This window comes from Hyla sarda, chromosome 4 (assembly GCF_029499605.1).
Source record: "Hyla sarda isolate aHylSar1 chromosome 4, aHylSar1.hap1, whole genome shotgun sequence".
Lineage (NCBI taxonomy): Eukaryota > Metazoa > Chordata > Amphibia > Anura > Hylidae > Hyla > Hyla sarda.
In genome coordinates, this window is record NC_079192.1 from 10,437,569 (window position 1) to 11,357,568 (window position 920,000).

Here is a 920,000-nt window from a genome sequence, read left to right on the forward strand (position 1 = left end):
GGTGACAGGAGGAGGGGAATGTGACAGGAGGGGGGGGGATGTTACAGGAGGGGGGGGATGTGACAGGAGGAGGGGAATGTGACAGGAGGGGGGGATGTGACAGGAGGGGGAATGTGACAGGAGGGGGGGGATGTGACAGGAGGGGGGGGATGTGACAGGAGGGGGGGATGTGACAGGAGGGGGGGGGTGACAGGAGGAGGGGAATGTGACAGGAGGGGGGGGGGGAATGTGACAGAAGGGGGGGGATGTGACAGGAGGGGGGATGTGACAGGAGGGGGGGGTGTGACAGGAGGGGGGGATGTGACAGGAGGGGGGGAATGTGACAGGAGGGGGGGGAATGTGACAAGGGGGGAATGTGACAGGAGGGGGGGGATGTGCTTTCTGTTTGCTGCAGCCATAATCTCTTTCTTTTCTCCCTCTCCCGCTCTTCTGAATGGAATGAATTCTGACAGGAATCTTGTCAGAATCTGAGAGGGATTCTGCTGCGACACTATAACTCGTACGCGACACATTCGTAAATATGTGTGAAAAGCCCAAGATATCAGTGGGAAAAAAGAGAAAATACAACCCGGAAAACTTAGTAAATGAGGGCCAAAATGCGTAAATCTTCCTTCACTCACTTTTATCGTAGCTACAAGATCGGACCCATTCACATTGAGAATCTGTAGAAAAAATTATGAATAATCATTTATTATTCCAATTATTTCTTTTACATCAAGCTGTTTTAACCCCTAAATGACAAGGGCCCTACCTGCATGCCCTTTTGCATTAGGTGTCTGTAAGATGAAGTGAGGGCTGGAGCTGCGCTCACGTCCTAGGCGGTGAGTGATGCTATTAATAGCGGATACTCCCCCTGCCCATCATTAACCCATTAAACGCGTTGATCAATGCCCAAAGGAATAAATGACAAGTGTCTGTGGTTGGTTTAATAGTTCTCATTTGACCCCCACATCGCTCATTGCTGTCCAATATTAAACTGGGACACCACTAGAGAATAATTTCTTTAAATTCCCTTCTCCCTTTTTCCGACTGTCCTTTCCTGCTTGTTTCCAGTGTTTTTTCTTTTGTTACTCTCTATTAGCATCGTCCTCTCCGCAGATCACAGATACAGGAATCCCAGGAGGTGCATTCCTTCTCCAGCTTGCACCTCCCATGTTCACTTCGGTACTTTAATTACTACACAGGTCTGCTCACTATATTGACACCTCCTCATTTGGAGGTATTGATGTTCTCCTGTGTAAAGGATTGGTTGCCTCTCATTTCTCACAGTATGAACGGCTTATAATGTTAAAGGTTTAAGTACGGATTTGAAACGTAGACTCTTCATGATAATTCCAATTCCTTTAAATTTGCACTAAGACACTATCTTATTATATATTCTGCCACCCAGGATAGGGAAAGGGGTGGGGTTGCGATAATGTTTTCGAATAAATGCCCTTTTCAGGTAGAGTCCTCATACTCAGACCCCTCTGGGAGATTTATTATTGTGTCAGGTCGCCTGGCTGCTAATCCTATGACACTGTGCAATGCTTATGCACCTAATAATAATCAGATACCGTTCCTAACTAGATTATTTAGTAAACAGTAAAAAATGAACCCCGCTACTCTGTTGGTAGGGGGAGATTTTAATCTCCTGTTCTCCACAACGATGGACAGAACATCAGTTAACCACCCTACCCCCTCCCACACCGCAATACGTACATCTCAGTTCTTCAGTAAAATAATTAGAAAATATCACCTTTTTGATCTGTGGAGAATTAACTCTCCTAATGCCGAACGATACACATTTTATTCATACCCTCATACTACTCATACAAGAATTGATATGTTCTTTGGAAATATATTGGCCCTTAGACTCTCTAAATCCTCTAGTATTCTCCCTATCACATGGTCAGACCATGCCCCGGTCATTCTTAACCTAGCAGAGCCCTCATTGCCCCGAAGAAGATGTCATTGGAGACTGAATGAATCTTTGTTGAAGAAAGACATTAATAGAAGCCAACTGGAAGCCTGTATTAAAGACTACTTTGAGAGAAATATGGGCTCAGTTTCCTCTTACTCCACATTATGGGAAGCTCATAAAGCGGTAATAAGGGGTCAATGCATAGCGATGGCATCCCAGATTAAAAAAGGTTTATTAAGTGAGTCTAGAGACTTGGAATCCAGACTAAAACTTCTGGAGGCAAGACTACAGATTTGTCCCACAGTCTCATTTTTACGTAGCATCACTAAAATTCGCAATAAATTGAAGAATATAGCTGTCACAGGGGCGTATTACATATTGTTACGCCGAGCGCTCCGGGTCCCCGCTCCTCCCCGGAGCGCTCGCAGCATCCTCTCATTCTCAGCGCCCCGGTCAGACCTGCTGACCGGGTGCGCTGCAATATCACTCCCAGCCGGGATGCGATTCGCGATGCGGGAGGCGCCCGCTCGCGATGCACATCCCGGCTCCCGTACCTGACCCGTTCCCCGTCTGTCTTGCCCCGGCGCGCGCGGCCCCGCTCCTTAGGGCGCCGGGTCTCTGCAATTTAAAGGGCCACTGCGCCACTGATTGGCGCAGCAGGCTTAATCAGTATGTTCACCTGTGCACTCCCTACTTATACCTCACTTCCCCTGCACTCCCTCGCCGGATCTTGTTGCCATTGTGCCAGTGAAAGCGTTTCCTTGTGTGTTCCTAGCCTGTGTTCCAGACCTCCTGCCGTTGCCCCTGACTACGATCCTTGCTGCCTGCCCTGACCTTCTGCTACGTCCGACCTTGCTCTTGTCTACTCCCTTGTACCACGCTTATCTTCAGCAGTCAGAGAGGTTGAGCCGTTGCTGGTGGATACGACCTGGTTGCTACCGCCGCTGCAAGACCATCCCGCTTTGCCGCGGGCTCTGGTGAATACCAGTAGCAACTTAGAACCGGTCCACCAACACGGTCCACGCCAATCCCTCTCTGGCACAGAGGATCCACCTCCAGCCAGCCGAATCGTGACAGTAGATCCGGCCATGGATCCCGCTGAAGTCCCACTGCCAGTTGTCGCCGACCTCACCACGGTGGTCGCCCAGCAGTCGCAACAGATAGCGCAACAAGGCCACCAGCTGTCTCAACTGACCGTGATGCTACAGCAGCTATTACCACAGCTTCAGCAACAATCTCCTCCGCCAGCTCCTGCACCTCCTCCGCAGCGAGTGGCCGCTTCCGGCCTACGATTATCCTTGCCGGATAAATTTGATGGGGACTCTAAGTTTTGCCGTGGCTTTCTTTCGCAATGTTCCCTGCACTTGGAGATGATGTCGGACCAGTTTCCTACTGAAAGGTCTAAGGTGGCTTTCGTAGTCAGCCTTCTGTCTGGGAAAGCTCTGTCATGGGCCACACCGCTCTGGGACCGCAATGACCCCGTCACTGCCTCTGTACACTCCTTCTTCATGGAGATTCGAAGTGTCTTTGAGGAACCTGCCCGAGCCTCTTCTGCTGAGACTGCCCTGCTGAACCTGGTCCAGGGTAATTCTTCTGTTGGCGAGTACGCCATCCAATTCCGTACTCTTGCCTCCGAATTATCCTGGAATAATGAGGCCCTCTGCGCGACCTTTAAAAAAGGCCTATCCAGCAACATTAAAGATGTGCTGGCCGCACGAGAAATTCCTGCTAACCTGCATGAACTTATTCATCTTGCCACCCGCATTGACATGCGTTTTTCCGAAAGGCGTCAGGAGCTCCGCCAGGATATGGACTATGTTCGCACGAGGCGGTTTCTCTCCCCGGCTCCTCTCTCCTCTGGTCCTCTGCAATCCGTTCCTGTGCCTCCCGCCGTGGAGGCTAAGCAAGTTGACCGGTCTCGCTTGACACCTCAAAAGAGGACACGACGCCGCATGGAGAATCTATGCCTGTACTGTGCCGGTACCGAACACTTCTTGAAGGATTGTCCTATCCGTCCTCCCCGCCTGGAAAGACGTACGCTGACTCCGCACAAAGGTGAGACAGTTCTTGATGTGAACTCTGCTTCTCCACGCCTTACTGTGCCTGTGCGGATATCTTCTTCTACCTTCTCCTTCTCTGCTATGGCCTTCTTGGATTCCGGATCTGCAGGAAATTTTATTTTGGCCTCTCTCATCAACAGGTTCAACATCCCGGTGACCAGTCTCGCCAGACCCCTCTACATCAATTCTGTTAACAATGAAAGATTGGACTGTACCGTGCGTTACCGCACGCAACCTCTCCTAATGTGCATCGGACCCCATCACGAAAAAATTGAATTTTTGGTCCTCTCCAACTGCACTTCAGAAATTCTTCTTGGATTACCGTGGCTTCAACGCCATTCCCCAACCCTTGATTGGTCCACAGGAGAAATCAAGAACTGGGGTACTTCTTGTCACAGGGACTGTCTTAAACCGGTTCCCAGTACTCTCTGTCGTGACCCTGTGGTTCCCCCGGTATCCGGTCTTCCTAAGGCTTATATGGACTATGCTGATGTTTTTTGCAAAAAGCAAGCAGAGACTTTACCTCCTCACAGGCCTTATGACTGTCCTATTGACCTCCTCCCGGGTACTACTCCACTCCGGGGCAGAATCTATCCTCTGTCTGCTCCAGAGACTCTAGCCATGTCGGAGTACATCCAGGAGAATTTAAAAAAGGGGTTTATGCGCAAGTCCTCCTCTCCTGCCGGAGCTGGATTTTTTTTTGTGTCCAAAAAAGATGGCTCCCTACGCCCTTGCATTGATTACCGCGGACTTAATAAAATCACGGTAAAAAAACGCTACCCCTTACCTCTTATCTCGGAACTCTTTGATCGCCTACAAGGCGCCCACATCTTTACCAAACTGGACTTAAGAGGTGCTTATAATCTCATCCGCATCAGGGAGGGGGACGAATGGAAGACTGCATTTAACACCAGAGATGGACACTTTGAGTACCTGGTCATGCCCTTTGGCCTGTGCAACGCCCCTGCCGTCTTCCAAGACTTTGTTAATGAAATTTTTCGTGATCTCTTATATTCCTGTGTTGTGGTTTATCTGGACGATATTCTGATTTTTTCTGCCAACTTAGAAGAACACCGCCAGCATGTCCGCATGGTTCTTCAGAGACTTCGGGACAATCAACTTTATGCCAAAATGGAGAAATGTCTCTTTGAATGTCAATCTCTTCCTTTCCTAGGATACTTGGTCTCTGGCCAGGGACTACAAATGGACCCAGATAAACTTTCTGCCGTCTTAGATTGGCCACGCCCCTCCGGACTCCGTGCTATCCAACGTTTTTTGGGGTTCGCCAATTATTACAGACAATTCATTCCACACTTCTCCACTATTGTGGCCCCTATCGTGGCTTTAACCAAGAAAAATGCCAATCCTAAGTCCTGGTCTCCCCAAGCGGAAGACGCATTTAAACATCTCAAGTCTGCCTTTTCTTCTGCTCCCGTGCTCTCCAGACCTGACCCATCTAAACCCTTTCTATTGGAGGTAGCTGCCTCCTCTGTGGGAGCTGGAGTTGTCCGTCTACAAAAAAATTCTTCCGGGCATGCTGTTACTTGTGGTTTTTTTTCTAGGACCTTCTCTCCGGCGGAGAGAAACTACTCCATTGGTGATCGAGAACTACTGGCCATTAAATTGGCGCTTGAGGAATGGAGGCACCTGCTGGAAGGATCAAATTTCCAGTTATCATATACACTGATCACAAGAATCTCTCCTATCTCCAGTCTGCCCAACGACTGAACCCTCGCCAGGCTAGGTGGTCGTTGTTCTTTGCCCGTTTTAACTTTTAAGTCCATTTTCGCCCTGCTGACAAGAACATCAGGGCTGATGCCCTCTCTCGTTCTTCTGATGCCTCTGAAGTAGAGGTCTCTCCGCAACACATCATTCCTCCGGACTGTCTGATCTCCACTTCTCCAGCTTCCATCAGGCAAACTCCTCCAGGGAAGACCTTCGTTTCTCCAGCGTCTCGGGATTCTCAAATGGGGACACTCCTCCCACCTCGCAGGCCATGCGGGCATCAAAAAATCCTTGCAACTCATCTCTCGATTTTATTGGTGGCCGACTCTGGAGACTGATGTTGTTGATTTCGTGCGGGCCTGTACTGTCTGTGCCCGGGATAAGACTCCTCGCCAGAAGCCTGCTGGTCTCCTTCATCCTCTGCCTGTTCCTGAACAGCCTTGGTCACAGATTGGTATGGACTTTATTACGGACTTGCCCTCATCCCGTGGCAACACAGTTGTTTGGGTGGTCGTTGATCGATTTTCCAAGATGGCACATTTTATTCCTCTTCCTGGACTTCCTTCAGCGCCTCAGTTGGCAAAGCAATTTTTTGTACACATTTTTCGCCTTCACGGTTTGCCCACGCATATCGTCTCGGATAGAGGCGTCCAATTCGTGTCTAAATTCTGGAGGGCCCTCTGTAAACAGCTCAAGATCAAATTAAACTTCTCTTCTTCTTACCATCCCCAATCCAATGGGCAAGTAGAAAGAATTAATCAGGTCCTGGGTGACTATTTACGGCATTTTGTTTCCTCCCGCCAGGATGACTGGGCAGATCTTCTACCATGGGCCGAATTCTCATACAACTTCAGAGTCTCCGAATCTTCTGCTAAATCCCCATTTTTCGTGGTGTACGGCCGTCACCCTCTTCCTCCCCTCCCTACTCCCTTGCCCTCTGGTTTGCCCGCTGTGGATGAAGTGACTCGTGATCTTTCCACCATATGGAAAGAAACCCAAAATTCTCTTTTACAGGCTTCATCCCGGATGAAAAGATTTGCTGATAAAAAAAGAAGAACTCCCCCCATTTTTGCTCCCGGAGACAAGGTATGGCTCTCCGCTAAATATGTCCGCTTTCGTGTCCCCAGTTACAAACTGGGACCACGCTATCTTGGTCCTTTCAAAGTCTTGTGCCAGATTAACCCTGTCTCTTACAAACTCCTTCTTCCTCCTTCTCTTCGTATTCCCAATGCCTTCCATGTCTCTCTCCTTAAACCACTCATCATTAACCGCTTCTCTCCCAAAGTTGTTTCTCCCACTCCTGTTTCCGGTTCATCTGACGTCTTCTCTGTAAAGGAGATTCTGGCCTCCAAGACTGTCAGAGGGAAAAGATTTTTTTTGTTGGATTGGGAAAACTGTGGCCCAGAGGAGAGGTCCTGGGAACCTGAGGACAACATCCTAGACAAAAGTCTTATCCTCAGGTTCTCAGGCTCCAAGAAGAGGGGGAGACCCAAGGGGGTGGGGGGTACTGTTACTCCGAGCGCTCCGGGTCCCCGCTCCTCCCCGGAGCGCTCGCAGCATCCTCTCATTCGCAGCGCCCCGGTCAGACCTGCTGACCGGGTGCGCTGCAATATCACTCCCAGCTGGGATGCGATTCGCGATGCGGGAGGCGCCCGCTCGCGATGCGCATCCCGGCTCCCGTACCTGACCCGTTCCCCGTCTGTCTTGTCCCGGCGCGCGGCCCCGCTCCTTAGGGCGCGCGCGCGCCGGGTCTCTGCAATTTAAAGGGCCACTGCGCCACTGATTGGCGCAGCAGGCTTAATCAGTATGTTCACCTGTGCACTCCCTACTTATACCTCACTTCCCCTGCACTCCCTCGCCGGATCTTGTTGCCATTGTGCCAGTGAAAGCGTTTCCTTGTATGTTCCTAGCCTGTGTTCCAGACCTCCTGCCGTTGCCCCTGCTACCGCCGCTGCAAGACCATCCCGCTTTGCGGCGGGCTCTGGTGAATACCCGTAGCAACTTAGAACCGGTCCACCAACACGGTCCACGCCAATCCCTCTCTGGCACAGAGGATCCACCTCCAGCCAGCCGAATCGTGACACATATACTAGACAAAAATATTATGCAAAAGCAAACAAACCACATACTTTGTTGGTTTCCCAGTTAAACTCCCAAACCTCACAGACCAATCCCTTTGCCATTAAAAACAATACAGGAGGACTGGTGTACAACCCTGAGGACATAGCTAATCTATTTAAAGAATTCTACACTAAACTTTATAACCTACCTTCCTCCTTACCTTCTCATATTGAAGAGAGGAACACACTGCTTCAGAATTATCTAGATAATGTTACGCCGAGCGCTCCGGGTCCCCGCTCCTCCCCGGAGCGCTCGCTTCACTCTCCCCGCGGCAGCGCTCCGGTCACGTCTTCTGACCCGGGGCGCTGCGATTCCGCTGCCAGCCGGGATGCGATTCGCGATGCGGGTAGCGCCCACTCGCGATGCGCACCCCGGCTCCCCTACCTGACTCGCTCTCCGTCTGTTCTGTCCCGGCGCGCGCGGCCCCGCTCCCTAGGGCGCGCGCGCGCCGGGTCTCTGCGATTTAAAGGGCCACTGCGCCGCTGATTGGCGCAGTGGTTCCAATTAGTGTTTACACCTGTGCACTTCCCTATATCACCTCACTTCCCCTTCACTCCCTCGCCGGATCTTGTTGCCTTAGTGCCAGTGAAAGCGTTCCTTGTGTGTTCCTCGCCTGTGTTTCCAGACCTTCTGCCGTTGCCCCTGACTACGATCCTTGCTGCCTGCCCCGACCTTCTGCTACGTCCGACCTTGCTTTTGCCTACTCCCTTGTACCGCGCCTATCTTCAGCAGCCAGAGAGGTGAGCCGTTGCTAGTGGATACGACCTGGTCACTACCGCCGCAGCAAGACCATCCCGCTTTGCGGCGGGCTCTGGTGAAAACCAGTAGTGGCTTAGAACCGGTCCACTAGCACGGTCCACGCCAATCCCTCTCTGGCACAGAGGATCCACTACCTGCCAGCCGGCATCGTGACAGTAGATCCGGCCATGGATCCCGCTGAAGTTCCTCTGCCAGTTGTCGCTGACCTCACCACGGTGGTCGCCCAGCAGTCACAACAGATAGCGCAACAAGGCCAACAGCTGTCTCAACTGACCGTTATGCTACAACAGTTACTACCACAGCTTCAGCAGTCATCTCCTCCGCCAGCTCCTGCACCTCCTCCGCAGCGAGTGGCCGCTCCTGGGATACGCTTATCCTTGCCGGATAAATTTGATGGGGACTCTAAGTTTTGCCGTGGCTTTCTTTCCCTATGTTCCCTGCATCTGGAGATGATGTCGGACCTGTTTCCCACTGAAAGGTCTAAGGTGGCTTTCGTAGTCAGCCTTCTGTCCGGAAAAGCCCTGTCATGGGCCACACCGCTCTGGGACCGCAATGACCCCGTCACTGCCTCTGTACACTCCTTCTTCTCGGAAATCCGAAGTGTCTTTGAGGAACCTGCCCGAGCCTCTTCTGCTGAGACTGCCCTGTTGAACCTGGTCCAGGGTAATTCTTCCGTTGGCGAGTATGCCGTACAATTCCGTACTCTTGCTTCAGAATTGTCCTGGAATAATGAGGCCCTCTGCGCGACCTTCAAAAAAGGCCTATCCAGCAACATTAAAGATGTTCTGGCCGCACGAGAAATTCCTGCTAATCTACATGAACTTATTCACCTAGCCACTCGCATTGACATGCGTTTTTCCGAAAGGCGTCAGGAACTCCGCCAAGATATGGACTCTGTTCGCACGAGGCGTTTCTTCTCCTCGGCTCCTCTCTCCTCTGGTCCCCTGCAATCTGTTCCTGTGCCTCCCGCCGTGGAGGCTATGCAGGTCGACCGGTCTCGCCTGACACCTCAAGAGAGGACACGACGCCGTATGGAGAACCTCTGCCTGTACTGTGCTAGTACCGAACACTTCCTGAGAGATTGTCCTATCCGTCCTCCCCGCCTGGAAAGACGTACGCTGACTCCGCACAAAGGTGAGACAGTCCTTGATGTCTACTCAGCTTCTCCACGTCTTACTGTGCCTGTGCGGATGTCTGCCTCTGCCTTCTCCTTCTCTACAGTGGCCTTCTTGGACTCTGGATCTGCAGGAAATTTTATTTTGGCCTCTCTCGTCAACAGGTTCAACATCCCGGTGACCAGTCTCGCCAGACCCCTCTACATCAATTGTGTAAATAATGAAAGATTGGACTGTACCATACGTTTCCGCACGGAGCCCCTTCTTATGAGCATCGGATCTCATCATGAGAGGATTGAACTTTTGGTCCTCCCCAATTGCACCTCGGAAATTCTCCTTGGACTTCCCTGGCTTCAACTTCATTCCCCTACCCTGGATTGGTCCACTGGGGAGATCAAGAGTTGGGGGTCCTCTTGTTCCAAGAACTGTCTAAAACCGGTTCCCAGTAACCCTTGCCGTAACTCTGTGGTTCCTCCAGTAACCGGTCTCCCTAAGGCCTATATGGACTTCGCGGATGTTTTCTGCAAAAAACAAGCTGAGACTCTACCTCCTCACAGGCCTTATGATTGCCCTATCGACCTCCTCCCGGGCACTACTCCACCCCGGGGCAGAATTTATCCTCTCTCTGCCCCAGAGACTCTTGCCATGTCCGAATACGTCCAGGAGAATCTAAAAAAGGGCTTTATCCGTAAATCCTCCTCTCCTGCCGGAGCCGGATTTTTCTTTGTGTCCAAAAAGGATGGCTCCCTACGTCCTTGCATTGACTACCGCGGTCTTAATAAAATCACGGTTAAGAACCGCTACCCCTTACCCCTCATCTCTGAACTCTTTGATCGCCTCCAAGGTGCCCACATCTTCACTAAATTGGACTTAAGAGGCGCCTATAACCTCATCCGCATCAGAGAGGGGGACGAGTGGAAAACGGCATTTAACACCAGAGATGGACACTTTGAGTATCTGGTCATGCCCTTTGGACTGTGCAACGCCCCTGCCGTCTTCCAAGACTTTGTCAATGAAATTTTTCGTGATCTGTTATACTCCTGTGTTGTTGTATATCTGGACGATATCCTAATTTTTTCTGCCAATCTAGAAGAACACCGCCAGCATGTCCGTATGGTTCTTCAGAGACTTCGTGACAACCAACTCTATGCCAAAATTGAGAAATGTCTGTTTGAATGCCAATCTCTTCCTTTTCTAGGATATTTGGTCTCTGGCCAGGGACTACAGATGGATCCAGACAAACTCTCTGCCGTCTTAGATTGGCCACGCCCCTCCGGACTCCGTGCTATCCAACGCTTTTTGGGGTTCGCCAATTATTACAGGCAATTTATTCCACATTTTTCTACCATTGTGGCTCCTATCGTGGCTTTAACCAAAAAAAATGCTGATCCCAAGTCCTGGCCTCCTCAAGCAGAAGACGCCTTTAAACGACTCAAGTCTGCCTTTTCTTCGGCTCCCGTCCTCTCCAGACCTGACCCTTCCAAACCCTTCCTATTGGAGGTTGATGCCTCCTCAGTGGGAGCTGGAGCTGTTCTTCTACAAAAAAATTCTTCCGGGCATGCTGTCACTTGTGGTTTTTTCTCTAGGACCTTCTCTCCAGCGGAGAGGAACTACTCCATCGGGGATCGAGAGCTTCTAGCCATTAAATTAGCACTTGAGGAATGGAGGCATCTGCTGGAGGGATCAAGTTCTCCTGTTATTATCTACACCGACCACAAGAACCTCTCCTACCTCCAGTCTGCCCAACGGCTGAATCCTCGCCAGGCCCGGTGGTCTCTGTTCTTTGCCCGATTTAATTTTGAGATTCACTTTCGTCCTGCCGATAAGAACATTAGGGCCGATGCTCTCTCTCGTTCCTCGGATGCCTCAGAAGTTGAACTCTCTCCGCAACACATCATTCCACCTGACTGCCTGATCTCCACTTCTCCTGCCTCCATCAGGCAGACTCCTCCAGGAAAGACCTTTGTTTCTCCTCGCCAACGCCTCGGAATCCTCAAATGGGGTCACTCCTCCCATCTCGCAGGTCATGCGGGTATCAAGAAATCTGTGCAACTCATCTCCCGCTTCTATTGGTGGCCGACTCTGGAGACGGATGTTGTGGACTTTGTGCGAGCCTGCACTATCTGTGCCCGGGATAAGACTCCTCGCCAGAAGCCCGCTGGTTTTCTTCATCCTCTGCCTGTCCCCGAACAGCCTTGGTCTCTGATTGGTATGGATTTTATTACTGATTTACCCCCTTCCCGTGGCAACACTGTTATTTGGGTGGTCGTTGATCGATTCTCCAAAATGGCACATTTCATCCCTCTTCCTGGTCTTCCTTCTGCGCCTCAGTTGGCTAAACAATTTTTTGTACACATTTTTCGTCTTCACGGATTGCCTACGCAGATTGTCTCGGATAGAGGCGTCCAATTCGTGTCTAAATTCTGGAGGGCTCTCTGTAAACAACTCAAGATTAAATTAAATTTTTCTTCTGCATATCATCCCCAGTCCAATGGACAAGTAGAAAGGATTAACCAGATCTTGGGTGATTATTTGCGACATTTTGTTTCCTCCCGCCAGGATGACTGGGCAGATCTCCTCCCATGGGCCGAATTCTCGTATAACTTCAGGGTCTCTGACTCTTCCTCCAAATCCCCATTTTTCGTGGTGTACGGCCGTCACCCTCTTCCCCCCCTCCCTACTCCCTTGCCCTCTGGTCTGCCCGCTGTGGATGAAATTTCTCGTGACCTTTCCATCATATGGAGAGAGACCCAAAATTCTCTCTTACAGGCTTCATCACGCATGAAGAAGTTCGCGGATAAGAAAAGAAGAGCTCCCCCCGTTTTTTCCCCTGGAGACAAGGTATGGCTCTCCGCTAAATATGTCCGCTTCCGTGTCCCTAGCTACAAGTTGGGACCACGCTATCTTGGTCCTTTCAAAATTTTGTGTCAAATTAATCCTGTCTCTTATAAACTTCTTCTTCCTCCCTCTCTTCGTATCCCTAATGCCTTTCACGTCTCTCTTCTCAAACCACTCATCCTCAACCGTTTTTCTCCCAAGTCTGTTCCTCCCACTCCTGTTTCCGGCTCCTCGGACATCTTCTCGGTCAAAGAAATTTTAGCTGCCAAAAAGGTCAGAGGGAAAAATTTTTTTTTAGTGGACTGGGAGGGTTGTGGTCCTGAAGAGAGATCCTGGGAACCTGAGGACAACATCCTAGACAAAAGTCTGCTCCTCAGGTTCTCAGGCTCTAAGAAGAGGGGGAGACCCAAGGGGGGGGGTACTGTTACGCCGAGCGCTCCGGGTCCCCGCTCCTCCCCGGAGCGCTCGCTTCACTCTCCCCGCGGCAGCGCTCCGGTCACGTCTTCTGACCCGGGGCGCTGCGATTCCGCTGCCAGCCGGGATGCGATTCGCGATGCGGGTAGCGCCCGCTCGCGATGCGCACCCCGGCTCCCCTACCTTACTCGCTCTCCGTCTGTTCTGTCCCGGCGCGCGCGGCCCCGCTCCCTAGGGCGCGCGCGCGCCGGGTCTCTGCGATTTAAAGGGCCACTGCGCCGCTGATTGGCGCAGTGGTTCCAATTAGTGTTTACACCTGTGCACTTCCCTATATCACCTCACTTCCCCTTCACTCCCTCGCCGGATCTTGTTGCCTTAGTGCCAGTGAAAGCGTTCCTTGTGTGTTCCTTGCCTGTGTTTCCAGACCTTCTGCCGTTGCCCCTGACTACGATCCTTGCTGCCTGCCCCGACCTTCTGCTACGTCCGACCTTGCTTTTGCCTACTCCCTTGTACCGCGCCTATCTTCAGCAGCCAGAGAGGTGAGCCGTTGCTAGTGGATACGACCTGGTCACTACCGCCGCAGCAAGACCATCCCGCTTTGCGGCGGGCTCTGGTGAAAACCAGTAGTGGCTTAGAACCGGTCCACTAGCACGGTCCACGCCAATCCCTCTCTGGCACAGAGGATCCACTACCTGCCAGCCGGCATCGTGACAGATAACTGTAGACTACCCAAAATTAAGGATACTGATTTGCAAATGCTGAATGCCCCAATTTCTTTGGAAGAGCTACAAGATACTATTAGAATACTACCTAATGGGAAATCCCCGGGACCTGATGGGTTGACTTACCCCTATTATAAAACCTTTACAAACACCCTTACACCCCATATGCTAAACTTATTCAACTCATTTATGATGGACTCACCGATCCCACAATCAATGTTGAGCTCTTTTATCACTGTCATTCCTAAACCTGACAAAGATCCCACAGAATGCTCCAGTTATATACCAATATCCACTGTTAAACTCTGATTTGAAAGTTTTTACTAAATTCTAGCCAACAGATTAAGTAGCATTCTTCCGTCATTAATTCATAAGGACCAGATGGGGTTCGTAAGATGTAGACAGGCAGGAGATGGTACGAGAAGAAATATAAATATTATAGACATTTTATACAAGACTGGAAAACCTGGTGTTGTTGTCAGTCTTGATGCCGAAAAGGCGTTTGACAGACTAAAATGGCCCTTTCTGCTATCCTCACTTCAGTCCTACGGGATCAGAGGGTTGTTACTGTCGGCTATCTCCGGCCTCTATACAGCCCCATCTGCCCAGGTCCACTTAAAAAATGCCACCTCAACTCATATATCGATTAGTGTTGCTCGTGAATATTCGCAATGCAAATTTTATTTGCGAATCTCGCATATTCACGAATTCACGAATATTATTATTTTTTTTTTTTCACAGTACACATCACAGTGATCAGCCCTCTCTGCTTCCAGCTTGTGTGGTGTAAAGAAGGCTCTAATACTACTGTGTGAGACTGGCGTACGAATTTTCACATATGCTAATTTTTGCATATGCTAATTTTAGCATATGCAGATTTTCACATATCTTATTTTTCGCATATGTGAAAATAAAATGCGAATAATACGAATATGCAAATTTACAGAATATATGACGAATATTCATCCATATATTCGCGAAATATCCCGAATTCGAATATGGCCTATGCCGCTCAACACTAATATCGATCTCTAACGGAACAAGACAGGGGTGTCCTCTCTCCCCCTTATTGTTCGTTCTTAGTATAGAACCTCTGGCATCATATATATGAGATAATACTAACATCTCTGGGGTTAAGGAGGGATCTAAGGAATATAAAGTCTCCTTATTTGCGGACGATGTCCTTTTAACCTTAACCAATCCCCATATCTCAATACCCAACTTATTAGCGGTAATTAAATCATACTCTAAAGTCTCAGGCTATAAGATAAACTACAATAAAACGGAGATATTACCGATATGTATACCCCCTAATGAAGTGGAAACTCTTAAATCAAACTTTAAGTACAGATGGCAAGACTCCGCTCTCAAATATCTAGGCATTAAGCTCACCCCAAATATTACCTCTCTATATAAACATAACTTCCTTCCCCAGTATAAGAAATAAAGAGCCTATTGACTAAATGGAATTCGCTCCCATTGTTTCTCTTGGGAAGAATTTCAGCTATCAAAATGTCAACTTTGCCCAAAATACTATATCTCCTAGAGACACTTCCTATTCATATTACTAAACGAGCCTTAACAAATCTCCAATCCCTTTTACTTAAATTTGTGTGGAAAAATAACAGACACAGGATATCCCAGACAGTTATGACTAGGCCCTTAACTTGGGGGTCTGTCGTTCCCTGTGGCAACACAACTTAGGATTCCTTCTTTGACAGTTCTCCGGCCCGATCATAAATGGACGGAGATTGAGACTAACTGGACGTCACCTACACATCCTAATTCTTTGATTTGGGGATGGCAGACAACCTGGAAACCTGATAAAATATTAAAGACCACAGCATTAACGATAAAGATATGGGAAGCTGAAAATCAGACACAGGGATTGAAATCACCTAAGTCACCTCTGATATCGCTGGTCTCTAGTACTTCCTTTCCTTCTAGCTTTGAGGAGGAAGTGGTGGAGGACTGGAGGCGGGCCAATTTGCTATATCTGATAGACATCATAGATCCACTTAGGAGAACTATACTTCCTTTTTCAGCTCTCCAAACTAAATGTAATCTTCCAGATTCCTCCTTACCATTATACCAAGAAATACAAACCCTGATATCGACCACATCCACGATTCCAACTCTGTTCCCCTTGACACCCTTTGAGAATTTATGTAGGCACTCCTCTTCGACCAAAGGACCGATGTCCGACATTTATTTGATATTGCTAACACCTACTGAGACTTCTGGGATCCGACATCATTACATGAACAAATGGGAGACTTACCTGGGAAAGAGACTTACCTTTGACCAATGGCAATTAGCCTGGTTGAATGCAAAGAGGTCCTCCTCATGTGTAAGTTATAAAGAAAACCAGTATAAGATACTCACCTTCACGGGCCGGCCACGTGGAGGAGTAGCGGCGGGACCGGCAGGTAAGTACATGGTCCTCAGAGGCAGCAGTGAAGATCTTCACTGCTGCTTCTAGGAGTCTTAAAACTACAACTCCCAGCATGCCCAGACAGTCTTTGGCTGTTTGGGCATGCTGGGAGTTGTAGTTTTGCAACATCTGGAGGGCCCCAGTTTGGAGACCATTGTATAATGGTCTCCAATCTGTGCTCTTCCAGCTGTTGCAAAACTACAACTCCCAGCATGCACTGACTGTCCAGGCATGCTGGGAGTTGTAGTTCAGCAACATCTGGCCCTTCAGATGTTGCCGAACTACAACTCCCAGCATGCCTGGACAGTCAGTGCATGTTGAGAGTTGTAGTTTTGCAACAGCTGGAAGAGCACAGATTGGAGACCATTATACAATGGTCTCCAAACTGGGGCCCTCCAGATGTTGCAAAACTACAACTCCCAGCATGCCCTTCAGCTGTGAGTTGTAGTTTTGCAACAACTGGAGACACACTGGTTGGAAAACATTGTCTGTTTCTAACTCAGTGTTTCCTAACCTGTGTGCCTCCAGCTGTTGCAAAACTATAACTCCCAGCATGCACTAACAGACCATGCATGCTGGGAGTTGTGGTTCTGAAACAGCTGGTGCCCCCCCCCCCCCCCCCCTGTGAATGTACAGGGTACATTCACAGGGGTGAGGGTTTTACAGTGGGATGCAGCAAATTTTGTGCTGGGAAACTCGCTGTAATCCCCCGCCCTTGTGACTGTACCCTAAAAACACTACACTACACTACCACAAAATAAAATAAAAAGTTAAAAACACTACATATACACATACCCCTACGCAGTACCCCCCCTAATAAGAACGTCCGGTATGCCACTGTTTCCAAAACGGAGCCTCCAGCTGTTGCAAAACAGCAACTCCCAGTATTGATGGACAGCCATTGACTGTCCACGCATGCTGGGAGTTTAGCAACAGCTGGAGGCACCATGTTTGGGAATCACTGGCGTTGAATACCCCTATGTCCACCCCTATGCAAATCCCTAATATAGGCCTCAAATGTGCATGGCACTCTCTCACTTTAGAGCCCTGTCGTATTTCAAGTCAACAGTTTAGGGCCACATCGCCGTATCGCCGTACTCGGGAGAAATTGCGTTACAAGGTTTGGGGGCTATTTCTCCTTTAACCCTTTATGAAAAGGAAATGTTGGGGTCTACACCAGAATGTTAGTGTAAAAAAATTAAATTTTTTACACTAACATGCTGGTGTTGCCCTATACTTTACATTTTTAAAGAGTTAAAAGGGAAAAAAGCCCCCCAAAAATTTGTAACGCAATTGGGCACAAAGAGCTCTCGGGGCACACAAAAAGGCCCAGAAGGGAGAGTGCGCCATGTACATTTGAGGTGATTTGCACAGGGGTGGCTGATTATTACAGCGGTTTTGACAAACGCAAAAATTTACACCCCACTGGTGTCTGACAGATCTTTGGAACAGTAGTCTGTGAAAATGAAAATTTTTTATCAGCCCACTGTTCCAAAGATCTGTCAGACACCAGTGGGGGGTAAATACTCACTGTACCCCTTTTTACGTTCCTCAAGGGGTCTAGTTTCCAAAATGGTATGCCATGTATTTTTATTTTTTTTTGCTGTCCTGGCACCATAGGGGCTTCCTAAATGCGACATGCCCCCCGAGCAAAATTTGCTCTCAAAAAGCCAAATATGACTCCTTCTCTTCTGAGCATTGTAGTTCGCCCATAGTGCACTTCAGGTCAACTTATGGGGTACCTCCATACTCTTTTGGTGGTATTTTCTGCTATTAACCCTTGTAAAAATATGAAATTTGGGGGGAAACACACATTTTTGTGAAACACCTGTGGGGTGTTAAGGCTCACTTAATTCCTTGTTACGTTCCTCAAGGGGTCTTGTTTCCAAAATGGTATGGCATGTGTTTTTTTTTTTTTCTGTTCTGGCACCATTGGGGCTTCCTAAATGCAACATGCCCCCCAAAAACCATTTCAGAAAAACGTACTCTCTAAAATCCCCTTGTCGCTCCTTCGCTTCTGAGTCCTCTACTGCGTCCGCCGAACAATTTACATAGACATATGAGGTATGTCCTTACTCAAGAGAAATTGGGCTACAAATATAAGTATAATTATTTTCCTTTTAGCCCTTGTAAAAATTCAAAAATTGGGTCTACAAGAACATGCGAGTGTAAAAAATGAAGATTGTGAATTTTCTCCTTCAATTTGCTGCTATTCCTGTGAAACACCTAAAGGGTTAAAATGCTGACTGAATGTCATTTTGAATACTTTGGGGGCTGCATTTTTTATAATGGGGTCATTTGTGGGGTATTTCTAATATGAAGACCCTTCAAATCCACTTCAAACCTGAACTGGTCCCTGAAAAATTGTGTTTGAAAATGTTGTGAAAAATTGGAAAATTTCTGCTGAACTTTGAAGCCCTCTGGTGTCTTCCAAAAGTAAAAACACGTCAATTTTATGATGCAAACTTAAAGTAGACATATTGTTTATGTGAATTAAAAAAAATGTATTTGTAATATAACCAAAGGATAAATTGGCCAGCACTATTGATCCAAACTATTGTAAAAACCTGGCTTGCAGGTGCAGGCTGCTGGGCTAAATATACAGCAACAGGAGAATACAGCAGCACACCGCTAGCACAAAGATATAGATGAAACATGAGTATATAGATAAAACATGAGTATATAGATAGAACATGAAAAGCTATACAGCTGTAATGCAATAAATGAAGATATGAAACTATGAAAATATGAGGTACTTAGCTTGCAAATTTGGCGCCAAGCTAAGTACCTCATATTTTCATAGTTTCATATCTTCATTTATTGCATTACAGCTGTATAGCTTTTCATGTTCTATCTATATACTCATGTTTTATCTATATACTCATGTTTCATCTATATCTTTGTGCTAGCAGTGTGCTGCTGTATTTGGAATATCCATTTTCCTTACAAGCAGAGAGCTTCAAAGTTAGAAAAATGCTAAATTTTCAAATGTTTCATAACATTTTGGGATTTTTCACCAAGAAAGGATGCAAGTTACCACAAAAATTTACCACTATGTTAAAGTAGAATATGTCACGAAAAAACAATCTCGGAATCAGAATGATAACTAAAAGCATTCCAGAGTTATTAATGTTTAAAGTGACAGTGGTCAGATGTGCAAAAAACACTCTGGTCCTTAAGGCCAAAATGGGCTTGGTCCTTAAGGGGTTAACAGCTACTAAGTGCCTGATTGCATCTTGGCGGATGAAAACTGGTCCTCCTCCATTTAGTGCACTAATGGACGGAATTCGAGAAATCCGCAGGATGGAACATCTCTCAGCAGTTCTTGATAATAACCTAACCAGTTTCAATACAATATGGCTAGACTGGGAGGTATACGATGCCTGATAGTTACAATGGTTGAATTGTGGGGGAGGACCGTGCAGTGATATAGCATTGCAATTTCACTTTGTCTGCCTTTTCACGTTTTCCTTTTCTCTTTTTTGTTTTACTTTTCTTACTCTCAATCCCCTAGTTATTACATTCAATATTTTATAATTATTAATATGGCCCTCTTTAACTCTCTGAGAGCCGTATGTCCTTTTCCCTACAGGTGATCCATATGGAGTCTATACCATAACGTATATTTCCTGACTTAGTGCTACAATTTAGGCTACGAAATAATTCCGATAATAGATTGTGGTAATAGAGATATATGGTGATACATAAATGTAATTAGAATCGTTATGATCTTATAAGATATCATACATACTAACAATTGAAGAGGAAATATGGAAATGAGACTCATATAACTGCTTGTACTCTTTCTATTTGTTATTATGTGTATGTTTATTTTCTTTATGAAAATGTTAAACGGTAAAATCATAAATAAACAGTTATACAAAAAAATAATAATAGTAATAATAATGATAATAATAATGTGAAAAGTAATAATAATAAATGATAATAGTAATAATAGTAGTAGTGATAATGAAAATAATAATAGTAATAATAACAATAATAATAATAGTAACAATAATGATAATAATAATAATAATAGTAATAATAACAATAATAGCAATAATAATAATAGTGACAATAATGATAATAATAGTAATAATAATGATGATAATGATGAAAATAATAATAATACATGATAATAATAGTAATAATAATAATAATAATGATAATAATAGTAATAATAATAATAATAATAAAAATGAAAGTGTACCAGGGTCACAAATCACTTTAGCCGTCTTTAGTACATGGAGCTCCCAGCACAGGAAGCCATCTTCAGCAGGAGCCAAGCCAGACTCACTGCTAAATTTATAATAAAGACTTTTTTTTTTGTACCATTCAACTATAGAGCAATAATAAAAAAAAGCATTTAAATGGGTACTCCGGCCCTAGACATCTTATTCCCCCATGATCTCCATGCAGTACCCAGCGTTCTAAACAGTATGTTTAGAACGCTGGGTTCAGGGTACAGGGGGTGGTAACGTGATGCCACACCCCCTCCATTCATGTCTGTGGGAGGGGGCGTGGCATGACAGCATGACCACCGCCACCCAAACTCAGCGTTCTAAGCATACTGTTTAGAATGCTGGGTGCTTCACGGAGATCGTGGTGCTCCCGCCTCCAGGACCTTCACGATCAGACATCTTATCCCCTATCCTTTTAATAAGGGATAAGATGTCTAGGGGTGGAGAACCCCTTTAAAGGTGTCCATAGCCTTTTACATCTCAACAACCCCTACAGTTTATAGCCTTCCTGATCTTGTAAGACAAGGAATGGATCGGTCTGGTAGCACAGTTCTTTAATGTGGGCAATAGACAGGGCCACACGAGATCTTTTAGCTTCCAGCTGCTGAATGAGATCCTGGACTCCTTCTTCTTCTATCGATAGACCTCCCTGGACGGATCTTAGAATTTCCCTCATCTCTTCATTCCCAACCCCATCAGTTCCTGGTTCTGATATATTCTGCTCTTTCTCTATGAACTTTCGCTTACAAAGCTTTATGCATTTTTCTATCTCTGATTTCTTGAGTTGAAGTTTTTCTATGGTATCCCTTAGTTTATCTTTCTTTATTTCCATTGCTTCTCTGAAGGGTCTCACCGGGTGTCCTTTATGGTCTCCAATTATACAGCAGTGGGCACAGACACAGGTCGAGTCCTGACTACAATAATACTCCAGGATCCTCCCATGGATGGAGCACTGTCTGGTCTTTGTAGATTCACTGGGCTCTAATACCACGTGTTCTGCTTGTTTGCTGTGGACTTTTAGATGATCTTCACAGAGAAGAGCTTCACATAGCAGGCATTGTTTATATGCAGGCTTAGGAGTTATGGTACAATATGTACAGAGCTCATGTGTCTTCTTCTCTGACTTGGTTGGTTGACAAAATTCTGCTATTTGACAGAGAACCAGGTTCTTGTTCAGTTCAGGCCGAGTCTTAAACCTCCTCCGGCAGATGGGACAAGATGTATCATTTTCATCCTGCTTGTCCCATGTTCCCTCAATACAATCCAGGCAGTAGTTATGGCCACAGATCAAGGTCACAGGATCTTTATATATGTCCATGCAAATAGAACAGGTTATGGTAAATTGTATAGATCCAGGAGCCACCCTGAAAAGGTCAACAAAAATGTTAATCGGATGATATTATGTTCTTATGGGAAGAATGATTTCATTGAGATCTTAAAGAGAAACTAAATTATCACAGCTGCTAAACGGAAATTATTTGCCACATATACGCAAAGTAGTTCAAATCCATAAGAAGAACTTAGAAACCTAGAATACAAACATAGACTGTGTGGGCAGATAAGAACCATTCAGCCCATCTAGTCTGCCCAATATTCTGAATACTATCAATAGTCACTATCCCTATCTTATATGAAGGATAGCCTTATACTTATCCCTATCTTATATGAATGATATCTTTATGCCTATCCCATGCATGCTTACACTCCTTCACTGTATTTGCAGCTACCATCACTGCAAGAAGGCTATTTCATGCAATATCTATTTCAGCCTTCGAAAATCTAGGTATTTCCGGGATTGTGCAGGGAGCTGAGAGCTAAAGAAAATTACACAGACCATGAGCCCCTGCGCTTTTTTCCTGTATGAGCTGCCTTAAGAGAGCTGAGCAGCTCACATGGTTAGAGAAGCAGTGAATATAGATGAGGAAGGTGGGTTTCCCTCAGCCAATCAGGGATAATCACACACCGAAGTGCTCTTGGCTCTCTCATTCTGAGTGTGACACTGAAAAGTAATGTGTGGTCTACTGTAGTCATCAAGTGTGATAAGATCTACTGGACTTCCTGCCTGGAGGAAAAGCTGAGAGACACAGGGTATGTGCTCAGCAAGGATGACACTTGTTTATTACAAAGATATATAACTTTAACATGTGCAGCTATATAAAGGTAATTTTTATTTCACTGGGGTTCTTCTTTAATATTTTTCTTGGGGTAAAATCTTACTTGACTACGACGCAACTATAGATGAGCAAGAAAAACTCTTGAAGGCAAAATCACAACTGAACTGACTAAAAAAAAAAAGGAGGTTTGTATATTGTCTATACTCTGCTGCATTTTCTCACCTACCTAGTATATCGAGATCTCTGCAAGTGTGGTCTGAATCTACCAGTCCTCTCACCTCCTGTATCACTTCATCAATGATCTGAATGAGATTCATCATCAAACACACAGATGTGAATGACTGACACATACATGATCTTCTTTACCCACCTTCCATCTCTTCTCTGAGCTTCCAGAGGTAGAACATAGCCCGTCATCTTCATCATCATCAGCAGCAGTGGAGTGCAAAAAAAGAAAGAGGGCCCCAGAGCATATATCTAAATGGGCCTATAATGACGCCTGATGTTTTCCATGACCCAATGGTCTATACCCCCCTCCATTGATTTGCTGACAATGTAGTTCCCTGGACAGATGAGTTCTGCACAGTTTCTTAGGAAGGAATGGGACCAACCAAGAAAGGGGTCCTCATAGCGTTGGCATGGTCTGCCACTATGGTACCTACACCCTTGATCACCAGGCTCTGATCCCACATAGATATGATCTCTGGGATCCTACAGGCCGTGGCTTTAAGGTTCAGTGTATTCTGTTTCATTCCTATCCACGTGCATGGTGTCATCACTGATGTCGGCAGAGATGCACAGTGTTAAATATTTTCTATGAAAAATCTTGACAATAGACTGGAGTACTGCCTCCTATAATGGGGTGTGTCCAGAAGAGAGGTGTATTTTTCTATTTCAATTTAATATTTTCACTGGCTAATACTGTACATCTGCTGCTACTACTACTACTACTACTACTACTACTACTATTACTACAACTACTACTGCCACTGCTACAACTACTACTACTACTATTACTACTACTACTACCACTACAACTACTACTACTACTACTACTACTACACATTCACACATCTCCTGCCTTGACCCTCATTTTCCATACTGTACAATTCTGCCGCTGGTACTATGAGCTTTGCACAGCCACACGCTTCCTTCCATAATGTTCCTGAGATTGTTTGAAGGGAATCAGGAAAAGAAGCAGCAGACCTGTTGTTAAGGTCATCTTACACTAAGAATTTATGCTATTGAGGAACCATCCTACCCCACTGATGACTTGCATTCGGGGACACTGACAAGGCATGTCAAACCAAGCCATTGGGGTCAAACAGAGCAAGAGGGGGTCACACCGAGCCTGTCCAGTGGGGGTCATACCGAGCCAGTGGGGGTCAAACCGAGCCAGTGTGAGGTACTAGCATAGCCTGTACAAGAGATGCTGGACTGTAAATCATCATTCCTCCAATTGCAAACTAGAAACCAAGGTTACCTTAAATAGTTTTGTAGGTTGGTTTCACATGGCAGCATTTGGCTTAATATTTATCATCAGAATTTGTAAGCGTAAATCGAAGAGGGTCTAAAACACGGAAAAATAACAAATCTTTTCATTACATGTTTTTCTTTGTAGGGTCCACTTCTTATTTTAGCTTACAAACACTGGTGCCAAATACTGACCCATATACTGCCAGATGAAGCCAGCCTTTCTATATAACCATTCTATATTTTAGTACCGTATTTATCGGGGTATACCACGCACCGGCCTATAACACACAACCTCATTTTACCAAGGATATTTGGGTAAAAAAAGTTTTTTACCCAAATATACTTGGTAAAATGAGGGTGCATGTGTGTGCATGCGTATACCCCGATACACCCCCAGGAAAGGCAGGGGGAGAGAGGCCGTCGCTGCCCGCTTCTCTCCCCCTGCCTTTCCTGGGGTCTAGAGCCCTGCTGCAGCCGCTTCTCTCCCGCTGGCTATCTGCGCCGCTGCCCGTTCTCTCCCCCTGACTATCGGTTGTCGGCGCCCCATTGCCGGCGCTGATAGCCAGGGGGAGAGAAGCAGCGCCGGCAATGGGTCATTGCGCCGCACCGTGCAGCGCATAGCAACGACGCAGGGGACGCACACCGGAGGCCGGATGCAGCACAGACCTGAACCCGGCAACAGGTAATCACACAACCGGGGATGGGGGAGACAACGGGGCAGCGGCGCCGGCAATGTGTGCCGCTGCCCCTTCTCTCCCCCTGTCTGTCTGTGCCGCTGCCCCATTGCCGGCGCCGCTTCTCTCTCCCTGGCTATCGGCGTCGGCAATGGGGCGCCGACAACCGATAGTCAGGCAGAGAGAACGGGCAGCGGCACCGATAGCCAGGGGGAGAGAAGAGTCAACAGCAGGGCTCTAGACCCCAGGACAGGCAGGGGCAGAGAAGCCGGCAGCGCTGGCGGTCTCTGCACCTGCAAAACCGCAGCAGTTCATTGATTTAAAGCGCCCGCTTTAAATCATTGAACTGCAGCGGCTTATCGGCGTATAACACGCAGGTAGACTTTAGGCTACAAATTTTTGCCTAAAAAGTGCGTGTTATACGCCGATAAATACGGTATGTACTGGGCATAGATTTCACCTCTGAAATGACTTGGCTGTTTTAGGAAGAAAGCAAATTTTAAGACGCTCCTATCCTTACCATGCAATCTGATCGTCTTCCTGATCATACATTGGCTCTCTGCATTCTGTTACATCACCTGAAATGATGAAGGTAGACCCATTATACTCATCTCCCATCAATCTTTGCCTGAGCAATAAGGTTCCAAACCTCTTGTCCTATGCAAAAATGTTCTGTCTAACCAGTTTCTTGCCTTGTCTGTCTGTCTACCACAGTGATCCTACTGTCTACCTTTGTGAGAGAACCTGCCCTGACCTTGGCCAGTCTGACTATTCTTCATGCTTTTTGCTTTGGAACTATGCTTCAGAAGCTTCTACTGCCAGCTGCTGCTACTGGAGATTAGAGGGTAGCAACCTGGAGATTACCAGCAACAAAGTAGAGGTTAAAGGAAAAAACAAAATATGAATCCTTTAGACTCTACATCTCAGATTAAACTCAATCCGAATCCACTGTAATCCAAGGAACCCCCATCTGAATTCTAGGAGACAGGGTTAAAATGCATACAATTTATACATTAGATTGAAATATTAAACAGAATAAAGTATGCTCCTATGCTCCCCCTACTGGTGGCTGTAGTCAGTCAGAATTTTGTTATATAGCAACAACAAGCCACCAACATACCCGAGTGCTCAGGAACAGAAAGTGAGGGCTTGCTAATTCTCTCCAATATCCGAATGTGTTCGTGGTTGTGAGTTCTGACAGATAAATAAACTTTGTCCTTGTTTTTATTATCAAAGCTATCGCTGATCTCATAAATCTCTGCCATCTTCTCTCTGGGTGTTTCTTTCAGTAGAATATTGTGATATTGCTCTTCTGTCAGCAGGCCTTCTTTTCTGAGGTCCTTCACAACTGGATCCACTGCACCTATTACATTTATTAGTCCTGATTTATTCTTGTCCAAAAAATGTTTTCCAGCTGTGGAGAAATTATAATAAAAATTCTAAAAACGACAGCAATGACAGTGTTTCCAAAAAAATTATAATAATATGGTAAAATAACAATAATAATAATTAATAAATAAATAAAAATACAATACTTACCTAGCCCCGGTCCCTCTACTGGTCCCCTTCAGTTCATGTTCAGCTCTGTCTAGTTCACCGATCTTCTCTCTTTATCCTACTTATAAGACCAGCTCTCTGTGAAGAACCTGCCGGCTCAGCCAATCACTGTCCGCAGTGGTGTCCCATGTTAACCAGTGATTAGCTGAGCAGAAAGGTCCTGCAACAAGTGCTTGTCTCAGACACAAAGAAGAGAGAAGATCAGGGAACCAGACACAGCTGACCAGGAGCAGCGGGAGACCAGTGGAGGACCAGGACTAGGTCAGTACAGTTTTTATTCTATTTTCCCCTTATTTCAGTACCATATAATTTTTTAGAAAACACTGATTACCCATTTTAAAATGTCTATGCAGGAAAAAATTAGTCATATTTGTATGCCAATCTCTGCCTCTCTAGGATTAAAGGGGTTCTCCACCATAAGGTTATTTTAGTACATACCTGGCAGACAGTAATGGACAAGCTAAGGAAGGATCAGCGCTTGTTTAGGGACTAAATGGCTATGTTGTGAGATTACCATAACACTGTGGCTAGCTGTTTGTGAACTTGTATTTCCTGTTTAACTTTTCTTTTTTTGACTACAAATCCCACAATTCCATTTTCCTCCCTCCCACACATCAGCCACCCCACCCATTGAAACATAAATGAGCTGCATCCATTCAAAAGACCTGTGGTTTTCAATCAGGGTGCCTACAGCTGTTGCATTAGTTGCAGATTGATCTCTCTCCCACCAAGCGATTACTCCACCCATTGAAGCAGACAGGCTCCCTGTCATGAGCTGACTAGTGAATCAGGTCTCGGCCGCATTGCAAGCTGGAAAAAATCTGAGACAACAGTCATTTTGTATGCTGTTAAAAATAAATGTTGGGGTGAAAATCACATAAGAATTGTGAGAAAACCATCACACACAGGTACAGACACTATATTATGAACTACACTAACTTTACAGCCCCTGTAGCATAGTCAAATAAAAAAAAATCCTGGAATACCCCTTTAATATTTAACATTTTGCGCTATATCATCCTTTCTAATGGGACTGGCATGGAAAACAGAATGAGTAGATGGTGTCTATGAGTAGAAGAAATAAAGACCTTACCAGAAAAACCTGTCTCCAAGTCCAAGGTAAATTTCTGAAATTGTGTCCCCTTATCTGCGGAGATAAATGCTCAGTAATACATTCCACCTGAAGATATAATAGTATAACATGAGGTAGAGTTCTATAAACTTACTGGAGCTGTTCCATTTTAACATTTGGTTCTGTTTCTCTAGGACTCGGATAAATGGGGGATTGTGTTGTCTCAAAGACAAGTACAGCTGGTCCTTACTGGGATAAGTCCAGGGCCGGACAATGCTGTACAGTTCTACCATTTTCTTCTGGGGAGTTTTTAAATCGACCAAGGCAGTGTACTGTTTCTGGGGTAAAAGTTTTTGTTCCAGGAGATCTTCTAATACTGGATCCACCATAATTATCCTTCTAATCAGATCCCAGCAGTGCTCATCCACAAAGTGCTTCCTGCCTGAAGAATTAAGAAAGTTTTTAAATGAAAAATTTTTGGGGGGGAAATTGGATTTTATAACTTTTTATGAAAACTCTATTACAGCCTTACTGTCATTAAAGACTAATAATAAAACGGAGCACTCACCTCAAATATTTTAGCAATCAGAATTCTTTATTAGACCATAGAGAAACTGACACATCGGGGTAGGCAAGACATGTGGTGCAGGGGGGGGTACACAAACAGAGTGCGATGGTCCGTATTGCGCTTTGCGTGCTTCGTCAGGCCCCTGATCCGTGGTGACGTCAGACAGGTGTGTTTATAGTCCCAACATGTATGTTACTTAGGTAACACTATAGGTATATATATATATATATATATATATCACTATACAAACTTCATATTAACACCTTCAGTGCTGAACATAAAATGTGAACTAAAAACGACACATCCTACGCACTGAGCAGCAAAAGAAAACAGGTAAGAAACAGAACTATCATATGAAAGCTGAAAATTCCTCTTTATCATTTAGGCCTAAGGGGCTTTTAATCATAGTATCCAATGGACTTATTTCCCAGCGAGGATTTTTTTGTCTGTCCTTCCTGTTAGATGCATGTTCAACTCTCTCCAGGTTGCCCCATAGTGGCAGGGATTCAATCCCCCACTGAATAACTCTCTAGTTATATAGAATGGCTTATCTCCCCCCCCCCCCCCGAAGGTAATACCCACATACTTACATGACACAGGCAACTTAATCACTGCTCTTGAAGATTTAGTTTGGTGCCCAAATTTCAAGCTGGTATCTATTGACGTTGAGAGCCTGTACACCTGCATCCCTCATGATGCGGGTGTACAGGCTGTCAGTGAATTTTTAAGTTGCGCAAATAAGTCAGCAGATTTCATTCATTTGGTTACAGATTTTCTCTCTTTCATTCTTACAAATAACTGTTTTAAACATGGGGACCAATGATATAGGCAAATCAAGGGTACCTCGTTGGGTACCCCGATATCAGGTTCATACACAAACATATTTCTTGCTATATTTGAGCACAATTATATTTTTACATCTTTGAACCCATTTGTTCAACACATAAAATTGCTGCTGCGGTTTTTGGATGATGTCTTCGTGGTATGGGATGGCTCACAGGAATCCTTCCATAAGTTAGTTTCAAACCTGAGTGACATCAGCACCGTTAACATGAAATTTACAGCAGAGTTAGAATTTTTGGATGTGAAAATAGAAGTAAATGAGGGTAGACTGAGAACTTCTAGCTATAGGAAACCCACCTCTAAAAATTCAAGAAGAGATTCAAGAATCAAGAAGAGTATACCATACAGCCAGCTAATTCGTATTAAACGCATTAATAATGATCCTGAACAATACAAAAAGAAAGCTGAAGAATTAGAAAAAAGATTCTTGGAAATGGAGTACCCAACTGAAGTGGTAAGGAGTGCCAGGCATAAAATTGACACAATCCCTAACAACGCTCTGTTTAAAATTTAAATTAAACATGTCTGATACGAGACCAGTGGGGAATTTCCAGTGTGGATTGCGCTCATTTTGTACAACTCTAAAGCAAAGTCCATCAAGTTGGGAAGTTATACAGTGTTTATTAAGCAGTGCATAACATGTAGATCAGATTTTGTTATCTACAGCTTAACATGCAGTTGTGGCTTATTTTATATGGGTCAGACAAAACGCCCGCTTTTCCTTAGAGTTAGGGAACATCTTCGCTCTCTCAGGACAGGAATCGGCGCTACACGGTTCATATGACTTATGATTAATGTACATAACAGTAGCCCCGATTCTTTGACCTTCACTGCCCTGGAGAGAGTTGCACATGCATCTAACGGGAAGGACAGACAACAAATCCTTGTTAGGAAATAAGCCTGATGGAAACTACGATTCGAAGCCCCTTAGGTCTAAATGATAAAGAGGAATTTGCAGCTTTGGTATAATAGTTCTGTCCCTTACCTGTTTTCTTTTGCTGCTCAGTACGTAGGCTGTGTTGTGTTTAGTTCACGTTTTATGTTCAGCACTGAAGGTGTTAATATGAAGTTTGTATAGTGTTACCTAGGTAACATATGTGTTGGGACTATAAACTCACCTGTCTGAAATCACCAAGTATCAGGGGCCTGACAAATCATCAAAACGCGATACGGACCGTCATCCGCTGTTTGTGAATCCCCCCTGCACCACATGTCTTGCCTCCCCCGATGTGTTTGTTTCTCCATGGTCTAATAAAGAATTCTGCCTGCTACAATATTTGAGGTGAGTGCTCTGTTTCTTCGTTTCTCTACGAGATTGTTGTTATATGAAGATTCTCCACACGAGTGGCACCACCTGCAGTAGCCTTCATTAAAGACCAAGCATAGGAGACACACATCACATACCTGACCGTCGTGACACTCCAAGCTGGCTTCGGGTTGATAAAAATTAACTAAATAAGTAAAAAAAAATGCAAATTGTAAGTACCGTATCCAATGGTTTACCTCTTACTGGTGCGGGGATCTGAGTAGCGAACCGAACATCTGGAGAAGAGCACATGAGAAAATATTTGTTACCACGAGAACACTCAAGTATGAACCCCACAATCTACTGAGATACTTGTGTCATTGAGAAATTAGCATTCTTTGGATAATGGCAATAATAATAGTAATGATAGTAATAATAATAATAATTATTATTATTATTATAATGAGAACAACAGCCTGATGGCTTCTTGAACACTTTGTTAAAGGGGTACTCCAGAGAGAAAAAATCTTTTAGAGATCAACTGGTGCCAGAAAGTTATACACATTTGTAAATTACTTTTATATAAAAATCTTAACCCTAATAGTACTTATCAGCTGCTACATGCTTCTCTCCAGTCTGACTACAGTGCTCTCTGCTGCTACCTCTGTCCATGTCAGGAACTGTCTGGAGCATGCAATGTATATACACTTATATATAGCCGAATCTCTTCCTCTGGTGTATTATATGGGCATATCACACATTTTAGACATTGCGTCAGAATCTCAGTATTTTACAAAACTAACGCTTTTTAAATTCAGAGATGGCAAACACATTAGATTCATTAAAGGGGTACTCTGGTGGAAAACATTTTTTTAAATCAACTAGGGCCAGAAAGTTAAACATATTTGTAAATTACTTCTTTTAAAAAGTCTTAATCCTTAATCCTTCCTGTGGAGCATACAGCAGCTGATAAGTTCTGGAAGGGTTAAGATTTTTTAAAAGAAGTATTATAAAATCTGTTTAACTTTCTGGCACCAGTTGATTTAAAAAAATCGGGGTACCCCTTTAATACTCAACTGAAATTTTCTAGAGAAAAAAATTGCAATTATTATTGCTGAATAATTACATTTACTCATAAATACAGCTAAATATGTGACATGCTTCTGGTTAAAGATAGTCAATTTCAAACAATGAATAACACGTTAAATACATTTTCTATAATACAAAACAAAACTACAAATCAGATGTATAAATCAGATCTAATGGGATCTCCTGTAAATTCTGGTTCACCTCTTTCTGATGCTGGTTGATGACTTGCAAAGTGAGGATCTGAAAACAAGAGGACAAAATATTTCTTACATGCAGTTCTTGCTTACTATGGATGGTATGTGGATGAAAATAGGTTTATACATACAATGGCAATGACATCACAACATCTACAGGTATGTAAAGGATACTGAGAAACCTTACAGTGCTCCTGCCTATATGGGTTCATGCCAAGCTGACATGATGAATGATTCTCTGCCTATGGTTACTTAGTCTTAGAAAATGCAACAGGAATACTGTACTATGGCCCCATCTTATTACATAACGTCACAACTAGAGATGAGCAAATTTTTGAAAATTTAGATTCGGCCGATTTGCCGAATTTTCCCAAAAAATTTGTTTCGGTCTGAATTTATTTGCAGTGAATCGCTATTAACAACCTCTATTTCTGGCCTACAGAGAGCCTAAAAAGGGGTGTAGAACACTTTGCCTTGATGTAATACGCATAGTATGTGTGCTGAGTTAGTGAAATAATACTGTTATTCAGTATGACATGCAGATCAGAGGCGTCGCTATTAGAATCACTGTCGCAGAACGGCACAATGACAGAGCCTGGAGGTGGCATCAGTATGAGTAGACCATATAGTAGCTGAATGACCAAGCGTGGAGGTGACGGCAGCATGAGGAGACCATATAGTGCCTGAATGACACAGCATGGAGGTGGCGGCAGCATGAGGAGACCATATAGTGGCTGAATGACACAGGGTGGAGGTGGCGGCAGCATGAGGAGACCATATAGTGGCTGAATGACATAGCGTGGAAGTGGCAGCAGCATGAGGAGACCATATAGTGGCTGAATGATGCAGGGTGGAGGTGGCGGCAGCATGAGGAGACCATATAGTGGCTGAATGACACAGCGTGGAAGTGGCAGCAGCGTGAGGAGACCATATAGTGGCTGAATGACACAGCACGGAGGTGGCAGCAGCATGAGTGTTACGCCGAGCGCTCCGGGTCCCCGCTCCTCCCCGGAGCGCTCGCTACACTCTCCTCACTGCAGCGCTCCCGTCAGATCCACTGACCCGGGGCGCTGCGATACCGCCTCCAGCCGGGATGCGATTCGCGATGCGGGTAGCGCCCGCTCGCGATGCGCACCCCGGCTCCCGTACCTGACTCGCTCTCCGTCGGTCCTGTCCCGGCGCGCGCGGCCCCGCTCCCTAGGGCGCGCGCGCGCCGGGTCTTTGCGATTTAAAGGGCCACTGCGCCGCTGATTGGCGCAGTGGTTCCAATTAGTGTGATCACCTGTGCACTTCCCTATATCACCTCACTTCCCCTGCACTTCCTTGCCGGATCTTGTTGCCATCGTGCCAGTGAAAGCGTTTCCTTGTGTGTTCCTAGCCTGTGTTCCAGACCTCCTGCCGTTGCCCCTGACTACGATCCTTGCTGCCTGCCCCGACCTTCTGCTACGTCCGACCTTGCTTCTGTCTACTCCCTTGTACCGCGCCTATCTTCAGCAGTCAGAGAGGTTGAGCCGTTGCTAGTGGATACGACCTGGTCACTACCGCCGCAGCAAGACCATCCCGCTTTGCGGCGGGCTCTGGTGAAAACCAGTAGTGACTTAGAACCGATCCACTAGCACGGTCCACGCCAATCCCTCTCTGGCACAGAGGATCCACTACCTGCCAGCCGGCATCGTGACAGTAGATCCGGCCATGGATCCCGCTGAAGTTCCTCTGCCAGTTGTCGCTGACCTCACCACGGTGGTCGCCCAGCAGTCACAACAGATAGCGCAACAAGGCCAACAGCTGTCTCAACTGACCGTTATGCTACAGCAGTTACTACCACAGCTTCAGCAATCATCTCCTCCGCCAGCTCCTGCACCTCCTCCGCAGCGAGTGGCCGCTTCTGGTCTACGACTATCCTTGCCGGATAAATTTGATGGGGACTCTAAGTTTTGCCGTGGCTTTCTTTCCCAATGTTCCCTGCACTTGGAGATGATGTCGGACCAGTTTCCCACTGAAAGGTCTAAGGTGGCTTTCGTAGTCAGCCTTCTGTCTGGAAAAGCCCTGTCTTGGGCCACACCGCTCTGGGACCGCAATGACCCCGTCACTGCCTCTGTACACTCCTTCTTCTCGGAAATTCGAAGTGTCTTTGAGGAACCTGCCCGAGCCTCTTCTGCTGAGACTGCCCTGTTGAACCTGGTCCAGGGTAATTCTTCCGTTGGCGAGTATGCCGTACAATTCCGTACTCTTGCTTCAGAATTATCCTGGAATAATGAGGCCCTCTGCGCGACCTTTAAAAAAGGCCTATCCAGCAACATTAAAGATGTTCTGGCCGCACGAGAAATCCCTGCTAATCTACATGAACTCATTCACCTAGCCACTCGCATTGACATGCGTTTTTCCGAAAGGCGTCAGGAGCTCCGCCAGGATATGGACTCTGTTCGCACGAGGCGTTTCTTCTCCCCGGCTCCTCTCTCCTCTGGTCCCCTGCAATCTGTTCCTGTGCCTCCCGCCGTGGAGGCTATGCAGGTCGACCGGTCTCGCCTGACACCTCAAGAGAGGACACGACGCCGCATGGAGAATCTCTGCCTGTACTGTGCTAGTACCGAACACTTCCTGAAGGATTGTCCTATCCGTCCTCCCCGCCTGGAAAGACGTACGCTGACTCCGCACAAAGGTGAGACAGTCCTTGATGTCTACTCTGCTTCTCCACGTCTTACTGTGCCTGTGCGGATATCTGCCTCTGCCTTCTCCTTCTCTACTATGGCCTTCTTGGACTCCGGATCTGCAGGAAATTTTATTTTGGCCTCTCTCGTCAACAGGTTCAACATCCCGGTGACCAGTCTCGCCAGACCCCTCTACATCAATTGTGTAAACAATGAAAGATTGGACTGTACCATACGTTTCCGCACGGAGCCCCTTCTAATGTGCATCGGATCTCATCACGAGAAGATTGAACTTTTGGTCCTCCCCAATTGCACTTCTGAAATTCTCCTTGGACTTCCCTGGCTTCAACTTCATTCCCCAACCCTGGATTGGTCCACTGGGGAGATCAAGAGTTGGGGGCCCTCTTGTTCCAAGGACTGCCTAAAACCGGTTCCCAGTAACCCTTGCCGTGACTCTGTGGTTCCTCCTGTAACCGGTCTCCCTAAGGCCTATATGGACTTTGCGGATGTTTTTTGCAAAAAACAAGCTGAGACTCTACCTCCTCACAGGCCTTATGATTGTCCTATCGACCTCCTCCCGGGCACTACTCCACCCCGGGGCAGAATTTATCCTCTGTCCGCCCCAGAGACTCTTGCCATGTCTGAATACGTCCAGGAAAATTTAAAAAAGGGCTTTATCCGTAAATCCTCCTCTCCTGCCGGAGCCGGATTTTTCTTTGTGTCCAAAAAAGATGGCTCTCTACGTCCTTGCATTGACTACCGCGGTCTTAATAAAATCACGGTTAAGAACCGCTACCCCCTACCCCTCATCTCTGAACTCTTTGATCGCCTCCAAGGTGCCCACATCTTTACCAAACTGGACTTAAGAGGTGCTTATAATCTCATCCGCATCAGAGAGGGGGATGAATGGAAAACGGCATTTAACACCAGAGATGGACACTTTGAGTATCTGGTCATGCCCTTTGGCCTGTGCAACGCCCCTGCCGTCTTCCAAGACTTTGTTAATGAAATTTTTTGTGATCTCTTATACTCCTGTGTTGTTGTATATCTGGACGATATCCTGATTTTTTCTGCCAATCTAGAAGAACACCGCCAGCATGTCCGTATGGTTCTTCAGAGACTTCGTGACAATCAACTCTATGCCAAAATAGAGAAATGTCTGTTTGAATGCCAATCTCTTCCTTTCCTAGGATACTTGGTCTCTGGCCAGGGACTACAAATGGATCCAGACAAACTCTCTGCCGTCTTAGATTGGCCACGCCCCTCCGGACTCCGTGCTATCCAACGTTTTTTGGGGTTCGCCAATTATTACAGGCAATTTATTCCACATTTTTCTACCGTTGTGGCTCCTATCGTGGCTTTAACCAAAAAAAATGCCGATCCCAAGTCTTGGCCTCCTCAAGCGGAAGACGCCTTTAAACGGCTCAAGTCTGCCTTTTCTTCGGCTCCCGTGCTCTCCAGGCCTGACCCATCTAAACCCTTCCTATTGGAGGTTGATGCCTCCTCAGTGGGAGCTGGAGCTGTCCTTCTACAAAAAAATTCTTCCGGGCATGCTGTTACTTGTGGTTTTTTTTCTAGGACCTTCTCTCCGGCGGAGAGGAACTACTCCATCGGGGATCGAGAGCTTCTAGCCATTAAATTAGCACTTGAGGAATGGAGGCATCTGCTGGAGGGATCAAGATTTCCAGTTATTATTTACACCGATCACAAGAACCTCTCCTACCTCCAGTCTGCCCAACGGCTGAATCCTCGCCAGGCCAGGTGGTCTCTGTTCTTTGCCCGATTTAATTTTGAAATTCACTTTCGGCCTGCCGATAAGAACATTAGGGCCGATGCTCTCTCTCGTTCCTCGGATGCTTCTGAAGTTGAACTCTCTCCGCAACACATCATTCCTCCTGACTGCCTGATTTCCACTTCTCCAGCCTCCATCAGGCAAACTCCTCCAGGAAAGACCTTTGTTTCTCCACGCCAACGCCTCGGAATCCTCAAATGGGGTCACTCCTCCCATCTCGCAGGTCATGCGGGCATCAAGAAATCTGTGCAACTCATCTCTCGCTTCTATTGGTGGCCGACTCTAGAGACGGATGTTGTGGACTTTGTGCGAGCCTGCACTATCTGTGCCCGGGATAAGACTCCTCGCCAGAAGCCCGCTGGTTTTCTTCATCCTCTGCCTGTCCCCGAACAGCCTTGGTCTCTGATTGGTATGGATTTTATTACTGACTTACCCCCTTCCCGTGGCAACACTGTTATTTGGGTGGTCGTTGATCGATTCTCCAAAATGGCACATTTCATCCCTCTTCCTGGTCTTCCTTCAGCGCCTCAGTTGGCTAAACAATTTTTTGTACACATTTTTCGTCTTCACGGGTTGCCTACGCAGATCGTCTCGGATAGAGGCGTCCAATTCGTGTCTAAATTCTGGAGGGCTCTCTGTAAACAACTCAAGATTAAATAAAATTTTTCTTCTGCATATCATCCTCAATCCAATGGACAAGTAGAAAGAATTAACCAGGTCTTGGGTGATTATTTACGACATTTTGTTTCCTCCCGCCAGGATGACTGGGCAGATCTTCTACCATGGGCCGAATTCTCGTATAACTTCAGAGTCTCTGAATCTTCCTCCAAATCCCCATTTTTCGTGGTGTACGGCCGTCACCCTCTTCCCCCCCTCCCTACCCCCTTGCCCTCTGGTCTGCCCGCTGTGGATGAAATTTCTCGTGATCTTTCCATCATATGGAGAGAGACCCAAAATTCTCTCTTACAGGCTTCATCACGCATGAAGAGGTTCGCGGATAAGAAAAGAAGAGCTCCTCCCATTTTTTCCCCTGGAGACAAGGTATGGCTCTCCGCTAAATATGTCCGCTTCCGTGTCCCTAGCTACAAGTTGGGACCACGCTATCTTGGTCCTTTCAAAATTTTGTGCCAGATTAATCCTGTCTCTTACAAACTTCTTCTTCCTCCTTCTCTTCGTATTCCTAATGCCTTTCACGTTTCTCTTCTTAAACCACTTATCATCAACCGTTTCTCTCCCAAATCTGTTCCTCCCACTCCTGTTTCCGGCTCCTCGGACGTCTTCTCCGTCAAAGAGATTCTGGCATCCAAAAAGGTCAGAGGGAAAACCTTTTTTTTAGTGGATTGGGAGGGTTGTGGTCCAGAAGAGAGATCCTGGGAACCTGAGGACAATATCCTAGACAAAAGTCTGCTCCTCAGGTTCTCAGGCTCTAAGAAGAGGGGGAGACCCAAGGGGGGGGGGGGTACTGTTACGCCGAGCGCTCCAGGTCCCCGCTCCTCCCCGGAGCGCTCGCTACACTCTCCTCACTGCAGCGCTCCGGTCAGATCCACTGACCCGGGGCGCTGCGATACCGCCTCCAGCCGGGATGCGATTCGCGATGCGGGTAGCGCCCGCTCGCGATGCGCACCCCGGCTCCCGTACCTGACTCGCTCTCCGTCGGTCCTGTCCCGGCGCGCGCGGCCCCGCTCCCTAGGGCGCGCGCGCGCCGGGTCTTTGCGATTTAAAGGGCCACTGCGCCGCTGATTGGCGCAGTGGTTCCAATTAGTGTGATCACCTGTGCACTTCCCTATATCACCTCACTTCCCCTGCACTTCCTTGCCGGATCTTGTTGCCATCGTGCCAGTGAAAGCGTTTCCTTGTGTGTTCCTAGCCTGTGTTCCAGACCTCCTGCCGTTGCCCCTGACTACGATCCTTGCTGCCTGCCCCGACCTTCTGCTACGTCCGACCTTGCTTCTGTCTACTCCCTTGTACCGCGCCTATCTTCAGCAGTCAGAGAGGTTGAGCCGTTGCTAGTGGATACGACCTGGTCACTACCGCCGCAGCAAGACCATCCCGCTTTGCGGCGGGCTCTGGTGAAAACCAGTAGTGACTTAGAACCGATCCACTAGCACGGTCCACGCCAATCCCTCTCTGGCACAGAGGATCCACTACCTGCCAGCCGGCATCGTGACAATGAGGAGATCATGTAGTGGCTGAATGACACAGCCTGGAGTTGGCAGCAGCATAAGGAGATGACATGGTGGCTGAATGACAAAGCCTGGAGTTGGCGCAGCATATAGTGGCTGAATGACAAAACCTGGAGTTTGCGGCAGCATGAGGAGAACATATAGTGGCTAAATGACACAACCTTGAGGTGGCAGAAGCATGAGGAGACCATAAAGTGGCTGAATGACACAGCCTGGAGTTGGTGGCAGCATGAGGAGACCACATAGTGGATGAATGACATAGCCTGGAGTTGGCGGCAGCATGAGGAGAACATATAGTGCCTGAATGACATAGCCTGGAGGTGGCGGAAGCATGAGGAGACCATATAGTGGCTGAATGACACAGCCTGGAGGTGGCAGCAGCATGAGGAGAACATATGGTGGCAGTATGAGACAGCTTGGAGCTGGCACAAGAATGAGAACATATGGTGGCAGAATGAGACATCCTGGAGGTGGCATCAGCATGAGGAGAACATATGATGGCAGAATCAGACAGCCTGGAGGTGGCATCAGCATGAGGAGAACATATGGTGGCAGAATGAGACAGTCTGGAGGTGGCAGCAGCAGCGGAGGGTGTGCGGTGGGTGGCAATACCAGTACCCGGTGACGAAGGTGGGTGAAAAAAGGAGAATTTGCCATCAGATGTGTGGCACCAGGCGGGTGGCAGGACCAGAATAGTAGCTGAGGCAGGTAGGCAGAAGAAAACGGTCTCTTTTGTAAAAGTGTTAGTGTGCACAAGTAAGAATTGAGGATATGCATTACGTAAAACGCAATTTTTAATAATATGCTTAGGATAAAATATATGGACCCAACTTTTTTTTTTTAAATCAAACAAAAGGAAAGGTGTGCAAAAAACACCATGTGCTTTGATGTGTATTGATGTGATGCAAAGATCTCTAAAAGGTGAGAGAGAACAACGTATGGTCCATTGTATCCGGGGGGGGGTAAAAACTTCCCCTGTAAGGCCCTACTCTCGCATTATTAATTCCCTTCTTGGCAAGTGTTACTTGCCCTAAAAGGAGCAGCCCCACCCAGGAAACTCTCACTATTTCCACCAACAAACACTACCATTTCCCATGGCTTTTAAGTGGAAATAGGGAGAGGTTCCTGTGTGGGGTCACCCTTTTTAAGACGAGTAACACTTTCCTCGAAAAGGTGGAAGGGAACAACGTATTGTCCATTGTAGCAGGTGGGGGGCGGGGGGACTTCCCCTGTAAGGCCTTACTCTAGCCCTATTAATTCCCTTTTTGGCAAGTGTTACTTACCCTAAAAAGGGCGGCACCACACAGAAACCTCTCTCTATTTCCACCTAAAAACCCTGGGAAATGGCAGTGTTTGCAGGGGAAATAGGGAGAGGTTCCTGTGTGGGGCCGCCCTTTTTAGTAAAACTTACCAAGAAGGGAATTAACAATGCGAGCGTAGGGCCTTACAGGGGAACTTTTAACCCCAACCGATTACAATTGACCATACGTTGTTCCCTTCCACCTTTTAGAGGTCTTTGCATCACATCAATACTTGGTGGTGTAGGGGGCACATGGTGTTTTTGCACACCTTTCCTTTTCTTTGATTTCCAAAAAATTTTGAGTCCATATATTTTATCCTAAGAATATTATTAAAAGTTACATTTTACGTAATGCATATCCTCAATACTTACTTGTGGTCTGATACGGAGGAATGTCTGTAACTGGGGAGCAGCACACTATCCAAATTTGTGAAGAATTGGTGTGGCACCATGGTCAATCTGCTCTCATGCATCAGGCATTGGTGGGTGGAAATCCTGGCTGATCCATCCCTGATTCATCTTCACAAAGGTCAGTCTCTCCGCATTTTTCGTGGACAGACGAGTTCTCCTTGGGGTTACTATGGCCCCCACTGCACTAAACACCCGCTCTGATTGCACACTACTGGCCGGGCAGGACAGCTTTTCCAGGACAAACTCTTCTAGTTGCAGTCACAAATCAAGTTTGGCTGCCCAGAAGTCCAGCGGAACTTCAAGGTGTGTTGGCATGGTCATGTCAAGGTATGCCACCACCTTCTGGTTCAGGTCCTGCTCCAGGTCTACCTGCTTATGATTAGTTGCCTCACTATGCGGGTGAAGAAAGCTACTCATCAGCTACTGTAGACTCAGGCTGCTGCTGATGGAGCTGGTACTGCTCCTGACACCCCACCCCTCCCCAGCAGCCATGGCAGTGGAAGGTGAGTGCAGAGGGCCCCCCGAGTCAGACCTGCAAGAGGATGGCGCAGATAGGCATCGGCCAACTGACTACGTAGGATGTCTCTTTAGTAGGTCAGTTTGTCCTCCCTCTCAGTGGGTGTAAAAAGGCCCCCATTTTGTGCCGGTAGCGAGGGTCCAATAAGATGGAGAGCCAGAAGTCATCCCGCTGCCGAATGGTGACAATTCGTCTGTCACTATGCAAGCAAGTGAGAATGCATCGTGCCATTTGTGCAAGTGACTCGGAGGGACTCCCTGAAGTGACTGGCCGCAAGATGGCTGCCGATTATATAGGGCTGTGACATCACAGGGGTGGCTGTCTGCTGATAAGCTGCATGCTGCATGTGATTCACGGTCATTTCGCCGACCCTTGTCCCCGCCTCCCCAGGATTCCTTGCCCCATGTCCTCACATGTGGATCCGCCATTTTAAATGCCCTGGAGCCTGGACTGCACTAAATGGAGTTTAATTAAGCAATTTGTGCAATCGAATCGCAGTGATATTCACATTCGTTGCAAATCAAATTTTTCCTGAAATTCGTAAAAAATTCTGATTCGTCAGATTAGATTCGCTCATCCCTACTCTCAACTAAAGTAAAATACATATCACTAAACAGATCAGTGAAAAGTGAGAAGTTACAGGTCCGGGCCAATCAGCAGCTAAGGAGGGGTCAGCCTTCTGGTTCTTCCTCTTGATCTCAGGTTTGTTCTGTTCTGTTTAGTTTCAGTCCTGTCTGTGTCTATTCTGACTTGTTATTTTGTTTTAGCCATGGCTTTGTAGTTCTAACCAATTTGACTAGTTTGTTAGTCTTGTCCTGTTTGTTATATGTCTGTACTATGGTCGGTTTTATCCTGTGTAGTTTTTATCTGTTATCTAAACCATTACCTTCACATGTATTCAGACTTTTTTGTGTTCTTTGCTACACTACAGTATAGGCCTGTATAGGCCCTGATCCATTGTTTCTCTTGGTTTGCCCCCAGCCTGGTGTTTTTTGTTTGAACCTTAACCTGTGTCTTCACTTGTATTTAGACTTGTTTTTGTTTTGTACTCTGTCAGGGCATGGGTCCTGATCGTTTGATTTTTTTTCCTTTGCTTTTATGCCTAGTGTGTTTCATGTGTGTCAGGATCCGGGTACTGAGAGGATACTGGTGGTGGATCCTCTGTGTCAGTGGGGTGATGACGTGGGCCGTACCAGGGGAACGGAGTCTAAGGGGTTACTGGTATTCACCAGAGCCCGCCGCAAAGCGGGATGGACTTGCTGCGGCAGGTAACCCCCAGGTCGTTCCACCCGATAGCAACTCAACCCTGACTGACTGCTGAGATAGGCGCGGTACAAGGAATTAGGCAAGAGCAAGGTCGGACGTAGCAGAAGGTCAGGGCAGGCAGCAAGGATCGTAGTCAGGGGCAACGGCAGGAGGTCTGGAACACTGGCTTGGGACATACAAGGAAAGCCTTCACTGGCACAATGGCAACAAGATCCGACAATACAGGGAAGGGGAAGTGAGGTAATATAGACCAGTGCACAGGTGAATTCACTAATTTGGGCCAGGCGCCAATCAGCGGCGCACTGGCCCTTTAAATCGCAGAGAGCCGGCGCGCACGCGCCCTAGGGAGCGGGGCCGCACGCCGGGACTGAACAGACGGAGGACGGTTCTTTTAAGCGGGCTGGGATGCGAACCGCGAGCGGGCGCGTCCCGCATCACGGATCGCATCCCTGCTAGGGACACTATCGCAGCGCTCCCGGTCAGCGGGTCTGACCGGGGCGCTGCGAGCAGGTAAATGCTGCGAGCGCTCCAGGGAGGAGCGGGACCCGGAGCGCTCGGCGTAACAATGTGTTTAGTCTTTTATGATCCAGAATCTGTGTGGTGGTACAGTTGCCGACACAACCATACTACACCCTGGAAGTTCCGGGCACTGGCCCTTTTTCTGATAATGGGACTCATGCACGGAATTTGTTGGGCATTGTATAGTTGCTTCACACTTTAGGCAAGAGCCTTAGTGTGGTATTTATGTTGCATTCATTGTTGGTACCTGACACTGGCCTACAGGAAGCAATAGCCTTCTTAATTTAGATTTACAGTTTGTAATTAACCTATCATCATAATTTATCATGATGGGGATAATGTGTGATATGTCACAGCAGTAAACATTGGGGGGGGGGGGGACACAAAAAGGGGAGTGTTGGACAGAACACTGCCTTTCATTAGTACAATAACTTATACATACCCCAAGAGTATGAATCTGGATCTGTGATATTCTTGTCAGCTCTCTGGAAAGCCTTAGCTATAGAGGGGTTGTGTGCACACAGAGAGTTAAAGAATGTATTCTTGCAATAATCCCCCCAGTTGTTGACAATGTCGAGGAGCTCGGTTATCTTCTTCCTGATGGACGGCTGATGATACAAGAGATCGTACTGCTTCTGTTTTAGTAATGTTTGATCCCGGAGATCATCTAGAACCGGATCCACCATGATCACCCTACTGATCATATCCAAGCGGTGCGTCTCTAGAAATACAACTATAGGAAAATGAAGAGTTATGTTAGATTATATTGTGCTATAATATTATACATCAGAAGTGATTTTCCATTTAAGAAAAATGAAAATATTTGACTTGAAATTTCCCTTGTGTCCTATCAGCAGCACGATAGTGGGATTTCTCTGCCCTGTTGACTAATATGACTTTATGAGTTTGTGAAGCAATAAAGTACTATAGGTTGGCTCCCACACCCCAAACCTGTAGATGCATGGGGTGTTAGAGTTCGGTTGGCCTTGCTAGGCATGTATCCTTCTTCTGTGGCACCAAGTTGGAATTTTGGAGGGTCTTTTTGGAGTTGTGCTCAATAAAGTAAAAAAAATACTTAAAGGGGTACTCTGCCCCTAGACATCTTATCCCCTATCCAAAGGATAGGGGATAAGATGTCAGATCGCGTGGGTCCCGCTGCTGGGGACCCACGGGATCTCGGCTGCAGCACCCACCTCAACGCCCCGCCCCTCAATGCAAGTCTATGGGAGGGGGCGTGACGGCTGCCACGCCCCCTCCCATAGACTTGCTTTGAGGGGCGGGGCGTGACGTCAAACGGGGGCGGAGTCGTGACATCACGCTTTTCCGCTCGCGTGGTCAGGATCCAAAGCCTCCAGCGTTGCCGGAAGCCGTTGAGGTGGGTGCTGCAGCCGAGATCCCGGGGGTCCCCAGCAGTGGGACCCCCGTGATCAGACATCTTATTGTCTAGGGGCGGAGTGCCCCTTTAATAGGTGTTGGGAAGGTTTATCCATTTTGTCCATATGATGGGCCTAGGACTCTGTACTTCCTCCTCATGGATGGTGATTTGTCTTTTTAATCCTGTTCCTTCCCTGTCTTCTTAGGCTAGGTTCAGACTACGGAATCTCCAGGCAGAAAATTTCCGCCCGAAGATTCCGAGTGCGGCCAACGCCGACTGAATCAGTCGGCGCTAGGACCGCGCGGACACTGCAGTCTCCGATAGACTGCAATGTGTTCCGCGCGGATTTCCGCCTGAAGAAAGAGCACCGCCTTTCTTCAGGCGGAAATTTCCAAACGGATTGTCCGTTCACAAATTCCGCTTCACTTCACAAATTCCGCTTGAGCTCTTCTGTTGTGTAGTGCTCTCTCCACTTGTGCTCAGGTGCCATCTTGTTGACTAATCCTTTTACTGCAATTTTTTGTCAGGTTTATACTTTCTATGGATGTAGAATTTTTGTCTCTACACATTTTTTGTCTTTTTTTTATAATATTTTATATGTCTCACTCAGACAACATGCCTGGTAAAAGAAGTCACCTGACATGTAGTGAATATGAAGCTCCCTTGCCTGATGGCTATGAGCACCATTTCTATAACAGCACCACGATCACGGAATAAGAACGCTGCTTTATTATTTCATCGACAGGAACACAGAACACAGCATGCACCAACCAAGGAGTGACGCGTTTCGGCAAGAATCCATCCCCTCTATATAGGGGGAAGGGCTCCACCCACCGACAGGTGAAACACCTGGACAGATTAGGGTGACGCACTCCCACCACACAGACGGGGACTTACATGTAATCTTCACCGCAGATGTGTTACAAAGCAAATAAAACAAAATACAGTTAGTATAACCCCCACATATTCATTGCTAACTGTTATGTACTCTAAAGTGAAAAAATGAGATGAAAAAAAGACATTTTCTAACATTTAGTATCGAAACCATGTACAGTGGTCCCTCAACATACGATGGTAATCCGTTCCAAATGGACCATTGTTTGTTGAAACCATCGTATGTTGAGGGATCCGTGCAATGTAAAGTATAGGATAGTGGTCTCCAACCTGCAGACCTCCAGATGTTGCAAAACTACAACACCCAGCATGCCCGGACAGCCTCCGGCTGTCCGGGCATGCTGGGAGTTGTAGTTTTGCAACATCTGGAGGTCCGCAGGTTGAAGACCACTGGTATTGGAGGTTATACTCATGTGTCCCCGCCGCTCCGGACCGTCACCGTTCGTCACCGCTGCCCTGGATGTCGCCTTCCATCGCTGCCCGGGGTGTCCCCGACGCTCCGGCAAGGCCTCTGCTTCCCCGGCATCCTCGCTCTCCGTCGCCGCCATCCCGTCGCTACGCACGCGGCTCCTATTGGATGACGGGACGGCGTGCGCAACGACGTGATGACGACGATGGAGAGCGCCGACGATGCAGGGGATCCCGAAGAGGAAGCGCCGGAGCCTCGAGGACAGGTAAGTGATCGTCAGCGGACCACACGGGGCACCGTAAACGGCTATCCGGTGGCAGCTGAAGCAATCTGCGCTGCCGGATAGCCATTTATGCGATGGCCCCGACATACAAAAGCATCGTACGTTGATGCTGCCTTCAACATGCGATGGACTCTGAGAGGCCATTGTATGTTGAAATCATCGTATGTCGGGGCCATCGTAAGTCGGGGGGGGGTCACTGTATTAGTAGTGAAAAACTATTTATACTAAATATGGCCGAACAATAATACCACATCAGTCGCTGATAGTGTTTTGCTCCATCGTCCTTACCTATATATAACATATTCTGCTCTGCCGGTTTGTACCCCATATACTCTGGGTCTACCGGATAAGAGCATAATATGTTTTAAATACATGGTACCGGTTTTTAACATTTGTATCTGTTTTATTGTTCGGGCCATTTTTAGTATACATTTTTCACTACTAATATATGGTTTGGATACTTAAAGGGGTATTCCAAGAAAAAACTTTTTTATATATATCAACTGGCTCCAGAAAGTTAAACAGATTTGTAAATTACTTCTATTAAAATTTTTTAATCCTTTCAGTACTTATGAGCTTCTGAAGTTAAGGTTGTTCTTTTCTGTCTAAGTGCTCTCTGATGACACCTGTCTCGGGAAACGCCCAGTTTAGAAGAGGTTTGCTATGGGGATTTGCTGCTAAACTGGACAGTTCCCGAGACAGGTGTCATCAGAGAGCACTTAGACAGAAAAGAACAACCTTAACTTCAGAAGCTCATAAGTACTGAAAGGATTAAGATTTTTTAATAGAAGTAATTTACAAATCTGTTTACCTTTCTGGAGCCAGTTGATATATATATATATATATATATATATATAAAAATTTCCTGGATAACCCCTTTAATGTTAGAAAATGTCTTCACAGTTATTTATCTTATTTTTTCCCTTTTGAGTACATAACAGTTAGCAATGAATATGTGGGGGTTATACTACCTGCCACGTACCCTGACATTTGCTTTGTAACACATCTGCGGTGAAGATTACATGTAAGTCCCCGTCTGCTTGGTGGGAGTGCGTCACCCTAATCTGTCCAGGTGTTTCACCTGGTGGTGGGTGGAGCCCTTCCCATATATAGAGGGGATGGATTCTTGCCGAAACGCGTCACTCCTTGGTTGGTGCATGCTGTGTTCTGTGTTCCTGGCGATGAAATAATAAAGCAGCGTTCTTGGTGGTGCCGGAATTTCCTCTTTTTTCTGGCTTCTCTACGCGTGCTGTCCTCACGCTTCCGTGTACCTGTGACTTGGTGATGAGCTGGACCTCACACAGTGTTTATCTCCTAACCAAATATCTACAATTAGAAAGACAGTTCGTTCTGGAGTCGTCAGTTATCTAACTGATAGAGGACAATGTCCTAGTGGATATTCTCCCCCTCCCCAAAAGAGAGGCTTAGGAGAGTACTCAAAAGTTTTTCTAGTACCCAAAACTTTAGGGGAGTGGTGCACGATTGTAGACCTACTGTAAGATATTTAACCCCTTAACCCCTTAAGGACTCAGCCCATTTTGGCCTTAAGGACTCAGACAATTTAATTTTTACGTTTTAATTTTTTCCTCCTCGCCTTCTAAAAATCATAACTCTTTTATATTTTCATCCACAGACTAGTATGAGGGCTTGTTTTTTGCGCGACCAGTTGTCCTTTGTAATGACATCACTCATTATATCATAAAATGTATGGCGCAACCAAAAAACACTATTTTTGTGGGGAAATTAAAACGAAAAACGCAATTTTGCTAATTTTGGAAGGTTTTGTTTTCACGCCGTACAATTTATGGAAAAAATGACGTGTGTTCTTTATTCTGAGGGTCAATACGATTAAAATGATACCCATTATTATATACTTTTATATTATTGTTGCGCTTAAAAAAAATCACAAACTTTTTAACCAAATTAGTACGTTTATAATCCCTTTATTTTGATGACCTCTAACTTTTTTATTTTTCCGTATAAGTGGCGGTATGGGGGCTCAGTTTTTGCGCCATGATCTGTACTTTTTTTTGATACCACATTTGCATATAAAAAACTTTTAATACATTTTTTATAATTTTTTTTTTAATAAAATGTATTAAAAAAGTAGGAATTTTGGACTTTTTAATTTTTTATTCGTTCACGCCGTTCACCGTACGGGATCATTAACATTTTATTTTAATAGTTCGGACATTTACGCACGCGGCGATACCAAATATGTCTATAAAAAATGTTTTTTACGCTTTTTGGGGGAAAAATAGGAAAAAACGGACGTTTTACTTTTTTATTGGGGGAGGGGATTTTTCACTTTTTTTTTACTTTTACTTTAACATTTTTTTACATTTTTTTTTACACTTGAATAGTCCCCATAGGGGACAATTCATAGCAATACCATGATTGCTAATACTGATCTGTTCTATGTATAGGATATAGAACAGATCAGTATTATCGGTCATCTTCTGCTCTGGTCTGCTCGATCACAGACCAGAGCAGGAGACGCCGGGAGCCGGACGGAGGAAGGAGAGGGGACCTCCGTGCGGCGTTATGAATGATCGGATCCCCGCAGCAGCGCTGCGGGCGATCCGATAGTTCATGTAAATCGCGAACTGCCGCAGATGCCGGGATCTGTATTGATCCCGGCACCTGAGGGGTTAATGGCGGACGCCCGTGATCTCGCGGGCGTCGGCCATTGCCGGCGGGTCCCTGGCTGCGATCAGCAGCCGGGATCAGCCGCGCATGACACGGGCATCGCTCCGATGCCCGCGGTTATGCTTAGGACGTAAATGTACGTCCTGGTGCATTAAGTACCACCTCACCAGGACGTACATTTACGTCCTGCATCCTTAAGGGGTTAAGGACCATGGGTTTTTCCGTTTTTGCACTTTCGTTTTTTCCTCCTCACCTTTTAAAAATCATAACCCTTTCAATTTAAAAATCCATATGATTGCTTATTGTTTGCGCCACCAATTCTACTTTACAGTGACATTAGTCATTTTACCCAAAAATCTACGGCGAAACGGAAAAAAATCATTGTGCAGCGAAATTGAAGACAAAACGCCATTTTGTAATTTTTGGAGGCTTCCGTTTCTACGCAGTACAATTTTCGGTAAAAATGACACATTCTCTTTATTCTGTAGGTCCATACGGTTAAAATGATTCCCTACTTATATAGGTTTGATTTTGTCGCACTTCTGTAAAAAATCATAACTACATGCAGAAAAATGTATACGTTTAAAATTGTCATCTTCTGACCCCTATAACTTTTTTATTTTCCACATATGGGGCGGTATGAGGGCTCATTTTTTGCGCCGTGATCGGAAGTTTTTAGCGGTACCATTTTTGTATTGATCTGACTTTTTGATTGCTTTTTATTCATTTTTTTCATGATGTAAAAAGCGACCAAAAATACGTTATTTTGGACTTTTGAATTTTTTTGCGCGCACACCATTGACCGTGCGGTTTACTTAATGATATATTTTAATAGTTCGGACATTTACACACGCGGCGATACCACATATGTTTATATTTATTTTTATTTACATGTTTTTTTTTTTTATGGGAAAAGGGGGGTGATTTGAACTTTTATTAAGGAAAGGGTTAAATCACATTTATTAACTATTTTTTTACACTTTTTTTTGCAGTGTTATAGGTCCCATAGGGACTTATAACACTGCACACACTGATCTTTTACCCTGATCCCTGCAAGGCCATAGCTTTGCAGTGATCAGGGTTATCGGCGGTCGATTGCTCAAGCCTGAATCTCAGGCTTGGAGCAATCAATCGCCGAGGGGACACGCCGGAGGCAGGTAAGAGGACCTCCGCTCATGTACCAGCTGATCGGGACACCGCATTTTCACTGCGGTGGTCCCGATCAGAACCGCTGAGCAGCCGGGATGGTTTTACTTTCGGTTTAGACGCTGCGTTCAACTCAAGCTGATGGCTTGAAGGTTGACAGGAACTTCCAAAGATCTCTGACAGCCTCATTGATAGCTTGAGTCAATCTAGAGGGTCTACCACCAATAGAATCTATTCTAGGATTAGATCTATTTTCTAAGACTGGAGAAGGATCTGGAATGTTTCTACAGACTCCCCTTTTCTGGCAGTGGCTTTAAAGTTTTTCTAGCAGAGCTTTGAGAAAGTTGTAAGCCTCCAGATTTTTAGGTTATTTACATATTTTTGGGTCTGATGTGCTCATGTGCTCACCCCATCATGTACAGAGATTTGTGAAGGAGATCTCTAAGATCAGACCTAGAATATTCCAGCCAGTATCCTACTGGGACCTATTCTTACTCCTTTAAAGGGGTAGTCCAGTGGTGAAAAACGTATCCCCTAACCTAAGGATAGGGGATAAGTTTGAGATTGCAGGAGGTCCGACCGCTGGGGCCCCCTGCAATCTCTCTGTAAGGGGGCCATGCTCTCCGGCCAGATTACGGGTGTCGACCTCCGCACGAAGCGGCGGCCGACACGCCCCCTCAATACATCTCTATGGCAGAGCCGGAGATTGCCGAAGGCAGCGCTTCGGCTCTGTCATAGAGTTGTATTGAGGGGGCGTGTCGGCCGCCGCTTCATGCGGAGGTCGACACGCCCCCTTCCCGCGGGCTGTCGGGGCTCCGTACAGGAGATCGCAGGGGGCCCCAGCGGTCGGACCCCCGCAATCTCAAACGTATCCCCTATCCTTAGGATAGGGGATAAATTGTTCACCACTGGTTTCACCACTGGACTACTCCTTTAAAGACTTGGGTCTACATCTATACAAGGCTCTAAAAGAAAGTTGGCTAATTTACCTGTATTGGAAGTAGAATAATAAGTTGAGGTTCCAGCAAATAGGCTCTGAGAAGCTTAGGGATCCTATAGGGTCCTCCCTTTGGTGATATACTCGACCCACTGTGTATCTTCGTGTATATGTGAACTATACCTATTTTTAGGCAGCTGCAGCACATATTGGGGTTGGGATGGGTTTTGGGGTTAAAATGAGAAAATATAGACATATTACTAAATTATGCTGACAGGATAACTATGTTTGACTGTATCTTATGAGTAGTTGTACTTGATCCTATTTGTGGATTTCTGTTAATATTGCGAAATAAAAAAATAAATGTAAGAAAAATAAAAAAACACCATTCTTTCCCCACAGAAACAGACACATTGCTTTCCTTATCTTGTATAACTTGAGTTACAGCCTATATTATGTCTCAATGATATTCTGGGGAAAAGTCTGGACCGCATTACAAAGGACATCGAGTGTCTTCCTAGAAGATGATTGGCCTATAAGCCTCCACATACTGTTTAGTACGATCATCAAGAAGGAAGCGCAATGTGGAGAAGTGGACATGGATCACATTATCACTTACTGTGTTGCTGTAAATTTGGGGAATCTTCTAGCATTTTCAGATCATCAATGACCCTGGGATTGTACTTGTAGAAGATGGTGTAAACCTTCTGTTTGTCATAGACATTTCTATATCTGACAATATCATACAGACGTCTCATCCTGTCCTCAGAATCTGGTATTTCCATTATATTATCCCGCTCTTCTGCTGTCAGTAGATATTCTTTGTGCAGATCTTCTAAAACTAGACTGCTATTTTTTATGAGTTTAATCAGATCCTGTTTGTGTCGGTCTAGAAAGTGATCTCCAGCTGTAGAGACAAGAAATACAAGAATCACACAGAGGGATGAAGATTAAAGGGGTACTCCGGTGCTTACACATCTTATCCCCTATCCAAAGGATAGGGGATATGATGCCTGATCGCGGGAGTCCAAAGGATAGGGGATATGATGCCTGATCGCGGGAGTCCAAAGGATAGGGGATATGATGCCTGATCGCGGGAGTCCAAAGGATAGGGGATATGATGCCTGATCGCGGGAGTCCAAAGGATAGGGGATATGATGCCTGATCGTGGGAGTCCAAAGGATAGGGGATATGATGCCTGATCGTGGGAGTCCAAAGGATAGGGGATATGATGCCTGATCGCGGGAGTCCAAAGGATAGGGGATATGATGCCTGATCGCGGGAGTCCAAAGGATAGGGGATATGATGCCTGATCGCGGGAGTCCAAAGGATAGGGGATATGATGCCTGATCGCGGGAGTCCCGCAGCTGGGGACGCCTGTGATCATGCACGCGGCACCCCGTTTGTAATCAGTCCCCGGATAGCTATCATGCCCCCTCCCGTAGGCTTGCATTGAGGGGCGGAGCGTCACGTCACACGGGGGCGGAGGCGTGACGTCACACGCCGCCGGCCCTGCGGTCGACCGTAATCAGACCCGGAGCGAACACGCTCCAGGGATGGATTACAAACAGGGGGCCGCGTGCATGATCACAGCCGTCCCCAGCTGCGGGACTCCCGCGATCAGTCATCTTATCCCCTATCCTTTGGATAGGGGATAAGATGTGTAAGCACCGGAGTACCCCTTTAACTATAAAACATTTTACTTGATGTTATTGCGGTGCAGATAGATGAGGGACCTTCTCACAGACATAGATCTCTATGGGATGCCAAGCGTCTTTACGGTATATACACCAGCTCTTAGCAGACATAGATTTCGAGATGAGCCCCAGATACGCCAGATTTATTAAAAGGCATCTAGGGAATTTAAAGGGGTGTTCCAGGCAAAACCTTTTATATATATATATATATATATATATATATATATATATATATATATATATATATATATATATATATCAACTGGCTCCAGAAAGTTAAACAGATTTGTAAATTACTTCTATTACAAAATCTTACTCCTTTCAGTACTTATGAGCTTCTGAAGTTAAGGTTGTTCTTTTCTGTCTAAGTAATCTCTGATGACACGTGTCTCGGGAAACGCCCAGTTTAGAAGATGTTTGCTATGGGGATTTGCTTCTAAACTGGGCAGTTCCCGAGACACGTGTCATCAGAGAGCACTAAGACAGAAAAGAACAACCTTAACTTCAGAAGCTCATAAGTACTGAAAGGATTAAGATTTTTTAAAAGAAGTAATTTACAAATCTGTTTGACTTTCTGGAGCCAGTCGATATATAAAAAAAAAAAATTTCCTGGATAACCCCTTTAACCCCTTCATGACCCAGCCCATTTTCACCTTCAGGACCTGGGCATTTTTTGAAAATCTGACCACTGTCACTTTAAACATTAATAACTCTGGAATGCTTTTAGTTATCATTCTGATTCTGAGATTGTTTTTTTCGTGACATATTCTACTTTATGTTATTGGTAAAATGTCACTGATATTTGTATCCTTTCTTGGTGAAAAATCTAAAAATGTCATGAAAATTTTGAAAATTTAGCATTTTTCTAACTTTGAAAGTCTCTGCTTGAAAGGAAAATGGATATTTCAAATAAATTACATATTGATTCACCTATACAATATGTCTTCTTTGTGTTTGCATAAAAAAATTGACAAGTTTTTACTTTTGGAAGACACCAGAGGGCTTCAAAGTTCCGCAGCAATTTTCCAATTTTTCTCAATGTTTTCAAAATCGTAATTTATCAGGGCCCAGTTCAGGTTGGAAGTGGATTTTAAGGGTCTTCATATTAGAAATACCCCATAAATGACCCCATTATAAAAACTGCACCCCCAAAAGTATTCAAAATGTTATTCAGTAAGTGTTTTAACCCTTTAGGTGTTTCACAGGAATAGCAGCAAAGTGAAGGAGAAAATTCTAAATCTTCATTTTTTACACTCGCATTTTCTTTTAGACCCAATTTTTGAATTTTTACAAGGGGTAAAAGGAGAGAAATCACCCTAAAATTTGTAACCCAATTTCTCTCGAGTAAGGAAATACCTCATATGTGGATGTAAAGTGTTCGGCGGGCGCAGTAGAAGGCTCAGAAGGGAAGGAGCGACAATGGGATTTTGGAGAGTCAGTTTTTCTGAAAGGGTTTTTGGGGGGCATGTCCCATTTAGGAAGCCCCTATGGTGCCAGAACAGTGGACCCCCCCACATGTGACCCCATTTTGGAAACTATACCCCTCATGGAATTTAATAAGGGGTACAGTGAGAATTTACACCCCACTGGCGTTTGACAGATATTTGAAACTGTGGACTGTGCAAATCAAAAATTTTATTTTTCATTTTCACAGACCACTGTTCCAAAAATCTGTCATACACCAGTGGGGTGTAAATGCTCACTGCACCCCTTATTACATTCCGTGAGGGGTGTAGTTTACAAAATGGGGTCACATATGGATATTTATTGTTTTGCGTTTGTCAGAACCACTGTAACAATCAGCCACCCCTGTGCAAATCGCCTCAAATGTACATGGTACACTCTCCCTTCTGGGCCTTGTTGTGCGCCCCCAGAGCACTTTGCACCCACATATGGGGTATCTCCGTACTCGGGAGAAATTGCGTTACAAATTTAGAGGGTCTTTTTTCCCTTTTACCTCTTGTGAAAATGAAAAGTAAAGGGCAACACCAGCATGTCAGTGTAAAAAAATTATTTTTTTACACTAACCTGCTGGTGTAGACCCCAACTTCACCTTTTCATAAGGGGTTAAAGAAGAAAAAGCCCCCCAAAATTTGTAAGGCAATTTCTCCCGAGTACGGCGATACCCCATATGTGACCCTAAACTGTTGCCCTGAAATACGACAGGGCTCCGAAGTGAGAGAGCGCCATACGCATTTGAGGCCTGAATTAGGGATTTGCATAGGGGTGGACATAGGGGTATTCTATGCCAATGATTCCCAAACAGGGTGCCTCCAGCTGTTGCTAAACTCCCAGCATGCCTGGACAGTCAATGGCTGTCCGGCAATACTGGGAGTTATTATTTTGCAACAGCTGGAGGCTCCGTTTTGGAAACAGTAGCGTACCAGACGTTTTTCATTTTTTGGGGGGAGGGGGGCTGTGTAGGGGGTATGTGTATATGTAGTGTTTTTTACTTTTTATTTTAGGTTAGTGTTAGTGTAGTGTAGTGTTTTTAGGGTACAGTCACATGGGCAGAGGTTCACAGCAAGTTTGCCGCTGGAAGTTTGAGCTGCAGCGCAAAATTTGCGCCATCTCAAACTTGCAGCACTCACTGTAAACCTCCGCCCATGTGAATGTACCCTGTACATTCACATTGGGGGGAGGGGGCAAACATCCAGCTGTTGCAAACTCCGAGCATGCCCTTTGGCTATCCGTGCATGCTGGGAGTTGTAGTTTTGCAACAGCTGGAGGCACACTGGTTTGGAAACACTAAGTTAAGTAATAAACTTTCAAGTGTTTTGCAACCAAACTTAGTGTTTCCAAACCAGTGTGCCTCCAGCTGTTGCAAAACTACAACTCCCAGCATGCATGGTCTGTCAGTGCATGCTGGGAGTTATAGTTTTGCAACAATTGCAACAGCTGGAGGCACTGAGGTAGGAAACGGACAATGTTTCCCAACTAGTGTGCCTCCAGTTGTTGCAAAACTACAACTCCCAGCATGCCCAGACTGCCCAGGCATGCTGGAAGTTGTAGTTCGGCAATATCTGAAGGATCAGATGTTGCCGAACTACAACTTCCAGCATGCTTGGGCAGTCTGGGCATGCTGGGAGTTGTAGTTTTGCAACATCTGGAGGTCCACAGTTTGGAGACCACTGTATAATGGTCTCCAATCTGTGCTCTTCCAGATGTTAGAGAACTACAACTCCCAGCATGCCTGGACAGACTGAGCATGCTGAGATTTGTAGTTTTGCAACATCTGGAAGAGCACAGATTGGAGACCATTATACAGTGGTCTTCAAACTGAAGACCTCCAGATGTTGCAAAACTACAACTCCCAGCATGCCCAGAAAGCCAAAGGCTGTCTGGGCATGCTGGGAGTTGCAGTTTTGAAACTCCCAGAGGCAGCGGTGAGATCGCTTTACGGCGATCTCACTGCTGCCAATGAAGATGCCGCCCTGCTGCTGCAAACTCACCGCCGGGACGCAGTGCAGCCGGGACCGCACGGAGGACGCTGCTCGTGCCGGGACCGCTCGGGACACCGCATGGCCGGGTAAGTGACGCCGGGGGACGGGTAAGGGACACTTAGCAGAGCGGTGTGTGTCCCGATCCCCGTGATCCGGACTCACACACCGCGCTGCTAAGTATTCTCATAGCGAAACGCTGCTATCAGCTAGTCAGATTTGACCAGCTGATAGCAGCGATCGCTGGGGGGGGGGGGGTGGATGAAACCCCCCCGTGGTCACATGGTAAGATGGCTGGTTATCAGTGATAGCCACCATCTCTCCGGGCGCTGCGGGATGCCGCGAGTAGCGGCAAAAATGTTCATGACGTACAGGTATGTCATAGGTCGGGAAGGGGTTAATACTAGAGAAGTTTTCATGCAGCATTGTAAAGATCCTATTTTTGCCAAAAGTTTTCAAAAATTAAAACAAAATGTGATTTAACCATCAACATGTTTGTTAGGTTCATACCTGCATTTAAAGGGGTACTCCAGTGTAAAACTTTTTTTTTTTTAAATCAACTGGTGCCAGAAAGTTAAACAGATTTGTAAATCACTTCTATTAACCCCTTAACGACAAAGGACGTATATTTACGTCCTCCGCCGGGTCACGCGTCATATCGGTTCGTTCCCGGCGGCCATCAACAGCCGGGACCCGCGGCTAATACAGGACATCACCGATCGCGGTGATGTCCTGTATTAACCCTTCAGACGCGGTGATCAAAGCTGACTGCCGTGCCTGAAGCGAAAGTGAAAGTATCCCGGCTGCTCAGTCATGCTGTTTGGGACAGCCGGGGTGAAATCGCGGCGTCCCGAACATCTTACAGGACACCGGGAGAGGGACCTTACCTGCCTCCTCGGTGTCTGATCGGCGAATGACTGAGATCCAGGCAGGAGCAGTCAAGCGCCGATAACACTGATCACAGGCGTATTAATACACGCCAGTGATCAGCATGAGAGATCAGTGTGTGCAGTGTTATAGGTCCCTATGGGACCTATAACACTGCAAAAAAAAAAAAAAAGTAAAAAAAAAAGTGTTAATAAAGGTCATTTAACCCCTTCCCTAATAAAAGTTTGAATCACCCCCACTTTTCCCATAAAAAAATAAAAGAGTGTAAAGAAAAATAAACATTTGTGGTATCGCCGCGTGTGTAAATGTCCGAACTATAAAAATATATCATTAATGAAACTGCACGGTCAATGGCGTACGCGCAAAGGTTTTCTGATAAATGGTCTTATACATAAAAAAAAGTCCAATGGGGTCAATAACCCTTGCATCCCTGCTCTATATGAATGTGTACGTATGGAAGAGTGCCTGACAAGACCAAATGGAATTCATAATTATATATGATCCTGAAGACACGTGACTGGTAGTTTGTCATAGCAGATACATCGTATATATCCAGCATACATTATAGTAAGGCGTGAGCCATACGCTATGATCCTATTACCTGTAAACATTTTTGTTCCAAGTCCATGTCCTGAAATATCCACTGTGAATATAAAATCACAAAAATCACGTGTTAATCTCGTACACTCTGTATTTAGGGATCAGATTATATAACCTAAAGGTGCACGCACATGACAAACGCTGAGCCTAGGACTGAGCCATATAGCCTTCATGTGCTGCATACAGACTCAATTGGGCACCATATGTACTAACAAGTAATCAGAGGATCTGATAGTCTAAACTTAAAAGGGTACCCCAGCCCTAAGGATCCAAAGGATAGGGGATAAGATGTCTGACCACAGGGGTCCCACTGCTGGGGACCCCCCCCCCCCCGCAATCTTGCATTTGGCACCCTCCTCTTTGAGCCATTACGCCCCCTCCCATAGACTTGTGTGGTAGCCCTTGGGGGTTATAGTGTAGTTGGGGTGTTGCTGTGTTGGAATATGAGGGGTTAATTTAACCCTTGTCACTCGTGACGCCAGGGTGAGGGTTAATACGCTGAGGTAGTTACTAGGCCTATCGCCACCCTTCCCAGAAACGATAGGTGCGTGTAGAAATAAACGATTGTCCACGGCAGTGCTGAACTTGAACTTGCAGGAACTTTACTGATGAATTGCGGTACATTCAGTAACGGTAACAGTCTTAGTAACAGAGTCTATTATCAGCACGGCAGTGACTGACAGTTGCTTAGGACTGATAGGTTATCCTGAGATTAGTAGAATTAGGTTTTGCAGAGATCCGCTGGATTTAGGGGTCTGTTTAGGTCCAGTGATCTTGCGGAGTAATAGGGAATTGAAGTAACTCACAGTTTTGGAATGATGGCCGATACCGCAAGGCTTTGGCCTAGTGGTTTCCGATGACAGCTGCGCAGATCCGTCCTCATCAGCAGCCCACGAGGAGGACAGAGCAAGATTAATGGCGGCGGCTCCCTCATATGGGCAGGGGCAGGACCGTTTTGGATTGGTCCATGTCAGCTGTCACTCACTGTTACAAAGAATGGCGGGTGATCACCTGACTACCTCCAAAGGTCCTTGAGTAAAAACCACAGAGTTCTGGAAAGCATCACGTGACCCGCAGGTCCTGCGACACTACAACAAGGTAAGTACACTTTATATACATATAGACAATTAGAATTTGAATAATTTTAATTATTAAAGGGGTGACTAGGGGCTAACTGTAGATGAGGATCCCACTGGTACCTAGAGAATCTGACTTTGGGGACCTCACCACAAGGTAACGGATGCAATCCGGTACCGGGACACCACACTTGCATAGCGGGGGCGGGGTGGGGCTGTCACACGGGGGCGGAGTTGGACGTCACGATACTCCGGCCCCGTGGTCGGCACCCGGCAGTTTGTGAGCTGGAAGCGCGGTGTGCAGCTTAAAGAGGTGGGTGCCGAATGCAAGTTTGCGGGGTCCCCAGCGGCGGGACCCCCGAGGTCAGACATCTTATCCCTATCCTTTGGATAAGGCATAAGATGTCTTAGGGCTGGAGTACCCCTTTAAGGTCCCATTAGATGAGTCAATGTGTGCTGTAAATACTGTGTCATGTAGAGCAGGGAATAGTGCATCCCTGAGCTTAGCCAGAACCCCTTTTCTGACTACTTGCATATCCGACCACAATCGCGGTTTCAAAACTGGTCAACCGTCCCTGCGCTAATAGAAGTGCAGGAGTGTCACAAGTCAAAACAATAAACAGAACTGTACAAAGGTATAGGAAACCAGGCCGGGATACAAAGGGTTACAGACAAAAAAATGTCAAAAGATAGACATGGCATGCACAAACATACTTAAAGTCAGAGTCAACAGGCTGGGTCTTTACCAGAGAGAGAGTGCTGATACGGAAGACAAGAGAATGGTCAGGAGACAATAGCCAAGGGTCAAATCAGTATATCAAACAGGAGCAGGACAAGAGCAAGTGCTGATAGAGACAAACAAATACGAGGAATGAATGGCAGGTGGGCTGGAGATTTATGTGCACGAGGAGGGTGAGGCAGAGAGCTGATGTGATAGGCTTCAGGTCCAAGCCCCCCTGATAGGACGGGCATTGCCGCAGCTATGCATGATGTGTACCAAACAGCAGAAAATTTAACCCTAAAGGCAAAACTAGGTCCAACTCATTACACATCTTGTAGATCGGCACTATTTATTCATCTATACTATGACAACTATTATCTATAATATACCTGTCAGATAAAGATTATCACTTCTTACCTACTCTGAGGTCATGCTGGAGTTCCTTCCAGATTTTCTTCTCATTTATGTCCCATAGGACGCTCAAGGTCACCTCACACCCATAGACATTTTTGTAGTATTTGATGAGCAGACCAGCGATGTGTTCCGGATCTTTTTCAGTCAGTTCACCCTTCAGAATATTTTTATATTGCTCTCCGACATTCCAGATCGTCAGTTTCTCTATGAATCTCTGGAAACTTGACTGTTCCAGCTTCTTCAAAGCCCTTGTCAGGACCTCCTGTACTGTCAGCCCCATCCTTATATCATAGTTGAGACATTTCTAATGTTTTGAAGTTAGATTTCTTCTTTATCTGAGAAAATAAATGTTTTTAAAAATTACTTTCTATTTTTCAGCTTTTCCAAAAGATTTATATAAAACAAGGATTTGATATTAAAGGGGTACTCCCCTAGAAAACATTGTTTTCAAATAAACCGGTACCAGAAAGTTAAACAGATTTGTAAATTACTTCTATTTAAAAGTCTTAATCCTTACAGTACTTATCAGTTGCTGTATGTTCCAGAGGAAATTATTTTCTTTTTAAATGAACTTTCTGTCTGACCACAGTGCTCTCTGTTGCCACCTCTGTACATTTTAGGAACTGTACTGCTACACCCTTAGATGGGTATTCCCTTTTTAGCATGTTATCCCCTACTTACAGCACAGAGGATAACATGTTGATAATTAGGGATAAGGCTGCAGTGATTCATAGAACAGAGGTGAAATGTGCTGAAGCAATCAACAGGGACCTAGTCAGCCACCAATTGTGCAAGTTCTCTCACTTAAAAACATGATAGGCTGTAATTGTCATCATAGTTATAACCTCAACTATGAGAGACATAATGAGAAAAAAAAATCCATAACATCACATTGTCTGATTTTTAAAGAATTTACTTGCAAATTATGGTGGAAAATAAGTATTTGGTCAATAACAAAAGTTCATCCCAATACTTTGTTATATCCCCTTTGTTGGCAATGACAGAGGTCCAACATTTTCTGTAAGTCTTCACAAGGTTTTCACACACTATTGCTGGTATTTTGGCCCATTCCTCCATGCAGATCTCCTCTAGAGCAGTGATGTTTTGGGGTTGTCGCTGGGCAACACGGACTTTCAACTCCCTCCAAAGGTTTTCTGTGGGGTTGAGATCTGGAGACTGGCTAGGCATCTCCAGGACCTTAAAATTCTTCTTACAAAGCCACTCCTTCATTGCCCGGGTGGTGTGTTTGGGATCATTGTCATGCTGAAAGACCAGGCTACATTTCATCTTCAATGCCCTTGCTGGTGGAAGGAGGTTTTCACTCAAAATCCTACGATACATGGCCCCATTCATTCTTTCCTTTACACGGATCAGTGGTCCTGGTCACTTTGCTGAAAAATGAACCCAAAGTATGATGTTCCCACCCCCATGCTTCTTTCTCAAACACGACAAGTTGAGATTTTACCAAAAAGTTCTATTTTGGTTTTATCTGACCATATGACATTCTCCCAATTCTCTTCTGGATCATCCAAATGCTCTCTAGCAAACTTTAGACAGGCCCGGACATATACTGGCTTAAGCAGGGGGATATGTCTGGCACTGCATGATTTGAGTCCCTAAAGGCGTAGTGTGTTACTGATGGTAGCCTTTGTTACTTTGGTCTCAGCTCTCTGCAGGTCATTCACTAGGTCCCCGTGTGTGCTTCTGGGATTTTTGCTCATCGTTCTTGTGATCATTTTGACACTACGGGGTGAGATCTTGCATGGAGCCCCAGATGGAGGGAGATTATCAGTGGTCTTGTATGTCTTCAATTTTCTAATAATTGCTCCCACAGTTGATTTCTTCACACAAAGCTGCTTGCCTATTGTAGCTTCAGTCTTCCCAGCCTGGTGCAGGTCTACAATTTTGTTTCTGGTGTCCTTCGACAGCTCTTTGGTCTTGGCCATAGTGGAGTTTGGAGTATGACTGTTTTGGACAGATGTCTTTTATACTGATAACAAGTTCAAACAGGAGCCATTAATACAGGTAACGAGTGGAGGACAGGAGACTTTTAAGAAGTTACAGGTCTGTGAGAGGCAGAAATCTTGCTTGTTTGTTGGTGACCAAATACTTCTTTTACCAAGGAATTTACCAATCAATTCATTATAAATCAGACAATGTGATTTTCTCATTCTGTCTCTCATAGTTGAGGTTATAACCTATGATTAAAATTACAGGACTTTCTCATCTTTTTAAGTGGGAGAACTTGCACAATTGGTGGCTGACTAAATACTTTTTTCCACACTGTATATCTGTATATCTGTATATGTTAGAGCTGAGTTCTGGTCTTGATTGCACATCACAATTCCATGCATCCTCTTTTGGAGCTGCTGTAGATAGCCAAGTACAATGTTAAGTTCGATGATATTCGGAAGCCCCATAGAGAATGAATAGCGCAATGGCCATGTATGCGTGCTGCCAATCCCTTAAACTGGGAGAGGATTTGTCCTAGTGGTTGGACCTCCACTAATGCACTATTTATCCCCTTTGCTGTCTACAGGGGTATTTTTACAAGCATACTATGAGATTACGAGAATATTCCTTAAACATTTTATGTGTGACAACATATGAAACATATGCTGCTCTGGCATTCAATAAGATCTTGGTCATCCTCCTGGTTCTCTGGCCCAGGACAGCACAGCAGAGCTCAGCTCAGGGTAAAAATAAAAAACAAACCATACTCACCTGCCCTGAGTCCCTGCTGCTGCTGGGCAGTTTGTTTACAGCATCCTGAGCCAAAGGTTATCAATCTTATCCCACCAGAATCCCCCTTTACACTGGCACTAAGAGGTGATGGTCGTCCGGGCTGAAGTTATCTAAACTAGATTAGAATCTCTTCAGCGTTGGAGTTTGTGACTTTTATTGCTATTGACACGTAAAGTCTCCAGGACGACTGCTACCAGGAAATGAGACGAGCAGAAGTGCAGAGAGTGCTGTCACGCCCGGTTACTGTCTATAGACACATTGATTTATTAGACATACTGGCTGCACTCCCTACAAAATTTCTCATTAAAAGGAAATGTGCAAATAGTACGTTTCCCAAGAATACAAAAGAACAAGTAACAAAGAATGTATCAATACTATGGAAAAGTATGCTAAAGGAATTCATGTAACTGAAGGCACAGATTTTAGGTTGTGTTTACATCAGTGTTGGGCAAATGTCTTTCAATATAATGGACACTTGACTTCTGTTTACATCAGGATTACATCTGATTAGACATGTGACATTAACCTCATAAGGACGCAGGGTTTTTCCGTTTTTGCATTTTCATTTTTTCCTCATCACCTTCTAAAAATCACAACGCTTTCAATTTTGCACATAAAATTCCTTATGATGGCTTATTTTTTGCGCCACCAATTCTACTTTGCAGTGACATTAGTCATTTTACCCAAAAATCCGCGGTGAAATGGAAAAATAATTCATTGTGCGACAAAATTGAAGAAAAAAATGCCATTTTGTAACTTTGGGGGCTTTCGTTTCTACGCAGTGCATTTTTCAGTAAAAATGACACATTCTCTTTATTCTGTAGGTCCATACAATTAAAATGATACCCTACTTATATAGGTTTGATTTTGTCGTACTTCTGAAAGAAATCATAACTACATGCAGGAAAATGTATGTGTTATGATTCGGCTAGCTGGATGTGGATCCTCTGTGTCAGCGAGGGATTGGCGTGGATCGTGTCGGTGGACCGGTTCTAGGTTGCTACTGGTTTTCACCAGAGCCCGCCGCAAAGCGGGATGGTCTTGCTGCGGCGGTAGCAACCAGGTCGTATCCACCGGCAACGGCTCAACCTCGCTGACTGCTGAGAAGGCGTGGGACAGAAGGACTAGGCAGAGGCAGGGTCAGACGTAGCAGAAGGTCGGGGCAAGGTTCGTAGTCAATGGTGATAGCAAGAGGTCAGGAACACAGTAATGGCAAACACAATAAACGCTTTCTCCAGGCACAAAGGCAACAAGATCCGGCAGGGAAGTGAAGGGGAAGTGAGGTTATATGGACAGGGAGCAGGTGGAAGCTAATTGGACTGATTGGGCCAGGCACCAATCATTGGTGCACTGGCCCTTTAAATCTTAGAGAGCTGGCGTGCGCGCGCACTAAGAAGTGGAGCCGCGCGCGCCAGGACGTGACAGCCGGGGATCGGGACAGGTGAGTGACTTGGGATGTGATTCGCGAGCGGGCGCGTCCCGCTATGCGAATCGCATCCCCACCGGCAATGTCAGTGCAGCGCTCCTGGTCAGCGGGTCTGACCAGGGCGCTGCAGAGAGAGAAACGCCGCGAGCGCTCCGGGGAGGAGCAGGGACCCGGAGCGCTCGGCGTAACAGTACCCCCCCCCCTTAGGTCTCCCCCTCTTTTTGTCGGGATGTCGCTCCACATGGGACGAGGACATTGGGAGCAATTGTAGAGTCTCCTTCTGGGGGACAGTGAAGTCCTGGGTATGATCATGAATGGCAGACAGTTCAGAAGGAGTGGGAATGGGGAGGGGGGGCAGAGGGTGAGGCTTGGCACGGGGCAGAGTGTTACCAGGACGGGGGCTATGAGGAGGCACGGCATAGTCCTGAGAGGCCTTGGGGAGACCAGGTATAGGAGGAGACATAGGGGTTTGACTGGCAGGACTGAGAGCAGATGTGAGGCATTTTTTGTGGCAAGAAGCACCCCAGCACTTGATTTCCCCGGTGGTCCAGTCAAGGGTAGGTGAGTGGCGTTGGAGCCATGGCAGACCGAGGAGGACTTCAGAGGTGCAGTTGGGCAAAACAAAAAGTTCAATTTTTTTCGTGATGCAATCCAATGCTCATGAGCAGGGGTTCTGTGCGGTAACGCACGGTGCAGTCCAATTTCACTCCGTTGACCGAGGAAATGTAGAGCGGCTTGGCGAGACGGGTCACAGGGATGTTGAACTTATTAACAAAAGAGGCCAAAATGAAATTTCCCGCAGAACCTGAGTCCAAGAAGGCCACAGCTGAGAAGGAGGAGTTGGCAGAAGGAGAAATCCGTACGGGCACAGTGAGATGTGGAGAAGCAGACTTCAGACCAAGAGACGCCACTCCCACGTGAGCTGGGTGCGTGCGTGTGTTTCCCAGACGTGGAGGACGAATAGGGCAATCCACCAAGAAATGTTCGGTACTAGCGCAGTACAAACATAGATTTTTATCTCTGCGGCGAGTCCTCTCTTCATGGGTCAGGCGAGACCGATCCACTTGCATAGCCTCCTCGGCGGGAGGCACAGGGGTAGATTGCAAAGGATACTGTGGGAGAGGTGCCCAGAGATCAAGGTCTTTTTCCTGGCGGAGCTCCTGGTGTCTTTCAGAAAAACGCATGTCAATGCGGGTGGCCAAATGGATGAGTTCATGCAGGTTGGCAGGAATTTCTCGTGCGGCCAGCACATCTTTGATGTTACTGGATAGGCCTTTTTTAAAGGTCGCGCAGAGGGCCTCGTTATTCCAAGATAATTCGGAGGCGAGAGTACGAAGTTGGATGGCGTACTCGCCTACTGAAGAATTACCCTGGACCAGGTTCAGCAGGGCAGTCTCGGCAGAGGAAGCTCGGGCTGGTTCCTCGAAGACACTTCGAATCTCAGCGAAAAAGGACTGTACGGAGGCAGTGACAGGATCATTGCGGTCCCAGAGCGGTGTGGCCCATGAGAGGGCCTTCCCAGATAGGAGACTGACCACGAAAGCCACCTTCGACCGCTCTGTAGGAAAATGGTCCGACAACATCTCCAAGTGTAGGGAACATGGTGACAGGAAACCACGGCAAAGTCTAGAGTCCCCATCAAATTTGTCCGGCAGGGACAAGCGGAGGCCAGGAGCGGGCACTCGCTGCGGAGGAGGTGCAGGAGCTGGCGGAGGAGATGGTTGCTGCTGTAGCTGTGGCAGAAGTTGCTGTAGCAACTGCGACAGCTGCTGTCCTTGTTGGGCGAACTGTTGTCCAAGTTGCTCAATCTGTTGCGACTGCTGGGCGACCACCGTGGTAAGGTCAGCGACAACTGGCAGCGGGACCTCAGCGGGATCCATGGCCGGATCTACTGTTATGATTCGGCTAGCTGGATGTGGATCCTCTGTGTCAGCGAGGGATTGGCGTGGACCGTGTCGGTGGACCGGTTCTTGGTTGCTACTGGTTTTCACCAGAGCCTGCCACAAAGCGGGATGGTCTTGCTGCGGCGGTAGCAACCAGGTGGTATCCACCGGCAACGGCTCAACCTCTCTGACTGCTGAGATAGGCGCGGTACAAGGGAGTAGACAAGAGTAAGGTCGGACTGCTGACTGCTGAGAAGGCGTGGGACAGAAGGACTAGGCAGAGGCAGGGTCAGACGTAGCAGAAGGTCGGGGCAAGGTTCGTAGTCAATGGTGATAGCAAGAGGTTAGGAACACAGTAATGGCAAACACAATAAACGCTTTCTCCAGGCACAAAGGCAACAAGATCCGGCAGGGAAGTGAAGGGGAAGTGAGGTTATATGGACAGGGAGCAGGTGGAAGCTAATTGGACTGATTGGGTCAGGCACCAATCATTGGTGCACTGGCCCTTTAAATCTTAGAGAGCTGGCGCGCGCGCGCCCTAAGGAGCGGAGCCGCGCGCGCCAGACGTGACAGCCGGGGACCGGGACAGGTGAGTGACTTGGGATGTGATTCGCGAGCGGGCGCGTCCCGCTATGCGAATCGCATCCCCGCCGGCAATGTCAGTGCAGCGCTCCCGGTCAGCGGGTCTGACCGGGGCGCTGCAGAGAGAGAAACGCCGCAAGCGCTTCGGGGAGGAGCGAGGACCCGGAGCGCTCGGCGTAACCGTATGGGTTAAAAATTCTCATCTTCTGACCCCTATAACTTTTTTATTTTTCCGCATATGGGGCGGTATGAGGGCTCATTTTTTGCGCCGTGTTCTGAAATTTTTAGCGATACCATTTTTGTATTGATCAGAGTTTTTGATCACTTTTTATTCACTTTTTCATAATATAAAAAGTGACCACAAATACGCTATTTTGGACTTTGGAATTTTTTTGCTCGTACGCCATTGACCGTGCTGTTTAATTAACGATATATTTTTATAATTCGGACATTTCCACATGCAGCGATACCACATATGTTTATTTTTATTTACACAGTTTTTTTATGGGAAAAGGGGGTGATTCAAACTTTTATTAGGGAAGGGGTTAAATGACCTTTATTAACTTTTTTTCCCCTTTTTTTCTTTTGCAGTGTTATAGCTCCCATAGGGACCTATAACACTGCACACACTGATCTTTTACACTGATCACTGCAAAGCCATAGCTTCGCATGGATCAGCGTAATAGGGGGTTGATTGCTCAAGCCTGTATGTCAGGTTTGGAGCAATCAATCCCCGATCGGACGCGACGGAGAAAGGTAAGGGGACCTCCGCTCGCGGAGGTATGGGGACATCTCAATTTTATCGTGATGGTCCCGATCAGCCCTACTGAGCTGCCAGGAAGCTTTCACTTTCATTTTAGACGCGGCGATCAACTTTGATCGCCGCATCTAAAGGGTTAATAGTGCTGGGCACAACAATCGGTGCCGCGCGCTATTAGTCCAAGGTCCCAGCTATCATTAGCCTCGGGGACCGACCCCGTATGACGCAGGGTGCATGGCGTGACCCCGTTTTATTTACCAGGACCAGGCGCAGGGCGTACAGGTACGCCCTGCGTCCTTAAGGAGTTAATAGACATTTCATAATGGATCAGATTTAATCCTGATGTGAACGGAAGTCAACGGTCCATTATATTAAAAGATTTTTGTTGGAAGTAAATAAAATAATGGACCATTAACATCCGTTGTTATCTGTTAACACATCTGTTTATCAATAATGTCAGTTATTTTTTAACCATTTCCATTTTGGTTTTTATTTCAGCATGCTCAGTAATCAATAATGTAAAAATAACTGAGGCTAACGAAGATTCCTTTATTTCAGCATGCTCAGTAATCAATAATGTAAAAATAACTGAGGCTAACGAAGATTACTTTCATCACCATAGACTTTAATTTTAAGTTACTAAGGTCCGTTAGAATATCCGAAGTACATATATGGCGTTTTTCTGCATTAGAAATTGCAAATGAAATTACTAGAGATGAGCGAATCGAAGCTGATGAACCCGAATTCGTTATGAATTTCATGAAATATTCTATTTGCAACGAATGCGAATATTGCCTCGATTCGATCGTGCAAATCGCTTCATTAAACTTCATTTTACAGCGTTCTTGGCTATCGGAGACCTAAAATGGCGGATCCACATGTGAGTACATGGGGCAGGGGATTATGGGAGGGCAGGAAACAGCAGCGGGAATGAAGGTAGGCGGGCTGACCCTGAATCACATGTGAGATGCAGCCTATCAGTGTTCACTGACCCCTGTGATGTCACAGCCCCTAAATAATCGGCGGCCATCTTGCCTCTGTTCATTTCATCTATGCAGTCAGATGGAGAGGACGGGACTGTGTGTGTGTGAATACCTCATACCACAGCGTTACACTGCAACTGCTAGTCACATCAGCCTTAGGGAAAGGCAGGAGTGCAGAGTGCTGTGCTGTTACTCTGAGAAGGATCATTGATTGCTAAACCTCCTATTCACGTTATTGAGCATTGCAGCAGAGAGGGGCAGATAGCTGTCAGCTGCCTCATACACATCTCCAAGCTGCCTGAACTTTATCAACCATCTTATCTCCTCATTTCTCAGCGCAATTCAGTGCTTTTTTTGCTCCACAAATCATCTGCTGCTCAGAATTGTGTGACAGGGTGCAATTTAGGGTTTAATCCCTTTATTTTTTTTATTGTGGTGCTGCACTGTTGGGTCCTGCTGCTGTTCAGAAATAAATTATTTTTCAGAGGACTGTAGTGCATTTGTCTGCCCTCATACGTGCATAACACATGCCTACATCAAAGCAGTCTACTATTCTGTATCTGTATACAGGGAAAGTCCTGACTCCTGGCAAAAGTAATCATCTGCTGGTGTTTTTAAAAAATACTTATTTTTTCTGCGTATTGTTGGGCATATTATTTCCCTCATCAGTGCATACCGCATACGTACATCCAAGTAGTGTACCATTTTGTACCTGTTAATCTGTCATGGGCCTACATACTGTGAAAGGACAGCCGTAAGTAATCACCTGCGGCAGTTCTAGACAAATACTGTTTAAAGAGTAGTGTAGCGTATTGTAATACCCTCATATACGCACTAAGTTTGTCAGGCAGAGAAGTGCCAGGACGTGCACAGAGGAGTGGCAGAGGCCTATATACTTTAGGCACAGTTGACAGCAGACTAGGGGCGAGTGGCAGCAGGAGTCCCAGCGAGAGGCCTGAGCTCCCGTTATCAGCCAGCGGTCGTGTCTCGACCAACAACCCATCTGCCTTCGTCAATTGGTTAACATTCTCATTCACATCATCACAAGTGACATCTGACACCCCCAGTCCTCAGTCGGTAGGTTCCTCCGACACAACCCTCAGTTGGCATGGCCCGGGAGCAGTCCCTGTCCTCCCATTGCCTCTGTCCTATGCTGTTCCCTCTCCTAGAGAAGTATCTTATGCTGTGAGTTCAGCTCCACTATTAACTGAGGACGATCTAATAGAGGACAGTCAGAAGCTTCTGGACAGCCAAGAAGGGGAGGAGACATGCGCCGCTTGCTCCGCTAGGCGGCCAAGTAGTGATGCGGAGAGTGACTTGAGAGGCGGTGTTGCAAGTGTTCAGGGTCCTGAAGCAGACACTGTTGGGGAACCTGAGGAGGACATCAGTGACGTGCACACACCTATTGATGATGATGAAGCTGATCGCAATTGGGAGCCGGGTGCAGAAGGGGCTTCATCATCATCAGGAGAAGAGAGTTGCAGGTTGCCCTTGAGGCAGCAAGGCGGTAGCATGGTTGGCAGTCAGCGTGGTGGCAGAAATGGAAATTCAGGAGCCAAATGTACCCGGGGGAGACCACCTGATTCACGGCAGCCTACCTTTCCGGGAGGTAGTGGAACATGGGTTCCTGGAGAAGTCGCCAGTAGCAGTTAATTAGTGCAGACTGTAGGTGGGAAAAATCAGCTACTTGGCGGTGGGGAAGTTTTTCATCAGGCATCCGGAGGAGGTTCACGCAGCAACATGCAAGATGTAGGCAGAAGGTGAAGCGTGGCCAGGGTCCCAATGTTGGCACCACGGCCCTGCGTCAACACATGCTTCGCCACCATAAAGCGGCCTGGGAGAACCGTGGCTCCGATGTAGTGGTCCAGCCTGCTGCATCACCCAGTGGCCATCCGCTCCCTCCTTCATCCAGCCAAGGCTCCAGCACCTCAGCCGAAGGGAGCTGTGTGTCAAACCCTCCTTCTGTCTCTCCAGATTCTCCTGCTTCTCCCGCTTTTAGTCAGCCATTCCTCCAACAATCCATCGGGGAAGCCATGTCCAAGAGACAACAGTGTGCGCCCACTCATCCCTCGGCGCAGAAGTTGAATGTGCTCCTGTCCAAGCTGCTGGTGTTGCAGTCCCTCCCTTTCCAACTGGTGGACTCTGCACCTTTCAGAGAATTGATGGTTTGTGCCGAGCCGAGGTGGAGAGTCCCAAGCCGTCATTTTTTTGCGAAGAAGGCAGTACCAGCCCTGCATAAGTTTGTACAAGAGAAGGTGGGCCAGTCCTTGAGCCTGTCGGTGTGTGAATCTGCAGTATAATTTTATTTTGGAAATGTTTGCATGTTTGTTTTGCGTAAATTTATATGCGTATTTCTTAGTCTTCATGCGTGTTTTTTACGCACTGCGTATTTTCCTCTGCGTGTTTAACTTTAGTGAGTTGTGCGTTTCTTCCTTTATTTTTCTATGGTTGTCTATGGGTGTTCTTGAATTCCGCATGTGTTTATTTTCTGTTGCAGCGGAAAATACGCAAAAACAAATAGCGTGTGAACGCACCCTCAAGGAGTATATGCTGCTGTTTATACATTGTTTTAAAAATCTTCTATTTGAAATTGTGTGTGAAAAAACTGAATGAGACAAACGATTTCTGACCACATTGACATAACCAACTTATCTGGTGAGGCAGTCATTTCTCTATTCTTTATCTAATATGGGCAATAGTCACCAATACTTCAGGCCTGCAGTCATGAGATTAGAGGTATATGGCGGTAAAACAGAGCTCAGCACCTTATACGTTAGCTCTGTAATGCCTTCATAGAAAACGTAGCTATATAAGGCCGAAACAGGTTATCTAGGACAAATTAATCATAATACCAAGGGGGGGGGGGGGTGAAGAATTTGGCGCACATTTTGTGCTTCCAGAGTAAGCTAAATAAAAAAAGCTCTAAATGCAATGATAAATCTCTCCCTATGTGTTTTGACCATTTGGGGTCATTGAGAAATAAATGTGACCAAAATCCTGTCTGTATATTAAATCTGCAGTTGTAATGAGTGAATCTTTACGAATTGATTCTTTTCCTTTTTCCTTATAAGTGGTGAAGATTAGAGATTCATTGTATTTCTTCTATATCTAATTTGCCAATCTGATTCTAACACTTTCTTTATTTTCTCGGTATTATGTCGGTTGTCAAGGCAACTGTGAACTGTATTATTTATCAGCGATTGTGTCATATTTTTTGTTTCTTTCTTGGAAGATAAATAATGTAATAATAATAATATAAATAATAATAATAATAAATATAATAATTATCTATGTATACAAAACTCAATGTATGTGCGTATGGGGGACATGTATCATTATTTGTGTATGGTAGAAGCAGTTTACCCCTTTTCCCGAATTCTAAATTATGCGCAGAAGCGCTAAATTTATCAATCAAGCGCAATGAGCTTCATAAATTGCGGGTAAATATAGTAATCTCCTCAATCCACTCTTTGGAAAATAGAATAGGTGATTTATAGAATCTTGCTACGTTAAGTCCAAGAGGGCTTATATTTGCGCAAAAAAAAAACAGCTCTTGGTGTAAAGGAAAAGTGCGCAGTTAATAAATCCATGCGTACTATAGATGTCACTCCAAGGTACCCCGATTCGGCCACAGGATCTACCTGCTGTCTCCACATCGTCAGCCACGCCATCCCGTGCCAGCCGCAGACTGCCGAACCATCCAAAGGCTCCATCGGGCAGACGAGCACAATTTTTTGTGTCGGACGCCTCCATGCCAGCCCGGATTGCATGCCTCCCCAGTATCCGTATGGTCGGTGAGTGGTGCCGTGCACCAAATCCTGTGTCATTTATGTGCCACTATACCACCAAAGATTATAAAGCACTAACGGAAATTGCTCTTATTATATTATATTGCTGAACTTTGCACTGTGCTACCAATGAGCTTTCCTGGCAAATAGCGCATCATTTAATCGCAAATCTACCCAGCTGCTACTACATTATTTTAGTTGGTATACACACCGGAACTTTATATTATTGTTATACCATTTTATTTACTTATTTTTTTTATTTTATTTTTTTATTTGTGTATATCTTGACATTTTTATACATCTGCTAAGCCCCTTCACCCAATGCAAAGGCCCGGCTAGGGCGACAGGAGGCTTTGAGTATATATATAATTTATTTTTACCAGAATCAATTGTAATTTACTTTATCACTCGATCCATCCTCTTTTCCTTTCATATGTACCTTTGAGGACTGGTGTATATAATTAATTGCACAATTAATTATACATCCATATATTATATATATATAGGAATGTGGCATAAAATCCCACATCTGTAGTTAGGATAAAGTTGTAAAGGATATTAAATGAAGGGTGTGTCTGGGCATACTGAGAAACAGAAAACCCATATGCTTCCAGACTTCCCAAAATGCCCAGTTTTCCATGGGTTTCCTAAAACCCAGTAAAATGTGTTCCCTCCTCCACTACGCCCCAGAGTGGCGGGCATAGAATCGCTACAGGAACATCTCGGCAAGTGGTTGAATCACCTGCTTCAACCACTTGTGTCCCGAGCAACGGGATATATCAGGGACAACAAAACTCTACTCCATGACTGTCTTTTCCATGGAGTCTACAAGATAAATGTCATGTGATGTCACGTCATCCTACACGTGTATACCACACAAATCAATCTCACCTATTTCATCTTAACAAGTATGCCAACTACAGTCGGGACATAAAACAATTCATACTGGACGTACTACTTTTTGTTCTAAAACATAATTTCTTTTCCTTCAATGGGAATTATTAATTTCAGGTGACAGGATGCCCGATGGAGGAGGGGGTCAGAGGAGGAAGCTATTTCATTTGTACAATACCTTAAAGGGGTACTCCGCTGCTCAGCGTTTGTAACAAACTGTTCCAAGCACTGGAGGTGGCAACGGGAGCTTGTGACGTCATAGCCCTGCCCCCATGATGTCACGACCCGCCCCCTCAATGCAGGTCTATGGGACGGGGCGTGACAGCCGTCACGCCCCCTCCCATAGACTTGCATTGAGGGGGTGGGGCGTGACATCATGAGGAGGTGGGGCTTTTACATCACAAGCTCCCGGCTCCAGCCTTTGGAACACTTTGTTCCAAACTCTGAGCAGCAGTGTACCCCTTTAACACAAATTCCCATAATCTGAAATTTACTTTTCAATTGGACAAGATCACCACCAATTTCCTTGATGTCACTCTGCCAGCCAAAAAATACGCAACTTTTCCATAAACCAACTGCCGGAAACAATATTTTACATGCAAAAAGCAATCATCCACGTCACACAATCCGAAATCTCCCTATGGGAGAATTTATACGTGCCAAGAGGGCATCATCTACACCAGCTGCAAGAGACATGAAGGGTCATAGACAATCGTTTGAGAAAACGTGACTATACCACTTCTGTGTTAAATGGGTACCGCGGTGGAAAATTTTTCTTTTTTAAATCAACTGGGGCCAGAAAGTTAAACAGATTTGTAAATTACTTCTATTAAAAAATATTTACCCTTCCAGTACTTTTTAGCAGCTGTATGCAACAGCTATGGATACTGGAAGCCTGTGCTAGCATTTCTCCTGCGGTGTATATAGTAGTATATAGCAGTGTATACGGATACTGGAAGCCTGTGCTAGCATTTCTCCTGCTGTGTTGCTATCAGTGTGTGAAGAGTGGGAGAAGAGGGTTGCATTGACAATCCAACACAATGGGCAGCACATTGAACACATTTTATAAGGGGTCAGAAACTTGTAAATAACTCATGAAAAAATAAAGTTACGTTAAAACCAAGCACATAATTGTTTTTCTTGTGAAATTCCCAATACGTTTGATGTGTCACATGACCCTCTTCCTATTGAAAAAACAAAAGTTGGATTCAAAATGGCCGACTTCAAAATGGCCACCATGGTAACCACCCATCTTGAAAAGTTTCCCCCTCACATATACTAATGTGCCACAAACAGGAAGTTAATATCACCAACCATTCCCATTTTATTATGGTGTATCCATATAAATGGCCCACCCTGTATATAAAATTTCTTCCATGTTTATATCCTTATGGATTTGCTCATTCATGGAGTCATGTGATTTGTAGTCGGTTAGAACGGGGCGGGGAGTGTATTTAGCATTCCATATTGATATCTATGATTAGATATTGCCCATCTTGATATCATGAGGTTCCTCTGGACGCAGTGATAAATAACCTTTTTATTATATGATATTCCTAACCTAGGAGCTTTTGTTTCATTGTAACAAGTTACTTACTACTCACATGTATTGTTCCACTATATGTAGTCAATTAACAAGCTTGTAATGATTACTAATATATCTAATTGATATTCATTTGCATATATCATTGTGTTTATTACTCATTTATGTTCATTACCTTATAATCAATAAATCTGCATACTTTTATAATACCTGTGTATTATTGTATATTGCAAAACTACATCCTTAAGCGTTAATGTCATCCCGTCATAAAACAAACTTGATATCTGAGGAAATAGTTGGACTCAGATGTGATTTGTATTGATTGGCTTTGTCTACAATTCACCAGGTCATAATATAGATATTTTTGATAATTGTCATAATTTAACATTTTTCATTATTAATATTTTTATGACCATAATTCATAATTGAGTTATTACCGCACGACAAAGTAGTTGTCACGATGCCGGCTGGCAGGTAGTGGATCCTCTGTGCCAGAGAGGGATTGGCGTGGACCGTGCTAGTGGATCGGTTCTAAGTCACTACTGGTTTTCACCAGAGCCCGCCGCAAAGCGGGATGGTCTTGCTGCGGCGGTAGTGACCAGGTCGTATCCACTAGCAACGGCTCAACCTCTCTGGCTGCTGAAGATAGGCGCGGTACAAGGGAGTAGACAGAAGCAAGGTCGGACGTAGCAGAAGGTCGGGGCAGGCAGCAAGGATCGTAGTCAGGGGCAACGGCAGGAGGTCTGGAACACAGGCTAGGAACATACAAGGAAACGCTTTCACTGGCACGATGGCAACAAGATCCGGCAAGGGAGTGCAGGGGAAGTGAGGTGATATAGGGAAGTGCACAGGTGAACATACTAATTGGAACCACTGCGCCAATCAGCGGCGCAGTGGCCCTTTAAATCGCAAAGACCCGGCGCGCGCGCGCCCTAGGGAGCGGGGCCGCGCGCGCCGGGACAGGACCGACGGAGAGCGAGTCAGGTACGGGAGCCGGGGTGCGCATCGCGAGCGGGCGCTACCCGCATCGCGAATCGCATCCCGGCTGGAGGCGGTATCGCAGCGCCCCGGGTCAGTGGATCTGACCGGAGCGCTGCAGTGAGGAGAGTGTAGCGAGCGCTCCGGGGAGGAGCGGGGACCCGGAGCGCTCGGAGTAACAGTACCCCCCCCCTTGGGTCTCCCCCTCTTCTTAGAGCCTGAGAACCTGAGGAGCAGACTTTTGTCTAGGATATTGTCCTCAGGTTCCCAGGATCTCTCTTCTGGACCACAACCCTCCCAATCAACTAAAAAAAAAGTTTTCCCTCTGACCTTTTTTGATGCCAGAATCTCTTTGACGGAGAAGATGTCCGAGGAGCCGGAAACAGGAGTGGGGGGAACAGATTTGGGAGAGAAACGGTTGATGATAAGTGGTTTAAGAAGAGAAACGTGAAAGGCATTAGGAATACGAAGAGAAGGAGGAAGAAGAAGTTTGTAAGAGACAGGATTAATCTGGCACAAAATTTTGAAAGGACCAAGATAGCGTGGTCCCAACTTGTAGCTAGGGACACGGAAGCGGACATATTTAGCGGAGAGCCATACCTTGTCTCCAGGGGAAAAAATGGGAGGAGCTCTTCTTTTCTTATCCGCGAACTTCTTCATGCGTGATGAAGCCTGTAAGAGAGAATTTTGGGTCTCTCTCCATATGATGGAAAGATCACGAGAAATTTCATCCACAGCGGGCAGACCAGAGGGCAAGGGGGTAGGGAGGGGGGGAAGAGGGTGACGGCCGTACACCACGAAAAATGGGGATTTGGAGGAAGAGACTCTGAAGTTATACGAGAATTCGGCCCAGTCATCCTGGCGGGAGGAAACAAAATGTCGTAAATAATCACCCAAGACCTGGTTAATTCTTTCTACTTGTCCATTGGATTGAGGATGATATGCAGAAGAAAAATTTAATTTAATCTTGAGTTGTTTACAGAGAGCCCTCCAGAATTTAGACACGAATTGGACGCCTCTATCCGAGACGATCTGCGTAGGCAACCCGTGAAGACGAAAAATGTGTACAAAAAATTGTTTAGCCAACTGAGGCGCTGAAGGAAGGCCAGGAAGAGGGATGAAATGTGCCATTTTGGAGAATCGATCAACGACCACCCAAATAACAGTGTTGCCACGGGATGGGGGTAAGTCAGTAATAAAATCCATACCAATCAGAGACCAAGGCTGTTCGGGGACAGGCAGAGGATGAAGAAAACCAGCGGGCTTCTGGCGAGGAGTCTTATCCCGGGCACAGATAGTGCAGGCTCGCACAAAGTCCACAACATCCGTCTCCAGAGTCGGCCACCAATAGAAGCGAGAGATGAGTTGCACAGATTTCTTGATGCCCGCATGACCTGCGAGATGGGAGGAGTGACCCCATTTGAGGATTCCGAGGCGTTGGCGTGGAGAAACGAAGGTCTTTCCTGGAGGAGTTTGCCTGATGGAGGCTGGAGAAGTGGAAATCAGGCAGTCAGGAGGAATGATGTGTTGCGGAGAGAGTTCAACTTCAGAAGCATCCGAGGAACGAGAGAGAGCATCGGCCCTAATGTTCTTATCGGCAGGACGAAAGTGAATTTCAAAATTAAATCGGGCAAAGAACAGGGACCACCTGGCCTGGCGAGGATTCAGCCGTTGGGCAGACTGGAGGTAGGAGAGGTTCTTGTGGTCGGTGTAAATAATAACTGGAAATCTTGATCCCTCCAGCAGATGCCTCCATTCCTCAAGTGCTAATTTAATGGCTAGAAGCTCTCGATCCCCGATGGAGTAGTTCCTCTCCGCCGGAGAGAAGGTCCTAGAAAAAAAACCACAAGTAACAGCATGCCCGGAAGAATTTTTTTGTAGAAGGACAGCTCCAGCTCCCACTGAGGAGGCATCAACCTCCAATAGGAAGGGTTTAGATGGGTCAGGTCTGGAGAGCACAGGAGCCGAAGAAAAGGCAGACTTGAGCCGTTTAAAGGCGTCTTCCGCTTGAGGAGGCCAAGACTTGGGATCGGCATTTTTTTTGGTTAAAGCCACGATAGGAGCCACAACGGTAGAAAAATGTGGAATAAATTGCCTGTAATAATTGGCGAACCCCAAAAAACGTTGGATAGCACGGAGTCCGGAGGGGCGTGGCCAATCTAAAACGGCAGAGAGTTTGTCTGGATCCATTTGTAGTCCCTGGCCAGAGACCAAGTATCCTAGGAAAGGAAGAGATTGGCATTCAAACAGACATTTCTCTATTTTGGCATAGAGTTGATTATCACGAAGTCTCTGAAGAACCATACGGACATGCTGGCGGTGTTCTTCTAAATTGGCAGAAAAAATCAGGATATCGTCCAGATATACAACAACACAGGAGTATAAGAGATCACGAAAAATTTCATTAACAAAGTCTTGGAAGACGGCAGGGGCGTTGCACAGGCCAAAGGGCATGACCAGATACTCAAAGTGTCCATCTCTAGTGTTAAATGCCGTTTTCCATTCATCCCCCTCTCTGATGCGGATGAGATTATAAGCACCTCTTAAGTCCAGTTTGGTAAAGATGTGGGCACCTTGGAGGCGATCAAAGAGTTCAGAGATGAGGGGTAGGGGGTAGCGGTTCTTAACCGTGATTTTATTAAGACCGCGGTAGTCAATGCAAGGACGTAGAGAGCCATCTTTTTTGGACACAAAGAAAAATCCGGCTCCGGCAGGAGAGGAGGATTTACGGATAAAGCCCTTTTTTAAATTTTCCTGGACGTATTCAGATATGGCAAGAGTCTCTGGGGCGGACAGAGGATAAATTCTGCCCCGGGGTGGAGTAGTGCCCGGGAGGAGGTCGATAGGACAATCATAAGGCCTGTGAGGAGGTAGAGTCTCAGCTTGTTTTTTGCAAAAAACATCCGCAAAGTCCATATAGGCCTTAGGGAGGCCGGTTACAGGAGGAACCACAGAGTCACGGCAAGGGTTACTGGGAACCGGTCTTAGGCAGTCCTTGGAACAAGAGGGACCCCAACTCTTGATCTCCCCAGTGGACCAATCCAGGGTTGGGGAATGAAGTTGAAGCCAGGGAAGTCCAAGGAGAATTTCGGAAGTGCAATTGGGGAGGACCAAAAGTTCAATCCTCTCGTGATGAGATCCGATGCACATTAGAAGGGGCTCCGTGCGGAAACGTATGGAACAGTCCAATCTTTCATTGTTTACACAATTGATGTAGAGGGGTCTGGCGAGACTGGTCACCGGGATGTTGAACCTGTTGACGAGGGAGGCCAAAATAAAATTTCCTGCAGATCCGGAGTCCAGGAAGGCCATAGTAGAGAAGGAGAAGGCAGAGGCAGATATCCGCACAGGCACAGTAAGACGTGGAGAAGCAGAGTAGACATCAAGGACTGTCTCACCTTTGTGCGGAGTCAGCGTACGTCTTTCCAGGCGGGGAGGACGGATAGGACAATCCTTCAGGAAGTGTTCGGTACTGGCACAGTACAGGCAGAGATTCTCCATGCGGCGTCGTGTCCTCTCTTGAGGTGTCAGGCGAGACCGGTCGACCTGCATAGCCTCCACGGCGGGAGGCACAGGAACAGATTGCAGGGGACCAGAGGAGAGAGGAGCCGGGGAGAAGAAACGCCTCGTGCGAAGAGAGTCCATATCCTGGCGGAGCTCCTGACGACTTTCGGAAAAACGCATGTCTATGCGAGTGGCTAGGTGAATGAGTTCATGTAGGTTAGCAGGGATTTCTCGTGCGGCCAGAACATCTTTAATGTTGCTGGATAGGCCTTTTTTAAAGGTCGCGCAGAGGGCCTCATTATTCCAGGATAATTCTGAAGCAAGAGTACGGAATTGTACGGCATACTCGCCAACGGAAGAATTACCCTGGACCAGGTTCAACAGGGCAGTCTCAGCAGAAGAGGCTCGGGCAGGTTCCTCAAAGACACTTCGAATTTCCGAGAAGAAGGAGTGTACAGAGGCAGTGACGGGGTCATTGCGGTCCCAGAGCGGTGTGGCCCAAGACAGGGCTTTTCCAGACAGAAGGCTGACTACGAAAGCCACCTTAGACCTTTCCGTGGGAAACTGGTCCGACATCATCTCCAAGTGCAGGGAACATTGGGAAAGAAAGCCACGGCAAAACTTAGAGTCCCCATCAAATTTATCCGGCAAGGATAGTCTTAGACCAGAAGCGGCCACTCGCTGCGGAGGAGGTGCAGGAGCTGGCGGAGGAGATGATTGCTGAAGCTGTGGTAGTAGCTGCTGTAGCATCACGGTCAGTTGAGACAGCTGTTGGCCTTGTTGCGCTATCTGTTGTGACTGCTGGGCGACCACCGTGGTGAGGTCACCGACAACTGGCAGAGGAACTTCAGCGGGATCCATGGCCGGATCTACTGTCACGATGCCGGCTGGCAGGTAGTGGATCCTCTGTGCCAGAGAGGGATTGGCGTGGACCGTGCTAGTGGATCGGTTCTAAGTCACTACTGGTTTTCACCAGAGCCCGCCGCAAAGCAGGATGGTCTTGCTGCGGCGGTAGTGACCAGGTCGTATCCACTAGCAACGGCTCAACCTCTCTGGCTGCTGAAGATAGGCGCGGTACAAGGGAGTAGACAGAAGCAAGGTCGGACGTAGCAGAAGGTCGGGGCAGGCAGCAAGGATCGTAGTCAGGGGCAACGGCAGGAGGTCTGGAACACAGGCTAGGAACATACAAGGAAACGCTTTCACTGGCACGATGGCAACAAGATCCGGCAAGGGAGTGCAGGGGAAGTGAGGTGATATAGGGAAGTGCACAGGTGAACATACTAATTGGAACCACTGCGCCAATCAGCGGCGCAGTGGCCCTTTAAATCGCAAAGACCCGGCGCGCGCGCCCTAGGGAGCGGGGCCGCGCGCGCCGGGACAGGACCGACGGAGAGCGAGTCAGGTACGGGAGCCGGGGTGCGCATCGCGAGCGGGCGCTACCCGCATCGCGAATCGCATCCCGGCTGGAGGCGGTATCGCAGCGCCCCGGGTCAGTGGATCTGACCGGAGCGCTGCAGTGAGGAGAGTGTAGCGAGCGCTCCGGGGAGGAGCGGGGACCCGGAGCGCTCGGCGTAACAGTAGTGTTGTCATCTCTAAGCAAAAAATATCTCCAAGCAGCGTGAAAAACTCACCTTTGTTAAAATGAATAAGGCATGGATCAGTGTAGCATTTAAACATCATATGCCAGATGCCACTAATTAGACAGTACTATCCCCAACCCCTGCTGTCCGCTGGCTACTACATGTCCCACTAGTCCACCATCTTCAGCTGTACGCTGGCAACAAGCCCGCTACCTCCTGCTCTACGCTGGCTACAAGTCCACCACCTCCCGCTGTATACTGGTTACTACTAGCCGCCACCCCCTGCTGTACGCTGGCTACTACAGACACCATCTCCTCCTGTATGATGGTTACTACTAATCCCACCAGTCTGCCATCCCCCTTGCTGCTGCCACTTCCAGCCAGGCCTCCTCATACACAACCCATGATCCCTAAAAAAGAGAATTTTTGGAACGCTTGGAAAACGCAATTGCATCCTCCGATATCTCTGTGTGCATTTTGTACACCCTGGGCAGGCATCTGCAAACAACCAGGGATATTTATGCAGCTTTATTTGAGCTTTAAAAAGTATTAAAAAATCCGCTATTGCATGTCATCATAACTGAGCCTTAAAACCCCTTTAAATCTATTTGAATAAATTCCTAGAATTTAGAAATTCCTAAAAGTTCGCTCATCTCTATTCCTCATCCTAAGCTTAAATGCAAAACACCATCCCTTCTTGAATAATAGCGCAGTTGCTAGCCTCACAGAAGCCAAGCCTGGTAAAGTTCTAATTTTATGCGAGCCTCATTTAAGCCAAAGTTTTCAGCGAGACCGGGTTCTACGGGCTTGGCTCGCTCATCTTTGCTAAGGTCTTTTTTACTTTGTTATTTAGTAAGGGGACAATATAATACATGTCTGGACTTTGTTTTAAAGGGGTAGTCCACTGGCCAGTGTTTTGAACATTAAAATTGTTGACCACGCCAGGCCACGCCCCCTCACTGCAAGTCTATGGGAGGGGATGTGGTGGTTGGCGACACGAGGGGGTGTGGCCGACCCCCGCAGCGCGCACACAGCATTTAGTTCCAAACGCTGGCCAGTGGAGTACTCCTTTAAGTCCATCCAAAATGTTTGAGAGTTAAAAAATGTGGAAAAAAGAAAGTCAATGACAAAAAGAAACTATAGGAGATAGAGTTGATGCCAAAATTATGCACGTACGCCTCCTTGCCCACACACAACACCATGTCCTGCACAGTTGGTCACATTGTACGATAAGAGTTAAATCTATGTTAAACTGCCCTGAAGCTTGGGATCAAGTGTGTGACAATGTTCAAGACATGTTCTTTTTAAATTTACAAACATTCTTCTAAGGTGACATTCTCCCCCCCAAAACATTCCTAAACTTGAAAAAAGGCACATTAGCTTGTAAGTTAGGCACAAACAGCATTAGGGATATCCCTGTGATGGCCCCAAATGTTGCATGTTCACATCTTTGAATAACGTGAATAAGTCACAAAGAGAAAAATAAAACCTTTTTTTTCAGGTGCTTCTCCCAAACATTTCCAGAATATTGTTGGAAGAAGCATTGGAAAAAGGGTTTATTCTTCTCTTTGTGACTTGTTATCCATTCTTTGCATCTCTAACCGGACCGCTCCCTGCGGATGTCCGGACAAACCTTGTGGTTGCGGATCCTCATCCTTTCCTATATGAATCTAGTAGTGTTGTGCCCAGTGCACAACCACATCTGTAAGTGTTCACTCTATTATTTTGTTTTCAAGCACTGTGGGCTTTACTAGGTGTGCTTCACCTTTTGTTGTTTTTTTCTTTCTAAATGTTCACATCTTTCATCTCTAGGGGTCAAAGTGTAATACTATATGTTTTATACTATATGTTCTACTGTATTCCTTCACATTCCAATATATGTCATAGGCACCATAGTTTAACCCCTTCAGGACAAAGCCCATTTTGGCCTTAAGGACCAGAGCGTTTTTTGCACATCTGACCACTGTCACTTTAAACATTAATAACTCTGGAATGCTTTTACTGATCATTCTGATTCCGAGATTGTTTTTTCGTGACATATTCTACTTTAACATAGTGGTAAAATTTTATGGTAACTTGCATCCTTTCTTGGTGAAAAATCCATAAATGTCATGACAAATTAGAAAATTTAGCATTTTCTAACTTTGAAGCTTTCTGCTTGTAAGGAAAATGTACATTACGAATAAATTCTTTTTTGATTCACATATACAATATGTCTACTTTATGTTTGCATCATAAAATTGACAAGTTATTACTTTTGGAAGACACCAGAGGGCTTAAAAGTTCAGCAGCAATTTTGCAATTTTTCACAAAATTTTCAAACTCGATATTTTTCATGGACAAGTTCAGGTTTGAAGTGGATTTGAAGGGTCTTCATATTAGAAATACCCCATAAATGATCCCATTATAAAAACTACCCCCCCCCCCCCAAAGTATTCAAAATGACATTCAGTAAGTGTTTTAACCCTTTAGGTGTTTCACAGGAATAGCAGCAAAGTGAAGGAGAAAATCTTCATTTTTTACACTCACATGTTTTTGTAGACCCAATTTTTGCAAGTGGTAAAAGGAGTATTTGAATTTGTAGCCCAATTTCTCTCGAGTAAGCACATACCTCAGGCGCAGTAGAGGGTTCAGAAGGGAAGGAGCGACAAGGGGATTTTGGAGAGTACGTTTTTCGGAAATGGTTTTTGGGGGGCATGTTGCATTTAGGAAGCCCCTATGGTGTCAGAACAGCAAAAAACCCACATGGCATACTATTTTTGAAAATAGACCCCTCGGGGAACGTAACATGGGATAAAGTGAACCTTAATACCCCACAGGTGTTTCATGACTTTTGCAAATGTAAAAAAAAAATAATAATTTTTACCTTAAATGCTTGTTTTCCCAAATATTTTACATTTTTAAAAAAGGTAATAGCAGAAAATACCCCTCAAAATTTGAAGCCCAATTTCTCCCGATTCAGAAAACACCCAATATGGGGATGAAAAGTGCTCTGCTGGCGCACTACAGGCCTCAGAAATGTAGTAGTCACATTTGGCTTTTTGGAAGCAAATTTTGCTCTGGGGCATGCCGCATTTAGGAAGCCCCTATGGTGCCAGGACAGCAAAAAAAAAACCCACATGGCATACCATTTTGGAAACTAGACCCCTCGGGGAACGTAACAAGGGGTTAAGTGAACCTTTATACCCCACAGGTGTTTCATGACTTTCGCGATTTTTTTTTTACCCAAAATGCTTGTTTTCCCAAAAATGTAACATTTTTAAAAAGGGTAAAAGCAGAAAATACCCCCCAAAATTTGTAACACAATTTCTCCCGGGTACGGCGATACCCCATATGTGACCCTAAACTGTTGCCTTGAAATACGACAGGGCTCCAAAGTGAGAGCGCCATGTGCATTTGAGGCCTAAATTAGGGACTTGCATAGGGGTGGACATAGGGGAATTCTACACCAGTGATTCCCAAACAGGGTGCCTCCAGCTGTTGCAAAACTCCCAGCATGCTTGGACAGTCAACGGCAGTCCGACAATACTGGGAGTTGTTGTTTTGCAACAGCTGGAGGCTCCGTTTTGGAAACAGTGGCGTACCAGACGTCTGTCCTTTTTATTGGGGAGGGGGGCTGTGTAGGGGTATGTGTATATGTAGTGTTTTTTACTTTTTATTTTATTGTGTGTTAGTGTAGTGTAGTGTTTTTAGGGTACAGTCGCACAGGCGGGGGTTCACAGTAGTTTCTCGCTGGCAGTTTGAGCTGCGGCAGAAAATTAGCCGCAGCTCAAACTTGCAGCCGGATACTTACTGTAAACCTCCGCCCATGTGAGTGTACCCTGTACGTTCACATTGGGGGGGGGGGGAGGGGGAACGTCCAGCTGTTGCAAAACTACAACTCTTAGCATGCGCTGACAGACTGTACATGCTGAGAGTTTTAGTTTTGCAACAGCTGTAGGCACACTGGTTAAGTATCACTGAGTTTGTGACCTAACTTAGTGTTTCACAACCAGTGTGCCTCCAGCTGTTGCAAAACTACAACTCCCAGCATGTACGGTGCATGGTGTATGGTGACTGCTGAGAGTTGTAGTTTGCAACAGCTGGAGGCACACCAGTCGTGAAACAGAGTTAGGTAAAAAAAAAACTCTGAGTTTCACAACCATTGTGCCTTCAGCTGTTGCAAAACTACAACTCTCAGCAGTAAACGACAGCCAACGGGCATGCTGGGAGTTGTAGTTATGCAACCAGCAGATGCACCACTACAACTCCCAGCATGCACTTTAGCTGTTTGTGCAAGCTGGGAGTTGTAGTTATACAACAGCTGAAGGTACACTTTTCCATAGAAAAAATGTGCCTCCAGCTGTTGCAAAACTATAAGTCCCAGCATGCCCATAAGGGAATGCTGGGAGTTGTGGTTGTCTGCCTCCTGCTGTTGCATAACTACAGCTCCCAGCATGCCCTACTTGCATGCTGGGAGCTGTTGCTAAGCAACAGCAGGAGGCTGTCACTCACCCAACTCGTGATACACGCTGCAGGTCAGTCCCTCGCCGCTGCAGCTCCTGGGGCCCCGATCCCAACATTGACACCGGGGATCTGGGTCCCCAGCTCCCGGGGTCCACGTTCCGCACCTGCTCACGTCCTCCGGAAGAGGGGCGGAGCGGGTTGCGGGAGTGACACCTGCAGCAGGAGCCCTGATTGGTCGGCCGGTAAACCGGCCGACGAATCAGGCGATCGTGAGGTGGCACCAGTGCCACCTCACCCCTGCTGGCTATGGCTGTTCGGGGCCGTCAGCCAGTAATTCCAGGTCACTGGAGACCCGATTGACCCGGAATCGCCGCAGATCGCTGGGCTGAATTGTCATCATGACCCCCCTGGGCGATATGCCGGGATGCCTGCTGAACGATTTCAGCAGGCATCGGGCACCGACTCCGCTCCAGATGGCTGCGGGGGTCGGGAAAGCACATGACGTTCTCATACGTCATGTTTCCTTAAGGACTCGGAAATGGAGACGTATGAGAACGTCATGTGTCCGTAAGGGGTTAAAGGGGTTGTGCGCTGCCCTGCCTTTTGGAGCTCCGCTCGCAGCGTCCGGAAGTTTATTACTCTGAACGCTGTGTGCGGGCTTCCGTGTTTGCGGCCGCCCCCTCGTGACGTCACGCCCGGCCCCTCAACGAAAGTCTATGGGAAGGGGGCACGACCACAGCAGGGCTCATGGCCACAGCATCAGAATGGGGTTCTCCAGATGAAACAGATCACAGATCAAGTTTCTGAGGGCCTGAGGACAGAACACGTTTATTTAAAAGTTGACGAAAATATTCTGTAACTTGATAGAACCTGATTAACATAAATTAACATACTAAAGATAAAAAGCCAGTAGGCTTAATGAATTATGATGTTTGTTCTCTTGTGTTTGAATTAAACAATTATTGCACAGTTAACCACCAGACCTAAAATTCCTTCAAGAATCAAGCAAATAAGCCAAGAAAGGTTAAGCCAAACAAGAAAGCCAACAGTTCATTTATCTGCTCACTATGGATTTGCCATAGGAGGGTATGAAGGGTGCACTGTACTGCTTGTGCTTCCTTCACGCCACATTAATATGGCAATTTCACAAAAGGACATATACCCTAATATGCACAAGTCAGTCACTCCATGGAAGTGGTGATGAAGACTGAAGCAGCTGTGAGCAGTGGAAGCAGCTATTAAATGTTCAGTAAATAAATCCGAAGCAACAGCGCTGTATGTATATGAAAGTACAATATTCTACAGAGGAGTTTCTACAATCTGAGGGTAAATAAGTGCTTAATTTTATCTCAAGAAAGAAAAACCAGTATGTTACCGTATTTTTCGCCGTATAAGACGCACTTTTTCTTGTCGGTGCGTCTTATACGGCGAATACACCCACCTATCACGGCGGTCCCTGCGGCCATCAACGGCCGGGACCCGCGGCTAATACAGGACACCACCGATCGCGGTGATGCCCTGTATTAACCCTTCAGACACGGCGATCAAAGCTGACCGCCGCATCTGAAGCGAAAGTGACACTAACCCGGCTGCTCAGTCGGGCTGTTCTGGACCGCCGCGGTAAAATCGCGGCGTCCTGAACAGCTTACAGGACACCGGGAGGGACCTTACCTGCCTCCTCGGTGTCTGCTCCGTGCCGGGATCCCCTGCACGGCCGGCGCTCTCCTTCGACGTCATCACGTCGTCCCGTCATCCAATAGGAGCGGCGTGCGTTGCGACGTGATGACGGCGATGGAGAGCGCGGATCCTGGGGAAGAAGACGTCCGGAGCGTTGGGGACACCACGGGGACGCGGCGACAGCGATGGAGGGCGACATCCAGGGCAGCGGTGACAGGAGCGGAGCGGCGGGGACACGTGAGTATTACCTCCTATCCAGTGGTCTTCAACCTGCGGACCTCCAGATGTTGCAAAACTACAACTCCCAGCATGCCCGGACAGCCGACGGCTGTCCGGGCATGCTGGGAGTTGTAGTTCTGCAACATCTGGAGGTCCGCAGGTTGAAGATCACTGTTGGGTTCAGAATATTTTCTTTCTAGATTTTGCACCTTTAAAATTGGGTGCGTTTTATATGCCGGTGCATCCTATAGGGCGAAAAATACGGTATTTTATGTATTCCAACTTTTTATCAGTACCATTTTTTATGGGACTTCTTGATTGTTTTTTATACATTTTTAAAATAGTCCCTGGCCCTATCTCATATGAAGGATAGCCTTATTCCTATCCCTTTTTTTCAACGGAGCCAAATCTCACCAAAACCACGATTGAAATTTATTTTGAGAGCCACATTCTTAAAACCGAAAATACATAGGATGGTACCCTGTTTTTAATAAGTTTTTATTGAGGGGCACATAACAGGGGGCATTATAAGTGAGGGGCACATGTCAGGGGGGCATTATATATAAGGGGCACATGACAGGGGGGCATTATATGGGCACATGACAGGGGGGGGGTCCTGTCATTTGCCCCCACACATAATGTCCCCCTGCCATGTGCCCCTCATATATAATGCCCCCCTGACATGTGCCCCTCACTTATAATGCCCCCTGTCATGTGCCCCTTATATATAATACCCCATGTCCTGTGCCCCTCACAATATAATGCCCCCCTGACATGTGCCCCTCACTTATAATGCCCCCACATATAATGCCCCCCTGACATGTGCCCCTTATATATAATACCACATGTCCTGTGCCCCTCACAATATAATGCCCCCCTGACATGTGCCCCTCACTTATAATGCCCCGTCATGTGCCCCCACATATAATGCCTCCTGACATGTGCTCCTCACAATATAATGCCCCCCTGACATGTGCCCCTCACTTATAATGCCCCCTGTCATGTACCCCCACATATAATGCCCCCTGACATGTGCCCCTCACATATACTGTATATGCCGGCGTATAAGACGACTGGGCGTATAAGACGACTCCCAACTTTCACAGTTAAAATATAGAGTTTGGGATATACTCGCAGTATAAGACTACCCCTCCTACCGTGATGTACGGTACCTTGTATTCCCCCCCCCCCCCATTAGGTAGGCAGTATAGTTCCTCCCACATTAGGTAGGCAGCATGTTCCCCCACAATAGTAGGCAGTTCCCCCACAATAGTAGGCAGTTCCCCCACATTAGGTCAGCAGTTCCCCCACATTAGGTCAGCAGTTCCCTTACAATAGTAGGCAGCTCCCTCACAATAGTTGGCAGCTCCGCCACACAATAGTAGGCAGCTCCCCCACACAATAGTAGGCAGCTTCCCCACAATATTAGGAAGTTCCCCCACAATAGTTGGCAGTATAGTTCCCCCACAATAGTTGGCAGTATAGTTCCCCCACAATGGTAGGCAGCTCCCCCCCCCACAATAGTTGGCAGTATAGTTCCCCCACAATGGTAGGTAGCTCCCCCCCACAATAGTTTGCAGTATAGTTCCCCCACAATAGTTGGCAGTATAGTTCCCCCACAATGGTAGGCAGCTCCCCCCCCACAATAGTTGGCAGTATAGTTCCCCCACAATGGTAGGTAGCTCCCCCCCACAATAGTTGGCAGTATAGTTCCCCCACAATAGTTGGCAGTATAGTCCCCCCACAATGGTAGGCAGCTCCCCCCCACAGACATACAGCTTCCAGCCATATACAGTGTATGGCTGGAGGCTGTATGTCTGTACTGCTGCCCCCACAGTGTTCCGGTCACCGCTCCTCCGGCCCGGGTCACCATCTACTGCTATGGCCTATGGACCATAGCAGTAGGTGCTGGGACCGGAGGAGCGGTGACCGGAACACTGAAGATGACGTGCCGCCGGTCACTTACCAGGCTCCGGCCGGTGCGCGTCTTCCTCCGGTCCTCCTGCGCCTCTATGGTTGTACGCACGGGACGTCACTGACGTCCCGTGCGTACAACCATAGAGAGGCGGAGGATCGCAGGAAGACCGCAGGAGGACCGGAGGAGGACGTGCGGCTGCCGGGGTATGGTAAGTGACCGGCGGACATCCTTATGTCCTGAAAAGATTTTTCGGGATACAGGGATATCCGGCATAGGAAAACCTATGATTATCTGCCCGGGCCGGCTCCCGTGTGCGGCTGCAGGCGGGGGCCGGCCAGAGCAGGTAAAAACTAATACTGTATACTAAAAACCAGGGGGCCTCCAGTTGTTGTGAAACTACAACTACCAGCATGCTGGGAGTTGTAGTTTCACAACAGCTGGAGGCACCCTGGTTTTTAGTATACAGCAGTGATCGGCACTATCCGGCTGCTGCTGCTCTGCATACAAGGGCCTGATACTAGTATCGGGCCCTTGTATGCTACCAGCGTGCATGGGCGGCTGCCGCGGCCCGACCGCACTACAAGAGCCGCATTAAAGTGTGTGAAGAGCTGCAGCTTGCCGACCACTGTCCTATCCCATTCATGCTTAAACTCCTTCACTGTATTTGCAGCGAACACTTCTGCAGGAAGGCTATTCCATGCATCCACTACTCTCTCAGTAAAGTAATACTTCCTGATATTACTGCAGAAGCCTTTGCCCCTCTAATTTAAAACTATGTCCTCTCGTGGTAGTTTTTCTTCTTTTTAATATGCTCTTCTCCTTTACTGTGTTGATTCCCTTTATGTATTTAAAAGTTTCTATAGAAACATTACAGGTAAGGGCACTCCCGCTGTCTTCTCAGCCGTTCGGGAAATCACGGCAGTCCCAAACAGCCCGCTGAAATAGCCGGAATGACTTTTCTTCTATTTTGAATGCCGCAATCAACTTTGATCCCGTCGTCTGGACAATGGGCATAAATATACATTAAATAAATGTCCCCTATCATCCTGTATATCACATTACACCAAAATGTCATTGAGTCAGGTTCTTCTGCAGAGTCTCCTATCTCCAGACTCTTAATGATGGGTTATGTCTTCTTAGAGATTTCATGGCTTTGTCTTTATCAACACCTCTCCAGGAACTAATATAGTCATAGAGCTCCCTCATCTTCTCCTGGTTGGTAGATTTGCTGCGCACAGTGTTATAGTGTTCACGAGTTAATAATTTCCGAGAGCGAAGATCATCTAGGACCGGGTCCACCATAGTAGTCATGCTGATCAGATCTCCTCGATGGATGTCCAAGAAGTGATCGTCTGAGTCTTGGAGAGGTCTGCTGTCTTCTGTAATGAGAAAGATTACATCTCTTTCAAGAAAATAAGAAAAACATATGACAATCGCTGATAAATAATACAATTCACATTTGCCTAGACAAGTACTCAAATGAAGACAGCCGACATATCGAGAAAATAAGGAAAGTGTTAGGATCCGATTGGCAAATGAGATATAGAAAAAATATAATGAATCTCTAACCTTTACCACTTGTTTTCTTACGGTTTCTCAGTGATATACTTATTTTTTATATAGAAAAACTTCCCCATCACTCAAGGCTGGTGCATCAAAGTGTATTTTATTCTGAAGAATCCACTCTTAAAGGGGTACTCCGGTGAAAAACTTTTTTTTTTTAAATCAACTGGTGCCAGAAAAGTTAAACAGATTTGTAAATTACTTCTATTAAAAAAATCTTAATCCTTCCTGTACTTATTAGCTGCTGAATACTACAGCGGAAATTCTTTTCTTTTTTGAAACACAGAACTGCTGACATCTCTGTCCATTTTAGGAACTGTCCAGAACAGCATATGTTTGCTATGGGGATTTCCTTTTACTCTGGACAGTTCCTAAAATGGAAAGAGATGTCAGCAGAGAGCACTGTGCTCATCATGTCAGCAGAGAGCTCTGTGTTTCCAACGGAAAATAATTTCCACTGTAGTATTCAGCAGCTAATAAGTACAGGGAGGATTAAGATTTTTTAATAGAAGTAATTTACAAATCTGTTTAACTTTCTGGCACCAGTTGATAAAAAAAAAAAGTTTTTCACCGGAGTACCCCTTTAAGAGTTCACTTATTTCTACAGCAGATTTAGAGGGGTACTCTGGTGGAAAACTTTTTTTTTTTAATGAACTGGTGCCAGAAAGTTATTTGTAAATTACTTCTATTTAAAAAATCTTAATCATTTCAGTACTTATTAGTAGCTGTATGCTACAGAGGAAATTCTTTTCTTTTTTAATTTCTTTTTTTTTTTCTTGTCCACAGTGCTCTCTGTTGACAACTCTGTCCGTGTCAGGAACTGTCCAGAGCAGTATAGGTTTGTTATGGGGATTTTCTCCTGCTCTGGACAGTTCCTGATACGGGCATCAGGTGTCGGCAGAGAGCACTGTGGACAAGACAAAAAAGAAATTTAAAAAGAAAATAATTTCCTCTGTCGCATACAGCTGCTAATAAGTACTGGAAGGATAAAGATTTTTTTTTTTACAGAAGTAATTTACAAATCTGTTTAACTTTCTGGCACCAGTAAATTTAAAAAAAATGTTTTCCATTGGAGTACCCCTTTAATGTACAGACAGTATTTTGATCACATTTGTTTCACTGATGAATTAACATTGAAAAAACGCATTTCATTTTATTTACAATCAGTGTGTAGTGATCATGTGATGATAAGCCAGATAGCATCAGAACTGGAAATGATCATTTCCACATGTATTTTGTAATATGTTTACTATTAGGCTACGTTCAGACTACAGAATCTCCAGTTGGAGATTCTGAGAGTGACCGACGCGTCAAGCATAAGCAAGGGGGGCGTAACCCCGAAACATCGCGTAAGATCCTGATGGACTTGATTCCCTGTAGAGTGTAAGGCCTCTGCTAACCTGTCTGCTTTTTATCTAACACTTTGGAAAAGATGCTTCAAAACTACATAAAAGAAAAATTAAGAAACAGAACGAAAGCATCTAATTGTTAGTGTCCATTTGATAAAATGTTTCTAAAAGGACTAATATTTAACTATGTACCATGGGAGTTGGTGAAGCTCCGTACTAGGGCGTGAGATCTGCACACATATCTCTGTGTATTACCCTCTACTATACCGCCATTATTGGGGACTATTGCCCATAGAAGAATAGAGAAATGTCTGACTACACCCAATAAATCAGTAATGTTAACCCCTTAAGGGCGCAGCTCATTTGGGTCTTAAGGACGCAGACAATTTTATTTTTAAGTTTTCGTTTTTTCCTCCTCGCCTTCAAAAAATCGTTACCCTTTTATATTTTCATCCACAGACTAGTATGAGGGCTTGTTTTTCGCGCCACCAGTTGTCCGTTGTAATGACATCACTCATTTTACCACAAAATGTATGGCGCAACCAAAAAAATACTATTTGTGTGGGGAAATTAAAAAGAAAACCGCAATTTTGCTAGTTTTGGAAGGTTTAGTTTTCACGCCGTACAATTTATGGTAAAAATGACGTGTGTTCTTTATTCTCTGGGTCAATACGATTAAAATGATACCCATGATAACGTACTTTTCTATTACAGTTGCGCTTAAAAAAAATCACAAACTTTTTAACCAAATTAGTACGTTTAAAATCCCCCTACTTTGAAGACCTATAACTTTTCCATTTTTCTGTATAAGCGGCGGTATGAGGGCTCACTTTTTGCGCCGTGATCTGTACTTTTTATTGATACCATATTTGCTTTTATAAAACTTAATACATTTTTTATTAATTTTTTTTGGAATAAAATGTTATAAAAAAGCAGCTATTTTGGACTTTTTTTTTTTTTTTTTTTTAACGTTCACGCCGTTCACCGTATGTGTATCAACTGGCTCCGGAAAGGTAAACAGATTTGTAAATTACTTCTATTTAAAAATCTTAATCCTTCCAATAGTTATAAGCTTCTGAAGTTGAGTTGCTGTTTTCTGTCTAACTGCTTTCTGATGACTCACGTCGCGGGAGCTGTCCAGCTCCTATGGGGATATTCTCCCATCATGCACAGCTCCCGGGACGTGACATCATCATTGAGCAGTTAGACAGAAAACTTCAGAAGCTAATAACTATTGGAAGGATTAAGATTTTTTAATAGAGGTAATTTACAAATCTGTTTAACTTTCCGGAGCCAGTTGATATATATATAAAAAGTTTTTGCCTGGAATACCCCTTTAACATTTTATTTTAATAGTTCAGATATTTACGCACGCGGCGATACCAAATATGTATATAAAATATTTTTTAACACTTTTTGGTGGTGAAATAGGGCAAATGGGACAATTTAAGTTTTTATTGGGGGAGGGGGTTTTTCCCTTTTTTTTTTACTTAATTTTTTTACTTTTATTTTTACACTCTAATAGTCCCCATAGGGGACTATTTATAGCAATCATTCGATTGCTAATACTGTTCAGTGCTATGTATAGGACATAGCACTGAACAGTATTATTGGTCAACTTCTGCTCTGGTCTGCGGGAAGGCAGATCAGAGCAGAAGACGCCGGGAAGGCAGCGGAGGCAGGTGAGGGGACCTCTGTCTGCAATGCTGGATGATCGGATCGCCGCGGATCATCCATGCTGCAGATGCCGTGATCTGTATAGATCACGACATCTGGGGGGTTAATGGCGGACATCCGTGGGATCGCGCATGTCCGCCTTTACCGGTGGGTCCCTGGCTGCTATCAACAGCCGGGACCTGCCGCGCATGATCCGGGCACCGCTCTGATGCTCGCAGTTATGCTTAGGATGTAAATGTACGTCCTGGTGCATTAATTACCAGCTCATCAGGACGTACATTTACATCCTGCGTCGTTAAGGGGTTAATGTGGTCAGAAATCGATTCTCACATTCTTGTTTCCAAGCTACAGATGGTACAGCCCAGTAATTTTAGGTGGTCGTTTAAAAGAAGTTTCACTGCCTTTTTTCAATATGCACACTCATAGATGAAGACTGGCAATCAGTTGGACCACTCCTAATCTTAGAATGAGTCATTACTCATCAATCTATATATCAATTTGCTCCGCTTTTCTTTCTGTAGAACATGCTATACGGTAGGGCTCACACACAGTATTTTGGTTAGTATTTTTTGGCAAAACTAGGATTGGAACGGACACAGAGAATGGAAAGATTTGCATCCTTTTTTCTTGTTTTGAATCCATTCCTGGTTTTACCTAAAAATACTGATCAAAATATGTTGTGTGAACCCAGCCTTAACATCAAGTTGAATGTGACAGAATCACTTTAAGGATAAACGCACACTTAGTAAAATTACACATGTTATTTTATGTGTATATTTACGTCCGTAATTGGGTATATTCCAGTTGGAAGTATATACACTATATAGAAAGACGCAACATACCTTGCGTAATCGTGAGCCCTGATATTGCAGATGATAAATCTAACATTTCATCTGAAAAAGAAACAAAAATACCCCACAATGTTAGAAGTACAGCCTATGAAGAAAAAGTAGTACATGAACCATAAAATAGTAATAAAACATGAATGGGCTGATTTAAGTGACTACTTATGCAGCTTAAATGGGCACTTTGACTTTAAAAAAAAAACTTAAAATGTCCTAGACACATCAACCTTATTGATCGATCGGAGGACTAGCGAGGAGAAGTGTGCAATAGCATGATTCACTCCCTAGCTAGTAGCGATCAAAATTTGCTGTGTTTTAGGGGCAAAATGGGCTGTGACCTTAAGGGGTTATAATCCCCAGGGTCACATCTATTGCTAGAAAAAATATATTTACAGAGGACTGATAAAATTATCAATGTTATTGTTGAGTTTCATGGTACACTATACAGCCTCTTGAAACATGGACTTGAGAACTGTTGTTTATGCTTAAATCCTTAGTAGCCTCAACAAGGATCCAAAATGAGAGTTGAGCTTAGGAGGGCCTCCTCCTTGGAGGAAATGTTGGCTCCCAGTAGAGGTGTAAGGTTGTGCTTGGATATGTCTTGTGGTATAGGTTGGCTAGTCAGTTAACAATGGTGAGCTCTAGTAAGTTTGGGCCTGTCCACCCGCAAAACCTTTGGCAAAACCAAAGATGGTGGGAACTCGCACAGTTTTCAGGAACTCCTTTACCGGTTCAAACCACCTGTATGTGTGCAATGGTGTTCCTTAAAGGGGTTCTCCGGAGCTTATACATCTTATAACCTTTCCAAAGGGTAGGGGATAAGATGCTTGATCGCTGGAGTCCCACCGCTGGGGACCCCCGTGATCTTGCACGCGGCATCCAGTTTGTAATCAGTCCCTGGAGCGTGTTCGCTCCGGGTCTGATTAGCGGGACAACAGGGCCGACGGCGTGTGACGTCACGCTCCGCCCCTCAATGCAAGTCTACGGGAGGGGGCGTGATAGCTGTCACGCCCCCTTCCCATAGACTTGCATTGAGGGACAGAGCGTGAGGTCACACGGGGGCGGAGGCGGGATGTCACATGCCGCCGGCCCCGTGATCGTCAGTAATCACAACAACAAAACATCCCCAGGGATTCCAGGGCAAATTATAAATAACAACAACCTTTTTAGGGGTCACCCCCCCAAGGGGTTAGTCCTAAACTAGAACTCCCCCTTAAAACTGAATTTTATTAAGTCACTTAAAATATGTAAGCTCTGGTATAGTGGTTAAAAACACAGATAATAGTTCCCTATATAATATGCGTGCATCCGGTAACTCTTTGACAGTGATACTGTGCTTTAGACAGCACTATTGTGCGGATGCCGCTGCACTAACTGATGGACACTGAAAGCTGCTGGTTAAAACATGAATAGCCCCCCGCTGCCTGACGTTTCGTTGGCTAAGCCAACTTAATCAAGGTACAGAGGTTAAGGAACACGCTCCGGGGACTGATTTCAAACGGGGTTCCGCATGCAAGATCACGGGGGTCCCCAGCAGCGGGACTCCCGCAATCAGGCATCTTATCCCCTATCCTTTGGAACGTTAAACAGATTTGTAAATTACTTCTGTTTAACCCCTTAAGGACCGGGCCATTTTACATTGTTGCGCTTTCGTTTTTTTCCTCCTCACCTTCTAAAAATCATAACACTTTCAATTTTTCACCTACAGACCCATATAAGGGGTTGTTTTTTGTACCATCAATTTTACTTTGTAATGACATCAATCATTTCACCACAAAATCTACTGTGAAACTATAAAAAAAATATTTGTGGGGCATAATTGAAAAAAAAAAAAAAACACGCCATTTTGTTACTTTTTTGGGCTTCCGATTCTACGCAGTTCACTTTTCGGTAAAAAATTCACCTTATCTTTATTATGTAGGTCCATACGGTCTAACTTATATAGGTTTTATTTTATTTTTGATGGGACTTTTTGATTGCTTTTTATAAAAAAATTTTAGGGTATACAAAATGACCAAAAATATGCAATTTTGGACTTTTGAAATTTTTTATGTATACGCCATTGACCGTGCCGTTTAATTAACGTTATATTTTTAACGTGCTACGCCATTTTATGCTAGGGACGTTAGGGACCCACTCTAAATAGGTGGCCTTGACGTGGCGAGTGGGCTTGTACTTTTTGATCAAAAATGTATAATAACAACCTGTTAGTTTTTGATATTGTGCTGAGAAGCAATCAGATCATTATACAAGATTGTAGATGTGCGACCATGTCTGTTTTTTCTACCTGAATTCATATATATATATATATATATATATATATATATATATATATATATAACATGCGCTGCGGGGAGGTATATGATAGCACTGTGCGGGGGGTATATATATATATATATATATATATATATATATATATAACATGTGCTGCGGGGGGTATATGATAGCGCTGTGCGGGGGGTATATATATATGTATGTACACATGCGCTGCGGCGGGGGACAAGACATTGGCGAAGCAGGGGGCAAGATATATAGAAGCTGTGGGGACATATACAAAACCCCCAGCGATTCTATATATGTTTCCCCACCGCAGCACGCAGGGATCCCTGAATGGCTCTTCGGTACTGGCCATTCAAGGATCCCGGCGGGGAATTTGAAAATTAAAGTAAAATACATCACTGGGGAGCGGGCATGGTCCGCTCCCCACTTAATAACTTTTGATCGGATCGGGTCTCAGAAGTGAGACCTGATGCGATCAACCCCTTAGCCCCTGTACTACTACCCCCAACATGGAACAGACCCTGTTCCATGATGGGGGTAGGATTTACTCGGTTTTCAGTAATTTCCCGACAGCTCAGAGCTGTCAGGTTTTAGTGAAGAAAAATTCACAGGTTTTCCTGTGAGTTTTTCATCATACTCCGAGTGGTTTTTCTGTTTTGTCGGGAACACGCCCCTTTTTGTGATAACCACGCCCATTTTGACGGGTTTAAAAAACACTCGGAGTGATGATATATTTTGACGGGTTGTGCAACCAAATTTGTGTCGCATGGGCTACACAACACAAATTTGGTCGCACAACCCGACAAAAAAAGTGGGGTTGACATTAGTAAATGAGGGCTATAGTATCAGTCCAGTTCTCTGAGCGATATGTAGGCACTGTAGCATTGCAGTTCTCAGAGAGATATGCCTAGTACAATTTAAAATTTTCCTGGTGTCAATTAAGGAGTCTATGGGAGGGGGCGTGGCGGTCGTCACGCACCCTGCCATAGACATGTATTAAGGGGACGGGCCGTGATGTCACGAGGGGCGGAGCCGTGACGTCACGCTGCTTCGTCCCCTGTATCGCCCGTCATTACGCACAGAGTGAACTCGCTCTGTGCAGTAATGACAGCGGGGTGCCGCAGCGGCGATAGGGGATAAGATGTCTAGGGGCGGAGTACCCCTTTAAGGATTGTTAACTGCAGATGTCATAGACACAGATCTTGATAAAATGAATGTCAATTTCCCTGTCCCAGTAATTATCCTGTCAGTGAACAATCAGTAGGTTGGTCAACATTACTAAAACACATTATTAGAACACAAGTGTTCATTCATTGCTTTCTATTACCTGCGGAGACCTCAGTTTCCCAGACTGTAACATCTCCATCTTCTGGATGTATAGACACCTTCACAGCTGTATCTGTCTCTCCTTCGATGCTGATTTCAGTGAAGGGATATATCTCTGAGGGGCAGTGACTCTCAAACAGCAGCGTCTACAATGAAGACAATAAATATCTTTCATTTATAGACACTGCAATACACAAGGCATGTAACACACATTTCTCATGAATGTCTGGAATAATGTGCAAAGAAAAAGCGAAAAACCTCCTCCCAGCTAAGACTTTCTCTATTCTTGACACTTTTAAAAACAAAAGAATTAGGTGTAAAAAAGTATAAAAACATAAATTAGAAGCAAACAATATGCTGCATTTTTTTTTTCCAAAAACATTTGTGCATTTTGCTTAGTAAATTTGGTGCATTTTGCTCACATGGACATTAACCCTTTGGTTTCTGACATAAAAACTATACCCATTTCCACGTGACAAACCATGTGGTTTCAATAAAAAAAATTTGACTGTCACTGATTTCAACATGTCACTTATGCACTGTCCCACTCTGAAGCTCCACTGACTTTTATGGGAGCATTCAAGACAGGATTCACCCACTCTGCTGACTACACACACAAACTAGTGTGACGCTGTGGCAAGGGAAGGGTGTATTTCCCTAGCTAACCCAGAAGAAACCTTCACCTGTGGCCTAATTAATGAGGTAGCAGAAAGGGGAAGTGTGTTTAAAAGGAAGTCAGACAGAATTGTCTGGGCTCTCCCCAGAAGACAGAAAGCTGGCTGTAGGGGGAAACAGGGGTCCTGGTGAGGTACACACAGCCCGAGCTGTGAGTGGCCCCAAGTGTGGACGAGACACACAGCAAGACGTTGCAAAAGCTAAGTGTGAACAGTGAGTAGAAGGTTGCAGAAGGTATAAGTTTAACTGGCCGGGAAAAGCCCACCAGTTGATAGACAGGGCATGCTGGATTGATTACTTAGTGACTGGACGGTCTAGGATTTTGCTTTGTTCCTGTGTTTATGTTTTTGTTTATCGTGCAACCTGTCTAATAAAGCTGGCGAGGGGCTGAACTTGCATTAAGTACTGTTTGCCTGCTGACTGAAGTGGAAATGTGTCCTGTGACTGTGTCAAGGACGATCCCAGAGCTATCCCAGGGAGAAATCCTTACCCTAGGTTTTTGCCCAAGTGCACATGCCCTAAAAATCCTAAAATATCTGAAATTTAGACTATGGTTCTAAAGAGAAAACACTTTTATATATTTTAGGTTTAATAACAATCTAAAGATTTGTAAACAGCATTAAGACTGGAGACATTCAAAAAAGAAGAGGACATTTACCACCTCACAAGAAGACAAAAAACACAAAATCCAAATGCGAATATATAGCTAGGTTGTAAGCCTTAAAGTGCAACTGTCATGAAATTTGTGCACAATAACCTGCACACAGCCTTTGTACTGTGGGTAGGTGGTGTGTATAACAATGTTTTTACCTAATATTTGCAGGCTTTTATGACCCCAAAAAATGTGTTTTATCCAAGCCACTGACAGTTGGGTAAGCGTGGCCCGAGATGCCACGCCCACCCACTATATGTCAGCGCTGGGACCGCTGTGTGATTGACACACAGGTCCCAGCGCATGCGCCCTTCAGCTTATCTAACGTGCTCGCCGCCGCTGCCTGTCATCCTGGCAAGTGCTCGCTTCCCCAGCGCACCGTCTTCATCCTCAGGGTGCCTACGCAGTGCTAGGTGCAGAGAGCACGCTTCCTCTCTGCCCCTAGTATTGGGAACAGTACAGCTTTGCTGGGGAAGCGAGCGCTTGCCAGGATAACAGGCAGCGGCGGCACGCACATTAGATAAGCTGAAGGGCGCATGCGCTGGGACCTGTGTGTCAATAACACAGCGGTCCCAGCGCTGACATACAGTGGGTGGGCGTGGCGGTGGCGGGGCATCAAGTACCTCGGGCCATGCCTACCCGACTGTCAGTGGCTTTGATAAAACACTTTTTTTGTGGTCATAAAAGCCTGCAAATATTAGGTAAAAACATTGTTATACACAGCACCTGCACACAGTATGAAGGCTGTGTGCAGGTTATTGTACACAGATTTCATGACAGTTGCGCTTTTTTGCCATAAATTTTGAGAATTTACAGAACAATCTAATTTAGAGACATTAGCCAAAAACTGTTAGCAAAAAAAGTTTTCTTTTTATTTTGGTTTTTATATGAGCCCCTTTATTACCTGAATAGATATTCCACAATATAATACTGGACCAGATGGGTTTAATCTCCTTGGTTTAAACTTTTAAGGATGCCGCCGCTAGCCGGTTGGGGACCGGACCGGAATGCCTGCTGAAATCATTCAGCAAGCATCCTGGCACATCGCCGAGGGGGGTCCTGAGACCCCCCCCCATGTCGGCGATCGCAGAAAATCGCATGTCAATTCAGACATGCGATTTTCTGCTATTCCGGGCTGATCGGGTCTCTGGTGACCCGATCACCCGGAACACAGGGATGATCGGAGCTGTCAGGGACAGCCCTGATCATCCTGAGGGATAGGAACGAGGTTGCAGTGCTGCGATCTCCTCCTATCCCCTGCCATTGGTCAGAACTGATTCTGACCAATGGCAGGGCAGGACAGTGGGTTGCCATGGCAACCCCCATTCTGCCCACCCCTGGATGTCGAGGTGATCGTGGGAAGAAGATGGAGGCCGGTACCTGGAGGAGAAGAAGCCTGGGGACCCCGGATCGTCGCTGGAGACTGCTGGATCCTGGCTCAGGTAGGGAAACCACGTTGGGGGGAATGAAAGTGAAAGTAAAGTGATCTTTACTGTGGCAACCACTAGGAAGGCCCAACTGCAACTCCCAGCATGCCTAGACTGCCCAGGCATGCTGGGAGTTGTAGTTCTGTAACATCTGTCCCTTCAGATTTTGCAATTTTCATGAAATTTTTGAAAATTGCTGCTCTACTTTGAAGCCCTCTAATTTTTTCAAAAAGAAAAAATATGTCCATTTTATGATGCCAACATAAAGTGGACATATTGTATTTGCGAATAAAAATAAAATGTATTTGGAATATCCATTTTCCTTGCACGTAGAGAGCTTCAAAGTTAGAAAAATGCAAAATTTTCTAAATTTTCATGAATTTTTTGGATTTTTCACCAAAAAAGGATGCAAGTAACGCCGAAAAGTTAGCACCAAAATAAAGTAGAATATGTCACGAAAAAAACACTCTCAGAATCAGAATATTTGGTGAATGCGTTTTCGAGTTATTAATTTGTAAAGAGACGGTGGTCAGAATTGCGAAAAAGGGCTCAGTCCTTAAGGTGAAAAAGGGCTGCGTCGTTAAGGGGTTAATTGGTTGAAGTTATCCAGATAAAAAACAACATAATTTACAATTTTTACTTTACAATTTTATCTCTTAACCTTTATTTTGTAACCTAAATATTTAGAAATGTTCTAAAAGATGCTAAAATAACTTGAAAACTCACTATATTTGTAAGAAAACTGTTTACCTTGGGAATCACACGCGCATCCCGAAGAACATGAATTCTGTATTTCTTCTTATGATACACAGATTCTGCCAAAGAAGGTTTATGAATTCTCTGGAATGAATGACTGGACTCGGTATTCACAACAACCTAAAGGAGACCAAATCAGATGAAAAGTTAAATGTTTTACATATAACCAGTGTACACTGGTATAAAGTATGACTAATTTAATAATTCTTTTGAATGTTTAAAAATGAAGGCTATTATCGTAATATTTTATCTTAACCCTTTCTCAACCCATGATGTTCCAGTATGTCATGGGTCGAGTGAGGGGAAAATGGCTCAGGCCTGTGTCATAACCGGTATATGCCAGCTGCGATCAGCAAACGACATCTGCCGGTAATGGCGGACATCAAATTGTGCTTTGATGTCAGTAATTTAACCCGGAAAATAATGTGATTAAAAGTGATAATGGAATTTAAACCTTTAATTCCGGTAATCCCTGGTGTCTAAGGAACCCATGGCCTCCAATACCTGAACGATCTGATTGGTTGCTATGGGCAACTCAGCAACTTTTTCTCTGGACAGGTTTTGCTAAATCTCCCCTTCACCTAGTGGATCATCAGTGGCGATATTTAATTGGGCACCAAACATTAAGGATAATGGGAATGGCTATTTCTTTAGATGTGAATTTGTCTGATTTAGTCAGCTTAAAAGAAGTCTGTCATTAGTTTCACCTGCACTAACCTGTTGGTACAGACAGGTAGTGCAGGTGACACTGATGACAATGACACTTACCTGATCTTGCTCTGTGCTCCCGTTCTCCGGCTATCCTTTTCGGTACCTTCAGCTTCAGGCCCGACTTGGAGCATGTGCGGAGCTTAGTGACGTCATCGCTGCTGTTCTCTGCTGGGTCCAACTGCTAGCAAACAGCAGCGGTGACGTAACGAAGCTCCGCCCATGCTCAAAGTCAGGCCCGGAGCAGAAAATACCAAAGAGGATAGCCGAAAAACAGGAGCACGGAGCGGGACCAAGTTAATTATCGTTGTCATCAGTGTCCCCTGCACTACCAGTCTGTACCGACAGGTTGGTGCAGGTGAAACTGATGACAGATTTCCTTTAAAGGTCTGGTTGTCATATCTGTATTTCTATGTAGCTCTGTCATAGCTGCATGATGTTAAAATACTTCCCTGAAGAGAGATGTCTGATGGAAGAGGTTTGCACACTTCTGTAAATTCTCTTTTCTGAACTCATGAACATTTGTCCCCCAAACAAGCTTTTAATTTAGATTAATTTACTGAGCTTTGAGACAGCTTGGTTTTCCAGTATATGAGCAGAAACTACTCAAGTGGGGTCTCCTGGACAAGCAAGTTAAGTGGTTAGGTTGTTGGGACTCTCTGTGTTTTGTACATTACAATGATCTGCACTTATTAATAAATTAATTTGTTTACGCTCTTCGCCTAAAGTATGCTTCAAGAGCAATTCCTGCATTTTCTGGATGGAAAGTGAACCCCAGAGGTACTTTTTGATTGATTGTTTTAATCCAGTATTTTTTGGTGAGGGTTAACGTGCTGTGTTAGAGGTTGGAAGGTGGCCTTCGGGACCTTCGTTCTTAGTAGTTCACACAAAAGAGGATAACCTTTGTGGTCTAATATGCCTATGGTGTTAAGGCATGGCACCAGGGATAGTGGGGCTGTAGAATGGGCCAGAACTCTGCATAAAGGAGTTTTGTCTTGAGGCAAATTTGGCAAAATCAGATGTGCATGTTCATATATGCAAAGGAGGACAAATGTGCTATTGTTGTGTCAAGTAACTTATATCCCTGTAGAGTCCTTCTCCCCCATGGATCTCATCACTTTCCGGTTTCCTCTCTGAACTGTATCCCTGCTATTGCCAGGCAACAGGGCACACACTTTTCCACAATCCCCTTTGCTTGCATACACAGCTCAGACTATCTACTAATACTTCTGAGGCAGACAAGGAGATTTCAGTTGAACTGAGCATGTGTGACTGAGCATGTGTGACTGAGCATGTGTGACTGAGCATGTGTGACTGGCATGAGTGACTTAAGTTGATGACTTAAGATTGTGTAAACCATGACATGCAACAAGACACATGGGGGATTACTAAGTTAAAATTATTGTATATTTGAAATATGTCTATTATTACATATGGTGTTTGTTTAGACCCATTTATCTTTGTGGGACCACCCCCTTTAACTCCAGGGTCTCCTGTTTTATATGATCCAGCTTAGACAGATTGAGAGTGTCAACTGGCGCTGCCACTCCCCGAGAGTCCATTTTGCTTACATCTAGTTCAATATCTTCCTGTTTAGGCTGCAGAAGGTCTGAAGTTTTGCTCAAGTGGAAGAAGCTTTGAATAAGCATGCTTCTATCTAATGGAATAAGCCTTGGCATAAGCCCTGCATGGGTGTTCCATGGCAGGGGTGGCGGATTTTTTGCTTTCTACTGATAGCTGGACACATGCTGTAATGGCCAGAATAGGAGAAATCTTTAATCCAAACGGTTTAACCCCTTAAATGTTGTGGACAATGATGGTCATGGCTTGTAAGTAGTCTGAGTAATGGTTGTTCCTCTTTAAGCCCATTCGGTCCCTGTGACCAAACCCAATGGATTTCCATGACAGCAGTGAGCATAATGGAAACCCCTGGAATATCATTTCTACACACCTACTAGGCCCTGCCAGAGTTTAATAGGATGCGTATCAGTATTATATTGACACTATATACGGTAAGTAGTGCAATATATTATGTAAGAGCTGAGCAGGCTATTGAACATGTTGAACCCTAATCATGAAACTACTTTGCAGCGGGATAGGGGTTCAGTAATACCGTAATACAGGCTGCAGCCTGGTAGTGAGAAAGGTGTTTTTTTTTTTGTTGTTGTTGTCTATTTAGCACCTACCCGGGGATAGTTATAAAAAAAATAGTCCCTAGAATAAACTTTTAAAGCAAACCTAATCCTCACTCCAACTACCATGTGTTTATTTTACAGTGAAGTAGGTTTATAAAGGTAATAGCTCTGGTACCTTTACTGGCATGGCCAATCAAGGTAGCTAAACATGTCAGGAGTTGATAAGAGTCTAGTTCACATTAGCATTGAGCTCCGTTTGGGGAGGTCTGTCGCAGTCCGTCCTAGGAACAAACAACAGACCTGGACAGTACGTTGCACAACAGACACCAATGGGACCTATGAGTGTCATTGACTTTGAATGGGGTCAATCGGGTTTCTGTAAAGTGTCAGTTGTTTTGCATGAGTTTAGGCTGCATTTACACCTCGTTTTTTACATACAGGTGCCGTATCCGGCTGGGGAAAACCGGGCGCTCCCGTACCCCAGCCGGATCAGCCCGTGACTCCATTTACTTTATTGAGCCAACCAGAGTCAAACGGTGACTCCCGTTGGCTCAGTTTTGACCCGTACGCGGCTTCCTGACCGGATCTAAAACCGTAGTATACTACGGTTTTAGGCCCGGTCCAAAACCGGATACGGGTCAAAACTGAGCCGAGGGGAGTCACCGTTTGACTCTGGTAGGCTCATAAAAATAAATGGAGTCACGGGCTGATCGGGCTGGGGTACGGGAGCGCTCGATTTTCCCCTCCCCCAGCTGGATCCGGCACCCGTATGTAAAAAACGAGGCGTGAATGCAGCCTTAGCAGTATTTTTTTCTCAGCTCAAGTTCCATCATTTGGAAGGAACCAGCAAATGGAGCTCCTATGAACTGAGTTCAATGCTAATATCAACACGGTCTTAGTTGTTTACCATGAAAAAGGAAGGCAAGTGAAGCTTATCTGTTAGATACAGAAACATTGATGAAGGAGATACCTTTTCCACAATTTGGATCCTTGGCAGAAGATATAGATGGAGTCTATAATTGTATTTTCGATCTCTCCTGATAATAGTATTACAGAATAATAGAGCCATTCCCTCACAAGGGATGAGTTTCATTATTTTATCGTTCAAAAGGTTGAAGGGATATAAAAGAATCCCAAAAGGGGAGAAGGTGGGATTTTCTAGCACCGCATACATTGGTTCCATTCTGGATGGCGTTTCCAAAATCATGTTATCATCCTTGTAGTGGAAACATCTTATCAATGATTTGTCTCCTTCAAAACCTACAAAATTATATAAAATAAAATTACTATAATAAAGAAATAGTCTGTATTAGTAAAACTAAAATAAAAAAAATGTTTGTATCCTTATTTTAGTTGGTTTATTTTATGGGTCTCCTTCAGCCACCAAAAAATTCACACACCCCTCGACTTTATAATTGCAAGACCAAGATACACAAGCCATAAGGTCATGCAAATCGGGGAAGTAGCAAGTGTGGCAAAATCTGCAAATTATCACATTTTCAAGCACCTGGCACCAATCTGTGGCATGTGGGAGGGTCTTCAATTATATTAAAGCCAGACTGAAAGCAAATGTTTTCAGGCACATGGCACCTCAGAAATCTGATAGGGTCAGTACTATATGGCTGTGTGATGCCTCCTATTTGTTGATATGCCAGTTATTGTCACTTGTCAAAAATGGAGAGGGACAGAATCCTCGAACTGTGTGAACTACACGATATCAGCACTGTTCAACGTTACATGTCCCAGTAGTTGACAGACCAAAGCCAAACTGGAATGACATGAAGGGGTGTACAGAGGCAAACTTCTGCATGGACGAATTTTAAGATTAGAAGACTGGCATGTAGTGACCCACCAGAGGTGTTTTGCACAACATTGGGCTTCAAGCCAGATGTCTATCTACAGGTGTTTCATTGACCTCATGCCACCACGGTGCAGAGCAAGATGGCAATGTAGGCTGTGATGGAGGTCTATTCTCTTTAGCAGTGAGTCCTGATTTTGCTTAGGAGGCAATGATAGCCATAGATTGGTCTGGAAACCACAGGGAAAAGGCCATGTAGAGGCCTTCACAAGAAAACAGTGTGAGGTGACATGGTGCATGGTAGCTGAACCATGTTGTCTTCATTCCAGGTACTTCACCAGCTCAGCATTTCCATGTGTTTGTTTGTGAAACCAGTGGTATGGCCATTTCTCCCAAGTGTCCCAAGAGCCATATTTTAACATGACAATGCAAGGCTACATATCGATCATACTACTGTGAGCAGCATGCTTGGCCTAAATGTGCTACAATGACCTGCAGTATCTCCAGACTTGTCTTCCATCGAGCACATCTGGGACATCATTGTTGGGCAATTACAAAGGGAGCTGCCAGATGCTTTGATGATTTGCGTGCCCAAGTGAATTCAGCATGTCAGAACGTTCCTCAAACAACCACTAATAACATTAATGATGGCATGTAAAGGCGTGTATTTCTGCATATGGCGGTCATACTCAATACTGAATGGATGAGATGTTTTAAGTAATTGTTTGACTTTTCCTTCTTGGTATTGCAATTGTAATGTTGAGGAGTCTATCTTTATGTATGGCTTCATCATATATTTTATCTACTTAGTCTGTGAGGTCATTTAAAACATATCACACATAAATAATAACTATCTCAGATCTACAGCTAATGAAATGTAACATTCTTCATTACCTTTTAAATATAAACAATGAGGGAGGAAGACAGTGGACACCACATTGGGTTCTACACCAGATTTTATGTTGAAGAGAGGACCAATAATCTGATATCCACCTCGCAGATTCTGTAGGATCTCAGTGTAGTTACTCCATGAATCCACCTCATATTCTATGGTCACAGGCTGTGAAACCTGAAATTGAATACCAGATTCTGAGCAGCGGAAGAGTCCAGGAGAATCCATTGACAGACTGAAAAATAAGAAAATGATCAGACATGTGCCAGTGAACTCCAAAGAGGAACACAAAATATGTTCTGAAAAGTAATACATGGGGGGTAAAATTTGTATGCCGATGTTTCTATTATGATTAGTTATTGGTTTCTTTAAATTGACTGATTAGTTATCTTAGAGACTGTTTATGTTGTAATCAGGCAAAATTCTGTCAGGGGTGTATATGTGATAAGCTGGGGGGTTGCAATAGTATAGCAGGGTCTGGTGGTATTAACCCTGTGGGGTAAGGTGTTAATAACCCCTGATTATTCGTGACGCCAGGATGTGGTTGTTTCGGTATCAGGCCCTGCCGACAACCAACCCAGAAACGGCAGGCAATAAAGGAATTGTGAAAATAACTGGAACTTTTACTTGGAATTCTTATTAAACAGTCTATATGCAGAAATATGCAGTTTCTCTAGAGGCAACCGGGATGCAGGATACCTCGCAGGCTTGCTGGGACTTGTAGTATTGAGATGATGTATGCAGGCCACTGTGCTCCTAATATTATTCTTGAGTTGAGCATTAGTCACTAGAATTGTAGACAGAGCTTGATAACTCACGTTTTTAGGTGGCTGCAGGTTCTTTAGGCTTTGGCCTAGCGGAGATGAATTTAGATAGTACAGGTATTGTGCGGTCTTTGAAGGCAGGAACTAAGAGAGTGAATCTAGAGACTACAGCCCCTTTTATACTAAGGAGGATAGACTAAAGCCCATTGGTTGCAAAGCCTGGAGTTCCTGTCCCCAGGGAGTTCCGGGTAATGTCACATGATAGTGTGTCACATGACTAGCCTCTATACATTTGTACAACTTTATATACAAAGAACAATATGTACACATATTAACAGCAGGTGAGCAAGGGGTGAGCCCTACAGGAGAGTCCTATGGACTGCAGGGACTCTTCCTGAGGGGAATTAGGGATGGTAAAGGACCATGACTGCCCTACAGGAGAGTCCTATGGACTGCAGGGACTCTTCCTGAGGGGAATTAGGGATGGTAAAGGACCATGACTGCTTGCTTTAACAACAGAATATGGAGTTGCTGGGAGTTTGAAACTGTATCCTGCTGCCACAACAAAATTATAGTTACCCTTTAAGTAAACTTAGTTCACTAAAAGTTTGATAAGTTCTCCTTTGGGCCAATTTTATTAAAGGTATAGTGAAAAGGTTGGAGTGGACCTACCACTCCCTTTCCCTCAGGTGTAACTGCTAAGCTGAATACTGAGGCTCAAAAAGTCATGGGGGGGGGGGGGGGGGGGGATGGGGAGTGGGGGTTGTTGGCTGCCAAGGAGTATAGGCACATGAAAGAACAGCTCCTGAAGGATAAAATCATTTACCATAATTTTATCCTGCCAACGACTGGTTCTCTGCCTCTGCAGGTACCAGCTACCTTTATGTCTAACTCAAGCTAAAAAAAAGGGCATGAGAAACGAGTCTCACAAGCCTCTACAACACGTTTCTCCCCCCAGGGAGGATCCATCCAGAGGCCTGCTAAGGATGACGGCAGAGCCGCTTACAGCTCCACTGCACACACTCCAGCGGACTCATTCAACAGAGCTCCTGAGTCTCTCCGTGTGCACGGGACCAGCTCTCCCCGGCAGAGCTCCACTAAAGCATGTACCTCATTGTCTTTTGAGGTGCCATCTCATTGGAGCACCCCGGTCACAGCAGGGACAGACAGCGATCAGGCAGATAAAATGGCGGACTCACCTACCGCTCATTGCCGACCGTTCTCCCGATGAAACTGCAAACATGCTGCATACTACCCCTGGATCTCCATGAGACTCAGCTTCCTCCTCTCCTTAGGTCAGTTTAGTTACACAAAAACCTTGTCTGCAGAACTATCTGACTGTTTTCACTTTTGTGGAAGCTGACTCTGCTCTTCTAGCTTGTGACGCAGACACATTTGAAGCAAGGTGAAAATATATAAAAGTAAAGTGGTCCTCTTGGCAACCCTGGTGCTGGAACGGTCATCACTGTGTCCATTACTGGGCAGGATCCCACCATCAAAAGAGACCTCTTCCTCCCCCGTGCAGGCAGTTGCTGCTCATGGCAGGTTGAGACTGCAGCAGGTATTAGAGAGAGCGCCGCAGAACATCACAGGACGGTGAGCAATGCACTTCATCATTCCAGCTTATTTAATTTTGTCATTTTTCCTCCTCACAAGTACGGGACAGAGATTTAGGAGGTGCATAGCTCCATATGCGTTCATCCTTATACCACTGAACAAATCACCGCTATATGCGCTTGGAGAACTGTACTGCTTAATTAACTGTACTACATAGTCAGCGTTGGAATATTCTATTTACAGGAATGGAAATTTAAACTATTGACTGCTGTTTATTCTATAGCTGAAATATCAGCTGATATTTTATGAGATATTTTTAGGATCGCTTACTTACATGGTTTTATTTTTTTGAATTTAGGATAATGCCAAGGGCCCTGCAATTTATTCCCTGCTTTATATATGCAGATTATCAATCATTAAAACTCACTTTTAGTTTATTTAGCTACAATCTTGCTTTTTTCTTCCTGCCATATGTTGGGACAACTGCACATATTTACTAGTATTTCCTATTTATTTGTCTTTAAGCTATTACAGATACTTCCCATGCATCTATAAATTACTATCCTTCCTAGGGTTGATTAGAGGACCACTTTCCATTTATTTAGACACATAGGGGGAGATTTATCAAAACCTGTGCAAAGGAGAAGTTGCCCATAGCAACCAATCAGATCGCTTCTTTCATTTTTAACAAGGCCTCAGAAAAATGAAAGAAGCAACCTGATTGGTTGCTATGGGCAAGTGGGGAACTTTTCTCTGCACAGGTCTTGATAAATCTCCCCCAGAGGGTATTTATGTTACTTTTGGTTAACCTCCGTTCCCCTGAGTTAGGTATACTTGTGAGCTGCACTAAAGTTCCTTGCACAGGGAAATGTATCAGCTAATGCAACCTCTCAAGAGATTAGTCCATACTCTGGAAAATAAGATGTCTCATGCGGCATCCATTGCAACAGCCCACAATGAGTTAGTAGACGCACATAACTCTTTAGACGACAAAATGGAATCGCTACAAGCCGAGCCTGTTGATTCAGAGGTTAGGATTTGACAAAACAATATTAAAGGGGTACTCCGCAGCTAGACATCTTCTCTGATCATGGGGGTCCCACTGCTGGGACCCCCGTGATCTCTGTGCAGCACCCAGCTTTCGTTTAGAACTCTGGGTGCAGATCCGGGGGCTTGTGACATCACAGCCACGCCCCCTCATGATGTCATGTCACGCCCCCTCAATGCAAGTCAATGGGAGGGGGGTGTAGCGGACATAATGCCCCCTCCCATAGATTTTCATTGAGGGAGGTGGTGTGACATCACAAGAGGGGTGTGGCCGGGCCGTTATAAGCCCCTGCTTCTCGCCCTAAGCTTTTGGAACAAAATGTTCCAAATGCTGGGGCAGCAGAGTATCCCTTTAAGTTCCGTGGCATACCCTAAACGGTAGCAAGATCACAGCTGGCCAGATATGTCAAGCAACTTTCCCGGCATCTCCTACCTGACCTAGAAGAATAAGAGTACAACATCGACAGAGCTCACGCAGTCCCAAAGCAGCCTTCCCAGGGATGACCTGGCATGATTCACATTCTTCTGTGCAGAAAAATAGAATCCTGTAACTTTCTAGGAAGAACCAGGCCCCCCCCCCCCCCCCCCCCCAGCAGAAATAAGTGCTCCACAGATTAGAGATCACATATTGATTGGGTTTCTCAGCCAAAATACTTGTACTCCGACAGGGCAAGATCAACATAATAGCTTAGGTGACAGGGGGCCTTGACCTCTTAAGGCGTACCTGTACGTCCTGCACCCGGTCAATAACGCGTGATCACACCATAGCGAGTCGTTCCCGACGGCTAATGACCGATCATTGTGGTGCGCAATATTAACCCTTTAGACGGACGATCAAAGTTGATCTTTGTGTCTAAAGTTGAAAAAATTGAATCGCGGCAGCTCAGTCGGGCTGATCGGAAACACCCCTAGAGGGGGCTATAACATAGCAAAAAAGTGGGAAAAAACTACATGGGAAATATCAAAAGAGCAGTGGCTCCAGGAGATAGTCAGAGCAGGATCCTGCTCTGCCTATCTCCTGGAGCCACTGTTCTTTTGATATTTCCCATGTGCTCTTTGTTGTACTAATATTAGTTTACACTATTCTTACTGTATCATGTGTGACTAATTATTTAGAGCCTGTATTTACCTGATCGTGCAATTTTTTGTGCCCGATGCAAGTATATTTTTTTGTGTGTCTATTTAGGACCTTGACAGTCTATTTATGTCAGTGCAATATATTTTATCTTTGTGTGTTTAAGTTTTTAAAGGTAATATAATAAAAGTTATATTTTAATAATTCTATACCCCAGTTTCTGTAAACTGATTAGAGATCACATATCGATGGGGTTTCCCTGCCAAAATACTTGTACTCCGACAGGGCAAGATCAACACAATAGCTTAGGTGACAAGTGGCCTTAAACTTCTCCAGTACTGGGGCCTGAACTACCTCCATCCAGTTCCCTCACGCAAATATATATCTTCTTCGCCGCAAAGCTGATGTATTATAATGCTAATATTAGGGTGCTTTCACACTATGAAAAGTACCCGTTATATAATGCCCATTATAAAATCGTGGGGTAAAATGGCCATTAGAAAATCCCTAATGTATGTTAGTAAATCCCATTATAGTTTATGGGATTTTTCTAATACATGGTTTAACTAGTTATCGCCAGTTATTCCTAACGGACGTTATTTTGTGACGGGAGATAGTAACGGGAGAAATAGTGCATGCACTATTTCTTCCGTTCAATCGAAAGCCACAAAATAACATCCATTATGAATAACGGTCGATAACGGGTTAAAACGTGTATTAGAAAAATCCCATAGACTATAATGGGATTTACTAACATACGTTAGGGATTTTCTAATGGCCATTTTACCCCGCAATTTTATAACGGGCGTTATATATCGGGTACTTTTCATAGTGTGAAAGCACCCTTACTGAGAAAGGATCCTATAAAGGATTTGAAACAGGTGTAAAACAGCAATATTTTAAAGACCTATAAGGAATTTTGGCATCCAGTACCGTCTTTTGGGATAACTACAGCCTTCCGTTTTTAAAACACAATTTTGGCGTGTTCCTCTGCTACGAGGATGTCACAGTATGACACAGATCCCACTCCACTCATCTGTCATACTTGTTGTAGGCCCCAAAAATGAATCACTATGTTTAATAGTATAATTATAATTATGGCTATAATTAAAGTGTGGAATGTGGGTTTAAGACCAGTTATTGACAGTTAACCCTTAATGGTAATGATGCTAATTGCTTATGCAATAGCACCCCCTAGTGTATGGGTAGTTGACATTACACCGACAGGAAAGGCATTATGGGTGATATGCTCAATGCATTCTGGGTATTATAGTGATGTCATAGTCATTACCATATGAACACGCCCAACCTACATTTATTGGGGAACTCCAATTAAGGGAGGTGTGTCTAACTAATTAAAAAGTCTGGTAAACCAGATGTTAGGAACTCTCTCCCACACATAGGAAAGAGGTCCAGCAAGGTGGAAAAGCCATGTGAGATCCCAGCAAGCCGGACTGATCACACGGTACCAGACCAATGGCTATCCATGACGATGAGATGGACCTTTCAGTTTTCCTAGGACCAGAAACAAGAAACATAGACTTGGTAAGAGACACAAAAATGGTATTCCATTAAATTAAGACTAATTGGGATAATGTGGATGAATTATATCATTTAGATTGGCGAATAAATTAATTAATTAAAATAATTGATTATCTCCACATTGAGATTATAGTGTTGGATATTGTGATGACTTCATTCTACCTGCAGAAGAATCAAGACTCATAATCTATCAAAGCATTAAATAATTGCTTATACACATTGATAGAATTCCTACTGGCCAAACTAAGTGTTATAAGTATATTTCCCACACAGGAAACTTGTTTCAAGTTCTTCCTCCTAAAATATAGTCTAGCGAGATCATAAAACTCTGCTGTTTGTCTTAATGTCTTACCAAGATCATGTATAGAAAAGTAATCCAGAATGGGGTGGAAGTATATCATAGTTCTTGCAAGTTTATATTCTTAGATGGATTTGCCCATTCATGGAGCCATGTGATATGTAGTCGGTTAGACCGGAGTGGGGAGTGTATTTAGCATTCCATATTGATAGGTCTATGATTAGATATTGCCCATCTTTATATCATAAGGTTTCTCTGGACACAGTGATATGTAACCTTTTTCTTGTATGATATTCTAACCTAGTAGCTCATGTTATATTGTAACAAGTTACTTACTACTCACATGTATTGTTCTACTATATGAAGTCAATTAACAAGCTTGTAATGTTTACTAATATCTAATTGATATTCATTTGAATATATCATTGTGTTTATTACTCATTTATGTTTATAATCTTATATCCAATAAATCTGCATACTTTTATAATACCTGTGTATTATTGTATATTGCAAAACTACATTCTTTAGCATTAATGTCATCCCGTCATAAAAAGAACTTGTTGATATCTAAGGAAACAATCGGACTCAGATGTGAATTGTATTGATTTGCTTTGTCTACAATTCACCAGGTCATAATTTTAATATTTTTAATAATTTTCATATTTTTTAATTTTTCATAATTTTTTATGACCATAATTCATAATAGAGTTATTACCGCACAACAAGATGGAGGCACTGCTGAGAAATGACTGTGAGATGACAGATTAATGATTTAACACTATTTTTTGTTTGGAAGTCATTTTGCAATTAGTAATTGTGGCTGTGTTAAACTAACTCTGTGTTATTCCATGCTAAGCATTGAAATCCATTGTGTAGCAGTGGCAGAGTGTGGTTATGCCATGTGTAGTTTGGTTATTGTAAACTGTTTTAATGAGTACGCCATCTAGTGGTTGTTAAGTTAACAATGAGTCCACAGTAAAGGATTGCAATACAGTAATACATGTTTTGCTATACACAAGTTTATTCCCTTTGTGTGTATTGGAACTAAACCAAAAAAATGGAGGAAAAAAGCAAATTGGACATAATGTCACACCAAACTCCAAAAATGGGATGGACAAAATTATTGGCACCCTTAACCTAATATTTGGTTGCACACCCTTTGGAAAAAAATAAGTGAAATCAGTGACTTCCTATAACCATCAATAAGCTTCTTACACCTCTCAGCCGGAATGTTGGACCGCTCTTCCTTTGCAAACTGCTCCAGGTCTCTCTTATTGGAAGGTGCCTTTTCACAACAACAATTTAAAGATCTCTCCACAGGTGTTCAATGGGATTTAGATCAGGACTCATTGCTGCCACTTCAGAACTCTCCAGCGCTTTTTTGCCATCCATTTCTGGTGGCTTTTTGACATATGTTTGGGGTCATTGTCCTGTTGGAAGACCCAAGATCTCGGATGCAAACCCAGCTTTCTGACACTGGGCTGTACAGTGCGACCCAAAATCAGTTGGTAATCCTCAGATTTCATGATGCCTTATACACATTCCATGCACCCAGTGCCAATGGCAGCAAAACAACCCCAAAACATCATTGAACCTCAACCATATTTCACTGTAGGTTCTGTGTTCTTTTCTTTGTAGGCCTCATTCTGTTTTTCAGTAAACAGTAGAATGATTTGCTTTACCAAAAAGCTCTATCTTGGTCTCATCTGCCACAAGACGTTTTCCCAGAAGGATTTTGGCTAACTCAAGTTCATTTTGGCAAAATGTAGTCTTGCTTTTTTCTGTCTCTCTGTCAGCAGTGGGGGTCCTCCTGGGTCTCCTGCCATAGCATTTAATTTCATTTAAATGTTGACGGATAGTTCTCACTGGCACTGATGCTCCCTGAGCCTGCAGGAGAGCTTGAATATCTTTGAAACTTCTTTGGGGCTGCTTATCCACCATCCGGACTATCCTGCGTTGACACCTTTCATCAATTTTTCTCTCCCGTCCACACCCAGGGAGATTATCTACAGTGCCATGGGTTGCAAACTTCTTGATAATGTTGCGCACTGTGGACAAAGGCAAATCTAGATCTCTGGAGATGGACTTTGAGATGGTAACCTTGAGATTGTTGATATTGTTCAACAATTTTGGTTCTCAAGCCCTCAGACAGTTCTCTTCTCCTCTTTCTGTTGTCCATGCTTAGTGTGTCACACACAGACACACAATGAAAAGACTAAGTGAACTTCCCTCCTTTTTATCTGCTTTCTGGAGTGATTTTTATATTACCTACACCTGTTACTTGCCCCAGGTGAGTTTAAAGGAGTATTACATGCCTGAAACAATCTTATTTATCCACAATTTTAAAAGGGTGCCAATAATTTTGTACAGACCATTTTAGGAGTTTGGTGTGACATTATGTCCAATTAGCTTTTTTTCCTCCTTTTTTGGTTTGGTTCTAAAACAGGAAAAGATGCAGTCCTACTAGGTATAGGGGAAACAGGAACAAATAGAAGGAATAAGAAGAAATGTCTAAAACATAAATCAATAAATTGTATGTATTGAATAATAGTCTCAATGATGTTCTTAAGTCTGGGCAGAGCCCTTGCCACAGACTGAACAAAATATATTAAAAGAATATTAAGACATATATTGTACATAAAATATACATAAAATATGCACTGTTGCAGGAAATAGATTGTTAAAAAGTCTTGAGAATAAAATCTATTCGGGCTAGTGGGTTAACAAGGTCAAATAGCAGTTTTGGGAGCGCTGGAGGCTCCTAAGTAAATGCCCACTACAGTTTGTGCGCGTATTAGCGCCGATGCAAGAAGAACAATAATCCTCTATCTCCGACAGCACAGAGACCGGGTAAATGAGGAACAAAGTTAGAAGATCAGGCACTTAGTGCCTCTTACCGGCTCCTGGTGGAGGATGATTGTCGGCATACGGCAGCGTTTGCAGATGTATTTGTGGTACTTCCCCTTTGACCTGACGGCAAGGGAAGACATAAGAAAGACGCAAAGAGTCCGGTGGTGGTGATGTCCTGGATGCCTCTCAGTCCCGGTAGCACGGGAGCAGATGAGAGAGGGGTCCGGTGCTGAAGATGAGTTTAATAGCGTGTGGCAGCGCTGTGAAGTGCCTCTCTGTCTCGCCGGCACGGGGGTCAGATGTAGAAGTGAGGATAGCCCAATAGGTGTCCCGATCAAAGTGCAGATTATATCAGTCTAAACCAGACGCGTTTCGGGGAGCTGGGTCCCCTTTTTCAATGGTAACAATGCAAAAGACTGAACCTTATTCTGTGAGAAATACTTCATTTTCTTGAAAAATTTAAGGGGTGCCAACATTTACGGCCATGACTGTACATAATCAATATCACTGTCTGGTATTGAAGGGGTTAAACCCATACCAGAACCACAGATGAGTATGTTGCTATAAGGTGTTATTACACAAATGCAACTAGTGCATGACAAGTAAATCAACTGCAGGAGTTGCTTTGTCCATGCTAAACACAATTGATTTTTATCGCCTGAAATTAATTGTAAAATTTTCCAAGATGTTCAAGATGACATAGGGAACATATTTAGGTCTCATTAGCCTAGGCGGTGGGGTCTGGTTCTAGTCCTTTGACTGTGAAACCTTCCTATTAATTCCTAGCCCACCATCTTCACTAGTTGGAGATTTACCCCCATAAGTTTAATGGACTTAGATCACAGTAGTTGATTTTTATTGAGGTCCCAGATTACAGGGAGGTTGAGTTTAGTAGCTCAGGGCGTAGCAGGAGGATAATAGAGAACTTTATGATAAAGTTTGACCCGATATATGCAAGTTGCAGTAAACATGTTTCTTGCTAAAAATGTATTGCAGGATTTTAACTGTACAATCTGCAATTGTCGCAGATATATAAATCCCCAAGGGGCATTGTATTGTTTACCTGTATCTGATTAATCGTTTCAAATTTTTAAATGTCTGTTCACATATTTGTGAGTATCTTCCAAAAACGTACCTTGACTGAAAACTGGTTTGGGGCTGGACAGCAGAACGCTGTTTACAAATACTTTTGCAAGCTAAGTCTGCTTGTATAGTAAGTGCTAAAGTGATGTTTTTAACACTTACCAGCCCTTTGTAATCTAAAGGGGGGACAAAAAGTCCCTCTGAAAGGTTGTGACGCTGTTGACCCCGTGCTGATAGAGCAGAAGGTAGAGGTTCTCTAAAAAGAGTAACTGCATTTAAATAATTAGATTTTGTCTCTGCTGATAGATATTTCTTTTGGGTATAGCTAAATTCTTTTGTTTTGGACCATGATATACTTTGATAATGTGTAAGATTATTTATAATTCTTAATCCAGTTGTTAGTAGGAATTATTTAGTGAAATACTGGTCTAGCTTTCACTTAAATACCCGCCTAGTCGTGGATGTCAATTATAGTTTTTGTCACTGTAAAATGTCTTAACCCCTTAAGGACCAAGCCCATTTTAACCTTAAGGACCAGGCCAATTTTATTTTTGCGTTTTCGTTTTTTTCCTCCTCGCCTTCTAAAATCCATAACTCTTTTATATTTCCATCTACAGACCCATATAAGGGCTTATTTTTTGCGTGACCAATTGTACTTTGGAATGAAACCTCTAATTTTACCATAAAATGTACAGCAAACCCAACATTTTGTTTTAGGGAGGAAATTTAAATGAAAACCAAAATTTTGCACATTTTGGAGGCTTTCATTTTCACACTGTACAATTTACGGTAAAAATGACATGTGTTCTTTATTCTGTGAGTAAATACGATTAAAATGATACCCATGACTAGATACTTTTATATTTTTGTACCGCTTAAAAAAAAAATCGAAAACTTTTTGTACAAAATCAGTAATCTAAAATCGCCCTATTTTGACCACCTATAACTTTTTCCTTTTTCCGTATATAGGGCGGTATGAGGGCTAATTTTTTGTGCCGTCATCTGTACTTTTTATCGATACCACATTTGCAACCATAAAACTTTTATATCCTTTTTTATAAAAATTTTTATAAAATGTGACAAAAAAAAGCAGCATTTTTGGACTTTTATTTTAATTTTTTATGTTTACGCCATTCACCGTACGGGATCATTAACATTATATTTTGATAGTTCGGACATTTACGCACCCGGCAATACCAAAATATGTTTATAAAAATTTTTTTTTACCCTTTTTGGGGGTAAAATGGGAAAAACTGACAATTTTCATTTTTATTGGGGGAGGGGATTTTTCACTTTTTTTTTACATTTTATTTTTACATTTTTTAACTTTTCTTTTACACTTTTTATGTCCCCATAGGGGACTATCTATAGCAATCATTTGATTGATAATACTGTTCAGTGCTTTGTATAGGACACAGCACTGATCAGTATTATCGGTGATCTTCTGCTCTGGTCTGCTCGATCTCAGACCAGAGCAGAAGACCCCGGGAGACGGCCGGAGCCAAGTGAGGGGACCTCTGGCCGCCATGCTGGATGATCGGATCGCTGTGGCAGCACTGCGGGCAATTCGATCATCCATTCAAAGTACCCCAATGCCGCAGATGCCGTGATCTGAAATGATCACGGCATCTGAGGGGTTAATGGCGGACATCCGCGCGACCGCGGATGTCGGCCATTACCGGCGGGTCCCCGGCTGATGCTAGCAGCCGGAACCTGCCGCGTATGACCCGAGCACCGTTCTGATGCTCGCGGTCATACACAGGATGTAAATAAACGTCCTGGTGCGCGAAGTCCCGCCAAACCGTGGTTGTTAAGGGGTTAATAGACAAACTTTGCAGATTTATTAAGGGATTCAGGATGACATTTGATGAAGTGCCCATCATTTTGAGAGTGGATGCACTATAGCCAAATTGTAAGGCTGATAACTTGTTGCATAATTCCATATTGGGTTTATATTACTAAAGTAAAGTAATGGTAGATTGGTCATGGTCTTCAATAAGGGAATCTCGCAAGGGGCCACAAAAACAATGAACTTTAGGAAGGCAAAGTTTGATCAACTCAGAGAAGCTCTTAACAATATAAAATGGAATAATGTCCTCAAAAACAAGAAAACTGACACTAAATGGGAGACTTTTAAAAATATCTTAAATTCTCACTGTAAGATGTATATACCAATAAAAGAAAACCAATATGGATGAATAAAAACATTAAAGGGGCAATAAATTACAAAAATAAAGCATTTAAACTACTAAAACAGGATGGCAGTAAAGAAGCATTAAAAAGCTATAGAGAAAAATGTAAAATATGTAAAAAACAGATAAAAGCCACAAAAATAGAGACAGACTCATTGCCCAAGAGAGTAAAACTAACCCCAAAATGTTCTTTAACTATATAAATAGCAAAAAGGTCAAAACTGAAAGTGTAGGCCCCTTAACCTCTTAAGGACCCATGATGTACCGGTACATCTTGAGTCTGCTCCCGTTCTATAATATGGGGCCACTGTAAAGGCATGATCTTTGCATGTACCGCACCGTGATCGAAAATAAAACTGGAAAAGGGTGAGTGCCGTGCTATCATTCCTATACACAGTATTTTTTATTTCTGGCTAAGCGCTGAGCACCACACACAGCAACAGTACAGGATTCCTGATTATATGCTATCAGCCTGCAATACCCAGTGCCGAACACTATCTTCTTTGCAGTCCATCAATGCAAAAATGGAACCGCTAAAAAATTCAGATCATGACGTATAAAATGAGCCCTCATACCGCCCCATACGCGGAAAAATAAAAAACTTATAGGAGTCAGAAGATGACAATTTTAAACGCATTAATTTTCGTGGATGTAGTTATGATTTTTTCCAGAAGTACAACAAAATCAAACCTACATAAGTAGGGGATCATTTTAATCGTATGGACCTACAGAATAATGATAAGGTGTTATGTTTACCAAAAAATCTACTGTGTAGAAACGGGAGCCCCCAAAAGTTACAAAATTGTGTTTTTTTTTTCTATTTTGTCTCACAATTATTTTTTTTTTCCGTTTTGACATTTTTGGGTAAAATTACTGATGTCATTACATAGTAGAATTGGTGGTGCAAACAATAAGACATCATATGGAATTTTAGGTGCAAAATTGAAAGAGTTTTGATTTTTTAAAAGGTAAGGAGGAAAAAACAAAAATGCAAAAGCTGAAAAAAACCCGGGTCCTTAAGGGGTTAAAAAATGATGAGGAAGAAATGATAAACAGGGATTAGGAAGAAGCAAATATATGAAACAAATTCTTCTCCACTGTATTCACTGAGGAAAATGAAATGCCAGGTGAAATACAGTGTGATAAGGTAAACTCCCCAGTACAGGTCACCTGTCTAACCCAGGAAGAAGTACAGTGCCGCCTACAAAACATCAAAATAGACAAATCACCAGGTCCAGATGGCATTCACCCCCGTGTTCTAAAAGAATTAAGTAATGTAATAGACAGACCCCTATTTTTAATATTCAGGGACTCCATAGTAACTGGGACTGTTCCTCAGGACTGGCACATGGCAAATGTGGTGCCAATATTTAAAAAGGAGACAAAATGTGACCCCGGGAATTATAGGCCTGTTAGTTTAACCTCTGTTGTATGTAAATTGTTTGAGGGCTTTCTAAGAGATGCTATTTTGGAATATCTTAAATAATGTATGACTCCATATCAGCATGGCTTTATGAGGGATCGGTCCTGTCAAACTAACCTGATATGTTTTTATGAGGAGGTGAGTTCCAAACTGGACCAGGGGGAATCGCTGGATGTCGTAGATCTGGATTTTTCCAAAGCATTTGATACGGTGCCACATAAAAGGTTGGTGCATAAAATGAGAAGGATGGGGCTGGGGGAGAATGTGTGTAAGTGGGTAAGTAACTGGCTCAGTGATCGGAAACAGAGGGTGGTTATTAATGGTACTTATTCTGATTGGGTGACTGTTATTAGTGGGGACCACAGGGGACAGTCTTGGGTCCTGTCCAATTTAATATATTTATTAATGACCTTGTAGAGGGGTTGAATAGTAAAGTAGCAATCTTTGCAGATGATACTAAACTCTGTAAAGCGGTAAACACTATAGAGGACAATGCACTGTATATAGTAGATAACTCTATAGAACAGTGTTTCCCAACCCAGTCCTCAAGGCCCACCAACATTTCGGGTTTTTTCAGTTACTCCATTGGAATAGAACAGGGAAAAATTAAAATCCTGGACTGTTGGTGTGCCTTGAGGACTGGGTTGGGAAACACTGCTATAGAAGAAAGTGCACTGTGTATAGTATATAACACAATAGAGGACAGTGCACTGTGTATAGTATATAACACTATAGAGCAGTGTTTCCCAACCCAGTCCTCAAGGCAAACCAATAGTCCAGGATTTTAATTTTTCCCTGTTCTATTCCAATGGAGTAACTGAAAAAACCCGGAATGTTGGTGTGCCTTGAGGACTGGGTTGGGAAACACTGCTATAGAGGACAGTGCACTGTTACAAATGGATATGGATAGGTAGGAGGTTTGGGCTGAGAGGTGGCAGATGAGGTTCAACACTGATAAATGTAAGGTAATGCACATGGGGAAGAAAAATCCGGGCTGGGATAATGCATTAAATGGGAGAACACTTGGGACGACTGACGTGGAAAAAGACTAGGGAGTCTTAGTTAACAGTAAACTTAGCTGTGGTGACCAGTGTCGGGCAGCTGCCACCAAGGCAAATAAAATCATGGGGGGCATCAATAAGGGCAAAGATGCCCACGACAAGGAAATAATTCTACTGCTGTACAAATCACTAGTCAGACCTCACATAGAATACTGTGTACAGTACTGGGCACCAGTGAACAAGAAAGATATAGTGGAGTGGGAGAGGGTTCAAAGACGGGCAACCAGAGTAATACGGGGAATGGGAGGACTACAGTACCAAGAAAGATTAGGGTTATTTAGTTTAGAAAAAAGAAGGCTTAGGGTCGACCAAATAACTATGTATAAATATATCAGGGGGCAGTACAGAGATCTCTCCATGATATATTTATACCCAGGACTGTATATAAATAACAAGGAGGTGACCTAATAATATATATAATATATCAGGGGACAGTACAGAGATCTCTCCATGATATATTTATACCCAGGACTGTATCTATAACAAGGGGGCATCCTCTACGTTTAGTTTCTACACCAGCACAGACGGGGATTCTTTACTGTAAGAGCAGTGAGACTGTGGATCTCTCTGCCTGAGGAGGTGGTTATGGTGAACTCTGTAAAAGAGTTCAAACGTGGTCTGGATGCATTTTTGGAGAATAACAACATCACCGGTTATGTATACTACAGGGTGTGCCATTTATATGGATATACCTTAATAAAAATGGAATGGTTGGTGATATTCATTTCCTGTTTGTGGCACATTAGTATATGTGAGGGGGAAAACTTTTCAAGATGGGTGGTGACCATGGCGGCCATTTTGAAGTCGGCCATTTTGTTTTCTCAATAGGAAGAGGGTCATGTGACACATCAAACTTATTGGGAATTTCACAACAAAAACAATGATGTGCTTGGTTTTAACATAACTTTATTCTTCCATGAGTTATTTACAAGTTTCTGACCACTTACAAAATGTGTTCAATGTGCTGCCCATTGTGTTGAATTGTCAATGCAACCCTCTTCTCCCACTCTTCACACACTGATAGCAACACCGCAGGAGAAATGCTAGCACAGGCTTCCAGTATCCAGAGTTTCAGGTGCTGCACATCTCATATCTTCACAGCATAGACAATTGCCTTCAGATGACCCCAAAGATAAAAGTCTAATGGGGTCAGATTGGGAGACCTTGGAAACCTCAAGGCCACTGGATATGTGAAATTGCTACATGATGATGTGTTTCCCATTTTATGCACTGAAGCTGGCCCGTTTCCTGAGTTTTTCCAGCAAGATGGTGACCACCACATTATGGGTGTCAGGTCCGAGCATTCCTAGATAAACAGTTTCCTTGAAAGTGGATTGGTCATCGTGGGCCAGTTGAATGGCCCCCAAGGTCTCCCGATCTGACCCCCTTGAATTTTATCATTGGGGTCATCTGAAGGCAATTGTCTATGCTGTGAAGATACGAGATGTGCAGCACCTGAAACTACGGATACTGTGCTAGCATTTCTCCTGCAGTGTATATAGTAGTATATAGCAGTGTATACGGATACTGGAAGCCTGTGCTAGCATTTCTCCTGCGGTGTTGCTATCAGTGTGTGAAGAGTGGGAGAAGAGGGTTGCATTGACAATCCAACACAATGGGCAGCACATTGAACACATTTTATAAGTGGTCGGAAACTTGTAAATAACTCATGAAAGAATAAAGTTGTGATAAAACCAAGCACATCATTGTTTTTCTTGTGAAATTCCCAATAAGTTTGATGTGTCACATGACCCTCTTCCTATTGAACAAACAAAAGTTGGATTCAAAATGGCCGACTTCAAAATGGTCATGGTCACCACCCATCTTGAAAAGTTTCCCCTCACATATACTAATGTGCCACAAACAGGAAGTTAATATCACCAACCATTCCCATTTTATTAAGGTGTATCCATATAAGTGGCCCACCCTGTATATATATATATATATATATATATATATAGTAAATTTGAGTAGCCGTATTAGTCCAGTGATGCAGATGCAAATCATAAAATGTTGCAGTATCTTGTAATACCTTTTTTATTGGACTCACAAAATTCTGTTAGTCCAATAATAAAGGTATTACAAGATACTGCAACATTATATGATTTGCATCTATCTATCTATCTATATATATATATATATATATATATATATATATATATACACATACAGACATACAAATGCGTGCTGGCGGGGGTCATATCTTTATTGATGCGCTGCAGGGGGTATATATAAATGCGCTGGCGGGGGTCAAATCTTTATTAATGCGCTGCGGGGGGGGCATATTATAAATGCGCTGGGGGTCTAGACATATAGGCCAAAAGTTACAAAATGAATTTTTTTCTTCAATTTTGTCGCACAATTAATTTTTTTTCTGTTTCGCCGTGGATATTTAGGTAAAATGACTAATGTTACTGCAAAGTAGAATTGGTGGCACAAAAAATAAGCCATAATATGGAATTTTATGTGCAGAATTGAAAGGGTTATGATTTTTAGAAGGTGATGAGGAAAAAATGAAAATGCAAAAACAGAAAAACCCTGCGTCCTTAAGGGGTTAACGGAGCAACTTATGGTGTGAAAGGGGCCTAATAGTGATGCCTGTAATCTGCATGTCATACTGAATAACAGTATTATTTCACTAACACAGCACACACCATATGTGTTTTACGACAAGACAAAGTGTTCTACACTCCTATTGAGGCTCTCTGTAGCCTAGAAATAGATGTTTTTAATAGAGATTCGCCACAAATAAATTCGGATCAAACCAATTTTTTTCGGAAAATTCAGCAAATCGGCCGAATCGAACCTTTTGAAAATTCGCTCATCTCCAGTCTAGAGGAAAGAAGGTTTCACCATCATCACAGACAGAGATTATTTACTGTAACTCTCTCCACATGATGTTGTGATGTCCGGCGACCATAGCCATCACGCCCGCTTAAGCACTTTAGTTTTTTCTTCCCTGCCATATCAATTTTCCACTTACAGACCCATAAGAGGGCTTGTTTTATGGGCAACCAATTGAACTTTGTAATGACATAACTCATTTTACCACAAAATCTACAGTGATCTGTAAATTCTATAAGTACCATTATTGTTTTGATGGGATCTTTTGATCGCTTTTTATTTATTTTCTGGTATATGAAGTCATCAAAAGTACGTAATTCTGGACTTATTATTATTTTATTTAAAAATAGGAAACTTTTATTAAGAAAGGGGCTTATTCACATTTATTAACTTTTCTTTTATTCATTATTTTCAGTCCCTGTAGGGGGACAATTACATGTAATCTTTAAATTGCAAACATTGAACAATGCTGCCCCATAGCACCGCATTGATCAGTGTTATCGCTGCTCCATTAGTGCTGCCTGCCATGGCTTCCTGCAGCAACGGAGCGCCGATTGGATGGCAAGGAGGCAGGTAAGGTTCCTCCCGTCTTCCTCAGCTGATTGGGAACCCATGCAATTTCACCTCAAGCATCCCGCTGAGCTACTGGGACCAGAAGTTTTTGATGTTTTTAACAAAGTTACATGAAAGTGGCTTGGTTTTTACAATTTCCCAAATGTTGGTCTTTCCAGTTATGGTGGTGTGATGAATAAATGTGCATGTAGACACGGGTCTATGTGATAAGTATGAACTGTTCACTAGTTAATTTTTATTCTTATAAAGTTGTGGTGCATAAAAAGTTTCAGCTTGGCTCAAACTCTTAGATGAGAGCTGAAATAAAAGACCCACCTCAGCAGAGTAGCTAACAAAGGGGGTGGGGGGCAGAGAGGCCTGCAGTGTTAAAGGAGAAGGATGGACGATGAACAGTACTACTCATATTCCAGGCAGTACATCCTCCAGTCTCCTTTAGCCTCTCTCAGCTGTCGGGTCAGAGAGGAAGGGGAGGAATCACCAGGTGAAATAAACCTATTGTTCCTTTTATATTCTCACTCATTTCATTGCATGAATAATGACACAACACCATGGAGGCAGTTCATTAAAACTTTCATTCAATTTATGTGATTATGATTTTTGTTTTATTATTGTTCCTGTTACAAATCTTTTTCTCCAAAAAGTTATTATGAAAGTATTATAATTTACCTACAGTATGTGAAGCAACATATTGCCAATAACTACGAAACACGGACATTAACATTTCTGGAATTATTACTGCATATGTAAAATTGTTACATTTAAACGTAAAAATGTTGATGCATAATATTCTTACTTTCATTTTTATTATATAATATATGTAATTATATGAAACTTTTAATTAAAAAAACGAATGTTAAACAGACAGCAACCTGCAGAGTCATGACCAGGAAGCTGTGTCTGCAGAGCTCCAAAACAACGATTCAGCAAAAAGATTCATTAACCCCTACAGGACCCATGACGTACCACTACGTCACGACACCCTGGGTCTTAACCCCTTAAGGACTCAGCGTTTTTCCGTTTTTGCACTTTCCTTTTTTCCTCATCACCTTCTAAAAATCATAACGCTTTCAATTTTGCACATAAAATTCCATATTATGGCTTACTTTTTGCACCACCAATTCTACTTTGCAGTGACATTAGTCATTTCACCCAAAAATCCACAGCGAAATGGAAAAGAAATGTATTGTGCGACAAAATTGAAGAAAAAATGTCATTTTGTAAATTTTGGGGGCTTCCGTTTCTACACAGTGCATTTTTCGGTAAAAATGACACCTTCTCTTTATTCTGTAGGTCCATACGGTTATAATGATCCCCTACTTATATAGGTTTGATTTTGTCGGACTTCTGAAAAAAATCATAACTACATGCAGGAACATTTATACGTTTAAAATTGTCATGTTTTGACCCCTATAACTTTTGAATTTTTCTGCGTACCGGCCGGTATGAGGGCTAATTTTTTGCACCGTGTTCTGAAGTTTTTATCGGTACTATTTTTGCATTAATCAAACAATTTGATCGCTTTTTATTCATTGTTTTATGATATAAAAAGTGACCAAAAATACGCTATTTAGATTTTTTTTTTTGCGCGTACGCCATTGACCGTGCGATTTAATTAATTATATATTTTTATAGTTCGGACATTTACGAACGTGGCGATACCACATATGTTTATTATTCACACACTTTTATTAGGGAAGGGGTTAACCCCTTAAGGACCGGGGTTTTTCCGTTTTTGCATTTTCGTTTTTTGCTCCTTGCCTTTAAAAAATTATAACTCTTTCAATTTTGCACCTAAAAATCCATATGATGGCTTATTTTTTGCGCCACCAATTCTACTTTGTAATGACGTCAGTCATTTTGCCCAAAAATCTACGGTGAAACGGAAAAAAAATCATTGTGCGACAAAATTGAAAAAAAAACCCGCCGTTTTGTAACTTTTGGGGGCTTCTGTTTCTACGTAGTACATTTTTCGGTAAAAATGACACCTTATCTTTATTCTGTAGGTCCATATGATTAAAATGATACCCTACTTACCGTATATAGGTTTGATTTTGTCGCACTTCTGGAAAAAAATCATAACTACATGCAGGAAAATGAATACGTTTAAAATTGTCATCTTCTGACCCCTATAACTTTTAATTTTTCCGTGTATGGGGCGGTATGAGGGCTCATTTTTTGCGCCGTGATCTGAAGTTTTTAACGGTACCATTTTTGCATTGATAGGACTTATTGATCGCTTTTTATTCATTTTTAAATGATATAAAAAGTGACCAAAAATGCACTATTTTGGACTTTGGAATTTTTTTGCGCGCACGCCATTGACCAAGCGGTTTAATTAATGATATATTTTTATAATTCGGACATTTCCGCACGTGGTGATACCATATATGTTTATTTTTATTTACACTGTGTTTTTTTTTTTATTGGAAAAAGGGGGGTAATTCAAACTTTTAATAGGGGAGGAGTTAAATGATCTTTATTCACTTTTTTTTTTCACTTTTTTTTTGCAGTGTTATAGCTCCCATAGGGACCTATAACACTGCACACACTGATCTCTTATACTGATCAATATTATCCCATAGGGACCTATAACACTGCACACACTGATCTCTTATACTGATCATTATTATCCCATAGGGACCTATAACACTGCACACACTGATCTTCATCATTGATCAGTGGTTTCTTATAGGAAACCAGTGATCGACGATTCTGCCGCATGACTGCTCATGCCTGGATCTCAGGCACTGAGCAGTCATTCGGCGATCGGACAGCGAGGAGGCAGGTCCTGTAAGCTGTCCTGTAAGCTGTTTGGGATGCCGCGAACAGCCCACTGAGCTAGCCGGCATACTTTCGCTTTTAGCCGCTAAAGGGTTAATAGGGCGAGGCGCCGCAATCGGCGCTGCGCGCTATTAGAGGCGGGTCCTGGCTTCACTATGACACCGGGCCTGCAGTGACACAGTAACCCCGAGTTATATCAGGAGAGCAGGACCAAGGACGTACCGGTACGTCCTTGGTCCTTAAGGGGTTAAATGACCTATGTTAATTTTTTTTTTTTCACTTTTTTTTTGCAGTGCTATAGCTCCCATAGGGACATATAGCACTGCACACATTGATCTTTTACCCTGATCCCTGCAATGCCATAGCTTTGCATGGATCAGCGAGATAGGGGCTCAAGTGCTCAAGCCTGTAGCTCAGGCTTGGAGCAATCAAACGCTGATCAGACGCGACGGAGCAAGGTAAGGAGACCTCCGCTTGCGTCCTAGCTGATCGGGACATCGCGATTTTATCGTGATGTCCCGATCAGCCCAACTGAGCTGCCAGGAAGCGTTTACTTTCACTTTCAGACACGGCGGTCAACTTTGATAGCCGCGTCTGAAGGGTTAATAGCACGCGACACAATGATTGGTGCCACGCGCTATTAGCCCAGGGTCCCGGCTATGACTAGCAGCCGGGACCGACCCGCTGTGATGCAGAGTTACGGCGTGACCCCGTTTTAAACACCGGGAACGGGCTCAGGGCGTACAGGTACGCCTTGAGTCCTTAAGAGGTTAAGGACCCATGGTGTACCGGTACGTCATAGGGAATTCCAGTCCCCGATCAGCAGGCACCCCGCGCAAATGCCCAGTGGGGTCATGCCCATGTCGGTGATCGCGGCAAATCGCCAGTGAATTCACACCGACCATTTGCGCAATTCCGGGTCATACGGGTCTACGGTGACCCAGTGACCCGGAAAATAGGGGGGATTGGGGTTGTCCAAGACACCCACGATCTCCCTGAAGGGATAGGAGTGAGGTGGCAGGGGTGCCACCCCTCCTATCCCTGCTATTATTCGTCTACTCCCCCCTCCCCCAATACCAAACTTTCGGGTTTCCCCGTTCTGCCCACCCACAATAGGCGGGGCAGAATGGGGAAACCGAAGGGGACCAGCACCGAAGTCAACTTACCCATAGGCAGAGGTTGCGGGAGGCGATCGGCTAAGGTGATAGGCGGGCGGCGATGTCATGGAAACAGTTTAGGGCCACATATGGGGTATTTCCGTACTTGAGAGAAATTGCACTACACATTTTGGGGGGCTTTTTCTCCATTTACCCCTTATGAAAAGGAAAAGTTGGGGGCTACATCAGCCTGTTAGTGTAAAAATTTTTTAAATGTTACACTAACATGCTGGTGTTGCCCCATACTTTTTATTTTCACAAGCGGTAAAAGGAAAAAAGACCCCACAATTTGTAATGCAATTTCTCCTGAGTACGGAAATACCCAATATGTGGGCGTGAAATGCTCTGCAGGCCCACAACAAGGCTCAGGGGTGAGGGTGCACTATGTACATTTGAGGCCTAAATTGGTGATTTGCACAGGGGTGGCTGATTTTACAGCGGTTCTGGCATAAACACAAAAAAATAAATACCCACATGTGGCACCATTATGGAAACTACACCCCTCACGGAATGTAACAAGGGGTATAGTGAGCCTCAACACCCCACAGGTGTTTGACAAATTTTCGTTAAAGTTGGATGGGAAAATGAAAAAAAAATTTTTTTTCACTAAAATGCTGGTGTTACCCTAAATTTTTCATTTTCACAAGGGAAAATAGGAAAAAAGCCCCCCAAAATTTGTAACCCCATTTCTTCTGAGTAAGAACGTACCCCATATGTGAATGTAAAGTGCTCTGCGGGTGCACTACAATGCTCAGAAGAGAAGGAGCGCCATTGGGATTTTCAAGAGAAAATTTGTGCGGAATTGAAGGCCATGTGTGTTTACAAAGCCCCCAAAGTGCCAGAACAATGGACCCCCCCCACATGTGACCCCATTTTGGAAACTAAACCCCTCACGTATTGTAATAAGGGGTACATTGAGCATTTACGTCCCACAGGTGTCTGAGAGATTTTTGGAACAGTGGTCCGTGAAAATGAAAAATGTAATTTTTCATTTGCACAGCCCACTGTTCCAACGATCTGTCAAACGACAGTGGGGTGTAAATACTCACTGCACCCCTTATTAACCTGTTGGGGACGAAGGGCGTATGCATACGCCCTTGCGTCCTGGTACTTAAGGACGAAGGGCGTATCCATACGCCCGTGGGAATTTCGGCCCCGCCGCGCGCCGGGCGGGGACCGGGCCGGGGTGACTGCTGATATCTATCAGCAGGCATCCCGTGCAAATGCCCAGGGGGGTCATTAGACCCCCCCATGTCGGCGATCGGCGCAAATCGCAAGTGAATTCACACTTGCGATTTGCGCCGATTCCGGGTCATTACAGGTCTATGGTGACCCGGTGACCCGGAATAGAAGGGGGATCGCGGGTGTCCTAGACACCCACGATCCCCCTGTAGCGATAGGAGTGAGGTAGCAGAGTTGCCACCCCTCCTATTTCTGCTATTGGTGGTCTAGACGCGACCACCAATAGCAGATCTGGGGCGGAGGGGTTTACTTTCGTTTTCCCCGTCCTGCCCTCCCACAATAGGCGGGGCAGAAAGGGGAAAACGAAGAGGAGCGGCGCCGGAGTCCACTTACCCCTCCGGAGGCAGCGGAGCGGCGGGGATCGGCGGCGGCGACGGAGATCTGCGGCGGCGTGCAGCAGAAGAGGACGACTCATGGATGCGACGGAAGCCGGTGAGTAGTTGCCTAGCAACATCTAGAGGGCTACAGTCTGAGACCACTATAGTGGTCTCTAGACTGTAGCCCTCCAGATGTTGCAAAACTACAACTCCCAGCATGCCCAGACAGCTGTTTGCTGTGTGGGCATGCTGGAATTTGTAGTTTTGCAACAGCTGGAGGTCTGCAGTTTGGAGACCACTGCACAGTGATCTCTATACTGCCCTCTAGATCTTGCAAAACTACAACTCCCAGCATGCCCACACAGCTGTTTGCTGTCTGGGCATGCTGGGAGTTGTAGTTTTGCAACATCTGGAGGTCCACAGTTTTGAGATCACTGTTCAGTGGTCTCTAAATTGTAGCACTCCAGATGTTGCAAAACTACAAATTCCAGCATGCCCACACAGCAAACAGCTGTCTCGGCATGCTGGGAGTTGTAGTTGCGTACCTCCAGCTGTTGCATAACTACATCTCCCAGCATGCCCTTCTGTGATCAGACATGCTGGGAATTGTAGTTTTGCAACAGCTGGAGGCACACTGGTTGGAAAATACTGAGTTAGGTAACAGAACCCAACTCAGTATTTTCCAACCAGTGTGCCTCCAGCTGTTTCAAAACTACAACTCCCAGCATGTACTGACAGACCGTGCAACTCCCAGCGAGTTGTAGTTTTGCAACAGCTGGAGGCTCACTGGTTGGAAAATACTGTTAGGTAACAGAACCTAACTGAAGGTTTTCCAACCAGTGTGCCTCCAGCTGTTGCAAAACTACAACTCCCAGCATGTACTGACAGACCATGCATGCTGGGAGTTGTAGTTTTGCAACAGCTGGAGGCTCACTGGTTGGAAAATACTGAGTTAGGTAACAGAACCTAACTGAAGGTTTTCCAACCAGTGTGCCTCCAGCTGTTGCAAAACTACAACTCCCAGCATGTACTGACAGACCGTGCATGCTGGGAGTTGTAGTTTTGAAACAGCTGGAGGTTTGCCCCCCCCCCCCCCATGTGAACGTACAGGGTACATTCACACGGGCGGGTTTACAGCAAGTTTCCTGCTTCAAGTATGAGCTGCGGCAAATTTTTCGTCGCAGCGCAAATTCCTAGCGGGAAACTCACCGTAACCCGCCAGTGTGAATGTACCCTAAAAACACTACACTACACTAACACCTAATAAACAGTAAAACACTACATATACACCCCCTTACACTGTCCCCCCCAATAAAAATAAAAAACGTATTGTACAGCAGTGTTTCCAAAAAGGAGCCTCCTGCTGTTGCAAAACAACAACTCCCAGCATTTGCGGACAGCCACTGATTGTCCAGGCATGCTGGGAGTTTAGCAACAGCTTGAGGCACCCTGTTTGGGAATCACTGGCGTAGAATACCCCTATGTCCACCCCTGTGCAATCCCTAATTTAGTCCTCAAATGCGCATGGCGCTCTCTCACTTTGGAGCCCTGTCGTATTTCAAGGAAACAGTTTAGGGCCACATATGGGGTATCTCCGTACTCGGGAGAAATTGCACTACACATTTTGGGGGGCTTTTTCTCCTTTTACCCCTTATGAAAAGGAAAAGTTGGGGTCTACACCAGCCTGTTAGTGTAAAAAAAAAATATTTTTACACTAACATGCTGGTGTTGCCCTTTACTTTTTATTTTCACAAGAGGTAAAAGGAAAAAAAGACCCCCAAAATTTGTAACGTAATTTCTGCTGAGTACGGAAATACCCCATATGTGGGCGTAAAATGCTCTGCGGGCGCACAACAAGGCTCAGGAGTGAGAGCACACCATGTACATTTGAGGCCGAAATTGGTGATTTGCACAGGGGTGGCTGATTTTACAGCGGTTCTGACATAAATGCAAAATAATAAATACCCACATGTGACCCCATTTTGGAAACTACACCCCTCACGGAATGTAATAAGGGGTACAGTGAGCATTTACGCCCCACAGGGGTCTGACAGATTTTTGGAACAGTGGTCTGTGAAAATGAAAAATGTAATTTTTTTGTTTGCACAGCCCACTGTTCCAAAGATCTGTCAAACGCCAGTGGGGTGTAAATGCTCACTGCACCCCTTATTACATTCCGTGAGGGGTGTAGTTTCCAAAATGGGGTCACATGTGGGGGGGTCCACTGTTCTGGCACCACGGGGGGCTTTGTAAATGCACATGGCCCCCGACTTCCATTCCAAACAAATTATCTTTCTAAAAGCTCAATGGCGCTCCTTCTCTTCTGAGCATTGTAGTTCGCTCGCAGTGCACTTGACGTCCACATATGGGGTATTTCCATACTCAGAAGAAATGGGGTTACAAATTTTGGGGGGCATTTTCTCCTATTACCCTTTGTAAAAAAGTAAAATTTGGGGAAAAACCAGCATTTTAGTGGAAAAATATTTTTTTTTCATTTACACATCCGACTTTAACAAAAAGTTGTCAAACACCTGTGGGGTGTTAAGGCTCACCGTACCCCTTGTTACGTTCCTTGAGGGGTGTCGTTTCCATAATAGTGTGCGATGTGTTTTTTTTTTGCTGTCCTGGCACCATAGGGGCTTCCTAAATGGGACATGCCCCCCAAAAACCATTTCAGAAAAACTCACTCTCCTAAATCCCATTGTTGCTCCTTCGCTTCTGAGCCCTCTAGTGCACCCGCCGAACACTTGACATACAAATATGAGGTATTTTCTTACTCGAGAGAAATTGGGTTACAAATTTTGAGAGGATTTTTTTCCTTTTACCCCTTGTAAAAATTCAAAAACTGGGCCTACAAGAACATGCCAGTGTAAAAAATGAAGATTTTGAATTTTCTCCTTCACTTTGCTGCTATTCCTGTGAAACACCTAAAGGGTTAACACACTTACTGATTGTCATTTTGAATACTTTGAGGGGTGCAGTTTTTATAATGGGGTCATTTATCGGGTATTTCTAATCAGAAGACCCTTCAAATCCACTGCAAACCTGAACTGGTCCCTGAAAAATTCCGATTTTGAAAATTTTGCGAAAAATTTGAAAATTGCTGCTGAACTTTGAAGCCCCCTGATGTCTTCCAAAAGTAAAAACTCGTCAATTTTATGATGCAAACATAAAGTAGACATATTGTATATGTGAATCAATACATAATTTATTTGGAATATCCATATTCCTTATAAGTAGAGAGCTTCACAGTTAGAAAAATGCAAAATTTTCAAATTTTTCATGAAATTTTTGCATTTTTCACCTAGAAAGGATGCAAGTATCGCCGAAAATTTACCACTAACATAAAGTAGAATATGTCACGAAAAAACAATCTCGGAATCAAATTTATAAGTAAAAGCATTCCAGAGTTATTAATGCTTAAAGTGACAGTGGTCAGATTTGCAAAAAATGCTCCCGTCCTTAGGGTCATAATGGGCTCCGTCCCCAAGGGGTTAAATTCTGTGTACTTTTTTCATCAAATTTTTGAATTTTTCACCAAGAAATGATGCAAGTATCGACGAAAATTTACCACTAACATAAAGTAGAATACCGTATTTATCGGCGTATAACACGCACTTTTATAACTTAAATTTAAGGCGAAAAGCCTGCCTGTGTGTTATACGCCGATAAATCTTCTGGTCACTAATTTAAAGCGGCTGCTTGTTAAGTATTAGCAGCACGGCCGCTGCCACTTTAAATCAGTGACCAGCGGCGTCTCCTCCCCGCTCTGCTTTAAAGTAAAACTGTCACTTGTTTTCTCCCGCACTGTACACAGGTACTGGTGGATAGTGCGGGAGACGCTGATTAAAATGAGTCCTATCTTGTCCGGATCTGCGCCGCTGTTCACCCGCAATTGTAGTTTATTATGTGTTGAAAGCTTCCTGTAACTGGCACGGGCGGGGATTCGGCGCTTAACTGGCACTGACGTCAGCGCCGCTTATGAATATTCATCCCCCCTAGTTAGGAGCGGCAAAGAGAGGGAGAACTGGAGGGAGGGGGGATGAATCACGTCAGTGCCAGTTAAGCTGCAGAAGCCCCGCCCGTGCCAGTTACAGGAAGATTTCAACACAATAAAACTAAAATTGCGGGAGAACGGCGACGCAGATCCGGACTAGGTAAGGCTCATTTTAATCAGCTTCTCCCGCACTATCCACCAGTAGTGTTGAGCGGCATAGGCCATATTCGAATTCGCGAATATTCGCGAATATATGGACGAATATTCGTCATATATTCGCGAATATTCGCATATTCGTTATATTCTTTTATTTTCGCATATGCGACAATTCGCATATGCGAAAATTAACATGTGAATATTAGTGTATACAAAATTTTACGCACGTGAAAATTCGCATATGCGAAAATTAGCATATGCTAATTTTCGCATATGCGAATTGTCGCGCGCCAGTCTCACACAGTAGTATTACAGCCTTCTTTACACCACACAAGCTGGAAGCAGAGAGGGATGATCACTGTGATGTGTACTGTGAAGAAAAAAAAACAACAAAAAAAGAATATTCGTAATTACGAATATATAGCGCTATATTCGCGAAATTCGCGAATTCGCGAATATGCGATATTCGCAAATAATATTCGAATTGCGAATATTCGCGAGCAACACTATCCACCAGTACCTGTGGATAGTGCGGGAGAAAACAAGTGACAGTTTTACTTAAAATTTTTCTTACCTCCCCCCTCATCATTCCCCCTTTTCCCTGCTTTTTATATATTTTTTTCTTTTCCTTACCTGGCTGTGCAAAAAATGTCCGGGTCCTACACTGAAAATTGGCTGGGTCCTTAAGGGGTTAAAATCCATAACATGGGGGGCGTGGCTGGCCATGTGAGCAGAAGGGCGCTGGGTTACTGAGCTTCGTCCCCACGGCCGACTAAAGAGGATCCCTCACCTGTTTCCATGGGCGCACGGAGATCGGGCAAGAAGCGCCACACTCAGGAATCGGTCCGGCTTCAGGGGACCCCAATCTCCAATTTCTTCAGCCCTCTGCTGGGGCTAACAGAGCGAGAAGACGCAATGCCGGGGCAATCCAAGATGATGAGGGAGCCGACGACTGCCTCAGGCTCCGCCCCCTCCCCGCCGGCCCCTCTTCAGGTGCTCCTGTACCTCCCTGTCGGGGCTCCCGGAGGACACCCACGCCAGACCTGCCTGAAAGCGGCCGCCCTGCTGGCCCCGAAGTCCATTCCCCGCCTCAGCAGAGTGGTGCTCATGCCGTGCTGCTTGCCCCAAGTAAGTCGAGCAGGGCCTACACGCTTGCTGCAGCAGGCCCCCCCATCTCCCTCCCGTACTCCAGGACTGTAGCAGGCGCCCTTCTCAGCCTCCCTCCGGGCGGCCTGGTGTGGCTGAGGTGGGACCCCATCGGTGCCAGACCCTGTCCAGGTTGGAGGACTTCGGGCCTTCTGCCTCCCTCGCCGGGACGAGGCCCGCCCTCTCTCTCCCCTGCCAAGCACCCCCTCTATCTTCAGGGAGCGGATGAGCTCCCGGTCCCCCGATCCCAGGGGATTATCCTCAGATAATGAGGCAGGCAGAGGTTCCGAGCCTGACGACATGGAGACCTCCCAGGCCGGCCCCTCCTGGGATGAAGGAGCCCAGAACCACGGTCTTCATCCACATTCTGCCCCTCTGATACATCCACCTGCTGGCTACCACCTGGATAAAGGGATGCAACCCCTCACTTCCATACAACTCCTGCCCCAGCACTCTCAAGAGCTGCATCATGTTGTCCCCTGCGACTCCAACCTGGCCGTGGTCGGGGACCCCCTGGCCTCTGCCCTACCGCCACCTGCACAAGCCGTTGCACTGTTGAAAGGTCACCCTGAATTGCAGGCACTGTGAGAACTCCTTCCCACAAAATCGGATATGTCTGTTATGGCTTCAGACCTAAAATATGCCTGGCACCAGGAACTTCAGCCAGTTAAGCAAGACGTGGCTGAGCTGCAGGGCAGGGTGCGGGCCTTAGAGGACTTCCAGGGCACTGTTCTTGACTCTATGCGGGATATGAAACATGCTTTGAACTCCCAAACTTCCACTCAACATGCCCTTGCTGACCACCTGGATGATGTGGAAAACAGGAGTCGCAGGAACAATGTCCACATTAGGGGCCTCCCTGAGGCGACACGCTCTCAGGACTTACTCCATACTGTGGTGGGGATCTTCAGTAAGCTCCTGGAACGACCTCCTGAAACCTCTATTGAGATCTACAGAGTACATCTACGGACCCCCAGCACCCACCCTACTCGACCAAGCGATGTAATTTGCCGCATTCACCGCTACACCCTCAAAGAGCAAATTATGCAGAAAGTGAGACAGCGGGGTAACTTTGACTTTGATGGGGCAACCTTACAACTGTACCCGGACCTCTCCAGACGCACTCTCCGACAACGGGCTCTTTTGAGGCCCCTTCTAGCCTCCTTCAAGAACGTCACATTCCTTACAGATGGGGGTTCCCTTTCGCTCTCCGTGCTACTATGGGGGATGTGACGGCCTTCCTCCGCAACCCTGGAGATTTGTCCCACTTCTTATCTGCTCTTGACCTCCCTCTTGTAACCCTTCCGGAATGGACTGCCTACCTGAGAGACCCTTATGCTGCGCCCCCTGTGCCGAGGGCTTCGCAAAGAGGTGCGGTGAGGCTTTCTGCGCCCGGAGAACCCCTGTCCCAGCCACCTAGTAGACAACACCTCAGACTGTTGAACTCTGCTACGGAGGACTGAGTATCCTTGCTACCCATGTTTTTGATATCCCATGTGACCTTGCTGACTGCATTAACACTCCGGATGGGACGACCCCATCAAAGCTATTGCTATGTGAGCCCCCCCCCCCCCCCCGGGGAATCTCCTGTGCCCCGTCTTCCAGATGTGTTGACCCTTATCCACTCCTCTACAACCTGTTATGTATGGCGGCCCCCTAGGGGGATCCGCAATCTAGTTTTCTCTAGGCTGTGGGTGACGATGCTCACACCCCTTTGTAGTCCGTAATATTTAGTTACTTGTGTTTTGATTGTCTATTGAGTACTGGTTCTCAGCACCCTTCACGCCCACTTAGGGCTGGCGTAGGTTTCTATATGCCTGTTTGGCAGATGTCCCATTCTGCCCCTAGAATACCCTTGCAAGGTCTCTTGCTTCTTTATTTGGTTTTTGATTGTTGTTTTTATTTCCCTTTGATTTATCGGTTTGTCTTTTGTTTTTTCTGCAGGTTCCGCTGCGCCCAACTCTTCCTCCGGCCGCCCGCTCCACGTCTTCGGTCTGTGCTATACACACTGGATGGCCGAGGTTAAGGTAACCTCCCTGAATGTTCAGGGTTTTAATTTACTGGAAAAGAGATCCCAGGTCCTATACCATCTACACAAACAAAAGTCTACAATCCTAGGCTTACAGGAAACCCATTTTAAGACTGGCCATGTTCCGGAGTGGATAAGTCGCTACTATCCCACCTGGTTCCATAGCACTAATGATGAGTCCCGCTCCAAGGGGGTGGCTCGGTGGGTTTTCATCGTACACTGCCTTTCCGCCTATTAGACACACGTGCCTACCCTGCAGCTCGGTACCTGTTTGTCAAGGGTACAATCTTGGACCAAGTGGCGACAGTGGCGACGATCTATGCCCCCAATAGCTCCAAGGTGCCTGTTTTGATGCGCATCTTAGAGGATCTTTCCTTGTTCACTCAGGGTATGCTCCTCCTGTGTGGTGACTTTAATCTGACTCTTCAGCCTTTGCTGGATGCGTCCACACAGCACACTGCCATCTCCTACCACCAGCTCAGTAGACTTCGGAAACTACTGCATGCCCTCCAACTGTTTGACGTGTGGCGCCTCCAGCATCCGCATGATAGAGACTATACCTATTATTCTAGCCCCCACGCCTTCTATAGTTGCCTAGATTACATATTCTTGCCCCATTTCTGTCTCTCCCATCTATCCTCCACCCAGATAGGCAACATGTTCCTTTCAGACCATGCTCTAGTCTCTTGCACACTTTGGATCCCCTCACTCAGCAAGCCGCAATTTACCTGGCGTCTTAACAAATCTCTCTTATTAGACTCTCTATGTTTGGCCGACCTTAAGTCGGCTATAGTTCATTTCCAATCTGATCATGCTGGGGACCAGACGCCCCAGCTAGTGCAGTGGGAAGCTTTGAAATGCGTTTTGAGGGGGGTACTTATAGCCCATGGTTCTCGCCTTAAGAAGGCCAAGACGGAAAAGTTGAGACGTCTCTTTGAGACTCTTGCCTCCCTAGAAGCGCAACTTAAGAGATCGCAACTTGAGTCGTCTTTGAGAGATCTGCTTAAGATCAGGCACGATATTTGTGCCTTGCTGAATGATAGTTCTGAACGACACAGGCAACACTGTAACAGGGCGTTCTACGAGTGGGGTAACAAACCTGGGAAGTACCTGGCTCGGGCACTCCGTGACAAGAGGGCGGCCCTCTACGTCCCATCCATCCGTAGGCCCCAAGGGGGGCGGTCGTACCTCACAGGTGACATACTTAAGGCTTTCGAACACTATTACACGGACCTGTACAATCTCCCCCCTCCTTCCTCCCCTGATCCGGGAGGAGTGCCCTCCCTTTCCCTGGCTGATTACATTGATCTCACTGCCCTCCCCCGACTTGTTGATGACACTATTGAGCTCTTGGAGGCCCCATTTGCAGAGGAGGAAATAGCGGCGGCTATTTCTCAATTACCCTCAGGGAAGAGTCCGGGACCGGACGGTTATACCGCTAAATTCTTTAAAACTTTGAAAGGTGACATCTTCCCCCTCCTCTGCAAAGCTTTCAATAGTATATCCCCAGGGACAGGCTTTCCTCCGGACTCGAGTGCTCATATCACCGTCATTCCTAAAGATGGTAGGGACCCCAACTTATGCGCTAGCTATCGCCCCATATCCTTACTCAACACTGACACCATACTGTTCGCGAAGCTCTTGGCGAACCGCCTGGCGGGTGTCCTGGGTCCTCTGGTCCATCCCGATCAATAAAGTTTTATTAGATCTAGGGAGGCGCGCGATAACACTGTGCGGGCGTTCTCCACAATGCAAAGAGTCATGGCTACTCGGCAACCCCTGATGTTGCTCTCGTTAGACGCCGAAAAGGCATTCGATCAGGTGGACTGCAGGTTCCTGGAGGCCTCCCTGGTGCAGGTGGGTTTGGGGCCCTCTATGTTGGGGTGCATTATGGCTTTGTATGGTGACCCACGAGCGAGGGTGCGAGTGAACTGTTCCCTCTCCTCTCCTATTCCCATCCATAATGGTACGAGGGAGGGCTGTCTGCTCTCCCTCCTTCTTTACCTTCTTTGTATGGAGCACCTACTGAATGCCCTCCGCCAGGACCCTACCATCACTAGCTTTCTTCATGAGGAAAATGAACATCTCTGCTCTGCCTTTGCGGATGACTTACTCCTTTATGTCTCTTCCCGTCACACCTCCCTACCCGCTATATCCCGAGCGATAGACTTGTACTCCTCCTTTAGCAACCACAAGCTGAACATGTCTAAGAGTGTTGCCCTTAATATTACTCTCCCGGCTGCTGTAGTGGCACAATTAGCCTGCTCATACCCATTTTGTTGGAATTCCACATCTATTAAATATTTAGGGATGACCGTACCGATGAATCCACTGGACGCTTTTGAGACTAACTTCCGGACCCTGGTAGCGACGATTGAGGGTGATTTACGGAAATGGGCGACTGGTGCCTTTTCCTGGCTGGGTAGGGCTAATATTCTAAAAATGAATGTCCTGCCCCGTCTCCTATACCTCTTCCAAGCGGTCCCTGTTACCATTCCTACCCCATTTTTTAAAACGTTTGGATCGGCTGTTTCGGACATTTATATGGGCAGGGAAGCCAGCGAGAATAGCCAGACAGACCCTTACTAGGCGTAAGCAGGCTGGTGGACTTGCGGTCCCGGATTGCAGGTCATACTACATCGCAGCTACGCTAGCCAGGTTCCTAGACTTCTTCCAGGGTCGGGCTGTTAAGAGATGGGTGGGAATTGAGGCGGGGGCGACCAGTTTTCAGGTTACGTCCTTCCCGTGGCTGCCCCCTAGATCGCTTATGCCTGGGCTCCTTAAGACTCTCTCGTGGGTCACTAGGGAATTCATTCTGACTTAACAGAGATACATGTCCAGGACTTGACTCGTCGAGCCAGATGGTCCGCTGACTCCTGTCCTGGGTAACCCCTTATTCCCCCGGGCGCTCATGCCTCTTCTTTCCTGTGTTACTCGGATCCCCCGCGCTACCCCTCAGCATTTTTCTGGACGGTACCCGACTCCGCCCGTACCCTGCCCTGGTCCCAGTTCACCTCCGCACACCGCTGATGCACCTGCAATATATCCAGTTAGAGCACTTCACTAGGCATATATCTCAGACCTCGAATCTAGCTAGGCCACTCTCACCCTTTGAGCGCATGTGTTCTTCCGCCTCTCCGACAACCAGGTCTGTCTCGCAGATCTATGGCCTCCTCATTGATGTAGCTGCTCAAGCTCTCCCCTCGTACGTGGTGGCCTGGGAGTCGGAGTTGCGGACCACTTTTGCTCGGACAGACTGGCAGGCAGCATTCACCGTGTGTCACAAAATGTCTATATAATGAAGGGCGCAAGAAACGAATTATAAACTTTTGACCAGGTGGTATCGGGTCCCCTCGATGTTGCATAAAATGTACCCAGCGATACCAGACCAGTGCTGGAGATGTGGGAGGTCTGGTGGAACTATGTCCCACGTGTGGTGGTCCTGTCCTTCCCTCCGTAGCTTCTGGGCCGTAGTCCTCTCTGGTATAGCGACTATCTCAGGTGTGTCCTACCCTGACGACCCCAAGGGACTTCTGTCTATACTCCCTGTGTCTAGGAGGTCTCCGTCAAAGATACTGGCTCACTTCCTCCTCATGGCAGCAAGGACGGTTTTCCCAGACGCTGGAGGGATTCGTCGCCTCCAACAGTTTCGGAGTGGTACAAGGAAGTCCATTTTCTCTGCCGTATGGAGGAACTGACGACTGACTCGACGGGTCACCTGGAGAGATACTTGCAGATATGGCAACCCTGGTTAGCCTTTGTAGAGTCCCCGCAATACAGAACTGACTAAAATATGTCGAGATGTGGGCCTTCTGTTCTCCAGCCTAGTGGGTATCTGGATCTCCGGTAGTGGTGTGCACGGGCTGGACATGGTGGCCGTGGCTCAATCGGAGGGGGACTGACTGAGAGCGGGATCAGAACGGTTAGTGTTTCTTTGTTCTTTTTATTTTTTCCTCCCCTTGTTGCTCTATCTTCTTTCCCCCTACTTTACCTTCTTTGCCCAGAATGCCCTTGTGGGGTGTTTTTTCTCTTCCCTTCCGCTTCCTGAGTTTCCCTCTTCCTTGCCTTCCTTGCTCTACCCCTTGGTTTTCTCTCAATTTTCTCCCTTTCTTCTAGTTTTTGACCCACCTATCTCCTTTCCCTTTGTTTTATTTTTACTGGAATGGAAAATGGTAGAGATGTACAACTTATGCTATGCCCTTCGGTTCTATGTGTTTGCTGCTCATGTTTGGCCATTTGAGACCCAGATTCCTGCAGGGTATGTTCTGATAACCTTTGCCACTTTGATGTTATGTGATGTCACTACCAGTCCAGTAATGTTTATTTTCTGTTTGTCTTGCAATGACGAATAAAAAAGTTCTTTGATAAAAAAAAAAAAAATCCATAACCTTTATTCCAAAATCATTAAAAAGTTCAAAACAGCATATAAAATATAAACATACAAACTAATTGGACCTACATGTTTTAAGTCCATCCACACTCTTAGCCCACTGAGCTAGCCAGGATGAGGTTTTACCCATTTTAGATGCAGCAATCAACGCGCCATTTGACAGTGGCGTCTAAAGGGTTAATGTCGGCCATTGGCCTGCTCAGCGATGTCTGGCATTAGCCGTAGGTCCTGGCTGCTCATAGCAACTGGACCCCTTCGGGTATGAAGCGCGCTCAGCTCCGAGGCACGCTTCATACAACGGAAGCGGAACTAGGGTATACAGGTATGCCTGATGTCCTAAAGGGGTTAATGTGAATTTATCAGAGTGGTTAACTTTTTTTTCAAAGTCACGCCCAGGCTGCTCGCATTAAAAAAAAAAAAAAATTCTCTACTAACCTTCCTTTGCTCCCCACATCCCTGGTATCTCTGCCCCAGCCTCCGCTGTGATCCTCTTTATTAGTGCTGGGGCCCATTACGTCTCACTGCCAATGAGCCAAATCACTGCCGGAGGCGGGACACTATTGCAGCAAACGAATAGCTGAGCTGCAGTCTGATGAGGTAACTCCCGGCACCAGGAAGAGGATCCCAGCAGAGGCTGGGGCAACAATACCAGAGGCACTGGGGGAGCAGGGGAAGGTAAGTAAAGTTTTTTTTTTTTCCAATTCCAGTAGCCTGGGCATGATTTTGAAAAAGGTGTTTACAGATGTAGTATTGGCCTTTTTTTTCACTATAACTGAAATTTAATGAATTTCCTTTATGTCTATATATATATATATATTGAAGTCTAGGTATTTATCATTACCTACACCAGCTCAGACTGGCAAAATTGGCAAATTTTTGTGCACTAATCCCATCTTTGCCCAAAATATGTTGCTCAAACGTTCACATTTCGCAAAAGAAATTGTGCAGAAATTTTGTGCAATAGGTGCCAGTAAGTACATTTTGTGTGTGTGGTGGTAGAACTTATTACCTAAATAAATGGATGATAAGTCCCAATTGTACACAAATACACTAATATAAGGACAGACTATGTGGTCTTTTTCTGCCATCAATTTTTAATCAATAAAACTGGAACAGAAACTATGTGTAAAAAAGTCACAGAGGGTGACTTACCTGTATGTGTCTCCAGCCATGGTGGGGGTAATGACTTCCACTAAATCCTGCAACTGACAGAAGAAACAAATGTTAATATTCCAGCCTGGGATCCCTGCAGGGCCTGTTGTCGAGGGTAATTGGTCTGATAACTTCTTGTACATGTGTATGACTGTGTTGTTAATTGTTTTAAGATGTTTGTATTGTTTTTCATTCTGAAGTTATATTTATATCTGGTATGGCTGGGAACTACAGGGTATTATGAACACAGGGCCTCCACCCCAGCGAAGGTGCACAATTGCACTTGGGGTTGAGTTTCCTGCTTTAGCCATGTCCATGCAAATATAAGCCGGCAAGCGTCTTTTAAGGCTTATACCAATGCGCCCTTTTATCTTATTGGGTAGCGTTGGGGGTTTCACCTGTGAGGCCTGCTATATATAGACCAGCAAGGGTGGGGCTTGTAACCTGTCTCCCCCCTCCCATTGTATGTGTGCCTAGTTCACACTGGAGGTGACTGGGGAGCAGTCTGCAAGTTGGACCTTAGGCTGCTGTATATATGGTTCCTGGTTCTATGTATCTGGCCAGGTAAAAAAGGTTAGTGGTTAGGTCCCGCATCACATGAGAAACCTTGGCGTGGTGTGCGGACTCAGGTATGTCCTTCATATAAGGATATACTGGCTAATGTCTCATTTATACATCAGTTTTGAGGATTAGCTAATGTCATTGCATATATTTGCCACAGGATTGAAACCCCACTCTTGTCGATGGGTGCGGGTCCTCTGCCCCATTGTGTGTGTGCACGATTGCACTTGGGGTTGGGCGACTGTTGTCGCCTTGAGACTACGTTGTTTTGCTTTTTTATTATGAACACAGCCGTACACATGCCCAAATACCCATATACACACACTTAGTCAGGGAACCTTCCAGAAAATGGGGAGGAGCTTTCTCTATGTCTAAATCTCTACTGAGAGGAATAGGACGTGGCTAATCAGTCTAGTGTAGCGTAAGGAAGAGAGAGGAGCCCACTAACCTTTCTCCTAAGAGATGGTGAAGACTCAGGACTGCTTTGGGCAATGTCTACTCAAGTTGAGAAACAAAGAGTCCTGGGTCATCTTCTCAAATGTGTTCCTTCTGTGAACAGTGTCATTCCAAGAGAGACAGACATACACTGACAGAGACAGACAGAGGGAGAGAGAGAGATTGAAAGAGAGAGAGAGACTGAGAGACTGAGTCTAGGAAGCAGCCTTTGAGCAGAAGCTGTACAGGAGCCAGAGAACACTGTCTTAAACCCTCAGAAGGCCTTTGGTCAGACTAGAACTTTCTAGGTGCCAGGCTACAGATTATAATAACTTGTAATCCACAGTGGGGACCTGTAGCTTCATCAGGGAAAGTGAGGACTATTATGACAGCTGGAAAGCAATTAGCTAGAGACATTTCCTGGGAGAGAGTCAAGTGGGACTAGTGGTAGAACACTGCTAGAGCAAAATACTACAAGCTCCAAGTGCCCTGAGATACTACTTATCTCTACAGTTCCTATTTAAGACACCATGACTCCAATTTCTTCCTAGATTTCAACTGTACCTTATTCAATTACTATTACAGAAAAAAAGAGAAAGCTAGCAACTATACGATGCTGCACACCAATAAATTATTTAATCAGTCTCATGTGCCATACAAAAAACATCTTTATTTCAATATACAAAAAAGAAGAGAGTATACAGACATTTAAAAACAATAAAAAAAACATACATTCTGGGTAAATGACCCACTCTTCAGGGAGAGGACAATCCTGCCTCAAAAATTGCTGAATAGAGAGTAACACCAGTTTCAAATATATAATGCAGTTAGTACAAAACATTCACAAAGTTAATAACATCAAGATTAAATCAATTCCACACTATCCAAATATGAGCATACCAACTGACATGTCTCTATTTGAAACTGGTGTTACTCTCTATTCAGCACCCTTAAGGGTGGGTCATTTACCCAGCATGGGGTGGATGTGGTAGGGTTACATTAATCCATCCAGAATGTATGTTTTTTAATTGTTTTTCAATGTCTGTATACTCTCTTCTTTTTTGTATATTGAAATAAAGATGTTTTTTGTATGGCACATGAGACTGATTAAATAATTTATTGGTGTGCAGCATCGTATAGTTGCTAGCTTTCTCTTTTTTCTGTAATAGTATGTGTATTTTAGCAACTTGCTTGCACCCAGGGATGTGTATTTAGGCGCTGCCCGTTCTCTCCTTTTTTATGCCTTATTCAATGACTGCACCTCACCATCATGGGCACCCGAAAATACCACAAAGCCATAAACACAGGGTGTTTTGGGAACTATAACTACCAATGCCTGCTGTGCAGCCCCTTGGTCACTGTGCCAGCCCACAAAGTGGGAGGACCCTGTGGAAGCCCTCAAGCCCTTATGATACAGATAGTCTTACAATGGACAGCCAAAATTGATCATATTTACACACTAAAACGATTTAATAAAAAAATTTTAAAAATTACTCCAAATGTTTAAAAACTTGGGTCAAGAGCAAGCATTTTAGTTTTTAGCAATATAGTTGCTAAAGGGGTATTCTGGGCAAAAACATCTTATCCCCTATCTAAAGGATAGGGGATAAGATGTCTGATCGCGGGGGGCCCGCCGCTGGGACCCCCCGCGATCTCCCTGCAGCAGCCCGCATTCTATGGGTAGCTGCGTCTGAAGTTTGGGTAACCTCCGGGCTTCCGAGACGGGGATGTGACATCACGCCACGCCCCCTCCATTCATTTCTATGGGAGAGGGCATAACGTCCGAAACACCCCCTCCCATAGACATGAATGGAGGGGGCGTGGCGTGACGTGACGTCACGTCCCCGTCTCGGAAGCCTGGAGGTTTCTGAAACTTCAGACGCAGCTATATAAAGTACAAAAAGAATGAACAAAGTAGATGACTAACTGGTACAGAAAGATAGAAAGAGAGATATGATCTGGCTCAAGGGCATACAATATACAAAGTAAGGGGAGGAAGTCAGGGTTATTTACGGTTGTAGGCTTTCCTTGTAGGCTTCCCTGAAGAGATGGGCTGTCGGGTTGCTTTTGAAGGTTTTCATAGTGGGTGATAGTCTGATGTGTTGTGGTATTGAGTTCCCAAGTATGGATGAAGCATGGAAAATATCTAAATGATGGTTATGTGAGGAGCAGCTAATTGCATAGAGGTCATGTGAGGTTCAGAGATTTTGTGAGGGAAGATAAAAAAATTTACTGAGGGGTCAGGTTGTGCACAGCCTTGTGTGCCATTACTGGAGATGAACAAAAAACCTACTTGGGGAATGAATCCCCCCAGGGAAAAACCTTGACCCCTATAAAGATTAAAATTTAACTTTTATTTACTCAATTTAAAATGTCAAATGTATTTTTTGCATATTAACCACTAGATGGCAGTGCTGCTTTAAAATTCTCAGCGCTGTTCACATCTATATTCTTTGTACTGAAGATATTAGTGTCTGCGTCGAGACTACTATAATGTATAGCTATGTGTAATTTCCTCCGGTGCCTTACTGCAGTTCGGCAACAGGAGTGCAACTGACTAATAGAACTGTGGCACAGCGTGATGTTAAAACATAACACCTCTCCTCCTTAACCTTTCGCCATTATTCAGTGGCTTTCTCAAAAGTATGAGGCATGTCAGTGCCGCAGGGTTCCAGATATGTATAGACTCTCTCATTCCATTAGTTAATTGCCTGGTGTGCTAGGCAACCAATAGGCCTTCGTGGTTAGTATGAGGTTATTTCCTTCACATGATGCCTCCTCTGCCTATCATCTCATCAGTGCAGCGCATGTCTTTGGACTTAATGTAATGTATTCAGGCGTGTTGTACCACTAATGCGCATGTTCCAGATACGCGCACAGGTCAGTGAACTTAGAGCTATACCGGTATTTTGGTTTTCTTTGCACATGTCCGAAAATATTTGCGCATGTCTTAGGACTTAGTTTTATTTTCATGTTTGCCATTGTTTGCGAATGTTTTCGGACTTTGTTATTCCGCAATGTCTCCACTATACATACTTTGTGCGCATGATTTCAGACTCAGTTTTTGATGCGATGAAGCTCAGTTCTTCACTTGAGGTACCCCTCAAAATCTCTGGCTGGTATCTCAGTAAGCACCATTGGCCATTTATTTTTAAATAGATTTTATAGTATATATTGTAATTATGCCTGATGTCAAATAATGCATTATTTACAACATTTCCTTGGTTTTTCCAGCAGAAAACACCCATACTCTTGTTCATAGGCATAACTATTTATGTGATCCAGCTTAGTACAGCTTGTTTATAAGGGGCTTAATAGATATGAGAAGCATGATGGATATGAAAATTCATCTTTAGATGTAATACATTATCTCTTAGAGGTTTTATTTTTTTTTATATATTTTGTTAATATTTAAACTTATGTATTTCACCATTTTATATGCAGATTATGTTGCTTGCTACTCTAAGTCAATGGATCCATCATCAATTACGCCGCCTGGTAAGCATATTTTATTTTTTTAGTGTATTCATTACTCTCCACTAGTTAGTATAGATTAATTTATTGTTAGATATTTATTAGCAGATTCACCTGTCTATTTTTTATGTGTATATAGTATTTTATAGAGATTAGTTGCCTAGAACTGGTATTATATAAAATGTAAAATTTTTTGCTGCCTGCTTATATTCTGACATTAAATCTACTGCCTATTTATTCATGATTATCCAGGAATAGATATGTATATAGTCATTCCAAGAATGCTGAAGAGGAGAAATCTTCATTTCATCCTTTTGGGCTTCGGCTATTTAGCCTGTAAATCCAACGTGTTTCTTCTTTCAGTAAAATTTTGTCAATGTCTCCTTTGCTCTCACTAATTTTCATCTTTCTAAGTCCCCAGAATTTTATGGCAAATGGGTCTTCAGTGTGTGTAGTCTGCATATGGTTTGCCAATGGTGTATCGGTTCCTGTGCGAATAGTACTTACCTTATATGTTTGCTCACCCTTTTCCGAAGTTCTTGAATCGTTTTCCCTACATATAATTTAGAGCAGGGACACTGAGCAACATATATGAATTTTTTTGTCCCAGAGTTCACCAAATCCCAAATCAAATTTTTTTTGGTCAATGAGGTTCATGAAATCTTTAGTTTTTGGTAGAAATTTACAGTTTGTACACCGCCCACAGGGATATGATCCCTGTGGTTGGGAGGGGAGCCATGATGTGGGGCTCCACAAATCATTTTTCTGGTGATTGTGTACGAGTAAATCACGCAGGTTTTTCCCTCTAGGATATGTTAGGCTCAGTCTTGGGCCTACCTTATCTTTAATTTCATGGTCCAACATTAGGACATGCCAGCGTCTTTAATATCTCATACATTTTTCCTGAGTATGCATCATATGTCCCTATGCATCTGATTTTGTTATCCCTCTCTATCTGTACATCTTGTCTGCTGTCCAGTAATTCCACACGATTAGTGCTCTTTGCTCTGTTATATGCCTGCCGCATATATTTAGGGGGGTACCCTCTCTGTTTAAATTTTGTCATCAGATTGTTACTTTCTGCAGTGAACTTGGACTCCTAAGAGCAGTTTCGACGTGCTCTGAGGTATTGTCCAACTGGAATGTTTCTTCTAAGGGAAGCTGGGTGCCAGCTTTCCCAGTGCAAAAAATTGTTTGTCGCCTTTAGCTTCCAGTAGATATTCGTCTGAATTTTGTTATTAATATATATATATATATATATATATATATATATATATATGTTTATGTCTAGAAAATTCAATGTTCTGCCTCCAATTTCAGATGTAAATTTCATGCCTACTGTGTTGTCATTTAGCTTGTTAACAAATTCAGAAAACAAGGAGTGTGACCCATCCCAAAAAAATCAAAATATCATCTATATACCTTCCCCAAAATAAAATGTGCTTTGTGAATGAACTAAAATCATCACCAAAAACAATAGTGCTCTCCCACCACCCCAAAAAAAGATTAGCATAAGTGGGTGCGCAAATTTTGCCCATGGTGGTTCCTTTTACCTGGTGATAAAAAGTGCCACGAAACAAAAAATAATTGTGTGTAAGTACAAATAATAGTAATTGAGTGACAAAGCAATTTTGCCTATTAAAGTGTCTACTTCTAGGGTTTAGGTAAGTGCTGATAGCTAAGTTACCAAAATCGTGCTTAATATTGCTAAATAAATTCTCCACATCCAAACTCATCAATTGTGTAGTGTTCGTGACTTCTAAATTATAAATTTTTGATACAGTGTCTTTTGTGTCTTTGAGGTAAGACGAAAGGGAAGGTACAAAGGGGGCCAAAATTTTGTCAATGTAATTGCTTGCTCCTTGTTTAAGGTTGTTGTTCCCTGAAATGATGGGTCTCCCCTTCAGGGGGTTTTTCCCCTTGTGCATTTTTGGTAATGCGTAAATTGTAGCTATAGTTGGCTTTAGATTTAATATGTGTTTCATTTCATTTTCAGACAGTAAGCCTTCAGACTGAGCGGAGGCCAAGAGCGATTTAAGTTCCTGCAGGTAAATATTTGTGGGATCACTGGACAGCGGTTGATACATTTCTCTATCGTCTAGAATATTATAAACCATTTCACAGTACTTTGATGTACCTAGTATCACTATTTTCCCGCCTTTATCTGACGGCTTTATAGTGATTGCCTCATTTTTTCTCAACGTATCTAAGGCTGTTCTTTCGTCCTTCGTTAAGTTGCTGTTAATTTTATGGCGTTGAGGATGTATTGTTGTATGTCTTTGGTTACTAAGTTCATAAAAGTATGGATCTGTGGGTACTGTGATAGGGAGGGATACATTTTAGATCGTGGCTTTAAATCAGTGAGAGGGGCCACTCCCGTGGCTCCCTCTCCTTCAGCTTCGTCTAATAGGGATTGAAGGATGTTAATAGTGGCTGTATCCTGCTGTAGTTGTCTCTCCTCGTCTCTATGGGGACTATTATGCCATTTGAAAAGTGCCATTTTGTATGTAAATTCGTACATGGTGGGAAATGTCTAGCTTGGACACATACGCTCAACAAAAATTGGTATACAGAGGTCTGAGGTCCCCTCTAATACCTAGTACACATAGAGAGGACGAAAATTTTCTGAGAGGGTGGGAAAATTTGCAAACTGAGAACTCACTCAGACTAATCAACTATTTGCTGGAATACGAAAAAAAACTATCTACAAAAAATATCCAGCCAACTCGACACTGATATAAAATAAATACAAAGTTTTGCGACCAATCCAGACTACATTCCCTTAGAACAAAAATTACAAAAACATATTGAAGTATTCAAAATTGAAATAAAAGAAAGAAAATACCAATAGTATCAGGGATTACACTGATTTTGCCACTGGAAGGGTTTATACCTACAAAGAAAAGCACTATAATCCCAAAATACCTAATAGACCAACATACACCAATTCTAGATCTGAGTCAGACACATCTGGCACTGAATATCTCTCAGATTCTAGCAACCAGTCAAGCGTGAAAAGGAAGTACAAAAGACCAAACAATAATAAGGATACTAACCACAAACAACCATATTATAAAAGACAGGTGAAGTAAAAAGTAACCCTCAGAATACTTCAACATGTGGCCAGTATGGTGTTTTTGGGGCCTCTGGATCATTGGTTCCTTCTCTATATACAGTGGCAAAATCAGCACCCCCTCTACAAATGAGTCAAGGTTCTGGGCCAAATTTGGCTCAAATGAGGATGCCAAGGTCCCATGAGGATGCCAAGGTCCCATGAATACAACCGTCTCTGACACAACCACACATGCCTTTTTTAGGGGGAATGCAGACTGGATTGGTGAATCTGATGACAGGGTTACCACCTCGACCCACCAGAGACCAATCTTGAAGCCAATGATGGTAGTGACACCACCACACACGATGATAGTATGCAAATTTTCAACTTGTCTAGTTACACATTGACCCAAATGGCATAATAGTCCCCATAGAGACTAGGAGAGACAACTACAGCAGGATACAGCCACTATTAACATCATTCAATTCCTATTAGATGAAGCAGAAGCCACAATCTAAAATTAATCCCTCCCTATCACAGTACCCACAGATCCATACTTTTGTGAACTTAGTAACCAAAGGCATACAATCAATACATCCTAAATGCCATAAAATTAACAACTTAACGAAGGACGAAAGAACAGCCTAAGAGACATTGAGAAAAAATGAGGCAATCACTATAAAGCAGTCAGATAAAGGCAGGAATATGGGGATACTAGATACATCAAAGTACTGTGAAATGGTTTATAATATTCTAGACGATAGAGAAATGTATCAACCGCTGTCCAGTGATCCCACAAATATTTACCTGCAGGAACTTAAATCGCTCTTGGCCTCCGCTCAGTCTGAAGGCTTACTGTCTGAAAATGAAATGAAATACATATTAAATCGCTACAATTTACGCATTACCAAAAATGCACAAGGGGACTAACCCCCTGAAGGGGAGACCCATCATTTCAGGGAACAACAACCTTAAACAAGGAGCAAGCAATTACATTGACAACATTTTGGCCCCCTTTGTACCTTCCCTTTCGTCTTACCTCAAAGACACAAAAGACACTGTATCAAAAATTAATAATTTAGAAGTCACGAACACTACACAATTGATGAGTTTGGATGTGGTGAATTTATTTAGCAACATTAAGCACGATTTAGGCACCTTAGCTATCAGCACTTACCTAAACACTAGAAGTAAACACTTTAATAGGCAAAATTGCTTTGTCACTCAATTACTATTATTTGTACTTAAACACAATTATTTTTTGTTTCGTGGCACTTTTTATCACCAGGTGAAAGGAACTGCCATGGGCACAATTTGCACACCCACTTATGCTAATCTTTTATGGGGTGGTGGGTGAGCACTATTGTTTTTGGTGATGATTTTAGTTTGTTCACAAAGCACATTTTATTTTGTGGAAGGTATATAGATGATATTTAGATTTTTTGGGATGGGTCACACTCCTTGTTTTCTCAATTTGTTAACAAGCTAAATGACAACACAGTAGGCATGACATTTACATCTGAAATAGGAGGCAGAACATTTAATTTTCTAGACTTAACCATATATATAGATATATAACCATATATATAGATATATAACCATATATATATAGATTAATAACAAAATTCAGACGAATATCTACCAGAAGCCAACGGCGACAAACTATTTTTTGCAATGGGAAAGCTGGCACCCAGCTTCCCTTAGAAGAAACATTCCAGTTGGACAATACCTCAGAGCACGTCGAAACTGCTCTGAGGAGTCCAAGTTCACTGCAGAAAGTAACAATCTGATGACAAAATTGATGACTAAATATATGCGGCAGGCATATAACAGAGCAAAGAGCACTAATCGTGTGGAATTACTGGACAGCAGACAAGATGTACAGACAGAGAGGGATAACAAAATCAGATGTATAGTGACATATGATGCATACTCAGGAAAAATGTATGAGATATTAAAGACACGCTGGCATGTCCTAATGTTGGACCATGAAATTAAAGATAAGGTAGGCCCAAGACTGAGCCTAACATATCCTAGAGGGAAAAACCTGCGTGATTTACTTGTACACAATCACCAGAAAAATGATTTGTGGAGCCCCACATCATGGCTCCCCTCCCAACCACAGGGATCATATCCCTGTGGGCGTTGTACAAACTGTAAATTTCTACCAAAAACTAAAGATTTCATCAACCCCATTGACCAAAAAAAAAAATGTGATTTGGGATTTTGTGAACTGTGGGACAAAAAATTTCATATATGTTGCTCTGTGTCCCTGCTCTAAATTATATGTAGGGAAAACGCTTCAAGAACTTCAGAAAAGGGTGAGCAAACATATAAGTACTATTCGCACAGGAACTGATACACCATTGGCAAACCATATGCAGACTACACATACTGAAGACCCATTTGCCATAAAATTCTGGGGACTTAGAAAGATGAATATTAGTGAGAGCAAAGGAGACATTGGCAAAATTTTACTGAAAGAAGAAATACGTTGGATTTACAGGCTAGATAGCCGAAGCCCAAAAGGAGGAAATGAAGATTTCTCCTCTTCAGCATTCTTGGAATGACTATATACATATCTATTACTAGATAATCATGAATAAATAGGCAGTAGATTTAATGTCAGAATATAAGCAGGCAGCAAAAAATGTATAATTTTTTATAATACCAGTTCTAGGCAACTAATATCTATAAAATACTATAGACAAATAAAAAATAGACAGGTGAATCTGCTAATAAATAACTAACAATAAATTAATCTATACTTACTAGCAGAGAGTAATGAATACAGTAAAAAAAATATATATATATACTTACCAGGCGGCGTAATTGATGATGGATCCATTGACGTAGAGTAGCAAGGGACATAACCTGCATATGAAATGGTGAAAAGTATAAATATTAACAAATATATAAAAAATTAAAAACATCTAAGAGATGATGTATTACATCTAAAGATGAATTTTCATATCCATCATGCTTCTCATATCTATTAAGCCCCTTATAAACAAGCTGTACTAAGCTGGATCACATAAATAGTTATGCCTATGAACAAGAGTATGGGTATTTTGTGCTGGAAAAACCAAGGAAATGTTGTAAATAATGCATTATTTGACATCAGGCATAATTACAATATATACTATGAAATCAATTTAACAATAAATGGCCAATGGTGCTTACTGAGATACCAGCCAGGGATTTTGAGGGGTACCTCAAGTGAAGAACGGAGCTTCATCGCATCAAAAACTGTCTGAAATCATGCGCACAAAGTATGTATAGTGGAGACATCGCGGGATAAAAACAAAGTCCTAATACATGCGCACCAGGCATGCAGGACATGAAAAATAACAAAGTCCGAAAACATGAGCAAACAATGGAAAACATGAAAATAAAACTAAGTTGTTAGGATTCGGCAGGCTGGATGTGGATCCTCTGTGTCAGCGAGGGATTGGCGTGGACCATACCGGTGGACCGGTTCTAAGCTGCTACTGGTATTCACCAGAGCCCGCCGCAAAGCGGGATGGTCTTGCTGCGGCGGTAGCAACCAGGTCGTATCCACCGGTAACGGCTCAACCTCGCTGACTGCTGAGAAGGCGTGGGACAGAAGGACAAGACAGAGGCGAGGTCAGACGTAGCAGAAGGTCAGGGCAGGCGGCAAGGTTCGTAGTCAATGGTAATAGCAGAAGGTCTGGAAACACTGGTATGGCAATCACAGGAAACGCTTTCTCTAGGCACAAGGGCAACAAGATCCGGCAATGCAGGGAAGGCAAAGTGAGTTAATAAAGGCGTGGAGCAGGTAGGAGCTAATGACACTGATTGGGCCAGGCACCAATCATTGGTGCACTGGCCCTTTAAATCTTAGAGAGCTGGCGCACGTGCGCCCTAGAGAGCGGAGCCGGGTGCGCCAGGATGTGACAGCTGGGGACCGGGACAGGTAAGTGGATTGGGATGAGATCCGCGAGCGGGCGCGTCCCGCTATGCGAATCGCATCCCCGTCGGTGTCAGTGCAGCGCTCCCGGTCAGCGGGTCTGACCGGGGCGCTGCAGAGAGGAGAACGCCGCGAGCGCTCCGGGGAGGAGCAGGGACCCGGAGCGCTCGGCGTAACATAAGTCCTAAGACATGCGCAAATATTTTCAGACATGCGCAAAGAAAACCAAAATACCGGTGTAGCTCTAAGTTCACTGACCTGTGCGCGTATCTGGAACATGCACATTAGCGGTACAACATGCCTGAAAACATTAAGTCCAAAGACATGCGCCGCACTGATAAGATGATAGGCGGAGGAGGCATCATGTGAAGGAAATGACCTCATACTAACCACGACGGCCTATTGGTTGTCTAGCACACCAGGCAATTAACTAATGGAATGAGATAGTCCAGTGGTCGGCAAGCCGCGGCTCGCGAAACACATGCGGCTCTTTACACACTTTAATGCGGCTCTTCCAGGGCCGGACTGGCTTGGTGGGATACCGGGAAAATTCCCAGTGGGCCGCTCACCCTGGGGCCGGCAATATATAAAAACGGGTCAGTCTGATGGTGCCTGAGCAATTCAGGCACCATCAGACTGACCAGTTTTTATATATTCAGCGCGGCTGCGGCGCAGTGCGGCACACTGCACTACACTAACATACAAGGGCCTGATACTAGTATCAGGCCCTTGTATGCAGAGCAGCAGCGGCCGCATAGTGAAGGAGCTATAAGCCGCAGGACAGCCGCAGGGATGCCATCGACGGCAGGCCGGCGCGATGACATCACATTATCGCGCCGGTGCCCGGAAATCACGTCCCCGCGGCTGTTACTGACACTTCAAGAATGGAGCAGTCGCAGCGTGTGAGAAAGGTGACGGGTGTGAGAAGGGGGGAAGCAAATGATAAGTGAGGGGCACATGTCAGGGGGGGCATTATATATGAGGGGCACATGGCAGGGGGGCATTATATGCTTGGGCAAATGACAGGACCCCCCCCTGTCATGTGCCCATATAATGCCCCCTGTCATGTGCCCCTTATATATAATGCCCTCTGTCCTGTGCCCCTCGCATATAATGCACCCTGAGGGGCACATGATAGGGGGGCATTATATGTGAGGGGCACATGTCAGGGGGCATTATATGTGGGGGCACATGACAGGGGGCATTATAAGTGAGGGGCACATGTCAGGGGGCATTATATTGTGAGGGGCACAGGACATGGGGTATTATATATAAGGGGCACATGTCAGGGGGGCATTATTTATGAGGGGCACATGGCAGGGGGGCATTATATGTGGGGGCAAATGACAGGACCCCCCCTGTCATGTGCCCATATAATGCCCCCCTGTCATGTGCCCCTTATATATAATGCCCCCCTGACATGTGCCCCTCACTTATAATACCCCCTGTCATGTGCCCCCACATATAATGACATGTGCCCCTCAGGGTACCATCCTATGTATTTTCGGTTTTAAAAATGTGGCTCTCAAAATACATTTCAATCGTGGTTTTGGCGAGATTTGGCTCAGTTGAAAAAAAAGGTTGCCCACCACTGAGATATAAAAGAAGCCTGCGGCATTGACATGCCACATACTTTTGAGAAAGCCACTGAATAATGGCGAAACGTTAAGGAGGAGAGGTGTTATGTTTTAACATCACGCCGTGCCACAGTTCTATTTAGTCAGTTCCACTCCTGTTGCCGAACTGCAGTAAGGCAACGGAGGAAATTACACATAGCTATACATTATAGTAGTCTGGACGCAGACACTAATATCTTCAGTACAAAGAATATAGATGTGAACAGCGCTGAGAATTTTAAAGTACCACTGCTGTCTAGTGGTTAATATGCAAAAAATACATTTGACAGTTTAAATTGAGTAAATAAAAGTTAAATTTTAATCTTTATAGGGGTTATTTAGTCAGGGTTTGCTGACTAAAGGCTTGCTGACCATCTTAATTATTTTCTGCAGCGCCCACCTGGCGCTCATATTGAACTAGATAAGAACAAATAGATATGTGGACTCAAGAGGTCATCTGTCAGGTGTACTTTTACGCTATATAAAAAACATATAGTACGACAGGCTTGCGCCTGCTGCCAGATTTTCAATTAGGAGGTTCCTAACTAGCTGTTTCTGGACTTGTCCAGGCACACCATAGCCCAAAGAGCTGCGCATAAGGCATTCCTGGAGGCTCTGAGAGAATGGGGCATACCTTATCGATGAGGCTTCCCATTGCCTTTACGGTGCACAAAGAAGATGTTAACAAAGTCTTTTGCTCTCCTGATCTTCTTGAATTTTTTACAGTACCTGGATATGCCTAATATAACTATGCTAGGCTGCCCCACCCAGGCAGCCTCTAGAACAGTCTCTGCTGAAGTTATTGAAATCTGTTTGCACAGGACTCCCTCCCAAAATTTCCCAGCCAGAGGACCGGCACTCTGCTGGAAACTGTCCTGCCTGCTTCCACGGCCTTCAATGGCTCTGCTCCCACTACTTGGCTGCCCGCTTCCCCTTATGCTCCTCGATCGTTGCCTTCCCCTATAGGCATATTGTCATAGCATTCATTCTTCCCTCCTGTGTTTGTTACCCTCCATCTATATCGCATTCTTACGGTACTTGGTACTTTTATTCTTATTGATTACATTTTTTTCTTTTTGCATATGTTGTGAGAGATACTGCTTGAGAGCTCCCACCTCTGTAGATGAACGTGCTGTTCATCTAGACTTATTCTCCATGTGTTGTTTCCCAATATACTGTGACCTGTTTAGTTCCTTCTGCTGCTTGCTTGTTTTGTCTTTTTATAGTCTTGCCTAGTCTTTTCCAGCATCACTCTTCTTTTTTCCTTCCTTTGACCATGGGATCTGGGTCTACTGTGAGTGCAGCAGACTTAAACGACCCTGGGTATTCCTTAGCTTCCTTTCCTCATGGCGGAGCTTAATATTGCATCCTTTAATGCCAATGGGCTAAATATTCTAGCAACCCAGCGCACTTTTTTTCATTACCTGCACCATCGAAAGGTACATATTTCTTGTTTTCAGGAGACCCTTTTCAAGGAGAGCAATTACAGTCGTATGCAAGTTTCGGAACACCTGACAATTTCCATGATTTTCATTTATAAATAAATGGGTGTTTGGATCAGGAATTTAATTCTAAGCTATCAAATATAGGAATGAACCAGTAATATTTCAGTAGTGAAATGCGGTTTATTGTATGAACAGAAAATGTGCAATATGCATAAAAACAAAAGTATACAGGTGCATAACCTTATTTATGTTGAGTCTCCTTTAGCAGAAATAACGACCTCTAGATGCTTCCTATAGCCAATAATGAGTGTCTGGATTCTGGATGAAGGTATTTTGGACCATTCCTCTTTGCAAAACATCTCCAGTTCAGTTAGGTTTGATGGTTGCGGAGCATTGACAACCTGCTTCATATCACTCCACAGATAGACGGTGTGGATGTGTAACACCAAACAGTCTATCTGGTGTAGGATTCTATTGTGGCACTTGTCGTCTGCTGCAGGCATCCCCCATTGTATGCATTTTTATGCTGGGGATCGCCCCTAGCAACAGACTACAAGGGGAGGATCTGCTCCCCCAGTATAAATGCACAACTGCATTTGGGGTTGAGCACCTCCTGCCATTTGAGATCACGTCTTTGTTGTTGTTCTCATGCCCTTCTGCTTGCCATTTGGCCTTCCTCTCGTCACGCTGCTTTTGAATACCTTCAGCTACATTTTTACTCCTTCAAGGCTGGACAGTCCGATCTCCATTGCCCTCTGGGAACCTTTGTTTGGCCTTGTCATACCCTGGCACTTCACTCATTTTAACAATCTATATATGGTTTGCTATTCTCATCTAGTTCTCAGTCCCTTTCCTCTTTTTGCGAGGCTGGAGCCCATTGTAGGTTAAATTCAATAAAACTTATAATGTTATGTCCAGGCCATTAGCAGCTACCCAGCGGAGTTGATTGCTAGAGCCACCACTGGACTGTTAAATGTGCCCTTTCCTGCCACCGCTTACATGCACAGGTACATGGGTGTGTGTGTTAGGCAAGGGCAGGCGTAGTGACAGCTTCCAGGCTGATTGCGGGAATGATATTCTCAGCTCACCTCTTTTGCAGTCATCTAAGCCTCCAGCTTGCAGGCTCCGCGGCTGCCTGTCTCTAGGGTCCGGGGATAGGCAGTAAGAGGATGCCATACCAGGTCTTGCAGAAGCACAGAGTAGCGACCCTCTCCCAGCCGTAACAAGTTCTGCTCGGCCTGCAGTTGGGAGAGGTTGAGAAGGAAGAAACATCCCTGCACTTCAGCGGGAACAGGCTGCTGGCTGCCAGTATACAAACCCGTCGCCCAATGCTCCTCCAGCCACCAGTCTGGTAGCTTCACCGGACAGCTGAGGGTCAAACGCCCATGTAACGGGCAAGTGTTTAACTTCCCGGGGCATGTTGGAGGAATTGATAGCACCTGATCAGCTATGAAAGGGAGGCACTGACCCCCTAATGATAGAGGCTGAGGAACGTGCTGGTAAGAGGTCAAGAAAAACCTGAGTGCTGGGGTCACCTGGAGTTCTGACCCTCCTGGTATAATGATGATAGTTTTTTTTTGTTTTTGTTTTTTTGTAGAAAGATGGAGATAATTGCGTTTTGTTTTTATAAAAAAAAAAAAAAAAAAAAAAGTTAAAAAGTTGTAAGTGTTTTATTGGTTATCATTGGGATGGCCATGGTGCAGGGTTGGGTGTGGGTAGGGTCTGGACATTTCTATGACTACGATACTTTGGACTATTATTGCTAATCATGTTTCATGTTTTTTTACTTTAAGTGGACATTTCTGCTGCTTCAGAACCAATTACCTAATTTCCATATTGTTATGAACTCAACATGCAATGGTTTCACCATACAATGTTTATCCCGGTAATATTGTAAGTTGAGGGACCACTGCACTGACCCAAACTGTACTGTATAAAAATGGCCTAAGCGTTTGTCACATCAGTTCACTATAAATGTTACCTTGTCACACAGTTTAGAGCTCCTATTGTCTTTTTTCATCGCAGGATCACTCACCGATGGTTTCTCAGATTCTTGACCCGATTCTGCAAATTGTAAAAAGTTCAAACAATTAAATAGAATCAGTGTTATATATCAATATATTCCCTAATGAGGATTCAATGGAATTACATTTTTATGTATTGATGCCTCAGGGAGTAGTTTTTAAGAAAACCAACTGTAAAGGGTTTACACTACTTTGTGGAGTTTTTCTACGATTATTTATAAGTGATGACAAATTTCTTACATTTTTAATTCAGTTTTTTTTTTGTTAACAAATAATGTTGATGCATTTTCTACTTTGTTTAGTTTTCATTATAATTGGGTCAACTAAGGGAGACCCGGTAGCTGCCTTCCGTGAAAACTGACTTCTGTGCTAACATAGGTAGAGATGGTTGGAGTCTGATCAGTCTTTCATATACTTTCACTGACAAAAAAATCTGCACCCACATCCTTGGAGCGAGAAAAGCAGGATGGTCATTTCGACTAATCGCCTGCTATCTAGGCTGCTTTAACCAAGCCCTTAGAGGGTGTTGGGAGCAGTGGTTATGTGAGGCCATGCACACACAAGGTGAACAGGCTCTGGACAGCCCAGTCCGTCCACCAGTAGAAAGGACCATTTGATCTGCCAGCATGCACAATCAACTCCTACAGTTTCCTTGTCCACTGTCCAGACACAAGTGGCCCCTTTATTATACACCCCTGTCTCTATCCAAAGACTGTATTGTCTTTAGCAACCTATCCAGGTTCCGTTTGAGATGCAAAGGTGGTTGCTTTCAAGTATGGAGACCTTGTGGTGAGCGCTTCAATCCTGTCTTTGCTGTGGAGTGACACACTGCCCCCTGCTGGTGCGATGATCTGTGGCGCCATACCATAAGACAGTCGGTCACCCCTCGGCCGAGCTGCACACTCAGTCCTTCCTCCCAGCTGCAGACTACGGACATCATCCTCAGTACTGTCGCAGGCGGCAATAGTTTTTGGCGCACCCACTGGGATCATTTGTGTGCACAGGCTCTCTCTTTAAACACTGCACATTCCTGACCTCCTTCAATCCTGTCAGGCACCAGGTATATAAAAATGTATACTTATATTTGTAGCCCAATTTCTCTCGAGTAAGCACATACCTCATGTCTATGTGAAGTGTTCGGCGGGCGCAGTAGAGGGCTCAGAAGCGACAAGGGGATTTTGGAGAGTACGTTTTTCTGAAATGGTTTTTGGGGGGCATGTTGCATTTAGGAAGCCCCTATGGTGCCAGAATAGGAAAAAAAAACACATGGCATACCATTTTGGAAACTAGACCCCTTAAGGAACGTAACAAGAAATAAAGTGAGCCTTAATACCCCACAGGGGTTTCACGACTTTTGCATATGTAAAAAAAATTTCACTAAAATGTGTGTTTCCCCCCAAATTTCACATTTATGCAAGGGTTAATAGCAGAAAATACCCCCCAAATTTGTAAACCCATCTCTTCTGGGTATGGAGGTACCCCATAAGTTGACCTGAAGTGCACTACGGGCGAACTACAATGCTCAGAAAAGAAGGAGTCATATTTGGCTTTTTGAGAGCAAATTTTGCTCGGGGGCATGTCACATTTAGGAAGCCCCTATGGTGCCAGAAAAGCAAAAAATACCCACATGGCATACCATTTTGGAAACTAGACCACTTGAGGAACGTAACAAGGAATAAAGTGAGCCTTAATACCCCACAGGGGTTTCACGACTTTTGCATACGTTAAAAAAAAAAAAAATGTTTTCACTAAAATGTGTTTCCCCCCCAAATTTCACATTTTTGCAAGGGTTAATAGCAGAAAATACCCCTCAAAAGTTGTAACCCAATCTCTTCTGGGTATGGAGGTACCCCATAAGTTGACCTGAAGCGCACTACGGGCGAACTACAATGCTCAGAAGAGAAGGAGTCATATTTGGCTTTTTGAGAGCAAATTTTGCTCGGGGCATGTCGCATTTAGGAAGCCCCTATGGTGCCATAACAGCAAAATAACCCCCACATGGCATACCATTTTGGAAACTAGACCCCTTGAGGAACGTAACAAGGGGTACAGTGAGCATTTACCCCCCCCCCCCCCCCACTGGTGTCTGTCAGATCTTTGGAACAGTGGGCTGTACAAAATTTTTAATTTGCACAGCCCACTGTTCCAAAGATCTGTCAGACACCAGTGGGGTGTTAATTCTCACTGCACCCTCATTACATTCCGTGAGGGGTGTAGTTTCCGAAATGGGGTCACATGTTGGGTTTAGTTTTTTTTGCGTTTGTCAAAACCGCTGTAACAATCAGCCACCCCTTTGCAAATCACCTCAAATGTACATGGTGCACTCTCCCTTCTGGGCCTTGTTGTGCGCCCCCAGAGCAGTTTGCGGCCACATATGGGGTATCTCCGTAGTCGGGAGAAATTGCATTACAAATTTTGGGGGGCGTCTAAATGAAAAGTAAAGGGCAACACCAGCATGTTAGTGTAAAAAAATTATTTTTTTACACTAACATGCTGGTGTAGACCCCAACTTCAACTTTTCATAAGGGGTGAAAGGAGAAAAAGTCCCCCAAAATTTGTAGGGCAATTTCTCCCGAGTACGGCGATACCCCATATGTGACCCTAAACTGTTGCCTTGAAATACGACAGGGCTCCGAAGTGAGAGCGCCATGTGCATTTGAGGCCTGAATTAGGGATTTGCATAGGGGTATTCTACGCCAGTGATTCCCAAACAGGGTGCCTCCAGCTCTTGCAAAACTCCCAGCATGCCTGAACAGTCAACGGCTGTCCGGCAATACTGGGAGTTGTTGTTTTGCAACAGCTGGAGGCTCCATTTTGAAAACAGTGGCGTACCAGATGTTTTTCATTTTTATTTAGGGGGGGGGGGCTGTGTAGGGGTATGTGTATATGTAGTGTTTTTTACTTTTTATTTTATTTTGTGGTAGTGTAGTGTTTTTAGGGTACAGTCACACGGGCGGGGGATTACAGCGAGTTTCCCGCTGCGAGTTTGAGCTGCCGCGCAAAATTTGCTGCATTGCAAACTTGCAGCCTGATACTCACTGTAAGCCCCCTGCCCATGTGAATGTACCCTGGGGGGGGGGGGAACCTCCAGCTGTTGCAAAACTATAACTCCCAGCATGCACAGTCTATCACTGCATGCTGGTAGTTATAGTTTTGCAACAGCTGGAGGCACACGGGTTGGGAAACACTGAGTTAGGAAACAGACAATGTTTCCCAACCAGTGTGCCTCCAGTTGTTGCAAAACCACAACACCCAAACATTTGCAGACCACTAATACAGTGGTTCCCAATCTGTGCCCTTCCAGATGTTGCAAAACTACAACTCCCAGTATGCCAAAACTGTCCAGGCATGCTGGGAGTTGTAGTTCTGCAACATCTGAAGGGCCAGATGTTACAGAACTACAACTCCCAGCATGCCTGGACAGTAAGGGCATGCTGAGAATGTGTAGTTTTGCAACATCTGGAAGGGCACAGTGGTCCCAAAACTGTAGACCTCCAGATGTTGCAAAACTACAACTCCCAGCATGCCCAGATGCCAAGGGCTGTCTGGGCATGCTGGGAGTTGTAGTATACAGGGTCCCAATACAGCAATGCATGTCGCTTTACGGCTGAAGAGGAACTCACCTGTCGCTGCCGCCGCCGTCTTCATCACCGGGATCCGGGTCTTCAGGGACGAGGTAAGTACCGGGGCCGGGCCCCAGCACTCCCCCGTTCCCCGCTGCGTCCTCCGGTCTTCCTCCCGTCCTCTCCGGACTTCCAGGGGCCGGGCAGGGCGGGAGGAAGTAACCCCCCCTGCGATTGGTCGGCTAACTAACCGACGGATCGCAGGCGATAGGAGGAGGTGGCAGGCTTGCCACCTCGCTACTAGCCTCCAGCATGGTCCCGGATGTCTGTGACAACCGGGATCATGCAAAATTACCGGGCGGTCGGGTCCCAGAGACCCGATCAGCCCGGTATCGCCGCAGATCGCAAGGGCGATTTCCCCCCTCGGCATTTGCCTTGGATGCCTGCTGAAGCATTTCAGCAGGCATCCGCTTCCGATCTCTGCCCGGCGAGAGGCAGGGACCGGAAAATGCCATGATGTCCTGGGACGTCATTGGTCTTTAAGTGGTTAAGATTTTTAAATGGAAATAATTTACAAAATGTGTTTACCTTTCTGCCACCGGTTGAAAAAAAATGTTTTCCACCAAAGTACCCCTTTAAAAATGACACAATGGCCCTCATTAACTAAGAGTGTTGGGTTTTTACTAGTGTGAATTGTTGCTTCAGACTTCCAGGGTTCCACTCTATTTACTATGGGAACTTACATATTTACGAGTCAGCAACATTTTCTGACCAGCTTTTTCTAGGTGGAAATTTCCAGCCATTTATTCACGGGATTTTCTGTGAATTCAATAGTAAATATATTGGGTTGTGACACCACGCCCATTTTGGGCAGACCATGCTCCTTTTCAGCTTTTCACAATGCAATGTTGGGTTTGCCATATTTTCCTGGCGCACATTGTCGCAGACACTATGTGCAAAATAACTTGGAATAACGCGACAAAAACTAGTTGGTTTTAGCTTAGTAAATGAGGGCCATTATCTAAATTCTGTAGGCCCATATGATTACAATAATACCCAATGTATATAGGTCTTGTTTTACTACTTTTAAAAAATTATAGCTTTTTTGTATGAATATAAGTATGGTTCAAATTGTCCTCTTCTGACCCATATAACTCTTATTTCTCCGTATACAGGGATGTATTAGGGTTCATCTTTTCTACTGTGATATGTAGTATTCATCTGCACCATTTTTGTTTTGATGGAAATTTTTTATTACTTTTGATACATTTTTTATGGTATATGAAGTGATCACAAATACGCAATTCTGGACTTTATGTTTACAACATAAACTAACATTATATTTTAATAATTCGGACATTTACGCATGCAACACCACATATTTTTATTTTTGTTTACATTATTTTATTTAAAAAATGGGAAAGGGGGGTGATACAAACTTTTATTTACTAATTTTCAGTGGGACTGTTACATGTAATCTTTTAATTACAAACATTAAACTATACTAGACACAGTGTAGCAGCCAGACAACCTCCCCTTGGAAATTGCACAGATCTGCCTGGACCAGGTGCGTGCAAACTGTACTTCATTTGCATTGCCTTCAGGATGTGCAGTCCCGCATGATGTGGACCTTGTTCACAACAGCATTACCTTACTTGCCTTAAAAAATGGGAGGTAACATGTTTTAATGTTTGTATTAATAGCACCTGTGTTTGCATTTTATCCATTTGAGCCCAGTTGTCTATAAATACAGACACTGGGCAGTTGAGGGCTATCTGTGACAAAGGACAGATTACCGTCCGAAACGCGTCCAGAGATTCTCCCTATCCATCCACTTTTGATGTACTGCTTTTATATTCAATAAAGACTGGATTTATATGAACTCTGCTGGATCATTTTCTCCTTTGTTTCCAGTTTGCATGTACCAGGTCCGGGCGGATCTGTGCAGAGTTTCCAAGGGGAGGTGGGCTGGCTGCTACACTGTGTTTGCTTTGATTCAAGGAACGAGCTCGTGCCCCCTCCTGTCCAGCATTATCCTTGAGATTTAGATGTCGTATTAGCAGTTACAGACTGGATGGCAATTGGATTTTAACCCACAAGGCAAGTTTAAGACGACAATATGTCCCAAGATCAAAGAAATCACATGCAGAAAGCTGCACTCCTATTATCATTGACACAGCCACAAGCCTGCAATGATGTGAACTTAAAGGTCCTACTGCACAACCTGGAATCATTATTAAGCCAAGAGACTCGCTTATGGTGGGACCAAACTACGCTCACAAATTACCTACAAAGGGGAATTATACCCCGTGGATTGCACATCACGAAAGGTACCTACTACTGTGTTCTGTGAAAATTTTGTGAATGAATGGAACAAAATATTGAGTGATTGTTTTCTAAAGATCATGGGACTAATAATCAAATATGAGAATGACAAATTGGACATTATGTAAGTTGAGATAGAAAAACTCAAGGAGGAAATTACACAATATAATGCATTAACGGAATTTGATCTTTCTATGCAACAAATTAATGACAATATTGAATGTTTGGAGAGTTATATCATGCAAACCAATAAGATCAAATGCTTGTGTGACACTAATGATTACAAACTGAAACAGGTTTATGAGTGGGGCAGGTGGGAACGGGGAGACAATCTCCATTCTATTCTAAAAAAAGCAACAAAAGGAGCCAATATGTCCAAACCTAAACATAAGGTCACGTTTATCTCTTCGGAGCTGGAGTCGGAAAGTGGTGAGAACTCGGAACCTGAACTGACCACTGCCGGAGCTGCTATGGCTGCCACGTCATAAAACCCTCCGTCTTATTATCGCAAACCTCGCAGGAAGAAGCCGCAAGGGCCATAAGAAATATCGAAGGGGTGGCAGGAAACATCCCAGAAAACTGTGGAAAGAGTCGTCAACTCAGAAATCAAGAACCATGCAAGGGGTCATGAATTTATTGTCTAGAACTTTGACCATGGATGAAATCAAGGTGTTCTCTAAGGTTCTTAATTTTGCCTCTACTAACATGTACAATGTTTTAAATTTTTATGTGTCAAGTTAATAAGTTTGTGAGAAATCTTACTATTAAAAAGCACTTTTACAATGTTGAAAGTAATATTTATGAATGTATGCAACAACCTATGATAAATGTATTCAAAAGTATGAGCTTCCACGAACTTGAATCCTCCAGCGCTGACATTGTTCGTGATGTTCACACTAATAGGGCACATCATAATTCTAATCCATTTTTTTACCCAGTACAATCTAAATCGGATCATATGTCATGCAGGATTTTGTTGATTTGGGTAACCAAATTTACTCAGAGCAACATAAACAATGCAATCTAACGAGTGAACTTTTGGCAATATGTTCTTTAAATGATGATAAGAATCTCACCATTAAAATGTCTGACAAGGGTGGGGTTGTTACTGTCATTGACACCACTTGCTACATCAATCAAATGTCCAAAATGTTAGAGGAAAGCTCCACATATAGAAAACTTGTTGGTGATCCTACCCCTGAGTTTTCAATATCTCTCTACAAATTATTATTGGAAGGTGTAGCATTAGGAGCTATCACTGAAAATCAGAAGGGATTTTTACTGGTTATACATCCCATCACACCAATCCTATATGGTCTAACCAAGACACATAAAGGTATTTCACCTCCACCTATGCGTCCTATAGTATCCTCAAGGGGATCATTACTTGAAAGAATTTAGTCTTGGCTAGACCAAATGTTGCAACCCTTGGTTCAATGGGTCCCTGGTTTTCTGAGAAACACCAAGGATGTACTAATGCAGTTGGATGACAGGATATGGAATGCTGGGTACAGCTAGGTGGCATGCAATGTCACCTCGCTGTATACCAGCATCCCATGGGATGTAGAACTAGTTGCTCTTGAGTATCATTTATCCAAACATAGTCAGTATTCCCTGGATTTATGTGAATTTATCTTGCAGGCGACCCAGTTTCTGATGTACCATAATTATTTTGTATTTTTGTATAATTATTTTGCATTCGTAGGGTGTCTTGCATTGAAATCTGCTGCAATGACCTGGTTACTGCGTTCACCAGACATCAACACAATTTCTATCCGCTCCTCACTTGTTAACCTCGACGACATGTCAATGGCTGTAAACAAAGAGAAACTTGTAAATAACTCCACGTTAAAACCACATCAGTTTTTCTTGTGAAATTCCCAATAAGTTTGGTGTCACATGACCCTCTTCCTATTGAAAAAACAAAGGTTTAATTCAAAATGGGCGACTTCAAAATGGCCGCCATGGTCACCACCCATCTTGAAAAGTTTCCCCCCTCACATATACTAATGTACCACAAACAGGAAGTTAATATCACCAACCATTCCCATTTTATTAAGGTGTATCCATATAAATGGCCCACCATGTATATAGGTAGTGTGCATAAATATATATTTACAAAGCTAACACTAAGCAAGAATTTCATATACAAATTCAAATATTTTGCTTTTAGTGCGAGGCTGTAGAGGAAAGGTAGGATGGCACTATTCAGTACAGGTAGTAGGTAGCAGGTAGCAATGGTCACAGAAGGGGAAGGCAACTTCCAGAGGACAGGGGTGCCAGATGTGTGAAGAGCAGACAGGTATCCAAATAGAATCCAGGGTAAGAAAATCACATCTGCACTCACCTGTGATAATATTTCTTTATTTCATCATCAAGGTTAAAGGGTACAAGCCGACCTTAGTGGGATCGGGAAAAGAAAACGAAACAGCCGAGGCTGTGCGGGTGTGCGGCAACGAGCTGGTTTTGCGGGTATTCCACTTTTCTCTGGCCTCACCTGCCGTCACGTCCAGGTGTGGTTACAACGGTTGTGTAAATCGTGACATCATAGTGGGGGAGGAGCGCATAGCGCTTCCACTAAAAGGAAATGCAAATCCCCGGGGTGGCTGAAAAAAAACATGTCATGTCATGTCACACATGGAAGTGAATGAAGCGGGAGATGGCAACACTGGCCATCTAGCCGAAGCCTTAAGCGTGGGTCGGGAAAATGTGGAGGAATTCTTTGAGGAATGCAACCTCAAAAGGCGATATTCAAGTAATGAGTACACGGAATCTTGAATATCGCATCACGAATCTGGCTGAAAAAGAAATCAGACTATTTTGGACAATCAAATCACTGAAATCATACGTCAGTTGTAACAGAATACCAAGAGGACTCAGACAATTCAGGGAGGCATCCCAATTTCAACAGGATCCCGTTTTTCAAGCCAAATGGAAGGACATCCAGATAGAAAGTGCCACAAAAATGCTACATCTGGTTCTCTCAAGGAACGAAGAGGAATACAACACCACCACAACGGATTTATTGAAATGTAAAATCTAACTTAGAAAAAGGCTACTGGAAGGACAATCACAGCAATTCTTTTAAAAACTAGAGAAGAAACTGGTACCAGTACAAGCAGAGATTAAGGAGCGAAAAAAGGACAAATTTCACAGAGACAAGGCAGACTATGACAATGACCATATATTTTCCTGGCATCAGGAAAAAGAAAAAAAGAAAAAAGCATTCGACAGAAGAAATGCCAGACCTAAAAACAGAAACAAAAATAAAGACCATTGGACCTCTGATACTGACTCAAGTTCTGCAGAAGATGCCAGACCGACGGACGAACATAAGGACAAACAAAACGAGGAGCCAAAAAACGCAGGAGCCCCGTCGGCAAGCGCATCCGGCGGGGCAGAGGCTACAGTTCAAAAACAAAGACCAAAACGCCAAGTCACTTGGAACAAGAGGACATAACACCTGCCACTGTCATAAATTTATCTGAAGTTGAACTGGATGAAGACTGTATTAATCTACTTTCCAAAGGTCTGAACTATTGCATACCGACTAAATTCGATCTAGTTGCATTTGAAATCTATTTAAAGGCATCCGTAGGATGAACCTAGGGCTGGGCGGTATACCGGTTCATACCGAATACCGCAATTTTTGGGCTACACGATATGAATTTTAGCCCATACCGCAATACCGGTTGGGCCCCTCCCCCTTGGGAATGTATTATCGCTGCGCTGGAACTCTATACTGCACGCCAGTGGTCTCCAACCTACGGACCTCCAGATGTTGCAAAACTACAATTCCCAGCATGCCCGGACAGCCAACTGGCTGTCCGGGCATGCTGGGAGTTGTAGTTTTACAACAGCTGGAGGTCCACAGGTTGGAGACCACTGCTGTACGCTGTATCCCTATGCCGGCTGCAAAAGATAAAGAAAATAAACTTTTAACTTACCTACGTCAGCCCTGGAATGCTGGACAGCTGTCAGCCTATCACCGGCTGGAGCGATGTCCCGCCCCTGCCAGTGATAGGCTGAGCCCACTGTCATGTAAGAAGCCGGCTTCTTACATGACAGTGGGCTCAGCCTATCACTGGCGGGGGTGGAACATCGCTACGGCCGGTGATAGGCTGACGGCTGTCCACGTTCCAGTCCCCTGCATGCTGCCGACGTAGGTAAGTTAAACGTTTATTTTCTGTATCTTTTGCAGCCCAGGCATAGGTATACAGCATACAGCAGTGGTCTCAAACCTGTGGACCTCCAGCTGTTGCAAAACTACAACTCCCAGCATGCCCGATCAGCTGTTGGCTGTCCGGGCATGTTGGGAGTTGTAGTTTTGCAACAACTGGAGGTCCGCAGGTTGGAGACCACTGGCGTACAGTGAGTTCCATCGCCGGCGGTACCCCGCTGGTCTGATCATTAATTGGGGGGGGGGGGGAGCAGAACAGTGCTGGCGGGTCAGATGATTTGGGGGGGGGGAGCCGAACACCGCACGCGGGTCACATGATTGTGGGGGGGTCGGGGGGACAGATCAGCGTTGGCGGGTCAGATGATTTGGGGGGGGAGCCGAACACTGTGTGCGGGTCACATGGTTGGGGGGACAGAACAGCGCTGGCGGGTCACATGATTTGGGGGGGGGGTGTGTGTGAGAAAATACCGTTATATACCGTGGAACCGCCGTAAGTTAAAAAAATACCGTGATACACATATTTGGTCATACCGCCCAGCCCTAGATGAACCTTCACAAATTTTTCAGTATTCACAAAAATACCACTACTGACAATCAGATCAGAAAAGAAGGAGAAATACCAACCACCATAGGTCCTTTGGGATTTTTTGCCCCTTCCACCTTACCCCAGACTGACTTAAAATGCCTTTTAGACTTATTGGATGAAGACGATAATATCACTCCATCCACTGAAGACACTACCAACATACGGGAATTTACTGGCGGTAATCCCTCCAGTTTCACGCCACAAATACAACCTGGAAGCAGCATCTAAATCTTCTTTTCTCAAGTCATTAAAGAAGTTAAATCTCTACTCTACCCCACGGCGCCCAGCAACCTCACATCCAAAGAAACAAGAGCCTTAAAATGGTTGCGATCCCGGCCAGACCTTGTAATTAAAAAGGCTGACAAAGGAGGAAGCGTTGTCGTCATGTCGAAGGAATATTATGTCAAGGAAGCACACAGACAGCTCAAAAATGAGGATACATACCTCCCCCTAAAGACTGATCCCACCACGAAAATCCTGTCCAAACTGAGGAGTTTCCTACACAGCAATGTAGAAGCAGGCATCTTATCAGAGAAAAAGGCAGAAAAATTTATACCAAATTGTGCCAATAAACCACAATGGTATTTCCTGCCCAAAATTCATAAAAGCCTGGATTCTCCCCCCGGCAGGCCCATAGTGGCATGGATAGGGGCTCCACTTGAACATCTGTCAAGCTACCTTAACTGGCTACTTCGGCCAATCCTCCATGACATACCTTCCTATCTTAAAGATATGGACAGCTTCCTCCTACTATTGGAAGATTTCCACTGGGAAAGCACCTTTAAAATGGCAACCATCGATGTAGAGAGCCTTTACACTCGGATACCACAAAATCTTGGGGTCCAAGTCATCAGGGAATTTTTACTCACCGCTGACAAAAGCAAAGATTACATAGATTTCGTTGCCACGGGTTTAGAAATGGTTTTGGGCCACAATTGCTTCATGTTTGACGGCAATTGGTACACACAGAAGACAGGCACGGCGATGGGGACACCAGTCGCATGCACTTTTGCGAATCTGTACCTCGCCGCCCTGGAACAGAAAATTATATACAGGCCCAGTAACCCATTCATCGGAAACCTCAAACTCTACACCCGCTATGCTGACGATGTCTTTATCGTCTGGGATGGTGAAGAAAAAGTATTCACAGAATTTCTCCTATACCTTAATACTAAAAATCACATGAATATGTTCTTTACCAGCAAATTTGCCACTGACATCATCGATTTCCTGGTTGTCGAAATTCACGTAACAAACAATTCTATCACTACCACTGGTTACAGGAAACAGGCACTACCAATTCATATCTTCATTTCAACAGCTACCACCCGGCACATACCAAAAACTCTACCTTACAGTCAACTACTCCGACTGTAACTTCAAGATTCAAGCCGAAGAACTTATGACAAGGTTCACTCAGAGGGGTTACCCCAAAGACCTGCTCACGTCCTCCCTTGAAAAAGTCTCTCAGATCCCACGCACTGAATTGATTCATAAAACACACAAGAAAAAGAAATTAAAAGAAAGAACAGAAAAAGGTACATGTAAAGAAAGAAGAATTGTCTTTTCATTTCAGCACAACCCTCTGTCCGACACCATTAAAAAATCATTACATAAAAATTGGCACCTTCTCGAGCGCGATCCCATCCTTCATGACATTGCTGTCAACAAACCTCTGATTACTTTCAGAAGAAGTACCACCTTGAAAAATCTTCAAATCTGCAATCTAAAAGTGACCTGAAAGGTAACTACAAATGCGGCTCATGTATTCACTGCCCCCAATTGCAGAAAGGAGCCTTCCTAAGACTTGGGGGCACCGAAATCCAGATTAAGGAATTCATCAGTTGCCGCTCAGAATGGGTCATTTATGACTTTCTATGCCCTTGTAACCATTTTTACATCGGCTCTACTAAACGCTGCCTCTTCTCTCGCTTCCGCGAGCATAAGAGATCCGCCGCCCACCCGCACAGCCTCGGCTGTTGCGTTTTCTTTTCCCAATCCCACCAAGGCCAGCTTGTACACTTTTACCTTGATGATGAAATAAAGAAATATTATCACAGGTGAGTGCAGATGTGATTTTCTTACCCTGGATTCTATTTTGCTTTAGCCAATGTTGTTGTATATTTAAAGTTTAGAAAAAGAGGAAAACAAAGTGTACTTTTGTTAAGGATGCGTTCATTTGGGTCCTTAATCTGTGAGAGACTACCGCTGTACTATTTTTCCGAGTGTCGACGTAAGAAAATTCACACCAGGCCAGGTTGGTATGAGTTCCCTCCTCGGTATACCAGGGAGTTCTGCTTTATTACAGAAAGTAAATTTGGTTTTTACAAACTGACAAAAAGGGGAGAGTAAAAGGTAAAATTATGCATCGTTCTATATGCTGATTGGTCATTTGAGCGTGGCGTAGCATGTCATTAATGTTGCAAGACTTCTAGCTTGAGATTTCTCCATTTTTCCACAAAATCAAATGTTTAGACGTCTTGTATCCATAGTCTCCCTCTCAAGGTTCTAGTCTTAATTACAGGCAAAGAGAAGATGAAATGTTTTGAATTAGGGAAAGCAAAGTTCTTCTGCAATATTCAGCAATAGCATATAGCATTCTGATGTATATGGGTTAAAGGGTAGGAGAACAGATATATTTTTCCAGCAGCAATGGCATATTAATATTAGTATATTGATCAGTCATTAGAAACATAAGGGTCATCCCTATCAATTCCCCCCTAAAAGATATCTGTTACCGTACACGATATCTCTCCCTATGGTGCGTTCTGCCTAATAGTCCCAGGTTAAGGCGGAGAAAAAAATAAAACGGGTATGGAATGCTTCACTGAATTGAGACGAGCGGCTCCTTGTGAACCGCCCCCCTTTGTAGTCAGACAAGTCCTTTACCTGGGACTTCTATGTTCACCCTACTCTGCTGGGTTTGCATTTGCACCATTGGCATACAGGATAGTTGTTCTCATGGGGGGAATTCTCTCAATCATGCTTGGGTCTGATGTATCAATTAGGTTCGGATAAGCTGAAATAGTAGGTTCAATATCCACATACATTATTCTCTGTTTCAAATGCGGCCTCTACAGTGAAGTTGATCATTTTCTTAACACAAAGGACTATGCAACATCCGATTGTCATTCTCTGTAGTAGAGATTTGTCAGTATTGTCTTTTCGTCTATTGGCACTCTGTGGTCTATAGTCCCAGTCTGCTCCCCAATGGTCACAGTTGTTCCCCCAGTAGTCATCCGTCACACATGTGTATATTGTGTTTATTGAATTGTCATCCCCATACATAAGACATTGTTTTGGCACCTTGGGACAGTTCCCTATGTCACAGTAGTCAAATTTAAAGGTATGTGCAATACAGACAAAGAATGCCGGCAGAGACAAATTTGCGAGCTAAGTGCCTCACTATTTCATAGTTTCACATTTGCATCTATTACACCATAGCTGTATAGCGCTCCATGTTTTAACTGCATATTCATGTTTCATCTATATCTTTGTGCTGGCAGTGTGCTGCTGCATTCTTCTGTTGCTGTATATCTAGCCTAGTAGCGTGCACCTGTAGACCAGGTCCATATAATAGTTTGGTATCAACTAAAGTGCTGGCTGACTTATTCTTTGTCTGTATTGCACATACGGGGGAGTGGCTACCTCCATGTTAGCCTTGCACCCCACCCACCTCTATCAGGTGTGTATATAAGGTGTCTTGGATGTTCCAGACCCTGCCATGCTTACTGAACTGTTCACACAGAGGCATATTCACAGTGTAGGGTCCGTCCCAATGAGGCCACTTTATCGCGGTGGGACGGTCCAAGCTATTTGACCGCCGGGGGAGACAAATTTGCGAGCTAAGTGCCTCACTATTTTATAGTTTCACATTTGCATCTATTACACCATAGCTGTATAGCTCTCCATGTTTTAACTGCATATTCATGTTTCATCTATATATTTGGGCTGGCAGTGTGCAGCTGCATTCTTCTGTTGCTGCAAATTTAAAGGTAGTCACTTGGGCACTGGAAGAGTTATGAAAACGTGGGATACAACTCTTGGGTCATTGTTAAGTCAACCCAGTAATGTGGTGGAGTCGGATTGAGTTGCTGGGTCTGTACTTCACTTATACGGAAAAGGATATGTATTAGGAGCACAGTGTAGGAACCCTTTTGCAGTGTGAGGCGTATCCATGTTGATTCTCCTTCCAGTTTCACCGAAGTCAGAGTTGTCAATAGAACCTGATAAGGGCCTTCAAATCTAGGCTCCAGCGGCCCCCTCATGTGTCTTTCACGAGGACAAACTCTCTGGGCTGCGGATTGTGACTTCTTTGCTCAGTGTCTGGATCTGGAGTGGAAGAATAAACTGCAACATGTGTTACTTTCAGCTCATTACACAGGGTAATAACAAATTTAACTAAACTATAATTTCCTGCACTAAGCTGCTGAGGGTAATAACATCCTAGCTTAGGGACCCCCCCTCCCCCAAGAAGTGTCTCATATGGGGTTAGGCCTGTTGGCTGTCGGGGTGTTTCTAACAGAGTACAGGGCTATGGGCAGCACTTCTGGCCATGGAAGGGACAGTTCTTTACTGGCCTTTAGGATTTTGTTCTTTAGGGTGCCATTCAGTCTTTCAACTTTCCCGCTGCTCTGAGGATGATATGGAGTATGGAGTCCAAGGTCTGCTCCCACCATTCTCTAAAGTTCTCTTGTAATATCCGCAATGAAAGCCGGTCCTTGGTTGCTTTCAATTACTTCAAGGACTCCAAATTTGCATACCAGTTCCGTAAGTAGTTTCTTTACAGTAGTCTTTGCTGTAATATTAGTGACTGGGTAGGCTTCTGGCCATCCTGAGAACATGTCCACGGCTACTAGCACGTACTCAAACTTTACACTTTTGGGCAATCTGGATCCTCTGAAATAAGTAGCAAGGTTTGGCCAAGTGTTTCTTTGGAGTAACTTCTGTTCTTCCAGGGTTGCAGGTGTTGCAAATGTCACATCCCTTGACATATTGTTCAACTGGTGTTGTTATTCCTGGTGCAAGGTAGATTTTGTTGATAGAAGTGATCATTTGGTTTTTTCCTCTGTGGGTGACTTCATGAGCCCATTGAGTCATCCCCGGATAAAGGGCTTGAGGAAGACAAATATTGTTTGCTTTTCTCCATAGGCCGATTCATTTAGTTCAGTTCCCATTTTCTCCCATATTCTCTTTCCCTTATCAAAGGCTTGAGTCTGGAACTGTTTCAGTGTCTTGAGTCCAGGGTTCTCCTTTTCCTCTTCTGGTTATTTTGATCCTTTCTTCTGTCTTCTTGTCACCACATATACCCGATTCCTCTCGAGCAAGGGGCAGTATTGCAGTTTCTTTAGCTGCCTGGTCTGCCAAGAAACTTCCTTTGGCTTCTTCAGAGTCCAATCATTCGTGTGCTTTGACTTTGATGATTGCAACTTGTTGAGGCAGTTTTAAGGCTTCAATCAGGGTCCTGACGGCTTCAAAGTTCTTTATAGGGGTTCCATTTGAAGTCATGTACCCCCTTAGGGCCCATTTTAATCCAAAGTGTAGCGTCACTCCATGCCCATAGGCAAAGTCCGTATAGATGTTGGCGGTTTGTCCTTCCAAAATGTGGCAGGCTTCAGCTAAGGCAATAAGTTCCACCTCTTGTGCTGAAACATGGGAAAGGAGTAGTCTTACTCGCAGAACTTCTAATGGACTAACCACTAAGGATCCTTTGTGGAAGTTGCCACTTTCATCAGCATATCTGGACCCGTCTGTGTGGAGAGTAAAGATTGCATTGTTCAATGGTGTTTCTTGGACCGTTGGTAGATGTGATGTCTCCATTTCCATAACCTCTAAACAACTGTGCTTGGGGTCACCGAGGTCTCCATCATTTTGTTCAATTTGTTTTTCTTCATCATTCCCCCTCGAGAGAGGAAGCAGGGGATGGATTCAGGATTGCGCATCTTTGAAGAGTGACTTTATCTGGAAGTAGGAGAGAGAGCATTGAAGCCTCACTTGTCTTTGTAGAGAAAGTGGATTTTTTTGGCATTGAGTCAAAATAACTTTCAGATCATATGAAGCGAGGATAATGATAGAATGTCCAAGAATGATGTCCAAAGTGCTGTCCAAAAGGTCTTTAGCAGCTATCACAGTTCAAAGTCAGGTGGGTGCAGTTGGTGCAACAGGATCTAGTCTGCATGAGTAGTATCCCAAAGGTCTCAATTTGTCTCCATGTTTTTGTACAAGGACTCCAGAGGCATGGCCCATTGTTTCAGAGGCAAACAGATAAAACGGTACTTCATAGTTCAGGATGTCAAGTGCAGGAGCGGACATGATAATGTATTTTAGGCAGTTCAAACACTGTATGGCTTCCCATGAAAGTGGTTGCTTCTGAGTCATAACTGGAATGGCATCATACAGAGGTTGCATCAGTGCTGAGGCATCCGGAATCCATTGTCGGCAGTAAGTGATCATACCAAGAAAGGCCTGTAGTTGCTTGACAGTTGCAGGTACAGGTAATCTCTTGTATGGCTTGCTTCCTGTCTTCCGTGAGGTGTTTAGCACCTTGAGAGATACAATTTCCTAGGAAGACAACTTTTTGTTGTGCCCACTGAACTTTTTCAAGGGACACCTTGCAGTTGATTGAAGAAAGAAAACATAGCAAATCAACCGAAGTGGTGGCACACTCATCTTGCGATGTGGCACAGAGTAGAAGGTCATCCACATATTGAAGTAAAGTCACATTAGGATGGGCACATAACCATGGATGCAGACAGGTGGATAAGGCTTGAGGAAAGTGATTGGGGGAGTTTTGAGCTCCCTGTGGCAAGCGTGTCCAGGTGTATTGTCCTCCTTGGTGAGTAAAGGCAAAAAGGTATTGGCAGTCTGGATGCAAAGGAATGCTGAAGAAAGAATTGGCTAAGTCCAGAACAGTAAAAACCTTGGCATTTGGTGGTTTCGAGCTGAGCAGAGTATGTGGGTTGAGAACAATGGGAGTATCCAGAACTGTGGCAGTATTAATGGCACGAAGGTCATGTACCATGCAGAACTTCTCAGGTTGTCCTTTTGGTGTCTTCTTTACTGGAAAAAAAAGGAGTGTTTGCTGGGAAACACATTTGATTAAAGCTCCATTCTTGAGAAAAGTTGTGATCTGTTCAGAAAGAGAAGTTTCTTGGTTTGCCTTGAGGGGATACTGGGGTACTCTAAGTATCTTGGCTCCAGGTTTTAAGAAGACCTTAACAGGTGGAACAGGCAAGAGTTCAATATCATCTGGGCCTTTGGACCAGACACAGTCAGGAATTTGTTGTAGATAGACATCGGGTATAGTCTTTATTGGGATGTTCATGACCATCAGTGAAGAGGCTTGCAGGACACAAAGTTCTTCAGGTGTGAGTGGTTAGGATAATTCAAGGTGCATCCCATCATCCTTATATTTATTGGTTGCTTTGAGTTTCAGGAGTAAATCTCAGATCCGGATTTTTGATCATTTCTATACGGGACATAATTAGCTGGATTTTCTTGAGTTATTCTATTGTCGGGTCTTCATTGTTGATTCATCCTGGAGTGGTTTGGGTGTCCAGAAAGAGGTCCAGATTGTTGCTGGTCCATATTATGATGGTTTTGTGACATCATTGGCCTTGCAGCGGCTGAATCCATTTGGTAGTTAGAAGGAGGAAGTCTGGATCTGCAGTGTCGCTGGACATGTCCAATTTTACCCCATCTGTAGTAGATGATCGTTCTGATGGGTGATCTTCGAGGGGGATAATTCGGAACACGGTACCGAGCAGAAGCGGTTTGGAACTGAGGGACATAATTTTGCACCAGGTATTGTGCTGTAGCATTAAGCATCATCGGTGAATCTTGACAAATTGACACAACCGAGCTCCTCTTAGTAGGTGTCACTTCAGTTTGTTTTTCAATAGCTTCGACAATGAGTGAAAGCTGTTTTGGTTCAAGTGTCACAAATTCAGGCCTAGTGTCCGTAAGCCTTTCTTCAGCATCGTGGAGGCCAGTAACAAAGGTGCTAATAAAAAGTTTCTTTTGGAATTCGCTTCCTAGGTCATAACCTTGATCTGGAACAGATTAAGTAGTCTGGAGAAAAACTTTTCAGCTGATTCCGTAGGTTCCTGAGAGGCATCAGAGAAATTGGTGGAGCTTGAAACTAGTCTGTCTTTGGCCCAGGCTTGTAGTTGTCGGCAGAATTCTATTCCAGAAGAGTATGTCTCCTTGTCCACAATAGCAGAGCTATCAAGGCTGGCAGAAATGATAGGCCAGAAGGCGTCTCCAGTCCTGATAGAGACTAGGTTATATAAATCCTTCCATACTGATGAATAGGTTTGTTGAATTTGCTTGATTCTTCTGTAGAAAGGCATTGGCTGTTTCTCTGGGTCAGGGAGTTGGGTTAGGAGATTACTTACTTGCACCGAGGTAAACGGAACATATTTATAAAGAGTTTCTGAAAGAGGTTTTTCAGACCCTTTAATACCCCCATAGGTAAGTGGTACTGTTATAGTTTGCGGTGGACTGGATTCACCAAAACTATGCAGGAGATCTCTGGAATTATCAGGCTGTATGGGCACAAGTTTAGTTGGCGTGGATCTGGGTAATCCATGTTGTAGGTTATCTAAATCTTCATGTGGCATTGTGCGTTTACTCAAAAGGTTAGGTTTCTTGAGCAAGTTGACAGCATCCACCGGAGCTTGGACTGTTTCATATGTTTTAGAGATAAGCCTGATTTCTTGCAATGTTGGTATTGGAATGTATAGAACTAGTAGAGATAAACAGTGTCTACCAACACAAATTGAAGAAATTCTCCCAATAAATTATAAACCGTGTAGTAAGGGGGGAGTGACTAAAACTTAACTTTTAATATTAATGCAGCTAAGACACATATAGAGTTAGGTGCACAAAAATTGATATTTGGCTAAGGATATTGGTGATAATCCTGATGCCAAAATATAGATGCAAAATTACACACAGTTAAGATATATGTAGAACTGTCTATTATTCGACACTGCAAGGACCCTTATTATACCATCCTTATGCAGCTTGGGTCCGTATGGTCAATTATGTACAATGCCCTGCCCAACGCGCTTCAGTCAATTAGCGGTGACCTCATCAGGGGCTATATATGGTTGTGCACTTGTACATTTACACCCAATTTTCATTAATAGATAACATGAAAAAAGGCACTTCAAAGTGCGAGACCGCCGATACAGTAGCAGTCTCACAGACAGTCATATGACTCAATTGAGTCAGAGATAGGTATTATCCACAGAATTCAGACACGTCCGCTGGTTCCTGCAAATGAAAAAAAACATACAGTCCACTATCAACCCGAGGTTATTGCTGGGAGTAATGCCTGTTGAAAGAAAGGACGGCTCACTTACATGTCAGACGTCCTGGCTGTGTCTCCATGTGCACGCCCGCAATGACGGGGAGCCGTGCAGTACTTGCTGCTGCTGGCGCACATGTGAGAGCAGAATGGCATCTGTCGTCATATCCGCTTACGGACACAGTGGGCGGCGCCGCGCGGACACTCTCTCTACCAACCCGGACGCACGGGTGGGGAGGTGGGTGTGCTCGCAGGGAATAATTCCTCCTGCAACACCAGCGCGGTCTATTAACTCCCACTGTGCCAGAGCGTATGCTCTGTAATTGCATAATAGCATACAAAGAAGCTTGGCTTAAATTGGCTAAAATCCATTTCACTTCGTGATGTAGGCTACGGAGAATCAGTACCTGAGTGCGTTTAAACAATACATGTCAGATACCGTATGGAACAAATCAAGGCATATTAGATACTGGATCCAGCATATACATGAAACTACACATGTAGTACTCTGTAAAATATACCTCTGCTTATGTATACTTCACTGGCCCACACTTCATAAGGTTATTAATGGGTAGATTATGTATATGATCAGTGAGGACATATACTTATCCCACATCGATCAATTAGAGGGAGGTACACCAGGTCTATGATTCAGGACATATCAGGGAGAGGGACAGAGGGGACTAAGAATTGCATATAAGGGGTAAAGAGAGCTGGCCTTGCAATGTGATTACAACAGGGGGGGATTTGGGGTGGCCCTATGGGAAGATGGAGGTGATAACAGGGGCCTAATGAGCCTAACACCCTGGAACACCCTGGATAAACCCTATACCTAGGTGGGGTGGCCGCCCTAAGAAGGGCGGTCCCGCACGGGAACCTAACCTAGAATTCCCTAGCTAGAGGGTGAACTATCTATAGGGCTGACTACAGCCCCCCTGACTACCTGGCCGACACCCTCAAAAAAATCCCCTTCAGGTATCACAAAAAAACTAGCAAAGCACAGCTGCTCATTCATACACCTCGGCGTTACTGTATCCAGATGGTATATCCATCTGGCTTCATGTTGTATAATGATGGTATAAGAAAGGTCCTTACAGTGTCGAATAATAATAGACAGTTCTACATATACCTTAACTGTGTGTAATTTTGCATCTATACTTTGGCATCAGGATTATCACCAATATCCTTGGCCAAATATCAACTTTTCTGCACCTAACTCTATATGTGTCTTAGCTGCATTAATATTAAAAGCTAAGTTTTAGTCACTCCCCCCTTACTATACAATGTTGGTATTGGCTTTTGATTCTCAATACTGGACACTATTGCATTGGCACAGATATTAGGAGGAAATCCAAAGAATTCAGAACTGATGGGTGGAATGGCCAGAGAGGAAATTTTCTCTTCTCCAGCTAGATCAAGAATGTGGTGTATTGTGGCCTGAAGCTGCCTTATGCAGGCATCATGCTAGGCAGAGGAATATCTGGGACCAACAACATGTATTATCATGTTGCAAGGCAGTGTCCCAGCGCGTGTAATGGCCAATTGGGAGGTTGAAATGGGCCCTTGTTGTAGTACCAATATGTACCAATTCCCCCCTGCATGCACTAAGGCAGCTGCAGGGCCATAATTATGCTGAAGATATGGATTTGCAGGGTTAACTATAGCTTGCACTTGCTGTGTTTCCATGGAACCCATGCCAATCCGGAGTAGGGTGTTATTCCAGATCTTTGTTCCAAGGGCCGGTTGAAAAGATTCAGACACCATATCTGCTATAATGGTTTCGTACATGTTACTGTTGGAGGTATTGGGAGGCTCATGAAACTGCACCACAGTAGGTGTGATTGTATTAACAGGTGAAAGTGATATCTTTCGTGGGGAATGATGATGATGATCAGTGATAGGATACTGAGCATGGGGTTCATCTTGGGCTGGAGCACTGTCTTCACTGGGTACAGAGATCTGACTTCTTGGTGAGGCACAGCAATTACTAGCAGAATGAAAAACAGAGCTTTCCGGTGAAGGCTGATCCCGGAGTATGTGAGTTTGACTTGGGTAAAGGCCAGCTATCTGGTCATTAAGTACAAAATGACTCCCATCCTGAGTCATACATAGAAAGAGATCAAGTGCTTCAGCACTAGAGGAAGTTCTATTGGGAAACCTTCCAGCAACTGCCAAGTTATTTTTGGGTGTACTGCATGAGGGCTCGTCACACGGAGTAAGCAGATTGGGTGAACCAAGATGGCTGACAGCACAAGAAAGGGATTTTGCCACACTTCCTGGGCCTTCAAAATGGCTGCTAGTACAGGAAGTGGGGAAAGCTACACCTCCGAGCACTCCAAGATGGCTGACAGCACAGGAAGTTACTGTAGTTACATGGCCACCACTATACGGAGGTTGAATAGAATACAGACGGAGGTGCTGTGGTAGTACTTGGTGGAGCATTTACAGGCCAGTCGTGTTCACAGGAAATACAGTCTTTTACTGAGGGCAGGTTTTGCTGACCACAACGGGAACACAGCCGACAGCTGTGATCATCATTTTCGGGCGGTAAAACGTCTCTATCTTTGTAATACAAGTATACAGTTATAGTCTCTTCCTTTTCTCTAGATTCCATCTCTATATATTTTCCTTTTCTTATGGAACATGAGGTACAATACCAAGCTAGGACAGCAGCCAACAAATCATTAGCTTCTAGAATTGTTTTACATTTTTTCCCTTCACGGTGCATAACTATGTCACGTGACTCTAGATATCCAGGGACAGAAGCAGTCTGACTTTTAAACAAGTACGGCAAGTGTTCATTTCTATCTCCAAAGGTCAATAAATGCAAAAACTGAACAATTTTAAAGCTTTTTTCTAGTCTCAGGTAGAGAGAGGGCTGCAAAATACTCTATTAACAAAAACTCACAGTGGATTGGCCAAACAATTGATACTAAACACCAAACAAAAAGGGGGTGTCAGAGTGACAAACACAGTGTGCATGATGCTACTATAATCTGCTACTCTTATGCATTACTAGTCCAATACAAAAGACACCAGAGCCACTCCTTGCTCTCGTACAACAGAAGTTACTTAGTAATGCCGTCCTCTAAACCAGGAAAAGTTACTGGCCAATACTAACTTCTAAAGTTATCAGCTTGTCTGACATCCAGAAAAGTTATTGTGCCTGCGTACAAAAAAGTTATTAGAGAACCTAGAAATCAAAAATCTACGTCACTTGCTTCCGTGACCCAAATCCACTAGATTAAAAAATCAAAAATTAAATTAAATCCTAATAATCCGGAGAAAAAAGCGGGATTTTTAAAGACTCAAAAAACCCACCGAGTCTTACACAGATAATTCCTCCTTGCCATGATTTTTAATGTTGGCATTAGGAGCCAAATTTGACCTTCTTTAGGTACACTGTCTTCAGCATCAGCTAATAAGAGATTCACAGCTCAGTGTGAGAAAAAAAAATTGTTTTTATAAGCCTGCAAACTCGTGACAGGCAAAAGGGAGGAAAAAAAAAACTCTGCTTTTGCCTTCCGAACCTATTTAAAGCAGCAGTCAATCACAAGCGACTAAAAACCTGAGTACAAGAGAACAACACAGCGGGAACATCTCTGTCGCTAAGAGTTAAATCCTAGAGGGTCAACTTAGGCTGTCCAGACTCCCACAAAAACTACCCAAAAACACAAGTAAGACTACAGATTCATAAAAATCAGCAGACTTATCGTGTTTTCGTGGGGTTGATCAGGCCCATTGTTTGGGTAATAATGGGTTGTCTCAGGCGGCTCAAAGTGTCGCTCCACTGGATTCGTATATTCCCTTGAGTGTGGTTCCGGTTGTCCCACCGCTGCCACCAACTGTTAAGGATGCATTAATGTGCGGCCTTAATCTGTGAGTGACTACCGCTGTACTATTTTTCCGAGCGTTGACGTAAAAAAAAATTCACACCAGGCCAGGTTGGTATGAGTTCCCTCCTCGGTATCCCAGGGAGTACTGCTTTATTACAGGAAGCAAATTCAGTTTTTACAAACTGACAAAAAGGGGAGGGTGAAAGGTAAAATTATGCATCGCTCTATATGTTGATTGGTCATTTGAGTGTGGCGTAGCATAAGTCATTTATGTTGCAAGACTTCTAGCTTGAGATTTCTCCATCTTTCCACAAAGTCCACTGTTTAGACATCTTGTATCCATAGTCTACATCTCAAGGTTATAGTCTTAGTTACAGGCAAAGCGATAAGATGAAATGTTTTGAATTAGGGAAAGCAAAGTTCTGCAATATTCAGCAATAGCATTCTGATGTATATGGGTTAAAGGGTAGGGGAAGCGATATATTTTTCCAGCAGCAATGGCATATTAATAATAGTATATTGATCAGTCATTAGAAACATAAGGGTCATCCTTATCGCTTTCAGCTCACCACTTGCCCAGTTATATAAGGAGAAGGTGTCCATTCGCAGGGAGCACAGGAAACAAAAGCCATATTCTTGGTCGATGCAATCCAACAAGCGAAGAAAGGTTTCCAGCTCCACCGGAAAAGAATATTCAAAAAAATGTAACTTTAACCCCTTAACGACGAAGGACGTATATTTACGTCCTCCGCCGGCTCCCGCGATATGCCGCGGGGTCGCGCGGTGTCCCCACGTCATATCGGGTCGGTCCCGGCGGCTATCAACGGACGGGAACCGCGGCTAATACAGGACATCACCGACCGCGGTGATGCCCTGTATTAACCCTTCAGACGCGGTGATCAAAGCTGACCGCCGCGTCTGAAGTGAAAGTGAAAATAACCCGGCTGCTCAGTCAGGCTGTTCGGGATAGCCGCGGTGAAATCACAGCGTCCCGAACCGCTTACAGGACAATGGGAGGGCCCTTACCTGCCTCCTTGGTGTCCGATCGACGAATGACTGCTCTGTGCCTGAGATCCAGGCAGGAGCAGTCAAGCGCCGATAACACTGATCACAGGCGTGTTAATACACGCCAGTGATCAGCATGAGAGATCAGTGTGTGCAGTGTTATAGGTCCCTATGGGAGCTATAACACTGCAAAAAAAAGTTTTAAAAAAAGTGTTAATAAAGATCATTTAACCCCTTCCCTAATAAAAGTTTGAATCACCCCCCTTTTCCCTTAAAAAAAATAAAACAGTGTACATAAAAATAAACATATGTGGTACCGCCAATTGGTCCAAAGTCCAAAAAAGCGTATTTTTGGTCACTTTTTATACCATTAAAAAATGAATAAAAAGTGATCAAAAAGTCTGATGAAAACAAAAAAATGGTACCGATAAAAACTTCAGATCACGTGGAAAAATAAAAAAGTTATAGTGGTCAAAAGAAGACATTTTTAAACGTATACATTTTTCTGCATGTAGTTATGATTTTTTTCCGAAGAACGACAATATCCAACCTATATGTAGGGTACCATTTTAACCGTATGGACCTACAGAATAATGATAAGGTGTCATTTTTACAGAAATATGCACTGCGTAGAAACGGAAGCCCCCAAAAGTTACAAAATGGCGTTTTTTCTTCGATTTTGTCGCACAATGATTTTTTTTCCCGTTTCGCTGTGAATTTTTGGGTAAAATGACTAAAGTCACTGCAAAGTAGAATTGGTGATGCAAAAAATAAGCCGTAATATGCATTTTCAGGTGGAAAATTGAAAGGGTTATGATTTTTAAAAAGTAAGGAGGAAAAAAAGGAAAGTGCAAAAACTGAAAAACCCTGCGTACTTAAGGGGCTAATTCATGTCATCTTAAAAACCAAAAAGTTTTTTTTTTTTTAAGATGACATGAATTAAAGTTACATTTTTTTAGATATTATTTTTGGGAGGAGCTGGAACCCTTTCTTCTCCTGTTGGATTGTATATTTAAAGAGTCACTGTCCTTTAGAAACCCTTTGACATACATGTCACAGGGACATGTCAAAAGTTTTGATTGATTAGGGTCTCAGAGTAGAGACACCCACTGATGAGAACAGTTTTGTAGTGATCTTTGACTTTCTGCTCCATTATAAGTCTTTGGAGCAGGGAGATAATGATTAACGCAAGACTGGGAGTGAACATATATAGGGGGTGCCTTTCTATAGTTTGCCTCCGGTAGCAGGGAGAGTAGATTCCCCCTGCCAGTACGCCAGTAAGAGACTCAGGCCTAGCATCAACCAACCTTAGCAATGTTAGCTGTTTAGCATAGTCTTGTGTCTGTACAGCAGCTAATACATACAGGGGAGCTGGTAATATAAAGGGAGGCTGCTAATTTATACAGGGGAATCCAACTGAAAAGACAGAAAAATATATATAGGAGCGCGATCCTAGTGCATTATCCAAGATGACAATAATAGTAGAAAGGTGAGATAAGTTATGTTCACCGAGGCCGATTATGCTGAGAGCATAACATCTAACACAGCATGTCATATATGAGCGGGTCAGCAGCCCTGGAGTACCTGATTTCCACAGGATGATGGCAAGCAGAAATGGTCTTTAGAACAGAAATTTTTTTTCCAGTCCTGGCACTTCTCCCAATAAAATGGTATTCTTTATTTCTTCATCATTCATACATACAGTGGTAGCAACATTCAACGCATTTTAAGCTCGGACCGAGCTCTTTATCAAGACGTGAATGGTATAAAACATAGAATTAACTCACTATATACACGTATACAGGTAAAACTTCCGGGCCGTGTACAAGACTGGGAAACAGGTGCACCCATCTGATAACTTCAGTAATAGGTGTAGTAATATGGCGGCTTCAATCCACCTTAACTCTATGAAAAACGTGACCCGGCCCTGATGGATAAAAATTCATAAAATGCAATACATAAGACTTGCGACCTGTTACCTGTTGCTTCTGGCGTGATGTGAAATAAAGCTACAATTATTTGATCTGCACCTGAACTGGAGTTCTTTCTATTTTCTTCAATACATAAGACTGAGTTACATTTCTATATTTCTATAAAAACACTGAGTATTAGGTTCAGCTAAAAACACAAAGGGGGAGACATATAAAAACCTGTGCATAGGAAAAGTTGCCCATAGCAACCAATCAGCACACTTTCATTTTTAGGAAGGCCTTTGAAAAATGAAAGAAGTGATCTGATTGGTTGCTAGGGGCAACTGGACAACTTTTCCTCAGCACAGGTCTTGATAAATCTTCCCCAAAGTGCCCAGTTTCAAGCTTTATAGCTGTCGGGGTGTTAGGTCCATGTGTTGTAACATCGTATCTTCATAGTGTAGCATAGCGTGAACCTGCTACTGAACCTGGATTCACAGCGATGTGCAGACAGATCTCGCAGCATGTCCGGAGTCTGAGATACGTATCTTGAGGATTGTTTGCAGCGGGCAGGGCATGGGTTAGTGATGTTATAATGTGTATAAAAACTTCACTGAGCTGGAACGAGAGCCGGGGTAAGGTATGTTTTTTTGCTTACAAAAGTCGCACAAAAAGTTGCACGTGCACGCAAGCAACTTTTTGTGTGACTTATGTGGGTAAGCAAAAATACCAGTCAGCCCTACCTAAGCAATTTTCAGTTTTCACTTTGCAATGGTTCGGGAATTTATCATTGCAAAAGTCGCAAGTAAGCAAAAACGCAAACCCCATTCAAAAAGTTGCAAGTCTAAGCCAGGTCAACATGGCTTACAAACTTTCTTTTGACAGCAGTTCAGCTCCCCGACACCCGCTCACATCTACCACCCGTACACAAGCTGATGGGCACTGTAAGGGCATGCTGGGAGTTGTAGTAATGCAGTAGCTAGCAGGTGGGTGGTAGATGTGGGCGGGTGGCAGGGGAGCGGAGGTTTACAAAAAGTTGTTCGAAAAGTGCGACTTTTTGTTAAAGGGGTACTAGGGTGGAAAACATTTTTTTCAAATTGACTGGTGCCAGAAAGTTAAACACATTTGTAAATTATATCGTAAACAGATACGTGTAGCTCAACCACAATAAAATGAGCGAGGTTAACTAAAAGCTCTCCCCCACAGAGAGATATAGAAAAGTGGCAAAAATAGATTATTAGTCCTCAGCTCAATATCAAAAAGATTAAATGGTGGATGTCTGGTGACAATAATAGAGAAAAAGAAGGATATAATAAATAATAAGTAGTTTAATATAAGATATTAAATAATGCGTTCCCGCAGGGCCCTACGGTAGTGCAAAATTGGTTAAAAGATACAATAAAATATAAAGAAGCAATTGAGTATTACACTACAGAGCGAACATGGATTATAATAATGATACTCTCAATTTCAAATATATCTAATATGGCTACCAGCTATATAGTGATACACTATAACTTTAGCATAGAGTGCCACACTTATCAGAATGATAGTGTATCTGGTATACACAATAAAACATAGGAACGTTCCTCCTGGAAAGAAAATCTGCTTGATATGCTTATTGATCAAAACCTTCTATACTATACTAAATAATAATATAAATGGCAGTCCTATAGATGATAGGGTTGTATCCTGTAAAATAAATAAGATCCTAGAATTGTCCTGAAAAAGTGTCCTGTAATATAATAATGTCCTGTAATAAATATAACATGCAGATCAATTTGTATAATGGATATTGCAGCTGGATCACTGTTACCGGTTTTTCACTCCACATTCAAGTTGCCTGCAAAAGAAATATAATGGCTGGCACAGTTGTGCCACTCACCGCACCGCTGGTAAGCAGATGGAACATGGTCAGATGCGCTCTAGCCGGGGCGGCGTGATGGACGCAAGATGTGCAGCCGCTCTCACCGGCGAGCTGTCCCTTGGCGTCTGACCTTGTGCAGGAGGCTGGTAAGCACTGGATAACGTTGAGTATAGATAGTTGGTACGTGCAGATAGAAGTATTATTCCAATGGTGGAGGGTTCTATACCGGTTTAGCGAATGGATTTCAATGCAGATCCATGGAGTAGGTGAATAATGGATGATGAATGGACAAAGTCTCTCCAGAGAGGAACTCTCCAATAAACGCTGTATAATCGCAGCTGTGGTGTGAACTGGATATAACTTGTAAAGGCTCAATCACAGTTACCAAACGCGTTTCGGGGTTCAAAGCACATTGGTAGTACCCCTTCTTCAGTGGTGTATGACCATATGCAGTCCCTGCTCATTTTTATAAGCCTCCAAACAATTGAGATAACACCTAAGACCAGGTATGGAATAGTAACATGAACTCTGACTATAAAGTAAGTGAGAAAATCAGACATGGATGATAAGTCTAGGTAAAAGATTATACCAACACGGGTTCCTATAATATATCAATGTATAATACAAAATCGATTACATATAAAAAAAGATATGGAATAAGTGTGAATATATCACATTAATAATAATTTGTATGAAATACATATAAAGAATGAAATGAGGATATAAATGAGAAATAAAAGAAAAAGAAAAAAAAATTATATATATCAAATGAAAAGTTATTGTGAGAATGAAAATAAATGTAAAAGTAAATGTGAAAAAATATAATAAATATGGGTTTAAAAATAAAAATAAATAAAAATATAGATATAGATATAAATATAAATAAAAATGAAAATAAAAATAAATAAAGATAAAAATAAAATAAAAATAAATATAAAATAAAAATAAAAGATAAATAAAAATAAAATAAAATAAAAATGAAATAAAATAAAATAGAAATAAAAATACAAACAAACATATAAATAAAAATAAAAAAAAATAAAAATAGAAATAAAAATAAATGAAAATAAAAATAAATGTAATAAAAATAATCCAGGAAAATAAAATAAATGTGAACAATAAAAATGAGAAATATCATTGATGTGTATACGAAGAATCAGGGTACAACACAGGAGACCAGGGGATGACATATGAAAATATATAGGACCACAGACACCAGATGGGATAATAACTAAAGAAAACCAAAGCGTTCTAAATTGGAATTGATGCCCTTGGGTTCAAGACTTTCAAACGCAAAGATTCTTTGAGCTTCAGCTCTGGACATACGAGTTAGATAACTCCCTCCCCTCCAGTCCTTGGATATGGCTCGAATCCCAACAAAGATCCAGCAGGATCTCTGTTATGTACTTGGGCAAAATGGCACGATAGAGGATGTTTCATACAGCCCTTTCTAATATTGTATGCATGTTCAGAGATCCTGACTCTAAGAGGTCTCTTTGTTCTGCCAATGAATTGTTTGTTACAATTAGAGATGAACGAATCGAACTTGACGAACCCAAATTCGTTACGAATTTCATGAAAAATTTGATTTGCAACGAATATCGCTGCGATTCTATCGCACGAATCGCTTCATTAAACTCCATTTTACAGTGTTCCAGGCTATTGTAGAGCTAAGATGGCGGATCCACGTGTGAGTACATGGGGCAGGGGATTATGGGAGGGCGGGAAACAGCGGCGGGAATGAAGGTAGGCGGGCTGACCCAGAACCCCATGTGAGATGCAGCCTGTCAGTGTTCACTGACCCCTGTGATGTCACAGCCCCTATATAATCGGCGGCCATCTTGCCTCACTTCATTTCATCTATGCAGTCAGATGGAGAGGACGGGACTGTGTGTGTGTAAATAGCTCATACCACAGCGTTACACTGCAACTGCTAGTCACATCAGCATTAGGGAAAGGCAGGAGTGCAGAGTGCTGTGCTGTTACTCTGAGAAGGATCATTGATTGCTAAACCTCCTATTTACGTTATTGAGCATTGCAGCAGAGAGGGGCAGATAGCTGTCAGCTGCCTCATACAGATCTCCAAGCTGCCTGAACTTTATAAACCATCTTATCTCCTCATTTTTCAGCCCAATTGTATTTTTATTTGCTCCACAAATCATCTGCTGCTCAGAATTGTGTGACAGAGTGCAATTTAGGGTTTAATCCCTGGATTTTTTTTTTGGTGGCGCTGCACTATTGGGTCCTGCTGCTGTTCAGAAATAAGTCATATTAGTGTGGACTTTAGTGCCTTTTTACCATTTTTCACCTGTTACTCTGTCTTTGTGCTAAATTCAGTGTTATACCACACGTTATACACCTGCCGGTGTATTAAAGAAAAAAAAACTTTTTCCTGAGTAAAAATATGTTTAACAGTGGCCTTGTTACGCAGAGCGCTCCGGGTCCCTGCTCCTCCCCGGAGCGCTCACGGCGTCTCTCTCTCTGCAGCGCCCCGGTCAGACCCGCTGACCGGGAGCGCTGCACTGACATTGCCGGCGGGGATGCGATTCGCATAGCGGGACGCGCCCGCTCGCGAATCGCATCCCAAGTCACTTACCCGTCCCGGTCCCCGGCTGTCATGTGCTGGCGCGCGCGGCTCTGCTCTCTAGGGCGCGCGCGCGCCAGCTCTCTAAGATTTAAAGGGCCAGTGCACCAATGATTGGTGCCTGGCCCAATCAGCCTAATTAGCTTCCACCTGCTCCCTGGCTATAATACCTCACTTCCCCTGCACTCCCTTGCCGGATCTTGTTGCCTTGTGCCAGTGAAAGCGTTTAGTGTTGTCCAAAGCCTGTGTTTCCAGATCTTCTGCTATCCATACTGACTACGTACCTTGCCGCCTGCCCCGACCTTCTGCTACGTCTGACCTTGCCTCTGCCTAGTCCTTCTGTCCCACGCCTTCTCAGCAGTCAGCGAGGTTGAGCCTTTGCCGGTGGATACGACCTGGTTGCTACCACCGCAGCAAGACCATCCCGCTTTGCGGCGGGCTCTGGTGAATACCAGTAGCATCTTAGAACCGGTCCACCGACACGGTCCATGCCAATCCCTCGCTGACACAGAGGATCCACATCCAGCTAGCCGAATCGTGACAGTAGATCCGGCCATGGATCCCGCTGAGGTGCCGCTGCCAAGTCTCGCTGACCTATCCACGGTGGTCGCTCAGCAATCGCAGCAAATCGCCCAACAAGGACAGCAGCTGTCGCAGTTGACCGCCACGTTACAGCAACTTCTGCCACTGCTACAGCAGCAACCATCTCCTCCGCCAGCTCCTGCACCTCCTCCGCAGCGAGTGGCCGCTCCTAGCCTCCGCTTGTCCCTGCCGGACAAATTTGATGGGGACTCTAGACTCTGCCGCGGATTCTTATCTCAATGTTCCCTACATATGGAGATGTTGTCGGACCAATTTCCTACAGAACGGTCTAAGGTGGCGTTCGTAGTGAGCCTTCTTTCTGGAAAGGCCTTGTCTTGGGCCACACCGCTCTGGGACCGCAATGATCCTGCCACAGCCACAGTCCAGTCCTTCTTCGCTGAAGTCCGTAGTGTCTTCGAGGAACCAGCCCGAGCTTCTTCTGCCGAGACTGCCCTGCTGAACCTGGTCCAGGGTAATTCTTCAGTAGGCGAGTACGCCATCCGATTTCGTACTCTCGCTTCCGAATTATCTTGGAATAACGAGGCTCTCTGCGTGACCTTTAAAAAAGGCCTATCCAGTAACATCAAGGATGTGCTGGCCGCACGAGAGATTCCTGCCAACCTGCAAGAACTTATTCATTTGGCCACCCGCATTGACATGTGTTTTTCTGAGAGACACCAGGAGCTCCGCCAGGAAAAAGACCTAGATCTCCGGGCACCTTTCTCACAGTATCCTCTGCAATCTACCCCTGTGCCTCCCGCCGAGGAGGCTATGCAAGTGGATCGGTCTTGCCTGACCCACGAAGAGAGGACTCGCCGTAGGGATAACAATTTATGTCTGTACTGCGCCAGTACCGAACACTTCTTGGTGGATTGCCCTATTCGCCCTCCACGTCTGGGAAACGCACGCACCCAGCTCACGTGGGTGTGGCGTCTCTTGGTACAAAATCTGCTTCTCCACGTCTCACGGTGCCCGTGCGGATTTCTCCTGATGCCAACTCCTCCCTCTCAGCCGTGGCCTGCTTGGACTCTGGTGCCTCTGGAAATGTTATTCTGGACTCTTTGGTGAATATGTTCTGCATCCCTGTGACCCGTCTCGCCAAGCCGCTCTACATTTCCTCGGTCAACGGAGTTAAATTGGACTGAACCGTGCGTTACCGCACAGAACCCCTCTTAATGTGCATTGGACCCCATCACGAAAAGATTGAATTGTTCGTCCTTCCCAATTGCAACTCTGAAGTCTTCCTCGGTCTTCCATGGCTCCAGCATCATTCTCCCACCCTTGACTGGACCACCGGGGAGATCAAGAATTGGGGCCCTGCTTGCCGTAAGAGATGCCTCACATCGGCTCCCAGTCCCGTCTGTCGGGCCCCAGTGTCTCCTCCTGTGCCTAGCCTCCCCAAGGACTATCTGGACTGTGCCGTGCCTCCTCATAGCCCCCGTCCTGGTGACACTCTGTCCCGTGACAAGCTTCACCCTCTGCCCCCCCTCCCCATTCCCACTTCTTCTGAACTACCTGCCGCTGGTATAGCTACCCAGAATTTCTTTTTTCAGAAGGAGACTCAAGAGACGTCCCCTATGTTGTTGTCTCTTTTGAGGGGACAAGGAGACAAAAAGAGGGGGAGACCTAAGGGGGGGGGGGGTACTGTTACCCGAGCGCTCTGGGTCCCTGCTCCTCCCCGGAGCGCTCACGGCGTCTCTCTCTCTGCAGCGCCCCGGTCAGACCCGCTGACCGGGAGCGCTGCACTGACATTGCCGGCGGGGATGCGATTCGCATAGCGGGACGCACCCGCTCGCGAATCGCATCCCAAGTCACTTACCCGTCCCGGTCCACGGCTGTCATGTGCTGGCACGCGCGGCTCCGCTTTCTAGGGCGCGCGCGCGCCAGCTCTCTAAGATTTAAGGGGCCAGTGCACCAATGATTGTTGCCTGGCCCAATCAGCCTAATTAGCTTCCACCTGCTCCCTTGCTATAATACCTCACTTCCCCTGCACTCCCTTGCCGGATCTTGTTGCCTTGTGCCAGTGAAAGCGTTAAGTGTTGTCCAAAGCCTGTGTTTCCAGATCTTCTGCTATCCATATTGACTACGTACCTTGCCGCCTGCCCCGACCTTCTGCTACGTCTGACCTTGCCTCTGCCTAGTCCTTCTGTCCCACGCCTTCTCAGCAGTCAGCGAGGTTGAGCCATTGCCGGTGGATACGACCTGGTTGCTACCGCCGCAGCAAGACCATCCCGCTTTGCGGCCGGCTCTGGTGAATACCAGTAGCATCTTAGAACCGGTCCACCGACACGGTCCACGCCAATCCCTCGCTGACACAGAGGATCCACATCCAGCTAGCCGAATCGTGACAGGCCTTATCATTGCAAAGGGCCAAAATACAAGCAAATAGCGTACCTTATACTAACTTTTTTTCTGTCTCTGTGCTAAATTCAGTGTTATACCACACGTTATACACCTGCCGGTGTATGAAAGAAAAAAAAAGGTTTTCCTGCGTAAAAATACGCTTAACAGTGGCCTTATAATTGCAAAGGGCCTAAATACAAGCAAATAGCGTACCATATACCACCTTTTTTTCTGTCTTCGTGCTAAATTCAGTGTTATACTACACGTTATACACCTGCCGGTGTATTAAAGAAAAATTTTTTTTTCCTGAGTACAAATACGCTTTTTCAGTGGCATTATCATTGCAAAGGGCCGAAATACAAGCAAATAGCATACCATATACCACCTTTTTTTTCTGTCTCTGTGCAAAATTCAGTGTTATACCACACGTTATACACCTGCCAGTGTATTAAAGAAATTTATTTTTTCCTGAGTACAAATACGCTTAAAGGAAATCTGTCATCAGAATCACAGGCTTGTAGTGCGGGTGATCCTGATTAAAACGCTATTACCTGGTTAAAAATGGTTCAGCGCTTCTTCAGATATCTTTATTTTTAGTTTTCTGTTATTCCCTGGCTTGGGACTCAGTGGGAGGTGTTATCATCTGGGACTCGGCCACACGTCATTCTAGCTGGGCGGAGCTGCCGCCCGGCTCATGAATATTCATGACCTTATCCTCATGCGCGGCCCTCCCCACCAGACCTAGAAAAAGGAGTTAGACTGCGAGGATAAGTTCATGAATATTCACGAGCCGGGCGGCCGCTCCGCCCAGCTAGAATGACGTGTGGCAGGGTCCCAGATGATAACACCTCCCACTGAGTCCCAAGCCAGGGAATAACAGAAAACTAAAAATAAAGATATCTTAAGAAGCGCTGAACCATTTTTAACCAGGTAAGGAGCGTTTTAATCAGGATCACCCGCACTACAAGCCTGTGTAACATAGGGATGTGGAATTTCTATCGCCCGACGCCCGGGACTAGCAGTTTTGGGCGCCGGGCAGGTGAATTTGTCCGGCCCTTAGCCCGGCTTCGGGCAAGCAGGACCGGACCTGACAAGTGCGGTGGCGATCTGCAGTTTGTATGGAGCGGGATCCTGACTCCTGCCCGCTCCATACTCTGCAGCGTGTGTCCTCGGAAGCAGAGCAGGGGAGATGAGAAGCTGTGTATGTGTCTTCTCTCCCCTGCTCTGCAGACGTGCGGGGGGAGATGAGGGGGCGTGGCTTATTTCTCCCCGTGCAGACCTGCGTCCTCTGTCTTCACTCCCCGCACGTCTGCACGGGGAGACTGCATGCGGCGCTCTGCAGTATGTATGGAGCGGGCTCGGGACTCCTGCCCACTCCATACTCTGCAGCCCCCGGCTGTTCTCAGGGGCCGCCGCTAATAGCCAGCATGCGGCGATCGCCGCGGCTGGCTATTAACCCTTTAGATCGCAGCTGTCAAAGCTGACAGCGGCTTCTAAAGGGAGATGTGAATGCTCCCTGGTGGGCTAGTGGTGTGGATCGCCCCCCCCCGCAGTGCGATCGCAGGGGGGAGATCCACTATGGAGGTAGCCGGAGGACTTACCTCTGCTTCCTCCTGTCCCGGCTCTGTCATTGATAGATCCTGGCTGGACCAGGCTCTATCAATGGATCACAGAGCACACCTCTGGCGCCTAAGGTATAAAACGAATCCAACACCACTGGTCCCATTGGGTTATGGGTTCAATAGTAAATTTTCCAATCCCCTTCTGGGAGGAGATCCTCCCTTCCGGGGAGCAATACCCTGTCTGTAACCCAATTAAAATATAACTTTTATTCTTGTTACTTAAAAGGTCTAACTGTGATTGTGAAACTTATATATATTTAAAATTGTCGGGAGAGACAGTGTGTCTTCTTGTATATGCCCACTTGGTGGTGCTATAATACTGGTGTAGGAGTTATCTTGTTTCTCGCTGTGTGTAGTGAGTGTATCACTCTGCTGACACACAGTAACTCTGCACCCTCTAGAGCAAAGCATTAAGATTTTAGACAGGAAGACAGTGCGTATTAAGGGTGCAGAGTTACTGTGTGTCAGCAGAGTGATACACTCACTACACACAGCGAGAAACAAGATAACTCCTACACCAGTATTATAGCACCACCAAGTGGGCATATACAAGAAGACACACTGTCTCTCCTGACAATTTTAAATATATATAAGTTTCACAATCACAGTTAGACCTTTTAAGTAACAAGAATAAAAGTTATATTTTAATTGGGTTACAGACAGGGTATTGCTCCCCGGAAGGGGGGATCTCCTCCCAGAAGGGGATTGGAAAATTTATTATAAGGTATAAAACGAACATGTTACCTCAACCACAAGGTGAATGGCGCAGAAAAGAAAACCCACCAAATCTGCAAAATTATCTTACTATTACTATTATATTACTATTTCAATTTCACTTCCCTTAATATATATTTATTTTTGGTTAGGAGAATATGTTATTGAAAAATTAAAAGGTGTCATTATAGTAGGTAGTTATGGCTATTATAGGGCGAGGAGGAAAAAATTTGAGCGTAAAAGCGAAAATTGGCCGGACAAGTGGATCGTCATGAGGGACAAGTAGATTTTGCTCCATTTTAGTCCCGTGGACAAGTAGTTTTTTTATAAAATTTACACACCCCTGGTAACAGGTTTAGTGCGGGTGATTCTGATGACAGATTTCCTTTAACAGTGGCCTTATCATTGCAAGGGGCCTAAATACAAGCAAATAGCGTACCATATACCACCTTTTTTTCTGTCTCTGTGCTAAATTCAGTGTTATACCACACGTTATACACCTGCCGGTATATTAAAGAAATTATTTTTTTCCTGAGTACAAATACGCTTTTTCAGTGGCATTATCATTGCAAAGGGCCTACATACAAGCAAATAGCGTACCATATACTACCTTTTTTTTTTGTCTCTGTGCTAAATTAAGTATTATACCACACGTTATATATACCTACCGGTGTATTAAAGAAAAAAAAGGTTTTCCTGCGTAAAAATACGCAAAACAGTGGCCTTATCATTGCAAAGGGCCTAAATACAACAAATAGCGTACTATATACCACTTTTTTTTCTGTCTCTGTGCTAAATTCAGTGTTATACCACATGTTATACACCTGCCAGTGTATTAAAGACATTTTTTTTCCTGAGTAAAAATACGCTTAACAGTTGCCTTATCATTGCAAAGGGCCTACATACAAGCAAATAGCGTACTATTTAGTACCAGTATTTCTGTTTTATACCACACGTTATACACCTGCCGGTGTATGAAAGAAAAAAAAGATTTTCCTGCGTAAAAATAAAATTTTTCAGTGGCCTTATCATTGCAAAGGGCCTAAATTCAAGCAAATAGTGTACCATATACCACCTTTTTTTCTGTCTCTGTGCTAAATTAAGTGTTATACCACACGTTATACACCTGCCGGTGTATTAAAGAAAAAAAAGTTTTTCCTGCGTACAAATACGCTTTTTCAGTGGCCTTATCATTGCAAAGGGCCTAAATACAAGCAAATAGCGTACCATATACCACCTTTTTTTCTGCCTCTGTGCTAAATTCAGTGTTATACCACATGTTATACACCTGCCGGTGTATTAAAGAAAAAAAAAGTTTTTCCTGCTTACAAATACACTTAACAGTGCGCTCATCATTGCATAGGGCATACATATAACCAAGTAGTGTACTATTTACTCCCTGTTATTCTGTCTCTGTGCTAAATTCAGTGCTATTCCACACATTAGTATACACCTGCTGGTGTATTTAAAAAAAGAAAGTGTTTTTTCTGCGTAGAAATACGCATACCAGTGCGCTCATCATTGCAAAGGGCATACATGCAACAAAGGAGTGTACTATTTAGTAACTGTTATTCTGTCTAGGGCCTATATACTTTGAAAGGACAGCCGTAAGTAATCGCCTGCTGCTGTTCTATACCCTCATAAACGCACTAAGTATGTCAGGCAGGGAAGTGCCAGGACGTGCACAGAGAAGGGGCAGAGGCCTACCTACGTCAGGCAGAGTTGGCTGCAGACTTGGGGCGAGTGGCAGCAGGAGTCGTAGCAATAGGCCTGAGCTCCCGTTAACACCCAGCGGTCGTGTCGTCGACACATCTCTCCTCGTCAATTGGTTTGCACACTCATCCCCATCATCACAAGCGACATCTGACAACCCCAGTCAAGAGTCGGTGGGTTCCTCAGACACAACCCTCAGTTGGCATGGCCCGGGAGCAGTCCCCGTAATCCCATTGCCTTTGTCCTATGCTGTTCCCTATCCCAAAGAAGTGTCTCATGCTTTGGGTTCAGCTCCACTATTTACTGAGGACGATCCAATAGAGGACAGTCAGCAGCTAATGGGCAGCCAAGAATGTGAGGAGACATGCGTTGCTTGCTCCGCAAGGCGGGCAAGTAGTGATGCGGAGAGTGATGTGGGAGGCGGTGTTTCAATTGTTCAGGGTCCTGAGGCAGACACTGTTGTGGAACAGAGGAGGACATCAGTGTCGTGCACACATCTTTTGATGATGATGAAGCCGATCACAATTGGGAGCCGGGTGCAGAAGCCGGGGCTTCATCATCATCAGGAGAAGAGATTTGCTCTTTGTCTATGAGGCAGCAAGGTAGCACGGTTGGCAATCAGCGTGGTGGTGGCAGTAGTGGAAATTCAGGAGCCAAACGTTCCCGGGGGAGACCACCTGCTTCGCGGCAAGCTACCATTCAGGCAGGTAGTGGAACAGGGGTTATATAGCAGTGAAATAGCAGTGAAATAGTGCGGACTGCGGGTGGGAAAATCAGCTACTCTGCGGTGTGGTTGTTCTTCATAAAGAATCCGGAGGACCTTAGCGTAGTCACATGCAAAATCTGTCGGCAGAAAGTGAAGCGTGGCCAGGGTCCCAATCTCTGCACCACGGCCCTGCGTCAACACATGATTCGCCACCATAAAGTGGCCTGGGATAACCGTGGCTCCGATGTAGTGGTCCAGCCTGCCGCATCACCCAGTGGCCCTCCGCTCCCTCCGTCATCCAGCCAAGGCTCCACCACCTCAGCCGAAGGGAGCATTGTGTCAAACCCTCCTTCTTGTGCTCCTGCTTTTTCTGCTCGTAGTCAGCCATTCCGCCAACAATCGATAGGCGAAGCCATGTCCAAGAGACAACCGTATGCGCCCACTCATTCAACGGCGCAGAAGTTGAATGTGCTCCTGTCCAAGTTGCTGGTGTTGCAGTTCCTCCCTTTCCAACTGGTGGACTCTTCAGCTTTCAGGGAATTGATGGCTTGTGCCGAGCCGAGGTGGAGAGTCCCAAGCCGTCATTTCTTTGCGAAGAAGGCAGTACCAGCTCTACATAAGTTTGTACAAGAGAAGGTGAGCCAGTCCTTGAGCCTGTCGGTGTGTTCAAAAGTGCACGGCAGTGCCGACGTGTGGAGCTGTAACTACGGGCAGGGACAATACACGTCTTTTACGGCCCACTGGGTAAATGTTGTTCCTGCACAGCCACAGCAGCAACTTGTACAGGTCACACCGTTTCCTCCTGCACGCTCTCGCTCCCAGGCAGTTGGTCCTTTTACAGTGTGCGCCTCCTCCTCCCCCGTATCCTCGGCCTCCACTGCACATCCAAATCTCGGTGGCCCTTCATCGTACCACGTGTGTAGGGCACAGCGGTGTCAAGCCGTCCTTCACATGGTTTGCCTTGGCGAACGGAGTCACACAGGGGAGGAACTGCTGAAGTTCATTAGGGAAGAAATCCGAGTATGGCTTACTCCATAAAATCTGGAAATGGGAACCATGGTGACCGACAATGGGAAGAACATTGTGGCAGCGCTGCGACAAGGAAGTGTGAACTATTTGCCCTGCATGGCACACGTGTTGAATCTGGTTGTCAAGAAGTTCATCAAGTCTTCACCCCATTTGCAAGACGTCCTGACAATGGCAAGGAAACTGTGCATGCACTTCAGCCACTCTTACACCGCCAAACACACTTTGGTTGAGCTGCAGTGTCAGAACGGTATCCCACAACATAGTCTCATTTGTGACGTTGCCACACGTTGGAATTCCACCTTCCATATGTTGGACAGACTATACAAACAAAGAAAAGCAATCACAGATTTTTGGATGATACAAGCAGATAGGAGTACTCCCCTGTGTAACTTCAATGTGAACGAGTGGCAGCTCATACGTGACACCTGCCGTTTGCTGAGGCCCTTTGAGGAAGCCACATTTTTTGTTAGTCGCTTGAATAACACCATGAATGACGTAATTCCACTCCTACATTTACTCCAAAAAATGATTGAAAACATGGCTGGTCACGGCAATGGAGATGTTGCGCCTACATCAGAAGGCTACACGAGTCCTGTGGGGGATGAACTGGAGGAGGATGATGAGGGGCAGAGCGGAGCACAGTTTACGGTTAATGAGATGGCCGGTGTTTCTGTTCATTGGACAGGAGAGGAGGAGCAGGAGCAGGCAGAGGAGCTGGAGGGTTATTACGAGGGAGGCGAGACAGAAGACCCAGACACACCGTGGCAGGATGCAGTGTATATGGAGGCAGGTAGTCCCAGTGAGTCACTGTCACAAATGGCACGATGCATGCTGAGTTGCTTGAGTAGTAACCGCCGAATTGTCAAAATTCGTCAGCGCAATGACTTCTGGATCTCCACCTTATTAGACCCTCACTACCGGCCCAGAATGGGGGCCTTTTTTACACCCACTGAGAGTGAGGACAAACTGACCTACTTCAGGGAGCTTCTACATAGTCGGTTGGCTGATGCCTATCCGCCACATGGTCCATCCACTCGCAGGTCTGACTCAGGGCGCCCTCTGCGCTCACCTTCCACTGCCACGGATGCTGGGGAGGGGTGGCAGGAGCAGTACCGGCTCAATCAGCAGCAGCCTGAGTCTACAGTCGCTGATGAGTAGCTTCCTTCAGCCGCATAGTGAAGCTACTCATGAGCAGCAGGTGGACATGGAGCAGGACCTGAACCAGCAGGTGATGGCTTACCTCGACATGACCCTGCCAACAACCGTTGAAGATCCGCTGGACTTCTGGGCAGCCAAACTAGATTTATGGCCGCAACTAGCGGAGTTTGCCCTGGAAAAGCTGTCCTGCCTGGCCAGTAGTGTGCCATCAGAGCGGGTGTTTAGTGCGGCTGGGGCCATAGTCACCCCAAGGCGAACTCGTCTGTCCACTAAAAATGTGGAGAGACTGATGTTTGTCAAGATGAATCAGGGATGGATCAGCCAGGATTTCCAGCCACCAATGACAGATGGGTCTGAGTAGATTGACCATGCTCCTACAACAAAATTTTCTCTATTGTGGTTGGTTATGAAACCCTCTGGGGCAGACCTGGGGATTGTACGGCCCGCTTGACACATACGGCCCTTAGATTGGCTCTGACCGGCCCGAACTGATTGGGGGACAACTATACTGCCTAATCTGGGGGACATCTATGCTGCCTAATCTTGGGGGCAACTATGCTTCTAATCTGGGGGACATCTATGCTGCCTAATCTGGGTGACATCTATGCTGCCTACTCTGGGGGACAACTATTCTCCTAATCTGGGTGACATCTATGCTGCCTAATCTGGGGGACAAGTATGCTCCTAATCTGGGGGACATCTATGCTGCCTACTCTGGGGGACATCTATGCTGCCTAATCTGGGGGACATCTATGCTGCCTAATCTGGGGGACATCTATGCTGCCTAATCTGGGGGACAACTATGGTCCTAATCTGGGGGACATCTATGCTCCTAATATGGGGAAAACTGAAGCTTTTGGCCTTGGGCCTATAAGTTTTTGAAGTTTAGCAGTAGCTAAATACATGCTTAATGCAAATGTCAACATTGATCTTTAAATGTAAGGGGTTGTGAAACCCTCATGGGTACTGTGAATGACTGCTCCAGACTCATTCTGTGTATTTCACAAATTACTTGCATCCCTGGTGCCTCTGGCCTTGGGTCTTAAATTTTTGGATGTTTAGCAGTAGCTAAATACATGCTTAATTCAAATTTCAACAATGATCGTTAAATTCTTGGCGCTCTGCCAGGGCCTTCTCCTACCCCGCCTTGGCCGATCTGAGGACCTCACTAACCAACTCACTAACTAATCCAATCGCTTATAGCGACGGGCGGTGTGTACAAAGGGCAGGGACTTAATAAACGCCAGCTCATGACCCTCACTTACTGGTAATTCCTCGTTTTAAGATTAAATAATTGCAATCACAGATCCCTATCACGAACTGGTTTCAGCGTGCAACACGCACCTGTCCTTGAAAGATAGAGAGACGCTAATCCGTTCAGTGGAGGTAAGGTAAGGGGTTATTAAAGCCTCTTGGGTACTGCTGAGGCCTACTCCTGACTGCTCCTGGTGCCATGTATGGGGTAATTAAACACTCTTGGGTAGTGTTATCGTTAAATTTACTGGTAATTTTATCAGTAATAAAATAGAATTTTGCAGAATGCTAACCGTTACACAACGGAACGCTTGTTGTGTGTGATCTTTTTAATGAAAAAAAAAATAGATGGAGAGGGATTAACTCTGCTTAATCATTTTTGGCAAATAGAATCCTTTTGCAATCTGATTTTTTGGAGACAGATGCGCTTACACACATGTAATCATTTTTTTAACCAAATTTCAAACATTGTGTGGTTTATTACTTTTGAGAAGAATGTCTTTGGGTGGTCCACCATCCTGCATTATAGAGTCTTCTGAACTGCTGCATATGCTATTGTTTTTTTAAAAAAAAAGGTATTTTGTCCGACAATTTCGATAAAATTTTGCGTTTTTTGGGGGTTGATTGTGAAGCCCGGGTGACGGGTGTGTACTCGTGCATCAGTCAACTCCAGTCTGTGTCCGTTAGGCAATATATGGGTTACTGATGCAGCAGAGGTGGGGCCTTGGTCATGGAATTTCAATTATTTAAAAAAAATTTGAACATATTGTGTGGTTTATTATATTATAGAAGAATGTCTTTGGGTGGTCCACCGTCCTGCATTATAGAGTCTTCTGAACTGCTGTATATGCACTTGTTTTAACAAAAAGGTATTTTGTCAGACAATTTCGAAAACATTTTGCGTTTTTTTTTTGGGTGGATTGTGAAGCCCGGGTGACGGGTGTGTAGTGTGTACTCGTGCATCAGTCAACTCCAGTCTGTGTCCGTTAGGCAATATATGGGTTACTGATGCAGCAGAGGTGGGGCCTTGGTCTTGGAATTTCAATTATTTAAAAAATTTGAACATATTGTGTGGTTTATTATATTATAGAAGAATGTTTTTGGGTGGTCCACTGTCCTGCATTATAGAGTCTTCTGAACTGCTGTATATGCGCTTGCTTTAACAAAAGTGTATTTTGTCAGACAATTTTAAAAAAAATTGCGTTTTTTGGGGGTGGATTGTGAAGCCCGGGTGTGTACTCGTGCATCAGCCGTCTTCAGGCTGTGTGTTTCAGGCAATCTATGGGTTACTGATGCAGCTGAGGTGGGGCCTGGGTCTAGGAATTTCTATTTTTTTTTTTTTTTATTCAACAATTGTGTGGTTCATTATTTTTGAAAAGAAAGTCTTTGGGTGGGCCACCGTCCTGCCTTATTGAGTCTTGTGAAATGTTGGATATGCGCTTGTGCTTATACAAAGTTGTAAATTAAAAAAAAATGTATACAATTTTGTTGATTTTGGGGCGGATTGTGAAGCCCTGTGTGTACTGGTGCATCAGCCAACTCCAGGCTGTGTCCTTCAGGCAATACATGGGTTCCTGATGCCGCAGAGGTGGGGCCTGGGTCTGGGAATTTTAAATTTTTGGATTGCGGGTGCTACAAAAAAAGATGGACACGCCCTAATCCTTTCAGTGGAGCGCGCCTGCGGCCCAGGACATCTGAAGGCATAACACACCTGTTATTGCTCGATCTCAGGAGAAGGGGGTTCATCATCGGGAGAAGAGAGTTGCAGGTTGCCCTCGAGTCAGCAAGGCAGTAGCACGGTTGTCAGTCAGTGTGGTGTGGCAGTAGTGGAAATTCTGGAGCCAAACGTGCCCGGGGGAGACCACCTGCTTCGCGGCATCTTACCTTTCCAGGGAGTTAGCGGGTTACCAGCACCGGTCGATGAAAGATAGAGACACGCTAATCCGTTCAGTGGAGCGCGCCTGCGGCCCCGGAAATCAGAGGGCAAAACACACCTGGTATTGCTCGATCTCGCAATTGATCGTGCAAAGGTAGGGGGTTATTAAAGCCTCTTGGGTACTGCTGAGGCCTACACTTGACTGCTCCTGGTGCAATGTATGGGGTAATTAAACACTCTTGGGTAGTGTTTTTTTTTTTTTATTTACTGATAATTTTATCAGTAATAAAATTGAATTTTCCAGAATGCTAATCGTTACACAACGGAACGCTTGTTGCTTGTGATTTTTTAATGGAAAAAAAAAAAAAAAAACGGACAGGGATTAACTCTGCTTCATCATTTTGGGCGAAAAAAGTCCTTTGGTGATCTGATCTTTTGGAGACAGATGCGCTTACACACATATTGAATTAGTTTTTGTAAAAAAAAATCAAACATTGTGTGGTTTATTATTTTTGAGAAGAATCTCTTTGGGTGGTCCACCGTCCTGCATTATAGAGTCTTGTAAACTGTTGGATATGCGCTTGTTCTTACAAAAAGGTATTTCTTTAAAAAATTTCTAAAATGTTGTTGTTTTTTGGAGGGGATTGTGAAGCCCGGGTGTGTACTGGTGCATCAGCCAACTCCAGGCTGTGTCCTTCAGGCAATATATGGGTTCCTGATGCCGCAGACGTGGGGCCTGGGTCTGGAAATTTCAAATTTTTGGATAGCGGGTGCTACCAATGAGAAATCTTTACAAAAATTTCATATATTGTGTTGTTTTTTTTTTTGGGGGGGGGGGGGGGGGGGGGATTGTGAAGCCCTGGTGTGTACTCTTGCATCAGCCAACTCCAGGCTGTGTCATGCAGGCAATATATGGGTTACTGATGCCGCAGGGGTGGGGCCTGGTTCTGGAAATTTCATATTTTTGGATAGCGGGTGCTACCAATGAGAAATCTTTGACAAAAATTTCATATATTGTGTTGGTTTTTGGGGGGGATTGTGAAGCCCTGGTGTGTACTCTTGCATCAGCCAACTCCAGGCTGTGTCATGCAGGCAATATATGGGTTACTGATGCCACAGGGGTGGGGCCTGGTTCTGGAAATTTCAAATTTTTGGATAGCGGGTGCTACCAATGAGAAATCTTTGTCAAAAATTTCATATATTGTGTTGTTTTTTTTTTTTTTGGGGGGGGGGGGGGGGGATTGTGAAGCCCTGGTGTGTAGTGTACTAGTGCATCAGCCAACTCCACGCTGTGCCATTCAGCCACTATATGGTCTCCTCATGCTGCCAACACCTCCACGCTATGTCATTCAGTCACTATATGGTCTCCTGACACTGATGCCACCACCAGGCTCTGTCATCGTGCTGCTGTGCGGCAGTGATTCCAAGAGCGATGCCAGTAATCTGCATGCTATTCTGAATAACAGTATTATTTCACTACCCCAGCACACTCCATATGCGTTTTAGGACACAGCAAAGTGTTCTATACCCCTATAGAGGCTGTATGTAGGCTAGAAACAGCCTTTTTTAACATCGATTCACCGCGAATAAATTCGGATCGAAACAAACTTTTGGGGAAAATTCGGCGAATCGGCCAAATCGAATTTTTGAAAAGTTCGCTCATCTCTAGTTACAATTACATTGTAACATATAGAGAACACCCTTAGTTGTACAAGTGATCAAACTCGGTATTTGCCATTTGAAACCATTGGTGGTAGAAATTACCTCCAATGTTTTTTTTGGCCCTCCTAGTTGGAGGCAAATTGGGCATGTGCCACAACGAAAGAAACCTTTGGTGTCAGCCACGTAGATGATTTTTGGGAAACCGTTTTTTTTGACAGATGCCATCAGCTGACCTCTGACGCCAGACGCCAAGGGACAGCTCGCCGGTGAGAGCGGCTGCACATCTTGCGACCATCACCATGTAATCGATTTTGTATTATACATTGATATATTATAGGAACCCGTGTTGGTATAATCTTTTACCTAGACTTATCATCCATGTCTGATTTTCTCACTTACTTTATAGTCAGAGTTCATGTTACTATTCCATACCTGGTCTTAGGTGTTATCTCAATTGTTTGGAGGCTTATAAAAATGAGCAGGGACCGCATATGGTCATACACCACTGAAGAAGGGGTACTACCAATGTGCTTTGAACCCCGAAACGCGTTTGGTGACTGAGCCTTTACAAGTTATATCCAGTTCACACTATAGCTGCTATTATACAGCGTTTTTTTGGAGAGTTCCTCTCTGGAGAGACTTTGTCCATTCATCATCCATTATTCACCTACTCCATGGATCTGCATTGAAATCCACTTTTTCAGGACAATTCTTATTTATTTTACAGGATACAACCCTATCATCTATAGGACTGCCATTTATATTATTATTTACAAGATTTTTGAACATTTATTGTATAGAAGGTTTTGATCAATAAGCATATCAAGCAGATTTTCTTTCCAGGAGGAACGTTCCTATGTTTTATTGTGTATACCAGATACACTATCATTCTGATAAGTGTGGCACTCTATGCTAAAGTTATGGTGTATCACTATATAGCTGGTAGCCATATTAGATATATTTGAAATTGAGAGTATCATTATTATAATCCATGTTCGCTCTGTAGTGTAATACTCAATTGCTTCTTTATATTTTATTGTATCTTTTAACCAATTTTGCGCTACCGTAGGGCCCTGTGGGAATGCATTATTTAATATCTTATATTAAACTACTTATTATTTATTATATCCTTCTTTTTCTCTATTATTGTCACCAGACATCCACCATTTAATCTTTTTGATATTGAGCTGAGGACTAATAATCTATTTTTGCCACATTTGTAAATTACTTCTATTAAAAAATCTTTACCCTTCCAGTACTTTTTAGCAGCCGTATGCTACAGAGGAAATTCTTTTCTTTTTGAATTATTTTTTTGTCTTGTCCACATTGCTCTATGCTGACACCTCTGTCCGTATCAGGAACTGTCCAGAGCAGCATAGATTTGCAATGGGGATTTTTTCCTGCTCTGAACAGTTCCTGATACGGGCATCAGATGTCAGCAGAGAGCACTGTGGACAAGACAATAAATTCAAAAAGAAAAGAATTTCCGCTGTACAAAAGTACTGGAAGTGTAAAGATTTTTTTAATAGAAGGTATTTACAAATCTGTTTAACTTTCTGGCACCAGTTGATTTAAAAAAAAAAATAATGTTTTCCACCGGAGTACCCCTTTAACCCCTTAAGGACCAAGGGCGTACAGGTACGCCTTTGCTCCCTGGTACTTAAGGACCAAGGGCGTACCTGTACGCCCGTGAGAATTTCGGTCCCTGCCGTGCGCCGGGAAGGGACCGGACAGGGGTGACTGCTGATATCGATCAGCAGGCTCCCCGCGAAAATGCCCAGGGGGGTCATCAGACCCCCCCCACGTAGGCGATCGCCGAAAATCGCAAGTGAATTTACACTTGCAATTTTCGGCTATTCCGGTGATGCGGGTCACGTGTGACCCGCTGACCCGGAGATACAAGGTGATCGGGGTGTAGGATACACCCCCTATCACCCTCTGTATCTATGGGGAGGTGGCGATTTCGTCACCCCCCCCCCCAGGATCGCAGGAGTTCATTCTGCAGCCAGAGCTGCGAGAAGAAGCCAGGGACCCCCCTCTGTGAAGATCGGAGCCCCTCACAGAGGAAGACCCCCTTAGAGCAGGGAGAGAGTACAGCCCCAGGGACAGGTAGGGTTAACCAGTAAAGTAAAGTAAAAAAAAGTGTAAAAATTCCCCCCCCCCCTGACCCCCTAATAGGACCTAAAGGGTCTGCCACAATTTTTTTTAGTGTGACCCGGGCCCTTTTAGGGATTCAGGGCGCTGCATTTGGACCCCCCCCATTTTTTTCATTTTTGTCCGCAGTGCTTTTTTCCCCCCCATACAGTTGCAGTTACACCAATCACACACACTACATACTCACCCCCCCCCCCCCCACACACACAACAACCCCCCACCACCACCGTAGAAAAAAGGCAATGGCTCGCCAGGCATTTTCGGATGCGGAGGCATACATTTTCTTGCCTCCGACTCCGAATCTGTCAGTGAGGATGATGAAGATCCAACATTCCTGTGTTCTTCATCGTCCTCCTCATTATCTAGTACTGATGATGATGATGAGCCACCTATACGGCGGCAGAGACGCCGCCAGGCGAGGCCACGCACCCCCCATGATAGTGGCCCAGTGGCCGGCACTAGTGTGAGTGGTGATGCTGCTCGTACTAGGAGTCCGACCCCCCAGACAAGTTTACAGGAGCCCCCTTCCGGTGAACCTGTCTGGAAACCCCCAGAGGCTTATCAGCCACGGGTTCCGGAGTTTGTTGGCGACTCCGGAATCCGGATTGACAATTCTGGATTCACTGAAATTGACTATTTCAGTTATTTTTTCAGTGACAGTTTTGTCAATCACATGGTGGAGCAGACGAATCTGTACGCCAGGCAGTTCATCGCCCACCACCCTGATTCTGTTTTGGTCAGACCCAATGAATGGTACGCCATTGATGCAGCAGAGATGAGGACATTTTGGGGCCTCTTGCTGCATATGGGCCTGGTCAAAAAAACAAGTGTCAGTCAGTACTGGAGCGGGGACATCTTCTATCAGACCCTACTTTACAGTATGGTCATGGCAAGGAGGGGGTTCGAGGCCATTCGGAAATGCCTCTATTATGCAGATAATGAGGCATGTCCACCCCGAGGTGATCCCACCTATGACCGGCTTTACAAAGTGAGGCCGGTCATCGATCACTTTGGGGCCAAATTTTTGGAGGCCTACATACCCCTCAGGGAGCTCTCGGTTGATGAGTCTCTTATCAGTTTTAAGGGGAGACTCCTCTTTCGCCGGTATATTCCCTCAAAGCGGGCGCGGTATGGTGTGAAGCTCTATAAACTTTGTGAGAGTACCTCCGGGTACACTCTAAAGTTTAGAGTGTATGAGGGATGAGATTCCCGTATTGAACCCCCAGATTGTTCCCCCACTCTGGGTGTTAGCGGGAAAATCGTTTGGGAGCTTGTGCACCCTTTGCTGGATAAGGGTTACCACGTGTATGTGGAAACTTTTATACCAGCATCCCTTTGTTCACATCCCTTGCCGCCAGATCCACGTCCGCTTGTGGAACCGTGCGGAAAAACCAGAGAGGCCTCCCTCTAAATTTTCTGCAGACACCTATGCCCAAGGGTGAGTCCCGTGCCCTTACCCATGAAAACCTGTTGCTGGTCAGGTTATAAGGATAAGAGGGATGTCCTTATGCTGACAACTATTCATGGTAACGACAGCTCACCTGTCCCTGTGCGAGGTACCACAACACTGGTCATCAAGCCCGCTTGTATTCTGGACTACAATCGGTATATGGGGGGAGTTGATCTTTCTGATCAAGTCCTCAAGCCATACATGGCCATGCGGAAAACACGGGTATGGTACAAAAAAGTTGCGGTCTACTTGGTACAGGTTGCCATGTACAACGCTTTTGTACTGTCCCAGTACGCTGGCAACACAGGGACATTCCTCCAGTTCCAAGAAGAAATCCTAATGGTCCTGATCTTTGGCGACCGGGAAAGAGCAGGCCGGACTTCCCAAGGAACTGGAGTTATAGGTGCCAGGATCGTCCCAGGCCAACGCTTTCCAGGTGAAGTCACCCACACTGGAAAGAAGGGACGATCCCAGAAAAAATGCCGAGTGTGTAACAGGAGGGGGATTCGGAAGGACACCACCACTCAATGTGACACTTGCCCCGATCATCCGGGCCTCTGCATTAAAAACTGCTTCAGGGAGTATCACACTTCCATGCAGTACTAAATTTTCCCTTTTCATTTTAATTTTCCATAATTTGACCCCAATGTACCAAGTCCAGAGTACATTCCAAATTTTAACACCATAAAACCACTTATTTGCCCAAAAAGAGCTCATCTAAAAAAAAAAAAAAACTGATAAGACCTCTGGGGGTATTTTTTCCTCTGGGTTATGGGTCACCGAGTCACTATCATCGGGGACTTTTTTTGTTGCCTCAAATGCGCAGCGCTCTCTCTGAGCGGGGTGCGCATTTGAGGCAACAGGTTAGGGACGGCCACACACGTCACATTCCCAGAATGATGATTCAGAGCATAGGGTTTGGGGCGGGCATATTTTTTAGTTTTGGCTATGCTTTGGGTCATAATTCTGGGAACATAACCTGTTTTATAATTTTATGCCCCACTGTACCCCATTTTAGTTATTTAGTGTACCCCAGTTGTTTACCCCATGTAATGCCCCTTGAGGGGGGGTCCCACTGTTCTGGCTCTATAGGCCGCAACGCAGAAGCTCAAGGCCCCTGAATGCGACCTGCTCCTCTCAGACCAGTGTGCAAGCTGTTTACGCCCAGACTTGAGGTATGTCCTTACTCCAGAGAAATGCATTTACAAACTTACGTTGACATTTTCTCCTTTCACCACTTGTGAAAATGAAAAATTTGGGGTAACCCCAGCATTTTAGTGTAAAAAAATCAAATTTTTCATTTTCAAATCCCACTTCATGAATATTTATCAAACACCTGTGAGGGGGGGGGGGTTAAGACTCACTGTACCCCTTGTTATCTTCCTTGAGGGATATAGTTTCCGAAATAGTATGCCGTGTTTTTAATTTTTTGCTGTCCTGGCACCATAGGGGCTTCCTAAATGCGACATGCCCCCCAAGCAAAATTTGCTCTCAAAAAGCCAAATATGACTCCTTCTCTTCTGAGCATTGTAGTTCGCCCCTAGTGCACTTCAGGTAAACTAATGGGGTACCTCCATACTCAGAAGAGATGGGGTTACAAATTTCGGGGGGTATTTTCTGCTATTAACCCTTGCAAAAATGTGAAATTTGGGGGGAAAAACACATTTTTGTGAAAAAAAAATTCCTTTTACATATGCAAAAGTCGTGAAACCCCTGTGGGGTATTAAGGCTCACTTTATTCCTTGTTACATTCCTCAAGGGGTCTAGTTTCCAAAATAGTATGCCATGTGTTTGTTTTTTTTTTTTTGCTGTTCTGGCACCATAGGGGCTTCCTAAATGAAACATGCCCCCCAAAAACCATTTCAGAAAAACGTACTCTCCAAAATCCCCTTGTCGCTCCTTCACTTCTGAGCCCTCTACTGCGCCCGCCGAACAATTTACATAGACATATGAGGTATGTGCTTACTTGAGAGAAATTGGGTTACACATACAAGTATACATTTTCTCCTTTTACCCCTTGTAAAAATTCAAAAATTGGGTCTACAAGAACATGCAAGTGTAAAAAATGAAGATTGTGAATTTTCTCCTTCACTTTGCTATTGCTGTGAAACACCTAAAGGGTTAACACGCTGACTGAATGTCATTTTGAATACTTTGGGGGGTGCAGTTTTTATAATGGGGTCTTTTATGGGGTATTTCTAATATGAAGACCCTTCAAATCCACTTCAAACCTGAACTGGTCCCTGAAAAATAGTGAGTTTGAAAATTTTGAGAAAAATTGGAAAATTGCTGCTGAACTTTGAAGCCCTCTGGTGTCTTCCAAAAGTAAAAACTTGTCAATTTTATGATGCAAACATAAAGTAGACATATTGGAAATGTGAATAAAAAAAAATATTTTGAATATCCATTTTCCTTACAAGCAGAGAGCTTCAAAGTTAGAAAAATGCTAAATTTTCAATTTTTTCATCAAATTTGGGGATTTTTCACCAAGAAAGGATGCAAGTTACCACAAAAATTTACAACCATGTTAAAGTAGAATATGTCACAGAAAAACAATCTCGGAATCAGAATGATAAGTAAAAGCATTCCAGAGTTATTAATGTTTAAAGTGACAGTGGTCAGATGTTCAAAAAATGCTCTGGTCCTAAGGTGTAAAATGGCCGGCCCTTAAGGGGTTAAAGCTTTGCTCCCTGGCCGACAGGAATATGAAATTACAGCACTGTCATTTCATATTTCTTGGGCAGACTTTTGATTGGTCCAGACCTCCTGGCCAATCACAGCTGCCAGAGGGAAACATGAAATTACAGTGCCGTAACTTTATTTTCCCCGCTGGGAAGCCAGGGAGCAGAGCACAAGCAGCCTGCTTTCCTGGCTTCCTTGACACCCGCCTGCACCGCACCACTACAACTCCCAACATGTCCTTATTGTAAGGGCATGTTAAGAGCTGTAGTCCTGCGGAGCTGGCAGGCAGAAGATGTGCATGCAGGTGACAAGCTAGTCACAAGCCCACACATAACCGCCCACGCCGCACGACTACAACACCTAGCATGTCCTTACTGCAAGGGCATGCTGGAAGTTGCAGTTGTGCGAGCAGGTGACAAGCTTCCCTGACTTGCTTCTCACCAGCCCGCCGTTCCATGACTACAACTCCCATAATATATAAATAATAAATAAATTATGCCCAATGCCCAATAAATTATTTATATGGATATGTTGATTGTACCTGTGCATCCTTTTAGGTCGGCGGGGATGTTTACTTAGTTCTAGAATATATTTTGATTTATTTTGGCAAGAGTCCCTCAATAGTGTTGTCTGGATGAGATTCACTACGGGTCATGCATTGTCTATATACATTGCAGGGCTGTACCTTGAATGACTGTGGGTTCACTTACATGTGGCGGACAGGTGGGGGGTAACAGAAACACTGTACCTCTGTCACCTTGACTGACCATGTTGCGTTTCCCCAATATCCTAGGCACAGGCTGGAGAGTGTTATGTACACCTTCCTGATGTCCATAACTATAGTGGTTACGGGCCGTGGTGTATTATATATAGCTCACGGACGGAACCATAAAATTAAAAATGAATAGCATGCAAGTATGTATGTATGTTAACCTACTGTAGGGGGACTCATCTTTATATATATATATATATATATATATATATATATATCAAAATACCTATTTTATATATTAATATACACATATCTAATATAGACTTATACATCTTATATTTTATCCCCGCGGACATAGGTTGCTAGTGACAACCACACCTTCATTTGCAGGGTTTGGGCAGCTATTGATTGTTTCCAACAGTCAAGATGGCCTTGCGGAAACAAGAGAACACACAACGCATGCGCTCTATGATGGAAGCTAGTTCTCGTGACATCCGCAAATCCATTTTGAGTCATCGGACACAATTACAGGTACGCATGCGCGAGGATATGCGCATACGCAAATGTTTTTTCACGTTTGCGCGCATATGCGCTTATACCTGAATGCGCCTGCGCATACTGGTGTACGTACGATTGGCCGCCTGTAACCCTGAGCAAACATCGCGAGAGCGCGAGGACTGTGAACAGTGGTTCCGGTCCTGGGCTCTCTGTTTGTTTACAAACGGAGATAGCGTGTTGAATGGAAGATGGGGGCGTACAAATGTCACTGAAGGTGTATGGGTGAGTCACAGCTCACTTTATAGAAAATATTATGTTTTATGATTGATATTACACAAGCACTGACGATCGGAATATGAAGATTGATGACACATGAGATGTTGCATAACACTGTATGCCTTTTTGCTGTATATATTGTGATACACTGTATAGATTTATGTATTGTGATTTTTGTTTATATGCATATATTATGCAAATCAGAAGTACTGATGTCACTGATTAGCACCATTGAAAAGGAAGTGATCTATGTTGTACCACTGGCTTGAAAAAGGTCTCATTGAGAAGACCGAAATGTAGCACTATTCACATGATGGGTGAATAAACCACCACTTTTTTCTACCTACTCTGGAGTGCCGCTTCCCTCTTTTGTTCACTATAAATATATATATATATATATATATATACACACACACACATACAGTGATCCCTCAAAATACGAAGGTAAGTCGTTCCAAATGAAGCATCGTTACTTGAATCCATCATATGTTGAGGGATCCGTGCAATAGTAATATAGAAAGTTTTAATCCAGTGTCCCCGCGCTCCGGACCGTCACCGATGACCTGGATCGTCACTGTCATCACGTCCCAGGTGTGTCCTCGCTGCTCCAGACTGTCACCGCTGGCCAGGATTGTCGCTCTCCATCGCCATCATCATGTTGATACGCATGCCGCTCCTATTGGATGACCGGTCAGCGTGCGCGGGGACGTGATGACGACGAAGGAGAGCGATGTCCATGCAGTGAAGCCCGAAGAGGACGGTCAGGAACGTCGGGGACAGGTGAGTGACACTCACAGGACCACACGGGACACCTTTAACAGCTATCCGCCAGCAGCTGAAGCAGTCAGCGCTGCCAGATAGCCGTTTATGCGATGGCCTCGACATAAAAAAGCATTGTTTGTTGATGCTGCCTTCAACATGCGATGGTCTCTGAGAGGCCAACATATGTGGAAATGATCGTATGTCGGGGGATCACTGTCTATATATATCTATATATAATATACTGCACATTTTTTTTTACAGCGGTGGCTTGAGGAGGGCTAACAAAGTGGTGTTCTGAAGTCATTTATTGGTTTTTGCTTATGTATGCTAAAAAATGGTATTCAAAAGTGATTTATTGTTTTTTGCTTATGTGAGTCAAATTTATCAACATCCTGTGATAGTATAATAAATAAGCAGGGATGATAGTTAATGATGGTTTCAGTTATTTCATTCAAACCCTCAAGGGTTCCCATTTTATATAACCCCAATACTTCTCGCTTTTGTAGCTCTTCAAACCTATTGGAGCCGGTATTTTGTACGTGATCAATTGGGGTCACTTTGAAGGGTCTTTTGCTGCTTGGATGCTTAAAGGGGTACCCCGGTCCTATCCAAATGATAGGGGATAAGATGTCTGCTCGCAGGGTTCCCGCCAATAGGAACCCCTGCTATCTTGCATGCAGCATCCACCTCTGGATGCTGCACACAGCCTCGAAGTCTGCCGGGTCACGACTACTGGGCCGGGGTATTGTGGTGTCAGGCCCCGCCCCCGCAATGTAAGTCCATGGGAAGGGGCGTGATGGCACTCACGCCCCCTCTCATAGACTTGCATTGTGGGGGCGGGGAGTGACGTCACGATACTCCGGCCCCGTAGTCATGACCCTGCAGACTCAGAGGCTGCAGTGCTGCCTTAAGAAGCCGTGTAGGAGAAAACAGTTTCTAATGTTTTGTCTGTTTGTTGATCCTACACGGCAGTGTTTGCACAGTCCTTCTGCTATACTGTTGGCCACAGCAACAATCCAATAAATAGATCACATATGAAGTGGCACAAGATAACCAGTATTTTATAGGAAATGGATTGCCATTGGTGAAGGAGGAGATTGCTGTAATTCCATGCTGGATCTCATCACAGCAGTAACAGCGGCATTTCCCACACTTGAAGCTGCCTCTAATGAATCCCAGAGGGGTGTTCTACGTATGTTGTTTAAGTTGGCTGGGTGGCAACATATTTTTAGGAAATGGTGCTCTTCTAGACGTGACAATTGGGGCAGATGAGATTATTTCCTTCAGATATGGATCTCTTTGTAGAATATCCCAGTAGTTGTTCAGGATTCCTTTGATTTCTTTAGCTGATTTGTTGTAAACTGTGATATAATTACACTGCCCTTCAAATTGTTTTTTTTGAGATTTCTTTTTTGCAGCAGACACTCTGATTGTGTATTTTTTATTTTTTTTTTGCTCTATTGTAGGTATGGGACAATAGTGCTTGTAGATATCCCTCTGCATAAAAAAGTTTTTTTTTTTTTGGATGCTTGTTGTTTAAATGTAGATTCTTCTGGGAAGTCGTTTCGGATCTGCTTTAGTTGACTGTAAAGTATATTTTTTATCATTCATTATTCATTTCCTGTATCCCATATTTTGACATTGTTATTATCACATATATTACCCCGCCTCTCGTTCCAGCAGACTGCTAAGCGGCTAGATGATGCACACGTATTCATCACCAGCTCAGTGAAGTTTTTATACACATTATAACATCACTAACCCATGCCCTGCCCGCTGCAAACAATCCTCAAGATACGTATCTCAGACTCCGGACATGCTGCGAGATCTGTCTGCACATCGCTGTGAATCCAGGTTCAGTAGCAGGTTCACGCTATGCTACACTATGAAGATACGATGTTACAACACATGGACCTAACACCCCGACAGCTATAAAGCTTGAAACTGGGCACTTTGTGTTTTTATCTGAACGTAACTCTCAGTATTTTTTATAGAAATGTAACTCAGTCTTATGTATTGCATTTTATGAATTTTTATCTATCAGTGCCGGTCACATTAAGGTGGATTGAAGCCGCCATATTACTACACCTATTACTGAAGTTATCAGACGGGTGCACCTGTTTCCTGGTCTTATACACAGCCCTGAAGTTTTACCTGTATACGTGTATATAGTGAGTTAATTCTATGTTTTATACCAGCACATCTTGATAAAGAGCTCAGTCCGAGCTTGAAACGCGTTGAATGTTGCTACCACTGTATGTATGAATGATGAAAAATAAATGTGTTCGCTCATCTCTAGTCCCAATAGAAGAAGCTTCAGAAGTCCTGATCTGAGAGGACAAGTTCCTTTCATTTTTATCTTTCCCTTCTAGTTTAATACATACAGTTTGGGATGTTATTGACATTTCTTATGGGTAAAGTATTCGTCATATATCTATGAATAGAGATATATGTGGAGAAATAGATACAGATCACAGTAACACTTACTTTTTACAAATCTTGATGTATCCTTCTTCTTTTTCAGATATTCCATGACCCTGGGATTGTACTTATACAAAGTGTCATAAACCTTCTCTTTGTCAGAGTCATCACAGTATCTGATAATATCATACAGACGTCTCATTGTGTACTCAGGGTCTGATATTCTCATTATATAATCCCGCTCTTCTTCTGTCAGCAGATTATTCCAGTACAGATCATATATAACTGGATCTACATTTTTTATTCCACCAATCAGATCCTGTTCATGTCGGTCTATAAAGTGATTTCCAGCTGTAGAGACAAGAAATACAAGAATCACACAGAGGGATGAGGATGAACCATCTAATGTTTTACCTGATGTCATTTATTGTAGATAATGTAAGTGATGTCAGAGGAGAAGGACCATCAGTCTATATATGAGGAGGGGATAATATAGTCCCTGTTCACACCAGGATTGTCCCATCAGTCTATATATGAGGAGAGGATAATATAGTCCCTGTTCACACCAGGATTGTCCATCAGTCTATATATGAGGAGGGGATAATATAGTCCCTGTTCACACCAGGATTGTCCATCAGTCTATATATGAGGAGGGGATAATATAGTCTCTGTTCACACCAGGATTGTCCATCAGTCTATATATGAGGAGGGATAATATAGTCCCTGTTCACACCAGGATTGTCCATCAGTCTATATATATGAGGAGGGGATAATATAGTCCCTGTTCACACCAGGATTGTCCATCAGTCTATATATGAGGAGGGGATAATATAGTCTCTGTTCACACCAGGATTGTCCATCAGTCTATATATGAAGAGGGGATAATAAGGGTATGTTCACACTGAGGAATTGAAAAGGAATTTCCACGAGTAATCTGCTCGCTTTTTCCTCTCCAAATCATTCAGCAGTGAAAACCCCATAGAGTTGTACAGAATTTCTGCCCCTCAGTTCACACTGAGGAATTTCCTCAAGCAAAATTCTGACGAGGAAGTCTGTTCCGCTTGAAGAAAGAACATGTTCTTTCTTTCAGGCGGAATCAGCATCGTTCTCCATAGAGATTCGTGCGAAATTTCCGCATTAAAAAAAAAAAAAAATACTTGATACTTCTCCTCCTCCGCATGAAACCTTGATTTTACGTGCGGAATTCCGCGCAATTTCCGTGTAAATTCTGCACGAATTCCGCGCAAAATCGCTGGTAATTCTAAGCGGAAAAAAGCCAGTATTATGGGGCAGAAATCTTCAGCGTGATTTCCGCCCCAATTACTCAGTGTGAACATACCCTAAAGTCCCTGTTCACACCAGGATTGTCCATCAGTCTATATATGAGATTTCGAGTTTACTCCTCCATTTTGCTGCTATCTCTGTGAAACACTTAAAGCGTTAACAAACTTTGAATGTCATTTTGAATACTTTGAGGGGGGGCAGTTTTTATAATGGAGTTATTTATATGGGATTTCTTACAGAAAGGCCTCAAATCCAATTCAAACTGAACTGGTCCCTGAAAATTTTAGATTTCGAAATTTTTGAGAAACATTGGTGCTAAACTTTGAAGCCCTCTAATGTCTTCAACAGGTAACTTGTCTATTTTACTATGCAAACATAAAGTAGACATATTGTATATGTGTATTAATAGGTCATATATTTGGCATGACTGTTTTCCTTACAAGAACAGAATTTGAAATTTAAAAATGCTAATTTTTCAATTTTTTTCAAGAAATTTTGGAATTTTTCACAAAAGAAATGATGCAAGTATTGATGAAGTTTTACTACTATCTTTACCCCTTAACGACGAAGGACATATATTTACGTCCTCCACCTGCTCCCGCGATGTCATATCGGGTCGTCCAGGCGGCCATCAACGGCTAGGTAACAGGCTGGCGTTATTTAGGCTGGGGAGGGCCAGTAACAATGGTCCTCGCCCACCCTGGTAACGTCAGGCTGTTGCTGTTTGGTTGGTATTGTGCTGAGAATGAAAATACAAGGAACCCTATACGTTTTTTTTATTTAAATAAATAAATAAAAAACCGCATAGGATTCCCCATATTTTCATTCTCGGCACAATACCAACCAAACAGCCTGACGTTACCAGGGTGGGCGAGAACCATTGTTACTGGCCCTCCCCAGCCTAAATAACATCAGCCTGTTACCACCTAGGCCCAGGAGCGCCATTTTTGACACTCCGGGCCTGATGGTACCGGCTCTTCCCGGCACCCCTGTGGCAGTGAGTACCGGGGTAATAATTGGGGGTTAGCGCTAGCTGTTTTTGGGGCTAGCGCTAAGCCCTGGCTTAGTAATGGATTCAGTCAATAAGACAGCTTCCACTACTAACCCTGAAAATTCAATAAAAAAAAAAAACACAACACATTGGAAAAATTATTTTATTTAAAAAAAACTCTCCCCCACAGCCCTCGTTAACCATTTTATTAAAAGAAAAAAAATAATAATTTGCCGTAATCCATCGAATCCGCAGTAATCCTCTGCATACACAGATCTGAAACGAGAAGAAAAAAAAAACACAAAAAAATGGTTATGACATTTTTGGCGCTGTCCGCTGGGGAGAGCACCCATGGTGCAATGTCTACCCAAACAGGGAGCCACCAATTGGTGCAAAACTACAACTCCCAGCATGCCCAGACAGCCTTTAGCTGTCTGGGCATGCTGGGAGTTGTAGTTTAGCAACAGCTGGAGTCTCCCTGTCTGGGTAGACACTGCCTGAAGGGTCTGTTCACAATATACAAAACGGACAATGTGAACAGAGCTTCAGATTAACTAGCCTTGTTCCCTTCTGTAGCTCCACCCCCTAATGACATCATCGCTAGGGGGTGGAGCTACACGGACCTGCCCGGTACTCGAGGGAAGTAAGCGGACTTCGTCTTCTGTATACACTATATACAGCTATCTATAGATAGCTGTATATAGTGTATACCGCCCATAGGGTTAACCTACACTGTCCAGCAGTGTAAGTTAACGCTTTCTTTGCTGGGCTTGCGCATAGCGCCCAGCTCAGCAAGGGGTTAAGTGAGCCAGCAATGTGTATACTGTATACACATTGCAGGCTCACTGTAAGTTCTTGCTGGGAAGTAGATATACGATGTATACTGTATATACACATTACAGGCTCACTGTAAGTTCTTGCTGGGCAGTAGATATACGATGTATACTGTATACACATTGCAGGCTCACTGTAAGTTCTTGCTGAGCATTAGATATACGATGTATACCTACGGCTCAGCGTCAGCTGTTCTCCCGGCTCTGTAGCCCTGAGAACAGCTGATCCCGACATTCACATAAGGAGGATCGCAGCTGGTGTCAGGAGAAGTGACATCCGCTGGGATCTGTCCCGTACTGCAGGTACTAATACTCCCAACATGGAGCACACTCTGCTCCATGCTGGGAGCTGTAGTACCTGCATTAATAGACATATCGCAGCGAGTGTAACTTCTGACACCCGCTGCGATCTGTCTATTAATGCAGGTACTACAGCTCCCAGCATGGAGCAGAGTGTACTCCATTTTGGGAGTAGTAGTACTTGTAGTAAAGGAAAGATCACTGCGGGCATCACTCCTGACACCCGCTGTGATGCTCCTGTATAATGTATGGATGTTGCGGCCGCTCTCCTATGGTCCCCTGCACGGCCGTATATATACACATATCCGTATATATACACATATTCCTATTTCTCACAGAGAGCTGTGATTGGCTGGAACCATCTAGCCAATCATAGCTCTGCGGGAAATATGAATATGTGTATATATACGCAAGTGCAGGGGACCATAGAAGAGCGGCTGCCGCATGTATACATTATACAAGAGGATTGCAAGGGACCCCGGCGATCTGTCAATTAGTACAGGTAACTACTACTCCCATCATAGAAGAGTGTGTTCCATGCTGGGAGTAGTAGTACTACCTAAAAAATGTTTTAAAAAAGTGAAAAACACGCACACACTACATTTTTATTATTGTCGGCTACATTTTTAGAGCTTTACCCGCTCACATAAATTGATCCCTGTTTAAAAATTAATAAACATTTCATAATAAAAAAAGATACATTTCGTTAAATACAATTTTTTCCATCACAACTGTATCTTTTTTATTATTATTTTTTTATGGTACCCTACGAAATTTTTATAAAAAAGGTATCTCCATAATTTTTTAGGATCACTAAAGTCCAAAAAAGAATAAAAAGATTTACCGAATGTACCCGAATACCGAATGTATCCGAAAAATCTAACTATATCTGTATCCTTTTTACTATCTTTGTTATTAGAATTAATTTTTTACCTTTGTTTAAGGATAACAAATGCATTCGTTATTTTGCTATTCGTATTATCGTTGCTATTCGGGAATGATCAAAATATGTTTTCGTGTATTCGGATCGGTCCGAATGCCCGAAAACGGTAATATTCAGTAAATTAGACATTTGTGCTGAACCGAATTGCACATGTCTAGGGGAAATACTCACCTCATGCTGAAGAACTTGCCTCATTGTCACCTGCAGCAAGCCAAGCTCATAGCGAGGCGAACAGGGAGGTAGGGGGACCCGGACCCATGAGGTACAACCCCAAGCGCTGACCGTTGGCGAGAGGGGGTTAACAGTACATCCCAGATGCCTGCCACCTCTCGCAAAGGGGAAACAGTGAACTGCATTTCCTGAGTCGCCACCTGAAAACGGAAAAAAAAGGAATAATAGAGCTAACACATTCCCTAAGTAGGAAAATAAAAAATAAAAGACCTGGTCTGAGGAGAACCCCAGACCAGTGTCTATCCTCCTTAGACACTAAGCTGAAACTGATTACCTCAGGGCCTGGAGGCGGGTATATCCTGCTGGGAGGAGCCGACTTTTCTGGTTGCCATAGTGTGAAGCCTCCTAGTGACAGCAGCATACACCCATGGTCTGTGTCCCCCAATGGAGCCGATAGAGAAATGGCGTTTTTCCTTCGATTTTGTCACACAATTATATTTTTCCCGTTTCGCCGTGGATTTTTGGGTAAAGTGACTAATGTCACTGCAAAGTAGAATTGGTGACGCTAAAAAAAGCCATAATATGGATTTTTAGATGGAAAATTGAAAGGGTTATGATTTTTAAAAGGTAAGGAGGAAAAAACGAAAATGCAAAAAATAAAAAACCCTGCATCCTTAAGGGGTTAAAGAAGATATCAGAATGATAAGTAAAATTATCTCAGAGTTATTAATGCATAAAGGTACACAGATCAGATTTGAAAAATGTAGCTGTGTCCTTAAAGGCCTACTCTGCCCCTAGACATCTTATCCCCTATCCAAAGTATAGGGGATAAGATGTCTGATAGTGGGGGTCCCACCTATGGGAACCTGCCATTCATTCTATTCCATACACTTCCAGGTGCCCATTCATTTCAGCTCCATGACTTAGATCAGTGTTACCCCAACCTGTGGCGGTCACAGCATGCTGGGAATTGTAGTCCTACAACAATTGGAGTTGCACAGGTTAGGAGCATAGTGACCTATGGGAATGAACTACTGCAGTTTATTTCCAAACAGCTAAAAGCTGTCCTGACATTCTGGGAATTGTAGAATTGCAACTGCTGGAGGCGCCTTGGTTGGGAAACACTGAACTACAATATTGACCTTGTCATCCTCATTAGCCCGCAACTGGCACTATAACACCCGGTGTGCTCACCCAGGAGGCTCCCCCTCTGCAGCTGGCACTATAAACACCCGGTGTACGCACCCAGGAGGCTCCCCCCGCAGCTGGCACTACGACTGCTGCTGTACTCACCCATAAGACTCCCCCTGCAGCTGGCACTATGAACCCAGGTGTACTCACCCAGGAGGCTCCCCCCTCAGCTGGCTCTGTGACCCCGTGTACTCACCCAAGGGGCAACACATCCCAACACCCATCCCCCAGCAGTTGGCACTGTGACCCTCCTTCTTCACCTCAAACAGGTAAGTGCAGAACGGAAATGTAGTAAGGTGGGAAACAGATGCAGTGTTACATCTAAACCCCTCCCCTGTCCCCTAGGGCCATGTAAAAGTTCCACACAGCAGTTATAGAACAGATATTGCTTGGTAAGGCTTTCTGTCACATTCAGCCACCACCTAGTCTGTACAGGATGAACAGGGAATCTCTGACCCCATTGAAGCTGTATGTGATGCACAGATTCTGCGACGCCTCCCCTCAGCTCTCTGAACACTGCAGTGTAATCATCCCTGACTGGATTACATCGCACACACCTCCTCACCTATATTCACTGCTTCCCTAACCATGTGACCTGCTCAGGTCTCTGAGGGCTGCTCTTCCCCCACAGCTCCAAGAGGGAAAAGAAAGCATGAATGTACAGTGTCCTCCCTCCAGTGAGCATGAACCTATACTGTCTGCACCTCCTCCCTGCACCGAGCATGACTCTATATTGTCTGCACCACCTCCCTGCAGCGAGCATGAATCTATACTGTTTGCACCACCTCCCTGCACAGAGCATGAATCTATACTGTCTGCACCACCTCCCTGCAGAAAGCATGAATCTATACTGTCTGCACCTCCTCCCTGCACCGAGCATGACTATATTGTCTGCACCACCTCCCTGCAACGAGCATGAACCTATACACTGTCTGCACCACCTCCCTGCAACGAGCATGAACCTATACACTGTCTGCACCACCTCCCTGCAACGAGCATGAACCTATACACTGTCTGCAACACCTCCCTGCAGAGAGCATGAATCTATACTGTCTGCACCACCTCCCTGCAGCAAGCATTAATTTATACTGTCTGCACCTCCACAGTATAGGTGATAAACTGACCGCTGGGACCCCCCACAATCTTCTGTCTGGTGAACCAGCTCTCCACTTGCAATGAGCGGGCACTATGATCAGACATTTATCCCCTTAAGGATATAGGAATTTATTTTTGCACTTTTGTTTTTTTCCTTCTTGCCTTTTAATAGCCATAAAGCTTAAATTTCCACCTTAACACCCATGTGAGGACTTGTTTTTTGCGCCCCTAATTATATTTTGTAATGACATCTTACATCTTTCATCTTACCAAAAAGATGTTGAAACCAAAAACAATTTATTTGTGGGGCAAAACTGAAAAACAAACAAAAAAAAAACTTTTTTTTGTAACTTTTGAGAGCTTCCATTTCCACATAGTTCACTTTTCGGGAAAAATAACAGAATTGCATTTATTCTGTAGATCCATACAATTACAAGAAAACAACAATTATATAGGTTTTATTTTACTACTTAAAAAAAATTATAACTTTTTTGTACGAAAGGAAGTATCCATGAAATTGTCCTCTTCTGACCCCTATAAAACCTTGATTTTTTCGTATAAGGTGATGTATAAGGTTAATTCTTGCGCCGCAAACTGTAGATTTTATTGGTGCAATTTTTGTTTTGATGGGACTTATTTATTGTTTAGTTTTTTTTCTGTTAAATGAAGTGACCAAAAATCTGCAATTCTGGACTTTAGAATTTTTTTTCGTGTGCTCCATTAACCATGCGGTTTAATTAAAGGATAACTTCAGGATGTAAAAACTTATCCCCTATCCTAAGGAAAGGATATAAGTATTAGATCGCAGGGGTCCGACCGCTGGGGCAGTGCCCCGGCTCCCTGCATGAATGGGGAGTGTCGACCACCGCACGAAGCAGCGGCCGACACGCCCACTCCATGTAGCCAGCAATCTCCGGCTCTGCCATAGAACTGAATGGAGGGGGCGTCTCGGCCGCAGCTTCAGGCCGTGGTCTAAAATGCTCGTTTCATACAGGTAGCCGGGGAACCGTTCGGGAGATTGCAAAGGGGCCACAGCGTTTGGACCCCTCGCGATCTAACACTTATCCCTATCCTTAGGATAGGGGATACGTCGTTACAAAAATAAAAAATTTATGGGAGCTCTACATTAAACTGCAAAATGGGCAGAGAAAAGGAGGGAATTGGGTGGAGCGCTACTGCTTGTAAAGGACGGGACTCAACAGCCATGGTTGCAAAGGACAAGAATTTATTAGAATAGAAAGTATTGGACAACGCGTTTCAGCACCAACAGGTCCACAAAGATCACTGAAACAATGGCAAATATAGGTATAGATGAAGAAAAAGCGATCAATAAACAGGCATATATAAATAAACATATGAATAAGAATGGGGGAGAACAATAATTATAATAAAATGCGTCATTGTTATGGATCTGGAGGTTCACAACCTGATAAAAATGGCACATCACATGATAAGGTTGCACAGTAAAACAGGGGAGGGGATGCCGGTATCCCATAAGGTCTATCACATGTATTAGGATGCCAGCGCAGGGTGTGTAGGTATATAGTTTTATATTGACCAGCATCCTCATTAAAAAGATAAAAAGGTATTAACCATAGGCATTTGGTATATAATATAAAAGAGGGGTTAATAAAAAAAATACAAGGGTGCATGTGCAAAACTTTCCTGGATGGGTAAAAATTTCCTGGGTGGGCATATCAATATAAAAAAAAAAAACATAGAAAAAAAAATTCTAAGTCATCATTAGAGTCCTCTTTTCATTATTAGTCCTTGATTATAGCAGTCAAATGGGGAGGGTTCAAATAAATAACATAGGGATATATGCAAAGGAGGTATCTGTGAGGCCTTGAAAGGAGAATTGCAGGGGTACTTACAATAGGTGCGTCCTGGAGGTGTTTGCTGTGCAGTGGTGGCATTTCTGGATCGGGCGCAGCTGGTGTATTTATGTGCGGGAGCCGCGGGGAACTCCCGGACATGCGCATTGGGCAACTTCCGGTCGGGCGTGCGGTCGCAGCGGGAGCTGTGCAATCAAGCCAGGCGGTAAGCGCGTGGTTCGCCGTGGTATGGGGGAGGTGGACGGAAGGGTAGAGATGAGGGGAGGGGTTGAGCACAAAGTGGACGGGAGGGAATGAGAACAGTGATGAAAAATGGTCTGGAAGTAGAAAAAGAATGGAGAGATGTAGGAGAGAATGGAACAGAAAACAAAGGGGAACATGGAGAGGTGGGTGAGAGATAAGGGGCAAGGATGGGGAACTGAATGGGAAATGGGGGGAGAGGGCAAAACCGAAAAAAATTTAAGAAAAAAGAGGAGAGAAAGAGAAAACCAGAGGGAGAAAAGGACAGGTGGGGGACAGCTAGGAGAGAGGGCAAAAAGAATTGTGAAATGAAAGGAGAGAGGGAGAGAGACGAGGGAAGGGGTAGTGTGATGGGATGAGAAGGGGTGGGATGGGGAGGGGAAAAAAAGGGGGGTTGTGGGGTGGTGAGTGCATGAGGGGGAGGAGCATCGGGGGAGGGTGATCTTGCCGGGGAAGGGTGTGGGGAGGAAAGGGGGCGGGAGGGGATGGCTGTGGATGGATGGTTGTGTATATGGGGGAGATGGGTGGGAAGTGTGAGAGATGGGTAAGTATTCGAATATTAAAGTTCAATACATTTATGGAGGCCAACTGTGAGATGGGTTGGTATTCAGGTATTTAGAGTTCAATGCATTCATTGAGGCCATCTGGGGCCAGGCATTTTAATTTGAAAATCCAATAGGCTTTGCGGTTCAATGCGGTCTGTCTGTTGTCCAAGTCTTCTGGGATATGTTCTATGGGGGTGATTTTGATACAAGAAAAGTCCTTATCATGTTTTTCTGTTAGATGTCTTGAGACACTCTGTTTGAGGTACCCGATATTGCAGTTATGTCTGTGTCAATTGAGACGTTTTCGGAGTGTTTGTGAGGTCCTTCCCACATAGTGGAGACCGCAGGAACAGTCTATAGATATATCACATAGGACGAACTGCAGCCAAGATGTGTTTTTATAGCAAAAGAATTGGACACGTTTGTAGTCGTAAATGATTGTCTTCCATGTGTGATGTTCAGGCAACATAAACAACCCTTGCTCTTACATTTGAAAACACCCAGGGTGGAGATGTTGGTTTTTTCGCTTTTCTTAAGCGACTAGGTGCTAAGATATTCTTGATGGTCCTGCCCCTCCGGAAAGTGAGTTGTGGTTTTTCTGGAATTACTTTTCGCAGAATGGGGTCCAGGAGTAGTGCTCCAATTTTTCTCTAGAATTTTTCTGATTTTCTTATGCTCTGCATTGTAGGTGGTGATGAAATTGCAACTGTGAGCATTGGGTTGCTCCTGTGTGTTTTTCCTTGGTGTGGCTGAGGGTAGAAGGTCTTTTTGTTTCGTCTTTAGATTGGCTGTGAATGCTTCTTTGAGAATGGAAGCCGGGTAGTTCTTCTGCTTAAATCTGTTCTGTAGGGTTTTGGCTTGAGTTTTGTAGTCTGTGGTGTTGGTACAATTACGACAGATCCCCCTATATTGACTGTGAGGGATGTTGGTGAGCTATTTTTTTTTTATGTGCACTGCGGAAATCTAAAAAAACTGTTCATGTCAACTTTTTTGAAATGGGTTTTAGTAATGATCTTGTCTTGATGATGGCTGACACTGAGGTCTAGGAAGACAACTGAAAGGGGGTTCATAGTAGGGGTGAACTCTATTTTCCCTCCCCATCCCACCCCTTCTCATCCCATCACACTGCCCCTTCCCTCGTCTCTCTCCCTCTCTCCTTTCATTTCACAATTCTTTTTGCCCTATCTCCTAGCTGTTCCCCACCTGTCCTTTTCTCCCCCTGGTTTTCTCTTTCTCTCCTCTTTTTTCTTAAATTTTTTCGGTTTTGCCGTCTCCCCCCATTTCCCATTCAGTTCCCCATCCTTGCCCCTTGTCTCTCACCCACCTCTCCATGCTCCCCTTTGTTTTCTGTTCCGTGCTCTCCTACATCTCTCCATTCTTTTTCTACTTCCAGACCATTTTTCATCACTGTTCTCATTCGCTCCTGTCCACTTTCTGCTCCATCCCTCCCCTCATCTCTACCCTTCCCTCCACCTCCCCCATCCCCCGGCGAACCACGCACTTACCGCCCGGCTTGATTGCACAGCTCCCGTTGTGACCGCCCGCTGGACAGGAAGTTGCCTCGCGCCCGACCGGAAGTTGCACAATGCGCATGTCCGGGAGTTCCCCGCGGCTCCCGCACATAAATAGACCAGCTGCGCCTGATCCAGACATGCCACCACTGCACAGCAAACACCTCCAGGACGCACCTATTGTAAGTACCCCTGCAATTCTCCTTTCAAGGCCTCACAGATACCTCCTTTGCATATATCCCTATGTTATATATTTGAACCTTCCCTCCCCATTTGACTGCTACAATCAAGGACTAATAATGAAAAGAGGACTCTAATGATGACTTATGAAATTCCCCTTTTGACTGCTATAATCAAGAACTAATAATGAAAAGAGGACTCTAATGATGACTTAGAAAAAAAAAAAAATTTCTTTGTTTTTGTTTTGATATGGATATGCCCACCCAGGAAATTTTTACCCATCCAGGAAAGTTTTGCACATGCATCCTTGTATTTTTAATTAACCCCTCTTTTCTATTATATACCAAATGCCTATGGTTAATACCTTTTTATCTTTTTAATGAGGATGCTGGTCAGTATAAAACTATATGCCTACCCACCCTGCGCTGGCATCCTAATACATGGGATAGACCTTATGTGATACCGGCATCCCCTCCCCCTCCCCTGTTTTACTGTGCAACCTTTTCATGTGATGTGCCATTTTTATCAGGTTGTGAACCTCCAGATCCATAACAATGACGCATTTTATTATTATTATTGTTCTCCCCCCATTTTTATTCATATGTTTATTTATATATGCCTGTTTATTGATCGCTTTTTCTTCATCTATACCTATATTTGCCATTGTTTCAGTGATCTTTGTGGACCTGAGGAAGGCGCATGTTGGCGCTGAAACGCGTTGTCCAATACTTTCTATTCTAATAAATTCTTGTCCTGTGGAACCGTGGCTGTTGAGTCCCGTCCTTTACTAGCAGTAGCGCTCCACCCAATTCCCTCCTTTTCTCTGCCCATTTTGCATCTACATTTCCCTAACCTTGGAGATACGGAAAGGGGAAAGTGAGCTGCACGCTGCACACATCTCACCCACCCAATACCCCTCATAGGTTCTTGCTAGATTTGCTGGAACACTCCAGCAGACCTTGGCCACACCCAAAACGAGGTGGTGTGTTGGGTCCGTCTCTTCCTTATACCACCATCATAGAGAGCGCCCCTCTTTTTTTCCTTTCTGCCTCTACATTAAACTGGAATCCTAAGCCGAGCATACTGCACAACACATTACTCAATGTGCAAAATACATTGCAAGAAAAACAAAATACCTAAACAGTCCTACTAGGCTAAGGATGATAGAGATAAAGGGATATGTCCAATAAATACATTTATTATACGATGTTAATAGACAATATAGTATCTATCTATATATATATATATATATATATATATATATATATATAATTAAAACTCAACGTGTGTATGTGTGTATGTTCCAGCATCACGTCCAAACGGCTAAAGATATTAACATGAAACTTGGCACACATGTTACTTATATGTCAACAACAAACATAGGATAGGTAATTTAATCCTTACTCACCCCCATTTGCCAGGGGCAGGGTTTATGTTTAAAGTCCCATACAAGTCAATGGGAAATACATGTTACAGCATAACTTCCAAACGGCTGGAGATATTTCGATAATACTTGGTCACATGTTATTATATCTCCACTTAAAATATAGGATAGTTAATTTAACCCTTAACTACCCCCATTTGTGAGGGTTGGGGTTTTTGCTTAAAGTCCCATGCAAATAAATGGGAAATGTATGTTCCCACATAACTTCCATACGGCTGGAGATATTTCAATACCTGGTACACATGTTACGGGTCGGGATAGGAGGACGGGATACCAGGATGGGATACGAGGACGGGATAGGAGGACCGGATAGAAGGTCAGGATAGGAGGTCAGGATAGGAGGTAGAGATAGGAGGACGGGATAGGAGGTCAGGATAGGAGGTCGGGATAGATGGACTGGATAGGTGAATGGTATAGGAGGTCGAGATAGTAGGTCGAGATAGTAGGTCGGGATAGGAGGTCGGGATAGGAGGTAGGGATAAGAGGTCGGGATAGATGGACTGGATAGTTGGACAGGATAGGAGGTCGGGATAGGAGGTCAGGATAGGAGAACGGGATAGAGGTCGAGATAGGAGGCTGAGATAGGAGGACAAGATAGGAGGTCATGATAGGAGGTCGGCATAGGAGAACTGGCTATGAGGATGGGATAGGAGGTCGGGATATGAGGACAAGATGTGAGGATGGCATATGAGGTCTAGATATGATGACGGGATAGGAGGTCGGGATATGGGGTTGGGATATGACAACAATATATGAGGACGGGATGTGAAGTCAAAATCTTCCTCCTTTGTTTATTTTCCTCCCCAACAAGGATTAGGAAGGAAAAACCAGGCAATGCCGGGTATTCAGCTAGTTATATACTAAAGTGTCTTCTGCAGGGCCCTTGCATCAAACAGATAGCCTGTTTAAAAGTAATTAAAAAAAAAACAATTAAAAATTAAAAACACAAAACATTGATATGCACCATTGGTAAATACTGTTCCCCTATTTGGCAAGTATTTGCAATAGCTTTATAGTCTCTTCAATGAGGCAGCAAGATGATGTCCTTTCCGCAAAGTTATTCACAATACAGTTAGTAAGTTGTTCCTTATGGTGATGGCTCGGGCAGTGCCGTGGTGTGGACCGTGAATGTGGCTGGTAAGTATTCAGTATGAGCGCTCGGCAGTGATGTAGTGCCCCTATTTGCTGCCCACTCTACCCTGATGGTATAGGGCTAGTGCATGAATGTCCTTGAGTGGGGGTTAAGGTCAGATGCCGGACATATGCGCTATGCAGCGCTGGAGTCCCTCTCCTTTCTATCCACTTTACCCTGACGACACAGGGATAATAATAAAAAAGTCCCAAGTGGGATAAGGGGGTGCCAACCGAGCGCTCATACTGAATACTTACCAGCCACATTCACGGTCCACATCACAGCATGGCCCCGCCCGAAACATCACCATAAGGAACAACTTATTAACTGTATTGTGAATAACTTTGCCCGCATTGCAGAAATGACAATCTTGTTGCCTCATTGTCATAGTACACCAGTAATGGCGAAGAGACTATAAAGCTATTGCAAATACTTGCCAAATAGGGGAACAGTATTTTTTTTTTTATTATTATTTCTTTTAAACATCTATCTGTCTGATGAAAGGTCCCTGCAGAAGACACTTTAGTATATAAAACAATATTGTCTATTAACATTGTATAATACATTTATTTATTGGACATGTCCCTATATCTCTTTCTTTTTTCTTTCTATCATCCTTAGCCTAGTAGGACTGTTTTGGTATTTTGTTTTTCATGCATAAGTTGTTACACCCTGGAGTTATCCTTTAACACAGTACGGACATTTATGCATGCGGCCATATCAGATATATGTTTATGTTTATTTTACATAATTTTATTTTAAAAAATGGGAAAAGGGGGGTGCAATTAAAACTTTTATTAGAGAAGGGGCATATTCACATTATTTCTTTTATTTTTTTTCTCTTATACTTTATTTTTTTTTTAGTCCCCATTGGAGACTATTACATGAAATCTTTAGATTGCTTACACTGATCAATGCTGTCCAAGAACAGCATTGATCAGTTATCTGCGCTGCATTACTACAGGCTGCCATGGCTTCCTGCAGGACTGGAGAGCTTATTGGACAGACAGAGGCAGGTAACAGTTCTCCATCCGTCATCTCGGCAGATCAGGACCCTATGACTTTACTGTAGGTGTTCTGATCAGCTCAGCTTAGCTGCCGGGATCAGATTTTTTGCATTTTAGACACTATGATCAACTTTGATTGCAGTGCCTGAAAAGTTAATGCTGGACATAACCCCGATCGGTGATATCCGGCATTAGACACGAGTCCCGGCTGCTGATAGCAACTTGGACAATCCCCATATGATATGCACATGTACGTCCTGTGTTCTTAAGGCGTTAAACATTTTGCTGTACTATTTACAGTAAACAGATTTTTACTGGCTTTACTCAATAAGTTTTATGTGGTAAGGGGTTTAAGGCTGCTAATATATACAGTGGGGCACTACTACCTACAGGGGGAAATTAATGAAACTACATGAAGGGACCGATCTACCTCCTGTCACCCTAGAACCTATCTAGCAAGTCTGGTGGGGGGGAGGGGGGGGTGAACCTACCTGCTCTTATCCACCCACTTTAATGTGTGGGACATAAAGGGGCATTATTACTATATGGGGCACTATAGGTTCTAGAAAAGTGCGGAGCCTAAAATGTTTGTCTGGCAAGTTCTGTGGAGATCAGTTGTGGCTGGAAGAAATCATCATAATGCTGAATAAAGAAAAAAAAAGGAAAGTAAACGACTCCGACCAGAGAAGACGTCAGCTAGGAGTCACCGGATGTAATGTAACCACTTATATGCAACTGCATGTAAGAGTAAATTCAGCACTGCTGGTGACTTGCTCCGCCCCTATCCCGACAGCTCACCTTCAAGGTGGTGCTCAATGTGCTAACAGTAGGGTAATCATAGATGAACAATGTAGAAAAGAACTGCAGGGCACTCACCATTGGTGTATAAAATGTCGTCTTTATGCCATGAAAAAGAACGGGTGCATAGAGAAACAGGAACGGTCGTACAAAGGTGTGAGGGTGACTCTACGGGCAACTGTGCCATTTCGTGCAGCAAGCGCTTCGACTGGCCCACAACAATGGTAGTGTAGTTAAGTGTTAGTGTAGGGTCTTACTCAAAAGAGTCTACCATTTCATCACTATAGAATATTTGGATTTGGAGCTTCAGGTGATCCTTCCCATGTGTGGGTGAGAAAAGAAGAAAGGCGCTCTCTGTGGAGTATAGCCAGCACGAGGGTGGGGAAAAAGAAAAGGAAAAATTTCCGTGCTCACCCTGCTAAGTTGTGTAGTGGCATACACAACAATGCTGATTGCATGTGATTTTAGGATCACAATCCTGTAGTCTGCAGCCTTCCTGAGAAATATGGAATAAACACAGGCTGATGAAGCCACGCATGCAGTGAAACGCGTTGCTATTAAACCTCCATGCCTTTACCTGGGCTTTGTTCATTTCTCCGTGGTCAGCACCGAAAATCCTGGTCTTTTGAAGTCCTGTGTTTATTCCATGTGTGGGTGAGGGAGATCAGCTGTACAGGCCTTAATCTCTGCTTTAGTAATGTCATTTTTTCTATTTTGGGTGTATTTTAATGCTTCTCTGGGTTTAGGCTAGGTTTCCACACAGGTTATTTTCTGGCATTTTTTGGAAAACTACCACTGCAATTTTTGAGCCAAAGCCAGAGGTGTATTCAGAAGGAATGGGAAATATAAAGGAAGGACTTATATGTCTCCTTCCTACTGGATCCACTTCTGGCTTTGGCTCAAAAACTGCAGTGGCAGTTTTCCAAAAAACACCAGAGAAAAACCTGTGTGGAAACCTAGCCTTAGGAGGAAAAAAAAAAAAAAGTGGGAAACTTATAAATCCTTTTAATTGTGCCATAGACTTTTGGCAGTTCTGAGGTCCAAGTATCATCACCTTCCTCCTGGTGAGGTCCCAATAGAAGAAGCTTCACAAGCCCTGATCTGAGAGGACAAGTTCCCTCATTTTTATCTTTCCTTTCTAGTTAAATGGAATACATACAGTTTTGGAATGTAGTTGACAATTTTTATGGGTTAAGTATTAGTTATATATATCTATGAATAGAGATATGTGTGGAGAAATAGATACAGATCACAGTAACACTTACTTTTTACTAATTTTGATGGATCCTCCAACTTTCTCTGATGTTTAATGACCCTGGGATTGTATTTATACAAAGTCTCATAAACCTTCTCTTTGTCAGAGTCATCACAGTATCTGACAATATAATACAGACGTCTCATCCTGTCCTCAGGTTCTGATATTTCCATTATATAATCCCGCTCTTCTTCTGTCAGCAGATTATTCCTGTACAGATCATATATAACTGGACGTATATTTTTTATCCCATCAATCAGATCCTGGTCATGTCGGTCTATAAAGTGATCTCCAGCTGTAGAGACAAGAAATACAAGAATCACACAGAGGGATGAGGATGAACAATCTAATGTTTTACCTGATGTCATTTATTGTATATAATGTAAGTGATGTCAGAGGAGAAGGACCATCAGTCTATATATGAGGAGGGGATAATGAAGTCCCTGTTCACACCAGGATTGTCCATCAGTCTATGTATGAGGAGGGGATAATGAAGTCCCTGTTCACACCAGGATTGTCCATTAGTCTATATATGAGGAGGGGATAATATAGTCTCTGTTCACACCAGGATTGTCCATCAGTCTATATATGAGGAGGGGATAATATAGTCCCTGTTCACACCAGGATTGTCCATCAGTCTATGTATGAGGAGGGGATAATATAGTCCCTGTTCACACCAGGATTGTCCATCAGTCTATATATGAGGAGGGGATAATATTGTCCCTGTTCACACCAGGATTGTCCATCAGTCTATATATGAGGAGGGATAATATAGTCCCTGTTCACACCAGGATTGTCCATCAGTCTATATATGAGGAGGGGATAATATAGTCCCTGTTCACACCAGGATTGTCCATCAGTCTATATATGAGGAGGGGATAATATAGATTAAATTTAAAAAATTCTTCACTTTATAAAAAAATAAATGTAAAATACGTTCCTTATGATTAAAATATTTTCTATGTATGTACACAGAGGAGGAGAGTGATATATGTGGAGAAATAGATAGAGATCACAGTAACACTTACTTTGTACTAACTTTAAAGGATCCTTTGGCTTTTTCAGATATTCCATGACCCTGGGATTGTATTCATACAAAGTGTCATAAACCTTCTCTTTGTCAGAGTCATCACAGTATCTGATAATATCATACAGACATCTCATCTTTTCCTCAGGTCCTGATATTTCCATTATATAATGCCGCTCTTCTTCTGTCAGCAGATGATACCAGTACAGTTCATGTATAACTGGATCTACATTTTTTATTTTCTCAATCAGATCCTGTTCATGTCGGTCTATAAAGTGATCTCCAGCTGTAGAGACAAGAAATACAAGAATCACACAGAGGATGAACAATCTAATGTTTTACCTGATGTCATTTATTGTAGATAATGTAAGTGATGTCAGAGGAGAAGGACCATCAGTCTATATATGAGGAGGGGATAATATAGTCCCTGTTCACACCAGGATTGTCCATCAGTATATATATGAGGAGGGGATAATATAGTCCCTGTTCACACCAGGATTGTCCATCAGTCTATATATGAGGAGGGGATAATATAGTCTCTGTTCACACCAGGATTGTCCATCAGTCTATATATGAGGAGGGATAATATAGTCCCTGTTCACACTAGGATTGTCCATCAGTCTATATATGAGGAGGGGATAATATAGTCCCTGTTCACACCAGGATTGTCCATCAGTCTGTATATGAGGAGGGATAATATAGTCTCTGTTCACACCAGGATTGTCCATCAGTCTATATATGAGGAGGGGATAATATAGTCTCTGTTCCCACAAGGATTGTCCATCAGTCTATATATGAGGAAGGAATAATATAGTCCCTGTTCACACCCAGGTCCATATTTATGGCTCATGCTGCCCTAGGCACTTGTAATGAATTTTTCCCATTAGGGTGATTCTGAATATATTTCATACAGATCTGCAGTGATGTCCAACAATTTGTTGAAACCGACCCGACCCAAGTGTAGTAACAACATAGGGGCCGGTCCGGTACAGGCGTTCGTTCGCTAAAGTGACCTAAGACACTTGGTCTTCATCCCCAGGCGTGTAAGTGCTTACCTACATTCATGGGTGTAAATGTTGGCACCCCTGAAATCTTTCAAGAAAATTAAGCATTTCTCACAGAAAAGGATTGCAGTAACACATGTTTTGCTATACATATGTTTATTCCCTTTGTGTGTATTGGAACTAAACCAAAAAAGGAGGAAAAAAAGCAAATTGGACATAATGTCACCAAACTCCAAAAATGGGCTGGACAAAATTATTGGCACCCTTTCAAAATTGTGGAAAAATAAGATTGTTTCAAGCATGTGATGCTCCTTTAAACTCACCTGGGGCAAGTAACAGGTGTGGGCAATATAAAAATCACACCTGAAAGCAGATAAAAAGGAGAGAAGTTCACTTAGTCTTTGCATTGTGTGTCTGTGTGCCACACTAAGCATGGACAACATAAAGAGGAGAAGAGAACTGTCTGATGAGTTGAGAACCAAAATTGTTGAAACATATCTACAATCACTAGGTTACAAATACCTCTCCAGAGATATAAATTTGCCGTTGTCCACAGTACGCAACATTATCAAGAAGTTTGCAACCCATGGCATCGTAGCTAGTCTCCCTGGGTGTGGACGGATGAGGAAAATTGATGAAATGCAGGATAGTTCAAATGGTGGATAAGCAGCCCCAAACAAGTTTCAAAGATATTCAAGCTGTCCTGCAGGCTCCGGGAGCATCAGTGTCAGCGCGAACTATCCATCAACATTTAAATGAAATGAAATGCTTGTTTTTTCGTGTCATATTCTACTTTATGTTGGTAATTTCCGTCAATACTTGCATCTTTTCTTGGTGAAAAATTCCAAAATGTGATGAAAAAATTTAAAATTTTGCATTTTTCTAGCTTTGAAGCTCTCTGCTTGTAAGGAAAATAGACAGACATTCCAAATTATATACTGATTCACATATACAATGGGGAAGATTTATCAAACCTGTCCAAAGGAAAAGTTGCTGAGTTGCCCATAGCAACCAATCAGCTCGATTCTTTCATTTATTTTAAATGCCTGGGAAAAATGAAAGAAGCGATCTGATTGGTTGCTATGGGCAACTGGACAACATTTTCTCTGCACAGGTTTTGATAAATCTCCCCAATATATCTACTTTATGTTTCCATCATAATGTTATGTATATAGTTCACCTATAGGGGTGTGGGTGTGTGTCCGGGGGCAGCTAGCCTGGGTGCTCAGACACACACGCGCACCCATCTACACATCACATATTTCCATACACTAGCAGGTACATTACATCACTGGTTTGATTATTATGGGGGACACATAATACTACATTTATTGGACACAATAGAAGTTTACACACATTGGGGTTCACACATCACTGTAGTTTACACATATTGGGGTTCACATATTAGTTATGCACTAGTGTTCACATTGGAGTTGGGTGGATACAGACCATCTCTCACACACACTCCGGATTGGCATGGAACATTCACGTTTATGGGTAGGGGCCCATGGTTAATATGGAGGGAGCTATTCAGGTAAGAAGGATGGACACTGCTATGGAATGATTTCTTATGCATATTAAATATGTTTTCCCTACTATATTCAGGTCCGAGTGATGTCCAGATGACAGTGGCTTACTCTATGAGCGAGAGGAATGGATGTGAGAGATAGGAGGAATTTATCTGGATTGTGGGATGCTTCAGTTCTGGTGCGAAATATTGGGCTCTGGAGGCCTCGTGGAGTTTGGGACCTATTTTTCTGCTTAAAGGAGTCAAGTTGGGATTGAGTTGCTGACTATAAATTTCCTTTTTCTTCGTCTCTCATCATGGAAAATTGAACATGGAGAACTATTGAGGCATGATTGATTGGATCTGGACTTTGTATGTTCCTCACGGTTTTTCTCCCACAATGGGAGACTTTGATATATATATCCTCCCATAATGGGGGACTTTGATCAGTATATCCTCTAAAACTACTTCTCTGGACTAAATCCCCCTTTGGATAGGGGTCTGGGGAGATTTCCCCATGGATATGGAAAGATGTCTAATGTAGTAATATGATGGCTAAATAGATGTATTAAATTAAAATTATTCTAATAAAATGTAACAATTATAGATTTGGTTGAAGGAGTTACCTGGAGTCGAATAGTTAGGGGTACAGGGAGATTATATACAAAAAAATGTTTTCGGTGCGTGCATGAAAAGTGAAGGATGCAGAGATTAGTATGAAGTGTGGTGTAGATATGTGAGAGACTGGGGTAAGATTTTGAGAACATGTGTCACGATTCGGCAGGCTGGAGGTGGATCCTCTGTGCCAGAGAGGGATTGGCGTGGACTGTGTCGGTGGACCGGTTCTAAGTTGCTACTGGTTTTCACCAGAGCCCGCCGCAAAGCGAGATGGTCTTGCAGCGGCGGTAGCAACCAGGTCGTATCCACCGGCAACGGCTCAACCTCTCTGACTGCTGAGATAGGCGCGGTACAAGGGAGTAGACAAGAGCAGGGTCGGACGTAGCAGTAGGTCAGGGCAGGCAGCAAGGATCGTAGTCAGGGGCAACGGCAGGAGGTCTGGAACACAGGCTAGGAACACACAAGGAAACGCTTTCACTGGCACAATGGCAACAAGATCCGGCAAGGAAGTGCAGGGGAAGTGAGGTATTAATAGGGAAGTGCACAGGTGAAGATACTGATTAAAACCCATGCGCCACCGGCGCACCGGCCCTTTAAATCGCAAAGACCCGGCGCCCGCGCGCCCTAGGGAGCGGGGCTGCGCGGGCCGGGACAGCACAGACGGGGAACGAGTCTGATAAGCAGGTCGGGATGCGCATCGCGAGCGGGCGCGTCCCGCGGCGCGAATCGCATCCCGGCTGGGGACATTATCGCATCACACCCGGTCAGCAGGTCTGACCGGGGCGCTGCGAACAGGAGAACACTGTGAGCGCTCCGGGGAGGAGCGGGGACCCGGAGCGCTCGGCGTAACAGTACCCCCCCCCTTGGGTCTCCCCCTCTTTTTAGAACCTGAGAATTTGTGGATAAGGTTCTTATCAAGGATGTTGTCCTCGGGTTCCCATGACCTCTCCTCTGGGCCGCAATTCTCCCAATCTACAAGAATTTTTTTTTTACCTCTGACCGTCTTGGATGCCAGAATTTCTTTAACCGAGAAAATGTCAGAGGACCCGGAAACAGGAGTAGGAGCAACAACCTTGGGAGAGAAGCGGTTAAGGATGAGTGGTTTAAGGAGAGAGACATGAAAAGCATTAGGAATACGGAGAGAAGGAGGAAGAAGGAGTTTGTAGGAGACAGGGTTGATTTGGCATTTGATTTTAAAAGGACCAAGATAACGTGGTCCCAGTTTATAACTGGGGACACGAAAGCGGACATACTTGGCGGAGAGCCATACTTTGTCTCCGGGAGAAAAAACAGGGGGAGTTCTTCTTTTTTTGTCGGCATGTTTCTTCATCCGGGATGAGCCCTGTAGGAGAGATTTTTGAGTCTCTTTCCAGATGGTGGAGAAGTCGCGAGTCACCTCATCAACAGCGGGCAAACCAGAAGGCAGGGGAGTGGGAAGGGGCGGGGGGAAGAGGGTGACGGCCGTACACCACAAAAAATGGGGATTTAGCGGAAGACTCAGAGACTCTGAAATTGTACGAGAATTCGGCCCATGGTAGAAGATCGGCCCAGTCAGCCTGGCGGGAGGAAACAAAATGTCGCAAATAGTCACCAAGAACCTGATTAATTCTTTCCACTTGCCCATTGGATTGGGGATGATAAGAAGACGAGAAGTTTAATTTGATTTTAAGCTGATTACAGAGGGCCCTCCAGAATTTCGACACAAATTGAACGCCTCTATCCGAGACGATATGCGTAGGAAGCCCGTGAAGGCGAAAAATGTGCACAAAAAAATAGTTTCGCCAACTGAGGCGCAGAAGGAAGACCTGGAAGAGGGATAAAATGTGCCATCTTGGAGAACCGATCAACGACCACCCAAATAACTGTGTTGCCATGGGATAAAGGTAAATCAGTAATAAAGTCCATACCAATCTGAGACCATGGTCGCTCAGGAACAGGCAGAGGATGGAGGAGACCGGCAGGCTTCTGGCGAGGGTCTTGTCCCGGGCACAGACTGTACAAGCCCGAACAAAATCAGCAACATCAGCTTCCAGGGTAGGCCACCAATAAAAACGAGAGATGAGCTGGACGGATTTTTTGATGCCAGCATGGCCTGCGAGGTGTGAGGAGTGTCCCCACCTGAGAATCCTGAGGCGCTGGCGTGGAGAGACGAAAGTCTTCCCTGGAGGAGTTTGTCTGATGGAAGCTGGAGAAGTGGAGATCAGACAGTCCGGAGGAGTAATGTGTTGCGGGGAAGCTTCCATTTCAGAGGCATCCGATGAACGAGAGAGAGCGTCAGCCCTAATGTTCTTGTCAGCGGGGCGAAAATGAATTTCAAAGTTAAAACGGGCAAAGAACAACGACCACCTAGCCTGGCTAGGGTTCAGCCGTTGGTTAGACTGAAGACAAGAAAGATTCTTGTGATCAGTGAATATAATAACTGGGTATTTGGATCCGTCCAGCAGGTGCCTCCATTCCTTAAGCGCCAATTTTATGGCCAGTAGTTTTCGATCACCAATGGAGTAGTTTTTCTCCGCCTGAGAGAAGGTCCTAGAAAAGAAACCACAAGTAACAGCATGTCCGGAAGAATTTTTCTGTAGGAGTACCGCTCCAGCTCCCACCGAGGAGGCGTATACCTCCAGTGAGAAGGGTTTAGATGGATCAGGTCTGGAGAGTACGGGAGCAGAAGAAAAAGCAGTTTTGAGATGGTTGAACGCCTCTTCCGCTTGAGGAGGCCAGGACTTAGGGTTGGCGTTTTTCTTGGTTAGGGCCACAATTGGGGCCACAATAGTGGAAAAATGTGGAATAAATTGTCTGTAATAATTGGCAAACCCCAAGAAACGTTGGATAGCACGGAGTCCGGAGGGGCGTGGCCAATCCAATACGGCTGATAGTTTGTCCGGGTCCATTTGGAGTTCCTGGCCAGAGACTAAGTATCCTAGGAAGGGAAGAGATTGACATTCAAAGAGACATTTTTCCATTTGGCATATAATTGATTGTCCCGAAGTCTCTGAAGAACCATGCGGACATGCCGGCGGTGTTCTTCTAGGTTAGAAGAAAAAATCTAAATATCGTCCAGGTAGACCACAACACAGGTATATAGAAGATCACGAAAAATTTCATTTACAAAGTCTTGGAAGACGGCAGGGGCGTTGCAAAGCCCAAAAGGCATAACCAGATATTCAAAGTGTCCATCTCTGGTGTTAAACGCGGTCTTCCACTCGTCCCCTTCCCTGATGCGGATGAGATTATATGCACCTCTTAAATCCAATTTGGTAAAGATGTTGGCGCCACGTAGGCGGTTAAAGAGTTCTGAGATAAGAGGTAGGGGATAGCGTTTTTTTATAGTGATTTTATTAAGACCGCGGTAATCAATGCAAGGTCGTAAGGAGCCGTCTTTTTTGGAGACAAAGAAAAATCCAGCTCTGGCAGGGGAGGAAGACTTGCGGATAAATCCCCTTTTTAAATTCTCTTGGATGTACTCCGACATGGCTTGTGTTTCTGGAGCGGACAGAGGATAGATTCTGCCCCGGGGTGGAGTAGTACCAGGGAGGAGGTCAATAGGGCAGTCATAAGGCCTGTGAGGAGGCAAAGTCTCTGCTTGTTTTTTGCAAAAAACATCAGCATAGTCCAGATAGGCCTTGGGGAGACCTGGTATCGGAGGAGCCATAGGGTTTTGACTGACAGTACTGGGAGCAGACATAAGACAGTTCTTGTGGCAAGTAGTACCCCAGTTCTTGATCTCCCCGGTGGTCCAATCGAGGGTTGGGGAATGGCGTTGAAGCCAAGGTAGCCCAAGAAGAATTTCCGAAGTGCAGTTAGGGAGGACCAGAAATCCAATCTTTTCGTGATGGGGTACAATGCACATTAAGAGGGGTTCCGTGCGGTAACGCACAGTACAGTCCAATCTTTCATTATTAACAGAGGCGATGTAGAGGGGTCTGGCGAGACTGGTCACCGGGATGTTGAACCTGTTGACGAAAGAGGCCAAAATAAAATTTCCTGCAGATCCTGAATCCAAGAAGGCCACAGAAGGAGAAGGTAGAAGAAGAAATCCGCACAGGCACAGTAAGACGTGGAGAAGCAGAGTTCACACCTAGAGCTGTCTCACCTTTGTGCGGAGTCGGAGTGCGTCTTTCCTGACGTGGAGGTCGGATAGGACAATCCTTCAAGAAGTGTTCTGTACTGGCACAGTACAGGCAAAGGTTCTCAATGCGGCGGCGTGTCCTCTCTTGAGGTGTCAAGCGAGACCGGTCAACTTGCATAGCCTCCACGGCGGAAGGCACAGGAACGGATTGCAGCGGACCAGAGGAGAGAGGAGCCGGGGAGAGAAACCGCCTCGTGCGAACAAAGTCCATATCCTGGCGGAGCTCCTGACGCCTTTCGGAAAAACGCATGTCAATGCGGGTGGCCATATGAATAAGTTCATGCAGGTTAGCAGGGATTTCTCGTGCGGCCAGCACATCTTTGATGTTACTGGATAGGCCTTTGTTGAAGGTCGCGCAGAGGGCCTTGTTATTCCAGGACAATTCGGAGGCGAGAGTACGGAATTGGATGGCGTACTCGCCAACAGAAGAATTACCCTGGACCAGGTTCAGCAGGGCAGTTTCGGCAGAAGAGGCTCGGGCTGGTTCCTCGAAGACACTTCTAATCTCTGTGAAGAAAGAGTGTACAGAGGCAGTGACAGGATCATTGCGGTCCCAGAGCGGTGTGGCCCATGACAGGGCTTTCCCAGACAGAAGGCTGACCACGAAAGCCACCTTTGACCTTTCAGTTGGAAATTGGTCCGACATCATCTCCAAATGCAGGGAACATTGTGATAGAAAACCACAGCAAAATTTAGAGTCCCCATCAAATTTGTCCGGCAATGATAAACAGAAGTTGGATGCGGCCACTCGCTGCGGAGGAGATGGTTGCTGAAGCTGTGGTAGAAGCTGCTGTAGCATCACGGTCAGTTGAGACAGCTGGTGGCCTTGTTGCGCTATCTGTTGCGACTGCTGGGCGACCACCGTGGTGAGGTCAGCGACAACTGTCAGCGGGACCTCAGCGGGATCCATGGCCGGATCTACTGTCACGATTCGGCAGGCTAGAGGTGGATCCTCTGTGCCAGAGAGGGATTGGCGTGGACCGTGTCGGTGGACCGGTTCTAAGTTGCTACTGGTTTTCACCAGAGCCCGCCGCAAAGCGGGATGGTCTTGCAGCGGCGGTAGCAACCAGGTCGTATCCACCGGCAACGGCTCAACCTCTCTGACTGCTGAGATAGGCGCGGTACAAGGGAGTAGACAAGAGCAGGGTCGGACGTAGCAGAAGGTCAGGGCAGGCAGCAAGGATCGTAGTCAGGGGCAACGGCAGGAGGTCTGGAACACAGGCTAGGAACACACAAGGAAACGCTTTCACTGGCACAATGGCAACAAGATCCGGCAAGGAAGTGCAGGGGAAGTGAGGTATTAATAGGGAAGTGCACAGGTGAAGATACTGATTAAAACCCATGCGCCAATCAGAGGCGCACCGGCCCTTTAAATCGCAAAGACCTGGCGCGCGCGCGCCCTGGGGAGCGGGGCCGCGCGCGCCGGGACAGCACAGACGGGGAACGAGTCTGGTAAGCGGGTCGGGATGCGCATCGCGAGCGGGCGCGTCCCGCGAATCGCATCCCGGCTGCGGACATTATCGCATCGCACCCGGTCAGCAGGTCTGGCCGGGGCGCTGCGAACAGGAGAACGCTGTGAGCGCTCCGGGGAGGAGCGGGGACCCGGAGCGCTCGGCGTAACAACATGGATATAGATCATCTGAGAGTGATGATCTGAAAAATGTATAGGCTTATGCTAAAAGAAGTGAGTGACCATATCTTGGATTTAAGTGTGTTTATTTATATATTTTTTTTACAGCACATTTTTTTACAGCACATTTAGTGTGGATTATTTTGGGGGCCTTATGGGTCATAATGAGGTGTTCTAGGATGAGCTATTAAATAAGCTCTAATAGGGTTTGCCTATTTAAATTATTGTGTCAATATGTGTAGGTTTTGTACTATGAGATTGGTATATATATATAAAATGTGTGGGCCATGTATTAGGTAAATAATGGACATGTTAGTTTAATTGATATGACAATATAGGGTTAAGAATGCATATAGAGTGCCGTGCTCTACATACTAAGTGATATAGGCTCCACTGTTTTAGTAATAATATGGAATATATGGTGATGTACCAATAGGTGATATAGTACGTATACTTTGGGACTAATGGTATAAGATGTGTAATACATGTGGTCTCTAGATGGGTTAAGGGGGATATAAAAGGTATATATGAGCCCAGTATACATATAAGTCTTTATGATAAGATGCATGCGAGTGGTGTAAGGTTCATGATAAAGGGTAACAGGTCTATGACCCAAGAGTGTAACATGTGTTATTAGTTCTATGATAAGTACGTTATAATTCCACTTATGATATGTTATAAATATCACCCTAAGGGGTATGAGTTATTTGATGAGCGCACTTTTTATAATACGACATGTTATAAACACTGTCTTGAGATGTATGAGTTATGATAAATATGGTATTAATGTACTAAAGGGTTAAATTAGGTATTGGAGTATTAAGATGACTGTTATGGTTTGATACCCATCTGGGCCTTTGTATATAAGGTATCATATGAATATAGGAGGATACGGTCATGAGTAGATGCAGGGATCCTTTGAGTATGCTACTACATGTATTTTGCTGTATGGAGTTAAAACAATGTTTGAAGTATGCAAAACTACATCCCCATATAAGCATAAAATGGCAATAAGTTGCAATCCCTAAAAAGGATGCCCTGTGCAGAGATTAATATATTTGTGTGAACCATGGGGATGTCAACTGAGATGCGCATGCGTGGTGAAAGGGAACTCCGTTATGTGGTAGATTGGTTTGAATAGACTGTGGGGATATGAGTGGTGGTACGCATGCGTATGAATGTGATATGAGGTTTGTGTTGTGTGATTGATGTGCTGCGGTGAGTGTGTATGAGTAGAGATGCGCAGGCGCAGTGATTGCAAGTGAGAGGCTCTTAGCCGTGGATATGGAATATACTCTGCGCAAGCGCGGGTGATCTGTGTGTGGGACGCAGCTGCGAGAGAGTGACAGAGCGGCTGTGGATCATGGAGCGGATGTAACCTTCTCTGTACCCGGAAGTACAAGCGGGTTAATGCCCGGAGACAGGACATAATGGACAAACAGGTAACTCCTTCACCACAATTAGGTTAATTATGTTTGGTATATATGGCAGAAACTGAATGAAGGAGGCACAACACCCCTGAGGAAGTTCCTGACGAGCAACAGAACGCGTGGGGTCTCTAGGGGGGCACCTGCCATACTACTCCTCCACCTATTGTTCTCCACTGCTAGTCCCCTGTGCTATTTATGAAGGATATTCAGGTTGTATACATATTATCAGTGTTGTGGGGATAGGACTGTATGGATTTAACATTCTTGTTACATGATAGGCTACCAACCTATTTATTTGTGAAGGCAGGTGCCCTGGGTGGGGTTTCCCCTTTTTTTTAGGGGGCCCCCCCTTGTTTGTGCATTTTAATTGTATTGTCTGCGTTTTGTAATACTTATGTGCAATAAAGATAACATTTTTTGGATTATAGCAACTGTGGGTGTGCATTATATTGCGTATTTCTTTTTCTTCTCTGGTGTATCCATCATAATGTTGACATGTTTGTACTTTTGGAAGACATCAGAGAGCTTCAAAGTTCAGCAGCAATTTTCCAATTGTTCACAAAATTTTCAAAATCGGAATATTTCAGGGACCAGTTCAGTTTTGAAGTGGATTTGAAGGGCCAAAAACTGCACCCCTCAAAGTATTCAAAATGACATTCAGAAAGTGTGTTAACCCTTTAGGTACTACAGGAATAGCAGCAAAGTGAAGGAGAAAATTCTAAATCTTCATTTTGTACACTCGCATGTTCTTGTAGACCCAGTTATTGAATTTTTACAAGGGGTAAAAGGAGAGAAATCTTCTTAAAACTTGTAACCCAATTTCTCTTGAGTAAGGAAATACCTCATATGTGTATGTCAAGTGCTCTGTAGGAGCACTACAAGGCTCAGGAGGGAAGGAGCAACAGTGGAATTTTGGAGAGTGAGTTTTTCTGAAATGGTTTTTGGGGGGGCATGTCCCATTTAGGAAGCCCATATGGTGCCAGGACAGCAAAGAAAAAAAAAAAAACCCACATGGAAAACTATTTTGGAAACTACACCCTTCAAGGTACCTAACAAGGGGTATAGTGAGCCTTAACACCCCACAGGTGTTGACAACTTTTCGTTGAAGTTGGATGTGTAAATGATTATTTTTTTTCACTAAAATGCTAGTTTCGAGGGCGCATGCGCGGGGCTCGAGGGTGAGGACGCTTCACCCGTGAGCTCCGCGCCACCGCAGGAAATATAGCTATATAAGCGCCGTCTTACCGGCTCCACGGAGGCGAAATCTCCCACACTGCTAGCCCACATGGCCAACCAAGATCCCCAGCGATCTGGGATCTCTCAGCTGTCGATGTCCCAGACCATACCCGAAATATTCCGGACGGGTCCGAAATCTAAAATGGCGCCGACCCCAACACAGGCTCCCTGCCAGGAGGCGCCTGAGGAGGAGAGCATAGCTGATACTCCCCAGATAGCAGACCCTACGCCGGATCCCCTCACACCTGCTGACATGTACCGTACCATACAAGGTATGTTCAAAACTGAACTTTCGAGGGCGGTGGCTGACTTTACCAAGCAAATTGGGGACCTGGGCCAAAGAATAGTGGACTTGGAGATTAAGACAGATGATATAGTTGACGCTCTGACCTCAGAGCGCCAAACCAGTGCGGACCATGCCGAACGCCTGGATCTCTTGGAGCTAAAAATTGAGGATCTGGAGAATAGGTCTCGTAGGGCCAACATAAGAATACGGGGCTTACCGGAGTCCCACACTGACCTCCAGCAAGTGGCTACTAACCTTTTCAAAGCACTTTTACCTCAGGCGGACCCCGCTTTGTTTCGCATGGACCGCATACATAGGGCCCTGGCTCGCCCTAAAACGCCAGACACCCCCCGAGATATTGTTCTTCGTCTACATTATCCAGAGGCCCGTGACCGCTTACTCCAGGCTGCACGTAATATTGAGCCCCTGCTGGGGTTACCCTCCTCGGTTCATATGTATGCTGACCTAGCTCCATCAACGCTGGAGAGGAGGAGGCATATGCGCCCCATCACGCTTGCTCTACAAAAAGCACAAGTGCGCTATAGGTGGGGGTTCCCCTTTAATCTACAGTTCCAGCTCCGCTCTACCTTTTACACAGTGCGTACACTGCAGGAAGCTATGGAGATTCTAAAAAACTTACTCGCCTACATAATTTTCTCCTTCGTACCCACCTTATGACCAAGGAGATGTTTATAGCTAGATATACTCCTCCACCTTCTGAATTGCATAGACTTAATCAGATCTTTTCCTTCCTTCTATCTCTTCCCTTCTCCTCTTCGGGGATTTCCCCTACCTCTTTTGAGACACTTGCCATCTATTCACCCTCTCGACCTGGCTCCCTATCTCACATTTACGCTTTGCTTAACAAGTCTCCTCCAGACACTAAGCTGCCTTTCATGACTCAATGGGAAGAGGATCTGGGGGTCTCTATGCCCTTATCTACGTGGCACGATTGTTGTATTCAAATCAGTAAAGGGAGTTGGCAGGTTTCCCTTGATGAAACCTCCCTGAAGGTCCTACACAGGGCTTATTATGTGCCAGCTCGCTTGCACATCATACACCCTGAGGTGTCCTCAGAATGCTTTAGGGGCTGCCAGGAGACGGGTTCCATGCTCCATATATGGTGGACCTGCCCTCAGGTGGCGAGATTTTGGTCGGACATAGCAAGCCTAATTTCCTCGGTCTTGCACATTAGACTGTCCCCCTCTCCTGATGTTTGCTTATTGGGACGTAGGACGCAGGGCATGTCTTCTGCTTCATTTAAGTTAACTCAATTTATTCTGCTGGCGGCCAGGATCCATGTGGCGTCTAAATGGCGCTCCAATGTACTACCAAGCTCTATGGTAGTCTCTAGAGTAAATCAAATATTGCTATCTGAAAAACTTAATGCAATTAGAGCTGACACCAGAGATAACTTTGATAAGGTTTGGGAACCATGGCTGTCTTCTCCCCATGCCCCGGACTTGACGTATTACCTATCTTTGTGATGCACCGTATTAATAGGTCTAAAACATTTCACGACACGGATTACTTATCCCCACTGATACTTCCCTTACCCTTCTTCTCCATCACCCACCCTCCTTGCCCTCCCCATCCCTCCCCGGGTCCACTGATCCTGGCCCCAGTTGGTTGGCATTATTGCCGATTGTTGTCTACGATGAGACTACATTAGGTTCAAAACTAGTTGTATGTACTTTTATACTGTTTAACTGTGATTGCAATGTACTTCTCTGTACCGTTTCCTTGCTTTCAATAAATATATCTTTTGACACTAAAATGCTAGTTTCCACCAAATTTTAAATTTTTTCAAGGAGTAATAGGAGAAAATGCCCCCCAAAATTGGCAACCCCATTTCTTATGAGTAGGAGTCACATTTGGCTTTTGGAAAGCAAATGTAGCTGAAATGGTTTTTGGGGGGCATGTCGCATTTAGGAAGTCCCTATGGTGCCAGAACAGCAAAAAATAAAAATAAAAAAACAAATAAAAAAAAAACACATGGCATACTATTTTGGAAACTACACCCGTCAAGGAACGTAACAAGGGGTACAGTGAGCCTTAACACCCCACAAGTGTTTGACAACTTTTTGTTAAATGTTGGATGTGTAAATGAATTTTTTTTCACTAAAATGCTGATTTTACATTTTTACAATGGGTAATAGTAGAAAATGCCCCCCAAAATGTGTAACCCCATCTCTTCTGAGTATGGAAATACCCCATGTGTGGACATCAAGTGCACTGTGGGCGCACTACAATGCTCAGAAGAGTCACATTTGCAAATTTTGCTGAAATGGGGGGGGGGGGGGGCATGTTGCATTTAGGAAGCCCCTATGTTGCCAGAACAGAAAAAAAAAAAACATGGCATACTAATTTGGAAACTAGACCCTTCAAGGAACGTAACAAGTGGTACAGTGAGACTTAACACCCCCCCCCCCTCAAGGAGCGTTACATGGGGTAAATTACAAAAATGGGGTAGAGTGGGATGTAAATTCATAAAATAGGTTATGTTCCCAGAATGATGACCCAGAGCATAGCCAAAACTAAAAAATATGCCCACCCCAAACCCTATGCTCTGAATTATCATTCTGAGAAGGTGATGTGTGTGGCTGTCCCTAACCTACTGCCTCAAATGCGCACCCCGCTCAGGTGGAGAGAGAGGATAGTGACCCAGATGATAGTGACCCAGAGGATAGTGACCCATGACCCATTTTTGGAAAAATACCCCAGAGGTCTTATCAGGTTTTTGTTTTTTTTTTGTTGAAAGTTTTTTAGTAATTTAGTGGTTTTATGGGGTTAAAATTTTGAATGTACTCTGGACTTGGTACATTGGGGTCAAATTATGGGAAATTAAAATGAAAAGGGAAAATTTAGTACTCCATGGAAGTGTGATACTCCCTGAAGCAATCCTTAATGCAGAGGCCCGGATGATCGGGGTAAGTGTCACATTGAGTGGTGGTATCCTTCCGTATCGCCCTCTTGCGACACTCTGCATTTTTTTTCTGGGATCGTCCCTTCTTTCCAGTGTGGGGGACCTCACCTGGAAAGTGTTGGCCTGGGACGATCCTGGCACCTATATTTCCAGTTTCTTTCCCGGTCACCAAAGATCAGGGTCCTTAGGACTTGTTCTTGAAACTGGAGGAACGTCCCTGTGTTGCCAGCGTACTAGGACAGTACAAAAGAGTTGTACATGCCAACCTGTACCAAGTAGACCGCAACTTTTTTGTACCATATCCGTGTTTTCCGCATGGCCATGTATGGCTTGAGGACTTGATCAGAGAGATCAACTCCCCCCATATACTGATTGTAGTCGAGAATACAATCAGGCTTGAAGACCGGTGTTGTGGTACCTCGCACAGGGACGGGTGAGCTGCCGTTACAATGAATTGTGGTCAGCATAAGGACATCACTCTTATCCTTATACCTGAACAGCAACAGGTTTTCATGGGTAAGGGCACGGGACTCACCCTTGGGCATAGGTGTCTAAACAAAATTTAGAGGGAGGCCTCTCTGGTTCTTCCGCACGGTCCCACAAGCGGACGTGGATCTGGCGGCAACTGATGTGAACAGAGGGATGCTGGTATAAAAGTTGTCCACATACACGTGGTAACCCTTATCCATCAATGGGTGCACAAGGTCCCAAACAAGTTTCCTGCTAAAACCCAGAGTGGGGGGGACATTCTGGGGGTTCAATACGGGAATCTTGCCCCTCATATACTCTAAACTTGTAAGTGTACCTGGAGGTACTCTCACAAAGTTTGTAGAGTTTCATGCCACACCGCGCCTGCTTTGAGGGAATATACTGGCGGAAGATGAGTCTCCTCTTAAAAGTGATAAGAGACTAATCTACTGAGAGCTCCCTGAGGGGTACAAAGGCCTCCCAAAATTTGGCCCCAAAGGGATCTATGACCGGTAATGTGTGTGCTTGGTGTTAACTTTATATATAACGGGGGGGGAGGGGTCAAATACAGCGACCAGAACCCCTAATAGGGCCCGGGTCGAGTTGAAAAATCTGTGGCAGACCCTTGAGGACCTATTAGGATTCAAGGGGAGGGAAAAACTTATTTTTTATTTTTGTTTTTAACCTCCTACCTGTCCCTTCACTGTAAACTCACCCTGACTAATAGACACTTCTTCATCCCTGAGGGTCTCAGATCTCGGCAGAGAGAGTGTCCCTGACTCTCTCTCACAGCTCTGCCCGCTGACTTAACACGGTGGGAAAGCAGAGCTGGGAGAAACGGACATTAACCCCTCCCCTGCTGGCTGCTATTGGTCCGTGATTGGGATATTCTACACCCCCGAACACTATGAATCTCCAGGTCATTGTGAATTCACAAATATGGGGGGTCTTAGGACCCCCCTGGAAATTTGCACGGGATTCCTGCTGAATGATTTCAGCAGGCATCCCGGTCGCCGCCCGGCAAGGACCGGAGATCCCAAGGGCGTACAGGTACTCCCTTGGTCCTTAAGTACCAGCGACCAAGAGCGTACCCATACGCCCGTGGTCCATATGGGGTTAACCCCTTCCCGCTGTGGCATGTATGCATACGTCAAAGCACCCGACACGTTCGCTCACTGGGACGTATGCATACATCCCTGCGATCTCCTGCGCTGCGGGTAGCTTGGGAGATCGCCAACAGGACCTGGCTGTCAATCACAGCCGGGGGCCGACAGCATTAACCCCATAGATGCAGTGATCAATCCGATCACTGCATCTATGGTGTTGACGGGTGCTCCCCTGTTTCACCCACGGTGGTGCCGCGATACAATCGCGGGTCGCCGTTGGTTGCTATGGCAGCAGGAGGTCACATAATAACCTCCTGTCTGCCTGCTACGGAAGCCAGTGAGATCCAGCCTTAGGCTGGATCGCACAGGCTGCAGCATGTGCAGCCGATCAGGTCATACTGTGCTGCAGTACAAATGTATTGTAGCATAGTATAACCTGTAAAAGGTGAAATAAAATAAAAAAGTTCTTCAATAAAAGTATTAAGTAAAAAAAAAAGCCCCTTTCCCAATTAAAGTCATGTATTGTAATTAGAGATGAGCGAATCGAAGCTGACGAACCCGCATTCCTTCCGAATTTCATGGAAAATTCGATTTGCAACGAATGCGAATATCGCCGCAATTCTATCACGCGAATCGCTTCATTATACTTCATTTTACAGCTTTCCAGGCTATTAGAGACCTAAAATGGCAGATCCACATGTGAGTACATGGGGCAGGGGATTATGGGAGGGCGGGAAACAACGGCAGGAATGAAGGTAGGTGGAATGACCCTGAATCACATGTGAGATGCAGCCTATCAGCATTCATTGACCCCTGTGATGTCACAGCCCTATATAATCAGCAGCCATCTTGCCTATCTTCATTTCATCCATGCACTCAGAGATAGAGAGGACGGGACTGCGTGTGTGAATAGCTTATACCACAGCGTTACACTGTAACTGCATTAGGGAAAGACAGGAGTGCAGAGTGCTGTGCTGTTACACTGAGAAGGATCACTGATAGCTAAACCTCCTATTCACGTTATTGAGCATTGCAGCAGAGAGGGGCAGATAGCTGTCAGCTGCCTCATACAGATCAACAAGCTGCCTGAACTTTATGAACCATCTTATCTCATCATTTTTCGGCACAATTCAGTGCTTTTTTTGCTCCACAAATCATCTGCTGCTCAGAATTGTGTGACCGAGTGCAATTTAGGGTTTAACCCCTGTATTATTTTTTTTTATTTTTTTTTTTTTTTGTGGTGCTGCACTGTTGGGTCCTGCTGCTGTTCACAAATAAGTTATTTTTCAGCGGACTGTAGTGCATTTGTCAGCCCTCATACGTGCATACCACATGCCTACATCAAAGCAGTCTACTATTCTGTATCTGTAACAAGTCTAGATACAGGGACAAGTTCTGACTCGTGGCAAAAGTAATCACCTGCTGGTGTTTTTAAAAAATACCAATTTTTTTCTACGTATAGTTGCGCATATTACTGCCCTCATCAGTGCATACCGCATACGTACATCCAAGTATTGTACCATTTTGTACCTGTTAATCTGTCAAGGGCCTACATACTGTGAAAGGACAGCCATAAGTAATGACCTGCTGCTGTTCTAGACAAATACTGTTTAAAGAGTAGTGTAGCGTATTGTAAAACCCTCATATACGCACTAAGTATGTCAGGCAGAGAAGTGCCAGGACGTGCAAAGAGGAGTGGCAGAGGCCTAAATACTTCAGGCAGAGTTGGCAGCAGACTAGGGGCGTATGGCAGCAGGAGTCGCAGCGAGAGACCTGAGCTCCCGTTATCAGCCAGTGGTTGTGTCTCGACCAGCAACCCATCTGCCGTCGTCGATTGGTTAATACGCTCAACAGTCAACAGTCGGTGGGTTCCTCAGACACCACCCTCAGTTGGCATGGCCCGGGAGCATACCCTGTCCTCCCATTGCCTTTGTCCTATGCTGTTCCCTCTCCTAGAGAAGTATCTCATGCTGTGAGTTCAGCTCCACTATTCACTGAGGACGATCTAATAGAGGACAGTCAGCAGCTGTTGCCCAGCCAGAAGGGGAGGAGACATGCGCCGCTTGCTCCGCTAGGCGGCCAAGTAGTGAAGCGGAGAGTGACGTGGGAGGCGGTGTTGTAAGGGTTCAGGGTCCTGAAGGAGACACTGTTGGGGAACCTGAGGAGGACATCAGTGACGTGCACACACCTATTGATGATGATGATGAAGCCGAATGCAATTGGGAGCTGGGTGCAGAAGGGGTTTCATCATCATCAGGAGAAGAGAGTTGCAGGTTGCCCTTGAGGCCTACCTTTCCGGGAGGTAATGGAACAGGGTTTCCTGGAGACAGCGCCAGTAGCAGTCAATTAGTGCTGACTGTAGGTGGGAAAATCAGCTACTCTGAGGTGTGGCAGTTTTTCATCAGGCATCCGGAGGAGGTTCACGTAGCCACATGCAAGATATGTTGGCAGAAGGTGAAGCGTGGCCAGGGTCCCAATGTCTGCACCATGGCCCTGCGTCAACACATGCTTCGCCACCATAAAGCGGCCTGGGAGAACCATGGCTCCGATGTAGTGGTCCAGCTTGCTGCATCACCCATTGGCCATCCGCTCCCTCCTTCATCCAGCCAAGGCTGCACCACCTCACCCGAAGGGAGCTGTGTGTCAAACCCTCCTTCTGTCGCTCCTGCTTCTCACGCTTTTAGTCAGCCATTCCGCCAACAATCCATCGACGAAGCCATGTCCAAGAGACAACAGTATGCACCCACTCATCCAACGGCACAGAAGTTGAATGTGCTCTTGTCCAAGTTGCTAGTTCTGCAGTCCATCCCTTATCAAGTGGTGGACTCTGCACCTTTCAGAGAATAGATGGCTTGTGCCGAGCCGAGGTGAAGAGTCCCAAGCCGTCATTTCTTTGCGAAGAAGGCAGTACCAGCCCTGCATAAGTTTGTACAAGAGAAGGTGGGCCAGTCCTTGAGCCAGTCTGTGTGTTCAAAAGTGCACGGTAACGCCGATGTGTGGAGCTGTAACTACGGGCAGGGACAATACTTGTCTTTTATGGCCCACTGGGTAAATGTGGTTCCTGTACAGCCACAACAGTAACTTGGACAGGTCACACCGCTTCCTCCTCCACGCTCTCGCTCTCAGGCAGATGGTTCTGTTACAGTGTGCAACGCAGCCTCCTCATCCTCCACAGTGTTCTCGGCCTCCACTGCATGTCCAAATCTCGGTGGCCCTTCATCATACCATGTGTGAAGGGCACGGTGGTGTCAAGCTGTTCTTCACATGGTGTGCCATGGCGAACGGAGTCACACAGGGGAGGAACTGCTAAAGTTTATTCGTAAAGAAATCAGAGTATGGCTTACTCCACGAAATCTTGAAATGGGAACCATGGTGACCAACAACGGGAAGAACATAGTGTCCACGCTGCGACAAGGAAGTGTGAAACATGCGCCCTGCATGGCACACATGTTGAATCTGGTTGTCAAGCACTTCCCCGTTTGCAAAACATCCTGAAAATGACAAAGAAACTGTGCATGCACTTCAGCCACTCGTACATTGCCAAGCACACCTTCCTTGAGCTGCAGCGTCAGAACGATATCCCACAACATAGTCTTATTTGTGACGTTGCCACACGTTGGAATTCCACCCTCCATATGTTGGACAGACTGTACAAACAAAGAAAAGCCATCATCGATTTCTCGATGATCCAAGCAGATAGGAGTACTCCCCTGTGTAACTTCAATGTGAACCAGTGGCAGCTCATACGTGACACCTGCCGTTTGCTGAGGCCCTTTGAGGAAGCCACGTTATTTGAAAGTCGCCTGGATTAAGCCATGAACGACGTAATTCCACTCCTACATTTCCTACAACAAATGATTGAAACTATGGCGGGTCACAGCAATGGAGACGTTGCGCCTACATCTCAAGGCTACATGAGCCCTGTGGGGGCTGAACTGGACGAGGAGGAGGAGGAGGGGCAGAGTGGAGCACAGTTTAGGTTGGATGAGATGGCCGGTGTTTCTGGTCATCTGACAGGAGAGGAGGAGCAGGAGCAGCCAGAGGAGCTGGAGGGTTATGAGGAAGGCGAGACAGAGGACCCAGACACACCGTGGAAGTATGCAGTGGAGATGGAGGTCGGTAGTCCCTCCGAGTCCACTGCGCAAATGGCACGATGCATGCTCAGTTGCTTGCCTAGTGAACCAAGAATTGTCAAAATTCATCAGCAGGAGGACTTCTGGATCTCCACCTTATTGGACCCTCGCTACCGTCCGAGAATGGGGGCCTTTTTTACACCCACTGAGAGGGAGGACAAACTGACCTACTACAGAGAGATCCTACGTAGTCAGTTGGCCGATGCCAATCGGCGACATGGTCCATCCACTCGCAGGTCTGACTCAGGGGGCCCTCTGCGCTCACCTTCCACTGCCATGGCTGCTAGGGAGGGGAGGGGTACCAGCTCAATCAGCAGCAGCCTGAGTCCACAGTCGTTGATGAGTAGGTTTCTTCACCCGCATAGTGAAGCAACTCATAAGCAGCAGGTAGACATGGAGCGGGACCTGAACCAGCAGGTGGTGGCATACCTTGACATAGCCATGCCAACAAACATGGAAAATCTGCTGGACTTCTGGGCAGCCAAACTTGATTTATGGCTGCAACTAGCAGAGTTTGCCCTGGAAAAGCTGTCCTGCCCGGCCAGTAGTGTGCCATCAGAGCAGGTGTTTAGTGCGGCCAGGGCCACAGTCACCCCAAGGCGAACTCGTCTGTCCACTAAAAATGTGGAGAGACTGACGTTTGTCAAGATGAATCCGGGATGGATCAGCCAGGATTTCCAGCCACCAATGCTAGATGCCTCAGAGTAGATTGACCATGCTGCTACACCAACACTTCTCAATTATGGTTATGAAACCCTCTTGGGTTATCAATTAGGGTTATGAAACCCTCTTTGGTACTGCGAATGCCTGCTCCTGACTCATCCTGTGTCTTTCAGGAACTTCTTGCCTCACTGATGCTTCTGGCCTTGGGCCTTTAATTTTTTGAAAGTTTAGCAGTAGCTAATACAGGCTTAATGCTAATTTCAACAATGATCTATAAATTCTCAGCGCTCTGCAAGGGCCGTCGCTTACCCCGCCGGGGCCGATCAGAGCACCTCAATAAACCATCCAATCGGTAGTAGAGACAGGCGGTGTGTACAAAGGCCAGGGACTTAATGAACCCGAACTTATGACCCGAACTAAGTTGGAATTCTTCTTTCATGGCAAATAATTGCAATCCCCGATCCCTATCACAAATGGGGTTGAGCGGGTTACCCGCACTTGTCGGCGAAGGATAGACACACGCTGGTCTGTTCAGTGTAGCGTGCGTGCAGCCCCGGACATCTGAGGGCATCACACACCTGTTATTGCTCGATCTCGCAATTGATTGTGCATTGTAAGGGGTTATGAAAGCCTCTTGGGTACTGCTAATGCCTACTCCTGACTGCTCCTGTGTCTTTCAGGAACTACTTGCCATCATGATGCTTCTGGGCTTGGGCCTTTAATTTTATGATTTGTGAAATAGATACATACATACTTAATTAAAATTTCAACATTTATGGTGCAATGTATGGGGTTATTAACCCCTTAAGGACCCAGCCATTTTACACCTTAGGACCCGGCCATTTTTTGCACATCTGACCACTGTCACTTTAAACATTAATAACTCTGGAATGCTTTTAGTTATCATTCTGATTCCGAGATTGTTTTTTCGTGACATATTCTACTTTAACATAGTGGTAAAATTTTGTGGTATCTTGCATCCTTTCTTGGTGAAAAATCCCAAAATTTGATGAAAATTTTGCATTTTTCTAACTTTGAAGCTCTCTGCTTGTAAGGGAAATGGATATTCCAAATAATTTTTATTTTTATTCACATATACAATATGTCTACTTTATGTTTGCATCATAAAATTGACGTGTTTTTACTTTTGGAAGACACCAGAGGGCTTCAAAGTTCAGCAGCAATTTTCCAATTTTTCACAAAATTTCCAAACTCACAATTTTTCAGGGACCAGTTCAGGTTTGAAGTGGATTTGAAGGGTCTTCATATTAGAAATACCCCACAAATGACCCCATTATAAAAACTGCACCCCCCAAAGTATTCAAAATGACATTCAGTCAGCGTTTTAACCCTTTAGGTGTTTCACAGGAATAACAGCAAAGTGAAGGAGAAAATTCACAATCTCCATTTTTTACACTCGTATGTTCTTGTAGACCAAATTTTTGAATTTTTACAAGGGGTAAAAGGAGAAAATGTATACTTATATTTGTGGCCCAATTTCTCTCGAGTAAGGACATACCTCATATGTGTATGTACAGTGTTTGGCGGGCGCAGTAGAGGGCTCAGAAGCAAAGGAGCGACAAGGGAATTTTGGAGAGTACGTTTTTTTGAAATTGTTTTGGGGGGGCATGTTGCATTTAGGAAGACCCTATGGTGTCAGAACAGCAAAAATCCCCCACATGGCATACCATTTTGGAAATTAGACCCCTTGAGGTACATAACAAGGAATAAAGTGAGCCTTAATACCCCACAGGGGTTTCACCACTTTTGCATATGTAAAAAAACAAAAATAAAATTTCACTAAAATGTGTGTTTCCCCCCAAATTTCACATTTTTGCAAGGGCTAATAGCAGAAAATACCCCCCCAAACATTGTAAACCCATCTCTTCTGAGTATGAAGGTACCCCATAAGTTGACCTGAAGTGTACTATGGGTGAACTACAATGCTCAGAAGAGAAGGAGTCATATTTGGCTTTTTGAGAGCAAATTTTGCTCGGGGGCATGTCTCATTTAGGAAGCCACTATGGTGCCAGGACAGAAAAAAAATAAAAAACATGGCATACCATTTTGGAAAGTAGACCCTTTGTGGAACGTAACAAGAAATAAATTGAGCCTTAATACCCCACAGGGGTTTCACGACTTTTGCATACGTAAAAAAAAAAAAAAATTCCCTAAAAGGTGTGTTTCCACCCCAAATTTCACATAATTGCAAGGGTTAATAGCAGAAAATACGCCCCAAAATTTGTAACCACATCTCTTTTGAGTATGGAGGTACCCCATAAGTGGACCTGAAGTGCACTATGGGCGAACTACAATGCTCAGAAGAGAAGGAGTCATATTTGGCTTTTTGAGAGCAAGTTTTGCTCGGGGGGCATGTCGCATTTAGGAAGCCCCTATGGTGCCAGGACAGCAAAATAACCCCCACATGGTATACCATTTTGGAAACTAGACCCCTTAAGGAACGTAACAAGGCATAAAGTGAGCATTTACCCGACACTGGTGTCTGTCATATCTTTGGAACAGTGGGCTGTACAACATTTTTTATTTGCACAGCCCATTGTTCCAAAGATCTGTCAGACACCTGTGGGGTGTAAATTCTCACTGCACCCCTCATTACATTCCGTGAGGGGTGTAGTTTCCGAAATGGGGTCACATGTGGGGTTTTGTTTTTTTCGCGTTTGTCAAAACCGCTGTAACAATCAGCCACCCCTGTGCAAATCACCTCAAATGTACATGGTGCACTCTCCCTTCTGGGCCTTGTTGTGCGCCCCCAGAGCACTTTGCGCCCACATATGGGGTATCTCCGTACTCGGGAGAAATTGTGTTACAAATTTTGGGGGGCTTTTTTCCCCTTTACCTCTTGTCAAAATGAAAAGTATAGGGCAACACTAGCATGTTAGTGTAAAAAGTTTATTTTTTTACACTAACATGCTGGTGTAGACCCCAACTTCCCCTTTTATAAGGCGTGAAAGGAGAAAAAGACCCCCAAGATTTGTTAGGCAATTTCTCCCGAGTACGGCGATACCCCATATGTGACCCTAAACTGTTGCCTTGAAATACGACAGGGCTCCAAAGTGAGAGCGCCATGTCCATTTGAGGCCTGAATTAGGGATTTGCATAGGGGTGGACATAGGGGTATTCTACGCCAGTGATTCCCAAACAGGGTGCCTCCAGCTGTTGCAAAACTCCCAGCATGCCTGGACAGTCAACGGCTGTCCGGCAATACTGGGAGTTGTTGTTTTGCAACAGCTGGAGGCTCCATTTTGGAAAGAGTGGCGTACCAGACGTTTTTCATTTTTATTGGGGAGGGAGGGGGGCTGTGTAGGGATATGTGTTTATGTAGTGTTTTTTACTTTTTATTTTATTTTGTGTTAGTGTAGTGTTTTTAGGGTACAGTCACACGGGCGGGGGATTACAGCGAGTTTCCCGCTGCGAGTTTGAGCTGCCGCGCAAAATTTGCTGCATTGCAAACTTGCAGCCTGATACTCACTGTAAGCCCCCTGCCCATGTGAATGTACCCTGTACATTCACCTGGGGGGGACCTCCAGCTGTTGCAAAACTACAACTCCCAGCATGCACAGTCTCAGTGCATGCTGGTAGTTATAGTTTTGCAACAGCTGGAGGCACACGGGTTGGGAAACACAGTTAGGAAACAGACAATGTTTCCCAACCAGTGTGCCTCCAGCTGTTGCAAAACCACAACTCCCAAACATTCTCAGGCATGCTGGGAGAGCCAGATGTTGCCGAACTACAACTCCCAGCATGCTTGGAGTTGTAGTTTTGCAACATCTGGAGGACTACAGTTTGCAGACCACTAATACAGTGGTTCCCAATCTGTGCCCTTCCAGATATTGCAAAACTACAACTCCCAGTATGCCAAAACTGTCCAGGCATGCTGGGAGTTGTAGTTCTGCAACATCTGAAGGGCCAGATGTTACAGAACCACAACTCCCAGCATGCCTGGACAGTAAGGGCATGCTGAGGATGTGTAGTTTTGCAACATCTGGAAGGGCACAGTGGTCTACAAACTGTGGACCTCCAGAAGTTGCAAAACTGCAACTCCCAGCATGTCCAGACGCCAAGGGCTGTCTGGGCATGCTGGGAGTTGTGGTTTACAGGGTCCCATTACAGCAATGCATGTCGCTTTACGGCGACGTGCATTGCTGTAAAGGGCCCGACCGCGGCTGAAGATCTACTCACCTATCGCCACCGCCTTCACGCCGGGATCCGGGTCTTCAGGGACAAGGTAAGTGCCCCAGCACTCCCCCGTCCCCTGCCGCGTCCTCCGGTCTTCCTCCCGTCCTCTCCGGACATCAAGGGGCCGGGCAGGACGGGAGGAAGTAACCGCCCCCCCCCCCCCCCCCCCTGCGATTGGTCGGTTAACTAACCGACAGATCGCAGGGAATAGGAGGAGGTGGCCGGCTTGCCACCTCGCTCCTATTCTTTAGCATGGTCCTGGCTGTCTGTGACAGCCAGGATCATGCAAAATTACCGGGCGGTCGGGTCCCAGAGACCCGATCAGCCCGGTATCACCGCAGATCGCAAGGGCGATTTCCCTTGCGATTTGCGGAGATCGCCGACATGAGGGGCCTACATGGCCCCCCTCGGCGTTTGCCCTGGATGCCTGCTGAAGGATTTCAGCAGGCATCCAGTTCCGAGCGCGGCAGGGGACCGGAAAACGCCAGGACGTACGGGGACGTCCTGGGTCCTTAAAGCCCAGGGTGCGGGGACGTCCCCGTACGTCCTGGGTCCTTAAGAGGTTAAACCCTCTTGGGTACAGTTTTTTTCAAATTTTATGATAATTTTCTCAGTAATAAACTTGAATTTTCCAGAATAATAACCATTACACCATTGAACACTTGTTGTGTGTGATTTTTTAATTAAAATTGTCAAAAATAATACGGAGATGGATGAACTCTTCTTTATTTCAGAAAACATTACTTTAGAGAAGAATGTCTTTTTGTGGTCCACCGTCCTGCATTATAGAGTCTTCTGGACTCTTAGATATCCAATTGTTCTTAAACAAAGGTACAAAAAAAAAAAAAAAAAAAAGGGCCGGTCAGGGCATGGGAGATGTTCCGCCTACATCTCACGGCCACATGAGCCCTGTGGGGGCTTGTTGGATTTGGTCCTTCGTACCCACGCGCTGGGGTCCGGGACACTCAAAGTTTGATTTAGTTTTCAAAAAAAAAAATCAGACATTTCAATGGTCTCCTCATGCATCAGCCAACTCCAGGCTGTGTCATTCAGGCAATATATGGTTTACTGATGCTGCTGTGGGGCCTGGGTCTGGGAATTTCTAATTTTCTCATAGGTAGAACCCGCTATCCAAAAGTCTTCTTCATAAATTTCTACAATTGTTGTGTTTTTTTGGGGGGGATTGTTAAGCCCTGGTGTGTACTCGTGCATCAGCCAACTCCAGGCTGTGTCATTGAGACAATATATGGTTTACTGATGCCGCTCGCTGTGGGGGCTTGTGAGATTTGGTCCTTCGTACCCACACGCTTGGGTCCGGGACACTCAAAGTTTGATTTAAATTTAAAATCAAACAATCAGACATTTCAATGGTCTCCTCATGCATCAGCCAACTTCAGGTTGTGTCATTCAGGCAATAAATGGTTTACTGATGCCGCTGCTGGGCCTGGGTCTGGGAATTTCACATTTTCTCACAGGTAGCACCCGCTATCCAAAATATTTTTCAAAAATGTCTAAGATTGTTGTGTTTTTTTTTTGGGGGGGGGATTGTGAAGCCCTCGTGTATACTCATGCATCAGCCAACTCCAGGTTCTGTCATTCAGGCAATAAATGGTTTACTGATGCTGCTGCTGGGCCTGGGTCTGGGAAATTCAAATGTTATCATAGGTAGCACCTGCTATCCAAAATATTTGGTTTAAATTTCTAAATTAATCTTTTAATCTTAGGGATTGTGAAGGCCTAGTGCCTACTCATGCTGCCAACACCTTCACGCTATGTCATTCAGCCACTATATGGTCTCCTCATGCTGCGCCAACAACTCCACGCTGTGTCATTCAGCCACTATATGGTGTCCTCATGCTTCAGCCTCATCCAAGCTGTGTCATTCAGCCACTATATTGTGTCCTCATGCTGCCAACACCTCCACGCTGTGCCATTCAGCCACTATATGGTGTCCTCATGCTGCCAACACCTCCACACTGTGTCATTCAGTCACTATATGGTCTGCTGACACTGATGCCACCACCAGGCTCTGTCATTGTGCTGCTGTGCGGCAGTGATTCTAAAAGCGATGCCGGTAATCTGCATGCTATTCTGAATAACAGTATTATTTCACTACCCCAGCACACTCCATATGCGTTTTAGGACACAGCAAAGTGTTCTATACCCCTATTGAGGCTGTATGTAGGCTAGAAATAGCCTTTTTTTAATATAGATTTGCCGTGAAAAAATTCGGATCGAAAGTAACTTTTGTAGAAAATTCGGCGAATAGGCCGAATCAAATTTTTCAAAAGTTCGCTCATCTCTAATTGTCATAATTTTTTTTTTTAAACACAAAATCATACATATATTAGGTATTGCCACATCCGTAATGACGTGGGCTATAAAGCTATAATGTAAATTATCCCGCACGGTGAATGCCATAAAACAAAAAAGCGCTAAATTCCTCAATTTTGGTTCAAATAGCAGAATAAAAGAGATCGAAAGGTAGCTGTATCGCAATAATGATACCAATAAAAAAAGTACAGCATGTCCTGCAAAAAAAAAATCAGCCCTCACTCAATGGCGTCGGATGAAAAAACGTTACGGCTGTCAGAACATGATAACACAAAAAAGGGAAAAAAGAATTTTGCTCAGAAAGAGCAATATTTTCACAATATTTTGGATTTTTTTTTTCTTAATGCTTCACACGGCTACAAAAATGTGCCACTTATATAAAGTACAATATGTCAACAATCTCAGAATAGCTCCGCTAAGAAAAAGTGTTCTAAAGTTATTACCAATTTAACACCTTGGAGATGGAGAGTTTTTCCGTTTTTGCACTTACCTATTAAAAATCATAACTCTTTCAATTTTGCACCTAAAAATCCATATGATGGCTTATTTTTTGCACCACCAATTCTAGTTTGTAATGACATCAGTCATTTTACCCAAAAATCTATGGCGAAACGGAAAAAAAAAATAATTGTCCAACAAAATTGAAGAAAAAATGCCATTTTGTAAATTTTGGGGGCTTCCGTTTCTATGCAGTACATTTTTCGGTAAAAATGACACCTTCTCTTTATTCTGTAGGTCGATACGATTAAAATGATACCCTACTTATATAGGTTTGATTTTGTCATAATTCTGGAAAAATCATAACTACATGCTGGAAAATTTATACGTTTAAAATTGTCATCTTCTGACCCCTATAACTTTATTTTTCCGTGTACGGGGTGGTGTGAGGGCTCATTTTTTGCGCCATGATCTGAAGTTTTTAGCGGTAGCGTTTTTGTATTGATCGGACTTTTTGATTGCTTTTTATTCATTTTTTTCTTGATCTAAAAAGTGACCAAAAATACGCTATTTTGGACTTTGGAATTTTTTTGCGCGTACGCCATTGACCGTGCGGTTTAATTAACTATATATTTTTAGAATTCGGAAAATTTCCGCATGCGGCGATACCACATATGTTTATTTTTATTTACACTTTTTTTTTATGGGAAAAGGGGGGTGATTCAAACTTTTATTAGGGAAGGGGTTAAATGATCTTCATTCACTTTTTTTTTTTTACTTTTTTTTTGCAATGTTTAGCTTCCATAGGGGGCTTTAACACTGCATACACTGATCTTTTACATTGAACAATGGTTTCTCATAGGAAACCATTGATCAATGATTCTGCCGCTTGACTGCTCATGCCTGGATCTCAGGCACTGATCAGTCATTCGGCGATCAGACAAGGAGGAAGGTAGGGACCCTCCTGCAGTCCTACAGCTGTTCAGGATGCTGAACAGCACCACTGAGCTAACCGGCATTAATTTACTTTCACTTAAGACACGGACATTCAACTTTGAACGCCGCGTCTAAAGTGTTAATAGTGTGTGGCACCACGATCAATGCCGCGCGCTATTAGCCACGGGACAACGGCCGGGCTTGATCCACTATGTCGCGGGGCCACAACAGGTTAAAGAGACACGTCAAATAAAAATAAAAAAGTAAGCCTGGTTGTTAAAAGGGGTATTCCAAGAATAAAAAAAAAACAGGCCTTTTTTCTTTCAAAGTCAGCGCCTTCCTAGTCTCCAGTTTGGATGTGGTTCTGCATTTCAGTTGCATTGAAGTGAATGGAGCCAAGTTGTAATATCACACCCAAAGTCGAGACAGTTTTTTTTATTCCTGGATAACATCTTTAAAGGTAAAAAAAATTGGCTCTGTCCTTAAGGGATTTTTTATTTTTGCACTTTCATTTTTCCCTCCTTGCCATCTAATAGTCATAACAATTATAATTTTTCCCTACAGACCCATATGAGGGCTTGTTTTTTTTTCCCCAAAACAATTGTACTTTGTAATCACATCACTTATTTCAACACAAAATTTACAAAGAAAGCAAACAAAGAATTATTGATTTGCAGGACAAAATCTAAAATAAAAAATACAAAAATGCAATTTAGCCAATTTTGGGAGTTTGTTTCTACGCAGTGCACTTTCGGTAAGATTCACACATTATACCAATTCTGTAATTACATAAGATAACAATGATACCCAATTCATACAGGTTTTGTTTAATACTTTTAAAAGATGATAACATTTTTATGAAAATGAATATCCTTAAAACTGTTTTCTTCTGACCCCTATAACTTTTATTTTTCTGTATACAAGGCTGTATGAGGGCTCATTATTTGCGCCATGATCTGTGGTTTTTATTAGTACCATTTTTTTTATAGTTACTTTTGATCACTTTTTGAAGGTTTTCCACTCCTCGGTGATAACACTCTTTTATAGGCAAAAACCTGGATGTATGTTTTCAAAAACCTAAAAAACACATCTGGCCCTCCAAGAACCTGCTCCAAGTGGAACAAAAGGTGAATCCTTTCTCATATGGTACAGATGACAATGCTGCATCCACATCAACTTCATGTAGATTGGGGACCAGATTTGTAAGAAGATTAGTGGCATTGAACATGTCAACTGAATTCTAAACTTTTTTCCATTCCGCCAAAGCCTAAAATTTTCAGAACTGCTCTCCATAAAGGAGTCTATCAATTCTCACTAAATATAATGTGTGACCTTCGTTTAACCAGAAGTTTTCCCAGTTTCTGTTTGTAACCAAGTTTCCTGTCCAGCTGTGTGAAAATTCATGTGCAATGACACTCACTAGAGAGTGGTCACCAGCCAGCACAGTAGGGTTTACAAAGGTAAGACAAGGGTTCTCGATTCCACCTTATGGGAATGATGGAGGTAAAATGAGCAGGTCATATTTCTCCCAGACATAAGGACTCACCAGAGACTCCACATATTTCAGCTTTTTTTTTTGTCTCAGCAAATTCATAGACGGAAGCTTTCAGTAGTTCTATCTCAGTTCATAATGTGGTTCTAGGACCAATCTTCTTCCCTCCAAAGTGCTAACCACTAGAGCTATTAAATAACTTGGCATGGGCATCTTTTGCATAAAACAATAGATCTTTCTACTGCAGTTGTGTGGGTCAATAAAATCGCATTCACCAACTCCTTGGAAATGAACACTTGACAGTAATAGGTAAATTTCACCGATTGAGTATTTTGACAAGGAATGATAGTCCTGCAATGTGTGGCCTGGCACTGGCTAAAGAGATAAGGAGGATACCTTCCTGCAGTCTGTACAGGCTTAACCCATTAAGGATGCAGGGCGTATGGGTACACACTTGCATTCTGGTAGTTAAGGACACAGGGCGTACCTGTATGCCCTACATTTTTTTGATCACTGCCGCTAGCTGCATGGTGATTGGGCTGGGATGACTGCTGTAATAGCTTAGCAGTAATTACGCTGTAGTGAAGAAAACTGTGTCTTGCAGCCGAATGTGACCACACAGCTGGGAAAACTGCTGAGTCACCTAAGACTTAGTTATTGGCTGTGTGTCACTAACCCACTGGGCTCTGTTGGAGACACAGTTTTTTCACCTTGGTACGCTCTCACAGCGGGAGGAAGCACACTGTCTCCCCGCTGTGAGAGCAATTTGCTAGGACACACAAGTTGCTGGCTTGCGCTTCTGTGGAACACATTTCTCCGCTTCTGTTCCCTGATCTTCACTCTCGGGATCGGGGAACAGACAGATTGCGGGGGGATGCTTGACAGATTCAGAGCTGCGGGGGAGAGGTTCACAGACAGTGTGCTGCTCGGGGCACATTTCTTCATTCCTGTTCCCCAATCTCCACTCCCGGGGAACAGAAGCATTGGCTGCGTAGCGGGGGACACATGACATGAATCCTCAGCGGAAATACATTGCGCTGCGGGGTGATACATTTCTTTGCGCAGCTGGGGACAACTGACATAAATCGCTGTTACTCAGCGAGGAAATGTTCCCAAAGTGGAGGCCGCGGGGTCCAGGAAATATGTCCAGAGCGAAGGCAGCTACTCAGCGGAGATCTGTACCAAGGTCACCGCTACAGATCCCTGCTGCTTTGACTACAATCTCTGCTCTGGGCAAAGGGATCTCGGGCACTGCTTTCAGAACAATCTCCGCTCCACATTTTACAGTGCTGCTCGCTGCTGACAGGCTGCTTTCATTTTAGTCTCCGCTCTGGGCACATTTCTTCACCAATGACTCTGGGGATCTTGGGGCACATTTCAAATCGCTGCCTCGGGAAACATTTCACAACGCGGCTCCACTCCACATTTCTTGTAAGGTATAAGACTGTAAGGTATATTATTTTATTCATTATTCATTTCCTGTATCCCATATTTTGACATTGTTATTATCACATACCTTACCCCGGCTCTAATTCCAGCAGACTGCTAAGCGGCTAGGTGATGCACACGTATTCATCACCAGCTCAGTGAAGTTTTTATACACATTACAACATCACTAACCCTTCTAGATCTCTGCTCTGGACTTTAACTACTTGCTCACTTTAGGGGCTCCCAGGGAGTTGGCCCGAGTTAGTTAGTTGGGGGGGGAGGGTGTGGGATTGTTTAGGTCACTAGGGCTCTTGCTACCGCCTTGAGTTTAGTGTTTCAGGTCTAGGTCTGCACAAGTATAGTGTTAGACAGGGTTTGTTGGGGATGCATTTGTTATGTACTGCATTTGTTTCTGTGTTCGTGTCTGTTTAACTGTTTGTCTAGTCCTGTGCTTTGTATGCGGCATGCTTGCTGTTCTGCTTGCTGTTCATTCCAGAGTTTCCCAGGAAGTGGTTTGGCCTAGGTTTGATGGTCTATGCACTCTGTTCCTTTAGTACGGTGGGTGGGCGCTTCGACTTGCCGTACATTCTGCCGATTGTCTTTCCAAATATCAAGAATGGGGTCTCGTAGAATATTGAATTGGAACGTTAGGGGTCTCAATTCTAAATTTAAAAGGGCTCTGTCTGGACTTTGTCAAGAAACAGTCCCCTCACCTGATTTGTTTGCAGCAAACCCATTTAACCAGTCAGAAAATTCTTGCCTTGAAAAGGGCATGAATAGCGAGGGGTTACCATTCCACTTATTCTTCATCTGTGAAGGGTTTCTCTATTTTGGTAACTAAATCCCTTCCCTTGGTCATTGACCAAGTGGCTTGTGATCATTTTGGAAGATTTGTGAGTATCCAGTGCTCCCTGCATGCATTTAGTTTACTATTGGTGTCTGTATATGTACCCCCTCCATTCCATGTTGAGATCTTGATATGTATTACGTCTAAATTGTTAACGTTTCCCTCTTTGCCTGTTCTTCTTATAGGTGACTTCAATGCTGTCCCGGATCCAAGTGTTGATCGCACTGGTGCAGCAGATTCTGGCCCTCCTGGTCTTAGAAACTTGAGTACAGCACTGTCTCTTATTGAGGTTTGGTGCTGGAAGCATCAGTCCGATCCACTGTTCTATTACTCAGCAGTACACAAATCTTTCTCTAGAATTGATTTGGCATTTGCCTCATCTCATCTGCTCCCTCTGGTAAGCGACGCCTTGTACGCCACTAGGGGGATCTCTGACCACTTAGCACTCCTAAATTCACTAGGGCTAGGCCCTCGCCCCTCCTCCTTAGCGGATGCACCCCGGCTGGCTGCAGGAGGACTTGGGGACGGCTTCCCTGCTTGAAGCTCATAACTGTTTCTGTGAACATAATACGTCTCACCCTGATAAATTGGTGCAATGGGATGCTTATAAGGCATATGTTCAGGGAGCATTTAGGGTAGGGGTGGCTGGTCATAGGCGGGATTATTCAGCTAGAGAGAGGGCGTTGCAGGTTGAGATTGGGGCTTTGGAAGCGGAGGTGGTAAGGGACCCGACCCCGGAGGTCAAGCGTAAAAGTTGATTGCCAGAAGGAAAGGGTTCAGAAGATAATGGTGGATAGAGAGGCAGCATTATTTAAATTTGGGGATAAGAATGATGGGTTGCTGGCGTATCTGGCTAGAGAGAGTAGGCATGTGACCGCCATCCCCTGTATTAGAGGGGCCAATGGGGCACTAGAGACTGATCCTATAGCTATTAATAATGTGTTTAGGGATTTCTATAGTGACCTTTATTCCTCTAATTTATCAACTGTTCCTGCCGGCTTGGTACCTTTCTTGAGGAGTCTGCCCCTTACCCCCTTGACTGCGGCTCAAGCGGCCGCTTTAGATGCCCCCTTTTCAGATGAGGAAGTCTCTGTAGCTATTGCTTCCTTTAAGCCGGGAAAGACTCCAGGGTTAGATGGTATGATTGGGGACTGGTACAGGATGAATGAGGAGCGGCTGATTCCTATTTTTCAAATTCTTTTTAACCGGTTAACAACCATGGACGTCCATGTGCCGTTAACCGGGTATGACCCGGGATTCTGACTCGAGCCCCCGTCATACTGGCAAGCCTCCAGCTGATTCCTGTAGCTGGGGGCCGGCGTTAATAGCCGACATGAGGCGATCGCTGCGGCCGGCTATTAAACCTTTAGATCGCCGCTGTCAAAGCTGACAACGGCGTCTAAAGGTGCCTTTATCCCGTCCCTGGTGGTCCAGTGGGATGGATCGCCCCCCCCGCAGCACGAACATGGGGAGGCGATCCACTGTGGAGGTAGCCTGAGGGCTTACTTCTGCTTCCACGGCGGCTGCTGCTCTGTGAATGATAAAGCCTGGCAGGAGCAGGCTTTATCAATCGAGCGCAGAGCACACAGATCAATGGGGTTCTATGGAACCCCATTGTTCTGTATTAGGAATCAAATGATTCCTCCTAAAAGTCCCCTAAGGGGACAAAAAGTGTAAAAAAATTATAATAATAATAATAATAAGTTTAAAAACCCACACACATTAACCCCTTCCTTATTAAAAGTTTAAATCACCTCCCAAATTCCATATAAAAAATATATAAACATAATAAAAATAAACATGTGGTATCGCCACGTGTGTAAATGTCCGAACTATAAACATTTATTGTTAATTAAACTGCACGGTCAATGGCGTACGCACAAAAAAAATTAAAAATTAAAAAATAGTGTATTTTGGTCCCTTTTTATACCATAAAAAATGTATAAAATGCGATCAAAAAGTCTGATCAAAACAAAAATGGTACCGATAAAAGCCCCAATAACCCGTAAGCGAAAAAATTAAAAAGTTATAGGGGTCAGAAGAGGACAATTTTAAATGTATACATTTTCCTGCATGTAGTTATGATTTTTTCCAGAAGTACGACAAAATCAAACCTATATAAGTAGGGTATCATTTTTATCGTATGGACCTACAGAATAAAGATAAGGTGTCATTTTTACCGAAAAATGTACTGCTTAGAAACGGAAGCCCCCAAAATTTACAAAAGTTTTTTCTTCAATTTTGTCGTACAATAATATTTTTTTTCCTTTTCATTGTAGATTTTTGGGTAAAATGACTGATGTCATTACAAAGTAGAATTTGTGGCGCAACAAAAAAGCCATCATCTGGATTTTTAGGTGCAAAATTTCAAGGGTTATGATTTTTAAAAGGTAAGGATGAAAAAACTAAAGTGCAAAAACAGAAAAATGCTTGGTCCTTAAGGGGTTAATGTAGTTTTGGAAACTGGTACACTCCCTGACTCCATGAGGGAAGCCCTGACTGTGGTTCTCCCCAAACCAGGCAAAGATCCGACTTTGCCAGATTCTTCTAGGCCTATTTCCCTCCTTAACCCCTTAACGACACAGGACGTAAATGTACGTCCTGGTGAGGTGGTGCTTAACGCACTAGGACGTACAGTTATGTCCTATACATAACCGTGGGCATCGGAGCGATGCCCAGATCATGCGCGGCAGGTCTCGGCTGCTGATCGCAGTCAGGGACCCGCCGGTAATTGCGAACATCCGCGATCGCGCGGATGTCCACCATTAACCCCTCAGATGCCGTGATCAATACAGATCACGGCATCTGCAGCATTTCGGACACAAAACAGGATGATCGGATCGCCCGCAGCGCTGCCGTGGTGATCCGATCATCCAGCACGGCAGACGGAGGTCCCCTCACCCGTCTCCGCTGCCTTACCGATGTCTTCTGCTCTGATCTGCCTTCCCATAGACCAGAGCAGAAGATGACCGATAATACTGATCAGTGCTATATCCTATACATAGCATTGAACAGTATTAGCAATCGAATGATTACTATAAATAGTCCCCTATGTAAAGTTAAAAAAAAATAGTAAAAAAATTTGAAAAAAAACCTCCCCCAATAAAAACGTAAATTGTCCCATTTTCCCTATTTCACCCCCAAAAAGTGTAAAAAAAAAAATGTTATATACATATTTGGTATCGCCGTGTGTGTAAATATTCCAACTATTAAAATAAAATGTTAAAGATACCGTACGGTGAACGGCGTGAACCTAAAAAAAAAAAAAAAAAAAGTCCAAAATAGCTGCTTTTAGATGACATTTTATAAAAAAAATTTTTTTATAAAAAATGTAATAACAGTTTTATATAAGCAAATATAGGATTAATAAAAAGTACAGATCACGGCGCAAAAAAATAGCCCTCATACCGCCGCTTATACGGAAAAATTAAAAAGTCATAGGTCTTCAAAATAGGGGGATTTTAAACGTACTAATTTGGTTAAAAAGTTTGTGATTTTTTTTAAGCACAACAGTAATAGAAAAGTACGTTATCATGGGTATCATTTTAATCGTATTGACACAAAGAATAAAGAACACATGTAATTTTTACCGTAAATTGTACGGCGTGAAAACGAAACCTTCAAAAATTTGCAAAATTGAGGTTTTCTTTTTAATTTCCCCACACAAATAGTAATTTTTTGGGTGCGCCATACATTTTATGATAAAGTGAGTGATGGCATTACAACTGGTCAAGCAAAAAACAAGCCCTCATACTAGTCTGTGGATGAAAATATAAAAGAGTTATGATTTATTGAAGGTGAGGAGGAAAAAATGAAAACATAAAAATAAAATTGTCCTTAAGGTCCTTAAGGGGTTAATGTAGATATCAAACTGCTGGCGAAAGTGTTGGCTAATCGGTTACTCAAAGTTATAGCCGCTGTCATCCATCCTGACCAGATGGGCTTTAATGCCGGGGAGGGCTACTGACATTAATGTCCAACGATTACACCTTAAAGGGGTACTCCGGTGAAAAACTTTTTTTTTTTAATCAACTGGTGCCAGAAAGTTAAACAGATTTGTAAATTACTTCTATTAAAAAATCTTAATCCTTCCTGTACTTATTAGCTGCTGAATACTACAGTGGAAATTCTTTTCTTTTTGAAACACAGAACTGTCTGCTGACATCACGAGCACAGTGCTCTCTGCTGACATCTCTGTCCATTTTATGAACTGTCCAGAACAGCATATGTTTGCTATGTGGATTTCCATTTATCCTGGACAGTTTCTAAAATGGACAGAGATGTCAGCATTGAGCACTGTGCTCATGATGTCAGCAGAGAGCTCTGCGTTTCAAAGGGAAAAGAATTTCCACTGTTGTATTCAGCAGCTAATAAGTACAGGAAGGATTAAGATTTTTTAATAGAAGTAATTTACAAATTTGTTTAACTTTCTGGCACCAGTTGATTTTAAAAAAAAATAAAAAAAATATATAAAAATAAAAAAAGTTGTTCACCGGAGTACCCCTTTAACATAGCTGCAGCGGACGGGGAGGCTTCTGGGGGGTATGTGGTTAGTTTAGACATCTAAGGCCTTTGATTCCATGGAATGGCTGTATTTGAGGGGTTGGGAGTCCTTGGGTTTGGCCCTCGATACCGGGCATGGGTGCGGTTGTTGTATGACAGCCCTAGGGCCCGGGTGTAAGCTAATTTAGATGTCTCTGAGTCCTTTTGGTTGGGTAGGGAACCAAGGCAGAGCTGTCCTCTGTCTCTCTTTTTATTTGCTCTGGCAGTGGAGACCCTAGCTGCGGCCATCCGAGCATCTACTAGTATTCATGGGGTCCGTAGGGGTCCCTTGAGGAAAAGGTGTCCATGTATGCGGATGACACACTGGTCTATTTGGCGGATGTTCGGGGCTCCCTAGGGGCTTTGTTCTCCCTCTTAGCTGAGTTTAGTTCCTTTTCTGGCCTCAGGGTTAATTGGGGAAAATATTCCTTGATGGCTCTATCTATGACGATGGACCCTGTACCGTCTCTTCCCCACGGGCTGCGACCTGTTACTCAATTCAGATACTTGGGAGTGGAGGTTTCTCCTTGTGTGAAGGAGTAGGTGCGTTTGAATTTTGGCACCGGTACTACTATCTGTGACTGATAAATTGCAGACCTGGTCTTCCTTACCCCTTTCTCTAGCTGGCAGGAGTAATATTTTTAAAATTATTTATTTATCTAAGTTCCTGTATCTCTTTCATCTTTCTACGGTGATTTCCCTTGAAAATTTTTTATTTTTGCTTTAAGTATTTATTTAGGTTTTGCAATTTTCAATAACAAACATTGCCAACATGGCGTAATAGAAACAATACAGAGAGTAGCACCCCTGCGAGGTCCAGGGACCAGCACTATAACAATAGTAAGGAGGGAGATTACAGCAAATGAAGCACCCAAGTAACAAAAGGGCAACACTGAGACCCCACTAAGGGAGGCTTAGCACAGACAGACAACCAAACATACAACCAGACATACTTCCCGGCACCTCTTAACCCCCCCCCCCCCCCCAAGCCCCTATCCAGTGGGTCAGCCGTACTTACAACAGCAACCAAGGAGTCCATACCCTGTCAAATTTCCTAGGGTACTTACAACTAAGATATAAGGCCTGATACAACGGAACATATTTATTCACCAGAGCTATCCACCTCCTAGACAACGGGGGAGTGACGGTATTCTTCCATGCCATGACCACCACTTTACGGGCACAGAACAGGAGAAAACATATCAGCAAATGTCCATGTGTACCAGAGATCAGGTCATTAAGAACCCCCAACAGACACACCACTGGGTCAAGTATAAAAGGAAATTCCAAATGCTCAGCCAAAAACCCCATGACCTCTCTCCAAAAGACAGCAATGACAGGACACTCCCACACTGCATGCAAGAAAGTACCAACCTCCGAGGAACATCTAAAGCAGAAATCCGAGAGGGAAACTCCAATACGCTTGAGCCTAGAGGAGGTATAATACAACCGTAAAACATATCTAGATTGGATCAGCATATCCCTACTACTAACCACAGTGGCATAATAAGAGCCCTCAACTTCCTTCCATTGAACCTCAGAGAGACCTGGAATATCCGCTACCCATTTAGCAAAGGCCAGTGAGAAAGGGCTAAGCCCCAATGACTGGAGAAGGGCATAGGATTGAGTAAGAGGTTTGGAGAGATCCGTGGTGCCCAGGAGAAGCTCCACCTCCGAGAACACTGTGGTAAATGTCAGGGAGCCAAACTGCACCCGAACCGCATGTCGGAGCTGAAAATACCTGAATAGGGCACTTCCAGTGATGTCATAACATTCTTTAATGTCCAAAAATGATAGGAAAGCCTGATCCTCCCGGAATAAGTGGAACACAAATTTGACTCCATGGGATCCTCAAAAACTGGCCTCCTGTAACCCATGCAGGTGAGGTAGATGTACGTTCCCCCACAAGGGTGCCCTAGGAGATACCAAGGGCTGTGGAACCATACTCGACACCACAGACCAAACATTAGCGATAGTCAACAGAGGGATAGGGAAGGTAGAACCAGAGTGATACCTGTAAAGTGTATTCGTCAGAGCCTCATAAGACCCCATAATCGCTCCAGCCAGGGCAGTTGCCGAGTTTGAGAGATCCAGTTCGATCCACCACGCTGCATAGACCAGCTGAGAGGCAAGAAAATAGTTATAGACATCAGGGGCAAGCAAGCCGCCATGCTGCTTAGGAGCCTGAAGAAGGGCTCGACAGAGCCTGGGAGGCTTCCCCATCCAATAGAAGGATCCGAGAGCACCACAACGCACACCAAAATATTTCTTGGGGGGGAATGACCGGGGACAGGAGAAAAAGGTACAGAAATTTGGGAAGGTAAATAATTTTAAAAATATTAATCCTGCCTGCCAGAGGGAAAAAAGAGAGCAGTTTAGTAGTAATAAGTTCTAGAAACTCTACCAGAAAGGGGGGGGGGTACATACACAGAACCAAGAACAAAAGAAAAGGACCCCAGAGAACAATGCAAAATAACAAACCTCCCAAAATGGTCGCATGCAGCCTAAGAGACAGCTAAAGGCAGAGTTTTGGTAATTAACACAGAAACCCCCTGGTCCTGTGTGGAATATGAAGCATGGTAACCTCTCGCTATCCAAGCCCTTTTATGGGCAAGTACTTTCTGACCTGTAACATGAGTCTCCTGGAGACAGATAATATGGGGAGACTGACGCTAAGTCCAGACATATGGCCCACTTAAACTTAGAATTGAGCCCCTAATGTTCCAACTAACCACCTTCAACGTCCCCATCCTAATAAGTTATAGCGCAGAAGAGCCGGGGAAACCAACCTGGGACCACACACAGCCACACACACAACAAAAAGACGAGTACACCACAAACAACACACAGGACCAGACAAACAGGTAAGCATGGAGACAAACACAAAAACAAAACAAAAAACTGCAGTGCAGAACAAATGCATCCCAACTAAACCCTGTCTAACACTATACTGGTGTAGACCTATACCCTATAACACTAAACTCACAGAGGGAGCAAGTACTAGCGATCCAATCCCTCCCCCCACCCAACCCCAACTAATGGACCGGACCCACCCCTGGGAATCCCAGTAGAGGGTAAATATTGGAAGTCCAGATCAAAAGTCCATATTAGAAACCCAGTGGCAGGACCTAGGGAAGAACTATTCCTAGCCCAAACCCCTACCACTCACTAACTAAACATTACTGTAAGAGAAGTCCAGCAACAGCAGACAATCAGGAACTCAATCAGGAGGAGACGCATCCGGAGCCACAGGAGCCGGATCCACCCACTGCAGAGCTTCAGATGGAGAGGTGAAGAATCTGGCCGTAGTCCCATCCACTAACCAAAGGCGAGCTAAAAACAGCATAGTGTAGCGGTAGCCTTTGGTACGTAGGCGAAGACTAACTTCGGTAAACTTGGTCCTCTGTTTGCGCAGCTCCACAGAGAAGTCCGGATAGGAGGCAACCTGGCTGTCATTAACGCGAACTTCCCCCTAAAGACGGCCAGCTCAAAAGGATAGCGTCTATCTCTATAGTGAAGAAGTTTGGCCAGGAATGCTCTAGAAGGAGCCCCTGGGGGGGGGGGGGGGCGCGGGGCGGCCGAGCAAGAACCCGATGCACCCTCTCCACTGTAAAATAAAGTGAGAAGGTATCCGATGGAAGTACTTCTTTCAGCCATTTCTCGAGGAAGGGTACACTATCTGCCCCTTCCACTTTTTCAGGGAAGCCCACCAGGTGGACATTATTGCGCCTGAGCCTAAATTCAAGATCATCAGCTCTGTCCACTACGTTTTAATTTGCCTCTGCATGGAGGACAGCTGCGCAGGAATCGGTTGCAAAGTATCTTCCAGAGTGGAGACCCGGCGCTCTACCTACCCCTTACGCTGCCCAGGTTTGGCAAGAGGTGAACGCTGCCAGCAATTGTGTAAACTTCTGGTCCACAGAGTCCACGGGGCAGGGGGAATAATGAGGAGAATCACAACCCGCAGAGCCAGGAGAGCCAGAGAACATAGGTGGGGAAGGAACAGGAGACATTCCAAGCTCTGCCTGCGCAGAGGGGGCAAACTGGCTGAGGGCCCGAGCAGAGACCTTAGCGGCCATCAGGGTAGGAGCTCCATTTTCACGGCCAGAGCATACCGGATCAGGCGGAGGGCCTTCGTCAGAGGAGGCTTCATCCTCAGTGGACTGTCTCACAGCTTTAGCCGCAGGCTTAATCTTCTTGTTACGTCCTTTTGGACCCCCATGGTCTGTCACACCGTAAGCACCACAAAATCCAGCAAGCCAACCAAGCCAACCACGCAGCACCACCAGCAGGGAGCAGACCTAGGTGGCTTCCAGGGGGAGGAGGAGGAGGATCATTTGTAGCTGCAGGTCAAGGATATCACAGCCGATTCTCCCAGTGTTAACAGCCACAGCACCTCAGGACTGTTTGAGGAGCAGGGGGGGTGTGGGTGGGGTTGAAGCAGAGTCTCTCAGAGTAAGTCAGAAAAACAGGGGAACCAGTTTCACATCAGCCAGGCAGGGTATTACAGTAGTGTATGCTTCAGTCCCCTTTCAGCCAGCTCCAGTCCCACCTTCGGAGCCCCAGAGAGCCCAGGGTTTATGTCAGGCACCAGTAGCTCTATCCCCAGTCTCTGCAGACGCCACATGACATCCCTGGTGCGGGAGTCCCCCAGGCAACCAGAGGCCCCACCCACGAACGTCCCAGCAATGGTGGCCTCTCCTCAGCCTCTTTGACCCCCAGGGAGGACCTGCAGCAGCTTCCACGGGCACCCCCGATGCAGCTTCCAGTCCTCCACACCTTCACCTCCAGAATCCACAGCCCGACAGCGTCTCCCCTTCATCTCCGGCCCTCCGATCCAGCCGGCCCAGTCCACCTGCTGCGCTGTCCCGGCAGAGAACTTCTGTCCAGGATGCCTCCGGCATTTGCACACAGCACCGGAAGGCTAAGCAGGGACTCCTCTATAGCACCAGGGCGCCCAGGTGAGTCGGGACCGGATCAGGGTTAATCAGGATGAGAAGAGCTGGGTCGGCGGGAGCACAGGAAAGTGCGACTGCTCAGCTCGCCATGCAGGCCACGCCCCCCCTAAAAAAAAAATTAAGAAGCTGAGTGGAGTTCTGAGGTCCTTCTATTGGCAAGACAAGCCTCCGTGCTTGGGTCATGCGCTGTTCCAGGCGTCCAAACAGTGGGGAGGTCTGGCTGCCCCTAATATGCACAATTACTTCCTAGCATCTCAATTGGTAGATGTTGCCTGGTGGACCTGGCGAATGTTTCTACTGCTTTAGCGGGAGCTCTCATGGGTTCATATGAAACGTTGACTAATGTCCTCTATAGATACATGCCTTCTCCAAATTGTTTATTCCTATTAGAACAGCGGCTGAGGTGTGGTCGGTGGTTTCCAGGCACTTGCCGCAGCCAGCAATGTCCCCAAGGGCACCTCTGTGGGGGAATCCTCATTTTGAGCACCTACAGTGGTTGGAGGCTGCCGTTTTCTGGAGCGATCATGGAGTCAGGTTCGCCATGTATTTGTTTGGGGAGTTTACCTCCTCCCCCTCATTCAAAGAGCTGTGTGACCGCTTTATTCTCCCTCAGAGTGCCTAGTTTCGGTACTTCCAGTTGAGACATGCGGTAATGGCACAATTTGGCTCTCTTGATGTAACCCCGGCTTTTCTGATGTGGAGCTGCATCTGGGTACCACCAACCTCACTAAGCCACCTCACTAAGCCACTGACTGCATATGCTTTGCTACAATCGGTGGGGCCTGATCGGTTTGAGTTAGCTTTTGTGAAGTGAGTGGTTGATGTCCCAGAATTGACGGAAGATCAATGGCGGGAAGTTACTAAGACTTATTATTCTACAGTGGTTAGTGCGAGGGATTTACTCATTCAGGTAAGACTCCTCATCTGTTTATACTAAACTCCGGTTAAGTATTTTCGTATTGGGGTATCCTCTTCGGATTCATGTTTCCGATGCAGTATGGATGTGGGCTCTCTTCTGCACTCAATGTGGAGTTGTCCTTGTGTGGAACCCTTTTGGAGAGAGGTGGTACAGTTCATGGCAGATCACTTACTTTCCTTATGTGTTCTCCCCTGTGTCTATTCGGTGTTCTTAGGGATTTGGTCAAAGGCTCCCATAGCCGCCTTCTTATTAGGTTCTTATTGTTTTATGCTCGAGGTTTTGATAATGACCTGGAAAGATACATCCCCTCCCCCTATAACAAGGTGGTTTAATCTGGTTAATAAATATGTTCCGTTGTATAGGACACTGTATATTAGTTGTAAATACCCCAAGAAATGTGATAGGGTCTGGATGCCCTGGCTACTATTGGGTGAATCGGTGGTCCTCTCAGAGAGGGTCAGTTCCCCAGGATAGAGTGGTTGTCGTTAACTGCGCGTTGGTGAAGGGGAGATCTCCGGGAGTGTGTTTGTGTTTGAGTATATGTTGTCTGTCTCAGCGTCTGTTTGTGGTTATCCGGGTATGCTCTCCCTAGCTAGTATTGCTCTGTTACTCCTTTTTTGTACAGTGTTGATAGGCTTGGAGGCCAGGCACTCGGCAGTTGTTCTTGTATTTCCTTATTGGTTTATTACAAAATATTATAAATACTTAAAAAAAAAAAAAAAAGATACAGAAAACAGTAACACTTACTTTTTACTAATTTTGATGGATCCTTCGGCTTTTTCATATGTTCAAGGACCCTGGGATTGTACTTATACAAAGTGTCATAAATCTTCTCTTTGTCAGAGTCATCACAGTATCTGATAATATCATACAGACGTCTCATCCTGTCCTCAGGTCCTGATATTCTCATTATATAATCCCGCTCTTCTTCTGTCAGCAGATCATTCCCGTACAGATCAGATATAACTGGATCTAAATTTTTTATTACATCAATCAGATCCTGTTTGTGTCGGTCTATAAAGTGATCTCCAGCTGTAGAGACAAGAAATACAAGAATCACACAGAGGGATGAGAATGAACAATCTAATGTTTTACCTTATGTCATTTATTGTATATAATGTAAGTGATGTCAGAGGAGAAGGACCATCAGTCTATATATGAGGAGGGGATAATATAGTCCCTGTTCACACCGGGATTGTCCATCAGTCTATATATGAGGAGGGGATAATATAGTCTCTGTTCAACCAGGATTGTCCATCAGTCTATATATGAGATTTTGAGTTTACTCCTCCATTTAGCTGCTATTCCTGCTATACTTAAAGGGTTAACAAACTTTGAATGTCATTTTGAACACTTTGAGGGGTGCAGTTTTTATGATGGAGTCATTTATAGGGACTTTCTTACAGAAAGGCCTCTCAAATCCACTTCAAATTGAACTGGTCCTTGAAAAATTCAGATGTCAAAATTTTTGTGAAAAATTGGTGCTAAACTTTGAAGGCCTCTATTGTCTTCAAAAAGTAAAAACATGTCAATTTTATGATGTAAACATAAAGTAGACATATTGTATATGTGCAATAAAAAGAATAACCACACACACTGTATTACTGAAATTAATCTTCTTTGTTTATGTATATTCTTCAATATCACAAAAAATCCAACAGTAAAAAATCACCCAAAGTGTATAAAAAACTTGTCCGCAAGATGTTACCAGGAGATATAGCCGGCTTCTCAAGCTTCAATGTGCAACTGCACCACCATTCTTTTTCTGCCGTCACCGTTCACTGCTGGTCAGGTAGGAACGTCTGCAACGTTTCAGAGGCAATACATAGCTCAAAAACTCTTGCGAGATTTAAATTCTAAAAACGTACATAAGTATTACAATAATTAAAATCAATTCGATGTATATGGATCTAGACAGAAGAAGCAACTATATTCAAAGGAATACATTAAAATTACAAATCTCATTAATCCCATGGGGCTGTAAAGTGCACAATTTTTTAATCCAGCGTACCTCACTTAGTAATTTTATTTTAATCTGTTCTTTATTTTCTCCTTCTATACTCTCCAACACCTGCCATCTCAGTTCATTGACATTATGGCCCTTCTCAAAAAAATGTCTAGCTACACTCCTTTCATATTTCTCTTTCTGTTTCTGACCACCTTCCTCGGGTCCCTTTTTATATGTACGGATTGCACTTTTATGTTCATTAATTCTCCGTTTAATAGTTCTCATAGTTTGCCCCACGTAGCACTTTCCACAGGGGCACTTCAACAAATAGACCACATGAGTACTATTGCAAGAGTGCCAACCCTTGATGGGAATCTTGGTCCCGAGATGGCTGGTTTTGGAGAGTGTAGAAGGAGAAAATAAAGAACAGATTAAAATAAAAATACTAAGAAGTGAGGTACGCTGAATTCAAAAACTGTGCACTTTACAGCTCCATGGGATTAATGAGATTTGTAATTTTAATGTATTTCTTTGAACATAGTTGCTGCTTCTGTCTAGATCCATATACATCAAATTGATTTTAATTATTGTAATACTTATGTACGTTTTTAGAATTGAAATCTCGAGTTTTTGAGCTATGTATTGTGGTGATGGGAATTTGCACCATGCTTGACAAAGGAGACGTTGCCTCTGAAACGTTGCAGACGTTCCTACCTGACCAGCAGTAAACGGTGACGGCAGAAAAAGAATGGTGGTGCAGTTGCACATTGAAGCTTGAGAAGCCGGCTATATCTCCTGGTAACATCTTGCGGACAATATTTGATACACTTATATATATACATATTGGAGAATACACATAAACAAAGAAGATTGATTGCAGTAATACAGTGTGTGGTTATTTTTTTTATTAAGACTATACTGGGTTTATAGAGAATCCGGTCACCACACTTTCCCCCAAATACCACATATCCTATTTTCTAAAAGAAAACTGTATATGTGCCACAATAGGTCATTTATTTGGCATAACCGTTTTCCTTACAATTTTTTAAAATGCTAATATTTTATTTTTTCAAGACATTTTTGCAAATGAAATGATGCAAGTATTGATGAAAATTTACTACAATCTTAACTCCTTAACGACAATGGACGTAAATGTACGTCATGGTGACGTGGTACTTAGCGCACCATGACGTACATTTACGCGCCGACATGATCGCGAGGATGTCCACCATTAACCCCTCCGATGCCGTGATCAATACAGATCACGGCATCTGCGGCAGTGCGGTACTTTGCACAGATGATCAGATCGCCCGCAGCGCTGCCGCGGGGATCCGATCATCCAGCATGGCGGCCGGAGGTCCCCTCACCTGGCTCCGGCCATCTCCTGGGGTCTTCTGCTCTGGTCTGAGATTGAGCAGACCAGAGCAGAAGATGACCGATAATACTGAGCAGTGCTGTGTCCTATACATAGCACTGAACAGTATTAGCAATTAACTGATTGCAATGAATAGTCCCCTATGGGGACATAGGAAGTGTAATAAAAAAAATAATTTGAAAAATCCCCTCCCCCAATAAAAAAGTAAAACGTCCGTTTTTCCAATTTTACCCCCAAAAAAGCGTAAAAAAATGAATACACATATTTGGTATTGCCGCGTGCGTAAAAGTCTGAACTAGGGGGCGTGGCTTGACGCGCTGATGGAAAGCAGCTCAGTGTGAGAGCTCCGGCCGGGGTCACGCTTCTATGGCAGCAAACTAGATTATGGGAGGCAGACATCGGGGCAAAAAGAAGGGAAGAGCAGCACCAAAGCCCACAGACCGACAGGGATCAATCACAGCTTTCTTTAAGCCGGGAGCAGAGCTGCAAGGAGACCCGCGGCCTCCGTCCCCTGACTCCCGCCCGCCATTATCCTTAGCACAGGAGAGTGTGCTTCCGGCTAACACCGCTGAGACGGCGCGAACGCCACTGCAGAAGTCGCATTCCCGGCGGGGACTTAACCATACACGAGAGATGGATCAAGCGGAGACAAGTGCTGGTCTCACCCCGCAGACTCGAGGAGACAAGCACCGACCCCAGACGCCGGAGACTGTGTGTGCCGCAGACATGCCCGAGACGAGGTACAGTAAAGCCAACCAGCCTGTGGCCTCCTCCCAGCCTGCTCCATCTACACATGGGAGTGGAGGCCTCACTGGTCAATTGGACATAGCTAGCCCACTGCCACCACTGACCAAGGGGTCACCCACAGCGGTGATGCATATTAGTCCTGCACCACTGGACACTCAGGACGGTCCCCTGCCCTTTTCACAGCAAGCTGGTTGCTATGACGACTCACCTGCAACTTCTCACCATCAGCCTGCAGCAGCTAAAAGCGGGCAGCTAACACAGGCTTCCCCAGCATCGGCTGCTACAACGCTCGCCACTTCTGGCAGTGGACCCACACCAACAGAAAAACGCCCTAGAGAAAACTCTACCCGCTATCCTGCCATTTCCAACAGTCACTCACCCTCAGCTACCTCCTCCGACAAAACTCAACAGGTTGTTCTCCCAGTGGTCCCTGGGCCACCACCGCAAGATGTGACAGATTGGACACAAGAAATGGACTCTGATTCCGATGGGGACTCGCAGGACTCAGCTGCAGATAGTGACAATCTTGATTACTGGAGTGCAAGCCCCCCGGCTAAAAAGACCCTATTTAAGACTCCCCGCAAGTTGCCACCGCGTGCCGCTCCTAACTCGGGTCACTCCTCGTCTGATGACACTATAAAGGAACAGAGGCGCCCTGCTCGCCGTTACCTTACACCGGAACGTTCTCAGGATGCAGCCCATTCACACATGATATCTTCGCTGCCCTCGCCTGAAGCTGCAACCAACACGCTGAAACATTTCCCGGAACTGCAAGCGTTGTTGGCACTACTGCCCACCAAAGCAGACATGCAGTCCCTAGCAGCAGATCTGAAGACAGCCTGGAGAAAAGATCTTAAACCAGTGAAAGAAGAAGTCTCCAAGTTGTCAAATAGGGTACGCGACTTGGAGGAATTTCGCTCCTCAATTTCTGCTCAACTACATGCCATCAATGACACTGCTAAAGCTACTACAATGCAACAATCGAGCATGATAGATCACCTCGATGACATGGACAACCGTAACAGGAGAAACAACGTTAGAATAAAAGGACTACCTGAATCGGTTGCCCCCAGGGAGCTTACTGGTACTCTACAAAAAATCTTCAATGAAATCCTGCGCAAGCCGCCTGACACACCTATGGAATTTGATAGGGCACATCGAGCCTTGAAAGCGAAGAACCCAGATCCCTCCAAACCTAGAGACGTGATCTGCAGAATTCATCACTACGTACTGAAGGAGGAGATTATGCGCAAGGCGAGAGACGTAAAACAGCTCACTTATAATGGTGCTCCTATCCATATATTTCCAGATCTGTCTTTGAGGACACTCAAACTACGGGCCTCTCTTAAACCGCTTCTCAGCAAACTACAAAACGCCCAAATTGTATACCGCTGGGGTTTCCCTTTCTCCCTGACGGCCAAACATGGACACACTACCGCAACGATTCGCAGACCCGAGGACCTGCCAGCATTCTGGGCAACGTTCAAACTCCCACCGGTACCCCTCCCTGAATGGGAAGGATTGTTTCTATCTGCGACCTGGCCAAGGGCCAAACCACCAGACCAGCGACAACAACAACGGGAAAGAGAGAACTTACTGACCCTCACCCAGCGTTTCTCCCACCATGTGCCCAACGCTTGATGACTTGGAGAGACAGTTATAGTGTTGCTGATCTTTTCTTCCTTTAGTTGAGAAACATTACTCTCCTACCTGAAACTGTGAATCCTGTTGACTGCTCTTCTTAATGACCTCTTGTATTTTGTGTTGTTCCATACCCATCCAGCTTATAATACTCCATATAGCTCCATTACTATATCCAGTTCAAGGTGGATATCGTATAGGTGCCCCATGTCCCACCTCCCGAAGCCCTTTCATAGAAAAGAGTGATGAAAACCTCTTTGCCGATTTGTATGCCTCTACTCCTTCTTCTTCCTTTCCTACCATCTTCACAGATTCTACTATCTCATATTGGAAAGGGAATAATAATATACTACAAAGCCCTGATTCCACCACCCCTAGGTTCTTTATAGTAACTTGAGATTGCACCCCCTAATAGTGCGCCTTCCACGATGACCTCCACTAGGTTTTTGATTGGGCAGGTCCCAATCCAGTTTTGGGTCCTTATGACCACTCTTTGTAGTCCCCTTGCCCCCATTCCCTTATGGGGTCTTCTTCTTCTCTTGTTCCTTATTTTCTTCCTACTCATACCCTCTCTGTTTTACCTCAGTTACAGATTGCAAGCACCGGCTATCCCTGCAGCCTCCGGACCGGACCCTCCGGCATCTCCTAACACTGGTGAGTTGATGTCATCCCCTCTTACACGACATGGCAGCTGACATTAAATTAATCACATTGAATACACAGGGGCTTAACACTCCAGAAAAACGCAATAAACTTTTATACTCCCTCCACAAACAAAGAGCTCATATAATCTCACTACAAGAGACACACTTTAAAAACAGGACACGTCCCGAACATTCCCTCAAAATACTATACATCTTGGCTCCATAGCACGAACCCGGATGCTAGGTCGAAGGGAGTGTCATTAGCCTTCCATAAGTCCATCCCTGTCAAACTGATATCCTCTCAAATTGACCCTAATGCCAGATTTATCTTTACCAATTGTGAGATTGCCAACCGCCCCTTGACAATAGCGTCTATTTATGCACCAAACAGAGACCAGACACCGTTTCTCCTCAAAACTCTTACATCCCTCTCTGCTTTCGCTACGGGCCCCATAATAATGAGTGGAGATTTCAACATATCCTTATTCCCGAGGATGGATACGTCTACAGGCGCCTCTACAATTTCGCATAGTAAACTGAGAGCATTACGCACAAAACTCCACTCCATGCAGTTGAGTGACGCCTGGCGAGTATTCCATCCAGATGATAGGGATTATACGTTCTTTTCCCACTCTAGGCAAACATATAGTCGAATAGATTACATTTTTTGCCCACACTCCTTGCTTCCTTCTATCACACACACCTCTATAGGGCTCCGTATCCTCTCAGACCACGCCCCAGTGACTTGCTCGCTGACGCTTCCCTCTCTCGGGAGACCCCAATCCTCATGGAAGCTGAACGAATCCCTACTTAAGGACTTAGTGTGCTTACACGACTTGCGAGACACGATACAAAACTTTATTGCAGACCATGCCTCTGATGACTCCTCTCCCATGATGAAATGGGAGGCTCTAAAATGTGTACTTAGGGGAGTGTTAATTAAACATGGTGCCAGGCTGAAGAGGGAGGCGTCAGCAAAGCTGTCACAACTACACCAAACATTACACCGACTGGAAACACAACATAAACTCACTCAACAAGATAATACAATGAGAGAACTTATTAAAGCCCGAGGTGAACTCCTTGCCTTGTTATCATCACAACATAAATACTACAAGCAGATTACGGGCCGCCTTTTTTATGAATGGGGCAACAAAGCTGGTAGACTTCTTGCAGCGGCCCTCAGGGAGAAAAGGTCATCCCTATTTATTCCCTCAATTAAGGACCCCAAAGGCTCCCCATGTGTCCTAACGCCTGATATTCTTGAGGCGTTCCGTCAATATTATTTATCGTTATACAATCTCCCAGCCCAGCTCACATCCCCATCCACAGGGACACAAAAGGAAACGTTATCTCACTATATCTCACGGACGGCCCTCCCACGCCTAGACCCGACAGTGATACAAAACCTAGAAGCTCCATTTACAGCACTAGAACTGGACAGGGTCATCTCCTCATTGCCCGAAGGTAAAAGTCCGGGCCCTGACGGCTATACCTCAAAACTCTATAAAACACTTCAATCTGATCTATCTCCCCTACTCCTAACGGCATTCAATGACATTTCCAGCTCATGCCCCCCCCACCTTCCTTTTTACGGGCATACATCACAGTTATTCCAAAAGAGGGTAAAGACCCACTGATGTGCTCCAGTTACCGCCCCATCTAACTAATAAACACTGATGCAAAACTTTTTGCTAAACTTATAGCCAACAGACTGTCTGACCACATGACATCTCTAGTCCACCCGGACCAAGTGGGCTTTGTTAAGGGGAGGGAAGCCAGAGACAATACCTTACGTACGTTCTCGACTGTTCATCATGCTCGTACGTCAGGAACCCCCCTTTTCCTCCTTTCTCTGGATGCCGAGAAGGCCTTTGACCGGGTGGACTGGAGATTCATGTCGGCCACTCTGGCACAAATTGGTCTAGGCGTAAAAATGATGTCACGGATAATGGCCCTATACACCCAACCCCAAGCACAAATTAGAATAAATGGTCGACTCTCCCAACCTTTCAACATTTGCAATGGCACGCGACAAGGCTGCCCTCTCTCACCCTTACTGTACGTCTTGTGTATGGAACATCTACTGGTGGACATTAGGCAGAACCCCAACATCAGAGGTCTGGACATTGGAGCGAGCCATGGCAAATGTGCTGCTTTTGCAGACGACCTTTTATTATATCTTTCCCAACCTCTCACTTCCCTCCCTTCACTACTTTCTACCATAAACTGCTTCTCAAAATTTAGTAACTATAAACTCAATCCAACCAAATGTGAGGCTTTAAATTTGACTCTCCCGACCCCCATGGTCCAACACCTCGGTGACACTTATCCCTTCAAATGGCAGTCTTCATCTCTTAAATATCTTGGAATACAGGTTCCGTCCAATCTAGCTGACACTTTCAAGCTCAACTTTCCACCCCTCCTCACCTCCCTGAAGGGGGATCTCTCGAGATGGGAGAGAAAAGATTTCTCTTGGCTGGGAAGAGTGAACATACTAAAAATGAATGTCCTACCCAGGTTTCTCTACTTATTCTCTTGCATACCCCTCCATCTCCCTAGATCCTTCTTTGGAGACTTAGCGACACTCCAGGGGGAATTTGTATGGGCCAAACAACGGTCGAGGTTAGCGAGACGTGTCCTCGTCCGAAGGAAAAGGGATGGTGGCCTGGCTTTGCCAGACCTCCTCTCTTACTACCTAGCGGCTGTCTTGAATAGAGTGTTGGACTGCTGCTCTAAAGATGAAACAAAACAATGGATGACACTGGAGAGCCACATAGTGGACACTGACTTGAAGGCATTTCTTTGGACTCCAGAATCCACTGTGCGCCACAATAGGCTTGGTGCTCTGCCTCCAATACTCCTTTCGATACACCGTGCACGTAGACTATACCTGTCTAAGTCTGGTCTCTTCCCGATAGATGGCCCCCTCACCCCATTGTTTCACAACCCCGACTTTCCCCCAACGAAATCTAGAAGCACCTTCCTGGATTTTCAGCAAAGCGCTGGTATAACTTTCCACTTTCCATAACTTGAAACCCTTATCGGCGCTAGTGACTAGAGGCCCCCCGACATCTCTACAATGCTATCAGTACATGCAATTGCAACACTATTATCGGACAAGGAGGGACAGCAGGCACCTGAACCGGCCCCTGACCAAACTTGAACAATTGTGTGTGTCTCCTTCTCGGGTAGCTCACTCTATTAGCTATTTGTACGCTATTCTCCTAGATGACATGTCCTCTCAGCCTCTCCCGTACATGAGAAAATGGGAGGAGGAGATAGGACATCTCATACCCGAAGCAGACAGCTTGAAAGCGATTCAGCTCTGTCATAAATCCTCCCTGTCCTGTAAAGCACAGGAAACTAATTATAAAATACTGACGCATTGGTATAGAGTTCCTTCGCTATTAGCATCCTTCTACCCGGGAGTCTCAGACAGATGTTGGCGCTGCAAAACAGAAAAAGGCACGATGCTTCATGTGTGGCTCACCTGTCCCTCGTTGTCCGATTTTTGGGCAAACGTACTCAACACCATCCATCACATAACTTCATTACAACTCCGACCGACTCCTGAGATTGTCTATTCTCACCTTATTGTCTATTCTTCCCCCCTCCTTGCCCAAACACACCTCTAGACTGGTTGTACACCTTCTGTTGGCTGCCAGGACAGTAATACCAAGACTTGGAAAACAACAGTTTGCCCTACTGTTACTTCCTGGCTCCAGGAGGTGTCCCACATACACAGAATGGAGGAACTGACTGCTGACACGAGAGACACAATGTCTAGTTACATACTTACCTGGAGCCCTTGGCTCGCCTTCCTGAACTCCCCAGAGTTCGCATCCTTACACCTTATACCGTAACACCACCTATATTGCGACTTAAGACGCAGGCCCACCTCCCCTGTACACTACTCTGCCATGCATCTGCTACCTACCATGAAGACCTCGCCAGCCCCCATTCAAACAGCTTGCCAGGAGATGCTGGAGACGGTCCGCTCTGTGAGGTAATCGCTCCTACACGCCCCCATTACTCTTGCTTCCTACCCCTCTCTTTCTCTCCATCCTCTCCTTCCCTTCCTCCCCTTCTCTCTCCTTTCTCTCCTCCACCCCCTCTCTCCCCCCCCATCCTCCTGACTATCTTTTCTCTTTATTTTCCCTATTTGCCGCTTAAAGTTATGTATTACGTTTTACTGGGTTGTGTAAAAACTTATGTGTACGAGTTCACTGTTTATTTCTTGATGATTAAGGCACTCCTCTCACTACGAGATCCCAGGACTTTCTCCCAGACTAGCCATGGAGCTAGACTTTTCCTAAGAGGAGTGGAGTTGTGATACTCTGGACTACAGTTGCTCACCTTCAACCTCAAGTGCTTGTATTAAGTGTTCCCTTAAAGTGAATTTCTTTTTGTTCTGATGTGCTTTTCTGACGAAAACAATAAAAAAAATTTGAATTGAAAAAAAAAAAGTCTGAACTATTAAAATATATTGTTAATTATCCCATATGGAGAACGGCGTAAACATAAAAAAATAAAAAAAAGTCAAAAATTGCTGCTTTTTTGTCACATTTTATTCCAAAAAAAAATAATTAAAAATTAATAAAAAGTAAAATCTAAGCAAAAGTGATACTGATAAAATCTACAGATCATTGCGCAAAAAATGAGCCCTCATATCGCCCCATATACAGAAAAATGAGAAAGCTATAGGTGGTAAAAATAGGGCAATTTCAAACATAGTAATTTTGTTAAAATGGTTTGAGATTTTTTTTTAAGCGGTACAATTATAGAAAAGAATATAATCATAGGTATCATTTTAATCGTTTTGACCCACAGAATAAAGAAAACATGTCATTTTTAACGGAAAGTGTACAGCGTGAAAACAAAACCTTCCAAAATTTGCTAAATTGCGGTTTTCTTTTCAATTTTCCCACATAAATTATATTTGTTTGCTTGCGCCGTACATTTTATGGTAAAAAAAAGTTCTCTAATTACAAAGTAAAATTGGGGACGCAAAAAACAAGCCCTCATATGGGTCTGTGGAAGGAAATATAAGAGAGTTATTATTTTTAGAAGGCGAGGAGGGAAAAACGAAAATGCAAAAATAAAATTGGTCTGGTCCTTAAGTCCGAAATGGGCCTGGTCCTTAAGGGGTTAAAAAATATATCAAAATCATAATTAAAATTATCTCAGAGATATTAATGCATAAAAGGTACACAGGTCATATTTTAAAAATTTAGCTGTGTCCTTAAAGGCCTACTCTGCCCCTTGACATCTTATCCCCTATCCAAAGGATAAGGGATAAGATGTCCTATGGGAACCTCCCATTCATTCTATTCCATACACTTCCAGGTGCCCATTCATTTCAGCTCCATGACTTACATCAGTGTTACCCCAACCCGTGGCTGTCAGAGCATGCTGGAAATTGTAGTTCTACAACAACTGGAGTTGCACAGGTTAGGAGCATAGTGACCTATGGGAATGAACTACTGCAGTTTATTTCCAAACAGCTAAAGGCTGTCCTGGCATTCTGGGAATTGTGACTGCCGGTGTGCTCACCCAGGAGGCTCCCCCCGTAGCTGGCACTGTGACCCCCCCCCCCTGTACTCACCCAGCAGGCTCCCCCCGCAGCTGGCACTATGACAGCCGGTGTGCTCACCAAGGAGGCTCTCCCCGCAGATGGCACAGCGACCCCCCGTGTACTTACCCAGGAGGCTTCACCCGCAGCTTGCACTATGAACCCCGTTGTACTCACCCAGGAGGCTCCCCCCAGAGCTGGCACTGTGACCCCCGTGTACTCACCCAGGAGGCTCTCCTCGCGGCTGGCACAATGACCGCCGGTGTGCTCAAACAGGAGGTTCCCCCCGCAGCTGGCATTGTGACCCCCGGTGCACTCCCCCAGGGAGCAACACCAACCAACACCCATTCCTCCCCCCCCCCCCCCCCGTAGTTGGCACTGTGACCCTCCTTCTTCACCTCAAACAGGTAAGTGCAGAACGAAAATGTAGTAAGGTGGGAAACAGATGCAACGTTACATCTAAACCCCTCCCCTGTCCCCTAGGGCCATGTAAAAGTTCCACACAGCAGTTATAGAACAGATATTGCTTGGTAAGGCTTTCTGTCACCTTCAGCCACCACCTAGTCTGTACAGGATGAACAGGGAATCTCTGACCCCATTGAAGCTGTATGTGATGCACAGATTCTGCGACGCCTCCCCTCAGCTCTCTGAACACTGCAGAGTGTAATCATTCCCTGACTGGATTACATCGCACACACCTCCTCACCTATATTCACTGCTTCCCTAACCATGTGACCTGCTCAGGTCTCTGAGGGCTGCTCTTCCCCCACAGCTCCAAGAGGGAAAAGAAAGCATGAATGTACAGTGTCCTCCCTCCAGTGAGCATGAACCTATACTGCCTGCACCTCCTCCCTGCACCGAGCATGAATCTATACTGTCTGCACCACCTCCCTGCAACGAGCATGAACCTATACACTGTCTGCAACACCTCCCAGCAGCGAGCATGAATCTATACTGTTTGCACCACCTCCCTGCACAGAGCATGAATCTATACTGTCTGCACCTCCACAGTATAGCTGATAAGTGTCTGACCCTCCCCCCCCCCCCCCCCCCCCAATCTTCTGCCTGGTGAACCAGCTCTCCTAATGCAATGAGCAGGCACTATGTTCAGACATTTCTCCCTCTTAGGACGTAGGAATTTTTTTTTTGCACTTTTATTTTTTCCTTCTCGCCTTTTAATAGCCATAACGCTTTCAATTTTCCACCTTAATACCCATATGGGGACTTGCTTTTGGCGCCCCTCATTATATTTTGTAATGAAATCTTTCATCTTACCACAAAGTTGTTGAAACCAAAAACAATTTTTTTGTGGGGTAAAACTGAAAAAAAAATCTTTTGAGGGCTTCCATTTCCACACAGTTCACTTTTCGGAAAAAATTACACATTGTATTTTATTCTGTAGGTACATACGATTACAACATAACCAAATTTATATAGGTTTTGTTTTATTTTACTACTTATAAAAAATTATAACTTTTTTTTGTACGAAAGTTAGTATCCATGAAATTTTCCTCTTCTGACCCTATGAAACATTTATGCATAAGGTGATGTATAAGGTTAAAGGGGTACTCCAGGGAAGTAAATAAAAATAAAAATGCCCCAAAGCCACCACAATACCTGTTCTGTGTCCCCTGTAGTTATTAATGTGATTTTGGCAGCTCCTTTGGCCCCTGATGTCTCCTAAATACTTTTTCCTTGTTTGCTGTACAGAGACTACAACTCCCAGAATTCAGTGCAGGTCTGTGTAATGGCTGCCTTCCCTGAGGAAGGAGGAGCCCCTCCGCAACGCGTCGGAACTCGTGTTTTATTGTTTTATATGTTTTATGTAATAAATGTGGTCTCTTGTATGAAAACTTTTGAGAGACCACAATCTGTTATTTAAATATAACAAAGTAATAGTAGTAAATGAATCTGGGAACGAAGGAAACAAAGATGAACTTACCTGCTTGAAACCTCTGGAGCTCCGGAGTGGGACGTCTAGCTTGCCGGCAAGAGGGGAATTTAAAACAGCTGATAGACTCCCCTCGGTAAAGTAAGTGAAAGCCTTTGTGATGTAAAATAATTTTTGTGGTGGAGTGTACAAGAAAGGAGGCGTGTCCGCTGTTTAGTTTTCCTTTTATTTTAGTTTCATTCCTATCTGGAGGATCCTTATGGACTCACCGGGAGAAAAATAGCGGATACAAGAGAGCCTCCATTTAGATACGCCTTTTCTTTGTAGTGAGTGGTCAGCGGTTCATGGCCACTCGAAAAGTGTAAGTGCTTTTTTCAAAAAAGGACGTAAAAGAATATTTTCTATCTGTGAACTGGAGACCGCTCCCAAAGTATTTTTTCTTTTTGTCCATATATCCTTAGGATAGGGGATAAGTTGTTACAAAAATAAAAAATTAATGGGAGCTCTACATAAAACTGGAATCCTAAGCCAAGGATACTGCACTCCACATTACCCAATGTGCAAAATACACCAGTCCTACTAGGCTAAGGATGATAGAAAGAAAGAGATATAGGGATATGTCCAATAAATAAATGTATTATACAATATTAAGAGAATATAATATTATTTACTAAAGTGTATTCTGCAGGGCCCTTGCATCAGACAGATAGTTTTTTTTTTTATTTCTTTTAAACATGCTATTAAAAACAAAACATTGATATGCAACATTGGTAAATACTGTTCCCCTATTTGGCAAGTATTTGCAATAGCTTTATAGTCTCTTCGCCATTACTGGTGTACTATGACAATGAGGCAACAAGATGATGTCCTTTCACCATATGTTATTCAAAATACAGTTAGTAAGTTGTTCCTTATGGTGATGGCTCGGGCAGTGCCGTGGTGTGGACCGTGAATGTGGCTGGTAAGTATTCAGTATGAGCGCTCGGCAGTGATGTAGTGCCCCTATTTGCTGCCCACTCTACCCTGATGGTATAGGGCTAGTGCATGAATGTCCTTGAGTGGGGGTTAAGGTCAGATGCCGGACATATGCGCTATGCAGCGCTGGAGTCCCTCTCCTTTCTATCCACTTTACCCTGACGACACAGGGATAATAATAAAAAAGTCCCAAGTGGGATAAGGGGGTGCCAACCGAGCGCTCATACTGAATACTTACCAGCCACATTCACGGTCCACATCACGGCACGGCCCTGCCCGAAACATCACCATAAGGAACAACTTATTAACTTTATTGTGAATAACTTTGCCCGCATTGCGGAAATGACAATCTTGTTGCCTCATTGTCATAGTACACCAGTAATGGCGAAGAGACTATAAAGCTATTGCAAATACTTGCCAAATAGGGGAACAGTAATTACCAATGTTGCATATCAATGTTTTGTATTTTTAATTATTATTATTTTTTTATTTCTTTTAAACATGCTATCTGTCTGATGCAAAGTCCCTGCAGAAGACCCTTTAGTATATAAAACAATATTGTCCATTAACATTGTATAACAAATGTATTAATTGGACATATCCCTATATCTCTTTCTTCTTTTTTTCTATCATCCTTAGCCTAGTAGGACTGTTTCTGTATCTTGTTTTTCTTGCTAAGTTGTTACATCCCGGAGTTCTCCTTTAAAACAGTTCGGACATTTATGCATGCTGCCATATCAGATATGTTTATTTTATTTTACATAATTTTATTATTTTTTTAAATGGGAAAAGTGGGTGCAATTCAAACTTTTTTTTTTTAGGTAAGGGGCTTATTCGCATACATTTTTTTTTTTTTTAACAGTTTTTTTATTTTATTTTAGTCCCCATTGGAGACTATTACATGAAATCTTTAGATTGCATACACTGATCAATGCTGTCCAAGAACAGATTTGATCAGTTATTGCTTCCTGCAGGACTGGAGAGCTTATCGGACAGACAGAGGCAGGTAACAGTTCTCAATCCGTCATCTCGGCTGATCGGGACCCTGTGACTTTACTGTAGGTGTTCTGATCAGCTCAGCTTCCCTGCAAGGATCAGATTTTTTGCATTTTAGACACTATGATCAACTTTGATTGCAGTGTCTAAAGAGCTAATGCTGGACATCACCCTGAAAAGTGATATCCGGCATTAGACACGAGTCCCGGCTGCTGATAGAAACTGGGACCATCCCACTATGATACATGTACATGTAAGCCCTGTGTTCTTAAGGCGTTAAACATTTTGCTCTACTATTTACAGTAAATAGATTTTTACTGGCTTGACTCAATAAGTTTTATGAGGTAAGTGGTTTAAGGCTGCTAATATATACAGTGGGGCACTACTACCTACAGGGGGAAATTAGTGAAACTACATGAAGGGACCGCTCTACCTCCTGTCACCCTAGGAACCTATATAGCTAGTCGTGAGGGGGGGGGGGGGGGGTGAACCTACCTGCTCTTATCCACCCACTTTAATGTGTGGGACACAAAGGGGCATTATTACTATATGGGGCACTATAGGTTCTAGAAAAGTGCAGAGCCTAAAATGTTTGTCTGGCAAGTTCTGTGGAGATGAGTTGTTGCTGGAAGAAATCGTCATAATGCTGAATAAAGAAAAAAAAGGAAAGTAAACGACTCCGACCAGAGAAGACGTCAGCTAGGAGTCACCGGATGTAATGTAACCACTTATATGCAACTGTATGTAAGAGTAAACTCAGCACTGCTGGTGACTTGCTCCGCCCCTAGGAGTGATTGCTAGACAAATCCCGACAGCTCACCTTCAAGGTGGTGCTCACTGCGCTAACAGTAGGGTTATCATAGATGAACAATGTAGAAAATAACTGCAGGGCACTCACCATTGGTGTATAAAACAGTCTTTATTCCAAGAAAAAGAACGGGTGCATAGAGAAACAGGAACGGACGGACAAAGGTGTGAGGGTGACTCTACGGGCAACGGTGCCATTTCGCGCAGCAAGCGCTTTCGACTGGCCCACAACAATGGTAGTGTAATTAAGTGTTAGTGTAGGCTATTGCTCAAAAGAGTCTACCACGTCATCGGGGCAAAAATAAAACATTAAAAATTTTTATAAAATTGGAGGGCAGACTCGGGTGGGGGTTCAGGCATTGAGCTGTGCAAAGAGCCCCAAAATTTCTGATGGCAGCCCTGCATGTGGTGATAAAAATCACTATAGAATACTTGGATTTGTAGCTTCAGGTGATCTTTCCCATGTGTGGGTGAGGGAGATCAGCTGTACAGGCCTTAATCTTTGCTTTAGTAATGTCATTTTTTCTATTTTGGGTGTATTTTAATGCTTATCTGGGTTTAGGCTAGGTTTCCACACAAGTTATTTTCTGGCATTTTTTTAGAAAACTACCACTGCAGTTTTTGAGCCAAAGCCAGAGGTGTATTCAGAAGGAATGGGAAATATAAAGGAAGGACTTATATGTCTCCTTCCTACTGGATCCACTTCTGGCTTTGGCTCAAAAACTGCAGTGGCAGTTTCCCAAAAAAAAACACCAGAGAAAAACCTGTGTGGAAACCTAGCCTTAGGAGGAAAAAAAAAAAACTGAGAAACTTCTAAATCCTTTTAATTTTTCCATAGACTTTAGGCAATTCTGAGGTCCAGGTATCATCAACTTCCTCCTGGTGAGGTCCCAATAGAAGAAGCTTCAGAAGCCCTGATCTAAGAGGACAAGTTCCCTCATTTTTATCTTTCCTTTCTAGTTAAATGAAATACATACAGTTTGGAATGTTATTGACATTTCTTATGGTTAAAATATTCATTATATATATCTATGAATAGCAATATTTGTGGAGAAATAGATACAGATCACAGTAACACTTACTTTTTACTAATTTTGATGGATCCTCCAACTTTCTCTGATGTTTAATGAAACTGGGATTGTATTTATACAAAGTCTCATAAACCTTCTCTTTGTCAAAGTTATCACAGTATCTGACAATATAATACAGACGTCTCATCATGTCCGCAGGTTGTGATATTTCCATTATATAATGCCGCTCTTCTTCTGTCAGCAGATTATTCCCACACAGATCATATATAACTGGATATATAATTTTTATTCCATTAATCAGATCCTGTTTGTGTCGGTCTATAATGTGATCTAGAGCTGTAGAGACAAGAAATACAAGAATCACACAGAGGGATGAGGATGAACAATCTAATGTTTTACCTGATGTCATTTATTGTAGATAATGTAAGTGATGTCAGAGGAGAAGGACCATAAGTCTATATATGAGGAGGGGATAATATAGTCCCTGTTCACACCAGGATTGTCCATCAGTCTATATATGAGGAGGGATAATATAGTCCTTGTTCACACCAGGATTGTCCATCAGTCTATATATGAGGAGGGATAATATAGTCTCTGTTCACACCAGGATTGTCCATCAGTCTATATATGAGGAGGGGATAATATAGTCCCTGTTCACACCAGGATTGTCCATCAGTCTATATATGAGGAGGGGATAATCTAGTCTCTGTTCACACCAGGATTGTCCATCAGTCTATACATGAGGAGGGGATAATATAGTCTCTGTTCACACCAGGATTGTCCATCAGTCTATATATGAGGAGGGGATAATATGGTCTCTGTTCACACCAGGATTGTCCATCAGTCTATATATGAGGAGGGGATAATATAGTCTCTGTTCACACCAGGATTGTCCATCAGTCTATATATGAGGAGGGGATAATATAGTCCCTGTTCACACCAGGATTGTCCATCAGTCTATATATGAGGAGGGGATAATATAGTCCCTGTTCACACCAGGATTGTCCATCAGTCTATACATGAGGAGGGGATAATATAGTCCCTGTTCACACCAGGATTGTCCATCAGTATATATATGAGGAGGGGATAATATAGTCTCTGTTCACACCAGGATTGTCCATCAGTCTATATATGAGGAGGGGATAATATAGTCCCTGTTCACACCAGGATTGTCCATACAGCTGTCAGTATTCGACAACAAGTATCATCACACACATACTGTACAGTACCTATAGGTCTGAAAACTTATTAAAGATTTCAATCTATTCCTCTATGACAGGGACCACTCCCACCCCGATCCTCTATAGAGAAGATCTTATTGTGTCCTGACACCTAAAGAATTAGCAGCAGCCTGGACACTGACTATGGTTACACAGAGTCATTTTATTATAGGTTGCCCTATTAATAAACATTATTTGTTTGAACAAAAAAATGAACAGGTTTTAATTAAAATAATTTAAAAAATTCTTCAACTTATAAAAACATAAATGTAAAATACGTTCCTTATGATTAAAATATTTACTATATATCTACACAGAGGAGGAGAGTGATATATGTGGAGAAATAGATGCAGATCACAGTAACACTTACTTTTTACAAATCTTGATAGATCCTTCGGCTTTTTCAGATATTCCATGACCCTGGGATTGTACTTATACAAAGTGTCATAAACCTTCTCTTTGTCAGAGTCATCACAGTATCTGATAATATCATACAGACGTCTCATCCTGTCCTCAGGTTCTGATATTTCCATTATATAATCCCGCTCTTCTTCTGTCAGCAGATTATTCTTGTACAGATCATATATAACTGGATATATAATTTTTATTTCCTCAATCAGGTTCTGTTTGTGTCGGTCTATAAAGTGATCTCCAGCTGTAGAGACAAGAAATACAAGAATCACACAGAGGGATGAGGATGAACAATCTAATGTTTTACCTGATGTCATTTATTGTAGATAATGTAAGTGATGTCAGAGGAGAAGGACCATCAGTCTATATATGAGGAGGGGATAATATAGTCCCTGTTCACACCAGGATTGTCCATCAGTCTATATATGAGGAGGGGATAATATAGTCCCTGTTCACACCAGGATTGTCCATCAGTCTATATATGAGGAGGGGATAATATAGTCCCTGTTCACACCAGGATTGTCCATCAGTCTATATATGAGGAGGGATAATATAGTCCCTGTTCACACCAGGATTGTCCATCAGTCTATATATGAGGAGAGGATAATATAGTCTCTGTTCACACCAGGATTGTCCATCAGTCTATATATGAGGAGGGGATAATATAGTCCCTGTTCACACCAGGATTGTCCATCAGTCTATATATAAGAGGAGGGGATAATATAGTCTCTGTTCACACAAGGATTGTCCATCAGTCTATATATGAGGAGGGGATAATATAGTCTCTGTTCACACCAGGATTGTCCATCAGTCTATATATGAGGAGGGGATAATATAGTCTCTGTTCCCACCAGGATTGTCCATCAGTCTATATATGAGGAGGGGATAATATAGTCTCTGTTCCCACAAGGATTGTCCATCAGTCTATATATGGAGGAAGGAATAATATAGTCCCTGTTTACACCCAGGTCCATATTTATGGCTCATGCTGCCCTAGGCACTTGCAATGAATTTCCCCCATTAGGGTGATTCTGAATTTATTTCATACAGATCTGCTGTGTTGTCCAACACTTTGTCGAAACTGACCCCGACCCAAATGTAGTAACAACATAGGGGCCGGTCCGGTACAGGCATTCGTTCGCTAGAGTGATCTAAGACACTTGGTCTTGATCCCCGGGCGTGTAAGTGCTTACCTTCCTACTTAGCAACCTACCTGGCTACCAACCTACCTACCTACTCATTTATCTACCTATTAAGGATATACCTACTTAATTGGGGACCTACTATTCTACCCACTTTTACTGTGCAGGGCACCAAGGGGGCATAACAGTTTAGGGGCCTATAGATGGGGGGATTGTGTAGAGGAGGGGAGGGCAATGAATAAATGCAGAGTCTAAGATGTTTTACCCAATTGGTTATTGAAAAAAATATCAACTTCAGCATAGAGAGATTCTGCCTTATTTTGGGGCCTGAGTTTAATTGAAGTTATGTCTCATCCCTCTGGATGTTGACATTAGGTACCATGGGAGGACTTCAGATAATAAAAACAACTATTTTGACTTTGCTACCTTATTGTAGCCCCAATTCATTTGCATTACAAGAGGTTTTAATATCTTGATAACATTTTAAACAAATTAGTTTGGGGAAGGAAGTGTGTAACAGAAAAAGCTTGCATTTTCGATGCTGGCCCAGAGCTCTAGGGTGGAGAACTTTTTGAATAATGAGCAATTGATGAGCTTTAATAAGGAGATTTTTATGCTTACTGTAAAATCTCTTTCTCGAAGGATCCATTGGGGGACACAGATGGTGGTATATGCTGCGGTCACTAGGAGGCTTGACACTATGGCAACAAGAAAAGTCGGCTCCTCCCAGCAGGGTATACCCGCCCACAGGCACCTGAGGTAATCAGTTTTAGTCCCAGAGCAATAGGAGAAGACCGACAGGTCAAGAGAAAAACCACAAACTGTCCGAGCAACCAGAAGAAAAGGTAACTGAACACACCCTCGGACAGATAATTGAAATAGGAACACCAGAAAAAGGGTGGGAGCTGTGTCCCCCAATGGATCCTTCGAGAAAGAGATTTTACGGTAAGCATAAAAATCTCCTTTTCTCTATCGGCTCAATTGGGGGACACAGACCGTAGGACGTACCAAAGCCATCACTTGGGTGGGTAAGGAAATCAGTCAGGTGGACAGCTGGACCACCGCCGCCTGCAACGAATTACGGCCCAGAGGAGCAACAGCTGATGCAAAGGTATGAATCTGGTAGGACCTTGTGAAAGTGTGCAAAGACGACCACGTGGACGCTTTACAGAACTGCGAGGCCGAAGCCCCGTAGCGGAGTGCCCAGGATGCCCTGAAAAACGGGTGGAATGAGCCAAAACCCTGCAGGGTGGGATCTTCCCCTTGCAGCGGTAAGCTTCCGAAATAGCAGACCGGATCCACCGAAAAATGGTGGCCGTAGAAGCAGGTTGTCCTGTACGACGACCTTCTGGAAAAACAAAAAAAGGAGTCACACTGCCGAAAGGAAAAGGTGACTGAGAGATAAGTCCGAACAGCCCTCACCACAACAAGTTTGTGGGGTAAACGCTCCCTGGTATGAGAAAGGGCAGGACAAAAGGACGGCAGGACGATGTCCTCATTGAGATGAAAAAAATCGAAACCATCTCAAGTAAGAAGGACGGCCCTGGATGGAAAACAACTTTTCCTGGTAAACAACCAGGAAGGGAGAACGGCAGGAGAGAGCTGCCAGCTCTGACCCCCTCCTAACAGAGGAAGAGCAATAAGGAACGCCACTCTCCAGGGAAGGAGGCGAAGAGGAATATCCCTGAGAGGTCCCAAAAGGAGCGCCTAAGACCAAGTGTAAGTCCCAAGGGGAAGAAGGGGACCGATAAGGAGGGGCAGCGTGTGCCACTCCCTGAAGTGGCGAACGTTGAAAAAAAATGGAAAGGGCTGAACTTTGGCCCTTAAGGGAGCAGAGAGCCAACCCTTGGGCCAGCCCGACTGCAAAAGGGTCGGGAAAGGAAAACCACGACCTGAGAAAAAAAGGCTGAGGCTCACACCAACGAAAATAAGACCGCCAGGTATGGTGGCAAATCTTTGCAGAGGAAGGCTTGAGAGCCCTCAGCATGGTGCGAACCACTTGGGAAGAGAAGCCACGGGTCCTCAGAACCGCGGTCTCAACCGCCACGCCGTCAAAAGCAGATACGGTAAATTGGGGTGGCACAGGGGACCTGAGATAGGGGGTCTGGACGAGAGGGAAGGCGCAGCGGTAAGTCGTTCAGGGGCCTGACTGCGACGACGTACCACGCCCGCCGGAGCCAGTCTGGACCATGAGAATGAGAGCAAGGGGAGGAAACATATAAGGTAGGGCAAAGCCCGACCAAGAGAGAGGAACGCTTTGGTTGTGGCGGGACGCGCAGAGGTCCATGCCTGGAGCGCCCCAGAGGTTGCAGGTCACTGCAGACTCATCCAAATGTAGGGACCACTTGCCTTGGTCAGCTGAGGACCGGTTGAGAAAGACCACTTCCCAGTTGAGTACACCTGGGATGAAAATCGCTGAGATGGCCGGAAACCTGAGTTTCGCCCAAAAGGGAATTTCCCAAAGAAGCAAGCAAAGATAGAAATGCCTAAGTCCCAACATGTTGATGGGGAAAAGGGCTTCACGGGGGACCAAGGCCCTAGACCGGCCGGTCCTAGAAAACACCTCCCCAGCCCGACAGACTGGCAGGAAGGAGCGCCCCTGAAGAAGCAGGGAAAACGAAACCACCATAGAAGGGACCGGCAAGACTGTCGAGATAGAACGATATTGCGGTTGAGAGACAATGGAGACCTGCCCCACCGGAAGAGAATCACCAGTTGAAGAGGTAGGTGATGAAAATGGGCGAATGGCACGGCCTCCACGGCTGCCAGCAACCGACCCAGGACATCCATGCAAAAGCAAATGGAAACTGGAGCAGGGTGCCAAAGTCATCGGACTCCTGAAAAGAGAGTGAGCCGATTGACCGGCAGAGTCAAAAGCGGGCAGAGGCCGCGTCAAACTGGAGCCCCAGGAGAGAGGTTGGACTTGTCCTGATTTACCATCCAACCGAAGAGAGACAAGGTCAGGAGGTCGAGACTAAGACTCTCCAGATTCTGGGCCCTGGTTGGAGCTCTGATCAGGAGGTCGTCCAAGTAAGGAATCCCTGGAACAACAAGGGGTATCACAGGCGCCAGGACCTTGGTAAGCCCCGCGGGGAAGTGGCCAGACAAAAGTGGAGAGCCACAATAGATAAGACCGTCCGGAACTACAAGGCGGAGGTACCGTTGACGACCGGGAAATATTGGGATGTGGAGGCAGGGATCCTTGATTTCCACCAAGGAAGAAAAACTCCCCTTGACCCATGGACGCCAGCGCCGAACGGAGAGACTCCATTCAGAATGGGAAAGCAGAAGATGCTGGGTGAGATGATTTAGAACTTAGATTGGGCGAACAGAAACGCCTTATTTGGGGACCACAAAGAGGTTGGAATAAAAACTTTGAAAAACGTTCCCCTGAAGGAACAAGGACAATAACTCCCTGGATGAAAGGGAACTGGAGCGTGCCCCGAACTGCCTTCATTAGAGAGGGGGACGGGGGACCGGGAAGGGAAAAGCAATCCCATTGGGAGGGAGGCAAATTCGACCCTGTATCCGTTGACTACCACATCCCTGACCCAGGAACCCTGAACGTGCGTGGTCCAGACATCCCGGAAGGGTAAGAGGCGACCCACCAGCAGAGAAAAGTCGCCGGGTGGGGGCGACCCTTCAGGCCGAGGTAGGCCTACGGGTGCCTGATGGGGCCGCAAAACGGCCGGAACGGTTAGCAGACCTCCGGGAGAGACGGGTCAGGAAAGAAGGAGCACTCTTCCCGTAAAGGCGTCTGGCCGGACCCTTGTTGGAACCAAGGGTACGCAAGACCGGAAGGAGGAGGACTTCCGATAGAAAGTGGTTCTGCGAGCCTTATCCAGAGGCAATAAGGAGCTCCTTCCGCCCGTTGCCTCACTTCTTGAAGACGGTGACTGCTTTCCAGGCTTTAAGCACATGGATCGACGGAGGGCTACCAGGTAACCTGTGACAAAGGCAGCACAGTGGCCGCGCATGAAAGCAGAACACAGAAAATCTCCAGCTAAGGAGAATTGGAGAGCTAATGAGGAACCTGCAGTCCCAAAAACAAATTTAGCCAAAGTCTCCACTGTCTTGTCTGGATCCTTGAAGGCAGACGCATCAGCCAACGGCAGGGTAGTCGCCTTAGAAAGGCGGGAGACCGGTGGATCCACATTTGGAGAGGAGGACCACCGAGCAATGAGGTGTTTGGTGAAGGGATACCACGCTTGAACCTTCTTGTCAGGGTGCCACCAGGCGGATTCCAGCAGGGCGTCAAATACAGCGTGAGAGCTGAAAGTCTTGGGTGCCGGACGGGCACAAAAAAAGGAGACTTCTGGAGCCACGTCCTAAGTTCCTGGTCCTTTAGATGGGAGGTGTCTCTTATGGCCGAAACCAATGAGTACACCACATCAGGCATATCCGTGCGGTCCTCGGAGTCGGAGGCCAAATCAGAAACCTCATCCACAAGTTCTCCAGGAGAATGGGAATGAGGTGAAGCAGCCCTGGAAGGGGTCGGGCAGGATGAAAGGGAACTGTTGGAGCCACGTCCGAAGTTCCTGGTTCCTCTAGATGGAAGGTGTCTCTTATGGCCGAAACCAATGAGTGCACCATGAACGACATATCCGTGCAGTCCTCTGAGTCAGAGGCCGATCGGAAACTTCATCCACAAGTTCTCCAGGTGAATGTGAACATGTGATGCGGCCCTTGCTACAAGTGGGAGAAACGGGGCGATGCCTGAGAGGGGCGTGCCCGTGCCTGACCAAAGACTCGGGGGATAAGTGAGATGAAACACCCCTATAACACTGCGAGAACGTCAGTATAGGGGAAAAATGAAACCCTCCGGAGGGCCGGTGTAGAGAGGGCCTCTCCAATTAAGTCACCACATACTGGGAGACCTGAGCCAAGTCGGATATAGACCGGGAGAGGGAGGGAACCCAGGCTGGAGGGGCAGCCGAACCCACGGAATCTGGAAGAGCAACCGGGGTAGAAATAGCAGGGGGGTCTGGGGGAGCAGTGGTGTAGGCCGAACAAGTGGTTCAGCAGAACCGGACATTTTTTAAGTTACAACCTTTGTTCCCTAAGGCAGCTGTGAGTAGCATTTTGCAATGTCCATGAGAACGGTGGCTGAGATGAGAAAACCTCTGAACCAATAGCCAGAGGGGGCCATGCTAAACCCAAGGGCTCTGTGATTGGCCCTGCAACAAAAACCCCAATGCACGCGCACAGCGCTGATTGGGGCTTAGTTCGCACCCTTATGCAGGCTTCAGCGGCTCTGGGTGGGCAGAGTCAACACGCACCGGGCCGAAGTAAAATACAGCCCGGACCTTAATGGCGCCCACTCCCGGCCCCGGGTGCATATGCAAAGGATATGCGCCGTGGGAAAAGGGAGGGAGCGGGCGGGATTTACTGTCGTTAGCCGCGCTGCCGAAATGAAAGTAAAGTACAGCCCGGTTCTTAAAAGGCACCCGCTCCCGGCTCCGAGCGGGACTTACTGCAGGTCTATATGATTACAATGATAATTTATATAGATTTTATTTTACTACAGGGTGGGCCATTGATATGGATACACCTTAATAAAATGGGAATGGTTGGTGATATTAACTTCCTGTTTGTGGCACATTAGTATATGTGAGGGGGGAAACTTTTCAAGATGGGTGGTGACCATGGCAGCCATTTTGAAGTCAGCCATTTTGAATCCAACTTTTGTTTTTTCAATAGGAAGAGGGTCATGGGACAAATCAAACTTATTGGGAATTTCACAAGAAAAATGATGATGTGCTTGGTTTTAACGTAACTTTATTCTTTCATGAGTTATTTACAAGTTTCTGACCACTTATAAAATGTGTTCAATGTGATGCTCATTGTGTTGGATTGTCAATGCAACCCTCTTCTCCCACTCTTCACACACTGATAGCAACACCGCAGGAGAAATGCTAGCACAGGCTTCCAGTATCCGTAGTTTCAGGTGCTGCACATCTCATATCTTCACAGCATAGACAATTGCCTTCAGATGACCCCAAAGATAAAAGTCTAAGGGGGTCAGATCGGGAGACCTAGGGGGCCATTCAACTGGCCCACGACGACCAATCCACTTTCCAGGAAACTGTTCATCTAGGAATGCTTGGACCTGAGATGGTGCACCACCACATTATGAACAGTTTCCTGGAAAGTGGATTGGTCGTCGTGGGCCAGTTGAATGGCCCCCAAGGCCTCCTGATCTGACCCCCTTAGGCTTTTATCTTTGGGGTCATCTGAAGGCAATTGTCTATGCTGTGAAGATACGAGATGTGCAGCACCTGAAACTCCGGATACTGGAAGCCTGTGCTAGCATTTCTCCTGCGGTGTTGCTATCAGTGTGTGAAGAGTGGGAGAAGAGGGTTGCATTGACAATCCAACACAATGAGCATCACATTGAACACATTTTATAAGTGGTCAGAAACTTGTAAATAACTCATGAAAGAATAAAGTTACGTTAAAACCAAGCACATCATAATTTTTCTTGTGAAATTCCCAATAAGTTTGATGTGTCACATGACCCTCTTCCTATTGAAAAAACTAAAGTTGGATTCAAAATGGACGACTTCAAAATGGCCGCCATGGTCACCACCCATCTTGAAAAGTTTCCCCCCTCACATATACTAATGTGCCACAAACAGGAAGTTAATATCACCAACCATTCCCATTTTATTAAGGTGTATTCATATAAATGGCCCACCCTGTACTTTTAAAATACTTTTGTACTAAAATCAGTATGCTTAAAAATGGCTTCTTCTGATCCTTATAACTTTCATTTTTCTGTACACAGGGATATATAAGGATATTTTTTTATGCTGTGATGGGTATTTTCCATCAGTATCATTTCTGTTTTGATCACGGGACCTAATGCCAGTTGCTAAGTGTGGGCGCACAGTTGGTGTTGCTGATCGGGACCAAGGTAATGGCGGGGTCCCGATTAGCTTACAAACCCGCCGGAGGGTCCCTACCTATCTCATCGCGGAGAGCAGATAACACTGATCAATGCATTTAACAGTGCTCGTAATCTAAAAATTCCATGTAATAGTTCTTTTATGTGAACTAGAAAAAAAAAAAGTGTCAAAATTATATAAAATAAATTAATGTAAATATATCCCCCAAATAAGTTTGAATCACCCTCTCTTACTATTTTTTCAAATCAAATAATATAAATAAACATAAATATGTAATATCGCCGTGTGAGGAAAAGTGCAAACTACTAACATTTAGGCTTCATTCACACTACCGTCATGTTCCTGCATTTTGACAGCCGTTTTTCTGCTGAAAGAGGCCATGAAAAAATAAGCGAAATAGCTAAACATAACGGATGCTAAAGCATGACCAATGTTTGTTATTTTAACGGGCATTCTGTCAAAATAAAGGACATGTTCCATCCGTAATCACCCATTATTTCATCCGTCATGCACCCTTATAGTCCATTTTTTTATGTCCGTTTTAACTCCTTCTGGTTGTGATGCTGTACTGAGTATGCTCAGCAATAACGGATTATAACGGAAGGTGAAAACAACGGGCACTATTTGCACCGTCAAAAATAATGGCCATTAGTCATAACGACATAACTGATGCTAAAGGATGGTCAAAAAATCCCATTGACATGAATGGGATTTTTTGACGGCCGTTTTAGGGACTTTCTGACGGGAGTTTTTACAGGAGCATAAGGTAACTTATGTTAATTAAAACATAGACAATATGCTTTAACAATAAGTTACCTTTCACACTACCTTTAAGCGTAAAAAAATACCAAAGTCAAGAATTGTGGATTTTCAGTCATTTAATATACCAGAATAAAAACAAAAAACAAATAAAAAGTGCTCAAAAAGTCCCATCAAAACAAAAAGGGTACTACAGATCACGGTGCAAAAAAATAAGCCCTGATAGAGACGAGTGCAGACTCCCTGACACTTCTACTGATACAGCCAAAGGCAGTCCAGGCATACTGGGAGTTGTAATTTTGCAACAGCTGGAAGTACACTGGTTGGGAAACACAAGTACAGGACCACCTGTGGAGCCTCATAAGCCCGCAGCTGACACTGACGACCGATGTACTCACCCCGGAAGCCCCCCCCCCCCCCCCCCTACTGCACCATCTGTGCTTAGCGGTACCCATGGCAATAATGGTTCCTCCATTTACATGCACTTTACACAGAAAACTACAAAAAAGTTAGTTACACTGGAAATAGATGCAGTTTGCATCTAAACCGTTCCCTTCCCTTGGAGCAGTGCAAAGGTTCCGCACAGCAGTTAGGGAGCAGATATTGCTCGGTAAGGCTTCCTGCCATCTTCAGTCACAACCAGTGTGTCCGAACAACAGCAGTAATTAAAAGGCTCTACCCCCATTACAACTTAATGTGGTACACATTCTGCCAGTGATCTAAAGATCCATCCACTCCTCCCCTCAGCTCTTCAAACATCTCTAAGAGCTGACAGCTCTGCCAAGTGTGATTGTCCCTAATTGGCTGAGGCCACACACCACTCCATCTATATTCACTGCTTCTCTAACCATGTGACCTGCTTAGCTCTCTGAAAGTGACCCCTCCCCACAGCTCTGATAAGGGAAAGAAAGCATGAATCTATAGTGTCCACACCTATCTGCAGCGAGTACAAATCTAGTGTCCGCACCTCCTCCCCACAGTGAGCATGAACGTACAGCGTCCACACCTCCTCCCTGCAGCAAGCATGAATCTATAGTGTCTGCAGCTCCTCCTCACAGCGAGCATAAATCTCTTCCCCACTGTCTGCTCTCACCTGTGTAGCTAAGCATACTATGTGTGATACTGTAGAACAGTATATCCATTATATGTGATACTGCAAGCTTTTAGCTGTATATCTTTTTTTTTCAACTGTAATTTTTATTAAGGTTTTACAATATAAAGTCAGAACATGGTGAGATACATTGTAGCATAAAGTGCAAGTCAATACAAAAACAACAACAAAAAAACAGGAGAAAGGCAAGATAGAGCTCATCATAAAAGTCTCAACCGGAAGGCAATGTAAAAACTAGGAATTCTATTAGAAAAATTCCAAGAGGCTCAATACCGGGCTCAAACAGAGCGGTAAAGAACCAATCACAACCAGACAAGACAAACAAAAACTAACAAAAAACAACAACAGGACGACACAAAAAGGACGAAAGAGAAGGGAGAGATGGGGGGGGGGATGTAGAAGAAAAGGGAAGATAGCATCAGAGGTGACTAAGGAGGCTCCCTATCCAGAAACCTGTCCCAATGTTCTTAGACAGAAAGAAATAGAGGGAAAGAGTTATTAAGAGAGGCAGTAAGGTATTCAAGAGAGCAGAGTTCCCTGATCCTCTTTACCAGATCAGTCTCCGATGGTGGAAGGGAAAGTTTCCAGCATTTTGCAATCAGGGTTTTAGCCGCCAGAACCATATGCATAAACAGTTTAAATGGTCTCTTGGGTAAGAGTTTGGTGGAGAGGAATAACGGAACAATGATAGGGCAGGACCAGAATATATGAAAGACCGTACCCAGACCCACCCCACAACACCAGCACTGAGGGGGGATGGCAGGGTTCAGTTTGTTAAGCAGTGCAGGGATGTTATACCAGCCCATTAGCAACTTATATTGCGTTTCCTTGTATGTCGTGCAAATAGAGGCCTTAGAGGCCCTCTGCCAAATTATCTGCCATTGGGGTAGGGCAATAGTGGCATTCAAGTCCTCATCCCAACGGCTCATGTACCGTTGTGACGGGGGAGACCCATCAGGGGGGGGCATTAAGAATAGAGTAGATATCAGAGAAGCTCTTTCATCTGCGGTCCCGAATGGCATAACCACTCAAAGGGCGCAGGCAAGGAAACCTCATAAGAGCCTAGATCGGACAACATGAAGTGCCTGAGTTGGAGGTAATGGAGCCGTTCGGAGGAGGGAAGACCATATCGGGAAACCAAATCCTCAAAAGGCAGCAATGCTCGGGAAAGAGGTTGGACTAAGTCAGCCCAGCAGAAGAGCCCCCTACCTCCCCATTCCCTAACCATAAAGGAGGAGAGGCCCGGGGGGGAAAGCTGGATAGTAGAGAAAAGAGCTTAAAGGGGAGACACGAGAGAACAATCAGAATTTCCTGGAACAATATCCCCAGACGTATTTGGAGAAGGAGACAGGGCCTAGGTGGGGGCCAACGGGGAACGTAGGAGGGGAGGTACTCCAGAGGAAAGTATTGGGGTGGACCGGAGCTAGCCATAGTTTCTCAAGCTCCATCTAACGGCTATAAGCATGATAGGTGGACCAGGAAGCCAAATGGCGCACGTGGGCAGCCTAGTAATATTTAGTTACATCAAGTACTGACAGACCCCCTGTGTGTCTACTCGCCAACATGACCGTCATCGGGAGGCGATGCCTATTGCCATTCCAAATAAAACGAAAGATAGCTGATTGGAACGATCGCAACGCAGATAACGGAACACGCACCGGCAGCGTTTCAAAAAAGTAGAGCAATTTAGGGAGTATGGTCACTTTTACTGCCGCTATGCGCCCGAAAAAGGAAATGTATTGGGACCGCCACTTTTCCAGGAGAGAACGGAGGTGTTGAAACAGAGGAGTGTAATTAGCATAGTATAGAGTGGAGTAGCTAGAGGTGAGGCGAACCCCAAGGTAAGTAAATAGCAGCAGGAGACCAACGGAAAGAATAGGCAACCCGCAGTTGGGCCGAGAGAGAGGACGGGAGATTCAGAGGTAGCACCTCAGTTTTAGAGAGATTAATTTTGTAGCCAGAAAAAGGACCAAAGGAATGGAGAACCTTATAGAGATTAGGGAGGGAAGTCAGAGGTCTTGAGAGGGTGAGAAGGACATTGTCCGCAAAGAGGCAGATTTTATAGTCTCTGTCATGGAGGGCAATACCAGAAATGTCCGCGTTCCCCCGAATCATGGCGGCTAAGGGTTCAATACATAGGGCAAAAATCAAGGGGGACAGCGGGCATCCCTGCCTGGTTCCATTGAAGAGGGGAAAAGGAGAAGAAGAGATAAGAGGGAGTTTGAGAGAAGCCGTAGGGGAAAAGTAGAGGCCCTGCAGTGCAGTGAGGAAATTGCCGGTGATCCCAAACTTTTGAAGGGCCAGCCCAGCCTATCAAAGGCCTTCTCGGCGTCCAGACTAAGGACCACAGCCTACTCAGACCTTCGATTAATCAGGTCAATCAAAATAAACAACCCTCCAGAATTTTAGAAAACAGCTTCAGGTCAGTATTGAGCAGGGCAATGGGCCTATAACTGGCGCAATCGTGAGGATCCTTACCCAGTTTGGGAATAAGGGTAAGCAATGAGTGCAAAAAGGACTGCGGGATCCCCTCGCCCCCCAGAAAGGAGTTGAACAGAGAGACTAGGTGGGGAAGAAGAGTAGCGGAGAAAGTCTTATAATATAAGTAGGAAAAGCCGTCTGGGCCAGGGGAGCAACCGGATGGCACGGACTTCAGTAACCTCCTCAAGCGTGATCCAGGCATTCAAGGCAACCCGGTCAGGCTCCGTGAGCGTGGGCAGGCGACACTCCGAAAGAGAGGAATTGAGGAGAGTCTCACGTTCCCTAGGGTCACAAGGCAGTTGGGAAGGAAGGGAGTAAAGCATAGAGTAGTAGTCGCAAAAGAGGCGAGAGATAGCATCAGGATGGTAATGGAGAGTGCCAGAGGGGTCCTTCAGGGCTAAAGGCATCTAGGGCGCGGCACGGTCTCACAAACGTCTAGCCAACATCGAGTGGGCCTTATTACCCTTCGCATAAAATCTCTGTTTAGCATAAAAAGCTGCCGTTCCACCTTACGCTGTGAGAGCTCGCCCCAATTGGGCACGCTCATACAGTGCCCTCTAATTACTGACTTATGCGCTTCCCAGAGAACAGCCTGAGAGAAGACTGATCCCAGGTTGAGGGCAAAATACTATGGAGGCCTGGATCGAATCCTGGGAGGGCAAAGATTTAAGTAGAAAATTATTAAGACGCCAATGGCAGCGTCGGGGGGAGAAGGAGAAAGGAGAGAAAGACAGAAGGACCGGGCAGTGGTAGGACCAGGAAATAGAGTCAAGAGAGGCAGAAGAGAGCATGCGGACAATAGGTAGATTGCCAAAAAAGTAGTCTATACGGGTATGCAATTTATGTGGGTGGGAGTAGAAAGTGAATGACTTGTCAGTGGGGTAGTTAATCCTCCAGAGATCATATAGGGAAGATGATCGAATCAGGCGACGGAACAAAGAAGCAAGCCGCAATTGGGCAGGAGGGGCAGGACTACCGAGGACCGAGGGGCGGGAATACAGAGGACCAAGTGGCAGTCCATAGAGGGAGAAAAAATAAGATTAAAATCTCCGCCAAGAAGTTGAGCCGACGGGGGGGGGGGGGGGGGATTTACTTAACCGAGCGAGGACCCAGCGCAAAACGTGAATCAGACGCATTGGGCGCGTAGACATTGCATAGAAGCAAAGGTTTACCACCGAGGGAACCCTCCACTATCACGCATCGGCCCTGAGGGTCAGCATAGGAGGAGGAAACCTGGACAGGGCAGGTCCGGGAAATCAGGATTGCCACCCCAGCTGTCTTCCTACCAGAAGAGGCCGAAATGGCAAGCGGGTAGAGATGGTGTAGAAACTGGAAGGAGCCAGAGTGGTCAAAGTGTGTTTCCTGAAGAAAAACTATATCAGCCTTCTGCGATACCAACTCCCGCTGCAAGAGGCGCCACTTAGGGGGCGGGGAGTTGAGGCACTTAACGTTCAAGGAAACACACTTAGCCATGGCCGGGGATAAAGAGGGAGAAGAAAGCTGAAATAGAAAATGCATTCACCCAGGTACCAGAGAAGGGTCTCCGCAGCCAGAGGTCCCAACGAGGGACGGGAAAATCAAGGGGAAACATAGTCTCCTCCGAAGGCCTGGAGGAAAAGAGGGAAGAAATGGGGAGGGGAGAAGAATGGGAAGGGAAGGGAGGGCACACAAGGAAAGGGAGAGCCAAGAAACACCAGAAGAGACAGGACAAGAGACCAAGACACAAGAACAAAAACGAAAAAACAACAAAATCAATGAAATAACCATCGACCACAGGGTCAATGAGGAGGCACTCAACAGGAACAAAAGTGAGGTGCAAGAACACCTCCACAGTATCAATACGTTTGAGAAGGCCTCAATGGGGATTTGAGAGAACATCGTCGGGAAAAGACGAAACCAGCTCAGGAAGGCTCACCTCACGAGGTCATGCCAAAAGTAGCAGGAAAAAAATGACCGCCATAAAGAACACAGGATACAGTAAGAATAGCAAGTCAATAAATGCAAAACAGTAACATTAACAAGGGGAAGTCGAGAGTAGAGTCCACAGGTATTAGAAGGGGTATCGCACAATACCCAGACCCCTTCACAAGGTGGAGCGGGAGGGGGACCATGGCACCCTATGGGGTTCAGCTTCTTGGACCCTCCAGACCGCCGATTATGGACCGGTTGCCACACTGGAGGAGGAGACGGGGATGGTGGAGAGAGGCACCAGTCCTGGACTTGTGTCCAGAGCGGAGCAGAAGGCTGGGATGTCAGAGTGGGAATGCAAAACAGCAGAGCATCCGTCTTTATGGGCGTGCAGGGCAAAGGGGAAGCACCAGCGGTAGGGAATGTGATGATCCCGAAGAACTGCCAGAAGAGGTTGATGCAGATGTCTCTTTGTGAGGATAATCAGGGAGAGGTCCTGGTAGAGCTGAAGAGGAGCACCGTCAAAATCAAAGTTCCGCCGGGATCGGGCTTTGGCCATGATAGCCTCCTTAAGCTGTAAGTCATGCAAACAACAGATGATGTCTCTGGGGGGGCCGTTGGAAGGCTTGGAGCGAAGGGCCCTATGAGCCCTATCCAATTTAATCCTATGAGATGGGGGTTCATCCAAGAGAAGGTTGAAGATAGCTTCCAGGGTGGCATGCAGGTCTTCATCCTGGGTAGCTTCAGGAAGGCCCTGCACCCGGATATTATTCTGGCACCCCCGTTATCCAAATCCTCAACATGGTTGTGCATATCGGTGAGGAACTCTGATTGTGAGGTTACTGTAGAATGGAGTTGGGCGATGTATGCCCTGGTAGAATCGTGGGCCTCTTCCAAGTTCTCAACCCTGTCAGAAACATGCTGCAAGACTTGGCGGATGGAGGCAATTTCAGTATGGCAGGCATCCTTAACCTCAGCAATTAAGGAGCGAAAGTCCTCTTTGGAAGGAATTTGGGATAAAAGCTGGCTGAAGTCGAAGGGCGGTGGGAGCCCAGAGCATTCCAGGGCACCGCTGGGAGAGGTGCCCCAGGCGGGTGACCCCCCACCCGCCGGGGGGACCTGGAGCCAGGCACTGACATCGAAGGTGCCTTTAAGGGTACAGGGCCAGAGGAGGACACTCCTGGGAGGTTTGGGTCCAGGAACAGGGAGCGCACAGACAGGTGGAGAGGCCCAGGATAGTCCAGGGACAGGGGAGGAAGGGGCGGAGAGTGAAGAGGACCAGGCTTGTGGGGCAGACAGCAGGCTCTGAGGGGAGATGAGGGAGTCCAGGGCCACAGGGGATGCCGGCAGTCCCTGTGCGGAGGGGGGTAAGGAGAGAGTCCCCTGTACAGCGGCGGCCCAGGAGCAGTGCAGAGTGGCCACAGGTCCTCTATGAGGGAGGCAGAAAGGAGCTAGAGGTATGAAGGGAGGGCCAGAGGAAGCTCAAGGGAGGACCGCAGTAGTGGTAGTGGAGGGCTGTGGCGGCTGCGGGACTCCGACCCATACCTGGCAGAGAGTGCGATGCTGTGCGGCCTTCTAGGGCCCACGCCAGGCCCTCCTGGGACACCGTCTGCGGCTTCTGCTTTACTTCCGGACCCAGCGGCGGCCCGGAAGTCACCAGAGCACCGGGGATGGAGGGACTACGGAGGACACAGGAGGAGGCGGCAGTGAGGGCGTCCCGGAGATCTTCATGGGGGCCCAACACGGGAGCGGAGGCCAGCAGCAGGACCCAAGATGGCGGGCAGGCCAGCGGGTCCGGGTGCAGGAGGAGAATGCAGGTACCTCTTAATGCCGCCCGACGTCGGCAACAGGTCTGAGGAAGCAGGGGGTCTCCTTAGGGACTTGCGGGAGGGTTTCCCCATAGCGCAGGCGGCGGTCAATAGCTTAAAAAGGGTGGTAGAGGGCCTCGTGGTGCCGGAGCTCTAGCAGAGAGTGGCCATCATCCACGGCGCCTCGCCACACCCCCTTCTAACTGTGTTTCTAACCCCTTAAAAGGGGTACTCCGTTGGAAAACCATTTTTTTTTAAATCAACTAGTGCCAGAAAGTTAAACAGATTTGTAAATTGCTTCTATTTCAAAATCTTAATCCTTCTAGTACATATCAGCTGCGGTATGCTCCACAGGAAGTTGTATAGTTCTTTTCAGTCTGACCACAGTGCTCTCTGCTGACACCCTTGTCCGTATCAGTAACTGTCCAGTGCAGGAGAGGTTTGCTATGGGGATTTGCTTCTACTGTGGACAGCACTGTGGTCAAACTGAAAAGAACTCTAGAAAGAAATACAACTTCCTCTGTAGTATACATCAGCTGATAAGTACTAGAAGGATTAAGATTTGTAAATAGAAGTGATATACAAATCTGTTTAACTTTCAGGCACCATTTGATTTAAAAAAAAAAAAAAAAAAAAAAACTTGTTTTCACCTGAGTACCCCTTTAACCCCTTCACACTGTGGGATGTATGCATACGTCAAAGCACCCGACACATTAACATGATGCAAGGGCAGCTTAGTAGGTCACCAGCGGGACCTGGCTGTCAATCACAGCTGTGGACCCGCTGCAGCTGCTGGGGTTCGGGCAGCATTAACCCCTTAGATTTAGTGATCAATCCTGATCTATGGTGTTGACAGGGGGAGGGCGCTCCCGATTCACCAATGTCGGTGCCGCGCTACAATCGCGGGTCGCCTTTTGTTCCTATGGCAGTAGGAGGTCACATGATGACCTCCTGTCTGCCTGCTACGGAAGCCTGTGAGATCCAGCCATAGGCAGCATGGGCAGCCGATCAAGTCATACTGTGCTGCAGTACAAATGTATTGTAGCATAGTATAAACTGTAAAAAGTGGAAAAAAAAATTTTTAAGTTCTTCAATAAAAGTATGAAGCGTAAAAAAACAATGCCCCTTTATCAATAAAAGCCCAGTATTGTCATAAATTTTTATTTTTTTTTTTAAATACACAAATCATACATATATTAGGTATTGCCACGTCCGTAATGGCGTGGGCTATAAAGCTATAATGTAAATAATCCCGCACGGTGAACACCATAAACAATAAACACAAAAGCCCAAAATTTGCCAATTTTGGTGCAAATAGCGGAATAAAAGATCACAAACGTAGCATGTACCGCAAAAATGATACCAATAAAAAGTATAGCATGTCCTGCAAAAAAAATCAGGCCTCACTCAATGGCGTCGGATGAGAATTTTAAAAAGTTATGGCTGTCAAAGATAACACAAAAAAGGGAAAAAAAGAATTTTGCTCAGAAAAAAAACTGAAAAAAAACCCAGAAATGTTTACAATTTTTCACAATATTTTGGAGTTTTTCAGAAAAAATGCTTCACGTGGCTACAAAAATGCACCACTTATATAAAGTACAATATGTCAACAAACTCAGAATCACTCCGCTAAGAAAAAGTGTTCTAAAATTATTACCATCTAAAGAGATATGTCAAAAAAATAAATAAATAAAAAAAAAAGAGCGTGGTCGTTAACCCCTTCCCACTAAATGACGTATGCATACTTCATGAGCGGGCTCCCGCAATTGAACGCGGGGTCATGCCCTGACCCCGCGTCATATTGCATCGGTCCCGGCGGCTATCAACGGCCGGGACCCGCGGCTAATACTAGACATACCGTTCGCAGTGATGCCTGGTATTAACCCTTCAGACGCGGCGATCAAAGTTGATCGCCGCGTCTAAAGTGAAAGTATACTTTGGCGGTTAAATCAGTGGAGCTGTTCAGGACCGCCGCGATGACAGCTGTAGGGTCCCTAACTGCCTCCTCACTGTCCGATCACCGAATGACTGCTCCGTGCCTGAGATCTAGGCAGGAGCAGTCGAGCGGCGATTACACTGATCAATGCCCGGCTATTGCCAGGCAGTAATCAGTGTAGAAGATCAGTGTGTGCAATGTTATAGCCCCCTATGGGAGCTATAACACTGCAAAAAAAAAAAAGTGAGAATAAAGTGTTAATAAAGATCATTTAACCCCTTCCATAATAAAAGTCAGAATCACCCCCCTTTTCCCAATAAAAAAAAAGTGTAAATAAAAATAAACATGTGGTATCGCCGCGTGCATAAATGTCCGAACTATAAAAATTTATCGTTAATTAAACCGCACGGTCAATGACGTACACACGTAAAAAAAAATACCAAAGTCCAAAATAGCGTATTTTTGGTCACTTTTTATACCATAAAAAAGTGAATAGAAAACGATCAAAAAGTCCAATAAAACAAAAATGATACTGATAAAAACGTACGATCACGGCGCAAAAAATGAGCCCTCATACATCCCCATATGCAGAAAAATAAAAAAGTTATAGGGGTGAGAAGATTACATTGTTCAACGTATACATTTTCCTGCATGTAGTTTAGATTTTTTCCAGAAGTATGACAAAATCAAACCTATATAAGTAGGGTATCATTTTAATTGTATGGACCTACAGAATAAAAATAAAAATGCAAAAACGGAAAATACCCTGTGGCATTAAGGGGTTAAAGGTAAAAAATGGGTCTGTCCTTAAGGGGTTAAGAACGCAGTGATTTTTTATTTTTGCACTTTCATTTTTCCCTCCTTGCCTTTTAATAGTCATAACGCTTTAAATTTTTCCCTACAGACCCATACGAGGGCTTGTTTTTTTTTTGCACAACCAATTATACTTTGTAACTTTGTTTATTTTTTTATTTTTACTACTTTTAAAAGGTTATAACTTTTTTTGAAAATTAATATCCTTAAAATTGTTTTCTTCTGACACCTATAACTTTTATTTTTCTGTATACAAGGCTGTTTGAGGGCTCATTATTTGCGCCATGATCTGTGGTTTTTATTAGTACCATTTTTTTTTATAGTTACTTTTGATCACTTTTTGAAGGTTTTCCACTCCTCGGTGATAACACTCTTTTATAGGCAAAAACCTGGATGTAGGTTTTCAAAAACCTAAGAAACACATCTGGCCCTCCAAGAAGCTGCTCCAAGTGGAACAAAAGGTGAATCCTTTCTCATATGGTACAGATAACAATGCTGCATCCACATCAACTTCATGTAGATTGGGGACCAGATTTGTAAGAAGATTAGTGGCATTGAACATGTCAACTGAATTCTAACGTTTTTTCCATTCCCCAAGCCTTAAATTTTCAGAACTGCTCTCCATAAAGGAGTCCATCATTTCTCTCTAAATATAATGTGTGACCTTCGTTTAACCAGAAGTTTTCCCAGTTTCTGTTTGTAACCAAGTTTCCTGTCCAGCTGTGTGAAATTTCATGTGCAATGACACTCACTAGAGAGTGGTCACCAGCCAGCACAGTAGGGGATACAAAGGTAAGACAAGGGTTCTCGATTACACCGTATGGGAATGATGGAGGTAAAATGAGCAGGTCATATTTCTCCCAGACATAAGGACTCACCAGAGACTCCACATATTTCAGCTTTTTTTTTGTCTCAGCAAATTCATAGACGGAAGCTTTCAGTAGTTCTATCTCAGTCCATAATGTGGTCCTAGGACCAATCTTCTTCCCTCCAAAGTGCTAACCACTAGAGCTATTAAATAACTTGGTATGGGCACTTTTCGCATAAAACAATAGATCTTACTACTGCAGTTGTGTGGGTCAATAAAATCTCATTCACCAACTCCTTAAATGGACACCTGACAGTAATAGGTACATTTCACCGATTGAGTATTTTGACAAGGAATGATAGTCCTGCAATGTATGGCCTAGCACTGGATAAAGAGATAAGGAGGATACCTTCCTGCAGTCTGTTCAGGCTTAATCCATTAAGGATGCAGGGTGTATGGGTACACCCTTGCATCCTGGTAGTTAAGGACACAGGGCGAACCTGTTTGCCCTGCATATTTCCGATCACTGATGCTAGCCGCTCGGTGATCGGCTGGGATTACTGTTGTAATCGCTTAGCAGTAATCCCGGTGTAGTAAAGAAAACTGTGTCTTGCAGCCGAATGTGACTGCACAGCTGGGAAAACTACTGAGTCACTTAAGACTTAGTTACTGGCAGTGTCACTAACCCACCGGGCTGTGTTGGAGAGACAGTTTTTTTTTACACCTTGGTACGCTCTCACAGCGGGAGGAAGCACACTGTCTCCCCGCTGTGAGAGCACCTTGCTAGGACACACAAGTTGCTGGCTTGCGCTTCTGTGGAACACATTTCTCCGCTTCTGTTCCCTAATCTTCACTCTCTGGGATCGGGGAACAGAAGGGCTGCGCTGCGGGGGGACAACTGACAGATTCAGCGCTGCAGGGGACAGGCTTACAGACAGCGCTCTGCTTGGGGCACATTTCTTCGTTTCTGTTCCCCGATCTCCACTCCCGGGGAACAGAAGCGCTGGCTGCACAGCGGGGGACACCTGGCAAGAACCCCCAGCGGGGATACATCGCGCTGAGGAGGGATAAATTTCTTTGCGCAGCTGGGGACAACTGACCTAAATAGCTGTTACTCAGCAGGGAAATGTGCCCAAAGTGGAGGCCGCGGGGTCCAGGAAATATGTCCACAGCAAAGGCAGCTACTCAGCAGAGATCTGTACTGAGATCCCCACTATAGATCTGCCTTGACTACAATCTCCGCTCTGGGCACAGGAATCTCGGGCACTGCTTTCACAACAATCTCCGCTCTATATTTTACAGTGCTGCTCGCTGCTGACAGGCTGCTTTCATTTCAGTCTCAGCTCTGGGCACATTTCTTCACCACTGACTCGGGGGGATCTCAAGGCACATTTCACATCGCTGTCTCAGGAAACATTGCACAGTGCTGCTCCGCTGCACATTTCTTGTAGGAGAGGGCCACTACGTTTGAGTCCACAGATGGCTGTCAAAGTTTTGATATTAGACAATATATCACGTGTTCCAGCACCCATGTGGTATATTATGCCACATGTGGGTGCAAAAAAGTATACATTGGTCTCACATCGAGAGAACTTAAGATCCGTACTAGGGAACATGTGAGGGATATTGTGGCAGCTAAAAACGTTGATGAGATGATTACATTAAAAACTTTACCCCGCCATTTCAAACAGGTCCACGGTTGTGATCCAAAGTCATTGCGGATTAAGGGGATAGAAAAAATACAAAGCGGCATCAGAGGGGGCAATGCAAAGCAAATTTTGGCAAGAAAAAAGTGCCGTTGGATTGTCACTCTAGGTACGATGGCCCCCAGAGGGCCTCAATGAGCAATTGAGTTTTGTCCCATTTTTGTGATATATATCCATCCTGATTTTTTACTTGTTATTTCTTTTGTCTTTATATGTGTTTTAGATTGTAGTAGCTGTTCCCGTATATACCTCAATAGGATCCAGTCTTGCTATAGTACCAGAAGAAATGCTGTTGATAATGTAAAAATATTGGGATGCAATTAAGATTCGAGAAGATACCAGTATTAAAAAAAATAAAAAAATATAAAAAAATGAAATTGTTTCCTCACTATATGGGTATTGGGTAAACCTTTCACTTCTATTATCACGGGTGTTTATCACAATTCACAATTTTCTGAGTTTTATTTTTATTTGCACTTTCACAACCTCTTCTCTTTTTTCTATGACGGGGCATATAACTTATGTAAATGAATATAAACCGATATAAGGACCTCAAAATGTTATATGACATGTAAAGGGTGTCCCATAAAAACTAAGAAATGAGCCTATTCGATATGTAAATGAAAGTATGCACTTTATGACATCATGAAAAAATTTATATTTGTGTCAGTTAATAATATTATTGTCACGATGGTAAATGATGGATATATTTCCATGTCTTAAGTGGATAATGCAATATATTGTTTATTTTTTATTCAAGATTTATTAGAAGTTTTCTTACATATAAGAAAAAAGTAAAGATAAACAAAACAAAACAGTACCAAGTAACATCATCCAGTATATCTAGAATATAAGAAGTACAGTTGCGGGGTCCGGAAACACAACAAGGCGGTGGGAGGTAATTCTATCAGATCTCTGCTGTCTGGAGGAGTTAAGTAAAGTAAAGTCCTAAATCTCCGGGGCATTGCATATATTCAGGACAGTCCACCATTAAAGAGTTAGCAACTGAAGTAATGCAAAAGCACAACAATATAGAACTGGCAAAACAACAAGAATATATTGATCAGATGAAGAGAAGAAAAAAGAAAAAAAAAGAAAGAAAAAGAAGCATGAGACAGAAAGCAGTGGGAGGTGGTGTGAGGAGGCAAGGGGAGAGGCAGGGAAGGAGGTTAGGGAGGAAGACGAGCAGAGGGGGTCAAGGAGAGTGGAAGGTAGGAGAAGAAGAGAGAAGATGGGGAGCGGATCCAATTTAAGCGGTGCTTGATTACCTCGCAAACGTGGGTGACGTCCAACCTCCACGGCATTTAAACCCCCTGGCAGTGATATAGCAAAGGAGGTGGGATATGTATTGAGATGAGGGTGGCAGCGAAGCATGAATGACAAGGGGAGAGAGCTGTAGTGCATAGGATGCTGTGGTCCTATTCCACAAGGTGGAGGGAAGGAAAGGATGGGGAGGTTTGGAAGTAGGTCCATGGGTACTAAGTCGCGTGGAAGAGCTCATGAGTGTCGTGTACTGCGGCCGTGAGTTCCTCCATTCTGTGGATATGGGATATTTCACTGAGCCAAGATGTCACTGTTGGGGGTTAAGTGAATTTCCACAAACGCGGGATTATAATCCGTGCTGCTATAAGTAGAAAGGCAATTAATCTGGAGGTATGGGTAGGTATCGATGAGGGGAGTATTGTAAGAAGGACTATTTCCGGTATGGGGTCTGGGTGTATTGGAGTAATACGCTCAATCGTATCTAGCACTTTGTTCCAGAAGTCGAGTAGGGGGGGACAGAATAGCCAAATATGTAGCACGCTACCTTTATCCGAGGCACAGCGCCAACAGACGTCTGAGACACCAGGATAAAATGTCACCAGTAGTGTGGGGACTCTATACCATCTGGTCAGTATTTTATAATTTGTTTCTTGTGCTTTGCAAGATAGGGACGATTTATGACAGTTTTTTACGGCTTTGAGCCAGTCCTCATCTTCGATGGGAGTCCCCAAATCCTTCTCCCATCCTGATCTGAAGGGAAGACGTAGACGATTCAACGAAGAGGAGGCTATACAGAAGACTGGTGGAGTGTGGTATAGGGTGGGTAGAGAGGCATAGGCGTTCGAATTTGGACATGGGGCAATGGAGACATAGTTTTTCCTTCATGGTCTGGTAGTAATGTTTCAGTTGGGCATATTGGAAGATTTGAGTCGGGGATGGAGTTGTATCAACAAGGAGTTCGTCAATAGACTTAAGTGAAGATGGTGTCAATAGGTTGGCGAAGGTAATACCGTGACCTTTGTGGAAAGTTCGGAAGTGGTAGTTCCAAAGGGTCAGCGGAAAGGTGGGGTTGTTAAAAAGTGGAGTAAGGAGTCCATCAGGTGGGAAAAGTGCCATTTTGGACAGATACACCTTAAGTGTACGATGTATCGAGCAGAGTCCCGGAGGGAGTGTTGCAGCATGTACAGGGGCATTGCGTGGGTATCACAGAAATGCCATCAAGTTGCTGTCAATCGTCTGCCCATCAAGGATCACCCATTGTTTGTGACAGCAATCCAGTACTCTGCTCAATATAGTTGCCAAGTAGTAAGATAGGTAATCTGGTAGGGCTAGACCCCCTTCAGATTTCTTTCGGATGAGAGAATGTATGGCCAATTTGCTTTTTTTCCCGGCCCAGACGAATTCCGATTGAAGTAGTGACAATTCTCTGAAGAAGGTGCGAGGTAAGTGAGTAGGGAAACCGGAGGTAAAGAAGTCTGGGTAGGGCATTCATCTTCATGATGTTCACCCTGCCCAGCCAGGAGAAATCTTTCCTCTCCCATTTTGTCAGGTCTTTCCTCAATGTGGATAATAAAGGAGGGAAGTTGAGTTTATGTGTGTCTGATAAATTGTGCGGAACCTGAATTCCTAGGTACTTGAGTGAAGTGGTGCACCACCTAAAGGGGTACACATCCTGAAGGTGTTTCAGCAGGGGTGTGGGCAGGGTCAGATTTAGGGCTTCGCACTTGTCATGATTCAGTTTGTAGTTGCTGAATCGTGAGAAGAGACGAATCATGGATAAGAGGGATGGTAAAGAGGTGATAGGGGAGGATAGGTATAGCAAAAGGTCATCTGCAAAGGCCGAGCATTTGAAATGGCACGATCCAACGGTGAGCCCCCTAATAGAAGGGTTCTGACGAATGTCCACCAGGAGATGCTCCATACAGATCACATATAGGAGAGGAGATAGGGGGCAACCCTGTCTTGTGCCACTGCATATGGTGAAGGGCTGTGAGAGACAACCATTCACTCTGATCTGGGCCTGAGGGTGGGTGTAGAGGGCTAATATGCGAGAAAGCATTGCGTCACCGATACCTATTTGAGTGAGAGCGGCAGCCATGAAGCCCCAATCCACCCGGTCTAAGGCTTTTTCGGCATCAAGGGAAAGGAGGAAGAGCGGGGAGGCATGTTTCTTGGCGTAATGCACCGTGGAGAATGTGCAAAGCGTATTATCCCTCGCCTCTCTGCCTCTAATGAAGCCAACTTGGTCTGGGTGGATCAGGGCTGGCATGTGTGCCGCTAGTCTGTTGGCTATCAGTTTGGCGAATAATTTGGTGTCGGAGTTCAAGAGGGAGATTGGACGATAGCTGGAACATAACATTGGATCTTTGCCTTCCTTGGGAGTGACCGTGATGTAGGCCTTCAGGAAGGAGGGGGGGGGGGGGGCGAAGTCACAGATATGGAATTGAACGCCTCTAATAAAACAGGAGTAAGGGTTTGGCGTAATAATTTATAGAACTTAGCTGTATAGCCGTCAGGGCCAGGACACTTCCCCAGAGGCAATGACGAGATAACGGCGTCCAATTCCATAGGAGTGAACGGGGTCTCTAGATCTTGTATTATCGAAGGGGTAAGTCTAGGGAGGGCAGTGCATTCCATGCATTGGGGCAGAGAAGGGGATGTGGACTCCAATTTGGAGGGGGTTGACATGGGTGGGAGATTATACAGGGACATGTAATACCAACGGAAAGTCTCCAAGATATCGGGTGTTAAGTGGCAGGGGGTACCGGAGCAAGATTGTATTTTAGGAATGTACAGGGAGGATTTTTTGTCTTTGAGGGCGGCAGCAAGTAGTTTCCCCGATTAATTTCCCCACTCATAAAAAAGTCGACCAGTGATCTGTGTATAGTATTTGTGTTGGGAGGATATAAGAGTTAAGAGTTCACTACGCGTTTGGACAAGTTCTCTCATAATGGTATCTTGTTGCGATTGTTTATGTTGTGTTTCTAAGATTTGTAGAGTCTGGTACAACTTGTGGAGTTTCGCTGACACCTCCCTCTTCAAACGAGACCCGTGTTTAATCAGCAGACCCCTGAGGACACATTTTAAAGCCTCCCATTTTATCATGGGGGAGGATTCATCTGAGGTATGATCATGGAGGAAGTTCGCAATGGTGTCCGAAAGATCCTTAAAGCACACTGTATCTTTATGCAGGGACTCATTTAGTCTCCAGGAGGGGTCTCGCAAGGGAGGGGAGTGTCAGCGAACAATAGACCGGTGAATGGTCAGAGAGGACCCGTGCACCAATGGAGGTGAGGGTAACAGAGGGGAGGAGGAAGTGAGGGCAGAAGATATAATCTATGCGGCTGTAGGATTGCCTCGGAGAGGAGTAGAATGTAAAGTCCTTGTCTTGAGGGAGGAAAGCTCTCCACACATCGCACAGCTGCATGGAATGGAATCTCTTTCGCAATGCCCTCAATTTACTATGTGAGACAGTCGAAGAGTCTGAGGATGTGTCTATCTGCGGGAACAACGGTAAATTGAAGTCCCCACTTAAGAGGATAGGGCCTATTGCAAAGCCTGAGAGAGCCGTCAACGTTGTAAGGAGGAATGGTCTCTGGGCTCTGTTAGGAGCATAGATAGATGCTACAGTGAAGGGTTGGCCAGATATCTCACAGGTCGTAAAGACATATCTAGTATTGGGGTCAGGTAGGGTCGAGATTATTTTAATCGGGAGGGACTTCTGGAACGCTACTGATACCCCTTTCCATCTGGAGTTGGGGTTAGTGCTGTGAACCCAAGTCGGGTAATATTTAGAGGGTATATTGGGTATGTCCAGTTTTAAAGTGAGTTTCTTGCAATGTAATAATGTGGGCTCTCTGTCTATGAAAGGAATAAAGTAATTGGGCACGCTTCTCAGCGGTATTAAATCCCTGGACGTTCAGGGAGAGTAATTTTATGTCAGCTGCCATGAGGTGAGGTGGGTGTTGACGTCAACTTACTGGAGTCGCCGTGGAGGTCCGACGTTCCCCATCTACAAAGTTGATGGATGAACAATTGTAGGATCCTGGGAAAGAAAGGAAAAAAGGAGAGGATTAGTAGGGAGGGAGAGGGACAGAACAGAGAAAAGAGTGGCCATAAGAGAATGGTCACAAGGGGACTAAGGGGAGCGACCTCAGAGGTCAGTGTCAGGATCAAGACCAGCTTGATCATAGCTCTAATGGGGGTCAGCATGGAAGGCGCACCAGGGACGAGAAGTGACACAGTGGTCTGGAATCTAAAGTGGATAGTGGGGTGTAATATAACCATTACCTGGTTAATGGGCTAATGTGTGAATCAGAGTGTGGGGTTCCAATTGGTATCAGGTAGGAGAAGTCGTAAGATGAGGATGGAACCCCAAAAGTGTAGGACAAATTGTTTAATCGAGTGCAAGGGTGCCTCGTAAGTCTAGTTAAGTGTGGGAGGCAAGATTATCAGTTTGTATCTAGAGCCGCGAGGGCGAGGCAGAAACAATAGTCAAGAGGCGAGCGGGGGTAGCAAAACAAGTGTGGAGGACAAAACTTTGAAATCTGCAATAGGCATAGCTGATTATTACAATAAGACAATATGAAGGTGCATAAGTCAGGTTTTGCGCTCTTGACACGTGAAGCGGTGTGTCAGTTGCAGCGAGTCGGATCTTTCATTGTGATGCTGTGGAGACTCCGTGGGGCATGCTTTGGGCCATGTAGTAGGTAGAAACAGTCCGTTCCAATCAGGCAAAGGGACCGAGGGGAGCTTTCCTGGCAAGTCCTCAGGTCTGCGCAGTGTCGCAGTCGTGCAACCATTGCGAGCTGTCAGGGAGAAGGGGAAGCCCCATCTGTAGGTAATTTGAGCATTCTGCAGCAGTAGGAGAAGCGGTTTAAGAGATGCTCTCAGCTTGAGGGTGCGCAGAGATAAATCAGGATAGATGGAGATCGGAGAACCATTGTATGTTAAGTGTCTCAAGTCTTTCTCTTTGCGCATAATGCTTTACTTGACATTGTAGTGGTGAACTCTACAGATCACATCTCTAGGCTTTGAAGGATCCGGGTTCTTCGCCTTTAGTGCTCTGTGAGCTCTGTCTAACTCAAGCGGTGTATCGGGCAGTTGTTGTATAATTTCATTGGAGATTTTCTGTAGTATCCCAGTAAGGTCTTGGGGTAGGACCGATTTGGGTAGGCCTTTCAATCTGATATTGTTGCGTCTGTTCCTGTTGTCCAGGTCATCCATCTGATCAATCATGGAGGCTTGTTGGATAGAAGTAGATTTTGCATGTTCGTTCAGGGCATGGATTTGAGAGGATATAGACTTAAGGAATTCCTCTAGGTCACGTACTTTATCAGTTAGTTTCGAGACCTCCTCTTTAACTGGCTTGAGGTCTCTCCACCAGGCAATTTTAAGGTCTGAGGCGAGGTTCTGCATATCTGCCTTTGTGGGTAGGATTGCCAGTAGGGCCTGTAGCTCAGGGAAGCACTTCAGGGTGTTGGTGGCAGCCTCTGGAGTAGGTAAGTCAGTGCCTCTATGTGGGTGAGAGTGGTCCAGAGGTCAGTCAGAAGTGAAATGGCATCTAGGCGGGCGTCTCCGGTCAACAATAGTATCATCAGATGAAGAGTGTCCAGGCTGAGAAGAACCAGCAGGAGGTTGCTTCATGGGAGTTTTAAAGAGAGTTTTTTTGGCCGGTGGGCTGGCGCCCCAATAATCTGGTGTATCACTATCAGCAGCAGAACTGTGTGACCCGCCATCTGAGTCGGATTCCATAACTGCTGACCAATCTGTCACGTCTTGGGCTGGGGGACCAGGGGCCCGGGTAAGAGAGATGTCAGACTGGTCTCTCGGTCTCTTTTCTGCCATAGGTGTAACAGCAGTAGGTGACAGCTGTGGGTGCTGTGCAGAAGAGAGGTGCAAGGATGCCTGGGTCATCAATTCAGGGGACATCATGAAGGCCTTTATCTGAGCACTCAGGGGTGTCAGTGTAGGTGCAGCTGATGGATCGAGGAAGGAGCGTTCATGTAAGGGCATGTGAGCTGGGTGTTGCTGGGGGGTCACCAGAGCAGGGGCAACTTGCGGGGACTGTGCACCCAGTAGTAGCACATTTGAGGAGCCTCCCCTCCTTGCAGGTGATGGTGGGGGTTGGGAGGAGGCCTCACTCGCCACCATCTTGTCGCACCTGGCATCCGGTGCAAGAGGGTCACCTACTTTCAGTACCACTGCACCTCTCGGGGCTCTCTGTGGGAGTCCTGCGGTGTCCGGGCTCGTGGAGAGATCCCTGGCTGGCGTGGAGGCCGATTGAGCTGCGGCCATGTCTGTGCGCCGGGGAGATGCGTCCGCAGGCTCCGGGAGCACAGGCGCCTGCGCAGTCAGTGATGTCGGCTGCGTGTGTATAAGCGGAGCAGGCCGCGTCTCTTCAACGGGTCCCAATGGCGGGTGGAAATAAGCTTTGATGCCTGCAGGTTGGTCACTGGGTGCTGGTATATCAAAAGAACAAAAAATGTAAGAGTGTTCAGGGTAGTGCCTAAAAAATAACTTTTATTTGGATCATTAAAAATCACCCAAAAATGTGTTTAATTCCAACACCATTAAAATGAATATATATAGACCACCGGGAGCAGAATCTTCTTGAAACAAAAGATTTTATATGTACAAGATCAGTGTATCAGATCAATACAAGAGATATTAAATAGGTCCTTGGCATAGGTAACAGGTCATCCATCTGCAAAAAGAAGATTCTCCTATCCCTATGTATCCTGTAGGGAAAAGCAGCAGATATACATAAATGGTAAAACACTGTCCTTATAATGTATGCCAGGACTCTGTCCGTTGGTCCACGGATCCCTGGTTAGCGGGGCGGGCGCGACAACCTGCTGTAGACAGACGCCGACAGTTCACACACCGGAGTGAATAGAGCTGGACGGAGCCAGCTCCCTGCGCCACAGCAGGTTTTTGGGTGATTTTTAATGATCCAAATAAAAGTTATTTTTTAGGCACTACCCTGAACACTCTTACATTTTTTGTTCTTTTGATATATCTGAATGCTGGGTCCTTACATATCTACGTTCAAGTGATTATCACTGGGTGCTGGGGCAGAGGATCTCTTGTCTCTGCCTCCGTTGCGGCCTCCCATAACCCTTAAGTATGCCTCAGAAGCTGTAGCCCAGCGGGAGCTCTCACACTGTGCTTCTCATCAGCAGTGCGCCAAGCCACGCCCCCCCCCCCCCCTCCCAATATATTGTTTTTTATGTGGTGGTCAAATCATATTCATGTGAGGATTTTTGGAAAAACTTCCTTAAGTAACCTATATTTTAAACATAGGATATTAAAATAACTTCTTGTAGATAAAAACAAAAAACTTCAGTGGTAAAATATAAATGCCGCTAGGTATAAGGTATATAATATATTGATACTTTAATAATTTTAAGCATGGTATTTGCTATAACAATCCCTCCTACTTACCGGCATTTATTGATAAGCATTGCGCATGCACAGGTTACTAGAGATGTATTTACTATGCAAACACAAACTCATCACATCAGAGGGCGCGTCATTACACCGCGCCCTCTGCGTGCTGATGTAATGAAAGGGCAACATAGCCCTCAGAGCACACAATGTGGGCAATGCAAGACCAGATATCCGAATATGCAAGAGGCGTCCCGGAACTTGAGGCAAAGAACAGGTATAAAAGGGAACAGAGAGCAAAAGTTAGACAAGCCCCCTGAGGAAGGAGCGAAACAGTGACTGTAGGGGTCCAGTGGTGTGCAGACGTACATACATCATGGGTGAGTGCATATGATTTCACAATAGTTTACTACCTGGCAGTGTGTGCACGATACATGCACACAGAGCAAAACTTTGGGCTCCGGATAGGTCACTATAGACTGGAGGTATAGCCCCCGCTAGAGATATTTATTAGTCCGCGGTCCATAACGAGAATTCTACATGGTTCATGTGCAATATCAAAATGTTAGCACTTGCATTTTATATGGTCTGTACCCCACTGAAAGTTTTTATTGGTGTGCCTTTTGTGAGTTACACCTCATGTTTTAACTTTATTCTATGATGTACAATAAAGTTTGGTATTTTTTTGGAGAATGTTGTAGCTCTCTTTTTTCTCTTTGGTAAAAGATTTAGATATATAGGGGGAGATTTATCAAAACCTGTGCAGAGGAAGAGTTGACCAGTTACCCATAGCAACCAATCAGCTCGCTTCTTTCATTTTTAAATAGGCCTGTGAAAAATGAAAGAAGCAATCTTATTGGCTGCTATGGGCAACTGGTTAACTTTTCCTCTGCACAGGTTTTGATAAATCTCCCCCATAGAGCCCTCCCAGTGATAGGAGGTAACTATTATGCCTAGACCCGCTATGAGGCGAATATATAGCATTAAGTGCACTAAAGGTCTAGTTGGACTTTTGTTTATAAACATTTCTTGTAAGGTATAAGGCTGTAAAGTATATTATTTTATTCATTATTCATTTCCTGTATCCCATATTTTGACATTGTTATTATCACATACATTACCCCGCCTCTCGTTCCAGCAGACTGCTAAGCGGCTAGATGATACACACGGATTCATCACCAGCTCAGTGAAGTTTTTATACACATTATAACATCACTAACCCATGCCCTGCCCGCTGCAAACAATCCTCAAGATACGTATCTCAGACTCCGGACATGCTGCGAGATCTGTCTGCACATCACTGTGAATCCAGGTTCAGTAGCAGGTTCACGCTATGCTACACTATGAAGTTACGATGTTACAACGCACGGACCTAACACCCCGACAGATATAAAGCTTGAAACTGGGCACTTTGTGTTTTCATCTGAACAAATTACTCAGTGTGGGACATGTATCAAAGATTTTACCCCTGTTTTGTGTTAAAATTTGTGTGCAAAATTTTGTGCAAGCTGTTTTTTTTTGCGTCTTTTCTATGCGTACATTCTGGTGGAACATTTCCTCCAGATGTGTAGGTTTGGGTGTACCTTGGAGTGATATATTCGGTACCCACGAATTTATTAACTGCGTACATTTCATTTACCCACAGAAAACTTACACAATGACCATATTTTTAACGCAAACATAAGCTATCTTGGACTGCAAGTAGCAAGATGCTCTAAATCATCGATTTCATTTTTCAAAGAGTGGAGGTATGAGGAGATTACTATATTTGCCTGCAATTTATAAAACTCATTGCGCAAGATTGATAAATTTAGTGCATCTGCGCAAAATGTAGAAGTCGGCAAAAGGGTTAAACGGTTTCTACCATACACAAATAATGATACATGTCCCCCAGTGTTTTATATAGAAATATCAGCCTTATGTATTGCATTTTATGAATTCCTATCTATCAGTGCAGGGTCACATTTTTTCATAGAGTTAAAGTGGATTGAAGCCGCCATATTACTACACCTATTACTGAAGTTATCAGACGGGTGCACCTGTTTCCCGGTCTTATTCACGGCCCGGAAGTTTTACCTGTATACGTGTATATAGTGAGTTTAGCCTATGTTTTATACCATGCACGTCATGATAAAGAGCTCAGACCGAGCTTGAAACGCCATGAATGTTGCTACCACTGTATGTATGAATGATGAAGAAATAAAGAATACCATTTTATTGGGAGAAGCGCCAGGACTGGAGAATTTTTTCTGTTCTAAAAAGATAATTCATACAGGGGGGATGCTAATACTTAAAAGGGTATGCTACTACTTTCAGAAGAGCTGCTAATTTATACAGCGGGGCGCTACTACAATGCAAAGGGACTTGTCTACCTACTGGAGCAACCTAACTAGCTAGTCTGGTAGGGGGGAGAGGAACTAACCTAAAACTGCGGGAGGACTCGGGTGGGGGCCCCGAAATTTCTGATGGCAGGCCTGCATGTGGTCATAAAATTACAAGTTCCCTTCATTCTTATCTTTCCGTTACAGTTTAATGAAATACATACAGTTTGGGATGTTATTGACATTTCTTATGGGTAAAGTATTCATTATATATCTATGAACAGAGATATATGTGGAGAAATAGATACAGATCACAGAAACACTTACTTTTTACTAATTTTGATGGATCCTTCGGCTTTTTCAGAAAATCAACGACCCTGGGATTGTACTTATACAAAGTGTCATAAACCTTCTCTTTGTCAGAGTCATCACAGTATCTGATAATATCATACAGACGTCTCATCCTGTCCTCAGGTTCTGATATTCTCATTATATAATCCCGCTCTTCTCCTGTCAGCAGATTATTCCTGTACAGATCATATATAACTGGACGTATAATTTTTATTCCATAAATCAGATCCTGTTTGTGTCGGTTTATAAAGTGATTTCCAGCTGTAGAGACAAGAAATACAAGAATCACACAGAGGGATGAGGATAAACCATCTAATGTTTTACCTGATGTCATTTATTGTAGATAATGTAAGTGATGTCAGAGGAGAAGGACCATCAGTCTATATATGAGGAGGGGATAATATAGTCCCTGTTCACACCAGGATTGTCCATCAGTCTATATATGAGGAGGGGATAATATAGTCTCTGTTCACACCAGGATTGTCCATCAGTCTATATATGAGGAGGGATAATATAGTCTCTGTTCACACCAGGATTGTCCATCAGTCTATATATGAGGAGGGGATAATATAGTCCCTGTTCACACCAGGATTGTCCATCAGTATATATATGAGGAGGGATAATATAGTCTCTGTTCACACCAGGATTGTCCATCAGTATATATATGAGGAGGGATAATATAGTCCCTGTTCACACCAGGATTGTCCATCAGTCTATATATGAGGAGGGGATAATATAGTCTCTGTTCACACCAGGATTGTCCATCAGTCTATATATGAGGAGGGGATAATATAGTCTCTGTTCACACCAGGATTGTCCATCAGTCTATATATGAGGAGGGGATAATATAGTCCCTGTTCACAACGGGATTGTCCATCAGTCTATATATGAGGAGGGGATAATATAGTCTCTGTTCACACCAGGATTGTCCATCAGTCTATATATGAGGAGGGATAATATAGTCTCTGTTCACACCAGGATTGTCCATCAGTCTATATATGAGGAGGGGATAATATAGTCCCTGTTCACACCAGGATTGTCCATCAGTCTGTATATGAGGAGGGGATAATATAGTCTCTGTTCACACCAGGATTGTCCATCAGTCTATATATGAGATTTTTAGTTTACTCCTCCATTTAGCTGCTATTCCTGTGAAACACTTAAAGGGTTAACAAACTTTGAATGTCATTTTGATTACTTTGAGGGGTGCAGTTTCTATAATGGGGTCATTTTTGGGGGATTTCTTACAGAAAGGCCTCTCAAATCCACTTCAAATTGAACTGGTCCCTGAAAAATTCAGATTTCGAAATTTTTGTGAAAAATTGGTGCAAAACTTTGAAGGCCTCTATTGTCTTCAAAAAGTAAAAACATGTCAATTTTATGATGCAAACATAAAGTAGACATATTGTATATGTGCAATAAAAAGAATAACCACACACACTGTATTACTGTAATTAATCTTCTTTGTTTATGTATATTCTTCAATATTACAAAAATTCCAATGGTAAATAATCACCCAAAGTGTGTAAAAAAAATTGTCCGCAAGATGTTACCAGGAGATATAGCCGGCTTCTCAGGCTTCCATGTGCAACTGCACCACCATTCTTTTTCTGCCGTCACCGTTCACTGCTGGTCAGGTAGGAACGTTTGCAACGTTTCAGAGGCAACGTCTCCTTTGTCAAGCATGGTGCAAATTCCCATCACCACAATACATAGCTCAAAAACTCTTGCGAGATTTCAATTCTGAAAACGTACATAAGTATTACAATAATTAAAATCTATTTGATGTATATGGATCTAGACAGAAGCAGCAACTATATTCAAAGGAATACATTAAAATTACAAATCTCATTAATCCCATGGGGCTGTAAAGTGCACAATTTTTGAATTCAGCGTACCTCACTTCTTAGTAATTTTATTTTAATCTGTTCTTTATTTTCTCCTTCTATACTCTCCAATACCTGCCATCTCAGTTCATTGACATTATGGCCCTTCTCAAAAAAAATGTCTAGCTACACTCCTTTCATATTTCTCTTTCTGTTTCTGACCACCTTCCTCGGGTGCCTTTTTATATGTACGGATTGCACTTTTATGTCATTAATTCTCTGTTTAATAGTTCTCATAGTTTTCCCCACGTAGCCCTTTCCACAGGGGCACTTCAACAAATAGACCACAAGAGTACAGTGATCCCTCAACTTACAATGGCCTCAACATACAATAATTTCAACATACAATGGTCTTTTCTGGACCATTGTAACTTGAAACCAGACTCAAAATACAATGCTACGGACAGTCCAGATCTGAAAAACGTGTCAATGGCCGGAAGAATGGGCATTCACTGTTAAATCACCTGTATTACTGAAGGGCATGCACTGACTGGCTGTTTGGTAGCACCCCCTACAGTACAGGGAGGTATTACATGTTCTTTACTACACTTTACCTGTGCCAGGGATAGCTGCTCCAGGTGGGGACAGCTCCATTTTACTTTTTTTGGGACAATATCTATGTAGAGGACAGGAGCTTCTTCGGGGTCCTGTACAGTACACACAGTGATTACAGCTCCCAGAAGATCTTTCTTACTTTTATATGTAAGGATTTGCTTTATCTATATTACCGTAGTTATCTACCTATTTTTCTTTTAGCCTCACTTTTTCCTATTTTTGGATGACATTTTGGGGCTTCAGAACCAATTACCAGGTTTCCATAGAGTTATGGTCTCAACATACAATGGTCTTCCTGGAACCAATTAATATTGTAACTTGAGGGACCACTGTATTATTGCAAGAGTGCCAACCCTTGATGGGAATCTTGGTCCCGAGATGGCTGGTATTGGAGAGTATAGGTAGAATAGAAAAAATATATTATTAAGCTCACCACTGTAGAATGCAGCAACTGAAGATCCAGTGAGAATAGGAGAGCAGGGCAGACAAACAACGGGCCGTGTCCCGGATACAAATGAAGGAGAAATTGGAGATTGGAGAGTATAGAAGGAGAAAATAAAGAACAGATTAAATTAAAAATACTAAGAAGTGAGGTACGCTGAATTCAAAAATTGTGCACTTTACAACCCCATGGGATTAATGAGATTTGTAATTTTAATGTATTCCTTTGAATATAGTTGCTGCTTCTGTCTAGATCCATATACATCAAAAAGAATGACGGCAGAAAAAGAATGGTGGTGCAGTTGCACATGGAAGCTTGAGAAGCCGGCTATATCTCCTGGTAACATCTTGCGGACAATTTTTTATACACTTTGGGTGATTATTTACCGTTTGAGTTTTTGTAATATTGAAGAATATACATAAACAAAGAAAGATTGATTGCAGTAATACAGTGTGTGCAGTTATTCTTTTTATTGAGATACTGGGTTTATAGGGCACCCGGTCACCACACTTTCCCCCAAATACCACATATCCTATTTTCTAAAAGAAAACTGTATATGTGCCACAATAGGTCATCTATTTGGCATGACTGCTTTCCTTACAAGCAGATAATTTGATTTTTTTTTTAAATGCTAATTTTTCAATTTCTTTCAAGAAATTTCAGAATTTTGAAATGTTTTTAAAGAATATATCAGAATGATAAGTAAAATTATCTCAGCGATATTAACCCCTTAAGGACTGAGCCCTTTTTCACCTTAAGGAATGCTTTTAGTTATCATTCTGATTCCGAGATAGTTTTTTCGTGACATATTCTACTTTAACATAGTGGTAAAATTTTGTGGTAACTTGCATCCTTTCTTGGTGAAAAATCCCAAAATTTGATGAAAAATTTTAAAATGTAGCATTTTTCTAACTTTGAAGCTCTCTGCTTGTAAGGAAAATGGATATTCCAAATATTTTTATTTTTTTATTCACATATACAATATGTCTACTATATATTTGCATCATAAAATTGATGAGTTTTTACTTTTGGAAGACACCAGAGGGCTTCAAAGTTCAGCAGCAATTTTCCAATTTTTCACAAAAGTTTGAAACTCACTATTTTTCAGGGACCAGTTCAGGTTTGAAGTGGATTTGAAATACCCCATAAAAGACCCCATTATAAAAACTTCACCCCCCAAAGTATTCAAAATGACATTCAGTCAGCGTTTTAACCCTTTAGGTGTTTCACAGGAATAGCAGCAAAGTGAAGAAGAAAAATCACAATCTTCATTTTTTACACTCGAATGTTCTTGTAGACCCAATTTTTGAATTTTTTTAAGGGGTAAAAAGGAGAAAATTTTTACTTGTATTTGAAACCCAATTTTTCTCGAGTAAGGACATACCTCATATGTCTATGTTAATTGTTCGGCGGGTGCAGTAGAGGGCTCAGAAGGGAAGGAGCGACAAATGGTTTTTGGGGGGCATGTCACCTTTAGGAAGCCCCTATAGTGCCAGAACAGCAAAAAAAAACCACATGGCATACCATTTTGGAAACTAGACCCCTCAGGGAACATAACAAGGGGTAAAGTAAACCTTAATACCCCACAGGTGATTCACGACATTTGCATACGTAAAAAAAAAAATATTTCCCTTAAATGCTTTGTTTCCCAAAAGTTTTACATTTTTAAAAAGGGTAATAGCAGAAAATACCCCCCAAAATTTGAAGCCCAATTTCTCCCGATTCAGAAAACACCCCATATGGGGGTGAAAAGTGCTCTGCTGGCGCACTACAGGTCTCAGAAGAGAAGGAGTCACATTTGGCTTTTTTGAAGGAAATAGGAAGCCCCTGTGGTGCCAGGACAGCAAAAAAAAACCACATGGCATACCATTTTGGAAACTAGACCCCTTGGGGAAAGTAACAAGGTGTTAAGTGAACCTTAACACCACACAGGTGTTTCACGACTTTTGCATATGTGACCCTAAACTGTTGCCTTGAAATACGACAGGGCTCCAAAGTGAGAGTGCCATGCGCATTTGAGGCCTACATTAGGGACTTGCATAGGGGTGGACATAGGGGTATTCTACGCCAGTGATTCCCAAACAGGGTGCCTCCAGCTGTTGTAAAACTCCGGGAAACCGGCCGACGAATCAGGGCGATCATGAGGTGGCACCAGTGCCACCTCAAACCTGCTGGCTGTGGCTGTTCGGGGCCGTCGGAGCCTGTAATTCCGGGTCACCGGGTCACTGGAGACCCGATTGACCCGGAATCTGCCACAGATAGCTGGACTGAATTGTCCAGCAATCTGCGGCCATCGCCGACATGGGGGGGCATAATGACCCCCCTGGGCGATATGCCGCGATGCCTGCTGAACGATTTCAGCAGGCATCGGGCACCGGCTCCCCTCCAGCTAGCGGCGGGGGGCCGAGATTTGACAGGACGTACTCAAAAGTCCTGAGTCCTTAAAGACTCGGAAAAGGGGCGGTTTGAGTACGTCCTGCGTCCTTAAGGGGTTAATGTATAAAAAGTACACAGGTCAGATTTTAAAAATTTTGCTGTGTCCTTAAAGGGGTACTCCGATCATAGATATCTTGTCTGATGGTGGGGGTCCCGCTGATGGGAACCTCCCATTCATTCTATTCCATACACTTCCAGGTGCCCATTCATTTCAGCTCCATGACTTAGATCAGTGTTACCCCAACCTGTGGCTGTCACAGCATGCTGGGAATTGTAATTCTACAGCAACCGGAGTTGCACAGGTTAGGGGCATAGTGACCTATGGGAATGAACGACTGCAGTTTATTTCCAAACAGCTAAAGGCTGTCCAGGCATTCTGGGATTTGTAGTTTTGTAACTGCTGGAGGCGGCCTCGTTGGCAAACACTGAACTACAATTGTAGCACAAGTAGAAAGTAGGAACGTCACTCACCAGGATACTGTGCCGATAATTCTTTATTCACATGGTGCAGTTACAGACATGGTGCACGGACGATCTTCTAAGGACTCAGCTAGTACCTACTTTCTACTTGTGCTACATTTGAAGTTGTTTGTTCTTAAGGGACTTGGAACCCAAAGGTATGCAGTGCCTGCCAGCACTGTGAAGGGAACTGCGTTGCCTAGCTTGGGCTATTTTGCTATCGCTATATCGGCTGAGTGTGAACTGAGAAAACACAGGGGTAGAAGTGCCGGCTGCTTGTTTCTTTGCACTGACTGAACTACAATATTGACCTGAGCCTCCTAATTAGCCCGCAACCGGCACTATAACACCCGGTGTGCTCACCCAGGAGGCTCCCCCCACAGCTGGTACTGTGACCCCAGGTGAACTCACCCAGCAGGCTCCCCCCGCAGCTGGAACTATGACCGCCGTGTACTCACCCAGGAGGCTCTCCCCGCAGCTGGCACTATGAACCCCGGTATGTGCACCCAGGAGGCAACACCACCCAACACCCATCCCCCCCGCAGTTGGCACTGTGACCCCCCCTTCTTCACTTCAAACAGGTAAGTGCAGAAGGAAAATGTAGTAAGGTGGGAAACAGATGCAGTGTTACATCTAAACCCCTCCCCTGTCCCCTAGGGCCATGAAAAAGTTCCACACAGCAGTTATAGAACAGATATTGCTTGGTAAGGCTTCCTGTCACCTCCAGCCACCACCTAGTCTGTACAGGATGAACAGGGAATCTCTGACCCCATTGAAGCTGTATGTGATGCACAGATTCTGCGACGCCTCCCCTCAGCTCTCTGAACACTGCAGAGTGTAATCATTCCCTGACTGGATTACATCGCACACACCTCCTCACCTATATTCACTGCTTCCCTAACCATGTGACCTGCTCAGGTCTCTGAGGGCTGCTCTTCCCCCACAGCTCCAAGAGGGAAAAGAAAGCATGAATGTACAGTGTCCTCCCTCCAGTGAGCATGAACCTATAGAGTCCGCACCACCACAGTATAGGTGAAGTGTCTGACCACTGGGACCCCCCACAATCTTCTGCCTGGCGAACCAGCTCTCCTCATGCAATCAGTGGGCACTATGATCAGACAGGCTAAATTTCCACTTGGGTTTCTTTCTGGCAGTTTTTGGAAAACTGCCACTCCAGTTTTTGTGCCAAAGTCAGAAGTGGATCCATAAGGGAGGAGAAGTATAAGTCCTTCCATTATATGTCCTATTCCTTTTGAATACATTCCTGGCTTTGGCTCAAAAACTGCAGTGGCAGTTTTCCAAAAACTGCCAGAAAAAAAAAAAAAACAAGTGGGAAGTTAGCCTAACACCCATATGAGGACTTGTTTTTCGTGCCCCTAATTATATTTTGTAATGACATCTTTCATCTTACCACAAAGATGTTGAAACGAAAAACTATATATTTGTGGGCAAAACTGAAAAAAAAAACTAAATTTTGTAACTTTTGAGAGCTTCCATTTCCACATAGTTCACTTTTCGGGAAAAATAACAGAATTGCATTTATTCTGTAGGTCCATACGATTACAACAATACAAAATTTATATAGGTTTTATTTTACTACTTATAGTAAAATTATAACTTTTTTGTACGAAAGGAAGTATCCATGAAATTGTCCTCTTCTGACCCCTATAAAACCTTTATTTTTTCGTATAAGGTGATGTACAAGGCTAATTCTTGCGCCGCGAACTGTAGATTTTATTGGTGCAATTTTTGTTTTGATGGGACTTATTCATTGTTTTTTTTTTTTCTGGTATATGAAGTGACCAAAAATCTGCAATTCTGGAACTCAGAATTTTTTCACGTGTGCCTCATTAACCATGCGGATAGGGGATAAGTGTTAGATCGCAGGATAGGGGATAAGTGTTAGATCGCAGGGCGTCCGACCGCTGGGGCCCCCTACGGCCTCCCGAACAGCGCCCGGTTCTCAGGATGAATGGGGCGTGTCGACCACCATACAAAGCGGCGGCCGACACGCCGCCTCCATGTAGCTCTATGGGAGAGCCAGAGCGCTGCTTTCGGCAATCTCCGGCTCTGCCATCAAACTGAATGGAGGGGGCGTCTCAGCCGCAGCTTCAGGCTGTGGTCGAAAATGCTTGTTTCATGCAGGGAGCCGGGGTGCTGTTCAGGAGATCACGGGGGGGGCCCCAGTAGTCGGACCCCTCGAGATCTAGCACATATCCCTATCCTTAGGATAGGGGATAAGTTGTTCCAAAAATAAAAAAAAGAATGGGAGCTCTACATAAAACTGGAATCCTAAGACGAGGATACTGCACTACACATTACTCAATGTGCAAAATACACTGCAAGAAAAACAAAATACCAAAACAGTCCTACTAGGCTAAGGATGATAGAAAGAAAGAATAAAGAGATATAGGGATATGTCCAATAAAAACATTTATTATACAATGTTAACAGACAATATACTATTATATACTAAAGTGTCTTCTGCAGGGCCCTTGCATCAGACCGATAGCATGTTTAAAAGAAGAAAAAAAATTATTATATATATTGTATATACAAAAAAAAAAAAAAAGGATTGCAGCAGCACACATTGGTCAAAAAATTGAGACTCTTTGCGCACTGTTTGATCAAAACGTGTCCCCCATCCACCACGGGGAGGTGGCCTCATTTAAGATGGGACCCTAGCACAAATTCTGAGCCTAACGCTCTAACATCACCTCACCTCTGCTGGGCATATAGCCTCTGACTGGATGACATGCTGGATCCATAAACAATTTAATACACCACCTGTGAAAAAGGGGGAGGGGTGCACAGCTAAAAGAGGGTGCCATTTCCCCTGAGTTATACAAACAGCAAAAAGAGAAATAGCAAGCACAACAACCTAATTTGAGCGTTAGGCTTAGAATTTGTGCTAGGTTCCCATCCTAAATGAGGCCACCTCCCCATTTTTTGATCAAAAAGTGCGCTAAGAGCCTCAATTTTTTGACCAATGTGTGCTGCTGCAATCCTCTTTTTTTGTATACTCTGTATTTGCCATAGCAGTTTGCACCCGTGTATTAGGTTGTTGTGCTGGCAATTATATTTTTGCTTATATATACACATATATATAAAATAAAAAATACAAAACATTGACATGCAATGTTCCTTTAGGCTGTTCCTTTAGGCTAGGTTCAGAAAATTTCCACCTGGAGATTCCGAGTGCGGCCAGCGCTGACTGAATCAGTCGGAGGTAGGACTGCGCAGACACTGCAGTCTCCAACAGACTGCAATGTATTCCGCGGGTATTTCCACCTGAAGAAAGAGCAACGCCATTCTTCAGGCGGAAATTTCCAAGCGGATTTTCCGTTCACAAATTCCGCTTCACAAATTCCGAAGTGTGAATTTGTGAACGGAAACCCATTCACTACACAGAATGTTTTAGCAAGCGGAATATCCGCCTGCAATTTCAAAGCGGAATTGCAGGCGTAAATTCTGAACCTAGCCTTATAGTCTCTTTGCCGTAACTGGTGTACTATGACAATGAGGTAACAAGATGATGTCCTTTCTGCAAAGCGGATAAAGTTATTCACAATACAGTTAGTAAGTTGTTCCTTATGGTGATGGCTCGGGCGGCGCCGTGATGTGGACTGTGAATGTGGCAGGTAAGTATTCAGTATGAGCGCTCGGCAGCGCTGTAGTGCCCCTATTTGCTGCCCACTCTACCCTGATGGCACGGGGCTAGTGCGGTAATGTCCATGAGTGGGGTGGGGGTTAAGGTTAGATGTCAAACATATGCGCTATGCAGCGCTGGAGTCCCTCTCCTTTCTATCCACTTTACCCTGACGACACAGGGATAATAATAAAAAAGTCCCAAGTGGGATAAGGGGGTGCCAACCGAGCGCCAACCATTCACGGTCCACATCACGGCACAGCGCCGCCCAAACCATCACCGTAAGGAACAACTTACTAACTGTATTGTGAATAAAATTACCCGCATTGCGGAAAGGACATAATCTTGTTTCCTCACTGTCATAGTACGCCAGTTATGGCGAAGAGACTATAAAGCTATTGCAAATACTTGCCAAATAGGGGAACAGTAATTACCAATGGTGCATATCAATGTTTTGTGTTTTTAATTATAATTTTTTTTAATTTCTTTTAAACATGCTATCTGTCTGATGCAAGGGCCCTGCAGAAGACACTTTAGTATATAATATTATATTGTCTTCTAACCCCTTAAAGGGGTACTCCGGCCCTAATACATCTTATCCCCTATCCAAAGGATAGGGGATAAGATGTCTGACAGTCGGGGTCCCGCCGCTGGGGTTTCCCCCGCAATCTAGCATTCAGCACCCACCTGCCAGCTCAGAGTCTGCCGTGAGACGACCACGGGGGCGGAGTATCGTGATGTCAAGACTCCGCTCCCATGTGACGTCACGTCCCGCCCCCGCTATGCAAGTCTAGGATAGGGGATAGGGGATAAGATGTCTTAGGGCTAGAGTACCCCTTTAAGGACACAGCCCATTTTGACCTTAAAGGGGTACTACCGTGCTGACAACTTATCCCTTATATAAAGGATAGGGGATTAGTTGCCTGATCGCGCGAGGTCCCGCCGCTGGGGACCCCCGCGATCTCGCACGCAGCACCCTGCTCTCATCAGGGCCCGGAGCGAACATCCGCTCCAGGTCTGATGACGGGGCCGGAGTATTGTGATGTCACGCTCCGCCCCCTCAATGCAAGTCTATGGCAGGGGCGAGACAGCTGTGACGTCACATGGGGCGGAGCCATGACGTCACGATACTCCGGCCCGTGATCGGCAGTCATCAGACCCGGAGTGATGTTCGCTCCGGGGCCTGATGAGAGCAGGGTGCTGCGTGCGAGATCGCGGGGGTTCCCAGCGGCGGGACCCCGCACGATCAGGCAACTTAGGGGATAAGTTGTCAGCACAGAAGTACCCCTTTAAGGATGCAGCCGGTTTTTGCAAATCTGACCTCTGTCACTTTAAGCATTAATAACTCTGGGATGCTTTAACTTATGAATTTGATTCCAAGATATTTTTTTTCGTGACATATTATACTTTATGTTAGTGGTACATTTTCGGCGATGCGTGCATCATTTCTTGGTCATAAATTACAAAATTTCATGAAAAATTTGAAAATTTAGCATTTTTTTTTTTACTTTGAAGCTCTCTGCTTGTAAGGAAAATGGATATTCCAAATACATTATATATTGATTCACATACACAATTAGGGACATTCATCAATGTTTGCTCATGTATTCCTTTTTTTGGTAATTTTTTCTTTACTTTCTTTTTGCTTATGTGTGACTTATTTATCAACTGTTTTCAGCCTGTTGATAATTTTCTTTCACGTAAGCAATTTTTCCTTTTTTACTTTGGTAGTAGATTTTTCTGCTCCATGTTTGAGTTGGAGTAAATTTAGTCAATTTTTAACCTTGTTGCAACTTTTTTTTGCGCAGTTGCGACTGTCGCAGTTAATGAATACCTGACTACCCGGAGTCCATTTTAAAATTATTACTTCGTAGTTAAGTTTTTGAAAACTTGCTTTTCTCGCTTTCCAGTCAAAATGTCGCACGAAAAATCACGTAGTCGCAGGTGCGACATTTTTGCGTCATTTTTAGTAAAGAAAAATTAACTAAATCGCTTGATAAATGCCTGTCATGATGTCTACTTTATGTTGGCATCATAAAGTAGACATTTTTTAACTTTTTGAAAACAATAAAGGGCTTCAAAGTTTAGCAGCAATTTCCCAGTTTTTCACGAAAATTTCAAAATCAGAATTTTTCAGCGACCAGTTCAGTTTGAAATGGATTTGAGAGATCTTTCTTTGAGAATTACCCCAATAAATGACCCCATTATATAAACTACACCCCTCAAAGTATTCAAAATGATATTCAGAAAGTTTGTTAACCCTTTAGGTGTTTCACAGGAATAGCAGCAAAGTGAAGGAGAAAATTCTAAATCTTTAAATTTTACACTAATATGCTTTTGTAGTCCCATTTTTTGAATTTTTACGAGGGGAAAAAGGAGAAAAAGACCCCCGATATTTGTAACCCAATTTCTCTCAAGTAAGGAAATGCCTCATACGTGAATGTAAAGTGCTCTGTGGGTGCAATAGAGGGCTCAGAAAGGAAGGAGTGACCATGGGATTATGGAGAGCAAATTTTGCTGAAATGTCTTTTGGGGGTATGTTGCATTTACGAAGCCCCCATGGTGCCAGAACAGCAAAAGAAAAAAAAAAAAAAAACACATGGCATGCTATTTTGGAAACTACGCCCCTCAAGGAATGTAACAAGGGGTACAGTGAGCCTTAACACCCCACAGGTGTTAGACGACTTTTCATTAAAGTGGGAGGAGTAAATGAAAAAAAAAATTCACAAAAAAATTCACTATAATTTTGAAAGGTTTTGTTTTCATGCCGTACAATTTACGGTAAAAATGACATGTGTTCTTTATTCTTTGGTTCAATGCGATAAAAATGATACCATGATAACGTACTTTTCTATTACTGTTGCGCTTAAAAAAAATGGCAAACTTTTTAACCAAATTAGTACGTTTAAGATCCGCCTATTTTGAAGACCTATAACTTTTTCATTTTTCCGTATAAGCGGTGGTATGAGGGCTAATTTTTTGCGCCGTGATCTGTACTTTTTATTGATACCACATTTGCTGATACAGAACTTGTAATCAATTTTTTATAAAAAATTTTGGGAATAAAATGTTATAAAAAAGCAGCTATTTTGGATTTTTATTTTTACGTTCACGCCGTTCACCGTACGGTATCATTAACATTTTATTTTAATAGTTCAGATATTTACGCACGCGGCGATACCAAATATGTACATAAAATATTTTTTTAACACTTTTTGGGGGTGAAATAGGGAAAATGGGACAATTTAAGTTGTTATTGAGGGAGGGGGTTTTTCTAATTTTTTTACTCTATTTTTTTTACTTTTTATTTTTACACTTTAATAGTCCCCATAGGGGACTATTTATAGCAATCACTCGATTGCTAATACTGTTCAGTGCTATGTATAGGACACAGCACTGATCAGCATTATCGGTCATCTTCTGCTCTGGTCTGCGGGAAGGCAGATCAGAGCAGAAGACGCCGGGAAGGCAGCGAAGGAAGGTGAGGAAACCTCCGTCTGCACTGCGGGCGATCCGATCATCCATTTTAGTGACCGCGATGCTGCAGATGCCATGATCTGTATTGATCACAGCATCTGAGGGGTTAATGACGGACATCTGCAGGATCGCGGATGTCCGCCATTACGGGCAGGTCCCTGGCTGCAATCAGCAGTCGGGACCTGCCGCACATGATCCGAGCATCACTCTGATGCTCGCGGTTATGCTTAGGACGTAAATGTACATCCTGGTGCGTTAAGTACCACCTCACCAGGACGTACATTTACATCCTGCGACGTTAAGGGGTTAAGGCAATAAGCCTTAACACTCCACAGGTGTTTGACAAATTTTCACAAAATTTGGACGTGAAAACAAAAAATTTATTTTTTTCACTAAAATGCTGGTGTTACCCCAAAGTTTTCATTTTTATAAGGTGTAATAGGAGAAAAAGCCCCCCGAATTTGTAACACTATTTCTTCTGAGTATGGAAATACCCCATATATGGCTGTAAACTGCTCTACGGGCGAACTACAATGCTCCGAAGAGAAGGAGCGCCATTGGGCTTTTGGAGAGAGAATTTGGTTGGAATAGAAGTTTGGAGCCATGTGCGTTTACAAAGCCCCCATGGTGCCAGAACAGTGGACACCCCCACATGTGACCCCATTTTAGAAACTACACCCCTCACGGAATGTAATAAGGGGTGCAGTGAGTATTTACACCCCACTGGTGTTTAACAGATTGTTGGAACAGTGGGCTGTACAAATGAAAATAAAAAGGTTTCACATTTTCACGGACCACTGTTCCAAAAATCTGTCAGACACCTGTGGGGTTTAAATGCTCACTGCACCCCTTATTACATTCTGTGAGGGGTGTAGTTTCCAAAATGGGGTCACATGTGGGGGGGTCCATTGTTTTGGCAGCATGGGGGCTTTGTAAATGAACATTGCCTTCAATTCCAGCCAAATTCTCTCTCCAAAAGCCCACTTGGGCTCCTTCTCTTCTGAGCCCTGTAAGGCTCACTGTACCCCTTTTGTAGCATGTAGTTTCCAAAATGGGGTCACATGTGGGGATTTTTTTTGTGTTTATGTCAGAACCGCTGTAAAATCAGCCACCTCTGAAAATCCCCAATTTAGGCCTCAAATTTACGTAGTGGGCTCTCACTCCTGAGCCTTGTGCGTCCGCAGAGCATTTTACGCCCACAAATGGGGTATTTCCGTACTCAGGAGAAATTGTGTTACAAATTTTGGGGGTCTTGTTTTCCTTTTTTCTCTTGTGAAAATGAAAAATATGGGGCAACACCAGCATGTTAGTGTAAAAATAAAATTTTTTTTACACTAACATGCTGGTGTAGACCCCAATTTTTCATTTTCATTTCGGGTAAAAGGAGGAAAAGCCCTACAAAATTTGTAACACAATTTCTCCCGAGTACGGAAATACCCCATATGTGACCCTAAACTGTTGCCGGGAAATATGACAGGGCTCCATGCGCATTTGAGGCCTAAATTAGGGATTTGCAAAACTCCCAGCATGCTTGGAGTTGTAGTTTGCAACATCTGGAGGACTACAGTTTGCAGACCACTAATACAGTGGCTCCCAATCTGTGCCCTTCCAGATGTTGCAAAACTACAACTCCCAGTATGCCAAAACTGTCCAGGCATGCTGGGAGTTTTAGTTCTGCAACATCTGAAGGGCCAGATGTTACAGAACTACAACTCCCAGCATGCCTGGACAGTAAGGGCATGCTGAGGATGTGTAGTTTTGCAACATCTGGAAGGGCACAGTGGTCCCAAAACTGCGGACCTCCAGATGTTGCAAAACTGCAACTCCCAGCATGCCCAGATGCCAAGGGCTGTCTGGGCATGCTGGGAGTTGTAGTTTACAGGGTCCCAATACAGCAATGCATGTCGCTTTACGGCGACGTGCATTGCTGTAAAGGGCCCGACCGCGGCTGAAGAGGAACTCACCTGTCGCCACCACCGCCGTCTTCATCGCCGGGATCCGGGTCTTCAGGGACAAGGTATGTATCGGGGCCGGGCCCCAGCACTCCCCCGTCCCCCGCCGCGTCCTCCGGTCTTCCTCCCGTCAAGGGGCAGGGCGGGAGGAAGTAACCCCCCCCCCCCTGCGATTGGTCGGTTAACTAACCGAAGAATCGGAGGGGATCGGAGGAGGTGGCAGGCTTGCCACCTCGCTCCTATACTTTAGCATGGTCCTGGTTCTGTGACAGCCGGGATCATGCAAAATTACTGGGCGGTCGGGTCCCAGAGACCCGATCAGCCCGGTATCGCCGCAGATCGCAAGGGCGATTTCCGGCGATCGCCGATATGGGGGCCTGCATGGCCCCCCTCGGAGTTTGCCCTGGATCCCTGCTGAAGGATTTCAGCAGGGATCCGCTTCCGATCTCCGCCAGGTGAGCGGCGGAGACCAGGAAAAGACCATGACGTATGCATACGTCATGGGTCCTTAAGACCCAGGGTGTGATGATGTATGCATACGTCATGGGTCCTTAAGGGGTTAAAATAGTTCGGACATTTATGTATGCGGCCATATCAGATATATGTTTATGTTTATTTTATAAAATGGGAAAATGGGGGTGCAATTCAGTGCAATTTTTTTTTCTCACTTAAGATTTTTTTTTTTTTGTCCCCATTGGAGACTATTACATGAAATCTTTAGATTGCATACACTGATCAATGCTGTCCAAGAACAGCATAGATCAGTGTTATCTGAGCTGCATTACTACAGGCTGCCATGGCTTCCTATAGGTATGGAGAGCTTATCAGACAGACAGAGGCAGGTAAGAGTTCTCCATCCGTCATCTCTGCTGATCGGGACCCTGTGACTTTACTGTAGGTGTTCTGATCAGCTCAGCTTAGCTGCCGGGATCTGATTTTTTGCATTTTAGACACTGACCAACTTTGATTGCAGTATATAAAGAGTTAATGCTAAAATGAAAGAAACAAAAAAACAGGAGTTAGCGCACCTCGTGAGGACCGCTAGGGTATAATGAGGCAGTAAATAAATTAGGCTCCTTACACTTAGGTGTTGCGCTCAGAGCACAACACCTATAGGAGCATTGGGAAAGTCAAGGTATGGGGCAGCTGCCACAGGGAAGTGCCAGGGATGACACAGTCAGTCGGGTATACTGATGAAAACCGGAATGGTATGAAAGCTTGCTTCCCTAGATGAAGGCACTTGCTCCAGGAGAGGTACTAAACAATTTTTATATAATGTTGGAAACGCGTTTCGATCCTGAACTGGGATCTTCGTCAGGCATACATAACTTACAAACCACAATAAAATTTATAAAATATTTTAGTAAACACTTACGGGTGACAGGTAAAAACATGTGAAAAAAAAAGTCAGATGAATGGGAAAGTGCCGTGTGCAGAACCACATGTAAACACATTGCACTCAAATCAAAGGTAACTAATAAAATAATAAGAAGATAAGTATACAAAGCACATTTAATTAGTGTTGAAAATGCTGTATCTATATCTCTGAAATTATGCAAAAGTTCGGCATCCAGAAATGACAGCTATTATAAGAATGGTCAGTAGGTGGCAGTAGAGATCCATATTACAAAGAAGCTTAGGAAACTGCATTTCTCTAACTGTGAACCTAATTATTACTTACTATGGTTTCTCTGCCTGTCCGATTCTCATTCTGTTCACAGCCTGAGGGTAGATAGCATGTGTCATATTGCATCACTCTTCAACTACGTCCGTTTGTTACCATCCATCCTTTTTAGTAATTGTAGCCATCTACTGGCCCCCTCGTAAAGCTTCTTTGCAATATGTAATCTGGATCTCTACTGCCACCTACTGACCATTCTTATAATAGCTGTAATTTCTGGATGCCGAACTTTTGCATAATTTCCGAGATACAGCATTTTAACACTATTTTTATGTACTTTGTATAGTGATACTTATCTTCTTATTTTAACTACCTTGGATTTGAGTGCAATATGTTTATATGTGGTTTTGCACACGGCACTCTCAGACTCATTCATCAAACTTTTTGCACGCGTTTTTGTTATGTATACAACGTGGCAAAGAAGAAGTAAATGAGAGGCCACTCACCAGGTCCGTGCTCCCAAAAAAATGTTATTGTCAGTTCATTAAAAACCAGCAAGACAAGGTCAGACGCCTGGATGGCGCTGCAGTTACAGCGGCTGTTTCACACGGAGTCGTGCTTCATTAGATTTCATGTTTGCACCTGTGTGAGGGGGAGGTGTAAGCCTTCCAACCCACGTGACACAGATGCGTCAGAGTATAAAAACATAAGGGTGAATATACAAAATTAGAAAACTTTAAAAACATAACGCCATCTAATATTCTTCTTTCATATGAACATACTTAAGTCGGAGCGATCGTTTAGACCGAGATTACCTAAAGCTCCAGTAATGATTATCCATCTCGCTTCTCTTTGTAGTAACATTTTCCATCTCTCTACACCTTCAGTAGGGAACACTCTTTCGATGCCGCACATTTTTAAACATGAGGGATTATTATCATGTACTTCTTGTAAGTGCAAGATAAACCGGGGTGATCCCTTCTTTGTTTTAAGTGAATAAATGTACTCTCTAAAGCGGGTGTTGAGAGACCTTATACTGCACCCAATGTAGAAACATTTACACGTACACACTATAGCATACACAAGACTTAGTTTTGCAACAAACAGGTCTGTTTAATTTCACTTGAACGCCTCCAATGCAAATATTTTTATCAGTGTTCATATACATGCACTATGTGCAGGCACCACATTTATAGTTCCCTGCAGGGAGCGATTTATTTAACCAATTTGCATTTGGATTCGTTGCATTGAACTTGCTGCGTACTATAGTGCTGCCAATACTTTTGGATTTTCTGAAGGAGATGACTGGTTTTTGACTGCTGATGTTTTTCAAGTCGGCGTCATTTTGAATAATATGCCAATGTTTGTATATTATCTGCTTAATTTTGTCTGCCATGGGGCTAAATTTAAAAGTGAAAGCAAAACGTTTAGTCTGAACTCCGGTGTTAGAATCTGTACATTTGCGTCTTCTGCGAAGCAACGAGGAACGACTCTACAACTTAGCTTTTGTGTATGCCATATCTAAAATCTTTGAGGGATAACCTCTATCTAAAAATCTGTGATAAAGTTCTTTAGCTTGCATACAAAAATCGTGTTCGTCCTCGTTGATTCTCCGAAGATGCAAGAACTGACTGTATGGGATGGAAGACTTCATATGTGCCGGGTGGTAACTATCAAAATGTAAGAAATAAAGAATTACCAGCTGTTTCTTTTCGGAAGTCTAGCACCTTACTACCCTCCCCTTCTTTTCGTATTTGAACATCCAGAAATTCTAAACTGATGTTACTGTACACTGATGTGAATTTCAGATTCATGTCATTTGAGGAGTTCAGATGTTTGACAAAATCTGTAAAAGTTGTTTCGATGTCTACCCATACTAGATACACATCATCCACAAATCTGTGGTATCTGTAGATGTGCATCAGGTATGGGTTACTATCATTAAAAATATATTTTCTTTCAAACCATGCCACGTAAAGATTGGTGAGGGTGCATGCTACAGGAGTGCCCATGGCTACTCCATTCACTTGGGCATACCACTCCTCTTCAAACTGAAACGTGTTACTGGTAAGTACGAATTGCAATGCCTCGCTGACAAAATCGATAAAAGCCATGCTCTTGCCTGTCTTGGCGAGGATCTCCCGCACACAAGCAACCCCCAGATCTTGGGGGATGCTCGTGTAAAAGGGACTCCACGACGAAAGAGGAAAGAGCATACTGCTTGGGCCATTCTGTGTTTTCTAGCGCACAAAGAAATTCTCCTGTATTAGTGTTGTTTAACCATTGAGTAGTCTCGGTTATGTAATATTGTTTCGTCACCAACACCACATTACCCCCATTATCTGCTTTTTTTATAACAATATTGCTATTTTTCAAAGTTTTAAGGGAGGTCTGCTCCTCTATACTGAGATTAGGGGGGTCGGTGGGGTAGATGAGAGCCTGCATGTCCTCTAGGACTTATTTCTCAAAGAGATCTATATTAGATCCTGGTGGGGTGAGTGGGCAAAAGGTGGATTTTATGCCCCCCTGAAATCCTCGAAATTTAAAGGCTCAAAATTGGTAAAAGGGACCGAAGCTCCATGTTGCAAATCTGTCAACAAATTAATACAATCAATATCTTTAGGTGTCACATTCTCGCCTGCTATGAAGCCAAGAGGACTAATTGTAGCTGGCCATTCGCCCTCTAAAATACATTACAGAAGACACTTTATTGCTAAACATTTTTTTTAAATTAAGATTACGAATCCCCTTAAAAAAATCAACATGAAAATCAGTCTTATCAAATTTTTCTGTAATGCAAAAGTTCAGCCCTTTTGTCAGCACTGATGTCATTGCTGAATCTAAGACAAAATCCGTGAGGTTAATGATAGTGGGTTGATTCTCAGGTGTGAACATAGTTAAGTCTTGATCTACTCCCTCCAGGAGACTTTTTTGCGCTTTTGCTTGTTGTTCTCGTCGGATCTTCCTAGTTTGTCCTCCTCTTGTATTTTTGTTGTTATTGGTTGTATTTCCCCCGGGAGGTTTCCAAGTGGTTTGGCTCTGCATGTTTTTTTTGAGCCTGCAAATTTTTTAGATGCTCTATTCGAATCCTCCGATCCACTAGATTCTGTGTCAGTTGTCCAGAAGTCGGTAGCTTTCTTTTTCCCCTTTTCTAAAACGCGGGCGTCTATTGTAAGTGTGGTACGTAAACACATTGTTGGTTTCATAGTCCAGTTTGTCCAGGACAAACTTGTCCCTCTTTTGATCTTTAATAACAGATTGTAATGCTGTCAACTTCTTTTCTAATTTCTTCAAGAAAAGGTGGTAGTCAGTGTCTATAAAGGCGTGTACGTAATTCCGTTTTAGCCCCGGCAATTCTTCCATACTCCTCCTCATTTCTTTCTAACACTAGTTTGAGCATGTTTAAAAACTTGCATCTTCCATGTATTGGGACGGCATTTTGAAAATGCGTAGACCTTTTGGAACTCGGTTGCTTTCCTCATAGGACTTGAGGGATTTCAAGGTCCAGAACATCCGAGTTTCCTTCTCGGCTAAAGCTGTGACTTTGAACTCCAGACTTTTCGTACTCATAATCTGTAGGGCATCTTTCAGATTGCATACAGAAAAAAAATGAACTGGCGTCTGACCTGCCTGCGGTTAAAGCACTCTCATCCTCAATTGCACTTAGCCTAGAGTTATCCGACTCCATGATGCCAAAAACACCTTCGGAAGTACTCCGGTGTGCTCAGACTCTATAAACAGTTCATGCAAGGAATACTTTTATAGAGACAGCGGTCGGCACAACCTACTCCTGCTGAGGTGTATATAGGCGGTCAGGTTGCTCTGAAGGATGGGACCGATGAGCCAGTGACGGTGGTGCTCAATCTCAATAAGGTACAGTACAGACCAAAAGTTTGGAAACACCTTCTCATTCAGAGTTTTCTTTATTTACATGACTATGAAAATTGTAGATTCACACTGAAGGCATCAAAACTATGAATTAACACATGTGGAATTATATATATAACAAAAAAGTGTGAAACAACTGAAAATATGTCATATTCTAGTTTCTTCAAAGTAGCCACCTTTTGCTTTGATTACTGCTTTGCACACTCTTGGCATTCTCTTGATGAGCTTCAAGAGGTAGTCACCTGAAATGGTCTTCCAACAGTCTTGAAGGAGTTCCCAGAGATGTTTAGCACTTGTTGGCCCTTTTGCTTTAACTCTGCGGTCCAGCTCACCCCAAACCATCTCGATTGGGTTCAGGTCCGGTGACTGTGGAGGCCAGGTCATCTGGCGCCGCACCCCATCACTCTCCTTCTTGGTCAAATAGCCCTTACACAGCCTGGAGGTGTGTTTGGGGTCATTGTCCTGTTGAAAAATAAATGATGGTCCAACTAAACGCAACCCAGATGGAATAGCAGCCGCTGCAAGATGCTGTGGTAGCCATGCTGATTCAGTATGCCTTCAATTTTAAATAAATCCCCAACAGTGTCACCAGCAAAGCCCCCCTACATCATCACACCTCCTCCTCCACACCAGCACACCTGTGAAGTGAAAACCATTTCAGGTGACTACCTCTTGAAGCTCATCAAGAGAATGCCAAGAGTGGCTACTTTGAAGAACCTAGAATATGACATATTTTCAGTTGTTTCACACTTTTTTGTTATATATATAATACCAAGTGTTAATTCATAGTTTTGATGCCTTCAGTGTGAATCTACAATTTTCATAGTCATGAAAATAAAGAAAACTCTGAATGAGAAGGTGTTTCCAAACTTTTGGTCTGTACTGTAAGTGTAGGTAAACAACATGGCAAAGAAGAAGTAAATGAGAGGCCACTCACCAGGTCTGTGCTCCCAAATTTCTTTCTTTATTGTCAGTGCATTAAAAACCAGCAAGACTAGGTCAGACGGCTGGATGGCGCTGCAATTACAGCGGCTGTTTCACACGGAGTCGTGCTTCATCAGATTGCATGTTTGCACCTGTGTGAGGGGGAGGTGTAAGCCTTCCAACCCACGTGACACAGGTGCGTCAGAGTATAAAAACATAAGGATGAATATACAAAATTAGAAAACTTTAAAAACATAAGGCCATCTAATATTCTTCTTTTATATGAACATACTTAAGTCGGAGAGATCGTTTAGACCTAGATTACCTAAAGCTCCAGTAATGATTATCCATCTCGCTTCTCTTTGTAGTACCATTTTCCATCTCTACACCATCAGTAGGGAACACTCTTTCGATGCCGCACATTTTTAAACACGAGGGATTATTATCATTCACTTCTTGTAAGTGCGAGATAAACCGGGGTGAACCCTTCTTTGTTTTAAGCGAATTTCACCCACCCAACCAGGATCTAATATAGATCTCTTTGAGAAAAAAGTCCTAGAGGACATGCAGGTTCTCATCTACCCCACCGACCCCCCTAATCTCAGAATAGAGGAGCAGACCGCCCTTAAAACGTTGAAAAATAATAGCAATATTGTTATATAAAAAAAAAGCCGATAAGGGGGTAATGTGGTGTTGATGAGGAAACAATATTACATAACAGAGGCCACCCGACAGTTAAACACCACTAATATCTATCGTAAACACCCAAGTAACCCTACGCAAAAATCATTATCTAAACTCAGATCTCTGTTACGCAAGCACACAGAAAGGAATACTCAGAAAAAACTGCCCTTAAAGGGGTACTCCGCCTCGGGACATTTTATCCCCTGTCCAAAGGATAGGGGATAAGATGTCAGACCGCGGGGGCCCCGCAGCTGGCGACCACTGGGATCTCGGCTGCAGCACCCCGCTTTCATTACTGCACAGAGCAAACTCGCTCTGTGCGTAATGACGGGTGATACAGGGGCCGGAGCATCGTGACGTCACGGCTCCGCCGGTCGTGTCATCACGGCCCGCCCCCTTAATGCAAGTCTATAGGAGGGGGCGTGATGGCCGTCACGCCCCCTCCCATAGACTTGTATTGAGGGGGCGGAGCCGTGACGTCAAGATGCTTCGGCCCCTGTATTGCCTGTCATTACGCACAGAGCAAGTTTGCTCTGTGCAGTAATGAAAGCGGGGTACTGTAGCAGAGATCCCTGGGGTCCCCAACGGCGGGACCCCCGCGATCTGACATCTTATCCCCTATCCTTTGGATAGGGGATAAGATGTCCTGGGGCGGAGTACCCCTTTAAACTCCTTCCCAGTAACCCCAGGACAAAAAAAAAACCCGGACGCCCGATCGTGTCTGGGGTTGAATCGGTAACTGAAGCATTATCCAAATTCCTTGATTGGCTCCTTCATCCGCTGTCCAGAGAAATTCCCTCTCTCGTCAGGGACACAGGAGAATTTCTTTGTGCGCTAGAAAACACAGAATGGCCTGAGCAGTATGCTCTTGCCTCTCTCGACATGGAGTCCCTTTACACGAGCATCCTCCAAGATCTGGGGGTTGCTTCTGTGAGGGAGATCCTTGCCAAGACAGGCAAGAGCACTGCTTTTATCGATTTTGTCAGCGAGGCATTGCAATTCGTATGTACCAGTAACACGTTTCAGTTTGAAGAGGAGTGGTATACCATGGGCACTCCAGTAGCATGCACCCTCACCAATCTTTACGTGGCATGGTTTGAAAGAAAATATATTTTTAATGATAGTAACCTATACTTGAGGCACATCTACAGATACCACAGATTTGAGTACAGTAACATCAGTTTAGAATTTCTGGATGTTCAAATAAGAAAAGAAGAGGAGGGTAGTAAGGTGCTAGACTTCCGAAAAGAGACAGCTGGTAATTCTTTATTACATTTTGATAGTTACCACCCGGCACATATGAAGTCTTCCATCCAATACAATCAGTTCTTGCGCCTTCGGAGAATCAACGAGGACGAACGCGATTTTTGTATGCAAGCTAAATAACTTTATCACAGATTTTTAGATGGTTATCCCTCAAAAATTTTAGATATAGCATACACAAAAGCTACGCCGCAGAGTCACTCCTCGTTGCAAATGTACAGATTCTAACACCGGAGTTCAGACTGAGTGTTTTGCTTTCACTTTTAAATTTAGCCCCATGGCAGACAAAATTAAGCAGATAATATACAAACATTGGCATATTATTCAAAATGACGCCGACTTGAAAAATATCAACAGTCAAAAACCAGTCATCTCCTTCAGAAAATCCAAAAGTATTGGCAGCACTATAGTACGCAGCAAGTTCACTGCAAAGAATCCAAATGCAAATTGGTTAAATAAATCGCTCCCTGCAGGGAACTATAAATGTGGTGCCTGCACATAGTGCATGCATATGAACACTGATAAAAAATATTTGCATTGGAGGCGTTCAAGTAAAATTAAACAGACCTGTTTGTTGCAAAACTAAAAGTCTTGTGTATGCTATATATAGTGTGCACGTGTAAATGTTTTTACATTGGGTGCAGTATAAGGTCTCTCAACACCCGCTTTAGAGAGTACATTTATTCACTTAAAACAAAGAAGGGATCACCCCGGTTTATCTTGCACTTACAAGAAATACATGATAATAATCCCTCATGTTTAAAAATGTGCGGCATCGAAAGAGTGTTCCCTACTGAAGGTGTAGAGAGATGGAAAATGTTACTACAAAGAGAAGCGAGATGGATAATCATTACTGGAGCTTTAGGTAATCTCGGTCTAAACGATCGCTCCGACTTAAGTATGTTCATATGAAAGAAGAATATTAGATGGCGTTATGTTTTTAAAGTTTTCTAATTTTGTATATTCACCCTTATGTTTTTATACTCTGACGCATCTGTGTCACGTGGGTTGGAAGGCTTACACCTCCCCCTCACACAGGTGCAAACATGAAATCTAATGAAGCACGACTCCGTGTGAAACAGCCGCTGTAACTGCAGCGCCATCCAGGCGTCTGACCTTGTCTTGCTGGTTTTTAATGCACTGACAAAATAAATTTGGGAGCACGGACCTGGTGAGTGGCCTCTCATTTACTTCTTTGCCACGTTGTTTACCTGCACTTCCCTTATTGAGATTGAGTACCACCGTCACCTGCTCACCGGTCCCATCCTTCAGAGCAACCTGACCGCCTATATACTCCTCAGCAGGAGTAGGTTTCGCCGACTGCTGTCTCTTTAAAAGTATTGCTTGTAAGTTATGTATGCCTGAGAAAGATCCTAGTTCAGGATCGAAACGAGTGTCCAACAAAAACTAAAAATTGTTCAGTACCTCTCTAGGAGCAAGCGCCTTCATCTAGAGAAGCAAGTTTTCATACCCTTCCAATTTTCATAAAGAGTTAATGCTGGACATCACCCCGATCGGTGATATCCGGCATTGGCCACATGTCCCGGCTGCTGATAGCAACTGGGACCATCCCACTATGACTCGCACATATATACGCCCTGTGTTCTTAAGGCATTAAACATTTTGCTCTACTATTCACTGTAAATAGATTTTTACTGGCTTGACTCAAGTTTTATGAGGTAAGGGGTTTAAGGCTGCTAATTTATTTATTTATATAGCGCCTACAGATTCCGCAGCGCTTACAATTATGGGGTACAAAGACAAGTATCAGACATAAAATTACACAATAACTATTCAAACAAGAGGTGTGGGGATATGTTGGGGATATGCTAATATATACAGTGGGGCACTACTACCTACAGGAGGAAATTAGTGAAACTACATGAAGGGACCGCTCTACCTCCTGTCACCCTAGAACCTATCTAGCCAGTCTGGTGGGGAGGAGAGGGGGTTGTTAAACCTACCTGCTCTTATCCACCCACTTTACTGTGTGGGACACAAAGGGGCATTATTACTATATTGGGCACTATAGGTTCTATAAAAGTGCAGAGCCTAAAATGTTTGTCTGGCAAGTTCTGTGGAGAGGAGTTGTGGCTGGAAAAAATCGTCATAATGCTGAATAAAGAAAAAAAAGGAAAGTAAAAGACTCCGACCAGAGAAGACGTCACCTAGGAGTCACCGGATGTAATGTTACCACTTATATGCAACTGCATGTAAGAGTAAACTCGGCACTGCTGGTGACTTTCTCCGCCCCTAGGAGTGATTGCTTGACAAATTCAGACAGCTCAACTTTCAGGTGGTGCTCACTGCGCTAACAGTAGGGTAATCATAGATGAACAATGTAGAAAAGAACTGCAGGGCACTCACCATTGGCGTATAAAATGCAGTCTTTATTCCAACAAAAAGAACGGTGCATAGAGAAACAGGAACGGACGGACAAAGGTGTGAGGATGACTCTACGGGCAACTGTGCCATTTTGTGCAGCAAGCGCTTCGACTGGCCCACAACAATGGTAGTGTAATTAAGTGTTAGTGTAGGTTCTTGCTCAAAAGAGTCTACTATGTCGTGGTGGCAAACAAAAATAAAACATAAAAAAAAAAAAAAAATGTAATTGGAGGGCAGACTTGGGTGGGGTCAGGCAAAGTAAAAGTCAGCCCCTCCTGGCAGGATATACCCCGCCTTCTGACCCTGAGCTAATCAGTTTAGTTCCAAAGCAATAGGAGGCATCCGACAGAGGAAGAAATCAGCAGGAGTCCGAGGGAACCAGACACAAAAAGGAAGCGAACCCCCCTCGGACAAAAAAAACAAACAAACCCTGTGCACAAACTATGGGTGGCCGCTGTGTCCCCCCAATGGATCCTCCGAGAAAGAGAATTTACAGTAAGCATAAAAAATCTACTTTTCTTGGTTGTAACAATTGGGGGACACAGAACCGTGGGACGTACCAAAGTACTCCCCGAGGTGGGGAAAAAAAAAAAGTACACAACACAGAGTCAGGCAGAGGACTGAGCCACTGCCGCCTGCAACACCGTGTGGCCTAAACTGGTGTCAGCAGACGCGAAAGTGTGTACTTGATATAATTTAGTGAAAGTGTGCAAGGACGACCAGGTGGCCACCTTCCAGACTTGCAGGATTGAAGCCCCATTGCGGAGAGACCAAGAAGTTCCAACGGAACACGTGGAATTCGCAGTTACCAGAAAAGGTGGAACATTTCCTTTACAAATGGAAGAGCGGATCCACCGCAAAATGGTCGCCTTGGAAGTTGGAAAACCCTTGCAACTACTCTCAGGAATCACAAAAAAGGAGTCACCGTGTCGAAAAGAGGAGGTAACCGAAAGATAGATCCACTCCGAACAACGTCCAGGCTGTGTAGGGAACGCTCCTTAGCATTGGAAGGGGACGTTCACATGTCCTCATTCACATGAAAGGAGGAAACCACTTTGGGCAAAAAAGAGGGAGGTGGCCGAAAAACACCTTGTCCTGATGAAGGACCAAAAGAGGGGAGCGACAGGAAAGAGACGCCAGCTCAGAGACCCTCCTGATGGAAGTGATAGCAATGAGAAAGGTGACCTTCCACAAAAGGATGCAAAGAGAGGTTCGAACAGAGCCTCCCTCAAGGCTCCAAGTACCAGATTGAGGTCCCAAGGAGAGGGGGATCTGAAAAGTGGTGCCTTATGGGCCACACCCTGCAGAAAGATGAGTGAACATGAGAATTAGAAGCCAATTGGAACAGAATAGAAAGAGCCGACACTTGACCCTTAAGAGAGCTGAGGGTCAAATGCTGATCCAACCTGGATTGGAGAAAGGCAAGAAGGCGCGGAAAGGAAAACGCGCCTGGGGAAAAGGACTGCGCCTCGCACCACCTGAAATAAGCCTTCCAAGTGCGGTGATAAATCCTGGCGGAGGAGAGCTTTCGTTCCTGAAGCATGGTGCGAATCACCACGGAGGAAAACCCCTGCGCTCTCAAAACTGCGGATTCAACTGCCACGTCATCAAATGCAGCAACAGTGGCATAGAGGACCCTGAGAGAGCAGATAAGGGCGAGGTGGAAAACGCAGCAGTAAGCTGTCGACCAGCTGAACTACGTTGACGTACCACGAGCGTCTGGGCCAATCTGGAGCCACCAGAATGGCAGGAACGCCCTCCGCCCTAAGTTTCCGCAGAAACCTGGGCAGGAGAGGGAGAGGCGGAAAGAGGTAAGGAAGACAGAAAGACGACCACGGAATGACCAGAGCGTCCACTGCCAGAGCCAGAGGGTCTCGCAACTTCGCAACAAAGCGGGGAACTCTCCTGTTGTGGCGAGACGCGAAGAGATCCACAGATCGTAGATCTGTGCAAACGCCTTCGGATGGAGAGCCCACTCCCCCGGATCCACCGAAGAGCAGCTGAGAAAGTCAGCTTCTCAATTTTCCACACCTGGAATGTGGACCACAGAGAGAGCAGGAACTCGAGCCTCGGCCCAGATCAGAATCCTGGAGACCTCCTCCATCGCAGAGCGACTTCGCGTGCCTCCTTGGCGATTGATGTATGCGACAGCCGTCGCGTTGTCCGACTGAACACAGACCGGTCGTTCCTGAAGGAGGCTCCAGAAGATTCATGGAAAGGCAGGTTTCATGAGGGGACCAGCGACCCAAGACAGTCAGGTCCCAAAACACACCTCCCCAGCCCTGGAGACTCACATTGGTCGTGACGATCTGCCACTGAAGGGGGACGAAAGACCTCACCAGGAGAAGGGGAGAATGGAGCTACCAAAGAAGGGACCGCCAAACAGCCGGGGGCAAAAGGATCCACCGATCCAGGGATAACGGAGACTTGTCCCACCTGGCCAGTATGGCCAGCTGGAAGGGCAAAAATGAAACTGGGCGAAGGGGAGCCCTCCTTCTTGGGAACAACGAAGAGGTTCGAGTAGAACCCTGAAAAACACTCCCCTGGCGGAACTGGTACTATCACCCCTGAGATAGGAGTGTACGCAAAGCGTCCTCAAAAGGCTGCTGCCAAAGAAGGGGAACGAGGAGGGCGAGATCGGAAGAAGCGATTCCTGGGGATGGAAGCAAATTCTTTTTAAAGCAGCATCAGCGTTCCACATCTTCAGCCACACGAAGCGGCAAATGACAACAAAGTTACCTGAAGCAAAAGCCACGAAACGAGCGGACTCCAAGACCGCTGAGCAGAGAAAGTCCCCGGCCTGAGAGAGCTAGCGAGCAACATCCGCCAAGTCCTCCCTGGGAGCACCCGAAAAGATGCCCTGGCGAAGCTGGAAAGCCCAAACCGAAACCGCCTTGACCACCCAAGCGGAAGCAAAGGTGGGAAGCAAGGACGAACCTGCCGCTTCAAAGACAGATTTAGCTAAGTTATCCATCTTCTTGTCCGCCGGATTCTTAAGTGATGCTGCGTCCGGAAGAGGCAGAGTAGTGGATTTGGACAGGCCACTTGGAAACTAGGTCCCGAGGAAAGGGAAACTGAGCTTGAATCTTCGAGGTACCCTGAAATAGTCTACCCGGGTGTTTCCAAGCCACGTCCAACAAAGCGTCAAATTCTGCATGAGAACTGAAAGCCTTGGGAGTACGCCGAGAGCAGCTAAAATAAACTTCCGGATCAGGATCCGAAGTCTTAGGGTCCTCCAGCTGAAAAGTGTCCCTGATGGCTGACACTAAGCCGTCCACCATTTCAGACCTTGCAGAGTGGTCCTCATGATCCGAGGTGGAATCCGACCCGTCATCCGCTACTTCCCTTGGCGCTGCCGGTGAACTGGGGAAGAGGAGTCTATGCAGAGTGTGCTCTAGAGAAGAGCCAGAGGTAAGTATCTTAGAGCGCTTGTGAGCGAAGTGGAAAAGGGGGACAGGGGATATAGAAAGTGATTCCCTGGGAGAATCCCGCAGAGAAGACCGCTCTAATCCAGAAGCCACTGATTTGGAGACCCTAGCCAATTCTGAAATCGACTGGGTAAGGAAAGATACCCACTCTGGTGGACGGACGGGCATTCCGGGGGAACATCAGGAGATACCAAAACAGATGGCACAGTTAGCTTGGAGGAGCAGGTGGATTCAGTGGAACCACCAAGTATTTTGGACTTACACAAGCATTGTAGGTGGCCAGGGCCACGGTCGCTTGTGTGGTGGTGGGGGGGGGGGGCTTTCTGGGGTGGTCAGACACAGCTGTTAGCAAAATGGTCAGCAAAAATAACAAAATTGGAGCAATCTCACCAGGTCTGTGTCCCGCTGCTGAAGCAGAAGAAGGCTGTAGTGCAGAGCTGAGGAGACCAGGAGCAGCTGCGCATATGGTGCACGGAGCACCAGAACGGCCCTCATTGGTGGAAATTGACCCCCCAAGCGCAGGCAAAGAGCTGATAGGTGAATCAGTGACCCCCAGGTGCGCCTGCCGGGAGACTATTGGCCGGCCGCAGGAGTGGGCGGAGCTCTGCAGCACGTGGAGAGAAGCCGCTATGATAAAGATAAGACATACCCCCGGTTGTAAGTGCCAGAGAAATAAAAGGAGCCGGCAAGAAAAAGATGTCGGGTGCGCGAGCACGAGCATGCCGAAAATGAAAGTAAAAGACGCCGGCCAAGATGTCGGCCGCTCAAGCAAGGCTGCGGCCGGCATCCCTAAATGAAAGTAAAAACGCTGGCCGCGTGATCGCAGCGTAGCTGCCAGAGCTATGGCCGGCATCCAGGTACGCAACTAGAAAGCAGTGTCGGGGAGGGAGAAGGGGAGGGGCAGGAAATGCCCCACAATCCCCGGAGCTCCGGCACTGAAACCCACTCCCGAGACTAAATAAAAAAGGAGAGAAGTCCCCTTCCCCAAAGGAGACCCCAGAGATAAGGGGCTCCACAGGGATAGCAGTGATGGGAAAGTGGAGAGGAGTGGGTGGGGGGATATACTTACCCTATACCCGCGATACTCCCCTAAAGACGTCTTCAGCCAGTCTTTTAGTCACCTACATCACGTTATGCTGAGACAGACAGGACGAGTAGGGAAGATAGGGGGACCTGGACCCAAAAAGAAACCCCAGGCGCTGGCCGTTGGCGGGAAGGGGTTATCGGTGGATTCTATGCCCCGTGCCCCTTAGCCTATGGGAGAACAGGTAGCGCCATGCTCCTGAACCCCCACCTGAAAACAAGAAAAATAAAAAAGGATAATAAAACAAAAAAGACCAGGTGTGGAGAGCTCCAGACCGGTGTCTGCCTCCTATGAAACTAAACTAAAACTGATCAGCTCATGGTCAGTAGGCGGGGTATATCCTGCCAGGAGGGGCCGATTTTTTCTTTGTATGCCTAGTGTCAGCACCTCCTAGTGGCAAGAGCATATACCCACGGTTCTGTGTCCCACAATACAGTAACCCCCCGACCTACGAAGGCCCCGACATATGATGAAATCGACATACGATGGCCTCTCAGAGGCCATCGCATGTCGATGTCAGCATCGACATACGATGCTTTTTTATGTCGGGGCCATCGCATTAAGTGCTATCCGGCAGCGCCAAATGCTTAAGCTGCTGCCGGATAGCAGCTTAATGTTCCCCATGTGGTGCGGTAAGTATTACTTACCCCTCCACGATGCTCCGGGGTGCCCTCCGGGTCCAGCGCTGGTCTGCCGGTGTCTTCTCGGCCCTCTCCGATGACGTCAATACGCTGCTGCGCACGTCATCCAATAGGAATGGCGTACGCAGCGGCGTAATGACGTCGCTACGCAGGCCCAGTAAGGCCTTGCGGAAGAAAGCAGAGGACCGGAGAAGACAGCAGAGGACCGGAGAAGACAGCGGAGGCCTGAGGACACCATCTCGAACGTCGGGGACAAGTGAGTACAGCTTCCTATACTTTACATTGCACGAATCCCTCAACATACGATGGATTCGACAAACAATGGCTCGTTTGGAACGAATTACCATCGTATGTTGAGGGACCACTGTAGTTCCGACCGAGAAACTTATAAATCCTTTTAATTGTGCCATAGACTTTTGGCAGTTCTGAGGTCCAAGTATCATCACCTTCCTCCTGGTGAGGTCCCAATAGAAGAAGCTTCACAAGCCCTGATCTGAGAGGACAAGTTCCCTCATTTTTATTTTTCCTTTCTAGTTAAATGAAATACATACAGTTTTGGAATGTAGTTGACAATTTTTATGGGTTAAGTATTAGTTATATATATCTCTGAATAGAGATTTATGTGGAGACATAGATACAGATAACAGTAACACTTACTTTTTACAAATTTTGATGGATCCTCCAACTTTCTCTGATGTTCAATGACCCTGGGATTGTATTTATACAAAGTCTCATAAACCTTCTCTTTGTCAGAGTCATCACAGTATCTGATAATATCATACAGACGTCTCATCCTGTCCTCAGGTTCTGATATTTCCATTATATAATCCAGCTCTTCTCTTGTCAGCAGATTATTCCCACACAGATCATATATAACTGGATGTATAATTTTTATTCCATTAATCAGATCCTGTTTGTGTCGGTCTATAAAGTGATCTCCAGCTGTAGAGACAAGAAATACAAGAATCACACAGAGGGATGAGGATGAACAATCTAATGTTTTACCTGATGTCATTTATTGTAGATAATGTAAGTGATGTCAGAGGAGAAGGACCATCAGTCTATATATGAGGAGGGATAATATAGTCTCTGTTCACACCAGGACTGTCCATCAGTCTATATATGAGGAGGGGATAATATAGTCCCTGTTCACACCAGGATTGTCCATCAGTCTATATATGAGGAGGGGATAATATAGTCCCTGTTCACACCAGGATTGTCCATCAGTCTATATATGAGGAGGGGATAATATAGTCCCTGTTCACACCAGGATTGTCCATCAGTCTATATATGAGGAGATAATATAGTCCCTGTTCACACCATGATTGTCCATACAGCTGTCAGTATTCAACAACAAGTATCATCACACACATACTGTACAATATCTATACGTCTGATAACTTATTAAAGATTTCAGTCTATTATTCTATGACAGGGACCATTGCCACCCCGATCCTCTATAGAGAAGATCTTATTGTGTCCTGACACCTAAAGAATTAGCAGCAGCCTGGACACTGACTATGGTTACACAGAGTAATTTTATTTTAGGTTGCCCTATTAATAAACATTATTTGTTTGAACGAAAAAACGAACAGGTTTTAATTTAAATACTTAAAAAAAAACTCTTCAATTTATAAAAAATTTAATGTAAAATAAATTTCTTCTGATTAAAATATTTACCATGTACCGTATATACTCGAGTATAAGCCGAGTTTTTCAGCATGATTTTTCGTGTTGAAAACGCCCCCCTCGGCTTATTCTCGAGTGAACCAAAAAAAAAAAAAAGCATTGCTTTCGGCATACTGGAGGTGGTGGGGGGGGGGTCGTCCATCTTCACTGCAGGGACGGTGAGCATTGGGTGAGTCGGTCCATATGACCCCCTGTCAATATAACCCCCGTCAATATCCCCCCTGTCATCATCCAGACCCCCCTTTCGTTGTCTTCTCACCTCCCCAGTTGTTGCTCTAGTAGCTGCAGGGACCATTCAGGGAGGGTGAGCCGGGCCGTCCATCTTCACTGCCGGGACCGTCCACATTCCGGTGGGGAGGGTGAGCCAGTCCGGGCAGTCCATCTTCACCGGGAGGCCCTCATCTCCGGTTCAGGCTGTCCCCGGACTAGTGACGCTGCATTGACGCTGCCGCGCAGGGACGTTCCAGCGCAGCAGTGTCAATGCAGCATCAGTTCAGGATGGCCCGAAGCGGAGAGGCGGGCCTCCCGGTGAAGATGGACGGCCCGGACTGGCTCACCCTCCCCACCGGAATGCAGACAGTTCCTGCAGTGAAGATGGACAGGCTCAACCTCCCTGAATGGTCCCTGCAGCTACTAGAGCAACAACTGGGGAGGTGAGAAGACAACGAAAGGGGGGTCTGGATGATGACAGGGGGGATATTGACAGGGGGTGATATTGACAGGGGGTCACATGGACAGGGGGGTCTGGATGATGACAGGGGAGGGGGGGGATGATGACGACAGGCGACAGGGGGAATGATGACAGGGGGGGATGATGACAGGGGGGGATGATGTATTTCCCACCCTAGGCTTATACTTGAGTCAATACGTTTTCCTAGGTTTTTGAGGTGAAATTAGGGGCCTCGGCTTATATTAGGGTCGGGTGATACTTGAGTATATACAATATCTACACAGAGGAGGAGAGCGATATATGTGGAGAAATAGATGCAGATCACAGTAACACTTACTTTTTACAAATTTTAATAGATCCTTCGGCTTTTTCAGATATTCCATGACCCTGGGATTGTACTTATACAAAGTGTCATAAATCTTCTCTTTGTCAGAGTCATCACAGTATCTGATAATATCATACAGACGTCTCATCCTGTCCTCAGGTCCTGATATTTCCATTATATAATCCCGCTCTTCTTCTGTCAGCAGATTATTTCTGTACAGATCAGATATAACTGGACGTATAATTTTTACTAAATCAATTAGATCCTGTTTGTGTCTGTCTATAAAGTGATCTCCAGCTGTAGAGACAAGAAATACAAGAATCACACAGAGGGATGAGGATGAACAATCTAATGTTTTACCTGATGTCATTTATTGTAGATAATGTAAGTGATGTCAGAGGAGAAGGACCATCAGTCCATATATGAGGAGGGGATAATTTAGTCTCTGTTCACACCAGGATTGTCCATACAGCTGTCAGTATTCAACAAGTATCATCACACACATACTGTACAATATCTATACGTCTGATAACTTCTTAAAGATTTCAGTCTATTCCTTTATGACAGGGACCATTCCCGCCGTGATCCTCTATAGAAAAGATCTTATTGTGCCCCGACACCTAAAGAATTATCAGCAGCCTGGACACTGACCATGGTTCTACAGAGTCATTTTATTATAGGTTGCCCTATTAATAAACATTATTTGTTGGAACGAAAAAACTAACAGGTTTCAATTGAAACAATTGAATTTTCTTTTCAATTTATAAAAAAAATGTATGTAAAATACGTTTCTTATGATTAAAATATTTACTATTCATCTACTGTGAGGACTCGCTGTTGCAGACAGGTGCGGTTGCAGTATAGAGGCATGGAAACAGGACTTTTCAACTCAAAGTTCAGTGTTTTATTCACACTTTGCAAATAGTCCATGCCATGCAGAATCATGCAAGTCTTTTTCAAGCCTCCAGGCACTCTGCTCACCAGCTTCCAACCTCTCAGGGAAGAACTCAACACTCAGCTCTCTCTGGCAGTGTAAGCTGCAATTAGCAAAATCCCCCTCAGCTGGTGAAGCAGGCTGCCTTTAAGGCCAACAAAAGGCGGCCTGGATTGTGGGGAATGGCCCCTACCCAACACTTGCCCATTCCCAGTAAGAGCCGTCCCGGATTGGCCTTCCAGCCATACTATAGCAACAGTGTCAGTCTGCATCGCAGCACAGGCACTGGATAATTATTGGCTCGTACCTCACCAAGGCCAGGAGCCTTGGTGACACATAACCCCCATCAACCACAATGACCTTCACCTTCTCACATACCCCCCCCCCCCCTTTGTTCAACCCTGAGGGGGTGAATACTTGTGCAACAGTGGACTCGTGATAGGGCATCAGTGTTGCCTTGCAACCGACCCACCCTGTGTTCAACCCTAAACTTAAAATTCTGTAAGGACAAAAACCACCTGGTGACCCTGGCATTTTTGTCCTTGGCTTGCCACATCCACTTAAAGGGGGGAATGATCCATCACTCGAGAGATTTGAGTGCCCACTTAATGGCCAGGCGCTCTCTCCACTATACTATACCTGATCTCAGCCGGGCTCAATTTGCGGCTGAGAAAAACAACGGGATGCTCTTTCCCGTTGACTTCCTGGGAGAGTACAGCACCGAGACCTACCTCAGAGGCATTGGTCTGTACCACAAATTCCTTTTTCAATTCGGTGTCACCAAAACCAGGGACCCACATAGGGCTGACTTCAAAGTGGAAAATGCCTGCTCTGCCTGTTCATTCCAACGTATCATTACAGACCTGCGTCCCTTCAGGAGGTCTGTTAAGGGCGCAGCCACTGTAGCAAAATGGGGGATGAACCTTATATAGTAACCCACTATTCCTAGGAACGACTTCACCTGTCGGGTAGTGACAGGTCAGGGCCAATTCCGGATGGCCTCTATTTTGTTTACCTGGGGTTTGACAACTCCACACCCAATGACCCCAGGTATTTGGTCTATTCCAACCCTATAGCACATTTTTGGGGGTTAGCAGTTAACCCAGCCTCCCTTAGGGAGTCTACCACTGCCTGTACTTTTCGAAGGTGACTTTCCCAGTCTCTACTGTGAATAAGGATATCGTCCAGATAGGCTGAAGCATACCTACAATGTAGCCGGAGTACAATATCCATTGGCCTTTGAAACGTAGCGGGAGCACCATGTAAAAAAAAAAAGGGTAACACCTTGTAATGGAATAAACCTTCTGGTGTGACAAAGGCTGTTTTCTCTTTGACAGCCTCCGTCAAGAGTACCTACCAGTACCCTTTTGTGAGGTCCAAAAGAGAAAAATACCAATCTTGTCCTAGCCTCTCAATAAGCTCATCAACTCGGGGCATGGGATGTGCATCAAACTTGGAAACCTCATTAAGTTTGCGGAAATCGATACAGAACCACAACGTACCATCTGGCTTGGGTATTAAGACTATCGGACTGGCCCATTCACTTTTAAACTCCTCAATGACATCCAATTTTAACATCTGCTGTACTTCTTTCGAGACAGCTTGTCGCAGCGACTCAGGAACCCTGTATGGTTTCAACTGTATTTTAACCTGGGGTTCAGTGACAATATCATGGCGGATGACAGAAGTACATCCAGTAAGGTCTGAGAAAACATTGGTGTTCCTACTGACGAACTCCCTGGCCTCCTGTCAGCAATTTTTCATGTGGCAACTGCTTCCTTCGTACCAGACTGAAGGACGAGAAACTCCACCCCTAACCAACCTGGCCGAGGGCTGTCATCCACACTAGTCTCCCTATCTGCAGAACAGAGGAAAAAGTAAAAGTCCACCTGTATTCCTAAGGTGTTAGTTCACACCTGAGTCCATACCATGCTGCATCAAGCAAGTCTTTTCCAAGCCTCCAGGCAGCCTGCTGACCAGCTTCGAACCTCTCAGGGAAGAACTCAACACTCAGCTCTCTCTGGCAGTGTGAGCTGCAACTAGCAAATCCCCCTCAGCTGGTGAAGTAGGCTGCATTTAAGGCCAACAGAAGGCAGCCTGGATTGTGGGGAATGGCCCCCACCCAACACTTGACCATTTCCAGTAAGAGAAGTCCCGGATTGGCCTTCCAGCCATACTATAGCAATAGTGTCAGTCTGCATCGCAGCACAGACACTGGATAATTATCGGCTCTTACTTCACCAAGGCCAGGAGCCTTGGTGACACATACCGCCCATCAACCACAATGCCCTTCACCTTCTCACACTACACAGAGGAGGAGAGAGATAGGTGGAGAAATAGATACAGATCACAGTAACACTTACTTTTTACTAACTTTGATGGATCCTTCGGCTTTTTCAGATATTTCATGACTCTGGGATTGTACTTATACAAAGTGTCATAAACCTTCTCTTTGTCAGAGTCATCACAGTATCTGATAATATCATACAGACGCCTCATCCTGTCCTCAGGTCCTGATATTCTCATCATATAATTCATCTCTTCTTCTGTCAGCAGATTATTCCTGTACAGATCATATATAACTGGACGTATAATTTTTATTCCATTAATCAGATCCTGTTTGTGTCGGTCTATAAAGTGATCTCCAGCTGTAGAGACAAGAAATACAAGAATCACTCAGAGGGATGAGGATGAACAATCTAGAAGAAGATTTATCAAACTCCATAGTAGATTTTTGCGTAATAAAGTCACACGTACTTGCGCGTGTGACTTTTTTTCCTACGACTTTTAGATTTTTACTTATTCAAAAGCACATTTCTGAAATCTGCTCACGTAGTAATTTTTTTATTTTGGTTATGTATTTATCAAATTCGATAGTCGCTATTTATTTACAAAAAAAGTTGCATCTCCATTTAAAAGTCGCATATGCATTTCAGGTCCACCCTGGCATACAGAAAGCGTATACGTCTGCAGAAAAGGACATTAACACTCACTTTAACAACTGTTCTTGTTCTGCATCATGAAACAAAACTACTACATTAATGTTAATTATAGCGAAAATAAATTATATAACTAGTAACTCTTCATTTTAAAGGTTGAAAATACACACTGCACACCTTGTTAATTTTAGGACATGTACATGCTGGCGTACCCACAAAATTTTAAAATGAATGTTAGAATAAGGCACAAAATAATTGTGTAAGAATTTTAACAGACTATGTAAATAACCCATATGTGGCACAAATTCTTTTCCTTAAAAAAAAAAAAAAAAAAGAAAGAAAAAAAAAGAAGCATTCATAGTTTATTTATTTTTTTTTGTGTGTGGCTTCACTATTGTTTATGTGCCTGTTGGTGCTGCGCTGTCTTCCTTCATGACGTAGACTCCGCCCACCAATGTCACAAATTTTTAACTCGCATTTTAACAAAAAAGCCTCCAATGTACGGATATTTATGGTTCAGCATAGTATGTTTTTAATATTTTTTAATTTCTGACGAGGGGGATGTGGGTTGTTGTGGGATAGTCAGAGTGCAGCTATTTAGTGCCAGGCAGGCCAGTCAGGGTGTCACCCGATGCGGTACGCCCCCAACCCCCCAAACCCTCCCCCCGTCAATCTCTAGCAACGCTAATGGTAATAAAGAATAGATAAAGAACTTCAGATACAGATCACAGTAACACTTACCTTGTACTAACTTTGATGGATCCTTCGGCTTTTTCAGATATTCGATGACCCTGGGATTGTACTTATACAAAGTGTCATAAACCTTCTCTTTGTCAGAGTCATCACAGTATCTGATAATATCATACAGACGTCTCATCCTGTCCTCAGGTTCTGATATTCTCATAATATAATCCAGCTCTCTTCCTGTCAGCAGATTATTCCTGTACAGATCATATATAACTGGATCTACATTTTTTATTTCATCAATCAGATCCTGTTTGTGTCGGTCTATAAAGTGATTTCCAGCTGTAGAGACAAGAAATACAAGAATCACACAGAGGGATGAGGATGAACAATCTAATGTTTTACCTGATGTCATTTATTGTAGATAATGTAAGTGATGTCAGAGGAGAAGGACCATCAGTCTATATTAAAAATATATAATGTAGAGAATAATAAGTCCAGTCCTCAAGGATAGCAGAATACAGAAAAAGTGAAGAGGGAGAGAGCAAAAAGGAAAAATGCAAAAAGATGGAGATATAAGATATGGAAAAATAGACGGATAGTGAGCAACAAATGGAAGTATGAGAAAAATGGAAATGAAACTAATAATAAATAGAATAATAATAATAATATTAATAAAAATACCTACAAAATATAGCTAAAACAATAGTGTGCATTTATTAAGTAAAAATTGTATTACAACACCTGGGCAGGGGCCCTTGCCCAGGTATTAGGAAAATTGTGCTTATTAAAAACAAATGAAAAATATAGATTGCCAACCTTCTTATAAAATAAATATGTAAATGTTCATAAAATATTTTGTATCAGATAGCAGCCAATGCCCAAAGTCAATGTAATGATTCTAATATGGTTTAGCAGCCACAGTGGTTGGAATTGATCATCACATAAAGCCAATACACTTTATTGGGAGCAAAGTAGATACAAAGTGTCTGTTAAATGTAACAGATGAGATGAGCAGTACAGTTATAACTTCCACTTCACTTCAAAGAGCCGGTTAGTAAGAGTATGAATGACAACAGTATTTGGACATTCAAAGCAGTACCTTATTTGCAGTCTTCACCGTATGTCACGGAAGCTGACCGTCTCCGGAGCGGCAGACTCCTGGAGACTAATGAATCAGCGCCCGTACGGACTAGAACGCGGGCAACCACCAACCTGGCATGGGTGTAAGGGTTCCTCCGAGAAGACGTTTGTGAAGGTACGCTGGTCCCAAATGATGTCCTCTGTGGTGCAGAAAGCCGGCATCCAATATGAAGCTCCGGAGACGGTCAGCTGCCATGACATACGGTGAAGACTGCAAATAAGGTACTGCTTTGAATGTCCAAATACTGTTGTCATTCATACTCTTACTAACCGGCTCTTTGAAGTGAAGTGGAAGTTATAACTGTACTGCTCATCTCATCTGTTACATTTAACAGACACTTTGTATCTACTTTGCTCCCAATAAAGTGTATTGGCTTTATGTGATGATCAATTCCAACCACTGTGGCTGCTAAACCATATTAGAATCATTACATTGACTTTGGACATTGGCTGCCATCTGATACAAAATATTTTATGAACATTTACATATTTATTTTATAAGAAGGTTGGCAATCTATATTTTTCATTTATTTTTAATAAGCACAATTTTCCTAATACCTGGGCAAGGGCCCCTGCCCAGGTGTTGTAATACAATTTTTACTTAATAAATGCACACTATTGTTTTAGCTATATTTTGTAGGTATTTTTATTAATATTATTATTATTATTCTATTTATTATTAGTTTCATTTCCATTTTTCTCATACTTCCATTTGTTACTCACTATCCGTCTATTTTTCCATATCTTATATGTCCATCTTTTTGCATTTTTCCTTTTTGCTCTCTCCCTCTTCACTTTTTCTGTATTCTGCTACCCTTGAGGACTGGACTTATAATTCTCTACATTATATATTTTTTCTATAGATTTTTGGTCTTGGGGTAATTAGACCATACCAATTAACCTCAGGCTAGTTCTTGATTGAGCTGCACTGCCCTTTATTTTATTTCATCAGTCTATATTGCCAGAGTTCTGACCATTCTTCTAGTTTGGAAAAGGATTTAGGCAAACTAAAAGAATGGTCAGAACTCTGGCAACTGAAATTTAATGTGGATAAGTGCAAGATAATGGACCTGGGGCGTAAAAACCCTCAGGCAAAATATAGATTATTTGACTCAGTCCTGACCTCAGTATCTGAGGAAACGGATTTAGGAGAAATTATTTCAGAAGACTTAAAGGTAGGAAGACAATGTGATAGAGCAGCAGGAAACGCTAGCAGAATGATCTGATGTATAGGGAGAGGTATAAGCAGTAGAAAGAGAGAAGTGCTCATGCCGCTGTACAGAACACTGGTGAGGCCTTACTTGGAGTATTGTGCACAGTACTGGAGGCCGTATCTCCAGAAGGATATAGATACTCTAGAGAGAGTTCAGAGAAGATACTAAACCAGTACATGGATTGCAGAATAAAACTTACCAGGAAAGATTAAAGGACCTTAACATTTATAGCTTGGAAGACAGAAGAGACAGAAGGGATATGATAGAGACTTCTAAATACATAAAGGAAATCAACACAGTAAAAGGAGGAGATGAGATAAAAGAAGAAAAACTACCAAAGGAGGACATAGTTTTAAATTAGAGGGGCAAAGGTTTAAAAGTAATATCAGGAAGTATTTCTTTACTGAGAGAGTAGTGGATGCATGGAATAGCCTTCCTGCAGAAGTGGTCACTGCAAACACAGTGAATGAGTTTAACCCCTTAAGGACCAGGCCATTTTACACCTTAAGGACCAGAGCGTTTTTTGCAAATCTGACCACTGTCACTTTAAACATTAATAACTCTTTTTTTTTAATTCAAAGTTTTTTATTGGGTTTTCACATGTTATCAAACGTCACAAAATTAGACAGGAATTCAATCATAATATAAAGAATGAGTAGCATAACAGTACATCATAAGATTTCCACTTCTGAGGAAACCATGCTAACGTCTGTGAGAATATAGCAAATTGTGGTTAGAACAGAAAATAAAACAATAATAATAATAATAATAATAATTATAAAGGTGTGAGCTACTCTACCAGATCATGTAGCACATCACCTACGGTTCAAAATAGCTCAAGAACTAAGTTATAGAACATAATGAGAGTACAGAAGTTCAAACATAAATTGTCATCTGCATAGTTGAGAGCACTACGTATAGTGGGGAGTGGACATCCAAGACTTCCAGCGAGTTAGAAATTTGTCATGCGTGTATGTAGCTAAGGAGAAAGCCTTTTCATAGTTACAGATGAGGTTCAAGAGGTTGACTACTTCACTGAGGGAGGGAATTTTTTCCGATTTCCAGTTTCTGACTATGTGCAATTTGGCAGCCATATATAAGTGGGCAAGAGGATACCGCACCTCACAAGGGACCGTATCAAAGTTCATGAGGAGAAGGACCACCTCCGGGGCCAGGATGTTCGGAGACTGCAGCATTTTGGTGGATAACATTTCAATCCCCTTCCATAAATCCTTGAGGCGAGGGCATTCCCATAAAGTGTGGAGAAGTGATCCAACCCCGCCACAACCACGCCTACACAAGTTGGAAATAGTATTGTCAATGAGATGAAGTCTGGAGGGTGTGTAATACCATCTATAAATCGTTTTTGATACAGCTTCCTGGTGGTTCGTAGATCTGAACAGTGTACGTGAGTAGTTCAGCGCAGTGGACCACTGCTCTAGCGTAAAATCTTTCCCCAGATCTGATTCCCACTTTGTCATGTAATGATGTTTGGATAAGGCACATTTATCATGGAGAACATTATAAAAGAAGGTAATACCCTTTTTCGAGTCACTATTTAGATAAGTGAGTATGTCCCTCGGGATCTGGTGTTGGGAAGAGAAATCTCTAGTCAGCAGACTACGCAATTGTAAGCTTTTATAGAATTCCCTATGGGGAACGTGAAAAGTAGCGTGTAAGGTGGGAAAATGAACATCTCCCTCTGGGGACAGTAGATCCTGGGCGTTGTAAATGCCATATGTTTCCCAATGGCGAATCTGCAAGTCCGGGATCAGGCATTCTAGGTAGTCAAGTGAGAAGGTCTTAAGAGGGCAGGGGATACAAAATAAGTTTTGACGCAGAGCATACGTCCACACTGCATCAGAAGAAGATACAGACAGGAGGTGCGACTTGGGGGGCCGTCGACCCCTCAATTGTAATAACATGCGGGATCTCAGAGAGATAGGAAGGGAGGAGTAGGACTCCACCTCCACCCATAATTTTTCAGTATTGTTAGACCACCAATGGGTAATGTGATCCAAATGGCATGCCATTAGGTAGTCCTCCAAGTGCGGTAAGCCGAGACCCCCCCTCTCCTATGTAAGGTCATTATGCGTCTAGCAATGCGAGGTCTTCTGTTTTGCCAGATAAATCGTGAGAGATGTTTGTCAAGGGCAGAGAGATACTTTTTAGGAAGAATAATCGGGATAGTTCTAAATAAAGTACAACAATTTCGGAAGCAGCATCATTTTAAACGTTGCCAGTCGCCCAAACCACGAAGATATAGATTTGGCATAGTCTTGCATGGAGCTATGCAGGGATTGGGCAAGTGGCAAGAAATTGTTGTGGAACAGTTTAGTTGTAGGGTAGGTAAGGCGGATACCTAAGTAGGATAGTGCGGAAGGTTGCCAGTCTAACGGAAACTTTTTACGTAGGGAGGAGATAAGGCGGGGATTTAAGGCTACTGGCATAATCTGGGATTTGGATGTATTCAGTTTATAGTAGGAGAGTGCGCTAAATATCTCTATGGTCGAGAATAGGTGAGGTAAGGAGACCTCCGCGTCCGTCAAGGTCAGCATCACATCATCGGCGAAGAGCGCCAGTTTATGTTCAGTCGGTCCTATCCGTATACCTTTGACATTGGGATTCTCTCTAATGGCCTGGGCTAGGGGCTCAATGGATAGAGTGAACAGCAAGGGGGAAAATGGACAACCTTGTCTGGTCCCATTCGACAGGGTGAACTGGTTAGATAGGGCCCCATTGGTGAAAACTTGCGCCGCCGGATTAGAGTACAATGCTGCAATCGCTGTCACAATGGAGCCCGAAAATCCGTATGAACGGAGCGCTGAGAAAGCATATCGCCAGTTCACCCTGTCGAATGCCTTTTCGGCATCCAATGTCAGGAAAACAGACGGGACTTTGTAATGTTCGCAATGTTGGAGAAGAGAGATCACCTTTCTCGTATTATCCGGGGCCTGTCTGCCATTAGTAAACCCCACTTGATCCCTATGCAGCAGACGGGGAATAATTGGTTTTAGACGTTCCGCTAGTATTTTCGCATAAATTTTCACATCACTGTTAAGCAGCGAAATAGGGCGGAAATTCGACGTCTGTTCAGTACTCTTACCCGGCTTGGGGATGGTTGTGATAAGGGCCGACAACATCTCTTTGGGTAAAGTGCCCGACTCCATCGCCCCACCGAACACCCTCAGCAGGTAAGGGACTAAAATTCCACTAAATTTACGGTAGTATTCGTTAGGCAATCCATCAGGTCCTGGCGCCTTATTCACTGGGAGCGAGTTGATTGCTTTTAGAATTTCTGCAGGAGTAATCGGCGAATTGAGGGAGTCGAGCACAGGTTTGTCAACCCGAGGGAGCCGTAAGGTGGACAAGAAGCCATCAATGGCCTCTTGGGTCGGCTGCGGGGTGTTCAAGTCCGTGTGTAAGTTGAAAAGCTTCTCATAATAATCTCTAAAGGCATTAGCTATACCTCTAGGAGAGGCCACAGGTGTACCCGATAGCGGGTGTTTGATACAAGCTATTCGTTGCTTGAGGTGAGCCGGTTTAATCCTCTTTGCTAAAAAAGAACCCGGTTTGTTATCGTGAGAATAATACTTTAATCCAGTCTTTTTAAAGCTCCTTTCACATTGATACAACAGAAGCCTACGGAGATGCATACGCTCGTTCATCAAATCCGTCAAGGTTTGTGGTGAGGGAACTCCTTTATGAATAGCTTCCAGTGTAGCAATGCGATCAATAGCTGTCGTAATTTGAATAGTCCGCTGACGCTTGAGGATAGAACCTAACTGCATGAAGGTGCCTCTGATAACTGGCTTATGGGCCAGCCATATCGTGTTTTTGTCAGTAGTCGGAGTATCATTTAGGGAGAAATAGTCTAATAGGGCAGACTCAATTTTCTTGGAGTGTTCTGAATGTGAGATAATGTGTGTGTTCGCCCTCCAAACGAAGTCACTATGTTTTGGAGACTGCTCTAAGAATGATACGTTTACAGGGGCATGGTCGCTCCAAGTAATTTGTCCTATGGATGTGTCTAGTGTTTTATCAAGGAGAGACCTGCTCACTAGTATCATATCAATACGTGAGTAAGAGCGAAACCTGGGGGAGAAGTATGTATAATCCCTCTCTGTGGCATGCTGCAGCCTCCAAACATCAAACAAGTCCTGGTCGCCCAGTAGGGAATTAAGGGAGAAAGATCTATGGGAGGATTGGTCCGACAGGTCCACACTGGGATTAGAGACCGAATTGAAGTCCCCACATACTACGACCTCACCTCTTTTGTGAAGATCAAGGAGTCTAAACACCTTCCTCAGGAACCGGCTTTGTCTAGAATTTGGAGCATACAGATTAACAATTGTGTACTCGACATTGTCAATATAGCATACCAATAGGACATATCTACTATGCGGGTCAATAATACACTTTGTAATCTGGAAGGCAACACTATCTCTAACTGCAATCAGTACACCCCTCTTTTTGGAAGAGTAAGTGGAGTGGATAACATGCGGGTACTTTCTGTGTCGAAGCTGGGGAGTGTTGGTGGAGGACAAGTGCGTTTCTTGGATGCAAGCAATGGTCGCATTACACCTCTCCAGCTCCTTCCACAGAAACTGCCTCTTGTATGGACTGTTAAGTCCATTCACATTCAGTGAAATTACATCAATTCCCATTTCGAGGCTACAGTGTCAACAGTAGTCAACCTCGGAGACGGAAAAAGGAACTCCCTTCCCGCAAGATTAAAAACCCGACTGGTGCCTATAGACACCAGACGGGGATGTCACAACTAACAGCAATGCAATCAGAAATAATATCAATATGGACTTAGCAATCTGAGTTGAGCAAAACAATAAGAAAGGGAAAAAGGAAGAACCAAATAAGAAAGGTAGTGGACAACTTGGCGGCAAGTATCACAACAAACGATGCCAGCTCTGGGGTAAACGTGGAACAAAAAGGACAATCAGTCATATACAGAAGTCATACTGCACAGCATCACTTGCTTATCAGGAACTCAACCAACAGGATCTTTATCATCAGCAGGAGGAGGAGGGCCGGCTCTCAGTGGTTGATTTTCGGAACGTAGGTCGCCTGTAGTTGCATCGTCCAGAAGGCCCCATGACTTAAGTATATCCATGCCCTCATCCACAGAGGAAATGGCATAAGTCTTCCCTTGGCGTACAATCAACAATTTAGTAGGAAACCCCCACCTGTAGGGGACAGTCAGGTCTCGGAGCAGTCCTGTAAGAGTGCTAAGATCCCTCCGGGCCTGTAAAGTTGGGAGCGAGGGGTGTTTCCTTGAATACTGGAGCAATTTATCCTTGGTTTGAAAGAATGTAAATCTCGCCAGTACATCTCTTGGCAGGTCATCAGGCAGCGAGCGCGGCTTAGGCACCCTGTGTGCACGGTCAATGCTGTACTCATAAACTTCCATATCTGGTAATAAATTTCTAGTCAGTTCCTTGACAAATGGCAGGATCTGGGGGCCCGTCACGGACTCTGGAATGCCGCGAAATTTAACATTATTGCGGCGATTCCGGTCCTCAGAGTCTATGAGTTTAGCTTGTAATGCAGATACTTTATCCTCCAGGGTATCATGAGCCTCCGCCAGAACGTTATGCGTTTCTGCAAATGTCACCATATTGTTTTCTGTGAAGGTCATTTTTTGCTCCAGGACCTGCACAGATGTTCTCAAAGGGTGCACAATCTGGGTTAGGTCTCTGTGCAGAGAAGTGCGAAACATCAGGAGCATCTCCTTGAGCGTTGTATCAGAGACCACTGTGTTAGAGGTAGGGTACGCCTTAAAGAGGTCAGGGTCAGGCAAAGCATTCAGATCCGCACTAGGCAGTGGGTCAGATTGGGTCCCAGGAGACTGCAGTCTAGGGCGCTGTTTCAGCGGGCTGACTTGGGGAGATTCAGGAGAATTCAGCCCTGTTTCAACATCCCGAACTCCCTCCACTTCCTTCGCCCAGGGTTCGCTAGAATGGCCGCCTCCCTTTCCCACAGAGAACTCACCAGCCTGCAATGGTACCTGGGCGTCCGGTGAGCTCCAGTGCTCCGGGATCTCGAAGGACAGCCGGTGGTTCAGCCTTTGGCGTCTCGGGCCGTCTGGGCTCGTCTGCGGCGTGTTCCCAGCGCTGCAGTCTCTCGCTCTCCCTGCCTGGCTCTGCAGCTGCGACTGTAGGTGAGCGCGGGCCACGGCGCCATCTTCTCCAGGCCTCTGCCGTTGCGTGCCGGCCGGGAAAAAGTGTTGTAGGGGCTTAAATCTTCCCGTTTTAGAGTTCCGCTTTCTGCCCAATGTTGCCATACTGTTCGCCCACACTTTAGGGTAGCTTGTAGTCGGTGGCAGATTTAAATGCTAATAAAGGATGCTTGTGCAGGAGCGCTCTGTTCAGGCAGCCATCTCAGTCAGCGTCCAGACCACGCCCCCAACATTAATAACTCTTGAATGCTTTTAGTTATCATTCTGATTCCGAGATTGTTTTTTCGTGACATATTCTACTTTAACTTAGTGGTAAAATTTTATGGTAACTTGCATCCTTTCTTGGTGAAAAAAAATAAAATTTTGCATTTTTCTAACTTTGAAGCTCTCTGCTTGTAAGGAAAATGGATATGCAAAATAATTTTTTTTTTGGTTCACATATACAATATGTCTACTTTATGTTTGAATCATAAAATTGACGTGTTTTTACTTTTGTAAGACACCAGAGGGCTTCAAAGTTCAGCATCAATTTTGAAATTTTTCACAAAATTTTCAAACTCGCTATTTTTCATGGACCAGTTCAGGTTTGAAGTGGATTTGAAGGGTCTTCATATTAGAAATACCCCATAAAAGACCCCATTATAAAAACTACAACCCCCAAAGTATTCAAAATGACATTCATTAAGTGTATTAACCCTTTAGGTGTTTCACAGGAATAGCAGCAAAGTGAAGGAGAAAATTCAAAATCTTCATTTTTTACACTCGCATGTTCTTGTAGACCCAATTTTTGAATTTTTGCAAGGGGTAAAAAGGAGAAAATTTTTACTTGTATTTGAAACCCAATTTCTCTCGAGTAAGCACATACCTCATATGTCTATGTAAAGTGTTCGGCGGGCGCAGTAGAGGGCTCAGAAGGGAAGGAGCGACAAATGGTTTTTGGGGGGCATGTCACCTTTAGGAAGCCCCTATGGTGCAAGGACAGCAAAAAAAAAAAAAAAACACAACCATTTTGGAAACTAGACCCCTCGGGGAACGTAACAAGGGGTAAAGTGAACCTTAATACCCCACAGGTGATTCACGACTTTTGCATAGGTAAAAAAAAATAATAATAATTTTTACCTAAAATGCTTGGTTTCCCAAAAATGTTACATTTTTAAAAAGGCTAATAGCAGAAAATACCCCCCCAAGATTTGAAGCCCAATTTCTCCCGATTCAGAAAACACCCCATATGGGGGTGAAAAGTGCTCTGCTGGCGCACTACAGGTCTCAGAAGAGAAGGAGTCACATTTGGCTTTTTGAAAGCAAATTTTGCTCTGGGGGCATGCCGCATTTAGGAAGCCCCTATGGTGCCAGAACAGCAAAAAAAAAAAAACACATGGCATACTATTTTGGAAACTAGACCCCTCGGGGAACGTAACAAGGGGTAATGTGAACCTTAATACCCCACAGGTGATTCACGACTTTTGCATATGTAGAAAAAAAAAATTTTTTTTTTTACCTAAAATGCTTGGTTTCCCCAAAATTTTACATTTTTAAAAAGGGTAATAGCAGAAAATCCCCCTAAAATTTGTAACAAAATTTCTCCCGAGTACGGCGATACCCCAGATGTGTCCCTAAACTGTTGCCTTGAAAGACGACAGGGCTCCAAAGTGAGAGCGCCATGCGCATTTGAGGCCTAAATTAGGGACTTGCATAGGGGTGGACATAGGGGTATTCTACGCGATTCCCAAACAGGGTGCCTCCAGCTGTTGTAAAACTCCCAGAATGCCTAGACAGTCAGTGGCTATCTGGCAATACTGGGAGTAGTTGTTTTGCAACAGCTGGAGGCTCCGTTTTGGAAACAGTGGCGTACCAGACATTTTTCATTTTTATTGGGGAGGGGAGAGGGGCTGTGTAGGGATATGTGTATATGTAGTGTTTTTTACTTTTTATTTTATTTTTTGGTAGTGTAGTGTTTTTAGGGTACAGTCGCACGGGCGGGGGTTCACAGTAGTTTCTCGCTGGCAGTTTGAGCTGCGGCAGAAAATTTGCTCAATTCAGCTCAAACTTGCTGCCGGATACTTACTGTAAACCTCCGCCCATGTGAGTGTACCCTGTACATTCACATTGGGGAGGGGGGAACATCCAGCTGTTGCAAAACTACAACTCCCAGCATGTACGGTCTATCAGTGCATGCTGGGAGTTGTAGTTTTGCAACAGCTGGAGGCACACTGGTTGTGAAACACCGAGTTTGGTAACAAACTCAGTGTTTTGCAACCAGTGTGCCTTCAGCTGTTGCAAAAGCTACAACCCCCAGCATGTACGGACAGCGGAAGTGCATGCTGGGTCTTGTAGTTATGCAACAGCTGGAGGCATACTACTTTGGCTGGGGATGCTGGGGATTGTAGTTATGCAACAGCTGGAGACACACTGGTTCGCTACTTAACTCAGTGTGCCTTCAGCTGTTGCAAAACTACAACTCTCAGCAGTCACCGACAGCCAACAGGCAGATGCAGCCAACCAGTCACCGACAGCCAACCAGCAGATGCACCACTACAACTCCCAGCATGCACTTTAGCTGTTTGTGCAAGCTGGGAGTTGTAGTTATACAACAGCTGAAGGTACACTTTTCCATAGAAAAAATTTGCCTCCAGCTGTTGCAAAACTACAAGTCCCAGCATGCCCTTAAGGGGATGCTGGGAGTTGTGGTGGTCTGCCTCCTGCTGTTGCATAACTACAGCTCCCAGCATGCCCTTTTTGCATGCTGGGAGCTGTTGCTAAGTAAACCGGCCGACGATTCAGGGCGATCGTGAGGTGGCACCAGTGCCACCTCACCCCTGCTGGCTATGGGTCAGTAATTTCGGGTCACCGGGTCACTTGAGACCAGATTCACCAGGAATCGCCGCAGATCGCTGGACTGAATTGTCCAGCGATCTGCGGCCATCGCTGACATGGGGGGGCATAATGACCCCCCTGGGCGATATGCCGCGATGCCTGCTGAACGATTTCAGCAGGCCTCGGGCACCGGCTCCCCTCCGGCTAGCGGCGGGGGGCCGGGAATGGACAGGACGTACTCCTACGTCCTCGGTCCTTAAGGACTCGGAAACGGGGGCGAAGGAGTACATCCATTGTCCTTAAGGGGTTAAACATACATGGGATAAGCATAAGGCTATCCTTCATATAAGATAGGGCCAGGGACTATTGATAGGATTTATTATTGGGCAGACTAGATGAGCCAAATGCTTCTTATCTGCCGACACATTCTTCTATATATAAAGGGGGGATAATTTAGCCTCTATTCACACCCAGGTCCATATTTAGGCTGCCCTAGGCACTTGCAATGAATTTCCCCCATTAGGGTGATTCTGAATTTATTTCATACAGATCTGCAGTGTTGTCCAACACTTTGTCGAAACCGACCCCAACCAGATGTAGTAACAACATAGGGGCCGGTCCGGCACAGGCGTTCATTTGCTAAGGTGATATAAGACACTTGGTCCTGATCCCCAGGCATGTAAGTGCTTACCTACCTACTTAGCAACCTACCTGGCTACCAACCTACCTACCTACTTATTTACCAACCTATTAAGAGAACTAACTTCTGTGGGACATAGCTACCTGCCTGCCTACTAGGGGGATATACCTACTTAATTGGGGACCTACTATTCTACCCACTTTTACTGTGTAGGGCACCAAGGGGGCATAACAACAGTTTAGGGGCCTATAGATGGGGAGATTGTGTAGAGGAGGGGAGGGCACTGAATAATTGCAGAGTCTAAGATGTTTTACCCAATATGTTGTTGCAAAATATCATCTGGAGCATAGAGATTTGGCCTTATTTCGGGGGTCGAGTTTAATTAAATAAGTTACGTCTCTTCCTTCTGGATGTTGATATTAAGTACCAGATCGGAGAAATTAAGATAATAAAAACAACTATTTTGACTATTTGAGGGATAAAACACTTTCCAATCTAGTGAATACACTAGTCTTAATTTGGTACCAGCTTTAGTGAACATACAGAGGAAAAGTGAGATATGGCTTAGGCTCCCAATATCGATAGAAGACTGCACTGCTCTATTTAAAATGATAATACTAACTCAAATACTTTACTACCTTATTGCAGCCATGATTCATTTGCATTACAAGAGGTTTAATGTCTTGAAAACATTTAAACAAATTAATATGGGGATGAAAGTGTGTTAGAAAAAAAAGCTTGAATTTCTATGCTGGCCCAGAGCTCTAGGGTGGAGAACTTTTTGAATCATGAGCGATTTATGAGCTTTAGTAAAACAATTATGATTTTAGACCTACACATAGATTTTGGTATTGGCAGGTCTATGAAGCTTTTATAAGGATATAAGATAAACAGTACTATTCTTGAAGAAATGTTTCTGGGAGGCCGGCATAGTCTATCCTTTTTTTCATAAAACATTATTAAAAGAAAGGACAAAATATATTAAGTGTGGTAGTAAATTTATTTGGGAGAGGAGTGTAGGTCCTGTTTCCGAAGAGGACTGGAAGAAATTTTGTCACCAGCCCTATACTAACCTCTATATTAAGAACCATAGATTGGTAAAATTCTGGAAAATTCATCAATTATATTACTCCCCTCCAGGTTTGTCCAAAATGGGAATTAGATGATCTGTGTCCTAGATCTGATCGATCAGAGGCAGAATTTTTTACATATGTTCTGGGGCTGTAACCGAAAGAAACTTTCCTCAAGGGCTCAAAATTAGAAATATTGTGTAGATAAGGTAGGGGATTTATTATTCACTGAAAAGAGCAACTAAAACAACAACCTACAGGTGTGGAAGACCACACAATAAATAGTGAATATACCCCAGTTAAAAATAATTTATGACAAGTATAATCATGTATAAAAGTAATTTTATTGAAATGTATAGTTTAAAAAATACATATATGTATATCTAAAATCACAGAATCAATTCATAAACGGTAATAAAAAATATATATATAGAATATATAAAAAAAATTAAATATGAAAGTATAAGGTGGATGCTGGGGTGAGAGAGCCTGTATGCCAATATAATAAAAAAGGAAAAAATGGTTCTTTGCGAAGTCACAATGCTAGTAGTGAGCTGCAATTAATAGTTTATAAATCAATATCTGCAGGGGTTGCATGCACAAGGTGAGGGGAAGGAGGGGGGAAGGACGTAGTGCAAAATGTGCAAAAAAGATGTGCAATACTTGTGGAAATGAATTACCACGCAATGGCCGGTGAGGGCAACCAATTATATGTGATAAAATTGTGAATTAATAACCAAAACAAAAGGTAAATGAATAAAACATGACACTCAAGTGAGTTGCAACAAGTGAAAAGATTTAAAAATTAAAATTTAATTAATTAACGGTGCAACTAAAGTGGACAAGGACTTGAACATGCAGCCTAAAGAAGGGAAAATAATAATACCTGGGTAACACGGTATAGTGCTAATAGTAAGCAATAACAACCAACAGGCAGTAGGCAGCAATAGTGCAGATAGCAGCAGATAGATAGCAGCAAGTTTAGGTGGTGACTAGCAACAAGGAATAATATGTAGGGAAGAAACGGTCTAGTATAAAACTGGCACAGGACTCACCCCAATCCACCTCCACAACTCCGACGCGTTTCGCCGGAAGCGGCTTTGTCAAGGAGTGAGGTGGACTAGGATAGTCTCGCTATAAGTAGGATATGTATGCCAATGAGGAGTGAGGAACGCACCTGTTGCGGGACACTGGGTGATGTGAACGGGAAATGGCGTCAGGTCACGTGAGCGGATCGGCTCATGTGAATGAGACCGAGATCTCGCGAGAGGAGGGCCGTGTAAGCCGTCCACGCCTGGGGTACACTACTGCGCATGTATGCTGGCTCAACTCCCATATAGGGAGCCAGAGACGCGCAGGGATGGAACTAATGGCGCAGGCCACACAAACATGGCCGTGTGCTATAGTGTGGCGCATGTGCGCCGGGCCCGGTCCCTAGAGGCAGAGGATGCCTGTGGCCTCACTAAAATGGCTGACTGCCGATAATAAATTGAAGGGAATGAAAAAGATGTATAAAGGGTAGTAGTTAATGAGGGGAAACAATAGGATCTAAATTAAATCAACCATGTAGGATATATGTGATGCATGAATTGTGTAAGGATCTGTGTGTGCACGTGAAAATAAACATATTGGTGCAAATATAGTGAAAGGGCAGGAAAAAATAAATAAATATATATATATATGTATATAGGGGGAAAAAGGAGAGGGAGGGGAGGGGAGGGAGGGGGAAATGAAGAGGGGTGTGAATGGGGATGAAGTGATGAGATAGACCTGAGTGTACAAAAATGCCATGGGATGTGACGCTGGGAAGGTGAATGAATGGAAGTGATGAATTACATAAATAATTGTGGTAAGTATGGAAAAAAAATAATAATAAATGCATTAGTATTGCCAAGTGATAAGATATAAGGACAATTAGAGGAGGGCATGATAAATAAAATGTATGTAATATATGAATTGTACATCAATAAAAGAGGATGGTAATATAATAGCCAAAAATAATGGCTATAAAAAACACATGAATAAACATACATGATAAAGTGGGGGGCCCCCCATATAGCTTTAAACATAATTTAAGAAAGACAAATCAATATTGTATGAAAATACATACATGAACCATCCACAGATAGTTAATTGGACAACACTACTGGTAATAGCAACAAAAATACATTAAAGATATATCAAATAGTACATAAGGATGGGGAACATGGGAAAGGAGGAGAGAAAAGGAAGGAAAAGGGGAGTCTCCCGCCATATTGATAGAATGATGAGCAAGATGTATTGTAGACCCTACATAAATAAACAATAATTGGATAAAAAAAGAGAGAGAAAAAAATTACAACAATGAAAAAAGGAGAATATCATAATTACAAACAGCGAGAACAACATAGATAAGAGTATTTGAGTGAAATGAATACACATAACATAGAAAAAAACCACATAAGAGATGGAGAAAACAATAATGGGAATAGATGGACAAGTGCAGGAGGTATGTATATGTGCGAACCATGAGGGAAAAAGGGGGGGAGGGGGGTATGGGGGAAAGGGGGGAAAAGGGGAAAAGAAGGGGGGAAAAGGGGGGAGGGGGGAAGGGGGAGGGAAAAGGGGAGAGAAGGGGAAGGGGGGGGGGGGAGGGAAAGAGGGGAAGGAATGGGGAAGGGGGGAAGAAGGATACGAGAGGACTAAAAATTGTGAAGGGAAGGGGCCAAAAATAAATGACCATAATGTGGGAGAAGAAAGAATGAACACAAAAAGAGAGATAATGACATATGGAGAAAATCGTGACATATAGTGATGTTGGAGGAAGAGTGATAATGATGTAGTGATAGCAATGTAGGAGATAATGAAAATAACCACAGAGAAATAGATTATACTTACAAATAAGAGGCAAAACTGTTGATCTCGTTCAATCCAGCCGGAGTTTTTGTTCCCAAAATTTCGATCCATTTACATTCTTTTTGAGCGAGAAGAGTTTTCCAATTGCCGCCACGAGGGCCAGCATAGACCCGATCAATGCCCCGAACCTGTAAAAGAGATGAATCACTGCCATGGTACTTCTTAAAATGTCTTGCCAAAGACTTCTGATAGAATGGATCTGGTCCATCCTTCCCTGCTTTTATGTCCAAAACATGTTCCCTCACGCGTCTGCGGAGTTCGCGTGTTGTCATACCGATATAAATTTTGTTGCATGGGCACTTAGCATAGTATACTACACCCTTGGTTGCACAGTTAATATGATGAGTAATTTTGTAAGACTTCATTCCACTGGCATTTTCAAAGGTAGTATTCTTTTCTATGTTTGCGCATGCAACACACTGCCCGCAATTGAAACTGCCCCATTTGGGGCCTTTTGATCCAAAAAGATGAGATTTATTAGGTCCCTGATGGTAACTACGAACCAAAGAATCTTTAATATTTTTCGACCTTCTAAAAGTAACAGAAGGATTTTTGGGAAGGCATCCCAGAAGTACCTGGTCTGTCGTAAGTAAGGGCCAGTATTTTGCAATTGCTGTGTTCATATCTTGGGTCCGTGAGTGGTATGTTGTGATGAATCTAACGGTATCGGAATCCTGTTTGGTGGTACGTCTTTTAACCTGTAAAAGAGTATTGCGATCACTCTTTTTGGCTCTATGGTATGCTTTAGTCAAACAATTGTCATTATAGCCTCTCTCTTTAAAACGTACCTGAAGATCTTCAGCTTGTTTCTCGAAGTCCAAGGTATTGGAACAAATACGTCGTGCCCGAAGATATTGTCCAGTTGGAATGTTATTCACTAGGTGTCGTGGGTGTCCGGATTTTGCATGAAGTATAGTGTTGGCAGAAGTACTTTTTCTAAAAAGGTCAGTGGAAAGGAAACCGTTGTCATCTCTTATGATCTTAACATCAAGGAATTCAGTAGATGTAGTACCTATATTGGTGGTTAATTTAATATTTAAGTCATTTTGATTAAGCCTAGTAATTAGGTCTTGTAGTTCAATGGCCGGTCCCTGCCACACTAACAGGATATCATCAATATATCGCCACCAATATTGTATGTTCTCTATACCTGGAATGGGATCTGAGATAAAAATGTCTCTCTCCCACAGCCCCAGGAACAGGTTGGCATAGGAGGGCGCACAAGATGCCCCCATTGCCGTGCCCTGGAGCTGCAGGAAGAGAGACTCCTTAAACATAAAAAAAATATGAGTCAAAATGTACTCAAGGGCCACTATTAAAAAATTACATAAATCAGAGTCGAGGGCACTGGAAGACAAAAAGAATCTTACCGCTCGTATTCCGTCACTATGTCGGATAGAAGTGTAAAGTGCCTCCACATCACAGGTAGCTATAACCATATCGGATTCGAGTTGCAAGTTGTCTAATTTTCTTAGTACATCATTGGTGTCTTTTAAAAAAGATGGCAGGGTCTCTACAATAGAGGTTAGATGGTAATCAATGAAGCGGCATAACGGTTCACATAAATTTCCACAGCCAGACACAATCGGTCTACCCGGCGGACAGGTGGCACTTTTGTGTATTTTAGGGAGTAAATAGATGGAGGATACCGTGGGATTTTTTGGTAAGAGGGCCTCCATTTGTTTGGCTGAAAAAATGCCTTGGTCAACTGCTTGATTTAAAATAATATTTAATTCAGATAAAAACCTTAAAGTAGGATTAAAAGTAAGTTTTTTATAACAGTCGCCTTGTCGTAGTTGGCGTAACATCTCCCTCTCATACATTTCTAGGGGCCATAACACTACATTACCGCCTTTATCGGACGGTTTAATAATGACATTTTTTAAGGATTGGATCTCACGTAATGCTTGACGTTGGTGATATGTCAAATTGTCATTTTGTATTGTCTCTGGGATCTGATTGAACTCCTGAGAGACTAATTTGACAAAAAGGTCAATCTCTGGGAACTGTGTCAGCTGCGGGAAATTTTTGGATTTTGGTAAAAGGAAACTTACCTGTAGGTTGTGGTTCTTGTTCATCCATGAGTTCAATCAAAGTGCGTACCGCTTCTTGGTCAGTCCTGGTGGAAAGATCAGAGTTGGAAGCTTCAATGTTATGATTAAACATCTTTTTAAATGCTAGCTTACGTGCAAACAACTGCAAGTCTTTGATGGCAGTAAAGCGATCAAATTTTGCCGTTGGACAGAATGTAAGCCCTAAACTCAAAACTTCATTTTGGGCTTTAGTAAGTACATGATCTGTAAGATTAATGACTTTGGTACTTACCTGATTTTGATCACGAGAATTGTAATTGCGTTTCCTAAAGGTATTCCTTCCACCGTAGCTATGTTCTATTTTTCTCTTCCTTCCAGAGAATTGCTGTCTGTAGGAAGATGATGTTGTTGATTCTGCTCCCACAGATGCCAATGAGGACACCGAAAGTGATCTAGCAAGGGGTTTGTTTGGTTCTGTCTCCATTTATAGACCCTGTTGGATTGGGCGTCCACCGAGTCTCGTTGGTATTTTTTGGTTTTCATAGTCTGAATGTCTTTTTCCCATATATTAAGGTTCTCATCAAGCTCTTTATTAAAAGCTTCCAACTCCATTTTTGAACACTCCTTTATAAGGGATGCCTGAGTGTCTTCAAGTTCACGTTCCATAGTATCAAGAGTATGATTATTATGCGAAATTAAAAGTTCCAGAAAGGTCTTGGGAGCATTTGTTACATGCTTCTTCCCATTCATTTTTCAATTCATTGTCCTCCACAGGGTAAGAGGGAAAGACCTGAATTCTTAGTCCTCTTGGTAGGAGTCCTCCAGATAAATATTTCTGGAGGAAAACGCGGTTCCACCAAAGACGGGTGCGTTTTTGGAGTAAATTTCTCATGGTTCGTTTTAAAGTGGTTTTCTGTACTGATTCTGTGCCTGGCGAAGATCCTATATCAAACATATTTTGGGCTTTCTCCAGCCACATAATATGGAGAAAGCCCAAAATATGTTTGATATAGGATCTTCGCCAGGCACAGAATCAGTACAGAAAACCACTTTAAAACGAACCATGAGAAATTTACTCCAAAAACGCACCCGTCTTTGGTGGAACCGCGTTTTCCTCCAGAAATATTTATCTGGAGGACTCCTACCAAGAGGACTAAGAATTCAGGTCTTTCCCTCTTACCCTGTGGAGGACAATGAATTGAAAAATAAATGGGAAGAAGCATGTAACAAATGCTCCCAGACCTTTCTGGAACTTTTAATTTCGCATAATAATCATACTCTTGATACTATGGAACGTGAACTTGAAGACACTCAGGCATCCCTTATAAAGGAGTGTTCAAAAATGGAGTTGGAAGCTTTTAATAAAGAGCTTGATGAGAACCTTAATATATGGGAAAAAGACATTCAGACTATGAAAACCAAAAAATACCAACGAGACTCGGTGGACGCCCAATCCAACAGGGTCTATAAATGGAGACAGAACCAAACAAAACCCCTTGCTAGATCACTTTCGGTGTCCTCATTGGCATCTGTGGGGGCAGAATCAACAACATCATCTTCCTACAGACAGCAATTCTCTGGAAGGAAGAGAAAAATAGAACATAGCTACGGTGGAAGGAATACCTTTAGGAAACGCAATTACAATTCTCGTGATCAAAATCAGGTAAGTACCAAAGTCATTAATCTTACAGATCATGTACTTACTAAAGCCCAAAATGAAGTTTTGAGTTTAGGGCTTACATTCTGTCCAACGGCAAAATTTGATCGCTTTACTGCCATCAAAGACTTGCAGTTGTTTGCACGTAAGCTAGCATTTAAAAAGATGTTTAATCATAACATTGAAGCTTCCAACTCTGATCTTTCCACCAGGACTGACCAAGAAGCGGTACGCACTTTGATTGAACTCATGGATGAACAAGAACCACAACCTACAGGTAAGTTTCCTACACACCTTTTACCAAAATCCAAAAATTTCCCGCAGCTGACACAGTTCCCAGAGATTGACCTTTTTGTCAAATTAGTCTCTCAGGAGTTCAATCAGATCCCAGAGACAATACAAAATGACAATTTGACATATCACCAACGTCAAGCATTACGTGAGATCCAATCCTTAAAAAATGTCATTATTAAACCGTCCGATAAAGGCGGTAATGTAGTGTTATGGCCCCTAGAAATGTATGAGAGGGAGATGTTACGCCAACTACGACAAGGCGACTGTTATAAAAAACTTACTTTTAATCCTACTTTAAGGTTTTTATCTGAATTAAATATTATTTTAAATCAAGCAGTTGACCAAGGCATTTTTTCAGCCAAACAAATGGAGGCCCTCTTACCAAAAAATCCCACGGTATCCTCCATCTATTTACTCCCTAAAATACACAAAAGTGCCACCTGTCCGCCGGGTAGACCGATTGTGTCTGGCTGTGGAAATTTATGTGAACCGTTATGCCGCTTCATTGATTACCATCTAACCTCTATTGTAGAGACCCTGCCATCTTTTTTAAAAGACACCAATGATGTACTAAGAAAATTAGACAACTTGCAACTCGAATCCGATATGGTTATAGCTACCTGTGATGTGGAGGCACTTTACACTTCTATCCGACATAGTGACGGAATACGAGCGGTAAGATTCTTTTTGTCTTCCAGTGCCCTCGACTCTGATTTATGTAATTTTTTAATAGTGGCCCTTGAGTACATTTTGACTCATATTTTTTTTATGTTTAAGGAGTCTCTCTTCCTGCAGCTCCAGGGCACGGCAATGGGGGCATCTTGTGCGCCCTCCTATGCCAACCTGTTCCTGGGGCTGTGGGAGAGAGACATTTTTTATCTCAGATCCCATTCCAGGTATAGAGAACATACAATATTGGTGGCGATATATTGATGATATCCTGTTAGTGTGGCAGGGACCGGCCATTGAACTACAAGACCTAATTACTAGGCTTAATCAAAATGACTTAAATATTAAATTAACCACCAATATAGGTACTACATCTACTGAATTCCTTGATGTTAAGATCATAAGAGATGACAACGGTTTCCTTTCCACTGACCTTTTTAGAAAAAGTACTTCTGCCAACACTATACTTCATGCAAAATCCGGACACCCACGACACCTAGTGAATAACATTCCAACTGGACAATATCTTCGGGCACGACGTATTTGTTCCAATACCTTGGACTTCGAGAAACAAGCTGAAGATCTTCAGGTACGTTTTAAAGAGAGAGGCTATAATGACAATTGTTTGACTAAAGCATACCATAGAGCCAAAAAGAGTGATCGCAATACTCTTTTACAGGTTAAAAGACGTACCACCAAACAGGATTCCGATACCGTTAGATTCATCACAACATACCACTCACGGACCCAAGATATGAACACAGCAATTGCAAAATACTGGCCCTTACTTACGACAGACCAGGTACTTCTGGGATGCCTTCCCAAAAATCCTTCTGTTACTTTTAGAAGGTCGAAAAATATTAAAGATTCTTTGGTTCGTAGTTACCATCAGGGACCTAATAAATCTCATCTTTTTGGATCAAAAGGCCCCAAATGGGGCAGTTTCAATTGCGGGCAGTGTGTTGCATGCGCAAACATAGAAAAGAATACTACCTTTGAAAATGCCAGTGGAATGAAGTCTTACAAAATTACTCATCATATTAACTGTGCAACCAAGGGTGTAGTATACTATGCTAAGTGCCCATGCAACAAAATTTATATCGGTATGACAACACGCGAACTCCGCAGACGCGTGAGGGAACATGTTTTGGACATAAAAGCAGGGAAGGATGGACCAGATCCATTCTATCAGAAGTCTTTGGCAAGACATTTTAAGAAGTACCATGGCAGTGATTCATCTCTTTTACAGGTTCGGGGCATTGATCGGGTCTATGCTGGCCCTCGTGGCGGCAATTGGAAAACTCTTCTCGCTCAAAAAGAATGTAAATGGATCGAAATTTTGGGAACAAAAACTCCGGCTGGATTGAACGAGATCAACAGTTTTGCCTCTTATTTGTAAGTATAATCTATTTCTCTGTGGTTATTTTCATTATCTCCTACATTGCTATCACTACATCATTATCACTCTTCCTCCAACATCACTATATGTCACGATTTTCTCCATATGTCATTATCTCTCTTTTTGTGTTCATTCTTTCTTCTCCCACATTATGGTCATTTATTTTTGGCCCCTTCCCTTCACAATTTTTAGTCCTCTCGTATCCTTCTTCCCCCCTCCCCCTTCCCCTTCCCCATTCCTTCCCCTCTTTCCCTCCCCCCCCCCCCCTTCCCCTTCTCTCCCCTTTTCCCTCCCCCTTCCCCCCTCGCCCCTTTTCCCCCCTTCTTTTCCCCTTTTCCCCCCTTTCCCCCATACCCCCCTCCCCCCTTTTTCCCTCATGGTTCGCACATATACATACCTCCTGCACTTGTCCATCTATTCCCATTATTGTTTTCTCCATCTCTTATGTGGTTTTTTTCTATGTTATGTGTATTCATTTCACTCAAATACTCTTATCTATGTTGTTCTCGCTGTTTGTAATTATGATATTCTCCTTTTTTCATTGTTGTAATTTTTTTCTCTCTCTTTTTTTATCCAATTATTGTTTATTTATGTAGGGTCTACAATACATCTTGCTCATCATTCTATCAATATGGCGGGAGACTCCCCTTTTCCTTCCTTTTCTCTCCTCCTTTCCCATGTTCCCCATCCTTATGTACTATTTGATATATCTTTAATGTATTTTTGTTGCTATTACCAGTAGTGTTGTCCAATTAACTATCTGTGGATGGTTCATGTATGTATTTTCATACAATATTGATTTGTCTTTCTTAAATTATGTTTAAAGCTATATGGGGGGCCCCCCACTTTATCATGTATGTTTATTCATGTGTTTTTTATAGCCATTATTTTTGGCTATTATATTACCATCCTCTTTTATTGATGTACAATTCATATATTACATACATTTTATTTATCATGCCCTCCTCTAATTGTCCTTATATCTTATCACTTGGCAATACTAATGCATTTATTATTATTTTTTTTCCATACTTACCACAATTATTTATGTAATTCATCACTTCCATTCATTCACCTTCCCAGCGTCACATCCCATGGCATTTTTGTACACTCAGGTCTATCTCATCACTTCATCCCCATTCACACCCCTCTTCATTTCCCCCTCCCTCCCCTCCCCTCCCTCTCCTTTTTCCCCCTATATACATATATATATATATTTATTTATTTTTTCCTGCCCTTTCACTATATTTGCACCAATATGTTTATTTTCACGTGCACACACAGATCCTTACACAATTCATGCATCACATATATCCTACATGGTTGATTTAATTTAGATCCTATTGTTTCCCCTCATTAACTACTACCCTTTATACATCTTTTTCATTCCCTTCAATTTATTATCGGCAGTCAGCCATTTTAGTGAGGCCACAGGCATCCTCTGCCTCTAGGGACCGGGCCCGGCGCACATGCGCCACACTATAGCACACGGCCATGTTTGTGTGGCCTGCGCCATTAGTTCCATCCCTGCGCGTCTCTGGCTCCCTATATGGGAGTTGAGCCAGCATACATGCGCAGTAGTGTACCCCAGGCGTGGACGGCTTACACGGCCCTCCTCTCGCGAGATCTCGGTCTCATTCACATGAGCCGATCCGCTCACGTGACCTGACGCCATTTCCCGTTCACATCACCCAGTGTCCCGCAACAGGTGCGTTCCTCACTCCTCATTGGCATACATATCCTACTTATAGCGAGACTATCCTAGTCCACCTCACTCCTTGACAAAGCCGCTTCCGGCGAAACGCGTCGGAGTTGTGGAGGTGGATTGGGGTGAGTCCTGTGCCAGTTTTATACTAGACCGTTTCTTCCCTACATATTATTCCTTGTTGCTAGTCACCACCTAAACTTGCTGCTATCTATCTGCTGCTATCTGCACTATTGCTGCCTACTGCCTGTTGGTTGTTATTGCTTACTATTAGCACTATACCGTGTTACCCAGGTATTATTATTTTCCCTTCTTTAGGCTGCATGTTCAAGTCCTTGTCCACTTTAGTTGCACCGTTAATTAATTAAATTTTAATTTTTAAATCTTTTCACTTGTTGCAACTCACTTGAGTGTCATGTTTTATTCATTTACCTTTTGTTTTGGTTATTAATTCACAATTTTATCACATATAATTGGTTGCCCTCACCGGCCATTGCGTGGTAATTCATTTCCACAAGTATTGCACATCTTTTTTGCACATTTTGCACTACGTCCTTCCCCCCTCCTTCCCCTCACCTTGTGCATGCAACCCCTGCAGATATTGATTTATAAACTATTAATTGCAGCTCACTACTAGCATTGTGACTTCGCAAAGAACCATTTTTTTTCCTTTTTTTATTATATTGGCATACAGGCTCTCTCACCCCAGCATCCACCTTATACTTTCATATTTAATTTTTTTTATATATTCTATATATATATTTTTTATTACCGTTTATGAATTGATTCTGTGATTTTAGATATACATATATGTATTTTTTAAACTATACATTTCAATAAAATTACTTTTATACATGATTATACTTGTCATAAATTATTTTTAACTGGGGTATATTCACTATTTATTGTGTGGTCTTCCACACCTGTAGGTTGTTGATATGTTCTGGGGCTGCCCAAAGGCAAAAAAAATTCTGGGGCAGAGCAGTAGTAGAGATTCATCAAAAACTGAATTTTATGACAAGACAGGAGACATTCGCATTATGCATTAATCTCTCTTTACTGCAACAGATAGCAGCCATTTTAAACAATATAACAGGTATAAGAAAGAACTTTGAACACACAGGTATCCAGGTGATATGATACACAACCTAACATGTCAGGATAGGTATTGTCCAAAGAAAGGTGGAGCCAGGTGATATAAGGCCCTGCAGTCCATAACTGTCCCTCTTTCTTTGCTGCTCCGCAGATAAGTATACACCTATATACTGAGGGACAGGACGTGATGCGAGGAGGTTGAGAGGCTCCTACCCCCCGCTTCCTGCCCCCTCCATGGACCAAACACATGCTGCTGGTTTGGGACACCGCTCAGCTGCGCTGAAAGCTGGGATATGAGTGTGCTGGATGGCGGTGGAGCAGAGGGACCTGACACAGCAGTAGCGAGCGGGGAGCAGTGGACTGTGAGCGCAGCAGCCCCCACACGAACAACAGCACACACAGGTGCCAGCAACACTGCGATCTGGAGTGGAGGCCCAGAAGAGGCAGTGAGTGGAAGGAACCCGGGTCTGTGTTGTGCTGAGAATGCAGGAAGAGTGAGAGTGTGACCCTGGAGCTACTGGAGGAAGACACACTGAGGAGGCTGATCCATGGCTGCTCCAGGGACCCAGCTGAGATTCGGGTGAGATCCTCCCATATCTGTGTTGTTATAAGGATGAAACTGCTGCCACAGTGAACAAACTGTACTAAAAGAATAGGTGTGGGGGCAAGTTTTGCTCGCTCAATAATAAATCCCCCACGTGGCGATTATAGCTGTGGAGGTGAGCGTTGCCACGTTCACCTTGTATGTTTAAAGCCGATAAAGTAGGCCCTTCTGCATAAGAAATAAGAATTTATCTACAAGAACTGGATTTGGGTGGAAAACCCTAATTGGGACAGTGTATTTTATTTTATTTTTTCTCCTGAGTATAAACGACACCTGGTGAAACACCTGTAGCACTGCAGGAGCAGGTCTATAGTCTGCAGATAACTGAGCTTCTCCTGTGATACAACAAGCTGAAAGTGTCCATTGGAAATATTTAATTGGTAATCTTTTCTGAAACTCCCGGCGCAGCATATGAAATACACGTGACTGTTTTGGGTGGGACAATATATTGACAACTGGAGGATAAGATGGCACCCAAGCTGAATAAAACATATCACCCAACAAAGGACACTAAAGTAGCTGGGAAAGTGGATAAATATTTTGTCTCGCCTAGAAATCATGGACAAAATAAAACCAATGCAGGAGATCTGGGATTAGATGGCTCTATAATGGAGAAGGAAGGTGATGTTCCCCAACCTGCCCAAGATAAAATACCGTATTTATCGGCGTATAACACGCACTTTTTAGGCAAAATTTTTTTGCCTAAAGTCTATGTGCGTGTTATACGCCGATACACCCCCAGGAAAGGCAGGGGGAGAGAGGCCGTCACTGCCTGCTTCTCTCCCCCTGCCTTTCCTGGGGTCTAGAGCCCTGCTTCCGGCCCTTCTCTCCCCCTGGCTATCGGCGCCGCTGCCCGTTCTGTCCCCCTGACTATCGGTGCCGGCGCCGATAGCCAGGGGGAGAGAAGCGGCGCCGACAGCCAGGGGGAGAGAAGGGGCAGCGGCACCCATTGCCGGCGCCGCTGCCCCGTTGCCTCCCCCAATCCCCAGTTGCATAATTACCTGTTGCCGGGGTCGGGTCCGCGCTGCTTCAGGCCTCCGGTGTGCGTCCCCTGCGTCGTTGCTATGCGCTGCATGGCGCGGCGCATGACGTCAGTGCGCCGCGCCGTGCATAGCAACGACGCAGGGGGGGGACACACCGGAGACCTGAAGCAGCGCAGACCCGACCCCGGCAACAGGTAATTATGCAACAGAGGATGGGGGGTGGCAATGGGTCAGCGGCGCCGGCAATGGGTGCCGCTGCCCCTTCTCTCCCCCTGGCTGTCGACGCCGCTTCTCTCCCCCTGGCTATCGGCGCCGGCAATGGGGCGCCGGCACCAATAGTTAGGGGGACAGAACGGGCAGGGGCGCCGATAGCCAGGGGGAGAGAAGGGCCGGCAACAGGGCTCTAGACCCCAGGAAAGGCAGGGGGAGAGAAGCCGGCAACGACGGCCTCTATCCCCCTGCCTTTCCTGGGGGTGTATCGGGGTATACACGTGCACACACGCACCCTCATTTTACCATGGATATTTGGGTAAAAAACTTTTTTTACCCAAATATCCTTGGTAAAATGAGGGTGCGTGTTATAGGCCGGTGCGTGGTATACCCCGATAAATACGGTATTAGCGGCAGTTGCAAAATGTAATACTTCCATAGATGTTCGGTCCAATCAAGTGGGGGTTATCGGTGTGGAAATCAATTTGATCAGGGAAGATCTAAAGAAAGTCAGGGAGAGGTGTACAGAGGTGGAGACGAGAGTGTTGGGTGTGGAAGATGAGGTCCATAAGTTAAAATCTGAAGAACAGAGGATGTCAGGGGAGAACAAGTTATTAAATCAAAAAGTGACAGAATTTGAAGACCGCTCCAGACGGGGAAACCTTAGAATCTTGGGTTTCCCAGAGGAAGCGGAAAGTAAAGATGTGATAACTTTTATCCAAACATGGTTGATTGCGCAGTGTGGGGAGGAAAACCTCTCTAAATACTTTAGTGTGATACGTGCGCATAGAATTCCGTTCCAACCCCCGCCAGTAGGGGGCAGACCACATACCATAATACTTAAACTCCTGAATGGTAATGAGCGTGACAACATCTTGAGAATAATGAGGGGAAAAAAAGGAGATAGAATACAATGGAAATAGAATTATGCTTTTCCCAGATTATGCAACTGAAACACAGAAGAAGAGAGATACTTTTAGGGAAGTTAAAAAGAGACTTGCATATAATGGAATCAAGTTTGCTTTAATGTTCCCAGCCAGGCTGAAGGTTTTTCACAACAATGAGACTTTCTTTTTTTCTAGCGCAGTAGAAGCGGTGGACTGGATGGACACACGGGGATTGAAAAATGGTGGTTAAGGTCCGGGGGGGATGGGGAGGGGGGGGGGGGACAATCACGTAAGGCTAGAGATTTGCCAGAGATGGCAGGTCACCGGGAAGGGGGGGGTGGAGGTTTGGGAACCCTGAGGAAGTTTTTTTTTTTCTCAAAAAGAAGGGAAGAGAGGGAAAAAAGGAAAAAAAATTAAATACATAATATATGTATATATATTTTTTTCTACTTTTCTCTTCCTTCTTACTACGGTGTTTATTGTGTTCAACTGGACTGTAAGAGAATGACCGCGGATGACTGTTAAGGCAGTGGTATGGAATGTACGAGGACTTGGGGATAAAATTAAAAGATCAGCAGTAATGGGAGTTATTATGAAGCACGCACCAGGTATAGTCGGGTTAGTTGAGACACATTAAACGAGAGAAACAGTAATGGTTTTGAAACATAATGTTTGGGGACATTATTACCATTCTTTTCATACAGCATATTCTCGGGGGGTTTCGGTGTTAATCCGTAGAAACTTAAATTGGGAATTAATTAGAAAAAGGGTAGATGATGAGGGGAGGTTTGTTTTTTTTATATGGGAGATTAGAAAATGTAAGATGTATATTAGCATTTGTATATATACCCCCGCCTTTCTCATCCGCGGTCCTTCTTAAATTATTAGATTTTTGCGTGAGTTGCAGAGAATGCCCTGTGTTTGTCATGGGGGATATGAACTGCGTCCTAGATGAGAGGCTAGATAGATGGAGGGCAAGTGGGAGTAAAGGAGAGGTGGGCTGCACCCCCCTGGCGAAAGTATGTAATGAACTGGGACTCAGCGATATTTGGAGGATTTACAACTCTCAAAAGAAAGAATATTCATGTTGGAACAAGACCTGTCAGACTATGTCCAGAATAGATATATGTCTGGGAAATGACTAGTTTAAATAAGGTGATAAAAATACATTATTGGGTTAGATGTCTGTCGGACCATGCGGCTCTAGAAGTACTGATAAAAACAGAGGAAGAGGTAAGAGATGGGTTCCAGAAAATTAACCCTCACTGGTTAAATTTGATAGAGAATGCCACAATAAAAAAAAACTTGAGGGAGTTTTTTGCAAACAACTGGGGCACAGCAAGTGACCCGGTTGTCTGGGAGACCTGTAAAGCTTACCTAAGAGGGGAAATAATAAGAGCAATAAAGTGGAAAAAAAAAAAGAAGTTAAATCAAAAGAGGAGGGCTTAATAAGTAATCTTAGGGATACAGAGAAGGAATATACACAAAATTCATCAGAAGAGAGTTAGGAAAAATTAAATAAGCTACAAAATGAATTTAATGAATATATGTTGGAAAAGAGTAAAAATAAATAGATTTTTCAAGGCCAGCAAAGATTTGTACAGGCAGGGAAGCCTAACAAGTATTTGATGGCAATTGTCTCAAATCAACACACTAAGCAAAGAATTTCTGGGATAAGGAATAAAGAAGGAGATTTGTGTATAGAAAAAAAGGAAATAATAAGGGAATTTAGAAAATATTATGAGTTATTATATAGATCTGAATATAATAAGGAAAGAAAGGAAACGCTAAATTATTTGGACCAAATGGAACTCCCTAGACTCCCCGAAAAGGAAAACCAAACCTTAGATGCTCCATTAACTAGAATAGAACTGAATAAAGCTCTAGATCAGATTAGGGGTAATACAACACCTGGAAGCGATGGACTACCCTTTGAGGTATATAGAAGGTTTGGTGGAATTTTGATCCCTGCATTACATAGAGTGATTGAGACCAGCATGGTGACCGGGAAATTACCGGACTCAATGCGGGAAGCGGTTATAATATTGATCCTGAAAGAGGGAAAAGATAAAGAGGATATGGGGTCGTATAGACCCATATCGTTAATAAATACGGATATCAAGATTTTCGCCAAAGCATTAGCCATTAGATTACAGAGTAATATCACAGAGTTAATTCAGGAAGGTCAGTGCGGGTTTATCCCGGGAAGAATGGCCTGACACAATAAATATATATATATAGTCCTTACAAACATAGATATGGGAAAATTACAGGGTGGGGGATCCCACTCCATCCTGTCTTTAGATGCCACTAAGGCTTTTGACAGGGTGGAGTGGGAGTTTTTGTGGGCAGTATTAGAAAAATGCGGCTTTGGGAAAACATATATAGACATGATCCGACTGTTATACTCCGAACCTAAAGCAAGAGTGTCGATCAATGGGAAATTATCGGAGCAATAATATATTCATAGGAAACAAAATAAAAATATTGATAAAAGATGAGCACTTTAAATACTTAGGTATACAAATCTCAGGAAAATTAGAAGATCATTATAAATTAAACCTAGAACCATTAATAAAGAACATGGAAAAGAAAATTTAAATATGGAGCGACTTCAAAATTTCTAAAGCAGACAGAATGATATTAATTAAAACGATTATGTTGCCGAAAATATTATACGTATTTAGTGCTTCACCCATTTGGTGTGATGACATTTTTTTTAAAAGAATGCTGTCAGTCTTCAATGCCTTGATATGGGGCAGAAGAAGGGTGAGGATTAAGATAGAATATTTATGTTTACCCAGAAGAGAAGGGGGAATGGCGTTTCCGGACGTGAAAAAGTATTTTTTTAGCCACCCACTTATATTTTATTAGGGACTGGAGGAGATCTCATATGATTGAGTATTTGATGGAACGATGTAGAGGATTATATGATGATATTTACCAGTTACTGGAGTCAGGGCAATTAGAAGAGAAAGGATGGAAAAACTGTATAACAATAGCTGCCTTGAAAAGAACGTGGAAAATGGTAAAAAGGGAGTGTCAGGATCCGGGTACTGAGAGGATACTGGTGGTGGATCCTCTGTGTCAGTGGGGTGATGACGTGGGCCGTACCAGGGGAACGGAGTCTAAGGGGTTACTGGTATTCACCAGAGCCTGCCGCAAAGCGGGAAGGACTTGCTGCGGCAGGTAACCCCCAGGTCGTTCCCCCCGATAGCGACTCAACCCCGACTGACTGCTGAGATAGGCGCGGTACAAGGGATTAGGCAAGAGCAAGGTCGGACGTAGCAGAAGGTCAGGGCAGGCAGCAAGCATCGTAGTCAGGGGCAACGGCAGGAGGTCTGGAACACTGGCTTGGGACATACAAGGAACGCTTTCACTGGCACAATGGCAACAAGATCCGGCCATGCTGGGAAGGGGAAGTGAGGTTATAAAGGAGTGGAGCAGGTGGGAGTTAATTACAGTGATTGGGCCAGGCACCAATCAGTGGTGCACTGGCCCTTTAAATCTTAGAGAGCTGGCGCGCGCGCGCCCTAGAGAGCGGAGCCGCGCGCGCCAGAACGTGACAGCCGGGGACCGGGACAGGTAAGTAGCTTGGGATGCGATTAGCGAGCGGGCGCGTCCCGCTATGCGAATCGCATCCCCGCCGGCAGTGTCAGTGCAGGGCTCCCGGTCAGTGGGTCTGACCGGGGCGCTGCAGAGAGGAGAACGCCGCGAGCGCTCCGGGGAGGAGCAGGGACCCGGAGCGCTCGGTGTAACAGGGAGGTGGGAATAACTGGGATATTGGATATAGCCCTCATTTGGAATAATAAAAACACGGTAGAGGAAATAAATAGATTAGAATTTCGAACACTAGCACAATGGGGGGGTGAATAAAATAGGGGATATATATAAGGAAGGGAAGATTAAAACATGGGAAGAGTTAAAAAAAGGGGTAGAGAAGTTGGGGTTGGGACATGGTTTGAATAAATGAGATTAAGAGGTATAGTAAAAGACACGGTAGATAAGGGGAAGAAAGTAGAAATAGTAAAAGTTTTTTTTTTTTTTTTTTTGATTATACAGAATACAGAGAAGGGAAAAAAAGTTGTCAAAGGTATATAGAGCACTTAATACATTTTCTATATTAAAGAGAAATCATCACAGTAGAAAAATATGGCAAAAAGAATTGGGTGAGATAGAAGAAGCACAGTGGGGAAAAATACACAAAAGAATTTATGTTATTCCATTAAATGCGAATCATAGGGTGATACAGTTTAATATAGTTTATAGGCTGTACTATACACCTTTCTTTTTGTATAAAATAGGTAAAAAGAACTTGAGTGCCTGCTCAAAATGTGGGCAGGAAGAGGCAGGATTGTTGCATATGCTTTGGATATGTCCAGAAATAAAGACATTTTGGGGAGAAGTTATACAATTAGTTGAGAAAAGTTGGAAGATTAGAATAAAATTAACACCAATAAATGCAATCCTGGGAGGTGATATTGGGACAGAAATAAAAAGGGATTGGGGGAAAAAAAAAAATTCAAAGGTCACTTTTTTATACCAGATTAATTATAGTAAAACAGTGGATATCTGTAACAGGCCCGAGTGTGCATCAATGGAGAGAGGGGCTGAGGAGGGAATATAGAATTGAGATATAGAGAATTAAAAAGCTGAGTCCGATAAGACATTTTTGACCTTTTTTTTTTTTTTTTTTTCTCCTCTTCTTCTTCTTCCTCTAGGGGGGATGGGTGGGAAGAGGGTATTAAAATTTGTATAAAATATTGTATTCGTTTTTTTCTTTTTGTAATATGTGGTGGTAATAAAAAAAAAAAAGCTACGAAAAAAAAAAAAAAAAAAAAAGTATACACCTATATACTAGTTACTTATTCCCTCATAATAAAATATATTCATTTGTGCTTTTAACCTTTTCTCTTATCTTTTATATCCTTTTATGTTGCATATATATTGCTATATACAGGGTTCTGCATATTCTTACTTCTTCCCATACCTGTTATTACCGCTCCGTTCGGTTTCCTCATCTTTTACACCTTCCCTGTGTTTTCCCCCCTTTTCCTCTTTCCGGTTCTTCCCTTGTTACCTTTGGCTTTCCGATGCTTCTCCGGTCAGCGGCATCTCTGTTTTACCCGTGCGCGCGCTCTCCTGGTCTGCGACGGCATTATTAACCAGCGCATGCGCTCTGCTTTCCTCCCCTCGTGCGTCTCAGTTTAGTTGGTAATCAGCTGTTCTGATTTCCCGCCTCTAGCTCGTCCCCTCAGAAGCGCTCCGGACCGCCTCAGAGAAGGACGTACTATCCCTCGCTCCTCCATTAGTCTGACTAGTGCCTTGCTGGTTCTTAAATTACCCTTCATTACATTTATTGTACACTGCTGTCCCCTACTGTCCTTTTCAGGACAGTACAGCTATATATATTTTTTGTATATCTTTTTTTCTACATACTTATCGATTCAATTCCTATATATTGTTAGCAGCCTGATTCTAGATTAACTATACTAATATATTATTTACGAATTATTTACAAAATTACAGATAATTCATTACAAAAATCTTAAATATGTCTTCTGACCAATCTAAGTCTGCTGAATATGTATCCAAAAATGACATTCAAGACATTGTGGACCATTCTGTGTCTATTTCAGTTCAGAAGGCTATGGGCTCTGCTATGGCCAATATCCATCAGTCCATGGCCAATTCGGTTGCTATGGCAATTTCACAGTCATTTGCTCAGCAGTCAGCCCAAAATAAACAGGGCAAATTACCTAAAAAGAGGCGATCTGATTCTGACGGCCACAATTCTCAAACAACCTGTGCCAGGATACTGACACAGGCATGCGTCCCTGTTGTAGCTACTCTGATGCTCATATAACGCATCTTTCACCCTCCACCCGTGAGGAAGGCACTAAGAAACGGGTTAAGAAAGCCTCTGTCTGATCTAAACCGGATTAATTTAAAGAAAATTCAGAAGACTCTTCCTCAGAGAACGAAGTTGCCTCAAATTCTGATGATCCCACGTATTTATCAGAGGAGTCAGATAATGATCCTGATTTGGACAATTATGAGTCTAGTAATGTCACTATTTTATTGGACAAAATGGGTATTCCATTTTTTGATCCATCACAGATCAGTCATCCCAGATCAGGAGAATGGTCTCCTGAGACTCAAATTGACCAGTTCATAAGCCTCTGGATAAAAAAGGCTTTGGACAAAAAGTCCAGAAATAAACTTAAGGCTGAATGTCCCCGCCCTTCTTTATTAAATGGAGATACATCTACTCCAGAACTTGACCCAATTTTTGTCAAGTATTTACTCAAATCAGGTAAAAACCCCAAGAAGGGTGTTGACCGGGCCTTCAAAACCTGTCAGGACAGGATTCTAGATGTCCTAGGCCCTGCCGCAAAATTTTTAGAGATTACAGAAGCAGCTTCTGTCCCAGGCTCTTCTATCGATATTAATACCATTAAAGGCTGGGCTTAAAGGCTTGTATGCCTTCTGGGCAATGCAAGTGAATCGGTAGCCATAGAACGCAGACATTCAATTCTCATGAAACTGGATCCCCAGTTAGCCCATTTGGCCACTACAGAGTCACCTCCCAAATCAGAAGGTCTACTGTTTGGTGACAACTTTATAAAAGAGATCTCAAAATACGTGGGTCTCTTCTTGTCCCTTGATAAGGCTCAGGCCTCCATTAAGAAAGTTCTTTCCAATAAAATTTTTGGAAGGGCTTTGAAAAGTAGGGGCCGTTTTCCCAGCCGTACCACCATGCCTAGATCTCAATATTGAGGCCCCCCCCCCCAACAAGAAAGAAAGACCTTCAGCCTTCCCGCCCTACAACCTCAACCCTTCTTCCCCTACCGTGGACGGCCCTGGAGGACCAGAGGCCAAAGAGGTGCAACCCATTCCAGACCCTCTGCAGGTAAGTCTCCCCAAGTCTTCTTCCCTCCTTTCAATAGGCGGAAGAATCATGCATTTTTTCCTTTACTGATCAAAAATAACAAATAATCAATGGATCTTAAACACAGTTTTAGGTTATCAGATCGAGTTCCTCTCAACTCCAGACCAACCCACGCTTCCGCATCCCATACATTTTTCCAAAACAGATCAAACTCTGGTACTTTCAGAGATCAAAGATCTTCTTTCCAAGAAGGCCATTGTCGAAGTTCCTATGGACTCTGCAGGTTTTGTAAGCAATCTTTTTCTGGTAAAAAGAAAGACGGCGGTCACAGACCTGTCATAAACCTAAGACTCCTAAACAATTATGTTTTCTATCGCAATTTCAAGATGGAGGGTATTCATCTCTTGAGCGACCTCCTCTTACAAGAGGATTGGTTGGTGAAAATCGACCTCAAGAATGCTTACCTCACGGTTCCCATCCATCCTTCTTCCCAATCCTTCCTTCAATTCATCTGGGACCATCAGAAATGGCAGTTTACCTGTCTACCTTTCTTCAGCTCCTTGGTGTTTCACCAAACTGATGAAACCGGTAGTAGCCTCTCTACGTTCCAGGGGTGTTCGTCTAATCATTTATTTAGACGACATCTTGATCATAGCAGAATCACATAATTTGGTGTCTCTCCACAGAGATTGGACATTATCCCTTCTAACCAATCTCGGATTCATTGTCAACTTCGAGAAATCCAATTTGACTCCTTACAAGGAGGTGGAGTTCTTGGGGTTTTCAGTGAATACTCAGACTACCCTTCTGAGTCTTCCTTCGAAGAAATTGAAGGTTATTCGGAAGGAAATTCGTTCCATATTGAACAAAGATAAGATCTCCCTCCGTTCCATAGCCCGTATAGTGGGCCTCCTTTCAGCTTCCATACAAGCGATATTCCCAGCTCCTCTCCACTACAGAGCTCTTCAGAGGTTAAAGATTCATCATCTACAAGAAGGTTTGGGAAACTCGGACGAGATCTCTTTATATAAGAAGAGCTTCTTTGGTGGCTCCAGTATGTTCAGGATTGGAATGGCAAAGCCATATTCAATCCCAATCCAGATCTCACACTCGAATCCGATGAGAGCCTCCTTGGTTGGGGTGCTCGGATGGGTTCCCTATCAACTGGAGGCAATGGTCTCCTTCAGAGAATTCACTCCACATCAATTGTTTGGAGATGCTTGCAGGATTTTTCGCCTTGAAGAGTTTTGCAAGAGATCTTTCCAACATTTGTATCCTGATCCTTATGGACAACATCTCAGCGGTTCAATATATCAACCGTCTGGGAGGAACGAAATCAGAATCTCTAACCAATATTGCAAAAGATATCTGGCAATTTTGTTTCAACAGAAATATAACCCTGCAAGCAGAATATCTACCTGGTCTATCCAACGTGATAGCGGACTAGATTTCCCGTTATCTTATAAATTCCAGCGATTGGAAACTTCTCCATTTTGTCTTTCACCAGGTCAATCTTCTTGGGGGTCCGCTTCATTTGGACCTTTTCGCATCCCGTCTCAACCGTCAACTTCACCTATTCTTCAGTTGGCGACCAGACCCAGAGGCTCTGGGAGTGGATGCACTATCTCAAACTTGGCCTGTTCAGACTCTGTATGCTTTTCCACCATTCACCCTAATTAACAGGGTTCTCCTCCAAGTGCTCATTCAAAAATCCACTATTGTCCTGATCACTCCTTGGTGGCCAACACAATCTTGGTTCCCACTGATCCTGGGAATGCTTATAGATTACCCAAGAATTCTACCGGATCATCCAGATTTACTCTCAGATCCCGCAGGGAATCATCATCCCCTGATCATATCCCATCAACTTCCTCTGGTGGCTTGGTTGATTTCGGGTCAAACACATTTGACACGGAATTTTCTCAGTCTACTAGAGACATTTTTTCAGAAGCATGGGCTCCAGGAACCAGGATTGCTTACCGATCAGCCTGGAAACTTTGGGCTGATTGGTGCTTGCAACGGGGTATGGATCCCGTTCAAGCACCTATCTCCTTTATTTTGAATTATCTTTCAACATCCTTTGATTCTGGGAAAGCTTACCGTACCATAAATTTATATAGATCACCTATATCTTTTTACCATGATCCTATTAACTCTATTCCTGTCTGTAAACATCCCCTTATATGTAAACTCCTTAAAGGAATAAGTTTTAAACGTCCTCCTACCCCTAAGTATCAGTCCACTTGGGATGTTAATTCTATCCTTTTTTCCTCTTGGGAAGATAATGATCTTCTTTCCTTAAAACTTCTATAAAACTTACCACTCTGTTATGCCTGATATCTATCAAACGAGTCTCTGACATCAGAGCTCTAGATTAATCTTCCAGACAATATACTCCTCACGGAGTCATATTTCAAATCCACAGACGCACTAAAACTAATCTTCATCAAATATTTTATCCTTCTTTCTCACATAATGACAAATTATGTGTAGTTTGTTGTCTTAAATCTTATGAGTCTAAAACAAATCTTTTACGTAACCCTTCTCACACTCAACTACTGATTTCCTTCTGTAAGCCTCACTTACCAGTTTCTTCTGCTACTCTGGCCAGATGGGTCAAACAAGTTATGTCTTTAGCAAAACACTGACATCTCAGTGTTTGGGGCTCATTCAGCCAGAGGAGCAGTTTCTACTAAACTGTTCCAAGCCGGTGTTTCTCTTTCAGACTTATTAAAAGCGACCAACTGGTCCACTGACTCCACATTTAAGATGTTTTATTTCAGACCCGAATCACATGTTTCTATGTCTTTATTATCTTAATTGTTATCTTATATTTCTCTGCATTAGCTTTGAACTTGCATAATGAGCATGTCTCCTGTCTTGTCATAAAATTGGAGATTTTCCTAGCTAGTGTGACGGAAAATATGGATTTTATAAAAGACAGGAGACGAGCATTATCCCTCCCTTTTACCCATACCTAACATTACTTATTTTATCTTTTCAGCTTACTAATGCTTCAAAGGCTTGGTTATGTGTTTATTACTTCGTGCGATGTTGGATCCTTTTCATGTTCTTCACTCAAGCATTTCTACAGTTTCGCCGCTGAGTCTTCGTCACCGACTTCTAGGTTCTACAGTCAAGTTTATTAAAGCTTCAAGTGTTGTCATATACCAATGGACTTATTCTCTTCTAGGACTTATACAAAGAAAGAGGGACAGTTATGGACTGCAGGGCCTTATATCACCTGGCTCTACCTTTCATTGGACAATACCTATCCTGACATGTTAGGTTGTGTATCATATCACCTGGATACCTGTGTGTTCAAAGTTTTTCCTTATACCTGTTATATTGTTTAAAATGGCTGCTATCTGTTGCAGTAAAGAGAGATTAATGCATAATGCTCGTCTCCTGTCTTTTATAAAATCCATATATTCCGTCACACTAGCTAGGAAAATCTCCAATTATAAAATACAAGAAGATGCCCGATTATTTATCCTTGGGGATATATCAATGGTGCCCCTAGACACATAAACTAATTGTTTAACTGATTTTTGGGGGGATATTAACTATTCCTCAGATCTTTGTTTGCCAGAAGCTTCCCTTCAATTTCATCTTGGTTGTTGCTAATAGAATTTAAAAAAAGAACTTTTATTAACCCCTTTTACACCTTAAGGACTCGGCCATTTTTTTGAACATCTGACCACTGTCACTTCAAGCATTAATAACTCTGGGATGCTTTTACCTTTCATTCTGATTCCGAGATTGTTTTTTCGTGACATATTCTACTTTATGTTAGTGGTAAAATTTTGTCGATACTTGCAGCTCTCTGCATACAAGGAAAATGGACATCCTGAATAAACTATATATTGATTCACATATACAGTATGTCTACTTTATGTTTGCATCATAAAGTTGACATGTTTTTACTTTTGGAAGACATCAGAGGGCTTCAAAGATCAGCAACAATTCGCCAATTTTTCACAAAATTTTCTAAATCGAAATTTTTCAGAGACCAGTTCAGGTTTGAAGTGGATTTGAAGGGCCTTCATATAAGAAATACTCCACAAATGACCCCATTTTAAAAACTGCACCCCACAAAGTATCCAAAATGACATTCAGTAAGTGTGTTAACCCTTTAGGTGTTTCAAAGGAATAGCAGCAAAGTGAAGGAGAAAATGCAAAATCGCCATTTTTTACACTCGCATGTTCTTGTAGACAAGTGGTAATAGGAGAAAAATCCCCCCAAAATTTGTAACCCAATTTCTCTTGAGTAAGGAAATACCTCATGTGTGTATGTCAAGTGTTCGGTGGGCGCAGTAGAGGGCTCAGAAGGGATGGAGCGACAATGGGATTTTGGAGAGTAAGTTTTTCTGAAATGGTTTTTGGGGGGCATGTATCATTTAGGAAGCCCCTACGGTGCTAGAACAGCAGAAAACCCCACATGGCATACCATTTTGGAAACTACACCCCCAAGGCACGTAACATGGGGTCCAGTGAGCCTTAACACCACGCAGGTGTTTGACAACTTTTCGTTAAAATCGGATGTGTAAATGAAAAAAAAAAAATATTTTCACTGAAGTGCAGTTTTTTCCCCAAATTTACAATTTTTACAAAGGGTAATGGGAGAAAATGCCCCCCAAAATTTGTAGCCCCATCTCTTCTGAGTATGGAAATACCCCATGTTAGGACGTAAAATGCTCTGCTGGCAAACTACAATGCTCAGAAGAGAAGGAGTCACATTTGGCTTTTTGAAAGCAAATTTTGCTGAAATTTTTTTTGGGGGGCATGTTGCATTTAGGAAGCCCCTGTGGTGCCACATGGCATACTATTTTGGAAACTACACCCCTTAAGGAATGTAACAAGGGGTAAAGTGAGCCTTAACTACCCACAGGTGTTTGATGACTTTTTGTTAAAGTTGGATGTGTAAATGAAAAAAAAAAATTTTTTTTACTAAAATGCTGTTTTTTCCCTAAATTTTTACAATGGGTAATAAGAGAAAATGACCCCCAAAATTTGTAACCCCATTTCTTTGAAAATACCCCATGTGTGGACGTCAAGTGCTCTGCTGGCGAACTACAATGCTCAGAAGAGGAGAAGCGCCATTGAGCTTTTGGAAAGAGAATTCGTTTAGAATGGTAGTCAGGGGCCATGTGCATTTATAAAGCCCCCTGTGGTGCCAGAACAGTGGACCCCCCCCCCCCCACATGTGACCCTATTTTGGAAACACACCCCTCACAGAATTTAATAAGTGGTGCAGTGAGTATTTACTCCCCACTGGCGTTTGACAGATCTTTGGAACAGTGGGCTGTGCAAATGAAAAATTTTATTTTTCATTTTCACGGACCACTGTTCCAAAAACCTGTCAGACACCTGTGAGGCGTAAATGCTCACTGTACCCCTTATTACATTACATGAGGGGTGTAGGTTCCAAAATGGGGTCACATGTGGGAGGGGTCCATTTTTCTGGCACTATGGGGGCTTTGTAAACACAAGTGGCCTTCAATTCCGGACAAATTTTCTCTTCAAAATCCCAACGGCGCTCCTTCTCTTCTGAGCATTGTAGTGCGCCCCCATAGAGCACTTTACATCCACATATGGGGTATGTTCTTACTCAGAAGAAATGGGGCTACAAATTTTGGGGGGCTTTTTTCCCATCTTCCCTTGTTAAAATGAAAAATTTAGCTTAACACCAGCATTTTAGTGAAAAAATTTTTTTTTTCTCATTTTCACATCAAACTTTAATGATAATTTGGCAAACACCTGTGAGAAGTTAAAGGCTCACTATACCCCTTGTTATGTTCCGTGAGGGGTGTCGTTTCCGAAATGGGGTCACATGTGGGTATTTATTTTTTTTGCGTTTATGTCAGAACCGCTGTAAAATCAGCCACCCCTGTGCAAATCACCAATTTAGGCCTCAAATGTACATAGTGCGCTCTCACTCCTGAGCCTTGTTGTGCGTCCGCAGAGCATTTTACGCCCACATTTGGGGTATTTCCGTACTTAGGAGAAATTGTGTTACAAATTTGGAGGTCTTTTTTTGCTTTTACCGCTTGTGAAAATAAAAAATATGGGGCAACACCAGCATGTTAGTGTAAAAAATTAAATAAAAATTATACCAACAGGCTGGTATAGACCCAAACTTTTCCTTTTCAGAAGGGGGTAAAAGGATAAAAAGCCCCCCATATTTGTAGTGTAATTTATCCCGAGTACGGAAATACCTCATATGTGACCCTAAACTGTTTCCTTGAAATACGACAGGGCTCCGAAGTGAGAGAGCACCATGCGCATTTGAGGACTTCATAGGGATTGCATAGGGGTGGACATTGGGAATCACTGGCGTAGAATACCCCTAACAGGGTGCCTCCAGCTGTTGCTAAACTCCCAGCATGCCTGGACAGTCAGTGGCTGTCCGGAAATGCTGGGAGTTGTTGTTTTGCAGCAGCTGGAGGCTCCGTTTTGGAAACACTGCCGTACGATAAGTTTTTCATTTTTATTGGGGGGGGGGGGGGGGAGGACAGTGTAAGGGGTGTATATGTAGTGTTTTACCCTTTATTATGTGTTAGTGTTGTGTAGTGCAGTGTTTTTAGGGTAAATTCACACTGGCGGGCGTTTACAGTGTACAGTTTACAGCCCAAACTTGAAGCAGAAAACTAAATGTAAAACTTCCTGTGTGAATGTACCCTGTACAACATGGGGGGGACCTCCAGCTGTTTCTAAACTACAACTCCCAGCATGTACTGACAGACCATGCATGCTGGAAGTTGTACTTTTGCAACAGCTGGAGGCACACTGGTTGGAAAACCTTCAGTTACCTAACTCAGTATTTTCCAACCAGTGTGCCTCCAGCTGTTGCATAACTTAAACTCCCAGCATGTACTGATCGCCGAAAGGCATGCTGGGAGATGTAGTTATGCAACAGCTGGAGGTACGCAACTACAACTCCCAGCATGCAGAGACAGCTGTTTGCTGTTTGGGCATGCTGGGATTTGCAGTTTTGCAACATCTGGAGAGCTATAGTTTAGAGACCACTGCACAATGATCTCCAAACTGTGGACCTCCAGATGTTGCAAAACTACAAATTCCAGCATGCCCAGACAGCAAACTGCTATGTGGGCATGCTGGGAGTTGTAGTTTTGCAACAACTGGAGGGCTACAGTTTAGAGACCACTTTAGTGGTCTCAGACTGTTGCCCTCCAGATGTTGCTAAGCAACTCACCGGCTTCCGTAGGATCCAGGGAGCTGCGTCGCCGTCCTCTTCTTCCGCCGATCGTTGTCCACTCACCCATCGGCGCCGGCAGCGGGCTTCGGCGCCCGGTCACTGTCGGTTTCCCCGTCCTGCCCCGCCTATTGTGGGTGGGCAGAACGGGGAAACCGAAAGTTAACCCCCCCCCCCCCCCGCCCACGATCTGCTATTGGTGGTCGCGTTTAGACCACCAATAGCAGGGATAGGAGGGGTGGCACCCCTGGCACCTCACTCCTATCTCTACTGAGACCGGAATGACTCAGGATGTATGCATACGTCCTGGGTCCTTAACAGGTTAATGAATTGTAGAGGAAGGAGAGAAGTGGGTAAGAGAATATGGGATAGATGGCAATTATGAACCAGAATAGAGAATAGTGTGTTAGGGTATTTGGTGTAATGGGATACTTTGGTGTTCGTTGTCCTCTCCCACATTCACCTCCGTCACATAAGTAGATAGATGCACGTAGATCAAGGAGAAGGTGAGGCAGGGACGTGAAACGGACGTTGCCTTGTCCCCGTACCTGATCCACTTCCCCCTACCCCGTGATAGAGAGTAAAACCTGATGTGATATTTGCTCCAATGCTGAAATAAAATCACAGTTACACAGTCATCTACTTGGTGAGTTGCCGTGTCTTTTTTGTTTCTTTTGACGGTTTTTACTACATCTGTTTGTGATAGACACTGAGCACCCCTTTGACCTGTACTTATGACCGCTACTGCTACCAGTGGCTACCACAGCTGAATTCATGAAGTTGCCTTAACCCTTGCAGTGCCTGGTTTCCATTTCTCTATTGGTAATGGGATATAGTGTAGGGGAAATCATACTTTGACGTATTATGAGTTTGACTCTGTATATCTTTTTTCTTTTGATAATGAATTTAAAAATGAATAAATAAAAATAAAAAGGAGGTTTGTCCTGCAGATGAGTTTTGGCTGGAAGGAGTCAGAGGCTGTCTGAGCCAGATACCGAAGTAAAAGAGGACGCCAACGATCAAAATAGACGTTAAATGTGAGTGATTTGTACAGCGTTGATACGGCACCTCGTCAGTGGCAAAAGGTAAACCTCTGGATAGGAGTTTCAAATTTAATTTTCTTTGGGCAAATTTTATTGAAAGTTTATTCTTTTTTAAATGTGCCGTAAAATTAGTCCACGGGGGATATTTAAAACTGAATTTGCTTGTTTATTGGTAAAACTTGCACTAGATCGGTTGCAAAAGTATTTCACCTTGTTTACACCATGTACACTTCGTTTCTTTTTAAAAAGGGGTGTGGCCTTGGGAAAATGGTCAGGCAAGGGTTAAATCACGCCCAAAAAATTGATAGTCTGCACTGCAAAAAATACCTGCCATTAATTATACAACCTAAAAGCTAGAGCAGACTAAGCAGAGTAAGTTGCACAAGGCTTTCAAAAAATTTTTTTTTTTTTAAAGGGTAGCTCCCACCATCCTATTTTTTTTTTTTGCTAGCCCGTGCAAATCCCCCCCCCCCCCCCCCCCCCGCTATGGCACTAGCCCGTTCACTCCTCCCCCCCAAACCCCCCCCGCATACCCCGTTCCCTCATTACACTTGCAGTTACTGCAGAGTCCAGCAGCGGGCGTGCAGGGACAGCGGCGGCAACGAGGCGGCGGCGATGTGCCTGAGGAGTGGCCTCCCAGCCAGTGGCCGGGGAGCCAATGCGCTCGCTTCCGCCTGTCTGATTGACAGGCAGGGAGTGAGTGCAGCCTAACTGAAAAAGAACTGATTGCCACTCCAAAATCAGTCCTTTTTCTGTAGCCGGTTTTTAAATGTAAATTAAACCTTTTTAATGAAAAAAAAAATAATAAAAGTATATTAGAGATATGTTGTAAAGTACTACAATATATCAAAAAATAAAGTTGGTGACAGTGCCCATTTAATCAACTGATGCCAGAAAGTTAAAAAGATTAGTAAATTACTTCTATTAAAAAAATCTTAATTCTTCCAGTACATATTAGCGGCTGTATACTACAGAGGAAATTTTTTTCTTTTTGGATTTCTTGTCTTTCTGACTACAGTGCTCTCTGCTGATACCTCTCTCCATTTTAGGAACATGGACAAGAAAATGATTTCCGGCTATTAAGTCCTATGATGCTGTTGGTTGGGCTTTAACCCCATCTTAACCCATGACATAACAGTAGCAGGAAGGTCATTAACCCCTTGGGGACGGAGCCCATTATGACCCTAAGGACGGGAGCATTTTTTGCAAATCTGACCACTGTCACTTTAAGCATTAATAACTCTGGAATGCTTTGACTTATAAATTTGATTCAGAGATTGTTTTTTCGTGACATTTTCTTCTTTATGGTAGTCGTAAATTTTCATCGATACTTGCATCATTTCTTGGTGAAAAATTCAAAAATTCAAAAAATTTATGAAAAATTTGAAAATTTTGCATTTTTCTAACTTTGAAGCTCTCTGCTTGTAAGGAAAATAGACATTCCAAATAAATTATACATTGATTCACAAATACAACAGGGGTGTGGAAATTTTATTAAAAAAACTACTTGTTAACGGGACTAAAATGTAGCAAAATCTACTTTTCCCTCAAGACGATCCACTTGTCCGGACCAATTTTCGCTTTTACGCTCTAATTTTTTCTTCCTCGCCCTATAATAGCCATAACTACCTACTATAATGATACCTTTTAATTTTTCAATAACATTCTCTGAAAATATAAATATAAATATATATATATATATATATATATATATATATATATATATATATACACACACACACACACACACACACACACACACACACAAAGGGAAGTGAAATTGAAATAGTAAAAGATAATTTTGCAGATTTGGTGTTTTTTCTTTTCTGCGCCATTTACCTTGTGGTTGAGGTAACATGTCAGTTTTATACTTTAGGCGCCTGATTACAGCGATACCAGATTTGTATAGTTTACGTAATGTTTTACTAATTCTGAACTTTTTCAAATTTTTTTAATTGTCATTTTTTAACCCTGTTGCTTTATTTTTTTCCGCATACCAGGCTGTATGAGGGCTAATTTTTGGCACCATAATCTGTTTTTTGTATCGGTACCATTTTGGTATTGATGTGAATTTTTAATCGCTTTTTAACTTTTTTTTCTGGGATATTATAAAAATTGCAAATCTGTGGTTTGGTATTTTTTTTTACATTTACCGTACGGGATACATAATGTTATATTTTAATAGGTTGTTAATAACAAATATGTTTATTTTTATTATGTTTACATGTTTTTATACAGGAAAAGGGGGTGATTTGAACTTTTAATATGGAAGGGGTTAATGCAGCGGTCTTCAAACTGTGGCCCTCCAGATGTTGCAAAACTAAAACTCCCAGCATGCCCGGACAGCTAACGGCTGTCCTGGCATGCTGGGAATTGTAGTTTTGTAACATCTGGAGGGGCACAGTTTGAAGACCACTAGGTTAATGTGTGTCTTTAAAACTTTCTTATTTATTTATTTTTTTACACTTTATTACATTTATAGGAGGAATCATTTGATTCCTCAGACAGATGAATAGATTCTATTGAACTCTATTAATCTGTGTGCTCTGCGATCTATTGATAGAGCCTAGTCCAGCCAAGATCTATCAATGACTGAGCCGGGACAGCAGGGAACAGAGGTAAGCCCTCTGGCTACCTCCATAGTGGATCTCCCCCCGCGATCGCGCTGCGGGGGGGGCGATCCACCCCACTAGCCCACCAGGGAGCATTCACATCTCCCTTTAGACGCCGCTGTCAGCTTTGACAGCGGCGATCTAAAGGGTTAACAGCCAGCCGCGGCGATCGCTGCATGCTGGCTATTAGCGGCGGCCCCGGCTACTGAGAACAGCCGGGGGCTGCAGAGTATGGAGCGAGCAGGAACCCTGAGCCCGCTCCATACTCCCCTGTGAGCGCCGCAAGCATCTCCCCGTGCAGACATGCCTCCTCCCCTCAGCTCTCCGAAGCTACAGTTGGGGGGAGTGAAGGCAGAGGACGCAGGCCTGCACGGGGAGCAAGAAGCCACGCCCCCTCATCTCCCCCCGCACGTCTGCAGAGCAGGGGAGAGAAGACAAATACTGTACACAGCTTCTCATCTCCCCTGCTCTGCTTCGGAGGACACAGGCTGCAGAGTATGGAGCGGGCAGGAGTCGGGAGCCCGCTCCATACAGACTGCAGGTCGCCACCGCACTTGTCAGGTCCGGCCCTGCTTTCCCGAAGCCGGGCTAAGGGCCTGACAAATTCACCTGCCCGGCGCCCATAACTGATAGTCCCGGGCGTCGGGTGATAGGAATTCCACATCCCTGTACAATATGTCTACTTTATGTTTGCATCATTTACTTTTGGAAGACATCAGAGGGCTTCAAAGTTCAGCAACAATTTTCCAATTTTTCACAAAATTTGCAAAATCTGAATTTTTCAGGGACCAGTTCAGTTTTGAAATGGATTTGAAGGGCCTTCAAATTAGAAATACCCAACAAATGACCCCATTTTAAAAACTGCACCCCTCAAAGTATCCAAAATGACATTCAGTAAGTGGGTTAACCCTTTAGGTGTTTCACAGGAATAGCAGCAAAGTGAAGGAGAAAATGCAAAATCGTCATTTTTTACACTTGCATGTTCTTGTAGACCCAGTTTTTTTTATTTTTACAAGTGGTAATAGGAGAAAAAGCCCCCCAAAATTTGTAACCCAATTTCTCTCGAGTAAGGAAATACCTCATATGTGTAAGTCAAGTGTTCGGCGGGCGCAGTAGAGGGCTCAGAAGGGAAGGAGCTACAATGGGATTTTGGAGAGTGAATTTTGCAGAAATGGTTTTTGGGGGGCATGTCACATTAAGAAAGCCCCTACGGTGCCAGAACAGCAGAAAACCCCACATGGCATACCATTTTGGAAACTACACCCCTCAAGGCACGTAACAAGGTGTCCAGTGAGCCTTAACAACTCACAGGTGTTTGACTACTTTTCGTTAAAATCGGATGTGTAAATGAAAAAAAAAATGTTTCACTAAAGTGCAATTTTTTCCCCAAATTTACAATTTTTACAAAAAGTAATGGGAGAAAATGCCCCCCAAAATTTGTAACCCCATCTCTTCTGAGTATGGAAATACCCCATGTTAGGACATAAAATGCTCTGCTGGCGCACTACAATGCTCAGAAGAGGAGCGCCATTGGGCTTTTGGAAAGCGAATTCATTTGGAATGGTAGTCAGGGGCCATGTGCGTTTACAAAGCCCCCCGTGGTGCCAGAACAGTGGACCCCCCCACATGTGACCCCATTTTGGAAACTACACCCCTCACAGAATTTAATAAGTGGTGCAGTGAGTATTTACTCCCTACTGGCGTTTGACAGATCTTTGGAACAGGGGGCTGTGCAAATGAAAAATTACATTTTTCATTTTCACGGACCACTATTCCAAAAATCTGTCAGACACCTGTGGAGCGTAAATGCTCACTGCACCCCTTAATACATTACATGAGGGGTGTAGTTTCCAAAATGGGGTCACATGTGGGGGGGGGGGGGTCCATTGTTCTGGCACTATGGGGGCTTTGTAAACACACGTGGCCTTCAATTCCAGACAAATTTTCTCTTCAAAATCCCATTGGCGCTTCTTCTCTGCTGAGCATTGTAGTTCGCCCGTCGAGCACTTTACATCCACATATGGGGTATGTTCTTACTCAGAAGAAATGGGGTTACAAATTTTGGGGGGCTTTTTTCCTATTTTCCCTTGTGAAAATGAAAAATTTAGGGTAACACCAGCATTTTAGTGAAAACTTTTTTTTTTTTTCATTTTCCCATCCAAATTTAATGAAAATTCGTCAAACACCTGTGGGGTGTTAAGGCTCACTATACCCCTTGTCACGTTCCGTGAGGGGTGTAGTTTCCAAAATGGGGTCACATGTGGGTATTTATGTTTTTGTGTTTATGTCAGAACCGCTGTAAAATCAGCCACCCCTGTGCAAATCACCAATTTTAGGCCTCAAATGTACATGGTGCGCTCTCACGCCTGAACCTTGTTGTGCGCCCGCAGAGCATTTTACGCCCACATATGGGGTATTTCCGTACTCAGGGGAAATTGCATTACAAATTTTGGGGGTCTTTTTTTCCTTTTACTGCTTGTAAAAGTATGGAGCACCACCAGTTTTTTTATTTTTTTACACTAACTGGCTGGTGTAGCCCCCAACTTTTCCTTTTCATAAGGAGTAAAAAGGACAAAAAGCCCCCCCAAAATTTGTAGTGCAATTTCTCCCGAGTACGGAAACACCCCATATGTGGCCCTAAACTGTTTCCTTGAAATACGACAGGGCTCCAAAATGAGAGAGCGCCATGCGCATTTGAGGACTAAATTAGGGATTGCATAGGGGTGGACATAGGGGTATTCTATGCAACGATTCCCAAACAGGGTGCCTCTAGCTGTTGCTAATTTCCCAGCACGCCTGGACAGTCAGTGGCTGTCCAGAAATGCTGGGAGTTGTTGTTTTGCAACAGCTGGAGGCTCCGTTTTGGAAACACTGCCGCACGATATGTTTTTCACTTTTATTGGGGGGGGGGGACCGTGTAAGGGGGTGTATATGTAGTGTTTTACCCTTTATTATGTGTTAGTGTAGTATAGTGTTTTTAAGGTACATTCGCACTGGTGGGTTACGGTGAGTTTCCCGCTAGGAGTTTGCGATGCGGCGAAAAATTTACTGCAGCCCAAACTTGAAGCAGGAAACTTACTGTAAACCTGCCCGTGTGAATGTACCCTGTACGTTCACATGTGGGGGGGGCAAACCTCCAGCTGTGTAAAAACTACAACTCACAGCATGTACTCATCACCGAAGGGCATGCTGGTAGATGTAGATCTGCAACAGCTGGAAGTACGCAACTACAACTCCCAGCATCCGGAGACAACTGTTTGCTGTTTGGGCATGCTGGGATTTGCAGTTTTGCAACATCTGGAGGGCTACAGTTTACAGACCACTGCCCAGTGATCTCCAAACTGTGACCCTCCAGCTGTTGCAAAACTACATATTCCAGCATGCCCAAACAGCAAACAGCTGTCTGGGCATGCTGGGAGTTGTAGTTTTGAAACATCTGGAGGGCTACAGGTTAGAGACCACTGTATAATGGTCTCAGACTGTAGCCTCCCAGATGTTGCTAGGCAACTTACCGGCTTCCGTCGGATCCAGGGAGCCGACCTCTTCTGCCGCACGCCAATCACCTTCACTCCGCTGCCTCCGGACGGGTAAGTGGACGTCGGCGCCCGGTTCTCTTCGTTTACCCCGTTCTGCCCCGCCTATTGTGGGTGGGAAGGACGGGGAAAATGAAAGTAAACCCCCCCCGCCCACCGATCTGCTATTGGTGGTCGCGTCTAGACCACCAATAGCAGGGATAGGAGGGGTGGCACCCTTGCCACCTCACTCCTATCCCTACAGGGGGATCGTGGGTGTCTTAGACAACCGCGATCCCCCTTATATTCCGGGTCACCATAGACCCGTAATGACCCGGAATCGGCGCAAATTGCAAGTGTGAATTCACTTGCAATTTGCAACGATCGCCGACATGGGGGGGCTCTGATGACCCCCCTAGGCATTTGCGCGGGGTGCCTGCTGATTGATATCAGCAGTCACCCCGGTCCGGTCCCCACCCGGCGCGCCGCGGGGACCAAAATTCCCACGGGTGTATGGATACGCCCTTCGTCCCCAACAGGTTAAAAGGGGTATTTTGGGATTTTTATATTTTTTCTTTTATATTTGACTGTGCTACAAAGGCTGCGTTTGTGTGGTTCAGAATATAGTGTCTGTATCTGTGTTTGATGGCTGGTCTCGCAGTTCTTTGCTCTTTGCCTTAATATTAATTTTTAGCAGCATACAAAAGGTCTCAGGCCTTTCCCGGGTTGCAGTGCGGCCCAAGACATTGCATTACTAGTCAGGTGTTGAAAGGTAGCATGGCAGTGCTTCAATGGGTGCTGCAACCGCTGGGTGGGAGGGAGATCATTCTCCACAGGGCTGCAGGGAATTGTAGTTTAAAGCACAGGACACATGGTAGAGAGCCTAGCTGGTGGATAATGTGTGGAAGTCACCTCCCCCACTAGAAACAAGGGATCCTGGGGATTGTAGTTGGAGAGAGGGAACAGAAAATATCTAGCTCACACAAAGTAGCAGCATTATGGGAGACTCAGGACACAGCCATTAACCACCAACTCAAGCATGGATCCTTGGAAAGCATGTCCATTACTGTCTGGCAGGTAAGTACTAAAGTTGCCTTATGTTGAATAACCCCTTTAACTCCCCATGATCAAGTTGTACTTTGTAATGACATCACTCATTTTATCACAAAATGAACAGTAAAACGAAAACATTTTTGTGGGGCAAAATTGAAAAAAAAACAAAAAAAAAAAAAACACACCACTTCATTTTGTAACTTTTGGAGGCTTCAGTTTCCAAGCAGTGTACTTTTTAGTAAAGTTATCTTCATTCTGTAGGACTGTACATTTACAATGATATCCAATTTCTATAGGTTTTATTTTAACCCCTTAAGGACCAAGCCCATTTTCACCTTAAAGACCAGGCCAATTTTATTTTTGCATTTTCGTTTTTTCCTCCTCGCCTTCTAAAATCCATAACTCCTTTATATTTCCATCTACAGACCCATATAAGGGCTTGTTTTTTGCGTGACCAATTGTACTTTGTAATGAAACCTCTCATTTTACCATAAAATGTACGGGGAAATTTTAATGAAAACCACAATTTTGCGCATTTTGGATAGTTTTGTTTTCACACTGTACACTTTACAGTAAAAATTACATGTGTTCTGTAGGTCAATACAATTAAAATGATACCCATGGCTAGATACTTTTATATTTTTGTACCGCTTAAAAACAATCAAACTTTTTGTACAAAATCAGTAATCTAAAATCGCCCTATTTTGACCACCTATAATTTTTTCATTTTTCCATATATAGGGCGGTATGAGGGCTCATTTTTTGCGCCGTCATCTGTACTTTTTATCGATACCACATTTGCATATATAAAACTTTTAGATAATATTTTATACATTTATTTTTAATAAAATGTGACAAAAAAGCAACACTTTTGGACTTTTAAAAATTTTTACGTTTACGCCATTCACCGTACGGGATAATTAACATTATATTTTGATAGTACAGACATTTATGCACGCGGCGATACCAAATATGTTTATAAAAAATAAAATTACGCTTTTTGGGGGTAAAATGGGAAAAACGGACAATTTTCATTTTTATTGGGGGAGGGGATTTTTCAATTTTTTTTTTTTTTTACATTTTTAACCCCTTAAGGACCGGGGGTTTTTCAGTTATTGCATTTTCGTTTTTTGCTCCTTGCCTTTAAAAAATCATAACTCTTTCAATTTTGCACCTAAAAATCCATATGATGGCTTATTTTTTGCGCCACCAATTCTAATTTGTAATGACGTCAGTCATTTTGCCCAAAAATCTACGGTGAAACGGAAAAAAAAATCATTGTGCGACAAAATTGGAAAAAAAAACGCAGTTTTGTAACTTTTGGGGGCTTCCGTTTCTACGTAGTACATTTTTCGGTAAAAATGACACCTTATCTTTATTCTGTAGGTCCATACGATTAAAATGATATCCTACTTATATAGATTTGATTTTTTCGGACTTCTGGAAAAAATCATAACTACATGCAGGAAAATTAATACGTTTAAAATGGTCATCTTCTGACCCCTATAACTTTTTTATTTTTCCGTGTATGGGGCGGTATGAGGGCTCATTTTTTGCGCCGTGATCTGAAGTTTTTAACGGTACCATTTTTGCATTGATAGGACTTATTGATCACTTTTTATTCATTTTTAAATGATATAAAAAGTGACCAAAAATGCACTATTTTGGACTTTGGAATTTTTTTGCACGCACGCCATTGACCGAGCGGTTTAATTAATGATATATTTTTATAATTCGGACATTTCCGCACGCGGTGATACCATATATGTTCATTTTTCTTTTTATTTACACTGTGTTTTTTTTTTTATTGGAAAAGGGGAATGATTCAAACTTTTAATAGGGGAGGAGTTAAATGATCTTTATTCACTTTTTTTTTTCACTTTTTTTTTTGCAGTGTTATAGGTCCCATAGGGACCTATAACACTGCACACACTGATCTCTTATACTGATCATTGTTATCCCATAGGGACCTATAACACTGCACACACTGATCTTCATTATTGATCACTGGTTTCTCATAAGAAACCAGTGATCAACGATTCTGCCGCATGACTGCTCATGCCTGGATCTCAGGCACTGAGCAGTCATTCGGCGATCGGACAGCGAGGAGGCAGGTAGGGGCCCTCCCGCTGTCCTGTCAGCTGTTCGGGATGCCGCGATTAGCCGTGGCTATCCCGAACAGCCCGACTGAGCTAGCCGGCCACTTTCGGTTTCACTTTTAGCCGTGCGGCTCAGCGCGGCTAAAGGGTTAATAGCGCGCGGTGCCGCGATCGGCACTGCGCGCTATTAGAGGCGGGTCCCGGCTTCACTATGACGCCGGGCCCGCCGTGATATGACGCGGGGTTACTGTTTAACCCCGCGTTATATCAGGAGAGCAGGTCCAAGGGCGTACCTGTACGCCCTTGGTCCTTAAGGGGTTAAACTTTTATTTTACACTTTTTATGTCCTCATAGGGGACTATCTATAGCAATCCTTTGATTGCTAATACTGTTCAGTGCTATGTATAGGACACAGCACTGATCAGTAGTAACGGTGATCTTCTGCTCTGGTCTGCTCGATCTCAGACCTGAGCAGAAGACCCCGGGAGACTGCCGGAGCCAGGTGAGGGGACCTCCGGCCGCAATGCTGGAGGACCGGATCGCCGCGGCAGCGCTGCGGGCGATCCGATCATCCATTCAAAGTACCGCACTGCCGCAGATGCCGTTATCTGTATTGATCACGGCATCTGAGGGGTTAATGGCGGACATCCGCGCGATCGCAGATGTCTGCCATTACCGGCGGGACCTCGGCTGCTAGTAGCAGCCGGAACCTGCCGCGTATGACGCGAGCACCGTTCCGATGCTCGCGGCCATACACAGGGCGTAAATGTACGTCCTGGTGCGGGAAGTCGTTAAGGGGTTGATTTCACTCTATGTAAAAAAAAAAATTCCTTTTTTTTTTTTTTTGCCTTCTAACACTCCAATTGTACTTTGTAATGACAACACTCATTTTACCACCAAATCTACAGCGAAACAAAAAAGAAATTATTTTTGGGGCAAAGTTGAAAAACAAACAAAACAAAAGAAAACAAAAAAATGCAAGTTTGCGGTTTGGTGCCTGTTTTTCCAGTGCACTTTTCGGTAAAATGACACATTATCCTTATTCTGTAGGTCTTTATGATTACAATGAAAACAAATAGATTTTATTTTATTTTGCTACTTTAAAAAAAACTTTTGTACTAAAATTGGTATGCTTAAAAATGGCTTCTTCTGATCCTTACAACTTTTTCATTTTTCTGTATACAGGGATGTATAAGGATCATTTTTTATGCTGTGATGGGTATTTTCTATCAGTATCATTTCTGTTTTGATCACGGGACCTAAAGACCTAAAGCTAGTTGCTAAGTGTGGGCGCAGTTGGTGTTGCTGATCGGGACAAAGGTAATGGCGGGGTCCCAATCAGCTTACAAGACCGCCGGAAGGTCCTTACCTGTCTCCATGCTCTCTGATATCAGCTAAAGTGGCGGAGAGCAGATAACACTGATCAATGCATTGAACAGTGTTCGTAATCTAAAAATTCCATGTAATAGTTCTCTTATGTAAAAATTATATTAAAAAAATCTATAAATGTGAATAAATCCCTCCTCCCCCAATAATAGTTTGAATGACCCTCTTATTATTTTTCTAATAAAATAATATAAATAAAAACATAAATATGTGATATCGCCCTGTGAGGAAACGTCCAAACTACTAACATTTAGGCTTCATTCACACTACCGTCATGTTCCTGCATTTTGACAGCCGTTTTTCTGCTGAAAGAGGCCATGAAAAAATAAGCAAAATAGCTAAACATAACGGATGCTAAAGCATGACCAATGTTTGTTATTTTAACGGGTATTCTGTCAAAATAAAGGACATGTTCCATCCGTAATTACCCATTATTTCATCTGTCATGGACACTTCTAGTCCGTTATTTTAGGTCCGTTTTAACTCCTTCTGGTTGTGATGCTGTACTGAGTATGCTCAGCAATGACTGATTATAAGGTGAAAACAACGGGCACTATTTGCACCGTCAAAAATAATGGACATTAGTCATAACAGGACATGACTGATGCTAAAGGATGGTCAAAAAATCCCATTGACATGAATGAGATTTTTTGACGACCGTTTTAGGGACTTTCTGACGGGAGTTTTTACAGGAGCATAAAGGTAGTGTGAATGGGGCCTCATTGTTAATTAAAGCATACGGTCAACGACTTAAGCGTAAAAAAATACCAAAGTCAAGAATTGTGGATTTTTAGTCATTTCATATACCAGAATAAAAACAAAATAAAAAGCGTTCAAAAAGTCCCATCAAAACAAAAAAAGGTACTACAGATCACGGCGCAAAAAAATAAGACCCGATACAGCCAAAGGCTGTCCGGGCATGCTGGGAGTTGTAGTTTTGCAAAAGCTAGAAGTACACTGGTTGGGAAACAAGTACAGGACCACCTGTGGAGCCTCATAAGCCCACAGCTGACACTGACGACTGATGTACTCACCCCGGAGGCCCACCCCCCACTGCACCATCTGTGCTTCGCGATGGTTCCTTCCTTCACATGCACTTCACACAGGATACTACGAAAAAGTTAGTTACACAGGAAACAGATGTAGTGTTGCATCTAAACTGTTCCTGTCCCCTGGCGCCATGCAAAGGTACCGAACAGCAGTTAGGGAGCAGATATTGCTCGGTAAGGCTTCCTGTCATCTTCAGTCACACCCGGTCTGTCCAGACCACAGCAGTAATTAAAAGACTCTACCCCCAGCCCCATTACAGAAGATTCTGCAAGTGATCTAAAGATCCATCCACTCCTCCCCTCAGCTCTTCAAACATCTCTAAGAGCTGACAGCTCTGCCAAGTGCAATTGTCCCTGATTGGCTGAGGCCACACACCACTCCATCATCTATATTCACTGCTTCTCTAACCATGTGACCTGCTTAGCTCTCTGAAAGTTGAACCGCTCCCCCCCCCCGCCCCCACACACACACACAGCTCTGAGAAGGGAAAGAAAGCATGAATCTATAGTGTCCACACCTAACTGCAGCGAGTATGAATCTAGTGTCCACACCTCCTCCCTGCAGTGAGCATGAACGTACAGCGTCCACACCTCCTCCCTGCAGCAAGCATGAATCTATAGTGTCTGCACCTCCTCCTCACAGCGAGCATAAATCTCTTCCCCACTGTCTGTTCTCACCTGTGTATCTAAGCATACTATGTGTGATACTGTAGAACAGTGTATCCGTTATGTGTGATACTGCAAGCTTTTAGCAGTGTATCTAGCCCCTTAAAAAGGGGTACTCTGGTGGAAAACCATTTTTTTTTCAAATCAACTAGTGCCAGAAAGTTAAAAACAGATTTATAAATTCCTTCTATTTAAAAATCTTAATATTTCCAATATTTATCAGCTGCTCCATGCTCCACAGGAAGTTGTATAGTTATTTTCAGTCTGACCACAGTGCTCTCTGCTGACAGCTCTGTCCGTATCAGTAACTGTCCAGTGCAGGAGAGGTTTGCTATAGGGATTTGCTTCTACTCTGGACAGCACGGTGGTCAAACTGAAAAGAACTCCAGAAAGAAATACAACTTCCTCTGTAGTATACATCAGCTGATAAGTACTAGAAGTGGGTTAAGGATTAAGATTTGAAAATAGAAGTGATTTACAAATCTGTTTAACTTTCAGGCACCTTTTGATATGAAAAATATATTTGTTTCCACCGGAGTACCCCTTTGACCCCTTCCCGCTGTGGGATGTATGCATACGTCAAAGCACCTGACACGTTCGCACGCTGGGACACATGCATACGTCCCCGCGATCTCCGGTGCTGCCGTGGGCAGCTTAGTAGATCACCAGCGGGACCCGGTTGTATATCAAAGCTGGGGTCCCAGCAGCATTACACTGATCAATCCTGATCACGGCATGTATGGTGTTGACAGGGGGAGGGTGCTTTCCTGATTCACCAACGGCGGTGCCGCGATACAATCGTGGGTCGCCGTTGGTTGCTATGGCAGAAGGAGGTCCCATGATGACCTCCTGTCTGCCTGCTAAGGAAGCCTGTGAGATCCAGCCACATGAAGCATGTGCAGCCGATCAGGTCATACTGATCAGTACAAATGTATTGTAGCATAGTATAAACTGTAAAAAGTGAAAAAATAAAAAAGTTCTTCAATAAAAGTATGAAGTGTAAAAAAACAAAATGTCCCTTTCCCAATAAAAGCCATGTATTGTCATAAAAAAAAAAAAAAAATCATATAACTTATCATATACACATATTAGGTATTGACACGTCCATAATGACGTGGACGGTAAAGCTAAAATGTTAATTATCCCACACGGTGAATGCCATAAAAAAAAAACTAAAAAGCGCAAAATTTGCCAATTTTGGTGCAAATAGCGGAATAAAAGATCAAAAGTTAGCATGTATCGCAAAAATGATACCAATAAAAAGTACAGCTTGTCCCGCAAACAATAAGCCCTCAATGGCGTTGGCCGAAAAATTAAAAAGTTACAGCTGTCGGAACATGATAACACAAAAGGGAAAAAAAGAATTTTGCTCAGAAAAAGAGAAAAAAAAAAAAAAAAACACCAGAAATGTTCCAGTTTTTCCCAAAACATGCTGAACATGGCTACAAAAATGCACCACTTATTTAAAGTACAATATGTCAACAATCTCAATCGCTCCGCTGAGAAAAAGCGTTCTAAAGTGATCACCATTTTCAGACACGTCAAATAAAAATAATAAAAGATCCTAATCGTTAAAAGGGGTATTCCAGAGGGAAAAAAAAAAAGGCCTTTTTCTTTCAAAGACAGCGCCTTCCTTGTCTCTAGTTTGGATGTGGTTCTGTATCTCAATTGTATTGAAGTGAATGGAGCAAAGTTGTAATACCACACCCAAAGTCGGGACAAGGAGGGTGCCGTCTTTGAAAGAAAGAAGGCCTGTTTTTTGTTTCCGGGATAATCCCTTTAAGGTAAAAAATGGGTCTGTCCTTAAGGGGTTAAGAACGCAGTGATTTTTTTAATTTTGCACTTTAATTTTTCCCTCCTTGCCTTCTAATAGTTTTAACGCTGAGTCAGAGCTTCTCATGGGGCAGTATATTAAGCAAAATGTGGTAACATGCATGAAATTACGGTGAGTGAAAAGGTGCTTACCTTTTGTAGTTGTGTATATGGACACAACTACCTCAACAGCGTTCGCTGCGTTAATGCGGTGCAGCCGACCGGTACTTGGATCCAGGAGCCTCCAGGCCAAGGGGTGCAGTATCCAGACGAGTGTTCCACGGATGTGGAGCAGAAAAAAATCACTGCTTAAGTTCGGCGCCAAACCACTCAGACACAAGGAAAGTGGTGTAGGTTAGGAATAAGTCCTTTATTCCAATGAGCCTTAAAACAAACGCGTTTCGGGTCTGTGACCCTTTCTCAATGTACAACAGACATAATAAAACAGCATGATACAAACGTGTCTTATATAGTCCCAATATGTGGTCATTAGTACTGGCTGGCGCCCAGGGATGACATCATATGATTGCATTTTAAAACATCCAGCTGATAGTAACACTTACATATAAATACTTTAAAAAACATCAATACCATAGGGAATCCATATAGGTCATATGTTTAAGATGTGGAACTGAAAGGAACTTTGTAAAAAATCACACCGGTCCCACAGTTCAGCAGTGAGAGGTTCATAGCCGTATCTGTCAGCCTGTACTAACAGCTGAGGCATGTACTGATCTCGCCGATGCCATCCCCTACAGAGGTGCTGGTGAGGATCGGAAAAGGGAGACTGCTGATATCTACAGTTGAGGGTGTATACGTATTGTGGGGATCCCTGTATTGTCACTTTCTGATTGCGGGGGAATTCAAATTACTGCGTGGACAGCGCTTCCAACGTTTGCGCATGCGCATTTTCATAATAAAATAAACTTTCTTTTCTTATACATTGTATAGGGAGGGTGCCGGTCATGCAATAAACCATTTGAAATGATCTGGCAGGATTGTTGAATGAATGGTGCTTTGAATATTCGGCATAGCTCTGCTTATGAAAAAGAAAGGCTGATAGTTCGGAATTCCATTAGTCCGGAAAAGGAATAAAAGAGAAAAATGTGGTGAATGTGTTAGGTGTATGAGTATGTCTGGTGCAGATGACACACATATGAAGCTCAAATAGGGTCCATCTGCACATCTGGGGGCAAATAGATCCCCCACATGCTATAATTACGCAGTATACGGGGGACCCCACATTACATGTGAGTGGTTGGACCTCCAGGTTGACTAAGAGTCTGCTGTAATAGTCTGCTGTAATAGTCTGCTGTGATTGCTGGAAAGGTATGTACTAAAATAGGTGAATTATTGTATAGATGTGGTGTATATAAGTATCTTGGGGATTAGTGTGAAGGTTTGTGATCACGGATGTTGGGGCCTTGGGTGGGTTGTGGGAGTGATGGATGTGGTTATGGAAAATGGGGGGGGGGGGAGGTTTTGGGGGAAAGGAAGGGCTCGGTGATTGTGTTGGGGGTTTGGACCAGAGGTGGGGGGGGGGGGGGGGGTTATGGGGAAACGGGGGGGGGGGGGGGGAGCCATGGATTGCTTGGGCCTCTTTTACAGTCAACCGACTAATAGATATTTTCGAGTCCTTCATTAAGGCCATGTGGCACTAAACTATTCATTTTAAAAATCCATTGGGACTCTCTAAGTTTTAGTTTTTCAAATCGGTCTCCATCCTCACCGGAGATCTGTTCAATATCTGTAATCTAAAAATCTGTAAATCGGTTATTATGGTAAAGTCTGGACACGCTACGTTTTTCAAAATTGTGCGTAACGTTATATCTTTGTCCGTTCATTCCATTTCGCAGGGATTGTGTAGTTCTTCCAATATATTGTAGTCTGCAGCTGCACTCCATGAGATATATCACGTGAGTGGAGCTGCAATCAATAAGGTCTCTTATATTGAAAGTCTCCCGTGTCTGATTACTTTGAAAGGTAGTGCTACCATTTCAATATTTCCACGTCTTCAAATTGCATCTGTAGCAACCCGGTGTAATCTTCTGGAATTTTTTCTTTGTTCCCTGGTTCTGTTCAGTCTTTTTTAGACGGGTGGGAGCTATGAAATGTTTGAGTGTTCTTGCTCTCCTGTAGGTAAAGCCTGGATTGATGGATAGGATCTTCTTGATTACTGGATCCTGTAATAAAATGTACCAGTGTTTTCTGAAAATGTTTTGAATCTTATTGTGACCAGTCGTGTAGTTGGTTATAAAATTGAATTTGTGACTGTAAAAGGATATAATACTGATACAGGATGTGTATAAATATCGATATAAATATTGTATACTATTCCTCCTTCCTTCTCTCCTTTTCCAAGTGTTAGCAACTTACCGTATATACTCGAGTATAAGCCGAGTTTTTCAGCACGATTTTTCGTGCTGAAAACACCCCCCTCGGCTTATACTCGAGTGAACTCCCCCACCCGCAGTGGTCTTCAACCTGCGGACTTCCAGAGGTTTCAAAACTACAACTCCCAGCAAGCCCGGGCAGCCATCGGCTGTCCGGGCTTGCTGGGAGTTGTAGTTTTGAAACCTCCGGAGGTCCGCAGGTTGAAGACCACTGCGGCCTTCAACATCATCCAGCCCCCTCTCACCCCCTTTAGTTCTGTACAGTACTCACCTCCGCTCGGCGCTGGTCCGGTCCTGCAGGGCTGTCCGGAGAGGAGGTGGTCCGGTGGGATAGTGGTTCCGGGCTGCTATCTTCACCGGGGGCGCCTCTTCTAAGCGCTTCGGGCCCGACCTCAGAATAGTCACGTTGCCGTGACAACGACGCAGAGGTGCGTTCATTGCCAACGTACTTCTGCGTCATTGTCAAGGCAACGCCTCTATTCCGGGCCGGAAGCGCGGAGAAGAGGCGCCCCCGGTGAAGATAGCAGCCCGGACCACCTCCTCACCGGACCACCTCCTCACCGGACAGCCCTGCAGGACCGGACCAGCGCCGAGCGGAGGTGAGTACTCAGAACTAGGGGGTGAGAGGGGGCTGGATGATGTTGAAGGCCGCAGTGGTCTTCAACCTGCGGACCTCCGGAGGTTTCAAAACTACAACTCCCAGCAAGCCTGGACAGCCGATGGCTGCCCGGGCTTGCTGGGAGTTGTAGTTTTGAAACCTCTGGAGGTCCGCAGGTTGAAGACCACTGAGGGCGAATGATGAGAAGAGGATGATGAAGGGGGGGGGGGTGTGGGGATGATGAAGGGGGGGGGGTGTGGGATGATTACAAGGGGATGATGAAGGGGGGATGTGTGGGATGATAAGGGGATGATGAAGGGGGGATGTGCGGGATGATAAGGGGATGATGAAGGGGGGATGTGCGGGATGATAAGGGGATGATGAAGGGGGGATGTGCGGGATGATAAGGGGATGATGAAGGGGGGATGTGTGGGATGATAAGGGGATGATGAAGGGGGGATGTGTGGGATGATAAGGGGATGATGAAGGGGGGATGTGTGGGATGATGACAAGGGGATGATGATGAGGATGTTAATGACGGGTCTGGATGATGACAGGGGGGGGATGAGGTATTTCCCACCCTAGGCTTATACTCGAGTCAATAACTTTTCCTGGGATTTTGGGTTGAAATTAGGGGTCTCGGCTTATACTCGGGTCGGCTTATACTCGAGTATATACGGTACTCTTGTTTCCCTATGTAAATTGTACGGTTTAAGTAATTCCCAACACAGGGTTAATATTACAAAGGTTTAGTCACTTATACACTATATAACTTTACCTAACATATACATATCAGTAGAATATCAATGTATCTCAGTGTATACAACAATGGCTAAGACAACTTCAATACATTAACATTATACTAGTTACATTACAATTTAACCCAATACAATATCTTCCCCGCCCACCTAATTACACACCAATACACTCATACAAGCACTCAGTCAAGAACAGCTTTCTGTCCCTAAGGCTATAGGAGTTTGTGATAGCAAAGAGAGGGTCAATGCTTGATACAGTTAACAGGGATAGAAGGGGTTAATGCAGGGTCTTGGTAAAGAGGAGTGAGTCTTGGGATATGAGGGTAAAGGATAGGGTTAGACTGTGGAAGCCAGGAGAGAGTGGAGGTTACTAAGAGAGAGAAGTTGGGGCAAAAGTAGAGGTTGCAGGAAGGAAAGAGGGTGCCCAGGATTATATTTAGCAGATTATCAGAGTGTTTGGATCCTTGGTGTAGGAGATGAGGCAGAACAGCAGTTTGATGATGGTCTATCTTTCTTGGGCCTGGATCCTCACTGCCTCATGGAGATGTGTTGGTGACTGCCTCCCAGGATCACTCCATCCTTAGGTTATATAGGTAACTTCATAGAATGTCCTCACACCCTCCTCCCTGGCCAGATATCCCAAGGCACCAACACAGGTTTGGTGGGCACATACCAGAGAATGTTTGTGGACAATGCCACCTGTGCTTTGGCCTCTATATGACCTGGCCAGTTATACCAAGGCTACCATGATATGTGCATGAGACAGGATAGGTGGGCCCATTCCAGGATGTTTTACAACACATCCCAAAGTATGCCCCTGGTCTAATGACCATTATATTGCATTTTATGACATGCCCCAAGTCATGTAAGAAATATTCCTGTTTGTGAGACATTCCTATAAAGGTCTTTTTTATTGCATAGGTTGATGTGAGATAGATCGATATAAATATGATTATATGACGCTTCCCTTCACAGTGACTCTCTGATGGTTCTCTCCAATTACGTGGTGGGTTATGATCTTGTCTCGTTTGATGGTTTAATAACTCCCTCCTATATGCCGCTTGTACCATTTGTTTGGGGTATCCTTTCTCTTGAAGTCGTTTCTTGATAATCCTACTTTCACTGATGAAATCTGTGGTCTTGGAACAGTTCCTGCCTATCCTGTGGAAGTGACCATATGGGATATTCTCCTTCCATTTTCAGAGGTGACAGCTTTAACCCCTTAACGACGCAGGACATATATTTACGTCCTGCGCCGGCTCCCGCGATATGAAGCGGGATCGCGTCGCGATCCCGCATCATGTTGCGTCGGTCCCGGCGCTCATCAACTGCCGGGACCCGCGGGTAATACCACACATCGCCAATTGTGGCGATGTGCGGTATTAACCCTTTAGAAGCGGCGGTCAAAGCTGACCGCCGCTTCTAAAGTGAAAGTGACCCGGCTGCTCAGTCGGGCTGTTCGGGACCGCCGCGGTGAAATCGCGGCGTCCCGAACAGCTTACAGGACACCGGGAGGGCCCTTACCTGCCTCCTCGGTGTCCGATCGGCGAATGACTGCTCCGTGCCTGAGATCCAGGCAGGAGCAGTCAAGCACCGATAACCCTGATCACAGGCGTGTTAATACACGCCTGTGATCTGTGTAAAAGATCAGTGTGTGCAGTGTTCCAAATTCCAAAGTCAAAAAAAGCGCATTTTGGTCACTTTTTATACCATTAAAACATGAATAAAAAGTGATCAAAAAGTCCGATCAAAACAAAAAAACAAAAAAGGAGTCCTCATACCGCCCCGTACGTGGAAAAATAAAGTTATAGGGGTCAGAAGATGACATTTTTAAACGTATACATTTTCCTGCATGTAGTTATGATTTTTCCAGAAGTGCGACAAAATCAAACCTATATGAGTAGGGTATCATTTTAACCGTATGGACCTACAGAATAATGATAAGGTGTAATTTTTACCGAAATATGCACTGCATAGAAACGGAAGCCCCCAAAAGTTACAAAATGGCGTTTTTTCTTCGATTTTGTCGCACAATGATTTTTTTTCCCGTTTCGCCGTGCATTTTTGGGCAAAATGACTAATGTCACTGCAAAGTAGAATTGGCGACGCAAAAAATAAGCCATAATATGGATTTTTAGGTGGAAAATTGAAAGGGTTATGATTTTTAAAAGGTAAAGAGGAAAAAACGAAAGTGCAAAAACTGAAAAACCCTGAGTCCTTAAGGGGTTAAAATCTAACAGACTGTTACAATCTACAGGTTTAAAATATGTTTCGGTTATAATCGTAGTATTTTCAGAGGTTGGTTCCAAATTCAGATATTCTATGCTCTCCTTGTTGCACTTTCCGGATAGGGTCATGTTCCAAGAATTATTATTCAAATAATTTGTGAATTCAGTAAATGACTCTTCTGACCCATCCCAAAAGAAGATCAGATCGTCTATGTATCTCCTATACATGATGATCTGTTCCTTCCATGGGTGATTACTGTATACGAGTTCCTCCTCATATGCACCCATATATAAAGTAGCAATTGATCGGGCAAATCTTGTGCCCATAGCCGTGACGGTAGTTTGTAGGTACATCTGATCCTCAAAATTAAAATAATTATGGACTTATAATAAAAGAAATGCCATTGATAATGAATGCTTTTTGTTCCTCCGGCAAACTGTTGTCTGTAATGAGAACCTTTCCAATGACTTCAATCCCTTTTGTATGTGGAATATTAGAATAAAGTACTGATACGTCCAGAGTAGCCCATCTGTAATTCTCTTTCCAGTCCTGATTTTTGAGGATATGAATGAGGGATGGTGTATCTTTCAGGTATGATTTTAGTTGTATGACATATCTTTGCAATAAAATATCTATATACAGTGAAAGATTGCTAGTAATAGAATTTATCTCGGAGATGATGGGACAGCCTGGCGTATTCAAAGGGTCCTTTGAATCCGGGGTTCTTTTATTATTAAAAAGTCTCTTTCTTTCATGTTTAGGATGCCTTGATCGTACACTTCATCAACTAGTTCTTTGCATGAAGTCGAAAAAAATTGTGGTGGGATCAGTTGAAAGTGTTGTATAATAGTGTTGATCCGATATAATTCTCAAGGCTTCAACGATTTATGTGGGTCTGTCTTGCACCCACTCCACCTCCCTAACCTCCAATTCGAATTACTATGTTCTTATTGTCAGAAAGTTTTTATTGCTTTTTTCTGTTGAGAAGATACATTGTGACTATATGTGTAGTTATTATTGATATTGCGAAATTCTTCAGTAATTAGTGCGCAAAAAGTTTCTAAGAATTGTCCTCTATGGTGTGTTGGATAAAAGTTTGACTTGGGGCGAAGATCTGTGGTCAGTGGTGGTGGGTCAAGGAGGGGGATGTCATCTAATTTCACTGGGACCTGAGGTCGATTTTCCTTGGCCATAGTGAAGTGTCGATTCAGGGTAAGTTTTCTAATGTACATATTTAAATCGACAAAAAGATTGAACGCATTAGTTTTCTCTGCAGAGCAAAAAGAAAGTCCTTTGCTTAGGATAGCCCGTTCGTGTTCAGATAGCAAATGAGTGGATAAATTAAATATTTTCAGTGAAGTTTTTGGTTCTTTTTTGGTTTCGGATGATTGTTCTCAATTTTTTTCCCCCCGTTTTCCCCTTTTGGTCTTTCTTCTTCCGTTGTCTTTCTCTTCGTGCGTCACTTGAGTGAAGAGGGTGTTGAGAGGAGGTAGCTGGATATTCTGTGACGTTTCTAATTATGGAGCTATAGGAAGTTCTAATAAAGCTGGTGAACGTATATTCCCACTTTCTGTTGTGGGAGGCCTCTATTCCTCATTACCTGGTAGGGCCGTCTGAGGTGTTATTGGATCCAGCTCGTCTCTAGTAGTATTGTATACTGTGATGGTGGAAACATTAAAAGGGGTGCCCACAGAGGTGTCCAAATTATCGATTGGAGCGATAGTGTGTACAGAGAGTTCCATTATGGGAGGAGTAGTAACAGGGTCGATTGTCCTGAAGGAGCTTGAGTGAAGATAATCTGTCTTATCGTAGTAGATATTCCAGGTCACTATCCTCATTAGATAGGTTGACGTGCTCCATTTTTCACTGTAGTCTTTCTTATCTCTTTCTAATTTAAGGTTTTTCTTTTCCAGGGTATCTCTTTCCGTGTTCATGATCCGCATGGTGAGAAGCTGATCCATTCTAGTGAATTCTTGTGTTTATTTAGAACCTCAGTAATGGTTTTAATTTCCTCAGCAAGGGAGTTAACCAAATCTTCTCTTTTCTTGCATAATGCTTGCATCATTTGTATTGAGAAGTTATGGATCAATTCCTCCCATTCGGTAACAAAATTGGCATCATTTTTGAATGCTGGTTCCGGTCTGAGTCATAACCCTCTAGAAATTATGTTTTCACCTATATAAATTTTCATAAACTTCAAATCCATTCATTCAACAATCCTGCCAGATCATTTCAAATGGTTTATTGCATGACCCTACGATGTATAAGAAAAAAAAAAAAGTTTATTTTATTATGAAGATGCGCAAGCGCTGGCAGCGCTGTCCCGCAGTAATTTGAATTCCCCCGCAATCAGAAAGTGACAATACAGGGATCCCCACAATACATATACACCCTCAAATGTAGATATCGACAGTCTCCCTTTGCCGATCCTCACCAGCACCTCTGTAGGGGATGGCATCGGCAAGATCAGTACATGCCTCAGCTGTCAGCACAGGCTGACAGATACGGCTATGAACCTCTCACTGCTGAACCGCTGTGATTTTTTACAAAGTTCCTTTCATTCCCACATCTTAAACATATGACCTATATGGATTTCCTATGGTATTGATGTGTTTTAAAGTATTTATATCTTTTAAGTAAGTGTTACTATCAGCTGGATGTTTTAAAATGCAATCATATGATGTCATCCCTGGGTGCCAGCCAGTACTAATGACCACACGTTGGGACTATATAAGACATGTTTTTATCATGCTGTTTTATTATGCCTGTTTTAAATTAAGAAAGCGTCAGACCCGAAACGCGTTTGTTTTAATGCTCATTGGAATAAAGGACTAATTCGTAACCTACACCACTTTCCTTGAGTCTGAGCGGTTTGGTGCCAAACCTCACCGGTGATTATTTCTGCTCCACATCCGTCTCTACAGACCCATATGAGGGCTTGTTATTTTTGCCCAACCAATTGTACTTTGTAATGACATCACTCATTTCACCCAAAAATTTACAGAGAAAGCAAAAAATAAATAAATTAATTAAAAAATAATAATTTACCTAATTTTGGGAGTTTCTGTTTCTACGCAGAGCACTTTTCGGTAAGATTGACACATTATACCAATTCTGTAATTACAGAACAATGATACCTAATTCATGTAGGTTTTGTTTATTTTTACTACTTTTAAAAGATTATAACATTTTTATTAAAATTAATATCCTCAACCCCTTAAAGGGGTATTCCAGGAAAAAACTTTTTTATATATATCAACTGGCTCCAGAAAGTTAAACAGATTTGCAAATTACTTCTATTAAAAAATCTTAATCCTTTCAGTACTTATGAGCTTCTGAAGTTAAGGTTGTTCTTTTCTGTCCAAGTCCTCTCTGATGACACGTGTCTCGGGAAACGTCCAGTTTAGAAGAGGTTTGCTATGGAGATTTGCTTCTAAACTGGGCGTTTCCCGAGACACGTGTCATCAGAGAGGGCTTAGACAGAAAAGATCAACCTTAACTTCAGAAGCCCATAAGTACTGAAAGGATTAAGATTTTTTAATAGAAGTAATTTACAAATCTGTTTAACTTTCTGGAGCCAGTTGATATATAAAAAAAAGTTTTTTCCTGGATAACTCCTTTAAGGACCTAGGGCTTATGGATACGCCCTGGCACTTAACCCCTTAAGGACGCAGGACATAAATGTACGTCCTGGTGAGGTGGTACTTAACGCACCAGGACGTACATTTACGTCCTATGCATAACCGCGGGCATCGGAGCGATGCCCGTGTCATGCGCGGCTGATCCCGGCTGCTGATCCCAGCCAGGGACCCGCCGGCAATGGCCGACGCCAGCGATCTCGCGGGCGTCCGCCATTAACCCCTCAGGTGCCGGGATCAATACAGATCCCGGCATCTGCGGCAGTGCGCGATTTGAATGAATGATCGGATCGCCCACAGCGCTGCTGCGGGGATCCGTTCATAACGCCGCACGGAGGTCCCCTCTCCGTCCGGCTCCCGGCGTCTCCTGCTCTGGTCTGTGATCGAGCAGACCAGAGCAGAAGATCACCGATAATACTGATCTGTTCTATGTCCTATACATAGAACAGATCAGTATTAGCAATCATGGTATTGCTATGAATAGTCCCCTATGGGGACTATTCAAGTGTAAAAAAAAAAATGTAAAAAAATGTAAAAGTAAAAAAAAAGTGAAAAATCCCCTCCCCCAATAAAAAAGTAAAACGTCAGTTTTTTCCTATTTTACCCGCAAAAAGCGTAAAAAATTTTTTTAGAGACATATTTGGTATCGACGCGTGCGTAAATGTCCGAACTATTAAAATAAAATGTTAATGATCCCATACGGTGAACGGCGTGAACGAAAAAAAAAAAGTCCAAAATTCCTATTTTAATACATTTTATTAAAAAAAAATTATAAAAAATGTATTAAAAGTTTTTTATATGCAAATGTGGCATCAAAAAAAAGTACAGATCATGGCACAAAAAGTGAGCCCCCATACCGCCCCTTATACGGAAAAATAAAAAAGTTAGAGGTCATCAAAATAAAGGGATTATAAACGTACTAATTTGGTTAAAAAGTTTGTGATTTTTTTTAAGCGCAACAATAATATAAAAGTATATAATAATGGGTATCATTTTAATCGTATTGACCCTCAGAATAAAGAACACACGTTATTTTTACCGTAAATTGTACGGCGTGAAAACAAAACCTTCCAAAATTACCAAAATTGCGTTTTTCGTTTTAATTTCCCCACAAAAATAGTGTTTTTTGGTTGTGCCATACATTTTATGATATAATGAGTGATGTCATTACAAAGGACAACTGGTCGTGCAAAAAACAAGCCCTCATACTAGTCTGTGGATGAAAATATAAAAGAGTTATGATTTTTAGAAGGAGAGGAGGAAAAAATGAAAACGTAAAAATTAAATTGTCTGAGTCCTTAAGGCCAAAATGGGCTGAGTCTTTAAGGGGTTAAGGACCCAGGACGTGCGGGCAGGACCGGGGTGACTGCTGATATTGATCAGCAGGTACCCTGCGCAAATGCCCAGGGAGGGTCATCGGACCCCCCCATGTCGGCGATCGGCGCAAATCGCTGGTGAATTCACACCTGCTATTTGCGCCGATACCCATCCGAAGGCAGCGGGCAACGTGATCGGTGGTCATGCGGCTGGCTCCCTGGTGCGGACTACGGAAGCCAGTGAGTTGCCTAGCAACATCTGGAGGGCTACAGTCTGAGACTACTATACAGTGGTCTCTAGACTGTAGCCCTCCAGATGTTGCAAAACTGCAAATCCCAGCATGCCCAAACAGCTGTCTCGGCATGCTGGGAGTTGTAGTTGTGTACCTCCAGTTGTTGCATAACTACATCTCCCAGCATGCCCTTCGGCAATCAGTACATGCTGGGAGTTGTAGTTTTACAACAGCTGGAGGCACACTGGTTGGAAAATACTGAGTTAGGCAAAAGAACCTAACTGAAGGTTTTTCAACCAGTGTGCCTCCAGCTGTTGCAGCTGTTGCAAAAGTACAGTAATGTCATTGTCAGTAAGTCAGTAATGCTGGATGTTTTCTCCTACCATGTGAATGTACAGGGTATTTTCACACGGGCAGGTTTACAGTAAGTTTCCTGCTTCAAGTTTGGGATGCAGCAAATTTTTCGCAGCAGCGCAAACTCCTAGCGGGAAACTCACCGTAACCCGCCAGTGCGAATGTACCCTAAAAACACTACACTACACTAACACATAATAAAGGGTAGAACACTACATATACACCCCCTTACACTGCCCCCCCCCCCCCCACCCAATAAAAATGATAAACATATTGTACGGCAGTGTTTCCAAAACAGAGCCTCCAGCTGTTGCAAAACAACAACTCCCAGCATTTCCAGACAGCCAATGACTGTCCAGCCATGCTGGGAGTTTAGCAACAGCTGAAGGCAGCCTGTTTTGGGAATCACTGGTGTAGAATATCCCTATGTCCACCCCTATGCAATCCCTAATTTAGTCCTCAAATGTGCATGGCGCTCTCTACCCCTTATGAAAAGGAAAAGTTGGGGTCTACACGAGCCTGTTAGTGTAAAAAAAAATTAAAAAAAATGTACACTAACATGCTGGTGTGGCCCCATACTTTTAATTTTCACAAGCGGTAAAAGGAAAAAAAAGACCCCCAAAATTTGTAACGCAATTTCTCCTCAGTACGAAAATACTCCATATGTGGGCGTAAAATGCTCTGCAGTCGCACCACAAGGCTCAGGAGAGCTCACCATGTACATTTGAGGCCTAAATTGGTGATTTGCACAGGGGTGGCTGATTTTACAGAGATTCAGACATTTTGGAAACTACACCCCTTAACGGAACGTGACAAGGGGTATAGTCAGCATCAACACCCCACTGGTGTTTGACGAATTTTCATTAAAGTTGGATGGGAAAATGAAAAACAAAATTTTTTCACTATAATGCTGGTGTTACCCTAAATTTTTCATTTTCACAAGGGAAAATAGGAAAAAAGCCCCCCAAAATTTGTAACCCCATTTCTTCTGAGTAAGAAAATACCCCATATGTGGATGTAAAGTGCTCTGCGGTCTAACTACAATGCTCAGAAGAGAAGGAGCGCCATTGGGATTTTGAAGAGAAAATTTGTCCGGACTTGAAGGCCACGTGTGATTACAAACCCCCCATAGTGCCAGAACAATGGACTCCCCCCCCCCCCCCCCCACGTGACCCCATTTTGGAAACTACACCCCTCATATAATGTAATAAGGGATACATTGAGCATTTATGTCCCACAGGTGTCTGACAGATTTTTGGAACAGTGGTCCGCGAAAATGCAAAATTTAATTTTTCATTTGCACAGCCCACTGTTCCAAAGATATGTCAAACGTCAGTGGGGTGTAAATTCTCACTGCACCCTTTAATAAATTCTGTGAGGGGTGTAGTTTCCAAAATGGGGTCACATGTGGGTGGGTCCACTGTTCTGGCACCACTGGGGGGATTGTAAACACACATGGCCCCTGACTTCCATTCCAAACTAATTCTCTTTCCAAAAGTTCAATGGCGCTCCTCCTCTTCTGAGCATTGTAGTTCGCCAGCAGAGCACTTTACATCCACATATGGGGTATTTCCATACTCAGAAGAAATGGGGTTACACATTTTGGGGGACATTTTCTCCTATTACGCCTTGTAAAAATTTAAAATTTAGGGGGGAAAAAGCATTTTTGTGAAAAAAAAAATTTCTTCATTTACATATCCAACTTTAACAAAGAGTCGTGAAACACCTGTGAGGTGTTAAGGCTCACTGTACCCCTTGTTACGTTCCTTAAAGGGTGTAGTTTCCAAAATAGTAGGCCATGTGGGTATTTTTTGCTGTTCTGGGACCACAGGGGCTTTCTAAATGCGACATGCCCCCCAAAAACCATTTCACCAAAATTTGCTTTCAAAAAGCCTTCTCTTCTGAGCATTGTAGTTCGCCCGCAGAGCATTTTACGTCCTAACATGGGGTATTTCCATACTCAAGAGATGGGGTTACAAATTTTGGGGGGCATTTTCTCCTATTACCCTTTGTAAAAATGGTAAATTTGGGGAAAAAACTGCACTTAAATGAAAAAAAAATGTTTTTCATTTACACATCCGATTAGAACGAAAATTCGTCAAACACCTGTGGGGTGTTAAGGTTCAGTGGACCCCTTTTTACGTGCCTTGAGGGGTGTAGCTTCCAAAATGGTATGCCATGTGGGGTTTTCTGCTGTTCTGGCACCATAGGGGCTTCCTAAATGTGACATGCCGCCCAAACACCATTTCAGCAAAATTCACTCTCCAAAATCCCATTGTTGCTCCTTCCCTTCTGAGCCCTCTACTGCGCCCTCCCAACATTTGACATACACATGAGGTATTGTCTTACTCGAGAGAAATTGGGTTACAAATTTAGGGGGAGCTTTGTCTCCTATTACCACTTGTAAAAACTCAAAAACTGGGTCTAAAAGAACATGCGGGTGTAAAAAATGAAGATTTTGAATTTTTACCTTTACTTTGCTGCTATTCCTGTGAAACACCTAAAGGGTTAACACACTCTGAATGTCATTTTGAATACTTTGAGGGGTGCAGTTTTTATAATAGGGTCATTTGTGGGGTATTTCTAATATGAAGGCCCTTCGAATCCACTTCAAAACTGAACTGGTACCTGAAAAATTCCAACAAAAATTTTGTGAAAAATTGGAAAATTGCTGCTTAACTTTGAAGCCCTCTGATGTCTTCCAAAAGTAAAAACATGTCAACTTTATGAGGCAAACATATTGTATATGTGAATCAATATATAATTTATTTGGAATATCCATTTTCCTTATAAGCAGAGAGCTTCAAAGTAAAAAAAAAAAATGCTAGGGGTCAGACATATATCTTTATTTCTGGCCCCCACAACTCTTCTATATTCAAATGCCTTTGCAGCAATATGAATGAAAAGTATTCTACAGCAGCGCATCTGGCGGCCACATGCGCTGCTGTAGAACACTTTTCATACATATTGCTGCGGAGGCATTTGATTATAGAAGCGCTGTGGGGGCCAGACATATGAATATATGTCTACTCCCTGCAGCGCATCTATATACAGATGCCGCTGCAGTACTGTAAATGACAAGTATTCTTTCAGCAGCGCATGTGGCCGGACAGATGCGCTGCTGTAGAATAATTTTCATTCATAGCGCTGCCGGGGACTTATAGCGCAGTGAGGGGAACATATATATGCGCTGCGGAGGAGAACATATTTGCGTTGCGGGGGGGGGGGGGGAAACATATTTGAAAACCCTGCGGAGAGCCCTGAATGGCTCCTCACTACCGGCCATTCAGGGCTCCCCGCGGGGAATAAAAAAAAAAAAAAAAAAGTAAATGCATCATACATCACAGGGGAGCGCAGCATGCCGCCTGCTCCCGTTTAATAACTTCTAATCACATCGTGTCTCAGAAGTGAGACCCGATGCGATCAATCCCTCAGCCCCTGTACTACAACCCCCATCATGGAACAGAGTCTGTTCCATTTTGGGGGTAGTAGTACAAACACTAATGTAGCCTCCCCAGCCACCGACAGACTCCCACAGCCGGGGAACTACTACTCCAATCATGGATAGAAGTCTGTTCCACTATGGGAGTAGTAGTAGTCCTGGCTGTGGGAGTCTGTATGCAGAGGTGTTACGGCCATACATGACGGATGTTATAAGGGGTCTCAACGAATGAATATTTATTCAGCCGTTAGCACCCGTTATTTCATCCGTTATTATACATCCGTTTTTACACAGAAAACGGATGTTTAATAAGAGATGAATGCTCATAGTGTGAACGGAGCCTAAGGCTTTGGGGGAATGGAAAAAACTTTAGAATTCAGTCGACATGTTCGATGCCACTAATCAGTCCATCAATTCTCACTAAATATACTGTGTGACCTTCATTTAACCAGAAGTTTTCCCAGTTTCTGTTTGTAACCAAGTTTCCTGTCCAGCTGTGTGAAATTTCATGTGCAATGACACTCACTAGAGAGTGGTCACCAGCCAGCACAGTAGGGGATACAAAGGTAAGACAAGGGTTCTCGATTACACCGTATGGGAATGATGGAGGTAAAATGAGCAGGTCATATTTCTCCCAGACATAAGGACTCACCAGAGACTCCACATATTTCAGCTCTTTTTTGTTTTAGCAAATTCATAGACGGAAGCTTTCAGTAGTTCTATCTCAGTCCATAATGTGGTCCTAGGACCAATCTTCTTCCCTCCAAAGTGCTAACCACTAGAGTTATTAAATAACTTGATATGGGCACTTTTTGCATAAAGCAATAGATCTTACTACTGCAGTTGTGTGGGTCAATAAAATCGCATTCACCAACTCCTTGGAAATTAACACTTGACAGTAAAAGGTAAATTTCACAGATTGAGTATTTTGACAAGGAATGATAGTTCTGCAATGTGTGGCCTGGCACTGGCTAAAGAGATAAGGAGGATACCTTCCTGCAGTCTGTACAGGCTTAACCTATAAAGGACGCAGGGCGTATGGGTACACACTTGCATTCTGGTAGTTAAGAACACAGGGCGTACCTGTACTAGCCGCGCGGTGATCGGGCTGGGATGACTGCTGTAATCGCTTAGAAGTAATCCCAGTGCAGTGAAGAAAACTTTGTCTTGCAGCCGAATGTGACCGCACAGCTGGGAAAACTGCTGAGTCACCTAAGACTTAGTGATTGGCTGTGTGTCACTGACCAAACGCGCTGTGGTACGCTCTCACAGCACAAGGAAGCACACTGTCTCTCCGCTGTGAGAGCACCTTGCTAGGACACACAAGTTGCTGGCTTGCGTTTCTGTGGAAAAAACTTCTCTCTGCTTCTGTTCCCTAATCTCCACTCTCTGGGATCAGGGAACAGAAGCGCTGCGCTGCAGGGGGACAATTGACAGATTGAACCTGTTCCCTGCAGTGCTAACAGAGAGCGCGCTGCTAGGGGCACATTTCTTTGCTTCTGTTCCCCGATCTCCATTCCCGGAGAACAGAAGTGCTGGCTGCGCAGCGGGGGACACCTGACTTGCACCGCGCTGCAGGGGGACACATTTTTTGGGGCAGCTGGGGACAACTGACATAAATCGCTGTTACTCAGCGGGGAAATGTGCCCAAAAGCGGAGGCCGTGGGGTCCAGGAAGTATGTCCAGAGCGAAGGCAGCTACTATGCGGAGATCTATACTGAGATCCCCGCTACAGATCCCTAATTGTTACGCCGAGCGCTCCGGGTCCCCGCTCCTCCCCGGAGCGCTCGCAACATCCTCGCAATCGCAGCGCCCCGGTCAGACCTGCTGACCGGGTGCGCTGCGATACCTCTCCCAGCCGGGATGCGATTCGCGATGCGGGTGGCGCCCGCTCGCGATGCGCACCCCGGCTCCCGTACCTGACTCGCTCTCCCTCGGTCCTGTCCCGGCGCGCGCGGCCCCGCTCCTTAGGGCGCGCGCGCGCCGGGTCTCTACGATTTAAAGGGCCACTGCGCCGCTGATTGGCGCAGTTGGCTTAATTAGTTCATTCACCTGTGCACTTCCCTATTTAACCTCACTTCCCCTTCCCTTCCTTGCCGGATCTTGTTGCCATTGTGCCTAGTGAAAGCGTTCCCTTGTGTGTTCCTAGCCTGTGTTCCAGACCTCCTGCCGTTGCCCCTGACTACGATCCTTGCTGCCTGCCCCGACCTTCTGCTACGTCCGACCTTGCTCTTGTCTACTCCCTTGTACCGCGCCTATCTTCAGCAGTCAGAGAGGTTGAGCGGTTGCTAGTGGATACGACCTGGTTACTACCGCCGCAGCAAGACCATCCCGCTTTGCGGCGGACTCTGGTGAACACCAGTAGTAACTTAGAACCGGTCCACTAGCACGGTCCACGCCAATCCCTCTCTGGCACAGAGGATCCACCTCCTGCCAGCCGGCATCGTGACACTAATGCTTTAACTACTATCTCCACTCTGGGCACAGGGCTCTCGGGCGCTGCTTTCACAACAATCTCAGCTCCACATTTTACAGTGCTGCTCGCTGCTGACAGGCTGCTTTAATTTCAGTCTCCGGACTGGGCACATTTCTTCACCACTGACTTGAGGGATCTCGAGGCACATTTTACATCGCTGCCTCAGGAAACATTTCACAGCACTGCTCCGCTGCACATTTCTTGCGGAGGAGCAGCGGGGATTGTGAAGATGTGGCCAGAGCAGCAATGTGAAATGTGCCCAGCAGCGCTGCTACCTGGCCCCAAGATCCCCGCTACTCAGCGTGAAAGAAATGTGCCCAGAACAGAGATTGTAATGAAAGTAACCTGTCGGCAGCAGAGCAGTGCTGTAAAATGTGCCTGAGATCCTCGTGGCAGTGCTGGTAAATGTGCTCAAGATCCCCACGGCAGCAATGTGAAATGTGCCCCGAGATCCCTCGAGTCAGAAGAAATGTGCCCAGAGCAGAGACTGAAATGAAAGCAACCTGTCAGCAGCGAGCAGCACTGTGAAATGTGAAGCGGAGATTGTAGTGAAAGGAGCGCCCGAGATCCCTGTGTCCAGAGGGGAGATTGTAGTCAAAGCAGCAGGGATCTGTTGCGTGGATCTCGGTACCGATCTCAGCTGAGTAGCTGCCTGTGTTCTGGACATATTTCCTGTACCCCGTGGCCTCCACTCTGGGCACATTTCCCTGCAGAGTAGCAGGGATTTATGTCAGTTGTCCCTCGCTGCGCAAAGAAATGTGTCTCTCCGCAGCGCGATGTTCATGCTGTCATGCTTACTCAGCAGCTCGGCTGTGCCACACATAGGGGGCTGCACTGACCTGGGCACCCCCAGGTCCCTGAGAGTCGGAACTGAGCTAAAGAGCCCGGTGGTGTCCATGCTGCTTCTAAGTGTTACCGGGTGCTGCTTGGTGTGTGGATTCAGGTGCCACGACGGAGCCGCAGCACGTACAAAATCATCTGGGACATAGGAAGCCTGAACGAGCTGCTACCATCGCCAGAGGAGTCATACCAGTCTCAGCAGGTAATCACATAATTTTCCCAAAGCCAAAATCGACATATCGCAAACCGCAATTATTGCGATGTTATTTAATTTACGATATTTTGTACAGGCCTAATATATATGGACAAATAGATACAGATCACAGTAACACTTACTTTTTACTAACTTTAGTGGATCCTTCGGCTTTTTCAGGAAATTAATGACCCTGGGATTGTACTTATACAAAGTTTGAAAAACCATAATTTTGCAAGTGTCATCCCGGTATCTGAGAATATCATACAGACGTCTCATCCTGTCCTCAGGTTCTGATATTTCCATTATATAATGCCGCTCTTCTTCTGTCAGCAGATTATTACCGAACAGATCAGATATAAATGGACGTATAATTTTTATTCCATCAATCAGATCCTGTTTGTGTCGGTCTATAAAGTGATCTCCAGCTGTAGAGACAAGAAATACAAGAATCACACAGAGGGATGAGGATGAACAATCTAATGTTTTACCTGATGTCATTTATTGTAGATAATGTAAGTGATGTCAGAGGAGAAGGACCATCAGTCTATATATGAGGAGGGGATAATATAGTCCCTGTTCACACCAGGATTGTCCATCAGTATATATATGAGGAGGGATAATATAGTCCCTGTTCACACCAGGATTGTCCATCAGTCTATATATGAGGAGGGATAATATAGTCCCTGTTCACACCAGGATTGTCCATCAGTCTATATATGAGGAGGGGATAATATAGTCTCTGTTCACACCAGGATTGTCCATCAGTATATATATGAGGAGGGGATAATATAGTCCCTGTTCACACCAGGATTGTCCATCAGTATATATATGAGGAGGGATAATATAGTCCCTGTTCACACCAGGATTGTCCATCAGTCTATATATGAGGAGGGGATAATATAGTCCCTGTTCACACCAGGATTGTCCATCAGTCTATATATGAGGAGGGGATAATATAGTCCCTGTTCACACCAGGATTGTCCATCAGTCTATATATGAGGAAGGGATAATATAGTCCCTGTTCACACCAGGATTGTCCATCAGTATATATATGAGGAGGGGATAATATAGTCCCTGTTCACACCAGGACTGTCCATCAGTCTATATATGAGGAGGGGATAATATAGTCTCTGTTCACACCAGGATTGTCCATCAGTCTATATATGTGGAGGAGATAATATAGTCCCTGTTCACACCAGGATTGTCCATCAGTCTATATATGAGGAGGGGATAATATAGTCCCTGTTCACACCAGGATTGTCCATCAGTCTATATATGAGGAGGGATAATATAGTCCCTGTTCACACCAGGACTGTCTATTAATCTATATATGAGGAGGGGATAATATAGTCCCTGTTCACACCAGGATTGTCCATCAGTCTATATATGAGGAGGGGATAATATAGTCCCTGTTCACCCCAGGATTGTCCATCAGTCTATATATGAGGAGGGATAATATAGTCCCTGTTCACACCAGGATTGTCCATCAGTCTATATATGAGGGGATAACATAGTCTCTGTTCACACCAGGATTGTCCATCAGTATATATATGAGGAGGGGATAATATAGTCCCTGTTCACACCAGGATTGTCCATCAGTCTATATATGAGGAGGGATAATATAGTCCCTGTTCACACCAGGATTGTCCATCAGTCTATATATGAGGAGGGGATAATATAGTCCCTGTTCACACCAGGATTGTCCATCAGTCTATATATGAGGAGGGGATAATATAGTCCCTGTTCACACCGGGATTGTCCATCAGTCTATATATGAGGAGGGATAATATAGTCCCTGTTCACACCAGGATTGTCCATCAGTCTATATATGAGGAGGGATAATATAGTCTCTGTTCACACCAGGATTGTCCATCAGTCTATATATGAGGAGGGGATAATATAGTCTCTGTTCACACCAGGATTGTCCATCAGTCTATATATGAGGAGGGATAATATAGTCCCTGTTCACACCAGGATTGTCCATCAGTCTATATATGAGGAGGGATAATATAGTCCCTGTTCACACCAGGATTGTCCATCAGTCTATATATGAGGAGGGGATAATATAGTCCCTGTTCACACCAGGATTGTCCATCAGTCTATATATGAGGAGGGGATAATATAGTTCCTGTTCACACCAGGATTGTCCATCAGTCTATATATGAGGAGGGGATAATATAGTCCCTGTTCACACCAGGACTGTCCATCACTCTATATATGAGGAGGGGATAATATAGTCCCTGTTCACACCAGGATTGTCCATCAGTCTATATATGAGGAGGAGATAATATAGTCCCTGTTCACCCCAGGATTGTCCATCAGTCTATATATGAGGGGATAATATAGTCTCTGTTCACACCAGGATTGTCCATCAGTATATATATGAGGAGGGGATAATATAGTCCCTGTTCACACCAGGATTGTCCATCAGTCTATATATGAGGAGGGATAATATAGTCCCTGTTCACACCAGGATTGTCCATCAGTCTATATATGAGGAGGGGATAATATAGTCCCTGTTCACACCAGGATTGTCCATCAGTCTATATATGAGGAGGGATAATATAGTCCCTGTTCACACCAGGATTGTCCATCAGTCTATATATGAGGAGGGGATAATATAGTCCCTGTTCACACCAGGATTGTCCATCAGTCTATATATGAGGAGGGATAATATAGTCCCTGTTCACACCAGGATTGTCCATCAGTCTATATATGAGGAGGGGATAATATTGTCCCTGTTCACACCAGGATTGTCCATCAGTCTATATATATGAGGAGGAGATAATATAATCTCTGTTCACACCAGGATTGTCCATCAGTCTATATATGAGGAGGGGATAATATAGTCCCTGTTCACACCAGGATTGTCCATCAGTCTATATATGAGGAGGGATAATATAGTCCCTGTTCACACCAGGATTGTCCATCAGTCTATATATGAGGAGGGGATAATATAGTCCCTGTTCACACCAGGATTGTCCATCAGTCTATATATGAGGAGGGGATAATATAATCTCTGTTCACACCAGGATTGTCCATCAGTCTATATATGAGGAGGGGATAATATAGTCCCTGTTCACACCAGGATTGTCCATCAGTCTATATATGAGGAGGGATAATATAGTCCCTGTTCACACCAGGATTGTCCATCAGTCTATATATGAGGAGGGGATAATATAGTCCCTGTTCACACCAGGATTGTCCATCAGTCTATATATGAGGAGGGGATAATATAGTCCCTGTTCACACCAGGATTGTCCATCAGTCTATATATGAGGAGGGGATAATATAGTCCCTGTTCACACCAGGATTGTCCATCAGTCTATATATGAGGAGGGGATAATATAGTCCCTGTTCACACCAGGATTGTCCATCAGTCTATATATGAGGAGGGGATAATATAGTCCCTGTTCACACCAGGATTGTCCCATCAGTCTATATATGAGGAGGGGATAATATAGTCCCTGTTCACACCCAGGATTGTCCCATCAGTCTATATATGAGGGGATAATATAGTCCCTGTTCACACCAGGATTGTCCATCAGTCTATATATGAGGAGGGGATAATATAGTCCCTGTTCACACCAGGACTGTCCATCAGTCTATATATGAGGAGGGGATAATATGGTCTCTGTTCACACCAGGATTGTCCATCAGTCTATATATGAGGAGGGGATAATATAGTCCCTGTTCACACCAGGACTGTCCATCAGTCTATATATGAGGAGGGGATAATATAGTCCCTGTTCACACCAGGACTGTCCATCAGTCTATATATGAGGAGGGGATAATATAGTCCCTGTTCACACCAGGACTGTCCATCAGTCTATATATGAGGAGGGGATAATATAGTCCCTGTTCACACCAGGATTGTCCATCAGTCTATATATGAGGAGGGGATAATTTAGTCTCTGTTCACACCAGGATTGTCCATCAGTCTATATATGAGGAGGGATAATATAGTCTCTGTTCACACCAGGACTGTCCATCAGTCTATATATGAGGAGGGGATAATATAGTCCCTGTTCACACCAGGATTGTCCATCAGTCTATATATGAGGAGGGGATAATATAGTCTCTGTTCACACCAGGATTGTCCATCAGTCTATATATGAGGAGGGATAATATAGTCTCTGTTCACACCCAGGACTGTCCATCAGTCTATATATGAGGAGGGGATAATATAGTCCCTGTTCACACCCAGGACTGTCCATCAGTCTATATATGAGGAGGGGATAATATAGTCCCTGTTCACACCAGGATTGTCCCATCAGTCTATATATGAGGAGGAGATAATATAGTCTCTGTTCACACCAGGATTGTCCATCAGTCTATATATGAGGAGGAGATAATATAGTCCCTGTTCACACCAGGATTGTCCATCAGTCTATACATGAGGAGGGGATAATATAGTCTCTGTTCACACCAGGATTGTCCCATCAGTCTATATATGAGGAGGAGATAATATAGTCTCTGTTCACACCAGGATTGTCCATCAGTCTATATATGAGGAGGAGATAATATAGTCCCTGTTCACACCAGGATTGTCCATCAGTCTATACATGAGGAGGGGATAATATAGTCTCTGTTCACACCAGGATTGTCCATCAGTCTATATATGAGGAGGAGATAATATAGTCTCTGTTCACACCAGGATTGTCCATCAGTCTATATATGAGGAGGGGATAATATAGTCTCTGTTCACACCAGGACTGTCCATCAGTCTATATATGAGGAGGGGATAATATAGTCTCTGTTCACACCAGGATTGTCCATCAGTCTATATATGAGGAGGGATAATATAGTCCCTGTTCACACCAGGATTGTCCCATCAGTCTATATATGAGGAGGGGATAATATAGTCTCTGTTCACACCAGGATTGTCCATCAGTCTATATATGAGGAGGGGATAATATAGTCCCTGTTCACACCAGGATTGTCCATCAGTCTATATATGAGGGGATAATATAGTCCCTGTTCACACCAGGATTGTCCATCAGTCTATATATGAGGAGGGGATAATATAGTCCCTGTTCACACCAGGACTGTCCATCAGTCTATATATGAGGAGGGGATAATATGGTCTCTGTTCACACCAGGATTGTCCATCAGTCTATATATGAGGAGGGGATAATATAGTCCCTGTTCACACCAGGACTGTCCATCAGTCTATATATGAGGAGGGGATAATATAGTCCCTGTTCACACCAGGACTGTCCATCAGTCTATATATGAGGAGGGGATAATAAAGTCCCTGTTCACACCAGGACTGTCCATCAGTCTATATATGAGGAGGGGATAATATAGTCTCTGTTCACACCAGGATTGTCCATCAGTCTATATATGAGGAGGGGATAATATAGTCCCTGTTCACACCAGGATTGTCCATCAGTCTATATATGAGGAGGGATAATATAGTCTCTGTTCACACCCAGGACTGTCCATCAGTCTATATATGAGGAGGGGATAATATAGTCCCTGTTCACACCCAGGACTGTCCATCAGTCTATATATGAGGAGGGGATAATATAGTCCCTGTTCACACCAGGATTGTCCCATCAGTCTATATATGAGGAGGAGATAATATAGTCTCTGTTCACACCAGGATTGTCCATCAGTCTATATATGAGGAGAGGATAATATAGTCCCTGTTCACACCAGGATTGTCCATCAGTCTATACATGAGGAGGGGATAATATAGTCTCTGTTCACACCAGGATTGTCCATCAGTCTATATATGAGGAGGGGATAATATAGTCTCTGTTCACACCAGGATTGTCCATCAGTCTATATATGAGGAGGAGATAATATAGTCTCTGTTCACACCAGGATTGTCCATCAGTCTATACATGAGGAGGGGATAATATAGTCTCTGTTCACACCAGGATTGTCCATCAGTCTATATATGAGGAGGGGATAATATAGTCCCTGTTCACACCGGGATTGTCCATCAGTCTATATATGAGGAGGGGATAATATAGTCTCTGTTCACACCAGGATTGTCCATCAGTCTATACATGAGGAGGGGATAATATAGTCTCTGTTCACACCAGGATTGTCCATCAGTCTATATATGAGGAGGGGATAATATAGTCTCTGTTCACACCAGGATTGTCCATCAGTCTATATATGAGGAGGGGATAATATAGTCCCTGTTCACACCAGGATTGTCCATCAGTCTATATATGAGGAGGGGATAATATAGTCCCTGTTCACACCAGGATTGTCCATCAGTCTATATATGAGGAGGGGATAATATAGTCCCTGTTCACACCAGGATTGTCCATCAGTCTATATATGAGGAGGGGATAATATAGTCCCTGTTCACACCAGGATTGTCCATCAGTCTATATATGAGGAGGGGAGAATATAGTCCCTGTTCACACCAGGATTGTCCATCAGTCTATATATGAGGAGGGGAGAATATAGTCCCTGTTCACACCAGGATTGTCCATCAGTCTATATATGAGGAGGGGATAATATAGTCCCTGTTCACACCAGGATTGTCCATCAGTCTATATATGAGGAGGGGATAATATAGTCTCTGTTCACACCAGGACTGTCCATCAGTATATATATGAGGAGGGGATAATATAGTCTCTGTTCACACCAGGATTGTCCATCAGTCTATATATGAGGAGGGGATAATATAGTCCCTGTTCACACCAGGATTGTCCATCAGTCTATATATGAGGAGGGGATAATATAGTCTCTGTTCACACCAGGATTGTCCATCAGTCTATATATGAGGAGGGGATAATATAGTCTCTGTTCACACCAGGATTGTCCATCAGTCTATATATGAGGAGGGGATAATATAGTCCCTGTTCACACCAGGATTGTCCATCAGTCTATATATGAGGAGGGGATAATATAGTCCCTGTTCACACCAGGATTGTCCATCAGTCTATATATGAGGAGAGATAATATAGTCCCTGTTCACACCAGGATTGTCCATCAGTCTATATATGAGGAGGGGATAATATAGTCCCTGTTCACACCAGGATTGTCCATCAGTCTATATATGAGGAGGGGATAATATAGTCCCTGTTCACACCAGGACTGTCCATCAGTCTATATATGAGGAGGGGATAATATAGTCCCTGTTAACACCAGGACTGTCCATCAGTCTATATATGAGGAGGGGATAATATAGTCTCTGTTCACACCAGGATTGTCCATCAGTCTATATATGAGGAGGGGATAATATAGTCTCTGTTCACACCAGGACTGTCCATCAGTCTATATATGAGGAGGGGATAATATAGTCCCTGTTCACACCAGGATTGTCCATCAGTCTATATATGAGGAGAGATAATATAGTCCCTGTTCACACCAGGATTGTCCATCAGTCTATATATGAGGAGGGGATAATATAGTCCCTGTTCACACCAGGATTGTCCATCAGTCTATATATGAGGAGGGGATAATATAGTCCCTGTTCACACCAGGATTGTCCATCAGTCTATATATGAGGAGGGGATAATATAGTCCCTGTTCACACCAGGACTGTCCATCAGTCTATATATGAGGAGGGGATAATATAGTCTCTGTTCACACCAGGATTGTCCATCAGTCTATATATGAGGAGGGGATAATATAGTCTCTGTTCACACCAGGATTGTCCATCAGTCTATATATGAGGAGGGGATAATATAGTCCCTGTTCACACCAGGATTGTCCATCAGTCTATATATGAGGAGGGGATAATATAGTCTCTGTTCACACCAGGATTGTCCATCAGTCTATATATGAGGAGGGGATAATATAGTCCCTGTTCACACCAGGATTGTCCATCAGTCTATATATGAGGAGGGGATAATATAGTCCCTGTTCACACCAGGATTGTCCATCAGTCTATATATGAGGAGGGGATAATATAGTCCCTGTTCACACCAGGATTGACCATCAGTCTATATATGAGGAGGGATAATATAGTCTCTGTTCACACCAGGATTGTCCATCAGTCTATATATGAGGAGGGGATAATATAGTCCCTGTTCACACCAGGATTGTCCCATCAGTCTATATATGAGGAGGGGATAATATAGTCTCTGTTCACACCAGGATTGTCCATCAGTCTATATATGAGGAGGGGATAATATAGTCCCTGTTCACACCAGGATTGTCCATCAGTCTATATATGAGGAGGGGATAATATAGTCCCTGTTCACACCAGGATTGTCCCATCAGTCTATATATGAGGAGGGGATAATATAGTCTCTGTTCACACCAGGATTGTCCATCAGTATATATATGAGGAGGGGATAATATAGTCTCTGTTCACACCAGGATTGTCCATCAGTCTATATATGAGGAGGGGATAATATAGTCCCTGTTCACACCAGGATTGTCCATCAGTCTATATATGAGGAGGGGAGAATATAGTCCCTGTTCACACCAGGATTGTCCATCAGTCTATATATGAGGAGGGGATAATATAGTCCCTGTTCACACCAGGATTGTCCATCAGTCTATATATATGAGGAGGGGATAATATAGTCCCTGTTCACACCAGGATTGTCCATCAGTCTATATATATGAGGAGGGATAATATAGTCCCTGTTCACACCAGGATTGTCCATCAGTCTATGTATGAGGAGGAGATAATATAGTCTCTGTTCACACCAGGATTGTCCATCAGTCTATATATGAGGAGGGGATAATATAGTCCCTGTTCACACCGGGATTGTCCATCAGTCTATATATATGAGGAGGGGATAATATAGTCCCTGTTCACACCAGGATTGTCCATCAGTCTATATATATGAGGAGGGGATAATATAGTCCCTGTTCACACCAGGATTGTCCATCAGTATATACATGAGGAGGGGATAATATAGTCTCTGTTCACACCAGGATTGTCCATCAGTCTATATATGAGGAGGGGATGATATAGTCCCTGTTCCCACAAGGATTGTCCATCAGTCTATATATGAGGAGGGGATAATATAGTCCCTGTTCACACCCAGGACCACATTTACGGCTCGTGTGGCCTTAAAGGAGATATTCAGTGGTGAACAACTTATCCCCTATTTTAAGGATAGGGGATAAGTTGCAGATCGCGGGGGGGTCCGACCGCTGGGCCCCCCCCCCCCCCCCCCGCGATCTCCTGTACGGAGCCCCGACAGCCTGCGGGAAGGGGGCGTGTCAACCTCCGCACGAAGCGGCGGCCAACACGCCCCCTCAATACAACTCTATGGCAGAGCCGGAGCGCTGCCTTCGGCAATCTCCGGCTCTGCCATAGAGATGTATTGAGGGGACGTGTCGGCCGTCGCTTCATGTGGAGGTCAACACCCGCTATCTGGCCGGCCCAGCGGTCGGACCCCCGCGATCTCAAACTTATCCCCTATCCTTAGGATAGGGGATACGTTTTTCACCACTGGACTACCCCTTTAAGGGGTTAAGTTGTCCGAGCATGCTGGGAGTTGTAGTTTTTGGGTACACAGGACAGTCAGGTGTCATATTTCTCCATCACGTCTGTAGATTCCCACAACTTCCCATTCATTCTATTTCATACACTTCCTATTCATTCAGCTGCAGGACCAGCATGCTGGGAGTTGTAGTCCTACAACAGCTGGAGTTGCACAGGTTAGGGGAATACAGTAGATACCTATAGGAAGGAACTGCAACAGGTGTTTCCCAACCAGGGTGCCTCCAGCTGTTGTTAAACTACAACTCCCAGCATGCCCGGACAGCCGAAGGCTGTCCGGGCATGCTGGGAGTTGTAGTTTAGCAACAGCTGGAGGCACCCTGGTTGGGAAACACTGAAGTACAGGACGAGCTGTACCTCCTCATGTACTCACCCAGGATGCTCCCCCCCACAGCCCCTTCGCTCGGCGGTCTCCATGACAACTCTGGTTCCGTCTTCTTCGCCATCACATTCACCTCACACAGGGAAGTACAAAACGAAAGTGAATTAACGCGGGAAACATATGTGGTGTTACATCTAATCCGCTCCCGTGGAGCCGCACGAAGGTTCCGCACAGCCGTTATGGAGCAGAGACATTACAGTGACTGTCGGGCGCGCTGTCATCTCTCTCCTCCGCCATTCACTCATAGACTGTAGACACCTCAGCAGCCTATTGTACGGGGTCCCCCTGCAGTGGTATGACGTCATCACGCCGGCCGGGGAATCCCTGCACTGCGCCTCATAGGCTGAAGAGGAGAGAGGAGATCCGAGCATCGTGGGAACCGGAGCAGGTAAGTATTATTGGTTTTATATTTCAGGTTTGGCCTCAGGGTCATTTATGTATACCAGACAATAAACAAGGATGCATAGTTATAAATAAACGGGCACAAAGGGGGCATATATGTGTACATAAAGGGGGCTTAGAAGGGAATATTCGTACATAATGGGGCACAGAGGGACATTTTTTTTATATGAGGATGTACATAGAGGAATATATTTATACATAAGGGGGCAATGAGGGGCATTTTTTATACACAAAGGCACAGAAGGACATATTTACATATGAGGGGGGACATTATTTATTCATAAGGGGCATATTTATTTATAAATGGGGCACAGAGGGGCATATTTATACATCGGGCATTATTATATGAGGGGGCACAAAGGGGCATATATTTATACATGAGGGGGCACAAAGGGACATATGAGGGGGGTACAGGGAGCATTTTTATGAGTGGGCACAGAGGGGCATATATTTATACATGAGGGGGCACAAAGGGACATATGAGGGGGTACAGGGAGCATTTTTATGAGTGGGCACAGAGGGGCATATATTTATACATAGAGGGGCATATCTAAATATGAGGATTCGGGATCTATGCTTTAGACTGTATCTAAACCTGCTCCAGCATGGTCTGACATTTCAGGGTACTTTCAGCCGATGCAACTTGTCGCCGAAAACTTGTGACGCCTGGTCCAATAGTGTTCAGTCCCGGTGTCCTCACCTCTCTAGGCTGGCTAACTATACACCACTCACTCCAGTGTTCCTTGCCTGGAAGATTGGATTCTTTCTTGCTACTGGCTTTGTGATTGTATCTCCTGGTTTATCGGCATTTATTCTTGGCTTGTTCTCTGTTTATTCTTTTTGCTTACTGTTTCTGTACTGCACTATTACCTATCTAGCTAGTTGATAAACATCAGAGATGTGGAAATCCTGGGCCCATGATTTTTTAGGCCTCTAGACCTGCTTCTGATAGCCCCAGACAATCACAGCAGCTTAGGGTGTATGGAGCTGGCTCCTGACTCGAGACCACTCCGTACCTGGTGGCCCTCAGCTGATTTCAGTAGCTGGGGGCCACCGCTAATATCCGGCATGCGGCTATTAGCCGGTTTGCCCAGGGTGGCTATTAACCCTTTAGATCACCGCTGTCAAAGCAGGCAGCGGCATCTAAAAGGACATGTAAATGCTCCCTGGTGGGCAAATGGGATCGTGGGCGGGGGATCCACTGTAGAGGTAGCCGGAGGGCTTACCTGTTGTTCCCTGCTGTTCGTGGCTCTGTCATTGATACAGTCTGGCTGGACCAGGCTTTATCAATGAAGCGCAGAGCACACAGATCAATGGAGTTCAATAGAACTGCATTGATCTGTATGAGAAATCTAATGATTCCTCCTAAAAGTCCCCTAATAATAGTTTAAAAGACACACATTAAAAGTTCAAATTACCCCCTTTTTCTATGTAAAAAAAAAACACCACCAAAAGAAAAAAAAATTGAGTTTTGAACAGGGCTGTGGAGTCGGAGTCGAGGAGTCAGAGTCGGCCGAAATTGTGGGTACCTGGAGTCGGAGTCGGCAAACAATGCACCGACTCCAACTCCTACTAAATTTAGATTGGAATAAAAAAAAAAGCAAGTTTAAATGTCCCAATTCACAAAAAGTTATAATTAATGACTTCTCTACTGTAAGAATAAAGACCAATGCATGCAGTGCCTCACGTAACCGCAAAACCAACACGTTAAGTGACCGTGAAGAAGCTTTTAATGTGCTGCACTATATGGCACACAACGCACAATTAGGAGCGGCAATACTTATACTTTCCATAGTGTTGTGTTCTGCTGTTACAGGGAACCCATGGGTAACCTAACCTCTCACTGATAAGGGGTTAAGGAAATATGTTTTTTGCAGGACTAGAGACACTTGTATAAGTGAAGGGAATAGTTCAAGTTAATAGTTCAAGACTGAAGCTGTAAACCATTGGAAAAACTGCTGCCATTCAGCTAAGGCTATAAAAACGTGTAAACTCTGATTGTTAGCTTAAAGGGGTACTCCGGTGGAAAACTTTTTTTTTAATCAACTGGTGCCAGAATTTAAACAGATTTGTAAATTACTTCTATTAAAAAATCTTAATCCTTCCAGTACTTATTAGCTGCTTAATACTACAGAGGAAATTATTTTCTTTTTGGAACACAGAGCTCTCTGCTGACATCACGAGCTCAGTGCTCTCTGCTGACACCTCTGTCCATTTTAGAAACTGTCCAGAGCAGCATATGTTTGCTATGGGGATTTTCTCCTACTCTGGACAGTTCTTAAAATGGACAGAGATGTCAGCAGAGAGCACTGTGCTTGTGATTCAGAAGAGAGCTCTGTGTTGCAAAAGGCAAAGTATTTCCTCTGTAGTATTCAGCAGCTGATAAGCACTGGAAGGATTAAGATTTTTTAATAGAAGTAATTTACAAATCTGTTTAAATTCTTTAAACTTTATGTTTTATAATAAATGCCCCTTCCTGGATCCCCCCACTGCCCTATCTTCAGCAGCAGATCAGCACACAAAAAGGAGAAGACAGCAGCTTCTGCCCAACTACCTCTCTCTGCTAGAAGAGCTTAGAAGAACTTGGTGGAACAGCTTCTTGGATTCAACTGTAAGTGTTTATAAATACATTCGCATATTAATACAGAGGAGTCGGAAGTACAAAAAACTGTGGAGTCGGAGTCGGAACATTTATCTACCGACTCCACAGCCCTGGTTTTGAATACCACTTCATTTAATAACAAAAGCTTTATTAAGACAAATATATTAGATGTTAAAAACAGCTCAACATGTGGAAGACATGAACACAAGCACAGTGCCTGGACTGCTGCAGAGGTACAATATTGACCATATACAGTCATGGCTGTAAATGTTGGCACCCCTGAAATTTTTCTAGAAAATGAAGTATTTCTCACAGAAAAGGATTGCAGTAACATGTTTTTCTATACACATGTTTATTCCCTTTGTGTGTATTGGAACTAAACCAAAAAATGGAAGAAAAAAGCAAATTGGACATAATGTCCCTCATTTATCAAAAAAGTTGGGTTGTTTTTTTTGGGGGGGCTTTTAACCCGACCATCTTTTTCCCTATCAATTTATTAATTTGTCGCAAGTGTTGTCGCCGTCGGATTTTTTTGGGCGCAGTCGGATTTTTTTGTCGCAGCTGTACGATTTTTAAAATGTCGTTTTTTTTTTTTTGGGCTTCAAGCCGACCATATTTTTTCCGTATCAATTTATTATTGTGTCGCACATTTTGTCGCAATCGGGTTTATTTGTCGCAGGCGGGTTTTTGTGTCGCAACTAGTAAATTCTCGTGATATTTGTCCATTTCCTCTCCGATGAGAAGTGTGAGGAGAAGAACGTTGCCCGCCATTTTCTCTGCATGTCTAGTCAGAGAGAAGCAATTTCCCAAGCGTTTCTTGCCTTCCTGAATTTGCAATTTCCTCAGGAGGAAGATGATAGGAGTGTGAGTGCAAACCTCCCTTCCTGTTCTAAAGACAAGGCCTCCAAAGATGTCCCCCCCCTGCTGCTTTGGAGCTGTCCCAACCTCATCTCGAAGGTACAGAGGAAGGTGTTCCAGAGGAGGCGGAATATGCTGAGGATGAAGGTGTGGAAGAGACTGCAGACATCCGTAAAAAACGCTTCACAGCTGCCGAAAAACATTTGCATGTCGTTGAGGTATGTCCTATTTTTTTTTTAATTATTTTTTATTTTGTTGTTGGGGGGGGTGTTGTTACTTGTCATTGTTCCACCTCCTTTTTATTTTTGTTTAAAAAACTTGGGTCACTAGCTGTTGTGTGTATCTAATTTAAAACTCAGATACGTTTTAAATATGTCCTAAGTGTCACTGCCAATAACATGTGATTCGTGTCAAGTATTTCCTGTTTTATATACGACGATGCTATAGCCAGGGGTTTCAAACTGGTGGCCCGCGGAACAAAGTTTTATGGCCCGCTGGCACTGCCCCCCGCCCCTGCATTTTAGCATGGTGGAGCGGAAGTTACAGCTTCCGCTCCTCCATTCACTAACCCAGTGATGGCGAACCCAGAATTTACTTACCTACCCTGGTGCCATCGGTGCGGAGTCTCTTCTTCCGTGCGCCGCGCGGATCCTCACTGTCATGTGACAATGTAACGTCACATGACAGTGACGTCGCCGGCCTGCGCCTCAGTCGAGGAGCGCCGCCGGGAGAGGAAGACGCCACGCGAGGAGCTGGTGAGTATGTATTCTTCATTAATGCTGCCGCGGGGTGAGGGGTTAACGCTCACGCTGCCATGGGGTGAGGGGTTAACTTAACCCCTCACCCCATGGCAGCGGCAGCGTTATCGCTGCCACGGGGTGAGAGGTTAACGCTACTGCTGCCATGGGTTGAGGGGTTCAGTTAACCCCTCACCCCATGGCAGCGGTTTCGTTAACTCCTCACCCCGCGGCAGCATTAACCCCCCTCTCCCCAGTGTAGCACATGACCCCAGGCCTGGGCCAAAGGCCACCCCCAGCCTGTGCTCAAAAGCCCAACCCACCTAATGTGGGGAATCTGCTCCTAATGTGTTGAATCTATTCTACGTATTGTGGGGATACTGCTAGTGGCGCACGATGGGGGCATCCAATGTGAGTGACGCTTGCGGCCCAGTCTCACCCAGCCGCTACCTCCAGTGGCCCACAGCTAATTTTAGTTTGAGACCCCTGCTATAGACCTTGTCCCTGTCTGGCTTTTTTTTCTCACACACTAATCCTTTTCCAATTTATCTTTGTTTTTGGCCACTTTTGCTTCTTATGGACCTTAAAGGGTTACTCCGCTGAAAACCTTTTAAAATTTCCTTAAATTTTTCGAAGCAAGTAAAACCTAATTCGAAATTGCTTCACATAATAATTCTTAATTCTTCCAGGAATTCTTAGCTGCTGAATACTCATGATAAAAATCTTTTTTTTTTCTGACACAGTGCTCTCTGATGACATGTGCACACTGCTCTGTGCTGAGAGCTCTGTACATTATATATGTATCTGCTAAGGGCAGCACGGTGGCTCAGTGGTTAGTACTGTTGACCTGCATCACTGGGGTCTTGGGTTCAAATCACTCTATGGACAACATCTCCCAATCGGTTGGAGCGCTAGATAACAAACTTGGTCTTCTTCTTATAATAATGTCAGCAGAGAGCACTGTGCTCATCATGTCAGCAGAGAGCATTCTACAAAGAGAAGAATTACATATGTACTATTCTGCATCTACTAACTTCATGAATGATGTTCATTTTTTACTATAAGTAAGATCAAAATCTGCTTAACTTTCTTGGCCTCATTCCTTTATTTTTGAAATTAGTTTTCACCATTAATGATCAATTATCCCATATTCTAAGGATAGGGGATAAGTATTAGATTGCCGGGTTTCCGACCACTGAGGCCCCCCGCGCTCTACAGAACGGAGCCTTGTTTTACCCATGCTCCCTGCATGATAGTATCGTTTTCAAACCCAGCCAAAGATGAGGACAACAGGCCTCCACCATTCGGTTATATGGCAGAGCTGGAGATTGATAAAAGCAGCGCTCCTGCCCTGCAATAGAACTGTATCTAGGGGGCGTGTTTGACGCACCTTATGATGTATTTGTCAATTATTTCTGGCTTGCCTGTATCCGAGACCCTGTCCCGGAGATAGTGTTTGCCTCCAGCTGTCGGACCCCCTGCGATCTCTTACTGATCCCCTACCTTAGGCTATGTGTGAAATGTGTGCCTACTGTTTTTTTTATTTTTTTGGGCAAATAGTGATTTTACATTTTATTGGTAACATTACCAGTTGCTCTTATTGTTCCATTTTTTTATTTTTTATTTTTTTTGGGTCTCATCTTTTTGCTAATGTTCTAGGTCAAAGCAAATTATGATCAGCTGTATGGTAGGATTAGTGACAAACTACCAAAGGCTAACAAGACTAGAATTTGGCGAGAAATCTGTTCAAAAGTTAATGCCTTGGGAGTTGCGAAAAGGAGTGTTGCAAATATCATCCACAAGTGGTATGATTGCAAGAGGCAAGTGAAGGAAAAACTGAAGAAAATAGATCAACATTCAAAGCAGACGGGTGGTGGTCCTGCCATTAAACTTAAACTTTGCCAAACTGAGGAGATAGTTGCGGACACCTTTCGAAGAGAACAGATAAGTGGGATTGGCAGCTTTGATGTGATGGCGGGCATTGAAGGTATGTTTTATTGTTAAAGTGGTTTTACGAATTTTGCCTTTAAGTTTTACCAAAATTTAACAGCATATTTTTTGTTTCCCCCAAAAATAGACTCCAGTGATGGAGATGAGCTTATCACAGAATCCCCAGGTCCATCTTCAATTGTCTCCCAGCAAGATTCTTCAACTTTACTACCTTCCGGGCAACATATTTCCGAAGAGGACACCATACATAACCTTTCTCAAAAATTGACACAGTACATTTCTAAAAATGTTAAACAAGGAGAAATGGTGCAGGTACTTGGCCAATCTTCTAGCATTATTTGCCAATAATTATGTACAATGACAAATGTGCTTAGAGAAGTGAGACATTTGTTGCAAAAAGTAGTCGACCGAAATGATGTTAGCTCGCCAGCAATAACGCCAACCCAAGTCTGTACTCCATCCCCGGCCGCTTTGCAAACACTATCACATATTTCACCAATACTTGTTCCCTCTGATGTAGATTCTAGTGACATATCTCAACAGTCTACCATCTATTTTAAAATGTCACCAATAGACCTAACTAGTCAAGACTGTGAAACAGTGGGATTAGTTAAAACTATATCTCAAGACACATCACAGGTTGTCACTAATCCTGGTGGTAGTGGTGATCAATCTTTTTTGGGAACAGAAATTAGTCAAACACCCTCAGCTGGTTTTTTGCTCTTTGTCAAAAATGAAATTTCCATACCTAACACTCCCAAGCCAAGACAAACTAGTGTGGCTAGTTCTCACTCATCTCCCTGAACTTTAAGAAGTAGGAGGTCTTTGAAAAGTATTCCATCTAAGAACTTGTGCCCCCCACCAAAAAAAAAGGTGCAAAATAAAAAAAAATAAGACGTTCAAGTATACTATTGACCTGCAAACTATTACATATTTTCCCTGCAGTTAAAATTTATAAGGTCAGTTAATGCTGTCGAACTATTTCACCAAACATGCTGAAAGGTGTACTCCCCTGGCAAACATTTTGTTAATAAGTGCCGGAAAGATATCCAGATTTGTAAGTTATTTCACAGAGAAAAAAAATCAATCCTTGCATTACTTCTTAGCGTTTGAATACCACTGAGTAAATGCTTTCCTTTTTTCCTTTACGATTTGTGTTGGTACCATCTTGTCCATATTGCTCTCTGCTGACATCTGGTGCCCGTATCATGAATTGTCAGGAGCAGCATATATTTCCTCGCCTTTTTGCTTGACAACTTTGGACATTTCCTGATACGGACACCAGGTGTCTTCAGAGCGAATTGTTGACCACACCAATCTGAATTTCCTACCAAATTTTATTTACTCTGTAGTATCCAAATGTTAATAATTACTGTAAGTAATCTGGAATATAAGTAATTTACAAATCTGTTAACCTTTATTGCCCCCTTATTTGGAAACTAACAACCAATCCAGTGTAGTGGCCCTTTAAAGGGGTTCTCCGGCGCTAATACAACTTATCCCCTATCTTAAGGAAGCCCTCCCATAGACTTGTATTACGGGGGCGGGGCGTGATGTCACAGGGGGCGGAGCTATGACGTCATCGGCCGCCGGCACTGTGATCGGACATCACTGCCATGGAGCTAGTAACAGCTCTGTGCAGCAGGTAAGAAGGGGTTCCTCGGCAGAGATCGCGGGGGTCCCCAACAGCGGGACCCCCGCGATCATACATCTTATCCCCTATCCTTAAGATAGGGGATTAGTTGTATTAGCGCTGGAGAACCCCTTTAACTGTCATCACTCTATGTTCCCTGCATCCTACTCTCTTCAAATCTCTTTGCTCTACCCCCAGCTAACTATCCCAGGCTGAGCTAAGTGACATAATGCAGCAGGGCCTGTGTATTATGCCACGTCATGTCTCTAAGCTACAATGGTGAGATTTATCTGTTAGCAGATCAAAGCATGAAAATAAGATCGTAGAATGTTGTGAACACAGAGAGGGGACAGATCAGCATGGTTCGGGCAATTTTCCCATGCACTTACAGATAGTAACAGTGTATTGTTTGTGTTAAAGGGGCACTCCTGCGCTAAGCAACATTTTCACCTATCTTAAGGATAGTGTATGATCGCGGGGGGTCCTTTACATGACAGTTCGCTCAGCCTATCACCGGCCAAGGCGGGACATCGCTGCAGCCGGTGATAGGCTGAGGTTCCAAGCCCATAGGGAACCATTGCCGGAGGAACAGGAGCCATACCGGAGCGACGGGGCGCGCAGGCATGTAAGTGAAAGTTTGTCTTCTATTTTTTGGCAGGCCGGGCCCGGGGGCGAGGAATAAATTAGTGCCGGATATATCCTTTAAGCATTAGTAATCTCTAAATATTGGTCAAAGTCTGTCTGCTTGGGTATGGTCCTTAGCTAAATAATTTCACTAAGCTTTTCACGCAGACGTAGCTAATACATTTGTGAGAGTGAAGTTGGCCCGTGGCCGTTGCGTAGTAATGTCATGATTTGAATACAAAAAAAAAAAGTTCCGCAGTTACACTATTTTAATTAGATGAGTAATGCTGACCCCTTGGCCAATTAGTGTACTAAGGGAAGATGCTGAGGTTTCACTATAACACCTTGTAAATTCCAAACAGACTTGATTGAATCTTAAATCTACCCACATATACAGTACAACAATTATGTAGGCAAGAGAAATTTTCTTGAAAGGTAAAAAAAAAAAAAGGAAAAAAAAGGGTCAAGTATTACCACTGCCAGCGTTGGGGACTGTGGAAAAGGGTAGAGGTGAAGACCTGATATTGATTTCATACAACGGGCCCTTCAGAATATAGTCTGGATGGGTTCATGGAAATTTTTTACAAAAAGGGGCAACACTACTGTCTTGCCACTGTCTGTTTTGCTTTCCCTTAATCCATACACACTCTATTATGAAGGGCCTATTGTATTTAGTCAAGATTAGTTATTCTACTCTTCCCTTTTCCACAGTCACCAACACTGGCGTTGCAAATCCGGGAAACACGAATCTGAGGTTTTTTTTTTTGTGTTTGTGGTTTTAACTTTAAAGTTCTGTTTTCTCTACATAATTGGTGTACTCGATATGTGTATATCTAACCCTTGTACAGACATGGCCAAGGTAAGTACCATTTTTTTCCTCGTCCCCTGCACTACCTGTAGGTACCTGCAGGTTAGCTAAGTGTACCCTGATCACAGCTTAACTGTAACATTATTCAACAATGTAAATAGACATTCCAAAAAGTGCTTCTGTCATCTGTTAGAAAAGCAACTTTGATTTTTAGCTATTCTTCACTATTCTCCACTGCATTGCGTAGAAGGATATCTACCTTGCGGGAAACATCTAACATTAATGCTTTCAGAACTTGGAATTCTTCCATAAGTTCTTCAACATTTGAATCTTCAGTTTGACAAAATGCATCTTTTTTGGAATGTGGGGTGTTCACACCATCCTCCGATGTGACAACTGTCAAGGTAAGGGTGCTTTTATCATGGTCAAATGTTAAGCCCTTTGAAGAAATATAGAGATAGGTGTTAACTTAATTGCTTAGAATGTCATGTACCTGGCATACTATTTCCTGCTGAAGCTAGGTTCACCATCATCCCAAGCTTACATTCCCCATAGCATGTTGTCTCAAAATTCAATTTCCAACAAACTAACAACCAAAAGAACTTACTACCTCAGGCTGTGTTCCAGGAGTGTTTGCATCACTTTCCGGGTGAGTATCCTCATCATTAGTGTTGATGGTATTAGCGTTATTGCAACCTGATTGATTGAAAAATTGACTTTGTTTAAAAAAAGTACAAAATAAACTTCCGCATATAAGATATTTTTTAGTGATTAAGCTTTGGCCAAGCTAATTTTTATGCAAATAGATTTAACTTGCTTGAGCCAGAGCCTAGTTTGACCAAATTTCTTTGCCCTGGAATAACCCTTTAAAATGAGGAATCCATTGTAATAGTTTAAAGGACATGTCTCCTAAACTCCAAATTATCCACTATCAGCAGGATAGGGGATAAGTTGTAGATTGTGGCTGGGCCGAGTGCTGTGGCCCCCCGCGCTCAGCTGTATGGTGCGCCTGCTATCATACAGACCAGCGCGTCAAGACCCCCGCCCACAGCAGAGGACGCACGTCTCTCCCATAGAGAATAATGGAGGCTGCGTGGTGGCCCCTGCTCCTGGCGGGGGTCCTGACGCACCGCTCTGTATTAGAGCCAACGCTCCATACAGCTGATCGCGTGGGAGCACAGCGCTTGGGCCACCTGCAATCTACAACTTATCCCCTATCCTACTGAGAGGGGCTAACTTGTATTTCCTTATACTTAGCCTTTAAGTTTACAATGTGCTTCCACATTAGCAGATCTATTTTAGGTATGAGTTGGGGAACTCCCCCACCCTTGCCCTGGCTGCCTAAAAATACTTATTAAACTACAAAACAAAAAATGCTCTAGCTTTAAGATCTGGTAGTGTGTCCCGTTCCTCAGACAATGGTGTTCTATGGGCTAGGAACCTCATTTATGGGCTATGTCCCGCGTGGGCCGATCCTAGGCTGAGCAAACTGTCAGGGAAATGATTGTGGTGGTGATCATTTACATGCCAGTTTTCGCAGCCTAACAGCCGCCAAGGCAGGACATTGCTGCAACTGGTAATATGATGACTTTCCCTGACGTTACAAGACCCTCTCAAATTATTTCAAGAGGAATGGGACCTATACCTGAGCAACGTGGGAGCGCAGGCAGGTGAAGAATTTTCCCTTGCAAAATTTATATCCATGGCCGGAGGGGGCCTACCTACCTAATAATGCAGATCTCCTTTAATATTCGAAAATGTATACTCACATGCCTACGCTAACCCTTATCTCCAATCTATCTGGAACATTCTCCATTACCTGTACTCTCTTGCATCCAGCGGGTTTGCAAGTCAAGATCCTGGAAGAGTATATATGTATGCCCAAATTTGCAACAGTTGCCCCTGCTAACATGAGCAAAGCGTGACTCCATAACCAACAAAAAACATAAGAGCACTCAAAAATTTTTATGGAGCCCCAAGTTTTTAACAACTGATGATCTTTGCCTTTTTTTTCCCACACAAAATTTTGTAATACTAGATTTATACTTGTCCTTGATTCATAAATTTGGGGGATATCTGACTTAGCAGTTTTTTAAGACAAAGCCAGAAGTGGATTCCTAAAGAAGGACAAGTCTAAGTCAATCATTTATATGTGCCATTCCTTCTGGCTTAGCCTCAAAACATGCAGTGTCAGAGATCCTTAAAAAAATAAAAATAAAATAAAAAGGGGAAACGTTACATTAAAGGGGTATATAAAACTTTTTTTTTATATATATCAACTGGCTCCAGAAAGTTAAACAGATTTGTAAATTACTTCTATTAAAAAATCTTAATCCTTCCAATAGTTATTAGCTTCTGAAATTTTCTGTCTAACTGCTCTATGATGATGTCCCGTCCCGGGAGCTGTGCATGATGGGAAAACTTCAGAAGCTAATAACTATTGGAAGGATTAAGATTTTCTAATAGAAGTAATTTACAAATCTGTTTAACTTTCCGGAGCCAGTTGATATATAAAAAAAGTTTTTGCCTGGACTACCCCTTTAATATTTCCCTTTAGCTTTTTAATTTCACTAAATAGTACTTACCAGTTCCCGCCAGGATCTCCTCATAAATCTGTTACAGCAAGGTAGCCTGTCTGACTTTGAGGTCTGAATATCTTTTTTGAAGCTGACGTGGGCTTCTCTTTGTTCGATACTTTCTCTCTAATTTTCATGCCAATTTTTTAAGGATCGTTGTTTTTCTCCGGTATGCTGGCTCTGCCTCTGGGTCGGAATATCTTCGACGCTCTAAATATCTCACCAGGTAAACAAGTTCACAGTGCATGAAAGGCTTTGCACGGCCACTAGCCTCGTCTTCCTCCTTATTTGAATCTTTTTAGACAAATGATGCACTTCACTAAGTTGCAGTTGTCATCATTTGTGATTAAAAATGTGCACATTCTTTATGTTTCGGTTGTGTTAACTGTTTGGTAACTAAAAAGTAACAAAAGTTTGCTTATTTTGACTTTTGTGTGTGGGGTTTGGGGGGCTGGTGATTTTCAATATGAACCCTTTAATGGGTTATTCCAGGAAACACCTTTTTTTATGATATCAACTGGCTCAATAAAGTTTACCAGCTTGGTAAATTACTTGGATTCCGATTTCTTAATCCTTCAAAAATTGTTTAGCTTAGGAAGTAGAGTAGGTGTTTTATGTGTAACTGCTCTATGATGATGTCACGTCTTGGGAGCAGTGCATGATGGCAACTAATCCCCATCGGAAATGAAAGGGAATTTGCTAACATCATGGCCAGCTCCCGAGACATGGCATCATCAGAGAGCATTTAGCCCGAAACCCAAAAATCTACTTCATAAGAAAATATATATTTGAAGGATTACTATTTATTAAGTTAAGGAATTGCAAAATCTGGTTCACTTTCCAGAGCCAGTTGATATGTCAACACAAGCATTTTCCAGGATAAAACCTATAATAGACTTACCTGGAGCACTGTTGAAGGAATCTTGATGAGACATTTTTAGGCTCAACGGTTGGTTTAGTGTTGCCAGATACTTTTCTTCTGTTTAAAAAATATAAATTGGAAATGTTATTTTGGGCTAAAAAGTATGCTAAGCAATGTCAAGACTTTAAAGCAAACATTCTTAAGGCTGACATTTGAAATGCAGACAACAAAACAAATTCATAAATGAATTTCACAACCTCCAAAAGCCAAGGTTAGAATTAAAAGGGTACTCCAATTCCACATTTTTGGCTACATTTTTGTGGGTAAGCCAGTTGAGTTTATCAATGCCCCCTCAAGGCATTTATAGAGGAGGGTGGTGTACGCACCATCACATCGACTTGCATTGATGTGGCGTGTTTGTGACATCACAACCACGTCACAAGCTTGTTTTAAAAAAATGTACTAAAGGTGGGGCAAAAACGTGAAAATAAGGAGTAGTCCTAACTTGATTTGTTCTCACCCACTGTGGTCAGTCATCTTAATTTTCATAAACATTATTATACTCTGCTGACTACGCTACCACGTTGGTTCTCTAATGCCTCCAGTTCTCCCGGCCTTGGTAGTTTACGGTGGTTTGGTGACTCATGCTGGTCTAAGCATCTCATTGGGCGCAGCAGCACATTAATGTGTCCCGTGATAGGCGGAGCGCAGTGTGAGGCTACAACACACAGGAAGAGGAAGCTGACATTGACCAGAGAAAGGGGCGCAATATCATAGCAAGGGGGTAGTTTTGTCAGGTGAGTTCTCTGTGAAATTTGGGGATTTGTCAGCCATGGCCCATTGTGTAATATATTTTTCTAAATGTTTTAATTGTGGTTTTTAAATTTTAAAGAAAAATGTAAATTTTTTTGCCAAAAAAAAAGGGTAAACAGTTTTGAAATTTCACTTTAAACTAAAAAAAACATGATGATCAAAATGTAAAAATGCAAGAACATGATTCCAAAATTCACAGCATTTTAAGACAATAAAAAGTGACAAAACGCTAAAGAGTGTGTCAAATCATTGCCTTTGACAAACCAAACTAAAAGGAAAAAAAAATTGCAAAACGTGTGCAATTTTGGACATCAAAACCCCACGCCCAAATTTCACAAAGGTAATCCATCTTAAATTTGACTGAAAATACGAAATGAAAGGAAGAGTTAATAAATCTGAAATTTTAGTTTCCAAAAATTATAACCCCACCAAAAAAATACAGACATACCAAAAAATTCTGTGTATGCCAAAGGTTTGACTAACGCTACAGCGTCAGTTACATGGTGGTAGAACTGTGACGATTCTGAAAATAGTTAATCACGCTACTAAATTCACATTTAGTCCTTTATCCCTTTTCACATGTAGCTCGGCGCAATGAGTTTAAGTACATGTCTCATGCAACACAACTTATCCCCTATCCTAAGTCTAGGGGTTAAGTTGGAGATCGCGGTGGGCCGAGCGCTGTGGCCCCACGCAATCGCCTGAATGGAGCGCCGGCTCTCGGACAGAGCGGCGCGTCACGACCCCCGCCAGGAGCAGGGGCCGCCACGCTTCCTCCATTAATCTCGATAGGAGAGGTGTGCGGCCTCCGCTCCGGCCGAGGGTCGTGGCGCCGCTCTGTATGAGAGCCGACACTACATACAGCTGTTCGCGGGGGGGGCCACATCGCTCGGGCCCCCCACAATCTCAAAATTAGCCACTATACTACTGATAGGATATAATTTTTTGGCCATGGGACATGTTGGTTAAGTCATATTTCACGCAGCGCAGGACATTAGGGTCACGGATTCCATTGCGGCATAGGCGTGACCGAATATCTCCACTAGCTCTTCAGACAAGACTGTTCGCCCCCATCCCCTGCCATTAGGCAAAAAAAAAAAAAAATTTCCTTTCCCAAATCTGAACTATTAGCTAACCTAAAATGGATACCTCAGGCCTTTAGGCCTGCGTAACATAATCCTGGCTAAAGGCCTAATTAATACCCCTTAACCTCCGCGCATCACAATGCAGACTTTTCTTGCGTCACACTGTCAAGCTAATATAAACTTGCTAATTATTCTTACCTAAACAAAAAGTTGACTTACCTGTTCTTCTGTAGAAATGTGCATTCGAACATGTCAAACGACCTGAGTGTGCCACCCTATCTCCCCTGCGTGAGCGGCGGGAAACTAGAGTTGCGCGCTATGTCACACAGGAACCCAGATTACACTGCGCATGTGCAAGACAAGTGCGAGTTTAATTAGTTGGTAATCGTAGAAACTTGCCCTGCGCATGAGTGAGGCTACGCTATTAGCGTACACATAACGTAGCCTACGCTAATGGCGTAGTTTGGCCCATGCGCAGTATTTCGAGCGTAGGGTCGCGCATGCGAAGGGTGAAATTCCACTGATGTAAAGTATTTTCCAATCTGTGAAAAGTGCCATACGCATGCGCGAGTCTACGCTATTGGCGTAGACCTAGCATAGACTACGTTAGTAGCGTAGCGCTAGCATAAACCTGCGCATGCGCAGTAGTAAATTTAGCTTATTGGAAAATGCTTTAGATCATAGGCTTATGTTAATAGCTTATCTCTCAGCATAGCCGTGGAAAACCTAGCGCGCATGCGTAGGGTTTTTAGCGTAAGTTACGAAATTAGGTAAGAGATAAGGTAAAGTAAGCCTATGATCTAAAGTATTTTCCAATAAGCTAAATTTACTACTGCGAATGAGCAGGTTTACGCTAGCGCTACGGTACTAACGTAGTCTACGCTAGGTCTACACTAATAGCGTAGACTCGCGCATGCGTATGGCACTTTTCACAGATTCGAAAATACTTTACAAAGGCGCAGTTGGCGTGGTATGTGCAGGCGCATTACATTTAACACAACCTTAGTTTAAAATTTTCACCTAAGGACGTGGGTAATCTAATGCGCAGGCGTACACTATGCAAACTGCGAAGAACTAACGTAGTCTACGATAGGTCTGCGCATTTTGCGTAGTATGCACATTAGATTAACCACGACCTTTGGAGAAAATTTACAGCAACGACATACACAGGCATACAGACATAACTCTGTATTGATGTTTGATTCTGGAAATGAAAATTTAAAAATAATAGTAAAAGTGTAATTACAAAATATTAAATTTTAGGGTAATATCGAACCAAAGAAAAAAAAATAAAAGAAAAAAAAAAAACATCACGTCATGTCGAAATAAAATATCAAGGTCATTGTTTCCAAAACAGGGTGCCTACAGCTGGCACAAATAGCTTTCGTCTGTGTGGGCATGATGGGAGTTCCGTATTGAAAACAGCTGGAGGCACACTGTTTGGAAAATGCTCTTCTATGTATAGGGCATGAGGTTATTCGTGGGCCTGTACAGTACACAGTGTCCTTTTTTTTTTTTTTTTTTTATATATATATTTTATTCCAAAAGTATGCAATACAAAATATACAGATCTGAATGTCCGGATCCAACATCAGGCAAATACAACTGTCATGGTAATACACATTTGTTACAAAAACAACTGACATTAGATAAAGGCATGCATATCTTCTGGTATTTTACAAATAGCATATGATATACATAAAAGACAACGTTTTAAGAGTTTACATTAACCAACAAAAAACTAAGAAAAAAAAAAACTAGATCCCATTGTTGTGTATTCAGAATAAAAGAAAAATTGTGATACTATGCAAAATCTCTGAGTGACTCATTATTTTCATATAACTTGAAGCATTCTATCAAAAGCTGATGCCTAACTCATCTTCTGTCTCAGCACCCCTTAGCGGTATATGACAATAGGAAAAAATTACTACTAAAGCTCTAAGAGCTCACAGAAAGAGGGCCACTGGTTCATATTAGTCTGGTAATTTAAGGTTTCCTAAGGAGTCCCTCAAACTTTCCAGGTTATACCAAGAGGTAGATTTAAAGTGACCCACTATTCTATGACGTTCCCTATCATCAGAGATATAGTGAAGGTAAGCCCTCCACTTTTGAAAAAAAAGATTTAGCAGTAATTCCGAATTACGTATGGCTAATAGCATTTCCTTATGTAAAACTGAATGGAACTCAGATTTAACGTCCTCCAGGTTTGGTACTGATGGCAACAGCCAGTGCCATAGTAGACATTGTTTTACAACCAGAAATAGCAAATGAATACCCTTGGACAGCTTCCCACGACCAGGGGGATCTGATTCTCGTACAGGTACATAATGAAACAAATACGGTTCTGGAGAGAGTGGTACAGAGCAGCCCCAGATTGACAATAATAAATCCCTAACTTCACCCCACAAAACCATTACCTGTGGGCAGTCTGTCAGGATCCGGACTGGTATGCAGCGAAGACACTGGTGGTGGATCCTCTGTGTCAGTGGGGTGATGGCGTGGGCCGTACCAGGGGAACGGAGTCTAAGGGGTTACTGGTTTTCACCAGAGCCCGCCGCAAAGCAGGATGGACTTGCAGCTACAGGTAACCCCCAGGTCGTTCCACCCGATAGCGACTCAATCCCAACTGACAGCTGAGACTGGCGCGGTACACAGGGACAAGGCAAGAGCAAGGTTGGACGTATCAGAAGGTCAGGGCAGGCAGCAAGAGTCGTAGTCAGGGGCAACAGCAGAAGGTCTGGGTACACAGGCTTGGGAACACACTAAACACTTTCACAGGGCACTAAGGTAACAAGATGCGGCAAGGACAGGAAGGGGAAGTGGGTTTTTATAAGCAAGGAGCAGGTAGGAGCTAATTAACACTGATTGGGCCAGACACCAATTAGTGGTGAACTGGCCCTTTAAATCTCAGAGCCGGCGCGCGCGCGCCCTAGAGAGAACAGCAGGAGGACGGGGCAGGTGAGAGGGACGGAGTGCGATCCGCGAGCGGGCACGTCCCGCTAGGCGGATCGCATCCCCACCGAGCACAGCTGAGCAGCGTCTCCGGTCAGCACTGCCGACCGGAGCGCTGCAGGGCAGGAAACGCCGCAAGCGCTCCGGAGGAGGAGGGGGAGCTGGAGCGTAACACAGTCCCACAGACAATGCCATAGATCTGCTCTGAAAAGTTGACATTTCGGACAATGTGTAAGATAAGGGGGAGGGGGGGTCCCACCATGCCACTTAAACACATGTAGCTTTGTGTACTATCCTCCAATATATTTCTTTCAACTGCGCACTGGGGGTAGCGTTGTCTACCGCAGTTAAGCCTTCCCTCATATGTATCTGCATGTCTGTGTCTTCTATATGTGTTGACCACATGATGAGTGCCTTGGCTGCCGCTCCTTTTAAGGCTACATCCCTGATGGTTGCATAGATGAACGAAAGGTTGTAGTGCGTCGCCCCGGCACCCATCAGCCTGTCAAAATCATTTCGTTTTTCCACCACTGTATATCCTCGCACTAAGGCACCAAAATAAGAGCAGAGTTGATTATATAACCACTGGTGAGAGGACGGTAAGTCATGTTTAGCCCTGAAATCTTCCCATCGTAAAAACACTCCACTGACATTGTCTAGAAAATCTTTAAAGGAAACAATGTTTTTGGACTTCCACAATCTGATAATTGGGTTTCGGGCACAGTGTTGTAAAGCCGGTGTGCCATAACTGATAGAACTTTGATAGACACCATGATAGTCCGCATAGTTTACGAACTGCTTTCCAAGTGGCCAGCGTGTCACTAAACAGCACATTTTTATGGATAGTTTGGGGTATATCTTTATATGAAAAGTGAAAAAGTGTCTGTAATGACCCTAATGTACAGAGTTGTAGCTCCAATGTTGTGTTAGAAAAATATGCAGTATTATGAGCCCAATCCCTCACATGTCGAAAAAGTGCTGAAAGGTTGTATAGTCGCACATTGGGCACCTGCAACCCTCCATCACTTCTACTCAAACACAGAGTTTCATATGCCACTCTAGTTTCATATGCCACTCTTTAGTGAAACTGCTGTGTATGCGTTTGACATCTACATGACGTAAAAGTAAAGGTATCGTTTGTAAAGGATATAATATTTTTGGGAAAGTCATAATTTTAATAATATGGACTCTACCCAATAAGGACAGAGGGAGAGACATCCAACGGTCGAGTTCTTTTTCCATTTTTGCTATTAAGGGTGGATAATTTAAATTATATAGTGACAAAGGTGTACGCCCTATCTGTATGCCTAAGTAGGTAAGATACTGTTTAGCTATTTGGACTGAAGGGACCGACAACGGTTCTAATGGGGGGGTGACCCAGAAATAACAGCTGGCATTTGTCAATGTTAATCTTATACCCTGAGCAAGAGCTAAATAAATGAAGCACGTCAAAAACGTCCCTAAGCTGTGTATTTGGATATTGTAAGTATAATAAAGTGTCATCGGCAAAGCAGTTTTTTTTTTATTTCAGATGTGCCCACCTTTATACCCTGATAAATAGGCATATGAAGGAAGTACTGGGCCAGGGGTTTCAAAGCTAGATTAAATAACAGGGGTGACATAGAACATCCCTGCCTAGTCCCCTGATCAAGAGGGAAGGGTGCTGAAAGATATCCCGGAATATGGACCCGGGACAATGGGGCGTTATACAGAGCTGACAAAAACATTCGGAAAGGTCCCAATATACCCGCCCTTGAAAGGACCATATCCAGCCAGGCCCAGTCCACGTTATCAAAAGCCTTTTCGTCATCTAAGGCCAATAGAGCCGGGACCTGGTTGGAATATGATCTAGAATTTACAGCTCCCTGTACTGCTAAGACCGTTCGGATGTTAGATACAGCTGCTCTACCCTTTATGAAGCCCACCTGATGAGGGCCTACCAGGCGAGGCATCAAGTTGGCAAGTCTATCTGCCAATAACTTAGACAATATTTTAACATCAACATTCATCAAGGAGATGGGGCAGTAGCCTCCTGGAGTAGCTGCGTCCTTACCCTGTTTATGTAATACTTTAATGTGAGCCATATTACCTGACTGGGGGAGAGATCCTGTTTCTAGAATATTAGTGTACACTTTCTGTAAGGTAGGGCTAAGTTTATCTTTTAGCATTTTGAAAAATTCCCCTGCATTGCCATCCGGGCCTGGCGCCTTATTATTTTTTAGTGAGTTAATAATTCCCAAAATCTCTTCAGATGTGACCGGGGCATTAAGGATAGCTCTATCTTCATCAGATAAAGATGGCATCTAGAAATTTCATTCCCACATCTCCATCTAAGTGTCTTTTAGCATAAAGATCCTGGTAGAATTGTTTAAAAATATCAACTATTTTCCTGGGATGTTTGTGCAGTACCCCCTGCCCGTCTCTCAATGGCCTAATCGGTTCTATCAGTCTCTGCCCCCTCGCCAAATTTGCCAAGAGTCGCCCCGGATTTGTTCCCGTGCCTATAGAACTCAGCCAGGAACCTGTCTATATGGTAAGTGTCCATCGCCGCCTGAGCTGTCTCAAAGGCACGTTGAGCCTCTACCCAAGCCATTTTAGTTTCGTCAGATGGATAAGTCAGAAATGTAGTATACGCCTTTTTTAAGTCAGATGTTAGGGTGTCATACCTTTCTTTGGCTTTCTTTTTATGGTATGAGACATGGGCTATTATGTCCCCCCCCCCCCCCCCCCCCCGAAGCACCGCTTCCCAGAAGAGGAAGGGATCAGAGATATGTGCTATGTTATTAGATGCATATTCCTCCAACAAATGTCCCAACAATTGTGTGAAAGATTAGTCTTTTAAAAGATAAGTAGGAAATCTCCACACTATATCTGAACCTGGAGGTAATGTCGGTGCTAGTTCCACTCCCACCGGAGCATGGTCAGAGATGACCAAGTCATATATGTGGTCTCGTGTCACCTTCGTAAGTAGAGTTTGTGATAATAAGAGATAATCTAACCTGGATCACGACCGATGAGAATGGGAGTAGTGTGTGTATTCTCGTTCCGTCGGATTATGGTGTCTCCAAGAGTCATACATCCTCGTTACGTCAAGAAAAGATTGTAGATAAATCTCGTCCTGTGTAGAGGTAATAAGGTTAGTACGTTTTCTATCCTCCTGTGTATGTAGAACAGTAGAGATGAGCGAATCGAATTTGACGAACCCGAATTCGTAACGAATTTCAGGAAAAATTTGATTTGCAACGAATGCGAATATCGCCGCGATTATATCGGGCGAATCGCTTCATTAAACTCAATTTTACAGTATTCCAGGCTATTGGAGACCTAAGATGGCGGATCCACATGTGAGCACATGGGGCAGGGGATTATGGGAGGGCGGGAAACAGCGGCGGGAATGAAGGTAGGCGGGCTGACCCTGAATCACATGTGAGATGCAGCCTATCAGTGTTCACTGACCCCTGTGATGTAACAGCCCCTATATAATCGGCGGCCATCTTGCCTCTCTTCATTTCTCCTATGCACGAGATAGGGAAAGGAAGTGACTGCACATCTGTGTGCTGATCGCATACAACGACGTTATACAGCATATATGCAGCGGTGACATCAGCATTAGGAAATAGTGTTGAGCGGCATAAGCCATATTCGAATTCGCGAATATTCACGAATATATGAACAAATATTCGTCATATATTCGCGAATATTCGCATATTCGTAATATTCTAGTTTTATTTTCGCATATGCGAAACTTCGCATATGCGAAAATCAGCATATACAAAATTAGCATAAGCAAATATTCGCATATGCGAAAATTAACATATGCAAATTTTCGTATATGCGAAAATTCGCACACCAGTCTCACACAGTAGTATTAAAGCCTTCTTTACACCACACAAGCTGGAAGCAGAGAGGGATGATCACTGTGATGTGTACTGTGAAAAAATAAAATAAAACGAATATTCGTAATTACGAATATATAGCGTTATATTCGCGAATTCGCGAATATGCGATATTCGCGAATAAAATTCGCATTGCGAATATTCGCGAGCAACACTATTAGGGAAAGACACAGGGCACAGTGTTGCTGCAGTTCTAGCAAAACCTCGTATTCTCCTTACTCCATATAGAAGGCATAGAGGTGCTGCATAGCAGTCACCTGCGTCATAGATCTCACAGCTGTTTTACCTGTATGGAGCTAATCTCTTTTTTCAGCCCAATTGAGTTTTTTCTGTTGCTCCACAAATCTGATTCTCACAATTGTGTGACAGAGAGCAATTTAGGGTTTAATCCCTGTAAAAAAAAAAAAAAATTCTGTGGTGCTGCCCAGTTGGGTCCTGCTGCTGTTCAGAAATAAGTCATATTAGTGTGGACTTTAGTGCCTTTTTACTATTTTTCACCTGTTACTCTGTCTCTGTGCTAAATTCAGTGTTATACCACACGTTATACACCTGCCGGTGTATGAAAGAAAATGTATTAAAGAAAAAAAAAAAAGTTTTTCCTGCGTACAAATACGCTTTTTCAGTGGCCTTATCATTGCAATGGGCCTACATGCAAGCAAATAGCGAGCTATATACAGTGGTCCCTCAACATACGATGGTAATTCGTTCTAAACGACCCATCGTTTGTCGAATCCATCGTATGTTGAGGGATCCGTGCAATGTAAAGTATAGGAAGCTGTACTCACCTGTCCCCGTCGCTCCGGACCAGGTCCTTACCGCTCCCGATGCTGTCCCAGGGGCTCCCGATGCTGTCCCGCTGCTCCGGTGTCTTCTTTGCGATCCTCTGGATTCTTCCGCATCTTCTGCAGGGTCCGGGCCTCGCTTTCTGGCGACGTTATTACGCTGCTGCGCCAGCGCGGCGTACGTAGTGACGTAATAACGACGCCGGAAACCAAGGCCCGGACCCTGGAGAAGATGCGCAAGACACTTTTGAAGAAATATAAAATCCCATCCCTTCCCCAATATCGCGCCACACCCCTACCCCTTAATTCCCTGGTTGAACTTGATGGACATATGTCTTTTTTCGACCGTACTAACTATGTAACTATGTAACACCGGAGGATCGCGAAGTGGACCCGGAGAAGGTATAGGTAAGCAAACCTGCCAGGGATGCTTAACTCCTTAAGGACTCAGGACGTAAATGTACGTCCTGGTGAGGTGGTACTTAACGCATCAGGACGTACATTTACGTCCTGTGCATAACCGCGGGCATCGGAGCGATGCCCGTGTCATGCGCGGCTGATCCCGGCTGCTGATCGCAGTCAGGGACCCGCCGGCAATGGCCGACGCCCGCGATCTCGCGGGCGTCCACCATTAACCCCTCAGGTGCCGGGATCAATACAGATCCCGGCATCTGCGGCAGTGCGCGATTTGAATGAGTGATCGTTCAGAACGCCGCACGGAGGTCCCCTCTCCTTCCTCCGTCCGGCTCCCGGCGTCTCCTGCTCTGGTCTGTGATCGAGCAGACCAGAGCAGAAGATGACCGATAATACTGATCTGTTCTATGCCCTATACATAGAACAGATCAGTATTAGCAATCATGGTATTGCTGTGAATAGTCCCCTATGGGGAAAAAAAAATCCCCTCCCCCAATAAAAAAGTAAAACGTCCTTTTTTTCCTATTTTACCCCCAAAAAGCGTAAAAAACATTTTTTATAGACATATTTGGTATCGCCGCGTGCGTAAATGTCTGAACTATTAAAATAAAATGTTAATGATCCCGTACGGTGAACGGCGTGAACGGAAAAAAAAATGTACAAAATTCCTACTTTTTTAATACATTTTATTAAAAAAAAATTATAAAAAATGTATTAAAAGTTTTTTATATGCAAATGTGGTATAAAAAAAAGTAAAGATCATGGCGCAAAAAATTAGCCCCCATACCGCCGTTTATACATAAAAATAAAAAAGTTAGAGGTCATCAAAATAAAGGGATTATAAACGTACTAATTTGGTTAAAAAGTTTGTGATTTTTTTTAAGCGCAACAATAATATAAAAGTATGTAATAATGGGTATCATTTTAATCGTATTGACCCTCAGAATAAAGAACACATGTCATTTCTACCATAAATTGTACGGTGTAAAAACGAAACCTTCCAAAATTAGCAAAATAGCGTTTTTCGTTTTAATTTCCCCACAAAAATAGTGTTTTTTGGTTGCGCCATACATTTTAAGATATAATGAGTTATGTCATTACAAAGGACAACTGGTCGCGCAAAAAACAAGCCTTCATACTAGTCTGTGGATGAAAATATAAAAGAGTTATGATTTTTAGAAGGCGAGGAGTAAAAAATGAAAACGTAAAAATTAAATTGTCTGAGTCCTTAAGGCCAAAATGGGCTGAGTCCTTAAGGGGTTAAACTGCTATCCGACAGCAGCTTAAGCATTTTGCGCTGTCGGATAGCAGTTAATGCGATGGTCCCGACATATAAAAGCATTGTATGTTGATGCTGACATCGACATGCGATGGCCTCTGAGAGGCCATCGTATGTCGATTTTATCATATGTCGGGGCCATCGTAGGTCGGGGGGTTACTGTACTACCTTTTTTTCTGTCTCTGTGCTAAATTCAGTGTTATACCACACGTTATACACCTGCGGGTGTATGAAAGAAAAAAAAAAGTTTTTCATGCGTACAAATACGCTTAACAGTGGCCTTATCATTGCACAGAGCCTAAATACAAGCAAGTAGCGTACCATATACCACCTTTTTTTCTGTCTCTGTGCTAAATTCAGTGTTATACCACACGTTATACACCTGCCGGTGTATGAAAGAAAAAAAAAAGGTTTTCCTGCGTACAAATACGCTTAACAGTGCGCTCATCATTGCAAAGGGCATACATACAACCAAGTAGTGTACTATTTACTACCTGTTATTCTGTCTCTGTGCTAAATTCAGTGCTATTCCACACATTAGTATACACCTGCTGCTGTATTTTTTTTTAAAAAGTGTTTTTTCTGCGTAGAAATACGCATACCAGTGCACTCATCATTGCAAAGGGCATACATACAACAATGGAGTGTACTATTTAGTAACTGTTATTCTGTCTAGGGCCTATATACTTTGAAAGGACAGCCGTAAGTAATCGCCTGCTGCTGTTCTATACCCTCACAAACGCACTAAGTATGTCAGGCAGGGAAGTGCCAGGACGTGCACAGAGAAGGGGCAGAGGCCTACATACGTCAGGCAGAGTTGGCAGCAGACTTGGGGAGAGTGGCAGCAGGAGTCGCAGCAATAGGCCTGAGCTCCCGTTAACACCCAGCGGTCGTGTCATCGACCCATCTCTCCTCGTCAATTGGTTTGCACACTCATCCCCATCATCACAAGCGACATCTGACAAGCCCAGTCAAGAGTCGGTGGGTTCCTCAGACACAACCCTCAGTTGGCATGGCCCGGGAGCAGTCCCCGTAATCCCATTGCCTTTGTCCTATGCTGTTCCCTTTCCCAAAGAAGTATCTCATGCTTTGGGTTCAGCTCCACTATTTAGTGAGGACGATGTAATAGAGGACAGTCAGCATCTAATGGGCAGCCAAGAATGTGAGGAGACATGTGTCCGCAAGGCGGCCAAGTAGTAATGCGGAGAGTGACGTGGGAGGCGGTGTTTCAATTGTTCAGGGTCCTGAGGCAGACACTGTTGTGGAACACGATGAGGACATCAGTGACGTGCACACATCTTTTGATGATGATGAAGCCGATCGCAATTGGGAGCCGGGTGCAGAAGCCGGGGCTTCATCATCATCAGGAGAAGAGATTTGCTCTTTGTCTATGAGGCAGCAAGGCGGTAGCACGGTTGGCAATCAGCGTGGTGGTGTAAATTCAGGAGGCAAACGTGCCAGGGGGAGACCACCTGCTTCGCGGCAAGCTACCATTCAGGGAGGTAGTGGAACAGGGGTTCCTGGAGACGGCGTCAATAGCAGTGAAATAGTGCGGACTGCGGGTGGGAAAATCAGCTACTCTGCGGTGTGATTGTTCTTCATAAAGAATCCGGAGGACCTTAGCGTAGTCACATGCAAAATCTGTGGGCAGAAAGTGAAGCGTGGCCAGGATCTCAATCTCAGCACCACGGCCCTGCGTCAACACATGATTCGCCACCATAAAGCGGCCTGGGATAACCGTGGCTCCGATGTAGTGGTCCAGCCTGCCCCATCACCCAGTGGCCATCCGCTCCGTCCGTCATCCAGCCAAGGCTCCACCACCTCAGCCGAAGGGAGCATTGTGTCAAACCCTCCTTCTTGCACTCCTGCTCCTTCCGCTCGTAGTCAGCCATTCCGCCAACAATCGATCGGCATGTCCAAGAGACAACAGTATGCGCCCACTCATCCAAGGGTACAGAAGTTGAATGTGCTCCTGTCCAAGTTGCTGGTGTTGCAGTCCATCCCTTTCCAACTGGTGGACTCTGCAGCTTTCAGGGAATTGATGGCTTGTGCCGAGCCGAGGTGGAGAGTCCCAAGCCGTCATTTCTTTGCGAAGAAGGCAGTACCAGCCCTGTAAGTTTGTACAAGAGAAGGTGGGCCAGTCCTTGAGCCTGTCGGTGTGTTCAAAAGTGCACAGCAGCGCCGACGTGTGGAGCTGTAACTACGGGCAGGGACAATACATGTCTTTTACGGCCCACTGGGTAAATGTTGTTCCTGCACAGCCACAACAGCAACTTGGACAGGTCACACCGCTTCCTCCTCCACGCTCTGGCTCCCAGGCAGTTGGTCCTTTTACAGTGTGCGCCTCCTCCTCCTCCCCCGTGTCCTCGGCCTCCACTGCACTTCCAAATCTCGGTGGCCCTTTATCGTACCATGTGTGTAGGGCACAGCGGTGTCAAGCCGTCCTTCGCATGGTTTGCCTTGGCGAACGGAGTCACACAGGGGAGGAACTGCTAAAGTTCATTAGGGAAGAAATCCGAGTATGGCTTACTCCACAAAATCTGGAAATGGGAACCATGGTGACCGACAATGGGAAGAACCTTGTGGCAGCGCTGCGACAAGGAAGAGTGAACCATTCGCCCTGCATGGCACACGTGTTGAATCTGGTTGTCAAGAAGTTCATCAAGTCTTCACCCCATTTGCAAGACGTCCTGACAATGGCAAGGAAACTGTGCATGCCCTTCAGCCACTCGTACACCGCCAAGCACACTTTGCTTGAGCTGCAGCGTCAGAACGGTATCCCACAACATAGTCTCATTTGTGATGTTGCTACATGTTGGAATTCCACCTTCCATATGTTGGACAGACTATACGAACAAAGAAAAGCCATCACAGATTTTTTGATGATACAAGCAGATAGGAGTACTCCCCTGTGTAACTTCAATGTGAACGAGTGGTAACTCATACGTGACACCTGCCGTTTCCTGAGGCCCTTTGAGGAAGCCACATTTTTTGTTAGTCGCTCGAATTACGCCATGAACGACGTAATTCCACTCCTACATTTACTCCAAAAAATTATTGAAAACATGGCTGGTCACGGCAATGGAGACGTTGCGCCTACATCAGAAGGCTACATGAGTACTGTGGGGGATGAACTGGAAGAGGATGATGAGGGGCAGCGCGGAGCACAGTTTACGGTGGATTAGATGGCCGGTGTTTCTGGTCATTGGACAGGAGAGGAGGAGCAGGAGCAGCCAGAGGAGCTGGAGGGTTATTACGAGGGAGGTGAGACAGAGGACCCAGACACACCGTGGCAGTATGCAGTGGAGATGGAGGCAGGTAGTCCCAGCGAGTCACTGTCACAAATGGCACGATGCATGCTGAGTTGCTTGCGTAGTGACCCCCGAATTGTCAAAATTCGGCAGCGCGATGACTTCTGGATCTCCACCTTATTAGACCCTCACTACCGGCCCAGAATGGGGGCCTTTTTTACACCCACTGAGAGGGAGAACAAACTGACCTACTTCAAGGAGCTTCTACGTAGTCGGTTGGCCGATGCCTATCGGCCACATGGTCCATCCACTCGCAGGTCTGACTCGGGGGGCCCTCTGCGCTCACCTTCCACTGCCACGGCTGCTGAGGAGGGGTGGCAGGAGCAGTACCGGCTCAATCAGCAGCAGCCTGAGTCTACAGTCACTGATGAGTAGCTTCCTTCAGCCGCATAGTGAAGCTACTCATCAGCAGCAGGTGGACATGGAGCAGGACCTGAACCAGCAGGTGGTGGCTTACCTCGACATGACCCTGCCAACAACCGTTGAAGATCTGCTGGACTTCTTGGCAGCCAAACTCGATTTATGGCCGCAACTTGCGGAGTTTGCCCTGGAAAATGTTACGATTCGGCAGGCTGGATGTGGATCCTCTGTGTCAGCGAGGGATTGGCGTGGACCGTGTCGGTGGACCGGTTCTAGGGTTACTACTGGTTTTCACCAGAGCCCGCCGCAAAGCGGGATGGCCTTGCTGCGGCGGTTGCAACCAGGTCGTATCCACCGGCAACGGCTCAACCTCGCTGACTGCTGAGAAGGCGTGGGACAGAAGGACTAGACAGAGGCAAGGTCAGACTTAGCAGAAGGTCGGGGCAGGCGGCAAGGTTCGTATCAATGAGGATAGCAGGAGATCTGGAACACAGGCTTTGGACAACACTAAACGCTTTCACTGGCACAAGGCAATAAGATCCGGCAAAGAAGTGCAGGGGAAGTGAGGTAATATAGACAGGGAGCAGGTGGAAGCTAATTAGGCAGATTGGGCCAGGCACCAATCATTGGTGCACTGGCCCTTTAAATCTTAGAGAGCTGGCGCGCGCGCGCCCTAGAGAGCGGAGCCGTGCGCGCCAGAACATGACAGCCAGGGACCGGGACGGGTAAGTGAATTGGGATGCGATTCGCGAGCGGGCGCGTCCCGCTATGCGAATCGCATCCCCGTCGGCAATGTCAGTGCAGCGCTCCCGGTTAGCGGGTCTGACCGGGGCGCTGCAGAGAGAGAGACGCCGCGAGCGCTCCAGGGAGGAGCAGGGACCCGGAGCGCTCGGCGTAACAGAAAAGCTGTCCTGCCCGGCCAGTAGTGTGCCATCAGAGCGGGTGTTTAGTGCGGCCGGGGCCATAGTCACCCCAAGGCGAACTAGTCTGTCCACTAAAAATGTGGAGAGACTGACGTTTGTCAAGATGAAACAGGGATGGATCAGCCAGGATTTCCAGCCACCAATGACAAATGGGTCTGAGTAGATTGACCATGCTCCTACAACCAAATTTTCTCTGTTGTGGTTGGTTATGAAACCCTCTGGAGCAGAACTGGGCATTGTACGGCCCGCTTGCCACATACGGCCCTTTGATTAGCTCTGACCGGCTGATTGGGGGACAACTATGCTGCCTAATCTGGGGGACATCTATGCTGCCTAATCTGGGGGACAAGTATGCTCCTAATCTGGGGGACATCTATGCTGCCTAATCTGGGTGACATCTATGCTGCCTATTCTGTGGGACAACTATGCTCCTAATCTGGGTGACATCTATGTTGCCTAATCTGGGGGACAAGTATGCTCCTAATCTGGGGGACATCTATGCTGCCTACTCTGGGGGACATCTATGCTGCCTAATCTGGGTGACATCTATGCTGCCTAATCTGGGGGACAACTATGGTCCTAATCTGGGGGACATCTATGCTGCCTAATCTGGGGGACAACTATGCTCCTAATATGGGGAAAACTGAAGCTTCTGGCCTTGGGCCTATAACTTTTTTAAGTTAAGCAGTAGCTAAATACATGCTTAATGCAAATGTCAACATTGATCTTTAAATGTAAGGGGTTATGAAACCCTCTTGGGTACTGTGAATTACTGCTTCAGACTCATTCTGTGTCTTTCACAAACTACTTGCCTCCCTTGTGCCTCAGGCCTTGGGCCTATAATTTTTTGAAGTTTAGCAGTAGCTATATACATGCTTAATGCAAATGTAAACATTCATCTTTAAATGTAAGGGGTTATGAAAACCTCTTGGGTACTGCAAATGCATGCTCCAGACTCATTCTGTGTCTTTCAGGAACTACTTGCCTCCCTGGTGCCTCTGGCCTTGGGCCTTACATTTTTGGATGTTTAGCAGTAGCTAAATACATGCTTAATGCAAATTTCAACAATGATCGTTAAATTCTCGGCGCTCTGCCAGGGCCTTCTCCTACCCCGCCTGGGCCGATCCGAGGACCTCACTAACCAACTCACTAACTAATCCAAACACTTATAGCGACGGGCGGTGTGTACAAAGGGAAGGGACTTAATAAACGCCAGCTTATGACCCTCACTTACTGGTAATTCCTCGTTTTAACATTAAATAATTGCAATCACAGATCCCTATCACGAACTGGTTTCAGCGTGCAACACGCACCTGTCCTTGAAAGATAGAGACACGCTAATCCGTTCAGTGGAGCGCTAGTGCGGCCCAGGACATGTGAGGCCATAACACACCTGTTATTGCTCGATCTCGCAATTGATTGGGCAAGGTAAGGCATTATTAAAGCCTCTTGGGTACTGCTGAGGCCTACTCCTGACTGCTCCTGGTGCAATGTATGGGGTAATTAAACCCTCTTGGGTAGTGTTATTGTTAAATTTACTGGCAATTTTATCAGTAATAAAATAGAATTTTGCAGAATGCTAACCGTTACACAATGGAACGCTTGTTGCGTGTGATTTTTTTAATGAAAAAAAATAAAAAAATTGATGGAGAGGGATTAACTCTGCTTAATCATTTTTGGTGAATAGAATCCTGTTGCCATCTGATTTTTTGGAGACAGATGCACTTACACACATGTAATCATTTTTTTAACCAAATTTAAAACATTGTGTGGTTTATTACTTTTGAGAAGAATGTCTTTGTCTTTGGGTGGTCCACCATCCTGCATTATAGAGTCTTCTGAACTGCTGTATATGCGCTTGTTTTAAAAAAAAAAAAAAAAAAAAGGTATTTTGTCCGAGAATTTCGATAAAATGTTGCTGTTTTTTGGGGTGGATTGTGAAGCCCGGGTGACGGGTGTGTAGTGTGTACTCGTGCATCAGTCAACTCCAGTCTGTGTCTGTTAGGCAATATATGGGTTACTGATGCAGCAGAGGTGGGGCCTTGGTCTTGGAATTTCAATTATTAAAAAAATGTGAACATATTGTGTGGTTTATTATATTATAGAAGAATGTCTTTGGGTGGTCCACCATCCTGCATTATAGAGTCTTTTGAACTGCTGTATATGCGCTTGTTTTTTTAAAAAAAAAAAAGGTATTTTGTCAGACAATTTTGAAAAAATGTTGCGGTTTTTTGGGGTGGATTGTGAAGCCCGGGTGATGGGTGTGTAGTGTGTACTCGTGCATCAGTCAACTTCAGTCTGTGTCCGTTAGGCAATATATGGGTTACTGATGCAGCAGAGGTGGGGCCTTGGTCTTGGAATTTCAATTATTTGAAATTTTTTTACATATTGTGTGGTTTATTATATTATAGAAGAATGTCTTTGGGTGGTCCACCGTCCTGCATTATAGAGTCTTCTGAACTGCTGTATATGCACTTGTTTTAACGAAAAGGTATTTTGTCAGACAATTTTTAAAAAAAATTGCGTTTTTTGGGGGTGGATTGTGAAGCCCGGGTGTGTACTCGTGCATCAGCCAACTCCAGGCTGTGTCTTTCAGGCAATCTATGGGTTACTGATGCAGCTGAGGTGGGGCCTGGGTCTAGGAATTTCAATTTAAAAAAAAAAAATTCAACAATTGTGAGGTTCATTATTTTTGAGAAGAAAGTCTTTGGGTGTTCCACCGTCCTGCCTTATAAAGTCTTCTGAAATGTTGGATATGCGCTTGTGCTTACACAAAGTTGTAAATAAAATAAAAAAAATTATACAATTGTGTTGATTTTGGGGCGGATTGTGAAGCCCTGTGTGTACTGGTGTATCAGCCAACTCCAGGCTTTGTCCTTCAGGCAATAAATGGGTTCCTGATGCCGCAGAGGTGGGGACTGGGTCTGGGAATTAAACATTTTTGGATTGCGGGTGCTACAAAAAAAGATGGACACACCCTTATCCGTTCAGTGGAGCGCGCCTGCGGCCCCGGACATCTGAGGGCATAACACACCTGTTATTGCTCGATCTCAGGAGAAGGGGGTTCATCATCGGGAGAAGAGAGTTGCAGGTTGCCCTTGAGTCAGCAAGGCTGTAGCACGGTTGGCAGTCAGCGTGGTGTGGCAGTAGTGAAAATTCTGGAGCCAAACGTGCCCGGGGGAGACCACCTGCTTCGAGGCAGTTTACCTTTCCGGGATTTAGCAGGTTACCAGCACCGGTCAAAGAAAGATAGAGACGCGCTAATCCGTTCAGTGGAGCGCGCCTGTGGCCCCGGAAATCAGAGGGCATAACACACCTGGTATTGCTCGATCTCGCAATTGATCGTGCAAAGGTAGGGGGTTATTAGAGCCTCTTGGGTACTGCTGAGGCCTACTCTTGACTGCTCCTGGTGCAATGTATGGGGTAATTAAACACTCTTGGGTAGTGTTTTTTTTTTTTATTTACTGATAATTTTATCAGTAATAAAATTGAATTTTCCAGAATGCTAATCGTTACACAACGCAACGCTTGTTGCGTGTGATTTTTTAATGAAAAAAAAAAATACGGACAGGGATTAACTCTGCTTCATCATTTTGGGCGAAAAAAGTCCTTTGGTGATCTGATCTTTTGGAGACAGATGCGCTTACACATATTGAATTAGTTTTTGTAAAAAAAATTCAAACATTGTGTGGTTTATTATTTTTGAGAAGAATGTCTTTGGGTGGTCCACCGTCCTGCATTATAGAGTCTTGTGAACTGTTGGATATGTGCTTGTTCTTACACAAAGGTATTTCTTAAAAAATTTTCTAAAATGTTGTTGTTTTTTGGAGGGGATTGTGAAGCCCGGGTGTGTACTGGTGCATCAGCCAACTCCAGGCTGTGTCCTTCAGGCAATATATGGGTTCCTGATGCCGCAGAGGTGGGGCCTGGGTCTTGAAATTTCAAATTTTTGGATAGCGGGTGCTACCAATAAGAAATCTTTGACAAAAATTTCATATGTGGGAAGCCTATCAGGCTGAATTTGTGGGAGGGGCTTTGGCTATTTAACATCCATCGGCCCCTCCCTCTGGGCGTATGCTGGGTTGGCGAAATTGCGGGGGTTCTTTCGTTGCGTACGCTGGGTCAGGTGTGTGGTGGTGCAGGTAAGTGCCGGGTGACCGGCAGGTTTCTTTTACTGGGGCCCTGGTCTGTTGCTATTGCTCCCCTCGTTTGGCGGGCAGGCTCCGGCACCCAGCGTGTTATGTAGGCGGAGGTCCGTCGGTGCAGCGCGTGCCCGGGCTGGCCGCAGTGAACACGGCCTCTGGATCCAGCGGCAGCTGGCGGCATGGCAGGCGCGGGGAGACGCGACCCACATGGGTTTCCCTGTGCTGGCGTCTCACGTGTAACACGGGGCTCTGAACGGGCGGAGTCACAGCATGCCAGTGAGCCGGCGGTATAGCTCCACGGATGGCCAGCAGGTGGCGCTGGAAAAAAAAAAATGTGTGTGAGGAAATGTGTTAGGCTTACAGAGTGTATTGGTACCATGCAGTAATAAGGGGCTGGCTCATGGTGCACCGGTGTCAGGCCACAGTTCCTGACACATGCACTGTCGCAGACAAGGGGCAGCTTGTAAGTTAATAATACTATAATCCATATTACTGTGGCTTCGGTTTAGGGGGGGGGGGTGGTCATGCATATCGGGGTACCGGGTCAGAGGCTTGGGGTAGTCAAGTAATTAGTGGGGTTGGGGTAGTTTCAGGCATAGGGGGGGGGGGGGGGGGGCTAGGGGGTGCCAGCATGTATGGGTCAGAGGTGGTAGGTGGCGCGTAAACCATATGGTTAGAACACTGTTAGTTTCTCTTGCAGATTAGGTGGGCTGTATCCGGTTAGGTGGTCGTTACGTTCCTGGTCATTGCAAACTTGGCTACGGTCAGTACCAACCGTACGGCGCTTGTTTATGTTATTTATTCACGTTTCACGGTGGTCATCACTTTCGCTAGCAGACGCTAGTTCACGTCATTTCAGTCAAATGCTTAATACTCCTGTTACATTAGTTAATGTTACGCACTGCTGCTGTTACACATAGGCCCTGAATCACTGTATATCTGACTCGACATGTCAGATAGGGTTCAAGGCGTCATTGCTACTGTCACGCATACAGAGCATTTCGTTTACACGGGTAGTGGTCACTGCGATATTGACTCTTCTTCAAGGGTGACCACTTGCCTGCGGTGGTTGCTGACACGTCTTCAGAGCCATCGCTAGTTAGTTAGAAATGGTGCACACTGTAATCTTGACTCGCAGTCAGGAGGTGTTCACGGTTTAATTATTCATGACTATACGCGTCATGCACACGTTCTCGGTCAGACACACGGTCAGGCCTCGTTTCAAACTATTCAGGTGGTACTCTGGGTCGCACTGGCACTACGGTCAGCACTCTTGGGTTCGGCCACATTGCACGGGCAGTCATCTGCAGCTGTAAGCTAACATTAAGTATGTATTCGGTTGTTTGCAGGGTTACAGTCGATTTGCTGTTCGTTTCAGGCGTTTTACTGTTGTGTTACAGTGGTGGTAAGGTCAGTCAGTACTCAGCAAGGGGGTACACGTTTCTCATATCTGGTGACTCACGATTACCGTTTTTTTTCCCCGGCACCCGTTACGGCCCGGACAGGTCATGTCTCACGTGTCAGACATAGAGGACCCGATGTCCATCCCTGATACACCAGCTAGAAGCTCCGTGCGAGGGACGCCCTCCTCTGCAGCTTACAGGGCTTGGACGATCCCCAAGTTGATGGAGGAGTTGCGCAAGAGGGCAATTCCATTTCCAGCAACCGCCCGAAAAGCAGAGTTGTACAAACTCCTCATGGCGGATCAGGGGGCTGGCGACAGTCAGGAGGGGACCTCGGGCCAGTCCACCCTCTCTGAACTGCATGCAATGATGACTTCCATGTTGGGCAGGCTGGATTCTCTGGAGAGAAGGGGCATTCAGGGGCCCCCAGCTCCAGCAGCATTGCAGGCGCCAACGCCTACACAGATGTCTGCCCCTGTTCCGGTAGGCAACCCAGGTAGGCGCGCTGGGCCACCAAGGGTGTCACCAGTCCATTTTGTCCCAGCGGCCCTGAGAAAGGACATACTGGAAGGGAAGGACATCAATTTGGCGGCCCTGTCGCTATCTGCCTTCGACGTTGAGGACACTAGAACGGTAGCGTGCGCTGACTTATCTGTTGTCCTTAAGAGTAAGGACACCAGGCTGAAACGGAAGCTAAATATCCACGAGTTTGTGATTGCCTTCAGCAAATACAGGGAGGTGATATGCTCAACCAGGCCGGAGCGCAGAGAGGAGCTCGACCTGTATTTGCTGAGGGTTACTGAATACGCATACAAATATGGTGGTACCCATTTCTACGATTATCATAGAAGTTTCTCAGCCATGGCAGCGGCGGCCTTCAGCCAAGATGGGTACCTCACGGACTGGAGCATCGAAGATTCACAGATGTTCTGCAGCCACTTCGCAAATCTCAAATTCCCCGCATGTGCCGCCTGTCAATCAATCACGCATACTACGGCGTGGTGTGTAGGGCTGGCTCAACAGGGCGAACAGGGCGCCACCAGACCGTCCACTTCCACGGACAGTTTCAGCAGGTCCGCACCTTCCGTGGATAAGTTGGGCCGTCCAGTACACTATCTCGGAGGCTCACAAATTTGTAACAACTATAACATGTCTTCGTGCAACTTCAGCAATTGCAGGTTATTACACGTCTGCTTCTACTGCTTCAGGGCACATCCGGGCTCTGCATGTAGGCAGAAAGGGCCAGCATGACTAGGCGGGGTACGTACCCCAGTCCTGGCCGCTCTGCTCGCGGATCACCCGGACCCAGATTGGGTCCAGTGGTTGATCAATAGTTTTGATAGAGGCTTCCACGCCGGCATGGTCACACTGCCGCAGGCCACATTTGAATGCGACAATCTGCTGTCTGCCGTAAACGATCCCGCTGTTGTCACTGAATTAATAAATTCTGAGCTAATGAAAGGTTATATGATTGGCCCCTTGTTAGTTTCTCCATTCAGGTCTTGGAGGGTCAGTCCGGTAGGGGTGGTAACAGGCAAGTTCAATGGGAAAAAGAGACTGATATTTGACTTGTCGGCTCCTCATGGGTCACTTGTCCCCAGTATCAACTCTCTCATTCCATCCGAGGAGTTTAGCATGCATTATTCTTCCATAGACCAGGCTATTCAGGTCATCTTGGCGCTCGGCCCAGGGACTTGAATGGCGAAGGCGGATATCACTGATGCCTTCAAGTTGCTGCCATTGCACAGGGACCAGTGGCAATGGTTTGGGCTCAAATGGCAGGGGGCATATTATTTTGCTTTCAAGTTGACTTTCGGATGCAAGAGCAGCCCGTGGCTGTTTGACCAACTGGCCCAGGCATTGCACTGGCTGCTGGTTAATGTCTCTGGATGCAGCCAGGTCATCCATTATTTGGATGACTTTCTTCTGCTCAGTCGCCCGAGGGAAGAGCTGGCCCAGTTGGTCAGATTGCTGAAACTGTTCACTGATATTGGGGTGCCAGTGTCTCCCAAGAAAACGGTCGGTCCAACTAAGTGTCTCACCTTTCTGGGAGTAATCCTAGATTCAGTCGCAATGCAAGTCAGCTTGCCCACTGACAAACTCAACTGTATCAGAGACACTATCCACAAGTACACGGTCTCCCAGGTCACGACCAAGGGCGAGTTGCAGAGCTTGCTGGGAATGCTGGCATTTGCTATGCGAGCAATTCCGCAGGGCAGAGCGTTCGTATCCAGAATATTGTCTTTGCTGCATGGTGTCCCTCATCAACACAGTAGGGTTTGGTTAGATTGCCAAGCCCTGGCTGACCTGAACATGTGGGATAGGTTCATGGCACAATGGAATGAGATGGCTATGTTTGTCCCGCCAGCCTCCGAGTTGTCCCCCAAGATCTGCACCGATGCGTCATCTTCCACCGGTTATGGTGCAGTGTGGGGCGGCAGGTGGATGGCGGGCCAATGGTCCAAGCAGGTATTGGCTCTGGCAGGCTTCAGCAGCACTTCGGCAATTTTTGAGGTTTTCCCCATTGTAGCAGCTGCAGTGACATGGGGCGACAAGTGGTCAGGGCAGACGGTGGAGTTTCAGTGTGACAATCAGGCGACAGTTGCCATAGTCAACAAGGGCAGTTCCAGGCATGCTACTGTCATGTCATTCATGCGCAGGCTAGTCTGGGTGTCCTTGCAACACAACTTCAATTTTGTAGCCAGACACATACCGGGGGTAGACAACACGGCCGCAGATGCTCTGTCTAGGGCTAATTTCCATCTCTTTTCACAGGTGGCTCCGCAAGCAGACGCAGTAGGAACACAACCCCCTTGCCTGGCACAATTAATCTTGGACTGAATTATTACACACAGGTGGCCCGGGAGTTAATGTCTGACGCCTTAGCCCCCAATACCAGAAAGGCCTATCATGCAGCACACGACACCTTTAGGTCATATCTGTCGCAACATAGCATCCCCTTTTCTTACGACACCACTATCATTCTATCTTTCATCGGTTTCTGCTACTCTTCTCTGCACCTGTCTCATAGCACTATTAAATCTTACCTTTCGGGCATTCAGCATTTCATTTCTTTATCCCACCCAGACAGGCTATCTATCCTATCATCTCAGGCTGTCAAGGCTGCGCTCAGAGGGGTGGTGGCTCGTAGCGCCACAGCGCCACCTCTCAGGAAACCGATCAGCGGCGAGCTGTTCCGAGCCATGTCTGACGCATTAGCCAATAACCCGTTTGGCTTTGAGCGCAGTCTGATAATCAAATCTGCCATTTATCTAGCCTTCTATGGCTTCCTCCGGCCGGGTGAATTTTCATGTGTCAGGCGGGGAGCGACACATCCACAGAAGGCTCATTTAAGGTGGCAGGGTTCTTGGTTCGAAGTTTCACTGTCCGTCACAAAAACTTGCAGGTGGGGGGCGGTGGTTAAGTATTTTCCTTCAGGCAACAACTGGTGCCCGGTGGCGGTGTTGGCACACCTGGTTGAGTTCCTCCATGATAAGCCTCCGGAGTCGCCACTGTTGCCTTTCGGTGGGGGTGCTCTTACCACTTCTCTTTTCACATCGCATGTCCGCCCGCTGCTTGGCAATTTAGGACACAACCCCAGAGAGTTCTCAGGTCACTCATTCTGCATAGGAGCAGTATCGGCGGCCTCCAGGCACAAGGTGCCTGTACATGTCATCCAGAAGTTGGGGAGGTGGCGTTCTGATGCATATACCACTTATGTCCCAGATCCCTCAAGGGAAATGGCAGAGGCATTTCAATTTTTGGCATTATAAATAAATGATACTTAATTACCCTAACTGGTGGTGTATTTTTGCCCTCTATAGGCGGACCCTCGACGCGGTTTTCAGGCACACCTCAATCGCTGTTCTGTGTTATAAGTAGAGTTTTGTGTTAGGTCTTGGTAAATCTAGTTTCTTGCAGGTGGCCTTGGCAGGAGATAACAGGTAAGCCCATGCACGGTTCAAAGTCCTGACCACAAGTGGGAAGCCTATCAGGCTGAATTTGTGGGAGGGGCTTTGGCTATTTAACATCCATCGGCCCCTCCCTCTGGGCGTATGCTGGGTTGGCGAAACCCACCCTCCTCACCCTTTTCTTCATCACCATACATAAGGGAATGCCCTCTATAGGCGGACCCTCGACGCGGTTTTCAGGCACACCTCAACCGCTGTTCTATGTTATAAGTAGAGTTTTGTGTTAGGTCTTGGTAAATCTAGTTTCTTGCAGGTGGCCTTGGCAGGAGATAACAGGTAAGCCCATGCACGGTTCAAAGTCCTGACCACAAATTGTGTTGGTTTTTGAGGGGGGATTGTGAAGCCCTGGTGTGTACTCTTGCATCAGCCAACTCCAGGCTGTGTCATGCAGGCAATATATGGGTTACTGATGCCGCAGGGGTGGGGCCTGGTTCTAGAAATTTCAAATTTTTCGATAGCGGGTGCTACCAATGAGAAATCTTTGACAAAAATTTCTCATTGTGTTGATTTTGGAGGGGGAATTGTGAAGCCCTGGTGTGTACTGGTGCATCAGCCAACTCCAGGCTGTGTCCTAGAGGCAATATATGGGTTACTGATACCGCAGAGGTGGGGAATGGGTCTGGAAATTTCAAATTTTTGGATAGCGGGTGCTACCAATGAGAAATCTTTGACAAAAATGTCATATATTGTGTTGGTTTTTTGGGGGGGGGGGGGGGGGGTTGTGAAGCCCTGGTGTGTACTCTTGCATCAGCCAACTCCAGGCTGTGTCATGCAGGCAATATATGGGTTACTGATGCCACAGGGGTAGGGCCTGGTTCTGGAAATTTCTATTTTTTGGATAGCGGGTGCTACCAATGAGAAATCTTTGACAAAAATTTCTCATTGTGTTGATTTTGGAGGGGGGATTGTGAAGCCCTGGTGTGTACTGGTGCATCAGCCAACTCCACGCTGTGCCATTCAGCCACTAAATGGTCTCCTCTTGCTGCCAACATTACCACGCTATGTCATTCAGTCACTATATGGTCTCCTGACACTGATGCCACGACCAGGCTCTGTCATTGTGCTGCTGTACGGCAGTGATTCTAAGAGCGATGCCGGTAATCTGCATGCTTTTCTGAATAACAGTATTATTTCACTACCCCAGCACACTCCATATGCGTTTTAAGACACAGCAAAGTGTTCTGTACCCCTATAGAGGCTGTATGTAGGCTAGAAATAGCCTTTTTTTAACATCGATTTGCCACGAATAAATTTGAATCGAAACAAACTTTTCGGGAAAAGTTGTCGAATCAGCCAAATCGAATTTTTGAAAAGTTCGCTCATCTCTAGTGTCTATCTTTGTGATAGTATTGGAAGTAGGGTTTCTGCTCGTCATCTCAAAATGACATGCTAAAGTAAGTTTCTTCAAGTAGTTGTGTAGATCCACGTAGAGTTCAAATTCGTTTATTTTGTCTGATGAAAATGATAGTCTGACAAAATGATAGTCCTTGTGTGAGGACTTCCCTCTCTGATTGTGAGAGTGTGTGGGAGGATAAGTAAAAAATGTTCAATGGAGTTTTTTGTTCTTTTTCGGTTTTTGTAAGTTGGCTCTTTCCGCCCCTCTTTCCTCTTTGTCCTTTTTGTCCGTCTTCCTCCGTTTATTTTCTTTTCAGCCTCGACGGGCTGTAGTACTCAGTTATGAGGGTGGTTAATGACTCCTTCTGTGAGTGATACGTGGGGCCTGGTGTGAGTACCCGAGGGAGATCTAAAAAAGCCGGTGATTACCACTCCTTGGTGGGCTTTTGTCGTTATCTTCAATGGGGTGGTGGGGATCTCCTCCTGTCTCATTAGTTGTACCGTCAGGTGTTTCTATTTGATCCCCATTGGATACAGTGGGGATCACTGGATGGTTCCCCAGTTCATTGTTCCTCGTGTTTATGTTGGTGAATGATGTAGGGGGGAGGGCTAAGAATGTGGTCTCCTTAGCCAGTTGGAGTAAGAGATCCAGGGACTCAGAGAGGGAAATGTTAATGTCATCCGGGTCCTCATGTTTTTTTTTGGGTGTCATTCTCTCATCTCTTTTTGCTGTATTCCCATTTTCCATTAACCTGTTGGAGAGGAAAGGGTATTCTTTCATGTTTTTGTGGTCAGGGTGCTCCATGTGTTTGTTCTTATCCTCTTTTTTTCCCACTGGTCCTCACAGGGGGTTGTCTATCTTCCGTGGGCGATTGAACTCCCTGGCGTTTCTTAGCCGGCGTATTCCTGTTTTGTTTCGGTGTGGGATGATTGTGTTCTTTGTGGAATCTACTGTTTGTGAATGCTCTATTATTTTCTCTATAGGATCTGAAACGATCCCTCTTCCTGTTTGGGGGTCCACTCTTGTGTGTCGGCTCTCGATGTTCCTGTTTTTCAGTTTGTGGAACGGATGCCTCCCCTCCATGTGACTCCTCCTGTTGTTAGGGTTCAGCATTTTTCTTCCAATATTTAATGTTGTTTGTGTTGTAATCTGTTTTGTCTCTACCATATTTCAGGGATTTTTTCTCCAGGGTGTCTTTTTCTGCATTGAGGATCCTGATTGTCAACAGTCTGTCCATCCTGGTGAAATTACGGTCATATTTATGAGCCTCCAACGTTGTCGTAATTGTGCGGATCTTCTCATCCAGGGTGCGGCAGATTTCTTCCCTCTTTTCTACTAGGCATTGCATCATTATGATCGAGAATTTGTGGATCATACTTTCCATTCCAGGGAGAATTGACTATCTTCTTTGAAAGCTGGTTCAGGTCTCAAATGCAGGCCTCTAGTGATAATATTCTCTTTTATATAGATGCACATGAATTTGAGATCTAGGTGGTGTTGGATCTCATTCCTTAAAAGTCTTTCTAGTTCCAAAAAAAGTTGTGGTAAATCTACCTTCAGATTCGACGGGTTTCCTTCAGGGGATCCAAGAAACACCTCATCGGTTACTCTGCTAGCAGATTTGATTGAGAGTTCTACAAGGCGTTCTCTCTCGCTGATACGATTCTGACAGTAATCCATATTTTTGCTGGAGGGGGTTCACCTGCACATATATGGATTTGTGTCTGTGTAGGTGTCTGGATATGTGGTGTGCTGGAAATGTACCGTGGTTGTTGGGTAAAAATAATATTTGTTATTTGTAATCGGTTGGAACGTGTGCAGTAAAACTACCTACTTAGAGGTGTTAATATAAAATGATGATCTTAAGCAGTTATAACAAGTAACAATACATAAAAAAACTTGCAATAGGTATACATATACACATGCAAGTCCTACGGGATGTGTCTCGTTATAAAACAGAGGTAGGGGTGGCTGAAGTAAGTTCGCAGTAGGTTATAAAGTCACAATGGTATGATGTTATACCATGTCCTGTTCTTGTGGTAGGGGTGTTGAAGAGCCACCACTAAATGCACGCACATATGTGGCTGGAGAATAGAGTTTATAGGTGCATACAATCCATAAAAGGAATCTCAAATGCTGTTGGGATACAATCCCTCTCGGATCTGCACTCCGGGGCTATAAAAAGAGATCAGAGAATTGCTGCGTTCCGATGGTATAATGGGTAGATAAATCTGAAAAAGACAGCAGAGCTTCTCATTGGACAGTATCTCGTGGTGGGAGCAGATGATGCTTATAGAATAACAGCAAAAATGCTCACCTTGTGGGGTTGTGTATCAGGCACAACCACCTATTAGCGCTTCAGATAGGATCATGGTGCAGCCGAACTCTCAATAAAATCTGCTAGCAGAGTAACCGATGAGGTGTTTCTTGGATCCCCTGAAGGAAACCCATCGAATCCGAAGGTAGATTTACCACAACTGTTTTTGGAACTAGAAATACTTTTAAGGAATGAGATCCAACACCACCTAGATCTCAAATTCATGCGCATCTATATAAAAGAGAATATTATCCCTAGAGGTCTGCGTTTGGGACCTGAACCAGCTTTCAAAGAAGATAGTCAATTCTCCCTGGAATGGGAAAGTATGATCCACGAATTCTCGATCATATTGATGCAACGCCTAGTAGAAAAGAGGGAAGAAATCTGCCGCACCCTGGATGAGAAGATCCGCACAATTACGACAACGCTGGAGGCTCATAAATATGACCGTTATTTCACCAGGATGGACAGACTGTTGACAATCAGGATCCTCAATGCAGAAAAAGACACCCTTGAGAAAAAATCCCTGAAATATGGCAGAGACAAAACAGATTACAACACAAACAACATTAACACCTTAAGGACCATGGGCGTGAATACACGTCCAGGCTGAAACCACGTTCAGCCATTAGGATGTGTATACTCATATATGGCTCTCGTAAGTGCTAAATTTTAAATTTTTCCACTGACTTTGTACTAACTGACTTAGTGCTAATTTCAAGTTAAATTATTAGGCTTCTAATTAATTTAAAATGTTAAAAACAAAAAAATGCTGTCAAAATAAAGTAGACATCTGAAAGTATAAGTTTCATAAACTATTTGGTCAGTAAGTATAAATATATGCAACCTATTAGTGTTAAAATAGCAAAAAATCTAAATTTTTTTTAAATTTCATGATTTTTTGCATTGTAAAAAAAAAACTACAAATGATATCGGCTTACTTTTACTATGTACATGAAGGACAACTGGTGACAAAAAAAAACAATGTCAGAATTATCATGATTGGCAAAACGTTACCAGAGTTATTCTCTAATAAAGACAGACATCCCCGATTTGAAAAAACAGGCCTGGTCTTTCAGGGGCGTACAGGTTTACTTGTGCTGCTCCTTAGGGGGTTAAATATTGGAAGAAAAATGCTGAACCACAACAACAGGAGGAGTCACATGGAGGGGAGACATCCGTTCCAAAAACTGAAAAACAGGCACATCGAGAGCCGACACACAAGAGTGGACCCCCAAATAGGAAGAGGGATCGTTTCAGATCCTATAGAGAAAATAATAGAGCCTTCACAAACAGTAGATTCCACAAAGAACACAATCATCCCACACCGAAACAAAACAGGAATATGCTGGCTAAGTAACGCCAGGGAGTTCAATTGCCCATGGAAGATAGACAACCCCCTATGACGACCAGTGGGAAAAAAGAGGATAAGGACAAACACATGGAGCACCCTGACCACAACAACATGAAAGAATACCCTTTCCTCTCCAACAGGTTAATGGAAAACGGGAATACAACAAAAAGAGATGAGAGTAGGACACCGAAAAAAAAACATGAGGACCCGGATCACATTAACATATCCCTCTCTGCCGAAAAGTCCCTGGATCTCTTACTCCAACTGGCTAAGGAGACCACATCCTTAGCCTTCCCCCTACATCATTCACCAATATAAACAGGAGGAACAATGAACCGGGGAACCATCCAGTGATCTCCACTGTATCCAATGGGGATCAAATAGAAACACCTGACGGTACAACTAATGAAACAGGAGGAGATCCCCACCACCCCATTGAAGATAACGACAAAAGCCCACCAAGGAGTGGTAATCACTACTCACCGGCTTTTTTAGATCTCCCTCGGGTACTCACACCAGGCTCCACGTATCACTCACGGACGGAGTCATTAACCACCCTCATAACCGAGTACTACAGCCTGTCGAGGCTGAAAAACACCGGAGGAAGACGGACAAATAGAGGACAAAGAGGAAAGAGGGGCAGAAAGAGCCAACTTACAAAAAACGAAAAAGAAGAACAAAAAACTCCATTGAACATTTTTTAATTATCCTCCCACACACTCTCACAATCAGAGAGGGAAGTCCTGACACGAGGACTATCATTTTGTCCATCAGACAAAATAAACTAATTTGAACTCTACGTGGATCTACACAACCAAGTGAGGAAACTGACTTTAGCACGTCATTTTGAGATGACGAGCAGAAACCCTACTTCCAATACTATCACAGAGATAGACACCACTACTCTCAACCCCCCTCCCACACAAACTGGTCTAAAACCAATATCAAACTTTAACCCTATATATCATAGGGGACACCACTTGGAAACCTTCTTCTCAATGGTCACAAAAGATTTCAGGACCATCAACAAGGATAATCACTACAAACAGAATCTCACTAGGAAGCAAAAAGAAGCCTTTAAATCTTTGGCCGATAATACAGGTATTGTTGTCCGCAATGCCGACAAGGGCGGAGGGATACTAATCCAAGATAGAGACATATACGTTGAAGAAGCTCTACGGATCATAGCTGATCCAAATTATTACATGCCTCTGACCACGGACCCCACCAGAGCTTTCACAGAGGAGTGCCATCACATGATAGAGGAAGCCTTCACAATAGGGGTCCTCACAAAAAAGGAAAAGGAATATCTTAAGGTGAGGAACCCAAGTACACCAGTCTTCTATCACCTCCCAAAAGTGCATAAGGACATCGAAAACTTTCCTGGATGCCCCATAATTTCGGGGATCAATTCTATTTCCAGCAACTTGTCACACTACGTGGACATATTGCTACAGAAATATGTTGTCTGTCTGCCATCTTACCTTAAGGGCACCCCCACGCTGATTAAACCCCTCCAACAACAAGAATGGGACAGAGTACCGCCCTGTACTCTAATATTCCACACAAAAAAGGCATTGACACCGTGGCAAGAATATTGGACTTGGACCAGTCCATGGCAGTGGAACAAAAGACCTTTATACTAGACAGTATCGGTTTTATACTCAAGCACAACTATTTCAGCTTACGGGAACAACTCTGCCTTCAGACTAGGGGAACAGTGATGGGGACTAAATTTGCCCCATCTTTTCCAAACTTGTATATGGGTGGGTAGGAGGAGCTATATATCCTCGCCGAACACCCATGGAGGAAATACATAAGACTCTATAGGTGTTATATAGATGACCTATTGTTTATATGGAGCAGGACCGAAAAGGATATCATGGACTTCACTGCACACATGAATAACAACAACTGGAATTTGTCCTTCACAGGAAAATGGGATGCAAATAAAATGGAGTATCTAGACCTTGAACTGTCCTCTGACAATATGAATATAATCACGAGGACACACTTCAAAAAAGTCGACTGTAATAGTCTTTTGGATTATGGGAGTTGTCACTACCACAAATGGAAACACAATATCCCTTATGGTCAGTTCAATCGCATAAGGAGGAACTGTACGAAAACAGTAGACTATATACACCAAAGCAGAAACATCAAGAAAAGACTAACAGAAAAAGGCTATGCAAAAACGATAGTGGAAGCAGCATACAAGAGGGCTTTGGAACAAACTACGAACATCGAACAAAGAAAGATGACCAAGAAGATGGGAACGGAGCAAAAACAGGAGGATCACAAAAAAGGGGACAGTATGACTTTTGATCATAAATATAACTTCATCACAAACTTTTCAGCAGGACATTCCAAGATTAAGAAGATAGTGGAGACCCATTGGGATATTCTACACATGGACCCAATTTTAAGCAAATTTATCCCCGCCAAGCCCAGATTCACCTATAGGAGGGCCAGGACTATCAAAAACATCATAGCCCCTAGCTGTCTCAAAGATGACGCCCAGGCCGGAGAAGATAATAATTCGAAACCCAACAAGAAGAATAAACATCCCACATGTGGATGTTTCAGATGCTGTCTAAAAACCTGTAAATTGTGCAGAAATATTAACCATGGAGCAACAACTTATACTAGCCACAATACAGGTGAAACGTTCAGTATAAACACCACACTAGACTGCTTATCTGCCTATGTGATTTATCTAATAGAATGTGAGTGGAAACTCCAATACATAGGCAGAAAATTGCAGCAACTTCGAACACGGATGAATAATCACTGTCACAATGTAGCTCACAATTTCACCAAACATAGCATATCACGTCATGCCATTGAAGCCCACAACAGAGACTTCAAAGCTTATACAGTAACAGCTATAGAACAAATTCCTATTAAAGCACAAGACCGGTTTGCGAGCCTAAAGAGACGAGAGTCTTATTGGATCATCATGTCTAAACCATCCTTATACACCAACTGATGGTTCCGCAAGCCCGACATACACTTTCGGTTGCTCGCTCTATCTTCTCATCTGCCCCAACATTTTGAGTCAGCCCATCTTTCTGATCTGAAATAATGCACCTCTCTTTATGATAAATAAATCAACGACTGGAAAATGTAAAATCTAACTAATGTTTGAATAGGACACCTACCTGCTTTACAAAACTGTTTATTCTGTTTTTGTGCATGCGCGAACTCTGATGACCTCGGGTTCATTCATAAAAAGTTAAACTCAGAGACTGTACGAGCACGACAAATAAAAGTAGCTTATGCTATGTAAAACCACTCTATCTATCCGTGCGCGGATAGAGACGGTGTCAACCTTGGTTTTACTCAACCCCACCAGTGCTTAGATCCCCTGCGGGCGCCGTCCCAAGTTACACACGTTGGAGCGGCATGACACTTACTGACAGCACGGATTCTGCCGTGCGCACATTTAACCAGACACCAATGTTTCTTGCTATTGATTGTCTCCCTACTATATAGTGAACTGCGATGCACACTCTAAGCAATATTTGTTTATTATGATGCAAACAGCACATCCTACATTGTTATCTGAAAGAATAGATGTCACCTGACACTGTTTACACCAGACGTCATCAACATGCGTTTCTCCCGAGGGGAGTGATGATGTCAGACCACTCCAATTAAAGTTATTTGGCGCCTGTCTGGTGCCCTATATATACCCTGCATGTTCTATTAAATTAACACAAGCCAATTTTAACATTGAAAAAGGAGCCATTCAAGCTCCGAAACGCGTCTCTTTTATACTGGCATTGGAATAAATGACTATTTGATTTTAACATTCTGCTTCATGCAAGTTCATTCGCACGGATTGCGCCAAGGAACCCCGGCTTGTTTTCTACCTCTGTGACGGACTGGAGATATAAAAGATTCTCGTGATCCGTATAGATGCTGACTGGATGAGACAAACCTTCCAATAGATGTCACCACTCTTCCAAAGCAAGCTTAATTGCGAGGCGTTCCCGATCTCCAATAGAGTAGTTCCTCTCTGCAGGAGAAAAGGTCTTGGAAAAGAAGCCGCAAGTCACTGTTTTACCTTTGGAGATTTCTTGAGTCAGAACGGCCCCAGCTCCTACAGATGAGATGTCGACCTCCAGGAAGAAAGGTTTCTCAGGATCAGGTCTTGACAAGACTGGTGCCAAGGCAAATGCCGATTTTAATCGGGAGAAGGCTTCTTCAGCCTCAGGAGTCCAGGATTTGGGATTACAGTTCTTTTTAGTAAAAGCCACAATAGGTGCTACCAGAGAGGAAAAGTGAGGAATGAACTGACGATAATAATTGGCAAACCCCAGAAAGCGTTGTATTGCCCATAGGCCAGTAGGCCGAGGCCAGTCCAAAACAGCCAACAGCTAGCTTCTCAGGGTCCATCTGGAGACCTTGGTTGGAAAAAATATAACCAAGAAATGGAAGACTTGACTTCTCGAAAAGGCATTTCTCTAGTTTGGCATATAAATGGTTGTCCTGGAGGCGTTGTAGGACCTGACGCACGTGTGAATGATGCACCTCTAAATTGGGCGAGAAGATCAGGATGTCATCAAGGTACACAACAACACACGTGTAGAGTAGATCACGAAAGGTGTCGTTGACAAACTCTTGGAAGACAGCCGGAGCGTTACAGAGGCCAAAAGGCATCACAAGATACTCAAAGTGCCCGTCATGGGTATTAAAGGCCGTCTTCCATTCATCTCCTTCTCGAATTTGAATGAGGTTGTATGCTCCCCTCAGATTCAGCTTGGAGAAGACCTTGGCACCCCGTAGACGATCAAAGAGTACAGAAATAAAAGGTTGAAGGTTGTGATTCTTGATCGTGATTTTATTTAGTCCCTGATAATCAATACAGGGGCAGAGTGTCCCGTACTTCTTACCTACAAAGAAGAATCCAGCTCCGGCAGGAGAGGTGGACTTCCAGATGAAGCCCTTTTGTAGGTTTTCTTTGTATAGCTTGCGACTCAGAAACAGACAAAGGGTAAATTCTTCCCCGGGGAAGCGTAGTCCCAGGCTGAAGGTCGATTGGACAATCATGGGGACCATGAGGTGGAAGACTTTCTGCCTGCTTCTTGCAGAACAAAATCACGACAAGGAAGAGGCAGACCCGCCAGGGAAGGAGATGAAGAGACAGTCTTGGGCTGAGTAGTCGTCAGACAGGGATTCTGACAGTAAGGTCCCCAACGGTGACCTCACCAGTTAGCCAGTCGAGATGCGGAGCGTGACGTTGTAGCCAGGTAAGACAGAAAAGAAGCTCTGAAGTACAATGAGGAAGCACGTAAAACTCAATCTTCTCCGTTTGTAACACACCCACTTGGAAGATAAGAGGTTCAGTGCGGAATTGCAGCGAACAATTCAGGGATTCTCCGTTGATAGAAGAAATGTACATAGGCTTAACAAGCCGAGTCACAGGTAGACTGTGTTTGTGGGCCAGGGAGGCGTTAATAAAGTTTACAGCGGAACCAGAGTCCAAAAAGGCTACAGCGGAGAACGATGCCCTGGAAGGAGTATATACTTGGACCGGCATGGTTAAACAAGGAGAGGTAGAATTCACACCTAGGGAAGCCTCTCCCACATGCCCTATGTGCGAGCGTTTTCCAGACGAGTTGGTCGTATAGAGTAGTCTTTGAGGAAATGCTCCGAACTGGCACAATAGAGACACAGGTATACTTTGCGCCGGCGGGACCTCTCCTGCTGGGCTAATCGAGCATGATCTGCCTGAATAACATCTCAAGGAGAGGGTAAAGAGGATGGTTGAGGTGGATGCTGGAACATGGGTGCCAAACGAGGAAAACGTTGTGTCCTAGTAGGTTCACGCTCTAGACGAAGCTCCTCCTGCCTCTCGGCAAAGAACACATCGATTCGAGTGGTCAACTGAATAAGGTCACTCAGGGAAGACGGAGGATCCCGTGCAGCGAGAACATCCTTAACTCTAGTAGAAAGTCCCTTTTTAAACGGTTAAGGACCCAGCCAATTTTCAGTGTAGGACCCGGCCATTTTTTGCACATCTGACCACTGTCACTTTAAGCATTAATAACTCTGGGATGCTTTTACCTTTCATTCTGATTCCGAGATTGTTTTTTCAATACTTGCATAATTTCTTGGTGAAAAATTCCCAAATTTTATGAAAAAATTTAAAATTTAGCATTTTTCTAACTTTGAAGCTCTCTGCTTGTAAGGAAAATAGGCATTCCAAATAAATTATATATTGATTCACATATACAATGTCTACTTTATGTTAGCATCGTAAAGTTGACATGTTTTTACTTTTCTAAAACATCAGAGGGCTTCAAAGTTAAGCAGCAATTTTTCAATTTTACACAAAACTTTCAAAATCGGAATTTTTCAGGAATCAGTTCAGTTTTGAAGTGGATTTGAAGGGCCTTCATATATTAGAAATACCCCATAAATTACCCCATTATAAAACTGCACCCCTCAAAATATTAAAAATGACATTCAGTAAGTGTGTTAACCCTTTAGGTGTTTCACAGGAATAGCAGCAAAGTAAAGGAGAAAATTCTAAATCTTCATTTTCGCATGTTCTTTTAGACCCAGTTTTTGAATTTTTTCAAGGGGTAATAGGAGAAAAAGTCCCCCAAAATTTGTAATCCAATTTCTCTTGAGTAAGGAAATACCTCATATGTGTATGTCAAGTGTTCGGCAGGAGCAGTAGAGAGCTCAGAAGGGAAGGAGCAACAATGGGATTTTGGAGAGTGAATTTTGCTGAAATGGTTTTTGGAGGGCATGTCGCATTTAGGAAGCCCCTATAGTGCCAGAACAGCAGAAAACCCCCCCACATGGCATACCATTTTGGAAATTACACTCCTCAAGGCATGTAACAAGGGGTCCAGTGAGCCTTAACACCCCACAGGTGTTTGACAAATTTTCGTTAAAGTCAGATGTGTAAATGAAAAAGAAAATTATTTCACTAAAGTGCAGTTTTTCCCCAAATTTACCATGTTTACAAAAGGTAATGGGAGAAAATGCCCCCCAAAATTTGTAACCCCATCTCTTCTGAGTATGGAAATACCCCATGTTAGGATGTCAAGTGCTCTGCTGGCGCACTACCCCGTTTCTTCTGAGTATGGAAATACCCCATGTGTGGACGTCAAGTGCTCTGCTGGTGCACTACAATGCTCAGAAGAGGAGCGCCATTGACCTTTTGGAATGGAAGTCAGGGGCCATATGCGTTTACAAAGCAACCGCCCCCCCCCCCCATGGTGCCAGAACAGTGGACCCCCCACATGTGACCCCATTTTGGAAAATGCACCCCTCACAGGATTTAATAAGGGTTGCAGTGAGTATTTACACCCGACTGGCATTTGATAGCTCTTTGGAGCATTGGGCTGTGCAAATGAAAAATTACATTTTTCATTTTCACGGAAAAATGTTCCAAAAATCTATCAGACACCTGTGGGGCAGAAATGCTCACTGAACCCCTTATTAAATTCTGTGAGATGTGTAGTTTCCAAAATGGGGTCACATGTGGTGGGGTCTGTTACGCCGAGCGCTCCGGGTCCCCGCTCCTCCCCGGAGCGCTCGCTTCTCTCTCGCTACCGCAGCGCTCCGGGCAGCTCCACTGACCCGGTGCGCTGCGATACCGTCTCCAGCCGGGATGCGATTCGCGATGCGGGTAGCGCCCGCTCGCGATGCGCATCCCGGCTCCCGTACCTGACTCGCTCTCCGTCTGTCCTGTCCCGGCGCGCGCGGCCCCGCTCCCTAGGGCGCGCGCGCGCCGGGTCTCTGCGATTTAAAGGGCCACTGCGCCGCTGATTGGCGCAGTGGTTCCAATTAGTGTGTTCACCTGTGCACTCCCTATTTATACCTCACTTCCCCTTCACTCCCTCGCCGGATCTTGTTGCCATTGTGCCAGTGAAAGCGTTTCCTTGTGTGTTCCTAGCCTGTGTTCCAGACCTCCTGCCGTTGCCCCCGACTACGATCCTTGCTGCCTGCCCCGACCTTCTGCTACGTCCGACCTTGCTTCTGTCTACTCCCTTGTACCGCGCCTATCTTCAGCAGTCAGAGAGGTTGAGCCGTTGCTAGTGGATACGACCTGGTCACTACCGCCGCAGCAAGACCATCCCGCTTTGCGGCGGGCTCTGGTGAAAACCAGTAGTGACTTAGAACCGATCCACTAGCACGGTCCACGCCAATCCCTCTCTGGCACAGAGGATCCACTACCTGCCAGCCGGCATCGTGACAGTAGATCCGGCCATGGATCCCGCTGAAGTTCCTCTGCCAGTTGTCGCCGACCTCACCACGGTGGTCGCCCAGCAGTCACAACAGATAGCGCAACAAGGCCAACAGCTGTCTCAACTGACCGTGATGCTACAGCAGCTACTATCACAGCTTCAGCAATCATCTCCTCCGCCAGCTCCTGCACCTCCTCCGCAGCGAGTGGCCGCTTCTGGTCTACGACTATCCTTGCCGGATAAATTTGATGGGGACTCTAAATTCTGCCGTGGCTTTCTTTCCCAATGTTCCCTGCACTTGGAGATGATGTCGGACCAGTTTCCTACTGAAAGGTCTAAGGTGGCTTTCGTAGTCAGCCTTCTGTCTGGAAAAGCTCTGTCATGGGCCACACCGCTCTGGGACCGCAATGACCCCGTCACTGCCTCTATACACTCCTTCTTCTCGGAAATTCGAAGTGTCTTTGAGGAACCTGCCCGAGCCTCTTCTGCTGAGACTGCCCTGTTGAACCTGGTCCAGGGTAATTCTTCCGTTGGCGAGTACGCCGTACAATTCCGTACTCTTGCTTCAGAATTATCCTGGAATAATGAGGCCCTCTGCGCGACCTTTAAAAAAGGCCTATCCAGCAACATTAAAGATGTTCTGGCCGCACGAGAAATCCCTGCTAACCTACATGAACTCATCCATCTTGCCACTCGCATTGACATGCGTTTTTCCGAAAGGCGTCAGGAGCTCCGCCAGGATATGGACTTTGTTCGCACAAGGCGTTTTTTCTCCCCGGCTCCTCTCTCCTCTGGTCCCCTGCAATCCGTTCCTGTGCCTCCCGCCGTGGAGGATATGCAGGTTGACCGGTCTCGCCTGACACCTCAAGAGAGGACACGACGCCGCATGGAGAATCTCTGCCTGTACTGTGCCAGTACCGAACACTTCCTGAAGGATTGTCCTATCCGTCCTCCCCGCCTGGAAAGACGTACGCTGACTCCGCACAAAGGTGAGACAGTCCTTGATGTCTACTCTGCTTCTCCACGTCTTACTGTGCCTGTGCGGATATCTGCCTCTGCCTTCTCCTTCTCTACTATGGCCTTCTTGGATTCCGGATCTGCAGGAAATTTTATTTTGGCCTCTCTCGTCAACAGGTTCAACATCCCAGTGACCAGTCTCGCCAGACCCCTTTACATCAATTGTGTAAACAATGAAAGATTGGACTGTACCATACGTTTCCGCACGGAGCCCCTTCTAATGTGCATCGGACCTCATCACGAGAAGATTGAATTTTTGGTCCTCCCCAATTGCACTTCCGAAATCCTCCTTGGACTACCCTGGCTTCAACTCCATTCCCCAACCCTGGATTGGTCCACTGGGGAGATCAAGAGTTGGGGGCCCTCTTGTTTCAAGGACTGCCTAAAACCGGTTCCCAGTACCCCTTGCCGTGACTCTGTGGTTCCCCCTGTAACCGGTCTCCCTAAGGCCTATATGGACTTTGCGGATGTTTTTTGCAAAAAACAAGCTGAGACTCTACCTCCTCACAGGCCTTATGATTGTCCTATTGACCTCCTCCCGGGCACTACTCCACCCCGGGGCAGAATCTATCCTCTGTCCGCCCCAGAGACTCTTGCTATGTCGGAGTACATCCAGGAAAATTTAAAAAAAGGCTTTATCCGTAAATCCTCCTCTCCTGCCGGAGCCGGATTTTTCTTTGTGTCCAAAAAAGATGGCTCTCTACGTCCTTGCATTGACTACCGCGGTCTTAATAAAATCACGGTAAAGAACCGCTACCCCCTACCCCTCATCTCTGAACTCTTTGATCGCCTCCAAGGTGCCCACATCTTTACCAAACTGGACTTAAGAGGTGCTTATAATCTCATCCGCATCAGAGAGGGGGATGAATGGAAAACGGCATTTAACACTAGAGATGGACACTTTGAGTATCTGGTCATGCCCTTTGGCCTGTGCAACGCCCCTGCCGTCTTCCAAGACTTTGTGAATGAAATTTTTCGTGATCTCTTATACTCCTGTGTTGTTGTATATCTGGACGATATCCTGATTTTTTCTGCCAATCTAGAAGAACACCGCCAGCATGTCCGTATGGTTCTTCAGAGACTTCGTGACAATCAACTTTATGCCAAGATAGAGAAATGTCTGTTTGAATGCCAATCTCTTCCTTTCCTAGGATACTTGGTCTCTGGCCAGGGACTACAAATGGATCCAGACAAACTCTCTGCCGTCTTAGATTGGCCACGCCCCTCCGGACTCCGTGCTATCCAACGTTTTTTGGGGTTCGCCAATTATTACAGGCAATTTATTCCACATTTTTCTACCGTTGTGGCCCCTATCGTGGCTTTAACCAAAAAAAATGCCAATCCCAAGTCTTGGCCTCCTCAAGCGGAAGACGCCTTTAAACGGCTCAAGTCTGCCTTTTCTTCGGCTCCCGTGCTCTCCAGACCTGACCCATCTAAACCCTTCCTATTGGAGGTTGATGCCTCCTCTGTAGGAGCTGGAGCGGTCCTTCTACAAAAAAATTCTTCTGGGCATGCTGTTACTTGTGGTTTTTTTTCTAGGACCTTCTCTCCGGCGGAGAGGAACTACTCCATCGGGGATCGAGAGCTTCTAGCCATTAAATTAGCACTTGAGGAATGGAGGCATCTGCTGGAGGGATCAAGATTTCCAGTTATTATTTACACCGATCACAAGAACCTCTCCTATCTCCAGTCTGCCCAACGGCTGAATCCTCGCCAGGCCCGGTGGTCTCTGTTCTTTGCCCGATTTAATTTTGAAATTCACTTTCGGCCTGCCGATAAGAACATTAGGGCCGATGCTCTCTCTCATTCCTCGGATGCCTCGGAAGTTGAACTCTCTCCGCAACACATCATTCCTCCTGACTGCCTGATTTCCACTTCTCCAGCCTCCATCAGGCAAACTCCTCCAGGAAAGACCTTCGTCTCTCCACGCCAACGCCTCGGAATCCTCAAATGGGGTCACTCCTCCCATCTCGCAGGTCATGCAGGCATCAAGAAATCTGTGCAACTCATCTCTCGCTTCTATTGGTGGCCGACTCTGGAGACGGATGTCGTGGACTTTGTGCGAGCCTGCACTGTCTGTGCCCGGGATAAGACTCCTCGCCAGAAGCCCGCTGGTTTTCTTCATCCTCTGCCTGTCCCCGAACAGCCTTGGTCTCTGATTGGTATGGATTTTATTACAGACCTACCCCCATCCCGTGGCAACACTGTTGTTTGGGTGGTCGTTGATCGATTCTCCAAGATGGCACATTTCATCCCTCTTCCTGGTCTTCCTTCAGCGCCTCAGTTGGCTAAACAATTTTTTGTACACATTTTTCGTCTTCACGGGTTGCCCACACAGATAGTCTCGGATAGAGGCGTCCAATTCGTGTCAAAATTCTGGAGGGCTCTCTGTAAACAACTCAAGATTAAATTAAACTTTTCTTCTGCATATCATCCTCAATCCAATGGACAAGTAGAAAGAATTAACCAGGTCTTGGGTGATTATTTACGACATTTTGTTTCCTCCCGCCAGGATGATTGGGCAGATCTTCTACCATGGGCCGAATTCTCGTATAACTTTAGAGTCTCTGAATCTTCCTCCAAATCCCCATTTTTCGTGGTCTACGGCCGTCACCCTCTTCCCCCTCTCCCTACTCCCTTGCCCTCTGGTTTGCCCGCTGTAGATGAAGTGACTCGTGATCTTTCCACCATATGGAAAGAGACCCAAGATTCTCTTTTACAGGCTTCATCTCGCATGAAAAAGTTTGCCGATAAGAAAAGAAGAGCTCCCCCCATTTTTGCTCCCGGAGACAAGGTATGGCTCTCCGCTAAATATGTCCGCTTTCGTGTCCCCAGTTACAAACTGGGTCCACGCTATCTTGGTCCTTTCAAAGTCTTGTGCCAAATTAATCCTGTCTCTTACAAACTTCTTCTTCCTCCTTCTCTCCGTATTCCTAATGCCTTTCATGTCTCTCTTCTTAAACCACTCATCATCAACCGTTTCTCTCCCAAATTAGTTTCTCCCACTCCTGTCTCCGGTTCTTCTGACGTCTTCTCAGTGAAAGAGATACTGGCCTCCAAGACGGTCAGAGGAAAAAGGTTCTTTTTGGTGGATTGGGAGGGCTGTGGACCTGAAGAGAGATCCTGGGAACCTGAGGACAACATCCTAGACAAAAGTCTGCTCCTCAGGTTCTCAGGCTCTAAGAAGAGGGGGAGACCCAAGGGGGGGGGGTACTGTTACGCCGAGCGCTCCGGGTCCCCGCTCCTCCCCGGAGCGCTCGCTTCTCTCTCGCTACCGCAGCGCTCCGGGCAGCTCCACTGACCCGGTGCGCTGCGATACCGTCTCCAGCCGGGATGCGATTCGCGATGCGGGTAGCGCCCGCTCGCGATGCGCATCCCGGCTCCCGTACCTGACTCGCTCTCCGTCTGTCCTGTCCCGGCGCGCGCGGCCCCGCTCCCTAGGGCGCGCGCGCGCCGGGTCTCTGCGATTTAAAGGGCCACTGCGCCGCTGATTGGCGCAGTGGTTCCAATTAGTGTGTTCACCTGTGCACTCCCTATTTATACCTCACTTCCCCTTCACTCCCTCGCCGGATCTTGTTGCCATTGTGCCAGTGAAAGCGTTTCCTTGTGTGTTCCTAGCCTGTGTTCCAGACCTCCTGCCGTTGCCCCCGACTACGATCCTTGCTGCCTGCCCCGACCTTCTGCTACGTCCGACCTTGCTTCTGTCTACTCCCTTGTACCGCGCCTATCTTCAGCAGTCAGAGAGGTTGAGCCGTTGCTAGTGGATACGACCTGGTCACTACCGCCGCAGCAAGACCATCCCGCTTTGCGGTGGGCTCTGGTGAAAACCAGTAGTGACTTAGAACCGATCCACTAGCACGGTCCACGCCAATCCCTCTCTGGCACAGAGGATCCACTACCTGCCAGCCGGCATCGTGACAGGGTCCATTGTTCTGGCACTATGGGGGCTTTGTAAACACATGTGGCCTTCAATTCCGGACAAATTTTCTCTTCAAAAGCCCAATGGTGCTCCTTCTCTTCTGAGCATTGTAGTTTGCCAGCAGATCACTTTACATCCACATATTGGGTATGCTCTTACTCAGAAGAAATGGGGTTACAAAATTTGTGGGGGCTTTTTCCTATTTTCCCTTGTGAAAATGAAACATTTTCATTTTCCCATCACACTTTAAGGAAAATTCGTCAAACACCTGTGGGGTGTTAAGGCTCACTATACCCCTTGTTACATTCCATGTGTAGTTTCCAAAATGGGGTCACATTTGGGTATTCATTTTTTTGCGTTTATGTCAGAACCGCTGTAAAATCAGCCACCCCTGTGCAAATCACCAATTTAGGCCTCAAATGTACATAGTGCGCTCTAACTCCTGAGCCTTGTTGTGCGTCCGCAGAGAATTTTACGTCCACATATGGGGTATTTCCGTACTCAGGAGAAATTGCGTTACAAATTTTGGTGGTGTTTTTTTCCTTTTATCGCTTGTGAAAATAAAAAGCACGGGCAACACCGCCATGTTAGTGTAAAAATGTTTAGATTTAGGTTTCCTTGAAATACGACAGGGCTCCGAAGTGAGAGAACACCATGCGCATTTGAGGACTAAATTAGGGATTGCATAGGGGTGTACATGTAGTACTCTATGCCAGTGATTCCCAAACAGGGTGCCTTCAGCTGTTGCTAAACTCCCTGCATGCCTGGACAGTTAGTGGCTGTTCGGAAATGCTGGGAGTTGTTGTTTTGCAACAGCTGGAGGCTCCGTTTTGGAAACACTGCCGTACGATACGTTTTTCATCTTTATTGGGGGGGGGGCAGTGTAAAGGGGTGTATATGTAGTGTTTTACCCTTTATTTTGTGTTAGTGTAGTGTAGTGTTTAAAGGGTACATTCGCACTGGCGGGTTACGGTGAGTTTCCCGCTAGGAGTTAACGCTGTGGCGAAAAATTTGCAGCAGCTCAAACTTGAAGCAGTAAACTCACTGTAAACTCGCCCGTGTAAATGTACTCTGTACAGTCACATGGGGGGGGGGGGGGCAAACCTCCAGCTGTTTCAAAACTACAACTCCCCGCATGTACTGACAGACTGTGCATGCTGGGAGTTGTACTTTTGCAACATCTGGAGGCACACTGGGTGGAAAACCTTCAGTTAGGTTCTGTTACCTGACTCAGTATTTTCCAACCAGTGTGCCTCCAGCTGTTGCAAAACTGCAACTCCCAGAATGTACTGATTGCCGAAGGGCATGCTGGGAGATGTAGTTATGCAACAGCTGGAGGTACGCAACTACAACTCCCAGCATGCCGAGACAGCTGTTTGCTGTTTGGGCATTCTGGGATTTGCAGTTTTGCAACATCTCGAGGGCTACAGTTTAGAGACCACTACACAGTGATCTCCAAACTGTGGCCCTCCAGATGTTGCAAAACTACAAATCCCAGCATGTCCAGACAGCAAACTGCAAATGCATAGAACACTGGGTCACAAAGCCTGTACATAATTTAAGGTCGCCTTCATATTTTGTTGGCAGAGGCAGACGTAACTTGGATCCAATGGAAGCTGCAGAAACTGGTGGAACCACAGGAGCTGGTTGAGACTGTAGAGGCTGTTGTGTGGTAAGGAACTGCTGTAACATTGCGGAAAGCTGATTCAGCTGTTGTGCTTGCGGTGCAAGCTGCTGTTATTGTTGAGCCACAATGGTGGTAAGGTCAGCAAGATTTGGCAGAGGTACCTCAGCGGGATCCATGGCCGGATCTTACTGTTAGCAGCACTGAAGAAGTGGATCCGCTGAACCTGTGTGGATGATGGCGTGGGCCGTACCAGGGAGCAGAGTCTAAGGTGCCGCTGGTTTTCGCCAGAGCCCGCCGCAAAGCGGGATGGACTTGCTGCGGCAGGCAGCACCCAGGTCGCTACCCCTGATACGAATCATCCACACAGGCAGCCGAGGTGCAACGTGGCACAGAAGGGATTAAACGGAGACATAGTGAGGGACTGGCAGGAGGTCAGGACTGGTGGCAGCACTGAAGCAAAGTCAGGTCACGTAGCAAAAGGTTAGAAGGCAGGTGGCACAGGAGCAAGGTCAGGATACGTAGCAAAGGGTCAGATTCATGGCAAGGCAAGACACAAAGGTATGCTTTCTCTAAGGCAGACAAGGCACAAAGATCCAGCAAGGGGAAACAGGAAGTGCTGACACTTATAGTGTCAGCGAGCAGATGTAACCAATTAAGGGCATGCTGGCCCTTTAAATCTCAGAGAGCCAACGTGTGTGAGTCCTAGAGGGCGGTTACACACACTCCGGCAAGCTGGGTCAGTGGAGGAAGCAGGAGGCAAGTAACGGCCCGGCATTCACATACGGGTGCATCCCACAATGCAAACCGCCGGCAGAGGGGAACAAGGCAGGAGGGTGCTCGAGGCCATCGTGTTTGGCTGGAGTGCTAGTTGTAATAAATCCATATAGGAGATGCTCTTAGAACATGCAAGAGGATTGGTAGAATAACATTTTTAATAAGGGCTATACTCAATTGGAGCTTATTCCAAATAGACATCTTTGCCCCGATTTTTTTCTACTGTTGGTGACAAATTTTATTTGATATAGTCTTACAAAAATTTTTAAATATTAATGCACAAGTATTTCATGGATTCCGTTGACTTCAGTATTGCTATATTTTCTACTGGTGAATTGATTTCCCCATCTAGAGGCAGTAGCCCAGATTTTGCCCAATTAATTTTATACCCCGAGAATTTACCAAATTCTTCCAAAATTGCGACAATGCCTGGAATTTTCTCTACTGGGTTTTTCACAAAAAGGAGCACATCATCGGCACATATTAAAAACTTTTCCCATTCCTCATTAACTACAAATACTTCAAATGCCTTTGTTGATCTGATAATATGGGCAAGGGGTTCAATTGCTTATTGGAAAAAGGGTAAGGGATAGTGGACACCCCTGCCTCGTACCTCTATTTAACTCAAAACTTTCGGATACCTCACCATTAATTTTGATTCTGGCTCTGGGGGAGTTATAAATAGTTCTTATCGGTCTCTTAATCAGTTCGCCCATATTCATTTCTTCCATTACCCTGTCCAGGAAACCCCACTCCACCCTGTCAAATGCCTTATTGGCATCTAGTGACAGGATGGAGCGGGGACCCCCTTCTTCTACCTGGATGTTGAGAAAGATTATCTGCAAGTTACTATAAATGTTTCTACCCGCAAGCCCTTTTGTTCTTCACCTACAACACTGCCTATCACTTTCTGTAAGCGTATGGCCCTGATCTTAGTGAGTATCTTGCAGTCCATATTTAGTAACGAAATAAGGCGGTAGGATTCTACTTCTACCCCATCCTTACCCTTCTTCGGAATTAGAATGATGCAGGCTTCCGCCATTGATGGCAATAGTCTGCCAGTCACTAAGGATTTATTTAATATTTCTAACAGAAGGGGGGGGGGAGGGTTTCCCCGAATATCCTATCTATCTTGTGCAGTTACTTTTCCCAATCTTTATATTTCATTAGTTTGTGCAAATTTATTCTGTGTCTAAATTTATTTCTGTTTCTCTACATTTCTTTTTAAATATTGCTATTTTTTTAATCAAAATACCCTATGAGTACATTTTCAGCATATCCCAAACAATGTGTAAACTAGTGGAGCCCTTATTTATCTCCCAAAAACTAGAAATTTCTTTCTGCACCCCCTGTGTAACTTCCTTTACATGTAACCAATGTGGATTGATATACATCTTATATCCATTACCTTTTTTATGGAATTAATATATCCCACCACCATGGCGTGGTCAGAAATGGTTCTTGGTTCATAGGTAATCTTTTTCACTGATGGGATGGAGGCATTGTTTGCCAACAACAGATCAATTCTTGAAGTAGTTTTGTGTGACATATTAAAACAGGAAAAGATCTGTTTAGTTGGATATAAATATCGCTCCACCCAGTTTCCTGAAACCATTTATTCAATAGAGTTGCCCCCCTCCCTAACTCCCTACCCCTCCAGTATTTTTCCTTATCTACCACACAGTTGAAATCACCCAACACATAGAATTTGTTATATTTTTTCCCTTCCATAAATTTAATACGTTTCTGTAACACTTCAGTTATAAATGGTGGGGGATTACAAATGAATGCAAGCATTGTATCAACTCCTTCCCAGTTACAGAACAAAAACACATACCTCCCTCGTGTCTGTTTCCACTACATGTGTTTGAAAATCTATTGTATGATGAACTAGTACAGAAACCCCTGCTGAATAATTTGACACAGTGGAATGATAGGATACCTTCACCCCATTTTTTTCCCAAGCAGCTGTATTGTTTCTGCCACCAGATGAGTCTCCACAAACCCCACAATAGCCGGTAGATGTTTAGCAATCCTGTCAAATATGGCAATTCTTTTTCCTTTTTCTTTAATCCCTCTTATATTCCATGTGATAATCCTCTTTTCCATAAAAAAAATTACCAACTCCCCCCTATACCTCCCTTTAACAAGCAACAGGCTGGCTGAACCCTTCACCCCTATGCCCCCCCTCCCCCCCCCCACAATGCTTTGCATACATACGATGCAAAACTTTATCCTACACTAACCCCGTATCGGGCACCCACCGAGTAACAATATTAATACATATTTACTCCAATCTAATTTTTCTCCTGTATACCCTTACTTTCAACCATTTGTTAAAGGGGTATTCCAGGCAAAAACTTTTTTTTATATATCAACTGGCTCCGGAAAGTTAAACAGATTTGTAAATTAAGATGCAAGGAGAAGGTGAAAAAAGTTGGCAGACTCACCAAGGCTTCTTTTTTCAGGGTAGCTTCTTTATTAAATACTCACATATAAAACATCGTGCAGAGGGGGAGAGAGGATCACAGTGTGGGGTATTCACTGCCTGACTTTTTTCACCTTCTCCTTGCATCTTATACTTGACTCGTCTTACAAGTCAGAGCACTACCTTAGCTTCGGGGACTACTCATATTCATCCCTAGATCCAGGTTCTATTGGTGGTCAGCAGCTGTGCCGAACATTGAACTCTCTGTTTTTTTACTAGATTTGTAAATTACTTCTATTAAAAAATCGTAATCCTTCCAATAGTTATTAGCTTCTGAAGTTTTCTGTCTAACTGCTCAATTATGATGTCACGTCCCGGGAGCTGTGCATGATGGGAGAATATCCACATAGGAGCTGGACAGCTCCCGGGACGTGAGTCATCAGAAAGCAGTTAGACAGAAAACAACAACTCAACTTCAGAAGCTAATAACTATTGGAAGGATTAAGATTTTTTTAATAGAAGTAAATTACAAATCTGTTTAACTTTCCGGAGCCAGTTAGTATATAAAAAAAAGTTTTGGCCTGGAATACCCCTTTAATATCTTCCCCTTAGTTAAAGAAGAGTAACTGATCTTTATGTTTAATCGGCATCCTAGCAGGAAATAACAATGAAAAGAGAATGCCCGCATCCCTTAGTCTCCTTTTTAAATAAAAACAATTACATCCTCTTTTTCTGTGTGTCCTGTGAAAAGTCTGGATACATAAAAATCTTTGCGTTGCCTCTCTCAATCGCTCCTTCCTCTCTCTAGATATTTTGAGTATAATGTCCCTTTTCCTAGAGCATAACAATTTTATCAAAATAGTTCTAGGTGAAGAGCCCAGAACAGGTTTCTTCATTGGAAACCTATGGGCTCTTTCTACACAAAACATGGATGACAGAGCCTGAGCACCAATCACTTCTAACAGCCAATTGCTAATAAATGTAACTGGATTATCTCCTTCTGGCATGCTGACAATCAGCACATTGTTGCGCCTAGATCTGTCCTTCAGCTCTACAATTTTATTCTTCATTATGTTATTATCCTGCTTCAGTACCTCCCAATCCTGCTTCATTAGTCTCAGATTTTCCTCCATTTGCAAAAAAGATTGTACTATTTGTTTTACTCTCTCCTTAATTTTGTTGACATCATCTCTGATAAGGGATATATCTGTACTGAGTCCCCTGACTTGAACATTAAGAGTTCCCCGACTTGAACATTAAGATCCCCTAAAGATTTATTGCATTTTTGCACCTCCATTAATATCTTGGATAACACTTATGAATTAACTTCTTCTCTCACACCTTCCTCATTTTCTTCCTCAACCTGAAGCACATTAAATCTTGAACCTGTTGCCTGCTGGGCTCCCAGTGTATTTAAATGTTGTGTCTGTGTCTTAATGGTGTCGTGGGGAGATTTCAAATATTTATCTATTTTCAGTGATTGGGTGCCCTCCACAGTGCCTCCTCCCGACCTTCTGGCATTTGCTTTAGGTGGCATTACAAACACTGTTGCTGGTTTCAGTCCAGTCCAACTGTTACCCAAGGAAATCAGTTGTATATATAGATATTATCTTGCTTAATCGCTTATTGCAGCCTTTTTTTTTTATAGCCTTCCAGGATGATTAGTTGTCCAGAGGATCTTGTCTTCCCTTTTTTTTCTGTTTTCCTCCAGTCGTCCAGGGTTACTGCTCCTCGTTGCAAGTCCGTTCAGGTTGGTGGCGAGCTCACGTGTGCGGTCAGGGTTCAGGGACAGGTCCGTAGAGGGTGCTCTCCATGTCGGCGTCACGCGCCTTAAATCATACCCGGCATCCTGTTCGGGGCTGCGTCACCTCCTCTCCACTCTCGGGAGATCCAGGCCACCTGCAGCGGGAACTCCTTTGGCTTCCGACACTGGCCGGCAAAATCCTTCACAGAGCCGGAGCAGTCCTATAACACAGCGGGCGTCCGCCTCCCCACAGCACTTCATCCCGGCGGACCTCCGGGCCCGCCGGAGAGCACGACAGGTTGCCCGGGGTCCATTGATCGGGGCCCTCTCAAGCGCAGCAGGCACAGGTGGGCAGTCGACAGCTCATGTCATCCCGTCATGTGTCCTCCTCCACATATAATTAAATTGATTAAATTGATGTCCCAGTTAGAGAGAAATTGAGTAGCTCATGGTGTGGCAGGACAATAATAGAGAACTTTTGTAATAAAATGTTATCCAATAAATTCCTGACCCCTTGACAAAGGTTTGATCCCGAAAAGCTGTGTTGTCCTGAAGCATTTTTCAGACTAAGTATGTGGGTACTACTTATATTGTGAAGTTTGTAGACTTTCTATTGGGGCACTTCGTAGTATTTTTTGTACATGTTTTTGGATTAATTGCAATGTTTTTACATTCTCTTGTCATGTTTGCTGCTTTATGGACCTGAGGGGTCACCCTGTTTTTTGCTGTTGTTTCCCCCATTTGGGTGGAGGTCCTCTTTTTATCCTACGTGTTTTTTAGGTGTTCATCAATAAAGATTTGTGTATTGGGAGCTCACATTGGTAGCACTTTAGCATTAATAATATATGGGACTATTTTTCAGAGGGATTTAATTTATCCCAGGTGATGCTAGATTAGCATTTTTTATGCTTTTAGTTGTAATTGTCTGTTATTTTCAATTTTCAATTCCTGATTAGTAGAATCCACAATGGCATGATAATTAAACATGGTAATTACTATATCTGCTAGTATAATCCTGTTTTCTTGCAGGTTCCTGATTCTAGTGCATGACCTGCAGTTATTGCAGACATGTTAACTCCACAAGGGGGTAGAGGATTGTTTTGTTAACTGTTAAATGTTTTTAAATCAATTGGTGCCAGAAAGTTAAACAGATTTGTAAATTACTTTCATTTAGAAAACTTAATCCTTCCAGTACCAGGGGAGTACCAGCTTTTGTATGTTCCAGAGGAAGTTCTTTTCTTTTTGAATTTGCTTTCTGTCTGACCACAGTGCTCTCTGCTGACACCTCTGTCCATTTTATGAACTGTTCAGAGTAGGAGCAAATCCCCATAGCAAATCCTCTCCTGCTTCAGACAGTTCCTAAAATGGACAGAGATGTCAGCAGAGAGCACTGTGGTCAGACAGAAAGGAAATTCAAAAAGAAAAGAACTTCCTTTGAAGCACACAGCAGCTGATAAGAACTGGAAGGATTAAGATTTTTAAATAGAAGTCATTTACAAATCTACCGAGATATATACAATATACATTCTTTGGACGTGATTTACTTTCTACTACAAGTGTGGAAGCACCATTATTGGCATCTCCAGCTGTTGCAAGGGGACAGTACTTTAATCCGGTAGTTCTCCACCATACAGCGTTAATATAGTAGTGCCGAGTATACTCTCTTTGTCTTATGTAATTTACAAATCTAATTAACTTTCTTGCACCAGTTGATTTAAAAAATATATATATTTTCCAGGGTAGTACCCCTTTAACTATGTCTATATATATATATATATATATATATATATATATATATATATCTTATTTTAGATTTCAAATGTCTATTCATCTGTCTGTGAGTTTCTTCCAAGTGGGTACATGAAGCCTTTTTAGTAATGACAGTAAGCAGTTGTTGTCCTAAACTCCTCTGTAAGCTAAGGCTGCTTTCACACTATAAAAAATCATCCGTTACAAACGTCCGTTAGAAAAGCCCTGGTAAACGGCCGTTAAACAATCCCATTAAAGTCTATGGGATTTTTTGATTATCCTTTATGACCCGTTATAGTCCGTCATGAATAACGGCCGTTAGTTGTGACGGAAGAAATAACGGCACATGCACTCATTTTTCTTCTGTCACAAGAAACGGGTAAATTAACGGCCGTTATTTTTAACATTGAAGTCTATGGCTGACGGATGAGCCTTTATGTCATCCGTTTGCACACAGTTTATTATATCCGTTATTACTTCTGAGCATGGTCAGAAGAGGTGACATCAGCAGACTCCTGCAGTGCTGAGGGAGGACTACTACTCCCATCATGGAACAGACTTGTTTCCATGATGGGAGTAGTAATTCCCCAGCTGCGGGAGTCTGCAGACAGCTGGGGAGGCTACATTAGTGTTTGTACTACTACCCCCATCATGGAACAGAGTCTGTTCCATGATGGGAGTTGTAGTACAGGGACTGAGGGATTGATCGCACCGGGTTTCACTTCTGAGACCTGATACGATCAAAAGTTATTAAGCAGGGGAGCGGGCGGCTTGCTCCGCAACCCTGCAATGTATCAGTGTGTTTTAACTTTCATTTTTGAATCCCCCGCGAGGAGCCCTGAATGGCCGATCAGGGCTCTCAGCGAGAGATTGAAAAATGAACTTTGAGAGTAGCAGGGGCCAAAGAGCACTGTGGGGGGGGGCAAGATATATATAGCTGCAGAGGGGGGGGGGGGCAGACATATAGCCTACATATCTAGCCCCCCAGCAGCGCATTAGATATGACCCCCGCCTGCGCATTAAATATATACCCGCTGGCGCATTAAATATATACCCCCCGCCGGCGCATTAAATATATACCTCCGCAGCGCATGTATATGTGCCCTCGCAGCTCTTCTATATACACATGCCCCTACCGCCGTATGAATGATAAGTATTTCTCTTAGCAGCGTATAGTGCCAGGAGCCGACTCAATGCGCTGCTAATAGAAATACTTTTCATTCATACGGCGGCAGGGGCATGTGTATATAGAAGAGCTGTGGGGGGGCAGACATATAGCGTTATCTGCCCCCCCCCCCCCAGTGCTTCTACATACATATACCTTTGCTGCCATATGAATGAAAGGTATTTCGATTAGCAGCGCATAGTGCCGGGAGCCGTCTCTATACGCTGCTAATAGAAATACTTTTCATTCATATGGCAGTAGGGGCATACGTATATAGAAGAGCTGCGAGGGCACATATACATGCGCTGCGGGGGTATATATTTAATGTGCCAGCGGGTATATATCTAATGCGCAGGTGGGGGTCATATCTAATGCGCTGCTGGGGGGGCTAGATATGTAGGCTATATGTCTGCCCCCCCCCCCCCCCCCCCCCTCTGCAGCGCTATATATCTTTCCCCCCACAGTGCTCTTTGGCCCCTGCTACTCTCAAAGTTCATTTTTCAACCTCTCGCTGAGAGCCCTGATCGGCCATTCAGGGCTCCCCGCGGGGGATTCAAAAATGAAAGTTAAAACACACTGATGCATCGCAGGGTTGCGGAGCAAGCCGCCCGCTCCCCTGCTTTATAACTTTTGATCACATCGGGTCTCAGAAGTGAAACCCTGTGCGATCAATCCCTCAGCCACTGCACTACAACCCCCATCATGGAACAGAGTCTGTTCCATGATGGGGTAGTAGTACAAGCACTAATGTAGCCTCCCCAGCTGTCTGCAGACTCCCGCAGCTGGGGAATTACTACTCCCATCATGGAAACAAGTCTGTTCCATGATGAGAGCAGTAGTAGTCCCGGCTGTGGGAGTCTGTAGGCAGAGGTGTTTGGCCATACATGAGGGATAACGGTAACGGATGAATATTTATTCAGCCGTTAGCACCCTTTATTTCATCCGTTATTAAACCTCCGTTTTTAAAACGGACATTTAATAACGGATGAATGCTCATAGTGTGAAAAAAAAATATATATATATATATTTTCCAGGGGAGTACCCCTTTAACTATGTCTCATATATATCTTATTTTAGATTTCAAATGTCTATTCATCTGTCTGTGAGTTTCTTCCAAGTGGGTACATGAAGCCTTTTTAGTAATGACAGTAAGCAGTTGTTGTCCTAAACTCCTCTGTAAGCTAAGCTTTGTTTGCAATAAGAGTCTTGAAAGGAGGGGACTATGGTTTGAGTAGTTTGCAGAAACTACATATCATTTCTCTCCTAAGAGGTCACGTAGCTGCTATAGAGAGGTCATTATAAGGCTGTTTCCACTTGGGTTTTTTTTTCTGGTAGTTTTTGGAAAACTGCCACTGCAATTTTTGAGCCAAAGTCAGAAGTGGATCCATAAGGGAGGATAAGTGCACATCCTTCCTTTATATGTCCTATTCCTTTTGAATACATTTCTGGCCTTGGCTCAAAAACTGCCAGAAAGAAAAAAAAGTGGAAACTTAGCCTAGGAGGGTAGGAGGGAGCACATTCTATTATCTCTTAGTTACATGTTGTCTTAAACCAAAGGTCGCAGAGCTGGAAAAGGTCAACCTGTTGGGGGAGGGGGGGGGGGAGTAGATTATCTCAACTCACACTGAATTAAATTCCTCAGCTCATAAAGTGAATTACTACTACCGTCCCACCACCCATCCTGTAGATTTGCTACTACTATCCTCAGTCTACATCCCCTGCTACACATGCTACTACTAGCACCCACCTACCTTACTACCAGGCTTATGTAAGCATAGATCCCTTCTCCTGTATTTGGTTTTACACTGTACTTTTGCCGCTGCTACTACCAGGCCTAGACAACCAGATCACAAAAATTGAATAATTTTTGTTGGCTTTTCATTTTTAAAAAGCAATTTCTTGCAAAAATCCATTGCTTCTTCTGATACTTCCATATGTGTATTGAAACCAGCAGATAACTGCCAACAAAAAGGGGGAAAAAAAAAGTTTTTCAATCTAAAAAATCTGTAACTGCTGTGTGTTTTTAAAGGAGCTGTTTGTTACCACGTCACCATAATTTTTACATTAAAGGAGTAGTCCAGTGCTGAAAATCGTATCCCCTAACCTAAGGATAACCTAAGGATAACTTTTTCAGCACTGGACTACTCCTTTAACTTAGCCCTAAAATTATATCAAAGGGGTACTCCACTGCCCCAGCATCCGAAACATTTTGTCACATTTTCATCACGCTGGGTGTTGGGGTCGTGACGTCATGGCCAAGCCCCTCGTGATGTCACACTACACACACTATAGACTTGCATTGAGGTGGAGAGGTGTGGCCTTGACATCACGACCCCCACACCCAGCGTTGCGAACAAAATGTTCTGAATGCTGGGGCAGTGGAGTACCCCTTTAAAAGTACTTAGATACATTCCTAGGTGACCCTAGTAGTGTTATACAGGGCTTTAGGGCTCTTAGACAGTGTTATAGACATGTTTTAGGGTTATTGCCAAGTTCTAGATTAGCCTTAAAGGGGTACTCCGCCCCTGGCATCTTACCCCCTATCCAAAGGATAGGGGATAAGATGTCAGATCGCCGGGGTCCCGCTGCTGGGGACCCCGGGGATCGCTGCTGCAGCACCCCGCTATCATTACTGCGCAGAGAGTTCGCTCTGTGCGTAATGACGGGCGATACAGGGGCCGGAGCAGCGTGACGTCATGGCTCCGCCCCTAATGACATCACGGCCTGTCCCGTTAATGCAATTCTATGGCAGGGGGCGTGATGACCGCCACGCCCCCTCCCATAGACTTGTATTGACGGGGGCGGGCCGCGGCGTCAAGAGGGGCGGAGCCGTGACGTAACGATACTCCGGCCCCTGTATTGCCCGTCATTACGTGCAGAGCAATCTCGCTCTGCGCAGTAATGATAGCGGGGTGCCGCAGCGGCGATCCCCGGGGTCCCCAGCAGCGGGACCCCGGCGATCTGACATCTTATCCCCTATCCTTTGGATAGGGGATAAGATGTCTAGGGGCGGAGTACCCCTTTAAGCTTGTTTATTCTGAAGCAAACTTTTTGCCAAAATTTGTCAAAGTTGAAAAGTTCGCTCATCTCTAGTCTTCATGTATAATTCTTACCATTTGATGTTTTATGGGCCAAAGGTTTCCCGAATTTCTCTATTCTTTCTAAGTTATTGATGGCTGTGTAGTTGTGTGGAAAATGTAGAATTGATCCTTTTCTGTGTCAGACTGAAACCGGAATATATAAGTAAGACGTCTCATCTTTTCCTCCGCTGTGGTCATTGATTGTAAACGTTTATAGTATTCCTCGATCAGTAGATGACTGAATCGGAGATTATCTAGAACTGAATTCACTTCCTTTATATTATCAATTAGATGTGATCTGTATATGTCCACAAAGTGATCTCCTGCAGAGAGAAATGTGACCATTGTAATGATACTGACAAACCCTATCATAATATGGCTGGTAAAGTAATGATAACCTATGAGTAAAATGGCTTAAAATGACAACTGAAACAAAAGACAAAAAAGCTGTTAAGAATAACTCACTTTTAGGCAGTGTCATAAAGTGTTCTTCTGCAGCATACAACATAAAATGAATGGAAAACACAGTTGACATTACCAGCATTTTATTGCATTTTTGTGTTTTTTTCGTGTGTCATTTTATATTTATCACAAAATGTCCCAAACTTAAATGCATGGTATGTAGTATACTTTATATTTCACTATAGATGCAAAAAGCCCCCCAAAAAAATAAAGACATAAAACATAACATTTTACAAAAACACACATATGCCTAATGCATAATGATGGAAATTTTTATTTTACTCTTCCGCCATTATAATCATATAAATCATATTAATAGGAACATAGAGATGATGTCAGGGTAGCCCAGCATACCTTGCAGCTATCAGCAAGTTCACATGACTCCAGGTTATTCAATCATTGCTTTGCATTATGTGTCATACAGCTCCCAGGCCAATAGGACACAGAACATTGGTGGGTTTAAGAGGCTACTAAAGCCCTATACACTGCATTGCGGCTGCCATTTTGGAGAGAGAAAGCTCGGAGAAAGAGAGACAGGACTACTGATCTCAGAAAGCCTTCCCAAATCCCATAAAATTCCAAAACAAGTTAAGCAAAGAATTGATTAGTGTGTTGACTTCTGCCAGTGACCTCCTGTCAACTGCAGTACTTTGTACAGTTGGTCCACTACAAATTCCAGCCAGCAGTGAACAAGCCCATGAAAGCTACCACATTACAAGCAGAGCAAAGCATTGTTCAGTGGGCTGACCTCAGACAGTGACCCCTTGTCCCTTGCAGTTCTGTGTCCTGTTGGTTCACTACAAATCCCAACCAGCACTTAAAAAGCCCTAAAACGCTTTCACATTACAATACCTAGCAAACTGATCAAGGCAGTGGGCTGAGCTGTATTTTAAAATCTATCTATCTATCTACAGTCATAACCGTTAGGGATGTCCCGATACCATTTTTTTTAAGACCGAGTACGAGTACCGATACTTTAATTCTAGTACTCGCCGATACCAAGTACGAGTAATTTTATTTAAATGGGAATCTGACAGCAGGGTGACCCGGTTTCCGGCGCTGGTTACCGTATGATATGTGGGTGTTACGCCAAGCGCTCCGGGTCCCTGCTCCTCGCCGGAGCGCTCGCGGCGTTCTCCTCTATGCAGCACCCCGGTCAGACCCGCTGACTGGGAGCGCTGCACAGTCACTGCCGGCGGGGATGCGATTCGCATAGCGGGACGCGCCCGCTCGCGGGTCGCATCCCAATCTACTTACCTGTCCCGTTCCCCTGGCTGTCGCGTCCTGGCATTGTGTTGCCTCAGTGCCAGTGAAAGCGTTTTCTGTGTTTGCCTTACCAGTGTTACCAGACCTTCTGCCATTGCCCTTGACTACGTACCTTGCCGCCTGCCCTGACCTTCTGCTACGTCTGACCTCACCTCTGTCTAGTCCTCCTGTCCCACGCCACTCTCAGCAGTCAGTGAGGTTGAGCCGTTACCGGTGGACACGACCTGGTTGCTACCGCCGCAGCAAGACCATCCCGCTTTGCGGCGGGCTCTGGTGAATACCAGTAGCAACTTAGAACCGGTCCACCGGTACGGTCCACGCCAATCCCTCGCTGACACAGAGGATCCACCTCCAGCCTGCCGAATCCTTACAGTGGGTTCCTTGTTGTGTACAATGGAGGTGGCTGCTTTAGTATGAGCCAAGATTTCTCTCTTATCCATTGTGCAGAACAGGGAATTTCCATTGGTGGCGAGAACGATGTACACATGGTGAGCAGCGGTAGAAACTGGGTCACCTGCACTATCTACCTATAAATTCAAGTTAGTGCAGGTGACTCTGCTGTAAAATTGTCTTTAATAGTAGGTAGTATCCCCTTGCAGACATTAGCAGCAGCCCCCCTATAGACAGCAGCCCCCCTGTAGACAGCAGCCCCCCTTGTAGACTGCAGACCCCCCCCCCTTGTAGACTGCAGGCCCCCTCTTGTAGACTGCAGGCCCCCTCTTGTAGACAGTGGGCCCCCATTTAAACAGCAGCAGGCCCCACCTTTAGACAGCAGCAGGGCCCCCCTTTAGACAGAACCAGCAGCCCACCCCTGTAGACAGCAGTAGCAGCCCCCCCTGTAGACAGCAGGTCCCCCTCTTTAGACGACAGCAGGCCCCCCTGTAGACATTAGTAGCAGCCCACCTCCTTGTAGACAGCTCACCTGTGGCTGTCTTCTGTCGGGTGCTGCCGCTCCACTGCCCCGTTCTCCCATCCGCATCATGGCGTCCTTTGGAGGAGCAGTGACATATACATCACTCTGCTTCTTCCGTAGCATTACAATGGGCGCAGAGGAGGAGTGACGTGTGTGTCACATGCTTCACCATGGAACACTCTGATGCGGACGGGAGGATGGGAAAATGGGGCAGCAGAGCGGCAGCAGGTATCGGACATGGTATCGATGACATTAAACGAGTCCCCGATACCATGCAAATGGTTGGTATCGGCCCTGATACCGATACTAGTATCGGTATCAGGACATCCCAAATAACTGTAAATGTTGACACCCCTGAAATTTTTCTAGAAAATTAAGTTTTTCTTACAGAAATGGATTGCAGTAACACTTTTTATTGCAGTAAGACAATGTTTATTCCCTTTCTGTGTATTGGAACTAAACCAAAAAAGGGAGGAAAAAAAAGCTCTCCATTTGTATAGCAAAAAAGGATCTTTCCGCAGCACACAAAGTAAGGTGAAAAAAGGTGGTGTTTTTTTCCTTATTAAAAAGTGTTTTCACAGCAAGCGACATTTCGATTAGGCTCACGCAGTCTTTTTCAAGCAGTGCACATTCAAAGGGTATACACACATATAAATAAGGGTACCAATCAACCAAAGTGCAACAACTACATAATTACATGAATCATATCAAAATTTTACAATATTTCATGTGTATAAAAAGTGCATATAGTGCATAAAGAATGTTACAATACATATGGTAAAGTGCTAGTGAATAATAAAAACATATTAAAAGCAGATACTACCATAAATAGTTAATAGGTCGTCATATGTACACATCTGAGAAAACGATCATTTGATTAAGGGGTGGAGATGTCATAACACTCACCAGATGCTATCAAAAACTGCTATGGCCGCCATTACCGGTATAACCGGAATCATAACATCACAGCTGTGCATGTGCGCGCCGCGAACAGGCTCTCTATGACACAATCCAGGACATGTGTGTTTCTCAGCCAATCGCCGTGTACGTAACGTGCAAGATGTGCGCACGCAACCCAGACATATTCGCGCCTGTGCACTCTGCAGTAAAGGCTCACAGGCACCATCTTTGAAGTGGGAAAAGTAGCCAGACTATATTACATTGTAATACAGAAGACCATACACCTGAAGTAGCGATTATATAATATGTATAGAACTTTAAAGGGGTACTCCGGTGCTTAAACATCTTATCCCCTATCCAAAGGATAGGGAATAAGATGCCTGATCGCGGGAGTCCCGCAGCTGGGAACCCCCGGGATCATGCACGCGGCACCCCGTTTGTAATCGGTCCCCGGAGCGTGTTCACTCCGGGAATTATTACCGGCGACAGCAGGGCCAGCGTGTGACATCACGCCTCCGCCCCCGTGTGACGTCACGCTCCGCCCCTCATTGCAAGCCGACTGGAGGGGGCGTGATAGCTATCACGTCCCCTCCCGTAGGCTTGCATTGAGGGGCGGAGCGTGACATCACATGGGGGCGGAGGCGTGATGTCACACGCCACTCACCCTGCGGTCGACCATAATCAGACCCGGAGCGAACACGCACCGGGGACTGCTTACAAATGGGGTGCCCCGTGCATGATCCCAGGGGTCCCCAGCGGCTGGACTCCCGCGATCAGGCATCTTATCCCTTATCCTTTGGATAGGGGATAAGATGTTTAAGCACCGGAGAACAAATTTAACCCCTTAAGGACCCAGCCATTATACACCTTAGGACCCGGCCATTTTTTGAACATCTGACCACTGTCACTTTAAACATTAATAACTATGGAATGCTTTTAGTTATCATTCTGATTCCGAGATTGTTTTTTCGTGACATATTCTACTTTAACATAGTGGTAAAACTTTATGGTAACTTGCATCCTTTCTTGGTGAAAAATCCCAAAATTTGATGAAAAATTAGAAAATTTAGCATTTTTCTAACTTTGAAGCTCTCTGCTTGTAAGGAAAATGGATATTCCAAAAAATGTTTCTTTTAATTCACATTTCCAATATGTCTACTTTATGTTTGCATCATAAAATTGACGTGTTTTTACTTTTGGAAGACACCAGAGGGCTTCAAAGTTCAGCAGCAATTTTCCAATTTTTCACAAAATTTTCAAACTCACTATTTTTCAGGGACCAGTTCAGGTTTGAAGTGGATTTGAAGGGTCTTCATATTAGAAATACCCCACAAATGACCCCATTATAAAAACTGCACCCCCCCCCCCCAAAGTATTCAAAATGACATTCAGTCAGCATTTTAACCCTTTAGGTGTTTCACAGGAATAGCAGCAAAGTGAAGGAGAAAATTCACAATCTTCATTTTTTACACTCGCATGTTCTTGTAGACCCAATTTTTGAATTTTTACAAAGGGTAAAAGGAGAAAATGTATACTTATATTTGTAGCCCAATTTCTCTCGAGTAAGCACATACCTTATATGTCGATGTAATGTGTTCGGCGGGCGCAGTAGAGGGCTCAGAAGCGAAGGAGCGACAAGGGGATTTTGGAGAGTACGTTTTTCTGAAATGGTTTTTGGGGGGCATGTTGCATTTAGGAAGCCCCTATGGTGTCAGAACAGCAAAAAAAAAAAACACATGGCATACCATTTTGGAAACTAGACCCCTTGGGGAATGTAACAAGGAATTAAGTGAGCCTTAATACTCCACAGGGGTTTCACGACATTTGCATATGTAAAAAAAAAAATGTTTTTTTACATTAAAATGTGTGTTTCCCCCCCAAATTTCACATTTTTACAAGGGTTAATAGCAGAAAATACCCCCCAAAATTTGTAACCCCATCTCTTCTGAGTATGGAGGTACCCCATAAGTTGACCTGAAGTGCACTACGGGCGAACTACAATGCTCAGAAGAGAAGGAGTCATATTTGGCTTTTTGAGAGCAAATTTTGCTTGGGGGGCATGTCGCATTTAGGAAGCCCCTATGGTGCCAGGACAGCAAAAAAAAAATAAAAACACATGGCATACCATTTTGGAAACTAGATCCCTTGGGGAACGTAACAAGGAATAAAGTGAGCCTTAATACCCCACAGGGGTTTCACTACTTTCGCATATGTAAAAAATATATATATATTTTTCACTAAAATGTGTGTTTCCCCCCAAATGTCCCATTTTTGCAAGGGTTAATAGCAGAAAATACCCCCCAAAATTTGTAACCCCATCTCTTCTGAGTATGGAGGTACCCATTAAGTTGACCTGAATTGCACTACGGGCGAACTACAATGCTCAGAAGAGAAGGAGTCATATTTGGCTTTTTGAGAGCAAATTTTGCTTGGGGGGCATGTCGCATTTAGGAAGCCCCTATGGTGCCAGGACAGCAAAAAAAAAAAAAAAAACACATGGCATACCAGTTTGGAAACTAGATCCCTTGGGGAACGTAACAAGGAATTAAGTGAGCCTTAATACCCCATAGGGGTTTCACGGCTTTTGTGTATGTAAAAAAAAGAAATTATTTTTCACTAAAATGTGTGTTTCCCCCCAAATTTAACATTTTTGCAAGGGTTAATAGCAGAAAATACCCCCCAAAATTTGTAACTCCATCCCTTCTGAGTATGGAAGTACCCCATAAGTGGACCTGAAGTGTACTGCAGGGGTGTACAATGCTCAGAAGAGAAGGAGTCACATTTGCAATCTTTGCTGAAATGGGGGGGGGGACATGTCGCATTTAGGAAGCCCCTATGGTGCCAGGACAGCAAAAAAAAAAAAACACATGGCATACCATTTTGGAAACTAGACCCCTTGAGGAACGTAACAAGGGGGAAAGTAAGCCTTAATACCCCACAGGGATTTCACGACTTTTGCATATGTTAAAAATAATAATAATAATTTCACTAAAATGTGAGTTTTCCCCAAAATTTTACATTTTTACAAGGAGATGAGTCTCCCCTTAAAACTGATGAGAGACTCGTCTACAGAGAGGTCCCTGAGCGGTACGTAGGCCTCCAAAAATTTGGCCTCACTTTGTAAAGCCGGTCATGAGCGGGATCACCTCGGGGCGGACATGCCACATTATCTGCATAATGCAGGCATTTCCGAATCGCCTCGAACCGCTTCCGTGTCATCGCCATACTGTAAAGCGGGGTCTGATAGAGGACGTCCCCGCTCCAGTACTGACGAGCACTTGGTTTTTTGACCAGGCCCATATGCAGCATGAGGCCCCAAAATGTCCTCATTTCCGCTGCATCAATGGCGCGCCATTCATTGGACCTGGCCAAAAACGAATCGGGGTGGTGGGCAATGAACTGCTGGGCATACAAGTTCGTTTGCTCCACCATGTGATTGACCAGGCTGTCACTGAAAAAAAACTTAAAAAAGTCCAGATCAGTGAAGCCAGCATGGTCAATCCGGATTCCGGAGTTGCCAACAAACTCCTTATCCCGTGGCTCATAACCCTCTGGGGGGCTCCAGACAGGGTCATCGGAAGGGGGCTCTGGTGCACTTGTCTGGGTGTGGAGTGTGTGGTGCTTGGTGTAAACTTACAGGGAAAAAAAAATGGGTGGCACTCGCAGCACCCTGAACCCCTAATAGGGCCCGGGGTCACACGGATCAGGTGACAGCGGACCCTTGGGGACCTATTAGGGGGTCTACTTTTTTTTCTTTTCTGTTTTTTCAGTTTTTTCGCTTTTTACTGTTTTTTACTTTCTTTTGATTCCCTACCTGTCCCTGGAAAAAAGCTCACCCTGATCTAATGGGGTCCTCTTCTTCCTGGGGTCTCCGATGCTCTGAGGGGGGATCCCGGTCCTTATCTTCCTGCACTGCCCGCTGACTGAACTCAGTAAGCGTGCAGAGCGGGAAGAAGGAGCCGTTAACCCCTCCTCTACCGCACTGCTATTGGCTGGACGATCGCCAGCCAATAGCATCATTGCTGGGGAGGTGACAGTATTGTCACCTCTCCCAAGCAACGACAGGTGATTGGCGGTGTATCGTACACCGCCGATCACCATTTATTACCGGGTCATCGGGTCACAATTGACCCGAATGACCGGAATCGGCGCAGATCGCTGGCGTGAATTCGCTTGCGATCTGCGCCGATCGCCGACATGTGGGGGTCCCGGGACCCCCCTCGGCATTTGCACGGCATGCCTGCTGAACGATTTCAGCAGGCATGCAGTTCCGATCTCCGCCCGGAATTAATAGGAATGAACCCCATGTTGTTATTCACATCCATAGGTCACTCACTATGTTCAACACCGGTCAAAGGCAGCTGGTTCCGTCCAAATGAAGTGACAGGTCCAGTGTGCCAGCCTTGGTATTACCACATCCTCACATGGCAGAAGCACCCAGTCTAGTCACAATGAAGTGACCAGACCGGTACATCTGCCACATAGGAACCAGTACACACACATATACTCTTGCTGCTCGCAGAATTAGCTGATAGAATATTATTCTCTACTGGTCTCCAGAAAAATCCAAGTCTCTATTCCCACTTTAGATGTGCCAGATGCCACACGCATATTGAACACAGAAAAAATATTTTTATTGGAAGCCATATAAAATACATAAAAAATGTATTAAATAAAAAAACTGAAAATTAATATATCGCATCAGATGAGTGTTGCAAGGCATCTCCTCACATGGATATCTATAATATAGAGAGAAGAAAATATTTTTTTAATAACTAAATAATCCAACTGAATGTGCAAAAATATACCAACAAAGATACAGCAATCGTCCTGCTGGTGTACTCATCAGAGTTGTCAGGATTCAGCAGGCTGGAGGTGGATCCTCTGTGCCAGAGAGGGATTGGCGTGGACCGTGTCGGTGGACCGGTTCTAAGTTGCTACTGGTTTTGAACAGAGCCCGCCGCAAAGCGGGATGGTCTTGCAGCGGCGGTAGCAACCAGGTCGTATCTACCGTCAACGGCTCAACCTCTCTGACTGCTGAGATTGGCGCGGTACAAGGGAGTAGACAAGAGCAGGGTCGGACGTATCAGAAGGTCAGGGCAGGCAGCAAGGATCGTAGTCAGGGGCAACGGCAGGAGGTCTGGAACACAGGCTAGGAACACACAAGGAAACGCTTTCACTGGCACAATGGCAACAAGATCAGGCAAGGAAGTGCAGGGGAAGTGAGGTATTAATAGGGAAGTGCACAGGTGAAGATACTGATTAAAACCCATGCGCCAATCAATGGCGCACCGGCCCTTTAAATCGCAAAGACCCGGCGCGCGCGCCCTAGGGAGCGGGGCCGCGTGCGCCGGGACAGCACAGACAGGGAACGAGTCTGGTAAGCGGGTCGGGATGCGCATCGCGAGCGGGCGCATCCCGCATGGCGAATCGCATCCCGGCTGGGGACATTTTAGCAGCGCACCCGGTCAGCCGGTCTGACCGGGGCGCTGCGAACAAGAGAACGCTGTGAGCGCTCCGGGGAGGAGCGGGGACCCGGAGCGCTCGGCGTAACAAGAGTCTACCTGTTCAGGATCCTAGTAGATGTCTTAAACTCAACATTTAATATGTGAGGTTTCAGAGTATTGAAGTATTGAGTGTGCATATCCATTTAAGTTCACACTTTTTTTTAGGGCAGCCTGCCTATCACCTCCTCTTTTTAATACTGGAATGTGATCTAGAACCATAAAGCGTAGTTCCCGTTCACCATGTCCTCTTTCAGTAAAATGGCTTGACACAGGAAGATCAAGTTTTTTCTTTCTGATTGAAACCTGTGTTGATTAAGACGTGTTTTCAGGTCCCATGTGGTCTCCCCCACATAGAGAAGACCACATGGGCACCAAAGGACATAAACGACATACGATGTGTCACAAGTCAAGTAGAATTTTATTGTATATGTCTTCCCAGTAGTGGGATGCGTAAACATGTCGCCCTTATTCATCAGGCCACAGTTCACGCAGCCCCTACAGGGAAAATAACCCTTCTTTGCCAATGTCAAATAGCGCTGAGTGCACCCTGAATTGGTAGAAATATCAGCCCTGACCAACCTATCCTTAAGGTTGGTATTTCTTCTATATGACATAAGTGGATACTCCTCAAAGTCACTGATATTAAATCCCTCTCTGGTTAGATGCCAATGTCAGTGTATAATTCTTGCTACATCACCCGACAAATCATTGTAGGTGGTAACAAATGGAACTCGTGGATTAGGGGAAATAGCTCTTTTTTGTCTACTATCACCCCTCAAGACTTTCTCTTTTTGTTTCTGCACCAAATCATTGGGATATCCCCTCTCTTGAAAGTTATTTACCAGTTTGTCAACCGCTATAGAAAGTCTGCACTCATCATGAACAATCCTCTTAGCCCTCAGCATCTGGCTATATGGTAAACTGTTGACCATAGCCCGGGGGTGGCAGCTGCTGAAGGTCAAGAGGGTGTTACAGTCAGTTTCTTTTGTAAACAAATCTGGTGTTAGACGATTGTTATGGACCATAACCTTCACATCCAAGAAGCTAATCTCTTTAGTAGAGTGTGTCAAAGTAAATTTAATACCGTCATCCACAGTGTTCAAAAACAAATGGAATTTTTCTAACTCCGGCTCTGTCTCAGCGCAAATGAGGAAGATGTCGTCTATATATCTCCACCACCCCAGGACATGCCTGAATGGTGGGATACGTACATCTCCTCTAGATGAGCCATGTAGATATTTGTGTAAGTGGGGGCCATGTTGCTCCCCATGGCGGTCCCTTGCTTCTGAATGTAATATTTGTCTTAGAACATAAAGTAATTGTTCTCCAGGACCACCCTGAGGAGCAACGTGACAAAATACACCGCAAATCTTCTCAATACTCTGTTCAGAAAGATTGAGATCCAGGAGGTGACCAAATTTCGGCCTGGGGTAAAAGATAGAGGAGAGGAGTTACAGGGAAAAGTACTGTTAGATATTGTTTCGTATCATCAACAATTAAATCTGCTGTAAATCCATATTCTACAACCCTGCAAACTTTCTCCTCAATCCCGGGCCTCGGGTCCCTAGAGACACACTGGTACACATTGACATTTCAAAATTGTCTATCAGCCTCATTGATATACTGAGATCGATCCATAACTATTGTGGCTCTGCCCTTATCGGCCGGTTTTATTACCAACTCTCGGTCATGGACGAGCTCAGATAGCAATTTCATATCCTGCTGTGTAATGTTAGCATGTTTCAACTTGATAGATTTTTCTTTAAGTTTACGAAAATCTCGTCTCACACAATCACTAAAAGTCTCTATAGTATGGGAGACAACATTTGGATGAAACTCACTGGTGTTCCTCAAGCCAAAGTCACACATTTTAAGGCTAGTCTGCCTATTGCCCTCTCGCATCTGGGGCAGCAGCCTCCTTGTTGGAAAACCATACCTTGAGTTTCAATCTCCTGAGAAATTGTGCAAAATCCAATTCAAGTTCGAACCAATCCATCACTGTGCTTGGACAGAAGCTTAATCCCTGGTTTAAAAGTCCCACATGATCTACACTCAATTCTCTAGAAGATATATTGATAACAGTACTTATCGCTTCTTGATTCCTGGCTTGATCTGCGGATTCCTGCGGATTTTTGTTTTTCCGGGTCCACTGGTGCTTCCTTCCTCCCCTCCTGTGTTGTCCAATTGAGGTTTGCTTCGTCCTAAAAAAGCTGGAGTAAATTATCATCATCAACATTATTCGGTGCATTGGTATCCCTAGGTTTATCAGGGACTGATTTAGAACGCTTCTTCCTTTTGGGATAAGTAAACAAGAGGCCCCAGTTGTAAACTCTCCCAGTGGAGTAATCCTGTACATCACGATGCCATTTCCTCTTTTTCACCTCCTCCCGCTCCCCCAATGTTTAATTAAACAGTAATTTTGTTTAGCAAACATATGCTCAGATTCATTGACAGGCATAGAATTTTTGATAAGGGTCTCCACTTCAAACACAGACTTCTTTCCATTAGCAATATCCTGTTGCAAAAACTCAATCTGTAGTAATATTATATCCAAAGCATATCTGTTAGAGCCTGGATCGCTCACTCGGTAGAGCATTAGACTTTTAATCCGAGGGTACAGGATTCAAGTCCCTGTTCAGTCGAAATGTTCACTATATGGCTTTTGTGGTGATTAATATGCTATGATGTTTTTACTACAGATTGAGTTTTTGCAACAGGATATTGCTAACGTAAATTAGTCAGTGTTTGAAGTGGAGACTCTTATAAAAAAGGATATGCCTGTCAATGAATCCGAGAATATGAATTCAGGTAGAAGAAACAGACATGGTCGCACATCTACAATCTTGTATAATGATCTAATTGCTTCTCAGCATAATTTCAAAAACTAACAGGTTGTTAGTATACATTTTTGATCTAAAAGTACAAGCCCACTCGCCACGTCAAGGCCACCTATTTAGAGTGGGTGCCTAACATCCCTAGCATAAAATTGCGTAGCACTGGGCGTCGACCACCACCGCTGCGGCACCAGTGCCCACGGGGGGGAACGACCCCCGTGGCGAGTGGGCTTTGTACTTTTTGATCAAAACGTATATACTAACAACCTGTTAGTTTTTTTAAATTATGCTGAGAAGCAATTAGATCATTGTGCAAGATTGTACATGTGCGACCATGTCTGTCTTCTACCTGAATTCACATTGTGTTTTCTATCCCCTCTTTTTTTTTTTTTTTAACATGTGTCTGCACTCTTCCCCACCCCCTCAGCCCAACCCTATATAAGTAGTAGTTAGCTACACATGGGGCCATTTCTTTCCTAGCAGCCTCCCAGTCTGACTGGGAGAGCATGGTAAGTGAGCTGTAGCACCCTGTTCACACTGGTGTGGTGCTGTGCGGCGTCTGTTGCTGCTGTGGCGCCGTTTCTGCGGGGAGGTGCGACCCATGGACTGGTTTGAGTGGCATTGGGGCCGCTCTGCCAGTGGGTCATTCCCCCTGTGGGTACTGGGGTCGCGGCGGTGGTGGACGCCACCCAGTGCTACACCATTTTATGCTAGGGACGTTAGGGACCCACTCTAAATAGGTGGCCTTGACGTGGCGAGTGGGCTTTGTACTTTTTGATCAAAATGTATATACTAACAACCTGTTAGTTTTTGAAATTATGCTGAGAAGCAATTAGATCATTGTGCAAGATTGTAGATGTGCGACCATGTCTGTCTTCTACCTGAATCCGAGAACATGTTTGCTAAACAAAATTATTTTTGTTAAATATTTATATGGTCATAGTTTATGACACGGTCACCATTGGAGGAATAAGTGAGCAGCTTGCTTTGCATTTAAAAAAAATGCATTTATTGTAAGCTTCTTGACATCATGGCAGACAGTATAAAACAAGAAATCTCATGTAAATGCAGTCCATGCATAGGTATTACAGTAGGAAGGGTAGGTATGTCCTTAGAATTGTCTCACCAACTGAGGTTTGTGTGAACTGGATCCATCTTGTCCTAAGTCCTAAGGTGGACACCTCTGTTAGCATCCTTCATGAGGCTGGTATGGTCTGGTCTGGCCTGGTCAGGCTTGGCCCCGCCTTCCTTCCTCCTTGGCTAGCTTGGCTTGGCTTCCTTCATTAGTCTTGCGGCGCTTGTAGTGGTAGTAATGGTGGTGCCCCCTTGTGTTGCAGACTCCTATATACCATAAATATGGGTGTGTTTACTATGATTGAAGTGTGTCCTTTACATATGTGGGTGTGTTTATTCTAAGTAAACCTGTGTCTGCTATCCATAAATATACCTATATAGTATATATCTCCTCCTACTGGGTTGGCTTGAATATATCTTTAACTTATGGGTGTATACATTATGTAATAGTTACCTTGTTATCTGATTGGATACTGCTACCCTAACATACATGGTACTTCTGCAGTTTCAACATGACTACGTGACTATTCCCCTGTTACAAATAGTATATACTGAAAGTGTGCCATGCATACCTCCAGCTCAGCAATTCTATCTAAAGGTTTCAGCTGGCTTTCCTAAATGTCAAGTCAGCCATCTTGTCTTGTATATCCTAATACAATTACCCTGCTTGAGTTACAATTGTATATTAAAAATACATAATATTTTACACTTTTTAATTAAACATCGGGGGTGCTTGAGGAGGTGAAAAAGAGGAAATGGTATCATGATGTAAAGGATTACTCTACTGGGAGAGTTTACAACTGGGGCCTCGTGTTTACTTATCCCAAAAGGAAAAAGCGTTCTAAATCAGTCCCTGATACACCTAGGGATACCAATGCACCGAATAATGTTGTTGATGATAATTTGCTCACTCCAGCTTTTTTAGGAAGAAGCAAACCTCAAGTGGACAACACAGGAGGGGAGGAAGGACGCACCATTGGACCCGGAAAAACAGGAATCCGCAGGAATCCGCAGATCAAGCCTGGAATCAAGAAGCGATAAGTACTGTTATCAATATATTATCTAGAGAATTGAGTGTAGATCATGTGAGACTTTTAAACAAGGGATTAAGCTTCTGTCCAAGCACAGTGATAGATTGGTTCGAACTTGAATTGGATTTTGCACAATTTCTCAGGAGATTGAAACTCAAGGTATGGTTTTCCAACAAGGAGGCTGCTGCCCCAGATGCGAGATCGGAGGGTGATAGGCAGACTAGCCTTAAAATTTGTGACTTTGGCTTAAGGAACACCAGTGAGTCTCATCCGAATGTTGTCTCCCATACTATAGAAACTTTTAGTGATTGTGTGAGACAAGATTTTTGTAAACTTAAAGAAATATCTATCAAGCTGAAACATGCTAACATTACACAGCAGGATATGAAATTGCTATCTGAGCTCGTCCATGACCGAGAGTTGGTCATAAAACCGGCCGATAAGGGCAGAGCCACAATAGTTATGGATGGAGCTCAGTATATCAATGAGGCTGAAAGGCAATTATGTGATGTCAATGTGTACCAGTGTGTCTCTAGGGACCCGAGGCCTGAGATTGAGGAGAAAGTTTGCAGGGTTGTAGAATATGGATTTACAGCAGGTTTAATTGATGATGATACGAAACAATATCTAACTACTTTTGCCTGTAACTCCTCTCCTCTATCTTTTACCCAAGGTCCACAAAGATCAGAGAAACCCACCAGGGAGGCCTATAGTTTCATGCCGAAATTCAGTCACCTCCTGGATCTCTATCTTTCTTGACAGCGTATTGAGAAGATTTGTGGTGGGTACAAAGTCATACATAAGAGATACTGGAGAATTTCTCGAAAAAATTTCTGCCATTACTGTTCCTGATGGGGTGCTTATAGAATCTTTTGATGTGGTGAGCCTCTACACTTCCATCCAGCATGATGGGGGGTGTAGAGGCGGTAAAAAGTGTACTTACCAATTCTGTTTTTTCCTTGAAAAAAGTGGATTTTGTCCCATTTCTTCTCAGGGTGGTCCTGGAGAACAATTACTTTATGTTCAATGACAAATATTACATTTAGAAGCAAGGGACTGCCATGGGGAGCAACATGGCGCCCACTTACGCAAATATCTACATGGCTCATCTAGAGGAGATGTCGATCTACGTATCCCACCATTCAGGCATATCCTGGGGTAGTGGACAAATATGGACGACATCTTCCTCATTTGGGCTGGGACAGAGCTGGAGTTAGAACAATTCCATTTGTTTTTGAAAACTGTGGATGACAGTATTAAATTTACTTTGACACACTCTACTAAAGAGATTAGCTTCTTGGATGTGAAGGTTATGGTCCATAACAATCGTCTAACACCTAATTTGTTTACAAAAGAAATTGACTGTAACACCCTCTTGACCTTCAGCAGCTGCCACCCCCGGGCTATGGTCAACAGTTTACCATATAGCAGATGCTGAAGGCCAAGAGGATTGTTCATGATGAGTGAAGACTTTCTATAGCGATTGACAAAATGGTAAATAACTTTCAAAAGAGGCGATATCTCAATGATTTGGTGCAGAAACAAAAAGAGAAAGTCTTGAGGGGTGATAGTAGACAAAAAAGAGCTACTTCCCTTAATCCACGAGTTCCATTTGTTACCACCTACAATGATTTGTCGGGTGATGTTGCCAGAATTATACACTGACATTGGCATCTAATCAGAGAGGGATTTAATATCAGTGACTTTGAGGAGTATCCACTTATGTCATATAGAAGAAATACCAACCTTAAGGATAGGTTGGTCAGGGCTGATATTTCTACCAATTCAGGGTGCACTCAGCGCTATTTGACATTGGCAAAGAAGGGTTATTTTCCCTGTAGGGGCTGCGTGAACTGTGGCCTGATGAATAAGGGCGACATGTTTACTCATCCCACTACTGGGAAGACATATACAATAAAATTCTACTTGACTTGTGACACATCGTATGTTGTTTATGTCCTTTGGTGCCCATGTGGTCTTCTCTATGTGGGGGAGACCACATGGGACCTGAAAACACGTGTCAGGATTCGGCAGACTGGAGGTGGATCCTCTGTGTCAGAGAGGGATTGGCGTGGACCGTGTCGGTGGACCGGTTCTAAGTTGCTACTGGTTTTCACCAGAGCCCGCCGCAAAGCGGGATGGTCTTGCAGCAGCGGTAGCAACCAGGTCGTATCCACCGGCAACGGCTCAACCTCTCTGACTGCTGAGATAGGCGCGGTACAAGGAATTAGACAAGAGCAGGGTTGGACGTAGCAGAAGGTCAGGGCAGGCAGCAAGGATCGTAGTCAGGGGCAATGGCAAGAGGTCTGGAACACAGGCTAGGAACACACAAGGAACGCTTTCACTGGCACAATGGCAACAAGATCCGGCAAGGAAGTGCAGGGGAAGTGAGGTATTATAGGGAAGTGCACAGGTGAAGACACTAATTAAAACCCATGCGCCAATCAGTGGCGCACCGGCCATTTAAATCGCAAAGACCCGGCGCGCGCACGCCCTAGGGAGCGGGGCCGCGCGCGCCGGGACAGCACAGACGGGAACGAGTCTGGTAAGCGGGTAAGCGGGTCCCGCATCGCGAATCGCATCCCGGCTGGGGACATTATCGCAGCGCACCCGGTCAGCGGGTCTGACCGGGGCGCTGCGAACAGGAGAACGCCGTGAGCGCTCCGGGGAGGAGCGGGGACCCGGAATGCTCGGCGTAACAACACGTATTAATCAACACTGGTATTCGATCAGAAAGAAAAAACTTGATCTTCCTGTGTCAAGCCATTATACTGAAAGAGGACATGGTGAACAGGAACTATGCTTTATGGTTTTAGACCACATTCCAGTATTAAAAAGAGGAGGTGATAGGCAGGCTGCCCTAAAAAAGTGTGAACTTAAGTGGATATACACACTCAATACTCTGAAACCTCACGGATTAAATGTTGAGTTTAAGACATCTACTAGGATCCTGAACAGGTAGACTCTGATGAGTACACCGGCAGGACGATTGCTGTATCTTTTTGGTATATTTTTGCACATTTAGTTGGATTATGTAGTTATTATTATAGATTATGTAGTTTTTATTATAGAAATCCATGTGAGGAGACGTCTTGCAACACTCATCTGATACGAAATATATAATTTTTTTCCCTTTTTTATGTTTTTTTTTTTTTTGTATTTCATATGGCTTCCAATAAAAATATTTTTTTACTGTGGCACCTATGCACTAACAGAGGGTTTCTGTGTTCAATATGCGTGTGGCATCTGGCATATCTACAGTGGGAATAGAGACTTGGATTTTTCTGGAGACCAGTAGAGAATAATATTCTATCAGCTAATTCTGCGAGCAGCAAGAGTATATGTGTGTGTACTGGTTCCTATGTGGCAGATGTACCGGTCTGGTCACTTCATTGTGACTAGACTGGGTGCTTCTGCCATGTGAGGATGTGGTAATACCAAGGCTGGCACACTGGACCTGTCACTTCATTGGGACGGAACCAGCTGCCTTTGAACGGTGTTAAACATAGTGAGTGACCTATGGATGTAAATAACAACATGGGGTTCATTCCTATTTATTCCTAAGTATGTATGTTGGTGCTGCTTAAAGTTCTATACATATTAGATAATCGCTACTTCAGGTGTATGGTCTTCTGTATTACAATGTAATATAGTCTGGCTACTTTTCCCACTTCAAAGATGGTGCCTGTGAGCCTTTACTGCAGAGTGCGCAGGCGCTTGTACACGGCGATTGTCTGAGAAACACACATGTCCTGGATTGTGTCATAGTGAGCCTGTTTGCGGCGCGCGCATGTGCAGCTGCGACGTTATGATGCCGGTTATACCGGTAATGGCGGCCATAGCAGTTTTTGATAGCATCTGGTGAGTGTTATGACATCTCCACCCCTTAATCAAATGATCGTTTTCTCAGATGTGTACATATGACGACCTATTAACTATTTATGGTAGTATCTGCTTTTAATATGTTTTTATTATTCACTAGCACTTTACCATATGTATTGTAACATTCTTTATGCACTATATGCACTTTTTATACACATGAAATATTGTAAAATTTTGATATTATTCATGTAATTGTTGCACTTCGGTACCAGTTGATTGGTACCCTTATTATATGTGTGTATACCCTTTGAATGGGCACTGCTTGAAAAAGACTGGGTGAGCCTAGTCGAAACGTCGCTTGCTGTGAAAACACTTTTTAATATGGAATAAACCACCAACTCTTTTCACCTTACTTTGTGTTCTGCGGAAAGATCCTTTTTTTGCTATATATGAGTTTACAAAACAGTGTTCAGATAGATTTAGCAATGTTACAATTTCCAGCATGCCCGGACACGATATGGATGTCTGGGCATGCTGGGAGTTGTAGTTTTGAAACAGCTGGCACACACTCCTGAGAGAGTGAGAGAGAGAGATTAGTGTTTACATACAAGTGTTTTAGAGAGTGTCTCTAGTTGTTGCAGAACTACAACTTCCAGCATAGCCGGACAGCAAAGGCCTGTGGGGAGTTGTAGTTTTACAAAAGCTTCCAATATAATGTTTGGAAAACACTGATATATGTGTGTGTACACATATAAATGCATATAGCGATGTAGAAATATTTATTAGATTATTATTACATCAACATCATTATACTCATGTATCTCCAAATAAATAAAGATCTGTGTGTGTATAAGTATGACATATAAAGATATACTCTTGGATATAAATCCGCTGGGGGAGCCCTGGGGAAATAGCAGGAGAAAAGTTGCTGCTTATTCTGTCTTTTTCTCTCGCTAATTCCATCTAAAAATAATAGCACCCGGCAGCCCCCAGAATAGTAAATCGGAGCCGCCGGGACCAGTTATTGCCCATTGCTCCCCGTTACAAGAATGACCATTAAATTCATCAGGAAAGAAAAACCTTTAATGGCTGTTCTCGATGGGTAGCAACAGCAGTGTGTAAGGGCCTTAGTGTGAGGATGGTGGGAGTGAGAAAACTGGCAGGATGATGGAAGTCAGGCAGGTAGGAGGATCAGAGGCCGCAGCAGCCAGTAATACAGAGCGGGGAGACGGAGGCAAGTACAAGTGGTCCCTCAACATATGATATTAATTGCTTCCAGGAGAACCATCATATGTCGAGTACATATGTCTATGTAAAGATGGTAATTGGTTCTGGGGCCTCGGAACCATTGTATGTTGAATACATATCTCTATGGGAAACAGCTAATTGGTTCTGGGATGACCATTGTATGTGGAGTGTATGGGGAGTGTTTAACAAACCAGGGTGCCTCCAGCTGTTGCACAACTACAACTCCCAGCATGCATGTACAGCCATTGACTGTCTGGGCATGCTGGGAGTTATAGTTTTGCAACAGCTGGAGGCACACTGATAGGGAAACATTGATGTATGGGGTGTATAGTGTGTCTATGTATTGTATGTGATGTGTGACATTGCATACAGTACTGTACAGTTCTTTAAATACCTTCAGGGGGGACAGAATGTCCTCCATTACCATCCTGCCGACTACAGCTCTATAGGAAAGGAAGGGGAGGGCAGCCAGCAGCTCATTGGATGCCTGCAGCAAGATGCTGCAGGCTATTGGCTATGGTTGCACTGGGGGGCGGGGCTTACACGGAGCTCACAGTGGAAGCCTGTGGACAGCATGTGAGTAACAGGAGGCAGAACGGGGCACACGGGGCACATTAAACAACTATCTGTCAGTTGCTTAAGTTGTCAGCGCTGTCAGATAGCTGTTTGTACGATGGCCCCGACACACAGCAGCATCATATGTCGATGCTGCCTTCAACATACGATGGGCTCTGAGAGGCCATCATATGTTGAAATGATCATATGTCGGGGCCATCATAAGTCGGGGGGTCACTGTAATATATATTGAAGAGTCGGTTTGGAAATGTCCGGAGACCTGAGGGGAGGAACGGAAGCAAATTTGCCTGGGGCACATTGAACTCCATCACACCACCCTCACCACCTTAGGATCGGGCGCGATGGTGGTGTTTTCCTCTGCCACAAAGAGCAGTGGCTGCTTTTAGTGGTGATGGGTAGCAGACATGCTGTGTCATACCACGCACTGGTTCAGAACCTCAATATTACAGCGCCATTTTGTAAAAGTTGGGGGCATCTGTTTCTACACCATGCACCTTTCGGTAAAATGACACACTATCTCTATTTTGTAGGTCCATAAAGGTTAAAATAATTCCCAATTTATATAGGTTATTTTTTGCTCTGTGATTTGTAATTTTTATAGGTACCATTTTTGTTTTGATGGGACTTTTCATTTGCTTTTTAGATATTTTTTATGGTATTTGAAGTGACCAAAAATGTGCAAATCTGGTTAGTGCACTATTACCACTTTTAATTTTGCCTAGGGCCACCCTAAGCGTAAAACCAGCCCTGGATAAGATGTTTAGCGGCAGAGTACCCCTTTAATCTGAAGCCATACTGCTGGAGTCTACTACCTGCCCAGTAACTGAACAACCATCAGAATATTGTCACCCAACCATTGTTTCACTGGGAGATCTGTTGTTCTCAGGTACTATGGGAATGTACCACCAGACATTAAAGGAGTAGTGCAGTGAAATATAACTTATCCCTTATCCAAAGTATGATCTGACCGCTGGGACTGCAGTCTGCCGGAAGCGGCCATTCCCACTCCCGCAGAAAGTCGCAGCCTACACTCCGTGAGGGGGTCAGCATGCCCCCTTTCAGCAGACTGCCAGGGCCCCATTCAGGAAATTGCAGGGGGTCCCAGCAGTTGGACCCCCCGCGATCTATAACTTATCCCCTTGAATATTTGGATAGGGGGAAAGTTATATTTCACTACAGAACTCCTTTAATTAAAAATAAATGATAGTTACAATGTTGGGAAATCTATCATTCTGGAGGATTAATGGAAATAAACCATCCAGTGATGGAAAATAAAAACAAAAATTACATTGTTGCAGCTGTTTACAGAAAGATATCAATAGATTCTGCAATACAAGTACAATCACTGGAAATAAATATAATTACCGTATTTATCGGGGTATACCACGCCCCCTCATTTTACCAAGGATATTTGGGTAAAAAAAGTTTTTTATCCAAATATCCATGGTAAAATGAGGGTGCGTGTGTGCGCGTGTATACCCCGATACACCCCCAGGAAAGGCAGCGGGAGAGAGGCCGTCGCTGCCCGCTTCTCTCCCCCTGCCTTTCCTGGGGTCTAGAGCCCTGCTACCGGCCCTTCTCTCCCCCTGGCTATCGGCGCCGCTGCCCGTTCTCTCCCCCTGACTATCGGTGCCGGCGCCCCATTGCCGGCGCCGATAGCCAGGGGGAGAGAAGCGGCGCCGACAGCCAGGGGGAGAGAAGGGGCAGCGGCACCCATTGCCGATGCCGCTGCCCCGTTGCCTCCCCCCATCCCCGGTTGCATAATTACCTGTTGCCGGGGTCGGGTCCGCGCTGGTTCAGGCCTCTGGTGTGCGTCCCCTGCGTCGTTACTATGCACGGCGCGGCGCACTGACGTCATGCGCCGCGCCGTGCAGCGCATAGCAACGACGCAGGGGACGCACACCGGAGGCCTGAAGCAGCACGGACCCGACCCCGGCAACAGGTAATTATGCAACCGTGGATGGGGGGAGGCAACGGGGCAGCGGCATCGGCAATGGGTGCCACTGCCCCTTCTCTCCCCCTGGCTATCGGCGCCGCTACCCCATTGCCGGCGCCGCTTCTCTCCCCCTGGCTATCGGTGCCGGCAATGGGGAGCCGGCACCGATAGTCAGGGGGAGAGAACGGGCAGCGGCGCCGATAGCCAGGGGGAGAGAAGGGCCAGCAGCAGCGCTCTAGACCCCAGGAAAGGCAGGGGGAGAGAAGGGCTGGCAGCAGGGCTCTAGACCCCAGGGCAGGCAGGGGCAGAGAAGCCGGCAGCGCAGGATGTCTCTGCACCTGCAAAGCCGCTGCAGTTCATTGATTTAAAGCGCCCGCTTTAAATCATTGAACTGCAGCGGCTTATCGGTGTATAACACGCACATAGACTTTAGGCTTAACATTTTAGCCTAAAAAGTGCGTGTTATACGCCGATAAATACGGTAGCTACCTTCTTAAGAACATAACTGATTATGGAGTTTAACCCCTTGGGGATGGAGCCCTTTATAATCCTAAGGACGGGAGCATTTTTTGCAAATTTGCTCTATCACTTTATGCATTAATAACCCTGGGATGCTTTTACTTATAAATTTGGTTCCGGGAATGTTTTTTCGTGACATATTCTACTTTATGTTAGTGGTAAATTTACATCGATACTTGCATCATTTCTTGAAAAATTCCAAAATTTCAGGAAAAATTTGAAAATGTAGCATTTTTCTAACTTTGAAGCTCTCTGCTTGTAAGGAAAAGGGACATGTCAAATATATTACATATTGATTTACATATACAATATGTCTAAGTTATGTTGACATTGTAAAGTTGACATGTTTTTACTTTTTGAAGACATCGGTGGGCTTCAAAGTATAGCAGCAATTTTACAATTTTTCCCAAAAATTTCAAAATCAGACTTTCAGGGACTAGTTAAGTTTAGAAGTGAATTTGAGGGTCTTTATGTTGGAAATCCCCTATAATGGACCCCATTATGAAAACTGCACCCCTCAAAGTATTCAAAATGACATTCAAAAAGTTTATTAACCCTTTAGGCGTTTCACAGGAATAGCAGCAAAATGGAGGAGAAAAATCCAAATTTTGTAATTAATTTTCTCTGGAGTAAGGAAATACCTCATATGTGGATGTAAAGTGCTCTGTGGGTGCACTAGAGGGCTCAGAAGGGAAGGAGCGACAATGGCATTTTGGAGAGCAAATTTTGCTGAAATGGTTTTTGGGGGCATGTCCCATATAGGAAGCCCCCATGATGCCACAACAGTAAAAAAAAAAAAAAAAACCCACATGACATACAATTTTGGAAACTACACCCCTCAAGGAACATAACAAGGGGTACAGTGAGCCCTAACACCCCACAGGTGATTGACGAACTTTGGTTAAAGTGGACCGTGACAATGAAAAATTTGATTTTTAACACTAAAGTGTTGGTGTTACCCCAAACTTTTCATTTTCACGAGGAGTAATAGGAGAAAATGCCCCTCAAAATTTGTAACCCCATTTTTCTCGAGTAAGGAAACACCTTATATGTGGATGTAAAGTGCTCTGTGGGTGCACTAGAGGGCTCAGAAGGGAAGGAGCGACATTGGGCTTTTGGAAAGCAAATTTTGCTGAAATGGTTTTTGGGGGGCATGTTGCATTTAGGAAGCCCCTATGGTGCTAGAACAGCGAAAAATACCCCACATAGCATATTATTTTGGAAACTACACCCTTCAAGGAATGTAACCAGGGGTACAGTGAGCCTTAACACCCCACAGGTGATTGACAAACTTTTGTTAAATTGGGACGTAAAAATAAAAAAATATTTTTTTCAATAAAATGCTGATGTTACCCCAAATTTTTCATTTTCACAAGGGGTAATAGGAAAAAAAAGTCCCCCAAATTTTGTATCACCATTTCTTATGTATGGAAATACCCCATATGTGGATGTAAAGTGCTCTGCGGGCGAACTACAATGCTCAGAAGAGGAGCGCCATTGGGCTTTTGTAGAGAGAATTTGGTTGGAATGGAAGTCGAGGGCCATGTGCGTTTGCAATGCCCACCCATGGTGCCAGAACAGTGGACCCCCCACAAGTGACCGCATTTTGGAAACTACACCCCTCACAGAATTTAATAAGGGGTGCAGTAAGTATTTATACCCCACTGGCAACAGTGGGCTGTGCAAATGAAATAGTAAATTTTTCATTTTTACGGGCCACGACTGTTCAAAAAATCTGTCAGACACCTGACTGTACACCTTATTAAATTCTGCGAGGGGTGTAGTTTCCAAAATGGGGTCACATGTGGGGGGGTCCACTGTTCTGGCACCATTGAGGCTTTTGTAAACGCACATGGCCTTCAATTCCAGCCTAATCCTCAGCCCAATGGCGCTCCTTCTCTTCTGAGCATTGTAGTAAGCCCGCAGAGCACTTTACATCCACATATGGGGTATTTCCACACTCAGGATAGGGGATAAGATGCCTGATCACGGGGGTCTCACCACTGGGGACCACCATTATCTTGCACGCCGCAGCCTGTTAAAATCAGTCCCCGGAGCGTGTTAGCTCCCGATCTGATTACTGCCGATCACGGGGCCGTTGTGGAGCGTTGTGACGTCAAGGCTCCGCCCCATGTGACATCACGCTCCGCCCCCTCAATGCAACTCTCGATTCTCGTACATGTGACTGGTATGAGGTAAGGATTAGGCATGGAGGAGCGGTCACCTGACAGGATTAGATGTATGAGGTAATGATTAGACATGGAGGAGCGATCACTTGACAGGATTAGATGTATGAGGTAATGATTAGACATGGTGGAGCGGTCACCTGACAGGATTAGATGTATGAGGTAATGATTAGACATGGCGGAGCGGTCACCTGACAGGATTAGATGTATGAGGTAATGATTAGACATGGAGGAGCGGTCACCTGACAGGATTAGATGTATGAGGTAATGATTAGACATGGAGGAGCGGTCACCTGACAGGATTATATGTATGAGGTAATGATGAGACATGGAGGAGCGGTCACCTGACAGGATTAGATGTATGAGGTAATGATTAGATATGGCGGAGCGGTCACCTGACAGGTTTAGATGTATGAGGTAATGATTAGACATGGCGGAGCGGTCACCTGACAGGATATGAGGTAATGATTAGACATGGAGGAGCGGTCACCTGACAGGATTAGATGTATGAGGTAATGATTAGACATGGTGGAGCGGTCACCTGACAGGATTAGATGTATGAGGTGATGATTAGATATGGCGGAGCGGTCACCTGACAGGTTTAGATGTATGAGGTAATGATTAGACATGGCGGAGCGGTCACCTGACAGGATATGAGGTAATGATTAGACATGGCGGAGCGGTCACCTGACAGGATTAGATGTATGAGGTAATGATTAGACATGGTGGAGCGGTCACCTGACAGGATTAGATGTATGAGGTAATGATTAGATATGGCGGAGCGGTCACCTGACAGGTTTAGATGTATGAGGTAATGATTAGACATGGCGGAGCGGTCACCTGACAGGATATGAGGTAATGATTAGACATGGAGGAGCGGTCACCTGACAGGATTAGATGTATGAGGTAATGATTAGACATGGTGGAGCGGTCACCTGACAGGATTAGATGTATGAGGTAAGGATTAGACATGGCGGAGGGTCACCTGACAGGATTAGATGTATGAGGTAATGATTAGACATGGCGGAGCGGTCACCTGACAGGATATGAGGTAATGATTAGATATGGAGGAGCGGTCACCTGACAGGATTAGATGTATGAGGTAATGATTAGACATGGAGGAGCGGTCACCTGACAGGATTAGATGTATGAGGTGATGATTAGACATGGCGGAGCGGTCACCTGACAGGATTAGATACACCTGTTCAGCAGACAGTATCACAAGAGAAGATTAGATACACCTGTTCAGCCCACAATATCACATATGACAGGATTAGATACACCTATTCAGCCCCCAGTATCACATATGACAGGATTAGATACACCTGTTCAGCAGACAGTATCACACATGACAGGATTGGAGACACCTGTTCAGCAGACAGTATCACACATGACATGCTTAGATACACCTGTTCAGCAGACAGTATCACACATGACAGGATTGGATACACCTGTTCAGCAGACAGTATCACACATGACAGGATTAGATACACCTGTTCAGCAGACAGTATCACACAGGACAGGCTTAGATACACCTGTTCAGCAGACAGTATCACACATGACAGGATTGGATACACCTGTTCAGCAGACAGTATCACACATGACAGGATTAGATACACCTGTTCAGCCCACAGTATCACCCATGACAGGATTAGATACACCTGTTCAGCAGACAGTATCACACATGACAGGATTGGATACACCTGTTCAGCAGACAGTATCACACATGACAGGATTGGATACACCTGTTCAGCCCACAGTATCACCCATGACAGGATTAGATACACCTGTTCAGCAGACAGTATCACACATGCCATGCTTAGATACACCTGTTCAGCAGACAGTATCACACATGACAGGATTGGATACACCTGTTCAGCAGACAGTATCACACAGGACAGGATTAGATACACCTGTTCAGCAGACAGTATCACACATGACAGGATTAGATACACCTGTTCAGCAGACAGTATCACACATGACAGGATTAGATACACCTGTTCAGCCCACAGTATCACCCATGACAGGATTAGATACACCTGTTCAGCCCACAGTATCACCCATGACAGGAGCAGATACACCTGTTCAGCAGACAGTATCGCACATGACAGGATTAGATACACCTGTTCAGCAGACAGTATCACACATGACAGGATTAGATACACCTGTTCAGCCCACAGTATCACCCATGACAGGAGCAGATACACCTGTTCAGCAGACAGTATCGCACATGACAGGATTAGATACACCTGTTCAGCAGACAGTATCACACATGGCAGGATCAGATACACCTGTTCAGCAGACAGTATCGCACATGACAGGATTAGATACACCTGTTCAGCAGACAGTATCACACATGACAGGATTAGATACACCTGTTCAGCAGAGAGTATCACACATGACAGGATTAGATACACCTGTTCAGCAGACAGTATCACACATGACAGGATTAGATACACCTGTTCAGCAGACAGTATCACACATGACAGGATTGCATAAACATGTTCAGCAGACAGTATCACACATGACAGGATTGGATACACCTGTTCAGCAGACAGTATCACACATGACAGGATTAGATACACCTGTTCAGCAGACAGTATCACACATGACAGGATTAGATACACCTGCTCAGCAGACAGTATCACACATGACAGGATTAGATACACCTGTTCAGCAGACAGTATCACACATGACAGGCTTAGATACAGTGGAGATAATGTACAGTCTATAATACTGACCTCACTGCTGATAAGAGGCTGCGGTGCACACAAGCTTGGAATCCTTCACCATACACACCTGCTATCAATCTGGGGGCGTGTCCTATGTGTACAGCTGAAGATCCCAAGATGGCCGCCCACCTCAGCCGTTTCCATGGTAATTCCCTCATAACATAATGACAGTATTTACAGCCCTAAGCCTTCTACAGGGGATTTACCTCATGTCCGCTTCTATTCTCCTCCTGATATGACAGAGACCATGTAGATGGAGGAATGTATAAGGGATTGATTAGACATGGCAGAGAGGTCACTTTACAGGATATGATGTAACAATTAGACGTGGCGGAGCGGTCACCTGACAGGATATGAGGTAATGATTAGACATGGTGGAGCAGTCACCTGACAGGATTAGATGTATGAGGTAATGATTAGACATGGCGGAGGGTCACCTGACAGGATTAGATGTATGAGGTAATGATTAGACATGGCGGAGCGGTCACCTGACAGGATTAGATGTATGAGGTAATGATTAGACATGGCGGAGCGGTCACCTGACAGGATTAGATGTATGAGGTAATGATTAGACATGGCGGAGCGGTCACCTGACAGGATTAGATGTATGAGGTAATGATTAGACATGGCGGAGCGGTCACCTGACAGGATTAGATGTATGAGGTAATGATTAGACATGGAGGAGCGGTCACCTGACAGGATTAGATGTATGAGGTAATGATTAGACATGGAGGAGCGGTCACCTGACAGGATTATATGTATGAGGTAATGATGAGACATGGAGGAGCGGTCACCTGACAGGATTAGATGTATGAGGTAATGATTAGATATGGCGGAGCGGTCACCTGACAGGTTTAGATGTATGAGGTAATGATTAGACATGGCGGAGCAGTCACCTGACAGGATATGAGGTAATGATTAGACATGGAGGAGCGGTCACCTGACAGGATTAGATGTATGAGGTAATGATTAGACATGGTGGAGCGGTCACCTGACAGGATTAGATGTATGAGGTAATGATTAGACATGGAGGAGCGGTCACCTGACAGGATTAGATGTATGAGGTAATGATTAGACATGGAGGAGCGGTCACCTGACAGGATTATATGTATGAGGTAATGATGAGACATGGAGGAGCGGTCACCTGACAGGATTAGATGTATGAGGTAATGATTAGATATGGCGGAGCGGTCACCTGACAGGTTTAGATGTATGAGGTAATGATTAGACATGGCGGAGCGGTCACCTGACAGGATATGAGGTAATGATTAGACATGGAGGAGCGGTCACCTGACAGGATTAGATGTATGAGGTAATGATTAGACATGGTGGAGCGGTCACCTGACAGGATTAGATGTATGAGGTAATGATTAGACATGAAGGAGCAGTCACCTGACAGGATTAGATGTATGAGGTAATGATTAGACATGGCGGAGCAGTCACCTGACAGGATTGGATGTATGAGGTAGCCTGATATTACTGTAAGCCCCCTGCCCATGTGAATGTACCCTTTACATTCACAGGGGGGGGGGGAATCTCCAGCTGTTGCAAAACTACAACTCCCAGCATGCACAGTCTATCAGTGCATGCTGGTAGTTGTAGTTTTGCAACAGCTGGAGGCACACGGGTTGGGAAACGCTGAGTTGGGAAACAGACAATGTTTCCCAACCAGTGTGCCTCCAGTTGTTGCAAAACCACAACTCCCAAACATTCTCAGGCATGCTGGAAGTAGTAGTTCGGCAACATCTTTAGAGCCAGATGTTGCCAAACTACAACTCCCAGCATGCTTGGAGTTGTAGTTTTGCAACATCTGGAGGACTACAGTTTGCAGACCCCTAATACAGTGGTTCCCAATCTGTGCCCTTCCTGATGTTGCAAAACTACAACTCCCAGTATGCCAAAACTGTCCAGGCATGCTGGGAGTTGTAGTTTTGCAACATCTGAAGGGCCAGATGTTACAGAACTACAACTCCCAGCATGCCTGGACAGTAAGGGCATGCTGAGGATGTGTAGTTTTGCAACATCTGGAAGGGCACAGTGTTCCCAAAACTGCGGACCTCCAGATGTTGCAAAACTGCAACTCCCAGCATGCCCAGTTGCCATGGGCTGTCTGGGCATGCTGGGAGTTGTAGTATACAGGGTCCCAATACAGCAATGCATGTCGCTTTACGGCGATGTGCATTGCTGTAAAGGGCCCAACCGCGGCTGAAGATCTACTCACCTGTCGCCGCCACCGCCTTCATCGCCTGGATCCGGGTCTTCAGGGACGAGGTAAGTACCGGGGCCGGTCCCCAGCACTCCCCCGTCCTCAGGTCTGCCTCCTGTCCTCTCCGGACTTCCAGGGGCCGGGCAGGGCGGGAGGAAGTAACCCCCCCCCCTGCGATTGGTCGGTTAACTAACCGACGGATCGCAGGGGATCGGAGGAGGTGGCCGGCTTGCCACCTCGCTCCTAGTCTTCAGCATGGTCCTGGCTGTCTGTGACAACCGGGATCATGCAAAATTACCGGGCGGTCGGGTCCCAGAGACCCGATCAGCCCGGTATCGCCGCAGATCGCAGGGGTGATTTCCCTAGCGATTTGTGGCGATCGCCGACATGGGGGGCCTACATGGCTCCCCTCAGCGTCTGCCCTGGATGCCTGCTGAAGGATTTCAGCAGCGATCCGCTTGCGATCTCCGCCGGATGAGCGGCGGAGACCAGGAAAAGACCATGACGTATGCATACGTCATGGGTCCTTAAGGGGTTAAAGGGGTATTCCAGGCAAAACCTTTTTTTTATATATCAACTGGCTCCGGAAAGTTAAACAGATTTGTAAATTACTTCTATTAAAAAATCTTAATCCTTCCAATAGTCATTAGCTTCTGAAGTTTTCTGTCTAACTGCTCAATGATGATGTCACGGGACGTGAGTCATCAGAGAGCAGTTAGACAGAAAACAACAACTCAATTTCAGAAGCTAATAACTATTGGAAGGATTAAGATTTTTTAATAGAAGTAATTTACAAATCTGTTTAACTTTCTGGAGCCAGTTGATATAAAAAAAATAAGTTTTTTCCTGGAATACCCCTTTAACCCCTTCAGGACGGAGCCCATTTTGGCCTTAAGGACCGGAGCGTTTTTTGCACATCTGACCACTGTCACTTTAAACATTAATAACTCTGGAATGCTTTTAGTTATCATTCTGATTCCGAGATAGTTTTTTCGTGACATATTCTACTTTAACATAGTGGTAAATTTTTGTCGATACTTGCATCCTTTCTTGGTGAAAAATCCGTAAATTTGATGAAAAATTTGAAAATTTTGCATTTTTCTAATTTTGAAGCTTTCTGCTTGTAAGGAAAATAGATATTACGAATACATTTTTTTTTTTGGTTCACATATACAATATGTCTACTTTATGTTTGCATCATAAAATTGACGTGTTTTTACTTTTGGAAGACACCAGAGGCTTCAACGGTCAGCAGCAATTTTCCGATTTTTCACAAAATTTTCAAACTCAGTATTTTTCAGGGACCAGTTCAGGTTTGAAGTGGATTTGAAGGGTCTTCATATTAGAAATACCCCATAAATGACCCCATTATATAAACTACACCCCCCAAAGTATTCAAAATGACATTCAGTCAGTGTTTTAACCCTTTAGGTGTTTCACACGAATAGCAGCAAAGTGAAGGAGAAAATTCACAATCTTCATTTTTTACACTCACATGTTCTTGTAGACCGCATTTTTGAATGTTTACAAGGGGTAAAAGGACAAAATTTTTACTTGTATTTGTAGCCCAATTTCTCTCGAGTAAGGACATTCCTCATATGTCTATGTAAAGTGTTCGGCGGGCGCAGTAGAGGGCTCAGAAGGGAAGGAGCGACAAGTGGATTTTGGAGAGTACGTTTTTCTGAAATGGTTTTTGGGGGGCATGTTACCTTTAGGAAGCCCTTATGGTGCCAGAACAGCAAAAAAAAACCACATGGCATACCATTTTGGAAACTAGACCCCTCGGGGAATGTAACATGGGATAAAGTGAGCCTTAATACCCCACAGGTGTTTCACGACTTTTGCAAATGTAAAAAATAAATAAAAATGTTACCTAAAATGCTTGTTTTCCCAAAAAAATGTTATTTTTAAAAAGGGTAATAGCAGAAAATGCCCCTAAAAATTTGAAGCCCAATTTCTCCCGATTCAGAAAACACCCCATATGGGGGTGAAAAGTGCTCTGCTGGCGCACTACGGGTCTCGGAAGAGAAGGAGTCACATTTGGCTTTTTGAACGCAAATTTTTCTCTGGGGGCATGCCGCATTTAGGAAGCCCCTATGGTGCCAGAACAGCAAAAAAAAAACCACATGGCATACCATTTTGGAAACTAGACCCCTTGGGGAACGTAACAAGGGGTTAAGTGAACCTTTATACCCCACAGGTGTTTCACGACTTTTGCATATGTAAAAAAAAAATTTTTTTTTTACCTAAAATGCTTGTTTTCCCAAAAATTTTACATTTTTAAAAAGGGTAAAAGCAGAAAATACCCCCCAAAATTTGTAACACAATTTCTCCCGAGTACGGCGATACCCCATATGTGACCCTAAACTGTTGCCTTGAAATACGACAGGGCTCCAAAGTGAGAGCGCCATGCGCATTTGAGGCCTAAATTAGGGATTGCATAGGGGTGGACATAGGGGTATTCTACGCCAGTGATTCCCAAACAGGGTGCCTCCAGCTGTTGCAAAACTCCCAGCATGACTGGACAGTCAACGGCTGTCCGACAATACTGGGAGTTGTTTTGCAACAGCTGGAGGCTCCGTTCTGGAAACAGTGGCGTACCAGACGTTTTTCATTTTTATTGGGGAGGGGAGGGGGGCTGTGTAGGGGTATGTGTATATGTAGTGTTTTTTACTTTTTATTTTATTTTTTGTGTTAGTGTAGTGTAGTGTTTTTAGGGTACAGTCGCACAGGCGGGGGTTCACAGTAGTTTCTCGCTGGCAATTTGAGCTGCAGCAGAAAGTTTGCGGCAGCTCAAACTTGCAGCCAGATACTTACTGTAATCCTCCGCCCATGTGAGTGTACCCTGTACGTTCACATTGGGGGGGACATCCAGCTGTTGCATAACTACAACTCCCAGCATGCCCGTTGGCTGTCGGTGACTGCTGAGAGTTGCAGTTTTGCAACAGCTGTAGGCACACTGGTTATGTATCACTGAGTTTGTGACCTAACTCAGTGTTTCACAACCAGTGTGCCTCCAGCTGTTGCAAAACTACAACTCCCAGCATGTACGGTGCATGGTGTACGGTGACTGCTGAGAGTTGTAGTTTGCAACAGCTGGAGGCACACCGGTCGTGAAACACTGAGTTAGGTAAAAAAAAAAAAACTCTGAGTTTCACAACCAGTGTGCCTTCAGCTGTTGCAAAACTACAACTCTCAGCAGTCACCGACAGCCAACGGGCATGCTGGGAGTTGTAGTTATGCAACCAGCAGATGCACCACTACAACTCCCAGCATGCACTTTAGCTGTTTGTGCAAGCTGGGAGTTGTAGTTATACAACAGCTGAAGGTACACTTTTCCATAGAAAGAATGTGCCTCCAGCTGTTGCAAAACCATAAGTCCCAGCATGCCCATAAGGGAATGCTGGGAGTTGTGGTGGTCTGCCTCCTGCTGTTGCATAACTACAGCTCCCAGCATGCCCTTTTTGCATGCTGGGAGCTGTTGCTAAGCAACAGCAGGAGGCTGTCACTCACCTCCAACGATCCAGACGCTGCAGGTCAGTCCCGCCGCCGCAGCTGCTCCTGGGGCCCCGATCCCAACAGGGGCGCCGGGGATCGGGGTCCCCAGCACCCGGGGTGCACGTTCCGCACCCGCTCACGTCCTCCAGAAGAGGGGCGGAGCGGGTGCGGGAGTGACACCCGCAGCAGGCGCCCTGATTGGTCGGCCGGTAATCCGGCCGACGAATCAGGGCGATCATGAGGTGGCACCAGTGCCACCTCACCCCTGCAGGCTCTGGCTGTTCGGGGCCGTCAGAGACGGCCCCGAACAGCCAGTAATTCCGGGTCACCGGGTCACTGGAGACCCGATTGACCCGGAATCGCCGAAGATCGCTGGACTGAATTGTCCAGCGATCTGCGGCGATCGCCGACATGGGGGGGCATAATGACCCCCCTGGGCGATATGCCGGGATGCCTGCTGAACGATTTCAGCAGGCATCCGGCTCCGGTCCCCAACCGGCTAGCGGTGGGGGCCGGAATTCCCACGGGCGTTTGGATACGCCCTCGGTCCTTAAGGACTTGGGATGCAGGGCGTATCCATACGCCCTATGTCCTGAAGAGGTTAATGTACATAAAGAAGCCAAGGAAAGATGGAACAATCTCCAAAAGGCATCAAATTACAGATTAGAGATTCTTATAATATGTCAACAAAAGTTAGATTTTATTTCCATCATTTACACTTTCAATATAACAGAAAACAAAAAAAATGTAATCTGCAAAAGTTTGGGCACCCTACAGAGTTAATATCTTGTACTGCCCCCTTTGGCAAGTATCACAGCTTGTAAACGCTTTTGTAGCCAGCCAAGAGTCTTTCAATTCTTGTTTGAGGTATCTTTGCCCATTCTTCCTTACAAAAGTCTTTCAGTTCTTTGAGATTTCTGGGCTGAATGTCACGCACTGCTCTTCCAAGGTCTATCCATAGATTTTCAATTATGCTGAGGTCAGGAGATTGTGAAGGCCATGGCAAAATATTCAGTTTACGCCTCTTGATGTAATCCCCCGTGGATTTCGAGGTGTGTTTAGGATTATGATCCATTTGTAGAAGCCATCCTCTCTTTAACTTCAGATTTTTCACAGATGGTATCAAGTTAGCATCCAAAATTTGCAAAAATTTTATTGAATCTATTGTTTCTTCTACTCGTGAGATGTTCCCTGTGCCACTGGCTGCAATACAACCCCAAAGCATGATTGATCCACCCCCATGCTTAACAGTTGGACAGAGGTTCTTTTCATTAAATTATGTTCCCCTTCTTCTCCAAACGTACCTTTGCTCATTCTGGCCAAAAAGTTAAATTTTAGCCTCATCGGTCCACAGAACTTGTTTCCAAAATGCATCAGGCTTGTCTATATGTTCATTTGCAAAGCTCAAACGCTGATTTTTGTGGTGAGGAAGTAGAAGAGGTTTTCTTCTGATGACTCTTCCATGAAGACCATATTTGTACAAGTATCTCTTTATAGTGGAATAGTGTACCACAACTCCAGTGTCTGCCAGATCTTTCTGGAGTGATTGTGCAGTCAAACGTGGGTTTTGAATTGTTTTTCTCACATTCCTGCGAGTTGTTCTGTCTGATATTTTTCTTGGTCTTCCAGATCTTGCTTTAACTTCCACTGTTCCTGATTACTGCCATTTCTTAATTACATTCTGAACAGAGGATATTGACATCTGAAAACGTTTTGCTATCTTCTTATAGCCTTCTCCAGCTTTGTGAGCGTCAACTATTTTCAGTTTCAGATTTCTAGACAACTGCTTAGAAGAACCCATGGTGCTGATTGTTGGGGCAAGGTCAGATGAGTCTGGGCGTTTAAAACCTTTGAGATTGACATCACCTGGTCTTCCCAGATGATGATTGAGAACAATCCATGACACTGGCAGGTCTCAGCTTTGCAAAGGGGGCAGTGCATGCTATAAATTCTGCAGGGTGCACAAACTTTTCAGACACCATTTTTTTGTTTTCTGTTATTTTGAAAGTGTAAATGATGGAAATAAAATTTAACTTTTGTTGACATATTATAAGAATGTCTAATCTGTAATTTGATGCCTTTTGGAGATTTTTCCATCTTTCCTTGGCTTCTTTATGCACATTAATACAAATGTTTACCTGGGGTGCCCAAACTTTTGATCCCCACTGTATATTCGAGGATCCCATCAGGTTTTTGTTCGATGGAGGTCTCCTCATCTCATCAGATTGTTTTTTCCCCCTCAACTTCCAAAAATCATAACGCTTTCAATTTTCCACCTACACAGTGGCATTGCTAGGGTTGGTGTCACCCGGTGCGGTAGAAAATGGTGTCACCCCATACCTCCCCCCCCCAGTAAGTTTTTAGCCTGTTGTGACAGACACCACTGTTGTAGCACATTGTGAGGAATTCCAGTATAATAATCAGATATACCAGTTGCCACAGAATGGGAAAGTGTTAAAGAAGTTTTCACCATTTAAATATACAGCTCCCAGAATTACTTAAAGAGGTACTCCACTGGAAAACATTTTCTTTTATATCAACTGGTGCCAGAAAGTTAAACAGATTTTTTAACTTACTTTAAATTACTTCTATTTAAAATCTTAATCCTTACAGTCCTTATAAGCTGTTGTATTCTCCACAGGAAGTTGTGTAGTTCTTTCCAGTCTGTCCACAGTGCTCTGTCTGTCCATGTTAGGAACTGTCCAGAGCAGGAGAGGTTTGCAATGGGGATTTGCTCCTACTATGGACAGTTCTTGACATGGACAGAGGTGTCAGTACAGAGCACTGTGGTCAGACAGAAAATAAATGAAAAAAGAAAAGAACTTCCTGTGAATCACTTATACAGCAGCTAATAAGTACTGGAAGGATTAAGATTTTTTAAGTAGAAGTAATTTATAAATCTGTTTAACTTTGTAGCACCAGTTGATTAAACATTTTTTTCCCAGTAGAGTACCCCTTTATGCAGTGGTGAGGTTATGCTGGGAGTTGTAGTTTCACTTATCATAACTGTAGAACTGACAAGCGACTACAGCTCTGATAGGACATAGAGAGGAGAATGTGCAATGATATCAGTGACTACTGGTGACGTCTTCTCTATAGGGAGGAGAATACACAATGATATCAGTGATTACAGGTGACGTCTTCTCTATAGTGAGGAGAATACACAATGATATCAGTGACTACAGGTGACGTCTTCTCTATAGTCAGGAGAATACACAATGATATCAGTGACTACAGGTGACGTCTTCTCTATAGAGAGGAGAATACACAATGATATCAGTGACTACAGGTGACGTCTTCTCTATAGTGAGGAGAATACAATGATATCAGTGACTACAGGTGACGTCTTCTCTATAGAGAGGAGAATACACAATGATATCAGTGACTACAGGTGACGTCTTCTCTATAGTGAGGAGAATACACAATGATATCAGTGACTACAGGTGACGTCTTCTCTATAGTCAGGAGAATACACAATGATATCAGTGATTACAGGTGACATCTTCTCTATAGTGAGGAGAATACACAATGATATCAGTGACTACAGGTGACGTCTTCTCTATAGAGCGGAGAATACACAATATCAGTGACTACAGGTGACGTCTTCTCTATAGAGAGGAGAATACACAATGATATCAGTGACTACAGGTGACGTCTTCTCTATAGTGAGGAGAATACACAATGATATCAGTGACTACAGGTGACATCTTCTCTATAGTGAGGAGAATACACAATGATATCAGTGATTACAGGTGACGTCTTCTCTATAGAGAGGAGAATACACAATGATATCAGTGACTACAGGTGACGTCTTCTCTATAGTGAGGAGAATACACAATGATATCAGTGACTACAGGTGACGTCTTCTCTATAGTGAGGAGAATACACAATGATATCAGTGACTACAGGTGACGTCTTCTCTATAGTGAGGAGAATACACAATGATATCAGTGACTACAGGTGACGTCTTCTCTATAGTGAGGAGAATACACAATGATATCAGTGACTACAGGTGACGTCTTCTCTATAGTGAGGAGAATACACAATGATATCAGTGACTACAGGTGACGTCTTCTCTATAGTGAGGAGAATACACAATGATATCAGTGTCTACAGGTGACGTCTTCTCTATAGTCTTTCCTTATCTAATTCAGATGGTACATACCGCCTGGTCCAGCTAAAACTTCTCTCTGCAGAATGTGACGCCCAGACCTCTCCTCACTATGTCAGCGCATTCTCATCCTCTATATGAAAACAAGTATTATTATAAACCTGCCAGACACTGTATCCTCTAAATATAATACTACTATACACTATACTCTTTGATTATAAACCTTCCATACACCATACCCACTGAATATAATACTACCACACACTGTACATTCTGAATATAATACCAACACATACTGTACACTCTGAATATAAATCTGCCACATACGGTACCCTCTGAATATACTGCCACATACTGTACCCTCTGAATATAAATCTGCCACATACTGTACCCTCTGAATATAATACCGCCACACACTGTACATTTTGAATATAATACCAACACATACTGTACACTCTGAATATAAATCTGCCACATATGCTACCCTCTGAATATACTTCCACATACTGTACCCCTGAATATAAATCTGCCACACACTGTACCTTCTGAATATAAATCTGCCACATACTGTACCCTCTGAATATAAATCTGCCACATACTGTACCCTCTGAATATACCGCCACACACTGTACCCTCTGAATATAAATCTGCCACATACTGTACCCTCTGAAAATAAATCTGGCGGTGTTGCTAGTGGATGATGGGGGTGCTAGTACTGGGGAGGTGTTGCTGGAGGATGATGAGGGTGCTACTGGCCATCCCCCCTGGCAGTATCACCCCCATCATCCATCGTCAGGATCGTCCTCCTGGCAGGAGCACCCCCATCATCCACCATCAGGATCTGCTGAAGAAGGTGCTGCTGCTGGGGGGGTTTGCTGGTGGATGATGAGGGTGCTACTGCCAGGGGGGGGGGAGCATTAGGTAGGCCGCAGTTCCCCCACTTAAGGTAGGTAGCAGTTCCCCCACATTAGGTAGGTAGCAGTTTCCCCACATTAGGTAGCATAGATTCCCCACATTTGGTACCAGTTACCCCACATTAGGTAGTAATTTCCCCACATTAGGTAGCACAGATTCCACACATTAGGTAGCATAGATTCCACACATTAGGTAGCATAGATTCCACACATTAGGTAGCACAGATTCCCCACATTAGGTAGCAGTTTTCCCACATTATGTAGCAGCCTTCGCACATTAGGTATCAGTTTTCCAACATTAGGTAGCATAGATTCCCCTCATTTGGTAGTAGTTTCCCCTCCATTAGGCTGCAGGTTCCCTTGCCTGTTCCCCACAATAGGTCAAAGTCTCCCCACATTAGATCACTGGTTCAAACAAACCCCCCTCCCCCCACACAAAAAAAAACCACACACACACACACAACACAGAGACACACACAGATAGAGAGAGAGAGAGAGAGAGAGACACACACACAGTCAGAGAGACACACACTCACAGAGATACACACACACACACAGAGTCACACACAGAGAGCCACACACAGACAGAGATAGCGACAGACACACACACAAACACACACAGAGAGACACACACTCACAGACACACACAAACAGTCACACACAGACAGAGACACACAAACAGAGAGAGTGAGCCAGACACACACTCACTCACCCATCCAGCGCAGCGCTCCTACTCTCCGGGCGCTCAGCGAGTGACGTCACGTCCTCCTGCGCCAGCCCTGCGGAGGGACGTCGGACTGGCGCAACAGAAGACGTGGGGGCGCAGGCCGGTTCACTGTGCAGGTGACGGGGGGAGGGTGGGGGTGCTAGTACGGAGGCGCAACAAGTGAGGACCGGGGGGGGGGGGGCAGGTGATGCTATTACAGAGACAGCGCAAGTGGGGGCCGGGGGGGGGGGGGCTGCTAGTACGGAGACAGGCAGAGCAACTGAGGACCGGCAGCCTACCTGGTGTCACCCCATCAGGATGGTGTCACCCGGTGCGGGCCGCACCCCCCGCACCCCGGTCGCAACGCCACTGCACCTACAGACTCATATGAGGGCTTGTTCTTTCATTTTTCAGAGGCCTTTTTTAAAAATGAAAGAAGCGATCTGATTGGTTGTTATGGGCAACTGGTCAACCTTTCCTCTGCACAGATTTTGATAAATCTCCCCCATAGTGCTCATATCGGTGGATCGCTGATAACACTAAGTAATGCTATATGCAACAAGCATAGCATCATTCGTTAGCAATCTAATGATTGAATATGAAGGTCCCCATGTCCTCTTTATACAAGTGTGAAGGGGAGGAAAGAAGTATAATAAAAAAAGAAAACTATAACCACCTATGTATATAAAGCAAATACTGATAATGAAAAGTTAGAATCAATAACCTCAGTCATAGAACACGTACGTGTGACTTACAGACAGGAGCTCATATTGTTCCACTCATTTAGTCTCATCAGACCTAACGCATTAAAGGGGTACTCCCATGCCCCAGCATTCTGAACATTCTGTTCAGAACCATTGGAGCTGTGACATCATGGCAACGCCCCTGTGACATGACATCACGCGCCCTCCATTCATGTCTATGGGAGGGGGCGTGGAAAGTGGTTGTCACGCCCCCTCCCATAGACATGAATGGATGGGGCATGGTGTGACGGTGAGAGGATGTGATCGTGACCCTGCGTTATATCACAGGAGCCAGCACAGGATGTAAATATATGTCCTGCATCATTAAAGGGGTATTCCAGGATTTTTTTCTATTTGACTATGCTACAGGGGCTGTAAAGTTAGTGTAGTACATAATATAGTGTCTGTACCTGTGTGTGACGGTTTTCTCACAATTCTTCTGTGATTTTCACCCCAATATTTATTTTTAACAGCATACAAAATTACTGTTGTCTCAGATTTTTCCCAGGTTGCAATGCAGCTGAGACCTGACTCACTAGTCAGCTGATGACAGGGAGCCTGTCTGCTTCAATGGGTGGAGGGATCGCTTGGTGGGAGAGAGAGATCAATCTGCAACTAATACAACAGCTGTAGGCACCCTGATTGGAAACCACAGGTATTTTGAATGGATGCAGCTCATTTATGTTTCAATGGGTGGGGTGGCTGATGTGAGGGAGGGAGGATAATGGAATTATGGGATTTGTAGTCAAAAAAAGAAAAATCAAACAGGAAATGCCAACTCACAAAAATCTAGCCACAGTGTTAAAGTAATCTCACAACATAGCCATTTAGTCCCAAGACAAGTGCAGATCCTTCCTAAGCATGTCCATAACTGTCTGCCAGGTACGTACTAAAATCACCTTATAGTGGATAACCCCTTTAACCCCTTAACGACGCAGGACGTATATTTACGTCCTGCGCCGGCTCCCGCGATATGAAGCGGGATCGCGCCGCGATCCCGCATCATATCGCGTGGGTCCCGGCGCTAATCAACGGCCGGGACCCGCGGCTAATACCACACATCGCCGATCGCGGCGATGTGCGGTATTAACCCTTTAGAAGCGGCGGTCAAAGCTGACCGCCGCTTCTAAAGTGAAACTGAAAGTATCCCGGCTGCTCAGTCGGTGAAATCGCGGCGTCCCGAACAGCTGATCGGACACCGGGAGGGCTCTTACCTGCCTCCTCGGTGTCCGATCGACGAATGACTGCTCCGTGCCTGAGATCCAGGCAGGAGCAGTCAAGCGCCGATAATGCTGATCACAGGCGTGTTAATACACGCCTGTGATCAGGATGAGAGAGCAGTGTGTGCAGTGTTATAGGTCCCTATGGGACCTATAACACTGCAAAAAAAAAGTAAAAAAAAAGTGTTAATAAAGGTCATTTAACCCCTTCCCTAATAAAAGTTTGAATCACCCCCCTTTTCCCATAAAAAAATAAAACAGTGTAAAAAAAAAAAAAATAAACATATGTGGTATCGCCGCGTGCGTAAATGTCCGAACTATAAAAATATATCATTAACTAAGCCGTATGGTCAATGGCGTACACGCAAAAAAATTCCAAAGTCCAAAAAAGCGTATTTTGGTAACTTTTTATAACATTAAAAAATGAATAAAAAGTGATCAAAAATTCAGATCAAAACAAAAATCATACCGATAAAAACTTCAGATCACGGCGCAAAAAATGAGTCCTCATACCGCCCTGTACATGGAAAAATAAAAAAGTTATAGGGGTCAGAAGATTACATTTTTAAACGTATAAATTTTCCTGCATGTAGTTATGATTTTTTCCAGAAGTGCCACAAAATCAAACCTATATAAGTAGGGTATCCTTTTAACCGTATGGACCTACAGAATAATGATAAGGTGTAATTTTTACCGAAATATGCACTGCGTAGAAACGGAAGCCCCCAAAAGTTACAAAATGGCGTTTTTTTTTCGATTTTGTCGCACAATGATTTTTTTTCCGTTTCGCCGTGCATTTTTGGGTAAAATGACTAATGTCACTGCAAAGTTGAATTGGTGACGCAAAAAATAAGCCATAATATGGATTTTTAGGTGGAAAATTGAAAGGGTTATGATTTTTAAAAGGTAAGGAGGAAAAAACGAAAGTGCAAAAACGGAAAAACCCTGAGTCCTTAAGGGGTTAAGGGGTTAAACTCTATTCATTTAAGCTTTGCAAATTTTAACCCCCTCAGGGCTACTATTATGTAATTCATTTTATGGACTATGAACCGAGCTTCTCCTATGCCGGTTTTCAACGTAATATAGTCCACATGGACATATGGACATATTAAGCTATATACAATATGATTGCTCTTACAAGTGATGAACTACCTGACTTGTGTTTCTGCGCCTCCTAGCTTACAGAAACATTTTACTAAAGAACTAAATAATTTTTGCCGGTGTAATGACCGAGGTGAGCAGCTCAATTTAACCACGACTGATTTCATTTCTTTTTTTCTTCTTTTCTTTATAAAATCATTTCATGTATTAGTTCTCCTCAAAGTCATTCTAGGTTTATTTTGAACTATTTTCTCAAGCTCCACATTTTATTCTAAAATGAACCAATTTTTATGGATCACATTATTTTTCTATTGTGTGTTTTGAAATGAAAATACAATTTTATTCACTTTTTTAATGTTGATATTTTGTTTTTTAGGGTGAAGTCAATGGGATCTCTATCTTTTTACAGCTCTACTAAATGCTCCCTAAAACATCTAAAAGGTAATTCCTCTGTAGAAGACTCGTCTTCATCTCATTGACTTGCTGTACCTAAGTGTTATAGTCACTATTAACACATTTAGATTAAAGGGGTATTCCAGGATTTTTTTTATTTGACTGTGCTACAGGGGCTGTAAAGTTAGTGTAGTTCAGTGAAGTCTGTACCTGTGTGTGATTTTTGTCCCAATATTGATTTTTAAAGGGGTACTCCACTGTCTCAGCGTTTGGAACATTTTGTTCTGTACTCTGTGTGGGCGCCGGGCTCGTGACGTCAAAATGTTACGAATGCTGAGGCAGTCGAGTACCCCTTTAACAGCATACAAAATTACTCGAGTCTCAGGTTTTCCCAGGTTGCAGTGTGGGCGAGATATGACATCACTAGTCAGGTGTGCAAAGGGAGCAGGTCCTGCTTCTTTGGGTGGAGCGACTGCTGGGTGAGAGAAATCATTCTGCAACTAATTGTAGGCACCCTGTTTAGAAAACACTTGTCTTTTGAATGGAAGGCAGCTCCATTTTGTTTCAATGAGTGGGGTGGCTGGTGTGGGAGGGAGAAAAGTGACCTCACACTTACAAACAAGGAACTATGGGATTTGTTGTTTGAGAGATCAAACTCCAACAGGAGATACCCAGTTCACTGAAAGATAGTTACAGCGTTAAGGTAATTTTGCAACATAGCCATTTAGCACCAAGACAAGCACAGATTGTCAGGGATAAAGTGCAGCCCTGAACTTGCCCACTCCCTCTGTTCCTGCCTACTTGTGTACCAGCCCTAAGCAGTGGGTCCACAACCATAGTGCCGGTCCCTTCCTCAGATAAGTGATGGACAGTCACAGGTCAAAACAATAAACTACAAAAACTGACAAAGGTCGGGAACAGCTGGAGGCACACAAAACTAACTGGAAAAAACCTAAACACACACACACACTGAACTTAAAGTCAACAAGCCGAGTCCAAGTCAGGAGGGAACGGAGTACAATAACAGAGAGCCAAAGAGTAGTCAAAAACCAAGCCAAAGAGTAATAGAACCAGATAGACAATAATATACAGAGGTTGCTAGTTTCAGTTGCAAGAACTTTCACAGGAGAAGCATGAATGGGAAAGGCTTCCTTATATATCCCTGTTCAGCTAGCAGGAGGAATCTAATAGGCTGCAAACTGAACCACACGCAGAAACACAGGGGCGTAGTCCCAGCAACCAAGATAAACAAAGTCTCAGGGCAGATTAACCCTATGGCTTCTGACAGTACCCCCCCCCCCTTTTTTACGAGGGGCCACTGTACCCTTAACAACCTGGGAGTACCCATGTACCGTCTTGGATACAGATGGACTATCAATATCCTCATCTGTATCCTCGTCCTCTATATCACACCACTCATTGGTGTCCTCACAATCATCCTCCAAATCCTCACTACTCTTTTCTGACTCCAAGTCCACATGAGCACTCAACACTTATTGCCCATGCTTTCTGTTTCAATATTTTTATAGATTTTTTAATTTTTTAAGTTAGGGTGCATTCACACCACGTTTTGTACATACCGGTGCCTGACCGGACCGGACCTAAAACCATAGTTTACTATGGTTTTAGGTCCGGTCCAAAACTGCATATGAGTCAAAACTGAGCCGACCAGAGTCACTGTTTGACTCCGGTCGGGTCATTAAAGTAAATGGAGTCACGGGCTGATCCGGCCGGGGTACGGGAGCGCCCGGTTTTCCCCCTCTTCCCGCCGGATCCAGCACCCGTATGTACAAAACGTGGTGTGAATGCACCTTTACAACATAAAAATCAGGAAAACAAGCTATATATTCCACACAGTGCTACATATAACTATAGACTTAGTTATATCTAATATCATATATACTGCCAGTGTTCTTTAATGTAACATTAAATTTGCTGCTTATGAGATATGCAAATCATTTATAGATCAATTGATTAATTAACAAATGATGCATCCTATCTTATATCTAATCCCTAAGAACACTATTTTTAAAAAAAACTAAAAAAAACAAAAGACAGAAAAGGGGGGGGGGGGGGAAGAAGAAAGAAGAAAATATTTCCTGCACTTAAAGAAAAAATATCCTAATCATTATTTGTTAAGTTATTTATCCATGGATGCCATAACTCACTCAGAGAAATAGTAGACATAATTCCCCCGTGTTATATGCGACAGTTTTTTCACATTGGTACGATTGACGTATAAGAATTAAAGGCTCTCTATAGGTCGGGATGACCGTAGATTTCCAATGTTTTGTGATGATCAACTTCGCCATGGTGATGATCTTACATACCAATATTCTCATTGGTTTTGGATAATTCTGAATCCCGATCAATAAAAACAGCATCTGAGGGGTCAGCTGTATGTTAGTATTAGTCAATTGCACTAAAAGCCTTTCAACTTGGGTCCAATAAGCCTTCAGATTTGGACATTGCCATATGAGTGTGAGTGACCCTCTATTGCCACAATGTCTCCAACACACTGGTGCAGAGTTTGAATACATGGCATGAAGCTCAGTTGGTGTGAGATACCAAAAAAAAAAAAAAGGCGTGTATCACTAGCGCTGGAGGAATTTAATTCTGGCAGCCACTTTATCACTGTAGGGGTCCTGGCAAGTCCCCCCAAGGTACAAGTTGAATTTTTTTTTTTATATAGAAATAAATAAATAGATAAAAAAGAAGGTATTCAACACTTACTGAGCAAGTAGTGATCAATTGTTCCTGAGTATTAAGGTTGATAGGGAGAAATTCAATGTTGATATACAATTCCACTGTAGATAGTAGATATATGGGATATTAGTATTGGTTATTAGTGGATAAACATGTACTGAAAAATCCTCTGTTAAAAATGATGATAGATCAGAAATTCATTATCTGGATGTCAGACACACTTACTGGAAAATATTTGAGCAAAGGTCCTGTAGTGGTGTTCAGTTTTGCATTTAGCAAGAGTTTGTAAGTTCACAGCAAGTAATAGACGCATACACATAAATACACCGTATCTAATTTCTGTTATACAAGTCTGCTCTCTTAATACTTTAGTATCTGACTGCTCCTTCCTCCATACGTGTGATGGATACAGATATTTTTGCAATATAGATGTTGTGAGTGAAGTATACACTTGTGGTACAATACCTCCGTGTTCCTCGTGGTGATGTTCCGGTCCCCGGCTTTCTGGCAGGTCGCGTGACGGCTGATGTTTCTCCACACTCGGTGTCAGGCCGGTATCCGCGCGATGCAGGGGACTGGCAGCGGAGGTTGTGATAACCGCTAAGGTGTCCGGAGGTTGCGGTGACGGTAGTGATGTCCGGGATGACAGCGGCTGCACGCGTCGGGAGGATCGCTGCGGCTGGAAAGCGTCTCACCGGCGTGGCGCACATTGAGCTGTAGGATAAGTTGCGGTAATGCCTGGGCACTGTTTTGTGACGTCAGTGTCATAGGCCATGGGGATTAGATCCTATGCATTTCGGATAGTACGCTATCCTTCCTCAGGGATCCCATCACACGATGGAGGAAGGAGCAGTCAGATACTAAAGTATTAAGAGAGCAGACTTGTATAACAGAAATTAGATACGGTGTATTTATGTGTATGCCTCTATTACTTCAAGTGCTCGGCATATGCTGTGAACTTCCAAACTTTTGCTAAAGGCAAAACTGAACACCACTACAGGACCTTTGCTCAAATATTTTCCAGTAAGTGTGTCTGACATCCAGATAATGAATTTCTGATCTATCATCATTTTTAACAGAGGATTTTTCAGTACATGTTTATCCACTAATAACCAATCCTAATATCCCATATATCTACTATCTACAGTGGAATTGTATATCAACATTGAATTTCTCCCTATCAATCTTAATACTCAGGAACAATTGATCACTACTTGTTGTGAGATACCATTTTAGTCTCATTTTGATCTCCAGATGTGTCACACACAGCAATGCCCTGCGTGTCCATTGGAAGTTTTTTTTCCATTCTTCCTCTGAGATATTGCAAGCCAATTCCTTCTCCCATGCCCTGTATGGCGCATAGTATGACAAAGGTAGAGATGCGCCATAGGGTTATGATTTTTAAAAGGTAAGGAGGAAAAAACGAAAGTGCAAAAACGGAAAAACCCTGAGTCCTTAAGGGGTTAAGGGGTTAAACTCTATTCATTTAAGCTTTGCAAATTTTAACCCCCTCAGGGCTACTATTATGTAATTCATTTTATGGACTATGAACCCAGCTTCTCCTATGCCGGTTTTCAACGTAATATAGTCCACATGGACATATGGACATATTAAGCTATATACAATATGATTGCTCTTACAAGTGATGAACTACCTGACTTGTGTTTCTGCGCCTCCTAGCTTACAGAAACATTTTACTAAAGAACTAAATAATTTTTGCCGGTGTAATGACCGAGGTGAGCAGCTCAATTTAACCACGACTGATTTCATTTCTTTTTTTCTTCTTTTCTTTATAAAATCATTTCATGTATTAGTTCTCCTCAAAGTCATTCTAGGTTTATTTTGAACTATTTTCTCAAGCTCCACATTTTATTCTAAAATGAACCAATTTTTATGGATCACATTATTTTTCTATTGTGTGTTTTGAAATGAAAATACAATTTTATTCACTTTTTTAATGTTGATATTTTGTTTTTTAGGGTGAAGTCAATGGGATCTCTATCTTTTTACAGCTCTACTAAATGCTCCCTAAAACATCTAAAAGGTAATTCCTCTGTAGAAGACTCGTCTTCATCTCATTGACTTGCTGTACGTAAGTGTTATAGTCACTATTAACACATTTAGATTAAAGGGGTATTCCAGGATTTTTTTTATTTGACTGTGCTACAGGGGCTGTAAAGTTAGTGTAGTTCAGTGAAGTCTGTACCTGTGTGTGATTTTTGTCCCAATATTGATTTTTAAAGGGGTACTCCACTGTCTCAGCGTTTGGAACATTTTGTTCTGTACTCTGTGTGGGCGCCGGGCTCGTGACGTCAAAATGTTACGAATGCTGAGGCAGTCGAGTACCCCTTTAACAGCATACAAAATTACTCGAGTCTCAGGTTTTCCCAGGTTGCAGTGTGGGCGAGATATGACATCACTAGTCAGGTGTGCAAAGGGAGCAGGTCCTGCTTCTTTGGGTGGAGCGACTGCTGGGTGAGAGAAATCATTCTGCAACTAATTGTAGGCACCCTGTTTAGAAAACACTTGTCTTTTGAATGGAAGGCAGCTCCATTTTGTTTCAATGAGTGGGGTGGCTGGTGTGGGAGGGAGAAAAGTGACCTCACACTTACAAACAAGGAACTATGGGATTTGTTGTTTGAGAGATCAAACTCCAACAGGAGATACCCAGTTCACTGAAAGATAGTTACAGCGTTAAGGTAATTTTGCAACATAGCCATTTAGCACCAAGACAAGCACAGATTGTCAGGGATAAAGTGCAGCCCTGAACTTGCCCACTCCCTCTGTTCCTGCCTACTTGTGTACCAGCCCTAAGCAGTGGGTCCACAACCATAGTGCCGGTCCCTTCCTCAGATAAGTGATGGACAGTCACAGGTCAAAACAATAAACTACAAAAACTGACAAAGGTCGGGAACAGCTGGAGGCACACAAAACTAACTGGAAAAAACCTAAACACACACACACACTGAACTTAAAGTCAACAAGCCGAGTCCAAGTCAGGAGGGAACGGAGTACAATAACAGAGAGCCAAAGAGTAGTCAAAAACCAAGCCAAAGAGTAATAGAACCAGATAGACAATAATATACAGAGGTTGCTAGTTTCAGTTGCAAGAACTTTCACAGGAGAAGCATGAATGGGAAAGGCTTCCTTATATATCCCTGTTCAGCTAGCAGGAGGAATCTAATAGGCTGCAAACTGAACCACACGCAGAAACACAGGGGCGTAGTCCCAGCAACCAAGATAAACAAAGTCTCAGGGCAGATTAACCCTATGGCTTCTGACAGTACCCCCCCCCCCCTTTTTTACGAGGGGCCACTGTACCCTTAACAACCTGGGAGTACCCATGTACCGTCTTGGATACAGATGGACTATCAATATCCTCATCTGTATCCTCGTCCTCTATATCACACCACTCATTGGTGTCCTCACAATCATCCTCCAAATCCTCACTACTCTTTTCTGACTCCAAGTCCACATGAGCACTCAACACTTATTGCCCATGCTTTCTGTTTCAATATTTTTATAGATTTTTTAATTTTTTAAGTTAGGGTGCATTCACACCACGTTTTGTACATACCGGTGCCTGACCGGACCGGACCTAAAACCATAGTTTACTATGGTTTTAGGTCCGGTCCAAAACTGCATATGAGTCAAAACTGAGCCGACCAGAGTCACTGTTTGACTCCGGTCGGGTCATTAAAGTAAATGGAGTCACGGGCTGATCCGGCCGGGGTACGGGAGCGCCCGGTTTTCCCCCTCTTCCCGCCGGATCCAGCACCCGTATGTACAAAACGTGGTGTGAATGCACCTTTACAACATAAAAATCAGGAAAACAAGCTATATATTCCACACAGTGCTACATATAACTATAGACTTAGTTATATCTAATATCATATATACTGCCAGTGTTCTTTAATGTAACATTAAATTTGCTGCTTATGAGATATGCAAATCATTTATAGATCAATTGATTAATTAACAAATGATGCATCCTATCTTATATCTAATCCCTAAGAACACTATTTTTAAAAAAAACTAAAAAAAACAAAAGACAGAAAAGGGGGGGGGGGGGGGGGAAGAAGAAAGAAGAAAATATTTCCTGCACTTAAAGAAAAAATATCCTAATCATTATTTGTTAAGTTATTTATCCATGGATGCCATAACTCACTCAGAGAAATAGTAGACATAATTCCCCCGTGTTATATGCGACAGTTTTTTCACATTGGTACGATTGACGTATAAGAATTAAAGGCTCTCTATAGGTCGGGATGACCGTAGATTTCCAATGTTTTGTGATGATCAACTTCGCCATGGTGATGATCTTACATACCAATATTCTCATTGGTTTTGGATAATTCTGAATCCCGATCAATAAAAACAGCATCTGAGGGGTCAGCTGTATGTTAGTATTAGTCAATTGCACTAAAAGCCTTTCAACTTGGGTCCAATAAGCCTTCAGATTTGGACATTGCCATATGAGTGTGAGTGACCCTCTATTGCCACAATGTCTCCAACACACTGGTGCAGAGTTTGAATACATGGCATGAAGCTCAGTTGGTGTGAGATACCAAAAAAAAAAAAAAAGGCGTGTATCACTAGCGCTGGAGGAATTTAATTCTGGCAGCCACTTTATCACTGTAGGGGTCCTGGCAAGTCCCCCCAAGGTACAAGTTGAATTTTTTTTTTTATATAGAAATAAATAAATAGATAAAAAAGAAGGTATTCAACACTTACTGAGCAAGTAGTGATCAATTGTTCCTGAGTATTAAGGTTGATAGGGAGAAATTCAATGTTGATATACAATTCCACTGTAGATAGTAGATATATGGGATATTAGTATTGGTTATTAGTGGATAAACATGTACTGAAAAATCCTCTGTTAAAAATGATGATAGATCATAAATTCATTATCTGGATGTCAGACACACTTACTGGAAAATATTTGAGCAAAGGTCCTGTAGTGGTGTTCAGTTTTGCATTTAGCAAGAGTTTGTAAGTTCACAGCAAGTAATAGACGCATACACATAAATACACCGTATCTAATTTCTGTTATACAAGTCTGCTCTCTTAATACTTTAGTATCTGACTGCTCCTTCCTCCATACGTGTGATGGATACAGATATTTTTGCAATATAGATGTTGTGAGTGAAGTATACACTTGTGGTACAATACCTCCGTGTTCCTCGTGGTGATGTTCCGGTCCCCGGCTTTCTGGCAGGTCGCGTGACGGCTGATGTTTCTCCACACTCGGTGTCAGGCCGGTATCCGCGCGATGCAGGGGACTGGCAGCGGAGGTTGTGATAACCGCTAAGGTGTCCGGAGGTTGCGGTGACGGTAGTGATGTCCGGGATGACAGCGGCTGCACGCGTCGGGAGGATCGCTGCGGCTGGAAAGCGTCTCACCGGCGTGGCGCACATTGAGCTGTAGGATAAGTTGCGGTAATGCCTGGGCACTGTTTTGTGACGTCAGTGTCATAGGCCATGGGGATTAGATCCTATGCATTTCGGATAGTACGCTATCCTTCCTCAGGGATCCCATCACACGATGGAGGAAGGAGCAGTCAGATACTAAAGTATTAAGAGAGCAGACTTGTATAACAGAAATTAGATACGGTGTATTTATGTGTATGCCTCTATTACTTCAAGTGCTCGGCATATGCTGTGAACTTCCAAACTTTTGCTAAAGGCAAAACTGAACACCACTACAGGACCTTTGCTCAAATATTTTCCAGTAAGTGTGTCTGACATCCAGATAATGAATTTCTGATCTATCATCATTTTTAACAGAGGATTTTTCAGTACATGTTTATCCACTAATAACCAATCCTAATATCCCATATATCTACTATCTACAGTGGAATTGTATATCAACATTGAATTTCTCCCTATCAATCTTAATACTCAGGAACAATTGATCACTACTTGTTGTGAGATACCATTTTAGTCTCATTTTGATCTCCAGATGTGTCACACACAGCAATGCCCTGCGTGTCCATTGGAAGTTTTTTTTCCATTCTTCCTCTGAGATATTGCAAGCCAATTCCTTCTCCCATGCCCTGTATGGCGCATAGTATGACAAAGGTAGAGATGCGCCATAGGGTTATGATTTTTAAAAGGTGTCGCCATTGGACCTACCACATGTGATTTCCCAGTTAAATCATGTAAGGTCGACCATCCCGATATTCCAGAAACTGTTATCGAAGAAATCAAACTCGGGGGTTTCAGCTTCCATGTAGACATATAGGGCACAAGGATAGGAGGGGTTGGCAAGCACCAATATGCTTCTATTTGGGCCCATAATGGTAGAGTCGTGTCTTGGGCAAAAATAAGCATCTGAGAGACTATAGTTGCTAAATAATGATTTTGAAGATTAGGTACCCCTAGACCTCCCCTATCTCTATGACTTGTCAAAAGTGACATAAAAACTCTTTTCCATTCACCTTTCCATATATATGTAGACATCATTTGAGTCAGATGCTTAAAAAAGGGAACTGGGTAGGGAAATGGGGAGAGTCCTATAGAGATATAACAATTTCGGTAAAGCCATCATTTTAAATGAGGCTATTCTTCCCAGTCATGATGTCTCTACTTTCCCTAACGTCTCCAGTTCGCTTCTAAACATCTGTATAAATGGTATATAGTTAACAGCATGAATTGCAGAAAAAGTATATGGGATTTTTACCCCTAGGTATGTCAGATAATTTGTTCTCCAATCTAAGGGGAATTTCGACTTCAGAGTTACTACTGCCTCTGAAGGCATGTGAAAAGATAAAGCTTGTGACTTTGAAGAGTTTAATTTATTATTAGATATCTGTTCAAAAGTTTCCAGAAGTTGCATAGACTCTGCCAGGGCCTGTTCCGGTCTCTCCATAGTTAGAATTACATCGTCCACATATAATGAAATTAAATGTGAAGTAAGGCCAATGGAGAAACCCTTAATTGTATTATTCGATCGAAATGCTATAGCCAATCGCTCCATACACAAAACAAAAATTAAAGGAGATAGGGGACAGCCCTGGCGGGTCCCATTTGAAATTGGAAAACTCTCGGACACTAAGCCATTAGAGAAGATCCTGGCAATAGGTGTTGAGAATAAAGCCTGAATTGCTTGTAAGATAGTCCTCCCAAATCCCATAGCCCGTAGTACCGAGAAGGCAAATGACCAATGAATACGGTCAAATGCCTTCTCAGCTTCCAGGGACAAGAAGACAGACGGGAGCTTTTTACTATCTATATGACAAAATACAGTGGTCCCTCATCTGTTCCAAATGAACCATCGTTTGTTGAAACCATTGTATGTTGAGGGATCCGTGCAATGGAAAGAATAGGACAGTGGTCTTCAACCTGCGGACCTCCAGATGTTGCAAAACTACAACTCCCAGCATGCCGTTGGCTGTCCGGGCATGCTGAGAGTTGTAGTTTTACAACATCTGGAGGTCCGCAGGTTGAAGACCACTGGAAAAGGAAGTTATACTCACCTGTCCCTGCCGCTCCGGACAATTACCGCTGCCATGGATGTCACCCTCCATTGCTGTCACCGCATCCCCGACGCTCCGGACGAGTCTGTTTCCCCAGGATCCTCGCTCTCCGTCGCCGCCATCACGTCCCTTCGCACGCCGCTCCTATTGGATGACGGGACAGCGTGAGCGGCGACATGATGACGACGAAGGAGAGCACCGGCGATGCAGGGGATCCCGAAGAGGATGCGCCGGAGCCCCGAGGACAGGTGAGTGATCATCACCGCAGCACACAGGGCACCGTAAACGGCTATCCAGTGGCAGCTGAAGCAGTCTGCGCTGCCGGGTAGCCGTTTATGTGATGGCCCCGACATACAAAAGCAACGTATGTTGATGCTGCCTTCAACATGTGATGGCCTCTAAGAGGCCATCGCATGTTGAAATTATCGTATGTCGGGGCCATCGTAGGTCGGGGGGATCACTGTATATTAATTATCCTACTTGTGTTTTCAAAGGCCTGACGACCTCTAATGAAGCCGACATGGTCCCTTGCTACCAAACATGGGAGAACTGATGTCAAACGGTTAGCTAATAAGGGAGCATACATTTTCACATCCAAATTCAATAAAGAAATCGGATGGAAATTGTTAGGTCTATCGGGCGATTTTTCTGATTTCTGAAGAGTCCCTATGAATGTTTCTAGGTTTTTTTGTGGGCGATTACCCTGTGACATCATCTCAGTAAAAAAAAAAAGCCATCGCATATGGTGCCAAGATAGAAGAAAATGCTTTGTAGTAAATAGATATAAGCCCATCAGGGCCAGGAGCTTTGTCTGGGGGGGGGGGGAGATTTGATAACCCGTGTTACTTCATCTAAAGAAATAGGAGAGTTAAAAAAAGGAGATTTGTGATTGTGAAAGACCCAGGAGGGATAGCTTCTGCAAAAAGACTTGTATATCTGAGTCTGTAGGCTGTGGAATATTAGTGTCACTTGAGAGATTATAAAGTCAGTAATAATTCTTAAATGAGTGGGTTATATACGCCGGGTGATATAGTTTATAGGTAGATGTAGAATCCCAAAGATAGGGGATCCTTAATTTCGTATGTTTGGCCTTTAGTCGAGAAGGTAATAATTTCCCCACTTTATTATCATATGCATAGTATTGGGATTTCAACTGTATCTGTTTTCCATAATCGTCATAGAAATATGTGTGTATCTTGTGTCTAATTTCTCATAATCTAAGTGCTAGTTCTGGGGTGGGCATTTGTTTATTCAGATCATCTATTTTCTGCTAATCCAATAAATTGGTTAGCTGTTTCATACGCTCCTTCTTGTGAACGAGGCCCCATTTGATAAACAATCCTCTTATAACCGCTTTGTGCGCTTTCCAAATAATAGTAGATTTAACGTCTGGGGTCACATTCATCAAGAAATATGAAGAGAGATCAGCCAACAAATCAGCTTGGTATCTGGGGTGTCTAAAATTCATTAGCTCGCCACATATATGCAGATGACACAGCCTCAATCTCCAGAACAGTTCCTCAATCTCCAGAACGACAGGCGCATGGTCAGACCATTTCATTGAAGCAATAGCAGATGACTTGAGCAAATCAATAAGCGATTTGTCCACCACTATTAAATCGATTCTAGAGTAGCTATTATGTGTTAAAGAATGATATGTAAAATCTTTTTTGCTAGCGTGTAGAAGACGCCATGTATCATAAACCTCTTCACCATTAAACAGGGATTGTAATGAACAAGGGCGAGCTCGGGTGGGGGGAGACAAATCCATCTCAATATCTGGGACTGCATTAAAGGGGTTATCCAGGAAAGAACTTTACTTTATATATCAACTGGTTCCAGAATGTTAAACAGATTTGTAAAGTACTTCTATTTAAAAAAATCTTAATCCTTTCAGTACTTATGAGCTGCTGAAGTTGAGTTGTTCTTTTCTGTCTAAGTGCTCTCTGATGACTCCTGTCTCGGGAACTGTCCAGAGTAGAAGCAATAAATTGATGTAACTGTATAAATTACATTATTAATTGAACATACTATTAATACATAGTGACCATTAGGGTCTGTAATCTCCTCTATCAGCTGAAACGTCACCGTGTCTCTGAATACAATCATCACCCCCTCTAGATTTATTAATATGATGGGCTTGGAATGTGTGAGGAAAAGCATGATGCAACACTCGATGAGCATCTGCTTTTAATAAGTGCGTTTCTTGCACACATAACACATCACAGGCCTGTAACATGGCATCATTCCATCTATAAGCCCTCTTTTGAGGAGCAATTAATCCATTTACATTTAATGATACAAAAAAATAAAATAAAAATATATATATATATCCTAATTAAATAGACAATGGCGAATAGGATTAAACTTTCATATAACAAATTTCTATTTATGAAGGCAAGCGTAGAAAACAATAGAGTTAAAAAGAAAGAAGAAAAGAAAAGAGAAAAAAGAACGTAAGAAACAGTTAAGGGCAACGACTAGTTCCCCTACTAGAGAAAAAAGACCAAAAAGGTCATATCTATATTGGTGACACTTGTTCGCCAACATGGTTTTGTGGTGGCGAACAAAAGGGAAAAAAAAGTTTAGCCTCAAAACGGTCGGGCTAGTGGGAGAGTTCAGGGTTTTTAGTCTTCTCACTTTGTCTAGTGGCACTTAATGTTGGCTCCTCTGATTTCTGCTAATTTCTTCCCATTCTGGCTGTATGCGAGTTGGAGTGTTATGCACAACTGGTATGTCTATTGGAATACCCCAGGACTCTAATATTTTTTTTCCTTAATCCAAGGAGTAAATAGTGTGCAATTTTTCACCCCTTTGAATTATCAAACGTGTCGGAAAACCCCATTTATACTTGATTTGATGATTCCTCAGTGCCGTAGTTATAGGCGCCAGTTGTCTCCGAGATTGTAAAGTGGTTGCTGATAAATCCGTATATACTGATATATTACGGAATTGCTCTGGAAAAAAAATAGCGATCTCGAGATTTGTTCATAACCGCTTCCTTTATATGAAAGAAATGGATCCTGGTTGAAACATCTCTGGGGATATCATCAGCCAAATGTTTTGGTCGTGGGATTCTATGTGTTCTATCCAACAGCAAGTCTCTAGGGGGAGTCTCGGGTAATAAAGCTTTTAGGAATTCTCCCACATATTGAGAGAGGTCTTTTGCCAGAACAGATTCTGGTACACCCCGTAATTTAATATTATTACGTTGAGACCTGTCCTCCAAGTCAGCGACTTTTCCTCCTTAAAGCATGTACCTCACTTTCTAAGTCATAATGAGCATCAAGCAAGGTATTATAGGATGTGACTAATTCAGTCAGTTTGTGCTCGGCCTGACCTACTCTAGATTCCACCTCCATTATAGCAGCGCTGACAGGTTTTGTTATTTATAAAAAGGAGAATAGATCATTTAGACCTGCTGGTCCCAGTGCATGGGTACGAATGACCCACTTCGCTCCTGCCTGTAACAACATAGTATGGTGATATGTATTCGAGCGGGACTTCTCTGCAGACCACAAAACTTTAAACATCTTATCCCCTATCCAAAGGATTGGGGATAAGATGTCTGATCGCAGGGGTCCTGCTGCTGGGGGACCCCCGCAATCTCCCTGCTAGACCCGTTTGTTTAGAGCATCGGGTGCAGTGTGGGTGCTCGTGATGTCACAGCCACGCCCCCCTCAATGCAAGTCTATGGGAGGGGGTGTGACGGCCGTCACGCCCCATCACATAGACTTGCATAGAGGGGGTGTGGCTGTAATGTCACGAGCGGGGCGTTGCCGTGACGTCACGAGCCTCTGGACCGGCATCGCCAGCCATCCGGCACGGAGCGAAGTTTGTTCCATGCACCCTATGACTGGGGTGCCGCAGCCAAGATCGCAAGGGTCCCCAGTGGCGGGACCCACGTGATCAGACATCTTATCCCCTATGGATAGGGGATAAGATGTCTAGGGGTGGAGTATCTCTTTAAGGGTAGGGCACAGGGAACGGATCCCCACCGTATTTACACCTTAAGAATGTCTGACATATAATGATAGATTTTCCATAAGAGGGAAATCTATCAATATATGCCAGACATTCAAATAGGGGGGACCATGTAATACGTGTATGGGCAAGGAAGAAAGTCTATGTCAGGAACTGTCCAGAGCAGGAGAAAATCCCCATAGCAAACCTCTCCTGCTCTGGACAGTTCCTGCCATGGACAGAGGTGTCAGCAGAGAGCACTGTGGTCAGACTGGAAAGAACTACACAACTTCCTGTGGAGCATACAGCAGATGATAAGTACTGGAAGGATTGAGATTTTTATATAGAAGTAATTTACAAATCTGTTTAACTTTCTGGAGCCAATTGATTTGAAAAAATTGGGAAGCGGTTTGGTTTTAAAATGACAACTTTATGAAGCTGCAGGGCCATTAGAATTTACAGTACAAGATCTGAGATGCTCGTAGGAGCTAGTGTCAATGTGAATTATTATCAGTCTCCTATTCCTATGGATACTTTGTTACTATGGGTTCTCCACCTTGAGCAACCATAATAAACAATAAGGTTATCATAAATTGTCCCTCAGCTGGGAACCCCAGTGATCAGCTGTAACCTCAGAGAGAACATGGCAGTAAGTGTTCAATTTCTCTTCAGTGCCACCACAGGTAAAATAAGGTACTGCTGAGTGTCTATTCATATCAGCAGGCAATCATTGTGTTGCAGGATGGTACAGGTTCTACAGCACAAGGGACTCTTGTCTCCTCTCTTCTCTCTGAGGACCTTCTTCTATTACCTCAGAACTCCACAATAGGGTATATAATTTAGTTTTCTAATCTAGACAACCCTTTTAAGGCTGAATTCACACAGAAATGTTTTAAAACTCCTGTCAATGGGATTCCGCTGCACAATGCAGACAACTGAATTTCAGCTCCTGAGTTTTACATTGCTGAAATGTATATGCTGAAAGAGCATTCTTTCGGGTTTAATACTTTGTCATCTATGTGAACAGCACTGTCCGTGTGGTCCTAGCGCTGACTGATCAGGTGGCGCCGGCCGCCTTCCTATTCTCCAGCCAGAGATCCCGTATTGTAAACACAGAATTACAATGGAGTAAACATCCAAATGGGCACTGTCACTTTAAAAACTTTTAACATGTCATAGAGACAAGTCAACAGTTTTTTTTATCGGTCAAAAGACAAATCCCCAATATAAAGTCTATGGAACTGTCTTGGTCACATGCACAGAAAGCTGATTCTAGCAATTGGTCCGGGCCTGAACACTCAGACCCCGACCGATCAAAAGTTTTGACATGTCTCTACAACATGTCAAAAGTTTTTTTAAAGTGACAGATACACTGTATTTATTTTGTTAAAAGTAGAGGAAAACCAATCAGCTAAAAGCTGTGGGGAAACCTGGCAGTAAATATTCAGTTTTCCAGCAGCGCCACCACAGGGCAGACCAAGCAGTGCAGAGCACCCATTTTAATCAGTAGGCTGCAAGACAGGACAGGTCATCCAGAGAAGGAGAGAGATGCTCTATGATACCACTCTCCACTCTGGCCAAGTCATGAAGATCTTGACCAGAAGACAACCCCCCTTCCCACCTTTTAACTCAGAATTCCATAATATGGTACGTGCCAATGGGATTTCTAAAATGTACATTCCCTTCAAAGTGTTTGGTGTATATGGGGCAGTAAGGAGCTTACATTACTTTCTACGCCACAGCAATCTCCTGAGTCTGCGCACAGTGAGATCTCATCTCTGGTCTTAGGATTCCGGAAGCTCAAATTGAAGGATGCTCCGCAGCACTCGTGTTACGCTGAGCGCTCAGGGTCCCCGCTCCTCCCCGGAGCGCTCACAGCGTTCTCCTATTCGCAGCGCCCCGGTCAGACCTGCCGACCGGGTGCGCTGCGATAATGTTCCCAGCCGGGATGCGATTCACGATGCGGGACGTGCCCGCTCGCGATGCGCATTCCGACTCGCTTACCAGACCCGTTCCCCGTCTGTGCTGTCCCGGCGCGCGCGGCCCCGCTCCTTAGGGCACGCGCGCGCCGGGTCTTTGCGATTTAAAGGGCCGGTGCGCCACTGATTGGCGCATGAGGTTTTAATCAGTACCTTCACCTGTGCACTTCCCTACTTATACCTCACTTTCCCTGCACTCCCTTGCCAGATCTTGTTGCCATTGTGCCAGTGAAAGCATTTCCTTGTGTGTTCCTAGCCTGTGTTCCAGACCTCCTGCCGTTGCCCCTGACTACGATCCTTGCTGCCTGCCCTGACCTTCTGCTACGTCCGACCTTGCTCTTGTCTACTCCCTTGTACCGCGCTTATCTCAGCAGTCAGAGAGGTTGAGCCGTTGCCGGTGGATACGACCTGGTTGCTACCGCCGCTGCAAGACCATCCCGCTTTGCGGCGGGCTCTGGTGAATACCAGTAGCAACTTAGAACCACTCCACCGACACGGTCCATGCCAATCCCTCTCTGGCACAGTGTCACGATTCGGCTTCCAGGTAGTGGATCCTCTGTGTCAGCGAGGGATTGGCGTGGACCGTGCTAGTGGACCGGTTCTAAGAGGCTACTGGTGTTCACCAGAGCCCGCCGCAAAGCGGGATGGTCTTGCTGCGGCAGTAGCAACCAGGTCGTATCCACTAGCAACGGCTCTACCTCGCTGACTGCTGAGAAGGCGTGGGACAGAAGGACTAGGCAGAGGCAAGGTCAGACGTAGCAGAAGGTCGGGGGCAGGCGGCAAGATTCGTAGTCAGGATGGATAGCAGAAGTTCAGGTACACAGGCTTTGGACACACTAAACGCTTTCACTGGCACAAGGCAACAAGATCCGGCCAGGGAGTGCAAGGGAGGAGATCAGATATAGCCAGGGAGCAGGTGGAAGCCAATTAAGCTAATTGGGCCAGGCACCAATCATTGGTGCACTGGCCCTTTAAGTCTCAGGGAGCTGGCACGCGCGCGCCCTAGAGAGCGGAGCCGCGCGCGCCAGCACATGACAGCAGGGGACCGGGACGGGTAAGTGACCTGGGATGCGATTCGCGAGCGGGCGCGTCCCGCTGTGCGAATCGCATCCCCGACGGCCATGACAGTGCAGCGCTCCCGGTCAGCGGGACTGACCGGGGCGCTGCGAGGAGAGAGACGCCGTGAGCGCTCCGGGGAGGAGAGGGGACCCGGAGCGCTAGGCGTAACAGTACCCCCCCCCTTAGGTCTCCCCTTTTCTTTGACCGGTAACTGCCTCCCCTGGGATGAGGAAACCGGGAAAGAATGGAGGGTTTCCTCAACGGCAGGCAGTACAGCAGGAGTGGGAATGGGGAGGGAGGGCAGAGGGCGAAGCCTGGCACGGGGCAGTGTGACACCAGGACGGGGGCCATGAGGAGGCACAGAGGCTTGCCTGACGGGACTGGGAGGGGGGGAGAGGCACTTCCTAAGGCAGGCAGAGTCCCAGTTCTTGATCTCACCGGTGGTCCAATCAAGGGTGGGAGAATGAAGCCGGAGCCACGGCAGACCGAGGAGGACCTCAGAGGTACAATTGGGGAGAACGAAGAGCTCAATCCTCTCGTGGTGGGGTCCAATACACATCAGGAGGCGTTCTGTGCGTTAACGCACGGTGCAATCCAGTCTGACTCCATTGACCGCGGAAATGTAGAGCGGCTTGACAAGACGGGTCACCGGGATGCGGAATTTATTAACAAACGACTCCAAAATAAAATTTCCAGAGGCACCGGAGTCCAAGCAGGCCACGGCTAAGAGGGAGGAGTTGGCTGAAGGAGAAATCCGCACGGGCACCGTGAGACGTGGAGGAGCAGACTTGGAACCAAGAGACGCCACACCGACGTGAGCTGGGTGCGTGCGTGGAGGACGGATAGGGCAATCCACCAAGAAATGCTCGGTACTGGCACAGTAAAGACAGAGATTTTCTTCCCTACGGCGATTCCTCTCTTCCTGGGTCAGGCGAGACCTATCCACTTGCATGGCCTCCTCGGCGGGAGGCCCAGGCGTAGATTGCAACGGATACTGTGGGAGAGGTGCCCAGAGATCTAAGTCTTTTTCCTGGCGGAGCTCTTGGTGTCGCTCAGAAAAACGCATGTCAATGCGGGTAGCTAAATGGATGAGTTCTTGCAGGTTGGCAGGAATCTCTCGTGCGGCCAGCACATCCTTGATGCGACTGGATAGGCCTTTTTTAAAGGTCGCGCAGAGAGCCTCGTTATTCCATGATAACTCGGAAGCAAGAGTACGAAATTGGATGGCGTACTCGCCCACTGAAGAATTACCCTGGACCAGGTTCAACAGGGCAGTCTCGGCAGAAGAAGCTCGGGCTGGCTCCTCGAAGACACTCCGGAGTTCAGCGAAGAAGGCCTGGACTGTGGCTGTGGCAGGATCATTGCGGTCCCAGAGCGGTGTGGCCCAAGACAAGGCCTTTCCTGAAAGAAGGCTTACTACGAACGCCACCTTAGACCGTTCTAAAGGAAACAAGTCCGACAACATCTCCATAAGCAGGGAACACTGAGACAAAAATCCACGGCAGAGTTTAGAGTCCCCATCAAATTTGTCCGGCAGGGACAAGCGGAGGCTAGGAGCGGCCACTCGCTGCGGAGGAGGTGCAGGAGCTGGCGGAGGAGATGGTTGCTGCTGTAGCAGAGGCAGAAGTTGCTGTAACGTGGCGGTCAACTGCGACAGCTGCTGTCCTTGTTGGGCAATTTGCTGCGATTGCTGAGCGACCACCGTGGTAAGGTCAGCGAGACTTGGCAGCGGCACCTCAGCGGGATCCATGGCCGGATCTACTGTCACAATTCGGCTTCCAGGTAGTGGATCCTCTGTGTCAGCGAGGGATTGGCGTGGACCGTGCTAGTGGACCGGTTCTAAGAGGCTACTGGTGTTCACCAGAGCCTGCCGCAAAGCGGGATGGTCTTGCTGCGGCAGTAGCAACCAGGTCGTATCCACTAGCAACGGCTCTACCTCGCTGACTGCTGAGAAGGCGTGGGACAGAAGGACTAGGCAGAGGCAAGGTCAGACGTAGCAGAAGGTCGGGGGCAGGCGGCAAGATTCGTAGTCAGGATGGATAGCAGAAGTTCAGGTACACAGGCTTTGGACACACTAAACGCTTTCACTGGCACAAGGCAACAAGATCCGGCCAGGGAGTGCAAGGGAGGAGATCAGATATAGCCAGGGAGCAGGTGGAAGCCAATTAAGCTAATTGGGCCAGGCACCAATCATTGGTGCACTGGCCCTTTAAGTCTCAGGGAGCTGGCGCGCGCGCGCCCTAGAGAGCGGAGCCGCGCGCGCCAGCACATGACAGCAGGGGACCGGGACGGGTAAGTGACCTGGGATGCGATTCGCGAGCGGGCGCGTCCCGCTGTGCGAATCGCATCCCCGACGGCCATGACAGTGCAGCGCTCCCGGTCAGCGGGACTGACCGGGGCGCTGCGAGGAGAGAGACGCCGTGAGCGCTCCGGGGAGGAGAGGGGACCCGGAGCGCTAGGCGTAACACACAGAGGATCCACCCCAAGCCAGCCGAATCGTGACAGTAGATCCGGCCATGGATCCCGCTGAGGTCCCGCTGCCAGTTGTCGCTGACCTCACCACGGTGGTCGCCCAGCAGTCGCAGCAGCGCAACAAGGCCACCAGCTGTCTCAACTGACCGTGATGCTACAGCAGCTACTACCACAGCTTCAACAATCATCTCCTCCGCCAGCTCCTGCACCTCCTCCGCAACGAGTGGCCGCATCCAGCCTCCGTTTATCTTTGCCGGACAAATTTGATGGGGACTCTAAATTTTGCCGTGGTTTTCTTTCACAATGTTCCCTGCATTTGGAGATGATGTCGGACCAGTTTCCAACTGAAAGGTCAAAGGTGGCTTTCGTAGTCAGCCTTCTGTCTGGGAAAGCCCTGTCATGGGCCACACCGTTCTGGGACCGCAATGATCCTGTCACTGCCTCTGTACACTCTTTCTTCACGGAGATTCGAAGTGTTTTCAAGGAACCTACCCGAACCTCTTCGGCCAAGACTGCCCTGCTTAACCTGGTCCAGGGTAATTCTTCTGTTGACGAGTACGCCATCCAATTCCGTACTCTCGCCTCTGAATTGTCCTGGAATAACGAGGCCCTCTGCGCAACCTTTAAAAAAGGCCTATCCAGTAACATCAAAGATGTGCTGGCCGCACGAGAAATCCCTGCTAACCTGCATGAACTTATTCATCTTGCCACCCGCATTGACATGCGTTTTTCCGAAAGGCGTCAGGAGCTCCGCCAGGATATGGACTTTGTTTGCACGAGGCGGTTTCTCTCCCCGGCTCCTCTCTCCTCTGGTCCACTGCAATACGTTCCTGTGCCTTCTGCCGTGGAGGCTATGCAAGTTGACCGGTCTCGCTTGACATCTCAAGAGAGGACACAACGCCGCATGGAGAACCTTTGCCTGTACTGTGCCAGTACCGAACATTTCTTGAAGGATTGTCCTATCCGACCTCCACGTCAGGAAAGACGCACGCTGACTCCGCACAAAGGTGAGACAGCTCTTGATGTGAACTCTGCTTCTCCATGTCTTACTGTGCCTGTGCGGATTTCTTCTTCTACCTTCTCCTTCTCAGCTATGGCCTTCTTGGATTCCGGATCTGCAGGAAATTTTATTTTGGCCTCTTTCATCAACAGGTTCAACATCCCGGTGACCAGTCTCGCCAGACCCCTCTACATCGCCTCTGTTAATAATGAAAGATTGGACTGTACTGTGCGTTACCGCACGGAACCCCTCTTAATGTGCATCGGACCCCATCACGAAAAAATAGAATTTCTGGTCCTCTCTAACTGCACTTCGGGAATTCTTCTTGGACTACCGTGGCTTCAACGCCATTCCCCAACCCTCGATTGGACCACCGGGGAAATCAAGAACTGGGGTACTTCTTGCCACAAGGACTGTCTTAAGCCTGCTTCGTGTACTGTCAGTCAAGACCCTGTGGTTCCTCCGATATCTGGTCTCCCCAAGGCCTATCTGGATTATGCTGATGTTTTTTGCAAAAAACAAGCAGAGACTTTGCCTCCTCACAGGCCTTATGACTGTCCTATTGACCACCTCCCTGGTACTACTCCACCCCGGGGCAGAATCTATCCTCTGTCTGTTCCGGAAACACAAGCCATGTCGGAGTACATCCAATAGAATTTAAAAAAGGGGTTTATCTGCAAGTCTTCCTCCCCTGCCGGAGCTGGATTTTTTTTCATTTCCAAAAAAGACGGCTCCTTACGCCCTTGCATTGATTACCGCGGACTTAATAAAATCACTGTAAAAAAACGCTATCCCCTACCTCTTATCTCGGAACTCTTTGATCGCCTACGAGGCGCCCACATCTTTACCAAGCTGGACTTAAGAGGTGCATATAATCTCATCCGCATCAGGGAGGGGGACGAGTGGAAGACCGCATTTAACACCAGAGATGGACACTTTGAATATCTGGTTATGCCCTTTGGGCTTTGCAACGCCCCTGCCGTCTTCCAAGACTTTGTAAATGAAATTTTTCGTGATCTTCTATATACCTGTGTTGTGGTTTACCTAGACGATATTTTGATTTTTTCTGCTAACCTAGAAGAACACCGCCAGCATGTCCGCATGGTTCTTCAGAGACTTCGGAACAATCAATTATATGCCAAAATGGAAAAATGTCTCTTTGAATGTCAATCTCTTCCCTTCCTAGGATACTTAGTCTCTGGCCAGGGACTACAAATGGACCCAGATAAACTATCAGCCATATTGGATTGGCCACGCCCCTCCGGACTCCGTGCTATCCAACATTTTTTGGGGTTTGCCAATTACTACAGACAATTTATTCCGCACTTTTCCACTATTGTGGCTCCTATCGTGGCCCTAACCAAGAAAAACGCCAACCCTAAATCCTGGCCTCCTCAAGCGGAAGACGCATTCAATCATCTCAAGACTGCCTTTTCTTCTGCTCCCGTACTCTCCAGACCTGATCCATCTAAGCCCTTCTCGCTGGAGGTAGACGCCTCCTCGGTGGGAGCTGGAGCAGTACTCCTACCAAAAAATTCTTCCAGACATGCTGTTACTTGTGGTTTCTTTTCTAGGACCTTCTCTCCGGCGGAGAAAAACTACTCCATTGGTGATCGAGAACTACTGGCCATAAAATTGTCGCTTGAGGAATGGAGGCACCTGCTGGAGGGATCCACATATCCAGTTATTATATACACTGATCACAAGAATCTCTCTTATCTTCAGTCTGCCCAACGGCTGAACCCTCGCCAGGCTAGGTGGTCGTTGTTCTTTGCCCGTTTTAACTTTGAAATTCATTTTCGCCCTGCTGACAAAAACATTAGGGCTGATGCCCTCTCTCGTTCATCGGATGCCTCTGAAGTGGAAGCTTCCCCGCAACACATTATTCCTTCGGACTGTCTGATCTCCACTTCTCCAGCTTCCATCAGACAAACTCCTCCAGGGAAGACCTTCGTCTCTCCACGCCAGCGCCTCAGGATTCTCAAGTGGGGACACTCCTCACACCTCGCAGGCCATGCTGGCATCAAAAAATCCATCCAGCTCATCTCTCGATTTTATTGGTGGCCTACCCTGGAAGCTGATGTTGTTGATTTTGTGCGGGCTTGTACAGTCTGTGCCCGGGACAAGACCCCTCGCCAGAAGCCTGCTGGTCTCCTCCATCCTCTGCCTGTTCCTGAACGACCATGGTCTCAGATTGGTATGGACTTTATTACTGACTTACCTTTATCCCATGGCAACACAGTTATTTGGGTGGTCGTTGATCGATTCTCCAAGATGGCACATTTTATCCCTCTTCTAGGTCTTCCTTCTGCGCCTCAGTTGGCGAAACAATTTTTTATACACATTTTTCGCCTTCACGGGCTGCCTACGCATATCGTCTCGGATAGAGGCGTTCAATTTGTGTCTAAATTCTGGAGGGCCCTCTGTAATCAACTCAAAATCAAATTAAACTTCTCGTCTTCTTATCATCCCCAATCCAATGGGCAAGTAGAAAGAATTAATCAGGTTCTTGGTGACTATTTGCGACATTTTGTTTCCTCCCGCCAGGATGACTGGGCAGATCTTCTACCATGGGCCGAATTCTCGTACAATTTCAGAGTCTCTGAATCTTCCGCTAAATCCCCATTCTTCGTGGTGTACGGGCGTCACCCTCTTCCCCCCTTCCCACTCCCATGCCCTCTGGTTTGCTTGCTGTTGATGAGGTGACTCGGGACTTCTCCACCATATGGAAAGAGACTCAAAATTCTCTCTTACAGGCCTCATCCCGGATGAAAAAACATGCCGATAGGAAAAGAAGAATTCCCCCCATTTTTTCTACCGGAGACAAAGTATGGCTCTCCGCCAAGTATGTCCGCTTTCGTGTCCCCAGTTATAAACTGGGACCACGTTATCTTGGTCCTTTCAAAATCAAGTGCCAAATCAACCCTGTCTCTTAGAAAATTCCTTCTTCCTCCTTCTCTCCGTATTCCCAATGCTTTCCATGTCTCTCTCCTTAAACCACTCATCCTTAACCGCTTCTCTCCCAAAGTTGTTTCTCCCACACCAGTTTCCGGGTCCTCTGACGTTTTTTCGGTGAAAGAAATTATGACATTCAAGACGGTCAGAGGTAAAAAAAATTTTTGGGTTGATTGGGAGAATTGCGGCTCAGAGGAGAGGTCATGGGAACCTGAGGACAACATCCTGGACAAGAATCTTATCCTCAAATTCTCAGGTTCCAAAAAGAGGGGGAGACCCAAGGGGGGGGTACTGTTACGCCGAGCGCTCCGGGTCCCCGCTCCTCCCCGGAGCGCTCACAGCGTTCTCCTATTCGCAGCGCCCCGGTCAGACCTGCCGACGGGGTGCGCAGCGATAATGTTCCCAGCCGGGATGCGATTCGCGATGCGGGACGTGCCCACTCGCAATGCGCATTCCGACACGCTTACCAGACCCGTTCCCCGTCTGTGCTGTCCCGGCGCGCGCGGCCCCGCTTCTTAGGGCGCGCGCGCGCCGGGTCTTTGCGATTTAAAGGGCCGGTGCGCCACCGATTGGCGCATGAGGTTTTAATCAGTACCTTCACCTGTGCACTTCCCTACTTATACCTCACTTCCCCTGCACTCCCTTGCCGGATCTTGTTGCCATTGTGCCAGTGAAAGCGTTTCCTTGTGTGTTCCTAGCCTGTGTTCCAGACCTCCTGCCATTGCTCCTGACTACGATCCTTGCTGCCTGCCCTGACCTTCTGCTACGTCCGACCTTGCTCTTGTCTACTCCCTTGTACCGCGCTTATCTCAGCAGTCAGAGAGGTTGAGCCATTGCCGGTGGATACAACCTGGTTGCTACCGCCGCTGCAAGACCATCCTGCTTTGTGGCGGGCTCTGGTGAATACCAGTAGCAACTAAGAACCGGTCCACCGACACGGTCCACGCCAATCCCTCTCTGGCACAGACGATCCACCTCCAGCCAGCCGAATCGTGACAACTTGTACTCCGGGTGTAGGGTGAAGAGAGTCTGACGAGACCTGGTGGAGAAAGCTGAACAATAATATCTGTTAGTGATCGGGATGGCGAGAGTCTCAAGAGAGTCAAGGAGGTCACACATAGCTAAAGGGAATATTGGTGGGTTTGGTTGGTACAGTCAGAAGTTGTCTCCTTTTTGGTGACAGAAAACACCCACCTGTGCCGAAAAACATTGACTTTGACATTGCTGTGTCTTTACCTATAGTTACTAGTAGTAGTTCAGTAAAATCCATGTTGGTTCAGGTTTTTAGCTTAGATTCTTCAGATGTTATTGTCCTCAACATCTTAAAAATGAAAACACCTAAGAAGTGAGTTATCTCCTATCCCAGTTGATAAATCTCTTGCATTATATTTAAAGGGGTTCTCCGGTGGAAAACATCTTAACCTCTATCCAAAGGATAGGGGTAAGAAGTCTAATTGTGTTTGTCCCGCCGCTGGGGACCCCCACAATCTTTGCTGTGGCACCCCAGACATCTAGTGCACGGAGCGAACTTCGCTCCGTGTCCGATGACTGGTGACTACAGCCGCTACGCCCCCTCCATTCATGTCTATGGGACATGAATGGAGGGGGCATGGCGGGACGTCACCATCACGGAAGCTCCAAGCTTCCATGTTCTGGATGCTGCAGCTGCCACCCTGGAAATCGCGGAGGTCCCGCCGATGCTTAAAGAAGGAAATACCATAAAGGGTCTGCACAAAACACAAAGAAGCCAAACGTGGCTAAAGGTCAATGTGGGAAAAGCTTGCCAAAATGGATCCAATAATTTTATGGTGTTATAAGATGAAGTTTCCCTTTAAGCTGTAGTGTTATTACTGGTTCATACCACTTTTCTGTAGTATCACCTCTTCTACCTCTAGATAAAGGAGAAAACACTGTCAGAACTGAATAGCATCAATAACTCCTCCCATCACTATCTACATGGAGGTAAAAACATTTCTAACCCTAAAAATACTCATTATGTTATACCCCTGTCAGACATAGGGTTATATCCTTATAATTCCTAGGAGACATTGCGATGTACCTAACCGATGTTGTTCCCATAGTGAAAAGTGCAGGATTGAGAATTCTAGACATGGGGATTTCGTGAAACAACTACACAATTTCTTGTGCAATTAAAATATGATGCAGTCGCTTTAGTACAGCTTGGAATGTAACAACTTTTTCAGCCAGGTGAATTGACATTTGGTCTCTGTCCCTTTAACATGATGTTTCTAAGCAACTTTACTGAATTTAGGTGCTTTTAGAAAATGTACGTGTAATGAATGTAGTTACAGATGCAGATGTGAATATTCAAAGCTGAATATGTTCTCAGTCTATCTGACACTACCGATGAGGATCCTCACAGAGTGGCTTACTGTGATGCAATATGAAGACTTTTCCTAACTGACGACACAATACTGAGAGAGATGTGGAAGGAAAACTTATCATGACGTGACAGCCTAAACATCACTAACTATGACAAAGAAAGCCTGACAAAGAGATTAGTGTATTTCAGAGAGACCCTTGTTTAGCCTTATTCTCTCTGATGATGAAAAACTCCTTCTGGGGAGATGAAGAACTTAGGGACTGTATCCTCACAGCAGGAGTTCACCTCGATGAGACCCCTATGACTAAGTGTGTGTATGATGTCCTGCAACAGCAGAGCGAAGAGATGTGTACACTATGCTGGCCTGGGCAAGACTGACTTACAGGCCTGAGTTCACCCCTTATCCTGGGAGAGGGAGATAGGACTAGGGACTTCTCCTGCAACCACTGGTTGGGAAGATCATGTGACCAGGGACCATCATTCATCTGTTCTACAGTAATATAGATTTGAAGCTAAGTGTACTTACATAAGTAGTATCTGTTACGCCTAGCGCTCCGGGTCCCCGCTCCTCCCCGGAGCGCTCACGGCGTCTCTCTCTCCGCAGCGCCCCGGTCAGTCCCGCTGACCGGGAGCGCTGCACTGTCATGGCCGTCGGGGATGCGATTCGCACAGCGGGACGCGCCCGCTCGCGAGTCGCATCCCAGGTCACTTACCCGTCCCGGTCCCCTGCTGTCATGTGCTGGCGCGCGCGGCTCCGCTCTCTAGGGCGCGCGCGCGCCAGCTCTCTGAGACTTAAAGGGCCAGTGCACCAATGATTGGTGCCTGGCCCAATTAGCTTAATTGGCTTCCACCTGCTCCCAGACTATATCTGATCACTGCCCCTGCACTCCCCTGCCGGATCTTGTTGCCTTTGTGCCTTGAGAAAGCGTTTACTGTGTTTGTCCATACTGTGTACTTGACCTCCTGCTATTGCCATATTGACTACGAACCTTGCTGCCTGCCCCGACCTTCTGCTACGTCCGACCTTGCTCCTGTCTACTCCCTTGTACCGCGCCTGTCTTCAGCAGTCAGAGAGGTGAGCCGTTGCTAGTGGATACGACCTGGTTGCTACCGCCGCTGCAAGACCATCCCGCTTTGCGGCGGGCTCTGGTGAAAACCAGTAGTAGCTTAGAACCGGTCCACTAGCACGGTCCACGCCAATCCCTCTCTGGCACAGAGGATCCACCTCCTGCCAGCCGAATCGTGACAGTAGATCCGGCCATGGATCCCGCTGAGGTTCCCCTGCCAGCTATCTCTGACCTCACCACGGTGGTCGCCCAGCAATCCCGACAGATCGCCCATCTAACTCACCAGCTGTCAGAAGTGTCCACCATGGTGCAGCAACTTCAGTCGCAACTTCTGCCTCTGCTACAGCAGCAACCATCTCCTCCGCCAGCTCCTGCACCTCTTCCGCAGCGAGTGGCCACTCCTAGCCTCCGCTTGTCCCTGCCGGACAAATTTGATGGGGACTCTAAGTTTTGCCGTGGCTTTCTTTCACAATGTTCCCTGCACTTGGAGATGATGTCGGACCAGTTTCCTACTGAAAGGTCTAAGGTGGCTTTCGTAGTCAGCCTTCTGTCTGGGAAAGCTCTGTCATGGGCCACACCGCTCTGGGACCGCAATGACCCCGTCACTGCCTCTGTACACTCCTTCTTCTCGGAAATTCGAAGTGTCTTTGAGGAACCTGCCCGAGCCTCTTCTGCTGAGACTGCCCTGCTGAACCTGGTCCAGGGTAATTCTTCCGTTGGCGAGTACGCCATACAATTCCGTACTCTTGCTTCTGAACTATCCTGGAATAATGAGGCCCTCTGCGCGACCTTTAAAAAAGGCCTATCCAGCAACATTAAAGATGTTCTGGCCGCACGAGAAATTCCTGCTAACCTGCATGAACTCATTCATCTAGCCACTCGCATTGACATGCGTTTTTCTGAGAGACATCAAGAGCTCCGCCAGGAAAAAGACTTATATCTCTGGGCACCTCTCCCACAGTCTCCGTTGCAATCTACGCCTAGGCCTCCCCCCGAGGAGGCCATGCAAGTGGATCGGTCTCGCCTGACCCAGGAAGAGAGGAATCGCCGTAGGGAAGAAAATCTTTGTCTGTACTGTGCCAGTACTGAACATTTCTTGGTGGATTGCCCTATTCGTCCTCCACGTCTGGGAAACGCACGCTCGCACCCAGCTCTCGTGGGTGTGGCGTCTCTTGATTCAAAGTCGGCTTCTCCACGTCTCACGGTGCCCGTACGGATTTCTCCTTCAGCCAACTCCTCCCTCTCAGCCGTGGCCTGCTTGGACTCTGGTGCCTCTGGGAATTTTATTCTGGATTCCTTGGTGAATAAATTCCGCATCCCGGTGACCCGTCTCGTCAAGCCACTCTACATTTCCGCGGTCAACGGAGTCAGGTTGGATTGCACCGTGCGTTACCGCACAGAACCCCTCCTGATGTGTATAGGACCCCATCATGAAGTCATTGAGTTCTTCGTCCTTCCCAACTGTACCTCTGAGGTCCTCCTCGGTCTGCCATGGCTCCGGCTTCATTCTCCCACCCTTGATTGGACCACCGGGGAGATCAAGAACTGGGACTCTGCCTGCCATAGGAAGTGCCTCTCCCCCCCTCCCAGTCCAGTCAGGCAAGCCTCAGTGCCTCCTCATGGCCCCCGTCCTGGTGTCACACTGCCCCGTGCCAGGCTTCGCCCTCTGCCCTCCCTCCCCATTCCCACTCCTGCTGTACTGCCTGCCGTTGAGGAAACCCTCCATTCTTTCCCGGTGTCCTCATCCCAGGGGAGGCAGTTACCGGACAAAGAGAAGGGGAGACCTAAGGGGGGGGGGTACTGTTACGCCTAGCGCTCCGGGTCCCCGCTCCTCCCCGGAGCGCTCACGGCGTCTCTCTCTTCGCAGCGCCCCGGTCAGTCCCGCTGACCGGGAGCGCTGCACTGTCATGGCCGTCGGGGATGCGATTCGCACAGCGGGACGCGCCCGCTCGCGAGTCGCATCCCAGGTCACTTACCCGTCCCGGTCCCCTGCTGTCATGTGCTGGCGCGCGCGGCTCCGCTCTCTAGGGCGCGCGCGCGCCAGCTCTCTGAGACTTAAAGAGCCAGTGCACCAATGATTGGTGCCTGGCCCAATTAGCTTAATTGGCTTCCACCTGCTCCCAGACTATATCTGATCACTGCCCCTGCACTCCCCTGCCGGATCTTGTTGCCTTTGTGCCTTGAGAAAGCGTTTACTGTGTTTGTCCATACTGTGTACTTGACCTCCTGCTATTGCCATATTGACTACGAACCTTGCTGCCTGCCCCGACCTTCTGCTACGTCCGACCTTGCTCCTGTCTACTCCCTTGTACCGCGCCTGTCTTCAGCAGTCAGAGAGGTGAGCCGTTGCTAGTGGATACGACCTGGTTGCTACCGCCGCTGCAAGACCATCCCGCTTTGCGGCGGGCTCTGGTGAAAACCAGTAGTAGCTTAGAACCGGTCCACTAGCACGGTCCACGCCAATCCCTCTCTGGCACAGAGGATCCACCTCCTGCCAGCCGAATCGTGACAGTATCTTACCTCAACAAGACCCTCAAGCCCTGGGGGCACCACCGCCCTATGGTTATAGGATTGGTTTTGATGGGTTGCGGGAATGGTTTGCCATTGGGGTTGGGTTTGGACAGGGTCATAATGTTTGTTCCAGGTATGTCCTGTATAAAGCAATACATACATAAATACCCCTTATATAGTTATATCTCCATTCATGTATACGCAATATCAAGGCTCGGGTGTATGGCAAAATACAAAACAGCATTGGGGCCCATAGCAAAGAAACATAATGAAGATTCTGAGCTTGTCATGTAGGAGAGAGGCTGTGACATTCACCCTTATTTTGGAAAAGGGGATGGTAACTTTGGGCGGAGACCGGTATATGCCTGGGGGAGGGGGGGTCACCAATAAATGACCTTGTTTTACTGGCAGGTGATAATGGGTGAGAGTTGCAATATCCTTGAATTCTATCAAATCAATGTTTGTAACATGGACTAATAAAAGACTATCCCTGAGCTGAGTCCGATTACAATAACATGAGGTCACAGTGCTGTTGTACCACGGTTTAAGGTCCGGTCAGAAAACGAGATATTGGGCAAAAATGAGCCGACCGGAGTCACTATCTGACTCTGGTCGGCTCATTCAAATTAATGAGATAAGGGCCGGGAGTGCCTGGTTTTCACTCCCCCAACCAGATTCGGGGGCCATATGCTTAAAACGTAGTGTAAACCCAAAACAGTATAGAAAAAGAGACCTAAATATAGCTACATCAAAAGAGTTTGTTCCTTGGAATCTCTCAGTGATGGTGCTTTGCTGAGATGTTACAAAAGACCCCCCTCATTGTCCATCATACACTTTTTATCTTTCTTCAAGACCGCCCATCTAATGTTATCTGGGTTGGGGCTGGACTTGGGGGATGATCCGATTCTGTCACCTGAAGGCTCGGTCAGCACTGAGGCTAAGATCTAAAAATGTGAGACAACATGCACACTGCGCATGGCACAACCATTGTACTCAGTTTTCTCTGTTCCATCCGGAGTGTCCGGGGCAAGCCAAATACCAAAACTTTGTATCTCTTCCTTCCCCCATCTGAGGCTCCTCATATTTGGTTTCTTTAAGACCCCTGAAACCCATCTATTCTGAATAGAATTTTTCCTTGACCCTCCCTACAATAGGTATCTAGGTTCTAAAACCTTAATTCAAGCAGATGGAACCTTTTAGTGAGAGATTTCTGTTTTTCAGAGAGCGGGTCTGGCTTTTCCCACTTGAGCCATCACTGGGAGGGATGGTTTGTACCATAAAAGGTGTGAATTAGTCCTGTACTTCACATGGGTATGTATACACAGGGCATGAAAGGGAAATAAGGCTTCAAAGAGGGGAGCACAATTTCAATATTACTTCTATAGCATACTCAAACACAACAGAGTATAGGCCTCATAATCTGAGACAATAAAGTATAGGCCTCATAATCTGAGACAATAAAGTATAGGCCTCATAATCTGAGACAATAAAGTATAGGCCTCATAATCCAACACAACAGAGTATAGGCCTCATAATCAAACACAATAGAATATAGGCCTCATAATCCAACACAACAGAGTATAGGCCTCATAATCTGAGACAATAAAGTATAGGCCTCATAATCAAACACAATAGAGTATAGGCCTCAAAATCCAACACAATAGAGTATAGGCCTCATAATCCAACACAATAGAGTATAGGCCTCATAATCCAACACAATAGAGTACAGGCCTCATAATCAGACACAATAGCGTATAGGCCTCATAATCCAACACAATAGAGTATAGGCCTCATATTCCAACACAATAGAGTATAGGCCTCATAATCCAACACAATAGAGTATAGGCCTCATAATCAGACACAATAGGGTATAGGCCTCATAATCCAACACAATAGAGTATAGGCCTCATAATCCGACACAATAGAGTATAGGCCTCATAATCAGACACAATAGGGTATAGGCCTCATAATCCAACACAATAGAGTATAGGCCTCATAATCAAACACAATAGAGTATAGGCCTCATAATCCAACACAATAGAGAATAGGCCTCATAATCAAACACAATAGAGTATAGGCCTCATAATCAGACACAATAGAGTATAGGCCTCATAATCAGACACAATAGAGTATAGGCCTCATAATCAGACACAATAGCGTATAGGCCTCATAATCCAACACAATAGAGTATAGGTCTCATAATCCAACACAATAGAGTATAGGTCTCATAATCAAACACAACAGAGTATAGGCCTCATAATCAGACACAATAGAGTATAGGCCCCATAATCAAACACAATAGAGTATAGGCCTCATAATCAAACACAACAGAGTATAGGCCTCATAATCAGACACAATAGAGTATAGGCCTCATAATCAGACACAATAGAGTATAGGCCTCATAATCAGACACAATAGAGTATAGGCCTCATAATCAGACACAATAGAGTATAGGCCTCATAATCAAACACAATAGAGTATTGGCCTACTTAGGCCCAAATCAGACTTTAGAATGAGTCTACTGAATATTTAAAATGACAGCCGATGCCGCTGTCACTTTTAGTCAGTAAGCAGTGGCTGTTGGTACTTATGACAAGTGAGAACCCCGAGGAGACGCCCCAGGGGAGGTCAGGAGGGTGCGAGTCTGGACCCTGTGGTGGACCCTGGATAGGGCACTGAGATGGTAATTAAACTAACACCCACATAAGATTTTGTGCTCCACTGCTTCTCTGGTATGGGGCCCATAGCAGTAGGTTTGGACCATGGACTGGAAGAACAGTTTTGCACAGTGGAGTGAAGAAGTATGGCTTGACTGATGTGGGGGGTGCCTTCCTACTACTATCAATAGGAGCATTGTAAAGAGAGGGCTCTCAACTGAATGGGGCACATAGGGGGCCTATATCTATATGGGGAAGTATAGAAGCCTACAACTATTAATATCACTGTCCCATCTTTGGATTGTAGTCTAGGGTAGCATGGAATCCATCTCTTACCTCATCAATGATTCAGGCTGCCATAATCCTCTCTATGATATACGCTGCAGCTCTGCTCCATTAGGGCCACAACTATGATCGGACAGAAAGGTGAATTCTAGAAGAGCGGTCATCGTGTTGGTACACTTAGTTGGACCTTTACTGGAGGTGATCCTCATAAGGTGATCTGTTAATTGTCTTATGACAGCCTGATAATCACAGTGCAATGTCCATAGAGCTTACAACTTAACTGAGATAGTGATAGTGACCAGACCCCCCCCCCCCCCCTCCCCTTGAACATGTCCTTATTACTAGCCCTTTAATGACTCGGGTAGTTTTGTACAGGACTAGAAAAACATGGCTGCCACCTTTCAGGGTCAATGCTGATCCTGCACACTTACCCACATTTGAATTGACGATAAGTGCCTCCTTTGACGTAACCTACTTTTGATTAGTGTTGAGCGGCATAGGCCATATTCGAATTCGCGAATATTCGCATATTCGTAATATTCTCATTTTAATTTCGCATATGCGAATATTCGCGTGTGCGAAAATTACCATATGCGAAAATTTGCATATAGAAAAATTAACATAAGCGGAAATTCGCATATACGAAAATTACCATATGTAAAGTTTCGCATATGCGAAAATTCGCACACCAGTCTCACACAGTTGTATTAGAGCCTTCTTACACCACATAAGCTGGAAGCAGAGAGGGATGATCACTGTGATGTGTACTGTGAAAAAAAAACCAAAAAAAAAAACGAATATTCGTAATTACGAATATATAGCGCTATATTCGCGAATATTCGCGAATTCGCAAATATGCGATATTCGCGAATAAAATTCGAATTGCGAATATTCGCGAGCAACACTACTTATGATATATACTAAGGGACTCGGGGCAAGCACTTTTACGCCCTCTTGCAGCAAGACCCTGTGTCTTATCACTTATCTGCCTGAGGACAAAAAGAAGGGTATCTCTCCATATGGGCTGGTTTAGCCGTTAGAATTTTACCATGAGCAATATTTAAAATAAAAAAATTATATTGTGCTTTATTCAGACGATGCGAAACACGTCGTCTGAATAAAACGCAATTGTTACGCTGAGCGTTCCGGGTCCCCGCTCCTCCCCGGAGCGCTCGCAGCGTCCTCTCATTCGCAGCGCCCCGGTCAGACCTGCTGACCGGGCGCGCTGCGATATTACTCCCATCCGGGATGCGATTCTCGACGCGGGATGCGCCCGCTCGCGATGCGCATCCCGGCTCCCGTACCTGACCCGTTCCCCGTCTGTGTTGTCCCGGCGCGCGCGGCCCCGCTCCTTAAGGCGCGCGCGTGCCGGGTCTCTGCGATTTAAAGGACCACTGCGCCACTGATTGGCGCAGCAGGCCTAATCAGTATCCTCACCTGTGCACTCCCTACTTATACCTCACTTCCCCTGCACTCCCTCGCCGGATCTTGTTGCCATTGTGCCAGTGAAAGCGTTTCCTTGTATGTTCCTAGCCTGTGTTCCAGACCTCCTGCCGTTGCCCCTGACTATGATCCTTGCTGCCTGCCCTGACCTTCTGCTACGTCCGACCTTGCTCTTGTCTACTCCCTTGTACCGCGCTTATCTCAGCAGTCAGAGAGGTTGAGCCGTTGCCGGTGGATACGACCTGGTTGCTACCGCCGCTGCAAGACCATCCCGCTTTGCGGCGGGCTCTGGTGAATACCAGTAGCAACTTAGAACCGGTCCACCGACACGGTCCACGCCAATCCCTCTCTGGCACAGAGAATCCACCTCCAGCCAACCGAATCGTGACAACAATATAGTTGTTACAGCGAGTGCTCCAGTCCCCGCCTCCGGATCGGAGCGCCCGCTGCCTGCTTTGGTTGCCCCCGGTCCCCGGCGTCTCCCGTTCAGAGACACTGACCGGGAGTGTGGGTCCTATTGTCCCAGGGACGCGGCTCGCGTGGGGGCTGGCCACCGCTCACGCGCCGCGTCCCCCTCCCTCTTACCTGCGCTCCGCGCGCTGCTGCTCCGTCCTCGGTATCCCGGTTCGCGCGGCCCCGCTCCCCAGGGCACGCGCACGTGCCATCTATGGTAAATTTAAAGGGCCAGCGCACCAATAATTGATGCGCTGGTTCCTGATTCCCCCACTGTGTCCCTGCCTATTTAAGAGTTCTTCCCCTTCCTGCCCTTGCCGGATCTTTGTGCCTAGTGCCATTTTGAAAGCGTTCCTTACTGTTGTGTATTGCCTTGCCCATTGCCGAACCCGTTGCTATTGTCCTCTCGCCTGTAAACCCTTGCTGCCTGCCCTGACCTCTGCTACATCCGACCACGCTCCTGCCTTCTCCTTTGTACTTTGCCTGTCTCAGCAGTCAGTGAGGTTGAGCCGCTACCGGAGGACATGACCTGGTTGCTACCGCCGCTCTGGTGAAAACCAGTAGCAACTTAGAACCGATCCTCCGGTACGGTCCACGCCAATCCCTCACAGACAGAGGATCCACCACCAGCCTGCTGAATCCTGACAGTAAGATCCGGCCATGGATCCCGCTGACGTTCCATTACCTAGCCTGGCGGACCTCACCACCATTGTCGCCCAGCAAGGTCAACAGCTGGCTCACCTAACCACTATGATTCAGCAGCTCCTGCCATCTCAGCAACAGCCAGCAACTCCGTCTGCATCTGCCGCTTCTTCTCCTCCTGCAGTTGCTTCCGGATCCAGAATCCATTTGTCCTTGCCGGACAAATACGACGGAGACCCCAAGCAGTGCCGAGGGTTCCTGTCTCAGTGCTCCCTTCATCTCGAGTTACACTCAGATCAGTTTCCAACTGAGCGAGCCAAGGTTGCCTTCATCCTTAGTCTACTTACCGGGAGGGCCCTGGCCTGGGCTACACCACTTTGGGACCGCGCTGATCCTGCCACCACCTCTGTACAGAACTTCTGCCTGGAATTCCGTAACATTTTTGAGGAACCCGCCCGGGTTACCTCCGCAGAAACTGCCATACTGAACTTGACCCAAGGAGGTTCCTCGGTGGGGGACTATGCTATACAGTTCCGCACACTCGCCGCAGAACTAAATTGGAACAACGAAACCCTCTGTGCTACTTTAAAGAAAGGACTTAATTGTCATATTAAGGATGTCCTTGCAGCTCGAGAGCTGCCCTCTACCCTCTGTGACCTCATCTTGCTGGCCACCAGGATTGATAAACGTTTTTCCGAAAGACAAGAGGAACTCCTCCAGGAGAAAGAAAGGACTCGTCCAAGACATTTTCCTCATCTTGCTCCCGTTTTCTTAAGTCCACCTCAACCTGTTCCTGGGCCTCCCACCGTGGAAGCCATGCAGGTGGACCGGTCTCGCCTGACCCCACAAGAACGAAGCCGTTGTAGAGACGAGAATCTATGTCTGTACTGCGCCAGTACCGAGCACTTCCTGAGAGACTGTCCTCTTCGTCCTCCATGTTCGGGAAACGCCCGCACCTAGTAAACGTGGGAGAGGCGTTGCTGGGTGTGGATTCTTCCTCTCCACGACTCATCTTATCTGTGCAGTTGTTCCTACCGTCCAAGTCCTCCTTCACGGCTGCCGCCTTCTTGGACTCCGGTTCTGCTGGCAATTTTATCTACGCCTCCTTGGTCAAGAAGTACCTAATTCCCATAGTCCGTCTGCCTAAACCCTTCCTCATCTCTACAGTAAATGGTGAGAGACTTTCTGCCACGGTTCAATACCGTACCCAGCCTCTTCGGATGGACATTGGGATATTTCATACAGAGGCTTTGGAGTTTTTTGTCCTTCCTTTTTGTTCCTCAGAGCTTCTGCTGGGTCTTCCGTGGTTGCAATGCCATTGTCCAGTCCTTAATTGGACCACCGGGGAGATTCTACATTGGGGTCCCTCCTGCTCTGACCAATGTCTCAAGCCTGCTCCTATTAAACGGGTCCCGTCTGTACTTCCGCCACCAGGTCTTCCCAAGTCTTACCACGGTTTTGCGGATGTCTTCTGTAAGAAGCAAGCAGAGACTCTTCCACCTCACAGGCCTTATGATTGTCCTATTGACCTGTTACCTGGTTCTTCTCCACCTCGGGGCAGAATTTACCCTCTCTCTCCTCCGGAGACTCAAGCCATGTCTGACTATGTACGAGAAAACCTTCAAAGAGGGTTTATTAGGAAGTCTTCCTCCCCTGCCGGAGACGGTTTTTTATTTGCCTCTAAAAAGACGGTTCTCTCCGCCCTTGCATAGACTACAGAGGACTTAACAAGATCACCATTAAGAACCGCTATCCTCTGCCCCTGATCTCAGAACTGTTTGATCGTCTCAGAGGGGCTAAGATCTTTACCAAATTAGATCTTCATGGGGCTTATAACTTGATCCGCATCCGAGAAGGAGACGAATGGAAGACCGCCTTTAACACTAGAGATGGTCACTTCGAGTATCTGGTTATGCCCTTCGGCCTCTGTAATGCCCCTGCTGTCTTCCAGGAATTTGTTAATGATATCTTCCGGGACTTGCTTTATACCTGTGTGGTAGTATATTTGGATGATATCCTTATATTCTCCTCAAACCTGGACCAGCACCGGGCTCGTGTTCGTCAAGTCCTCACTTGTCTTAGAAGAAACCGCCTGTATGCCAAGATCGAAAAATGTCTCTTTAATCGTTCCTCCTTGCCATTTCTCGGGTACATCATATCTGCTCAGGGACTGCAAATGGATCCTGCCAAGCTTTCCTCAGTTCTGGATTGGCCACGCCCCACTGGACTCCGGGCCATACAAAGATTCTTAGGTTTTGCCAACTACTACAGGCAATTTATTCCATATTATTCTACCCTGGTGGCTCCCATAGTGGCATTAATTAGAAAAGGAGCTAATCCCAAGACCTGGCCTCCTGAGGCTGAAGAGGCCTTCCAGTCCCTGAAATCCGCCTTTGCTTCTGCTCCGGTACTGTCTAGGCCTGATCCCTCCAAACCATTCTTTCTTGAGGTGGACGCATCCTCGGTGGGAGCCGGAGCTGTGCTGACCCAGAAGTCGTCCAGGGGTAAGACCATAACCTGTGGCTTCTTTTCTAAAACTTTTTCCTCTGAAAGGAACTACTCCATAGGGGACAGAGAACTGTTGGCTATTAAATTGGCCCTTGAGGAATGGAGACATCTTCTTGAGGGTGCCCCTCACCCAGTAAACATTTTCACGGACCATAAGAACTTAGCCTACCTTCAATCTGCCCAGAGACTGAACCCCCGTCAAGCCCGTTGGTCCCTGTTCTTTGCCCGCTTCAACTTTGAGATTCATTTCCCTCCTGCTGCCAAGAACATTAGGGCTGATGCCCTTTCTCGCTCTTCTGACGTTGTGGGCGACTTACCTTCTCCCCAACACATTACCCCACCTGAACGTTTCATCTCTGTGGCTCCCACGGACTTGCGCCTACTACCTCCTGGCAAAATCTACATACCTCCTCGTAAACAGTTACAGATTCTCAAGTGGGGCCACACTTCCCTTTTTGCCGGTCATCCTGGGGTCAAGAAGACTCTTCATCTAATTTCTCGAAGGTACCGGTGGCCCTCTCTGGAGAGAGACGTCACCGAATTCGTTCAATCCTGCGTGGTCTGTGCTCGAGACAAGGTTCCTCGTCAGAGACCAGCGGGCCTTCTTCTGCCCTTTCCTGTGCCTGAGACCCCCTGGTCTCACATAGCCATGGACTTTATTACTGATCTTCCCTCCTCACGTGGTATGACGTGTCATTTGGGTTGTGGTGGACCGGTTCTCGAAGATGGCTCACTTTGTGCCCCTGCCTGGTCTTCCGTCCGCACCTGAACTAGCCAAACAGTTTTTTCTTCACATCTTCCGCCTCCACGGTCTTCCCAGACACATCGTCTTGGACCGTGGAGTGCAGTTTGTTTCCAAATTCTGGAGGGCTCTCTGTGGTCAACTCGGAGTCAAATTGTACTTTTCCTCCTCGTACCATCCACAGTCCAATGGTCAAGTGGAGCGAATCAACCAAATCCTGGGAGACTATCTCCGTCATTTTGTGTCTTCCCGTCATGACGATTGGTCGAATCTACTCCCGTGGGCAGAGTTCTCTTTTCAAGCCATCCTCCGCCTCCAACAAATCTCCGTTTTTTGTGGTGTATGGTCGTCATCCCCTGCCACCTCTGCCTCTAACCACCGCATCCTCTTCTGTACCTGCTGTCGAGGATCTTCTTCAAGACTTCTCTTCCATTTGGCAAGAGACCCACTCAGCTCTCCTCAAGGCTTCGACCCGTATGAAGATCCAGGCCGATAAGAGTTGCAGATCTCCTCCAGAATTCCGTCCTGGGGACAAGGTGTGGCTTTCTTCAAAGTACGTCAGATTCAAGGTACCAAGTTACAAGCTGGGTCCTCGTTTCTTGGGTCCCTTCAAGGTCAAAAGCCGCATTAATCAGGTTTCCTACCAGCTCCATCTTCCTCCCTCCCTTCGAATCCATAACTCTTTCCATGTCTCCCTCCTTAAACCCGCTGTCTTTAACCGCTTCTCTCCCAAACTTCTTCCTCCCACCCCTGTCGCTGGTACCTCTGACATCTTCACAGTCAAAGAAATTCTAGCTTCTAAGATCTCCCGGGGGAAAAGATTTTTTTTGGGTGATTGGGAGGGCTGCGGCCCTGAGGAGGTGATGGGAGCCTGAGAGTAACATCTTGGACCGCAGCCTCGTTTTCAACTTTCTTGGTACCAAGAAGAGGGGAGACCTAAGGGGGGGGGGGTACTGTTACAGCGAGCGCTCCGGTCCCCGCCTCCGGATCAGAGCGCCCGCTGCCTGCTTCGGTTGCCCCCGGTCCCCAGCGTCTCCCGGTCAGAGACACTGACCGGGAGCGTGGGTCCTATTGTCCCAGGGACGCGGCTCGTGTGGCGGCTGGCCACCGCTCGCACATCGCGTCCCCCTCCCTCTTACCTGCGCTCCGGCGCGTTGCTGCTCCGTCCTCAGCATCCCGGCTCACGCGGCCCCACTCCCCAGGGCGCACGTGCCGTCTATGGTAAATTTAAAGGGCCAGCGCACCAATAATTGATGCGCTGGTTTCTGATTCCCCCACTGTGTCCCTGCCTATTTAAGAGTTCTTCCCCTTCCTGCCCTTGCCGAATCTTTGTGCCTAGTGCCATTTTGAAAGCGTTCCTTACTGTTGTGTATTGCCTGGCCCGTTGCCGAACCCTTTGCTATTGTCCTCTCGCCTATGAACCCTTGCCGCCTGCCCTGACCTCTGCTACGTCCGACCACGCTCCTGCCTTCTCCTTTGTACTTTGCCTGTCTCAGCAGTCAGTGAGGTTGAGCCGCTACTGGAGGACACGACCTGGTTGCTACCGCCGCAGTAAGACCATCCCGCTTTGTGGCGGGCTCTGGTGAGAACCAGTAGCAACTTAGAACCGATCCTCCGGTACGGTCCATGCCAATCCCTCACTGACACAGAGGATCCACCACCAGCCTGCCGAATCCTGACAATAGTTTTTTATTTTATATGTTGTCCGTGGTAAAATCCTTACAGCAATACCAGCGAGTGCCCATATGGAGAGAAACCCCTCTTTTCTTTCTATGCAAGAGTGGGTATCATCCTTTCCTTGACGTGACCATCCTTACCCACCAATCGGGGTATCGGCAGATCTTCTCGTTTTCTTTCCACATGCTCTTATAGGTGTTGAGCTCTTAGCCCAACACCCCCAAGGTAAACATATCCTCTGTTTTTCCCATTGAGTATCCACTTGGGTAAAGGCACCAGGTAGGGCCATTTGTCATTTTTTGTCTTTTGCACAAATACACATAAGTTTTGCAGCCATTTTTATCAGGGTACCTTATTATTTTTGGCAATGAGTGTATTACAGCTCTGTGGTGTAACAAGATAAGTTGGCAGAGGGCTGACCAGGAATGGTGCAATGATTTTTGCCACCCTAGGCAAAAGATAATTCTGCCGCCCCCTTGACTCAGTCCATTGTCTCCGCCCTTTTAAACACCCCACCTTACTACAGGGGTAGCAAACTACCCTCCTACTCATGTAATCACATTACTACTGGGGTGAGCGGTTGCTATCAGGACAGTGTGCAAAACTTTCTTGCAGTGGACAGAGGGGCGCCCCAATCAAGAAGTCATTCTAGGCGCCCACCTATTTTGCCTATAGGTGGAGCCGGCCCTGGGGCTGACCTAGTCCTGCTCATGGGTATGGGAGCTTTCTATAGTATGGAGGCTTGTACAGTACCTGTGCTAGTGATACCGACTTCAAACCTACGGATGTGAATGGGAAACACTTATAAAATAGCAAGAAATCAAATCAATGATTTGGAGAATATTATTTTTTTTTTTACGTTTTATTAACAAACTTTTTGAAAATCAAAATCTTACAACCAATATTTCGAGAGAAAAAATACACACAATGTGGTACAATCTTTAAATATAAATCACAGATTTCAAGATATTCATACAGAAAGTGACTCAGTGTCACCAACTTCAGGTAGTGATGGGGCCACATCTTTATACTGGTAGGATATCTCAGTGTCATCCATTACATCTTATTATCCCAAGCTTTGGTCAACACTTGGACACTATAGAGTTTCCACTGAGAGGGGGCGATTGACATAAGACTGAGACAACTGGAGTCATCTATATTAGTGGTGTTGTGTGCAGTATTGGTCTATATGGCCGCAGTATGGAATGACCGTGCATTATGAGAGGCTCATAGAGAAGGGAGGTAAACTTCTCTTAGTCCTCCAATTCTGATGCCCGGTTAAGCCACCAAGGATCGAAGGGCCAGTTTTTTCTTTTCATGTCTATACCTTATCCCATGATCTTTCAACATATCCCCCCACACCCAACACAGTTTTATGCAACCATATTGGGGCCAACCAAGGCTGTCCTCCATCTTTAAGGGTCCCATAGGAGCTGCATGGACTATTTCTAGAGGACAACAGTCTTCTATATTGCATGGATCACAAGTGTGGTGCCCAAAGCTTAGAAACAAGGATCATGGCTTCACAATGGGCCATCTTATAGGATGTATCATTCCAAGCACGTCCCATATACACAGAATTATTTTTATTAATTTCATGAGTTTGTTTTTTTTCTTCTTTGTCAGTGCAAGATACAAGGTTGTTCTACGTTTTTTCTAGGTGATATATTACTATGGCATTGTACGTATTGAAAATTTAAAATAAATTTGTAACGTCAAGGATTTGCCAAAACCATTCTCAAGGCTTTGGTACGTCTGTACCCCTTACAACTGTATGAAATGTGGATTATGAACCTGTCCATGACTTAAATTCTAGTTGGGGCCCAGAAGTCCCCGCCATGCAGAAGGAAAGAGAATAATGGCCCAGATTCACTAACAGGGGGAGATTTATCAAAACCAGTGCAGAGGAAAAATTGCTGAGTTGCACATAGAAACCAATCAGATAGCTTCTTTCATTTTACAGAGGCCATGTTAAAAATGAAAGACGCGATCTGAATGGCTGCTATGGGCAACTGGGGAACTTTTCCTCTGGACAGGTTTTGATTAATCTCCCCCATAGTGTCTAATTCTTAAATTAGACAGTCTAAAAAATGCTCCAGATTTATCACTGTAAATCAGGCTGTTTGATAAATGTGGCACGCCGTAATACTATCTAGTCTAAGTCTAGACCAACTATTAATTGTCTTACTTTACTCCAAGATGTTATGCCAAGGGCACGCCAAGCTAAGTCCATTTCCCATTAAGCTGTGTCCCCTTGTCAAGTGAGGAACAGAAGTGTCTAAAACGCATCATAAATGTGGTGCAAGTCATGTAATTCATTTTTGGCCCAGAATTCTGGTGCATTTGCAATGGAAAATCTGCCCCACTGTCTAAGCTGGAATAAGCTGATAGGATTCAGAGCTCAGAAGAACTTCTTTTAGCTGTACTGAAGGCAACATAGAGTAAAAATGACATAACAGAGTAAGTAATAGAAATAACTTAAATCAATCACAACCACGTCAGTCCCCTCCCCCTCCTCCACAGTCCCCTCCCCCTCCTCCACAGTCCCCTCCTCCTCCTCCACAGTCTCCTCCTCCTCCACAGTCCCCTCCTCCACCAAAATCTCCACCACCACAGTCTCCACCGAAGCCTCCGTCATCTGAAAATCCACCAGAGCTGTCAATGCCAGGGATGAAAACTCCACCTGCAGTGATCCACTCGCTGTCATAAGTGGAGGAGCTGCTGTTGTGCTGTTTAGTCAGGTGGTATCTCTGAACAGGTAACAAAAAGGGAGAAAAAAAACAAAATAATGGCTTAATAATAAGAAAAGAATATAAAGTATTCAGTGTCACATGTGCTTATCCCCATCTACACTGAAATTGTTAATGTGCATAATGTGCACCACAAGTGTCATTATCCTGTATCCCAAGTGTTATTATCCTGTACCCCAAGTGTCATTATCCTCTATCCCAAGTGTTATTATCATGTACCCCAAATGTCATTATCCTGTACCCCAAGTGTCATTATCCGGTACCCCAAGTGTTATCATCCTGTACCCCAAGTGTTATCATCCTGTACCCCAATTGTTATTATCCTGTACCCCAAGTGTCATCCTGTTCACCAAGTGTTATCATCCTGTACCCCAAGTGTTATCATTCTGTACCCCAAGTGTTATCATCCTGTACCCCAAGCGTTATTATCCTGTACCCCAAGCGTTATCATCCTGTTCCCCAAGTGTTATTATCCTGTACCCCAAGTTTTATCATCCTGTACCCCAAGTGTTATCATCCTGTACCCCAAGTGTTATCATCCTGTACCCCAAGCGTTATCATCCTGTACCCCAAGTGTCATTATCCTGTACCCCCAATGTTATCATCCTGTACCCCAAGTGTCATTATCCTGTACCCCAAGTGTTATTATCCTGTACCCCAAGTATTATTATCCTGTACCACAAGTGTCATTATCCTGTACCCCGAGTATTATTATCCTGTACCACAAGTGTCATTATCCTGTACCCCAAGTGTTATTACCGTATTTATCGGCGTATAACACGCACTTTTTAGGCTAAAATTTTTAGCCTAAAGTCAATGTGCGTGTTATACGCCGATAAGCAGCTGCAGTTCAATGACTTAAAGCGGGCGCTTTAAATCAATGAACTGCAGCGGCTTTGCAGGTGCAGAGACAGCCAACGCTGCCGGCTTCTCTGCCCCTGCCTGCCCTGGGGTCTAGAGCCCTGCTGCCGGCCCTTCTCTCCCCCTGGCTATCGGCGCTGCTGCCCGTTCTCTCCCCATAAATATCGGTGCCGGCGCCCCATTGCCGATGCCGATAGCCAGGGGGAGAGAAGCGGCTCCGGCAATGGGGCAGCGGCGCCGACAGACAGGGGGAGAGAAGGGGCAGCGGCACCCATTGCCAGCGCCGCTGCCCCGTTGCCTCCCCCCATCCCCGGTTGCATAATTACCTGTTGCCGCTGTCGGGTCCGCGCTGCTTCAGGCCTCCGATGTGCTTCCCCTGCGTCATTGTTCTGCGCTGCACGGTGCGGCGCATGGCGTCAGTGTACCGTGCCGTGCAGTGCATAGCAACGACGCAGGGGACGCACACCGGAGGCCTGAAGCAGCGCGGACCCGACCCCGGCAACAGGTAATTATGCAACCGTGGATGGGGGAGGCAACGGGGTGCCGCTGCCTCTTCTCTCCCCCTGGCTATCGGCGCCGGCACGGATAGTCAGGGGGAGAGAACGGGCAGCGGCGCAGATAGCCAGCAGGAGAGAAGCGGCGGCAGCAGTGCTCTAGACCCCAGGAAAGGCAGGGGGAGAGAAGCGGGCAGCAACGCCCTCTCTCCCCCTGCCTTTCCTGGGGGTGTATCGGGGTATACACGTGCACACACACGCACCCTCATTTTACCATGGATATTTGGGTAAAGAACTTTTTTTACCCAAATATCCTTGGTAAAATGAGGGTGCTTGTTATAGGCCGGTGCGTGGTATACCCCGATAAATACGGTATCCTGTACCCCAATTGTCATTATCCTGTACCCCAAGTGTTATCTTCCTGTACCCCAAGTGTCATTATCCTGTACACCAAGTGTCATTATGCTATACCCCAAGTGTCATTATCCTGTACCCCAAGTGTCATTATCCTGTACCCCAAGCATCATTATCCTGTACCCCAAGTGTTATTATCCTGTAACCCAAGTTTCATTATCCTGCACCCCAAGTATCATTATCATGTACCCCAAGTTTAAAAAAAATATTGGTCCCCCTCGTGTTATAACCCATCTAGGCCTGGTGTTCTGTAGTATCTGACTACAGATTATGTGAAGGAGTTATATGTAATTCCTCATTGTCCTTTTCTAGAATTATTCCTGGTAACTCACCATGTAAAGGTATGCAGCCAAGATTAGAGTTTTCAATGTAACCTCCATGTCCATCGGAAACTGGAAAACAACTTCAGATGATTCCTTTTCTCCCTCCTTGGTTATATTGGCCACAGGACACGACCCATTTACACTAAGAATCTGGGGAATAGTCTGGAATCAATGGCTGGACCTGGATATTCATGTGAAGTAAACCACATACACAATCACATAAATATCAACACATTTCTGCCTTGTGGATGTATAGTTTTTTTTTTGTCTTTTCTGGTGTTGAAGAACCACACAACCAACCTGGAGATGATGGCATGATTCTTGGATGGACATCAACAAATATAATATAACAAATATAGGCAAACAAGATCTTGGTGCTCTGCTCAAGGAGAAACCTTACCCAATCTGGTCTGTACTGACAAGGAGCAAGAAACACAAAACAACTGTCTACAGATGGGTAACACTTTCTTTTGGAAGACATTCTGGCCTAAAATCCTCAATTGTGTTTTAAGTGTTTTAGACAGGCCAAACATTGACACGACTGAACATTGAGAGGGACATTACCTCCAATTGTTGGCACTAGAGGGCAAGCTCTCTTGTTTAGGCCGGAGGACTATTTAGCATGTTTTCCCATTGGAGCATCACGTCTTTTATAAGACTACGCACACCTTTTGGCACATTCCTCAAGGAGAAACTCGACCCTATCACATTCCAAGTTTTTAACATGAGCATGAAAACCACAACCATTTGTTGGCATTGCAAATGACTGAATAAAGTTTAAGGCCCCCCTAAGGTCCTTGATGCCTTCAGAGTTTAGACCTCACCTCAATGTGGTTCTGTGAGCCCGATAAGGGCAGCCCGGCAGTGAACGCAGCCTCTCCGTACACCATCTGGATTGAGATAATCATTTTACGAGAAGTGTTTAGCGAAATTGTGATGAAACCGATTGTGTGCGAAGGAGGAACGATGACCTTCAGCTGGACGACAAGAAGAAAATTTGTTCAGATTTAGGTATATCACTATCAATTGTACCTATTGATAATTTTTATGGATATGCACCAAAAAATCTGTTGAACATCATGAATCTGACTCATGAAACTTTTGGTGATCAATTGTTATTGCCATAGTATGCTCCAGCCTCTGCAGGGCAAATCTATCATTATGTGCCATAGGGGTGACCACATAATATGTGGATGGGCAGAGTCTGCCAGAGTCCCTCACCCTTTTCACGATATTGTGTCTCACATAGGACAGGAACAAGTGAGCCCTAAGCTGACCCTGAACTTCTTTCCCTGCTTACTTGCATAGCGATCCTAAAAGAACTGTACAAGGTCGGGAACACACAAGTCAGGATACCAGAATACTGTACTGTATAATGGAAGGAATGCAAAGTAGTTCAAACAGATGTCAGGGAAACATGGCAGCAGCTATATAGCATACAGATAACAGCCTAGAAACAGCCTAGAAACCAGAGCAAGATAAACAGTATATGAAAATAAACAGCATATGAAGATATGAAAATATAAACAAGACAGGATAACTAGGAATATAACGGTGAGACAAAACCAGGAATGCAGGGGATGAACAGGTAAATCGCAATTCGGAACACTGTATAGATCAGAGATCATGAACAGAGGACACTATAGATCAGTGATCATTTACAGATACTGGATAACAAGAAAAAATGCCTAATCGCACAAAGCATGAGCACAAAGACTAAATGGTCTGAATACGGGTCAAGATAGTAAACAGATCAGGATTTACTAGAACTTAACACTAGATACAAAAACCAAACCTATGTTAGGGAAATAGCTGAGCTCAGGAATTGGACCAAACCAATAGGAGGAACCGAATAAACTACAAAACCAAACTCCAATAGTGGAGGGACACAAAATACAAAATACTAATAAACTCTAAGTTAGGGGCACACAACTATGCGGGACATACTTACTTTGGAGGAATACACAAAATACAAACATATCTAAACAGGGGTAAAGACGCAGGATTCACAGAAACAGGTGTGAACACTAACCAAGTCACAGGACTGGTTACAGGACAAGCATATCTTAGCTGTGAACAGAACAACCTCAAAACCAAACAGGAAAGAAAGCCATGGCAATACAATGATACATGTCTGTACAGACACAGACAAAGAGTTCAAAGTGAATTAAAATCCGCAGCAAGGCTGAAGGTCTGAGAAGGGATATAAATATCCTGCCCACTGCTGCTGAATAGCTAGGATCTGTAACTCATACCTGACCAGGGAGTAAAATGTACAGACTGGTCAGGTGTGAACATTACACACTTCTTGTACAATGAGCAAGAGATTAAAGGAGAACTCCGGTATGGGAAAAAAAAAACGTATCCCCTATCCTAAGCATAGGGGATAAGTGTTAGATCGCGGCGGGTCAGACAGCTGGGGCCCCCTGTGATCTCCTGTACGGGGACCCGGCTCGCTCCTGCTTAATGCAGGAGCCGAGCGTTTTCGACCACAGCTGAAGCTGCGGCCGACACGCCCCCTCCATACACTTCTATGGCAGGGCCGGAGATTGCCGAAGGCAGCACTCCGGCCCTGCCGTAGAAGTGTATGGAGGGGGCGTGTCGGCCGCAGCTTCGGCTGTGGTCGAAAACGCTCGGCTCCTGCATTGAGCAGTAGCGAGCCGGGTCCCTGTACAGGAGATCGCAGGGGGCCCCAGCTGTCGGACCCCCCGCGATCTAACACTTATCCCCTATGCTTAGGATAGGGGATAATTTTTTTTTTCTTCCCATACTGGAGTTCTCCTTTAAGATCCTGAACAGAAGACACCACCACCACCTATAAACTCAAAATTCCATAATATGGTACGTGACAATGTTTTTTTTTTTTTTTTTTTTTTTTTTTTAAATGGACATTTAAAAAGAGTTTTTTAAGAGTTTGGTGTATTTGGGGGCAGTAAGGAGCCTACATCAGTGTGTACACCACAGCAATCTCCTGAGTCTGCGCACAGAGAGACCACATCTCTTCTCTTAGTATCCCGGAACCTCAGATTCAAGGATGGTCCACAGCACTCTGACTCCCGGTGTATGGTGAACAGAGTCTGCCCGGATCTGGTGGAGAAAGCTGAACAATGATATACATTAGTGATGGAGATGGCAAGAGTCAGGTAGGTCACACAAAGCTTGATGGAATATTGATGGGTTTGGTTGGATCAGAAAGGGAACACCCACCCATGCCATAAACCATTGACTTTAAAGGGGTACTCCGCCCCTAGACATCTTATCCCCTATCCAAAGCATAGGGGATAAGATGTCTGATCGCGGGGGTCCCACCTCTGGGGACCCCCATGATCTCGGCTGCGTCACCCCAGACATCCAGTGCACGGAGCGAACTTCGCTCTGCGACGAATAACTGGCGATGGGGGGCGGAGGCTTGTGATGTCACGGTCATGCCCCGCTCGTGACGTCACAGCCATGCCCCCTCAATGCAAGTCTATGCCGTCAAGCCCCCTCCCATAGACTTGCATTGAGGGAGCGTAGCCGAGACGTCACAAGCTGGATGCGGCCGTGACATCACGAGCCTCCGGCGCTGCACTCGATGCTCCAAATGAACGCCGGGTGCAGCAGGGAGATCGCGGGGGTACCAAGCAGCGGGACCCCTGCGATCAGACATCTTATCCCCTATCCTTTGGATAGGGGGTAAGATGTCAAGGGGCGGAGTACCCCTTTAACATTGCTCTGCATTTACCTATAGTTACTATTAGTTGAGAAGATTTCACATTAGTTTAAGGTTTTTAGCCCTGCGCCCACAAGTCAGTGAGAAATAGCTGCAATCAGCAGCCCAGGACTCACATCAAATGGTGGACAACGGCAATGGTGATGTCCGGCATTAACCCTTTAGATCTCCCCATTAAAGTCCAATAAAATAGAGTTGCCGATCGGTTAGGGGGAACTGATTGAGACTTCTACAGTGAAATCGCGAGGTGTGGATCACTTATGGCTGGAGAGGCCTTACCGGCCTCTGCGCTGTTGAATTGGGAGGGAGCTTCGTCAGACTGTATAAGCAGAGCGCTGATAACACTGATCAATATTGCTCCATGGGACAGCATTGAACAGTGTTTGCAATCTAAAGATTTCATGTAATCTCCTATGGGGACTAAAAGATAGTGAATAAAATAAAAAAAATATGAATTAACCCCTTCCCTAATAAAATGTTTGATCATCTTTTTTCCATATTTCAAATAAAATTATGGAAACAAAAATAAACAAACATATGTGGTGTTGCGTGTGCGTAAATGTCCGAACTATTAAAATATAACAATAATGAAACCGCACGGTGAATGGTGTAAACGTAAAAAAATACCAAAATCCAGAATTGCTGGTTTTTGGTCACTTTATATACCAGAAAAAACTAATAAAAAACTAAAATCTAAAAGTCCAAATTAAACAAAAATAGTCCCGATAAAAACTAAAGCTCACAGCGTAAAAAAATTACCCTCATACAGCCCGGTATATGGAACAATAAGGGTCAGAAGAGGACAATTTTAAGCATACTAATTTTTTTACCAAAAGTTAGAAATGTTTTTAAAGTAGTAAATTAACCCCTTCAGGACGGAGCCCATTTTGGCCTTAAGGACCGGAGCGTTTTTTGCACATCTGACCACTGTCACTTTAAACATTAATAACTCTGGAATGCTTTTAGTTATAATTCTGATTCCGAGATTGTTTTTTCGTGACATATTCTACTTTAACATAGTGGTAAATTTTTGTCGATACTTGCATCCTTTCTTGGTGAAAAATCCGTAAATTTGATGAAAAATTTGAAAATTTAGCATTTTTCTAACTTTGAAGCTCTCTGCTTGTAAGGAAAATGGATATTACGAATACATTTTTTTTGGTTCACATATACAATATGTCTACTTTATGTTTGCATCATAAAATTGACATGTTTTTACTTTTGGAAGACACCAGAGGGCTTCAACGGTCAGCAGCAATTTTCCGATTTTTCACAAAATTTTCAAACTCAGTATTTTTCAGGGACCAGTTCAGGTTTGAAGTGGATTTGAAGGGTCTTCATATTAGAAATACCCCATAAATGACCCCATTATAAAAACTACACCCCCCAAAGTATTCAAAATGACATTTAGTCAGCGTTTTAACCCTTTAGGTGTTTCACACGAATAGCAGAAAAGTGAAGGAGAAAATTCACAATCTTCATTTTTTACACTCACATGTTCTTGTAGACCCAATTTTTGAATTTTTACAAGGGGTAAAAGGACAAAATTTTTACTTGTATTTGTAGCCCAATTTCTCTCGAGTAAGCACATACCTCATATGTCTATGTAAAGTGTTCGGCGGGCGCAGTAGAGGGCTCAGAAGGGAAGGATCGACAAGGGGATTTTGGAGAGTACGTTTTTCTGAAATGGTTTTTGGGGGGCATGTTACCTTTAGGAAGCCCTTATGGTGCCAGAACAGCAAAAAAAAACCCACATGGCATACCATTTTGGAAACTAGACCCCTCGGGGAATGTAACATGGGATAAAGTGAACCTTAATACCCCACAGGTGTTTCACGACTTTTGCAAATGTAAAAAAAAAAAAAAAAAATTTTACCTAAAATGCTTGTTTTCCCAAAAATTTTTTATTTTTAAAAAGGGTAATAGCAGAAAATACCCCTAAAAATGTGAAGCCCAATTTCTCCCGATTCAGAAAACACCCCATATGGGGGTGAAAAGTGCTCTGCTGGCGCACTACAGGTCTCGGAAGAGAAGGAGTCACATTTGGCTTTTTGAACGCAAATTTTTCTCTGGGGGCATGCCGCATTTAGGAAGCCCCTATGGTGCCAGGATAGCAAAAAAAAAACCACATGGCATACCATTTTGGAAACTAGACCCCTCGGGGAACGTAACAAGGGGTTAAGTGAACCTTTATACCCCACAGGTGTTTCACGACTTTTGCATATGTAAAAAAATAATTTTTTTTTTACCTAAAATGCTTGTTTTCCCAAAAAATTTACATTTTTAAAAAGGGTAAAAGCAGAAAATACCCCCCAAAATTTGTAACACAATTTCTCCCGAGTACGGCGATACCCCATATGTGACCCTAAACTGTTGCCTTGAAATACGACAGGGCTCCAAAGTGAGAGCACCATGCGCATTTGAGGCCTAAATTAGGGATTGCATAGGGGTGGACATAGGGGTATTCTACGCCAGTGATTCCCAAACAGGGTGCCTCCAGCTGTTGCAAAACTCCCAGCATGCCTGGACAGTCAACGGCTGTCCGACAATACTGGGAGTTGTTTTGCAACAGCTGGAGGCTCCGTTCTGGAAACAGTGGCGTACCAGACGTTTTTCATTTTTATTGGGGAGGGGAGGGGGGCTGTGTAGGGGTATGTGTATATGTAGTGTTTTTTACTTTTTATTTTATTTTTTGTGGTAGTGTAGTGTAGTGTTTTTAGGGTACAGTCGCACGGGCGGGGGTTCACAGTAGTTTCTCGCTGGCAATTTGAGCTGCAGCAGAAAGTTTGCGGCAGCTCAAACTTGAAGCCAGATACTTACTGTAATCCTCCGCCCATGTGAGTGTACCCTGTACGTTCACATTGGGGGGGGGGGGGGGGGGGACATCCAGCTGTTGCATAACTACAACTCCCAGCATGCCGTTGGCTGTCGGTGACTGCTGAGAGTTGCAGTTTTGTAACAACTGTAGGCACACTGGTTATGTATCACTGAGTTTGTGACCTAACTCAGTGTTTCACAACCAGTGTGCCTCCAGCTGTTGCAAAACTACAACTCCCAGCATGTACGGTGCATGGTGTACGGTGACTGCTGAGAGTTGTAGTTTGCAACAGCTGGAGGCACACCGGTCGTGAAACACTGAGTTAGGTAAAAAAAAACTCTGAGTTTCACAACCAGTGTGCCTTCAGATGTTGCAAAACTACAACTCTCAGCAGTCACCGACAGCCAACGGGCATGCTGGGAGTTGTAGTTATGCAACCACCAGATGCACCACTACAACTCCCAGCATGCACTTTAGCTGATTGTGCAAGCTGGGAGTTGTAGTTACACAACAGCTGAAGGTACACTTTTCCATAGAAAGAATGTGCCTCCAGCTGTTGCAAAACTACAAGTCCCAGCATGCCCATAAGGGCATGCTGGGAGTTGTGGTGGTCTGCCTCCTGCTGTTGCATAACTACAGCTCCCAGCATGCCCTTTTTTGCATGCTGGGAGCTGTTGCTAAGCAACAGCAGGAGGCTGTCACTCACCTCCAACGATCCAGACGCTGCAGGTCGCCGCAGCTGCTCCTGGGGCCCCGATCCCAACAGGGGCGCCGGGGATCGGGGTCCCCAGCACCCGGGGTGCACGTCCCGCACCCGCTCACGTCCTCCAGAAGAGGGGCGGAGCGGATGCGGGAGTGACACCCGCAGCAGGCGCCCTGATTGGTCGGCCGGTAATCCGGCCGACGAATCAGGGCGATCGTGAGGTGGCACCAGTGCCACTTCACCCCTGCAGGCTCTGGCTGTTCGGGGCCGTCAGAGACGGCCCCGAACAGCCAGTAATTCCGGGTCACTGGAGACCCGATTGACCCGGAATCGCCGCAGATCGCTGGACTGAATTGTCCAGCGATCTGCGGCGATCACCGACATGGGGGGACATAATGACCCCCCTGGGCGATATGCCGGGATGCCTGCTGAACGATTTCAGCAGGCATCCGGCTCCGGTCCCCAACCGGCTAGCGGTGGGGACCGGAATTCCCACGGGCGTATGGATACGCCCTCGGTCCTTAAGGACTCGGGATGCAGGGCTTATCCATACGCCCTTTGTCCTGAAGAGGTTAAATCAAAATTGGGTACTCCCAAAGTAGCAAAATTGTGTTTATTTTTCAATTTCTTTCCACAAATATATATATTATAAGAAAAAATAGCTGTATCCTTAAAGGGGTACTCTGCCCTTAGACATCTTATCCCCTATCCAAAGGATAGGGGATAAGATGTCTGATCTTGGGGGTCCCGCCGCTGTGGACCCCCGTGATCTGCTGCATTCGTTTAGAGTGCCGGGTGCAGCGCCGGAGGCTCGTGACGTCACAGCCACGCCCCTTCAATGCAAATCTATGGGAGGGGGAGTGATGTCCATCACGCCCCCTCCCTTAGACTTGCATTGAGGGGGCATGGCCGTGACACCACGAGCGTGGCGTGGCCGTGACATCACAAGACTCCGCCCTGCATCGCCAGTCATCCGGCATGGAGCAAAACTTCGCTCTGTGCACCCGATGTCTGGGCTGCTGCAGCCAAGATCGTGAGGGTCCCCAGCAGTAGGACCCCCGCGATCAAACATCTTATCCCCTATCCTTTGAATAGAGGATAAAATGTATAGGGGCGGAGTACCCCTTTAAGGGGTTATACCAACCTGTATTTCGGCCTCATTTCAATTATGTTCTTTGTTGGTTGTATTTATTACAACAAATACATATGGGGAGGCGCACTATCCAAATATATATCCAAAGACCGAGCTGTCTAGACTGACTCCTATAGCCCAAAATGGGCGCGCTAGATCAGTTGGATATGAGGACACCTCGGCAATAATACAAAATAATATAATTTAATACCCCAATTTTCTGGCATGTCACAGGGCCCTTGTGAACCTACCCAGACAATACAAAGACAATAAAGAACAATCCACAAAATACCTCCACCAGCTACAATATAAACATAAACCTGTAATAAAATGCACAGTATCATAAAGTATATTTGCTTTCATCCATATACTGTGTATAAAGAATGTTAAAAGTTCCTTTGTAAAGGCAATTATAGCAAGATTACTGCATTCCCTGTATATACTTTGTATCCGTGCTGCTCAGTTCACTGTAAAATATGTAACAACCGCAATAAGGATATATCACAATTTATATCCAATCGACTTCTATGGTGTTAGAAATGAGCGCCCCTGTCAGGTTGGAGCAATGCCTTCCTATCAACCCTGTCCTTGACACCATGTAACACCCTGACGTACGGAGCCGCACAGTCCTTTAAAGGTCTTGTGCCACAATTAGCTGCTTGTTGATTGGTCATTTAGCTTACTTTTCTTTATTTTTTTTCTTTATATATTTTTCCTTTATATTTCATATTTTACTCCTCCTTATAAGTATTGTTTATTTTACTTTTTATTATTTTAATTATTTTTATTTTATGTCTTAAATTTGATATGCTATTTGTAAGTTCAAGCAGTGTTTTTTTCCCTCCCACACATCAGCCACCCCAACCATTGAAGTACAGCTGCATCCCTGTGGAGAGTCAACTAACCCCCCCCCTTCCCCCCAGAGGTCCCTCCACCCATTGAAGCACAGGCAGGCTCCCTCTGAACACCTGACTAGTGATGTAATGTCTCGGCCGTACTGCAACCTGGGAAAATCAGAGACGATGCTCATTTTGTATGCGGATAAAAATCACATAAGAATTGGGAGACCACCAGGAAACCCAGGTACAGACACTATGAAATTAACTACACTAACTTTACAGACCCTGTAGCACAGCCAAATAAAAAAAATCCTTCAATACCCCTTTAAACAGCTTCTTTTACAGCTAATTGGGACAAGAGACATTTAAAGGAGTGTGCAGCTCCGTTCGTGAGGGTGTTACCTGGTGTCAAGGACATATTTTCCTTTACAGGATTGATAGGAACGTATTGCTCCAACCCGTCAGGGGCGCTCCGAGCGGATATAAATTGTGATATATCCTTATTGCGGTTGTTACATTTTTTTTACAGTGAACTGAGCACCACGGATACAAAGTATATACAGGGAATGCAGTAATCTTGCTATAATTGCCTTTACAAAGAAACTTTTAACATTCTTTATACACAGTATATGGATGAAAGCAAATATACTTTATGATACTGTGCATTTTATTACAGGTTTATATGTTGATTAGTACATTGTAACATGTGTTATATTGTGGATTGTATTAATTGCCTTTATTGTCTTTATTGTCGTTGTATTGTCTGAGTAGGTTCACGTGACCTGCCAGAAAATTGGGGTCATTTAATTAAACTATTTTATATTATTCCTGGTAGGTGTCCTCATATCCAATTTCACATAGAGCACTCCCTTTAACAAGATGGAAAAGACAGTGAGCAGCTGTAATACGGTATTTTAAAGTGAAATATGGGTGATAGAGACATAAAAATGGTATGTACATGTACAGGATCAGGATGAGGTACTGAGTAACATATAACAGTTTTTTTTTTGTGGGATCTGACAGGTACGCTTTAAGCTATAGGTACTCACCTCTTCCCTGTAGTGTCACCTCTTCTACCTACAGGTAAAAGAGGAAACATTGTCACAAAAGGAATAACGTTAATAACCCTTCCAATCCCTGTAGATCAGTGTTTCCCAACCAGGGTGCCTCCAGCTGTTGACAAACTACAACTCCCAGCATGCTTGGAGTTGTAGTTTGGCAATAGCTTGAGGCACCCTGGTTGGGAAACACAGCAGTAGATCAGGTTATATCCTTAGGCCCTATTCACAACAAGCCGGCACTAGGACCGCTCGGAAATGCGCCGTCTCCATAGACAGCAATGCATTACGGATCGGATTGAGAAGTCAATTCTTTCTGCGGAGTGCAAAATCTAATTTCCGCTCGAAAATTTCTCTGTGTGAATGGGGCCTTAAAGGGGTACTCCACTGGAAAGTTTTTTGTTTTTTTAAATCAACTGGTGCCAGAAAGTTAAACAGATTTGTAAATTACTTCTATTAAAAATATCTTAATCCTTCCAGTACTTATCAGCTGCTGTTATAATCAACAGGAAGTTCTTTTCTTTTTGATTTACCTTTCTGTCTGACCACAGTGCTCTCTGCTGACACCTCTGTCCATTTTAGGAACTGTCCAGAGCAGGATATATTTGCTATGGGGATTTTCTCCTGCTATGGACAGTGCCTAAAATGGACAGAGGTGTCAGCAGAGAACACTGTGGTCAGATAGAAAGGAAATTCAAAAAGAAAAGAACTTTCTGTGGATCATAACAGCAGCTGATAAGTACTGGAAGGATTAGGATTTTTTAATATAAATGATTTATACAGCTGTTTAACTTTCTGGCACCAGTTGATTAAAAAAAAAAAAAAAAAATGTTTTCCAGTGGAGTACCCCTTAGGGGTACTCCGTCCCAAAGATATCTTATCCCCTACCCAAGCATAGGGGATAAGATGTCTGATCGCAGGGGTTCCGCCGTTGGGGACCCCCACAATCTTACAAGCAGCACGTACCTGTGGGAGCTGCACGCAGCGCTGCCGCCTCCGAGTATGCCAGGTCACGACTACGGGCCAGAGTATCGCAACATCATGACTCCGCCCCTGTGTGACATCACAGCCCGCCCCCGCAAAGCAAGTCTATGGGATTGTCTCGGTCAGCCACGCTTTTCTCCTGGCTTGTTCTAACAATTGGTCGGGGTCTGAACACTCAGACATGTCTCTAGGTCAAAAGTATTTTTAAAGAGACAGATATACTTTAAAGGGAACCTATCACACGGAATGTTCTTGAGTAGGAGGAGCTGAGAAGAATGATATATATATATATATATATATCTGCAGGAAAAGATTTATAAAACTTGCAGTTTATATGGCTAAATTTCTATGGTGGGGAGTCCAGTGGGTGGTCTCAACTGGTGATTGACAGCTTTCTATGTAGGCAGGGGCATAACGTTTCGCTTCTGTGCCTCAATGCAAACTGTAGTACTATATATACAGAGAGGGAGCTTAACCACTGTTTAACCAATAAAATATTACCCTTATTTAAATTCCATAAAACATATATTATGCATGATCAGGTCCTTTTATTGCAACAATCCAGTACTATAAAGTGCATGAAGGAAGAAGAATACCAGTTGTCAAACCATATAAAGATATTAAAGGGGTACTCCACTCCTAGACATCTTATCCCCTATCCAAAGGATAGGGGATAAGATGTCTGATCGCTGGGGTCCTGCCGCTGGGGACCCCCACAATATAGCAGGCGGCACCCACCTGTTTCTGCTCCGGAAGTGCTGGAGGGTCTTGGTCCTGACGACCGGAACGGAAATCTGTGACGTTACGACTCCGCTCCCGTGTTATATCACGCCCTGTTCCCTCAATGCAAGTCTATGGGAGGGGACTTGACGGCAGTCACGCCCCCTCCCATAGACTTGCATTGAGGGGATGGGGCGTGACGTCACACGGTGGTGGAGTCGTGACGTCACGGATTTCCGTTCTGGTGGTCGGGACCCAGACCCTCCAGCGCTTCCGGAGCAGAAACAGGTGGGTGCCGCATGCTATATTGCGGGGGTCCCCAGCGGCGGGACCCCCACGATCAGACATCTTATCTCCTATACTTTGGATAGGGGATAAGATGTCTAGGGGTGGAGTACCCCTTTAAGTCTATCACTGTATTAGACATCAATTTTACATGGGATCATTTATGCAGCATAATCACCAATACTCCATATAACAGCATGTATTGGGGTGGGAAATTAATCTCTCGCCTGTGGAGACCCAACCCCTGTACTACAATTATATCTATCACATACACATATCACCAAATGCAGTGTTCCGCTTACCCATATCTTTTAATGGTTTAGCTCCGGCACCTCCCCCGACCTCAACGCACATTTCACAATCTTTTTCAAGAGGTCATGCTAGCTACATCTCCCTCTATGGTTTTTATATGGAAACTAATGATCCTTACCAGGTGTGTCTGGCGTGTGTGCCGAAGATTTCCGGATGCAACTTTACGTCATCCCTTGGCGCCGCATCGCCAATGCGCATGTCCGGGCCGGCACATTCTGGACCTGCGCATTGGCATATACGTACAGAAATAACTGTCACAGAGTAGGACCGCCCACTGGACTCCTTTACTACAAAGGTATACAATGCTTAGCTCCTCCTGCTGAAGGACATGCTGCCAACAGATCAAACACTTGCAGAAGACGTATCTTACCTCTACAAGACCCTCGAGCCCCGAGGGCACCACCGCCCTGGGGTTATAGGATTGGTTATGGTGAGTTTTGGTTGCGTTCTGCCATTGGGGTTGGGTTTGGACAGCGCCAGAATGTTTGTCCCAGGTATGTCCTGTATAAAGCAATACATACATAAATTCCCCATATATACATATGCATATCCAATATAAAGGTCTCGACTCTTGGGAGGCTTGGGCATACACAGAGCATAGGGGCCAAAGCAAGGAAAGATAATGATAATACTGAGCTCAGGGGTCAAGTCCTGGGATAAAAGTGTGGGAACTCACCAAAGACTTCCACTTAAGGGCTGGTCCTGCAGGACTCCTGCTAATGGGAACAGTGTTCCTGCTGTGGATGAAGTGCAGTAACTCCGTTCCCATGCATTCCTGCAGGACTTGAACCCTGGCTGAGCTGTAGGAGCGAGACTGGTGGGATCCATTGCGAGATGGTTTCTCCTCCCTTCATTGTAGTAATTTTGGGCAAGGGGGACAGTAATATGCCTTGTGCTTTGAGCTTTGGGTGGCACCAATAAGTAACTTAATTTGCAAAGTTATTTAGATTCTTGACTAGGGAAAGAAAGCAGAATCTTTGCCTCAAAGCCGACCTATGACCTTGGCCCATGGCAAAAGTGGATGATCTTGGCCTCCACCTCTGGTTGGTTTATCTGAAGACGAGGGTCCCACTGGATAATATGTCCTATTGAACATTAGGAAAGATTAGTCACAATGAAGATAGACTCTCTCCACCTTGGACTGGTTGATAACAGAGGACAATATTAAATAATTTCCACCCTGAAATGAACAATAACTGAGAGCAATAGATTCTACTTACACGTCCTACGTTCAGTCGGCTTCTGACCACCCTATAAATGAGCGATGACCAAAAGCAATAGACTGTATACACCAGCACAGCACATACAACAATACAATTGCATTCTATCTACAGCGGGTATTGAACACGTCACCACTAAATGTATTTCCAAAGTTGCTGTTGATATGAAATTTTCACCAGATTTTGTTAACAACCCAAATAATCCATAAATACAAAGAAACCAAAACAAATAAGATCAGAAATTAATTTATGTGTAATAATGTGAAATGACACAGATAAAAAGTATTAAAGGGGTACTCCGCTGCTCAGCGTTTGGAACAAACTGCTCCGAACGATGGAGCCGGCGCCCAGAGCTCGTGATGTCACAGCCCGCCCCCTCGTGACGTTGTACCCTGCCCCCTTCAATGCAAGTCTATGGGAGGGGGCTTGATGGCTGTCTCACCCCCTCCCATAGACTTGCATTGAGGGGGCAGGGCATGTGGTCATGGGGGGGCGGGGTTATGACATCACGAGCTCCCGGCGCCAGCTCCAATGTTCGAAACAGTTTGTTCCAATCGTTGAGCAGCGGAGTACCCCTTTAAACACATGAAGAAAGGGAGGTGCAAAAAGGCCTGGAAAGCCAAGACAACAGCTGAAATCTGTCAGTAATTAAAAAACAATCCCGCCCCTTGTCAGCTCAAACAAATATTAGCTGGTTCAGTCCCATTACTGATGATTACAAAAAAGGTCTCATTGCCGAGTAGTCACACAGGACACATCTCATGATGGGGAAAAGCAAAGAGCAGTCTCCAGACCTTCACAACCTGATTATTGTAAAACATAACAATGATTACAGGCGCATTTCTAAGCTTTCTGAATGTTCCAGTGAGCTCTGTAGAGGCCATAATATGGAAGTGGAAAGAAAATAATTTCACCATCCCTTCTTTTGATGTGCTCCTCACAAGATACACAGGAGTGAGAATAATAATCAGAAGAGTTGTCCAAGTGTCTCCGAGGACACCTGTGGATAACTTCAGAAAGAACAGGTACAGTTGTCTCAAAGAAAACAATATTTAGGGTGCATTCACACCACATTTTTGCAATACAGTATCAGGTTTTTAATGAAAAACTGATTCTTCAAAACCTGACTAAACTGTATCAAAACGTGTGTACAAATTTCAACCCGTATACGGTTAAAAAGAAAAATGATGTCCAGTTGCATCTGTTTTTTTTAAGAAAAAAAGTGTACATTTTAAATTTTTCACTCCATTTTTTAAAAAGTTTAACTTTTTTGATTGAAATTCCAAGAAAAAAATTGTGCAAAGTCAAAAACTGTATGGTGCAAACCTGATGGAACTGTGCGCACATACGGTTCTGTACAGTTCCCATTGACTCCCACATTTAAAAAAAAAAACGTATATGGTTTAATACGGTTTTTCACCCAGACCAAAAAACAAGGTAGTCTACGGTTTTGGGTATGGGTAAAAACGTACAAAGCCTTATAAGACACAAAACAGACTAAACCGGATGATGCGTTTGACATACGTTTACAATGTTGTCAATTTAAGCGGTTTGCTGTAGGGTTCGGTGCGGTTTTTAACTTGAAAAAGTATACGGGAACTGTATAGCAAAAACGTGGTGTGCATGCACCCTTAGTGAGAAAAATTGTGACATGTTCAATACCCACTGAGTATGTGAGGCCGGGAGCTCTGGGATTTTCCATGTCATTATAACATTTTATTAGATTGCATAAATAGAACCAACGGTGAGGCAACTTGTACTTTACACAGGGACAAGATGCCAATAAAAGGTCCCATAAACTACTGAGAACTGAAGAAAAGTCCTCCAAGACATGAGATGAACGTAGGTCCTATACTCCCAACCATGGTGGATGCTTTATTTTTTTTGCTACTGGGTGGCAAGAACATGTGCAGGTCTCTACTTTTCAGCAGACATGGGGTGTGGACCTGGAGGGCATCTGTAAAGAACAGTAATTCGGGGCCCATTTTGATCTTTGCAATTGGTCTCCATCCCATAGACTTCCTCTATATATAAGCTAATGTACGGCTAAGAGCAGTGGCTTCATCTTCGATCAGAGTGAAGCGCAGTATAAAATCCATCTCTTGTCTCATCTCTGGTTCAGGCTGCCATAATGCTCTCCATGAATATGTAAAAACTAAAATCAGACAACCAAAGGCGCTGCCCTGTGCCGTTACCAAAAGTAAGGCGGGTACATGCAGTTAGGCAAAATGCTCACGTACATGAAGATGTTGGGCTCAGAGCTCAACATCTATAGAAGCATAAAGTAGCGATTCCTTAGTGTGGCAGCCTCCGGACCTGGATCCACCTGCAGGCGGTGGCTGGAAATGCTTACGGTACCGCCGAACGAGTCCAGACGGAAGGAAAATCCCAGGTTGTATGTGGGGCGCACAACGCTGATAGCAGAAAACCACGGCCACCGTGGATTATAGATAAGGGTTATTTTATTTTACAAGGACGACGCGTTTCGAGAGCTACACGCTCTCTTTTTTAAGTCTATTACAGAAGGGATATGGAAGCAGCGTTTTATACATAAAATGTTTGAAAAAGCCCGGGAGTTGCCGGACTGAGTGAGGTAACGCAGGTGGGACATAACATCCTGTTCACACAGGTAAAAGTGTACCACCAATTGGAACATAGTACATGTGAATAAGATAGTACCAGCTTAAGTAAAAACTGTATAAAAGGCACTTAAACATACATACATATATATATATATATATATAAGGTATAATACATTATTATGGAAAAAAAACTACGCTGAAATATTAGTCATAAACTACATAAAAAGAAAAGGAGATTCTTGAAAAGAAGAGGAGGGGAGGGAGAAGGTATTCTCCACTATTGATATTGTAAGGTGCGTTCTATCCAAACCTCATAGGTTAAAACTTTTATTTTTTTATTTTGTTATATAAAAGTAGGTATAAATATAAGTTCTGGAAAATCTGTCATCAAAGATGGACCTGAGGTTCTGCTGGTAGGAGATCGAGTTAGATGTTGCGAACCCCCAGGAGGTCCCGAGTTTGAATCCTTGATTGGGTCGTGAACATTTTTATTTTTTACATTTTCAGACAAGATTAGATATACCGTATATACTCGAGTATAAGCCGAGTTTTTCAGCACGATTTTTCGTGCTGAAAACACCCCCCTCGGCTTATACTCGAGTGAACTCTCCACCCGCAGTGGTCTTCAACCTGTGGACCTCCAGAGGTTTCAAAACTACAACTCCCAGCAAGCCCGGGCAGCCATCGGCTGTCCGGGCTTGCTGGAAGTTGTAGTTTTGAAACCACCGGAGGTCCGCAGGTTGAAGACCACTGCGGCCTTTAACATCATCCAGCCCCCTCTCACCCCCTTTAGTTCTGTACAGTACTCGCCTCCGCTCGGTGCTGGTCCGGTGCTGCAGGACTGTCCGGAGAGGAGGTCGTCCGGTGGGATAGTGGTTCCGGGCTGCTATCTTCACCGGGGAGGCCTCTTCTAAGCGATTCGGGCCCGGCCCCAGAATAGTCACGTTGCCTTGACGATGACGCAGAGGTACGTTCATTACCAACGTACTTCTGCGTCATCGTCCAGGCAATGCCTCTATTCCGGGCCCGCAGCGCGGAGAAGAGGCGCCCCCAGTGAAGATGGCAGCCCGGAACCACTATCCCACCGGACGACCTCCTCTCCGGACAGTCCTGCAGCACCGGACCAGCGCCGAGCGGAGGCGAGTACTGTACAGAACTAAAGGGGGTGAGAGGGGGCTGGATGATGTCGAAGGCCGCAGTGGTCTTCAACCTGCGGACCTCCGGAGGTTTCAAAACTACAACTCCCAGCAAGCCCGGACAGCCGATGGCTGCCCGCGCTTGCTGGGAGTTGTAGTTTTGAAACCTCTGGAGGTCCGCAGGTTGAAAACCACTGAGGGCGGATGATGACAAGAGGATGATGAAGGGGGGGTGTGGGATGATGAAGGGGGGTGGGGATGATGACAAGGGGATGATGAAGGGGGGGGGTGTGGGATGATTACAAGGGGATGATGAAGGGGGGGTGTGGGATGATTACAAGGGGATGATGACAAGGGGATGATGAAGGGGGTGTGTGGGATGATTACAAGGGGATGATGAAGGGGGGTGGGGATGATGACAAGGGGATGATGAAGGGGGGTGTGGGATGATGACAAGGGGATGATGACAGGTGATGATGATGAGGGTCTGGATGATGACAGGCGGTGATGAGGATGTTAATGACGGGGGTCTGGATGATGACAGGGGGGGATGATGTATTTCCCACCCTAGGCTTATACTCGAGTCCATAACTTTTCCTGGGATTTTGGGTTGAAATTAGGGGCCTCGGCTTATACTCGGGTCGGCTTATACTCGAGTATATACAGTAAGTAAAAGTTCCAATAAGCTTGCTAAAAATATAAAACTTATGGTGCTGTTGATAAAGAATGTTATTTTGGTGTTGTATGTTCACAGGGGGTCCGGAGTTCAAGCCCTCTAGTAAACTGAAGAGAAAACTTTTTATTTTAACAATTATTATTGTTAGTAGATTCAATGCAATTGTTTCTATAGTACATCTGGTCTGGTATCCATTTGAACATTATTATTTGGGATGCATAAATCCAGGTATAAGTATCTAAGGGACTTTAAAGGGGTACTCCGGTGCTTACACATCTTATCCCCTATCCAAAGAATAGTGGATAAGATGCCTGATCGCGGGAGTCCCGCCGCTGGGGACCCCCAGGATCTTGCACGCAACACCCCGTTTGTAATCAGTCCCCGGAGCGTGTTTGCTCCGGGTCTGATTACTGACGACCACAAGGCCGGCGGCGTGTGATGTCCCGCCTCCGCCCCTCAATGCAAGCCTACAGGAGGGGGCATGATAGCTGTCATGCCCCCTCCCTTAGGCTTGCATTGAGGGGCGGAGGCGTGACGTCACATGCCACCGACCTTGTGGTCGTCAGTAATCAGACCCGGAGCGAACACGCTCCAGGGACTGATTACAAACGGGGTGCCGCGTGCAAGATCCCGGGGGTCCCCAGCGGCGGGACTCCCGCGATCAGGCATCTTATCCCCTATCCTTTGGATAGGGGATAAGATGTGTAAGCAGCGGAGAACCCCTTTAATGAAAGCTTCCAGTTTGAGAACGGTGGAGGTGAACGGGAGATGGAAAAATTGATTAAACTATTTGTTATTAAAGGGGTACTCCACTGGCCAGGGTTCGGAACTAAATGTTTTGAATGCTGTTTTCACGCTGCCGGGGTTGGCCTTGCACCCTCATGACATCATGACCACACCCCCTCAATGCAAGTCTATTGGAGGGGGCGTGGTGGCTGTCACGCCCTCTCCCATAGACTTGCATTGAGGGGGTGTGGTCATGATGTCAGGAGGGACAAGGCCGACCCTAGCAGCGTGAAAACCACATTCAAAACATTTAGTTCCGAACCCTGGCAAGTTGAGTACCCCTTTAAGACCACTAGATGGCACTTGTAGCATGAATTTCAGTTATATTGCTGCAAATATACCCCTTTGGTGAATGCAAATACAAGACAAATGGAGGTGAATGATGTATTGGAAGAAACTGATTAAGGAACTGGACAATGGAGATGGAGGGAGAGATGTAGGTGGAAAGCCAATGTGTCGGTTAGGGAATGGGGAGTGGGATTAGAGATGAAAGCAAATGTGATAATTTTAGGGGTGTGTTAAGGGGGGTAGGGGGTGTTGGGAGGGGTCAGAGGGAAAGGTAGGGGGGGTATTCATTCACCTCCATATGGCCTGTATTTGCATTCACCCAATGGGTATATTTACTATTTACAGCAATATAACTGTAAATCAAATAATGTTGCAGAATCTTGTAATACCTTTTTTTATTGGACTAACAGAATTTTGTAGAGACAAGATTTCGGGATGTGAATGCAGCCTAAGTCCAATAAAAAAGGTATTACAAGATACTGCAACATTTTTTGATTTGCATCTGCATCACTGGACTAATATGGCTATTCATATTTACTACAGCAATATAACTGAAATTCATCCTACAAGTGCCATCTAGTGGCCTTAAAGGGGTACTCCACTGGCCAGCATTCGAAAGTAAATGTTTGGAATGCTGTTTTCACGCTGCAGGGGTAGGTCTTGTCCCTCCTGACATCACTTTCATTGAGGGGGCATGGCCGTGATGTCATAAGGGGCAAGGCCGACCCCGGTAGCTTGAAAACAGCATTCGAAACATTTACTTCCGAACGCTGGCCAGTGGAGTACCCCTTTAATAACAAATAGGTTAATCAATTTCTCCAACATCTCCACCTCCACCGTTCCCTTAGATTCTTGTACCTGTATTTATGCATCCCAAATAATAATGTTCAAATGGATACCAGAACAGATGTACCATAGAAACAATTACATTGAATCTACTAACAATAATAATAATTGTTAAAAACTAAAAATAAAAAGGTTTTCTCTTCAGTTTACTAGAGGGTTTGAACTCTTGACCCCCTGTGAACATACAACACCAATATTCAATCATTTACCAACAGCACCATAAGTTTTATATTTAGAGCAAAATTTCGGGAACTTTTACTTATATCTAATCTTGGCTGAAAATTTTAAAAATAAGAAAGTTCACGATCCAATCAAGGGTTCAAACTCAGGACCTCCTTGGGGTTCGTAACATCAAAATCAATCTCCTACCAGCAGCACCACAGACCGGTCTTTGATGACAGGTTTTCCAGAACTTATATTTATACCTATTTTTATATAACAAAATAAAAAAATAAAAGTTTTAACCTATGAGGTTTCAATAGAACGCACCTCACAATATCAATGTAACACTCACATTTCTGAAGACAGGAACTCCGGTGTATGTGGATCCGCAGGACCTGTGTGGCAGATGACTCGGACAGTACTAGAGAGCGGAGTCTAAGGTGCCGCTGGTTTTCACCAGAGCCCGCCGCAAAGCGGAATGGTTTTGCTGCGGCAGGCGACACCCAGGTCGCTATCCCTGGCACGGCTCGACCACACAGGCAGCAGCTCGTAGTCTGGATAGCAGAATGTCAGGGCAGGCGGCACAGTAGCGTAGTCAGGTCGTAGGTCGTGGATTGCAACTATATATAGGGGGGGGCTACTTTCTACAATGGAACCTACCTACAGGGAGAAAGCCCTATTTATATGAGGCTGCTACTTCCTACAGAAGACTATCTACACTAGAACCTACAAGTGGCACCTATCCACTTGGGGCACCTCCACAATGTGGGAAACCACTTGAAGGGACCTTTTTATCTACCTAATGGGGGTGACTAACCTACTTTTCCCCAACCCACTTTTTTACCCACTCTACTGTGTGAGATACCAAGGAGTTATTATTACTGTATGGAGCGCTATAGGTGCTGAAAAAGTGTGGAGTCTAAAATGTTTGTCTGGCAGGTTCTGTGGAGACGAGTTGTGGCTAAAAGCAATCATCATGATGGTCTGGGCCGGATGGAGAAGAAAAGGGAAAGGGAACGACTGCAATTAGAGAAGATGTCACCGGATGTAACTGTATGTAATCACTTATATGGTCTGCAGAGCCTGCGTAGAGCTGATATCTGTCACTATATGGTCAGTGTAATGGGGGGGGGATTTGGTCAGCAACAGTATTATGGGAATATGTATGGTAATAATATACCACTTTTATGCTAATATTATTGGTTTTATTGGTGTCAGTATACAGGATTTGGTCAGTAACAGTGTAATGGTAATATGTATGATAATAATATACCTCTTTGTATGCTGGAATTATTGGTAATATTGGTCTCAGTATACAGGATTAGGTCAGTAACAGTATGATGGTAATATGTATGGTAATAATTTCCTCCTTATATACTGGTATTTTGTTATTATTGGAAATGTTGGTCTCAGTATACAGAATTTGGTCAGTAACACTATAATGGTAATGTGTAGTGATAATATTGCTCCATATTTAGCAGTCTTATTTGGTTACTATATAATTTATTTAGATGTACATAGGACATTTCCTGTGTTAATGTTTCACAGGGAACTGCACAGAAACTATGTAATGTCACTTCTTTTCCATGCTGCAAGTCTGCAGCTCCGAGATGTTACGCCTGGAGTGTATAAAAGTACCATTGGAATAACTGCCCTCCCCCTACTTTTGACCTGCCCCCCCCCCCCCCCCCCCAAAGAAAAAAATATGTGAAAGCAGAAGACGCCACCTGTACATACCTGCAGACCGTGGATCCATATGGAGATGTTCCTTCAGGATCTGGATCTACATGAGGAATAGCAGAGACACTGAGAAGGTGTCGCATTATATTGTCCTCTCACCGCTCCCCGAGGAGTAATTTCCTTTTGTGATTATTTCCTGTTCAACCAGATCTTGTCTGACAATAACAGTGCAAGGTGCATAGGGCGAACAGCATGTCTGAGACTTCAGTGATAGTCACCTGACCCCCTCCAGGACATGTCCTTATCACTAACCCTTTAATGCCTGGGGTAGAGATGTATGGAACTACAAATACATGGCTGCCAGCTTCCAGGGTCAATGCTACTCCTGCACACTTACCCACATTTGAATTGTGAGACAGTTTTAGCCCAAAACGCAGCCAAAATTATCTCCTTTTTATGTAGACTACATTTCACATACTGTATGTTTTTTTGTGAGCATGTTTTAGCTGCTGTATTTTTCCACAGGCGACAATGAAATATGTCCCAGTGGCCGATCATACAATAGCACACTTTTTCAACTATATGCTATTTCCTGCACATGCACACTTGGCTTGATGTCAAAAAGTCTTTGGGTGAGTCATAGATGTCATGTCTAACAGTCACTGACCTATGAAACAAAGGGTACAGTATTTTTTATACCACTTTCACGCCTTCTTGTGGTAAGAACCAGTGTATGATCAGACCATACCTGTAAGCATTTACAGTACATATCTGCCTGAGACATAAATGCATGACCTGAGAGAATTATGTTGTTTGTTAATGAGTGTATGATGGCTCTGTCGGGTAATAGGAACCTGATCCAGCTCATATAGATGTAGAGGACAGTTCTTTCTTGTACCTGTATTAGTGATACCAGCATAGAGCCTCTGGATGTGAACAAGAATGATTCTATTTACTGACGGCAATCAGTTATAAAATATATATGTAAGAACCCAAAGGGTTAAACATCCCTGTGAGTGCTTGTTTATCTGGTTGCTGTGGCAACACCTAGCTCTGGGCTGGTCAGCTGACCTTGTTAGTTCACCTGTGTGTTGTCTATTTAATCCTGCAATGTGCTTTAAGACCTTGCCTGCAAAAGAGCTTCACCTCCTAGCTAGCGTGTATTGTATCCTGTATTTTCGGCATATCTGACCCATTGGCTCCGTACTCTGACCATTCTCCTGTTTCTGCGACTTGACACTTCTGTGATTTCTTGGTACTGACTCGGCTTGTGGACTGACTAACAGAAATAATATCTAAACATACACACACAATAAATCTGTGTGCTCCCTTAGAGTATCCTGAATTTGACTGTATAATAATTTGTTTTGTTGACCCTTACTCCCTTCACTTATTTAGGATAGGGTCCATCAACGTGGTTGTTAATCCGCTGCCTAGGGTGGATAGGCAAGTAGGCAGGAAAAGGGGGAGTGGACAAGAATAGTGTTGTACTCCTTCCCTACCCATACGTGACAATATAATATATATACATATATATATATATATATATATATATATATATATATATATACAGTCATGGCAGTAAATGTTGGCACCCCTGAAATTTTTCAAGAAAATGAAGTATTTATCACAGAAAAGGATTGCAGTAACACATGTTTTGCAATACACATGTTTATTCCCTTTTTGTGTATTGGAACTAAACCAATAAAAGGGAGGGGAAAACGCAAATTGGACATAATGTCACCAAACTCCAAAAATGGGCTGGACAAAATTATTCTCACCCTTTCAAAATTGTGGAATAATAAGATTGTTTCAAGCGTGTGATGCTCCTTTAATCCCTTAAGGATACAGGGTTTTTCAGTTTTTGCACTTTCGTCTTTCCTCCTTACCTTTTAAAAATCATAACCCTTTCAATTTTGCACCTAAAAATCCATTTGATGGCTTATTTTTTGTGCCACCAATTCTACTTTGTAATGACATCAGTCATTTTACCGAAAAATTTACGACGTAACCCAAAAAAAAATAATTGTGCAACAAAATTGAAGAAAAAAACAAAATTTTGTAAGTTTGGGTGTCTTCCATTTCTACGTAGTACCTTTTTCGGTAAAAATGACACCTTATCTTTATTCTGTAGGTCCATATGTTAAAAATGATACCCTACGTGTATAGATTTGATATTGTCGTACTTCTGGAAAAAATCATAACTACGGTACATGCACAAAAATTAATACGTTTAAAATTGTCATCTTCTGACCCCTATAACTTTTTTAATTTTACATGCACGGGGCGGTATGGGGGCACATTTTTTGCATGGTTATCTGTTTTTAGCGGTACCATTTTTATATTGATCGGACTTTTTAATTGCTTTTTATTCATTTTTTCATGATATAAAAAGTGACCAAAAATACGCTATTTTGGACTTTTTTCTTTTTTACACTTTAAGGTGACTTTTAGGAGGAATCATTTGATTCCTCATACAGATCATTATGGTTCCATAGAACCACATTGATCTGTGTGCTCTGCGCTCGATTGATAAAGCCTGGTTTTGCCAGGCTTTATCATTCACAGCGCAGCAGCAGACCCGGAAGGAGAGGTAAGCCCTCCGGCAATGGGGGGGGGGGGGGGGGTGACGATCCACCCCACTGGACCACCAGGGAGCATTTAAATGTCCCTTTAGACGCCATTGTCAACTTTGACATCAGCGATCTAAAGGGTTAATAGCCGCCCGCGGCAATTGCTGCATGTCGGCTATTAATGCCCGCCCCCAGCTACAGGAATCAGCTCCCGACTCGAGCCCGCGTCATACAACGGTTGCCGACTCAGGACGAGCCGGCTCGTCCTTCGTCGGCAACCGGTTAAACTCACCTGGGGCAAGTAACAGGTGTGGGCAATATAAAAATCACACCTGAAAGCAGGTAAAAAGGAGAGAAGTTCACTTAGTCTTAGGATTGTGTGTCTGTGTGTGCACACCAGGCCTGGACAACAGAAGGAGGAGAAGAGAACTGTCTGAGGACTTGAGAACCAAAATTGTGGAAAAATATTAGGGATCAACCAATAATGATTTTTTAACCTGTGAATTTTAAGGACGATAGCCGATAACTTATACTGATATTCTGTGCATTTTAATTCCCCCCCCCCCCCCAAATATCCTTGGTAAAATGAGGGTGCGTGCGTGTGTGCGGGTATACCCTGATAAACTGTTTCTGGCCCCGCAGAAGCCGCTGCAGATCAATTATTTAAAGCGGGTGCTGGGGTCCTGAGTCCAACCACCGCCGCTGCCCGATTGCCTCCCCCTGCCTATGCTCTGGCCAGAGACCGCCGCCACCACTGCCCCATTGCCTCACTCATCAACGGTTTTATAATTACCTGTTCCCGGGGTCCGTGCTACTTCTGGCTCCGGCGGCATCCTGACCTGTCACTGTGTGCCGGGCCACTGACGGTGACGTTGCGTTGAGGACGTCACTCGTCATTTCGCAGCGCACAGCAACAGCGCAGGACACCGCAGGAGCCAGAAGTAGCGTGGACCCCGGGAACAGGTCATTATAAAACCGGGGTTGGGGGAGGTAATGGAGCAGTGGCGGCGGTGGTCTTCGGACAGAGCATAGGCAGGGGAGGCAATCGGGCAGCGGCAGAGGTTGGACTCAGGACCCCAGGAAAGGCAGGGGGAGAGAAGCAAGTTGCGGAGGCGGTCTCTGGCCCCGCAAAAGTCGCTGCAGTTCATTGATTTAAATCGCCCGCATTATCGGCAGGTTAGATGCCGATACCAATAACTTACAAAATCGTGAATATCGGCCGATAATATTGGCCAATCCGATAATCGGTCAATCCCTAAAAAATATCAACAATCTCAAGGTTACAAGTCCATATCCAGAGATCTAGATTTGCCTTTGTCCACAGTGTGCAACATTATCAAGAAGTTTGCAACCCATGGCACTGTAGCTAGAGAAAAATTGATGAAAGGTGTCAACGCAGGATAGTCCGGATGGTGAATAAGCAGCCCCAAACAAGTTCCAAAGATATTCAAGCTGTCCTGCAGACTCAGGGAGCATCAGTGTTACAGAGAACTATCCATCGAGGGGCGTGGCCTGACGTGCTGGCGACCGGCAGTATCTAGCGTGAGCTCCCGCCAGGGCCGCCAAAAAAAGGGCTATAACACTGCCGATGGGAGGCAGACAAAGACACAAAAAAAAGAGGACACCTCACCCGCAAGTTCCGATCCCCGCTCAGCTGATTTCCTCCTTCTTTAAGCCGCGGTCGGCAGCGGGGATGCCGGAGACCCGAAAGAGGCCTACGTCTCCTCACACAGCCTCCCGCCTGACAGTCCCACGGGTGCCTCTGCCTGAGAGAGAGCGCTGCGCCACAGGAGCGGGATCCCCACTGCTCCCCAGAGATTCACCGGAGGCTCCGTTGCCCGACCCGATACAGGAGAGGAGCGAAGTAAGTGCTCGGCCCCCTGACCTAGGTCCCGGTCTCCACACAGTGCCTGCGCACGCATCGGAGCTCTCCCTACTAAAGATGGCGGCATCCTCTCCCTCTCAGGGACCTGTTCCCTCCCTGCATGGGGCACCTGCGCCAACCGCTGCCACCAATGTCCCAGCTCTCCTGCAGTTAACCCCTACTCTGCCTGCAGTACTCCCACACCCAACTGTCAACCCCTCGGCTGCTGCTGGAGCACTCCCTCCTCCTCACTGCCCTCACCCTGCTGCTCACCCCTCTGTGCTGCCTGAGATACTAGACCAGTCTCTGGCTCCCTCAGCTGCCTGTGACTCTCCACTCCTTGTGTCTGCATCTCCTGCGACTGTCTCCTCTCACCATATGGACTCTGACTCACCCCATTCTGATAATGAGTCCCTGCACGCTAATAGCGGATTACTGGGGGGACAGCCCCCCAGCGAAGAAGAAGTTGTTTAAAACCCCATCTAAACAGCGCTCTCAGCACAAACTCCACGCTGGCAACTCCTCCTCTGATGACTCTAGACGGTCCCCTAGGGATAGGGGCCCGCAATCTCAACCACCCAAAACTGATAAGAGACTCTCTGATGGACCAACTGCGGCGCCTACACCGCGCCTCTTGCCTGCACCAGTGCTTCCAAGCCCAGAGGCTGCTGCTGATATCCTCAAAAATCACCCTGAGCTGCAAGCCTTACTGACCCTGCTGCCCACCAAAATGGACATGCTATCCTTAGCAGCTGACATGAAAAAGACATGGCGCCAGGACTTGGCTCCAGTCAAACAGGAGGTGACCCAACTGTCCACCCGTGTGTCGGAGCTCGAGACTTTCCGCGCCTCCATCTCTGCAGAAGTCCACACTCTGAGAACCGCTACAACATCCCTCTTGCGCCACCAATCCCAAATTGTGGACCAAGTCGATGATATGGACAATCGCAACAGGCGCAATAATATTCGCCTTAAAGGCTTACCAGAGACTGTGGGTCCGCAAGACCTGGCGCACTAGTGTTGCTCGCGAATATTCGCAATTCGAATATTATTCGCGAATATCGCATATTCGCGAATTCGCGAATTTCGCGAATATAGCGCTATATATTCGTAATTACGAATATTCGTTTTTTGTTTTTTTTTTGTTTTTTTTTTTCTTCACAGTACACATCACAGTGATCACCCCTCTCTGCTTCCAGCTTGTGTGGTGTAAAGAAGGCTCTAATACTACTGTGTGAGACTGGCGTGCGAAAATTCGCATGTGCGAAAATTCGCATATGCGAAATTTCGTATATGCGAATTTTACCTTATACTAATTTTGTATATGCTAATTTTCACATCTGTAAATTTTCGCGTACGCGAATGTTCGCATATGCGAAAATAAAACGAGGATATAACGAATATGCGAATATTCGCGAATATATGACGAATATTCGTCCATATATTCGCGAATATTCGCGAATTCGAATATGGCCTATGCCGCTCAACACTAGCGTGCACCCTGCAGACCATCTTTAACGACATTCTGCAAAGACTCGCTGATACTCCGCTGGAGTTGGATAGGGCGCATAGGGCCCTAAAAGCTAAGAGCCCTGACCCCTCTAAACCTAGGGACGTAATTTGCAGGGTTCATCATTATCTTTTGAAGGAAGACATCATGCGTAAAGCACGTGCCCTAAAGACCTTAACCTTCCAGGGGACTGAACTGCATATTTTCCCGGATCTTTCTCTACGTACCCTCCGCCTTAGAGCGACACTAAAACCCCTCCTAACAATACTCCAGAAAGCCAAGATTCTGTACAGGTGGGGGTATCCTTTCTCCCTTACGGCTAGACATGGCACCACAGTGGGCTCTCTGCGGAGACCCGAAGACCTTCTGGAATTCTTGGCTACCTTCAAGTTGCCTCCAGTGGACTTGCCTGATTGTGAACAGCTCTACTCCCCGACTACTCTGTCAGCGAGATGCCCGGTTGACATCCGCCACTCTGCAAGGAGACCCAGAGATGATGCCCCTGGCAACATGCCATGGAGGCACGGACACAAGACCTGATCTGTTCCACCCAAGACCGCTGTTGTGATGTCTGGCTGATTTTGTTTCTATTTGTTGCCCTGATGCTCACCATGCTAGGCGTTCTCCCTGTAGACAGCCTCTGTCTGCCTTATTGTTCCTGGTCGGGGCTCTCGCTGAACCCTAGGACTGGAATTTGACCTCCCCATAGAGTTCCCCCCTCAGTTTTCCTTCCCTTTCCCTCTCCTCTCCTACACTGCCTATACCCTGGGGACCCCATGCCCCGCTGCCTCTGTCCTCATCTATTTGATTTGTTGATATTAGTTTTTTGCCTCCCACACTGTATTGACCCATATGGTCTCTGACCTATTTTGTCCATTCCTGCCCTTATTGGTTTTCCGCTTCTCCCCCGCCCTATGGTGGGGGGAATCCCTTCCTGCACCAACTGGCCCTAGGCCCTAACGCTACGAATTTTCTGACCTAGTTGATTGCTGGCGCTTCTACCTCGCTACCCCATTAGTCAAGCACTCAGACTGGCTCTGTTAGTGCTTTCAACGGCCCTTATGGCCCCTCTTCTTAGTCCCTTTGCACTTGTTCCCTTACGGGTGCTGTTTCCTTTACGTTTTCTACTTCTAATCTTCCCCTCTCTACTTCTCTTGTTTCTTTGTAGGTGGTGCACTTGTAGCCTTCAATGCTGTGTTTGGTGGTGTGCGCGGATCGGACCCCGGACCGTTGGTGAGTTCGTTATGTTTTTCTACTCTACCCATGGCAGCTGACATTACCGTAGTTTCACTCAATGTAAAAGGGTTTAACACACCTGAGAAGAGATTCCAAGTACTATACTCCTTTCACAAGTCCCACACTCACATTCTGGCGATCCAGGAAACCCATTTTAAAGACGGCCATATACCTGCCTTGCCCACAAGATACTACTCGTCCTGGGTACACAGCACCAACCCCGAGGCCAGGACAAAGGGAGTCTCCCTAGCTTTTCATAGGTCTCTCCCTGTCCAGATATTGAGCTCCATCTCTGACCCTGCAGCTAGATATGTGTTTGTCAATTATGAAATTTCGGGCCAGGCCTTTACTGTAGCGTCCATATATGCACCTAACCACGCCCAAGTATCCTTTCTCATTAGTGTTCTGAATAGGCTCACCGCCTTTGCGTCTGGACAAATTATACTTTGTGGAGATTTTAATCTCCCCATATCTCCGCTGCTCGATACGTCCACCGGCCATTCCACTCTTTCCTTTTGAAAACTGCGAGCCCTCCGTGCCAAGCTCCACGAGTTGCAGCTAAGTGATACATGGCGTGCCTTGCATCCTGGCGGGCGTGATTATACCTTCTACTCCCACCCCTGCAAATCCTACAGCAGGATAGATTACATTTTCTGCCCTCACCATCTCTTACACTCCCTCTCCCACTCCTCCATCGGCACCACCACCCTGTCAGATCATGCCCCGGTCTCTATGGCCTTCACTCTTCCCTCCTTCCCCAAACTCCATGCCACCTGGAAGCTGAATGAAACCCTCCTGCTAGATCCACTGTGCATTACGGATCTCCAGGTTGCAGTTGCAAACTTCCAATCTGACCATTGCTTAGATGACTCCTCCCCCCTGATTAAATGGGAGGCTCTGAAGTGTGTCCTCCGAGGCATTCTAATCCGGCATGGGGCGCGGTTGAGGAAGGAAAAATCGGCGAAACTGACCTCCCTTCACGCTGATCTCCGCACCCTAGAATTGCAGCACAAAAGATCCCAACATGAGCATACACTGCGTGATATTCTACGCATTCGACAGGAGCTGCTGTCCCTGTTGAATGAGAAATATTGCTTCTATAAACAGCTCACTGGCAGAACCTTCTATGAGTGGGGGAACAAATCGGGCAGACTTCTGGCCAGAGCACTACAAGAGAAGAGGTCATCCCTGTTTTTTCCTGTTATTCGTAAGCCTGACAACTCTCTTTCACATCTCACGCCAGAAATTCTCGATGCGTTCCGACAATACTACTCTGCACTATACCACTTACCGGCTCCATGCTCGACACGCTCACCCTCATCTGCCTTGCCATCCTTAGCCTCTTACCTCAGCGCTACAGCCCTCCCGACCCTTTCCCCTGATAGTATCTCTATGCTTGAGCAGCAATTCTCTTTGGAGGAGCTTAGCGTAGCTGTGAAATCTCTGCCTGCAGGTAAGAGCCCAGGCCCAGATTGCTTTTCGGCCAAGTTCTACAGGCTCCTCCTTACAGAATTGTCCCAGCCACTTCTCTCAGCCTTTAATGCTATCTCTGAGACCTCACCCCCCCCCCCACTCCTTTTTACGGGCTTTTATAACGGTGATCCCCAAAGAGGGGAAAGATCCATTGCTGTGCCAGAGTTACAGGCCGATCTCCCTCCTCAACACAGACACGAAACTTTTTGCCAAGTTGATTTCAAACAGACTGGCTCCTCTTATGCCCGGTCTGATACATGTCGACCAAGTTGGCTTTATCCGCGGCCGCGAGGCCAGGGACAACACCCTGAGGACTTTCTCTGTCATCCACCATGCTCAAAGGACTAAGACTCCTCTTTTCTTGCTGTCGTTAGATGCGGAGAAGGCCTTCGACCGTGTTTGGTCTGATACATGTCGACCAAGTCGGCTTTATCCGCGGCCGCGAGGCCAGGGACAACACCCTGAGGACTTTCTCTGTCATCCACCATGCTCAAAGGACTAAGACTCCTCTTTTCTTGCTGTCGTTGGATGCGGAGAAGTCCTTCGACCGTGTTGATTGGGGTTTTCTAAGGGCAACTCTGTCACAAATTGGATTAGGTCCACTAATGGCGACCCGCATCATGTCACTCTACTCGGACCCGCAAGCCCAGGTTAGGATAAATGGCCAGCTATCCCTTCCCTTTGGCATCTGCAATGGCATGAGGCAAGGCTGCCCTCTCTCCCCTTTGCTTTTCGTGCTATGCATGGAACACCTTCTTAATGTGATCCGTAGCAATCCGGATATCCAGGGCCTGAGAGTTGCCTCGTATCATCACAAATGCTCGGCTTTTGCAGACGACCTGTTGCTTTTCTTGACCTCCCCCCTTACTTCCCTCCCATCCTTACTCTCTACCATTAACACCTTCGCCAAGTACTCCAACTATAAACTTAATGCCGCCAAAAGCGAGGCACTTAATGTTTCCCTTCCCGTGCCCCTATTTAGGCAATTGAAAGACAACTTCCCCTTTAAATGGTGTAGAGACTCCCTTAAATACTTAGGTGTCCAAGTACCTAGTAAGTTAACTGACGCCTTCCGCGTTAACTACCCTCCCCTACTCCACTCCATCAAAGTAGACCTGACTAAATGGGAGAGGAAGGACTTCTCCTGGCTGGATCGTATCAATGTAATCAAAATGAATATCTTGCCCCGACTCCTTTACCTCTTCTCCAGCCTCCCCGCTACCCCTCCCAAATTATTTTTGAAAGACCTGTCGACCCTGCTATCGAAATTCATCTGGGCCGGTGGGCGCCCTCGAGTGGCGAAAACTGTTCTCTCCAGACGCAAACTGGACGGTGGACTGGGTTCCCCGGACTGCCTCTTTTACTTCCTGGCGGCCGTGTTGACCAGAGTGCTGGACTGTTATCACGACCCGGTTACTAAGCAATGGGCACTTCTGGAGGCCCATACGGCACGCTTACATCCTAAGACACTGTTATGGCTACCCAGGTCACAATTGACAAATGCTGTCCTATCTGAGTTACCGCCTGTCACGATTCGGTTGGCAGGAGGTGGATCCTCTGTGCCAGAGAGGGATTGGCGTGGACCGTGCTAGTGGACCGGTTCTAAGTTACTACTGGTATTCACCAGAGCCCGCCGCAAAGCGGGATGGTCTTGCAGCGGCGGTAGTAACCAGGTCGTATCCACTAGCAACGGCTCAACCTCTCTGACTGCTGAAGATAGGCGCGGTACAAGGGAGTAGACAAGAGCAAGGTCGGACGAAGCAGAAGGTCGGGGCAGGCAGCAAGGATCGTAGTCAGGGGCAACGGCAGGAGGTCTGGAACACAGGCTAGGAACACACAAGGAAACGCTTTCACTGGCACAATGGCAACAAGATCCGGCGAGGGAGTGCAGGGGAAGTGAGGTATAAATAGGGAGTGCACAGGTGAAAACACTAATTGAACCAACTGCGCCAATCAGCGGCGCAGTGGCCCTTTAAATCGCAGAGACCCGGCGCGCGCGCGCCCTAGGGAGCGGGGCCGCGCGTGCCGGGACAGGACCGACGGAGAGCGAGTCAGGTACGGGAGCCGGGGTGCGCATCGCGAGCGGGCGCCAACCGCATCGCGAATCGCATCCCGGCTGGGAGAGGAATCGCAGCGCACCCGGTCAGCAGATCTGACCGGGGCGCTGCAGTTGCGAGGATGTTGCGAGCGCTCCGGGGAGGAGTGGGGACCCGGAGCGCTCGGCGTAACAGTACCCCCCCCCTTGGGTCTCCCCCTCTTCTTGGAGCCTTGGAGCCTCTTCTTGGATGTTGTCCTCAGGTTCCCAGGATCTCTCTTCTGGACGACAGCCCTCCCAATCAACCAAAAAATTTTTTTTCCCTCTGACCGTCTTGGAGGCCAGTATCTCCTTCACGGAGAAAATGTCAGAAGAGCCGGAAACAGGAGTGGGAGAAACAAGTTTGGGAGAGAAACGGTTGATGATGAGAGGTTTAAGGAGAGAGACATGGAAGGCATTGGGAATACGAAGAGAAGGAGGAAGAAGGAGTTTGTAAGAGACAGGATTAATCTGGCACAAGACTTTGAAAGGACCAAGATAGCGTGGGCCCAGTTTGTAACTGGGGACACGAAAGCGGACATATTTAGCGGAGAGCCATACCTTGTCTCCGGGAGCAAAAATGGGGGGAGTTCTTCTTTTCTTATCAGCAAACCTTTTCATGCGAGATGAAGCCTGTAGAAGAGAATTTTGGGTCTCTTTCCATATGGTGGAAAGATCACGAGTCACTTCATCCACAGCGGGCAAACCAGAGGGCAAGGGAGTAGGGAGGGGGGGAAGAGGGTGACGGCCGTACACCACGAAAAATGGGGATGTCACGATGCCGGCTGGCAGGTAGTGGACCCTCTGTGCCAGAGAGGGATTGGCGTGGACCGTGCTAGTGGACCGGTTCTAAGCCACTACTGGTATTCACCAGAGCCCGCCGCAAAGCGGGATGGTCTTGCTGCGGCGGTAGTGACCAGGTCGTATCCACTAGCAACGGCTCACCTCTCTGGCTGCTGAAGATAGGCGCGGTACAAGGGAGTAGGCAGAAGCAAGGTCGGACGTAGCAGAAGGTCGGGGCAGGCAGCAAGGATCGTAGTCAGGGGCAACGGCAGAAGGTCTGGAAACACTGGCAAGGGACACACAAGGAACGCTTTCACTGGCACTAAGGCAACAAGATCCGGCAAGGGAGTGCAAGGGAAGTGAGGTAATATAGGGAAGTGCACAGGTGATAACCCTAATTGGAACCACTGCGCCAATCAGCGGCGCAGTGGCCCTTTAAATCGCAGAGACCCGGCGCGCGCGCGCCCTAGGGAGCGGGGCCGCGCGCGCCGGGACAGAACAGACGGGGAGCGAGTCAGGTAGGGGAGCCGGGGTGCGCATCGCGAGCGGGCGCTACCCGCATCGCGAATCGCATCCCGGCTGGCAGCAGGATCGCAGCGCCCCGGGTCAGAGGACGTGACCGGAGCGCTGCAGCGGAGGGGGAGAAGCGAGCGCTCCGGGGAGGAGCGGGAACCCGGAGCGCTCGGCGTAACAGTACCCCCCCCCTTGGGTCTCCCCCTCTTCTTGGAGCCTGAGAACCTGAGGAGCAGACTTTTGTCAAGGATGTTGTCCTCAGGTTCCCAGGATCTCTCTTCAGGACCACAACCCTCCCAGTCTACTAAAAAAAAATTTTTTCCTCTGACCTTTTTGGCAGCCAAAATCTCCTTGACCGAGAAGACGTCCGAGGAGCCGGAAACAGGAGTGGGAGGAACAGATTTGGGAGAAAAACGGTTGAGGATGAGTGGTTTGAGAAGAGAGACGTGAAAGGCATTAGGGATACGAAGAGAAGGAGGAAGAAGAAGTTTATAAGAGACAGGATTAATTTGACACAAAATTTTGAAAGGACCAAGATAGCGTGGTCCCAACTTGTAGCTAGGGACACGGAAGCGGACATATTTAGCGGAGAGCCATACCTTGTCTCCAGGGGAAAAAACGGGGGGAGCTCTTCTTTTCTTATCCGCGAATCTCTTCATGCGTGAAGAAGTCTGTAAGAGAGAATTTTGGGTCTCTCTCCATATAATGGAAAGATCACGAGAAATTTCATCCACAGCGGGCAGACCAGAGGGCAAGGGGGTAGGGAGGGGGGGAAGAGGGTGACGGCCGTACACCACGAAAAATGGGGATTTGGAGGAAGATTCAGAGACCCTGAAGTTATACGAGAATTCGGCCCATGGAAGGAGATCTGCCCAGTCATCCTGGCGGGAGGAAACAAAATGTCGCAAATAATCACCCAGGATCTGGTTAATTCTTTCTACTTGTCCATTGGACTGGGGATGATATGCAGAGGAAAAATTTAATTTAATCTTGAGTTGTTTACAGAGAGCTCTCCAGAATTTAGACACGAATTGGACCCCTCTATCCGAGACAATCTGCGTAGGCAACCCGTGAAGACGAAAAATGTGTACAAAAAATTGTTTAGCCAACTGAGGCGCAGAAGGAAGACCAGGAAGAGGGATGAAATGTGCCATTTTGGAGAATCGATCAACGACCACCCAAATAACGGTGTTACCACGGGAAGGGGGTAAATCAGTAATAAAATCCATACCAATCAGAGACCAAGGCTGTTCGGGGACAGGCAGAGGATGAAGAAAACCAGCGGGCTTCTGGCGAGGAGTCTTATCCCGGGCACAGATAGTGCAGGCTCGCACAAAGTCCCCAACATCCGTCTCCAGAGTCGGCCACCAATAGAAGCGGGAGATGAGTTGCACAGATTTCTTGATGCCCGCATGACCTGCGAGATGGGAGGAGTGACCCCATTTGAGGATTCCGAGGCGTTGGCGTGGAGAAACAAAGGTCTTTCCTGGAGGAGTCTGCCTGATGGAGGCAGGAGAAGTGGAGATCAGGCAGTCAGGTGGAATGATGTGTTGCGGAGGGAGATCAACTTCTGAGGCATCCGAGGAACGAGAGAGAGCATCGGCCCTAATGTTCTTATCGGCAGGACGAAAGTGAATCTCAAAATTAAATCGGGCAAAGAACAGAGACCACCGGGCCTGGCGAGGATTCAGCCGTTGGGCCGACTGGAGGTAGGAGAGGTTCTTGTGGTCGGTGTAGATAATGACAGGAAATCTTGATCCCTCCAGCAGATGCCTCCATTCCTCAAGTGCTAATTTAATGGCTAGAAGCTCTCGATCCCCGATGGAGTAGTTCCTCTCCGCTGGAGAGAAGGTCCTAGAGAAAAAACCACAAGTGACAGCATGCCCGGAAGAATTTTTTTGTAGAAGAACAGCTCCAGCTCCTACTGAGGAGGCATCAACCTCCAATAGGAAGGGTTTGGAAGGGTCAGGTCTGGAGAGCACGGGAGCCGAAGAAAAGGCAGACTTGAGTCGTTTAAAGGAGTCCTCTGCTTGAGGAGGCCAAGACTTGGGATCAGCATTTTTCTTGGTTAAAGCCACGATAGGAGCCACAATGGTAGAAAAATGTGGAATAAATTGCCTGTAATAATTGGCGAACCCCAAAAAGCGTTGGATAGCACGGAGTCCGGAGGGGCGTGGCCAATTTAAGACGGCAGAGAGTTTGTCTGGATCCATCTGTAGTCCCTGGCCAGAGACCAAATATCCTAGAAAAGGAAGAGATTGGCATTCAAACAGACATTTCTCAATTTTGGCATAGAGTTGGTTGTCACGAAGTCTCTGAAGAACCATACGGACATGCTGGCGGTGTTCTTCTAGATTGGCAGAAAAAATTAGGATATCGTCCAGATATACCACAACACAGGAGTATAACAGATCACGAAAAATTTCATTGACAAAGTCTTGGAAGACGGCAGGGGCATTGCACAGTCCAAAGGGCATGACCAGATACTCAAAGTGTCCATCTCTGGTGTTAAATGCCGTTTTCCACTCGTCCCCCTCTCTGATGCGGATGAGGTTATAGGCGCCTCTTAAGTCCAATTTAGTGAAGATGTGGGCACCTTGGAGGCGATCAAAGAGTTCAGAGATGAGGGGTAAGGGGTAGCGGTTCTTAACCGTGATTTTATTAAGACCGCGGTAGTCAATGCAAGGACGTAGGGAGCCATCTTTTTTGGACACAAAGAAAAATCCGGCTCCGGCAGGAGAGGAGGATTTACGGATAAAGCCCTTTTTTAGATTCTCCTGGACGTATTCGGACATGGCAAGAGTCTCTGGGGCAGAGAGAGGATAAATTCTGCCCCGGGGTGGAGTAGTACCCGGGAGTAGGTCGATAGGGCAATCATAAGGCCTGTGAGGAGGTAGAGTCTCAGCTTGTTTTTTGCAGAAAACATCCGCGAAGTCCATATAGGCCTTAGGGAGACCGGTTACTGGAGGAACCACAGAGTTACGGCAAGGGTTATTGGGAACCGGTTTTAGACAGTTCTTGGAACAAGAGGACCCCCAACTCTTGATCTCCCCAGTGGACCAATCCAGGGTTGGGGAATGAAGTTGAAGCCAGGGAAGTCCAAGGAGAATCTCCGAGGTGCAATTGGGGAGGACCAAAAGTTCAATCCTCTCATGATGAGATCCGATGCTCATAAGAAGGGGCTCCGTGCGGAAACGTATGGCACAGTCCAATCTTTCATTATTTACACAATTGATGTAGAGGGGTCTGGCGAGACTGGTCACTGGGATGTTGAACCTGTTGACGAGAGAGGCCAAAATAAAATTTCCTGCAGATCCAGAGTCCAGGAAGGCCACTGTAGAGAAGGAGAAGGCAGAGGCAGACATCCGCACAGGCACAGTAAGACGTGGAGAAGCAGAGTAGACATCAAGGACTGTCTCACCTTTGTGCGGAGTCAGCGTACGTCTTTCCAGGCGGGGAGGACGGATAGGACAATCCCTCAGGAAGTGTTCGGTACTAGCACAGTACAGGCAGAGGTTCTCCATACGGCGTCGTGTCCTCTCTTGAGGTGTCAGGCGAGACCGGTCGACCTGCATAGCCTCCACGGCGGGAGGCACAGGAACAGATTGCAGGGTACCAGAGGAGAGAGGAGCCGAGGAGACGAAACGCCTCGTGCGAACAGAGTCCATATCTTGACGGAGTTCCTGACGCCTTTCAGAAAAACGCATGTCAATGCGAGTGGCTAGGTGAATAAGTTCATGTAGATTAGCAGGAATTTCTCGTGCGGCCAGAACATCTTTAATGTTGCTGGATAGGCCTTTTTTGAAGGTCGCGCAGAGGGCCTCATTATTCCAGGACAATTCTGAAGCAAGTGTACGGAATTGTACGGCATACTCGCCAACGGAAGAATTACCCTGGACCAGGTTCAACAGGGCAGTCTCAGCAGAAGAGGCTCGGGCAGGTTCCTCAAAGACACTTCGGATTTCCGAGAAGAAGGAGTGTACAGAGGCAGTGACGGGGTCATTGCGGTCCCAGAGCGGTGTGGCCCATGACAGGGCTTTTCCGGACAGAAGACTGACTACGAAAGCCACCTTAGACCTTTCAGTGGGAAACAGGTCCGACATCATCTCCAGATGCAGGGAACATTGGGAAAGGAAGCCACGGCAAAACTTAGAGTCCCCATCAAATTTATCCGGCAAGGATAAGCGTATCCCAGGAGCGGCCACTCGCTGCGGAGGAGGTGCAGGAGCTGGCGGAGGAGATGACTGCTGAAGCTGTGGTAGCAACTGTTGTAGCATAACGGTCAGTTGAGACAGCTGTTGGCCTTGTTGCGCAATCTGTTGTGACTGCTGGGCGACCACCGTGGTGAGGTCAGCGACAACTGGCAGAGGAACTTCAGCGGGATCCATGGCCGGATCTACTGTCACGATGCCGGCTGGCAGGTAGTGGACCCTCTGTGCCAGAGAGGGATTGGCGTGGACCGTGCTAGTGGACCGGTTCTAAGCCACTACTGGTATTCACCAGAGCCCGCCGCAAAGCGGGATGGTCTTGCTGCGGCGGTAGTGACCAGGTCGTATCCACTAGCAACGGCTCACCTCTCTGGCTGCTGAAGATAGGCGCGGTACAAGGGAGTAGGCAGAAGCAAGGTCGGACGTAGCAGAAGGTCGGGGCAGGCAGCAAGGATCGTAGTCAGGGGCAACGGCAGAAGGTCTGGAAACACTGGCAAGGGACACACAAGGAACGCTTTCACTGGCACTAAGGCAACAAGATCCGGCAAGGGAGTGCAAGGGAAGTGAGGTAATATAGGGAAGTGCACAGGTGATAACCCTAATTGGAACCACTGCGCCAATCAGCGGCGCAGTGGCCCTTTAAATCGCAGAGACCCGGCGCGCGCGCGCCCTAGGGAGCGGGGCCGCGCGCGCCGGGACAGAACAGACGGGGAGCGAGTCAGGTAGGGGAGCCGGGGTGCGCATCGCGAGCGGGCGCTACCCGCATCGCGAATCGCATCCCGGCTGGCAGCAGGATCGCAGCGCCCCGGGTCAGAGGACGTGACCGGAGCGCTGCAGCGGAGGGGGAGAAGCGAGCGCTCCGGGGAGGAGCGGGAACCCGGAGCGCTCGGCGTAACAGGGGATTTAGCAGAAGATTCAGAGACTCTGAAGTTGTATGAGAATTCGGCCCATGGTAGAAGATCTGCCCAGTCATCCTGGCGGGAGGAAACAAAATGCCGTAAATAGTCACCCAGAACCTTATTAATTCTTTCAACTTGCCCATTGGATTGAGGATGATAAGCAGAAGAGAAGTTTAATTTAATCTTGAGTTGTTTACAGAGGGCCCTCCAGAATTTTGACACGAATTGGACGCCTCTATCCGAGACGATCTGCGTGGGCAAACCGTGAAGACGAAAAATGTGTACAAAAAATTGTTTTGCCAACTGAGGCGCTGAAGGAAGACCAGGAAGAGGAATAAAATGTGCCATCTTGGAAAATCGATCAACGACCACCCAAACAACAGTGTTGCCACGGGATGGGGGTAGGTCTGTAATAAAGTCCATACCAATCAGAGACCAAGGCTGTTCGGGGACAGGCAGAGGATGAAGGAGACCAGCAGGCTTCTGGCGAGGAGTCTTATCCCGGGCACAGACAGTACAGGCCCGCACAAAATCAACAACATCCGTCTCCAGAGTCGGCCACCAATAGAAACGAGAGATGAGTTGCAAGGACTTTTTGATGCCCGCATGGCCTGCGAGGTGGGAGGAGTGACCCCATTTGAGAATCCCGAAACGTTGGCGTGGAGAAACGAAGGTCTTCCCTGGAGGAGTTTGCCTGATGGAGGCTGGAGAAGTGGAAATCAGACAGTCAGGAGGAATGATGTGTTGCGGAGAGACCTCTACTTCCGAGGCATCCGAGGAACGAGAGAGAGCATCGGCCCTAATGTTCTTTTCGGCAGGGCGAAAATGAATTTCAAAGTTAAAACGGGCAAAGAACAACGACCACCTGGCCTGGCGAGGATTCAGCCGTTGGGCAGACTGGAGATAGGAGAGATTCTTGTGATCGGTGTAAATGATAACTGGAAATTTTGATCCCTCCAGAAGATGCCTCCATTCCTCAAGTGCCAATTTAATGGCCAGTAGTTCTCGATCCCCGATGGAGTAGTTCCTCTCCGCCGGAGAGAAGGTCCTAGAAAAAAAACCACAAGTAACAGCATGCCCGGAAGAATTTTTTTGTAGAAGGACCGCTCCAGCTCCCACTGAGGAGGCATCAACCTCCAATAGGAAGGGTTTAGATGGGTCAGGTCTGGAGAGCACGGGAGCAGAAGAAAAGGCAGACTTGAGCCGTTTAAATGCGTCTTCCGCTTGGGGAGACCAGGACTTAGGATTGGCATTCTTCTTTGTTAAAGCCACGATAGGAGCCACAATAGTGGAAAAATGTGGAATGAATTGTCTGTAATAATTGGCGAACCCCAAAAAACGTTGGATAGCACGGAGTCCGGAGGGGCGTGGCCAATCTAAGACGGCAGAGAGTTTATCTGGGTCCATTTGTAGTCCCTGGCCAGAGACCAAGTATCCTAGGAAAGGAAGAGATTGACATTCAAACAGACATTTCTCCATTTTGGCATAAAGTTGATTGTCTCGAAGTCTCTGAAGAACCATGCGGACATGCTGGCGGTGTTCTTCTAAGTTGGCAGAAAAAATCAGAATATCGTCCAGATACACAACAACACAGGAATATAAAAGATCACGGAAAATTTCATTAACAAAGTCTTGGAAGACATCTCTGGTGTTAAATGCGGTTTTCCATTCGTCCCCCTCCCTGATTTGGATGAGATTATAAGCACCTCTTAAGTCCAGTTTGGTAAAGATGTGGGCACCTTGAAGGCGATCAAAGAGTTCTGAGATAAGAGGTAGGGGGTAGCGGTTCTTTACCGTGATTTTATTAAGTCCGCGGTAGTCAATGCAAGGACGTAGGGAGCCATCTTTTTTGGACACAAAGAAAAATCCAGCTCCGGCAGGAGAGGAGGATTTGCGGATAAACCCCTTTTTTAAATTTTCCTGGATGTATTCAGACATAGCAAGAGTCTCTGGGGCGGACAGAGGATAAATTCTGCCCCGGGGTGGAGTAGTGCCCGGGAGGAGGTCAAAAGGACAGTCATAAGGCCTGTGAGGAGGTAAAGTCTCAGCTTGCTTTTTGCAAAATACGTCAGCATAGTCCATATAAGCCTTAGGGAGACCGGTTACAGGAGGAACCACAGGGTCACGGCAGGGAGTACTGGGAACCGGTTTAAGACAGTCCTTGAGACAAGAAGTACCCCAGCTCTTGATCTCTCCTGTGGACCAATCAAGGGTTGGGGAATGGCGTTGAAGCCACGGTAGTCCAAGGAGAATTTCGGAAGTGCAATTGGAGAGGACCAAAAACTCAATTTTTTCGTGATGAGGTCCGATGCACATTAGGAGGGGTTCCGTGCGGTAACGCACGGTACAGTCCAATCTTTCATTGTTAACACAATTGATGTAGAGGGGTCTGGCGAGACTGGTCACCGGGATGTTGAACTTGTTGATGAGAGAGGCCAAAATAAAATTTCCTGCAGATCCGGAATCCAAGAAGGCCATAGTAGAGAAGGAGAAGGTAGAGGCAGATATCCGCACAGGCACAGTAAGGCGTGGAGAAGCAGAGTTGACATCAAGAACTGTCTCACCTTTGTGCGGAGTCAGCGTACGTCTTTCCAGGCGGGGAGGACGGATAGGACAATCCTTCAGGAAGTGTTCGGTACCGGCACAGTACAGGCAAAGATTCTCCATGCGGAGTCGTGTCCTCTCTTGAGGTGTCAAGCGAGACCGGTCAACTTGCATAGCCTCCACGGCGGGAGGCACAGGAACGGATTGCAGAGGACCAGAGGAGAGAGGAGCCGGGGAGAAAAAACGCCTCGTGCGAACAAAGTCTATATCCTGGCGGAGCTCCTGACGCCTTTCGGAAAAACGCATGTCAATGCGAGTGGCTAGATGAATGAGTTCATGCAGGTTAGCAGGAATTTCTCGTGCGGCCAGAACATCTTTAATGTTGCTGGATAGGCCTTTTTTAAAGGTCGCGCAGAGGGCCTCATTATTCCAGGATAATTCGGAGGCAAGAGTACGGAATTGGATGGCGTACTCGCCAACGGAAGAATTACCCTGGATCAGGTTCAGCAGGGCAGTCTCAGCAGAAGAGGCTCGGGCAGGTTCCTCAAAGACACTTCGAATTTCCGAGAAGAAGGAGTGTACAGAGGCAGTGACGGGGTCATTGCGGTCCCAGAGCGGTGTGGCCCATGACAGAGCTTTCCCAGACAGAAGGCTGACTACGAAAGCCACCTTAGACCTTTCAGTAGGAAACTGGTCCGACATCATCTCCAAGTGCAGGGAACATTGTGAAAGAAAGCCACGGTAAAACTTAGAGTCCCCATCAAATTTATCCGGCAAGGATAGTCGTAGGCCGGAAGCGGCTACTCGCTGCGGAGGAGGTGCAGGAGCTGGCGGAGGAGATGATTGCTGAAGCTGTGGTAGTAGTTGCTGTAGCATCACGGTCAGTTGAGACAGCTGGTGGCCTTGTTGCGCTATCTGTTGCGACTGCTGGGCAACCACCGTGGTGAGGTCGGCGACATCTGGCAGTGGAACTTCAGCGGGATCCATGGCCGGATCTACTGTCACGATTCGGTTGGCAGGAGGTGGATCCTCTGTGCCAGAGAGGGATTGGCGTGGACCGTGCTAGTGGACCGGTTCTAAGTTACTACTGGTATTCACCAGAGCCCGCCGCAAAGCGGGATGGTCTTGCAGTGGCGGTAGTAACCAGGTTGTATCCACTAGCAACGGCTCAACCTCTCTGACTGCTGAAGATAGGCGCGGTACAAGGGAGTAGACAAGAGCAAGGTCGGACGTAGCAGAAGGTCGGGGCAGGCAGCAAGGATCGTAGTCAGGGGCAACGGCAGGAGGTCTGGAACACAGGCTAGGAACACACAAGGAAACGCTTTCACTGGCACAATGGCAACAAGATCCGGCGAGGGAGTGCAGGGGAAGTGAGGTATAAATAGGGAGTGCACAGGTGAACACACTAATTGAACCAACTGCGCCAATCAGCGGCGCAGTGGCCCTTTAAATCGCAGAGACCCGGCGCGCGCGCGCCCTAGGGAGCGGGGCCGCGCGCGCCGAGACAGGACCGACGGAGAGCGAGTCAGGTACAACAGCCGGGGTGCGCATCGCGAGCGGGCGCCACCCGCATCGCGAATCGCATCCCGGCTGGGAGAGGAATCGCAGCGCACCCGGTCAGCAGATCTGACCGGGGCGCTGCAGTTGCGAGGATGTTGCGAGCGCTCCGGGGAGGAGCGGGGACCCGGAGCGCTCGGCGTAACACCGCCAGTCACGTCCTCTATTGCTAGAACACACCGCACCCTCCTGCCGGACTCCCTCCTACATAGGTCAGAAGGCCCCTTGTCTCTTGTGTTCGGAAACCAGATATTTCCACCTGCGTTTGACTCACCTAAGTTCCTGTGTTACTCTAGAGCGGTAGGTGCCTCCTTCTCGCACTTCTTAACCCCCTCGGGCTTGAAGTCGCTATCTGACATACTCCCTGATTGCCTGCCCTCGCCCCTTGTTAGCTTTCAATATACACAGTTGAGTCATTTTTGTGCTGCTGGAGGGGCGCGTCTTAACCTCTACCGTCCTCTGTCCTCGTTTGAGAGATTATGCACCTCTGGCTCTGCTTTGGCTCGGCCGATTAGCACCTTATACGCTCTCCTCATAGATGCGCTTCGAGATGACCCTCTCCCCTTCCGAGTGGGTTGGGAGAGAGAGTTGGACCGTGCGCTCTCGGACGAGGAGTGGGGACAGGCGATCTCCTCTTGCCATAAGACTTCTATCTCCAGTAAAGCACAGGTGACCTGTTACAAGGTGTTGACAAGGTGGTATAGAGTGCCTACCCTCCTGTCCCGTATCTACCCCAGGGTGCCTGATCACTGCTGGAGGTGCGGTGTGCAGGGTGGTAACATGTCCCATGTCTGGTTCCTCTGCCCATTGCTTCTTCCCTTTTGGGACCAAGTGACAAACCTGATCTACCGGCTGACTGAAGTTTGCCTTCCCCCTGACCCTGTTCCCCTTCTCCTGTCCATCCTCCCTCCTTCGGTGCCGAGAAGTACCTCTCGATTGATAAGATTCATGTTGCTGGCTGCTAAATCGGTAATACCTAGGAAGTGGAAGTCCACCTCCCCCCCCCCCCCCCCCACCTTCTCAGACTGGCTGCAGGAGTTGTCTACTATCCACAGAATGGAGGAACTTTTGGCCGACTCCTCCAGGCAGCTGACCAAATACCACCGGATATGGCATCCTTGGACCTCCTTTGTGTCCTCCCCCAAATATAGATCACTCCACACATAGACTGGCCCCCGCTTGATGTCCATATCTCTTCTCGGGTGTGTGACCCGCCTAGTTATGTCAGGCTGCTAGACGGTCGGGGCCTGGTCCGTGCGCACGATCACCTGAGGTATGCACCCCCTTGTATCTACACCCTTGCTTCAGCATTCTTCTCTGTTCTCTTTCCCTCTTCCTTCCTTTTTCCATCTCCCTTTCTCCCTTGTATGTCGATTTGTTTTACCAAGTGTGCCTACGTTACATGTCGACTTATCTCATTGTCGGTTGCGACATGAAACGGGACTGTCTCGTGACTCTCATAGACGACAACTGACGACCGTGCGTTTCCACATGTATTCTTTCACATGCATTGATGTTATATTTCACATTTGTGGAAGTGTTGCAACTTGCCTATTCTGTTTGCATATTTGTAGGCTGTTCTGCAATTTTCTTTTTGTTATAATGTTACTATTATTGATAATACCAATAAAAACCTTTATTACGAGAAAAAAAAAAAAAAGAGAACTATCCATCGACATTTAAATGAAATGAAACGCTATGGCAGGAGACCCAGGAGGACCCCACTACTGACACAGAGACATAAAAAGCAAGACTACATTTTGCCAAAATCCTTCTGGGAAAACTTCTTGTGGGCAGATGAGACCAAGATAAAGCTTTTTGGTAAAGCACATCATTCTACTGTTTACCGAAAACGGAATGAGGCCTACAAAGATATATATTTATTTATATATAAAATAGTAAAAAAGCGCAGCACTCCTCCAATAGTGTATGAAAAAAAGGTGAATTTATGTCCTCACATAGCAGTTGCTATGTGAGCGAATAAATTCACCTTTTTTTCATACACTATTTTGTATCTCATGGACTGTAATCGATTCTGGGGCACCTGCATCTCATGGGGACTTGGCTAAGTAGTGCTGCAAGAAATTAGTGTGTATATCTCAGTTAGGGCTGGGCGGTATGACCAAATATGTGTATCACAGTATTTTTGTAACTTATGGCGGTTCAACGGTATATAACGGTATCCCCCCCCCCCCCAAAAAAAAAAAAAAAAAATTATCATCAGCCCAGCGCTGTGCTGTCCCCATCGGGGTACTACTCACATATCATCCGCAAGCACTGCCCTCCTTGTCCTCTTGGTTGTTGTGGGCCGCCGGCACTGACACTCTATACTGTATGCTGTATCCCTATGCCTGGGCTGCAAAAGGTAAAAAAAAGAAACTTTAACGCACGTTCCTACGTCGTCCTTACACTCTTCCTGGGGACGGGAACGTCGGAGAACCGCCAGCCTATCACCGGCCGCAGCGATGTTCCGCCTCGGACGGTGATAGGCTGAGCCCACTGCCATGTAAGAAGCCAGCCGGCTTCTTACATGATAGTGCGTTCAACCTATCACCGGCCGAGGCGGAACATCGCTGCGGCCGGTGATAGGCTGACGGCTCTCCATTGTTCCCATCCCCAGGAAGCTGGTCCGGACCGATGGGGAAGGTGAGTTAAAGTTTATTTTGTTTATCTTTTTGGGCAAAGGGATACAGTGTACAGTATAGAGTGTCAGCGCCGGCGACCCGCAACAAACGGGAGGACGAGGAGGGCAGCGCTTGCGGGTGATATGTGAGTATTTACCCCGATGGGGACAGCGAAACGCTGGGCTGATAATTAATTGGGGGGGGGGGGGCAGAACAGCGCTCGTAGGTCACATATGATTAGTTTCACGATGTGGGGACAGCGCAGCACTGGGCTGATAATTCATTCATTCCCGAGGGGCCAAACCGGTATTGCGGTATGGGGAAAAATTCATATCGTGAAGGACAAAAATTTCGGTATTCGGTATGAACCGGTATACCGCCCAGCCCTAATCTCAGTACAGCCATACACCAGCAAGATACAGAAGCCCCCACGGCGAAAGACAGAAAATAATAAATGTTGTTCCTAAAGAACAGAGGTGCCATATAAAACTTAACTTTTAACAAATATATTGGATAATCATTTTATTCAATATATTTATTAGTGCTGGGCGGTATGACCAAAAATGCATATCATGGTATTTTTGTAAGTTATGGCGGTTCCACGGTATTTAACAGCATTTCCCCCGCACCCTGGGGAACTAATCATATGTGACCCCTGGGCGCTTCTCCCTCTCCCGTCCTCCTGTGAGCCGCCGGCACTTTAAATGAATGAGTTGGGGGCCATGGCGCTGGAAATGATTAAAGTATATCTGTACTGATGAATTTTACATATTCCTATGCCCGGGCTGCAAAAATAAACAAAATAAACATTGACTCAACTTCCTACATTCCCCCCGTTGCTCCGGTATTGGCTCACGGTCCTCCGCTGCGATCCTCATGCTGCTTCCTGGGGACGGGAATGTCACAGAGCCATCAGCGTATCACCGGCCGCAGCGATGTTCCCCCTCGGCTGGTGATAGGCTGAGCGCACTATCATGTAAGGAGCCGGCCTCTTGGGGGCGGAAGCAGCATGAGAAATGCAGCGGAGGACCGTGAGACCGATACCGAAGCAACGGGGGAACGTAGGAAGGTGAGACAAAGTTTATTTTGTTTATTTTTACAGCCCAGGCACAGGAATATGTAAAATTCATCAGTACAGATTTCCTATAATAATTTCCAGCGCCGCGGCCCACAACTCATTCATTTAAAGTGGAGGACAGGAGGACGGGGGAGCAGCGCCCGTGGGTCACATATGATTAGCTCCCCAGTGTGGGGACAGCCGTTGATAATTCATTCATTCAAAGTGGGGGAGGGGCCCGACCAGTATTGCGGTATAGAAAAAATTCATATCGTACAGAAAAAACATACCGGTATCCGGTATGAACCGGTATACCGCCCAGCACTAATATTTATTAAAAGTTACATTTTATATGGCACCTCTGTTCTTTAGGAACAACATTTATTCTAAGTAGTGAAGCATTACTTTTGTATATATATATATATATATATATATATATATATATACACTCATGAACAGTGGTGGCCATGGGGAATGTGAGGGCTACGTTTTTATGTTTTATACATGTAAATTGTTTACTATTATGCCGCTGATGTAAAGTTTTCTCCAATCTGTGGAAAACGCCATGCGCATGCGCGAGTTCACGCTATCAGCGTACACTACGCTAGTTGCGTAATGTCTGCTTAATGTCACGCATGCGCAGTAGTTCTATCGTAGACTCGCGCATGCGTATGGTGTTTTTCACAGATTGGAAAATACCTGCGCCTATGACTCTCAGAAAACTAAGAGCGCATGTACAGCTTTCCTCCGCTACGCAGTTAGCGTAGCGAGGCTAGCGGAGGTTAGCTAGAGTAGGTAGCGTAGTGTAGAAGACGGGGAGAGGGAAACAAGCGTTGGGTCAGCGTAGTGTAACATTAGTGTAGCATAGCTAGCTCAGATTGTAACGTAGTTAGCGTAGTTTAGGTTTTATAGTGAAAGGAGGTAGGCTATAGGTTTTAAAGTAAAGAGACTACAACTCCCAGCATGCCCAGGCATGCTGAAAGCTGTAGTTTTGCATGTTTTACAGTGAAGGGACCACAACTCCCAGCATGCCCAGCTAAAGGTATGTCCAGGCAGGATGGGAGTTGTAGTTTTACACAAGTATAGAGTAGATAGCGTAGTGTTAGCGCAATTTAGTGTAGTTAGTGTAGCGTTAGCGCAATTTGAATGTATTTAGTGTAGCTTAGTGTTAGCGCAATTTTAGCGTATTTAGTGTAGTGTTAGCGCAGTTTTAGCGTATTTAGTGTAGTGTTAGTGCAGTTTTAGCGTATTTAGTGTAGCTTAGTGTTAGCAAAGTTTTTTAGCGTATTTAGCATAGCATACTGTTAGTGCAGTCTTAGAGTAATAGGGGCAGTGTAGTATTAGCGTAGTGTTAGTGCAGTTTTAGCATAGATAGCGTAGTTGTACGCAGGTGTAGTCAGCTAACTTAGTTTTACAGGCAGATAAAGCGTAGTTTAGAGAGTGTAGCTTAGTTCTAAAGTGAAGGGGCTACAACTCACAGCATGCCTAGAGAGCCCAAGGAGGTCCGGGCAGGATGGAAGTTGTAGTTTTGCAAAAGTAGCAGAGGCGAGTACGTCCTTGTATGTTAAAGTAGCAGAGGCAGTTGTGCTCTGCTACGTTAATGCAGTATCCAGCCCTCTGTATAGATGGCTGGATACAGTGATCAGAAGGCCACTTACCCACCTCCGTTCCTGCTCCGTCACTGGACGTGTAGCATCACAGGAAGATGACGGAGCTGGAACGGGGGTGGTAAGTTAGGCTCTCCAGGGGAAGATCCCCCAAAAATGTACTAACCCATTTTTTTGTGTTTTTCTTCTCGTTTCAGATACGTGAATGCGGAGGACTACGTCGGATTTGGTGGACTACGACCCTGACCTGCATTTTTTCTTTTGTTTTAATAAAATGGTTAACGAGGGTTGTGGGGGAGCGTTTTTCCTAATAAAAATGTTTTAACTTGTGTGTGCTTTTTTTCTTTGTTATTACTTTACAGGCTTAGTACTGGAAGCCGTCTTGTAGATGGAGTCCATTACTAAGTCTGGGCTTAGCGTTAGCCCCAAAAACAGCTAGTGCTAACCCCCAATTATTACCCCGGTACCCACTGCCACAGGGGTACCGGGAAGAGCCGATACCAACAGGCCCAGAGCACCAAATATGGGGCTCTTGGGCCTAGGCTGTAACAGGCTGGCATTATGTAGGCTGGAGAGAGCCCGTAACGATGGTCCTCCCCCACCCTGGTAACGTCAGGCTGTTGCTGTTTGGTTGGTATTTGGCTAAAAATGAAAAGACGGGGAACCACACGTTTTTCTTTTTTGTTAAAAAAAAAAATGTGTGTGGTTCCCCGTCTTTACATTTTCAGCCAAATACCAACCAAACAGCAACAGCCTGACGTTACCAGGGTGGGCGAGGACCATCGCTACTGGCCCTCCCTAGCCTAAATAACGCCAGTCTGTTACCACCTAGGCCCAAGAGCGCCATATTTGGTGCTCTGGGCCTGTTGGTATCGGCTCTTCCCGGTACCCCTGTGGCGGTGGGTCCTGGGGTAATTATTGGGGGTTAGCGCTAGCTGTTTTTGGAGCTAAAACTAAGCCCAGACTTAGTAATGGACATGGAGTACATGACTGCTTCCACTACTAAGCCTGTAAAGTAAAAACAAAGAAAAAAAGCACACACAAGTTAAAACATTTTTATTAGGAAAAACACTCCCCCACAACCCTCGTTAACCATTTTATTAAAACAAAAGAAAAAATGCAGGTCATGGTCGTAGTCCACCAAATCCGACGTAGTCCTCTGCATTCACGTATCTGAAACGAGAAGAGAAACATAAAAAAATGGGTTAGTACATTTTTGGGGGATCTTCCCCTGGAGAGCCTAACTTACCACCCCCGTTCCAGCTCCGTCATCTTCCTGTGATGCTACACGTCCAGTGACGGAGCAGGAACGGAGGTGGGTAAGTGGCCTTCTGATCACTGTATCCAGCCATCTATACAAAGGGCTGGATACTGCATTAACGTAGCAGAGCGCAACTGCCTCTGCTACTTTAACATACAAGGACGTACTCGCCTCTGCTACTTTTGTAAAACTACAACTTCCATCCTGCTAAAACTGCGCTAACACAACACTACACTAAAAACGCAAAAACTGCGCTAACACTACACTACACTAAATACGCTATACCTGCCCTAACACTAAGCTACACTAAATACGCTAAAACTGCGCTAACACTAAGCTACACTAAATACGCAAAAACTGCGCTAACACTAAGCTAGAGTAAATGGGCTAAAACTGCGCTAACACTAAGCTAGAGTAAATGGGCTAAAACTGCGCTAACACAACACTACACTAAAAACGCTAAAACTGCGCTAACACTACACTACACTACACTAAAAACGCAAAAACTGCGCTAACACAACACTACACTAAATACGCTAAACCTGCGCTAGCACTAAGCTACACTAAATACGCTAAAACTGCGCTAACACAACACTACACTAAAAACGCAAAAACTGCGTTAACACTACACTAAATACGCTAAAATTGCGCTAACACTACACTACACAAAATACGCTAAACCTGCGCTAACACTAAGCTACACTAAATACGCTAAAACTGCGCTAACACAACACTACACTAAAAACGCAAAAACTGCGCTAACACTACACTACACTAAATACGCTAAAACTGCGCTAACACTACACTACACTAAATACGCTAAAACTGCGCTAACACAACACTACACTAAATACGTTAAAACTGCGCTAACACTACACTACACTAAATACGTTAAACCTGCGCTAACACAACACTACACTAAATACGCTAAACCTGCGCTAACACTAAGCTACACTAAATACGCTAAACCTGCGCTAACACAACACTACACTAAATACGCTAAACCTGCGCTAGCACTAAGCTACACTAATTACGCTAAAACTGCGCTAACACAACACTACACTAAAAACGCAAAAACTGCGCTAACAATACACTAAATACGCTAAAATTGCGCTAACACTACACTACACAAAATACGCTAAACCTGTGCTAACACTAAGCTACACTAAATACGCTAAAACTGCGCTAACACAACACTACACTAAAAATGCAAAAACTGCGCTAACACTACACTACACTAAATACGCTAAACCTGCGCTAACACTAAGCTACACTAAATACGCTAAACCTGCGCTAACACTACACTACACTAAATACGCTAAAACTGCGCTAACACTAAGCTACACTAAATACGCTAAAACTGCGCTAACACAACACTACACTAAATACGCTAAAACTGCGCTAACACTACACTAAATACGTTAAAACTGCGCTAGCACTAAGGTACACTAAATACGCTAAAACTGCGCTAACACAACACTACACTAAATACGCTAAACCTGCGCTAACACTAAGCTACACTAAATACGCTAAAACTGCGCTAACACTACACTACACTAAATACGCTAAAACTGCGCTAACACTACACTAAATACGTTAAAACTGCGCTAACACTAAGCTACACTAAATACGCTAAAACTGCGCTAACACTAAGCTACACTAAATACGCTAAAACTGCGCTAACACAACACTACACTAAATACGCTAAACCTGCACTAACACTAAGCTACACTAAATACGCTAAAACTGCGCTAACACTAAGCTACACTAAATACGCAAAAACTGCGCTAACACTAAATACGCTAAAACTGCGCTAACACTACACTAAATACGCTAAAACTGCGCTAACACAACACTACACTAGATACGCTAAAACTGCGCTAACGCTAAGCTACACTAAATACTCTAAAACTGAGCTAACACTACACTACACTAAATACGTTAAAACTGTGCTAACACTAAGCTACACTAAATACGCTAAAACTGCGCTAACACAACACTTACACTAAATACGCTAAACCTGCGCTAACACTAAGCTACACTAAATACGCTAAAACTGCGCTAACACAACACTACACTAAATACGCTAAAACTGCGCTAACACTACACTAAATACGCTAAAACTGCGCTAAAACTAAGCTACACTAAATACGCTAAAACTGCGCTAACACAACACTACACTAAATAAGCTATACCTGCCCTAACACTAAGCTACACTAAATACGCTAAAACTGCGCTAACACTAAGCTACACTAAATACGCAAAAACTGCGCTAACACTAAGCTACACTAAATACGCTAAAACTGCGCTAACACTAAGCTAGAGTAAATCGGCTAAAACTGCGCTAACACAACACTACACTAAAAACGCAAAAACTGCGCTAACACTACACTACACTACACTAAAAACGCAAAAACTGCGCTAACACAACACTACACTAAATACGCTAAACTTGCGCTAGTACTAAGCTACACTAAATACGCTAAAACTGCGCTAACACAACACTACACTAAAAACGCAAAAACTGCGCTAACACTACACTAAATACGCTAAAATTGCGCTAACACTACACTACACAAAATACGCTAAACCTGTGCTAACACTAAGCTACACTAAATACGCTAAAACTGCGCTAACACAACACTACACTAAAAACGCAAAAACTGCGCTAACACTACACTACACTAAATACGCTAAACCTGCGCTAACACTAAGCTACACTAAATACGCTAAAACTGCGCTAACACAAAGCTACACTAAATACGCTAAACCTGCGCTAACACTACACTACACTAAATACGCTAAAACTGCGCTAACACTAAGCTACACTAAATACGCTAAAACTGCGCTAACACTACACTACACTAAATACGTTAAAACTGCGCTAACACTAAGCTACACTAAATACGTTAAAACTGGGCTAACACTAAGCTACACTAAATACGCTAAAACTGCGCTAACACTACAATACACTAAATACGTTAAAACTGGGCTAACACTAAGCTACACTAAATACGCTAAAACTGCGCTAACACAACACTACACTAAATACGCTAAACCTGCGCTAACACTAAGCTACACTAAATACGCTAAAACTGCGCTAACACTACACTAAATACGCTAAAACTGCGCTAACACTAAGCTACACTAAATACGCTAAAACTGCGCTAACACAACACTACACTAAATACGTTAAAACTGCGCTAACACTAAGCTACACTAAATACGCTAAAACTGTGCTAACACTACACTACACTAAATACGTTAAAACTGCGCTAACACTAAGCTACACTAAATACGCTAAAACTGCGCTAACACTAAGCTACACTAAATACGCTAAAACTGCGCTAACACAACACTACACTAAATACGTTAAAACTGCGCTAACACTACACTACACTAAATACGTTAAACCTGCGCTAACACAACACTACACTAAATACGCTAAACCTGCGCTAACACTAAGCTACACTAAATACGCTAAACCTGCGCTAACACAACACTACTCTAAATACGCTAAACCTGCGCTAGCACTAAGCTACACTAAATACGCTAAAACTGCGCTAACACAACACTACACTAAAAACGCAAAAACTGCGCTAACACTACACTAAATACGCTAAAATTGCGCTAACACTACACTACACAAAATACGCTAAACCTGTGCTAACACTAAGCTACACTAAATACGCTAAAACTGCGCTAACACAACACTACACTAAAAACGCAAAAACTGCGCTAACACTACACTAAATACGCTAAAATTGCGCTAACACTACACTACACAAAATACGCTAAACCTGTGCTAACACTAAGCTACACTAAATACGCTAAAACTGCGCTAACACAACACTACACTAAAAACGCAAAAACTGCGCTAACACTACACTACACTAAATACGCTAAACCTGCGCTAACACTAAGCTACACTAAATACGCTAAACCTGCGCTAACACTACACTACACTAAATACGCTAAAACTGCGCTAACACTAAGCTACACTAAATACGCTAAAACTGCGCTAACACAACACTACACTAAAAACGCTAAAACTGCGCTAACACTACACTAAATACGTTAAAACTGCGCTAGCACTAAGCTACACTAAATACGCTAAAACTGCGCTAACACAACACTACACTAAATACGCTAAACCTGCGCTAACACTAAGCTACACTAAATACGCTAAAACTGCGCTAACACTACACTAAATACGCTAAAAGTGCGCTAATACAACACTACAATAAATACGCTAAAACTGCGCTAACACAACACTACACTAAATACGTTAAAACTGCGCTAACACTAAGCTACACTAAATACGCTAATACTGCGCTAACACTACACTAAATACGCTAAAACTGCGCTAACACAACACTACAATAAATACGTTAAAACTGCGCTAACATTAAGCTACACTAAATACGCTAAAACTGCGCTAACACTACACTACACTAAATACGTTAAAACTGCGCTAACACTAAGCTACACTAAATACGCTAAAACTGCGCTAACACTAAGCTACACTAAATACGCTAAAACTGCGCTAACACAACACTACACTAAATACGTTAAAACTGCGCTTACACTACACTACACTAAATACGTTAAAACTGCGCTTACACTACACTACACTAAATACGTTAAACCTGCGCTAACACAACACTACACTAAATACGCTAAACCTGCGCTAACACAACACTACACTAAATACGCTAAACCTGCGCTAGCACTAAGCTACACTAAATACGCTAAAACTGCGCTAACACAACACTACACTAAAAATGCAAAAACTGCGCTAACACTACACTAAATACGCTAAAATTGCGCTAACACTACACTACACAAAATACGCTAAACCTGTGCTAACACTAAGCTACACTAAATACGCTAAAACTGCGCTAACACAACACTACACTAAAAGCGCAAAAACTGCGCTAACACTACACTACACTAAATACGCTAAACCTGCGCTAACACTAAGCTACACTAAATACGCTAAAACTGCGCTAACACTAAGCTACACTAAATACGCTAAAACTGCGCTAACACTACACTACACTAAATACGTTAAAACTGCGCTAACACTAAGCTACACTAAATACGCTAAAACTGCGCTAACACTAAGCTACACTAAATACGCTAAACCTGCGCTAACACTACACTACACTAAATACGCTAAAACTGCGCTAACACTAAGCTACACTAAATACGCTAAAACTGCGCTAACACTACAATACACTAAATACGTTAAAACTGCGCTAACACTAAGCTACACTAAATACGCTAAAACTGCGCTAACACTAAGCTACACTAAATACGCTAAAACTGCGCTAACACAACACTACACTAAATACGCTAAAACTGCGCTAACACTACACTACACTAAATACGTTAAAACTGCGCTAACACTAAGCTACACTAAATACGCTAAAACTGCGCTAACACTACACTAAATACGCTAAAACTGCGCTAACACAACACTACACTAAATACGTTAAAACTGCGCTAACACTAAGCTACACTAAATACGTTAAAACTGCGCTAACACTACACTACACTAAATACGTTAAAACTGCGCTAACACAACTGTTACGCCGAGCGCTCCGGGTCCCCGCTCCTCCCCGGAGCGCTCGCTACACTCTCTCCGCTGCAGCGCTCCGGTCAGATCCACTGACCCGGGGCGCTGCGATTCTGCTTCCAGCCGGGATGCGATTCGCGATGCGGGTAGCGCCCGCTCGCGATGCGCACCCCGGCTCCCGTACCTGACTCGCTCTCCCTCGGTCCTGTCCCGGCGCGCGCGGCCCCGCTCCATAGGGCGCGCGCGCGCCGGGTCTTTGCGATTTAAAGGGCCACTGCGCCGCTGATTGGCGCAGTGATTCCAATTAGTGTCTTCACCTGTGCACTTCCCTATATCACCTCACTTCCCCTGCACTTCCCTGCCGGATCTTGTTGCCATTGTGCCAGTGAAAGCGTTCCTTGTATGTTCCTAGCCTGTGTTCCAGACCTCCTGCCGTTGCCCCTGACTACGATCCTTGCTGCCTGCCCCGACCTTCTGCTACGTCCGACCTTGCTTCTGTCTACTCCCTTGTACCGCGCCTATCTTCAGCAGCCAGAGAGGTTGAGCCGTTGCTAGTGGATACGACCTGGTCACTACCGCCGCAGCAAGACCATCCCGCTTTGCGGCGGGCTCTGGTGAAAACCAGTAGTGACTTAGAACCGATCCACTAGCACGGTCCACGCCAATCCCTCTCTGGCACAGAGGATCCACTACCCGCCAGCCGGCATCGTGACAGTAGATCCGGCCATGGATCCCGCTGAAGTTCCTCTGCCAGTTGTCGCTGACCTCACCACGGTGGTCGCCCAGCAGTCACAACAGATAGCGCAACAAGGCCAACAGCTGTCTCAACTGACCGTTATGCTACAACAGTTACTACCACAGCTTCAGCAGTCATCTCCTCCGCCAGCTCCTGCACCTCCTCCGCAGCGAGTGGCCGCTCCTGGGCTACGCCTATCCTTGCCGGATAAATTTGATGGGGACTCTAAGTTTTGCCGTGGCTTTCTTTCCCAATGTTCCCTGCATCTGGAGGTGATGTCGGACCTGTTTCCCACTGAAAGGTCTAAGGTGGCTTTCGTAGTCAGCCTTCTGTCCGGAAAAGCCCTGTCATGGGCCACACCGCTCTGGGACCGCAATGACCCCGTCACTGCCTCTGTACACTCCTTCTTCTCGGAAATCCGAAGTGTCTTTGAGGAACCTGCCCGAGCCTCTTCTGCTGAGACTGCCCTGTTGAACCTGGTCCAGGGTAATTCTTCCGTTGGCGAGTATGCCGTACAATTCCGTACTCTTGCTTCAGAATTGTCCTGGAATAATGAGGCCCTCTGCGCGACCTTTAAAAAAGGCCTATCCAGCAACATTAAAGATGTTCTGGCCGCACGAGAAATTCCTGCTAATCTACATGAACTTATTCACCTAGCCACTCGCATTGACATGCGTTTTTCCGAAAGGCGTCAGGAGCTCCGCCAAGATATGGACTCTGTTCGCACGAGGCGTTTCTTCTCCTCGGCTCCTCTCTCCTCTGGTCCCCTGCAATCTGTTCCTGTGCCTCCCGCCGTGGAGGCTATGCAGGTCGACCGGTCTCGCCTGACACCTCAAGAGAGGACACGACGCCGCATGGAGAACCTCTGCCTGTACTGTGCTAGTACCGAACACTTCATGAGGGATTGTCCTATCCGTCCTCCCCGCCTGGAAAGACGTACGCTGACTCCGCACAAAGGTGAGACAGTCCTTGATGTCTACTCTGCTTCTCCACGTCTTACTGTGCCTGTGCGGATGTCTGCCTCTGCCTTCTCCTTCTCTACCGTGGCCTTCTTGGACTCTGGATCTGCAGGAAATTTTATTTTGGCCTCTCTCGTCAACAGGTTCAACATCCCAGTGACCAGTCTCGCCAGACCCCTTTACATCAATTGTGTAAACAATGAAAGATTGGACTGTACCATACGCTTCCGCACGGAGCCCCTTCTAATGAGCATCGGATCTCATCACGAGAGGATTGAACTTTTGGTCCTCCCCAATTGCACCTCGGAAATTCTCCTTGGACTTCCCTGGCTTCAACTTCATTCCCCAACCCTGGATTGGTCCACTGGGGAGATCAAGAGTTGGGGGCCCTCTTGTTCCAAGGACTGTCTAAGACCGGTTCCCAGTAACCCTTGCCGTGACTCTGTGGTTCCCTCAGTAACCGGTCTCCCTAAGGCCTATATGGACTTCGCGGATGTTTTCTGCAAAAAACAAGCTGAGACTCTACCTCCTCACAGGCCTTATGATTGCCCTATCGACCTCCTCCCGGGTACTACTCCACCCCGGGGCAGAATTTATCCTCTCTCTGCCCCAGAGACTCTTGCCATGTCTGAGTATGTCCAGGAAAATTTAAAAAAGGGCTTTATCCGTAAATCCTCCTCTCCTGCCGGAGCTGGATTTTTCTTTGTGTCCAAAAAAGATGGCTCCCTACGTCCTTGCATTGACTACCGCGGTCTTAATAAAATCACGGTTAAGAACCGCTACCCCCTACCCCTCATCTCTGAACTCTTTGATCGCCTCCAAGGTGCCCACATCTTTACTAAATTGGACTTAAGAGGCGCCTATAACCTCATCCGCATCAGAGAGGGGGATGAGTGGAAAACGGCGTTTAACACCAGAGATGGACACTTTGAGTATCTGGTCATGCCCTTTGGCCTGTGCAACGCCCCTGCTGTCTTCCAAGACTTTGTCAATGAAATTTTTCGTGATCTGCTATACTCCTGTGTTGTTGTATATCTGGACGATATCCTAATTTTTTCTGCCAATCTAGAAGAACACCGCCAGCATGTCCGTATGGTTCTTCAGAGACTTCGTGACAACCAACTCTATGCCAAAATTGAGAAATGTCTGTTTGAATGCCAATCTCTTCCTTTTCTAGGATATTTGGTCTCTGGCCAGGGACTACAGATGGATCCAGACAAACTCTCTGCCGTCTTAGATTGGCCACGCCCCTCCGGACTCCGTGCTATCCAACGCTTTTTGGGGTTCGCCAATTATTACAGGCAATTTATTCCACATTTTTCTACCATTGTGGCTCCTATCGTGGCTTTAACCAAAAAAAATGCTGATCCCAAGTCCTGGCCTCCTCAAGCAGAAGACGCCTTTAAACGACTCAAGTCTGCCTTTTCTTCGGCTCCCGTGCTCTCCAGACCTGACCCTTCCAAACCCTTCCTATTGGAGGTTGATGCCTCCTCAGTGGGAGCTGGAGCTGTTCTTCTACAAAAAAATTCTTCCGGGCATGCTGTCACTTGTGGTTTTTTCTCTAGGACCTTCTCTCCAGCGGAGAGGAACTACTCCATCGGGGATCGAGAGCTTTTAGCCATTAAATTAGCACTTGAGGAATGGAGGCATCTGCTGGAGGGATCAAGATTTCCTGTTATTATCTACACCGACCACAAGAACCTCTCCTACCTCCAGTCTGCCCAACGGCTGAATCCTCGCCAGGCCCGGTGGTCTCTGTTCTTTGCCCGATTTAATTTTGAGATTCACTTTCGTCCTGCCGATAAGAACATTAGGGCCGATGCTCTCTCTCGTTCCTCGGATGCCTCAGAAGTTGATCTCCCTCCGCAACACATCATTCCACCTGACTGCCTGATCTCCACTTCTCCTGCCTCCATCAGGCAGACTCCTCCAGGAAAGACCTTTGTTTCTCCACGCCAACGCCTCGGAATCCTCAAATGGGGTCACTCCTCCCATCTCGCAGGTCATGCGGGCATCAAGAAATCTGTGCAACTCATCTCCCGCTTCTATTGGTGGCCGACTCTGGAGACGGATGTTGGGGACTTTGTGCGAGCCTGCACTATCTGTGCCCGGGATAAGACTCCTCGCCAGAAGCCCGCTGGTTTTCTTCATCCTCTGCCTGTCCCCGAACAGCCTTGGTCTCTGATTGGTATGGATTTTATTACTGATTTACCCCCTTCCCGTGGCAACACTGTTATTTGGGTGGTCGTTGATCGATTCTCCAAAATGGCACATTTCATCCCTCTTCCTGGTCTTCCTTCTGCGCCTCAGTTGGCTAAACAATTTTTTGTACACATTTTTCGTCTTCACGGGTTGCCTACGCAGATTGTCTCGGATAGAGGTGTCCAATTCGTGTCTAAATTCTGGAGGGCTCTCTGTAAACAACTCAAGATTAAATTAAATTTTTCCTCTGCATATCATCCTCAATCCAATGGACAAGTAGAAAGAATTAACCAGATCTTGGGTGATTATTTGCGACATTTTGTTTCCTCCCGCCAGGATGACTGGGCAGATCTCCTTCCATGGGCCGAATTCTCGTATAACTTCAGGGTCTCTGAATCTTCCTCCAAATCCCCATTTTTCGTGGTGTACGGCCGTCACCCTCTTCCCCCCCTCCCTACCCCCTTGCCCTCTGGTCTGCCCGCTGTGGATGAAATTTCTCGTGACCTTTCCATTATATGGAGAGAGACCCAAAATTCTCTCTTACAGGCTTCTTCACGCATGAAGAGGTTCGCGGATAAGAAAAGAAGAGCTTCCCCCGTTTTTTCCCCTGGAGACAAGGTATGGCTCTCCGCTAAATATGTCCGCTTCCGTGTCCCTAGCTACAAGTTGGGACCACGCTATCTTGGTCCTTTCAAAATTTTGTGTCAAATTAATCCTGTCTCTTATAAACTTCTTCTTCCTCCTTCTCTTCGTATCCCTAATGCCTTTCACGTCTCTCTTCTCAAACCACTCATCCTCAACCGTTTTTCTCCCAAATCTGTTCCTCCCACTCCTGTTTCCGGCTCCTCGGACGTCTTCTCGGTCAAGGAAATTTTGGCTGCCAAAAAGGTCAGAGGGAAAAATTTTTTTTTAGTAGACTGGGAGGGTTGTGGTCCTGAAGAGAGATCCTGGGAACCTGAGGACAACATCCTTGACAAAAGTCTGCTCCTCAGGTTCTCAGGCTCCAAGAAGAGGGGGAGACCCAAGGGGGGGGGTACTGTTACGCCGAGCGCTCCGGGTCCCCGCTCCTCCCCGGAGCGCTCGCTTCACTCCCTCCGCTGCAGCGCTCCGGTCACGTCCTCTGACCCGGGGCGCTGCGATCCCGCTGCCAGCCGGGATGCGATTCGCGATGCGGGTAGCGCCCGCTCGCGATGCGCACCCCGGCTCCCCTACCTGACTCGCTCCCCGTCTGTTCTGTCCCGGCGCGCGCGGCCCCGCTCCCTAGGGCGCGCGCGCGCCGGGTCTCTGCGATTTAAAGGGCCACTGCGCCGCTGATTGGCGCAGTGGTTCCAATTAGGGTAATCACCTGTGCACTTCCCTATATTACCTCACTTCCCTTGCACTCCCTTGCCGGATCTTGTTGCCTTAGTGCCAGTGAAAGCGTTCCTTGTGTGTTCCTTGCCTGTGTTTCCAGACCTTCTGCCGTTGCCCCTGACTACGATCCTTGCTGCCTGCCCCGACCTTCTGCTACGTCCGACCTTGCTTCTGCCTACTCCCTTGTACCGCGCCTATCTTCAGCAGCCAGAGAGGTGAGCCGTTGCTAGTGGATACGACCTGGTCACTACCGCCGCAGCAAGACCATCCCGCTTTGCGGCGGGCTCTGGTGAAAACCAGTAGTGGCTTAGAACCGGTCCACTAGCACGGTCCACGCCAATCCCTCTCTGGCACAGAGGGTCCACTACCTGCCAGCCGGCATCGTGACAATTACAGGCAATTTATTCCACATTTTTCTACCGTTGTGGCTCCTATCGTGGCTTTAACCAAAAAAAATGCCGATCCCAAGTCGTGGCCTCCTCAAGCGGAAGACGCCTTTAAACGACTCAAGTCTGCCTTTTCTTCGGCTCCCGTGCTCTCCAGACCTGACCCTTCCAAACCCTTCCTATTGGAGGTTGATGCCTCCTCAGTGGGAGCTGGAGCTGTTCTTTTACAAAAAAATTCTTCCGGGCATGCTGTCACTTGTGGTTTTTTTTCTAGGACCTTCTCTCCGGCGGAGAGGAACTACTCCATCGGGGATCGAGAGCTTCTAGCCATTAAATTAGCACTTGAGGAATGGAGGCATCTGCTGGAGGGATCAAGATTTCCAGTTATTATTTACACCGACCACAAGAACCTCTCCTACCTCCAGTCTGCCCAACGGCTGAATCCTCGCCAGGCCCGGTGGTCTCTGTTCTTTGCCCGATTTAATTTTGAGATTCACTTTCGTCCTGCCGATAAGAACATTAGGGCCGATGCTCTCTCTCGTTCCTCGGATGCCTCAGAAGTTGAACTCTCTCCGCAACACATCATTCCACCTGACTGCCTGATCTCCACTTCTCCAGCCTCCATCAGGCAAACTCCTCCAGGAAAGACCTTTGTTTCTCCACGCCAACGCCTCGGAATCCTCAAATGGGGTCACTCCTCCCATCTCGCTGGTCATGTGGGCATCAAGAAATCTGTGCAACTCATCTCCCGCTTCTATTGGTGGCCGACTCTGGAGACGGATGTTGTGGACTTTGTGCGAGCCTGCACTATCTGTGCCCGGGATAAGACTCCTCGCCAGAAGCCCGCTGGTTTTCTTCATCCCCTGCCTGTCCCCGAACAGCCTTGGTCTCTGATTGGTATGGATTTTATTACTGATTTACCCCCTTCCCGTGGCAACACTGTTATTTGGGTGGTCGTTGATCGATTCTCCAAAATGGCACATTTCATCCCTCTTCCTGGTCTTCCTTCAGCGCCTCAGTTGGCTAAACAATTTTTTGTACACATTTTTCGTCTTCACGGATTGCCTACGCAGATCGTCTCGGATAGAGGCGTCCAATTCGTGTCTAAATTCTGGAGGGCTCTCTGTAAACAACTCAAGATTAAATTAAATTTTTCTTCTGCATATCATCCCCAGTCCAATGGACAAGTAGAAAGAATTAACCAAGTCTTGGGTGATTATTTGCGACATTTTGTTTCCTCCCGCCAGGATGACTGGGCAGATCTCCTTCCATGGGCCGAATTCTCGTATAACTTCAGAGTCTCTGAATCTTCCTCCAAATCCCCATTTTTCATGGTGTACGGCCGTCACCCTCTTCCCCCCCTCCCTACCCCCTTGCCCTCTGGTCTGCCCGCTGTGGATGAAATTTCTCGTGACCTTTCCATTATATGGAGAGAGACCCAAAATTCTCTCCTACAGGCTTCATCACGCATGAAGAGGTTCGCGGATAAGAAAAGAAGAGCTCCTCCCGTTTTTTCCCCTGGAGACAAGGTATGGCTCTCCGCTAAATATGTCCGCTTCCGTGTCCCTAGCTACAAGTTGGGACCACGCTATCTTGGTCCTTTCAAAATTTTGTGTCAAATTAATCCTCTCTCTTACAAACTTCTTCTTCCTCCTTCTCTTCGTATCCCTAATGCCTTTCACGTCTCTCTTCTTAAACCACTCATCCTCAACCGTTTTTCTCCCAAATCTGTTCCTCCCACTCCTGTTTCCGGCTCCTCGGACATCTTCTCTGTCAAAGAGATCTTAGCCTCTAAAAAGGTCAGAGGGAAAACTTTTTTTCTAGTGGACTGGGAGGGTTGTGGTCCTGAAGAGAGATCCTGGGAACCTGAGGACAACATCCTAGATAAAAGTCTGCTCCTCAGGTTCTCAGGCCCTAAAAAGAGGGGGAGACCCAAGGGGGGGGGTACTGTTACGCCGAGCGCTCCGGGTCCCCGCTCCTCCCCGGAGCGCTCGCTACACTCTCTCCGCTGCAGCGCTCCGGTCAGATCCACTGACCCGGGGCGCTGCGATTCTGCTTCCAGCCGGGATGCGATTCGCGATGCGGGTAGCGCCCGCTCGCGATGCGCACCCCGGCTCCCGTACCTGACTCGCTCTCCCTCGGTCCTGTCCCGGCGCGCGCGGCCCCGCTCCATAGGGCGCGCGCGCGCCGGGTCTTTGCGATTTAAAGGGCCACTGCGCCGCTGATTGGCGCAGTGATTCCAATTAGTGTCTTCACCTGTGCACTTCCCTATATCACCTCACTTCCCCTGCACTTCCCTGCCGGATCTTGTTGCCATTGTGCCAGTGAAAGCGTTCCTTGTATGTTCCTAGCCTGTGTTCCAGACCTCCTGCCGTTGCCCCTGACTACGATCCTTGCTGCCTGCCCCGACCTTCTGCTACGTCCGACCTTGCTTCTGTCTACTCCCTTGTACCGCGCCTATCTTCAGCAGCCAGAGAGGTTGAGCCGTTGCTAGTGGATACGACCTGGTCACTACCGCCGCAGCAAGACCATCCCGCTTTGAGGCGGGCTCTGGTGAAAACCAGTAGTGACTTAGAACCGATCCACTAGCACGGTCCACGCCAATCCCTCTCTGGCACAGAGGATCCACTACCCGCCAGCCGGCATCGTGACAACAACACTACACTAAATACGCTAAAACTGCTCTAACACTAAGCTACACTAAATACGCTAAAACTGCGCTAAAACTACACTACACTAAATACGTTAAAACTGCGCTAGCACTAAGCTACACTAAATACGCTAAAACTGCGCTAACACAACACTACACTAAATACGCTAAACCTGCGCTAACACTAAGCTACACTAAATACAATAAAACTGCGCTAACACTACACTAAATACGCTAAAACTGCGCTAATACAACACTACAATAAATACGCTAAAACTGCGCTAACACAACACTACACTAAATACGTTAAAACTGCGCTAACACTAAGCTACACTAAATACGCTAAAACTGCGCTAACACTACACTACACTAAATACGTTAAAACTGCGCTAACACTAAGCTACACTAAATACGCTAAAACTGCGCTAACACTAAGCTACACTAAATACGCTAAAACTGCGCCAACACAACACTACACTAAATACGTTAAAACTGCGCTTACACTACACTACACTAAATACGTTAAACCTGCGCTAACACAACACTACACTAAATACGCTAAACCTGCGCTAACACTAAGCTACACTAAATACGCTAAACCTGCCCTAACACAACACTACACTAAATACGCTAAACCTGCGCTAGCACTAAGCTACACTAAATACGCTAAAACTGCGCTAACACAACACTACACTAAAAATGCAAAAACTGCGCTAACACTACACTAAATACGCAAAAATTGCGCTAACACTACACTACACAAAATACGCTAAACCTGTGCTAACACTAAGCTACACTAAATAGGCTAAAACTGCGCTAACACAACACTACACTAAAAGCGCAAAAACTGCGCTAACACTACACTACACTAAATACGCTAAACCTGCGCTAACACTAAGCTACACTAAATACGCTAAAACTGCGCTAACACTAAGCTACACTAAATACGCTAAAACTGCGCTAACACTACACTACACTAAATACGTTAAAACTGCGCTAACACTAAGCTACACTAAATACGCTAAAACTGCGCTAACACTAATCTACACTAAATACGCTAAACCTGCGCTAACACTACACTACACTAAATACGCTAAAACTGCGCTAACACTAAGCTACACTAAATACGCTAAAACTGCGCTAACACTACACTACACTAAATACGTTAAAACTGCGCTAACACTAAGCTACACTAAATACGCTAAAACTGCGCTAACACTAAGCTACACTAAATACGCTAAAACTGCGCTAACACAACACTACACTAAATACGCTAAAACTGCGCTAACACTACACTACACTAAATACGTTAAAACTGCGCTAACACTAAGCTACACTAAATACGCTAAACCTGCGCTAACACTACACTAAATACGCTAAAACTGCGCTAACACAACACTACACTAAATATGTTAAAACTGCGCTAACACTAAGCTACACTAAATACGTTAAAACTGCGCTAACACTACACTACACTAAATACGTTAAAACTGCGCTAACACTAAGCTACACTAAATACGTTAAAACTGCGCTAACACTACACTACACTAAATACGTTAAAACTGCGCTAACACAACACTACACTAAATACGCTAAAACTGCGCTAACACTAAGCTACACTAAATACGCTAAAACTGCGCTAACACTACACTACACTAAATACGTTAAAACTGCGCTAGCACTAAGCTACACTAAATACGCTAAAACTGCGCTAACACAACACTACACTAAATACGCTAAACCTGCGCTAACACTAAGCTACACTAAATACGCTAAAACTGCGCTAACACTACACTAAATACGCTAAAACTGCGCTAATACAACACTACAATAAATACGCTAAAACTGCGCTAACACAACACTAAACTAAATACGTTAAAACTGCGCTAACACTAAGCTACACTAAATACGCTAAAACTGCGCTAACACTACACTACACTAAATACGTTAAAACTGCGCTAACACTAAGCTACACTAAATACGCTAAAACTGCGCTAACACTAAGCTACACTAAATACGCTAAAACTGCGCCAACACAACACTACACTAAATACGTTAAAACTGCGCTTACACTACACTACACTAAATACGTTAAACCTGCGCTAACACAACACTACACTAAATACGCTAAACCTGCGCTAACACTAAGCTACACTAAATACGCTAAACCTGCCCTAACACAACACTACACTAAATACGCTAAACCTGCGCTAGCACTAAGCTACACTAAATACGCTAAAACTGCGCTAACACAACACTACACTAAAAATGCAAAAACTGCGCTAACACTACACTAAATACGCAAAAATTGCGCTAACACTACACTACACAAAATACGCTAAACCTGTGCTAACACTAAGCTACACTAAATAGGCTAAAACTGCGCTAACACAACACTACACTAAAAGCGCAAAAACTGCGCTAACACTACACTACACTAAATACGCTAAACCTGCGCTAACACTAAGCTACACTAAATACGCTAAAACTGCGCTAACACTAAGCTACACTAAATACGCTAAAACTGCGCTAACACTACACTACACTAAATACGTTAAAACTGCGCTAACACTAAGCTACACTAAATACGCTAAAACTGCGCTAACACTAAGCTACACTAAATACGCTAAACCTGCGCTAACATTACACTACACTAAATACGCTAAAACTGCGCTAACCCTAAGCTACACTAAATACGCTAAAACTGCGCTAACACTACACTACACTAAATACGTTAAAACTGCGCTAACACTAAGCTACACTAAATACGCTAAAACTGCGCTAACACTAAGCTACACTAAATACGCTAAAACTGCGCTAACACAACACTACACTAAATACGCTAAAACTGCGCTAACACTACACTACACTAAATACGTTAAAACTGCGCTAACACTAAGCTACACTAAATACGCTAAAACTGCGCTAACACTACACTAAATACGCTAAAACTGCGCTAACACAACACTACACTAAATACGTTAAAACTGCGCTAACACTAAGCTACACTAAATACGTTAAAACTGCGCTAACACTACACTACACTAAATACGTTAAAACTGCGCTAACACAACACTACACTAAATACGCTAAAACTGCGCTAACACTAAGCTACACTAAATACGTTAAAACTGCGCTAACACAACACTACACTAAATACGCTAAAACTGCGCTTACACTAAGCTACACTAAATACGCTAAAACTGCGCTAACACTACACTACACTAAATACGTTAAAACTGCGCTAACACTACACTACACTAAATACGTTAAAACTGCGCTAACACTAAGCTACACTAAATACGCTAAAACTGCGCTAACACAACACTACACTAAAAACGCCAAAACTGCGCTAACACTACACTACCCTAAATACGCTAAACCTGCGCTAACACTAAGCTACACTAAATACACTAAAACTGCGCTAACACTAAGCTACACTAACTACGCTAAAACTGCGCTAACACTACACTACACTAAATACGTTAAAACTGCGCTAACACTAAGCTACACTAAATACGTTAAAACTGCGCTAACACTACACTACACCAAATACGTTAAAACTGCGCTAACACAACACTACACTAAATACGCTAAAACTGCGCTAACACTAAGCTACACTAAATACGCTAAAACTGCGCTAACACTACACTACACTAAATACGTTAAAACTGCGCTAACACTAAGCTACACTAAATACGTTAAAACTGCGCTAACACTAAGCTACACTAACTACGCTAAAACTGCGTTAACACTACACTACACTAAATACGTTAAAACTGCGCTAACACTAAGCTACACTAAATACGTTAAAACTGCGCTAACACTACACTACACCAAATACGTTAAAACTGCGCTAACACAACACTACACTAAATACGCTAAAACTGCGCTAACACTAAGCTACACTAAATACGCTAAAACTGCGCTAACACTACACTACACTAAATACGTTAAAACTGCGCTAACACTAAGCTACACTAAATACGCTAAAACTGCGCTAACACTACACTACACTAAATACGTTAAAACTGCGCTAACACTAAGCTACACTAAATACGCTAAAACTGCGCTAACACAACACTACACTAAAAACGTCAAAACTGCGCTAACACTACACTACACTAAATACGCTAAACCTGCGCTAACACTAAGCTACACTAAATACGCTAAAACTGCGCTAACACTAAGCTACACTAAATACGCTAAAACTGCGCTTACACTACACTAAATACGTTAAAACTGCGCTAACACTAAGCTACACTAAATACGCTAAAACTGCGCTAACACTACACTACACTAAATACGTTAAAACTGCGCTAACACTAAGCTACACTAAATACGCTAAAACTGCGCTAACACTAAGCTACACTAAATACGCTAAAACTGCGCTAACACAACACTACACTAAATACGCTAAAACTGCGCTAACACTACACTACACTAAATACGTTAAAACTGCGCTAACACTACACTAAATACGCTAAAACTGCGCTAACACTAAGCTACACTAAATACGCTAAAACTGCGCTAACACAACACTACACTAAATACGTTAAAACTGCGCTAACACTAAGCTACACTAAATACGCTAAAACTGCGCTAACACTACACTACACTAAATACGTTAAAACTGCGCTAACACTAAGCTACACTAAATACGCTAAAACTGCGCTAACACTAAGCTACACTAAATACGCTAAAACTGCGCTAACACAACACTACACTAAATACGTTAAAACTGCGCTAACACTACACTACACTAAATACGTTAAACCTGCGCTAACACAACACTACACTAAATACGCTAAACCTGCGCTTACACTAAGCTACACTAAATACGCTAAACCTGCGCTAACACAACACTACACTAAATACGCTAAACCTGCGCTAGCACTAAGCTACACTAATTACGCTAAAACTGCGCTAACACAACACTACACTAAAAACGCAAAAACTGCGCTAACAATACACTAAATAGGCTAAAATTGCGCTAACACTACACTACACAAAATACGCTAAACCTGTGCTAACACTAAGCTACACTAAATACGCTAAAACTGCGCTAACACAACACTACACTAAAAATGCAAAAACTGCGCTAACACTACACTACACTAAATACGCTAAACCTGCGCTAACACTAAGCTACACTAAATACGCTAAACCTGCGCTAACACTACACTACACTAAATACGCTAAAACTGCGCTAACACTAAGCTACACTAAATACGCTAAAACTGCGCTAACACAACACTACACTAAATACGCTAAAACTGCGCTAACACTACACTAAATACGTTAAAACTGCGCTAGCACTAAGGTACACTAAATACGCTAAAACTGCGCTAACACAACACTACACTAAATACGCTAAACCTGCGCTAACACTAAGCTACACTAAATACGCTAAAACTGCGCTAACACTACACTAAATACGCTAAAAGTGCGCTAATACAACACTACAATAAATACGCTAAAACTGCGCTAACACAACACTACACTAAATACGTTAAAACTGCGCTAACACTAAGCTACACTAAATACGCTAATACTGCGCTAACACTACACTAAATACGCTAAAACTGCGCTAATACAACACTACAATAAATACGCTAAAACTGCGCTAACACAAAACTACACTAAATACGTTAAAACTGCGCTAACACTAAGCTACACTAAATACGCTAAAACTGCGCTAACACTACACTACACTAAATACGTTAAAACTGCGCTAACACTAAGCTACACTAAATACGCTAAAACTGCGCTAACACTAAGCTACACTAAATACGCTAAAACTGCGCTAACACAACACTACACTAAATACGTTAAAACTGCGCTTACACTACACTACACTAAATACGTTAAACCTGCGCTAACACAACACTACACTAAATACGCTAAACCTGCGCTAACACAACACTACACTAAATACGCTAAACCTGCGCTAGCACTAAGCTACACTAAATACGCTAAAACTGCGCTAACACAACACTACACTAAAAATGCAAAAACTGCGCTAACACTACACTAAATACGCTAAAACTGCGCTAACACTACACTACACAAAATACGCTAAACCTGTGCTAACACTAAGCTACACTAAATACGCTAAAACTGCGCTAACACAACACTTTACTAAAAGCGCAAAAACTGCGCTAACACTACACTACACTAAATACGCTAAACCTGCGCTAACACTAAGCTACACTAAATACGCTAAAACTGCGCTAACACTAAGCTACACTAAATACGCTAAAACTGCGCTAACACTACACTACACTAAATACGTTAAAACTGCGCTAACACTAAGCTACACTAAATACGCTAAAACTGCGCTAACACTAAGCTACACTAAATACGCTAAACCTGCGCTAACACTACACTACACTAAATACGCTAAAACTGCGCTAACACTAAGCTACACTAAATACGCTAAAACTGCGCTAACACTACACTACACTAAATACGTTAAAACTGCGCTAACACTAAGCTACACTAAATACGCTAAAACTGCGCTAACACTAAGCTAAACTAAATACGCTAAAACTGCGCTAACACAACACTACACTAAATACGCTAAAACTGCGCTAACACTACACTACACTAAATACGTTAAAACTGCGCTAACACTAAGCTACACTAAATACGCTAAAACTGCGCTAACACTACACTAAATACGCTAAAACTGCGCTAACACAACACTACACTAAATACGTTAAAACTGCGCTAACACTAAGCTACACTAAATACGTTAAAACTGCGCTAACACTACACTACACTAAATACGTTAAAACTGCGCTAACACAACACTACACAAAATACGCTAAACCTGTGCTAACACTAAGCTACACTAAATACGCTAAAACTGCGCTAACACAACACTACACTAAAAGCGCAAAAACTGCGCTAACACTACACTACACTAAATACGCTAAACCTGCGCTAACACTAAGCTACACTAAATACGCTAAAACTGCGCTAACACTAAGCTACACTAAATACGCTAAAACTGCGCTAACACTACACTACACTAAATACGTTAAAACTGCGCTAACACTAAGCTACACTAAATACGCTAAAACTGCGCTAACACTAAGCTACACTAAATACGCTAAACCTGCGCTAACACTACACTACACTAAATACGCTAAAACTGAGCTAACACTAAGCTACACTAAATACGCTAAAACTGCGCTAACACTACACTACACTAAATACGTTAAAACTGCGCTAACACTAAGCTACACTAAATACGCTAAAACTGCGCTAACACTAAGCTACACTAAATACGCTAAAACTGCGCTAACACAACACTACACTAAATACGCTAAAACTGCGCTAACACTACACTACACTAAATACGTTAAAACTGCGCTAACACTAAGCTACACTAAATACGCTAAAACTGCGCTAACACTACACTAAATACGCTAAAACTGCGCTAACACAACACTACACTAAATACGTTAAAACTGCGCTAACACTAAGCTACACTAAATACGTTAAAACTGCGCTAACACTACACTACACTAAATACGTTAAAACTGCGCTAACACAACACTACACTAAATACGCTAAAACTGCGCTAACACTAAGCTACACTAAATACGTAAAAACTGCGCTAACACTACACTACACTAAATACGTTAAAACTGCGCTAACACAACACTACACTAAATACGCTAAAACTGCGCTAACACTAAGCTACACTAAATACGCTAAAACTGCGCTAACACTACACTACACTAAATACGTTAAAACTGCGCTAACACTAAGCTACACTAAATACGCTAAAACTGCGCTAACACAACACTACACTAAAAACGCCAAAACTGCGCTAACACTACACTACACTAAATACGCTAAACCTGCGCTAACACTAAGCTACACTAAATACGCTAAAACTGCGCTAACACTAAGCTACACTAAATACGCTAAAACTGCGCTTACACTACACTAAATACGTTAAAACTGCGCTAACACTAAGCTACACTAAATACGCTAAAACTGCGCTAACACTACACTACACTAAATACGTTAAAACTGCGCTAACACTAAGCTACACTAAATACGTTAAAACTGCGCTAACACTACACTACACTAAATACGTTAAAACTGTGCTAACACAACACTACACTAAATACGCTAAAACTGCGCTAACACTAAGCTACACTAAATACGCTAAAACTGCGCTAACACTACACTACACTAAATACGTTAAAACTGCGCTAACACAACACTACACTAAATACGCTAAAACTGCGCTAACACTAAGCTACACTAAATACGCTAAAACTGCGCTAACACTACACTACACTAAATACGTTAAAACTGCGCTAACACTAAGCTACACTAAATACGCTAAAACTGCGCTAACACAACACTACACTAAAAACGCCAAAACTGCGCTAACACTACACTACACTAAATACGCTAAACCTGCGCTAACACTAAGCTACACTAAATACGCTAAAACTGCGCTAACACTAAGCTACACTAAATACGCTAAAACTGCGCTTACACTACACTAAATACGTCAAAACTGCGCTAACACTAAGCTACACTAAATACGCTAAAACTGCGCTAACACTACACTACACTAAATACGTAAAAACTGCGCTAACACTAAGCTACACTAAATACGCTAAAACTGCGCTAACACTAAGCTACACTAAATACGCTAAAACTGCGCTAACACAACACTACACTAAATACGCTAAAACTGCGCTAACACTACACTACACTAAATACGTTAAAACTGCGCTAACACTAAGCTACACTAAATACGCTAAAACTGCGCTAACACTAAGCTACACTAAATACGCTAAACCTGCGCTAATACTATACTACACTAAATACGCTAAAACTGCGCTAACACTAAGCTACACTAAATACGCTAAAACTGCGCTAACACTACACTACACTAAATACTTTAAAACTGCGCTAACACTAAGCTACACTAAATACGCTAAAACTGCGCTAACACTAAGCTACACTAAATACGCTAAAACTGCGCTAACACAACACTACACTAAATACGCTAAAACTGCGCTAACACTACACTACAACACTAAATACGTTAAAACTGCGCTAACACTAAGCTACATTAAATACGCTAAAACTGCGCTAACACTACACTAAATACGCTAAAACTGCGCTAACACAACACTACACTAAATACGTTAAAACTGCGCTAACACTAAGCTACACTAAATACGTTAAAACTGCGCTAACACTACACTACACTAAATACGTTAAAACTGCGCTAACACAACACTACACTAAATACGTTAAAACTGCGCTTACACTACACTACACTAAATACGTTAAACCTGCGCTAACACAACACTACACTAAATACGCTAAACCTGCGCTAACACTAAGCTACACTAAATACGCTAAACCTGCGCTAACACAACACTACACTAAATACGCTAAACCTGCGCTAGCACTAAGCTACACTAAATACGCTAAAACTGCGCTAACACAACACTACACTAAAAATGCAAAAACTGCGCTAACACTACACTAAATACGCTAAAATTGCGCTAACACTACACTACACAAAATACGCTAAACCTGTGCTAACACTAAGCTACACTAAATACGCTAAAACTGCGCTTACACTACACTAAATACGTTAAAACTGCGCTAACACTAAGCTACACTAAATACGCTAAAACTGCGCTAACACTACACTACACTAAATACGTTAAAACTGCTCTAACACTAAGCTACACTAAATACGTTAAAACTGCGCTAACACTACACTACACTAAATACGTTTAAACTGTGCTAACACAACACTACACTAAATACGCTAAAACTGCGCTAACACTAAGCTACACTAAATACGCTAAAACTGCGCTAACACTACACTACACTAAATACGTTAAAACTGCGCTAACACAACACTACACTAAATACGCTAAAACTGCGCTAACACTAAGCTACACTAAATACGCTAAAACTGCGCTAACACTACACTAAATATGTTAAAACTGCGCTAACACTAAGCTAAACTAAATACGCTAAAACTGCGCTAACACAACACTACACTAAAAACGCCAAAACTGCGCTAACACTACACTACACTAAATACGCTAAACCTGCGCTAACACTAAGCTACACTAAATACGCTAAAACTGCGCTAACACAACACTACACTAAATACGCTAAAACTGCGCTTACACTACACTAAATACGTTAAAACTGCGCTAACACTAAGCTACACTAAATACGCTAAAACTGCGCTAACACTACACTACACTAAATACGTTAAAACTGCGCTAACACTAAGCTACACTAAATACGCTAAAACTGCGCTAATACTAAGCTACACTAAATACGCTAAAACTGCGCTAACACAACACTACACTAAATACGCTAAAACTGCGCTAACACTACACTACACTAAATACGTTAAAACTGCGCTAACACTAAGCTACACTAAATACGCTAAAACTGCACTAACACTAAGCTACACTAAATACGCTAAACCTGCGCTAACACTAAGCTACACTAAATACGCTAAAACTGCGCTAACACAACACTACACTAAATACGCTAAAACTGCGCTAACACTACACTACAACACTAAATACGTTAAAACTGCGCTAACACTAAGCTACATTAAATACGCTAAAACTGCGCTAACACTACACTAAATACGCTAAAACTGCGCTAACACAACACTACACTAAATACGTTAAAACTGCGCTAACACTAAGCTACACTAAATACGTTAAAACTGCGCTAACACTACACTACACTAAATACGTTAAAACTGCGCTAACACAACACTACACTAAATACGTTAAAACTGCGCTTACACTACACTACACTAAATACGTTAAACCTGCGCTTACACAACACTACACTAAATACGCTAAACCTGCGCTAACACTAAGCTACACTAAATACGCTAAACCTGCGCTAACACAACACTACACTAAATACGCTAAACCTGCGCTAGCACTAAGCTACACTAAATACGCTAAAACTGCGCTAACACAACACTACACTAAAAATGCAAAAACTGCGCTAACACTACACTAAATACGCTAAAATTGCGCTAACACTACACTACACAAAATACGCTAAACCTGTGCTAACACTAAGCTACACTAAATACGCTAAAACTGCGCTTACACTACACTAAATACGTTAAAACTGCGCTAACACTAAGCTACACTAAATACGCTAAAACTGCGCTAACACTACACTACACTAAATACGTTAAAACTGCGCTAACACTAAGCTACACTAAATACGTTAAAACTGCGCTAACACTACACTACACTAAATACGTTAAAACTGTGCTAACACAACACTACACTAAATACGCTAAAACTGCGCTAACACTAAGCTACACTAAATACGCTAAAACTGCGCTAACACTACACTACACTAAATACGTTAAAACTGCGCTAACACAACACTACACTAAATACGCTAAAACTGCGCTAACACTAAGCTACACTAAATACGCTAAAACTGCGCTAACACTACACTACACTAAATACGTTAAAACTGCGCTAACACTAAGCTACACTAAATACGCTAAAACTGCGCTAACACAACACTACACTAAAAACGCCAAAACTGCACTAACACTACACTACACTAAATACGCTAAACCTGCGCTAACACTAAGCTACACTAAATACGCTAAAACTGCGCTAACACAACACTACACTAAATACGCTAAAACTGCGCTTACACTACACTAAATACGTTAAAACTGCGCTAACACTAAGCTACACTAAATACGCTAAAACTGCGCTAACACTACACTACACTAAATACGTTATAACTGCGCTAACACTAAGCTACACTAAATACGCTAAAACTGCGCTAACACTAAGCTACACTAAATACGCTAAAACTGCGCTAACACAACACTACACTAAATACGCTAAAACTGCGCTAACACTACACTACACTAAATACGTTAAAACTGCGCTAACACTAAGCTACACTAAATACGCTAAAACTGCGCTAACACTAAGCTACACTAAATACGCTAAACCTGCGCTAACACTACACTACACTAAATACGCTAAAACTGCGCTAACACTAAGCTACACTAAATACGCTAAAACTGCGCTAACACTACACTACACTAAATACGTTAAAACTGCGCTAACACTAAGCTACACTAAATACGCTAAAACTGCGCTAACACTAAGCTACACTAAATACGCTAAAACTGCGCTAACACAACACTACACTAAATACGCTAAAACTGCGCTAACACTACACTACAACACTAAATACGTTAAAACTGCGCTAACACTAAGCTACACTAAATACGCTAAAACTGCGCTAACACTACACTAAATACGCTAAAACTGCGCTAACACAACACTACACTAAATACGTTAAAACTGCGCTAACACTAAGCTACACTAAATACGTTAAAACTGCGCTAACACTACACTACACTAAATACGTTAAAACTGCGCTAACACAACACTACACTAAATACGTTAAAACTGCGCTTACACTACACTACACTAAATACGTTAAACCTGCGCTAACACAACACTACACTAAATACGCTAAACCTGCGCTAACACTAAGCTACACTAAATACGCTAAACCTGCGCTAACACAACACTACACTAAATACGCTAAACCTGCGCTAGCACTAAGCTACACTAAATACGCTAAAACTGCGCTAACACAACACTACACTAAAAATGCAAAAACTGCGCTAACACTACACTAAATATGCTAAAATTGCGCTAACACTACACTACACAAAATACGCTAAACCTGTGCTAACACTAAGCTACACTAAATACGCTAAAACTGCGCTAACACAACACTACACTAAAAGCGCAAAAACTGCGCTAACACTACACTACACTAAATAGGCTAAACCTGCGCTAACACTAAGCTACACTAAATACGCTAAAACTGCGCTAACACTAAGCTACACTAAATACGCTAAAACTGCGCTAACACTACACTACACTAAATACGTTAAAACTGCGCTAACACTAAGCTACACTAAATACGCTAAAACTGCGCTAACACTAAGCTACACTAAATACGCTAAACCTGCGCTAACACTACACTACACTAAATACGCTAAAATTGCGCTAACACTAAGCTACACTAAATACGCTAAAACTGCGCTAACACTACACTACACTAAATACGTTAAAACTGCGCTAACACTAAGCTACACTAAATACGCTAAAACTGCGCTAACACTAAGCTACACTAAATACGCTAAAACTGCGCTAACACAACACTACACTAAATACGCTAAAACTGCGCTAACACTACACTACAACACTAAATACGTTAAAACTGCGCTAACACTAAGCTACATTAAATACGCTAAAACTGCGCTAACACTACACTAAATACGCTAAAACTGCGCTAACACAACACTACACTAAATACGTTAAAACTGCGCTAACACTAAGCTACACTAAATACGTTAAAACTGCGCTAACACTACACTACACTAAATACGTTAAAACTGCGCTAACACAACACTACACTAAATACGTTAAAACTGCGCTTACACTACACTACACTAAATACGTTAAACCTGCGCTAACACAACACTACACTAAATACGCTAAACCTGCGCTAACACTAAGCTAAACTAAATACGCTAAACCTGCGCTAACACAACACTACACTAAATACGCTAAACCTGCGCTAGCACTAAGCTACACTAAATACGCTAAAACTGCGCTAACACAACACTACACTAAAAATGCAAAAACTGCGCTAACACTACACTAAATACGCTAAAATTGCGCTAACACTACACTACACAAAATACGCTAAACCTGTGCTAACACTAAGCTACACTAAATACGCTAAAACTGCGCTTACACTACACTAAATACGTTAAAACTGCGCTAACACTAAGCTACACTAAATACGCTAAAACTGCGCTAACACTACACTACACTAAATACGTTAAAACTGCGCTAACACTAAGCTACACTAAATACGTTAAAACTGCGCTAACACTACACTACACTAAATACGTTAAAACTGTGCTAACACAACACTACACTAAATACGCTAAAACTGCGCTAACACTACACTACACTAAATACGTTAAAACTGCGCTAACACAACACTACACTAAATACGCTAAAACTGCGCTAACACTAAGCTACACTAAATACGCTAAAACTGCGCTAACACTACACTACACTAAATACGTTAAAACTGCGCTAACACTAAGCTACACTAAATACGCTAAAACTGCGCTAACACAACACTACACTAAAAACGCCAAAACTGCGCTAACACTACACTACACTAAATACGCTAAACCTGCGCTAACACTAAGCTACACTAAATACGCTAAAACTGCGCTAACACAACACTACACTAAATACGCTAAAACTGCGCTTACACTACACTAAATACGTTAAAACTGCGCTAACACTAAGCTACACTAAATACGCTAAAACTGCGCTAACACTACACTACACTAAATACGTTAAAACTGCGCTAACACTAAGCTACACTAAATACGCTAAAACTGCGCTAACACTAAGCTACACTAAATACGCTAAAACTGCGCTAACACAACACTACACTAAATACGCTAAAACTGCGCTAACACTACACTACACTAAATACGTTAAAACTGCGCTAACACTAAGCTACACTAAATACGCTAAAACTGCGCTAACACTAAGCTACACTAAATACGCTAAACCTGCGCTAACACTACACTACACTAAATACGCTAAAACTGCGCTAACACTAAGCTACACTAAATACGCTAAAACTGCGCTAACACTACACTACACTAAATACGTTAAAACTGCGCTAACACTAAGCTACACTAAATACGCTAAAACTGCGCTAACACAACACTACACTAAATACGCTAAAACTGCGCTAACACTACACTACAACACTAAATACGTTAAAACTGCGCTAACACTAAGCTACACTAAATACGCTAAAACTGCGCTAACACTACACTAAATACGCTAAAACTGCGCTAACACAACACTACACTAAATACGTTAAAACTGCGCTAACACTAAGCTACACTAAATACGTTAAAACTGCGCTAACACTACACTACACTAAATACGTTAAAACTGCGCTAACACAACACTACACTAAATACGTTAAAACTGCGCTTACACTACACTACACTAAATACGTTAAACCTGCGCTAACACAACACTACACTAAATACGCTAAACCTGCGCTAACACTAAGCTACACTAAATACGCTAAACCTGCGCTAACACAACACTACACTAAATACGCTAAACCTGCGCTAGCACTAAGCTACACTAAATACGCTAAAACTGCGCTAACACAACACTACACTAAAAATGCAAAAACTGCGCTAACACTACACTAAATACGCTAAAATTGCGCTAACACTACACTACACAAAATACGCTAAACCTGTGCTAACACTAAGCTACACTAAATACGCTAAAACTGCGCTAACACAACACTACACTAAAAGCGCAAAAACTGCGCTAACACTACACTACACTAAATAGGCTAAACCTGCGCTAACACTAAGCTACACTAAATACGCTAAAACTGCGCTAACACTAAGCTACACTAAATACGCTAAAAATGCGCTAACACTACACTACACTAAATACGTTAAAACTGCGCTAACACTAAGCTACACTAAATACGCTAAAACTGCGCTAACACTAAGCTACACTAAATACGCTAAACCTGCGCTAACACTACACTACACTAAATACGCTAAAACTGCGCTAACACTAAGCTACACTAAATACGCTAAAACTGCGCTAACACTACACTACACTAAATACGTTAAAACTGCGCTAACACTAAGCTACACTAAATACGCTAAAACTGCGCTAACACTAAGCTACACTAAATACGCTAAAACTGCGCTAACACAACACTACACTAAATACGCTAAAACTGCGCTAACACTACACTACACTAAATATGTTAAAACTGCGCTAACACTAAGCTACACTAAATACGCTAAAACTGCGCTAACACTACACTAAATACGCTAAAACTGCGCTAACACAACACTACACTAAATACGTTAAAACTGCGCTAACACTAAGCTACACTAAATACGTTAAAACTGCGCTAACACTACACTACACTAAATACGTTAAAACTGCGCTAACACAACACTACACTAAATACGCTAAAACTGCGCTAACACTAAGCTACACTAAATACGCTAAAACTGCGCTAACACTACACTACACTAAATACGTTAAAACTGCGCTAACACAACACTACACTAAATACGCTAAAACTGCGCTAACACTAAGCCACACTAAATACACTAAAACTGCGCTAACACTACACTACACTAAATACGTTAAAACTGCGCTAACACTAAGCTACACTAAATACGCTTAAACTGCGCTAACACAACACTACACTAAAAACGCCAAAACTGCGCTAACACTACACTACACTAAATACGCTAAACCTGCGCTAACACTAAGCTACACTAAATACGCTAAAACTGCGCTAACACTAAGCTACACTAAATACGCTAAAACTGCGCTTACACTACACTAAATACGTTAAAACTGCGATAACACTAAGCTACACTAAACACGCTAAACCTGCGCTAACACTACACTACACTAAATACGCTAAAACTGCGCTAACACTAAGCTACACTAAATACGCTAAAACTGCGCTAACACTAAGCTACACTAAATACGCTAAAACTGCGCTAACACAACACTACACTAAATACGCTAAAACTGCGCTAACACAACACTACACTAAATACGCTAAACCTGCGCTAACACTAAGCTACACTAAATACGCTAAAACTGCGCTAACACTACACTAAATACGCTAAAACTGCGCTAATACAACACTACAATAAATACGCTAAAACTGCGCTAACACAACACTACACTAAATACGTTAAAACTGCGCTAACACTAAGCTACACTAAATACGCTAAAACTGCGCTAACACTACACTACACTAAATACGTTAAAACTGCGCTAACACTAAGCTACACTAAATACGCTAAAACTGCGCTAACACTAAGCTACACTAAATACGCTAAAACTGCGCTAACACAACACTACACTAAATACGTTAAAACTGTGCTAACACGACACTACACTAAATACGTTAAACCTGCGCTAACACAACACTACACTAAATACGCTAAAGCTGCGCTAACACTAAGCTACACTAAATACGTTAAAACTGCGCTAACACTAAGCTACACTAAATACGTTAAAACTGCGCTAACACAACACTACACTAAATACGTTAAAACTGCGCTAACACTACACTACACTAAATACGCTAAACCTGCGCTAACACAACACTACACTAAATACGCTAAACCTGCGCTAGCACTAAGCTACACTAAATACGCTAAAACTGCGCAAACACAACACTACACTAAAAACGCAAAAACTGCGCTAACACTACACTAAATACGCTAAAATTGCGCTAACACTACACTACACAAAATACGCTAAACCTGTGCTAACACTAAGCTACACTAAATACGCTAAAACTGCGCTAACACAACACTACACTAAAAACGCAAAAACTGCGCTAACACTACACTACACTAAATACGCTAAACCTGCGCTAACACTAAGCTACACTAAATACGCTAAACCTGCGCTAACACTACACTACACTAAATACGCTAAAACTGCGCTAACACTAAGCTACACTAAATACGCTAAAACTGCGCTAACACAACACTACACTAAATACGCTAAAACTGCGCTAACACTACACTACACTAAATACGTTAAAACTGCGCTAACACTAAGCTACACTAAATACGCTAAAACTGCGCTAACACAACACTACACTAAATACGCTAAACCTGCGCTAACACTAAGCTACACTAAATACGCTAAAACTGCGCTAACACTACACTAAATACGCTAAAACTGCGCTAATACAACACTACAATAAATACGCTAAAACTGCGCTAACACAACACTACACTAAATACGTTAAAACTGCGCTAGCACTAAGCTACACTAAATACGCTAAAACTGCGCTAACACTACACTAAATATGTTAAAACTGCGCTAACACTAAGCTACACTAAGTACGCTAAAACTGCGCTAACACTACACTACACTAAATACGCTAAACCTGCGCTAACACTAAGCTACACTAAATACGCTAAAACTGCGCTAACACAACACTACACTAAATACGTTAAACCTGCGCTAACACAACACTACACTAAATACGCTAAACCTGCGCTAACACTAAGCTACACTAAATACGTTAAAACTGCGCTAACACTACACTACACTAAATACGCTAAAACTGCGCTAACACTACTGTTACGCCGAGCGCTCCGGGTCCCCGCTCCTCCCCGGAGCGCTCGCTACACTCTCCCCGCTGCAGCGCTCCGGTCAGATCCACTGACCCGGGGCGCTGCGATTCCGCTTCCAGCCGGGATGCGATTCGCGATGCGGGTAGCGCCCGCTCGCGATGCGCACCCCGGCTCCCGTACCTGACTCGCTCTCCCTCGGTCCTGTCCCGGCGCGCGCGGCCCCGCTCCCTAGGGCGCGCGCGCGCCGGGTCTTTGCGATTTAAAGGGCCACTGCGCCGCTGATTGGCGCAGTGATTCCAATTAGTGTCTTCACCTGTGCACTTCCCTATATCACCTCACTTCCCCTGCACTTCCTTGCCGGATCTTGTTGCCATCGTGCCAGTGAAAGCGTTTCCTTGTGTGTTCCTAGCCTGTGTTCCAGACCTCCTGCCGTTGCCCCTGACTACGATCCTTGCTGCCTGCCCCGACCTTCTGCTACGTCCGACCTTGCTTCTGTCTACTCCCTTGTACCGCGCCTATCTTCAGCAGCCAGAGAGGTGAGCCGTTGCTAGTGGATACGACCTGGTCACTACCGCCGCAGCAAGACCATCCCGCTTTGCGGCGGGCTCTGGTGAAAACCAGTAGTGACTTAGAACCGATCCACTAGCACGGTCCACGCCAATCCCTCTCTGGCACAGAGGATCCACTACCTGCCAGCCGGCATCGTGACAGTAGATCCGGCCATGGATCCCGCTGAAGTTCCTCTGCCAGTTGTCGCTGACCTTACCACGGTGGTCGCCCAGCAGTCACAACAGATAGCGCAACAAGGCCAACAGCTGTCTCAACTGACCGTTATGCTACAGCAGTTACTACCACAGCTTCAGCAGTCATCTCCTCCGCCAGCTCCTGCACCTCCTCCGCAGCGAGTGGCCGCTCCTGGTCTACGCCTATCCTTGCCGGATAAATTTGATGGGGACTCTAAGTTTTGCCGTGGCTTTCTTTCCCAATGTTCCCTGCATCTGGAGATGATGTCGGACCTGTTTCCCACTGAAAGGTCTAAGGTGGCTTTCGTAGTCAGCCTTCTGTCTGGAAAAGCCCTGTCTTGGGCCACACCGCTCTGGGACCGCAATGACCCCGTCACTGCCTCTGTACACTCCTTCTTCTCGGAAATCCGAAGTGTCTTTGAGGAACCTGCCCGAGCCTCTTCTGCTGAGACTGCCCTGTTGAACCTGGTCCAGGGTAATTCTTCCGTTGGCGAGTATGCCGTACAATTCCGTACTCTTGCTTCAGAATTATCCTGGAATAATGAGGCCCTCTGCGCGACCTTTAAAAAAGGCCTATCCAGCAACATTAAAGATGTTCTGGCCGCACGAGAAATTCCTGCTAATCTACATGAACTCATTTACCTAGCCACTCGCATTGACATGCGTTTTTCCGAAAGGCGTCAGGAGCTCCGCCAAGATATGGACTCTGTTCGCACGAGGCGTTTCTTCTCCTCGGCTCCTCTCTCCTCTGGTCCCCTGCAATCCGTTCCTGTGCCTCCCGCCGTGGAGGCTATGCAGGTCGACCGGTCTCGCCTGACACCTCAAGAGAGGACACGACGCCGCATGGAGAACCTCTGCCTGTACTGTGCTAGTACCGAACACTTCCTGAGGGATTGTCCTATCCGTCCTCCCCGCCTGGAAAGACGTACGCTGACTCCGCACAAAGGTGAGACAGTCCTTGATGTCTACTCTGCTTCTCCACGTCTTACTGTGCCTGTGCGGATGTCTGCCTCTGCCTTCTCCTTCTCTACTGTGGCCTTCTTGGACTCTGGATCTGCAGGAAATTTTATTTTGGCCTCTCTCGTCAACAGGTTCAACATCCCAGTAACCAGTCTCGCCAGACCCCTTTACATCAATTGTGTAAACAATGAAAGATTGGACTGTACCATACGTTTCCGCACGGAGCCCCTTCTAATGAGCATCGGATCTCATCACGAGAGGATTGAACTTTTGGTCCTCCCCAATTGCACCTCGGAAATTCTCCTTGGACTTCCCTGGCTTCAACTTCATTCCCCAACCCTGGATTGGTCCACTGGGGAGATCAAGAGTTGGGGGCCCTCTTGTTCCAAGGACTGTCTAAAACCGGTTCCCAGTAACCCTTGCCGTGACTCTGTGGTTCCTCCAGTAACCGGTCTCCCTAAGGCCTATATGGACTTCGCGGATGTTTTCTGCAAAAAACAAGCTGAGACTCTACCTCCTCACAGGCCTTATGATTGTCCTATCGACCTCCTCCCGGGTACTACTCCACCCCGGGGCAGAATTTATCCTCTCTCTGTCCCAGAGACTCTTGCCATGTCTGAATACGTCCAGGAAAATTTAAAAAAGGGCTTTATCCGTAAATCCTCCTCTCCTGCCGGAGCCGGATTTTTCTTTGTGTCCAAAAAAGATGGCTCCCTACGTCCTTGCATTGACTACCGCGGTCTTAATAAAATCACGGTTAAGAACCGCTACCCCCTACCCCTCATCTCTGAACTCTTTGATCGCCTCCAAGGTGCCCACATCTTTACTAAACTGGACTTAAGAGGTGCCTATAACCTCATCCGCATCAGAGAGGGGGATGAGTGGAAAACGGCATTTAACACCAGAGATGGACACTTTGAGTATCTGGTCATGCCCTTTGGCCTGTGCAACGCCCCTGCTGTCTTCCAAGACTTTGTTAATGACATTTTTCGTGATCTGTTATACTCCTGTGTTGTTGTATATCTGGACGATATCCTAATTTTTTCTGCCAATCTAGAAGAACACCGCCAGCATGTCCGTATGGTTCTTCAGAGACTTCGTGACAATCAACTCTATGCCAAAATTGAGAAATGTCTGTTTGAATGCCAATCTCTTCCTTTTCTAGGATATTTGGTCTCTGGCCAGGGACTACAAATGGATCCAGACAAACTCTCTGCCGTCTTAGATTGGCCACGCCCCTCCGGACTCCGTGCTATCCAACGCTTTTTGGGGTTCGCCAATTATTACAGGCAATTTATTCCGCATTTTTCTACCGTTGTGGCTCCTATCGTGGCTTTAACCAAAAAAAATGCCGATCCCAAGTCTTGGCCTCCTCAAGCGGAAGACGCCTTTAAACGACTCAAGTCTGCCTTTTCTTCGGCTCCCGTGCTCTCCAGACCTGACCCTTCCAAACCCTTCCTATTGGAGGTTGATGCCTCCTCAGTGGGAGCTGGAGCTGTTCTTCTACAAAAAAATTCTTCCGGGCATGCTGTCACTTGTGGTTTTTTTTCTAGGACCTTCTCTCCGGCGGAGAGGAACTACTCCATCGGGGATCGAGAGCTTCTAGCCATTAAATTAGCACTTGAGGAATGGAGGCATCTGCTGGAGGGATCAAGATTTCCAGTTATTATTTACACCGACCACAAGAACCTCTCCTACCTCCAGTCTGCCCAACGGCTGAATCCTCGCCAGGCCCGGTGGTCTCTGTTCTTTGCCCGATTTAATTTTGAGATTCACTTTCGTCCTGCCGATAAGAACATTAGGGCCGATGCTCTCTCTCGTTCCTCGGATGCCTCAGAAGTTGAACTCTCTCCGCAACACATCATTCCACCTGACTGCCTGATCTCCACTTCTCCAGCCTCCATCAGGCAAACTCCTCCAGGAAAGACCTTTGTTTCTCCACGCCAACGCCTCGGAATCCTCAAATGGGGTCACTCCTCCCATCTCGCAGGTCATGTGGGCATCAAGAAATCTGTGCAACTCATCTCCCGCTTCTATTGGTGGCCGACTCTGGAGACGGATGTTGTGGACTTTGTGCGAGCCTGCACTATCTGTGCCCGGGATAAGACTCCTCGCCAGAAGCCCGCTGGTTTTCTTCATCCCCTGCCTGTCCCCGAACAGCCTTGGTCTCTGATTGGTATGGATTTTATTACTGATTTACCCCCTTCCTGTGGCAACACTGTTATTTGGGTGGTCGTTGATCGATTCTCCAAAATGGCACATTTCATCCCTCTTCCTGGTCTTCCTTCAGCGCCTCAGTTGGCTAAACAATTTTTTGTACACATTTTTCGTCTTCACGGGTTGCCTACGCAGATCGTCTCGGATAGAGGCGTCCAATTCGTGTCTAAATTCTGGAGGGCTCTCTGTAAACAACTCAAGATTAAATTAAATTTTTCTTCTGCATATCATCCCCAGTCCAATGGACAAGTAGAAAGAATTAACCAGGTCTTGGGTGATTATTTGCGACATTTTGTTTCCTCCCGCCAGGATGACTGGGCAGATCTCCTTCCATGGGCCGAATTCTCGTATAACTTCAGAGTCTCTGAATCTTCCTCCAAATCCCCATTTTTCGTGGTGTACGGCCGTCACCCTCTTCCCCCCCTCCCTACCCCCTTGCCCTCTGGTCTGCCCGCTGTGGATGAAATTTCTCGTGACCTTTCCATCATATGGAGAGAGACCCAAAATTCTCTCTTACAGGCTTCATCACGCATGAAGAAGTTCGCGGATAAGAAAAGAAGAGCTCCTCCCGTTTTTTCCCCTGGAGACAAGGTATGGCTCTCCGCTAAATATGTCCGCTTCCGTGTCCCTAGCTACAAGTTGGGACCACGCTATCTTGGTCCTTTCAAAATTTTGTGTCAAATTAATCCTGTCTCTTACAAACTTCTTCTTCCTCCTTCTCTTCGTATCCCTAATGCCTTTCACGTTTCTCTTCTTAAACCACTCATCCTCAACCGTTTTTCTCCCAAATCTGTTCCTCCCACTCCTGTTTCCGGCTCCTCGGACATCTTCTCTGTCAAAGAGATCTTAGCTTCTAAAAAGGTCAGAGGGAAAACTTTTTTTTTAGTGGACTGGGAGGGTTGTGGTCCTGAAGAGAGATCCTGGGAACCTGAGGACAACATCCTAGACAAAAGTCTGCTCCTCAGGTTCTCAGGCTCTAAGAAGAGGGGGAGACCCAAGGGGGGGGGGGGGTACTGTTACGCTGAGCGCTTCGGGTCCCCGCTCCTCCCCGGAGCGCTCGCTACACTCTCCCCGCTGCAGCGCTCCGGTCAGATCCACTGACCCGGGGCGCTGCGATTCCGCTTCCAGCCGGGATGCGATTCGCGATGCGGGTAGCGCCCGCTCGCGATGCGCACCCCGGCTCCCGTACCTGACTCGCTCTCCCTCGGTCCTGTCCCGGCGCGCGCGGCCCCGCTCCCTAGGGCGCGCGCGCGCCGGGTCTTTGCGATTTAAAGGGCCACTGCGCCGCTGATTGGCGCAGTGATTCCAATTAGTGTCTTCACCTGTGCACTTCCCTATATCACCTCACTTCCCCTGCACTTCCTTGCCGGATCTTGTTGCCATCGTGCCAGTGAAAGCGTTTCCTTGTGTGTTCCTAGCCTGTGTTCCAGACCTCCTGCCGTTGCCCCTGACTACGATCCTTGCTGCCTGCCCCGACCTTCTGCTACGTCCGACCTTGCTTCTGTCTACTCCCTTGTACCGCGCCTATCTTCAGCAGCCAGAGAGGTGAGCCGTTGCTAGTGGATACGACCTGGTCACTACCGCCGCAGCAAGACCATCCCGCTTTGCGGCGGGCTCTGGTGAAAACCAGTAGTGACTTAGAACCGATCCACTAGCACGGTAAACGCCAATCCCTCTCTGGCACAGAGGATCCACTACCTGCCAGCCGGCATCGTGACAACTACACTACACTAAATACGTTAAACCTGCGCTAACACAACACTACACTAAATACGCTAAACCTGCGCTAACACTAAGCTACACTAAATACGCTAAACCTGCGCTAACACAACACTACACTAAATACGCTAAACCTGCGCTAGCACTAAGCTACAATAAATACGCTAAAACTGCGCTAACACAACACTACACTAAAAATGCAAAAACTGCGCTAACACTACACTAAATACACTAAAATTGCGCTAACACTACACTACACAAAATACGCTAAACCTGTGCTAACACTAAGCTACACTAAATACGCTAAAACTGCGCTAACACAACACTACACTAAAAACGCAAAAACTGCGCTAACACTACACTACACTAAATACGCTAAACCTGCGCTAACACTAAGCTACACTAAATACGCTAAAACTGCGCTAACACTAAGCTACACTAAATACGCTAAAACTGCGCTAACACTACACTACACTAAATACGTTAAAACTGCGCTAACACAACACTACACTAAATACGCTAAAACTGCGCTAACACTAAGCTACACTAAATACGCTAAAACTGCGCTAACACTACACTACACTAAATACGTTAAAACTGCCCTAACACTAAGCTACACTAAATACGCTAAAACTGCGCTAACACAACACTACACTAAAAACGCCAAAACTGCGCTAACACTACACTACACTAAATACGCTAAACCTGCGCTAACACTAAGCTACACTAAATACGCTAAAACTGCGCTAACAGTAAGCTACACTAAATACGCTAAAACTGCGCTTACACTACACTAAATACGTTAAAACTGCGCTAACACTAAGCTACACTAAATACGCTAAACCTACGCTAACACTACACTACACTAAATACGCTAAAACTGCGCTAACACTAAGCTACACTAAATACGCTAAAACTGCGCTAACACTACACTACACTAAATACGTTAAAACTGCGCTAACACTAAGCTACACTAAATACGCTAAAACTGCGCTAACACTAAGCTACACTAAATAGGCTAAAACTGCGCTAACACAACACTACACTAAATACGCTAAAACTGCGCTAACACTACACTACACTAAATACGTTAAAACTGCGCTAACACTAAGCTACACTAAATACGCTAAAACTGCGCTAACACAACACTACACTAAATACGCTAAACATGCGCTAACACTAAGCTACACTAAATACGCTAAAACTGCGCTAACACTACACTAAATACGCTAAAACTGCGCTAATACAACACTACAATAAATACGCTAAAACTGCGCTAACACAACACTACACTAAATACGTTAAAACTGCGCTAACACTAAGCTACACTAAATACGCTAAAATTGCGCTAACACTACACTACACTAAATACGTTAAAACTGCGCTAACACTAAGCTGCACTAAATACGCTAAAACTGCGCTAACACTAAGCTACACTAAATACGCTAAAACTGCGCTAACACAACACTACACTAAATACGTTAAAACTGCGCTAACACTACACTACACTAAATACGTTAAACCTGCGCTAACACAACACTACACTAAATACGCTAAACCTGCGCTAACACTAAGCTACACTAAATACGTTAAAACTGCGCTAACACTAAGCTACACTAAATACGTTAAAACTGCGCTAACACAACACTACACTAAATACGTTAAAACTGCGCTAACACTACACTACACTAAATACGCTAAACCTGCGCTAACACAACACTACACTAAATACGCTAAACCTGCGCTAGCACTAAGCTACACTAAATACGCTAAAACTGCGCTAACACAACACTACACTAAAAACGCAAAAACTGCGCTAACACTACACTAAATACGCTAAAACTGCGCTAACACTACACTACACAAAATACGCTAAACCTGTGCTAACACTAAGCTACACTAAATACGCTAAAACTGCGCTAACACAACACTACACTAAAAACGCAAAAACTGCGCTAACACTACACTACACTAAATACGCTAAACCTGTGCTAACACTAAGCTACACTAAATACGCTAAACCTGCGCTAACACTACACTACACTAAATACGCTAAAACTGCGCTAACACTAAGCTACACTAAATACGCTAAAACTGCGCTAACACAACACTACACTAAATACGCTAAAACTGCGCTAACACTACACTACACTAAATACGTTAAAACTGCGCTAACACTAAGCTACACTAAATACGCTAAAACTGCGCTAACACAACACTACACTAAATACGCTAAACCTGCGCTAACACTAAGCTACACTAAATACGCTAAAACTGCGCTAACACTACACTAAATACGCTAAAACTGCGCTAATACAACACTACAATAAAAACGCTAAAACTGCGCTAACACAACACTACACTAAATACGTTAAAACTGCGCTAACACTAAGCTACACTAAATACGCTAAAACTGCGCTAACACTACACTAAATACGTTAAAACTGCGCTAACACTAAGCTACACTAAGTACGCTAAAACTGCGCTAACACTAAGCTACACTAAATACGCTAAAACTGCGCTAACACAACACTACACTAAATACGTTAAACCTGCGCTAACACAACACTACACTAAATACGCTAAACCTGCGCTAACACTAAGTTACACTAAATACGTTAAAACTGCGCTAACACTACACTACACTAAATACGCTAAAACTGCGCTAACACTACACTACACTAAATACGTTAAACCTGCGCTAACACAACACTACACTAAATACGCTAAACCTGCGCTAACACTAAGCTACACTAAATACGCTAAACCTGCGCTAACACAACACTACACTAAATACGCTAAACCTGCGCTAGCACTAAGCTACACTAAATACGCTAAAACTGCGCTAACACAACACTACACTAAAAATGCAAAAACTGCGCTAACACTACACTAAATACGCTAAAATTGCGCTAACACTACACTACACAAAATACGCTAAACCTGTGCTAACACTAAGCTACACTAAATACGCTAAAACTGCGCTAACACAACACTACACTAAAAACGCAAAAACTGCGCTAACACTACACTACACTAAATACGCTAAACCTGCGCTAACACTAAGCTACACTAAATACGCTAAAACTGCGCTAACACTAAGCTACACTAAATACGCTAAAACTGCGCTAACACTAAGCTACACTAAATACGCTAAAACTGCGCTAACACTACACTACACTAAATACGTTAAAACTGCGCTAACACTAAGCTACACTAAATACGCTAAAACTGCGCTAACACAACACTACACTAAATACGTTAAAACTGCGCTAACACAACACTACACTAAATACGCTAAAACTGCGCTAACACTAAGCTACACTAAATACGCTAAAGCTGCGCTAACACTACACTACACTAAATACGCTAAAACTGCGCTAACACTAAGCTACACTAAATACGCTAAAACTGCGCTAACACTACACTACACTAAATATGTTAAAACTGCGCTAACACAACACTACACTAAATACGCTAAAACTGCGCTAACACTAAGCTACACTAAATACGCTAAAACTGCGCTAACACTAAGCTACACTAAATACGCTAAAACTGCGCTAACACTAAGCTACACTAAATACGTTAAAACTGCGCTAACACAACACTACACTAAATACGTTAAAACTGCGCTAACACAACACTACACTAAATACGCTAAAACTGCGCTAACACTATGCTACACTAAATACGCTAAAACTGCGCTAACGCTAAGCTACACTAAATACGCTAAAACTGCGCTAACACAACACTACACTAAATACGCTAAAACTGCGCTAACACTAAGCTACACTAAATACGCTAAAACTGCGCTAACACTATGCTACACTAAATACGCTAAAACTGCGCTAACACTAAGCTACACTAAATACGCTAAAACTGCGCTAACACTACACTAAATACGCTAAAACTGCGCTAACACAACACTACACTAAATACGCTAAAACTGCGCTAACACAACACTACACTAAATACGTTAAAACTGCGCTAACACAACACTACACTAAATACGCTAAACCTGCGCTAACACAACACTACACTAAATACACTAAAACTGCGCTAACACTAAGCTACACTAAATACGCTAAAACTGCGCTAACACTACACTACACTAAATACGCTAAAACTGCGCTAACACTAAGCTACACTAAATACGCTAAAACTGCGCTAACACTATGCTACACTAAATACGCTAAAACTGCGCTAACACTAAGCTACACTAAATACGCTAAAACTGTGCTAACACTACACTAAATACGCTAAAACTGCGCTAACACAACACTACACTAAATACGCTAAACCTGCGCTAACACAACACTACACTAAATACGTTTAAACTGCGCTAACACAACACTACACTAAATACGCTAAACCTGCGCTAACACAACACTACACTAAATACGCTAAACCTGCGCTAACACAACACTACACTAAATACGTTTAAACTGCGCTAACACAACACTACACTAAATACGCTAAACCTGCGCTAACACAACACTACACTAAATACGCTAAAACTGCGCTAACACTAAGCTACACTAAATACGCTAAAACTGCGCTAACACTAAGCTACACTAAATACGCTAAAACTGCGCTAACACTACACTAAATACGCTAAAACTGCGCTAACACAACACTACACTAAATACGCTAAAACTGCGCTAACACAACACTACACTAAATACGTTAAAAATGCGCTAACACAACACTACACTAAATACGCTAAACCTGCGCTAACACAACACTACACTAAATACGCTAAAACTGCGCTAACACTAAGCTACACTAAATACGCTAAAACTGCGCTAACACTAAGCTACACTAAATACGCTAAAACTGCGCTAACACTAAGCTACACTAAATATGTTAAAACTGCGCTAACACAACACTACACTAAATACGTTAAAACTGCGCTAACACAACACTACACTAAATACGCTAAAACTGCGCTAACACTATGCTACACTAAATACGCTAAAACTGCGCTAACACTAAGCTACACTAAATACGCTAAAACTGCGCTAACACAACACTACACTAAATATGCTAAAACTGCGCTAACACTAAGCTACACTAAATACGCTAAAACTGCGCTAATACTATGCTACACTAAATACGCTAAAACTGCGCTAACACTAAGCTACACTAAATACGCTAAAACTGTGCTAACACTACACTAAATACGCTAAAACTGCGCTAACACAACACTACACTAAATACGCTAAAACTGCGCTAACACAACACTACACTAAATACGTTAAAACTGCGCTAACACAACACTACACTAAATACGCTAAACCTGCGCTAACACAACACTACACTAAATACGCTAAAACTGCGCTAACACTAAGCTACACTAAATACGCTAAAACTGCGCTAACACTAAGCTACACTAAATACGCTAAAACTGCGCTAACACTAAGCTACACTAAATACGCTAAAACTGCGCTAACACTACACTAAATACGCTAAAACTGCGCTAACACAACACTACACTAAATACGCTAAAACTGCGCTAACACAACACTACACTAAATACGCTAAACCTGCGCTAACACAACACTACACTAAATACGCTAAAACTGCGCTAACACTAAGCTACACTAAATACGCTAAAACTGCGCTAACACTACACTACACTAAATACGCTAAAACTGCGCTAACACTATGCTACACTAAATACGCTAAAACTGCGCTAACACTAAGCTACACTAAATACGCTAAAACTGCGCTAACACTACACTAAATACGCTAAAACTGCGCTAACACAACACTACACTAAATACGCTAAAACTGCGCTAACACAACACTACACTAAATACGTTTAAACTGCGCTAACACAACACTACACTAAATACGCTAAACCTGCGCTAACACAACACTACACTAAATACGCTAAAACTGCGCTAACACTAAGCTACACTAAATACGCTAAAACTGCGCTAACACTAAGCTACACTAAATACGCTAAAACTGCGCTAACACTACACTAAATACGCTAAAACTGCGCTAACACAACACTACACTAAATACGCTAAAACTGCGCTAACACAACACTACACTAAATACGTTAAAACTGCGCTAACACAACACTACACTAAATACGCTAAACCTGCGCTAACACAACACTACACTATATACGCTAAAACTGCGCTAACACAACACTACACTAAATACGCTAAACCTGCGCTAACACAACACTACACTAAATACGCTAAAACTGCGCTAACACTAAGCTACACTAAATACGCTAAAACTGCGCTAACACTTCACTACACTAAATACGCTAAAACTGCGCTAACACTATGCTACACTAAATACGCTAAAACTGCGCTAACACTAAGCTACACTAAATACGCTAAAACTGCGCTAACACTACACTAAATACGCTAAAACTGCGCTAACACAACACTACACTAAATACGCTAAAACTGCGCTAACGCAACACTACACTAAATACGTTTAAACTGCGCTAACACAACACTACACTAAATACGCTAAACCTGCGCTAACACAACACTACACTAAATACGCTAAAACTGCGCTAACACTAAGCTACACTAAATACGCTAAAACTGCGCTAACACTAAGCTACACTAAATACGCTAAAACTGCGCTAACACTACACTAAATACGCTAAAACTGCGCTAACACAACACTACACTAAATACGTTAAAACTGCACTAACACAACACTACACTAAATACGCTAAACCTGCGCTAACACTAAGCTACACTAAATACGCTAAAACTGCGCTAACACTACACTACACTAAATACGCTAAACCTGCGCTAACACTAAGCTACACTAAATACGCAAAACTGCGCTAACACTACACTACACTAAATACGTTAAAACTGCGCTAAAACTAAGCTACACTAAATACGCTAAACCTGCGCTAACACTAAGCTACACTAAATACGCTAAAACTGCGCTAACACTACACTAAATACGCTAAAACTGCGCTAACACAACACTACACTAAATACGTTAAAACTGCGCTAACACAACACTACACTAAATACGCAAAACCTGCGCTAACACAACACTACACTAAATACGTTAAAACTGCGCTAACACTACACTACACTAAATACGTTAAAACTGCGCTAACACTAAGCTACACTAAATACGCTAAAACTGCGCTAACACTAAGCTACACTAAATACGTTAAAACTGCGCTAACACTAAGCTACACTAAATACGCTAAAACTGCGCTAACACTAAGCTACACTAAATACGCTAAAACTGCGCTAACACAACACTACACTAAATACGCTAAAACTGCGCTAACACTAAGCTACACTAAATACGCTAAAACTGCGCTAACACTATGCTACACTAAATACGCTAAAACTGCGCTAACACTAAGCTACACTAAATACGCTAAAACTGCGCTAACACTACACTAAATACGCTAAAACTGCGCTAACACAACACTACACTAAATACGCTAAAACTGCGCTAACACAACACTACACTAAATACGTTAAAACTGCGCTAACACAACACTACACTAAATACGCTAAACCTGCGCTAACACAACACTACACTAAATACACTAAAACTGCGCTAACACTAAGCTACACTAAATACGCTAAAACTGCGCTAACACTACACTACACTAAATACGCTAAAACTGCGCTAACACTAAGCTACACTAAATACGCTAAAACTGCGCTAACACTACACTAAATACGCTAAAACTGCGCTAACACAACACTACACTAAATACGCTAAACCTGCGCTAACACAACACTACACTAAATACGTTTAAACTGCGCTAACACAACACTACACTAAATACGCTAAAACCTGCGCTAACACAACACTACACTAAATACGCTAAACCTGCGCTAACACAACACTACACTAAATACGTTTAAACTGCGCTAACACAACACTACACTAAATACGCTAAACCTGCGCTAACACAACACTACACTAAATACGCTAAAACTGCGCTAACACTAAGCTACACTAAATACGCTAAAACTGCGCTAACACTAAGCTACACTAAATACGCTAAAACTGCGCTAACACTAAGCTACACTAAATACGCTAAAACTGCGCTTACACTACACTAAATACGCTAAAACTGCGCTAACACAACACTACACTAAATACGCTAAAACTGCGCTAACACAACACTACACTAAATACGTTAAAACTGCGCTAACACAACACTACACTAAATACGCTAAACCTGCGCTAACACAACACTACACTAAATACGCTAAAACTGCGCTAACACTAAGCTACACTAAATACGCTAAAACTGCGCTAACACTAAGCTACACTAAATACGCTAAAACTGCGCTAACACTAAGCTACACTAAATATGTTAAAACTGCGCTAACACAACACTACACTAAATACGTTAAAACTGCGCTAACACAACACTACACTAAATACGCTAAAACTGCGCTAACACTATGCTACACTAGATACGCTAAAACTGCGCTAACACTAAGCTACACTAAATACGCTAAAACTGCGCTAACACAACACTACACTAAATACGCTAAAACTGCGCTAACACTAAGCTACACTAAATACGCTAAAACTGCGCTAATACTATGCTACACTAAATACGCTAAAACTGCGCTAACACTAAGCTACACTAAATACGCTAAAACTGCGCTAACACTACACTAAATACGCTAAAACTGCGCTAACACAACACTACACTAAATACGCTAAAACTGCGCTAACACAACACTACACTAAATACGTTAAAACTGCGCTAACACAACACTACACTAAATACGCTAAACCTGCGCTAACACAACACTACACTAAATACGCTAAAACTGCGCTAACACTAAGCTACACTAAATACGCTAAAACTGCGCTAACACTAAGCTACACTAAATACGCTAAAACTGCGCTAACACTAAGCTACACTAAATACGCTAAAACTGCGCTAACACTACACTAAATACGCTAAAACTGCGCTAACACAACACTACACTAAATACGCTAAAACTGCGCTAACACAACACTACACTAAATACGCTAAACCTGCGCTAACACAACACTACACTAAATACGCTAAAACTGCGCTAACACTAAGCTACACTAAATACGCTAAAACTGCGCTAACACTACACTACACTAAATACGCTAAAACTGCGCTAACACTATGCTACACTAAATACGCTAAAACTGCGCTAACACTAAGCTACACTAAATACGCTAAAACTGCGCTAACACTAAACTAAATACGCTAAAACTGCGCTAACACAACACTACACTAAATACGCTAAAACTGCGCTAACACAACACTACACTAAATACGTTTAAACTGCGCTAACACAACACTACACTAAATACGCTAAACCTGCGCTAACACAACACTACACTAAATACGCTAAAACTGCGCTAACACTAAGCTACACTAAATACGCTAAAACTGCGCTAACACTAAGCTACACTAAATACGCTAAAACTGCGCTAACACTACACTAAATACGCTAAAACTGCGCTAACACAACACTACACTAAATACGCTAAAACTGCGCTAACACAACACTACACTAAATACGTTAAAACTGCGCTAACACAACACTACACTAAATACGCTAAACCTGCGCTAACACAACACTACACTAAATACGCTAAAACTGCGCTAACACAACACTACACTAAATACGCTAAACCTGCGCTAACACAACACTACACTAAATACGCTAAAACTGCGCTAACACTAAGCTACACTAAATACGCTAAAACTGCGCTAATACTATGCTACACTAAATACGCTAAAACTGCGCTAACACTAAGCTACACTAAATACGCTAAAACTGCGCTAACACTACACTAAATACGCTAAAACTGCGCTAACACAACACTACACTAAATACGCTAAAACTGCGCTAACACAACACTACACTAAATACGTTAAAACTGCGCTAACACAACACTACACTAAATACGCTAAACCTGCGCTAACACAACACTACACTAAATACGCTAAAACTGCGCTAACACTAAGCTACACTAAATACGCTAAAACTGCGCTAACACTAAGCTACACTAAATACGCTAAAACTGCGCTAACACTAAGCTACACTAAATACGCTAAAACTGCGCTAACACTACACTAAATACGCTAAAACTGCGCTAACACAACACTACACCAAATACGCTAAAACTGCGCTAACACAACACTACACTAAATACGCTAAACCTGCGCTAACACAACACTACACTAAATACGCTAAAACTGCGCTAACACTAAGCTACACTAAATACGCTAAAACTGCGCTAACACTACACTACACTAAATACGCTAAAACTGCGCTAACACTATGCTACACTAAATACGCTAAAACTGCGCTAACACTAAGCTACACTAAATACGCTAAAACTGCGCTAACACTACACTAAATACGCTAAAACTGCGCTAACACAACACTACACTAAATACGCTAAAACTGCGCTAACACAACACTACACTAAATACGTTTAAACTGCGCTAACACAACACTACACTAAATACGCTAAACCTGCGCTAACACAACACTACACTAAATACGCTAAAACTGCGCTAACACTAAGCTACACTAAATACGCTAAAACTGCGCTAACACTAAGCTACACTAAATACGCTAAAACTGCGCTAACACTACACTAAATACGCTAAAACTGCGCTAACACAACACTACACTAAATACGTTAAAACTGCACTAACACAACACTACACTAAATACGCTAAACCTGCGCTAACACTAAGCTACACTAAATACGCTAAAACTGCGCTAACACTACACTACACTAAATACGCTAAACCTGCGCTAACACTAAGCTACACTAAATACGCAAAACTGCGCTAACACTACACTACACTAAATACGTTAAAACTGCGCTAAAACTAAGCTACACTAAATACGCTAAACCTGCGCTAACACTAAGCTACACTAAATACGCTAAAACTGCGCTAACACTACACTAAATACGCTAAAACTGCGCTAACACAACACTACACTAAATACGTTAAAACTGCGCTAACACAACACTACACTAAATACGCAAAACCTGCGCTAACACAACACTACACTAAATACGTTAAAACTGCGCTAACACTACACTACACTAAATACGTTAAAACTGCGCTAACACTAAGCTACACTAAATACGCTAAAACTGCGCTAACACTAAGCTACACTAAATACGTTAAAACTGCGCTAACACTAAGCTACACTAAATACGCTAAAACTGCGCTAACACTAAGCTACACTAAATACGCTAAAACTGCGCTAACACAACACTACACTAAATACGCTAAAACTGCGCTAACACTAAGCTACACTAAATACGCTAAAACTGCGCTAACACTATGCTACACTAAATACGCTAAAACTGCGCTAACACTAAGCTACACTAAATACGCTAAAACTGCGCTAACACTACACTAAATACGCTAAAACTGCGCTAACACAACACTACACTAAATACGCTAAAACTGCGCTAACACAACACTACACTAAATACGTTAAAACTGCGCTAACACAACACTACACTAAATACGCTAAACCTGCGCTAACACAACACTACACTAAATACACTAAAACTGCGCTAACACTAAGCTACACTAAATACGCTAAAACTGCGCTAACACTACACTACACTAAATACGCTAAAACTGCGCTAACACTAAGCTACACTAAATACGCTAAAACTGCGCTAACACTACACTAAATACGCTAAAACTGCGCTAACACAACACTACACTAAATACGCTAAACCTGCGCTAACACAACACTACACTAAATACGTTTAAACTGCGCTAACACAACACTACACTAAATACGCTAAAACCTGCGCTAACACAACACTACACTAAATACGCTAAACCTGCGCTAACACAACACTACACTAAATACGTTTAAACTGCGCTAACACAACACTACACTAAATACGCTAAACCTGCGCTAACACAACACTACACTAAATACGCTAAAACTGCGCTAACACTAAGCTACACTAAATACGCTAAAACTGCGCTAACACTAAGCTACACTAAATACGCTAAAACTGCGCTAACACTAAGCTACACTAAATACGCTAAAACTGCGCTTACACTACACTAAATACGCTAAAACTGCGCTAACACAACACTACACTAAATACGCTAAAACTGCGCTAACACAACACTACACTAAATACGTTAAAACTGCGCTAACACAACACTACACTAAATACGCTAAACCTGCGCTAACACAACACTACACTAAATACGCTAAAACTGCGCTAACACTAAGCTACACTAAATACGCTAAAACTGCGCTAACACTAAGCTACACTAAATACGCTAAAACTGCGCTAACACTAAGCTACACTAAATATGTTAAAACTGCGCTAACACAACACTACACTAAATACGTTAAAACTGCGCTAACACAACACTACACTAAATACGCTAAAACTGCGCTAACACTATGCTACACTAGATACGCTAAAACTGCGCTAACACTAAGCTACACTAAATACGCTAAAACTGCGCTAACACAACACTACACTAAATACGCTAAAACTGCGCTAACACTAAGCTACACTAAATACGCTAAAACTGCGCTAATACTATGCTACACTAAATACGCTAAAACTGCGCTAACACTAAGCTACACTAAATACGCTAAAACTGCGCTAACACTACACTAAATACGCTAAAACTGCGCTAACACAACACTACACTAAATACGCTAAAACTGCGCTAACACAACACTACACTAAATACGTTAAAACTGCGCTAACACAACACTACACTAAATACGCTAAACCTGCGCTAACACAACACTACACTAAATACGCTAAAACTGCGCTAACACTAAGCTACACTAAATACGCTAAAACTGCGCTAACACTAAGCTACACTAAATACGCTAAAACTGCGCTAACACTAAGCTACACTAAATACGCTAAAACTGCGCTAACACTACACTAAATACGCTAAAACTGCGCTAACACAACACTACACTAAATACGCTAAAACTGCGCTAACACAACACTACACTAAATACGCTAAACCTGCGCTAACACAACACTACACTAAATACGCTAAAACTGCGCTAACACTAAGCTACACTAAATACGCTAAAACTGCGCTAACACTACACTACACTAAATACGCTAAAACTGCGCTAACACTATGCTACACTAAATACGCTAAAACTGCGCTAACACTAAGCTACACTAAATACGCTAAAACTGCGCTAACACTAAACTAAATACGCTAAAACTGCGCTAACACAACACTACACTAAATACGCTAAAACTGCGCTAACACAACACTACACTAAATACGTTTAAACTGCGCTAACACAACACTACACTAAATACGCTAAACCTGCGCTAACACAACACTACACTAAATACGCTAAAACTGCGCTAACACTAAGCTACACTAAATACGCTAAAACTGCGCTAACACTAAGCTACACTAAATACGCTAAAACTGCGCTAACACTACACTAAATACGCTAAAACTGCGCTAACACAACACTACACTAAATACGCTAAAACTGCGCTAACACAACACTACACTAAATACGTTAAAACTGCGCTAACACAACACTACACTAAATACGCTAAACCTGCGCTAACACAACACTACACTAAATACGCTAAAACTGCGCTAACACAACACTACACTAAATACGCTAAACCTGCGCTAACACAACACTACACTAAATACGCTAAAACTGCGCTAACACTAAGCTACACTAAATACGCTAAAACTGCGCTAATACTATGCTACACTAAATACGCTAAAACTGCGCTAACACTAAGCTACACTAAATACGCTAAAACTGCGCTAACACTACACTAAATACGCTAAAACTGCGCTAACACAACACTACACTAAATACGCTAAAACTGCGCTAACACAACACTACACTAAATACGTTAAAACTGCGCTAACACAACACTACACTAAATACGCTAAACCTGCGCTAACACAACACTACACTAAATACGCTAAAACTGCGCTAACACTAAGCTACACTAAATACGCTAAAACTGCGCTAACACTAAGCTACACTAAATACGCTAAAACTGCGCTAACACTAAGCTACACTAAATACGCTAAAACTGCGCTAACACTACACTAAATACGCTAAAACTGCGCTAACACAACACTACACCAAATACGCTAAAACTGCGCTAACACAACACTACACTAAATACGCTAAACCTGCGCTAACACAACACTACACTAAATACGCTAAAACTGCGCTAACACTAAGCTACACTAAATACGCTAAAACTGCGCTAACACTACACTACACTAAATACGCTAAAACTGCGCTAACACTATGCTACACTAAATACGCTAAAACTGCGCTAACACTAAGCTACACTAAATACGCTAAAACTGCGCTAACACTACACTAAATACGCTAAAACTGCGCTAACACAACACTACACTAAATACGCTAAAACTGCGCTAACACAACACTACACTAAATACGTTTAAACTGCGCTAACACAACACTACACTAAATACGCTAAACCTGCGCTAACACAACACTACACTAAATACGCTAAAACTGCGCTAACACTAAGCTACACTAAATACGCTAAAACTGCGCTAACACTAAGCTACACTAAATACGCTAAAACTGCGCTAACACTACACTAAATACGCTAAAACTGCGCTAACACAACACTACACTAAATACGCTAAAACTGCGCTAACACAACACTACACTAAATACGTTAAAACTGCGCTAACACAACACTACACTAAATACGCTAAACCTGCGCTAACACAACACTACACTAAATACGCTAAAACTGCGCTAACACAACACTACACTAAATACGCTAAACCTGCGCTAACACAACACTACACTAAATACGCTAAAACTGCGCTAACACTAAGCTACACTAAATACGCTAAAACTGCGCTAACACTACACTACACTAAATACGCTAAAACTGCGCTAACACTATGCTACACTAAATGCGCTAAAACTGCGCTAACACTAAGCTACACTAAATACGCTAAAACTGCGCTAACACTACACTAAATACGCTAAAACTGCGCTAACACAACACTACACTAAATACGCTAAAACTGCGCTAACACAACACTACACTAAATACGTTTAAACTTCGCTAACACAACACTACACTAAATACGCTAAACCTGCGCTAACACAACACTACACTAAATACGCTAAAACTGCGCTAACACTAAGCTACACTAAATACGCTAAAACTGCGCTAACACTAAGCTACACTAAATACGCTAAAACTGCGCTAACACTACACTAAATACGCTAAAACTGCGCTAACACAACACTACACTAAATACGTTAAAACTGCACTAACACAACACTACACTAAATACGCTAAACCTGCGCTAACACTAAGCTACACTAAATACGCTAAAACTGCGCTAACACTACACTACACTAAATACGCTAAACCTGCGCTAACACTAAGCTACACTAAATACGCAAAACTGCGCTAACACTACACTACACTAAATACGTTAAAACTGCGCTAACACTAAGCTACACTAAATACGCTAAACCTGCGCTAACACTAAGCTACACTAAATACGCTAAAACTGCGCTAACACTACACTAAATACGCTAAAACTGCGCTAACACAACACTACACTAAATACGTTAAAACTGCGCTAACACAACACTACACTAAATACGCTAAACCTGCGCTAACACAACACTACACTAAATACGTTAAAACTGCGCTAACACTACACTACACTAAATACGTTAAAACTGCGCTAACACTAAGCTACACTAAGTACGCTAAAACTGCGCTAACACTAAGCTACACTAAATACGTTAAAACTGCGCTAACACTAAGCTACACTAAATACGCTAAAACTGCGCTAACACTAAGCTACACTAAATACGCTAAAACTGCGCTAACACAACACTACACTAAATACGCTAAAACTGCGCTAACACTAAGCTACACTAAATACGCTAAAACTGCGCTAACACTATGCTACACTAAATACGCTAAAACTGCGCTAACACTAAGCTACACTAAATACGCTAAAACTGCGCTAACACTACACTAAATACGCTAAAACTGCGCTAACACAACACTACACTAAATACGCTAAAACTGCGCTAACACAACACTACACTAAATACGTTAAAACTGCGCTAACACAACACTACACTAAATACGCTAAACCTGCGCTAACACAACACTACACTAAATACACTAAAACTGCGCTAACACTAAGCTACACTAAATACGCTAAAACTGCGCTAACACTACACTACACTAAATACGCTAAAACTGCGCTAACACTAAGCTACACTAAATACGCTAAAACTGCGCTAACACTATGCTACACTAAATACGCTAAAACTGCGCTAACACTAAGCTACACTAAATACGCTAAAACTGCGCTAACACTACACTAAATACGCTAAAACTGCGCTAACACAACACTACACTAAATACGCTAAACCTGCGCTAACACAACACTACACTAAATACGTTTAAACTGCGCTAACACAACACTACACTAAATACGCTAAAACCTGCGCTAACACAACACTACACTAAATACGCTAAACCTGCGCTAACACAACACTACACTAAATACGTTTAAACTGCGCTAACACAACACTACACTAAATACGCTAAACCTGCGCTAACACAACACTACACTAAATACGCTAAAACTGCGCTAACACTAAGCTACACTAAATACGCTAAAACTGCGCTAACACTAAGCTACACTAAATACGCTAAAACTGCGCTAACACTAAGCTACACTAAATACGCTAAAACTGCGCTAACACTACACTAAATACGCTAAAACTGCGCTAACACAACACTACACTAAATACGCTAAAACTGCGCTAACACAACACTACACTAAATACGTTAAAACTGCGCTAACACAACACTACACTAAATACGCTAAACCTGCGCTAACACAACACTACACTAAATACGCTAAAACTGCGCTAACACTAAGCTACACTAAATACGCTAAAACTGCGCTAACACTAAGCTACACTAAATACGCTAAAACTGCGCTAACACTACACTAAATACGCTAAAACTGCGCTAACACAACACTACACTAAATACGTTAAAACTGCACTAACACAACACTACACTAAATACGCTAAACCTGCGCTAACACTAAGCTACACTAAATACGCTAAAACTGCGCTAACACTACACTACACTAAATACGCTAAACCTGCGCTAACACTAAGCTACACTAAATACGCAAAACTGCGCTAACACTACACTACACTAAATACGTTAAAACTGCGCTAACACTAAGCTACACTAAATACGCTAAACCTGCGCTAACACTAAGCTACACTAAATACGCTAAAACTGCGCTAACACTACACTAAATACGCTAAAACTGCGCTAACACAACACTACACTAAATACGTTAAAACTGCGCTAACACAACACTACACTAAATACGCTAAACCTGCGCTAACACAACACTACACTAAATACGTTAAAACTGCGCTAACACTACACTACACTAAATACGTTAAAACTGCGCTAACACTAAGCTACACTAAGTACGCTAAAACTGCGCTAACACTAAGCTACACTAAATACGTTAAAACTGCGCTAACACTAAGCTACACTAAATACGCTAAAACTGCGCTAACACTAAGCTACACTAAATACGCTAAAACTGCGCTAACACAACACTACACTAAATACGCTAAAACTGCGCTAACACTAAGCTACACTAAATACGCTAAAACTGCGCTAACACTATGCTACACTAAATACGCTAAAACTGCGCTAACACTAAGCTACACTAAATACGCTAAAACTGCGCTAACACTACACTAAATACGCTAAAACTGCGCTAACACAACACTACACTAAATACGCTAAAACTGCGCTAACACAACACTACACTAAATACGTTAAAACTGCGCTAACACAACACTACACTAAATACGCTAAACCTGCGCTAACACAACACTACACTAAATACACTAAAACTGCGCTAACACTAAGCTACACTAAATACGCTAAAACTGCGCTAACACTACACTACACTAAATACGCTAAAACTGCGCTAACACTAAGCTACACTAAATACGCTAAAACTGCGCTAACACTATGCTACACTAAATACGCTAAAACTGCGCTAACACTAAGCTACACTAAATACGCTAAAACTGCGCTAACACTACACTAAATACGCTAAAACTGCGCTAACACAACACTACACTAAATACGCTAAACCTGCGCTAACACAACACTACACTAAATACGTTTAAACTGCGCTAACACAACACTACACTAAATACGCTAAAACCTGCGCTAACACAACACTACACTAAATACGCTAAACCTGCGCTAACACAACACTACACTAAATACGTTTAAACTGCGCTAACACAACACTACACTAAATACGCTAAACCTGCGCTAACACAACACTACACTAAATACGCTAAAACTGCGCTAACACTAAGCTACACTAAATACGCTAAAACTGCGCTAACACTAAGCTACACTAAATACGCTAAAACTGCGCTAACACTAAGCTACACTAAATACGCTAAAACTGCGCTAACACTACACTAAATACGCTAAAACTGCGCTAACACAACACTACACTAAATACGCTAAAACTGCGCTAACACAACACTACACTAAATACGTTAAAACTGCGCTAACACAACACTACACTAAATACGCTAAACCTGCGCTAACACAACACTACACTAAATACGCTAAAACTGCGCTAACACTAAGCTACACTAAATACGCTAAAACTGCGCTAACACTAAGCTACACTAAATACGCTAAAACTGCGCTAACACTAAGCTACACTAAATATGTTAAAACTGCGCTAACACAACACTACACTAAATACGTTAAAACTGCGCTAACACAACACTACACTAAATACGCTAAAACTGCGCTAACACTATGCTACACTAAATACGCTAAAACTGCGCTAACACTAAGCTACACTAAATACGCTAAAACTGCGCTAACACAACACTACACTAAATACGCTAAAACTGCGCTAACACTAAGCTACACTAAATACGCTAAAACTGCGCTAATACTATGCTACACTAAATACGCTAAAACTGCGCTAACACTAAGCTACACTAAATACGCTAAAACTGCGCTAACACTACACTAAATACGCTAAAACTGCGCTAACACAACACTACACTAAATACGCTAAAACTGCGCTAACACAACACTACACTAAATACGTTAAAACTGCGCTAACACAACACTACACTAAATACGCTAAACCTGCGCTAACACAACACTACACTAAATACGCTAAAACTGCGCTAACACTAAGCTACACTAAATACGCTAAAACTGCGCTAACACTAAGCTACACTAAATACGCTAAAACTGCGCTAACACTAAGCTACACTAAATACGCTAAAACTGCGCTAACACTACACTAAATACGCTAAAACTGCGCTAACACAACACTACACTAAATACGCTAAAACTGCGCTAACACAACACTACACTAAATACGCTAAACCTGCGCTAACACAACACTACACTAAATACGCTAAAACTGCGCTAACACTAAGCTACACTAAATACGCTAAAACTGCGCTAACACTACACTACACTAAATACGCTAAAACTGCGCTAACACTATGCTACACTAAATACGCTAAAACTGCGCTAACACTAAGCTACACTAAATACGCTAAAACTGCGCTAACACTACACTAAATACGCTAAAACTGCGCTAACACAACACTACACTAAATACGCTAAAACTGCGCTAACACAACACTACACTAAATACGTTAAAACTGCGCTAACACAACACTACACTAAATACGCTAAACCTGCGCTAACACAACACTACACTAAATACGCTAAAACTGCGCTAACACAACACTACACTAAATACGCTAAACCTGCGCTAACACAACACTACACTAAATACGCTAAAACTGCGCTAACACTAAGCTACACTAAATACGCTAAAACTGCGCTAACACTACACTACACTAAATACGCTAAAACTGCGCTAACACTATGCTACACTAAATACGCTAAAACTGCGCTAACACTAAGCTACACTAAATACGCTAAAACTGCGCTAACACTACACTAAATACGCTAAAACTGCGCTAACACAACACTACACTAAATACGCTAAAACTGCGCTAACACAACACTACACTAAATACGTTTAAACTTCGCTAACACAACACTACACTAAATACGCTAAACCTGCGCTAACACAACACTACACTAAATACGCTAAAACTGCGCTAACACTAAGCTACACTAAATACGCTAAAACTGCGCTAACACTAAGCTACACTAAATACGCTAAAACTGCGCTAACACTACACTAAATACGCTAAAACTGCGCTAACACAACACTACACTAAATACGTTAAAACTGCACTAACACAACACTACACTAAATACGCTAAACCTGCGCTAACACTAAGCTACACTAAATACGCTAAAACTGCGCTAACACTACACTACACTAAATACGCTAAACCTGCGCTAACACTAAGCTACACTAAATACGCAAAACTGCGCTAACACTACACTACACTAAATACGTTAAAACTGCGCTAACACTAAGCTACACTAAATACGCTAAACCTGCGCTAACACTAAGCTACACTAAATACGCTAAAACTGCGCTAACACTACACTAAATACGCTAAAACTGCGCTAACACAACACTACACTAAATACGTTAAAACTGCGCTAACACAACACTACACTAAATATGCTAAACCTGCGCTAACACAACACTACACTAAATACGTTAAAACTGCGCTAACACTACACTACACTAAATACGTTAAAACTGCGCTAACACTAAGCTACACTAAGTACGCTAAAACTGCGCTAACACTAAGCTACACTAAATACGTTAAAACTGCGCTAACACTAAGCTACACTAAATACGCTAAAACTGCGCTAACACTAAGCTACACTAAATACGCTAAAACTGCGCTAACACAACACTACACTAAATACGCTAAAACTGCGCTAACACTAAGCTACACTAAATACGCTAAAACTGCGCTAACACTATGCTACACTAAATACGCTAAAACTGCGCTAACACTAAGCTACACTAAATACGCTAAAACTGCGCTAACACTACACTAAATACGCTAAAACTGCGCTAACACAACACTACACTAAATACGCTAAAACTGCGCTAACACAACACTACACTAAATACGTTAAAACTGCGCTAACACAACACTACACTAAATACGCTAAACCTGCGCTAACACAACACTACACTAAATACACTAAAACTGCGCTAACACTAAGCTACACTAAATACGCTAAAACTGCGCTAACACTACACTACACTAAATACGCTAAAACTGCGCTAACACTAAGCTACACTAAATACGCTAAAACTGCGCTAACACTATGCTACACTAAATACGCTAAAACTGCGCTAACACTAAGCTACACTAAATACGCTAAAACTGCGCTAACACTACACTAAATACGCTAAAACTGCGCTAACACAACACTACACTAAATACGCTAAACCTGCGCTAACACAACACTACACTAAATACGTTTAAACTGCGCTAACACAACACTACACTAAATACGCTAAAACCTGCGCTAACACAACACTACACTAAATACGCTAAACCTGCGCTAACACAACACTACACTAAATACGTTTAAACTGCGCTAACACAACACTACACTAAATACGCTAAACCTGCGCTAACACAACACTACACTAAATACGCTAAAACTGCGCTAACACTAAGCTACACTAAATACGCTAAAACTGCGCTAACACTAAGCTACACTAAATACGCTAAAACTGCGCTAACACTAAGCTACACTAAATACGCTAAAACTGCGCTAACACTACACTAAATACGCTAAAACTGCGCTAACACAACACTACACTAAATACGCTAAAACTGCGCTAACACAACACTACACTAAATACGTTAAAACTGCGCTAACACAACACTACACTAAATACGCTAAACCTGCGCTAACACAACACTACACTAAATACGCTAAAACTGCGCTAACACTAAGCTACACTAAATACGCTAAAACTGCGCTAACACTAAGCTACACTAAATACGCTAAAACTGCGCTAACACTAAGCTACACTAAATATGTTAAAACTGCGCTAACACAACACTACACTAAATACGTTAAAACTGCGCTAACACAACACTACACTAAATACGCTAAAACTGCGCTAACACTATGCTACACTAAATACGCTAAAACTGCGCTAACACTAAGCTACACTAAATACGCTAAAACTGCGCTAACACAACACTACACTAAATACGCTAAAACTGCGCTAACACTAAGCTACACTAAATACGCTAAAACTGCGCTAATACTATGCTACACTAAATACGCTAAAACTGCGCTAACACTAAGCTACACTAAATACGCTAAAACTGCGCTAACACTACACTAAATACGCTAAAACTGCGCTAACACAACACTACACTAAATACGCTAAAACTGCGCTAACACAACACTACACTAAATACGTTAAAACTGCGCTAACACAACACTACACTAAATACGCTAAACCTGCGCTAACACAACACTACACTAAATACGCTAAAACTGCGCTAACACTAAGCTACACTAAATACGCTAAAACTGCGCTAACACTAAGCTACACTAAATACGCTAAAACTGCGCTAACACTAAGCTACACTAAATACGCTAAAACTGCGCTAACACTACACTAAATACGCTAAAACTGCGCTAACACAACACTACACTAAATACGCTAAAACTGCGCTAACACAACACTACACTAAATACGCTAAACCTGCGCTAACACAACACTACACTAAATACGCTAAAACTGCGCTAACACTAAGCTACACTAAATACGCTAAAACTGCGCTAACACTACACTACACTAAATACGCTAAAACTGCGCTAACACTATGCTACACTAAATACGCTAAAACTGCGCTAACACTAAGCTACACTAAATACGCTAAAACTGCGCTAACACTACACTAAATACGCTAAAACTGCGCTAACACAACACTACACTAAATACGCTAAAACTGCGCTAACACAACACTACACTAAATACGTTTAAACTGCGCTAACACAACACTACACTAAATACGCTAAACCTGCGCTAACACAACACTACACTAAATACGCTAAAACTGCGCTAACACTAAGCTACACTAAATACGCTAAAACTGCGCTAACACTAAGCTACACTAAATACGCTAAAACTGCGCTAACACTACACTAAATACGCTAAAACTGCGCTAACACAACACTACACTAAATACGCTAAAACTGCGCTAACACAACACTACACTAAATACGTTAAAACTGCGCTAACACAACACTACACTAAATACGCTAAACCTGCGCTAACACAACACTACACTAAATACGCTAAAACTGCGCTAACACAACACTACACTAAATACGCTAAACCTGCGCTAACACAACACTACACTAAATACGCTAAAACTGCGCTAACACTAAGCTACACTAAATACGCTAAAACTGCGCTAACACTACACTACACTAAATACGCTAAAACTGCGCTAACACTATGCTACACTAAATACGCTAAAACTGCGCTAACACTAAGCTACACTAAATACGCTAAAACTGCGCTAACACTACACTAAATACGCTAAAACTGCGCTAACACAACACTACACTAAATACGCTAAAACTGCGCTAACACAACACTACACTAAATACGTTTAAACTGCGCTAACACAACACTACACTAAATACGCTAAACCTGCGCTAACACAACACTACACTAAATACGCTAAAACTGCGCTAACACTAAGCTACACTAAATACGCTAAAACTGCGCTAACACTAAGCTACACTAAATACGCTAAAACTGCGCTAACACTACACTAAATACGCTAAAACTGCGCTAACACAACACTACACTAAATACGTTAAAACTGCACTAACACAACACTACACTAAATACGCTAAACCTGCGCTAACACTAAGCTACACTAAATACGCTAAAACTGCGCTAACACTACACTACACTAAATACGCTAAACCTGCGCTAACACTAAGCTACACTAAATACGCAAAACTGCGCTAACACTACACTACACTAAATACGTTAAAACTGCGCTAACACTAAGCTACACTAAATACGCTAAAACTGCGCTAACACTAAGCTACACTAAATACGTTAAAACTGCGCTAACACTAAGCTACACTAAATACGCTAAACCTGCGCTAACACTAAGCTACACTAAATACGCTAAAACTGCGCTAACACTAAGCTACACTAAATACGCTAAACCTGCGCTAACACTAAGCTACACTAAATACGCTAAAACTGCGCTAACACTAAGCTACACTAAAAACGCCAAAACTGCGCTAACACAACACTACACTAAATACGCTAAAACTGCGCTAACACTAAGCTACACTAAATACGCTAAACCTGCGCTAACACTAAGCTACACTAAATACGCTAAAACTGCGCTAACACTACACTAAATACGCTAAAACTGCGCTAACCTGTGTAGCTACTCTATACCTGTGTAAAACTACAACTCCCAGCATGCCTGGAAAGCCTTTAGCTGTCTGGGCATGCTGAGAGTTGTGGTCCCTTCAATGTAATATAAGCTAAACTACAACTCCCAGCATGCCTTGGCACAAGAGGGTTCACTTGCTTTATTTATGGCCTTCTATCCTTTAATTGTGTCCTTTCCCTTAATGATTCAGATACTTTTTAGGGGGGGTTCAATGATTAATACCTTGATTGGGGGTTTACTTGCTTATTACTTTGAGTTTTCTGCTTCTTTCCTCAGAGACACAGTAACTGCGCAGTTAGCGCTAAGTGCTACTGATTGGACTTTTCCACAATAGATCTAAAGTTTTTTCCAATCTGTGAAAAACGCCATGCGCGATTAGCGTATTAGCGTAGTGTACGTTAGGTCTACGCGGATGGCGTAGACTCGCGCATGCGCATGGCGTTTTCCAAAGATTGGAGAAAACTTTACATCAACATCACAGGTATTTTACTACTACTACGCATGCGCGACATTAAGCAGACATAACGCAATTAGCGTAGCGTACGCTAATAGCGTGAACTCGCGCATGCGCATGGCGTTTTCCACAGATTGGAAAAAAAACTTTACATCAGGTAGCCATTACGCAGTTATGCAGAGACGAAATAGCTGCAGGGATTGATCTTGGGGCGGAGAGCCGCGGGCCAATAAGAAGAGTTCGTCTGTCAGCGCTCAGCCGCGCTGACTGCCGGGAGTTGTAGTTTTACAAGCAAGCATAGGGAAGCGAAAGAAGGAAAGTCCCAGAGGACACCGCGGGCCTCAGGAGCGGGCGGAATCGAAAGTAAACCGCACAGGGGACGCAGACAGGGTACTAAGGAGGCTTTGGGGCGTTTCTTTTTCTCTTTAGTTCCCTGGAGTTCCCCTTTAACATACTTATAAAAACACTGATATAGAATAATAATTTCTGTTAATCTTACATTTGCTTAAAGGACAATATGAAGAGATCTCACTAGAGAATTCACCTCAGACAGGGCCCAACTCTCTGCTATAAGGATGGGGCTGACATTACAGGAGGTCCTGGGGAGGACTCTGAAGAAGCTGGAGGAGTCGAGTTTCCAGAGATTCATAGAGAAACTGAGTGACTGGGAAGTAAGAAAAGAAGAATATACAAAGATTCCAGAGGATGAACTGACTGGGAAAGATCCAGAACACGTGGCCGGTCTGATCAATCAATACTATAAATCCGCCTATGGGGCTGAGGTGACCCTGACTGTTCTACAGGATATAGATGAGAAGAAAGTGCGGGAGGAACTCCAGTGTTACCTGAGGGAAGGTGAGAAGTGATATCTATTTCTATATTATATTATAAAGACCAGTTATCACCCACATAGTAATCAGAATGCACATAGAAAATATTTTATTATGACAGAATATTTATATTGGAATCATGTGACTTCCCTGGTTTTATATTCACAGTGGACACTTCAGGACATGGACTGGGAACAGCAATGTATACAGGTAAGTGGATTATAGTGAAAATGTATAGGTTATTTACTTTATAAACTTATAGACCGGTGCAACTGGTCCATTTTTGTTGTATCGGCTATGACAATCTGCCAGTCACATGTCTATGTTAAAGGACATCTGCAGCGTAATTAACACTTATCCCCTATCCACAGGATAGGGGATAAGTGTTTGATCGTGGGGGGTCCGACCACTGGGACCCCCTGTGATCTCCTGTACGGGACCGCGGCTCTCCCCTGCAGGGGGCGTGCCAGCTGCAGCATGACGTTGCGGCCGGCATGCCCCTTCATACATCTCTATGGGACAGGCAGGGAGGCAGTGTTCCTGCCTCCCCATCTCCCCCATAGAACTGTATTGGGACAGGGAGGAGACGGGGCATCACCGTCGACCTCTAGGTCGATGCTACGTGCCTTAGCGCTCATTATGGGCGCTAATGGCGGCGCCCCGTTAGGGAGATCGAGGGGGGGTCCCAGAGGTCGGACCCCCCGTGATCAAACACTTATCCCCTATCTTGTAGATGGGGGATAAGTGTATATTGCGCTGCAGTTGTCCTTTAAGTCTTCCAGTCGCATTTCATCTAGATGATTTATTACCCCCGGGTAATCTTCTATTTGCAGCTTTCGACATGACCTGCCCATAACTCTCGGCTACATACCTGGCAATGTTTCCTCCAAGCCCTTGTAGCCATTGATCAGGGCTGCTAGGTTGTCTCTAAGACTGGCAATACAGAACAGCATCAAGTAGATATTAAAGGAAATCTGTCACCAGTCTCACCGGCACTAACCTGTCGGTACCAATAGGTAGTGCAGGTGACACTGATGACAATGGTACTTACCAATAAGAAACGAATGACACTGCACATACGGAAACTTCATGCAACCTGCAGCTTTATTGCTCGGAGCGGGGTACACAAGGATGCACACACCTAATAGTCTGCGCTGTCTGTTTGGTTTGTGCATCCTTGTGTACCCCGCTCCGAGCAATAAAGCTGCAGGTGGCATGAAGTTTCCGTATGTGCATTGTCATTCGTTTCTTATTGGATATTACACAGACTTTTCTGTTACTCACGAGCACCGAATAGTCTGCCATATACCCGCTGACTGCCGGACAGGATCCAGCCTCTGAACCTTGTAACCCCACAGGTGGAGTGGTGCTGACTACTTTCTTTGTTCTTGATGATAACGATACTTACCTTGTCCTGTTCCGTGGCGGGGATCTCCTGTAATCTTCTCCGTTAGCTTTGCTTTGCACCCGGCTTGGGGCATGGGCGGAGCTTACTAACATCACCGCTGCTATTTTTTCACAGCGGGACCCAGCAGGGAGCAGCAGCAGTGGCGACGTCACCAAGCTCCGCCCAGGCCCCAAACCGCTGCTGGGTCATGCTGTGAGAGAACAGCAGCGGTGACATCAGTAAGCTCCGCCCATGCCCCAAGCCGGGTGCCCAGAGCAAAGATACCAGAGAAGATTACAGGAGATCCCCACAACGGAACGGGACAAGGTAAGTATCGTTGTCATCAGTGTCACCTGCACTATCTGTTGGTACCGACTGGTTAGTGCAGGTGACACTGGTGACAGATTTCCTTTTAAAGCACAACTCTCATCATTTATGAACCCCCCCAGACTACTACAGTGTTGTTACTGATGACCCTATAGTGAGTCTAGACATTTATCGCCGCTCTTCATTCTTATCTAACTTATAAAATACTTTTATCCAGCGGTCAGACACTGTAGGATTGGCAATTAGAAACAAGAAAATACAGCACTCGAAGTATATACTCCTATGTCCAAACCACACCATAATTATGTACAGTGCTGAGGGTCTCAATATAGCTCCATAGGCAACATTTTATACAAAAATGAGGCACACACCGGCCTGCTACAAAGTAAACACCCAACACACTCAGAAACAGTCTAACAAATAACCACCTCTCTTACCCATAATAGTTAGGTGGTTATTTGTTAGACTGTTTATGAGTGTGTTGGGTGTTTACTTTGTAGCATTCCGCTGTGTACGGCTAAATACTGAGTGGAGGGTTTATCCCCGTTTCCCCTGGAGTCAGATTACTCCTAACATTAGCCTCTAACAGTTTTTTGTGTATTTTGTATGTCTTGTTAAATTACATGACTATTTTACCTGTCCCACCATCTTATTGGATTTAATAGTTTGAATATCCTATTTTTGTTCTATATACTATTATTACATTATACCTCACATGTATGTGAATTTGAATTGATATATTAATAAAGCATAACATTTTATCAGTAGCAATTGCTCCAGTTTCTCTCCTTGTATAAAACAGTAGGATAGACGTGGCTTGGGGTTCTAGTATATAAATAATTCTCAGTCCGTAGTGCACAATTTCAATCATTCCCTGCTGTGAAGTTCCATTGGGTCCTCCCTTTAGAACATGCTGTATACAATCCTAGGGCACACAGTAATTCAACTTTAGCAGGGGTAATTCTTTTAGCAAACACGTTTTTCTGAGATTCCAGTCTTCTTCTTTTAATTTAAGTAAAAAAATACAAAGAATGCAGAGGGTACCAATGATATAAACATTTTCAAAGTCCGGGCACCTCGTGCATCAGAAAGACTCAGGATCTGATGCAATGTTTCGGGGTCCACCCCCTTACTCATGCGTACTGAATCCCTCACACCGATCCTCCTTTGTGCATCCTGAAACACCTTCATTGAATGAACTTATGAAGACACTTTTTCACATACAGGTTTTACAATTTTACAAACATTTAAATATTCATGAATATCACTCGTATTACAGAAATGCTCTAAAGTTACGTAATTCATTTAATCCTGATGGTTGTAAAGTCTCAAGTTCAGTAATCCAAAATTTTTCCCTCTGTAAAAGTAATTTTTTGTTACTCCCCCTGTTCACACCTTGCGTTATTTGTTCGATCACTTGCCATCTAAGCTCATTTACACAATGATCTTTTTCTAAAAAATGTCTGGCAACTGATGTTTCCCCAAACTTACTCTTTTGCACTGGGCAACATTTTGTTTCTAAGGCTTTTCGTATGGCACTTTTATGTTCAGAAATTCTGATCTTCACCATTCTGCTAGTCTGTCCTACATACCCCATTCCACATGGACATTTTAGTAGGTATATCTGAAATAGCTTTTCTCGGTCGGAACCATTGGGGGACACAGGTACCGTGGGTATATGCTCTTGCCACTAGGAGGCACTGACACTAGGCCTACAAAGAAATGTCGGCCCCTCCTGGCAGGCTATACCCTGTCTACTGACCCTGAGCTAATCAGTTTCAGCTTAGTGTCATTAGGAGGCAGACGCAGGTCTGGAGTTCTCCAGACCCAGTCTTCTTTTTTTATTTTTTATAGCCTGTTTTAGGTTCTTTTCTCCTTTTTTATTTCTTGTTTTCAGGTGGGATTCAGGAGCATGGCGCTAACTGTTCCCCCATATGCGGCTAAGGGGCACGGGACATGGATTAATGCACCGTTAACCCCTTCCCACTAACGGCCAGCGCCTGGGGTTGCACCTTGGGTCCGGATTCCCCTATTTTTCCGGCTCATCCCGCTGTCTCAGCCTGACGTGCAGTCATGGCCGTAAATGTTGGCACCCCTGAAATTTTTCAAGAAAATGAAGTATTTCTCATAGAAAAGGATTGCAGTAACACATGTTTTGCTATACACATGTTTATTCCCTTTGTTTGTATTGGAACTAAACCAAAAAAGGGAGGAAAAAAGCAAATTGGACATAACGTCACCAAACTCCAAATATGTGGGCTGGACAAAATTATTGGCACCCTTAACTTAATATTTGGTTGCACACCCTTTGGAGAAAATAACTGAAATCAGTGGCTTCCTATAACCATCAATAAGCTTCTTACACCTCTCAGCCGGAATGTTGGACCACTCTTCCTATGCAAACTGCTCCAGGTCTCTCTTATTGGAAGGCGCCTTTTCCCAACAGCAATTTTAAGATCTCTCCACAGGTGTTCAATGGGATTTAGATCTGGACTCATTGCTGCCACTTCAGAACTCTCCAGCGCTTTGTTGCCATCCATTTCTGGGGGCTTTTTGACGTATGTTTTGGGTCATTGTCCTGCTGGAGGACCCAATATCTCGGACGCAAACCCAGCTTTCTGACACTGGGCTGTACAGTGCGACCCAAGTTCCGTTAGTAATCCTCAGATTTCATGTCTTGCACACATTCAAGGCCCCCAGTGCCAGAGGCAGAAAAACAATCCCAAAACATCATTGACCCTCCACCATATTTCAATGTAGGTACTGTGTTCTTTTCTTTGTAGGCCTCATTCCATTTCCGGTAAACAGTAGAATGATGTTGTGATGGATCCTAGAGTCACCCTACCTACTTGGATGGACTTTAGGACATCGCTATTTGTACCCCTCAGTTGATGTTGTCCAGTGACATAAAGCTCAGAGTTAAAACACTTTTATTTGTTGTTTTCATACACTTTCTGCACACGGTCCACTTTCTGTGCACAATACACCTTTCTGCACATGGTCTACCTTTTGCACACTGTCGACCTTTTGCACACGGTCCACCTCCTTTACACAATACATCTTTTGCACACGGTCCACTTGTTGCACACGGTTCACCTTTTGTACAATGCACTAATTCTACACATGCTTCTCTCTTTTGCACACAGTCCGACTTCTGCACACCTCCACCTTTTGCACTCAAGGCACTGTATAGGGAGAGCTATTTTTATTGGATTATCTCCCAGAATCGCTGTAACCTGTATTGTCTTTACCGACCCTTCCCCCTGTGTTGTCCTTCCTATAAAAGAAGACACTTGTTCCACAATAAAGAGTTCTGATTTTATACCTGAAGACTGGTGTTGCCTGGTTCTTTGGGTACAAGGATGCAATAATCTCTAGTTCTGCCTGGGGATATTGCCTGTGATCTGCTGGGGCTTGTCATCAGGAAGGAGAAGTCACTTTTGGCAGAGTCAATTGTGACGGACTGACTCCGCCAAAAGTTACTTCTCCTACTGAATCCACTTGTTCCACCTGCTTCTCCAAGCTCACCATGCCGTCTGTCCCGGTATCTACCGATGTGCCCATGGAATGCGGGGAATCCGCCTCTCCCCCTGAGTGGGTTTCTTCCGTTACCAAGTCCATTTCTGAACTGGCTAGGGTCTCCAAATCAGTGGCTTCTGCTTTGGAGAGGTCATCCTTGTGTACTTCCCCCAGGAAGTCTCATTCAGTATCTTCCGACCCTCTATTTCTACGCACTCGCAAGCATTCTAAGGTAATTGCCTCTGGCTCTTCTCTAGAGTCGCGCACTCAGGATAGACTCTCTTCCCGTAGGTCTTGCTGCTCTTCCCCAGTTCCTTGGCAGTGTCCCCTCTCCAGGGGCCGTTCTCTGGATACTCATCCCAGGCCTCTGTCTCCTCGCTGCTGATCACACACGCCTCAGTCTAAGGCTACCTCCGCAGGTTCCCACTCTCCAGGGGAAGTAGTGGATGACCGGTCTGATTCCACCTCGGATCATGACGACCATTCTGCAGTGTCTGAAATGGTGGACGGATTGATGTCAGCCATCAGTGACACTTGTCATCTGGAGGACCCAAGAACTTCGAATCCTGATCCAGAAGTTTCTGTTCACTGCTGTAAACGGCTTTCAGTCCTTATGCAGAATTTGACGCCTTGTTGGACGCGGCTTGGAAACATCAAGATAAACGATTTCAGGGAACCAAGAAGATTCAGACTCAGTTTCCCTTTCCCCCGTATTTGGTTTCCTAGTGGACAGTGCCACCTACAGTGGATCCTCCAAGTCTACTACTCTGCCTCTAGTAGACGCAGCATCACTTTAAAGGGGTAGTCCAGTGGTGAAAAACGAATCCCCTATCCGACCGCTGGGGCCCCCCTAAATCTCTCTGTACGGTGGCCAGGCACACTGGCCAGATAGCGGGTGTCGACCGCCGCACGAAGCGCCATACACTTGTATGAGGGGCCTGTCGGCCGCTGCTTCGTGCAGGTGATCAACACGCCCCCTTCCCGGGAGCTGTCGGGGCCCCGTACAGGAGATCTCGGGGGGGCCCCAGCTGTCGGACCCCCCCGCAATCTTAAACTTTTCCACTGAAACTTCCAGTTTTTCACCACTGGACTACCCCTTTTAAGGATCCTGCGGACATAAGGATCCATGCATCCGCCTGGGTGGCTAAGGCCGTTTCGGTTTGGGCTTCCCAACTTCGCCAAGGCATCCTGTCGGGAGCGCTCCAGGAGGACTTGGCGGATATTGCTCGCCAGCTCTCAGGCCGGTCATTTTCTCTGCTCGGCGGTCTTGGAGTCCGCTCGTTGCACGGCCTTTGCTTCGGGTAATTTGGTTGCCATTCGCCACTCTGTGGCTGAAGGCGTGGAATACTGACGCTTCTTCGAAGAAATCCCTTACGAAGTTGCCCTTATCCGGTTCCCGACTCTTTGGGAAACGGCTGGATGAAATTATTTCTGAAGCAACTGGGGGTACCCGTAAACCTTCCTCTTCCTGAAGGGACGCCCCCACCAGCGTCATCTTCTTCTTGGGTGGGAGGTCGTCTTTCTCTTTTCTGGGATGTTTGGCTGGCTCAGGTTCAGAACTCCTGGGTTCGGGACATCATTTCGGAGGGTTACCGCATAGAATTCGCTTCCATCCCCAGGGATCGTTTTTTCCGATCCCGCCCTCCTCGATCCCCTTCTTTAGCGGTGGCCTTTCAGGTCGCTTTAAGTACACTCCTCTCTCAGGGGGTGATGTTCTATTCTGCCGGGGCAGCGTTTTTCAGGGTTCTACTCAAACCTATTCGTCGTTCCCAAGAAGGAGGGCTCTGTCCATCCCATTCTGGTTCTCAAATTTGCGACTCCCTCGAATGGAGTCCCTCCGCTCCGTAGTGGCTTCCATGGATCGGGGGGAGTTTCTTTCATCGGTGGACATGCAGGACGCCTATCTCCACATTCCTATTTTCCAAGCCCATCAGCGTTTCGTTTGCTTTGCTTTCCCTGCGCATCACTTTCAGTTGTGGCCCTTCCCTTTGGCTTAGCTACAGCTCCCAGGGTTTTCACCAAGGTCATGGCGGCAGTGATTGCCATTCTTCGGAGCCGAGGGATTTCGGTTCTCTACCTGGCCGACCTTTTGATCAAAGCCCCGTCCAGGTCACAAAACCTGGATAGCCTGCATCTCACGTTACAGACTCTTTCCTCCTTCGGTTGGGTTATCAACTGAGAGAAGTCTCACCTGTCCCCCTCCCAGTCTCTGATTTTTCTTGGTCTCCTTTTCGATATGGCAGAAGCCTGTGTTAGGGTATGTTCACACTGTGGAATTCCCGTGGAATTCCGCGAGTGGAATGCCGCACAGTGAACGTTAGCATCAGTGTGAATGGGTCTTCCGCTAGACCCGTTCACACTGCGGAATTTCAGCGGCGGACAATTCCGCCGCTGAAATTGTTCAGCGCAAAGAAAGAACATGTTCATTCTTTGCGCGGAAGTCCGCGAGTACTGCATAGCCGTCAATGTAGACGGCCTGGATTGGCGGATTCTTTTGCCCCCTGCAGTTCGGCAGTCCCTTCTGTGGTGGCTCCATTCTCCCCTCCTCTTCCAGGGGAGGTCCTTTTTTTCCCCTCCACTGGCAAGTCATCACGACCGATGCGAAATGCGAGTCTCCAGGGCTGGTGGTGGGGGGGTTGGGGGTGTTGTATTTCGGGTTCTGATGGTCCAGGGTTGCTGTTTCCCTCCGGAATCTTGCCTTTTCTCAGTCGCTCTTCGGCGGACCCGGGGGAGTGTTCCCTCCTTCAGGAGGTGTTTGCGCAGATCTGTGCTCTCTGGGGGACCCCAGACGTGGATCTCTTCGCGTCTCGCCACAACAGACGGGTTCCCCACTTTGTTGCGAAGTTGCGGGACCCTCTGGCTCTGATGGTGGACGCACTGGTCATTCCGTGGTCGTCCTTCCATCTTCCTTACCTCTTTTAGCCCCTCCCTCTCCTGCCCAGGGTTCTGCGGAAACTCAAGGCGGAGGGCGTTCCCGCCGTTCTGGTGGCTCCAGACTGGCCCCGGTGCGCGTGGCACACCTACTTGACTTGGCTGGTCGCCGACGTACCGCTGTGTCTTCCTCTTTGCCCCGATCATCTCTCCCAGGGTCCTCTCTGCCACCCCAATTTACTGTCGCTGCATTTAACGGCGTGGAGGTTGAAACAGCGGCTTTGAGAGCTCGGGGGTTTTCTTCTGGGGTGATTCGCACCATGCTTCGAGCACGGAAGCCTTCCTCCGCACAGATTTACCACCGCACCTTGGAAGGCTTATTTCCGGTAGTGCAGTCTGTTTCCCCAGTAGTGTTTTTCCTTTCCGCGCCTTCTTGATTTTCTACAATCTGGTTTAGATCAACACCTGACCCTCAGCTCTCTTAGCGACGCAGGACGTAAATGTACGTCCTGGTGAGGTGGTACTTAACGCACCAGGACGTACATTTACGTCCTGAGCATAACCGCGAGCATTGGAGCGATGCCCGGATCATGCGCGGCAGGTCCCGGAGGGACCCGCCCGTAATGGCGGACACCCGCGATCCCGCGGATGTCCGCCATTAACCCCTCAGATGCCGTGATGAACACAGATCACTGCATCTGCAGCATCGCGGTCATTAAAATTGGAGCGCTGCCGTGGCGTCCCGATCATCCAGCAGGGCAGCCGGAGGTCCCCTCACCTGCCTCTGCTGCCTTCTGCTCTGATCTAAAAAAAAGTTTTAAAAAAAAGTAAAAAAAAAAAAAGTAAAAAAATTTGACATAAACATAAATTGGCCAATTTTCCCTATTTCACCCCCAAAAAGTGTTAAAAAAAATATTTTATGTACATATTTGGTATCGCCGCGTGCGTAAATATCTGAACTATTAAAATAAAATGTTAATGATACCGTACGGTTAACGGCGTGAACGGAAAAAAAGTCCAAAATAGCTGCTTTTTTTTATAACCTTTTATTCCAAATAAAATTAATAAAAATGGATTAAAAGTTTTATATAAGCAAATATGGTATCAATAAAAAGTACAGATCACGGCACAAAAAATGAGCCCTCATACCGCTGCTTATATGGAAAAATGAAAAAGTTATAGGTCTTCAAAATAGGGGGATTTTAAACATACTAATTTGGTTGAAAAGTTTGCAATTTTTTTTAAGCGAGCGCAACAGTAATAGAAAAGTATCTAGCCATGGGTATCATTTTAATCTTATTGACTCAAAGAATAAAGAATACATGTCATTTTTACCGTAAATTGTACGGCGTGAAAACAAAACCTTCCAAAATTAGCAAAATTGCGGTTTTCTTTTTAATTTTCCCACACAAATAGTATTTTGGTTGCACCATACATTTTATGGTAAAGTGAGTCATGGCATTACAACGGACAACTGGTCGTTCAAAAAACAAGCCCTCATACTAGTCTGTGGATGAAAATATAAGAGTTATGATTTTTTGAAGGCGAGGAGGAAAAAAAGAAAACGTAAAAATAAAATTGTCTGCTGCCTTAAGGCCCAAGGGGTTAAGGGTCAAGTGTCGGCTCTTTCTATTGTTTATTTACAATTGATCGCTATGCGATCACTAGTACCCTAAATTTCCCATCCACTATTAAAATATAACTTTTATTGAGCCATGATTGAAATCCAATTCACAAGTGCTCAAGAAATTATGGTTGCATGCTAGTGATCTGTGTGGGAGAACTGTGGCTGCAGTCCACAATTCTCTAAGTAAATAAAATTAAAATCAATCACACATTGCCTGCCCGACGTTTCGCCACAAGCTGTGGCTTTCTCAAGGGCTTAGAGGCCATTTGCCTCTAAGCCCTTGAGAAAGCCACAGCTTGTGGCGAAACGTCCGTACTCTATATTCTCTTGGCTGAATTAACAGGCTTTTTGGGAGCCCCCGAAAAACATGGAGGGAATGAAAACTATGAAAACTTTTGCTATGTGGATGACGTGTTCATACTCTGGAGGGGAGAGGAGGCTGATTTGCTGTCTTTTCTGGAAAGGCTAAATTCTGTACACCCCATGATTAAATTTACTCTCACCTATGATAAAACTAGGATAAAATTTTAGGATGTTGAGGTGATTAAACAGGGAGACACATTTCAAACTGTGATGTATACTAAGAAAATGGACAAAAACAATTGTAGTTTAGGTGGGTAGTTTTCATTCCCCCCCCACTCCCTACCCAACCCCCCACCATGTTTTTCGGGGGCTACCGAAAAGCCAGTTAATTCGGGCAAAGAGAATATCGAGTATGGACAGTAAAAAATATGTGAAATCGGAAGAACAGATAATAGAAAATTTTTTAGACAGAGGTTATGACAAGAGACAGTGGAAGCAGAAAGGGAAGTAAGATCGATGGATAGAAAGTAATTGATGAGAACTAAATTTAAAGAAAAGACAGGTGATCGGGTCAAGTATACAGGTATATATGACAGACGTACCGTCATGATCCGGCAAACAGTACAGAAATATTGGGGTTTACTAAGGTCGGACCCTAAATATGGCACTTTATTTCGGGAACCTCCGCTGACTATTGGAGATAGACTTGTTAAAGGTGACGTAGCGATAAAAAAGAAAAGTAAGCAGAAGTTTAATACAATGTAACTTAATGTAATGGAATAATAAATGTAATGGAATAATAAAAAGGGGAAAATATACATCACCCCAGGAAGGGTCACACAATACCAGTAAAAGGTATTGTCACGCCGATACGCCGATACGCCGACACGCATGCAGCGATACGGTCAGCACGTGCCTCGGGTCGCGTCCCATGTCACTCATCGGCCCCGTCCTCCTGCTCAGTCCCGGTGCGCGCGCGGCCCCGCTCTCTAGGGCGCGCGCGCCGGGTCTCTCAGATTTAAAGGGCCAGCGCACCATTAATTGGTGCCTGGCCCAATTAGTTTAAAGCACTTCCTACAATATATATACCCACTTGCCCTTCCTGTCCCTGCCGGATCTTGTTGCCTTGTGCCAGTGAAAGCGTTCCCGTGTGTCCTTTGCCAGTGTATCCAGACCCTTGCCCTCTATTACGAACCGTTGCTGCCTGCCCTGACCTTCTGCTACGTCTGACCTTGCCTTTTGCCTAGTCCTTCTGTACCGTGCCTGACTCAGCAGTCAATGAGGTTGAGTCGCTATCGGGTGGAACGACCTGGGGGTTACCTGCCGCAGTAAGTCCATCCCGCTTTGCTGCGGGCGCTGTTGAAAACCAGTAACCCCTTAGATTCCGTTCCCCTGGTACGGCCCACGTCATCACCTCACTGACACAGAGGATCCACTACCTGTATCTACCCTGCATACCACTCCGGATCCTGACAGGTATATTTGCTATACCTACTAAAATGTCCATGTGGAATGGGGTATGTAGGACACACTAGCAGAATGGTGAAGATCAGAATTTCTGAACATAAAAGTGCCATACGAAAAGCCTTAGAAACAAAATGTTGCCCAGTGCAAAAGAGTAAGTTTGGGGAAACATCAGTTGCCAGAAATTTTTTAGAAAAAGATCATTGTGTAAATGAGCTTAGATGGCAAGTGATCGAACAAATAACGCAAGGTGTGAACAGGGGGAGTAACACAAAATTACTTTTACAGAGGGAAAAATTCTGGATTACTGAACTTGAGACTTTACAACCATCAGGATTAAATGAATTATGTAACTTTAGAGCATTTCTGTAATACGAGTGATATTCATGAATATTTAAATGTTTGTAAAATTGTAAAACTTGTATGTGAAATGTGTCTAATTAAGTTGATTCAATGAAGGTGTTTCAGGATGCACAAAGGAAGATCGGTGTGAGGGATCCAGTACGCATGAGTAAGGGGGTGGACCCCGAAAGTTGCGTCAGATCCTGAGTCTTTCTGATGCACGAGGTGCCCGGACTTTGAAAATGTTTTTATCATTGTACCCTCTGCATACTTTGTATTTTTGTACTTAAATTAAAAGAATTACCCCTGCTACAGTTAAATTACTGTGTGCCCTAGGACTGTATATAGCAGATGGCTTGGGGTTCGCAAAGCCCCGTCGTTGCCACGCCTATACTTTCTTTCAGCGCTGGGATCGCTATGTAGTAAGACACAGCTCATGCGTCCCTCCCTGAGTGGACCACAGTTGTGGTCCCAGGGCTGAAAGAAAGGATAGGCGTGGTGGCAATGGGGCTTTGCGAAACCCAAGCCACGCCTATCTTACAGTGCCTGACTGCTGGATAAAAGTATTTTATAAGTTAGATAAGAATGAAGAGCAATGATTAAAGTTATGTCTAGACTCACTATAGTGTCATCACTAACAACACTGTAGTAGTCTGGGGGGGGTTCATAAATGATGACGGTTGTGCTTTAACGTTCAGTGTCCTAAGAATAAGTTATAGAGCGGCCCATTAAAGGGACGCACAAAAAAGGTGGAGATATAAAAGGTTAGTATAGAATATTTAAGTAATTTAATTGTGCCACTGTGCTCCCTTAAATAAAGGATGCCACTACCCTTATATTAAAATGTGCCACCATACCGTAATAAACTGCCTTTATCCTCTAATGATCTGTGCCACCATGCCATAATGAACTGTGCCACTATGCCTTAAAGGACAAGTATCATTTCAAAAACATATCCTCTATCTGAAGGATAGGGGATAAGTTTTAGATCACGGGGGTTCTGAGCGCTGGGTCCCCCTGCAATCTCCTGTTTAGAGCCCCAACTCTCCTTTCCTGGGGTGCCTTATGACCCCCGCCCGAAGCAGGAGCGGGCACGGACCCTCCATATAGCTCTATTGAAGAAACGAAGATTGCCTAATGGCTCTCCCATAGAACTATATGGAGAGGCCATGGTGGCTCCCGCTTCGGGCGGGGGTCATGACTCATCCCTGTAAAGGAGAGCCTGGGCTCTAAACAGGAGATTGTGGGGGGCCCCAACGCCCAGACCTCCCCCCCCCCCCCCCCCCATGATGTAAAACTTATCCTCTAACTTTTTTGAACATGATACTTGTCCTTTTAATGAATTGTTCCACATTTGTCCATAGCAACCAATCACAGCTCAGATTTCATATCTTCATGAGCACTGGTAAAATGTAACCTGAGCTCTGATTGGTTGCTTTGGACAAATGTGGGCCATTGTATTATGAGGTAAAAAACTGAAAAAATTCTTTAGTGAAATAGTAAAGAAAAATGGTAGAAACATCTGCAGATAAGATCTTGCAAAGAGACGTATCCAGCAAGCTTTAATGAAGTCTTAAAGGGGTATTCCGAGGTTTTACATCTTATCTATCCAAAGGAGAGGGGATAAGATGTATGATTGCAGGGGTCCTGCTGCTGGGGCCCCCTCGCGTTCTCTATGCAGCCCCAGGCATTGTGTGTTGGGCACTGCTTCCGAGACGGGGCATGATCTCAAGGTTAGGCTACCTAGTGACATTGTGTCACTAGGGAGTGTGACCGTGATGTCACGCCTCATCTCCGAAGCAGTGCCTGGCACACAATGTCGGGGGCTGCACAGAGATCGCGGGGTCTCCAGTGGCAGGACCCCTGCAATCATACATGTTATCCCCTATCCTTTGGATAGGGGATAACATGTAAAACTCCGGAATACCTCTTTAATAAAATCACACAGGTTCTCTTAAAGACAGCTTCTCCCAACATGTTTCTGGCATCACAGAACACAATCATCATTAATGGGGGTTATGGCATTCTATGACGCCAAAACATGTTGGGGGAAGCTTTCTTTGAAAGAACCTGTGTGGTTTTATTAAAGGCCATCTGCGGCCGAAAACAACTTATCCCCTATCCGCAGGGGGATAAGTGTTTGATCGCAGGGGGTCTGACCGTTGGGACCCCCCCCCCCTCGATCTTCTGCATGGGGCCGTGGCTCTGCTATGGCTCTCCCATGCATCCATAGAGCTGTATGGGGAGGGGGTGGCAAGGGGGCGTAGCCGTCGACCTCTCCAGGTGAGCGCTAATGCGGGGACCCCCCCCCCACAATCAAACACTTATCCCCTATCCATCAGTTGTTTTTCGCTGCAGTTGTCCTTCAACCCCATTCCCAACCCAGGACGTACCAATACCTCCTGGGTCCCCCCCTACTTTCTATAACGTGGGGCCACGGCGTAGCTGTGCCATGCGCTATTAGCACTTTAGATGCGGCGTTCAAAGTTGATCGCCACGTCTAAAGTGAAAAGTTAATAAATGCCGGTTAGGGAAATTGCGGCGTCCCGAACAGCTGGAGAACATGAGGAAGGTCCTTACCTTCCCCCTCGCTGTCCAATTGCAGAATGACTGCTCAGTGCCTGAGATCCAGATATGAGCAGTCAAGTGGCAGAATCATTGATCAATGGTTTCCTATGAGATAACAATGATCAATGTAAAAGATCAGTGTGGGCAGTGTTATAGCCCCCTATGGGAGAAAAATTCCAAAGTCCAAAATAGCATAATTTTTGGTCACTTTTTATATCATGAAAAAATGAATAAAATGCAATCAAAAAGTCCAATCAATACAAAAAATGGTACCGCTAAAAACTTCAGATCACAGTGCAAAAAATGATCCCTCATACCGCCCCATTTGCGGAAAAATAAAAAAGTTATAGGGGTCAGAAAATTACAATTTTAAACGTATACATGCATGTAATTAGGATTTTTTCCAGAAGTCCGACAAAATCAAACCGATGTAAGTAGGGTATCATTTTAATCATATGCACCTACAGAATAAAGAGAAGGTCTCATTTTTACCGAAAAATTTACTGCGTAGAAACGGAAGCCCCTAAAATTACATAATGCCATTTTTTTCTTCAATTTTGATGATTTTTTTTTTTCTGTTTCGCCGTGGATTTTTGGGTAAAATGACTGTTGTGATTAAAAAGTAGAATTTGTGGCACAAAAAATAAGCCATCATATGGATTTTTAGGTGCAAAATTGAGAGTTATGATTTATTTAAAGTTAAGTAGGATAAATCGAAAGGGCAAAAACGGAAAAACCCTGGGTCATGAAGGGGTTAAGACTGCAATAAAGCTACAATATTATTCTACACATTGCTGGATACGTCTCTTTCCAAGTGTACTAGTGGTGATCCAGGGCCAGGCTCTGTCCGTGTGGTAGTGGGAAGTTGCAGCTTAGGGTGAGCTGGACCTTTTGCTTCATTTGTTATCTGCAATGATCTTCTGTCTTTCTCCCATAATTCTCCTTTCTTTCTACAGATAACGTAAACTTCATAGAGAATCACAGATCAGATCTTATTATAAGTATAACAGATGTAGATCCAGTCCTATGTGATCTCCGGGACCAGCAGCTGCTGACTCAGGAACAATACAGTAATGTGATGGAAAAGAGAAGATCCCAGGAGAAGATGAGAGAACTGTGCGATATTATCAGACACTGGGAGGATACTGGGAAGTATACGGCTTATACAGTGCTCCGAAAATACAATGAAGAAATCATCAGTGACTTGGAAATGGAAGAGACGATGAGGAGAAAGCTTTACTCAGTGCATTGTAAGTCTCACTATCTGATATTCCATATCTGATTATCTTTGGGATAAGAATGGATGATTTAACCTCTTGGAGACCAAGGGCGTACGGGTACACCCTTGCTCCCTGGTTCTTAGGGACAAAGGGAGTAACTGTATGCCCGTGGGAATTTCTGTCCCAGAGACAGCCCCGATCATCCTGAGGGATAGGAGCGAAGTGGCAGGGGTGCCATCCCTCCTATCCCCTGCCATTGGTCGGTTAGGACTAACTGACCAATGGCAGTTGGGGGCAGGGGGGTTACAGTTCAAAGCCCCGTTCTGCCCGCCCCCAGGATGACGGGGCAGAGCGGGGGGAAGATGGCGGCGGGTACCTGGGGCGGCGGGACTGGCAACAGGCAGCGGCGGGATCGGTGGCGGTAAGCAGGCGGCAGAGACAGCAGTGGAGGCAGCAGTGAAGATCGCCGTAAACTGATCTTCACTGCTGCCTTCTAGGAGTTGCCAAACTAAACAACTCCCAGCATGCCCAGACAGCCAAAGATTGTAGTTTTGCAACATCTGGAGGGCCACAGTTTGGAGACCACTATGCAGTGGTGCCCAAGCTGTAGCCCTCCAGATGTTGCAAAACTACAACTCCAAGCATGCTCAGACTGCCCAGGCATGCTGGGAGTTGTAGTTCTGTAATATCTGGCCCTTCAGATGTTGAAGAACTAAAACTACCAGCATGCCTGGACAGTCTCAGCATGCTGGGAGTTGTAGTTTTGCAACATCTGGAAGAGCACAGTTTGTGCACCACTGTATAGCGGTCTTCAAACTGTAGCGCTCCAGATGTTGCAAAACTACAACTCCAAGCATGCCCTTCGGCTGTCTGGGCATGCTGGGAGCTGTAGTTTTGCAACAACTGGAGGTGCACAGGTTGGGAAACACTGAGTTAAGTAACAAACTCTGTTTTGCATAACTACAACCCCCAGCATGCACATGCCAAAGGGTATGCTGGGTTTGCAGTAGTGTGCCTCCAGCATAACTACAAGTCCCAGCATGCCCTTCAGCTGTCACTGCATGCTGAGAGTTGTAGTTTTTGCTACAGCTGAAGACACACTGGTTCTGAAACAGAGTTTGTTACCTAACTCAGTGTTTCGCAGCCAGTGTGCCTCCAGCGGTTGCAAAGTAAAACTCCAAGCATGCCCTTTGGCTGTCCATACATGCTGGGAGTTGTACTTTTGCAACAGCTGGAGACACTCTGGTTGCAAAACACAGAGTTTGTTACTTACCTCAGCATTTTGCAACTAGTGTGCCTCCAGCTGTTGCATAACTACAACCCCCAGCATCCACGGACAGCCAAAGGGCATGCTGGGAGTTGTAGTTTTGCAACAGCTGGAGGTTTGCCCCCGCCCCCCCAATGTGAATGTACAGGGTACATTCACACGGGCGGGGGTTTACAGTGAGTTTATCGCAAGTTTGAGATGCAGAAAATTGTCCGCTGCAGCTCAAACTCCTAGCGGGAAACTCGCTGTAAACCCCGCCTGTGAGAATGTACCCTAAAAACACTACACTACACAAATTAAAAAGTAAAAAACTACATATACATATACCCCTACACAGTTATATTTACACTAACATGCTGGTGTTGACCCATACTGTTCATTTTCAAAAGAAGTAAAATGAAAATAAGACCCCCAAAATTTGTAACGCATTTCTTCTGAGCACGGAAATACCCCATATGTGGGCATAAAATGCTCTGCTTGCGCACAACAAGGCTCAGGACTCAGAGCGCCATGTACATTTTAATGATTTGCACAGGGGTTGCTGATCGTTACAGCGGTTCTGACAAAAACTTAAAAAAATAAAAAATAAATAAAAAACACGTGACCCCATTTTGGAAACTATACCCCTCACAGAACATAACAAGGGGAATAGTGAGCCTTAACACCCCACAGGTGTTTGAAGAATTTTCATTAAAGTTGGACGTGAAAATGAGATGTATTTCTCTATCTGCTCCATTGGGGGATACAGACCATGGGTGTATGCTGCTGTGTCTATGAGGCTTGACACTATAGCAATAGAAAAGTCGGCTCCTCCCAGCAGGATATACTCGCCTCCAGGCCACTAAGCTAATCAGTTTTAGCTTAGTGTCTTAAGGAGGTGGACATGGTCTGGGTCTCCCAGACCAGGTCTCATATTTTTTGTTTTCCTAGGTTAGGGACGTATTAGATTTTTTATTCCCTTTTCTTTCCTATTTTCAGGTGGGGACTCAGGAACATAGCGTTCACTGTTTCCCCATTTGCGATTGAGGGGGCACAGGCATCGTGGATGTACTGTCAACCCCCTCTCGCCAACGGTTAGCGCCTGGGATTGTACCTCATGGGTCCGGGTCCCCCACTTTTCCCTGCTCGTCTCGCTGTTGCAGCACGGCATGATGCAGGTGACTAAAGCTGACTGAAGACTTCATGAGGTAAGTTCTGCAGACTAAGGTGAGTATATTTTCCCCCTTTCTCTTAGGTACTGGATTCTCAACAGCTGGAGATCCCTAGTTAGTGGCCCACCCTTTTTTCCATGACGGTTTATGGGACTGGCCAGGAGGGTTTCTTGCATCCTTTTCTACTTCTATGAGTTTTTCTCTCCTTCTCTCTGCCGGAGTTCTCCTCACAGCAGCAGCCTGAGGGACACAGACCCGGGTGAGACTGTGTTCCTTTTTTATTACTATGTCTGTGCCCAGAACTGTTCCCCCCTCTAAACAGATAGCTTGGTCCTTAGTTACTTATTACACCTGTAATAACTGTAACACAGAAATGTCTGGTTCTGCTGAACCCACTTGTTCTGCCTGCACCACTGCTCCCCCAGACCCCCCTGCTATTTCTACCCCGGATGTTCTACCAGACCCGGTGGGTTCGGCCATCCCTCCATCCTAGGTTTCTTGCCTCTCACAGTCTATATCCGACATGGCTCAGGTCTCCCGTTCTGTGGTGACTGCCTTGGAGAGGTCCTCCCTCCATCAATCCGCTCCCCTTCCCCCTACTCTGCCGGCTCTCGCAAGCGTAATAGGGGTGTTTCTTCTAACTCATCCCCTTGGTCTTCGGGTAGGTACGGGCGTTCCCATCATATTTCTTCCCCGCTACCTCATCTTATGACAAGCGTCCCTCCTCCAGAGGACACTCCCGCAGTCGCCGCTCTGGCTCTCCAGAGCCGTGTGCTGGGTCAGTCTCTCCCTCATCTAGGGCTACCTCAACGCGTTCCTATTCACCTGGAGAACTTGTGGATGAGGTCTTATTTTCGTTGGTGCGAAGCTCAGGTTCTTTTCTCCTGTTACGTTTTCCCTTCCCCGTCTTCTCTCCTTTTTGCAGTCTGGGTTGGAACAAGGGTTGGTTCTCAGCTCCCTTAAGGGTCAGATCTCTGCCCTTTCTATTCTTTTTCAGCGTCCTCTGGCATCCAATTCTCATGTCAGGACCTTCATTCAAGGAGTGGCACATGCTGTCCCTACTTATCGGTCCCCTTCTCCCACTTGGGACTTGAATCTGGTTCTGGGTGTCCTACAAGGTTCTCCTTTTGAACCTCTCAGGGATGTTCCTCTTAGCCTACTTTCCTGGAAGGTGGCTTTCCTTATTGCTATTACCTCCATCAGTAGGGTTTCTGAACTGGCAGTTCTTTGCTGCCGTTCTCCTTTTCTAGTGGTTCATCAGGACAAGGTTGTTTTCTGGCCAGATCCATCCTTTTTACCCAAGGTTGTTTTGGCTTTTTATCTCAATGAGGACATTGTCCTCCCGTCCTTTTGTCCTGTTCCTTCTCATCCCCGGGAGCGTTCTCTCTACAAACTGGATGTGGTGCGGGCTGTTATTACCTATCTCTCTGTCACTTCTTCCTTTCGTCAGTGCGACTCCTTTTTCGTTCTTACGGAAGGTCGTCGTAAGGGACAGCCTGCTTCCAAGGCCACCATTTCCCGGTGGATCCGTTCTGCTATTTGAGAAGCTTACCGCTGCAAGGAGAAGATCCCACCCTTCAGGGTTTTGGCTCATTCCACCCATTCTGTTAGGGCATCCTGGGCTCTCTGCAATAAGGCCTTGGCTTCGTAGGTCTGTAAAGCGGCCACCTGGTCGTCTCTGCACACTTTCTCAAAGTTCTGCCAGGTTCATACCTTCGCATCGGCTGATGCTAGTCTAGACCTTAAGGTGCTTCAGGCGGCAGTGGTACAGCCGACTGCCTGACTGTTTCACTGCCCACCCAAGGGACGGCTTTGGTACGTCCCATGGTCTGTGTCCCCCAATGGAGCCGATAGAGAAAAGGAGATTTTTATGCTTACCGTAAAATCTTTCTCGAAGGATCCATTGGGGGACACAGCTCCCACCCCTTTCTGGTGTTTCTATCCGGTTATCTGTCCGAGGGGTGTTCAGTAAATTTTTTCTTCTGGTTCTCGGACAGTTTGTGGTTTTTCCTTTGACCTGTCGGTCCTCTCCTATTGAAGGTGGGTATATCCTGCTGGGAGGAGCTGACTTTTCTGTTGCCATAGTGTCAAGCCTCCTAGAGACAGCAGCATACACCCATGGTCTGTGTCCCCCAATGGATCCTTCGAGAAAGAGAGATTTTACGGTAAGCTTAAAATCTCCCTTTTTTTTCACTAAAATGCTGGTGTTATCCCAAATTTTTCATTTTCACAACGGGTAATAGGAAAAAAGCCCCCCAAAAGGCTCTCTCTGGAGAGAGAATGTGGAAGTGAAGGCCATGTGCATTTATAAAGCCCCCATGGTGCCAGAACAGTGGACCCCCCCCCCACATGTGACCCCATTTTGGAAACCACACCCCTCACGGAATGTAATAAGGGGTACAGTGACAGATTTTTTTAATTTTTCATTTGCACAGCCCACTGTTCCAAAGATCTGTCAAACGCCAGTGAGGTGTAATTGCTCACTGCACCCCTTATTACATTCCGTGGGGGGTGTAGTTTCAAAAATGGGGTCACATGTGGGGGGGTCCACTGTTCTGCTAGCATGGGATGGGAGCTTTGTAAATGCAAAGCAGTAAGCAAAAGAGACAGTAGCCGGCACGTACGGAACTAAGCAACACTGTAAGCGGACATAACACATAGGACGGGATCCATTTAAAGCCTGCAGCAGAGGTGCGTAGCCAAAACAGGAAGCATAATGCCAAGACAAAGAAAAACAGAGGCCGCACACACACCATTCTGGTCTGTTTATTCGTATCCAGCCAGCATAGCAGAAGGACAGGTGGGGGAGCGGGGTGGGAGGCGGGGAAACTCCGGAACAAGTTGTTTCGTGCGGCTTAGCGCACTTCCTCTAGCCGGAAAAATGTCCACCGGTGCCGCCTTCCTATTCATAGGGGCGGCACCGAGCAGTCGCCTAGTGACCTGGCTGACAACTTTGTCACGTGTCTGTGAGTGCAGTCACGTGACTATCATGTGATGTAAACACAAGAAAAAACTACAGGGCAACAGGGACAGGTTAATAAGGGTATACAAATGAATCAAACATAAAACAAAACTACTGACTATAAGAATGCATTAAACTCGTTTCCGGTAATTCAGGCCGGCATTTCCAGTGGCATGGAGACATATTATCCAACGGGCTTCACGTTGGAGGAGGAGTCTCCCTCTGTCCCCTCTGAGGAGTCTTTCTTTCTAGGCCCACAAACTTCAGGTTGCTGTGGTTGCTGTTGTGGGTTTGGGTCATGTGGGCAATAAATCTAGGAGCCCCAAGTCCGGTCCGGATGGAACGCACGTGTTCCCTGAACCGCACCTGGAGCTGCCTGATGGTCTTGCCAACATAAAGCCTCCCACATGGACAGACCAAAGCATATACTACGAAAGTGGATCTGCATGTTATTAATTCTTTAAATTGGTGATGGTAGCCTCCTAATGATATGGTCTTGCCAGTGTACATGTTTGTACAGTGTGGGCATGTCCGGCAAGGATAATTGCCTTTAGGGGTCTCTCTAGTTAACCAATTTTTGTCTGAAGGGTTATGATCAGTGGTGTCTTAAAAATTTTTTTTATTTCTCACCTATTGTGATATTCTTTCTGAATGTAACCAGCTGAGGATGCTGGGCCACCTCGTAGAGGTCGGGATCAGCTTCCAACATGAACAAACTGCGGCGTATAGCACTAGCCACCTGCTGGCCCATGTTGGAATTGGCAAGGGAGAAACAAAATCTTTTGGAGGTCATATCTCGTTTTTTCTTATAATCAAGAAGGGATGATCTATCTAGACCCCTAACTTCACGTAGACTCTTCTCGATAATGTTCACTGGGTATTGTCTCGCCAATATGCGCTCTTTAAAATGGATAGAAACGGCTGATCAAACGGGTATCCGTTTTGAAGCGTTTGTAACCGTTTTTAATCTTTTTTTTTTTTTGAATGAAAAAATCAGCCACCTACAGACTCCTGTACCCAGGACTAGTACTACTCCCATCATGGAACAGACTAGTACAGGGGCTGAGGGATTGATCACACCGGGTCTCACTTCTGAGACCCGATCCGATCAGAAGTTATTAAGCAGGGGAGCGGGCGGCATGGTCCGCAACCCTGCGATGTACACGATGTATTTTACTTTCATTTTTAAATTCCCCGCGGAGAGCTCGGAATGGCCAGTACCGAGGAGCCAATCAGGGCTCCCTGCAGGGATTTTTAAAATGGACAATGTATAGTAAAAGCGCTGTGGGGGACAAGATATATAGCGCTATATATCTAGCCCCCCAGCGCATTTATAAAGATATAACCTCCACCAGCGCAAAAATTATATACCCCCGCAGTATATATATATATATATATATGTGTGACCCCCCCAGCGCATTTATAATGTAACCCCGCCTGCGCCTTTATAATTATATACCCCCCGCCAGCGCAATTATCAATATATACCCCCGCCAGCGCATTTGTGACCCCCCCGCTGGCGCATATGTCATTACTGCAGCGCGATGTATGAATAGTATTTTACTAGCAGAGCATTGCACCAGCCGCTGCCAGCGCGATGCTGCTGATAGAATACTATACATACATCGCGCTGCAACCTGCAGGGGCATATTATATAGAAGTGCTGTGGGGGCAGATAATACTATATATCTGGCCCCCACAGCACTTCTATATAATATGCCCCTGCCGGCTGCAGCGCGATGTATGAATAGTATTTTACTGGCAGAGCATCGCACCAGCCACTGCCAGCGCGATGCTGCTGATAGAATACTATACATACATCGCGCTGCAGGGGCATATTATATAGAAGTGCTGTGGGGGCCAGATATATAGTATTATCTGCCCCCACAGCACTTCTATATAATATGCCCCTGCAGGCTGCAGCGCGATGTGTGTATAGTATTCTATCAGCAGCATCGCACTGGCAGCGGCTGGTGCGATGCTCTGCCAGTAAAATACTATTCATACATCGCGCTGCAGTAATGACATATGCGCCAGCTGGGGTCACATAAATGCTCTGGCGGGGGGTATATATGGATAATTGCGCTGGTGGGGGGTATATAATTATAAAGGCGCAGGTGGGAGGTATATATTAATAATTGCGCTAGCGGGGGGTATTTAATTATAAAGGTGCAGGCAGGGGGTCACATAAATGCGCTGGCGGGGGGTATATATTGATGCGAGACATATCGACTCGCATCAGTGGATGTTGAGAGCCTGTACACCTGCATCCCCCACGATGCGGGTGTACAGGCTATCCGTGAAGTGACAGAGACAGATAAAACAGATGATTTTACATCCTTTGTCTGTGAGGCATTGCATTTCATCCTTGCCCACAACGAGTTCAAAGACAGCGAGGACTGTTATATTCAGGAGACTGGCACTGCCATGGGCACACCGGTCTCCTGTACTTATGCCAACCTGTTCCTCGCTGTCTTTGAACGCAAGTATGTCTTTTCTCCCACCAACCCCTTCTGCAGACATATCAAGATGTTTCTTCGATATGTCGATGACATACTGGTTGTGTGGGATTCTTCTGAGACTGAGTTCTTTGAATTCGTTGATTACTTGAACCAGACCAATACAGAAAACATGCTCTTCACCGCAGTGTTTGAGGGTCCTGAGCTCGATTTCCTAGATGTCAAACTGAAAGCAATAGGGGACACCCTATTGGGTAAATGAGTAAACCCATTGCCAGAAATTCATTACTACATTTTAAGAGCTATCACCCCTTGCACGTGAAGAAGAGCATCCCTTACTCCCAGTTCCTGGGAGTAATCCCTTACTCCCAGTTCCTGGGAAACTTTTGAGAGTCAGGCTCAGGATCTTAAAGAGCGCCTATTGACGAGACAATACCCAGTGAACATTATCGAGAAGAGTCTACGTGAAGTTAGGGGTCTAGATAGATCATCCCTTCTTGATTATAAGAAAAAACGAGATATGACCCCCAAAAGATTTTGTTTCTCCCTTGCCAATTCCAACATGGGCCAGCAGGTGGCTAGTGCTATATGCCGCAGTTGGTTCTTGTTGGAAGCTGATCCCGACCTCTACGAGGTGGCCCAGCATCCTCCGCTGGTTACATTCAGAAAGAATAGGACAATAGGTGAGAAATTTAAAAAAATTAAAAGACACCACCGATCATAACCCTTCAGACAAAAATTGGTTAACTAGAGAGACCCCTAAAGGCAATTATCCTTGCCGGACATGCCCACACTGTACACACATGTACACTGGCAAGGCCAGTAGGAGGCTACCATCGCCAATTTAAAGAATTAATAACATGCAGATCCACTTTCGTAGTATATGCTTTGGTCTGTCCATGTGGAAGGTTTTATGTTGGCAAGACCATCAGGCAGCTCCAGGTGCGGTTCAAGGAACACGTGCGTTCCATCCGGACTGGACTTGGGGCTCCTAGATTTATTGCCCACATGACCCAAACCCACAACCGCAACCACAGCAACCTGAAGTTTGTGGGCCTAGAAAGAATCCCACCTTTGAGAAACAGAGGGGACAGAGGGAGACTCCTCCTCCAATGTGAAGCCCGTTGGATAATACGTCTCCATGCCGCTGGAAATGCCGGCCTGAATGACCGGAATGAGTTTAGTGCATTCTTATAGTCAGTAGTTTTGTTGTATGTTTGATTCATATACCCTTATTAACCTGTCCCTGTTGCCTTGTAGTTTTTTCTTGTGTTTACATCACATGCACTCACAGACACGTGACTAAGTCGTCAGCCAGGTCACTAGACGACCGCTCGGTGCCGCCCCTATGAATAGGAAGGCGGCACCGGTGGACGTCATTCCGGCTAGAGGAAGTGCGCTAAGCCGCACGAAACAACTTGTTCCGGAGTTCCCCCGCCTGTCCTTCTGCTATGCTGGCTGGATACGAATAAACAGACCTGAATGGTGAGTGCGCCCCCTGTTTTTCTTTGTCTTGGCTTTGTAAATGCACATGGCCCCCGACGTCCATTCCAAACTAATTCTGTTAGAAATACTTCATTTTATTGAAAAATTTCAGGGGTGCCAACATTTATGCCCATGACTGTAGGTGTGGCTTACACATAGGGGGTGTGAGAAGGTGAAAGGGATGATAGTGGATGGACGCTGTGTGTCTCCAAGGCTCCTGACCTTGGTGAAGTAAGGCCGAGTTTTTCTCTAGTCTGCTGTAATGCAGCTAGACACTAGGTCTGTAGTGTGGCTGGAAGGCCAATATGGGACGGCTTTACTGGGAATGACCAGTCTACCTCACCAGGTGAGGGGGATTGTCTTTTGGCAGCTGACACTGCATGGAGAAAGCTGTGTGTGGAGCTCTGCTCTGGAGACCCGGAAAAGACTTTGCTGTGTGCAACGCGGCACAAACCCCGGGTGTGAATAAACACCAAAGGAAGTTAAGGTGGACTTTGTTATGCTGTTTTCCTTTATCTTACGTTAAATACTGTGTTTGCTGTTTAAGTGTGAATAAAACACTGGACTTTGATTTAAAACGCTGTCTCCTTACCTCAATACTGCAACCACACCTATTTGCAAGAGCGAGTCTTCACAGGGGGCACATAAACATCTATTGCCCGGGGGCCTATGAGTTGTCAGTCCACCCCTGATTTGCGTATTGTATGTGCTCCTTTAGATATAACACATAATATAAGGGATGTGCCTAAGTAAGTATTTTAGTCAGACAATTTAATTTCCTTACAATTTTATTGTATAATAACTGATGCAAAGTTGATAGAAAGTCTTGAATGTATAAACTATTAAATGATATCTGTAGCACTGGTACCTCCCTCCCCCCCGATCTTCCAAACTTGGCTCCCGCATTGCCGCTGTGTGCGAGCGGCTAATGCGCACAGCGTCGAGCTCAGGGAGGTTGACGGCATGCCCTCTCCCCATACAGCTCTATGGGAGAGGCGGGGAGGCACGAACGCTGCCTCCCCGTCTCTCCCATGGAACTACATGGAGGAGGCGTGTTGGCCGCAACATCAATTTGCAGATTATACATAACTGACTAAACCTAGTAAACAGAAAAAGGGGGCAATACACTATTTCACATGGGGGTGGATGGGTTGAAGGCTTGGGCTGACACGTGTCAGATGTGGTGTAAGGCTAGGTTTCCACTTTTTTTGGGGGGGGGGAAACGTACTAAAAACGCCCATTCTGCCACATGGCGTTTTTTTTTTTTTTATTGTGAAAAAACGCTGCAGCCAGATGTTAACTGCAAGTCAATAGGGAACTGCAAAATGCCATATCCACTTGGCGTTTTTCAGTTTGGCGTTTTTATTTTTTATTCTTTTGGCGTTTTTCAGCTATTTTTGGCTCCTTGGCAGTTTTTCAAAAACGACCTCTTGATAAGACTTTGGGGGGGGGTTTAAAGGAAAATCTTGGCTTTCTCCCCCCATAGAAGTCTATGGGGGTGAAAAAACGCCATGTGGGTTTTAACTTTGGCATTTTCGCAGGAGGTTTTAATTCTTTTTTGGACTTTAGCAATCCAAGAAAGTGATGGAGATACCTTTTTTAATAAAATTTCGTATGGGACCTTTAAAAAAATTATAATAAAAAAGCTACAGTAGTGATGGAAAAAATTGTATTTAACGAAATTTATATTTTTTATAACCAAATTTTCATTAATTTTTAAACAAGGATCAATTTATGTGGGCGGGCAGGGAACTAAAAATGTAGCCGACAATAATAAAAATGTAGAAATGGGCCATTTAAATGTAAAAATAATCTATTTGTTAAAATTTTGTTTAAAATACATTCCTAATAAAAAGTTTAATGTGTTTAATAAAGTGTGAGTGTGTGTGTGAGTGTGTGTGAGTGTGTGTGTGTGTGTTTTTAACCTCTTTTTCCCTTTTTTTTTCTTTTCTTTTTTTAATTTTTTTTAGGTAGTACAATTACTCCCAGCATGGAACAGACTGCTCCATGATGGGAGTAGTAGTACCTGTATGAATAGACAGATCGCTCAGGTGTCACTTCTGATCCTCCTATATAATGTATAGATGCGGGCAGCACAGTGGCTTCTCCGCGATCCTGCACTTTGTTCTGCGATGTAAAGTTCTTCACATCAAAGATTCATATTTCCTGCAGAGAGCTGTGATTGGTCAAATGGTTCCAGCCAATCACAGCTCTCTGGGAAATATGAATAGGTGTTTATTCGGCATATACTATAGTGCAGGGGACCAGAGAAGAGCATCTATACATTATACAGGACAATCGCAGGGGGTGTCAGGAGTGACACTTGCTGTGATCTTTCCTTACCTGCAGGTACTACTGCTCCCAACATGGAGCAAACTCGGCTCCATTCTGGGAGTTGTAGTACCTGCATTAAAAGACAGATCGCAACGGGTCTCAGAAATGACACCCGATCGTATGACACCCGATGTCTATTAGTACAGGTACTAAGAGTGTGAGAAGAGTGTGCTCCATGTTGGGAGAAGTAATACCTGCAGTAAGGGACAGATGACAGCAAGGGTCACTCCTGACACCTGTTGCGATCCTCCTGATTTGAATTTCGGGACTCAGCTGTGCTCACTGCTACGGAACTGGCAGAACAGCTGATGCTGAGCAGTAGCTGTACGTCATATATCTACTGCCCAGCAAGAAATTATAGTGAGCCTGCAATGTGTATACAGTATACACATTGCTGGCTCACTTAACCCCTTGCTGAACTGTGCACTATGTGCCAGTCCAGCAAGGAAAGAGTTAACTTACACTGCTTGATAGTGTAGGTTAACCCTTTGGGTGCTATGCAGAATATACAGCTATCTATAGATAGCTGTATATATTGTATACAGAAGAAGAGATCCCTTTTACCTTCCTTGCTCCCTGTCCCTTCCGGGTCCGTGTAGCTTCGCCCCCCTAGTGATGACATCATTAGAGGCGGAGCTACAGACGGGAGGCAGAGTGGTAAGAATGAGGCTCTGTTCATATTTTACGTTTTGTATAATGTGAACAGATCCTTCTGGCAGTGTCTTCACAGACAGGGAGACTCCAGCTGTTGCTAAACTACAACTCCCAGCATGTCCAGACATCCAAAGGCTGTCTGGACATGCTGGAAGTTCTAGTTTTGCAACAATTGGAGGCTTTCTGTTTGTCCTAACCCATGTTTTGTGGATTTTTTTCTTCTCATTTCAGATCTGTGTATGCAGAGGATTGCGGCGGATTCAGGGGATTATGGCGATGAACTAGATTCATTTTCTTTTAATAAAATGGCTAACGAGGGTTGTGGGGGAGTGTTTTTTTAAATAATTTTTTTTTACAATGAGTAGTGTTTTGTGTTTTATTTTTTTATATTATTGAATTTTCAGGCTTAGTTAGTCGTGGAAGCTGTCTTATTGACAGAATCCATTACTAAGCCGGGGCTTAGCGTTAGCCCCAAAAACAGCTAGAGCTACCCCCGCCCCCCTAAATTATTACCCCGGTACCAACCGCCATAGGATTGTCGGGAAGAGTCGGTACCAACAGGCCCGAAGACTCAAAAAAATGATGCTTCTGGGCCTAGGTGGTAACAAGCTGGCTTTATTTAGGCGGGGGAGGGCCAGTAACAATGGTCCTCACCCACCCTGGTAACATCAGGCTGTTGCTGCACAACCCTCGTTAGCCATTTTATAAAAAAAAAAAAATAGTTCATCCGCAGTAATCCACCGAATCCGCCACAATCCTCTGCATACATGGTTCTGAAACGAGAAGAAAAAAGAAACACAAAAGATGGGTTAGGACATTTTTTTGGTGCCCTCCCCCGGCGCTCTACCCCTGGCCTCTAATTCAATGTCTCCCCAAACATAAAGCCTTCAACTGTTGCAAAACTACAACTTCCAGCATGCCCAGACAGCCTTTGGCTGTCTGGGCATGCTGGAAGTTGTAGTTTAGCAACAGCTGGAGCCTCCCTGTCTGGGAAGACACTGCCAGAAGGGTCAGTTCACATTATACAAAATGTACAATGTGAACAGAGCATCATACTTAACGCTCTGCCTCCAGTTTGTAACTCCGCCCCTAAGGATGTCATCACTAGGGGCGGAGCTCCCCAAAATCGGCAGGAAGTGAGGGAGGTAAGGGGATCTCCTCTTCTGTATACACCATATACAGCTATATATAGATAGCTGTATATTCTGTATACCACCCAAAGGGTTAACCTACACTTTCAAGCAGTGTAAGTTAACTCTTTCCTTTCTCTGCTGGCGTATAGCGCACAGCTCATCAAGGGGTTAAGTGAGTCAGCAATGTATATACTGTATACACATTGCAGGCTCACTGTAAGTTCTTGCTGGGCAGTAGATATATGACGTATATCTACTGCTCAGCATCAGCTGTTCTCCCGGTTCTGTAGCCGTGAGCACAGCTGAGTCCCAAAATTCACGTCAGGAGGATCGCAACAGGTGTCTGGAGTGACACTTACTGCGATCTGTCCCTTACTGCAGGTACTACTGCTCCTAACATGGAGCGCACTCTGCTCCATGCTGGGAGTTGTAGTACTTGTACTAATAGACAGATCGCAGCGGGTGTCAGAATTGCGATCTGTCTATTAATGCAGGTACTACAGCTCCCAGCATGGATCAGAGTGTACTCCATGTTGGAAGTAGTAGTAGCTGCAGGTAAGGAAAGATCACAGCGGGTGTCACTCCTGACACCAGCTGTGATCCCCCTGTATAATGTATAGATGCGGCCGGGTAGCTCTTCTCTGGTCCCCTGCACTGACGTGTGTGTGTGTGTGTGTGTGTATATATATATATGTATGTATATGTATGTGTATATATATATATATATATATATAAATATATACATATATACCTATTATTCATATTTCCTGCAGAGCCGCTTGGCTGGAACCATCCGGCTAATCACAGCTCTCTGTGGGAAATATGAATCGTCATGAATTCACATAGCAGAATACAGTGCAGGATAGCGGAGAAGCTGCCACCCGCTCGCTTCTATACATTATATAGGAGGATCGCAATGGGTCTCATAAGTGACACCTGGGGGGATCTGTCTATTAGTACAGGTACTACTACCCCCATCATGGAACAGTCTGTTCCATGCTGGGAGTAGTAGTACTACCTAAAAAATGTAAAAATAAAGAAATAAAGTAAGAAAAGTTAAACACACACACTTTATTGAACACATTATTAAAATATATAACTAATAAAAAGTTTAACAAAATTAATTTTACATTTAATACATTACTTTTTTACACCTCTACATCTTTTTTTTATTTTTGTTGGCTACATTTTAGTTCCCTGCCCACCCACATAAATTGATCCCTTTTTAAAAATGAATATAAATTTTGTTAAATACAAATTTTTTCCATCACTACTATATCTTTTTTATTTTTTATTTATTTATAGTGATACCCTGCGAAATTTTTATGAAAAAAGGTATCTCCAGACCTTTTTGATCGCTAATGTCCAAAAAATGAATAAAAAACGCCGGCAAAAACGACAAAGTTAAAACCCACATGGCATTTTTCTTGGCGTTTTTTCACTCCCATAAACCTCTCTGGGAGGAAAACCATTTTCCAGAAAAAAATGAAAAAATGCCAAAGTCTCAACAAGAGGTTGTTTTTGAAAAACTGCCAAGGAGCAAAAAATTGCTGAAAAACACCAAAAGGATAAAAAAAAAAATTTAAAAAAAAATTAGAAACGCCAAAAGGATATGGCATTTTGCAGTTCCCTATTGACTTTCAGCTAACATCTGGCTGCAGCGTTTTTTCACAAAAAAGCCATGCTGCAGAATGAGCGTTATTATTGGCGTTTTTGCTCAAAAAAAAAAAAAAAAAGTGGAAACCTATCCTCACCCTGGCACCTGGCTGCTGCTAGCAGTCGGGACACACTGGGTTTAACACACGCTCAGCCCGTTAACGTGTCACGCCGAAAACGGAACCAGGGAGTACATGAACACCCTGCAGGTTAAGAAAAGTGTATTCAAAACAAAATCAAAGCATCTAAGGACAGACACAGCTAATAATAATAATAAAAATTTTATTTATATAGCACCAACAGATTCCGCAGTGCTTAATGGGGTACAAATAAAGACAAGTATCAGACATAACAATATTACACACTAACTATTCAAACAGGAGGAGTGAGGGAATGGGGTTGAGCAGGGGCAGACATATCGCCTGTGTGAGGGGGCCTGCCGTCCTTTCATACTAGTGAACGCTTCTGGAAGCGCTCACTAGTATGCAAGAGAGGCAGGGGCGAACTGACTGGCCGGTCTGTTCGGACATGGTCCGAGGGCCCGGCCGGGTAAAGGGCCCATCGCCCCTGTTATTGAGGATCCGGGACTCGTCCCGGATCCCCAGGTAGACAGCGCTGCCTTCTGCTGTATGTGCGGTACACTCACATACAGCAGAAGGCAAACCAGCTGTGTGTGCAGAATCTGCAGCCTACACAGAGGAGACATGATCTCCGCCCCCACGCAGTGTAGGTGCCGATGACGTCACTCATCGGCGCCTGCACTATGGAGGACTGAAGACATGGGCCCCTGCTGCTGAGGAGATCGCTGCATGGGACATCGGGTAAGCATCATTTTTATTAAGTTTCACCATCCTAGGGGGGGTTAACTCCGAGGGGTTAACTCTGCTGCCTAAAACTATGGGGAATGGGGGGGGGGGGGTGGAGTGGGGGGGTTAACTCTGCTGCCTAAAACTATGGGGAATGGGGGGGGTGGAGTGGGGGGGTTAACTCTGCTGCCTAAAACTATGGGGAACAGGGGGGGGGTTAACTCTGCTGCCTATACCTATGAGGAATGGGGGGGTGGGCCAGAACCATTCTTTGCACATGGGTCCTCTGCTGTCTATGTCAGCCCCTGGGGTTGAGACAAGAGGCAAAAAGGGCTGTGTTAATGAAATGGTCCAGCCATACTGTAAATAATAAGTGTTACATAAAGGTAAGTGAACCAGTCACCAGCCAATCACTAGGTCTAACTGCATAGTGAATAGGAGAAGACTGTCAAGCTTGGAGAGTCAGGCTGTTTTAATTTTAAATTAAAGTGTTCCAGATTTTATTGGTAATACACTATGGGGCAAATTTATCAAAACTTGTCCAGAGGAAAAGTTGCCCAGTTCTCCATAGCAAACAATGAGATCGCTTTTTTCATTTTGCAGAGGCCTTGTTAAAAATGAAAGAAGCGATCTGATTGGTTGCTATGGGCAACTGGGCAACTTTTCCTCTGGACAGGTTGTGATAAATCTCCCCCTATATGTTTTGCAAAAGTATTGCATGGAGGGTTTTGTGTCAGGTTTGGTGTACAGTCTATTTAATAGCAACTTCAAGGGGGTTATACTAATTGAGAAAAAGCAATACATTGAGGGTTTTGTGTCACTTTATTCACACAGTCTGTGGGTACAGGTTCCCCTTCATCATTTATAGACTGATGGTCCTTCTCCTCTGACATCACTTACATTATCTACAATAAATGACATCAGGTAAAACATTAGATGGTTCATCCTCATCCCTCTGTGTGATTCTTGTATTTCTTGTCTCTACAGCTGGAAATCACTTTATAGACCGACATGAACAGGATCTGATTGATGGAATAAAAAATGTAGATCCAGTTATATCTGATCTGTACAGGAATAATCTGCTGACAAGAAAAGAGCGGGATAATATAAGAAAGTATAAACCTGAGGACAGGATGAGACGTCTGTATGATATTATCAAATACTGTGATGACTCTGACAAAGAGAAGGTTTATGATACTTTGTATAAACACAATCCCAGGGTCATGAAATATCTGAAAATGTTGGAGGATCCATCAAAGTTAGTAAAAAGTAAGTGTTACTGTGATCTGTATCTATTTCTCCATTTATATCTTCTCATCTGTGAAGATACGTAAATAATATTTTATTTAATTTCTTACAAAACTAAAAAAAAGAATTAAACATAAAATGGTTTCTGAATAAAAATTTAAATAAAAAATATTAACAAAAGAAAAAATAAACATACTTGGTATTGCAACATAAGGGAATGTCTGACCTATTAAAATATAAAATTTTTAACTGTTACAGCTTGCGCTCCGGCCACTTCCCCTGGCCGTCAGCGCACTGTCCCCCTCTCACCTCCTGCCGTTGGGGCTGGGGTTTTGCATTGCGGGATGCGCCCTCTTGCGAATCCCAGCCCGTTCCTTACCACCCTCCTCTGCTGCTTCTTCCTCCGCCTCTCAGCTCCGGCGTGCGTGTCCCCGTCTCCTAGGGCACGCCAGAGCTCTGAAATTTAAAGGGCCAGTATGCCCACAATTATGTGAAACACCTGACACTACATTATAAATTCCCTGCACCTCCCACACTTCCCTGCCGGATCTTCAGTATCATTTGCCTGAGATTAAACGTTCCATACTGTCCGTTTGCCTTGCCTGTGTTCTGACCCTATGCCTCATCCTTCTGTACTGCGCCTCGCCTAGTTACCTGTATGGTCGAGTCGTATCGGGGGTAGCTACCTGGGTGTCGCCTGCCGCAGCAAATCCATCCTGCCTTGCGGCGGGCTCTGGTGAAGACCAGCGGCACCTTAGACTCCCCTCCCCGATACGGCCCGTGTCATCAGCCACTCAGGTCAGTGGATCCACATCCAGCACCCGTTACAGCAAGATCTGGCCATGGATCCCGTTGGGGTACCTCTGCCGAAAATCCGGATCTCGCCACCATAGTGGTTCTTCAGTCGCAGCAGTTGGCCCAGCAGGCACAGCAGTTGTCCGCCATGATGCAGCAGCTCCTTACTACTCAACAACAACCGCAGCAGCCACAGCTTCCTCCTGCTCCGATTATGCCTCCCGCTTCTGCAGTCACCTCGGGATCCAAGCACTAGATGTGAACGCCACCTCTCCATGCTTGAATTTGTCCGTCCAGCTTTCTCTACCCTCCAAAGAGACTATTTCCGTTCTTGCCTTCCTGGATTCTGGTTCCGCAGGAAATTTTATTGATGCCTCCATAGTACATAGGTATCATCTGCCGGTGTCCCGCCATTTGAAGCCCTTGTACATCTCTACGGTTAATGGAGAAAATCTGGACTGTACCGTGCTTTACCGCACAGAACCAATATCAATGCAGGTCGGAGTCTCGCATAAGGAGAACTTCATCACTGTAACTCTCCTCTCCTGCTTGGCCTTCCTTGGTTGCAACTCCATGCCCTGCAGCTGGATTGGAAAATGGGAGAAGTTCTCCATTGGGGACCTTATTGCAACAATCACTGCATTAATACTCGTCCGTTTAAGCGGGTGCCTCCTTCTACTACTCTGCCCGGTTTGCCTTTGTTTCTTCAGGACTATGTTGATGTCTTCAGTGAGAAACAAGCTGAAATTTCTCTATCGGCTCCATTGGGGGACACAGACCGTGGGTGTATGCTCCTGTCTCTAGGAGGTGTGACACTAAGGCAATAAAAAATAGTCGGCTCCTCCCAGCAGGATATACCCGCCTTTAGGCTCTGAGCTAGTCAGTTTAAGCTTAGTGTCTGAAGGAGGTGGACGTGGTCTGGACTTCTCCAGACCAAGTCTTCTGATTTTTTTTTTCCCCTAGTATAGGGACGTGTTAGTTTTTTTATTCCTTTTATTTTCTGTTTTCAGGTGGGGACTCAGGGACTCCGGTTCCCAGTTTCCCCATTGCGAGTAAGGGTGCGCAGACATTGCGTATATGTGCTGTTAACCCCCCCTCGCCAACGGTCAGCGCTTGGTTTGGTACCTCATGGGTCCAGGTCCCCTATTTCCCTGCTCGCCTCTCTCGTGCATAGCAGCCAGGCATGATGCAGGTAACTAAAGCTGACTGAAGACTTCACTGAAGACTCCATTAGGTAAGTTCTTTTGACTGAGGTAAGTACTTTCCCCCCTTTTCTCCATAGATATGGACTCGCAACCTCTGGAGACCCCCTGTTTTGGCCCACCTTCAGTTTATGGACAGGTGCTGCACTTTATGCTGGGGGAGCAGTGGCACATGAGGGGGCATTTATTATAAGGCACCTTACTTTATGGGGCATGTAGTATGGGGCACTTTACTATGTTGTGTGTGTGTGTTGGTGCAACTACTCCAGTGCCTCATATGCGGCTGTCAGCTGCGGCGCTGTGTTGGGCCGGACGCTCTCAGCGCCGGCTTACTTTCCTTATGCCTGCAGCACCTTATACGCAGCTGACAGCCGTGGCGCTGCTTCGAGCCGGGCGCTTTAGCGCCGGCTTACTTCCACTTTCGCCGGCAGCCTCTGCCGGCGTTTTGGCCGCCCGCTCTATTCCCCCGAGCGCATATGCGCCTAGGCAGGTGCGCTCGGGACAAGGAGCGGGTATCATGACAGTTCTTCTTCGGCTGGTCTGTAGCTCCGCCCACTGGGCTGGGAGCTCTCAGGGGCGCGAATCAGTGTCCAATGAGCGCCGTGGGCGCGATTTTCTATGTGAAGGGGTCCGTTACTGTGTGCCTTTCTTCAGACACGCCCCTCCCTCCCTATTGGCTGGCCTGTTCAGTCTCTCTGGCTGCACGGAGCGAGTTCTCCTCTCTGCAGCTGACGGGACACAGGCTAGGGTGAGAAAGTTCCAGTCTTCTCTTTTCCCACATTATGTCCGTACCCAGGGCTGTTCCTCCCTCCAAACAGAAACCTGGAAATTCAGTGACTTATTATATCTGTAAGCACTGTAATACCAAGATGTCTGGCTCTGCTGAACCCTCTTGCCCTGCCTGCTCCACTGCTGTCCCAGTGGGTTCTGCTGCTCCTCCAGCCTGGTTTTCTTCCCTGACCCAGTATATGGCTGATTTGACCCAAGTCTCCCGTTCGGTGGCTGAGGCCTCCCGAAAAATGGTGTCCGCCTGGAAGGGGTCTTCCCTGCTCAGGACCTCTGAGAGGGCCCTCTCCTCATTTCCCCGTACTTCACGCTCTCACAAGCGTGCTAGGGGTGCCTCGTCTGACTCTTCCATTGAGTCTTCTGATAGACGTGAGCGTTCCCCTCGTGGGTCCCGCCCCCCCCCTGTCATCTGGGCACAAACGTTGCTCCTCCAGAGGACGTTCTCGGAGTCGCTGCTCTGCCACGCCAGAGCCGCGTACCCGGTCAGGGTCGCCCCCCTCCAGGACTACCTCTACTCGTTCACTTTCTCCTGGTGAACTGGCGGACGAGGCTTCCGAGCCGGCAACTGACTCAGAGGACCGCTCTGAACTCATTGGTTGTGGCCATAAGAGACACCTTTCACTTAAAGGACCCAGGATCTTCGGATGTCACTCCAGGAGTATCCTTTCATTGTGCTAAGCCAGCACCTCAAAGGTTCAGCTCTCACGCTGACCTTGACAACATTCTGGAATCTGCATGGAAACATCCAGAAAAGAGGTTCCCGGGAATAAAGACAATTCAAGAACATTATACATTTGACAAGGACTTTGTCACTAAGGTGGTTTCCCCTCCCTCAGTGGATCCACCAATCTCCCGGATCTCTAAGGCGACTACACTGCCTCTGGCAGATGCCCCTGCCTTCAAGGATCCCACGGACAAGAAGGTAGAATCCTTAGCGAAGTTTGCTTCTGAAGCAGCTGGCTCTTCTCTTCTTCCCATCTTCGCTTCGACATGGGTGTCCAAGGCCCTGTCGGAGTGGTGCCAAAAGCTCCATCAGGTTGCTTTCGCGGGATACCCCCCCAGAGGATCTATCTGCTCTGGCTCTCCAATGCTCTAAAGCTGCGGACTTTCTGTGCACAGCTTCCATGCAGTCAGCCCATTGTCTGCCTTTGCTGTGGGTCACCTAGCGGCTCTCCGCCCCTCTAAAGCTTGGAATGCGGATGCCGCTTCCAAAAGGTCTGTCACTGAGCTTCCCTTTACGGGTGGCCTCTTTTTTTGGCAAACTCCTTGATGAGATTATCTCTGAGGCAACGGGAGGTAAGAGTTCCTTGTTACCTCAAAATAAGGCTCGCCCTACTTCCCAAAGAAAGTCCTTTTTCTTTCTGCCCTTTCGGACCTCTGGCTCCAGCAAAGGGTCCGGGCAGGCGCCCTGGCGGGACAATTACAAAAAATAAAATAGCAACATAGTACCAGGGTAAAAATGTATCAATAAGACATGTACTATGTCTAAAAAACTATATTTTTATCCCCAGTACAAAGGGCTTCATATATGACTTCCACAAATTAGTAAACAAAACACCAAGGAAAACGGAGTCATTTAGATAGAATTAAAGCATGATCACTTTTATTAGTTACATTAAAAACATGAGAACAAGGGAAAGGCAGACCAACTGGGGGAGACTAGACAAAAAGGGGCGACACTACCTGCTCATGTGCATAGGAAATATAATTCAATAAAGGTGCATGGTGCATTTGATAAAGTGCATACATCTAATGGTCAAGGAAGGACCTCTATAAAGTGCACATAACTTAAAAATACAAACATGCATACCACTCGTAGAGAGCACAATGGATGATGCCAGCAACAGAGCAGGAGTGACGCCACCCCTACGATCGTTTCGGCGAACCTTCGTCCTGGGGGTACAAGAAGGCTCCCTCGTTCCGGGCACGCCCGTCTTGGAAGTCGGACATGGAAGTCGGACCGTTTTGCGCCCAAATCAGGCAATTGCAAACCCACTTCTGCATGAAGTGAGGCCCCCACCCGCGTTTTTTTCTCGGGTGGGAGGACGTCTCTTGCTTTTTCGAGACATCTGGTCTTCACACATTCAGGACTCCTGGGTCAGGGACGTGGTGTCCAGCGGTTACCGAATCAAATTCGCCTCCCTTCCGAGGGATCGCTTTTTTCACTTCCGGGCCCCCCGGACTCCTCCTCTGGCGAAGCAAATTTCGAAGCTCTCCAGTCTCTGCTTCCCCAGGGGGTTATCGCTCCCGTTCCTCCAGGGGAACGGTTTCGGGGTTTCTATTCAAATCTTTTTGTGGTCCCCAAGAAGGACTGTTCTGTGCGACCAATCTTAGATCTCAAGCGTCTCACCCGTCACCTTCTCACCGCCACTTCCGAATGGAATATCTCCTTTTGGTGGTGGCGTCCCTGGAACAAGGGGAGTTACTTTCATCGGTGGACATCAAGGACGCCTACCTCCATGTGCCGATATTCCCAGGCCATCATCGGTACCTCCGCTTTGCGGTTTCGGAGGGGCACTTTCAATTCGTAGCCTTCCCCTTCGGTCTAGCCACGGCTCCTCGGGTCTTTACAAAGATCCTTGCGCCAGTGATGGGCCTGTTTCGATCGAGGGGAATCTCAGTGATACCCTATCTGGACGACCTTCTCATCAAGGCTCCAACCAGAGCCCAAACTCTGGAGAATCTGGACGTCACTCTCCACACTCTGACTAGCTTCGGGTGGATGGTCAACCAGGACAAGTCAGTCCTCCGTCCTACCCTCTCTAACCTTCCTGGGACTTCTATTCGACACGGTCGAATGGTGGCAACTATAGAGGCCGTACCCTTTGCCCAGTTTCATTACCACCCCCTTCAACTGGCGATTCTCTCCCGATGGAACAGGTCCCCTCTGTCCCTCGATCGTCAGATTGTTCTCCCTCGCAGGGTCCGTCAGTTTCTGCTTCTGGTGGCTCCGCTCCCCCCTTCTTCTCTAAGGGCGGTCGTTTCTTCCCCTTCACTGGCAGTTTGTTACAACGGATGCCAGCCTGTTCAGGGATTGGACGGTTCAGGGACTCTGGTCCCCCCAGGAGGCCCTTCTTCCGATAAACATATTGGAATTACGGGCGATTCTTCTTTGTCTTCATTGGGAGTCCCATCTTCAGTCCGCGTTCAGTCGGACAACGCCACGGCCGTGGCGTACATAAATCGGCAGGGTGGCACTCGCAGCTCGGCAGCCATGGCCGAGGTGACCAGGATTCTCGCCTGGGCGAAGAGCAAGGTTCCGGCCATTTCGGCGATTCGCTTTCCGGGGGTGCTCAACTGGGAAGCGGACTTCCTCAGTCGATCCTCCCCCGACGCGGCGAGTGGTCTCTTCATCCGGAGATCTTCTCGCTGCTCTGCGACCTCTGGGGCATTCCGGACATGGACCTCTTCGCGTCCCGGCACAATCGGAAGATCCTTCCTTTTGTGTCCAAGTCCCGGGACCCTCAGGTCCTGGCCGTGGACGCCCTAGTGATTCCTTGGGCGGGGTTTGCCCTACCCTGTCTGTTCCCTCCTCTTCCGCTCCTTCCCAGGGTGCTGAGGTAGCTCAAGGCAGAGGACGTTCCCACCATTCTGGTAGCTGCAGATTGGTCCAGAAGGTCGTGGTATGCCGACGTAGTCAGGCTCCTGGTCGGCGCTCCACTGCGCCTTCCGCTCCACCCGGACCTGCTCTCTCAGGGTCCTCTTTGCCAACCCAATTTACAGTCGCTGCATTTGACGGCGTGGCGGTTGAGACCACGGGTTTGAGGGCCCACGGGTTCTCTTCCCAAGTCATTCACACCATGCTAAGGGCTCGTAAGCCCTCCTCCGCAAGAATTTACCACCGTACTTGGCGGTCTTATTTTCGTTGGTGTGAAGCTCAGGACTTCTCCCCGGTAACCTTCTTGGTTCCCCGTCTTCTCTCCTTTTTGCAGTCGGGGTTGGAACTGGGGTTGTCTCTCAGTTCACTTAAAGGTCAGGTTTCAGCCCTTGCTGTTCTTTTCCAGCGGCCCCTGGCTTCTAATTCTCATGTCCGGACCTTCCTTCAAGGATTGGCGCACGCTGTTCCTCCTTATCGGTCACCCTCTTCCCCTTGGGACTTAAATTTGGTTCTGAGTGCCCTCCAGGGTGCACCCTTTGAACCACTTAGAGTGGTGTCTCTCTGCCTTCTTTCTTGGAAAGTGGCATTTCTTGTTGCTATCACCTCCATCCGGAGGGTGTCGGAATTGGCAGCTCTTTCCTGCCATTCTCAGTTTCTGGTGATCCACCAGGACAAGGTTGTTTTCTGGCCGGATCCTTCCTTTTTGCCTATGGTGGTCTCGGCTTTTCATCTCAATGTGGACATTGTCCTCCCGTCCTTTTTTCCTGCTCCTTCTCATCCTAAGGAGCGCTTACTACACAAGCTGGATGTAGTTCGGGCTGTTCGGTCTTATCTCTCCATCACTTCTTCGTTTCGTCAGTGTGATTCCTTTTTCGTCATTACGGAAGGTCGTCGCAATGGACAACCTGCTTCCAAGGCCACCAATTCTCGGTGGATTCGGTCCGCCATTTCGGAAGCCTATCGCTGTAAGGGGAAGATTCCTCCTTTCAGGGTTGTGGCTCATTCTACCCGTTCTGTTGGGGCATCCTAGGCTCTCCAGAATAGAGCCTCGACCTCGCAGATTTGCATGGCGGCTACCTGGTCGTCTTTGCACACGTTCTCGAGGTTCTACCGTGTTCATACCTTCGCATCGGTTAATGCTAGTCTGGGCTGTACAGTGTTGCAGGCGGCAGTGGAACGGCCGTCTGCCTGGCTGCTTATCTGCCCACCCAAGGGATGGCTTTGGTACGTCCCACGGTCTTTGTCCCCCAATGGAGCCGATAGAGAAAAGGAGATTTTTGTACACTTACCGTAAAATCTCTTTCTCGAAGGATCCATTGGGGGACACAGCTCTCGCCCTTTTTGGGGTTTCCCTTGGCTCTCTGTCCGAGGGTGTGTTCAGTTATGTTTTTTCTTCTGGTTCTCGGACAGTTTTGGGTTTTTCTTTGACCTGATGGTCTCCTCCTATTGCTCTTGACCTTAAACTGACTAGCTCAGAACCTGAAGGCGGGTATATCCTGCTGGGAGGAGCCGACTTTTTTTATTGCCATAGTGTCACACCTAGAGACAGCAGCATAAACCCACGGTCTGTGTCCCCCAATGAATCCTTTGAAAAAGAGATTTTACGATAAGTGTACAAAAATCTCCTTATTGCCACCTCATCGTCCCTATGATTGTGCTATAGACTTATTGCCCGGGACAAGAATTTACCCTCTGTCTATTCCTAAAACTCAGGCCATGTCTAATTATATTCAAGAAAATCTTCAGAAAGGTTTTATCAGGAAGTCATCTTCCCCTGCAGGAGCCGGATTCTTCTTCGTAGAGAAAAAAGACGGTTCTTTGCGACCCTGCATTGACTACCGGGGACTGAATAAAATCACCGTCAAGAACCGCTACCCTCTTTCCTTGATCTCGGAGTTATTCGTCTCCATGGGACAAGGATCTTCTCCAAACTAGACCTTCGAGGTGCCTATAACCTGATTCGCATAAGAGAAGGTGACGAGTGGAAGACTGCATTTAATACTCAGGATGGACATTTTGAGTATGTGGTGATGCCGTTCAGACTATGTAATGCTCCAGCAGTCTTCCAGGAGTTTGTTAATGATAGCTTTTGTGACCTCGAATACACCTGTGTCATGGTCTATTTCGACGATTTACTCATCTACTCACCCAATATTCAGACTCACCGTTTCCACATCCGCCAGGTATTACAACGTCTTCGTGACAACCATCTTTACAAGCTAAACTTGAGAAGTGTGTTTTCGAAAAATCCAGTCTTCCTTTTCTGGTTTACATTGTCACTAGTCAAGGTCTCCAGGTGGATCCTAACAAGTTGTCAGCTGTACTGGACTGGTCCCGACCTAAAGGCTTAAAAGCTATTCAGCATTTTCTTGGTTTTGCCAATTACTATAGGCAGTTTATTCCACATTACTACACCTTGGTTGCGCCCATTGTCTCTCTCACCAAGAAGACTTCTAATCCCAAGGTCTGGACTCCAGAGGGGGAAGATACTTTTAAACAGTTAAAGTCTTCCTTTGCTTCGGCCCGGTCCTGTCTAGACCCAACTCTGGCAAGCCTTTTCTTTTGGAGGTGGATGCATCTTCGGTTGGAGCAGGAGCTGTCTTAACACAAAAGTCCCCTAAGGGAAGAACTGTAACCGGTGTTTTTTTCTAAAACCTTCTCTCCCGCAGAGAAAAACTATTCTATTCTAAAAGAGACCGTGAACTTTTGGCTATAAAGCTGGCCCTGGAAGAATGGCATCATCTCTTGGAAGGTTCAGTACATCATGTTACTATATATTCTGATCACAAAAACTTGCTATACCTTCAGACAGCCCAACGTCTCAACCCCCGACAGGCCAGTTGGTCTCTGTTCTTCTCTAGATTTGACTTTTACATCCTCTTCCGTCCTGCAGAGAAGAATCTTCGAGCCGACTCTTTTTCCAGGTCTTATGATGTACAAGACCGAGAATCCACTCCTCAGCATATTATTCCTTCTGAGCATCTCATCTCTGCAGCCCCAACTAATCCTTAGCACCTGCCTCCTGAAAAGACTTACGTGTCACCCCGTTTAAGACTCCTAGTCTTGAAATGGGGTCATTCCTCTCTTCTAGCTGGTCATTTTGGAACTTGTAAGTCCTTACAGCATATCTCCAGACATTATTGTGGCCTACTCTAAGACAGGATGCCGTTATTTTGTCCGTTCCAGTTTGGTCTGTGCCCGGGATAAGACCCCTCGTTTTAAACCTGCAGGTCTTCTACAGCCTTTGCCTGTTCCAGAGCTTCCCTGGACTTATATTGCTATGGACTTCATTGCTGGCCTTCCGTTTTCCGGAGGCAATAATGTTGTGTGGGTGGTAGTGGACCAGTTTTCTAAAATGGCTCATTTTGTGCTGCTGCCTGGACTTCCATCTGCACCGCAGCTTGCTAAACTGTTCCCCTGCCACATCTTCCGTTTGCATGGTTTGCCCTCACATATTGTATCTGACCGTGAAGTCCAGTTCGTATCTAAGCTCTGGCGGGCCCTCTGCTCACGTCTCCAAATTAAGCTGGATTTTTCCTCTGCCTATCACCCTCAATCTAATGGACAGGTTGAGAGGGTGAATCAGGTCTTCACTATGTGAAACACTTGACACTACATTATACAGTCCCTGCACCTCCCACACTTCCCTGCCAGATCTTCAGTGCCATTTGCCTGAGATTAAGCGTTCCATACTGTCCGTTTGCCTTGCCCGTGTTCCGACCCTTCCGCTACGTTATTTGCCTCTGCACCTTTACCGCCTGCCTTGACCTTCTGCTGAGTCCGACTACGCCTCTGTCTCATCCTTCTGTATTTTGCCTCGCCCAGCTACCTGTGGGGTTGAGTCGTATCGTGGGTAGCGACCTGGGTGTCGACTGCCACAGCAAATCCATCCTGCCTTGCGGCGGGCTCTGGTGAAGACCAGCGGCACCTTAGACTCCTAAACTTGCTGATTTTTGGTCACATCATATGTCAGCAAAAATTAAATACAAGTCCAATGTACTCCGAAATGTTACTGAAAAAAATAGAAATCATGGTGCAAAAAATTAGCCCCACAGTCCTGTAGACAGAAAAATAAAAAAGTTTATAGAGGGACATTTATTATTGTTTGCTGTGGTAAGCGAGTTCTGTAGTCATTTTATTATTTTTTTTTGCTTTGGTTTTGTTTAAGTGGGACATATTTATCATACTATCACAGGGGGTTGATAAATTTGGCTCACATAAGCAAAAAACAATAAATGACTTCAGAACACCACTTTGTAACCCCACCTCAAGTGCAAAAATGTGCAAAATGTGTGTGTGTATTTATTAAATTTTTTCCACTTTCCCCCTAACTGTACTAGCCCATTTTTTTTTTCTTCTCATTTCAGACCCATGTATGCAAAGGACTACTTCGGGTTCATTGTACTACGACTAGACTATGTCAATGACCAGCGTTTTTTTTTTTTTTTGTTTAACCCCTTTAATTACCAGGGTTTTTCCGTTTTTGCACTTTCATTTTTTCCTGCTTACCTTTAAAAAATCCAATTGATGGCTTATTTATTGCGCCACCAAATCTACTTTGTAATGACATTAGTCATTTTACCCAAAAGTCTACGACGAAATGAAAAAAAAAAACATTGTGCGACAAAATTGAAGAAAAAACAAAATTTTTTAGCTTTTGTGGGCTTCCGTTTCTACGCAGTAAATTTTTTGGTAAAAATTACACCTTCTATTTATTCTGTAGGTCCATAAGATTAAAATGATACCCTACTTAAGTAGGTTTGATTTTGTCATACTTTTGGATAAAATCATAACTACATGCAGGAAAATTTATATGTTTAAAATTGTCATCTTCTGACCCCTATAACTTTTTTTTAATTTTTCCGCGTATGGGGTGGTATGAGAGCTCATTTATTGCTACGTGATCTGAAGTTTTTAGAGGTACCATTTTTGTATTGATCGGACTTTTTGATCGCTTTTTATTCATGTTTTCATGATATAAAAAGTGACCAAAAATACAATATTTTAGACTTTGGAATTTTTTTTTGCGTGTACGCCATTGACCATGCGGTTTAATTAACTATATATTTTTATAATTCGGACATTTCCACACGCAGCGATACCACATATGTTTATTTTTATTTACACAGTTTTGTTTTTTTTTATGGGGAAAGGGGGGTGATTCAACTTTTATTAGGGAAGGGGTTAAATGATTTTTATTACCTTTTTTTTTTTGCAATGTTATAGCTCCCATAGGGGGCTATAACACTGCACACACTGATCTTTTACATTGATCAATGGTTTCTCATAGGAAACCATTGATCAATTATTCTGCCGCTTGACAGCTCATGCCTGGATCTCAGGCACTGAGCAGTCATTCGGCGATAGGACTGCGAGGAGGAAGGCAGGGACCCTCCTGCTGTCCTACAGCTGTTCGTGATGCCACAATTATATTGCGGCGATCCCGAACAGCTCCCTGAGCTAACTGGCTTTAGTTTACTTTCACTTTAGACGCGGTGTTCAACTTGGCCGACCCGCTATAATACGGGGCCACGGCGTGGCCCTGCGTTGTAGAATGGGAGCGGACTCAGGACGTACAAGTATGCCCTTTGTCCCCAACAGGTTAATATTAATAAAATGGTTAACAAGGGCTTGTGGGGAGTGTTTTTTTTTTTCAAATAAAAGTTTTTTAAACATTGTGGTGTTGTTTTTTATTTATTTTTTATTTACTTTGCAGGCTTAGTGGTAGAAACTGTCTAATAGATGGAGATTTTTACTAAGCTTGGGCTTAACGTTAGCCACAGAAACAGCTAGTGCTAACCACCAATTAGTAATAGACTACATCTATAAGACAGCTTCCACTTCTAAGCCTGTAAAGTGAATAAAAAAAAATAAAAAAAAAACACGTTTATTCTAAAGAACACTCCTCCACAAGCACTCTATAACCATTTATTAACATTAAAGGGGTTCTCTGCCCTTAGACATCTTATCCCTATCCAAGGTATAGAGGATAAGATGTCTGATCCTGGGGGTTCCGCCGCTGGGAACCCCCACGACCTCCCTTGCAGCACCCCCTATTTTAGGTGCGGTGGGAAAACCGCATACGGGGCAAAAATGAGCCGACCGGAGTCAGCGTTTCACTCCGGTCAGCTCATTGAAATGAATTACATACGGGACCGCATATGAAGGCATACGGGAGCGCAAGTTTTCAGCTCCCCCTGCCGTATGCAGTCCCGTATGGGACAAAACGTAGTGTGAACCCAGCCTAACTTTATATTTCCCTCTGGCAGCTGTGATTGGACAGGCGATCCTGACCAATCATGGGTTCCAGGGCTGTGGAGTCGGTAGATAAATACTCCGTCTCCGGAGTTTTCTGTACTTCCGACTCCGACTCTCTGTATTAATATGCGAATGTATTTTATACATTCCTTGAAGGAAAGAAAGGTAACATACCTGTCATTACCACAGGACTACTGGCTGGGAAGCCAACAGTCTACTGTATTGAACAGTTTGTGTGCTGATCTGCTGCTGAAGATAGGGCAGTGGGAGGATCAAGGAAGGGGCTTTTATTATAAAACACGATTTCCCTAGTGGAATCCCATAGTCATGTTTAAAGTTTAAAGGGGTACTCCGCCCCTAGACATCTTATCCCTGGGGTCCCGCTGCTGGCGACCCCCGGGATCGCCGCTGCGGCACCGCGCTTTCATTACTACACAGAGCGAGTTCGGGGGACGGATACAGAGCGATATAGTGGACGGAGCAGCGTAATTTCATAGCTCCGCCCCTCGTGACATCACGGCCCGCCCCCTTAATGCAAGTCTATGGCAGGGGGCGTGAATACCGTCACGCCCCCTCGCATAGACTTGTATTGAGGGGGCTGGCCGTGACATCACGAGGGGCAGAGCCATGACGTAACGGTGCTCCAACCCCTGTATCGCTCTGTGCACTAATGATAGCGCGGTGCCGCAGCAGCAATCCCGGGGGTCCCCAGCAGCGGGACCCCGGTGATCTGACATCTTATCCCCTATCCTTTGGATAGGGCATAAGATGTCTAGGTGCGGAGTACCCCTTTAAGCTAACAATCGAATTTACAAGTTTTTATAGCCTTAGCTGAATGGCAGCAGTTTTTTCAATGGTTTACAGCTTCAGTCTTGAACTATTGACCCTCCATTCCCTTCACTTATACAAGTGTCTCTAGTCCTGCAAAAAACATACTTCCTTAACCCCTTATCAGTGAGAGGTTAGGTTACCCATGGGTTCCCTGTAACAGCAGGACACAACACTATGGAAAGTATAAGTATTGCCGCTCCTAATTGTGCGTTGCGTGCCATATAGTAAAGCACATGAAAAGCTTCTTCACGGTCACTTAACGTGTTCATTTTGCGGTTACGTGAGGCACTGCATGCATTGGTCTTTATTCTTAAAGTAGAGAAGTCATTAATTATAACTTTTTGTGAATTGGGACATTTAAACATGCTTTTTTTTTTATTCCAATCTAAATTTAGTACGAGTCGGAGTCGGTGTGACTTACAGTGCAGTGATTTCTTATTCCTGTCAGTCGGCTTCACTCCCCAGCCACCTGCCCGCAAGCCGTTGGAACTATAACTCCCAGCATGTCCTCACTGTAAGGGCATGCTGGGAGTTTTAGTGCAATAGCTAGTGGGCCGGTGGTAGATGTGGGCGGAGCTGTGCAAAAAGTTGCAGTTGGGACTTTTTGTGTGACTTTTTAAAAATTATGTCAAAGGCAAGTTTGTAAGACACTTGAGACTTAGGCTCCTTTCACATTGAGTATTCATCCTTTATTAAACATCAGTTTACTGTGTAAAAACGGATGTATAATAAAGGATGAAATAACGGGTGCTAATGGCTGAATAACATCCATCAAAATAACAGGTATATTCATCCGTTAAGACCCGTTATAACATCTGTCATGTACAGCCATTTTAACACCTCTGTCTACAGACTCCCACAGCCGGGACTCCTACTACTCCCATCATGGAACAGACTTTTTTCCATGATGGGAGTAGTAGTTTCCCAGCTGTGGGAGTCTGCCACTGGCTGCGGAGGCTACATTAGTGTTTGTACTGCTACCCCCGTCATGGAACAGACTGTTCCATGATGGGGGTTGTAGTATAGGGGCTGAGGGATTGATCGCACAGGGTCTCACTTCTGACACCCGATTTGATTTGAAGTTATTAAACAGGGGAGCGGGTGGTGTATTCTACTTTAATTTTTAAATTACCCGCCGGGAGCCCTGAATGGCCGGTACGGAGGAGCCATTCAGGGTTCCCGGCGGGGTTTTTAAACTTCAGTGCGTCCCCTTATTCCCCCCATGTGTATATGTGTGATTCCTCCCCTGTATATAGATGCGCTGCGGGGGTCAGACATATATCCATATGTCTGGCCCCCACAATGCTTCTATAATCATATGCCTTCACAGCACTATGAATGACAAGTATTCTATCAGCAGCGCATCGGTCTGGCTGGTTTCCCAGCGCTGCAGTTATAGAATACGTTTTATTCATAGAGCTGCGAAGGCATATGATTATAGAACCGCTGTGGGGGCCAGACATATGGATGTATGTCTGACCCCCGCAGCGCATCTATATACAGATGCCACCGCAGCGCTATGAATGACAAGTATTCTTTCAGCAGCGCATCGGGCCATGCTGCTTCCCGGCCAGATGCGCTGCTGTTAGAATACTTTTCATTCATAGCGCTGCAGAGGCATATGATTATAGAAGCGCTGTGGGGGCCAGACATATAGCGTTATCTGGCCCCCACAGTGCTTCTATGTTCATATGCCGCCGCCGAATCGCTATGAAAGACAAGTATTCTGTCAGCAGCGCAGCGGGCCGGCCGGCTTCCTGGCCCGATGCGCTGCTAATAGAATACTTTTCATTCATAGCGCTGCCGGGGGCTTATGATAACGCTGCGGGGGGAAAATATATATACACATGCGCAGTGGGGAACAATACCTATATAAATGCGCTGCGGGGGGCAAGACTTATATAGCGCAGCAGGGGGAAGACTCTATATATAGCGACTCTATATATCTTTTCCCAAAGCAGCGCTTATATTTGAAAACCCCGCCAGGAGTCCTGAATGGCTCCTCAGTACCAGCCATTCAGGGCTCCCTGGTGGGGAATTTAAAATTGAAAGTAAAATACATCTTACATCGCTGGGGAGTGGAGAATACCGCCTGCTCCCATTTTACTAACTTCTGATCGCATGGGGTCTCGGAAGTGAGACCCAGTGCAATCAATCCCTCAGCCCATGTACTACAAGCTCCATCAGGGAACATACTCTGTTCCATGATGGGGGTTGTAGTACAAACACTAATGTAGCCTCCCTAGCCACTTGCAGACTCCCGCAGCCGGGGAATTACTACTCCCATGATGGAAACAAGTCTGTTCAATCATGGGGGGTAGTAGTAGTCCCTCAGCACTGCAGGAGTCTGCTGATGTCACCACTTCTGAGCATGCTCAGAAGTAATAACAGATATTATAGCCCAGATGCAAACGGATGCCATAAAGGCTCATCCGTTTGCCATAGACTTCAATGTCAAAAATTGAAGAAAAATTAGTGCATGTGCCGTTTTTTCTTCCGTTACAAATAACGTCTGTTATTCATGACGTGCTATAACAGGTCATAACGGACAATCAAAAAATCCCATAGACTTTTTTTTTTTTTTTTGAATAATTGTTTATTTTAAAGAAGTTTTTTCCAATTTATAACAAGTATAAAATACAGAAAAGGAAAAGATAAAACACATTAAACTGTGATACATATCACTTTGGTGATGTAAGACACATTTCAACTTTGTAACAGCCGTTTAACATCCGTTATTAAGGCTCATAACAGGTCTTTTAACGGAGCAACTTTAAAGTGTGAAAGGGGCCTTACACTTGTGACTTTTTCAGTTTTGCACTTGGTAAATTTCGACCACTGCAAAGTGAAAACTGAAAATTGCTTAGGTACGGCTGATTGGTATTTTATGATTACCCACAAAAGTCGCACAAAAATTGCTTAGGTGCACGTGTCACTTTTTGTGACTTTTATAATAAAAAACCCTCTAAATCCCTTAATAAATCTCCCTTACAGTGGTCAGAATTGGGTGATTTTAAATATATTTATTTATTTTTAAAAAGTTTTATATTTGTCAACGGAATAAAAAAATAAATAAATACAAATCCATGGGATAAAGAAAATCGTGGTGTGAACAGGGGCTATATTATCCCCTCCTCATTTATAGACTGATGGTCCTTCTCCTCTGACATCACTTACATTATCTACAATAAATGACATCAGGTAAAACATTAGATTGTTCATCCTCATCCCTCTGTGTGATTCTTGTATTTCTTGTCTCTACAGCTGGAGATCACTTTATAGACCGACATGAACAGGATCTGATTAATGGAATAAAAAATGTACGTCCAGTTATATATGATCTGTACTGGAATAATTTGCTGACAGGAGGAGAGCGGGATTATATAATGGAAATATCAGAACCTGAGGACATAATGAGAAGTCTGTATGATATTATCAGATACTGTGATGACTCTGACAAAGAAAAGGTTTATGACACTTTGTATAAGTACAATCCCAGTATCATGGAATATCTGAAAAAGCCGAAGGATCCATCAAAATTAGTAAAAAGTAAGTGTTACTGTGATCTGTATCTATTTCTCCACATATATCGCTCTCCTCCTCTGTGTAGATATATACAGTGACCCCCCGACCTACGATGGCCCCGACATATGATCAAATCGACATACGATGGTCTCTCAGAGGCCATCGCATGTCGATGTCAGCATCGACATACGATGCTTTTTTATGTCGGGGCCATCGCATTAAGTGCTATCCGGCAGAGCAAAATGCTTAAGCTGCTGCCGGATAGCAGCTTAATGTTCCCTGTGTGGTGCGGTGAGTATTACTTACCCCTCCACGATGCTCCAGGGTGCCCTTCGGGTCCAGCGCTGGTCCTCCGGTGTCTTCTCGGCCCTCTCCGGTGACGTCAATACGAAGCTGCACACGCCGTCCCGTCATCCAATAGGAATGGCGTATGCAGCGGCGTAAGGCCTTGTGGAAGAAAGCAGAGGACCGGAGAAGACCAGGAGAGCCCAGCGTAGGCCTGGGGACACCATCGGGAGCGGCGGGGACACCATCGGGAGCGGCGGGGACAGGTGAGTACAGCTTCCTATACTTTACGTTGCACGAATCCCTCAACATACGATGGATTTGACAAACGATGGCTGGTTTGGAACGAATTACCATCGTATGTTGAGGGACCACTGTAGTAAATATTTTAATCATGAGGAACGTATTTTACATTTATTTATTTTTTTTATAAATTGAAGATTTTTTAAATTATTTCAATTAAAACCTGTTAGTTTTTCTTTTCAATAAACAACCTATAATAAAATGGCTGTAGAACCATAGTCAGTGTCCAGGCTGCTGATAATTCTTTAGGTGTCAGGTGAAGGAGTTAATTCATTATGGTCATTCAGACCTAGGATCCCTAACGCTACTGTGCACCAGATCCATAACACTCCTCTTTGTTTTAGTACTTTCTCCTTATCACTACTGTGTGCAGTGATTCTCTGCTGGAGATTTGCCTAGTTTTAATGGACTAATAAAGTTTTTCATTTTTAGAGGTGAGTGCCAGTGATGCTATTTTATATTATATATTTTTTCTATTATAGAATGACTCTTCCTGTAGAACCATAGAGGGTGTCCAGGCACAATAAGATCTTCTCTATAGAGGATCGGGGCGGGAATGGTCCCTGTCATAAAGGAATAGACTGAAATCTTTAATAAGTTCAGACCTATAGATATTGTACAGTATGTGTGTGATGATACTTGTTGTTCAATACTGACAGCTGTATGGACTATCCTGGTGTGAACAGGGACTATATTATCCCCTCCTCATATATAGACTGATGGTCCTTCTCCTCTGACATCACTTACATTATCTACATTATCTGTGTGATTCTTGTATTTCTTGTCTCTACAGCTGGAGATCACGTTATAGACCGACACAAACAGGATCTGATTAATGGAATAAAAAATGTAGAACCAGTTATATCTGATCTGCACAGGAATAATCTGCTGACAGGAGAAGAGCGGGATTATATAATGGAAATATCAGAACCTGAGGACATGATGAGACGTCTGTATGATATTATCAGATACCGGGATTTCTCTGACAAAGAGAAGGTTTATGACACTTTGTATAAGTACAATCCCAGGGTCATTAATTTCTTGAAAAAGCCGAAGGATCCATCAAAGTTAGTAACAAGTAAGTGTTACTGTGATCTGCATCTATTTCTCCACATATTTTGCTCTCCTCCTCTGTGTAGATACATGAAGAATATTTTATTCATAATTAAATGTTATTAATTGAAGCATTTTTTACTTTTTTCTATTGAGACTGTTATTTTTTCACCCAATAAATAATGTTTAATCTTGGGGCAACCTATAGAAAATGGCCCCTGCCTGTAGAACCATAGTCCTTGTCCAGGCTGCTGATAACGCTGTAGGTGTCAGGAGACAATTACATCTTCTCTATAGAGGATCGGGAAGGGAATGGGCCTGATTATATTGTAAAGTGTTACACACTGAGCTCCGGCCGCAAGCATCGGCCGTGAGCGCAGTGTCCCTCTGTCCCCGACCGCCTGCGGGACCGGGATTCGCATCGCGAGACGCGCCCGCATGCGAATCACGGCCCGTCACTCCCCTCGTTCTGCTCCTGCAGCTCTCTCTCATTCTCAGCTCAGGCACGTGTGTCCCCGTCCCTTAGGGCGTGCGCGCGCCGGAGCTCTGAGATTTAAGGGGCCAGTACGCCCATAATCAGTGAATACACCTGACACCACATTATCAGTTGTTGTTTGCACCTCCCACACTTCCCTGCTGGATCTTCAGTGCCTATTGCCTGAGAGAAAGCGTTCCATATTGCCTGTTTTGCCATACCCGTGTATCCAGACCTTCCTGCTACGTTTTTTGACTGCGAACCTTTGCCGCCTGCCTTGACCTTCTGCTTCGTTGACTACGCTACAGCTTCCTCCTTCGGTACCTCGCCTTGCCCAGTTACCTGTGTGGTCAAGCCGTTTCGGGGTAGCGATCTGGGTATCGCCTGCCACAGCAAGCCCATCCTGCCTTGCGGCGGGCTCTGTTGAAGACCAGCTGAACCTTAGACTCCGCTCCCCGATACGGTCCGAGTCATCAGCCACACAGGTAGAGGATCCAATCCAGCTTCGTTACATAAAGTATGGTATACTTTTCTATGTACAGATGTATACTCACAGCTTTATGGACAATCCTGGTGTGAACAGGGACTATATTATCCCCTCCTCATATATAGACTGATGGTCCTTCTCCTCTGACATCACTTACATTATCTACAATAAATTAAATCAGGTAAAACATTAGATTGTTCATCCTCATCCCTCTGTGTGATTCTTGTATTTCTTGTCTCTACAGCTGGAGATCACGTTATAGACCGACACAAACAGTATCTGATTGGTGGAATAAAAAATGTAGATCCAGTTATATCCGATCTGTACTGGTATGATCTGCTGACAAGAGAAGAGCGGGATTATATAATGGAAATATCAGAACCTGAGGACAGGATGAGACGTCTGTATTATATTATCAGATACTGCGATGACTCTGATAAAGAGAAAGTTTATGCCGCTTTGTATAAGTGCAATCCCAGGGTCATGGAATATCTGAAAAAGCCGAAGGATCCATCAAAATTAGTAACAGGTAAGTGTTACTGTGATCTTGTCAAGATACGGATAGGTATGCAGCGAGGACACTGGTGGTGGATCCTCTGTGTCAGTGGGGTGATGACGTGGGCCGTTCCAGGGGAACGGAGTCTAAGGGGTTACTGGTTTTCACCAGAGCCCGCCGCAAAGCGGGATGGACTTGTTGCGGCAGGTAACCCCCAGGTTGTTCCACCCGATAGCGACTCAACCCCAGCTGACAGCGGAGACAGGCACGGTACAGAAGGACAAGGCAAGAGCAAGGTCGGACGTAGCAGATGGTCAGGGCAGGCAGCAAGGGTCATAGTCAGGAGCAACAGCAGAAGGTCTGGAACACAGGCTTGGGAACACAGAAAACGCTTTCACTGGGCACTAGGCAACAAGATCTGATGATGACAGGAAGGGGAAGTGGGTTTTTATAAGGAGGGCACAGGTGCAGGTACTGATTGGGCCAGGCGCCAATCAATGGCGCACTGGCCCTTTAAATCTCAGAGATTGGGAGTGGGGCTGCGCGCGCCGGGACTGAGCAGACTGAGGACGGGGCAAGTGAGGAGATTGGGATCCCCGCCGGTGACACTAGTGCAGCGCTCCCGGTCAGCGGGTCTGACCGGGGCGCTGCACGGAGGTGAATGCCGCGAGCGCTCCGGGGAGGAGCAGGGACCTGGAGCGCTCGGCGTAACAGTACCCCCCCCCCCTTTAGTCTCCCCCTCTTTTTGGAGCCTAGGAACTTGTGGATGAGCTCCTTGTCGAGGATATTATCCTCGGGTTCCCAAGACCTCTCTTCGGGGCCACAATTCTCCCAGTCTACGATAATTTCCTTTACAGTGAAGACATCAGAGGAGTCAGAGACAGGAGCAGGAGCCGTGACCTTGGGGGAAAAGCGGTTAAGAACGAGAGGTTTGAGAAGGGAAACATGAAAGGAGTTAGTAATACGAAGAGAAGGAGGAAGATGAAGTTTGTAGGAGACAGGATTGATTTGACTCTTGATTTTAAATGGTCCACGGTAACGTGGGCCCAGCTTGTAGCTGGGAACACGAAAGCGGATATACTTGGCAGAGAGCCACAGTTTGTCCCCAGGAGCAAAGACAGGAGGAGTTCTTCTCTTCTTGTCAGCATGTCTCTTCATACGAGACGAGGCCAGTAGGAGCGACTTTTGAGTCTCCTTCCATATAACAGAGAAGTCCCGGGTAACTTCATCTACAGCAGGCAGTCCAGAAGAAGTGGGAATGGGGAGGGGAGGCAAAGGGTGACGGCCGTACACCACAAAGAATGGGGATTTGGCAGAGGATTCCGAATTTTTGAAATTGTACGAGGATTCAGCCCAGGGTAGAAGGTCGACCCAATCGTCTTTGCGGGAGGAGACAAAATGTCGCAAATAGTCACCAAGAATCTGGTTTACGCTCTCTACTTGTCCATTGGATTGGGGGTGATAGGAGGACGAGAAATTTAATTTGATTTTTAATTGGTTACAGGGAGCTCTCCAAAATTTCGACATAAATTGAACGCCTCTATCCGAGACGATATGCGTGGGAAGCCCGTGAAGGCGAAAAATATGCATAAAAAATTGCTTCGCCAATTGTGGCGCAGAAGGAAGACCTGGAAGTGGAATGAAGTGTGCCATTTTGGAGAAACGATCAACCACCACCCAGATGAGGGTGTTGCCATGGGATACAGGCAGATCCGTAATAAAATCCATGGCAATTTGGGACCATGGCTGCTCGGGGACGGGTAAAGGAAGGAGGAGTCCAGCAGGCTTCTGGCGAGGGGTCTTATCCCAGGCGCAAACTGTACAGGCCCGAATGAAATCAGTGACGTCACCAATACAAACGAGAAATAAGCTGGATGGACTTTTTAATGCTAGCATGGCCAGCAAGGTGAGAGGAATGTCCCCATTTGAGGATCTTGAGGCGCTGGCGTGGAGGAACAAAAGTCTTTCCAGGAGGAGTTTGTCCCAAAGAAGCTGGACCAGAGGAGACCAGGCACTCAGGCGGTACGATATGCTGCAGAGGGGCTTCAGATTCGGTGGCATCAGAGGAACGTGAGAGGGCGTCAGCCCTGACGTTTTTGTCTGCAGGATGAAAGTGAATCTCGAAGTTAAAGCGGGCAAAAAACAATGACCATCTAGCCTGGCGAGGATTCAGACGCTGAGCAGACTGGAGGTACGAGAGATTTTTGTGGTCAGTGTAAATGACAATGGGGTATTTGGAACCCTCCAATAGATGCCTCCATTCTTCGAGTGCTAACTTAATGGCTAGAAGTTCACGATCTCCAATGGAGTAATTTTTTTCTGCCGGAGAGAAAGTTTTAGAGAAGAAACCACAAGTAATGTTACGTCCGGTAGAGTTTTTTTTGGAGAAGTACGGCTCCGGCTCCGACTGAAGAGGCGTCCACTTCCAGAAAGAAAGGTTTCGATGGATCAGGTCTGGACAGCACTGGAGCAGAAGTGAAGGCAGTTTTGAGACGATTGAAGGCCTCATCAGCTTGAGGAGGCCATGACTTGGGGTTGGCATTCTTCCTGGTCAGGGCTACAATAGGGGCCACAATGGTGGAGAAATGGGGAATAAACTGTCGGTAATAGTTGGCAAATCCCAGAAAGTGTTGGATCGCGCGGCCAATCTAAAACCGCTGAGAGTTTATCTGGGTCCATTTGAAGCCCTTACCCAGACACTAGGTAACCTAGGAAAGGAAGAGAATTGCATTCAAAGAGACATTTTTCCATTTTGGCATACAGGTGATTTTCACAAAGTCTCTGGAGCACTAGACAGACATGACGACGGTGTTCCTGCAGGTTTGAGGAGAAAATCAAGATGTCGTCCAGGTAAACCACAAACCAGGTATATAATAAGTCCCGAAATATCTCATTAACGAAGTCCTGGAAGACTGCAGGGGCGTTGCAGAGCCCAAAGGGCATAACTAGATATTCGAAATGTCCGTCTCTGGTATTGAATGCGGTCTTCCACTCATCACCTTTCCTGATGCGAATAAGATTATATGCGCCTCTTAAGTCCAATTTAGTGAAAATATTGGCACCACGAAGGCGGTCAAAGAGTTCAGAGATCAAAGGCAGGGGATAGCGGTTTTTGATGGTGATTTTATTTAGACCGCGGTAGTCAATGCATGGTCGTAAAGATCCATCTTTTTTAGAGACAAAGAAGAACCCCGCTCCAGCAGGGGATGAGGACTTCGGAATAAAACCTCTCTTTAGGTTCTCCTGGATATAGTCGGATATGGCTTGAGTCTCTGGGGCAGATAGAGGGTAGATCCTGCCCCGGGGTGGAGTGGTACCAGGAAGGAGGTCAATGGGGCAGTCATAAGGCCTATGAGGTGATAAGATCTCTGCTTGTTTTTTGCAGAAAACATCAGCAAAGTCCTGGTAGGCCTTGGGAAGATATAGATGGAGCCACAGGGGTTTGACAAGTGTAAGCAGACGTTAGGCATCGTTTGAGGCAATATGGACCCCAACTTTTGATCTCCCCGGTGGTCCAGTCAAGGGTGGGAGAATGACGTTGGAGCCATGGCAGACCGAGGAGGATTTCAGAGGTGCAGTTGGGCAGGACAAGAAATTCTATTTTTTCGCGATGCAGTCCAATGCTCATAAGCAGGGGTTCTGTGCGGTAACGCACAGTGCAGTCCAATTTTTATCCGTTGACAGAAGAAATGTAGAGCGGCTTGACGAGACAGGTCACTGGGATGCTGAACCTATTAACAAAAGAGGCCAAAATTAAATTTCCTGCTGAACCGGAGTCCAAGAAGGCCACAGCAGAGAAGGAGGAGTTGGCAGAAGGAGAAATCCGCACAGGCACAGTGAGACGTGGAGAAGCAGAATTCACACCTAGAGTCGTCTCACCTTTGTGAGGTAACGGAGTGCGTCTCTCCAGACGTGGAGGGAAGATAGGACAGTCTTTTAGGAAGTGTTCGGTACTAGCACAGTACCGGCATAGATTCTCGTTACGGCGGCGAGTCCTCTCTTGTAGGGTCAAGCGGGACCGATCCACTTGCATAGCCTCCTCGGCAGAAGGCGCAGGAACAGATTGCAGTGGACTTTGGAAGAGAGGAGCCGGGGAGAGAAATCGCCTTGTGTGAACAAGATCCTTTTCCTGTCGGAGCTCCTGGCATCTTTCAGAGAAACGCATGTCAATGCGGGTGGCCAAATGGATAAGTTCAGACAGGTTGGCAGGAATTTCTCGTGTGGCCAGTACATATTTGATGTTGCTGGATAAGCCTTTCTTGAAGGTCGCGCAGAGGGCCTCATTGTTCCAGGATAGCTGTGAGGCGAGGGTACGAAACTGGATGGCGTATTCGCCTACGGAAGAACTCCCTTGGACTAGGAAGGACTGGATAGTAGCAGTGGCAGGATCATTGCGGTCCCAGAGCGGTGTGGCCCATGACAAGGCCTTTCCAGACAGGAGACTGACCACGAAAGCCACCTTAGACCGTTCAGTGGGGAATTGGTCCGACATCATTTCTAAGTGTAGGGAACACTGGGACAGGAATCCACGGCAATGTTTAGAATCACCATCAAACTTGTCCGGTAGAGACAGGCGGAGGCTGGGAGCGGCCACTCGCTGCGGAGGAGATCCAGGAGCTGGCGGAGGAGATGATTGCTGAAGCTGTGGCAAAAGTTGTTACAGTATGACGGTCAGTTGAGTCAGCTGCTGTCCTTGTTGAGTGATCTGTTGGGATTGCTGGGCGACCACCGTGGTTAGGTCAGCGACACTAGGCAGCGGGACCTCAGCGGGATCCATGGCCAGATCTACTGTCAGGATCCGGACTGGTATGCAGCGAGGACACTGGTGGTGGATCCTCTGTGTCAGTGGGGTGATGACATGGGCCGTACCAGGGGAACGGAGTCTAAGGGGTTACTGGTTTTCACCAGAGCCCGCCGCAAAGCGGGATGGACTTGCAGCGGCAGGTAACCCCCAGGTCGTTCCATCTGATAGCGACTCAACCCCAGCTGACAGCTGAGACAGGCGCGGTACAGAAGGACAAGGCAAGAGCAAGGTCGGACGTAGCAGAAGGTCAGGGCAGGCAGCAAGGGTCGTAGTCAGGGGCAACAGCAGAAGGTCTGGAACACAGGCTTGGGAACACAGAAAACGCTTTCACATGGCACTAGGCAACAAGATCCGGCGATGATATGAAGGGTAAGTGGGTTTTTATAAGGAGGGCACAGGTGCACGTACTGATTGGGCCAGGCGCCAATCAATGGCGCACTGGCCCTTTAAATCTCAGAGAGCCGGCGCGCGCGTGCCCTAGGGAGCGGGGCTGCGCGCGCCGGGACTGAGCAGACGGAGGATGGGGCAGGTGAGGAGATTGGGATGCGAGACGCAGGCGGGCGCGTCACGCTACGCGGGTCGCATCCCGGCCGGTGACACTAGTGTAGCGCTCCCGGTCAGCGGGTCTGACCGGGGCGCTGCACGGAGGTGAACGCCACGAGCACTCCTGGGAGGAGCAGGGACCCGGAGCGCTCGGCGTAACAGATCTGTATATTTCTCCACCTATATTGCTCTCCTCCTCCTCTGTGTAGATACATGAAGAATATTTTATTCATAATTAAATTTTGTTATAAATTGAAGCATTTTTAACTTTTTTCTATTAAAACTTTATTTTTTCACCCAACATATAATGTTTATTCTTGGGGCAACCTATAGAAAATGGCCCCTGCCTGTAGAACCATAGTCAGTGTCCAGGCTGCTGATAACGCTGTAGGTGTCAGGGACAATTACATCTTCTCTATAGAGGATCAGGGAGGGAATGGGCCTGATTATATATAAAGTATCATATACTTTTCTATGTACAGATGTATACTGACAGCTGTATGGACAATCCTGGTGTGAACAGGGACTATATTATCCCCTCCTCATATATAGACTGATGGACAATCCTGGTGTGAACAGGGACTATATTATCCCCTCCTCATATATAGACTGATGGACAATCCAGGTGTGAACAGGGACTATATTATCCCCTCCTCATATATAGACTGATGGACAATCCTGGTGTGAACAGGGACTATATTATCCCCTCCTCATATATAGACTGATGGACAATCCTGGTGTGAACAGGGACTATATTATCCCCTCCTCATATATAGACTGATGGTCCTTCTCCTCTGACATCACTTACATTATCTACAATAAATGACATCAGGTAAAACGTTAGATTGTTCATCCTCATCCCTCTGTGTGATTCTTGTATTTCTTGTCTCTACAGCTGGAAATCACTTTATAGACCGACATGAACAGGATCTGATTGATGGAATAAAAATTATATATCCAGTTATATCTGATCTGTACAGGAATAATCTGCTGACAAGAGAAGAGCTGGATTATATAATGGAAATATCAGGACCTGAGGACATAATGAGAAGTCTGTATGATATTATCAGATACTGTGATGACTCTGACAAAGAGAAGGTTTATGACACTTTGTATGAATACAATCCCAGGGTCATGGAATATCTGAAAAAGCCGAAGGATCTATTAAAATTAGTACAAAGTAAGTGTTACTGTGATCTGCATTTATTTCTCCACATATATCACTCTCCTCTGTGTAGATATATAGTAAATATTTTAATCATAAGGAACGTATTTTACATTTATTTTTTTTATAAATTGAAGATTTTTTTTTTAATTATTTCAATTAAAACCTGTCAGTTTTTTCGTTCCAACAAACAATGTTTATTATTAGGTCAACCTATAATAAAATGACTTTGTAGAACCATAGTCCGTGTCCAGGCTGCTGATAATTCTTTAGGTGTCAGGACACAATGAGATCTTTTCTATAGAGGATCGGGGCGGGAATGGTCCCTGTCATAAAGGAATAGACTGAAATCTTTAATAAGTTATCAGACCTATAGATATTGTACAGTATGTGTGTGATGATACTTGTTGAATACTGACAGCTGTATGGACAGTCCTGGTGTGAACAGAGACTAAATTATCCCCTCCTCATATATAGACTGATGGACAATCCTGGTGTGAACAGAGACTAAATTATCCCCTCCTCATATATAGACTGATGGACAATCCTGGTGTGAACAGAGACTATATTATCCCTCCTCATATATAGACTGATGGACAATCCTGGTGTGAACAGGGACTATATTATCCCCTCCTCATATATAGACTGATGGACAATCCTGGTGTGAACAGAGACTATATTATCCCCTCCTCATATATAGACTGATGGACAATCCTGGTGTGAACAGGGACTATATTATCTCCTCCTCATATATGGACTGATGGACAATCCTGGTGTGAACAGAGACTATATTATCCCCTCCTCATATATAGACTGATGGACAATCCTGGTGTGAACAGGGACTATATTATCTCCTCCTCATATATGGACTGATGGACAATCCTAGTGTGAACAGGGACTATATTATCCCCTCCTCATATATAGACTGATGGACAATCCTGGTGTGAACAGGGACTACATTATCCCTCCTCATATATAGACTGATGGACAATCCTGGTGTGAATAGGGACTATATTATCCCTCCTCATATATAGACTGATGGACAATCCTGGTGTGAACAGAGACTATATTATCCCCTCCTCATATATGGACTGATGGACAATCCTGGTGTGAACAGGGACTATATTATCCCCTCCTCATATATAGACTGATGGACAGTCCTGGTGTGAACAGAGACTATATTCTCCCCTCCTCATATATGGACTGATGGACAATCCTGGTGTGAACAGGGACTATATTATCCCCTCCTCATATATAGACTGATGGACAATCCTGGTGTGAACAGGGACTATATTATCCCCTCCTCATATATAGACTGATGGACAATCCTGGTGTGAACAGGGACTATATTAACCCCTCCTCATATATAGACTGATGGACAGTCCTGGTGTGAACAGAGACTATATTATCTCTCCTCATATATAGACTGATGGACAATCCTGGTGTGAACAGGGACTATATTATCCCCTCCTCATATATAGACTGATGGACAATCCTTGTGGGAACAGAGACTATATTATCCCCTCCTCATATATAGACTGATGGACAATCCTGGTGTGAACAGGGACTATATTATCCCCTCCTCATATATAGACTGATGGACAATCCTGGTGTGAACAGAGACTATATTATCCCTCCTCATATATAGACTGATGGACAATCCTGGTGTGAACAGGGACTATATTATCACCTCCTCATATATAGACTGATGGACAATCCTGGTGTGAACAGAGACTATATTATCCCCTCCTCATATATAGACTGATGGACAATCCTGGTGTGAACAGGGACTATATTATCCCCTCCTCATATATAGACTGATGGACAATCCTGGTGTGAACAGGGACTATATTATCCCCTCCTCATATATAGACTGATGGACAATCCTGGTGTGAACAGGGACTATATTATCCCCTCCTCATATATAGACTGATGGACAATCCTGGTGTGAACAGGGGCTATATTATCCCCTCCTCATATATAGACTGATGGACAATCCCGGTGTGAACAGGGACTATATTATCCCCTCCTCATATATAGACTGATGGTCCTTCTCCTCTGACATGACTTACATTATATACAATAAATGACATCAGGTAAAACATTAGATTGTTCATCCTCATCCCTCTGTGTGATTCTTGTATTTCTTGTCTCTACAGCTGGAAATCACTTTATAGACCGACACAAACAGGATCTGATTGATGGAATAAAAATTATATATCCAGTTATATATGATCTGTGTGGGAATAATCTGCTGACAAGAAAAGAGCTGGATTATATAATGAGAATATCAGAACCTGAGGACATGATGAGACGTCTGTATGATATTATCAGATACTGTGATGACTCTGACAAAGAGAAGGTTTATAAAACTTTGTATAAGTACAATCCCAGGGTCATTGATGTCCTAAAAAAGGCAGAAAAAAGTAAGTGTTACTGTGATCTGTATCTATTTCCTGACATATATTGATTGCTCTCCTCCTCCTCCTCTGTGTAGAATATTTTATTCATAAGAAATGTATTTTATATATTTTTTTTTTTAAATAAATTGAAGCATTTTTTAAACTTATTTAAATTGATATGTGTTATTTTTTTTTACCCAACAAATAATGTTTATTCTTGGGACAACTTATTATAGAATGAAAAGGCACAATAAAGGAAAGATCAGGGTTGGCATCTCTGACAGGACGCATCCAACCAGCAGATAATATATAGTCCAACCAGGAAAGGAGATGAAATAATTTGCCGTACAATATACAACTGAGGGTCCATAATGCCCAGGAAATCCAGCATGAGACAATTAATAAAACTTAATAGAAAATAGCATCACTGGCCCTCACCTCTAAAAATGCTAACTTTATTTCAGTACATTAAAACCAGGCAATTCTCTGGTAGGATAGAAAGAAAAAAGAATGCCAAGGCCGGGCCGAACGTGCACAAGGCAACGGAGACGTTTTGCTGCCTCTCAGAAGTTATCTATAGGAGACACTAAAGTGGGAATGTCTTCGTGACATATCATAAAAGCAATAAATATGATTAAAACAGGAATTGAATAGTTAGTAGTAATGTCATAAGTATGGAACTATTATAGGAAGACATTTAAAGGGGTTCTCCACCATAAGGTGATTTTAGTATGTACCTGGCAGACAGTAATGGACATGCTTAGGAAGGATCTGCTCTTGTCTTGGGGCTAAATGGCTATGTTGTGAGATTACCATAAGACTGTGGCTAGCTGTTTGTGAAATAGTATTTCCTGTTTGACTTTCCTTTTTTTTACTACAAATCCCACAATTCCATCTTCCTCCCTCCCCACACATCAGCCACCCCACCCATTGAAACATAAATGAGCTGCATCCATTCAAATCAGTGTGGTTTTATATCAGGGTGCCTACAGTTGTTGCATTAGTTGCAGATTGATCCCTTCACCCATTGAAGCAGACAGGCTCCTTGTCATCAGCTGACTAGTGAGTCAGGTCTCGGCTGCATTGCAACCTGGGAAAAATCTGAGACAACAGTAATTTTGTATGCTGGTAAAAATAAATAGTGGAGTGAAAACCGTCACACACAGGTACAGACACTATATTAAGAACTACACTAACTTCACAGCCCCTGTAGCACAGTCAAATAAAAAAAAATTCCTGGAATGCCCCTTTAACCCCTTAAAGGGCTACTCCGGTGCTTAGACATCTTATCCCCTATCCAAAGGATAGGGAATAAGAGGCCTGATCGCGGGAGTCCTACCGCTGGGGACCCCCTTGATCTTGCACGCGGCTCCCCGTTTGTAATCAGTCCCCGGAGCATGTTCGCGCCGGGTCTGATTACCGGCGACTACAGGGCGGGCGGCGTGTGATGTCACGCCTCCGCCCCAGTGTGATGTCACGCTCCGCCCCTCAATGCAAGTCTATGGGAGGGGGCGTGGCAGCTATCATGCCCCCTTCCGAAGGCTTGCATTGAGGGGCAGAGAGTGACTTCACACGGGGGCGGAGGCGTGGCTTCACACGCCGCCCGCCCTTTAGTCGCCGGTAATCAGACCCGGAGCGAACACGCTCCGGGGACTGATTACAAACGGGGAGCCACATGCAAGATCACGGGGGTCCCCAGCGGCAGGACTCCCACGATCAGGCATCTTATCCCCTATCGTTTGGATAGGGGATAAGATGTGTAAGCACCGGAGTACCCCTTTAAGGATGCAGGGTTTTTCCGTTTTTGCATTTTAATTTTTTCCTCATCACCTTCTAAAAATCATAACGCTTTCAATTTTGCACATAAAATTCCATGTGATGGCTTATTTTTTGTGCCACCAATTCTATTTTGCAGTGACATCAGTCATTTTACCCAAAAATCCTCGGCGAAACGGAAAAATATTCATTCTGCGACAAAATTGAAGAAGAAAAAATGTAATTTTGTAAGTTTTGGGGGCTTCCGTTTCTACGCAGTGCATTTGTCGGTAAAAATAACACCTTATCTTTATTCTGTAGGTCCATACGGTTAAAATGATCCCCTACTTATATAGGTTGGATTTTGTTGTACTTCGGAAAAAAATCATAACTACATGCAGGAAAATGTATAAGTTAAAAATTCTCATCCTCTAACCCCTATAACTTTTTTATTTTTCCATGTACAGGCCGGTATGAGGGCTAATTTTTTGCACCGTGTTCTGAAGTTTTTCTCGGTACCATTTTTGTATTGTGAAAATATACAATGACAAAATGGTAGAGAGGCTCGTATTAACCAAGTGACCAATGTCTCTAGCTGCCCAAATAGCACCTATACCCACGGTGCCAAAAAGGGGAGATACAAAATATAGAAATTGGGGCTCAGAGTCTTGAAAATAGCATTTCAATTAAAACATTAATTTATATCATGTACAATTTTATATCATATATTTAATAAACGTTTTAATTTAAATCCTATATTCAAGACTCTGAGCCCCAATTTCTATATTTTGTATCTCCCATTTCTGTATTGATCGGACTTTTTGATCGCTTTTTATTCATTTTTTCATGATTATAAAAAGTGACCAAAAATACGCTATTTTGGACTTTGGAATTAGTTTTGCGCGTACGTCATTGACCGTGCGGTTTAATTAACTATATATATATTTTTTTTTTTTTTATTCAGAAGAGTTTTATTAATTGAGCAGTATACAAACAGTAGCAAAGAGCATTGTTAGAGTACTCAATAAGAATCTCCATCAGTGGAGTCAATAGGGAAAACAGCATGAAAAAGATAAGGCAATGAACATTTGGTACAAAGTATCAATAGGAAAGGAATGTCATCTGGAGACAATATAAAGTGCCATGGATACTAACAAGTTGTACCAGGACAAATAAGTAGTCAAGCTGTCGATAGACATGTCTCTATATCCTTATGTGTTTAGGAAGAGATAAAAAATCATTGATATAATAAAATAAAATTGAAATAAAATAAAGTAAAGGGGGTAAAGGGAAAGAGCTGGGGAAGACGACAAGGGGAGAAGTAAGGGGAGTTGGAAGAGAAGAGAGGAGAAACATCAGAACTCGGGTACTCACTTGAATCGCTACGTAAGGGCGCAGCCGCCACCCCAACACTCCGGCCCCGGTCCACGAGAGGGTTACCACGTCTCCCTCAAATACCATCATCCGCCGCGTAGAGGGGTGAGTTAACAAAAGTGAGCCAGGGAAGCCAAATCGTAGTGTATTTTTCTTGTCTACCCGAGGAGTCTGCCATCAGTTCCTCCATACGGCATAAGAAGAGTATCTCCCTGTACCATTCAGAAATGGTCGGGGGGCAAGGGTCTTTCCAATGTCTGGGTATGACAGTTCTCGCAGCCATGAGGAGGAAGTGTGCTAGTGCCCTAGAGGGGGTTCTCCTAGTGGCGGGTAGTATGGAAAGTAGGAGGGCTTTTGGGTGGTTCATGTATGTCACACCAGTAATGGAGGCGATGCGGGCAACCACCACCTCCCAGAAACGGGTCAGTGAGGGGCACGACCACCAAATATGGGTCATTGTTCCACCAGGTGCGCCGCAACGCCAACATAAGTCCGGTACAGTGGGGTACATGCGATTCAGAGTAGAAGGAACCCTGTACCACCGGGATAGTAATTTGAAGTTAGTCTCCTGCGCCCTACACGATATCGATAGTCGGTGACACATGGTAAAGGCAGTCGTCCAGTCCGAGGGAGCAAAGGTCGTGCGTAGCTCCGACTCCCACGCCCCCACAAACCTTGGAGGCGATTGCTCAGCCTTATCCATAATTAAGCGATAAATCTGTGATACAGGCCTGAGGGGCGCAGAGTCAGAGACGCACATCTGTTCCAAAGGCGAAAGAGGCCTTGCCAGGAACAGTGTCTGTCCCATGGTCCGGATAAAATGATCTACAACTATATATTTTTATAGTTCGGACATTTACGCACGCGGCGATACCACATGTTTATTTTTATTTACATGTTTTGTTTTTTTAAGGGAAAAGGGGGGTGATTCAAACTTTTATTAGGGAAGGGGTTAAGTGACCTTTACTAACTTTTTTTTTTTTGCAGTGTTATAGTTCCCATAGGGACCTTTAACACTGCACACATTGATCTTTTACCCTGATCCCTACAAAGCCATAGCTTTGCATGGATCAGCGAGATAGGGGCTCAATTGCTCAAGCCTGTAGCTCAGGCTTGGAGCAATCAAACGCCGATCGAATGCGACGGAGCAAGGTAATGGGGTCTCCGCTCGCGTCCTAGCTGATCGGAACATCGCGATAAAATCTGAGCTGCCGGGAAGCGTTTACTTTCATTTTTAGACGCGCCGATCAACTTTCTAAAGGGTTAAGAGCGCGCAGCACAACGATCGTGCCGCACGCTATTAGCCCAGCGTCCCGGCTATCGTTAGCAGCCGAGACCGACCCGGTGTGATACGGGGTCACGGCGTGACCCTGTTTTAAACACCGGGACCGGGCAAGGGGCCCTTCGTCCTGAAGGAGTTAATTCATTATGGTCATTCAGACCTAGGATCCCTAACGCTACTGTGCACCAGATCCATAACACTCCTCTTTGTTTTAGTACTTTCTCCTTATCACTACTGTGTGCAGTGATTCTCTGCTGGAGATTTGCCTAGTTTTAATGGACTAATAAAGTTTTTCATTTTTAGAGGTGAGTGCCAGTGATGCTATTTTATATTATATATTTTTTCTATTATAGAATGACTCTTCCTGTAGAACCATAGAGGGTGTCCAGGCACAATAAGATCTTCTCTATAGAGGATCGGGCGGGAATGGTCCCTGTCATAAAAGAATAGACTGAAATCTATAATAAGTTATCAGACCTAGAGATATTGTACAGTATGTGTGTGATGATACTTGTTGAATACTGACAGCTGTATGGACAATCCTGGTGTGAACAGAGACTATATTATCCCCTCCTCATATATAGACTGATGGACAATCATGGTGTGAACAGAGACTATATTATCCCCTCCTCATATATAGACTGATGGACAATCCTGGTGTGAACAGAGACTATATTATCCCCTCCTCATATATAGACTGATGGACAATCCTGGTGTGAACAGGGACTATATTATCCCCTCCTCATATATGGACTGATGGACAATCCTGGTGTGAACAGGGACTATATTATCCCTCCTCATATATAGACTGATGGACAATCCTGGTGTGAACAGGGACTATATTATCCCTCCTCATATATAGACTGATGGACAATCCTGGTGTGAACAGGGACTATATTATCCTCTCCTCATATATAGACTGATGGACAATCCTGGTGTGAACAGGGACTATATTCTCCCCTCCTCATATATAGACTGATGGACAATCCTGGTGTGAACAGGGACTATATTATCCCCTCCTCATATATAGACTGATGGACAATCCTGGTGTGAACAGAGACTATATTATCCCTCCTCATATATAGACTGATGGACAATCCTGGTGTGAACAGAGACTATATTATCCCCTCCTCATATATAGACTGATGGACAATCCTGGTGTGAACAGAGACTATATTATCCCTCCTCATATATAGACTGATGGACAATCCTGGTGTGAACAGAGACTATATTATCTCCTCCTCATATATATAGACTGATGGACAATCCTGGTGTGAACAGAGACTATATTATCCCCTCCTCATATATAGACTGATGGACAATCCTGGTGTGAACAGGGACTATATTATCTCCTCCTCATATATATAGACTGATGGACAATCCTGGTGTGAACAGAGACTATATTATCCCTCCTCATATATAGACTGATGGACAATCCTGGTGTGAACAGAGACTATATTATCCCCTCCTCATATATAGACTGATGGACAATCCTGGTGTGAACAGGGACTATATTATCCCCTCCTCATATATAGACTGATGGACAATCCTGGTGTGAACAGGGACTATATTATCCCCTCCTCATATATAGACTGATGGACAATCCTGGTGTGAACAGGGACTATATTATCCCCTCCTCATATATATACTGATGGACAGTCCTGGTGTGAACAGAGACTATATTATCCCCTCCTCATATATAGACTGATGGACAATCCTGGTGTGAACAGGGACTATATTATCCCCTCCTCATATATAGACTGATGGACAATCCTGGTGTGAACAGAGACTATATTATCCCCTCCTCATATATATACTGATGGACAGTCCTGGTGTGAACAGAGACTATATTATCCCCTCCTCATATATAGACTGATGGACAATCCTGGTGTGAACAGGGACTATATTATCCCCTCCTCATATATAGACTGATGGACAATCCTGGTGTGAACAGGGACTATATTATCCCCTCCTCATATATAGACTGATGGACAATCCTGGTGTGAACAGGGACTATATTATCCCCTCCTCATATATATACTGATGGACAATCCTGGTGTGAACAGGGACTATATTATCCCCTCCTCATATATAGACTGATGGTCCTTCTCCTCTGACATCACTTACATTATCTACAATAAATGACATCAGGTAAAACATTAGATTGTTCATCCTCATCCCTCTGTGTGATTCTTGTATTTCTTGTCTCTACAGCTGGAAATCACTTTATAGACCGACATGAACAGGATCTGATTGGTGGAATAAAAAATGTAGATCCAGTTATATCTGATCTGTACAGGAATAATCTGCTGACAAGAAAAGAGCGGGATAATATAAGAAAGTATAAACCTGAGGACAGGATGAGACGTCTGTATGATATTATCAGATTCCGGGATGACTCTGACAAAGTGAAGGTTTATGACACTTTATTTAAGTACAATCCCAGGATCATTGATGTCCTAAAAAAGCCAGAAAAAAGTAAGTGTTACTGTGATCTGCATCTATTTCTCCACATATATCGCTCTTCTCCTTTTATCCATATGAAATATATTTTCCATAAAAAAATTGTATAAATTCGAAGCATTTGTAACTAATTGAAATTGAAATTTGTTTTGTCACCCATCAAAGATAATGTTCTTGGGACAACCTATAACAAAATGACTTATTCCTGTCAAACAGTTGGCCAGAATTTTTTTTTAAATATGTGTGTAGATTGTTTACAATCCTCAACCCTGCCCCCCCCTGTACATACACTTTAAACTGGCGTCTTCCCTGCAGAAGGGGCAGGGGGTTGGGCCGGCGAGGGCAGGGACAGTGAGGAAAAGATCCTTCCTCTCCTTTAGACTGCTGTGCAAAGTGAACGCTGACTCGCTGAAGACAGTGACACAGCCATACTGCTGAGAAAACTGCAGAACTGTGTAGGTACCCAACAACTTTATGCTCTCTTTCTCCACATGATGGAAGGTTGGGTTGTCACTTACTATTACATATGATATTACAATCTTTGGTGGAAGGGGGATTTGTGCAGTGGTAACACAGTGCTCCTGTCCGAGGCCGGAATTGTCGCTCCTCTCTTCCGTTGGATGCTCCCACCTCCTTATGAGTCATTTTTATTTATTACTGCTACAAGTTACAGAGTACCTGTTGTCAAAAAAACTTTTTTGATATTTTGTTTATTACTATATTCCAAACAACTTTCTAATTTCATGAATAAAAAAAAAGTTATTTCTATGTGTATTTTCATTTTGAAAAAATGACCACTAGGGGTCTCCCTACATGTCCCGGCCGCAAGTCTCTTATAGAGTTTGGACTCAAGCTGGCCTTACATGTGTCCGAACTCTCGTACTGCAGCCAGGACAGCCTGCGAAGGCCTGCAAAGAGGGCAGAAGTGGTCCCATAGCAGGCTTCAGTGACTGTCAGGGTCCGGATAGCGGCTAATGAGGGCACAGGTGGTGGATCCTCTGTGCCAGAGAGGCGATGACACGGGTCGTACTGGGGAATCGGTTCTAAGCAGTTACTGGTGTTCACCAGAGCCCGCCGCAAATCGGGATGGACTTGCTGCGGCGGTAACTATCAGGTCGTGTTCCCCAGTAGCGACTCGACCTCTCTGGCAGCCGAGACAGGCGCGGTACACAAGGACAAGACAGAGGCGAGGTCAGACGTAGCAGAAGGTCAGGGCAGGCAACGAGGTTCGTAGTCGGGGGCAACAGCAGAAGGTCTGGGTACACAGGCTTGGAAACACACTATAACGCTTTCACTGGGCACAAGGCAACAAGATCCGGCAAGGAGAGGAAGGGGAAGTGGGTTTATATAGGAATGGGAGTGACAGAGGGTGATTGGGCCAGGCACCAATTAGTGGTGCACTGGCCCTTTAAATTTGAGCAAGCCGGCGCGCGCGCGCCCTAGGGAGCGGGGCCGCGCACGCCGGGAGGAAACAGACGTAGGCGTGAGGTGAGAGACATGGGGCGCGATCCGAGGGCGGGCACGACCCGTGCCTCGGATCGCGTCCCCTCCGGTGACCAGGGAGCAGCGCTCACGGTCAGCGGTGCCGACCGGAGCACTGCAAGCAGAAGCACGCCGTGAGCGCTTCGGGGAGGCAGCGGTACCCGGAGCGCTCGGTGTGACAATACCCCCCCTTGGGTCTCCTCCTCTTTTTGGAACTGAGGAATCTGTAGATATGTTCCTTGTCTAAGATATTGTCCTCTGGCTCCCAAGACCTCTCTTCGGGACCACAATTCTCCCAATCAACAAGAATTTTTTTTTTTTACCTCTGATAACCTTGGAAGCGAGGATTTCTTTAAACGAGAAGACGTCAGAGGACCCCGAGACACGAGCAGGAACGGTGACCTTGGGGGAAAAGCGGTTAAGAATGAGAGGCTTGAGAAGGGAAACATGAAAGGAGTTAGGAATACGAAGAGAAGGAGGAAGATGGAGCTTGTAAAAGACAGAGTTGATTTTACTTTTGACTTTAGCTTGTAGCTAGGGACACGAAACCAAATATATTTGGCAGAGAGCCACACTTTGTCACCAGGGCAAAGACAGGAGGAATTCTTCTCTTCTTGTCCGCATGTTTCTTCATTCGAGAGGAGGCCAGCGAGAACGACTTTTGAGTTTCTTTCCAAATTGAGGAAAAGTCTCGGGTCAAATCATCTACGGCAGGAACCCCAGATGAAGTGGGAATGGGGACGGGGGGAAGCGGGTGACGGGCGTACACCACAAAGAATGGAGACTTGGCGGATGAGTTTTTGAAATTGTACGAGAATTCAGCCCAGGGTAACAGGTCGACCCAATCATCCTGGCGGGAGGAGACAAAATGTCGCAGGTAGTCACCAAGGATCTAGTTTACTCTCTCCACTTGTCCATTAGATTGCGGGTGGTAGGCGGAGGAAAAATTCAATTTAATCTTCAAGTGGGTGCAGAGTGGAAGCGGAAGCGGAACAAAATGGACCATTTTGGAGAATCGATCAACGACCACCCAAATGACAGTGTTGCCATGGGATACAGGAAGGTCCGTGATGAAGTTCATCGCTATGTGTGACCAAGGCTGTTCGAGCACCGGCAGAGGAAGAAGACGACCCACAGGCCTCTGGCGAGGAGTTTTATCACGTGCACAGACAGTACATGTGCGTACGAAGTCAGTCACATCTTTTTCTAAGGAAGGCCACCAATAGTGTCTGGCAATCAACTGAATGGATTTCTTGATTCCAGCGTGACCCGCCAAGTGGGAGGAGTGACCCCATTTGAGAGTCCGGAGGCGAAGCAGTGGGGGGACAAAAGTTTTTCCTGGAGGAACTCGCGCAAGAGAAGCAGGAGCAGCAGAGATCAGACACTCAGGGGGAATGATGTGTTGGGGAGAGGTTTCTGCTTCCGTGGCATCAGTGGAACGTGATAGGCCATCCGCCCTGACATTCTTGTCTGCAGGACGAAAATGAATCTGGAAATTGAAGCGGGCAAAGAACAATGACCACCTGGCCTGGCGAGGATTTAAGTGCTTAGTTTCCTTAGTTTCTGGAGCGGAGAGAGGGTAAATCCTGTCACGGGGCGGTGTGGTACCAGGGAGCAAGTCAATAGGGCAGTCGTAGGGCCTATGTGGTGGGCCTATGTGGTTTCTTGCAAAAGACGTCAGAAAAGTCTTTGTAAGGATTCGGCTAGCTGGATGTGGATCCACTGTGTCAGCGAGGGCTTGGCGTTGACCGTGTCGGTGGACCGGTTCTAGGGTTGCTACTGGTTTTCACCAGAGCCCGCCGCAAAGCGGGAGGGTCTTGCTGCGGTGGTAGCAACCAGGTCGAATCCACCGGCAACAGCTCAACCTCGCTGACTGCTGAGAAGGCGTGGGACAGAAGGACTAGACAGAGGCAAGGTCAGACGTAGCAGAAGGTCGGGGCAGGCGGCAAGGTTCGTAGTCAATGAGGATAGCAGAAGATCTGGAACACAGGCTTTGGACAACACTAAACGCTTTCTCTGGCACAAGGCAACAAGATTCGGCAAGGAAGTGTAGGGGAAGTGAGGTTATATGGACAGGGAACAGGTGGAAGCTAATTGGACTGATTGGGCCAGGCACCAATCACTGGTGCACTGGCCCTTTAAATCTTATAGAGCTGGCGCGCGCGCACCCTAGAGAGCGGAGCCGCGCGCGCCAGAACGTGACAGCCGGGGACCGGGATGGGTAAGTGGCTTGGGATGCGATTGGCGAGCGGGCGCGTCCCGCTATGCGAATCGCATCCCCATCGTGAATGTCAGTGCAGCGCTCCCGGTCAGCGGGTCTGACCGGGGCGCTGCAGAGAGGAGAACGCCGCGAGCGCTCCGGGGAGGAGCAGGGACCCGGAGCGCTCGGCGTAACAGTACCCCCCCCCCCCCAGGTCTCCCCCCCCTTTTTGTCTCCTTGTCCATTCAAATGAAAAGAGATCATAGGGGGCGCCTCTTGAGTTTCCTTCCGGAACAAAAAGTCCTGGGTAGCTACACCAGCGGCAGGTAGTTCAGAAGGAATGGGAATGGGGAGGGGGGGGCAGAGGGTGAAGCATGTCACAGGGCAGAGTGTCACCAGGACGGGGGCTATGAGGAGGCACGGCACAGTCCTGATAGGCCTTGGGGAGACCAGGCACAGGAGGAGACACTGAGGCCCGACAGACGGGACTGGGAGCAGACGTGAAGCATTTCTTGCGGCAAGCAAGATCCCAATTCTTGATCTCCCCGGTGGTCCAGTCAAGGGTGGGAGAATGATGCTGGAGCCATGGCAGACCGAGGAGGACTTCAGAGGTGCAGTTGGGCAGGACGAAAAATTCAATTTTCTCGTAATGCAGTCCAATGCTCATAAGCAAGGGCTCTGTGCGGTAACGCACAGTGCAGTCCAACTTCACTCCATTGACCGAAGAAATGTAGAGCGGCTTGACGAGACGGGTCACCGGGATGCAGAAGCTATTCACCAAAGAGGCCAGAATAAAATGTCCAGAAGAACCAGAGTCCAAGAAGGCCACGGCTGAGAAGGAGGAGTTGGCAGAAGGAGAAATCCGCACGGGCACAGTGAGACGTGGAGAAGCAGACTTCGTACCAAGAGACACCACACCCACGTGAGCTGGGTGCGTACGTGCGTTTCCCAGACGTGGAGGACGAATAGGGCAATCCACCAAGAAATGTTCGGTACTAGCTCAGTACAGACATAAATTGTTATCCCTACGGCGAGTCCTCTCTTCATGGGTCAGGCGAGACCGATCCACTTGCATAGCCTCCTCGGTGGGAGGCACAGGGGTAGGTTGCAAAAGATACTGTGAGAGAGGTGCCCAGAGATCAAGGTCTTTTTCCTGGCGGAGCTCCTGGTGTCTTTCTGAAAAACGCATGTCAATGCGGGTGGCCAAATGGATAAGTTCTTGCAGGTTGGCAGGAATCTCTTGTGCGGCCAGCACATCCTTGATGTTACTGGATAGGCCTTTTTTAAAGGTCGCGCAGAGAGCCTCGTTATTCCAAGATAATTCAGAGGCGAGAGTACGAAATTGGATGGCGTACTCGCCTACTGAAGAATTACCCTGGACCAGGTTCAGCAGGGCAGTCTCGGCAGAAGAAGCTCGGGCTGGCTCCTCGAAGACACTACGGACTTCAGCGAAGAAGGACTGGACTGTGGCTGTGGCAGGATCATTGCGGTCCCAGAGCGGTGTGGCCCAAGACAAGGCCTTTCCAGACAGAATACTCACTACGAACGCCACCTTAGACCGTTCTGTGGGAAATTGGTCCGACAACATCTCCATATGTAGGGAACATTGAGACAAGAAGCCACGGCAGAGTCTAGAGTCCCCATCAAATTTGTCCGGCAGGGACAAGCGGAGGCTAGGAGCGGCCACTCGCTGCGGAGGAGGTGCAGAAGCTGGCGGAGGAGATGGTTGCTGCTGTAGCAGTGGCAGAAGTTGCTGTAACGTGGCGGTCAACTGCGACAGCTGCTGTCCTTGTTGGGCAATTTTCTGCCATTGCTGGGCGACCACCGTGGATAGGTCAGCGAGACTTGGCAGCGGCACCTCAGCGGGATCCATGGCCGGATCTACTGTTAGGATTCGGCTAGCTGGATGTGGATCCTCTGTGTCAGCGAGGGATTGGCGTGGACCGTGTCGGTGGACCGGTTCTAGGGTTGCTACTGGTTTTCACCAGAGCCCGCCGCAAAACGGGATGGTCTTGCTGCGGCGGTAGCAACCAGGTCGTATCCACCGGCAATGGCTCAACCTCGCTGACTGCTGAGAAGGCGTGGGACAGAAGGATTAGGCAGAGGCAAGGTCAGACGTAGCAGAAGGTCGGGGCAGGCGGCAAGGTTCGTAGTCAATGAGGATAGCAGAAGATCTGGAACACAGGCTTTGGACAACACTAACGCTTTCTCTGGCACAAGGCAACAAGATCCGGCAAGGAAGTGCAGGGGAAGTGAGGTTATATGGACAGGGAGCAGGTGGAAGCTAATTGGACTGATTGGGCCAGGCACCAATCACTGGTGCACTGGCCCTTTAAATCTTAGAGAGCTGGCGCGCACGCGCCCTAGAGAGCGGAGCCGCGCGCTCCAGAATGTGACAGCTGGGTACCGGGACGGGTAAGTGGCTTGGGATGCGATTCGCGAGCGGGCGCGTCCCGCTATGCGAATCTCATCCCCATCGTGAATGTCAGTGCAGCGCTCCCGGTCAGCGGGTCTGACCGGGGCACTGCAGAGAGGAGAACGCCGCGAGCGCTCCGGGGAGGAGCAGGGACCCGGAGCGCTCGGCATAACAGTCTTGATAGGCCTTTGGAAGGCCGAGCAATAGAGAAGCAATGGAGACTTGGCTGGTAGGTAGCGACTTAAGGCAGCATGTGTGGCAGGAAAAGCCCCAGGATTTAATGTCCCCAGTGGTCCAGTCGAGGGTAGGAGAATGCCGCTGGAGCCAGGGTAAGCCAAGAAGGATGTCAGAGGTGCAGTTTGGCAGGACAAAGAACTCAATCATTTCTTGATGGAGAACCCCCACGGACATGCGTACTGGGTCCGTGCGGTAACGCACAGTGGAATTCAGTTGTTCTCCGTTAACTGAGGAAATTAAGAAGGGCTTGACGAGACGGATAACAGGGATGTTAAATCGGTTGATGAAGGAGGCTTTAATGAAGTTTCCTGCTGAACCAGAGTGTAAGAAAGCCTCTGCAGAGAAGGAGGCTTTATCAGCTGCAGAAATCCGCACTGGAATAGTCAGGCTTGGAGAGGAAGAATTTACACCCAGTGACGCCTCTCCTACGTTCACTAGGTGCGAGCGTTTCCCTGATGCTGAGGACGAAGAGGACAGTCCTTTAGGAAATGTTTAGAGCTCGCACAGTACAAGCATAAGTTCTCGTTCCTCCGGCGAGTCCTCTCTTGCTGGGTCAGGCGAGATCGGTCCACTTGCATGGCCTCCTCAGCGGGAGGCACAGTAACAGGCTGCAAAGGATGCTGGAAGAGAGGAGCCAGGCATGGGTATCGCATATCAATGCGGGTAGCCAGGTGGATGAGTTCAGTCAGGGAGGAGGGTATCTCTCGTGCGGCCAGACAATCCTTAATGTGGCTGGATAAACCTTTTTTATTTATTTATTTTTTTATTTGAAGGTTTTTATTTTCAAACAATAAAACAGAATACAATAGAAAGATTATGGCATAGTAAGAAAGCATACAAATAGGCATATCCGTCGATAGAATGGTAGAGGCTACCTCTAAGATTTGCATAGGACTGCAAGGTCCACACTGAACTCAAAACAATGCTAAGGCAATTATGGAAACAGTTCAGCAAGTAACAGGCATTGCAAGAACCACCCATCAAGGAGGGTGGGATAGGCCGTGTTCCACATAAGGGAAAACCATAACAATATTCGAGAATGGCTCTTGTTTAGAAAAACAGGCGAAACCAACAATGAGGAAGAAGAAGAAAAGACAGACAAGAAATCAGGATAGACGAGGCAGCGAAATAGACCCAAAATAAGAAAAGAAAGGGGGGGGGGAAGGAATGTGGAGAAGAAAAACAGAAGAGCAGAAGAGCAATAAAGACTATAAACGGACATGGGGAGACATCCAGAAACAATAGGAATAGGGGACACAAAAGACAGATAAACCTTTTTTTAAAGGTCGCGCAGAGAGCCTCATTGTTCCAGGCCAACTCAGAGGCCAAAGTATGGAATTGTATGGCGTATTCGCCCACAGTAGAGTCTCCTTGGACAAGGTTCAGCAAGGCAGTTTCCACGGATGAGGCACGGGCAGGTTCCTCAAAGACACTGCGGACTTCAGAAAAGAAGGACTAGACGGAGGCAGTGGCAGGATCGTTGCGGTCCCAGAGCGGCGTGGCCCAGGCCAAGGCCTTCCCAGAAAGTAAACTGACGACGAATGCCACCTTAGACCGTTCTGTGGGGAATTGGTCCGACAACATCTCTAGGTGCAGGGAACATTGGGACAGGAATCCCTGACACTTTTTAGAGTCCCCGTCAAACTTATCTGGGAGAGACAGGCGGACTCTAGCAGAGGTAGCAGCGGCTCGGAGAGGAGGAGATGCTGGAGCTGGCGGTTGAGGCTGTGGAGGCAGAAGCTGTTGTATCATGGCGGTCAACTGCGACAGCTGTTGTCCTTGTTGAGCAATCTTGTTCCCCAGTAGCGTTTCGACCTCTCTGGCAGCCGAGACAGGCGCGGTACACAAGGACAAGACATAGGCGAGGTCAGACGTAGCAGAAGGTCAGGGCAGGCAGCGAGGTTTGTAGTCAGGGGCAACAGCAGAAGGTCTGGATACACAGGCTTGGAAACACACTATAACGCTTTCACTGGGCACAAGGCAACAAGATCCGGCAAGGAGAGGAAGGGGAAGTGGGTTTATATAGGAATGGGAGTGACAGGGAGTGATTGGGCCAGGCACCAATTAGTGGTGCACTGGCCCTTTAAATTTTAGCAAGCCGGCGCACGCACGCCCTAGGGTGCGGGGCCGCATGCGCCGGGAGGAAACAGACGGAGGCGTGAGGTGAGAGACATGGGGCGCGATCCGAGGGCGGGCACGACCCGTGCCTCGGATCGCGTCCCCTCCGGAGACCAGGGAGCAGCTTTCGCGGTCAGCGGTGCCGACCGGAGCGCTGCAAGCAGAAGCACGCCATGAGCGCTTCGGGGAGGCAGCGGGACCCGGAGCGCTCGGCATGACAGTGACGTTGTGCCTTCTGGGGAACGCACACTTTCTCCATCCTGGGCTTTTGCGAACCAGGGTGTACATCTATGTCCTGCATGTTTCCAAACACTAGTGCTAATTGTGCTGTGACTTGGCCTGGATGAGTGATGTTATCTGATGGCAACCATCTCCGGCACTTTGCCCCCACATCTCTCTGCATAGACTTCGATGGATGCATTAACTTAATGGACTGATCTCTTGGCTTGCCAGGGCAAGCAAGTGTCGTGGCCCAGTACGGCATGGTGTTTCCCTGTACCTTCCCAGCCCTGTCAGGCAGTGTCCCTTGGTGTCCCCAGGCCCCCCTGCCGTGTTACCCCCCATTGTACATATAGGGGGAGATTTATCAAAACCTGTGCAAAGGAAAAGTTGCCCATAGCAACCAATCAGATCGCTTCTTTCATTTCTAACAAGGCCTCTGCAAAGTGAAAGAAGGGATCTGTTTGGTTGCTATGGGCAACTGAGCAACTTTTCCTTTGCACAGGTTTTGATAAATCTCCCCCATTCTGTGTATTAAAAGTGCAATGTACCTTTAACAGTTTGTACCATGTGAACTAATTTAAAATGTTAATTAAAAACAAAAAAATGATGTCAAAATAAAGTAGACATCTGAAAGTATAAGTTTCATAAACTATTTGGTCAGTGTGTATAAATATGTGCAACCTATTAGTGTTAAAATTTCATGATTTTTTGCATTGTAAAAAAAAACGACAAATGATATCGGCTTACTTTTACTATGTACATGAAGGACGACTTGTGACAAAAAAACAATGTCAGAATTTGCGTGATTGGCAAAATGTTACCAGAGTTATTCTCTAATAAAGACAGACATCCCCGATTTGAAAAAACAGGCCTGGTCTTTCAGGGGCGTACAGGTTTATTTGTATTGGTCCTTAAGGGGTTAAGGACCAGGCCAATTTTATTTTAGCGTTTTCGTTTTTTCCTCCTCGCCTTCTAAAATCCATAACTCCTTTATATTTCCATGTACAGACCCATATAAGGGCTTGTTTTTTGCGTGACCAATTGTACTTAGTAATGAAACCTCTTTTACCATAAAATGTACGGCGAACCCCAAAAAATATTTTTAGGGAGGAAATTTAAATGAAAACCCCAATTTTGCACATTTTGTAGGGTTTCGTTTTCACACTGTACACTTTACGGTAGAAATGACATGCTTTCTTTATTCTGTGGGTCAATACAATTAAAATGATACACATGGCTAGATACTTTTATATTTTTGTACCGCTTAAAAAAAATCTAAAATTTTTTGTCCAAAATCAGTAATCTAAAATCGCCCTATTTTGACCACCTATAACTTTTTCATTTTTCCATATATAGTGCGGTATGAGGGCTAATTTTTTGCTCCGTCATCTTTACTTTTTATTGATACTGCATTTGCATGTATAAAACTTTTAGATAATTGTAAAAATTTTTGGGGACTTTTTTAATTTTTACGTTTTCGCCATTCACCGTACCTGATCATTAACATTATATTTTGATCGGACATTTACGTACGCGGCGATACCAAATATGTTTTTTTTTTTAATGTTTCACGCTTTTTGGGGGTAAAATGGGAAAAAACGGACAATTCATTTTTATTGGGGTAGGGGATTTTTACCTTTTTAATTTTTACATTTTTCAACAATTTTATTTTTTTTTTTTACACTTTTTTTATGTCCCCATAGGGGATTATCAATAGCAATTATTTGATTGCTAATACTGTTCTGTGCTATGCATAGGACATAGCACTGATCAGTATTATTGGTGATCGTCTGCTCGATCTCAAACCAGAGCAGGAGATGCCGGGAGACGGCCGGAGCAAGGTGAGGGGACCTCCGGCCGCCATTGCAGATGATCAGATCGGCGCCTCAGCGCTGCAGGCGATCCGATTATCTATTTTAACATGCACATTGCTGCAGATGTACTGTACTGATCACATCATCTAAGGGGTTATTGGCGGTCATCCGCGTGATCGCGGATGTCGGCCATTACCGGCGGGTCCCTGGCTGCTGATAGCAGCCGGAACCTGCCGTGTATGACGCAAGCACTGCTCCGATGCTCGCAGTCATACACAGGACGTAAATGTACCACGTCCTGGTGCGTGAAGTACCGCCAAACCAGGACATACATTTACGTCTGTGGTCGTTAAAGGGGTACTCTGGTGGAAACTTTTTTTTTTACCCCTTAAGGACGCAGGGCGTATGCATACGCTCCCGTTTCCGAGTTCTTATGGACTCAGTGCGTATGGATACGCCCTGTGTTCTTCCGGCCCCTGCCGCTTGCCGGGCAGGGACCGGACCGGGATGCCTGCTGATATCGTTCAGCAGGCATCCCGGCATATCGCCCAGGGGGTCCTGAGGTCCCCCCATATCGGACCTGCTGGGGACAGCAATCGGAGCGGAGATCGGCGCCGGCGGGGGTCCCCTCAGGATTGGTGGCAGCGACAGAAGCAGTAGGATCGGCTGCAGCAGCGGCGGCAGCTCGGGGCAGGATACAGCAGGAGGTAAGGCCTCTTCACTTCCTGCTGTTGATTAGCAACAACTCTCGGCATGCAAAGCCAAAGGGCATGCTGGGAGTTGTAGTTTTGCAACAGCTGGAGTTCCAACTACAACTCCCAGCATACTCTGGTAGTCTGTGTATGCAGGGGGTTGTAGTTATGCAACAGCTGGAGGCACTTTTTTCTATGAAAAAGTGTGCAGCCAGCCGTTGCATAACTACATCTCCCAGCATGCACAGACTACCAAAGGGTATGCTGGGAGTTGTAGCAGTGTGCCTCCAGCTGTTTCAAAGCTACAACTCTCAGCATGCCCTTCGGTTGTCAATGCATGCTGATTTTTGCAGTTTTGCATCAGCTGGAAACACATTGATTGTGAAACAGAGTTTATTACCTAACTCATTGTTTTGCAACCAGTGTGCCTCCAGCTGTTGCAAAAATACAACTCCTAGCATGCACAGAGAGACTGTACATGCTGGGAGTTCTAGTTTTGCAACAGCTGGAGGCACACTGGTTGTGAAACACTGAGTTAAGTAACAAACTCTCAGTGTTTCGCAACCAATGTGCCTCCAGCTGTTGCATAACTACAACTCCCAGCATGTATGGTCTGTCAGTGCATGCTTGGAGTTGTAGTTTTGCAACTGCTGGAGGATTTCCCCCCCATGTTAATGCATACATTTACACGGGTGGGTTTACAGCGAGTTCTGCTGCAAGTTTTAGATGCGGCGGGGGGTGTGGCCCGGCGGTTGAGATGAGCGGTCGCACACTGTAGGTGCTCCCGCTTAGAGCCTGCATTTTACTCATCCTGCCCTGAATCCTGGAGTCTCTGACCCCGCAAACTCGACTCAGGACCAGAACTATGGCTCCTAAACTGGCTAAAAGCAAGAACAGATCTGCAGTGGAGAAGCGCGCGGTGAAGCAAGATGGCGCTGGACAGGCCGGGCCGCATGGTCAGACTGAGGATGCGGAGGAACGGGAGGGTCTAAAACGTGAGGAGGACTCTGCCTCCCCTGAACTAACTCTCCGGGAGGTGAGCGACACCCTCCTGCTGGCGATCCAGACATGCCGGACCTCCCTCACAGGCAAGATGGAGGAGGTCAGGGTGGATGTTGGCCTCCTCCGGCAAGACCTGCAGAATCTCCGGGATCGAGTTGGGGAGACGGAGACCCGTATCTCCACGCTACACGGTACAGCCCTTACCTTCCTCTCTGCAATCGGTGCAGTAGCAGCTGGAGTCGACCCGCCAGAAGAACGACGACCTCGAGAACCGGCTGCGCTGGAACAATATCTGGGTGATTGGCCTCCAGGAACGAGTGGAAGGTCAGAGCCCCTGGGGCCTATGTGGAATCCTGGATAAAGGAGCTTTTTCCGGATGCTCCCTTGTCTGCTGACTACGCTGTGGAGAGGGCACTTCGCGTGCCGTCGAAGCCGCCCATACCTGGTACGCCTCCTCGCCCGCTGCTAGCGAGATTCCTTAATTGTAACGACAGGGATCTGGTTCTTCCCTCTGCCCGGCGGCTGCCGAAAATCATTGTCCAGAATGCTAAAGTGTCCATCTTCCCGGACTTCTTCTCTGACCTCCAGCGCAAGAGGGCCTCTTTCACATCGGTCAAGGCATGGCTGGGTGAGAGGTGGTGCCGTACTCTATGGCGTACCCCGCCCGGCTTCGGATTGTTGATGGGGACCGGGTGATTTTCTTCGCTACCTCGCAAGAAGCTGACTGGCTGAGCAGACAGCGGTGATCCTGTTCCTCCCGGGGATACCTGGATGCATGGACTGCCTGCTGTAGGTGACCACCTTGGGGCTCCAGGCTATGTCCCTCATCTGCCCTCCTTACCCACTCCTTTGCCCCTGCTACGACCAAGGTACTGTGCTCCCATACTGATACCCCTAATTTGCCCATGTCATCCCCCTTTCCCCCTTGGTCACCTACACCTCCGGACTCTCCAAGATTGTAACCCAGAGACTGTAACTGGACTCCCCCACTGTTGATAACCGGCTCTGATGGGATTGCCATGTTTTCCCTCCGGTCTCCCCTTCCTGTTGGACTCCCCGTGCATACCCTGGAGCTCTTTACCCTGGGAGTTACTGGATGATGGATCTCCTCTCCAGAGTGACTCAAGCCCATTTCTTCCCATCCCCACCTCCCCAGCACTCTCCCACTCGACCCCCGTCGCTCCCGATCCCCCTTCCCCCCCTCTCTCCCTCTGCTCTTTGGTGCAAATCTCGGCCAGGACTCATGACCTGCACTACCCCCTGATGATGCCCTATTCCCTGATGAGCCCATCTTCGTCTGGAGTGGGGTGGGGTTCTTGTTGGACGCTCTCCTGCCAGTGGGGTGGCCTGGGATGTTTATTCTATGTTGTATCTCTTCATTCTGGGATATATGTTATGCCCCTCCTTATACTGTTCCGTCTCCAGATTTATCTCTCTTGTCCCTTTCTGCTCCCCTTGGTTCCTTTCTTCTCCCTTGGTGTCTGCTCTTTGTCTCCTTTCCCCTTCTTCTATGGTACTCTGGTCTCCCTCTTTTCTCCCCCCTCACCCCCCCCCCCCCCCCACCACACTCCTTTATTTACTTTTCCTCACATTCCCTGTTCCTGGGCTTCTAGATCTCCAGTTTTTTCTCCCCCTAAATCTCTGCTTGGCTCTCCTGTCTCTCCTCTCTTCCTTGTATATTGTTGTTTTCATTGGTCCTTATTGCACTGTGTATCTTAAAGAGATTCTCACCTCTCCCGTGTTTAAGCAGGCTCTCCCCACTAGATGGAGCTGCTGCTCTACTGATGCTTACTCAGCATTGGAAATGTTTGGTTTCTTTGTTCTGTTTTTTGTTTGTCCCCCAGGTTCATGGGGGGCTGCCCTTTCCAGATTATGCATTTTCTGTGGAGTATACCTAGCATAGTTTCCACCTCTTACCACCTAAGTGCTTTTCCTGTCTTTGGAGACTCATGCATGCTTGTTTCGATCTGTTGATAAGGATGGTTGTTGTTTGTGATATATCTTTGTGTCCTCCACCTAGCTATTATGTGTTCACTCTTTTGCCATGGTGGATCTTAGAGTAATGTCGTGGAATATACGGGGGGGCTCGCACCCCACGTTAACGTAAATGTTTTTTTCCCATATTAGGAAGTTCCGCCCTCGTGATAGCATTACAGGAGACACATCTAACCCCGGATAGGGCCCACCAGTTTACTAAACCATGGGTTCAATGTTCTCAACACTCCTTTCATACGTCCTTTTCTAGGGGTGTCTCTCTCCTGATTGCCCGGTCAGTGAGGTGGGAACCTATTACGGTACCTAGGGACTCGCAGGGTCGTTACATTTTTGTTTATGCTTACATTAATAATGTGCCTTATGTGTTACTGTTTATATATAATCCCCCACCAGCCGGGGCTACCCTTCTGCACGTGTGCTATGTATGGGTGACTTTAATATGGTGTCAGATCTGGTGCTGGATCGTCATTGTACCAGAGGGGTTCCGATGGGAGTAGGGGACACTCCTCTCTCCCTGTTTATGGAGGAAGTTGGTTGGGTAGATATTTTTAGGGTCCGTCACCCTCGTGATTTACCCAGGGTAAATTCTCATGTCATACCCTGGGTCGTAGTGCGCTGTCCAGAATCGACCTTGCCTATGGTAACTCACTTCTTCTATCTCAGGTATCGGAGGTTTCATATGAACCGCAAGCTATATCTGACCACTCCCCATTATTACTAGATATCTGCATGGCTGATTCTGGTACACTGCGTAGGTGGAAGATTCACCCTTTCTGGCTAGACCAGATTGGTCTGAATGACTGTGTCCTGGACCAATTCAAGCCAATGTCCCTGGAGGCTCCCCTGTGCTGGTGTGGGAGACACTGAAGGCATACCTGCGGGGATGCCTGCGTTCCACGATTTCTTTTATTAAGAAGTCTGCATCTCGGCGGGAGGAGGAACTGGCCAATGCATGCACTGTTCTGGAAGCCCGGTATGTGGGGACCCATCCAAGGTTAATAAGATGGCTTGGCTATGTGAGGGACGGCAGTATATGCTGCATCTCCACGAAAGGGCCAATAGGAAATTATTTTTTACTAAGCAATTCTACTTCGAACATGGCAACCAATCCAGTAAACTGTTAGCCCACATAGTACGGCAGAACTCTTCTGCTGCCCAGATCCTTAAAATCAAAGCCCCGGATGGGTCCGTACTGCTGGGAGTGGAGGAAATGGCACAATGTTTTTCTGCTTTTTACTGTAACCTTTATTCTTCACAGGTTCGATATGATGAAGCAGAGCTAACTTCTTACCTGGACGGCATTGACTTGCCTATTTTATCAGACAGCGATAGGGATATGTTGGATGCCCCTCTCACTTTATTGGAAGTGCAGGACGCAGTGGCTAGTATGGCCAAGGGTAAATCTCCGGGTCCAGACGGCCTCCCCTTGGAAGTTTACCTTAGGTACTCTGAGATTCTCCTTCCTCCCCTGCTTGCCATGTTCGACAGGGCATTTACGGACGCTGTTTTGCCTGATTCCATGTACGAGGCGACCATAGTTGTCCTCTTAAAACCCGATAAGGATCCTTTTGGAGTGCGGCTCCTATCAGCCGATTTCTTTGCTAAATTTAGATGATAAAATTCTCACAAAAGTTTTAGCTAACCGGTTGAATCGGTTCATATTGTCCATCATACATTCCAACCAGACAGGTTTCATGCCGAGTAAATCCACGTCGGACAATATCCGTAGAGTCCAAACTGCCGTCCAGGTGGGATGTGCTCTGGGAGGAGACTTGGCCCTAGCGTCCCTGGATGCCATTAAGGCCTTTGACTCGGTGGAGTGGGGATACTTGCTAGAAGTGCTCTCTAGGTTTGGATTTGGTCCTGCCTTCCGGAAGTGGGTTTCTCTCCTCTACCGATGTCCGCGGGCTCAGGTCCTGGTTAATGGTACTTGCTCTCGCCCATTTACCTTGGGCAGGGGTGCGCGCCAGGGATGCCCTCTGTCCCCGCTCCTGTTTGCGGTGGCTGTGGAGCCCCTTGCCCTGCGTATCCGCCAGGACCCGGGCTTCCGTGGTATGTCTGTGGGGGATAGGGAGGACCGTATAGGTTTATACGCTGACGATATGGCGCTCTTTCTCTCGGACCCGGTCTCTACGCTACCGTATACCATGGCTTTGATGGATGGGTTTGGATATTTCTCCGGCCTTTTTATCAATTGGTCTAAGTCCGCGGTTATGCCACTTTTACCTAAAGACTGGCCCCCTGTTATGTGTGGCTTTCCGGTCGTTACTGAGTTTAAGTACTTGGGGATATCTATTCACAGAGACCCTGCTCGTGACCTGTTGACTAACATCCTCTCGTTGCTCCCATATGTAAAATCCAAATTCAGAGTCTGGGCTACGCTGCCGCTGTCTTTTACTGGAAGCGTTAACCTTATTAAACTTATTATCCTGCCCAAATGCCTGTATATGTTAGAACACGCCTCTGGGCCTGTTCCTAAATATTTCTTTGACTCCCTTCACTCCCTCCTCTCCCCTTTTATTTGGGGCCCTAATAGACCCAAAATTCGACTTTCTACATTGCAGCGCCCCAAATTGGAAGCTGGTATTTCGCTCCCCGATTTTTACCTCTACTATTTAGCAGGCCAGGTACGTTATATCAGGCAGTGGGTAAGTGAGGATGTTGGGCCGGGTCCGGAGCGGTCATTAACTAGCTTTGTCCCGTCCTTGACCCCTAGGCTCCTGTTAGAAAGTCCCACCCTTGGTGGGCGCTCATATCTACCCCTTCTTAAACTAGCGGTCAAGGTGATATATGGTTATACTGATGTGCCATCGGACACCCTGATATGGGACAACCCCTACCTTCCACACATTACTCCCTCTCTAGACCCGTCCTTTTGGAGGGAACTGGGGATACTTACTTGTGTAAGAACATGTGTACCGTGATAATGTACTGTGCTCCTTTGATCAATTACAATCTACTTATGCTTTGCCTAGACACTGTTTTTTTAGGTACCTGCAACTGCGCCATGCACTTAATGCTCAGTTCCCTACGGGTAGGGCACCAATATCAGCTTTCCCTCTAATAGGTGTGTTGCGATCGCAAGGCCCTAGGGGGCTGGTGTCCATCCTGTACACGCATCTAATTCAGGACAAGATTTCCAGATCCCAGTTGCCGGCGGTCCGGCAGTGGGAGTCTCACATCCCCAATATGTCTAAAGATGTCTGGGAGGAGGTTTTCTCTTCACACATGCTGGTGTCCCCAGCGGCTAATAACAAACTGATTCAATTAAATATTCTCCACTATAGTTATGTCACCCCTCTCAGGCTACTTAGAATGGGTTGCTCTGACTCTGATGCCTGTCATCGCTGTGGTGCCGCTGGAGCGGACTTTTGGTATCTTATTTGGGCATGCCCCTTCATTGAGGCATTTTGGGGGGAGGTTCTTGCTCAGCCCCCCTTATCTGCTGACCCCTTGATTTGCCTCTTTGGTGTCTTGGATGAGGAGTTGTGGACTCATTATTTCTGCATCTTCTTGAGGGAAACCTTATTTATGGCCAGGAAAGCTATTGCGCTCAAGTGGATGGACCCCAGCCCTTCTACTTTATCTCAGTGGAAAGCTCTTGTGAATGCTATGATACCTTTTTCCCATCTGGTCTATTAAAATAGGAAATGTCCGGGTAAATTCCTCTCAGTATGGGGCACGTGGTGCTCCTCCCCGTCCACCCAATGTTCATATTCTCTGTCTCCTCAAGGGACCTCGTCACTTGTCACGGCTCTTGGGGACCGTGTGTGATTGATCTGTGTGTTTTTCGTTTTATCCCTTTTCCATGTCATGTTAGTTGGTCTTCTACGTCTCCTCCTCATACATGGGTCTGCTGCATCTCACCTCCATTCTCCCCCCGCCCCCCCCCCCCCTCCTCCCTTTTTCTGTCTCTTCAATCTCTTTCTTTTTTTCTGTACTATGGTGGTGACTATTTCTGTCCAGGGTATGCTCCATGAAGGTTTTCCAGAGGTTTATTTATTGAGTGTTCCGAGTTCTCTCGGTTCAAGGTTATCTACTCACTATTTGTTATACTGAATTCTACGATAATTACCATTGTCGTTTACATACTGTCTGATTGTACTATTGTTCAGGTTCCTTTGACTTATTGTTCTGTGTACTGACCTATTTTTACTTTATTGGGCCTGCGGGCTGATCGTTCCTCACTCTTCAATAAAACGTATTTAAAAATAAAAAGTTTGAGATGCGGCAAATTTTTCGCCGCAGCTCAAACTCCCAGCGAGGAACTCACTGTAAACCTCCTCTCATGTGAATGTATCCTAAAAACACTACACTACACAAAATAAACAGTAAAACACTACATACCCCTACACAGTCCCCCCCCCTCCCCCAATAAAAAAAAAATCTTGTACGGCACTGTTTCCAAAATGGAGCCTCCAGCTGTTGAAAAACAACAACTCACAGTATTGCCGGACAGCCACTGACTGTCACGGCATGCTGGGAGTTTTGGAGATGCCCTGTTTGGGAAACACTGCCGTAGGGTATTTTTGTGGTGGATTCAAATCCCCAATTTATTCCTCAAATGCGCATGGCGCTCTCTCACTTCGGAGCCCTGACGTATTTCAAGGAAACAGTTAAGGGCCACATATGGGGTATCTAAGTACTCGGGAGAAATTGCGTTACAAATTTTGGGGGGCATTTTCTCCTTTTACCCCTTATAAAAAGGTAAAGTTGGGGGTCTACACCAGCCTGTTAGTGTAAACATATTATTATTTTTTTACACTAACATGCTGGTGTTGCCCCATACTTTTAAAGTATGGTAAAAAATGGTAACTCAATTTCTCCCAAGTATGGAAATAGCCCATATGTGGGCGTAAAGTGCTCTGTGGGTGCACAACAATGCTCAGAAGTGAGAGCGCACTATGTACATTTGAGGTCTAAATTGGTGATTTGCACAGGGGTGGCTGATTTTACAGCGGTTCTGACATAAACGCAAAACAATAAATACCCACATGTGACCCCATTTTGGAAACTACAACCCTCACGGAATGTAACAAGGGTTATAGGGAGCCTTAACACCCCACAGGTGTTTGACAAATTTTTGTTAAAGTTGGATGTGAAAAAAAAATAACGTGTTCATTAAAATGCTGGTGTTACCCTACATTTATCATTTGCACAAGGGAGAATAGGAAAAAAGCCCCCCCCCCCCAAAAAAAAAAATTTGTAACCCAATTTCTTCTTAGTAAGAACATACCCCATATGTGGATGTAAAGTGCTCTGCGGGTGCACTACAATGCTCAGAAGAGAAGGAGCGCCATTGATATTTTGGAGAGAGAATGTGTCTGAAATTGAAGGCCATGTGTGTTTACAAAGCCCCCATAGTGCCAGAACAGTGGACCCCCCACATGTGACCCCATTTTGGAAACTACACCCCTCACGTAATAAGGGGTACAGTGAGCATTTACGCCCCACAGGTGTCTGACAACATTTTTGGAACAGTGGTCCGTGAAAATGAAAAAATGTATTTTTCATTTGCACAGCCCAAAGATCTGTCAAACGCCAGTGGGTGTAAATGTTCACTGCACCCCTTATTAAATTCTGTGAGGGGTGTAGTTTCCAAAATGGGGTCACATGTGGGGGGGTACACTGTTCTGCTACCACAGGGAGCTTTGTAAACGCACATGGCCTCCCACTTCTATTCCAACCAAATTCTCTCACCAAACGCTCAATGGCGCTCCTCCTCTTCTGAGCATTGTAGTTCGCCCGCAGAGCACTTAACATCCACATATGGGGTATTTCCATATTCAGAAGAAATGGGGTTACAAATTTTGGGAGGCTTTTTCTCCAATTACCCCTTGTGAAGATGAAAAATTTGGGGTAACACCAGCATTTTAGTGAAAAAAATCTAATTTTTCATTTTCACGTCCAAATTTTGCAGAAATTTGTCAAGCACCTGTGGGGCGTTAAGGCTCACTGTACACCTTGTTACGTTCCTTATGGGGTGTAGTTTCCAAATTAGTATGCCATGTGTTTTTTTTCTTTTTGCTATTCTGGCACCATAGGGGCTTCCTAAATGCGACATGCCCCCCAAAAACAATTTCAGCAAAATTTGCTTTCCAAAAGCCAAATGTGACTCCTTCTCTTCTGAGCATTGTAGTGCACCAGCAGAGCACTTGACGTTCACACATGCGGTATTTCCATTCTCAGAAGAGATGGGGTTAAAAATTTTGCGGGGGGGGGGGGGGGACATTTTCTCCTATTACCCCATTTAGTGAGCATTTTAGTGAAAAAAAAATAACAATTCATTTACACATCCGACTTTAACGAAAAGTCGTCCGACACCTGTGGGGTGTTAAGGCTCAGCGGACCCCTTGTTACGTTCCTTGGGGTGTGTAGTTTCCAAAATAGTAGGCCATGTGGGGGTTTTTGTGCTGTTCTGGCACCATAGGGGCTTCCTAAATGTGACATGCCCCCCAAAAACCATTTCAGAAAAATTCACTCTCCAAAATCCCATTTTCGCTCCTTCCCTTCTGAGCCTTGTAGTGCACCCACAGAGCACTTGACATCCACATATGAGGTATTTCCTTACTCGAGAGAAATTGGGTTACAAATTTTGGGGGTCTTTTTCTCCTTTTACCCCTTGTAAAATTTCAAAAACTGGGTCTACAAGAACATGCAAGTGTAAAAAATGAAAATTTTTTATTTTCTCCTTTACCTTGCTGCTATTACTGTGAAACACATAAAGGGTTAACACACTTACTGAATGTCATTTTGAATACTTTGGGGGGTGCAGTTTTTATAATGGGGTCATTTATGGGGTATATCTAATAAGAAGACCCCTCAAATCCACTTCAAAACTGAACTGGTCAATGAAAAATTCAGATTTTGAAAATTTTGTGGAAAATTGGAAAATTGCTGCTGAACTTTGAAGTCCTCTGGTGTCTTCCAAAAGTAAAAACATGTCAACTTTATGATGCAAATATAAAGTAGACATATTGTATATGTGAATCAATATCCATTTTCCTTACAAGCAGAGTTTCCAAGTTAGAACAATGCTAAATTTTCATGAAATTTTGGGATTTTTCACCAAGAAATAATTCAAGTATCAATGAAAATTTACCACTATCATAAAGTAGAATATGTCACGAATAAACAATCTCGGAATCAGAATAATCGGTAAAAGTATCTCAGTTATTAATGCATAAAGTGACAGTGGTCAGAATTGCAAAAAAGGGCTGAGTCCTTCACCCCTTAAGGACCAGGGGTTTTTACGTTTTTGCACTTTCTTTTTTCCTCCTTACCTTTGAAAAATTATAACTCTTTCAATTTGGCACCTAAAAATCCATATAATGGTTTATTTTTTGCGCCACCAATTCTACTTTGTAATGACATCAGTCATTTTACCATAAAATCGACAGCGAAACGGAAAAAAAAATCATTGCGAGACAAAATTGAACAAAAAAACGCCATTTTGTAACTTTTAGGGGCTTCTGTTTCTACACAGTAAATTTTTCGGTAAAAATGACACCTTATCTTTATGCTGTAGGTCCATATGATTAAAATGATCCCCTACTTATATAGGTTTGATGTTTTCGTACTTCTGAAAAAAATCATAACTACATGCAGGAAAATGTATATGTTTAAAATTCTCATCTTCTCACCCCTATAACTTTTTTATTTTTCACATATGGGGCAGTATGAGGGCAAATTTTTTGCGCCATGATCTGAAATTTTTAGCAGTACAATTTTTGTATTGATCGGACTTGTTGATCGCTTTTTATTCATTTTTTCATGAAATAAAAAGTGACCAAAAATACACAATTTTGGACTTTGGAATTTTTTTTGCGCGTATGCTATTGACTGTGCGGTTTAATTAATTTTTATAATTCGGACATTTCTGCACGCGGCAATACCATATATGTTTATTTTTATTTACACATTTTTTTTTTTTAAATGGGAAAAGGGGGGTGATTAAAACTTTTATTAGGAGAGGTGTTAAGTATAAAGCCTGGTGGGCTGTGTTTGTGCGAGGGGCGGAAGTAATTATCACTCCCTGCACTTCCAGGTGGGGCTTATTGGGAACAGGTGGGGGCGTGTGTATATAACTTCCCCCTCTCCTACAGGGGCGGAGCACGTGTCGTTTGTGGAATCTCTGCTTCCTGTGGCAGGCTGGTGTTTGAATCTCCCACAAAAATCTTCAGAGCTGCTGCTCACGGTGCGGAGGCCTCGCTGATCATGAGTCTGGGGGGGGTGCAGGCACGGCATTCCGGGCAGCTCCGCTGGCTGTCTTATCTGGGGATGCTGTGTCTCACTCTGATTATAAGGTAATATTGGGCAGGTATGGTTCTGGCTGGCTCTGCCCGCAGCGGTAGGGGGGGCCAGGAGCGGCAAGCAGGTGAGTTAAATCGGTGCTGGGGGTGGTGCGGCCTCAGCATTTCGCGCAGCCCGCTAGCTGCCTCATGGTGACATGTGGACCGCCCACCACCCGCACAGCTACAATTGTCTATGTCCTTGGGACAGGTTGCGGCAGCTGCCCAGTCCTCGTTAGGCGGTCCTGTCAGCTTGTCTGCTATCGTTAATCTAAAGTATAGTGTAATGCTCTGTGGAGGGTTGTTTCAATATAACGTTTGCTGTATACAGTGTGGTGCAATGCTCTGCAAAGAGTCGATTCAATATAACTTTTGCTGTGCTCTGCGGGGTATACGGTGCCCTTGCAGTATACGGCACAGTGTAATGCTCTGCAAAGGGTCTCGTTACAATATAACATGTACTGTATAACGGTATAGTGCAGTGCTCTGCAGATGGTCTCGTTAAAATATAGTATACATGATATACAGTTATGGTGCAATAATCTGCAGATGGTCTAGTTACAATATAGTATACATGATATAAAGCTATGGTGCTATGCTCTGCAGATGATCTTGTTACAATATAATATATACTATATACAGTATAGTGCTATACTCTGCAGATGGTCTCATTATAAACAAACTTTATACAGTCAGTGCAATGCTCTGCAGATGGGATGGTTTCAATACAACATATTATATAGGACATAGTGTAATGCTCTGCAGAGGGTCGTTACAGTTAGCATGTCCAGTGTGGTGCAGTGCTCTGCGAAGGGTCTCGTTACAACACAGGGTGGCATTTACTGTTTGGTGTGGTGCAATACTCTGCAGAGGATCACGTTGCAGGGTAGCATATGCTGTGTGTTGTGATGCAGTGCTCTGCAGACTGTCTTGTTTCAATATAGTATACAGTAGGGTGCAATGCTCTATAGAGATATAACATAGGCTACATCCAATTAAATCATAGTATACACAGTGTAATTATTTGCACGATCATGGTATCCATACGGTTCATACGCTTGGTTTTATTATGGGCATACACGCATTACTGGTACAAGGTGCACACGAGTAAAGCATCTTCACGGTTTCATAACTCCATGAGTTTCTTATTGTCCGTACTCTCATGGTTAATTCATACGCTTATGGCACACTGCTCGTACGCGCATAGTATGTATACAGTTTCATGTTCTAATATCATTATATACAGTACATATACTCACTGATGATACATTCACAGCATTTATACTGGGCAAACTCGTTTATGCTGTTCACCTCATGGTTATTCTCTCACTCGCTGGTGTTTTACACGGTCCACAAACTTGGCATTTATGCTGTTCACTTATTCTTGGCATGTTCACGGTCTTACGTTCTTTCTACCATGTTACGTTCATGGCAATCAAACACCTCGTAATTATCACTGGTTCATACGCTCAAAGTATCATTCGGTTCATATGTTAATGGTATTTCATCCTGGTTACGGCAGTATACTGCCTATGGCAATTATACGGTTCATACACTCATGGCAGTTATAGTGGTCACACGCTCACGGTTCTTAAGTTGTTCACATGTTCACCGCATTCATACACGCAGGTTTCATACGCTCATGGCAGTTATATTGGTCACACGGTTATGGTTTTGTTGTTCACACATTCTTCGCATTCATACACGCAGGGTTCATACGGTTCATACGCTCATGGCAGTTATATTGGTTACACGTCATGGTTTTGTTGTTCACACGTTCACCGCATTCATACACGCAGGTTTCATACGCTCATGGCAGTTACATTGGTCACGTTATGGTTTTGTTGTTCACACGTTCATCGCATTCATACACGCAAGGTTCATACGCTCATGGCAGTTATATTGGTTACACGGTCATTGTTTTGTTGTTCACACGTTCACCACATTCATACACGCAGGTTTCATACGCTCATGGCAGTTATATTGGTCACACGGTTATGGTTTTGTTGTTCATCGCATTCATACACGCAGGGTTCATACGCTCATGGCAGTTATATTGGTTACACGGTCATGGTTTTGTTGTTCACATGTTCACCGCATTCATACACGCAGGTTTCATACGGTTCTCACACATAGTGTCATGCTGTTTCGTGCAGTTGTGGCCACGCGCTCATAGCATGTTCACAGCATTATACTGCTCATAGTACTCATACCTCATAGCGTCATACCACATATTAATTCGTAGCACATATGTTCGACGCTTATACTGCACATGTACTTGTAGCATTTATACTGCACATGGCCTACATCAGGCACATACGCTCTTAGCATTGATACCGCAAGTATACTCATAGCATTATACTGCTCAGAGTATCATACCACTATACACTCATAACATTTATACCACATACACGCTCGTTGTATTCATAACACAGACATGTTCACGTCATGTATATTGCACATAGAATTGTAGCAATACACTACACGGACATTCGTAGCATTCATTCTGTACATACGATGGTAGTCATTATTATGCTGACACGTTGTAGTACTTATTCTGCGTACATGTAGCATTCATTTTGTTATGTTCTCTGCACTAACATCCATAGCGTTTACTGTACATGGGTAATGGTATTTATTCTGCATGTTCATCCACAGTGTCTACACTACACACATGCTCCCGTAGCTTTTACTGTACGTATGTTTATAGCATTCATTCTGTGTATTCGTGCATAGTCTTTTATACGGAAAGTTCACTCAGGTTTGTCAGGATGTAGCCCTATTGCCTGACTCCTCTTCAAGTTAAGGGGTCAATGTCGGTTGCTACTGACTCGTTCAGAGAAATCGCATTGTTGTTTATTGTCATGACCTGACAAGTTCTCAGGTCAGTCAGATACAACCTCCTCTGTTGTATTTCACGACTATGTTATCAGTTAGTTATAGTACACATATTCAACTATCCGGCACAGGTACTCGTTCAAAGGGTGGTCATCATTTTAGTGGCGCTAATCGGCTTTCAGAGCAACCAATTTCAGGAATACTCACAATGTTAACCTGTTGCCTGACTCCTCTTCAGGTTAAGGGGTAATGTCGGTTGCTACTGACTCGTATTCAGAGCAATTTTGTCGTTGGTGTATTTGTTATGACCTGAGACGTTTTCAGGTCAGATACAACCTCATCTGTTGTATCTCTCGATTTACGTTATTTCGTTATAGTACACAGATTCAACTATCTGGCATAGTTGCACGTTACGCTCATAGTCTGGTTACGTTCATAGCTTTATTTTGTTGTACTGCACATGGGTAATAGTTTTTCTGCATTTCCATCCTTAGAGTCTACACTACACATATGCTCCCGTAGCTTTACTGTACTCATGCTCATAGCTTTCATACTGCATATTCGTGCATAGTGTTTATACGGAAAGCTTATACAGCTTTGTTAGGATGTTGCCCTATTTGCCTGACTCCTTCAGCTTAAGGAGTTAATGTCGGTTGCTACCGACAAATTTTCAGAGCAATTACATTGTGGTTTATTGTCATGACCTGAGACATTCCCAGGACATATACAGCCTCCTCCGTGGTATTTCATGACCACGTTATCAGTTACTTATAGTAGACATATTCAACTATCCGGCATAGTTGCACGTTGTCTTTTATCTTTTTAGATATATGTTTACACTTTATTTTCTAGGCATGTATGCGGTACTCATAATGGTGTTAGAGCATAAATTCATAACGTTCCTTACGTTTTCACGGTACTTACGCTCCCAGCTTGTGTATGATACATGCACCAGTACACAGCATTTGTTGCATACTACCATAGTTGTATGCGGGTAGGTTATGTGCATTCGTTCCTAGTGTTGAATAGCAGTTGCACCTCTGGCTGTACATATATTTACAATACACGATTACAATATACATATGGTGCTTACATTCATTGCAGATATATCGAGCACATTCTTAAACCTCCTACGTCTGCAGGGGGGGATGCACCACATAGGTTATTGTTACAGACATGTCTCAGAGCAATAACATATTGAGTAGCGACTTGTAGTTGGGTATACTGTTAGCAGGTTATGCTGTACATACGGTTAACATGTTTCATGCGGTGCACACAGGGGAGGTAGATCATTTGCTTAGAGTATTGGACACAATTGGTCATTTTTGTTACTGACACGCCTTCAGAACAACACGCCAGCTTCATACAGGTATCTTGTCATGAATACTCATGATGTTACCCTGTTGTCTGACTCCTCTTCAAGTTAAAAGGGGTAATGCCAGTTGCTACTGACTCGTTTTCAGAGCAATTTTGTCGTGTGTTATATTTGTTATGACCTGACACGTTTTCAGGTCAGATACAACCTCGTCTGTTGTATTTCTCGATGACGTTATCATTTCGTTATAGTACACATTCAACTATCCGGCATAATTGCACGTTCTCTTTTAAGGAGGGCCAGCATTTAGTTGCAGATATATTGTGCATTTAATGCAGTTACATGACTCATTTCTTTAGGATCGGGGATTGAATCGTGGTTGCTGCTGTCTCATTTCAGAGCAATTGATTTGACATGGTTATGTAGGTAATCTGACACGTTTCAGATAGCATACAATCTCAATATGGCATTTCACACTTACGTATTTGAAAAAAATAAAATTAATAAAAAAAAAAGTGGTTTACAAAGACCTGTGACGTTTACAGGCACGATGATTTCACAAAGACCTGTGATGTCTACAGGCTCGATGGTTCCGCGGGGACCTGTGACGGGTTCAGGCACGACGGTGTCACAAAGACCTGTCAGGCATGATGGTTCACCTAAACACTGGTCACATCTACAGGTACGTTGCTCTCGCAGGGAGCTGTTGTCTGCAACGGGTCAGTACAGTGGCTAGTTAGGTATGTCTGTCAGTACAGCCTCAATCAGGTAAGGTGCCTTCGTGAACCTTGTCAGGCAACATGACCCACATGGTCTATCAGGTAGATAGGTATTTCTTGTCATTTACCTGTCAGTTTAGTTTTTGCCTCTTAAATAGCAGGGGATTGGTGCTTGTCAGACCTGCCATGAAGTTAGCCTTTCCGTGTCCATTTGAAGTAATGTCACAAGTAGGGATGGTGATAGGTATAGTTCAGTTAGTATATTTGGCAGGGAAGGTTATTCTCAGGTTGATTCTTTACAGATGGACGTTACTACCACGATTTCAAAGGTATGGTTACCACCTCTAGTAGTCACTAGTTGGTCAGGGCTACTCTTTCAGCACACTAGGTATAGTCTACTTCGGGTATGTGAAGATTGATGCTGGATGTAGGATGTTTTATTTCAGGAATTGTATTCATCCTAGCATGGTTGCTTTTTGCCCTCTATAGGCGTGCTCTCATTGCGCGGTTATGGCACAACTCAGACCGCTATGCTCGGGTAAGTTCTTGTATAGATATGTAGGCAATCTTTCCTGTCACTAGTACACGTATGGAGCCCCGATCACAAGTATAAAGCCTGGTGGGCTGTATTTGTGTGAGGGGCGGAAGTAATTATCGCTCCCTGCACTTCCAGGTGGGGCTTATTGGGAACAGGTGGGGGCGTGTGTATATAACTTCCCCCTCTCCTACAGGGGCGGAGCACGTGTCGTTTGTGGAACCCTCCCAACCCTCCCTTATCTTATTCCTTCACTATAGTGCATGCCCTCTATAGGTGTGCCCTCATTGCGCGGTTATGGCACAACTCAGACCGCTATGCTCGGGTAAGTTCTTGTATAGATATGTAGGCAATCTTTCCTGTCACTAGTACACGTATGGAGCCCCGATCACAAATGATCTTTATTAACTTTTTTTTTCACTTTTTTTTTTGCAGTGTTATAGCTCCCATAGGGAACTATAACACTGCACTCACTGATCTTTTACATTGATCACTGGTTTCTCATAGGAAACCACTGATCGATGATTCTACCGCTTGACTGCTCATGCCTGGATCTCAGGCGCTGAGCAGTCATTCGGCGATCGGACACCAGGAGGCAAGGTAGGAGACCCTCTTCGTGTCCTACAGCTGTTCGGGATGCCGCGGCGAACCAGAACAGCCCCCTGAGCTAACCGGCAACGTTTTACTTTCACTTTAGACACAGCGTCATAGCGGGTCGGGCCCGTCCTCTAACAACTGCAGGGACCCGTGGCTAATAGCGCGCAGCACTGATCGCGGTGCCGCGCGCTATTAACCCTTTTGACGCAGCGTTCAAAGTTGAACGCCGTGTCTAAAGTGAAAGCAAAACGTTGCCGGTTATAGAAAGGGAAAGGACTCAGGACGTACCGGTACGTCCTTGGTCCTTGACAGGTTAAGGTGAAAAAGGCTCAGTCCTTAAAGGAGTAGTCCAGTGGTGATTCAGTGGTGAGCAACTTATCACCTATCCTAAGGATAGGGGATAAGTTGCAGATCGCGGGGGGTCCGACCGCTGGGGCCCCCTGCGATCTCCTGTACGGAGCCCCGACAGCCCGCGGGAAGGGGGCGTGTCGACCTCCGCACGAGGCGGCGGCCGACACGCCCCCTCAATACAACTCTATGGCAGAGCCGAAGCGCTGCCTTCGGCAATCTCCGGCTCTGCCATAGAGATGTATTGAGGGGGCGTGTCGGCCGCCGCCTCGTGCGGGGGTCGACACCCGCTATCTCGGCGGAGAGCCGGGGCCCCGTACAGAGAGATCGCAGGGGGCCCCAGCGGTCGGACCCCCCGCGATCTCAAACTTATCCCCTATCCTTAGGATAGGGGATAAGTTTTTCACCACTGGACTACCCCTTTAAGGGGTTAAATCAACTGGTGCCAGAAAGTTAAACAGATTTGTAAATTACTTCTATTAAAAAAATCTTAATCCTTCCAGTAATTATTAGCTGCTGAATAGTACAGAAGAAATTTCTTTTCTTTTTTGAACACAGAGCTCTCTGCTGACACGTCCATTTTAGGAACTGTCCAGAGTAGGAGAAAATCCCCATAGCAAACATATGCTGCTCTGGACAGTTCCTAAAATGGACAGAGATGTCAGCAGAGAGAACTGTGCTCGTGATGTCAGCAGAGAGCACTGTGTTCCAAAAAGAAAATAAATTCCTCTGTAATATTCAGCAGCTAATAATTACTGGAAGTAATTTACAAATCTGTTTAACTTTCTGGCACCAGTTGATTTAAAAAAAAAAAAAGAAAGTTTCCACCGGAGTACCCCTTTATGGTTGCAGGATAATTAACAGCCTGGGCTCTTGGGCCACTAACTACACATACCAGCATGTCCTGGTGGACAGACCCTTGCCAGTCAAAACACGTACAATTCCTACAACCTTTTCTACTCACGGTTCACACACAGTGTCGGACTATTTGGACCGATTAAATCTGATATGAGGCTTCCATCATGAATCAAATGATTCAATTAAAAAAAAAAATTCACCAGGTCATAGAAAGTTTGAGAAAATCATGTGTACCAGAGCCAAACATAAGACACTCATCCCAGATCCCCAGCAGACAGCACTGCCTTCTCCGGTATGTACGATACACGCACATACAGGAGAAGACGTCCCCTCTGTGTGAGCCGCATCTGCAGCTTACACAGAGGAGAAGTGACCTCCACCTCATGCAGCACAGGTGTCGATGACGTGGGCCCCTGCTGCTGAGGAGATTGCTGCGTGGGACATCAGGTGACCATCATTTTTTTCCCCTCTGCATATACCTATGGGGAAGAGGGGGGGGGGGGTGTAACTCTGCATATACCTATGTGAAATAGGGGGGAGGGTGTAACTGCATATACCTATGGGAAAAGGGCAGGGGATGTAACTGCATATAACTATGGAAAAGAGGGAGGGTGTTACTTTGCATATACCTATGGGGAAAGGGGGTGGGGGGGGGACTCAGCTGCCTATACTTAAGGAGAAAGGGGGATTAACTCTGTTCCTATACCTATTGGGAAGGGGGTTTACCTGCTGCCTATACCTATGGGGAAGGGGGGTTAACTCTGCTGCCTATATCTACAGGGAAGGTGGGGGGGGGCTACCTAACTTTATACCTGGATGCCTAACTACTTACCTACATACCAGGCTATCTAACTACCTACATACCCAGCTACCTATGTACATACCTTGCTGCCTAACTACCTAGCTAGCCCCCTACCTACCTGGCTTGTCACCTACCTACATACCTGGCTTCCTGATCTACCTACCTAGTTACCTATTTACCTGGCTACCTACCTACCTGCCCTTTTACTGTGCAGGACACAAGGAGGGCATTATTACAGTTTGTGGGCCTATAGATGGAAAGATTGTGTAGAGGAGGGGAGGGCACTGAAAAATGTAGAGTCTGACATGTTTTTCCTGCAGATGTTAAGAGATCCACATGGCGGTCTTATCCGGACGGAGAAGAAAAGGAAAGAGGACGCCGCTAATCAGAAAAGACGTAATTGTGAGTCCCAAAATGTAACTGTAATCACTGATATGGTATACGCATCCTGTGTACAGCTGATATCTACCGCCATATGGTCCTGTATATAATCACTTATATGGTATACACATCCTGTGTGCAGCTGATATCTACCACCATATGGTCCTATATATAATCACTTATGTGGTATACACATACTGTGTACAGCTGATATCTACCGCCATATGGTCCTGTATATAATCACTTATATTGTATACAGATCCTGTATAGTATACTGGTCTACGTATAGTGGTTATCCAGTTATTGTGTGGTGTTATATATTTACTCCTTGTATACCAGTATTATTGGTCATGGAAATTTACCCACGTTAAAGTGTTTCTTACAAATATAAATTTTAGTTTATTGTGTGTGGGATTTGGGTGCAATAGGGGCGTGGCAGAAGATTGACTCGGGGGCCCCAAGTGTTGTCAGTCCACCCCTGGGGGGAAGGAGGGGGTGTAATTAAGGGGGAAGAAGGAGGGGGTGTAATTAAGGGGGGGCTATATTTAGAGGGGAAGAAGGGAGGGGGTGTAATTAAGGGGGGGGGGGGGTGAAGGGGTGCCAAACAAAGGGTCCACCCCGGGTGCCAAATGCTCTAGGTGCACCCCTGGATATGTTTTTTATTGTGTTCTATTTGTATCTAGCCATCTATCTAAGGTAGAGACTGATCTATCCTATGCCTGTCAGAACTGGCAGGCATAGGCATAATTCAATGGAGTACAGATGTGTACTCAATTGAATTATGTGTATAATAGTAAAAAAAAAAAAAAAAAAGTGTGGAAAAAAGTGAAAAATTAAAAACGATAGAAAAGAAATGTGAAAAAAATATATAAAAATAAATAAAATTATATATGTGTATAAAATATCAACATGTCCCACAAAAAAAGAGTCCTCACACAATTGCATCAGTGAAAAAATAAAAAAGTTAAAGCTCACAGAATACGGCAACTTACAAACATGATTTAAAAAAATAATAATAATTATGCCATAAATGAACTAAAATAAACTAAAAAAAAAAAGTATATAAATTTGGTATCACCGGAATCTTATCACTCTACAGTGCAACGTTAACAATAAAAAAAATTTAAAACAACCGCAGAATACCGTATTTATCGGCATATAACACGCACTTTTAAAACTTAAATTTAAGGCAAAAGTCTGCCTGCGTGTTATACGCCGATAAATCTTCTGGTCACTGATTTAAAGCGTCCGCAGCAGCGTCTGCTTGTTAAGTATTAACAGCACGGCCGTGGCCACTTTAAATCAGTGACCAGCGGCGTCTCCTCCCCGCTCTGTCACTTGTTTTCTCGCGCACTATCCACAGGTACTGGTGTGGTGGATAGTGCGGGAGAGGCTGATTAAAATGAGCCCTACCTTGTCCGGATCTGCGCTACCTTTTAATCAGCGTCTCCCGCACTATCCACCAGTACCTGTGTATAGGGCTGTAGACAAGTGAGTTTCACTTTTCATTTTCCCTACCTCCCTCCCCCTCCCTCATCATTCCCCCTTTCCTGCTTTTTATAGTTTTGTTTATTTTTCTTACCTGTCTGCGCAGAGGTCTGCAGGTTGAAGACCACTGGGGGGATGATGAGACCGGAAATGATGACAGGGGGGGTGGGGGGGAATGATGGGGGGATGAGACAGGGGGAATGATGTGGGGGGGGAATGATGGGGACATGATGAGACAGGGGGAAATGATGAGGGGGGGGCATGATGAGACAGGGTGGGGGATGATGAGGGGGGAATGATGGGGGGACATGATGAGACAGGGTGGGGGGATAATGATGGGAGACATGATGAGACGGGGGAAAGGATAAGGGGGGGTGATGGGGGACATGATGGGACAGGGTGGGGAAATGATGAGGGGGGAATGATGAGACAGGGTGGGGGGATGATGAGACAGTGGGAAATGATTGTGGGGGGAGGCACTAAATGCTTAATGTCTGTTTAGCTAGTTGTGGTCTATGACAGGGGGAAAGGATGAGACATGGGGGGGTGATGAGACGGGGGGTGGTGATGAGAGGGGTAAACGTGGCACAGGGACTGATAAAAGGGAAGGAATGATGTGGCACTGGAGGTGACAGGACCAAACTGAGGTGCAGAAGAAAACAAAGTTGGGGGGATGATGTGGCATTTAGTCCAAGTCATTTATTTTACATTTTATTTTTTTATTTAAATTTCCCTGTTAAAATGGGGGTGCGTGTTATACGCCGATAAATACAGTAGATTTTTTTTATGTATACCACCTCATAAAAATTTAAATAAAAAACGATCAGAGTGTCACATGTACCCCAGAATGGTACCAATGAAAGTGTCAACTTGTCTTTCAAAAATATTTTTGCACCCCAAGGTCCCTGTAATTTTATATGATGCCAACAAGATATCCTAAACTAAAAGGATGCACCCCAAAGTAAAATGTTTACCAAATCATGGGAATATAAAGTAGACATATTGAAGATGTGAATGAATGATTTATTTGGTGCGGCATGACTAGTTGTCGTACGAGCAGAAAATATAACACCTCTGCTGACACCTCTGTCCATGTCAGGAACTGTCCAGAGCAGGAGCAAATCCCCATAGCAAACCTCTCCTGCTCTGGAAGTTACCTGACATGGACAGAGGTGTCAGCAGAGAGCACTCTATATTCCAATAAAAGCATAAACACCCCATCAAAGCATAAGCCGCACTCAGGGCCATCGGCCTACTATGTCCAGAGACCAGGGGTGAAACATCCATTAATACATGGCACAGGAAGGTTGGGACAAAAAAAAAAAGAATAGATGAGGGGGGAGGGAAGGGCCACAAAGATAGACAACAAACAACTGAGAACATAGGATTAGACAAACACTAAAGGACAATGGACAGGACACAAAAAATAAGAGAGGTAGAAAGAGAGAAGGTTAGAGCAAGAAACAAATTTAGGTTCACAGGGGTTGCTGATTGGTAAAACGATCCGATGGCAAACAGGGGCATGGAGTTATTCAGGGAGGCTGTAACAGATTCAAGAGTGCAAATCTCACCTTTGCGAGCTAGGGATCGACCGATATCGTTTTTTTAGGGCCGATACCAAAACCGATAATCGGTGTAGGTTAGGGCCGATACCGATATTCCGGTATAAGTTATCGGCTATTTAACCCCCCGCAACACTGCTGCAGATCATTGATTTAAAGCAGGCGCTTTAAATCAATGCACTGCAGTGGCTTTTGCGGGGCCATAGGCCGCCGCCGCCACCACCCGCTTCTCTCCCCCAACCTGTCAGGGTGGTCCGGGCCATCCATCGTTCCTGTAGTGTCCGGGGGCGTTCCGGGTGAAGGGTGAACCGGTCCGTGCTGTCCTTCTTCTCCGGCGGTCATCTTCTCCACTCCGGGCAGGCTCCGGCCTAGTACGCTGCATAGACGCCGCTGCGCAGTGACGCCCGTGAGCAGCGACGCACCTGACGTCACGGCGTAGCGGCGTCTATGCAGTGTCCTAGGCCGGAGCCTGCCCGGAGTGGAGAAGATGACCGCCGGAGAAGGACAGCCCGGACCGGTTCACCCGGAACGCCCCCGGACACTACAGGAACGATGGATGGCCCGGACCACACCCATTACGGGTAAGTTTAATTTTTTTATTGACTCGGAGGGTGGGGGAGGGGCCCGACCGGTATAGCGTTATATGCAAAAATCCATACCGGTATACCGCCCAGCATCACGGTGGGGGGTGCGACGCGGTGCGGTGGGTCGGGGGTGCGGCGGTCACGGTGCGGGGGCGGGGCATTATCGGCTTATCGGCAAGGTAATTGCCGATACCGATAATGCCCAAAATCGTGATTATCGGCCGATAATATCGGCCATACCGATAATCGGTCGATCCCTAATGCGAGCCACTAGATCATCCTTAGAGGGTGGGAGGGACCGTTTTCAACATTTGGCTATAAGGGTCTTAGCAGCAAGGACTATATGCATGAAAAGCATAAATGGCTTCTTTGAAAGAGCCCTATAGGATAAATGTAAGAGGTAGGTCAAGGGGAACTTAGACAGCCAGAACAGCAGAAAGAAGCCGCTTCACAATTTGCCAGTAAGTCTACAATCAGGGGGCACGTCCAGAAAATGTGAAATACAGATCACAACCGCCCCCCACAACGCCAGCATTGAGGAGGAATGGCAGGGTTCAATTTATTCAGCTACTCGGAGGTATGGTACCATCCCATTAGCATTTTAAACTGTGTTTCCTTAAAAGCAGTACAGATAGGGGGCTTAGAGGCCCGTTCCCAAATGATCCGCCACTGATGGAGAGTAATAGGGGTGCGAAGGGCTTCTTCTCAGCGTTTCATGTATCAGTTCAATGGGGCAGTCCCGTCCAAGGGCCATATAATGGGGAAGTTGCATATAGTGGATCCTTTCAGAGGGAGGGAGGTCCCTGCGAGATACCAGTTCAAAGGACAGAAGAGTGAGAGAGGGTCAATCCCATCTGCCCAGCAGAAAAGGCCCTTAGCACCCCACTTTTTAACCATACACAAAGTTAAGCCATAGGAGAAGTCAGAATGGTAGAGAAAAGATTGTAGGGGAGAGAAAGAAGAAAAAAAGTTTGAACTTTCTGGAGCAATATTCCCAGAAATATGGGGAAAAGAACATTGAACCCAGAGAGGTAGAAGGAGGGGGAAAACTCCAAAGGAGAGCATTTGGATGGATCTGAGCCAGCCATAGCTTCTCCAACTCCATCCATCGACTATAAGCATGGTATGTAGACCAAGCGGCTAAATGACGTAAATGAGCTGCCCAGTAGTACTTAACAACATTGGGAACACGCAACCCACTTGTGGACCTAGCGGCCAGCATCACTGACATCGGTCATAAAGGACATAATCTTTTTAATATTGTTGTTGACCATAAATAATTATTCATAATTGAGTTATTACCCCGACAACAGCGTTTGCGGCGTCTTGCCGTGTGTTCCTCAGACCACTTGTCTGTCTTATACTGTAGAAAGAACACTCCACCTGCAAGGACCTGTGCCTTCCCCTTACAGCCAGCTTACATAGTTACATAGTCAGTACGGTTGAAAAAAGACATAAGTCCATCAAGTTCAACCAGGGAATTGAAGGGTAGGGGTGTGGCGCGATATTGGGGAAGGGATGGGATTTTATATTTCTTCATAAGCATTAATATTATTTTGTTCCAGGAATGTATCTAACCCTGTTTTAAAGCTGTTAATTTTTCCTGCTGTGACCAGTTCCTGAGGTAGACTGTTCCATAAGTTCACAGTTCTCATGGTAAAGAAGGCGTGTCACCCCGTGAGACTAAACCTTTTCTTCTCCAGACGGAGGGAGTGCCCCCTCGTCCTTTGGGGGGTTTAACCTGGAACAGTTTTTCTCCATATTTTTTGTATGGGCCATTAATATACTTATATACGTTTATTATATCCCCCCTTAAACGTCTCTTCTCAAGACTAAACATTTGTAACTCCTTTAATCGCTCCTCATAGCTAAGATGTTCCATGCCCCATATTAGTTTAGTCGCGCGTCTCTGCACCCTTTCCAACTCCGCAGTGTCCCTTTTATGGACAGGTGACCAAAACTGAACAGCATATTCCAGGTGAGGCCGTACCAATGCTTTATAAAGGGGGAGTATTATGTCCCTGTCCCTCGAGTCCATGCCTCTTTTTATACATGACAATATCCTGCTGGCTTTGGAAGCAGCAGCCTGACATTGCATGCTATTCTGTAGTCTGTGATCTACAAGTACACCCAGATCCTTCTCTACCAGTGACTCTGGCAGTTTAATCCCCCCTAAGACATACGACGCATGCAGGTTATTAGTACCCAGATGCATAACTTTACATTTATCCACATTGAACCTCATTTGCCAAGTGGATGCCCAGACACTTAGTCTATCCAAGTCATCCTGTAACCTATACACATCCTCTATAGACTGTACCGTGCTACAAAGCTTGGTGTCATCTGCAAAGATAGAAACAGAGCTGTTAATACCATCCTCTATATCATTGATAAATAAATTATACAACTGCGGGTCCAGTACTGAACCTTGGGGTACACCACTAATTACCGGGGACCAATCAGAGTACGAATCATTGACCACCACACTCTGGGTACGATCCATGAGCCAGTGTTCAATCCAGTTACAAACTAAAGTTTCCAAACCCAAAGACCTTAACTTACCTGTCAGACGTCTGTGAGGGACAGTATCAAATGCTTTAGCAAAATCCAGAAACACTATGGGGGAGATTTATCAAAACCTGTGTAGAGGAAGAGTGGTGCAGTTGCCCATGGCAACCAATCAGAGAGCTTCTTTCCTTTTTCACAGGTCTCCTTAAAAATGAAAGAAGCAATCTGATTGGTTGCTATGGGCAACTGCACCACTCTTCCTCTACACAGGTTTTGATAAATTTCCCTCTATATCCACAGCCATTCCTCTGTATACACAGCCCCCCTCTATATACACAGCCCCCCTCTATATATCCACAGCCATTCCTCTGTATACAGAGCCCCCCTCTATATCCACAGCCATTCCTCTGTCAAGGCTTCTACTCACATCTTCATAAAAGCAAATTAGATTGGTTTGACAACTTCTATCCTTAGTAAACCCATGCTGGCTATCACTTATAATACTATTATCCCCTATGTATTCCTGTATGTAATCCCTTATAAGTCCTTCAAACAATTTACCCACAATGCACGTTAAACTTACCGGTCTATAGTTTCCTGGGGAAGACCTAGAGCCCTTTTTGAAGATTGGCACCACATTCACCTTCCGCCAGTCCCTTGGCACAATACCAGACACCAGAGAATCTCTAAATATCATGAACAGGGGTACAGATATTACTGAACTTACCTCTCTAAGAACTCTTGGGTGTAGTCCATCTGGCCCTGGAGATTTGCTTACATTTACTTTACTTAACTTACCTTGTACCATTTCTACATTAAGCCAGTTCAGTACATTATATGATGTGTTACCAGCACTGACCTGTACATGATGTGTTACCAGCACTGACCTGTACATGATGTGATACCAGCACTGGCCTGTCCAATGTTAGTTCCTCCTTCCTTATTATATACAGAACTAAAGAACCCATTCAGTAGCTCCGCCTTCTCTTGATCGCCTGTGACAACCTCCCCATTATCATTATTAAGGGGTCCTACATGCTCTGTCCTTGGTTTTTTTGCATTTATATATCTAAAAAAAATATTTAGGATTAGTTTTGCTTTCTTTGGCCACCTGTCTCTCATTTAGAATTTTTGCTGTTTTTATTGCATTTTTACAGATTTTATTAAGCTCTTTGTACTGTTTAAATGTTATCGCTGACCCATCAGATTTGTATTTTTTGAAGGCTATTTTTTTGTTGTTTATTGCTCTTTTAACCTCATTTGTCAGCCATGTAGGATTTAGTTTTAATGGTTTATATTTGTTCCCCTTTATATATTATAGCTGTATAATTATTTAGAGTTGATTTAAAGATGTCCCATTTACCTTCTGTATCAGTATTTGAGAACACCTCCCCCCAGTCTATGTCCTGTAGTGCAGCCCTCAGCCCAGGGAAATTTGCCTTTTTAAAGTAATATGTTTTTGCCTTCCCCGTCTGTCTTTGTTTTCTACATTTTAAGTGAAAAGTAACTATATTGTGGTCGCTATTACCAAGGTTTTCCCGCACAGTTACATTACCAACCAGCTCTGTGTTGTTGGAAATGATCAGATCCAACAAGGCATCACTTCTTGTTGGGTCCTCCACAAACTGGCCCATAAAATTATCCTGCAATAAATTTAGGAATTGACACCCCTTTGTAGTTTTAGCCAGCCCCCGGCCCCAATCTATATCTGGATAGTTAAAATCTCCCATTATTACCACTGTACCTGCCCGGGCGGCCCTCTCTATTTGTTTATAAAGCCGAACTTCTATCTCTTCAGTGATATTAGGGGGTCTGTAGATTACACCAAATATTATTTTTTCAGTATTTCCCTCCTTTTGTAATTCTACCCACAGTGATTCCACCTACTCAGAATCATCACACAGTATGGCATCGTTCACACTGACTTTCATACCACTTCTTACATACAGACAGACTCCACTACTTTTCCTGTTCATTCTATCCTTGTGAAACAATGTAAACCCCTGCAGATTGACAGCCCAGTCATGCGAGGAGTCCAGCCATGTCTCAATGACCCCAACTATATCAATATGTTCCTCCAGTATCAAGGCCTCAAGCTCCCCCATTTTATTTGCTAGGCTTCTGGCATTTGTGAACATACACTTTACATTTCCATCCTTTATGTTATTGGGGTTAATGGGATTCAAGGGTGTAAGTTTTATTTTCCTATGAAGCCTATTCCTATTAACTATTCTAACCCCTCCCTCCGCTCCACCCCCAGGTACATCACTAAGTCCCCCCTCTCTATCTACACTGTCTTCCCCCTCTTTGCTGCAGGTTCCCTCCCCCCAAGTCCCTAGTTTAAACACTCCTCCACCCTTCTAGCCATCTTCTCCCCAAACACAGCTGCACCCTCCCCATTGAGGTGCAGCCCGTCCCTACGGTAGAGCCGGTAACTGACAGTGAAGTCGGCCCAGTTCTTCACGAACCCAAACCCTTCCTTCCTACACCAGCTTCTGAGCCACTCATTTACCTCCCTAATCTCCCGCTGCCTCTCTGGTGTGGCTCGTGGTACTGGTAGTATTTCAGAAAATACTACCTTGGAGGTCCTTGCCTTAAGCTTGCGGCCTAAGTCCCTGAAATCATTTTTAAGGACACTCCACCTACCTCTTACTTTGTAATTGGTGCCAATATGTACCATGACTGCTGGGTCCTCTCCAGCCCCGCCCAGCAACCTGTCAACCCGATCCGCGATGTGCCGAACTCGAGCGCCAGGCAGACAACACGCTGTTCGGCGATCCCGGTCTTTGTGACAGATCGCCCTGTCTGTCCCCCTAATAATTGAGTCCCCCACCACTAGTACCTGTCTAGCCTGTCCTGCACTCCTCCCTCCATCCTTACTCGACATCCCCCTGGTGGTCAGAGGCAGTATCCTGCTGCAGTTCTGCTAGCTCTGTAATGGCATCCCCCTCATCTGCCAAGCGGGTAAACTTGTTGGGGTGTGCCAGTTCAGGACTAGCCTCCCTGACACTTTTTCCCCTACCCAGCTTTCTAACTGCAACCCAGCTAACTGCCTGGCTGTCCTTCACCTCCGTCCCACTATCCTCCCCCACCTCTACTCCCGAGAGTACTTGCTCAGTGAGCAGGAGACTCCTCTCCGGGTTGTCAATGCGTCTCAATGTTGCCAACTGTTCCTCTAGATCCAGGATCTGGGCTTCCAAATGAACAACTCGCACACATCTCACACAGCAGTATGCACCCTCGAACTGCTGCTCAAGGATTGCATACATCGCGCAGGATGTACACCAGACTGAATTTTTCAACATGGAGGCCATCTAGTTATGGGGATTTCACAAATGTATAGGCAAAAACAGACAGTCAAAATTACACTTCAAATTTTTTGTAGACCTTGTGGGTTCTGAAATTAACACTCACAGCGATCTCAACCTCCTGCTTTCAAACTCCTGTTTTTGAAACTCCTCTTTCAAGCCCCCTCTTATACAGCAACACTCAGAAGATCAAGCTCAATAAAGAGTCCCAAGCTAAGATTTATACACCTGTGCCCAATCAACTCCTCCCCCTAGAGGTGGAACAGAGAAAAAGAGAAAAGAAAAAAAAAGCAGAAAAAGGGTGTTTAACCCCTTAAGGACACAGGACGTCCTGTGACGTCCTTGCACCCTGAGCTTTAAGGACCCAGGACGCCTGTGACGTCCTGGCGTATTCCGGTCCCTGACGCATTTCTGCTGATATCCTTCAGCAGGCATCCAGGGCAAACGCCCAGGGGGGCCATGTCAGCCCCCCATGCCGGCGATCGTCGCAAATCGTCGCCCCTTCGATCTGCGTTGTTACCGGGCTGATCGGGTCTCTGCTACCCGACCGCCCGGTAATTTTGCATGATCCCGGTTTTCACAGACAGCCAGGACCATGCTAAAGTATAGGAGCGAGGTGGCAAGCCTGCCACCTCCTCCTATCGCCTGCGATTCCTCGGTTAGCTAACCGACCAATCGCAGGGGGGGGGTTACTTCCTCCCGTCCTGCTAGGTCCCTGGAAGTCCGGAGAGAATGGGAGGAAGACCGGAGGACGCTGCTGGGGACGGGGGAGTGCTGGGGCCCGGCCCCGGTACTTACCTCGTCCCTGAAGACTCGAATCCCGGCGGCGGTGGTGACAGGTGAGTGGATCTTCGGCGGCGTTGCGGGACCTTTGCAGCAGTCCAGACCGCCGTAAAGCGATCTGGACTGCTCCATCTGGTCCCCTTACACTACAACTCCCAGCATGCCCAGACAGCCCTTGGCGTCTGGGCATGCTGGGAGTTGCAGTTTTGCAACATCTGGAGGTCCACAGTTTGGAGACCACTGTGCCCTTCCAGATGTTGCAAAACTACACATCCTCAGCATGTCTTTACTGTCCAGGCATGCTGGGAGTTATAGTTCTGTAACATCTGGCCCTTCAAAAGTTGCAGAACTACAACTCCCAGCATGCCTGGACAGTTTTGGCATACTGGGAGTTGTAGTTTTGCAACATCTGGAAGGGCACAGATTGGGAACCACTGTATTAGTGGTCTGCAAACTGCAGTCCTCCAGATGTTGCAAAACTACAACTCCTAGTATTGCCGGACAGCCGTTGACTGTCCAAGCATGCTGGGAGTTTTGCAATAGCTGGAGGCACCCTGTTTGGGAATCACGGGCATAGAATACCCCTTTGTCCACCCCTATGCAAATCCCTAATTCAGGCCTCAAATGCACATGGCGCTCTCTCACTTTGGAGCCCTGTCGTATTTCAAGGCAACAGTTTAGGGTCACATATGGGGTATCGCCGTACTCGGGAGAAATTGCCTAACAAATTTTGTGGGGCTTTTTCTCCTTTCACCCCTTATGAAAAGGTGAAGTTGGGGTCTACACCAGCATGTTAGTGTAAAAAAATAATTTTTTTACACTAACATGCTGGTGTTGCCCTATACTTTTCATTTTGACAAGAGGTAAAAGGGGAAAAAAGCCCCCCAAAATTTGTAATGCAATTTCTCCCGACTACGGAGATACCCCATATGTGGGCACAAAGTGCTCTGGGGGCGCACAACAAGGCCCAGAAGGGAGAGTGCGCCATGTACATTTGAGGTGATTTGCAAAGGGGTGGCTGATTGTTACAGCGGTTCTGACAAACGCAAAAAACACAAAACCCCACATGTGACCCCATTTCGGAAACTACACCCCTCACGGAATGTAATGAGGGGTGCAGTGAGAATTTACTGGTGTCTGACAGATCTTTGGAACAGTGGGTTGTGCAAATTAAAAATGTTGTACAGCCCACTGTTCCAAAGATCTGACAGACACCAGTGGGGGGGGGGGGTAAATGCTCACTGTACCCCTTGTTACGTTCCTCAAGGGGTCTAGTTTCCAAAATGGTATGCCATGTGGGGAGTGTTTTTTGCTGTCCTGGCACCATAGGGGCTTCCTAAATGTGACATGCCCCCGAGCAAAATTTGCTCTCAAAAAGCCAAATATGACTCCTTCTCTTCTGAGCATTGTAGTTCGCCCGTAGTGCACTTCAGGTCAACTTATGGGGTACCTCCATACTCAGAAGAGATTAGGTTACACATTTTGGGGGGTATTTTCTGCTATTAACCCTTGCAAAAATGTGAAATTTGGGGGGAAACACACTTTAGTGAAAAATATATATATTTTTTTTTACATATGCAAAAGTCGTTAAACACCTGTAGGGTATTAAGGCTCACTTTATTCCTTGTTACTTTCCTCAAGGGGTCTAGTTTCCAAAATGGTATGCCATGTGTTTTTTTTTTTTTGCTGATCTGGCACCATAGGGGCTTCCTAAATGCAACATGCCCCCCAAAAACCATTCCAGAAAAACGTACTCTCCAAAATCCCCTTGTCACTCCTTCGCTTCTGAGCCCTCTACTGCGCCCGCCGAACACTTTACATAGACATATGAGGTATGTGCTTACTCGAGAGAAATTGGGCTACAAATATAAGTATAAATTTTCTCCTTTTACCCCTTGCAAAAATTCATGCGAGTGTAAAAAATGAAGATTGTGAATTTTCTCCTTCACTTTGCTGCTATTCCTGTGAAACATCTAAGGGGTTAAAACGCTGACTGAATGTCATTTTGAATACTTTGGGGGGTGCAATTTTTATAATGGGGTCATTTGTGGGGTATTTCTAAGATGAAGACCCTTCAAATCCACTTCAAACCTGAACTGGTCCCTGAAAAATAGTGAGTTTCAAAATTTTGTGAAAAATTGGAAAATTGCTGCTGAACTTTGAAGCCCTCTGATGTCTTCCAAAAGTAAAAACTCATCAATTTTATGATGCAAACATAAAGTAGACATATTAAAAAAAAATTTTTGGGGGAATATCCATTTTCCTTACAAGCAGAGAGATTCAAAGTTAGAAAAATGCAATATTTTCTAATTTTTCATTACATTTTGGGATTTTTCACCAAGAAAGGATGCAAGTAACGCCGAAAATTTACCACTAAAATAAAGTAGAATATGTCACGAAAAAATTATCTTGGAATCAGAATGATAACTAAAAGCATTCCAGAGTTATTAATGTTTAAAGTGACAGTGGTCAGATGTGCAAAAAATGGCCGGGTCCTAAGGTGTAAAATGGCTGGGTCCTTAACCTCTTCAGGACCCATGACGTATGCATAGGTCATCACACCCTGGGTCTTAAGGACCCATGACGTATGCATAGGTCATCACACCCTGGGTCTTAAGGACCCATGACGTATGCATACGTCATGGCGTTTTCCGGTCTCTGCCGCGCCCCGGGCAGAGATCGGAAGCGGATCCCTGCTGAAATCCTTCAGCAGGCATCCAGGGCAAACGCCGAGGGGGGCCATGTAGGCCCCCATGTCGGCGATCGCCGCAAATCGCAAGGGAAATCGCCCTTGCGATCTGCGGCGATACCAGGCTGATCGGGTCTCTGGGACCCGACCACCCGGTAATTTCGCATGATCCCGGCTGTCACAGACAGCCAGGACCATGCTGGAGTATAGGAGCGAGGTGGCAAGCCGGCCACCTCCTCCTATACCCTGCGATCTGTCGGTTAGTTAACCGACCAATCGCAGGGGGGAGGGCGGTTACTTCCTCCCGTCCTGTCCGGCCCCTGAAAGTCCGGAGAGGACGGGAGGAAGACCGGAGGACGCGGCGGGGGACGGGGGAGTGCTGGGGACCGGCCCCGGTACTTACCTCGTCCCTGAAGACCCGGATCCAGACGATGAAGATGGCGGCGGCGGCGGCGACAGGTGATTAGATCTTCAGCCGCGGTCGGGCCCTTTACAGCAATGCACGTCGCCGTAAAGCGGCGTGCATTGCTGTAATAGGACCCTGTAAACTACAACTCCCAGCATGCCCAGACAGCCCTTGGCGTCTGGGCATGCTGGGAGTTGCAGTTTTGCAACATCTGGAGGTCCACAGTTTGGAGACCACTGTGCCCTTCCAGATGTTGCAAAACTACACATCCTCAGCATGCCCTTACTGTCCAGGCATGCTGGGAGTTGTAGTTCTGTAACATCTGGCCCTTCAGATGTTGCAGAACTACAACTCCCAGCATGCCTGGACAGTTTTGGCATACTGGGAGTTGTAGTTTTGCAACATCTGGAAGGGCACAGATTGGGAACCACTGTATTAGTGGTCTGCAAACTGTAGTCCTCCAGATGTTGCAATCTACAACTCCAAGCATGCTGGGAGTTGTAGTTCGGCAACATCTGGCTATAAAGATGTTGCCGAACTACTACTCCCAGCATGCCTGAGAATGTTTGGGAGTTGTGGTTTTGCAACAGCTGGAGGCACACTGGTTGGGAAACATTGTTTCCTAACTCAGTGTTTCCCAACCCGTGTGCCTCCAGCTGTTGCAAAACCACAACTCCCAAACATTCTCAGGCATGCTGGGAGTAGTAGTTTTGCAACAGCTGGAGGTCCCCCCCCCCTGTGAATGTACAGGGTACATTCACATGGGCAGGGGGCTTACAGTGAGTATCGGGCTGCAAGTTTGCGATGCAGTAAATTTTGCGCGGCAGCTCAAACTCGCTGTAACCCCCCGCCCATGTGACTGTACCCTAAAAACACACTACACTAACACAAAATAAAATAAAAAGTAAAAAACACTACATATACACATACCCCTACACAGCCCCCCTCCCTCCCCAATAAAAATGAAAAACGCCTGGTACGCCACTCTTTCCAAAATGGAGCCTCCAGCTGTTGCAAAACAACAACTCCCAGTATTGCCAGACAGCCGTTGACTGTCCAGGCATGCTGGGATTTTGCAACAGCTTGAGGCACCCTGTTTGGGAATCACTGGCGTAGAATACCCCTATGTCCACCCCTATGCAAATCCCTAATTCAGGCCTCAAATGCGCATGGCGCTCTCACTTTGGAGCCCTGTCGTATTTCAAGGCAACAGTTTAGGGTCACATATGGGGTATCGCCGTACTCGGGAGAAATTGACTAACAAATCTTGGGGGCCTTTTTCTCCTTTCACCCCTTATGAAAAGGTGAAGTTGGGGTCTACACCAGCATGTTAGTGTAAAAAAATAAACTTTTTACACTAACATGCTGGTGTTGCCCTATACTTTTCATTTTGACAAGAGGTAAAGAGGAAAAAATCCGCCCAAAATTTGTAACGCAATTTCTCCTGAGTACGGAAATACCCCATATGTGGGCGTAAAGTGTTCTGGGGGCGCACAACAAGGCCCAGAAGGGAGAGTGCGCCATGTACATTTGAGGTGATTTGCACAGGGGTGGCTGATTGTTACAGCGGTTTTGACAAACGCAAAAAAAACAAAACCCCACATGTGACCCCATTTCGGAAACTACACCCCTCACGGAATGTAATGAGGGGTGCAGTGAGGATTTACCCCCCACTGGTGTCTGACAGACCTTTGGAACAGTGGGCTGTGCAAATTAAAAATGTTGTACAGCCCACTGTTCCAAAGATATGACAGACACCAGTGGGGGGTAAATGCTCACTGTATCCCTTGTTACGTTCCTCAAGGGGTCTCGTTTCCAAAATGGTATGCCATGTGGGGGTTATTTTGCTGTCCTGGCACCATATGGGCTTCCTAAATGCGACATGCCCCCCGAGCAAAATTTGCTCTCAAAAAGCCAAATATGACTCCTTCTCTTCTGAGCATTGTAGTTCGCCCGTAGTGCACTACAGGTCAACTTATGGGGTACCTCCGTACTCAGAAGAGATGTGGTTACAAATTTTGGGGGGTATTTTCTGCTATTAACCCTTGCAAAAATGTGAAATTTGGGGGGAAACACACATTTTAGTGAAATTTTATTTTTATTTTTTTACATATGCAAAAGTCGTGAAACCCCTGTGGGGTATTAAGGCTCACTTTATTCCTTGTTACGTACCTCAAGGGGTCTAGTTTCCAAAATGGTATGCCATGTGGGGGATTTTTGCTGTTCTGGCACCATAGGGGCTTCCTAAATGCAACATGCCTCCCAAAAACCATTTAAAAAAAACGTACTCTCCAAAATCCCCTTGTCGCTCCTTCGCTTCTGAGCCCTCTACTGCGCCCGCCGAACACTTTACATAGACATATGAGGTATGTGCTTACTCGAGAGAAATTGGGCTACAAATATAAGTATACATTTTCTCCTTTTTCCCCTTGTAAAAATTCAAAAATTGGGTCTACAAGAACATGCGAGTGTAAAAAATGGAGATTGTGAATTTTCTCCTTCACTATGCTGTTATTCCTGTGAAACACCTAAAGGGTTAAAACGCGGACTGAATGTCATTTTGAATACTTTGGGGGGTGCAGTTTTTATAATGGGGTCATTTGTGGGGTATTTCTAATATGAAGACCCTTCAAATCCACTTCAAACCTGAACTGGTCCCTGAAAAATTGTGAGTTTGGAAATTTTGTGAAAAATTGGAAAATTACTGCTGAACTTTGAAGCCCTCTGGTGTCTTCCAAAAGTAAAAACACGTAAATTTTATGATGCAAACATAGAATAGACATATTGTATATGTGAATAAAAAATTTTTTTTGGGAATATCCATTTTCCTTACAAGCAGAGAGCTTCAAAGTTAAAAAAATGCAAAATTTTCAAATTTTTCATAAAATTTTGGGATTTTTCACCAAGAAAGGATGCAAGATACCACAAAATTTTACCACTATGTTAAAGTAGAATATGTCACGAAAAAACAGTCTCGGAATCAGAATGATAACTAAAAGCATTCCAGAGTTATTAATGTTTAAAGTGACAGTGGTCAGATGTGCAAAAAACGGCCGGGTCCTGAGGTGTAAAATGGCTGGGTCCTTAAGGGGTTAAAGAGTACCTCTCATCAAAAAAAAAACTTTTGATATATTATAGATTAATGTATGCAGAATAACTTTACAATTGCATGTTATTAAAAAAATATGCTTCTTTCTATTTAATTTTCCACTTTGAAGAAATGACCACTAGGGGTCTCTCTACCAGTCCTGGCAGCAAGCATTTCAGACTCATGCTGGAGTCCTAAACCACTACGAGCTGCCAGTCTGCTTTGTTCACAAAGGAGAACACTCAGAGCTGCCAGCCTGCTTTGTTCACAGCCTGTTTGGCTGTGAACAAAGCAGGCTGGCAGCTCTGAGTGTTTAGGACTCCAGCATGAGTCAGAAATGCTTGCTGATAGGACTGATCGGGAAAAATACAATAGAAAGAAGCATATTTTTCATTAACATGCTATTGGAAAGTTATTCAACATTCATTAATCTAAAATATATCAAAAGTTTATTTGATGAGAGGTACCCTTTAAGGGGTTAAACTCTAATATTTATCCCACTATGTGCAAGAGAAAAAGACTTACCCAAAATATAAATGTGGACTATAGGCAGTCACACCCACTCCACAGATTTACCAACAGATATTCACTGTTTTTAAAACTCCTCTTTCAAGCCCCCTCTTACACAGCAACACTCAGAAAGCGCAAACCTGTCCTATGTAAGTACAGACTATGCTTCTAGATAAGCTCCCTCCGCAGGTGGAAGAGTCTGCTATCCCAGCTAGACTGAAACACCCTTTCACCGCCTCAGTGTCACAACACCAATCGAGTTGCCATACCTCATAAACTGATGGTGTATATACAAAAATAATCTAATCTTATTAGGACAATCATAAGAACGCTCTCTGCACAGCAACTCTATATAAATGTTAGATTGATCTCTACTGATGTTGTAGTGATACATGTTCTACTGTACTGATAAAAGCCGCACAACTTAGGGGAAAATATCTAGTTAATGTTTTCTACTTTTACAGAAACAAGTCAGGAAATTATGAATATGACTGTAGACAAAATCAGCTGCAAACTCTGTGGAGAGGAGGTAACATGGTTATTATTATTATTATTATTATTTTTCCTCTTTTGAGATGCAATGTAAAAAGGTAATGAATCTTATTGTTCTCTCACCAATGTACAAAGAAAATGTGTTCCCTTTTATTTCCCTTCCTTCCGAGCTCACACTTGTATCTATGTCTTTCCTGTACTGGTCGCCCCTTTTTACCATTTATAAAGAAATGACACTGCTCGTTGTGTAAAACAATCAGAGCAGATTTAACACATCATATAACCTATTACAGGAACCCACATACACACCATCCCAAATCTAAGGATAGACATAAACCCCCTAGTACCCATCATACGTACATGCAAAGCCTTCCTTGCCTGAGTTGACCATTTGCAGGGCTGGCCTAAGGCACTGTGCTGCCTGGTTCCGAGAGTTAAATGTGTCTCCTATTTTGGCCAGGGTTGGCTGGCAAAATTTAGCCTTGGGGGCTAATTCAAAGCACTGGCCCACTGTTTTAATGCCACCTCCCCATACCCCCCCCCCCCTTGACATTACCATGTTGTATACTAAAAAAGTGCTGCCTAGATCCAGTGGACCAAGGCACCCATGGTAGGACCACCCTGTGTGTACAACAATGTTTAAAATACCAAGTCGACTCAGGCTAAATTGTTTGGTGTCTCTTTTAAATGAAATTCTCTTACTGCAGCATGATATATACCGCAGTGTTTAAAGGGGTTATCCAGGAAAAAACTTTTTTATATATATCAACTGGCTCCAGAAAGTTCAACAGATTTGTAAATTACTTCTATTAAAAAATCTTAATCGTTTCAGTACTTATGAGCTTCTGAAGTTAAGGTTGTTCTTTTCTGTCTAAGTCCTCTCTGATGACACGTATCTCGGGAAACGCCCAGTTTAGAAGCAAATCCCCATAGCAAACCTCTTCTAAACGGGGCGTTTCCCAAGATACTTGTCATCAGAGAGCACTTAGACAGAAAAGAACAACCTTAACTTCAGAAGCTCATAAGTACAGAAAGGATTACGATTTTTTAATAGAAGTAATTTACAAATCTGTTTAACTTTCTGGAGCCAGTTGATATATAAAAAAAAGTTTTTGCCTGGAATACCCCTTTAACTGTTTGCCAACCACATAGACCCAGATCAGTTGTGCAGGCAATATAAGGGGGCTGTATTTTCCTTGTAACTGTGTCTACCATGTCAGCCCCAGTTACAAGGAAAATCATTAATAAAGTAATTGTATTTTAGTGATAAAAGGTGTTTTATGGCCTTATGGAGGGCACAAAATGTTAAGCAAAAAATGTAGAACGTCCCAAAAGGTGTGGACACTCTGTGGCACCTACTGATTTGACTTTGGGTCAAACCTGGAAGCAGAGTCTAAGTATTCCCCTGGTTTTGACCCTTTATCCCACTCCAGAATGTAGAAACTAGGGACATAGGCAGAAGGGGTGAGTTGATGCTGTAGGTGGCAGAAGTGCAGCAAAGCAGAGTACAATATAGCAGACTGAGTGTGGAGAACAGAAAATCTGAGACACTTAGATGCAGCCAGGTGATTCTCTTAAATAGCAAGGAAGTGGTTAACAATCCGAGGTCATACACTGCAGAATCAGCAAAGCACAGAGGAATCAAACAGAGGAAGAGTCAGGATAACAGGCTATGGTCAGGAACACGAATCAGCATGACAGATAACAGACAGTTTTGCTTGTAGAAAATGACATTATTGCTCAGGCACCAGGGAGTCTGTAGAGCAGAGTTCTGTAGTCAGTGCCTGGCTGGGGTTGGCGGGGGAAGGAAATCAGGTGTATGCACTGGCTCTATGAAAGGTGGCTCGGGCACGGCGGAAACTGACACAGCATGCGACAGGAGAGAAAGATGTCCAGAGGTTACAGCAATGCAACTTTTTAGTTTTGTTATACTGGAGTTCTGCGCTACTGTTTGTATATCTGGATGGACTCTGATTAGGGTCGGGGTGGTGGCACTCTACATCATGGACTGGTGAATTAGTGCTGCATTTTTTGTATATAGATAGATACGTAGACATATGTTTAGAAAATAAAACAAACATCTCAATATATGCCCCACATAAATACCCCCCCCCCCCCCCCCCCCCTATAAAATGATGACCGTAGCGGAAAGGTTATTCTAATGCCATATTGGAGTGGGAAGGAATTTTTTTCAGAAATCACAGAAAAAACACTAAATCGTACTTTAACGTACTAAAATCACCAAAGTACTGGCTAATCAAAATGCAAGGGTCATAAAAACAACATGCCTAAAAACTGATGAACATGCAACCGGATGTAATCAGTGTACAATAACCCATCACACAATAGTCATCATGGGGAAAAAAGTGAAGGCTTACAACAATAGATACGTATCTGTACTAAGGTAAGGAAGAGGAAGGGGGATGGGAATAGCTTAAGGGAGGGCGTTGATGAAACAACCCCTTCCTAAAATGCCTAGAATTTGCTGTGCCCTAATTTTACCCCTAATCTTAGGCGGAATGTACGTCCTGATAAGGACGGCCCCGCACTGGAACCTACCCCTGTTAAGCCTGGTTCACCCTATGCTAACAAACAACATGGAGGCTATCTATCTCACTAGATGGATAATGTCTGGAACAAAAGGGATAGGAGAAGGAAAAGAGGGGGCCTAATGCCCAGAAAATGAGGGGGCCTAATGCCCAGTTTCCTCTGGATCAACACAGTAGAGCTTTAGGTTAAACTTGATGGACTCTTGTCATTTTTTCATCTTCATAATCTATGTCACTATGTAACTATTTGTCACTTTCTATCAGGAACAGGATTTGGCAAAAGTAATCCACACTATTGGCAGGATATACCGGTAAGTCCTATCAGACAAAATTCTCATTGTGTATTGTTGTAATATACACACAACTCAAAGTTATACAACCTAAAAATCATGTGACTTATTTTTTTTAAATACTTTCACATTAATGCGACAACATTATTTTACACAATATTACATTTTACAACCCTACTCATCCTGCCTCCCATACCCTGACAATGCTGGGGACAAAAAAAAAAAAAAGGAAACCTAAATTATCACCACTTACCGTACGAAGCTTGATACGTCCTCTACTTTTCTTTGAACATCTGGCCATCATCGATTCATATTTCTTCACTTCAATTAAAGGGCTACTCTGGGGGAAACAATTTTTTTTTAACCCCCGAAGGACTCCTGAAGGGTTTTTCCGTTTTTGCACTTTCATTTTTTCATCCTCACCTTTTAAAAATCATAACACTTTGTTTTCCACCTACAGACCCATATGATGGCTTGTTTTATGTGCTACCAATTTTACTTTGTAATGACATCAGTCATTTTACCAAAATTTGGGGGTTCCTATTTCTACACAGTGCACTTTTCAGTAAAAATGACACTTAAAGGTTTGATTTTGTTTACTACTGTTAAAAAGTATAACTTTTAGCACAAAAATTTGTATGTTTTAATGTCCTCTTCTGACCCCTATACCTTTTTTATTTTTTTGTGTACGGGGATGTGTGAGGGCTCATTTCTTGTGCCGTGATCTGAAGTTTTTATGTGTACCATTTTTGTTTTGATAGGACTTTTTTATTTCTTTTTATACATTTTTTTTAGGTATAAAAAGTGACCAAAATTACACAATTTTGGACTTCAGAATTCTTTTTACGTGTACGCCATTGACCGTGTGGTTTAATTAACATTGTATTTTTATAGTTTGTACATTAACGCACATGGCGGTACCACATATATTCATTTTTATTTTTGTTTACATTTTTTTTTTTATGGGAAAAAGGGGGTGTCAAACTTTTTATTAGGTAAGGGTTTAATTCACATTTAATAACTTTTTAAAACTTTTTTCCACACATTTATAGCCCCCATAGGGAACTATTACATGCAATCTTCTGATTGCATACACTGTTCAATGCTGTGCTATAGCTCTTTGATTTTATTCTTTAGGACTTCATATTCAGTCTTTTCCATGTTTTTGTACTAGCTTTTAACCTTGTGATGTCATAGACATGTGATTTGTTTCCCTGTCTATTTAAACCCATTATTGCTTTGTACCTGTTATGCCATGATTAAGGGTCCAGCTTGACCTGAAACGCGTTGGTGTTTCTGTGTGCTCCATGTGATCGCCAATAAAGTTCCTGTTTGACCTTATCTTGCGCTGGACATTCCTTCTCTTATTTGCTGCAATATGCTCCAGAGGAAGTTCTTTTCTTTATTATATTTCTTTTATGTCTGACCACAGTGCTCTCTGCTGACACCTCTGTCCATGTACGAACTGTCCAGAGCAAGAGAGGTTTACTTGGGGATTTGCTCCTGCTCTGGACTGTTCCTGACATGGACAGAGGTGTCAGCAGAGAGCACTGTGGTCAGACAGAAAAGAAATGAAAAAAGAAATGAACTTTCTACGGAGCATACAGCAGCTGATAAGAACTGAAAGGATTAAGATTTTAAAATAGAAGTAATTTACAAATCTACAAATCTTTCTGGCACCAGTTGATTTAAAAAAATAGTTTCCACCAGAGTACCCCTTCACCCTGTCAAAGACACAGGGCGTACATGTACATCCTCAGTCCTTAAGTACCAGGACCTCATGGCGTACCTGTACGCCCTGTGTCTTTGATAGGATTTGGTATCGGATAGGATGAGGGGAGGGTCCTCACCTGCCTCCTAGTTGTCCGTTCAGTGATCTGCTGCTCAAAGCCTGAGCAGCAGAGCACAGAGAACACTGATCAATGCAATGTTATGGCATAGCATTGATCAGTGTATGCAATCAGAAGATTACATGTTATAGCCCCCTATAGGGGCTAAAAAAAAAAGTGTAAAACAAAAAAATTGAATTAACTGCTTCCCTATTAAAAGTTTAAATCACACCCCTTTTCCCACTTTTTAAATAAAAAAAAGTTTAAAAAAAAGTACAAACTATTAAAATATAAGGTTAGCTAGACCGCATGGTTGATGGCGTGCACGTAAAAAAATATTGTGCAAAATTGTGCATTTTTGGTTTCTTCAAATATGATAAAAAACGAATAAAAAGCGATCAAAAAGTCCTATTTAAACAAAAATTGTACCGATAAAAACTACAGACCAGTCCTCATATAACCCCCAAATGCGGAAAAATAAAAAAGTTATAGGGGTCAGAAGAGGACAATTTTAAACGTACTAATTTTGGTGCATGTAGTTAAGATTTTTTTAAGGTAGTAAAATAAAAATAAAAACTACATAAATTGGGTATCCTTGTAACCGTATAGACCTACAGAATAAAGATAAGGTGTAGAAATGGAAGCCCTAAAAAGTTACAAAATGTTTTGTTTTGTTTTTCACCGCACAAGTATATATTTTTGGGTTTTGCAGTAGATTTTGTTATAAAATAATTGATGTCAATACAAAGTATAATTAAAGGGGTTATCCAGGAAAAAACTTTTTTTTAATATATCAACTGGCTCCAGAAAGTTAAACAGATTTGTAAATTACTTCTATTAAAAAATCTTAATCCTTTCAGTACTTATGAGCTTCTGAAGTTTAGGTTGTTCTTTTCTGTCTAATCTCTGATGACACGTGTCTCGGGAACCGCCCAGTTTAGAAGAGGTTTGCTATGGGAATTTGCTTCTAAACTGGGCGTTTCCCGAGACACGTGTCATCAGAGATTACTTAGACAGAAAAGAACAACCTTAACTTCAGAAGCTCATAAGTACTGAAAGGATTACGATTTTTTAATAGAAGTAATTTACAAATCTGTTTAACTTTCTGGAACCAGTTGATATATGAAAAAAAGTTTTTTCCTGGAATACCCCTTTAATGATGCAAAAAACAAGCCCTTATATGGGTCTTTAGGTGCAAAATTGAAAGCGTTATGACTAGAGATGAGCGAACTTACAGTAAATTCGATTTGTCACAAACTTCTCGGCTCGGCAGTTGCTGACTTTTCCTGTATAAATTAGTTCAGCTTTCAGGTGCTCCGGTGGGCTGGAAAAGGTGGATACAGTCCTAGGAGACTCTTTCCTTGGACTGTATCCACCTTTTCCAGCCCACCGGAGCATCGGAAAGCTGAACTAATTTATGCAGGAAAAGTCATAAACTGCCGAGCCGAGAAGTTCGTGACGAATCGAATTTACTGTAAGTTCGCTCATCACTAGTTATGACTTTTAGAAGGGGAGGAGGAAAAACCGAAAGTGTAAAAAGGAAAATTGGCCTGGTCTTTAAGGGGTTAAACCACTGTTGCTGAATGCTCTCTTGATGGTATTGTCTCCAAGACTAGACCACACCCAAGCTGTCAATTACTTCAGCAAAGTGAAGCAGCTTCCTCTTGTAAAACCATACCTCCGCTCAGTGCAGAATCATAACAATAAATCGGTCAGTGAAGCTCTTAACCTGTTTATAACAGGAGAGGACCACTAGGCACTTTGTACATCTATAGATGCATATGACAACTTTGACAACATATCCCCTGCTCAACCTTTGGATAAGCATTAGCTTATTGAATTTAGAAGAATTTCTGTGTATCTTTTCAAGGGTAAAAACCGCTGGAAACTGGTATTGAGCTGTGCAAGAAAGACAGACTCTATAAGGATGCCATACAGTGTGCCTCCGAATCCAAAGATGCAGAGCTTGCAGAGGAACTTTCGCAATGGTTTTTGGTGGAAGGGAAGATGGAGTGCGTTGCAGCGTGTCTTTTCACTTGTTATGGCCTGCTGCGGCCAGGACCTGCTGCTACATCATAGCCGTCACGCCTCCTCGCATTGACATGAATGGAGGCAGCGTGACGTGACGTTTAATTCCTAACGTTGCTGCTTCTGGCACGGAAATTGCTGAGGGCCCAAACAGTGGGACCCCCGTGATCTAACATCTTATCCCCTATCCTTTGCATAGGGGATGTTTGGGGTGGAGTACCCCTTTAAGCAAGCTTGACAAACTGGATGCCTCTGAATCTCTTAGAAAAGAAGAGGAACAAGCTACAGAAACACAGCCTATGGCCAGGCCCAGTTGATGCTGACAGCAGGACCCATTGTTGCAGGAATTCCACAAGCTACATTTGGCTATGGTTAGGCACCCGCCTACAGCCAGCCTCAACCTGGATTTGGGTATATCATGTAAAAGATAAGGGTTAAAACCTCTGAATCTGGGCTATTTTCTTACTGAAACTCCACCGTCCCTCTTCCATCTACTGTCCAATAGCAGGGCAAAGCTGCAGAAATTTGCTCCATATTCTTTAATCCTTGTTTCATGAAGGACAATTTATTTTTTTACAGTGTATTTGGATCATACCTTCCTTAATTATTTTTTCTTCACATTCTATATTCTAAAAAATTACAATATTGTTAGCGGCACTGAAGAAGTGGATCCGCTGAGCCTGTGTGGATGATGGCATGAGCTGTACCAGGGAGCAGAGTCTAAGGTGCCGCTGGTATTCACCAGAGCCCGCCGCAAAGCGGGATGGACTTGCTGTGGCATGTGGCACCCAGGTTGCTACCCCTGGCACGACTCGTCCACACAGGCTGCCGAGGGGACATGAGGCACTGGAAGGATGAGACAAACTCGTAGTCAGGAAAAACAGAAGGTCAGGGCAGGCGGCACAGGTGCATAGTCTGGAACGAAGCAAGGAGATCAGAGCACAGCAAGGCAATACAGAACAAGAATGCTTTCTCTTGGCTAAAGAGCACAAAAATCCGGCAAGGGGAAACAGGAAGTGCTGACACTTATATTGCCAGGGAGCAGTTGTTACCAATTAAGAGCGTGCTGGCCCTTTAAATCGGAGAGAGACGGCGCGCCCTAGAGGGCGTTTAAACACACACGCCGGCAACCTGGAACAGCTGAGAAAGCAGGAGGCAAGTAACATCCCGGCATTCGCATGCGGAAGTGTCCCGTGATGCGAACCTCGGCACTGCCGACAGAAGGGAACGGGGCAGGAGAGCGCTCATGGCTGGAGCGCTAGTTGTAACAAATCTTGTATGTTATTTGCTTTCTTATATGCAGGATTTTTTTTAATTTGGCTTTGTGGTTTGTTTGTGTATTTTTTTTTTTTTTTTTGCTCTTTGAGCTGGTTGAAACCCCTCCAGTAGTTGAGGCTTTATATGGTGCAGCAGCTTCAGCTGTTAAATAGGTTATTACAACTCTGAACCCAACGTACCAGACAACTCTGCGTAAAAGAAAAAAAAATCAATCACATAAGGGAATATTTAGTTGTGCATATAGATAATGCTAGTGTGTGTGTGGCTCACTCCATGATGAACAGATGAACATGATGTATCCTGTGCTTTTTTGTGGGACCATTTTATTCAAGAACAAAGAAGGGACCATAATTCCAGCCTCGGTGCCTTTTCCCTTCTCCCTGAGGTTTGTGTATGTTGGATACTGTGGTGTTCTTAGGTCACTGTTTAATGTGTACAGAGGAGAGACTTTAAGCAACAACTATAAATGCTGTTCGGTTTTGTTTTTGCAATTTGAGATGACAGATTTAACAGAAAAAAATAAGTAAATGAAAAACAAATGCTGAACTGTGGACGTATTATACAATGAAAAAAAATTATATAAGCCTCTGTCATTGTACGTAGAAGAGCATTGGCGTTACAGGGCAAGATACAATGAAGACTATGTTTATCTCCAAACAGAAAAAATATCAATAAAAAGAAACCTGTAATGATCCATAGTAAAATAGATAGAAAACCCCCTGTGATATGTCAATAAAAAAAGACAAAAACTTTGATGCATTTTCGAGCAGCGTGCTCTTAATCGCACTGCTAGAAACGCGTTGTCACTTTTGTCCTTTTTTTGACATGTCACAGAGGGTTTTCAATCTATTGTAATATGGATAATTAAAAGTTAATTTTTATTGATATTTTTTCCGTTTGGAGCTGGACATTGTCTGTATTGTATCTTGTCAAAATGTGATTGTGTAGGGTTTTTAGCTTTTCTGCCTGCTTAACTTCTTGCTCCAACTTCTCTTTTTGAAGAAACAACTTATTTTTGTAGGCTACCTCTCCATATAACAGTTTTCTAAGAAAGGCCTTACAGGAGCCCCATACAATTTCTGGGGGGATGACACGTTTTTAATAATTTCCTGAAAATTAAACAATTTCATTTTAATAACTTCCTTTAGATAATTTATACTAAGCCAGTAGGGGTTCAATCAAAGCTGCCTGCTATTACGAATAGACGATGCTCTCTCACACAGATCCGCCACTACTGGGGTAGCGTCTGATATTGACTTGGCTGCATATCCAATGTTTTTAACCAAGTGAACCACTAGGTCATTGCACAAGACCAAGTCAATGCAGGAGGCACATTATAGAAAGTTTCTTTATGTGGGTGTAATCTCCATATATTGTTCCATCCCAAAGAACTTACATATAACGAGAAGTCTGGAAACTCTGGCAATTTGCTGGATACCCCCAACTCTTTTTCTGTCTTGTAGGGGAATTAAATCCTAATTGATATCACCAGATAAATACAATGGTAGATAATCTCTACCTTTCAAAAATTGTACCAGTACTTTTGAAAGCATCGAGGAAAAGGGGGGAGGGGGGTATACAAATAGGCCAGGACAAGTTCTTGCTCTCTTAACTTACCGTGGACAAATATATATCAGCCTCTTTCATCTATACGCTTTTCTATTATCATTGCAGGGATACTCTTGGTAATATAAACTCACACACCAGCAGAATGAGCTGAAAAGAGGGAATGCAATTCCTCCTGTGCCTTTTTTAACCTACCAATTTGTCTTTGGGGGAGAAAATGTTTGCTAGTTGCTAGGGATGTAAGAAAAAATTATTTTTTGTTCCGCGATACTGAATCGATTTTAAAATTCTGAGAATCGATTTTTTTATAAATTATTATAATTAACATTTACTGTATTTCACTCACTGAGTCACAGTCCTATTTGTCTGTCTTATTTTTTTTATAACACGTAAACTCCTGACCACTAGTTGGCAGTGTACCTGTTATCAGCTCTGTCCCACTCGCAGGCTGCTACCGCGAGACTACAGACTCAGAACAAACAGGAAGGAGAACGTACGCACTCACAGGACAACTCTCGCGGGACCTTGTTCTTTCTCAGCTAGAATAAGTTTTCCCAAGCTTTTAATAGGGAATATCGCGATATATCGTGATATATCGCCAACATGACAGTATCGCAATATATTGCGATATATCGAATCGCCACCCTGGTATCGCGATTCGAATCGCCAAATTATTGGCGATTCACACCCCTACTAGTTGCCTATAGCAACCAATCAAATTTATTTTTTTATTTTTCTCTTTAAAAAAGATAGAAGCAATCTTATTGGTTGCTATGAACAACTGGTCAACTGTTTCTCTCCACAGGTTTTGATAAATCTCCCTCTCTGTCTTTAGAACATAACACCTTTGCTAAGAACGTCCTTGGAGGAGAACTGGGTGATTTTTTTTTAAAGGGGAAACAGTGAGCTAGGTCTATCCCAAATAGGGTGAAAGATGTTGTTGACCAATAGTGTCTTTGACTGAACTTTCCAAATATTCAATTATAGCCTACTTTTTGAGAGTTATCAGGGAACCCAAGAAACCTTATATTACAACGTCTGGACCTAACTTCAAGGTCTTGTAATGCAGCCCTAATTCGATCATAATTCTTGAACACTTTCTTCACTTGGTTAATTGCAGCTAAGATTTTTTCCTTGACCTGCAGTAATTTTAATTCGATACCTGCCAATCTCTTGTGGTTACCAATGAATATGATAATGTGGAGGCATTATGGGTAGAAATATATGGAGAGAAAAATAATAAAATCCTGATGGGCGTTTGCTTTAGGCCACCAAATTTAATGGAAATGGCAGAAGATTAATTATTCAGGGCAAGGTCTTCTTACCAGTGGGAACCCTTAAGGATCTTCAGTGAAAAGGAGACATCAAAGCCAGATGCAAAGCTAGAAGCAAGCGGGGGGAGAGGGAGGGAGGCAAGACGTGGTTTGGAGGGCTGCACCTGTGACTTCCTGTGAGGATGGGACATTTTTTATTATCCTGACTCAGTTTCTCCAAATAAAGCATAATAATTTACCCACCACTTAACATTCTCTTGGTCTTTTAGATTAGAATTGACATCTCCCGGTCTCTACCGCTGCCAGAAAACTCGAATCAAATTCCTGGTGAAAGGTCCAGTTATTATTGAATATAAATTAGATTCCTGGACCGATAACTTAAAGAACTTTCCAGATAAATCTTATGAGATTTTGGGTCCACTTTTTAACATAACGACAATTGGTGAAGCTAATGCTGTGTCCGCTGTGTATCTACCCCATTACCTGTGCCTGAAGGGTAAGTCCATTGGTATAATAGACAATCACTGCTTCTACTGTACATGTTATATATTGTCTTCATTTCAGAATGAAGAGTAATACATTTTAAATAGTAGTTTTAAAATTAAAGTTTCTAAATTAGTTTTACAAGATGGTGAGGTTGATGGAATATTTTTGGACTATGACAGGATACTGTAATAATCAGAAAAAAGCCACAAAAGTAACATCCAAGATATAATAATGCATATAAAGAGTCGCAAACTTAGCCACTGATTCACTGACCCAATACGTAGGTACAGGGGCATAACTGAAATCCTGTGGACCCCAGGGCAAATTTAGGCAAATTTTGGAACCTGTTCCCTCTAGTAGTCAGGTAGCTGCCTCAGTAGGCAGGTTGTCCTCTTTCTAGACATGTAGCCCCCTCAGTAGGCAGATAGTCCCAACAGTAGGTAGGTAGCCCCTACCCAGTAAGCATGTAGTCCCTCAGCATGCAGACAGCCCCACCAGTATGCAAGAAATTCCCTCCAGTTGGCAGACAGTAATCCTATTAGCAAAGTACCATTGCACCAATATAATACAATAAAATCATACAGCCAGGCCACCTCCCTCCTCCTTCATTCTGGTGCAGGTTGTCATGAGGAGTGATATCACTGCCTCCTATGCCAGGGCATTAGTCACTCTTATTTCCTGTTGTAGGCCGCAGCCAACAGTTTTCAACTGTATGAACTGTGTGCATACATGAAAGTGGCGCTCACTGTCCTGGGGATCCAAGAAAAGTGTGCAAGATTTCCTGGTTAAAGGAGAACTCCGGTATAGGTGGGAAAAAACAACTTATCCCCTATCCTAATCATAGGGGATAAGTGTTAGATCGCGGGGGGTCCGATAGCTGGGGCCCCCTGCGATCTCCTGTATGGGGACACGGCTCCCTCCTGCTCAATGCAGGAGCCGAGCGTTTTCGACCACAGCCGAAGCTGCGGCCAACACGCCCCCTCCATTCACTTCTATGGCAGGGCCAGAGATTGCCGACGGCCGGGTCCCCGTACAGGAGATCGCAGGGGGCCCCAGCTGTCAGACCCCCCGCAATCTAACACTTATCCCCTATGCTTAGGATACGGGATAAGTTGTTTTTTCCCACCCATACCGGAGTTCTCCTTTAATGAGGGAATTGTAAAGTGGGCTGTTTGGATCGCCATGGGTTCGTCCAGGAGCCTTTGAGCCCTGGACGGCTGCCCAAACCACCCACATTAAAATCCACTAGGTCAGTTTGTTTTGGGGGTGGGGCCATTTGGTCCTTAACCGGGCCCCTCTGTTCTCTGGGCCCCATAGCAGTGGTGTGTCTACCCAGCCTCTTTGGTACGCACACCACTGTGTTACTATCCTGATGGAATAGATTCCAATTTCAATAAAGATTTCTCAAAATTAGTAGTCAATGTGCCTATTTATATTAAATAATTGTCTATGCAGTACATATAATTATTGATAAGATTTTGAACCAGAGTTGCATTTTTTTTTTACTTATTGTTTCTAATGTCTCTAATAACTCCAATAATTTTAAATAATTTATAGCACATCTGACTCTTCAAGGTTATTTTTACCTTATACATTTATGTAAAAAAAATGTAAAGCTAAAAGACCAAACTAAATGACAGAACTTTATTCTTTAAGAAAGAAAATCAATATGCAGGTGATTTGACCCAGATTTGTCTCACTTATTGCCCAAATGAATAATTTATACAATGACAGGTAAATAGTGCTGATAGTGCCCAGCACCTAGTGTACCCATGTCCTGGACACATGCCACAAGTCTTTTTACAGTCCTTCCTTCTTCATACAAATAATTTTTGTATTCTATAGGCTTCAGTGAAGACACAGCACTGATAAAATGTGCTCACTTTAAAGATGGAAACATGACATTGGAAACACCAACACAGATCGATCCATTTTACATCACTTTAGAGAATCCTGAATTTTCCTTGTTGGGGGCTATCATGTCATTTGTATTTCCGATTTCCATCCCGATACATGGAATCGTCCTTATTTACTTCACCATATTATGTAAAGGTAATCCATATGAGGAACACAGAATCCATCTTTATGTACTGCCCTATACCGCAAATGTAGAAGAGGTAAGTGTCGATTACATGAATATGTTTAGTTTCTATCACCTTTAGGTGAAACTTTAATACTGTTGTCATGCCCAGGGCTAGACTGGGATCAAAAATAGGCCTGGGCATTTTAGGCTTAGCAGTCCATTTCAGTCATGGGTGTGGCTATTCAAACAGAGCCTAAAAGTGGAGGGGCCAAATGGCATTCATAGTTGGCCATAATAGGGTACATAATGGGGAAAAAAATAATACACACAAACACTTTTTCATGATAAACACGTCAGGGTGAGCTCCCTGCTGTGGATGGGTAGCTTTGTGTGTCCCCTCATGACCACCTGCAGGAAATCCCCTGCTATGAGCAGAATTCCTATAGGTCACCTAAATGACCCAAAAGTAACCCAATTTCCCATATATTCCCAAAACTTTATTATTAAATCATAATTAAGCACACATTTTGGTTAAAAAATCCAGTGTTTTACCGCTCCTGAGGTATTAGATGCTATATAGCACTCTTCGTATTCATGATCGGTGTACACCTGCAGTGTGTACAACCAACATAGAAGCTAGCACTGATGTTTAAAATCAAAGCTCAGCCCCCCTCAACATGTTTCGCTGCTGGACGCAGCTTTGTTAAGAGATTAATGGGCACTGAGGTTAACACGCCATAATCGGGGTTTATAAAAACTCCCCTTGATGACATCATTGAATTAGAAGCTAGTTGCTGATTGGCTGACACGCCATCAGTCCTATCCGCTTGCTGTCACGTTGTTTGACAGCCCTTTCGTCCTATAGTTGTGATCGTTCATCATCAAATCAGATTCATTGATGCAATGTCCACTTGTGAATGGTTAATTCCTTTGTGACGTATATGCGCTAAGAATCCTGCGCCGACACTTAGTGCACAGGCGCTCGAAGATTCATTACCTGCGCACTGGATCCTGCGCGAATACTCTGTGAGTTTTTCATGCCGGCATTCCGTCATATATGTATCACTGCGCACAAGAAGCTGCGCGAACACTTAGTTACACACATATCACGCCGTCATATATATATCACTGCGCACAAGGGGCTGCCGAACACTTAGTCATATCCATATCACCCCGCTACATGTGTATCGCTATGCACAAAGGCTGCGTGAACACTTAGTTCTTATCCGTTGTATTTTAGACAATTCTTATGGGTGAGTATAGTGCATCATTCATCTTATTGGGATACTATGACGAGCCCCAATTTAATTTTTTTGATAGTGTGATATGAATTTGGATTATTCATATTCTAAAGGACATAATGACAATAGTACATGTGACCATAATATCGCAGGCGGATATAAGAGATGATTGTCTAGAACTATTATTGATATTAATATGAATATATCTGTTATTGTATGGAGATTATCTGTAACCCAATAGGATATCCTATCTTCCAGGTGATCATCAGATAGTTGAATTAAATAGATTGCTGTTCAATCCGATATTTTTAGAATTCTCTATATGCAATGTTCCCTGTCTAATTACCATCTTCTCCTTTTACAGTTCTCTGTGACCACCCAAGAGAGTCAGGCGTTAGAAGAGCTACAAGAGAACCAACAGATTGTAGTCAAGCCTTCCGATAAGGGGGGCAACATAGTTATAATGGACAAAATTGATTATGTGGCTATGGTTCAAAGATTATTAAGAGATCCTACTACATATGAACGATTGAGCTCGAATCCAACTGAGCAATATCTGACCGAATTAAAAACAATCCTATTGGAGGCAAAGACGAAGGGCAATATCACTGAAGATGAATTTAAATATATGCTCAACCTTAAACCGACTGGCAACTATGTATGTGCTGCCCAAGATACACAAAAAGAAAGTTCCCATCCCGGGATGCCCCATCATATCGGGGAATGAAAATCTAACAGAAGGCATTAGCCAGTATGTAAACCAAATGCTTGCCCTGTTTGTGTATACATTACCCTCTTTCATTAGAGATACTGCGGATGCAGTCTCTAAATTACCGGAAATTTCCTTTCTACCTTTAACATACATTGCCAGTCTAGACGTGGAGGCATTGTATACAAATATATGGCACGAATTGGGACTCACAGCTGTTGAACATTTTTTATGCACTAGAGGCACACAGTTCACTGAACACAATCCATTTATTTTGACACTTCTTAATTTCCTACTCACTCACAATTATTTTATTTTTGATAATAAGTTTTATTTACAACACAAAGGCACAGCAATGGGCACGGCTTGTGCACCAAATTTCGCTAATCTATTCCTCGGGTGGTGGGAAGACACTTTTGTTTTTACTGAATCTCTTCACCAGTATACTCAGCACATTTTATTTTGGGGGCGATTTATAGATGATGTTTTATTATTTTGGGATGGTACTATTGCACTTTTTCACGAATTTGTATCAACCTTAAACAAGAACACTATAGGAATGATGTTTACTTCTGAAATACATGAAAACACTATAAACTTTTTGGATTTGGAGATTGTCCTGGACCTTGGAGGTAGTGTTAAAACCCGGATATATAGGAAACCCACCTCCACCAACAGTTTCCTCGAATGGGGTAGCTATCATCCAACCCCATTAAAAAGAGGAATACCTGTTGGACAATATCTCAGGGCCAAACGGAATTGTTCTGATGATGAAACATTCCTACAGGAAAGTCGATTACTATATCAGCGATTTATTAGGAGAGGGTACCCTAAAAAAGTACTTAATCGGGCATTCGCTAGGGCAAGAGACACCCCTCGACAGGAATTATTGAGCGATAAAATTCCTTCAACCTCACAAACAAAAACAGTGAGATGTATTGCAACATATGATGGCAATAATAGACAGGTGATGGCTGTATTACGCCAATTTTGGCCAATACTCTTAGCTGACAATGACCTCAAGGAGGTGATCCCTCCATATCCAGCTGTCACATATAGGAGGGGAGAAACATACGTGAACATCTGGTTCACAGTCTGTATCAGGACAAACGGGAGGGAACGTGGCTACGGTCTACTATAAAGGGATCCCACCCGTGTGGCAATTGTACCTTTTGTGGATTTTTGCCCAGAGTTAAAGAATTTACAAACCCAATTGACAGTCGCAGATATGTAATTAGGGACTTTATCAACTGCCAAACGGCTGGGGTAGTGTATATCGCTCAGTGCGGGTGTACCAAGATATATGTGGGAAAAACCACACAACAGCTTAGAAGACGAATATCTAAACATCTAAGCACAATCCGCACTGGGGAGGACACACCGTTAGCCAGACATATCCGCGACTGTCATGGTGGGGCGGTCATTACCCTCAAATTTTGGGGATTGATGAAAGTGACCTTAGGCCCTAGAAGAGGGAACCTGGATAAAAAGTTACTAAGGGAGGAAGCGAAATGGATTCAGCGCTTAAAAAGTTTGAGCCCATTAGGGCTAAATGAAGGGTTTACCTTCGCACCTTTTATATGATGTTACCTGCAATATTATAATATATTGTTCTAAGTTCAGAAGCACATGGCCAATTTAAGATGGACATGAAATAGAAGCTAATTTTATATCCATATATACCGCAATCAATTGTGATGGACAATAAATAGCCTTATCCACCTATTAGTCAGCAACTACAGACATGTAGAAAGTATAACAAGTGACATAGGATATCTGAACTATATGATGAGACGGATATTTAGATATTAAGAATGAGAGGATCCCTGTGTTACTAGATAGGATACTTACCTTATATGATTACAGTAACCATGGCATCCCAGAGAACTGTAAAAGGAGAAGATGGTAATTAGACAGGGCACATTGCATATAGAGAATTCTAAAAATATCGGATTGAACAGCAATCTATTTAATTCAACTATCTGATGATCACCTGGAAGATAGGATATCCTATTGGGTTACAGATAATCTCCATACAATAACAGATATATTCATATTAATATCAATAATAGTTCTAGACAATCATCTCTTATATCCGCCTGCGATATTATGGTCACATGTACTATTGTCATTATGTCCTTTAGAATATGAATAATCCAAATTCATATCACACTATCAAAAAAATTAAATTGGGGCTCATTATAGTATCCCAATAAGATGAATGATGCACTATACTCACCCATAATAATTGTCTAAAATACAACGGATAAGAACTAAGTGTTCGCGCAGCCTTTGTGCATAGCGATACACATGTAGCGGGGTGATATGTGTGTAACTAAGTGTTCGCGCAGCTTCTTGTGCGCAGTGATACATATATGACGGAATGCCGGCATGAAAAACTCAGAGTATTTGCGCAGGATCCAGTGCGCAGGTAATGAATCTTCGAGCGCCTGTGCACTAAGTGTCGGCGCAGGATTCTTAGCGCATATACGTCACAAAGGAATTAACCCTTCACAAGTGGACATTGCATCAATGAATCTGATTTTCTGATGAACGATCACAACTATAGGACGAAAGGGCTGTCAAACAATGTGACAGCAAGCGGATAGGACTGATGGCGTGTCAGCCAATCAGCAACTAGCTTCTAATTCAATGATGTCATCAAGGGGAGTTTTTATAAACCCCGATTATGGCGTGTTAACCTCAGTGCCCATTAACCTCTTGACAAAGCTGCGTCCAGCAGCGAAACATGTTGAGGGGGGCTGAGCTTTGATTTTAAACATCAGTGCTAGCTCCTATGTTGGTTGTACACACTGCAGGTGTACACCGATCATGAATACTAAGAGTGCTATATAGCATCTAATACCTCAGGAGCGGAAAAACACTGGATTTTTTAACCAAAATGTGTGCTTAATTATGATTTAATAATAAAGCTTTGGGAATATATGGGAAATTGGGTTACTTTTGGGTCACTTAGGTGACCTATGGGAATTGAGCTTGCGTATCAACCCGCCATATATTGGTCTACATATGGCCAACTGCTATTAGCAGACACACAGAGCTACCCAGCCACAGTAGAGGCTTTGCAAAGTCGCTTTGTAACTACCGTCAGCGTATCCACAGCGTGAAATACGCTGCGGATGCGCTGTGTGGGTGACCCTATCCTAATAGTGTTACTGACCAAGTTCTGTATGCTGAGACCAATGTTACAAATAATACCATTATACAATGAATAATATTATCACTATACAAATTAACATACTGTTACTGACCAAATCCTGTATACCAGTGTTTCCCAACCCCTTTTGGGACGGGCACACCTCGGAAAAAAAAAATTCTGCGGGGCACCCCTACTGAGGTTGACGAGCAAAAAAAAAAAGGAAAAAACTGTAAAAAGCGCAATGCACTATATTTATCAGTGGGTATGTAGTTTAAAGTGCTGCTTTATACAGCAACTCACAAATGACGTCTTCTCTAATTTTCATCGTTTCCTTCTCTTCTCCATCTGGTCCGGGCCATCATCAAGATTTCTTCCACACACAATTCTTCACGTTAAACCTCCAAAACAATCCTATTAGGTTCCGCACTTTTTTTTTTACATGGGTGACAGAGGGGTGTAGAGGAGTGTACATGGGTGACAGAGCGGTGTAGAGGAGTGTACATGGGTGACAGAGCGAGGTAGAGGAGTGTACATGGGTGACAGAGGGGTGTAGAGGAGTGTACAGGGGTGACAGAGGGGTGTAGAGGAGTGTACAGGGGTGACAGAGGGGTGTAGAGGAGTGTACATGGGTGACGGGTGTAGAGGGGTGTACAGAGGCGTGTAGAGGAGTGTACATGGGTGACAGAGCGAGGTAGAGGAGTGTACATGGGTGACAGAGGGGTGTAGAGGAGTGTACATGGGTGACAGAGGGGTGTAGAGGAGTGTACATGGGTGACAGATGGGTGTAGAGGGGTGTACAGAGGCGTGTAGAGGAGTGTACATGGGTGACAGATGGGTGTAGAGGGGTGTACATGGGTGACAGAGGGGTATAGAGGAGTGTACATGGGTGTACAGAGGGGTGTAGAGAAGTGTACATGGGTGACAAAGGGGTGTAGAGGAGTGTACATGGGTGTACAGAGGGGTGTAGAGGAGTGTACATGGGTGAGAGAGGGGTGTAGAGGAGTGTACATGGGTGACATATGGGTGTAGAGGAGTGCACATGGGTGACAGATGGGTGTAGAGGGGTGTACAGAGGGGTGTAGAGGAGTGTAGATGGGTGAAGAGGAGTGTGCATGGGTGACAGATGGATGTACATGGGTGACAAGGGGTATAGAGGAGTGTACATGGGTGATAGATGGGTGTTCATGGGTGACAAAGGGGTATAGAGGAGTATACATGGGTGACAGGGGTGTAGATGAGTGTACATGGGAGACAGAGGGGGTGATAGATGGGTGTACAGGGGTGTAGATTAGTGTACATTGGGGTGTAGGGAGGTGTACAAGGGTGACAGATGGGTGTAGAAGAGTGAACATGGGGGACGGGGGCAGAGGGGTGAATAGGGGATGGACATGGGTGACAAGGATGTGGTCAGAGGGGTGGACAATGGAGGGTGAACATGGGTGACATGGATGGACAGGGGTGACAGAGGGTTAGATGGAGGGGTGGACATGGATGACAGGAGGGTGGACAAGGGGGTAAAAGAGGGACAGGAGTGACAGAGGGGTGGACTGGGGTGACAAAGGGACAGATGGGTGAACAGGAGGGTGGACATGGGTGACAGGGTAGACGGGGGGGTAAACATTAGTGACATGGATGACAGGAGGGTGGACATGGGTGAGAGGGGGGTGGACATGAGTGACGGGGGGTGGTGGACATGGGTGACGGGGGGGTGGACACGGGTGAGAGGGGGGTGGACACGGGTGAGAGGGGGGTGGACACGGGTGAGAGGGGGGTGGACACGGGTGAGAGGGGGTGGTGGACACGGGTGGCGGGGGTGGACACGGGTGACAGGGGGGGTGGACACGGGTGACAGGGGGGGTGGACATGGGTGACAGGGATGGACAGAGAGGTGGACATGAGTGACGGGGGGGGGGTAGAGGGTGGACCTGGGTGACGGTGGTGGTGGTGGGGTGTTTGGACAGGGTTGAGAAGGGGTAATAGGGATGGAAAGGGTACCGTACCTTAAGCAAGCCGGCCCACGCAGCTTGCAGTTCCACGGCAGGCACGGGAGTCCGGCGCAGATGTAGCTCGTTCCGCTCCAAGGGACCATTTTCGTCTCACTGCGCCGCAAGGGAGAGGGGGATGCAGGGGGGACGCTGTGTGCGCAGTGTTCACGCAGGCTTCCCTTCCGCCCTGCGCCGTCAGTCATAAGAGCGCAGGCCGGGGCAGGACATTTAAAAAAAAAAATCACAGAAAAATCCCGCGGGAATCACTGCTGTATACTAAGGCCAATATTACTAGTATACAAGGAATTAATATGTTGTGGGGTAATAACTCAATTAGGAATTATAAATTATGGTCATAAAAATATTAATTATGAAAAATAAAAAATAAATCAAATTATCAAAATTATGACTTGGTGAATTGTAGACAAAATTCACATCTGAGTCCGACTATTTCCTTTTCTGACGGGATTACATTAACCCCTTAAGGACAAATACAAATAAACCTGTACGCCCCTGAAAGACCAGGCCTGTTTTTTTCAAATCGGGGATGTCTGTCTTTATTAGAGAATAACTCTGGTAACATTTTGCCAATCACGATAATTCTGACATTGTTTTTTTGTCACAAGTCGTCCTTCATGTACATAGTAAAAGTAAGACGATATCATTTGTAGGTTTTTTTACAATGCAAAAAATCATGACATTTATTTTTTTTACTATCTTTACTTACTTTTTTTTTTTGCTATCTTAACACTAATAGGTTGCATATATTTATACTTACTGACCAAATAGTTTATGAAACTTATACTTTCAGATATCTACTTTATTTTGACAGCATTTGTTTTGTTTTTAATTCACATTTTAAATTAATTAGAAGCCGAACAATTTAACTTGAAATTTTGAAAATATGAAAAGTACATCTTTTTTTATGTGCTATGCAAGGTTTGCAGAAATTTGAAGGTGGCAGAACATAGGAACACCCTCCCAAATTACCCCATTTTAAAAACTAGACCCTTCAAGGTATTCGCTAGGGGGTACAGTGAGTAATTTAACACCATAGTTTTTGGGCAGGAATTATTACAAAGTCAGTGTTAAAAATTCGAAATTTTCATTTTTTCACAAATGCATCATTTGTGGGACATATTTTTTGTACATCACTTCTGATATTGCAAGAAATGCCCCCTATATTTTATTAAGCTTCTCGCCCCGTGTTTGGAAATATCCCCGCTTAGGCCATATTTGGTTCCTTGGCCGCGTGGTAGGACCCAGAAGGAGAGGAGCGCCATTTGGCTTTCAGGGCATCATTTTAGGCCGGATGGATTGTAGGCTGCACTTCATGCCTGCAAAGGGTTTTAGCTGCCAGAGCCATACAGAACCCCACAAGTGACCCCATTTTGGAAACTACACCCCCTAAAGTATTCATCTAGACCAAAAGTGAGTACTTTGAGATCTTTTTGTGTGGCTGGAATGGATACAAAATCAGTGGAAACATTTTAAATTTCTTTTTTTTTCACAATTGCATTATTTGTGGGACATATTTTTTGTACATTGCATCTGAAAAGTAGAAAATGCGCCCCATATTTTATTACGCTGTTCGTCCCATGTTCGGTAATACCCCCGCTTAGACCATATTTGGTTGCATGGCCACATGGTGGGACCCAAAAGGAGAGGAGCACCATTTGGCTTTCAGGATATCATTATACAAATTATGGGCCGCACTTCAACTTGCAAAGCATTTTAGCTGTCAGAACAATACCGCAACCCCCGAAGTGACCCCCATTTGCGAAACTACACCCCTAAAGTATTCACCTAGGGCAAGAGTGATTACGTTAAGTCCTTATTGTGTGGCTAGAATTATTTCAAAGTCAGTGGAAATAATAGAAATTAGCTTTTTTTTGCACAAATTCTTTATTTGTGGGACATCATTTTGGTAAGTCGCTTTGAAATGGAGGAAATGCGCCCCATATTTTATCACGCTGTTCGTCCCGGGCTGGGCAGTACCCCTACTTAGGCCATATCTGGTTGCCTGACCGCCTGGTAGGACCAAGAAGGAGAGGAGCCCCCTTTGGCTTTCAGGGCATCATTATATGAATAGTCACCATTCATACTGCGTTTCTGCAGTATCGGTGTCCGTTGTCATGTCAAAAAAGGGATCCAATGTATACTGTAGCCGTCTCATTCAGAAATAAATGGAGCTGCTACAGTATACGTCAGCATCACTCTTTTTGACGTGATGCTGACAGATACCTCTAATACTGCACAAACGCAGTATGAACGGGACGCAGAGTAGGGGCACATAGAGCACATCCGCGGCTTATTTCACACCACGGATGCCCCTCAGCAGTCACAAGGGGCGAGATCACTGCTGTGGCTGGGTAGCTCAGTGTATCCTTTCATGACTGCCAGTGGGAAATCCGCCGCTATGAGTGGACACACAAAGCTACCTAGCTGCAGCAGGGAGCTCATTATTGTGACTGCTGGCGGGCAACCCTCTTGTTAGTAGCTTTCACCCTATAGGTAAGACCCTCCTGTAGGTAGTTTGCCCCTGTAGGTAGCTTGGCACCAGTAGGTAGCTTGCCCACTTTATGTCGGACTCTCCTGTTGGTAGCTTGCCACCTGTATGTGGGACCTACCTGTAAGTAGTTTGCCCCTTGTATGTGGGACCATCCTATAGGTAGTTTGTCCCTGTAAGTAGCTTGGCCCCTGTAGGTAGCTTTCTGACTGTATGAAGGACCCTTCTGTAAGTAACTTGCCACCTGTATGTAGGACACTCCTGTAAGTAGCATGCCCCCTGTAGGTAGGACCCTCCTCTAGGTAGTTTGCTCCCTCTATGTAGGACCGTCCTGTAGGTAGCTTGCCCCAGTAAGTAGCTTGCCCACTGTATGTATGACCCTCTTGTAGTTAGCTTGGCCCCTGTAGGTAGCTTGCCCACTGTATATAGGACCCACCTGTAAGTAGCTTGCCCACTGTATGTAGGCAGGCAGGTAGTAAGTTTTCCAGGTAAGTAGGCAGGTAGTAAGTTTGCTAGGTAGATAGGTTATAAATTAGCTCTGTAGGAAGTAAGTTTTTTAGCTTGCTAGGTATTAGGTTTGCTAGTTAAGTAGGTAGTCAGTTTGCTAGGTAGGTAGGTGGGTAGGTAGTAAGTTTGCTAGGAAGGTACTATGTTTGCTAGGTAGGTAATACATTTGTTAGGGAGGTAGGCAGGTAGTAAGTGTGCTAGGTAGGTAATACGTTTGCTAGGTAGGCAGATAGTAGGTTTGTTAGGTAGGCAGATAGTAGGTTTGTTAGGTAGGCAGGTACTTTATACATTTCTAGTTTTATCGTCCAGCAATGTTATAAATAAGTATAAATTATCCAAAATGCATTAGAAATGCTGATTTAAATCTATCAGGATTAGGATATTTTCATTTTGCTGAAAATACATAAAATCATGATTTAGGATTACCCCTGCTTTTATGGACTATTTACATTGGATGTTTCTGCAGTAAAATTGTCTTCTCTTGACTTGTCTGTACAGTGGGGGATCCTGATTGTGGGGTTGTGAGCTGACTTCTTACTGTGTTTATGTCAGTAGTACAGCATGAAAAATGATGGATAAGCCGGGAGATATGTAGCTGTGTAGTGGCAGTAGTAACATAAGAAAGCTTAGTAGTAGTGGCAGTGATGGCAGCAGCAGTGCGGTAAGGAAGATGAAGGAAATGGTCATTTGTGAAAGGCTAGTAGTAGTGAAAGCAGCGCCAAGCACCAAGAAATACACACATATATGTATATATATATATATATATATATATATATATATATATATATATATGTGTGTGTGTTTTTTTTTAGTTGCAATGAAACACTTTTTAATTAAAGTTGAAAAATATTTGTACTAAAAATAGAGGCAAACTAACAATGATTGATAATTTCTTCAATGCTTTAAAATATGCACAAATTTTATTAATCTACTACTAATAATAATCATCATTACTAGAGATGAGCGAACTTACAGTAAATTCGATTCGTCACAAACTTCTCGGCTCGGCAGTTGATGACTTTTCCTGCATAAATTAGTTCCGCTTTCCGGTGCTCCGGTGGGCTGGAAAAGGTGGATACAGTCCTAGGAGACTCTTTCCACTGGAGCACCTGAAGGCTGAACTAATTTATGCAGGAAAAGTCATCAACTGCCGAGCCGAGAAGTTTGTGACGAATCGAATTTACTGTAAGTTCGCTCATCTCTAATCATTACTAATTGTATCAAAATTTGGGGGGAAAAAATCACTTGGACACAGACTGAACTATAAATGTACAAATGCTTGGTGCAAAAAAAATTATAGTTACATATGTGCAAAACAAGTAATATCACAGACACTCATCTGTTTCACAAGGTACAAGAAAGCATCAAGGTTTACATTTGAATAAAACTGTATAAAAAATATCAGCAACATTTAATGTTTGATGAAACAAATAGCAAAAATGTATATTTTAATTATTTTTTTAAATATCACTATGAGACGATACAGTGGTCCCTCAAGTTACAATATTAATTGGTTCAAGGATTACGATTGTATGTTGAAACCATTGTATGTTGAGATCATAACTCTATGGAAACCTGGTAATTGGCTCTGAAGCCACCAAAATGTCATCCAAAAATAGGAAAAAGTGAGAATGAAAAAAAATAAGTACCGTATTTTTCGCCATATAAGACGCTCCGGCATATAAGACGCACCCAATTTTAAAGGAGGAAAATCTAGAAAAAAAAGATTCTGAACCAAATACTGTAGTAAAATATTTTATATCAGTATAGTTCCCCCACAATAGTTGGCAGTATAGTTCCCCCACAATAGTTGGCAGTATAGTTCCCCCACAATAGTTGGCAGTATAGTTCCCCCACAATCGTAGGCAGCTCCTCCCCCCTCCCCCCCACAATGGTTGGCAGTATAGTTCCCCCACAATGGTAGGCAGCTCCCCCCCCCCTCCACAATGGTTGGCAGTATAGTTCCCCCACAATGGTTGGCAGTATAGTTCCCCCACAATGGTTGGCAGTATAGTTCCCCCACAATGGTTGGCAGTATAGTTCCCCCACAATAGTTGGCAGTATAGTTCCCCCACAATAGTTGGCAGTATAGTTCCCCCACAATAGTTGGCAGTATAGTTCCCCCACAATGGTAGGCAGCTCCTCCCCCCTCCCCCCCACAATGGTTGGCAGTATAGTTCCCCCACAATGGTAGGCATCTCCTCCCCCCTCCCCCCCACAATGGTTGGCAGTATAGTTTCCCCACAATAGTTGGCAGTATAGTTCCCCCACAATGGTAGGCACTGGCAGCTCCCCCCCACAATAGTTGGCAGTATAGTTCCCCCACAATGGTAGGAAGCTCCCCCCCCCTCCACAATGGTTGGCAGTATAGTTCCCCCACAATGGTTGGCAGTATAGTTCCCCCACAATGGTTGGCAGTATAGTTCCCCCACAATGGTTGGCAGTATAGTTCCCCCACAATAGTTGGCAGTATAGTTCCCCCACAATGGTAGGCAGCTCCCCCCACAGACATACAGCTTCCAGCCATATACAGTGTATGGCTGGAGGCTGTATGTCTGTACTGCTGCCCCCACAGTGTTCCGGTCACCGCTCCTCTGGCCCGGTGTCACAATCTACTGCTATGGCCTATGGACCATAGCAGTAGGTGCCGGGACCGGAGGAGCGGTGACCGGAATGCTGAAGATTACACACCGCCGGTCACTCACCAGGCCCCGGTCGGCGCGCGTCTTCCTCCGGTCCTCCTGTCCTCCGGCGCCTCTATGGTTGTACGCACGGGACGTCAGTGAGGTCCCGTGCGTACAACCATAGAGAGGCGGAGGAACGCAGGAAGACCGGAGGAGGACGTGCATCGGCTGGGGAATGGGGAGTGACCCGCGGACATCCTTATGTCCCGAAAAGATTTTTCGGGACATAGGGATGTCCGGCATAGGAAAACCTATGATTTTATCTGCCCGGGCCGGCTCCTGTGTGCGGCTGCAGGCGGGGGCCGGCCAGAGCAGGTAAAAACTAGTACTGTATATTAAAAACCAGGGGGCCTCCAGCTGTTGTGAAACTACAACTACCAGCATGCCCAGACAACCTTTGCCGGTCCGGGCATGCTGGTAGTTGTAGTTTCAGAACAGCTGGAGGCACCCTGGTTTTTAGTATACAGTTATTAGTAATTCACCTGCCCGGCGCCCGGAACTGTATGTTCCAGGCATAGGGCAATAAACATAGCCGGTGAGAGGTGAAAAATTCACCGGCGGTCATGAGGCTGCTGCGGGTGGGGAGCGGGTAGTCAGCGCTGTACCGCACCACCGCAGCCTCTGTACTTGCAGCTGACTTCCCGCTCTCGCCCGCAGCAGCCTCGGGCATATATTCGCCGTATAAGACGCACCAACTTTTCCCCCCACGTTTTGGGGAAGAAAAATTGCGTCTTATACGGCGAAAAATACGGTAGATAACTAATATAGATAAAGCAAATGCTTACATATAAAAGTAAGAAAGATCTGCTGGAGCTGTAATCACTGTCTATGTAGAGGACAGGAGCTTCTTCAGGGTCCTTTACAGTACACTCAATGTCCTTACAAAGTAAAATGGAGCCACTTTTACTTGGTGTCCAAAGGAGCAGCTAACCCTGGTACAGGTAAAGAGTAGTACAGAACATATAGTAGTACCTCCCTGTACTATAGGAGGCGCTACCAGACATCAGTCAGTGCATGCACTTCAGTAATACAGGGGTTTTTACCAGTGAAATGCCCATTCTGATTTGTCAGATCTTCCAGCCATTGACACATTTCACAATCTTGACTGTCTGTACATTGTATGTTGAGTCTGGTTTCAAATTACAATGGTCCAGAAAAGACCATTGTATGTTGAAAATATTCTATGTTGAGGGATCACTGTACAATGCTGTTAAAAAAATATTTGATACCAAACATTACAACATTTTTTAGTGCTGAGCGAGCCTAGTCCGGCTACCCAGATTCGACCATAATTTGGGGTTAGCGTGGCCCACCAAACTTTAGAGCTTTTACCTGTTTGGTTAGCCAAACCCGTAAAAGCGTGCAAAAAAATAAAAAAAACAAGGCGTTTTGGCACCCAGGGGAAGCAAGAGGAGCAGGGGGTGGTAGCATCACAACAGGTGACCGGCATATCACATGATAACCCCAGGTTATCATTACGATTTGCTGGTTTTATGTGTCAGCCCAAAGGCCAATAGGAGACAGAAAGGGGGAAGGGCAGTTTTACACAGTCATCAGGGCTCACACACTGTTCCCTGGGGAGAGAGAGAGATAAGGATAGAGATAGGAAACAAAGAAAAAACAGAGTGTGTGTCCGCTAGTTCTGTTGCTACTCCCAAAAAGGGATAATTTTTGGATTGCTTGTAAAAAGCCACTGCGGCTTCCGATACCTCTGTGTGCATTTTAACACCAGCAGGTATCTGCCAACAAACAGGGATACTTGATGCTGCTTTATTTTTAGTGTGGATGAGCCTCAAAAATCTGCCAGCGCATTCAAGAAGCGGTCAGTTACCATGGATTACCAAATGTCGCCATAAGGCCTCGTTCACACTATGGAATTCTCGCGGCTGAATTCCGCGAGCAGAGATTCCACCTGGTGGCTGCCGCCGAATATACTTCGGCGCTAGGGGCGTCACCATTGATGGCTATGCAGTGCTCGCGGAATCCGCGCAAAGAATGAACATGTTCTTTCTCTGCGCGGAACACTTTCAGCGGCGGAAATGTCCGCCGCTGAAATTCCACAGTGTGAACGGGTCTCGCGGAGACCCGTTCACACTAATGTCAAAGTTCACACCGCGGAATTGCTCCCGCGGAATTGCGCCCGGAAATTCCGCGGCAATTCCGTAGTGTGAACGGGGCCTAACTTTGCCTTAAAACACTTAAAAACTTCTTAAATACACTGCTCAAAAAAATAAAAGGAACACTTAACGTAAATGTACATCCTGGTGTGGCGGTATTTAGCGCACTAGGACGTACACTTACGTCCTGTGTTTGACCGCGACCATCGGAGCGGTGCTCGTGTCATACACGGCAGGTTCCGACTGCTAGCAGCAGCCGGGGACCCGCCGGTAATGACCGACATCAGCGATCGCGCGGATGTCCGCCATTAACCCCTCAGATGCCGTGATCAGTACAGATCACAGCATTTGTGGCAATGCGCATGTTAAAATAGATGATCGGATCGCCCGCAGCACTGCTGCAGGGATCCCATCATCTGTATTGGTGGACGGAGGTCCCCTCACCTGCCTCCGTCCGTCTCCTGGGGTCTTCTGCTCTGGTCTGCGACCGAGCAGACCAGAGCAGAAGATCAGCGATAATACTGATCAGTGCTGTGTCCTATACATAGCACTGCACAGTATTAGCAATCAAATGATTGCAATGAAGTCCCCTATGGGGACATAAAAAGTGTAAAAAAAAAATAAATAAATAAAAGTTAAAAATGTAAATATAAAAAGTAAAAAAAAAAGTTCATAATTCCCTCTCCCAATAAAAATGAAAATTGTCAGTTTTTCCCATTTAACCCCCAAAAAGCATAATTTGGTATCACCGCGTGCATAAATGTCCAAACTATCAAAATATAATTTGAATGATCCCTTACGGTGAACGGCGTAAACGTAAAAAATTGAAGTCCAAAAATGCTGCTTTTTTGTCACATTTTATTTAAAAAAAAATTATCTAAAAGTTTTATATATGCAAATGTGGTATCGATAAAAAAGTTATATGTGGTCAAAATAGGGCGATTATAGATTACTGATTTTGTACGAAAAGTTTTAGATTTTTTTAAGCGGTACAAAAATATGAAAGTATCTAGTCATGGGTATCATTTTAATCGTATTGACCCACGGAATCAAGAACACATGTCATATTTACCGTAAAGTGTACAGTGTGATAACGAAACCCTCCAAAATGTGCAAAATTGTGGTTTTCATTTAATTTACTGCCTAAAAAAATTATTTGTTGGGTTCGCCGTACATTTTATGGTAAAATGAGAGATTTCATTACAAAGTACAATTGGTCACGCAAAAAACAAGCCCTTATATGGGTCTGTAGATGGAAATATAAAAGTTATGGATTTTAGAAGGCGAGGAGGAAAAAACAAAAACGCAAAAATAAAATTGGCCTGGTCCTTAAGGTGAAAATGGGCTTGGTCCTTAACCCCTTAAGGACCAAGGACGTACCGGTACGTCCTTGGTCCTGCTCTCCTGATATAACGCGGGGTTACACAGTAACCCCGCGTCATATCACGGCGGGCCCGTTGTCATAGTGAAGCCGGGACCCGCCTCTAATAGCGCGCAGCGCCGATCGTGGCGCCGCGCGCTATTAACCCTTTAGCCGCGCGCTCAGAGCTGAGCCGCGTGGCTAAAATCGAAACCGAAAGTGGCCGGCTAGCTCAGTCGGGCTGTTCGGGATAGCCGCGGCTAATCGCGGCATCCCGAACAGCTGACAGGACAGCGGGAGGGCCCCTACCTGCCTCCTCGCTGTCCGATCGCCGAATGACTGCTCAGTGCCTGAGATCCAGGCATGAGCAGTCATCCGGCAGAATCATTGATCACTGGTTTCCTATGAGAAACCAGTGGTCAATGATGAAGATCAGTGTGTGCAGTGTTATAGCTCCCTATGGGACCTATAACACTGCAATAAAAAAGTGAATAAAGATAATTTAACTCCTCCCCTATTAAAAGTTTGAATCACCCCCCTTTTCCAATAAAAAAAAAAAACACAGTGTAAATAAAAATAAACATATATGGTATCACCGCATGCGGAAATGTCCGAATTATAAAAATATATCATTAATTAAACCGCACAGTCAATGGCGTGCGTGCAAAAAAATTCAATACGTCAATAAGTCCTATCAATGCAAAAATGGTACCGTTAAAAACTTCAGATCACAGCGCAAAAAATGAGCCCTCATACCGCCCCATACATGGAAAAATAAAAAAGTTATAGGGGTCAGAAGAGGACAATTTTAAACTTATAAATTTTCCTGCATGTAGTTATGATTTTTTCCAGAAGTCCGACAAAATCAAACCTATATAAGTAGGGAATCATTGTAATCGTATGGACCTATAGAATAATGATAAGGTGTCATTTTTACCGAAAAATGTACTACGTAGAAACGGAAGCCCCCAAAAGTTACAAAACGTTTTTTTTTTTTTCAATTTTGACGCACAATGATTTTTTTTTTCCGTTTCACCGTAGATTTTTGGGCAAAATGACTGACGTCATTACAAAGTAGAATTGGTGGCGCAAAAAATAAGCCATCATATGGATTTTTAGGTGCAAAATTGAAAGAGTTATGATTTTTTAAAGGCAAGGAGCAAAAAACGAAAATGCAAAAACGGAGAAAACCCTGCTCCTTAAGGGGTTAAGGGGTTAAACAATGCAATGTAACTCCAAGTCAATGACACGTCTGTGAAATCCCACTGTCCACTCAGGAAGAACAGTGATTGACAATCAATTTCACATGCTGTTGTGCAAATGAAACAGACAACAGGTGGAAATTATAGGCAATTAGCAAGACACCCCCCAATAAAGGAGTGGTTCTGCAGGTGTTGACCACAGACCACTTCTCAGTTTCTATGCTTCCTGGTGATGTTTTGGTCACTTTTGAATGCTGGCGGTGCTTTCACTCTAGTGGTAGCATAAGACGGAGTCTACAACCCACACAAGTGGCTCAGGTATTGCAGCTCATCCAGGATGGCACATCAATGCGAACTGTGGCAAGAAGGTTTGCTGTGTCGGTCAGTGTAGTGTCCAGAGCTTGGAGGCGCTACCAGGAGACAGGCCAGTACATCAGGAGACATGGAGGAGGCCGTAGGAGGCAACAACCAAGCAGCAGGACCGCTACCTCCACCTCTGTGCTAGGAGGAGCACTGCCAGAGCCCTGCAAATTGACTTCCAGCAGGCCACAAATGTGCATGTGTCCACTCAAACGGTCAGAAACAGACTATATGAGGGCCTGATGTCCACAGGTGGGGGTTGTGCTTACAGCCCAACACCATGCAGGATGTTTGGCATTTGCCAGAGAACACCAGGATTGACAAATTCGCCACTGGTGCTCTGTGCTCTTCACAAATAAAAGCAGGTTCACACTGAGCACATGTGACAGACGTGAGTGAGTCTGGAGACGCTATGGAGAACTTTCTGCTGCCTGCAACATCCTCCAGCATGACCGGATTGGCGGTGGGTCAGTAATGGTGTAAGGTGGCATTTCTTTGGGGGGTCGCACAGCCCTCCATGTGCATGCCAGTGGTAGCCTGGCTGCCATTAGGTACCTAGATGAGATCCTCAGACCCCTTGTGAGACCATATGCTGGTGCGGTTGGCTCTAGGTTCCTCCTAATGCAAGTCAATGCTAGACCTCGTGTCAGCAGTTCCTGCAAGAGGAAGGCATTGATGCTATGGACTGGCCGCCCGTTCCCCTGAATCCGATTGAGCACATCTGGGACGTCTCTCTCCATCCACCACAGACTGTCCAGGAGTTGGCGGATGCTTTAGTCCAGGTCTGGTTGGACATCCCTCAGGAGACCATCCTCCACCTCATCAGGATCATGCCCAGGCGTTGTAGGGAGGTCATACGGGCACGTGGAGGCCACACACACTACTGAGCCTCATTGGGACTTGTATTAAGGACATTACATAAAGTTGGATCAGCCTGTAGTGAGGTTTCCCACTTTGGTTTTGAGTGTGACTCCATATCCAGACCTCCAGGGGTTGATGATTTCCATTGATAATTTTTGTGTGATTTTGTTGTCAGCGCATTCAACTATGTAAAGACGAAAGTATTTCATACGATTAGTTCATTCATTCAGATCTAGGATGTGTTATCTTAGTGTTCCCTTTATTTTTTTGAGCAGTGTATATACTTAGCAGTGTTAGAGAGGGCTTCACAGTTGCTAGTCAGTGTTGGAAACGTGTTTAGGGCTTATTTTTGTGCCGGTTTGTGTCGAACCGAGCCGAATCGAACTGACTATTTTGAAAAAGTTCAGAGGGATCGGCGAGTCGAACTTTTGAAAGGTTTGCTCATCTCTATTTGGCAGTAACATGCAAAACAATGATTGCAACACATGGATTTCAATTTTGATCAAATATTTTGTGAATATATATGGAGCATGTTACAAGGGATCTGTGTGGATACTGTTTATAAGTCCGTAAAAAGTCAGTGGGCTAAATATAAAAACACCAAATGTGTTTATTTGTACCTGTTTTAGAAATCATTAAATTTCTACTACATTAAAAAAAGAAAAGAAAAAGTAGGCAATTGTTACTCCTTTAACTTAAAGGGGTATTCCAGGCAAAAACTTTTACATATACATATCAACTGGCTCCGGAAAGTTAAACAGATTTGTAAATTACTTCTATAAAAAAAAATCTTAATCCTTCCAATAGTTATTAGCTTCTGAAGTTGAGTTGCTGTTTTCTGTCTAACTGCTCTCTGTTGACGTCCCGGGAGCTGTGCAGTTCCTATGGGGATATTCTCCCATCATGCACAGCTCCCGGGACATGACATCATAATTGAGCAGTTAGACAGAAAACTTCAGAAGCTAATAACTATTGGAAGGATTAAGATTTTTTAATAGAAGTCATTTACAAATCTGTTTAACTTTCCGGAGCCAGTTGAGATATATATATATGTAAAAAAAGGTTTTGCCTGGAATACCCCTTTAAGGTGGAAAAATGTGGATGATTTATGGACAAATCAGAAAACAATATTGAACAAAAACCGAAAGAATATGAAGCAAATAATAGAACAAATAAATAAACAAAACAAACATTTTTTTTGCACATACATATATCATCCATATGAGCTGAATGAGCTCTAATAGGATTGTTCTGGATGGCTTCAAATAACCAGGAGAAAGTGTTGAACATACAGCAGGAGCCGGGCCCAATGCACATAACAAGAAAATATTATATTTACAACAAGATGAATATTTTCTGAACAGCTGCACCGATTTTTCACCACCAAGAAGCATTAAAAACAGAGTAATTTGCTCTATCTGTATATTTTGGTTAGTGCCAGTGACCCTGCTGTCAGTTTCCCTTTAAGAAAGAGATTTGTCTATGCCCCTCCCACTGTCTCTCCCCATTTTTGGGGCCCAGTTCTGTACTAAAATGTGGATCGTGGATTTAGAAAAAAAAAAAGAAATACTTGATTGACAAAAATGTGGTGTGAAAGGATGTTCACTGTTATACACTGTATCTGTATTAATTTATTGTCCTTTTTTTCATTTCAGACAATTGACAAAGCTAATAAAGAATTTGGATATCAGAGAATCAAAAAACCGGAACATACCATTAACCCTGTATATACAAAAATAAAATACCTTGTTACAGGGGATCCAGGAGTATCCGTTTGTCCTAAGGTATTTCTAAACCGGCACAGTGTGCTTTTTGGTGGTTATTGATATATTTGTATAACCATGGGGTTCCGTGTCAGGACTTCGCCATGGCCACTTTCAGCAGTATGTTCCGAAAAGCTTACAATTGGCTTTAGTAAAAATTGATGTCATAGTACAAGGATAATGCACACAGTAAGATTGCAATGCTGAGATAATACACACTGTAAGATTGCAGTACAGAGATGATGTACACAGTAACATTGCTTTACAGAAATCAGGCACACGGTAATATTGCAGTAAAACGATAATGCACATAATAATATTGCAGTACAGAGATAATGCACACAGTTATGTAATAATAGGGGGATACTACCGTATATACTCGAGTAGATACGGTATGTACAGTAATGTCATATGTAGGGATATTGCACACAGCCATGTCACACTAGTGGCATAATACACACAATGTAAAACAAAAATACAGAAACAGAAACATGGCTGCACATCCACCATTTGTATTTTGATCTACTTGCTTCTCAGCATCATTTCAAAAACTAACAGGTTGTTAGTATACATTCTGATCAAGCCCGCTCGCCATGTCAAGGCCACCTAGTCAGAGTGGGTCCCTAACCTAACACTGTCGTAGCATCGGGTAGCGACCACTGCCTCTGCGACACCAAGCCCACAGGGGGAATGACCCAGTGGCCAGGCATAGTGGCCAGCCATCCTATATGGTGCTCCATTATTTAAACCACATGGAGGATATATAACTGTCCATCATTTGGAGGATATGCAACTGAAATCACAAGACAAGCAGTCTAAATCATCTGTATGTGCTTATATGTGCTTTTTGCAGGCTTAATGTAATGTATTGTGCATATGCTTGCCTTATCTATTTTGTCTTGTTATAGGCATACGCTGTACTTTTGTAAGTTTGTATATCTGTATTGTGGTGTATCTTTAAGTCAATGCCTTTGTCTGTAATCCATACACTACTCATCAAAGCATTTCTTCTCCCTTTTCTTCTGGTTGCATTTGTTATATATCATAATACTGTAATGGTTAATCCCTGATGAATCACAGTATACCATAAGATACACGGGGAAACGCGTTGGGATGTACAGGTGTTCATCATAGGAGAACTACTTATTTATGTCTTTGTAGTAATATATTTTTTCTACATACATTTCTATTGGTAGTTATTGGGATTTTAAAGGAATTAATAAAGGATTAATTTTAGCTCTATGGATTAGTTATTTTTTTTCCTGTGTACCCAGCAGTGCTGTGCAGCATGGCCGGGTACTTTGCCTGTTAGCGTTATGCTGACAGACTAAATACACTTCACTAGAAAAAATAAATATATAAAACTTACATTAAAAAGTTACCTTTATATCCCTATACATACATATTTGATATAGCAACATATGTAACAACCAAAACAATAAAATTATTTTATTATTTATCTCGCAAGTTAAACACTCTAAAAAAAAAAAAAAAAAAAAAAAACAACCTCCATGATTGGGGTATTTTTAAATCATCCCCCCAAAAAAGTTATGAATCTAGTAATGTGGTGACACTAATTGTTATTATAATTATTATTATTATTATTATTATTATTATTATTAATTATTGTTTCTATTATGGCAGTGTAGTTACAAAAAAAAAAAAACTATATAAATTTAGTATTGCTGCAATCACTGACCCACAGGATAACACTATAATATTGTTTTTACTGTACAGTGTAAATTTTAAATGCATAAAATCTAAAAAAAAATTCAATTTTTTGACCGGTAAAAAAAAGTTAAATTAAGTTCATTTAAATTAACCAATAAAAACTATGAACACAAAATGACGACATAAAAAAGTACAACTTGTCCTGCAAAAAAACAAGCCATCATATGGCTTTGTAGCCAGAAATTTTTTAAACTTATGCCACTTAAAAGGCGACTGGGAAAAAATGAAAAATTGCTTAGGCATTAAAGTGTTGTTAACAAAAACTTTATATATAATGTAGATAATACCAGTATATGTATATTTGTAATACACATTAGCTGGAAATGTGTATATTTTTGTCTCTACAGCTATTGCCTGTGTGTCTCTGTGAGTAGTCCAAATACAGGAAGTGTGTGTGGGCAAGCAGGGCTCTGTGAACTGAGGACAAGCAGGGCTCTGTACATTGGAACAAGCAGGGCTCTGTACACTGAGGACAAGCAGGGCTCTGTACACTGAGGACAAGCGGGGCTCTGTGCACTGAGGACAAGCAGGGCTCTGTGCACTGAGGACAAGCAGGGCTCTGTGCACTGAGGACAAGCGGGCTCTGTGCACTGAGGACAAGCGGGGCTCTGTACACTGAGGACAAGCAGGGCTCTGTACATTGGAACAAGCAGGGCTCTGTACACTGAGGACAAGCAGGGCTCTGTACACTGAGGACAAGCGGGGCTCTGTGCACTGAGGACAAGCAGGGCTCTGTGCACTGAGGACAAGCAGGGCTCTGTGCACTGAGGACAAGCGGGCTCTGTGCACTGAGGACAAGCGGGGCTCTGTACACTGAGGACAAGCAGGGCTCTGTACACTGAGGACAAGCAGGGCTCTGTACACTGAGGACAAGCAGGGCTCTGTACACTGAGGACAAGCAGGGTTCTGTACACTGAGGACAAGCAGGGCTCTGTACACTGAGGACAAGCAGGGCTCTGTACACTGAGGACAAGCAGGGTTCTGTACACTGAGAACAAGCAGGGCTCTGTACACCGAGGACAAGCAGGGCTCTGCCAGGAGCATGCCAGAATCTGTTGCAGTGCGCCAGAAATTCTGTCTGCGCCAGAATTTGCGCCAGAATTGAAAAAACCCGACTAACTCCATTTTGCTAAAAAAAAAAAAAACGAAAACGGGTGTGGTCGCCGGGGAAGGGGCGTGTTCCCGACATTTTCACAAAAACACTACATATTTACCAAGGTTTCCACATAAAATGTGGTGGATTTCAGCTGAGGAAAACCCTACAGATCAGATCATGTGTAGAAAAAGCTAAATGTAGGGAAACCTTAGTAAATACCATGGAAAATTAATTGTAGGGAATTAAAACCCACAAACAAACCTACACTCTACTCTTATTAAATGAGGGACATTGTCTTCAAATGGAATACATTCAGGACTGTTATCCACCCTAGAAGTTGACATCCTGATAAAATTACTCCAAGATCACAGCTGGAAATACTGAAAGAGATGAGAAAAAACCCAAGTGTAATAGTAAAAGAAAACATTACAAAAACCTCTCTATGTGTTGAACGCACCCTAAGAATGGTTTTCATGGAAGGACAACAGAAAGGAAACAACTGTTGTCCAAAAAAAAAAAAAAGTTTAACTCATACGTGAAACAGCTGTAACCTCATACTGTGACTACTGGTGTCTGCTCAAGCTTTTTCTATGTGCTGCACCTGTGATTCATAAAGAAAGTTGTTTTATACTGCAATTCTTGGAGAGTGGATTCCCATTACTCTACTGCTAGGTTGGACTACTTGCTTGTTTTTCTGGGAAGTCAAGCACCACTATCAGCAGTTTGTTTTTATCTGGCTCACTACCTTGTTAAGTCTTACACGTTTATAAACTTATACTAGCTGTGCCGGCTACATACCACCTCTGTGGTTGCAAGTTTACATGGTCTCGGAAGCTCATTGACAAACAGTTGACAGACCTTTTGAATTGCCTACCATCTAGGCTGTTCTGACCATTCTTTTAAGAGGGGTTAGGAGCACACACACACTGTGAAGGGGATTCGGATGGCCACTACAGACCACCAGTAGAGAGATCCATCAAGCATGAGCAACTTCTATAGTTTCCTTGTCCACCATCCAGACACAGCTGGCACCTTCATTACACACCCTCATTTGTAGGCACTTAGAGGAAGGAAATTTGGTGTCACACCACTCATTACGTGTCCGGCCATTGACAGCAGCTACAATAGCCTTTGTTTCCTTTGGTATCGTAAATGAAATATCTGGACTGCTATGAACTGGAACTATATTGTCTTTAGTGACAAATCTAGGTTCTGTTTGGGATGCGATGACAGTCAGGTTAGAGTATGTAAAGTTGAGTCAACCTAAAACCCCACCGTGTATGGAGGCTTTGTGGTAAAAACGTCAATCCTGCCTTTGCTGTGGAGCAACACATCGCCCCCAACTGCTGATGTGATGATCTGTGGAGCCATCGTATACAACAGTTATTCACCGACTTCCGGTTCCGGCGCGGGGATGTGAGGACGCACTAACACAGGCTCCCGACTGCACTCCTGTAATATCCCACCACAGCGAAATACCCGCTTTCAAACAGGCTCTGAGAATACGTTGGAGGAGCAGAAGCATTCATTTATATGGATCGTTACCTTACCATAGCTCTGGGATGCCCTCACACAGAAGCATGCGAACAGACTGACATAGTGACTTCTGCCTCCAAGATGGCGACCGCAGCGAAGGAGAAGGGAGGAGCGGCTGCTGCTGTTACTCCACAACAACCACCAGCTGCTGCTCCACTGCTGGCTGATATGGAGGTGACAATCCCTGCTACACCGGAGCTCTTTCAGCCCACACAGACGGCTCCAGAAGATGTGCCCACACAGGGAACCGGAGGTATTTTCTCTCAGGCTATTGATAATGTTGACTTTAAACAACTAGCGATCATAGTGGCTGAAAGGCTTTTTCCGAATCTGCAGGAGGCCATGGTAGCCACCCTGTTGGCCTCTCTACAGGGACCACAAGCTGAAGTCACCTCCGCTATCCAGAAGGTGTCTGATCTAGAACAGAGGGTGCAGTCTGTTGAGGAGACTAATACATCCTCAGTGCCAGCCATAAAGTTGCTGTTAAAGGATAATGCTTACTTGCATGATCGCCTAGAAGACTTGGAAAAAAGATCCTGGCGCAATAATCTGTGCCTGGTCGGCTTGCCAGAATCCATTAAACCTCAGCAGTTGCAACAATTGTGTGAATCTGAACTGCCTGAGGCTGAAGCAGGTGGAACGGGCACATAGAGTGGGACCGCCTCCGCGCCGTCCCTAGACAAGCATCCCCACGGGGACTCCCGTCCCAGACAAGTCATTATGAGATCTGGACTATATTGATAAAGAGGAGATACAGCATTAATTCGGAGCCCGGAAAACTCCACTGCCTATTACGGGATACTAGGTGATTCTATTAGTAGATTAGGCTCCTTTCACACTATAATAAATTCATCCATTTTGAAGATCCGTTATAATGATCCGTTAACAAAATCATGAAAAACGGCCATTACAAAATCCCATTATAGTCTATGGGATTTTTACATTATCAGTTTTAACCCATCATAGCCCGTTATTAATAATGGACGTTATTTTGTGACGTGAGAAGGTAACGGAAGAAATAGTGCATGCACAGATTTCCCCCACATTATTGGACCTTTACAATAAGGTTCTCGAGGGGGGTGGATTGCCTGATTCTGCATCCACCTCGTATGTCAGACTTCTCCCTAAGCCTAACAAGGACCTCCTGGACCCTGGCTCTTATAGTTCCATCTCTTTAATTAACGTGGATTACAAGCTGCTCTCGAAATTAATGGCAGATAGATTAGCCCTCATTCTTCCCTCTCTAATTTCCCCCATCCAATCGGGATTTGTACATAACTGTTCGGCTGTATTAAATCTCCGCAAGGTGTTAGTGGTTCTTGGTGCGGTCCAGCACCGCCCCATCCAGACTGCATGCCTAGCATTGTTAACACTAGATGCCGTAAAGGCTTTCGATGACGTTAGCTGGTCTTGGCTGAGTGCGGTCCTGGATGCCATGAACGTTATGGGAGCATTTCGGAATCTTCTGCAGGCGCTGTATATGTCACCTACATCCAGAATATATCCCCCTGGTTTTCTATCCCCACCCTTTCCTCTCCACAAGGGTACGTGACAAGGGTGCCTTTATCTTCCCTACTTTTGACATTGCTTTGGATCCCTTGGCCAGGCATAAATCGGCACTTTTACTACTCCGGCGACCCCCGGACTCATATCTGGCATCCTTGCAATCTGTTGGGATTCCAATAGCCTTCCAATCAATCACCTACCTGGGAATCAAAATAGGGAAATCACCTCAGTCGCTGTATTCACTAAACTACCCACCCCTGTTCTCTAAGACACATGAGGAATTGCACTGCTGGCATCATTTGCCCATCTGCATTGCCATCTCCTAAAAATGTGCAGCTTTGCAAAGCTGCTATATCCATTTCAGACAATCCCTGTACTCCTTAAACATAGTGATGTACAGGCCCTTACATCGACGTTCACGAAGTTCATATGGGCGGGGAAGAGGTCTTGGATTGCCCTTCGAACTCTTATGTTACCAGTATGGGATGGGGGGGGGTACATTTTCCAGAAATACGAGGCTACTATAATATTGCCTGCTTGTTGCATCATATAATGGACTGGTTTCAAGGGACGTCACGCTATTCTAATACATTACTGGAGACGCAATATGAATTACTTCATTGTTCGTTCTCCTCTCTGCTGCCAGCCATCAAGCGATCCTTACTCTTTAGAGACTCCATAGCTGCTTGGAAAAAACGTAGTAATCCTCAGAGAATGGTCAGTTGTCCGAAATGTCAACTTCGTAAAGCAGACCTTTATCACTGTTTGTGGCTATGCCCCATCATCGGTGGTAACCCACTGGGAGCAAGTTTCTGCCTTCTTGAATAGAATCAGCACATATGATGAGGAATTAGGCCATACTGAGGCCCTTTTTCATATTTCAGTTTCAGGGTCTCGAACAACATATTCACATGCTCATCTACCGCCTATAGCTCATTCTGTTATCCTGCTTGCCAAATTTAACCTTTTACGGGAATGGCTTTTCCCAAATGTCCCCACACTCTCCCTCCTCATAGAGGCTTCAAAACAATTGTTCCTACTGGATAAACAAGAGATACTTCTTCATAAAAAAAGATAACCAAAAATGTTTTCACTAAGTGGAAGCTTTTTCTTACCCATTATTATAGCTCCAGGGATTGTATTTCCATTATGCGCCCCTTCATTCATACACAGTGGTATGCGCTAGAATCACTTGCTTGAGCCTTAGGGGCACTGAAAGTTCCTTTACAGTGGACATAGAGGCTTTGACTCTTTACATTTGTAACTTTCTTTTATGTTGTGTGTGGTCTGTGTGGTGCCTGTGACTGTGTTATGGTTTATTGTTAATTTTAAGTGATTTTATTTGTTCTAAATGATTTATATGGTAATACTGTGGATACTGCTATGATCATCTAGATATTCTGGGCTGCTTCACGGCTGTACGTTGTTAATATTAGGAGGTCCTTTAACAGAAAGAACCCAACTAAAGGCTACTGTATGTTGCACAAATGGGATTTTGGACTGAATGTAACCAAAGTCCATTGACTTGTAGGATTTGCCTTAAATGAATGACATTTTGTGTCCTATTTCTTTTTACTGTATTATCATTGTATGCATCCGCAGTTTGTATTTTATTGAAAAAACTAATAAAAAATGTTTAAAAAAATGAAACAAAAGCAAAAATAAACAGTTATTCACCCCTAGTAGTGATGGAATTGTTCAGCATGATAATACGCACCCACACACAAAAAGGGTTTCCCAGAAATGTCTGTGCCAGATTGCAACAGTTCCTTCACCTGCTGGGCAACCAATTTTTTCGCCAATCCATTATTCTTTGCGCCAGTTTCTTCAGCCTAACCGTGTGCAGGATCTACAAGACCAGCTGTAACATCTGTGGGCAAATGTGGCGCAGGTTGCTGTAAAGAACCTGTATGCCTATATGTAAACCAACCATATCTCCTCTTGTATCCAGGCTTGAGACGCACAACAGGTACTAGAGTGTCCTTTCCATTGTACAGGTTTCCCCAATAAACTTTTTCTCTCACTCTAATATTGTAATCATTTCATATATCATCATTAGTCACACACAGTTTTTCATTTAATTCCAACAACTTAGCATGTTATATTTTTGTTAATTAGTGTATATATGTAACACCAATATTTTCCTTAGCTCTACAATACTGAGGGGACAAGAGCTTACAATCTATGAGGATATAGGAGACAAGAGGAGTGAGGACCCTGATCACAAGAGCTTACAATCTATGAGGAGACAAGAGGAGTGAGGACCCTGATCACAAGAGCTTACAATCTATGAGGGAATAGAAGGTGACAAGAGTGAGGATCCTGATCACAAGAGCTTAGTCTAGGAGGATACACATAATGTGGTGGTGCACCATCTTGCTATGGGTGTCAGGTCTGAGCATTCCTAGATGAACAGTTTCCTGGAAAGTGGATTGGTCATCGTGGGCCAGTTGAATGGCCCCTAGGGTCTCCCGATCTGACCCCCTTAGACTTTTATCTTTGGGGTCATCTGAAGGCAATTGTCTATGCTGTGAAGATACGAGATGTACCGCACCTGAAACTACGGATACTGGAAGCCTGTGCTAGCATTTCTCCTGCGGTGTATATAGTAGTATATAGCAGTGTATACGGATACTAGAAGCCTGTGCTAGCATTTCTCCTGCAGTGTATATAGAAGTATATAGCAGTGTATACGGATACTGGAAGCCTGTGCTAGCATTTCTCCTGCGGCGTATATAGTAGTATATAGAGAAGAGGGTTGCATTGACAATCCAACACAATAGGCAGCACATTGAACACATTTTATAAGTGGTCAGAAACTTGTAAATAACTCATGAAAGAATAAAGTTACATTAAAACCAAACACATCATTGTTTTTCCTGTGAAATTCCCAATAAGTTTGATGTGTCACATGACCCTCTTCCTATTGAAAAAACAAGAGTTGGATTCAAAATGGCCGCCATGGTCACCACCCATCTTGAAAGTTTCCCCCTCACATATACTAATGTGCCACAAACAGGAAGTTAATATCACCAACCATTCCCATTCTATTAAGGTGTATCCATATAAATGACCCACCCTGTAGTCTGAGGAAATAGGTAGGAGACAAGAGGAGTGAGGACCCTGATCACAAGAGCTTACAGTCTATGAGGAAATAGGAAACACAAGAGTGAGGCCCGTTCTCCATCCAGTGTTGTATGTACAGCTGTTGTATATAATGCATATAAGAGTTTGCAGTGAGGAAGTTAAATGAAGGAATGGATGGTAAAAAGGAGAAAAAAAACGGATTAGGAATGTGAAAGGCTTAATCAGTTTTTTTTTGTTTGTTTTTTATATACACGAGCGTATTCTTGTTTTAATCTAAAATTAAATAAAGTTTCAGGTTTTTAATCCTTTTGGAGCTAGAGGTTTCTTTGATATCTCTATGTTGGCAGCATTTATGTAGCAGCTGGATGAGAAGATGAGCCTGGCTGCTGCACTCAGTCTGGACTGGAGAGAGGAGAGCTTGGAGATGTGAACAGTAGGTAAACTGTGGCCACCCCCCCCAAAATGAGATTGTTGTATTATTAAATAGCTTATGGCTCCCTGATCGCATAAATTATTACAGTTTTTTGATACTTCCGTTCCAGAGATACGAGGGTTTATGGTCTGTATAACAATTCAAGGAATCAGTCAGATGGGCGTGACCCTAAATTGATTGGTGGAGCTATACAGTACAATCCTATCACCTGAAATTCACTCCCACTCCTTTGTGCAGGGGTCGACACGCCCCCTTCCAGCAGACTGCCGGGGGCCTGTTCAGGAGATCACAGGGGGTCCGATTGGTCGGACCCCCCGTGGTCTAGAACTTATCCCCTATCCTTTGGGTAGGAAATAAGTTATTGTTCACTACAGAACTCCTTAAATATTGTTGTAACAAATCAAACAAAATAAAACATCTTGATTGACAAAAAGAAATTCAAAGAACTTTCAGTGATTTTTCTTTATTTCCACCAATTCTGCCATTTTACATTTTTCAGACCCTGATGTTCCACACAGAACCTTACCAATATACTGAGCTTCAGCTTAAGGAAAAAGATGTAGACATTGCTTTGAATGTATCTGATGAAAACAGTAAAGATCCAGTCTGGAAAACTCAGCTGACACAATGTACGGCTAATATTTTACCTTTACTGCAATAACATCATTATTGTCTTATTTATGAATGTATGTATTTATGTATATGTTTTATCTATATATGTGTTTTGCAGGTGACATGATGAACATCACACAGTTACTCTCTCAGCTTACAATCCATGAAGGTAGGGGAAATGTTCCATAATCTGTTTAGATCTCTGTCTAATTAAATGGGGTTATACTGAAACTCAACCAATAAGACATAGATATTTTAAAATATAACTTTTACTTGATTTTTGTAAAAAAAAAGATATACAATATCAACAGTGACAAATACAATCGGTTAAATTACACATCCTCAGCAATTTTTCTATTACAATACTTATTAAATAGTAGAAACTTGATATAAGCCTGTTGGCTGGTTAGAAGCCTATTGGCTTGTTATGGGGAGGGAAGAGTGGTACAGGTGAGTGCCCTAAAAAATTAAATATCCCTACCTATCCCAAACAACATTCCCTAACTAATATAAGTGTGGATAGGGGAAGGATATTCATAAACCACAATCAAATGAACATCAAAGTGGTAATGACGTGCAGAATTTCTCATACTTCTTATCCTACGCGTTTCTCCCATCTCATATAAATGGGTTCATCAGGGTTGAAGGAGAAATTGTGTACAAGAACCAGATAATGTTATGTAGTGTGCTGAAGAGGAAATAGAAGAGAATGATAAAAGAATGGTCGCTAACAGTCACCGTTACAATGTCAGGTCAGTCACCAATGGTCCGGGAAGAATAGATGTGGTGGGGTAGTCTATTATACATAAACAGATAAATGTACAAAATATATAATACAATATTGAAAAATTGTAGTCAGAGCTGCGTTTTAAGATGTTAAGGTTAACACATATAATAGGATTGATGGATATATCATTCTGATGGCAACCTTATATAGTGGAAGCCCAATGGCTAAGAGATATACAATCAAGGTTGGAGATGATTCAGAGACTACTCTATAGGTGACTATCCCAACAAAAGGTGTCTTCAAAAAGTCAGTACATGACATATGACAAGATTTTATTGGACCATGATGTAATGGAGATGCCTCCTAGAAGACCCAGATAATTGAAGGGCCTAAAAAAAGAGATTTGTGCCAAAGTACTTTGAATGCCGCCCTCCTTAGAATACCGGGTGAGTACCCGGTGATAGATGGGGTGGCCAGGTGGGGATAACGCAGGTAGATGATGATGGTGACCGGCTCCTCTTCAGCACACTACATAACATTATCTGGTTCTTGTACACAATTTCTCCTTCAACCCTGATGAACCCATTTATGAGATGGGAGAAACACGTAGGATAAGAAGTATGAGAAATTCTGCACATGTCATTAGCACTTTGATGTTCAGTTGATTGTGGTTTATGAATATCCTTCCCCTATCCACACATATTAGTTAGGGAATGTTGGTTGGGATTGGTAGGGATATTTAATTTTTTAGGGCACTCACCTGTACCCCTCTTCCCTCCCCATAACAAGCCAATAGGCTTCTAACCAGCCAACAGGCTTATATCAAGTTTCTACTATTTAATAAGTATTGTAATAGAAAAATTGCTGAGGATATGTAATTTAACCAATTGTATTTGTCACTGTTGATATTGTATGTCTTTTTTACAAAAATCAATTAAAAGTTATATTTAAAAATATCTATGTCTTATTGGTTGAGTTTCGGTATAAACATATGTTAAGTTCTCTCCAAGGGCTAATACATTGACCTCACTTAGAGGCGTGAGTAACTATCTGACTTTCCCCTATGGTTAAACTAATTAAATGTGGGGAGAAAAATCATTACAAATTCTATTCAGATACAATATTAAAGGGATACTACACTGCCCCAGCATTCAGAACATTTTGTACCGAACGCTGGGTACGGGCTGCAGTGGTCGTGACATCATGACCTAGCCCCTCATGATAGACAAAGAGAAAATGCTAAACACTATACAATAATTAAACACCCAGGTGCCAAAACAATGTAAACAAAATATCACAATTGTTTATTGAGTCAATAAATAAAAAACAGACCTATGAAAATCAATTAAAATTATCCCACAAAAAAGGGGGACCCCAACCAAATCGAGGGGGAAAGACGATCTGTAAACAATCACATACACCACAGTCTGATGTCAATTATGTATTGTTCTCACATGCTGTTGTATCCATGTAAAAAATAACATGTAATTTATAGCCTATAAAAGTGTCCGATAACTAGGTAAAGTGAATGGTCAAAAATGTCCAACAGCAAATACCAATGTGAAGATCAAAAGAGATACAGACTGCGGCATGGTGAAGGTATGTGTGCTCCCAACAGACCCCACGTGTTTCATTGCTCTGGGCAACTTCCTCAGGGGAGTAATTTCCAAACATAATTCCTCACCTTTTGTATAAATGTGGATGAGCTACAGCTGGAGGTGTCAAAGAATCCCCATGATAATAATTACAAATTCCGGGTTATCACTAATTTCCTCTCTATGTTACATAACATAATTTCCGTAACCACAAGCATACATAATTATTAGAAAATCTATTTATACAAGTAATATATTATTGTGCTAGATACATAAAACACAATGTGAATAATATAATGCATATATTCCCCAGTAGCACAACACCTATGCAGGTATGTCGAAATGGAACACCTCCCCCTGCGGTCAAGACCAATCAAGTGCGTCGGCCCTCACTCCTGCTGACCAATCAGAGGGCCTGTCTTTTATGACGCCGAGAGTACAAACTACGCAGGCGCCAAATATAACCCAATTCGCATGCACCGGATATCAGATGCCGAGATTACAGCATCAAGTATTAGATGCTGCACTTTGATCACGGAATATACATAACAAAATCAGCCATCTTCATGGGCAAACCACAGTATTGTCTGCCAATAACTGCTGCGCATGCGCCATGCATGCTTCCAAAGTCTACGGCCATATTATAAATGGGCAGGCTAACTAAAATATAAAAATGGTCTATACGGCGACATATGCATATACTACATAGTAAAATATCAGAAGTATTACACTTATCCCAAAGCACCTTGTGATGTCACTAGGGATGTAAGAAAAAATCGATTCCCGCGATTATAGCGATTTTTCACTTGCCGATACTGAATCGATTCAAAATATTTTTGAATAGATTCTTTTAGTGATGTGGAATTTGTATCTCCTGATGCACAGAAAGCATGTCACGGGCATCAGGAGATACAAGTTCCACATTTTGTCAGCCGGATCTGACACGGCGGCGCTCTGGATGTATGGAGCGGGCTCCGACTCGTGCCCGCTCCATACTCTGCAGCCCCCGGCTGTTCTCAGTAGCCGGGGGCTGCCGCTAATAGCCAGCATGCAGCGATCGCCGCGGCTGGCTATGAACCCTTTAGATCGCCGCTGTCAAAGCTGACAGCGGCGTCTAAAGGGAGATGTGTATGCTCTCCGTGGCTCTGTCATTGATAGATCCTGGCTGGACCAGGCTCTATCAATGGATCGCAGATAAATGGAGTTCAATAGAACTCTATTCATCTGTCTGAGGAATACAAAAAAAAATTAATAAAAATAAAGTTTTAATAAAAGTGTAAAAGACATTGTTTTTTAGACAGAATCGGGATATATCGCGATGTATCGTCACCTAGACGGTATCGCGATATATCGGGATATATCGAATCCGCCACACTGGTATCGCGATTTGAATCGAATCGCCAAATTCTTGGCGATTCACACCCCTAGATGTCACACCACGCCATCACGCCCCCTCCCATAGACTTGCATTTAGGGACGGGGCGTGACGTCACACGGGGGGTGGAGTCGTGACGTCACGGACTTCCGTTTCCGTGGTAGGGACCCAGACCCTCCAGCGCTTCTGGACAAGAAACAGGTGGGTGCCGCATGCTATATTGCGATGGTCCCCAGCAGCGGGACCCAAGCGATCAGACATCTTATCCCCTATCCTTTGGATAGGGGATAAAATGTCTAGGTGTGGAGTACCCCTTTAAAGCCATGGGATGCTATGTGCTGCCACAGCAGAGAATAGTGGGGGTCCCAGAACAGGGCCATGAAGGACATTATAGAAACAACGAGGTAAAGAGGTAAAGCATGAGTAGGAGACACTATAGGCCTTATGTACTATGACTCCCCTTTTTTTTTCTGTCTTCATAATTGGCACACAAGATTACTAAAGTAAATTACATTTCCCTATATGTTTTTCATCTAAATTTACACAGAACTTCAATAGTAGATGAGGCCGTATATGTTCAGTTGATGAGGTATGAGAAGCTCCAGGAGAGATGTCTGAGGAAGGAGGCGGTGCTCCCGAAACATCACGGTGATGGATCTGTGACACACATTTCCCTCCTGCTCAACAAGTCTTGGAAGCTGGGACTAAGCTGATTTTTGCTGCTACACCATGGGGGGAGATTTATCAAAACCTGTCCAGAGGAAAAGTTGTCCAGTTGCCCATAGCAACCAATCAGAATGCTTCTTTCATTTTTCACAGGCCTTCCTAAAAATGAAAGAAGCAAGCTGATTGGTTGCTATGGGCAACTGGGCAAGTTTTCCTCTCCACAGGTTTCGATAAATCCCTCCCTATATGCTTAATTGTCAATCCACTGAAAATTGGCGTGTGTTTACAGAAAAAAATTCTTTTTTTCTTTTTTTTTCTTACATAACAATATTACTCCACTCTAACCCACCTCATCCCGTGGGGAAAGAGAGAAGAAAAAAAACACACAAGGATTATTTACCAAGTATCATGCTTCTAGATGGACCCATACTGTCTAACTGCTGGTTTCTCCCAATTTTCTCTAATCGTTTCAGTCCTTTTGATAATTCTTTTGTCCTTAGCCACTCATACATATAGATATAATTGATAACCTCTATCCAGGCTTCAATTCTCGGGACATTTGGAGCAAACTAGGATGATGCAACTATTACCTTGGCCAAAGCCACAAGCTTAATAATAAAATATTTATGTTTCCCCATATCGGCAATCGGCGTCTTCTAGGAGCGCTCGGAGGCTACACCGGTAGTTTCGCTGGATCAACCCAATTCATCCGGCCCCAGATGAAGTGGATTGATCCCGCAAAACTACCGGTGTAGATTTTTTCCACTACTTTGCCCCCCCCCCAAATTTTAACTTTATACACACTTAAACATATTTATAAAATCTGCATCATTCCCCCCATTTGGGGCATTCTGCACTGACTCTGCTACCTTTTTAACAAGTTTTACAGGAGAGAAGTAGACTCTGTATAAGATCTTTATCTGAATAAGCCTAAATTACAAGTTTTTAAAGCTCTTCCCTATTGAACTTAGGCACCTCTGAAACATCTCATCAGCCAAATTAATACTCTCTTTAGCCCAGTTTTCCAAAACACTAGTCTGGAACATTTTTGGGGTTTCTTGTCTTAGCGTATTATACCAGGTGAAACCTTAACCCCTTAAGGACCCAGCCCATTTTCACCTTAAAGAAGAACTTCAGAATATAAAAATTTCCCCCATACTGCCGGCAGTAAAAAAAAATAAAGATGTACATGCCTTCCTCCGCTCCCCCGGGGCCTTATTTTATGCTAGTCTTTATTTTATAATATGCTAAAATAGTCTATTCCATACTAGTCTACATTGTTCTTGTGATTATATTTATTAACTACACACAATTTAGGGTACGTTCCCACTTGGTGTATATGCAGCGTATTTCACGCTGCGCAAAATCTGCATCAGCAGCTGGAAATTCGCTGCGTATCCCTCGCTCATATACACAAGGCTTTCCAGCGGCAGACCTATGTGTGTAGTGAGTTTTGGAGGCGGTCCGTGTGCCGGCATGAATGTGGCGCGCGTCTCTGTCTCCAAAACTCTCTACACACATAGGGCTACCACCGGAAAGCCTTGTGTGTATGGTGAGCGAGCGTATATCCCGCTGCTGCTGCAGATTTTGCGCAGCGTGAAATACGCTGTGTATACGCTAAGTGGGAACGTACTCTTTAAGTGTTGCTGTCATTTGAAAAAAATGTTGGCACATTAAGATCGCTCCAGGTCTCACTGTAGAGTTATAACCAGGGAAAGTGCCCAGCAGCATGCTTGACCTCTCAGCCAGCAGATCCGACCTCCTTAGTCTTATACAGTGTAAGATTTGATTGGGAGCCTGCACGGTTCCTCGACTTATAACTCACGATCACAGAAGGTCTCAGGAGTGACACCAGTGTGATCCAAAATTTTGAATTGTCTGGGCAACATGTCAAAACTTTATTTTTTTATTTTTTTAGAGTAACCCTCTAACAGCAGGGCAAACTCTTATAAGAAAAAGATGTATAGCTCACTCCACCAACCATCTCGAGGTTAAAGGACATCTGCAGTGCTGGTACCTCATCTGATAGCTCATTAAAAGACCTTTCCAATGATACCTCATTTGTCCAAAACAGTCCAGCCGTTCTCTGGTAATTGCCACCCAAAGCAGTAAGCAGCCATGTCATAAAGACTACATTTCCCATGACCCCCTGCGCCTGCTTCCTGTGAGCTGCTGCTCTCCCCCCTCCTCTCCCCCCAAGGAAATTATAATATATATAATATAATTATAATAAAGTGATGCCCACAGCTCCTTCCCTTGTGGTTATCCCCTCCCATCCTCACCACATGTTCTCCCCTGTCAAATAGGAAAGTCGGCTGCGGCTGCCTGGAAAACAGCTTACATAGCTATAATGTACAGTGTGGAATTGCAGGGGTGCCTCCAGCTGTTGCAAAACTACAATTTCCAGCATGTCTGGACAGCCAACGGCTGTCAGGGCATGCTGGGAGTTGTAGTTTTGCAACAGCTGGAGGTGCTCTGGTTAGGAAACACTGATAGATTATGGTGCAACATTTAGGGACTGAGGACAGGGGGACAATGTGGACTTATGGACCTCTCAGCAGCAGTGACCCACAGGAATGCTATGCTTTCTCTCAGCAGCACACTGCTGTAAACGTTATTCCAAGAGGGCAGTGAGAAAAAGGACACACAGTACAATAGCTAACATGGTTGTGAGAGGCAGGCACATAAAGGGTTACTGCCTTCACTGACAGCAGCACACTTTAGCACCTGGGCAGATGTCACCACGGAGACCGAGGGGGGGGGGGTGCAGGCCGTGCTGAAGCTGATTGCAGGCACAGGCTCTGTTTCTGCTCACATCCAAACGGCTCAGCTTACAGCCCTGAAACTCCCCTACTGTGCGCTCAGCCAATTAGAGCAGAGCACATAACAGCCTAATGAATATGTATGAGATTGGAGGAGCTGCAGGGGGAGTGAAGGATCCTGGGAGTTTGTGACGTAGCGTCGACCTAGCTGACAGCCCCATAGGGAATAACAGGTAGACGCTACTCACATTAGAGCCCCAGGCAGCAACTTCCTGTGACAGCAAAGCAGCTAAACTGTGCAGAAAAGGTAATGGAGCACAATAAGTAAGTTGCATAACTTCTTATTTAATGACATTAGAGCACAACTTCATTAGCACTGCAGTTGTCCTTTAACTGGGTTGGTCTGAATCCCAAAAATACCTATTAATAAGTGCAAAAAAATGATGTATATAATAAGAAATTATATACAAGACCAGTCCTCAAAGGGCAGTGGAAAAACAGGAAAGGGGTAAAGAAAAGATGCGGAAAAAATAGTGAGAGGGATAAGGGTATAATGTATATATAATATATGTAAATAGTTACAGTAGATATATATATATATATCAATATAAATATAAATGGACCTGAATCAAGGATGAGTACAATTTAAGTTATTTAATATAAAACCTTTCACATCTGGGCAGGGCCCTTGCACCAAATGTGAATTAGAGGTAATAAATAATAGTGACATTAAACCAAGATAAAAAAAAAATCAAGATAAAACCAAGATGAAAAATCAACCACCTATAGATAGGCACAATACTGTTTAGCCTAGAAATATGATTATGTCCATATAGGAAAAAGAAGTCCGACAGTCCTGAATGGTAAAATCTAATAGATCCAAATGGCAGTTCAGGGAGCGATGTAGCCAGAGATAATGTCAATGGTAATAAAGTAGCAATTCAATATTGCGATGATAGTGATACCTGCAATCCGCCATATGGTCTATGGTACTCACGGTCTGTGTGGCCGGCGTCCTCGATATTGGCAATCTCAGCGGCGAGGGCAGCGTTCGGCACTGGCACCTACGCGGTGCTGATTGGCACGGATGGGCATCCGGCCGACGTCTTCTTTAGTTGTAGATGTAGATAGAGTAGAAGTAGATTCTGGACTTAGCACAATCCCTGGCGTCATGTTAGGTCACGTGTGCAATCACTTGGTGGTCCAGAAAATAAGGTGCTGCAGTGTTGCCAAAGGCTAATAGGTCATTAGAGGTGGTGATATTAAAAAGAAAAGGATATACGCGTTTCAAGACCATAGTCTCATTCTTCAGTACCCAGAAATATATATCCAATATGATATATATTTCTGGCTACTGAAGAATGAGACTATGGTCTTGAAACGCGTATAGGCGTTTATTTTTAATATCACCACCTCTAATGACTTTTATGAACTTTTAAAGTCGACCTATTATCCTTTGGCAGCGCTGCAGTGCCTTATTTTCTGGATCACCAAGTGATCGCGCACGCGACCTAACACGAGGACGCCAGGGATTGCACTAAGTCCAGACATCTACTTCTACTCCTTCTACATCTACTACTAAAGACGACCTCGGCCAGATGCCCATCCGTGCCAACCTGCACCTACTGAGACCACGTAACAATCAGGTCGACTCACCTATCCATACAGGGGCCACTCCGTGCCAGTGCCGAACGCTGCCCTCGCCGCTGAGATTGCCAATTACGAGGACGCCGGCCACACAGACCGTGAGTAACAATAGACCATATGGCGGATTGCAGGTATCACTATCATCGCAATATTGAATTGCTACTTTATTACCATTGACATTATCTCTGGCTACATCGCTCCCTGAACTGCCATTTGGATCTATTAGATTTTACCATTCAGGACTGTCGGACTACTTTTTCCTAGATGGACATAATCATATTTCTAGGCTAAACAGTATTGTGCCTATCTATAGGTGGTTGATTTTTTATCTAATTCACATCTGGTGCAAGGGCCCTGCCCAGATGTGAAAAGTTTCATATTAAATAACTTTAATTGTACTCATCCTTGATTCAAGTCCATTTATATTGATATCTATATTTATATCTACTGTAACTTTTTACATATATTATATATATACATTATACCCTTATCCCTCTCACTATTTTTTCCGCATCTTTTCTTTTCCCCTTTCCTGTTTTTCCACTGCCCTTTGAGGACTGGTCTTGTATATAAGTATTTTATTATGTACATACTTTTCTTTTTTAAACCCTTATAAGAGTCTTGCATGAGGAAATATCCTAAATGATAGAATTACTAAATGTTTTAAAATATAAACTGAACTAATGTATTTTGCTTTGTAGTTGCAGGTGCCTGTGCTGCTCCGCTACACTTTGTGGATAGACACAGAGACATTCTTATTCAAAGGTCATCTAATATGGATTCAGTCCTTGATATTCTACTGCAGGAGAGACTGCTGGACCAGGGTCAGTATGAAACTGTTCGCTGTAGACAACCTGACCATGAGAAGATGAGGCAGCTGTATGCTTACATGACATCCTGGGGTTACAATGACAAGGAGAAATTGTATCAAGCTCTAAAGAAGAAAAACTCGCCTCTCATCAGAGATCTGGAGAGTAAAGACAACGTTAATCTGTAAAAACTCCAAACTCCAAACTTCTCATTTTTCCAGGAGCAAAAGGGAAAAATTATGAAACATATAGGGTACATTACATAAGGTAACACTACCAGCCCTATGATTTTGTTCATGTCCTTTTCTCGCATTATAGCAATGGATAGAGCTGTACCCTTTTTAGTCATAAATCTTGGATCCTGAAAATGTGTTTAAAAGAGAAACCATCCCTGATGAAGAAGGCCATTGTCTTTGAAGTAGAAGTTGAAATTTGATGCTAGGAATTCAATCTACAGGTGATGTCACCCCGAATAGTTGTGAGCAGTACTGCATTGTCAGTGTATGGAGTGAGATGCCACCAGCAAGGACTCTCCTCCCGCTGATAGTCATTTACCTCGGAAAGCTACAACAAGGATGTCTGATCACCACCACAAAACCAGGAGAGAGATTACCAGGGAAGGCAGGTAAAGCCTGTGCCACCTAAAGAAGATGTCCACGATAGGGGATGAATGTCTGATCACAGGTGATATCCTGTACGGTGCCCCAACTATGCCCTGTGCGAGCTGAGACGTTTCACACACAGCAGGTCAGCTGGTACAAATATGCCCCCTCCATTCATCTCTATGGGAAAGGCAGAGACACAGGAACGATGTATCTCCGCCTCTACCATAGAGATGAATGGAGGGGAGTGTTTGTACCAGCTGACCTTCTGGGTACAAAATACTCGCGCAGAGTGGTACTCTAGCAGCGCAGAGCCAACCGAAGCCAGGGCCCCATATGGGAGATTGCGGCGGGTCCGACCGCTGGGATAGGGGATAAATTGTTAAGCACTGGACTTCTTCTCTAACCTTCTTGACAGGTACCGGGACCATGGAGCTCACTAGTGTTCATCTGCCATGTAGTGCATGGACCTTAGGCAAGAACCATAGGGTGCACCGATTGTGATATTGTGTGTGACCTCAGACTTCTGATATTTTTTTAACTTAAAGGGTATTTAAGATCTTGGATTATTCAGGTGTTAACTAGGGCTGGATTAACAAAGGGGCTAGGTATGAGCTAATCAAATCTGACAAATCCGAATTCGTTACGAATTTCAGGAAAAATTCGATTTGCAATGAATGCGAATATCACCGCGATTCGATCGCACGACTCGCTTCATTAAACTCCATTTAGTGCGGTCCAGAATCCAGGGCATCCAAAATGGCAGATCCATATGTCAGGACATGGGGCAAGGAATCCTGGGTAGTCAGGATGGCCATGAGTCACATGCAGCATGCAGCCTATCAGCAGCCAGCCACCCCCATCTTCCGGCCAGTCACATCAGCGTTCTATTACAGAGAGGGTCAGAGAGAAGTGTGTGTTGCACAGAAAAGCAGTTTTTACAGCAGCGATTCACCTCCCAGTCACATCAGCATTCTATTGCAGAGAGAGAGGGACAGAGCAGTGTTGCACAGAAAAGCTTTTTTTACAGCAGCGATTCACCTCAAGCCCAAATCCAGCATAGAAGCACTGATAGGGAAGGGAGTGAGATTGAAAGAGAAAGTGCAATTGTGGGTGTATTACAGCAGTAAATCACCTCAATCCCAAATTTGTTCCTGTTAAAGTCTGAAGGACCTACATTCTGTGGAAGGACAGCCAAAAGTACACACCTGCTGGTGTTGTAGACAAATACTGTTTTAAGCTTAGTGGAGCGTACTGTCCTCCCCTTATATACGCACTCATTATGTCAGGCAGAGAAGTGCCAGGATGTGGACAGAGGAATGGCAGAGGCCTAAATTCATCAGGCAGAGGTCACAGCAGACTAGGCACAAGTGGCAGCAGGAGTTGCAGCGAGAGGCCTGAGCTCCCAGTATCAGGTAGTGGTCGTGTCTCAACCAGCAACCCATCTGCCATCATCGATTGGTTAACACAGTCATCCACTTCATCACAAAGGACATCTTATAGTCAACAGTCGGTGGGTTCCTCAGACACAACCCTCAGTTGGCATGGCCCGGGAGCAGTCCCTGTCCTCCCATTGCCTTTGTCCTATGCTGTCCCCCCCCCCCCCTAAAGAAGAAGTATCTTATGCTGTGGGTTTAGCTCCACTATTCAGTGAGGAAGATCTAATAGAGGACAGTCAGCAGCTACTGCCCAGCCAAGAAGTGGAGGAGACATCCGCCGCTTCCTCCGCTAGACGGGCAAGTAGTGATGAGAAGATTGGCGAGGGAGGTGGTGTTGCCAACGTACAGGCTCCTGAAGCAGACACTGTTGAGGAACCTGAGGAGGACATCAGTGACGTGCAGACACAACGCGATGATGATGTAGCCGATTGCACTTGGGAGCCGGGTGCAGAAGAGGCTTCATCATCAGTAGAAGAGGGTTGCAGGTTGCTCTTGAGGCAGCCGCTGAACCAGCAAGGTGGTAGCATGGTTGGCAGTCAGCATGGTGGCAGAAGTGGAAAGTCTGGAATCAAACGTGCACGGGGGAGACCACCTGCTTTGCGGCAGCCTACCTTCCCGGGATGTAGTGGAACAGGGGTTCCTGGAGTCGGCGGCAGTAGCAGTCAATCAGTGCGGACTGTTGGTGGGAAAATTGGATACTCGGTGGTGTGGCAGTTTTTTATCAAGCATCCGAAGGATGTTAACATAGCCACATTCAAGATGTGTCGGCAGAAGGTGAAGTGTTGCCAGGGTCCCAATGTTGGCACCACCGCCCTGCGTCAACATATGCAGCATCACCATAAAGCGGCCTCGGAGAACCGTGGCTCCGACCATCTCAGCTGAAGGGAGCTGTGTGTCATACCCATCTTCTATCGCTCCAGATGCTCCTGCTCCTCCTACTTCGATTCAGTCATTCCGCCAGCAATCCTTCGGCGAAGACTTGTGCAAGAGACAACAGTATGCGCCCTTTCATCCAACGGCGCAGAAGCTGAATGTGCATCTGTCCAAGTTGCTGGTGCTGCAGTCCCTCCCTTTCCAAGTGGTGGACTCTGCACCTTTCAGAGAACTGATGGCTTGTGGAGAGTCCCAAGCCGTCATTTCTTTGCGAAGAAGGCAGTACCAGCCCTGCACAATTTTGTGGAAGAGAAACTGGGCCAGTCCTTTAGCCTGTCGGTGTGTACCAAAGTGCAAGGTAGAACCGATGTGTGGAGCTGTAACTACGGTCAGGGACAATACATGTTCTTTACGGCCCACTGGGTGAATGTGGTTCCTGCACAGCCACAACAGCAACTTGGAGAGGTCACACCGCTTCCTCCTCCATGCTCTCAGGCCGGTCCTGTGACAGTGTGTGACTCCGCCTCCTCATCCTCCACCGTGTCCTCAGCCTCCACTGCATGGACAAGTCTCAGTACCCCTCCAGCATACCATGTGTGCAGGGCATGGCGGTTTCACGCTGTTCTTCACATGGTTTGCCTTAGCAAACGAAGTCACACAGGGGAGGAACTGCTAAAAGTCATTAATCAAGAAATCGGATCATAGCTTACTCCACGAAAACTGGAAATGGGAACTATGGTGACTGACAACGGGAAGAACATCTTGACTGCGCTGCGACTAGGAAGCCTGAGGCATGCGCCCTGCGTGGTACACATGTTTAATCTGGTTGTCAAGTGGTTCCTAAAGTGTTCCCCTTATTTGCAAGACATCCTAATAATGGGAAGGAAACTTTGCATGCACTTCAGCCACTCGTACACCGAAAAGCACACCCTCCTTGAGCTGCAGTGTCAAAATGGTATCCCACAACATAGTCTGATTTGCGACATTTCCACATGTTGGAATTCCACCCTCCATATGTTGGACCAACTATACGAACAAAGAAAATCCATCACTGATTTCTTGATGATACAAGCAGATAGGACTACTCCCCTGTGTAACTTCAATGTCAACCAGTGGCAGCTCATACATGACTCCTGCCGTTTGCTCAGGCCCATTCAGGAAGCCACCTTATTAGTCAGTCGCCAGGATTACGGGATGAACAACATCATTTCACTGCTTCATCTACTACAAAATGTGTTGAAAACGATGGCTGGTCAGGGCACTGGAGACGTGGCTCCTACATCTCATGGCCACATGAGCCCTGTGGGGGCTGAATTGGAGGGGGAGGGGCACAGTGGAGCACAGATTAGATTTTGTGAAATGGGCATTTTTTCTAGTCATCTGACAGGACAGGAGGAGCAGCCAGATGAGCTAGAGGGTCATGAGGAAGGCGAGACAGAGGATCCAGACACACCGTGGCAGTATGCAGTGGAGATGGAGTCAGGGAGTCCCTCAGAGTCACTTTCACAAATGGCACGATGCATGCTCAGCTGCTTGTGTAGTGACCGCCGAAATGTCACCATTCGGCAGCGGGATGACTTTTGGCTCTCCACAAAATGAGGGCTGGTTTTACAGCCACTGAGAGGGAGGACAAACTTACCTACTACAGAGACATCCTACGTAGTCAGTTGGCTGATGCCTATCTGCGCCATCGTCCATCCTCTCGCAGGTCTGACTCGGGGTCCTCTGCGATCACCTTCCACTGCCATGGCTGCTGAGGAGGGGTGGGGTGGCAGGAGCAGTACCAGCTCCATCAGCAGCCTGAGTCTACAGTCGCTGATGAGTAGCTTTCTTCACCCACATAGTGCAGCAACTCATCAGCAGCAAGTAGACTTGGAGCAGGACCTGAACCAGCAGGTGGTGGCATACCTTGACATGACCATTCCAACACACCTTGAAGATCCATTGGACTTTTGGGCAGCCAAACTTGATTTGTGGCCGCTACTAGCATAGTTTGCCCTGGAAAAGCTCCCTGCTGTCACGATGCCGGCTGGCAGGTAGTGGATCCTCTGTGCCAGAGAGGGATTGGCGTGGACCGTGCTAGTGGACCGGTTCTAAGCCACTACTGGTTTTCACCAGAGCCCGCCGCAAAGCGGGATGGTCTTGCTGCGGCGGTAGTGACCAGGTCGTATCCACTAGCAACGGCTCACCTCTCTGGCTGCTGAAGATAGGCGCGGTACAAGGGAGTAGGCAAAAAGCAAGGTCGGACGTAGCAGAAGGTCGGGGCAGGCAGCAAGGATCGTAGTCAGGGGCAACGGCAGAAGGTCTGGAAACACAGGCAAGGAACACACAAGGAACGCTTTCACTGGCACTAAGGCAACAAGATCCGGCAAGGGAGTGCAGGGGAAGTGAGGTGATATAGGGAAGTGCACAGGTGAACACACTAATTGGAACCACTGCGCCAATCAGCGGCGCAGTGGCCCTTTAAATCGCAGAGACCCGGCGCGCGCGCGCCCTAGGGAGCGGGGCCGCGCGCGCCGGGACAGAACAGACGGAGAGCGAGTCAGGTAGGGGAGCCGGGGTGCGCATCACGAGCGGGCGCTACCCGCATCGCGAATCGCATCCCGGCTGGCAGCGGAATCGCAGCGCCCCGGGTCAGAGGACGTGACCGGAGCGCTGCCGCGGGGAGAGTGAAGCGAGCGCTCCGGGGAGGAGCGGGGACCCGGAGCGCTCGGCGTAACAGTACCCCCCCCCTTGGGTCTCCCCCTCTTCTTAGAGCCTGAGAACCTGAGGAGCAGACTTTTGTCTAGGATGTTGTCCTCAGGTTCCCAGGATCTCTCTTCAGGACCACAACCCTCCCAGTCCACTAAAAAAAAATTTTTCCCTCTGACCTTTTTGGCAGCTAAAATTTCTTTGACCGAGAAGATGTCCGAGGAGCCGGAAACAGGAGTGGGAGGAACAGATTTGGGAGAAAAACGGTTGAGGATGAGTGGTTTGAGAAGAGAGACGTGAAAGGCATTAGGGATACGAAGAGAGGGAGGAAGAAGAAGTTTATAAGAGACAGGATTAATTTGACACAAAATTTTGAAAGGACCAAGATAGCGTGGTCCCAACTTGTAGCTAGGGACACGGAAGCGGACATATTTAGCGGAGAGCCATACCTTGTCTCCAGGGGAAAAAACGGGGGGAGCTCTTCTTTTCTTATCCGCGAACTTCTTCATGCGTGATGAAGCCTGTAAGAGAGATTTTTGGGTCTCTCTCCATATGATGGAAAGGTCGCGAGAAATTTCATCCACAGCGGGCAGACCAGAGGGCAAGGGAGTAGGGAGGGGGGGAAGAGGGTGACGGCCGTACACCACGAAAAATGGGGATTTGGAGGAAGACTCAGAGACCCTGAAGTTATACGAGAATTCGGCCCATGGGAGGAGATCTGCCCAGTCATCCTGGCGGGAGGAAACAAAATGTCGCAAATAATCACCCAAGATCTGGTTAATCCTTTCTACTTGTCCATTGGACTGGGGATGATATGCAGAAGAAAAATTTAATTTAATCTTGAGTTGTTTACAGAGAGCCCTCCAGAATTTAGACACGAATTGGACGCCTCTATCCGAGACAATCTGCGTAGGCAACCCGTGAAGACGAAAAATGTGTACAAAAAATTGTTTAGCCAACTGAGGCGCAGAAGGAAGACCAGGAAGAGGGATGAAATGTGCCATTTTGGAGAATCGATCAACGACCACCCAAATAACAGTGTTGCCACGGGAAGGGGGTAAATCAGTAATAAAATCCATACCAATCAGAGACCAAGGCTGTTCGGGGACAGGCAGAGGATGAAGAAAACCAGCGGGCTTCTGGCGAGGAGTCTTATCCCGGGCACAGATAGTGCAGGCTCGCACAAAGTCCACAACATCCGTCTCCAGAGTCGGCCACCAATAGAAGCGGGAGATGAGTTGCACAGATTTCTTGATACCCGCATGACCTGCGAGATGGGAGGAGTGACCCCATTTGAGGATTCCGAGGCGTTGGCGAGGAGAAACAAAGGTCTTTCCTGGAGGAGTCTGCCTGATGGAGGCAGGAGAAGTGGAGATCAGGCAGTCAGGTGGAATGATGTGTTGCGGAGAGAGTTCAACTTCTGAGGCATCCGAGGAACGAGAGAGAGCATCGGCCCTAATGTTCTTATCGGCAGGACGAAAGTGAATCTCAAAATTAAATCGGGCAAAGAACAGAGACCACCGGGCCTGGCGAGGATTCAGCCGTTGGGCAGACTGGAGGTAGGAGAGGTTCTTGTGGTCGGTGTAGATAATAACAGGAGAACTTGATCCCTCCAGCAGATGCCTCCATTCCTCAAGTGCTAATTTAATGGCTAGAAGCTCTCGATCCCCGATGGAGTAGTTCCTCTCCGCTGGAGAGAAGGTCCTAGAGAAAAAACCACAAGTGACAGCATGCCCGGAAGAATTTTTTTGTAGAAGAACAGCTCCAGCTCCCACTGAGGAGGCATCAACCTCCAATAGGAAGGGTTTGGAAGGGTCAGGTCTGGAGAGGACGGGAGCCGAAGAAAAGGCAGACTTGAGTCGTTTAAAGGCGTCTTCTGCTTGAGGAGGCCAGGACTTGGGATCAGCATTTTTTTTGGTTAAAGCCACGATAGGAGCCACAATGGTAGAAAAATGTGGAATAAATTGCCTGTAATAATTGGCGAACCCCAAAAAGCGTTGGATAGCACGGAGTCCGGAGGGGCGTGGCCAATCTAAGACGGCAGAGAGTTTGTCTGGATCCATCTGTAGTCCCTGGCCAGAGACCAAATATCCTAGAAAAGGAAGAGATTGGCATTCAAACAGACATTTCTCAATTTTGGCATAGAGTTGGTTGTCACGAAGTCTCTGAAGAACCATACGGACATGCTGGCGGTGTTCTTCTAGATTGGCAGAAAAAATTAGGATATCGTCCAGATATACAACAACACAGGAGTATAACAGATCACGAAAAATTTCATTGACAAAGTCTTGGAAGACGGCAGGGGCGTTGCACAGTCCAAAGGGCATGACCAGATACTCAAAGTGTCCATCTCTGGTGTTAAATGCTGTTTTCCACTCGTCCCCCTCTCTGATGCGGATGAGGTTATAGGCGCCTCTTAAGTCCAATTTAGTGAAGATGTGGGCACCTTGGAGGCGATCAAAGAGTTCAGAGATGAGGGGTAAGGGGTAGCGGTTCTTAACCGTGATTTTATTAAGACCGCGGTAGTCAATGCAAGGACGTAGGGAGCCATCTTTTTTGGACACAAAGAAAAATCCGGCTCCGGCAGGAGAGGAGGATTTACGGATAAAGCCCTTTTTTAGATTCTCCTGGACGTATTCGGACATGGCAAGAGTCTCTGGGGCAGAGAGAGGATAAATTCTGCCCCGGGGTGGAGTAGTGCCCGGGAGGAGGTCGATAGGGCAATCATAAGGCCTGTGAGGAGGTAGAGTCTCAGCTTGTTTTTTGCAGAAAACATCCGCGAAGTCCATATAGGCCTTAGGGAGACCGGTTACTGGAGGAACCACAGAGTTACGGCAAGGGTTACTGGGAACCGGTTTTAGACAGTTCTTGGAACAAGAGGACCCCCAACTCTTGATCTCCCCAGTGGACCAATCCAGGGTAGGGGAATGAAGTTGAAGCCAGGGAAGTCCAAGGAGAATTTCCGAGGTGCAATTGGGGAGGACCAAAAGTTCAATCCTCTCATGATGAGATCCGATGCTCATAAGAAGGGGCTCCGTGCGGAAACGTATGGTACAGTCCAATCTTTCATTATTTACACAATTGATGTAGAGGGGTCTGGCGAGACTGATCACCGGGATGTTGAACCTGTTGACGAGGGAGGCCAAAATAAAATTTCCTGCAGATCCAGAGTCCAAGAAGGCCACTGTAGAGAAGGAGAAGGCAGAGGCAGACATCCGCACAGGCACAGTAAGACGTGGAGAAGCAGAGTAGACATCAAGGACTGTCTCACCTTTGTGCGGAGTCAGCGTACGTCTTTCCAGGCGGGGAGGACGGATAGGACAATCTCTCAGGAAGTGTTCGGTACTAGCACAGTACAGGCAGAGGTTCTCCATACGGCGTCGTGTCCTCTCTTGAGGTGTCAGGCGAGACCGGTCGACCTGCATAGCCTCCACGGCGGGAGGCACAGGAACAGATTGCAGGGGACCAGAGGAGAGAGGAGCCGAGGAGAAGAAACGCCTCGTGCGAACAGAGTCCATATCTTGGCGGAGTTCCTGACGCCTTTCGGAAAAACGCATGTCAATGCGAGTGGCTAGGTGAATAAGTTCATGTAGATTAGCAGGAATTTCTCGTGCGGCCAGAACATCTTTAATGTTGCTGGATAGGCCTTTTTTGAAGGTCGCGCAGAGGGCCTCATTATTCCAGGACAGTTCTGAAGCAAGAGTACGGAATTGTACGGCATACTCGCCAACGGAAGAATTACCCTGGACCAGGTTCAACAGGGCAGTCTCAGCAGAAGAGGCTCGGGCAGGTTCCTCAAAGACACTTCGGATTTCCGAGAAGGAGTGTACAGAGGCAGTGACGGGGTCATTGCGGTCCCAGAGCGGTGTGGCCCATGACAGGGCTTTTCCGGACAGAAGGCTGACTACGAAAGCCACCTTAGACCTTTCAGTGGGAAACAGGTCCGACATCATCTCCAGATGCAGGGAACATTGGGAAAGAAAGCCACGGCAAAACTTAGAGTCCCCATCAAATTTATCAGGCAAGGATAAGCGTATCCCAGGAGCGGCCACTCGCTGCGGAGGAGGTGCAGGAGCTGGCGGAGGAGATGACTGCTGAAGCTGTGGTAGTAACTGTTGTAGCATAATGGTCAGTTGAGACAGCTGTTGGCCTTGTTGCGCTATCTGTTGTGACTGCTGGGCGACCACCGTGGTGAGGTCAGCGACAACTGGCAGAGGAACTTCAGCGGGATCCATGGCCGGATCTACTGTCACGATGCCGGCTGGCAGGTAGTGGATCCTCTGTGCCAGAGAGGGATTGGCGTGGACCGTGCTAGTGGACCGGTTCTAAGCCACTACTGGTTTTCACCAGAGCCCGCCGCAAAGCGGGATGGTCTTGCTGCGGCGGTAGTGACCAGGTCGTATCCACTAGCAACGGCTCACCTCTCTGGCTGCTGAAGATAGGCGCGGTACAAGGGAGTAGGCAAAAAGCAAGGTCGGACGTAGCAGAAGGTCGGGGCAGGCAGCAAGGATCGTAGTCAGGGGCAACGGCAGAAGGTCTGGAAACACAGGCAAGGAACACACAAGGAACGCTTTCACTGGCACTAAGGCAACAAGATCCGGCAAGGGAGTGCAGGGGAAGTGAGGTGATATAGGGAAGTGCACAGGTGAACACACTAATTGGAACCACTGCGCCAATCAGCGGCGCAGTGGCCCTTTAAATCGCAGAGACCCGGCGCGCGCGCGCCCTAGGGAGCGGGGCCGCGCGCGCCGGGACAGAACAGACGGAGAGCGAGTCAGGTAGGGGAGCCGGGGTGCGCATCGCGAGCGGGCGCTACCCGCATCGCGAATCGCATCCCGGCTGGCAGCGGAATCGCAGCGCCCCGGGTCAGAGGACGTGACCGGAGCGCTGCCGCGGGGAGAGTGAAGCGAGCGCTCCGGGGAGGAGCGGGGACCCGGAGCGCTCGGCGTAACACCTGCCTAGCCAGTAGTTTGCCATCAGAGCCGGTGTTTAGTGCAGCGTGGGCCATAAAATGTGTGAGTGACCTTTGTGAAGTTGAATCAGGCATGGATCAGCCAGGATTTTCATCCGCCAATGCCTGATGCATCAGAGTAGATTGACCATGGTGCCACACAACACTTCACAAATATGGATAGTGCCAAACAGATTTAAGGCGCTGCTCCCCAGTTACAAACATTCCTCCGCATCAGACCACAAGTAAGTATTGAGGATATGCATTATGTAAAACTTTTAATAATATTCTTAGGATAAAATATATATTTTTTTTAAATCAAACAGAAGGAAAGGTGTGCAAAAAACACCATGTGCCACCTACACCACCAAGTATTGATGTGATGCAAAGACCTCTAAAAGGTGGAAGGGAAAAACTGTTGGGGGTAAAAACTTCCCCTGTAAGGCCCTACTTTCGCATTATTAAAGGGGCTCTCCGGTGCTTAGACATCTTATCCCCTATCCAAAGGATAGGGGCTAAGATGCCTGATCGCGGGAGTCCCGCCGCTGGGGACCCCCGGGATCTTGCACGCAGCACCTCGTTTGTAATCAGTCCCCAGAGCGTGTTCGCTCCGGGTTTGATTACTGACGACCACAGGGCCGGCGGCGCGTGACGTCACGCCTCCACCCCCACGTTCTGCCCCTCAATGCAAGCCTACGGGAGGGGACGTGATAGCTGTCACGCCCCCTCCCATAGGCTTGCATTGGGGGGCGGAGGCGTGACGTCACACGCCGCCGGCCCTGTGGTCGTCGGTAATCGGACCCGGAGCGAACACACTGATTACAAACAGGGTGCCGCGTGCAAGATCCCAGGGGTCCCCAGCAGCGGGACTCCCGCGATCAGGCATCTTATCCCCTATCCTTTGGATAGGGGATAAGATGTCTAAGCACCGGAGAAACCCTTTAATTCCCTACTTGGCAACTGTTAAAAAAGGGCGAGCCCCACACAGGAACCTCTCCCTATTTCCCTCTACGAACACTGTCATTTCCCAGGGTTTTAAGGTGTAAATAGAGAGAGTTTCCTGTGTGGGGCTACCCTTTTTAGGGCGAGTAACACTTTCCAAGAAGAAAATTAATAGGGCGAGAGTAGGGCCTTACAGGGGAAGTTTTTACCTTCACCTGCTACAATGGACAATACGTCGTTCCCTTCCACCTTTTCGAGTAAAGTGTTACTCGTCTTAAAAAGGGCGGCCCTACACAGGAACCAATCCATATTTCCACCTTAAAATCCTGGGAAATGGCAGTGTTTGTAGGTGGAAATAGGGAGTGGTTCCTGTTTGGGGATACCCTTTTTAGGGTGAGTAACACTTGCCAAGAAGGGAGTTAATAATGCAAGAGTAGGGCCTTACAGGAGAAGTTTTTACCCCCACTGGTTACAATGGACCATACGTTGTTTCCTTCCACCTTTTAGAGGTCTTTGCATCACATCAATACTTGGTGGTGTAAGTGGCACATGGTGTTATTTGCACACTTCTCCTTTTGTTTGATTTCCTAAAATTTTGGGTACATATATTTTTATCCTAAGAATATTATTAAAAGTTAAGTTTTACGTAATGCATATCCTCAATACTTACTTGTGAACACTAACACTTTTACAAAAGAGATTTGTTTTCTTCTGCCTACGTACCTCAGCTACTATTCTGATCCTGCCACCTGCCTAATGCCACACATCTGATGCCAAGTTCTCAGTTTTTTCACCCACCTTCGTCACCGGGTACTGGTATTGCCACCCACAGCACCACTATCGGGTCACTTTCAGGACTCCTGATGCTGTTGCTGCCACTTCCAGGCAGTCTCATGCTGCCACCATATGTTCTCCTCATGCAGCTGGCACCTCCAGGCAGTCTCATTCTGCCACCATATGTTCTCCTCATGCTGCCGCCAACTCCAGGCTGTATCATTCAGCCACTCATGCTGCCGCCAACTCCAGGCTGTGTTATTCAGCCACTATATGGTCTCCTCATGCTGCCGCCACCTCCATGCTGTGTAATTCAGCCACTATATGGTCTCCTCTTGTTGCCGCCACCTCCATGCTGTGTCATTTATCCACTATATGTTCTCCTCATGCTGCCGCCACCTCCACGCTGTGTCATTCAGTCACTATATGGTCTCCTCACACTGATGCCACCTCCAGGCTCTGTCATTGTGCCGCTCTGCCACAGTGATTCTAATAGCGATCAAAAGAGTGTTGATCCAGCACTTGAAGTAACAAAACAGCTTTATGAAGATCACTGGACACGAGTAAAAACGACCAAAAAAACAAAAAAATGTGTAGAAATCCTCCACACATTTATTCTAATAGCGATGCCTGTAATCTGCATGTCATACTGAACAACAGTATTATTTCACTAACCCAGCACACACTCTATTCGTGTTACAACAAGACAAAGTGTTCTACACCCCTATTGAGGCTCTATGTAGGCCAGAAATATCCGTTTTTAATAGCGATTCGCCGCAAATAAATCCGGTACAAGCTAATTTTTGGGGAAAATTTGGCGAATCGGCTGAATCAAACTTTTCAAAAATACGCTCACCTCTAATAGGGGCTATTGGAGCTGCAGCTACAGGACTCTTGTTGAAAATAGGCCAAGCCAGCCCCCACAAAAAAAAATGTGTATGTATATATATATATATATATATATATATATATATATATATATATATATAAAATATTTTTTTTTTTTTAAAGAGGCTGAAATGTAGGGTGTGTGGTTTCAGAGAGGGGCATGGTCTATACGGAAGGGGCCATGTTAAGGTTAGTCTAGTTAAAGTTCAACATGCTGGGAGTTGTTGTTTAGGGTGAGCTGCAGAGCCATAGGCTGTATCAGAGCATGATGGGAGTTGTAGTTTTTAACTAACTGCAACTTCCAGCATGCTTTAACACAGTGTATGGAGAGAGGAAGGAAAGAACCCTGCAACCCCTCGGTCTTAATGAGGCCTCTGAACTTATCAAATAACCTGTGACGGTCCACCCACCCCTTCCATTTGCTTTAGCATGTTGCACAATAACTTATACTATACTATGATATAATGCAACATGCTGGGAGTTGTAGTTATGGTTTGGGTAAGCTGCAAACTGCAATGAAATGTATAATAGAGAAGAAATGAGGTGGAGACAGGTATGGCGCTTGTCAGTGCTGGGTCACTGGGGCAAGGAAATGAGAATACACAGATTTCTTGAGTGCTTACCATCAATGCGCGCTGGCAGGCGCAGTTCAGTTGGTGTTTACTGCTGGTTAGGCATATCTGTGGAAGCAGCTGGCCGTAGGACCCGGTTCCATATAGAAGCCTTGAGCAGAAGGAAAACCGGATATCATAGCAAGGAGTCCTGAGGAGAAAATCCAACTTGCAGCGCTTTTCCAATAATCAATGTCCAGTAGGGATGTATGGTGCGAGTAAAAGTAGCTTTATTTCAGGCACAGTCCTGCTTTATCCTATATGACGTACCTGAAATAAAGCAAATTTTACTTGAACCATACATCCCTACTGGACATTGATTATTGGAAAAGCGCTGCAAGTCAGATTTTTACCTCAGGACTTCTTGCCAGGATATCCTGATTTCCTCTTCTTATAGGCTATATCAGGGCATGCTGGAAGTTGTAGTCAAAAACGAACTGCAACTCCCAGCATACCCTGACCAACTTACCCATAACTAGTACTACATTTATTTTATTTTATTTTTTTAAATGGGCAGGGCAAGTCATTTATGGTTTTTGTTTTTGGCCCCTACTTAGCTAGCTAACTACCTACCTATATGTAAAAAAAAAAGAGGTTCCGCAGCACTCCAGAATGGATTCAAAGTGATTTATATTCCCATGTAAAAGACACATTTCACCGGCCTCACGCTGGCTTTTTCAATCGATTCTGGAGTGCTGCGGAACCTTTTTTTGCATATTGCTAAATTGCAGACCGTGACCTGGACTGCATTCTCTGCTGGCACCCACTGCACTTGTACTTTGACCAGATTGTGCTGCTTTTCCTGCTTGGATATCTACCTACCTGGCGGCCTACCTAGCTAAGAAGCTACCTAACTAGCTACCTATCTACCTGGCTACCAACCTTCCTACTGTCACATTTACCCACTTGGGAGGGGGAGATCAATCCACCTACCTAATACTATCCGTAGGGTACATTCACACGTATGTATTTTTGCTGCAGATTACTGCCTGTTGATTTTAATGGGTGGCAAAATCTGCTACAGCAAGTCTGCATTAGAAAATATGCAAGCGTGAACGTACCCTAAGGGTGCGTTCACACGTACAGGATCTGCCGCATGTTTTGTGCAGATGATTTTGCTACCTATTAAAGTTCATTGGTAGCAAAATCATCTGCACATAATATCCTGCGAAAATATGCAGCAGATCGTGTATGTGTGAACGTACCCTTAGGGTAGGGTCACACATAACGGATCCATTTACGCTGTGGATCCGCAGATGACTCAACCCTATAGTGTGCCTTTAGCTGCCCCCCCCCCCCCCCCCCCCCCGGTGTCCTGCTTTAGTATGGTGCATTAGTCAGTCACTGTGTCATGTACACTGTGTTCCTGATGCATCAGTATTATTTGGCCCTTGTATTATTTGTATAGTGTTTATTATTGGTATTGTTAGTCTGTTTATGATGGTTTTTACCCAGTATGGTGCTATTATTCAGGCTTTGTGTGACAGTATAATTTGTTCCATATATACTGTTATAACTGGTAATATTAGTCCCAATATCCTGGATTTGATCAGTAACAGTGTAATGGTAATATGTATGGTGATCATATTCCCCCTTGTATAGTGGTAATATTGGTCTCAGTATACAGGATTTGGTCAGTAACAGTATGATGGTAATATGTACAGTGATAATATTCCTCCTTGTATACTGGTATTAGGAGTAATATTGGTGTCGGTATACAGGATTTAGTAACAGAATGATGGTAATATGAATAGTGATAATATTCCTCCCTGTATACTGGTATTATTGGAAATATTGGTCACAGGATACATGATTTGGTCAGTAACAGTATAATGGTAATATGTATGCTGATAATATTCCTCCTTATATAATGGTATTATTGATAATATTGGTCTTAGAATATAGAATTTGGTCAGTAACAGTATGATGGTAATATATATGGTGATACTATTTTTCCTTGTATACTGGTAATATTGATCTCAGTTTTCAGGATTTGGTCAGTAACAGTATGAGGGCAATATGCATGGAGATAATAATCCATTCCTCCATGTATACTGGTATTATTGGTAATATTAGTCTCTGTATACAGGGTTTGGTCAGTAGCAGTATGATGGTAATATGTATGGCAATAATATTCCTCATATACTGGTATTATTGGTCATGGAAAATTATCTTTAAAAGGTACTCCACCATTAGATATATTATCCCCTGTCCAAAGGAACCCCCCTCCCCCTTTCGTAATCTCAGGTACAGCACCCAGAAATCCGCAGCACAGAGCGAACTCTGCTCGATGCCAGATGACTGGCGACCACAGCCGTCACACCTGCTTCATTCATGTCTATGGGAGGGGGTGTGACAGCTGTGTACTACTCCTTTTAGATAGGGAATAAAACATCTGTGGCGGAGTACCCCTTTAACTATGTAAATGTCATATATACACAGTATATATATATATATACATTATATTATAAATATGTATGGTCCAGGGCCCCGAGTGCTACTAGTCCACTTAATGCTATAAAATGATGGGGACACCTTGCTACTGGCTACCTACCTAGCTAGCTAACAACCCTATCTCACACTGTATGTATCGTGCTGTCGCACATAATGTTAGTAAATGGAATTGCACTGTGACCCAAAAATGGCCGCAATGCAGCTGATGGGTCACGGACACTTTTAGGCCCATCAAAATCCTCAGCACCAGGTCCGATGCTCCTAACCCGGCCCTGGTGTTAACCCATGCACTTCTAAGAAACAATATTTACGGGTGAACATATCATGGAATTTAAAATGTAACTGCAAATCAGTGTGTCTGTAATGTCTATGCATTTCTAACTATATCATATTCAGCCAGTATCCTCTAGAGAGAGTTACACATTTCATATGTATCTACTGTTGTAGAGTTTTATTGATGTCTGAATACTTGATTTTTTTAAAACATTTATAACTACCACTTTATATTTTTTTATCTACAGTAGCAAAATGTTTTTAGCATGCATTTTATTTACATATATTTTGTATAATAAATGTATTTTCTTTGTGTAATGTGACCAGTCAATGAGGGGTTAAGTCGGCACTGCCTATCAGTGTGGTGTCCGTCTCACGGAAAGATCAGTCCCGAAGGTATACACCGGTGCACTGATGTCCAGTATGGGGTGCTCTAGTGAATGCAGCCAAGCAACACAGTCTAAGCAAAGAAGAAGTCGTAGGCACTCACCATAAAAACTGGATATTCTTTATTTCATCTTCAATGGAGGTACGGTCAGGTCAGGTGCTCCAGTGGTCGGCTGGGGGCGTATCTGGAAACGTTTTTGTGTGAAGTGACGCACTTCCTCAGCCAACGCTGGACACCTTGCATCCTGTCCGTGCTTAAATACATCAACAGGTGAGTTGCAACTAAAACAACACTTATGTGAGTTAAAAACAATGCAAAACATTACAAAAACGGGCTGAGATCATGACGGTCATTCAAACCAAGAGGACCGAGGGCGCCCAGTCTTAAAATCCATCGGGCTTCCCTCTGGAGTAACAGATTATGTCTGTCTCCGCCGTATAAAGGAACATTAACCCTCTCCAGACCGGCAAATTTCACTCCTCTGCAGCTTAGTCCATGGGCATCTTTCATGTGGGCAATCCATCTGGGGGCACCTTTTTCAGTATTCAGTGAGTAGAGGTGCTCACGTATGCGGATTCTTAGTTGCCGGATGGTCTTGCCCACATAAAATCGGCCACATGGACAAAACAGCACATATATTACAAAAGTAGCCCGACATGTAATTAGTTGCCTAACTGTATGGATGAAACCTCCAATTTAGATGATCTTACTATTAATACTGTAACTACAGAAAGAGCAGCCTTCACAGGCATGATTACCCGTGGGACCTGCTCTACTGAGCCGGTTACCCTGAACTTGTTCTCTATCCTGACTAGTGGGTTGGTTCAATTTCTCTGTGAGGGTGGGTTTTTTTCTGAATGTTATCAGTGGTCCTTCTTTAGTTCTAACTCCCAATTCAGGGTCTGCTTGTAATATGTACCATGCCTTCCTAATTGCCGCGGACACTCTGCTATTCATATTAGAGTTATCCAAGGAAAATACGAACCTGCTCGCTTTGCTCTGGACTCTTTTCTTGGGGGTAAGTAACTCTTGTCTGTCCCGGGCCTCAGCTTTCTTGAAGCCCTCCTCTATGACATTCTGAGGGTACCCTCTGTTCTGTAGTCTTTTTTTGAGGTCAGAAGCTTGCTGAATGTAACTATCTGTGGTACTATTAATGCGCTTAAGTCGCAGAAATTGCGAATATGGGATGCCTTTCTTGACATGGGTGGGATGTGAACTATCATAGTGGAGAAGGGCATTCTTGGCTATGTCCTTACGGTAGCCTATAGAGTGTAATTGGCCCTTCTCCACTATGAATTTCACATCTAAGAAGTCTAGGTCATTTATTCCGAAAACTGAGGTGAATAACATGTTGACAGTGTTATGGGTGTTGAGGTGTTGTACAAACTGTAGGAACAATTCCTGGAAGCCATCCCACACCACCAGGACATCATCTACGTATCTAAGTAGAAGCTTGATGTACCTGGCGTATGGGCTCGACCCTGAGAAAATGTATTTCCTCTTAAAGACTGCTAGGAAAAGGTTGGCGTAAGTGCAGGAGACCGGTGTGCCCATCGCAGTATCGATCTCCTGCCTATACCAATCATCCCCCGAGCAAAATTCATTGTGGCTAAGTATGAGGCTGCTCTTTCTGTAGTTACAGTATTAATAGTAAGATCATCCAAATTGGAGGTTTCACCCATACAGTTAGGCAACTAATTACATGTCGGGCTACTTTTGTAATATATGTGCTGTTTTGTCCATGTGGCCGATTTTATGTGGGCAAGACCATGCGGCAACTAAGAATCCGCATACGTGAGCACCTCTACTCACTGAATACTGAAAAAGGTGCCCCCAGATGGATTGCCCACATGAAAGATGCCCATGGACTAAGCTGCAGAGGAGTGAAATTTGCCGATCTGGAGAGGGTTAATGTTCCTTTATACGGCGGAGACAGACACAATCTGTTACTCCAGAGGGAAGCCCGATGGATTTTAAGACTGGGCGCCCTCGGTCCACTTGGTTTGAATGACCGCCATAATCTCAGCCCGTTTTTGTAATGTTTCACATTGTTTTTAACTCACATAAGTGTTGTTTTAGTTGCTATGGCAACTCACCTGTTGATGTATTTAAGCACGGACAGGATGCAAGGTGTCCAGCGTTGGCTGAAGAAGTGCATCACTTCGCACAAAAACGTTTCCAGATACGCCCCCAGCCGACCGCTGGAGTACCTGACCTGACCGTACCTCCATTGAAGATGAAATAAAGAATATCCAGTTTTTATGGTGAGTGCCTACGACTTCTTCTTTGCTTAGACTGTGTTTCTTTGTGTAATGTGTCGCCAATGCTTGTGATGAGAATATTTTAAGTATAATTTTATTAAAGGGGTATTCCAGGAATTTTTTTTTTGACTATGCTACAGGGGCTAGTTCATAATATAGTGTCTGTATCTGTGTGTGACGGTTTTCTCACAATTCTTTTGTGATTTTCACCCCAATATTTAACAGCATACAAAATGACTGTTGTCTCAGATTTTTCCCAGGTTGCAATGCGGCCGAGACCTGACTCACTAGTCAGCTGATTACAGGGAGCCTGTCTGCTTCAGAGGGTGGTGGCAGACAGATCAATCTGCAACTAATGCAACAGCTGTAGGCACCCTGATTGAAAACCACAGGTCTTTTGAATGGATGCAGCTCATTTATGTTTCAGTGGGTGGTGGAGTGGCTGATGTGTGGGAGGGAGAAAAATGGAATTATGGGATTTGTCGGCAAAAAATGACATAGCCATTTAGCCCCAAGACAAGCGCAGATCCTTCCTAAGCATGTCCATTACTGCCTGCCATGTACGTACTAAGATCACCTTATGGTGGATAAACCCTTTAAGACTGATCCCAAATGGTAAAAATCCTACACCAATACAAAATTGCTGTTACCAATAACAACCTTGAAGTCACTTATCAGGGCAAAACAAATATACTATCTGCTATTTCTAATGCAAAAAATGCAAAAGACAAACAAAACTAGGCTGCTATATGACCCTACCATTCTAACCATACATAATAGTATATTTGCTCCAAAAATTAAAACACGCACACACTGGAACACCATATTTTGTCCAACAATAATTAGATTTTATATATATATATATATATATATACATACACACACACACAAAACAAAAATCCCATATAAAGGAATGCAGCATAGAAGTAGAAAAACAGAGTCTGGCCACTAATGCCATATGGCTAAGAGTGTACTAATGAGCGAGGATGGCAGGCAACAACGTGTATGAGTCCTGATATGAAGTGCATAGGAAATGGGGGTGCTTTTATCAAGAAAGTACACAGGTAAGTATCCACAACGATATGTAAGAAAAGAAAATAATGCACTCACCGCAGGTCACTATGCAAAAATGCTGGCTTTATTTTCAAAGTAAAACAACGCTTCTGAAGACAGGACAGATACACAGGGAGCTCGGATGGAACAGGTGAGGCAGGGGCATAAGAGGTGGGCGGCAACTAGTTTAACGCTCCGTTGGGCCAGAGGAAGCGCTCTTGAGCGTGAAACTAGTTGCCACCCACCTGTTACGCGCCCGCCTCACCTGTTCCATCCGAGATCCCTGTGTATCTGTCCTGTCTTCAGAAGCGTTGTTTTACCTTGAAAATAAAGCCAGAATTTTTGCATCGTGACCTGCAGTGAGTGCATTATCTTCTTTTCTTACATATCGTTGTTAAAAATCCCATATAGCTGGTGCTGAAGAATTTATCATAAAATATCCAAAGGTTGATTTAAAAAACATACATTGCCTGGGATATACAGTTTATTCATCACAATTTTCAAACGCTTTCATATTTTTCCCATTATGTTATGCTGCTCCTTGTGCTAAAATATAAAAAAAATTGGGCCAACTTTTCACCAGGGCACATATGGAAGATTACAGAAGGACACATATAGAGGTGTACAGCAGGAAATATATGGGGGGAATACCGAAAGGAACATATGGGGGAAAACAGCAAAACATATGGGGGAGTAAAGCAGGACACATATGGGGGAGTACAGCAGAGCACATATGGAGGAGTAAAGTAAAGCACATATGGAGGAGTACAGCAGGACACATATGGGGAGTACAGCAGGACACATATGGAGGAGTATAGCAGGACACACATGGGGGAGTTTAGCAGGACACATATGGAGAAGTACAGAAGGACACATATGGAGGAGTATAGCAGGAAACATATGGGGGAGTACAGCAGGGCACATATGGGGGAGTACAACATGGCACATAGAGGAGTACAGCAGGACACATATGGGGGAGTATAGCAGGACACATATGGAGGAGTACAGTAAAGCACATATGCGGGAGTACAGTAAAGCACATATGGGGGAGTACAGAAGGACAGATATGGAGGAGTATAGCAGGACACATATGGGGAATACAGTAGGACACATATGGAGAAGTACAACAGGGTACATATAGAGGAGTACAGCAGGACACATATGGGGGAGTATAGCAGAACAGATGGAGGAGTACAGCAGGACACATGGAGGAGTACAGCATGGCACATATGGGGGAGTACAGTAGGACACATATGGAGGAGCACAGCAGGACACATGGAGGCCTACAGCAGGACACATATGGAGGAGTACAGCAGGACACATATGGGGGAGTATAGCAGAACACATAGGAAGTACAGCATTACACATATGGGGGAGTACAGAAAGAAACATGGGGAGTACAGCAGGACACATATGGAGGAGTACAGCAGGGCACATGGAGGAGTATGGCAGCTCACATATGGAGGAGTACAGCAGGACACACATGGAGGAGTACAGCAAGACTCATCTAGAGGAGTACAGTAGGACACATATGGGGGAGTACAGCAGGACACATGGGGGAGTACAGCAGGACACATGGAGGACTACAGCAGGATACATATGGATGAGTACAGCAGGACACATATGAAGGAGTACAGCAGGACTCATCTAGAGAAGTACAGTATGACACATATGGGGGAGTACAATAGGGCACATAAGGGGGAGTACAGCAGGACACATATGGAGGAGTACAGCAGGACACATATGGATGAGTATAGCAGGGCACATATGGGGGAGTACAGCAGGACTCATCTAGAGGAGTACAACAGGCACATATAGAGGAGTACAGCAGGACACATATGGGGGAGTACAGCAGGGCACATATGGGGGAGTACAGCAGGACACATGGAGGAGTACAGCAGGACACATATGGGGGAGTACAGCAGGACACATATGGGGGAGTATAGCAGGACACATGGGGAGTACAGCATTACACATATGGGGGAGTACAGAAAGGAACATATGGGGAGTACAGCAGGAAACGTATGGAGGAGTACAGCAGGGCACATGGGGGAGTATGGTAGCTCACATATGGAGGAGTACAGCAGGACACATATGGAGGAGTACAGCAGGACACATACGGATGAGTATAGCAGGGCACATATGGGGGAGTACAGCAGGACTCATCTAGAGGAGTACAGTAGGACACATATGGGAGAGTACAGTAGGGTACATATGGAGGAGTACAGCAGGACACATACGGATGAGTATAGCAGGACACATGAAGGAGTACAGCAGGACTCATCTAGAGGAGTACAGTAGGACACATATGGGGAAGTACAATAGGGCACATATGGGGGAGTACAGCAGGACACATGGAGGAGAACAGCAGGACACATACGAATGAGTATAGCAGGGCACATATGGGGGAGTACAGCAGGACTCATCTAGAGGAGTACAACAGGGCACATATAGAGGAATACAGCAGGACACATATGTGGGAGTACAGCAGGACACATATGGGGGAGTACAGCAGGACACATGGGGGAGTACAGCAGGACACATGGAGGACTACAGCAGGACACATATGGATGAGTATAGCAGGACACATATGAAGGAGTACAGCAGGACTCATCTAGAGGAGTACAGTATGACACATATGGGGGAGTACAGCAGGACACATATGGAGGAGTACAGCAGGACACATGGAGGAGTACAGCAGGACACATGGAGGAGTACAGCAGGACACATACGGATGAGTATAGCAGGGCACATATGGGGGAGTACAGCAGGACTCATCTAGAGGAGTACAACAGGGCACATATAGAGGAGTACAGCAGGACACATATGGGGGAGTACAGCAGGACACATATGGGGGAGTATAGCAGGACACATGGGGAGTACAGCATTACACATATGGGGGAGTACAATAGGGCACATATGGGGGAGTACAGCAGGACACATATGGAGGAGTACAGCAGGACACATGGATGAGTACAGCAGGGCACATACGGATGAGTATAGCAGGGCACATATGGGGGAGTACAGCAGGACTCATCTAGAGCAGTACAACAGGGCACATATAGAGGAATACAGCAGGACACATATGGGGGAGTACAGCAGGACACATATGGGGGAGTACAGCAGGACACATATGGAGGAGTACAGCAGGACACATGGAGGAGTACAGCAGGACACATGGAGGAGTACAGCAGGACACGTATGGGGGAGTACAGCAGGACACGTATTGGGGAGTATAGCAGGACACTTACGGAGGAGAAGGCGCATATGTAGATTACAGCAGGGAACATAAAAGGTAATACAGCAGGGTTATAGGAGGGCGCAAGAACACATGTCCACCCTTTCCCATCTGTGTATACTCACCCCTAGACCTGCTACAGTGTGAACATGCAGAGGAGGAGCTGCTTGTTTCCTCTACACACAGCTCCCTGCTGTACCAGGATTTTCTCCTACTCTGGACAGTACTTAAAAGCAGAGAGCACTGTGCTCGTGATGTCAGCAGAGAACACTGTGCTCGTGATGTCAGCAGAGCACTGTGTTCCAAAAAGAAAAGAATTTCCTCTGTAGTATTCAGCAGCTAATAATCACTGGAAGTATTAACATTTTTTATTAGAAGTAATATACAAATTAGGGATCGACCGATATTGTTTTTTTAGGGCCGATACCGATAATCGGTGGCGGTTAGGGCCGATAGCCGACAACTTATACCGATATTCCGGTATAAGTTATCGACTATTTATCCCCCGCGACACCGTTGCAGATCATTGATTTAAAGCGGGCGCTTTAAATCCATGCACTGCAGTGGCTTTTGCAGCGCCATAGGCCGCCGCCGCCGCCGCCACCCCGCTTCTCTCCACCTGCCTGTCCGGGGGTCCTGAGACCTATCACCGCCACCGCTCCCCCCGCCGCACCGCGACTGCCTCCCCTGCAACCGCCCACCCCCTCGGCCCGCCGCACCGCACCGGCCCCATTGCCTCCCCCATCCCCGGTTTTATAATTACCTGTTCCCGGGTCCACTCCACATCTGGCTCCGGTGGCGTCCTCCTGAACTGTCACTGTGCGCACTGACTGTGACGTCATGTCGCGCACGTCACGTCACTCGTCATTGCGCACAGCGTAACGTAGGACGCAGCAGGAGCAAGAAGTAGCGTGGGCTCCGGGAACAGGTAATTATAAAACCGGGGATGGGGGAGGCAATGGGGGCGGTGCGGTGGGGGGTGCGATGCGGGTCGGGGCGGTCAGTGGGTCAGGGGGGGGGCTTGTGCGTGTGCGGTGGGGGGCTGGGCATTATCAACTTATCGGCAAGGTAATTGCCGATACCGATAATGCCCAAAATCGTGATTATCGGCCGATCCCTAATACAAATCTATTTAACTTTCTGGCTTTAGGTGATTTAGCTGTAGCGGCTCCAGCTGTAGCATAACTACAACCCCCAGCATGCACAGACAGCCAAATGGTATGCTGGGAGTTGCAGTAGTGTGCTTCCAGCTGTTGCATAATTTCAAGTCCCAGCATGCCCTTTGGCTGTCCAGGCATGTTGAGAGTTGTAGCTTTTTGCAACAGCTGAAGGCACACTGGTTGCAACACAATGACAGATTGTTACTTTACTCAGTGTTTCACAACCAGCTGTTGCAAACTACAACTCCCAGCATGCACTGATAGACCGTACATGCTGGGAGTTGTAGTTTTGCAACGGCTGGAGGCATACTGGTTGAAAAACCCTGAGTTGAGTAACAATCTCTGTGTTTTGCAACCAGTGTGCCTCCAGCTGTTGCATAACTACAACCCCCAGCATGCATGGAAAGCCAAAGGGCATGCTGGGAGTTGTAGTTTTGCAACAGCTGGAGGTCCCCCCCCCCCCCATGTGAATGTGGTACATTCAAACAGGCGGGGGTTTACAGTGAATTTATCACTGCAAGTTTGAGATGCAGCACATTTTCCGCTGCAGCTCGAACTCCCAGCGAAAAAAAAACTTTTCACTAAAATGTTGGTATTACCCAAAATTTTTCATTTTCACAAGGGAAAATAGGAAAAAAGCTACCCCAAGAACATACCCCATATGTGGATGTAAAGTGCTCTGCGGGCTCCCTACAATGCTCAGAAGAGAAGGTGCCCCCCCCCCCACATATGACCCCATTTTGGAAACTACACTCCTCACATTAAGTAATAAGGGGTACAGTGAGAATTTACGCCCCGCAGGTGTCTGACAGATTTTTTGAACAGTGGTCCGTGAAAATGAAAACGAAAAGTCGTCAAACACCTGTGGGGTGTTAAGGCTCACTGGACGTGCCCTGAGGGGTGTAGTTTCCAAAATAGTATGCCATGTGTTTTTTTTTTTTTTTTTTTTGCTGTTCTGGCACCATAGGGGCTTCCTAAATGTGACATGCCCCCCAAAAACCAATTCAGCAAAATTCACTCTCCAAAATCCCATTGTCGCTCCTTCCCTTCTGAGCCCTCTACTGCGCCCACAGAGCACTTTACATCCACATATGAGGTATTTCCTTACTCGAAAGAAATTGTTACAAATTTTTACCCCTTGTAAAAATTAAAAAAATGGCTCTACAAGAACATGATGCATTACCACAGAATAACACGACAGGCACCAGAGCGACAACACCCCTTCCCATAGACTTTCGTTGAGGGGGCGGGCGTGACGTCGCGAGGGGGCGGCCTCGAACACGGAAGCCCGCACACAGCGTTCGGAGTAATAAACTTCCAGAGGCTGTGAGTGAAGCTCCGGAAGACAGGGCAGTGGAGAACCCCTTTTAAAATGGTTTAATTTACATTTGAAAACCGGCCACTAGGGTCTCCCTCTTAGTGGCCGGCTGCAGCCGGCCGTGATGTCACGGGTGAATTAGGACCGATGCCAGTCAGCCTGCGCTCGCTCCTTGCCTGTCAATCACACAGGCGGGAGCGAGCGCAGTGAAGGCCGGGGCTGCGCGCATTGGCTCCCTGGATTCGCGCACAGCCTGTCCCCGCCCCCGGCATGAAAAGTGAAATGGAGACAGCGCACACACACTATATCTGTGCCGCGCTGAGGCTCCATTAGTACGGTCCCGGGTCTCGGCAGTTGTATATTGCACGGCTGGCTACTCCTATACTCCTCTTCCCTGGATAACACTACACAGCTAAACAGGGAGGAGGAGACCCCGGAGCAGCCTGCCGTGCTATTCGCTGATTATCTATGCGTGCTCCCGACAGGAGTGCAGCATAGATGAAGTGAGGGCGGAAGTCGGCGCCCAGCAGGCATCAGTGACGTCTCGCCTGCTGGGGAAGTCGGCTTCCGGCAGAAGAAAACAGAACATTTTAGCCCGACAAATATTTTTTTTCTGATTTTGCTGTAGATTTTGTGGTGAAATTATTGATGTCATTACAAAGTAAAATTGGTGGAATTGGTGGTGCAAAAAAACAGTCTGTAGGTGGAAAACTGAAAGCATTATGATTTTTAGAAGGTGAGGAGGAAAAAACGAAAGGGCAAAAACAAAAAAAAAATGTGGTCCTTAAGGGGTTAAGCATAGATAATATGCACAGTAATAACTATATAGAACATATATACAATAACTATGTAGAACATATATACAATAACTATGTAGAACATATATACAATAACTATATAAAATGTATACAATAACTATATACAACATATAAACAATAACTATATAAATATATACAATAACTATATAGAACATATATACAATAACTATATAAAATGTATACAATAACTATATACAACATATAAACAATAACTATATAAATATATACAATAACTATATAGAACATATATACAATAACTATATAAAATATATACGATAACTATATAAAATATATGCAATAACTATATGAACATATATACAATAACTATATACAACATATAAACAATAACTATATAAATATATACAATAACTATATAGAACATATAAACAATAACTATATAAATATATACAATAACTATATACAACATATAAACAATAACTATATAAAATATATACGATAACTATATAAAATATATGCAATAACTATATAGAACATATATACAATAACTATGTAAAATATATACAATAACTATATGAACATATATACAATAACTATATAAAATGTATACAATAACTATATACAACATATAAACAATAACTATATAAATATATACAATAACTATATAAATATATACAATAACTATATACAACATATAAACAATAACTATATAAATATATACAATAACTATATAAAATATATGCAATAACTATATAGAACATATATACAATAACTATGTAAATATATACAATAACTATATACAACATATAAACAATAACTATATAAATATATACAATAACTATATACAACATATAAACAATAACTATATAAAATATATACAATAACTATATAAAATATATGCAATAACTATATGAACATATATACAATAACTATGTAGAACATATATACAATAACTATATAGTACATATACAATAACTATGTAGAACATATATAAAATAACTATATAGAGCATATGTACAATAACTATATAGAAAATATATACAATAACTATATAGAACATATATACAATAACTATGTAGAACATATATAAAATAACTATAGAACATATATACAATAACTATATAGAAAATATATATACAATAACTATATAAAATATATACAATAACTATATAGAACATATATACAATAACTATGTAGAACATATATAAAATAACTATAGAACATATATACAATAACTATATAGAAAATATATACAATAACTATATAGAAAATATATACAATAACTATATAGAAAATATATACAATAACTATATAGAACATATATACAATAACTATATAGAACATATATATATACAATAACTATATAAAATATATACAATAACTATATAGAAAATATATACAATAACTATATAGAACATATATATATATACAATAACTATATAAAATATATACAATAACTATATAGAACATATATATATATATATATACAATAACTATAAAATATATACAATAACTATATAAAATATATGCAATAACTATATAGAACATATATATATATATATATATATATACAATAACTATATAGAACATATATACAATAACTATATAGAACATATATACAATAACTATATAGAACATATATACAATAACTATATGAACATATATACAATAACTATATAGAACATATATATATATATATATATACAATAACTATAAAATATATACAATAACTATATAAAATATATGCAATAACTATATAGAACATATATATATATACAATAACTATATAGAACATATATACAATAACTATATAGAACATATATACAATAACTATATAGAACATATATACAATAACTATATAAAATATATACAATAACTATATAGAACATATACACACACAATAACTATATAAAATATATACAATAACTATATAGAACATATATATATATATATATATATATATATATACACAATAACTATATAAAATATATACAATAACTATATAGAACATATACACACACAATAACTATATAAAATATATGCAATAACTATATAGAACATATATATATATATACAATAACTATATAGAACATATATACAATAACTATATAGAACACATATATATATATATACAATAACTATATAAAATATATGCAATAACTATATAGAACATATATATATACAATAACTATATAGAACATATATACAATAACTATATAGAACATATATACAATAACTATATAGAACATATATACAATAACTATATAAAATATATGCAATAACTATATAGAACGAACATATATACAATAACTATATAGAACATATATACAATAACTATATACAACATATAAACAATAACTAT

General features: G+C 44.8%; 5 protein-coding genes and 2 pseudogenes across 39 annotated transcripts; 2 read left to right on the top strand and 5 right to left on the bottom strand.

Moving 5' to 3' along the window:
• Positions 1 to 20,709: 20,709 nt before the first annotated feature.
• Positions 20,710 to 81,025, bottom strand: LOC130367540 (uncharacterized). Its single transcript, XM_056569977.1, has 12 exons — positions 80,762 to 81,025; positions 58,334 to 58,665; positions 56,121 to 56,162; positions 50,114 to 50,401; positions 42,244 to 42,534; positions 31,173 to 31,211; positions 30,140 to 30,178; positions 27,380 to 27,667; positions 27,247 to 27,300; positions 25,717 to 26,010; positions 25,117 to 25,174; positions 20,710 to 21,696 (listed from the first exon to the last, which is right to left on the bottom strand). Exons 2-12 carry the CDS (start codon positions 58,608 to 58,610, stop codon positions 20,823 to 20,825), a joined length of 2,544 nt encoding a protein of 847 aa, XP_056425952.1. The 5' UTR covers positions 58,611 to 58,665; positions 80,762 to 81,025; the 3' UTR covers positions 20,710 to 20,822.
• Positions 81,026 to 87,699: 6,674 nt separating this feature from the next.
• On the bottom strand, positions 87,700 to 547,695 carry LOC130367541 (uncharacterized). Of its 16 annotated transcripts, none has more exons than XM_056569984.1 (25): positions 547,583 to 547,695; positions 520,601 to 520,890; positions 464,553 to 464,630; positions 463,661 to 463,945; positions 461,686 to 461,771; positions 441,784 to 442,068; positions 366,383 to 366,667; positions 365,066 to 365,350; positions 361,781 to 362,065; positions 359,742 to 360,026; positions 328,287 to 328,571; positions 295,566 to 295,850; positions 294,027 to 294,311; positions 277,093 to 277,377; positions 233,123 to 233,407; positions 232,105 to 232,389; positions 215,406 to 215,690; positions 158,514 to 158,596; positions 142,016 to 142,068; positions 105,342 to 105,574; positions 103,620 to 103,909; positions 99,801 to 99,926; positions 96,298 to 96,442; positions 92,688 to 92,738; positions 87,701 to 88,635 (listed from the first exon to the last, which is right to left on the bottom strand). In XM_056569984.1, exons 6-25 carry the CDS (start codon positions 441,944 to 441,946, stop codon positions 88,358 to 88,360), a joined length of 4,557 nt encoding a protein of 1,518 aa, XP_056425959.1. In that variant the 5' UTR covers positions 441,947 to 442,068; positions 461,686 to 461,771; positions 463,661 to 463,945; positions 464,553 to 464,630; positions 520,601 to 520,890; positions 547,583 to 547,695; the 3' UTR covers positions 87,701 to 88,357. The 16 variants fall into 16 exon arrangements, with proteins under 16 accessions (XP_056425967.1, XP_056425955.1, XP_056425959.1 ...); XM_056569983.1 differs by having other exon boundaries at positions 463,661 to 464,047; XM_056569988.1 differs by lacking the exons at positions 463,661 to 463,945; positions 520,601 to 520,890 and adding exons at positions 531,701 to 531,816; positions 533,576 to 533,790 and having other exon boundaries at positions 547,583 to 547,669.
• On the bottom strand, positions 263,159 to 264,070 carry LOC130367787 (leukotriene A-4 hydrolase-like; annotated as a pseudogene).
• On the bottom strand, positions 314,806 to 318,290 carry LOC130366636 (leukotriene A-4 hydrolase-like; annotated as a pseudogene).
• Positions 454,664 to 460,646, top strand: LOC130367246 (t-SNARE domain-containing protein 1-like). Its single transcript, XM_056569652.1, has 4 exons — positions 454,664 to 454,698; positions 455,361 to 455,541; positions 457,720 to 458,047; positions 458,138 to 460,646. Exons 1-4 carry the CDS (start codon positions 454,664 to 454,666, stop codon positions 458,356 to 458,358), a joined length of 765 nt encoding a protein of 254 aa, XP_056425627.1. The 3' UTR covers positions 458,359 to 460,646.
• Positions 538,340 to 891,134, top strand: LOC130367542 (uncharacterized). Of its 20 annotated transcripts, none has more exons than XM_056570002.1 (21): positions 538,383 to 538,415; positions 560,249 to 560,406; positions 562,449 to 562,513; positions 720,320 to 720,663; positions 720,807 to 720,848; positions 736,003 to 736,296; positions 753,161 to 753,442; positions 770,156 to 770,440; positions 771,798 to 772,082; positions 773,264 to 773,548; positions 779,758 to 780,042; positions 782,187 to 782,453; positions 789,055 to 789,318; positions 837,556 to 837,620; positions 840,397 to 840,443; positions 848,667 to 848,893; positions 850,729 to 851,000; positions 871,257 to 871,385; positions 881,253 to 881,382; positions 881,484 to 881,534; positions 890,839 to 891,134. In XM_056570002.1, exons 4-21 carry the CDS (start codon positions 720,384 to 720,386, stop codon positions 891,132 to 891,134), a joined length of 3,786 nt encoding a protein of 1,261 aa, XP_056425977.1. In that variant the 5' UTR covers positions 538,383 to 538,415; positions 560,249 to 560,406; positions 562,449 to 562,513; positions 720,320 to 720,383. The 20 variants fall into 20 exon arrangements, 19 of the variants coding, with proteins under 19 accessions (XP_056425978.1, XP_056425977.1, XP_056425975.1 ...); XM_056570000.1 differs by lacking the exons at positions 538,383 to 538,415; positions 560,249 to 560,406 and adding exons at positions 547,626 to 547,718; positions 636,302 to 636,366; XM_056570003.1 differs by lacking the exon at positions 560,249 to 560,406 and having other exon boundaries at positions 538,340 to 538,415.
• On the bottom strand, positions 604,775 to 629,313 carry LOC130367247 (uncharacterized). Its single transcript, XM_056569653.1, has 9 exons — positions 629,244 to 629,313; positions 620,181 to 620,311; positions 617,501 to 617,528; positions 610,193 to 610,347; positions 609,280 to 609,381; positions 608,072 to 608,224; positions 607,257 to 607,409; positions 604,987 to 605,155; positions 604,775 to 604,830 (listed from the first exon to the last, which is right to left on the bottom strand). The coding sequence occupies exons 1-9, from the start codon at positions 629,260 to 629,262 to the stop codon at positions 604,775 to 604,777; spliced, it is 966 nt and encodes a 321-aa protein (XP_056425628.1). The 5' UTR covers positions 629,263 to 629,313.
• Positions 891,135 to 920,000: the final 28,866 nt, after the last annotated feature.

What these genes read in the sequence shown, in the direction of transcription:
- LOC130367247 (XM_056569653.1), bottom strand. An exon ending in GCTGTGGTGTACACACTGAT is followed by an intron (nt 609,382 to 610,192) that starts GTAGGCTCCTTA and finishes GTGTCTGTACAG; the next exon opens with ACATGTATCATTGTATTGCC. An exon ending in TTTTGGTGGAGGAGGGGACT is followed by an intron (nt 604,831 to 604,986) that starts GTGGAGGAGGAG and finishes TGTTGCCTTCAG; the next exon opens with TACAGCTAAAAGAAGTTCTT.
- LOC130367542 (XM_056570003.1), top strand. Translation starts at nt 720,384, where the DNA reads ATGGGGCTGACATTACAGGAGGTCCTGGGGAGGACTCTGAAGAAGCTG. An exon ending in AAAGCTTTACTCAGTGCATT is followed by an intron (nt 736,297 to 753,160) that starts GTAAGTCTCACT and finishes TTGTCTCTACAG; the next exon opens with CTGGAAATCACTTTATAGAC. An exon ending in ATACCGCAAATGTAGAAGAG is followed by an intron (nt 851,001 to 871,256) that starts GTAAGTGTCGAT and finishes TTTTCATTTCAG; the next exon opens with ACAATTGACAAAGCTAATAA.
- LOC130367246 (XM_056569652.1), top strand. Translation starts at nt 454,664, where the DNA reads ATGAACACAAGCACAGTGCCTGGACTGCTGCAGAG. An exon ending in GTGCCTGGACTGCTGCAGAG is followed by an intron (nt 454,699 to 455,360) that starts GTACAATATTGA and finishes CCTGTTCTAAAG; the next exon opens with ACAAGGCCTCCAAAGATGTC. An exon ending in AACATTTGCATGTCGTTGAG is followed by an intron (nt 455,542 to 457,719) that starts GTATGTCCTATT and finishes CTAATGTTCTAG; the next exon opens with GTCAAAGCAAATTATGATCA.
- LOC130367541 (XM_056569978.1), bottom strand. Translation starts at nt 451,525, where the DNA reads ATGGCGAAGAAGACGGAACCAGAGTTGTCATGGAGACCGCCGAGCGAA. An exon ending in TCCATCAAAATTAGTAAAAA is followed by an intron (nt 277,378 to 294,026) that starts GTAAGTGTTACT and finishes TTGTCTCTACAG; the next exon opens with CTGGAGATCACTTTATAGAC. An exon ending in TCATTGTTTATATTTAAAAG is followed by an intron (nt 103,910 to 105,341) that starts GTAATGAAGAAT and finishes ATAATTTTGTAG; the next exon opens with GTTTTGAAGGAGACAAATCA.
- LOC130367540 (XM_056569977.1), bottom strand. Translation starts at nt 58,610, where the DNA reads ATGGGGCTGACAGTACAGGAGGTCCTGACAAGGGCTTTGAAGAAGCTG. An exon ending in TCCAGATTCATACTCTTGGG is followed by an intron (nt 31,212 to 42,243) that starts GTATGTATAAGT and finishes TCTTGTTTTCAG; the next exon opens with ATCCTCACTTTGCAAGTCAT. An exon ending in GATCCCCGCACCAGTAAGAG is followed by an intron (nt 27,668 to 30,139) that starts GTAAACCATTGG and finishes TTAATTCTTCAG; the next exon opens with GCAGGAAGCACTTTGTGGAT.